Below are 1,091,058 nucleotides of genomic sequence, written 5' to 3'. Positions count from 1 at the left end.
TTTTTCCTCTGTGTGCCCACCCAGAACGAGGTACGTGATGTAAAACAATAAGGATAAGTGCACAAATACCTCTGACTACGTACTTCCCCAGGACAATATGTGTGGTCTCTTCCTTATAAAATATAGATGCAACACCAATATTACTTGTATTTCAGAATTTTTCTGTTGTTCGTAGAGAAATGTCACAGATATTTTGCGTTGCCATTGTTTCTTTGCATGACAGTAATAAGGCAGAGTAAGCGTCTCACGCCTCTAAGGTTGGGGGTGGGTGATTAATCAAGAAAAAAATCTTATATCTTCTATTTTTTTCACCATCTGTAAAAAAGAGAATAAGAGTTTAAACAGAATTAGGATGCTCAGAGGAGATCTTGAAGGCGTCCAAGAAGACTGAGTGAATCATTTATTTATATCTTGAAGGCGTCCAAGAAGACTGAGTGAATATATATATCAAATATATCATTATATTTTTTCTTGATTAATCAAGAAAAAAATCTTATATCTTCTATTTTTTTCACCATCTGTAAAAAAGAGAATAAGAGTTTAAACAGAATTAGGATGCTCAGAGGAGATCTTGAAGGCGTCCAAGAAGACTGAGTGAATCATTTATATCCCCCTCCCCCCAAAATGATCTGTTGATAATTGGGGGAAGAAATGAGAATCGAAACTTTGCTAGGCCTCTTACATATATTATTTCATTTAATTCTCACAATATGCAATCTAATAATATAAAATATAAATGATAATACAGTTGGCAAAAAAAAGCACCCACAATTTTAGTATAGTTTTGGGTTATGCGTGTTTTGCCCCTGTTTGATTAGGAAGCCCATTTTCCTCCACTGTCTCATAAGTAAGATTCACAGTGGCCCAGTAACCATTGTTATATAGGTCTGGAAGTGTTTGCCTAAGCTCTGTCTTATTTTGATCCAAAGTATACTTTCTTTAGTGTTGTGTAGAGCTGTTTGATGTGGGGAGTAATATTGAAGATATTGGGTGAATGTCATCAGACATCTATTTTAGGCCTGCTGCTGACTGCTACATGGAATGGGGTGAGCAAGCCACTTGATCTCACTGGGCCATGGTTTCCCCACCTACGAAATGAGATGAGATTAGAATAGATTACCTATAACAGCTTTTCATCTCAACGAAGCCAGATAGATCCTCAAGGTGTGTGTGTATGTGTGTGTGTTTGCGTGTGTGTTTAAATTAGTTTTATTTAAAGCTGTGTAACTTCCCCACTCTTTCAGAATATTGGGAATATTCTGATTGTCACAAAAGCAAGGTTCTCCTCTCTCCTCAGAGATACATATTTATTATTCATGTACTCATTCTATCCCCGCCCCCCACATACCACTGGCACCAGCTCCAGGTAAAATGATGGACTAGGAAACAGGTGCCTATAGTTACAAATCTCTTTTTTCAGAACCCTGGATCCTCAATGATGAGAACGCATTCTATTCCCTTGTCTTCTTTATTCTCATCTCCTCTTCATGACTAACCTTACCTTCTCTCAGCTACCTGATGGCTAACCCAGGCTAAATTTTTTCTGAAAAATGTGGCATTATCCTTTACATTCTTATATTGTAATAGTAGAAATCAAGGACTAACTTTCAATTGCAATTTCAAGCTGTAATGAAAGCGAGGGCTGTGGCAGGGATGGGGAGGAAAGTTCAGTGAATTTGAGCTTTCTGGGCAGCCTCTATCAGATGGCAGTGGCAAACATTCATGGATTTAATGAATATAAAGCCCCAAGAGAATGCCTGGCACATAGTAGGAGTTTAACAAATGGTAGATCTTCTTATTCTTATTCTGTAAGTTAGCTTTACATATTACATAATTTACTCAGTTCCCTGGTAGGTCTGTCCTCTTTTAAAATCCCCTTGATGTCTTTGAAACCTGGGACAATGTTTTAGAGTTTATTTTAATGTATTAGTTCTACAAATGAACCATTTTTCTCTTGCACTTTCTTTTATCTTTCTCTGGCTCTTGCTAATCTTTTATTTTATTCTTCATTCCCATGTTTTCTCTTATTTCTTCTTTTGAATTTGTACCTTTTACATCTACAGAATTGCTACCCCCGAGTATTCCTATTATCCAGGCCATGCTTGTGGCCATGGGGTAAATTATATTCTCTTGCTCAGGAGCAAGTCTAGTAATGTGCAGAAACACCATATCTGAGGCGAGGGGGAGAATTTAATGCATTTTCTAATCTCTTCTTCCTCTGTGCCCCTCCTCTGTTTTCCCTTGTATTAAAGTACTGAGAGTAAGGCTCTTTCTTTTTCTTTTTTTTTTTTTTCCTCTTTTCTCCTGCCTTGTTTGATTTTGTTTTGCTTTCTGTCAGCTTATGGGATGTATGATGGGCAAGAATGAGGGATGTATGATGGGCAAGAATGAGGGATGTATGATGGGCGAGCCTGACAACGTAAGAGTAGGAAAACAGCAGAGGATCTTGCGTCCGTTGCTGACTACCTGCATTCACCCACTTACATGAAATGTATTATTCACTTCTTTGAGAATGAGGTCAGCTGCCTGTGGTTTGATTGTATTCCTTCCCAGGTCTTTGGCTTTCTCATGCCTAGTGCTTATTTCCCCTCTGCTTTTCTTCCACTCATCTCCTTTTCCTAGGTCATTGTCCATCGTGCCTCTAGATTGGTAGCAGTTGTAATGATGGTGACAACAGTTTGCTTGTTGTTCACAAACTCCGTCAATCTTAATTCCTGCATGAGAGCTATGCATGCTTTTCCTGTTAGGATTGCCATTTGACGGATGCTGACCATAAAGCAGACAGGGGCAAACCACTTCTTCCTGTACTACCCTGGTCAAAAGGGTGAAGACTGAGGCCCTTTACAATGCATATCACACTCTATTTTGCAAATGTGGACCCCTCATGTAAGCTGCAGCAATATTTTCCTAGGACTAAATGCCAAAGGTTTATAATATCACTCTACAAATCTGCGTAAACTGACTGACATGGTGTTGTACAACTCTTGCCTTCTGTGTAATATGATATTTATTTAATTCCTTTACTTTTTTTAACTTCTTCCTTTTTTTTTTCCCCTTCTCTGGCAGAAATGGTGTAAGGGGAAAGTAAAGAACTGGTTTGGATGTTTTCCTTCTAGTAGGAGGAGTATGTCTTAAGAGAGGAAACAGGTGTTGAAAGTGCCTCTTATTTTCCTTACCCTTACCCTGCTCTTTATTTTCCCCCTGTCTTCCTAGTTGGCAAGAGAGTCTGGCTTTTATGCATAAGATTTACAGGAAATATTTCTTCCTCAGCTGAAGAAATATTCAAACAGCAACAGAGACAGACTTGAATGTCCCACCAACAGCAGACCTTCTGGTCCAATAAAGTCTTTCTCACAAGAGAACTGAAGCATGAAGGATGTTTCTCAGAAGTTTTAAAATTACCTTTTTTTAAAATGCTTATGTATTTTTAAGGTGATTGGGGGGAGCAGGGAGAGAGGGGACAGAGGATCCGAAGCAGTCTCTGTGCTGACAGCAGAGAGCCCAATGCAAACTGTGAGATTTTGACCCGAGCCAAAGGCAGACGTTCAACTGACTAAGCCACCCAGGAACCCCTAAAATTACTTTTAATGATCACAGCACTATCCTTCTTGGAGGCTGGCAGTTTTGGTTTTGGTTTTGGTTTGTTTTTTAGTTTATGTGTTTGCATTTTTTCTCTTCACTGGCTTAATTTTTGAGAATTCTGTCATTTATTCTTCCTTTTGCCATTTTCGAAGGTAAGTAGGAAGTTCTACTCTTAGGTTATCAGGCAGGTGGCCAAAAGATACAATGCCTACTCCATCGTCTAATTGGGAAATAGTGGTAAAGGAAAAGATGGTGTCAGGACATTGAGTTTATTCTTTGTCCAAACCCCAGGCCAGTACATGAGATAGCACACATAATAAGGCACTAAAAAAAGAACAAATGAAATGATATTAGAGAGAAAAAAAAAAACTGTATCCCATAAAAGAGAACATGAAGGAATGATTGGGGGCAGGTATTATTTTGGTGGTTTGAGTTTTCTCAAGCACTAGAAAAGTGCTACTCTTGGTACTTAGAATGTGTTCCTGGGATAAGCAGCATGTCCTGGGAACTTGTTACAATGCCCCATCTCAGATCTTCTGAATCAGAATATGCATTTGACCAAAAAGCCCAGTAACTTTTAAGCACTGCTAAAAGCAGTTGGTACTTATTCTTCCTGTTTCTGCCTTTTTGTGCCTGGCTTTTTTACCTCTATCTGCTCTTTTATTTCAGTACGTCCTTACTGAAGATTTTCATCTGACTTCTTAGCTGCTGGATCAAGCAGTCTGTTTGAAATAAATTGCATAATACCAAGAGGGAATCAGCATTTAGCTAGCAAAACACAATTCTTATGTCAGGCTAAGTATCTCTAGGGGTGCTGGTTGTGTATGCTGCTGGGTACTCTGTGGTTAATAGATATTTTCATTCTTGAAAGGCAGAAATTATATCAATGTTTCTTCATTTCCTTGGATTTAAGAGTAACACACACCAGGATTAATGGGTCCAAGTTTTTTTTTTTTTTTCAAACATTAAAATCTGCTCTATATTGTCAGAACAATAAACCATTTACTCTCTGAGATCTCCATGCTCAAGAAATAGTGAGACAATTGTTAACTCTGGTCATAAGATTAAATCTTCAAAATGATACTTGCTGATACATTCTTTGCCAGGAAATATCACCATTTTCTTTGCTGGGTACCATGGGCTAACAATGAACTCTTACAACCTGACCTATTGTTTGTTATTGCTTAGGCCAGGAAAATACAATGAAAGCATCCAGAAAATTCTCACCAGCTGTTTTCCCCAAGTGCCATGACACCATGTTTGTTCTGCATATTACCATATAATTAAGACTCTAACCTGTTTGGCCGCTGAGCGTGTTGCTGTCTTTCTAGAGTATTACACTCAGTATTCAGTTCTAGGGGCTGTTTGTTCAAGGTCTTAACTCCCATGTAATATTAGAATAAGAAAAATTTAGGATGCTTTTCCTCCATAGAAAGAATAACTGATATATTAACTGGTAAATTAGGATTGTGTACAATTGAAATAAAAATAAAAACCTCTTTGGTTAAGTAGGTTCAACTCTGGGAGAATTAAAATTTCTTTCATTGTGCCATGTCTGCCACTGTGACTGGATTAGCTGTGGTGTTCATAGTTCAGTGTTTTAAACTTTTAGTCATTAATTGTACAGCAGAGGATTTGATCAACCTAGCAGAAATTTGATTTGATTTTTTTAATGTTTATTTATTTTTGATAGATAGAGAGAGAGACAGAGGGTGAGCAGGGAAGGGACAGAGAGAGGGAGACACAGAATCTGAAGCAGACTCCACACTCTGAGCTATTAGCACAGAGCCTGATGTGCTCAAACTCATGAACCATGAGATCATGACCTGAGCTGAAGTTGGATGCTTAACTGACTGAGCCACCCAGGTGCCCCTGATTTGATTTTTAATAGAATAAAAACAAAAAAAAAATACATCTTTCTGTATGTCAGGGGAACTCAATGAACACAATAGGTATGTAAAAATACTTGTTCTATTTCTTGGATTATCAAAAAAGAGAATGAAATTCCACCCTGTTCAGTAGTTATGCCTAAAATCAAAGTGATAGAATACATGGGAGTTGTTTCTTTTCCTTAACATTAAAGATAATGCATCACGCTAGAAGAAAAATTCTAACATCAATAGTTGATTAATCCATTTCTAAGAGATCTGTCTTTGCCTAGAGCTATGTTGATTGACCTTCAGGGTAATTTTAAACCCCAAGCACCACATTTGAATTGGATTCAAAACACACATCTTTCTTACTGAGCACAATATTCTTTTCAATTGAACAAGAATTTATCATGTGTCCACCATTATGGTAGGCAAAGAGAATGCTAAAGATGGAAAATATGATCCCTCCTCTCAAGAAACATGTTATTATTTCATAAAGTAATTAGAGAGAATCTGAAAGAATACATAAAACCAAGACTTGTAAATAGAGATTGTTGTTATCTCTTTCCAGCGAGCTGGCTCTCCTTCTTCATGTCCTCTTTTGCAAAACAGTACTCAAGCTACCCAAGCCTCAAACTCAGATTTCACCTGAATTCTGTCCTTTCTCTTCTTGCTCTATCTCACTAACCATCAAGTCCAGTTGATTCTACCTTCTTAATATTTCTTGATTCAGTGTCATTCTTTCTATCGCTTAATGCTGCTACTTTAGATTGGTCTGCATTACCTTTGCCTTGGGCCATTGCAATAACCTTTTAACTTTTTAACTGGTCTCTCTGACTCTGGCTTACCACCTAAGTAACTTCCTAAAACATATATTTAGAATTGATACTGCTGTTATTAATATTCCCCACCACTTACAAGGTAAAATTCAGAGCCTGTATTCTAGACTTAGACCTTCAGTTTTGTCTCCATCAACATGGAAACTAACACTATACATTCCCACCAAAACATATTTAGCTCTTTCAGCATCTGGAGTTTTTCTCATCCTACTCCCCTTCCTAGAGTGATCTTTATTCTCATTTTTTTTTCTTGACAGCTAACAAAACACCTTTCAAATTTCCATTTGAGAAAGTATCTTCTAATCATTTTCCAAAGCAGAACTGACTTTCCTGTCATTTGGACCCCACCCATAGGCTGGGCACATTTCTACCCTTATTCCTACTATATCTTCCCAGTCAATTTTAAGATAGGCTTTAGATGTTTGTCTTGCCAGAACCTAGAAGAATTAGAAGAATATAACAGTGTCACCATAAGGCAAATGAGAGAATGAATGACAAATGAGTGGTAACTAAATGAATGGTCAAAATATGATATTCCTGTAGAAGAATATCTGAGAAGAGGCTCACCTAGTATATTAGTTTCCTCTTTCCTATTGCGCAAACTGTGTGGCTTAAAATAACACGAGTATATTATCTTAGAGTTTTGGATGTCAGAAGTCTCAAATGGTCCAACAAGGCTTCATCTTTCCTAGAGGCTCCAGAGGAGAATCTTTCCTTGATTTTTCCAGCTCCCAGAGGCTACATGCTTTCACTGGCCTTTGGCCCCACATCATGCTGACCTCTACTTCTGTTGTTACCTCTACTTTGTTCTGTTGTTTCCTTCTCTAAGTGGTATACCACCCTCTTCTATATTTTGTGGAATTTTTTTTTATTATGTTGGGTCCACCAATGTAATTCATGATAATCTCTCCATCTCAAGGTCCTTAATTAATCGCACTTACAAAATTGCCATGTGAAGTAACAAATTCAGATTCCAGGGATTAGGATGTGCGGACATTTGGGGTGGGGGGTGGCATTCTGCCTACCACACCCAGGGTTAAGCCATGTCTTAGATATTGCATATAGTTTCTAGGCCCATTGCCTGAAAGTTAGATGGAAAGTAACTTTGCAGGCAGGAGATGGCTGGTGCTAAAGAAATTATAAATAAAACAAACAAACAAAAACAATGACCAATTAGAGTTCACAGGTAAGTTTACAGGCTGATATACATGCCTGTACATGCCTGATAAACAGTGAGCATGGGTACATGCCTGTAGACACACATAAAATCATCCCTGATCCATCTCCAAGTTCAGTCCTTTCACTATTCTCCCTGGACTCCACTTTGTCCTTGCACTTTTTCTAAAACTTTTCCTGAAGATGAACCTTAGCTTGATTACATGTGATATGGTGTCCAATGGAGGTGATTTTCCCCAGCTGCTTCCCACCTAAAAAGGTTTCAGGCTAGTAAAATTTTCTATTTCTGCAAGCTTGCTTCAGTCTTCTCAACACAGCAAGGGACGCTCAGCTCTGTCCTATTCAGAAGTACCTCCAGAAATCAGGTGGGCACTTGAGAGAAGAATGTGATTCTCTTTAGTTTGAGATGGTCATGATTTTACAAAGAGTTACTTGCTTTGTCATTCCTTTGAAAAGCCTCAGGAAAATGGTCAAATTGAATCCAAGCATCCTCATGGCCTGAAATTCAATTTGCTCATTGATATATGCCTCCCTTTAAGATTCTCCATCTCTTCTCTAAGGTCACAAGTTATTTGGCTTAATTTTAACTACAGTTTTGTTCATGCATGGCTGAAAGCTCCTGTGATGCTATTGCACACCTTCATTTCCTTGGCTGAGGGATAATTGTGAGTCAGACAATTGTTTAATTTCTCTGCTTCTATTCCCTTGAGACCTGGTGGCCCTCTCTGCCCCTATGAATGCATCAGCTCTCTCTACACCAGGACTCTGAATTACCTAAATGTGTGTTTGTGCACTTATGTGCATGTGTACACATATGTGTTCATGTACTGAGAGCCAAATGTCTTTTCTTTTCCTACTTAATAACTGGATCCAGAATATAATAAGACTGTGTTCTGAAATATCAGCACTAATCTTCTTGCCCTAAAGGAAATGGTGTTTGGAATCTTGGAAGTTCTTTATCAGAATAAACCTATGTCTCTATAACTAGGAATCTCCTTATATCATAAATACTCATCATGCACATGCCTTCAACTGACAAGACAATGACTACCAATCATAAAATTTCCAAGTTATGCAGATGTCTCTCCTTCTACTCTGTACTGTCATGTGGATGGTACACAAAATGTTGACAGCATAGAAGTGAGAAACCTTACTGGGTCACTCCCCCTACATGCTAGAAAACACAAAGACATGTTTCTCACTGATTTTAAGAACAGATTGTTACTCATGCAGAATCAGTTAATAGTAATTAGACACTACGTGGTGGGACATTGGGTGAGGGGGAAAAAGTGGCATGAGGTAACTTTCTAGCAAACTCAAATTTTGAAGTGTTGACTGAATTTGATTTTTGTAGAATGGCTAACAACCCGAGGGCATTATCCAGAGCTGCCAGTTATATATCAAGAAGCTCTCTGAATTTGGCTAAGCTTATTAGGGATAGCATTATCATTTATAAGAAAATTCCATGAGGTTTTTAGAGTACATGGAGTCCTCAAGCAATATGAAAACACACACAGTGAACTAAGAGATAGGCAGTGTTCGGTCTCTGGAGAATGACAGGTTGTCTTGACCCAGGCTGGATTTGAAGCTGAGGTTCGAGATATTGCCGAGCTGAGTTTTAGATCACTAAGTAATCCCCTCTGGCTCATCTTTCTGCTTAGTCTGTGTCAGTTTTTTTAAAGTACCTGAATTACATTTTTATGTTGCTCTATAAATAAAGTGATTGTGACATTTTTAATACATTTACAGTTCCTGTAAGTCACTGCTCCTTTCACTTAATTGAAAGGTGGGTTGGATCCCTTGAATTTGGTAATATGGTATCAAATTGTGTTCAAATCCAACTCAAATAAACAAGCTCCTTCAAATTTAAGTACAAATGAAACATTAGGGCTGTTCAAGTCATAATTCAAAAGTATCTTTATTCAAGGAATTTATATCATTATATAAACTATCAGAGAAATCCACAATCAAATATAAATAAACTGTTAGCTCTTATAGCCATCCCATTTTATTTTTCTTTGTTATTCAGGATCCCAATAGATTGTCTGGCATGCATTTAATTATGCATTCAGCGAACATTAATTTATGACTGTTATAGGACTATTCCAGGGCTTGGAAATAAATAAATATCATTGTCCCCTTTTTTATGATGAGCTACATAGAAAAAGCTGTGGGACAATGTAGGATAGTCCCTCTGTAGTCTGGAGAATAACAAAAGATTTCCCGGAAGAGAGGATTCCCGATCTGAGCCTTGAAAAGGAGTAAGGATATGGGAGGCAAAGGAAAGGGAAAAATCAAGGATCAAGGGAAGCAATACTGCTTAGAGAAGGAAACGAGGTAAGAGAAGAGGAAAGCCTTGGAGGTTAGGATGATGTCACACAATAACATGATAAATAAAATATTGTCAAACAACATTGCATTGCCTTTTTCTTTAGTAGCCCATACCTTTCAACTCTTTCTAAATGCAATATGCTTTAACTGTACCATATTAACATGATGAACTTCTGTGCCTTTTTTGGTTATGAACCTCTTATCACAGTTTTTTTTTTCCTTCTTTGTGATATCCACACTTTTACTTTCCTTTCTGGTGTAATTCTGGCAAGCCACTTGTTGTGTCTTAGTGTTTCTGTCTATGTTACAAGGCTGAATTTTAGCATTAGAGATTTATCTGCCATGCTTCCAATTCAATCTCTTATTCCATGAGTCTTGGGTGCAGTTTATCCATAACAGACCTTCTTTTTGCAAATAATTTGATGTGCTTTGGTCAGTATCAAGTTGACTATAGGAAGGGTCCAACAGGGGCGGCGGTATCTAAGCTTGAACAAGTTGCCCGAAGCTAATAACTAACCACCAATTTTGCTTATGTATTTCCTTTTTAAAGTTTAAGACAAGGAACCAAATGAGCCTTCGGCAGAGAGAACAGTTAATGTTCAGGTTTCCCACCTGTTTCTGGATCATGAACAATGTGACCATGCTAGACTGTGCTAAAAACAGAACAAAACAAAACAAAAACAGGGGCGCCTGGGTGGCTCAGTCGGTTGATCGTTCGACTTCGGCTGAGGTCATGATCTCACTGTCCGTGAGTTTGAGCCCCGCATCAGGCTCTGTGCTGACAGCTCAGAGCCTGGAGCCTGCTTCAGATTCTGTGTCTCCCTCTCTCTCTGACCCTCCCCCGTTCATGCTCTGTCTCTCTCTGTCTCAAAAATAAATAAAACATTTAAAACAACAACAACAACAACAACAAAACCCACTTGGTTTTCTAATAATTATGCAATGAATGCCTTGATCATTGCACAGTGGAAACAATCCCATGACAGTTCTATCCAAATGTTTTAATATTCTCATTATAAAAAAAAAGAGAGTAAGAGAAATACAGTGAAGAAAAATGAATTTGTCTAGAAAGAAAAGAGGTGAACCACACATTTGAAAAGAGAAGGTAAATTTCTAAAATTCAACTTATGCCCTTCAGGTAGATCATTTTACTCCTCACTCCAAAATCTCTAGGGGCACCAGGTGGCTCAGTGGGTTAAGTGTCCCTCTGGCTCTTGGTTTCAGCTCAGGTTATGATCTCACTGTTCATGAGTGTGAGTTGATGCCCCACATCAGGCTCCATGCTGACAATGTGGAGCATGCTTGGAATTGTCTCCCTCTCTGTCTGCCCCTCCCTTGCTCGCTCTCTCTCTCTCTCAAAAATAAATAAATAAACAAAAACAAATCTCTTCCATAAGTAACATAGCACACACAGATGTGCTTTTTTTTTTTTTTTTTGAGACAGAGAGAGACAGAGCATGAACAGGGGAGGGTCAGCGAGAGGGAGACTCAGAATCTGAAACAGGCTCCAGGCTCTGAGTTGTCAGCACAGAGCCCGACGCGGGGCTCGAACTCAAGGACCGCGAGATCATGACCTGAGCCGAAGTCGGCCTCCCAACAGACTGAGCCACCCAGGAGCCCCAGATGTGCTTTTTAAGTACAAAGATGAAATCAAAGATGAGGTGTTGTATCTGAGTCTTTTCTCCAGATAACCACTTGGCTCCTCCCTTACCTCCATTCAGTCTTTACTTAGATACTATCTTCTTATTGAGGTTTTCTTGGCCCTTTATTTAAAATAAATAAACTGTGTCTTAAATACAAACTAAGGGTTGCTGGAGGGGGGTTAGGGGAGTGGGCTAAATGGGTGATGGGCATTAAGGAGGGAACTTGTGGGGATGAGCACTGGGTATTGTATGTAAGTGATGAATCACTAAATTCTACTCCTGAAACCATTCTTACACTATATGTTAACTAACTTGGATTTAAATAAAATTTTTATAAAATTAAATAAAATAAACTAACTCATTCAACCTCTCCATTTCCTTTCTTGCTTCATGTGACTCCATAGCACATTTGTTTAACAAATTATATATTTAACTTTTTAATTTTGTAATATACCCATGCCCCCCTGTCCAGCTAGAATTTAGTATCTTGAGGCATTAATATGTGTCTCTTTTGTTCACTGCTATATCTGAAGCCCCTAGAACAGCACCTGACACATGGTGGACACTCAATAAATATTTAGTGAATGAGTGATCAGTTGTTTTAGAGTTATTTGCACCTTTTAACATTTTTTTCAACGAAATTTGTGATCATTTTTTACTTACATTAAAAAAAATGAGCTAAAACTTGTATATAACCATGAAATTGTGAATAGAAGTGCTATTGTAGTAAGAAAGATGAGAAGTACCTTAAGTAATTGATCTTAGAAGATCTCCATTAATTTTTTTTTAAGGGAGAGATTTGATTCAAATAGGTTAGGTTTAATGTAACTCTCATGATTCTTGGCATTAGGAAAATGGATTTTAAAAGGATTTCCAACAAAATTCTTTAGATTTCTTGTAAAGTGTGTTCTGCAAATATGCATATAATGGCTTAGTTCAGTGGAGAGGGAGTGTGGATCTTGTGAATATTTTGCTTCTGTTTTTGGAAGCCTTTTATTCTCATTTAAATCGTTTTGATAATAGCCTCACAGTTGTTCCCCACTGTCTGTTAGATTTAGAGCTTTCGGAGGAAGCCCAGAAAGAAATGAATGAGTAGGCAGAGTGATAATTGATTACATATATAAGCAGAATATTGTCAATTTATTAATTTCTGGTTCATGCCAGTTTTTCAAGGGGTGGGGAGTAAAGGCATGCTGTGACCTGGGTGGGTTGGTTAAATAGGCAGAAGAGGGCCTCTGCTCCCCCTACTGTGTCTTGTTCAACCTGAGAATTCACATAGACTTTATCATTAACTGCAAAACCATAAGGCTGAATGAGGGAAGGAGAGAGAGAATAGAGAGAGGAGGAGAATTAGTCTTCATTATTTTTTGAATTTCTTAACGTTTATTTATTTTTGAGAAACAGAGACAGAAAGAGAGAGGAAGAGCGCACGCGCTTAAGTCAGGGAGGGGCAACGAGGGAGACACAGAATCTGAAGCAGGCTCCAGGCTCCAATCTGTCAGCCCAGTGCCTCACTGCTGGGCTTGAAACCACGAACTGTGAGATCGTGACCTAAGCTGAAGTTGGACGCCTAACCAACTGAGCTATCCAGGCGCCCCACTGAGCCACTCAGGTGTCCCTAGTCTTTATACATCTCTTAGACAGATTTTCAATTTTGGTATGTTCATGTGTTCATTCATTTATTCAACAAACATCTTGGATTGCTTGCTCTGTATCAGGCACTGTGCTCTACCTAAGCAGTAGAGGAATCCGTTCATTATTGGAAAAATATGTTTTAAGCCCCTATTAGTGCCAGGCCCTGTTCCAAACACTAATGACAGAGAACTGAATACATCAAAGTATCAGCTTCTGCTGAGCTCATGTAATATGAACAGAGAATGACAATAAGCAAGTAAACTAAAATAAAAACATACAAATATCATCAGATGCTAGCAAGTGCTACAGTAGAAAATAAAGCCAGGGAAGTGGAATGAAGTGAGGGTATGGAGATGAATCCAAGAGGAAACAAATGGTGATTTTATTTTTAGGGGTGGTTTTGTACTTGAGAAAGATAGCTCTACTGACAAATGTGAGGGCCAGTTTGGACAGTGGTGAGAAATGGGGGCTGGTGGTTAGGTATCATTGTAATAGTGCCATGCTGAGGTGGCAATGGCTGTGATGGGAGTGGCAGTTAGGTAAAGAACAGTTTATATAAATATATAGGTCTATATATGTATTGGATATATATGTATGTATGTATATATACCTATGTATCATATACATGTATGTATACAGATTCATATAGAAGATAGGTAGATAAAAGATAGATATAGGGTATAAGTTTTTAAAGTATACTAGGTAGGCCTCATTCTTTAAATCTCTATTGAGCAACTGGTTGATCTGGGCAATGCGCTAGACAGTCAGACATGCGGTTTATGTGTGTAACTATACAAGATTTTATGTAGGAAGGTCTGCTTTGTATGAAGCAACATGGACTGTGTCTGCCACAGAGAATATTTAGCAATTCCATGAATTGTGCCTGTCATGTTTTATGTGTTTTCTCAAACAAGATAATTACTTTTTAAAGTATGTTAGTAAAGGAAAATATATTTCCATTTTGGAGTCATGTTTTTATTACATAAGCAAGTTTTCTTTCCTGGCAGGACACAAAGCCTGGTCAGCCATACTTTTACTGAAGGTAGTCATAAAGCCATCAGACTTTGAATAAAGAAGCAATCGCCTTGAGGAGGAGAAGTGTTAGCTTATATATAATTAAAAACTCTACTGACTGTTTCCCACCCAACTACCCCATCAACAATTTAGCTACCAAATACACACACACACACACACACACACACACACACATACACACACACACACACACATTTTTTAAAAAGATTCTTTAGTACTGATGAGCGTCACTTCAAAATACTTTCTCTTCCCATTAGATTGGATTACTGAGCCGAAGAGTAGAGAGTTTGTCCCTTTCTGACCAGGACATTGATGAGCCTCATAAATTAAAATTTATGTCTTCCCTTGTTACTGATGTGCCACCTGGCTCTTTTGAATTATCACAGCCACCAAATGAATTTTATAGTCCATTGGGGGCTGTCCATGCTTGTTAAGGTGATATTTCCAACTCTGGCGTAGCATGGAATCTCATCTCCTCCTTGGCAAATAATCACAGTGCCCCATCAGCTATATTTTGCTCCTTGCAGTTGTCCCTCAGTTTCATATCCTATACTTCTTATAAGGCCAGTCAAAATATGGCATTATAATCAAACCCTAACAGACCTGTTGATTATCTCTATTGTGTATCATCTTCAGACAACACCAGACTCTGGTTTAGTGACATATATTCCCTAGATGAGCTCTATTTCAGTTTGGTTTTTCCCTATTTCTATTTTTTTACTAGTTTCTATTATTTTCTATTTCTCTTTCTTCCCCTATTCTATTTAAATCACATAGTTTCACTCTATGACTGAGATTTACTTACATCATCACATTTAATTCTTTTAAGACTCTATAGACAGGTATTTCTATGTCTATATTATAGATGCAGTAAGGTTGCTCAAGGTCATGCAGGTAATAGGAGAAAGGCCAGAATTCAAATTGTAATAAAGGATTCCAAAGGCCATGCTGTATCTGATACTGCTTCTTAAGAGTGCCCCCAATCCCCTTCATTTCTTCTAAAACTCCTTGTAGCATCTCAGCATCTCACAGCAAACACTCCTGGGAAAGGAGAACACATGAAAATATTCACTTCAGTGTCTTTCCAACAATTTTATTCTAATTCATGAAAACAATATGAGAAGGTAAAGAACATAAAATTTTGACTTAGGAAATTTGGTTTTGAGTATATGGTCTTGACTGCAGTTTTGAGTATAGTTCTGGCACTAACTAGCTGAGGCAAATTCCTCTCAAGTGAAATGACATAATACTTACAGTATCTTTGAGTTGTGAAAGGATTAAAATGAGACTGCTTACAAATGTCCATGACAGTCTGATTGACCCAAAGGCATAAAATGGCTGAAAATCAATTGTTTGGATGGAAGGGCCCTGATGAAATGTTTTTCAAGTTTCTGCAAATCAAAATCCTGGGAAATGTCTGGGTCCCTGTCTTTCCTAAACTGTGTTTATACAGTCACTCAATATATTGTTCTTAAGTAGGCTTTTCCTCTAAAATATACTGAAGTCAAGTTTTGTTGTTCACAACCCAGAGAATCTGACTAATGCAATACCCAATTTATAATTCCCCTTGAATCTGATCCCCATGGTATTTCAGTGAGAGAAGATTCAAGGTAGCTACTATTCTGAGGCCAAAATGGCTAAATTGAGAAGATCATAGGCAAATAGTTTGCTTATGAAACTATGTGGTTGTCTCGTCTATATTGGGTGTGGAGGTATCATATTCTGTCCTACTCATGACATGACATCCCTCAGTTGGTCATAAACCTGGCACAAAGCTCACTAGAGGGAACTCCAGAACCAGCAGGAAATTAGACCTGGAGTAGATTCTGAGGGATAGCTCTAAATGATAAGTATTCCCTGAGTTTTCCTAACTCCATGGGTGCCTGCATTCAAGGAACTGAAACAGATAGTAAGTTCTCAGAATGGTTGCTAATTAAGAGCCACTTTGATCCTCAGCAATGCTGTCTTCATTGATAAGGAAAAACAGAGGTACATGTTCTAACAACTAGGTATCAGGTAAAGAGGTAAAGATTCTCTAAGTTATTTACCTTTTCTCTCTAGCACAGTTTGCCTCATGAGGAATTCTTTAAAATTCTTAGTATACATATTTTCTTAAGGTAAGCCTCAACTTTTGGATTAAAAAAAAATAAGCAATGGTGTGTGTGTGTGTGTGTGTGTGTGCGCGCGCGTGTGCGCGTGTGTGCGCGCGCGCGCGCATTCACGCATGCGTGCATGTGAGGGTTTTGGTTCCGATTTTTGATTATAGTAAAATTGAAATTCTTCTGAATTTGGTTGGGAGATGACTGGAGAATATCTGATTGCCCAGAAATCAGTGTCACTATTAAACTGCTCCCTGAATGGATTATTTTTTTATTATTTTATGCAGCATAAGCAGTATACTTGAGGCTATACCATATGTGAAGAAATGAATATTCCCTTAATTTACAGAGATATTTGGTCTCCTAAGGCTGCAATGATTTTTGGATAATACATAAAGTTAAGATCCAGATGGCTGGCCATATTAAAGATCTATTTTAGGCATATAATTTTCAGGTCTTAACCCATGGCCCCTTAGCCAAATCCAAATGCAAGTTAGTTATTATCTGTTTCTCTAAATTCCCTTAAACAATTTCACTTGAATATAGCACTCTTCCCTGTTGATGGGTGGCTGTGCTGTTACTGAGATTAAACATCTGCCAGGGCCTATCTGATATGTGACATTATGGATACTAACCATCTTTCACTTACCTCACCAGTTATGTGAGACTTGGGTAATTTGTAATTTGAAAAAAATAAATGAAAGACGTTATGTCACATGTCACTTAATTGAAAGATGGCATGAAAGTTCAGCATTTCATAGTTTTCTAGAAGAAAAGAAAAAAAAAAAGAAGAGAGATAGAAGAAGGCAGTTAAATGAAGAAGGGGTAAAGTGAATATTCCATTCAGGCCCATTGACTACATGGCTCTCAGTTATGGCTGCACATTAGAATCATCTTCAATACTTTATAAAAGACCAATACCCTGGTCACAATCTAGACCATTTAAATGAGAACCTCTGTAGGTGGAGCCTGAGCATTGATATTTATTTTTTTAATTTTTTTAATTTGTATTTATTTATTTTTTATTTTTTTTAACGTTTATTTATTTTTGAGACAGAGAGAGACAAAGCATGAACAGGGGAGGGTCAGCGAGAGAGGGAGACACAGAATCTGAAACAGGCTGCAGGTTCTGAGCGGTCAGCACAGAGCCCAACATGGGGCTCAAACTCACAGACCGTGAGATCATGACCTGAGCCGAAGTCGGACGCTTAACCGACCAAGCCACCCAGGCGCCCCGGATATTTAAAATAGCTTCTTAGGTGATTCTAGTCCATACTCAGAACTGGGTACACTCATAGAATTCCTATCTCAAGTGACTTGATGATGACTATCACAATCTATCTCCTATTTTATGTCCTTAGCCTTAGAGAAGATAATGCTGAACACATGCAAACTTTACAAGTAAACCTAACCTAATAATTCAGAACCATGCAATAATGTTGTTTCCTCTGAAGCATTCTTACCTTCTTTTCATATGTAAAACAATCAGTACTCTTAGGTTGTTTCTGTGCTTCATTTCCCTTCTTTTGTAAGAACTAATATAATTCCCAGCTATTTTAAATCTTGTCATAACAGTTAATCCCACTTTTAGTTCTTTTGGATGACTGCACAGCCACCTGGAAAGAAAACAACATATTAATTGATGAGACAAATCAGAGTTCAAAATACCTCTTGAGTCAGGAGCTTCCGAAGACTTTGAAAGAGATCAAATACATGTGAGTTTGTCCAGTGAAATTAGTATGGGACACAGCCGATCCAGTTCTGCCATGCCCTAGTGCAGCAGTGTCCGTGTAATCCTCTGGACTTCACCCAGCAAGTTCTTCCTCATTTGATCCTTACTCTAACTCTGAAGTAGGACAGATTGAAGATCATTATACCCATTTTATTGATAATAAAACTGAACTTGAAAGGTGGTCAGTGGCTTTTTAAGTGTAATTCTGCACTGCATGCATAACACAATGCTGCTGTAAGTGGGATGCTTGCTTTCTTTATATTTATACTGGCATTTGCTTGTATGTAGAAAAGCTATTGGTTTTTATATGTTAACTTTACACTCAGACTCTTGTCAAACTTCTCTTATTGGTTTAATGCTTTTGCAGTTTGTTCTCTCGTTTTACAGGCCCATAAATATACTATCTCTAAATAATGACAATGTTGCTTCTGGTTTACTATTAGTACATACCTTATTTGTTTATCTTGTCTATTTATAATGATCTCTTAATTACTGAACAGTGTTAAATATTTGTGATACTAAATATTCTTGGTACTAACTTTAATAGGAATACATTGAAATGTTTTACATCTAAACATGATATTGGCGTTCATTTTGAGAGAAAGAAATTTTATGTGTGTGTGTTTATTATATATGAGCTTATAGGATATATGCACATATAAAGTGCAACATTAACAAAAATCCAACTCTTAAAACTCAACAACTAAAATGCAAACTACCCAATTTAAAAAAATGGGCAAAGGACTTGAATAGACTATTCTTCAAAGATATATAAATGGCTAATAAACAAGTAAAAAGATTGTCAACATTGTTAGAAAAATGCATGAGGGAAATGCAAATCAAAACCACAATGAGATACTGCTTCATACTGCTGGGATGACTGTAGTCACTTTAAAATGGAAAATAAGAAGTGTTCTAGAGGATATGGAAAAATTAAAACCTCATACATTGCTGGTGGAAATGTAAGATGGTGCAGCCACTCTGGAAAACATTTTAGTGGTTCCTCAAAAAGTTAAATATAAAATTAGCATATTCCCCAACAATTCTGCTCTTGGGTATACCTCAACCTGAAGATGTTGTTAAGGACTGTATTACCCCCCTCCCTCTACTCCCGCAAATTCATATATGAAAGCCCTAACTCCTGATGTAACTACATTGGAGCTATATTTGGAGATAAGGACTTCAAAGAGGTAATTCAGGTTAGCTGAGGTCATAATGGTATGACTCTATTCCAATATGACAGGTGTTCTTATGAGAATAAAGAGATTCCAAGATTGTATATGCACAGAGGAAAGTCCATATGAGGACACAGTGAGAAGGCAGCTATCTGCAACTCAAGGAGAAAAATCTAAGGAAAACCAATCCTGCTGGAAACTTGATTCTGGTCTTCCAGCTTCCAGAACTGTGAGGAAAAAAAAAAAATCCTGTTCATGCCACCCAATCTATGGTATTTTTAAAATTTTTTTTTAAACGTTTATTTATTTTTGAGACAGAGAGAGACAGAGCATGAACGGGGGAGGGTCAGAGAGAGAGAAGGAGACACAGAATCGGAAACAGGCTCCAGGCTCCGAGCTGTCAGCACAGAGCCCGACACGGGGCTTGAACTCATGAACCATGAGATCATGACCTGAGCTGAAGTCGGACACTTAACCGACTGAGCCACCCAGGTGCCCCCTATGGTATTTTTTTATGGCAGTCTTAGCAGACTAATATAGATGTGTAAACAAAGACTTGTACATAGTATTTTATAGCAGCAGTACTCACAAGAGCCAAACTGTAGAAACAACACAAATGTCTACCGAGTAATAAGTGGATAAATGAAATGTGGTATCTCCATACAATGGAATATTATTCAGCCATAAAAGGAAAAAGTACTACATACTACATACTACAACATAGACAAAGCTTGAAAACATTACCTGAAATGAAAGAAGTCAGACAGAAGGGGTCATGTACTGCATGTTTCCATTTATATTCAAAACCCGCAATAAGGCAAATCCATAGAAACAGGAGACTAATGGTTACAGCAGACGTCAGGAGGGGGATGTGAGAAATGACTGGTTAATGGTTATAGGATTTCTTTTGAGGTGATGAAAACATTTTGGAACCAGATAGAGGAAAGCATTCATTGCCCCTCATTGTTAATATACTAAATGCCACTAAACTTAAAAAATGGATAAGATGGTGAATTATATGTCATGTGAATTTTACCATTATATAGTACCAGGAGGATTTTTCATAAGTGGCAAAGACTGGAAGGTTTTGTTTTGTTTTGTTTTGTTTTGTTTTGTTTTGTTTTGTTGTGATAGTGGGGGGTAAGGGGGGGTAGTTCAAGAAAAAAAGAGTGGGCCTTTTTTATTTTTATTTTTATTTTTTTTTATTATATGAAATTTATTGTCAAATTAGTTTCCATACAACACCCAGTGCTCATCCCAAAAGATGAGTGGGCCTTCTTTTCTAGCCTTTTTCTATACTGAACATCGTGCTAGGTTCTCCAGAGGCTTTTGTTTTTGTTTTTGCTTTTTAATTTAAGGAACCACTCAATGAATTTTCACTAAGCATAACTTTGCAACCAACATAGAAATCATGAACAGAAATTTACCAGCATCCAGCAGCCCTTTGGTACCCATTCTAGTTGCTATCCCACCCCTAGGGGTAACCTCTTTTCTAACTTCTATTATCATACATTGGCTCTGCCTACTTTTGTTCTTCATGTAAATGGAATTATACGCTAAATACCTTTTGTCTGAGTTCTTTCTCTTGGCATTATAATTGTGAGATTCATATTACTACATTGTATATTTATTCTTATTACTGTGTAGTATTCTATTTTGTGAATTGTGAAAATACCACAGTGCACTTTTCATTCTTTTGTTTATAAACATTTTGGGTGGTTTTCAGTTAGAGGCTTTATGAATATTTCTGTCCTTCACATTCTAGTATTTTTCTTTAAATTATGAGTGTGTATCAATAAAATATATAGCAAGAAGTAGTCTTATTGAGTGGTAGAATGACTGTACTCAGGTATAGTAGGTACTGCAAAAAAGTTTTCCGAATGGATATACAAATTTATATTTCTGCCAACAGCTTATGGGGCTTCTGATTGCTCCGATTTCCCTACCGATCCTTGGTAATTTTTGTTTAATTTCAGTTACTCTGTTTTGTGCGTATTGCTGTGTGTTGGGGTTTTTAATTCCCATTTTTCTGAAGACTAATGAAATTGACCACCTTTGATGTGTTTATTGGCCATTTGGATTGCCTTTTCTGTCAAGTTTTGTTAAATCATTTGGTTAAATCTTCTCTATTGGATTATGTTTTTAATTGATTTTTTGAGTTACCTTTATATAATGATCATGATCTCTGAGTCCTTTGTTATAAATGTATTTACAAATATCTTCTCCTAGTCTATGGGTTGCTATTTAATCTTCTTTTTGATGGCACGATATATATTACAACTTTATTCTGGCTTAGTTTTGCTTTTCACCCAAGTTTTGCAAATATCAGTATAGATTGAAGAAAAAAAATCTCTTACTATGCTTCTTCTGCATTTTTCAGTGTTTTATGTATTTGTGAATAGTTTCCCATTCTTATTTATGGGTTTTTGTGGTTTTTTTTCCTCTTATTGGCTAGGTTAAATAGTACTGTATTAGTCTTCTTCCCCCCCCCCAAAAAAAAAGTACATTAATTTATTACTGGTTTTATAGTTTTTAATTTGCTAATTTTTATTTGGCTTTTATCTTTATTAATATATTCCTTTTGTTTCTGTTAATTGGTATTGTATTGCTCTAATTTCTTTCATTGAATAGTTAATCCATGTATTTTTGCTGTTTCTTTTCAAGAGATATAAGAATTTAATTATATAAATGTTCTTTCAAGCACAGCTTTCTTTATATCCTTTGGGTAGGATACATAAGGTTTTCATCATTATTATTTTAAAAAGTAACCATCTGTTTAAAATAGTGACCAGAATAATTTAGGAAAGCAAAATCTCTAACATGAGTAAGTTGTCTCAGAATATTTTTCTCTTTTAATTCACAAATTCTCTACCAATGTCACATGTCTTCACTCTTTTAGGTTCTGCCTTCCTGATCAGCAAGAGTTGCACATGCTCCCCATCAACTTGGCAATGTATGCCTTTCTGTGGTGGTTTAGCTTTTACCCACCTATTTTTACCTATCTCTTATCCATCTCTTCTCTGCCCACATTCCACCCTGAAGCCCATCCTACCTGCCCCTAAAGAGATGGCATACACCGACCTCCTCTGTGCTGTCTGTTCTCTTTCTATTCTCCTCGTCCCCAAGGAAAGAGTCCTTGGGGTGCTACTGTGGCTCCCATGCAAGGGATCCCACTGAGACATTGCTTTTGATCTATGCATTAATGAAATATTCTTTACAAGTTTTGAGCCAAAATTGTTATCTGCTAGTTACACAGGAGGTGGGATATTTTTCTCCACTTTTTGTTTGTCTTCTAGCTTTCAGTGGGCTCCATGGGGAGCAGATAATTGTCCCTATCTTGCCATCTTCACCCAGACTTCTTCAAGTATCAATTTTACAGAACACTTTTACATATGTGTTCTAATCCCAACTATTCTCTAAGGTAACACTGTCTTTCATTTATAGGTGCAAAGATATTAGGATTTATTCTCTTAGTAACTTTCAAGTATTTAATACAGTATTAGCAATTATGAATACAATGTTGTACATTAGATCCCCAGAACTTACTCATCTTCTGAATTTTAAGTTTTATTTATTTATTTATTTTTGAGAGAGAGAGAGAGAGAAAGAAAGAGAAAGAGAAAGAGTGTGAGAAGGAAAGGGGAAGACAGAGAGAGGGAGAGAGAGAATCCCAAGCAGGCTCTGTACTGTCAGCACAGAGCCTGATGTGGGGCTCGAACCCCTGATACTATGAGACCATGACCTGAGTCAAAACCAAGAGTCAGACACTTAACCAACTGAGCCACCCAGGCACCCCTGTAACTTAGTCATCTTCTAATTGGAAGTTTGTATTCTTTGACCAGTATCTCTCCTTCCCCCAGCCCCTAGCACCTCGTAACCACCATTCTAGTCTCTGTTTCTATGAGCTCAGCATTTTTTAGATTCCACATGTAGTTGGTATCATATAATATTTATCTGTCTATCTGACTTACTGCATTTATGCCTTCAAGTTCCATCCATGTTGTTGCAAATGGCAGGATGTTTTTCTTTCTCATGTCTGAATATCTGTCTCCCTATCTATCTACCTTCCTATCTATCATCTACCTATCTCATATCTTTTTTACCCATTCATCCAGTGATGAACACTTAGGTTGCTCCCATGACTTGGCTGTTGTGGTAAATGCTCAGTGAACATGGGAATTTAGGTGTTTCTACAAGGTCCTGTTTTCATGTCGTTTAGATAAATATCCAGAAGTAGGATTGCTGGATCATATGGCAATTCCATTTTTAATGTTTTTGAGGAACTTCCATACTGTTCTCCATAGTGGCTGCACCAATTTATATTCCCGCCAACAGTTCACAAGGGTCCCTTCTTCTCCACATGCTCACAAACATTAGTTATATCTTGTCTTTTTGATGATGATCAATCTAGCAGATATGAGGTGATATCTCATTGTGGTTTTGATTTGCATTCCACTAATAATTAGTAATGTTGAGCACCTTTCATGTACCTGTTGGCCATTTGTATGTCTTCTTCGGATAAACTTAATCATATTCACTAGTACATAAGTATTCAGATGCTGAGAGGGGAAGAGTGTTTCAAGTAAAAAGAGAGAGGATATATAGTGTTTTTGAGGATATGGGGTACATTTATTACTACTGGAGTGTGTGGTTAGTGAAAGAGAAACTAGAAATGGTGCTACAGAAGTGAGTAGTGTGTGTGTGTGTTGTGGAAGGTGGGAGGATATTGACTACATTTGAAATAAAGTGAAAAGCTATTAAAGAGTAATAAGAAGGATGCCATGTAAAATTGTGTGTTTTTCAAATGCTGCTCTGACTGCAGGTAGAAAATGTATTTGAGGAGAGTAACATCAGTGATAAAGAGACCAATTAGGAGAATATTTTAGTGCTCTGAGAGAAATATAATGTTGCGTTGAATGACAGTGGTGACAGTGACAATGGAGAGAAATAGAAAGATTTGAGAGATTTATGAGCTAGATTCCATAAGATTCAGTTATTGATTGGATTGAGGAGCAGACAGAATGAAAGGAGTCAAGAATGACAGCTTAATATCAGACTTGAGCAACTATGGAGATATGATAGTTAGAAGCAAATTTGTTAAGGGCGAGAATTTTAGCTTTGACATGCTGATTTTCAGAAGTGCCTGTGTATAAGCACATAATTACATAGTTGGATATTCATGTGTAGAACTCAGGAGACATCTGGTATGTGCATGTGTGTATGTGTGTGTGTTAGTCATCTGTATATATTTGGCAATTGATGCCATGGGACTAGAAAGAACTGTCCTGTGAAGTTTCTAAGAGTGAGAAAACCGGAAGAATCAGAACCACACTTTGAGAAGTACCGATATTTATATAGTAAGTACAGGAAACAGAGCATGCACAGGAGATTGACAAAGAGCATCCACAAAGGGTGATGTCATGGAAACCAGGAAGTATGAGTGGTTCAATCTAAGGCATAGAGCCAGATAGGAATGCAGGGTGGCATTAGATTTGATAGAGAGACCTAAGGATGTTGAAAAGTCTTCCTTTCCTATTCTTTTAATTTTTCCCATTAAGACAAATGACATCTATAGTGTCTTCTTTGATTTACCTTTGTTTTTATACTGTTTCATGTTTTCCTTGGTCATTTGATTTTATTCCCAGTTCTACCAAAGGGTATTGGCTCCATCCAACAAAGCACACCCAATGGTTTTTGTGGTCATAAGATTGTCTTGGAAGGGGGTATCAAGGGTTTATTGCACATCTTTAGTAGATATTTCTGTAAGATCTAACCCTCAGAGTAGTGCATCTATGACCAAAGACATCTGTCTCTTGATGATATTGGTCAACTCATATAGCATTACTTTCATAAGTTATTATGAAAATAAAATGTCTGGATTTCTACTCTTAGCAAAGACCCCAGCTCCTCAAGGAGTGAAGAGGTAGGACAAAAGGAAATAAGAAATTCTATGTTGTCATTCTAAACATACGTGGAGAGATTGTAGAGGAAATGGACATTGTGGTTAGATGTGCAAAAAGCACAGTAGAAAAACTACTGGTTATTCATAGGGTAAGAGAGCTCACAGATATTATCACACTCCCATCTAATCCCGTCAAATTTTCAGGCACCTGCCTGAAATTGCACTTTACTTAATTATTTGATAATTTATTTATTTGTTTGGAATTGACTTTTAAGTAAACATTGTGTGTTATATATTAAAGAAAATATATTTTTGTTGTTATTTGTAGTAGTAATAGGAAGAAGAGGAGAATGAGGAGTTGTCACATTGGAATTTTTGTTCCCAAAAGATAGATTGAAGTCAGATCTATATATTTTTTAACTTCTAGTTTAATTCTATAGGCACTCAAGCTTAACATTTTTTTCTCAAAAAATGATGATTTTTAACTAAAGAAGGAGGATTGTTGATATTGTCCTCTCTTCTAATCTATGTCCCACCCCAGCTAATCTTTTTTGTTTCCTCTAGCCTTATGTTCCTTAGCCATTCTGATTGTATATATAAAGGAGGAGGTGGGGTCCATGATATTGCTACTTTTTCCTTTCTGGGTCTTGATTATTTCTCATTTTATTTTTTCAGTTCATTACCATGTTTTTACTCTTCCTACTCCATCTCACAAAAGAGAGAAAGAGAACTTTTTGTTTTAAAAAAAGAGAAAAACCTTTGAAAGGATACTATCTCTGTCACCTCACTCTCACTTTTTAAATTATAAACTAAAATAAAATTTGGCGTATTGATAAAAGCTTCCAATGCTGCTGCCTGCTGCTTCCTGGTGATTAGGTGTGAGAAGGTTGCCTTTCTTAGTTCAGATAAAAAATATGCAAATGATGATATTTAAACCAAAATGACAGTGTAGTAGAAGAGGGAGGGGCACATGTTTTCACCTTTTTTCCTCACTCTTTCTCTTTTGTAGGGCTATCTAGGGAACAGCGTATGTATAAGTTCTTGGATGCGGAGTTGACAATTAAGGAAAAGTTCATACACAACTGCACACTAGTTCTCCACCTGGGAAGGAAAACATTCCTGACATTGGCTCATCTATTCTAATGTGTTCCTTTTGTATTCAGATGATGCCTTGGGCCTGTGACTTTTCTGCATGAACAGGAATCTAACAGGTGTTTAGCACTGTTATAGGCCACCCTTTATGCTGAGTGCTTAATATAACTTTTTATTCAATTCATAAAATAATCCTGTAACATAGGCATCCTTATCCTCATTTTTATATGTGAAGGAACTAAAACAGTGCTATCACGTATCCAACGTTAACATATCAAAATCACTCACTAGAAAGTGAGAGATGAAGGGTTGGATCTCTTTGACTTTTAAGTTATACACTATTTTCATTACACAGGAAAACAGACAGATACACATAGGGTGGAAACTAAAGAATGGTCAATGTCTTTGTGTATGAGCTAGCTGTGTCTGAGCACAGCTGAAGACTAAAAAATTATGTCATATCTATTTTAATGATTCCCCATCATCAACATGGATGCTATCCAGAGAAAATGTACAAATTTCATATAGAAACTGGAGGGGATGTAGGAATAACTTCTAACTGGCATGCATAGAGACTCTGTGGCCATGCCATAGAATCCGAATCTGAGCTTTGAATTTCCATCATATACTCTGATATATTTGTAGTCACAGTCAATTTAATGTGTCACCTGATAAACCGATGCAGTCATAAGTTTTAAAATGTATACAGGCCATGGATGGGGTTTTCTCGTATAAACAAGAATCTAGGAACTGTGACTTCACAAATGTTTTGTATGTTTTGAAACTTAATGGGTAAAGGAATAGGGTGTGAATGTAGTTTACTACAGACTTTGGCTGGATGTGATGTGTGAATTTTCTTGCATGTATCTAGAAGTGTGTTTCTCTGCACAAATAGGCTGCAGGAAGAACTGGAAAACTCGAATGGGTAATTTTCCAAACAATAGCTGATTTTGTTAGGTGAAAGGCACTCAGACTGCTCAAATTCTAAATTTCCATTCTTAGGATGCATTTAGTCTTAAGTAACACTAAGATTCTAAGGATAATTCAGCTCTTGAGATACAAGCAATTTCCCTGTGAAACTCTGAGGTCACATGCAATCCTTACTGGATCCAGAACCAGGCAGGGAAACTCATTTTGTCCCTGGAAAAGCTAATACTAACTGACCTAGGATTACATTTTCTCATATTCCTGAGAACACTTAAACATTACATATTTAATTAAAACTTTAGAGGAAGGGGGAGAAAGATAGAATGTGGTATAGCCAAAGGATCGGGTGTGTTTGCTCCTTTGGGAAAATAACTGAATGGCTACAGCACTGACACTTATGATGATGGTTAAAGGGCCACATGTCCTGTTCCTATCTCTGGGCCTTATTATTCAGCAGCTTCTAACAAAACTGTCTTTCTGTGATTTCTTTTCTCATAAAAGTTCAGTCCTTCAAATAGAGGAAGGTGGCAGTCTATCTCTGTAGTTTAAAAGAAAATATTTGAGTAGAATTGGACATCTGTGTCTTTCATTTTGGTTTGTGGAAGAGACAAAACAAGGAGGAGACAGGAGGTATGGATAGCTGGCACTTTGCCTGTTGTGAAGACCATGGAAACCCCAGCAGCTTCCTCTAGAGACAATGCATCTCTTTATTCTTTTATCAAAGAGAATTCATCATGTTGAAAGTCTAAACTCCTTTATGAAAGAGAGAGACCTGATGGTGTTTTTTTTTTCTCTCATCACTCACTACCTTTTGATGTATGAGCCTTTTGAGAAGTAGGTAGCATGAAACCAGAAATCTAATACCATGACCAGCCCTGTCCCACTTCTTTCCTTCTTCCACCCACATGCTATGGGCAGAATTAAAATGAAATCTTGTGAATTTGGAGTATGATTCAGCAGGTTACATATGAGAGAGAAAATGGAAGTGGTCATCAGCTATCAAGTATAGTTTCATGTTACTGGCTTTAGATTGTCTGTGAGATACAAATGAGATGCTTCAGTATACAAACTGACCTAGAATCTACTAAACGTATTTCTAATACTTGTATTATTATGATTCATCATTTTGAGGATTCTAAGAGCAACAAGGTTACAAGGTGCCATCGTGCTCTTTGTCCTTACCATTCACTTCAGGTCATAAAAACCACCAGATTCATCAGTAGTCATGTCTCTAACTCAAATTTGTGAGGACTTACCAGTCTTATGTCAATCACACCTCCCTTCAAGCATATGTGCTAAAAGTTAAATGAGAGACTGGTTCCCTGCTCCTTTTAGCATTAGTTAGTTCTGATCTTGCAGAAGCAAATACTGTTTATTGTGACATCAGTTGGTGTACTGCAATTCAATTCCATCACTAAAGAGTCAGAGTTAGTGTAAAATTCCACTGGTTTAAGGATATGGTTCCCACGAGGACTACACTTACTTCATATAGCAGCTGTGTATTGGGAGTCTCCTGGCCACTGTCACTTCCGATTGAAGGGCTTCAAATTCAGGGACTCTTATGACCCCCTTAGGTCAATAATTTGCTATAATACCACAAAGAACTCAGGAAAGTGTTGTACTTACGATTAAAATTTTATTGTAAAGGATAAAAATTTAGGCCAGCCAAATGAAGAGATACATAAGGTACACTTTGGGAGGCCTCAAAATTCAGAGCTTCCATGCCTTCCCCTCATGAAATTAGGGTGGGTCACCCTCCTGGTGCATCAGTGCATCCATTAACCAGGAAGTTCTACTGAGCCTGTGTCCAGAGGGTATCTTGGGGTTCAATTGATTAAATCATTGGTGGCATGTTGAACTCAATGTCTAGCTTCATTCCTCTCTCCAGAGTTCAGCCTGACTCAAAGTCCCAACTCTCTGATCAAGGGGTTGGTCTTGCTGATGACCATGCCCCAGGCCATAGCTATCTGGAGGCCTATGTAAGTCTCATTAGTGTAGTCTCATTTATGAGCCAAGGGCTTTATGAATAATAAACACTCGACAACTCAGGAAACACCAAGTGTTTCAGAAGCTCTGTGCTGGGATCCTGGAACAAAGACCAAACAAATTTTTTATTATACAACAATGTTAGGTCTAGATAGATCTTAAATATTATACAATTATAAGAGTGTTTGTTGACTGTTAATTACAATAGTTGTTTAGCAGAAACAAAATGTGCCCCAGAACTGAGGTCTGTGGCTTCCAGTGATGCCCTCTGCTCCCCATGTCTCTCATTTCATTAGCTTATAGCAAAATGCCCTCCTAGAACTATCTGTAACACATGCATATTAAACTAGGTGATTTGAAATTAAGCACAAAGTAATTCAACATGCAGTAGGGTTTTCTCTCTTCCTATGCTACAGCCAAGAGCCTTTTACCTCATCAAAATGGAGAGATAGTAAATGTTTTGAGTGGAACAAGGCTATTGAATGCATATGATGCATGTTTTCTGGAAAAGGTAGCCCAAGTTTCTAGAAAGTATAGCCAAGTTTTCTGAGTAGTTTTTGAAAGACCCTTGACAGTTTATTCCATTTTCCATTTTGTGATGTTTTTATTCAAACCAGTAATTCCTATATAAAATCCTACATAATGGTTTGGTTTTCACGAGGACCTAGAGAAAATGGCTTGTCCTTCATAATACATTAGTTAGAGCCATTTTATCTCACCTATCATTCTTCAAGGGAGAAAGACCAGCACTTTCCATTTTCTGAGAATCCATCAATCTAGTCCAAATGTCCGGGTGGAGATGGTACTTAACTTGTTCTTTCTGAACTTATTTCTCTTGTCCTAAATGAAAAAACAAATTTTTGTTCTCTCTCTGCTGATCCAGCTGCAGGAGACTTTCAAGAGCCAGACCTGATATTTGCTTTCACAAACACATGTGGCTGTATTTACACATTAGCAGGATTATGAGGTTCCTAGTGACCATTTGTGCTTGAAGAAAACTGTGGTTATGTTCAAGGCCTATTTCTATTTTGGCCTGATGTCACTTGTTTCTACTTGCCTGCCCTCACTGAGATGCTAAGCTTTCTTCTTATTTCTCTTCATCACCCATTCATCTTTCCTTTTTCTTCTAATTTCCATCATCCCAAATATTTAAAGTATAGTGAGAGATTTTAGCTTTCAGTATTATTAAAACGTCAAGATCTTCACTCTTATCCATTCTATGTAATACTGCTACTTTTCTTTTATTGAAATATAACTGATATACAATGTCACATTAGTTTCATGTATACAGCATAGTGATTTGACCTTTTTATACATTGCAAAGTGGATGCTTCAATAACTCTAGTTACAATCCATCACCATACAAAAGTAATAAAATATTATGGACTATACTCCCCATACTGTATGTTACATCTAATGACTTACTGTTTTACAACTTGAAGTTTGTACTTCTTGATTCCCTTCACCAATTTTGCCCCCACCCTATTTCCCCCTCTGGCGACTACCAATTTTTTTTTTTTTAATGTACCTATGACTCTGGGTTTAGATTCCACCGTTAATTGAAATCATGCAGTATTTGTTTTTCTCTGTCTGACTGGATTCATTTCATTTAACATAATATCCTCAAGGTCCATCCATGTTGCAAATGGCAAGATTTTTTTTTTTTATGGCTGAGTGGTACCATTGTGTATGTGTGTATGTGTGTGTGTATACCACAACTTCTTTGTGAATTCAGCAATCAGTGGACATCTAGATTATTTCCATATCTTGGTTATTGTGAATAATGCTGCAATAACCAACATGAGTGCTGCATATATCTTTCCAAACTAGTGTTTTTGTTTTCTTTGGATAGATACCCAGGGTGCAACTGCTGTATCATATGGTGGTTTTATTTTTAATTTTTTAGGAAACTCCATACTTTTTTTCCATACTGGCTGTATCAATTGCAGTGCCACCAACACAATGCACAAGGGTTTCTTTTTCTCTACATCTTCACCAACACTGGTTATTTCTTGTCTTTCTGATGACAGCCAATCTGACAGGTGAAAAGTGGTATCTCATTGTGGTTTTGATTTGCATTTCCCTGATTGGTAATGTCGACCATCTTTTCACATGCCTTTTGGCTCTCTGTATGTGTTATTTAGACAGAATGTCTATTCCAATTCTCTGCCTATTTTTAATCAATTATTTTGTTGTTGTTACTGTTATTGAGTTGATTTTTTGATATTACCCCTTATCACATATTACTTGTAAATATCTTCTCCCATTCAGTAGGTTGCTTTTTAATTTTGTTGATGGTTTCTTTCACTGTGCAAAAGCTTTTTAGTTTAATGTAGTTTCACTTATTTTTGCTTTTTTTGTCCTTGCCTTTAGAGGCAGAACCAAAAACAAAGAAGCAAGCAAACAAACAAAACATTGATAAGATTGGTGTCAAGGAGCTTACTGTCTGTGTTCTTTCAGGAGTTTTATAATTTAAGGTCTTACATTCAAGTCTTTAACCCATTTTGAGTTAATTTTTTGTACGTGATGTAAGATAGTGGCCTAGTTTCATTCTTTTGCATTTAGCTGTCCAGCTTTCCCAACACCCTGATTGAAGGTAATATCCTTCCCCCTTTGCATATTCTTGCCTCCTTTGTCATTAATTAATTGACCATATATGCATGGGTTTATTTCTGAGCTGTTTCTTCTATTTGTCTGTTTTTATGCCAATACTGTACTGTTTTGATTACTATAGCTTTGTAGTATAGTTTAAAATCCAAGAAGGTGATACCTCCAACATTTTCCATCATTCTCAAGATTGTTGTGGGTCTTTAGGGTCTTTTGTGATTCCATCTGAATTTTAGGATTATTCATTCGAGTTGTTTAAAAAATCCAATTGGAATTGTGATAAAAATTACATTGAGTATGTAAATTGCTTTGGGTAGTATGGACATTTTAACAATATTAATCCTTTCAATCCATGAGCGCAGAATATATTTCCATTTATTTGTGTTCTCTTCTATTTCTTTCATTGATGCTTTATAGTTCTCAGTGTAGAGGTCTTTCATTTCCTTGGTTAAATTTATTCCTACATATTTTATTGTTTTTGTTGCTATTGTAAATGGGATTGTTGTCTTGATTTCACTTTCTGATAGTTTTCTCTTAGTGTATAGAAACACAACAGATTGTTTGCATATTAATTTTGTACCATGCAACTTTATGGAATTCATTTGTTCTAACATTTTTGGCTGGGGTCATTAGGGTTAAACACACACACACACACACACACACACACACACTATTATGTCATCTGCAAATAGGGGCAGTTTTATGTCTTCCTTTGCAATTTGTATGCCTTTTATTTTTCTGGCCTAATTGCTATGGCTAGGACTAAAACACTCTACTGAATAAAAATAAGGAGAGTGGGTATCCTTGTCTTATTCCTGATCATAGAGGAAAATCTTTTAGCTTTTCACCATTGAGTATAATATAAATTGTTGAGTTGTCCTATGTAGTCTTTATTATATTGAGGTTCATTTCTTCTCTGCCTTCTTAATTAAGAATTTTTATCCTAAATTGATGTTGAATTTTGTCAATTTGTATTTTATGCATCTTTGAAATCATCATTTGATTTCTATCTTTAATTTTGTTAATGTGATGTATCATGTTGGTTGATTTGCAGATGTTGAACCATCCTTGCTATCCCTAGAATAAAAGCCACTGGATCATGGTGTGTGATCCCTTTTAACGTATTGTTGAGTTTGATTTGCTACCAGTTGGTTGAGGATTTTTGCACCTATATGCATCAGGAATACTGGCCCATAATTTTCTTTCTTTAGTTTTTTTTGGGGGGGTGGGCGTGGGGAGGTCTTGATTTGGTATCAGACAAAATGAATGTGGAATTGTTCCCTTCTTTTCAGTTTTTTAGAAGAGTTTGAAAATAAGAGGTATTAAACCTTTTTTGAATGTTTGGTAGAATTCATCAGTAAAGTCATCTAGTCCAGGACTTTTGTTAACAAGGTGGTTTTTTTTATTACTGATTCAATTTTCTTACTAGTAATCGGTCTTCAGATTTTCTATTTTTCCTGATTCTCATGGGAGACTGTATGTTCCTAGAATTTTTTTTCATTTCTTCTAGGTTGTACAATTTGTTGGTGTATGATTATTTACAGTAGTCTCTTATAAAACTTTGTATTTCTGTGGTATCAGTTGCAGCTTTTCTTTAATTTCTGGTTTTATTTATCTGACATTTTTTTTTTCTTGTCATATCTAGCTAAAGGCTGGGCAATTTTGCTTATCTTTTCAAAGAAACAGCTCTTACTTTCATTGATTTTGTTTCTATTGCTTTTTTTTTTTTGTCTCTATTTCACTTACTTCTGCTCTGATCTTTACTATTTCCTTCCTTCTACTAATGTTCAGCTTTATGTGTTGTTTTTCTAGTTCCTTGAGGTGTAATGTTCGATTGTTTATTTATGATTTTTCTTGTTTCTTTGAAGTAGGCCTGCATTGCTATGAGCTTCCTTAGGAACAACTTTTGCTACATCTCATAAATTTTGGTACGTCATATTTCTGCTTTTGTTTGTCTCTGGGTGTTTTTTAAAAAATTGCCCCTTTGATTCTATGATGGCCTAGTGGTTGTTCACTAGCATGTTGTTTAATCTCCACATACTTGTGTATTTGTTTGTTTGTTTTCTTCTTTAGTTGATTTTTAGTGTCATACAATTGTAATCAGAAAAGGTGCTTGAAAAGTTTTCATTTTGAATTTATTGAGACTTGTTTTGTGTTCTAACATATGATCCATCCTGGAGAATGTCCCATATACACCTGAGAAGAACATGTATTCTCTTGCTTTTGAATGGAACGTTCTGTATATACCTATTAAGTACTTCTAATTTAATGTGTTGTTTAAGGCCAATGTTTTCTTATTGATTTTTCTGTCTGGATGATCTATCCACTGATGCTAGTGGGGTGTTGAAGTTCCCTACCATACAGTATTGCTTTTGATTTTCCCCTTTATGTCTGTTAATATTAGATTTATTTATTTTTGTGTTCTTATGTTGGGATATAACATCTTTATAAATGTTATATCTTTTTGTTGGATTGGCCCCTTATTATTATGAAATGCCCTTCTTTGTCTTTTAATACAATCTTTGTTTTAAAATCTATTTTGTCTGATAGGAGTATACCTACACCAGCTTTTTTTTTCCCCCTCCCATTTGGATGTAATATCTTTTTCCAGATATTACAGCCTTTACTTTCAGCCTGTGTGTGTGCTTGCTTCTGAAGTGAGTCTTTTATAGACAATATATAGATGATTTTTGTTTATTTATCCATTCAACCACTGTGTTTCTTTTACTTGGGGTATTTAGTCTATATACATTTTAGGTAATTATTGATAGGAATATATTTATTGCCATTTTGTTAATTGTTTTCTGGCTGTTTTTTTGGTTCTTCTGTGTTCCTTTCTTTTTGTTTTTCTTTTCTTTTCAATTTTTTTGTTTTTGTTTCATTTTTGGTTTTTTCTTTGGTTTTTGTTTTGTTTCCTTCCCCCTTCCCTTGTGGTATAGTGTCTTCTTTTAATATTATGTTTATATTTCTTTCTCATTTTCCTCTGTGCATTTGCCATAAGTTTATGCTGTGTGGTTACCATGAGGTTGACAAATACCATCCTATGTATATATTTTAGGTTGGATAGCAACTTAAATTTATCCACCCCTAATTTTTTATGTTTTAGTTCCCACATTTTACAGATTTTATTTTATGTACCCCTTAACTATAGTTTTAGTTAATTTTACTTTTTATCTTTTAACCTTTGTACTAGCTTTATAAGTTATTTACCTACTACCCTTACTACATATTTACCTTTTCCAGTGAAATTTTTATTTTCATTTATTTTCTTGTTATTAGTGCCATTTCTTTTCAATTTAAAGTCCTTTTAACATTTCCGGTAGGGCCATTTTAGTGGTGATTTAGCTTTTGCTTATCTGGAAAACTCTTCCATCTCTCCTTCAATTCTGAATGATAGATAACCTTGCCAGGTAGAGTATTCTTGATTGGAAGGTTTTACTGTTGTTGCATTTCTTTTAGCACTTTAATTATGTCATGCCACTCCTTTCTGGCCTGCAAAGCTTCTACTGAAAAATCTCCTTATAGCCTATGGGGTTTCTGTTGTACATAAGTTGCTTTTCTCTTGCTGCTTTTAAGATTCTCTTTCTATCTTTAACTTAAAAAAAATGTTTTTTGTTTTTTGTTTTTTATTTACTCTTGAGTGAGAGAGAGACAGAGGGTGAGTGGGGAAGGCGCAGAGAGAGACAGGGAGACATAGAATCCGAAGCAGGCTCTAGGCTCTGAGCTGTCAGCACAGAGCCCAACACGGGGCTCAAACTCACAAACCGTGAGATCATGACATGAGCCAAAGTCAGCGCTTAACCAACTGAGCCACCCAGGCACCCCATCTATCTTTAACTTTTAACTTTTAATTCTTATATGTCTTGGTTTAGATCTCCTTTTGTTCATCTAACTTGGAATTCTCTGGGATGCCTGGACCTGGATGTCTGTTTCCTTCTCTGGATAGGGGAGTTTTTAGCCATAATTTCTTCACATAACTTTTCTGCCCCTTCATGTTCTTTTCTCCTTCTAGGACTCTTATAATGTGAATATTATCCTGCTCAATGCTGTCCTATTGATCTCTTAAGTTATCTTCACTTTTTCAAAATTCCTTTTGTTGTTGTTGTTGTTGTTGTTGTTGTTCTGTCTGGATGAGTTCCAATGCTTTGTCTTCCAGCTCATTGATCTGTTCTTCGGTTTCATTTAGTCTGCTGTTGAACCCTTGCAGTGTATTTTTTAGTTCAGTCATTGTATTCTTCAACTCTTTGACTTCTCTTTGCTACCTTATTAGTTTCCGTTTCTTGGTTGAAGTCCTCATTGTGCTCATCTATTCTTTTTTTTTTTTTTTTTTTTTTTTTTTTTTTACTTTAGTGTGTATCTTTATGACCAGTACTTTGAATTCTTTATCAAGTAGATTATTTATCTTCATATCATTAGGGTTTTTTTCTGAGGTTTGATTTTGTTTCTTCACTTGGATATTATTTTTGTTTCCTCATTTTGCTTGGCTCTCTGTATTTTCATTTATTAGGTGAAATAGCTACCTCTTGCAGTCTTAAAGGAGTGCCCTTGGGTAGGTAGTAAGACTTCTCATTCACTCTTGTCCTAGTTCTTTTCTGTCAAACATTTGTGATTGTCTAAACAGCCTGATTTATATTTGATAGGTCCCCACATTGTTGAGAGTATGTCAAGACCTGTCAGTGTTCCTTGGGAGGAATCTCACTTAGCATTTGGTTTCAAACAGATTCAAAACCGTCAGGCAGCAGCTTTTAAAATATGCAAATATATACAGACCTATGGGGCCACAGTCATACTCTGATGACCTCCAGCTTGGGAGATATAGTAGTATCACTTGGGCAAGGGTTGTACAAATTGGGGCTGCAGATGAATGGATAAGGTCCTTTATAGGAGGCCTTCTTTTTTTTTTTAACATAAAAAAATTTAATGTTTATTTATTTTTGAGAGAGAGAGAGAGAGAGAGAGAGCATGTATGAGGCAGGGGAGAGGCAGAGAGAGAAACAGAGGATCCAAAGCAGGCTCTGTGCTGACAGCAGAGAACCCAAGGTGGGGTTCAAACTCATGAATTCACAGCATCATGATCTGAGATGAAGTCAGATACTTAACTGACTGAGCAAACCAAGAGCCTCAGGGAGGCCTTCTTGAACTGTAGTAAAACCAAGAGAGTGTGCAAGGATGGTGTCTCCCTGATTACATTCCCTAGGAGTGCCTCCATCGCCTCTAGATGTGTGGAAAACTTGAAGCCTGTCACTCAGGCTGAAGCTCTATGATAAGTAAATAGGCCTTTTTCACAAGAAGACTAGCGGTGCATGTGTCTGCTGTCTGTGGAGTGCACTGGGAGTGTTGGCTTGTCAAGAACTCTCTTTCTGTTTATTATAGTTCCTTGGAGCTCAGTACCACTAGTCCCTTTGGCCATGGTGGCCAGGCAAATAACCGCATCCCCTAAGTGGTTTTCACAGACACCCTGTCTTTAGCAGGACCACTGTAGAATGTGGGAGACAGGGACACTCACTGGCTTGTGAAAGGCAGCCAGCCAAAAAATGTCTTGTCTGGGTGTACCGATGGTCTTCAGAGATGCTACAGGAAACTGTGCTGTGTGTGCATGCCCAGCAGACCAGGTTGGGGCAGGAAAATGCTGTAACCACCTATACTTGATGGCCCCTGGTAGGGTGCTGGGGAGTTTAAAACTGCTCTTGCTTCCTGACTTGAGCAGGGGAGTGGGAAAATGCCATGACCATTCACATGCAAAGCAATAGGAGGGTACCATGCCAAGCATGTCTGCTTGTGCTAAGTGTAGGTGGAGAGTGGCACAAGTGTCATCTGCCAGCATCTCGTCTCCAGAGAGCCTCACTTGTTTCCCCTGCCCCTCCAGCAGATGCCCCCAAAACAACAAATGAATCTCCTTCACATACATTCCAGGTGCTTTTCTAATTGGTGCTTTGCACTGTATCCCAGGTCAAGTGAGATAGTATGCAAGTCTTTTAAAGTAGAATCTCAGTTTTTTATAGCACTTTGGCCAGCAACTCCATTGTTTTTCTAAGCCAAGGAGCTCATTTCTCTGGTGCAGAGCTCAAGGGTCGGGAGTCCTGATGTGGGGCATTCACCCCTTGCTCCTCCAGGAAAATCTGGTGAGACTGGTGAGATCCCTCCCTTTGTGTGTCACTGTACCAGGGGTGGGGATTTTGGTGAGACTGTGTGTCTGTCGTTCCTACTTATCCAGATGTGATCCTTTTATCCTGTGTTATGGAAAACCTGTTTACCTAGTTTTCAGATGTGTTCCAGAGGGAAATGATCCATATGTAGCTGTAGATTCGGTGTGTCCATGGGAGTTTGGAATCTTCCTGCAATGCCATCTTGGACCACTCTTCCTGCTACTTATTTTTTTTTCATAAATATCACCAATTATGTTACTCCTCCCTGTGATAACTTGAAAATGAAGGGCAAATTTAGCCTGGCATTCAAGGTCTTTCATAACAAGATTTCTCTCTAATCTTATACTATTTTAAATATGTGTATCTGCTTCTAAACTGGCCTATAAAGTGTTTCCTGGATTCCTGTCAGTATTGGACAATTGCTTTTATTTCCACTGAATAAAATAATGCCTACTGAACTGATAAAATTTCATCATCTTTCAAGATCCAGCACAAATGCTATTTGTACCAGAAAATCATTTATTCTGTCCATCTGAACTTCTTTTCTTCTTTCCAGTAGAGTTTTACTGATGACCAACTATATGCTAGTAAGACCATTAGTTACTAGAAATACAATTGTGAATAATTTAGCGATAGTATTTTTTTTTTTTTTTTGCCTTCAGGATTTTTAATCCCAAGGAGAGGCAAAAGAGAAACATAGCAATGTGCAAAGAGTACTATGAGGGAGGACCCACAAGGTTCTATGGGTTCGAAGGGAACTTGGCCTAGTGTTGAGCAGTGAAAGGATTCTGTGAAAAAGTGACATTTATGTCAAGGCTGGGATCAGAGTTTACCAAATGTAGGAATGATGAAGAAGGATGAGGGAAAAAGGTTCCATGCAGATAGAAAACATGTGTTAAGGCCCCAACATAAAATAAAATAAAATAGGGGCGCCTGGGTGGCTCAGTCGGTTAAGCGGCTGACTTCGGCACAAGTCATGATCTCGCGGTACGTGAGTTCGAGCCCTGCGTCGGGCTCTGGGCTGACAGCTGAGAGCCTGGAGCCTGTTTCAGATTCTGTGTCTCCCTCTCTCTGACCCTCCCCCGTTCATGCTTTGTCTCTCTCTGTCTCAAAAATAAATAAACGTTAAAAAAAATAAAAAATAAAAATAAAATGAAATGAAATGAAACAAAATACACAGAACATTTGAGGAATGGAGAGAATTTCCAAATAATATGAACATAAAACAAATTTAAAAAGTGATGGAAGCTGATACAGGGAGGAAGTAGAGTTTATAATAGTTGTTATCAAACTACAATAGCAACGTTGATCCAGTGGGAACCTGGGTATACAGAACAAAAAAGGAGAGACCTATAATTTGAAAATTTAGATCTGAGAATCTTCAGAATGCTGTGGTCACTAACTTAACAACAGAGTAGGATATGGCTCAAGATTAGTATGCAGGAGTGTGAAGCTAAAACATGAAGTTGAAGAATACCAATATTTAAGGAATGGTCCAGGAGTCTAAGCAGAAATGGCCAGAAAAGCAAAGGGAGAAAAAGCAAGAGGGTGTGATGCCACAGTAGGAGGAAATAAGTTAAAGATAAGCAAGAGTTAAATGCTCCTAAGAAGTTGTGTAAGATAAGGAATGAGAAGTGCCTATTAAATTTGCCCTAAAAGGAATCAGTGGGAGCTCTGGAAAAAACATCTTCAGTGGAACTCTGGGGGTATAGCCAGACTACCCTGGATTGAGGTGGGAATGAGTGTAAAATGTTGACACTCCAAGTGAGAGCTATTATAGGAAGATTGTGAAACAGTGAAAAAAAAAAGGACATTGGAAGCTAAAGGTAAATATGGGGTGAAAAAGGAATATTTTACATTATGAAAGATCATATGTTTACATACTACAGAGAGGTCCAGTAGAAAGATTGAAATTGAAAATGTAGAAGAGTGGGAAAATTCTTGTAAGTCTCAGGGAAGAAAGTAAAGCAAACTAAGAATTAGCCTTAAACAGGAAGCTAATTAATTATTTGTGGCAACAGGAAAAGACAGAAAGTAAGGTGTGAATTCCCAATTATGTGCAGGTTTGGGGGCAGAGAGTTTGGGAAAATCTCCTTTTGATAACGTACACTCTCTACAAGTTTCCATTATATTTTACTTGTAGCCCTTTCTTGCGCTTGATACACTGTCTCATAGGTTTGGGTTTACTGGCTCTATATCAACCATATTATAGATCAGTGCTGTCCAAAACATATAAAATGCAAGCCACTAATGTGAGCCACATATGTAATTTTAAATTTTCTGGTAGCCAGGTTAAGAAATGCTAAAAAAGGAAATTATTATTTTTTTTCTTTTTGAAAAAATGCTATTTATTTTTTAAAGCAGTTTTGGATTCACAGAAAGATTGAGCAGAATGTGAAGATTTCACATACATCCCCTGCCCCCAAACAGCCTCCCTGTTATCAACATCACCTATTGGAATGGTAATTCTGTTATATAATTAATGAACCTACATTGATATATCATTATCATCCAAAGCCCATAGCATTTACATTAGGGCCTAAGGACACAATTAATTTTAATATGTTTTATTTAATCCAATGTATACAGAATATTTATCAATCAGCATTTAATCTACATAAAAATTAATGAATGTCTCTCATTCTGTTTTTTTTTTTTGTACCAAATATTGGAAATGTCACATGTATTTAACATTGTATTAAATCTCGATATAGATCAGTCACCTTTCAAGTGCTCAGTAGTCACATGTGGCTAGTGACTACTGTACTGAACAGTACAGATAAAGGTGGTAAGTACCATGAGAGCAGATACTGTTACTTTAATCTTACTTTATTTCATTTTATTTTATTTCATTTCATTTTGAGAGAGAGAGAGCATGTGAGTGCCCAAGTGGGGGAGGGGCAGAGAGAGAGAGAGGGAGAGAGAGAATCCCAGAAAGCCTCCAGGCTATCAGTGCAAAGCCCAGTGCAGGGCTCAGTCCTATCATGAGATCATGAGATCATGAGGTCATGAGATCATGACCTGACCTGAGATCAAGTGCTGGAGGCTTAACTCCCCCCAACCCAGGGGCACTCCCCCACTCCCTGCCAACCCCCCCCCCCACTTTCCTCTACTTTTAATCTCTTTTGTTCCCTCAATGGTTGTTGAATTAAAACTGCATTAGAAACATCTATTAAAGTAGTCATAGGACATTCAAGAATTTCTAAAAGAATACTTAATTGATCCAGTAAATAAAAATCAGCAGGGTCTATGTAGTTTTTGTCAGCTCTGTTGCTAGAAAAGTCTTTTTTTTTTTCTCTCTTCAAAGACATTTGGAAAACTGAGTTTATCTTCATGAAGGGAAATGATGCTATGTGCATTTGTGCTCTATAGATGGGATTAGGAAGCTTTGTGACTAAATCAGGCTCAGTTGCTCTACCCGAGGCTTTCCAACTTCTGCCTTTCCAGGAGAGATTCTGATTCAATGAGTATGCATTACTACAGAATTCATCTGATTTGATTTTAGAGCAGTTTTTCTTCTTTTCAGTAAACTAGCACCTCCCTGGCAAGTGGATAGTTTGGATTAGTGGAGGATGGGGAGATTGCAGTCTCCTCGCTCCTGGCTAACCACACTCAAAGCAAAAAAGCATCGAAGAGTGTCCTCCTCTCCAAATAGTCCGTGTGCAGATGGAAGAATCCTTTCCTTAGAGATGCAGCCTCTGGTACTGCCCGTGTGCTACATGAATGAATGAGTGATAGAATAATTGAATGCTGAAGTTACAAGTGACCTTAAAGATCATCTTATTGACACTTCCACACCCTCTTCTCCCAAGTTCTTCTTTTGTGAGGAAGTAGCCATAATTCTGCGTTTCTTCTGATACTGAAGACAGAACTGAGGACTAGCATTGAGACTTTCCCTAGAAACACATTTTGTTTAAAAGCATGGTCAGACCAGACTGAATGTACCCTACAGAATAATTCTTGGACATGTGGCTTATATATTTGCAACTGACAAAAAAAGTCACTGTGACAGATTCTCTTCCTCGAAATAGTTAAGCGTTGTGTATTCTTGAAGCATCGAATGTGTCCCTTTAAATGGATTCTCCCATTTATTTTAAATTTCCTAAAATAAAAAAAGATCCCTGCTATGTATGGACTCCTTTGTCAGTTTCTGCCACTGTACTCCCAGCTGTGGCTACTGAAGAGCTCCCAACAGATTGCTCAGCTTTGCCTAATTCCTGAATCATTAAGATTCAGGCCTGGTGGTATATTAGAAACTAATTCTCTACCAGCAGGAATAAGAAAATTAGTCTGTAGCCCTATGCCAGGTGTCCCTTTTCTCCCAAGGACTGCATCAGCACCAAGCTGAGCTTTCTTTCTCTAATCACCACCCCTCCCCTTCCCTGTGCGTTTCCACATTTCCATTCCATTCTTCGGAGCTGCCTGCCCTTCTGAGCCCCTTGTAACAAACCCAAAGCCCAAGCCCAGTTGTGTAGGCCTCTGGCCCCCTTCTCACTCCTGCAGATATCTGCCTTTAGGGTCTACATCCTAGTCCCAGCACCTTCAGTCACAGTGTCCTGCTTGAATCCTGGTGGCACCTCATGACAGCAGGGCTCAGTACCCTCACCTACTGCTGGGTATCGAGCCAATCCCTCCGTGGGCTCCCTTGTTTCCCTTTCTTTAATCAGACCTTTTGGAAAACCCAGCCTAAACCTAGAGGATTCACTGTGTTATTTTGGATCTAGCAGTTTGGTCTTCAGCTCTTTTCCCTTGGCATTCTCACATCTACCCTAGGGTACCTCTTCAGAACATAAATTTCTGTGTTTCTAGACAGCTTCCTCCTCCCCACTCCTCTGCTGCAAGGTACAGCAGCATGGCTCAGGCTTAAGTTACGCAGAGTATCAAATTCTGGCCATTTTTTATTATTTAAAAAAAATTTTTTTTAATGTTTATTTATTTTTGAGAGAGAGGGAGAGAGAACCCCTAGCAGGTTCCATGCTGTAAGCGTGGAACCTGGCTCACAGCTCTCTATCTAACGAACTGCGAGATCATGACCTGAGCCAAAGTCAAGAGTCCGATGCTTAACTGACTGAGCCACTCTGTCACCCCCCTGGCCAATTTTTGGAAATAAAATAATAAATAATTGTTTGTGTTACAGTTTCTCATTTCAGGGGGTACTAGGATTTTTTCTGCAGCATTATTATACTTTTAGTGTCTTTGATGGCTGCCTTACCAAGAAAAAAATATTGTATGTCTAATTTTAAACATGTAGTTTAAAAGGTACTGTCAAACTTTAGTTTTGGTATAGGAGTCCATAAAGATGAGTAAAGAGATTGTAGTGCTGTGAGTTCTGCTTACGCAAAAAATTACAGATACTCGGGGTTGGTTGGGTAAGAATGGTTGGGTAAGAAACACAGGTGTGGTACTACTCTTGACTGTTTTTTGTTTGTTTGTTTGTTTGTTTTTTGCTTTGCTTTCACTTTTTTTTTTTCTTTTGAGATGTTAAAAAGAAACCCACTGTGCAAAGTCAAGATAGATTTTTTAGGTACAGAAATCTCAATTATCAAGACTATGCACACTAAAACACACTCTGTTCCATATATTAGCCTGCAGAGACTTCATCATATATTAGACTGCAGCAAAGAATGTGTTTATATAGCCATCTTGAAAATTGTCAGATGATATATCGCTTGAAGGCTGTCATATAAAGTAAAACATTAAGAAGAATATTTATGGGGTTTTTGTGCTGTCCTAGCATTACAACTCCAATAAATCATTCTGCAGCCTGTACCCCTCTTTCCTTTCTGCCTTTGTAAAAGTTGTGCAGTTGAACGGTTAGTTTGGACTTGGAAAATAACAAGCCTCCTAGAACCCTGAATTGGGGAGCAGTGATTAAAATGCCATCCTGTGGGATGTTACTCCCTATCCTGTGTGCACCAAACTGCACATTTCCCCTGTGTCCACTTTGCATGCTCCTTGTATGAAATTAAAACTGGTTTGTTATGAGGCGATGGCTACATAATATCAAAAACATTCCATTTCTCAAATAGTACTAGAAAGCTGCAAATTAAAAAGATATCAAGTGGTACCAGTCATTTTGACGATGTACTGACACTGAACAGTTAGAGACATCATTCTAGTAGTTTGGGTTTACAAAGTGCTGTTAAGTAAGTAGAGAGTTTATTGTAGAGCAGCTGTGAAGCTCTCTTGCCCTTTCGGGTGCTTTTGAGGTCTGTGTTGATTCCTATGTCAGGCTCCATGCTGCCCTTGGTGAGTGGTAGAAGTCTTAAGCCAAAGTCAGCAGCTTTCATTTTGACACATAGCACCTTTTAAGGAGAAATAACATAGTGAATAGTATTTTTATGTGCAATTACTGACATTCCATCCATTTGAACAGCATTGTTGACTTAGCATTCAAAAGTAGCTTTTTTATGTTTTCTGTTTTACCTTAGATATATTGTGAGGTTGCTGCTAGGTACTCATTCAGCCAGAGATGCTAATGTATTCACAACTTAGAAGGAAGAAAGAAGGAAATAGAGTTAGATTTTGAGCACCATTAATATTCAATCCAGAGCTTCACAATAGGGACCCCTGGTCAACATGACAGGCAGTTGCGTGGGGCAGCCTCAAATTCCAGAGGGGAGGGTGTACCCAGGTCCCCATCTTCATTTGTATTTTGCCTCTGTACATTAAGCCTTACAAAAGAGAAAGTGATAAGTATCTCTAGGCTTTCATTTTCTTACTCTTCCGTATATACTTGTTCATTTTTACAGGAATGGGAATGGATATCCATCTCTCATTTGAAAATCTCATATCTTTTCACCAAGGTTGCTAATATAGTAGGTATGAAATGCAAAATGCTACCACAGGACTAAAAGAAAGAAATCAGCACCATATGTAAAAGCTAACTAAATATGACACAAATATTCATTTCTTATATTTTATTCTATTGTTTAAGAAGCCATACATAAATAAATAGCATTTTTCTGGAATGTCATGAATGAACATTGAGAAATTCAAGCTACAGATTTGCAACGAAGACATGGTATGACAAATCTATAATTCAGTAATGAGCATGACCCGTGTTACTATGATCCTCCCTGAAACTTGTATATATATTTTTAATTGATGGTTGCTATGCTTAGCTTACTTCCTTTATTTATTTTAATATCTATTTTCTTTAACTCCTCAAGGAATTAAAACACATTCCCTAGATTTTCAAATCTTCCCTAATTAAAAATTGTTCCTTTAAAAAAATTACCATATGTTTCAAGCCAACTTCCTTAGATCAACTTGTAAATTTAGGTAAGTGAATATTAATAACAGTTGTCAACATTTACTTTGAACACCAAATCAGTACAACACAATCTGCATATATAATATAAAACTGTTAATAAAATCAGAGATTACATGTATTTAGTAATTTGTGTATTACAAATAGCATAGAAATGGAGAGAGTGGGTGTGCTACCTAGGACAGGCCAGATTTATCTCAGGAGTTTTGTTTTAGTTTTTGTTTTCTGAGTTTGTGTTTGTAAAATAAATATCTGATAACAACTTAAGAACTGCTATCCCCATATTATTATAGAAAATTGTGTAAAGAAGCTGGCTAAATCATTGTGTCATCTCATTGTCTTCCCAGAGTCTCCTCTTAGTCTGTGAGGTCCAAGGCAAAGACCACGGCTACATAGTCTCTGTACCTAATGCAGTGATTGGCATGTAGTAGACAATAAGGTTTATTGAATTAAGGATGCACGCTCCTTGGCTTTGGAGTCATACAGATCTAAGATCAGAAATGGGTTATGCCATATAGGACTCAGGTGACCTTGAGCAAGTTATTCATTGTTCATTGGTTTTAGTATCTGAAAAAAAGAAAAAAGAAAAAAAAAAGATCTACTTCTTGGGTAATTTTGAACTTTAAGTAAAAGTTATTTACATTAAAAGAACTGGCATGTTTTCAAGGCTCAAAACATACTACTTCTTTCCCTCCTCCCAGCCCTCTATATTGATATGGTAGGAATTGGAATTCAAGTCTAAAACAAGAGAAACTTGCTAATACAATTGACCCTGGAACAACAAAGATTTGGACTCTATGGGTTCACTTAAACACAGATGTTTTTCTTTTAAAAAATTTTTTTTTAACGTTTATTTATTTTTGGGACAGAGAGAGACAGAGCATGAACGGGGGAGGGGCAGAGAGAGAGGGAGACACAGAATCGGAAACAGGCTCCAGGCTCTGAGCCATCAGCCCAGAGCCCGATGCGGGGCTGGAACCTCCGGACCGCGAGATCGTGACCTGAGCTGAAGTCGGGCGCTCAACGGACTGAGCCACCCAGGCGCCCCTACACAGATGTTTTTCGATAAATGTATTGGGATTTTTTTTTGATATTTGTGACAATTTGAAGAAACTTGTAGACAAACTATATAGCCTAAAATATCAAGAAAGAAAGAAAGAAAGAAAGAAAGAAAGAAAGAAAGAAAGAAAGAAAGAAAGAAAGAGGAAGAAAAAAAGAAAGAGAAGGGAAGAGAAGAAAACTGAGAAAAATTTAGTGATTACTGTAAGAGTATAATACATAATACATGTAGAAAATGTGTTAATCAACTGTTTATGTTATCAGTAAGGCATCTAGTTAACAGTGTGTGTTGTGTGGGGGGAGGGTTGACATCCCTAACCCCTATGTTGTTCAAGGGTCACCTGTAGTTGGCTCTCCAATCTTTCCAGCAAACAGTCTTTCTTTCCTTTGATATGAAGTTATAAAGAGAATTTGCCTAGAATTAGGAAAAGTGATTAGGCAGAGAAGAGAGAGGAAAGAAGGAAGGAAAAATATCAATTTGGCCTTTGGAAATTTGATGGGTTGTTGGCCATGCTTGCTTTAATGTCAATGATAAGCACCGTGGATGTAAGACATAGCTGTGAAGCAGGTGGTATTTGTTTCTGCAGTACTCACTAGTTTGCCTCTTCATGCTTGAATTTTGACAGTGGTGGGTAGGAGCTGTTTTGGGTCTACGTATTTGGGCCTCTGAGGAGCTAAAAGCTTTGAAGACTGTTCTTTCTCATTTAAAAATGAAAAAAAAGGTGGATGCCTGACTGGCTCAATGGGAAGAGCATATGACTCTTAATCTCATGAGTTCAAGCCCCATGTCGGGTATAGAGGTTACCAAAAAATAAAATGTAAATTCATAATCCAGGGAAAAAGGTAAAATATTTAAAAAATGAAAAATACAAAATGAAAATAGCTTTATTCACTTTTTCTGATCATTAAGGCAATCCATCCATATATTATACAAGTATGGATTAGGTACGAGAGAAAGAAAAGATAAAATAATCTCTTATTAGACCCCTCTTCTCAGACATCCACTTTTAACTTTTGATTTATATAGCATTTCAATATTTTTCTTTGCTAATATAGAAGAAAACTAAATCATATACTGTCTCATTTTTAAATAAGTATATTATGGAGAGATTTCTAGGTCAACAAGGATAGACCTACATATATAATGGCTACATTATATATTAAAATTATTATGTTTGATCATCTGCTTATTAATGAGCATTTTGGTTATTTCAATCTTTACATTCTTGTAAACAATACTTGTGAACCTTAAAAATACAATGTTGATATTAATATGATTATATATTGTTATATAATTTTGGGTTACATTCCTAGTTGAATTGTTGAGTGTAAGAGAGTACAAATTTTGAATTATGATTCATTTTTCCAGACTGTCTGATGTTTGAGCCATTTTTCCTTTCCACCAGGGGAATGCCTAAGAGATCCAGGTGCTAACATATATACATGGCAATAATGAACCACTCTTTGGTGTTTGTAAAATGCTTTCATATTCATTGAACCACTTGGCCCTTCTGACCCTTATGACTATCCTGTGAGGTAGGCAGGGCAGCTACAATATACACTTAAGTAAACTGAGGCAAGCTAGTATGTGTGCTTCCTTGATGGTCCAGTAAATACTGATAGAAGTTTGCCTTTCATTACCATCTCTTCATGGAAATAGAATGATAGTTTAGTATATTTATAGTTCAGATCTATTATTTAAAATCTGTGATTTCTGCTAAAAGAAAATAGCAGGTGCCAATTGGCCTTTCATTTGCATATCATTTGCATCTACTGCATTAGATGTCATTTTTACAGAAATCCTCTTGGTTCTTATCAGAAAAAAAAATTTGGGGGGTAAAAGTAACACTCAAAATTTACGGACCCATGCTGTTGATATTCTTAATTACTGAGAAAAAAAGGGGCTGGACCTTCCTGGTTAGATTTATTCCTCGTATGTTATTCTTTTTGGTCCAACTGTAAACGGGATTGCTTTTTTAATTTCTCTTCCTGCTACATAGAAATGCAACAGGTTTGGGTGTATTAATTTTTTCTCCTGCAACTTTACTGAATTCATTCATTCTAAAATAAATCACAGAGATGAAAATACAGCATAGAGAGTATAGTAAAAAATTGTGTAATAATGTTGTATGGTGACAGATGGTAATATACTTATCTTGGTGAATATTGTGTAATGTATAGAATTGTAAAATCACTATGCTGTGCAACTGAAACTAATATAACACCATATGTCAACTATACTTAAATAATAAAGAAAAAAAAAAGAGGACCTGAACCATGCAATACCACTTTGCCTCTGCAGGCCACTTTCCCCATGGATTTTCTTACTAATGATGCCACTAGCTCAAAAGTGCCTATACGACTTGATTTCTCTGTAAATACTCTGGTCTTAGCCTGTATAAATAACTCTTCACCTAATATCCCTACCATAGCTGAGACAAGTCCAGTATATTCAGGCAACATACTAGTAAAGGAAAGTCAACAGAAGATAAAAGTCTTCTTGTTGTGCTTTTATAGACATTTGAGAATCTAATGTAAATCATAGATTTTCTTACTGATTACAGATAAATACTCATGCAACACGTCTGTATATAATTAATAAAACTCATGGATTCTTTAGTGTCCATAAATGGGCCACAAAGAATAATCTGAGAATCTTTTTTGGATATCATCTGATTTGAAAAACCATATCTTACTTTCTTGGGTTACTGCTGATTTCTTCATAAAAGTTTGTTATTTCTTGAGTGTTTCATAGTAGCCAGCACCTAACACTATATTGCTTTGTACCAGACTATCTAAAGTATAGATCAAGAGAGGCCAACACGTATTATGAACTAAATTGAAGCCTTCTCTCCAACAGTTGACAGTTTCTTCCCTGGCCTCACCCGTCATACAGTGCCCTTGGTTCTACACAGACTTCAGAGGAATAGCCATGTTTCTATTTAATATAACCATTATAACACAAGTACAACAAAAAGAGATAAATCCATACAGAGCTTAGGTGAAGAAGACCTTCTGTCCCTACTCTGGTTTTCTGTTTTCTTCAACCTCTTTCTAATGTTTGCTGTTGTTTCCTTTTTATTTGCTGAAAGAATTTAAAGTTCCATGTTATTGTGTTCTAAGGGATTCTATGACTTGAAAAACTCTTCCTCTCTGTATCTTAAACAGTTGCTAGGAGACACCAGCTAAACCAGCTATAAATCAATAAGCCTGTGGTCTTATGTTTTCTGGAAGTAGAGGGATAGTGTGTCCCTTTGTAGGAGAGGATATACTAGAGATTGCTGAGCAAACTACTCAGAGACAAGATCTCCTAGTTCTTAGCAGAGATTGAGAGAACAGAATAACAAAGATGATTTTCTGAAGAAGGAACTTCTGAAATGAAATAGAAAACTGGGATTTGAGGCACAACTTAAGATGAGAGTTGTTATTAAAAGAAAGAAATTGCTTTTTCTAAAGCCATGTAAAATTTCACAAGGGGATGAGTGAGGTTTTCAGTTTAGAGCATCTTACCAAGTTGCTTTGCAGCCCAGATTGTAGCACTGTGAAGAAAGGAGTGTCTCTGTCTCATTTGGCAATTTAGCAAAACAGTTTTCTCCATTTTCTCTATGGTTAAGTCCAGTGAGTTTGCTCATCTTCCCCACCCCCACTCAAAAAATAAACCATGTCTACTGGGGCATGTAGCATGGGCTCCCTTTTTAGTCCTTCATAGTTTCTAGGGCTAAGGTATAATAGGGTTTTGCTTTATTGTGTGATTTGGGTAGGAATAAAAAGATAATACTGCTCCTCATTTTTTTTTTATTCACTCATCCTGTCTATGACTGAGTTTACTCAATAATGGATTTATTTCCCTGCCTATTAAAAGACTGTGACAGGGGTGCCTGGCTAGCTCAGTCAATTAAGCATCCTACTTCAACTCAGGTCATGGTCTCCCGGTTCATGGGTTCAAACCCCATGTCAGGCTCTGTGCTGACAGCTCTGAGCCTGGAGTCTGCTTTGGATTCTGTGTCTCCCTCTCTTTCTGCTCCTCCCCTGCTTGTGTGCCTGCTTTCTCTTAAAAAAAAAAAAAAAAAAAAAAGATTGTGCCATATTAAGCACACGCTGTTTGGAAGGAAGGAAGGAAGGAAGGGAGGGAGGAAAGAAGGAAGGAAGGAAAGAAGGAAGGAAGGAAGGAAGGAAGACCTGCTAAAAGACAATACTGCAGTTTTATCAGCAAATACCTTAGAGAAATTAATTGCTATAGTTGAGCAGGATCCTCAGCAAGATGAATGTTTGGATGAGGGTTGAGACCCTGAGAGGGGAAATAGGTTACTTACTTCAGCAGTTTCACCAGAGGTCAATCAGGCCAGACCTCTAAGGATCATAGGAACTCAGAGAGGCCAGAAAGGAAATTAAAATATCCAACTTGTGAGGCCAATTTAGGCTGTTCACTTATTCCAGTACAGAATTAGTGCTCTGTAGCTCTGGTCCCGACAGGCACATTTCACCTCAGTGACCCCCTAGTTACTAACGTTTTAAAAACTCTATGCTTTTTCACTAGTTTAAGCTCTTGAATAGCATCTTTTCCAAAACCACACTGTAGAAAACCCCATCACCATACAAATAGTAATGACCATAGCATTTGTCACAATCATCTTGATACAAAGATGATTTGTCTTTTCTAAAGTTTTAGTGTCAGTTCATAAAAGCCTGCCTGGGCTTGCTGATTCCCATTTACCTCAGCTCCAGGACTTACTTAACCCTCAGCAACAGGAAATCTCCATATTGCTCCCCAGAGTTAGGTAGCAGAGTTTAGTGTTAAATGTTGCAGGCTTGGAAGAGAGCTGGATTCTAACTGAGATGCTGCACTAATATTTTAACTTTGGCAGGTCACTTCCCTGGTCTGGGACTAAGTTACTCCATTTGTACAAGGAAGATGCATTCATTTTTATTAAGAACCTACTGTGTGCTGGGCATGTAGATAACCCTTAACCCTTAACATTAACATGTGTGAATGTAGATAACCCTTAACTTCCTTTTGGATCTATGATCCTCAGGCTTTGTCTTTTAGCCCATAGCAGGTCTCATCACTGAGTCCAATTTGCTGTTGCTGATCATGATATGGTCTTTATTTCCGGTTAAAATATTCTTTATTTCCAAGTGAGTATTTGAGGTTCTATATCCAACCTTCTCAAAGGCTGGATGTTCTCTGTTTAATCTCCAGTCCCCCTATGATCATTACCACCATACTCCTACCTTCTAGCCCTTGCTTATTAGCTACTGTTGGAAACTCTTATCTTGTTGTCCTTTTTCTGTTTAAAAAGATACTTTGGCATCTGGCCCAAAATTCTTGAGATTTGCACATTTTTTCTTCCCTTTAGGTTGGTCAGAGTGCTGATCCCTGAATTACCATTCTCCCAGTAATTCACCCAGCTTTACTGTCATGTCACAGATAGGCTCCAGTGGTCTTACTTGGTACTGGATTTCCCTCAACAGAATGATTCTGCCACTTTCTAATCCCGGTTCTGACAGCACTCTGATTAAATATACCAACCAAAAGATGGAAAATGCTTATTGCAAATCTTCAGGCAATAGAGCATACTTGGGTCAGTTTATTATTGCTGCTTATCTATATAGAAATGCCAAACAACAAGCACTCCCCATTCTAGCTGGTAACAAGCCAAAAGGGAAGTGCCAGACTTCTGTTGTCTCATCATCCCGTTTTCTCTATTTTTCTTTATTTTTGATTCTGTGTCAAATATCTGTCTGTGCATCGCCTTCTTGCCTCCTAAGTACTGACTCTCTTTGGAGCTTTGGTTTTAGAAACATGCACATATATATATGCAATTAAATGCAGACTTTGACTTTTCGCCTGGGAAACTGGAAGGATAAGGTGAGCTAAGCTTTTAATTACAAGTACCCATTCTGGGAGGCAGGGAGTTTGAGCTTCCGACAGCTACCGCTGCTTTGCCTAATCCCATCTTTCAGGGAAGAAAAAAGAAAAAGCCCACATGTGTCTATCTACAAAAATGTTGACTTAATATATTTGACATTTTAAAAAATATATTTGCTAAAGTAAACTCTGAAAACCAAGGAAAAAATACTACTGTTGTTGTTAAGGCAAAGGCTTAATGTACTTGATTCCTTGATTTATCTTTGATTACCACGTTGTTCTATATCTGTTTTGCTTAAGATTGTCTCATGATATACAGACATGCTACTATTCTGTATTTTTATAACTGCTTTCATCCAGAATCCCAAATCTCTTTACAAATACTAATTACTGTGATCTAATGTCACTGGAAATTGTTAAATATGCTCCAAAGAGGTTAAACACTTTAAATCCCGATTTACAAATTAAAAACTAGAATGTGGAAAAGCTAAGCTACATTGGGGGATTTAAATAGGGTTTTGGTTGAAACAACTGGAAATGACAGCTGTCAACCCAATCCCCTAGTCCTTGAACTCATTTGATATCCTACACTTCTTGAATTATTATACATGTAGGAAGACAGGTTGCCATTGTGAATTCAGACACTGAAGATCTTTTTTTCCTCCAAATAATATATAACACCTAAAAATATCATTGTAGAGTTGTGGCATCCTCCCAGGTCATGCTTTAAGATATTTCTTTCTTACAGAAGTCATTTTTATTTTAAATCATGGACTGTTGATTACTGATCACTGATTGTGAAATTATTCCTTACTTCTTTAGCAATTTCGAGACATCTACAAATTGGATTACATTTTGTAAGCTTAAAATAATATAGATGTGCATGCACACAAACATGTAAGTATAGGTATGTGTATATATATGGGTACATATATGTATATTTACATATCATATGTATTCGTGTATATCATGTAAATAAATATATACACACAGAAAATAAGACAAACTTAAGATCTTGATGTAAGGAACAAGTAAATGAAAATTTCTTATGTGTGATGCAACCATGTGTCAATATATTTCTAGTACTGCCTTCTTATTTCTAAAAGCTTGTCTATATTTAGAGTTTTGGTAAAGCAAGAAGACATAACATCTATACTCACCATCTCATAGTCTAACTTCATCTCAGCATTACCTTATTAGATTTTACCCTCAAAGATTATTTAGCAAGAGGTGCTTCAGAGCCCAAACTGTAAGTAGATATACATAGACTAGAAAGTATGTCTAAAGAATGAGACTGATCTTAGAATAGGTAAGAGGTGATAAGAATTTTTTTAAGATTTTTATAAGCATGAAGTAAATAGATATGCTATTAGGAGATGTCTGAGTAGATATTTGGAAAGTGAGAGTACGAACCTGAGATATGTTTGATTGTATGTAGTTAGGGAAATTAAAGACTACCATTGGGGGCTCCTGAGAGTCTCAGTTAGTTAAGCTTTGGACTCTTGATTTTGGCTCAAGTCATGATCTAATGGTTCATGAATTCAAACCCCACATTGGGCTCTGCGCTGACAGTTCAGAGCCTGCTTGGGATTCTCTCTCTCCCCCTTTCTCTCTGCCCGTCTCAAGCTCACACACTCTCTCTCCCCAAATAAATAAATAAACTTAAAAAAAAAAGATCTTAACAAAAGAATAAAAGACTACAATTGGCACAAATATTTGGTGGGATTGCAAAGAAACTTTGCCAATGCAACATGCAAGTGGTACCTCGTTTCCTCCCGAGCCATATCCTAGACCATTAGATCTTTTGTCTCTGAATCCAAGGGACATGTTTTCCTACCTGGATGTGAATCAAACATTATTTTTAGATGGAAATGGGTGACATTAAGCAGAAGAGATATTGGTTGGCAAATTGTAAGAGGCCAATAGAACATTTTATTTAGCTGCCAGAACACTCTTCATGCTTGTCAGATAATTGGAACAATTTATTTCCTATTCATACACATCTATTTATTAGATTTCTTTTCTTGATTTTTAAGTCTTCCCAAGTATCCTTCCAGCATAAAATGTTACTATTACCTGATATCTCTCTACCAATAATAATATCCCTCAAAATTTACTTTCGGTTAAACAATGATCTCAGATTTTATGATCTCAAATTCTATATGTGGAATGCTATTCTCTAAGTTGAACTGATTCCTGCCCTCATCTAATGCTAGAAAAATCCTAAAAGGTTTGCTTCCATTCTTACACTAAGTTTTGTCACATGATTACTGACATGAATATTCCCAAACCTGGAATGTGTGGACTCCAGTGTTGAGGCTTTCTGGATTTTGTCTGATAATTGGATGATTTGGTCATAGGTTATATGTGAGAATTAACATGAGTTGGGGTTATGTATGGCTTATGTCTATTTTATCTATATACACATCTCTCTATATTTATCTTTCTTATAGGAGTTAATAGAAGTAAGGTACATAAGAGTCCCTGGCTTGTGGTAACTATTCTGTAACTGTCATTGTCACTGTTGGTGCTGTTACTTTTATTTCACTTGTCGTTGTGTTGTAGTTGTTATGTGACATAAAAACCTTCACAGAGAGGTATGAACCCCAATTCGAAGACCACCTGTATGATTAGCAACTCAGACTGGTGTGTCACATACCAACAGACATCCTAACTAACTCTTACCCGGACTGCAGTGCTTCTTCTCACTTCAAAAACACTGGCATCTTCCACTCTAGAAGGTTCCTTCATGATTGGCAGCTCTATTTCTCTGTCTGTCTCCTGGGAAGGAGCTGTGGGCCATTCAGAATGTGAGCCAATATGTATGGCTCTCTAGTGATCTTTGAATAAGAACTCTCCATGGAGGGTGCATTTTTAGTCTGGCCAGTTATTCGCAGGATTTGGAGAGTCCAGGTTACCAATGACTCTCACCTGGAACTTTTCCTTTGGCTTAATGAAGCCTAGAGGACTCCCACAAGCTGGCCCTGGAGATTCTGGAACTGTCTCATAGCTTCAGGTCCACATGAAATTGGGCCCGTATCTCAAGTTAACCGCTGTTCTGATTGATGCCTAGAGAAACTGAAATTATATCTGGTCTGAAGCTAAGCTTTGTACCAGAATGAACTCTGAGCCATATTCCATAAGCCCAGGGTTGTTATCTATTATCACACATGGGAATAAGTTTTCCATCTTGTCACTGCCTTTGCAGCATTTTCTCTAATTTTTCTCATGACTGCAGTTCATCTCTCCAGTCTCCAAACTAGCTGCAGACCAGCTACCGTCATCATCTGTCCTAAGAGTGTATATTGTTAACAGTTAGATTACATCTGCCAGAGTCCTTAGCTCTCCACAAATTAATTGTGTTTCATGGCTATTTAGATCATGGACTTTGGAATCATTCCAACTAGGCTTCATATCCCTTCTGTAATTTGCTGGTTGGTTGACATTGGGCAGATTATTTAACCTCTCTGAGCCTTCCTTTCACTGCTTGTAACATGGTGATATTAAGAACTACAATTTAAGGAGTTTCTGTGAGCACTGAAAACAATGGTTTATGTAAAGTGCTTGGCACTAGCTAGCAATTGTTTGATTATATGAGATGAATATGCAACATATTTAATCTAATATTTTGGCATGGATGGGCACTCAGTATATCTGAGCTATCACTAAATATGTGCTTTTTAGGCCTTTTTCTTTTAGTCCCTTCTTCAACCTGTCTCTCCATCTTCTAGGCTCTTTGGGATAGAGAAATAGAGTATGGTAACATCTCTGCCTTCTAGCTGTTAGGGGTAGAAAGGTGTCAGGGGTAGAAAGAAGAGAAGTATAAACAAGTTACTATGGGAATTCTTAAGAAGGAGAAACTGATTCTGACTAGGGAGGGACATGTCCAAAAGGTTTCACACTGCAGGTAACGTTTGAGCTGACTCTTGAATGACTAAATCTGAGTGCTTAATGATATAGAATAAAGGAAAGAGAGAAAGACAAAATGTGATCTCTGTCAAATATAATTGACGTGCCATAACTTGTCAGGTAGTAAGAGTGAGGTCAGCAAAGCAGCGACTGTGTACTGAGACTATGTATATAAGGAAAGCATTTGTTCAGAACATTTTGGTTAAATATTCATTTACTGTTCCTCTCTTGACTCTGGAAGACACTGCAAGGTGAGCAAGCAGAAAGCTAGCAGTTAAATTCATATTTTTGTTTTTGTTTTAAGGCATTTGTAAAATCTGTAATGAAATGGATTTTTCTCTCGAGGCACATTTTTCTGATCCAAAGATAAGGTGGTTTGCAGTCTTATTTTCAAGGCACCACATCCCAGTTCCCCACCACACAAATAAATCTATCCACATTCAATCCATTTGTTGAATCATAAATAAAAATAACAATGAAAGCATTAACATTCTTCTTTCCAAGTATTAAAGACGACTAACCAAAAGACGTTTTGGTTTTTTAAAGACAGAAATAAGAAAAAAATCCCTTCTTGACAATACAGTTGCTTGTGCTTACACACATACCATTTCAAACAGCATTAGAACAGCCACAGCAGTTGGTGTGAGAGAGGGGAGATTAGCAGGACTCCATTCCAGGAAAAGCATTATGGTGATCACTTATCACTTGTCATTACATATAAATCCTATTGGTCTTTTCGCCTCAGTTTCAGCTTGGACTTAACTTACACTTGAGAAATCACTCTTTATATTTTCCTCTTCTAGAATTTACTTTATCCATCTGACTGGCTGCCAATTTACCCAGACTATCCTATCACCCACCTTCGGCCTCTCCTTCATTCTATTCCCTAAAGCCAAATAAATAATATTTTTGCACCTGTATGTAAAATGTCAACAGCACATAATAGTATTATGTTGAACTGGATACCTTATATGATGCAAAGCATAAACAGGGTACTTAGGACAGCCTGCACTAAACAAAATATCATTGGATCACTACTAAAAATGTTTGTGTTGATAGAATATTTAGAAATTCTATAATCAATCATGGCAAAATCCATTCTCTCCAACATTTGTACTTGGATTTTGGAATAAAACTCTAATCAGGTATTATCTTAGGAGACAGATGTTGTCCCTTTCCTTTTCCAATATTTCCTTGCTCCTATGTGTATCTTTTAGAATATATATATTCTTGCCATACTCTAAAAATTGATTCATTTTTTGGCTATCATGTACAAGTTCTTCTCCATATGTATGAATACTCCACCCCAAGCACACATCTTATTCCTTAACGGAACTTTAGCCTTTTACTTTAGTAAAGGAGCTCTAGAAGAAAAATCTCCATATTCAGCATCAAATTCAGCATTGGACATATAATGAGACCTCATTGTTGATTAAATGAATAAATGAATGAATGAAAGTGAAAATTAATAGCGAGGGATGCTGAGACCTATGGAAAGTGGAATTATAATAGATTCTCTAGTCTTTTTATATCCTTTACGTATACTATATAACGATAACTTTTTCTGGAGGGTATGTGTCTTGAAAACACTTCTAAGTTGGGGTGCCTGCGTCGCTCAGTTGGTTGGGCATCCAACTTCGGCTCAGGTCATGATCTCATGGTTTGTGAGTTTGAGTCCCTTGTCAGACTCTATGCTGACAGCTCAGAGCCTAGAGCCTGCTTCAGATTCTGTGTCTCCCTCTCTCTCTGCCCCTCCCCCCCTCATGCTCTCTCTCTCTCTCTCTCTCTCTCTCAAGAAGAAATAAACATTAAAAAAATTAAAAAAAGAAAATACTTCTAAGTTATTTTCATTAATGCATTATTAAGTTTGCTAGTACAGACTTAGGAAGAAACCCACAATTTCAGGACAAAATGAATAAACTAATGACCATTGAATTTACTTTACAAATGATTATAGAATACAGCTTTATAGTTGAAGCACAACTACCACTGCATATATATATATATCTATATATCTATCTATATCTATCTATATCTATATCTATACAATATATGTATCCCTTTGAGGTGCATCCTCATCTCTCTAGGTACCCTCTCTGAGAAAGACTGTATTGGTTCATAAAGTTCTGCAACAGAAAGTTTCCTGTACTAGTTTGCCACAGACAGTTGCAATTCCACCTTTCAGTTAAGGAATTATCCCCTGATCAAAATATTAAGAGGAGCAGCAGTAGCTCCTATGATCAGGTCTTAACAGCTTAGCTTGGCTCTATTTAGAATAACCTGGGATTTCCTTCCAACTAGAGGAGACAGGACACACTTTAGTGGGTAGACATATGAAAAACAGGTACTGGTTATGTATTTAAGTATAAATGGACCAGAGTATCAGACTTGAAGGCAGGCCTAGATGTTGAAATGCATACTCCGAGTTGGTTAGGACAGGAGATGGTGGGTTTGGTGGGCTAAAAAGTTTAGAAGGCATGGAATGTTATTCCAAAAAGTAAGAGGGAGCCATGAAGATGCCCATTTTGCCTGGGGCTGAACATAAACACTTCAGTCAGGTGAATTATACTTGTATTGTACATATTAATAAGATAAATATGTTCTCACCTGCAAATGATAGCTTGTTGAAAATGAATAATATCTTCTTCTAGGCAGTAATTTCTACTGATTTACTATTAAGACAGCATTTCTGAGTAAGCATGATTTGTATCCTACATGACAGATAATCTTCCCTTTCTGTCTCTAAGAGTATACATAGCACTCTTTACAAAGGTAGAATCCAATAGAGCAGGACTTCTGAAACTTTTGAGATCTTTGCTAATATTTAATGGTTCCTTAATTGGAATAAACATAGTACTCTTTTCCATTTCGGGTGATTTTTCTTAATATTTTCTACCCACCTAAAATGACGAAGCCTTTTAAACCATGTTAAGTAAGAATAATTTTACTTTATTATAGAACTTTTGTCATAACCTAGATATCAAGTTACAGGAATTTTTTGAGCACCTAGTGCATACCTGGGCATTGGCTAAACCATAACACTTGGTGGTTTACCAGCTTTAAGTAGGCAAAAAGCGAAGCCAAAGAAGTCTATTTATTTTGTAATAAATATAGGTTGACTCTAGAGGAGAAGAGCTCTATTAAGCAATTCATCATTAGAGTACCAATGATAGTCCTTGGTAATGGTGTGATGATTCTCTTGCGTAGCTCACTTCCGCTTTTTTGGTCCTGCAATTACTTTCTACTTTTACCCTAAGAGTTTCCTTATATTTTTCAGTATCCTGAATGCATACAATGCTTTTAACACAATCAGGCCATTATCACTCAGATTTTTCATGACTAGTCCTGTCTCCTTAACCCACCTGCCACCCTCCACTCAGTATTATTTTATTTCCCCCATGCCCAAACACATATTTTTATTTCCTTTTATTTATTTAGATCTTTCCTGGCTAATGTCCCCAGGGTTCTATCATTTCATTAATGACATCTAAGCTCTAGACTAAGAAGTCTATAAGGTTAGGAGTTCCTATTTTAAATCTTTTGTCATCCCTGTGTCTTTGATTGGGCTGTACTTTTTTCCCCCCATTTATTTTAAATTAAATTCTTCAGGCATGAATTTTACAAGAATTCCTCTGCTTCCTAAATCCTTAAATCTACTTTCTTTCCCAAATCCGTAAGCCAAGTGTTAGTTGACAGTTCATTGATTCTTGCTTGAGAGTAGAGAAAAGGAAAAGCTACCCACCAGATAACTTTCTGTTCTACTTTCTTACTTTGTGTAAAAAGATATATCCTGTGTCAGATTTTTTTTTTTCTAAGAGTACTACTGTTCCTAAGGATAAAGGCTTGGAAAGAGTGTGAATTTCTTAGAAGAATTCTGTCACATGAGAAGATGCCATCCAGGACATTGTTGATGTGCTTATAATGTATGTGCTAGAACTTTGCATCACAGTTCTCAATGAAAATAACCTGGCATTAAAGATCAATCTTTGATGCTAGCTAAAGTAGATTATTAAAATATAATAATATAATAATAATAAAATATAATAATGTAAGTTTCCCATCTTGTTTTCTACACCCTCAGTGTTCTGTGTGTGTGTGTGTGTGTGTGTGTGTGTGTGTATTTAAAATGTACCTAAGTATTTGTTTGTGACGTATCAATTATTTTTCTTGAAATATGACAATATGGCATATGGCATATGGTATGATTTTATGAATTTCAAATTTAGAGGTGCAGATCAGTACATTATGACCTAGATATCATGATGAAACGGGGAGTGAAAAGGTTCAGACATTCAGTTCCTATAATGCACAATAATTTCCAGTAAAAATTCTGACTTAGAAGGTAGTAGATAGAGACCTTTCTTCTACATACTTTGGACTTTAGAATTAAGGACAGCCACAGATAGAACTTACATTAGCACCACACTTGGCAAGTCACCCATCCCAGTCCTCTCTTTGGTAAGCTTCCTTCTAATTTTAAGCTGTTCAAAATTGTGTGTTTCAGTGACTACTTCTTGTCTCCTACTATATTTACAGAGTTTCTAATTTAATCCTTACAACTTTTAGGCTAACATTTATTTTTGGTTGTTGAATAAACTAGAAGGATATGAAATAATTGCTTTTGTTTAGATGCTTTCACAGCATTTCTATGAAATGTCATAATATCCTTTACCTGCTTTCTCAGATTCCAGATTCATGTCTTCATCTTTGATATCTATCATCTTTCTAAGGGCCCTTTCCTTTATTTTAATTTCTATATTTGTTTTGCCCATTTATTTTGCTCATTATGAAGTAGAACTGAGGTGGGGCACCTGGGTGGCTCAGTCAGTTGAGCGTCTGACTTCAGTTCAGGTCATGATCTGCTGGTCGGTAGGTTCGAGCCCTGCATCAGGCTCTGTGCTGACAGCTCAGAGCTTGGAACTTGCTTTGGATTCTGTGCCTCCCTATCTCTCTTCCCCATCCTCGCTCATGCTCTCTCTCTCTCTCTCTCTCTCTCTCTTTCTCTCTCAAAAATAAATAAACATTAAGAAAAATTTTTTGAAGTGGAACTGAGATGACAGGAGCACACTTCTTGCTAAGTTCTCAAAGAAAAAAGATGGATTAGCTACACTCCAACAGTCAGAATTTAATTTAGAGAATTAAAATAATACGTAATTATTTACAAAGGAAAGCTCTAAATAGACTTCCGTGTACTTTCTATTAAGATCCAAAATGTTTTATTTCACTAAAATTGGCATTGTTATACTTTTATTTTATGAACATAAATACAACTTGGATGGATTTAAAAAAACAACACCTTTTCTCATAGCCCCACATGCTTCACAGCTTCCTAATTCATTCAGACACGATTAACAGGTCTCTTACAACACTGAATACCATCACATGCAGTACTATGATGAAGCAGTGTGTCTTTACAACCAGAATACTTGCAGATGTGAATGAAGTTAAGCACATATTCAAACTTGTAGACTTTGACTACTTCCTGACTCAAACTTTTCAAAACTCTAGGTGCCCCATTATTATTTTCACTTTTACATAGTTGCATATATTTCCATTCATCCCTTCTGTTCCTTGGCCATGCATTCTATTTTTTTTTTTCAGATTTTATGACTTATTTAAGGTTTAAAAGAAATTAGCTATGTTGAAGTAATAGTTACTCAGCAAATATATTTCAAGAGTTTATTATATAATGCACAGTTCTAGATATATGAAGATGAAGAAGTATACATAAAAAGTCCCGGCTCTAATGAACACTTCCTCTATCTACTTAGGGGAGATAATTGGTGAAAACAAAATAAGTAAATTTTATAAGTAGGACAGTGTTAACTGCTGCAGAGAAAAAATAAAGCAGTTAAGATGAAAGGGGATTCTGTTAATGGTGGTAGTATATAGGTGTGTGTGTGTGTGTGTGTGTGTGTGTGTGTGTGTGTGAAGTTATTTTTACTAGGGTTGGCAGGAAAGGTTTTATGATAAGATGTCATTTGGGCAGACATCTGGAAGCAGTGGAAGAAACTGTGAGCTCTGGATAAGGGTTTTTCACAAGAAGGGAACAGCAGGTATGAAGGCCCTTAGGCTGGCTCTGCTTGGTATGTTCAAGGAACAGCAAGGAGGCCAGAGCGGCTGGAACTGAATGAAGGAAGGAAGTATGGTAAGAGATGAGGGCTGAAAGTAACAGGGTGGGTCTGAGGGAAGGAAGATTATGTTCAGACCTCTAACGCTTTTGTGAAAATGTTGACTGACTTATAGGACTGCATACTCTCCGTTGTTTTTAATTATTTTTATTTTCTTTCCTTTAACTTAATGAAACAAAATTTACCACAATAAAATGCACTGGTCTTAAATTTTCAGCTCTAAGAATCTTGACAATTATTTATTTGTATATATCCATGTAACCACTGCTCAGAATAAAATAGAGAACATTCTTATCACACAAGAAAGTACCGTCATTCCATTTCCATTCAATTCTTCCCTTTTGCTGTTCTTAAAGCTACATTAATGGAATCATTTAGTATGTCCTCTTTTTCTGTCTGGCATCTCTTGCTCAACTCAATGTCTATGAGAGACATCTCTGTTGTTACATAAATTAATAGTCCATTTGTTTTTATTGCTGCACAGCATTCTAATGTTTATTTGTTTATATTTTGTATGTATCCCTTTTCCTGTTGATGGATATTTGGGCTGTTTCCAGTTTTCACTTCTTATTAGTAAGGTTGCTATAATGTATTTTTGAGACCATATGTTTTTGTTTGGAGTATATACCTAGCTGGGGAGCTGGGCCAAAGGGTAGACATATATTCAACTTTATAGTAAACTTCCAAATAGTTCTCCAAAGTGGTTATCATTTTATACTCCCACCAGCATTGTTTTAGGATTGTGGTTGTTCTCCATTGATATTAGTAATATTTTTTTCAAACTGTATTCATAAAAGTGGGTGTGAAATGGTCTTTGTTGTTTTAATTTGCATTTTTCTGTTGGTTAATGATGATGAACATCAATGCCTGCACTTACTGGCCATTTCTATATTTTCTTTGTGACATGCTAGTTCATGGGCTTTGTCTATTTTATAAATGAGTCTCTTGTCTTTGTATTGTTGGTTTGTGGAAGTTCTGTATATAACCTCACAAAAGTACTGTTTTTAGATATATGCATTCTAAATATTTTTACCAGGGTGCAGTTTGCCTATTTCGTTGTCTTAATGGGATCTTTTGATGAGTGTAAATTTTTACTTTTGATGAAATCCATTAATGTTTTTTTTTTCTTTTCAGATCAATACTTTGTATGTCTTGTTTAACATGTTTTCACAAGTTCTCAGTGCTATTTTATACTTTCACCTAAAAGTTTTATAATATTAGCTTTTGCATTTAGGTTTGTGATGTATTTCAAATACATTTTTGTATGTAAAGTGCAGTACGGATTGAGGAGGGATTTTGTTCTTGTTTTTGTTTTTCATAGAGGTCCATACGTTGAAAGACTTTCCTTTCCGCATTTTGTTAGCTCACTGGGTTGTTTCAACATCAATTGATCATATATGCATTACATTTTTTTTTAATTTTTTTTTTAACGTTTATTTATTTTTTTGAGACAGAGAGAGACAGAGCATGAACAGGGGAGGAGCAGAGAGACAGGGATACACAGAATCCGAAACAGGCTCCAGGCTCTGAGCTGTCAGCACAGAGCCCGACGCGGGGCTCCAACTCATGGACCGTGAGATCATGACCTGAGCCGAAGTCGGACGCTTAACCAACCAAGCCACCCAGGCACCCCTTATATGCATTACATTTTAAAAAGATCACTGGTTCCTGTGTTGGCAGTATAGGAGATTCAGGAAGGGAAGAAACAAAGTTAACTCGTAAAAGACTATTGAAATAATCCAAGTGATAGGCTTGGACAACATTGGCAGTAGGTTTAATTTTGGACATGTTTTGAAGGCAATACAAGACAATTTGTTAACAGGTTTGATGTAGTTTGTGAGAGGAGATGGCTGCACGTTTTTGAACTTGGAAAAATAAATAGTAAAAATATGGAGACATAAAGTTGCTGTGTAGTAATATGAGATAGACTGTACATTGGCAAAATCTGGAAATACACATATACCTGTCTTGATTTCAAGTGGAGATGTTCATAGATGTAAATAGTAGTTACTATAACTTTTTTTTCATTATAACTGTTTTAAACCATTTGTGATTTGATCATTAGGCACATTTTTTTCTTTTTTACATTTCCTTAGGAATCTTTATGGTAATCTAGATTCTTATATCCAACTGCCTACTAGGTATTTTTATCTGAAATACACTCAAGTAGCTCAAGAACCCTATGTTTAAAGATAGACTTAACAAGTAACCTCACCTTTGCTCTCTATAACTTTTTTTTTTAATGGCTGGATGATGTTTAAGTCAAGCAAAAACTGGAATGATTTCAGATGCTTTCCTCTACTGTATTTTTATATCTAAGTCTTATCTTTATATCTAAGCCCTAGAAACATATATTAAAAATATATGCAAAAAATGTAACCTTTGTTTATATCTCCTTTATAGGTCTTATCTAAGAATTTTTGAGACCACATTCATAAAAATACCCACTAATTTCTACCCCCTTGGTTTTACTCACTAAGAAAGTCTGGCTTTGCTGAAGAGTAGTAAATATAACACATAATTGGTGGCCTGATTTAGAATCAGGCCTTGGTTAGAATTATTGTTCTACCTCTTCCTAGCTATATGACCCTCAGGAAAATTAGGAACTGTCTTTGTAAAGTGAAGATAATGTTGACAATGATCTCATAGATTAAGTTAGGAGCTATGGTTCCCATTCTAGGGCAGCATTCCTCCCAGGGGCATTAGGCAATGTTGGACCCATATTTAATTGTACAGTTGCAGGAATGAAGAGAAGGGACTACTACTGGCATCAGTGAGTGTAGAGACCAAAGTTACTGCTGAATATTTTATAATATGCAAATAATTATTCAGCTCAGAATGCTAATTGTGTCAAAGTTATTAAACCCTAGTATAGACCTGTAGTTATATTTGTTAAGACATACTTCCTTGCTTTACATATCTCTTCCCCACTAGACTATATCCTCCATAAGGAAAGGCTGAGTTGATTTTGTTTACCAGTATGTTCCCACTGCCTGGGCTAGTGCTAATATGTAGCAGATGGTCAATAGAAAAGTTGATTGATTTTCATGTATTTGAATATTCATGTGTCTGTTTCTCCACCTGTATTGTACTCTCACTGAGGGCAAACCAACTAACTTTCCATCAGTGAGGCAACAGCATGAAGCACAGTGCCTGACTTATGGTAGATGGATCATAATATTATTTTTTAGAAAATGAAAAACTATTCAGATTCTCTGCAATTTTAAAGATGATGAAATGTGAAGTTAACACATACTTTCTTTTGTCTTCCAAAATCTTCTAATCCAACTTTTTTCTGTATTATTAAGCCAAACAAACAGCCCACAGGAGTAATTTGTGTGTAGTATAATTAGTCCAAGACTTAAAGATTTTGTTTTAAGGCAGAAAAGAAAAAATAATTTTAATTCTCTATAAAATAATTACTTTTCAGTCTAATTGTTCACATCTAAGCAATAGAAGGTGTTATTTTAAGTTTCAGACTAGAAGCTGTCTTTCTTAGTGATCTATTGCATGCCAAGAATTCATTATTTAGCAGTAAAGATAGACATAAACAAATAACCATAATACAATGAGAAAGATAAGAGACTGTGTCATTGGGTTCTTATTGCGTATAATAGTGCCTGGTTTAGAGCCGGTACTGGCTACATGAAATTGAAAGCCTCTGGTATAAGTGTGACAATAATGGAGTTCGGTAAATGCCCACTTTCACTTTCCTCCTAATGGGTGAGAGCTCTCTGTGTATAAGCTTTTTGTGTATATATTCTTAGCATGTCTAGTAGGTCTTTCCTAAAGTACTTGGCTATGTTTACTGAGGGACTAATGCATCACCATGTCTTTTTTTGTTGTTTGGTTGTTGTTGTTGTTTTTTTAATGTTTTTATTATTAATTTTTGAGAGAGAGAGAGAGAGAATGTGAGCAGAAGAAGAGAACAAAAAGGGGGGTTCAGAGCATCTGAATCAGGCTCCACACTGACAGCAGAGAGCCCGATACAGGATTTGAACTCACAAACCGTGACCTCATGACCTGAGACGAAGTCCATCATGACCTGAGCCAAAGTCCGATGCTTGACCGACTGAGCCACCCAGGTTCCCCCAGGATCACCATGTTTTAAACCTCTACTGAGGCTCAGTATAAATTTTAGGGAGATAAGACAATGAAAGAAAATACACTTTCTTTCATTGGTTCTGTCCCCATATTCTCATAAATAAACACTATCCTTCTCTAAACCAGACGGACTTTAATTGCCAAAGTCTATCTCTTGATAGACTGGCTCCTTCTGTTCCTTCCTCATGAAATTACTTTCCTGTCTCCTCCTCCATCAAAACACCACTTGCCTTTTAGTATCCAACTCAAAAGCTAATTCTGCCGCGAAGCCCAGTAGATCTCCCCCTCCTTGAACATCAGTAGCACACCATACTTCACTCTTTTTGAAGGAAGTCACAATGTACAGACACATCTAAAAAGTGGGGAGTTACCATCCTTAAGGGTAATGTATCTAAACATTATTTGGAATTTTTCTGCATGGGAGATTTCAGGGCTATACAAGAAAGGTGGAACCAGTAGGATATATGCAGATACATAAGTAGGTAGGTAGATAGATGGAGACAGAGAGAGAGAGAGAGAGAGGACTTACATGGTTCTGGAGGCTGGCAAATCTAAAATCTATGTAGGGTAGGTTGACACACGAGAAAGTTTTAAGCAATAACTGATGCCGCAATCCAGAAAATACAGAAGTAGATCTTCTTCTTCCTGGAAATGCTGGTTTTGCTCTTCAGGTACTTCACCTGATTGGATTATTATCATCCAATCCATTATATTCATTGGATCATATTATCAATAAGAATCTCTTTTGCTTAAAGCCAACTGATTGTAGATGTTAACTTTATAAAACATCTTCACAGCGGGACCTACTTTAGTGTTCAATTGAATAACTGGGCAATGTGGGTCAGCCAAGGTGACATATAAAATTTGTCATCACAATCATCCCATTTATTCATTTATTGAATTATTTATTTATATCAGCATGGACTCATGGGCATTTGTTTTATACATCTGATTATAATCCAAAACTATTTTGTTTATGCTGTTGCTCAAATTGTTCCAGCTTTGGCCCTTGGTAGCTGTTTCAGTATGCTACTGTGTTCTTTGGACATAATCTGACCATTTTGTGAATGTGCTCATATGTGTGTGTGTTTAGCACCTTCTTACTTTCTCACACCTAAAGATGCTTATCTTACATGTTTCCTGTTCCAGTCCTAAGATTAGCCATTTATCCAAGGAACCCTGCTTCCTTTTGTTGAAAAGTGATATTAAAAACCATATTTAAGTGTTAGATGTGCCTATTGTTTTTGGAACGTATTGCTTCTAACCATCTCAACTCACAGAAAAAGGAAATATATGTGTATCTACTAACCCATTTTTATACAGATGTACCTTTAGATATGTCTATATGTCTCCATTTTAATCCATTACTACATGGATCATCCTAGCTTCTATTCCTAGATTCTCTGGAGACCCCCAACCCAACAGTAATGAAGCTGGCTTCCACAATCTACCATCTATTTACTAGTTTCAATTCCATTTACTTATATAGTAGTTTGAAAATTGTTAATACGTACCCCCATAGGAAGCAACTTTATCAACTTCCAAAGTAAGGTCATCATCTTTCCCCAACTCTCTTCAGTGAGGTTGTTTTATACATTTGTGATACAGTTCAATTTTTTGTTTTCCACATTCTGTATTCCATCTGGGATCCTTAAATGATGTTTTTAAATTTACATACATTCAGGTTTACTATTTATTCTATAAAGTTCTCTGAGTTTTAATAAATTCATAGTGTCATGTATTCATTTATAGTATCATACCGAATAGTTTCATTACCCTAAAAAAAGAAAAATCCATGCTTCACCTGTTCACCTCCCTGTTGCATCCTGGAATCCCTAGGAACCACTGATCTTTTTACTGTCTATATAGTTTTGCCTTTTCCAGAATGTTACATAACTGGAATTATACATTATGTAACCTTTCAGATATGCTTCTTTCAATTAGCAATATGCATTTAACATACATCCATTTCTTTTTGTGGCTTGATCATGCATTACTTTTTATGTATGTATGTATGTATGTATGTATGTATGCATGTATGTATGTATGTATGTATTTATTTAGGGGGTGGCAGAGAGAAAGAGAGGGAAAGAGAGAATCCTAAGCAGGCTCTGTTCTGACAGGGGATCCAATTCTTGAACCATGAGATCATGACCTGAGTTGAAGTTGGACGCTTAAACACCTAAGCCACCCAGGAATCCCCATGCATTACTCTTTATTGCTCAATAATACGCCCTATGTAACTATAGTATAGGTTTTTTTTTAAACCTATTCACCTATTAAAGAAACATCTTGTTCTTCTAGTTTTTGGCATAGTAACATTTGATCAATAAAAGAATGGTGTGTGGGATTGAGTGAGCAAAACAATGTCTTTAGACTTTAAGATATAGAAAAGGGGAAGAACCTAACTTCTTTTATTTATTTCAACCTCAACGTCTTTCATTCCTATTCGCTCCTTGCCATTACCATGCCTACTTAGAACTTATCTCCAACTGTTTATTTATGAGGGATGCAGCTTTTGAAGCTAAAAGAAAATTTTGTAGAATTATTATACATAGCTTGAAATTAATTAGAAATTCAAGAACAAAGAAAGGTGCATTATCATACCCTTTGCACTGAAGAATGTATGGACAGAGCCCATTGACATAGAACAGAAAAAAACACACCAGTCATAGCCAGCATGAATAATTACAAAAAGATTACAACTGTTGTATTGCCAGGTGTTGCAATTAAAGTTCCCCATTTCTGGACTCTCACAGACCAGGACTTTAAAATATAAAAGTTGATATAGATGGACAGGAGATAAAATCCCTGAAGATGATAAGTATATGTCAGCATTTATCTTTAATAGAAAATTGATGAAAAATACATATGTTATGTGTTACTTGGTTTTGGTTTTGGTTTATTTTGTTTTTTAATTCTGTGCTGAGAGCCTTAGAATCTTCCCAGATTAGAAGGCAATACCCCTTATATACTGGAAGCAGAATTTGTACTGGGGCACCATCTCTGAAGCAGGGAAAAAAACACACCATCCTCACTGAAGCATGCCAATTCCAAGGCTGATTCACATTCCAAATTGAGTTGTTTTGCCTTTCTTAGCTTTCCTTTGAATCTGTTTCCAAGCTATAATCTGTAGACAACTGTTCGCCCACATACCTATGGTTAACATTGTGAGACAGCTTTGCCTTGATTCCATATTAAATGTAAAAATTACTTTAATGCAGCATTGAAGTAAAAATGCTGTAGGCACTCCAGAAAATAAAAGCCAGGAATTTCTAACTTGATGCTCCTGCAGAAGAAAAACCTCAGCTTCATTGTGTATCCTATTCATTTCAAAATGTACATTTGACATAAAGCTGAAAGATAAATAAGATAAACCACTTTCATCATACTACTTATTATGAAGGATTTGAAAAAATATATCAAGGGCAAGCCAGGGTCTTACTCTTTCTACGGTTTTGCTCTTGTGTATCTCTCTGGGCAGGGAGTTCTTAAGTCAGATTTCTGAGATGAGCACAGGAGGAGGGCAGAGAAAAGAACTGTGCTCAAATGTACAACCTGGTTGAATGTATCTTTTTTAGTTATATAAACTTTCAACACACTTTTATACTAAAGTGGTTTAATACCGTTTTTTTTTTAATTGTGGAAAGTACTTTCATTGATAACAATTGCTTATTGCAAGCCTGCTTTGGGAGTGCTGGCTGGCTCAGTCTATAGAGTATGTGACTTGTGAATCTTGATCTCAGGGTTGTGAGTTCAAGTCCCACACTGGGTGTAGAGATTACTTTAAAAAAAATAAAATCTTCAAAAATAAAATAAAATTTTAAAAAGCCTACTTTGACCATAGAATGCTGATAAATTCTGAACAGACACAAAAATTCTAGGTAGATAGGCCACTTGTATTACCTACGTGGAGAAAAGAGACTTATAAGATGTTAACCATGAGACAAGATATGATTAAGTGTCCGATAAGTGGTAAAGACCAGTTGTTCCCATGAAAGGGGCAGTGGTAAAACTGCATGAGAAATAACAGGATCTTCTGGAACTATTGGTACAGTCAGAATGTCATTAAAACTCAGAAAATCAAACAAACAAACAAATAAAACCTCAGAAAATAGAGCAACATCATGGACCAGAGTACTTAAGAAAGATATCAGGGGCACCTGAGTGGCTCAGTTGGTTAATGGTCTGACTCTTGATTTCAGCTCAGGTCATGATCTCATGGTTTGTGAGACTGAGCCTTGCACCAGGCTCTGTGCCGACAGTACAAAGCCTGCTTGGGATTCTCTTCTCCCCCCACCCCTTCCTTCTGCCCCCTCCCCTGCATGCCCTCTCTCTCTCTCTCAATAAATAAATAAACTGAAAGGAAGGAAGGAAGGAAGGAAGGAAGGAAGGAAGGAAGGAAGGAAGGAAGACATCAAAATGAAGGCAACTAAACCAAGGTATTGATCAGATTATGATTCATAACAAAGTCCAACAAAACTTAGTGGTTTAAAACAACGAATTTATTTAGTTCATGATTCTTTGGATGGCAGGTGATTGTTCTAGTCCAGGCTGGCTTTGCTGATTTCCATAGAGGTTTTCATGCATACATGGGCAGCTAGTGAGTTGTCTGATGGCTGTAATTCAGGATGGCCTCATTCCCATGTCCATTGATTTTATACTGTCAGCCAAAGTTTTCCTCCATCATGCTAGCTTTGGCTCATTAACATGGTGAGTTCAAGGTTCCCAGTGCAACAAGAGTGGGAAAGCCCTAATGCAAACCACTTTTCAAGTCTCTGGTTGAGTCATGTTTGGTATTGTCTCATTGGTCAAAGCTAGTCACAAGACAAAGTGGAGAAATAGATGACACATTTTGATTGAAGGAATTATAAATTCACTTTGCAAAGTGGTATTCATGTGAGGATGGGAAAAGTCTATGGCCTTTTTTTCAATATACCACAGTATATACAACATTTAACAGAGATGTAACTTCAGTGGAGTAGAGTTAATGTTAAAAAGAAGTGAAGAAACACAGTGGTTTGCCCTTGAATGAGCCACTGCTGGGCTATTGCCAGGAGAAAGAAGAGTTGACTAAATTAACATTTTATGAATATTAATCTGAAAGTTGGGTAGTGGATAGTCTGGAAGAGAGAGAATTTAGGAAAGCATTCAATGTTTATGAAAGAAGCTAGCAGTATCTGACACCTATCAGTTGCTTAGTACATGATCACAACATCTTAATCTGAATCCAGATGTGAAGTAATAAGGACATGCACTGTAGTAATGGTATGAATGTAATGAAAGTGCCAGATGTGAGAAGCAATTTTGAATGAGTTATTAGCATGCCTTGATTACTAGTGGATTTGGAGGTTAGGGGAGAGAAGTAGAAGGAAATTAGAAAGAAAAAGATACCTTCAAAGCTTCAATCCTTGATGAGAGGAAGATTGGTTATATATTAACAGGTACAGGAAAGGAAGGGAGAATTCACTGGAGTAAATTTGTTCAGATACATTAAATTTTAGTGGACGGGAGCATCTCTCATTGATTATGTTCAGTGGAGCATTGGAAATATGAGTGCGAAGCTTGAGAAAGAGTCAGGAATATAGGAATAAATAGATATTATTGTTTATCTTCCACATAGGGATGATTAGAAAATGTAAAAACTGGATGAAGTGCCCAAGACAGAATACAGAGAGAAAAACAGTGTGGAGATGAACACTGGAGGAGAAAAACAGAAAAGAAATCAGAAAAAGATTATTAAAAAAAAAAAAAAAAGAGGGAGGAGCGGTCAAAGGTTTGGGGAGAAGGGGTGGGGGAAAATGTCATAAAATGTCAGATCTGCCAAAATAGGAAAGAGTTCAAAACAATTTCCTGAGTTCTTATCAGGAGTATTAGAAAAGAGAAATTTTGTTGTTTCAATAGGAACAACAATAACAAAGAGTAAGTTGGCATGAGGTTGTCAGCATTACAAAAGAGCAGTCTAGAAGGATAGCTGAGGGTAAATTCCTACTTGCAAGATACCTCTTCTGGATCAAGGGGAAGATCAAATGACTACACTGTGTTTTAGCTCATTAACTTAGATTACGACTTTACGGTTGGAAACAAAGTAATTTGACATGTTGATAAGAAAATTTTCTGACCTGGGCAGATGCGTGGGTAGAGTCAATATTGTCTTCATTCATTTTATTCTCATTTCTGACTTTTTAAAATGATGCCAGTGTGTTATTTCCTGATTTTTCATGCATGTCCATTGTTTGCTTAGTCACTTATTGATTATGAGTTATAAATTGGTGAAAGAAGACAGATCATTAGGGCTCACTGTTTATGTTGTGATCATTGTGGATAGGATCCCTTTGGGTTGCGCAGCATAAAATGTGTGTGACCATTTATGAGAGCTTAGGATGGAAGGAAATAATCTCTGAATGATTTAACTGTATTGTGGAGAAAGGGCAGGCAGAAAGAAAGACACACACACACACACACACACACACACACACACACAGCTGATGGGAAATCCCAAAATACTGATTTCACAGAAAGATCAGGCAAAGGAAACAGTGACAGAGAGTTGTGCAGGAGATTCCTGGACATTTTTGTTTGGAGGAGAATAAGTAGACAACATCCCCTGAAAGAAAGCTCATGTTAGAAGTAGATGACAAGGTCAGAAAACCAAATATGTGGATCTCCAAATGCCAGATTCCATAGTTTGGATATTATCCCATAGGCTATATAGACACTTGAGGGATAGGAACATTTTCAGAAGAATTCACAGTGAAGGGAAGCAGTTAGGGGATGCTTTCAGACAGAATAATTACTTTTTTTTTTTTTAATCTTAAGGGTTTGTACATGTGAAACAGCATAAACTCATCTGCTTACCCTGGGTAAGTATGCTGAGATGAAGTAAATCTGTGTGATAGCTCCTTACATTTATTTTACAATTTATTTCTGAATTCCTAGGGACATCTTGTAAATTGAATATTTTTCACATGAATCCTGGTTTTTCATCTTTGCAATGTAAGAAATCTTAAGTACATACGTTGTATAAAACTCAACCGTTATCAAAAATGAATTGACCGTGATCAGTGCCCAGCATATTGTCCTAGCATACTATTATTCTTTGATTTGAGATTAAATGATGTAATTTAAGATTGTCATAATCTTGTTGACTTGTTTAATTTTAGAAGCAAAGTTGTCGTTGAATTGATATGAATGGATCAATGGCTAATCGGTTCAAATGGCAATCATTACTGGACATATTTATGGGAACGTAATTACCATACAGTAGTGCCATGTCAAGTGTGAAAAAGCATTAAAATATACTAGAATATGTCAACAGGCAATGTCAGAAAGTGCAGTGGACTATGAACCCATTAAACTTTTGTATTTTTATGCACTTTACTTGGACAAATCATCAAATCTCCGTGATAACTTGCAAAATATGCAAATTAGTAATATTGCACTTCAGAGCAAGCCCCGACACATTCTTGGCCTATTTGTACATTCACTGTATTCAACTTACCATCAGGGTTGCTGTTGTAGAGAACAGATTCCACAGTATTTCACATAAAATTCTGGTGATGATCTAGGCAGGTGGTGAAAATTATACCTATTTAAGCAATTCCATGTACATCTATTTAATTTCTTTGCAATATTTTGTACTTGGTAATCCTGTTTATTTTATGGGACAAGGTTGCCTGACAAGATAGAAACCCCAAAGATGAGACAATGGAAATACTAATGTTCATGCAAAAGTTCAGAACTCTGTAAAGTGTTCAGCATAGCTAGGAATGATTGGATCAGAGTGAGAAGCTGAAATGGGGGCTATGTGAGCAATGAGGGGAGGAACAATGTGTCTATGGAGGTTATGACAGTAATGCAAGGAGAAATATCCCTACTTTGGAGTTCTGAAACGATATTAGAATGAGAAATCATAAGCATATTCATGGTAGGAAGTCAACACTTATTGAGATGTTTCCACAGCTCGCAGTTTTATCCATTCCTCTCTTGTGTCTCAGGTACAGACACACATACCACACACACTGTGAGCATGCACACAATCACAGACACACCCACACATGCTCACAGAAAAGCATACATCCTCTTTCCTTTATGATTAGAGACAAAATAAACATTATTGCTACTCTTATCTTTTCACCACCCCTCTCCCCAAAGTCTTCTGTTGACCTTTTATTAAAAACTCTATTCCAAAAGCCAGATTCTCAGTCTGGAGGGAAAATATTCTTCTTCTATTAAATGGAATCTATGTCTCCTATTTTGAACCAAAGGTGAAATAGGAAACAGAAGCAATCTGTTTCTTTAAATCATATTTTTATCTTACAGTCTCTGAAGCATATTGGCAAGAATACTTGGTTTTGAGGGCTTTTATTTTGCATCCTCTCTTTCCATTGTTTCTATAAGAAACAGGATATTTCTATATATTTGCACTCTAACTGAAACAGTGCTTAACAAATGGGGAGGGGAGTATGGAAAAGGTAAGGAAAGTTCATTTTAATCAGAAAATAATTTTTTCAAAAGGAAACAAATTGACTTGGCAGGAGAGGCAAAAATCAGAACTCATGGTGATTGAGAAAGCCAGAAGGAAATAGAATAAGGTATATAAGCTTTGGCCAAAAGCTCCAGGACAAATCTGACTGATGCAGGTTTTCTGTGTTTATGTTCTCAGCTGCTCCTACATTCATTCAGAAGGTTCATATATATTTTTTACTCCTCTAAAGAAAAATAACTGTCTCTCAGGGCACCTGGGTGGCTCAGTTGGTTAAGCATCCAACTCTTGATTTAGACTCAGGTCATGATTCCATGGTTTGAGTTTGAGCCCTGCATCAGGCTCCACACTGACAGTGCAGAGCCTGCTTGGGATTCTCTCTCTCCCTCTGTCTACACCACCTCTGCACATGTGCACATGCACATGCGCTCTCATGGTCTCTCTCAAAATAAATAGATAATCTTAAAAAAGAAAAGAAAAAGAACAGCTTTTTGATGGATTGTTGCTGGGCCATTTGCACACATAATACAAAATTCTTTTTCCCCAAATTTGAGCATTATAGGGCCTTGGAGATGCAAATAATTGAGGATCACTGGCTCTCAGTCAAAGTTAAATTTCCCAGGCTCCTAAAAATGGAAACTTATACCATCTGATCTGTACACTCAGTTTTTGATAAAAGATGTATAATTCTGTGTCTATGTGCTTACATGATCTATAACCTATGATTAGCTTTATCATGTAGTCCCTTCTCAACTCAAACATTTCTAAGATCCGGGCTTATAGTAACTTTGAAGGGACAGGAATGTATTACTCAGTTCTACTAAACTACCTACACACACGTACACACAGACACACACACAAAAGGGAAGGAAGTTGTGAGAGAGTGTAATTATACCAAGCTGGCAGTGCTCAGAGGCTTGACTTTTAGAGTTACTGGACAGACACAAAAGTTTCTTCAAAATTTTCTCCCATCAAATATATATATTTATAATATCCCTATGAATATTAATGCTGAAATATGTGATCAGATAAGTAAAGAAAAAATAAAAACATTCTGCTAAGATCAAAGTAAATGTGTTCCAGAGACTGGAGGATAGATAACGTTTCTTCTAATACTTGGTCCTGGCAAAGTGAGGAGAAGAGCTGAAGTAGCTGGGTATTGAAAGCTGTTGATGAAAAAGCTCTGAATTGTCCATGCTAACTTGCTAATGAATCAGATTCCCTGCAAAATCATTCTTTTCTTTCTTCTACTTTACTCTAAAGATCTGATTCTTGTGTTTTGTCCATTTAATAAGATAAGCATCTCATTCGAAGGGAAACAAGCTGACCTTAAAAATTTCCGGCTTGTTGGAATCAGTCTGCACTGAAAGGAGCTACCACTGTCTCTCAGATCAAAAGTAGAACATGAAATCCATACTGGCTCATTAAAATCCTAAGCTTCTACAGACCCATCTGTAATGATGACAAGCAGTAATCAATGTGATTGCAATGTGTACTTTAAGGTTTTCCTATATCAACACGTGCATACATGTAGCATGGTTCAGAGAGGTTGGTAGTATTTCAAGACTGCTTTGCTCTCAAGATTTCAGACTATATCATGGTTTCTATTACACAACATAATTGAAACGGGTGATGATCTAGGTAAGAGGAGAGAAGCTGCTGTTGTGACTTTCCCCCCCCATTGTGGGCTTTTTGGGTTTCAGCAGCCCAACACTCTCAGGCCCCAATGTGATACCCAAAGATACTAAACATAAGCCAAACCACTATCTAGTGTTAACACCCAGAGATGATACACCAGCAAATGCTTCCTCTGGGAAGCCTCTGAGGATCCCAATTACTCTGAATCAAGAGAGAAGTCAGTCAGGCTTGAAGTAAGGGGCTTGCATTTAAAATCAGCAGAGAGGGAAAAGTGTGATGAACGGATGAAGTTTCTTGGCTTGTCAGAGCTGCTGAAAACTATTACTGTCAAACTTACCACCTCCTTTCCACCCCTTCTTCTTTATGGTATTGATAGGAAATGCAATCAGATCCATTCTTCATCTTCCTGCAGGAGCATGAGGTTGTTTATTGACAGTCTCTAAATTTCAATCTGAGATGTTATTTTTCAAGACAGAATTCTGGAGAAGCCCCTACATCCCTCCTCATTTAGAATTAAAACCCAGAAGGTAGTTCTCAGGGAAAAGAAAAGAAGGAATATCTACAGCTGTGTTTGCTGCCAAGGGACTTAATGAAAGATTGCAGGCACCACATCCTCTTTAATTGAATTTCAGCTTGTTTCACACATGGGAGTCCAGTTGTCACAAGGGAATTATAAATGAACACATTGTCCTTCATGGCTATGGAGGCCAGTGGAGTGGAGGATGAGAGGAGCATTATTCACGGATATTGTCCATGCCTCCTTAGAAGGGGTCAGATGGCTTGGAGTCCTTGAGCAGTGAGACACTGGAGCTGTGCTTCCTGGCTGCATTTGAGAGCCTAGACAGCCAAACACTACTCATTCTTTAAACACGGCACCCCAGGGCGCCTGAGAGGCTCAGTTAGTTAAGCCTCCACCTCTTGATATCAGCTCATGTCATGATCTCTAGGTAGTGAGATTTAGCCCTGCATCAGGCTCTGAGCTGAGCATGGAGTCTGCTCGGGATTCATTCTCTCTCTCTTTCTCTCTCCCGCACCTCCCCCACTTGCTCATGCTCTTGCTCTCTCAAAATAAATAAGTAACCTTTAAAAGCAAAACAAAATGAAAAACACTGCACCCCTCACGATTGTAGTATGTGTACGGTATGGTATGTGATAAGTATAGTAAGTGTATGGACATTCTGAGTAAATAATGTCTTCCCTAGCTTGTAACCAGCTATCCTTCAGTATCTTTAACATATTTAGACATCTCTGGTCAAGTAATTTTATTATACATTATATTTTGTGTGTATGTGTTTAAGTAATTTAGGGGTACCTGGGTGGCTCAGTCGGTTGAGCATCCATTTTCTGCTCAGATCTTTGTCCCAGGGTGGTGGGATGAGCCCCACATCTGGCTCTGCATGGAGCAGGAGCCTGCTTGAGATTCTCTCTCTCTCTCTCTCTCTCTCTCTCTCTCCCCCTCTCTCTCTCGCTCCCTCTCTCCCCTTCTCTCCCTCTCATTCTCCCTTTCTCCCTCTCCCTCTCATTGTCCCTCTCCCCATCTCCCATGCTTGCACTCTTTCTCTAAAAGATAATAATAATTAACATTTTTAAAAACTTAAACATTTTAAAAACAATTTTAAAAATTTAACTATGGTAAAAAATATACAACATAGAATTCACCATTTTAACCATTTTTATTTATTTATTTTTTTTAAATTTCAGCCGCCTGGGTGGCTCAGTGGGTTAAATGACCAACTGCGCTTCAGGTCATGATCTGAGAAGTCAGTGGGTTCCAGTGCCATGGGGGACTCTGTGCTGACAGCTCAGTGCCTGTATCCTGCTTCAGGTTCTGTGTCTCCCTCTCTTTCTGCTCCTCCCCCCACTCACACCCTGTCTCTCAAAAATAATAAACAAACATAAAAAATAAATTTAAATTGTATAAGTTTTTTATATTTTTTTGAGAGAGAGAGAGCATGCACTCGCACATGTGCACGTGTACAAGTGGGGGAGGGGCAGAGGGAGAGCAAGGGAAAGATTCCTAAGGAAGCTCCGCAGTATCAGTGGGTACCCCAGTGTGGGCTCAATCCCACCAGCCATGAAATTATGACCTGAACCAAAACCAAGAGTCAGAGGCTCAAAGGACTGAACCATCCAGGTACCCTGCCCCTTAACTATTTTTAAATGTACAGTTCAGTACTGTTACATATATTCATGTTGTTATGTAACAGATCTCTAGAACTTTTTTATCTTCCAAAATTTAAACTCTATACCCACTGAACAACTTCCCTTTTCCCTCCACCTCCAGTTCCTGGCAGCCACCATTTTATTTTCTTTCCATGAGTTTGACTAGTTTCCAAACCTCAGGTAAGTGGAATCATGTATTTGTCTGTGTTTTGTGTTTTTATTCAAGTAGTTGATATATAATTAACACAGGCTTAGTATTAATTCTACACAGATTGTGTTATTCTGTTCTAGCAACTATAGTGAGTCCTAAAGAAATAAGTTCCAGCTCTCATGGAACTCACAATCTAGTGAAGGAAACTAACATTTGAATACTTAGTGCAGTGTATTATATACCGTATCACAGATAACGTATATATAGCAACATCACTTCAGTTAACAATCTTGTTTTTTCCATGATACTTTCTATCATGTGTCCAATGAGAAAATTTCTCTTGCATTTTCACATTCTCACCACAAGTTTTATTCCCTGAAAACTAAGGTTATATTTATATCTTTCTATTAAAAGTCCAAGACTGCTTTTAATTTTCTACCCTTTGTGTATGGATTATAGTGTCTTACATTGTAACTATTTCTCAATTTTTATTGTTGGAGAATCACAGTGAAAATCACTCCCTCTATTCTACTTTCTCTATCAACTCTGCAGTTCTCTATATCTGATGTTGTATGAGCATTCTTCTTCATTCTATTCAGATTTCATGTCTTCTGCCAAGCATTCTTCCCCACTGTGTAACAAGTATTGTGTAGTTTCTAGAAATCACCCTTTTTGGTATCAAAAGTTGCTTCTTGACATTTTTTGTTTTGAAACACTCATAGATTAATCTCCACTTTCAATAGGTGCATTCAAAAATCTCTTCCAAATTGCTAACCGTTAAATGTAGATGAAGATCCATTTGTTCCCAATAATTAGTACTCAGATTTTTAAATCATAGAACTGAGGTTCTTGAAGAGACAGCCACTATCATATCATTGGTATCAATGCTTTTATTTTGAGAATAAGAGAAAAGAGAAGCCTGGAAATAGGAAATGACTCATCCAAGGTCAAAGTCACTAAAGACACATTCCATGTTTCTTCTGGCTCAACCATTTGTTCCCGTTGAATCAACAGAGTGGGTAGTGATTGTTGGGTTTGATGAGTCTTGGGAGGCACAGCATCACCCCTCGGATAGGTGCTTTGGGAAAATAATAAACCTCTCAATCAGCCTTGTCAATGTAGACAATTCTGTAAGTGATTGTGCGAGTGTCTTCCTCCTAAGGTCTGTGATAAGATGCCTTGAATTTATTAGCACCAATAAATCTTCTTTAATATAATGTGGCTCATGGGAAGTAGGTACTTCTTCAGTTGCTTTGAGAAGAGACATATAATAGCTTTATTTTAGGTAATACAGATTTTTTTCTCCATATTGTCTGTGTCATGTCCTTCCTCTGAAACACTCTGAATCTCCTTTATCCATTAATTCATCATTCCACAAGAGATCATTGAGCTCCTAATGCATTTCTGCCATTTTATTTGGCATTGGGCATAAAACAGTGAGTAAAATAGACGTGGCCTCTGCCCTTATGTCTCTGCTTTCAGACCTGTCTAGCAATATTATTTGTGTTTCCACCTGTATTGTTTCTCCTAGGAAACTTTTTTTTTAATAAATGGGAGGGTAGAAGCTTTTTTACTCCTCAAGCTTTTTTACTATGTCCATGCATAATTAGGACATCAAATACAAGAAAACCAATGTGACAGAGACCTTCTAAGACACTGAAATGATAAATTCTTTGTGTATTCCCTGAGATCACATATTAAACCAATGTTCTTTGCCCTAAAAATTACCAGTGTGAATTGTAAAGGTCAATTGTTTGCTTGTTTTTTCCCCCTAGACCTGTTCACTTGTGGTGTACTTATACATTCAATAAGCCATAACTCTAGTTACATGGGCTGTAGGTAGTAACATGTCTACTGAGGTAAACACTGTGCATCCATAGTACCTAAAACAGTGCCTGGAACATAGTAAATATTCAAGAAATATTGCTGAATAAGTGAAATGAGCTTCAGAAAAGTGCTGGTTGTATGCTGGCTAATCATTTTTCTTTCTCATTCCTAAACCTGAAAAGGGTTTGTAATTTGTACTGATTTGCATGAACCTTGCTGTAGTTATAGTATTGTTAAAGAAAAATTGTTTCTGGAGTTTTTTTTTTTTTTCCTACAATATTCAGTAGGCTGTCTCTTCCACATCGTGCTGCTTCCTTTCCTCAGCCTAGAGGAGGAAGAGGAGGTTGCCATTCCTAGAAACCCAGACATGTGACCCATTTAACCTAGCACCTCAAAGTATCTATCTCAGCAAGGCTTGCTTTGTGGCAGGGGCTGGAATTACCAATGGGGAGTTCTTTTCTAATATAGCAAGTACCCACAATCGAGTATAAATTTCTACTTTGTGTTTCATTTCTTTGCCTGAGTGATGGACTAGTTTAGAAAAGGTATGAGGCAGTGAATTTAAAAAAAAAAACACATTGAATTATTTTCTTTTTTCATTTAGTAATTACTGCACTGCAGCAAACAGAGCTGGGTCTGAGCGAACACTGACATCTAATTTTCAGGTTTTGAATTGCCTGGAGAAAAGCAGGTCTCTCTGTTTTCATCTACTAACTTTTCACTGTGAGGTAATTATGCAGAACAGAGTATGGTCCTGGGTGATGTTTAACATAGGCAGGTCATAACTAGACAGAAAATGGACACTTGCTTTTAGGATAGGAATAATTAAAGGTTCATAATTTTGGAAGAGCAGTGGTGATGTCATTTAATAGACACACACTTGCGAGGAATTGCAGGCTTGAAAGTCATGTGTTTTTCCACTTAGATCATTCATAAACTGTCAACATAATTTGGAAGCAAAGCTTACTTTCCCTCTCTGTCCTCTTGTTGGTGATGCATTTCTGTCTCCATGAGAACGACTATGATTCATTGAATTCTATTGATTTTGTTTATTTATAAATGTATATTTGTATATATTCCAATAGGTTGTTTTCCTCAGTTTACAAATGAACCAAGAAATTGGGAAAATGGGAATCTAAATGCAAAGAATTATGGACTCATGGAATTGGAATTATAGAGGGATACAGAAGTTTAAAGAACATATTTTAATTCCTTTTATATACAAACTATACACGGCAAGAGTCAGGCAAACTTCACAGTGTGAGGAAACGGTCCTCATGACACTGCCGTCACTGAAGATATCAGCCACAGTTCAAGGGTCCTCAGGGTTATTCTCATCGTTGGCTAAAAGGTCAGGGATTCCCATGACCAACCTTAAGTTTGTTAACTTGCTAGAATGACTCACAGAACTCAAAGAAGTGTTATAATTGTGGTTTTATTTTAATGCAAGAACAACCCAAACGTTTTATTTTAATGTTAGAACCACCCAAAGGGAGAGATGCATAGGGAGGAATCTGGGAGGTTTCAACATATGAAATTTTCATCATCCTCAGGGACATGTTACCCTTCCAGCATCAACGTATAGCAATACATGGAGTACAGCCCACCAAGGATGTTCACCTGATTTCTGATGTCCAGAGTTTTTACTAACATTTTCTTGCATAGGCATGATTAACTGAATTATTGCCTATTGATAGCATTCAGTCTCTAGCCTCCCACCCTCACCTTCTGAGCACCAACCCATTAATCATGTGGTCAGCCTTTCTAGAATGGCTTGCCTCCATCCTGAGTCATCTTCTTAGCATAGACTATCTAGGGACCCACTAATGAGTCACCTTGTTAGCATACATTATCAGGTGTGTTTGAGGAGCCCACCTTTAATAACAAAACTCACCTGTCACGCAACAAAGTCCAGGGATGTAGAGGTTGCCTCCCAGGGCCTATGACAATGGCTAAATCTCTCTTTAGGCGAAGACAAGTAGCTTACCACAGAAACATACAAATCGCAGATTGCTGATTTGGCTTAAGGAGGTTCAAGTACGTGAGAGGAATGAACTGGGTATCAGGGAGAGATTTCCTGGCTCCTTGGGTAGAATTTTCTTCCATACTACCACAAACATGTACTAGAATATGAAATCTACCAACTAGCAGCATTTGCAGGAAAATATCTTGAAAAATGATAAATGGTAAGACAATGGAGGGGCAGTTATTGATTTTAGACTTGAAGGTTTAATTTGCATACTCTGACCTCCAAGTGAGAATAGGAACCTAATAAATCAAGACAACTCTGTTAGTAAAGAGAAAGGGGTAAAGAATGGAGAGAAGGTTCTATAGCAGGTAGGGGCCTTTTGCTTTGAGACTCAAGAGTAACAATCCAGGATGGCATTGTTTGGTGAAGGCTAAAAACCAAAAAAAAACAAAAAAAAAAACAAAAAAAACAAAAAAAACAAAAAAAAAAAACAAAAAAACAAAAAAACAAACAAACAAAAAAAACAACAAAAAACTAACCTAAATATTTTAATGTAATTATATACTTATTAAGATATAACTTACATTCAATAAAGTTCACCAGTTTAAAGTATCTACAACTTTCTTTTGATCACAGTACCTTGACTGCATACCCTCAACCTAGAAGGAAAAATCGCAAAAAATCTTAAACTCTTGTTTATCCTTTGCTTGTTTGTTTGTTTTTGGCTATAATGTGGGTGAAACAATTCTGAAAGTACTTTGTGTGCATTGTAAGACTAAACAAATGAGTACATGTGGTGACATCAGGAAAGCCAGAGAATATGGAACATGGAATGAAGGAATGTGGAGAAAAACCTCACAGGGTTAGATTAGAATTGCAGCTATAGGGGTCCCTGGGTGGCTCAGTTGGTTAAGCGTCTGACTTCAGCTCAGGTCATGATCTTGTGGTCCGTGAGTTTGAGCCCCATGTCGGGCTCTGTGCTAAAGCCTAGAGCCTCCTTCAGATTATGTGTCTTCCTCTCTCTCTGCCCTTCCCCTGCTCACACTCTGTCTCTCTCCCTCTCAAAAATATTTTTAAAAAAATTAAAAAAGAATTGCAGATACATATTTCCTGTGTCTGTTCAAATTTCAAGAAATAATGACAGCTCAGAAACAATGAGCATACTCAAAGCCTAAATGTTGGTTTCTAAGTGTAATTGTCCACTAAAAGGAACCATGTCTAATGGAAGATATGGCTGAGTTCAGGACTGGGGCAGGGGAAGTATAAAATGAACCCGCATCATTTTATTATTTAAGAGGTGCTGTAAAAAAAAAAAAAATTAAAAGGACAGGGAAGCCAGCTTGAAGGAACTTGTATGCATCTGGGGCAATTTCAGTGTCCAAAATTGTGAAGCACAATGGATTATAGTGCACTGAATAAAATAGGAATCTATAAGTGCGTATTGATAAATAATAGGTAAACAAATAAATGGGGAGGAAAGGAAGACTCTTCCTGACTGGTGTCAACTGACCAAAGTGAAGAGAATAGTGAATCTGGGAAAACATTGTTTGCAACAATCACAGGAAAAATAGTTTGAGGCAAGAGTTATGAATGGATACTAAATCTAGAGAATCATAATATTTGCATAATCCCAAACTATTTCCCTACAGATTTCTTATTAGCTGCAAGGGGAAAAATAGCTACTATATAGTAGAGAAATTAGATAACACTTTGAACTGGTGATCAAAATTAATATCACTAATGAGTGGCAGATGGATTAGGTACCTTCAAATAGGGTACCATAAGAAGGACACATCACTTAAATAATATTCCAACTGGGCATATATTACCTAAATTGAAATTAAGAGGAAATATCAGATGTGACAACTAAATGCAATAAATAACCACGAACTGCTGGATCTTCGCTGAAGGGGAAAAATGCTATAAAGGGCATAACTGAGTCATTTGATAAAATTGGAATATAGTCTGTAGAATAGATAAGTATTACATTATTGTTAAACTTGAAATATACATATATATTTATATACAAATATATAACATGCATATATAATATGTATCAACATTAAAATATTTAATGTAATGAGAGAGAGAACAAAAGTTGGAAATTAGTACAAAGTGGTAAAACTAGGAAAGGGTATACAGATGTTCTCTCTACTAATTTTGCAAACTTTTGTAAGCATGAGATTATTTTAAAATAAAATTTTAAAAAGGAATAGAAGGGCTAAATTTCTAAGGAATGAATGCCTAAATTCTTGGCTATGGCAAAGTAGGCAGGGAGTTTCTTCTTTTATTACCTTAAAATCCCTTTTTGAATAAACCCCTTTAAAAATCTTTCCTTTTCATGTCAGCCCAGCTGCCTTTCATGAATCTTGTCTCTTAATTTATTCTTTCCTCCTAGTATAGTGTTCCCATGGGTAATTTGCCTCCTTGCATTGTTATAACCCAAGGAGGCCCCCACAAGAGCACAAGTGGGCATGTGTATAAATGCCTCAAGAGACTTGGGCAGGTTCCCAGGTCATTCCTTCCACCAGGGACCCTCTTCTCTTTCAGCTCCAAATCAAATTTTTCACTCAAGGTAAGCAACCAGATGGCTCTTTCAGCCTCCAACAGGCCCCATGTAATAGGAACTTGCTTTACATCTTGTAGAGCTGTTGAGAATAACAATCCTGCCTGGACAAATTACTTATTACCTCACATTTGTGATTCCACCAGCAGCTTAGAGAACTTTAGGGACATCGTTTCATTTACTCTCCTGTGGTCTTTGAGCAGTAGATAAGAAATAAGTATCACATGCCCCATCCTTCAGAAGAAAGAATCGATGCCCAGATCTGTTATGTACACTATTCATAGGCCCAGCAAAACCTTCTCTTTAAAAAAGAAACCTTTTGCCCGTTTAACAACATTTTGCTTGGAAAAATCCTTTTGAAGTTATAAGATAAAATATGAATTAAAAGGAAACAATTAAAAGTATTATTATAATGCATCAAACTCAGGTCACTGTCAATGGAATCGAGTATGAATCAGAGTCGCCATGTGTACATATGTGACCCTCCAGGGTGTGATGCTGGGGGCATGTTTCAATTGCCCTGCTACAATAAAATGTATTCAATGTAGCAGTGTCTCAAGTTCCTCTCAGCCCCAGCTTTCTTTCTAGAATGATCCTTTTTACAAGAATATTATATTTTTCCCCATAATACTAGAGGTTGAAGGGACAAAGGAACAAATGTAGAAAAGGGGTTCATCACCAATTCAGTATGTTTAGTAATAACAAATTATTTTTTGCTATATATATCACTGGAAGTCTTGAGCACTGTTAACTCACATTTTTTGATGCTTCTTTTTGTTCATGACTTATTAATCATGTTGATTTTCTCTGTGCCCTCTTGACTTCACTTCCTTCTTTCTCCCTTTCTTCAGTCTCGTTTGGTTGGCACACAGTTTTCTTGTAAAACCCTTTGAGTGTTGTTTGAGCCTCTGTATCTTCCTGTATTTTCCTCTGTATCTGCCTTTCCTCCTTCAGACATAAGACTGAATCTTCAAATCTGGCCCTAGGGTCTAGTGTTTCTTTCTCAACTAACAGCTACTAGATATAACAAGGATGCTGTGATCTCAGAGTGACTTCAGGGGTATTTGCAAGTTGTTTATAAAAGTTATTTTAATAGGGCTTTAACACTGTAGTCCTTAAGCAGTTTTCCCTTGCAGAGTATCTTGTGGATTCATTTCTTGTTTTGTGCTGCATGATTTTTAAATTGAAATAATATTGAAGGAGCAATTATGAGATATCTGTTAATGGGCACCTCCACCAAGTGAATGCTGGAGTGTGATCTCTGGGTTTTGGTGGGCAAAAATAATTGATACAGGTTTTGGTATGATTCCACCCTTAACTTTACCCCACATAATGTAATACTGCATGTGGCCAACCTCATACAACAACTCATTGTGTTTATTAATTTATTTGACAAATATGTACTGAACATTAAAAGTATGAGCATTGTTTTAGCTAGAAACTAGATGTGAGGGATGCAGTGGATGAAACACTGCTCTGGGGGTACATGGATGGCTCAGTCAATTAATGTCTGACTCTTAATTTGAGCTCAGGCCATGATCTCTTGGTTTGTGCAACAGAGCCCTGTGACAGAGCCTGCTTGGGATTCTCTCTCTGCCTCTCTCTCTCTGCCCCTCCCCCACTTAAACTCACTCTCTGTCTCTCAAAATAAATAAACTTAAAAAGATGAAATACTTCTCTCAAGACATAGTGCCTTTTACCTATATGATACAAAATAATAATAATAATAATACACTGATGAACAGACAATTAATAGGGCAGCTTCAGGTTGTAATAAAGTCTATGAAGAAAAACAACCAAAACAGGGATGTTTTGTGTAAGAAGGTGAGGGACTAAGGGGAATCTTAGATTGGTTATTCAGGAAAGGTCTCCCAGAGAAAGTATAATCTGAATTGAGACTTGCATAGTAAGAGGATTGCCATGGAGACTATAGATACAAATGTCCTAAAACTAGAAAGATGGCAGTACATTTCAAGAACAGAGAGAAGGCCAGTATACCAAAGGCAGCAGTAAGAGAGGTACAGGATTATGTCAGAAAGGTTGGAAGGATCAACAGGTGTTAGACATGACATGAGGACTCCTGCCATTTGTGATCCTTATTTTGTGTCTATGACAAGCAAATACATTGGAAAAAAAGGAAGTAATTATAGAGAGTGAATGAGGAAGGTAAGTTATTGATCTAAGAACATAGCTGTGCCATTTAGCCTTGGGCAACATGAATTTTTACTCCGGCCCTTTAGCTAAAACCTGTAGAGCCACTGAAGGAGGAATCGTGGCATCATTTTCAGGGGGGGTTGGACTGTGTTTGAAGATGTTGTGTCACCATTTCCAGCTCTGATGGTCTTTCAACAGGCTAAGGTCCAACAGGCTACCATACCCTTACTCTCATGGAGTATATGCTGGTAGTGGGTAGACTCCAATTTTACACAAAGACCAGAAAACAGATCTACTCTCCATTTCTTGATTAGCATAGCACAGAATGTGTTTTCCTGAAGATTTTTCAGAGTAAGAACAGTTTACTTAAATAAAACTCTATTTACCCTGCTTTTGGAGGGGACCAGTAGTAGTATCAGGAAGGAAAAATTCTTCCTCTACCCTTTGAGGTCTTCTAACTAGACTGAGAATTAAATTTACATGAGACAGATTAACAGGAGAAAGAAACTCAGTTTTCCTACATGCTCACAGAGTCCCAGTAATAAAATTGAGAGCCAACGAAATGACCAGGGCAGGCAGTTTTTAGATGTTGTAGACAAAGAGACAATATGTTTATGAGGAATTGACAGGATTAAAAAAAAAAAAAAGTGTTTGGGAGCATTAATCAGTAAGAAATTCTAAGCAAAGTTTGGGTTGAGGTAGTAGATTAGTGAAAAAGTAACCAGGTTTGTTTTTATAGCTTTCTTAACTTTATAATCCTTATCTCTGGTGTTACGCATGTCTTTTTTAGTTCTTAGGACAGTAGGGTAGTTTCTCATATGGGAGATTTGTTTCCTGTTTTTGCGGGCTAGAAGAGTGTCTGAGTGTCCTTGAACTGAATGTTTCTTAAGAAAATTTTATTTAAAATAATAAGTATGCGGACTGCCTGGATGGCTCAGCCGGTTAAGCTTCCGGTTCTTGGTTTCTGCCCAGGTCATGATCTCTCAGTTTGGGAGTTAGAGCTCTTGTTGGGCTCTGTGCTGCTGACAGTGTGGAGCCTACTTGGGATTCTCTCTCTCTCTCTCTTTCTCTCTCTTTCTCCCTCCCTCCCTCCCCAACTTGTGCTGTCTCTCTAAAAAGTAAATAAATAAAGCTAAAAAAAAATAATAATCAGTGTTCCTAAATAAATAAATGAATGAACATCAGTACCCCAAAGTGGCATATTTTGGGGTGGTGGCCCTTGGCCTCTACAGTAGTTATAATCCCTAACAGCAACTAATGAACAATTTAATCTGTATTTGGTTCTTATTGTGTTATTTTGGTTTGGCATCAGTTTTTACCTCTTCATGATATAGTAGCTGTATCATTACTAGCCAAGTTACTTTATCTCTCCAAGTCTCATTTTCCTCTTCCGTATAACTAGAGTAATAACAGTACTTACTGGACAGGATTGTTGTGAGAATTATATTAAGTGAGATAATATTTGAAGAGCTCTCAACACAATGCCTTTTACCTAATGACCACTCCACACAGTTAAAGAAGTTAGCAATAATAATGACAATTTACATTTGCATAATGCTTAAATTTTATAAGACATCTTCACATACGTTATACCATTGGATGCTCACAATAACTCTGTGAGGCTACAATTTTTGCTCAAGTTCATACACTTTTATGTGGTTCAAAGCTGATTTTAAAATAAATCCCTATATCTGAGAAGTAGACATTTATTAAGAGGAAAGAGACAAGGGAAGGCAGGAATACATACTGACCTAGAGTCTAACTAAGGCTTCAGCCTAGGTTTAACATTCTTTTATAGATAATCTAAAAAATAAAAAATCTAAAAAATAATCTAAAAATACAATACCATGTATTGGTAAGAAAAAGCCACTCTATTTTGTGTATTAATTAAATGTCATTAATGTAATACCTTTCATTCTGTTAGAAAAATCATGTTAAAGATTCATAGCCAAATTGTGTTCCACATTATATTCACACACCATTCATTAAGTGCTGCAGATGATCTGGTGTCTTCTATTTTAGACTTATTTTTCTGACACCCAGCCAGTTCTAGGAAACAACATGGCCCCTCTTCAACAGATATACAGCTACTTAAATGCTTCACACAGGAATGGAAGAAGGGTCTAATGCCCACTTCAAATGGCACAGAGACTTGGAATGACATCACCAGCAGAAATGTATAATTAATGTGCTTCTGTGTAGTGCTTGGAGTACTCTTAATAAACCCTGTGAGTTGTTAAGCATTCAAACTGGGATTTGGCTAATGCTCTGGAACACCCCTCCTCCAGCACAACTGTTTTCTCTTTTAGTATAGGCATGGAGCCAAGTGGACCAGAAGTGGCACTAAATAGACTGATAGAGAAATGTTTGTGGCAGAGATATTTTCCTGTGTGTTGCAGCTTTGTTGTCTTTACTCTCATCACCCTACCTTCGGGCATTTTCTCTCTTTTATTCAAGGAACAAGAGAGAAACCATCTTTAACCGCCTTGTTTTGCCTTCAGGTCAACACCAGACATTCAAGGGTCACTGACTTAAAAAGGGAAGAACCACATCTTGCTTTGCCTCAGGCAAAATACAGGGCTGGAATGTCTCAGTAAGCTACCTTATCCTGACTTAACCTTAGGCAAGACTGTAAAATCAAGTTCAAGTCTGAACTTGATCTTTGGTGTCTACCTTTCTATATCTCATTCCTCTTGTTTAGGGTTTCTCCTGTGACCTAGGACCTACACTTCAAGAGACTGTGGGGGAGGTTATACCATTTATAGAAAGTTAAAAGCACAGCCCTTCTCCAAAAAAAAACTTTTGTGACTGAAATAGCTAATGGTTCTATTGATGGAGGCTGGCTGGGTCCAAGGACCCAGAGGGAGTCCCACTGGACCAGCCAAGACAATCCTGGGCTTTGTGCAGGATAGAAATCAAACCCAAGACAAGGAGAAGTGGGAGTAGAGTTTATTCAAGACATAGAGAGATTATAGATATGGACAGAGTGTCCAGGAGCCTCAGAAAGGAAAGAATAAGTTTTATCTCTGCTTGGAGCCTGGGGTTTTATTGAGGACTGTGGTCTAGTTCATGTGTCTTCTCAGTAATCCAGGAAGGAAGAGGAGTGTGTAAGTGTTCTCCATAAGTCACTTATGCCCTGCAGCCAGGGGTCTTGATGAGACCTTGGTCAGGATGACCTGCCCAGTCACTCTTTAGATGTTATCAATCATTCTGGAAGACTCCAAAGAGGTCATTAAGTCCCTGACCTTTACAAGGAAGACATACATTATAAGCTTCTAGAAGGCCTGTGTAAGGCAGGGGTGTAGGTCTTAGCAAGAACAGAACCGGGAAAAGGAGAGAAAGCAGTTTTTCACAAGGTCCCTTTAGTTTTCCTCCCTCACTACCATTTCTGGCTTGGTGCAGGAGGACCTGCTTGCAAGAGGAGAGGATTTCCCAAATTATATGCAGCTGAGGACCACCAAGCCTGCCTATGAACGAGATAAGGAAATGACCAGAAATGACATGGCCTATGGTGATTTGTCTTTGGAAGACCACTGGGTTGACTTATCATATTGAATATCCGTAGACAATTACTTACTTGTCTCTGGGGTAAAACACAGGTATTATAAATCAACAATCATGACTTAAAAACCCCATAGGCATGACAGAATTACCTAGCTTCCAGCACTTGGCTGCTGTTCAAAATAAATGCTCTGTAATACGTGTTTATGATTTTGGTCACAAATACTAGAAAATTCTAACATCATTTGCTATACCTCAGTTTGATTTATTTATACATTTATGTAAACTGGCTTCCTGAGCTGCTTCCCAGAATTCAATAATGTTAACTTCCCCGATAACAAATAATGGCCAAAAAGAAAAGGAAACTGAGAAATACGGAACATATTTTTCAATTCTAGTTATAAATGAGATGTACAGTCAATAGTGTTTTCCGTACTGCTCCAATGAATAGCAGGTTCACACATGGAAGAGCTCACACTGCTGAAAAGTAAGAGCAGAAAACCACTAGGACTCATAGACAGTGTCTCCCAGCATTCATACACATACACTTGCACCCCCTACCTAGATTCCAATCCTCTTCTTTTAGTCTGTCTTACATACAGTTTGCATTGCCTACAGGTTTGGAGTAGGCAAAATTTTCTGCTGCTAGTATTGAAGTCTGGACTACATTCTTGTTTACATTCTTGTTTCCATTCCTTTTTGACCCAGGTGCAGTGCATTCTAGTGAAAAACCTAGACCTAGAGCCAGAAAACATGAGCTTTAGTCTTGACTTGGCCATTTCTTATCTCTGTGTCCTTTAAAACATTACTTGTGCCCTCTGACACTTAGTTTATTTTACTTAGAAAAAGAGGTTAATTATAGCTTGCAAACATTAAATAAGCAATCTCCAAGTATATAATGCATATCAAAAAATTCCTTGTAAATTACAATTCAAATGTTCATGTAATTGTAATGGGTTTAAGTTGAATGGAATTCAGAGGCTGTTTTTGTGACTCTCTTGGCTGGTGTTTAATCTTTTCACCTGGCGATTAGAGTGATTGAATGGTATGAGAGAAAATGAAGTCCATGTGTCAGTTCAATATGGTCACTTGCAAGTAACAACACATTTTATAGAGGGTTTTTTTGTTTGTTTGTTTGTTTGTTTTTTAATTTTAGTGAAAGAGAGAGAGAGAGAGAGAGAGTGCGCACTTGCCTATGTGTGCATGAGGTGAGGAAGGAACAGAGAGAGAGAATCCTAAGCAGGCTCCACACTCAGTGAGGATCCCAATTGGATCCTGATCCTGCAACCCTGGGATCATGAGCTGAGCCAAAATTGAGAGTCCGGTGGTCACCTGACTGAGCCACCCAGGTGCCCCTGATTTTTAAAATAAGGGTTTATTTTTCTCATAAATCAACTAAGGCCAGATGAAGGGGGCTGGAACTTTTAGTTCAATATCTTATTGTTGCTAAAGCTTATGTAACGGTACTCTTGAGCTTTTCTTTATGATTGTAGCATGTTGACCTCAACTCTGGATACTAGGTTCTATTCAAGGCAGAAAGAAGAGTGGAGGTATGCCAGCCACAAATATTCTCTTTCATAGGTAAAAAAACAAACAAACAAAACAAACAAACAAACAAAAAAAAAAACCGCTTTCCTAGGAACCTCCAGCAGATATCCATTTCCACTCATTGACTATAAAGAAGATACTAATTGTTACCACTTTGTTCAAAGGGGACTGATAGGAGTAAGTTTTCTCCTATGCACAATGCTGTTCTGAACCTTATGTGGGCTTTCTAACAAGGAAGGGATGGTAAAAGAAATTGGACAGTTGACTCATAGTATCTGTCGCAAAATAAAACTTGAATGAAACAATTTAAAATTGAGGGTCACCTGGGTGGCTCAGTTGGTTAAGCGTCCAACTTTGGCTCAGGTCATGGTCTCCCAGTTGATGAGTTTGATCCCCATGTTAAGCTCTGTGCTGACAAGCTTAGAGCATGGAGCTTGCTTCGGATTCTGTGTCTTCCTCTCTCTCTGCCCCTCCCCAGCTTGCACTCAGTTTCTCTCTGTCAAAAATAAAAATGAACATTGAAAAAAAAAAAAAAGGAATGTATAAATTGAATTAATTTCCCCAATCAGGCCAATATTTTCTTTACATTAAGACTTAAGTCACCAACATTCAATGATCCAAATATGCCAGCTCTCAAGCAGGATGACTACATTTGGTGTTAAACTTGCTTTTCTAATTAGTTACTCTAATTGAGGAACATTTAGCTTCTTGGAACAGAAACCCTCCAAACCATGTTGTTTTCTGATATGTCTGTAACTACAGAAATCAGGAAAAAGGCGGAACCAGATCAGCAAGGCATTGACTTGTGCACACATCTAAGTTTACCAACAGTAGCTAATTAGCAGTTGTATCTGGATAAATGATAAATGGTAAAAACATGACAAATTAGCAACTGTGACTCCCATGCAGGCAACTGAGTTTAGTTGCATCTATAAATATGGCAAGAACCAGTAGTATGCTTCTTAGAAGCTTGAAGAGAAAGATTCATGCTAACGTGTGCATAAAAACTTTCTGGACAGTTGATGAAGGTAATAGAATCATGACCTTCATATCTCACTGTGTTTACCCATGTGTGTTACAGTTCCTATCAGTATCCATAGAGACTAATGCAGCAGCATCTATGTGGTCAGTATATGGTACTTGTGTGATAAGGATTCTGTACTAGTCACATGCTTTAAAAGGTGACTTCAAGCAAGAGCAAGTATTCAAAGGGGAGGACAGTCTGTGAGGAAAAAGAAAGTTGGGAGATACATTTGGAAAAGGAAAAATCATCTCTCTATGTCACCCAAAGGTCTACAATGTATTAATTTAGTTTCCTTTATCAGGCTTCTACATAGTTATAGAAACATGAGTAACATTGATTGCAGGTTGAGCTTTTGAATTACAAAGAAATTAGATTATGACATGCACACTTTTAGAGTTCTTGGTAGGGAGTATAGACATGTATGTTCCTACTTGTCTGAAAATATTTTGACATTTATCCCTATGAAAACTGAACTATCTTCCAGTAATTTCATTTATAAATAAGAATAATGTCAAAAATTTCTCAAAGCTAAAGACACCTAATCCTAAACAACTTTACCTTTTCATTTTAATCACTAACACCAAAGCAACATGTGTCTGTCTTAGTCTAGTGCGTTGATTTGGTGGAAATCATGTCCTTTATTGGATGTTATGGGAAATCCTGGTCAGCATCCTTATAGACTTTTGTAGGATATCATTTATCAGAAACCCATGAAATAACAGAATGGTTTTGGCTACAGTTTACTTTGATTTTATTCCTAAATTCTAACTGCAGCGAAATAGGACTAATCCACTTTGTTAGTTTACTTTTAAAAATCCAGAGACTTCTAGAAGATCTGGAACACTATAGCTCCCCTACAAGCTTAGTTGCCTCAAGAAACTCGCCAAGGCTACTTGATAGTATTTTGTATAGACCAGCCTGCCTTGTCCCTATAATTAGTAAAGTGGGACACTGACACAATAGACCCATTAGTATGCTAGTACTTATCCCACTGCACTGCAAGCCACAAGAAGCTTGGAGGACAACACCAGAATACATCCCCTGTGCAGTTGGAAACCTTTTCAGCTCAATAAGATTATGAAAAAGCAGTATAAACCCTAAGACATTTCACCTGGGGACTCTAGTTTAATAAACCTCTTTAGTATTGTCTCTGCACCATAACATGAAAACAAACCGACTACTTCAATGCATAACTGAAGAAAATGGAGGTTGTACACTAACCGGCTAAAGAGAAAACCAATACAAAGCATAGTTTCTATTTGAGATATAAACCAGACTGGGTGCTGGACAGTGATAAATTGATTGACCATGATCAGTAAAGTGAAATATAATGTATTTTTTGCCTGTCAACCATCTCTTTATTTGAGGAATAAGCATGTCTTATTCTCTTATAGCTCTGCTTACCCAGGAGAAAGTACCTGACTCAGTACTGGGCAATTAGAGCACCTCACTCCCCACCCTGACCACAGTCTGCTTCAGGAGTGGTCATGTGACCCAGCCTTGATGTCCTCTCTCCAGGCCATTTATGAAAGCTACAGGAGTGAAATGCTTCTTGGAGTTGTGTGTAACAATTTTTTCCTCTCTATGGAAAGAAAATGTGCCTGAGAGTGAAAACAGTAGTGAGAAAAACAAAGCTGAGAGATGAAGGGAGGGAGAGAGGGAAGGAGAGAGACAGAAACAGACAGGGAGAGAGACTGGTTATTAATAATTTGTGGAGCTGGACCCAGCTGTGGTAGATCCTAAATCTATTTTTAGATTTTTTATTGCCAAGATTGTTTTGTTGTTGTTAATCTAGTTTGAATTGAGAGTCTCTCACTTGAAGTTTTGAGTGTAAACTGTCAAATACACAAAATTGAAATTACAATGAATTCCAGAAAGTAGCTTGTAGATTGAAGAGGTTTTTAGAATATCCAAATATCATCATATAGCATGCCAAACAAGAGTCTGGCTTAGCTGTGGCATGGCTATGTAGCATATGGAATCTGGACCTGCTCATCCTATCCCACCTAGCTCTTTAAGTGATCTCATCACATTATCCCATGTCAAGCCTGTAGTTTCTGACTTGATTGGCCCCATGCTCTAAGATGACTGACAGCACACTCATTACAGTGATTTGAACTCAAAGCCCAGAGCAGTGGTAACATTTACGAGGGGAACACTCAATAGAAGTGAGCAGTACAATGTAGCTGGAAGATAGAATTACTTTTGGTAGAAAGAGCGAGAATTGAACTTACTGTCATTAAAAAAAAATCACTGAGCATGAATTTAGTGCTCTCGATTAATATGCTGCACTAAAATTTTGCAATATCTCCTGATCTAGGGCAGGAAATGGTTGTGTGTTTATCCTGAGAACTACAGATTAGGGCAAGTAGTTCTTTTGCAGATTGGTGCTTAGGGACATAACGTTCAGGGGCTCATCACTTCTCTACTGCCAACCATTTAACCATAAGCAGTACTGGGTGTAAGGGCTTCTACATAAGTAGCATGAGATAAATGGGAATCCTGAATTGTGAATATAAAACAAAGTCTAAGGAAAAACAAAATATCTAGTTTGTTGGAAAAAAAAAAAAAAAAGATGACTTGGAGCCCTTATGTCTCAAAGCTTTTAACTAAAAAGCCACAGGACAAAAAGGAAAGGGACACTGTAGACCAGAGGTTAAAATCCTTTCCAGATCAGTTTCCCTTTGTACGGAGCCACTTGATATATATTAGTCCAGTGGTTTTTCTACTTAATAAGCATGTTGTAGGGCTCATCTAGAAACCAGAGTCTTGTACACATTGGCTTTTTAACAGCTCCATGAGGGAATTGATCACAGATACTCTCTGGTTTTAACCTCAGAACATGGGGTGGACTTAGTTAAGTGCACTCACTGTCAATATTTCTCCTCCATACATAATGGACAGCACGTGCTCCAAGTGCTAACTGGGTAATTCAGAGTTCAATACTCAGGAAAGTGAGAGATGGAAAATCTCACGTTATACTTTATAACCATTGCTGCTTAACAGATCAAAAGCTTTACGGCAATCACACCTTTGGTGCATTTTACTTTTGCAGCAGTTGCTAGAAGTGCTTTATTTTCATTATAACTTACTCCCCTAGGAAAAAGTAGTAGATGTCATTGGTAAATGCATTAGGAAGTGTCATACTCTACATGATTGTTGTGCAGCTAGTGGTGGTAGGGATAGAGGGTGCCTGTTGGTCTGTGGCATTCTTAGTCACAAAACTGCTATAGGGGCTATACATTCTGATTTGGCATCCACAGATCATTTTGTCCCTGTTTTTCTTCTTTTAATCATAATATGTATACACATATATTCTCTGTATGCATAGCAGAAAGGACTTAGACTATTTAGCAAGTTATGTTCATAACTGTACTTTGTTCAACACTGCACAAGTACTCGGGTTCAATTAGGAGACTGCAAATCTAGCAGTCCTTTACTTGAAGTGAGTCTCTTGCTTTAGGGGATCACCTGATTGCTTCCAAGAGTCAAAGCTTTGTCTACCTTATTTGATGAGGAGGCAGTGGCGGTGGGGGTGGGTGTCTCTCAAAGACTCTCAAAGCAGGTGGTACTACTGGTGAAGCCACCGCATGCTTAGTGTGGCTCAATTTGCATTCCAGGGGGCTCTTATCTCTAGGGCAGCTCTAAGGAAACAGGAAGCCAGGGATTCAGGTATCAAAAAGGAGTATCTCAGCACAAAATCAAGCCCCACAGGTATAAGGAGAACTCATTTTCTGTTTAGACTATATTCCAGTTTGACCTCTTCAGGATCTCAGAGCTCTGGATGAGTGTAGTAATGCTCTAGGATTAGTTTGAGAGCTTGCATTTAAAACGACAATTGTAAAGTCCGGCAGATCTGGGTGTTTTGCCAACTCTGTGAATCAGAATTATTTGGACACATTTCAGACAATCTACTAGTCCAGTTTCACAGAGGCCTTTGTCACAGTAAGCCAAGTATAAATTATAAATGTGCTTTCTAGAGCAACCGTGAAGAAAGTGAGGGTTTATTTCTTGATCTCCACCTTAACCTTTGGAAGAAAGGTGGTGCTGAAGAAAGAGTCAGGATGTGGGATCAGGAGCCAGAATCATTGCATTCAGTCCCTGTGAACTTAATCACTGGGTGCAATGACCCAGTTATGTTTTTTTCTGAGTCTTAGTTTTCCTTTCAAATGAAAAAATAAGAAAAGTTTCCATTTGATCAACTAAATCTTCTGTTTACCTTATTTCATTATGGCCCATGAGGTAGGCAATATCATTGTTCCTACTACACAGGTGAGGACACTGGGACACAGAGGTTACATTTTTCTGTCTCCATTCACAAATATACACAGTGGTGAAACAGGGAAAATCTGTCTCTAGAGACATTTTTGCTAATTCTTGTACACTACTTCTAATATTACTAATTTCTTTATGAGAGTGGTCATAAGCATGAAATTAAAAGTACATATGAGAACATTTTATAAATTGGAAGGCAATGAATAGATTTGGCCAACATGTTATTTTTAGTCAAATCTAGAAGTCTCACTCCTACTCCTCACTGATCTCCTGCTGTTTCCCAGTGGGCTAAAGTTCCTATTGCAGTGACTCAATTCCAGATGTTTCTGCCTCCTGTTAGTTCTTCCCTGTTCCAGTCTCTCACAGTTCTGCTCCTATTTGAAGTCTAGCTACGTGTTCTCTATGCTCAGTATACTGACAGTCCCTGATGTATTAAGTATATTTATTTTTCAGGTTAATATTTATATTTTAATAGATAGTGTCTCATAGTGCCCTTCACTCAATACTATAAAAGTGGTTTTCTATTACATAACATGATAAGCCTAAGTAAGGGGGAAGATAGCTTCAAGTTAGTGGAGTTCTTCCATAAACTTCCTATAGAGAAGTCAGCTTTGTAAGACAGGACTTCCCAGGGTATGGCCTACAGACCACTTACATCTGAATCATCAGGCCTGTATAATCAGACTCCCAGGCCTCATTGAGAGATTCTGATTTATTTAAACATTTAACATTAAACATCCATTTAAACATCAAAGAAAAAAACATACTAGAGTTTGATATTCCATTGCTCTACAACCAATTATAGCTCCTATTCTATAATGCCTTACAGATAATTTTATACACTAGTAGGTATTTCCCATAAGTGGTATCAGGGACAGTTTATTCAGAAGAGTGTTGAATATCAAAGATCAGCATAACATCAACTCGAAAAAGTCTGTGTGCAGGTTACATGAAGGAATAGATGAGTTGTAAAACATATAGAGTGATTTATTCATTAAAGGGGTATCTTCTAGGGAGTGGCTGGGCGGCTCCATCACTTGAGAGTCTGATTCTTGACTTCAGCTCCGGGTTGTTGGATAGAGCCACGTGTTGGGCTCTGGGCTGAGCACGGAGCCTGGTTAAGAATCTCTCTGTCTCTCTGTCTCTCTGTCTCTCTCTTCCTGTGTGTGTGTGTGTGTGTGTGTGTGTGTGTGTGTGTGTCCTTCTCTCTAAAATATAAATAAATATATAAAAGGGATCTTTTCCTAGTCAACGGTCAAACATTTTCTTGGTTTACATAATGCCTTTCCTGGAATCGACCAGTAATGCAAACAAACCCAGCTGCTCTACTTAGCTTCATTATTATTTTTTTGACGACTAGTTGATTCATGTACAACTTTGTTTCAAATGATTTTCATTTTCCATGAGAAAAAATGAGTAAATATGCAGAGATATTTATTTTAAAGAGTGACTTTTCCAATGTCCCTCCTATGTGCCATATAAGAGACAAGAGATGAAAGAAACCTTCCTCTGGGTCTGACAAGCTTCCAAACAGCCAATGAGCAGGAGGAAAGGGGCCAATGAAGCAGTCTCTCTCTGACGCAGTACTGTATTGTAACAGAGGAACTTTTCCTATGACTGATAGGACAGGAAAAAAAAAAAAATCAACCACCCTAGGAACATTGAGGCCTACCAAACCATGTACTCTAAGCAGCTTGAAAAATCTGAATTCTCTCACTTCAAAGGTGTTGAAAAATTTTCAAATGCAAATGCCCGAAAGTTAGGACCCAGAGTTGAAAAAAAAGAGCATGTTTTTTGTTTTTATTTTCAAAGGAGGATAGTGTCTTCTGGAATCACCATGCATACATTATTTTAAGTGGAGATAGTTTCTATTCAAGGGTTTCTGAAACCAAGACAAAATATATAAGGTTGATTGTAATACTTGAAAGCACTCTCATTCCCAAGGGTCTGCCAGTCATCATATTCCATGCCCATTCTCTCCCAGTTGTATAAATTGGCCCCAGGGTGCAGTATTTGACACAGAAAGCTTCAGTCTCAGAATATTTCTCTCAACCCAATTTTCCTCAAAATTGGTCTTGCCATTAAGCTAGAAGACAGAAAATATAACCTTTGTGAGGGAGATACATTCACAGGGACATCTGCCACTCAAAGCATATATATTTCCATGGGCAAGTATATCATCCTTAAAGCACTGAAATGCTCATGTCTGTAGAAGAACACATGAAACATCAAATTCTGGCAACTGTTAGGAGATGAGTTCATGGAATTTGCTATAGATTTCTTTGTTTGAACAAATCGGGAGCTGCCCCCCTGGGACCCCACTCATAGCATTTTAACGTTTTCACTGAGTTACAAAAACAAAGGTAATGATCTTGTGGTTCAGAGGCTACACTATTAAATCATTTATTTACAGAGGCTTACTACAAAAAACCCTTAAAAACCCATAAAATATAAATAGCATAAAATATTTCACACCTTTTGGAAATCTACACATACACTTGAGTCTCTGCTAATGGATGCATTTGGGCAGCTTTAAGGTTTTAGCAGCTCCTCCTCCTTCTTGCTAGGTGTTTATACATAGGAGGAAGTATTCTCTATCACAGCTAGTTGTGTTCAGTCAGGAAATCTTCAGGAACACATTGAAAATGGAAATCAATTATTAAAATGAAATTGTTTTTCAAATTTCTGACTGAAGAAGCTTAGGAATTGTTCTAGAAGAACATTTTCCATAATCTGACAGAGCCCCTTGTCTAGCCCAAGTTCATCAGCTTATTGTGTTATTAGGATGTTTGATGTTTACTTTTTCCCCATTTGAGCCATAGAGGCATTTTAAGGTTTTATGATTTTAAGATAAGACATGATTTTTTACTGGGTAGTTTCGTGGTTTGTTTCCAGATTCTATGCATGTGGCTTTGGTAGAAACTAGATCCCTCTGTTACTATCTATAGGAATCTGGTGTCTTTCTATTAGCTACCTCTTAATGCTAGGGATACAGTGGTAATGGGTAGAATGCCAGCACTCATATTTGAATAACGTATCAGAGAGAACCTTTTTCTGAGTGTCTAATAGACGCCAAGCACAGTTCTAGTTATGGAGGTACAACTGTCACCCAAAGCAGCAAAGCCCTCTCTAATGGGGCTTACATTGTAGTTGAAGTAGAAAGAAAATAAGCAGTTAAACTAATAAATATATAGTATACCACTGGGTGACATGGAGGAAAAAAAAAACTGACCATAAAAAGTGATGAGAGGAAAGAGAACAGCTAGGGTTAAATTACTATATTTTGTCAAACCAAAGACATGAGCAATTGCTAATATGCACCTGTATTTATCTGCCAATAAAACGGAAAGAAAGTTTCCAGTTATAATTGTAAGATGCCATCATTTGTAAGATGCATCCAATTCTCAGAGATACTCAACTTAAAAAGAGAAAGGGTTATCTTAAATAAATAATATGTGTAGTGGGTTGTCAGGAAAGGTTTTACTGATAAAGTAATATTTCAGCAGAGACGCCAGGGAATAGAGGGTGATTCATGTATGACTATTAGAGGGAGAGCATTTAAACAGAGACCAGCAGGTACAAAGTCCCTGAGGTGTGGCCTGCTGTGAATCCTCACATTTGAGGTATAACAGCAAGCTGGTCTGGCTGCCTGCAGAGAAATAGGCAAGGAGTGGAATCCATAGGGCCTTCTAGGCCAGAGTAAGAAAGTTAGATATTACTCTGAGTGAGAAGGAAAGCAAGAAGAGGTTTTGAGCAGATGAGGACACAATCTGGTTTAGGATGCGAAAGCATTACTCTAGCTGCTCTCCACCCTGTGGATAACAGGCGGTAGGGAAAAAATGGTGAAAGCAGAGCAACACGGTAGGAAGCTGTTGAAATCATCCATACATAAGATAATGATAGCTTTGACTAATGGGTGGGGTATTGACATGAAGTTATAAGTGATCAGATTCTTAGTGCATTTCAGAGTTACAGTCTTTGAGAGCAGGAAGCTGTATATGATCCAATTTTAAAAGGCTATTCTATTGTCTAGGGATGACAGTCATGTTTGTTATACAGTTGAACTGATATCGAAGGGTATTTCTTCAAAAGATAAAATTCTGAAGTAGTAGAATTTAGAAACTAGAAAATGTTGATGTCCATAACATCTGATAGAGAAGTTCTGAGGGCTTCCCCCGCTGGTCATAGATATAACTTAAAACTATGGATTCAGAAGCAGAATTTCTCTGGAGAGTGAGAATAGCCTGTGTGCCTAAGTAGTGAATGCACAGCACAAAAAATAGAACCTGTTGAGATTGGGTGAAGAAGAGTCCTGAGACTTTTCGAGTCCAGTTGATGATCGTAGTCCACACTGGTTCATGAAAGCTTTGCCGGGCAAATCAATCTTTTTTTTTTTTTTTTCTGTATCTATTTTAATGTTAGTTTTAAAGAGTAAGCTGCTGGAACACCTGGGTGGCTCAGTCAGTTAAGTTTCTGATTTCAGCTCAAGTCATGATCTCACAGTTCATGGGTTGGAGCCCTGCATCAGGCTCTGTGCTGACAGCGCGGAGCCTGGAGCCTGCTTCAAATTCTTTGTCTCTCTCTCTCTCTGCCCCTCCCCCATTCACACTCTGTCCCTCTCTCTCTCAAAAATGAAAAAAAAAAAAAAAAACATTTAAAAAATTAAAAAAAGAGTCAGCTACTTAGTAACATTCCAACTTTTTATTACTGAAAAGTAAGGGGTAATGGTAGAGAAGTAAAGTAAACTTAACATCGGGGTCCACATACCTGAGCCTGAATGTCAGGCCACAACCTCTTGTGTACCTGGTCATAGGAAATTTACTTCACTTCTCTGAGCTCTCAGTGCCAACTTCTGAAAAATGAGGCTCGTAATAATACCTTCCTCATGTGATTGCTGTGAGGATTAAAGGAGAGCATGTAGGTTTGGCATCTAGCACAATTAGTGGGACACAGTAAGTTCTCAGTAATTAGCTATCATCATTATTTGTGCTACTAAAGCATAAGAATAAAAAGAACAACATAATTCACAGGAAACCAACATGGTGACAACAGTCATCCTTCCAGTTGGAGGATGTTCTTACAGACAGATCAAAGTTTAAAGGGGAAAAGACAAAGATGAATTTGAATTGTGGCTCTTCTCTTGCCTGGGTTTTCTTAACCTCTCACAACACTGTGATTTACATGGCAACTTTGGTTCTCCTTAATCTAGTGTCTTCCTGAGTTCTTTGTCTCATTGGAATTTCAGTGTTGGCTGCTGAGAATCACTGGGTTAGTTATTTATGGAAGCCGGTGGAAAACCTAGAGAAACATTAGACGATTTGCTATTGCGGGGCCCTTCGAGGGGCTCTTTAGTGGTGACTGGGGGATCATCCTTTGTCATAATTGTGCACCATTGTTGGACATCTCAGAGAAGCCCTGCTGAATTGGGCTGTGTTGAATTTGTTGATTTAAACTCCTTGAATTCAGTTTGGTGTCTCTCTTGTTCTGTCTTTGACTCTTGCTTTCTTCCTTCTGTTGCCTGCCTGAAGCATCATCTGCTTTCTCTCCTGCCTCTCTCCTTTTCATTTTCCATCAGTTTGTCTCTCACTTTTCTCCATATCAGTTTGTCTCTACACATTCCTATGGCACCTTTCACCAAAGATCTGCAGAGTTCAGCATAGTTGTTACTTAGTAGGTATTATAGAGCATTCATCATTGTGTTCATCAAAGGACAGATTAACTCCCTGCTGCCTATCACCAACCTGTAGCAAGGGGCCATGCTGTTCCTGGTTAGTTCAAGACAGCAGGGAGCTAATTGTTCCCTTAGTCCTTGTGGTGGTAAACTCTTCATGATGTTCACAGGTTCACACCCTGCTCTTAAAAGAACCTATTTTTACTAACTTCTTGGCTGATTACCACCCTGCCTGTAATCCACTCTTATGGCAGGAAAGGTACTGTCAAGGCAGCTCCAGGCAAAGTGGGATAATACAGTGTTTTTTGACACCTTTCAGTGTGAGCTCTGGCTCCCTTAAGTAACAGAGACAGCCTGCATCATTATTTTTAAGGAGAAAGATGTCACTGTGTGTGAGTTTGTGTTCACTAATGTGCAGATTTGGAAGGCCGTCATTTTCTATTTTCCTTGGATGTATTGTCAAGAGATGGATAGAGCGGAGCGGGCCCTGCCTCACATTTAATGCTACAGGGCCCTGAAAAATGTAGGCATTCCACAAAGGCTACAATTTACAAACAGTGTGTTCATACGCACCTGTGCATTTGTTAGTCTATAGTTAACACCTGTATGCATTGTGAATGCACATTAGAAATATTCACGAGAACTGCTAAGTGCAGGCTAGGCAACACGTATTTCAAAAAAAGATCTCTGCAATACTTTTGGGGGCAAAATCTGCATTTTCTTGATATTATGGAAGCAATTATGCACAGTAAAAACGTTATCTTGTCCATAAAGGCCAAGAATTGATTGGCACCTGCTTGTTCTGCCTCAACAACATACACCCTAATATACTACCAACAATGAGAAAGACAGTTTGCCTACCAGTACCCAGTATACTGTGGAGGTACAATACATATTAAGCCACTACTACTGAAGTAATTGAAATATAAAAGAAAATGTGGTAGAATTGATTTACTGCCACTATTTATGAGTATGTGGATTCTTCTAGATGAATTGTCACACACACACACACGCACAATCCTTTTCCTTTTCTGCCTGACTCTCTTCCTCTACCTCTTAATCCCCTCCCTCTTCCTTCTAACACACCTTCACCTCCTTTTCTAACAGCTATCTTTTCTCTTGGTCCTCTAATGTTTCTTTCACATTAAGTTATTTCAAATAGCAAACTTGGGATTGTCATAATAACTTCCAATCAGTCCCTTGCTTCAAGTCTTCCTCCATTTCTCTCAAATTCATCTCCACCTTTAATCTCATCTCTAATCCCACAGCCTCTACCTTTCGGCTTTGTTCACTTTGAGTTCTTGACCTCAGTCTCTCCTATATACCATTCATCTTTCATAAGCTTCTGGATGATCTTTTCTTTCCCTCCCTACCCCAACTCACCAGTATGGTTCCTGAATGCCTGAGTGACATTTTTGCTCCAAGTCCAGAGCTCGAGACCCTCTGTCACCTGCCCATCCCATTTGTCCACAGTGGCATCACTTGTTACCCTTGCTTTGGTCTGCCATTATTCCAGCCAAGTCCAGGTGCCCCACCCCCGTTCACCCTACTGACACATTTCCTTCATTGTGTCTTGGAGTTCTTGCACAGATTGTCTTGCCAGCACCCTGCCAAGGCATGGGAATCATACCCTTATGAGCAGCTAAAAGCTCTCACCTTCCGGCAAGTGTTTCTGGAGATTGTCATATATCTTTACGTAAGTTCTTCTACTTTGCATCATTGTACTTTAAGCATTAACATTGCTGGCACCGAGCTTTCATTTGTTGTACTGTTACCTAAAAGCCTATCTCAAGGAATTCTAAAAGTGCATTTTCTTTTTCTCCTGTGAAATTACAAATAATGTTTATCACTGACCTTGTTTACAAAACGTTTTACATTTTGCTCTGCCTGGTATAGAATTATGTACATAATAAGAACCACATTAATGTGCCTTAACTATTCTTCTCTTACATCCTTAATGATATATTCCTTGTGCCACTGTTTCTTTTCACGTAGGTGTAAAAAAAAAAAAAACTCCCTCACTAGATTATAAATCCCCTGAAATTGTACATTTAAAAATCTTTTATAGAGCTCTACACTCAGTGGGTAATCAAAACTGTCTTGACATACCATATAAGATAATGAAATTGTTTCTTCCATTATTTATAAAAAGGTTTATCTTTTATTCTTTTTGTTAATGTTTCTGTAATTCATATTGCTATTCTTTCCAACTGTTTTTGCTATTAATATTATCTTTAAAAGAAAGTTGTTAGTTCCTTGATGGCAAGACTGACTTCTGCGCCTATGACTTTATAGCACACAACCTTGAAAAAGCTGAGCTGAAGAAGTAGTAGGTACTAAGTATTAATTTGGTGATTATTCTTGTTCTATTCAGTAAACAGCCTAACATAGTCAGTAGTTATGAACATGGACTTTAGAGCCAAATGCTTGAGTCTGAATCTGAACTCCATCCTTAAAAGCTCTGTGACTTGGCTAAGTTACTAAACTTCTCTGTGCCTTAGTTCACATGTTTTTAAATGGAAATTATAATATATCCTGTTCAACAAAGATGTTTTGAAGATTATATTGAACTATTGCATGTAAAACACTTATTAGATAAAAGGCTGGTGTGCACTAATAATTGCAAAAAAGTATTTGGTATTGTATCTTGCCCTCAGGCATGATCGTCCAGTAGATAGTTTTCAACGTGCCTTTAATCTTTGATGAGTAGGACAATCAGACTCTGTTGTGGAGATTTCCTGATGAGTAAATATTGTAAAGAAATAATAATACTCAACAAGTCTCATGATCCTTTTTGTATACAATGGTATTAAGGATTGATCTTATTAATATAAGCAGATTCAGAAATGCTACTCCATACAGTAACAAAAAGTGAACAGTAAAGTCATATAAGATCTTCAGGGAACATACAGAATATATCTGCAAAGTGAAAGTGAAACTCATGTTTAAATTTCCAGTGCAGTATTCAAAGCTTTTGATGAGAAGGATGTATATAAATAGGCATTAGAGTTTTCGGGATGGTGGCTTTGGAGAGAGGTGCTTAGAAAATTGTAATTTGAATTTACACCCAGGATAGCTAGGTCACTCATGATATATCTATCCTCAGCCCAGAATTCCTTCCTTCTCTTATAACCATGTCGGGCCACTATACACACCAGGCAAACTCTTGTTAATATTTCAGAACTTAAGTCATGTCTCATTTTCTGATTCTTTGTACCTCCACTGCCATAAAATCGATGAGTTCCCAAAGCTTCTTCCATAACTTACTCATGTTCCTGTCATTATATTTATTACCTATATTCTAATGTATTTGTTTACATGTATGTCTTCTTGTGGCTTAGTTACTTTGTGGACTGGACTTTGGGATCTGAAGAGAAACCAGAGTATTGTGGACTGGACTTTGGAAAGCCCTCTGTCCTGAGTTACCAGCCTAGTTTCTAGTACACTTTAACTATCCAAAGTTTTTGTTTATTAGTTTTATCAATTTTTAAAATCCTGTATAACAATGCTGTGGATTTTCTGAATGGGGAATCAAAAGTAGAAACAAGAGCATAAATCCAGTATTGACAAGAAAAAAAACGCTAACAGCAAGTTAGAAAGGAAAAAAAAAATGAAAAGGAAACACATAAAGCAAAGATCCTTCAATGAAGAATGTATCCTGGAAGAGACATGGAAAACTGTCTAGTAAAGGTCTATTCTCAGAGTTGGAATGGCACAAAGCAGAAAAATCTTCAGCTATGTGTGCTCACAGAAAACTAGAGACTTAAATAAAGATGTCACAGAGGGTTAAATTCGAAGGTGTCTGGGGCAGAAGGCAGTATAGGAATGAGCTTTAGGGTCGGATGGATTTGGTTTCTAACTCCAGGTCAGCAACTTGTCATGTGACTTTTGGAAATTAAGTACCCTTTCTTATCCAAGGTGTTTTGTTGTTGTTGTTGTTGTTGTTGTTGTTGTTGTTGTTTTAATGTGGAAAATGAAGTAGAAAATGAAACCTACCTCTGAGGGCTGCTGTAAGGCTTAAATATCCCCAAGCTCAGATGCATGGTTTAAGCCACTGCTGAGTTAAGGTCAACTATTATCATCATTAGTATAGATAAGATCCAAGATTATTAGTGGAAGAAATGTAATATGACTGTCATCTTTGTTTAATTTAGCAAACTTCTTGAGGAATACATTCATAGAACTTTGTTTAAAAAGACTCACATAGAGGTGCTGTTAGAAATGTTTGTACAAAAAACCCTGGATTGCAAATAACTTGTTCTGCAAGTGTCACACAAGATGAGTAAACATTTCAAATAAATTTTAACTTCATAAATGAGCTATGTCTTGAAATACGAGTAGTATTGACACCCAACATCACATGATCACAACTGAGCCAATGGTTCTTGAAATTTGCTTTAATATTCAAGTGGTTTGGATTGAAAGCACATTTCTGGAATGAATTATGCTTGCGAGCCAAGGTAGTATATCTGATATTCATATATTTACACAATTGGTATCCATATACGTATACCTTCATTATCAGGCCAATTTATTATTACATACAATTTTTTTTTTGAGACAGAGCATGAGTGGGGTAGAGAGGCAGAAAGAGAGAGACAGAGGGAGAGGGGGAGAGAGAATGACAGAGGGGGAGAGAGAGAGAGAGAGAGGCAGAGAGAGAGTTAAGCAGACTTCATGTTGCACACTGGACTAGTACCACAACTGTGAGATTATGACTTGAGCAATAATCAAGAGTTGGACGCTTAACTGACTGAGCCATCCAGGTGCCCCAAGTTGTTTTTTTGTTTTTTTTTAAGTAGCATTTTTAGTATAGAAAAATTTAATCAGGTACAGTGACTTAATGGTACAGTAAATGATGAACTGTCTTCTCAATGAAATTAAATATAAGAAATAGATGTTTTCTGTTTTAAGTTTTAAATGATTAAGTATTTGATCATATTCTAGATTCATCGCTCATCAATATGTTAAAAGAAAAGGTTAAATTCTAGTAGCATCATTCCTTTAATTAATTGCCAGTGGATAAATAAAGTGAACTAAATTCCATGTGAACACAGACACATGAAACTTGACCTGGTTACATATACAATTAAAAGTTTGAACTCTATCAAGACTCTGACCCCTTTGAATGCTTCTCCTTATGTTAATAGGACTCCTGACTTACGACTATAGATTTAAAAAACATTAGATGAAAGATATGTTTGTTTCTTCCATTGCCCTCCTCTGGCCCCTAGAAAGTAAAGAAATAAGCATGGTGTTTTTGAAGTGTCCAAAGGTTTCAACATATTAGGAAAAATAGAATTTGCATTTCAACTTTTAATAACAATATAATTTTTAGGGAAGAAAATTTAGTTCGTAAGTAACATGGTTTCATTTGCAATCTTATCAATAAGTTCAAGGGACTGGCAACCTAGCAAAACTGGAATAAAATGTTTACCTCTTCCATCATTATAAATATCCATTAGACCAAGAAGGTTGGGCAACTCCAAGCCTGATGTATTGTGGATCAATACCTGATTGAAACAGTTTATATCTATTATGGAGATCTTCCTTCACCTAGTGTGAGAATAAAATCTCACACATTCCCCACTTTAGCATGAATGCATATTATTTTTGCATCTGATTATTGCTAGTGTGTTTCTTCAACACTCCCTCTGTGATAGGTTTCACTTCCATTTTCAGAAAAATTAGAATATAGCAAACTTAATAACTTTCCCAAAGTCACAAGAGAGCCAAGGCAGAGAAAAATTCAATGGAAAAGAGTCAGAATGTAAACTTACACATTGTAAGTTTTCTAGTAATTAGTTGAGAGATAATCCTTAAAAGATAAGAGAAATTTGTGCCCACATGTATAAGGATTAGTTGATATTTGGAAACTTGAAACCTCCTTAATAATGTATTTCTTTGTGGACAAATTTATTTGTACGTTATAGCTCCTTCTTCATCCTCCCCCACCCTTTCTTTATTACAAAGGGACTCCAAAGTATCCCCATAAAAACAGGGCCTGTGCCCCTCACACTATTCTGCTTATACTCACACTGCCTCCTTAGTTTGACTGATACATCAGTTAATCATTACCAGGCGCCTCCTGGCACTGACACAAAGGCTTTTTCAGTTGGCATAAGACAAAAAATTATAATTATTTTAGTAGATTAATACTTCATTTGCATTTACTCCTCCCTCTCTCATTTGTGAATAGAATAAGCTCAGATTTCCAACTAAATAAGCTTTCCTACTGGTGTAAAAAATAATAAAAGTTTCTTAAAGTGTTATATCACAGCAATGCCTTTTCTATCTAATACAGTGTTTGTGTTGAAATAATCCAAAGAAGTTTAATGATTTAAAAAAATAAATAGTATTTCTCATCCGTCCTTTTCTACATAACCATTATATATGATGATCACTATGGGATTCTGAACTAGAGTAGTTCTTATGTTTCCTATTATGGTTTTCTTAAGATTGGTTCCCCCTCACTTTAAATCTCACCAGGGACAATTTCCCTTCTTTAAGAGCAAAAATAAATTTTCCCAGGAGAACTTATGAAAGACATCTCTTAAGGCTCCAACTTTCTCCCATATCCATGGGGATCTTGAAGCCCCAAATTTGTCCTGGATATCTTGGAGCTGGATGTAATCTGCCAGAGATGTCCCAAACTAAAGGCCATAAAAACAGACTGCCTTTATGATAGGGGGAGTTGTGGACAGGGAGATTCTTGCAGCATAGGATTTGGGTGGACCATTGGATTTAGCATGAACTGTGCTTTCAGATCCAGCAAGAAGTAATAGTAATATTAATAACTCCTCCTAAATTTGTAATGTGTGTTTCTATATCCTCAGTGGACCAAAATAGATATCAGAGTTCTTATAATAGACTGGTTCATTTTAAGATTGTTTTCATATAGTCTTTACTTCTGAGTAGCATAGATTTCAGGAATGAAGAAAAACTGGGGCATTGTTCACTTCATTTTGTCACTATGCCAAATCCACACCAGCATGGAAGCACTTCTGAGATTCTCACTGTCCAGAATACCTAGGTATGACAGCAATGTATCTACGTCCTCATTCTTGAAGCAAAAATAGTCATATACCACACAAAAAAGTTTGCATTTGTCTATTTCATAATGGAATGTGACAACTATTTAGTTGAGAAATGCCTAACAGAATGGGAAAGAAAAGTAGATAAAAATGCAGTAGAAGTTCATTTGGAAGGTTAACTTGACATGCACTTAAAGGTGGTGCTCGGTTGAATATACCATATAGTGTTAGTTTCTACAGTTATAAAATTATTTTTAAAGTGAAAAAAGGTAACAGGTAGTGCAAATATTATCTGAGTCTCAAACTACAACAGTCGGAAAATCAGAGAAGTTTATTCATTGAAGTATACAGATTTTACTTTATCAGTTTTAATTCAGAACAAAAGAAAGAGTTGATATTTTATAATTGCATTCATAATGTTAAGTAACATTTGGATTATGAAACTTAATTCAAGGTATTCAAGTGATCACAAGCTCTGTAGCATTGGTAGGGATTCATTGATTCTGCCATAGAAATGTTTAATGTATCAATTTAAATCAGTTCCGTCCTTTATGGGAAGGGAAAATAGAATCATTTCCCAGGGTGCTGCTAAAAAGAAATGTACATCCTTCCACCCCCTGTCAGGTATAGCAATGAAGTTGAGATTGTACCTGCTTAGTCTTTAATTGAACCAGGACACTGACTAAAATTGTACTCCCCACTGTGAGGCTTTCCAAGACATCTCTTTAAATTCACCTCCTTCTCTTCCCTTGAAACCCAACTACTACTGCCCTTTCTCTTGGCTTATCAAAGAATGAATGTAGGCAAATACACAAGAAGTGCCTATGTTAGAGCTGAGAAAGTGGTGAATGCCCCTCTAGGAACTTTTAAATGAAAGAAAAAGAAGGAAAGAAAGAAAGAAAGAAAGAAAGAAAGAAAGAAAGAAAGAAAGAAAGAAAGAAGAAAGAAAGAAAGAAAGAAAGAAAGAAAGAAAGAAAGAAAGAAAAAAGAAGGAAAGAAGAGGGAGGGAGGAAGCAAGGAAGGAAAGGAGAGGGGAGGGGAGGGGAGGGGAGGGGAGGAAAGGAAAGGAAAGGAAAGGAAAGGAAAGGAAAGGAAAGGAAAGGAAAGGAAAGGAAAGAAAGGTACTTACTCCTTCTTAGCCATAGCCCTTCTTTTAGCTTCAGAGGTAAAGTGGATTAGAGCACAAGGCTTCTCTACATCACTAAAGCCCATTGCCAATGTTGGAAAGGAAGAAGGGTTCCAGACACTCTTTGGCCATTATGAAAAAATTCCAGCCTCCCAGGAATGTCATAGTATTTCCTGAAGAATCTCCAAAAGATTTGAAAGGAAAAGTGAATACATCACCAAAGAACTTACGGGGGACATTGCCATTATTTTAAATAGATCAATAGAGAATTATTATGTGGCTTGTTTGAGAATTTCAGGACTTTGAAGTCATTATCTGCCTTACATCTTAGAGAAATGTACATATACTTTACATATTCAGGATGTAAAGTGAAAATCATCTTTTATGGCAACAAAATTTGATCTGGGTGGTTTGCACTCCATCCTGCCTCCTTTGGGTTTTTGTGCTTATGCATTTCAAACATAAATATGAGAGAAATGCTTTTAAAAACTATTTTTAATGCTATTAGTTTATGAAACACATTTTCAGTTATGTTATCTCTTAGATGACTTGTGGTCAATTTTATTCTACTGTCTATTTCAAAATTATTATAATACTGCTCATCTTAATCATCACTGAAATTTGAGTTATTTTGACTCATTTTTCAACCCACTATGTCTAATCTACTGACCCACTGCTGCCATTTTTCTGCCTCCTCCATCCTTTTCATTTCTATCTCTACAAAAAAAGGCCTCACTTTCAGACACCTAAATTATTACAGTGGCCCCTAAACCCACCTCTTTCTGTTTTCTATGTGGTTTTCAATCTGCCCTGCTCTCCACAGTTAAGTGGCGTTTTAAAAAGATATTTTGATGATTATTCACCCTCTAAAGCTTTTCAGGAGATCCTTTCTTTTAGTGAAATTCTTTACCCTGACAGTTAAGGCCAAAATTTATTGACCATAGCCAGTTTTCCCAATATTTCATCCTATTAATTTTCCATGTGAGTCATTTTTTTCTGGATAGAGTGTTGTTTGAACTGTCTACTGAACATTCCATCCTCAACCCTTGCCTTTCGGATTCTGTTCATAGTGTGCTCAGAGTCTAAATCCCCTGCCTTTTTGTTTGCAAACATTGAACATAAGCCCCTCCTCCTCTTCCCTGAAGCCTACTCTACCAGAACTTCTCAGAGTAATCCCATAACTCATGCTTTAGCATTCACTGAGTCTGTTAATTTTCTCTCAGGTTATTATGTATTTACCCTGTATACCGTCTAAACTAAAAACTCCCTATTATTTCCCTTTTCCTTGAATTCCCAAATCACCTAGCAAAATTTTAAGGGGTAATAGAGTGAATGCTTAGATGAAACATATTATTTAAAAATATTTCATAATGAGATAATCTGATTTCCATCAAAACTGTATTTTAGTCCCAGGGAACTACATTGATTCTTCAGATGTTAAGCATTCAAAACAATGTATCAGTATCAGGGGTAAGCATCTGGTCATTTGTAGTTTTAAGGTAACAAAAAGTGATAATGGTTCATCTGTGTGCATTTTTCTTATTAAATGCATCATTTAATAAATTGTGACACTGTTTAAATGTCCCTTGTCGGATACAGGAGTACTGATGCATAGGGGCACCTGTACCCCAATGTTTATAGCGGCACTCTCAACAATAGCCAAATTTTGGAAAGAGCCTAAATGTCCATCAACTGATGAATGGATAAAGAAATTGTGGTTTATATACACAATGGAATACTACGTGGCAATGAGAAAAAATGAAATATGGCCTTTTGTAGCAACATGGATGGAACTGGAGAGTGTGATGCTAAGTGAAATAAGCCATACAGAGAAAGACAGATACCATATGGTTTCACTCTTATGTGGATCCTGAGAAACATAACAGAAACCCATGGGGGAGGGGAAGGAAAAAAAAAAAAAAAAAAGAGGTTAGAGTGGGAGAGAGCCAAAGCATTAGAGACTGTTAAAAACTGAGAACAAACTGAGGGTTGATGGGGGGTGGGAGGGAGGGCAGGGTGGGTGATGGGTATTGAGGAGGGCACCTTTTGGGATGAGCACTGGGTGTTGTATGGAAACCAATTTGACAGTAAATTTCATATATTAAAAAATAAAAAAAAATAAAAAAAAATAAAAAATAAAAAAAAAATGTCCCTTGTCCTATTCCTATAATTACTGTTTGCTATGATTTCTTTCCTTTGTATTATTTGTGGATCATTTCAAGGTATAGTTGTAATAAATTACTTTTGTCTGATCACTTTGGGCTCCACATCCATAACTGTTCTAGCCGTATTTTCCATTCCATTTTATAGCCTGCAAGTCCTAAACCCTTCCTTGGTCCTCAAACATATAACTTAACCTTTCTATGTAAAGATAAATATTTTCCTTGTCATAAAAGACAACAGAATCCATGAAAACCACTTTCTTACTAATGTCTATATTGGAAAAGTGAAGAGCCAGTTATTTTAAACCTACCTGTATTATTATGAATAAAGACTAATATTCCAGTTATTAAATGGAGCTTACGATAGGAATGTACAATGGTATAGCTGCTCTGGAAAACACTTTTGTGGCTCCTCAAAAAGCTAAATATAGAAGTATATATGATCAATAATTCCAGTCCTAGGTATATACCCAACAGAACTGAAAACAAGTATTCAAACAAATCATTGTATGTGAATGTTCATAGCAGCACTATTTTTAATATCCAAAGATGGAAACAACCCAGATATTCATCAGTGGATGAATGGCTAAACAAGGCGTCATTTACCCATACAATGAATATTACTGCTCCACATAAAGGAAGGAAATACTTATTGATAATATGCTACAACACAGATGAACTTTCCAAACATGCTAAGTGAAAAAAAGCAAGTCACAAAATAACACATATTATGTGATTCCATTTAGACGGAATATCCAGAATAGGCACTAATATAGAGACAGAAAGTTGGTTAGTGACTGCTTAATGCTTGTGGTAAGAAATTGGGAGACAGAAGGGTGATAGCTGAAGGTACAGGGTTTCTCTTTGTGGTGATGCAAGTGTTCTAAAATTGTGGTTATGGGTGCATACATCTATGCATATACTAAAACCTATTAAATTTATATTTTAAATTATTGGATTATATAACATATATTGTATGGTATATAAAAACACATTAAAAATGGAGCTTAGAACGAATTGCTTTCTTTTTAGATAAATAGCTATTTACATTGAGGCATTTCCTCACAAATATTGGAGCAGTAAAAATACACAAGCAAATTTCAGTGCTGCCTCCTGACATCCTAATCCCATTGGAAAGGAAGTGGAAGAATCCTTACCTTAAATCACGCTAAGTGTTATAATTTCTTTCGAGTCTAGGGAAGCACGTGCTAATGTTAAGGAAGCCAAGAGTCATCAGAAAGTTATATCCCTTGACCACAAGTCAGAGGAAAGGCAGGAAGTCTGTAAGGTCCCAAGCAGATAGAGTAGCAGTAGCATGGTCTAAGTGTTTATTTATTTACCTCAAGTTATATTGAAGAGAACCTATCTAATCTCCATTTTTTTATAAGATTAGCATCGCATAGCACTTGAGTGTCAAACAACTTAGTGACTTGAAGGTTGACCAGCTGTTCAGAGGTACAGGAGGCTCAGAACTCTGAAGATTATAGAATCTTAAGTAAAACAGAACAAAACACAGAAACAAAACAAATAAAAACCCTCACTAGTCTTTTCCAACTACATAGTTAGGACCTAAATTCAAGTTACTGCATTCAAAAAATTTATTTTCTCCTCCATATGATATTCCTCCAGCCAGCTTTATATATAGGATTTATAGCCTTTTTTTCACAGAATGATCTGTGATTAACAAAGAAAGTCACATTACACGTGGCATTTACTTAAGAGGAAGAAGCCATAGGGTAGGCCAGTTCAGGGACTATTGACGAAAGCATTTTGCTATTGCCCCACCCTTCTAGTTTCTGCCCCTGAATGGTCTCATTTAACCAGTGTGCAGGATGGTTTTTCCTTGGTAACTCTTGGGTTGTTCACTTACCTGGAAATGGCTCAAAGTACCTCAATATGAAAAGGAATGTGGAATGTTTCTTCTGTGCTTCCCAAGTGTATCTCACATGTCAAGGGAAGATGCCATGAATGATATTTGGGGTTGTAACTGTTCCTAATCTTTCTTCCCTTTTATTCTGGTCCAAAACATAAAAAAAAAAAACAAAAAAAAAAACAAAACAAAAAAAAACAAGGAAATTATAAATGTAAACACCACCTGTCATCAGTTGCAAATCTTTCCCTCCCACAAGAGACTTTTTTTTCTGAAAACACAAATTCCACATATTATACTTTTTTTTTTAATTAAAAGAAATGGTTAAGGGTAATATTAAGTAGCTCTAGATTCTGATTTGCTTTGTTGATTCCTCACCATTGTTCAATGAGTGAGATTACTAATATAAAGGCTAATGAAGCTTTCTGAGGACTTTAATAGACTATAGGTCACAAGTGACGTGACTTTCCTTTTCTTTTCACCCCCCCACCCCAAATTAGAATAAAATATTAATACACCACAGAAGGTTTTCTGAGTAAGTATAAAAAATGTTATTGTTCTGCCCTTTCCAGTGTTAAAAACTAAATAATTTAATAGTGCAACCAAATTATGTCACATGAATGATATATTAAGGTTATATAGCTAAGTGCATTGATAGCATCTATATAGGTCTGCATCTTCTAAAGGAAAAATAGGGACAAATATATACACAGGGAAGTTGGTGAAAAGCACTTACCTGCTCATAAATGGAGTTTGTAGTCAGATTTTTAAAAATCAGATCCACATATGTACATGTATGTGATACAAATTTTCAGATCTCTCTCCCCCTCTTTCAATCCCATCTGTAAGTTTCCACCACCCCTTCTACTCATGGTATACTTAATCTAATGTTGATATTCTAGTGTAAATGTAAATGTTATGCTTACAAATGCTCGTGATTAGCCACAGTTGTTCAATCACACCCCTCCTGCTACTCCTACACACTCCATTATGGAATATGTGTGTGTGTGTGTGTGTATGTGTGTGTGTGTGTGTGTGTGTGTGTGTGTGTATCTTGGTAGTCAACATATGACAGTGCAAAATTGCTGGTCTGACAAATGACTTTATATTTCTCTTGGGAAAAATTAAAAGAAAAATAAAAACAACACAGAAACGTGCTCACATTCATGCTCCTTCCATCTTCTGTCTCCTCCACACACCGTGCACTATTGAATGGTGTCTTTGATTAGAGTACGTGAACCAAAAAAGAAGAATGGGCTCTTGCTGAAGAGAAGAAAATCTCATTGATAACTCAAGCATTGTTTGCTCACTTACCTGGAAATGGCTCAAAGTACCTCAATATTAAAAGGAATGTGGAATGTTTCTCCTGTGCTTTCCAAGGTATGAATTCGGGAATACCAGGTTTCTGGAATCCTGACAGGTAAAACTGTTGAAGTTTGCCCAGATCGAGATTAAATGAACAGTAAAAACGTCATCCGGACCCAGTGTAATTACCCACAGTCAGCTCACTGAGAAATTTGCCAGTCTGAGAGTTACTTGGTATCTGCTTTATATTGACCCTTTTCTCATTTTATCCTTTTTTTCATTGTTAGCATTTGGAAGTTTATATATTTCCTTGCCCACTGCTTTTTTTTTTTTCCCCAAGAGTAAACTGTTGCTAGTCCCTTATAATAAGAGAAATTCATATTCATTTTATTTTACTAAATCCCCCAACCCACATAAAGTCTCAAAGAGTGAATTAACTCTTCATCCCTGTTCACTGTAAAAGAAAAGAGAGTATAATGTCCACTGTGTTTTTTATAAAAAAAACCCCAAAAACAACAAACAAAATCTTTGTCTGCAGTGGTAACCATTAGGATACTGTGCATCATTGTGTCCTACAGTGAGAAATGTCCTAGGGTCAGGAAAGGCTCAGATGAAGTATGAATGACACTACCATGTTGAGCATACATATTAGGTCTTTATTAAAAATTCAGAGGATACCTTCCTGGAGGGGTTATATAAGTACATGGATGTATTTTTTTTTTCAATTTTCTGGACTTGGAGGATTGACTTAAACCTAGGAAATAGTGATATCGATATTCACAAAAGAAATATCCCATGATTTCATGTTGTAGACATGTTGCCCAACACTTCTTTCATTGCCCTCTTCCACTCTCTCCAGTGAAGAGTAGCAGCTACAGTAGAGTATTTAGATATGAATATGAATTCCTGGGTCTCAGACATTTATATGGTGTTATTAATTCTAGTTAGAGCTAAATCCCTTCCTGAGTAGATCGGGTCAGGGCTGTGGATTCCCACTCTGCTCAACTCCTGGAGAACAGGGAACTATATTTTCCTTCCCATCATGCAGAATACAAACATATATTTTAAATTTATGCGGAACTGATGAAATTTAAGGGAATTTAAGAGGTTTTTCATTCCCCTTCCTTATCCTGATTTTCTCTCCCACCTCAGGGTGAAATTGTATTGCCATTTTATGATGGAAATGTGATTGGGTGTTATGTAAACTTTAATGTGTCCCTTATCTGGGAAGACTAAGTTAGTGTCAGCCATAAACACATTAGTTCACAATAGTGGATTAGATTTCTGATAAAAAGAGTGCCCCCAAAGAGTGGAGAAAAAAGATAATGATCTTGGACTACTGCAGCAGTGGCTGAGGCAGCTGGCAGACAAAGGGGTTGAGGGAAAAAAAAGAAAATATGAAGGCCTTGGATGCCCATTGGTACAAAGCCTGGCTGCAAAGGGAGCAGAGGAAACAGATGTGACCTACTTTTTAATTATACCTCAGGCAGGCATCCTTGGGACTTAGTTTTGAGAAATTTAGAAACTTGAAACTTTTATTATAAAGTTTTTACAGTAAATATTGGGAAAAAACATGAGTCAAAGAAAGACTGGCTTATAAATATATTATATATATCAGAAACAAATATATATTATATATTTATTATATTATATATGTTATAATATATATATTACTATATATTATATATATATTATATATATAATGTCACATGTATGCAGCATATATGTATACAGAGGCACATATATTTTATATATACACACATGCCTAGGTATATATGCATAGGTATACATGCATTAGGTGATTCAAACATGTTTTTCTTTGAATACGTAAGGCTTTGACTGAAAATAAATGGTAAAAGAGAAACAATTCTTGATTAAACATAGATTTTCCATGTAGAAGCAAAGTGATTCACAATCAAAATCAGCAATTTCAGGCCTGTGGCTACATAAACATAGATAAATAAGTGAATCAATTAACCAAACAACTATCTTTCATCCTTGGAGTATGGAGTTCTCAAAAAAACCTTGTGACTCCACAAAAACTAAAAACAATGTTATTTTTGAGTTCTGATGCCAAATACTTGACATTCTAATCTCAGAATAAGAGCCCAAGCTTAATTTTATATTGTTCATTAGAACCATATATGGGGACAGATTTGTTCTAAAAGCATTTATTGAGTGCCTACTGTGGGCTAGGCACTGAATGCTGCAAATGTACACATTAATTGCAAAAATTTCCTGCCATCCAAAACCTCCTAGTATTTGAATGCTTATGTGCAAACATATATAAAAAATAAATAATAGCTGTAAGCATCTATGCATCACTTGCTGTGTGCCAGATACTGTTTTATGTACTATTTATCTATATATTTCCCTCACCCCTTCTATATATGTATGTACTTATTCAGTCCTCAGAGCAGCTTTGTGAGGACAGCAATATGATTATCCCATTTCACAGTTAAGAAATTTAGGCATAGAGAGATTCAGTTAACTTGTCCAAGGTCACACAGCTATTAAATGGTAGAGTCAGTATTTGCACATAGGCAGTAGAGCTCCTGAGTTTATAATTGTAACCATAGTGCTATGATGGAAAAAACATAAGGGATATAAATGAGGAAAGTTGCTCAGGGGCAGAAAAGGTGTCCTAGAGAGAGATAACCTTAAATTGATTTTTCAAAAAATATGCAAGGATGAGGGTAAGGAAGTGAGGGAAAAGCCAAGAATGTGCTTTCCTGGTAGTATCATTTTTGTTAATGATTTCTCATTTCACTAACCAAGATTCTGTACATTACTAAACAAGGCTACTTCCTTTCAGTCAACTAAACTTCCATTAAGAATAAGGGGGTTAAACTGGTTTTTCTAATATACCATGCTTAAATAAATTCAGTAGTGTGATGGAGTGAAAAAATAGATACCCTGGTTGATCAAGTACAAGAGGTGGAGGGAGGGAGGGCATCGTTTGATTTGATGTAAAATAGAAGCGATAAGAAAAACATCCACGCGATCTAAAATATTTCCACTTCTTATGCTTTGGTGATACAGTATTTAAGGCAGCAGATGCTATCTAGAAAGGATAAGCCCTTTGGTGGTCATTAACACATTAGCTCACGTTATGTTTATCAGCTCCCTAGCAGGCAGGAAAAAGCTTGAACAGTAGGCAAGTGAAGTAGAGGACAAACAGGATATGACTGGTGGGATTCGAGAATTCAGAGACGGGAAGAAAACTGGAAAGGATGGTCTAGGCTTTAGGGGCTTTAGCAGGTCCAGACAGACAGTGTTGACCAGGGAAGGGGAGTGTGGGTAAAGACAATACTGCAGTCTGAGTTGGATAGCCAAATGTTACACTCAAATGCCCAGGAGCGTTTACCTTCAAAACTCAGTTCCAGGAAGAAAGGGCATTTTTTTTTCATTTCATATGTATGGGGAGCTGCAGTATTCATCTGATGCGATGGAATATGAAGAAACAAAGCAGTCTTTGGATAAAAATTTCTTCCTTGGCTGATTATATGTATAGTAGAGAAGGTAAGAAAATAGTGTTTAGAGAGTATCCAATTCTCTCTGGCGAATGTCATGTCTGAAATCCAGGGTTACTCTTGTCAGTTTAGTCATCCCTCAGTTCAAGGTGTAACTGTCACACGTTTTCTGCTCTTGATGCCAGACATCGTTTTGAAAAGTTTTATGATCTTCTCAGGAGTACAATGCACCCTGCAAGAACATGCTGACGCTAGTGGGACAGGTACCTCAATACTCCCTCTTCTCTTTCATAAAAAATGGCTTTCCTTTTCATTGCTTTGTCCCCTCTCAAGGATAGACAGCTGGATCCAGAGAAGAAATGCAACAAGGGTTACCAAGCTTAGCAAATAAAAATAAAGAATGTTAAATTTGAATGTTGGATGAATAATGATGCATTTTTGGTATAAGTACATCCCATGAACTAGTTGGGATACACTTATGCTAAAAATATTTAGTATCTGAAATGCAAATTTAATGGAATGGCTTGTATTTTATCTGGCAACCATATATATGGCAGATTACATACATAGGCCTTGGTATTTAACAGAATAGGATTTGGTGTTTAACAGAATAGGAAATCAAATTCCAGTGCTGCTACCTAGCAGATGTGTGCTTTAAGGGAATTTACTTAGTGTCTCTCAACCTGTCTCTTTCTTTGAATACAGAGATAATAGTAAATCTATCAAAGGGTTGGTGAGAAGATTAAATAAGTGAATACATGAACTCTGTAGGAGAAGCCTGCAAATTGAAATCTCAATAAATGATGGCTCTACCTGGGGCATAGCAGCATTCAGGGGGTACTATAAAAACTAATAATAGTTATTGATGATGGAGTTTAGTTTTTCACCTTCTGAAAGGTTTTCACTGTCTAGATGAATAATCAATATATAATTTCCATGTAAACTTCAAGTGTTTAAAAAATTCTGAAAGATTTTCGGGAGTTATTTTTTTATATAAAATATTTCAAACTGTAACTGAAAGCATTTAGTGCCAACTTTCCTTTCCAAATTAATCCTCTAAAAATTTATTGCATGCTTGTTTGATCCCTAAAGTTGTACAGCCACTCTAACAATTACCACTCTCCCTTTATATCCTATCAGTGTATATGAATTCTTCAATATTGCAACTCCTGCCGTTGGGTTCTCATTATCTGCCTCTATGTCTTTCTGCTTCTTTGTCGGTGTCTCTGTTTATCCCTTTCTTTTTGTAGCACTAACACACACACACACACACACACACACACACACACACACATCCCTACACCTGTCTTTGCCTAGGGCGGGGTGGGGGAAGAGCCCATTTGTCTGTCTAAAAGACAATAGGGTAGGTGTTCTAGAGATTTTTAAAAAAATGTATTTTCTATTTAAAGAGGAGAGAGAGAAAGAAGGAAGAAGAGAGATAACCCCCAAGAAAGTCAAACTATCTATTTATTTAGTTATGTGTTTTGGGTTGCATTTTGCATTAATCGTCACCACACATAGGAGCCCTGCAATTTATTATTGGTGATAAGTGTGGACAGTAGCTATTATTTTCTCTCCCTGTTCTAAAATGTGGCATAGTGGGACACTTAGATTTATGGAACATGCATTATTCAAAACTCTAGTTCTGGGATGGCTCAGCAGGAAGACTCCCAGTTATTTCCATATCCTTTCTTCAAAATTCTTCCTTACTTGCTTTCTTTGTTTCCATATCAGGGTGTTAAAAATCATTCAAAACTCAGAAGTGGGAAAATTCATCATGGATATCTATTGGTACAGTATCTTTCACAAATAGGAATGACTACAACCCCCTATTTTACAAAATCCACAGAAAAGCCCTGGAGGAAGAAAATAGATTTTCATTGGAAGTAATGAGATGAGCACCTAATTCTCTAGCAAATTTCTTAGGTGTTAAAGACCCAAATGATATAGTATCATTTTTGTTTTGCCCTCCCCCAAAACTTGAGTGTGCTAGTAGCCAGGAATTATTCATCATCAATCATGTAAAGTTTCTTTTTTTCTCACACTCAATATCCTAGTGTTTCATACATGTGCAAAATACTTGAAGAAAAACAAATCAGAAATCTAAGAAGAATATACAATGAAAAAATAATTAAGGAATGGAAAATATCTAGAAAATAAAATACATATATATAACACACTATTATATTTACACTGATAAATGTAATGAATGAATTTATAAATATAAACCATTTGGAATTTTTAGAGTTTAATACTTATAATTGCTACTAGTAGTAATTATCATTGTATTATACAGTTTTACAACAGGCTCTATATAAATGTGAATAAAGCATAATTAAACGATATTCAGCTCTTTGGGAATAAGAAATATATCTGAAAATGACTCTGGACTAATCTGAGAGCTCTCACAACAATGATATGGAATACCCACCAAGGAGAGAAGTCTGAAAATGGCATCTGGATGCCATGGTAACCTATGAAGAATCAATAGGATAATGTAAACCTTGTCTATAAACAATACAGAGGAGAGATAATATAGAGGTGTGGTTAGTAGCCTGAGCTCAAGATAGCTGCTCCGTAGTTCTGATTCTATTTGACAATTATTTCTAGCTTTCAAAAGTTTAGTTCTCTGCCTGACTGTATTCAGATTTGTGAGAGTATGAATTTCTTAAGGACAGAAGCCATACTTGTCTTTCTGCAGCTCTTATATGCTTAACTTTGTGCCATCATCTATACTCATTAGTATTTGTGTATATCAAATAACCATTTATGGACCCTTAATTACATTTCAGCCATCATGCTATCTATCTATCTATCTATCTACAAGATCTTAGTGAATTCTTATAACACCTTGAAGAATTTTTATTATTTTTTAAAGCTTTATTTGTTTTGAAAGAGATAAAGAGAGAGGCCACGTGCGAGTGGGGGAAGGGCAGAGAGAGAGAGGAAGAGAGAGAATCCCAAGTAGGTTCCATGGTGTTAGTGCAGAGCCCGACGTGGCGTTCGTTCTCATGAACCAGGAGATCATGACCTGAGCTGAAATCAAGAGTCAAATGCTTAAACTGCCTGAGTCATCTAGGTGCCCCAAGAATATTATTATTATTATTATTATTATTATTATTATCCCCTTTTTTACAGCTGTTGAAAATGTGGGGAAAAGTTTGATTGCTAAATTTGTAAGGAATTTCCCAAAATTGAAATAAGAGAGAATGAGGCTTTGGCTCACCAAAACCAACAATTACCTGAGAGTATTGCATGCTTTACTACAGTTCTCTCGACTAGAAGCTTCTGGGAACAGTCTAGCAATGAAAGTACTATCCAGCGGGTTCAGGCTGGATCCAAGTTCTGCTATGTGAACTGGACCCCTTCCCAGGCACACTTCAGTATAGCATAGTGGTTGAAGACTGGAACCAGACCATTTGGGGTTAAATTCTAGTTATGCCATTTATTAAAACATGGCCTTGAGCAAGTTGCTCAGGTGGAAAGAGAGATAGTAACCATGTCATTGGTTTGTTGTGAAGATTACATGAGTGAATAGGCATGTGGTACTTAAAGCAGTGTCTGGCATGCTTTGCTATGTAAGTGTTAGTCATTTGAATCACCTGCATTCTTATGGTATCCTGAGTGAATTTAGACTTCAAGATTTTCTCCATTGGGAGTAAGCAGGGACCTTTAGACAGTGCAAGGGAGGATCCTGGGCTGTTAAATTGGGATGGAGAGATAAGATACAACCTTGCCTCTCCATTCTTGTCTTCTCAAGTCAGTTCACAATTGTCTAGAGAAAACAGGGATGACAATCCAGGCTATTTGAATATCTTATGATTCTAATTGGAGGCAATGAGAACATGCTACTAGTCAGATATAAAACGAAATCCAAGGTGACCCATTAAGTGGCAGTCTTATAAAAGGAGCCTCTTCAAGAGTTGCAATTTTGTCCTTCTATGGCTTATCACATTGTGGAATATTTTGCTCATCGAGGTGAGAAGCAACTTTAAAACAGAACCTCTTCCTTTTTGTCCTTCTTGATTGGTGTGTATGGGTGGATGGTTTGGGAAAACTACAGGTTTGTAGAGTAAGAGAGAAAATGGGACAATTAAAAGTGTTCTGAAAAAGTCACCTCAATTGTTCTATGTTTGTGTTAGAATTCCAGGTGAGACTGAGACCCCTGAAGTCAGTATTGGGTGAAGGAAGTTAGCAAACTAGTGGCTTGAAGCACTTGTTTACAGAAAAGTCAAAAGAAGTTATTGTCTGACCTGTGAGCTATTTCATAATGAGCTTAAATTAATATTAAGGCATTAATGAGTTTTTAGGTATAGGAAAAAAAGAATGATAGACTAGATAGAAGCAGCATTTTAAAAATATAACTTGTGTATTTTTTCTGCTTATGCTAGTAATTCATGTTCATTGATGTATATGTAAAATATGCATCTAATCTCAGCAATCAGATATAACTAATATTAACATTTTGGTGCATAGTTTCTTTGAATATATGCATCAGCAATATTAGTATCATTTAACAATCACTGTGGCAATGTAAATTAATGTATACATCAATAGATAAATCCCCAAATTTTAAATTCCACTGTACTTTCTACACATATCCAATTCATGTATTACAAATTAGTTTGTAATTTGCAAGTGTTACAAACTGTGGTGTAATTTTTTCATCAACTCATTCTAATAGTTTCGAAATCAGTTTCCTTTTAGAGGTGCTTGGTCCCCTCTGCTCTCCCACCTATGATCTTTTATTTGATAGTACTGCCAACAAGGAAGTGATGCTCCAATTTGCATTATGACTTTTCGTAGCAAACCCTGTCAAATTATCCTAGTGATGTTTTCAGTGAAGTGATAATCATTGGGTGATTGGAGTTCCAATAATTGAAGCGTTTCTCTTAACATTGATTATCCTGTCAGTAGCACTTAATCTACTTACAGTTTCTGCAGAAATCGCATAAAAAATATTCTGTCCTTTAACATAGCTTGTTGTGTTAAAAAATATAGTAAATGCCTTTATTATTCACTCAATCATAAGCATCATTTATTGGATAGTTATATTTGAATAGATGGAACCTATTCTTTCAATCTAGGTAAGTGGTGCAGTGGGGCAGTAAGAACTGAGATCTGTTGCTAGCTTTCTTGTACTAAAATTCTTACTCTGTTATTTAAGTTTTTTTTTTTAATGTTTTTATTTATTTTTGAGACAGAGAGAGACAGAGCATGAGCAGGGGAGGCGCAGAGAGAGAGGGAGACACAGAATCTGAAGCAGGCTCCAGGCTCTGAGCTGTCAGCACAGAGCCCAACGCGGGGCTCGAACTCACAGACTGTGAGATCATGACCTGAGCTGAAGTCGGATGCTAACCGACTGAGCCAGCCAGGTGCCCCTGTTATTTAAGTTTTTAAATAATTCTCTTTGTCTCGGTTTTCTTACGTATAAAGTGAATATTATATTCAACAGGGATGATGAAAACAATACTCCAACATGAAAGGTCCACTGGTCCCCAGTGGAATAGACTCTCGTTGGTCCCACCTATCCCTTAACCTTCCCTTCTGTCTTTGGAATGCTGCTCATCAGTGTAGGCAGGTCACTGCCTACAGCCATTCCAGATATTCTTTTTTTTTTTTTCCCTCTTCTCCCTTGTTTCTTGGCTTTTTCAGAGCCCAGGTCCTTCCAAAGTGAACAAGATGAGCATCAAACATTTGCCCACCAGGACGCTAACCACCCACAGGAGCGTGGTTGCACCCATCAGCAACTGGCTGGCAGGAGGGATTTACAAACAATGGTGTGGCTCATAGGAGGTGTACTCATAGGACTCCTGAGCTGGGATATAGCATTTAAGAACCTTAGAACAGTGGTTATTTACCCACCTATATGGTAGTATGATATTTTAACAACCACTAGGACTGTATTGGTTTGCTTGTGGAATATCAACTCTGCGTTCATGTCTATTTCTACTAATATTTAAGATGATATAGTAAAAGTTTTGTATAAAGCCATCTTATTTTGAATAATAAAATGCCCTGAATAAAATTTGGGCCTTCTTTAATTTACTGTCTTTTCACTCCACTTCAGAGATGTGGATTTGGTCTTTTGAATTCTGATGTCAAAGGAGTAAGTCATCAAAAGACATTTTGGGAAAAAAAAATTCTCAAGTTTATCAGGCACACTTTTTTTTTGAGACATGAAGACATGAGAATTCAATAGGTACTTGGAGAGAAGTGAACAACTGACGTTGGAGAAAACACCATAATAACCAAAAAGAACAGCAAACATAGAAGAAAAGATGCTATGAGTGTTGGGCTTTTCATAGTTCCCTTGGTTTATTTTTGTGTTTTAAATAGATATTGTCATAGCCAGAACTTATGGTATGAAAATGTTGTACTATATCATTCATTTGCTTCCTACTTATTGGTCATGAATATGGATGCCATTTACCCTGTACTTAAATTATAGTCTAGTAATTTACACCTGAATTCAATTACCACCTTAAAATAGGCTCTCCACTGAGATCTTACAAAATAACTCTGAGTTATATTGCCCCTTTTCTCATGCTAAGTAACAATATTGGCAAAGTCTTGGCCTACCAGTCATCCAATTCTCTTGCCATTGCATACAGGCACTTCTAGAGGCTTCTTCCATGTTTCAGCCTCATTAACCCTAGTTTGATTACACATTATGTTTTGAGAACATCTATTTACACACTCATTAGAAAAAGGCAAAGTAAATATATATATTTTACATATATATACTATATTTGCCATTCTTCTGTTGCTACTTATTAATTTGCAACTTATTTTACTATTTATCTCCCACCATAATACATATGACTCTAGCAAATAAATGCTTGTCCAAGTCATGTTGCCATCTCTGTGGCTAGAATGGTGGCTAATGCATTGTGAGTATTTTAAAAATAGGTTAGTGTATGAGTGGAGTGAACAAGCAAGGCATGTAATATAGCAAATGCTACAGTGGATGTTTTGAATGGTAGTTTTAGAAAAGCTAGGAGGCATGGACTTAGGTAGAAGTATATAATTATTGTCTTTATTTATGTTTGCTTCAAAGTATGAAAAATTTGTTCTAAATGCCTCTAACACCCACTTAAAATCACTCTTTGGGGGCACCTGGGTGGCGCAGTCAGTTGAGCCATAGCAGCTGACTGACTTTTGTTTTCAGCTTAGGTCATGATACCAAGGCTGTGGGATCAAGCCCCACGTGGGCTTGGAGCCCCATGCTGAGCATGGAGCCTATTTGAGGTTCTTGCTCTCCCTTCCTCTGTCCCTCCTCTACTTGTACTCATGCTCTCTCTCCTTCTCAAATAAAAATCAAATCACTTTAGGAATATGCCATTCATTATTTATCTAAACTTTTTTCTCCATCCTGTGTCTTGTAGGAAAATATATTGGTATGTTTACTTTTACTATTGTAAAATAGTGCTTCATTTGACTAGTTCAAAGATAAATTACTTTAAGCCTCAAAGGAGATGTTCTGTTTTATTATACTAGATTTTGTGGATAAGGTAACTTTCATCCTATCCATAACTTTCAATGGTTTAGGGCTCATATTCCTCAGCAACCTCATCTTGACAGTATGAAGAATTCTTAGAGTTTGGGTCTACCATCACAACACACACATCACTACTTGTGTCCATTCCCTTGGCAATTCTAAACACCTAGCTGTGTGTTTTATTTTTTGAAAAAAGGTGATAAAAATTATGTATGCCATGTCAAATAGGAAGAAGTATTATTTTCTTTTAAGTACAATTATAGTTTAGATTTTATTTCTAATCCCTTTCCTAATGAAGAACAGTCTCCTGGTGCTTATCTTTTTATCCTACAGGAACACTAGCCCAGATTTTTCAAGGATTAATCAGGACAGCTTCTAACATCCCTTTCTGGGTTATATCTATTATGCCTGCACTTAAAGAAAGGGCCACACTGTCCTTCTGAACATTTCTTTAAAGGTATTTGAACATGATCAAATAGAAGTTATTTATTAGCGTGTGTGTGTGTGTGTGTGTGTGTGCGCGCGCGTGCGCAAAAGCACATATGTCTGTGTAAAATTAACAGAGCCTTTAAGGTCATTTTGCATTTTAACATACATTAAAGAACATAGAGTAGCCTATAAACCTAAAATTTTCCTGTACTTCAGGATTTATAATAACAGTAGTTTATAACAAGAAACAACAAAGATATCTGGGTATGTCCACTATGCTTTTTCACCCAAATGTATACTGATTAATTTGTTTGCTATTGTACCCATACCTGCCTCCTTTCATCATTATTCCATTTTGTTGTGTGTTGTGTTAGTTAACAACCTTCATTTAAGTAATAGGTATTATAAGAGGCTTTAGGAAAATGTATAGAAATAATTGTTACCGATTTTTCTTTAATCACATAATATTCACCTTCTTTTGGGAACCCTAGCTAATTAAGGAACACAGGCCTACACTTTAGTATGTACTGTATTTTGGATATGTTTTTAGTTTTCCCTGTCTGTTTTTAATTAGAACCAGAAGGAATATTTTAGAGAGAAGAGTAGTAATATGACTACTAGCCAAGGAAATTTTTTTAAAAAAATATTTTAATGCTTATTTATTTTTGAAGAGAAAGAGAGTTCAGGCTGAAGAGGGGCAGAGACAGAGGAAGACACAAAATCCAAAGCAGGCTCCTGTCTCTGACCTGTAAGCACAGAGCCTGATGCGGGGCTCAAACTCACAAACCATGGTAGATATGACCTGAGCCAAAGTCAGCGCTTAACTGCCTGAGCCACCCAGGTGCCCCAAAGGAAATAATTTTAAAAGAAAAACAGCTAGCATGTATTATGTGTTTCCTATGATTCCATCAATGAAAGGGTTTTCTAAGCACTTTAAATATACTAAATCAGTTAATCCTCTCAACAACCTTCACTGAAGCCCAGAGAGGTTGAATAACATGCCCAGGGTCTCACAAGTAGTTAATAGTAGTCCAGGATTCAAATCCAGGGTGCATGGATTTAGAGCCTGGCCTTTTAACCATTTGATGACCCTGGCTCTCAACTCATTTTCTTGTGGTGGACCTGAGACAAAACTCTACATATATATGTATTTGAGTATTATAAGAAGAATCCAATTTTTTTTTTTTCTACCTGGGGAGAAGTGAATCCCTGAATACTGTTTCTAACCTTGTTGCTAGCTTGTTGATTCCCAGGAAGAATGTTTCTATTGGATCAACCTCCAAGGGTTCCATTTATAAAGTAGTTATCACCATGTAATATTTTCCATAACAGATTTTTGTTTTTCAGTGAAGAGCACATGGCAAAACCAAAAAACCAGAACGTGAAGAGTATTTTGATTATGCTTTCTTCTGGATCTTCATAATTATTACTCTTAGATTTTTTTTGACCCTAATTCAGAGGTGCCTATCAGAGTCTTTTTTATATAGCAGGTATTCAAGAATATTGTTAGGAATACATGAATTTCATGAGTGACAGATAAATTCTTACATTTTACGTAGTGATATCTATCTCCTTTGCCCCCTGAGATAACACAACTGTTGTTGCAATGTTGATTATATCCACTTCGTACAATTTAGTTCAATAAAACTTTAGAAAACATCCTTTGTAATCAGATAGATGCAGATTCAAAACTCCTGGCTGCCAGCTGGGTAACAGTGGATGATTAAATTCTAGCAGACTCAGTTTCCTCATCTTCCCTTCATGAATAGTCATAATAGTTACTTCAAAGAGTTGAGAATTAAATGAGATAGTCCACAGGAGGTGCACAATACACTACCCACACATAGTTGGTGTGACATGAATAGTATATAACTACTCTTGAACATTAGTAACAATAACTGCTTTCAGATACTGCTGCATATTGTTTTCAGAGTTTGTATGCTCTTAAAATATATTTCTGTTAACTAAATTTGCCTAGTGTTAACCGTAAGTATTTTCCCTGATAGAGACTTTTGTTATGCATCAGTTCATTGACCAGAAGTGTCTTGCAGAGAATATAGTTCTGGGTACCATTAAGTTTATAATGCATGTGTTTATTTTTTATGGTTAAAAGTAGAAAATGGTAGAATATGTACACTGTATGAGAAAATGAATGTTTTCCTTGGTCCTGTGTTTTCCCATGAAGGATCTGTTGTCATAGAGGATCCATCTGTTCCCATTCATTCCCACACTCTTTGTGAACCCCACCAATTTTGCCTTGCTCCTCTGAGATTGAAGGGCTGCCATCATCGTTCTAATACTTGGATAATTACACATAATGCATGTCCAATCTGCCATTCTGAATCTGGAGAGCTAACATTCTAGCATGTTCATGTGTGTATTCCAGCCAGTCCTCTAAATCCTGCGGGCACCTCTCAGCACAACTATTGAGGAATCCATAAAGAGCTGTGAGTCAAAATTAGATGGGTAAGAGAAGTAGGGGTATGGGACAAAGGAACACTTACAATGGGTCTTAATTCTGACAAGGCTTCAATTTCAGGAAATTGCAAAAAATACCTGGATAAAGATTACGCATTTTCCATTCCCAAACATATCACTGATTTTTGGGTCAAAATAATCATAAAGATATTGAGGCAGTATTTCCCACAAAGCATTACAAGAATAGAGTGGAAGCCAAAATCAGACATTTGCTATACTCGTATAATAATCCAGATAATGAGCAAAATATTTCTATATACATTATTACATTTAAATTTCCCACTATTCTAGAAAGGCAAATAGCATTTAATCCATTTTGGAGATGAGAATTCTGACTCAGAGATGTTAAGTAGTTGTTCTTATAGTTAAAATCTGGGTAAAATATCTGATTCTAAGGCCTACATTTAGCTTTTAATGCATAGAACTGCTTCTACAGGAACTTTGTGGATAAGGTTATGTGTCATTAGTTAAGGATATAATTAAAGTTTTCAGGGAAGATACAGTGAGAAATTATAAATTTCTATTATTTATATGGTTCTAGGACCTCAGCAGAATGAGCTTACTCTTCCCACTGCAGTCTTCAAGAAAGAGGTGTTGGTCTGTGAGTGATGATGAAAGGGAAAGGAAATGGTTGAGCAGTGGATAGGAAAGAAATTTGGTCCATTTGACCTTGTATTGAAAGTTCTTACCTTGAAGTTGTCCCAAGTCTGCCTGAGTAACGAGGGCTGTCATGAAGGAGACTGATAAAGACTGAATGTCTGACACTGACAACAATAACATTTCATCATTGGTAAAAATGTTTCACAAGGGGCTGATAATATACCAAGGGATCATGCATGACTTATTCACATAATGGCAGTGGCTCCCATTCAGAATACCCTCTGAAGACAATAGGCTATGGGCTGGCAAAACATTTCTGCTCCATCAGCAAAGACATTTTTGTCCAGCAGTGAAGCTGATGAAATAACACTACTTTAATCCTCTTTTGTGTGTGTCAGAAGGTGGAAGGATAAAGTTTAAGGCACGATTTAATGGTCCCATGTACTTTTAGGTGAAATATGGAATTTGGTGTTGCTTCTATATATTGGTACATGAAATAGACTTTAAGAAGCAAGAAAAAGATGAAGGTCATTTGGTATTCTAGAGCTATGTGTACTGGGGTGATCCATTTATATCTCAGGCCATGTGTGGTATCCTTTGAAAATTAACACAACCACCTGTGGATTTTGTAGTGTCCAAGTATGCAATACTATAGACATTTTTATCTTAAGATTTGGCTTTAATTTAAACTTTGTATGAAAGGCATAAAAGAAGATAGTCATTGAGATTTATTGATTGTCCAATATGTATCTAAGCACTTTAGATGTGGAGAAATGGGAAGTTTCTTTTATATTGATGGAAATGTAAGTTGGTACAATCTTATGTTTGAAAGCTAGTTAAATATGCTTATTAAATTTTAAAGGGTATTTATTGATGAAATCCTATTATTTAACATTCACACAGAAATAGTCATACAAGTACACAAAGATATACATACACACATACACACACTCATTCCAGTATTCATCATAATGGCAAAAAAGAGAAATTGTACACAATCTCAATAAAAGATTAATTAGGGGAGCCTGGGTGGCTCAGTTGGTTAAGCATCTGACTTGGGCTCAGGTCATGATCTTGTGGTTTGTGAGTTTGAGCCTGGCATCAGGCTATGTGCTGATAGCTCAGCCTGGAGCCTGCTTGAGATTCTGTGTGTCTCTTTCTCTGCCCCTCCCCCCCCCTCAAAAATAAACACTAAAAGTTATTAAAAATATATTAATTATGTAAATTTTGTAAGATACATACACTAGTCTAATAAACAGTTAATATAAAAAATATGACAGACCTATGTCCAGATATAGACAAATATCTGTGACATATTGTCAAGTGAAAAAAAGCCAACCAAGGACAGGAGGTATAATCTTGTCTCATCTTATAAAATTAAAAAAATACAAAAGGTGTGTGTATTGTTTTACAAAAGCAGAAAATGGATTTTAAATGAAAAAAAAAACAGGTATTTACCAAATAATTATTAGTGAATAATAATTATTAGAGGGGATTTAAGTTGACCCATTATATATTTCTTTATCTTATTTCTAATAATAAAGGCATATATGTAAAACATATATCCATATTATATATATATGGTTTTTATAATCAGAAAAATAGATATGTATTTTTGGAAAACTACAGAGTCAACAAAGGAAAAAGAGTAGAAACCAAGACCTAAGGAATCTTTAAAGCTATTGGCTGTAGTGGACATACTTGGGTAATACTGTGAGCGTCTCCAGTGTGTACTAAAGAAAACACCATAAAATCTCAGAAGCACCAGTCAAAAATACCTAAGATTTACAGTTCTTTTATATTTGCCAGTTCTTCCTAAATAATTTTCTTAGTGTCTTCATATTTTTCCAACTTCTATGTTTCTTGTGGACTGGTATTCTTACCTGGCTCCTAACGGATCAGAGGATAAGCAGAAAAATCCCCTATAAGAAGAAAACAAAACTCAACAGTTAGTAGAGAAGCACTTGAGGTTTGGATGTCTGTAACCTTGAAGTTGAGAGAGCTAGGGATTGATGTCACTGCTCATTTCTAGATAAATTATGAAGGATAGTATCGTCAATAATGTCTGTTTTTGAGCTGATGTATGGCCAGTGTTAAAAGAAATTTTTAAGAATTAGTGAAAAGAAATACACATATATTATTCTTTTTAAGAGGCTAGCTATAAAGAATTCTCTGCTTAGAACCTTACATTTAGCTCTCATTTTAATTTTTTTTAGTAAAATATATATTTAAGGGGAACCTGGATGACTCAATTGGTTGAGCATCCAATTCTTGATTTTGACTGAGGTTGTGATCTAACGGTTCGTAGGATCAAGCCCCGTGTCAGCTTCTGCTCTGATAGCACAGAGTCTGCTTGGGATTCTCTCTCTCTGTCCTTCCCAGTTTCCATGCACACACACTCTAATATATATATATAGTGTGTATATATATATATATATATATAGTGTGTATATATTTATATATATATATATATATATATATAGTGTGTATATATATACATATGAGACAGAGTACATACACATACACACATATATATACACACATATATATACCCACATATGTATACATACATAAATGTGTGTATATATATATGTAATGTATGTGTGTATATAGATATACATATATATATACATATGTATGATTTCTAAAAATGGAAATAATGCCATATCATTTGGTTGAGCTTCTGTTTGAATTATTTCTTGAGAACATGAAGTGTATTCAGAAAATGGTAAGAGTGTATTTTAACTTCAGTAAAAAATTATATATACAAAGAAAATATTGATTCAGAATTCATATGGAAAACTTTAAGGAGATAGAATTTTTAAAATGAATTGTACATATTTAAAGTGCACAATTACCTGGTGTTTGACATATGTAAATATATCCACAAAACCATAAGTACAATCAAGGTAACAAACATTTCCATCCGTCAAAAGTTTCCTTCTTCCTCTTTGTGATGCATTCTTCTTTCCACCCTCATCCTTAGGCAACCACTGGTTTGCCTTCCATCACTATAGATTAATTTGTAGTTTTTAGATATTTATCTGAATGTCCTCATCATCATGGATACTTTTTTACATCACTTTCCTTCTTGTCATAATGATTCTGAGATTTATCATGTCTTGGATATATAAATAACTTCTTCCTTTTTATTGCTGAGCATTATATGTATACATATACCATAATTTTTTATTTGGTCACCGATTAATTGAAATTTTGTTTTTTACTATTTTAAGTTATTATAAATAAAACTGCTATGAACATTCATGTACTATGTCTATTCATGTGGAGATAGATTTTTATTCCTGTTGTGTAAAATACCTATGTATAGAACAGGAGGATCATATGGAAAGTATTTATATAACTTTTTTTTTTACATTTGTTTAAATATGAAATTTACTGTCAAGTTGGTTTCCATACAACACCCAGTGCTCATCCCAAAAGGTGCCCTCCTCAGTACCCATCACCCACCCTCCCCACCCTCCCACCTCCCATCAACCCTCAGTTTGTTCTCAGTTTTTAAGTGTCTCTTATATGTTAGCTCTCTCCCTCTCTAACCTCTTTTTTTTTTTCCCCTCCCCCATGGACTTCTGTTAAGTTTCTCAGGATCCACATAAGAGTGAAAACATATGGTATCTGTCTTTCTCTGTTTGGCTTATTTCACTTAGTATCACCCTTTCCAGTTCCATCCACGTTGCTACAAAGGGCCATATTTCATTCTTTCTCATTGCCACATAGTACTCCATTGTGTATATAAACCACAATTTCAGGGGCGCCTGGGTGGCTCAGTCGGTTAAGCAGCCGACTTCTGCTCAGGTCATGATCTCACGGTCCGTGAGTTCGAGCCCCGCGTCGAGCTCTGTGCTGACAGCTCAGAGCCTAGAGCCTGTTTTAGATTCTGTGTCTCCCTCTCTCTCTGCTCCTCCCCTGTTCATGCTCTGTCTCTCTCTGTCTCAAAAATAAATAAACGTTAAAAAAAAATAATAAAAAAAATAAACCACAATTTCTTTATCCATTTGTCAGTTGATGGACATTTAGCCTCTTTCCATAATTTGGCTATTGTTGAGAGTGCTGTTATAAACATTGGGGTACAAGTGCCCTGTACATCAGCACTCCTGTATCCCTTGGGTAAATTCCTAGCAGTGCTACTGCTGGGTCATAGGGTAGGTCTATTTTTAATTTTTTCAGAAACTCCACACAGCTTTCCAGAGCAGCTGCACCAGTTTGCATTCCCACCAACAGTGCAAGAGGGTTCCCATTTCTCCACATCCTCTCCAGCATCTATAGTCTCCTGATTTGTTCATTTTGGCCACTCTGACTGGTGTGAGGTGACATCTGAGTGTGGTTTTGATTTGTATTTCCCTGATGAGGAGTGACGTTGAGCATCTTTTCATGAGCCTGTTGGCCATGTGGATGTCTTCTTTAGAGAAGTGTCTATTCATGTTTTCTGCCCATTTCTTCACTGGATTATTTGTTTTTCGGGTGTGGAGTTTGGCGAGCTCTTTATAGATTTTGGATACCAGCCCTTTGTCCGATATGTCATTTGGAAATATCTTTTCCCATTCCGTTGGTTGCCTTTTAGTTTTGTTGATTGTTTCCTTTGCTGTACAGAAGCTTTTTATCTTCATGAGGTCCCAATAGTTCATTTTTGCTTTTAATTCCCTTGCCTTTGGGGATGTGTCAAGTAAGACATTGCTACGGCTGAGGTCAGAGAGGTCTTTTCCTGCTTTCTCCTCTAGGGTTTTGATGGTTTCCTGTCTCACATTCAGGTCCTTTATCCATTTCGAGTTTGTTTTTGTGAATGGTGTAAGAAAGTGGTCTAGTTTCATCCTTCTGTAAGTTGCTGTCTAGTTCTCCCAGCTCCATTTGTTAGAGTGTCTTTTTTCCATTGGATATTCTTTCCTGCTTTGTCAAAGATGAGTTGGCCATACTTTTGTGGGTCTAGTTCTGGGGTTTCTATCCTATTCCATTGGTCTATGTGTCTGTTTTTGTGCCAATACCATGCTGTCTTGATGATTACAGCTTTGTAGTAGAGGCTAAAGTCTGGGATTGTGATGCCTTCCACTTTGGTCTTCTTCAAAATTATGTTGGCTATTCGGGGCCTTTTGTGGTTCCATATAAATTTTAGGATTGCTTGTTCTAGCTTCTAGAAGAATGCTGGTGCAATTTTAATTGGGATTGCATTGAATGTGTAGATAGCTTTGGGTAGTATTGACATTTTGACAATATTTATTCTTCCAATCCATGAGGAGGGAATGTCTTTCCATTTCTTTATATCTTCTTCAATTACCTTCATAAGCTTTCTATAGTTTTCAGCATACAGATGTTTTACACCTTTGGTTAGGTTTATTCCTAGGTATTTTGTGCTTCTTGGTGCAATTGTGAATGGGATCAGTTTCTTTATTTGTCTTTCTGTTGCTTCATAATTAGTGTATAAGAATGCAACTGATTTCTGTGCATTGATTTTGTATCCTGCGACTTTGCTGATTTCATGTATCAGTTCTAGCAGACTTTTGGTGGAGTCCATCGGATTTTCCATGTCTAATATCATGTCATCTGCAAAAAGTGAAAGCTTGACTTCATCGTTGCCAATTTTGATGCCTTTGATTTCCTTTTGTTGTCTGATTGGTGATGGTAGAACTTCCAACACTATGTTAAACAACAGTGGAGAGAGTGGACATCTCTGTCGTGTTCCTGATCTCAGGGAGAAAGCTCTCAGTTTTTCCCCATTGAGGATGATATTAGCTGTGGGCTTTTCATGAATAGCTTTTATGATGTTTAAGTATGTTCCTTCTATCCCCACTTTCTTGAGGGTTTTTATTAAGAAAGTTTGCTGAATTTTGTCAAATACCTTTTCTGCATCGATTGACAGGATCATATGGTTCTAATCTTTCCTTTTATTAATGTGATGTATCACATTGATTGTTTTGTGAATGTTGAACCAGCCCTGCATCTCAGGAATGAATCCCACTTGATCATGGTGAATAATTCTTTTTATATGCTGTTGAATTCGATTTGCTAGTATCTTATTGAGAATTTTTGCATCCATATTCATCAGGGATATTGCTCTGTAGTTCTCCTTTTTTACTGGGTCTCTGGATGGTTTAGGAATAAAAGTAATGCTGGATTGATTGACTGAGACTGGAAGTTTTCCTTCCCTTTCTCTTTTTTGGAATAGCTTGAGAAAGGTATTATTTATGCTTTAAATGTATGGTAGAATTCCCCTGGGAAGCCATCTGGTCCTGGACTTATTTGTTGGGAGATTTTTGATAACTGATTCAATTTCCTCACTGGTTATGGGTCTGTTCAAGCTTTCTATTTCTTCCTGTTTGAGTTTTGGAAGTGTGTGGTTGTTTAGGAATTTGTCGATTTCTTCCAGGTTGTCCAGTTTGTTGGCATATAATTTTTCATAGTATTCCCTGATAATTGTTTGTATTTCTGAGGGATTGGTTGTAATAATTACATTTTCATAGATGATTTTATCTATTTGGGTCCTCTCTGTTTTCTTTGTGAGAAACCTGGCTAGAGGTTTATCCATTTTGTTTACTTTTTCAAAAAACCAACTCCTGGTTTCATTGATCTGCTCTACAGTTTAGATTCTATATTGTTTATTTCTTCTCTGATCTTTATTATTTCTCTTCTTCTGCTGGGTTTGGGGTGTCTTTGTTGTTCTACTTCTATTTCCTTTAGGTGTGCTGTTAGATATTGTATTTGGGATTTTTCTTGTTTCTTGAGATAGGCCTGGATTGCAATGTATTTTCCTCTCAGGACTGCCTTTGCTGCATCCCAATGCATTTGGATTGTTGTATTTTCATTTTCATTTGTTTCCATATATTTTTTAATTTCTTCTCTAATTGCCTCGTTGACCCATTCATTCTTTAGTAGGGTGTTTTTTCACCTCCATGCTTTTGGAGGTTTTCCAGGCTTTTTCCTGTGGTTGATTTCAAGCTTCATAGCACTGTGGTCTGAAAATATGCATGGTATGATGTCAATTCTTGTATACTCATGAAGAGCTGTTTTGTGACCCAGTATGTGATCTATCTTGGAAAATAGATCCATGTGCACTCAAGAAAAAAGTATATTCTGATGCTTTGGGATGCAGAATTCTAAATATATCTGTCAAGTCCATCTGATCCCATGTATCTTTCAGGGCCTTTGTTTCTTTACTGACCATGTGTCTAGATGATCTATCCATTTCTGTACGTGGAGCGTTAAAGTCCCCTGAAATTACCACATTCTTATCAATAAGGTTGCTTATGTTTGTGAGTAATTGTTTTATATATTTGGAGGCTTCTATATTCAGTGCATAGACATTTATAATTGTTAGCTCTTCCTGATGGATAGACTCTGTAATTATTATATAATGCCCTTCTTCATCTCTTGTGACAACCTTTAATTGAAAGTCTAGTTTGTCTGATATAAGTATGGCTACTCCAGCTTTCTTTTGACTTCCAGTAGCATGATAGATAGTTCTCCATCCCCTCACTTTCAATCTGAAGGTGTCCTCAGGTCTAAAATGAGTCTCTTGTAGACAGCAAATGGATGGGTCTTGTTTTTTTTTTATCCATTCTGATACCCTATGTCTTTTGGTTGGAGGCTGTAGTCCATTTACATTCAGTGTTATTATAGAAGGATATGGGTTTAGAGTCATTGTGATGTCTGTAGGTTTCATGCTTGTAGTGATGTCTTTGGTACTTTGTCTCACAGGATCCCCCTTAGGATCTCTTGTAGGGCTGGTTTAGTGGTGATGAGTTCCTTTAGTTTTTGTTTGTTTGGGGAGACCTTTATCTCTCCTTCTATTCTAAATGCAGACTTGCTGGATAAAGGATTCTCAGCTGCATATTTTTTTCTGTTCATCACATTGAAGATTTCCTGCCATTCTTTTCTGGACTTTCAAGTTTCAGTAGAGAGATCTGTCGCTAGTCTTATTGGTCTCCCTTTATATGTTAGGGCATGCTTATCCCTAGCTGCTTTCAGAATTTTCTCATTATCCTTGTATTTTGCCAGTTTCACTATCATATGTCATGCAGAAGATTGATTCACGTTACATCTGAAGGGAGTTCTCTGTGCCTGTTGGATTTCAGTGCCTTTTTCCTTCCCCAGATCAGGAAAGTTCTCAGCTATGATTTCTTCAAGTACACCTTCATCACCTTTCCCTCTCTCCTTCTCCTCTAGAATCCCAAATATGCATATATTATTAAGTTTAATTGTGTCACTTAGTTCTCTAATTCTCCCCTCATACTCCTATATTTTTTTATCTCTATTTTTGTCAGCTTCCTCTTTTTGCATAATTTTATCTTGTAATTCACCTATTCTCTCCCCTGCCTCTTCACTCCGAGCTGTGGTCACCTCCATTTTATTTTGAAGCTCATTTATAGCATTTTTTTTAGCTCCTCCTGATTGTTTCTTCGTCCCTTGATCTCTGTAGTAATAGATTCTCTGCTGTCCTCTATACTTTTTTTCAAGGCCAGTGATTAATTTTATGACTATTATTTTAAATTCATTTTCTGTTACGTTGCTTAAATCGTTTTTGATCAGTTCATTAGCTGTCCCTACTTCCTGGAGTTTCTTTTGAGGAGAATTCTTCCATTTTGTCATTTTGGATAGTCCCTAGAGTGGCGTGGAACTGCAGGGCTCTTCCCCTGTGCTGTCTGGAGTAACATGTGTTGGTGGGCAGGCCACAGTCAGTTCTGATGGCTGCCCCCAGCCCACCGCTGGGGCCACAGTCAGACTGGTGTGTACCTTCTCTTCCCCTCTCCCAGGGGCAGGACTCACTGTGGAGTGGTGTGGCCCCTGTCTGGGCTACTTGCACACTGCCAGCCTTGTGGTGCTGCTTTGATGGGATCTGGTGTATGAGCCGCAGTGGATCCCAAGGTGCACAGGGGCGGGAGGGGCAGGCTCAGCTCGCTTTCCCTTTGGTGATCTGCTTTGGGAGGGGCCCTGCAGCACAGGGAGGGAGTCAGACCCCCACTGGAGGGATGGATCCGCAGAAGCACAGCGTTGGGTGTTTGTGCACTGCAAGCAATTTTCCTGGCAGGAACTGGTTCCCTTTGGGATTTTGGCTGGGGGATGGGCGAGGGAGATGGCGCTGGGGAGCGCCTTTGTTCCCCACCAAGCTGCACTCTGTCATTCGGGGCTCAACAAGTCTCCCTCCCGTTGTCCTCTAGCCCTCCCACTCTCGGAGCAGAGCTGTTAACTTATAACATTCCAGATGTTAAGTCCCGCTGGCTGTCAGAACACACTTCATCCTGCCCCTCCGCTTTTGAAAGCCAGACTCAGGACTCTGCCTTGACGGGTCAGCTGGCTGCCTCTCCACCGCCCCGGCTCCCTCCCGCCAGTCCGTGTAGCGCATAGCGCGTACCGCCTCTCCGCCCTTTCTACCGTCTTCTGTGGGCCTCTTGTCTACGCTTGGCTGCAGAGAGTCCATTCTGCTAGTCTTCTTGTGGTTTTCTGGGTTCTTTAGGCAGATGTGGGTGGAATCTAAGTGGTCAGCAGGACGCGGTGAGCCCAGCATCCTCATATGCCGCCATCTTCCTTCCGGAACCTGTATGTATAACTTTTTAAGAAACTATGAATGAACTTTTCAAAATAGGTTTAACATTTGATGTTTCTACAACCAACATAGGAAAATTCCAGTAGCTCCATATTTTGGCCAATTCAGTAGGTGTGTAATAGTATCTCATTGTGGTTTCAACTTGCATTTTCTGAATATTCTATTTTTTAGTGTGTTCAGCTTATCATTACTGAGTTGTAACATTTCTTTATATATTCTACATGGAAGTTCTTTGCCTGTGTTGCAAATATCTTCTCTCAATCTCGCATTTTCTCTCTCTTAATGGAATTTTTTGAAGAATAAAATTTTCTAATTTCACTAAACTCCAATTTAACAAATTTTATGTTCTATGTTTTTTGTCTTCTGCATAAGTTACTTTTAATTACTCCAAGGTCACAAAGCTAATCGCTTATTTTCATCTAAAAGTTTTATAGTTTTATGTTTTACATTTAGGATCATGTTGAATCTTCTGATTTATAGATTATGTGAAGAGTTATTTTTCCCTCCTATAGATACAGAGTTGTTTCATGACTATTTCTCCTTCTTTTTTTTTTTTTTTACATTTATTTATTTTTGAGAGACAGAGAGACAGAGCAGAAGTGGGGGAGGGGCAGAGGGAAAGAGACAGAATCTGAAGCAGGCTCCAGTCTTCCTGCTGAAAGCACAGAACCCGACAAAGGGCTCCAACTCATGAACTGTGAGATCATGAACTGAACTGAAGTCAGACGCTTAGCTGACTGAGCCACCCAGGCGTCCCCATAAATATTTTTTGAAGAGATGTTTCTTTCCCTATTGTGGAAAATCATTTTATGATATATATGGGTTCATTTCTGGGCCCTATTCTATTCCATTGATATATATCTTTTCACAAATATCAACCTATGTTAATTACCATTAATCTTAAAATTAGTTTTTTAAATCATGTAGGGTAAGTTCTTCAATATAGATCTTCTTTTTAAGAATTGTTCTGGTTCTTCTAGACCTATTGCATTTCCATGTAAATTTTAGAATTAAACTGTTAATTTCTACCAAAAAAAAAAATCTGCTTGAATTTTCACTGAGACTGTGTTCACTCTAAAGGTACATGCGGAGAAAACCAACATTTTAAAAACATTGGCCAATTCAGTAGGTGGTATATCTGCTATTTGTATCTACAATTTCCCCAAGAAATTGTATATACTTTTCTATGCAGAGAAAGGTTGGACACCTAAGGATGCTAAGTTTTTATGCCATTATGAATGGGATTTTAAAAAGTTGCTTTCCCATCTTCTGTCCCTAATTTATAAGAGTATGATTTTTATATTAATTTTGAATCTTGTAATACTGCTAAATTCATTTATTTTCTGTAGAAATTATTTTGTAGATTTTTGGGGGGAGGGGGGTTGTTTGCATGAAACTAATCCAATCCAGGGGTGCCTGAGTTGCTCAGTTGGTTAAGCGACGAAGTTCAGCTCAGGTCATGATTTTTTGGTTTGTGGGTTTGGGGCCTGTGTTGGGCTCTGTGCTGACAGCTAGGAGCCTAGAGCCTGCTTTAGATTTTGTGCTTCCTTCTCTCTCTGCCCTCCCCTACTCATACTCACCCTCTCTCTCTCTCACAAATAAATAAACATTAAAAAAAAGAATTAAAGAAAGTAAAGAATCCTATCAAGCACATATAATATAGTATTACTTTCTTCTTTATGATCTTGCTGTTTTAATATTGTTAATGTGGTTAATGGCTTAATAATGGGTGTTAATTAATGGTTATGGTTAATGTGGTGGATTGTTCTGATTTTTTAGATGTTTCTGGAATAATCCTCAGTCATGATATGTTATATATATGATTTAACCTGTTAATATTCTCTTAAGGATTTTTATATGAATATTTATGAGTGATATTGATATTTATTTATTTATTTATTTATTTATTTATTTGCTCATTACGTCTTTGTAATGTTTTGGTATTAGGTTGATATCCTCAGAAAACAAGGTGGTAGTGTCTATTCCATCTCTATTTTCTGGTGGGGGGGTGGGAAGGACTGATAGAATTCACTACTGAAACTACTTGGGTGTGGAGTTTTCCTTTAGAAAAGATTTTTGACAAAAAAGAAAAGACTTAATAGTTGTAGAGCTAGACAAATTTTCTATTTCTTTGTGTTAATTTAAATGAATTATACTTTTTAATACATATGTACATTTCATCTAAGTTATTGAGTTTGTTGTTCATATGCTCTATCATTTTTATGTGTATGCTTTTCGGTGACAACCTCTTTTTTAGTGCTGATAGTACTGGTGATTTGGGTTATCTTTTTTCTTGTTCGTTCCAACTAAGGATATGCTGATTTTGATGATATTTTCAAAGAATCAACTTTTGACTTTTAGAAACTCTCTGTATTATATGTTTTCTCTTCCACCAATTTCTGGGTTTTGTTTTGTTTGTTTGTTTTGGTTATTTTTGTTTGTTTAGGTTTTTTTTTTGCTTATTTGTTTTTAATTTTACTTATCTTGGCCTAATTTACTCTTCTAACTTCTTTATGTAGATATGCAGGTCAGTTATTTTGTATCATTCTTTTTCTCTAAATATGTATTCACATTATAAATATCCATATAAGTACTGGTTTAGCTGTCTTTGAAAATATTTCCAAGTATTGCTTTAACAATATATTGGTATATTGCTTTAGCAAAATATTCCCATTTATCTTATAATTTCTTCTTTAACTTATAGTATTATTAATTTGCAGATAGTTCAGGTTTGTTAGATTTCTTATTGATTTTCAGCTGAATTCAGAGTTTGGCCAGAGAACATTCTTGGTGTGCATCTGATTCTTTTAATGTATTGAGATTTGTTTTATGGTCCAGGATGTGGCTGTCTTAGTGAAAGTGCAGCATAGACTTGAAAAAATATGTGTATTCCAAAGGTCTTATATATACTGTACTATACATGTCACTTAGAAAAAGATGGTTGGTAGTATTATTCAGATCTTCTACATATGTACTCATTTTTCATGCATTTATTTCTATGCAGTTAGTAATTTTGAATAGTTGTCTTATGAATTGCTTACAGAAGGGTCTTAAAAATCATTTGCTATGATTGTGATATTATCTATTGTATTACTCAATTCTTTTTATTTTTGTAAAAGTGATTTTGAGACTCTATCATTAGGTGTATATGTTTTTACGATTATTGTCTTCTTGATGAATGGCCCCTTTAGCAATTATATGCCCCTTTTTACCTCTTATAATATTCCTTTTATTAAAATCTATCCTGATATTTATGTTGCCACTTCAGCCTTACTTGCTTATTGCTTACATGGTGTATATTTTTTTCAACCATTTTCTTTTAACCTATTTGTATATATGTAAAGTATGTTTCTTATAGGCAACATCTAGTTGGTTATTGTGTTTTTATTTATTCTCATAATCTGTTGCTCTCAATTGCAGCATTTAGATCATTAACTAAGAATAGTGAATTTAGCCCATATATTTTATTACTGGTTTCCTGTTTGAGCCATCTTGTCTATTTTTGTTCTCCCTTTTTCCTTTGCTAACTTTCTTTGGATGGTATAAATATTTTTAGCATTATGTGATAATTGAATTGTTCCCTTTTCGCTATGTCTTTGTATTATGTAGAATATGTATAACTACTACAAAACTGATGAGGCAGGAATTTCTTACTCAGGTACATATATGAGACTATAGGAGAATATATATGTGTGTGTATGTGTATATATGTGTATCTGTCCAGAGTTAATATTGTACTACTTAATATAAAATGTAGAAATGTTGCAAGCATAATGGATAAATATCCTGTCTTTGCCTGTTGCTATCTTTTATGTTACATTTCTCATGTGTATTATATGTATATACATTGAAAATACCACCAGACTATGTTATATACTTTTTTCCTCTTGAAGGTTGCTTTTTTTCAGTTTTACTGAAAAATAATTGACATACAGCACTGTAAAAGTTTAAGGCATACAGCATGATAGTTTCATTTACATGTAGTGTAAAATAATTACTGCAACAGGTTCACCTAACATCCATCTTATCATATAGATATAACAAAAAGAAAGAAACACTAAGTCTCCATATGATGAGAAGCCATAGAATTTACTCTTTTCACAATCTTCTCGTATAAAATATATCAGTGTTAGCTAGAGCCATCATGTAGTACATTATATCCCTCATACCTATTTATCTTATAACGGCAAGTTTATATTTTTGACCATCTTCCTCCAATTTCTACTCCTCCTCACTCCATTTCTGGTATTCAGAAGTCTCAGCTCTTTTGTATGAGTTGTTTATTTTGATACTCTTTCTTTTTTTTTTTTTTTTTATTTATTTTTTAAATTTCACTCTTGTTAACCGTACAGTTCTATATTAGCTTTAGGTGTAGAGTATAGTGATTCAATAATTTCATATATTACTCAGTGCTCATCATGATAAGTGTACTCTTAATCTCCATCACCTGTTTCACCATCCAACCAGTCTACCCCACTCTGGTAACCATCTCTTTGTTGTCTGTAGTTGAGGGTCTGTTTGATTTTTTGTTTGTTTTTCCTTTGTTTTGTTTCTTGAATCCCACATATGCATGAAATTTTATGGCATTTGTCTTTCTCGGACTGACTTATTTCACTTAGCATAATACTCTCCAGTTCCATCTCTCATTGCAAATGTAAAGATTTCATTCTTTTTGTGCCTGAATAATATTTCATTGTATATATGCCACATCTTCTTTATCCATTCTGCTATCAATGGACACTTGAGCTGTTTCCTTGGTTAGGCTATTGGAAATAATTCTGGAATAAGCATAGGGTTGCATATATACCTTCTAATTATTGTTTTTATATTCTTTGGGTAAATAGCTAGTAGTGCAATTACTTACTGGATCATGTGGTAATTATATTTATAATTTTTTTAAGGAACCTCTTAAAACCTCCTTTTTTAAGGAAGATACCGTCTTCCACAGTGTCTGCACCAGTTTGCATTCCCACCAACAGTGCACTAGGGTTCGTTTTCCTCCACATCTTTATCGACACTTGTTTATTGAGTTTTTGATTTTTGTTATTCTTACAGGTATGAAGTGATATCTCACTGTCGTTTTGAATCACATTTCCCTGATGATGAGTGATGTTGAGCATCTTTTCATGTGTCTGTTGGCCATCTGTATGTCCTCTTTGGAGAAATGTCTGTTCATAACTTCTGCCCATTTTTTAATTGGATTATTTGTTTTTTTGAGTTTTGTAAGTTCTTTATATAATTTATGCCAATAGCTTATTTTTCCTTTCGTTTCCCTTGCCTCAGTAGACACATAGAGAGAGATGTTGTTATGGCCACTGTTAGAGAAAGTATTGCCTGTGCTGTATTCTAGGATTTTTATGGTTTCAGGTCTCACATTTAGATCCTTAATCCATTTTAAGTTTTTTCTTGTGCATGGTGTAATAAAGTGGTCCAGTTCATTGTTTTTTTTATGTAGCTGTCTGGTTTTCCCAACATCATTTGTTGAAGAGACTGTCTTTCCCATTGTATATTCATCCCTCTTTCATTGAAGATTAATTGATCATAGAATTATGGGTTTATTTCTGGGCTTTCTATTCTTTTGTTCCATGTGTCTGTTTTTGTCCAAGTACCATAGTGTTTTGACTACCACAGTTTTGTAATATATATTGAAATGGGAATTTTAATATCTCCAGTTTTTTCTTCTTTTTAAAGGTTTCTTTGGCTATTTAGGGTCTTCTGTAGTTCTATAAAAATTTTAGAATTATTTGCTCTACTACTATGAAAATGGTGTTGGCATTTTGAGAGGGATTACATTAAATCTGTGGATTCCTTTGGGTAGTATTCACATTTCAACAATATTTATTCTTCCAATCCATGATCATGGAATGTCTCTCCCATTTTTGGTGTCATCTTCAATTGCTTTCATCGGTGTTTTATAGTTTTGAGAATACAAATCTTTTCACCTCTTTGGTTCAGTTTACTTTTAGAATTTTTATTATTTTTGGTGCAATTGTAAATGGGATTGTTTTTCTTAATTTCTCTTTCTGCTAGCTCCTTATTAATATAGTGAAATGCAATGGATTTCTGTACATTGACTTTGTATCTTGTGATATTGCTGAAATAATTTATCAGTTCTAATAGTTTGTTGGTTGTCTTTAGGGTTTTCTATAATGGTATCTTGTTATCTGCAAATAGTGAAAACTTTTCTTCTTCCTTACCAATTTGAATGCCTTTTATTTCTCTTCTCTGATTTCTGTGACTCAGACTTACAGTACTATGTTTAATAAAAGTGATGAGAGTGGACATCTTTGTCTTGTTCCTGACCTTAGAGAAAAAACTCAGGTTTTCACCATTGAGTATGATGTTATATGTGTTTTTTTTCATATAATCCACAGATTATGGGTTATTATTATTCATATAACCCTTTGTTATGTTGAGGTATGCTCCTTCTCAACCCACATTGTTGAGGGTTTTTATCATGAATGGAAGCCGTACTTTGCCAAATGCTTTTTCTGCATCTACTGAAATGATCATATGATTTTTATCCTTTCTCTTATTGATGTGTTGTATCACGTTGACTGATTTGTGAATATTGAACCACACTGGCATCCCTGAAATAAATCCCACTTGAACATATTGAATGATTCTTTTAATGTATCATTGGATTTGGTTTGCTAATATGTTGTTGAGGGTTTTTGCATCTATGTTCATCACAAATATTGACTTGTAGTTCTATTTTTTTGTTCTGTCTTTGTCTTGTTTTGGAATCAGGGTAATGCTAGCATCATAGAATGAATTTGGAAGTTTCCTTCCTCTTCTATCCTTTGGAATAGTTTGAGAAGAATTAGGTATTAACTATTCCTCAAATGTTTGCTAGAAAACACCTGTGAAACCATTTGGTCCTCTATTTTTTTTTTTTTTTTTTGGTTAGGAGTTTTTAATTGCTAATTCAATTTCATTGCTGGTAATCAATGTGTTCAATTTTTCAATATTTTCCTATTTCATTTTTGGTAGCTTAGATGTTCCTAAGAATTTACCCATTTCTTCTAGGTTGTCCAGTTTGTTGGCATATAATTTTTCATAATATTCTCATAATCGTTTGCATTTCTGTGAATGTTGTTATTTTGTTTCTCATTTTGTTTACTTGAGTTTTTTTTAAGAGTCAGGCCAGAGGTTTATCAGTTTTGTTCATGTTTTGGAAGAACCAGCTATTTGTTTCACTGATCTGTTTATGTGGGGGGGGGGGGGAGTTGTGGGTGGGGAGGGTGTGTGTTTGCATTTGTTTGGAGTTTTTGTTGGTTTCTAATTTCTATCTCATTTATTTCTGCTCCAGTCTTTATTATTCCATTCCTTCTGCTGGATTTGAATTTTGTTTGTTCTTCTTTTTGTAGTTTCTTTAAGTGTAAGGTTCTGTTGTTTATTTGAGATAGGCCTTGCTTATTCAAGTAGGCCATTATTGTCATAAACTTACCTTTTAGAACTGCTTCTGCTATATCCCAAACATTTTGGAACTTCATATTTTCATTTTCATTTATAGCCAGGTATTTTTTTTTATTTACTCTTTAATTTCTTAGTGGACTCACTCATTGTTTAGTAGTATGTTAACTTCCATTTATTTGTCTTCTTTCCAGATTTTTTTTCTCTTATGATTGATTTCTAGTTTCATTACATTGCTGTCAGAAAAGATGCATGGTATGACCTTGATCCTTTTGAAATTGTTGAGACTTGTTTTGTGATGTAATATGAGATCTCTTCTGGGGAATGTTTAGGTACAGTTGGAAAGAATGTATATTCTATCGTTTTAGGATGGAATGTTATGAATATATCTATTAAATCCATCTGGTCCAGTGTGTTACTCAAAATCACCTTTTCCTGGTTGATTTTCTGTTTAGATGATCTGTCCATTGATACAAGTGAGGTAATAAAGTCAGCTACTATTATTATATTACTATAAATTACTTCCTTTATGTTTGTTAATTGTTTTATATATTTTGGTGTTCCATGTTGGGTACATAGATATTTACAGTTGTTATGTCTTCTTGTTGAATTGTTCCCTAAGTGAGTATATAGTTTTCTTCTTTGACTCTTTTTCCAGTCTTGGTTTTAATGTCAATTTTGTTTGATATAAGTATTGCTACCCTGGCTTTCTTTTTGCATCCATTTGCATGATAAATATCTCTTCAGCCCTTCTCTTTCAATCTGCAAGTGTCTTTAGGTCTGAAGTGTATCTAGTGCAGGCAGCATAGATGAGTCTTGTTTTTTGATTGGAGCATTTAGTCCATTTACATTCAAAGTAATTTTTGATAAGTATATATTTATTACCATTTTGTTATTTGATTTATGTTGGGTTTTTTTTGTGGATCTTCTTTGTTCCTTTCTTACTTTGTTCTCTTCTCTCACTGTACATTGGGTTTCTTTAATGATACACTTGGATTCCTTTCTGTTTGGTTTTTGCAGGTTTTTGCATATCTATTACTGGTTTCTGATTTATGGTTACCATTAGATTTGTATATAGCATCTTCTGCATGTAACAGTTTAACTTAGGTTGATGATTGCTTATGTTTGAACCCATCCTTTGTTCCTCTTCTCACATTTTAGGTAAATGGTGTCATACTTTGCTTCCTTTTATTTCATGAGTCCCTTGACTGATTTTTACAGATATACTTATTTTTACTGATTTTTGTGCTTTTTACTTTTCTTACTTTAATTTATTGTCTTTCCTTTCCCCTCAAAAAGTGCACTTCATCCTTTTATTGTAGGGCTGGTTTAGTGGTCATGAACTCCTTTAACTTTTGTTTGTCTTTGAAACTCTTTCTCTCTCCTTCTATTTTGAATGATAGCCTTCATGAACAGTATATTCTTAGCTTCTTTTTTTTTCCTTTCAGCACCTTGAATATATTGTGCCCCTTCCTTTGTAGCCTGCCAAGTTTCTATACAAAAATCTAATAGTCTTATGGAGTTCCCCTTGTAAATCATTATTTTCTTTTGTGTTGCTGCTGTTAAAATTCTTCTTTATCACTGTTTTTTAACATTTTCATTATTATGTGTCTTGGTATAGACTTCCTCGGGTTGATTTTGTTGAGGGATCTCTATACCTCCTTGATATTTCCATTTCCTTCCTCAAGTTTGGGAATATTTTGGCTATTATTTCTTCAAATATATTTTCTGCCCCTTTTTCTCTCTCTCATTCTTGGGTTCCTAAAATGCAAATGTTATTTATGTTTGATGGAGTCATTGTGTTCCCTAGGTCTATTCCCATTTTATATATATATATATATATATATATATATATATATATATATATACACATATATATATATATATATATATATATATATATTTTTTTTTTTTTTTTTTTCCCTCTCACTTGCTCAGCTTGGTTACTTTCTATTACTCTGTCCTCCAGGTCACTGATTCATTCTACTTAATTCAATCTAGTGTATTTTTTATTTCAGTTGTTTTATTTTTCTGTGAATGGTTATTTTTCATTCTCTGTTAATCACCCCACTGATGTCCTCTATTCCCAAATCCAGTGAAGTCCTTTATGATCATTACTTTAAACTTCCTATCAGGAATACTTCTTGTCTGCATTTTGCTTAGGTCTCTTGTTATGATTTTGTCCTATTGATGTGGGACATATTCCTCTGTCTCCTCACTTTGCTTAACTCTCTATATCTGTTTCTGTGTGGTATGAAAGTCAGATATATTGTTGCTCTTGAGAGTAGTGTGCATGGGCAGGGTACGCACTTTTAACAAGGTGATGCCAGTATTCTTCCACAGGGGATTCACAGCCACTGCAGAGGCAAGGCTGGCCAGGGCCACCTGCAAACCATGCGGGTGGATTATGCACTTTTAACAAAGTGTATGTATCCTTCATGGGAAGTGACCAGCTGCTACAGGGACCAAGGTCCCACAAAGTGTACAGTCAGGAGTCACAATGTTGGTAATATTTGTACAGGCCTTCTGGGGGAGGGGACCTTCAGTGCCAAGAATGAGGCAAGCCCTGCTTTATGGGATGGGGTGTGGTATAAGACAGTTAGGTAGTGAATGCCAGTGGCAACTAGTCCCTGAAGCTGAGCTTGTGTTTATGCTAGGGGTCAGGGGAGGGAAATGGTACCAGTAAGCTCCTTTGTTCCTGGAGAAGTCCCTCAGTGAACTCTGAGATTAGCAAACCACTCTCTCTCCTGTCTGCAGCAGGCATTTTTTCACACTGCCTTTTTTATGCTGTATCTCCTTGGGTTGTTTGTTGTGCATGTCTTTAAGAGCAGGTACTCGACTTCCCATGGTTCTCCCAGCTGTCCCAGAGCTAGCCCACTGATTTTTAACGTTCCAGGCTTTTAGTCCTGCTGGCTGTTAAGAACTCATAAAATTTGACCACTCTGACTTTCAAACCCAAATGCTGTAAGATTTGTCTTCCCCGAACAAACTTCCTGGTGTGATAGTGTGTTTCTCACCCACTTACACAAAAGTGACTCCTTCCCTGGAGTTTATCTCCCCCTGGCATAACCTCACTTCCTGCCCACTTCAATATGGTCTCATCTCTACATTTAGTTATGAAGTTCTGTTTTTTTTTCCAGTATATACATCATTTTCTGGGTCATTTACACTGATGAGAGTGTTATCTAGTTGTATCCTTGGGATGAGGTGAGCTTAGGGTCCTCTGCCATCTTAACCAGAAGTCTCTCATTTTGTTTGCCTTCACATTTCACATATAAGTGAGAACATGCAGTATTTGTCTTTCACTGAGTTATTTCATCTAGCATAATGCCTTCAAGGTGAATCCATGTTGTTGTAAATAGGAGTTCCTCATTTTTATTTTTATGGCTGAATAGTATCTTGTTGTATACATATACCACAACTTCTTTATCCATTTTACAAATATTGTTGCTATGAACATGAAGGTGCAGATATCTTTTTCAGTTTGTGTTTTCATTTATTTGGATATAATCCCAGAAGTAGAATTGCTGGATCATGTAGTAGTTCTATTTTAATTTTTCGAGGATCCTTTATACTTTTTTTCAGTACTAGCTGCATCAATTTATAATCCCAGCAACAGTGCACAAGGATTCCCTTCTCTTCACATCCATGCTGGCATTTGTTATCTCTTGTCTTTTTGATGACAGCCATTCTACCAGGCATGAAGTGATATCTCACTGTGTTTTAATTTGTACTTCCCTAATGCCTAGTGATGTTTAGCAGCTTTTCATGTAAGTGTTTGCCTTTTGTATATCTTCTATGGAGAAATATCTATTCAGGTACATCACCTGGTTTCTGTTTTGTTTTGTTTTAGTTGTAACAAGTGGGGTCATGAGTACTATTGTTAAATCTGTTTTACAGTTCATTAGTTGGTAGTATTGAGTAAATTACCTATAACTTTTTTGAGTCTTGATTTTATCACATGTAAACTGGAGATGACCAATTCAATATTCTGAGGATCAAATGAGACACTATGTATAATTACCTCACAGTGTGGCACATAGTTTTCTTATTTTTAATCTTCAATTATTAGGCCTATAAAAGGTTATTTCCTTGAGTTAAACTGAAATTCTTAACTGGATCCTTCGGAGCGATGTACTGCTTCCATCACTTCCTAATCATCCTTCAACTTTCTAAGTTAGGACTTGTTTGCACTCCACTATACACGAGGAAAACTATCTGCTCTCTCCCTTCTACACAAACATACTTAATCTTGATTTATGTATCTTTGTATTGAAGTGCAGCATAAAATAAAAGATTTTATTACAATTGAGACAGTTGTTAGGAACCATTTACTCTAGTACTCCTAGAGGAGATTTTTAACTTAGTCAAAGTCACAAATTGATAGGTAGAGCTAAAATTCAGTCTCTCCCTCAGAAAACAAACAAAAATGCACACTCATTTTTTATTGAATAAATTTGATGTGTAACATTGTGTAAGATGTATAGCGTTTACTTGATACATTTATGTAATGTAATATGATTGCAATGTCATTATATTTACACATTAGGGCACAATTTTATTGTCTATTATGCTGTGCATTATACCTCTATGGCTTATTTGCTACTCATTGCAAGTATGTCCGCTTAAACACCATTACTCTTCTCCCCCATCCCTACCCCATCTCCTGGTAACCACTATTTTATTGTTTTTTTGCAGGTTTAACTTTTTGTAGATATTGCATATAAGTGATATCATAGTGTACTTGTCTTTATTTAAATTATCTTGCTTAGCATAATAGTTTCAAGATTTATCCATATTTTCACAAATGGAGGGATAGCTTCGTTTTTCATGGCTGAATAATATTTCATTGTATATAAGTACATCATTTATATCCATTCATCCACCAATGGGTATTTGGTTTGTTCCATATCTTCACTGTTATGAATAATGCTGTGATAAACATGGGAGTGCATATATCTCATGTAAATTTTATTTTCATTTCCTTTGAGTATATAGCCAGAAGTGTAATTGCTGGATTATAAGATTTAATTTTTTGAGGAAATGCCATATTGGTTGGACCATTCCTATCAACAATATACCAAGTTTCCTCTTCACCACATCCTCACCAGCACCTGTTGTCTCTTGACTTCTTGATGATAGCCATTCTAAAAGTTGTCTAGTGATATCTCATTATGATTTGGATTTACACCTCCCTGATGATTAGTGATATTCAGCATCTTTTCATGGTTGGCCATTTTAATGTCCTCCTTGGAGAAATGTTTATTTAGTTCTTTTGCCAATTTATTTTCACTAGATTATTTTTTCTTGTTATTACTGAAATGACTGGGTTATTTATATATTTTGGATATTAACCCCATATCTAATAATGTGTTTTCAATTGTTTGCCCATTCTGTAGTTTGTCTTTTAATTTTTTCAATTGTTTATTTTGCTGTGTAGAAGCTCTTGAAGTTGACCTGGACTAATTTATTTTTTTCTTTTGTTGTTTGTGCTTTTGCCATCATGTCCCCCAAATTATCACCAAGGCCAAAATCGATGAGCTTCTTCTCTACATTTTCTTCCAGGTCTTATGTTTAAGTTTTTGATCCATTTTGAGTTAATTTTTGTGACTGGTGTGAGTTAGAGAGATCCAATTTCATTGTACCACATGTGTTCCTACAGTTGTCCCCAAACCATTCAGTGAAGATACAATCCTTTCCCCAGTGAGTTCTTGTTTCCCTTATCAAGTATTAGTTGACAGTATATGCTGGGGTTTAGTTCTGGGATCTCTATTCTCTACCATTGTTTGATGCATCTGCTTTTGTGCCAGTACCATACTGTTGTTATTACTATGGCTTCGTAATATAGACTGAAATCTGGAGGTCTGTTACCTCCAGCTTTGTTCTTTTATTTTTCTTGATTGTTTTGGCTATTTGGGTTCCTTTGTGGTTCCACACAAGTTTTAACATTGTTTCTTCTATTTCTGTGAATAACTTAGGCATTTTGATGGGGACTGCTTTGAATCTTTAGATGATTTTGGATAGTACAGCCATTTTAACAATATTAATTTTTCTAACCCATGAACATGGGTTGTCTTTCCATTTGTTTGTGTCATCTTTAATTTTTTTTTTTTTTTTGCAGCAAAGTTTCGTAATTTTCATTATATAGATTGTTCACTTCCTTGGCTAAATCGATTCTTAATATTTTATTGTTTTTGATGCTGTTGTTAATGGGATGATTTTATTTCTTTTTCAGATGCTTCATCACTAGTGTTAAGGAATGCAATGATTGCTGTACGTTCATATCCTATAGTCTGCATGTTTTGTATCTTGCCATTCCGGAAATGGTTATTACTGAGATGGTTATTAATCCCAACTCTTTTTTTTTTCTTTTTTTTTTTTGCTTTACTAATTCCTTGGGATTTTCTATGTATAAGATATCATACACAAGTAACAATTTTACATCCTCCTTTCTGATTTGCCCTATTGTTATTCTAGCTAAAACGTCCAATACTATATTGAATAGTAGTGGTAAGGGTGGCTATCTTTACATTGTTTCTGCTCTTAGGAGAAACAGTTTTCTCCTCTTTGAGTGTCATGTTAACTGTAGAACTGTCATATATGGGTTTTATTATGTTGAGTTATATTCCTTCTATATCTACTTTGTTAAGGGTTTTCATCATAAAAGAATGTTGTCAAATACCTTTACTGCATCCTTTGAGATGTAATTTTTATCTTTAATTTTATTGATGGGTGCATTATATTTATTAATTTGCATATTTTCTATTATTGCATTATATTTATTAACTTTGCATATTTTTATTCATGCTTGCATGCCAGATATAAATCCCACTTAGTCATGGTGAATAGTCTTATTTGTTCTAGGATTTGGTTTGCTAATATTTTGTTGAGAATTTTTTTTTTTTTTTAATTTTTTTTTTCCAACGTTTTTTTTTTATTTATTGTTGGGACAGAGAGACAGAGCATGAACGGGGGAGGGTCAGAGAGAGAGGGAGACACAGAATCGGAAACAGGCTCCAGGCTCCGAGCCATCAGCCCAGAGCCAGACGCGGGGCTCGAACTCACGGACCGCGAGATCGTGACCTGGCTGAAGTCGGACGCTTAACCGACTGCGCCACCCAGGCGCCCCTGTTGAGAATTTTTTTAATGTTTATTTATTTATTTTGAGAGAGAGAGAGAGAGAAAGCAGGAGAAGGGCAGAGAGAGAGGGATAAAATCCCAACCAGGCTCCATGCTGTCAGTGCTGAGCCTGGCTTGGGGCTCCATTTCACAAACCATGGCCTAAGCTGAAATCAAGGTACACACTTAACCAACTGAGTCACCTAGGTGCCCTGAGAATTTTCATGTCAATATTCAAATAATTAATGATATTGTTCTATGGTTTTCTTCTGGTATCCTTATCTGGTTTTGGTATCAAAGTAATGCCAGCCTCATAGAATGAGTTTGGAAGTATTTTCTTCTCCTTGATATTTTGAAAGAGTTTAACGAAAATTGGTGCTACTTGTATAAATATTTGGAAAATTCTCCAGTGAAGATGTCTAGTCCTGGAGTTTTCTGTGTTGAGAGTTTTTTTATTACTAATTCATTATATTGACTTGTTATTGGTCTATTTGGATTTTCTATTTCTTCTTGATTCAGTCTTGGTAACTTATGCGTTTCTAGAAATATATCCATTTCTTCTAGGTTGTGTAATTTGTTGGAATAAGTATAATTGTTCACAGTAATCTCATGATTTTGTGTATTTCTGTCGTACTAATTGTAATGTCTCCTTTTTTTATTTGTCTTTTTGTTTCTTAGTCTAGCTAAAGGTCTGTGAATTTAATCATTTTCAAAATGAACCCTTAGTTTCATTGATCGTTTCTATTATTTTTCTAGTCTCTGTTTCATTTATATCTGTAAAGGATGTATATTTCCCTCCTTCTGCTAACTTTGTTGTTCTTTTCTTTTTTTTTTTTAATTTTTTTAATGTTTATTCATTTTTGAGAGAGAGACAGAGCGTGAGCAGAGGAAGGGCAGAAAGAGAGGGAGACAAAATCCAAAGCAGGCTCCAGGCTCTGAGCCATCAGCACAAAGCCTGACACAGGGCTTGAACCCACGAGCGAGATCATGACCTGAGCCAAAGTCAGATGCTCAGGTGACCGAACCACCCAGGTGCCCCTTGGGTTTCTTTTTCTATTTCCTTAAAGTGTAAAGGTAGGTGGTTTGAGATATTTCTAATTTCTTAGTGTAAGGGTTTAGGGCTATCAAATTTCCTCTCAGTATTGCTTTTGCTGGATCCTACAATATTTAGTAAGTTGTGTTTTCATTTTTATTTGTTTTGAGATTTTTTAAAAATTTTCCTTTTGATTTTTTCTTTGACCCAATGGTTATTTAGAAGTGTGCAGTTTAATTTCAACACATTTGTAGAACTTCTCTCTTATACTGATTTCTAGTTTCATAGCATTGTGGTCAAAGAAGATAGTTGATATGATTTCAATCTTAAATTTGCTATGACATGTTTGTGGCCTATCATAGTATCTATCCTAGAAAATGTTCCATCGTACCTGAGAAGAATGTCTATTTTATTGCTGTTGGATGGAATATTCTGTATATGTCCGTTAAAATCATTTATTCTAAAGTGTGGTTCAGTTCTGACATTCCCTTGTTTATTTTGTCTGGATGATTTATCCATTGCTTATAGTAGAGTACTGAAATACCCTTCAATTAGTGTATTGTTATTTCTCCCTTAAGATATATTATTAATTGCATAATGTAGTTAACTGCTCACTTGGGAGTGTATATATTTATGTGTTAAGTCTTCCTGATACATTTTTTCTCTTTATCATTATATTCTTTGTCCCTGTTACCCTTTTTGGCTTTATGTCTGTTTTACATGATATAAGTATGGGTACTACACCCACTTCCTTTTGGTTTCTTTTGCTTTGAGTATCATCCTCCATCCACTCAATTTTGAGCCTATGTATGTCTTATAAGCAACATATAGGTGTCTGTCGTGTTTTGTTTTGTTTTTAAATCCATCCAGCCCCTCTGTGCCTCTTGATTGTGAGTTGAAATCATTTACGTTTAGGGTGATTACTGACATATAAAGATTTACTATTGCCATTTTATCTTTTGACTTTTGGTTATTTTGTTTCTCCGTTGTTTCTTTTTACTTCTGTTTTTCTCTACCTTTTTTTAAAGTTTATTCATTTATTTTAGAGAGAGACAGCGATAGTGCAAGTGGGGAAAGGACAGAAAGAGAGGGAGAGAGAGAGAAACCCAAGCAGTCTCCACACTGTCAGCACAGATCCTGACACAGGGCTTGATCCTACAAACTGTGAGATTATGACCTAAGCTGAAGCCAAGAGTCAGAGGCTTAGCCAAATGAGCCACCTGGCACCTCTATCTTTGTTTCTAAGCTGGTGATTTTCCATGGCATTTGCTCAGTCTCCTATTTTTGTTTTTGTTTTTTTGTTTTTGCTTGGTGTCTCTGTTCTAGATTGTTGCTTTATGGTTTACATAAAACATCTCATAGATAAAATAGTCCTTTCTCTGACAGTATCAGTTTATTTACATTTTCCTGTAAAGGCTGCATTCTTTTTGTCTTCCCCTTTTACATTTTTGATATTACAAATAACCTCTTTTTATGCTGTGATTTTTACTAAGGTTAAGCTGTAACCTTTATGCTATAGTGAAGAGCTTACTATATTATTCTTTAAAAAGTTAAAGTATTCTGTCTACTTGTTGGAGTTTTGTGTCCTCTCATCTTTTCATTTCAGCTTGAAGAATTTGTTTCATTTTTTGTATGCCAGGTATAGATGTGGTGAACCCTCTCAAATTTTGTTTTGGAAAGCCCTTATTTCTCCTCTATATCTGAAAGATAACTGCTGGATTGAGTGTTTTGGCTAGCAGTTTTTATCTTTCAAAATTTGAATATGTCATTCCATTCTCTCCTGGCCTGTAGATTTTCTGCTAAGAAATCTGCTGATTAGCATAAAGGGAATAATTTAGCAGGTTACTGTCTCCCCCTCTCCTGCGGATGCCTTTAAAAGTTTTTTATTGTTACATTTGACGGCTTTAAGATCATGTGTCTTGGAGAAGGTGATTTGGCATTGAAGTAATAAGGTGTTTTATTTGCTTTGTGGACTTTTTAATGCAATTTCTTCCCCAGGTTTGGGAAGTTCTCAGCTCTTATTTCTTTAAATATGATTTCTGCTTCCTTCTCCCTCTCCTCTCTTTCTAGGACATCCACTATTCTTATGTTGACGTTTCTAATGGAGTCAGGTAGTTTTCACAGAGTTTTTTCACATTTTAAGTATCTCAGGTTTTTCTCTTCCTCCCCCTTATTCATTCATATATTTCTATCCCTGAGCTTGCTCATTCTCTCTTCCATATGATCTCCTCCATTCCCAATGCATTATAACGCATTCTTCGTCTCATTTATTGAGTTATTTAGCTCTAGAATTTGTTTGTTTCTTTTTTAGAATTTCAAAATTTTTGGTAAAGTACTCTTTCTGTTCATTAATTTTATTCCTGAATTTACTGTATTGCCTGAGCTTTCTTGTGGCTCATTGGTTTTCTTCATAATGGCTATTTTAAAATCTTTATCAGATCACATTCTTCCACATATTTTGGTTCAATTACTGGAAAATTGTCATTTTTTTATGATACCATATTACTATGATTTTTCATGGTGTTTGATGAGATGTGCCTCTGCATTTGAAGTAGCAAAGACCTTTCTCATTTTGGCAATGCTTTGCGTACGTTGATTCAACAGGTTGGTAGTAGGAGCCTTCCCTTTGTCTTCCAGAAGGTGGTGCTATAGCACAAGTTTTTGGTTTCCCTTAACTGACCTGACCTACCCCTAAGGCTGGGACCTTGTACATATATGTTTAAAAAAAAGTTGGGGGCAGTGTGGTTTGGACTTTGGGTTCTAGATATGCCCATGGGCTTGTGGGGAAATCCACAAGTGGGTGAGGAACTCCAGAGATCCATGGGCAGTCCCCAATACCTCCTAGGGAGACACTTTCCTATAGTTCTCTTTGCCTACTTCCTTTCCCTTTCCCTTACCCCCCCCCCCCCCCCCGGCCCCCAGCCAGGCTTTGTGGTCTCTCTTTTGAGAGGGCAGAGAGCAACTGGTCCTCTAGCTTCAGCACACTTGGTTGGGCATATCTCCCCTCACCACATTTACTTTCCACTTCTACCAGAAAATTCATGCTGGCTTGTTGATGGACCTGTCAGTGTTTTCTTTGTGGTCATCAACTCTGCTGCCACCAGCCCTACTGCCCTTTCCCTTCCTCTACCACCTCTACAGCCCCATCTACCCTCCTTCAGGTGCACAGATGGATGGATCTCTAAGGTATCCTGGTATGCTCTGCAAACGCTTTTTAAAAATTAGTCCTATCTATCTATCTATCTATCCATCTATCTATCTGGTTTGGGATGTGTCATTAGTTGTAAGTCAAAAGGGAGAGAAAGAGAAAACAACACATGCTGCCATGATGCTGACATCACTCTGATATACTTCTCCTTGTTATTCACACTCCGTTGTTTGAAAACTAGTATTTATATACTTATTTAAGATCTTGAAGGGAGATAAGCAATTCTGCTTCAGGTCTGTATAAATATTAAGAACTCTTAAATTTTATCCAGAGACCTCAGAAGTAAACAAATGTGAAAAACCAGGGTAAGTGTTCTGCCCAGTGTATACCCAATAAGTAGTCAAATAATTCCTTAAAACAGGTCTAAAAACTGACTCCATACATACTTTGAAATACAATGGTTTTAGAGTATGTATTTATCTTCTTGAAACACAGAAAACCCTACTTTTATGGGGAGGATCTGATCCTTTCCTAGATAGTCAGAAATAATATTGGTGGAACAGATCTCCTGCTAATTAAAATGCTGTGCTATGATTTGAGTTCCTGACACTATCATTCTTGGACCCCAGGTAAGACTCTCTAAATGAAGATTATAATGTAGTTTTGGCTGAATATATAATAGACAGGTTTACCCAATCTTTGTACATCTAAGTGCAATGTCAGAAACTTGTTAGGGAGAATGATTTGTTGTAAGACTGCAGGGCTTGTGGTAGTTTTGAATTCATTATTGTGCAAACAGGGCGGGACAAGTTGTTATATCTGTACTAGCCAGATAGATGTTGAAAGGGAGTTATCAATTACTATTCTGACAGGACTATATCATTTTGAGCACAGACATAGCTAGCCTAGCTCAACCACAGTTAGGTAGTAAATATTTCTGGTTTTTAAAATATTGTATCCCCACATTTTGGGGTTACAGAAATAATACCTGATGCTGTGTAAATAATAATGTAGGGCATGACCATTTTATTACACATCCTAGCTCTCGCATTATTCTTATTATTCGTGTCTCTTATTTGTCATTCTCCCTGGTAGTATGTAAGCATCTTGAGGATCAGATCATGTATTGTTCATCTTTGCATCCCCAGTGTGTAACTGAATGCCTGACGCAGAGTAGACTCTCGTATATATGTATATATATATATATATATATATATATATATATATGTATATATACATGTATATATATGTATATATATACGTATATATATATATTTTTTAATGAATTGAAAAACTGTATTAAAAGGCTATAAGTAAAGAACGATTAGCTAGTACTTCCTATAGCGAGTCTGGATGGGCTATGGATAAATGATTTATTGTTCATGTTTAAAATATGGACATGATTCTACATACCAACTGGTTGAAAATATGAAGGAGGAAATGAAAGTTTTAGTGTTCTTTGTTAGATATTGGGAAGATCATGTAGATCTTTCACAGATTACGTTTTAGTAAATTATGTCGTCTACTATAGTCTCTTTGGGGAAAACTCCAAATAAACTGTAACCTCAGTAAAGTTTGATGCCATGCATATTTTGCCAATCAGTTTATCTGTAGTGCCAACAATAGGGCCTGACAGGTAATAGGTACTTAATATATAATTGTTGAATTATCACTGAGCAGTTTTGTTGATCTACACCTTGTCTCATTCTAAAAATGATAGGGGAAACCTAACATAAATAGATACACGTAGAAAAAAGATGTATAAAAATTGGGATAAAGGGAAAATTGGTAGAAAAAGTAAGTTGAAGGGGTTAGACAAATAAATGAAAAATATGAAATATAATCTTGTGTAGGGGTGTGTGTGTGTGAGTGTGCGTGTGTGTGTATGTGTTATATTTACTTTACAGATGTCAAAAAAACCAAAAGAAAATATCCAAACCAGTAACACCATACCATATGCTGTCAGTGCTCTGCTAAACCTCTCGGTGTGTTCCAACTAGCATTCAGGTGGCTATTCCTGCATCTGTGCTTAGGACTCTTTACCCTAGAACTTGAGGAAGCTGATGCAAGCGCTGAGTTGAGCAGCTTCAACTTAAGACTAGCAATAGTTGGGATAAGAATATCCCTATCCCCTTATTAGTTAGGAGTGACCCTTTTAAGGCACATGTTTTCTTGTTTTAAATCATTCCCCACCATCTATCTGAAGGATTAAGCTTCAGTAGCCCACTCTGGTATCTTTTTCATTTCCTTCCCTTCTCTATATTGCCTCACCACTTCTTTGCCAGTGTTCCCTGCTCTTTCCAATTAAACTGCCTTAAATCTAATCTTTGTCTTAGAGTGTGTTTCTTGTTAAAGCCAAAATAAGACATGTCAATAAAAATTATATTCCAAAAGTGAGTAGGGTAAAATAAGCCGTATTGAGAGGAAGCACACTTTTCTGAAAAAAAAGCTGCTTCATGGACACTCTTAGAGTGGATAATGGCTGATGATCATGATAACTTCTCACTATGAGAAGAATTTGAGGAAGGAAAAAGAACATTTAATCCAGCTGCAGAAAGCACTGCTGGGTCCTCTTCTGGATTCTCCGTAAACTAGTATTAGGGTTATTCTTTCTTTGCTGACTTGACTACCATTGCATTTCAGCCCAGTCGTCATCTACGTTTGTCACTTTGGTTTTACTCATTTGAAGGCTACTGTTCATTAGCTACTTGTTACAGTTTGGGCTGACACACTGCTCACTTTCCAAGTCTCTCCACACATCTAGTGTCACACTTTTTCCTTGTGAATTTACCTTTCAGAATAAAAGTTGTCATGCATGATCCCTATGGAGATGAGCAGGCTTTTTTTTTCTCCCAGGGAAAGAATATGGAAAATATGATATGCTGACACCTCAAATACTTAAGCCAAACAGTTCATTAATGTACCTATACATTTTTTATCAGGAGTCTGATGGGCAATGGTAGTCTGTCTCCTGCTTCCTGCTCTTGGACGCAACTAGTTGTCATGTCTCTTAAGCATCTGTAATACAGTTCTGGAAAGTAAGTGTGCTTGACTTTTGTTATAACTTTGTTTCTTTTGCCACCCCCTAATTCAATAAAAGCAGGAAAACAAAATTCCAGGAAAGTAAGAGTTAACAAAGAATTGAATGAAGTGAGAGATTCAGGCCATGGTTAGATAAGTTAAAATAAGCAGATCGTGCCATAGTTGGTCTAGTTTTTTAGCTCCTTTGACAGCTTGTTCACAACATCATAGTCTAGCTGTGATTAATTATTTGGCTATCACTTGTTAATATGGCATAGTAAAAAAAGGGGAAAAAAACTATGTTCTTGAAGGTGAGGCATGTCACATAGACATAGCAAAAAACTGGGTTTATAGACTCAAAATGAAATATATTGGTGAACAATTAAGTGATGAGTAATCAGTACAAACCACCAGTATGGAAAATTCCTCATTTCTCAACACCTGTCACCCTCTCTGCTCTCCCTTCCCTAACAACCCTCCTTTTCACATGTCTGAATATGTGGTATCTTTGGTAGGTACCAAAGCTGTCAGTTTGTTTATATATGGTAAACACTATAGCTAAATGTTAATGGAGAAACAACACTTGCATGTGTCTAATTTAGGTAAGGCAATATCAGTCTGAATATTAGAAAACAGATTAAAAGAATATAGGTCCCTGAATTGGATGTCAGCATAGAATTGGAGAGTAGAAGGACTATTATAGAGGATTTTATTAATAATAAACATTTGCTGAAACCTCATTTAGTGCTAAACTCACTACTAAACCCACTTTATGCCATTCCGTGTTTAATCCTGACAATAACTTTGACTTAAGAACTGTAGTCGTGCCCCTTAGCACATGAAGGAATTGAGCCATAGAGATTAGTTGTCTAAGGGTAAATGGTAGAGTCGGCATTTTTAGTTAGACTGATTCCAGAACCAACAGGCTCAAATGAACCCCAATACTCATGGAGCCAGGTGACTGTAGCTGATGGATAGCTTATTACACGATGAGAGAAGAAAAAAGAAATAAGAGAAGAGAAGAAGAATCTAGAAATCTTCAGTAGCTGGATATGAAAGGAAAAATATTAGGTTTTCGCACTTCCAGAAATTCCAGTAATACCAGAGAGGAGATTTCTTGGGAACCCAAGGACAATGAATATTGGATCAGAAATGGCTTGGGTCTAGGCATCAAAGTCAGATATTCAAGAAAATATTATTATCAAGTAAGTAAAAAACATAATGTATGTATAAACTTGCTTATGAATAGATTTCTTAGATGTCATTAGCAACTTAAGAATAGGTCCTTCATTGAGACAAGGTGTGTTGCCTTCCCTAACAGTTGTTTCTGAGTCATGGACTCACTTCTAGGAAGATAGGAAACTGAGGAGGAGGCTAGCCATCCAGAGCACAATTATGCAGGATGGGGCAGCAAGCCAATTGCTATTCACCGGGTTTTACATTAAAGTTACTTCAAAGATTGTTTCAAATCTCAACTTCAATTTGCTCATGTTGGTAAGAACAGAACAATAACAAAAGTTTCTTTTGCCACATAATCCAGGTAGTTGTAGAGTAGGTGAGGACGAATAGGATTAGCATTTTCAAATGGAGTGATACTAAAAAATGAGCAGAGGCCATCATTATAAATTAATGGATGGGATTAAAAGAGGTTAATGTATCTATTGTAACTTTTACAGATGCTTTATATGAAAAAGAAAGGTTTTAGAAATGTTGCATGTGGTTTTCTTCTCTTACTTATTTTCATTGTATGACTACATTTGAAAACTCCTGAAAACTCCTTCAGTAAAGAAGTCCTACTAATTTTGTTTAACTCTGTTTCCCAAACATATTTCACCTAAAGAATTTATTTTTTCAGAGAATAACTTTTAACATCTAACTGGTGAATCTTAGACTCAATTTTGGGAAAAATTTCTGTGGTTAAATCACTTCATTTTAGATAGGATATAAATTAAGAGGTAATTTATTTGGTATGTATATAAAAATATAAGCATTTGTTGAGTCCTTACCATATGTCAAACACATATTCCAGGTCATTGGTAATGACAAAGATCCCTTCCCTTTTATAGAATTTAATATTGCCCGTGACAAGTTGTCTTCTTTAGAACAGAGCAATCTCATTGATAAGAAACTTCCATTTATGGAGCAGCTGGGTGGCTCAGTTGGTTAACCCTCTGACTTCAGCTCAGGTCACGATCTCACATTTTGTGGGTTTGAGCCCCGCACTGAGCTCTGTGTCAGATTCTGTGTCTCCCTCACTCTTTGCCCCTCCACCACTCTGTCTCTGTCTCTGTCTCTGTCTGTCTCTCTCAAAAATAAATAAAATATATATAAAAAAAGAAACTTCAGTTTGTGATTTTCAGAGCATTCCCACAAATCAAACTGATATTTCAAAGAGGTTAAAAACTGAAGCAAACATATGATATCTCTTAAAATCTGAGACTTCAGATTTTATTAAGGATGTATTAGAATGAGATATGAACCAGATATATCAAGTTACATTTAAGTAATCCAATATAGCCTAATAATCAGTCACATTTAATACATATGTATTTTGTTTTAATTGCCACTTTGTGTGTTTCAGTGGCCTCATCTCTCCAATTCACTTAATTATTTATTAGATATGATTTTCATTTCTAAACTAATCTGTACTTTTCCATTTTATTTTTAGAATTGAAATACACTTTACCTACTTCTGCAAGATTTAAAGATTATGTTTTGATCCATCATTTTCAAATATTAATTCCTACATTTTCACAATTAAATCATACCAAGTGACATAATTTTCCTCCCCGCCCCCAGTCTCGATACCCAGATACTTTCAGGAACCAGCTCAAACATTCTCCTCTTAACTTGCTAACACTGTATGCCCTGCCCCCACATTCTCCTGTAGATCTGCCCCATGCAACTACACTCACTCAGTGGAAGTTCCTCCAAAGCAGCTCCTGACACATCTCATTCTATAAGCAGTCCAGGCAGTGCCCTGGGATAACTCCTATCCTGGAGAGAGGGGAAGATAACCACACATACCAGTTTGACTGCAGCTCCAGCAGTGGGCTGGGGTAGACATTTGCTCTGATTGCTAGCCTATCCTCCCACAGACACCTCCCAGAGGGCAGCACAAGTAGACAGCCCTGCAGTTCATGGTCATTGCACCTCCAACAAATGGACTGGGGTAGACACCTGCTCTGACTGCAGGTCCTTCCTACCAACAAAAGGTTCTCAAAGGGTACGCAGGGAGAATATCCTGTAGTTTGCTGCAACCACAGCGTCAGCAACTGGGAGGAGGGCAGGCATCTGGTTTAACCCAACTACAAGCCAATGGCAGCCCCAGAATGGCCCCTTCATGGCACAGGGAGTAAACCCTGCCCACAACAGGCAAATTGTGCCATTGCAGCTTACTGGACTAATGGCAAACACAGCTCAGCCATAATAGTAGTGTGCACACAATACACAGGAGACACTCCTGAAGTGCCTGGTTCTGGCAAACAGGGAACATTACACTTTAGGGCACCACCGGACCTCTTCTTCATAAGACCACTATTTTCAAGATCAGGAGTCACAGTTGACTTTCCTAACACACAGAAACAGACACAAAGTTTACAAAAAATGAGGAGACAGAGGAATATTTCACAAATGATAGAACAGGACAAAATCACAGCAAAATAGCTCAGTGAAATGGATATAATAAGCAATATGTCTGACAGAGAATTCAAAGTAATGGTCATAAAGATACTTCCTGGACTTTATAAAAGAGTGGAGGTTCTCAGACTTCCAACAAAGAGAGACAGAAAAAAATCAGGCATGAAGAACTCAATAACTGAAACTAAAAACAAAACAAAACAAAACAACAAAAAACACACAGAACACTAGAGGCAATCAATAGTTTAAAGAAAGAATGGATCCCTGAGCTGGAAGAGAGTATAATGGAAAGCAACCAAGCTGAACAACAAAAAGGAAAGAAAAGAATAATAGGAGAGCCTGGGCAGCTCAGTTGGTTAAGCGTCTGTTGGTTTGGCTCAGGTCATGATCTTCCGGTTTCACAATATCAAGCCCCACAGCAGGTTCCACTCTGACAGTATGGATCCTGGTTAGGATTCTCTCTCTCCCTCTCTCTCTTCCCCTTCTCTGATCATTCTCTCTCTCTCCCTCCCTCCCTCCCTCCCTCCCTCCCTCTCTCAAAATAAATACACTTTTAAAAAAGAAAAAAAGTGAGAGATAATGAGAAAAGGTTAAGGGACATCAACAACACCCTCAAGTATAGTAACATTCCCATTATAGGTATCTCAGAGGAAGAAGAGAGAGAAAAGGGGGTAGAAATTTTATTTGCATAATAACTGAAAACTTCCCTTATCCGGTGAAGGACACAGACATCCATTTCCAAAAAGTACAGAGTCCCCAGCAAAATCAAACCCAGGAGGTTCACACCCAGACAAGCAATAATTAATATGGCAGAAAGCAATGATGAAGAGAGAATTATAAAAGCAGCAAGACAAAACAATTATATATAAGGGGAACTTCATAAGGTTGTCAGCTGGTTTTACAGCAAAAACTTCAGGCCAAAAGAAGTATGTATTCATGATGCTGAAATGAAAAACAAAAAACAAACAAGCAACAACACCAATAAAACCCCTGCATCTAGAATACTCTATCCAGCAAGGTTAACTTTCAGAAAAGGAGAGATAGTTTTCCAAACAGAAACAAAATATCAAAAACTTTAGTTTATCACCACAAAGGCAGCCTTACAAGAAACATTAAGGAGAATTATTTGAGTATAAAGTAAAGGCTAAAACCAGGAGTAAGAAAACTAGAAAAGGGGAAAAAAAATCACAGTTAAATAAAACCAATAAAAATAGATTAATCACTTATGAAACCAGTACAGAGGTTAAAGCATAAAAACAGTAAAATAAATTATATCTACAAAAGTCCAGGAATTCACAAAATAAACGAATATAAAGTATGATATCATGCACATAAAACACGGAGAGAGGGGTAAAAATCTAGTGCTTTTAGAATGGATTCAACCTTAAGCAACCATCAACTTAATAGACTGGTATATGTATAAGTGTGATATATCAACCTAACTGTAACCACAAATCAAAAACCTGTAATATATATGCAAAAGATAAGAGAAATGAATCCAAGCATATCACTAAAGAAAGGCATCAAACCAGAAGGGAAGACAATAAGGGAAGAAACAGACTAACTACAAAAACAACTGTAAAATAAGTAACAAAATGGCAGTACATATATACCTATCATAATTACTTTGAATGTAAATGGACTAAATGCTGCAATCAAGAGATAAAAAAGCAAGGCCCATGTATATGCTGCTCATAAGAAACTCATCTAAGATCTAAAGACACTGGCAGATTTAAAATGAAGTGATGGAAAAACATTTATCATTCAAACAGAAGAAGAAAGCTGGGGTAGCACCACTTAAATTGGACAAAATAAACTTTAAAACAAAGACTGTCATAGGAGACAAAGAAGGACACTACATTATATAATGGGAACAATCCTATAAGAAGATAAATAATTGTAAATGTGTATACACCGAATCATAGGAGTACCAAAATACATAAAGCATCTGTTAGCAGACATGAAGGAATAAATCTGTAGTAATAAAAAAATAGTAGAGAACTTTAACACCCCACTTACATCAATGGGTACATCATTCAGATAGAAAATCAACAAGGAAACAGTGGCTTTGAATGACACATTGGACCAGATGAATCTAACAGTCAAAACATTCCATCCTAAAACAATGGAATACGTTCTTTTCAAGTGCACATGGAACATTCTCCAGAATAGAGTACATATTAGACCACAGAACAAGCCTCAATGAATTAAAAAAGACTGAGTCACACCATGCATTTTTTTCTGACCACAATGTTATGAAACTAGAAATCAATCACAAGAAAAAAATATGGTACACAAATACATGGAAGCTAAATGAGGTGCTACTAAACAATGAATGGATCAACCAAGAAATCAGAGGAAATTAAAAAAAAATACATGGCTACAAATGAAAATGAATACATGATGGTCCAAAATATTTGGAATGCAACAAACGCTTTTCTAACAGGAAAGATTACTCAAGAAGCAAGAAAATTTTAAGTAAGCAACCTAAACTTATAGTAGAAATAAATGAAATAGAGACTAAGAAAACAAGAGAATTGATCAATGAAACCAGGAGCTGGTTGTTTGAAAAGATAAAATTGATAAGCCTTTAGCCAGACTCATAAAAAAAGACTCAAAATCAGAAATGGAGAAGAAATAATAATGAAATACAAAGGAGTTTAAGAGAGAGTATGAAAAATTACATACCAACAAACTGGACAACCTAGAAGAAATGCATAAATTGCTAGAAATATATAACTTTCCAAAATTAAATGAGGAAAAAATAGAAAATTTGAACAGTCTGATTACCAGCAATGAAATTGAATTAGTAATCAAAAAACTTCCAACAAACAAAAGTCCAGGACTAGATGGCTTCACATTTAAAGAACCATTAATACCTATTCGTCTCGAACTATTTCAATAGATAGGAGAGGAAGGATAGCTTCCAAATTCATTGTATGAAGCCATCATTACCGTGATACGAAAACCATAAGAAGAAAATCAACTACAGGCCAATATTTGCTATTATATTAGCAAACCAAACCCAATGATACATTCAAAAATCATTCACTACAATCAAGTGGGATTTATTCCAGTTATGCAAGAGTGGTTCAACATTCACAAATCAGTCAACATGATATATTGCATTAATAAGAGAAAGGATAAACACCATATGATCATCTCAATAGATGTAGAAAAAGCATCAAAAAAGTACTACATCCATTCATGATAGAAACTCTCAACAAAGTAGGTGTAGAAGGAACATAATATAGGCTGTGTATGAAAAAACAAAACTGACATCATACTTACTGGTGAAAAATAGAGCTTTTCCTCTAAGATCAGAAATAAGATACGGATGTCTATGCTCACCATTTTTATTCAAGATAGTACTGTACTCCTAGCCATAGCAGTCAGACAACAAAAAGAACCAAAAAAAGGCATCCAAAGTGGAAAGGAAGAAGAAAACCTTTCAGTATTTGCAGATGACATGATACTATTATAGCAAACCCTAAAGACTCCACTGAAAAACTATTAGAACTGCTAAATCTGTAAATTCACATGGCATAAAATTAATATACAGAAACATGTTGAATTTCTATACCTTAATAATGAACTAGCAGAATGAGATATTACGAAAACAATCCCATTTACAATTGCACCAAAATAAAAAAAATACCTAGGAATAAAATTAACCAAGGAGGTGAAAGACCTGTTCTTTGAAAAGGATAAAATACTGATGAAAGCAATTGAAGATGACACAAACAAATGTAAAGAAATTCCATGTTCATGGATGGGAAAAACAGATATTGTTAAAATGTCCATACTCCCCACAACAGTCTATAGCTTTAAAGCAATCCCTGTCAAAAAACCAACAGCATTTTTTTCACAGATCTAGACCAAATAATCCAAAAATTTGTATGGAACCATAAAAGACCCTGACTAGCCAAAGTAATCTTGAAGAAGAAGAGCAAAATTGGAGGTTATTAAAATCCCAGATTACAAAGTTTTCATTAGTTAAAATAGTATGGTACTGAGACAAAAATAGACACATAGTGCAATGGCAAATAATAGAGAAGCCAAAAATAAACTCACACTTTTATGGTTAATTAATCTCCAACAAAGAAGGCAAGAGTATACAATGGGGGGAAAACAGTCAACAAATGATGTTGGGAAAACTGGACAGCTACATGCAAAAGAATGAAACTGGATCCCTTTCTTAAACCATACACAAAGTTAAACTCAAAATGGATAAACACCAAAAGGTGAGATCTGAAACCATGCAATTCGTAGAAGGAAACATAGGGTGTAATTCCTTTGACATTGGCTGTAGAAATATTTTTCTAGATATGTCTCCTCTGGTATGGGAAACAAAAGCAAAATTATACTATTGGCACTGCACCAAAATAAAAAGCTTTTGCTCAGCAAAGAAGTCATCCAAAAACAAAAGGTCAACCTATTGAGTGGGACAAGATATTTGCAAATGATATATCCAATAACGGGTTAATATCCAAAATATAAAGAACTTATACAACTCATTCCCTTCCAAAAATTAAAGAATCCAAATAAAAATGGGCAGAGGTTATGAACAGACAGTTTTCCATGGAAGATATACAGATGACCAACAGACAGATGAGCAGGTGCTCAACATCACTAATCATCAGGGATATACAAATCAAAACAATGAAATATCACCTCACATCTGTCACAATGGCTAAAATAAAAACACAGAAAATGTTTAAGTCTTGTTGAGGACACCGAGATAAAGGAAACCTTCATGCACCATTGGTTGTAATGCAACCTGGAGCAACCAAGGTGGAAAACAGTATGGAAGTTTCTCAAAAAATTAAAAACAGAACTACCATATGATCCAGTAATTGTGCTACAGGGTATTTACCCAAAGAATATGAAAACACTAATTCAAAAAGATACATGTACACCTAGGTTTATTGCAGCATTATATACAATAGGAAAGATATGGATGCCATTGAAGTATCCATCTATAGATGAATGGATAAAGAAAATGTGGTATATGAACACAATGGGCTATTAGCCATAAAAATAATGAAATTTTGCTATCTACAGTATGGATGTATCTAGAGAGTACAATGCTAAATGAAATAAATCAGTAAGCAAAAGACAAATACCATATATCTCACTCATTCATGGAATTTAAGAAATAAAACAAAGAAAAAAAAGCAAGAACGTACTTTTATTTTAGAGAGAGAGAGAGAGAACACAATTTGGGGATAGGGGCAAAGAGAGAGGGAAAGAATCTTAATGAGGCTCCACACTCAGCGCAGAGCCACTTAATCCCATGACCTTGAGATCATGACCTAAGCCGAAATGAAGAGTCAGATGCTCAACTGACTGAGTCACCCAGGCACCCCAAAAATAGACTCTTAAGTGTAGGAAACAAACTGGTGGTTGCCTGGAGGATGGATGAAATAGGTAAAGGGGATCAAGAGTACACTTATAATGACTAGCACTGATTAATGTATAGAATTCTTAAATTGTTATATTGCATACCTAAAGGAATATAACACTTTATTAATTACAGTTTAATAAAAAATGTTTTTAAAGGTGAAATGATTTAATGGGAGTTATGCCGCCAAATTAAAAAAAATGTATATAACATAATCACTCAGAAAGAAATATAATCAACAGAAATATTTTCTATAATGTTTTTGATACAATTCTCAGGTTTTAATTAGTAAATGCAAATGAAAATACTAAATTTCAGACTGTCATCATTCTTGGAGTCTAAGCAAAAAGAGCATTTTAAGGTTTTGGGATTCTGGGGTATTTTTGAATTCCATTCTGGTTGACAATTTTGTTCTTTTATAATGAAATATGTTGGGTGTTAATTACTTCTGGAACACTTATATGTTAGGAATATTAGGAAATGAGTAGATGAGTGGTCATTGTGAAGTGAAACCAGATTATTCTCAACCACAGACTTTGCATTAGATGAATAAACTCTCCAAGGACAAATTTTGAATCAACTTTACATTCTTCCAGAGCCAATCAATTTGTAAGAAGGGATTTATTAAATATTTGCCAAATGAGTGAATGAATGGGTAAATGAATTGTTTAATCAATGAATGCAATAGTGCATCCTGGCCATCTTTAATAATACTTCTTCAAAGTTCCAGAATTACACATTTACAAAGTTCAGAATTAAGTTTAGGATATGGGATTCATTCACTACTTGAATTGCTTGGTATAAATGAAAGTAGCTAATGATATGGAGGAACACATTGTAATAAGTATTGCCAGGAAAATAGCCGTTTCATTTTCAGAGACAATGCCTGAGAACTTACAAATATCATTTCATTCATTCAAGTATTGTTCTAGGCATTGTGGCTATTGTAAAAAAAAAAAAATTCCTTCCTTAAACAATTTGTAGAATTTAAATGAAATTTCATGTGGTAAAAAATAAGGATAAAAATAAAGTTGAATAAGGGAGATAGTGAAGCATACTTTTTTTAATTTTTAATTATTTTAATTTTTTAAATTTACATCCAAATTAGTTAGCATATAGTGAAACAATGATTTCAGGTGTAGATTCCTTAATGCCCCTTACCCATTTAGCCCATCCAACCTCCCACACCCCTTCCAGTAACCCTCTGTTCTCCATATTTATGAGTCTTTTATTTTTTGTCCCCCTCCCTGCTTTTATATTTTTGTTTCCCATCCCTTATGTTAATCTGTTTTGTCTCTTAAAGTCCTAATATGAGTGAAGTCATATGATATTTGGCTTTCTCTAATTTCACTTAGCATAATACTCTCTATTTCCATCCACATAGTTCCAAATGGCAAGATTTCATTCTTTTTGATTGCTGAGTAATACTACATTGTATATATATTCCATATCTTCTTTATCCATTCATCCATCGATGGAAATTTGGCCTCTTACAATACTTTGGCTATTGTTGATAGTGCTGCTATAAACATTGGGGTGCATGTATCCCTTCAAAACACCACACATGCATCCCTTGGATAAATACGTAGTAGTGCAATTGGCTGGGTCGTAGGGTAGTTCTATTTTTAGTTTTTTGAGGACCCTTCATTCGGTTTTCCAGAGTGGCTGCACCACCTTATATTGCCTCCAATAATGCAAAAGAGATCCTCTTTCTCTGCATCCTCAACAACATCTTTTGTTGCCTGAGTTGTTAATGTTAGCCATTCTGACAGGTGTAAGGTGGCATCTACTTGTGATTTTGATTTGTATTTCCCTGATGATGAGTGATGTTGAGCATATTTTTCATGTGTCGGTTGGCCATCTGGATGTCTTGTTTGGAGAAGTGTCTATTCATGTCTTTTGCCCATTTCTTCAGTGGATTATTTGTTCTTTGGGTGTTGAATTTGGTAAGTTCTTTATAGATTTTGGATACTAACCCTTTATCTGATACGTCGTTTGCAAATAACCTCTTCTATTCAGTCAGTTGCCTTTTAGTTTTGCTGATTGTTTCCTTTGCTGTGCAGAAGCTTTTTATTTTGATGAAGTCCCAGTAGTTCATTTTTGTTTTTGTTTCCCTTGCCTCTGGAGACGTGTTGAGCAAGAAGTTGCTGCGGGCAAGATCAAAGAGGTTTTTGCCTGCTTTCTCCTCGAAGATTTTGATGGCTTCCTGTCTTACATTGAGGTCTGTCATCCATTTTAAGTTTGTTTTTGTGTATGGTGTAAGAAAGTGGTCCAGGTTCATTCTTCTGCATGTCGCTGTCCAGTTTTCCCAGCACCACTTGCTGAAGAGGCTGTCTTTATTCCATTGGATATTCTTTCCTGCTTTGTGAAAGATTAGTTGGTCATACGTTTGTGGGTCCATTTCTGGGTTCTCTATTTTGTTCCATTGGTCTGAGTGTCTGTTCCTGTGCCAGTACCATACTGTCTTGTTTATTACAGCTTTGTAGGATAGCTTGAAGTCCGGGATTGTGATACCTCCTGCTTTGGTTTTCTTTTTCAAGATTGCTTTGGCTATTCAGGGTCTTTTCTGGTTCCATACAAATTTTAGGACTATTTGTTCTAGCTCTATGAAGAATGTCGGTGTTATTTTTGATAGGGATTGCATTGAATATGTAGATTGCTTTGGGTATTATTGACATTTTAACAATATTTTTTCTTCCTATCCAGGAGCATGGGATCTTTTTCCATTTTTTTTTTTTGTGTCTTCTTCAATTTCTGTCATAAGGTATCTATAGTTGTCAGTGTATAGATTTTTGACCTCTTTGGTTTGATTTATTCCTTAGTATTTTATGGTTTTTGGTGCAATTGTAAATGGGTTTGATTCCTTGATTTTTCTTTCTTTTGCTTCATTGTTGGTGTTTAGGAATGCAACCGATATCTGTGCATTGATTGTATATGCTGTAATTTTGCTGAATTCATGAATCAGTTCTAGCAGTTTTTTTGTGGAATCTTTTGGGTTTTCCATATAGTGTATCATGTCATCCTCCAAGCATGAAAGTTTGACCTCCTCCTGGCCAATTCGGATGCCTTTTATTTCTTTGTGTTGTCTGATTGCATAGGCTAAGACTTCCAATACTATGTAGAATAATTGTGGCGACAGTGGACATCCCTGTCTTGTTCCTGACTTTAGGGGAAACCTCTCAGTTTTTCGCCATTGAGGATGATATTAGTGTTGGGTCGTTCATATATGGCTTTTATGATCTCGAGGTATGCTCCTTCTATCCCTACCTTGTTGAGGGTGTTTATCAAGAAAGGATGCTGTATTTTGTCAAATGCTTTCTCTGCAACTATTGAGAGGATCATGTGGTTCTTGTCCTTTTTTTTATCGATGTGATGAATCATGTTTATTGTTTTATGGATATTGAACCTGCCCTGCATCCCAGGTATGAATCCCACTTGGTCTTGGTGAATAATTTTTTTTTTAATGTATTGTTGGATCTGGTTGGTTGATATCTTGTTGAGGATTATTCCATCCATGTTCATCAGGGAAATTGGTCTATAGTTCTCCTTTTTAGTGGGGTCTGTGTCTGGTTTTGGAATCAAGGTAATGCTGGCTTCATAGAATGAGTTTGGAAGTTTTATTTCCATTTCTATTTTTTAGAACAACTTCTAGAGAACAGGTGTTAACTCTTCCTTCAATGTTTGGGAGAATTCCCCTGGAAAGCCATCTGGCCCTGGACTCTTGTTTTTGGCCGATTTTTAATTACTGATTCAATTTCCTTACTGGTTATTGGTCTGTTCAAATTTTCTACTTCTTCCTTTTTCAGTTTTGGTAGTGCATATGTTTCTAGGAATTTGTCCATTTCTTCCAGATTGTCCAGTTTCTTGGCATATGATTGCTCATAATATTCTACTATTATTGTTTTTACTTCTGCTGTGTTGGTTGTGATCTCTCCTCTTTCATTCTTGATTTTATTTATTTGGTTCCTTTCCTTTTTCTTTTCGATCAACTGGCTAATGGTTTATCAATTTTGTTAATTCTTTCAAAGAACCGGCTTTTGGTTTCATTGATCTGTTTTACTGTTTTTTTTTTTTTTTTTGGTTTCAATAGTATTCATTTGTTCTCTAATCTTTATTATTTCCTGTCCTTTGCCAGTTTTGGGTTTGATTTGCTGTTGTTTTTCCAGATCCTTAAGGCATAAAGTTAGGTTGTGTATCGATGACCTTTCTTTCATCTTTCGGAAGGCGTGAATTGTTATATACTTTCCTCTTATGGCCGCCTTTGCTGTGTCCCAGTGGTGTGGGTTGTGGTATTATCATTTTCATTGGCTTCCTTGAACTTTTAAATTTCCTCTTTAACTTCTTGGTTAGCCCATTCATTCTTTAGTAGGATGTTCTTTTGTCTCCAAGTATTCGTTACCTTTCCAAATTTTTTCTTTTGGTTGATTTCAAGTTTCACAGCATTGTGGTCTGAATATTTGCACGGTATGATCTTGATCTTTTTGTGCTTGCTCAGGGCTGATTTGTGTCCCAGTATGTGGTCTATTCTGGAGAATGTTCCATGTGCACTGGAGAAGAATGTATATTTTGCTGCTTTTGGGTGAAATGTTGTGAATATATCTGTTAAGTCCATTTGGTCCAGCGTTTCATTCAAAGCCATTGTTGCCTTGTAGATTTTTTGATTAGATGATCTATCCATTGCTGTGAGTGGGTGGTTGAAGTCTCCTACTATTATGGTAATTACTATCAATGAATTTCTTTATGTTTGTGAGTAATTGATTTATATATTTGAGTGCCTCCACATTTGGTGCATAAATGTTTACAATTGTTAAGGTTTCTTGATGGATAGACCCCTTAATTGTGATATAATGCCCTTCTTCATCTCTTGATACAGTCTTTATTTTAAAGACTAGATTGGGTGATATAAGTATGGCTACTCTGGCTTTCTTTTGTTGACCATTAGCATGATGGATGGTTCTCCATCCCCTTACTTTCTCTCTGAAGGTTCTTTAGGTCTAAAGGGGGTCTCTTGTAAACAGCATATAGATGGATCTTGTTGTCTTATCTATTTTGTTACCCTATGTCTTTTGGTTGGAGCATTTAGTCCATTGAAGTTTAGAGTGAGTACTGAAAGATATGAATTTATTGCCATGATGTTACTTGTGGAGTTGGAGTTTCTGGTCATGTTCTTTTGTCCTTTCTATGTTGTTTTTGGTATTTATTTATTTATTAACATATTTACGTATGTATTTATTTACATTTCCATCTTTACTCCCCTCAGAGAGTCCCCCTTACAATTTCTTGCAGGGCTGGTTTAGTGGTCACAAAGTCCTTTAATGTTTTTTTGTCTGGGAAACTTTGTATCTCTCCTATTTTGAATCACAGATTTGCTGGATAAAGAATTCTTGGTTGCATATTTTTCTGATTCAGCACATTGAATATATCCTGCCACTCCTTTCTGGCCTGCCAAGTTTCTGTGGATAAGTCTGCTGTAAACCTGATCTGTCATCCCTTGTAGGTTAAGGACTTTTTTCCACTTGCTGCTTGCATGATTCTCTCCTTGCCTAACTATTTTGTGAATTTGACTATGATATGCCTTGTTGTTGGTTGGGGTTTGTTCAATCTAATGGGGGCCCTCTGTGCTTCCTGGATTTTGATCTTTCCCTTGGTTAATAAAGTTTTCTGCTATTATTGCTCTACCCCTATTTCTATATCTTCATCTTCTGGGACCCCTATGATTCTGATGTTGTTGCTTTTTAATGAGTCACTAATTTCTCTAATTCTTAAATTGTGTTCTTTTGCCTTAATCTCCCTCTTTTTTTTTTTTTTTGCTTCTTTATTCTCCATAAGTTTGTCCTCTATATTGCTGATTCTCTCTTCTGCCTCATCCATCCTTGTTGCTGCAGCATCCATTTGTGATTGTAGCTCAGTTATAGCATTTTTATTTCATCCTGACTAGTTTTTACTTCTTTTATCTCTGCAGAAGGGGATTCTAATCTATTTTCAACTCCAGCTAGTATTCTTATTATTGCGTTTCTAAATTCTGGTTCAAATATCTTGTTTGTATCTGTGTTGGATAAGTCCCTGGCTATCATTTCTTCGTGCTGTTTCTTTTGGGGTGAATTCCTTCATTTTGTAACTTTGAAGGGAGAAAAGGAATTAAAGAGTTAGGAAAAATTAAAATAAAAAAATTAAAATTAAAAATATATTAAAATTCAAAAATTAAAAACACACACACAAAAATCAAATAAATGATGCTTGATTCTAGGTGTGTTTTGGTCTGGGTGTGGATAGTGGCTTGATAGTTCAGAAAAAAGGGGGAAGAAGGAAAAAATGGAACTCACTTGAAAATTTGAAAAAAGTGAATACACTGACACAGACCAAAATGAAATGATGGAAGTAAACTACAGTTTGAAACAAAATTTACACAAAAGTAAAAAAATAGTAAAAAATATAAAAAGAAATATTTGTAATAAAAATTGAAAATAAAATATTTTTTTATTTCTGTATTCAAGAAAAAGAAAAGAAATTAAAAAGAGAAAAAAGGAAGAAAGAAAAAAAAATGAATAGATGGTCTTGCTAACAGACTGAAATATGAGTAAAATTTATTTTCCCCTAGAAATCAGACTATGAAGTGCTTTATAGTCCATAAACTAAGCAGACAGTGAGAGTTCAGTTCTTGAAGAGCAAGGTTGGCCCAGTTGTGCGGGGCTCAGTGTAATAGCTCCGTTCTCCACTCGATTGCGCTGATAGCCAACTGGAGTGGTTTGTTGTGGTGCTTTTAGGTGCGCATGTGTATGCATGGAAGCGGTGAAAATGGCGTCACCCAGGTACCCAGTCTCTAGTATTGGAATTCTGTTCTTCCTGATTAGCAATAACGCACCCGTCCTTGGTCTTCAGCTTTCGTCCACTCCCCACTTTTACACTGTCTGTGAACAAGCCCCAGGTAGTACCTCTCTCCTGAGTTTTGTCTCAGATACGGCTATTCTCCCTGGCCCCTTACTTCTGAGGGATTGTTGCTTTGACCCGTTCTGCCCCTATGTGGAGGGTCTCACTGAGCAGTGGCCGGGTGCCTGCCTCACGCAGGAAAATTTGCAGGACCATGTTGTTGTCGATGCTCAGAGACTGCGGCCAGCTGCCAGCCTACCCCAGAAAAAGTTCGTGAGATAAAGTGTAGCATCAGTATTTCAGGGATTATGGAAAATCACAACACACATCTGCCACTAGGCTTCACCCCTTAACAACCTTGTTCCAGCAGCAGCGAATGTGGCCATTCTCTGGGTTCTGCTGGGCCCAGGTTGCCTCACAGCTTCTACCAAATGTACTTCCAGTAGTGGAATTGCTTCTCCCTGTGTGGCCCGAGAAACTTCCGGACCCCATTCTGCTCCTGGGGATTCACTCTTCCCACCAGAGCACCATCAGTTATCAAGCTGCAGAGTTCCAGAGTCTATTCTCCCCCTGTTTACAGTCTTAGTGCAATTTAAACCTTTTCCTTACTCCTTTCTCCCTTTTTCAGTTCCTGTGGGTGTTTCTAATTTTCTAATTTCTTTCAATCTGCTCGGGGAGGGGTGCTTTTCCCCTATTCTCCTCACATTCTCTGTGTCCTCTCTCTACACACAAAGTCACCTCTCTGCCCTCTATGTCTTCTCTGTCCCCAAGTTCATGTCTGCACCGCATACCTGCTGACTTCTGTGGTTCAGGTTGTACAGATTGTTGTGTTAATCCTCAGGTCAGTTTTCTAGGTTTGCATGATGGTGTAGTGTTGGTCTGGCTGTATTTCATGGACACATGACACACAAAAAACTTCCATGCTGTTCAGCCATCTTGGCTCCCTCCAATAATGAAGCGTATTTAAGATATGTTTTTTAGTTATTAAATTCAATTGATATTTAATTATATTTAAAATGAGATGTTCAGGAAAGGACATTTCCATAGATTATATGAGTTGAGATCTGAAGAAAGTAAAGAAGCAAGCTATAAAAGATACCCAGGAATAGTTTTCTAGGGAGAGAAAATAGTAGTTAGTAGGTAAAATTGCCTTGAGATAGAAGGTAATGACTATTAAAGGAGCATTGTGTATGGAAGGCAGTGAAAGGAATAAAAAATATTAATAGGAAATAAGGTCACAGAAAGGTAGCAGGAAGTAGATTATGTGGGACTTTGAAATAGGAAACTCCTTTATAAAGTGGGTAGTTGTAAACAGAATGAGGAGATATGACATATATTCAAAGGATTTGCTCTGTTTGTTAAGTGGACAGTAGTGTCTGTGCTAAAGTATATGGTATAGTCTCGAGTATATGATAGGAAACAAAATGAGTATATGGTATACTCTAGAGTATATGATAGGAAACGAAATGCTAGTTGGAATTATTTCAGTAATCCAGGTTGTAATCCAAATAAGATCATGTCTGGGACCAGCTATGGTGGTCACAAGGTGAGTTTGGGGATATATTTTGAGAGAAGAGGCAAGATCTGTTTATGGCTTCAGTATAGGTATAAATGATATAGATGACTCTAGAGTCACTGCATGGTGTTTGGGAAAAGCAACTAGAAGAACGGAAATGTTGAAACTGTGATGGGAACACGTTGAGTGGTGGCAGAGGTTGACAGGAGGAGTTCTGTTTAGGACATGTTACTTTTGAAATGCCTGTTAGACAACAGCATAGAAATGCCAGTTAGGCAGCTATAGGGTTCTGGATGAAGGATGAAGTATTGTGTGGACATACACATTTTGGGGTGCAATAGGTAACATTTAAAGCCTAAAGACTAGAAGAGATTACTTGACAATTAAGAATAGATAGAAGAGGGGCACGTGGGTGTCTCAGACTGTCAAGCATCTGACTCTTGATTTTGGTTCAGGTCATGATCTCATGGTTCATGAGACTGAGCCCCATGTTGGGCTCTGCACTGACAGCACAGAGCCTGCTTAGGATTATCTCTCCCTCTGGCTCCTCCTTCCCTGCTCATTCTTTCTCTCTCTCTCTCTCCCCCTCCATCTCTCAAAATACATAAACATTTTTTTAAAAAGGGTATAAGAGAGAAGTAGTGCAATACCATGTCCTAGATCACGTAGAATGATGAAACAATTACATACATGAAATAATTAGAACTATACCAAGAGCAGTTAATACTAGAGAAACAAAATATAAATTTTATATTTTAAGAACTAAGACACAATCAACCCCATGGAATAATTTTTGCCCCAAAGGAAGGCATTGGGATCATCTTTTGAGAACTGACCCAGCCAATTATGCTGATTTCCTTGGAATTTCTACCTATACAGCACCTTTTTTAAAAAATATTTTGTATATTTTTGAGAGAGAGAGACAGAGAAAGAGACAGAGTGCAAGCAGGGGAGAAGCAGAGAGAGAAGGAGACACAGAATCCAAAGTAGGCTCCAGCCTCCTAGCTGTGAGTATAGAGCCAGACATGGGGCCAGAACTCGTGAACTGCGAGATCATGACCTGAGCCGAGGTCATACGTTTAACTGAGTGAGCCACTCAGGCACCCCTATACAGCATCTTTCTAATATTCACCCTGCAGGTGAGTCCTAGGAATCATTAAAAGCTAAAATACCGGCTCTTCTTGAGATATTGAAGCTACAGATGAGACCAGATCTACAATCAGGTGTGGGGTAGTTCTTAATGCAGCCTGTTAAGAATGTATGTCTTGATTGCTGACAGTCAAGGAACCCTATACTCTACGACGTCTCCTTCATAGGTTTATGCTTTCCTTTGTATACTTAAAAGGGAGAAATAAGTCTCTCAGACTTTTCTACTCTCCCATAGGACGGGATTCACTGTGAAAATTACATATAGCCAAAAATATTAATTCTAAGTATAATTTGGCTTTACTAAGAAAGGACATGAAAAAATAGGCTGTCAGAATTGAGATGAACATACGGAAGACTGCCTGACAACAAGGGTTGTTACCCTGCTGAAATACATTATCATTTTCTAAAAATGTTAAACATTTGAAGAGGTTGTAGGCTTCCATTTTTCTTTATACAAGACTTTCAAAATCACTAAGTGTTTGTAGTCAAGAAATGTTTTAGGTGTAATTTGGATTGAAGGGCAGTGGCCATTTTAAATTAATATCTTCCAAGGTCTCATCTAGTACATGATTTTATTATTTTGTTTCCTTGCGCAGTTTAACCTCATTTACCTTTGATGTGGCAGAAGCTTTTTCCCCTTTTCATCGTATTTTCCAGATGACTGTGCAGCCATTAGAGAGATGCATAGTATAAAGAATAAGGAAGAAGAAGAAGAAGAAAAAAAAACACAGAAAAGAAAGTCCACAAGAGAATACACTAAGTTAAACAAATAGGGTTGGTTTCATGTTATGAAAATCAAACCACTGTGTCTTTATCATAGTAGGTGAGGAGGCTAGGGATTTCTTTGGAAAATTATCTGTCTCCTGATCTTCTAAATCTAGATATAATCAGTTATATTTTTTGTTCTTTTGTTACAATGTAAAAGGACAACGAAATTATAATTACTGAGGTACTTAGGACACAAACTCTGCAAATATTACAGATTTAAACCTCGGAAATATACTCAGAATGTAGAATAACTCACAGTACATCATTCATTAAATAACAGTGCTGCTTTATATGATAGTGAATCATAAAAGCATGGCTAGTCAAAAAGATGTATCTTATGGAAAAAGTATTTCATTACTTGTGACAAATTGAAATGGCTAAACAAGGACTGTCTTCCAGGAATTTAAATACTTTGAACCCAACGCAAGTTTGTGAAATTTACTTTTAAAAGAAACATTCAGTGGCACCTGGTGGGTTCAATCACTTAAGCATCTGACTTCAGCTCTGGTCATGATATCCTGGTTTGTGGGTTCAAGCCCCCCGTCGGGCTCTGTGCAGAGAGCTGGTAGCCTAGAGCCTGCTTCGGTTTCTGTGTGTCCCTCTCTCTCTACCCCTTACCCACTCATGTTTGGTCTCTCTCTCTCTCTCTCTCTCTCTCAAAAATAAACGTATTTTTTTTTAAATAAGAAAGTTAAATAACCATTCACTAAGGCAGATAGCCACTGTTGCTCACCCTCGTTGTATATGGCTTTGTTAAAAATAAGACTTGTGCCTTTCTCTTTTCCTTTTAAAGATTCTTTTTGCCAGTTTATCTAAGGTTTTTTTTTTTCTTTCTGCCTCATTACTTACTGAATCCAAGTTTCCCTAAGAACTTACTAATAATTAGTATTTACTATGTTTGTTGCACCTCATTCCTGTTTTAGTTTTCATCCAGTTTTTTGGTGCGTCATCCTAGTCTCCAGGTGTTCTGGCCAACATGTCAGGTTTTGCAACGTTTGCCAAGGGATTCTGTGCTTGTCCTCCAATTAATCATTGGCATTAACTGACAGAAGGGAATAGGAATTAACTTCTCTATGTATACATAGCATCTTCAGAGAGTATTCAGGACATATAGTGAAGCTGTTTAAAGTATAAGTTATAGATTAGCTTTCTAGATTCATCTATGTACTCTTGCATAAGTCCTGAGGTACTAAATTTGAAGCAGCAGAATCTCTTGGAATCACAGAAGAGTCACGGAGAGATTGCTGTTTGTGCAACATCATGGGGAGTAGAGGTCTCATAGCTTAAAAGGTTCACCAGTCTCTTTTACCTTCCCTGTTTTCCGTCTATTTTCTTCTTGTATTTCCTTTCCTTCTATGATTTATTTGTATATCTATCTATAATCTGTCTATTCTGTGGAATGTGCACTATGTAAGTAAGTCTGGGAACCCAACAAATTTGGCATTGTCTCTGATACAGGATGTACAGAGGTAAGGCAACTGAATCCCTGAAGATTGAACCTTGTGTGTTTGAGTGTGTGTGTGTGTGTGAGAGAGACCGAGTGAGTACTATAGCATTTCTTTAGCATTTTGACTTCATGTGAGGCCTTGGGGATTTCCATATCAAAGGTACTTCACCCAACTCTGAGGTGTAGGCCTTCCCAGAAGTCATCAACAGACTTCATTTTAAAGGGAAAAGATTTCAGGGCCCGGATAGTTCAGGTGACACTACCCATTAATAGCCGAGCTTGCACCTTATACGCACACTCCTTGATCTTTCAATCAATCACAATCCTTTACCTCCACCCTAGCTTAAATCTAAAAAGTTCTTCCTCTATTAAGAGAAACATAAATCAAATATGAATGACTATAAAGTGCAGAAATATTAAAAGGGAGGAAAGATGAAGGGCAAGTACAAGTAAACTTTAAAAGTTACCAGGTTTTTATTTTTTCCATCTTTAACATTTTTAACTCTTTTATGAAGAAAAGCAAGGTAAACATACACATTTGGTAGGATTAATTAAACTTACTTATCAACAGTGATAGGATATACTGCCTATCACGGTAGGATATTTTCAAAATAGGTTGAAAGTCCTTTGAAAACTAGTTAAGAAAGTCACCTAATGAGTTAAGATTAATGCTATAACACATGTAATATGACTACCATTGGTGTGTTGACCTTTGAATAGCCATAGGAGGATGTGTTTTTTTTTTAATGTTTATTTTTGAGAGAGAGATTGAGAGAGACAGAGCAGGAGCAGGGGAGGGGGAGAGAGAGAGGGAGACACAGACTCCAAAGAAGGCTCCAGGCTCTGAGCTGTCAGCACAGAGCCCCATGCAGGTCTCAAACCCGTGGATCTCAAGATCATGACCTGAACCAAAGTCAGTTAAGCAACTGAGCCACCCAGGAAAAAGCCCCAGGTTTTTCCACAGTATTGGACAAATGGTATTTACATTAATTTGTACTAAACAGAAAGTTTCCTGTTAATGAAACAGATGTCACCATTTTTACATCTATATATGTCACTTTATAGACAAGGTTAAAATGCTTTCTGAGGTGCCAGTAGAGTGCCTGACATAGAGCTGATCTTTGGGTCATGACTGTGGAATAACTGTTTTTTATAAAATAGTGAGAAGCTTCCTCCCTAGATCCCAAACTGTAGTAGCATGGGAACCTCACAGGGGCCATGTCTCAGCATGCCCATGATTCCTTATGGGCCTGTGGAGCAAGTTGTTTCACAAAGCATCAAGCAGATATGCAGCCTCAATACTCCCAGGGAGGTACTTAAGGCACATGTGGGCCCACCCCCTCATACATAAAACAAAATAAACTTTGATGAAACTAGTTGTAGAAAAGAGATTTCTAGACAAGGCACCTGAGTTTCTTTTACTAAGGACACTTCCAATGCATAGAATATGTTCACTGTGTAATTCCACTTAAGATAGGACCCTTACTTCCACCAATTTTGAGGTTTTAAATTTAAAACGTTCCTGTTTTTTACCAACTAGTGGACACAACAATCTGCCATTATTTATAATCTCACAGCCTTTTCCTTGTAAAATATTTGATGGATAGGAAAGCCTATTATGTCAATTGTGAACACATTTGAGTTTATAATTTTGTTGAATCTTATGAACTATTTCTGTTAGATTTTATTTTAATTCCAGTCTAGTTCACATACAGTGTTAAATCAGTGTCAGGTGTACAAAATAGTGATTCAACAATTCTATACATTACTCAGTGCTCATAAAGATAAGTATATTGTTTAATTCTCTTCCACCATTTCATCCACTTCCCCTTCCTGCCCTCCTTCTGGTAACCATCTGTTTTCTATTATTAAAAGTCTGTTTTTTGGTCTTTTTCCCCCCTTTGTTTCTTTTGTTTCTTAAATTCCACATATGAGTGAAATCATATGGTGTTTGTCTTTATCTGACTTATTTCACTTAACCTTAGAATCTCTAGATCTATCCATGTTGATGTAAATGACAAGATTTAACTCTTTTTTATGGCTGAATAATATTCGTGTGTGTGTGTGTGTGTGTGTGTGTGTGTATGTCTGTGTGTCTCTGTGTGTGTGTGTGTTCTGTATGCATTCATCTTTCAATAGACACTTGGGCTGCTTCCATAATGTGGCCTAAATAAGGCTTCAGTAAGCATAGGGGTGCATTATATCCTTTGGATTTAGTGTTTTTGTTTGTAGTTTTTGGATAAATACCCAGTAGTGTGATTACTGAATTATATGGTAATTCTGGTTTTAATTTTCTGAGGAAGCTCCATATTGTTTTCCACAATGGCTACACCAGTTTGCATTCCCACCAACAGTGCATGAAGATTCCTGTTTCTTTGTATCCTTGCCAACATTTTTTGTTTATTATAAAGTAATTTTATCACTAATTCCCAAGGAGTCAATCTTGGCAAAAAGTTTAAATGTCTTTAGGAAATACTATTCATTATTGCTTTCCGTGCCAAATTTTTTAAAGTTAGCTAACAGTTTCATGACCATGGGTCACTTAAAGTGCTTTCTTTCAGGTGAGCTATAAAACAAAATACCGTGACACATTTCTGTATGTATAATGAGTGTGTCTGTGCTAAATTATTTATTCATTGTGCTAAAAAATAGAAAATTAATTTTCATATTTCCTTTTTTAAATAAAAATGTTTGATATTGTTATTATGTTTCATCCACTATTATTTGCTTTAGAGAGGGGAAGGAAAACTGGAGACCATGGGCCATATCTAGTCTACCATCTGTTTTTGTAAATAAAGTTTTATTGAAATGCAGCTGTGTTCATTCATTTATATATTGTGCATGGCTAAGTGTGTTCTCCCACAGCAGAGCTGAATAGTAAGAACTGAGACCTTATGTCCTGCAAAGTCAAAATATTTACTTTATGAACTTTTACAAAAAAGTTTCCCCCATATAGCCTCAAGCTGGGATTCAATGGAAAATTAGCTTCTATAAATCCCCTAGTATTTTGTGGTCACTTATGCTGGTCAAAAAAAAAAATGTCATTCTTGATATTTTACAAACAGAAGGATCTGAGGTCCCAATCAAACTTTCAAAGGCCATGATATATGTAGAGAAATTTTCTTTCTTGAATCCAACATTATTATGCACAGTAAGCTTGCACATCTTTAAAAAAAGATTTAATGTGAATTTTATCTTCATTTCCATGAGGATATGTCATTTACTTGTCGTTGTTTTTTCTGCCATCCTTTCTATTCCTGCCATAGCATTTACACAAGTTATTTATGTGTATGTGAGAGAGAAAATGTGTCTGTAAGATGAAAAATGCTATTTTCTTGATTAATTTTTAATGTATTGGTCTCTTTGCTTACCCTGAAAATTATCCCTGTTTTTAATCCATAGCATCACACTTTAATAGAACATCATTCAAGATTTCAGTGTTATTACTTTGTGTTATCTTCTGTTTCACTCTTTAATTCACAGTCACTTTCTTTTTCTATGTCATACATGGTTTTCCCCAATACAGTGATGTTTATCGTTTGCATAGTTAATTCCATTTGAGTAGAAGAGATAAAACAAAGCAGTCCAGGTGTGTGAGCAAATTTTCTTGCCGTTCTCCTGGACTTCAGAAAAAAAAAATTCTCTTAATTGGTCTCTGGAGCTTTGACTTTCATTAACTATTTGAAACAAACCTTTTTCTATGGAAAAGACACCAAGAAATAAAATACCGTATTGGTCCCTTCAATAGTGTTAATATTTGTAAATATCAAGCCAGTTCCAACTGGATCTGTCCCTGGATAATCAAAAACTAATGATAAGCTAAGGAATGTTGTAGGTAAATAGGGAGTCATCACCTACATCAAAGAAATCTTGTTGAATCTGATACATGGTAAAAGAGGTATCATAATCTATTACAGTAATTAGGGAAACACACTTACAAATGTCCCAAATATAAGAGTATAAGCTTCTTGAGGGAATAAATTTAGTATACCAATTCCTTCTGATTCTCTTAGTAGTGATCTGAGTTCCCTTACTAAGAATGCAGCAAATGTTAAGAGTTGACTGATGGTAATCCTGTAGGATATTCGGTCTTTCTCCTTAGCTAAACAAGAAAAATCAAAAGTATTGTTTCAAGTCATTTACAAGTGTTATTGAAAGATCACTCATTCCCTTTTCCACCACCATGAGTGTCTTGTCTATTTAAATATAAGAAAAAAGTAAATGATCATTGTTTTTTCTTGTCTTTAATGATGCAAATTTTGAGAAATGGAACAATCTTAAATTCACCTTTTTATAGAAGAGTATAGCATTTTAGGTAAAAGTCATTATGGAGCAAGAAACACGGATGAGAATATGAAATATATTTAAAATCATAATGAATATGTAAAGAGTAGAAATATAAAGTTCTATTTGGCCACCAGTCTAACATACCTTATTGCATCGTCACACAAGTTATATATAGTGGACATCTCATGGACATCCAAAGTTAAATCATTAGGGCAACATGAGAAATAGATGGTATGTTTGTATACAATAGTTTTAGTATCCACTCTCCATAGGTTCGTTTTAGCCTCTGTTCCCATAGTCCTTACTTCAACAGAGAAACAAACACAGACTTTTGTTTTCTGGAGAGTTCCAACTTTCAATTAAATTCTTAATTACTATCAGCTGTCAAACACCATATCTTAGGCACAATTAGAGATCACAAAAATCCATTCTTTCATTCAATAAATCTCTAAGTATCTCATTATAATTTGCCAGGGTCACATATGAGAAATGATAGTCAGAACTCTCAAGTAGCTTATAAATCGAGTTGAAGAAATAAATGCATTAAAAATTATGGTACAAGGCAACAATCACAAACATTATTCAAATATTATAATTGGTAAATTTAAAAAAAAAAACTTGAAATAAATTACCTGTAGTTGTAGGGACAAGAGACAATTCTGAAGGACATGCCTCTTAAAACTGTGCCTGTAAGAAATTTAACAGATATAGATGTGAGGAATGGAAACTGCATTCCAGGTAAAGAGAATGGCATAAGCAAGGACTTGAAGGTATAAAATGTGAATGTGCATTATTGGAACAAAATGTATTAAGAAAATGTGGCAAAGGAGAAAGAGTATTAATAAGTTGGTCTGTATGCAGGGAAAGGGTACAGGTGAGGTAAGAAATTAAATAGAAACATTTAAGGTAGGGCCAAATAACGGAGGACCTTGAATAGCAGTCTTAGGTGTTTGGTCTTCCTGAGGGAATGGAAGCATTTTAAGCAAGGGATTTAACTTCATAAGTTATTTTGGCAGCACTAGTTAGGAGAGAGAGTCAGGGGAAACGAGATGCTATGAGAGGCCTGGCTGCTATGTTAACAGAGTAGTGAAGAACAGAGCTAATAATATCAAGCCAGCACGGTGGATAGACTGTAAGAGAAACTCAAAAAAGAAGTTGGTTCAAGTAAGTGAATCTAAGAGCCCTCATTTCATCCATTTTACATTCATTTAAATGTGCTGACAAGTGTGAGGAGAGGTAGAAAAAAATGTGTTAAGAGAGCTCATGAGATAAGAAAGAATTTTTTCAAGGATGACAGGGAATTTTTGGTTGGCTACAAAATGTTTTGCCAAGAAGAAATTGTCATTTTCCTAAATTTTAAAATGGCTTTTGATATAATAGTTGTTGAATTAAATATCATTATATATAGACATGTATACAATGTACATATAATATATACATACAAATATTCATGTGTATATATATTATACAACACACATATAATGTGGGAGTGTAATAAATTTGCCTGTACTAAAATTTTTGTATTAAGTTACTGTTTAGGGTGTAGTTTAGGGTTTATACCAAACTATGACTGACCGGGTTGCTTATAAACGATTGAAATTTATTTCTTGCACTTCTGAGTGCTGGAAGTCCTAGATCAGAGAGGCAGCATAGTTGGAGTCTGGTGAGAGCCCTCTTTTGGGCTGCAGCCTGGTGACTTCTCCGTGCATCCTCACATTGTAGAAAGAGGGCCAGAGAGCTTTATGGGATCCCTTTTATAATCTCACTCATGAGGGCTCTCCAAGCATTATCTAATTACTTCCCAGAGCCTCCACCCCCTAATGGCATCACAGCGGGGGTTAGGATTTCAACATATGAGTTTGAGCTGGGCACAAGCATTTAGTCCATATCTGCGTTAAGAAAATAATCAAGTACTGGTTTTCAGTAACCAAATGTGTTTGGTTAATACTTATTATCCATCACCTATTAGGGTGACCTGATAATCAATTTAAATAAGAAGTCATTGAAAGTCTATGTGCCTGTGTTTGTTACCTATGTGTTAGACTTCATTAAGCAGCTTATTAATCAGCCTTGACTGTTTGCTGCACATTAGTTCTTCAACAAAAGCACAGTTCTAGCTGATGTTTGTGAATCACCACCTATAGAAGTCTTAATGAATTTTTCCTCCTTTGGAGCATAATCCATCTTTGCCCCATTGTCTAAACACCATCAGTTCATTTGCAGCATATTCTAATGTGTGATATAAACAGAAGGTGTCAGTCTACAGTACTCAGGTTTTAACTGCAGAAAAAATGGGGATTGCTTCCTTTTCCTGTGTCTTTGTTCTCAACAATATCTCACTATTGCCCCGGTACTCTTCATCCCAGTGACTTTTTACCCTGCTTTTGGGTGACTTCTATTCATCTTCAGAAAGTTTTGGAAATGTTCAGAAACATCTCCCTTTCTTGGTTCTATGGGCACTCTCTGCCCAGATTAAATGTCCGTTTCTTCCCGTAGATTCTGCTATATATGATTTTTAGTGGCCCATTAATCCACTTACGCATCTTAAATTGTGTGTAAAAATAAAGTTTTCTTACCATTTAAATATTTTTTTACACTTTACTTGAATTAAAAATTAAGTTTTAATAAAAACAAAATATAAGGACAATGAATAGATTTAAGGAGCATAGATTTCAAATCTGAATTATTAACTAAAAATAGACTTAAGTTGGCTTAGAAAGTTGTTGATTTCCTTCATCTCAAATATCAAAGAATTTATTTTTAATTATTTTTTTTTTAATTTACAGAAAGAATGAGGGACATTGGTAGAGGGAGAAGAGAGAGAGTATCTTAAACAGGCTATATGCTTAGTGTGGGACCTACACAGGGCTCTATCCCATGACTGTGAGATCATAACCTGAGCTGAAATCAAAAGTCAAGCCTGAATTGACTGAGCCACTCAGGCCTGCCCTCAAATACCAAAGAATTTGGGGCACGTGGGTGGCTCAATTGATTAAGCTTCTGACTTTTGTTCTTTGTCTCAATTCATGATCTCACAGTTTCATGAGTTCAAACCCCACATTGGTCTCTGTGCAGCTTTAAGTGCAGAGCCTGCTTGGGATTCTCTCTCCCTCCCTCTCTCTGCCCCTCCCCCACTCACACTGTCTCTGCCTCTCTCAAAATAAATAAAAAAAAACTTTAAAAAAATACATCAAAGAATTTAATGCAGAGGAATACACAGTTGACCAAGACACTCAAACAGCACCCATAAGGTCTCTTTCATTTAACAATAAGGATTCTGGTCTTGCAGCTCTCTCATCACCTATGTTAGATTTTTATCTACAGGCAGAGATCCCAGGGTTCTTTTCACTCCAGGTTAGGTGGAAGTTTGTACTTGGCATGGCCTTGACCCTAATGATCTTTATTTATTTAACACCAATCTATCAACTCTTCAGTGTTTCTCTATACTACACTTGGATCCCTGTCTCCTTGTGCTTTTACTTATTTGATTTACCTAACCTTGGGTGGGATTGGTTTTACTCTATGAATAACCAGGGGCAATTACCTCTGCTTTGTCAGTTAGAGCCCTGTGGCTTTCAAGATGGATCATCTTCCTTTCTTGAGGGTAAATCCACCTCCATCATCTTATATTCCCTCCCCACCTCGTGTTACTAAGTTCCTATCCAATACAAGAATTTGACTCCTAGGAACCAGATATTTGGATCACATGCATAATTAATGTATGGCACCTGCCCTCGGGGTGCTTACAATCTTGGTTGGGGGGTTGGTCACTGTGTAGTTAAAATTACCAATTTGATATCTTTCTGACCATCATGTTTTAGTGTCGTATCTGAATAGCTGCTATATCTTTCTTCACCCGCAAAGCGGAAATGATTGACATTTTTGTCCAATTAATCATTTAGGTCTTTCTTGGCCCAGTATCCCACTCCTCATACTTCTCAGCAAACATTTTTTTTCTGAATAAGCTCAATTATCTCTAGTGGTATAACTGTCCAGCATCCCGTAACTATATATGAACAGTATCAAAATGATTTTACACCTAAACTCTAGGTCCTTGAGGAATAATGACAGTCAAAATTTTTCATGGGAAGAAAAGAAAGGTCATAGAATCCTGGAATTACTGATGAAACTTTGATCTGCTTATATTTTAAAGTAAATATTAGCCACCTTTGCACAGGGAGAGGAAAAATGTCGTAATATGAAATTGAACCAATAATAAAAAGGCATTGTTATTCCTGATAGTTTTAAAATATCATTCCCTTTCTGCAACAGTCAAAATTTTTACTTTATTGCCCATCAAAATAGTCTTAAAGATATGAAGTGTCATTTTGTCATTTCTAGCCCAGAGGTTGGCCATTCTTTGTCCTAGCCTTCCAAGGACTGCTTTTATTTTCTGTTTTAATCTCACTATTATATTTCCATTCCATACATATTTTGAGAGGTCATGAGGCACCAACACCTTTTATGCAAATCAAATAAAAATGTACAGGGTGTTTGGTTTTTATTTTCAAAAGTTGATTCACATGTGCTCCCTGCTGCAGTCTGCACATGCAAATGCTTGAAAAGTGCAATTCTTTGCCTTGGCATCCTAACTCCAGAGGGCATCTTTTTTTCCTTTAAAAGGCAGAGGCCACCTATCTTTTTTTAATTATGTGTAACAATAACTAAACACAGGGTGCCATTTTCTCAGAACCCAGTATTGCTCCTACATTTTGGACCCTATATTTTGAAGATTTGGTATGTCCTTGGTTATATTAAGGAATCAACACAAGGGTTTTTTATTATTGTCTATTTTGATATCTTACTGAATTTCACATTAGTTCTAATATGCAGATTCTTTAGCACCAACATTTTATTACTATTTAGGATTCGTATGAGATTTAAGATTCTGTAGCTAAGTCCCCACCCCCTTTCCCACCCATAATTACTGCTTCTCTACGCTCAAAGTATTTTAAAGGCTTACTTTTAATCCCAACACGTAGAATATAACTCCTAGATAGGAGTTATACAATAAAGCATGGTGGTCAAGAGTGTGGGTTTGGGATACAGATAGATTGGATTGAAAATTTACCACTCTTCTTTCCAAAATATGTGATTTTCGGCAAGCCAACTGACCTCTCTGGTTTCTTCACTGATAACACCATCTTACATGTTTATTATTTACATTAAAGAAAATGATGATTGTGAAACAGACAGGGCTTGGTACATGTTAGGTGCTCAATACATAATAATTATACTTATAAAAGAAGTTCAGATGGCAGAGAAGTAGGGTAATCCTGGGCTTTCCTTGTCCCTCAAACACAGCTGTATTGAGGTCAGATCACTTAAAACACCCAGGAAATTCATCTGCCAAGTGGCAGAAGGATCTCCACGGTTGGAGGGAGACAGTGTGGCAGGTGTGATGTGCATGGAGGTGATTGGGAGATAGAAACTGTGGTGACACAGAGGGGAGAGAACCCATTTTGAGTAGAGACAAAGGGAGAGAATGAGAGATGGGTTGAAAGAGTGCAGCATCAGGTTTGCACTAGAGGAAAACCTCTCTAGAGTGAGAAGTATTGTTGTAGTTTAGTTTTTTGTTCGTTTGTGTGTTTCCTAACAGGATTTAGAACTAAGACTCTGAGGTTGAGGAGAATTTGAATTTTGAATTTCTACAGAGCAAAGCTGTGGCCCCTTCTCCTGGGGAAAAGGAGCAATCTGGCCCTATGAACGCATAGCGTGGTGTAGGGATCTCTAGGGCGCACTAGGAGAGAACATCCCACTTCCTGGGGTACTTTTGGAAGAAAGTATTTTGCCTCTTCAAGAACAAAAAAACCTGTAGGTGCCAGCAGGAGGATTTTCATCAGAAGGGGACAGAGATATACCCAGAGGGAATATAACGGTGTTGCTGTTTTTAGCAGTGGTACACCATAGATTCTGTGCACTGCACTGGTGTGGAACTATTTTTCTGTGACCAAGAATATCAGACACAGCATCCAGAGGCTCCGCTTGGTGCCTGGTCCTTTAAGACTTTGAATTTTGAATCCTAGTCATGTGCCAAAGGAAAAAAAAAAAAAAAAGCACAGGCATGCTGTGGTGCAGGGCTTGCTGACTGCCCTTGCTATTCTGTGAGGGTTGCCTGAACAGCGGTGGGTGTGCAATCCCCTGTCCAGGGATGAGAGATTGGGGTGGTGCCATTTTTACCCCCAGCAACAACAGGGTGGAATGTAAGAGAGCAGTACAGTGGCCCCCTATGGAGGCAGGAACCACTTACACCATAGGCACCATCTGGCAACTGCTTATTTACTGGGGAAGGAATGCCTCTAAGCTGACAAAACAAGCTTCTCTTCCAGAAGACCATCCACCAAATGTACTGAAAATCGAGTGCTTCAGAACCACTTCTGCAGTTCTTGCTGAAATAGGACCAGGCTTGCTCCCCCCCACCCCGTTTCTTTCTTTTTTTTTTTTTCCCTTCTCCTCCTCCTTCTTCCTCTTCTTTTTCTTCTCCTCCTTCTCCTCCTCCTTTTCTTTTCTTTTCTTTTCTCTTCTTTTCTTCTCTTTTATTTTCTTTTTTCTTTTCCTTCTCTTTCTTTGAAATCAGCCTTATAGTATTTTTATATTCTCTTAATTTTTTTGGTGCCCTTTCCTTTTCTCTTTTTTTGGGATCTAGTCCCCCCCTTTTCCAGGATTATTGCAACAAACAAATCAAAGCACACCTAGTCAAACACCACCCTCACCTCCCATTGCAGACAAGGAGGATCTCTACAGAGACCTGACCATTGGGAAGGAGCCAAAATGCAACAGCAGAGTGAACACAGCATACACCAGAAATACTTCTTGAAGTGCCTGTCTGTGGACAGTGTATGACCCTTTTTAATATAGCATTACTTTAAGGTGCAGGAAATATAACAACCTTTCAAAACACACATAAGACAGAAACTTAGTCAAAATGACAAGACAGAAAAAGTCTCCCCAAATATCAATAGGAAATCTCAGATAGGGCCTTGCTTAAAACAGATGTAAAAATATATCTGAACAAGAATTCAGAACAATAGTCATAAGACTACTAGCCGGGTTTGAAAATAGGATACAAGACACGAGAGTAACCCTTGCTGCAGAGATGAAAAAACTAATTACTACTCAGGCTGAAATAAAAAATTGGTATAACTGAGATGCAAAACTAACTGTATACAGTCACAATGAGGCCTGAAGGAGCAGAGGAGAGAATAGGTGATATAGAAGAAAAGATTATGGAAAATAATGAAGCTGAAAAGAAGAGGGAAAGAAAACTTTTCGTCTCGAGGGGAGACTTGGAGAACTTAGTGATTGTATAAAACAAAACAATATCCATTTCATAGGAGTCCCAGAAGATGTCAAGTGGGAAAAAGGGCGGAAGGTTATTTGAGCAAATTATACCTGAGAACTTACCTACTTTTGGGAAAAAAACAGGCATTCAAGTCCAAGAGGCACAGAAAACTCCCCTCAAAATAAACAAAAACAGGTCAACACCATGAGATACAGTGAAACTTGAAAAATACAAAGGTAAAGAGAGAATTCTGGAAGAAGCTAGGGACAAAGGTCCTTAACGTACAAGGATAGACACGTAAGTTTAGCAAGAGACCCATCCACTGAAAGTTGGCACACCAGAAGGTAGTGGCAGGAAATATTCAATGTGCTGAATGGGGAAAATATGCAGCCAAGAATTCTTTATCCATCAAAGCTGTCATTCAGAATAGGAGAGATAGAATTTTCCAGAGAAACAGAAACTAAAGGAGTTCCTGAACACCCATGCAGCCCAGTAAGAAACTTTAAGGTGGACTCTGTGAGTGGAGGTGAAAAAAAGATCAAAGCAGAAAGACTACAAACACCAGAGAACATCACCAGAAACACCAACTCTACAGGTAACACAATGGCACTACATTCACACCTTTCAATACTTTGAATGTAAATGAACTAAATTCTCCTCCAATCAAAGTCATAGGGTGTCAGAATGGATTAAAAAACCAAAAATAAACAAAACAAAACAAAAAACAAGATTCATCTGTGTGTCACCTACAGGAGACTCATTTTAGACCTAAAGACACGTGCTGATTGAAAGTGGATGGAGAACCACCTATCATACTAATGGATGTTCATAAGAAACCCAGAGTAGACATACTTATATCAGAAAAACTACATTTTAAAACAGATACTATAACAAAAGATGAAGAAGGGCATCATATCAAAATTAAGGGGTCTATCCATCAAGAAGATGTAACAATTGTAGATATCTATGCCCTCAGCTTGTGGCACCCAAATATATAAATCAATTTATAACAAATATGAGGAATAATTGGTAATAATTATTGATAACCATTGATAATAATACAATGATAGTAGGGGACTTTAATACTCCACTTACAACAATGGACAGATCATCTAAGCAGAAAATCAACAAGGAAGTAGTGGCTTTGAATGACACAGTGGACTGGATAGATTAACAGATATATTCAGTACATTTCATCCTAAAGCAGCATACATTCTGCTGTAGTACAAGTACTGTACCGTACAAGTAATGTAGTACAAGTTCAACATTTTCTAGAATAGATTATATACTGGGTCACAAATCAGCACTCAACAGGTACAAAAGACTGAGATCATACCATGCATATTTTCAGATACAACTCTATGAAACTTGAAGTCAACCACAGGAGAAAAATTGGAAAGCCCTGAAACATATGGAGGTTAAGGAACATCCTAGTAAAGAAAGAATGTGTTAACCAGGAATTAAAGAAGTAAAAAAAAGACATGTATGCAAATGAAAGTGAAAACACAATAGCCCAAACCCTTTGGGATGCAGCAGAAGTAGTCCTAACAGGAAATATATTGCAATTCAAGAATATCTCAAGATGCAAGAAAGGTCCCAAATACACAATCCAACTTTACACCTAAAGGAGCTAAAAAGGAACAGCAAATAAAGCCTAAAGCCAACAGAAGAAGGAAAATAATAAAAATTAGAGCAGAAACAAATGATACAGAAACAACAACAACAACAACAGTAGGACATATCAACAGAACTAAGAGCTGGTTCTTTGAAAGAATAAACAAAATTGATAAACCCCTAGCTAGACTTTTAACAGTAGAAAGTCCCAAATAGATAAAGACATGAATTTAAGAGGAGATCTCACAACCCACAGTACAGAAATTCAAACAATTATAAGAGAATACTATGAAAAATTACATGCCAACAAACTGGACAATCTGGAAGAAATGGATAAATTCCTAGAAACTCACAAACTACAAAAACTAAAACAAGAAAATATAGAAAATTTGAATAGACCAATAACCAACAAAGAAATTGAATCAGTTATCAAACATCCCCCAACAAACTAGAGTCCTGGGTCACATTGCTTCCCAGGGGAATTCTAGCAGACATTTACAGAAGAGATCAAACCTATTCTTCTCAAACTGTTCCAAAAAATAGAAATGGAAGGACGGCTTCCAAACTCATTACGTGAACCCAGTATTGCCTTAATTTCAAAACCAGACAAAGATCCGACTAAAAAGGAGAATTATAGGCCAATATCCATGATGCAAGTGGATGCAAAATTCTCAACAAGATACTAGCAAATCGAATTCAGCAGTACATTAAAAGAATTATTCACTGTGATCAAGTGGGATTTATTCCTGGGCTGCAGAGCTGGTTCAATATTCACAAATCAATCAATGTGATACACCACATTAATAAAGGAAAGATAAAAACCATATGATCCTGTCAGCAGATACAGAAAAAGCATTTGACAAAATACAGCATCTATTTTTGATAAAATCCCTCAACAAAGTAGGGTAGATGGAATATAGTGCAACATCATAAAGGCCATATATGTACGACCCACAGCTAATATCATCCTCAATGGGTAAAAACTGCGAGACTTTTCCATAGCAGACCTTGGAACAAGGGAAGGTGGACATTTACTTCTAAGCTTCTTTTATCTTTGTAATTCTTTTACTGTGAACATGTATTACTTACAATTTTTAACGAGTTTTTTTCAATTTTTAATTTTGGTATAAAGCACAAACCATAAAATTTACCAGCTCATATATTTACATACAGTTCAGTATTATTAAATATATTCACATTGTTGCGTAAAAAAATAACTATACTTATTGCTAATATTAGCAAGAATCATAGTCTCAAAACATACTCCCCTCAGCTCTTCTTACTACCTAAAGTATCTCCTGTATAATAACTCATAGTTTTAAGACACTATCTCTCAAAAGGCACTGAAGAGTAATGCAACCTCACCCAATTAGTTTGGTTTAAGTTGTTATTAAATCAAATTTTACTCACTTTTAAACATGGCTGGGAAATAATAACAAAAAGCACAGAAACAGTTCGATAAAAAGATGAAAGTGAAGGGTGTAGAAAGTCTAGAACATCAAGTGAGGATGGAAGAGAATAGGACTTGGAGGCAGGATAGGAATTAAGTTCTGGAACACCAGCGGTGGTCAGGGTCCCTGCAATGCAGATTTACTTTTCTTCTTATTTTCTACTCCCTCTACTTCTCCTGAAATCCAAAGAGTATCACATAATCCAAAATATGCCCGTATGAAACCCAGGAGGATGATATTCCCAAATTATAGTAAAATTTAGTCAGAATATTGATGACAATAATCGCTTTAAATTTTAAAAATACATGTAAATATTATGTTACATTATTATGTTAAAATTAATAAATATTATTTTCATTTTATAGATAAGTTCAAAGGATTACCTACCAAGTTCCCATAAGCAATAACATTTGGATGATATAGGCCCTAAAATTAGAAAACCTTAACGCTAGGGGCTCCTGGGTGGCTCACTTAGTTAAGCATCCAGTTTTGGCTCAGGTCATGATCTCACAGTTTATGAGTTTGAGCCCACAACAGGCTCTGTGCTGACAGTGCAAAGCCTGCTTCATATCCTCTGTCCCCCTCCCTCTCTACTTCTCCCTCACCTCAACAATAAATAAAGAATGGAAGAAAGAAAGAGAGAAAGAAGTACTTAACTCTAATTCTCCCTCAGGCAAATGGTGAAACTGAGCCTCAGCAGTCTCTCACTGTTAAAAGTTGATAGCATCATTTTTTCCTTTGCAGGGTTTTATGAAACCATGCATATGGAAGTACAAGATTGCATGTAGAAATATGTAACACGGTGCATGACATATTGTGCTTGTTCAGCAAATGCCGGTTTCTCTGACACTAAATTTCATACTCCTGTTGCTCTCCCGTGGGAAGACATGCCATTACTGCATCATTTGTACCTGTAAATTGAAAAAAAGAGCCTGTCCTCTTGCTTTCTCACCTAAATTCGGGACTTTCTCCTTTTCTCTGTTTATCCATCCATCCATCCATTCTATTTACTCTTCATCAATTTATTAATTTCCTATTTACCAAACTGCATTACATCCTTCCTTCTTCAGCTTTTTTCTTTTCAGTCAAAATACTAAGCAGTTTTAGAAAGTGTTTATAAAAAACTAAATATATATATGTATATATATATATATATATATATATATATATGAACATAAAAAGATTGAATTTCAAATCTTGGGCTTCTAATCACCACCAAAATATTTGGCTGCTACTACCCACTCCCCTATAGAAAGCTGGCCCTTCTTGAGGCACCTGAGTGGCTCAATCGGTTAAGTGTCCGACTTCAGGCACAGGTCATGATCTTGCGGTTTGTGAATTCGAGCCCCGCATCGGGCTGTGTGCTGACAGCTCAAAACCTGGAGCCTGTGTTAGATTCTGTGTCTCCCTGTCTCTCTCTGCCCCTCCCCCACTCGTGCTCACTCTCTGTCTCTCTCTCTCTCTCTCTTTCTCTCTCTCTCTCTCTCTCTCACTCTCACTCTCTGTCTCAAAAATAAATAAACACTAAAAAAAAAAAAAATTAGGAAGCTGACCCTTCTTGAAAATGTCAGATGAAGCTGTCAACCCACCAATGGCTATTTTCTGCTTTGTATATTTAGATAATCCAACTAAAGTGGCATATCTAATAGGTCGGGCATGTTAGACTAGTCAAGCAGATAGCTAAATCTCAATAGCTTAACCCAAACAGACATGCTTGGATAAGTATTCGGGTGAACAGAAAAATTTTACATCTAGCGGTCATTAAGGGACCAGGGTCCATCTTACTGTTTCACCATCTCACAGAGCCATGTCATAATGGATACCCAGCCAGAGAAGTAGTACAAAGCAATCATGGAGGAGATACACAACATTTTATAATACCCTTTGTCTGACAGTGACCACAACACATAGTCATATAGACACACCAAGCTACAAGGGAGGTGCCTAGTTACCATCCTATTACTGGAGGAGAAAGCAGAATAGAATTCAGCGAACAGTGAGAGTTCAGAGACATAGTGTATGAAAGAGAGGCTGTATTTCAACCATATTTTTGTTTACTGTAAAACAACAAGTTGCTAGTCTTCTGATACTTACCCCTTTTGGCTGAGGAGTCCCTCGAGGAATAGTGATTTATTCTGCCCGTTTCCCAATGGATAACATGTTATTTGGGAGTGTGGGTGGCATGAGTTGTAGAAGGGGGATGATCTTTCTTAATGTAATTTTAAATAACAGATCCAATTTAGTACAGCACCAGCAAAGTATTCAATTAAAAACACATTATTAAAATAAAAATTAATGTTCTGTTGCTGAACTGCTTGGCTGAATGCACCAATTAAAATTTTTCTTATCTTCCCGACCTCCTCTCCAATCTCTTTGGGAAAGAAAAAAGTCATACACACAAACACACACAACTTTCTGACCAAATAAGTTGAGGTTAATGATGAACTCTGTCCCTGAAATACTGTAATCCTAAAATTACCTGCCGCATTTGACACATGTTGTATGGCAAATTAGTGTTATTAAAAAAATAATAATAATGCAAATGTCCAGAAGAAATCCTCATGCAGGTGGGCCTTATTCCTGCTCAAGCACTGGTGTGGGTTGAGGCTCATGTTCACCTTGGTCTGTGGGTCATGTGCACCTTCCACAGTGCCTAACTGCCAAAGACCTTGTCCTTCTGTTTCTGGATTTTTCTTAACCTGCAAGGATTGCCCATGTAGTCAAGAGGGATGGTTAGATGCTAATTCTCAGGTGGTATTCTGCTGGTCCCAGTGCTTTGCATCCTTTTGGGGTTGTGACCTTAATCCACAGAATATGATCTGGGAGCCAGTGGATTGGTTTGTCCACGTAAAGCATGAAGATGAGTTCCATAATCAGTCTCAGGTCCAGCTACTTGACCATCTTCTTGAGGAAGCCCATCTTGGAGAACTCCAGGATCATGAGGTCCTCTGAGGGCTACTTAGTGCAGAGTTTTTCATGGGCTCAGGTGCAGTTGCCCATGATGCCATTCTTCAGATGCACATGATAAATGTCTCTGGACTGCACACACATCATGAGGAAGTAGTGATGAAGGTTATGTTGTCATTTTCTTCTATTTAAACATTTTCTTCTCCATTTTTTGTTTGCAGAATATTTCATATCTAGGGTCCCTTGATAGCACTTACATATAAATTTGTTCTATCAAATCCCTTTCACCTTTCGAGAATTCTACTTCAGGGGTGTTTTTTAGTATTCATCCACCTTGTCGCAGTTCCATTCTCCTCAATATCTATGTTTGGATATAATAAATAAGGTAGTTTTTGAAGCAACAAGTTTCCTGGTTTGATCCTGCTGACATTTCCCTTCTTCCTTTAATCTTTTATCTTTCAGTGAGTTAGTTTTTCTATTTTAATGGAAAATTCTGTCAAATTTATTAGTAAAGGTTTATATTCACATCAACAGTGATTGTACCTCCACTAATGCACAGCAGTGGGAATGTGCAAATGATCACAGCAATTGCTGTAGACTTGCAAACTAGCTTTCTCATTTGTGTGCATCTGCACTTGCTGATTGATACTTGTTTTGTAAATGCACTAAAGTCAAGTCTCCCTTGTTTTAAAAGAACTCTAGGCCTTCCAAAAAACCAGATGGCCAGGATGGTACCTGTTTGAACTGTTTTTAAAATGGAGTCATAACCTAAATTTCTAAAGCAATCCTATTTGTTATGCTTTGTGATGAGGAAACAGAAGGTGAGAAGCTTGTTATTAATTTTTTTTTAAATGGAAGTTGTAGACAGCTCTCAGGAATGGTCTCTTGTCACATTGTAGTTTAGGGAATAAAAAGCAGTAAATTCATAAGAAATTCTGTCTGGAATGATCCAATGATATGCATAAAGACAGGTGCATACACAAACATATAGAACATATATACAAACTCAACATATACACACCTGGATACAAAGATACCTGCATAGAAAGACACACCCCACATCTTTTTTTTTCCCCAACTAGAAAAAAAAAAATTGGAAAGAAAATTAGAGGAAGAGGTCTTCAAGGGTAATTCTGAGGGTATATTCTGGAGCTGCTTCATTTTTCCACATGTTCAAAATTGGGCAGATATCTCCTTGGTGGTAATTTTCATTGAGGCAACAGCTTGGAGAATGTAGTCTTTCATTCTAGGAAACTTGTACATTTGGTGCAGAAGCAACATTCTGTTACAGGAAGCTACTGTGCCACCAGAGGCTAGGAATGCTTCCTGGTCAGTCTCCCTTTCACCACAGGACACCTTTCAGTCCCTAAAACAGACTTACCCATCCTGAACCAATGTTATCAACAACATTCAGTTTCTCTATTTGGCCATTTGTAAAGCGTTAAATTATACCTTTCTCAGGAGGTGGCTCAATTATTTAACTGATAATTGAATTACTGTAAGTGAATGCACCTTACTCTTATACTTGATGAAATTTAAAAAGAAAACACTTCATATGAAGGTTTTATTTATGAAGATTTCACTTTTGAATATGGCTTATATTAGACTGTCAATAAACAATAACTCTTAAAAAAAAAGCTGTATGAACAGATTGCTCTCCCAGTGGGAATGAACTCCAAATATCAGGGAGAGGGATGACCTAGAATCTTGAAAAGCTAAAACATTCCCAGGAGGAGGCAGATTCTCAGGTATTTTTCTTCTAGTTTTTGCATAGCTTCTCATCCCTGAGAAGTGCACAGTAATGAAATAGGTCAGCATGTGGAGAGATATTAAGGAGGTGTTATCTGCCCTGTGAATCATGTCATTCACTGCTTTATGTTCCCCTAGAAATGGAGGAGAAGCAAGAACTCATTAGAGCAAATCAGACCCAAATTTACAAGCATGTTTTGACTCTTTAGTGATGGATTCAGCCTGGAGCTCTGCTTTAGGTTGGCAGGATGATAGAGGTCAGGGCTGGGGAATGGCAAAGGGGAATCAGCATGCACCCTCTCCTTCTTATACATCATTTATAATTCACCCGTGCTTCAGACGTCTGTCTTTTCATTATACATAATACTGGGTAAGTGTTGTCTGGGATAAAATCAAGCCTGAGTTACAGGTACTGCTTTCAAGGAGCTGGCAGTCAGGAAGGGACAAGGAGAAATTTTAATGTCCACATTTAATTTGAAGGAATATGTGAGTTACGGTTGTGTATATATCTGACTCAGCCTCTGACATTTATCCAAGGGCTTACTATATGAGACACTGTGCCTGGATTATCTCATTTCATTCTTACAAAAATCCAGTGAGATGATTATATACTAGGTTCCATTTTGCAGATAAGGAAGCTGAAGTAATGAGCACAATGTCATATATTTTTTCCGTATAATGTCTTCTAACTTTTACGTGTTGTGCACACATTTGTCAGAGAAACCTTCTTAATACTGCTTTGATCTGGATTTAACTCCTTACTGACTTTCCCACTCATCTCCAGCTGTTATGGATCTGAGACCCTAGTGTCATAGTCCTACTTTGCTGCGTTATTGGCCTCTACTTTCTCACAGGAACCAACAGGTTTTGCCTTCTTCTATTGCTGTTTCTCCATATAACTTAAACTTTCAGGTGTCTGAGCCTTTGCTCCCACCTTGTGAATTCCTTGGTTTCTGTGGAATTGGGGTCTAGTCTTCCCGCTTCCACAGGGAGGAAAGGTCAGTCAGCATGGCTATGTCTCTGCCATGGCATCTGCCATTTGTTCAGCTTTTATATCAGGGTGTCCTTTTCCAACATCTTTTCCTGCACCACACGCCATCTTCTCAAGTTGGCTGTCTATGTTAATTTTTTAGGGGTGCCATCACAATGTGCCACAAATGGAGTGGCTTAGACAACAGGAATATACTGCCTTACAGATCTGGAGGATGGAAATATGAGGTCAAGATGTCAGCAGGGTTGGCTCCTTACAACGACTGTATGGGAGAGGCTGTTCCATGTCTCTTCTCTAGCTTCTGGTTGTGTGCTGGAAGTCTTTGGTTTTCCTTGGCTTATAGAGGCATCACCTTGATCACTGCTTTCATCTTCACATGATGATACCCTCGTGTGTATGTGTGAATGAAACTCCCTCTTTTGATAAGGATACCTGTGTAGGAGTGCTCAAAACACTGACTCCATCTTTGACCCTCCATCTGACTCATGCCCAAGAAATGACCTCCCTGGTGGTTACCTGTTCCAGGCCTCCAGGAGGTTAACATATGTCGTGACCTGATTGAGGGAAGGTTTGTTCTGCTCTCCCCTAAAGTGGCACATGGAAGCCTCTACCTTAGATAACTAGTAAAGATCTCTGTCTCACAGTTGGTGCCACTTTGGATAACTACCCTTCGACCTCACTGTCATCCCCCTCGTTCTTTTACGGTCTGGGCAGGGCAGAGAATGGGGGCAGAAAGGAAGCACACAGCTGCCATGGATAGTCCTCTGCCAGTTCTGCCTGTCAGTAAGTTATCTTGAATAAAACTCTACAAACAGTATGGAGTGGCTTGTGTTGTTTTTTGATCTCAAAGTGCCTTCTCAGTCTAGAGTATAATTTACTGTCCCTCCTCCATCTTCTAATAACTAGTCATGTTAGATTAGGATTCACCCTGATGACTTTATTTTAACTAAATACATCTTCAATGACCCTATTCACACATAAAGTTACATTTAATGTACTGGGGGTTATGACTTCAACAAATGAATTTTGGGGGACACATTTCTACTCATGGCACTGCCCCTTTATTTGTGTAGTGATCTCTTATGGCTCCCTCTGATTTACTTTGCAACCACTGATTTCTACATTTTTATACCTTTGTTACTGTGGGCAACATCTGGGAACCTCTGAATCATGGTAGGCATTTGGGAGAAGAAAACAGTTAGATCCGATCCTAGGGTGAGTCAAGTCTTTTAGCCCACATCCAAGCAACTGCTTCACAGCTCAAGGCTCAGTTGAAAACAAAGAACGTTCCAAGTTACAATTATTAGAAAGGGATACTTTGCAAAATTCTTTTTTCATGCTGTTTTTTTTGCATCTTAATTATGAACTTGATGCATTGGGCTCTAAACTGTCTGCAGAGTTACAGCCTAATCATATAAGATGAAGTATGGCTGAATAGTAGAGCTGGAACCAAGGAAAATGTCATTAAATCCTTCCAAATGTCATCAAGACAGTTTTTTGGATCAAATTAGATGGATTAAATGTTTCCTTCCTGCATCTGGAACAAAAGTGCAAAATATAGCTTATCAGTGTCTCTTTGAGTTACCATGTAATTCTACAAACACAACACTTTACCCACATAACCCATCACAGGGCATTCACAATAACATTAGGACTTTGTAGGGACTATAAAATTTGGCCTGTTAAACCAATGAGATATTTTTAGCTTTTGTGGGATGTCACTGTGACTGTGTATAAGAATCGCTTTGTCCTTTTACATTTCAAACCATTTTTAAAGGTTAAGTAGAGAAAAACCTGTTTTTGAGCCAACATTCAGAAAACATTTTAAGATTGTTTTGAGGTTTTTTTAGCTAAATTGTACAAATCTGCTCTGATTCCAAATCCAATGGAATCTCGTTCAGTATTTACTAGTAATTAGAAATAAATAATATTTTAAAATGCCAAAGGAATAAAAAACAGGAGAGAATGAGAGTTTTGTCTTTAGAGTAAGTATATTAAGATTATAAAGTAAAAGTCCAAAGTTTGTAGGTAACTGGTAGAGAATGAGGACTAAATAGACTTTTAACTACCTTTAATTTTAACCTTTTGTATTTTATTTCCTTGTTCTGTTATTTGCTATGGAACTATGGAAAGTATTTGAACTTTTAGGTGTGCTGAATCAATCCAGTCCCCCACTCACCTGTAGAAAATCACTGAAATTGTTGGTCAAAATACTAAGGACTAACTACCTTGTTTTAAACATAATTTAAAAAGTCAAGCTTATATTTTGAAATATCAGTATCTTCGATTTAGGTTCCACTAATACCATTTATTCCCATGAGTGCCAATTGTTTTAATCAGAGCTTCCCAATACATTATTAAATTTAGCTGAAGTTGGTCTACAGAGCAGTTTGGGAGATTTTGACATTTGCTGTCAGAGATTTAAGGTGTCACTATGACAGGGACATGAAAAGTTGGCAACACAGACAGAAATAGGCAGTGGCTTTTAAGCTTTTGTGTCAAAAGAAACCAAGCTAATAATATTGGAAAATAATGGGTATGAGAAGAGGATTAGGGGAAAGGAGATCATAGCATAAGTAGATAAGGACACCCTGGAAAAATGACAAAGGGCTGAGGGAACTTCCACAGAACAAGACAGGACAGAAGTCTTAGAGGAATGCAAAATGACATATCATGTGACTTTATGAAAAACAATGTCTGAGATTATTATAATTTTAAAAGTTTTCATACATTTAATTAATAATGAAAAGATTTAAGTACTGTTTACAATTATAGAAAAGTAAATAAGTAGTCCTTTTTTTTTTCCATTGTTATTGAAATGAGTGCAAGATACCACATTTCTCCCAAGTTGCAAAGGGTCTCTTCAGAATATAAATGGGCTGTTCAGCAGTCATTTAAAACTTTTCAATTGCAGAAGAGAGGGGAGAAAACAAGGAGAAATTCAGAATTGATAAAATGTCATGAGGAAGATGAAGACAGGGAGACAAAAATTTCCCAAAGGCATGTTTTAGTCAGGGAAAAAAGTCATGTCCTTTAAACAACTTTTCATGATTTTTTATTATAATTCATGATTTAAAAATAATTGTTAGCTATTAAAGGTTCTTTGGGGCATGTTTTGTATCCTTTCTATCAAATTTTATTATCTTGTAGTATATTCTGTACTCAGTATTTAAAAAGCAAATTCTTTAACATAGATTTTCCTTAGATTTCTCACCTATAAATGTAGGTAATACATTTATACCTGTTAGTGTTGATTGAATGGATTGTTAACTTAAAGAAGCTTCAACACAATAAATACTCATTGAGGAATGTGTGTTCGCTATTGCTATCCATAACAATGAAGTAATTTTTGTATGAATTAAATGAACAGAAAATATTGCCACCTTGTTCTAAATTGAATGATAGTTTGTGTGTATGTGATAGCATCATTTGTATTTTGGGTTGTTTGAGGATGTAGTAAAGACATTTTAAACCTGTACTTTAAAATTTTAATGCAGTATCTCATCTAAAAATGTTTTTCTGTCATCTTTTGTGTATTTTAAAGGCTGTTTTACAATGCAGTGTATATCAAAGGTAGTTTGAAAAGGCCTCTGTAGGAATATGATAGTGAGAGAAATGTAAGGAAATATATAAATATGCACACACATATACATACAAATGCACACACACACACACACACACACACACACACACACACAAGAAACTACTAAAATATCTCTCCACTAACAATGTCTTTTTACCTTTAAATATTTTTTTAGTCTATTTTTAAAACAACTATTTGAATAGTGGTAAAAATTCATTGGTAAAGGCAGTCATGTTTGTTGTGCCAAAAAAGTTTGAAGTAGAATTTTTGATTCTGAGCTTCTCTAGGATAAGGATTAGATGTTACTCATCTAGAATATCCCCTGGCTCATAGTAGGCACTAAATACATTATAAATCAATCAATCAATCAATGAATCAATCAATTGGTACATGAATAGAAGAATTAAAAGCAAAAAGCTAGCAAAGAAGAGAACAGTACATATCCTAACTTTCCCACCAATTGTTTTTCTTTTTACTACTTTGACAGGGAGATCTTGGGGTGATGTATTTTTAGAATTCTGAGAAACTGTTTTGTAAGCACAAAACATGTCACGCTGAAGAGTATAGTGATATTTGGCAGCTTAGAAGCCTGGTGTACTTTGATACTTTGAATCAAAGGGTTCTGAAAAGCAAATCTAAGCCCACAGTCACAGAGCAAATCAAAAGGCTGTAAGAGGACTCAATAAAAAGAAAACACACATTTAATTATTTCTTAAAAAATATTAGACTATATGTTAAAAATATAGACTACATATGTAAATCTTAGAATATAATCCCTAGGATGGCAGAGACATTCTTCACCCTTCTGATCTTGGCCGCTACATAGCATCATGCGTGTATTTTTTTTTATTACTTCGGTTTTTGTTGAATGATCTAATGAATTAATTAATGATATTGCAAAAGGTTAAGGAGTTAGGAGTCTATAGGCTGATAGAAAAAAGGATTGATATTAGTAAATTCAAGTTTGTGCACAGAAAGATATGAAAGGCGTTGGGTGTATATGAAGGAAGAGTAAAAGGTTACAGATTCCAAGGGTAAGTGAGCAGCATTGGGTATGGAAAGCGGTCTTTAGCTAAACGTTTGTCCATATTGAGGCTCATTTTCTCTAACCAAAAAGTGTTTAAGCAATTTGGGAGAAAGGGAAAATTTAAAAATCACGGCGAAAGCAAGTTATGTATTATGTTCCTCTGCAGACCTCATAAAAGAGCAATTTACTCTTGCATGTTCTCTAAATGTTTGTAAAAGAGAATGTTTTATGGGCAGACAGATTTTAGATTCTTTCCCATCTCTGAATCTTAACTAATTCACTTAAAAAACAAGAAAGCTTTATATACCTGGCAAACTAAAAAGTCTTTTCTGCCGCGGGGGTCTTATGATTGGGAGATTTGAGTTCTGGGTTGGTCATTTTTAAAATTAACATAACTGAAAAAGCCATTAAGAGAAAGCAATTAGAACTCAAGTAAAGGCAAGACTAGTCAGATCTCAATTTCTCTACACTCTAGACTTAACTCACTGGGAATGACTCAGTGGCAATACCACAGACTGGCAAGTGACAACAGTTATATTATGGTCAAGAAATTGGGGCTGTTTCCTTCCACGATGAACAGTTTTCACCTCAAGTTTGCAGCTTCACAGTAAATAGATAATATCATCATTAGTATATGTAATAAGAATAAAAACCATAAAGATGTGGGGCTTTGAAGAATATTGGACTGATACTTTTGTTTTGCAGATAAGTATAAGAAGGATAAATGTCTTATTCAAGGTCACAAAGCTAGTCCAGGACAGAAATGTGAATAAAATTTAGGGTTCCTGATTTCTTTATGTAGCACACTTTTACTATATTATATACAAAAAAGAAACAAACAAAAAGTTGCATATGTGGACAAAAAGAGAAGGATTTAGTTGAGGTAAGTCTTCAAATAGGTTTAAATCAGGCCATTTATTGGAAATTGTAATTTTATGAGAACAGTCCTGATTATCACTATATCTTCAATGAGTTGCAGAAAATCTGGCACTTGGTGGGTCATCACCATATAAATTTTCAGATATGATTTACATATAATAATTTGCACAGATTTACACACTCAGTTTAATGAATTTTAGCTATTTTATGCACCCATGTACAGAACATTACCATGTACATGTAACCGTGTATAGAATACAAATATTCTATATATGAGTCCTTTGTCAGATATATGCACTATGAAAACGTTTTCTCAGTCTGTGTCTTGCCTATACTTTTTCTTCACAATGTCATCTACCCTATCCCAGAAAGTTCCCTCATGTTATTTATGGTCAATCTCCTCTTCATTCTCTCCACCCGCAGATGTGATCGCTCTTAAATTTCTATCACTGTAGATTAGTTTTGTATATTCTTGGAATAATATAAATAATTAAGTCATATTTTTGTGGTTGGCTTTTCACTCCTCATAATGTTTCCAAAATTTATTTATGATTTTGCCTGTATCAATAGTTTCTTCTTTTATATTATATAGTAGTGTTTATTGCATGACTATAACACATTTTGTTTATTCATTCTCCTGTTGTTGGGCATTTGTGTAATTATGAATATGGAAGTTGCTATGAACATCCTTTTACAGTTCTTTTGGATATTCTGAACACATTTTCATGTATTTGTTGCCATTTGTATTTCTTCTTTGTGAAGTATATATTGAAGTCATTAACCATTTTGTCATTGGGTTTGTCTTTTTATTATTTGTCCTTTTCTTATTGCATTATAGGATTTCTCTAATATTCTGCATGTAAGTTCTTTGTCAAATGGATATATTATTTTTCTGATGTTTATTTATTTATTCTGAGAGAGAGAAAGAGACACTCTGAGACAGGGGGAAGGGCAGAGTTAGAGAGAGAAAGAGAAAGAGAGAAAAGAGAGAGAGAGAGAGAGAGAGAGAGAGAGAGAGAGAGAGAGAGAGAATCCTAAACAGGCTACACTCTGAGAACAGAGCCTGACATGGGGCTTGTTCTCATGACTGTGAGATCATGATGTGAGTCAAAATCAAGAGTTGGACACTTAACCGACTGAGCCACCCAAGTGCCCCTCAAATGGATATGTTATGAAAACTTCCTTGCAGTCTGTTTTTTGAGTATTTCTTAATGTTTACTTTAATGAGATACAAATTTTAATTTTGATGAAGTTTAACTGATCATATGTTTTCTTTTAGAGTTACTGATTTGTGCACTGTGGAAATCATCTTTGTCTACTCCCTAGGTTACAGAAATATTCTTATTTTTCTTCTGTGCTTTCCGAATTTAAGTCTAAGATTCATCTCAAATTAAATATTTTATTTATGGAGTATAAGAGTTGAGTTGTTCCGCTTATTAAAAGACTTTTCTTTCCTCTATTGAATGAACGTGGTACCTTATCTGAAGATTAATTGACTTTATATGTGTGGGATTATTTCTGGACTTTGTTATTTTCTAATGATCTATATGTTTATTCTTTAAGTAAATTATTATACTCTGTTGCTTACTGTAGCTTTGTAATAAATCTTGGAAGTAGATAGTGTTAAGTCATTTAACTTTCTTTAAAAGATTGTTTTGACTATCCTAAATCCTTATTTTGATCCAAATTTTAGAATGAGCTTGTCAATTATCTTCAAAAATAGCCTGATAGGTATTACATTAAATTAAAAGAGAAAAAACATCCTTAATGTATTAAAACACAGGCACAGCTCTTCATTTATTGGAGTCTGTTACATTTCTCAACAATGTTTTATCATTTCATTGTGGAGATGTTGCATATTTTTAGTAGATTGTTTATGTATTTAGTATTTCTAATGATGTGAACTATTTTACTTTTTCCTAATATTATTGCTCGTGTATAGAAACACTTCTGATTTTTTGTGAGTTTGAATTCTACAGTGTGACTGAATTTACTTAGTTCTGGCCTTTTTGTAGATTCTATGAAGGTTCTCTCTATATATAATTATTTTGCTTGCAAATTACACAGTTTTAATTCTTTTATAACATTAAGCTTTTATTTATTTTCCCTACCTCATTGTACAGAAGGGAAACTCTAGGAAAATACAAAATAGAAATGATGAGAGAGGACATTCTTCTTTGGGAGAGTTGTGGAAAGGCCGTATTTCTACATCTACTGAGATGATTATATGCTGTTTTGAATTATTCTGTTAGTATGGTGAAATATGTTAATATATTTTTTAAAAAATGTTGAACCACATTTACATACCTGAGATAAAATCCATCTGTTCATGATGTATCACTGTGTGTGTGTGTATGTGTATTTGTACTCAGTGTCTTTCTGTTTTTAAGATTTTGCATCTGTGATCACATTAGATCTTGGTCTTTAGTTTTTTTCTTATATTTGCCAAGTTTTGGTATTGACTATATTAGTTAAAAAGTGTTTCTTCCTCCTTCAGTATCTGAAAGAACTTATGTAGAATTGGTATTATACCTTACTTAAACATTTGATAAAATTTCAATAAAAACATTTAAGCCCATAATAACTTTGTAGGAAAGTTTTTGATTATGAACTCAATTTATGTTGCACTTATGGGCTATTTGGTTTTCCTGTTTCTTATGATATCAGTTCAGATAAGTATATTGTTCAAGGAATGTGTCCGTTTTATCTGACTTGTAGAATGTATTGGTATAAATCCTTTTATTTTTTTGTACAATCTCTAGTAATGTCCCTTTTCATTCTTGATGTCATTTGTATTTTCTCTTTTTTCTTGATAAGTCTTGTTTAGAAATTTGTCAAGTGTATTCATCTTTTTAATGATTCCACTTTCAAAATTTTGATACCTGTTGTTTGTTTTATATTTTGTTGTTTTCTGTTTTTGTCTTCATTATTTTTTTTGTATTTACTTTGGGCTGAATTTGTTGTTTTGTCTAGCTTCTAAAGTAGAAATTTTGGGGGTGCCTGGGTGGCTCAGTCATTTGGGCATCTGACTCTTGGTTTGGCTCGGGTCATGACCTCTCAGTTTGTGGGTTAGAGCGCCACATTGGACTTTGTGCTGATGGTGCAGAGCCTGCTTAGAAGTCTCTGTCTGTCTTCCTCTCTGCCCTTCCCCTGCTCTCCCTCTTTCTCTCTCAAAAAATAAATAAACCAAAAAAAAATTTTTTTAAATAAAATAAAGTTGAAGTGTTGGTTACTTATTTAAAAATAATTCTTCTTTTCTGCTATAAACATTTAAGCTATAAATACCCCCAGTGCAGTTTTAGTGAACCACACAGATTTTTATGTACTATGTTTTTATTGTAATTCATCTTGTACTCTTTTATAATTTTCTGTTTGATTTCTTTTTCGTCCTATAGGTTATTTAAAAATTTGTTATTAAATATAGCTTTTAAAAATTATTTTCTAATTTGATACCATTGTATCCATAGGATATATTCTATATGATTTTAATTATTAAGCATGTTTGAGACTTTTTTTATAAGTAGTAGGTTAGTCTGTTTTGGTGGATAATTCATGCGTACCTGCAAAGACTGTACAGCTGTTGGGATAGACCTATATATATACAGTTGTTGGGTGATGGTTATATAAAAACTCTGGACACAAAGGTGGACTTGTCATCTCCATATAATCTGTCAAGTTTTGCTTCATGTATTTTCAAATCTCTTTTATTGGGTACATTCACTTTTGGAATTGTTATGACTTCTTGATGAATCAACCTCTTTACAATTAGGAAATATTTCTTTATTTCTCCAGTAATATTCTTTCCCTTGAAATCACCTTCGTCTGAAATTAAGATGTGCAACCAATTTCTCAATTTTAGTGTTTAAATAGTATCTTTAACACAATATATCTTAATCATAAAATTATGTCTTAATCTTAGTATTTTAGTGGTATTGTTTTTACACATTTACTTTCAACTTCTCTCCTTTACACATAAAATGCATAGAATTGTGTCTTTTTAATATAATCTTATTATCACTGACTTTTACATGGGATGTTTTGTTTATTACCATTTAATGTATAATTATTAATATAGTTTTGTTTTAATCTCCTGTCTTCATATTTGGTTTTTCTTTATCTCATTTAATAACATATCTCTGTTTTTCTTTCCTTCCATCTTTGAGTTATATCACACTTTCTTAAATTTCATTTTCACTCCTACTTTTGGTATTTAGATTTATAGCTTTGTGTTGTAATTTTATGGTTTATATAGAGCAGTGATGTCTAAAATAACTTAACTGATGGAAATCTCCTATATCTGTTCAATCAAACATGGTGGCCACCAGGGATATGTAGTTACTTCGCACTTGAAATGTGGCTAGTGTAACTTTAGGAGCTGAATTTTTAATTTTATTCAATTTTTATTAATTTCTACCTAAATTTAAATATCAACATGTAGCCACTGACTACCCTTGTGGGAAGTATAGGCTTAGAGTTTACAATATGAATCTTAGACTCATTGCAGTGTAGACTCAAATAATGTTATGCTATAACACATGCAGTTTAGTGGGGTTTTTTTTGCTCTCTTCCTCCCTTTTGTGCTCTTGATTTTGTATATTTTAGTTCTATACTACATATGCTAACAATCTCTAAATACATTCGGTATTATTATTACTTTTCTGCTTTTTATTTTTAATTTTTTTTTTCAACATTTATTTTATTTTTGGGACAGAGAGAGACAGAGCATGAACGGGGGAGGCACAGAGAGAGAGGGAGACACAGAATCGGAAACAGGCTCCAGGCTCCGAGCCATCAGCCCAGAGCCCGACGCGGGGCTTGAACTCACGGACCGTGAGATCGTGACCTGGCTGAAGTCGGACGCTTAACCGAGTGCGCCACCCAGGCGCCCCTACTTTTCTGTTTTTTAAAGTGTATTTATTTATTTTGAGAGAGTGAGAGAGAGAGAGTGGAGAGGCAGAGAGCAAAGGAGAGAGAGAAAAGGTGGGGGAGGGGAAGAGAGGGAGGGAGACAGAATCTCAAGCAGGCTCCAAAGAGTCAGCCTGAAGCCCAAGGAGGGCTTGAACTGAGAGATCATGACCTGAGCAACAATCAAGAGTCTAACACTTAACTGACTGAGCCACCCAGGTGCCCCGTTTATTGCTTTTATTTTAAATGCTCTGCAACCTTTCAAAAATATACATAGACTTAAATACAGATATAGACTGAAAGGTCTTTTATATTTTCCCAGGTATTTACTATATTTTATGCCTTTCATTCATTCTTGCAGATCTGGGGTTCCATTTGGTATCAGTTCTCTTTAGCTGAGTGTCTTGTAGTACATTGCTGCTGAGGTAAATTCCCTAAGGTTTTGTTCTCTGAAATTACTTTATTTTCCCCCTTTTTTGGAAGAAGAGATAGATCTATATATAACACTCGTAGGTTGACTTCTGGTGTTTTGCACTTTATATTATTGCCTTGTGCAATAATACATTGTGCAATTATTTTTAGTGGAAAATAAACCATCATGCACGTTGCTCCATTGAAGATAGTCTATTTTTTATGGACTCATTTTAAATTATTAAAATTTGTTTTCAGCAATTTAACTATGACGAGGTGTGTTTTGCTTTGTCGTATTCTGCATGGGGTCCACTGAGTATCAGATATGTGTTAACACCTTTCAGTCATTTTGAATCATTCTCTGCTCTGTTTCTTTAAATACTTTTTTTATCCTTTTCTCTATCTTCTTTTTCTACAGTAATCGTGGGTTTGATATTGTCCTTCAGATCTCAAACACTTCTCTATTTTTAAAAATTATTTATTTATTTTACTATATATGTATAGTTATTTTTTTCAGCTCTTTTTTTTAATATATGAAAATTATTGTCAAATTAGTTTCCATACAACACCCTATATTTTATATAGTATGCAAGTTTTTATATTGCATAAACAGAGTATGCAAGTTTTTATATTGTTCCTTTTTGTTTTCTTATGAGAGCAAAAATAGCTTACTAACACATAGGAGCTGAATGAGCATGTCACAGATGGAGATTTTTTCCATATCCGTGGCATTTCCCCAATATTTTTCCCCATCCCATCTCAATTTGGTATTGATCAAAATATATCGTTGGTCATTAAGTTAAAAACTCCAATATGCTCATGTACATACACACAAGTTACTTTTTGTGCAGCAAAGGAATGGGGAAGGGGAAAATGAAAGAATAGAGAAAACTACACTTTAGTCGTCAGGATGTGGTGGAACCTGACAGTGATTTTCTTTCTTTCTTTCTTTTTTTATTTTTTAAAAATGTTTTTAAACGTTTTTATTTGGTTTTTTTTTTTGAGTTCTACTAAACATTTATTTTATTTTATTTTCTTAATATATGAAATTTATTGTCAAATTGGTTTCCATACAACACCCAGTGCTCATCCCAAAAGGTGCCCTCCTCAATACCCATCACCCACCCTCCCCTCCCTCCCACCCCCCCATCAACCCTCAGTTTGTTCTCAGTTTTTAACAGTCTCTTATGCTTTGGCTCTCTCCCCCTCTAACCTCTTTTTTTTTTTTTCCTTCCCCTCCCCCATGGGTTTCTGTTAAGTTTCTCAGGATCCACATAAGAGTGAAACCATATGGTATCTGTCTTTCTCTGTATGGCTTATTTCACTTAGCATCACACTCTCCAGTTCCATCCACGTTGCTACAAAAGGCCATATTTCATTTTTTCTCATTGCCACGTAGTACTCCATTGTGTATATAAACCACAATTTCTTTATCCATTCATCAGTTGATGGACATTTAGGCTCTTTCCATAATTTGGCTATTGTTGAGATTGCTGCTATAAACATTGGGGTACAAGTGCCCCTATGCATCAGTACTCCTGTATCCCTTGGATAAATTCCTAGTAGTGCTATTGCTGGGTCATAGGGTAGGTCTATTTTTAATTTTCTGAGGAACCTCCACACTGCTTTCCAAAGCGGCTGCACCAATTTGCATTCCCACCAACAGTGCAAGAGGGTTCCCGTTTCTCCACATCCTCTCCAGCATCTATAGTCTCCTGATTTGTTCATTTTGGCCACTCTGACTGGCGTGAGGTGATATCTGAGTGTGGTTTTGATTTGTGTTTCCCTGATAAGGAGCGACGTTCTCACACCATTCACCAAAATAAACTCAAAATGGATAAAGGACCTGAATGTGAGACAGGAAACCATCAAAACCTTAGAGGAGAAAGCAGGAAAAGACCTCTCTGACCTCAGCCGTAGCAATCTCTTACTGGACACATCCCCAAAGGCAAGGGAATTAAAAGCAAAAGTGAATTACTGGGACCTTATGAAGATAAAAAGCTTCTGCACAGCAAAGGAAACAACCAACAAAACTAAAAGGCAACCAACGGAATGGGAAAAGATATTTGCAAATGACATATCGGACAAAGGGCTAGTATCCAGAATCTATAAAGAGCTCACCAAACTCCACACCCGAAAAACAAATAACCCAGTGAAGAAATGGGCAGAAAACATGAATAGACACTTCTCTAAAGAAGACATCCGGATGGCTAACAGGCACATGAAAAGATGTTTATTTGTTTTTGAGATAGAAACAGAGAGAGTAGGAAAGGGGCAGAGAGAGGAAGACACAGAATCTGAAGCATGCTCTGAGCTCTGAGGTGTCAGCACAGAGCCCAACATAGGGCTTGAACTCATGAGCTGTGAGATCAGGACCTGAGCTGAAGTTGGACGTTTAACGAACTGAGCCACCCAGGTGCCCCAAAACTGCAGTTTTCTAGTTGAGGTTGTACTCTTGGTCTGGAGGAAGAGTTCTGGAATAAAGTGGCAGATTCCATTTTTTCGTAAACACCTCCTGTCTGCAGCAGGAACACATCAATTATATCTTTATGTTCCATCTCTAACTGTGCAGGAGTGTTTGTTTCATTGATTGGCTGCTCGTCCCTTTGGCATCTGATCTGCCTCATTGACAAAGCTCATTGACAAGCCTGTTGTTCACAACAGGCTTTCATTAGTTTACTAAATGCACTGTGCCTCTTAATCTTAAATAGCACCACAGAACCATCCTGACCCACCACCTTCAAATGAACATGATCATTGTTCCCACTCTTGCCTCCTTCCATGGGCTTTTCATCTGCCGTGGTGTGTGCCACATTCCCCTCAGCTGCTGCCTCACAGAGGTACCAGGACTTCACTTGAACGAGCACACACAAGGAGTACCAGGAGCGCTATTGACCTGTCTTCAAGGATACTAATTCTTTTCAGATTCCCGTCTGGTCTTCAATTTGTCTAATAAGTGCTTAATCTATGATATTGCATTTTTTAATAGAGAGTTCAATACATTTTTCTTTAATATAATCATGTTTCTGCTAAAATCCACCATCTCTTTATTCATATTGGTCACCTTTTCTACTTGCTCCTTTAGATTTTTTTGTTATTTTATTTAAAATCTCTGATAATTTTGGGGTTCCTGGGTGGCTTAGTCAGTTAAGTGTCTGACTTCAGCTCAGGTCATGATCTCACCATTAGTGAATTCAAGCCCCTAGGTGGGCTTTGTCCTGATAGCTGAGAACTTGGAGCCTGCTTCGGATTCTGTGTCTCCCTCTCTCTCTGCCCCTCCCCCACTCAGACTGTCTCTGGGTCTGTCTCTTTCTCTCTCTCTCTCTCAAAAATAAACAGTAAAAAATTTTTAAATCTCTGTTAATTTCAATATCTGGGCCATCTCTGGGTCTGCTTCTCTCCATGTATTCTCTTTTTGCTGTGATTTACATATTTTATTTGTCATGTAAATTTTATGGCACTAAAGATATTTTGTGTAAGAAAACAGTAGAAATGCGTATAAATCGCATATATGTCTAGAAAACAAAAGTCTATGCTAGAGAGCTAAATAAATTTGGTCTCTAGTTGAGATGTGTTTGGTCTTTGTTGCAGCTTTAGTTTGACCACAGGCTTTAAATGTTTGAAAGTGGAATTAAAATGAAACCCTGCAGATTTGGGGTTGAGCGCTAGTGATATCCATAGATCTCAATGCTTCTCTGCCCAAGTTCTGGCTTTTTAAAACATGAAGATCTCTGCTTATACAGCACTTTCAGCTCTTCATATTTCTAAGGAGTTTTCTTTGCTCTCCTCCAGGCCTACTAAGACTTTGTATGCCCAGGAAGATCTTTCCTCTGCAGAATGCCTTAGAGAAGTCCCACTCAGAACCCTGTTTGTCTGCAGCTCTTAAAAGCTGAAATCTGGAGTTGGAATTCATCCCTCTCTGCTCTCCACTCCTGCCTTCAAGCCTGTGGAGAACTGCCCCTGAGCAGTCAGTAAAGACCCAGGCAGTAGAATTAGTGAGTGAGTGCACATTCACTCTACAACTACCCTAGAGTCTCAGAAGTCAAATGTTTCTTGGTAGCCCACATAGAGGCCTTAAAATTTTGTTAAGAAGGAACGCCTGACTGGCTCAGTTGGTGGAGCATTCAATTCTTGATCTCAGGGTCATGAAATGAACCCCACATTGGATGTAGAGATTGCTTAAATAAATAAACTTAAAAAAATCTAACTTTCTTCTTTTGTTAGTATTGTTAAAGAGTCTGCTGATTTCCTGTCTATGGGGAATTTTTTTCTTTTCCAGCTAGTCAACCAGGGAGGAGAGTAGATTTATATGTCATTTTCTTTCAAGGGTGCCTGGGTGGCTCAGTTGATTGAGTGACTGACTCTTGATTTCAGCTCAGGTCATGATCTCTCAGCTGGTTGTGGAATTGAGCCCCATCTAGGGCTCTGTGCTGAGTGTGGAGCCTGCTTGGGATTCTTATTCTTTCTCTGCCCCCTCTCCTGCTTACGCACACTCTCTCTCTCAAAGTAGAAAAAAGAAATAATAATAAATAAAAAAAATAAAGATTATTTCAATGTCACTTTTCTTAGGAGTTCAGGAAAATATTCTGTACCTCACATGATTTGTTTTGCTTGGTATGGTGAGAGTTTTACTCTCTTATAATTTCCTAGTTCACAACCAGAGGTGGAACCATCAGTCAACATATTTGCTAATGTAATGAAGGGAAGTAGAAGAGCCGGCTCTCCTGTGTTAAGTTTTCAAATTCTAGATCTTTTCCTAATTTGCTCCTTTCTATATTCTTAAGAAAGTTGTTTTGTTTTTAATTTTTTTAACCATGTCTGTTTCCTCACTCTTAAAAATGGAAGAGTAATAAGACCCAATTTATAATTTTTTGGTGAGGATTAAATGAGTTATATATAAAAAACTTAGAATGACGCCTGAAACATAGTAAAAATTATATGAATGCCAGTTTATATTTTTAATTGGAATAGAGTTTTCTTCAGAAAGCATAGAATGTGTTCAAAAATCTCAGCAAAATAGAGAAAGGATCAAGATAACCCCTCACACACATTTTGTAGAAGATGGAATTAAAAACTACCACCAATTATTAAAACAAAAGATAACTCCATAGAGTAGCGTGTAATCAACCTGAATAACATTTTCAAGTTACTGGTGAGTTACGTGCTTTATCAGTGGAATCAGGCACTTAGTTGAGTGGGGAAGAAAATATGCTGTTACATAAATTAAAATAATTGGAGGGGTAATCATCCCCTTTGGCATTTAGATATACACAATCACTGCTGGTCTGTATACCTCCTGGAGTTGATGAAATACCCTACAGTCAATGCACAGTGGATTCTCTTACCTTTTTTTATGCCCCCCCTCAAGAAGCACTGGCCGACTATGCCTTGTTCTCAGCTCCTGAGATTGTCTATAAATGAAAGAAATAAGCTTCGGAGACCAGATGGAACATCTTTTTTAGCCTCCAATTTTTCTCTCTTTTTAATCTCTCTCTCGCTCTAAAGTATTTGCCTCTTCAAAATCTCTCCTCTTATGTCTCATTACCTTTGTGATATCTTCCAGTTACCTTCCTATTTTCCTCCTCTTCGTTCATCTCATGTAACTCAAGCCAAAATAACAAAAAATAGTAATAATAATGATAATAATAATAATAATAGTATGCCATATAATATCTCTTGTAGATTAGGGAGATCAATGCACGATATTCTTTGCTAAGTATATCTTTTTTGTTGCTTTCTGTTTTGGGGGTGGTTGGGTGGCTGTACATGGATCAAACCCAGTAAGTATGTCTTTTTATTAATAATTATTTTATTAATAATTATTCAAAACTCCACAACTGTGGGAACATGTCGATAATGAAAAGGGGTTTTAAAAATTAAAAACAAAACAAAACAAAAACCACAGAATCATCTAAATTAGGTCTAACCTGTCAAAATTGCAATCTGGAAAAACCGTGACTCTGATCCACAAACTCTTGAGAGACAGTCTCAGCTCTGTTTTCTTAGGTCTTCTCAGGCTACACTGGGTCTCTCCAATTACCAAAAATGTGATCAGCAGCAACGTTAGCATGTTTACTACCATTGGGAGTATTGAAACACTCTTTCTCTCAGCCTCATTCTCCTCTAACACCCCTAAACAATATACAACTCTGCCTAGCACTCTCTGTCTCTTTCAAAGAAACACACACCCAATGCTGAAAATAATGCAATACATCTATTCTGATGCACTTTTAGATCCTGTGACTGCTGGTTCAGGGAGATATTTTTAGACAAGGGGCTCTTCCAGTATAAACAACAACTTATATATAAGTCTGGCTCCATTCCTAATGAATTTGCCAAGAAACAAGGGTTTTCAGGATGTTGTATGTACATTTTCTGAAGGAAAAATTGAAAGTGGGCAACCTGTACTCCTTCCCATCTGCTTCTCTGCACTCTGCTAGGCGAGCAACCAATATCGGTCATAAGGTCTGTTGCACCTACCCTACTGATGGATTGTTTTCTCTTTGCCTTGTTTTCAAGGTTGATACTCTGAGCCAAACAGGCAGGCAGCTGTGGAGGACAGGACACAACTCTCAAATTCTTTAGCTAATTGCCAAAGGCAGCTGAGTTCAAGAGTCCCACCTGTTAGTGAGCAGCCAATTATTTGTATGCTTATAAATCACCTTTTAAATATTAACAAGCCCTAATAAACCTTCGCTACTGATTACCATAGTAACTGACCATGTCACAAAGGAGAAGGAGACTACTGACATATGGACAATGGGTCAGTGGCCCTGTATCTCCTAGGATTGCCATTTTTACTCCTTCACATGAAACTATTATGTATAAGAACAACCAAAAATCACGTGATTAAGGGAGCATAGGACATGATGAAATGCCTGTTTCTCTTCTCCAGCCCAGGGAGTCTAAAGGGAACAGAATGGGTCCAACTCTCCATAAGCTATGGGAGCAAGCTGCCCGAACTTGTTAAGTGGAAGTTCCTATGTATAGCCATACAGCTGGTCTACTTAGGCCACCCGCTGTCAGATATTTTATTTCCCAAAGCTTCCTGGGCTGCTGGGTTCCAGCAGTCTAAAGAGATTTCCCTAATGCAGTTTGTTGTTGCAAATAGGTAAGATGCTACTTGTGGGATGCTCAGTAATATTTAGTGAGATGCAAGAAATGGTTTCAGATGAAAAAGAACAGATTTTTGCTCACAGCAAAGTGAAGGTACTTTCTCTCTTCTTTTAAAAGCACAGTGAGAAGGCAACCACCCGTGACCCAAAACTCTTTTTATAGTAGAGAAAGAAACCACCTTCTGCCTTGAACTGTTTTTTTCTAAACTAGATATAGGGAAGCTCACCACAAGTGGTATGGAGTATGAAATGACAGCTCAAAGAAGCTGATGGTTTCAGGGCATTAGTGAATAGTGACCTAATCAAGCAATAGAGAAATGTGATTGTAATCATTTTGCCATGACTGACCCAGAAATGGCTTTTACCATGATTTCTGAGAGATATTAGTGTTCAATAGAAAATTGAATTGACCATACTAAGGAGAAGTTCGTTACCCTTCAGCAGGTGTTCAAACTGATACCTTTAACCTCCGAGCTGCCTACTCTAGGGCAAAGAGCATGAGCTTTAGATTAGGATTTCTTAGTGTCACTACCATTTATGTGCCTCCCCCAGCTGAAGGATCAAAGAAATGGATGTAGGTCTTCACAAGTTGTTAGATTTTGATGACAGTTATGCTGCCTGTGGTGGGGATATATTGTCCCCTCTACCTTGGGTGTTCCCTGAATTGTTTTTATTATGAAGGGAGTAGGGATGCAGAGGCTGCATGAGATTTGTTTTATATATCTATATATCTTTTATATACCTAACTGGATGTATGTATATGTTATGTTGGAGTTATGGAGTGATGGGAAACTTGCCTTCTCCTGCCACTGTTACTTTCTAGGGATAGCATCTACTTCATGTTTGGCTCCTACTAGTCCTTCTTCCAATCTTCTATGCCCACTAGACTGAATATTCAGATAGAGATTTAGAGTCTCTACAAAGGTGCAGAGATGAAATCAAATCTTAGGTAGTATATTACAGAGAGTTGTTCACCAAATGAAATATTGTAGTATGCCTAGGGTGACTATATGAATAAAAATCCAGCGGGAGAGAAAATGTAGGACTGATGAGAGGTCAAGGGTGGATAAGTTATGTTGAAAATGCTGTCAAAATTAAAGGCTGCAAAGAATGCCAAGGTGAAAGGGCAATCAACCATGTGGATTGTAGAGAAAAGTTTATAAAGGAACTTAAGGCCCATTGGTCTTTTTCCATCAGGGTGGTGGTGAGGTTGGCAAGGTGAAGGAGTAATTTGTAAGTGTATGCATGACTGATTTAAGAAGAACCAAGTCACTTGAAATACCAAGGGAAAGCAGGCGAATCACCCATGTAGATAGGATTTAACACCCTCACTCCCCAGGCCTCCTCTTCATTTGGAGTGGTCGAGTGGAAAAGGCGGAAACAAAAACAGGACTCCAACCCTACTTGTGCTTCTGAATAGGTCTTAGACATTGGCCAAGTTGTTTCTCATTTTGGGCTCCTCGATTTTGAGCCCCTCTCTATGTACTTTTTAAGGATATATGAGCCCATACCAATATAATTAATGTGTAAATTTATGAAAGCGGAATGTCTCTAAATAAAATATTGCCTATGTGGAAGACAATAATATTACTAATGATAATAATGACCCCTCCTATCTTTTGGCAGTGGCTTCATATTCTCAGAATTGATGAGAAAAACATGTTCAATAAAATGCATAGAGAAATTAAAACAAGATTCTCTAGACAATATTATAAAGTGCTGAAGGAAGAAAGGAGAGTAGGAAAATTTTTAGAAGAGACTACTTAGATGCTAACAGGATAGAAAGAGAATTAGAAGAGTTGGACGTAGAATGGCAGAAATATTTACTACATGAAGATTCTGGAGACCTGATTCTAAGTCTGGTTCTGTTACTAGCTGAGTAATCTGAAACAAGTTGCTGAATCTCTTTCAGACTAGAATTTCTCATCCACTAAAAGATCTATTCTCACATGAAATTGAAAGTGGAAACTCTGTGTACAAAAAAAAACCAGCTTAAAGTCTTGTTAATTTCATTGAAACCTTTCTTGGCATCCTCCTGCCTCATTTCTAACTGTGGCCTTGGGTAACCTGTTTAAAAATCTAAGATTTCTTAGGATCATACAATGAAAACCAGGGAAGTGGATGGCATCTGATGGGTTGCTTTTGGGATTAAAGCACTCCTAGAAAAGTTTGAAATCCCTTAAGAAGGCAGTTGAAATGGATGTTAAAGATAAACTGAAAAAGGTAGCAGATTGTTGACTAAGCTTATTGTTGACTGACTGTTCTGTAAACAAACATCTAGAAGCAGTATTCGCTATAAAAGAAAGATAAGTTCATGGGGAAGTATTGTCCCCCAAATCAATACTCTTCTAACAAACTTTTATATAAGTGTACAGTTGACACTTGAACAACTCAGGCTTTAAACTTTGCGAATACCCTTATACACAAATTTTTTTGATAAATATAGTACAGTGCTATAAATATACTTCTCTCATGATTTTCTTAATAACATTTTTTTCCTTGGCTTACTTTATTATAAGGATATAGTATATAATCTATATACTATATATATATATAGTATATAATCTACATAACATACAAAATATGTGTTAATTGACTGTTTATGTTATTGGTAAGACTTCTGTTCAACAGTATGCTATTAGTAGTTAAGTTTTGGAGGAGTCAAAAGTTATATACAGATTTTCAACTATTTGGGGGATACCCCTGACATCAGTATTAGGATCAACTGTAGTTGGAAGAAGAGCCCCAAAAATACTCCTGAGAATAACTTGGATCAGAAGACTGAACTTTGCATATTTATTAATGTCCAATGCAGTCTGATAAAATTTGTAACTCAGAGGAGTGAAATGCCCCAACACATCCCAGGAAAATGTTGTTAGAAATATTATCTTTGCCAGTTCTTATTCAATCAGGCTTCTTTGTTCCATTCTTTCCCCTTTTGCCTAATAATTCAGTGAAGTCCCCATAGGGAAATATTGAATGCAGTGGCCCACGCCTAGCAAGAGGAAGCTGGACAGACATCTGACCAGATTCATTCAGTCTTTTGCAACCATAAATAAAGGAGGGTTTAGAGGGTGGGTGGGACAAGCGCTCCATGCTTTTGCAATGAAATCATCGTTTCCCAAAGATTTTTGCAAAATGCTAATCAACAGTGCTTTATACAAAAAGTTCACACAGATCTTTTCTGATTTTCAGAATAGCATTGTTACTGTTTGGGGATTTCAAAGGTATTGGGAAATTCTAAATATTTTTACCTTTTCTCTAAGGCTGAAATTTCAGTTTCCAGGTTTCAATTCACCCAGTGGTCTATACAGTTCCAGATGGGCTACATAGTTGCGAGAGGAAATGGAGAAATAAGTTTTGGCTGGGAAAACACATTTATATGATAGTCTTGTGACAGGTCTCATCTCTATATTGTTGATGCAGTAACAAGCCCATGAAACTAGATGTTAAAATATATGTATTTTAATCTTGAGAGGTATTTTAAATCCTCTGAATTTTAGAAGTCTACTCAAAAATTTAAGTTTCTGTAACACCCTGTTTTGTTGGTTTTCAGATCAGATGCTTTCAGTAAGGATTATAAATCAGATAATTTGGCTGAAATCTCCCTTTGTTATACCCTTTTGTCCTGATCTTGGAAAGTCAGTTTATTTTATGGCTGTTATCTGAAGGGGTCAATGAGTAAAAGGAACTGGCATTTTCTGTCTTTATTGAGGTATCATTGGCATACAATATTATATGAGTTTCAGGTACACAACATAGTGATTCAACATTTTTATACATTTTAAAATGATCACCACAGTAAGTGTAGTTACCATCTGTCACCATACAAAGTTAACATAATGTTATTGACAATTCCTCATGCTGTTCGTAACATTCCCATGACTTACTGATTTTATAATTGGTAGTTTGTACTTTTTTTTTTTTTTTTTTTTTTGAAAGAGCATGCTCTCACAAGTAGGGGACGGGCAGAGAGAGGATCCCAGGCAGGCTCTGTGCTGCCAGTTCACCCATTTCACCTTCTCCTACCTGCTTCCCTCTGGCAACCACCAATATATTCTCTGTGTTCATGAATCTGGGTTTTATTTTATTTTGATTTTTACATTCCACATGTAAGGGAAATCATGCAGTATTTGTCTTTCTCTGAGTTATTTCACTTAGTGTAATACCCTCAAGTTCCAACCATATTCTCTCAAATGTCAAGATTTCATTATTTTTATGGCTGAGCAGTATTCCATTATACATATATATATATATATATATATATATACATATATATATATATACACATGTATATATATATAGCCACATATATATATATATATACACATACATACATACATATATATACATACATATATATATATAGCCACATTTATATATATATAACGGTACATATACCTCTTCAAATTAATGTTTTCATTTTCTTCAGATAGGTACCCAGTAGTGCAATTGCTACATAACATGGTAGTTCTATTTTTAATTTTTATGAGGAACTTCCAAAGTGTTTTGTATAGTGGCTGTACCAGTTTATAATACTACTAACAGTGCACAAAGTTTCCCTCTTTACCACATCCTCACCAGCATTTGTTATTTCTTGTCCTTTTTTTTCTAATAGCTATTCTGACATGTTTAACTTTATATCTCATTGTAGTTTTGATTTGCATTTGACTAGTGGTTTGTAATGACTAGTGATATTGAGCATCTTTTCCTTTGCCAGTTGGCCATAGTATGTCTTCTTCGGCAAAACGTGTATTCATATCCTCTGGCCATTTTAAATTGGGTTATTTTTTGTTAGTGTTATTGAGTTACATGTTTTTTTTTATAATTTTTTGATATTAACTCCTTATTGGAAATATGATTTGCAGATATCTCCTTCCATTCATAATCCATAAAGTTGCCTTTTCATTTTGTTAATGGTTTCCTTTACTGTGAAAAAGGTTTTTAGTTTGATGTAGTCCCATTAGTTTATTTTTGCTTTTATGCCCTTGCCTTTGGAATCAGATGAAAAAAACAAAAACAAATAATATAACAACAACAAAAAATAATTGCTAACACTGATGCTAAGGAGCTTACTATCTATGTTTTCTTCTAGGGGTTTGTGGGTTTTGGTGTTACATTCAAGTCTTTAATACATTTTATTTTTTGTAGATGGTATAAGATAGTAGTACAGAGTAATTCTTTTGCATGTGACTCTCCAGTTTTCCTGGCACCATTTATTGAAAAGACTATCTTTTCCCCACTGTATATTCTTACCAACTTTGTTGTAAATAATTGACCATATATGCATAGATTTGTTTCCATGTTTTCTATATTGTTTCATTGATTTATATGTTTGTTTCAATACCAATACCATAGTGTCGTCATTACTATAACATAATTTGCAATCAGGTAGTATAATACTCTGAATTTGTTCTTCTTTCTCAAGATTATTTTGGCTGTTTGAGGCCTTTTGTGGTTTCATATAAAGATTACAATTACTTGCTCTAGTTCTGTAAAAAATACCATTGGAGTTTTGATAACAATTTTGTTGAATATGTAAATTCTTTGGGTAATGTAGACATTTTAATAATATTAATTCTTTCAATGCATGAATCCAGAATATCTTTGGAGTTGTTTGTGTGTCTTCTTCAATTTCTTTCATCAGTGTCTTATAGTTTTCAGTGTATAGATATTTCACTTCCTTGGTTAAATTTATTACTGGGTATTTTTTAATGCCATTGTAAATGGGATTTTTTTTGTAATTTATATTTCTGATAGTTTTATATTAGGGTATAGAAATGCAAGAAATTTTTATATAGTAATTTGTTATTCTGATACGTCACTGAGTTCATTTATTAGTTCTGACATTTGTGTGTGTGTGTGTGTGTGTGTGTGTGTGTGAAATCTTTCCTGTTTTGTGTATAGCATCCTGTCATCTATAAATTGTAACAGGTTGACTTCTTTCTTTCTAATTTCTATCCTTTTTATTTCCTTTTCTTGCGTAATTGGTGTTGCTAGCACTTCCAGTACTATATTGAGTAACAGTGACAAGAATGGGCATCCTTATCTTCTTACTGATCTTACAGGAAATGCTTTTATCTTTTTAGCATTGAGTATGATATTAGCTGTGGGTTTGTCATATATGACTTATAGTGTATTGAGGCACAATCCCTCTATATGTACTTTGTTGAGATTATTTATTCTAATTGGATGTCAAATTTTGCCAAATGCTTTTTCTCCAATTTAGGATGAACATATGATTTTCATTTATCATTTAGTTAATGTGGTGTATTTGTTGATTAATTTGTGAATGTTGAACAATCCTTGCCTCCCTGGAACAAATTCTATTTGATCATATGCATGATACTTCTAAAGTATTGTTTAATTTGGCTTGCTATTATTTTGTGTTGAGGATTTTCGCACCTATATTCATCAAGGATATTGGCATGGAATTTTTTTGTGTGTGTGTGGTATCCTTATGTGATTTGGGTATCAGGGTAGTATTGGCCTCATAATGAATTTAGTAACATTCCCTCTTCAAGTTTTTGGGAGCTTTTGAGAACAATAGGTAGTAAATCTTCTCGGAATGTTTCCTAGAATATACCAGTGAAACTGGCCCTGGACTTTTGTTTGTTTGTAGAGTTTTGGTTATTGATTCAATCTCCTTGTTATTAATTTGTCTATTCAGATTTTGCAGTTCTTCATTATTCAGTTTTGTAAAATTATAAATTTATTCTAGGTTATCTAACTTGTTGTTTGAAGTATTGTCTCATGATCCTTTGTATATCTTTCTTTGGTATTGGTTACAACTTCTATCTAATTTCTGATTTTACTTATTTCAGCCCTCTCTAATTCTTTACGTGTCTAGTTAAAGATTTCAAAATTTTGTTTACTTTTCAAAAAGAAAGTATTATGTTTCATTGTACTTTTCTGTTATCTTTTTAGCCTCTACTTCATTTATTTCTGCTTTGATCTTTATTACTTCCCTCTACTAGGTTTCCTATACTAGTAGATTCACAGGTATGTGTAAAATCAAACTTTGAGATTTTTCTCGTTTCTTGACGTCAGTCTATATCACTATGAACTTCCATTTTAGAACTGTTTTTGCTTAATCCCACAGATTTTGATATGTCATATTTGTGTTTTCATTTGCCTATAGGTATATTTTGATTTATTCTTTGATTTCTTCCATGACTCACTAGCTGTTTAGTAACGTATTATTTATTCTCCACATATTTGTAGGTTCTCCAGTTTTCTTCTTGTAATTGTTTTTTGATTTCACATCATTGTGGTTGGAAGAGATGTTTGATATTATTTCAAACTTCTTCAATTTATTAAGATTTGTTTTATGACCTAACTCGTGATCTATATTGCAGAATGCTCCATGTGTATCTGAAAAGACTGTGTGTTCTGCTTTTGGATTGAATGTCCAGTGTATATCTATTTAATTCATCTTTAATGTTGTTTAAAGCCAATGTTTTCTGTCTAGATGATCTGGGTTTTTTTGATGTAAGTGGGTGTCAAAGTCCCCTACTGTTATTGTATTGCTGTCAACTCCTCCTTTTATGTCCACTAATATTTGCTTTAGATATTTTGGTGTTCTTATATTGGATGCATATATATTTATAAATGTTATATCTTCATGCTGGCTTGACCCCTTTATCTCTATGTAGTGCTTCTCCTTGTCTTTTATTATAGACCATTTTAAAATCTATTTTGCTGGATGTGAGTATAGCATTACCAGCTTTTATTATTTGTTTGTTTCCATTTGGATGCAATATCTTTTTCGATCCGATTACTTTCATTATGTTTGTGTCCTTACTTTTCAAGTGAGTCAATTGTAGCAGACAGTATATAGATGTACAATAAAACTTTGGTTTGCAAGAATAATTCATTCTAGAAACATGCTTGTGATCTATCCCGGAAACATGCTTTTAATCCAAAGCACTTGTATATCAAAGTGAATATCAAGAACCATTGGCTCAGTTGTGATCATGTGATATTCAGCATCATGTACTATTCATATTGCAAGGCATCACTCATTTGTCTAAAACACTGGTCTTGCAGAATGCTTGCGGAACATGTTCCTCGCAATCCAAGGTTTTACATGTTTTGTTTTTTCAATCCAGTCAGCCACTTTATGTCTTTTGACTGGGGAATTCGGTTTATTTACATATAAAGTAATTATTGATAGGTATGTATTTATTGCAATTTTGTTAATTGCTTGCTGGCTGTTTTCATAGTTTTTATAGCTTCTCTTTGTTCATTTCTTATGTTTAGATAACCTTCCCATTTTTCCTCTGTGTATTTGCTCTACATTTTTGCTTTGAGTCACCATGAGGGTTACATATATCTATGTCTATATCTGTATTTATATCTATTTATATCCTATATCTCTATCCCTATCTCTACCTCTATGTATCCATCTATATCTAATCTATGTATATCAGCCTGTTTTAAGTTGATAGCAACTTATATTTGAACACATTCCAAAACTCTACATTTTTACTCTTCCTGTTTTATATTTTGATATCATATTTTGCATCTTTTTATGTATCCCTTAACTAATTATTTTGTTTTTAGTAATTGTACTACTTTCCTTGTTTAGTCTTCATAATAGCTTTATAATTAACTTATTAATCTACCACTTCTACATATTTACCGTTTCTAATGAGAGTTTTACTTTTCCATATTTTTCTTATAATTAATTACTACCTTTTTTTTCAATTTAAAGAAATACCTTTAATATTTCTTGTAATGGTAGTTTAGTAGTGATGAACCTTTTAGGTTTTGCTTGTCTGGAAAACTTTATTTTTCCTTCAAATCTGAAAGAAAACCTTGCTGGGTAGAGTATTCCTCATTAGAAGTTGTTTTTGTTTTTGTTTTTGTTTTTCCTTCTTTTTTCTTTTTTTTCCTTTCAACGTTTCAAATATTCAACAATTCGATTGTCACTCCCTTCTGTCCTACAGAGTTTCTGCTGAGAAATCTTCTCATAGCCCTGTGGGGTTTCCTTCCTATGTAATAATTTGTTTTCCTCTTGTGCTTTTAAGATTTTCTTTTCATCTTTAACTTTTGACATCTTAATTATTGTGTCTTGATGTACATCTCTTTGGGTTCACCTTATTTAAAACTCTCTGGGCTTCCTGTACTTGGATAACTTTTTCCTTCCCTCGTAGGTTAAGAAAGTTTTTAGGCATTATTTTGGCAAATGATTTTTTGCCTTTCTCTCTATCACTTCTCTTTCTGGAACCCTTATAATGGAAATGTTTTTCCATTTGATGTTGTCCCATAGGTCCTTCAAGTTATGTTCATTTTTTAATATGTTTGTTTCTTTCTACTGCTCTTTAGGGTGAATTTTATTGCTTTGTCTTCCAGCCTGCTGATTCATTTTTCTACTTCACCCAGTCTGCTGTTGAATACCTCAAGTGTATTTTCTTTTAGTTCAGTCATTGTTTTCTTTGGTTCTGTGACTTATGTTTGGTACTTTATTGTTTCTGTCTCTTTATTGAAGTTCTACCTGTGTTCATTTATTTTTCTACTGATTTTGGTGAGCATCCATCCCTATGACCATTAGTTTGAATTTTTATCAGGTAGATTATTTATATCATTAAGGTCTTTTTTCTAAGGTTTCCTTTTTTTGTTTATTTGTTTGTGTTTTTTTTTTTTAATTTGGAACATATTTCTCTGTTTTCTAATTTTTCTTGACTCTTTGTGGTTGTTTCTATATATTCGTCAGAACTGCTACCTCTCCCAGTGTTGGAGAAGTGGCTTTGTGTAGTGATGAACCTTCTTATTCAATCTTTCCCTAGCTCTTTGTTTTCTTTGAAACTGTGATTGTCTAAACAGCCTGCTTTATTCTTTATATATCTGCATTGTTGAGGGTGTGCCAAGACCTGTCAGTGTTCCAAGAGGGGAAATCTCATTCAGCACCTGGTTTTAGGCTGATTGGAAAGACCTCCAGCAGCAGCTTTTAAAATATGCAAATATATACTCTCCTGTAGTGCTGCAATTATAATCCCTGCTGGTCCCTAGTCTAGATCTGTAGGAGTTCTTTGGGTAACAGTTGTAAAAATCAGGACTCCAGACTAGTATATAAGATTCTTTCTGGGAGGTCTTGTGGAGCTGTAGCAAGACCTAGGTTTTGTGGAACGATGGTGTCTCTCTGATTATGTTCCCTAGCACCTTCTCCTTAGCCTCTAGATGTAGGGGAAATCTGAAATCTGTCCCTGAGGCTGAAGCTTCAGGATAAGTAAATAGGTTTTTGTTTGGAGGAGGATTGGATGGTGTTTCAGTAGGTTTTCTGTGCAGTCCCTGGGTCTGGTAGCCTGCCAGGAACTTGTCTTTTTGATTGTTACATTTCCATGGAATGCAGAAATCCCAGCCCCCTTGGCCTCAAGGGCTAAGTAATCAAGGAGCATCCCCTGTGTGAATTGCATATGCCCAATGGCTTTAGCAGGACTGCTGTAGAATATAGTGGGTGGTGCATGCTTGCTGGCTTCAGAAAGACAAGCAGAGGGAAAATGTCTTGATCTGGTGTGCCCACAGGTGTAAGAAGTACAACACGAGAGTGTCTTCTCTGTTTATGTGTGCCATCTTTAGGCTAAGTGATGGAAAATGCTATGATTGTACATCCCCAGCCAGGAAGTGAAGGAGTATTGTAATCACTGCATTCTTGCTTAAGCAAGGCGCCAAGAGAGAGTCACAACCACTTGCTCCTACCTATCCTTGCTAGGTGGCAGAAGAGTGCTACATCAGAGACTGGCCATCTGCTCCTTGGGTGGGTGGAGAGTGTAAAAATGGCCTCCACCATTGCCTTCTCTGAGGAGTTTGAACTGTCCTCTGGCCCTCTAGCATATGCTTTTAGATTAGAAAATGAACTTCCTTCACATACAGTCCAGGTGCTTTTCACACTGCTATTTCTTCACTAGGTCTTGAGGCAAGTGGGAGCATATACTAGCTATTTAAAAGAAGAATGTCCACTTTCTATAGCACTTTAGGTCTTTTGGACATTGGCCCCATTGGTTTTTTAACTCAGACATAGGGGGGCTTGTCTCTCTAGTGGAGATCCCATGGGTTGGGTTACTTGATGTGAGATACCCATCACTTGCTACTCCAGGACAAGTGTCATACTGGTGAGATCTCTTCCTGTTGTGTGTTTCTATACCAGGTTTGGTGTTTTTGGTGAGACTGTATCTCTGCCTCTCCTACCCATCTTGTTGTGGATCCTTTTATTTTTTGTTGTACAGAAGCAGTTCTTCTAGTTATCAAATATTTTTCAGGGGGAATTCATCCATACGTAGGTGTAGATTTGGTATGTCCATGGGAGGAGGTGAGTTTGGGATCTTCCTACACTGCCATCTTGTGGGTTTCTCAAACTGGCATTCTAGTATGTTTCAGTCCTTTCTTGTCCAAGCAGTTGAAGACTTCATTTCTAATCTTTTCCCATTTTTTTCTGTCCTCCCGTTTTTTTGTTTTTTTGTTTTTTTTTTTGTTTTTTTGTTTTTTTTTTTGTTGTTGTTGTTGTTGTTGTTGTTGTTGTTGTTGTTTGGTCTCTCTCTAACTTTCCAAATCCTCCCTGCATTATGCTTACCAGTTTGGGGAGAAAAGAGAAGGAAGCATTTAAATTATATTTTTCATTATTTCAAGTCCTTTTTATGGCCAGAACTGAGCCAGACTCTAAAATGAATATTTAATTTGGACAAATAAGTGATATGATACCTCACTAATCTGGAAAGAAAATGGGGTGTATAGTATGTGAAGAGTGTGTGCAATAAATCATTGTGAAGCTACGGGGAAGTATGGCTATATGATTGTATACGTTATCCTCTAGCATCTTCACTCCCTTTCTCTTTGCTTGCTGATAAGTATCAGTGCAACTTCTCTGTGGCTTGACTCCTGTGTGTCTCTCTAGAACTCCTACTAATAGTCTTCTTCTAGACATACTAAACAGCTTATAGTACCAATTGAGTAATATAATATGTAATTTTTTCCCACTCCTCCCTCTTCTCTATTAAAAGAAATGTATTTAGCTTTAGCATCCCTTTAGCCATAGAACTTTCCTTGAAATTATTCATTGTGTTCCAGAATCTTGAGAATATTAAATCCTTCTGACCTTTGTGCCTGCACTCTTCCTCTTGCAAATGTCTATCCCAACATCTCATATTTCTAGTATGCTAATCTGTTAGTTTGGATGATATTTCCATTTCTACTAATATATGAAAGTGCAGTAGTTGTAATTTTTCCTTGTATTCCCATCATCTGACAAAGTATCTGGCACCTACAAGTTATTTATATGCATATATTATATAATACTATAGAAATATTACTTAATATACTATGTTATACATAATACTCTATAATTAATATATATTATAACCAGTACATAATTATATAATTAAAACATATAATTAATATTTCATATAATATTATATATAGTATATCATAATAACATAGATATGTATATGTAATATAACTATATATATAATTATATGCATAGCAATACAGTTATGTCTACTACATTGTTATCATGAGAAATCTCATCCTTGCAAAAGGCTCATAGCATCTAGTTACTTGCCATTTATTGGAATTCTGTTGCTGATATGCTGGATTTAGGACTGCTTGGCATGAAGACTACTTCTGGAAGAACAAAGCTGAGAAAGGAGAGAGCCTTGTAGGACACCAGAACCTGTGGCTGGGGTACTGAGTCTAGTGGGTGAAGGAATAGCAGTAAAGACCACTGATCACATCCTGCCTCTGCTGAGATGGTGTCAGGAATGAAGAAAGCCTGAAATTTTAGAAAGGATTGAAATGCCCAGGGCTGATTAAAGCAGTGTCAAGATAATGAAGTTGTGGTGACGTTCATGGTTTAAAAACATTAACTTTACAGGACTATTTTCCTAACGCCTTTGGGCAGATTCTAATTTGATCCAGCAACAATATCTGCTTGGCTCCAAACTGATGGGCATCTGCTAATTTTTCTAACTGCTTTAATCATTTTTGGGACTCTGCTTTAGAACCTCTCCAAATCTCCTCCTTCTCACTAAAGTCTCAAGTCTTCAAAGTCTATGCCAATTTTAATAAAGGTCTAGAAGGATTACCTTATGTTCCCAATTTAGTATTTCTATTTAATATTCCATTCTTTGTCTCACTTAATATATCAAAATGCAGAGCAAGAATCCTTGAATTTCTGTGAACCAATGACTTCCAGAACAAAAATTTGAAATTTAGTCTCAGGTCACACATAGCGAGAAAGTAATTTGTGTGTCTGCCTTACCCACTAGAGTATGATGTTCTTGAGGGCAAGGACTTTGCTGTTTCAAAAAATTTCCCCAACACTTTGGATAGTACTTATCTCCTTTTTTGTTTCTTTTATCAAATGTAAATATTCAGGGTGAGTTCACTGTTTTCATCTTCAAATACTCCTAATCAAGAATGCTTGGTAACTGAAAACCATGTATGAAATTAAGAACAGAAAAATAAATGTTATCAGTACATGTATTAGATCATTTTTATACTTGCAACTCCCCCTCCAACTTTTCTTATGGCCCTGTATGGGACATGAGATAAATGGTGAAGTTAAGGGAAAAAATGCGATAGTTCTAAAAATGACAAAGGGGTGCAAAGAAGGGAAATTTTAGCAATTGGAATTAACTAAATATGAATCTGAAGATTGGGAAAGTTGGGAGAAAAAGTGAATACAGAAGCAGTGGGCAAGGGCAATGATGTTACATGCTAAAACAGGGCAAACACTGTGTGAGTGACCCCTTCTAATTTCCCCACTGATGAAAATCTGTCATATTTTAACCTGGCAAGATCTGGACATATAGCAGAGGTTAAATGATCTTTCACAATCTGTCACTGCAGACATAGCTGAATTAGATGTTTGCCCTTCTTTGTCTTGTCCACAATGGTCTAATTCACACATTGTGAAATTATAGCCTTCTCTAAATAATCTATTTTTAGTCTTATAGGGATAGATGTGATAGTTTAGATATTCCCCAATAGCAAATCTTCAGGCTAGTCAACTGAAGCATCACCCACTTAAGGTGAGGCCTGAAATGTTAGGTTGTCTCTGATGACTTTAACCAAATAGCTATAAATGGCTGAAAAATATCACGCAAGGAGATAGCAGAAGATTTCAATAGATCTTAAGAAGTTACAGGTAATATTTCTTTAGAATAAGACTAAATGAGAAATGTAGGTATCAGTGTTGTTTCTGTTTTTCAAAGATGTGGTCCATTTCATCTAAGTTATTAAATTTGTGGGCAGAAACCAGCATTGCTTCTGAAAAACAATACTTGGTGCTCACCCTACACATCCCACAAAGTACTCATTAAAGTTAGGTCCTTATTATACTTTCTAAACATTTCAGAAGAATCGAAATGAAGTGCAATATGATGTCTACAATAAAGGTATAATTTTTACTCTATTTCCTCTGAAGAGTAAGGTTTTTGTTCAGTTTGTGTAAATGAAATTGAGCTATTTCTAGAAATCCCTTTGGAGCACTCACCATCACCAGCACCATGCACATCATGCATTCAAAGGCAAGTAGGCCATGGTTCCTATCCTTAAAGAGGTCATGATGTAGTGATACTAGTTTATAAGCCACTTCAATGAAGTAGACAGAAATGTTTGCACATAACTTTGGTTTGTTTGACAATTGTGCTATGAAAATGATTCAAGTACTTTCTAGGGGGTTAAAGCAGTGGGCATCTCTGCCTGAGATGAACAGGAAGGCAGTAAGGCAGGAAGAGATGGTGTTTGAACTGGGTTTTTATTATGGAGTTAGAGTTTGCTGCTTAAAGAAATTTGGAGTGAGGGAGTGAGGGGAGGAGGTAGGGATATTCTATCCAAGAAAGCAGACCACGCAAAGGGACACGCACACTCATACACAAATACACACTTGTGTATACACTCATTTATGTTCCTCTTTGCCTGGCAGTCAGCATCTTTCAGTCAGAGTTCTGAATTGAGTATAAGAAATGCTTTCACAGCCTGCATTTGTAGAATCCATTGTGTGACCTTGATCAAGACTTTTGTAGTCTCCGGATCTCAGTTATTCGATTTGTAAAATGAAAAGGCTAGATTCTATGATGACTAGGGTTTCATCCAATGGAAAACAAAAACCTGGGAGACATCGTTAAAACCTGTTTGATCTGAAACTAGTGATTTAGGAGATATAAGAATAGTTTATGAGGAGTGATCTAAGCTGAGTTTTTAAATTCCATATAAGGGAAAACATTTTTTTAAGTGTTTATTTATTTCTGAGATAGAGAGAGACAGAGCATGAGTAGGGGAGGGGTAGAGAGAGAGGGAAACACAGAATCCGAAGTAGGCTCCAGGCTCTGAGCTGTCAGCACAGAGCCCGATGCGGGGCTCGAACTCACAAACCGTGAGATCGGGACCTGAGCTGAAGTCGGTCTCTCAACCAACTGAGCCACCCAGGCGCCCCAAGGGAAAACGTTTTTGACTCTCATTAGTAGAAAAATAATTCAAAATTTAATATTTCTTCACTCTAAATTTCTTTATTATTTGGTGACCCAGATATTTCAGGATATTTAACAGTTTTATATGGAAATTAAGGATACTTTTTTCCTTTAAATTTCAGATAAGAAAAGGCACTGCTAAAACTTAGGACATTGACATATAGTGCATTATAACACTCTGTCTGGCTCTGCCTAGGCAAGTAGAGATGATAAAGAATCAGAGCTGTGCACAGCTTCAAGTTCCAGGTGACAGCGAGAATTGAATGGCTGGAAATACAGAGGGGATGTACCAAATCTTATGCTCATATCTGAATATCTGTAGGATTTGCATTTGTCAAATGTGAAAACTTGAGCTCAGAAACTACATATAATACCAAAGATAGCACCAGACATATTATCCTTCCTCTGCAAACATCTCTCCAAGATTTGGAGCTCAAGGTTTCATCCTCAGCTCTCTGGTACTTCTTTTACCCCATCTGGAAGCAACATGAGCACAACCAAGAAGCAAACTTGAAATTTAAACTCTGCCAATTGCATTGAATTTAGATGAATTAGTAATGAGTTAATGGATAAAAGTTAGCTGATTAGTATGTCACCAATTGTCCTGGTTTTCATATATTTGTGTTACACACATTTTTGCAGATGGACCTCTGTGTGTTTGTGTGTGGGGGGTGTGTGCATGATGTTCTATATTTTTTCAAATTAGACCTAAAATATTAGTTGGGAAAAATGACAATTTAGTGTTGATTACCAAAGATAATTCTTTTCATTTGTAAATGCTTGGATAACATCAGAATCTCACACTGTATTTACAAATTGGGATAACTGTTGTAAAATGTCATTTTAGGGAACTGATTTCATTTCAGTTGTTTACCAAAAAAAACACATTAAACACATATTTAAGCCACTCTCTTCTTAAAGGTCCATCTTCTGCTAATGATGAAGTTACAGCCTGTGATGTTAGAATTTCTCTTGGAAACATGGAAGTCCCATTATACATGTGGCAATCATCTGTGTATTCATCCGTTGATGAATCTCTAATCAACTGTTGAATTAGCGGCAGGTCTGATGGAACTTTGGATGAGATAGAAAGGCACATTTGGAGAGGAGACCATTCCTTTCCTTCAGTAAGTTTATCACTATTGCACACACAGGAATGTCCTAAGTTTTCTCTATCCTAGGTTCTCTTTGTCCTTTGATATTGATCCAAACCACTTAGTGATGAATTCAGGCAGCACTCTCTTTCTATTTAAAAGTCTTGAGTATCTATTATTGTTTTTATGTTTATTATCTTAATACCTGACATTTATAACATCTTTCTTCTAAAGAGCTCTCTGGAGTGCAATATGGTGCCAAGTGAAGACAAATGAATGCAGGGGCACTTTGTACTCTACAGATAAAAGGAGATTTACTCTGGGTCTGCTGCTTTCCAAGAACATCTTTCCCTTCTTCTTTCTTGCTTTCTTGCTTCAAAATGGCAAACCCTACTCATGGTGTGGTTCTTAGACTCTTTTTCTTCTTTTTCTTCTTTTAATGTTTCAAACATACACACGTGCATGCGCGTGTGAACACACACACACACACACATTTTAACTCTCGGTTTTATCCTGATGATTCCCCAATCTGTATTTCACTACTGGATCCTTTCTTAAAACCCTGCCTCATATTTATAACTATCTTTTGTAAATTTCTTCTTTAATATTTAAACAAATCTACCATTCCCAGCATAAAGCTCATTATTTATTTATCATTAGAAAAACTATCTTATAACTTTATTTGATATTCCAAATACATTTTGAAATGTACAGAATTAAAAAAAAATGGCCTGGTCCCAGTTAGAAATAGATTATAATAAAGAAAGTTATAAGAAGCTCAAGGGTAGAGGATTATAATAAACAAGTTCAGTGAGCATAGCCTGGAATATTTTGGACTTGGAGTTTGAAGATGAGATCTAAAAAAAGATGCGATTAGAAAAAAAAAAATCTAGTATTATATTAAACACAAATTTAGGATAACAAACTTTAGTGTGTAAGGTTCAGTTTAGCCCAGGTTTTATATATGTTTTAGATATGTTTTATGTGTATCATATTTTTAGTAAGTGGATATTAGAATATAACTAATGCTATTTTATGAGTAATTATAAATATAAGCATGAATACTGAAAGGATCATATGGTTTCTTTTTGGAATTTTTTTTCTTTCTTAGTTATGCATATCTGGGAAATTTATACCAATTGAGCTAATGCAGCCACATCCATTAACAAGAACACTCCCTCCAGTAAGTGTAGCTAACCAAATGGTAGTGCTGCTGCTTAGCAGGGATTACTTTTTTATCTCCCCTACCCCCAGAACATTCCAGTCTGCTTTTTCAACTCCCTGATCTCTAGCAGTAATGATCCCATTCTCCAGAAACCCAGAGGGGATTCATGGGACTCATCTTGGATGCCTTCTTCTTACCCATTTCATGTATCCAGTTACTCAACAATTCCTTTGGACTCTTCCTTTATATCTCAGAAATTTATCCTTTTTCTCCACCCTCACTTTATTATCTTTTTTTTTTTTTTTTTTTACTTTTATTTGTGATAGAGAGCATGAGTAGGGCAGGGGCAAAGAGAAAGGGAGACAGAATCCAAAGCAGGCTCCATGCTGTCAATGCAAAGGCTGACATGGTGCTTGAACCCAAACCCATGAACCCAGAAACCGTGAGATCATGACCTGAGCTGAAGTCAGAGGTTCAACCAACTGAGTCATCCAGGCGCCCCTCCACCCTCACGTTAAAATCATTACCTTTAAAGCCTGAGTTACTGAGACAGTACCCTAACTGGGCAGTATCCCTCCATTATATACAAGTATTACACCGAATGCCACTTTTAAGACCTTGCTCAAGAAAATAAAACGCTTCTCGTTTGCTAACATATTAAGTTTAGATTTCATTCATCCTGTCTTCTAAGACTCTTTATCATCCATCTCCTCTATCTTCATCCAAGTGAGCTTCATACTGCTCCCCAGAAGGGATCCTTACTGGTCAGCGGTAATTTCTTCCCTTCCCCACTGGCTTACTCCAAGATGTTGGCTCCTAATTGACATTCTTCCCTCTGGTTTGCCCTCCTGAACTTTATTCCACACTCCTTTCCAATCATTAACATCCCAAACTTCCTTAAGGACCCAATCCCCAAGTACTTCGTTCTCAGATGAATTCTTTTTTAGGATAGAGCTCATTACCATCTCTTTCAGAAAACATTCCCTCAAATCTAGACTAGGTAATCTCCTTTATGGGACACAGTACCATGAGAGCATTTTCCCAGTTCATACTTATTGTCATTGTCTAACCATTTGTATCTCTTTTCAGAGCTGAGAGAAGGGATCTCTCCCTGTACTTCTTTGTGACTTCTGTGGCTAGTATCCTGACTGACAAGTAGAAGGTTGAAGTGTTCTCCACATGTTTGAATTTCTTTGCATTTAGAGCAATTTTCTCCAAATTTCAGAGTTGTCTACTATTTTTTCATCATTGTCCAATCTATTTGCTGATCTTCTTTTCCTAAGAAGGTTAAATTTTTTTTTATTACTGAGGAAGCTTATAATAGAGTCCATAGTGAATGGTTCCCACAGATCTTTCAGAATAGCTACTTACAGAGAAGTGATCAGTAAATTCTTGTTATTTAATTAAATAACCAAACTATTGTTAATAATATCATAAACCAAAAATAACGAAAACCAAATTGGTAGGAGTGGAAGGAAGTTGCAAATCATCATTTAGTATTGTTTCTTAATAACAAGGTCATTGTTTTTGTCCCCCAAAAATAATTTCACTCATTTGCTATATGCATTAAAATAGGTATGAGAATTAGGCTGTCTCACATTAGCTGATGAATAAAAATTATGTATTTTAAGAAATAATTGATCCCAAGTTTCCTTTCATTTCCTTATTGTCTTCCTCTGTCATTGCACATGTTGTCTTATACTCCTTCTTGTTCACTTAGTACTGTCAGATCCTCATCTTTATATCTTCATATCGGTTTTTCTATCTTCCTACTTCCCCAAATTACCTAGTCCTTATATCCACACTAGATATTTTCTACAATAAGCCCTAACTATAACCTATTTTTCCTGAAACAGCAAGTATTCCTCATATTAGCTCGTTCTCTTTGTTTCCAAACATCACAAAAGGCTTCTAAAGCCACTTACCAACCTGATTTCTAGTCTAAGATCAATACTCTGTCATGCTTTCTTGCAATAGAAAAAGAGAACACCACTGAAGAAAAGGACTCTAGTTTTGATTTTGCTACTGAAAAAAAAAATCCTGTGTGAAAAATTTAACTGATAAATTGTTGTTGGATATAGGTATTGGAAATATTTACCAAGTGTATTGGATGTTGTCTATGTTTTGGAATTGTCTGCATTGCCTATATTTGTTTATGTCTGTATATATGTATTATACAAAATTTCTGTTATTTCTCTGGTATTTCTCTATTCCTGACCCATATCTAGCACATGTATAAAACTTTTTTTTAAGAAGTACATTATGTTGATGGTGTAAGCTACGTTTTCTTCTGTGTGATGAGATGATTTAATGGATTAAGATTATGTAAATTACTTTTTTAATTTTAATTTTAGATCTCTTAATTTACTTTTGCTGTTGTTGACTGGATGGCCCTTATCTTTTGTCAGTAAAAAACAAGAGTTAATAAAGGATTCTTCAATTTGAGAAAAAAAAAACACAAAACAAAACAAAAATGAAAAGAAGCAAAAAATCTTCTCTTTATATTTTGCCAAATAGAGATATACTGGGTTTAGGAAACTTCCTTTCAGAAGTTGGAATTTACCAGTCACACACAAATATCAATTATATTTATTGCTATTTTTTTTCTTTCAAGAGAGTGGGACTCCCCATTAAGAATGGAGATAACTTTGGAGAGTAGGATATTGAGTGAGTAGCCAGAGAACTGTAGCACACAGTCTATGGAGAGCATATAGGGAAAAAGAAAAGAGTGTCCCATGCAGTTACTGGGTGAGGAATTCCACACCAATTCTTTTGCTGACACAATGTATAATGCTCTGGAATCTCTGAAAATCATCTTAAATCTTGCCTATGGTTCTAGAGCCTGAAGGCTAGACAGATCACAAATCTATTAGGTAATTAGGGGTTGGTTTTTGCCTTATTGTCTATTTGTTCAATTGATGTACCTGCCTTTTATTTTTTGTTTCTTATTTGTTTGTCAGATTAACATACCTATGGACTATTCTGATGCAGTGCAATGTGGATCTAGCCCTAGAGAAATAGGCATTTCTAATCCCCAGCCCAGCATACTTATGTAAATGTTTCATCTGTGGTGTAGAGGATTAATACCCTGACACTATTAAGCAAGCAGAATCGTACAATAGACAGAGTACTGTTTTGAGAGTTTTCCTCTCTGAATATTGTCAGTGATCCTAAATAACTTAAACTCTAGGTTTCCATGTTTTAGCTATAAAATGGAGGGATTGAACAAGGAGACCTTTTGGGGCTAGCTTTCAGTGTGCAATGCTGTTAATTACATATGTTTCCTGATTTTCCTCTAATTTGTTTAATTTCTTATGAGAGCTTAATAGGTTGGAGTCGAAGTGTTTTTCTGATAAGTGGGGTGATAATACTTGCATCGTTTATCTCAAAGTGTTATACTGCAGATAAAATATGAAATTGTGTATGTCACTAAGCATTATGAAATGCAAGTTTCCATACTTGTGCATAACATTTAATATTGTACATTTCCATCTCTACTATTACTCTGCTTTGAAAGACCCAAGATACTTCAGTGTGCAACCAGCAGAGGGAGACAAGTTCAGATTATATTTCTTCTTGAAACACAAAATGAATTAATTGTTATGTGCACATGCACTTTTAAAAATTAAAATCAAGTTCATATTATTGGCAAATATGTCACTAGTGTAGTGCTATAGTTTCATATTGAAGTTACAAAATCAAATGAGAGAAAGAAAGATAAAACACAAGAAAAATATGGGGGGGGAATTTTGATTTCTGGGCTTACTTTATTGCAGAACTCAGAGATAGTACTCCCATGAAACATGTCATATTCCTGTGACAACTTCCTAAACATGTCCATCTGGAGGTACAGACTATTTGAGTACCAATTTAGGAACCAGTTCAGAATTCTAAAAGTAGAATTTCCAAATTTCCTCTGAAACTAGTTTCTTAACTCAACTTTCTCATTTTATCAGCCTGGACTTGGAGGAGGAAAAAAAATACACACACACACATATACATACATTCATAAAAGGGTTGGGGGGGGGGCAGAATGAATTTTCCATATCAAATTAGTTGACAAGTCCTATCAGTCCCTCTCTGAATTTCCTCTAAAAGTCTCCACCTCTTTTTTTCTTTCCACTGTCCTTGTCTTGTGACCTGCTTTTATCATTTCTTGCCTGTTCTATTTCAGAAACATTATAACTGGTCTTCCCTGACTTTGACTTGCCACAGTCTATCTTCCACTACACTGCCAGTTAGCTATCTTCTTAAAACACAAGTCTGATTATGTCATTTGATTACGCAAAGCCTTTCTTTAATGGCTCCTTTTTGCATATAGAATGAAGCCAAACTAATTAGCTTGCCTGCTAAGACCCTCATTGACCCCAACTTACAAAAGACAAAACAAAAAAAAATCATTTTTTATTCTGACTTTATCCATGTCTACCTACACATCCGTTCCTACAACACACCTTCCCCACTAATGTAAAGTCTCTGAAGGAAGGTCTTCATGCCTCATCATTGCTAGAAAGCAACAATGTATATAATGAATAATGCTTATCCCTTTCTCAACTGTTTCCCGCAACTTTGTTAGTCTTCTAATTAGTCACTCTCCTTCATCTTCCTTCTAACCTCTAATTTCTCCTTGCCAGAATAATGTCCCTAAACTGTTCGTATCTCATCTCACTCCTTCACAATCTAAAGTAGCTTTCCAAATAGGAGATGATGAGGTGAAGTGGGATTTTACATTCAAGCATGTACAATTCCCCATCATGTAGCTTTTCTCTTCAGCTTTCTTTATCTCCTCCTGCCTGCTAGTCAGGTAAGTCTTCCTACATTTCCATTCTTTATTTCAGGCTGGTTCTCATGGCCATCTTTTGCATCCTTTGCCATCCTCCATCCATTGCCTTCCTCCAGTCTCATCTTCTATGTCTTCCAAGGGTTACTTACAATACCATTGTCTCCAAGAAGCCTCTTTCTTGATTATCTTTTCCAAACTACCATTGTGTTTTGATTTTGTTCCTCATAGTTTATTACCCAGTTTTTCACTGGCTATCTTATTCTGTTTCTTATATGTTTACCTACCTGTCTTCTCTATCTGGGTTTTGAGTCCCTGAATTTTATTATTTTGCAGTACTGCTCAGCAACAGAGGAGATTGGGCATATATGTTGATTAACTTTGGTCCTCCTCTGTAATGGAGAGCAGCTTTGAGAGGCTTACCTTATATTGTATAGTGTATAACAATTGTATATTGTATAACAATGATGTTTGGTCCTTCTTTCGGAGGAGCTTTGAATGGCATTCTCCTCATTATATTCCTTGGGGCAGAGTGTCAGTTTTGTACATTACTGTTTTTCAAAAGCTTAGTACCTGTTATATGGTAGGTCTCAAAAAAATTGCTTATTTTAGGGAATTGCTTTTTTACATAGATAGCAACACCATTGATGAGACACATCTTAGGAATTCTCTTCCTCTCACTCAGGCAGTGCTCCTACGTTTATTACTAACAGAAGAGTTCTGAGAATATGATTTACAGATAGGAAAGGAAGATACTTGTAAGCAGCCAAACTTCTGGGACATTTTGAATAATATAATGACCTAACACTAGACTTGCCCTGCAGCTCAATATTGTCAGTAAACTCTTGAGAAAACATATTAGTGTTATTTACATGATTTATAGCCTCGAGATATTTAACTAGGCATTTCATTTAGATTTAGCAGGATAACTATTGCCTGCTAAATAAATATAGATATGTAAGAAAATATTTAGCAAAGTTTAGCAATTAAATGGCATCTGTTCATCTTGTTGGGTACTTCTTAATCTGTAGCAAAACATTTTCTCATACTGACATTTAATTAACATATAATAAACATATTAAGGGTGAGCAGTTTATACCTGAAGAAAAGCACCAACTGGGACACAGTTTTGTTTTGTTTTGTTTTCTTTTCTTTTTTCTTTTTTTCTTGACTAGCTGGTATAAATGACAGTCTGCTTGGCATTCTGTCTGTTCTTATTTGATGAGTGGGGACTTCCTGCAAGGGAACACCAGAATTGAACTAGTACAGCAAGGGAGAATGCTGGTAGGTGGGAAATACTGATGACTTGTGATAGAACATAGCCTTTTGGGGAAGGGTCTTCCCATTATGAACAGGTGTAGTTAACTCAATCTTTCCTCCATTTCTGTTGCGACCCCCCAGGCCAAGCCAGTTGCCACTAGATGACAAACGTTTGTCTTCATTTGTCTCCTTGCTTCCACTATTACACTTCTAGAATCCATTCTTCATATGGCATTTGGAGCATTTCCTAAAATATAAATCAGATTATGTCAATCCCTTGCTTTAAATCTTTTACTGATCATTCACGTCACTAGAATAAAATCTAAATTCTTACTTTGAAATCTTTCCATTATGACCTCTCCTCAATTTCTAATCTCATTGTTTTCTCTGGCTACCTCCTACAACATACACATAAACTACATTTCTGGTTTGTTATTCTTGTTTTGTTTCCTCATGCATGGTATACCCATCTCTGCCTCAGAACCTCTGCACATGCCCTGTCTTTTACCTAGAAAAGTCTTCTTGCAGATATTTACTTGTCTGCTTCCTTGGATTTAGGACATACGTTCTCCTCACCATATCTTTAGGCCACTTTCTCTGTATCATACATACTTTTCTCCATAGCATTTAGTCTCCACAGTAATCTTAGTATGTATTAATTTGTTTAGTGTGTCTATTTCTCCATCAATGATGTAAGCGCTATGAGAACAGAGTCTTGGTCTGTCTTGCTTTACTATCATATAAATAAACACCATATGAATGAATGAATGAATGAATGAATCATAAAGCTACTGGGCATATCAGAGTACATAACTGCACACCTGCCTCCAGTCTTCCTCATTTCTTCTTGGCCTATTTCCTGATTGTAGAAATACAAGTCACTACAGTAACCACAAATAGAGTATATGGTTGTCTGATTATCTGCCTGTACTAACATCTTTGTATACTAAGGATGCTGCGACCCCCATCTTTCCAGATGTTGCAGCGTTCTTCCCGTATGTGAAGGATAGGTAAAAGAATAATAGTAATGCAGATGCAGCATTGCTTGGCAATTGCCACCTCCTTGGACATGGTGACAGAGTGGACAATTTAGAAAAGAGGAGGTTCTAAGGGATAGTACATGTCTGTGAAATAATAAGGCATACATGTGAGAGTAAGTTTGCTGGTGTGGGAGGACACAAGCAGCAGCTCAAGAACCTAAAAGACGTTAGGAAAACTTGGAAAGATAAAGCATTGATACCTACCAAAACAGAATGAATGAGCAAAGAAGACCAATATGGTAACAATATAGGCATGAACAAAAAGCAAACCATTAAAGAGCAATTTTAATTATGCAGCGTACAGATAGAGCACTTTGCATCACTGAGGGTTCTGTAGTAAGGATTGAACAGTATTTAACTGACTTGAAGCTGATTGATTTTGTTAGGCAGTGAGACACATGTGGATGACGCTACCATATTCAAAGGAGCCAGATTCCAAAGGAAATTCACACGAGATAGTGTCATGCTTATGAACATAAACTGAGATACTTGAATATTGCTAAATTACGATGAAATCATTGAAAATGTCATAGCAAGAATCCTAAGGAGAAGTATTAACGGTTCTGCATTTCTAGTTCATATGGAAATGCTAATTCCAGTTATGAAAGTGAAGTACAGGCATGGCATTATTATGATTAAGACCTTACAACTGTAGAAATGTAGAGTGGTATATTAATAATATTATAGACATGTTTAGCATAAAATGTAAGCAATGTAACTAAATAAGGTGTACATTCTAGGCTGCATCTGGATTTCCTGTGAGCCTGTTACTTTACAAAGCTAAACAGAAGAATAAACCTTTCATGCTTCTTAGGGTGTTCAGATGATAGCCAGTTTTTGTTTTTCCTGCAGCATTTGTCCCTGGAGAATGCCAGAATCTTCTAAAGCCTCTTTTAGATGGCAGTATGTTATTTTAAAGTAGTAGTTAAGATCATCTTACTTGGGTGATGATGGCTGTTTCACATGGCTAACAGCCATACTTGCCTCACAAATAACCTGAAAGTATGTTCATTTTTGCCAGACCTCTTGGAAGAATGCATATAGTGGTATACAGAAAAATAGCCTGAATAAATTTCAGTAACTCATCTATTTGTTTCTTTCTTCACATTTCTTAGGAAAGCAAACAGAGGAATTAATATTGGAATAGATTTGGTGGAGTGACCATTAGGATGAGATGTGTTACTATAGTGTGTGTGTGTATGTGTGTGTGTGTGTGTGTACATAAAATATTGGGTTTATTAGAATTTATTAGATCTCAATGAGAGATCCTGGAGGTCAGAAAACCAGGAGGAATCCACAACAGAGTAAAAAGGGGAAAAACTCAGAGAGAAGATAAAGTTGAAATGGAAGTCAATGGCACAGCCACAAATAGATTTATTATTTTGTAAATCATGGGATAAGCCACGTGCATGGGCTTGGGCAACCAGTAATTCCTCTATGCTCACATTCATCTCTTACAGAGTGTTGCCCCTGTGCCAAAAGTTCGGGCAGAAAGTTGTATTTGAAGTGCCTCCTGGATGTAAATGAACTTATATAATAAACTTCATGTTTTTGAAATTCTTCAGAAATCCAGTATAAGCTATAAATCTAAATTAGAGAATTTTTAAAATATAGTATTCTTTTTGTGTGTTAATTCCAGTGAACACAGTAAGTCACTTTAGTTTAACAAAAGTAGCCAATAAATAGATTTCAAGGAAAATATTTTTTAAAACATTTATTGCATTATATCATTTATTTTGATATAAAAATGTACTTACAATTTTATCCTCTTAGGTTAGACATGTGTATTCCATTTCTGATTATAATCATGATTAACTTAACGTTCTTTCCTCAGAGTGATTGTAGTGAAAAACTGCAGATTTGACTGATTTGCTATAAATTCCATATTCCTGTCACTTTGGTGTGGAAGATTTTGAAACCCAGTATGTTAATCTCTATGTCCCATGTTAGGATCAGAGGAGTCCTACTGGTAATTTGAGATTACTTGTATAGATGTTAGTCAGCAACCCCTGTAAGGCATCTCCTGCAAAGCTTATGCTCCCACCCCACCATACTTCCTGCTTGCCCTGGAAAAACCTCTTTGTTTCTTAATTCAAAGTGTAACCTACTGATTCAAAAGGATATTGATACTCTTGATATATCTGATCCTTCTGCTCAGAGTTTCTAGTTCTCATGGTGGGGGTAGCACACCATTTACCTGGCATCATCAATGGAAATAGATGTTCTAGTGGCCCCAGTCCTTTGGGTGTTTCTTGTCTTCCTCCTGACATTGGAGAAACACCAATTCCCGTAATAAGATGTTCTACCTAAGCCTATCCTTCATCTCTAAATGCTCAGAAGAAACCCACTGGGGATGTGTTAAACCTATTGGTGGGGTTAAAGGGATTGTTGGTGCTCTTTTCCCTGCAATCTTTGCCGAGAGTTGTGTAATCCATGCATTTCCATTTGGCACTTGAAGTTCATTTTGCCATTGATACTGGGAACCACAGAGTTTTGGGTTTTGCAGTTCATCTGATCACTTGGGTTAATAATTTTTTGTGGCAAAATGCATTCCAAGTTTTAAACAGCTGAGTTACAAATTAGTGGTGGAACATCACTGCCTTATTACCTAGGCACCATTGTAGTAGGAAACACTCAAAAAACACAAAATTTTCCTTACTTTCCTCACATAATCTGTTAGAGTGTATCTACCTTTCAAAGTGATAAAATTCAGCAGATTAATTCCTTGAATTCTGGAGGTACAAGGCAGGTGTCAGCCCGGTAAGTGCCTCGTTAAGGCTAGTACTCTGGTGGGACTTGATAAGAATTCCTAAACATATTCTTGCATCCACCCCATGCCCTTGTCTAATCCTTTGTGTAACTAAGAAGGTGGACTTATATGTGTGTATATATACTTAATATATCTGGAATATGTAGAGAAAGATGTATAAGAATCTGGAAATACTTGTTGCTTTCACACAGGAGAAATGGTACCCTAAAGACGGGAGTAGGAAAGGTAACCACAGTTGGCTCTGCAGTATTTTCTACAGCTCGATTTTTGCATCATGTGAATGACTTAATGATTCAAATAAATAAAATTTAAATAGAAAAAAAAAGAAAAAGAAAAAGTCCTTGGCTGGTCCACTCCTATCTTTTATCCTCAGCATCAGCACTGAGGGAGATAGCTAACAGTTTGAGGGTGTCACATGAGTGACTAACAGTGTTAGCCCCTAAGGTCCTTATCACTTGGCTTGACTCCCTGAGTGGAAGGAATGACAAATGATGGTAACCTGTCTGCCATTCATAGGAGTGTTGTCCGTAGCCTCAGTGTGGTCCGCAAATGACAAGCTCTCTGATATACAAGTCTCTTTCCCTACATATGAACATTTTGAGAAGCAGGTGCCTGTAGCAAGCCAGGTAGCAAGAGCAGCATGACATCTAGACAGTAATCCTTAGTACCATTTGTCATGCGTGGGACTGAGTGAGGGTTTCCTGGAGAGTGAGGTTGATTTAGGGATTGGGGATCAGCTGCTGAGGCTGGCACTTGGAAAAGACAAACCAGGCATTCACACTCCAGACCACTCAATACCAGCATTGTCTCCAATCCATCTTTCATAAGGGGGCTCCAAGAAGGGGAGGGGGGTAAAGGAAGGAGAGAAAATAAACCTTTTTAATCCTGTAAGACAAAGTGCAGGAGAGAGGAAAGAATGGAAAATATGGGAGTATAAGAAGCCAGTGGCCAGGAATATTAAGTTTTGAAACCAACTTTGGCTTCTAATCTTTGCCTCCCCTGGCAAGTTCCTCCTCTGTTTTACATTGCCCATCTCATCTTTGGGCACGGGTCCCCCTCCACTCCCCGTGCTTTCTTATCCCTCTCTGCCTCACTCCCTTGTCTATCAAGGCTTGCCTTCTGCTTGCCTTCTCTTTCCCGGGCTCCTTTCCCGTCCATCTCTCCCGTTTCCCTGTTCTTTCCCACACTCTTTCTCCCGTGCTTTCACAGCCTGAGTCCCTCTCCTTCTCCCCTTTCTCTAGCACAGTACATCCAAGCTCCATTCCCTCTTCTTAAGGAAATCAGCCAGGCCTCAGATGGAGCTGTTGTCCTGACAACCTAAAGGCGCATCGGGCTTTCACCGAGGCTGGCTGCTGCTGAAGGGGGCAGTTGTGCAAAGCGAGGGGCCAGGCCGGAGGGAGGGCGGAGGGGATGACGTGGAGGGGCTGTTGAAATCCGCGGGGGGCGGGGGAGGTGCGAGCAGAGGGGAGGGACTGGAGGGAGAAACAGGAAAGGGAGGAGGGGGGGTGGAGGGAGACTCCGGGCTGCTGCCGCCGCTGTGTGGGTTTCTTTACACTCGCTGGCAGGCTGGGTGCCGGCTCCCTCGCCCGCCCGCCTGGGAAAGTGGGTTAGGGAGGGCAGGAGCTCAGCTCAGACGCTGGCAAAGGAGCATCCAGCCCCGGGCAGGCCCGAGAAGAGCACTTCCTTGGGCGGCTTTCTCCTCATCTTTCCTGGAGGGGTTTATATTTGCACTCTCTCCTTTTAAATTTTGTTCCTTTGACTTTTCCCCCTTCCGCTGGGGTTTTACGAGGGCTTTGTTAAGTCTTAGAGGGAGGACACCCTGAGCCAGGCAAAGAGAGAGGGAAAGTGGCGAGGAGCTCAGACTGGCCAAGCCCGTTCCGCCCTGGCCGTTGATGAAAGCCCCGTGTTTGTAAAGCCCCCTCGGCGTGAGCAGCACGCACACACCCTCCAGAGTACGCGGGGACCTGCACCTCGGCGTGGCCACCATGGTCGGCAGAGTTCAGCCTGATCGGAAACAGTTGCCGCTGGTCCTACTGAGATTGCTCTGCCTTCTTCCCACAGGACTGCCTGTTCGCAGCGTGGATTTTAACCGAGGCACGGACAACATCACCGTGAGGCAGGGGGACACGGCCATCCTCAGGTAGGGCTTTCGGGCAACTTTTAGGCTGTGTGCGCACGCGAGTGTGTGTGTGTGTGTGTGTGTGTGTGTGTGTGTGTGTGTTTCAACTTCAGCTTCTGATGCTGCAGGCTTGCGTGTGTGTGTGTGTGTGTGTGTGTGTGAGTGTGTATGCACACGCGCCTTTTACTGCGTGGCCCAGGTATCTGCCAACAAATTTCAGAGGAATTCTGCTTCCCGTCAAGGACCAGCAATGTTGCTTAAATGTGTTTGGTTTCTCAGGACCTCAGTTCTCTTACCAAGAGAGCCTAACTTCGCCTATGGTGTTAGTGACGCTTGGGCAGTGTTCTTGCTTTTGTAATTTTAGATGCTTTGCACTTAAGAGTTTTGTTGGGGTTCTTTAACCAGGAAAGAGGAGTTGTTGAATTATGGCTCTCAGAGAGTGGTACACACTACTGCATTCTCTGTGCTGTGTTCTGTGTATGTGTGTGTATGTGTGGAAGACAGAGAGAGAGAGAGAGAGAGAGAGAGAGAGAGAGAGAGAGAATATGCACATCAAGGCTCTCCCTTTACCCCAGCAGTAGTCTGGACTGGAGACTTTCTGTAAGGATCTTCTAATTGACACCGAGAGCAATAAATCAATATTAGAACTTTGGTTGGTTACTGAGCCTTTTCTGGAATGTGGATAAAAATCAACACATGAATGAAGAGAAGAAAAAGAAAAAGGAACTTGCCAAATTGCTGATATTTAAGAATTGGAGTATGAAGCACAAAGGTTAGGCAGGAATTAACCTGGTGTAAAATGGGTATTTCAGATTGATTATTGACCTTCCAGTCCTATCTCTGTGCAGCTGTGCCAAACTCTGAAATATAATTTAGGATTGAAATTTGGAAAGGAAGAGTCCCAGTCCTTGGGAGTTTGACCCCTATAAGGGATAGCAAGCTAGAGACACTCAAATGGAGCCTAGCCATCATTCTATTTCCAAAAAAGCATCAAGCTTCTTTTCCTATGTTTCTGTTCTCTCTGCCCCTCCTCTACCCCCTGCACATACCCCTTGTCCTTTTTCCTAGCTTTCTTAAATTTCTTTTAAGAAAGAAAGAAAGAAAGAAAGAAGACAAACAAAAACGTTTTCCTTGGAGATCCTTTAAAATCTCATTTTGTCCAAATGAAATGCCCCAGTGTCAGTCTGTCCATACAGTTAATATTGCTTGTTGTGGCAATAAAAACCAGTACACAATAGAAAATAAACCTATAATCTGTGTGCAAGGAGCTGATAGTGCATAAACCCTGGGGCATCAGGGAGCAGTTCTCCAGCAGAGCTGCCTAGAGCAGCAAAGTTTTCTTTCCATTTCTCAGAAATAAATTTGGTTGGCTGTCACAGTGTCCTGCTTTGGGATCTCCAGCCTTGTTATAGAGGAATGTGTATGTGTTGTGTGCATTGTGTTGTGTGTGTGTGTGTGTGTGTGTGTGTGTTGCTGCAGATTGTAAAAACTAAGAAAATCCTAATGTGTGAGTGCTGCTTTCTTCGTTTCCTGAGCATTGGATGATTATGAATCCCAGAGATCCTACTATCCAAAGCAGATTTTCCCTACCAGCTTTCCAGCCCTGCAAACCTGCCTGTGTGATTTATCCACATGGAGTAATAAGATTTATAGAGTAATTTATCTGTTTGCAAAGGGATTTGGACATGATGCAGAAGATGTTTTTTGCAAACACATAAGCATGCCATCTCAACTGCTAACGTTGATACTCCCTAACGTCATAGACTCTTTACCAGGGAAGCATTCTATATAAATTTGTGCTATCCCCTGAAGGATTTGCTTTTGCTGATTATAAGACTGAATATGGGAAAAGTGAATATCCTGGATGTCTAAGTTTTTACTTAAATGTCCATGAACTTTGTTAAGTCAGCATCACCTATATCTTAAACTATAGTTATCAAAGAGTTATCTATAGTTATCTATAGTTAACTACAGTTAAACTATAGTTATCAAAGAGTAAACATGTAAATGTTAATTCAGAAGTAAAAAGATATTCTTATATTTTCATATAAGCCTAGGCATAGAAGTCTGTGTTTTTGAGAGGCATCTTACTACCTAAATATCTGCATACGATATCGATGTGTTTCTGTGAGTCTATGGATTAAAAGAAATGGAGTTTTTAAGTATTACACTTTAGTAGACATTATAGCATTGGAAATGGGGTGGTGAGAAATGAGAATAAATATAGAAACAGTTATTCACTGGGAAAGAGAAGATAGACAAACAGAGCATGCAGAGAAGTCACCTGTGAGAGTCAATTGCTTTTCCAGACCTCACCTAATATGCCCTCTTTTTTCTTTCTTTTGCCTTGGACAAGCCTTTTATTTCTGGGTTGGTGGAGCTCTATCAGAAGTAACTATGAAGAGAGTTTCCTTTGTTTTCTTAGGTGACCTTCTTCTCAATCTCTTTAACTGAGCCCAGTAAGCTTTGTGGGTCAGTTTCCTGGTGAAGAATGGTTTTCTTGCGTTCTGTTTACAAGTCTAGCCTGGGAAAGGCTTGCTTCTACTTTATTTGTGACATTTTACTGGGAGCATGAGCTTTTAGGGGAGGAGAGGAAGGAGAACTTGATTCATTGGAAGCCACAGTAGATGTTTGGCACTGAGAAACTGAAAAGGCAAGGAGAAAAAACAAAACAGAACAGAACAAAAAAAACCTCTCTCAGTGAATCTGTGGCCCTGAATAATCTGAAATGGCAACAGGACACAAGGAAGGTTTGTAATTCTGGTGGTCCAGTGAAAGGAGTTTGGCTGCTTGTCCCTAAAACATTTACCTTTACTGCCTTACTTCCATGAAAAAAACAGTGTCTCTTTGGGGAATTGATGTTCATTTTTTGTATAATTATACAAAATAGGAGATGTATACTAGTCTTGGGGGTCTTGCTCTGTAATTTCTATCATTTGAAAAAAAAACACAATAAAAGACTATAGAATGAAGGTGACAAAACTAGGTGGAAAGAGCTATATTCTCACATATACCTACCCAACCTTATTGTTTCCCAGATGAGAGTCTAGATTCATGAGGTCCTTTATGAGATCCTTTAAGAGCTGAAAGAAACCACACACCCTCTTTTATCTTAAAGAAATAGAATCAAAGTATCCGCACACCAGTGGTGGCAGCAACAGTACATTGAGTTCCTTCCCAGATATTGAACCAGAAACTGCATTATTTGTCTGCACAGTAACGTGTAAGACATACCCATGGGACTTGTGAGAACATCTCAGGTATTTTTCTGAACAGCGTCCACCTGCCCCACTGTCACCCCCAACGAGTGTAAGAGTTCATCAATTACTGGACAAGTTTCTAGCACTGTTTTTTCTAACTTTCTACCCTTGCACACAGGCTCCTGTAGAGATTCTCTCCCAGGTTAATCTTGGTAGGTTGAAACCATGCAGCTCTCCTGATAAGCCAAAGGAAAAATGGAAATAGAAAGTGTTCTAATCTAGCCTTTAAATTTGCATACTTTTAGTAACAGTAGCATATGTCTAGAAAAATAATAAAATATTTGATCCCAATATATCTATTCACAAGATAACTTTGTGAAAATTACATAAAAATACATATTTTGGACATATTATGTAAATGTATATATGATGAAATGCAAAGGTTTCAAACTATTGTGATTGTAAATATTTTAAATTTGAGGTATTACAGTTTTATTTATTTCATAATTCTGACCCTATTTGGTGTTTGCAAAATATTATAATGCTTTTCATAGTGATGACATTTTCCCCATTTAAATTAAATGTGCCTAATAAATGTTAACTGCAAGAAACCAAATATCTAAGTTTAATTAATTAATTTTTAATTTTTCAAAATTCTTGGTCTTTATTTCATTATTTGTTTCTGTACTAGGGGAAAAAGAGGATACAACAGAAAAGATATAATTATTTGACCATTCAATGTGAAACTTTTGTGCAAATTTCAAGGGAAAAATGGCTTCTCTTCTATAAGGCATCTGGAACGCCTACATTCACAAAGAAAGTATCAACACTCAAACATACTCCTGACACAATATGTGATTTTTCTATCACTTGAAATTCACTATTTGAAAAGAAACTTTGTGGGCATGGGTCTTTTGGGAAAATTTGTGACAATTTTGAAGTTTTCTTTCTCTGTGGCTAACTTACTAAAGGTAATCAAAATTTATTGGTTCTTACTGATACTTTAAGAACCCTTCATTGCTCATTAAATCCTTTATCGAATATATTTGGTAAATAATAGAGTATAGCACACTACATATTGTCTAGGAATATGGCATATTAGATACATTTATTAATGTTGATATACCAGTAAATTCTATTATTTGTTGTTACTTATGGACAGAGGAACAAAGTAGCTAAGTCTCATGTGACAAATGCAAATTGTGATAATTTGTGCTTCTGTAAGTATGAAGCATGTAAGTATGTATTCACATAAACCCCACATATTATTAAGGTGATTTTTATGTTCTATGTCATCTGTCTTTGAATAAATTATTTGTAGAGTTGTGCAGTGAACAACCAAAGGTTTCTGACTCTTCCACTAAATAAGTTGATGAGGGTTAAACATTTGTGTTTCTTAAAGCTGCTTATACATAACAGCAAACTCAGGCAAAAAGAGAATAAGTACATATTTTGCTGTAATCTTTGAAAATTCCAGGTACAGATATCTGTGACTCATGGGATAGGACATTACCTAAATGTGTGCTGGTCCCCCTTGCTGTCAGCCCCAGCACTTCTCTTTAGGGCATTACTAATGGCTTACAGCCATTTACCCTGTTTTCAGAATGTCCCCCTTGCTGGTGCTGGTCCCCCTTGCTGTCACCCCCTGCACTTCTCTTTAGGGCATTACTTATGGTTTACAGCCATTTGCCCTGTTTTCAGAATGTCCTGCTCATTAGTGTATAAGACTCAGAAGACCTGGACTCTAATTTTGGACCCATCCTTGCATGCTTCATGACTTTGAACAAATCCCTTAAATATCTGAGCTTCAGTTTCATTTATAAAATGCTGAAACTGCCTATTTTAGTTACTCTAGGTACTGTACTGTTGTTTTAAAAAGCTCAGATGTGGTAAAGTAGGAATGTTTGTTTGATTGTAAACTCTTATGTAAGCATAAAAATATTAGTCATTTCCAACCACATTCCCCATTATTCTGGCTTTAGGGAGCTCTTTTGCTCAGACCAGTGTTTCTCACACTTGAAGGTGTATCAGAATGTGTACCAGGAGTGCTTGTTATAACACAGATTACTTGCTTTCTACCTTCGGAGTTTCTGATTTAGTAGGTCTCTGGTAGGGTCTAAGATCTTGATGCTAATGCTTCAGGACTGGGCCACACTTTGAGAACCACTGACTCTTGCTAATACAAGTCTGTTCTGCAGATGAGCATTTTAGGTATCACATAGTCGTTTGTTAAAATCCAAAATCTCAGGTCTATCCCAAGCCTAATAAGTCAGAATCTGTATTTTAAGAAGATCCCCAAATGATTCATAAATACCTTAAAGTTGGAGAAGTACTGCTTTCCATGGTTCACAACCATGGCTGCACATGACAATCAACTGGAAACCTTTAAAAAAATATTGAAGCCACATATTCTCTACTTCCAGAAATTTATATTTAGTTAGTTTGGGGTACAGCCTGGCATAGGTAATTTTTAAAAATGATTCCGATATGTACACAGAGTTGAGAACCACTGCTTTACTTGTTGAAGAATCTCTTTTACAAACCATTTTTGAGGCAATACTTAATAGATATGTAGTAAAAAATTAAAGTCATGTTGTGTGGCTTAGAAAATATGTCAACAGCAAAGATGTACAAATTCAATTGGGAGAGAAGAATGAGATCATCATAGATTCATTTCTTTAACACACGATCTCATAACTACAATGTCATGGAAAATGGAGTGACTATTTTAATATGGATCCAATTTACATAATATCTATTGAAACGGCATTAAAGTTTGGCTTCTTAAAGATGATTGTCTTGTATTCTCACTTTCATTTACATTAGGCAAGACACAAAGCGGTTCTAGTATTTTCTTTTGCAGTACTATCTCTTAGAGAAAACATAATATTTAGGCAAGGGAAATGTCTTCAGTGATAATGTATTCAAACAGGCTTAATTATGTGCACTTACACTGCCTATACATAAATATAAGATCGTGGTTACATGTTTGTGACATTCATCTCAACTTTACACGGTGACCAATCTTTAGCTAAAACGTAGGATCAAGTCTTTGTTTCATAGGTAAAGATTTTGTCAAGGATGTCATATGTTCACAATGCTTAACACGTAGTCAGAAGACCTAGGTCGAAATAGTTTGAAATAGTTTGATCTATTAAATGAGAATAATTGACAATTGCTTGGCCTACACAACCTATTTTTATGATGATCAAATGAGATACTATGTATTGGAATGCTTTATAAGTTATGAAAAGGCATAAAATATAACCTCTTAATAAGATTATTGTCATTATATTCAGAGTAGGAAATAACCTCTACAACATTAGAAAATTTGATAAAATGAGCGTTTTGTTTTTATTTCTATGATCAAGGATGGTCATTTATGTTTGTATCACTTTTTTTCACTTTATAGTTACATGTATCTTAGAATATAGTTGAATTTCTTTTCAGGAGTACAGGGTGAATGAACACTTTTTTGTAGTCACTTGTAATCAAAACATCATCTCAACTTAATTAGTCATTAACCTTCATAAAAGAAAACACATTGCTTCAGATTTTGTGAAGTACCATAGGATAAACTTGTAGAAATCTAGAGTAGGAAAGGCCTGGAGATTATGTAGTCCACTGTGTCATTTTAAAATGATTTAAGTGAGAAGAAAAATATTTAGGGGTGCCTGGCTAGCTTAGTCAATAGAACATGTGGCTCTTGAAGTAGGATTTGTGATTTCAAGCCCCATGTTGGGTTTAGAGCCTACTAAAAAATACAGAAAAGAAAAAGAAAAATGTAGTTGTTTGTCTAAAGATTTGAGTGACTTTTAGAACTAGAATTCATGCCTCGTAATTCTCCTTCAGAGATCTTTATTCCATAGGAGCACTGAAGTTACCTTCTTGGTTTTCATGCTATCATAGGATATGCTGTTTAAAATTATGCTAGAAGTGTCTTTCCCTTTCTTTTCTTTTTCTTCTCCCCTCCTGATCCTCCCCCTCCATTCTACTTGCCTCCTCTCTATCTCTTCCTTTTTCTACGCTTCTCTTCCCTTCTTTCTATTCCTGTCTCTCATTCCTCCTCCTCCTCTCCCCTCTTGTCCCTCTCCTCTTTTCTCCTTCTAATCCCTCCAAATCAAGTCAAAGCTGAGCCTTCTATGGATAATCATGCAGCTAGTGCTGGTCAAGGAAGAATTTTTCAGTAATTGCATTACTGTTTCTATGTTCACTATCTGTCTTAACCACATAGGCTTTCTTTCTTTGCTTGCAGCATCTGTCTTATCATATTCAAAAAGGCAGTCCTGTACATGTAACTTTTTTTCTTTAAGTTTTTTTTTCCTTTTTGCTTTTTGCGTCTGGCACTCTCTCTGTTACTCAGATTTCTTATTTGAATTATTAACTCTTTTCCCCAGTACTTCGTTTGGGTTCCTTAACCCTACTACCTTATTATTGTTACTTATGACTTTCTACCTAGTTAAAGTCCCTCTTAGAGACCTTGACTAGGATGACTGTACAGTGAGACTGTGGTCCAGACTCTACACATTGTACTTACTATAGTTTGCACTTAAAATTCTTTGAGGATGGTAGAATTTATTTTCTAATTTGTACAGAATTTACTTTGGGCTAATGATGGGGCTGATGTGGTCACTAAGAGGAACTGGACATAGATATAGACAGTCCCCTGGCATGGTGGGTGCTCTGCATAGTAAGTCCTACCACAAGTACACAGGCTATTTCTTGTGTGTCAAGTTTTCATGAAGCTTTCTTAGTAAGTGAGCCAAGGCAGGTCCAACATGTTACACCAGAAAAAAGGAACAGAGCACAGTAAAGGGAAAATAACAGGTCAGCACTCTGAGTGCACCCTGCAGGTAGGCAGGTAGGTGTCACAATGAGGTGTGTCAGCTTATATAGAGAATTAGTCACAAGGTTGAGGCTCAGAGAAGAACAGAGTCAATGGGATAAAGGCTGGCTTACACAGGGCAAAGCCCTCAGTAATAAGGGACTTATACCCCAGATATATTACCAAGGTAGTGAACCTGGTCAAGGATACAAGTGAAGCTCTGTATCAAAGCTTTTGTAACTACGAGGTGACACAAAGATAAACCTCAAAGCACTGAACTCCATTTTTTAAAACTCATGCAGGATCATAAAACCTGGTCTAGTTAGGTAGGGGAAACATAGAGACAGAAGTCTGGAATGAGATTAGAACTGACACTACCTGTTTCTCCCTGACTCAGGCAACTTTGCTAGATTACATCTTTATTCTACTTAGTGCTTTCAGACCCCATGGACCTGACCTCACCTGACTATCACAAGCCAATTGTTTTCCAATATCAATCTAGAAATATCACTAGATCCTTCAAAGCCTTGTCATTATCAATAACATAAAGTCAAAGGTCCTTAGCTTGGATAACTCCCCATGCCATGCTACCTCATTGCATCTACTAATTCGGAACCACTTACATTCTCTGTTCATGAGCACATAGTTGTGTGTACACACAGTGCTAGCTCTTACCTGTGTTCACAAACCTCTCTCTGCCTGGAACCTTCTTTTCCCTGCTCCACTTTTCCCTGCTATACTTCTTTGATAGGATACCTCCTTGTTGCTTCTTCTAGGTTGAAGGCTAGTTTTGGTGTAATCTCATTCAGGAATCTTCTCTAATTCTCTCAGATGAGGCTAAGTACTCTATTTATTATTGGTAATAGCCTCTCTGCATATATATTTTTTTCTCTCCTAGCTTTATTGAGGTATAATTGATAAATAAAATTTAAGCACTTAAGCTGTATAGTATGATGACTTGATATACATATACATTATACAATGATTACTACAATCAAGTTAACTAATACATCTATCACTTCACTTAGATACCTTTCTTGTAGTGATAAAACCACCCAAGATCCACTCTCCTTGCAAGATTCATGTATAAAACACAAAATTATGAACCATAGTCACCATGACATGCAGTAGATCTTCAGAACTTAATGATGTTATAACTGAGAGTCTACACTTTGACCAACATCTTCCCATTTCCACCACCCTTCAGCCCCTGGCAACTACCATTCTTGTTCTCTGTTTTTATGACATAGACCTTTTTCAAGATTCCATACATAATTGAGATTGTATGGTATTTGTCTTTATTTAGCTCTTTTTCACCTAGCATAATGCCCCCCCCTGCCCAGATTCACCCATGTTGTTGCAAATGGAAAGATTAAAAATTTTTTATAGCTACATAATACTCTATTGTGTGTATGTGTGTACATAGATAGATATAGATGATAGATATAGATATATGATATAGATAAAAATGATATAGATGTAGATATAGATACAGATATAGATAGAGATACATCTCATGTTTTCTTTTTTGATTCATTTATCGGTGAATGTTGGGGTGTTTGTGTATCTTGGCTCTTGTGGATAATGCTGCAATGAACATGGGGTGAAGATACCTCCTTCCGATACTGATTTCCTTGAGATATGTACCCAGAAGTGGAATTTCTGGATCATATACATACATCAATTTAGCATGTATACACTTTAATTTTTTTTAATATTTATTTATTCTTGAGAGACAGAGAGAGACAGAGAGAGAGGAGGTGCAGATAGAGGGAGGGAGATACAGAATACTAAGCAGTCTTCAGGCTCCAAGTTGTCAGCACAGAGCCTAATGAGGGACTCGAACTCATAAACTATGAGATCATGAACTGAGCCCAAGTTAGGCACTTAATTGACTCAGCCATCCAGGTTCCTCAGCATTTACTACATTTTAAAGTCACTCTTGTCTTACCTCAAATGTGCTATCAGTCGTTCAAAGGCTGGTGTCTCATCTACTTTACCATTCCATCTGAGAGTTTAGCTTAGTACCTACAGGTGCTCAGATAAATATTTACTCACTGAATTAATCAGATAAGAATAGTCATACTGTAAATCAAGCATATCAGAATTTGGTTTATGATAGAGGAGACAAGTTTGAAGGAGGCAGGGATGAAGTAAGGGATCTTAATGGTAAGGCCAACCACTACTGGAGAAATTATAAATGTGTGGTTGAAAAACATAAAGTAATAAAATCAGAGATGGATTATATTCTGGTCATTGGTGGGTGATAAGGGGTTTGGCTAGAAACACTTTCAACATTTCCCATTGCTGCTATTCTTTTTAAGCACCACTTCCAAGAGAATGAGAAGTGCATATAGTAGCATTTTAGGGGAACCCAAAACTTCAGACACAGGTGCCCAGACAAAGTATGCTGATAGATGAGATTCTTACAAAAAGGAGTCACTCAGTGCATGTCCAATGTCTATGAAAAGCTCAGATTCCCAGGTAGCTTACAAGAAGGGATATACTTTCTGGGAGCTGCTGAGGTTTTCTCCCTCTAGAAGTGCCTGTGAACTTTGAGGGACTAAGTTGAGGATTTGGGAGTTACGGTTGGCAGGATTGTTGTTCAACAGGTGTATTCACCTCATCTGTTCTACTTTCTTAAGAAATGAGACAAGGTATAGATCACGTGCGCTCATTCAACTCAAAGTGATTATTTATACTGAACAATGATGTCTCTTGGGTTTTGCAGTGTTGAGCTCTCTACTGACTCCTGGAGAAATTCAAACTTGAATGTATAGTGGACTTTTTAACAATCCCAAATTCTCTCTGTATGTTTTGCTATAATGCACAAAGGCATTATTTATATGAGGTCAGAGGATAAGCCTGTAACTCTGAGGAAAATAGAACCCAGCTTCTCATACAATAATATATTACTATGTATTCTATTATAACTTTTTTGGTGATGCATTTCTATAGTGAGTTCCTATATTTTCAAGTTATCAAGTTATTTGCCACAATTCTGTGGTAGGAACAATATAGATAAAAATGAAAGTCAACACAAAGTCATGCATGGCCAAATGTATACATGTGAAAATATTAATTGGGAAAATTACTTGGTTTCCTGATTTCTAATTTTTGTGCTTCTTCAGTTATACTTCATTCTAGCACACCTATATCAGACCTGTTTATTTTATGGGGTTTGAGTCACATATACTTGCCAATTTGTGGTTGATCTTTTTCTTGACATAACCAAGATTGCTGTCATCTTATGTATGCTCGTGATGTAATTGTATGAGCATATCTTAAGATCAGCATTTTACATTGCAGAATCATTAACTTAGCATATGGATTTTTCTTTGACCTTCTTTCTGACTTTTGTTCTTTTGTCTATCTTTTGTGATGCTAATATGATGAACTAATATCTAATATTATCAGCACCGTAAGGAAATATCTAAAGTCTACAGGATATTATAGATCAGATAAACTTCTAGACTGAATATAAAGGGATTCAGGTTTTAGTTTCACAAAGCCTTAACTCTAGAAAGTTGGGAATTAGCTTTTATTGTTTTAACTCTGAAATGGGTGTAATTCCTATTTGCCCTTTAAAACAAAGATGTTGGTCTGGTCTGACATTAAGTTTTTGAGTATGGTTGAATTCATTAGAAGAAATGCATGATGTTATAAGTTGGATGGTGATATGCTCAAAAAAGAAAACAAAACAACAACAAATAAACCTCTGACATTAGCTTATAAATGTCATGTTATAGGAAATTTGAAAATATATTTGCATTAATGCAAAATAGTATATAAATATTATATTAAAGATATATATACTTGTATATAAATACTAATATGTAAGGTGTATATATTAAAGTGTATATGATACTTGTAGAAATAAAATGACTCAAAATCTAGCTCTAGAAATAAAAGTATTTATTTATATATAATCTGTTAGGAGGTATAAAAAATGTCATAAATATACCTTATTGTGTTGTATGGATGTATTTGAATACAAGATTTAAAAAATTTGTTTCTTTTGCATATATTAATAATAATATGAGAAAGCAAAAGAATACATGTGCTATTAATATGCATAATAAATTTAGACATAAAATGAATCTGAATATTATTGTGAACTTGGGTCATAGTATTATTTAATAGGAACTCAAATTAAGTTGATGCACCAATCATGGAGAAGTTTATTGCAGAAAATGGAATTTTCCAGGTTATCAAGGATATGAACTGGTACAATATATAGGAAGCATTATACAATGGCTTTCTTAATTTGTTTTGATTAATAAGTTCTATTTGTAATTAATCATTATGCACGTGCTAAAATTATTTGCAAGAGAGGTCAGACTTAATGTTTCTTCTTTTTTTTTCCAGACTTAATATTTCTTGTTTTTATTGCATCTTGTTTATCATGCACTATAGTCCCTAAGGAGTAAAATAAGATTGTATAATATTTTTTTTTTCCTATTTGTATTATAAGATATGCAGTAATGGTGTATTGGCTAAAAGAGAAATAATTTTAAAAAATGTAAAGTGAATTCTTTGTATTTCTAATTTCGATTCTCTTTTTTTAAAATTTAATTTGAGAGAGAGAGAAAATATGCGTATGTGTAAGCAAGGGAGGGGCAGAGAAAGAGAGAGAATCCAAAGCAGGCTCCTTGCTGTCTGCCCAGAGCCCAAGGTGGGGCTTGATTTCAGAAACCCATGAGATCATGACCTGAGTGAAAATCAAGTGCCAACATGCTTCACTGACTGAGATACCTAGATGCCCCATTTTTAAAAAAAGTTTACTGATTCATTTTCTGATCTCAATTTTAGACAAAATTTCCATTTTTCTTTTATTCTAAGTCACCTTGAGATCTTGTGATCTGTGAATAAGCATGACTCCTGAATATGAGAGACTGGCTGCTGAAGTAGAATAAGAATTTTACTTAAATTTCAATTTGTTTATCAAGTAAAATTATCATAATTATGCTTTTATACCCTTTGTAATATTAAAGACCCAATACAAGTGAAGAAATGATTAGAGTAATATGAATAAATTCAGGTGTAAGACTCAGATGCATTATATATCCAGGGCTTGAAAACAATTTGGTAGTATGATTATACTATTGCTAACATTTGAATCCCTGTCAATATAGAAACCATTTCACAGTATTGGTGACATAAAATAGTGTCCTAGTTAAAATGGGAAAATGATATTGTCAATAACAACAATAACAAAGCCCTAAGTTCTAGAACATTTTAAAAAGGAGGCAGTGACTACTGCGAATCAACATGGGTTCCCTGGGAACAATCGGTAACTGGTAAGTAGATTTCTTTAAAACTAATAAAATTCCAGATTGATAGATCAGGGAAAAACCATTTATTCTGAGTATCTGTATTTTGATAAGTTTCTCCTGACAGATAAATGAACAGGTTATTGGTTTATAATGAGCTAGGTTTTTTTCATTTGATTGGATAATCTTGCCAAAGAAATATTGATTGACAGTGGTAAAGGATTCTCTCAGTGTGTCCTTGGCCATGTTCAATATTTGGATAAAAATATGGTGAGCAAACTTGTGACCATATTTGACATAAAAATAATAGGATAGATTTGTGTCATATGAGTCATACCAAGTAAGGCAGAAAGATAAGGAAATTCTGGTTTTTTGACAGAATTATAATTTAAAAATGGAAGAAAGCTTATAGGGAGGCAAATTATCACTCTCTATTTAAAAGAATATTGTTCATATGTATGTGTTTATACCATACTTTATCCCACTCAAAAAAATAAGGAAAGAATTTGGGGTAGTTTATAATTTAAATGGAACATAATTTAAATAAATCAGGTTGAATTATGTTTTTTAAGTTTATTTATTTTGAGAGAGAGAGAGAGTGAGACAGAGAGAGAAAGTGAGCAAGTACAAGTGTGGTGGAGGGCCTTAGAGAGATGGAGAGAGAAAATCCCAAGTAGGGTCAGCATGCTCAGCACAGAGCCTGATGTGGGGGCTCAATCTCACAAATATGAGATCATGACCTGAGTCAAAATCAAGAGGTGGATTCTCAATTGACTGAGCTACCCAGGCATCCCCAGGTTGAATTCTTTTATAAATGATCATTCACATAGTTTTATGGCATGATGGAAATAACACAGCTTCTGAGCCAGGAGACCTAGCTCCAAGTATTGCCTCTACCAACTTCCAGCTTTGTAAGCAAGAACAAATAAGAGACAATCACTTATCCCTGCTGGGCCTCAAGTCCTTTATTTCTAAAATGAAAATGATAATAATACCCTCTTATCTTCGATGGTTAACGTAAGAATCTAATAAGAAGGATCTGTTATGTGTGTGTGTGTGTGTGTGTGTGTACTCATTTGCTGTTCTACCAAATGGAATAGATTTCCTTGTAAAGAAGTAAATTTTTAGTCATCTTTGTATTTAAGCAGAGGCCTGCTAACCAAAATTAAAAATGTCATTTAAAAAGGACCATGAAATGAAAACCTTTATGTAGTAGAAAGTTGAAATGGATGATTTTTCATGTACTACCACAGAATGTTCTATCATTCTGTGATATTCTGTATATCCAATTTATTTTTTTTGTGTGTTTTTTATTGGCATCCAATATCACTTTGAGTGCTTATGAAGAATTTCATTCAGAAATATATTCTCTAATAAATTTTCAGTGGGTTTTAATATTCATACCTTTACAACTTTCTACCCACTGGAGAATTTGCTAGTATGTTAAGGGAGAGGGACTATGTTTCATTAAAATGTAAGATTTATTTAGGTCTTTCATTTTTCTTTGCAGATCAATATTAAGACATATCTGGTCTCAGAAAGATACTTTTATATTCATCCAGCTTCATCAAAATAGATAAGACTGATCAGGTTAAATGGGGCCTCATTTCTTACATTGTTCAACATGGCTCAAACTGTCAAATCATTTAGTCCCCCAAAGGTTAAAACATGATACTATCTCCCAATACTTGCTTCCTCTTGGCTCTCTTTCTACCCTGAAGACTTAGGTATCCTAGGCCTTGAGCCACTCCAGTCCTGGGTCCGAGTCCTGACAGGACTAAGTCACATCCCCAGCTATTTGCTCCAAGAACCCTCTCTCTGCTGACTCATGCAGCATCATCAAAGTTCATTTCAGGAAAATGGGGGTGGGTAGCAGTGTCCATGGACTTTATTTGCCTTTGGGTAAATCTGCTATTCTTGAATTGAGGAGTGCTTTGTTTGTATCACCCCCTTACTTTTCATTTCAGCTACTTTCCCCAGAAATAATTAAGCAAGAACTTTTGAATGTCTGATTTCCTGTTCCTAAATTCAGATAGCCTTTGCTGCCACTAAATTTGAGGTCAAATAACAAATGCCATACATCAATATATATAGGTAAATCATATTTCCAACTGTTGCTGAACTAGTCTCTTTCACCAAATTCAGCGTTTTTGTTTTTTGTATGCATATTTTCTTTTTTTTCTTTTTGTAAAAAGACTTTAATTTACCTAAAAGTTCAAGTGTTAAAATTTGTAAATAGCAATTATCAGAGTATTAAACCAGTTTCTTTCCTGTTGAGTTAACAGGTTCTTAGCCAATTACCTCATCATTGCCTTGCCGTGTTCATAGTAAAAGAAGCACTGATGCATAGCTTTACCTGTGGAACCGGGTGACTTTTAAATACATAATGTAGCATTCTGGGTAATAATTTTGAAAGTGCTCAGAAAATTTGAGCAAACAAAAGTAAGGATTTGAAGGGAGAAATGAAAAGACAGAGATAGGTTAAGTCCAAGCAGATTAGGAAATGATCAGATGACAGTAAAACACACTTAACCCCATTCCAAAATGGGTTATCTGTATGTAAAGCTGAAAATATTCCCATGGATGTCAGTTTCCAATGGAAAATCTGTGGATGCTAAAATAAAAATAGAACTTGTTAAAAGATAATGACAAGGAATCCTAAGAATTATCTAACAACGTCCTAAATATGTCAGAGTTGATTTCTTGTGGATAATGTCTCAGTTTCATTCAATGTTAGTCCCAAAAGAAAAGGTTTAGGCAATCAGGTCCCAAGCCCTAGTGTCTTGGGCAACTACAGAATTATTGCAAAATTTCCAAACATCTGTACATACCTTAAGTATTATCTGTAGACATTATATATCTCACATGTAAATGAATTACTGTTTTTCAAACCTAGACCAGGGACGGATAGATCCAATTAAAATATTGGTTGGAAACGTAAATGAGAAGACTGGCAGGATGATAGAGAAAGAGGCAGATTCCCAAGTAAATAAGGTAAAGTATTATTGCAAGTACAAATATGGGGAAGATAGGAAACAAATACAAAATGATATATGGAATTAAAGAGATTTTGAAACTAAGATTAATTTGGGTAGTTAATCGAGTTTGAGGGGCCAGTAAGTATTCAGGTACAATTACCCATTGAAAAGTGAATCTGAGGACTCTGGTACTCAGAAAAAGAACTGCATCAGTGCGAATCATCAAATGCTTCCTTATTAGTAGATAGTTTTAACTATAGTTTAGATGAAATTGCTAAGGGAAAGAGTGTGGCCTGGGTAGTTAGTATGCATAACCCTGTGCTGGACATTCTATGGGGATTAAGTAAAAATCCAATAGAAGTAGATTCACTGTGAAGCTTAAGATTTGGGGCTCTTCACTTGCACGAGCCAGCTATTCCAAAGATTTGTCTCTAATTTTTAATTTACCATTTTGTATTTTTTAAAGGAAATAATCTATACTGTATAAATATCAGGCTCTAAAAAAATCTGGTTCCATACTTGTTCTAGTCCCTCAAGGAACTTGTATAAATGAAAAATTAAGTAACAATGAAAGCAATATATTCTTGATGGTGGTTCAGATGACTTTTCAAAAATTGCTGTGGGTTGATATGTTACTATGGACATTTTTAATGAAAGGCTGAGTCCTAAGGGTTGTGGTGAAACTTGAATGGGGATAGAGAGAAAAAGTAGAAAGAGGCATTTCAGTAAAGAATTGAGGGAATAATACATAGAGTAACCCAATTTCAGGTTGTGTGCTACCAGAAAAACACCAAGAGGTCTTTGTTTCAAACTTCTTGGCACACTTCTTTACCTTGAGGTAGATTAGTAATTATAATTATACCTCACCATACTTTAGACTACTTTGGCTCATTATTCTTTACCGTGGAATACAGCCTCACTCTGATGTTGACGGTTCTGTGTTGCTTCAAAGTTAGGAAATATGGTGATGATGACTCTAGGGTCCAGGATAAAGAGCAAGACACAGGGCAGTCACAGCAGATATACAGTTCCATTTCAGACTTGATTTCTCAATTGTGCTATGGTGCTGTTATAGTCTGTATTATTGGTATTATTATTATTATTATTTATTTTGCCTTTATTTTTCTTTATACTTAGTAATTTTGATGAGCTGTCACTAAATAATGGAACTTCTTTATTCCCACTGCTATCACTATATTCCAAACCCTTATCAGTGCATGACTGACTTCAGTCTTTACATGTATTAAGTACATGTATTGAGTATGTTATGCTAGGCACTGGGCGAGTATCGGCAATGAGCAGTAATATGGAGGTTGTAGTCTAAACTTCTGGGTTCTTCTGCAAATGCAGCTTTTCATTAATTCCTTTCCTTGCTTAATCAACTATAATTGGCCTCCAGTCTGTGTCCCATCAGACTCAATTTCTAAGCATCATCAGTTCTTTTTTTCAAAAATTTTTAAATGTTTATTTATTTTTGAGAGAGAGAGACAGAGAGAGACAGAGAGAGAGAGAGAGCACAAGCAGGGGAGGGCAGAGGGAGAGGGAGATGCAGAATCTGAAGCAGTCTCCAGGCTCTGAGCTGTCAGCACAAGGCCTGACACAGGACTGGAACTAGTGAACCGAGATATCATGACCTGAGCCAAAGTTGGACATTCAACTGAATGAGCCATCCTGGCACCCCATAAGCGCCATGAGTTCTTAATGTGTCGCTCTGTATTATCCATCTTCTCTTCTTGTCAGGAATGTTTCTTGATAGCCCATGTCCACAGTTCCCTTTTTAAAATGTTAGTGTTTTGGTGTGCCTGGATAGCTCATTCAGCTCAGATCATGATCTCACAGTTTGTGAATTCCAGCCCTACATCGGGCTGTCTGCTGTCAGCACAGAGCCTGCTTTGGATCCTCTGTCCTCCTCTTTCCCTGCCCCTCCACTCTCTCTTTCTCTCACTGCCCCTCTCAAAAATAAGTAAAATTAACAATAGATAGATAGATAGATAGATATTAAAGTTTTATCTTTCTTCAGGATGTATGGTTCATTCTCCCTCCCTCCATTTACCTAAATTCTAATCACCTGATGCCCTCCCTCCTATAAGAAATCATTAATTATACTGTCCTCAATTTATTATTTTTCCTTATTTATTTTTGCCTGTTTATTATTATGTTTTGGGTGGGGAGACTTCTAGGAAATACCAAAAATTTTAGTTCTTCAGTGTTTGCTAATAGTTTCATGTATTTTAGCTTTGTATCCTCAACTAGAGGATAGTATGTATTTTATCTTTGTATCCTCAACTAGAATGCAAGCTCCCTAAATTATAGAATGAAGGAAGGTTGGAGACCACACAAATACCTTGCTCTGGGTAACCTCTCCATCAGTGCTAGTATTGATATTCAAATATATCATATTCTGCATTTTAAAGAGGAAATAAAACTCTAGGGAAAATAAATGAGTTTCCTATGATCAAACAACTAGTTACTAGCAGATCATAGTCTAGATCACGACTGTTTTCATGACTCCTTGTTTTCTGTGTACCACATATTGCTTGGAACAGAGCTGGATAAATAACAGGTACTCAATAATTTCTTTTAATGGTAGGCACAGAGCAAAGTGTGTTTCTTGCTCTGTTCCATTTTATGGATCATATATGGCTATATATGATCTGAATGATAATATGACATTGATTTTTCCTTTATCAGAATATGGGGTGATGAAATCTTTTGGGCTAGTGAAAATACCAAAGATGAATAATTCTTTTGAAATTATTTTCTTGCTGATTTTGTGTGTTAATCACATTCCCATAGTGGATGACGTGGCAAAAGCTTTATGACTTAGACATCTAGTGTTGCCACCAGATCTAAATGCCCAGCCCCCTCACAGTAGGCAATTTATTTGGCTTGGCAAACTTCACTCTTTTTTTTTTTTTCAGTAGTGAATTTGGCTTCTTGGGGATGGCATTTTTAAGAGTAATGCAAATACCTACTTTCCTATCAATAAAGCCGTGATTTACAGTATTTAATCTAGTTGAAGGGTAAGAAAAATGGAATTCTGCATAGAGGAGAAATGAAATTATAATAAAATGGCACACTCCCCAAAGTTTTCTTAATATGTAGAGTATTAACCTGGCACCCAGCCTTATTTGCTGCATACAGAGCTCCATCAATCAGAAGAATGGAAAAGCTGGCTTTCCAAGACTCTTATTAAAGCATTTGACTTAGTAGGTTTTGTAGATTTTATTGGGTAAATAGCATGATATTTAATCCACAATATCTCCTCTGTCATCTTGTGTAAGACTAAGTCTTTACGTAAAACCTAGACATATTCCTTATAATTTCTTCCCTGTAGTAATGAGTTCCACCTTTTATCCATATACTGCTATACTCTGCATCATCGTATGACCCTCACTTGATTATAAACATTCAGATTTCATTAATAAGAGCTTTCTCTGATTCCTCCTCCCCTCCCCCACCATTGTCCCTTGGAGAAGGTAGGGCTATGGAGAATTAGTAATGTTTTGTCACTAGCTTAGAAATGCTGCAATGAAATTTAAATCTTTCCCCAATGAACTATAAACTTCTCTCTCTTGCTCAGCCTCAAAACTTGAGTGTGATTTAATGTTTATTCAGCACCAACAATATACAGGCACTTCAAAAAAGCATTCTGTTTATCTAGCACTCTAAAGTTCTAAAGACATGTCACATACTTAGCCTAATTAGTGCTCATCAGACCCTAGTGAAGGAGGAAAGGAGGACATGTACATTATCCCCACCACATACACTGGAAATAAAGCTAAGACTTTTTAACAAGATAATTGAAGTCAGTGGCCACGGGACACAAATGGAACACAGCTCCCTGGTTCATTCTGAACTAACCAATAAATTATATCATTTATTTTTCTGCACTCTCCCTTTTTAAATCATCTATTTCTACCACCTGTTTTAGATTCTAGTTCATTCTTGTCTTAAATCGGTATGAAAAATGGATATTTTTTTATCTTGGCTATATTCTTCTTCCCTTTGTGCAGTGTTATCAGTCTAGTCCCTTTTCCCTTTCTTCTTTCACTTATGATTGCATTTAAACTCATTATTGTGGGAGACATCACCAGAGGGATAGATGGTGAAGACATTAAGATGTTCTCTCTCTGTCCCCCCTCTCTCTCCTCTTGTTCCTGGTGCTGTGTTCAGTGCAGGCTCTCTGTTCTCACTGAGGCTGCCGTTTCTTTGCTGAATCACTGCTTTGTATTCAGCCAGGGACCATGGGGTATTCCCAGTGTATTTATTTTCTGTTCCTGAGCTGAATGCTGGGTGCTTCTTTGTCCTGATGCCTTCTGGAAAGGAGTTTAGGAGGGGGGGATGGAGAGGGAAAAGGAGGAGGAGGGGTGGGAATGCCAATAAAGCTTTCTCTATCCCCTAGAGGAATGTGTGCAAACGTCTTTAACATTGCTTCACGCAGTGTTCTCCTCTCTGCTGCCCTTGCTCTTAATTGGATCTAGACCCTGGAGAAAATCACTTTGTTAATGGGATGGTTAAAGAAAAAGAGAGGTGGAAGTTGGCTGTGCTCAGTTCTGGCAACTTGTCTTCTTTGGGAATTAAAGTCTCAGATGCCTAATCTGGGGAAGGGGTTCTGCTTTCTTGATCATGAGGAAATGCCATTTCCCATCTGTTGCATTTTTTCCCCTCTCAAAATGGAAGATTGTTTTCTGAATCTCCTAAAAATACATACAACTAATTTGCTTAGAAAATATGAATCACTCAGCCATTTATCTATCTATATATCCATCTATCTATGCATCCATCCATTTGACAAATGACTGCTAACCATATTTTTGTTCCTGCTATTGTTCTAAGTTGTAAGAATCAATGGTAAATGAGAGAAATAAAGTACCTTCCCTCATGGGGCTTACATTCAAATTGAGAAAGACAATAAACAAAATTCCAATACTTGCATAACAGTAATAGCGTGTGGTAGTGTTGCAATTGGAAGTTAGCAGTATATAATAATAGACCCTATGAAGGGGGTACATGGGATAAAGTTTCCAGGTATAGCCCCTCTGAAGAGGTGATACTAAAGCTGAGACATAACAGTGCTTTCGTAAGCTTATCAGCACTGTTTATTTACTTTTAGCAGTTTTTTTTTAATTTTTTTTAAATGTTTATTTACTTTTGAGAGAGACAGAGAGACAGAGAGAGGGGAGGGGCAGAGAGAGGAAGACACAGAATCCAAAGCAGGCTCCGAGGTCAGAGCTGTCAGCCCAGAGCCTGATGCAGGGCTCCAACTCACCAAGTGTCAGATCATGACCTGGGCCCAAGTTGGATGCTCAGGGGCACTGAGCCACCCAGGTGCCCCTATTTACTTTTAGTAGTTTTAATGAGGTATAACGTATATCATAAAATTTACCTATGTAAATTTTTCCGTTCAGTGATTATTACTAAATGTACAGAGTTGTGCTACTATTACCACAATCTAGTCTGAGATTTTTATCATCCCCAAATGATTCCTTAAGCCCATTTTAGTCAATCCTCATTCCTACCCAAACACTGGTGCCTCACCAATCTGTTTTTCTGTTTCTATGTATTTGCTATAAATGGAATTATACAATATGTGGTCTTTTACATCTAGCTTCTTTCATTTAACATAAAATTTTTTGAAGGTTCATCCACATTGTAGCATGCAAGTGTAGGTTTTTCTTTTTATATGACAGAATAATATTCCATTATATGGATATACCAAATTATGTTTAATCATTCATCAGTTGATGGACACTTTGGTGCTTTTATGGACAATGTTGCTATGAACATTTGTGACATTTGTGAACCATTCTTTATGTTAGCATACATTTTCATTTATCTTCTGTTTTCTATCTAGGGTTGCAATTTGCTAGATTGTATAGAAAATATATATTTAACTTTTAAGAAATCACCACACTCTTTTTCAATGTAGCTATACCATTTTACATTCTCACTAGCAATGTATGATAATTTGTTTCTCTACATTCTTGCCAACTTTTACTGATGCTTTCCTTTTGGTATAGCCATTTGCATAGATGTATAGTGGTATTATACTGTCATTTCAATTTGTACTGACATAATACCTAATGTTGAATATCTTTTCCAGTGCCTATTAGTCATTTGCATATTTTTTAATAGTATGATATTCATAGATTTTGCCTGTTTTTAGTTGGTGTGTTCATCATATTTAATAGTAAGAATTTTTAAATATATTATGTATATAGTTCCTTTATCAGATATATAAATTTACAAATATCTCTTAGAGTCAATGGCTCATCTTTTCATTTTAAAGTATAAAAATTTTGGGCGCCTGGGTGGCGCAGTCGGTTAAGCGTCCGACTTCAGCCAGGTCACGATCTCGCGGTCCGTGAGTTCGAGCCCCACGTCAGGCTCTGGGCTGACGGCTCGGAGCCTGGAGCCTGTTTCCGATTCTGTGTCTCCCTCTCTCTCTGCCCCTCCCCCGTTCATGCTCTGTCTCTCTCTGTCCCAAAAATAAATAAAAAAACGTTGAAAAAAAAATTTAAAGTATAAAAATTTTAATTTTCATAAGGCCAATTTATTAACTTTTTTTCTAATTAATTGTGCTTTTGGTATCAGATCTAAGAACTTTTTGCCTAGCCCAAAGTTACAAAGATTCATTCTAAGTACTTATCTATATCTATATCTATATCTATCTATCTATCTATATATATATATCTTACATTTTAGTATCTGAGTCACTTTTCATTCATTTCTGTGTATGGAGTGAGGTAAATTCTAAATTCATGTTCTTTCGATCTGCATATCCAGTTGACTCAGAACCATTTGTTGAAAAGACTATCCTGTCCCTATAGAATTGATTTGGTACCTTTGTCAAGACATTTATTTTTTTAATTGCTCAATTTCAGAAGAGAATAGTGACCCATGAAACTGAAATCTGTTATTTTGTCCTTAGATCAGTCATTGCCATAGGATGCCTGAAATTTGTAGTATCCAATCTGTATTACTGCCTACTTTTCTAAAAGATATAGAAGGTAAGTACCTTCTCTGACATTAAGTACCTACTCTATTTGGCACAGTGAGATATGAGCCTTTTTTTCTCTCAAAAAATTTTTATATAGATGCTTTAGCATACATAATAAAAGTAGGTACAGTATCACTTTTAAATGTGATAAAGAGCAAAATGAAGCAATTAGAATTTTTAAGTCAAAAGAAGCTGACTTATGAGAATCATTTTAATGAAAGATACTATGATAAATATGTTATTGGTCGTTTGGCTGTGTATCCAGAATGGTTGGCTCTACGTTTCTAAAAGGCCAGTACAAGTAGGTGAATACTAAGAATTATATCCATCACCATGTGAAACAATAATCAAGTTATCCTACCTTTTCTGGTCCACAATGTCTATTTTGCCTTTATGTTGTTTGTGTACATTCTGTTAATTTACACACTTGCATTTCTACCAGTGTGCCTTGCTCCTATTGATACGTGTTTTGGGTTGTTTAAAGATGAATGTTGTATTCTCAAATAATTATCTACGAGATCTTACTTGTCTTCATGCTCTGAAACTTGCCCCACTTTCCCCCACTTTACTCTTCTATTTTTTCTAGGACCATTGTCTCAATTTAAACCCCAGAACACCAGTTTTCTAGAAAAGAAATTTAAATGATCCTAAAACCAGCTTTATATAAAATCTCATTAAACTATTCCCCAAAATTTCCAGAAACAAAGGATATGATGTAATTACTACGCATTGCAAATAAAAGCAGTACCATTTATTGAATAAGAATTTAGGGAAATTAGAAAGAAAGGAATTACTTGTAATGAGCATGGTTAAGGAAAACTTTAACGATATATGGCAATTGAAGATCCTTGAAGGATAGTAAGAATAAGTTTGTACAGGTGTGGGAAGGATAGAAAAGTAGACAACTCCACACAGTATAATTTTATTTGTTTACTCACCTATCCATCCATTCATTATCAGGTATAATGCTAGAGAATAGAAAACATAGGCTGCTTTGGAGAATATTTGAATCATCTACATAGAGTGGGAGAGAGGAGGAAACAATCTAGAAATATGACATCAATATTGACTATTTAACATTTGAGTAAGAGTTAATCCATAATGGTTAGAAGGAAGAAGAACAGATGTGTTAGGATGAGGAAATAGCATGTGCAAAGGAAGAGGCACTTAAAGGTGTATAGAGAATTCAGGAAACTGAGAGTGCACTGTTATATTTGAAGCATAGAATGTATGTGAACATGAGCATTTGAGGTACAACTAGGGAAGCACAAGGTGACTTAGGAAAATGGTGAATCTTTGCTGGGCAAGTATGAGGATTACAAAGAGGATCAAAGTAGACATATCTGGAAATGTAGAGTGAATCAATTATGAGTGACCTTGTATATCAGGTTTAGGAGTCTGAATTTAGTTTTTAAATTTTTATGTGTTGTATTTACTTTTTGGAAAGGGAACATGATTTGGTAACTTACATTGCAATAGTTGTGGCCTATGAGATAGTTTGAAGGTGAGAAATGTTTGGCAACAATGGCATCATCTAGAAGCTAGCCAACTAATATAAATGACTAAATCTCAGGAGTGAGATCAGTGCTGAAGATTGGATGGGGAAGTTTTACCGTGTAGTGGAAAAAAGAGTAGTACTGTAAAATAAACATAAATGGCATAAAAATGCATTCACTGTAGTTGTATAGGAAAATGACCAAGTGAAAGTCCAGGTACCAGTGAGAGGGAGCGAGAAAGAATAAACACATATTTATGAAACAAGTGCCCTAAAGATGGCACAACTTTTGAAGATTACATTATGATATATCAAGGGAGCTTAGGTTATTAGAGTAACTGTGATTAGACTCAAACCTGTCACTTCTGTCTCCCTAGGAGGTAATTTTTTTCCTCTCCAAATGTACAGAATTGCCATGGATCCTTGCTGTGTCCTCTCCAGCAGGAAATCCATAAGGTCTACGAGACTTGGGTCCTGGTCCTTAGAGACAAAGAGTAAAGCTTTTTTTTTTTTTTTTCTACTAATGGGATCTCAAAGAAGTACAAAAGAGTTATGTTGTCTTGTTGTCATCATTTATCATAATGAGGACTGACAAGTGAAACAAAGAATCTCATTCCCTCAAAGCAACAGGGAACTAAGCCAATGATTAAACAAAACACCCCCCCCACACACACACACACCCCTCACTAAAAAAAAAAAAAAACAAAGACCAGGGCATAAGCCAAACTCTCTTTCCCTTCCTTCCTCATCCCCTTGTCATATTTCTGATTTGTTTTCCTGTCAGCATTTTCTCCAGAGATCGATTCCTCTTCAGCTAGTCCCAGTGATTTTTAAGCAAAGAGAGAAGCTTACTCTTTGCAGGTGAGAGATAATCAAATTGAATATTACATAGCCCCTGAAGTGCAGGCAGCTGATAACAAGAGCCAAACTCAATATCCTGACAGATGTTGTCTTGGATTGATTAATCTCTGCTTCACTTCAGTGTAGCCATCCTCCAGCATGGACAGCACAGCCCTTTGGCCCCATCCCAAATAGGTTTTGCATCCTGGGGCTGGCTCAAAGAAACAACCCTGTTAAGAGTGCAATAGAATCCTTTCCTTTTAAGGAGGAGGAAATTAAACCCCAGCTTGCCTACCTCTTTTTTCAAATCCACTATTGTGGAAGGCCAGATTCTGGGCTTACTTAATGGTCCTCACAATAGAGGAATAAAGATCTCTTTCCTCTGAGTTTTTAGCTGAGCCAAAAAAAGAAGAAGAAGAAAAAAAATTGTTACTTCTTGAACTTGAAGAATTGAGGGATGCACATTTTTGTGGTGGGGGAAAAATGAGAGATTAGAACAAATAGGAGTAAAAAAGTGAAAGAAAGCAAACAATTATAAGACTGCTTCGAAATGTGAGAGAGGAAAAAAGAGATTCATCCATTCTTTCATTTCTATTCTTGCTTTATTCTTTCCCTTCCATTTGCCTTTTCCCTTCCCACTGTTGCTTTTCTTTCCTGACTGCCTCTTCCTTTCTTCTAATCTCTTTGATTTTGTTTAACAATAGGCATTATTTATTATTAAGATACTCTCTAAATGCTGAGATCACAAAAACAACACAAAAAAAGTCTCTGTCATGGTGGAGATGCCTTCAACTTAGCCAAGGAGAAGGAGGTAGATATATTATAAAACAGCAACGCGAGAAATCCATAACAGTACCATGTGCTATGCGAGCAAGAGAGGATTGAGGAAGGCTTCATGTAAGAAAGCAGATTTGTCCTGGGTCTTGAAAGATGACTAGATATTCATTAAAAGGATAAGGAGAGGAGCATTTCAAAGAGAAGTAAGCATGTGTAGAAAGAACGTGATGTGTTTAAGGTAGTGTGTGAACTATGTACCAGCTCCACTAAATAGCAGACTCATAGTAAGCACGTATTCCACCTTGAAAGTTGCGGCAGATTTACCACCACCTGCTTGATACAGTACTTAACTTCATTGTTTTCTTATCCCCATTTTGCTTCTGTACCTCATTGTCCTTCCAAATATAGTACCTTAAATTTGTAAGGTAGTGTTTAATCCCTCCAGCTCTAATCCTGGTGTTCCCTTAAAGCCCTCTATTTAGCAGTTGTATGTCAATAAAAATGCCCCCTTTCCAGGCCTGGTACAAAACACATGTTGGCCCCTACCAGGGAGGCACTCTGCATGGTTTGGAGAGTGAACAGTTAGGTGGCTTGAGACCCCAAGGAATGGAGGAAAGCGAGTCTGGAAAAGTAGTGAAAGTAGCCCAAGATGGATCTTGAGAAGGAGATGGATGACCTCAGAAATATGCTGGGTAGAAAGTCCTAGAAGTAGAGAAGATAAATAGAAAAACCAAGAATATGAGTTCCTTGAGACTCATTCTGTCCAGGTTCGTGGCCCCAGTATTGATACACTTCCTGTCACATAGAAGTTCTCAATTAATGAATCGTTTATTTCAATAATGCTGACTAAAGACAAGTGGCCCAGAACCATTTCCCACTCCACCTTGGTTTTACAGAATGAAGTAATGTTTTACTCTGTGGAAATAAAACCCATGTGAATGATAACTCTGCTTCCTTGAATTTATGTATGATTTCTATGCTTAGAACTGCAAGAATATACAGTGAAGCCTTTATGAATGTCATCGCTTTAAGGAAAGTGTTTGAATTGGAATAAACATTTTACTTTAAAATTTACAAAATTTACAGAATACATTTGCCCTATTCCTTTCATTCCCATCCCCCTCTAGACCTCTTGTCTTTCCCCTTGTGGCTGCTTCTCACTCCATCCTTTGCCCAAAGCCCTGTTGACATATTATAGAGCTTTCATTTGCATTCTCTGCCAGGGCCTATGTTAATTTGACATCAGCGGCATTACAATGCACAGGGTAAAGCATTATTATTATTTATTATGATGCCTTGAGCTTACACTTTACCTGTGGGAAGTTTCAAATGCCTGCATCATTCGAGTATGCAGTAATCATCTATACACATAATTTGAGGGCATGTCAGCTCTCTCTCCTATATAGAAGAAGAAAATCAAGACAATCTGGGTAACTCTTCTTGCCAGAGTTCCAGAAAACAGTCCCCTACCCTGATCATTTTGTTAATGAATATTGAAAAGCACCAAGGAACCTGTTTCTTGGTTTCAAGCTCATTGACCTACCTATATTTACTATAGCAGATTTAACTCCATCCTCTGACCTTTGTCATGCTGGGTTGTTATACTGTAGCCTACCTTCAGCAATATCGTGAGGCAGGAAATATTTGTCTCTATTTTGCCAAGTAGGTGTTTCTTGGACACATCTCCTTATAAACTTTTACTTCTATAATTTATGATATTAGTTGACCTCATAACACCTCAAATCACCTCTATGAGCCTCATAATAGTCACATAAATATGTGTCTATTGGTCAGTAAAAAGACAAAACAGGTTAAAAAAATGGGTCATTATGAACTGTGAAAACTTGATCACTGCTACTCAAGATGTTTGTTGAAATTAAGTAGCAGTGCATATGTGAAGAGTTAAGCATGATGATTACAGCAGACCACAGAGTAGAACTCAAAGAACTTGCTGAAGTTATGTGAGCCAATAAAGATAACATCCAACAATAATAGTTTGATTCTTCCCTGACTCTAATTTCTTCTAGCACTTGAAGGCACACTAAAGAGTCCACTCAGTCTTTCTTATGTATTAGATACTTTTAGCTAAAATATAATTCCCACTGTGGTGAGAAGAACCCATGGTTAGATGATTGCTCTGTCTGCTCCAAATTGCTGAGATGTAAGATTGGTGAGGTCAGCCCTATATTAATACATGTCTAATGAATGAATGAGTCAATGAATGAATGAACTAACTTGAAGGCACAGGGAAGGCAGCATTGTGTCATGCTGAAGGAATTTTACAGTAAACACAGAGGATGGATGCATTATTGAAATCCACTGTACTCTAGGATGGAACTTTTTGGGAAACATGCTACCAGAAAATAGGGCGTGTTTTAGGGAAAAATAAAGATTCTACTGGCTTTGTTTTCTGTAGTGAATACTTTGCCATTTCTGCTTCATAGTGTACATTGAACAGTGATAACATTCCCTAGATCAGCTATAAAATTTACCCTCCAAAAACATAGATTCCCTAAAATGAAAATTGGTATGATCTGATACTGTAAAACAGCCAGTTAGTTTAAAATGAAGGAGGAGAATAATGTCACCAAGATGGTACATAGTTTGTTCCTGACTTCACTTCTAATCATAGCAAGAAGAACTAACAACTATTTAAGAACAAGACATCTCTGAGAGAATCCTATAATATGGGGGGTGAGGCTGAAGCGTCCCCCGCCCCTGTCTGCACCACAGAGAGAAAAACAATGCATTAGAAGAATAAGAGAAGAGACTATGTGTTGACTGCATTGACCTTTCCCCAAGCCAGCATAGCACCATGCAGAAAGGTCTTCTCTGAATCTTGGGTCCTTCTACAGGATAAAAGAATCCAGGAGGGACAGCCGTCTGCCCCCCAGCATTGTGGGTTGCTTTGTGGGAGCCCCTAATCTGACCACATACCACAGGGGTTGAAGTGGAAACTGAAGCTGAACCACTGGAACTCTGACTAGGATGGAGAAAGGGGAGGACTTACAACAATCAGCACACATATCCTGGAAGACCAAGTTCATACTTGTAGTGCCTAAGTATTAATTCCAACCAGCAACTTTTCCCATCTGTAGAACCAAGTAGAGGGCTTACTTTGACCAGAGAACTCAGTGGGGTGCAGATCTACCTGATTCAGATTTTCAAAGGAGAAGTTTTATGGGCCACAGGGTCTGTTTGTCCATGCCCAATCAAGGAGCTAAATCACTGCCTGACTCACTGTTGAGAACATCTTCTGGCCCCATTGGACCAGAAGGGCTGGCAAAAACTCCCAGTGCAGTGTGGCCCAGTGACACTTGAGCCAAGAGGCAGGTAGACAGAGGTGATTGCCCCCATAGCAAAGCCACTTCAGGGTAGGGAGAGTTCCTGTGCTATAAGCAGGGAGAATTAAATCATAGCCAAGGCTGAGGGTAGCTCCTGACCTACCAACCAGAGAACCTGTTTGGGAAATTGAGAGTAGCCTGAAGTGGCCCCTCTCTCATCTTCCCAGGCAAGGGAGCTGAGACCACCTTGCCCACTCTGGAGAGTGTCTTCTGGCTCCATCTGACCAGGAGGGCTAGAGAGAACTTTTGGAGGCTGTGTGGTCCACCAGCACTTGACTTGGAAGGCAGATTGTCAGAGTTGAAGGTGTAGAAAACAAAGCCAATGGCCCTTTTCAGTCCGAGCACTTAGGTTGTGGGTCGGCCTGAGTTAATACAACAAACAAAGAGCTTTACTGACTTTAGAGCTGCTTTTCTTGCTGTACCTGGGTAGGGAATCTAACTCATATCCCACTAATTGCTGAAGACAGCCTTCAGCCTGTTGGAGCAGGAAACTTAACCAGAGCACATGGGAAGCTGCATAACCCAATCAATAGCCTTATGTGCGGTGGCACTTGAAGAGAGCATAGCCTGTGGCTTCACCCATTTGCTGAGCAAACCCCATGGCCTCACCTGACCGGGGAACTCAGTGCATACTCTGGTCTGATTTGGGGCCCCAAACAATGAGCTGCATAGGCTCTGTGTCCCATCCTGATGCCCTGCCAGGACAGAGAAGCTAATTCATAGCCTCATCTGCTACTGAATTTAGTAATTCAGTCCCTACCATGTAGTAAGTCTTACTGGAGAATCCAGGCAACTGTGGAGCCAGTACTCCAACTTCACTTGGGTAGGGAACCCCCAGTAATCCTATCCAGCTGTTCTCAGAAGCCAATAGCACACCCACCCATTCCTCTCCTCAGAGGTAGAACAATTGGTCTCACCCCAAAATAGACAATAGTACAGGCCCTAACTGTCCGAGGACATTGCCAACAGACATACCCAGAAATCCAACCTGGGATTTGGGTAAAGAATTGTCTCCACCAAAATAAACATAGAAATTCTGGAAGATGAACCCAATTACTCAAATGCTCAGATTCCATTGTAAGGAATCAAGGATCACAAAAAATCATGTAAATATGATACCAACAAAAGAACCTAATAAAGCTCCATCAACTGGCCTTAAGGAAACGGAGATATATGAACTGTCAAAGAATTCATTAAAACAAAAAATTTAGTGAACTACAAGAAAAAACAGACAACTAAACAAAATTAGGAAAATAATGCATTAGAAAGAAAACAAGAAGTTTGGCAAGGAAATAGTAACAAAACAAAACAATAGAAAAACAAACAGAAAACCCAGAAATCCTATAAATGAAAAGTACAATAACTGAACTGAAGAATTCAATACAGTTTTCAAAAGTGGACTCAACCATGAAGAAGAAAGAATTAGTGACCTGGAGGGTAGGACATTAGAAAATACATACTCAGAGAAGCAAACAGGAAAAAAAAAAAAAAAGAAAAGAAAGAAAGAATAAAAAAGAATGAAGAAAGCTTATATGAATTATAGAACACAATAAAAAGAAACAATATTCATATTATGGGAATTTCAGCAGGAGAAGAGAAAGAGAAAGGAACAGAGAGTATTTCAAGTAATAATGGCAGAAAACTTTCTGAGCCTAGAAGGGAAATGGACTTCCAAATGCATGGGTCCAAAGAAACCCAAATAGGTTAAACCTGAACAGGACTACAGAGAGACACATTATGATTAAATTGTCAAAATTCAATATCAAAGGAATTTTAAGAGCAGTGAGAGGAAACAGAGAAGTTCTATACAAGGGAAACTCCATAAACTCTGGGCAGATTTTGGGGTGACTGGGTGGCTTAGTTGGTTGAGCATCTGACTTCGGCTCAGTTTATGATCTCATGGTTCATGAGCTCAAGCCCTGCATCTGGCTCTATCCTGACAGCTTGGAGCCTGGAGCCTGCTTCAGATTCTGTGTTTCCCTCTCTCTCTCTGTCTCTCTGTCTCTCTCTCTCTCTCTGTCTCTCTCTGTCTCTCTCTCTCTCTCTCTCTCTCTGTCTCTCTCTCTCTGTCTCTCTCTCTGTCTCTCTCTCTCTGCCTCTACCATGCTTGCACTCTCTCTCTCTCTCTCAAACATAAGCATTAAAAAAATTAAAACAGACAAACAACGAAAAACTTTAGGCAGAGTTTTCAACAAATAGTTTTCAGGTCAGGAAAGAATGAGATGGCATATTCGAAATATTGAAAGAAAATACTTGCCAACCAGTGACATACTCAATAAAACTGGCCTTTGGAAACAAGTTATAAAGACTTTCCCAAACAAAACTGAGAGATTTCATTACCACCAGACCTATCTTACAAGAAATGCTAAAGGTTTTTTGATTTGCCTTGTTTTTTTGTTTGTTTTTGAGTAGGAGGGAAAGAATGCTCATTAACTTCATAAAAACAAAAAGATAGTATAGATGTCACTAGCAATGGTAAGTATATAGCCATAGTTCGATTTTGCAACATGGTAATGGTGATGCATAATTCATTTACAACTGTAATTAGAAAGTTAAAAATGAATGTAGCAAAAATAATCATATCTGCAATAACCTGTTATTAGTTAAAGAATATAAAAACATGTACATTATAATAGAAATAACTTAAAATGTGAGGAGGAAGAGAAGTAAAAGTGTAAAGGTTGTAAATTCTATTGACGTTATCAGCTTAAAATATGGTGTTAAAAATACTAAAAAAGTTTTTTAAAGTTGTATTTATTTTTGAGACAGAGAGAGACACAGCATGAGAGGGGGAGGGGCAGAGAAAGAGGGAAACACAAAATCTGAAGTGAGCTCCAGGCTGTGAGCTGTCAGCACAGAGACTGTTGTGGGCCTCAAACCTACAAACCATGAGATCATAACCTGAGCCAAATTCAGACACTCAACCGACCGAGCCACCCAGGTACCCTACAAATTTAAAATATTTTGTATAAGGCTCATGGTGAAAACAATGAAATATTCTACAGTAGTTACACAAAAGTATATGATAAAGAAGTCAAAGATACCAATATCAAAGACATCTTATCATACACACACACACACACACACACGCGCGCATACAATATAGTAAGATAAGAATCATGGGACTAGGGAGCTATAGTACAACCAGGAAATAATTAACAAAATGGCAATAGTAGGCCTGTATGTAAGTTATTTTAAATGTAAATTGATTAAATTCTCTAATTCAAAGGCACAAAATGGCTGAATGAATTGGAAAAAAAAAAAACTAACAATATGCTGCCTTCAGGATACTTACTTTAGTCTTAAATACACACACAGACTGAGAATGAGGAGATGGAAAAAGACATTTCATGCAAACAGTAACCAAATAAATGAAGGGGTAGTTATATCAGGCAAAATAGACTTTAAACTAAAAATGGTAAATAAGGGACAGAGAAAGTCATTATATAGTAATAAAGGAGTCAATAAATCAATAAGATATAACAATTGCAAATATGCAGCCAACATTGGAGTACCATATATATAAAAAAAGTTGGGGCACATGGGTCGCTTTGTCGGTTAAATGTATTACTCTCAATTTCAGTTCAGGTCATGATTTTCTGGTTTGTGAGATTGATCCCCTTGTTAGGCTTTGCACTGACAGCATGGAGCCTGCTTGGGATTCTTTTTCTCCCTTGCTTTCTGCCCCTTCCTTGCTCATGTGTGTGCATGCATGCAATCTCTCTCTCAAATGAATAAAGAAGCTTTAAAAATAATAAATATATAAAACAAAAATTAACAAAGCTAAAAAGAAAAAAAACAGTAATATAATAATAGTTGGGTACTTTAAAACCTCATTGTCACCAATAGATAGATCATCCAGGCAGAGCATAAATAAGGAAACAGCCCATTTGAACAATAGACTGAACATACATAAACAGAAAATCATCTCCAACAATAGCAGAATATAGATTCTTCTCAAGTGCATAAGGAAAATTTTTTTTAAATATTTATTTATTTTTTGAGAGAGACAGAGACAGAATGCGAGTGGGTTAGGAGCAGAGAGAGGGGAAGACACAGAATCTGAAGCAGGCTCCAGGCTCCATGCTGTCAGCACAGACCCCGATGCAGGGCTCGAACCCATGAACCATGAGATTATGACCTGAGCCGAAGTTGGACATTCAACCAACTGAGCCACCCAGGCGCCCCAAGGAAAAGTTTTTAGGATATATCATATATTTCGCCACAGAAGAAGTCTTTATAAATTCAAGGAGATTGAAATCATACCCATTATCTTCTCTGACCACAATGGTATGAAAGTGGAAATTAACAGGAAGAAAATTGGAAAATTCACTAACAGATGGAAATTGAAAACACTCTCTAACAAGCAGGGAGTCAAAAAAGAACTTACAGGGGAAATAAAAAAGATTTATTGAGATAAATGAAAATGGGGAAACAATATACCAGAACTTATGAGATGCAGTAAAAATAGTTTTAAGAGGTAAATTCATAGGCACAAATGCCTACATTAAAAAGCAAGACATATCCCAAAGAAACAACGAAACACTGTGTGTTAAGAAACCAGAAGAAGATCAAGTTGAACCCAAAGTTAGGAGAAGAAAGGAAATAAAAAAGATTAGAAAAGACATAAATGAGATAAAGAACAAAAAAGCGATAGAAAAGATTAACCAAACTAAGAAATGTATGTATGAAAAGATAAACAAAACTGACAAACCCAGAGGTATACTAACCAAAGAAAGAGGAAGGTAACCAAATCAACAAAATTGAAAAGGACAATGGATATCAAAGAATATCAAAGAAATTTAATGGCTCATATAAGGCTACTATAAAAAACTATATGCCAACAAAGTGGATAACGTAGAAGAGGCAGAAAAACAAATTATCAGAAACATATGACTTACCAACACTGAATCAGGAAGAAATAGAAAATCTGAGTAGGTCAATTACTAGTAAGGACATTGAATCAGTAATCAAAATCTGCCACGGGAGAAAATCCCAGGACCAGATGGCCTCACTGGTGAAGTTTACCAAACATTTAAAGAATTAACACCAACCCTCAACTCTTCCAAAAGATCTAACAAGAGGGAACACTCCCAAATTCAGTGTACAGTGCCAGCAGTATTCTGATACCAAAACTAGAAAAGGAAACTACTAGAAAGAAGACTACAGGCCAGTATCACTTATGATTATAGATATAAAAATTCTCAATAAAATTGTAACAGACAAAATTCACCAGCACATTAAAAGGATCTTATTCCATGATCAAGTGGGAGTTATCCTTAAGATGCAAGGTGGCTCAACATATGCAAATCAATTAGTGTGATGCATCACGTTAAAAGTATGAAAGAAAAGAATATGATCGTCTCAATAGGCACACAGAAAGTATTTGACAAAATCAACATCCATCCATTCATGATAAAAAATTTTTAAGAAATTATGCATTAAAGGAACATATCTCAACATATTAAAGGCCATATATTTTAAGCCCACAGCTAACAGCATACTCAATGTTGAAAGTCTGAAAGCTTTTTCTCTAAGATCAGGAACAAGACAGGGGTGCCTATTCTACTCCTATTCAACATGGTACTATAATTACTAACTAGAGCAATCAGACAAGAAAAAAAAAATAATAGGTATCAGAATTTAAAGAAAAAGAAAGTAAAATTGTCTCTGAGATGACATGATTTCATATACAGAAAATCTAAAAGACTCAAGTAAAAATTGTCATATACAGAAAATCTAAAAGACTCAAGTAAAAATTGTTACATCTAATTACTGAATTCAGTAAATTTGCAGGATACAAAACTAACATACAAAAATTGGTAGTTTTCATACACTAACAACAAACTTCTTGAAAAAGAGAAATCTATCCCATTTATAATGGCATCAAAAACAATAAAATACTTAAGAATAAATTTTACTAAGGAAGTTGAAGATCTCTACTCTGGAAATACATTATATTAATGAAAGAGATTGATGAAAACGTCAGCAAATGGAATGGTATTCTGTGTTATGGATTGGAAGAGTTAATATTGTTTAAAGGTCAGTACTACCAAAGCCATACACAGATTCAGTGCAATCCCTATCAAGATCCCAAAGGTATTTTTTTTTTACAGAAGTGTTAAAAGTACTTCTACATTTTATATGGAACCACAAAAGACTTTGTATTGCCCAAGAACTCCTGAGAAAGAATAACAAAGCAGGGAGTCTCATACTTTCTTTTTTTTCCCAATGTTTATTATTTTTGAGAGAGAGAGAGCACAAGCAGGGGAGGGGCAGAGAGAGAGGGAGACACAGAACCTGAAGCAAGATCCAGGCTCCAAACTGTCAGAACAGAGCCTGATGCAGGGCTCAAACCCATGAACTGTGATATCCTGGCATGACCTGAAGTCAGAGGCTTAACTGAGTGAGCCACCAAGGCGATCCAAGGGCCTCATACTTTCTGATTTCAAGCTATGCTATAAAGCTATAGTCATTAAGAGTTTGTAATACTGACATAAAAACAGACAGACCAAAGGAACAGAATCAAAGTCAAAAAATAAACCTAAGCATACACAGTCTACTAATATTTGATGAAGGATTTAATAATACTAATTAGAGAAAAGATAATCTTTTCAATAAATGATGTGGGGGTAATTGTATATTTACATGTAACAGAATGAAACAACCCATAGCACACACAAAAAAACTAACTGGAAATGGATTAGACTTAAATGTAAGGCCTGAAATTATGAAACTTTAAGAAGAAAACATAGGAATAAACCTCCTTAACATGGGCCTCGGTAATGAGTTTTTGTGTAGGACACCTAAAGCACAAGCAACAAAATAAAAAATGAACAAGTGGGATTACATCCAACTAAAAAGCTTCTGCACAGCAAAATAAATTATCAATAAGGAGAAAAGACAACTTACAAAATGGGAAAACATATTTGCAAACCATATTATCTATGAAGGGGTTAATATCCTAAATATATGAAGAATTCATACAATTCAACAGCAAAACAGAAACAAAAACAAAACAAAACAAAAAAAACCAAACAAATGAAAAAAAAATAGCCCAAAAGAAAAATGGACAAAGGACCTCAATAGAAATTTTCCAAGGACGATTCGTGAAAGACGAACAGGTACATGAGAATATGCTGAGGATCACTTGTCATTAGGTAAATGAAAGTTAAAACCACAATGAGATAATGCCTCATGTCTGTTAGAGAATGGTCTCATCATCAAAAACACAAGAAATAAATTTTGGCATGGATGTGGAGAAAAGGGAAATTTGTGCACTGTTTCTGGAATTGTTTATGATTTATTGGCACAACCACTATGGAAAACAGTATGGAATGTCTTCAGAAATTAACAATATATATGCTCCAGCCATCCTATTTCTGTGAATATACCCAAAGGAAATCAAAACTCTAACTCAAAAATATATCTGCACCCCCAACTTCACAGCATTTATTTACCATAGCCAAGACATGGAAGCAGCCTAAGTATCTATCAATGGATGCATGGATAAAGAAGTTGTGGTATAGCATTCAACCTTAAAAAAAAAGAAAATCCTACTATTTGTGAGATGAATGGACTTTGAAAGTATTATGCTAGGTGAAATAAGTCAGAGAAAGCAAATAAGTCAAATACAGCATGATCTCACTTACATGTGGAATAAAAAAAACAAATAAAATAAACTCATAGAAAAATAAATCAGGCTTGGGGTAATCAGAAGTGATGGGTTGTGGGAGGGGATATTAGAGGTAGGTGATCAAAGGTATAATCTTCCAGTTATACGATAAATGAGTACTAGGGTTATAAAGCACAACACAATGACTCTAACTAACATTGCTGTATGATATATAAGAAAGTTGTTAAGAGAGGAAATCCTATGAGTTTTCATCAGAAGACAATTTTTTTCTTTTTTTTTCTTTTCTTTTTATTGTATCTGAATAGATGAATGTTAGCTGAACCTGTTGTTAATCATTTCATAATATATGTAAATCAAACCAAAAAAAGGGAATATTTTTTCAGATAATTATGTTAAAAAGTGAGAACGTTATCTTTAAAATAATAGTGTACATTCTGTTTTTGCATCATTTTCTTACCCCACCTTCCTTCCCTACATACTTTCTTTTTCACTTCTTTTAGAATTGATTAAATAATTATGACATATGTTGTATAAAGTCACAAAAAGTGACATCCATTTTGTATAATATTAGTGACAAACATGTTGTATAATTTCCAAAATCTGTTTCCTATGTTTTTTTTTTCTTTTCATTTTTTAAAGATTTTTATGTGAGATTAAGCAAGTTACTGTTTTCAGGAATCAGCCCTATGCTGATGGGAGCTACCAGTTTGCTAGGAAGGCCTTGGCCACTTTAAATGGGCATCCTTTCTCTTGAATTTTTCTGTTTACTTACCCAGGATATGTTCAACAACAACTGATGTCTGAAACTTATGTGGCTAATTTGTACCTATACTTTTCATTACAGAGCAGTCTCTTACTTCTTACATGGATTTAGGAAGCAGGGAGAAGAAAGTGTGGGTATCTGTGTTGATCCACTTTAAAGTATGATGATCTTGCTCATGGTATTGTATTGGTTCAATGCATATCTAATGTATAAACAGATTAAACCTGTCCATCCTTCATGCAAGCCAGTAAGAGGACACATAAACACATGGAGAGGGTATTTGAATATCTTGTATGAATATTTTAAGGATTAGTTAATTCTAACTAGTCTGTAAAGACTAGAATAATGCCTAACATAAAATATGTGCCTAGTAAATAAGGAGGTGTTTCTTTGTTTTTTCATGATCTTTTATTAAGTGTTAAAGCGTTTTTCAGGATTTTTAAGCAAGTTATTAATTTTTATGGAAGAACCTAATTTATTGTAAATGAAATGTAGAAATATGATTTTAGGTACGTGTCACATCATATAATGTTTATATGTGTGTGTATATATGTATGTATTTATGTATATACCCATATGTATTTATGTATATACCCATATGTATGTATATATGCATGCCATGAAAAGAGTACTTTTTCCCCCATAGCATGATTAATTTGAGATCATTTATAGCTTTTCTTGTAATTAGTTGTTATAATGGCATAGTGCTAAGGTCATTGAAATTACTGTCAGTCAGGATTCTTAAACTTCAGCCTACATCAGAATCACCTGGAGAATGTCTTACAACACAGATTTCTGGGCCACACCACCAGTGTTTCTGATCAGTAATTCTGGGTGGGGCCCAATAATTTGTTTTCTCATAACTTCCTCAGTGAAGTTTAAAGGGCTGATCTAGGCAACCATATTTTGTGAGTCACAGCTATAGTCAAATGTTAGAACAACCCCTGAGTATTCAGCTAGTTTTCACTGAAAAATTTGTAGTATTATCTTTAAGGAATGAATTTCTACTTCCGCACCAACACTTTATTAGTGCCTGCAATTCTGATTTATTTCCTGGTTTGTTTTATTTATGCTGAGTAAAATAAGGGGCTCTCATTTTTCTCTTAGGTTTATTTCGTTTTGTGTAATGTTTAGAGTTACTAACTCATAACAACGTTAAATACTGTCAGATGTTAGTTATATTAGTAAAACTGGACAAAAAATAACATTAAACAATGAAATTCCCTATTTTTTTAAATATGGAACTTAGTTATCCCTTAAATCCTTTTTTTGGGTATTAAATTATTTATTTTTACATTTCTTAAATTACAAGTATCTTTTGCAATAGAATCAAAATAGTAAACTACTTACTAATAAATCAAACAAAATATGTATGTAACTTTTACCCTAATAATTTCAAGACATTGATAAATTAAAGAAATATGTAAATAACTGGAGAATGATAGCTTGTTCATAGGTAGAAAGACTTAATATTACCAGTTCATCTTTTTTTAATTTTTTTTAATGTACATCCAAATTATTTAGCGTATAGTGCAACAATGATTTCATGAGTAGGTTCCTTAATGCCCCTTACCCTTTTAGCCCATCCCGCCTCCACAACCACTCCAGTAACCCTCTGTTTGTTCTCCATATTTAAGAGTCTCTTCTGTTTTTCCCTATTGAGGATGATATTAGTGTTGGGTCTTTCATATATGTCTTTTATGATCTCAAGGTATTCTATTCTTCTATTCTTCTATTCTTACTTTCTTTAGGGTTTTTATTAAGAAAGGATGCTGTATTTTGTCAAATGCTTTCTCTGCATCTATTGGGAAGATCATATGGTTCTTGTCCTTTTTTGATGTGATGAATTACATTAATTGTTTTGTGAATATTGAACTAGCCTTACCTCCCAGTTATAAATCCCACTTGTGCGTGTTGAATAATATTTTTAATGTACTGTTGGATCTGGTTGGCGAATATCTTATTGAGGATTTTTGCATCCATGTTCATCAGGGAAATTGGTCTATAGTTCTCCATTTTAGTGGGGTCTCTGTCTGGTTTTGGAATCAAGGTAATGCCGGCTTCATAGAAAGAGTTTGAAAATTTTCCTTCCATTTCTATTTTTTGGAACAGCTTCAAGAGAATAGATGTTATCTCTTCCTTAAATGTTTGGGAGAATTCCCCTGGAAAGCCATCTGGCCCTGGATTCTTGTTCTTTGGGAGATTTTTGATTACTAATTCAATTTCCTTCCTGGTTATGGGTCTGTTCTAATTTTCTATTTCTTCCTCTTTCAGTTTTGGTCGTGTATGTTTCTAGGAATTTGTCCATTTCTTCCAGATTGCCCATTTTATTGGCATATGATTGCTCATAATATCCTCCTATTATTGTTTTTTATTTCTGCTGTGTTGGTTGTGATCTCTCCTCTTTTATTCTTGATTTTCTTTATTTGGGTCCTTGCCTTTTTCTTTTTGATCTAACTGGCTGATGGGTTATCAATTTTGTTAATTCTTTCAAAGAACCAGCTTCTGGTTTCATTGAACTGTCCTACTGGTTTCTTTGGTTTCGAATGCATTGATTTCTGCTCTGATCTTTATTATTTCCTGTCTTTTGCTGTTTTTGGGTTTTATTTGCTTTTCTTTTTCCAGATCTTTAAGGCCTAAGGTTAGGTTGTGTATATGAGATCTTTTTTCCTTCTTTAGGAAGGCCTGAATTGCTCTATGCTTTCCTCTTATGACCACCTTTCCTGCATCCCAGAGGTTTTGGGTTGTGGTGTTATCATTTTCATTGGCTTCCATGAACTTTTTAATTTTCTCTTTAACTTCTTGGTTAGCCCATTCATTCTTGAGTAGGATATTCTTCAGTCTCCAAGTATTTGTTACCTTTCCAAATTTTTCTTGTGGTTGATTTCAAGTTTCTTAGAGTTGTGGTCTGAAAATATACATGATATGATGTCCATCTTCTGGTACTTGTTGAGGGCTGTTTTTTCCCCAGTATGTGGTCTTTTTTGGAGAACTTTACATGTGTACTGGAGAAGAATGTATATTCTGCTGCTTTAGGATGAAATGTTCTGAATATATCTGTTAAGTCCATCTCATCGAGTGTGTCATTCAATTTCATTGTTTCCTTGTTGATTTTTTGATTATATCATCTGTTCATTGTTATGAATAGGGTGTTGAAGTTCCCTACTATTATGGTATTACTATCAATGAGTTTCTTTGTTTGTGATTAACTGACTTATATATTTGGGTTCTTCCACATTTGGTGCATAAATATTTACAATTATTAAGTCTTCTTGGTGGGTAGACACCTTAATTACAATATAATGCCCTTCTTCATCTCTTGATAGTCTTTATTTTAAAGTATAGATTTTCTGATATAAGTATGGCTTCTCCAGCTTTCTTTTCTTGACCATTAGCATGATAGATGGTACTCCATCCCCTTACTTTCGATCTGAGGTGTCTTTAGGTCTACAGTTGGTCTTTGGAAACAGGATATAGATGGATCTTGTTTTTGTATCGATTCTGTTACCCTATGTGGTTTGATTGGAGCAGTGAGTCCATTGACGTTTGGACTGAGTCCTGAAAGATATGAATTTATTGCCATTATGTTGCTCATAGAGTTGGAGCTTCTGTTCATGTTCTCTGGTCCTTTCTGGCCTTTGTTGCTTTTGGCCTTTCTTTCTTTTTTTTTTTTTTTAATTTATTTTTTCATCTTTTCTCCCCTCAGAGCATCCCCCTTAAAATTTCTTGCAGGGCTTGTTTAGTGGTCGCAAACTCCTTTAATGTTGGTTTCTCTGGGAAACTTTTTATCTCTCCTTCTATTTTGAATGACAACCTTGCTGTATAAAGAATTCTTGGCTGCATATTTTTCTGATTCAGCACATTGAATATATCCTGCCACTCCTTTCTGGCCTGCCAAGTTTCTGTGGATAGGTCTGCTGCAAACCTGATCTGTCTTCTCTTGTAGGTTAAGGACTTTTTCCTCTTGCTGCTTTCATGAGTCTCTCCTTGAGTATTTTGTGAATTTGACTATGATATGCCTTGTTGATGGTTGATTTTTGTTGAATCTAATGGGAGTCCTCTGTGCTTCCTGAATTTTGATGTCTGTGTCTTTCCCCAGGTTAGGAAAGTTTTCTGCTATGATTTGCTCACATAACCCTTCTACCCCAATTTGTCTCTCTTTCTCTTCTGGGACCCCTATGATTCTGATGTTTTTCCTTTTCAAGGAGTCACTGATTTCTCTAATTCTTAAATCGGGCTCTTTTGCCTTAGTCTCCCTCTTTTTTTTGCTTCATTATTCTATATAATTTTGTCCTCTGTATCGCTGATTCTCTGTTCTGCCTCATCCACCCTTGCTGCCATGACATCTATTTGAGATTGCAGCTCACTTATAGTATTTTTTATTTCATCCTGACTAGCTTTTACTTCTTTTGTTTCCACAGAAAGGGATTCTAATATATTTTTGACTCCAGCTCGTGATTCTAAATTCTGGTTCATATATCTTGCTTGTATCTGTGTTGGGTAAGTCACTGGCTGTTGTTTCTTCTTGCTCTTTCCTTTGGGATGAATTCCTTCATTTTTTATCATTTTGAATAGAGAAAAGGAAGTAACGAGGTAAAAAAATTAAAATTAAAAAAATTAAAATTAAAAAATTAAAATTAAACACACACACACAAATGCAATCGAATAAATGATGCTAGATCTTAGGTTTGGTTTGGTGTGGGTGTTGAAAGTGGCTTGATAGATTAGAGAAAAAAAGGAAAAAAAAGTGAAATCGTTTGAAAATTTGAAAAAATGAATACACTTAAGTATACTAAAATGAAATGATGGAAGTAAAATAGAATTTGAAATAATTTACACAAAAGTAAAAAATAGAGTAAAAAATTAAAGAAAAATATTTTTAACAAAAATTGAAAATAAAAATGAATTTTTTCTCTTTCTGTATTAAAGAAAAAGAAAAGAAATGAAAAAGAGAAAAAAGAAAGAAAAAAGAAAATTGAATAGATGGACCAGCTAACAGACTGAAATACAAGTGAAATTACTTTGTTTTCCCCTAGAGGTCAAACTATGAACTACTATGTAGTTCATAAACTAAGCAGGCTGTGAGACTTGTGTTCTTGAAGAGCAAGGTTGGTCCATTTGGGTGGGGCTTAGTGTAACGGCTCCGTTCTCCACCAGATGGCACTGCTTAGCTTACTGGGGTGGACTGTTGTAGCGCTCCTAGGTGCCTATGTTTATGTGGGTTAGTGGTGAAAATGGCATCACACAGCCACTCAGTCTCTAGTATTGGAACTCTGTTCTTCCCGATCAGCAATTACAGTCCCGTCCTTTGTCTTCCATTCCTGTCCACTCCTCGCTTCTACACAGTCCATGACCAAGTCCCAGACAATACCTCCCTCCTGAGTTTTGTCTCAGATGCGGCTGTTTTTCCCGGCCCCTTACTTCTGAGCAACTGCGGCTTTGAGACATTCTGCCCCTCTGCGGAGGGCCTCACCGAGCAATGGCTGGGTGCCAACTGCACCCAGGAATGTTCATGGGACCGTGCTGCTGTTGATGCCCAGAGACTGTGGCCAGGTGCCAGCCTGCCCCAGAAAAAGTTCACGAGACAGTGTAGCAGTAGCGTTTGGTGGATTATGGAAAATCACAACACACATCTGGTACCAGGCTTCACCCTTAGCAACCTTGTTCCAGCACCAACAAATAAGGTTGTTCTCTCGGGTCTGCTGGTACCGGGTCACCTCACAGCCTCTAACAAAGTCCTTCCAGCAGTGGAACTGTTTCTCTCCATGTGGCCCGAGAACCTCCTGGACCCCACTCTGCTCCTGGGGATTCGCCCTTCCAGGTATCGAGCTGTGGAGTTTCATACTCTGCAATCCCCGTTTATGGTCTTAATGGAATTTAAACCATCTCCTTTCTCCTTTCTCCCTTGTTAGTTCAGTCCCTGTGGCTGTTTCCAATTTTCCACTTTCTATCCAGTTGCTTTTTGGGGGGGTGCTTTTCCTGTATTCTCCACCCCTCACGTCTCCATCCTCTCTCCCCACACAAAAGCGGCTTCCTGTCATCTGCAGTTTCTCTCTCCCCAAGTTCACCTGTCTGTGCTGTGTACCTGCTGAATTCTGTGGTTCAGGTTGTGCAGATTATTGTGTTAATCCTCAGATCAGTTTTCTAGGTGTGCAGGATGGTTTAGTGTTGGTCTGGCTGTATTCCATGGATGTGAGACAGACAAAAAACTTCCATGCTGTTCCACCATGTTGGCTCCTCCCTCCCTTAGATTCTTAATGATAGGACTGCTTGTTTTGATCTAAGCCAAAATCGTGATGTAATTAGTGATTTTTAAAGATGCTGCTAAATTAGGAACTGTCAGCGCCTGTTTAAGTCTTGCTTAGGTTATTTTCTCATTATAATCTGTTTCTTATTGAGACAAGTCTTGGTTTCTCAAAATATTTCCTATAAAGCAGAATGAACATTCAAGTGAGTTATGAGAGGTGTAGAAATAGTCATCACTAAAGCAAGCATTTGCAATGCCCTTCATGTGGGAGAATGAAATATTAGGATTGTATGTCCTTTGGGAATTCTAGGCAGGCAGAGCCAAGAGGATCGTGTGCAGCTCTTCCTAGAGAGTGGATCTTTTTCACTTAAAATAATATATCATGTTGCTTCCCAGTTCACTTCATGATTTCATCTCCATTCTGGCTGTTGGGTAGTATAATCAGGTATGAACAATTAGGACCTCTAGGTGTGTCCATACAAGTACTTCTGAGGGAATAGTTCCAGGGGAGCAGATTTAAGTGGTAATATCATTTTCAGTAATAAAACCTTACAGGCAGACACCTATGGACTATAGGGATAAAGCTGCTATGGGCCTGTGGGGGAACCACTGCAAGAAGGAAGGTGATAAATTGAGAAAGTCATTATAAAACATTTGATGCTCACATTTCAGAAGTATAGATTAGAACATAGAAGAGACCACTTGAGAAAACCCTGGCAGGGTGACCAATCTTGTAGCATACAGAGTAAAGAGAGGAGTGTGGATGTGGACAGGGAATTGGCACAGAATCCCTCAGATGGACCAAAGGACAATGGTTGTACACTTGTCTGACCCCATTTTATTTTCCTGTGACATGAATTTTGCTCTAAGTGTTTGTGTGGTCTAACCAGTTAAGGAGATTGTTTTCAAAACAGAAGCTAGGAATAGAAGAAAGCAAAGGAAGTTTTTGCCAAGATAAGAAAGACCAATTCGGTAATCCTACAAAGATTGTACATACTAGTATTTTCAAAGGTGAATTCCAGCAGGTGACAGAAAAAGGTTCAAGAAGCTTCCCCTAACACTAATTCTTCTGCTCTGCAGTGTCCATCAGTTTTGTCAGAGTCCACTGGAATAACATGACACTGGAAGTTTTTGTGTGAAACTCCATTTATAATCTCCACTTGGTAATGAAATATTTAAGGTAGCCTCTATTGGTGGGGGCTAAGAGTGAAGGGTCTTATTTAAGAAAAATCTTTTCTTTCTCTTCACTATAACAGTCTATGAAGAGTGGTAATAATCCTACTGTTTCAAGTTATGATTTTGGTGGTATATGGATATTTAGTAACAGAAGCAGAAGAAATTGTCTCAATGTGATAAAAATTGTGTCCTGATAATGAAAACTCAGGAACGATCAGAAAGTGAGATTCACCTGAGGTCCACTGAGACACTGTTCTGGAAAGAGACCACTTAAAGAATCTATGAGTCCTCTTCCCCTTGGCAGCAGTCTCAGTGAGAAGTTTCCTGCCAGAGAAAACAGAGAACTGGCGATCTGAGCAGATCCTACTTGAGAGCTGACTTTAAACACACCAGTAACTCTTTTACTCAGTACAGATCTGTAATAATTGTCTTTCTCTTCCCATTCAGTTCCTTCAGGGCATTTACAGCTCCAAATTAGACATATGTCTGCTATTTATTACCATTTAAAAGGGCAAGATGTTAATGTTCCACTGTTGATAATTCCTAGTAATTAATAATTAACTAAATAAGCAGAGTTTTTTTTTTTCTCTCTACCTACCTCATCTTTGGTTGTCTCCTTGTATTTATATATTGATATAGAGTAATTAAATGATGGCAGGAAAAGTGCTTCAGACCTGACATCAGCATAACAATGGTGTATTGCTCATCCTCCCAGTCTTAAGTAGTGCCCTTTCTAAAGGAACAAATGGAGGGGGCTGATTCTACTTGTTGTCTTTATTTTTCCAGATTACCAGAGCAGTTTCCCATAGGTTTAAATTGGAGCAGAGAATTTTAACTTTCATCTTTAAAAGAGAGGAATGATGAGTGAAAATTACAGACCCCAGCATGCAAAGCAGCTTCCTAGTGCTGATAAAACAAAACAAAACAAAGCAAAACAACTACTTAATGAGTTGTTTCATCTCCCTGAGATATTCCTCATCAGTAAAGAGGAAGATGACCGAGGTCACTGTAAAGTGCCTTTACACCAAATTTGGCCTGAAAAACTATGCTTTGTCCACACCTGTTTTACATTGTGCCTGAAGGAACTAGAGGGAAAATGCTTAAACAAACAGCTGGTTGTTAAGCTTTTACTGTGTATCGTAACAATGTCAATGATAACTTAAAGCTTTGTACTTAAAAGCATCTCTCATCCAAGAAACCTGAAGAGCTTTACACATGATAACTTAGTAGAGCTCCCAACACATCTCTGAGGGAAGTAGGAGGCAGATATGATCTCTGGTGTGCATATGGAGAAACCAATGTATAAGAATGGTAAAACACTTCCCCCTCCCCCCATTTCTGCAATGCAAAGGACTCAGCAGCAGTCCTGGGAATAGGACTATGGTCTCTTTGGGTAGGCCTTGGAGCACATACTTAAGGAGGAACACTCTCCAGAAAAAGACTATTTACAACCATAGCAAAGAATAATTCATGCTTTAATAGACATTACTTAGGTGAGAATCAGTAAACAAATTTATTTTCCAATTGCCCGTTGTTATTGCCTTTATACAGTTATGCTCCTGGTGTGATGCAAAGACCATTGACTTTGGAGTCAGATTGACTCAACCACTTTACTAGCTGTTAGATGTTGTGCAATCTCTCTAACCTCTCTCAGACCGTAAACTTGGTAAAATGATATTTATCATGCATCATGGCTGTGAGGATTACACAACTATTTTTGCTACGCCTATCTTTGCAATGCCCATAGTCAAGATAGGATGTTTCTCACTATGTTAAACATTAATGTAAACTCTGCATTAGTCATTCAGGTGTCATTAAATTCATAGGCAGAAGAAACTCAATACCCACTGTTTTTTCTCAGCATAAAATGCCAAAAATAAAAAGATGTTAAATATCCCTCCCCATTCAGATTTCATTTTGGAAGTTACACATTGTAGGTTTGTCTATGCTAAGTAAATCCTCTAGTTTGGTGAATTTCTCCAAAGGAAGAAAACATTCTTTCTGCATTTCTATAACATTCACATAGTATTCATAAATGCCTCATCCATCCATTTATCAACTTACATTATCTTTTACCATTTTATAAGTGTAACTTTTTATATAAATCACGTTTTCCAATTATAAACTATATACTTAGTATATAAAAGTTAAATGACACAGATATGTGTAAAAAGGAAAACATGAATATTATTTGGTGTGTTTTTCTTTAAGATTTCTCCCAAGAATATATTTCTCAGAGTACATGTTTTGTCTCTAATTAGTGTATGAGAAGTATTATAGCAAGAAGTTTGTGTAATGGTTACCTCAAAGGCTACTCTTCAATGAATTTCCATCAGACTCCAATATTTACCTTCTTATCTTCCATGGTTCATATATATAATAGTTTGTTTTAATATTTTTTAATTAAACTTGTTTACAGTTTAATTGTTTTCCTAGACGTTTATGGTTTAGGAGACTGTCACTAGAATCAGTTTCCCTGTTGAATGATCGGTGGATCTGGAGTTCATACCATTGGTGTCCACCTGGAAAGCAGGGCTTAATAGTCACTGTCTTCTGGATTGCTCTTGTCATGCTCAATTTATAGATGCTACCATGTAAATTCATCAAATTATATGACAGGGCAAATCAAGCATGCAAATCATGTACCATAGTAGTAAGAGTACTGCATGAACAATAAATAACAGTATCCTAAGATGGAACAAGCCCAAACTTGCCTTCATAAGTGACCATTTGCTTTTGTGCAAATCCTTGGCCTATACTTACAGCTTTCTCATAATGTAAGCATTCAGACAAAAACTTGAATATAGAGAATATAATCTTGTTGTATCCTTCCTGGGAAAATGAAGCAAAACCAAACAAAATAAAACAAAACAACTAAGTTGCATGGATATCCCTCAAAGGCTTGCTACCATTGAGAATCAGCATTATTTAAGATTTACAATAATCATATTAAGATTCAACTGAGGGTCATCAGTTGTTGTATACTAGGGCGTTTTAAATTTGGCTTTAATTTTAATTACCTTCACATTTCTGCATCAAATGGCAAAGCTGTTTCTGCTTTGTTGAGAATGGTCTCCCTGTATCTGCTTCACATAGGTGTTTGATGGATGCATGGTTGGAAAGACACATACATAAATAATGTATTGGTATAGATAAGTTGGATGGAAGAGGAATAGAGAGAGGGATACATGAATGGATGATGAACTGATGGGAATGTACTGTGAGTTCCCTTTACAGGCAGATATGCCTGGCTATTTTTTTTTTATCAGTCTTTTTAAAGAACTTGAAATTTAAATAAAATCTCAATTAGTTAAGGCAGAAAGTTAATTCTTTTCAAAATCTTACAGCAGATGCTGTGAGAAGCAAAGACAGGTGGCTTAAGAATTGCTAAAAAGAGCCATCACTTGTCTTTTTCTTTCTGTATATCCTTCTCCCCCCCACAATTTCTTATAACTGTTTTTCACGTTTTTACCTTTTGAATCTTCATCTTGCTTTTCTTTATATGTATATATTCTACTTCACTGTTTACTAATCTTTACTGTCAATCTCAGTGGTTTTCTCTATTTTGTCTTCCTAATGTATGTCCAAATATGACCACTTATTTTAGTTTTTGCCTTTTACTATAAGGTGCAGAGTAGAAGGAAACAGGAGGAGGTACACCATTTGAGAAGAAAAATGAATACTTTTTAAATTTGCCATTTTTGCTCTTGTAGTAGTAAACATTTTCTACCCAACCCCTAATCAAAGAATGGGAAGAAGATGCAAAGAAATGGGAAGATAAAGATGTGCAAATATCAATAAAAATAGGAAAGGGAAGAAGTGAATTTATGCCAGTACTATAATACAGGGGGTTTAGTGAGGCATGATCAAGAAGGACATAGCCAAAAAAGTATTCATAATGATACCATTCCTCCTGAAAGAAAGTCATGCCTTCAAGAATTTAAACCTAATAACCCTTTGATGCCACTTACTGATTATAGGCTATACTTTATATTATTGACTTTAACTTGTGTGTATAGTGTGACAAGGCATAGAAAAATTTGGCTGTCTGGATATATCTCTCTGTATGTTAATTTATTCATCATTGGAATTCATGGCCTGTATTCCTTCATTCATGTTGTATATTCCCAGAATCCCCTAAACCTTAAGTAAATCATTATTCCAAGAAGGAAGGAATTTTGGATACTATGTCCTTTGTTGACTTTGTTTTGTTTGTTTGTTTGTTTTTTTTGCAGATGTATATTTATGGGTCTTAGACAGAACTAAAAGAAAGTACAGTAAAACCTTGGTTTGCAGGCATAACTCATTCTAGAAACATGCTTCTTCTAATCCAAAGCACTCGTAGATCAAAGTGAATTTTAAGAAGCATTGGCTCAGTTGTGATCATGTGATGTTCAGCATCACATACTACTCAAATTACAAGACATCACTAGTTTATCAAGTAAAAATTTAGTAGAAATGTTTGCTCGTATTGCAGAACACTCGCAGAACAAGTTACTCTTAAGCCAACATTTAACTGTATAAAAAGAGATATTTAACTGTCATGAGAAAATCCTATTTGGGTTTGCCACAAAGTGAATGTAGGGAAAACCCAGAAGTCTCATAAAGCTTTTGCCAGATAATTTTCTGGGCAAGAACACTAATAACAAATTTTAATTTTTTTTCTAGTTTATCCAACTTTATATAGTTTTTTTTTTCTGTTCTCCTTACTATGATTTACATACATCCTTCTTGACAGATCAGAAGGGTGGATTCTACTTCTCAGTTATTTATTAAGTACATTTTTAATATCTGTGGGTTCAGTATCTTCACCTGAGGGGGGTGAAAATGATTAATCTATACCACCTCTTATGAGCCTTATAGATCTAAATATTTGAGACTTATTAAAAATTCTCCTTTTTCTTATTTTATTATTAGCATTCTTGTTCATCATAAAAGTGCTCATTTTAAGGGAGCTTTGCATGTTATTTACTTGTTCATTTAAAGTTAAGATGTAACACCTCCTCTCTATTTATCATATTGGAAACATTTCATATTACTGATGTATTTATTACCATCAGTGTGTCAGTCAGATAAAACATCTCAAAGGGTGGCATTTTTGCAATCTAGATAGAGAAGTCCCCACCACTGTCTGTCTCCTAGACAGTGCCCACCTATCATCTGCCCATATCAGGAAGATAAGTAAATGGTTCATCTTCCCCATACAAATAATTTAGTAGCTTGTCTGTCTAGAAGATAATAGCATAGCATCTGCAATTCCTGCAACTTTGATAGTGTCATATAATAGGATATAAGACACCCCCAAACTGCAACGCAGACAGCCCTGTTGTTAAGAGTGGGAAATTACTCTGGGCTCCCACTCATAAAAATACTGTGGTCAGCACCACTCATCTATGCTTGTTCATTGAGTCTTTTTGAGCTGCCTACCTCTAAGAAGTAAATCCATTCCTTTTTTTTTTTCTACCTATGTCGTTGACAGTCGACATTTATTTGAATACCTATGTCGTTGACATAGTCGACATTTATTTGAATATGAAACTCCTGCTTCTGAATTAAATGTCTGGATCTGTGTTTAATTGCTATTTCCAATTGATTCATCTCTTTTTAATAAGCCTTTTTTTTGTACGATGTTCTATCTAAAGTCATGAGTTGCATTATTATACCCACCTCGGATACAAGAGAATGAGACATTTTAAAGGGAGAGAAATAGATGTGGCATATATTTGAAAACTATATACAAGAGAAGAAGAAAAAAAATTCTAGGTAAAAGTATGATCTATATTTCTCCTTTAATTTTAAGCATGGCTTTTGATATTTAATCTAAAAAAGATAATTTTGTTTCATGCTTGGAATCATGTGATCTGAGGTCAGTTGATGAGAAGAAAAAAAGTTTATTTTACTCAATGAAATTAGAGTATTTCTTTTGTGATCTATAAAGATACAGTTTGCTTGTCATCAGTTTCTTATCATTATTGTTATCTTTGTAAAAATAATGAAAGTGTGTCTTCCTTCACCTATACAACTTATGTGTTTTTACCCACCCATTATCCATGCATCCATGCATTCATCCATCAATGAATTTTACATGTTTTCCATGCATGCATTGTGTAAGGAACAGTGCAAGGAACCAGGAACTGTCCTCAAGCTATTTACAATGACTATCTATTCAGGCCAATTAATCCTAGTAATAATTGGGCATATTTTTACACTATTAGAATCTTCAGTAGGGCAAGCAGAAACTAATATTGTCTGAAAAATTAAAAATAGAATTTCAGCTTTCACTATTACATCGTGAGTACCAGATACTTAAATTTGATTTTGTAGGAACTGAATCTAAGACTTATAATCAGGTGCGCCTGGGTGGCTCAGTCGGTTAAGCGTCCGACTTTGGCTCAGGTCATGATCTCTCGGTCCATGAGTTTGAGCCCCGCGTCAGGCTCTGTGCTGACAGCTCAGAGCCTGGAGCCCTTTTCGGATTCTGTTTCTCCCTCTCTCTCTGCCCCTCCCCCTCTCACACTCTGTTTCTCTCTGTCTCAAAAATAAATAAATGTTAAAAAAAAATTAAAAAAATAAACTTATAATCAATGTAATCATGGAACTCAGAATATTAATATTCATTCTTGCTTTTAAAAATCTACAGTAAAATTTCAAAGAGTGAACTCTTTTACCATTTGTTTATTGAACTGTGAATTAAAATTAAGTGAAAAATATTTTTCTCATAAATCTCTTATTTTTAACATGTAAATGATTCTAAGCCAAACTTAAATTTTGACAGTTTTTGTGTTGTTAACTAATCGTGTATGAGAGACATTTATGTCAATCTTGAGAAAATATGTAAAATAATAAGAGTATATATATTCAATCCATAAATTTTTGAGAACACATAGACTCATTTCAATTAGACTTTTAGCTAAATTTCATTAATGTAGACTTGGTTAATGCATGTCCTCCAGGTTGTAAATTGAGATGATTTGTATCAAAGAATTTTTTAATACTTATATATATGGATTAATACTTCCCAGATTAATTTAGAATTAATGGTAGATATTTATTCAATAAACATGTATTGTAAAAGGAAATTCTATGGTGCATGTTTAGGTGACTCAGTGTATTTATAGTGATATTTATGGAAGTAGAAATCCATTATTCATACTCCAACTCCTCAGCATCTTTTTTACGAATCCTCCATCTCAACCCCACTGCCCTCTGCCTCTTAAGTCGCTGTCCTAACTCTGTTTTACGTATATACTCCCTTTTAAACAAGAATTTGCTCCACATGTTTAACCCACTTGGCTTCCCCTGTTGTTACTATTCATGCAAGGAGAGTTCTCCAGTCCTTATTTCTATCTTTTTTGACAGCAGTTGTTAAGATGGAAATGGTGTCTGTCATCATGGAGATTACATTCTACTAGATGTTTTATGTTTCTAAAACTTTCTTAAAATGCTGTTCCTTAGATGAAATATCTTTCATCTTTCAAATGAGCATAATTACCTCTAACTGACTGGTTGTTCTTGTTCTAGTTTTGTAGTAATTCACATATGCATATAGTTAATGCCTTTAGAAGTATGGATGTTTGGAGACATTAAAATTTTATAATGAACATTCACCCATTGGTACACATGTATAGAAAATATTGGGTTCCTGTCCATTTTTGTCATTGCAAAGGAAACTCATTAGAGGTAGACCATTAAGTGCTGCATTATATTTATTTATATGTTAATTTTAGAAGCATTTATTAAATTTTCATTGGATAAAGGATATAGGAAGTTAATGAAGCTTTCTTTAAAGTAGATATACATTTCTTTTACATTACAAAGAATAAAATAATAATTTAGAGTAATATAGGAGAGATGTTATATATATGGCTATATATGTAGAGCCACATATATGTATAGTCATATATATGTAAAGCATGTATATGTCTATATATGTATAAGCATATATATATAAAGTATGTGTATGTATACATATATACATATATATAGACAAAGTATGCATATGTATGTATGTATATGTATATGTATACATATATACATATATATAGACAAAGTATGCATATGTATATATAGACATATATGTGTATATAGACATATATGTGTATAGCCATATATACAGAAAGAGAAATGGAAGGAAAGACAATTACCTGAGTTATATGCTTACTTGTAAATATTTTGGACCATTGGACAAGTAATTTAACCTGTGTGGGCTCAGTCTCCTATCTGTAAAATAAAGGGACTTGAGGTAGATCACCTACAATGCCTCATTTATTCAGAGATTTGCATGTAAGAAAACCCAACTCTTACTAACTTTAGAAAAAGTAATTGTCCCTACAGATATGAATGAAAATTGCTTCAGGATGCAGTGGAATCTAAGTTTCTAACTTTTGTACACTCTTGTTTTTTTCTTTATCCACCTCCTATTTCCATGTTTTCTCATTTCCGGCTTCTTTCTTCTGTGCTGCTTATTGACTTTTCCATATATTAGAGGACTGCAGGGTTGCTGGGAGCACTAGGCTTACACCTATAATTACAGACTTATAACCATAACGGAAAAGAAACTTTCCATGCCAACACCATGTAGGAAATCTCTGGGAAGGTTATCATTAGTCTTTGTGTATTGTCCAGGAGACTGTAAGCCTTATTTCTCAGCATACCTATTAATAACATTCTTTTATACTAAAAAATCTAGTTTGGGCAATAAATTATTTAATCATCCTACCTTGGAGAAGACTAATTAACTTGGTTTAGGTTTTATGCCTTCTCTGGAGTAATCACTGTGATCAGAGGAATGAGATACAGTGATTGTCCTTATCTGGATCATAAGCTAACAGTAGAGACAAGAGACTTGGGGCAATGAGATTGTCAGCTTCCAGTGAAAACATGGGTGGATGATAAGGGAGCAGTCCTAGTAGATAAGAGTGGTTTCAACCAGATGAAAAGTATAAAGATGTACTTACTGCATAGGTGAAGCACACATATGTCTATTGTATCATGACCGAGTACAACATCTACGCAAAGATTGCTGAATAGAGGTATAATCAGCATTAGATGGGGTTTTATAGCATCTAGGATTACACATAGCAGATTTAATGTTTTGAAATTGGAGGTAATCGTAGTGTATATTGTAAATAAATCAGCTAAATTGTACATATATATGTCTAATTATGTATATATATTCACATATATATTTAGCTTTAATTTCACTTAATGTCCATAAATAGTATTTTAGTTATTAGAAAACTAATTTAGTAACATGATCAAGTTGATTTTTGTATAAACGACCAAAATGAGTTTTTTGTTTAAACCAAGATGTTGGAATGTGTGTGTGTGTGTGTGTGTGTGTGTTTCAATTTCTTTTCTTCTAATCATTCAGATATTGAAACAAGCTGATTTTACATTTGAGTTGTGTAAGTAACGTGTACACATTCTGCTTTTCCTAGCCAGGCCTAACCTCAGTCAGCAGTTTTATAGGATGACCATTTTCAGGAAGAGTCAAGATCTTTCTTAAATGAAAAGTGAAATGAAAAATGAAATTCTATTATTCCTAATAGAATTACGAACAGTACCTTACAAATAGTACCTTAATGAGTCGATGTGTCTGTTTGTTCCTTAGACATATTAGCCTAAATTTGTTTTTTAGTTCTAACATGTGAAATCACAAATAAAATACATAATTGTCACTTTAAAATAGAATCATATCAGCTGTTTTTACAGTATTTTTAGGCTATGAGTCACCAAATGTTTTCTTCAATGAGAGAGTGAAGTGTATTATTGAAAAATGACAGTGGTTGAATTTTCTACTTTGGCTTTCTATATTGGGCAATGAAAGCATGAAGTAAGATTCTTCATGGAGTAGCAAGTAGTTTAGTTCTTTTTATAAAAAAAAAAAATTAACTACCTACTATACATGAGATATCGTTCTAGACAGTGAGGATGCAAAAATAATGAGACCAAGCCTCTGATCTCAGGATTACAATCTACAGAGTGAACAGACTTGTGCAACTTAATAAATGTATGTAACAAATGTGCATATATCTCTATATGTATATATAAGGTATTATTTAGCAGAACATATGTAGCCTTTACCCGGTCTTTTTTCCACGAATAGTGAAGTAATTATTAGTATGAACTGCTGTGCTCTAAGCTATTCAGAGGAAGAAAAACTTCATTTTGCATAAAAGAAGAAGGGCATGTTAGGTATGTTTGCAAGAGATGACTACACATGAATCTTGAAGGATTCTAAGGGATGATCAAGTCATCAAGGGAGGGTGTAGAGTGACATAAAGAAATCACTTTTGATGTAGAGTACAATGCAAAAAGCTTTTACCTAACCAATCTTTCCTGGATGTTTTATGGAAGTTCTGAGATATTACATATATGGCAAAAAAACAGAGGGATATTAAGTAACCAATAATTTATGAGAGGCCTTTACCTTGTTTATGTCTCAGGTATCCTGGAAGCCAGGGTTGGCACAGAAAAAATAAAGCTAAAGCAGAACTATATCACTGACATCAGTGGGCCTTCTTTCAGGGCATCTGTACGTAAGTGATTCCTTTCTAAAGGTGAGGATGAAGAGACAGAATTTGCTTATAGGTCCATCCCATGGCACTTAGTGCATATACACAGGGGGCAAAACAGAAGGATCAAACCATTACAGAGACCTGAAGAAAAGTGAATCAAATTACTAAATGAATCAAAGTGGAGTATGAAAAATATGCACTCAGGAAAAAGAAAAGTGTTATTTACAAGGAACAAGATCAGAAGTGGCTTGAAATGGTACTGATGTTGGCAAGTGAGGTGTGGAAGAGCACCCAACTTTTGGGAAGCTTAGTGACAATGCCACCGCATTTCTTATCATTTCTTGGTAATTTTTTTTCCCCCTCCGTAATAACAAAGTCTCTGATTTTTCACCAGTACTCAATTGGAGTTTTGTAGATTGCCCATTTCTAGTGCCACTCCTCTGTCTGATCCTAACCAATTTGCCTCATTATGTTTCTTCCCTTTTTTAGTGTTTTCTTCAGGGAGTTCCTGCCAATTTCACTCCTTCAACATTTCTCTATTTTATCTCCTTATTTTTCTCCTTTATCTTCACTACTCATAGTCAGGCCTATATTATTTCTTGCTTGTATCATTGAAGGAACCTCCCACTTGCTTCAGTGCTCAGTGTTGCATGTCCAATCTATTCTGTAGATTGTAGGCAGAGTTTACTAAATATGATTCTACGTTAATTAAGTCATTTCCTTTCTTATAATACTTCAGTTGCTGTTCATTATTTTTAGAATAAAATTAAAAATTTCTTCCAAAAGCAAACAAATTCTTTGTAATCTTGCCCCTACTTATCAACTTCCCTAGTTTCATTTAGAAGTATTCCTGCCTACCATCTCCGACCTCTGCCTTCCTTTGGCTTTTCAGTCCATTTTAAATTGAACTACACTGACCTTATGTGTCTTCCAATGTGCCATTTTCTCTTTCACAGTTCTTTTTCTAATACTTCTTCTAACTCCAACTCTTCCTTTAGTCTTTATCTCAATTTTCACTCCTTCTGGGAGGCCTCCCCAACCCACCTGGGTCTTGGTTAGGTATTTAAAACATGAAGAGTCCTTTTATGCTGAGGTATTATTCATGATGCTTACCTTCTAAATCACCTTGTCTGTGATTCTAGTAATTATCAAATATTCTTCACCCTCTTTGAATACTCATTTCTGAAGTTTCTCCAAACACAGGCATATTTGAGTAATTTTTCCATGTTGTCCAAGGATTACATGGCACAAGAGCCATCTATTTTTTTATTCATTAAAATAATAAAAAATTCTGGGGTGCTTGGGTGGCTCAGTCAGTAAGCATCCAACTCTTAGTTTCAGCTCAGGTCCTCATTTTGCGATTCATGAGATTGAGCCCTGCATTGGGCTCTGTGCTGGCAGAGTGGAGCCTGGTTGGTAGTTTCTCTCTCCCTCTCTCTCTGCCCCTTCTTTACTCATTCTCTGTGTCTCTTTCTCTCTCCAAATAAATAAATAAACATTAAAAAGTTAAAATAATAAACAAATATTATTAAAACTCTCTGTCTCTCATTGAGCGTTTGAGATAATAGAGTCAAATTAATAAGAAAGACAACATTTTTGATCACACTTGGTTGTCTCATACTATCTTCTGTCTCCTAATTTCTACCCCCCTCGTCAATGAGCACTCACTCTCAACAGTAAGTTATTTATGTTTTTTTTTAACTATCTTTTTGATCAGTGACTATCTACTGAGCAAATACTGTGAACTAGTGTTAGTATATTGAGGATATAATTGTAATCTCAAGATTAAAATGCAGTATTATAAAGGCTAATTATGTCTTTATGTTTTAAATTTATGGTTCATAGTTCTTTACTCGTTTTTCTACATTGAGTATAAACTTTGGGATGATAAATACTATTTTACTTACCAATTCTGTATCATAAGTCTGCTTCTGGATATAGAATACTATGTACAAGAGATATTTAGCTCTATTTTAGCTCTATTCACAGAGAAGACAGCATGAGAAGAAATTATAAAACAATATACAAATTCCTCAGGTCAAAGGCAGGCATCATAACAAATTTACTCTCCAAGTCAAGGAGAGTATTATGCCTTTCCTGGGGTTATGCAGGTAACCAGTGTCTGAGTTTGGCCTGTAGCCTACTATTTCTAACCATGGTGGAAACATACAACTGTCCATAATAAAGGAGAAATGTGTGGTTTCTCTGAGTAGTCCCTTTCTGTGAGATATTGTTCAGAGCAATTCCAGTTTATTTTATACTGTAAGAACTCAGGCATTTGGTAGGACTATCTTGCCTGACTGTTTATTCATTCATTTATGTATCATCAAAATAATTATTGAGCATATACTTCTTGCCTTGTGATATTCTAGCACTGGGCAATAGAGATGTGAACAAAATATACAAAATTCCCTGCCCACAAGAAGTTAATATATTCTAGTGGTGGGAAACATATAATAATAGAAATAAATAAGTAAACATTTAGGAATAGGCAGGCAGGAGGCTGGTATGGAGGAGTGGAGTGAATGGTGGAAAGGGAAGGAGATGAGGTCAAAGAAATAATGGAATGTTTGTACAGTTTTATAGATCACTGTTAAGATGTTAACACTATCCTGATTAAACTTTAACATTAACTCTAAAATGTGAGGCCACTGAAGGGTTTTAGAGAGGTAAGTGACATCGTCTGACTTGTTTTCAAAGGACCTATTGGCTCCTACGTTGAAAATGGATTGCAGGGTGCAGGATGGAAGCAGGGAGACTCACTATCAAATTTAATAGTATTATAGGAGAGAGATAATGATGGCTTGGCAAAAGTGTTATCAATGGAAGTAGAAGAAGTGATCTTATTTTGGATTTGTTCTGAGAGAAGTGAGATAATTTCATAATAAATGACACATGGAGTGTAACAGAAAGATGAATCCAAGGTATTTTGACATGAACAACTGGAAAGATGGTACTTCCAAAAACTGAGATAGTGAAAACAATGTGAGGTGCAGATTATAGAGGGAAAAGGTTGAGAGGTTTGTTTTGTATGTAGTAAGTTTGCCTATTAGACTTCCGAAGGGTGATATTGAATAGACAGATGGATAAAGAAGCCTAGAGTCCAAGGGAAATATCCAGGATGGAGATATGTTGGATGTAGTGATAAATCCTATAGGAAATGTAACTCTAAAATACCATCTGTGATTTTTAGAAATGTATAATCTGACTGGACATGATAGACACATAAAACTAATAAGAAATGCAAAGTGGTAGATGTAGTATATTTACAAAGTATTTGAGTACCAAAATGGATGATGAAAAACATAGGTGCAGTGACACCTCAGAGAAGGGAGATGTACTTTCAGGAAAGGGTGAAAAGAGAAGACACGATTTGAAATAGCCTAGAAGTACATGTTGAATGTCAGTACTTGCAAAGGGGAGAGGTATCTCAGGCCTAGGCTTTAGGCAATGAGAATACAAAACTCTTGAAACACAGATGAGATCTTCCATCCGTCTAGGAAAGTTTGTATGGAAGTCCCCAATAAGATTATAAATGGTAGAATTGCTTAAGAAATGATGTGAATACGGGGTGCCTGGGTGGCTCAGTCAGTTGAGCGTATGACTTCGGCTCAGGTCAGGATCTTGCAGTTTGTGAGTTTGAGCCCCACCTCGGGCTCTGTGCTGATAGCCCAGAGCCTGGAGCCTGTTTCAGATTCTTTGTCTTCCTCTCTCTTCCCCTTCCCCGCTCATGCTCTGTCTCTCAAAAATGAATAAACGTTAAAAAAAATTTTTTTAAAGAAATGATGTGAAATTAATCTGGTAAAAAAGTATCCTTAATGATTTTTTAGTTAGTCAATAACATATGTGATGCATTGTTTCCTATAAAGGAATCTGATGGCCACGTTGAATTTTATTCAGTTTTGCAAATCCAGTTTCATCACTTCCTCCAAAATATTGTCCAACAGAGCCCTGAAGTCTAATTAATTAATACAGGAAAAAATGCCTAATTCCGTAGCTTTGAAATACTTCTACTATTTTAAAATATAAATAGATGTAACACATTTATAAAAATACTGTTTACATGAAATTATTGTCATGTTTTCAAGTTCATACTTGTGACGATTAGGAAACAGTCATGTTAATGTTGTAAATTTGGATGCCTGGAGCAATATATATCCTTTTGCTCTAGGCACACTGTCTTTGTCAATTTTTCAGTGACCATTAAAAACCATCCTGTAGAAGAGGAAAGCAACAATGGGAATTAAAGATGTTGAAATACTTTAAATCTCAAAATGTGTTTGCCTTCCATGAAGTGGCTGTACTTGCTCTATTTCTAGTCACACCTTAGTTTTCCAAGCAGACTGTATAATCTAAGTCTTTCTCTGGAGATAATACAGGGAGCAAGCCCCTTCAAAGAAAGGATTTGTGCTTGCTGGCAGCTCCTGGAGCTCTGTTCTGTCTGGTAGTTAAGATCTCCAGAGTGGCTTATGGGCTTTGTGTAATTTCTATCTGCACCCAGACAGCCGGACTTCATTTCATTTTATTTGCATTTAATAATAAGCTGCCTTTCCTTAGCTGTTAAATTGTGAATTATCAAACACTATCAAATCCTCCTTCCCATATTGTGAATACACTTACTTTGAAACAGACCCATTGGTAGCATGCTGGTTCCAGGGGAAAGCTGGGCTTTGTGCCATGTATTTCAGGGTGGGAACTTCTCTGATATATTTCTTTTGGGGCTAAAAAATGCCATTTATGATCTAATGTGAACACAGGGAACAGCAGAGTGAGCTTTGTGGTGGATTCATCTTTAATTATTAAAACAGGAGAGATCATTCATACCTCTTTGAAGTGCTAGTTTATTTTCAGGAAAGGAAATGAATGTACTACACTACATGTGAAGCAGGGTAGATAGTGATAGTAAAAAGGAAAAAAAAAAGGAACAGAATAACAGAAGGAATAGAAAATAGAGGGGAATAGTGATTACAAAGTGGAAAGGAACTGTAGAAATGAGAACATTGGACAGAGCTGGCCTGCCTGGTAGGAAGCTGGTGCAGAGCTCTCAATAATATTTGGAAATAAGTGGATTTGAGATCTCTTCACAGATTCTTTGTCAGTTAATATAAATACAACTGTATGTTGGCATCCACTGGGCTTATAAGAGCTAATGATGAAGGAAGGGATGAGGAGAAAGGGGGAAAGATTTTGTGTATTAAAACTTTCTGAGGAATTATGTCCTGTTGTGGTAGATTTCAGAGGAAAACCACATATCAAAAAAAAACAAAAACAAAAACAAAAACAAAAAACTGGGGAAGCTAGAACAGAGTGAGTAATTGTGAGGAAGAAAGAGTCACAACCACAATAAAATGTCACTCAACATCAAGCATCAGATATCTCAGTGTGTGGTTTTTCTTTCTGTCTAAAATTGTCCAGTCCTGGTAATTAGAAATTGAGCATAATGAAGGGGCTGGTCTGAGTCATGCTTTAATGAGTCAAGATTGCAGCAGGCCAGCATCCATTACATGGAAACACTTGTGTGTGTAGCAGGGGGTTGGGGGAGCAAGGTGTCATTTTTCAGGGGAGAAAATTACTAAGGCTCAAGGTGCATTAACAGAATTTGTCATGGGCCTAGGCTAGGAGTAGCAGAGGGAGCATGGGGTTTTAGGTGCATTAATGGAGTCTATGATTGTTATTCTCAATGTTGTTATAATCATGGATAATGTATACATTTATCAAAAATTAATTATAATTTAGTTGCTTATCATGCTTGATGAACTTGAGCCTTTTCTGGCTTACAGTGAAATAACCATAAGATATAGAGTGGGTTGGGACTACAAAGATGTTTCTGATGTACACAGAATGTCGATATTTGCCACTGTAATAAGGTTCCCTCTTATTTGATTGTCCTGTAACCTGATGTATGTGGAAATGAAACGAGTTTTCTCTAATAAAGAGAGAAATGTAGAAAGGTTAAAAAATATTTGCATAATGGGTGCCTTAGATACATACACCTGGAGTCAAAAGACCAGAGTCAATAATCCTCCAGCCATAATATCAGTTCCAACCTAGGGGATGCCCATGAAATGGTGCCCCAATGCAAATGAAATAATTAAAGCCTTGCTTTCTTACTGTTCCAGATAAATGTATAAATATACAATTTCATCTAATCTTAATGCCTACAACATTGCAATACACTAAGAACTAATTAGAGACATTTCTAATTTCATCATGGCTTTCTATTCAGTCTATCTATGAAACATTTTCTCTAAGATTCACTTCACTAGATCACAGCTATAAGTTAAAAAGATATCTTAGATTGGACTTCCAAAAAAAATTGGACCCTGAAATGAGGAGTTGTGTCAAACTGATTTATTGATTTTTTCCATTCCAAGGAAAAATCAGTTGATGGTAGGACAATGGGTATTGGAGGAGAAAAGTCACAATTGAGAGTAAAATATCAGGCAGACTATCACAGAAAATAAGGCATACTTCAAAGTTGTCCTAACTGAAACAAGAAGGCCCAATTATCCCAGCACCTTGAATCATTGGTTAGGGGCTTAATTGGAAGAACACAAATTTGGGGGCACTTTTAGTACTCCATATGTTGAGGCAAAACAAACTCTAGGAGTCTGAGGCAGACCACTGACAAAAAGACTCAGTTGCTGGCTTTTCTGTTGAATCTCAGTGGGGGGAAGGTATATGAAAATGGCAGAGGATTTGAGGAGATACAGGAGAACGCTGACCCAATCTACTGCCGAGGGTGTGGCACTTCAGAGGCTCCATATTGCCTGCAAAATATGGTTATTGTCATTACTTCTTTGTATAGTCCTTGGTTTTTCTTCCTCGTCCCTCCCCCTCCCATTACTTCTAGCTTTTGAAGTATACCATGCTATTATGTGTTTCCTTGCCTTTGTACATACCTTTCCTTCTCTGGAAGGCCCTTAACTAACCCCTTCTCTCTCTCTCTCTCTCTCTCTCTCTCTCTCTCTCTCTCTCTCACTCTCTCTCACTTTTTAAGTTCATGTATTTATTTTGAGAGAGAGAGAGCGAGTGGGGTAGGGGCAGAGAGAGAGGGAGAGAGAGTCTCAAGCAAGCTCTACACCATCAGCCTGGAACTCTATGCAGAGCTTGATCTCACAAACCATGAGATCATGACCTGACCCAACACCAACAGTCAAACACTTAACCAACTTAGACACCCATGTGCCCCCAACCTCTTCCCTTTGATTGGCTAATGAACTCTTGCCCCAACCTGGTTGTGCTACTCAAGCTTTACCTTCTATGTGAAATTTTCTTTACCCAAATCTGGAATAATTGACACTTGTTCCATCATAAAACTATGACACCTTTAGTTGCTAACATAGGATAATCACACTGAAGTATAATTTTTAATTTCTCTTTCTGCTTACTTTGATTATAGTGTCTATGTTTTTATTTATCTTTGAAAACCTAGAACCCATGATCCATGTCTGGCATTTGGACAGTATCAGTGAATTTTGCTGAATGTAACTGAATGTATAGAAAAGAATTTGAATGTAGGGGACATTGAGGTTTTTACTTGGAGGATCCTTTTGAGTTAATGAAGTTTAAACTATCACTCAGTGTAGAAATCTCTGTCTATTGCATTCACAACCAGTGGGAGATTTGGTCTGTGTATTTTAAATAATTTTCCAGCCCAAACTGTTATCTTTAGTTTAACCAAATGGCCTTGAGTAGTAATAATCAATGGTGGGAGTGTTTGCTCCTTGGAGCCTAAATCTCCACACTCTTCTCTTAGTAATTATAATTTATATTTTGCCTAAAATTCCTTTTTAATATTTTAAACAAACATTTCCCAGAGATAGTAAGAGTGTATTCACAGTCAACACTTTCTAAGTTGAGAAGTCAGTAGAGAATACCAATGCTGATTATATATCAATGCATGTTAATATCATGTTCAAAAGTGACACTTTCCCATCCCTGGATATTTCATAGACATTCATGGACATTGCTTGTATGTTTTCCCCTGATTATGTCACTGGAAGGGTCTCCTTTTGCTGAGTCTTTTTCTATGATCCTGCCAAACATTTGTAAATCTTGTAACCAAACTAGCAATGCAGTTTATGGCTTTCAAGTTGGTCAATGTGAAGAGGAAATGAAATATAAATAATAACTGAACAATGTTTTGTCATCATCAAAGGGACAAAGAATATAGAATTGAGACAAGATACAAGCCTATTATAGAGGCAGAAATCATGGGTGATCCAGGAGTGTTATGAGGTATAAGTGATATAAAAGTGATTGCAATGTGAATTTATGCAGCATCACTGTAACCAAAGAAATCCCTTTTTGCCTGTTATTTTTCACTATTAGAAAGTATTTTTTCTGCTTTTTACACAACTCTTCCCTACCCATTAGGACCTTTATCATCCCCTGCCTATGTACCACAGCTGGAAGTTGGCTAGCTTTTGGAATAGACACTAGAGAGCCCGTGTTTGCATTTTTTCCTACCCACCATCTGTTCACAGAATGGATTACAGTTGCCTCCAGTTAAAAAGCAGATTGTCTTGGCCCAAGGTCAGGAGAGAAGTCTCAGCATCCTGTTTGATTGCTGTAAACCTCTTCCCCATCCCTACAAGACAGGAATGTAACATCTGCAATTAGAACTTGGGTCCCTTGACTGGTTCCTCTGGATATTGCTTAGCAACTTTCAACTGGAAATTCACAAAAACACTTTTTCCTTCTCTGGCCTCGCCTCCTATTTCTTCATTTCAATGTGTTTTCTATTAGGCTTTGTTTTTTAAATTTTAAGATGCCTGCTGTCATCGTTGATTTACCTTCAGATGTCCTTATGCCTAGAATGTTCAGAGCTGTGGTCCCAATATATATTAGGGCCTGTGAAAAGATCTACTGTTGTCTTTTGCCAAATCACTTTGGCATCATGTTCAAAAGAAAATTTTGTATTTTCTGTCTCTTGACTTTGTTTATTAGTTCCCAGGATCAGAGAAACACAAGACACTGGAGCTGAAAATTAAAATCTTCCCCAGATTGCTAGGCCATCAGTTTGAAAGAGAGATAAAAAGATATATATGTATATTCTTTCTGCCTCTTCTTCTCCCTTCTACCGTGCTTTCTGTTGGCATCTAGTGAAAGATTTTTCATATCTCAGGGCCCTTATTTTTATTTTAAAAAGGATTTACAAAAGTAGAAATTGTCCTTTTGTTAAATCCAGCCAATTGCAGCGTTATGTACCTTTTGGGCACTGGAGAAGCCTGTTGGTATAAATTGTCCAGAGGTGTAAAAAGGCAAGAGTCATTGAGAATGAAAAGGTGAATGCAAAAATACTCAACATCTGTCTGTTCACCTTTACCTTCAGGTGAACTGACTGAACAGTTACTTGAAATTCTGAAAAGTAGGGTCATTGTATGTATCTTCCTAATGATTTCCTAATTCGTTAGTCAAGTGGCCTGACTTGTTTCCTCAATACTTCTACAACATTTGCTCTGCTACAATATCTTCTTTTTCATATCCATTCTTCTCATATGTTCATCTCCCTTCCTCCAAAGGTCTAACTTCCACCTGTCAAAATTCTAGTTATCCTTCAAGATCCAGTAAAAATGTTATTTCTTCCATTATAACTTCCCTGATTGCATTATCTGGAGGCCCCAGGACAAAGGATGTTATTTTAGATAAATGGAAAAGAGTATTATCATATGACTGTATTAGGAATACTACGGAAGATATGTGGTCATTAAGAGTGACAACATAGTTTATAACCAGATGGCAGATTACCTTGAATGTCTATGCAAATAGTTGAATATTAGAGATAGGAAATGTAAAGTTATGAAGATTTTTATGTATCAAAACAGAACATCAAGAAAATTAACTCTATGACCGAATAGAAGATTTATTGGACAAAAGCCTCTCAGAAATTCTGTTTACTCCAAGTTCTATCTTAACCATTGTGTCATACTAATTTGTGTGTTATTGGCATTTACTGTGTGCTCGTGACTTTAGTATATTCAAACAGATTTGGATTATAAAACTTTCACTACTGCTTTACTAACCATGTAACCCTGAGCCAATCTGAGATTTCATTTCCTTATCTATAAAATTAGGAAAATAATATTTAAAATTTCACAAAGTTGTTTTGAGGATTAAAGTAAATAATAGATGTAAGGTAATTAGTACTATTTCCAGCTTATAGTAAGTATTCAATAATTGGTAGTGTTAGTATTAATATAAATAATAATAACTATTCCGTGCTTGATTTCTTTAAATCACATTTCAACAAGACCATTGTACACATACCTATTAAATCATCCATGGCTAAAGCTCTCTTCATCTAGATAAAATGTTCCTTGTTCTGGGCTAAACTGTGCCCTAATGCCACCTCCCCCCCCAAAAAAAATAAAACCTATGTTGAAGTCCTAACCCTCAGTACTTTGGGATGAGACCTTATTTAGATAGATAATAGGGCTTTTACAGAGATAGTCAAGTTAAAATGTGATCTTTAGGGTGGACTCTAATCTGGTATGAAAAGTATCCTTATTAGTGGAGGAAATTTGGATATAGATATGTACAGAGAGAAGATGATGTGAAGTCACAGGGAGAAAATGGCCATTTACAAGCCAAGGACACAGACCTAGAACAGATTCTTCCCTCAGGGCCTTCAGAGGAACCGATTCTGCAGATACCTTAATCTCAGACTTTTATCCTCAAGAACAGTGAGCAAGATTCTGTTGCTTAAGTCAAATAGTTTGTGGTACTTTGTTACAGCAGCCCTAGTAAACTAATTTATACCCCCAAACATTCCCCAAGGCATTCATTATCTTTTAAATTACTTGCTCCATTCAGTGCCCCAAATGATAACTAGATAGGGTAAAAATTTTTAATAGGATGGCAACCATATTAAGTAAAGCATTCATATAAAATGTAGACTTACGAAAATCTCTTAACAATCATAGGATACATAGCTTCAAATCCTTGTGAATAATTAATTTGTAAAGATGACTAGAGAATGGAAATGCCCCACTGATGTTCAGACTGGATAGGTTTATAGTTTGCCTACAGTGCATCCTCTTTGCCCTTATTCAACTTGGCCCTAGCCAAGTTGCATTTTATTGCATTCCTTGCACCTTTAGGAGTGCTCTCAAGTAATGGTAACTATAAAAATAAATGTTTGAATGCCAAAGATCTATCTTACATTGATGAAGTCAGCTTATGTGCACTCTTCCATTTGGGACTCTAACAAGTTATTTCATAGAATCATAGCATTTTACTGCTTGCTGAGAATTAAAAGGATTTTAATCAGTTTTGTCATGTGACAAATATGGGAACTGAATTCAGAAGATGGGAAATATCTTGGCCAAGGTTGTGCAGATAATTTCAGTTCTCCCTTACTTCAATCTTCCATTTGAGACTCTTGGAGAGAGTCTGATGGGTTTTTTCTTTGATTTCCTCCTTCTTGATATTCCTGTGGGAATAAAAGAAGCTAGATTCTTACCCTGTGACTTAGCAGAGCTCAATGACTTATGTGTACCCCTGCTTGTCCTATAATACAACCAGCTTCAGAGCCTGCTTAGCTCCTAGTATCTCAGTAATTCATTTCGCACATTCTGGTTGGTATTGTTTTGACATACAGCTTTTGCAAGTGAGGGGAAGGAGAGGGAGGGTAAAGGGAGCTTTGCCCCAGGTATCCATGCTGGACTTCTTTGAATTAGGAAAACATAATCATTCATAAAATAGTGTGAGAGAATTGTGCCTTCTAAAATTAGATGCATTTTCTGTGTGGGAGGACAGGTGATGATATGCAAGAAAAGGTGAAAAAATAACAAAACAACCCTTGAAAATTACCTTTTCTCTGTCTAGGATTTTTAGATTGTTCACATATACTGAGAACAATGCACCATCTGTCATCAATATTGGGGATAATCCAAGTGATTCATTACGTTTATCACTTTATAGATCCCATATTACCTAATATTCCATGTTAATGGGCCTAAATATGTATTTCAAGATGCAATAACTCCCAACCCGCACTGTGCATCAGACCCACCTTGTGGTCTTATCTGAAACAAATTAACATAGATACCCATGTCCCACTTTCAGAAATTCTGAGTCATTTGGTCTGAGATGTGGATCATATGGCAGTTACTTCTTTGAAATCTTTCCATGTGATTCTAATGTACAGATCGTTGAGGTCAACTGATTTAGTGATTCTGTAAGCCAAGGCAGTTGATGTGTGAGATGTTTGAAATATATTAATATTCCTCAGAATAAAGATGATAAAGTGAGAGCCACCCTCTTCCTGAGTTGAGATCTGAGATAGCAGAAGGAAGCCTAGGAAGTAACCAGAGAAAGTCTGGAGGATGCCTTTTTAATCATTTGTTCTTCCCCAAAACATATGGCACATCATTTTTATCAGAAGAAGATGACAGGTTACTGTGCATTGCCAAGCAGAGATGGGTCAAATAATTCTCTGCCTTCATGAATGAATTTCATCCTAAACAAGTGAAATAGAATTGTACTTATTTAATTTAACAAAGCCTTTTTATATGGCTTGGTCTGAGGTTAGTAGGTTTGTATGTCAGATGACGGAGGAAAATGCTGGTTAGAATACAGCTATTATACACAAATATACTAATGGGCAAACTATGTGTGAAAAATGGGTGAAAAATGGGTAATTGTCACTAATGCCTTGCTAATGTTTTCATAATGATCTGTCTAAGTACTAGAGCTAATTATTGTCATGGCAATTTGGCCCAACATCACTGGGATGATCCTGGCATTGGTGAACAAGAATATGTGTTGCCAGTTTGCTATACACTTTGAGTCTTTTTTCCTTTTTCTCTTCATGTGCACATGTTGTATGTCATTTTGTATATGTTTCTAAATATGCACTTATATACTTCATTTTCCTTTTATTTTCTTGTTTTCCAAGGTCTGTGTTTCATCTTTTTCTCCTATTTCCTTTTACTTTTTATTTCAGACTCAATAGCCCTACGATCTAATCTTGGTTCTACTGTAATGGCAAGTCATTTCATCTCTATGAGCCTTTTTCCTTAAGTATAGGTATAAAGAAACTAGATAAACACTAATGTCCTTCTTCAAAATAGTAGACTTCTAGATTTCCCTTGCATGTCTGCTCTATGGTGGTATCCATTACTTCATTTTTATAAACTTTATTTATCACCATGAGTATTCATTTTGAACCATAGGTTGTAGCAAACAAAGTGCCTACTATTAGTAGTCAGTGGCACAGGAAATGAAGTTCCTCTGCTACAGAGATGTAGATGAGGGAGAAGAAAATAACCTTCAAATATGAAAACATACTTCTAAGTACATTGCACTGTGACACTACCACATTCAAATTTTCTCCTAGGATAGATATTATTATGGAATAATTTTTCATTAATAATCTCTTAAATAAATTATTGTAGCAATGACTTGGATCTGTATAGCATCTAGGGAAGAGATTAGATCTCTTATCTCAGTTTATGACTTCCCTAAGAGATACTAGGGGCAGCTAGTAATTATCCTTTATTTTTATTTTTTATTTTAGGTAGGAAGCAAGATTTGGCCCATTGTCAACCCTTGCCTTACAGTCATGTCCATATTGTATGGTCCTGAGACACTTAGCCCAAAAGGAATACTGATGTTTACATTCAGGTGCTCTTAACAAGGGATATTAACATATCAAGATGCATTAAATTGGCATCTAAGAGGTGATATCTGTGCTATTCAACTTGACAATCATTGAAAGCAAGACCCACTTCTGGAAGGGATAAAATTTCCAATAAGTAACCTGAAGTCTTGAATAGAAGATTTCCCAATTTTGTCCAAAGCTCATTGGACTCCAGATATAGGTTGTTGTCTAGGCTATGTCCAGCTCATGCAAGTGATGTGTTTCTGCAAAATAATGCTAAAGTTGAAAATCTAAAAAATGATTTTTTTTTCTTTTCTTTCCCATATACACTTCAATTGTGACTTTCCCTGAGGGAAAAGTTGAAGTGTATATGAAGTGTATATTCAGTCACTCACATGTATATATGTATATGTACACACACACACACACACACATACACATACATACTGTGAGACATAATGAAGAATGTATCTTTTACAATGCTAATACTGTCTTAATTTTTGGTAATGAACAATTCATATTCACTTCATTCTCTTATACAGTCCTCAATAAGAAAAATTAGTCAAGATATAACCAATATGCATGATCCTTCATACACTATAAGGCATACATGCATATATCTGCATGCCCACACAGTGCTAGATATGTCAACTGGTTTATACCTGTATAATTGGGCAGTCCAAATAACCCTTAAATCTTGTGTATCTTCAATAGAGGGTCCTTAGTTGAGAGAGATGAGTGGAAATGCTCCAGTAGAGAACCCACCAATTTATTAATATTCTTCACTTGTTTGGATCTGATAAAAGAAAAAAGAGTAGCAAACAAAGAGTAAATAGGTTTTGTAAAATAAATCAAGCATTTCTTCCTATATGAGTGCCAGTGAAGTCTAAAAACCTAAATACATTTTGTCAGAATTCAGTTCAATGTGAATGGTTATATCCTGTACAATAAAGAATATAAGAAGCAGTGTTTCTTTCAGCATTCTGAATTTCCTGAAATAATTTTATTAGTAATAAGATGATAATTCCACACTACTTTTACTATTGCAATAGTAATAATCGATAAAAACAAAAAGCAGAAAACTATAATCAATCCGGGGCACTTGGGTGGCTTGGTTGGTTGAGCACTGGACTCTTGATTTTGGCTCAGGTCATGATCTTGTGGTTTGTGGGATTGAGCCCCATGCCAGGCTCCACACTGACAGCACAGAGCCTGCTTGGGATTCTCTCTCTCCCTCTCTCTCTATCCCTTCCCTGCAGTCTCTCTCTCAAAATAAATGAATAAGCTTTAAAAAAACCTTATAATCCAAATAGTCATCAATAAGAGAGTGCTTGAAGCTATCATGGTATATTCATATTATGAAATGATAAAAATTTGAAAAATTTGAAATTGATAAAAATGAGTTATTTCTGAATCTATTCGATGCGGAAGAATGTCCACGACACATGAGAAGAATGTGGTTTAATCATTTGTTCATACTCATATGGCCTGAAATAGGTTGCATTGGATTTTATATACCAATTTCCCTAAATGTAAAGCCATTGTTATCATCAAAGTGTTGTAATCACACAATATATAGGGTAGTGTCCTAAAAAGGCTCCAGGTATATAGAGTTTTACACATGGAAAGCCAATGATTACACAATGCTGAATCAGAAATTCTGAACATAGAAAGGAACTTGGGCAAGATTCATAGTTTATGACAATGACAAAGTTTCCATCCTTCAATTCTATATTTATTGGCAGGTGGGTCTTTTCCATTATGACATTGTCTATGGTTATCCATGTTAAACAAATTTCCTTTCTTGCCAAAATATTTCTTCTACTCCTGCTTCCTCTATTTATCACAAATCTTTCTGTGCTGGTTCTTATGGTTTCTACCTCTTGTCAGACATTTTTTTTCCCCCTTTTAAACCCTCTAATTACCTATAAAGGATTCTTCAATATCATTTTCAGTTTGACCAACTTTTACTTCTATTCCTCTTGCCCACCTAATCCCAAGAGATTTTGATTTGAATAGTTTTCCAACAATGTAAGTTACATGTTGTCATTTATTTGTGTAGAACCCTCAAAAATCTTTCCAGAGCTATACAAATAAAATCCAAGTTCCTCCCCTAGCCTACAAAGGCCATACGTCGTTTGGCTTTTTTCTAACTTCCAATAACATGTACTCTACTCTTCATGACTCAGGCTAGCTATACTCTTTTGTTGAAATGCCCAGCCCTGAATCTCTGAATTAGGGTCTTTGTTGTCTTTCTCGACCTCAGAGAAGTTGCTCTGGCCACCTAAACACTTTCTATATCAGCAGACTGTTTTAATTCTCAGCACAACATTGAGAACATATAAGGATATATTCTTGGTTCTATCAGTGAAAAATGATTATCTTTGTTTGTAATTACTATAGCAATAAAATTTATAGTCAGTAATACAATCAAATTGTCCACTGATGCTTTTATGTCTTTAAAATTTACCTTAAGTAATAACAACATTCAGAATGCCTGCAAACACAGAATTGCTCTTCTTAATAAGAAAGAACTTGTTTATATCATGGTAGGACTCACTATTTTTTTTCTAAGCAATTACTGATAGTAAAAGAACAGATCAAGTATAAGTCTTGTTTTATTTGTTACTTCTACCACCTAGGAGTGTGTTACCTTGGCCAATTTAACTTTGTCAAGTTTCAATCAGCTGTAAACTTAAATTGATACTATTTATCTTATAGCCACTATCTATCATTCCAACTAGGTGATGTGGTTTTCTAATGGGGTGGGTGTTCTCATATCAACCTTATTGCAGTGCTTACAGTCACAAATGACAATTATTTATTTGTGTAATTAGTTTATTTGTTGTTTGCACCACTAGACTCTCATGATATCAGAGATAGTATGTATATTGCAAGTCTGTAAATCATCAGCATCTAATTCAGTGCCAAAACATAGAAGACTCTCAATAAATATTTATTCAAATAATTAATTACTTTAGTTCTTATTAGGATCAAATAAGATGATATGTGGGGTGGCTTTTTATGAATTCTAAAAGACACTACAAATATATAGTAGTAAATTATTCTCTCCACTAATGTTACTGCTTCTCATTCTTTTTCATACCACAGAAGGAAGACCACCCTTAAGGTGAGTGGGTTTCCAGAAAGTATCTTTTGTAGAGACCTCTATGTGAATTTTAAAATGTTCCCAAATTAGTATGTCTGCAACCTTCTGTTAGCCCAATGTCTTGTGAACCCTTGAAAGAAATATGGTATCAGCCACTAGGAGCAATATACTAGCTAGGCCACCCACAGGGAATTGGGCCTTGCCACGGGACCTCAGGCTTGACTCAAGTCACGAGCCTTGGCACACTCTGGAGGACAGAGTGTCCTCACACAGAAAAGAGTTTTGGAGGGCACTGCGAAAAGAAGAAATAGATGCACCTGGTTTTAGGATCTAGAGGGAAACAGAAATTTCGATTAAGGCATCCCAAAGTTTAGGTACCCTGGAGGGACAGGAATAAGGTCATGACTTTTCCATCTTGTGTCTGGGGTAGAAGAGGGCGTAGTAGACACCTGGGGCTTGGTTCGCTCAAAGAGATATGGTCAACTGATTTGTTGGCTCTAATTCTGGGCTCCAGTTAACTGGTTACTTTCAAGACAGCTGCACTCTCTGTTTCCTTATTAGTTGAAGGGGACCAATGATGTTTTTCTATTCTATCTCTCAATAATCTATGTGTATATTTTGTGTGTGTCATAGACACACATATTCTTTATGAAAAAAGAAAGGATTCTATAGAATTTAAATATTATTAGCAGACATCGAAATAAAAGGTGAATAGACTATGACTTTGAAGAAAGTGTAGGATATTGGTCAATAAATTAAATAGTGAGTTTTTGTGTGATGGGAAAATAATATTTGAACTGATAGGGTGAAGAAAGGAGGGAATACAAAGGAAAAGGTTTGAAGTTGTTTGTCTTAGAAAGAGTTAAAATTGATGAGACAAGTTCTGTGTCTTACAACATGGAGCTAAAGATTTGGATTTTACTTAATATCTGTGAAGAGATTATTGAATATGGAGCTGATTGACAAAGTTTTAGAAATATTGATTTGGCATTAAGTAATGGATTATATAAATATTTATAGGTGCTAATTGACCTCACAGGGGCATCTTTGAAATGTGTTTTCCTTCTTCAACTTCCTTTAAATTTTGTCTTGGCATCAGTAAAAATATGTAGTCTGTGGGTATCCAGCATGTAAATCCAAATAGTGCTCTTACTAGTTACATGTAGAAACTGTTCTAAGAAAAAATGCTGAAAGACAGATTGGCAAATAGTACAGAAATGTTCTTTCTCTGGCTGAACCCAAAGAACCATTAATAACAAAAATTAAACTATGACTTTCATTAAGTGTTTGTATAGTTTCAAGGATAAAACTCTAATCCCCTTATAATTGCCTGACATCAGAAGTGTTGTTACTATTTTACGTTTTGTTTTGGAAACATCAGGTCAAGCTCCAGTTTGACTTGCGAAGATAAAACATTTTGTTACTGTAATAAGAAGGAATTCTTTTTCATCATACATTTTATCCAAAATGAGAGACACAAGTTTTTCTATTTGAGAAATAAGTAATTAGATGCAAGAATACCTCATCATTATTATTTAAAATTAACCCTCCTACTGTTTGTTTTACTTTATTATTACCATATTCATCAGAATTCAAAGAGTATTCCTTTTTTTTTTTTTTTCAAAGAGTATACCTTGTAAGGAATTGATAAGACATATAACATTTAACTGTAGCACCTCTCCAACCTACAGATTGTGTTCCAAAATTTTCTGGGCAAGCATTATTCTCAGTAATTATTTTAAAGTTCTGAAGGGTGAGTATTTCTATATTAATAGCAAAACTTCCTGAATATTAATGAATTTAGTGTATGGTTGGAGTCAAATAAAAATAATAAAAGTAAATTATATACATAGTAAAAATATGCACAATAGTTATTATCGTATCAAAAAAGTACTCATAAATGATAAACAGTTCATGTAAATGTCTACATTTTACAGTATGTTTATACAAAATGAGACTTGAGTGTGTAGAAAAGTATGTTGGGATTTTAATCCTGAAAATACTAGAGGATTCAATGGCTAAAGTGAAAATCTAGAATGCTCTTAAAGTGAATGTGTTAATTATATGCAGTTTCTTTACAATACTTAATTTCAGGACTTTTGTTTGAGTCTCAACTCTAAGAGTCAAGACAATTCATTATAGATATTATAAATGAAATCTACCATTAAGTAGAGTTATTATTATAAATAACAAAATATATTTTATTGAAAAATGAAGAGGAAAAAGGAAAGATGCAGCATTTTATGTATACCGTGATATCCATAATATAAAACCAAAATCAAACTAGTGAGTAAAAAAAAATGTTTTAGTAAAAATACTAAATGTTAGTACTGTTTAGCACTAGATGATAGGACTAAGGGAGTTTATTTTTATCTTTTTTATTTTTAGGTGTATTACAAATTTCCTAAATTTGATGAATGAATTTTCTTCTAAAAACATTTAAAAAATGATTTATATTTAATGATGAAAGTTTTAATTTAAATATTTAATTATTTAATTAATTTTTCAAATACTGTCTCAGCAACAAACAGCAGCTCAAAACCATTTAACGTGGAACACAGCTTAGAGTCCTTTTCCCTAACAGTGGTTAAAATAGCCTCTTTTTCTTCTCTCAGTAATAATATAATGATGATCATCATAAGGATGATAGACAAAGAAGACAAAGCATTTATTTGAAAAGCATAATATGCATTTCAAAGCAATTTACACATAGATTTACTCATTTGTTTCTCATGATACCAACTCTGTGAAGTAAATGACTTATTTATCAAGGGGAATCATTCCTTTTTTTGTTTGTTTGTTTTTTGGTTTTTGGTTTTTTTGGCTGGGTCCAAGGCAGAATGATTAAAGGAGCCATACTGTTGGCAGGGGAGGCTTGACTGAGCTGTTATTTATTTACCAAGGGAGTATTTTCATCACCACTTCTTCATTCTCAGAATCTGCATTGGTAGCAATTCATATTCTGAGGTCCTAGGAGAACTTGCGACCTCCAGTTCTTAAGTGTAGATTTAGATTCATAGCTTGTAGAAAGATCTGTAGGAGCACCTGGGTGGTTCCATTAAGCATCTGATCTGGTCATGATCTTAAGTTTCGTGGGTTTGAGCCCCATGTCATATTCTCTGCTGACAACTCGGAGCCTGGAGCCTGCTTCAGACTCTGTGTCTGCTTCTTTCTGCCTCTCCCCCACTCTCATTCTGTCTCTCTTTCTCTCTGAAAAATAAATAAGCATTAAAAATATTTTAAAAAAGAAAAAGAAAGATCTGTACGCTAATTGCAGTTTGGGTGGCAACAAAAATGCATCAGTAAATGAAGTGTTAACAGTTATAGTGGCTTACAGAGCCAAAAGTGCCAATAACAGAGATCTTTCTGATCATTCTATGTTGTATTCTGTTGTTGAAATTAATGGAGCAAGATTTAAGCAAATAATAGAGCAAGATATAACCAAATATTTAATAGCTAAGGTATATATGAGCAGAGGTTGGTTTTCATTGCTACAGTTGACTTCTTTAGTGACATGGGACCAGACATCTAACTTATTCATACCTCATTTCATTTCTAGTAAAATATATTTAATGTTGTAATAATGTTTGTCAAGCTTATGATAATTTTAGAAGTTAGGTACTAAGTGTCAAGTGGCATTATACCCATACAGTGACAAATGCTTTCCAGTTTTCTCAAAACTTTTCATGAAAATCAAATGTCTCCACGCAAAAAAATTTGTATCTTCTTGAATGCATTATAAACCAGCTTCTTATTGTATTATAAGTTCACATAATTTTATTGAAAATGACTAGGGGACCATTGCTCTCCTCAGCCAAATAGAGAAATTTTCATTGTCCTGCAACGTATTAATCACATTTTATTCTTACATGATCATAAATGAATACTAGAGTCCAATCTCTTTACTGTTGATCTGTCGTACCATATAATCTGAGTACTATGTAGATGACATTTTCTTTTGTATATGACATTAATGATGGAACTATATATTAAGTAGAGGAACTTAAATAGGTTACTATAATAAAATGTGAGAGTTCTTGTCTGCTTTGTGTCACCAGAGTCTAGGATTTTTAAGAGGTTTGTAGATTGTCTTTGATCATGTTGGTCTACTCACCCTAGAACGTTCTTCATCACCTTTGATATATGAGAAACCATTTGTTGGTTTATAAACATGCCAGGTGTAAACTGAAACTGGCTCCTGTATGTGGAGGTCATGGAGAGACTGAAGAATGAGTCTGGACACTCCAGATTGGTAGGTGGCAATTGCAAGGGAATTAACATAGGACAATTGCCTGGGATAGCTGCTAGACAGGTAGGTCTCTGCACCTGCCCACCAAATGTGTATATGGAGTGTATATGGAGGCTTTAACTGAGCTCAGTCATGTGTACTGTCAGATGATCTCAACACCATGTCACTATCTCAAAGTCGTGTCCTTGAAACACCCTCTGGGGTGAGGAAGGCAAGCGGAATGCACATTCCAAGTATGGAGGAGGGTATAAGGAGCCTCTGCAGAGTTGAGCTCATGGGTCAACAGGTGGTCATGTCTTCTTGATGACCTCCCCCAACACCATTCCAAAGCCCACTACCTCATGAGACCTCAGTATTAATTATAGAACCTCATGTTACCACATGTGATAATCTAGATGCTCCCTATTTTATCCAGATTATTGGAATCCATTTTTCTTCAACATGCAAAATTATCCAATACAAATTCAAATTAATGAAATAAGTTCAGACGTCTTCCTCACACCCTTCTGAAAATATCTAGGGTTTTATTTGGGGAAGGTATGGTGAAGGGGAGATCATGTAAACTTCAGTAACTTGTTTCGTAACTTTTTATTTTGGCAAAATACACATAGCATAAAATTTCATGTCTTAACCATTTTTAAGTGTACAGTTGAGTGATAATAAGTATACTCATATTGTTGTTCAACCATTGCCATCATCTGTCTCCGGAACTCTTTTACCTTTTAAAACTGAAACTCTATATACATTAAACAATTATTCCTCATTCCTTCTCTCCCACCTCTTGAAAACCACCATTCTATGTTCTGTCTCTGATTTTGACTACTCTTAGTGCCTCATGTTAAGTTGAATCGTATAGTATTTTTCTTTTCGTGACTGGCTTATTTCACTTAGCATAATGTCTTCAAGGGTCATCCATGTTTTAGGATATTCCAGAACTTACTTCCATTTTAAAGCTGAATAATACTCCATTGCATGTGTATATCACATTTTTTTTATTCATTCATCTGTCAGTGGACACTTGGGTTTCTTCTACATTTTAGCTATTATGAGTAATGCCACCAGGAATGTGAGTATACAAATATCTATTTAAGTCCCTGCTTTCAATTATTTTGTATATATGCTCAGAAGTAGGATTATTAGACTTTATAGTAAATCTATTTTTAATTTTTTGATGAACTGGCATACTACTTTCCACAGTGGCTATACCCTTTTACATTCTCACCAATAAAATGTGAGGGCATTCAATTTCTCCATATCCTCATCAGCCAGTATTATTTTCTGTTCTGTTGATAATAGCCATCCTAATGGGCATGAAGTAAGTGGTGTCTCATTGTAGTTTCAATTTTTGAATTTCCGTAAGGATTAGTGATCTTAAGCATCTTTTCATATACTTATTGGCCATTTGTATATACAGAGATGTCTATTTTAAGTCATTTGTCCATTTTTGAATTGGCTTGTTTGTTTTTGTTCTCAAGTTTTAGGAGTTCTCTACATATTCTGTAGATTTATCTCTTACTAGATCTGTGATTTAGAAATATTTTATCCAGTTCTTTGAGTTGGTTTTTACTATGTTGATGGAATCTTTTGATATCTGAATCTTTAACATTTGTAATGCAGTTCAGTTTGTCTACTTTTTTTTTTTTTCCTTTTACCTATGCTTTTGCTGTCACATCCAAGAAATCATTACCAAATCCAATGTGGTGAAGTTTTTGGCTAAAGTTTTCTTTGAAGAGTTTTACAATTTTAAGTCTCACATTTAGGTCACACATCTATTTTAAGTCAATTTTTTTTTTGTAGGTGGTGTTAGGGAGAGGCCCAAGTTAATTATTTTGAATGTGGATACCCAATCTTCCCAGAACCATTTGTTCAAATGGTCATTTCCCCATTGAATGGTCTTGGAATCCTTTTAAAAAATCATTTGGTCATGCATACAAGATTTTATTTCTGGACTCTCTATTCTACTGTCTATTCTTTTGAGCTGTATGTTTGTCTTTGTGCTAGTACCATGCTGTTTTGATTATTGTATCTTTGTAGCAGGTTTTGAAATCAAAACATTTAAATTCTTCAGCTCTATTTTTCCTTTCCAGATGTTTTTTTTCTGACTATTTATGATCTCTTGAGATTCCATCTGCATTTTAGGATGGGTTTTTCTGCATCTGCAAAAATGATAATTGGGGTTTTGGTAGGGATCGTATAAATCTGTAGATTGTTTTTGATAGTGCTGACATCTTAACAATATTAAGGCTTCTAATACCCGAACAACAATGTCTTTCCATTTCTGTTTGTCTTTTTAAATTTCTTTCAGAAATGTTTTGTAGTTTTTATTGCACAAGGCTTTTACCTCCTTGGTTTATTCCTAAGCATTTTACTTTTTTAGATGCTACTGCAAATGTTTTTTTTTTTTAATTTTCTTTTTGGACTGATCATTGTTAGGGTATAGAAATGCAAGTGATTTTTTGTTGACATTGTGTCCTCCTACTTTGCTGAATTCATTTATTAGTTCTAACATTGTGTGTGTGTGTGTGTGTGTGTGTGTGTGTGTGCCATCTTCAGGATTTTTATATATAAGATCATATCATCTACAAATAAAGATAATTATATTGCTTCCTTTTGTTTTGGATGTCTTTTGTGTATTTTTTTCTTGACAATTTCTCTGGCTACAACTTCCAGTACTATGTTGAGTAGTAGTGGTGAAAGCAGGTACCTTTGCTATCTTCCTGATTCTAGAGGAAACACTTTCAATCTTTCACCCCTGAATATGATATTTAAGGTAGGGTTTTCATAAATGGATTTATTATGTTTCAGTAGTTTCCTTCTATTCCTAATTTTTTGAGTGTTTTTATCATGAAAGGGTGTTGTATTTTGTCAAAATCTTTTTTTCTGCATCAACTGATATTTAATATGTTTTTTTTTTCTTTTTATCTTTCATTCTGTTAATGTAGTATATTAGAGTGATTGAATTTTGTGTGTTGAACTATCCTTGGAATTCAGGAATAAATTCTACATTTGCCATTGTGTGTAATCTTTTTAATGTGATACCGAATTTGTTGATGTTTTGTTGAGTATTTTTGCATCAGTATCCATAAGAGTTATTGCTCTGTAGTTTTCTTGTGGTATCTTTGTCTGACTTTGGATCAGGGTAATGCTGTCCTCATACAATGAGTTAGAGGGTGCACCTTTCTCTTAATTTGGGGGGAAGTTTGAGAAGAGTTGGTGTCAATTCCCCTTAAATGTCTAGTAGATTTTAGTGGTGAAGCCATCAGGTCTAGGGCTTCTCTTTGCCAGGGATATTTTGATTATTGATTCAATACCTTTGGTATTATAGGTCTCTTTACATTTTCTATTTCTTCCTAGGTAGGTTTTGTGTTTCTAGGAATGTGTTCATTTCATCTACGTTATCCAATTTTTTGGTGTACAATTGTTCATAGTGAACAATTCATGGTTCATGGTTCATGGTTCACAATAGTGTTCATGGTGAACAATTGTTCAATTGTTATAATCTTTTTTTATTTAATTTATAGGTTTGGTAGTAATATCACCACTTCTATTTCAGGTTTTATTGATTTGATTCTTCTCTTTTTTTCTTAAAGGTTTGTTAGTTTTGTTGAACATTTTGATAACCAAATTCTGTGTTTTTAATTTTCTCTAATATTTTTCTAGCCTTCATTTTACTTATCTGTGTACTAATCTTTATTATTTCCTTCCTTTTGAAAGCTTTGGGTTCTTCTAGTTCCGTAGGTGATAAAATTAAGTTGTTGGTTTGAGATTTCTTTTATTTGTTTATTTGTTTTATGTAACCTTTTTTTTAGCTCAAATTTCCCCCTTTGTTCTGCTTTTACTGTATTTTATAAGTATTGATATATTGTGTTTTCATTTTCATTCATCTCTATGTATTCTGTAATGTCCCTTGTGGTTTCTTCTTCAATCCATTGACTAAGAATGTGTTTTTTAATTTCCACAAATTTGAATTTTATTTTTAGCTTTATTTCTGTTATTGATTTCTAATTTCATCCTGTTGTGATCAGAGAAGTTTCTGCGTATAATATCTAACAATTGAGACTTAATTTGTGACGTAACATATATCATCTTTCCTGAAAAATGTGCACTCGAAAGATACGTGTTCAGTTGTTGGTGGGTAAAGTTATCTATTTATGTCTGTTAGATCTAATTGCTTTGTTGTGTTGTTCATGTCTTCTTTATCATTACTTATTGACTGTTGGTTTTTCTATTCATTATTAAGAGTGAGATATTGAAGTCTCCAACTGTATTTGTAGAACTGGCTTTCCCGCCTCCAATTTGGTCAATTTTTGCCTTATGTTTTGATGGTCTATTATCAGGTAATGTTGATAATTGTTATATATTCTTGCTATATTGAATTTGTTATTAATATATAATGTGTTTTTTTGTCTTACAGAAATGTTGAGTTGAATTTTATTATTATTATTTTTTTGATGTTAGCATAGCTCCCTCTGCTATCCTTTGGTTACTATTTGCATGGAATATCACTTTCCATCCTTTTACTTTAATCTGTTTGTGTCTTTTAATCCAAGTTGAGTCCATCGTAAATAGCTTATAGTTGAATCATGGGTTTTTTTTTAACCCATTTTACTAAGCTTTGTCTTTTGATTAGAGAGTTTTTAATGATTATTTTAGACTATCTCTGTGCCAAAGTATGAGCCTGAGGGAAAAACTTACATTGTTCTGAGGTCTTTTCTGAGCCTGTGTCTTCCTTTGGGATTTCCTTGTTTATATGGTTGGTATAAAATATTTTAGTCGTCAATATCTGGCTCCTAAAAGAAGAAGAAAATGAGGGGAAAGAAGTTGTCAATGCTTTAATCCTCTGGAATTTAGCCCAAAGGGCAACAGTTTGTCATAATGGGAGGAGTTTTAAGAACCATAGCCTCCTCCTCTTTTTCTTCACATCTATGATTATAAGCAGCAATTAGAACACAGATTTCTGATCCTTGGAGGAGAAGGTCTTTTTGGCCCACCTTGGATCCTGCATGCTATATGCAAGCTGCTCCATGATGTATACAGCTGCATGCCATGGGGTTGAGATGGAGGGAATGGGTAGCTGCTGCTTTGTTAACAGCTGAAATTGATCAAAATTTACCATCCAAACCTTCCCATGAAAATTGCAAGTTTGCAACAGACTCCAGAGTTCCAAAATAGTTACAGCAGCTAGGTACTGCCAGTACAATTGTTGTCTAGGTCAGGAAGACAGATTTCTGATGTTCTACTCCATCATCTTCCCACAATTTTCCTGGTTTTCAGGTAACTTTTATGCTAAACTCCTGCTTTTGTTGAATTCTTAATTGTGTATTTATAGCCTCCCTTATTTTAGCTGATGTCTTGTCTCTGCCTTGAATTCCCTCCTACACCAGTTCTCTTCTATTCCCCAAAACATGAACCACAAAATTGTTATGTGAATAGAGTTTTTTTTAAAGTCTTGATGATAATAAGGGTCATAGAATATAGCATATAATAAAACCATTTAAAATTATAGTTATTCTATTTTAATATTATTCTTTCATCCTAACTTCACTAGTTCTATGTATTAGTTTGCTAGAGCTACCATAACAAAATACCATAGACTTAGGTGGCTTAAACAATTAAAATTTATTATCTAACAATTCTGGAAGTCCAAGATCAAGGTGTTGGCCCTTCCCTTATATAAGGATGCTAATCATATTAGTTTAAGAACCTGCTCTAAATGTCTCATTTTGAAATGATCACCTGTTTAAGGGTCTTGTCTCCAAAAATGATTACATTCTGATGTCCTGGATTAACCTATGGATTTTGATTCGACCAAATTAAACCTATAACAGTGTATTTCCCTTAAGACCCCATGTTCCTCAGGTAACCCTTCTCCTCCTCTTCTCCAAATTCCTATGCCAATCCATAAAACAATTCTTCATTCTTGACCTACAAGGAGGAAAACCCACCTTCCTTTTCCTTTGTTACTTCCTGGTCTCCCTTTTCTATGATAGATCTACTGGGGTGGGTAGAGGGAACACAACCAAAGAGTTCCGAAAGCATGTTTTCCAGAAGATGAGTGTAATTCTCTCCTTGGAATGAAAGCTTCCATCATTGTGGCTCAGATTACAACCAGTGTTGTAAATAACATTTTTCTTCTGACTACTCTATGTGTATCACATTCAGTCTTTTATTAAAACCATTTGCAGCATCTGTCTGCCTCAACCTATAGGTTGTAAGGTCTTTGTAGGCAGAGGCTATGTCTTATTTATTATTGTATTGCTCACAACCTCTGTCTGAAGACCTTTACATTATAGGATCTTTTTACTAGCTTTCTTCTTTATGCTCATGGAAAAGCTGTGAATTTCTTTCAATGTTATGCACTTAATAAAATTATTTCTTCTTTCAAATTTTAGGTTAATCTTTCACACATTAGGTCTTGAGTTTTGTTTTTGAACTTGTCCTTACACCCTACCTATGTACTTCAATTAGTACAAATTACCTTGTACCAGATCCAGACTGTTTGTTTGTTAATCTCAGAACTAGGTTTATCAAAAAGAAGCATTCTTTTCTGATGAAGTAAAATGCTAGTTTATTGGACATGAATTTACATTTCATCTTTTAAAAAGCTGTGTGTTTTTCAAATTTTATTTAGGGAGGATTTACAGCCAATTTTGGATTTTTCTTCAATTAAATCATATATATTCTGACACATATATCTCTGCACATATATACACACAGGTATGTATGTGTATCTACATGTGTATATGTGTATATATGTATGTATAATTATACATGAACATTAGATCGTTTTTTTTTAAGTTTATTTTGAGAGAGAGACAGAGACAGAGACAGAGACAAAGACAATGAGCAAGGGAGGGGCACTGAGAGAGGGAGATAGAGGTTCTGAAAAGGGCTCTGAGCTGATAGCAGAGAACCTGAGGTGGGGCTGGAACTCACAAACCGTGAGCTCATGACCTGAGCCAAAATTGGATACTTAGCCAACTAAGACACACAGGCGCTCATATAAGTCTTAAGAATAAAAATAGAGTAATTGCAATTCTTATATTCTGAATTCTGTCTGTGATGATAAAGGCATTTGTCATTTCTCTGAAAAATAACTCCAGAATTAGAAGTACTGACCTCTCTTATAGTATGTCTTGATGCAACATTCAGTCACTAATTCTTCCTTTACCACATCATATTCATAGTAAATCATAACATAAGTATTCAACATAATTGTAGACATTACTTTTCTTTTGGGTTGGAAGCTAAGAAACCTATTTTGCTGGAGTCAGTTTCTTCAAGCTAGCCATCTTTTAGGAAGCTTATAAAGTACATTCAAAGCCAGGTGTCTCCAAATACTATCACTTAACCTTGGGCATGTTTTATTGAACAAATCTAAATTCCTTTTTCTTCAGTTCATCAGAATCTTTGTACAGAATCTGGATAATCACTGTCAAGTATGGAGATTAATTAGAACTTTTCACTTGATCTTTTTCTGTATTTAAAAATATGTATGTCTTCTGACATACAAGTAAACTACATAGGTATTAACAAATGGGTTTTGGAGGGCTTATGGAAGAATTAACAGGACTCCTGCCCTTCTCTTGGCAATTATCTTTTTTGGAGTTATGAGTGCAAGGTTTTTTTCAGTCCTGTTTCATTGTAGATTTGAATGGTTTTAACATATCAGGTGATGTTTACCACCTACTCTGTGCACAGCTGCCTTCAAGCATCGTGGTCATCCTTCCGAGCCTTTACCAGTGCTCTTCTCACACTATTAATTAAAAGAGAAATATTATTACAACATTTAAAAGAACCTATGAAGCAGCTAACATTTTCCATCCACCCGCATTTACCAGAAGCAGTTTTGCTCCCACTCACTCACCTACCACTCATGTCCTTAGATTAAGAGAATATTTGTTTGGCCTTGCAGACCAGCATATTCAGAGATGGCATATAGTCACAGTCATTATGCCTGGAAGGAATGTGTGGGGAAACAAAGATAAGAATAACGGTGAATAATTACTCTTGCTTGTAGGCAGTGGGTTTCATATGGAATAAAAAGAAAGACAAGAAAATGAATAAATGTACAAAGATAAAGAAATACCCTGTTCAGAGATGAAGCAACTTAGGTCATAAAGAAGTGCATTTAATAGGAAGTAAGAAAATAAAAGGAATGTAAATATAAGATATATTTGCATCATAATGTCTTAATAACGGACAGCTGCCTTATCCTTTTTTGTGTGTTTTATGAAGTATTTGGCACACACATACTACATGGCCAGCTTAAGAAATAGATTAGTGACACTGTTTTGAAGATGGCAGTCAGTTGTGATTTCTCTAGTTTATGTGTATCTCTAGTCTGAGATACACATATTCAAAAAATGTAGGCTATATCCATACCTTTGACTCTTCTCAATGAAAACTGCTATTGTATGGGTTGTTAATGTCTAATGTGTTGATTGGAAGTATTTAGCAAGGTGTAGAGTAATTGTTTCAGTTAGAAGATATGCCAGGTGACTTATTCCCAAAGTCTGGCAAATCAAATCAATCCACCCCTTCCCCATCACTCATCTTTTGTGAAGCCCCAGGAAGTGAAGATAGCAGGAAAGTGATTCGGGAGGAGAGGTGAAGTATGTGTGTGAGTGTGTGTGTGTATGAGTTTGTGTTTGATAAGGAAATTTTACAAAGATTATGATATGACAAAATCAATAGGTTTTTGGTTTTGGTATCTAGAATCATTCCCTGATCTCCTTATTAAGGCAACGTAGAGAGGAATACACTGAAAAGCACAGAATTGATCTTTTCTGAATTCCCAACACTTATTCAGTAAATGATTTTTTAAATCAATAAATGAAGAAATACGCATTACTTCTCAGGTACTTCCTCCATATTTCTTTGAGGACTATATCCCTGGGACTTCTTTGGTCCTTTGAAACTTTTCATGTTCCTTAAAACTTTTGATTAACTTATATAAAAATATTTGTGGGGAGGATCTCGAATGACAGTTTAATGACATATGAATGGCTATATAAAGACACAAACAGTGATAAATAGTCTGAATAGTTAATGCCAAAAACTGTTGTTGTGGATGTAAAAACACACTGATTCTCATTGCTTATCAATCCTGGTCTTCATTTTTATGAAAAGTTGGTAAGTCTTGGAAGGAGATACTTTTGATAGAAGTAAGGTATTGGCCTCAAGGAAATCCAGTCTCTCCTGGCCCATTTCACTAGAAAAAGATAAATGTTTACTGCAAATTAACTGCAGTTTATTATCCAGGGAATTGTTTTGGAACTCATCATCCTAAAAATTAAACTGAGGACATTCTTGAGTTCCTGTATTCAAGCTCTTTTCCTTGGTGTTTTATTTGCCTAAGGCCTGAGTAGAAAATCCCCCCCCCCCCCAAAAAAAAGCTGCTTAAGGGCATAGACTGTTTATACAGTATACACAATATTTACACAGTATAGGTACTTAGAGCTGGGCTGACCTTTGATAACTATTCTGTGTTACAAAGATGATATGATTAGTATGATATAGTGTGATTCCATAGTGCTACATTGAAGAGAGGCCAAGTCTATGCCTTTATTGATTTTGCGATTTGAAAAGCTTCAGTATCTTGATCCTATTTGTTTGAATCACACCAAAATTTTTTTATTATTTCAGCACCTACTTATTCAAGGGAAAATGATCTTTACACATTTATAGTTGGATTAATTAGTTAAAAATATACACATAGTATAAATGTACCTCAGCTTAGAAGAGAGCTAAACTCAGAGTGATATATTTCATAGTCTGTGTTCTCAGTGTTTAAGATATAGACTGACTGCTAGAACTGCTACATGAATTTAGCAAAGTTGCAGGATACAAAATCAATGTACAGAAATCAGTTGCATTCTTATATACTAATAATGAAGTAACAGAAAGACAAATAAAGAAACTGATCCCATTCACAATTGCACCAAGAAACATAAAATACCTAGGAATAAATCTAACCAAAGATGTACAAGACCTGTATGCTGAAAACTATAGAAAGTTTATGAAGGAAATTGAAGAAGACATAAAGAAATGGAAAAACATTCCCTGCTCATGGATTGGAAGAATCAATATTGTCAAAATGTCAATACGGCCCAAAGCTATCTACACATTCAATGCAATCCCAATCAAAATTGCACGAGCATTCTTCTCAAAACTAGAACAAGCAATCCTAAAATTCATATGGAACCACAAAAGGCCCCGAATAGCCAAAGTAATTTTGAAGAAGAAAACCAAAGCAGGAGGCATCACAATCCCAGACTTTAGCCTCTACTACAAAGCTGTCATCATCAAGACAGCATGGTATTGGCACAAAAACAGACACATAGACCAATGGAATAGAATAGAAACCCCAGAACTAGACCCACAAACGTATGGCCATCTAATCTTTGATAAAGCAGGAAAGACTATCCAATGGAAAAAAGACAGTCTCTTTAACAAATGGTGCTGGGAGAACTGGACAGCAACATGCAGAAGATTGAAACTAGACCACTTTCTCACACCATTCGCAAAAATAAACTCAAAATGGATAAAGGACCTGAATGTGAGACAGGAAACCATCAAAACCCTAGAGGAGAAAGCGGGAAAAGACCTCTGTGACCTCAGCCGTAGCAATGTCTTACTTGACACATCCCCAAAGGCAAGGGAATTAAAAGCAAAAATGAATTACTGGGACGTTATGAAGATAAAAAGCTTCTGCACAGCAAAGGAAACAACCAACAAAACTAAAAGGCAACCAACGGAATGGGAAAAGATATTTGCAAATGACATATCGGACAAAGGGCTAGTATCCAAAATCTATAAAGAGCTCACCAAGCTCCACACCCGAAAAACAAATAACCCAGTGAAGAAATGGGCAGAAAACATGAATAGACACTTCTCTAAAGAAGACATCCACATGGCCAACAGGCACATGAAAAGATGCTCAACATCGCTCCTCATCAGGGAAATACAAATCAAAACCAGACTCAGATATCACCTCACGCCAGTCAGAGTGGGCAAAATGAACAAATCAGGAGACTATAGATGCTGGAGAGGATGTTGAGAAACAGGAACCCTCTTGCACTGTTGGTGGGAATGCAAACTGGTGCAGCCGCTCTGGAAAACAGTGTGGAGGTTCCTCAAAAAATTAAAAATAGACCTACCCTATGACCCAGCAATAGCACTGCTAGGAATTAACCCAAGGAATACAGGAGTACTGATGCATAGGGGCACTTGTACCCCAATGTTTATAGCAGCACTCTCAACAATAGCCAAATTATTGAAAGAGCCTAAATGTCCATCAGCTGATGAATGGATAAAGAAATTGTGGTTTATATACACAACAGAATACTACGTGGCAATGAGAAAGAATGAAATATGGCCTTTTGTAGCAACGTGGATGGAACTGGAGAGTGTGATGCTAAGTGAAATAAGCCATACAGAGAAAGACAGATACCATATGTTTTCACTCTTATGTGGATCCTGAGAAACTAACAGAAACCCATGGGGGAGGGGAAGGAAAAAACAAAAAAAAAGAGGTTAGAGTGGAAGAGAGCCAAAGCATAAGAGACTCTTAAAAACTGAGAAGAAACTGAGGGTTGATGGGGGTGGGAGGGCGGGGAGGGTGGGTGATGGGTATTGAGGAGGGAACCTTTTGGGATGAGCACTGGGTGTTGTATGGAAACCAATTTGACAATAAACTTCATATACTGAAAAAAAAATAAAATATAGACTGAATTTTATGATATTTAACACTAGTCAATATTAAACCCTCAAGTAAACCAAAATTTCTTGCATGGAAGCTAGCTTTTCCTTCCTTTAATTTCATATGGCAAAAGCAATTTTATACATGGTAAAGATATCAAAGACAGGAAGATATTTAAATGTAGTCCAAAATTTATATCTGTACTACTTATTTGCATCCTACATAACTACAAAAATGATCTTTAGTGGAGAAGAATAATTACCAAATACATTATCCAAATTTATATTTGTTCTGTTAATAATTCTTTACTTTTTATTTGTACATATTACTATTTAAAAAATAATTAAACCAGTTAGCACCTATCATTAAAGTATAACGTTTGAACATCTCACATTTTTATTTCATAGTAGGGACTTTGATTTAATTAACATTTGTATATAGAAACAGGTGTGCATAAGGATCGAATGTCTTTCATCTAATACATCATTCATATCAAAGTTTTAAAAACACAGTCCAACTGGTGAATTTATTATTGTATTCCAGTAATGAGCAAGCGTATCTAATGAGCTTTTTAAAAAAATTTCTTCCATCAGATGTAACTTGGCATAACAACGCTTTTCTTTCTAACAAATGTGAGGAGACCCTTAGACTTTTGTGTCATTCCCTCTCGTGTGTCTATGCAGTTGAGGTTAGTGCCTAATTCTCAAGGTGTCTAGACTGTTGCCATCCAACAGCTTCTCTGTATTCATATATCCTCGCACATTAACTCACTACTGAAGTGTAATGAATGCCTACATTGAATGAAGGCCTACTTGAATGAAGGCCTACATTGACTGAAGGGATTTGGCTCGCCAGAATCCCTTTTCCTTTATTCCTGTAACGGCGACTAGCTTTTCCTTTGGGGAACTGCCATTCTTGCATTCCACCTGGTGCTATTTGGGTTGTCAACCATGAAGCCTTCTCTACCTTGATTAGGGCAACTAAACTGAATAGCTCTTCTAATTAGTTTTAATATGGATTATGCTCATGTGAGGATGGAAAGTGATTAGAACTCATGCATCTTAAAGATGAAAACTAAGTAATCTCTTAGTAAGTTCTTACATCTAAGCCTTCTGAAGTTTCCCTGGAGTTTTAGTTTATTAGGCTGTATGTATTCAACTATTTATTTATTTATTTATTTGATTCTGTGTCTTACCTTGTGAAGCCAATCAACGCATTGGTTTTTTTCCTTATGTTAGTCTCTGTGGAAATTTTCTTTTTTTTCCAATGAAGAACATGAACTGACAGAAATTTTTTTTAGACTCTGTTTTCAGGGCTTATTTATTATTTATTATTATTAGCTTTGGAACAAGATAATTGGGCCCGATGGTTGTAAATCGTCCCTAAAATCCATGTAGGATATACATAAAATTGGCCTTAAAACAAACCATTCATTTTGTATGCTTGACCATCTCTTTGAGGATTGTTCTCTATATATGAACATTTCTTTTTATTTTCTTATAATGTACTAGGTGAATTATGGATTCAATCTCCTAGATCCAGTCTTTTGAGAATGATTTAGTTACCACTGTGCATGATTTGGGATTACCTACTATATCTATATATAGTGATTTGGGATTATCTACATAATCTTTAAACCTATAGGTGTCATCTATTGTCAATATTTGGGATAATCCCAGCAGTATATTCATTGTCTTTTTTGAACTTGAAGAGACTTGACTTCCATAAAGTCTTCAGTGATTTCACAAAAGATTCATATTTATCAAAGAAATTCTGATAATTTTTTTTCTCAGGGCAAATGTTGAAAATAATTACTTTTTGATGAATATAACATTTTTTCCATTTAATTACATAGAGATTAAATGAGTGAAACCTGCTTTTATCTTATTGTAAAATTACAGTTTTTTGGATTGATTTTTCAAAGTAATGTTGGGAGTCAGACCTAGTGATCTTGTTTGGCAATTTTATGATCTTGCTGTAAGGTTAAATAAGGTTAACTCTTGATTAGGTCTATAATTATGAGAAACTGACTTCTAATGGGAAAAAATTAAAAAGATATTTTCATATAGTAATTCTTAATCAGCAGGAATGCTCATTTTTTTTAAAGAGAAAATTATCTTAAAAGAAAATCCAAAGCAGACTATGTGAATTTTCTTGTTGTCTCCTTATTGCAATTATTACTCACATCTTAAAATTCAGAATATATATGCACATATAAATGTGGAAATCAAATATATGTTCTGAGTCCAAGTTATCTTTATGTAGTAGATTTCATTTTATAGAATCAATAGCTTAATAGAGTCAGCTACTTATTTGAATTAATATATAAAAGCAATTGTATATTATTATATAAGGACCAAGCAACATCGTTAGTGGAATGGTGGGGAATTAGTCATCCCATTTAGATGTCAGTGTTGTGTGCATTTATCCAATCTTCTGACTATTCTCTTCCTCAAGGAAATAGGACACATATGTGCACGTGCACACCCACACACACACCCACACACACCCACACACCCCCAACCCCCCCCCACACACACGGCCCTTTTTCTGCAGCCTTAGACGTCTTGGATGGCTTTCTCCTTCTTCCCTTATGGAACTAGAAAACATTGGTGATGCCCCCCCCCCCCCCCCCCGTTTATCCTGGTTTCTATTTCCTTTGAGAATACATAGGTAGCAGATATATGTTAGTCTTTCCACTGACAGACTTAAGGCAACTTATCAGGAAATGCTGCGTTTACATGCGATGCCCAATTCAGCTTTAAAATTGAAGGATCTCTTCAGTCCCTCTGAGCTCTAAAATTTTTATGATTCCGTGATTCTGAGTACAAGAAAATATTTAAGCTCCCTCATTGCCACGGGAAAGCCACCAGAGCTGTGATTCTACAAATTCAGTGAAGACAAACCAAGAGTTTTGATAATTGTCAAAGCCATGGCTCAGACAGTAGTAGAGACAGAAAAGCCTGGAATGGCTGCCTGGTGTTCAAGGTATTTCTAAGAAGGTGGTTTAAACAGGATACAGGCAGAGAAGTAAACAGCAAATAATTTGCATCAAAGTATCTGATCTTGGAAATGCCTGCTTTGGATTTTGATTTCGCGATGGTCCTAGAAAGGGTCAGGGATATGTGGCTGGAAGGGATAGGAGTATTCAGGATTTGTGTATGAAGATAAAACAAAAGTAATCATTCCATTTATTTCAATTTTTTCTGATCAGGGTTAAATGTATATGTTGGTGGTGAGTGGCTCTATTTTCAAAGGTTAAAAGAAAAAGGTGAAAAGTTTTCTAACAGATCCTGATAATATTCTCTTCAGCCAAATTCTATTAGTGATACTCTAGCTGTCAAGTACCAAAAACAAATAAACAAAAACACGCACACACACATTAAATGACATTGAATGGATATGCAGCTATCTCAGAAACTCTTCTACAATGATTTTCATGAACTTTCTCTTAATTGAATCATTTAGTTAATAGATTCAAGTGACTATCTCCTGAAGTGGATCTAATAATGTATAATCAAGCGTTTGTGTGAATGTGCTTATACCTGTACACTTTAAGTGTACACAACTAAGGTATTCCATTATATTACAATATGATATGGAGAACAAATTATATAATTATATGACTATATATAAATTGTTACGTTACATATCTTCTCAATACTCATACCTAAACATTTTTCCTCTTTTCCCATTTTTGTTTTATCACTTGGTCAGATAGTAGCAGAAATATACTATCCTAATTTGAGCTTAATTAATAAAGATTCATATAGAACAATTCAATTCAGTACAGAATTATACAGTATTCTCTACATGCACTGGATTATCCATGGAGCTGTGGGGAAACCAAATTAGGTGGGAAGACTTGATCCCTGCCTTCAAGGCGTGCACAGTCCTGTTAAGGAAATAAAACTTGTGAACTTGAAGCAATTAAATAACAATACCAAGCCAGTTTATAATACAGTGTTACATTAATATCATCAAGCACCATAATTATATGGTTCAAACTGCAACTCTTATAAGCAGAACTTGCCAGAGTTAATTGATCATTTTGAATAATTCAGCAAGAGTAAGGGCTATAATTTATCTTTGTCTTAATTTTCCCAGTTAGGTCACCCAACCCTTTTTATCACTTAGTCATATTCCCAGGCATGTGACATTAGTAACCCTTATTTCCTCTTGGCTTGCCTGCAGCTGCATTTCTGTCTAGTGATCCTTATGTTTTCCCTTATGTATAATACTCAAATTGACTAGAGATTAGACTATAGCGAATCACTACCATCCAGCATGTATTCTGAACAGTGAAACAAGCAGAGATGACTCTGAGGGTACAGATTCCAGCTGAATGAGTTTTGAAAGAAGGTGAACAGTACTTGTGTTCTTAATCAGATTGGATATGAAATTCAAATCATGTAAAAAAAAAAAAGTAAGCTCTTCTGTGTACAGGAAAGTAATGACGAAGGGGAAAATCTTAACATCTATGAACTTAGGACAGGATCTGAGCCATACCACATTAGGGCCAATAACCTAAGTATCCTAAGAGATCCCAAAAAGTCCTTTTACTGCATTATATAATATAGTAAAATAATTGATGCTTGTTGGAATGGAATACGAGTGAATTAAATAAGATAAGTGTTTGATGTATTTTATAATTAGTTACAGGAAAAACTGTTAAAATGAAAGCATGTTTTAGTGATTAAAGAGATAGCTTTCAGTTATTTGAACGTTTTAGTTTGAAGTACAGCGAATTTTCTAGAGAGAACAATGTAAAGCCACCATTACGGCATCTGTAGCTAACAGACTATTTCCATATTAGAGCTCAAAACTTGAAAGGAGATTTATTTAATGATGCATCGTTAGTCTCAGAACTGTCTCTAGTTGACACTGTAAACAAGGCTGTTTTGCGTTTTCTCACCCCTGTTTCCACCTGTAATTTCTTGTTACTCTTCAGATTCTCTTTATACTGCTCCCTATGTGAGGTCCCTTATTCCCCACTAAAATTCTCCCATTCCAGTTGGCCTCCACTGGCAAGTTCCAGACATTGGATCTGTCTCATCTTTTTCTTTTCCATCCCAGCTCTCTCTTCATATACATCTCAGAACCCGCATGCCTTGATAACCAATTGCACATTAATGTTGCAGAGGTATTCATGGACTGATGTGTGGTTTTTAAAGGATCCTTTCAGTTGGCAATTTACCTTAGTGCTGGAAATGTCAGAGAACTCAGGCTGTATTTCCTGCTTAAATACCAGGAGTAGATGTCTGCTTCTATTTCTACATACGGTGAAGCCTGATTAACCTTGTAGCCCAATTACAGAGCTGATGAAAAATCGTGTCACAACATCTGAAGCTAAAATTACCTCTGACATCATTAGCCACATTTTCACACACTGGTACCTGAAAGAAGATAATATTTGCACGTGGCTGATATTGATTTATTTAAATATGGAGCTAGTTGGTGTTTGTCTCTGAGAAGAAATATGGTAACACCTTTGGCTTCTAGTTAATACTGTTCTTAAACATTTCAAGAGTTTCAAATGTATTTACCCAAATTATGTGTAAGCCAGAATAGCCAGGTTGAAGGGAATGGGACTGTATCACAATAACATCTTTCCCATTTTCAGCAGCAATCTAGATAAACAGACAACAACTTTGGGGGCTATGTTTTTATTTATTTAATTAGTTCATCACCACCATTTAGTCTGTAGTTGGAGTATTCTTCTAATCATTAGAAAGTGTTTAGTCCAGGCTGACATGTTCTGACCTTATTCAGCTGAGAAAGAACATAATTACAAATAATGTGAGAGCTAAGGATGGGTGGCTACATATGTGAATATGCTGCTGACTCTGGAAAATTCTTCAGAATCCTTTCCTAACATAGCAAAGGCCAACCTTCTCTGCAATTTCCCTGTCAGATGCTGAAGCCATCTTTCCATTATTCAGGGATTGATGCTGCTGAGGTGTTCTCATTCTTTTTTTTCTTCCTTCAGATGTTTAGCTTTTGATCATTTTTTGTTGTTGTTTAACAGCATGTCCAATGGAAAGTAGGGTGTAGGCAAGAGACAAAGGCAAAATTCAAACAAATCTGTTGTATTGTGTGTAGGACACAGCAGGTATGCTGCCTTCATTGTCAACAATGCAGTCCTTATATTCTCCTCCCCCAGACCCAAACTCCACATCCCTCCTTCCTTTATGCAGACTGTTTGAAAAGAGTCTCAGGCAGTCTTTAGTTATAAGAGGAAACTTCTTTGCAAAAAATACTGAGCTAAATCTATACCTACAAGCCATACAGATAAGGCAGCATAGAATACGTAACGCATTAATAAAAACTTTTGTTTCTTTAACCAACATCTAACCTCTGTAGGCCTCAGTTTCCTTATCTGCCAAGCCCTGGAGAGTACTTAAGTGATACAAAGACATAAATAATATTTCAGGTCCACCAGTATTTACTGAGCACCAACTATGTGCTTTGAAAGGAAATTTATTAATTTGATTTTTTGTGATTTTTACTTACTTACTGTTTTTACTTATTTACTGTAATTTTCTTAATCAGTTATTTTAATGTCAAAAATAACATTTGCACCAATAAAAATGTATAAAGAAGACAATAATAGCCTCATCAATTTTGTTTCCTTCCAGTCTCTATCTTTCCTGAGGTATTTAACTATATCACCTTGGTATATTCTCCTTTTTACATTCCTTCATGTTCATAAAAACATATAAATACATGCACATGTTCAGAAAACATAGAAGTATACTTTACCATTTTACCTATCGTAGGAGTCTGCCTTATTAGGATTAGTCTTTTTTTTTCCCCTGAGAGACCTGTCCTGACTACCCCACTTAAAGTTTTGATCCCACCAACCACCATTACCTCCTCAGGTACTCTCTATGTGCAACTGTACTACTTAATGTTTTTTTCTTCTATATCACTTACTACTATTGGCTATACTGTATATTTTACTTCTTTATTTGTTTTTTTTTTTTGTGGGTCCCTGACACCTAGCATATAACCTCCTTGAGGGCCAAATTTTGTGTCTGTTTTTATTATTACTGTTATTCAGTGCTATAGTACTGTTTGATAGTATTAGTATAGTATTCAGTGCATCCTAATTGTAGGATGAATATAAATATAACTAAAGAGAGCATTTCTTTGGGGATGGTAATTTTGCATTTTAAAATTGGAATAATGAAATGCCTGGATGGCTCAGACGGTTAAGCGTCAGACTCTTGATTTTGGCTCGGGTCATGCTGTCATGCTTTGTGGGATCGGATCGAGCACCGAGTAGGGGTCTGAGCTGAAAGCCCAGAGCTTTCTTGGGATTCTCTCTCTCCCTTTCTCTCTACTTCTTCCCTGTTCACTCTCGCTCTTTCTCTTTCAAAATAAATAAATAAACTTAAAAAACAAGTGGGATGATACTGATCGAATAAGGTCTGCAATTTGCTTTTGTGCTGAGCAATCCAGGAAAGACAATAAATACATAACTAACTCACTTAAAGTTTTTCTAATGTATATAATATTCCACAGTACTATATTGTGGATTGTACAGTATATGTAACCTTTCTCATATCAATGAATATAGAGTTTTTACATTGTTAAATAATTTATTTTCAATACTCTCCAATATTATCTTTATGAAAGCTGGTGTTTTCACTTGTAATGCATAATAGTAACAGCTAAGTTATTGATTGCTTTTAGGCTTCAACTTTTCTGAGCCTGTTACATGCATCGATTGATTTACTTTTCCTCACCATCCTGTATAATAGGTTTAGTTTTTATCTCTATACAGTGGACACAATGGAGGGGACTGAGATACAGGGAGTTACTTGCCCAAAGCCATACTTCTGCTAAGAGGTTGAGCTAAGATTCAGACCTTAGCAGTCTGCATCCAGAACCTGCTCTCTTAACCATTATGCTGATTACAAAAGTGGGATGGGTGTGTTAAAAGTAAACATGTTTTAAATGTAATAGTTATTACCAATTAATTGCCAAACATGTTTTAGAGTCCATACTATCACAGGAAATGTGTCTGTTTCCCTTTATCCTCATCAATAAATTTTTGTTTTCATGTCATTTTATTAATTTTTAAAATTTTACAGAAGTAATGGATTAAAAGAAAAGCTTTTGAAAATAGCTTCTAGTGGTTAGGAATGAATATTGTTCTTCTAGTGAAACTGCCTGCAGCAAATGCCTTCAATGGAATGGGAGTGAAGGCTAATTGCTACTGGTTACACAGTTATGTACCTTTAATTTACTACTAGGGATACAGGGATTAGGGAATTCCTATTCCTAACAACAGAGCTATTTCTAACTGCCACTGCCCTTTCCTTTACATAGGATAGGAAGTACTAAACCTTGAATGTCAGGTGCCTTATTAAACAGAAATGAAGTTTAGCACATGGCAGTTGAGTCATAATGCTAAGTATACTTGGGCTGTTGGTGTGTTGGTACTGGACTAGGGATTAATTTAGTCCACCACTGAGAAGTTTCCAGGAATGGGCTGAATTTATTCTAACTGGGATCAAATTCATTTTATTCATGCATGAAGAGAATATGATCCTTTAGTAAATGGTTTATAGTATAAACAATGGACTATAAATGAGAAATGAAATAAAATTTATTCACTTGTCATATTGCCGACTTAATATGAGAAGTTTCTGTCCTTTGAGTAACAATATAATTTTTTCAAACTGTGAAACTTTTGAGAATGCACAGTGTGCTACCAATAATTATTCTGGGTAATAGGTTTACACCAAGAACATTTCTATGTAAGCTGAGATGTAATGACCATTCTACATATCCCAGACTTGCATTGTTTACTTTTCTTACATATATGCTTCAAAGTCTGCTTGTGAAAAATATTGTAAAAGTGATGGACAGTAGCATTTTCCATCTCATTTACTTCATATCTGCCATTTTCTGTCCCTCTTTCCTTCTCCCATTTCTTATTTTTCCATTTTTCCACAATGCCATATTCCTCTATCCTCAAAATGCAGTGTTTCATCTTCTAATTGTTAAGATTATAAATGGGAGACTAAGACCTGAAGTCTGCCATGAGTTGCTTGGGTTCTAGTATGAATGGAAGATGGAGCAATGACTTGTTCTCTTGGTTTGGACTTTGCTTGCCCTTTTTGTACTGTGTCACCACCTGCAATTTCTTTTTTTTTTTTTTAAGGTTATTTATTCATGAGAGAGACAGCATGAGTGGGGGAGGGGAGAGAGAGAGGGAGACACAGAATCTGAAGCAAGCTGCAGGCTCTGAACTGTCAGCACAGAGCCTGACGTGGGGCTTGAATTCACAAACCTCAAGATCATGCCCTGAGCTAAATTTGGATGCTTAACTGACTGAGCCACCCAGGCACCCCTCTACTACCTTCAATTTTTATTCATATATCCATTGTTTACATTATTTCTATAATAGAAAATTTTCTAATCCATGCAAATAAACATATGCCAATATTTTAAAGGCAGAGAGAAAGAGACAGACAGAGACAGAGATAGGCAGAGAGAGAGAAAGAGGGAGAAAGAGACTGAAATATATAATGAAAAGGAGAAAGGGTGAAAGGGTATCCTGAATAAAAGGGATCAAATACTTCGACTATAGTTAGTGTCCATTCTCTGCACACAAATTGTTACTGCCTATGTTAACTTCCACCTAAATGAATCTGCCTATAAGCCTAAAGAGAGCCAGTATTTGTTTTCTCAAACAATTAGTTGTCTGACATACCAACTGTGAAAATGTTTCTTCAAGTTAAGGGCAAGCTTAGGGAAGAAGAGGCAAGTTCTATATACAACATCTGAAGATTGGCCTTCATTATCAGAGCTCATTTCATGAAGAATGAATAGAAGGAAAAACTGTTCTTACCGTGACTTTGTTCTATCTTGTGTGTATAAAATCATCAGCACTTTACTGCTCAGTGCATAGCTCTAAACAAAATTAGAAATTGTATTTATCCTGGGACATCTGGGTGGCTCAGTCAGTTGAGCGTTCGACTTCGGCTCAGGTCATGATCTCGCAGTTCATGAGTTCAAGCCCCATATCCAGCTCTCAGATTCTGTATCTCCCTATCTCTCTGCCCCTCCCCCGCTCAAACTCTGTGTCTGTGTCTCTCTCAAAAATAAATAAACATTAAAAAAATTTTTAAATAGAAAATGTACTTATATCCTGTATTATTCTAGAAGTAGTCTGGATTGTACCTTCCTTTGTGGAAAGCTGATTTTCTATGTCATAGTTTCAACATAAATTAAGAGCATCACTTGGCTATTTTGCAAAACTGTATATAAATCAATTATCCTTATTAGTTTTCTTATCACATTCAGGAGCTGATCTTGGGTATACAGGGATTTTTTATATACCTTAATCTACTCTGGTGAGTAAAATGAACATATAGATTTAAAAGTATTTGGAATGGGGAACCTAGGTGGCTCAATCAGTTAAGTTCCAACTCTTGATTTCAGCTCAGGTCATGATCTCACGGTTCATGAGTTCGAGCCCCATGTTGGGATCTGCACTGAGAGTGAGGGGCCTGGTTGAGATTCTTTCTCTTCCTGTCTCTTTGCTCCTACCCTGCTCTCTCTCTTTCTTGTGGTGAAAATAAATAAATAAATAAATAAATAAATAAACAAACAAACTAAAAAACTTTTTAAAAAATAAATAAAAGTATTGTGAAAGAAAGAGATACTTGAGAATGCATTAGGAGACTACTGTTGTAGGATATGTGTACAACCAAAACCAATACATATTAGCTACTTAATGAATGTCTGTTGAATGAATAAATTCCCAGACATGCCTGAAATACATCTGTGACATGTGTTAACACATATAACCTCTCTGGTTCTCACTATCCTCCTCTGCAGAATGAAGGTGTTGGACGATCATTTGGAAGGATCATTTCAGCCCTAAAATTGTGTGATTCATAATGATTATTAGTAAAAATCAAATAATAGTGGAAACTATCTCCAAAGGCCCACAGATATTCATGCAAACTATAGACAGTTACTAGAACTCTATTAAGATGTAACTAACCCTTAGGAAATAATCTATTCTGGTTTTTTTGGGTGGGGGGATCTCATTTGGCATACATGTGCTCATAAAATTTTAAAATCTCATTAATAGAAACATCTAACAATGCAAAGTAGTACCTATCTCCATGAAATGCTTATCTATGGAGATATGGTTATTTGCAATTAAAAGGTAATTTTCTTTTTGAAAAATTTTGGCTAAGGTTCCAGAGTCTAACCCTACTAGGGTGTGTATTAATTTTTATAATATACTCAGATTTTTATTTTTATTTTTACTTTTTTAAATTTTATATTTTTAATTTACATCCAATTTAGTTAGCATATAGTGCAACAATGATTTTAGGAATAGATTCCATAATGCCCCTTACCCATTTAGCCCATCCCCCCTCCCACAACCCCTCCAGTAACCTTCTGTTTGTTCTCCATATAAGAGTCTCTTATATACTTTCCTCTTATCACCACTTTTGCTGTGTTCCAGAGGTTTTGGGTTGTGGTGTTATCATTTTAATTGGCTTCCATGTACTTTTTAAAGTCCACTTTAACTTCTTGGTTACCCCATTCATTCTTTAGTAGGACGGTCTTTAGTTTCCACTATTTATTACCTTTCCAAATTTTTTCTTGTGGTTGATTTCAAGTTTCATAGTGTTGTGGTCTGAAAATATGCACGAGATGATCTCGATCTTCTGGTACTTGTTGAGGGCTGATTTGTGTCCCAGTATGTGGATTATCCTGGAGAATGTGCATTGCAGAAGAATTATATTCTTCTGCAATATAATATATTCATTTAGGATGAAATGTTCTGAATATATCTGTTAAGTCCATCTGGTACAGTGTGCCATTCAAAGCCAGTTTCCTTGTTGATTTTCTGATTAGATGATCTGTCCATTGTTGTAAGTGGGGTGTTGAAGTCCCCCACTATTATGGTATTACTATCGATGAGTTTCTTTATGTTTGTGATTAATTGATTTATATATTTGGGTGCTTCCACATTTGGAGCATTAATGTTTACAATTGTTAGGTCTTAGTGGATAGACCTGTTAATTATGATATAATGCCCCTCTTCATCTCTCGATACAGTCTGTATTTAAAGTCTAGATTGTCTGATATAAATATGGATACTCTGGCTTTCTTTTGTTGACCTTTAGCATGATAGATGGTTCTCCATCCCCTTACTTTCAACCTGTAGGTGTTGTTAGGTCTAACGTGGGTCTCTTGTAAGCAGCATATAGATGGAGATTCTTTTCTTATCCTTTCTGTTATCCTATGTCTGTTGATTGGAGCATTTGGTTCATTGACGTTTAGAATGAGTACTGAAAGATATGAATTTATTGCCATGATGTTGCTTGTAGAGTTGGAGTTTCTGCTGGTGTTCTCTGGTCCTTTCTAGTCTTTGTGCTTTTGGTATGTATGTGTGTATGTATGTATGTATGTATGTGTTTTTCATCTTTTCTCCCCTCAGAGAGTCCCCCTTAAAATTTCTTGCAGGGCTGGTTTGGTGGTCACAAACTCCTTTAATTTGTGATTGCCTGGGAAACTTTTAATCTCTCTTTCTATTTTTAATGACAGTCTTGCTGGATAAAGACTTCTTCGCTTTATAGTTTTCCAATTCAGCACATTGAATATATGCTGGCACTCCTTTCTTGTCTGCCAAGTTTCTGTGGATAGGTCTGCTGCAAACCAGATCTGTCTTCTCTTGTAGGTTAAGGACTTTTTCCTCTTGCTGCTTTCATGAGTCTCTCCTTGAGTATTTTGTGAATTTGATCATGATATGCTTTGTTGATTTTCGATTTTTGTCGAATCTAATGGAAGTCCTCTGTGCTTCCTGGTTTTTGATGTCTGTGTCTTTCCCCAGGTTAGGAAAGTTTTTTGCTATGATTTGGTCACATAACGCTTCTACCCCAATTTGTCTCTCTTTCTCTTCTGGAACCCTTATGATTCTGATGTTGTTCCTTTTCAATGAGTCACGGAGTTCTTTAATTCTTAAATCGTGCTCTTTTGCCTTAGTCTCCCTCTTTTTTTCTGCTTCATTTTTCTCCATATGTTTGTCCTCTGTATCACTGATTCTCTGTTCTGCCTCATCCATCCTTGCTGCCATGGCATCCATTCAAGATTACAGCTTACTTATAGCATTTTTTATTTCATCTTGACTAGCTTTTACTTCTTTTATCGTAACAGAAAGGGATTCTAATATATTTTCGACTCCAGCTAGTATTCTTATTATTGTGATTCTAAATTCTGATGCAGACATCTTGCTTGTATCTGTGTTGGTTAAGATCCTGGCTATCCTTTCTTCCTGCTCTTTCTTTTGGAGTGAGTTCCTTCGTTTTGTCATTTTGAAGGGAGAAAAGGAAATAATGAGGTCAAAAATTAAAATTAAAAAATTAAAAAATTAAAAACAACACACACACACACACACACATCAAATAAATTATGATAGATCCTAGGTGTTTTTTGGCCTGGGTGTTGAAAGGGGCTTGATAGATTAGAGAAAAAGGGGAAAGAAAGAAAAAAAAGGAAATCATTTGAAAATTTGAAAAAGTGAATACACTGAAATAGAATAAAATGAAATTATGGAAGTTAGATAGAAGTTGAAAAATTTACACAGAAGCAAAAAATATCAGAGAATAAAAATTAAATCAACATATTTTAATAAAAATTGAAAATAAAAATATTTTTTTCTCTTTCTGTAGTCAAAAAAAAGAAAATAAATGAAAAAGAGGGGAAATAAAAGAAAATTGAATAGATGGACCAGCAAACAGACTGATATGATTGACATTACTTTGTTGTCTCCTAGAAGTCAATCTATGAAGTGCTTTATACTCTGTAAACTAACCAGGCAGAGAGATTTATGTTACCGAAGAGCGAGGTTGGACTAGTTGGGTGGCGCTTAGTGTAAAGGCTCTGTTCTCCACTATTTGGCGCTGCTTAGCTTACTGGGGTGGATTGTTGTGCTTATAGGTGTGTATGTGCATGCATGGAAGTGGTGGAAATGGTGTCACACAGCTAGCCAGTCTCTAGTATTGGAACTCTTTTCTCCCCAAGCAACAATTGCACACCTGTCCTTTGTCTTCCGCTTCCATCCACTGCCTGCTTTCACACTGTCCATGATTAAGCCTGAAGTAGCACTTCCCTCCTGAGTTTTATTTCAGATGCGGCTGTTTTTCCCAAATCCCTAATTTTTGAGGGACTGAAGCTTTGAACCGTTCTGCCCCTCTGCAGGAGGCTCTCACTGAACAATGGCTGGGTGCTGGCCACACCCAGAAACTTTCACGGTACCGTGCTGCTGTTGACACCCAGAGACTGCAGCTTGGTGCCAGCCTGCCCCATAAAAAGATCATGCAATCATGTAGCAGCAGCATTTCAGGGATTATGGAAAATCCCAAAACACATCTGGCACCAGGCTTCACCCCCATTGACCTTGTTCCAGCTCCAGCAAATGTGGTTGTTCTCCAGGGTCCACTGGGGCCTTTGCCTATTGGAGAGCCACACAGCCTATACCAGATATCCTCCCAGCAGGGGAACTTCCTCTCCTTATGTGGCCTGAAGACCATCAGACTTCACTCTGCTCCTGGGGATTCGCCCTTCCCACCAGAGCACCGCCAGGAGTTTCAGACTCTGCGCTCCCCCGTTTATAGAGTCTTAATGGAATTTAAACCCTGTCCTTTTTCCCGTTTTAGTTCATTCTCTGCAGCTATTTACACTTCTCTCCTTTCTCTCCAGCTGCTTTTGGGGGGGTGGTGCTTTTCCCATTTTCTCTCCCCCAACATCTACCCCCCAATCTCGGTCCTCTTTCCACAACCAAAAATACCTCCCTGCCCTCTGGAGCTTCTCTCCCCCAGTTTACCTCTCCGTGCCATGTACCTGCTGAGTTCTGTGGTTCAGGTTGCACAGATTGTTGTGTTAATCCTGAGATCAGATTTCTAGGTTTTCAGGATTATTTAGTGTTGGTCTGGCTGTATTTCATAGACACGAGACACAAAAAAAACTTCCATGCTGTTCTGCCATCTTGGCTCTTTCCTCAGACCTTTTAATTCATAGAACATTTCCTGGTTTCTCCCTTCATTTCACTTCAAAATTCATTCTTCCTTTTGATTATGTACATGGCATATCATAATTATTTATTCACCATGTATGTTATGCATAGTAAAGGAACACTTCAGTAGGAAGCAATTAGTAGTTATTACTATCCCCAATTCTGTTTCTTCCTTCTCTGTTTTATTTTGCTTTTTCATCACATAGTTATACTAGCTCCTTCAGGATCAGTCGTGGATCAGCATCTGACTATTACCATGCCTCTTTTTAGAGAACACTCTCTGGTTTTCCTGGGCTAGGTACTTATGTGTTAACAAAACACTATTTCTTCTCCCTTGGATCAATCAAAAGAGAAAAATAAATTAAATAGAAAAGAATTTCTGAAAGGTAACATTATTTAGAAATGTTGGGTGGGCGATAAAGATCTAAAACTAAAATTATGGAAATTAATGAAATTGTGAGCATAGTTTTATTATGCAGTGTAACTGAATATCCATCCCAGTTTGCCTGTTCCTTCAGGTCACAGGAGACATCCCATTTCAATGATTGTCATTCACATAAGGTAGTTATTTCTCTGTTCATTTACAGAAAAGAGAAGATTGATGTACCCTGAATCTTGAACCTTGAGGCAGGTGTCTATTTATTCTCATTTCTCCAGGTGACCCCTGCTCTGATGGTTGACAGTCCTGCAGAATTCTAATTTCTTCAATTTTACAATGATAAAAATTACTTCATATCTATAGTAATAATGATGGTGACAACAATAGTATTAGGAGGTTGATCTCTCAAAAGTGGTTGATCCCTTTCATAGCTACATATTTCTCTTAATAAATCCCATCCTTCTCCATATTTTCATGTATTGGCTGCTTTTTTTTTTTGGTACGAGTTGGTTTCAAATAATCTTACCTCTTCAAACAGAGCAGGCACATAGATGGTAATCTCCATTCGAGGAAAGACCGTGCCTATGGTTTTATCCATAGTACTTGGTACAGTGCTGAGCACAGAATTTTGTGTTAAGTAGATATCTGTTGAACAAATAAAATACATACATACATGTGTGAACACACACAGATATAGGTATCACAATCTCTTTGCTTATAGCCTTAAAGAAATTAAACCAAGTTTCAAGGAACACCTACAGTGAATGATATACAAATCAAAGAGTGAGTTCTAAGTTGCTTTTAAGGAACTCTATTTATGTCTTGTCATTGTTTCTCTGCTGGAAACTTGAGAGTTAGCTAGACTTGGCTTTGAATGTTGATTGCTAAACTGACTATATAAATATTTATCCTTCCAGTTTCTTCTTTAACATCAAGATAATACTTGTCTCTTAGAGCTGTATATAGGTTACATGTGCTTATGAAGCCCTTGACACATTTTACTTCTAGATAAACAGTCATTATTCAATTTCATGAAATTTAAATTTGGAGTCATCTGGGGTGGATTTTATAGATGTTAGCATTAGATGTGTTTCAGATGTGACAATTATAGCAGGTGGAATGGAAGAGGCTGGAGGTAGAGGTTTCTTTAGTAAATATGGTATGGTTAATTTAGGTTTATAGGTATAGTAATCTTCTCTGTCAAAGGGATTCTTAAATCTCTCTGCAAGTCTATAATGAGTTGCAGTATGTTTCCCCCTCTACTCCACTTTGGGTATCAATCAGTTATACTTTGCTTTTGGACTTATCTTGTCCCACAAGTCATATGTGACTGGGGGAATTCTGGGTTGTTTGGTTTTCCTTTTATATTTTTACAATCTTTCTTTCACTCAAATCTTTATACATGTCTCTTGTCTGTTATCTATGAAATCACAGATGACTTGGACAAAATGTGCAGTGCACTTATGGCCAAATACTCCTAGCCAATCCATGTGGCAAAACTACCTGGCATTGGGGCACCTGGGTTGAACATCCAACTTCGGCTCAGCTCATGATCTCTCGGCTCATGATTTCGAGCCCCGCGTTGGGCTCTGTGCTGACAGCTCAGTCTGGACCCTGCTTCAGATTCTTTGTCTCCCTCTTTCTCTCTGACCCTCCCCTGCTCATGCTCTGTCTCTAAAAGAAATAAACATTAAAAAAATTAAAAAAAAAAAAAAAAAAAAAACCTACCAGGCATTGAATGCCGGATGGTGGTACCATTAGTTAAATGTGGTCATAGGATCCTCTAATTTTTGTTTGTTTATTTTTAGTATCTACATGATGAGGTTATCTTTCTATAGTTCAAATCCTTGTAGTTTTTGAAATGTTACTTTGTTGCACATCTATTACTTATTTTCATATGTTATATAGTATATATACTACATATAGTGTATAATACAATGTATTATGTAAATTCTTACTCATGAATAGTAAATTTACACTCTCATAGTGTCTATACAGTGATGGTATAATTTAAAACTATGCAAGTTTATTTGGAGAAATCAGATGGATGAATAATCCCTAGCTATGTACAGTTGAAACCAAAACAGACTCTACAGGCTTGCTAATTTTGCCTATCTCTGTATTTCAGTGTGACCTGCATCCTGTCTTTGACTTCTGTGGTGTTGACTTAGACTGCACCTCTTGGAAGCAAAACTAATTTATGAGACATGGCTAAAACAGCTTTTGTGTTTGGCTACTAATAATCAACATAGAGAGCCATGCTATCGGTAAACCCTGAGTGACCTGAATCTATCATAAAGACTGCCTTTGGCCAACAGAACAGGCCATTTTATACATAGCACAATATATTTTACTGACCGTGTTTGGCTAAACTGGCTGCCTTAGGTGACTATCTTTGTTTCCATTAAAGCACTTGTATTAGGAAATTACCTGAAACCTAAGAAGCTATTTTCTTTACTATTAGAATATAAATAACAAGTGGACCCTGGTGATTATTACATTGCTTTCCCATTCCCCACCAATCCCTCAGGCCAGTCAGTGGCAGATCTAGAGTAGGTTTTTTCTCTGTCTGCATTGCCTACTTTCAGGGTCACAAACCTGTCCTCCTTGTAACTTAGGGGCTCTTTAGTGACCCATGTTTCACTGTGTTTGCTCTAAAGCAGATGTCTGACTCCTTAAAGTTTCCCCTGAGCAAGATATCCTGTCTTTCCAAATATATCACAAGTAGGTGCAGAAATTTCACATTTGCCTCCTTTCCACTCCAGGGATCAGTGATGAATGGTCACTGCAGTCTTTTTTTTTTTTTTTTTTAATCCCCCTCCCCCTTGTGTTTGCTAACCCTATATACTTTATCACTCACTTTGTTCCCAAATTGTATCTCTCTGGTATCCTAAATACTTAACACATAATGGAACAACTTTTCATCTTTCACTTTCTTTTTCACATTTTCATTTTGGAAAGAATTCATTAATATTGACTCTTGAATCATGAAAATGATCCTCAGTCATTGAATTATAGAGTCATAGAATGTTAGAGCTGGAAGGGAGCTAAGTTATATTTCTCTTACAACCATGCTTCCAATAGAGCATGTCCTGGCTTGTTGTAGCTGCATGACAATTTCTCCCACATAGCTTCATGTGTCATAAAGCATGTCACATGCGCTTGATGTTTGGAGTTTTAATGCAAAACCCCAAACATCTATTAAATCGAGCCCATTCCATCTCTAAGACTATGCTGCAGCTCTTTAGCAGCTTGAAATGGTGCAGGGGCACCTTCAAATATCAGCGTTTTCCACTTAAAAGCTTAGGGAATGTGATTTGAAGGGCGTAGGAATGGTCCATATCAAAACATATTCCTCATCTATTGGACAGAGAGCTTTTCATAGTACAAAATATGAAATTTTGTGTATTTTGGGAAGTATATTAACCTGTTCTTTCACAGATGAGCATCTTAGTATAAATTGGTTCATATCTTCCATTTTCTTGGTTGTTTGACTTAGGGAAGAGTTCTTAGAGGGGACCCCTGGGTGACTCAGTGGGTTACACTTCTGACTCTTTATTTCAACTCAGGTCATGATCTCACAGCTCATGAGATAGAGCCATGCATCAGACTCTGCCCTGATAGGACAGAGTCTGCTTGGGATTCTCTATCTCCATCTCTCTCTGCCCCTCCCTCCTCCATCCCCCCACAGCCCTGCTTCATAAATAAATAAGCATTTCAAAGAAAAAAAACTATTGAGTTCCTAGAGATAGATAAGCAAAAGCAAGATTTGTTATGGATTCTGGAAACAAGGATAAGTAGATTAAATTTTGATTGAAGAATATGGTAATGGAGGCTAGTGTTAAGAAAAGCACTAAAAATATGTCCACAAAATTTACTTGTTCCCAGTAACAATTTGGTTCTTTTCTCCACCATGAGATTGAGAAGGGGAGCTGTCCAGTACTTTCCATCAATAGCCCAGCAACCAAAAGGACTATTTAATGAAAAGCTGGTGTCAGGAAGTGATCTCAAATATTAGCCATGTACTAAGGCCATACCATCCCCTCTTATACGCTTTCCTGTGTCATTTTAATACTGTTGCTATTATTTTACATTTATATAGCCCTTTATCCTGAGGAAAATTACAACTTTCAAATGGTGACTTAGTGCTACCCTAGCCCTGTTTGTCATTGCTTATCCGGGCAATACATATTTAGCTTCTTTAATCTTTTCCCATAAATACATCTTTCCATTTCTTTAATCATTTCAGTGCTATCCACTCAGTTCAATTTCTCAACACATTTCAGGTGTCGGGAAGCCTGGCAGTAGTTTAGCCTAACCAGAGTCAAGGAAAGTGGGAGTCATTTCTCTATATTTTTGCTCTGTCCCAACATAATGGATCACTGTATTCAGTTCAAAATAGCATCAGCCCCTTTGGCAGCCATATTACATTGCAAACTGATATCTAATTTGTCCTCCATTATCAGCTCCAGGTCCCTGTCAGTGTTACTACTCTCCAGGTTTCTCCTACCCATTGAATTATTTTGCTGAAGATGTATTAGTTTTCATTTTTCTAAGCTGAATCTCATTTTGTTATTTTTGACTCATATCACTACCCTCTCCGGGTCCATTTATATAACATCTTAGGAGCTTCACTGGTGCCTGCCATCCATCTTAACTTATCACCTGCAAGTTCCATTAATGAGCCACTTCCACTCTTTCCTTACCTAGGGGATCATTAACATAATGGAAATAACCCTTTTTCCAGGTCATTTTTAAAGAGATTTATTAGAACCTCAGCTAAGAATACCCCAAGAAGAAAAATATTGCTTAGCACTATTTTCATACATAACAAAAATATTATTTCTACTCGCTTCCATTTTTTTTTTAAATTTTTTTTCATGTTTATTTATTTTTGCCAGAGAGAGAGAGAGAGAGACAGAGCATGAGCGGGGGAGGCGCAGAGAGAGAGAGGGAGACACAGAATCCGAAGCAGGCTCCAGGCTCTGAGCTGTCAGCACAGAGCCTAATGCAGGGCTCAAACTCACAAATGGTGAGATCATGACCTGAGCCGATGTCGGATGCTCAACCGACTGAGCCACCCAGGTGCCCCATACTCCTTTCCATTTTGAATTAGGTGAATTGATTGGAATTATTTTGTTAATAGAAATTTTTGAGAGCTTTCTAATACTTACATATTTTCATATAGACTACATTTTACCTATGCATAATTTGGAGTTGTTGAAATAAAAATCACTGTTGAATGTGTTTAAATGTCATTAGCTCAGTTACTTGGAGGCCATCTGGATCCCTAAAAGGATCATTTAGTATCTCTTTCCTCCATATGCCACACAAATAGTCATAGTAGCTTGTCTTATAGGAGCACTGACAATGATGTGTATAGAGCTTATCAGAAATATTTCCCTTCCATTAAGAGCCAAAGAAAATTACAAAACATGTTTCTAATTGAGTGTGGTCATATAGTATCACTTTTGGAGAGTCTAGATATGGGGAGTTGGTGAGAAACTCCGATTTGTCATAAGAATTCCAAAGTTGTGGGGCGCCTGGGTGGCGCAGTCGGTTAAGCGTCCGACTTCAGCCAGGTCACGATCTCGCGGTCCGTGAGTTCGAGCCCCGCGTCAGGCTCTGGGCTGATGGCTCGGAGCCTGGAGCCTGTTTCCGATTCTGTGTCTCCCTCTCTCTCTGCCCCTCCCCCGTTCATGCTCTGTCTCTCTCTGTCCCAAAAATAAATTAAAAAACGTTGAAAAAAAATTAAAAAAAAAAAAAAAAGAATTCCAAAGTTGTAATGTTTACTAGGCAATGAAGACATTTATTCTAATAGAGATTTAGATCTGTATTTGCAAAGTATTGTCTGCAAGCTGTGTGACAAATATACACTGCTATTAAAATATGTATATAGGAGTTATGGTTAGTAACAAAACATGTCTTTTTTTTCCCTAACATAAATTTTCCCCTAACATAAACATATGAGTGTCATTTTTGTTTGCTTTCCTAACATTAAAAAAAAAAAGTCCTTATGTTTGAAAATATTGGGTTCATGGTTCTGGAAAACATATTTCAACATAGTGTCTTATCTGTATAATGTTTATGTTGCAAAGCACATATTCTGAAATCCACTTTTTATCATAAGATTTATTTGCCATGACTCAGACATGTTCTATATTTTTTCCCTCAGTCATAAGGGTTAATGACTTTGATCTTCACTGAGATATCTAGAGATCTTTGATAATTACTTAGAACAATGTCAACAATAGCAATAAAAAGATAATAGTGATAATTATCAAATTCTCATAATGTTACAGTCACTGTGCCAGGCACAGTCTTATACATTGTCTCTTTTCATCTTTATAGTCCTGAGATACACTTTTCTCTCCAGCTTACATATTAGGAATCTGATCTTCTGAAAGCATGAGGTTTTACAGAGGCTTTAAATGAATGCCAATGATAATTGAAAGACAAAGCTAGGGCTCTCAGATTCTATAATCCTTGCTCTGCCCACAGTGCCTTGAATGATTTCTAGCCATGAGATATGTTCTACTACACAACTTGGCAGTGTTAAATAACCATTATGTGGAAGATTCTGTGGATCAGGAATTTGGGTAGGGTCTCATAAAGATATCTTGATTTTGCTTCACAATATCTGGGACTTCATACTGGGAAGACCCAAAGATGGGGGTGACTTGATGGCTTGGGGGTCCAAACTAAGGGGCTAGTAATGTCTATAGGAATCTTTACTTAGATATATGGCCATCAATGGTGTTTGTTGCCTGGTTCCTCAGCTGGGACAGTTAGCCAAAACACCTGTAGTTAGTAATGCCTTTTTGTGGAGCATGGTAGCCCAAGACTTCTCACCTGGTGAATTGGGGCTCTGAAGACAAGTGTCTTTAGAGAATTAGGCAGAAGCTGTATAATTCTTTTATGACCTACACTTAGAAATCATTTTGTGTTTCTTCCTCAGTACTCCATCTGGTCAGCTGTTTGTGTTCCCTAAATTTAGCCCAGGTTCAATAAGAGGGGATTTCCCACTTCTTCATGGGAAAATGTCAATTTTTAGATGCGTTTAAAACCTCTGTAATTCAAGTATCGATGTGGGTTCTAGAAGAAGTCTCTATGGCTTTGATTTATTTACTATGGTTCTCAACCATTACTGCAACTCATTACCACTGGGGAGCATGATAAACCTATCAAGTTCTGGACTCCACTCCAAATATTCGTAAACAAAATTGACAGGAAGGAGTTTGGGAATTCATAGTTTTATCAAACTCCTGGTGATTCCGAAACAGCCAGTCTAACTGAAACACCAAATTTTACTTACACTGCTTCTATAGGTAGAGATGTTCTAAAAAAGCCTATAGCTAGGCCCACTCTTGGTACGATTGCCCCAACCTGATAAACTTCTTGGCCTCTGTAATTAAGGCTGCCTGTCTGTCATTTCCACCTCTTCTCCCTGCCTTAGAGAAGCACGGGAAGATTTACAAAATACTACCTCTACATGTGCAAGAGGAATCCTGGGAGCTCCATTCCCTATCACATCATGGATGGATGACAGGACTTTAAGCAAAATACCTGCTGAAGCTATCACAGCAGGAGTAAACCATCTTAAAGCTGTCAGTTGATAATCACTCTACTGTGAATGGTTGGACTAGTGGCACCCAGTGATTCAATTGCATATTTATAACTTGATGTGTACACAGAAGTGCCACTTTAGGGTGCCACTGCATCCGCACTCCAGTGAAGACATCTTCAAAGAGCCTTGTCAGCTTCCTTCAGCATTTTTTCTGAAGGCTTAGAACCAGAGGAGGGTGGCAGTCCACACCCCTGGAGGAATGGCTGATAAAATCTATTAACTCTTTTCTCCTCTTAGATATTTTCTCTCACATTTGCATCAGCAGTCAGTCCCCTCAGTGGGAATTGGAGCACTGCTAAAATTAAAAATACAAGAAAAAGAATGCTTCTAATTTGCCTGCCTGGTTTTCAGTCTTCAGATTACCAAGAGTTTCACAAGTCCCAGTATCCATGCCTGTTGCAGGAGAGAAGAGACTTTAAAGGACCATCTGCTGAGGAATGAAGTGGTTTGAGGAAAATGTTTGCAAGGTGAACTTCCTCTAGTTTTGAGGCTGGTGACCAATGGACAGGTTACTAAGGAGGTTGTCCTGCAATTCAATAAGAGGCGTAAAGAGAACTCTATTGCATTTATACACTGGATAGGAAAGTCAAACTTGACTTGCCAAACTTACTGGACTACAGTTCTCCCAAATCTCAGCCAGTGGCATATCACTGTATTTGTTGGAGGCTAAAGAGATGGCTGTGAGTAAGAATCATGTTCTCCAAATCCTCCAGAGAGATAAGAGTCTCTGGAAAAAGAGATAGAACAAGCAAAACCCAATGAAAACCATATATCATTTGTAGGATTTTGGAGTAAGATTGTATAGGGCAAGGAAGCAAGAAGGTAATATTTTCTCTGCTTTTCTCTCCTCTTCGATGATTTCAGACTGGATCTAGCTATGTGTATCTACAAAAGTGTATTTCTTGAACAGTCTGAATCAGAATCTCTTAGGAGTTTTGTGAAAAATGAAGATGTCTGGAACCCAACCTTGGATCTACTTCATCAGCAACTCTGGAGATGGAACCATAGAATCAAAATTAATGATGAGTTTCCCAGTGACTCTGAAACACACTGAAATTGAAGAAGCATTAACCTAGATCCTGTCATGCCAGTGTTAGTGGTGCCAGGAATAGTGTTGCTAAAGGTCTCTATTAACCTGAATGCACCTTTTCTTTGTCCTTGTCCCTCAGGGGGACCCATAGGCACTAGGAGGGTCTTTTGAAGTTTGATGGTGTTAAGCGGTTGACCTTTATGAAGTTGTTAGAGTCTCGTTTGATATTAATTAGTCATTAGGTCAGCAAACATCTAAAGGACAGGACTACCTACAGTGCAGAATACCCTAAAAATGACTCTTTGGTTTTTGAATAAAAGTTCAAGATTATTTTCTATGTTCGAACCCGGTAAAATTGCTTGTCCAAATGACTACGGATTTTCCTCAGCCCTGGAAGAGCTACTTGAGACTGTGTTAACATTCGTATCAAAGTAAGTCCCAACAGATACCAAATTAGCAATATCAGTGTGCTTTAATAAATGAACACTATACAAAGATCGTGTGAGTTCATTGCTCTATTTGACTGAATTTCTTGGAAGAGTGATGCAGAAAAGAGAAATGGAAAGTAGTAATTATTCAGCAACTCATATGTGCCCTGTGCTGTGTTGTCTTTGATATCCAAAATTTCATTTAACTTAATGCAAGTGGGCTTTGTATTCATATATAGAAAAGTATTATTTTAAATAAGTTAAGACTTTTTGTGTATTTAAGTTTATTTATTTATTCTGAGAGGGAGAGAAAGAGGAGAGACAGAGAGCAGGGGTTGGGCAGAGAGAGAGGGAAAGAGAAAATCCCAAGCAAGCTCCCCACTGTCAATATAGATCCTGTCATGTGGCCTGATCTCACGAAACCATGAGATCATGACCTGAGCAAAGACCAAGAGTCAGCCACTTAACTAACTGAGCAACCCAGGCACGACAAGATTCTTTTAAAATACAAGTTAAGATTCTTATTGCTTATTTATTATGTATTTATTATTATTATGTATGGCACTAGTTGGCCTCTCACATCCCACTGATAATAAATCACTAAAAATAAAATGGATTGGAAATAAAATAACTGATTGGTAAAACAAGACTTAAATATAATGCCATCTAATATTTGAAGTGAAGTTAAATGGTACATTTGTTCTAGTCCAGTATTTTCCATTATATAATAAAGTCCTCCTCCATAATATTTGGAAACAGTATGAACACTTGCTGTTGGCAGAATTACTGTTGAATTTTGAAAATTTGGATATCCCTCCATTTGAGATTTTTTTGATAGCTAAGGATTTGCATATATAGCAGCAAAGAATTTTAGATTTGGCTAAAATATTTATTCTTTAGATGAAGCAGCCAAAGTACAAAAATTGTATTTATTAAGTTATTTTTTCCTGCTAACAATTTTCTGTCTCATTCTTAATAGGGGAAATCTGCTGTAATTTTAAAGAATTTCATAAAAGCATAAACAAATAAATAGAAACCTTTTGGTTTAACAATTTTCATAGAAAAAAATTAACTGAATGTTAAAATACATTGTGTGTGAATTTCTCCACTTATAGCTGATGTGCTGTGGGTGACTGGGGTTTGGTTTCTTTAACCCTAAAATGGGGATAAAAGATGAACCAAGTTCATTGGACTGCTGTAAGAATTGAATTAGAAAATGTACAATCAGTGCTTAGCATAGAGCTTCTTAAAGTTCGATACATGTTTCCAGTTATTTCAATAGGTAAGTTTATAACATGTATTAAATTCTACCTACATGCAGTAGTCTATTCTTATTAGAAACTAACCTATAATTCGTACATTTTGGTAAGCCAAAAGTGCCTTACTGTGCATAAGTCTGAATTGGATGACATTTTACATTGTTCATAATTAGGAAACATTCTTGATGACAATGAAACTCTGCATTATAAACGTCGGGAAATTCTAACTCATTTGTTTCTATTTCTACATACATCTAGTTGTAGTCTTACATTGTAGAGTCATGGAGGTTTATTTCAATGTTAAATAATAAAAATTGTATACACTTAATTTTCTATAATAATCATATAGAAAAATATATATGTTCTTTAAATAACTTAATCAGATAGAAATGGGCCATCTTTGAAGACAGATAATTAACTTATTTTCATTGGCTATGTATAATAGCACCAGCCTTTTCCCATTTTGCATTGGTAAATGTCAGCGTACAGAAGAGCCTTCTTTGGTGACAAGGTAGTAATGACAATGTCCCTATCACTCTTCAGTTCTTCTCATTAGCACCTAAACACCTTCATTTATTACTACTGATTCCCTCATGTTCAGTATATTAAATGTTAACAAATGGTTCTCATTTTACATGACAATTCTAATAATTAATGATTATAGAAACACATTAGACACATAATGCCAAAATATATTACCTGTAATGTTGATCTCTAATTTGAGTTCCTTTCATATATTGGGAATAGAATATGCTTTTTAGAGGTCATAGCTGGAACACAAATGTACCTCTATACCTCTTCTTCTTAATCTTGTGCCTATTAATTTAAGTCAGTGAAGAATTCTAAACCTAATTTTCCATTAGCAATGTCAGGCTTGCAGGGAAGATCTCTGAGGCCCAGAGAAGAATGGCTGAAATTCATAATGGAAACAGATTGAATGTGATGAAGGGAAATATTCTTGGCCTGATATCTCTTTAGTGCCTTGGTGACTATGGGAGACCATTTCCTTTGCGTGATGGATTACCACTCTTCTTTCTATCCAGTGTTGGGAAAGGAGGCTGAAAGCAAAGAAGCAAGCCTAGACCCTTGGGTACACAGCTAATGAGTACCAAGAGGACCATAGAGAAAACATTGCAAAGGAAAATACAAGAGGAAGGGAATTGAGGGAGTCATTGCCTCAGAAACAGGGAACAGAACTGAGTCACTGATGGGAGACACTCAAGTGCCCTGACCTTTGTAATGTCTCAACAGAAATTAGGATGGGTGTAAGACAGACTCACTGATGTCCTTACGGCACATGTCACACATACTCCAACCTAACCCACTCCTGCCTGTTAATATTTTTTTAAAGATTCAATTTATTTTTTTAAAAAAATATTTTTATTATTTTTAAACATTGATCATAGTCACACTCTTTGCTGACTAAGTGCTATTTCTTAGTAAAAAGCATAATAAGTTGTTATTAGCAACTGACATTCTACCTGATCCTCAACTGCCTGATCAGCCAGGTATGAGTTTAAAATTCACTGTGCTCTTTATACACTACTTAGTTGAACAAATATTTACAAAGTGCTCTAGTATGCCACAAAGAGTGTTAGAAGCTGGGGAAATAGCAAATCAGATGGAGTTTTTGGTCCTTGATAACTTGAGGATGTAATAAGAAGTAATCGCCACATAAGTTTAAACCTTGATATGAATGTATTATAGAAAGAACAGTACAGCAACTAAGATTGGGGGTTTCCAGGATAAAATCTTGGAGAAAATAATCTTTTGGCAGTGTCCAAAAGAGATGTAAAAAAGAATATCCTAAGCATAGAAATTAAGATGAGCTAAGGTATAGAGGAAGAAAACTCCTAGAGTGTTTCTGGAACACAGTTTGGTCTCAGTACAAGGGAAAGTGTAGGAATGCTGGTAGGACGTATGGTAGGAGAGGCAGGCAACAAATCATAGAGGGTCATGTAGGACCTTGTTACTCAAAGTGTTATCCACAACCGTCAGCATTGGTCTTGGCTGGAACTTGGAAATGCAACTTCTCTGGCCAGATATTCTACATCAGAATTTGGATTTTAACAAGATCCCCAGGTGATTTGTTTGCACAGTAAAGCACAAAAAGTACTGGTAGAGTCTAGTTGGACAGATCTGAGGAAGACTTAATTGGAAGCTGAGGGACCAGAAGTTTTTCTCAGTCAGTCTCTACCTTTCTCTTTTCCTTCCTCACCAAGCATGGACTCCTAAGAGTAACTTCAGGTTTAATTTGGGCCTTTTACTTCTCCTTTCTGCTGCTTGATTTCAGTGACACCTACCACTGCTCCTCCCCGCCCCCCCCAACTCCATACCATCGTAAACCTGGCATGGAAAGCCTTAGTTATATGAGGTTAAAAGGAAGGTGGCAGGGATACGTTGAAGAAATCTTGGAGGCTAATGTTAACAACTTAATATCTTTCTACGGCATAATGAGTGTCAGTTTTTCACATATATTTCCTCACTTCAGCTCTGTGAGATCATAATCAGCCTCCTCATTTTACACATGAAATAATTAGTACAGGTAATGTCAGTTGTTGAAAGTCATATGGCTGAGGATGAATAAGAAAGAAAGAAAGAAAGAAAGAAAGAAAGAAAGAAAGAAAGAAAGAAAGAAAGAAAGAAACTAATGAAGTTCAATGTTGCTTCCTCTTTATGTTGCCCTCCTAGTTCATGAGTTCATGGAGCCCTGACCTGGATAGTCCTTGTTACTGCGTTGTATTCTAACGTCATCTTGGAACAGAGGATTTAAGGGCACAGGAGTTGGGAGACATTCAGAGCAGAGGTCCACTAGAGGATGACTGTGTTTACCTGTTCAAGGAATTGATATTCAGTGAAATGTTAAAGCAATATAATTCTTTTTACTTTTTAAGCAGTTACAAGGGTGGCAGAACAGAACCAAGATAAAAATTTAAATTAACTTTAGATTAACTCTAAATAAGAATAGGGATCAAATCCTGATGAAAGTCTCCTTGCTTTCCTATTTCACTGCTCAAGTATAAAAGACCATGACTTCAGTCCACTGAATCATGGCCAGTCTCAGGGTTAGAAGTCATCTTAGTGATTGAATTAAAATGTCCACATACATAATTTGATTGATTAAACTGAAACTGGTTATTACTTATATAGTTAAGTTGGAAATAAAGATTCCAATGAGAAATGTCTGACTTGAAAATATGAGTACAGTAAATTTTTCCCAGTCCTTAATTATTTAGCCGTTGATCATAAGTTGAAAATGTTGATAAAGGACCTATGGAAAAATCATGAATATGTTTAGATATGTTTGTTCTCTCTTCATTCTATTTTCTTTCAGGGTTTGGGGTCCTCAACATTTCTTTGGCTGATGGAGAGAAAGTCGAACTTTTTCATTATCAAAATAGGAGTGCTTTTGTCTGCTATGGTGGTTCCCAAATAATACTTTGGTCATTGAAGGCTCAAAATAGCTCTATATTCAGGTTTTTTTGTTTGGTTTTGTTTTGTTTTGTTTTTGAAATTTTAGCTCAGAGGCAAATAGTGTTGCTTAAGCCCTAATCCCTAAAACTCTGCATACCATCATAAATTCAGAGAATAGAAATCACAGAGAAAATGGGTAATATTTGAGAGATCAAGTTAAGAAAGTGGAAGTATGGTCTATTTGCTTAGATATGTTTGTTCTTATTGTATATTAGATATCTTTTCTTGCTTTGGAAATTCCACCTCCTACTGGAAATAAAAATCTTGAATTATCTCAAGATTTGAGGGACTTCTATGTCTTTACTGAAATCATGGATGTTAGCTTTTAAGGGCAATATGTGACTTCCCCTTGTCATTTACTTCACAAGAACAGGAACAGCAGTAAGGTAGGAGTGTGTGATAAGGAGATTGGATCAGAACAGAGCACAGCTGTAAGAGAAAAGTACTGACTTCTTGTAAAAAAAAAAAAAAAAATATATATATATATATATATATACATACATATATGTATTTAAGAATATAAAATTTTATAAAATATACAATATATATAATTCAAATTTTAAAATATATATCTTATTTTAAATATATATTAAATATATTCATTCTGAGCTCTTAGGCACCTGAGCCACAACAAAAGCTTTCTTTTCCCCCTGGATGCTCTTCTCTTCATTTCCTTACATTCCTCTTTTTACAAGTCGTGTTGGATGCCCATCGCTCCTGTGAGAAAAGTATTTTCTCTTGAGTTGAGAGAAATTATTTTTCTTTTCTGAAGTTTGTCTTCTCTAAGCTGGCCCACAATAACCAGTATGCCTTGACATTATCCATAGTATTTAAGACTTTACAGTCATTTACAGTCTATCTTAACTGGATATTTTTCTCACAGGCTGCATGGACTGTAATTTCATTTTTTGCCCTTCCAGGGTTGGGTTGGGTGCTTCAGCCTTTCACATCCCTCTCACACACCATATTCCAAGATGATAAGCATTTTTTGTTTAATGTTTCCTAGCCATCTCTGGAAGATATGACCACACATGCCTCTATACTCACATTATCCAACCCTGAAAGGGCAAAAAATTAAATTACAGTCCATGTCGCTTGTGAGAAAAAGAGCCAGTTAAGATGGAATGTAAATAACTATAAAGTCTTAAATACTATGGATAATGTCAAGGCACACTGGTTGTTGTGGGCCAGCTTAGAGAAGATAAACTGCAGAAAAGAAAAATAATTTCTCTCAACTCAAGAGAAAATGTTTTTCTCACAGGAGCGATGAGCATCCAACACACTTGTAAAAAGAGGAATGTAAGGAAATGAAGAGAAAAGCATCCAGGGGGAAAAGAAAGCCTTGTTTGTTGTGGCTCAGATGTCTAAGAGCTCAGAATGAATAGACTATACACTATTATTATTAATGAAAAGAAAAGTTTTATTGACTACATACTGTGTAGATACTTTTATAGATCTGACTATGTAATCTAAAATAGTCAGATTTCTGGGGTCTAATTCTCAAGTAAAAACAAAGATGGATAATTTGTGGAATACTTCTTCTGCTTAATCCCAAAAGCAAAACTCAAGGTTTAGAAAGAGCTTCTATAGCCTGAATTTTACACAGACAGAATTAAGGAGGAAATTCTGCTTCAGCTCAGAACTATGAATATATGGTGCATTGACCCCCATTACAACTTTAGCAGACAAATAGACTAAATCAGTTGAATCTTATACTTTTAGTCATGTATAACAATTACAAAAAAAATGCAATAAAAGCTTTGCAATGTGAGCTGTGGTGTCAATTTGTTGATCATTGCCTTCATTCATTCATTCATTCATATGCTCACTCATTCTATAAATAACCCTTGAGTGCCTAGTAAAGTATCAGGGAATATTCTGAGTGCTAGAGCTACAGTTGTCACCACATAGACTTCATCCTCATGCTCACAGAGCTTATAGACCAGTAGGGTAAGATAGATGAAGGCAAAAACAAATTCTAAACAAGATAATTTCAAATGACAGAATTATTATGAAGGAAGAGAATAAGATGTCATTATGGAGATTCATTGCTTAAATAAGATAAAGAGGATAGACTACTTATATAGAGTGATCTGGGAAGTGTGCTTTTAGGTGTCATTTAAATTGAGGCCCATGGTGAAAAGAAACCAGACTACATAATCAATATTCATACATTTAGGGGAGTACAAACAGTATCTAATTTATTTCAGAATCTACAGATGAGAGATTAAAGAATAATTTGCTAAGATGGGAAATCCTTGATTATTTTAAGGAGAAGAATGTCTTTCCCTCTTTCTCTTTCTAATTATTTCTATTTCTTTATTTGCCTCAAAAGTGAAAACTAGCAACTCTTTATTTGTCCATGCAGTTCTTAAGCACAAGAAAAAGCATGAATAGAATTTATAGTTCTTAAAAAACTGGTTTCAGTTTACACCTATAAGAGATATCACTTTACACCTATAAGAATAGCTAAAACAAAACAAAACAAAACAAAAAAACCAAAACACAAGAAATAACAAATGTTGGAGAGAATCTTGAGAAAGTGGAACTTTCATGCAACTGTTGATGGGAATGTAAATTGTTATAGCCACTATAGAAAACAACATGAAATTTCCTCCAAAAATTAAAAATAAAAATGCCATATGATCTAATAATTTCATTACTGGACATTTATTGGAAGAGAACAAAAACACTAATTTGAAAACGTATATACATCCCTATGTTTATTTTAGCATTATGTATGCACAATGTCCAAGATATGGAAGCAACCTAAGTGTCCATAAACAGATGAATGTATAAGGAAGATGTGGTGTATATACACTGTGGATTATTATACAGCCATGAAAAAGGGTGAGATCTTGCCATTTGTGACAATATGGATGAACCTGGAGAGTACTATGCCAAGTAATATGCCAAATATTATGCCTGGAGAGTATTATGCCATGTAAGTCAGAATGAGAAAGACAAATACCGTTTGAGTTAACTCACATGTAGAATCTAACAAACAAAACAAATCAATAAAGAAATTAAAAAGCAGAATCAGAAGTACAAATACAGAAAACAAACTGATAGTTACCAGAGGGCTGGGCAGTAGAGGAATAGGCAAAATTGATGAAGGCGAGTGGGAGATATAGGCTTCAAGTTATGGAATGAATACGTCAGGGGGATAAAAGGGACAGCATAGAGAATATAGTCAATGATATTGTAATAGGGTTCTATGGTCAGTACATTTATAGATGGTAGCTACAATTGCTTTGAGCATAGCATAACATATAGAGAAGTTTTATCACTATGTTGTACACTTGAAACTAATGTAACATTGTGTGTCAAATATATGCAGATATAAATAAATAAATAAATAAATAAATAAATGATGGGCTTTGAAGTCTTTGACTAAAAAAAGAAGTGGGAACATATGTTTTGTATCTTATTTTTTTCCAACTAGATTGTAAAATACATTGAGATAGGAGACAGTTATTTATACCTCTTTAGAACTCTAATTCCTAGCATATACAAATGATAGATGTTAACTAATCTTTAGGGCTGTGTGGTGAACTGCCAAAACTGTCCTTAGAGACAGATTGTTTTGAATCTGGCTCTGCAAAGTGCCAGCTCTATGAAGTTGAGCTAATTGATAGGTCAACTGAGCTTCACTTTTTTCACCTACAGGATAGAGATCCTACTACCTTTCAAGGTTGATTTTGAGACTGGTGATACTTTAGGCAATATAACCATGGGACAGCTATTAATATTTTAAAACAAGATGAAAAACAGGCAGACTGTGCTATTAAGTTCTGTAAGGGCTGGAATGAAAACTGTATCTTTCTGTATCCAAAATTATTGGTTCTTAGGAGTAAATACTCAACAGGTATTTACTGAGTGAATAAATGAATATTATGCTTGATGATTTGAGATGGGTGAGAAAGTGTGAAATACAGAGAATTAAAGAATTTAAAGATTTTATTAGATATCATGACACCTACAAATTTCTTATTGCCCTTAGGAGGAATACTCTTAAACATTATCTGTAGACAGAAAACTATCCCTTTTATTCATAAAGAACTATAAAAGAAGGATTTTCAATTATACTTACTTTCCTAAAGCAATTCCCCACAGGTCAAACCTATAGAAAACTTAATCAAACAAACAAAAACAAAACACTTCCTCAGATGTTATTTGCAGGACCATGCAATGATTCTTTGAACAATGACAATGTGACCCAGGGAAGAAGAGTTGAAGATTGTTTAGGGTGTTTAGTTCTTAAATCTTCATGGGCAATAAGTGAAAAAGTCTGATGAAGCTAAGAGAATGCTCTAAATGAGGCAGTTGTCTCTGTGCTTAGAAAGCAGGACAGTATGTCCTAAGAATTTCTGAGGGCCATGGTCACAGTTTGCCAGTTAGCCTACATATCTGTTGGAAGAGTTAGTTTCAACATAAAGAGATGGTGGAATTAGACCGTAAGTAGAAAAGTATTCTGCTTTTCCAAGAACCTGAGAATCTGAGATAAACAGCTGTTTGAGAGTGATGGTAGAAATAAGGAAAGTTACCAAGGAGGAAGAGAATTTAGGTACAGAAATATCTGGACTAGATAATCTTAAGAATAGGCTGGTATAAAGAATACTGCTTATAATGTCTCAATTAGACATTTCTATTATGGTACCTGCAATGAACACAGTCCTTTCTGAAGGAAAGTGTCCCACTCTTTACCTATAGCCTGTGCTGAGAAACTATCTGCATTATGCTTTTGCCATTCTGCCTCCTCCAGCCCAAACTATTCTCACTTCAATACTACCACAATTCGCTGGGCAGGAATGGGTATCTGATAACTGGGAATTGAATCTATAAAGTGGCCAATGTAAAATGGTAAAATGGGCTAAAGAAATTGATTCTGGACTTTGAATTGGAGATATTACTACAAAATGGCTTAACTCGTAAAGGAAATTGAAGCTGAATGATGCAGTGAACCCATGAGTTAATTGTCTTAAAAAGTGTGAGTTGTGAGAAAACACACTGTGACTAACTAGAACTTATGAAGTTGAAAAAAGGTATGCAAAGGTAAGAAGAAGGGATTCACAGTGCAGGCGACACTAGGAAGAGAAATGTGCATCCAGAGATGGAGATCTGTAAAAAGAACCTGGGTCATATTTATGATAGACAGGTATTAACCAAATCCTGTTCTTCCTGCATCCTTGCTCTTTTATAATCCCTGCTCTTACTGAGTTTGGAGTTTTTATTTTTTTTCCTGTCTCACTGGACAGTATATGTTCACAGTAAGACCCTATTCTTTGTGGTAAATCTACTTTGTAACCAAACTATTCAAATTGAAACTTGTGTGATGACTAAGCAACCAGTTTTCCTTGACACATTCTCAATTTTATATATTCTGACCGGATCTTCACACACAACTAATAAAGTTTGTTCTGTTAATGGTTTGACAAAATGTAAATGCTGTATTCCTGTTAGGCTAATATAGTTTGCGGAGTAGTGGAAAGGGGAGAAAAAAGGAAGAAGGAAAGAAGGGTGGGAAATAGAGGAGGGGGTGGTAGGGATAGAAAGAGAAAAGGGTGGAAAAAAGAAGGCTGAAAGATATAGGGAATAAAAAGATTGAAAAATTTGGATAGGAAGAATATTATCCAATAAGTGGTTAGTAAATTCCCTTAAGTGGGTTTGGAGTTTAAGAAGATTTGTCCACCTATAATAAGTCTTTTAAAGTTAGCATCTGTCAAAAGGAATAAGATTGTCAATTCTGAAAATTTTGCATCCCCAAATACATAAGTTCTAAATCTTCTGGGTAAACAATATGCCTCCAAGTAAAGCATAAAATAAGTAGACTCAAATAATGTTAAGGGAGGGGTAGTGTTTGCATGTGAATTGTGTATCAAGAATACATCTACTAATATTTTCTTAAAAAAATTAAGCCTACTTACAGAGCCCAAAAATATATTGAAGAAAAGTGTCTGGATGTCCCTGGTTGAATTCACATAAAGGAGGCAGGCATATTTCCATATAACAACTCAATGGAATAGTTATAGCCACTTCAATAATATAACACAATAAAATTTATTTTTATATTGGATCATAAAATTAGTATACCACAAGTGGCCAACAGTTTATCAGTTCTCAAAATGGCAAGTGTAGGATGCAACTGAAAAAGGTGTAAAATCTGTCAAATGTGTCTAATTATCCCAAACTGTGCGCCCAAGGGAAATAGTCTCCTAACCCTTTCTGTTGATCAGTTTATGTTATAAAACATATGGGTTGATGACTCTTACAACATAGTTTTGCTTCAGTGGATAATGTAACTACAGATCTCTTTTATCGTCCCATAAATACTCTGTCTTCCCTTGAAAAAGTATTGCATTCATCATATGTCTTCCTCAAATTATTTTCTCGTGTCATTATTTCACATATTAATTGAACATCACTAAGCCCAACGTAGAATAGATGAATTTTGGAAAAGAACTGTTACAAATGACTTAGGCTTCAGAGCATGGAAGATGATTGAAAATAACTGGGACCAAATTTAAATTTCAAACCCCCTGTCAGCACCAGCCCCATATTTGACCCAATTAGTTGGTTTTGGAAGAAAAGGAGAGGTTGAGAAGCCATTTACTCCTTTTTCTTCAGCATCTAAGGGTGTGTGTGTGTGTGTGTGTATGTGTGTGTGTGTGTGTGTGTGTGTGTGTGTGTGTGTAAGGAGGAGAACAGCTCTGAAACAGTAACACTAATACTAAAGAATGAAAGTCAAGGTAATTAGATTTGAACCCAGATTCCATCACTTACCAGCTGTATGCTCTTAGGTTATTAATCCTTTAAGTCCATTTTCTTAGTAAAATATCAATAATAGCAGCTCCCTCATAAGAATTGTCAAGGTTCAGTGAGAAAGAACCTGAAAAGCCTCTCATGTGGTCCATGGCACATAGTAAGCACTTAGTAAAGATGAACTGATAATACTGACCATAGCTATTCTTTATGTAACTTGTTTCTGTATGCAGAAATAGGGATTTCCTTTTGTAATGTCTCATAGAAAGATATCCTCACAAATAAATCATTGAGAGAGGTAAGGGGAATATTTGGCTCAGGAAGCTCTTGCATAAAAGGCAGTTAGAAGAAAAATGCATAGCCCAGATGCCCTCACAATGATCCTGAAGGCAGGAAGAGAAATCAGCTTGCTTATGATATTCCTGTCATGAGTTAGTGCTGCACCTGTAATGAGTGTTGGGTTTGGGATAGTAAATGTTGAGAGGGAGAGAAAACCATCCTTTTTTTTTTTTCATTGAGACATAATCTACATATGGTATTGTCTTAGTTTTGAGTGTAGGACATAATGATTTGATATATGTATATGTTGCAAGATGATGGCCGCACTAAGCTTAGTTACCATTCAGTATCAAAAGGACAGTGGACAAAAGGTCAGAAAACAGGGTAGAGAGAAGCCAGTAAGAGTAAGGATAAATGACATTTAAGCTTTGTCTTCATATTTGATTCCTGACCCATTCTGACCATGATTTCTGAGCAACACAATCAGCTAGATGCCATGGAACCCTCAGAGAATCTAGTACTTCTGGCTTGTGACAAGTGTCATGTGTGCTGACAGAGCTATACAAAGCAAAAAATGGAGGTAAGTTTAACTGGTGGCACAGATTAATGCCTCAACAGTGCTCTTAATTTCTGCCATTGTTTCCAAGGGCTGCCACATTGGAAACACAACAGCAGTTTTCTTACAAATTTACCTGAAAGGCTTGTGTCTGACATCATTTCAGAGTAGAGGTTGGGGGTTATAAACATAATGTGTTGTTTTGCTGACATATGCAAATGTTTGGAAAGTCTTCCAATTTTAAAAGAGAAAAAAAATACAACATAAATTGTAGTCAAAGAAAAAAAACAAACTGTTGTTTGGTTTTCCATCTTCCCTGGGGAGCAGCTGCTGATTTCACTCTAATTTTAGCTGCTATTGCTTTGAGCTAAACTTTCCATTTTTATTAAAAAAAAAAAAACTTTGAGTCTAGAGGATTACAAGCTCCTGTGCTTTTGATTTTTAATAAAAAGCAAGCATTTACCTCTGAACAGTAGCAGCAAGAAAGGGAATTAAACCTGAGGCTAGTGAGCTGACCTTTAGAGGGGTACCGATCCAGAGGGAGATGAGAAATTTAACACACATCCCTTTTCTTTCTCATGTACACACTCTCCAGCTAATATTCGTCTTTTTATATTTATTTAAATGGGAGAAATCATTTGATTTTTAAAAAATCTTTGTTCACTAATGTTTGTGTTTCATGAATTGGCTAAGTGGATGCAAATCCTTCCAAGTGCTATGCCTGCTGGTATGGTTGGATTTTCATATATAATAGGAAATGAATGGTGATGGTGGTGGCAAGATCTAGAATAGGAGAAATCACATATCCATCTCTGTACAAGACTCTACTGAATGGAGAATCTGGGGTGATGCATGACATAGGGAAACTAATCGCTCCAACACGGCTGACAAAATACTACTTGCAACTGGGAATATGTATACCCAAATTGCAGGGAAATCTCATATCTCATTCTTTAATCTGTTCACTTTTTTTTATAGAAAAAAGGAAGCATAGTAAATTTAGTCTAATTTGCATATGACTTTTCTGTAAAACAAGTGTATTCTTGTGACATTAAATGAATACCACTCTTTAAAGAAAAATGGGCTATGATCCATGAATTCAGTTTACAAGTTACTGTTTGCATTATTCTTCAGTCCTCCCCCACCACCAATTTTATGCAGCACTATTTTGTCCAGGCAAAGGAACTCACCTCTAACTAGCTTAGGACATAAAATGTTGAACCTCAAACTTGGCCTTCTACTTCTTTTGCTTTCCCCAGTCTCCATTTCTCCTATGTCTTGTGGAAAGAGCCTCAGCCTGGTAGAGTAAAAATTAGGAATTTGGATTTCTATTCAAAATCATTCAGAGCTTTAATTCTCTCTGTCAAATAGATCACTACTCTTATAGCATGTAGCTATCTTTATCATCCCCAAATGCTTCACTTTCAGAGAAAATATTTGATGAAGTACTTGTTAGAGTATCCAAACATAATATATTGCACTTAGTTTGTGTGTGTGTGTGTGAATTTTGCCTTCATGTAGATTTTGGCATTAATTAGATGTGTACATTGAATGCTAAGTGCATTATGTTTAATTACTTTTTTTGTTTAACTTTTCTTACAATTTTAAGTTAGCTAAAATTATACCAGGTAATAATAGAAAACTTTCTTGGAGCTAATTAGACAGCTAAGGATCATTTATAGAGGTCAGGCTGGCAGTTGGCTTGGGAGAGTCAGGGTGCTCACTGGATAGAGAATAGCAGTAGGGAGACAGTCTTCATAGAGTTAGAGAACCTCACACTGTCAGACCCTCAGAGATGGTCATGCCGAATCCCTTCCTTCTCCTGGGATAGAGATTAATCAGAAACAGGGTTCTACATCTGCCTGTGACTTGCTATAAATCCTTTAGATGAATAATTTAATTTCTCAATGTCTAGTTCATACAATCTATTATTCAAACCCCAGGTTTTGATTAGTGCCATGTACGTTGTCCAAGATACTCAAAGCATTTGATGCAACTTTGCTGCCGCAAGCAGTAAGTGTGACTGTTTTATTACTGAGTTTACGGAAGACACTTGGATTAACAGTTTAAATGAAGAGACTTGTGGCTTCTTAAAATAAATGGATTTTTGATCCAGTTGCTTATTGCAAACCTCTTTTCCTGCCACTAATTAAAAACAAAAATCATAGGCTGTATCTTCTGGCTTCATTTTCTCCTTTAGAGTCATGCAGACTAGATGGGCTCTTTTCATTGCAAGAACAGTACTCATAAAAATCACTCAAACATCCCTCCAGCTAAATTGAGTATCCCTCTTCTCTACGTTCAGTCTCCTTCACTTCATTTTGATATTAATTCTTATTAACTCATACCACCTCATTTTTGAAGAGCACCTATTTTCCCTTCCTATACTGTCCTATCCTATTTTCACCCAAATTTCTCTTCCTACATTCATTCATTCAACAGCTGTTTATGGTCATCTATCATTTACCAGGGATTTTGCTGGGCATGGAGGGTATGTGATGAATAATAAAACCTAAAACAACCTAAGAAATATAACAAGGGGAAAATTTAGTAGAGACTATAGGATTGTGTGATACAGTGTGAAATCCTTCTCACAAGTAATTCCCAGTGATCAGTGGTTTTAATCCAGCATCCTACTGCTTCACTGGGACATATGATGGCTCCATATTGCTTGAATTATCACATCTCAACTCTTTCAACTATGGCCAATGTCTTGTATCAACTATAATTTTTTCATCTGTTAGTCCTTATCGTTCACAAGGTCTCTCCACAGAAACCATAGTTGCTGTCATCTCTATAACGTTGTTGAAGTTTATCTATCCCAGATATTACACATGATCTCATCTAACTGCTCAAACAGTAATTTCTTTTCTAACCCGCTTCTCTATGAACACTTGGATTCTTATTTGAATACACTGACTTCCCCCCTCAGAACACCATTAGTTTCTGAACATGTCTTTGATATTCCAAAATTTAGCTATTTATCATATATGACAGACCCATCAAGGAGATGATTTCTGGACTCATAATTTCATCATTTCCTAATTGAGTGATGGTTCCATGCTTCTATTTTCTTCTCTGTAAAAATGGACATAATAATAGTTCCCATCCCTAGAGTTCTGGAGAGGTTCAAATGAGGAAATATGTAGGTAGGTAGATAGATGATAGGAGATAGAGATATTACTTCATCACTTAGAACAGTTCTTGAAACAGTAAACATTCAGCAAAATGTCAGATGCTATTATTATTTTGTATTTACATTTGTAAATATTTTCTGAGTATATGCCTTATATCTGTAAGCATTACATCTTTAAAGGTAGAGTTACTATATTTTATTTCTTCTGTAGCCAATGAAGAGCTGCCTATAGTGCTTGTCATGTAACAGATACTAAAATGACTTATTGTGGTATTTTTCCCCCTTTGGCTCATTCTCTGCCAACAACACAGATTCATAGATTTCCCTTCTCTAATTTTTAAAAAATGTATGCCATATGCTATGGATCTCAGTTTACGAGGCTTTCTAAAACTAGTATAGGACTAGAAAAAGAAAGTGTAGATGGGACTGGGACCCTTTTACATCAGGGAAATTTTTGATTCCTTAAAATTGCTTCAGGAAGGAGTAAGCATCTGAGTGAATCCTGGAGACTTGGTAAATAGAATTTGAGACATAGGGATTAGAATATGGGTACAATCAACCGAGATGGAGGGCCTGGAATGAGCAAGGTCTGGAGGTCCAGAAAACATGGAGACATGTTTAGAGAAATTGCAAATCATTCAGTTTAGTGGGTAAAGCACAGTACCAGAGGAAAAAAAAATAGGACATTGGGGTGAAATACTGAATTTTAGAGTCAGTCTAAAAGTGTTCAAGTGTACTTTTTAAGCTCAAATGATATTTTTTATCTGATTTATGTATTTTAAATATCATCACTTAGTAGATTAAACAAAAAACTAGAAATTGGCTTTGCTTTTTCTTTTCTGAGAACTGTGATAGTCTTTTTTTTTTTTTTAAGGGAAAATGATTCATTCTTAGGCCTCATATGTGGCATATTTGAATAAGAGGAGTTCAGTTTTATACAAATGTTGACAGCTCTAAAAACAGCAGCACTAATGGTCAGGCTAAGCTTTCCATACAGCAACCCCAGAGGGCTTCCAGAAGCAGGCAGGGGAGTTCTGAGTAAAAAAAATGGCCCTGGAACTACCTTATCTGTCTTTACCAGTTAAACCCATAACTATTTTCTGACACAGCCAGTTTCCATAGATACCATTGTGAGTTTTGTTTTCCTTTTATAAACGTGGACTCATTTCACATTTTATAGGATGGGAAGTGCTAGGTAGGGATTCTCTTCTGAGCTCCCACTGAATTTCCTTTTTAACTTTATTTTAGTATCTGGCATGTTGTGTTGTAATTTATCTGTTTATGTGCCTGTCTTACCCAGTAGCCTGTGAGCTCTATCAGAGTTTCTTGAAATCTTTGCCATGTTTCAGGTATTGTACTTAAGGGCTTTACATGGATAACTTATTCACCTTCATAACAATTCTATAAGTGGGATACTATTGTTAATCTCATTTTACAAATAGAGAACTGATGTATATAGAGAGTAAGATTATCCAGCTTGCATAATTAGTAGATGTTAGGGGTAAGATTTGAACTCAATCTAATTCCAGAGCCTGGCTCTTAAATATCACACCATGCAGAAATGAATATCTGTCAGTTGAATGTGTGAATAAATGGAACAAATGTTGTTATGCACATTTTTGTAGAAAGAACTTCCCATACGTCCCTATCCTATTTTCTACCAACTTTCTTAGGAAACTAGGAAACCTAATCTCTAGTCAACTTCAAACTTGCTGGGTGACCTCTGGTGATTATCTTAACTTCTTTACAGGGTTATTGTGAGAATTAAGTTGTATGACATGTGTGAAAGTGTTTAGCACAAAGCCTGGTACATTCTAAGTTTTTATAAATGCTAGTTTTTCTTTCTTTCTTACCCTTCTTTGCCCTGAGAGGCCTGTGAACCAACCTTGGCTTTTGTAAAGCACTTGACATCCTGTTTCAGTCTATGCCCATCCCCCATGGGCCAGAAGGTCTTTGCCCTCACTTGATGGAGGGAGAACATGGGCAGCACCAGATGATTATTGAGAGAGCAGAACTCACTGAGGTTATTGCAGCTTCCACTTCAATGACTGATGATGGCAAGGTGCCACAACATCAATGCAGACCCTATGTGTCCATGCTGGGTGCAGTCCCCTCAAGTCACTGTGAATCACTAATGTGAGTTACACATGTAATTATCCAGGCATCAGGCTAAAATATCTCCACAGATAGCAAAGTTTTATCAGCAGAAGGGCATATTTTGTTTCATGTGACTCCAGCACAGCACTGCCAAATGTTATAAAGCTGTGGTGATTAATTGAAGGACAAGTTAGAAAGTCATGGAATAATATGTTGTCCCCATGGCCAGGCCTCCATGGGTTAAGTAAAGCGGAAGTTAAGGAATACACCTGAGCCTGTCAAAAAAAAAGATATCCCAAAAATCATTTTTTAGCTATGGGGTCCTTCCTAGGATATGCTTTTCTTCCAAAGAGTTCAGAGTCTGTATTTTTGTTACTGAGTCCTTACTATTGACTAAAACTGTCACTATAAAATAAGGTAAGAAATCACATTTTAGATAAAATTTTTTGGGGGAGCAATGGCAAGAGTGAAATGCACATATTCTGTCACATGCCTACAGAGCAAAAGAAACACATATATACATGTTTGCAAAGACACTTTTAAAAAATCATTTGAATAAAAATGTTATTATTCTCTTATTGTCACGTTGTTTTTACTTCCTGTATCCTCCCAGTTGTTCTCAAGATCCTAACAGGAATCTTCTAGCTGCTAAGTCCTGGGTGATGTTTGGCACCTAAGAACTGCTTGTGAGAATTGTACATAGGTTCAAAGGCATAGAAAGTGGAAAAAAAAAAGAAAATAAGGAAAAAGAGAAATGAAATGGATCATGAAAAAACAGGAGGAAAAGGGGAGACAGCAAATAACTCAGAATGGAAAAAAGGGAAGGAGAATGAGGTGAGCGTGGTCAGGAGGGGGATGTGCTGCTGGCAGTCATCTTTGGTGTTACATAGTAACTGACTCTGTCAAGGATTCCTATGGTTAATCTTAGAATATTAATGCTCAGGTTTTATGTCATGTTCTCTAAAGAGGTCAAAGAGAAGTCCAGAGACCATCAGGGTGGCTGAGCCAACATTTTCTGGGAGGACTTTTGCCTGACCTACTCCCTTCATTGCCATCTGTACCCAATACCCATATAAGTACATTGTTTATGATCTGGCACAATGTTTTTATTTTTGTTTTAATTTTTGCCTTTTGGGGGAAGCTGCTGAGAAGAGAGAAATGGAAATGTATAGGGTCATCTTGAGTGATGTAACAAAAGGGTTTAGATACCTAGATCTAGACCACCTTTACCTGCTGACGGATGAAGATGCAACCTAATCAAAGTTATGATTTGTTGATAGACTGCACCTGTTGTTTCCCTTTCCTGCATGGCCACTCTTTGAGATGAAGATAACATGACTTGAGCCCATTTACTCCTCATACAGGTATTAGGTGATGCTCAGAGCTTTATTTCTTCTGGATGAAATAGATTGTTTTAGTTTGTTGCTTAGTTAAATCAAAAGGTATTTATTGGGGTGTCTGGATGGCTCAGTCAGTTAAGTCTCCAACTCTTGGTCTAGGCTCAGGTCATGATCTCGTGGTTTGGTGACTTCTAGCCCTGTGTCAGACTCTGCACTAGCAGCACAGAGCCTACTTGGGATTGTCTCTCTCCCGGTGTCTCTGCCCCACCCCCACTCACACTGTCTCTCTTTCAAAATAAACTTATTTTTTTAAAGGTATTTATTGAGCACGCATTACTAATATGACCACTACAACTGTGGTTGATACCACTATCTCTACCACTATAGCCACTAGTTACAATTTATTTAAAAAAAAAACAAGATATTATTATGGTTTACCTGCTTGACACATCGCCTTATTTATATTTTACAACCTTTGGTGTATAGACAATTAACATAAGACACCAGAGCTCACATAAGTTGTGTAAATTGCTCAAATCATGTAGTTAGTATTGGCAGGGCCAGAATTCAAAGTGAGATGTGTCTGGCTCTAAACTGAGAAATAGGGGTGGACCCATACAAAAAAAAATAGTAATATGAATAAGTAAAGAAAACAAAACAAAAATAAATAAAGCCCCGTCCTCTAATTTAAAATGTACAGGATGCAAAGATGGATATATCAATAACTATAATTCATTGCAAACACTGTTGAATGTTTTCAACAGTGATTCTGAAATCATCCCTCAGGATCGCTTGGGGTAATTTATTAAAAATGTAGATTCCAGACTGCAACCAAAAAACCTTGGATTGGGACTAAGGAATGTACAATTTAAAAAGAAAAACATGTGAAAATCTCCACTGACTCCCAAACCCAGCCAACTTTGAAAAGTGTCATTAATCCTTAATAGTGAGGGCAATATATTACCCCTTCTAATATGAGGGGATAAAGGGTAAAATAGATCCAACAAGAGGTGAGATTGTGGAAGCCTCTTGGAGGTTGTTTAGTCGACTTTATAATTTCCAGGTTATCTAAGTCTTAGAAACCCATTATGATTTTGGGAAAATAGTTGTCAGTAGCTTTAGACCAGTGTCTACCAATTCTGTAAATGATTATCCTTAACCCTTGCTGGCTTGAATAGATCTTATGTTTTAAAGTACACTTAAATTGTTTCACATCACTACCCTAATTTGATTTTCTAACCTTCCAGTTTACTTATTCTAGTAATCTAGTTACCATACATGAAAACAAAAGGATTTATCATCATCATAGTCATTGTCATCGTCGTCTTCATCATCATCATCATCATCATCATCATTATCAAGTTAGAACTGTCAACATTTTTGCTTAGACATTATTTGTATGTTCTTGATCAAGGCCCCTCACCTCTGTAGGCCTAGATTTCCATCTTTGTAATGAGGAAGTTGAACTAAATAAAGTAGTGAAAATACATGGAATTAAGATCTTGGGCCATTGTCCATCAGTACTTTATTATCTCAAGACATTCTTCTTTCCAATTGGGAAACTTCATAATTCAATAAATACGGAATAACTGTTTCAAAGGCCAGCTCTGGAATAACTAGGAATCATGCTGGGCAGATTTAAGACTTGTGTTTGAAAAGCTATATATACAGAAAGCCTAGAGGATCGAAATAGTCCAGAACATTTCAGGACTGGACAGCTGATGAGTGGGTAAAGGTTGCCTATGCCTCACTGTCAGCTTGTCATTTTAATGAATATCAGAATCACCCACACACCAAATTGAGAAGCCAAGGACCTCATCTTAGCTGAGAATAAGCCCCTCCCAGAACCTGGTTTAGTTCGGTGATACAGTTTTTGTAGCTAAAAGTTCCACTCCCACTAGTCGCCGTGAGGACTTGTATTGCAGCATTTCTGTGACCTCTCTTGTCCTTGATTATAATATAGGCGAAAAACTGCCTTGAAAAGATAAAGATATTTTACATGATTTACAGTCTGACCTTAAGATGCTCTTGCCGGTATGTCTGAAGAAAAAAGAAGGAACGGCTGTTCCCAGACAGGTTGAGTTCTTTCCTTATCAGAAGGGTTAAAATAAATATTCTTTCCCTTCTGTGCCTTCCCAGTATTTCTCTGGCTGATAAAAGGGGAGATCTGTGTGTTGGACTGAGAGTTATGGGGAAGCAAATCTAAAGAGATGGGACGAGCTTTTCTGATTGCCAGTGCATATGAAGTGTGAGTTTGCAGCAAAAGAAACCGAAGTACTTGTCAATCAGAAAGGGCATTGCCCAGGAAAAGGAGCGTCACTGAAGCAAGGGCAGTAGTGTTCACCAGTGCAATAGCCAAGGAAAGTCTTGACTGGCAGACTAAGTATTCTAGCAACAATACCAGTTTGTTTTGTTGGCCAGATTATCATAACTAGATGTCATGAAATGTTTGACTCATCTAGTCATTCTCCTTTTTCTGATTCTGTGCCCTCCAAACCAACTTCTGATTATAATGTTTTTTCAATGAGGAAAAGACACCATGCTGAAACTCTGTGGAAATTTTATTTCATGTTATAAAATAATAAACTGCTATTCTTTTTTAAGTGTTTGTTTAAGTGTTCATTTGGCTAGTGAACAAGCACTCATACTAAATCCAGTGACTGGTTAAAACTGCACTGTTTAATACAGTAAGTAGCCACTAGCCAAATATAACTATTTAAATTTAAATTAATTAAAATTAAATTACATAAAAAATTAAGCTCCTTAGTCATACAAACTACATTTCAAGTACTCAAAGTCACATATGGATTGTGGCTACTATACTGAATAGTACAGATTATCAAACATTTCCATTATCACAGGAAGTTCTATTGTGCAGTTCTGTATTAGAAAGGCATTCTTGGGGTGCCTGGGTGGTTCAGTTGGTTGAGTGACCAACTCTTGATTTTGGCTCAGGTCGTGATCTCACAATTCACGAGTTTGAGCCCCAGGCCAGGCCTTGTGCTATGTATGGAGCCTGATTGCAATTCTCTCTCTCCTCTGTCTCTGCCCTGCCCATGCTCATGTAGAGCTCTTTCTCTCAAAATAAATAAATACACTTAAAAAACTAGGTAGAAAGGCATTCTCAGTTCCTTTGCCAGATCCTATTTGGTAATAGGCATTAACACATGCAGACCTAGTTGTCCTCAGTTTGCCTTTGAATCAGAAGGAGGCTGCTGTCTGCCAAATGCGAATTATGTGGGTATATTTAATGTAATTTCTAATTGATTCTTTATAAATAGAACAAAGAAAAGTGTTTGTATATTTAAATATTAATGTGAATAACATTCCTCTCTTTCACTGTGTTCCATAGAAACTCTAACAGTTTTAAACTTCTCCATTTTCCAACAACTTCTCTGTAAAATGAGGCAGTGGGAAATACTGATTGTTCTTAATAATGCCAAAGAGTTATAAGTTACTGTAAATTTGTAAAATGTCTGATACTAAATGTGAACTTCTGAATGAGCAAAGGTTTACCAGCAAAAAAAAAAAAAAACCAAACAACTAATGATGATTCTTTATAATTGTATGCTGCCCTCCCCCAATCTCTCACATACATTCCTTAACTGACACTTAAAATAACCCTATGAAGTAGATAGGAGGCAGGGTGTGTATTTTCATCCCTATTTTACATGTTCAAAGAAGTTAAGTTACTTGCTCAAGGTCATATGGTTTCAGTGCCACAGTAGAACTTTTAACTCCTAAGTTCATTTTTGATTCTGTTTTACCACCCTGTTCAGTTATCAGAACAAGTATTATATTTTAGGAAGGGCAACAATAGAAAGAGAATAGAAATGTTGAGGATTTGGAGTCATGAACTATGGACTGAAAATATTCCACATTCTTCCGCTGGGCCAAAGAATTACCCCTGAGCCTTTGGGAGTCACAGGAAAAGAAACTGTTTTTCATCTTTACTTTCTACCTGCTTCCCTCATGGAACTTGGCTTGTGTTCATTTCATTCATTAATCCAACGTGGAGGAGCACTTTTCCTATGCCAGGCATTTGCTAAGCTGCGGGGAATACGAAGAGGAACAAGAGACATGCCTCTAATATTGAGAGGCCCACGTTCTGAAGAGGAAATGGATACATTTTGATTACCATCTTGTAGCATCGATGCTAGTACAAAGGAAGGGGTGATTAATTCTGTCTAGAGGTAGGTGGTCATGAGATGAAAACTCCATATTCTTTTTAGGGGATGTGTGAGCTGGACCTCAAGAGGGAAAGTGGGAGCTAATAGGTAAAATTTAAAAGGGACAGCATTTCTAAGTAGAATAAGCGCCATGAGCAAGGTTAGGTTGATGTAGAACAAAGAAAACCAGTGTTTTGTATTTGTTCCTACATTTTGTTTCTGGCATTTTGTAAATACATTAAACATCCTCTTCTTCCTCATAACAAACTATGAGATAGGTACTGCTATTATCTGCATTTTACAAATAAAGAAACTGAGGCTCAGGCAGGTGAAGTAATTTAATCTACGTCAAATGTCTACTAACTGGTACAATCAGGAATCAGATGTACTCATCCAGATTCCAGTAATTGTGCTCCTAAGCACATAGTGGTGATAATATTGTTTAGTCAGTTTTATAACATGATTTTTTCTTCCCTTTTATGGCATATCATAAGCTGTTTCCCAAGTCATTAGAATTCTTTATAAATGCTATTTTAATAGTATAAGAACCCATCTTACTGATGTATTATAATTTGTTTAACTAGTCCTTTATTGTTGGACATTAAGATGTCTTTTTTTTTTTTTTTTACCATTTGGAATAACAGTGTATGACTATTTTTGTGATTCAGGATTTTCTTCACAGACTCAACCTAAAGGAGCAAGCCCCAGGGGTTTCCCTGGTACTAATGTCATACTAAATGTGCTTTTTTTTTTTTGGTTATTCTCTTCGGGAATTATTGCCGGAGTATTGAACAACCAAAGCTGTTACTTCTTTTTTTTTATATAAAATTTTTTTTAATATTTATTTATTTTTGATAGAGAGAGACAGAGCATGAGCAGGAGAGGGGCAGAGAGAGAGAGGGAGACACAGAATCTGAAGTAAGCTCCAGGCTCTGAACTGTCAGCACAGAGCCCGATGCGGGGCTCAAACTCACAGACTGTGAGATCATGACCTAGCCGAAGTCAGACACTCAACCAACTGAGCCACCCAGGAGACTCCAAGCTGCTACTTCTAAAGACCTGGATATTTCCAGACCTCTACTACCTAGTTAGGATATTCTGAATGATTACAAATTGGTTTTAACATTAACCTAAGAAATATATAATTAAGAAAGCAAATCAGTTATTACAAGCCCAGATAGAGGTGATTTTTGGATTATCTGCTCTTCTGAATTACTTATTTATTACATTGCTGTGTCCATTTAAGTGAGCACTGGCAGTTTTTGATTGCTTTGCCCTAAGTCACATTTGGCAGAGAGAAATGTGAAGGTTTAGGTTAAGATGTGAGATTTTTTTTCCCTTAATGAATGCAATTAAAATTACTAAACTTCACTTGACCCATACTGATTGTATATCTCTTTTCTTGCTTGGCGATGGCATCCATTTTAAGAGAGAAACCTAGAAATTCTGAGCGAAAATCACACACCCTTCATTTCCAAGAGGTTCATTTCCCACTCCTGCTTTAGACTGACAATGAGTTGTAGTTCAAAGGCTGCCCTGCAGGGAAGCTCATATACCCTATAATTTAGAGGGCCTTCAACGCCTCATGGGAAACTTGGTAAAACATTCTATTTAGAGACATGCCTGCCGATATGACACATATTTTTATAGTTGTACCTCTTTATTGCTGAGATATAAAACCTGTTTTCACTCAAAATGTGCCTGCTTTCAGAAAATAGAATAAGAGACATGCAGAAAACAATGATTCTATTATCGTGTATTATAACTTTTGTTTTATAGTTCTTTTCTGCAACTCATCTCTGCCCTGTAGCTATGGAATCCGGACAAGAGAATCTTCTACACATTTCTCCACTAAGCCCAGGGATGAATCCCACATTATAGACTAGTATGACCTGCTTTGAAAGACACTTCTTTAGCTTTTACTAACTTTTGACCAGTCAGGCCCTCTGAGTACAACTACAGCAGAATCATTCATTTTTCATTCCTTCATTCCAACTGAAAATCCATGTATACAATCAACATTTGAGAAACCCTAGATTTGTGGTAAGAATTATTCTGCATATTGCCAAGAATATACACATGAATAGAAGATTCTGACCCTTCCCTTTCCATCTCTCTCAGCAAATGATCATACCGTTTAGATTTTCGTATAGGAGAACATTCTTCACTTCCTGACTTTAAACATAAGAATATGACTACACCTTCATCCATCCCTTCAGCCACCCACCTCTTGTTACAGTGGAGTGGGGGAGGGGGAAGGAGTGGTATGCTGCCTTCTATCTAAGGAGAATTCCTTCACTATGTCCCTCCCCCCTTTTCAAACTCTTTTGGGGTTAAGGATGGTAACTACATTTATAGATCATTGTTTTATCAGGGTCTAGCACAGTTCTGGGTATATGATATTCTTTTAATACATATTCATTGAATGAATGAATGAATGAATTTTACTCTAAAAGCCTCATAGCCTAATATGGGAGTTTAGACATGTGCTGGGTACAAAATAAAAACTAAACTCATTGAGTCAATAAAAATAAATATATGATTAAAAACACTTGAAGAAATATGTTCAAAATGAGAGACAGAGGGAAATATTCTTCAGAAGTTCAGATTTCCTCAAGCTGGGAGATGAGAGTAGTTTTTTATTTGAGGTCACACTTCAAACTATTCTAGCTTTGGTTTCTCACAGAAAGCCATTTTCTTCTATTATATTCACTAGGTTAGATAATTTCATTTTTCAGTATCCTATTGCAAAATGAGTCTTAGGAGGACATTCTGAAAATGCACACAGAACTATGATGAATATAAATAATTATTTTAGTGAAATTAAGGAGCATTTTATCCCTGGGTTTTGATGTTTGTACTTTCATAACAATGTTATATTCTTCTTTACCATCCCCCTCTTTTTTTTTCTTTTGAGGTAGCCCATATATTATTTTAACCTGAAGAAAATAAAGTAGAAGGAATTAGAAATGAAACGAGAGGTGCAAGATTGTGCTTGAGTCAGATTCTTTTATTAAGTTTTTAATTTTAATTCCAGTATAGCTAACACAGTGTTATATTAGTTTCAGGTGTACTATATAGCACCTCGACAATTCTGTACATTCATTAGTCAGTGCTCATCATGCTAAGTGTGCTCTTTAATTCCCTTCACCTGTTTCAACCATTGCCCCCTCTGGTAACCACGTCCCCTCTGATAACCACCAGTAAGTATGGTCTCTATAGTTGAGTCTGTTTCTTGATTTCTCTCTATCTCTCTCTGCGTCTTTTACCCTTCGATCATTTGTTTTGTTTCTTAAATTCCACATATGAATGAAACCATATGGTATTTGTCTTTCTCTGACAGGCATATTTTGCTTAGCATTGTACTTTCTAGCTTCATCCATGTTGTTGAAAATAAGATTTTTTATGGCTGAATAATATTATACAAACACACACATACACACACACACACACACACATATATCTACATACAAACGATATTTTCTTTATCCATTCGTCTGTGGATGGACACTTGGGCTGCTTCCATAATTTGGCTATTGTAAACAGTGCTACCATAAACATAGGGGTGCACATATGTCTTTGAATTAGTGTTTTTGTATTTTGGGGGTAAATACCAAGTAGTGCAATTACTGGATCATAGGGTAGTTCTGTTTTTGATTTTAGGGGAACCTCCATACTGTTTTCCACAGTGGTTGTATCATTTTGCATTCCCACCAACAGTGCATGAGGGTTCCCTTTTCTCCATATCCTTACCAACACCTGCTGTTTGTTGTGTTGTTGATTTTAGCCATTCTGACAGGTGTAAGGCAGTATCTCATTGTAGTTTTGATTTGTATTTCCCTGATGATGTTGAGCATCTTTTCATGTGTATGTTTGCCATCTAGATATCTTCTTTGGAAAAACGTCTGTTCATATCTTCGGCCTATTTTGTTTTCATGTTTATTTATTTTGAGAGAGAACGAGAGCAAGGAGAGCACATGTGAGAGTTGGGGGGGTGGCCAGAGAGAAGGAGAGAGAAAATCCCAAGCAGGCTCTTTGATGTTAGGGCAAAGACCAATGTGGGGCTCAATTCCTCGAACCATGAGATTATAACCTGACTCCAAATCAAGAGTCAGATGCTTGACCGCTGATCCACCCAGGTGCCTCCTGTTCTTTTTTAATTGGATTTTTTAGATTTGGGATGTTGCGTTGTGTCAGTTCTTTGTGTATTTTGGATACTAACCCTTTATCAGTTGTGTCATTTCCAAATATATTCCCCTATTCAATAGGTTGACTGTTGGTTTTGTTGATTGTTTCCTTTGCTGTATAGAAGCTTTTTATTTTGATGTAGTCCTAATAGTTTAATTTTGCTTTTATTTCCCTTGCCTTGAGGCATATCTAGAAAAATGTTGCTGTGGCCCATGTTAGAGAAATTACTGCTGTGCTCTTTTATAGGATTTTTATGGTTTCAGGTCTTACATTTAGATCTTTAATCCACTTTGAGTTTATTTTTGTGTATAATGTATGAAAGTGGTCTAATTCATTCTTTTGCATGTAGCTGTTCAATTTTCCCAACACTTTTTATTGAAGAGACTGTGTTTTTCACATTGTATATTCTTTCCTCCTTTGTAGAAAATTAATTGACCATATAGCTTTGGGTTTATTTCTGGGGTTTCCTGTTCTGTTCCATTAATCTATATATGCTGTTTTGATTACTACAGTTTTATAATGTAACTTTAAGTCTGAAATTTTGTTACTTCCAGCTTTGTTTTTCTTTTTAAAGATTGTTTGGCTATTTTGGGTCTTTTGTGATTCCATACAAATTGTAGGATTGTTTGTTCTAGTTCTGTGAAAAATGCTGTTGGTATTTTGATAGGGATAGCACTACATCTATAGATTGCACTGGATAGTAGGGACATTTTAGTAATAGTTGTTCTTTTAAGCCATGAACATGGGATGTCTTTCTATTTCTTTGCATCATCTTCAATTTCTTTCATCAGTGTTTTATAGTTTTCAGAGTATAGGTCTTTCACCTCTTTGGTTAAGTCCAATTCTTTTTTTTTTTTTTTTTTTTTTTTTGCTATTTATTTATTTATTTATTTATTTTTATTTTTATTTTTTTTTTATTTTTTAATATATGAAATTTACTGTCAAATTGGTTTCCATACAACACCCAGTGCTCATCCCAAAAGGTGCCCTCCTCAATACCCATCACCCACCCTGCCCTCCCTCCCACCCCCCATCAACCCTCAGTTTGTTCTCAGTTTTTAACAGTCTCTAATGCTTTGGCTCTCTCCCACTCTAACCTCTTTTTTTTTTTTTTTCCTTCCCCTCCCCCATGGGTTTCTGTTATGTTTCTCAGGATCCACATAAGAGTGAAACCATATGGTATCTGTCTTTCTCTGTATGGCTTATTTCACTTAGCATCACACTCTCCAGTTCCATCCATGTTGCTACAAAAGGCCATATTTCATTTTTTCTCATTGCCACGTAGTATTCCATTGTGTATATAAACCACAATTTCTTTATCCATTCATCAGTTGATGGACATTTAGGCTCTTTCCATAATTTGGCTATTGTTGAGAGTGCCGCTATAAACATTGGGGTACAGGTGCCCCTATGCATCAGTACTCCTGTATCCCTTGGATAAATTCCTAGCAGTGCTATTGCTGGGTCATAGGGTAGGTCTATTTTTAATTTTCTGAGGAACCTCCATACTGTTTTCCAGAGCGGCTGCACCAATTTGCATTCCCACCAACAGTGCAAGAGGGTTCCTGTTTCTCCACATCCTCTCCAGCATCTATAGTCTCCTGATTTCTTCATTTTGGCCACTCTGACTGGCGTGAGGTGGTATCTGAGTGTGGTTTTGATTTGTATTTCCCTGATAAGGAGCGACGTTGAGCATCTTTTCATGTGCCTGTTGGCCATCCGGATGTCTTCTTTAGAGAAGTGTCTATTCATGTTTTCTGCCCATTTCTTCACTGGGTTATTTGTTTTTCTGGTGTGGAGTTTGATGAGCTCTTTATAGATTTTGGATACTAGCCCTTTGTCCGATGTGTCATTTGCAAATATCTTTTCCCATTCCGTTGGTTGCCTTTTAGTTTTGTTGGTTGTTTCCTTTGCTGTGCAGAAGCTTTTTATCTTCATAACGTCCCAGTAATTCACTTTTGCTTTTAATTCCCTTGCCTTTGGGGATGTGCCGAGTAAGAGATTGCTACGGCTGAGGTCAGAGAGGTCTTTTCCTGCTTTCTCCTCTAAGTTTTTGATGGTTTCCTGTCTCACATTCAGGTCCTTTATCCATTTTGAGTTTATTTTTGTGAATGGTGTGAGAAAGTGGTCTAGTTTCAGCCTTCTGCATGTTGCTGTCCAGTTCTCCCAGCACCATTTGTTAAAGAGACTGTCTTTTTTCCATTGGATGTTCTTTCCTGCTTTGTCAAAGATGAGTTGGCCATACGTTTGTGGGTCTAGTTCTGGGGTTTCTATTCTATTCCATTGGTCTATGTGTCTGTTTTTATGCCAATACCATGCTGTCTTGATGATGACAGCTTTGTAGTAGAGGCTAAAGTCTGGGATTGTGATGCCTCCTGCTTTGGTCTTCTTCTTCAAAATTACTTTGGCTATTCGGGGCCTTTTGTGGTTCCATATGAATTTTAGGATTGCTTGTTCTAGTTTCGAGAAGAATGCTGGTGCAATTTTGATTGGGATTGCATTGAATGTGTAGATAGCTTTGGGTAGTATTGACATTTTGACAATATTTATTCTTCCAATCCATGAGCAGGGAATGTCTTTCCATTTCTTTATATCTTCTTCAATTACCTGCATAAGCTTTCTATAGTTTTCAGCATACAGATCTTTTACATCTTTGGTTAGATTTATTCCTAGGTATTTTATGCTTCTTGGTGCAATTGTGAATGGGATCAGTTTCTTCATTTGTCTTTCTGTTGCTTCATTGTTAGTGTATAAGAATGCAACTGATTTCTGCACGTTGATTTTGTATCCTGCAACTTTGCTGAATTCATGTATCAGTTCTAGCAGACTTTTGGTGGAGTCTATCGGATTTTCCATGTATAATATCATGTCATCTGCAAAAAGTGAAAGCTTGACTTCATCTTTGCCAATTTTGATGCCTTTGATTTCCTTTTGTTGTCTGATTGCTGATGCTAGAACTTCCAGCACTATATTAAACAGCAGCGGTGACAGTGGGCATCCCTGTCGTGTTCCTGATCTCAGGGAAAAAGCTCTCAGTTTTTCCCCGTTGAGGATGATGTTAGCTGTGGGCTTTTCATAAATGGCCTTTATGATCTTTAAGTATGTTCCTTCTATCCCGACTTTCTCGAGGGTTTTTATTAAGAAAGGGTGCTGGATTTTGTCAAAGGCCTTTTCTGCATCGATTGACAGGATCATATGGTTCTTCTCTTTTTTTTTGTTAATGTGATGTATCACGTTGATCGATTTGCGAATGTTGAACCAGCCCTGCATCCCAGGAATGAATCCCACTTGATCATGGTGAATAATTCTTTTTATATGCTGTTGAATTCGATTTGCTAGTATCTTACTGAGAACTTTTGCATCCATATTCATCAGGGATATTGGCCTGTAGTTCTCTTTTTTTACTGGGTCTCTGTCTGGTTTAGGAATCAAAGTAATACTGGCTTCATAGAATGAGTCTGGAAGTTTTCCTTCCCTTTCTATTTCTTGGAATAGCTTGAGAAGGATAGGTATTATCTCTGCTTTAAATGTCTGGTAGAACTCCCCTGGGAAGCCATCTGGTCCTGGACTCTTATTTGTTGGGAGATTTTTGATAACCGATTCAATTTCTTCGCTGGTTATGGGTCTGTTCAAGCTTTCTATTTCCTCCTGATTGAGTTTTGGAAGAGTGTGGGTGTTTAGAAATTTGTCCATTTCTTCCAGGTTGTCCAATTTGCTGGCATATAATTTTTCATAGTATTCCCTGATAATTGTTTGTATCTCTGAGGGATTGGTTGTAATCATTCCATTTTCATTCATGATTTTATCTATTTGGGTCATCTCCCTTTTCTTTTTGAGAAGCCTGGCTAGAGGTTTGTCAATTTTGTTTATTTTTTCAAAAAACCAACTCTTGGTTTCGTTGATCTGCTCTACAGTTTTTTTAGATTCTATATTGTTTATTTCTGCTCTGATCTTTATGATTTCTCTTCTTCTGCTGGGTTTAGGCTGCCTTTGCTGTTCTGCTTCTATTTCCTTTAGGTGTGCTGTTAGATTTTGTATTTGGGATTTTTCTTGTTTCTTGAGATAGGCCTGGATTGCAATGTATTTTCCTCTCAGGACTGCCTTCGCTGCATCCCAAAGCGTTTGGATTGTTGTATTTTCATTTTCGTTTGTTTCCATATATGTTTTAATTTCTTCTCTAATTGCCTGGTTGACCCACTCATTCGTTAGTAGGGTGTTCTTTAACCTCCATGCTTTTGGAGGTTTTCCAGACTTTTTCCTGTGGTTGATTTCAAGCTTCATAGCATTGTGGTCTGAAAGTATGCATGGTATAATTTCAATTCTTGTAAACTTATGAAGGGCTGTTTTGTGACCCAGTATATGATCTATCTTGGAGAATGTTCCATGTGCACTCGAGAAGAAAGTATATTCTGTTGCTTTGGGATGCAGAGTTCTAAATATATCTGTCAAGTCCATCTGATCCAATGTATCATTCAGGGCCCTTGTTTCTTTATTGACTGTGTGTCTAGATGATCTATCCATTTCTGTAAGTGGGGTGTTAAAGTCCCCTGCAATGACCACATTCTTATCAATAAGGTTGCTTATGTTTATGAGTAATTGTTTTATATATCTGGGGGCTCGGGTATTTGGCGCATAGACATTTATAATAGTTAGCTCTTCCTGGTGGATAGACCCTGTGATTATTATATAATGCCCTTCTTCATCTCTTGTTACAGCCTTTAATTTAAAGTCTAGTTTGTCTGATAGAAGTATGGCTACTCCAGCTTTCTTTTGGCTTCCAGGAGCATGATAAACAGTTCTCCATCCCCTCACTCTCAATCTAAAGGTGTCCTCAGATCTAAAATGAGTCTCTTGTAGACAGCAAATAGATGGGTCTTGTTTTTTTATCCATTCTGATACCCTATGTCTTTTAGTTGGCGCATTTAATCCATTTACATTCAGTGTTATTATAGAAAGATATGGGTTTAGAGTCATTGTGATGTCTGTATGTTTTATGCTTGTAGTGATGTCTCTGGTACTTTGTCTCACAGGATCCCCCTTAGGATCTCTTGTAGGGCTGGTTTCGTGGTGACAAATTCCTTCAGTTTTTGTTTGTTTGGGAAGACCTTTATCTCTCCTTCTATTCTAAATGACAGACTTGCTGGATAAAGGATTCTCGGCTGCATATTTTTTCTGTTTAGCACACTGTAGATATCGTGCCAAGCCTTTCTGGCCTGCCAAGTTTCAAAGGAGAGATCAGTCACGAGTCTTATAGGTCTCCCTTTATATGTGAGGGCACGTTTATCCCTTGCTGCTTTCAGAATTCTCTCTTTATCCTTGTATTTTGCCAGTTTCACTATGATATGTCGTGCAGAAGATCGATTCAAGTTACGTCTGAAGGGAGTTCTCTGTGCCTCTTGGATTTCAATGCCTTTTTCCTTCCCCAGTTCAGGGAAGTTCTCAGCTATAATTTGTTCAAGTACCCCTTCAGCACCCTTCCCTCTCTCTTCCTCCTCTGGGATACCAATTATGCGTATATTATTTTTTTTTAGTGTATCACTTAGTTCTCTAATTTTCCCCTCATACTCCTGGATTTTTTTATCTCTCTTTCTTTCAGCTTCCTCTTTCTCCATAACTTTATCTTCTAGTTCACCTATTCTCTCCTCTGCCTCTTCAAGCCGAGCCATCGTGGATTCCATTTTGTTTTGCAATTCGTTTAAAGCGTTTTTCAACTCCTCGTGACTGTTCCTTAGTCCCTCGATCTTTGTGGCAAGAGATTCTCTGCTGTCCTGTATACTGTTTTCAAGCCCAGCGATTAATTTTATGACTATTATTCTAAATTCACTTTCTGTTATATTATTTAAATCCTTTTTGATCAGTTCATTAGCTGTTGTTATTTCCTGGAGATTCTTCTGAGGGGAATTCTTCCGTTTGGTCATTTTGGAGAGTCCCTGGCGTGGTGAGGACCTGCAGTGCACTTCCCCTGTGCTGTGGTGTATAACTGGAGTTAGTGGGCGGGGCCGCAGTCCGACCCGATGTCTGCCCCCAGCCCACTGCTGGGGCCACAGTCAGACTGGTGTGTGCCTTCTCTTCCCCTCTCCTAGGGGCGGGATTCACTGTGGGGTGGCGTGTCCCGTCTGGGCTACTTGCACACTGCCAGGCTTGTGTTGCTGGGGATCTGGCGTATTACCTGGGGTGGGTAGGCAAGGTGCACGGGGGCTGGAGGGGCAGGCTTAGCTCGCTTCTCCTTAGGTGATCCACTTCAGGAGGGGCCCTGTGGCAGCGGGAGGGAGTCAGATCCGCTGCCGGAGGTTTGGCTCCGCAGAAGCACAGAGTTGGGTGTTTGCGAGGAGCGAGCAAGTTCCCTGGCAGGAACTGGTTCCCTTTGGGATTTTGGCTGGGGGATGGGCGGGGGAGATGGCGCTGGCGAGCGCCTTTGTTCCCCGCCAAGCTGAGCTCTGCCGTCCGGGGGCTCAGCAGCTCTCCCTCCCTTTGTCCTCCAGCCTTCCCGCTTTCCGCGCAGAGCTGTTAACTTATGACCTCCCAGACGCTAAGTCGCACTTGCTGTCGGAACACAGTGTGTCCGGCCCCTCCGCTTTTGCCAGCCCGACTCGGGGGCTCTGCTTGGCCGGCGAGCCGCCCCTCCGCCCCGGCTCCCTCCCGCCAGTCCGTGGAGCGCGCACCGCCTCGCCGCCCTTCCTACCCTCTTCCGTGGGCCTCTGGTCTGCGCTTGACTCCGGAGACTCCCTTCTGCTAATCCTCTGGCGGTTTTCTGGGTTCTTTAGGCAGGTGTAGGTGGAATCTAAGTGATCGGCAGGACGCGCTGTGAGCCCCGCGTCCTCCTACGCCGCCATCTTCCTTAAAACTCGAAAGTCAATCAGTCCAATTCTTTTTGATTTAAGGGCATCTTGGCTCAGGCTTTGGGGTTTTCTAGTACTTCTTTTTTCAAGACAAAATGATTTGGCTGAGCATAGATCAATTAATACTGTAGTCCATCATGGCTTTCCTCTCCCTCTTACCTCTTTTCTTAACCCAAGAATTCTGTTTTCTTTTTTTGGGTTATTTCTGCAAAAGAGCTCATCCTAAAATTAAATCTTTCTGGTGTTACAAAAAAAACTTTAAACTATAATTGGGATATATTATGACTTTGAGGGAACTATAATGTGCTTATGTACAAAGCTGTATCACCATCTGTAAATCTTTAGCCTTTCCATAGAAATATGGAAAAACGTTTAAGTATGTGCTAAAGCGAAAGGATGCTGTCCTGTCCTTGATCTTTATTTAAAAGACAAAGTTGTTATAAAAAATTAGCTTTAGATATCTGGTACCATCTTGAAATCTTAATAACAACTGAAGTTGAGCACTTTAACTTCTCTCCCTGATCTTCATCTTGGATTCTGTAACTTAGCTTGTGATTTTGTTCCTCATCTCTATAAGAAGATCATTCAGAAGCACAAACAGTAACATACTTACATAACTTTCTGTTCATTCTACTTCAGCATCACATGCACATCCCCTTTAGGTATCATCAACACCATTACCTTACTGTAAGTCCTTATTAGCAATCACCAGGACTATTATAATAGGGTCCCTAATGGTCTCCATACCCGAGACTCATACCAAAATTCATTTTCCCTAACTGTTGCTACAGAACTCTTTCTAAAATCTACATCTGACCTTCTAATTCACCTGCTTAAAATTCTTTGTTTTGTCTTTATTTTAGATGATTACAAGCATGTCATACAGACCCATGCCTTTTTGCTCAGTTTCCTCTGCCATATCTCTGTCCCCTACTACACATTCATCCTTCTTGCTTTGAACTTTAACAAATGTGTCTCATGTTTCCTCATGGACTGACTTCATGTTGTTTCACAGCATTGGCCCTGTAGTTTCTTTTGTCTGTAACAACTCCTTCATGTCTGAATGTACAACTGGCTTTCACCTAATAAGAGAAGCTTCACTGATTATGAATGTTCCTTTCAACCCCACATCCCATGTTATCACTTACCCTTTCCTCTGCCTATTCCTGTAACTTACCTGGTTTTCTATGATAAGTATATTGGAATTAACTATTTGCATGTGCCTTCCTTCCAATTAACTCTTGACTTTCCAAGGGAAGGACAATCTCTTATTGGTCTTTAGGTTCTTGGGATGTGTCACATCGTGCTCAATATATTTGTTGAAATGCTTAGAACATTTTACCAGATATGCAGAAGGAGCTAAGTTAGCACAGCCAATGAGAGAACATATGTATTATTAACCATGCTCCATTTAGTAAGGTAAAAATTATTTATGACCTATTCATGACTATTCTTTAGAGGTTTTATAATGCTTTGCCCCTAATCTCACTCCTTCATGGGTATTACCCCAGCCCTGTCATTTAAAACCATTTTACCCACCTTCAGGTGATGCTCTCCCTTAGATTTGTTTGACTGTTCTAACACTTTCATCAGTTCACACTTGCTTTTCACAATGATATAAGAGATAGCAACCCAAATATCACCCACCATGTAAACGATTGCTCTGTGCATCCAGTTGTTAAGTCTGTTGTGCTCTGGGTATGCTCGTGACAGTCTGCACATACAGATTATTTGCTCGCAGGGTTAGTGACTGTAACATTTTTGATTAACCTCTCTGTATATTTCACAAGCGCTTACTCTGGGCCATGTTCAGATCATAAAGATGCCCTGAATCACTGATATGTTGCTGAATATCTATTGACATAGTTTTTGCCAGTGTGGAATAATTCAGTGTTCCTCAAATATAAGGAGAGTCAACATAGCATATTTTCTAGTTTTATTTGTGTCCATCTCAGACATAATGGACATTGGATTGCTAATTAAGAAGAAGGAGAAGGAAAAGGAGAAGGAGGAGGACAAGGAGAAGAAGAAAAGAAAGAAAAAAAATCTATTACAGATTACTTACATTATGCCTCCATACCAAAACTTGTGTATTCATAGACACACATTCAATTCTTCAATGCTTTTACTTTGAAATAAGCAGAATGATGCATATCTTTCATATATTTTCTAAGCTTTAATGACATATGGTAGTTTTCTCAAAGTCTTTATTTCTCCCAAATATCTTCTACAGGAGGTAAGACTTCTGTAGTTTGCTTAATTCAAATCAGAGACAACTTGACATTTCAGTTACTATTTACCCTCTTTCAAGATGAAGCTAGGCATTTGAAAGAGATTGAGAAGGCCTCTTTAGTTCTTTCATTTTCCAATGTTCATGGGCACACGTTAATTTCAGATTTTGTGAAAAAAAAATAAAAACAAAAACAAACTCAGGATGTATGTAATTTAGAACTGTGAGCCACTTACAGCCAAATGTCAAAATAGTTTAAAATTTTAGATTCCCTGTCATAGAAAAATTGTATTAATTTGGAAGAATGACATATATATGACAGACTTGTAAGATTATTTTTTTCAACTACTGTATTGTAATGGGAAAAAAGGTTACTTTGTTGGCTTAGAAAGATGAAGGCTAGGGACTAGGTAATGGAAGGAGGAGCTAGTATAAATGAGCATACTTACAGAGTGAGAGGGAATTATAGGGAAAACGTTTACTTATATGCAGTTTTGCCTAGGGGTACCATAGGCATGCATATCTGGAAAGGAATATTTTCTGAAATGTACCATGGTAAACAAAATGAGCACATCATGTAGAATGCTACTGACAATTACATAACATATTGACACTGTCTGTTGCATTATTGGGTCACAACTACCATTGCTTTTATTTTGGAACACATTTTTCCTTCTTGACAGAATGCCATGATCGCTACAGTAAATGAGTGTAGTCTAATATTTGGAGCCACTGAGTAGTGCTGTCTGCTGCAAAGAAGAGACCTGATCTAGAGAATCTACTTTTCCTTACCAAGCAGAGTTGCTCAGGATGGTGGAAATGTTGGTGAATTTTGTGTTCACACAGCTTCAATGAACCATTTTTCTTTAGGAGGCCTTTTCATTGGGGTGGAGGGAAGAACCACCAATTAGGATCAAAGTGCCAGTTCTATCTTGATGGTTTTGTGTCAAGGAAATATCTTGCTTGCTATCTGTCTTAATAATATCTAAAATCAGAATTTTAGACTTTCATTAATGTTTTTTTCATTTACCATAATTGCCTGAAGTTCATGGTTCAGTAGGAATACTTTTTACTAAGAATATATGCTTGTGGAATGAGGCTCAGTCATATCTCCAGTGACTCATCTAATGAAATGCGTAAGTCTCAGGCCATTATTGGAAATACCTCAAATCCCTTCAGGGTGGACAATTTTCTCAAGAAACCATTTTGAGGAACAGATATAGTCTTGGAAATCAGCAGTTTACCAAGAGAACATTAATCTTCCATCATCCTCCTTCAACTGCATCGATGGATTTTGTTCGTTATGGTCTCCCTTGTTGGTTCCATTTTTTTTGTTTGTTTGTTTTGACCTCAGGTCTAGGAGGTTGAGTTAATCTTTTCCTGAGTTCCCTGTCAATTGTCATCAAAATCAGTTTGTTTGTTATAAGGTCATATTTTCAGCTATAGCCTACAAGTAATTTGATAGTGTGTCTTTTGGCCTTGATGAAATACTTTAAGTCTCAAGCATGTAAGTGTGGCTTTTTAATTACATAGTTCCATTCCTCATTTTCATTTCAATGAACATTTAAACTGATGGGATCCTAGTTATGGCTAATTCCAAAGTTTTTCCTTTTCATTTCTAAATACCAAATGTATTGTCTTAATTCTTCAAATATGTGAAAAGTGTGCTCAGTATATCAACTTTTGTTATTTTTGAGTGAAATAAAATTTTAAGCATTAAGACAGTAACCACGTATTAAAAGGTTACTTGTTGTTTTGTTCTTTTTTTTGTTTTTATTAAGACAGACACAGATGATGTGAAAGAGTTAAGCCATTTCTCCAAAATGAGTACCTTGTTTCCATAAGTTAGATTGGTTATCTTCTGAGTATCATCTGCAATCTTATGTTATGAGATAGAGGTAGACAAGGCAAATCATCGCTACAAGTTTAAGTGACTCTATTTATGATACGAATCAAGTCAGTGTGAGAGTAAAGAATTCCAAGACCCCCGAGTACTTGCCCAGAGCTCCTTGCATGTGACTATGTGCTTTCTCATATCCTGTGTGCTCTGGGTTCAAACCCTTGGGATCGGATGCCAAGCTGTTTCCTTTGCTTTCTAAGATGGCTTTGCCTGAGCAAAGGGGATGGATGACTGAGTGCTGCTGCACAGCCAGCCTGCTTCCTCCCTTCACCTCTCTGCTAAATGGATGTGATCAAAATGTGCCTTAGACGCAGGAGCCTAAATAATGGAGCTGCGTTTCCTTGTGGAGCTCAGTAATATTTACTGAGCCCAACAGCTTCATTTTCCTTGGTTTCTGCTGCATTAATGGCTGGCTTCAGGGTGGGAGGTAAGAAGGGAGGGAGTGAAGAATTGCTGAGAGGGACTCAGGCGACGCGGTTAACGGATGGCCTTATTAGAGACACTTTCCCTAGGCCTAAGTGAAGCCTTTTTGTCTGAGTCGGCAAGAAGTGGGTCATTTTCCTGAGCTGTCAGGCTCGGTGCTTACTTGACTTGTGGCTGTAGCTGTAGCAAGCCGTGGGTTTCCCTACTGGGTTTTTGGTTTCCTGGGATGTGCTGCAAAGGCCCTGTCTCTAGGTCTTCCTAGAGCTGAACAGGACTTCTTCACAGACCATTTGTTTCTTTTCTGAACTCTAAGCTGCCTCATAATTCTGTGTGCCTCATGTACAACCAGCCACAGGTGGAGATCTCTGAATCCCTACCCCTAAGCTTGGGTCCTGTTCTGAGCTGGTGCAATGGTCCAGTAGTTCCAGATACCTGGAGAGCCAGGGAAATATTGTAGAATCTCAAAAATCATATACACACCAGGAAACATCTGTATGTAAGATAAAGAGTAATCCTAACTCATCGCCATTATTACCCAATGTAAATACATATTATGGTGAGTAAGATTCAAATGCATTTAACGTATTTCTGAATTTATAACAGCTTCTCATCACTATTCACTTTCTCAATCCATTGGATATTGAAAGAATGAGCATGTTTCTGTGTGGTTCTACACAGTTCTTTTACAATTTTTTTTCATAATACTTGCTAAGAATTTGTTCTTCATCAATATTGTTTCCAGTATGTGACTTGCTGTCTCCTGGAGGGTCTACCTGTCACATATTATACATCAGTGACCTTTTAGCAGGTCAGTAGTATTTCTTCCACATCCAGAACTGTGTTTTGGAAGAATCCAGTCATTGTGTTTCTACTTCTCCCAGTCTGCCAGTTCAGGGCGCTATGGGTGGTCATTCCCTCTGGATGTTGAAAGGGCAGAATACTTAGATAGTAAAAACAAAAGGCAATCTGTAGTCTTTTACTTAGCAAGTCTATACTCCATTATTTGCATTAGTCTGCACTCCTATGTCACTCCTGCTTGTTTGTTGTTGCTGTTGTTGTTGTTTTTAGTTTTGGTTTCATTCTCTCCCCACTCTCTTCACACCTTTCTTCCAAAGTCTTTAAGTAATTGACATATATACACCATACATCAGGGTAGGCTTTGTTCAATTTTAAAAACCCCTACAAAGGCAAGTTGTACCTGTTTCTGATTCTTGCACCAAGAACATGGCACAGGAGGGAAAACTAGAATGTACCAGGAAATTAACCAATATTACTAGACAGTCTCTTGCATGCTTAAAAGTCATAAATGCTTAGTTAAGCCTGACTTGAAAATCGTTTCCATCACCAGGATAAGGAATAGAAAATAAAGTGAAACTGTCCCTTGAAATTAATTCTCAAGACATATGTAACATACTTAAATTGATAGATATGGAAATAATTTTATGGAGCTATTTTTCTCCCAAAGCCACAGGTTAATAACTACATTTTTACAGATCAAGAAGAGAGCACTTAAATACATTTATTTTTTTAATGTTTATTTTGTTTTTATTTTTGAAAGAGGGAGGGGCAGAGAGAGAGGAGTACAGAGGATCCAAAGCAGGCTCTGCACTGACAACAGAGAGACTGACACGGGGCTAGAATTCAAGAGTGGTGAGATCAAGACCTGAGCCAAAACCGAGAGCTGGACGCTTAACTGACTAAGCCACCCAGGCACCCCTTACCTACATTTTCTATTGAACAATATGGCTCCGATTAATCTGTGGCTCTGTGCTTTCGCCTTATTCCCTCCCTTCTCCACTGAACTCCAGAAATGAGAGAAAAGCTTTCTAACTTCCATTTTTTTCCACTGCTGAACACATACATCTTTTAAACACATTTTAACATGTTGGAGCCAGAAGATATAAAGCTGCTGATTTTAAGTCCATAATTTATTTGCTAAAACTGGGCATGATTTTGGGCAGAAAATTAGAAAGGGGAACAGAAGGAGGGTTTCTCCCTTCTGTCCATGGCTCTGCAGGGATTTCTGTTGGAACCAGAAGAGAAGAATCAAACAGAAGGTTTCTTTAGCTTCCAAGAGATAGTAAGTCAATTGTTGCATTATATTTTAGGTATCTGTGTCTGCAACAAAAGCACAATGGATAGCTAGATGGATTTATAGATAGATACCTAGATGGGTGATAAAGAGAAATAGAACATGTGTTGAAGAATTGTGTCACAAAATGCCTTTTGGAAGATTATTTGGCTGCCAGAGATGCCACACATAAAGAAGATAAAGGAGAGCCAATAAGCAGGAAATCTATTATGACTGGAGAGTTGCTGGATTCTGGAAGAAGAGAAGGGGTGGTGGTGGGAGTATCACTGAAGAATAATGAAGATAAAATTAGAAAACATGAGCAAAACCAAAATACTATGCTTTTTTTCCCTCCTCCTGTGAACTCCAAGGATAAACAATTACGTTTTCTGAAAAAGATAATTTTCAGCTAGTTTATTCTTATCATGTATGAAGAAGCCAATGTACAAAGAATTTAGTGGACTTTATCAGTTTGCTTAGTGTGTCTTCCAATAATCTTGAGGTTTCTACTCTTAGTCTATCCAGAAAGACATTTCTGAGGATTGAGAATGAGAAGAATAAGGTAAAGGTATTGAAATGTAGCATGCTGTATGATCATTATGAAATGTAGCATTTCAATTTCAAATTAATCAGTAGAGAATATCATATTGTATATCATTACTTATACCGGAAGCATTCTTATTTTTGTCCCACCAAAGAATAACATGATAGTTTCTTTTAACAAAAAGAGTTTTTGTTTTGTTTTGTTTTGTTTTAAATATTAGGCAGTATCTTTTTTAAGCAGGCAGAATGGTGACTCTGTTCTCAGCTAGTGGTCTCATTGCCCTTTGTTACCTAGAGCAAATTTCTTTGAGTACACCAATGATGTCAGATCCTTGGGAGGTTCATGGTATCCCCAGGATTTTACTAATTCTGATTAGAAGAGTATTAATAACCCCTGTGGACTTTAGTCTTCCAGTTTTCTTTGCCTCTGCATCTTCTACCTGTGTATCTCACATCTCTTTAACCTATTTTCAATTTAAATACAGTAGTCACTTCACTAGGATGCCAAAAGAAAAAAAAAATCAGTTATAGCATTTTGTTTTGTTTGTAGACCTTGAAGAAAATTGGAAAGTTCATACTATGTGGTGCTTGGAGTCCTGACAGCTTTCTTGCTGTGCTTTTTACCTCCACAAACGGAGGCAACAGATACCAGGAAAATAATTATTTGAGAGCATTCAGGACATGTGGCTTTCAGTTCAAGGACATGTGGCTTTCAGTTCATGCCTCTACTGACTGTGTGATTGGGGGTTTATCATTTAAGTTCTCTGGACTCTCGTCATATGAGTTTCTTCTCTGTAAAATGAGGAACTTGAACTATTTTCCCAGGTGATTTCATAGTTATAGATTCCAAGGACCTCCATGGCATAAGAGCTATGTCTTCAACTTCTTTGAATTTCCCATAATGCTTGGTCTGATGTATTACCCATTGGAATGGATTCTTAGTAGATATTTAGAATTTCTATTAAAAAAAAAAAAAAAGAAATCCTTATTCTGGTATAAGCCTGACACCTGAAGAACTCTCTGGACGTGAAACTATCTCAATTGGACACAGCAAACGCTGCTCTAGTCAAACAGTATAGTTTTAGGCTATTCTCACGAAATCCCTTTTTAGTGTAGGTTGTTTGTAGGATATTTCTTACAATTGGTAAATCTTTTATGGTTTAATTATTCCACAAAACGTATCAGTTTTGCCTTGTCCAATACTATAGAAAAAAGTCTTTTTTATATTCAAAGTTCAGTAGGAAATTAACAAAGGGAGTTGACAGCAGCTGCAATATATTTTTATCTCATGCTCTTTAGCAATTTATTAGATTTGTCTATATGAGATTTGGCTGAAGTGGCTATACTCACACTCATACTTATTGCATTATGTATCCAGCAAGGTACAATACAAGCACACGCACATATGGATCTTGTATACTCAGTAGAAATGGGTGCTTAATTTTAAACTATACGTTAATGTCTCTTCCATGTACATGTAAGCGAGTATGTAGGTTTTCTAATGTGCTATTCTAAAGGCATGAAAAATGCTTTATCCCCCTTGTTAATCTGAGGTTTGAAACTTTGGGAGTAAATTTCTTCACATAGTGTCTCATTAATTCAATAGTTTTCATAGCAAAATACTCATAGAATCTTCCTTTTTCAGGTTTAAGGGGGGAATCAATATACAGTACCTGTTTGTTGCATTTTGGAGTTGTGATCCAATTAAGAAATAAGACACAGGTGACAGTATCTCTTCTGATATGATGAGATGGAGATTTCTTTATTACTGATAATGCTAACTGGAGCTAAGGCTATAGAACTATAATTAAAATGGTGTGCTAACACTTTCTGTCCCCTCTGTCTCTCTCCAACTTCCTTTTTCCCCGGTGTTGAGACCTTGGAACTGACCACAAAAAAGAGTTTAACTCTACAGAATAGTCACATTTACCTAGAATTATAGCTTTATTGTTTTCAAGATGGTGAAAGAATAAGTAAATTCCTTTAGCTTGCAACTGTTAAATGTGGTTGCCACTAGCCAAGAATGTGGATCCATGGATTTCACCTGAGACCTAAATAACTCCATCTTAGAGACTCAGGAGGTCAATATTACTGTATTGAAAGTACTTCAAGGTTGAAAATAGAAGCCAGGAAAAGGATGCTCCTGCCAGCATTAATTTTATTCAGAATTCAAAATTTCTTTAGTGTTGGCCAGATGTGTATGACTCCCCAAGAATAAGACAAATGCATGATGTCAATTATGGACAGTCTTTCTTTTTCCCTCAACTATTAAGATATGATTCTCATGTCTCCCTTCCGTCTACTATCGCCTCAGTCGTGAGTGTTCCACACAGGGCCATTTCTATACCACCTAAAGCCAGGAGGTAATACTCATACCATTAGTTTCCTATTTTTTTGTTCCCTTGCCAATGAGTTTTAATTAAGCTTTGGGAAAAGATTGCAGGAAGAACCACAACAGTTACAGCTCCTCTCATCTGGCCTGTCATCAGCATAAATACTCTGTAAGTTCTACTGGCAACAAATTGAATTTCTACACCCTTTGGCAACCTCCCTCACTACCCGCTATGTCCAGTCACTGTAGGCTTGAAAGTTAAGTGCAGGTTACTTTTGTTACTTGATGTTAATGGTGAAATGGCTGACCCTATAATATCCCACATCAGGTTTTATCCACACAACATATAAATTAACTTTTGATTCATAACATTTCTCAATATTTAAATTTAAATAACTATCTAAGCTTGTAACATTGTATGCTGCATTTAATACCTTGAAACACAATAGGAAATGCTGATTACTATAATGCTGAATGTATGAATAGTATTTAAAAATCACTGCCGCTATGGTAACCAAAGAAAAAAAATCCTCATTCTTTATTATAGTCTGTTAAATGTTTTCTTTTTACCTCAGATTGATTTCCACATACTTTTATTCATTTCATGTAAAATGACTTTTCTGAAATAGAAGTGATTATTTGTTTTGCTTCTTATTTTTGAATCGTAGAATATTCAAACACTTTAGTAGACTATAGTAAGACTCAGCAATCAACATTTGAAATAATTACAGTAAAATCAGGACTCAAAATCACATAAAAATATTGTTCCCAAAGCATTGTCCTTCCGGCCTATTGTATGAAATTCAACCATTAATTGTGGATAATGTTCACTGAAGAATCTACTATATAGACTGATTATAACCAGTGTTCGATATCAAATGGTTTTTCTGCAGCTATTTACGATGGATCTGGATTCTTATACTCTGCTGTTTATAAGTACTTCTGCAGGAGGTATAGATCTAAAATGATAGCGATGATGATGATTCCGTCTGTCATGTGTTCAATTACTCATTCATTCAACCCTTCAGCTAGATAACTAAACATCCAAAGAAATAGCCAACCAACATCTACTGAAGACGTTGTGTATAGCATTATTTCTGTGTTTCTGATTATAGATCACCTGAAAGTAGAAAAAGTGTGTATTCTAGTGTGTATGTATGTTTAAAACAATACATGCACAAAGCTAGAAACAAAGTATAACAAAGTCTTCTACATTTCTCATCCCCAAATCCTACTTCCCAATTTATCATTTCCTTTGTTACATTGATTAGCTCCATATATTTCACTATAACACTTACAATAATGTTACTAGATTTATCAGTTTTAGATATTGTCTGTTGACTTTATGGTATGGTAACAATTTTGCCCATTCAAACGTCTACTCATTTTCACAACCCAATATGACTATAAATATATTCTCATTTTTTTTTACTAGTTACTACCATTTTTTTCCATGAATCATGGATAATATTTCTTAATCCCTATCTTGTAAGTAAGAACATTTACATTTCTACCTGTTCCTCAAGCTTGTTTCCTACCTTCAAAAAAAATGAATGAAAGTAGGAAATAACATGTTATTATTCTATATTTGTATAGCCCTTCCTAGTTTACAAAATTTTCAGATTTGGGGGGTAATCGCTAGGGCTACTGAAAGCCTCGATTAGAATTTAAAATGAAGGAGTATGCATATGTAGATATTAGCCACATCCTTCATAAGATTCCCTGATATGATTGCTATCTACATATCTTACTGTGTATTGAGTTCTTTGAAAGAGAAATCATCTTGGTGGCAGTGCCAGTAACAAGGAGCATACATTCAGAAGAGGTATTGTGGCCTCACAGGAAAAAAGCAAAAAGATATAAGATGATCAATCTTTGAAGAAAATGGTGGTGAGTATAAGAAAATGAAGGTATTACAATTGAAGGCCTTTGAGTTGGTATTCATTCATAACAAAGAAAGAAAATAAATGGAGAAAGAAATAGTTTTTACTTCCTTTTGTTAAGGTTGACATAAGACTGTTCAAGAGGTAATTCTCCACAGGATTCAGACTTAAAAAGGTTAATGCGATAGCCTTTGGGTTATTGTACATTGATATTATTCTGAGCTTTACCCTTCCTTGTTCTTAGGTTCACTATCTTGTAAGTGAACACTTTCAGGACAACAGAGACAGTATGTGAGCAAACCATTTAACCTTGTGAGCTTCAGTTATCTTCCCTGGAAAATGAAAGTGGGGAACAAGATCATTTATGAAGTCATTTTTTGGTGTTGAATTTTATATTATGGATCAGAAGTCAGAAGGCTAGACCAAGATACACCGAGGTTGAGTAAAAGATCTATGAACTATATCTTAATATTTGTAAAGCACACTCCAAGTTGTAAACTCAAATGTTCACCTTGCCCTATTGATTTCTCAGGACAATTCTGGGATGTGCATTGGGTGCATTTGCCTAAGATCTCACAGTTAAATAATAGCTACATTGAGATTACAAACATGATTTCCCTTTACCTTGTGAGGTAGGTAACACATAATGTCTTTTAACCCGATTCGCAATTTATGTCCACCACATACACACAATTGTTTTGTAATCACCATTTGAGAATCCATGGTTGACCTCATTTTCTTTTTATTCTTGTATGCTGCTTTTTCATAGTGAGACCCAAGATTATATGTGAATTGACTCACTGCCTGTTAATATCTTGGGGGATATTAGGAGTCTTGTCACTGTGATACTATTTCCTATTTGCAATTAATTATAAAGTGTGTATTCCATCCACGCTGCAGATATGAAATAAATAAAACAAGTATGGGAGATTATAAAGGGTAAATTTTAAATTAACTCAGTCTAAGGGAAGATAGAAAATATCTTCTGTACATCTTTTGTGAAGGGTGTCATTTTACATGGATGGTGTTCCCAGAAAGAGTATCTTTCAAAAGATGACAAACTATAAGTCTTTCCAGATTTTTTTTGCTAGAATTGTGGTTACACAATTTACTTTGAAAAAGATTGCTAAGTGATGACCTTAGCTGTGGAAATTTGTAAGGATATAGTATGAAGATAGTAAGAAGAGAGATAAAGAGAAAAAAAACCCAAAGAATTGTTGCCTGGCAGATTGTTCCATAACAATGGGAGTTCTGCCAGGCACTTTCATGCGTGAGTCAAGGACTGTTTTTCCCAAGAAAAGTGTAGATTAAATGCAACTTATGAAGTCTGGTTTGTAAGCGGATATGTCTATTTCACAACTGGGGAATTCTGCCAAAATTTCAAGTATCAAAAGTCTGTCTGAAGCCATGGTGAACACAGCAAGTTGTAGTGGAGCAGAAGAAATCCCTAGGCTTTGGAGGAGAAAAGAAAGAAACCACCAAAGCTTGATTGTGTATCTGAAATGAGGCTTGGATAAATCCTATCCCCTAATTGTTTCTCAGGTCATTTCCCAACCTAATGTTAGTTGTGGCAAACCAGTGAAGCCAACTCATATTTGAATGAAAACATTCATCATGGCATCATAGAATGCAAGGTATTGAAAACACTCCAGTATCATTTAGGTCAAAGCACTCAGTTTGCAGATGAAGAAACTGAAACTCAAAGAGGTTAAGGGTTTTGCCCAAGGTTAAATAGTTTGTTAGTAAGTGTATCTGAGATTAGAGACCAAATCTCATGACTCCTTAGCCAGTGCTTTTGGTTAATTTCAATATCATCTGTCCATAAGGCCAAGCCTTCTAAGTCTATGTGACAAAGTCCTCAAAGACCTAGTTCTGCCACAGAAAATCTAAGCTGGTCATTGTTTTCTTTTTAATTCTGTTTCCAATTCACCTACCCATATGTGTCAACACTAATTAGTAAGGCACAAACTTATAATTTAGAGCATTTATGTGCAGACAAGTAGACAGGTTAGATTAGAGTAAGGAAGGAAAGATGAAAATGTCAAGCAAAGAGAATAACCTGAGAAAAGACATAAATATGAGAATTTGGCTGGTATCCTTAGCAACTAGCGCAAAGACTAACAGTTTTCTGTTGGACAGAAGGGGTACATAAATTTAAAGATGTAGTTCAAGGCCAAGATATATAGAGTCTTCAGTGAAATTTTAGAGTTTGGATGGGATCTCAGGTGCAAGGAGAGATACTAGAGATTTTTTACAAGAACAGTGACTTGTGCTAGCCATTCTCAGTTAGATTAATGCAACAGCAAGAAGTAGATTTGATTACATCAGGGAGAATTTAGAGACATAAAGAACAAGTAAGAAAGTATTTTTTATGTCTAGATATTTTTGCATATTTCTTGGGGAATGTGGAAGGAAATTATTAAATATATAGATTCTAATTTTTAATGTCCACTTATTCTTGAATGTGGTACAGCACAGATAGTGAAGTTTAATATTTTTCCTACATTAGTGTAGCAGAGCGGCAGGGTACAGGGGCACATCATATAAGGAAACTGCCACATACAATGTCTCTTATGATCTGAAATGCCACTAACCCATGCCTTTTCATGAAAATCATTATAGGCTGCTCAGGCAGGGCCCTTTTTGACTGTAAGAGGGAGTTGTACACCCAACCCAAAGATGCCATTCTAGAGTGCATGAAATCAACCGATAGAAAGAGCTCTGCATATGTGATAATTAATGATTTGCCAATCAGTAAGAGTATCTGCCTCTGGCATTTGTCCTAGGAAACATGAGAGGATGGACCAGCATGTAATGAAAAGAAAATACAAAAGAAATCTAAAGAGAGAGAGAGAGAGAGATAGGGAAAGTAACTAGTTGATGTGGTCACCTTGTGCTGTGATAGATTTGTAGTCCCGGTTTAGCTTTGGGCTGTATGGTTTCACAATCAATCCTATTTTCTGACGGTGGGTCTAAGTCTTTGTTCTTTGTAGCAAACATAAATATCTTGAGCTAATTTTTGATATTGCCAGTTGATAATTAAAACCTTAATGAGTGAAGTTTGTGTTGCAGGCAGTGGACTAAGATTTCCATTAGACTATGCCACCAAGTGACTACCAGATGGTGTATTTGACTTCAAAGGATATTATTATTGAGCTACTTTGAATTTGAAAAAAGTCATATAGAAGATTTTTTTCTGAACCTACAGCTGGGAAATGGCATGTATAAAAGAAACAGAGTAGAATTCCATTTTTTTTTTCCTGGAAAAAAGTCTGTTCTGAGTTAAATACAGGCAGGGATTGCTGTTTAAACCGATTAACCAAATTAAACAGGTTTGGGGAAACAGGGATTTTCAGAGCCTCTTCTATGTTATGGTGCATTGTGAATAACTAAAAAGTGGTACAACATGTAGTGTTTTCAAATGTTTGACAAGAAAAGCCCCTATCTTCAACTTCTGAGAAATGTTTATTCATATTGTAGGAGCATACCAGTCTTGATTTGCCTCTCTCTATTATAAATTGGTGTGTCCTCTTTTGTGTTAGGCCTTCTCTGATAGCTGTCGATGCTGCTGATTGTTTCTTTCATGAAATTTCATAAAACAGATAAACAGAAACTCTGGGTTTTATGATTTTAGCTTCCATCTCTAAGCTTGCACTGTATTTTAAAATAAATCATTTCAAGACAACCTAATAAACCCATGGGATTTAAGACTGAAAAAACACGGATCTGTTTTTACTGGGTGTGGAATGGCCAAAACATTTATAAAGAATTGAACTTTACTTCATTTATTTTCAAATGAATTGGCCTACCGTTTGTGTTTGTCTCTTCCTTGTCTTGACATGCCTTAAATACTAGGGCAGCTAATGCAAGAGCCCAGCTCTTGTTTGAGGTCCCCTTATGAAAAATATTCTACCAGGTGATTTGGGAGCAAAAGAAATTTCTCACTGCCTTATGCCAGGAAAATGAATAGTGTTATGTTGAAGACCCAAGAGATCAGAGTGGGTTGAAAAAAATTCAGCTAGTGTATGTTACGAGGAAGTTGGTAAATTTAAACTCTCGGTATGTTTAGGGGCTTATCACAGAATACCTTCAGACTTTGTGAGAGAGAGCACGACAAAATGGAGTGACGTTTTCAAACGGCTTTTTAATTTTTAAAGAGTTAGAAATTTCACAAACCTTCACTCTACAGGTCCCCAGTGAAGTATCAACAAAGTGAGAATAATCCCATGGGCACCAGTGGACACATATTTTAACTCACTGCTTGTAATTGTCAATGGTGTGGAGGAGGGCATAGGCTAAATGGCAGTTCTGCCTTTGTTTGCATTTTTTTTTCTTGTTCCTTCCTCATCATCTCCACTTCATTTAGACAGTAGCACCATAGACACCAGGATATTAAGCTCTGCCTTCTTCCCCATAAAATAAAGGAAAGAAACCTATCCTGTTCTCTTATACATGGTAACAGTATTCTACAATTTTTTTTCTGCTTCTCTTCTGGGGAGGCAGCACTGTCTGTTCCCTTTCAAGGTCAAAGTTATTAGAAATGAAGAGGAAGTATCATGCTTCCTGAGTCTAAGCCAGCTGGTTTGGAATTACATGAAGTCTGAGACTTATGCAGCATTCTTAGCCAGGCAGGCTGCTCATTAATGCCTGTGGTTGAGGACAAACTCAGAGCTCTATAAGAGCAGGAAGAGAAATCTGTACTTTGGGGTTCGTGATTGGGGCATGAAATAATCAGACTGGAGGTGGGGCTTTGAGACATGCTGGCGATGGGAATGGTAAAGTTAGATAAATGGCCATTCATTACTTTTGGTTTCTATCTTTTTTGTCTGATAAGAAAGAAATGTTTCAAAATTTATTCCCTTTCCAACATTCATTTTTTCAGATTTATTTTTCTAGTGGATTTTGCTTTCAGAGTCCTTAATATTTTAAATCTTCACCTTTTTGTCTTTTGGAAATGCTAAATTCATCAAGCTGCAGTAAGTGATGGCACCACATACAATACACAAAAAAGGAATAATCATATCACAGGAAGCCTCTTTTCACCATTGTGCACAAGCACACAGGTACTGTACAAGAGCCTGATGATTATACCCTCAACCCACTTCGACAGGGATTTATGTGCATCACAAATTAAGGCTGTGTGCTTGGGAGTACATCTTCTCATATTACAGGTTAAATTGTGAGACCTGTAGGTGAGAAAATCATACAGCAGTGCTCAGCTGTTCTGGCCTCTCTTCCACAAGGCAAACGACAGCACACTTATGTCTTCTCTGCAAAGGTAAATCTATGACTCTGCATGTGACACCATCTCTGCTTTCCCTTTGCAGGCTTGCACATACACACATGCACAAACACAGTCACATCAATACATAAAGAGTTAACATTTTTACAATGTTAACTAAGCATCTAAGAAAATATTAGAAACTTTAGCCAATTTTGGTTTTATCTGTAAGTGGCTATTGTGAGGCAATCCATGAGAGACTAGAGAGGAGTATTCTGTTTATCTAGATGGGTGTAGATATAAAGGAATGAAGTAGTCACAGCTAGTGATGCTACTGTCTTTTTATATACTTATCAGACCCTAGTTACCCTTAATTTTTTAACTTTAGAGATGACAGATATGGTAGCAAAATAGGAAAAGCAGAACTGGGAACTGAAAAGATACTCTGGCATTAATATTCAGCATTAGGTTCTTGTACTTCTAAAAACTTAGCTAAATGCTAAACACACTTTCTTTCATACCATCCCCCCCATCCTGTTTTTGCATGATACAGATAATGTATGTAAATTTTGGTCTAAATGGTTTAAAAATCACTAGTCCTCATTGAAAAATATGACAGCAATTCCTCTGCTAATCAAGGTAAATGAGCCATAGTCAGATGGATGGAAAGAAAGACCACCAAAAAAAAAAAAAAATGGAAGAAAAAAAAAAAGAGCTGAAGGGGGTGAGTTAGAGGAAGAGAAGTGATGAAAACCATAGCAGTCTCTTCTGAGGACATGAGCCTGAAAGAGAACAGCATTGCTCTGAGCCTGACTTACTATGAGAGCTGTTCCTTTCTGTCATTTTTAATGGAATGTTATTAAAGACAAATCTGGAGTAGTGAACCCTTCAGTGCTTTCTTTTAATTTATTTATTTCTGCAGAAGGAAACCTTGTTAACCCCAGCAGATAATGTATTCAACAGCTTGTATCCATGGCAAGGTTGTTTCCTAAAAATTTTATGGGATAAATTTAGTTCAACATTTGCACATATTTGCACATGAGGTCTCCATTTCAAGGTCTTTGGCTTTAGTAAGAAAGTCATCCCAAGGCAGGATGTCTGCCAGGGCTGCAGAGTATATTCCATATGCATTGTAAAGCTCCCCAGTTTCCTAGGACATAAAGAGGACATTGCCTCGAGTATCTTTTTCTCTTGGAATTTCAAAGTGTAGTCTAAGACTGCTGGGAACCTCACAGGACACTTGCTACAGGTAAGCCCTCTAGGTCATGTGTCAGGTCTAGGCTGGCTCCCCCACAGTCTTTGGTCTCCTGTTTTAAGCCCTAGAGATGAAGCCCATTTTCCTTTTCTTTTAAAAGAGGTCTATCCCCACTATAGGTAAAGTAACTGGAATTAAAATAAAAATTTAAAAGAGCTCTGCCCCTTCTAGCTCTCTTCCCTTTCTCTAACGGAAGGACTCTGGAGTGGCACAGAACTTTCCTCTTGCTCAGATACCCATGGAATATGTGCAAGCCATTTCTCTTTTAAGAATTTTATAGCTAATATTAGTGTTGGGAAGGGAGTGTTGGATAGAGAGGACATTCATCTTTACCTTCTATTGACATTTAATGAACACCTACTACACACTTGGCTTTATTTTAGGTACAGGGAATGCCATAGTATAGAATAAATGTCACTATTTTCATGACTCTTATATTCTAGTGAGAGAAGATAATAAATACCATGACCTTACTTTTATATAAATTATCGCGATGGGTAAACTGTAGCAGGGTAGGGTTTTAGGGTTAGGAGATATTTTGGAAAGTGTATTCTACTTGTTTAAAAATATACATGTATCAGAAGCAGTTACATTAAAGCAGAGTCCTAAAAGAGGAATGAGCCATACAAAAGTATGGAGGCATAGCATTCCAGAAAGAAGAAACGGGAATGGCACCAGTAAGTTTGGACTGCTTGAAGTTTGACAGGGTTGCCAATGTATCTGGAGGAGGAAGAGTAAAGCAGAGATTGGTGGCAGATGAGGATCACCTCTACATCAGTAAGAAGTTGGAATTGTGTCACATATGTGATGGAAAGTCACTGTGGGACGTTGGTATGAGATGATTTACATGGTACAACTACAGTGCAGTAGATTGAAGGGAGTTCCCCAAACACTCAGTTGATTTGAGACTGAGCCAACCCTAAAGTTCAAGCTTCAAATAAGCCATACTCAGGTATCAAGGATTTTAGTCTCAGCTTTGGGATCAAGACCTTTACTTTCTTTGTTCCTCCATGTAGTTATCCTTGAAAGTATCTAGGTCACTTCACTATTTGCTAAGCAACGATACTTTACTACAGTGTGAGGAATTCTTGGGATATATTTATCTGCCCTGGTTTATTTTGCTTTCATAATTGTATCATATTTTATGTTTCTTCAAATAACATTGAGGAGCAGATGGGTTAGAATTATGGGTAAACTTGGTCATTTCAGAAAGCAAGCATTTTAATTTCAGATGAAATTTAACATTTTAGGGAGATTCTGAAGTTTGCCAACTGCCCTATGGTTCTTTGGATTGGGAGTCCATGAGATAGAAGGGATGTTGCTGATGGGCTCTCCTATATACAGCAGGGTGGGTGTCACCTGCTGTCACATGTCACTACAGCTCAGTAGTTACCCTTTCTTCAGTATCAAAGTAGCAATGCCCTGTGCTGGAGACAAGAATGAAATATAAGTATCTCACTTGGTGGTAGGAAAAAAAAAGATAGGCTGAATATCTCAGAAATGGTCCACAGTTTCTGTGATATATTAGCCTCAAAGAAGATAAAATTTAATTTTAAATTTGAACAGAAACATGCAAATGCATTATTTGTTAACTGCATGTTTTCTGGTCCTTTTGAGTAATAAAGAATGTTTATGTTTTCCCCTAGTAAAAATATTTTTAAAAATCTTAAAATTATATACTGATAGCTTAGGAAGATGACTACATAACAAATGATCATTTCTGGGTCACAGAAACCTGAATTAAAGAAGCCAGGTAGTGAATTACTCCACAAGAAGAAGCACAACAATAGAGAACCAATTGCGGGCATGAAACAAAATAGTATTTATAGTGGTTTTCCATATTTATTTTTAGAAGACATAAGTAATGAAAGTATTTTCCACACACTTGTCTCATTTATTATTCTAACCTATTCTGACCACACATAAAGTCAGAAACCTATATATATATATATAAATGTCTTGAATAAGTTGGGACCATCCTAATGAGAAGCAAAATAAAAACTATAGAAGACTGAGGAGAGAGACATGTGATTTTTTTCCCCATTGGGTAGACTCCTTAGACCATCACACACTCTATCTGGGCTTTGAGAAAGTGAGGGTTATGGGTTTCACTATAAATTGTCTTTATTTTTTTCTCAGTATCTCTTTAAGATTTATTCAGTGGAAAATTTTTCTCCCATCTTTGACCAGGACCTTGCTGATCACTCAGATAATGCAAAGCCCTAAGCTTTAAGTACAGATCATATATTTGATCAAAAATTAAGTTGTCAAGCCCCAATAGTCAACAGTTTTATCTTTATTCCAAGGTTTATACATCATCTCAAGATGAGGTCTACTTCAGTCTGGAAAAGAAGATACCAGCTTCTTTTCTCTTTCCTTACTCTTAGTAACTATTCCTTTTTTAATCCTTTTTTTTTTTTTAACTTTTTTGAATTTGTTTGGAGTTGGGCTTCATGGGAGGGAGAAAGGATAAGAAGAACAGGAAACATGTTACCTTATTGGGACTATCATAAGACAGTTTTACATTCTCTAATCCTGGAAAAAGCTTATGCTAACTCCTTTTCTAGTGAAAACCTTCAATGATTCTTAGGAGACCCCATTTATCTCTGGAAAGCACTCACCTGTAGCCCTTTTGGCCAGACTGAAATGTGTCCATTTTCCAGGGATGACTGGCTCCTTCTAAACCCTATAGGAATCATGTTATATAACTTAGATTGACCTTTGCTTAAATTGATCTTTTCATTATAGGTTGCCCTACTGAAAAGGACCTAAGAGGATTTTATCTAGGCTCCCTGCCATGCAGGGCATATATCTAATACAAAGGAAATAACCAAAGATTCTTGGATATATTGGGGAGTGAAGACCATAGAATATGATCACTATATCTTAGCTCTGCTTTCAGCCCATCTCTTGCCTTTCTGAATGCTCAGGTGGAAGTCAGATACAATGCCGCTGTAAACCCTTACTGCCTATAAATCTCTTGGAGAGTCTTGTTCAAACCCTCTTGAGGTGATTGGGGAACTGTCAATCATTTGGGCAAAGGGCTCTAGCACAGCTTATTCCAAGGAGTTTCTCTTTTTATATTCTTTAGTTTTCAAACCTGTTTTTTCAGTTGGTGAGAGGTTTAAAATTCTTCTAGCCTACTGTTGTTTTTTTTTAATGAATCTAACAACTCCCTTTGGTATTTGATATTTCTCTCCAGTAAAGCTTACACTGTAACATTTTCATTGTCTCATATAAGTGGCAGGCTGTATGTTCATTAAAATCTCCTAGGTAATTGTCCTTCTTATTGCTTCATTTATTTAGGAGTCTTGCTTATGTTCCAATATAGGCTTAAGTTTTACCAAAGTGTATACTTATATTTTATTTCACCCAGTCTACTGGATGAGTAAACTCAGTGTGCATGGCTTTATCAATAGGCAGCTTGTCTCTGTGGTATAATTTAATGGTTCAGGAGAACTTTATGCCTTTTAATAACTGTCTTCCTCTATCTCCATCTCTATCAATAACATGTAGGGTGTTTGGAATTCCAACACTCTGAGTTAGAGTCAGAAAACCTGATTTTAAATCATTTCATTTCCCTACTTACCACCTATAAGATTTTATTGCAGGTAGTACAAGATACAGTTTTCTGAATTTTAATTTACTCATTTGTGAAATGTGGTCAGAAATACCTCTTTACCCAGTCCTGTCATATTGATTAAATAAGATGATGAACATTTAAGGACAATGCAGAATTAAAGTATTAACCAAATGTAATTTATTGTGACTTCTTCTGCTACTGCTGTTCTTACTACTGTAGCTGCTACTGCTACACTCCTCTTATGAGAAGGAGAGCAGAGAGATGCATCCAAAGAAAGCCAACTATCAGTGGAATGAGAAATTGTTAAATACTATTGATGGGGCCATGGTGGTCAAAAGCAGGATGAGGGCAATAGATAGCTTGTTAGAAGAGAAGAGGAAGAAGAAGAAGAAGAAGAAGAAGAAGAAGAAGAAGAAGAAGAAGAAGGGGGAGGGGGAAGGGGAGGGGGAGGGGAAGGGGAAGGGGAAGGGGAAGGGGAAGGGGAAGGGAAGGGGAAGAGAGAGCAAGAGGCATTGAAAAGGTAACTGACAAAGGGTCCTAACCAAACATTTCCAGGAGTTTGTCTCAGGTTTGTTTTGCATGGAAAAAGACACTGACTTCAGTTTAGGTCTCAATGTTGACTGTGAAGTGGACCATACATATATACTTCTCATGTTTCCTTCATAAGAATATCATCGCAGTTCCTGAGTTAGTGGGAGATCTTCTCTTCTGCAAAAAGATGCATCACAACATCCTTGGCTTAGTTACATTCCAGAATAGTTTTGTTGGTGGTGTTCTGCATGGTCTGCTAAGCATGCAGTTAAAATTCATATACCAGAAAATGCTAAGTTTCAGAGACTGGAGGCATACATATGAACAGATTAAGGAGTATGGGGACAGGGTTCATAATCTAGATATATGTAAGATAAAACCCTCACCCCTGCTCTACTGTAGCCTTTTAAGGAAGTTGTACTGTAAATTTCTATTACATAAGGAAGTTCCCATAAGGAAAGGACATATTAAAAGAAAAAAGCATTACAATGACATACTGATGCCAAGAAGAGCTTGTCTACCACTGGCTAAAACAACAGAGATTTGTGTGTGTGTGTGTGTGTGTGTGCGCGCGCGCGTGCGCGCGCGCCCGCGCACATGCACGTGCATGCACATGGATGCAAATCCCCAAATTATAGGTTGTTTCCAGGGACTGACTCTCCAAGAAATATTTTGTATATTACATGGTGTTCTTGCTCTTGTAAATCATGGATTGGATAAACCAGAGACAATTGGCTCTGACCTTCACCTCTAACCCCTTTTGTCTATATCTTGTCCCTAGGTATATCAAACCAAATTGTCACTATTTCAATTAAGTCCTGCACAGCATGAGCCTAGTCTATGTTCTGAGCATGGAAATTTATCAAAATTATCCTCATTTTTAATAAAGAGTGAAGATGTTTTTAAAAAGCATCTTGATTTTCTTATAGAAAATAAATAATACAGCAGCACATACATAATCACTTACATAGCATCCCTTTCCATAATCACAACTTACATAGCATCCCTTTCCATGTTGGTAGTGTCAGAAGGTTAATTAAGGAGGCTATTAATGTGAAGAAGGATGTTTTCGTTTCAGATCAACACCTCTCAAGACATAAGTATAACTAACATTTATTGATTAGTACTAAAAGATGAGATAGACAATGTGAGGAAACACCCAATAGCCATAGAAAATTCAATGTCAAATCCTGGGGGGAAATATGATCCAGATTGCAGTGGTACTCTAAATGAAATAATCTTCCTCTCAAAAGATGTAACTAGTGTCTTCAGACTTCACAGTGCATCTACCCAACATAAAGACATAGGTACTTGGATTTGCATTCATGCTAAAAATAATGTTGTATCATGTTATTATTTGTATAGTGTTTTGTATTTTACAAAATGGTTTCATGTTCAAATTTAGTCCTCGCAGGAGTCCTATTATTACCTATAAGATAGCATTATTGTGCCTGCTTTTCAGATGGTGGTTTAATGCATCCTCTGCCAAGTGTGAATCTGGCCATTGCAGTACAAGATAAAGTATGAGTTTTCTGTTTGCATTTATCAGTTATGCTAGCTGTCATTCTGTCTCATCTAATTACAAAATGAGTAATTATCGTGAACACTCGAGGAAATGGGCTATCTCACCACCTTTCCTAATAAGTACTTCTATTTGAAAACAGCAAGATCTCAGTTCATGTGAAGCTGGAAAAATAGAGTATAAGAGTTTCAAAAGAAGTAGAGGATGTCCTCCCCTGCTTCTCTTCTATGTTTCCATGTATCTTCAATGTCCTTTTTGTCCCCCTCTTTTCAAACCTCCTCAAAATTATCCTCCACAAATCTCTTCAGGCTAACTTCCTATACTTCCTGTCTTTCCTTGATTCAAGACTCCCATACATCGTAGGCCTGCATGGTTTCAAAGCTTGTGGCTGCTGGTTTTTCTTCATTTCCCTTGTCTTCCCTTTCCTTCCCCTTTAGTTTTCATTTGTGTGTTCAATGTCCTCCAGTTTCTTGAGGATAGGATAATTGATTTTACTTATAGGTATTTGTTAGGAAAAAAAATCACATTTCTTGGGTTTTCACAAGAGACAGCATGTCATTCTAATTCTACTCTTTAAATTTGTTCTGAGTGATCCCTTCCTCTGGCTAGGAAGAAGTAAACAGAATCATGAAGAAGAGAGGCAAGACTATTGGGAAGAAATAGGAGCTACAGGACAAAAGTCCAGGGAATGCTGTCAGTTATCCCCTCCTATAAGTGAACCAGACTCTCAAAAGATGCTTATTTCCAGGTATACAAGTTTGGTTAGAAGCCCCAGTCAGTAAGCATCATCCAATAACACATTTTAAAACTTTCTGGCCAGCACAATGGAAATGGATGCCAGTACTAGGTATGTTTCTTTAGTCAATTGAATTCTGATGCATAGCCAAGCTACTTTAGGATAAGATAACAATACAGCACATATAAATTAGAAGGTCCAGTCACCAAGTCCCTGAAAATCCCCTCTTTCCTGTTTAGTATAGGGAATAAAGCAGAGGACTGGGGCTCGGGAACCTAGGTCCAGTTTCCTTCAGGGCTACTTACTGTCTCTGTGGTCCCGAGATGTTTCACTCCTCAGAGTATCTCTGTGGTGAGTGTCTTCATCTCTAAGGCAAAAATTTCTGCCATGCTTTCTTTACTCCTTGTCATGATGGGGAGCCATATGATTTAGGTGAAATAAGTCAAGGTTAAGAAGTTGTCATATATTGATTTAATACTATTATTAGTTTTTATTATTTTGTCTATGGTGTAAATATTTCTGGTGAAATTTTGTTTTGTCTTAGGTTACACCAAAACAAAAAGTTTACAAAGGCCATCAGTAATTGGAGCCAGTAGTGTTTTGTTCTTTAAATATAAAGGATCCCTTGTAAATATGAACTCTGATTTCTGAATTATTGTTTTCCTAATCAGGACTGGCCATAAATAATGGTAAATATTTGGAATGTGGCCCTGCAATTTCTTATATATACCAAAATGGATGATACTGGAAAAAACGTGTAAATGTAGCTAATCTATCATAGTATATGCAAAACTCACTTACAACAGTGTTCAATAATCATTAACTTATGGAATTTGGGGGAAAAGTGCCTCCAGAAATGCTTAACAATTCAGATGAATTTTTCATGTACTGTATAACAGATTTCCAAGTTCAATACAGATAATATATGCTTAGCAGCCAACAATATACAAGTAAGAGTGTTATTGAAAATAATTTTATTTCTTCAATAATTACAAGCAATAAAGTACAATAACCAAGAGTATCTTTTCTTGAGGCAAGCACATAATTCTTTTTAAAAATGTGAAAAATTTATACTATTCTCTAAGATTTGAGACTAACACAAGCAAAAATCAGCACAGAGAATCTTTCACATGACACAGTCATGATTATTAATGGGCTTCCTGTTTCTTCTAAAGCTGGCTTTTTTCAGAGACTATAGTTAAACTAAAGAAGAGATATTTATTTGGAAAGAGAAGTATACTTTTCTGGGCAGCCAGAAAGCTAGTATCAGGGATGCCATCATTGTGGAAAGACCCTGCTAGAAATCACACCTTTTGTGAGAAGGAGCTTCAGGCAGTGCTCATGTGTGAATCTTTCTCCTCTAGAATGCTGACTTCTTGGGACTATTGATTTACTAAAGGGTTACATGTATATGTTTGAGAGCAAAACAGAAGGCTGTCCTTTTGTACATCTCTATTCGCAGGGACATGTAAAATATAATTTTAAAATATAAGACAAAAATGGTGAATGCATTCCTGTGACTCATGTCCAAAATGTATTCATGTGGCAAGTACTAGCAAAAAGATTCTTAATGAAAACTCACCTACAATAAAAGCAAACACCAGGTACAAAGACTTGCTAACAGTTTTGTAGAGTGAAGCATCATGGATACTTTCCCAGGGTACTAGCAGAATAAAGATTTTCTTGGTTGTCCCTCGAGGGTGACCATAGGCTAGACGAGCCACCCATCTTCTGTGAGGCATATGAGTTAATACAAAAGGATTGACAAAGCATTCAATTTTGGAGATATACATTCTAATTCAATAAATATGTATTTTTCAAATGTCTATTCAACAAAAATGTATTGCACAACAACCATGAGCTAGGCTAGGTGTTGGGTGTTGAGCTGTAACCTCATTTGCATCATGTGTAAATAACTTTGTCATCCTAGGCCCTGATTTTGGTAGTTATGCGTCCAACAGAAAGAGTTTCTTAATTTATCCACAGCCACGGTTATGTCACAATAGAAGCCGTTCTCAAGTACTTCAAACATAGGTAAAGTTAAGTCATCAACTTAGAGGTGAAAAGAGCCGAACATATGTGCTCCTGTCTCCGCAGAGACTCCTCTCTTCCTGACTCTTTATACTTTACAAATCCTTCCATTCCTGTTTATTTCCCCCTACTGAATTCATGTTCCTGTTTGGTTGCTTTGCAGATGAGTATCATATGAATTAAGTATAATAACTTCAGGTGGAGAATAAGTAGTAAAAAAAAAAATCAGCTAATAGTTTCATTTAAATGTCCTCAGTAGTAAAGAGCAGGAAGAGGAAACCTAGACAATATATAATCTAGGAGCTGAATTATTTTCAAATGGAATAATTTTCAGAGTTCCACAGAGTGACAATAGCTCCTAAATCACATGAAGGGAAAAGCTTATTTCAGCTTCTGGGTGTGTGTGTGACTATTTTTTTGCTCCCCAAAGCTAGAGTTGCTCTGATAATCAGCACACAGAAAAGTTGTCCTGCTGGGACTAAATTATAAATAAGAGAAGTGTTCAGCCCTCAAAGGATTTTACCTGTGGGTAATAGTGCTTTCTGTCTTTAATATACTTCACTTTTATTATAGGATTATTACTTTCACCCCCTATCCTGAATGTGCCATTTTGTCAGCACAGTATCTCATACAGATAAATAGCATTGAATAGGGTTACAGTAATTAAGAAACATTACAGTGACATCTTATACATCATAGTACTAATATTGAGTGAGTGTCCAAAAGATAGGATATCTTCTTACAATGAGCAACAAACATAAATTCCTTCTTTTCTATGATGAAAGTAAGAATAGGTTAAGTCCATCATGTCTCTCTAAACATTTGGTGTATTTATCCTGGGGCATTTACATCCTTTATACCAGGTGACTTAAAACTCTGACATATGGGGGCGCCTGGGTGGCTCAGTCGGTTGAGCGCCGACTTCGGCTCAGGTCACGACCTCGCGGTCCGTGAGTTCGAGCCCGGCATCGGGCCCCTGTGCTGACAGCTCGGAGCCTGGAGCCTGTTTCAGATTCTGTGTCTCCCTCTCTCTGACCCTCCCTCATTCATGCTCTGTCTCTCTCTGTCTCAAAAATAAATAAAAAACGTTAAAAAAATTAAAAAAAAAAAAAAAAAACTCTGACATATGTAGACATGGGTAAGCAGATTGTGATCTACACTCTTTTGCAGATGTGTTAAAACCTGCACAAGAAGAAAAGATGAATTGTTATGTTAAATACAAATGTTCAACGAGTGTCAGGAAAAAAAATAGCCCTAGAAATTCTCGTATCTAGAGGAATTCTGTGTACTTGCAAAGTCCTGTGTATTATCTGAATAAACAAGTGTGAGCTATTGATATTAGCCACATGAATATTAGCCGCATGCTAACCACATTTCACTTCCTACTGGACATTATGATTCATTTCTGTTTATAGACCTAATACTGCTTGATCTCTCTTGTTAAGGACCATGTTCTATAGCACACTGTTTGATGATCATTCAAGTGTTCACCGATGTGTAGACCAAGTGTTCAAAACTGCAATCCCTACTGCTACTATTGCCTTTCATTTCAAATCATTTTTCTCCTGCTCCATGTGTAGTAACCTGTGGGTGTCAGCATCTGCCACAACCATGACTATGAACAAATGTGAGGAAGATGAATGCACTGGAGTCCTTTTCATTCCAGAGTTCATCCTTGGTGACCATTGGTGGTCAGCTCATTCATTGATGGACACTGTTTGGTCTACTCTCTCAGCAGGTTATATAGAATGTTCTCAGTAAGAATTTCTCCACTGGGCCACCTCTGTGTGTTTGTACTTATATTCTGTTCTTCATGGGAGTTTTTTACAGACTTCAATCTTATTTAAGCTTAATATCTACCACAAAGACACTCTTCTCTTAATAATAACGTGTATACCATGATACTCCTTTATTCTTTTTTGGAACACTTATTTTTAGCCTAAACTAACTCTTAAATAATCCTTACATCCCTTGTTGACTAATCATGCATAAAATGATATTTTTGTATTTCATATATATCTTTTTGAGAGCTTAAAGAGGTGCATCCAACTCTAACATAAATGAAGCAGGTGGATGCATTCACTTTCTTTCTAATCCAAATATTTCCTAGTTATAGATAATGCTTTCTTTGAACTAAGAAAGACCTTTTTTTCCCCAAAGAATTCTAAACTATGGAGCACTCAGGATATTTAAACAAATATTTTCCTGTGGATATCCATCATTTATACTTCCAAGGAATAGACTTTTGAATCCATCAAATAAATTAGCTCTGGTATTAAAACACAGTTCCTTCTAAATGTGACTGCCCTTAAAATATATAGTCTTGAGGTTTTTTGTTTGTCTGTCTGTTTATTTTTTAGTCTCCTTGTGTGAGTGCTTTTACAGTCAGGAACTTAACAATCACATATTTTCACCCTTTTGATTTTCCCTGATTTGGTCTTACTCAGTTAAGTGTAGAATGGTTGTACCATTTATTAAAGCTTTCTCCTGTTTGTCCATTATGGAAATAAAATTAATTAGAATATAGGTCTCAGGTTGGAAGAATGCAGGGAGGATTAGAAGATGTAAATACAGGGGAAGTGAGGGTGAAGGAGGGCTACCTCATACAACCTCATTATTACTAGTGATGTTTAATATTTTTAAGAAGCAGATTTTGAACATTTTATCATAATCACTCTTTCAAAAATCAGGTAAGACTATTCTTTTTCCTTGATTATATTTCTACATTAGTCTGAAAGCCTAAAAATGAGGTTAAAAAAAAAGAAAATGAAATTGCCCTGTGTTTTTTTTTCCTGTTGTTGTAAACTGTAATAGTTAGGTAAACAACATTTAAGTTGTAAACCACCCATCCCCATCACCACCACCTACAGACACATTGTATTTTTCTTCAAAAATGTCCGAGATTGTTAAACATAGATGTTTTTTAGATATTACTTTATGGAAGAAGAGAGGGAACAAAAATTACTTTGTGACTATGTTTATAAGATACCCAACAAATGTTTTAAAAAGTTTAAAAAGAAAGGCCTGTTCTGTGAGTAACAGTATTTTGCATGTTACCACTTGATGCTACTATTATCAATTTTGGAAATACTATATGGACCTTGTTCCCTTTATATTCATAGTTCCTAACAACTCCTGACATTTATTTATTCTTCTATTAATGAAATCCTAGTAATAGGAGTATCAAGATAATATGAAAAAAACAACAACAGAAGTAAAAAATACAGAATACAATGACAACTTATTCTTAATCATAGTCCAATACAAAGTACATGTCTTCCAAATTCTAATACATGGACTCTAACCCATGGAAACTCAGAGAGAGGTGTTCAAAGCGTGATGAAGGGGAAATGCAAATTTTGAAAATAACTTACTAAGTGTGAGACGCATCAGAAAGGAAAACTACTGAGGTGATACACAATGAAGAGGTATAGTTTAGTGGGAAAACAGAAAGGATGTAGATAGAAAACAACAGATTGGAGCCAGAGGAGAAACTTAGACTTAGGAGGAATCTTAGTGGGCATCTGGGGCTAGTGTTCTGGTCCATGATAAAACACCTTTTTACAGAAGTGATATGTGGCCACCCACCATCCAGACTCTTCTGGACACACACACACACACACACACACACACACAGTCAGAGAGAGACAAAGAGAAATAGAAAAATCACATTAAACACATATTGAATTCAGAATTATTATAATTTTGAAATAGATTCCTCCAAGATAATAGTGATTAATTTCTATCTGGGACTGAAAGTACAAACCCAATATTTTCTCTATTATAGACCAGATGGCCTGTTATGGCTCCTGGAATACATTTAAATGAATATTCTACTTCTGTCAGTTGCCTTTTTATATTAATATGGGCTAGGTTTCCATTTGTGCCTGGAGGTCAGAGGTTACAAAGAGAATCAATTTAGAAGCTAGGATGAGAATGGAAAATCAAGGAGTCCTTATCCAGTGCTGTGTTAGTTAAGGATAGGGTGAGGTAGAGATAGGATTGATAGGGACAGAAGTTTGGCTGGTGTAGCAGGTCACACATGAACTCACATTTGATATACAGATAAGGTCTTCTGTCCTGCTTATCTTTTTCTGAAATTATTAAGTGCTTTGATGACCTTTCGGGGAACAGTGAGCAATTCTAAGTAGTGTTCAAACAATGAATGACAGCACTTAATAACACCAGAAGGACTCAGGAAATCCAAGGGAACACATTAGCATGTTATAAAGTCCTAGAAATAATTTACCTGATTCTGAGAGGTTATTTATACTCAAAGTTTTGCTTCCATGGAAGAGTAGAAAATTAAACAACAATAAAGTTAGCTTGTTAAAGCTAAGACATTTAAAACAAACAGCACCCCAAATTTCTGGATTAGTTTTTCATGTTAATGGGCTTTTCTACTGTATACTTAGAACAGATTTGTACACATAAAGGATGACCGTATTTACATGTGGCTTGAATCTGTGGAAGTCAAAATCATGCAAAAAATAATGGAATCACCAGTAGATGAATAGTTATCCCTATTGTCTTTGAATCAAAACAAAGCAAAAACAAGAAAACACCATGACTGATAGAAAGATAGAACATCAATGTAGTTCAGTCTTTGCTTCAAAATATAGAACCAAGATAAAGTACGTTAATATTTTATCAAGAAAATATATCTCCTCATTAGTGATATGACAAATTTGAGGATATGTACTGAACTGCTACCTCTAACCATTATCAAATAGTGAGCTTGGGAGGACTTCAATCAATGCAATAAGACCACTTCAAAGTGTGTTTGTATCAAACAATGAGACTTATCTTGCCAGGTGAAAGAATGCTATTTCAAAGTTTTGTTGTTATAGATTTCCCCTTTTTGTTTTCTAGTGTTATTTTTGCCTTTCTCCACTTAATGCAGACTTTATTAGTGGATTCAGTTCCATGATATAACAGACATCATGATAAGTTTTGTCCATGCTCAAATCCATCATTGGACAGAAGTTTTATTAAAACATAGATGGTCCCTGTATTTGTTTTGTTACATCCATGTTTGTTTGTTTGTAGGTCTGTGACTCATAAGACATATGCATAAATAAGTCTTCAATGCTGTCACAAAGAAAGAAAAACTGTTTCAGTAACTTCTCATGTTTACATCCATCTCCACTTTCACTCTGCTTTCTTTTCTATTTTTTTCAATATTTATTTATTTTTGAGACAGTGTGAATTGGGGTTGTCGCAGAGAGCAGGGGACAGATAGAGGGTCTGAAGCGGGCTCCTCATTTGACAACAGTGAGCTTGATGTGAGGCTTCAACAAACGAACTGCAAAATCATGACCTGATCCAAAGTTGGATGCTCAGCTGACTGAGCCACCCAGGTACCCTTCTGCTTTCTTTTCTAAAGTCCCATTTCCGTTTCATCACTGTTTTTATTTTTTCTCTTTTCACAATTGCATCCTAACCCATATTTATTCCCCCATACTGAATTCAGATAGAATATCTAAGAATACACTCATGGTACTTTTTTACTTCTTTCCTTGGTGTTTCTAGCTGTCCTTCTCTGTGGCAGAAAAGAGCCCCAAAATGAGTTTGGGTATCATTATTGGATTACTCCTACAAAACAATAATAAAAGTGCAGCTTCTCTTTTCACTAACTACAACTTGGCTCATTATCCCTCAGCAAATTGTATTTTATACTCTATCCACAAAGTAGATTATACTTCTACGATTCAAGATGGGAATTTTACAAGAAAAATGTTTCCATTGTTTTCATACTGTTAGTAAAGTAGAATGTTCTTGTTCAATATTCCTAGAGTACCGAGCCCCAAGTGTTTTTTAAAACAATCCAGTTTTGTTATTATTTCCACCTGAAGAAACTTAAAATATGAAAAAAACTAACAGGGAGTAAGCAAATCTGGACTCTTTCAAGATTTGCAACCTCAGGGAAGATATTTAACTTCTCTAGTTCTGTTTCCTCTTCTGTAAGATAAATTCAATTAAGTTGTGTATTTGAGATTGGATGTTTACACTGAAAATCATGTTATGGTAATAACATGGTACCTTATGTGTAGATACTGAAAATAAATTATAGCATATTAGAAAGCTTGAATTCTGTTTTTATTTTATTAAATCTTATTTTAAATTTTTTTAATTTTATTTTTAAGGGAGAGACAGTGTGAGTGGGGGAGGGGCAGAGAAAGAGGGAGACACTGAATCTGAAGCAGGCTCCAGGCTCGGAACTGTCAGCACAGAGCCTGACGTGGGGCTCAAACTCATGAACGATGGAATCAGGACCTGAGCCAAATTTCGATGCTTTACCAACTGAGTGACCCAAGCACCCCATATTAGCTTAACTGTTTAGTTAATTCTCTTCTTGTCCATCAATTCTTTACAGTGGAGCCATGAAACATCATTATCTCATACTATAACATCCTATGTTACTATTTAAGGCTTCAAAGAATCACTTCTTTTTTTTTAATTTTTTTAACGTTTATTTATTTTTGAGACAGAGAGAGACAGAGCATGAATGGGGGAGGGGCAGAGAGAGAGGGAGACACAGAATCAGAAGCAGGCTCCAGGCTCTGAGCCATCAGCCCAGAGCCCGATGCGGGGCTCGAACTCATGGACCGTGAGATCGTGACCTGAGCTGAAGTCGGATGCTTAACCGACTGAGCCACCCAGGCGCCCCTCAAAGAATCACTTCTAAAATGTTAATTATGAAAGGAATCTATAGTATATATGGTATAATCGTCTACCATTACATACAAAGTAATTAAAGTCTGTAGAAGTAAATAGGGTTTGTCAAGATCTCAGAACTAGTGACTGAACAACCTGGATTGCACTTTAAACTTTCCTGACTTTAAGTTATGGTATTGTTACTGCTTGCTATATATAAATATTTAAGTGGGATGTTTGGGTGGGTATGGAAGGGCTAAGAAACATTTTAAGATGTTACTTAACATCTTCTGTGAAGTGACATTCTGTGTTCACAGCTCAAACAGGATAAACAGGGAGTCCTCATAAAAGTCACAGCTGAAAGTGTTTTCTGTAACCTTCTAACATATGTTAAACATTAAAACTCCCTCAGCAAGTCAAAATTATCCAGGGGTTAGCAATTAGAGTGCCCATGTGCTTTCAGGAATACATTTTCTTGGACCTAATTGAGAACAACTTGACCAGTGTTTCATTTCATGATTAGTCCTTATTGGCCACTGAAGGACCAAGGCTGCTAATGCTGGTATGCTGACAAACTCAGCTGCTAAGACAGTCACAATCTAGATCTCAAATACAACAAAGAATCTTTGTGGTCCATCTTACCCGACAACTCTACTTGAGTTTCATGGGGCAGAAGGATATTAAGGCTTTGGCCATCCAGGGAAATGGTTGTGCTACTTGAAGGGAAATTGACCTTTCACATTGTTTAATGACAGTCCTTTACCGTTTCTGACTATCACACCAGTAAGATGACAATTTTTATCACATTAAAGGTTTTGTATGACTGAAAGACTCCTAAATGACTAATTGACCATTCACATATTGTTAGGACATTTTTCATTCATGGCTGTGGTGTAAAAGTGTATCATGCTTTTCAATATAAAACTAAAGAAAACAAACTTTAAGTTACAAGAAAATAAATTAGATATCAGTGTTCATAGTGGGAGGGTTGATTATTCAAATTTAAGAATTTATTTCTTTAACTGAGATTCTTTACTGAGTGCCCCTATAGAAATGTATATGTACTTACATTTATTTTTTTAAATGTCTATTTATTTATTTAGAGAGAAAGAGCTCAAATGGGGGAGGGGCAAAGAGGGGGTGAGAGAATCCCAAGCAGGCTCAATGCCAGCACAGAGCCCAAAATGGGGCTCGATCCCGTGAACCGTGAGATCATGACCTGGGCCGAAATCAAAAGTTGGATGCTTAACCGACCGAGCCACCCAGGCACCCATGTCCTGTAGTAATTACTAATAGTGCTCCCTTTCATTTTAAAAAGTGCCCTGGTTGGAATTATGTGTCATCTTATTGATAGGGTTGCTGCATAATGGAATAAGCTCATTGTTATCTTGGATATATAATAGCATTACACAAATAAAATTTAGCAAGGACTCAGAGCACTGCCATTAGGACATTTATTCATTACTTCATTATATATTATTCAAACTTTAGTGAATATTTATTGAGCATTATGTGTCAATAAATATTTTAGAGCAATTTATTGAGCACTGAACACGCTCAATGAGCAGCTTATTGCAAATGTGTGTGGGATGCTAGAGATTCAAATGTAAACTATAAATCAATAAAATATGTAATAGATGTGTTATATATCTCACTTAACATCTAATAAGAAAGGTTCCAATCCACATTGTATAACTGAGGAAATAGGGTTGCAGAGGTTTCATACCTTATTATTCCACAGCTCATACACAGAAAAGTCAAATTTGTAACTACTCATTATTCAAATTTTGTACTTACCCTCCATCATTTCACCTTTTAGGCTTAATTGAGAGAGGCATTAAAGAACCTTGTGCATAGTCAATGGGAGGAAATGGACAGATGTAATGATGAAAAAGGAATGGGTAGAGCACTACTCAGCACTCAGCTTTCTGAGCTATAGGGTCTAATCATTAGGAGGGCTTATCTAGGCCCTACCAAATCATGTGGATACACTAACAGGGACAGCACAGCTATCCAGCGCATTGAATGATCTGATGTTATATAGATTCTTCTATCTGGTTGGACTACCATTTCATTTCCTATGTAATGTTTATTTATATTTGAGAGAGAGAGAGGGATAGAGCGAGCATTAGCTGGGGAAGGGTAAAGAGAGACAGAAACAGATTCTGAAGCAGGTTCCAGGCTCTGTGCTGTCAGCACAAAGCCTGATGCAGGGCTCAAACTCACGAGCTGTGAAATCATGACCTGAGCCGAAGTCAGATGCTCAACCAACTAAGCCACCCAGGCACCCCTCATTTGCTATTCAAATCCCAATAAAAGTTTTTTTCTTTTTTTTTTTTTTTAGACCACAGACATTTCTGCCCCCTTTCCAGCCCTGTCTTCAATGTGTTTGTCCTTCAAAAGAAAAATATTGCTTTAGGTGTGCAACAGTTTCTAAAGTTAAGAATAAAGTCTACAAGAAACAAAAGTGAAAGAAATAAAATAGAAGAGAGAAAGAGACAGGGTGAGAGAGTGTGTTTGAGAAAGAAGAAATGAAAGAACTTTAGAAATCCTGAAACACACACAAAATATTGAGGTAAAATTAAAAAATGGAAGGATTCTATGCTTAAGTTTTTCTAAAAAGTGATTTTATCTTGTTTTTGAAATTTTTTGAAGTTTTATTTTATTTTTGAAAGCGAGAGAGAGAGAGAGAGAGAGCACAAGCAGGGAAGGGGCAGAAAAAGAGGGAGAGAGAGAATCGCAAACAGGCTCCATGATGTCAACACAGAGCTCAACTCTGGGCTCAATCTGACAAACAGTGAAATCGTGACCTGAGCCAAAATAAAGAGTCAGATGCCCAACTACCCAAGCCACCCAGATGCCCCAAGCAATATTTTTTTTCTGATGCCCTCACAGATCATAATACCTAAAGGACGTTAAGGAGGTGACATGAACCCCTAGGCTCCTATCCAGCAGCACACTATCCAGAAGCTCATTGTCCACTTCCAAACCTCCACCTACCCACACAAATCCTCGGATATAGCTAAGAAAGAAAGAAGAGGTAGATAAAGAAGCTATGCCTTACATGAAGGATGGAGTATGGAGTTCCAACTAAACTTTGAATTATAGTAAGGAAAGAGAGTTTTGATCAGCTAGACAAGAGAGGCATTTGTAGCTGATGTGACACTGTGCTTACCAAAAGGAGTACCCCTTAATATAAACAACAACAGGTATTTGTGTTTTATCTACCACAAAGAGAAAAATTAAATGACCATTCTAATTAGTCTAGCAGTGGTAAGAAGCAACTGGGGAAAGGATGTGTTAGTTGGAGTTAGATTTAGTCGCATATTACAGAAAGTCCAAACAAAGTCGCTTAAACAAATGAGGGTTTTCAGTTTCTTTAAGGTAAGATAGTCCAGAAGTGATATCCAGGAATGAAATTATGTCACAACTGCCCTAAGCCTATAGTTTGACTTTGCCTTCTTTATTTATATATTTTTTTTCTCTGATGTTAATTTATTTTGAGAGTGAGAACACAGGAGAGCAGGGGAGGGGCAGAGAGTGACAGAGAATCCCAATTAGGCTCTGTAGCTCTCAGTGCCATGAGATCATGACCTGAGCCAAAAGCAAGAGATGGATGCTTAACTGAATGAGACCCCCAAGTGTCCCTCACTCTTTAATGAGTGGCTTCCATCCTCAAGATTCAAGGAAGTTTTTGGAGGTCCACGCTTTACATTTTTATCTCTCCTTCAGAAAACATCGCTGGAGCCTTTGTCCATTGACATTCATCCATTTCATCGTTAGTCTGTCTACAGGAGAGGCTGCAAAATGGAGGTTTTTAGCTGGGCTTATTGCCAATAATATAGATATTCTCTTATGGATGGAAAAGTGAAGAATAAATATTGGGGTCAACCCAGATGGAGATTGTGTTTTTATATTGAAATGTACATGATATGCACATGATGGCCGGAAAACAGAGGTTCCTAACCTAATGAGCTGTCCACTAAGGGAGTTGCTGTTCTAGTGACAGTATCTCTGCCAACTTAACTCTCAGATTCCCAAAGGGGCAGAGATGGGCCTGGCATAGTGTCTTCTCCCCTGTGAACGTAAGGGACTTCCCTCTAAATTCCAACTGCTACTTTTCTTGTTTCAGTTGATAATTAGCCTTGAGGGGAAACGGAGTAGTACTTCCTGACTTAAGGGAAATACCAGCTGAAGCATATCAAGGGTGTTGTGCAAATACATTGGGGGACCGGCAAAGTAAAAGTATTGATGATAATTTTATTGCTTCAAAGCATGCCCCTTAATAGAGTTTAAGTAACAGATCCAAAATACATGGTGGTGGCACCATCAACTCATGAAAGCCTTTTCTTCTTCTCTGACCTCCATAAGTATTTGTTAACAAAAAGGGATGTATCTTTTCAAAAGTCACATACATTGTTAACCTCCCATGGTTAATTTCCACTTAAATGAGTAACCATTATATTATGGAAGAAGGGGGTATGGACACCAAAAAATGAAGCGCCTGACTTTATTCCATTTTATTATAAACTGTGGGAATTCATTCTTCCTTATGTATTGCAACAGCTCTTAAGTTTTGAATCTCTATTTAGAGATAATGGTCAGAGACACTGCTTTAGAACCCTACAATGACCTTATCATAGTCTTCTCTAGGATGGGATATCTACAAAATAGTGTATGTAAAGTGCTCAGCTGGTGCCTGCCTCCCAGAAAAGGAATACCCAATAAGTGTGGGTTATCATTATTGTTAACATTAAGGTTACTATCTTCCTGCTCCTTGCTGACATCCCTGCTTATTCCATTTGTAATACTCTTCTCACAATTAGACAAAAGTGATTATGTATGTTTATTCTTTCCATTTTCCCTTTCTTCTCATATCCTCTTTGTTTCCTCTATCTGCATCTCTGCATGCCTGAAACCTTACCTCTGCATGAAATGCGAATATTTTTTAGGCTGTTTGGATGGACTTTTAAATTGGTATACTCAAATCTGTGGACAGATGACATACATACCAGTAGTTAATCAATAGTTTGCTTTCAATATGTTCATCTTCCATAACTGGGTCCATAATAAATAATAATGAGACTTCCCTATTTATTGTACGGTCTCTGCCATGTGCTCTACACATCCCATGGTTTCCTATAAACCAGATCCTCACATTTCTTTGTCTCTTGGTTTCAGCTCAGGTGTTGCTTCCTCTGAGTGATTTTGTTGCTTAACCTTTCTGCCCTCTCCTAAAGTTCTTGGCTTGTAAGCGGCGTAATAAATTCCTATCTCATCATCATTAACTGTCAACTGGAAATCCACAGCCAGGTGAAGGGTAGAATAGGAACCCATGTCTTGTCACTAAAGCTTGCTGGATCTCTAATAGCTCATTAGCATACCATACACAAGCATCCTGCTTTTAATTAGTTACGTGGTGTGATAATTAAGTAGTATTTCTCTGCAATTTCCCCTCATGTGGGGGAAAAGGGAGAGGGAAGAGGTTGGCTAGCAGTGGAAAGGGGTCTTAAAGCTAAGTATAAAGTTTTAAATAATTGTGACCCTGGAGACAAAACAGCTAGCAAACTCTCAAGGGGAGAAAATAAAATACTTCCTTTGTGTTTGAAAAAAAATGAGATAACAATCTCCCTGTTTTCATTCTTGCTGGTAGTTATTTGAAGGAAAAAGCTTTTTAAAATTTTAAGCCAAAGATAGAAACATATACTGTGTTTGATTTTGATAGGAGAGCAAAACTTGTGTTATAGTGCTAGCCCAGGTCAGGAGAAGAGGACAAGGGGAAGACAACAGCCCAAATCATACATTAACTGAGGAACCCTACTGAGGCCTTGATTGTTCAGCACCAGAAACACTTCAGGAAGCCTGTATATGAGCGCCAAAGAATGACCAAGCTAATTACACTGTTGAATATAATTTTTTCTCACCTCTGGGAAAGATGATGCATCTTTCCTCTAGATGGTTGTCATGGAATTGGTGTGAGGCAAAGCACTTTTTGGGGGAGAAATTTATCTTCTTAAAAACTCCATCACTTTGAAACAATTATCTAGATTACTATGGCCAGAGCAACAGGACATATAAACTAAAGCTATATTCTGTCAGAGTATTAACTATTGGGTTTCTTCTAACAGGGAAGCAGATGGCAGGACTATGAGCCCTCTATATGTGGATTTGAAAAGTTACCATATCATCAAAAGGTCAGATGTAAACCTGTTATGATATAAAGTACCAAACGCAGTTCCACATTGAGCCTTAATAGAAATACAGTCCTGTAATTTCTTGGAAAATGTGTATACCTGAAACAAGTGCCAAATTTCCAATTTGAAAAATTCTAACATGAACTTTAGCTTTTCTCCAGGTGACCCTTCCTCAAGACAGGAAAAATTGACAGTTCTGGTGCTCTTGAGCATATACTTTTTCATGCCAAAGATGATTTTCAGTAAAATATGGGCAGAATTGTAAACTTGTTTTGAATTAGACACTAATCTCTAAGCAACCTCCTTCAACTGAACGTTAATATAAAGAGAAGTAATAATACACAGTAGTGCACTGACTTTAGAAAACGGTTGCCAAATCACTAGGGAGGTTGTCAAAGAAAAAGACAATTCTAACATAGAGACTTGGAAAGTGAGTGGATTAAAAATAGAATAGGGTTGATGAGTTTATGTCCACTTCTCTATTTGTTCTTTTTCCCTCCCCTCTCTTGTTCCCTTGGTATTCACCACAAAGCAGAAACATTGAACAATCTCCTTTAGCTCCTGGCAGATGACTTAATATTAAAAATTGATATTTCCCTTTAATGAGACAAGTGTGTGGTAACAGAAAAGTGCAAGGTGATATGTATAGACATGTTCCATTGCCATCCTGCATGGTAGTAACACACCATCATTTTCATAAGGAGTTTCTCAAAACTGACCTGTACTTACTTCTCAGGCTCCCAAGAGGCTGAGTGTGTCTTATTGCCATCCGAGTGAAGGAGCCACAAATGACTTTCTTCCACTCTGAGTAAAAATCTTGGCCTCCAAACCACGCTGCCATATTTCCTTAAAAGTCAAAAGATGCAACAAAGAGAATATGTTTTTTTATGTAAATTAACATTAGTAATATTAGTGGATCCAGTCATTAGTTGTTAGAACAGAGTCTTGTAAATACCCAGTGATATTTCTAGAACTCTGTATTTAAGGACATAAAGCTGTTGATATAATAAGAAATAATATAAAAACTATAATCTTGGTAAGTGCTTATGGAAGTATGCCTGACTTCATAGACGTGAAGCTGAAAATACTGAAACATGGTACAGTTTCTTACCAAATACATGACTGTAAAAATGCCCATCCTTTTATATAGTAGATTAATTAATTCTTACAATTGAGAATATATATAGTTAATTATGATCATCTTTCTATCTTTGTCCTGATCACATTCCTTATTATCTTTGTCATTCATATATTAAACAAATGGATCTTTTACTGTTTTTTTTTTCTTTTCTTCCTCTTCTACAGAGTGTTATCTTCTCTGTTGGAGAGCATACAGGTTTTCCCAGTGAGAATGGATAGAATGATAGAGCCCAACCAATAGAATATCTTCCTAACCAAATCATTGCTTTAGGAGCCTACAAAACAAGATCACTGTGCTTTCTACTCACTAGGCACCCATCAAACTAGTTTCTTTGAGTCCATCTGAACCCCTGAGTCTGTGCACCTTCCTCTTGAGGGACCTAGATGAGAGTTCCAAGCTCAGAAAACTGGATGTTATATGGTTTGCTTCGACTTTGATGATTTCTTGCTTCCCCACTAAATGTCTGTTTCCTTCTTCTTGATGCCTCCTTAGAACATATCCTTTTGAACATTTTACCTGCTCCCTTAGCAAGATGTGCTAAGTGATTTATGACTAGAAATTTATTGCATTCTTTTCTGTGCAATGATAGCTTTACAGATACAGTAGTCTGTAATCTAAAGAAGTTTTAGTAGTTCTATTTTGTATGTACCAAAAAGTACTCACATCTATCTTATAATCCTAGAGAATATCAGAGTGAATAGAGAGTCACATGCCTACAGCCCAAAAAGTCAGAATCTCAGAGAGGACCTTGAATATTGTGATGAGTCAAAAATGTTTAAAACATCAACATTAAAAAAATTCACTTATGGGCAGATCCAAGACTTCAATATGGAGTCAGAGAGGAAATTTATCAGCATTTGTATCACTTATACCCTAAAATCTAAGCCTAAGAAGACTAAATTCTCACACCACAATCTAGGATCGATAGTTTATGATTTCTACTTCCTAGATAGTTAAAATTAAATTTCAAGTTTTACATCAATAAGACAAAGACTCAACAGGTTGTAACTATTAATTCTGGTTTTTTTATTTCCCATGGGAGAACTGCCTTTTTCCACACAACAGTCCCTACACTTAGATGAAAAACACCTAAAATGGGAAATAAAATGTGGGTAGTGTATGTCAACCTCAATTTGGGTCAGATATATAATAAGAAAATGGTAAGGAAGACGTTCCATCAGGCTTATTAGGGAATAATGTAGTATTTATTATATTTCAAATTATTCTTCTATTGTATACATCAGCCACATAGAATATTAAAATATTTGCTCAATCATGTCTTACTTTAATTTAGGAAAAAGGTGTGAATGCAGATATGTATACCCAGATAGCAAAATGTACACATTCCAGTTGCAAAGAAACTGATCAAAATTAGAGCATTTTAGAAAGGAGAATTCCAAGATCAGTACATTCTGCAAACCTGCCCACAGTTGGCTAAGACTTTTCTGAAGAATCTAGTCTTCAGAAAGCTTGGATTCTAATTGACTGTGCTAATTTCCTAGATAGGCAGTTGTTTCCTAAACAAGAAATGGTGCAAACCACAGATCACTTCAAACAAAGCAAATCTGGAGGGAAAAAAAAAAAAAAGAAATTCAAAGCTATGAGAAAGACTGAGCTCAAGTGGAAGGATGCCATGATGAAGAAAGAATCAGATGACAGCTTTCTAAATAGCAAGGTGACATGCTGATAATTCAATGTGATGCTAAGATAATAAAAATTCATGAGAGCACTGGCTTCATAAACAGACACACGCTATCACAGGACAGGAAAGCTGTAGCCTATACCTCCTATGTATTCAGTAAGGTGAGAGTATATCTGGCATTCCCCTTCTAAGTCTGAGCGCCCCAGGATCAGAAAGATACTGATAACTGGAAATGAAAGAAGAAACCAACAACAAAAATGATTAAAGAACTTTAGGACGAATGAAGAAAGATTACAAGAATAAAATAGCTCTAGTTTCACTGTGATAACTAGGAAGGAATATGCATGATCACTATCTACAAGTGCTATATCAGAAAGTTGTAAACACTAAGGAGGCAGAGAAATAATTTATAATACTCTGATACCAAGGTGTATGTGGCTAAGGGTAATAGGATAGAATTACACTATGCAAAACATAATTTGAAAGCGCTGGAATACACTTCAGAAAAGTTAATTGTGCACAAACTGTTTCACATGCTCAGAATGTTAATGAACTGCATCCTCCCCCTGGTGATGCTTCTCTTTGCCTACACCTCTACCCCCATCAACAAATACTCAAGGAAAAGCACTTCACTGAAGGCCGTATCTCCCACAGGAAATGTTGTCTTGGACTTTGGGCCTTGGGCCCAGATTCTCCCTCCCCAAGGCACAGATGCACACTAATTGGCTTCTATTTCTCTAAGCCTCACAAAAATATTGATCTGGCTCTGACCAGAGAAAATGGGACCAGAATTTCGAAGCTAAAAGTTATGCTACTTAACAATACTGATGTTTCACCCCACCCCCACCTGGAAGTTTCCCTAGGTGATTAGCACTCCCTCTAGGTGTCCAAGTGTAATAGCTAATGACTTGGCAGATCATGCTGTGGTCTCAAAAGGGGTCCGAAAAGTGTGCACTGAGGTCTTGAAGAAATGATTATAAACTCTATATTTGGATCTCATTTTTATTTTTTTATATATTATTTTTTTAATATATTAGTATGGCTTATAATATATTAGTAAGGCAGTTCATTATTTAAAAATAAGTACATATATGTAGACTGAGGTCATATGCTTTAATACAACTTTTAAAAGTATTGTATATTACTAGATAGGAGAGAGACTCCCAGAGGTTAAAGTGTTTTATGTACCTCTAGGTACATGTCAAATGAAGTAAAATATTTATTTAAACCCCCTGGAGAGTTAAATGTACTTATACAAATGAGAAATATTTTAAAATATTGAAAGGAAGAAAAGTTTAGCATCCCTTCCCTTAAGAGAAAGAGAACCTCTTCCTGAATACAAACCAGAGATTTGACCCTATTTGTCAGACAAATACTTATACTTGGAAATGTACCCTTTTAAGCAACAAACCATACGTGGGAAAATTGCAGGTAGAAAATTGAGGAGAAAAACTGTAGGAAAAACGGAAGTGTTTTGAGATTAAATAAAATGAGAACAAAGAGGAGACAGTGCATAGCAATGATTTGGCAGAGGTTAAGGCTGGTTGTCTTTATGGCAGGGAGTGAAGAAGTAAGAGAATCACTGTCTTACATCTGAGGGTATTTGTTACCAAAAGAATCTTACATTCATTTACACACTTGACCAATAGGAGATAAACATATTCTTGCAAGCAACCCGATCACATTATTGCAAACCAACACCACCAGTATTTATGTGTACAGCTTTCTAAATAAAAAACTAGTTCCATGCACTTCACTATCATATTGGCTTCTAGTTGTGATAGGCAGAGAAGTAATCTATGAAAGCATTTATAAGCCTTAAAATAGGAAAACACATGTATAATTACAAGGAACAATGAACATGAGAAAGAGCTTCTGCAAAATTTTCCAGTTTTCATCTATGAATGAGAAAGTGTCAGGACTGAAAATGAACCAGTCTAAATTCTTCACCACTTGTGAGCAAAATATGGCTATTGAATACTGTCTTATGCTCATAGGACTATATTAGAACATAGAAGTCACTTTTTGTATGGGTGTTTTTAACTACTACCTATGACCGATGTATCATGAATAAGCAAAGATAAAGGTTTTTCAGTACAAACAAGTGATTGAGGCCTGTGCACTGTTGGCATGAGATCACTGACATTTTAAGGTTGTCATGTTATTGGATAGCTAAATGTATATTGTGAAAATTTATCAGTTAAATGTATAGCCACTGAGTAATTCTGCAGAATTGTAAATTTCTGTTGTTGTAATTACGAAACATGTTGAACAGTGTTAGAGCACCAAGGAACTGATATGTTGATATGTTTTGGTATTAAAAAAAAAAAAAGACAATTCTTGTGTAGGGTCAAGCCAAATCCAAAAGTGTACAGATTTGTTGAAGTGAGGGCAGAATGACTACATTTGTGTGTGGGATTTTTGTTTTTACTTTGTTTTAAATGTTTAGTTATTTTGAGAGAGAGAGAGAGAGAGCAGCGGAGGGACAGAGAGAGAGAGAGAGGGGGAGAGAGAGAATCCTAATCAGGCTTCACATTGTCAGCGCAGAGCCAGACATGGGGCTCAATCCCACAAACCATGAGATCATGTCCTGAGCTGAAAACAAGAGTCAGATGCTTAACCTACTGAGCCACCCAGGCACCCCTGTGTGTGGGTTTTTCTTTTTTTTAATGAAATTGCTTCTCTCTGCTGGGAGCAGCTCTCCTGCCACACTACCTCTTGTCCTGAAAATTTATACCTGCTCAGAGTTCATCTCCACCCGCTTCTTGGTCAGGAGTACCTGTCAGTTGTTGAGCCTATAACTGTCTGCAGTGGTGCTAAAACAACCATAGACACCGACAGGTGACCAGCAGGTGAGAGTCTCAGCAGTGTGGCAGCCCTGTCCCCTGACATCACTTGTTCCTATCTGCAGCTTCCATTTCAAGGGAAGTTTCAAGGAACATCAATACAATAGCCAAGTTCGCTGGGGCTGGGACTGCCACAGGCAGACGTGGCTGGCACTGAGACTGAAATCGGTATTATGTTTGGGAGCTTCATCATTGGTTATACCAGGAACCCTTCTCTGAAGCAACAGCTCTTCTCCTACACCAGTCTGGACTTTGCCTTCTCAGAGGTCAGGGGGTTCTTTTGCTTGATAGTGGCCTTTCTCATCCTCTGCTGTGTGAAGGAGTCATATCCCTCTTCCATACATAGGTCTTTCTCCTGTGTTTTGTCTGCCCTGTTATGTTCCTTTTCCTCTAATTCCTCAGACAGCCTTGGGAATGTGATTGGCTCAGGGTTTGACAGAAGGAAGACAAACAAGTAGTATATTACTAAGATTTTTTAAAAAATTGATGGAAAGTATCATTCCAATAATTTTCAAGAGTGTTACACATAAACCATTTGCTAAGAAAGTGCAAATTTGTGCATAATGTGTGTCTCTTTCATTTTCCATTTGAGCAGTCACTTTGCATTATTGTACATGCACAAAGTGATCGCTCTAGAAGCATATGCTTACCTGAAAGTAACAACTCTTTTTTTTTTATTTTTTTAAACATTTATTTATTTTTGAGACAGAGAGACAGAGCATGAGCAGGGGAGGGTCAGAGAGAGAGGGAGACACAGAATCCGAAACAGGCTCCAGGCTCTGAGCTGTCAGCCCAGAGCCCGATGCGGGGCTTGAACTCATGGACCGCAAGATCATGACCTGAGCTGAAGTCCGACGCCCAACCGACTGAGCCACCCAGGCGCCCCGTAACAACTCTGTTTTAATGTTAGGCAGGTGTGTTCACCTTCTGGAGGCAGAGTTAATATGTAATGGTATTATTTTCCTATTGGTGATTTTTGCTTCCTTAATTCAAACCATGTACCTAGGTATTACTTAGAATATGATACATTTCAATAAAACAGTGCCATCACCTAAGTATAGTACAAGATTTTTTTAACATTGCTTTGTGTAGAATTCTGTTAAATTTTAGTAAAAAGGAAAACCTTCACAAAATTTGTCCCTGACACTCTGTTGAGTACTTTAAAGATTAAGGTTTTCAAATATACTAATCTTTAAAATGGAAAAGATTCTTAATTGAAAAAAAAATAAAAGAATGGTGTAAACCTTCCATAGTAACTAAGTTATTGTTAATGCTCAGCTAAGAAAAGGTATTTTAAAAGCTACCGAAAATTCAAAGGAGAAATATACAAATGATAAGAAAGATTATAATGAGGGTTGGAAAACAATTTTGAAGAAGATAGATTCATCCTTAGATTACTCATTAATTTTTTAGAAAGGCAGCCGTATTTAATTTCATTTAGGAGGCCATAGAATTGCACATTTCTTCATTCTTTTATGAGAATGAGATTAAGGACAAGAAAACAAGCTACAATCAAAGAATCAGTCAAAAGCAAAGTGGGTGACAATTAGGGTCAATGAGAATCAGCTTTGATTCCTCCCATTTTACCTGATAATTGTCAGGTTATTAATTTTATAGTGCTAATTAATATTACTTATACTTAATGAGGCGCTGCAAAATTCTGAGCCATTAAGGAAAGTCAAAGTATGTTTCTGTGTTTACTGAGGAAGCAAAGGAATACTTTAAAAAAATCAATAAAATACTTGGAACAAAAAAACCCAGGATAAATAACCTTCACTTAACTATTCATTGATGTAACTAATATTTATGGAGTACCTACTATGTATCAGAAATTCAAGGTAATGAGGTTAAAGTGACAATAAGCAAAACCAAGTGTCCCTAGAGATCATGAAACTTAAATTCAAACGATCAGAAAAATTACATTGCTCGTTATAATTCTCAACCAGATGTGTAAGCTGATTCTATGTTATGTTTTGTTATTGGTTTTGTTTATTTTGTAATTAAGAGAAAATATTTAGAACAAATCTATAATTTTACATGGGATATGCAATAACAGCATTATTTTATATAATCTAATTTTGTTACATAAAATAGTCATACTGTACTACTCTTTGAGTACTTAAAATTGAATTATGTGTGACTACTTAACGTATTATCCAAAGTTCATTGGAAAGCATAAAAGATAGAGTGAAAAGAAAAATGAGGACCAAGAAAACAAAAAGAAAGATTGAGCTTCTGTTCTGAACTAAATGTTTGTGTCCTCCTCAAATTTATTAGTTGTGATCCTAACCCTCAATGCAATGGTATTATTAGGAGGTGGGACCTTTATGAGATGATGAGGTCATGAGGCTGGAGCCCTCTTGAATGGAATTAGTTTTCTTATAAAAGAGACCTTGGAGAGCTTTCTTGCCCCTTCTGTCATATGAGGACACAGTGAGAAGATGGCCATCTTTGAACCAGGAAGCAGGCTCTTATCAGACACTATATCTGCTGTTGCCTTGATCTTAGACTTCCCTTCCTCTAGAAGTATGAGAAACAAATGGTTGTTGTTTAATCCACCTGATCTGTTGTCTTTTGTAATAGCAGCTCAGACTGAGACAGTGTTCGTGACAGACGGATGCTTTATATACTGTCTTTTTAGGGCCCATTTCTCCTTCTTCTCCCAAGTTTCGGAGGGATAGAGTATATGTGCATAGATTGGATCTACTACAGTTGTAAATGTGTGCCAATTTGTTTAGTTTGCAGAAGTTCCCTGTAATTCTAGTGCTTGGTTCTCTGCTGCAGGGGATATGAGAAAACATGCGTCTGAAACTGAAGGGCAAACTCTGGCCTCCCATCCTAAGTTTAGAACTTAGGACCTACATACCAAGTATGCCTTCTTGGAAGAGCACAACTTCACTCTGGAAACTATGCCCTGGGCTTTGCTCAAAGGGGTCTCACCAGTGGGATTCAGAAACAGATGGCCGAAAGCATGGGTCCTCCAGATGTGGAAGAGCAGGCAAGAAGTGCTTGCTGCATCTGAGTGTCTTAGTACAAGCAATTGAAAAAAGGTAAAATGTTTCCTGCCATTGAAGAACAGTCATTTGTGCCACGCATAAAACGTGGCCCAATGGGTGTCAGGATCTTCTGTGTCAGATTCGTTTTTTCTTTCCTTCCTCCTCACCTGGACTGGAAAAAGTGAGGGCACGAAATTGGTTGAATTACTCTGCTTCATAAGAGAATGAGGTGATGAGAACACAGGACAGAGAAGAAAGAAAGGATCAAGCTTAGAAGAAGTGGATAAATTATATGAGAGATTTAGGTAAAGTCAAATATTTTGAACAGCCCTTACATACTAACCTGTGTAGGTATCTTATATACAATTATAGATGAAGGCCTATCATCTATTAATCATGTTATCAGTGTACTGTTCTATTATTCCCTCCAACCAATTCTTCAACTTCACTCAAGCTGTAAATCACACTATCAAAAATTAAAGATGGAAAACACCTGTGAGGTCATAGCTTATCCCTTGTCTTGAGCGGTGTAAGGAAAACCAACATTTTCCTCAGGATTTTGTAAAATGATTTTGTAGCTCCCCACGCTGGCATGCACAAAGGTCTACCCAAATGCACATGCCTTGCAGGTTGGGTTTGCACAGAGACAGGTTTTAAATGCACTAGGGGAAAGCAGCTCTTGCTAAATGTTTTATAACGTGTCAAGAAACCTTTATCGAACATTTAATCCAAAACCTGGCTTTGAACCAGGGAGGCATACAATTCTGTAATTAATTTTTTTTACCTTCTTTTGCTAATCGCTGATAAAAAGCTTAATTCTATTAACAACTCGACTTGACAAATTGCACCGCTCAACGGAAGCGTTTAGAAATTAATTATGCATTTTATTGCATTAGGTTGGATAAACAGGGAAGCACCAGGAAGAAAAAGGAAAACTGGGAGAGAAGGAAAATGGTCACAATATAAATAATTCATTGGTGTCTGACTATTTCCATTATGACTCAATGTGTCATTTAAAATATAAAATAAACACACCCCCTTCCTGAATGGCACCTCCTGTTTAAGTATGGTTTCACCTCTAGACCACATTAATAATACAGGTTTCTTCTACTTTTTCTTGAAAGCATATATTTTTTAACCCCTAAAGCCCAAGCTGATTTGGAGCCCTAAAGGGACTTCTCATCTAGTTGTCATGGAAGCTCAATCCTTCCCCTTAGATCCTTCACCCTCTAGTGTTAGGGATCTCAGAGCATGGCCTTCAGAGATTTAACTAAGAGTAGCAAATCCTAACGGTAAGTGTACTGTTGTAGCACCAAAGTATTAAAACCTAGGAGAAAGATTAAGTTGGCTTCCACTTCACTTCTCTAGTTAAGGCTAAGTGCTCAAGCAGTCAAAAGACCATATGCAATTTTTATGGCTCTCTTTGTCTATAAATATACATGTTTCAAAGTGGCTGTTGAAAGAGATTTCTGGCAAGGATCAAGTTCTAGCATCTGGACTTCTAAACTGTGTCTGCTCCAACCAAAGACTTTTACCCTGTAGCAAACTTGTCAGTAAATTCATGTTTAAAGCATTATACTCTTTCTCTCTGATATACTCTTTTGCATCTCTCTGGCCAATCTTCCTTTTCTTAACTTGTGAGCTAAAATATAATTATGCTTTTAGATTTTCTTCTAACCTCGGATGCACTCAATTGTTCTTTTTTTTTTCATTTTAGTTTCATAATTGTTATATCAGTACATAACCATGTTACTGAAATTAATATCACCATCAATGATGATGGGCATGTCAGGAGAAGGAACTGTTCTTTGAAATGAGATGGAAGTGTAGATACAATGTCATGTCACACAGAGCACAGGTGCTTTCCTGATGTCCAGCTTCAGTAATTGGTAAAGAGCCCCCATCCAATCTGAAGAATGATAAGAATCAATTTCTTATCAGAAATCCTCTCCAGGGAAACAGCAGAGAGATTGAGAGATTGGCCAACACCCAGAACAAAGTGACTATTCTTGGCAAATTTGTAAGTTTTTAACCAGGGAGGTTTGTGGAAAAATACATTATGGGAAGATTTTTGGGTTCTGGGAAATTTCCTGGAAATAGTTCCAATCGTTTGAGTTTTTCCAAAGACATTGAAACTAACATGTTCAACCACTAAACAGATTGTAGTAAGAGTTTTTATAAAGCCATAGTTTTGTATAAAGCCCCATGCTAGCTTTTTCTAGTTCTGGTTAAGTAATGGCACTCTCTTCAAGTCTGAGTCCCAGCAGGATCTGTCTAGGATATCACTGAAATAAGAAGGTGTAATAGAGGAACTGATTTTGTCTATTCATGAGAGGCAGAAATGGAGTAAACCAGGCTACAAGTCATCTTTATCATGACATGTTGGGGCCCCTTCTTTTAATTTCTGTCTGTTTTTAAAAGTCTATTCCCTTCTTGGTCCGGCCACATTATGCCATTGTCCTTTTCTGTAAAGGAGGTAGGTACTGGTGAGTGAAATCTGTATGAATCTATTTGTTGCATAATTTAAGAACTGCCAAATCCCGATACAATTTATGGACAGACTTCTAGCTATAAAATGGATACAGAGACTTTCATCCTCAACAGATAAGTTTATTCCTTCTTCTCTGTGTTAGATGGTAAAGGGATTTTGGATACTATGAGATATATCACAGTCCTTGTCCTTAAGGAATATTCCATATATGTATAAAGTATATTAACAGAGAAACTCTTCTAGGGGTTATTATATTAAATGTTCCCAATGAAGGATGTGTACAGTCAGTGCTGCTGGACTTTAGAGGATTTGGTCCCATTGTGGAACTCTAGGGAAAGGCAGGAATTGGAAGAAGCATATGGTGTTTAAATTGGGAAGAACTTGATGATCTGAAAATCAGTATGTATTTACAAAATGTTATGATTCTCAGAAAATGAGAATGATCTTGCTGGGCTTTTTTGAGAAGGAAGAGTTGTCACTGTGTCCCTTACAGCAGCTTGAATCCTATCACTAACTTAGTGTCTTGACATTGTCCCCCACTCTTAAATTTCAAATTCTGTTGGTTTTATCCATTTTATTTTTCCACTATAAAACTTTGAGTTCACTGAAGCACTGCAGCTGCTAATATCCAATGTACAAATAACAAATCTCCATCCTTTTTTTTTTTTTTCAAATCTCCATCCTTCTGAGAGGAATCTACATAAGTCTTCCTGCAGACTAGCTTCAACTATGTGAACAACAAAGAGAAATCTTAAGGTTTATTACATTTAATGTTATCTCATGCTCTCTTTTCCCCTTGCCTTTGCAGTCTTATTGTGGTTTGCTGTGAATTGTCATTTGCAAAGATATGTGAAAGATAGAAGACAAATACTAGTAATAAAAACATGCTTTATGTATTACATATATGCAATGTTCTAGAAAAATGTGTTTCTCCATGGAGTATAGCTGATGTTTACAACCACCACAGAAAACTCTTTGTTTAGAAATTGGATCTTCCTACTGGAAAATACCACCTCCCATTTTTTGTCTTTCCATGGATGACATCTGATTACTGAAAATCATGTTATATGGCTGGTTGGTATGTGCAGATGGTGAAGGGTATTTTATTTCTGTATTTATTCAATTTGGAAAATGTATCCGTTTTTTAGATTCCTTTGCAATAGTAACATATCAAGACAATCCCTAGCTCTCTCTTTAGGAAGAAAGAGTAGTCAAAGAGTGAGGCCATGTGCTATTCTCCAGAGACCTGATAATTCTCCAAATCTCAAATAGCTCTGGGACTACTGATTTAGCTCAAGATCATATTGATCAAAAAACTCTAGAAAGGGATAGACTTACTCAATATTTGGTGTTTTGTTTTTGTTTTTGTTTTCCCATTGGTCAGGGCATCGTAGACCAAAGAGGCCTCAATCTTTGATTGGGACTTATGTCTCCAAATCAAACTGGAATCATCTCCTAATTCTTAATGATGGGTGTTATGGAATTGGCCTTCCTGGAGGTTGGTGCAAATCAGAAAGATCCCTTAAAGTTAACTTTAGGGTCACATTTGTGAGGACAACTGTAATGATAAAAATTACAGAAATGGTAGTGTTGTATGCCTAAGTAGATATTTATTGCAGTAAGTTTTCCTTGAATTATTCACATTCATAATGCTAAAATGTTTTATTCTCATAGGAAAATCCAAGATAGTTATTAAAAAATGTGTATCTACATAGAGTCACAGGGACTCATGATTACAAGTACCTTTAGGTATTTTTCAAATGAACCAACCACCTACTCCCCCTAGCTATGCCCTCTGGTTTTTGCCACAAAATAGTGAGGAAAGCAGCATGGAAAACCACTAACAGTGATGAAATTCTCTAATTACTCCAAAGACAGGATAAGAATCTTCATCTTGCAGGTCACAAGCTACCTAAAGCCAATTTCCTTATGGCTAACTTTTAAATGGGTGATTTGAAAAGTCTCATTTTTTCAGTATTGAATTCATGGGGGTTTCTTGGTGTGAGACTTCTGGATTCTTTCTCTCCCTAGCATATTCAAATTGTTGCCAATGGAGGCAGAACAGTGACAACTGCTGTAGCCTTCTAAGTGTGTACTATTTGGTGTGTCCTTCACATTTGACTCTTGGTGCTTATAGACTGGGTGTGTATTCGTAGCCACATGGCACAGGATTGGCTGTGGTTATAAGGGCTCCCCAAATTCCCCTGTGTTTCAAGAACAATGAATGTTAATGTTGTTCCTAGCCAGGAGTGAGAGGAGCAGAGACACTCCTAACAAGAGCTGACACAAGGAGAAATACTGGCTTTCTGTCTCTCTTGTATGTTAAACAATTCATGAGGTTTGGGGTTGAGTGAGACATTTAATAAACATTGGCCGCTTGGGCTGCCTACCACCTGTGATTTGTCACTATTGGTCAAATGTGTGAGAAGCAGAATGAGTTTTTCAGCTTTGAGGCTTAACAAATAATGCTTTTTGCCATCCATTTGTTTTGAGGACACAACATGATTCAAGTGATAAGCACTGAATTTTGATATCTCTAAAAAGGTAAGACTTCTGCATGTGAAATTAAGATGAAGTTAAGGTATTTGCAAATTGAAATATTTTATAGAATCTTAGCACTGGAACTGTTTTTAGATGTCATTCAACCTAAGCTCCTATCCCATTACAGGAATCCCTCCTGAGAAATGGATCAGCTATCTATTCTTGCTTTAATACTTTGCTTTGCCTGGTTTAGTTTCTTTAAAGGATCTGCCCTCTACAGTCTTTTTTTTTTTTTTAATTTTTTACTCTTTATTTTTGAGAGAGACAGACAGAGTGCGAGTAGGGGAGGGGCAGAGATAGAGGGAGACAAAGAATCCGAAATAGGCTACAGGCTCTGAGCTGTCAGTACAGAGCCCGATGTGGGGCATGGACCCACAAACTGTGAGATCATGACCTGAGCTGAAGTCAGATACTTAACCTACTGAGCCACCCAAGCACCCCTGCCCTGTAGAGTCTTAAGATGAAAGGAGTGACCCACTAGACTTGAACTATCTTCCCTCACCTGCCTGCATATGTATTTGTGACTCCTCTTTTGCTAATGAATTCACCTTCTTTCAGTGTGATTAACCTTATGGGTAAAGCACCTGCTGGGTGGTTGTGGCCCGCATGACCGGCTTCTGTTCTAAAGGTTTTCTTGGTATTAAGGATTTTACTGCCTCTTTCCTATCTCTACCTTTTGTACTAACCATGCCATCTGCAAAATATTAACACTATGCTTTGTGGTTGAATTAGTAATGTTAGATTCTAGAGCTTATGAAATTCTAATGAAGATTTCATCAGACAAATCATGAGTCAAATAGAGGCTGAAGTTAGATGTTTCTACCTTAAATTAACAATAACATGTTACACTAATTTATTTTTTCAGGGACATGGTTTATAAAAACACAAACTGTGGGGTGCCTGGGTGACTCAGTCAATTAAGCATCCGAATTTGGCTTAGGTCATGATCTCAAGGTTCATGGGTTCGAGCCCCTCGTCAGGATCTGTGCTGACAGCTCAGAGCCTGGAGCCTGCTTCTGATTCTGTGTCTCCCTCTCTTTCTGCCCCTGCCCTGCTCACGCTCTGTCTCTCTCTGTCTCTCAAAAATAAATAAATGTGAAAAAAATAAAAATAAAAATAAAAAAATTTATAAAATAAAAAAAATGTAAAAAAAACAACACAAACTGTTGCTTGGGGCCACTTGTCTTTATAAGGGGGCAATATGTCCTAGCAAGTAGGGGTCTGAACACAAGGGAACAAGATGAAGGTGGGCACATGGACAGCTAACCTTGTGTCCCTTGGAGGAATCCCACCTAAAGGATGATCCGTTTATCAACTCTCTGCTTCCATATTTCATTCCACCTGTAAGAAGGACGTGGGCACATGGGAAACAATGGATTCCTTTTCCTTCTCTTTCCTTTTATAGCTTTCCTTTTTTTCCCCTTTTTATTCGTCACAGTTTTGAGCATCTGAAAGAGGAGGTAGAAAATAGCTGTTCTAATGTTGGTAATAATTTATGTTTAATTTGTTTTTTAAAGGGTTTTTTTTTGTGGGGGGAAGGGCAGATAAAGGGAGAGAGAGAACCCCAAGCAGACTCCACACTGTCAGCACACATCAAGTCAGGCTTGATCCCATGAACTGTGAGGTCATGACCTGAGCTGAAATCGAGAGTTGGACGCTTAACTGACTAAGCCATCCAGGCGCTCCTATTTACGTTTAATTTGTATACAGATATGGGTTTCTTGAATATTTGTTTTTGTAAGGATGAATTGAAAAATGAATGGAAGTCAGGGTGAAGGCAACAGCTCTTTAATAAGGCAAGGGTTACCAAATGCATAGCCAATAGTAGTGTGATTTTTTTTTTTTTTTTAGATTAGATAACAAGTTCTAGAAACTCCTGACAATCTAGATTTGACAGTGTGTCTCAGGCTGTAAAGAAGATATCTTCTCGGGGCGCCTGGGTGGCGCAGTCGGTTAAGCGTCCGACTTCAGCCAGGTCACGATCTCGCGCTCCGTGAGTTCGAGCCCCGCGTCGGGCTCTGGGCTGATGGCTCGGAGCCTGGAGCCTGTTTCCGATTCTGTGTCTCCCTCTCTCTCTGCCCCTCCCCCGTTCATGCTCTGTCTCTCTCTGTCCCAAAAATAAATAAAAAACGTTGAAAAATTTAAAAAAAAAAAAAAAAAGAAGATATCTTCTCACTTGAATTAAGTATTTATAGGGAAAATATCAATACCATCTTTTTTTAAAATGTTTTAATTTTTGAGTGAGAGAGACAGAGTGTAAGTGGGGGAAATGCAGAGAGAGAGAGGGAAACACAGAATCTGAAGCAGGCTCCGGGTTCTGAGGTGTCAGCACACAGCCTGATGCAGGGCTCAAACTCACGGACCACGAGATCATGACCTGAGGCAGAAATCAGACACTCAACCAACTGAGCCACCCAGGTGAATACTGTCTTTAAACTAAAATTAGCTAGGTAATAGAATATGGGTGTTATTGTCAAGCACTCTGCTATTCATTTTATTGAATTTGAGTCTGTTTGGCACAGATCATTGTTCTGGGGCAAAAAAAAAAAAAAGGCATAGGATTCAGAAGATCTGGGTTTTTCTTTGGCACTGATACCAAATAACTGAGAGATTCAGGGCAAGTCAGTTATTTCTCTGGATCTCAGTCCCCTTATGTATAAAATGGGGTTCATAGTAATGTTTGTTTTAGGGTTCATGGGAGGCTTTAAGGAGATAATGCACTTGGAAGTACTTTGTAAATTATAAATGATGATTTTAGTAGTTTGATTGTTGACAGTATGATATTGTCACTGGTGAAACTGTAACAATAATATGCTACAAAGGAGTATTGTTTATAACTTTGCCTAAGGATTATCTAAAGGGGCTTGCTAGAGCAGTATTTTCGGGGACTTTCCTGGGTGTGCAGTTCCCAAAAGACTAGATATTAAAGCATCTTCTCTAGTTTCCACAATCTGAGAACCACTGGCTCCCAGGATTAAGCAGACAACTTTTCCAGGCACCAAGGCAAAAAGAATATCAGACAAAGGGACTAGATGACTTACTAATCCTGAAATCAGGGGATATATATTATTCTGGACACACCTTAGATTGACATATACCCTGACTCTCACTATTTCAATAGTGTTAATAAACTTTAGTGCATTTGAAAGTCTCTTATCATGGGGATTGTATCAGTTTGAAGAACAAATGCCAGTGTTTCACACATAAGTGCATATAGACATGTGGATGTCCTCATATCTAACATGTATGCACAGGCATCTTTGGCCTGGCATCTTGCTCAAGAAACCACAATGAGGCACGAGCAGGGTAGGATAGAGAGCTCAAGACCAAAAGGGTCCAAACGAGCTGACCTGAAAATTGAGCAGTTTGGATACAACATAGAAGATAGCCCCATTTGCCTGACTTTTTGCCAAGATAAGGTAATATTTGCAGGATGCAGGATGAACTAAATGGTTTATTCTGTCCCAGAGGTCTTGTCTAAACATCATAGCTGCTTGGAATGCCCCATTCTCCTTTTCTAGCTGTCAAAATCCCATTCATCTTTCAAAGCAAGCTCTGGAATTTAAAATCATATTTCCTTTCTGGAGTCATTTCTAACTTACTCCAGAAGGCAGGTCTACATCCTTGCTTCGAAGTAAATTAGTTACATGCGCATCAGTCTTTTCTTCCATTATTTGAACTTCTAGAGGTAGGACATCTGTCTGCTTTATTTTTGTATCTCTAGAACCAAGCATTACCTGGAACAGAATTTAGTAACTGTCACTACCCAGGTGATTAATGTTTCAGTTTTAAAGAATATGTCCTTGAGAATATGTCCTCAAGGTCACGACTCTTCTGTTACCCTCCTGTGATTTTTCCTCTATAGCGTGTGGACTCAAACCCACCACCATCCTCTATGGTTCTCTAGGTGGACACATGATGTTTAATTACCATTTGAGAGAAGTAATAAGTGATTATATTAATCCTCTCAGATGAGTCAATTTGTCCAGGCAAAGGTTCCTATTGGCTGATTTTCATTATCGCTTTATGTTTAATTACATATTTCACCTGTATTTTAAGTAGTCAAAGACTAGAGAAAGACCTCAATTGCTAAAGTCTCTTATGGATTACATATTTGATTCAAGGCCACAATCCAGCTTGATATTCCCTCCTGCTTTCTACAGAAACTCTTCTCTGAGTGTTACCATAAGCTTACCCTAGTCCTAAAACTTCTTCTTTACCAAAATGTTATTATATACATTGCTCCCTCAATTTCTCCAGTAATACCTCCAAATATCTCCATAATTTTATTTTTCTATATCATATTTGAAGGTTTTTTCTTCTCAAATCAGCAACAAATATCTTGACCTGTTAACTTCCTTACATACTTATTCAACCTGTGTCCTAGGGTCTTAGAGGATAACACTGATGTCATAAAATGATGGTTTTATTTATCAACTAAGAAACTGTGTGACAGATACATATCTAAAACATCTAGGAAGTCTGAAATATATATAGAAAGGTCTTTGTCTGATGCAATAAGTTAGTGAGCTTCCTATCACTGATTATGGACAAACAGAAACTAGCTTAAATACAGAGGTAGGGAAATTACAGGAGCAATTTAATATTAGATAATGGTCACTCCCAAATTTATAATTGGCTCAACTTTCACATCACTTTGTTGAGATTAGAGTTCCATGACCTTACTTCTGTATCGTACTGACAATGATATATAAACCTTGCATGAATTAATACCACATGTTTCTATATATCTTCCCAGCTTGCTTTCTAATTACATGTCCATTTTCTGACCATGTATTTATTCGTGAGAAGATAACCATAGTCACCAAAAAAATGAGGATAGAAAAGCTAATATGAGGCTTGTTGATTTCAGATGTTCTGAAATGAACATCACCCCCATACCTATTCTACCTCTGCCCTATTATCACCACTACCAGGACATTTGCAAAGTAGGAGACAACCTGTCCTGTGGCTATTTTGGTGTTTCCAGGATTGTCCTCCCATTTTTCACTTACTGATTCTCCCTTCCCACACCCTACTGTATGCATCTCTTTGGATGTGACATAGGGGGAACACATCCCCTCCCCTCTCCTGCCCTGAGGTGCTTGTGGAACTCAGAAAATGATGTGCGGTTGGGTTGTTTATCACCACGCTGAAAAACGGAAGGATGGCATCGCTACAGGAGCAGATGGCACTGCACGCTTGGCATCATTTTCTCAGACAAACCAGGACTAGGGCTGCGAATACTGGCATTTGCCTGCTATAGTCATTCATATCAAAACATAACAATGAAAATAAGGTACTTTTGCAGGAAAGGTTTTAAAGATTTTTTTCCCAGAGATTTAAAATTGTATGTGTTTAAGCATCTTAGGCTCCTGTTGTATGCATACAACATGTTTGCCCTCCTAACATTCTTTTATCAAGTGAAATTTTGTATATGAAGGTTTTTTCTTTTTGTATTTATCTTTCTATGTATTCCCCTAAATGTACTTAGGCAGCGACATATCAGAAAATTGCATTTAAGCTTGTAGAGTGTGTTTGGAAAGTCGAAATAAAAATGGTAGTATAAAGAATAAGAATGTGTTTTAATTCTGGAAACTAGTAAATGTGTACAAGAAGATTTTTATTTGTGAAGGAATCATTAATCTTTGGTTTAGACAACTCAAATTAAGGTTCTACTACCTATTGACTGAGTGATTTTAAGCAAATCTAACCTTTTGATGTACAGGTTTTTCTCAGTGGGAAAGGAAACAGTTTGGACTGGACGATTGCTAAGATTTCTTCTAATTTTCTTTGATTTGATATTTCTATGAGAATTAATGAAACAGTAATACAGACTACCTACCTTTTCGTGTGTGTGTGTGTGTGTGTGTGTGTGTGTGTGTGTGTTCCTTTGTTTTTTCTTTCCTCCTCCTCCTCCTCTTCCTTTTTCTCCTTATGAAGCATGGAAAGTATGCATTTCATTTATGAAGTATAGTCCACATTTTTCCCTGTGTTCCTTCTCTCTTCCCTTAGAATCAGTACTTTTTGCCTCCATTATGATTTCCTTTGAGAAAATAGAAAACTCCAAGAAAATGGCTATAGTCTCTCATGTGTTTGAATTAACAAATAAATGTATTCATCCATTCAGCAAATTCCATTGCAGGCAGGTGTTAGGCTTTAGGAATACAGTGATGGTTAAGATATGTTCCCTGCCTTACAGGAATTGGCAGTCCAGCGGGAGGCATACTACCTACATATATACATAGTGCGATGTAGTAAGTGCCAAAGTAAAACACAAGAGACAAAACCGATTTTGTTAAGATATGGGAAAAATGTCTCAGAAGGGGTTACACTGGGTTTTAGAGGAATTATTATGATGGAAAAGGAAAAAACAAACACTTTATGCAGAAGGAGCAGTATATATTGGAACAAAGAGTCTGATATATTTGGAGAAAAGTAAGAAATTATATACACCTTGAAACAGGGTATAGATGAAAAAGGTAAGAATCAAAGGCTGAGAAGAAACTTCGGGCCAGATTTTGAAGGGCTTTGTTTTCCTAAGACGTTTGTATTTGACCTTATAAGGAAATAAGAAAACAGCAGAGTGTTTTTTTTTTTTAAATTGAAAGAAAACTGACATACAATATTGTATTAGTTTCAGGTGTACAAGACAGTGATTCAATATTTGCACAAAATGGTCACCATCATAAGTCTAGTTACCATCTGTTACCATATAAAGTTGTTAGAATATTACTGACTGCATTCCCTATGCTATACATTGCATCCAATGTCTTATTTGTTCTATAGCTAGAAGATTGTATCGCTTAATCCACTTCATTTATTTCATCTATCTGCCGACTCTCTTCCCCTCTGGCAATCATCAGTTTGTGCTCTGTATCTGGAAGTCTGTTTCTGTTTTGTTTTGTTTTGTTTGTTTTGTTTTGTTTTGTTTTGTTTTAGATTCCATATACAAATGTTCATATGGTATTTTTTTTATCTGACTTGTTTCACTTCCTGTGATACCTTTTAGGTCCGTCCCTGTTGTCACACATGGCAAGCTCTTACTCTTTTTATGGCTGAATAACATTCCACTGTATATATACAATATCCTCTTTATCCATTGAGCTATCAATGGACATTTAGGTTGCTGCCACATCTAAGCAATTGTAAATAATATTGCAATGGACATAGGGTCTTTTCAAGTTAGTATTTTTATTTTCTTTGGTTAAATACCTAGAAGTGGAACTTCTGGATCATAGGGCAGTTCTATTTTTAATTTTTTGAGGTACCTCCACACTGTTTTGCATAATGGCTGTACCAATTTACATTCCCTTCAGTAGTGTCCAAGGGCTCCCCTTTCTCTATATCGTGGCAAACACCTGTTATTTCTTGTCTTTTTTGATAATAGCCATTCTGACAGGTGTGAGGTGATATCTTATTGTAGTTTTGATTTGCATTTCCCTGATAATTAGTTAGTATCTTTTAATGTGTCTGTTGGCCATTTGTATGTCTTCTTTGAAAAAAATGTCTTAATTTCTTCTGCCCATTTTTAATTTGGTTATTTTTTGGTTTTTGGTGCTGAGTTGTATAAATTCTTTTAGATAAATATTTTGGATATTAACTCCTTATAAGATATATTGTTTGCAAATCTTTTCCCATTTGGTGGGTTGTCTTTTTGCTTTGTTAGTGGTTTACTTTGCGGTAGAAAACCGTTTTTATTTAGGTGCAGTCCCAATGGGTTAATATTGCTTTTGTTCCTCTTGCCAAAGGGTAGCTGTTTTAAGTTAGTGTGGTTAGGTAAGTCTTACTGAGGCAAAGAGGATAAAATGACAGCAAAAGTCTAGATACACAAAGATTAGTAGGAGGAAGAATATTCTACACCCAGGGATGGATTCTTGTTCTGGAATTTAAATACACTAGAATTAAGCAAGCAGAGGATGTTTGGAAGAGAAGGTAAAGACATGTTAGGTATGAGTACATGGATTTGCTTGGTAGGAAGTCGAATATGTATCTGGCTATATGATAAGATTAGATCAATGGAAATAAATTTGGGAATAAATAAATTTAAAGGGCATTTGAAGTTATGATTGTGGTTGAGAAAGGGATAAAGTAACACATTGCCAAGAAGACCCTAACTTATACAAATGCCAAAGGAGTTGAGAGAAGGTTTGCTAAGACCCAGGGTGGCATAGTTCTCCAGTGATAAGGGGCAGAGTACTGCCTCTACAATACGGATTAAGTAAAGGTCAATAGACACACAAGTGTTAACGTAGTAGGAAGGGAAATTGAGGAAGATGTAACCTAGATCTTGTTTTGATTGTACTTGGGATGTGGACTTTAAAGCAGAGTGGTAAAAGTTTATGGAATCTACCATAAGGAGCACATAAGAGAACTTACTGAGTACAAATAAAAATTTGCCAAACAGCATAGAATACTCTGCTGAAATTAGACTTCCCTATTCTGTTCCTTCTGCCACTTACCAGATTTATAATACAGAAACAAATTTCATAATTGTTAGTTTTCAGACCATTTATGATAGACTAAGTATGATATTTTTAAAATGTTTGTTTGTTTTTGTGTTTGTTTAGAGAGGAGTGGAGGGACAGAGAGAGAGAGAGAGAGAGAGAGAGATTCCCAAGCAGGCTCCGTGCTGTCAGCACAGAGCCTGATGCATGGTTCGATCACACGAACCATGAGATCATGACCTGAGCTGCAATCAGGAGTTGGATGCTTAGCCAACTGAGCCACCCAGGCACACTTAAATATGACCTTTAAATAAAAAATTACTTGCTGTAAATTTTATTTTCATTTACTCCTCCTTATCTTATTACTACGTTCTGGTATACATTTGGTTTGCTAGCAGCAAATGGTTTATGAAAAAAAAGTTGCAACTGTTCAGAAATTGTATATTTTCCTATTCCTGATTCTCCCCAAATTGTATGGATACAGAGGGAAAATTTTGTGTAGAAGCATAGGAGTTCTTCAACCCTCACTGTTTCAGAGCTCAACTTTAAAACATGCATTGAATAGTTTAGATTTTTGGAACTTAGAAATTTCAAAATAGTCCAGATTTTAGGTCTCCTATGGGTATTTGAATTATCTTTTGACTTAGGTATTGACAATTTGCTAACATATAGGAGATGAAAAATGAAAAAAAAAAAAAAGAAGAAGAATCTATTTCCTTTCTATGCTAAAGAGCTAGACTGTCCTGGACCTATAGCAGTTGCTTCTTGGATCCAGTCCTCAAACTGCTCTACTCCTGTCTTTGTAGCAGGAGTCTGACCTCCAAAGGTTTTTTTTTGGTTCCAAGGCTCTCCTGTTCTGCTGATCCTCTTGCTGGTCTCTGACATTAGCAGGCATGGTGGGAAACTGGAGAGCAGTAGAAAGAAAACAGCTAGAGTATTTCTCTTTTTCTTTTCCAGTTGGTATCTTGGACAGGCTACTGACTTTCTTTTGTGACTCCAGATCCTCAGGACTGACCTTCATAGTTCCAGTTTTTGCTCCTGGATTCAAGCACTACCACTTCCTCTGTCTCTACTAGAAGGAAGGAGTAGCTCTCTGCTGCTGCTAATCACTTTTGGGCCTCAGTGTCACCTGATTGGTTTCTCATTCTCTTCCATCATCTATTTATCAAGTTCCTATATTTATTTCCTTTCCTTTTAAAGGCTCATAGAAGGTTGTGTTTTTTGCTTATACCTTTACTAACACAGTAAAATTAGGAGCTTACTCCAGGGCAAGAGATCCTGATATTTTAATTCATAATGGAAAAGAATTCAATAATTATCTGAAGGGTTTTTTTTTTAACTGTGATGCAGAACAGAGCAAAATGCTTAAAATATCCCTTAGAAACCAAATCTTAATGGATTTTTTTAATATTAAAATTCAAGTTAGATAGGTTGAACATGTTTAGGCTGCAAGGATCAGTACATAAAGAAAGCATATTTATAAGTAAAACCAAACCCTTGGAACAAAAAATGCAATAAGAGAAAAAAGTATTTGGGAAAACAGGTTAGAAATAATAATGGGGCAGCAGAGAAAAAGGAAAAAAAAGTCCAAAAGACAGAAGGAAAAGTAGGAAACCAGAGGATCTGAAGAAAAGAAAAAGACAGTTTTTTATGGAAGAACAGAGATGAAGCTGACACAGAACATGCCCACACGGATGCTGTCCCACCTCTTCTGGATCACCGGGCCTGCCTAGATTATCCAACAAGCTTTTTAATTTCAGCTCATGACCAGCCCTTTCCTTCCCCTACCATCAACCTGCTAATGCTTTTCTAATAATTACCATTTTTGAAACTATTTTGGCTGTTAAAAATGTTTCTTTTTAATAAGCTGATTAAAAGAGGCTGCTTATTAGCATAAGCTCTTTGCCGTTCAGCCCTCTTCCTAATTAAAAGCACTCATCTGTGGAGACCTCGATTTTTCCCTTCTTTCTGTGATGAGTTTTTGGATATTTTTCACTGGAAATTTGCTTTATTTTACTTTTCTTTCTTTTGGTAGTTTTCTGCTCCTGTATTCCACAGAGATAGAAGCTACTGAACAAAATAACACAGGGGAGGCAATGTGCAGTATGAATATCTGAGAGAGTACTGAAGACACAGCTAATGCAGTTGAGTCTAAAGAGAAAGTCCTGCTTTTATGGTGGTTTTATAGTTGTGTCAAATGTCCAAGATCATGAGTTGTCAAAAGTGATTCGTAATGGTGAAGGGTGACGATTCCAAATCTGCTATTGTCTGCAAAAGATTGTATCCCCAATATCAATAGATGTGCCCTTGGAAACTTGCTTCTTGCATAGTGATAGTGTTGAGAGTATATATTTGTAAGCTTCCTCATGATAACCCTAGAACATGGGGATATTCAATGGATGATTTTCACTGATTATGGATGCATCCACCCCTCAGACATGGTCCTTCAATATGTGATTCGGGAACGTGGAAAGTGATTAGACCCCAAATGGTGTGATTGGTGTCAGAATTTTATACATGTTTATGAGAAGAAGTTTTTAATATACAGAAAAGTGCATTTAAAAACCGCCTTGATAAAGAATAAATGAACAGAATGGGTGGTCTGTAAGAAACATGGAAAAAAGGGAATGAAAGAGAAAAATGTGTATGTCTGCGAGTTGTTGAAGGAAGCAAACTTTCTGTATTAATGACATAGGATTTCTTGTTCACTTGGCATGGCATATTATTTAATGCTTACCACTGTTTGTTTTATGGACCCTCTTGAGAATCTGATGAAACAGTTGCCTTCTCATTCCCAAAAAGCAAACATTTGCATACAAATACACTCTTATTTTTTTGCTATAGCTTGAGTTTCACAGATGCCTTAAAGCCCAAGAGTCCATGTATATGAGTTAAGAATATTTGATATAACTTCTGTAATTGGCGCTGCTAGCTATATAGGTCATTTTCCAGTTTGGCTTTACCCTATCTCATCCTTATCAAGTGAACTTCTAATTTCAAGTTTCGTTCTTCTATAATGTTTTCTGTAGGGGAGAGATTGTGCCAACTAGATCTAGTATAAATGTTTTCCTTTACTTGGCAGACATATTCATCAATAAAAATTAATAGCTTAGCATTATTGCTTAATACACATTCTTTTAAAACCTTGCTTCTGTGGATTGTCCCTCTGAACCTTTTTAACTTCTGTCTAAGTGACAATGTTTTCCTTTGATGCTCAAAAAGCAGCAGATCCAGGTCCAATGATGTAGTTTTCTCAATAAAAGCTTATAGAAGAACTTATGGAATTTTATGTGTTTTATGGAAACTCCAAGAGAAGTGGCCTCCACATATCTTATAAGTCGCATCCATGAGAAGTATTGTTTAGGCCAATCAAACATTCATATAAGGAATATCTTCTTTGTAAAGGGAAGATTAAAGGATATTTGTTTTTGTAAAGCTTCATGACTTGTTCTCAGAACCACACTTCCTTATAATAGCCATTAATTACATAATTTGAGGATATTTTGTATAGTATGAAGATTTTGCAAAAACATGAAGAAATAATCCCATCAACTTAATTGATGTATATTACCACACTGATTCTAAAGTTTATATGAAGAAACAAATGGTCCTAGAATAGCCAATACACTATTGAAGGAGAAGAACAGATTTGGAGTACTGACACTGCTCAGCTTCAAAACTTACTATGAAGCTACAGTAATCAAAACAATGTGATATTGGCAAAAGAATAGACAAATAGATCAATGGAACAGAGTGGAAGTAGACCCACATAAATAAAGTCAACTGATCTTTGAGGGGCAAGTCAATACAATGAAAAAAGTCCTTTCAACAAAAGGTGATGGATCAACTGGATATCCACATGCAAAAAAAAAAAAAAAAAAAAAAAAAAAAAAGAATCTATCTACAGACCTTACATCCTTTACAAAAATTAACTCAAAATGGATCATGGATCTAAGTGTAAAATGCAAACTATAAAACTCCTGGAAAATAGTGTAGTAGAAAACCTAGATAGACTTGGATATGGTGATGCCTTTTTACTCAAACGACACAATCTATGAAAGAAATAATTGATAATTAGAATTTAAAACTTAAAAAAAAAATGAAAAACTTCTGCTTTGCCAAACATAATGCAAAGATACTTAGAAGATACGCCACATACTGGGAGAAAATATTTGCAAAAGGCACTTCTCATAAAGGACTTTTATCCTTCTATACAAAGAACTCTTAAAACCCAAGTGTAATAAAACAGACAAACCAATTAAACAATGGGCCAAAGACCTTAATATATACTTCACCAAAGAAGATGTACAGTTGGCAAATAAATATATAAAAGATGCTCAACACCATAAGTCATCAGAGAAATTCAAATTAAAACAATGATATACCAATACACCCCTATTAGAATGGCCAAAGTCCAGAATGTGGACAACACCAAATGCTGCCATGGTTGTGGAGTAACTTTTTGACAGTTTGGCACTTTCTTACAAAACTAAAAATAAGATCTAGTTATTGCACTCTTTGATATTTACCCAAAGGACTTGAAAACTCATTCCCACTAAAAACCCACACACAGATTTATAGCAACTTTCTCCATAATTGTCACAATTTGGAAATGACAAAGAAAAGTGAATGGATAAATAAACTGTGGTACATCCAGACAGTGTAATAATTTTCAGTGCTAAAAAAAACTTATCTATCAAGCCACAGAAAGATTTGAAGGAAACTTAAATTCACATTGCTAAGTGAAAGAAGCCAATCTGAGCAGGGTACATACTATATGACTCCAGCTATGACACTCTAGAAAAGGCAACACTATAGGGGCAATAAAAAAGACCAGTGGTTATCAGAGGACGATGGGGAAATGAATAGGCAGAGAACAGAAGATGTTTAGGGCAGTACAAATACTCTGTATGTTAATATAATAATGATGGATACATGTCATCATACATTTGTCCCAGACTGTAGAAAGTATAACACCAAGCAAGGACTCTAAGGTAAAGTATGAACATTCAATGATTATAATATGTCACTGTCGATTCATCCTTGGTTAAAAAAAGTTCCATCCTAGTGAGTGATGTTGATAATGGAGGAGGCTATGCATTTGTGGGAGTAGGGGTAGTATATAGGAAATCCATCTATTCTCTCCGTTTTGTTGTAAACCTAAAACTACTCTAAAACAGTAAGTCTCTAAAAATAAAGAATTATTTATCTAATACTAAATGGCTTATAAATGAAATATATATATACACTATGTTAAAAAAGTGAAAAAAAAGGAAAAAAGCAATAGCAGTTAGATTATGTTCAATTGAGGGTAGAATTTATAGATGATAAACTTGTCAATACAAGGAAGCATGCAATGTAACCTAACTGATTAAATTTAACCTAGAGAAGGTGGACATGATGATCTTCAAATTCATGCATGACTAGCATAAGGAAGGAGTATAGTTATTCTTAATTAATCTAAGTGTCAGAACTAGGCTAGTGGGTATGAGGTAGAGAGGATGAGGTAAAAATATACTAGATTAATATCAAGATGACTTAAAGCAAATAGATCCATCCAACAGAAGAATATTGGATCTTTTAAATCATGAGCTCTCGATCCCTGGAAGAGTTCAAGTACAGGTTAGATAACCACTCATCAGGAAGCCTGTTAAGTGTATTCTAAGAATTATATTTTTAAAATAATTCAAAATCTAAAATGTATGACTTTCATATAACTCTTACATACTTGTGTTCCACCACTAATTGGAAGGTCTATATATATATATATATATATATATATATATATATTAACTTGCAAAACAATCCATAGACGCCTAAGTGTATATATATATATATATATATATATATATATATATATATATAGTGTATATATAGTGTACATATATATATATACACTTAGGCGCCTATGGATTGTTTTGCAAGTTAATATATCTTCTCTGTTTCAATCATTTAAAAGTTTAAATCATTTTTATTTAGGTACTGTTAATTTATTCAATAAATGAAATAACATATTTCTTAATATAGTATTTTGTCTTAAATTTAATTAAGATTTTAAGAATAGAATTCCTGGCTTTCAATAGATCTTGATTTCACCAATCTTTTTCTTTTTCTTTTTCTTTTTCTTTAAACATATGTTCTGGATCATGTATTCTAGGATTTGTGGGACTCAAGTTGTAATTCCAAGACTTAGTGAGCCAGAAAGTCACTTTAGTTTTCTATAGTTTAGCAAGTGAACTTTATCAAGACAGAGACATATGGCTGTGTGTGTGCATGTGTGTTTCCACTTGAACATTCATTTGGCAGTATATTGGGACCCTAAGTCATCCACTTTATTTTCCCAGTGGAGAACTATATATATATTTCACAGTCCTGTGGTGAGGTCAGCAACCCTCACAGAAGAAGAGTTGGAATAGATTCCCTTTATTCTAGACTTAGACTGTCACAGGTGACATAACACAAATGCAAGTCTAGTACTCATAGTTTCTAAAAGCAGAGCTATACTCAGCCACATAGGGAGACCTAAGTTGAATTCACTCTCACCTTGTGAATCATCAAAACTCTGTCAGTTGGGTTATAGCTATAGGATGTGGCATTGATGATGCATGAGGTGAGGGGAAAAATAAAAGCACAAAACTCCATCTGGTTTTGAGGCTGCAGGCAGATGCGCTTAGCACTGCTACTTCTGAAAACAAAACAAAGGATAACCGTGTCACATTTCATTTTTATATTGAGCACATTTTCCACTTAAGTCAGCAAATACCAATACATAGGGACTGCGTTGAGATCAGGTTTATATTTTCTTTGCTAATTTTAGAGGACAGGCAGGTAGACTGGAATCTCATGGGCTGATTGTATTGGGCACAAGGAGGAAAGATGACTGATGTGACGTATAACTGATGATGAAACTGATATAACAACATAAGGAAGGGTCTCTACTACCATCCATTAAGTATTGTTGTATACAGGCATTAGACACAGTTATCTTTGTCCTCTTTCTCATTCCTTGCCTTCCTGGATAACTTGCATCTAAGCTGTGAGCCATGGAGCACCCCAGAAGATAGACTTAGAAAACGTTGTCTGTTTAGCCAGGGACCCATATGTGAGTAGCTCCATGCAGCAGTCAGGACAAGTACAGATTTCCCTCAACTTGCAATGGGGTTACATACTGATAAACCCACCATAGGTTGAAAATATTTTTAAGTTGGAGATACACGTGTATGTCTAAGCTACTGAACATCATCGCTTAGCCTACCCTATCTTAAATGTGCTCAGAACACTTCCATAACCAAACTATTGGGCAAAATCATATAAACAAAGCCTATTTTATGACAAATTGTTGAATATCTCATGTAATTTATTGAATACTATACTGAATATGAAAAACAGAATGGTTATAAGTGTATCTATTTGTTGTTCACCCTCATAATCACCTGGCTGACTGGGAGCTGCAGCTCACTACTGTTGCCTAGCATCAGAGAGTATCCTACCATATATCACTAACCCAGGGAAGGATCAAAATTCATACTTGAAAGTATGGTTTTTAATCAATGTGTAATGCTTTTGTACGATCATAAAATCAAAAATTTGGAAGTCAGACAATCCTCTGTCAGGGCCCATCTGTGTTTAAGCAGATCCCAAACATGCAAGGATAGTAAAAAGTTCAGATTTTTATTTTTCAAAATTAGAGCTATTTTATGCTTCTGTTATATAATCTTAACCATATTTCACAAATGTCAGGTAAGATTAAAATCATGCTGCAATGATCAAATGAGCTTGATTAGCTTTGTGCAGGTCAAAAAGATCATGTTGTTTAGTGAACTTTTGAGGGAACCAATATCTTGGTAGAAGCGAACCAGGAACATCCTCGCTCCAGAAGACCTGTGATAAGTATCGTTCCCTTGTGGGGATCACTTACTCAGGTGGTCATGATAAAGGCATCATTTCTCTAGAACAGAGCCTTTCAATGTGGGGCTGTTTTGCCCCCCAGGAAATAGTTGGTGATGTCTAGAGCCAGTTTTGGTCCTTGCCTCTTGGTGGAGGAAGGGATGGATGCTAAGACATCTACTGAGTAGAAGCTCGAGATGCTGTTAATTATCCTATAATGTACAGAGCTGTCCTTCACAAGAAAGTATTATTCATTCTAAAATCTCAGTAGTGTCAAGGCTGAGAATCCCTGCTCAAGGTATCTATTTGGACTGGCCTTTAAATATCAGCCACCTGATAACTCTCTCTCTTCATCAGTTCTAAGACACACATGAGAACTTGGTCTAGTGTATTGTCGAATTATGTAGTGATAAAAGCATGAGCTTCAGAGTTTGAGGGTTTGAGTCCTTGTCAGTGAATTGTGTAACTTCTGGCCATTTCCTCTCCTCTCTCAACCTCAGGGCTGACCGGTCTCTAAAGTTTCCTGTGAGGACTAAATGCCAGTGTATTTAGTAAATGATAGTGCAAATAAATGAAGGGAATGGAAGTAGATATTCTGTAATTACAATACCTCTTTATTAATTGGGTCAGGAGACATGTATGAAGCTCATGTACTTGGCACTATTCTAAGTGTTCCATCATACTTCATTGCCTTGTATAAATGGCAAAGCTTCTTGCTCTCCTTTTATTTTTCCTGCTTTGCTCACTTATCAACAATTATTAACATTGCCACCATAGAGGCTAAGCAAAAGAGGAGAGAAAACAAAGAGTAAAATTTACCAAACCACTACTGATTTGGTTGTTGCCTGTACTTTTCAGCACACTGAAAAATGAGTTACACATATAAAGAAAAAGGAATATACTACTTATAGGATTTATATGTTGTTACTTATTCTGCTGTTAGGCTCATCTTTGCTTGAGTCTTTGTGAGCAAGAGTGGAAAGTGGATTTAATAACATGTTAAGATAGGAGTAGGCCTTGTATTCCCACTGAATTTTTTTCATACAGGCATGCTTTTGACGTTGCCATCAAAAAGTAGTTTTAGTGTCCTCAGTTTTTACATTCCATTTTTGCAATGGCAAATATTATGTCTGAAAACAGATTATTTAGATTCTAGGGGCATTTTTGGAGTAGGAAATGACCATGTAGATCATCTAGCACTGCTCTTTTGCTTTACAAATAAAGAATGTAAGGGCATGTAAAGACTCTAAGCACCTTGTAGTAACATGCTCAAGTATAGAAAATTTTTTCTGAATAATTTTTTGAATTTATATATTGTTTTTCATTCAAATTTCACTAGATAAAAAACTTTAAACAATTGACCTTTTGAAAATACTATAACATTAAGACAATGTGTGGGCTCAAACTAAGGATTTAAATAGCATTCAGTAGCTTGTTCAAACATAATCATGAATTTGCTGTTATTATATTATGAACTTATGGGATGCTTTTTATATTACCAATTTCATAACTGGGTGCTATGAAAAAAAAGCCATTACTTAATATTACGTGGTTTAACATTTCACAGGTGAAATCAAGATAGGCAAGATGAAAGTCAGGTTTGGAAGTGAGGCACACGGAGAAACATTTTTGTTTAGCATATAGTATTCTCTTTTAGAGTTTAGATGAATCTTAAAATACAGATATTGGGAATAATAGAATTTAGCCTTTATAGTATACAGTAATGGGCTGGGAATGAATCATTTCCCAACCTTCTGACTAGTATAACTTGAGTCATTTTCGTTTCATGTGTTAAAATGCACAGCAGATTTAAAATCAGAAATTAATAACATTCAAAAAACATAATTCTACACCAATAACATCTCTAGAAAAATAATAGAATTTTTTAGAAAAATGAAATGCAAAAAAAAGTAATGTTTCACTACAAAGCAAGCCTTCCTTTTTTCCAGTTACCAGTGAATCGGGTCCCACTTGTCTTGTACTTAGTTTTTTGATGATAATTAGTATAGAGTGGAGAAATACAAGCAGTGTGCAGATACACTAATAATGTTGATAATGAAATGCACCACAACATTTACCGAATAGCTATTGTGTGCCTATTGGCATTTTCACGTATGTTGACTCATATGTAAAAGAGTAGTGTTTGGAAGTAAGATCTAAAAGCTGGAAAGGAAGACTTATTTTAGTCTAAATTCTATTACAATATCTGGATTAAAATAATTCATACGGTATTTATTCTTCAGTCCTTTATTTAATTTAAATGTAAAAACAATATTGAAGTCACAGTTAATATGGAGGTATACTACTGCCTACATAGTAAGGTCGCATCTTGGATTTACTCTGATCTCTTCAGAGAAAAGATGATTTTGTAATAAATATTCCAATAGCCTCATGAAATAACATATATAATGTACTTTTTAAAAGTTAGTGACACACAGTAAATATTCAAATGTCATTTCCTTTTTCTTTACCAGTATACAACATTACTGTTATATTATACAACAAAGATATGGAGACTGAGTTATTTAAGACTTATGGAAAAATCGATTTCTGTCTCTGTTTCTGAGTCCTTTCTCTCTCTCTGTCTCTCTCTCTCTTCCTCATTCCCACCCTCCCCCTCCCTTTCACCTTCCACCTTTTCCTTCCTGTGCATTCATGCACATGCATGTATGATTTTTAAAGTTAATAAGGTCATACTTTGGCAGGAAAACAAATATTTGAATGTTGGTCTATTAAGCGGTCAGTCTGTTTTCTTTTACTATAATGGCATGTCCCACCACATGCCTCTTAGAATATTTGTATTGCGGAAATATAATTGTGTTACACACACACACACATGCATGGTCAAAAAGTTTTGTAGATACCAATTTAAAGCTTTTTTCCTAGGGACACCTGGGTGGTTCAGTAAGTTAAGCATCCAACTTCGGCTCAGGTCATCTGTAGCCTGCTTTGGATTCTGTGTCTCCCTCTCTCTCTGCCCCTCCCTTGCTACCACACACACTCTCTCTCTCTCAAGAATAAACATTTTTTAAAAATTAAAAAAAATAAAAATAAAAAAATAAAGCTTTTTTTTTCTACAGGACATTTCAGAGCCTTTAGTATGTTTGCATAGACTTTGAATTTCCAAAAAGTGTATTAATCCAAACATTTCCCAAAGAACCCACATTTTCCATGAAACATTATTTTGGGATGTGTATTACACTTCAGAGTTGAAAGTGATAGAAAAAATACTGTAAAAATAGCTGTTTCCATTTTACTATTAAGCAATCCAAGTACTCATACCCTCAATTCAAGAGTAGAGAATTAAAAATTGGGATGTAGAAAAGTGATATATTTCACTTTTCAGAAGAGGCCTTGGTTTTGTTATCTTCCAGTTAACACAGAAGAAAATTTATTTCTTTCCTAATAACCTACTCTATCAGGACTAATGCAGTCAGCTTTGATGGTAATTTTGTGGTTGAGTTTTAAACAAGAAATAATTTCCTTTTGAGGGAATGGGATTTCTTATTTAAATGAATGAATGAAGTCCTATAGATGGCTACAATGTCCTTCACCATGTTTTGGTTTTGTTGTCGTCGTTGTCATCGTTGTTGTTGTTGTTGTTGTTGTTGTTTTTGACAAGTTCCACCTTTTTATCTTATCAGGAAGCATTTGGTCATGTCATGTATTATTCTCTGTGTAAAGCCCTTTCAGTCTTTCCTCCTTCTCCTAACATTCATGTCCTGAGAGAAGTCAAAATGAAAAATGAATGAGCCTATATTCTCCAATCCATGGGATCTGTAATCAGACCTGTAAAAACCTAAAAAAAAAAAAAGCCCCTGTTCATCATACACAGCAGAAGACTCAGCTATCATAGGCAGAGTATGCACAGAGTATATACTGGTTTGTGTCCGTTGCATCCAACGCCAAGATCTCTGATCTCACTGTATTTGTTTCTAAGAGCCAAGCCCTAAAGTATCCCAGCCAGGAGTTGTGCAGGTGCCAGCTGCCAGTCAGCAGTTCTTTGCTCGAACCAGATTGTAAGTCCAGCATTTCAAGTGGAGAGTCTACAAACAGTCAGCAGGAGAATTTTCTGCTGCTCACAGAGCATGTTGCTATGCCTTCTGGAACTAGGAGAGGAGAATCAAGTATACCATGTGACCATTGCAAATTGAAATGCAACATGGAATTCATAGAGGCCACAGTATATCAGTAATTCACCTTAAGCTAGTACTTTATTATAATTTCTGTTCTGGCCCATTTTCCCCCACAACACTTCATTACTTCAAGGTCCATCTTTTCTTATCATAAATATAATCTAGTCCAAAATTTCTTAAGTAAAATGTGCCTGCACATTTTTTTTTCTTGCAAACTCTCAGATGTTCTAAATGGCAGTTTTCTTTTTTACAGGGTTCTAAGAACCTTGTAGTGTGGGGTAAATAAATGTCCTTTGCTTTCTAATTTCTTACTAATATAGCAAAAGGATGCTTCCAACTAGTACAGGCCTCTCCCTAGTTTGAGTAGTTCGGCAGGTGCTGTGAAGCCCATCTGACATCCATCACAAGACCAGCTAGTTCGTTTAACTCATCTATCATTACACATATCTACTTTCTTGGTGTTAAGAACTGTGCTCATCTGAGACTCAGGATGTTCGTTGCTGAAAGAAAGAAAGAAAGAAAGAAAGAAAGAAAGAAAGAAAGAAAGAAAGAAAAAGAAAGCGAAGGAAGGAAGGAAGATAGAGGAAGAAAGAAAGGAAGGAAGGAAGGAAGGAAGGAAGGAAGGAAGAGAAAGGGAGGAAAAGAAAGAAAAGGAAAAGACAAGACAAAAAACCAGCTTTCAAACCATCTTTTTCTCAAGCTAAGGTAGCTGGGGCTACGATTGATTTTTTTCACTTGGAAACTACAGATGCTCTACCAAGCATCTGGATAGCTTCTAAAGGACTGAATAGATTGTCAGTAGGCTTTCCATCTAGATACTTAATGGACCAAGTGAACATTTTTCTCTAAACATCTTCGGTTGAAGGGACTTTTACAAATTCCCTTTGCACAAATACAGATGGCTTCACTAAGAGAATATCAACTTCGTTCTTAAGTCTAAGGAATCTAATTTTACAATCTGTAACATCTGAGAACAGACGTTGGAAAAGTAAGTCATATGGTCACGTTTACTACCAATGTCTTGGAAAGCTGTTACCTGGCGATGCTAGTGAAATGGCCCAAACATGGCATGACTGTGGAATCGGAGGACTATATTTAGTACTTACAAGAGATGATCTGAAGGCTCTCCAAGCAGCTCTTCTTGTACTAATTTCAAAACTCATGTGGAGCATTCTATGCATATATGTATAAATGTGCTTAGTTCATGCACCATGACTAGGGCCCTAACTTTTAAAGATGAACCATATAATGATTTTCATCTACAAACTGTGGGGATGTGTTTCTGGCTGATAATATAAGGAAGGCATATCAGAAACTCAATGTTTAGAAGGATAGAGGTTCAAGGTGTGACATCGATATAGAACGCCAAGCAGAACCAAAGGAGTCTTTTACATATTGTTAGGATACAAAAACTTCCTAGGGTGCCTGAGAAATTCCAAAATTATTTACCTGCTGATGTGTTTTTCCTCTCTAGACTTACAACTGAGATATATAGAAATTATATGTTCTAAGGTGTGGTGAAATTTCTTTCCTCCTTAACTGTGTTCTTTTTATTTTTTTTTTTTTCATGTTTTTCCCCCTTGGGTTCATTCTCTCCATGAAGTCACTACTGACTTCTCCAGACCAAAGTTCCCCTTCTCTGTATATAGACTTGCATTTCATTCAGAAGTGTCATAACCTGTAGACTTTAATAGTGCACACTCATAAGTAGTTTATGCAAGTTAGTGTTTGCTTTTTTTTTCTAGTGTGTGTGTCAGTTCTTGAAAGACAAGGGTTATGCTTTTCCCTGTTTATGCATCCCCTGTTCCAGGAGAGTGGAAGATACAGAACTTGTCTCTTACCAGGCCTATGCTTCAGAATGGAAAGGAGTCCCAGTTATTCACTCATGCTCTGCTCTAATCAGTGATTGAATTTGTTCGGACGTTGTCCTGTAAGAAGAACCAGACCTTTTCACTGCATCAAGTGTTAAAAAAACAGGCATCAGATCTACTTAATAATAATATAAAAGTCAATTTCACAGCCCATTACTTCACCAGACCAATATGGGAAAATTGAGGGGGACTTAAACAAATATGGGCCTTCATATTTGTGGTCTTCAGAGTGACCCATTGTCTAGTCCAGGAGAAGTGGAACTTCCTTGCATTCCCTCCCCAACTGATAGTTTTTTGGCTCCATTAACCCAGACTGTAATGTAAAGGAAAAAGAATCAGGAAAAAATTTCAAGCCCAACCTCCTCAGTTTGCTTCATTAATAAGGCTACAAACTCTTTGTCAGGTTCCTCCTCCCTTTACCCCTCCCTTTCTCTTTCCGTTTCGTTTAACTGAAGGCAATTCATCTCATTTTAATTAATTTTTACTTGAAGCATTATCACCCTGAGTATAAAGGCAAAAAGTTTTTTTTTTTAATTACAAAGCTAACGGCATTAATTACTAGTACAGTGAATGCATCGGCGAACGCAAGCCGAGTGGCTTCCAAGGAGCTGAGGCAGCAATTGGTGAACGTCTCAACAGCTGGAAAAGGCTTAGTCACAAAGGAGAAACCTTTCTATGGTAACAATACGAAGGCTGTCTTCACACTGATTGAGCCACTGTTTAATTGAAGGTGACATAGCCGGCAGACTAGGGACAACACTATTGCATTACAGGGAAAAGGTTTTCATAGAGTCTCTCTGGACTTCCCACTAGGTCTACTGTCTGATAGAAAACTCAGAAACCAAACAAATTTTGAAATATATGAGAATGGCTGCAGTAGCATAGCACTTCAGTATGTGTGAATGTAATATCAAATGTATTGTCCCCCACCAATTTAGTTTTTGCTCTATTACTTAAGAAGTAGTCTCATGATGTGCTAACAAGCTAAAACCCAATAACTAATCCATAGCTAGAGAGGACTGGCTAATAGGGAGTGTTTGTAAGATCAGAAGGTTTGCATGTTAACCTGATAAAGATAAGCAAAAGTATTTTACCCACAAGCTTGAAAGACTCAATAAGTACATCAGAGCGGAGCCTTTTAAGTGTTTTTTTTTCTTCATGCAATGTGTGCATTCTCTGTTTGTCAACCAAAATGTCATGAAGAAATATCTCTGCCACTTTGTAGACAGCTCATAGAACAAGTAGGCCCCTATTTCTGCCCCAACACTTCCTTAATTGGCTGCCAAAGGATTATAGACTATTCTGAATGCATGCAGCTCAAAAGTTTCCTCCTAGGCAATCTCCTTTGATTCCAGACATTTCTCCATGCTTATTTAAAATCTAGCCACCCCCCCCACCACCACACCTTCATTTCCTTGTAAATCTGTTACCCTCTCTTTTTCTTTCTCCATTACATTTTTTAGTGAATACATTATAATACTTAAATATGGTTCTGAAAACCTACCTATACCACCTGTAAGATCTGAAATTATTTAGAGAAGAAGAGAATCTTGCCCAATAACTCCTAAAGTCTTGGAAGATCAGCTTTTACACCTTCCTTGGAAACTCTACCAAAGACATCACACCTCTCTTCCCTTTTAAGTTTTGCTGTCGTTTTCTCCAATACATAAAATTTCAAGTAAATATAAAATAATACTTTTTATTCCAATTTAGGTTTTTATTTTTTTAATTTTATTTTAAATTTAATTATTGAAAAATTATATATTTATTAGCTTCTTTTTGTAGATGCAAAGTACTTCAACATGATTTTATATAAAATTATCACTTGTAGCCTTACCTGTGAACTCAACCACAAATTATATATATGTTTCTATGGGAATGGTATGTGGCCAATTCTCAATGACTGAATTATAAATGAAATTTTGAAATGTGTGCTTTGTATACTGGCCATTGCTAGTAATTATTGGTAATCAGGAGTGTAACTCAGTGATATGCATATAGCAAATTTATTTCTAGCTAACAAAATTTAAAATAAGCGGGAATTTCCAGCTAATGTTACCTCTCTGGTGTTAACATAGATCTGAATTTAGATTTTATTTGTAACTACTCAGAATATGTTTTAACTTTTAGATTTTCTTTTGATTCCTTAAATAAGTAAATGATTATTGTGTTATTTGAGGATGTGAGAAAAAGGCAAATGTTTCTGCTGATTTTTCTCTGAATATCTTAATGTTGCAGAATAAGACTATGACCCCCCCAGAAAACACTTTCAAAAGATTTGATATCCTTTGTTTTTGAACTTTCCATAATAAAAGCTTTCAAAACATAATTAAAATTTAGAGAAAATTAATTGCTGAATTTATTCAAATTTTTATGAAACGTGATGTTTATTTGGATTTAAATTTGTCAAATAGTTTTATTACTTTCTTAATCCAGATGGTTTCATTGATCCCGGGAGCAGCATGACGAAGCTGATACTCCCCAAGTGGTTCCTTCTCAGTTCTCATTTGAAAGAGTCTATAGGAAATACTAGATGAGCTATTGAATAGCTGCTTGCCCAAATGCCCCCAGCTTCCTTCATGAGTAGAGGAGGAATTAATGTCAATCTCCTTTTGAGAGGCTAGACTAGTTTTCTTATAGTACCTACATTTACTTTCCATGATATGTTTTCCTTATGACAGCATGTAGAATTGACCTCCCTTATTTTGCCACATTCTTTTCACACTTTACAAGAACAAAGCGGGGTGCCTGGGGGGCTCATTGGTTAAGCTCCCAACTCTTGATTTCAGCTTAGGTCATGATCTCATAGTTTATGAGATCAAGCCCGCCGTAGGGCTCTGTGCTGATAGTGTAGAACCTGCTTGGGATTCTCCCTCCCCCTCTCTCTCTAGCACTCATCCACTTATCCTCTCTCTCTCTCAAAATAAATAAATATTTTTAAAAAATAACAAAATGATCACCACTGTTGCCACAACAACATAGCAATACACATGAGAATCATAGTTATATTAATAGCTATCATTTAATTGAATGCTCACTCTTTATACTTACACTGTATTGCACTAATCAGTTTTCAGGCTCATTCAATCACCACATCGGGTAGACAGCATCATTACCCTCATTTTACGTATAAGGAAAGTGAGGCTTGGAAAGCTCAGTACTTTGCTCAAACTGACATGATTAGTAGGGTGAAAACTTGATTCAAACAAGATCTGTCTGATTCCAGAACCTGAGCTGTAAGTATTCTAGTGATAGTAATAATTAAAGTATAATTAGCATTGGTAACACTGATTCATCATCGGATAACATCACAGGATGCTTTTCTGAAGGGATGTCTTCTCTAGTACTTCACAACCTTTTCAAGAACAGTTTTGTTGAGTAGGAAGAACTATGCCCCATATGCAATAAAGAGGATTTTAAAAAGAGGTTTTAAAAAACAACAACAACCACATTTAAGAAACCAGCAGGAACGATATTCTCACCCTTTTGAAGGTGAACGCTACTGAACTTGTGCATCCTATTATTTACATTTTGGAACTTGCTTATGTTACTTTTTTCCAAAAATAAACAAACAAACAAACAAAAATTAGCTTGTGCTTACTATGTACAAACATAACTACAATCATATATAATTAATATGAATTAATAGAATGCAGGATGCTTTATGTACAGTCTCCTTTGAACCAGTACCAACATGATTGAATTTTGGTAAGAGTTTAAAAAGCACAAGTATTGGGATGCTAGGCAAAATTTTGTTGTTGAAAGTTATGACCCTTTAAAATGTGAATCAACAGGGGTGCCTGGGTGGTTCAGTTGGCTAAGTGTCGAACTTCAGCCTAGGTCATGACCTTGTAGTTCCTGAGTTTGAGCCCCGCGTCAGGCTCTGTGCTGACAGCTCAGAGCCTGTAGCCTGTTTCAGATTCTGTGTCTCCCTCTCCCTCTCTGCCCCTCCCCCATTCACACTCTGTCTCTCTCTGTCAAAAATAAGTAAACATGAAAACAAAATATGAATCAACAGTTCCATTGTTCAATACTCAATAGATACAAAACAGGGTTTTCTCTTCCATATGTGTGTTGTCACCCATAAAATTCTCAAATAAGATGGCAGAGGAAAGAAAAAAAGAAGAAAGGAGAGGCAAGATGATAAAACAAGAGAAATAAGAGGAGAGATAGGAAAAGAGAAATAAAAATAGAGAAAAAGAGGGGGAAAAACCTTGCTATGAAAGGAAAATAGCTTGGGCCTAAAATACATATATCAGACATCAGTTAAGTTGGGTAAAGCTGGATTTTGAATATTTGCTATACTCATTCATTTAACACATGCTTATTAACCCTATGTATTTGGTGTATCTGGTGCTGTGCTTGGCTTATGGTAATGAAAAAAATAGACGTGGAGCTTTGAACCAAGTAAGGAAAGTAAATTTCAATCCCCAAATGCTATATCAATGCATATTCTGATTAGTGCTATGATGACAATATATCTGGTAGATGTGCCATAGATTGTGTGGTCACATAAGACCACTCCATGGAGTGGTTAAATTGAGACCATAACGATGAGAAGACTCTACCTATGTGAAGAGCAGTGCAGGAGTAGATACATAGATTTACAAGCAGGTGTATAGGTTATACCTGAAGACGTTCATAATGTAAAGTAATTTCATGAATCCTGAACCACTGATTCTGTGATTATTTATTTGCCTCACTATGAAGGGGGATTGGTTTTAGACAAACTTGAAGCAGAACGGCAAACCCAAGTTTGCCAAATTCTCAAGGAGGATCCTTTTAATTCATTTATCATAGCGATAGAAGTTATCAGGATAAAACATTGGTTGCATATTTCTCGAAAAAAAAAAGTCCATGACTTAAATTTGTTACAGTATGGAAGGAGAAGGAAGGAATGGCTGCAGAAGACAAATCAGTGGTGGTATGTGGGATGGGATAGGGGATAGGGTGGGAGGGGGAATTTGTGGATCCTGAGTCCTCAGCACCCACTGCATAACGTTAGAAGAAGTAGTCTTCCTATTATAATAATACCAGCCATGCACTTTATTAAGCCCTCTGTGATACGTCTACATTACACACACTAAAGAGAGAGAACATTAACCCTTAGATAAAACCATCTAATATATAGTTCTGCAAGGATATGGACCATGAAAGGATGAAGAACAGCTGACACAAGATGTCACTCTCTGTAGACAAGGGGGTGCTTGTTATGTAACTGAGTCCTTGAGTGATCAAAAGATATGTTCGATTGGCTAGAGGATAGTGTCACTGAAAGACGCTTATGAGAAAAGTTTCTGGTATGATAAAAATAATGCAAATGAACTGCTCTGTCCTTCTAGCCAAGATCAGCAACAAGACGAGAGAGAACCAAAGAATGCTAGAAAGGAAATTCATTTTCTGGGATCCACTTATAGTAGAAGTGAAGTAAGTGGCAATTTGTCAAACTTTGATCTCATGCTTCTGGGTTAGACAATCAGCTCTTTTCAGAAGCTGAGGAGACAGGCTATCATCTAAAGAGGGGACTTGACTGAAGCATGAGAACAATTCCAAGCTTAGCACCTAATGTTCAGGAGGAGGGGGTTAGGGAGGTGTGTGGAGTTTTGTGGTGTTCCAGATAGCAGTTTATGAACTTTTGGGGGAGAATTAGAGATGGAATTCAGGAGAAACCTATTGATTGTTCAGTCGTTAAATCAATGATTTTAACCTGACAAAATGAAAAAAATTTGAAGAGGTACCATGAAGAGCATTCAATTTTGTTTTGAAAGCTGGACAGCTATATGCATAGAGCAGAGTTGTGAAAAGATTAAATAATCCAGTCACACAGCATAGAAGAAAAAAATATGGAGATTAGAGCTTTTCTTTTAAACATTGGAAGATGATTTGTAAAATTGAGTGTTTATTTTGGAGAAATGATTGTTATTTTAAAGAACTAAACATCATAATATAAGACAGTTTGAGGAACTCTTTTTTTCCAGCATTTTATTTGTTTTCAAAAACACAGGAAATAATAGAATAATATAACAAATGCTCAAATATTCAAATTCTAATATTCTCTATTATCAATTTGTCACATCACCTATATTTGGATGATGTATTTAAAAGTCAGTTAAAGATCACATATACTTCACTACTAAATAATGAAGTTTTTAACTTCAACATCTGTCCCTACATAACCTCAGTACCATTATTACACCTAACACAAATATCAGTAATTCCTTTCTTTCTAAATACCATCTATCTTAAGGTCTATGTTAGTTTTCTAGCGCTGCCATAACAAATTGCCATAAACTAGGTGGCTTAAGACAATAGAAATTTATTCTCTCACACTTCTGGAGACCAGAAGTCCAAAATCAAGATGTGGCAGGGATGCACTTCCTCTGATGGCTCTAAAGGAAAATTCTCCTTTGTGTCTTCCAGCTTCTGGTAGCTTGAGGAGTCCCTTGGCTTGTGACAACTTAGCTCCAATCTGTCTATGCCTGCAGATGGTCTTCTCAACTGTGTGGTTTATTTATCTCTCTGTGTCATCTTCTTTTTTAATGTTTATTTATTTATTTTGAGAGAAAGAGAGCCCGCACACCTGTGCACAAGTGTGAGGGGGAGGGGCACAGAGAGAGGGAAAGAGGGTATCCCAAGTAGGCTCCATGCTGTCAACAGAGCCTGATGTGGGGCTCGGACTCATGAACTGTGAGATCATGACCTGAGCCAAAACCAAGAGTTGGACGCTAACCAGCTCAGCCACCCAGGTGCCCATGTGTCTTGTATTTTAACAACATTAGTCACTGGATTTAGGGGCCATCCTAAATCAAGGATGATCTCATCTTGAGATTCTTAATTATATCTGCAAAGAACCTATTTCCATATAAGATCACATTCATAGATCCTGGGATTTAGGACTTGGACATATCTTTTTGGGAGCCATTAGTATATTCACTACACGTCCATATTCAAGTTTACCCTGAATATTTTCTAAAATACTCTTTATAGCCGATTTGTTCAAATTACTATCAAAGTCTATTCATTGTGCAAAGTATGTAAATTACAAGCTGAGAAAAATCTGGTTTTGATCCATAAATCAAAAGTACTACAGATTCATTCGTTTAACAAATATGAGTTAATACTAAGCACTTACTATAAGCAAGACATACCATCGTTGGTGCAAGGTATGTGGTGGTAAACAAAATAGAGTTTCCAGGAATCAGTCATACTAGGGCTGGCAGCACTATCACCAACATCACCACCTGAGAAGTGTTATTTCAGGCCAAACAGGCTGAAGGATTATGGCTCTCACGTGGGGATAGAAGGTTGCCTTTTTCTTTGTGACTTTTGACTTATGTAAGGTGACAAGGCTTTTTCTTAGCTCTCAGAATTTTTGTCATATGTTGCTTCATTGGTTACATGTTTGTAGGTACTTTACAGATCAAGATGATCAATGAGGAAGAAGAAAGTATATAGGCTGTGAAGATTTTCAGAAGAAAAGGAACACTTTTTTGGATCCAGAAAAATATATCCTCTTTATCTGTTTGCCTTTTCCCCCCCTCAAAGAAATGTTTATTGTCTTATTTAGTTCTGGATTCTGTATCCTTTTGTCATATTCCTTTGGAATCTTCAAATGAGTTAAAAAGTTAGTATAAGATGAAAAGGAAGGAACCAAAGATGATCTATACTTTTCTTTTTCTTTTAAGAACACTTAGAAGTATGGTTTTGAATATTGCTCACCTGTTTCTTGGATGTGTTATGCAAATGACATAAAGAAGTCTTGTAAAATGCATGAATATCCTTGGGTGAAGGGTCTAATTAAGTGAGCGTTGCTATTTTTATTATTTTTTGGGTATGGTTTAAAATAATGTTGATTGGATAACATGAATTGTAGTTCCTTGAAAAAGCTAACTCAACAGCCTAGTAGGGAGGTTATGATCTTGGGCTTGTAAGCCTAGGTGATTCATTAAGTATCAGAGAGAACAATCTAATTAAATTTGACATCCTCACATGGGGAATCATACTCACAGGTAGTACTACAGCATGAAACTTCAGGAAGGATTTTCCTTTTAAGAAAGTTCATTAGAAAGAGACTGAGGGGAAAAGTTTGAAAATGAAAATTTATGAAATCAGCAAAGGAGCCACTTTCAGATATTCCCCTGGAGAAAGAATTAGAGCTGAAAGTATCAGCAGTTTCCAAAGGTTTATACAATCTTCTGTGCAGTTGGTATGCACATAGGATCAGACCTCAGGCAGCCACATTGTGGGACTGGAATCACTGTGAACCTTAAGAAGTCTCTTATGTAGTTAAATGCCACCACATTCACACAAAGTGTAATTAGGGAATGGGGCCCCTTTTTTCTTGTTGAACAAAGGCACTATATTGTCAACATTAAATACCATCTTCAAAATGCACAATATCACTACCTTAATAAAATCTGTCACTTTCTAAAATATTTCGTTTAGATCAATGTCCATGTGAATATATATTTTACACAGTTGAGATACTACTAGTGGACAATTTTATAGTTTGATTTTTTTTTTAATAATCTCTACATTCAACATAGGGCTCAAACTCACAACCCTGAGATCAAGAGTCACATGTGCTACTGACTAAGACAGCCAGGTGTCCCTGTAGTTTGCTTTTTTATTTAACATGATTGCCTAAACATTTTCAGTAGTTTTCATATTTTTAATATATTTTAATGATAATTGCCTTTATAGTATTTGAACAAATTTATATGCCACACTCAAGTGTCAGACTCCTGGTTTCTGCTCATATCATGATCTCTAGTTCAGTCTTTTGTTTTTGGATATTTAGTTGTAATTTCCGATTACTATAGATAAATTTCAATTAACTTTTGACTGATTTAAACAGTTCTTGCTATAATGAGAGTGCTTAATAAATATTTGGTGAAGGGATGAATCCAATAATTTATTTTTTCCTTTCTTGGCTAGTGTTACTAGGAGTGTCATTCTGATTTTGGAATTTCTATAACTTATCTAAAGGGTTGTATATTCTAAAATGTCACCAGATTGTATGAAGACCTTTTACTCTCAACCTATCCAGTATTTGTTATCTGTTACACATTTTAAAACAAATCTAGGTTGATAGTTCATTTAATTTGTGTGCATTTAATTGGGTCTATTAAAGAAAACTATGGGGTCTTCTTAAGAAAACTTGTACCCTTTATGCAGCTTATGTATTCTGAAAAGAGGATTTTTAGCTACAGAAGTCTATTCAAAAATGGGTGGAAAATGAAAGGTGAAGAAAAAAAAGAGCAACAAAGGTAAGGGAGATGTTAAATTCTTCCACAGAGTCCACACCTGGCTTCTATAAAATGATGCACATTGGCCTTCTGTTTCTTGACTCATGCCCCAGTACACACTAGTCACAGAACAAAACTCTCAAATATAGTGCTTACTGCACAGGCTTCTCACCCAGACCTGAAGTCCACCAATACAATTAGAATGAAAATTATTAGCTGAGCCTTTCCCTACTTCACATTTAAATAGCTAGATACAGAAATGTGTTTATTCCTTGAAGCAGATACTTTAAAATTTTAAAACAAACACCCGGTTAGTAGTTATTAAAAAGTAATTTCATCCATGGCAGGCAACTGTCAGCCCAGAGTATGCAGCACTGTGGAAATAGAAAAGTATCTAATTTTTTTGGAACTCATTAAATAGGCAAAACATCATAGAATGTCAGAACTGGAAGGGGTCTTAGGGATCACCTTTGTTCTATAAATGACAAGAGAGTGACAAGGATTCCAAAACCCCACAGTTTAATATTGGAGCTGGAACTAAAACCCATCTCAGTGATTTAATGCAACCCCATTTTTAGGGTTCTTTCTTTTTTTACATTTTTTTAATGTTTAATTTTTATTATGAAAGAGAGAGTGTGTGCACAAGCAGGGGTGAGACAGAGAGAGAGAGGTAGAGAGAGAAAGAATCCCAAGCAGGCTCTGTGCTATCAGCACAGAGCCCAACGGTGGGCTTGAACCCACAAACCGTGAGATCATGTTATGAGCAGAAATCGAGAGTCTGACACTTAACTGACCGAGCCACCCAGGCGCCCCTAGGGGTCTTTCTTTCAGAAAGAGGAGCAGTCTCCAATTCATGTGATACACGTGAGCCCAATGAGGTGAGACTGGTTCCTCAGACACTCCTCATGATAGATGCTTAATAATTATCATTTGAATGAATCCCCCACACTGTGAATCTTTGAACAAAATGTCATTTGAGAAAGAGTAGTAGAAGGCATTGTCATTGTGTTTATTCCCCCCCCCACCAGCCCTACAGAAACATGTAGTTGTTTCCACAGTGTTACACAGAGGTTTTTGAAACTGTTCTCTGTAGTGACAAGTGACCCTTGGCATCTTTTTAGGATCACAGTGGGGATGTAGTGAGATACCAAGGCCTTTACTGGTGCCTTAATCAGCACAACTCTGTCAGGTATCTGTTACATAAAGGAAATATCTGTGTGCTATTTTGTGATGATGGTTCTGCCTCCACACACACACGTGCACACATACACACACACACACAGACACGCACGCACGCACACACACATTTGGAAAGCACTGACCTAGATGAGCTATCTCATTTTATAGGCAAATCTGTGGAGGCTCAAACAGGTTGAAAGGCTGAGTGACCTCCCCAGCTATTGAGGAGATGAGGTGTGAGAGTGGAAAAAGCTGTAATTTGGAATTGCTACCAGTGGGAGTGTGTTTGTGACTGGACTTCTCAGTTCTTGGATTCCTCAGGAAAGATTTACCTGATGATCTGTGCTCAATAAAGACAGGGAGAAGGAAAGTAGCAAGCACAAAGAAGTTAATTATGGACAGGGCACCCTCAAGGTAGGAGAGTGGGCAGTCCCCGAGGTGGAACAGGAGTTAGAGGTGTATTTTTTTTTTTTATGTTTGCAGAGGTCATGGGTCATTGCTAGGGTGGTCTCTGACTGAACTGCTTCCAATCCTTTAAGGGACCACTCCTACTAGTTGGGGGGGAGGGAATTTTTGGCTCTACAGAGTTCTTGCTGGAACTGTCAGGGCCAGAGGAGAGCACTTGTTCTGCACCTGTAGCTCCTGGTCTGTCAGCCCAAGGGTGCTGGAAGCCCTAAGGCCAGGATATGAAAAGCCATCAAGTCAGGATGTTGTGGGCTTCTAATGTGTCACCTACTTATCACTGCCTTTGCCTCCAGCTTGGGTCTAACTAACTACCCACTCTATCAGAATCCTGAGGTTCTTGGTCCTAAACCTATCTGTGTTAGTTTCTCATATCTGTTGACTCGGGTAAGTTGACTTGCTGAATCTTAATTTTCGTATGTATAAAATAGGATAATTACATTTTTATATAATGAAGCAGTCTGTGTAGTTTTCAGTATTTCAAATATATGTTTGGATTTTTTTGTGTGTTTGTTTGTTTCACTTTTTCTTCATCTCAGGGTCGGGACTGGGACCATGCTTCCTGATTCCCATTTAGTACACTTTTGAATACAGAATGGCTGCTTCTGTCCCCATGTCAGAATTGTTTTCCTATACATTGTGCTTGATTATGGCAGAAGATAAGTGGCCCCCAAATCCCTTCTCTCATTCTTCAGTTGCAGTTTGATAAATACAAATCCTGAAACTCTTAAAGATACGATGCCTGGGAATCCATAATGGTTGCTCCATAACACAACAAATCCTGATACCTGATAGGAATAAGAAATTGGTGTTTTGAACTGTCCACCTTCTCTAATGCTTGGTAGCACAAAATGTCCCCAAAGTCCCAATACTCTTATTCAGTCACTGATAAATTATGCATTATTATACATTTCCCTACATTTAGCTTCTGTTCCAGTATCTGCTCCATCTCTTGTCATTGTCCCTCTTTGGTTCTTTGTTCATTTTAGAACTACCTTCTGTGTGTGTGTGTGTGTGTGTGTGTGTGTGTGATACACATAATGCATACTGTATATACACATTATTCATACACCTACGCACATACATATACACATGTGTGTGCATATATGCAAATGACAGAGCAAAATGGCAAGACACTTTATTAAAATGTATGTAGTTCTTTTGCTACTTAGGGCTCAAGGGCAGAAGCATAAACTGTTACCAATAAAAAATTTGAGTCCACTTAGAATAAAGTTAAAAAGCAGAGGACTGATTACACGGTATGAAAAATAAAAGCAGAAGGGGGAGAACTGCAGCCCATTTTGGAGAGAAGTGCTGGTCATGGGAGGTTATCAGTTATGTCCATGCAAGTACTGCTGGGCACAGAGAAGACCTCAGTGCTGGAACATTGCTTGGTGAAATGTTGGCAGGAGAGGGGATGGTGAAAGTGCAGTGTGGCAAGGCGAGTTTTAAGTTAAACAGCAAAATTGTAAGTGTATTCTGGTAACTAATAACCAAGAGGATTTACTGTTTCTGTACCTTCTAAAGCAGAATTCATCAGATAAAGTTTATTATGATCTATTACACTTTATAAGTACTATATTGACATTGGATCCCTGTTATTTTCTTCTGGGATCAATTACATCATTAATCTGCATCATCTTTCTCCTAAATCCAGTCCAGAAGTCTGCTTTTCTAATATCTAATGGGCTTTACTACTCTTGGAAGGTGACTATATGGAAGGAAGGATTCCCACTCCTCGTGCTCATTCCCTCATCAATCCCCCATATTTGACTCCCACTCCTGAGTTGCAGGACCACTCAATTCCTATCCCCTATTTGTCCTCGAGGTGTTAGATTGCTCAGTAGCATCTTATGTGCTGAAATAGTTCAAGACTAGACACTAGACATGCTTTGCACCCAGTTTTAAAGTGTGGTCTCCTTTCATCTGCACCATTATGGAAATAAAAGCCTGTTGCAAACCGTATGAACTGACCTAGGTTATGTACTGGTGTGGGAGCCTCTCAGGGGTTCCTCCAGTCCCTTCTCCCCTCCCCCCTCCCAGTACTTGGAGAGATACAGGTAATGTGGGACAGAGGTTGGGAACAGAAACACCAGGATTAGAAATACCTGATCTCAAGTGGTAACCTGGGCACATTACTTACTTAAGGTTTCTGGTCCTCAGCTGTCTCATGCGTAATCGAAGATACTAATAACTTCATAGAGCTTTCGTGCAAAATAAATAAGCAAATACTGTGTCAAATATTTAGTATGGTGCTTGGCACATGGAAGCACTTTAAAACAAGTAAGGAGAAAACTGTAATCCATTTTGCTTCTTCTCACTGGACTGTAAACTCTCTGGGGCCAAGACCGTGTCTTTATAGCTCTGCAGAACATAGTAGGCACTTTATTAATTTGGACGTAATGAGTGTAAGAATGCATGCATTTCTGAAGAAAGTATAAAACAAGAGCTCAGAAGATTAAATAACTTGCCCAAAGTCATCCATTGTTAGAAGAGATGGAATTTGAGGCCAGATATATTTTATTATATGCTGCCAGTCTTCTGTAACATAAATGCTTTCTTTAGTTTCTTCACTTTGTGGAGGGTTAGCTCTTGCTTTTTCAAACACACTTACATGAACTGTACAGGCTTGGTGATGAAAACAGCCATAAATCCTTGGGACTTGATACTAAAATGTTTTGGCTCAATTACCTGCATGAATTTATCTATTTGGTGAAGGTGTGGGCTCATACCATAACAGCCATCAGCAGTGAGAATTAATCTCCTGAGTCTTAATTAAAACAGTCTTTGGAGAATACAACTGCCTCAGGAAGTGCCAGAAATCTCATTTGAAAGCTTCCTGATTGTGATATTTCCAATGTCACATCACAGATTCAAGGAACTTGGGTGTTTGGAATAAGCTTAGGATAAGAACAGCCTCACTTTAAGTGCTTATCTGAACCACCAAACCATCTGTTCTTCTCCCATCATGGTTCTGAACAGTACGTAGAAACAAACGTTCCTCTCTCTGTCCTACTTTGCATCTGAACATGATCTCTTTCCAAAATGGTTTATTTCTCTCCTTTCCCCATCAAGTACAGCAGAAACTAGCTGTGAACATGTCAGCAGAACTGAAAAAAATCTCTATCTTTTCCTAATACCTCCTCCCTAACACTCCTTCCCAAATCTCCTGTTTTAAACTCATAATTATTTAAGTGAAGTTTTCTATTTTTTTTAATTTCTTTCTTTTTTTTTTTACTATTCACATCCAGTTCATTACTATGCCTACTATTTTTTTTCCTGAACAGTTTCTTGTATCTCTTTCTTCCTCTTCACTTCATATATTAGATTATTACCAAAATCTTTTTTTCTGTTTTTCTGCTTCTAGAATCTCCCATGCTTATACCATCTCAAACAAGATATAAGGGTAATTTAGATAATAAAGGAGGGCTACCAGATAAAATAAACAAAAAATCTAAAAAACTAATTTGATCTTGTTCTGTAGTATAAAATATACAGTCCCCAGAACAAGAACAGTGAATGTTAGTTTTCTTCTCTGTCCTCATCAGGGCATACCTAGAGTAGCACATTCAGTTCTGTGCACATTTGAAGAAGAGCCATTACAGAGTGATCTAGATGGCAGTGGGCCTGGAAGTCTTGGGGGGTAAGGGGCAAGTTCAAAACCCCAAGGAAGTGTATTTGAAAATAAAGAGATTAAAGGGAGGCATGACAAACTAAGATTTAAAGGGATATTATATAGTAAAAGGATTAAACTTATCTTTTCTCACTTTAGCCTAATTAATTAATTAAGCTTAATAAAAAGAGCACCTTTGTGGGGCACATAGGTGGCTTAGTCTGTTAAGCATCCAACTTCGGCTCAGGACATGATCTCACAGTTTGTGAGTTCGAGTCCCACTCTGGGCTCTGTGCTGAAGGCTCAGAGCCTGGAGCCCGCTTAGGATTCTGCGTCTCCCTCTCTCTCTGCCCCTCCCCCTCGCATTCATTCTCTCTCTGTCTCAAAAATAAACATTAAATTTTTTTTAACTAAAAAAAAAGACCACCTTTGTGAGGTAGTGACTTTCCTGTACAGAAAGCTGTTGCATGTCTACTTATTCCAAATTTTGTAGGAAATATTCATGTATAGAGACAGGAAATAGACCACATGACCTCTTAAACTGTCTTCAATACTGAATGACTGTGAATCTTCAATCATTTGAGACTTTCTATTCATCATTGTCCTTTTTTCATTGTTTCTTTGTTTTAAACAGCTTTATTGAAGTGTAACTTACATACAAAAGCCAATTTAAATTGGCTCAATTTAAATGAGCATTTTCACGGTTTTTAAATGTTTTATTTATGTATTTATTTATTTATTTGTTTAATTTTAATTTGAGAGAGAGAGAGAGAGACAGAGAGCTCGCCTGTGAGCAAGTGTGAGTGGGGGAGGGGCAGAGAGAGAGAGGACAGATGATGCAAAGCAGGCTCTGTGGGCCTCGAACTCATGAACTCTGAGAGCATGATCTGAGTCAAAGTCTCACACTCAACTGACTGAGCCACCCAAACACCCCAACATTTCGAGCTTCTTAAGCTCAACTCAGAAGGTTGTCTTTGAAGTTAATTTTACTTCTGTAGTTGCTTTGAAGTTTTATTTTGTCTCTAAACAAAATATTCTAAATCTCTGCCTTAATAGCATAAATGCTAACAATGAGGTTGTATAGTAAATATGCTCAGAAGAATGTCAGTCTGTATAGATTCATTTCTCAATTACTTCTGTCTCTGGGCTATTTAAAATTGGCTTTTCTTTTATTTTTTAGAGCAGTTTTAGGTTCACACCAAAATTGAGAGGAAGTACAGAGATTTCCCGTATACCCACTGCCCCCATTCTTGCATGACTTTATCAGCATCCCTCAAAAGAATGGTACATTTGCCACAGTTGATGAATCTGCATTGATACATCATAATCACCCAAAGTGCAGAGTTTACCTTAGCATTCACTCTTGGTGGTGTACTTTCTATGCATTTAGACAAATATATAATGACTTGTATCCATCATTATAGGATCAAAGATAGCATTTTCAGCGTCTTAAAACTCCTCTGTGCTCTGCCTGTCCATCCTCACCTGCCAGTCCTGGCAACTGATAGTTTTACCATCTCCATGGTTTTTCTTTTTGCAGAATGTCATATTTTTGGACCCATTCAGTAGTAGCCTTTTCTTATTTGCTTCTTTCACTTAATAGTATTCATTTAAGATTCTTCTATGTCTTTTCATGCTTGAAAGCTCATTTCTTTCTAATGCTGAATAATATTCCATTGTCTGGATGTACCCCACTTAATTTATCCATTCACCTACTGAAGAACAAATTGGTTGCTTTTTATCACTTTCTTCGTGAACCCTTTTTTATTTAATCAACTTAATTATCCCATCTATTATGGATTATCCTGATCATTGTACACTGCATATATATATATATATATATATATATATATATATATACACACACCCAACTTCTAGAAAACTCATGCCAATCATCTTCCTTAAAGTCCACAGAAGGGGTCTCCTCTAATTAAACATACCTCTCTGAGTGTTCAGCAGCTGAAGTAATTAGGGTTCAAGTTAAAAGCCTATCACAAATAAATGAGGCAAAAACAAAAAAGACAGTGACAGAAATGCAATAGGTCGTTTCTCTGTGTGTTAACAGCTCAGAAGTAGTATTCTTGATGAGAGTGGTTTTACATCTTCAGTAAGTGGCCTCCATATCCCCGACTCAGGCATTTTCCCCTTCTCATCTTCTTGCAGCAGCAAGCTCCTGGAAAGGTGCCAAGGCAGTGCATGTTCAATAATTTAAAGTGAAAACTTGGAAGTGGCACATATCACCTTCACTCGCATTGCATTGACCAGAACTTGGTCTCATGGTCACACACAAGTGTAAGGAAGACTGGGGAATTGAGTCTTCCTTGAGCTACCAGCTGAAACTTGATTATGGTTGAAAGGGAGAATGAATGTTGGAGAACATCTTACAGTTGATCGCAGCAACCCCTCAGCAATTATTTACCTGGAGGTTTGTTGCTTTATTGTTTTTCCTTTTAATGACAGTAAGTTCTCCCTTTACAGAAAGCAGATAACTTTGTTTTGAATCATAATTTGCCTCTAACATCCATTAAAGTTTAAGGATGAATTTGTATGTTTAAAATGTGTAACCCTTGATCTATAATGTTACCATTGTCTTTTTTCAGTATAAAGTCTCTGTGCTTAAAAATAAATGTCTCCCTGGGGCACTTGGGTGGCTCAGTTGGTTAAGCATCCAACATTGGCTCATGTCATGAACTTGTAGTTCGTGAGTCTGAGCCCCGCATCAGGCTCTGTGCTGACAGTTCAGGGCCCAGAGCCTGCTTCAGATTCTCTGTCTCCCTTTCTCTTTGTTCCTCCCCTGCTTGCACTCTGTCTCTCTCTCAAAAGTAAAGATTTAAAAAATTAAGTAAATAAATAAATGTCCCCAGTTCTTCTACAAGGAGAATTGGTAAGAGTGAAATTTCAGAATTTTTGAATCTAGTTTTTTTTTTTTTAATGTTTGTTTATTTTTGAGAGAGAGAGCACAAGCGGGAGAAGGACAGAGAAAGAGGGAGACACAGAATCCAAAGCAGGCTCCAGGCTCTGAGCTGTAAGCACAGAGCCCAATGCAGGGCTCGAATTCACAAACCATGAGATCATGACTTGAGCCGAAGTCTGATGCTTAACCAACTGATCCACCCAGGTGCCCCTGAATCTAGTTTTAAAATGCACAAATTACGAAGTGATACCATGAAAATTCTCATATTACTGGAACTTTTCATTTACTGATGAGGCTTAAATTCTGTGTTTTCATACAGGTTACACTAGTGCAGGGCAACTTGTTGCTTAAAGACAGGAAGAGGTCAGGTTCCCTTCAACCTGCTGCTCCCCAAGATCTGTTACACAGGGTTACCCTCCCCCACCTGATGAAGAGAAAAACATGCTACAAGGAAGTAACGCTTCCATAAATGTACAACTCCAAAACCTGTTTCCATGATATTTGTAAGCTTTAAACATTAGTTAGATGGTCATTAAATGCTTAAATAAACATTTGTTGTATCTTGTCAACTCAGAAGGGTGTCTTTGAAGTTAATTTTACTTCTGTAGTTTCTTTGAAGTTTTATTTTGTCTCTAAACAAAATTTTCTAAATCTCTGCCTTAATAGGATAAATGCTAACAATGAGGTTGTATAGTAAATATGCTCAGAAGAATGTCAGTCTGTATAGATTCATTTCTCAATTACTTCTGTCTCTGGGCTATTTAAAATTGGCTTTTCCTTTTGATGCTTATCAGGAGCTATGGTACTTCCATAAATGGAAAAAGCTTCATCTTCAGCATATTTTTAATGTCTATTTACTTATTTGAGAGAGAGGAGGAGGAGGAGGGGCAGAGAGAGAGTAGCAGAGGATCCGAAGCAGGCTCCATGCTGACCACGGTGAGCGCGTTGTGGGGCTGAAACTCACGAACAAAACTGTGAGATCCTGACTTGAGCAGAAGTCAGATGCTTAACCAACTGAGCCACCCAGGCACCCCCACCTTTAGCATCTTTAAAATTTGCTTAGAGGGTAACTTTTTGAACACTAGTGAATCATTTTGCACCTTGAACTAAACTTTGTGCATTTTTTTCAAGTGGCTGATGATAAGCATTTTCTCAATTCCAACCTCCATTTAGTTGATATCACAGTATACATGGTTCATTATTTTTTAGAAGTACCAGGTTGTGAATTGCCTCACGGCTGCTCAACACACTGTGCCAAGCAATAAAACCCTAATCTCACTGGATTAAGTAGAAGCCTTCTTCCCTTAGCATTGTTTTCATAGCCTGTATCACAATCAGAATTCAACTGTAACCTGACTTCTCTCTTCTATTACATGTATGGAAGCACAATCAGAATGCTGACACAAGCTTTAACCCATAACACCAAGGTCTCCAGCTACAATCTCTCTCCTGCTCCTCCCTCATTTTTTGTGTATATCTGAAAATAAAGGCTGGTAGATAAGAGAGTCCTCATTAAACAGGAAGTAATTTGAGCCTCTTCCTTTAACATAAATGATGATCTGAAACTACTTATCATCTCTTTGCTAGATTGACTACTTCTTTTAAGTCCAACACCCAAATCTGGGACATCTAATAAGAACTCACTTGTATACACATAAAGTCAACATGTTGCTGTCCACCACCATATTTAAGGTGTAAATAATGGACTATTCCATTATTTAGATTAGACAGTCTTCTCTTTAGATTCTCAGTGTTTATTCTAAATACATTAAAAACTTTGACTTCCGCATATTTCTGGTTTGGTAAAGTATAAAGACTGTCTAGTTTAATACAATCTTGGTTAGTTTAATACAATACAAGTTAGTTTAATACAATCTCCTCATAAAGGAGATCTAAAAAAATATAACAAAATACTTAATGGTGAAATTAAGTATTGCTTTGAAAATCAATAATGAGACAAAGATGCTCACTATCACAGCATCACACTGAAGCCTCATAGCCAGTGAAGCAAGACAAGAAAGAGAATAAAAGACTTGAAGATTGGAAAGCAAGAAATAAAGTTCTTATTATTTGTAGAAAGTATGCTTGTCTACATAAAACAAGAAGATTTATACACTATTAGAACTATAAAATAGTTTAGGAAAGTGGTTGGATACAAAATCAATATACAAAAATCAATTGTGTTTATACACTTTAGCAACAAAGAACACATCTCTATATTTCTCCTTCTCAGGTAACTTTAGTGATATCAACATATAGTGATTGCGGCCTGGATGCTTAACTTGCAAAGAGATGGGGACTTCCAGGGAAAAAAGCAGAAGTAACAGATCCTAGGGGAGTTTTTATTTTTATGTTTTTTTTTTTTATTTTTTAATGTTTATTTATTTTTGAGAGAGATAGAGACAGAGTTTGAATGGGGGAGGGACAGACAGAGAGAGAGAGACACAGGATGTGAAGTAGGCTCCAGACTCAGAGCTGTCAGTACAGAGCCCAATGCAGGGCTTGAGCACATGGACTAGGAGATCATGACCTGAGCCGAGCCAGACGCTTCACCGACTGAGCCACACAGGTGCCCCTAGGGGAGTTTATTTAGCAGTAGGAAGGTTTTCTGGAGCAGAAGTTACTGGAACTACTATTCAATGTGGGAAGGAATGAGGAAAGGATGTGGATGGGTGGCCCCAGGGTTGTCATGGCTGCAGTGATAGGCAATATGGTGATGGATGCTAGGGCAAACACAGGATTGCAAGTGTCAGAGAATAAATCAAAGACCTCAGAGGAAAAAAAAAAAAAAAAAAAAAAAAAAAAAAAAAAAAAACCTCAGAGGAGGAGGTGAGTTTATCATCTTTCTAGGCAATACCAATTAAGAAATTCATCGAGTAGTTCAAGGAAGGGGAATTTTCAGGGGTTTCTAAGCAATGGAAGGTGAGAATTCTTGATGTTTATACCAATTAAGGATGAAAAGCTACCTGAATAGGACAGAATGACTCAGTTGGTCTCCATACAGTTGGTTAAAGCAAGTCCCACTCTTCATTGGTTGGTAAAGAATCTTCAATAAAGGTCTGAGGATGGAGGGAAAGGAGTCCCTCAAAATTCATGGCACTTTAACAGCTTACATTGGCTAGACGCATTGCAATGAAACAGTATTTAGTTTCTATATCTCCTGGGCAAATGCCTTAGTAAACGGAACGTTTTCCTTTTACAAAAGTAATGTGGGGTGACTGGATATAGATTAGAGGCCATTTCAAGGGGTCTGTTAGCCTGTAGGCAACAGGAAGCCACTGACGTGATCCAAGAACAGAATGGCACAGACAGACTTCTGCCTGGGGGACTGGGGGGCACTGGCAGCTGTGCAGAGGAGGCTCCCAATGGGAATCACAGAGAGTTGACTGCCCATGACTCTTCCAAAGAGAAATCAATTTAGTTTTATGAAAAAACGGTAAAGCACAAAGATGAGGAAGACACAGTCCCTGCCTTCCTGAGAAGTGTTAACATTTTGAATGTTTGAAAGAGCTTGGTGTAAAGAGGCAAGGCTGTTTTAAAATCTGTACTGGCTGGTGCCGCCTGTGCTTTACCCGGGCCTGAAGGAGGCTCTGCTGGGAATGGCCATTAACAGTCTAAGCACATGCTAGGAGCCAATGCATGCAAATGAGAAACAAACAAACCGGAAGGTGGGATGGAGAGAAGGAGGTGCAGGGGGGAGGGACAGAGAGCAGATGAAAACAGCGAACCCACCCATCCGATGAATTCTTCTCTGCTCTCGTTTCCAAACTGCACAGGCTTGGCTGAGCGTGCACCTCACTTGTTAATCTCCTTTTTGCATCCCTGTTTTTGTGGCTGTCAGAACTCCATATTATGCAAATTGGGTTTAAGCAATTAAGGCAATAATGTTTCCCTTGAAGAGTTTGACAAGGTGGTGGGAGCTAGGACTGAATTTTGCAGACAGGAGCTTGGATGCTTATTTACCTACAAATAGAAGAGGAACAAGAAAAGGGAAAACACTGCGGCACCAGGCTTCTCTGAGCTGTGCTGGCGATCTTGATTTTCTTGCTTTTCCTGGATTGCTTCATAGGAGAACAAAGGGTCACTGCACGGTATTAGTGGGTGGTAAACTTAGAACAAATAAACACTTTTCACACGATGCAACTTTAACCTGTTGAATTCACCGTTATAGAAGGACACCGAGCAAATCAAGTGTTATGGCTGGATTTTAAAGAAGACTGGGTGATTTCATGACAAATAACATATGGAGCCACTAGGGTTGTGTCTCCTCTGTTTGGGGTCATGAGCTGATTGTCTTCCATCTGGAGAAAAGCAAGTCCAGAAAACTAGACTTTGTCTTCAAATTGCACAGTAAATGAGAATGTCACATTTACCTTCCTTTGAAAAATCCACTGTCATTAGGAAACCAGATATGATATATCAGACTCTTAATTGGAAATGGCACATACCACATTTCTATGCTTAGGGGATCAATACCCAAATGATGCTGTCCTCAACTTGAGCATGTGGCCAAAAAATTTCTCTTATAGTTTGCCAGAAATCATTTTTAAAATAGTATTTACTAAAGTCCCAATATATGACTGAATATTCCTCTTCCTCCAGTAGTTTGTTGCAGCTTCCTGAAATGTCAGAGTATCGGTAGAATATTGTGCCCTCTCTTATGACTGGCATTTTTTAACTGTTCAAACTCTCATTAGGCTATCAACAAGTAGTCAGAAAATACCTGCTATGCATTTAGCCATGTGTGCATGTATGTGTGTGTGTGTGTGTATGTGAGACAGAGACAGAGAGACAGAGAGAGATATGAAAGTGAGACTGAAGACAGCAGGAAAAGTATAAATTGTCTTTCTCCTTGTCCCTGAGTATTTTATTACCAAATTCCTCACTCTGGTTCCTTATACACACCCTTTCAGTTTACCTCATATGCAAATCTTTATCATTTGCCAACCTTCCCCTTTCCCAAAATACAGTCTTTTTCTCCCAACATCAACATCTATACTTTCCCTTTCTCTTAGCTCTCTAAAGTTTTTGACATAGTCAATGGTTGGTAGAACCACCTCCCTCCTTTCATAAATTCACCAAAGAAGTGAATTCTGACCTCTGCTTTTCTTTTTACTAAATACAATTAAGTATCATTTATTTAACCGAATCAAGTCCTTCTTCTTACCTCACTCTACTTGATTGCTCTAGAGCATTTCACAGCTAGCCTCCTTGAAATTTGGACTTGCCTTGAACCCATCTTTTTGTTGTCTCTATCTCACCTTATTCAATCTATTAATTCATTCACTCATTCCTTCATTCATTTATTCTCATAATTATGCAATAGACTTCTCTGTCCTATGAACCCTGATATATTGAGGTTCTCATTTTCCTCCTTTCACCCATGGGACACATTGGTCACCAACCCTGGAAATTCCACCTCCCAAAGGAGCATCAGATCTACTTTTTCCTTCCTAGTTCTGAAGCCATTATCTTCATCATGTCTCATTATGAATAGTGACAACTTCCTGATCTTCCTGAATTTAGTCTCACAGAAATACTTACAAAAGAAAGTCCATGCAGCTCCGTGCTGACAGCCTGGACCCTGCTTGTGATTCTCTCACCCCTCTCTACCTGCCCCTCCCCCTTCTCTCTCTTTCTCTCAAAATAAATAAACTGTAACAAAAAGAAAGCCCATGCATTTTTTTAAACATTTTATTCTGTACCCTTACCTTTTCAACACCATCTTTCCTTATTCTTTTATTCCTGCCTTGTACTTCACCCAAACCATGTTGTTCCTATTTACTGGAGTAAGTCATTTTTGTCTGTATCTCTGTGCCATTTCTCACAGTGTTCCTTATTGTGCAGGAACCTCTCCCCTTTTGCTGACTGGTGAAATTTAATTTACTCTTCACATCTCAGTTTAAATGCCACTTTTTTGTAATTCTGTGGGAAGAATTAGTTACTTTCTAGGCAGACAGGTATTTAGGTATATCTATCTATCCATCTCTCTCACTCATAAATAGATAGATAGATAGATAGATAGATAGATAGATAATAGATAGGTAGACAGATCTCTCTGTGCTAAGAACCATGATATGTTGAGGTTCTCATTTTTCTCTTTTAACCTACAGGATATATATATATATATACACACACACACACACACACACACACACACACACATATATGAACAATAACTTGCATCATGTTATAGTAAAGCTGACTATACATGTGTCTACCCACTAGGCTATATCTACTTGGCAACAAGGACTGGGTCTTGTACTAGTGTTCAGTAGATGCCCAGAAAACATCTTTATGGAATTAAAGTATGGTTCCCCAGACTCAGTTTCCCAGTATTCTTCTGAAGAAATAGAGGTTCTTATTATCAAGAATAATTCAAAACAGATGACTTAATACTGGAAGGGGGAATTAAGATTTTACTGAGGAGAAAGGAGAACAATCCAAATGATTGGGTTACAAAATCTGCTGTCCTGCCTTGAAAGTGAAATAGGGAAGGCTTTGAAGCGGTGGCTCAGAGCTTTAAGCAATCTTTAACTTAATACGCTGAGTCTGTAGAGTTGTAACTTATCCAATCTAGCTGAGTAAGGTGAGTTTGTATACTTCATACTAGTTTGTAAACCATGATTGCCTGGCACTGTAGTTTAAAAAAAATGATGTTGTCTGCATCTTGAAGCAGCTGGCTCTATGTGAATATTGAAGGTGAGATGTTTGGAAGGAGGAGTGACAAGGACGCAGTTTTAAATTGCATACCTAGAGTCTGCATTCAGTCCGTCCTTCTGCACCTCTCCCAAACCCATCCTGGTCTTTCCAGGATAAAAAGGGCAAACACAGCAAAGTTAGCATCAAAAGGTAGAAGATGGAACCCAGATAAAGAGTGTGTGTGTGTGTGTGTGTGTGTGTGTGTGTGTCAGAGGGGTAGTTTCTTTTGTTTCAGGGCTGATCAGAGAACCCATTTTATCAGAGACTGGTGCTTAAAAACTCTTGCTATTTGGAAGGGAGAAATTTTGAATGGCCTCTAATCTCCCCTTAATTTACTGGACCTTTTAGGAGATGCAGAACATTTGGCCCGTGGGGTGAATAGAGTAACAGATTGAGACACAATGGCAATGACAAAAACTTAGGCATGGGGAGGTTTTGGGGAGTGCAATGGTTAATCAGCATTAGCAGGGATGTGGCCACAAAGAATGAGGGACTACAAGTTAGAGGTGAGATCTTGAATGAAGGAGTGCTAGGAAAGAAGGTGATCGATCCAAAGAAGAGTGCTGGAAAGAAGGAAAGAGGGAAGGGAGAGGGAGGTGAGAGTATAAAAGAAAGATAGGCTTCACCACTGGCTTTTGTTTTGACTACACAATAAAGCAGATTTTTAAGAAAGAAAATTCCTGCTTTTTTTTTTCTTAAATTCTACCCCCCCCCCCACAATACAGTCTTCACAGAAATTGAAATTTTATCTTAGCAACAATAGCTGAAATGAAAATCCCTGAAAATGAACATGATGGCTCAGGTAGTATATTGGGGAGAAGTAAAATCAATACTCTTATTAATTATGACCTACTTGAGACAGGACTCAAGTGTCTTCATCTGCCCACTGGTCAATTTGTGTGAAATGAATGGGTTTAGGGGAATTGGTATTAATTCAATTCATTTCAACAAATGCTTACTGATAAGTTGGACACTGTATTAGGTTTTGTGAATAAGGAGATGATAAAACAATATCATAGCCAAATGTTCACAGAGGCCTTAATCGATCCGGAAACTATTCTAGTTGGTGTTATAAGATGGAGCCTAACACAACCTTAACTATAGATCAAACTTTGTCCCCTTAAGTACTTAATCATAGCCTTAGTCAAAATCATAACAAAACTCAGCTAACAATCCCTGGATTTCAAAATTCAGCTGAAGATCACCAGCAGTCCTTAAGAAGATCAGTCCAAAGATGTGGTGAAGGGAACGGACCATCATCTCGATGTTTGTTATGGGAAAAAAAAAAAGAGTTTACATTTCTGAAATATGGGCTTTGTTCCAACTGTCAAATTATTACTGCCTCAGTCATTTCTAATCACCACTAGTATTCTATTTTCCTTTTAGGGCAATAACTCACAAAATTTTATGCACATAAAAGAAAAATCACTATTTTTTTTTTTTTACTAAATGTGTTTTAAAAATAGATTTCTGGATTCCAGCCACCAAAGATTCTAATCTATCGATCTAGGAAGGGACCAGGAACAATTTACTGTTAACAAGCAGCCTGAATGACTCTGATATAGTTGGTCTATGAACAATACTTTGAGAAACATTGCTTTATGGAGAGACCTTTCTTTGAAAAATTGTCTACATTTTATTTTCCCTATAAGATCTTTCTCCTGGAACAGGTTTTTAAAAATAAATTTATTTATTTTTGGACTTCCATCTATACAAAAAGTAGTATTCGATGGTATACTATTTCAGCTTTCTTCCTGCTAATTTATTTTGCTCCTTGTTCATGCTCTAGAGGATAGTGATTGTGGGAGATTACATCCTGATGTTGATTCATTGTCATGCCAATTTAGGAGAAAATTTAGCAAAACTGTTTAGAGATATAGTTGGATTGTATATATTGGCTACTTAATTTAATTATATTTGTGTTATATTAATGAATATTAATATGACATGATTTAATCAGAAATATTAAGATAGATTTTAATATTAGAAAGTCTGAAAAATTATTGTTGAGTCCGTGACAGTATAACCAGGAAAATATAAATTACAGAGTACTTAAATAAATGAAATTAAACAAATTTTTACACCAGAAATGGAATTGTGAGAATCTAATTGGAGAGCACCCAGGGAAACCCGAGATTAGCATCAAGTACAGAGACAGCGGGAAGGATTAGGATTACCAGAACCAAGGGATTCATCTCCAGAAGAGATACAGCTACAGTCAAAAAATGGTGATCAAAGCAGAAACAAAGGGAAAGAAATACTCTGGCTTTCCTCATGCCCCCATCATCAAATTTTCTGCCAGTTCTTCTTACTGAATAAACTCAGTTGACAGGGGAGCCTGTGCGATGAAGTGTGTACCAGTCAGCTCCACAGTGACTCAAGAGAGAAAGGGGAAGTGAGGAATGGCTCCTAGAGTTGTTGAAAGATAAACTGAGGCATATTAAAAATTTAAGAACTTATTTGAGCAAAAATCGATTGGAATCAGGCAGTGACAAACCAGAAGTGGTTAGAAGCGTTCTGTCTAATGCAGCTGGGAAAAACTTAAAGAGAAAGGGGAAGCAAAGCAAGGAAATTATTGATTGGTTATAGCTTAAAACCTAGTTTCTGTTTGTGATTGGTTATACTTAGTTTTCAGTTTTGTGACCTTGAGGTATTTACAGACTTAGATTTGGTTTGCAAGCAAACCAAACTCTAATGTCAGGGCATCAGAGCCACCTCAGTCTAATGGCTTCCTTGTCTAATTAATACATCAAAATAATAGAGCCAAGGGCCAGCAGAGAGGTGAATATATCCCCAAATTTACCTTAATATTTCTCCCCAATCTACTTTAATCCCGAGAACTTTGTCTGTGATATTCTTTGTAAGTCCCTTTGTGTATTATACCAAACCTGAACCTTAAACAGTGACTTAGCCGAGCATAGGCAAAGTGGAGATGGGTGACTGGAGGGGTCATTTAAGAATGCTCCATATCACCACTACAGTTTGCTTCCTTGGGAGTGTAGTGCTTGAGATCCCCAGAAGTTGAGAAAGAAAATGGTTTTTCTCTGCATGTGCCATCCATTGCTGACATTGTTCCTAGATGGCTCTCTGCATTTCTCTCTAGGGTCTCATGTGGCAGCCATGTGCATTTGGCTGTCTTCAACATGATATATTCTGATTTATACAGAAAGATCTTATAGACATTTCCTAACAGCTATCATCACTTCTCATCCCGATCTCTCTTGCTTCCTCCACTGCTTCCTAGTGTGATGTGTGTGTGTGTGTGTGTGTGTGTGTGTGTGTGTGTGTTTTATGCTGACTTCTTTCTTTCTTGTGGGAAGGGGCTTGCTTTAGCTTGTAAGCTTTAGGATTGGCCAGTTCTGACTGCAACTTGAATGCAGCTACAGAAGGTTTTCAGCTCTCTGACTGAAACGCAGGATGACTTAGCTGTAAAAGGCAACACTGTGCATGTACTAAAATAGTGAATATAGGATTGAACTGGGGTCAGCAAAGAGAAGACTGGAACTGGGTACAGTGTGGCATTTAATTCAGTCCTAAAGAGTATTACAGTTAATATTTTATTGTGTGGCCAGGGTTTTAATGTTTTGCTTTCATGATTTTGTATTCTTCATTTCACTAAAGTGAAGATGGATGGTGTGGGCCAAAGTGTGGGAAGGTTTAGTTGTATTTTCCTACATTCTGATGGCTAGACTTTCAAGTCTTCTCCAGCTTCAATTCTTAATATGAATTTGAGGAGGGGATCAGATGTTGTCTAGTGCAGTGTCTGGCTTGTAGTAATATTTTATTTTGTTTTTGCAAATAAATCTGTTTTTTTTACAAGGTTCAAGGCTTTCAAATGAGAGACATTTTGTTTAAACCTGAGAAATCATTACATTACAAAACAAATGATACCCTGCTTTTCCAAAAACAAATGCCTTAATGAACCCCTTCTCTACCATGAATTAATGATTTCTAGGGCTATAGGCCATGCCATTTTTGACAAATATCACTATGGATGGAAACTTTGATAGGAAGACTGTCTCAGATCCAGTTATCTGAGCAACAGAGGAAAAATAGAAACAATCAAAGGTCCATTCACCTTTTTTTACTGGAGATAGGAGACAGCCATGTAAACAAATCAAATGGTTTCCAGATCAGTACTCTCATTTGTAAAATGTGGTAATAGCCTGTAGCTCATGATTTTAGTGAGGACTTAGTGAGTTCATGTGTGTGAAGGTGTTTTATGAACACTAAAGCATTATAAAAATGAAGGATATCAATTAATATCACCCTCATCCTCATTTCTAATTGCACAAGAAACTAATCATCTACCGTGGGGTTGTTCTGTCACAGTGCAGTGGTTAGCATATCATTACAAAAGTTATCTAATTAAATGCTAGTGGAAGCACCTCTGGTACCAATGTAATCCAATTACATTTACCAGGTAAAAGAAATTAGACTGAAAATTTAATCTCTGGCTTGGACAGCTCCCTGTTCATCAGCCAGCCTTTCAGAGCTGAAGAGCTTTTTTAGTGATCATCTATTCCCATATCTTAATTGCTTCATAAGAAAAGCCACCAAAAACCAAGAGAGAATTGTATAGCACTAACCATTATCAAAGTTGTAGCAGTAATGGTGGGGAAGGGGGTCAGAAACTCTATCCATTTGCCTATATTTGCTGACTCATCCATTTAATCCTGTAATTTTCCATTTTTCCAAGTATCATTTACAGATAATATTTTGAAGTGCCTTCATATTCTCCAACTGTTCTTTTGAATTCCATTTCCCTAGCACATTGGGAAATAAAGGGGGAAAAGTTGGATTTGGAAAGAGACGCAGGCAGAGAGAAGGAAAAGAAAGGAATGGTTTACTGGAGAAGTTGGAAAAACTTAGGGAAGTGGAGTGCCAAAAGGTGATGATGATGGTTAGGCAGATAGACAAGTGATTAAAAAGAAGTAGATGGGGTTGCCTGGGTGGCTTCGTCAGTTAAACATCTGACTCTTGGTTTTCGACCCTGGTCATGATCTCACACTTTGTGAGTTCAGGCCCTGCATCTCAAAATAAGTAACTAAATATTAAACAACAACAACAAAAAAAGAAGTATATGGAGGGCTAGGGTTTAGAACTGATGTCTGATATTTCCTGCTCTTGTTCCATTTCCTTCTAGATCACCTTTGCTCCTGTGCCACCACCACAGCATATGATGGTTCTCAAGCCACTACTCACTGATGGGAACAATCAGAAAGTCTCTGTTAAAGCTTGTATTTGGCTCATGAGTTATTGTCTCAATACCTACTATGATGGTCCTCTGTCCTCATGGGTTTAACAATCATCAGGCCACAGAAGCCACATTGACTTGTGTTGCAAAAATGCCTTGCTGTAATTGAAGGAATCTAGGGCCAATGAGACAGCATAGAAAACCAGATTCAAACCACAGTAGCAAAAGCAAGAACTAAGCATTTTAAACAATTTTGAAAAGTTACTTTATGTTATCTCATTTTTCGTTATGGTAATTCAGAAATTTATACTTTTTTTGAGAGAGAGAAAGAGGGCGAGTGTGTGTGCATGGTGAGGGAGGGGAAGAGACAGAGAATCCCAAGCAGACTCCATCCATGCTGTCAGTACAGAGCCCAACACAGGGCTCAATTCCACAAACCTCAAGATCATGACCTGAACTGAAATCAAGAGTCGGGGGCTTAACCAACTGGACCATCCAGGTGCCGCTAGTCAGATATTTTTAACAGTGTTTTACAGATGAAAAAGCTGACACCTATGGATATTAAGTAACCTATTGGATATCACACATCAAGCTAACAATGTATATCTAAGTGATACAGGAGTTAAATCTGATTCCTGAACCAGATAATCAGGATATGGTTGAACAGCAACTAGAGAAGTTATTTGGACATTTTTAACATTTGCCATTCTTTCTAAAACTTTTATAGTTTAGAAAACATGGCTTTAGAGGCCCATTAAATGCCATGAACTGTGTCATTGGCTAATTGAAGGAATCTAGGGCCAATGAGACAGCATAGAAAACCAGATTCAAACCAGAGTAGCTAAAGCAAGAACTAAGACAAGAAGAGGAAATTAGTTGCATTTCTCTGGACAAGACTCCAGGTTGACCCTAATACTCAGTGAGGCTGGTAAGAATCCATAAGTTGAGTGCAATCCCCAATTGTTCAAAATCAGCTTGTCTCCCCAAGGTTCTTCTCCTTCTTGGACTGCAGATACATATAGGAATCCTGAGAAAAACACACCGTTGTAAGAACTCACACAATGAAATGACTATTTCATTCAGTATCAGACTTTCACAGATTTCCCAAAACCTGTCTATAGAATGTGTTTCTCGATGTGTGCTCCATGGACCACTTCAACAGAATCTCCTACAGTGCTTGCTTCTTCAAATGCAAATTCCTGATTCTCATTTCAAACCATCAGAACAGTGTATGGGCTCTATAGCTGATTCTTATTCAGTCTAAAGTTTGAGAACCTATGTCACAAGTATCCATTGACCCCCAAAACCCATGTGTCTTAGAAAAATAAATTTGAGACTGCCCCACAAACTCAACCATCCCTGTTCCCAAATTAAACAATGTTGCATTGTAGCCCATATTAATGCTAAGTTGAACACTGCCTCTCATAAGGACAGTGGTCCTTGGTTCCTGCACTGTTCTCCACTGGTGGTACCCAACATAAGAGGACTTCTAACTTAGCATAAGCCTCAGAATGCATCTGAGGGAGTGCTTCACCATTCCCTAGCATTTGAATGAGTATTCTAAGCTGCTAGGTTCTCTTTACAAAATGTTTTGAAACCTTTTATACCAAACTCCACCCATAATAACAACAATTATTACTTCCTTGTAGTTTTCCACTGACCATGACACATGAACTTTTTACTATATCCCTCTGGTTTGGAATATGAAGCCAGTATAGTAAAAAAAAAAAAAAGGGGGGGGGTGGAATGAGCCAGTCTGTTTATTTCCATTAAAATGCAGGTACATGCTGTTTGTTTATCTCCCTCTGGGAAGAAGCTGGGAAACTGTTAGTGTTGGGGAAAATAATAATAATAAAAAAAAAAGTCTTAAGTGTTGACTCCACATTTTCAGGGCTTGATAAGTCCTTCTGAGTGGGGTACTCCATCACTTTTCTCAGCAGGGTGTAATTACTCATAACTTGAAGGTTTTATCTCTGGGCTGCCTCTAATAAAGGGGGTGGGAGTGGGGGAAGGCATATCTGTCACTCACTGGCAGTATAGATGTTTAATTAAGTATACCATATAATTGTTTCAGTCCCTTGTGTGACCGTTGGACAGTCCAGGAATGGAGGGTGGGGGTGGAATGATCATCTAGCAAATGTATGAGGATTCATAAAGTAGAAATTTTGTAATGCATCCTGTGTGCATGTGTATACTTCTACTACATCTGAGGCTCATCCTGGTGTTTGGTTTTTGAGTCTCATGTTGTTTGATATTCATTTACATTTCCTCTGGGAACCCTTCTCAATATTTTTAAATGGTGAAGTAATTATTTCCTCCTCTGTTCAGCTTCTTTTTGTCCCCTCTCTTGTACTGGCCAGTGTCTCTTGTATTTTGCATTTACATGTGGTGTATCTGATGTAACCCCACAGAACAAAAAGTAGAGCAGGCCAGATGGGGTTCTGCATCGATAAAAAGGTGGGAGGTGAGGTTCATGGCTCCTTACAAAACAGTATAGGCCATTTAAACCATGAAGATCTTCTTACCTTGGACCTAAACAGCTGTAGAAGTTTCCAAGCACTGTGGTTACAGGGTTGAAGCCCTGTGACTGTCTGTCTCTGTTAGAGATCGCATTTGGAACAAAGATAGTTTTGGAGGTTTGAGAAGTAGGCTTTTTTTCTGGATCTGTGGAAATGCCCAGATAGTATATTTCCTGAATCCAGACCAGGTAAACCCTGATTTGTAGTATTTGCTAATTTCCATGATGTAAACACTCCCATTATGGCCAATTGAAGGGCTCTGTTGCATCTGTTCAGAGTTTCTTCATGCTTCTCAAACTTTCAAAATCATTCATAACTCAGAACCTTCACTATAGTTACTCCTTATACCAGGAAAATTCTTCCTTTAGACCATCACCTAGCTCTCTCTACCTGACTTAATTTAGGCCTTCTCTGTTATGTCATCTCCTGAGACACCTTCACTGACCATACATTAATTTTTATCTACTTTTTCCTTATAGAATTTATTATGACCTCAAACCTGTATGTTTACATGTTTATTATTAGTTTCTTCAACTAGAATATAAACTGAAAATTAGTTGTTTTTCATCATTATTGTTTCTCCAGTACCTAGAATAAAGCTGGCATTTAGTAGATACTCAGAAATAACTACTGAATTAAGAAATAAAATATATGATTAATCAATAGCCATGAGATGAAGACTACAAAGACTTTTATAATTTTGGAATATTTTCAGCTTTCAGTATACCAAGAACTATCTATTTTACTATGCCTTCTGTACTCCCCATTCATCTTCCTGTCATAGTATCTGCTGAGTATATATGGATTTTGCCTGTTAGACTAGGAGCCTCTTGGAGGAAAGCATCATTTCTCATTTACTCTTAAGTTCCTCATGCCTGGAATATAGTAGAAACTCAATAAGTACAGGGAGACTAAGGATGAACCTGCCACATTTTCTATTTTCCTTATTTTCTATGTTTAAGGGATGGTCAGTGAGAAATCCATAAGTTAGAATAAAAGGGGACCGTGTGTATCTATTAGGGCCAGCAAACTCGAGAGCAATAAAGAGACTCTCATTTGCTCCACGGAAAGGCTGAAGGAAGGTGAAGACATCTGGGGATGTAGTGAGTTTTGGCAGCTGCCAGTGAGAAGGAGCTAAAATCACCAGTGTCTCAGGACAAGAAGAAGAAGCCCTGAGGCTAAACAGATTAATGGTTTCCATGGGAGACCCAGGAAATCTCCTGGTACCAGACATTCCTAAATATGTTATAAAATGTCATATTAGACCTCTAATCAACTGAACCTCCTATGATGCTCTCAAAGTTAACTGTTCCCAGGGAGTCTGACAGAAAAAGACATTACAGAAGGCCCTACCGAGGCAGTGGATTTTCCTTTTCCTTGTACTTAGGTGGATCAATAAATGAGGCAAAAAACTCTTCCTAACAAGTGTTCAGGATATGGCAGACATTTAAGGACAGGTAGGTATGGTGTTTGACATCAACAAGGAGATCCAACAGAGTTATAAAGAGCCTATTGTTTTTGTGTGTTAGGATTTTCATTAAAAAAAAATGTGTACAAAGGTAAAATATGCCTTCTGTTATTATGTAAAAAAAAATTCAGGTGTGTTGTATCTTTGGTATGGGCGAGTGAGTATTGAGGAGAAGCCGTGTGCTGGAAAAATAAGGATGCTGAATGAGTCAGAGGGAAGTTTTATCACTCAGTAACTTAGTGTATAATAACTATGGAGGAAGAGATGTCCCCTCAAGATGGTAAAGGAAAAGGAAGAATACAAAGCTTTCCTGTTGTGCTAAGTACATGATACTTTGAAGAATATACTGCTGATGTTCTGAGGCAATAGAAAGATCACAGCATTTGAGAAGGAGGACTCAGGGGTAAGGTAAAGTAGTAGACAAAGAAGGAAGGAAAGGCTGCTTCCCCCCACACACCCCCGATTCTTACAGAAAGTTAGTACTGAAAATCACTTTAAAATTTCTGTAATCTGACCTCCTCATTTTACTTCATTTTTTTGGTCCAGGTTTACCATCTGTAATTTGCTTAAAGCTGCACAGATGGACATTGATAGTTAGGGATTGAATCCAAGAGGTCTTCAGTTTCTGCTTAAGACAGTCTACTTTTGTGCTGTAGTTCACTAGCACATCCAGTTAAACTAGCTAAATGCAATATGGAAAAAATGTAAAATGAACTAATGAGTTGATGCAGATCTAGAAGATGAGATAGCTGAAAACATTAAGAAGAACTATGAAAATCAGAGAGGTCAGGGTAAGGGCATGATGTACTCTCTGTTGTGTTGGTTTTTTGTGGTTTTTTTTTTTTTTTGTTTGTTTGTTTGTTTGTTTTTTTCAGGGAACATAGTCAGTATTACCTGCAACCCTGACCACCAGGGTGCCCTCCGCCCCCCAAGCAATCTCATGGATTGCAGGTTGTTTCTCCTAAACTAATCCAGCTCCCTCCAAACCAATAGGCTTGAATACATCAAGTAAACCCTGCTGGTCAATTAGTTTTTCCAGACAGAGTGGTGAAGCCAAACACCAAGAAAAGGCAAGTAGGGGTAAAGATGGTAATTGAGGTCTTCTGAGAGTAAAAAGAGAGATTATATGGTATACAAAGCAAGAGTGTGAAGAAATGGATTGTAGTCCTGTAATCTCATTGGGCTAATTGTGAGTTCTTGAAGCTCCATTTCCTCTTTAAAAGATGAGGGGATTTGTCATGATGTCCTTATGGTGCCAATGTGATGTAATTAAGTCTATTTAAGAAATAATCCTTATCTTGATTAGGTAAATAGGACTTGATTAATTCCACTCTGATTAACCATTGCTTCTCAAAATGTCCTAGAGGCTTCTACCCATTCTACCAAGCAACTCATTTTTTTCTCCCAGCAGAAATGAAAAATGCCCCAGTATACCTCATGATAGAGATCAAGCCAAGATCCAAATGCTTTAAAACATAAAACACTTGCACAGATGGTGTGGTTTGCCTTGCAAGTGGGATGGCATTGGTGGAGATAAGATGATGAGGGGAAAAAAGGGAGGGGGAGGTATAAAGGAGAGGTCCTTTAAAACATCAAAAAGATTTTATACATCTTTTCTGCCCTTTAATAAAGACTTCATCTGGCAGCCAGATTGCCTTAATGGTCTCCCTAAAAAGGCCCACCCTGGCCTGACATAGCCAGACACACACTCTCCAGCTTTGCTTTGCTTCTTTGATGCTGTCACATGTCCTTCATTTTCTATATTTCATTCATTCTTTGCCTTTAAGCTATAAGGATAAAAGTGGCTAGCATTAAAAAAATCAGCTTACATTTTTTAAAGGGGTAGACATTCATGCAGCCTTTGATTTTTTTCTAGGACAAAATTGTTACTTTAAGGAGAAACTAGAGACATTTTTCTGCTTTCTTTTCCCCCTTTTCACCCTTCACCCCAAATCTTTCATTTTTAACATTAAGACGTAGCACTGAGTATAGTACAGGAAAGGGTAGGAAAATGAATGTCTCTTAGAACACATTTAAGCCACTACAGTGATTAAAAAAGCCTGAACATTCATTTACTGCTAAACAATGACAAAAGATAATTAGAATGTTTGAAAGCACTGAGCTATATTCAACATCTGTTAAACATTGGTTGAGATAGCTGTTTTTAAGACTAGGTGGTGTTGAGGAGGCAAGGTAACCAATAGAGTATAATGCTTATAGCCTTTGGAATCTATTTGAAGGGTATATAGAGATCTCTGAAGCATTGTATATGAAGGAGTGTAAACAGTAAAAACCTTATAGCAGAAGGAGACACTATATTCCTGTGTGTGGAAATACTCACTTAAATAATAAAATGTGGCCATAGGGCTACACATGTAGATTCTCTCTCCAAAATAATGAGCATAATTTTAAAACCTAGAGGGACCCAGAAAATCTATAAGAAAGGGACAAGTAGTAATACTAAGGGATGAGAGTTGGCCAGAAATGGAGTGACACACATGGGGAAAAATAGGAAATGACAAGATTTCTAGATAGGACAAATGACTACTTCTACAATAGGCATTTAGAACCCAGATGAAAAGTAAATGTTGAGGTGATCCTTAGAGTTGAACATGAACTGATGCTAAAGATAGGTGTAAATGTGTACAAACAAAACAAAGTCAATCAATCCTAGAGGGAGAGGAAACAATGAAGAAATCTTTCACCCAGCTATTAAACTCCAAGAGAGGAAATTGTGCCAAAAAGTGGGAATTGAAAACAATAAAAATAAAAGGAAGACCTGCAAAGTTAAGTAAACCGCAAGAAACCTGGAAACATTAACATACCTCATTGGAAATTCAGGGTGTAAATGTATAATGAGGATCACACAGACTGAAGGCTGGTGAAAGAAAACAAAACTGTCTGAATAACCAACAAAGTTAAAGAATCTGCAACTGGAAGAAACAAAAGAAAGCATCTTTGGAAGAGAGAAAAACAATTAAGAAGAACTGAAAAATCAACCAACCAGAGCAAACACCAAGCCCACAAGAAATCAACATGGGAGGATTCCATGAGAGGTACTCAAAATATAATACGAAAAGCGGCTTTCAGTCAGGTAGCCATGTCTTTGTTAAGAGACTGCCTGAAGCTCAACTAGGCCCACACTTCAAGAGACAGAATTCCTTGGGAGGTTTGAGGTATCGTTTGATAGTTAGTATGTGAACAATGAGCTTAGGAGAAAAAAGGAAAATCAGAGAAGCTTATTTAAATATTGACTTATTTTGGAGTGCCTTGGTGGCTCAGTTGGTTAAGCCTCCAACTTCAGCTCAGGTCATGATCTCACAGTTCATGAGGTCAATCCCTGCATTGGGCTCTATGCTGACGGCTCAGAGCCTGGAGCCTTCTTCAGATTCTGTGTCTCCCTCTCTCTCTGCCCTGCCCTCCGCCCCCCGACTCATGCTCTGTCTCTCTCTCTCTCAAAAATAAACATTAAAAAAAATTAAATATTGACCTATTTTATAAATAAAATATATTTATTTTATAAATATAAATAAAAATATTTATTTTATAAATAAAGTTTCTGATAGCCAGTATCACATTCAGAATAATGAGATAAAATAATGACAAAATCATTGACTATCCTACTTCCATACTGGTCCTACTGGTGGCCTGCATATCGAAAAGAAGACTCAACCAATGCTTACAAATCCTCCTTTGTTGAGAGAACGATAGCACAGCTCTTATAAATAGAAGTAACTTATAACAAAACTATTAAGACTCCTCTAAATTTACCACATTTAAAAGTTATTTTTTAAAAAGCCATATTTGGAAATATTTTACTCATTTAATAGGGGGAAGGATCTTAACTTTATAATAGGAAATCAAACGTAAATATGACATAAAATATTGCCCCAATACACATGTATACATATTATAGTTTTTGTAAAAAATCCAAAGAAGAGAATAGATAGTAATGTCTCCAAAATGGTGCCAGCACTTTTGGGATTGTGAAGTGCCAGCTCAATGGGAATAAATTAAATAAGCTCCTAAGACAGACTGTAACTGAGCATTGAAGGGGTAGGTTAGACCCAATACAGGCAAGCCTAAGGGGTCAACAAAAGTATAACAATGGATCTGGAAGCTGTTACATGTTATTTTCTACTGATACCATCTGGATGTGATACCAGTAAAGTTATCCAAATTTGGGTATCATCGGATGGGAATTCAAAACTAAACACAACATAACTCTGCTCTTGTTCAGCTGAACTGCACATGACCAAATAGAGCTATACAGAAAGTGGAGAGTAAGTAAGTTAAAGGGCCAAAGGGATGGGAGCCCAGCTGTGTTGAGACCGACCACATGGAGAGAATGGGACCCATTACTTTAGAACAGGGGAAAGCTGAGCTGAGATGGAACATAAAGGAAGTATTTAGTGAGAACACCACTTTTTACAGAGCATGATATACCAGCATCATGGGGCACCCCTGAAAATATGAAAAGGTAATTTCAGGACAAGTAAAAAGAAGCTGCATTTTGTCTGATATATTTTACATTTGTAGAATTTTTAAATCTAGAAATGGTAAATGCTGAATATATGAATAGCATAATAAAGGATGCGTATGATTTCAAGGATGCTGGCTCCAAAATGGGTTTTAGTGGTGGTAAGTGGGAAAATGTGAATGTTCAAATTTTAAAGTTGAAAACAACGCCCTTTCACATTTGATTCTTTGGCACCTCTTTCAGTGGAAAAATATTCTCTACTGGATTGGGATTTTACTTTTGGTTTGTTGTCTGAAGATTTGAATTCCTAAAGGAGTAGGGCGAAAATATCAAGAGGTCATATGACCAACACTATGAATCTTCAAATACACTATTTGATGAAGGTGATGTGGGACACCATTAGCAAATGAGAATATTTTATGTACTTCCTCCTGTTCTATAGGAGACCCTTTTCCAGTCTCCACCCTTTAAATTATGTTAGAAAGTAGACAATAATTTTACACATCTCCCTAGCTGTTTAATGACAGGAAAGCCAACCAAAACAAGAAAAAAGTTACAATTTTCCCATAACTTAATGCATGTGATAGTGAAGTGTATATTTGATAGAACATAGAAGGAAGAAAGAAAGAAAGAAAGAAAGAAGAAAGAAAGAGAAAGAAAGAAAGAAAGAAAGAGAAAGAAAGAAAGAGAAAGAAAGAAAGAGAAAGAAAGAAAAAGAAAAGGGAGGAAGGAAGAAAAGGGAGGAAGGAAGGAAAGAAGGACAGAGATGGAAGGAAGGAAGGAAGGAAGGGAGGGAAGAAGAAGAGGGAGAAAGGGAGAGGGAGATGATAGATCTATCATAAGGGTATGTGGTTAAAAGGTGGTGTTCCCAGTAATATATAAGGCTAACAGAAAAAAGAATTTGGGAACCGAAAGGCTATTGATTCACCTCTGCAAGTTTATTTTTTGGATTAGTATGTTCATAGTCCATATCTCTAATCAATTTCTCTCTCTCCCACCATATTCCTGCCTCTGTCATTCACTTCCTCCCTGTTTTCTAACACATAGATCCATATTTCAAAATATTTCCAAGTGCTGTACATTTACATCTACATAGATGTCCCTGCACATATCCACAACACATTCCTCAAACCTTCCTGCCAATAAACAAATTCTTGCCCCAATTCCCAATTATCCCAATTCAGAGTGTCTGGGATATTTTTGACTTCCCCTTTTTACTAGTTTCCATATTCCATTCACTTACCTAGTAATATTGTATCTATCATCTTGAAACTACTCTTTATGTCTCTTTCCACTTTCCTTTCAGATTCAGTATAATATAATGATCGAGAATACAAGCTCTAGAGTTGATTGCTTACATATCCTTATATCTCATAGCCTGGTCTTTACACTTTCTGTGTATGTGATCTTGGGCAAGTTGCTGAACATTGTGCCTCAGTTGTCTCAAATGTAGACTAGAAATATAGTAATAAGCCGTATCATAGGATTGTGTTCAAGTTTAAATTAGTTAATACATGTAGTGCTTGATAAATTTAGTTATAATTATGGTGATCGTGGTTGTGGTGATGATGATGATGTTAATGATTATGAAGATAATTATGATTTCAGAACCATCTAATCTTTCACAAAACCCATTTCCTAATGTGTCTCTCAGATTCCACTTTTTGTTCCCTCAAGTTTGGCCTTCATGCTTCTATCAGAGTTGGAATCCTACAGCACATCTAATAATGTTTTTCCTTGCGCTCAAAGTCTTATTGCTTATAGAATGGCTTCCATGCCTATTAACATCGTATTTGAGGTTCTATTTTACTATGACTCAATCAATTAGTATCCTACTACACTTTTCTTTTGCTCATATGCCCATTTTCCTCCCCCAGCCACATGCTATAATGTTCTTTCCCAAATGTGTCCTAAGTAATGATATCTATTTTTCTTCTTGCTATTTTTATTATAAGGGGTATTTTTCTATCCAATCTTTGCCTATTATAATCCTTTCCATATCTTCAGATTGAAGATTTTGTCTATTCCTGACATCCAAATATTAATACTAAATATTACTAAGTATTAATATTAAAATCAGCAATTATAATTTATTAATTGAATGTTAACAGTGTACCAGGAATTCTATCCTATTACTTTCTATCCTAAGCACTAGCATCTCCATTTTAGAGATAAGGAAAGTTATATTTGACAATGTAAAGTACTTAGTCAAAATAACCCAACCAGAAAGTTGGGAAGACTTGATTTCTTCTGAGTCCAGAGCGCATATGCTCTTACCAACCAATTACACTGCCCTGACACCTGTGCATGTGTTTATTTCCCATTCAACACTCTCCTCTGTTTCCCCAAATTGAAAATCTTGCCAAGATTAATGTTTTACCTGGACATATTCTAGACCCATGCTATGCTTTCAGCATAATAAACAAGCAATCATAGTTAATTGAACTGGCTTTCCCTGGTGCAGCCAAAAATGGGTATGACCATGACAGAGGTGTGGGATGTTATATTAGCTTTGCCACCACCCTGCCCCACCTCAATCATTCTGTCCCTAGAGGTCACATATAGAAAATCCCGACTTGAAAATATATCAAAACTAACAGCCCACATCTACCTTAGTCTTAAGTTCAGTCATGGAGTCAAATTTGGAAACCTAAGGAAGATACTCAAAAGAGGTGCTGCATTTTATGCAGGTATAAGCATTCAGAGACCAGCAATCACACAATATTGACTGTTGGCCCACCCCACCCCGTGTTCCTCATCTGCTATAGATCTCACTAAATAGTCTAAAGTCATTGTGACAACAAGGTCTAAGTCTCTTCCTCTTTGTCTTACCAATGTATAGCACAATGCCTGGTATATAATTAAAAACTTAAGACATATATTTTTCAATTAAAATATATAAAAACATCCATTACCATGTTGAAGTCCCCCTCCCCAAACTCAGATTCAGGAGTCTAGCATAGGGCTCAAGGATCTCTCTTAAAAAAACAAACAATGGGGCACCTAGGTGGCTCAGTAGGTTAAGCATCTGACTTTAGCTCAGGTCATGATCTCACGGTTTATGGAATCGAGCCCCATGTCGGGCTCTGTGTCAGGATCTGTGCCGACAGCTCAGAGCCTGGTGCCTGTTTCAGAGTCAGTGTCTCCCTCTCTCTCTGCCTCTCCCCTGCTTGCTCTATGTCTCTCAAAAATAAACTTTAATTTTTTTAAAAAAAACAAAAACAACAAACAACATCAAAAACCCAGGTGACTCTTTAGTCTCATTTTATTTAGAAATGATAGTAGGCAAGATTTGCTGTAGCCAGTCGTCTTGTGTTCTCTAACCTTTCCTCTACTCCTTCTTTGCATATACATATACCCCTACCCAGAAAGAATCAGGTGCCATCAGTAGGCATTTCCATAACATCCTATCATAGCACTTAATTACTTTTCTCTAATTGCTGATTTTAATTGACACACCCTTCCAATAGACTACAAGGTTCATGAGGGCAAAGACTATTTTCATTTTTTTCAATATCTTATCTTTGTTGCCCTACACACCACCTAACTTTCATGAAGTCCAATATATATTTAATATAAAATAGAATATTTTAATGAACAAATAAATGAGTTAATTAATTCCTAGAATGTGGTATCTAGTTTCCTATAGAATATATATTTTATGAAAAGAACCTTTGGAATAGGTGAAGTAGTAACTCATGGCACTGGTTATTTGGCTCTATCATTGACTACAGAGGTTTCATGAATATTCTTGAAGTTGGCCAGAATCTACTAGGTTATTGCAATGGGAAAATGATTTCCAGCTCCTTTAATTTATTTTTTTTAATTTATTTTTGGGGAGAGAGAGAGAGGGAGGGAGGGAGAGACAAAGAACGTGCAAGAGAAGGCCACATAGAGAGGAGAGAGAATCTGAATCCCAAGCAGACTCTGAACTGTCAGCATAGAGCCCCATGCAGGGCTAGATCACACAAACTGTGAGATCATGACCCCAGCCCAGATCAAGAGTCTTTCGCTTAACTGATTGAGCCACCCAGGTGCCCCTGGCTCCTTTAATTTAAAATAACTTCCGAACATGCAACATTCAGTGCCTACCTGTACAGAGTAGGCTGGCAATTCTCATTGAAGCTGAAATATAATATGTTCTACTAATTTTTAATCAAGTTTATGTCTAATCATCTTTAAATTTTCTTCTGCGAGTGTTCTGTAACAATGGTTCTTAAATGGAATCATTACATAGATTGAAATGCAGTCTGGAGAAACCTTACACCAATACAGATTCCTGGGTTCTGCATAAGGAGGTTTCCATTTGGTAAGTTGTAGATAGGATTTGTAAAGGTAAGATATGTAAGTGTAAATTTTTAGACCTCCTTCTAAGGAAAGCAGGGGTATAGACAGAAAATCGCAGTCTTGGGTCAAAGTAGCTATGAGGTTGGGGTCTGGTGTTTTAATAACAATGACTCTCTGCCCCATGATATTGTGATGAATAGTAAAAACAGGGAGGGAGGTGGGGGAGAGGGGAAAATGGGTGATGGGAATTGAGGAGGGCATTTGTTGGGAAGAGCACTGTGTGTTATATGTAAGCAGATGAATCACGGGAATCTACCCCCCAAACTAAGAGCACACTGTATACACTGTATGTTAGCCAACTTGACAATAAATTATATTTACAAAAAATGCTTTGTAAAAGTAAAGGGGCATACAAATGCCAAGAATGTAGGAGTATGTTAATGGTTTTGTTTTGCATCGGTTATACTGAAGTTATGGAATATTTGCAAGGGTTTTTGATACTGTGAATGATAGGCATTCTTAGGGAACTGAGGTGCATTTGGGCTGTTAAGTCATTTCAGACAGAAACTTTTTGTGTAGATATGAAATCAAATATTTGTACAATTACACCAGTTCAAAACTCATTACCAATGTCCATTACATCAACTTTTATATTTGAGTCTGACAACTGGGTGAACTAGGTATTGAATAGCGTCTTTCACTATGGGTTGGAAATCTGTCCTTTGTTAATATGTTAGTACAATTCTAATGAAGAGAAGAATCAGAAAGTTAAAATAATGAGTCAGATAAGACTACTTGAATTATTGTGCAATGTACTAATTTTTAAAGATCATTATAACTGGATGAAGTAGGCTAACTAGGAAACTTCTGCATTAATTAGAGACTAAAGACTTAAATAATTATTTGAAGTACAAAACCCTATGAAAATCATTGTGGACCGTTCTTGGCTTGTTTTTAATAGCACCCATGTGCTGCCGTTTTCTTAAGCAGGTCTCAATATTCTACAAACTCTATTTATGAATCCCTTCACCCACCTTCAGATGCCTTCACATTGGAGCAAAGAGTAATAGCTGGCCCATGAAACACCACGTCAAGATGTTATTCTCTCCTCACAGGGTTAAAGGGATTTGTAATAATGGCAAAAAATGATAGCTATGCATTTTATTATGCTGTTGCTTTGCCCTACTTACAGACTAGAGGCATGATTCGGTAACAAAAATATAACTTTTTAAGTACCAAAAGAATTATCCCATAAAACTATTGATCATCAATCCAGTCATATCTCATATTTACTCCAGCTTAACTTCCTCAGCCGTGAAGATGAGTAATTTATTACACCTATGGGGAAATTGGGATCATTTTCCTTCTATAATAGCCAAAAGTAGTTTCAAGTGATGCTGTCCATGTTCTTCATCTTCCCAGAACTCTTCTCAATGGAACAGCTCTTTTCTCAGCCATGACAGGTAATTAACTAATTTAGTACCATCTGTAATGCTTTGGGTTTTCATAAAAAATATGGTAATACGAAAACATTTGGAACAAGAAATCTAAACCTTCAGACCTTCATATCTTCAAGTTCTGGTAATGCATTCTCAAAAGCATCATGTATTTTGCCTGTCTTTCCCTTATCACAATTGTAATCACATGTTCATTTGAGCAGTTATTTTTGAAGTATCTGTCAGCTGCCCCAAGTGAGCTCTAAGTTCCTCAAGGTCAGGGACTATGTCCATCTAATCCAGGGTTACACCCCCAACACAAATCATGATACCTGCTATTTGTTCATTGTACATAACCCTCTGATGTCCTGGAGACTAAGTATATGGATATAATCTTAAAAATATTAGTCATATGAAAAAATTATGGACTGAAAATGAATAAACATTTCTAGAACTGAGCCCAAGCTGTTTGTTATAATGCTATTGTAAATATGATAGACATACTTAGAAAAAGTACTAATTATTTGGCCAAGTACAAGCATGCTATTAAAAAAAAAAAAAAAGAACAATCACTAAAGAGACTTGGAAGTCAAATGTATTTCTTTCTAACAGCAATTGACTAGGTACAATTTTATAACATTTTTCTGATATTAATATCCTTGGGGACTGTCAAGCATGATCATTAATCATTTGTCCCCTTTCTAACCATCTCCATCTACTGAAATTCATCTTCCAGTGCTCAGGTATAAAGCATGGACAGGATTTCTCATGGAAGGTACGTGAGTGCTGGAGTTATGCACCCCAGTGATCTTACTAGTATATTTGTTTGAGAAGTTGAGGAAAAGGATATGAGGCAGTTACTGTAGATGAAACTGTTTCCAGGAGATACCTTCAAATGTTTTTGTGGTTTGTGGGAACTGTGGTGGCAGCCTAGGGCAGCAAGAGCAGGCAGGAAATAGCCTTGGTCTAGAAGTCCTTGTTTTCAACCTGTTTGTATTCTTGGAGAAATTTAAACTATGGTGCAATCATAGGGGCCATTCTTCAGGAGACCACCACTGTCGAGAGGCTTTTTTTTTTAAGTATTAAAAATTGAGTAGCTGAGACCCTTGCATGGGCACCAGAATACAACACCTCTTCATGAAGTATAAGTAATTAAAGCTCAATCTGATAGAATTCCAAGGATTCAGACTGCTTCAGGAGGGGGCGGGGGGTGGAGAGAAAAGACCATGAGACCATATATCACTTAAAGCGGACTGACATAGGGAGTTTTCTACCAAGAAAGAATTGATAGTTTTATCCAAAAATGCCCTCTTAATATCTTCTTTATTTGTTTAATTTTAAGATTTGACTCTTTTATTATTATCCATTTTAGAAGCTAAAATAGTCAGGTGAGAAATGGATTGGTTTATCTTGGGCTCCCAAGTGCCAAGAATGTGTTCCTTTTTCATTGGTAGTCTTTTTTAGGGGCGTAACATACCTGTTACTTACATGTCTTAATTCACCCTACATCTTCTTAGCATTTATAGCAAACACCCCCTCATCCATCCTGCCCTTCCTACTCTCTCTACCATCTCCCTGGTTTAGGTAATAAGGCCTAACTCTATAATTGCCTCTTATCTGACCTGTCTGCTTTAAGTATCTTCCTTTTTGAATTTTTTTTAATGCTTTTATTTTGAAAAGACAGAGAGAGATAGAGCACAAGTGGGGAAGGGGCAGAAAGAGAGGGAGACAGATTCTGAAGCAGGCTCCAGGCTATGAGCTGTCAGCACAGAGCCAGTCGTAGAGCTCGAACTCATGAACCATGAGATCATGGCCTGAGCCGAAGTTGAACGCCTAACTGACTTTTTGCATGCATGTGTGTGCGTGCACAAGCATCTACAAGTGTGTGTGCCCACATTCACATACACATATACACAGGAATATCAGTATGACTGCTCTTAAAGACAGATGTTATTATGTATGTCCCTTGTTTTCAGTGTCTTCTCATTTTTTCATTTAAAATCTAAACTCCTCTCCTACTTTTGAGACTCTCCATTGATTTTACTTCTAGTATAGAGTACTCTGATCGAATTTAACGTGATCTGCCACATATCCTAGCAGCTTATTATGGAAGCATTATCCTCTCCTTTCTAAACTGTGAATTCCCACAAGACAGAGACAAAGTTTTATTGATTTCTGCATCTCTATTTTCACATAGTAGGTGTTCAATATATGGGTGACTGTTTTTAGTGATTTTTGAGGGTGATCTCATCTAGGCCATTAGAAGAATCTGATAAAATTACCCCTCTTTTTTCCCTGTGAGATCTATTTTTATTAAAACCTTCAACAAGATTTGTTAGTTCTCATCCCTTGGCAATTCTTAAGGAACTGTTTTTATTTATTAATTTTTTTCTATTTATACTCTCTCCTGATCAGGCTCACATTCTGACATTTCACCCTGTAAAATGCACACAAAACCCTTTTGTCTACATTATAAAACTTTCAGACCCATTTTATAATTACTGAATTTCAAGAAGGCTACATCATGCCTGCCTTGTGGGAGATTTCTTATGTAGCATATTCATATCCCCCGTAGTACATGGATCCTTATTTACTTTGATCAGAGTGAAGTGCTCCCCCCTTTGATTCTGGACTAGTTTCCCTTGTCACTTATAAAATGTAGAATCCAAACAAATTCCTTATTCTAAATCTCTGAGACATACTACAACTCAGAAATGTCAGCCTTGGGAATTACTGTTCCTTTGTATCGTCAGCGTCACATACAAAGCTGCAACCCAAGTTCACAAACGCTGCACCTTAGAACTGCAGTGCACTTCTTGAGTCTTCCAGAGTAGTGGGTTTTAAACTGTTAGTCCCAGGACTGTTAACATTCTTAAAAGTCTTCTCAAGATGTTACCTATGAGAAGAGCTGCAATTTTTGCCAGTTTTGTTTTTATCTATCTTATAAAACTTGGGTTCCAAATAAGATTTTACTTTGGAAAACAGCACGTACAACAACATTTCCAAAGCTTAAAAAAAAAAAAAAAGTTTAATCAACTATATTAGAGAATAAATAGAAAGTTATGGACTGATACTAACCTTAAGCAGTCCTTCAAATAGTAGAGGCTTTTTAACACTCATTTCTAATTTTTCTTGATGACCATCCCACGTGAAAGTCACTTATGGAGGTAAAATGTTATTGCTTTCTTTCACACCCACTTCCACTCATAATACGGTTCAAGATTCTATGAGTATTTACTGAGTCCCTCTATGTGCCAGATATTAGATATATTGCTAGTTATAACTAGTCAAACAAACAAACAAAAGTTGGATATGGTCCCTTCTATAGTCACAATAATCGTGTCTCCCCAAAATTCATATGTGAAATTTGAATTCACAAAGGTGATTGTATTAGTAGATGGGGCCTTTGGGAGGTGATGAGGTGACTGAGACACAGCCCTCATGAAAGGGGATTAGTGCCTTTCTAAAAGAAGCCTGAGACAGATCCTTTGTCCCTTCCATATTCTGGGGATACAAGAAGTCTGCAATATGGAAGAGGGCCCTCAACCAACCATCCTGGCACCATGATCTTGGACTCAGCCTCTAGAACCATGAGAAATAAATTTCTGTTGTTTATATGCCACCAAGTTTCTGGCATTTTGTTATAGCAGCTTGAACCTAAATGGACTAAGGCAGTTACCTAACTACACGTACCTTAGTGAGTATTACTTTTTGATATCCATTATCTCTGATACTAAGGAAGAGCCTTAGGTTACTTGGTTGATAGGTTAGTTGTTGGCTGGTTTGGTTGGTCGGTGCATCTTTCATTTGCCAAGACTGTGTCAGTGGTTACATTGAGACTGGGCAAGATCATGAAATGCTGCTAATTGTTCTTAGATATTCAATACTCTGTCAGTAATGTACTGTGTTCCAATTTTAACATAAAGCCGTTACTTCTAATGGTAGTCCTAAACTTAGCATTGCCTTTTCATTTTTCTTTTGTGTCTTTTTTTTTCTGCAGACTTGTACCTTCTTGCCTCTTTTGAGGGCCAAAATTATTTCTCATCAATCTGTGAATTGCTCCATTTCCCACTGTTTCTAGTGCAATTATTTGCACATATAGGGTACTCAATGATATGTCTGAAAATACCAGTTGTTATATGTCTGCATTTCTGACTGTACCATTGAGGAAAATGATTGAAATATTGCAGGTTTTTTTTGAGCTTCATGCCGAGCTCTATCAAGGTGGGGGATTATTTTTAGCAGGAATATTATATCATGAATTCCTGCATCAAGAAAAGGGTTAAACTGAGTGACCTCCAAAATTTCTTCCACCTCTTAATTTTTATGATTCTGTGTTATTGCACAAAGGTGCAATTTTATAAACAGAAAAATAAGTTTGCCTTTGGGTGTTAGGCTTTCACATCCTTCAATTTGAGTTTTCATTGGATTTACTATAACCATTATTACAATGTTCTTTGCATTGTCCTGAAAGTCAGGAAACTTGGCTGTCCTTCTTAACAAAGTAATTTTTTCATTGTGAGCCACCCTGCAAAGATGCCTGTACCTCTATGACACCCACTTTGACCCAATATTTTTGTTTTTGTTTTTGTTTTACGAAAAGAAAAAAAAGGAATTATTCTAAGATGTGTGCATATGTGATTCTATTTGCGTATGCACATGTTCTGCCACAGGTGTGTTTCCTCTTCATATTCTTCAGGCATATGCCTTTTATATAGTCATTTAATTAATGTTTATTTAGTACTTTATGGATTCCCATATTGCTCTAGGTGCTTTGATAAAGTCAAAGAAATAAGAGGACATGCCCTAGGCTTTGCAGAGCATAATCTAATTGGGGAGACCTAAGAAATACTAGAGAATGATAATCTCAGATGTCTTGATACAGTTTGATATACCATGAGAAAAGATCACCACATAGACTAAAGGATAATTTCAGTAGTGAATTATTTATTAAGGAAGAGTTTTTGGCATCTAGGCTTGTCATTATATTCATGGAGAGGCCATTTATGAAGGTAGGTAGCAGAGGAATGGCAATGGCCAATGAGAAAGGTGAGATACCAAAAGAATAAGACCAGGTGATGGCAAATGGGTTGAAGCAAAGGATAACTAGTCAAGTTGACATAGTCAAGTTAAAAGACAAGAATGGAAAAGAGACAGAATATGGGCAGGATGAAAACGATTTTGAAAGGAAATTAGTAGAGCTTGTATATGATGTGGTAGATAATGGGGAACCACTCTACATGATATAGGTTAAGTGAATATTGTATTTTGAGATAGAGTTAGCTTGTTGTATAGGAACAACAGAAAGATAAGAAAGCAATCTGAAAGTTGGAACCAAAAGTCCCCTTGTAATGTAGTAAGTTGCTCATTATCATGGTTGTGAAACTGAAGAAGGGATAAATATGAGATATGACTGGATTTGATGACCAATAATTTTATAAGCTAATTCTTTTGGTGCTTTTTAGTGAGGTTGTGTTTTCTTACTGAATGCTGCCTCTGGTCTATGAGTAGGGCAAAAGAATGAGCATAATAAAAGGCATAGCTATTATGATTGCTATTATTATAAAATCCCCTTGAAGATTTGAAGAGAGAATGATAGTCTTAATGTGGTGTTTTGTGGGCCTGTGCTATGTTAAACAGCTATTACTTTTTACCCTAAGGTGGCTGCATACTGAAGATGGGTGAAGTGATACCCAAGAATATAGCTTGTAGAATATGTAGGGATCAGTTCAAATAAAAGGCACCATATAAATGCAAGGTGTCATTACCAATAGTCATAATAGTGTTGGTTGTTATGTTGTCTTGGAAAGTTTATAAGAACTAATTGCAATGGTTGCTCATACAGCAGCCATAAGCTGTAACAAATAATCTTTTGAGTCATAATATTAAATATTTCCAGAGGCAGCTAAACAGCCTTTGGAAATAAATGAGACTGCTTTGATTTTTACCTGTGACAATGCACAAATCTGGCATTTTCTGATTTGGAGAAGTTCTGAGTCTGGAAATTAAACTGTCAGATTTGAAAAGTGTGGGAATGTGGGGACCAAAAACTGTTTAATCAAAGTGCTAGATACTTTTTCAAAAAGGGTAGGAAATAGATTGTCCACTAACAATGTAACTGTGTGAAATGCATCTTCTGAGCAAGAAGAGATGGAAGAAGAGGAAGAAGGGTAAAGAAACAGAATATTGCTTTTCCAATGCTTAAGAAAAATAAAATGTTTTTTTCTCTTTTTATTCTATTATGCCAGACATCAAATGAAATGTTAAATAAACTCGATCTTTACCTTCAAGGAAAACACTTGCCCTTAAAATTCTTTTATAATCCAGTAAGACAATTTTCTGGGTTTTAAAAATATTTGATGGGCAATCAAAAATATGTTATGCACACCATAAAAAGATAGAGACAGACAGAGAGAGATTTCATCTTTAAGTTTAAATATTTCTATTCCTTAAAAAATAAAAAATAAATAAATAAATAAATAAATATTTCTATTCCTGCTATAAAGAAAGTACTAATAGGAGGTAATGGTGAATAATTTATATATTGTTTAAGTCTTGAATTATTAGTGGACATATGCCACTGGATTGTAAATTCTAGAGTCACCATGAATGTTATTCTGACAGAACTTTGTTATCTACAAGTTGATCAGTGTATAGCCACTTAATTGACATACTGAAAACGTCACAGTACATATCATGCTCTATAATTTCAAAGTTTGGGAAGAGCAATTAAGAAAAATGCAGTAGGATTTACTGCAAATAAGGGCTTCCTCTGCTTAACTGGTGTTTAGGACAGCTAATGTGGCTCTTAACTAACAAAATTCATGCATGTTAAAATAAGTCGATATTAAGAATTTTGAGAATTTAATAAATGGCATTTTTGATAATTTACTTGATTCTGTGTCTTACTTGAGAAGATAAAATTCTCGTCTCTCCTTTCAGTCATTTCTCTTTCTATTTTCCGGTAGTCACTGTAAGTGTGGAGACTTTATTCTGTCTCCTGTATGGGGGTTGGGGGAAAGCGCTTCACTCAGTAATGTCAATGTGAGTAAACTGATCCTCACTTTTAGGTTATAGAGCAAAGCTTCAATCATGACACACAATATCGATAGCACTAATCATTCTGAAAGCAAGCCTTCTTGAGAGAATATTTGAGAACAACTAGGTGCTTACATTTCGATCCCATATCCTCTCTACAATATTGCTTGCATCTTCCTGGGGAGTTTTCAAATGCTCTTCAACCTAGGTTTGAAGCCGTCTTTATCTTCACTACGTTCTCTCTTCTCTAGTACAAGTTTAAGCAAAAAACATGAGATGTTTGGTAAGCCTCAGTAGCAAATTCCAGATATATGCATCTAGTTCCTATGGAAATATTTATTTCTACAAAAATCTGAGATGCTGATAATTAAGTTTCTTCTAGTTAAAGGTTTTTGATAAAGTTTTAAAGAAAACCCTTAAAACCATGGAATTGCTAAATATCCAGTTTTACTTCTCACCTATTCTGGCTGGTCAGATTTTAATTCTTTTTTTCCATCAAGTTACAGAGAATTGTGAACATACAAACAGGCAGTTACCATCACTGTATCCTCAGAGGTCCTATCTTCTTTATTCACTAACCTGTAACTAGATACTTGCCCAGTATCTGAGAGGATATAGATTAATTGATACTTATTGAATAAATTTGGAGGGAGGATGTAATCTTTATTCTGTTGGTGGTCAATAACTGAATGACTTTGTCAAAATTAGTAGCACTGTGCACCAAATTAATTTATTTTATTGCATGCAAATAAAATGTTTTTGAATGAATACATGCTCCCCTCTTAAAGGATCCTTGCTTGTTCATTCACTCCCTACTTTATTCATCAGCCATTTTTTGAGAAACCACCATGTACTGGGCACCATGTTCAACTCTAGATATAGATAAATAATCTCTTTCCTTCATCCCAGGAGTTTGTCTGCTTCTCCACCTATGTTTTACACTCCTCCCTCTCATAGTTCCATTTTGTTGTTAACCTTACCTTACCAGAGCCCGTAGATCTTGGTTCCTTAGAGGATATGAGGGCTCAGATATTCTGGATCACTGGGCTCAGTGGCTACAGCAGACTTAAAACAACTCAAGACTAGAATCTAGTCCTATTTCAGTGATGTCATTGGTGACAAGTAGTCATGCACATGTATTTAAAAAAAATACTTGCTGACTAAAGTATGTTTCACGTTCAAAATAATAGATGAAAAATAAAATCTTCAGGTAGGGCTTACCCATAGTTCAGTCAATAGATCTTTATTTGGGGAAATGGGTAATGTGGTGATGTTATTAAATAAAATAGGAATAGTAAGATTATTAGTGCTTTGAATGTGGTGATCAGACTTGATTTCCTACCTAGTGTAATTAAGTTTTGTTAAAATTTCCATTCACCCACATGATTCAGTAAAAAGTGATCCCTACTTGAGCACGGTTAAGTGATCCTTAAACTGTGATTAAATCAACCAATTCTTCTTCTCAGTGATTTATTTAGAATTTAAAATAGCAAATACTTATTAAACATTTGTTACATACCAGGTACAGTTCAAATTGTTTGCTCTGTATTAACCCATGTAATCATCGCAACAATCCAATGAGGAAGGTAATATTGACATCCGCATTTTATAGGTAAAGAATCTGAGACACAGAAATGAAGCAGTTTCCCAGAGATAAACAGCTATGAATTGCAACACTGAATTCAAAAATTCAAGCCCCTTATGCCAGTTTTCATATTCTTAACCACTATTTTATTCTGCACATGACCCAGTTCTGGCCAATGAAATGTGAGAAAAAAAAATTGCTGGGAATATTTTAGAGACCATTCTTATATTTGAGTATTGAACTAACACAGAAAAGAAGAAATTGCTGGGAACCACAGGGAAGCAAAGCCAAAAATCTGACAGGCCCCTATGGAGCGTGCCCCACCTCTACACTCCTTATGAGAGAGAAGAAATATCGTTTTTACCTAAATCCTATGTCAGGATTTTCTCTTGTTTTACAGTCAAAAGTATCCAAGCACTGATTGGTATATTGAATGCTAATCCAACTCCTCATCACATAGAGAGTGTGTTGCATATTATCTTATGTAACCCTCACAACCTAAAATAGGTTTTATTATACCCCTATCTAGACTAAGGTCAGAGAGACTAATTTGCCACAGTCATATAGCACATAAGAGGCAGAAGCCAGTATACGAGACTCTGAAGACCATGTTCTTAAACACCCTGCACAACTGTCTTTCCCAATCATAAAAATATTACCTAATAATAACCTGCCTAGGGTTACCTGGGTGACTCAGTCAGTTAAGTGTCCAACTCTTGATTTCAGATCAGGTCATGATCTTACTATTTGTGAAATCGAGGCCCACATTGGGTCTGGGCAGACAGCACTAGCCTGCTTGGGTTTCTCTCTCTGTCCCACCCCCTCTCTCTCTCCCTCTCTCTCGCTCTCTCAAAATAAATAAATAAGTAAATGCTTGTTGAAAAATTACCTGCTTATCCAATGCCTGTAACACAAAGCAAGTTTTACCTTTTACAATAAAAACAACATATAGATACAGATAGTTCTATCTCTATCATTCCTTAAGTCAAAGAACAGCCATATAGCAAGTGCATTACACCATCTATCTAATGCCACTAAGCAACTAGATTGAATAAAAAATAATGGTCTCCTCTGATTGATTTATACAACAAGTTAAGCTAATTAAAAGCAAAAATGTTGACATTTTTCTTACATTGTCTTGCTTTTAATGCAGGTTGAAAGAATTTCCAAATTGAATTTTACTTAGTTATGCTTACCCATATGGCTAGTCTTAAATATGTGTGTGTGTGTGTGTGTGTGTGTGTGTGTGTTTTATTGTACTGCCTTATTGAAGAGGAACAAGAAAAATGTTGGTGTCTGAAAAATGTAAATTTTATAGTTAAAACACACAAATACAAAAAACATAAGAAATGGATTAACATCTAACAGGAGAGGTGGCTGTATGATCGTGATTTCTCATAGATGAAGTTTAAGCTCACCAATTATCAATAGCTGTGGGCTTTGGCTAAGTAAATTGTCCGTGCCCACCATTGGTGTTTACAGCCTATAACAAGAGGCCCAAGCTTTACTCAAACTCATAGCCATTTGTCTTAAAAATGTACTGAGTGGCAAGCATTAAAAATAGATGAGTCTAGTTCCACAAGACCCATTGACAGTAATCAACAGAATGTGTAGGGAGAAAAACAAATTAGATTTTTAATACCTTTCAGCTGAAATCATCAATGATTCTTCTGATTCTACAAATAATGGAATGAGTTTAAAGAAACAGAGTTATCGTTTGGGGGCCTTCTTTTAAAATGAAGAACAAGGCTATAAAAATAACTTTCATTTCTGGAGGGCCTTCTTCCTAAACAGTGATAGCTTTCTCTGTGGCGAGTAGAGAGCTTTCTGTTGGCATTGTTGGACTCCAGACTTCCTGGAAACACGCAACAGGACTGTATTGCTCAACACTACACCTTTCGTGGTAGGAGGCAGAGAAAGAGAAGGGTGTGCACTGGAAAGAATGCAGGCTCTGGAAGGTTAATATATGGCAAACGCCTTAGGCTCTGTGCACAGCACTTGCCTAAGCCTGTCTTTCTCATTCTGTTTCCTGGTAAGGATGTAAACTGGAAAATAGCAAAGGGTCTTCAGGAACAATTGTTCCACTACTAAATTCACTAGAGGCAGTTTAGGGAAAAAAGCAATTCAAGTTTGAATGTTTCTTGCCTTTTCCATTTTTCTTATATGCCTTTTCCCGACTTGTAAGTATATGGGGTAAAACCATTTGATCAACAAATCAGTTTTAAAGTCTTCTGTACCTGTTCCTTTTGGGAGATTTCCATTTTATAAAAAGGTACCAGTAAGACAGCAGAATTAGATTTAGTATTTATAAGTATATAATGAATTGTACTGTGCTTTTTGGTAATTAAATTGAGAAACTGAACATATAAATATCTAATCCATAATGGCTCCTTGATTTCCCCTAAATATTGATCAATAGTAGTGGAATTTTAGTCATCAGTGGGGGAGATGTTCAGGTCATCGAGGTTGTCCTCTGCCCTGTCAACTCACACTGCAGGGGTGAGGACATATTGCATAGCCAGGGGTATTCCATTGAGCCTTGTCAGGATTCAGTAAGTTAATGCTCAGGGATCAGGTATATGCAGAAGAAAATGCCTCCCTGCACATGACATTTGGGGGACATTCTTAGAGGTTGTAAACATCAAAACAATCTCATTAAGATTTTACATCTTATTTCTTGGATGAATTTCTATCAAAGGTCTACTTGGCAGTCCTGGTGAGGGGTGGATTGATTGGAACAAAACTGACAATAAAATGATGGATTTTTTTCCTTCTCATTTCAAATGTAAATTAATGTCCTTTGATTCTTGGGAAATGCAGCCATAGTTCTGCCACTCACCATGGCACAGAGACAGCCGCCCTCCGGGGATATCATCTCCTACACCCTAACAGATCCATTGGTTTATAAAGAAAGAAAAGCTCCCAGGGTATCTTCCCCAGAACAAGCACAGGGGTGGGTGATGGGCTAGTGGAGCTTTTGTTTTCATTAGAAAAAGATACACTTTGAACAATTTGTTCATTGCCACTAATATATCTTAAAACACTTCCAAAAATGCTTCAAGATGAACAGTCCCACTTGTCCTGGGCATATGGGATTCACCTGCTGAGTCTGGCGGGACAAAGCTGTCATTACTTCTGTGATTTTGTTCCTTCCCCAGGTCCCCTACTTCCACCGATGGCTTCATACCCCCACTCTCCTCTCACCACTCCTTTACCAATTACCCAGGGCTTCTCTTTCTGATGGCTGTGCCTCTGTTCCTGCTCTCCCTTTCGGTCTTCACACTCACACACAGATTTTTCTCTGTCCTGTTTACAAATTGGCACTGCATAAAAACTTCACATATGGGATGAGGGCCAGGAACTGTTGAGAACAATATATACCAGAATGCATCTCCATGGGAGCAGGCGCAGTGTCTGCCTTGGTCTCTGTTTACATCCACTGCTTCCATCACTTACACGGTGATGGGCAGGTATTTGATGAATGGATGGGTCGATGGATAGAGAGACATATGGACCAGGTACAAAGGCTATATATGCTTCATAAGATCCTGAGGTCATTCTCATTTCAACTTACTTTCATAGTTTTACACACACACATGCACACACACAAACATCTTTCTCTTCACCTTTTTGAAGAGTAGATTTGTGTAACAGTCTCTCAGGCCAAATGATGCTGTGAAGAAATGTCTTCACTGACATGCAGTACAGCCGCATAAATTGCTTAAGATCTAAGCAATCTAGGGGTGTGTGGTTGGCTCAGTTGGTTAAGTATCTGACTCTTGATTTCAGCTCAGGTCATGATCTCATGTTTTGTGAAATCAAGCCCTGTGTCGGGCTCTGCACTAACAGCACAGACCCTGCTTGGTATTCTCTCTCTCTCCCTTTCTCTCTCTCTTAAAATAAACAAATAAACAGTAAAAAAAAAAAAACAAAAAAAAACAAAAAACAGGTCTATGCTGACTGGCTGACTATGTTTGATGATGCAACTTCAGGTCATAGGACTCTGCAGATGGACTCTAAGCTTCTACACTAGATTTTTTTCTGAAAGCAATGACTATGTGTTCTGGGAGCCTGTGGTCCACACACACACACACACACACACACACCCATTGGGCCCTTTGGTGTTATTGTTGTCTTATTTGTGCTGAGTGCCTGCCGTTGCTAATGATAATGATATGAGTTAAGAGATGATATAGTACAGACCCTAAGAGCCATTCTCTGCCATAAGTCTAAATGCTACTTCTGCCTCCTGGTAACTCTGTGAACATGGCAAAGTCACTGAAGCACTCTGCATTCTCTGTGTTTCAGTTTCCTCATCTAAAAACTAGGGATAATAATAGTGCTTGCCTCCTAAATTTTTTGTAAGGATTAAATAGATTAGTATGTAAAGAACTTAGAACAGGGCCTGGCATGTTGCAAGTGCTATATAAAGGGCAGCTGTGATGAGATCAATTGGAGTATTGTTACAATAGAAAAACTGCTGAAATGTGTTTGTTTTTTTTTCCTGAGTAGCTGTTACCTCAATATATTATTCATTCACTGATTCAGCAGGTCAGTGAAGAATGGTATATGATGGGTATTATGGTAGTCTCTGGGACTGCATAGGGAATAAAACAGAGAAGTTCTCTGCCCCCACTGAACTTATCCTAGTGGAGAAACAAATTTTTAAAAGAAGAAAATGCATACATATATATAGATGTAGCTATATCTAGATAAAGATATCTCTATCTGTCTATCGATCTATCTAGCTAGCTAGCTACAAGAGGATTTCAGATGATAAAGGCTTTAAAGATTATGCAACAGGGCTAAAGGGATCAGGAGAGCCTGGGTGGGGTGCAAAGGGAGCTGAGGACCAATGGGAGGAAGCTAATCATATATAGAGTGGGAGAAGACATTCAAAGGATCAGCAATGCAGGGCCCCTTGTGATGAGGAGCTTGGGCATTTTTGCTGCATAGAAGCAAAGCAGGGAGAGGGGTTACAGTAGATTAGGCCTATGGGGTCAATTACAGCTAGCCTATTCTGCTCACATTTCCCTCATAACTGAAAATAAGCTATCTGGACTACTCTTAAGTTTCCAAGGCACAGATAGAGCCCAAATTTTCTTTAAATATCATCACCTATCTAGTGGATTTCTGGGCGGAAAAATACACAAACGCATACACACATACACAGTCACACACACAAAAGCCATATGCCTATCTTTATTCAGGCTTCTGATTAATCCAGTTTTAATCCATCTACCTAATTGTGCTTTGCTATTTTTTCTTTCTTTATCCTCCAATTGCTCCACTGGGTGGGGGGTCTGGAGGGCAAACACATTCATTATATTCCCAGCAAACAAGATAGGAATCGCACTGCAGGGGACAAAATTAAATTTACAGCTTTCCCTTGTACATGTCATAAACTATTGATTTAATACAAGAGGAGGGAGCGCAATGATGGGGCACAAAAGCAGGGTAAAGCCAGGTTCTGGCCAAGGAGATGTGACTGCAGATAAGGCTCTAGCTTCTGAGACCACCTCTTGTCCCCAGCCAAAGGGAGAAAGGTAGGTAGACTTGGTTTATATGCTGAACATACAGAATTTCATCGTAGGATCATTCCCTGTTCAGGAATACTAACTTTATGGGGTGCCTGAGTGGCTCAGAGAGTTGTGTCCGACTTTGGTTTTGGCATGATCTCAGCATTGATGAATTCAAGCCCCAAATAGGGCTCGCTGCTGTCAGTGCAGACCCCACTTTGGATTGTCTCTGTCTCCCACTCTCTCTTTGTGCCTCCCCCCCCCCCCACCGGCTCATGCTCTCTCACGCTCTCTCTCTCTCTCTCTCTCTCTGTCTCAAAAATAAATATAAACATTAAAAAAAAAGAAATACTAACTTTATGTCCGGACAAAGCAATAGTGATCAGTATGGGAAAATTAGATTCAGTGAATGTTTCCACCTACTATCCCTGGTATGTTAGAGCTGCATGGGATTTTTTTTTTTTTAATTTTTTTTTTCAACGTTTTTTATTTTTATTTTTGGGACAGAGAGAGACAGAGCATGAACGGGGGAGGGTCAGAGAGAGAGGGAGACACAGAATCGGAAACAGGCTCCAGGCTCCGAGCCATCAGCCCAGAGCCTGACGCGGGGCTCGAACTCACGGACCGCGAGATCGTGACCTGGCTGAAGTCGGACGCTTAACCGACTGCGCCACCCAGGCGCCCCAGCATGGGATATTTTTTAAAAGGGGCAAGTTAGGAGTCAGGCTCAGATAGAGAGGCAATAGTTGATAAAGACCACCCACATTTTTTTATTTTTATTTTTTTTGAGAGGGAGAGAGAGAAAGGACAAACAAGCAGGGGAGGGATAGAAAGGGAGGGGGACAGAGGATCCAAAGCGGGCTCTGCGCTGACAGCCTAGAGCCCAACATGGGGCTCAAAACCACAAACTGTGAGATCATGACCTGAGCTCAAGTTGGGCACTTAACAAACTGAACCACCCAGGCACCCTGACCATCCACTTTTAAATGGCAGACCTGGTTGTCTTCCTACAGGAAACCTTCATTGATACCTCAGTACTAGACAGGGACAGTTCGTGGTCCCCTAACACTATATACATGGCAATTATACTGTTTCCTGTTACTGTCTTCACTAAGCTCCAGGCTCAGTGCAGAGAATGCATTATGTGCATGCTTATATCTGAAGTGATGAAACATAAAGGTACTCTGTATCCGTTAGTTGAATTAGCAAGCCCATGTTGATTTCAAATGAGACAAGATTAATTACAATAAAACATTCTCTCCACATGATCTTCACCTCAAAACCTCTTCCTTGTCCTCATTCATTTTCTTTACTATCTGGCACAATTCTTAGGAGGTGAAATCAGGAATGAAAGGGAAGGAGAATGAGCTAGAGTTTCAGCGGATTTAACCATGCTGTCTGTTGCTCCATCCATCCTAATAGGGCAGTGTTGGGTGTTAAATCTGACAATGGAAATCAGATGCTTGTTGTTAACTGCATTTTGCATAAGTAAACAGAACAGGAATTTAGGAGGCAAGATGAGTGGTTGAGTTAAAAAGGACTATTATCCAACATTTGTTCAAATATTCACCATATTCATGATTCAAAGAACCAAACTCAAGCTGAGAATTTTGTGGGAACAATGTTAAAATGCAAAACAAAAGTCAGTAATACTTAAAAACCTTTTCTGGCAAACTTTAGCCTCAACTATGAATCTGTTTAGACAACCCAGACTCCCCAGGATGCATGTGTGATTCTTATTCCCAAATGGAAAGCTTTTGAAAACTGTAAACTATATATGTGTGGCTTTCTGCCTTTTTCTTTTCTTTTCATGTTCTTTTCACTCTTCTCCAAGCTCCTTCCCTTTTTGCGCAGACCCAGGACCTTCCAATGACCTGTTGATCCTAGTGGGGTCAGTGTGCAAGGAGTCTAGGCATAGGGGACAGGTAGGCTGACAGCCAAGCCATGACAAGCATAAAGTAACTGTGCAGTAGGCATTGTGAGAAGAACAAAGCCTAGAATTGCTGCCAGAACAATAGGTCACAGAGATTTATCAAGGCTGGGACATCTTGTGAAATTAAAGCTTTAGAAATGCAAAGTGTGTGTGTGTCTGTGTGTGTCTGTGTGTGTGTGTACACACACACATAAATGCCTACACACCTGTGTAGACAAAAAGACAGAGTTGTAACAGTAACACACATAACAGGTAATGCCAATGTTTTTATTTCTTTTAAATCAATTCTGTAAACTTCTTTTGCTGAATTCCTTAGAAACATGGAATTTAAGATAGGGCGTAGTGCAGTATTATAAAATGTGCCTGACAGTAAGTATCAAAAAACCATAATTTAAATCCTAAATGAACCACTGACTTAGTATATGACCTTATCTTATGAGCTCCCATTCTTGTGTCTATAAAGTTGTGACAAAGGAGTTGAGCCCACAAAGGGTTACTCACAAAGGGAAACCGAGATGCACTATGTAGAGGAGCTCCTTTTAAAACATTACACTGGGGAATCATTTCCCAGCACTGATTACAAAAGGAGTCTTAAAGAATGAATTTATGAACTCACTGAGCCCTCACTATATCCTGACTTCATTGGGGAAAGATTTAGAGACATCGGCTACTGAATCCATCCCTCCCTCTTTTTCTAGGGAAGATTCTCCCAGGAACCAGGCCACTTCACCAAGCTGTGCAGGTCATGAAATATTGCCAAAACCAACTCACACAAAATATGTGTACTGTCAATCACAGAATTTCTGGAAACAATTCTCTAAGACCTCTTATTGCCAGCCACCTGAAGTTGTCTAAGATTTGAGTTAGGAGAGCAGTAATTTGTTATTGACTAGCATCAGAATTCATTTTCATATGCCAAAATGCTAATGTGAAGGGTAGAGAAAGAACCTTTGTCTCTGGGGGCAAGGGAGGTGGATCCATTAATGTTCTTTTTTTCTGCCCTACTTCCCTTTTATTTTATTCTCTGTTTGGGGGTGAGTTATTTTGACATGATTATGCACTCTCATTCCAGCCTCCAAATCCACTGTGCCACACACTCGCCTGCCAAACTCCATCTATTTAGCCTGTGTGTATGCGTGTGTGTGTGTGCTTGTGTGTGTGTGTGTGTGTGTGCGCACGCACGCGTGCATTTTTTCGCTTTTTTAACTAAATGATTTTCTCAGAACAGGTCCAATAGAGATAAAGCTTCACAGCCCTAGTAAACCTGGCATAGAAATTCAACTAAATTTTGAAGGAAAATCTGCTATGTCACCTCTTTTTGTTGCATGAATACTAGACCGTGATGCTCTTTAATTTAGAATATTTATTGGCACTAAACCCATCTAGGAGATAGCTTGGAATCTCCATTTGTTCTGTTGTGACTTTCTTGGCAGTCAGCATTCCTCATGTTCACTTAGGAATGGGAGATCTATGGATTTAGGGAGCTTCTCAAGGCCTTGGTGTAGCCCTTTCTAATACCTAACCAAGGCTAAGGTGACTGACCTAATTAGCCACAGGCAGAATAGTCCTGAAGCTAACTGATGGGATCACCACAAGGTCCAACAACACACCCACTGTTCTGTGCTCATTCATTTTAAATGCAAATAAATGGAGATAACCACAGATTGTTCATTTAGTTCACTCTATGAATATGGCATGACTTCCTATTTACAGACTGGGATAGGAATAAAAATGTTTATTCTGATAATATAAAATCACACTGCTATATGCACTGGTGGATTGAACGGAAGCATCCTGCAAAAAATGTTATTCTGTGCTATTCTTACTGAGATCTAGTATCTTTTGCTTCCTCACTATGGTGGGTACAATGCAAAAGAAAAGTGATGTTCCTTGTCCCCCAACTAAGTTTATTCTAAAGCTCAGCTCTCTGGTATGGCAGCTACTAGCCACTTGTGACTATTTAAATTTAAAATATTCAAAATTAAGTAAAATTGAAAATTCAGTTGCTTACCTACAGTAACTACTTTTTAAATACTCAACAAGCACATGTGGCTAGGTACTATCTCATTGAAAAGCACATATAGAGAGTATTTCCCTCATTGTGGAAAGTTCTATGGGAGAGGACTGTAATTTCTCTAAATGTGGTCTATGTATTTGTTCCTTCTGCTTATTAAAAACACACATTTATGGCACTATCCAAGACCTACTAAATTAGAATCTCTTGGGTACAGTCTTCAAATCTGCATGTTAAGAAACTTCTCAAATATTCTCTATCTGCAGTGAAGTTTGAGAACATTTCATAGTGTATGTCCTCACAACCATTATGCATTCACCAAAAGTGTTGCCAAATATATTTCATTTGATTCTCCCTTGCTGGTTTCTATGTATCTTCTCTCTTCTCCCCTCCCATTCCCCTTTCATTGAGATGTTTTCTCCCCATATATTTTGGGTCATAATATAATTCCTTTCTGGAATTTAGTAATTCCTAAGTGGCATGGTTGACGTGACCACCAAAAATCTTTATATCTTCTCTTTGCCAGTGACCACATTGGCAAACATAACCAGAGAATAAAGTATAGAACATAGGAGCACCTAAGGAAACTAAAAAATCTCACTGAAAACCTCATAAACCATTAAGTTTTTTTCAAATCTTCAATGATGCCTTTTTCCTTTTGCCAATTCTTTGATTATTACCATCTCTAGAAGTTATACGAAAAAGTAGAATCAAGATCTCCGAGATGAAGAGACTCTTAGAAATAATCTTCCCAGCCTGTTTGAATTATGTCTATATCATCCTACACTTTGCCTAAGTCATAGGAATCACTTGCCTTGGGTTGGTTATGGTTAGGTAGTTCCCCCAGGTGTTTCTGGTAATCTGGCATCTTTGGAAACTAGTAATCTGGACTATGACTGGTCACCTCCAACAGTCCACACTCACCCTCCTTCCTTAGTTTGCCTACCCAGTCATCACAGAGTCCAAAGAATACCCTTCCTTAAATGGAGTTGAAAGTGTCTGAAGCTACTACCCACAGGTCTCAGTGCTGGTTTTTAAGGCTGTCTAGGATATGCTTAATTTGCCACCTAATATTCCTTCCACAGAACATGCTTTTCTACTTGATGCTACCAGTCACATTCCTCCAGAGCTTTCCTTTCCCCTGGTTACATGCTGATTATGACTTGCTTTTTGTAACCATTCTATTTTAGGTATGGTATTGTGCCATCTCATGGTACTAGTCTCTCTCCTAAAAGTTATTCCAGTTTTTTTTAGGTTTTTTTTATTGGGGTGCCTGGGTGGCTCAGTCGCTTAAGCATCTGCCTTTGGCCCGGGTCATGATCTCACGGTTCATGAGTTCAAGCCCCGTGTCAGGCTCTGTGCTGACAGTTCAGAGCCCTGAGCCTGCTTTGTATTCTGTGTCTCCCATCTCTTTCTGACCCTCTTATGCTTGCTCTCTCTCAGTCTCTCTCTCTCTGTCTCTCAAAAAGTGAATAAACATTAAATTTTTTTAAGTTTATTTATTTTAAGGCAGGGGGAGGGCAGAGAGAAGGAGGGAGAGAATCCCAAGCAGGCTGTGCACTGTCAGCACAGAGCCTGACGTGCGGCTCAAACTCACAAACCCTGAGATCATGGCCTGAGCAAAATCAAATTGGAGGCTTAACCAACTGAGCAACCCCTGTGCCCCAAAAGATTTCCAGTTTGATTATATCCTTTAAAATTCAGCATTCTGAACTATTTGTTTTCATCAGTAAAGCCTGACTTTTTTCATAATATTTAACAGTCATATCCCCATCATATCCCCATTCCCCATTCCCCATATCCCCATTCCTGCCCACCAAAACCTGAGCACTCCTTCATGGGCACTGCTGTTCATCATGTCACTCCTCCCAAAACCCAAACATGTGTTCTGCTAATCTCACCACTGGTTTTATATGTTTATATATCAGATGAAATAAGATAAACAAAGATAAGGATAACCAGCATTCCTTCCTCCAACCCCAACCCAGATTAGAAGGGTTTTATGTGACCTCATGCATTCCTTTACTCAATTTTTAGGTTTTCAAGCAGTGATATCTGTTTCTTTCTGTGGCAGGTAGTACAAACTGATCTGATCAGTTCTAATACAAGTATAGAGGTCTCTTTTCCCTTCTTTCATTTTCTTTCCTGCAGTGTAGGATTATAGGTTTGCCACCCCCTGCTTGGGAACTCTGAATAAGACCTAAAGAGGACTGGAATTTTCACCAGTATCCTAAATCACCATCATTAAGTCCAAAGAGCACATCCTGTACAGGAAAATTGCAGCAGCATATGGGCAGCCCTCTACACTTCATATGTTATCCATCACATTACAGAGCCCTGCCACATGTTCCTGAAGCAGCCAGGGAAGAACTTGGCTCAATGCTTGCTGAGTAGGGCCTCTTAATCTGTTTTACAGCAAACAGTTTTGCAATTACTGAGGGCATCATGGACCCAGCTGATATTTGAGCTTTGTCCTGACAAGTCTATAGCAAATAAACATATGACACAAAAATAATCCACTGAAATCAATGGCAAAAGGAACTAGAGAAATGGAGAAAGGTTTTATTGGTTTCAAGTAGAGAAGGAGAAAAATCTGCTCTCCCTTTGAAGAGCTTTTATTTTGGCTAATATATGTACACACAGATGTGAGTGTGTCAAATACATATATATACATAGGTATGTTTCAAATGTATACTATACATTTCAAATACATATACATTTATATGCTACACACACACACACACACACCCCTCTATGTTCATTAAATATTAATTAAGCACTTATATAAGTTAGACAACATGCTAAGCATTATGAAAGAAAAAAGGTGGTCAAAAATAGACCTCAGTGCCTGCCCTCATTAGAGGGTCCAGTGATTGAAAAGAGACATTAATTAAATCATCTCAGAAATAAATGTAAAATTACAACTGCCGTTATGCTTCACAGAAGTATATCATACTATGAGTCTACAGGGAGAATTTTTTTGTCTTAGTGTGATTGATCAAGGAAGACATTCATGATGCCGTAAACAGTTGAGCAATTAACATACTCATGATTAGGTAACATAATGAGATAACAGTTGAGGCAGTGGTTTGCACACATGTTTTTTATATCATATGCTCCAAATATGCATTTGTTTTGTGTAAATTACCTGTATATGTTTCTGCCTATGGATATTTCAATATTTTCAAAGTGTAACTTACCTTTCAGTTTAGGTATAAATAAACAGAAATATAAGCTTCCCACCACCATCCCCTTTCCAGTGCCCAGAGGACTATCTTGCATGCCTCATAGGGTACACACATTCCACTTTGGAGACCTCTTTGAGGATGTCATTAAGCTGACTAATCAAAATGAGTAGGGATGGTGAAGACTGTGTGTCAAGGCCTCGAAGAAGTGGGGAGTAGTCTACACTGGAAGAGCTGAAAGGGGCCCAGTATGGATGGGAGAGAGGAGAGGCAGTTAGATAAACCTCAAGAAGACCTTAGTTTCCACACCAGGCAGGGCTTTGTCAAACCCAGTGATGTTTAGGTCACCAAGTTAAGACCATTGGGAAGCTGTGAACAGTTTCATCACTGGGTGAGAAGATTCCATTTGAATTTTGAAATGATCATGTTGACTAATTGTGGAGAAGGAGTTTTACCAGAGCATATTAAACCACAAGCCACTGATTCCATCCGTGATCATGTTGCTTAAGACAAATGAAAGTTTATGAGAATACTCTTTGTGTACCAAGCTTTGTTATTAAACTGCCTTTATAAATTAGTCAAGGTACATCATATACCAAGTGGAATAACAAATATAATTGAATCTTTGATCTCATGGTTCCTCAAGGTAAGCCAATATATATTTACAATTGATAATTATCATGACAATGCTTATCATCGTCATTGTTCTGAATCACAGTTTCCTTTGACATATTCCTTTATTGTCTGAAAATATATACTAGAACAGCAAGGAAGTGCTTTACTTGCATTAACTTTGTGAATCCTCACAAACACACTATGAGGTAGATAGGCCCAGGAAAATCACTAGGCTTCCTCACTACGATGAGGAAATCACTAGGAAAATCATGTTAAATGTTCTCATTGTAGGTTATTCTATGACATTAGCTATTTGGGGAGATGTGTCAAATTAAGAATACTTAGCTTGCAAGAGCTCTATATGGTTGATTGGTTTTGATGTTCTAAAAACAAGGACTGGACAATAATTTTATATAAAATTTATCTTGGGTTTCCCTTTTCTTATTTATAGAGTAAATCTACCAGATCTCGTTAGCTAATGTAATGAATGAGTAGTTGCTAGCCGCTGTAAGTGTTACAGTTTAGAGTAGGCTTTAGTTAAAGGCAAAGTGTTAAAACTATTTATTCCTAAAGAAATCTCATGAGATTGAATGAGGAGGTTTTTAGATCGAGTACCACTTTCCCCCTGGAACTTGTTCTCAGCCGTAAGCAAAGGCTGAGAGACAGATGATCTAATTGACCCAATGCCAATTCTCCTCTAAATAATATGACAGCCCACCCATGGTTTTCTATGAATTTGTAACAACGTTATGATTATCATCTTATAAAAGCTCTTATTATTCTGAATTAAATCCACTATTGGTTTTATTACTACCATAATTCTATACAAAAATGAAAAATAATTTTATACACACTGCTATATTAAAGTTGGAATGACAGTCTGCAGTCCATTTAACAAAATGGGACAATTTGCTTTATTTTTTTCCTTAATTACTGGAATCATTGTTGGGAAATATGTGTGGCCTTTCCAGCACCAAAACTGTTTTCATTTTTGTTAAGTTCTTTTGCCGAGTCAATTTTGTAAAGAGATAGCACAGTTTGATAAGTCATCTTTTCGTAGGAGAAAGCAAGCTCTCCATAGCACGTGGCATAATCTAGAGTCATTATTCAGGAGAAACCTGCAGAGCATAGCTCCTAAATATGGAATTGCTCTCATTTTCCTATAGTTGAGTTGCGTCATTAGCTAAGTCAAGTAGGTACAGTCTGAGAAATCCCTTTGTGTTCTCAGATGATCTAGAGTAGTCAAAAGATAACAGAGGGGCTTCAGCTTTAGACGAACTTCAATAGAGCATGAAATCAAACTCCAAGGAATTTTGGACCAGCACATGTGGTGGTTCTAAACATTCAGACTTTTTTTGTTTTGTTTTGAGAGGAGGAGACTTTTGTTTTTTTCATTTTAAACATTTTTTTTCTATTTGTATATCTTTAATGTAGGTCTTTTCTTTTTAATTTTTTTTTTAGTGTTTATTTTTGAGAGAGACAGAGAGACAGAGCATGAGCAGGGGAGGGAGAGGGGTAAAGAGAGAGGGAGACACAGAATCCAAAGCAGGCTTCTGGCTCTGAGCTGTCAGTACAGAGCCTGACATGCAGGGCTCAAATGCACAAACTGTGAGATAATGACCTGAGCCAAAGTCAGTTGCTTATCCGACTGAGCCACCCAGGCACCCCAATGTAGGTCTTTTTTTAAGTAACAAAATAGTTTAAAAAATTATCCATACTATCATGGAAAAGTAAACACTGATAATATTTTGGCAAATTTACTTCTAGTTGTTTTTCAAGCATTTAATTATTTATTTGTAGAGGTGAGACCATGCTCAGAGGATTTCCTTTAAAATAGTCCATGTTTATGTGCTTCATAGTGTATAATTGACAAAACACATAGGATGGAATGCAGTGTCCACACTTTTCTAATATGTTTATAATTTTAGGTAAGGGGTGTGTGTGTGTGTGTGTGTGTGTGTGTGTGTGTGTGCTTACAATGAATTTTATCTAGGATCTTATTTTTCTGTTTTGCTAAATAAGTAAATTGGACTTGATTTTTGGATCTTCTACAGGTTCCGCTTCACATGATCTGTAATTTCCATTACCACTATGAGAATTTATATAAGATTATTGACCACATGATTTCTCCTCCTGTGTATCTAGATGCCTAAAACAGCAAGCCTGGAACATAAATGTTGCTCATTCAATATTTGTTGATCTATTAATTGTTACAATAAAGGACCTAAGTGGAGATGCAATCAATAGCTTTTGTAAGTTATACAAACTTAGTATGGTACAACTGAGGTTGTACCTTTAACAAAGTGATTCAGCAGTCCAATGTCATGGCTAAAAGGCAAACTCTGAAGGCACGATGCCTGCATGTACACACCAGCTCTTCCATTTACCAGCTATGACCTTCTGCCAATTCCTTAGCTTTAAAGTTATTGGTTGAATCATAGAATGTGGGTAACAGTTACATATAAATTATAGACTGATTATTAGGAATAAATTATTTTATACATGGAAAGCAGTTAGAAGGGTATCTGACACATAGTAAAGCCCTCAATAGATGTTTGCTATGAATCACAGTGTTTTGCAAGTTCTAGAGAACGAGAATAAGCCCATAGAATGTCTTGGTGTTGAAAATTTTTTTAAATATAATAAAATGAAAATAATTTTAGTACCCAAAGGTTATATCATACCCAATCTGGGGCAGGAACTAAACAAGCTTGCTGAAGAAGAATAGTACAACAATTTTGTTTACACTAGAGGTAAAGGATGGTTAGGCAGGCCTCAGGTCAGATCCGGAATAGTCAGATCAACTAAAAAGAAGAAAACGTTGAGCAGAAATATACGTAAATTTTTATTCCTTTGTTCCCAACTGATTCTGGCCTTATGGATAAAGTCTGTGTCATTTCTGAGTGTCTCATTTAACAAGAAATATGTGTCTCTTCAGCCCTCTCCATGTATCTAGAAGCAAGTGGCTAGCAGAGTTTGCAGTGTGGGAAGGTGGAGGGAGTTCTGCGTTTTAGAGAACAGATGAAGTTGAGCGACCTGCTCCTTTTCAGCAGAGTTGATCAAGTTTCTGGAGTTTGGTCTCCATGGGCAAGTCCTGGCACATGACAGGCACTATATACAATCTGCAGTTTAATGGAAAAGTAAGATTTTCCTGTCCCTCCCCTCTACCTTAACTAAACGACTTGAGGGGAAAAAACTGAACTGATACACAGACGAGGCATCGCAGATTTTTTTTATTTAAAAAAAAGAGGTATTTAAAGATGGAGAAGACACTGGCTTCTGTACTTAGTTATAGTGAATTTTATGTGGTCCCTAAGCAAACCAATCTCCCTCAGGTCTCTAGACCCCTGAAATACCCTTACCTACCCTTGGAATGCCCATTCTTGCTACTTATACTTGGTTAACTCCCACACATCCTTAAAAACTCAACTGACATGTGACCATCCTTAGGAAACCCCTTCTTACTAGGTCCTCTGCACTTCAGTTCAGGCTGAGAGAAATAAATGCTCTCTTTTGTAACCCAGTGACACCCTATGCATATGCATGTTTCTCTCATAGTCTAATGCAACATTCATAACTTCTACTATGACTTTTCTGTCTTCTTCCTCTAAATTGCAAGGTTCTTGATGCCCGTGACTTTGAATTTCAGCTCAGTTTTCTCATGGCCTTCCTTTCCTCAATTTAAGGAAGGGTTTTTGAAATGATATGGTTTAAAACAGCTGTATCAAACAGAAGCTCTATACCAGTTAAGGGTGGAATAGAGGCTATGGATGATTCACCCCCTTATCTGAGAGTATGTGGAAGGACTCTTGCAATCCTTGAAGGGGATCCAGTAGGATACTACCTGGAAATACTTTATGAGGCAAAAAATAGTTTACATATGCTAAAATAGGGAAATTGCATTTCTTTAATACATTTAGCAATTTAGATTTCTACCTGTTCAGCAGGTTTCTCTTCTCCAAATTAGTAGTTTGTATTATATAAATACATCCTCATATTTTTCTTTATATTTTAAAACTTGCTTCTAACATTTTTAGGTCAAATTAAAACTGCTTGTTCCCTCTCAGGACATTTTCTAGCCCTTAAGGTAGATAGCTACGTGCCTTTTTTTCATCACGTCCTTAACCATTATGACTTCTGGAACCATGCATCACTCAGCATCAACTCCTTTTCTTGGCCCACAGCCCCATGCGGTCTTCAACCCTTTCTTTCCATCTCTAGCTTTTTTCCATCTCCAGTCTTTTTTATTGGTAATAGAAACACCATTTTTTTTTCATTTTCTTTCTGCTACCATGTAACTGGTATGTGAATTATTTCAGCTAAAGCATCCATTTGCAATTTTAAAAAAGTCACAATAGTCCTGCTAAAAAATACTTCCTTATTCTTGAGGCTTTCAAAAGGTCCTTTAAATGTCTAAGGATGTTTAAGTTGACAGGTGCAGACGTTAGGTTCAATTATCAAACAATAGCTAGAGTCCACTATGGTGGAGAGTAATTAGCTATTTTACAAATTAGAGATCTATTTATACATTGGGAATTAAAAAAATATTTTGTTCACTTAACCTCTAGGCCTTGATTCCTTGTGTTGGTTTAATTGAAAGTGATGACTAAGCTCAGGCCTTTGCTGTGAAAAGCAAGTGTGTGAAATTCTAACACACTCATGGGGTCAGAAGGGTATAATTTACTAATTAAAGCACACTAAATGACTTTAATAAAGTCCATATACTTTTGAATCAGCTTTGCACATTCAGTTCAACATTTTATAATCATCTAATATTGAACATGTTAGTTACAATCAGATTAATGAAGGTCATTATTGCTTTTTCATACATACCATGAATAACATGCAGTGGTATAGTTAGAAAGATATTTGCTGTTTCAACAATATATATATTTTTGGTAGAGCTGTGGATATATAAGGCGTGTTTGTATATCTCTCAGCTGCTGAAGTCAGTATGTGTATGAGAAATGCTTCCAGTCACTCAGAACCCCCCTTTTTCAAAAATGATATTTATTCAAGAGCTCCATCAAAAAAGAAGCACATCACCATTACAGCAAAGTCTCCTTCCCTGAGATCTTGCAGAGTAACAGTACATATTCAGATAAGTGAACCATTGAATGCTGTCTGTAATAGCAACAGCTGGCACCTCTCAGATAACGCTGAGTTGCCCAGCCCCCATAGATGAGAAAATAGGCAACAACTAAGTCGAATTTTTATAGATCTGAAGTCTGCTGAATACCCATTGAAAGAGAGCAAAATGTGCATTAGACCTCACTGACAAATGCCCAAGGTTCAATCTCTCAAACAGTTTTGCAGACCAACAAAAAACAGGAGTGAAAAGGATTATCTCCATCCTCAAATTTTCAACATGGTCAAAGGGACTGTTAAAATCCTTCTGGTGAGCAAGCCAGGTTTAATGGTCGGGAACAAATGCTTCTTTAGTCACAGGCCAAGTTTTGTGGATTCGTTGTAATTTCCTGTTAGAGGCGGCAAAGGCAGTACACAACCTCCACTCCTACCCCACCCAATTCTCCAGCCCCCTACGCCATACTGTTTTCTCTTCCTCTTTCTTTTTTCTTTCTTCCAGTGCATTTCTAACTATATTGCAGGTTCTCCTGGAGTCTGCACTTTGAGGGTGTGAAGGCCAGATTATGATCCATTCACCACAATTCTGCACATAAACCCACTCTCCAGAAAAGTCAATACATACCCGAACTGCTAACCGTAAACATAATTGGTGCCTAGTGGAAGGTTGAACAGAGCTCTAACAACAGCTCATTAGGGGCTGAATAGATGATCTTATGCAATCAGTTGCTCTGTGGCTGTGCTTTAGCATAGCAGTGGGCCCCTATTATAACTAGTCTTTTCATAGCCTGTGCCATTTTCTCTATTGACTTCTGTGATTGCAGATAGAGGAAAGTAGGTGCTGTTGTCCAAAATCAGTAGTTTGCTATATGCATATACTACTGCAAACTACTGACATTCTTTTGAAACATACTGAAGACTATTGTCCAATATCAGTTACTCATTTATTCTGAGTCTGGAATAGACCTCTTTCTGTTTACCAGTCTCATGTTAAATTACTTTGACAGATGTATTTTTAAAGACAAGTAAATTCAGTCTCTAAGATTCAATGGAACAAAGATGTTGGATGGCTTGTCATTATCTTCTGATGTCATTAACTCACTAGGACTGATGTATCCATGAATTTCCCACATGGCTAGAAACTGCCTTGACTTACCAGGCACTCCATATCTACTTCTTGAACACTGGTTTGTGCTCCAAATGACTTATTTTCTTTGGAATCAGGTGTAACTATAAAGGCAAAATGACCAAAGTCCTTTATATTGTAGCAACATACAAGTTTTTGGCTTCAAAATATAGGAGAAGGTAAATTTCTTGCATTGCTTTTCACTGGACTAACCTGAGGTCTTCCTAATGATCGTTATCCAGAGAAGATGAGCAGAAAAAACCTATGTGACACTTTCTAAGCATTACTCCAGGTCTGCAAAGGGACTCTTGTTCTACATAAAAGGATATTGGCTAAATGGTCGATTTGTGTGAGTGAATAATTAACGAATCAAACACAATTCTTTATTCTTTGTTTTTGGTGATGTTCCTGTTTAGCTCTGAGGATACACATGCAAATTTCACACCATTCCTCATGAATAGAAGAAGCATACATTTTTATAGAAAAAAAAAATCTCAAGGATTAGGACATGACAAAGAAAAAAATACTAAAAAAAAAAAAAAATTCCACAAACCTCCAAGAATAGTGTTTGGAAATCTTAAAATTAGAATTAGGTGAATTGTGGGAAAAATGTTGTAGGACAAAAAAATGTGTGTTAGTTTCATTCACATTAAGGGAAAGAATAAAGAAGAGCTAGATTCAGATAAAAAGGAAAGAATAGAATCACTTTTTTCCAATTTTGAATTGTCATTTAGGTAATGAAGAAAGACTTTTAAACTGGAAAAAATGAAGCTCAAAACATGCAGAAATACAGAGAGCATCTAAGTGAGTTCCATTGTCTTGGTCATATGAAATATGCCCCAGTCCCTGCTGATAAAATCTAGATAACTGATTTCGGGTTTTTGAAAACTCAAGGGTAAGGAACAAGAAGACTAGAGATGGGAAAAGCTGCATCCCATTTTTTTAAAGAGTGAGAAGATAGAGGTCCTAAACCATATAACATAGGGCCAGTTATCAACTCTTGAAAAATATTACAGACAGATTACTAAAGTTAATTGTGAGGAAAGAAAATGCTATTACTATAAGCAGGGACAGGGTCACTGAAAAATCGGGTTGTGTCAGATTGACCTTCTGTCCTTTTTATTACCATCTTACAAAACTATTAGAAGAATGGAGTATATGTAGCATGGATAACTTTTAGCAAAACATCAGAGAATATATGCCGTGATACCATTGGTGACAGAATGGAGAACAATGAGTAGAATTTTTACAAAGTTGAGTTAACCTGGAGGGAATTTCTTAAGGTGAGGATCAATGTTTCTTTCAATGGATTATATGAGCAAAGAGATTGGGTATGTAACAGGAATGTGGATGAACATATAACAGCTCAAGAGCAGACCTGGAATTTTAAAAGTTTTCAGGAATTTGGAACAATGATACAAATCTCAGAAGATAAAACCATAAGAATATATGTTAAGTTTAACATTTAGATATGTAGGGGAAAAAGGAAAAAACCTTTGCTGTCAAGTTGACATCAATTTCAATTCACATCAATAGTCTAAAAAGTTATACCAAAAATAAAGAGAAATTTAGGTTACCTTAGAATTAATGGTATTAATGATCCACATTTACCTCTAACCATGAGATACTAATTTCACAGCTTGGTAGGACTTTGAAAAACTGTCTTGCTCAATTTTTTAATGATTCACATTAATTCCTTCAACAATACTTCTAATAAGTTGTGTTCCAGGTTCTTTGTACCACAAAAACAGGGCATTCTATTTTTATATAGTTAAAATTGTCGTAAGTGTCTTCTTTTAGGCCCAAATTGATTTGCCTGTAACTTTTACAAAATAGATATAATTCTGTTCACTTGAATCACGCAGAAAAGTCTTAATCCATCTTCTATCTGACAACTCTTTAGGTATCTAAGAATTTCTTTCATTACCCTTGTCAGACTGTATTTCCCTTTTGAAATATATACACTATCATGTCAAGATTTCCTCTTTTGTTAGTATTGCCATTCATTCATACAACACATAGTTACTGTTCCAATTGATGTGCTAGTATTGGTGATGGAAAGAAAAAATGAGACTTTTTCTCTGCACTCAAGGAGGCATTTTGTCTAAGAAGGAACAACATACTATTGACTTATATTGGGCTCTTTGTAAGCTAAGATCTCCAAGTCTTCTTTTGTTTCTACAAATAAAAGCAGCTATTAAGTCATGTCTCACCTATTTTACTCATGCAAATAATTCAGCTCCAGGCCCACTGGAAAAAGCCCATCATGCTTCATGGACTGGCAATTTTAAATTTTCTTAAATTTGTAAACCCAAAGCAACCAACTTATATTAGGGATCAATTATATTCCAAGTACAACTCCTACTCTTACAATCACCAGTCTAGTGGTAGATGAAGGAATGTAAACCAAGATCACATTACATGGTTATATGTTTTAGAACAGAGATATGTAATGGACGGTACTGTAATGCAGAAGAAAAAGCAGAAATTATTTTGCTGTTTGCTTTTTCAGTGAAAAAGATTCATTCACAATTGCCCATATGGCACTTAAAAAAAACAGTTGGCATATGAGGTTTTATTTTTTAAGAACTGAAGCTATTTACCTGGGGAAGACTTGAAGAAGGTATGAGTGCTTTCAAATAATTGAAAACCTAATGTATAGATATAGATATAGATATAGATACAGATATAGATATAGATGTTTGACTCTAATTCTCTGAAGAAACCTGACTCATACAAAATGAGAATTCCAAAATAGGCCTAACTGGAATTTCAGAAAATGAAAGTAGAGGGATTCCTCAGAGATATTGCATGTTTGATGTCAGACCACCGCAATAAAGCAAATGTCACAATAAAGCAAGTCAAGGTAAATTTTTGTTTTCCCCTTGTATATAAGTTATGTTTACACCATACTGTAATTTATTAAGTATGCAATAGCATTATGTCTGTATTTATAGAGACATATATACATATATATATATATGCTAATTATAAATATCTTATTGCTATACATGCTAACCATCATCTGAGCTTTCAGCAAGTTGTAATCTTTGCTGGTAGAGGGTCTTGCCTCGATGTTGATGCCTGCTGACTGATCAGGGTGGTAGCTCCTGAAGATTGGGGTGGCTGTGGCAATTTCTTAAAAGAAGAAAACAATGAAGTTTGCCCCATCAGTCGATTCTTCCTTTCATGAAAGATTTCTTTGTAGTATGAGATTCTGTTTGATTGCATTTTGTATACAGTGGAACTTCTTTCAAAATAGGAGTCAATCCTCTCAAGCCCTGCCACTGCTTATCAACTAAGTTTATGTCATACTCTAAATCTTTTGTTGTCATTTCAATAATCTTCACAATATCTTTACCAGGCATAGATTTCATCTCAGGAAACTCTTTCTTTGCTCATCCATAAGAACCAACTGTTCATCTGTGAAAATTTTATCATGAGATTACAGCCATTCAGTCACATCTTCAGGCTCCACTCCTAATTCAAATTTTCTTGCTATTTCCACCACATCTACAGTTACTTACTCCACTGGAGTCTTGAAGTCTCAAAGTCATACATGACAGTTGCAATGAACTTCTTTCAAAATTCTGTTAATGTTGATATTTTGACCTCTTCCCATGAATCATGAAAGCTATTAATGGCATCCAAAATGGGGAATCCTTTCCAGAAGGTTTTAAATTTACTTTACCCAGATATATCAGAGATATCACTATCCATAGCACTTATAGCTTTACAAAATGTATTTCTTAAATAAAAAGACTTAAAAATTGAAATTACTCCTCAATCTATGGGCTGCAGGAAGGATGTTGTGACAGCAGGCAGGAAAACAACATTAATGTCATTGTACATCTCCGTCAGAGCTCCCGGGTGACCAATTGTATTATCAATGAGCAGTAAGATTTTAAAAGGAATCTTTTTTCTGAGCAGTAGGTCTCAACAGTGGGCTTAAAATATTCAGTAAACCATGTTGTAAACACATATGCTGTCATCCACACTTTGTTGTTCCTTTTATAGAGCACAAAGTAGATTTGGCACAATTCTTAAGTGCCCTACAATTTTTTGAAATGGTACGTGAACATTGGCTTCAATTTAAAGTCACTAGCTGCATTAGTCCCGAATAAGAGAGTCAGCCGGTCCTTGGAAGCTTTGAAGCCAGGCATTGACTTCTCCTCTATGAAAGTCCTAGAGACTTCTTCCAATAGAAGACTGTTTCATCTACATTGAAAATCCCTTGTTTAGTGTAGCCACCCTTATGTATTATCTTAGCTAGATCTTCTGGATGGCTTACTCCAGCTTTCACATCAGAACTTACTACTTCACCATGTACGTTTATGTTATGGAGACAGCTTCTTTCCTTAAACCTCATGAACCAACCTTTGCCAGCTTCAACTTTTCTTCTGCAGCTTCCTCACTTCCTCAGCCTTCACAGAATTGAAGAGAGTTAGGGTCTTGCTCTGGATTAGGCTTTGGCTTAAGAGAATGTTGTAGCTGATTTGATCTTCTATATAGACCACAAAAAATTTCTCAATATCAGCAATAAGCCTGTTTAGCTTTTTTTTTTTTTTTTTTTTTAATCATTTGTGTGTTTTCTGGAGTAGCACTTCTGATTTCCTTCAAGCACTTTTTCTTTGGCATTTACAACTTGGCTAATCTTTTTGTGCAAGAGGCCTGACTTTTAGCGTGTCTCAGCTTTTGAAATGCCTTCCTCACTAAACTTAATCATTTCTAGCTTTTGATTTAAAGTAGACATGTGTGACTCTTCCTTTCACTTGAACACTTAGAAACCATTGTTTAAGATTACTAATTGGCTGAATCTCAATATCGTTCTGTCTCAGGAAATAAGGGACCGGAGGAGAGGGAAAGAGATGGGGAGCAGGCAGTTGCCGGAGCAGTCAGAATACACACATTCATTGATTAAGTTCATCACCTTATAGGGTGTGGCTATGACACAACAAAACAACTAGAATAGCAACATCAAAAATCACTGATTACAGGTCACAGTAACAAATATAATAATACTGAAAAGTTTGAAATATTGTGAGAATTACCAAGATGTGACAGAGAGACAAAAGTGAGCAAATGCTGTTAGAAAAAATAAGTAAATACACCTGTAGACTTGCTCATTGGGGAGTTACTACAAACCTTCAGTTTGTATAAAATGCAATCTGTAAGGCTCAATAAAGTGCAATGGGATTAAAATAAGGTATTCCTATATATAAAATGGGAAGGAAGAAATATTCCAAGGGGTAATAGAATAGGTGAATAAATTCAAAAGCTAATTAATTTGAAAAGGCTAGTAAAGTAGGAAAATCTATGCAATCGTTGATCAATTAAAAAAAAGGCAGAAAAATCAGTGATATGTATAAAAGGGGACATAATTAAAATATAGTAGAAATGTTTATATAATATGAGCAATAAATAAACAACTTTAAGGTAACACATTTGAAAACTTGGGCAAAATGGATATTTTCAGAAAAAAAAATGATAAAACTTATTCTAGGGGAAATGAAAAATTAATGTTCTACCTTTTTTTCATTCCCTTTAGTGAGGAGGACTGTGTATGTTCTAAAGAGAATGACTAAGCTGATGAGCAATGTTAAGGAGTCATTCCTTTCCCTGCCTTGTTGTAATTTAACTTGGGATTTGGGGAAGTATTGATGAGAGTAAGAAGGTATAGAAATAGTGATGAGAATAGGGGGTGGAATGGAAATGGAAGAAGGGAAGAGAAGAAGGTGAAATAGAAGGCTAAGTGTGTGCTACTTCTTTTGCCAACTATAATTATTTTTGCCCTTTTCTTTACTAATACACAACTTTCTGAAGCATTCCTACCTCCATTTCTTCTCACCGTTCTCCTAACCCCTTCTATTCGACTATCTACAACCTGCCCATAAGTGGAAAAAGTAGAAACAATTGAATAGCATGTAATGGGGAAAATTCTGTTTATAATGAGGGGATCTAGATGTATGTCATAGCTTTGCCACTTATAGTAAATAAATTTTAATATAAAATATAACAAGTGATCAAATACATTTAGCAAAATTTTATCAAATTTAGCAAATAATCACGTAAACTTTAAATAAAGTTTTAGTCAGCTGGCAATGAGTGTATTTGAGACATTTTATTAGAAATGAATGGAACTTAAGCCATCAACTCTAACCAGGTGGGCAATGGCATGCTCTTAATTATATGAATAGCTTATTGATTGATCTAGGTCTACTGGCTTTTATTTTTGTGACCTATTCAGGCCAAGGTAAAACCCTTTAGTTATTAAAGTCCAAGTCTATGGAGAAAACCATTGATCATTTTTCCCTTCTCCTTTCCTTTTCTTCCTATGTTTCTTTTCCAGTAATGTGAATTTCCTACTTTATTTGAGTTAAACTTTTTCCCTCTATAGTTTCACTTTTTAAAAATTATGACCCTTTTAGCAAATGAATCCCAAATACACATTTTATCTACATTGGTTAATACAAGTTCTCAAGATATATCTTTTGAACAAAATTACATGAATATTATTTTGCTATGAATCTATTGCTCTCTATTGCCTTAAAGTCTCAATGTTATTGTGTTTTGTTGCCAATATGTAACAAATATGAATTACATTTCAGACCTCCTTTAGTTTAATATAGCTGATCTGATCTTTAGAGGAATTGCTGAAAATTAGCTTTTCAAACTGCTTACCACTTTTCTAAGATGATCCAGTCATTCTGACCTATTCAACACTAGAGTAACCTTGCATCACTGTCATTTGGGTGTGTTACCTCATCACATTAATATAATTGTAATTAGGAAAAAATTTAGTTAGTGATTGACTTACTATTAAAAATCAATCACGTGATTTTTCATTTACCTGTCTGCTAAAATGTGGTCCCTTCTGCAAAAACAGGTCTGGATGCTCTAGAATCAGATTAATTTTAGAAACACTGTCACCTGGTGGTACATTCAAGTTATTGCGCTTGGCTTTTCCTCTTTTTTCAGTGTCCATGTCTACAGGAGAAATGAATTGACCTCTAAAACACTAAACAAACCATTTTAATTTACCAAATGTAGTTCAGAGTGAGACTATACAGACCCTTTCCATCATGCTATAAGACTTCAATTCTAAGACCTAAGACCATTCCACATTCTGAAAAATCCATCCCAGTGTTCAGGGATCTTTTGTGTCTCCCCTCCTGTGTCTTTAATCACATGCATTTGGAACTTGTAGAAACGTGAAGAAATCTTGGTAACCTTTTGGACTGATAAAATCATCTCTCTTCTACTTCGCCCCTTTGTTTGTTTGTGAAAAGTAAGACATGTATTCCATGAGAACCAAGATACTGTAACCCAAAGAAATCTCTGTCTGCAGGCATAATGCTCCTCTCTCTATACTGAAATGAGTCATACAATGCACAGCTGGTGAGAGAACAGAAAACAGTTGTCTCTTGCTGTATCTTTCCCATTCTTCCAACTATAGAAACCATGAGAAGCATTACTGGCCAAAAAATATGTCTAATATGTGCTGTAATATATTGGTCTGTATAGACCGTTAAGGAGCAATATAAAGGTGCATAGGTTGACAGTGAAAGCAATATAGCTTTACATAAAATCCTGCAGCATACATTTGGCAATTAGTTTGTTTGATCAATGAATGTAGCAAAACCAAATATTTCATCTTGTCTGCTTTGAGGATGAAGAGGTAGTTAAACTTTTAAGATAAACTTACCTTTACCTTATGCTATGAGATTTGGTTATGACAGTTAGAATAGCTATTTGCCATCTTCTTTGATATCATGACAAAGGACTCAAGGTTGGCCTCAGAACTTTCTGTCCACAAATTGGAGAAAGCATGTCTAATATCAGAACTAAACTTTTTGTGGTCTTGAATGCTTCTGATCAAAATAAGCTTCAACATGGACAGTTATCCTTTCAAAATAAGTCCCTGATATCAGGCCATGTTTTGATGGTGGCAGCATCATAGGTGCTTTTTTGTGAGAATTTACTGGGTCAAACTCAACATACTGCAACTTCGAGTCTTCAGGCCTGAAGAAGATCAGAAAGTCAATGCTACCTTCCACAGCAGAAGTATGAGCAGATTCCTCATAGGGCAAGTATCCCAGGACTTTAAAGACCCTCCTGAAAATGTATATTATACACACACGCATGTGTGTGCATGCACAGTGATTAACATATATTTTAGGTTGACAGTGTAAACATCTAAACCCCTGTTATGATCAGAATAGTCTTTGGTGGATTCTCATTTAAACTGATAACAAATTGGTTTGGCTGCTACCTGCCCATAAACTCCCCAATTTTAACCCAAACTGACATGAAAAAGGAGGCAATTGCATAAGTCTCCAGCATCCAGGGCCATTACTCTCTGGCACATCTCTTTAGCAAGGCATAGAATTAAATTAAATAAAAAAACAAGAGCCTATTGATTTGCTTGTAAATTAAATACTTTCTTCTGTGAATGTTTTATTATCTCTTTGTGAGTCATTCCTGCTCATTGCTGCATCTGCTTCTAGCCTGGAACCCATGGACAGCACAGTTCTGATTGTTGCTCTCAAAATTTGAGTAAGAGTGGTTATGGTATCTCCCTGAAAATAGTCCTCAGGAAAGATGCTGCCCTCATTGCTGAGAGGCCGTATCTTTTAGAATAGAGACTAACTGCATCAATTTTTAGGAAATTAGTAAATATAGGTTAATTTTTTGCCTATTTAAAAAAATATTTTATTTTTATTATTTCCCTAATATTATTTGAAAATGAAGGTAGAGGGGCACCTGGGTGGGTCAGTCGGTTAAGTATCCGACTTCGGCTCAGGTCATGATCTCACGGTTTGTGGGTTCAAGCCCTGCGTCGGGCTCTGTGCTGACAATTCGGAGCCTGGAGCCTGCTTCTGATTCTGTGTCTTCCTCTTTCTCTGCTCCTCCCTCTGCTTGCAGTCTGCCTCTCTCTCCTCTCAAAAATAAATATAGATTAAAAAATTAAAAAAAAAAAGAAAATGAGGGTAGATGTCCAATGTTATACCTAAAAAAATTCCACAATTAACTGAGAGAGAAACTCTTGAGGATATGGATTATATTTCCTTTATCTTTATATTTACCAGAAATGACTAGTGCAGAATAGGAGCCCAGTGAATGCCTGATGAATGACTTAAAGTCTTATAATCTTTAGCTTATGTGACATAATAATTATTTGCAAGCCCTGTTATAACTTGATCCCCTATAAACTTGGTACTCCAAGTGTGGTCCTTGGTCATTATTTGAGAGCTTGTTAGAAATATAGACTCTCAAGACCTACAACTGACCTAACACACTAGAATCTGCATTCTAACAGGTGTCCCACGTTTTTCATATGGAAAGCATTGTTTCTCTATATGTCTATTCCTTTATTAGGATGGTCAGGCTTTGTTTTCCTAAACTGTTGCCTTACGAATGTACTTCTCAGTTCTTTGTTGATTCCTGTGGGATTTTTCATTGAAAAGGGCAGAGAAGATCTCTTTATATCTATTGCCTATAGACACAAACATACCCCCACTCTTGTGAGTATTCTTTATCCTTTATAAGGGCATCATTATCTAGGTTAATATGAGAGTGATCTTCTTTAACATGAAACACAGTGGTCTCCTCTGTAGAATGTAGACTCTTTTATAAGCATTCACAAGATTTTTCTGTCTTGTTTCACATTCTTCTGAAGATTAATCAGTAATTCCAAAATAAATTATAAATTGATTAGCTGGGGCAGCTATAAAAAATTAGCATACACACACACATATACACATATGTATATACACATACATATACATATTTGGATAGAGAACTATTTCTTTTTTATTATTTTTTAAAATTTATTTATTTTTGAGAGACAGAGCATGAGTAGTGGAGGGGCAGAGAGAGAGGCAGACATAGAATCTGAAGCAGGCTCCAAGCTCTGCACTGACAGTTTGGCAGCAGTGAGCCTGATGTGGGGCTCAAACCCATGGACCGTGAGATCATGACCTGAGTTGAAGTCAGACACTTATCTGAGTCACCCAGGTGCCCAAGAACTATTTCTTAAAGGATGTATATATATCTCATTGGAAAGATAAAGATAAAAGTAATTAGTGCCTGGGGAGCCTGGATGGCTCAGTCATTTAAGCATCCGACTTCAGCTCAGGTCATGATCTCACAGTTCGTGGGTTTGAGCCCCCCATCGGGGTCTGTGCTGACAGCTGAGAGCCTGGAGCCTGCATTCGATTCTGTGTTTCCCTCTTTCTCTACCCCTCCCATGCTCATGCTCTGTCTCTCTCTGTCTCTTAATAATAAATAAAATTAAAAAAAAATAATTAGGGCCCATAGTTTCTTGATTGCTGTGTTACTGGCCAATTTTTTATACTTGTGGTTAGTCTTAGAACATATATTATTGCTAAATAAAATGTACATTACTTGTTAAAAAAAAGAAAGCGATACCATTAGTATATTAACTAATTAAATTGAATATCTATAAATGGATGTAGTGAGTTGAGTGGTGACCTGTCCAAAGATATGTCTAAAATCTCAAAACTGTTTGGAATTAAGACCTTTGTAGATATATTTAAGATAAGGGTCCCCAAATATGATTATTTCAGATTAGGGAGGGCCCTGAATCTAATGAAGGATATCTCTATAAAAGACAGAAGAAGAGAAAACAGTGAGAGACAAGGGAAGAAGGCAGTGTGAAGAAGGAAGCAGAGATTGGAGCAATGTCTCTGTAAAAGCAAAGGATACCAACGATTGCCAGTAATTACCAGAAATTGAAAGAAGCTGTAAGGAATTCTCCTAAACCCTTTGGAGCTTTTCTGGCACCATGATTTTGGACTTCTTACCTCCAGAAATGTGAGAAAATAAATTTCGGTTCTTTTAAGCTACCAAGTTTGTGATAAATGTTACAGGAACCATGGGAAATTGATATAATAGGCTAAATAAATTGGTGATATACTAAGTGAGTGGCTTTCACATTATAGCCCCTCTACCCCAATGTCATCACACGCTTACTTCTGTATCCTCTTCTGATTCTGTTTCTGCATGTGTATAGGTACACACATGTGCACAAAAGGCAAGACACATGCACAAATGCATAAAGATTGAGAAAATAATAAAAAGAAAAATTGATAGTGTAAAGAATGGGAAAATTATCAGGAAATGAGAAAGACAGAATAAGATTTTTAAAGCAACTTCTGAAACTGTAAGGCAGAGATTTAAAAGAAATAAAGATCTAGAATAACTGCATTTATAAAGAGCTATAACCTTTGGCTCATGACATTCCCATTACATAAAGAAATTACTAAATAGCCTTTACCCTCTAATTCAACAACTACAGTTAAACGGGGGGGGGGGGCACTTTGAAATTATTACAGTTATAACATTGTGTTCTGTTATTATCTCTGGATTGACCTGTGTGTATGTATGTGTGTGTGAGTGCATTGCATTTATGTGTGTGACTAAGAGGTGGGGTTTGAAAACACACCTTCATACCTTCTAGGAAGTGTCCCCTGTGCACTTTCACAACTAAAGTGTGGGTAGGCAATGGTAATTGATCTGGTTGAATGAATACCTGTGTGGTTTATTCTACTCATGCTCCAATCCCTTGCCAAAGATGCATGATCCAGTAGGGTATTAGAAGTATTGATATATTAGGTGTTTGAAAGAAATGGGTGGTTTTTAAATAGTTTGCTCCATCTGTGTCACTAATGTGAGTCTTGCCACCTTGTAGCATCACAAATCAATATCCAAATTCAATGACAAACTCTTTCAAAAACATAACTCATTAAGCTTTAGTGCTACTTAAGACAAGGACCTTGCCTGTGTGAGGCCATCAAACACTGATATTGACTCTCTAGGACATGTTTAAGGCTATTTATATCACAATAAAGGCGCTTTATTAGCCTCATCAATCAGAAGAGTGCAAATTCCACCCTGGAAATCAGCTCTGCCTGAGCCTGCGGAAGAGGGAAGGGTGAGAAATTATGGGATGCATTATCTTCAATCTCATTTGAAACATCCTAATTGAAACAACGGACGAGCACAGTTTATTGCATATAAAATAAATGAAGGAGGTACCACTATTGTAATAATGAAAGTTTCGGCTTGTGGTTGTTTTTCCTCTACTTGACAGAGGGTTGGTGGTCAGCCAGCAGAGTGATTCCTGGTTTCTATAGTTAGAGACACAATGCATCTGTCATTTGACCAAGATGAATGTACTGGCCATGCAGTAGGGCTGCATCCAGCTTGCAGCACAGGCCTAGACTGGTAGCTCCTGTCATCCGTGACTTGGCAAGTAATACTGTCTTTCACTGGGTCAGGGAAAGGCTGCCCCAGAATAGTTAACAATCCAGTCTCAGGAGTCAGATAAGATTGGGTTCAAATTCCATCTGACCTACTTGAGCTGAATTTTTTTCACCTGATAAACAAGGGACCTGCACCTTAGGGTTGGTTTAGGAATCAACATAGATAATACTCTGGGTAAGCAGTCAGGAAATGCTCTCTAGTAATATTATTCCTTTTGACAGGTTCTCACTTATATCTGGGTATCTAGGACAGGTATGAAAAGATATGATTGGTGGTGATGTTTATGAGATTAAGAGCACCAATTCTAATGTCTGAGTTCGATTTGAATGCTAGCTCCCCCATATATGAGACTAATAAACTTAATTTCTCTAGGTTTAGACTGTCAAAGTTGTTTTGAAGACCAAATGAAAAATGCATGCTGGTAATATACGTTGAGTACTTTCTACATGCTTATGGTGCCTCAGATATCATAAGCATTCCATGAATAACATTTTTATATGATTATTGAGAGCCTGCAAATTTTTAGAAAGAAATACCTATGTGCATGCCCAGAGAATTATTTAATTTCATAGATTTTAGACATTTGCTTAACAAATATTTATTGAGTACCGCCTACAACTAGACAATGGAGAGATACAGAAGAGAACAAGACAGTAAACTCTCTGCTCATGGATCTTATAATCTGCATGGGAAAGATAGACTTGTACCCCTATAAAGTAACAGAGGGTGTTGTGAAAGAAAGTGAGTGGAGGATAGGGAAAGGTTATTGATCAGCACCAGTTAGCTCCTCTGAAATGATGCGTTTGAACTAGGAAAGAGTAAGCAGTGCAAATATAGGAGGGGAAGATGAGCACGTTTTAAGCCAAAGGAACAGGATAATTAAAAGGTATATTTGGAGAGGCATATATCCTAAGGCCACAATAAACTATGAGATAATTCACTAAGTTATATCAAATCATTATTACTTAACTGAAATTTTGTTGTTGTAATTCTAGAGAAATAGAAGTGCTAAACTTCTGTAATATAAGTAAGGGAGAGAACTAAGGGGAGAAAGGAAAGAGGAAGAAAAGGAGACAGCTGTAGACATAACCAAATAATAAAAAATATTGCCTGAGGATTTTTTTCTGTTAAAAATTTGGGGACTTTTTCAGTTCTGAGAAGTTCATGAGAAACACGTTATGTACTGGAAGATTATACTGTTCATTTTTGTTCAAATCCTTATAGTCCCTGTTTCACAAAGGAAATATGAACAACTGTGTCTTTTTTTTTTTAATGTTTATTTATTTTTGAGACAGAGAGAGACAGAGCATGAACAGGGGACGGTCAGAGAGAGAGAGGGAGACACAGAATCTGAAACAGGCTCCAGGCTCTGAGCTGTCAGCACAGAGCCTGACGCGGGGCTTGAACTCACGAACCTCGAGATCATGACCTGAGCCAAAGTCGGACGCTTTAACCGAATGAGCCACCCAGGCACCCCTGAACAACTGTGTCTTATGACAATCCATCAGGTGTGCAGCAGCGAGGTGAAGACAGTGTGACCTTTTGCATTTGCTTTATCCTGGTTCTTATTGCCAAGTGGTTCTGGTTAAGGCTTATCATAGTTGCTGGGTGTCCTGTGGGGAATGATATGTGTTACCAGGTTAAAGACGCTTGCCTGTCAAGGTCCCAAGGGATATTTAGACTATTTTCTTTATTATGTATCTCTATTGGTAACTTGCTATGGAGCTGCAAAGGATTAGAGCAGTAGTTCTCAATGTATGAGAAGCAGTTGTTCAAAGGGGTTCTTTGACTTGAAACTGTGGGAGCTACTTGTGTAAGACTCAGTCTCTGCCCGTTTGGCATTGTTTATAGAGTAGGTTTATCATTAAGGACTTTTTGGTTACAAGACACAGAATACTTGACTTAAACTAGCTTAAGCAATGAGGGAGTTTATGCAGTCACAAAAAAGAAAAACACTGTGAAAGGGCTAGTTGCAATTATCAGTCGACTTTCTCTATGCCTTGCTTTACTTAGTTCCATGTTAACTGTATTCCTGAATAGGTTCTCTTCTCATGGTCATAAGAGAGCTGTAGCAACTCCAGACCTTGTATCCTCTGCGCATTGAATTTCTTGGGGAAGAGCAAGCCTGTCTTTCCCAGAAGTTGATAAAAATCTTCAACCACCTCATTCTATTTTATGGGCTGTGATTGGGTCACGTTCCTCTCTATGAACCAGTAACAGATCCAGTGCTTGACTTAGCCCTCAGTACCATCCCTACAGTCAGCAAGTGGGTCTCAGCCAACCTACAAAGGTGGGAGATGAAAGTGAGTATCCTTAAATGATCCTTAAGTAAAGTGAATGAAGCCTAAGTGGCTGAAGAACAATACGTATTTGGGGCGCCTGGGTGGCTCAGTTGGTTAAGCATCCCACTCTTGATTTTGGCTCAAGTGGTGATCTCATGGTTCGTGAGATAGAGCTCCACATAGGGCTCTGCACTGACAGCGTGAAGCCTGCTTGGTATTCTCTCTCCCTCTCTCTCTGCCCCTCCCCCACTCATGTGCATGCACACACACTCTCTCAAAATAAATTAACATCAAAAAAGAGCAATACATGTTCATTAGAGCAACACTTACTAAAAGAAGTCAAAGTAGAAGAAGAACTACAAGAAGTTCCATCTTGTAGAGGAAAGAGAAAGATGACAGAGAAGAAGAAAGGAGGGGGGAAAGTATTGACACAGACATGATCTGTACTTAAAAATATGTTTTGAATTTCTAGGTAGGTAGGTACCTAGAAAAAATTCAAAAATTTTTTGAATTTATATGGAAGAATCTGTGACTATATATAAAAAACTATACTATGCATATTTTATTTAAAAACTTATATTAACAAAATGTTTAAAAAGGGGGAGAGTGGAAATAAAAGTAAGAATAAAATAATTTGAGTTTCATCATTATTATCAAAAGGATGACCCTGTTAACATCATATTTCCAATATACTCACTCAACAATGTATAGAAAAAATACAAGTATCTCTTTTCACAGCTCTGAAGCCTTATCGTTAAGAGGGCAACATTTTTAGTCCATGTTTTAGTATTAGATACCTATTATTGTTTTCAGTCAGGCATTAGATGACTGAACTATGTTTACAAGGCCAACCCAGCTCAAGTAAGAACTTCCACTACTGCATTTGTACCTACACAGTTGAGATTTACTTAGCCCAAGTATTCCATCCATATGCCGATAATCTTGGTTTTTGTATAGTAAAGCACCCTAGCAGCTTATAGGAATCTTGATCAACCAAATAACCTTCCAAGGGACTCCATGGATCATAGACCAAAAGTTTTATAAATGAGAGAAACATGTAACAAGGTGGGGAGGAGGCAGTGGCAGATATATGAAATGATGAAAAAAAAGAATGTTGGCTAGATAGACCAGCCATGAGATGGGCTAGAAAGCATGCTTTTTGGAACAATTACCCAGAGCATTTGTCTCCTTAAAATATTGTCCTCAAAACTACTACCGGGAGTATTCCCTGAAATGCTTGGGAAAGCTTGTTCATCTTTATGTTTGGATTCTCTAATAAAAGAATATCAGGCTGCTGGTTTTGGGTTGGTGACCAGAATACAGTGAATACTGAATGTGAGATTGATAACCCCATTCCTCTAATCATCACCCTCCAGATGAACACAAAGAATCCAGAGTCCAGTGCATCTCTTAAGGCTTTACTTTCTACTGGGCTGTCCTCAAGAGAGAGATATCACATCCCTGCAGGGCTCTATGCATCTCCAGGGCCATTCAGGCAGAAAAAGTAGCATTTCCATGGAAACCTTGCATAGGCTCACATGTACACATCCCCACCTGGCATTTGTCGTTTCAGTGACCAAGCCAAATGAGGCAATTTGTGCTATGGCCACTGGAAGCAGGACTTGCTTCATTAACACCATATCGTGTTAGCAGGATTACAGGGAAAGGGGTTTTGGCTTCCTTTAGGGAAAGTGATTTTCTACTGGGTCCTTGCCAAAGGTCGTACTGACTATGTTTTGAGACAAGCTGGGCCATACCCTTCACATAACTGCTGTGTGCTTTGTGGCCAGAGTTCCTTTTCGTAAATAAAATCCAATATATCAGAGACTACTTACCTTGGGAAAGGGGGATGCTATTTACCCAAGGTAGGAAATTGGCAGTATATTATCAGAGGGTATTTTCTGAGCAAATATTTAATAAGAACCTCTCTTATTTGTCTTTTTTGGCCTGAGGATGTTCTATGAAGTGCAATGCAGTTCCAGTCTTACGTTCATGATTTACTCAGAGCTTTGCCATAAGCTGTTGTGTATGCAAAAGAAAAGTTCAGTATTTTTAATTGTTTTGTGTAACTAGTTTGTTATCTGACACTCCTCTATATTGCCAAATAAATTTTTGTCAATATTTCACATTGCCAACTATCAAGGTCTTATGAGTCCACATTTTGTGAACTTTCTCAAGGGATATCATGGATGTAATATAATCACATAGTCTTTCACACTCTTGTTGTACCACAGGCATCTGTGAACTTATTGAAACTAATCTCGTTGTGATTTTCTATTTTGCAGTAGCCTGAACATTTGTTTTTGACAAGTGCCCAAGAATGTTGTCACATTGCTGAAAGGTTTTCAGTTAACTCAGGCGACATATGATTGGCATTGAGCAAAAATATTAGTGACTTGTTTTAATGTTCTTTTTCTTTGTGGAGGTCACATGAAAGTGAGAATTAAAATTTTCCCTCTTTTCTGCATTGTGTTCTTATTCCACTTATTAATCTTAGTTAAGGAAATACATTGTCTGGATCTTTTCTCTACTTTTTTTTTTTTTTTTTTTTTTTTTTTTTTTTACCAAACAGTGTCAGTATTGTCTTCCTCAATTATAGTGATGGGACAGACCTCACATATAGTGATAATGATCACTTAAGTGATATCGTTCTTTGGAATATTGAAATGGTGTCCCATTGTGCAATCCAAATATGTGGCAGCACAGCTGTTTTCTAAACTTTGTCCATTATGTCATGTGATACAGACCACAGTGCAATTATGGGAGCTACGGCTGTAAGAATTTGTTTTGAGGGTAAATAACATGAACGAATCCAGTTAACCTCTCACCCATGGACATGTGGGAATTCACTAAAGCATAGTGGGGAGAAACTGCTCTACCAATTTTTAGAAACATCATTTAGTTTTAGTTCAGAAACATCATTTTTTTTAGAAAAAAGCATGGTGTTGGAGTCAGAAACTCCTGCTTCTTCTATCCAGCTGTATGAACTTGGCCAAGTTCTCTAAGCATCTTCATTGTTTTAATAGGAGAAATAAATGAAGAGATATCTATAAAAAGGGGCCTGTTTGATCATAGTTATTCAATCACTATGACTCTTCCTCTGCTATGGTATGGTATTGTCAGGGCAATTATTATATCTTTGCCCCTGATATCCCCCAAACTTAGGACATTTCTGAAACATAGAAAACATTCCATAAATGATTATTCAATGAGTGAGTGAATGTTAACATTTGACAGATGCAAACAACCACACCAGAGATTCTAATTAAAAACTAAAATGAGCCAATAAAAGTACTCTAAGGGCCTGGATCACCTAGTGCTTTGTGGTGAGAGTACCAGGCCTAGTTGTAAGAATGAAGATAAAAGTAAGACTTGAGAAACCTGTTGAACAATTGACAGTGAAACTTCAAAAACTTCTTTCTAAAATGCTAAGCAGTGTGATATATGAAGTTGACCCTTCACAATAGTAGTTTTAGAAGGAATACATGTTACTTAAATTAATTTTCCTAATGAATAAAAAACAGCAACAAAGAAATGTTTCATTTTGGGGGCACCTGGGTGGCACAGTCAGTTAAGTGTCTGACTCTTGATTTAGGCTCAGGTCATGATCTCACGGTTCATGAGATTGAACCCTGTCCTGTGTTGGGCTCTCTGGTGATAGCACAGAGCCTGCTTGGGTTTCTCTCTCTCCCTCTCTCTGCCTTTCCACCACGCTCTATATCAAAATAAATAAATAAACTCTTTGATAAATACTCATTTTATAGTTGAGTCATCATAAATTCCAATGGTTCCAATGGTTTATAGTCATCATAAATTCCAATGGTTTTACTGTTTGCCTCATGTGTGAGTGTCTCTACACGAAATATCCACAAACACTGAAAAGAAAATATTTGCCTACTCAGCTTTTAGCCTATCTAGAGACTAACTCCCACTTTGCAAGAAGATGTATTAAAGGAACTTTTTTCCTTTAACTTTTATTTTTATATATGAGTATTTTTGTACTTGTGAATTTCCACATCTCCTGAAAATGATTTAAGACTCACAAATGTACTCTGATAGTATTAATTTGAGCATGTGTTTTTCTTCTTTTTTGCCTTTTTTTCCACTTGTTGGAAAAAAGAACATAAGTTGAATCCTGTTTGAATAAGGTGGGGTCCATAGATGCAAAGGAGTGGGAAGGATATGTCTATATCTTTTGACCAATGCACATGTGTCACTTGGATGTCATTATCAATATCCATAGAAAATTGTTCAAACTGTCATATCAGTCACTATATAATTCAACATATAAACAAAATTTGGTATCCAGATTAATTGAACTTTCATGTATAAACTAAATAATAAAAGTATATGAAGTTTTCATTTTATTAGACAATTCCTAGCAAATCTTGGAGATGCTTACTATATCATTTGAGTTATTCTCTATGAATGAATCACACTACATGAATCTAGACATCTGGGAAATTTACAGAAATGATCAGTTAAGACCTAAACCAGCAATTCTCATTCTACCTAGATTTCTTTTTCACAGAATGCCTTGAATTTCTCCAGAGCAAGAAAGAGGATCCAGACAAATCTCATGTGCAAGCAGTAGAATTTATTGGCAGATTTTTGTCATCTCTTCAGCTAGACTCTTAACCTGTTAAGGGATGGATCAAAATTTTATTCATATCTGCAAGCACCCACCACAGCACTCTGCCTCTTGACTTGGATGCTTAACAAATATAAATGAAGGACATAATCCATGATACTATTTTTGATTATTCATCAGACTTTGAATCAACTCTGTCTTACTTCCAAGAGAAATTTGACAGAGGCATTGATGTCCTTTGGGCATGTCCCATTGATAGTGCCCTTGAGAAGGATTTGTCTTCTGAATGTTCTGCCTCCAAAGATCCTCAAATCTCACTAGTTCCATTGAGGCAGCTAGATGGGTCATGACTCATATTGATTGGCTCAGATTCACATTGCCAAAAAAAACATCCAGATGCATTAGCTCCATGTTTGAGTTTCCTTGTTTTTGTTATGATTTTCCATTTAATATAGAAGCTTCAGATCAATATACCAATGTTCAAAGCCATGTTAATTTTAGTCTCTCAATCTTCCAACCCCCAACCCTCCCCCCCCAAAAAAATACCCTCTTTCTTCATTAGTGGTATCTGCAGAAGAAACCTGCCTGCAAATGGATATAAAATGCCGTAACATGGAGTTAAAAGAGTCAGACTTCAGATTCTATTATCCACATTTTCCCCACAGTTATACATCTCTTAGTGTGTGAAAGAATATCATTTACCTTGAAAGAGCAATGAGCTCATGTACAACTGTAGATGCTAATTCTCTAACCCTTACTGTCTTTTCTGTTTTTGTTACTAATTATAAATCCAGTTTTCATTGTTGTCAGAAAAAAAATACCATCAAGTACACTGTTCCAAGTTTTTTTTCTTCTATTTATTTATTAGACTGCCCTACTTTATACAGCTCATTATAAGTAGTGGATTGAAGGTGGGTTTAGAGCACAACTCCTAGGAACTCACATACAGAATTCTTCTCCATTTCACTGTTTTTTCCAGCTGAAATAGTGCAGCAAATAAATGCAATCAATCCGTGGAAAACCAATTCCTGTTGAGTATAGCACAGTCTAGTTGAGGAAAGTTAAAGAAAAGGGTTTGGGAGGGTGTTGGAAAAGCAGAGAAGACAGTCAAGGCAATGAAGAAGGATAAATGTAGGGAAGAAGGCCCTCAGATGAAAATTCAACCAAGAAAGAAGGATCATAAGAAAGGAACATACACACCAAAAAAAAGATAAAGGAATGTGCTGAAAAAAAAAGAGGAAAAAGTAGGAGGAGAGGAAAAAAAACCCTGCAGTGAGTAACTAACAACTAGGAAAGGGAGAGAAATAGAGAAAGGGAAAGCAAACAGAATATCCCAAAAAATGGTCTCTCTTGATTATTGTTCAGAAAAAATAACGTATGAAACAAATGAAGTCTTATTTTGTTCTAATAAAAGCGTCATTATATGATGATATTTCAGAGCTGGCTTTAGATATGGAAATGCGTTTGTCACTGTCTTACTCCCCGTAACAGAAGCCATTCTCTGCTTTCAAGTTGAGAGAGAGGCAACAGGCGGTAGGACATCAGACACAATGGGAGCACATCAGGCTCAGCCAGAGGTCCCTGGGAAATGACCCTGAAGTGCTACAGGGAAGAATTTCTTTTTCTAACTCTCCTTTTGAAACCCCCCAAATCAGCATCTTTGCACACACTACTATCTGATTCGTACCCCCTCCCAACCACATTAGCAAAAGCCAGTCAGCTTTTTTCTGTGCAAAATTCAGAGTGGAGTTTTCAAATGAAAACAACTTTTCACATGTGTAAAATGAATGTTTTTGTAAAACTTCCAAATATTTGTGACCCCAATTATAGTTTCTTCTTTGAGTATATGCATGACTATCTCCATGTCTACAAGCAGTCTCTGTTATAAAGACTTTCATTTCTTTACTTAGCTCCTAACTCCATGCATTCTGTAGTTTTAAAGCTGAATGGAGACTATTTACTATCTTTTTTTTATTTTCTCACATTTTTGCATTTTCATTTTGTGTTTTTAGGTCTCTCCTGGCCAGAAACTTGTACACAAATGTAATCTGCTTTTATAAATATGGTTAGTGGTAAATAAACTCTAAAATGTTTCTAAGTTATTTATATTTAATTAACTTAAAATGCTCAAATGTATATATTTAGTATATATTTAATGTATATATTTATACATATACGTATATATTTATGTATATATTTAAATGTATATATTTAGATTTATATAGATATATATTTAGATTTGTTTTTTTTTCCTCAATTGATTCAATTTGAATAAACTTTTCAAGGCTTGAGACAAAAAGTACACCTGAATGATTTCCTTAAGACTGGAAATCTTAAGTATTCAGTATATAATACTCTGGTATAACTCTGGAGCAACTCAGAAGGCTTCAGAGCTGACAAATAATTCTCATAAGTGAGAAGCAATGATGTCTTTGATTATCTCAGACTTATGGGAGTGGTAGGCCTTCTATTCAAACTGTAAAAGTTTCAGTGGATAAAGATTTACAAGCTTTTGGGGTCTTTCTCCATTCAAGTCGCTCAGTTACTTCTCCTTTTTGAACATCAGTGGACAATGCTAAGTGGTACCATTGTTCTTTCTGAGAAGTTAGTCTTCCACCACATATATGAAAAATTTCAATTTTTTTAATTTCATGTTGGGTGGTCCAACCATGTTAGGTAGTAAGGAAGTCTTTGTCCCATAGTTATATTCTTTTTTCTTATTTTTAGTTTATAGAAAGAGAGATAGCACAAGTGGGGAGAGGGAAAGAAAGAGAGAGAGAATCTTAAGCCGGTTCCACATTCAACAATGAGCCTGATGTGAGGCTTTATCCCACAACCTTGGGATCTTGACCTGAGCCACTCAACCGACTGAGCCACCCAGGCACCCCAATATATTCTTTCTTTATTAAGTTTTTTATTTCACTTACAATATTATTAAAATACACTGTTATATTAGTTTCAGGTATATGATATAGTGATTCACCAATCCTATACATTACTCAGTGCTTATCATGATAATTGTACTCTTTAATCCCCATCACCTATTTCACCGCCCCCCCCACCTCTCCTCTAGTGACTGAACTCATAGTTACATTCTTACAGTTTCTGGGTGTATAGGTCTTATTCTCCAAATCATATCTTGCTGGAAGGAGGGCATGTGACACTTGTTCCAGAGAGTATTCCTGCAGTTCCTTAATAAATAGATCTTTTTGCCAAATCATGCTTTATATTATCTGATGTAAGTCATCTCAAAATTTATGGGACTATTGTACAGCACCAAAGGCAAGGCACTTAGGACATACTCCAAAGATGGGTTGGGTAAACCTGACTAATATCTGCTCTGCTAAGAGTTTCAGGACAAATAGAGATTTTTTTTTTCCCATTAATCAGGCCTAGTATCCTAGGTACACTTATTCATTTAAAATAAAAATGTAATCCAAGAAAATGTTTTTGATTCACAATGGTTTTAATGAGAGGTAAAGAAGAGAGTGTAGCAATTAAAGCAGAATGGCTTTTGTTCTTCAAGTTCCATAGTAAAGTAATAATTGTTATTACTCTTTTTTCTTCTACATCATAATATTTCCCATGTGTTATAGCATTGCTCATTATTAGAATATCATTGAAGTTGAAAAATCTAGACTTTCCTCGCTATTTCTGTCCATATGTTTGTCAGATTTACAAGTTAAATTTAGAATATATGCAGAGGATAAACTATATCTCAGAAAAATCCTTCAGCGGTGGCCCATGACTGAAAGATGTGTCTGAGCCACTTTCTCAAATCTCCTATTAAGACACCATCACTCATATACAAATGAGAAGGTGGCTCCCTCTACCTTTGGTTATATCTGTGTATAAATGGGCAGAGGAGACCTGATCAAACAATAACAATTTATTGCTGTTTTCCTATTACTGATTTCTCCATGGGACTTGTTTTTGTTCTTTTTTGATAAATTTTAAAAACAAGTGGGCTATTTTGGCTTCTCCTGTTTGGAAACTCAGGAAAAGTTAGCCTTTCCTCTGAGTGCCTATAGTTGATATTAGCTCTTATGTATCCTTTGTTATTTGTGTAAACGTCTTTCAGACCCACTGGATGTAACCTTCTAAAGGGCAGGGAACATCTCTTCCATGTCTCCTCTGGTTATTATAGGTCAGTGTGAACCAGTTACATATGGGGTTGGGTGGAAGGAGAACATCTGTGAGCTTCCTTTGGTTAAATCTGAGGTTGAGATGTGCCGTAGTAAAATGACAGGTTTTAAAAGTATTTTAAATGGTATATATATCATTTATTCACTTATTACTGGTTCACTCATTATTCAGGGAATATTTACAGAGCATTTATACATCTTTCTAAATCATGGGAGTATATAGAAGTAAACAAGAGGAATGTGGTATTCATAGTTGGATATTACTTATAGTGGAAATGATAGAAAAGTAAAAGCCTGTAAGAATTACTAATAAAATATAATAAATATTGAAGTGTGATAATATAGTTCTTATCAAAAAGACATATAAAGAGTGGCACCTGAGTGGTTCAGTCAGTTGAGCATCTGACACTTGATTTTAGCTCAGGTCATGGCCCAGGGTTGTGGCATTGAGCCCCACGTTGGGTTTGAAGCCTGCTTCAGATTCTCTCTCTCTCTCTTTCTCTCCCTCTACCCCTCTTCCTTGCTCTCTCTGTCTCTAAAATAAAATAAAATTTAAAAACAATTTTTAAAAAGAGTTATAAAACGAGGACCTAAGTGTCTCCTAAGGTGACATTTGAACTAAGGTCTAAAAAACAAAAAGGAGCCAGCAGTGCAAAGATCAGGAGAAGAGCTTCTTGAGAAAATAAATGAAAACTACCTATTTACCCACTACTTGGTAATTATCATAACTAACATTTTGAGATATATCTTTTATCTGTGTGTCTTTGTGTGTGTGTGTATATATATATATACACATATGTATGTGTATATATATACATACATATACATATATGTATATATACATATGTATATACATATGTATATATGTGTGTGTGTGTCTGTCTTCGTATGTATATATATGTATATGCATATACATGAGTTTTACTATAGGGTATATTTGCTTCATTCATTCAAGAATATATTGTGATATTTTTTCCAGCCCACTAAATTTATTTCTACAGTCTATATATCTTAATGGCAGCATAGAATTCAACTGAAACAAGTAATAATATTTAATCAGCTTCCTCTTTTATTTCCACATTTATCTTATTTCCAATGTTTTGAGATTTTTGTTCTTATATTCGCACAGTTGAGAAAGGGGTATATTGAAATAATGAAAAGTGCAGGCTTTGAAGGCAGCCTGCCTGAATTTTGACTTGGCTCTGCCACGTAAGATAATACAGGTTAGGCATATTTCCTAACCTATCAGTTTTATCATCTCTAAAATGGTCATAATAAAAGTACCTACCTCATAGCATTGCTGATAGAAAGTTTCATTGAGATAATACCCAGATTGTGTACAGAGGAATGTTTGACACCACCTGAGAATCTCATTAAATGTGAGCTATAATTTATAGGTTCTAGAGAACTTGTTGGAGAATGAAATATACTGTACCAACCAATTTTTGTCAGTTATTCTAATTGTGGGAGAAGTTTGTGATTCATTTTTAAAACTCTGTAAGAAAGTTTAGGTAAATTCAACATGGTGTGGATTAAAACAATAGTTCATCATGCCCATCAGGAACTGACTCAAGAATAAATAAATTTTCATGATCTGTGATGTTTGTGGTTGTTTTTCCTGGGAAGGTCAGAAAAGTGGCAAACTTGTTGCTGGGTTCAATATTTATACATTGACAAAGTACTTATCTTACTCACTGAGGTCTCAATGCTAAACAAGAATGCAATATTTCAGTTTTTAGCTTTGGGTCTTACTGTAAGCAACTATTATTGAGTGAAAAGGTCTGCAGAAAGGCCAGTGAGTTCAAGTAATGAGAAAAGTGCAAACAAATGAAACGTGATTGGGATGAAAAATTTGAACATGTTGTGACCTTCACGTCTCTAGGTCATCACATTGCCCCTAGCTTGAGTGTTCTTAACCTAAAGTTCCTGTAATGGGCTTCTTCGAATCTGTCATCCACCTCAAATTGTTGATATTTTGAAATCAGAAGGTCATTTGATGAGCATACAATTAAAGTGAAGGGAGTTAACAAGAATACCTAAATGGCTCCCAGCCTCAAGTTATGATGATAGCCTGATGCATCCATCAAATTTAGCTTTGTTGTTGTTGTTGTTTGTTTGTTTGTTTTCTGTTTTTTAAACTCAGGGTCTAAGGGAAAGCTGAAAAAGATCTGTGATATTCTTAAAACCCCTGAACCCAAACCAAAACTTTGCATATGTGTATATTTTGAGCTTTTTTAAGTAGAAGTTAAACAGTGTTAGTCAATTTTCCAAGGTGTCTGAGAACCAAAGTTGGTTAAGGGCCATTCATCTAACCTGCTGGATTGCTCCAAAAGCTGGGCTCAGCCTCCTGTGAACTTTGTTTTGGTGACTGTCCTTACAGTGCTTCCCAGAAGCTTGTGTCCCTGACTTCTGCTTCAGGTAAAGAGTTACTGGGCTCCTATACTGTCTCTGAGTCTCACTCCTCTTCCAGAAACTGGTTTCTACACATTGGCTGCCAGAATTTTCTAATTGCAAAAATTTTCTTTTCCTTCTTTTATTTTTTCTTTTCATTTCATTTCTTTTCTTTTCTGCTTGTTTTCACTTCTGCTGACCACAGTGCAGAACTTACTTAGATAAAGATTATGTATTCTTAGAGAGTGGGCAACATGTTACATACATTAGTTAAGACATGTTTTTTTATTTCTTACTCTATAAACAAGTCCACATCTTCTACTACTCCTCTTACTATTAATTTCTTCCTCATTTGGCCTACCAGCATACCTTGTACTTCTATTATAACACATCTTATTTGAAATTTCTTAATCTATCCCTTGAACCATGAGCTCCTTTAAAAAGTTTGTCATTTATTCTATCACTAGCACCCAAAGTCATGTCTGAACAACTCTGTATTATCTTGATAGTCTTCTAAGATGGATACTATAAGGGTATCCTTGACAGTATTCTATGGAACATTACGTGGCCTCCTATTTGTAAAAGTAAACTAAAGAAATTGTCGTTTTAGCCAAAGTGACTTATGTAAATGATGTGTATCTATCCATGGTTTTTGTTTTTTGTTTTTTGCTATCTATCAAGAACCATATTTATAATACCCCTGTCATTAGCTTGCAGAAATCACAGCACATATTGTGTTCTAACGTCGACATTTGTTTTATCTTTCTTATTATCATTTTCCATTTGCTTTAATTCCCTTGCCTCTTTTAATAAATATAACTTTCATGCATAGTTAAGCCATTTTAAATCAGTTTGGTATAGTTTATTAAGTATGATAACACACACATGTATGTAGTCATTTAATGATTTCTAGTCCCAGCCATTTATCTTATGGATGGAATCTAGTTCCCACTAAAATGAATACACACCCACCCACACACATACACACACACACACACACACACAGTTTATTTGTTTTGTTTTCTTAAAAGCTGGCTGCACTCTCACATTACATCCTTTGTCTTTTTTCAGCTGATAGATTGACGTAGTAAGCTCCTAGTTCTTTCTTTACCCAGGACAACACAACTTATTGCTACCAAGTCCTGACTTTGACAAAATTGTTATGCAAATAGTATCTCTACAATAGAAATAAAATGTGGAATAGCATTTTGCAATGCCAGAATATATAGTGCTATAATCCATTACTAAACATCCTTGCTACACAAGTTTGTGGTCCTTTACCAGCCGAGACTCAACCCTACCCAGACTTACTGAATCAGAATCTGCATTTTAAGAGATCCCCAGAGCATTTGTATGCACGTGAAAATTTGAAAAGCACTGACCTACATGATCTTATGGATGAAAAATTCCACGTTAAATATTGAAAGTACAAACTTTATAATTGATGGGGAGTGGAAGTTTAGTGTAATGTAAAAACTAAAAATTGACTTGGATTTAGATTTGTATTTGAGTCTTGACTCTACTTCCTATTTTCATTTATAGAAACTCAAATTACCTCCTACTCTTTATCACGCATGTGTGTGGGTGATGGGGATACAAAGATAACTAAGACAGAGCCTCTGGTCTCACAGAGCTAACTCTGTAATCCTAAACAAATCTGTAAAAAGATGGTGGATTGAACACATATCCACTTTTGCTCTCCCGAAACTCTACTATACCTGCTAAAAAGGGATTTTGTTTCCCTAAAGACATACATACAAGGGGAGGTGGAGAAAACAAGACAAGAGAGCACAGCAAAAGCAATTTTGGAAGCTGTAAAGCAGATGGATGAGTGAAACTGATTTAGCAGACATGAAAATGCTGAAGTAACGAGGAGAGCTGAAAACCAAGCTATTTCTCCCTAAAAACTCTTTAGGAATTGGCAGCACTATCTACCATTGAAAGTTGGGGAAATATCAAGCTAGGGGTGGGGGGACAACTAATATAATAGAAGTTGTTTGTATGATGCTTAAAAATGAATTAAATCCCTAGATCTCTTCTGTCCCTGCCCGTGGCTGATTCTTACTCGCTAAACTAAACAATGTCATTTAGGTTCATTCTCCTGAAGAAAGTAAAACAGAATCTTTATACTGGGGATGCCAGATACAGTTAAGAGTGGGGTACATGACAGTTGTATAGTAAATATGAGGTCCCCCACCCCAGCACTAATTTTCCACTGAGACTCCCAAATATTGGCAGCCAGATTTTACCTTATATGCAGAATATTGCACAACCCTTTTCTCGGGAATATAACCAATTCAAAAGAAAAAACCTAGAAAAAAGAGGGGAGGCATCATAAAATAAATATCTGTTGGTCCATACTGATATAAATAATACTGAGCAAATAAATTGATGTGGGAAGAGACAAATCTCCCATGCAGAATAATTCCAAATAATCTATGTAGATACTATGCCTTCCACGAAGTGGAGCATAACTCCCTACTCTTTAAATGTAGTCTGTTCATAGTAACTTCCTTCCAAAGAGGACAGTATGAAGAGGGAGAAGAAAAAAAGTAACTGTATAGGAGAGAATCCTGACAAACAATGTTTTAGGCAGATGATTGAGGTTGGCATCAACAGTGACAAGTCATACTGATAATACGTACTCTTCATAATAAGGGTAATGAAAATGACATTTAGTCCTGTGGTTTCCTCCCCCAAACCCGTAACTCCAGCCTAATTAAAAGAAAAACATCAGACAAATATTATTAGAGAGATATCTTACAAAATACCTGACCACTACTCAAAACTATCAAAGTCATTGAAAACAAGAAAAGTCTGGGGTGCCTGGGTGACTCAGTTGGTTAAGCATCTGATGCTTAATTTCAGCTCGGGTCATGATCTTATGGTTCATGGGTTTGAGCCCCACATCAAGCTCTATACTCAGGGTGTGGTGCCTGCTTGGGATTCTCTCTCCTAGCTCTCTCTCTCTCTCTCTCTCTCTCTCTGCCCCTATCCCACTTGCTCTCCCTTACAAAATAAATACATAAACTTAAAAAAATAATAAAAACAAGGAAAGTCTGAGAAAGTGTCATAGTCAAAACAGGCCTAAGAGACGTGTGGAATCCTTGATGTGATCCTGGGAAAGAAAAAAGACATTAGGCAAAAACTAAGGAAATATGAATAATGGGATGCACTTTAGTGAATAATACTTATGTATCAACATTAGCCCATGAATTGTGATAAATGTGCCATACTAGTATAAGATGTTAATAATAGGGGGAAATTGTGTGGGATTTATGTTAAGTTTGTCCTAACTTTGCAATTTTTCTAAAAGTCTAAAACTCTTCTAAAACTAAAATTTATTTTAAAAATAAATAAATAACAGGGGAAAAATGAAACATCTTACAGGAATAGCACAGCCTGATTGTTCTTCAAGTTGGTTCCCAGTCAAGGAGTCCTACTCATAACACTAGAATTTTGAGTCACCATTTCTTTGATCATTATACAAGGTGAATTTATTTTAATTTACCAGTACTTCAGATACCACTTTTCCATATTAGTACATATAAATCTAGTGTTTTTATTAGTCCTTGCTGCAATAAAAATTACCTAGATTTTAGTAGCTTAAAACAAAAACGATTTTATTTTTTTCTCAAGATCCAGGAATTTAGATAGGGCTTGACTAGCTGATGTGGTGTTGATAGAAGTTGTTCTGTGCTATTCAGCCCACAGTTGGACTGGTCTAGAGGGTTCATATGGGCTTCACTCAATTGTCACACTGGTAGGATGCCTGAATGGGTGGGCTCACCCAGAATTCTTGTCCAGAGTATTTAATATACATGGACTTTCCAGCATGGCAGCCTCATGAAGGTCAAACTTCCGACATGGCTCCTAGAGACGGTCTTCAAATAACTCACATTTTATTTCCCATTTTAAATATGATGAATAGCATATGAACATTATCAGATACCTAACAAATGCTGGAAAGAATATGAAAGAAAGGAGCCAAAGTGAACAGAAAAACGCCACTTGAAGGAAAGAGAGGATTTGAACAGAGAAAACTTTGAAATATCATTAATATTTTTAAGAGAAAATATTGTAGATTGAAAAGAGGTCTTGGAAATTTAAAATGTGAGGTTAGAAAGGAAAACTCACTAGATATGTTGACAATAAAAACTGAGAAAATCTCTTAAGAAGTGGAGGCAAAAGACAAAAAAAAGATGGCAGACAAAAGAAAAAAAAAAGATTGTGTTATAGGAAAAGTCTAGGAGACCTACCATCCAAATGATAATAATCATAAACAAAGAAAGTTGAAATAAAGGAAGTGAGGAAATCATTAATGAAATAGTTCAATAAAATCTTCCTGAAGTGAAAAATATGAATTTCAACCCGGGTTGAAATGATTAAAAGCACATGGAAAATAGATCCACCATAAGGCACCTTATCTTGAAATTTCAGAACACTGGGACAAACACAGGAACCAGTACACATCCCAGTGGGAAAAAAGAATGGAAAAGTAAGTCACATTCAAATGATCAGATATCAGGAGATTTGGGACTTCTTAATAGCAAAACTGGAGGTTAGAATTCAGTGGAAAACATATTCAAAATTTGGGAGGAAGTTTATTTCCAATCTAGCATTCTATATTCAACAAAAGATGTTTTTTGTTGTTTTTTTTTTTTACCCTTACACTTGGTTGAAAGACATCAAATTCATCAAATAATTTACATGTCATACATCTTAATCAAGAAATTACTAAAGGCTGTGTTACAACAAAATTACTAAATAAATAGAAAAAGAGAAAGATACGAACTGGAGACAATAGGTGACTGTAGCCAGAACAGAGGCAAAGAGAAAGAACAGAATTGTAGCTCCGTAAGAAATGTAGGAAGAAAACAGTTGAGAGGGGACCAGATTCTATTCCAAGCTCCCCGCTTACTAGCTAAGATTCCTTATGCAATGTAATTGACCTATTTGTGATTCACTTTCCTTCTTTTGTAAAATGGGGATAGAGTACCTACCTTATGCAGATTGTTGTGAGAATTTAGACTAATAATATATATTTGAGCAATGCCTGGCGCAGAACGAATGTTTAGCAAATATAGGCCTTTACCATTTATTATTAAGGCCCGTCCTTGCTTTGTCCCCCATTCAGTCTCTATTAAAAGTCACATAAAAAGGAGTGCCTGGGTGGCTGAGTCAGTTAAGCATCTGACTCTTGGTTTTAGCTCAGGTCATGATCTCATGGCTCATGAGTTCAAGCCCTGCATTGGGCCCTGTGCTGACAGCATGAAGCCTGCATGGGATTCTGTCTCCCTGTCTCTCTCTGTCCTTCCCCTGCTTGCTCTCTATATCTCGCTCTCTCGAGAATAAATAAATAAACATTTTTAAAAAGTAACATAAATATATTGGCTTAAAATTTTAAGGAAAAAAAATCAGTTCTTCCTCCAAATGCATGCTACATTGTTCCCATTTTATCAGGCCATAAAATCTGAGCTAGACTAAAGATTCCATTTAAAGTGTTTCCAAAAACCTTTAAAACCTGCAAACAATTATAAAGATATGAATAATAAGCAAAACAATTCCTTCCACTTCATAAAATACTATTGAAAAGCATCTACATTTGCAAGTTATCCTGGATACTAAAAATGGTGATACTCGACTGTTAACCCAGTGGCATAAAATAAAACAAAATGTAATACCATGTAGGGACTCTGCACCCTGCTGGCATAATAACAAAACCAGACAAAGAATGCCAAATTCCTAACTTTATGACCCACATGGAGGGATGTTCCAAAGCATATGCAGATCATCGGAGTCTGAAATCTACCTGAGGGGTTCACTTTCTGTATTTTCATTGTGTGACTTATTTGGTGGATATATTAAGATAATAGATGTTGATAGCATTACTGTTAATGTTTTGTAAAAGCAAAGTTACTGTTTCTTTTAAATATGTGAGTGTAAAAAGTGTCACTACTGCTTTATTAAGTGTCTGATTTTATTACATCGTAGGATTTCATTATGCCCAGGGATCTCAGGTTTTCTAATAGCAGACCCTAAGGCACCAGAAAAAAATGTAGTTCTGGAATGCATATATTTTGTGAAATAAGGGATAATATAATGAACACATTCACAACCAAATAGGAATAACAACTTCCCTTTCTACCTTCATCCTACCATCGCATGCACTGTCCAGGATTGCTCTGGGCACTGCTCCCAGCCCATGTTTCCAAAGAGCAACCCAGCACAGAGAACACTGTGACAGATTCAAAAAACAAAAGGCACCAGACAATTTACAATTATGTTATTCAGACTGTTGCAGTAAGAAGGAAGGAAGCATGGGGTTTAAGGGCAGGGAGTTATCAGACTCTTATGGAATCATGAAGAAGGATGGGGATGAGTCTTACCTCCTATTATGTGAGGGCACTGGGGTTCTTTGCAGCTAGCCATTTCCAGGAACACAGAGCGGGGAGATTTTCTAACCATTCCTGCTTTCCCGGAATGCAGGCTTTAGATAAAGTTCTTTTTTCCCCACGTGGTCTGGTACTATTTCCTTTCTTCCCATTCAGAATGTCAGCTTACTAAATTACATCTCAATCAGTGTTTTCCTCAGTGTGGACATTTTTGGGAACCTCCTTCCTCATTGCGCTTTGTATCTTGCAATCATTGACCCCCTTGATTCATTTTAAAAAATGTCTCACATGTCATCTTTCTTCATTCCATTTTTGTGGCTAGTAAATAAAAACAATAGTAATGATAAAAACAACAATGACAATATCCACAGTTATTTAGTAACAATTATCGATCATTTTCCACATGCCAGGTACTACTCTAAGGTCTTTACATGTAGTGATTTATTAAACCCAAAAATAATCCAGTGAAGAAACAGAGACTGAGAGACGTGAAATAATTTGCCTAGATTATTACATCTGATGTGTGGTACAGCTGAGATTTGATCTTCTTCAGTCAGCCTGCTCCAACTGCACTACTCTAATGTCAGAATCCCACAGCACAAAGCAACAAATGCACGTGGGGACACAGCCCAGTGTTAGAATCACTTACAAATCCTGAGAGTCGTAGTGAGGGAGGGTCTTTGTGGCTTAGGGAAACAACTTCCCCAACTAAGGTGTATTTTACTGAGCACAGTGAGTTAACATTATAGTCTAGTCTCAGACCTGACATATTACACAGATATTCATGTTGGTTGTCCCAGAATTTCTGTTCTATGGGAACACTGTCTAGAACTACTAGTAAGTAGGTGGGAGGAAATATATTATTCAATGATTAGCACATACTACTTGTCTAATACAATCATTTTTATTTATTTATTTTTTAAATTTTTTTTAACGTTTATTTATTTTTGAGACAGAGAGAGACAGAGCATGAACGGGGGAGGGGCAGAGAGAGAGGGAGACACAGAATAGGAAGCAGGCTCCAGGCTCTGAGCCATCAGCCCAGAGCCCGACGCGGGGCTCGAACTCACTGACCGCGAGATTGTGACCTGAGCTGAAGTCGGACGCTTAACCGACTGAGCCACCCAGCGCCCCTACAATCATTTTTAAAAGCAGAGTTCAGGAGTGCCTGAGTGGCTCAGTAGGTTAAGCATCTGACTTTCGCCCAGGTCATGATCTCACGATTCACAAGTTTGAGGCCCGTGTAGGGCTCTGCACTAACAGCTCAGAGCCTTGAGCCTGCTTCAGATTCTGTGTCTTCCTCTCTCTCTGGCCCTCCCCTGCTCATGCTCTGTCTCTCTCTCTCTCTCAAAAATAAATTTAAAAAATTAAATTTAAAAAACTGTAAAAAGAATATGTTACTTGAATTAACTATTAGTAAATACAACATATTGCAAATCCCTGTTATTAAAATGGCCTAGTGTGGGCTACAAGAGACATGAAGATCTCAATATTGGTGTAGATATTGTGGGGTGAATTAGCTTAGGAGGTTGAAAGAAGATTCCCTGGAGAGACAGCACAGTTAGCTCCTCTGATAGTTCTCTTTTCAAAGCAAACTCTTTCCTATTTTCCTTCTCCAAGTACAATTACCAGGAGTTCCTGAACCTGCCTTGTACATTCTACCAGATCCTGTGATTCCAACTGCAGATTCCTGGGCTGGTTTAGACGTTGAAAAAACAAAACAAAACGCAAGATATTATAAGCTATGGATCAAAAGATCTATCTATAAATACTAAAAGGTTGAGTAAAGATTGTAACATTTAACTATTAAATGAATGACTATTTTATAGGATGTGAGCCATTCTAGTTCCTAAACTTTTTATTAGTTTTCTTATCATAGTCATTTGGAAGCGCATGCCCATCCCCACACCTCTCCTTTGAGTTCTAAGGGAAGGATGTACTACTAGCTGTTTTAGACTGTGTAGTCAGGCTGAATTCTGTTCTCTCCCATTCTGCCCTTCATCATATATTTGAGCCTATTTGTGAAGGTGCACACACCTGCATACTGTCTATCACTAAAGAAGTGATTGGTTTTGATCGGCTGTAGACCCAGGATCCACATTTTTGAGGGGTGTCCCTCTCCTGACCTTCAACTCCCTTGTTAAAAACATCTGCAGAGCTCCAATTTCTCTGGCATAGCTATTCAGTATCCCAGGTTAAAAAGTAACTTTCTGTTTTGTAATCCAGGTAGAAAGTCTTATCTTTGCAAGAAAGCAGGCCTCATCTAGAGCACAGGGCTTCGTCCAGGTAAATCCCACTGAGTAATTATCTTTCACATAGTGGAGGAGAAGCTGTCTTCTACACTCCAAACCCTTCTATTCCTCTCCCCATCCTTGCCTTTGAAAATTCAGTGTAGGTAGCAGAAGCAGAGGGGCTTTCCCGTGTTGCCAACTGGTTGCCAGAGTTCACTTGATTTTTCAAAACATGCTTTACCGAGACCAGCTCAACCTCACTGAAACCACATTTTAAAATAGGCAGCCAATAACGGCCCTCATTAGAAGACTCCTATTAGAAGAAGAGTAAAAAGGGAATGAATGTCATTACCCAAATTAATTGATAAATTATCAGAATTAATGAAACAGAATAAACTAATAACAGTCTTACAAATCTGTGCAAATAACATACTTCACAAATTTTTCATAACCTATGATAAAAAAGTGAGTGTGAAAGGGAGAGAAGGAAGGAAAAGAGAAAGGACTGTATTACTTTGTGAAGATCTGTTTTTACAAAGGGTGTTACAGGCTGAACTTGCAAAGTTGGGACATTTTGAAATCAGTATTTATTAAGTGATTCTAAATAAGCTCTTTGGACACTCTAATGGCATTGATGAAAATAAAGAATTTACTCCTGTGTCAGTGTAAATTCATGAACCCACATGTGTCAAGAATTGCTTTTTGTTAGGCACCAGTCAGAGGGAGTAAACTTCTTATGGATCAAAGGAAGACACTATGTAACTGTTTCTCAGCCACAGTGCCTGGTTGCCTTCACACAGCCCACAGCCAGCTGGCCTCCAGTCAGCTCCCAAACTCTTTCTATTGAGAAGATGTGCCTGGCAGTCTGAGACTGCATGAGAAGCTGGAAGGTCTTTGTAGCAGTTGGTACAGTCACAACGTGCTTCAACAGTGGCTAGAAGAGTCTCAAAGGACTGGCTGGCATCATTTATTTCCTTATCTTATACTGTGTATCACCAGCTATGGCAAAAAAAGGGAAAAAATATCTAGGCAAACTGTAAAATACCTCTTAAAGTAGCCAAGAGCCCTGTAAATGTCTTCAACATGCTAACGATCCCACCCTCCAAACTTTCAAAAGGCTTTCAGAGAGTTGATGGCTCTTCTAGGTTTGTGTGTGTTGATCCTCAAGGCACAGACGTGCACTGTTTAGAATTCTGGAGTCTGCTGTGAAAGCACCTGGGATACCCAAGGAACAGCTGTAATTCTAAGCTTCCACTTCAGCTGTGGTGTGTTTCAGGAGGATGGCAAGTAAAAGTGCATTAAGTCAAGTATCATTCTCGCCTATAGCATCTTCTTCTTGCTTTTCATCTGACATTGAGAAGGAGTGGTATAGCCATGAGGTCTTTTGGGGAGATTTTGGCATGCTGTCACACCCAGCATCGCCAACTGGAGAGGTAGGGTGAATAGGTTTAGTATTTTAAAGTACCATGAAAGAGTTAATTGTGTCTTCCGATTTTAGAGAAGTTTGCCCTACTTCACTTGTGTGTGGTCTGCAAAGGATCACCCTGCAACAAACATGTTTTCTACAACGCCTTTGTCCTGTGCCACTCTGGTATCTGATCTTCTACACTATTTAAAAATGAAGGATTTAGGCAAAAATAATATCATAGAAAGGGTTGATAGCTCATGTAATATTCTTAATGTCTTCTAATCTTACATGTAAAATAATACTTGATATTCCTACATGATGGACAAAGATTGGGTGAACTACATGGGAAAGAAACACAAGCAGGTCTCCTTTGCTTTTTGTTCTTGGCTTGTTGATTTTTTTTTAACATTGCCTCAGGCAAATTTGCATCTGGTATTAGCCTCCCAGAAACAGACTTTACTACACTGTGGAGAATGCTCTCCACTTATTTGTTGCTTGGGGCTAAAAGGCTGAGCTGTTTTGCATTGAATATGTATCTTTTGATCTTGCTTTATTTTCCTCTTGCTATTTTGTTGCTGCTAAGAGCTGATGATTAGGAGAAATCCCTAAGTGAAAACTGCCAAAGGGGTTTGAAATGATGAGATTGGACTCAGTGGACAGTGCTCACAATGAGTTCTGTGGGGGCCACAGGGGCCCTGTGTAGAACTCAGTGATTGGGAAAGAAAATCAGCTTAGGCTCACTTAGAGAAAGCATCTCCTTAATGAACAGTACATTCTTTGCTCTTTTGTGCTCTGATTCTGGCCTCTAAGTGCAGATTTTTCTTAAATTCCTATTTTGTTACCCTCAATCACAGTATTCTGTGATTCAGGTGTTATACAGAGGTAGAATAGTGCACAGGAAATTGTATATTTGAAATTTCCTTCATTGTTAGGGAATTTTTTATTGAATGCCCGCAGATTTTTATGTGCTCAAATCATTTCTGAACTGATATACTTAAAGAAATGAGGGACTCTGACTTCCTTAATTTTATACTTTAACAAAGGTATAATTTTAATGTGAAGCATCATGTGACATGCCAGTAGGTCTTGTCTAGAGAAAAGAATGTTCACAAAGATTAAGGGATTCATATTACTTAAGAGCAAAAGTTAAAGACATATAAATAAGCCTTTTTCTTTGATTCATGGTCTCAGTTTGTGAAGAGGATGGCAGAAAATAAATGGAATGAGCGGAAGTGACACATAAAAAATAAACAAAAATGTATGATTTATACCATGTCTATTAAATCACTGTATTCTAGACTCAAGCCAGAATAAATATACTGATTAATACTTAATAATTAGTAGAAAAATATATATATTCCACTTCTGAATAAGGCCATCCACACCACGATTCCTGAAGATTGAATACAAGGTCATATCTTGAGCTATAGTAATTCCTTTAATAGAATTCTTTGGGAGAATACCTTGATTGAGGGTAACAGAACAGGAACTCTAAGAAATCTTTCCTTTGAGGACAATAAAAAGCAAGATATAAATCATTAAAAAACATTGTGTTAATGCGTATACTTTTCTCATTCTGTATTTTGGGGAAGTTTTTCATGATCCTCATGACTGTAGACTGCCATCCAGAAAGAAAAGATTATATCATGTAATAATCAGAGAAAAGAAGTGTACAAAATTTACTGATATTAAAGACTGGAGATAGTTTTATCTCGAATATCTAGAGTGTCCAATATTGACTGGAAGCCTCTAGAAAGCCTAAATTCAGTAGCTTCCCAGACAACAAAGTATCAGTGAAGAAAATTTCACTTTATCTACCTCTTTATCGCCCTTCTTGGTTGTTTTCTTGGTTATATTATTATCTTTTTTTAAGTTTATTTATTTATTCTGAGAGAGAGAGAGAAAGAGAGACGATGGGGGTGGGGGGGTGGAGGGGCAGAGAAAGAGGGAAAGAGAAAATCCCAAGCAGGCTCCATACTGTCAGCATGGAGCCTCATGCGGGACTTGAACTCATGAACCTGTGAGATCATGACCTGAGCTGAAATCAACAGTCGTTTGCTTCACTAACTGAGCCACCCAGGCATCATGGTTATATTATTATTTTGAAATAAAAATAATTGCTAATTTCACAGTGAAATATAGTGGGGAATGAAAAATTTTAAAAAGTTTTTGAGATCAAACTGGCCTATTTCACTAGAGATGAACAGTGAAATTATTGGGTATGACTTAGTCACAGACCCTCCATAAGTTCACAAAGATTAGGTTATGTTGCCCTTGGTGTGACATCTAAATATTAATAAAAATATTAATTTCTATCTATAAATATGAACCTCTAGGGCAGGAGACACCAGTAAGATAATATCAAGGATAGTATTCAAGTCCACTAGACAAGAAAAGGGGCGATGGTGAATTTGAAAACATCTTATGTTTTCACCATACAGCATATATTTAGAAATTCTTTGAGTTAAGTTTCCACTGCATATTGTATTTCTTTTTTAAAAAATTTGTTTTTAAATATATATTAGAGTGCATCATAGATACATCCTTAAAAAGATAGTATCATCTCTTCTAGGCAGAAAGAGACAGAGAAAATGATAGCAACAAGTGAAGGAAAACAAAATGGTTGGGTTAGAAAAGACCAAAGGGTCTTCTCCTGCCACACTCCTCTTTTGAAACCATTGAGAATAGTAAGACTCTTCTACCTTCAAGATTGTATTTGGAAGCAGAAATCTCTAAGAATTTGAAATGAAAAGAGAAACATTCTGACATATTCACTCATCCATTGAACAATTATTAAGAAATTTTGTGTCAGGCATTTTGTGAGGCAATAGAGACCCAAAGATGGAGAAGATATGGTTGTCCTTCATTTTTAAAATAGTGATGAGACAGAAAAAGAATTAAAATGCTAGGGCAATCAAGAAAGCAGCTACAGAATTAGAGCATGCATCACAAGGGAAGGCATACCTGAGATGGATTGTGTAGTAAGTAGGAAATTGCCAAATGAAAGAATAAAGTTCCTAGCAGAGAGGGAGTTGTAATGTCAAGAGAACAAGCTGGAAAGGTAGGTTGCACTGACATAGGTTATACTAATCTATTTGAACTGTGAAAAGTAAAAAGACCAAGTGCATTTAAACAAGAGGATTACATGATCAGCTTCATGTATGTTCTGCATAAAGGATGAATTTTGTAACTGTTAGCGAGGGATGAAATATCGGAAGTCAGAATACCAGTTAGTTATCAGAGGCTATAACGCTAGCTAGAAGCGGTATTGACAACAGATGAGAAGATCCCAAACAATGATAGTGATAGTATGGATGGAGACTAGGAGTCAATCTTTGGGGGGGAAATGTAAAAATATATTTGATTATATAAATTACATGGAGCAGAAGGCAGCAAGGATGGCTCTGTGGCTACTAGTTTGGATTAATAGATGGATTATGATCCTATTAACTGAAACTGGAGGTTTAGAAGGAGGAAAATAATAAGATGGAAGATGAGTTTGGTTCAAAATAAGCTGAATTTAAGGTGCCTTCAGATATCTATGTGGAATAGCTGAGTATGCTGTTTTAGATACCAAAATGATGAAATATAATTAAAGCAAAAACAAACAACAATAAACAACAAATGAAATGTATTAAGACAACTCTGTGAAGCAAGGAGAGAAGAGAAATACAATCCTGGAGGTGAGTGGAGAAAGAGGAGCAGATTATGGATATTAAGAAACGGTAGGAGTTAGGATGACAGACAAGGAAATGAAGAATGAGTGGCATATTGTGTTGAAAGCTATACAGAGATTAAGTAGGACAAATACTTAAAAAATAAATACATGGGATTTGGCTATGAGTGGATTACCAACATCCTTCTAAAAGTGGTCTTAACTGAGCCAGGTGGAGGTGACTTGTCCTTAGGGGAGAGTGGACATTAGTCAATGTAAAATTGACTACTACTATCAACATTATGATTAATAACATAACACTAACATTATGTTGACTGTTAATTAGTCCCTGCCATTCTTGCTGCTACTCAGATCTAGTTCCTGAGCACATATAGAGATTTCAACAGAGTACCTGGTGCCATGTCAATAGATCTTGACCATAAATGGTAGTATAAGTAATCCAGAAGAAATAGAAGAATGATTTCAAAACAATGTCTTATTAATCTTCACTTAGATTTAGCTCTTCCTCTCTCTCTCTCTCTCTCTCTCTCTCTCTCTCTTTCCCTGTCGTATCATTTAACAGCCGTATTTTGAGAGTCACTGTGAGAGAAGATGCCTCTTTTGTAATACACTCTCAAAGGTAGAATGCCCTAGGGACAGAGAGGGGTGGGAAAATGAAATACAGATTCTCTCAGGCTGTAGAGATGGTGCTTTTGAATCATGTGACTCTTCCTAGAACTCACTGTGTGACCTTCACCTTGAAATATCTGCGTGTCTCTCTAACTGAGACTGGCTGTGAAATTTTAGAATTAAATTACGTGGTGGAAGTTGTAGTACCAAAGGTAATGGCCTTTAACTTCCTCTGTCTTCCAGGTCCAGACACCAGTTACTTCCTGTCCCTCCAGCCCCCTCCCAGGTCAGGGCTCTATGTAGTTTGGGGATTTCAGTGTCAGGTACCAATCTCCAGTTGGAGTAGGCTGAGTTCATTACAGTATTTCACAGATGGATTTTCATCTCAAATTCATCAAGTCTTGCCTTCATGCCCATTTTCTCGGTAACTTCTGAAGCTATTTTTAATGACTTGAGCCCTAGTCCCATTCACATCCTGATTGTTATTATGGTCAAGACAGGCCTTCAAGGAAAGGTTTAGGTGAGGGGGGAAAATGATGTGAAGAGAAAAGAGAAAAGCCATAAGAATTGGATATTATACAAGGATGAAGACCTTCTTACATCATTGTCCTTCAAAAGAAAGTCCTGAGGTGGGTGGGGGGGGGGTGGGCAAAGTACTTTTGGAGTTAGGAAACAAAGGAGTCAAGGTGGGGTAGAATGTGGGTGATGGCAAAGCAAACGTTGAAGTCAGAAAAAGCCCAATGATTATAATTCTCCATGTGAGAACTGTCCGTGTGATTTATAAGCATTCATCAGTGATCTATTGGCTTCTTGTCAGTGGGGGGAGGGGACTACTATATTTCCTTCAGCTAAGATGGATCTGTTTGATAATATGTGTTCCTTCAATTTGCAGCTACCAGAAGCCCCTATTTCACATCTGTATCCACAAAGGACATTTAAAAAAATAGACTTCTTTTGCTCTTTATTTTCATCTGCCTTAATTTCTTTTGCCTCTACCCATAAAGACAAACTAGACAGCAGAGCCCTTTTCTTAACCCACTGAGCCACCCAGGTGCCCCTGCAGAGCCCTTTTCTAATGGTAGCTCTGATAGACAGTCCCAATACTTACATATTTACTTATGTACTTACTGTGTGTTAACTCTGTTATATCATACATGCTGTATTTATTAATTGCCATGTCTTAGAGGGCATAATTTGATCCAAATTATATCTAAATGCATGTAATGAGGAATTGTATTATAACGTGGTTCTGCTCCAGTGATAACATTTACATAATGCTGTGTATGATAAGACTATAAAGTAAGGGGCTGGGTTTTCAAGTAAGACTTATGGAAAATAGTCTCCTGACTTTACAGCCATGTCTCATGCAATAGAATATTCATCCTAACTGCATTATAATTTATTATGAGCACTTTTATTTCCCTCTACTGCTAGAACGAGATAAAGAGTAAACTCTGCAAACTATAGAGCACATTTTTTACTTCTAGAAGTTAGCATACATTTGATATTTACTTTGTAATGATTCAGAAGGTAACAAAATTTTCTTTAATTAGCTGTGCAATTGTTTTTAATTGCATAGCGAGTAAAAATTTTAGCTAGAATTCTGAGCCAGGATTCTCAGACTAATTTTATTCTTTCAAAGGTATACCTAAAGGTAGCTTTATTTTCCCCTTCTAAATGAGAGGGGTTTTTCAGAAATAACAGAGACGCATAGCAAGAATCCAAACAAAAGCAAAATTTAAGATTGCTTCTCATCCTCACTCAACCAAGTGGTGAGGAAAGAGGAGAATCTGTAGTTTAAAAGAGAGGAACGAGTTATAGATGCGTGTACTTCAGCTAGAGGATAATTGCCAGTCACATACTGAGAAGAAGAAAAGATAAACCTTGTTCTTGCAACCTGAGGGTTTATAAAGCGTAGACAGTGACTCATCCAGTCCAAGAGGAACCCCAATTCTGCCAAGCAGATTGTAGTAGATCACAATGTACAGCATGGACCAGTTGTTATCCTCTGTCCAGGCTGCCCTCGGCTCTAACTGGATCTGATAGAAAGTGCTGAGGCATTTAAGACCTAAGCTGCCTGTGCACAGGTGTTCCAAAAAACAAAAACAAAAACAAAACAAAACAAAACAAAACAAAAACCTTACAAGTGTTCACAGATGGCATTAGTACCTCGATTTACACTGTTGTACCATAATAATACTGCATCATCTTGCTTTCAATTTAACACCTGTGGGTTTTAGGGGACCAACTACTGACTAGAGAGACCAGAGGGGTGTCAGATGCAAGAGAATCCAGGCCTGTAAAAGGAGTTTGCCCCAGAAATACCTGTTAATAAGCAAGGAATTGGATTAAACCGTTTCTGGAGGTTGCTGGATTTCGCCTAACAATGGGATTTATACAGAATGAAATGCCCAAAATTCAAATTATGAAATGTGATGGGGAAAAGGTTTTACTAGGCTCTCCCAAAGCTTACTGGGTATTCTAAATACTTTAGTCCGTTTAATAATCACAATTGTATGAGAAGATAGTCCTTATCCTTGTTTTACTGAAGAAACATATGGAAGCTCTTTGTTAATAGTGAACCCTTTCAGGGCCAGACACTGCTCTGTATATTTAAAATTCACGCATTTAAACATTACAACTACCCATTGAAGTAGAAAATTTTATAGTCTTCACCATACAGATGAAGAAACTCAGGCACAGAGAAGGTCAGCAAATATCCTGAGAGTACAGACCAAGGATCTGATGGAGCTAGAGTGAATGCAGAGCAGGAAGCTGACTCTAGCTCCTCAGCCTGAACCCGTAAATATGCCCAGTGCTGCCTTTCCTCCACTAGGTAACTTGCAGAAGCTGCTAAACTATGGAACCCATGACTTTTCCATTTCACTACTGACAAGGAAATGGAGAATCTTGAATTATGGTGCAATTAAGAAAATCATGATTTATTTTCTAAACCAATGGAGACTCTGGAAAGAACCTAGAAGAGTTATTTTCAACCACTTATAAACATTCCTGGGATTGATCCTAGCTGTGACTGAGATAGAACTCAGTTCTTCCCTGGTCTTAGCCTCAATTCTGACCACTTTTTAAAATTTCTATCTTCTGGGACACCTGGGTGGCTCAGTTGGTTGAGCGTCCAACTTTGGCTCAGGTCATGATCTCACAGCTCATGAGTTCAAGCCCTGAGTCAGACTCTGTGCTGACAGCTCAGAGCCTGGAGCCTCCTTCAGATTCTGTGTCTCCCTCTCTCTCTCTCTGCCCCTAACCCATTCTCATTCTGTCTCTGTCTCTCTCAAAAATAAAGAAACGTTATATTTTTTTCTTAATTTCTATCTTACTGTTTTCCATTCATTTCTTCTGTGTGAATGGAGAGATGACACAATTGATGTGAAAACAAGAGGAACACAGACTGTCTTAGAATTGACAGTTTGCTGAGATAGACTCAGAACTTAATTTGGTGGTTGATTTCTGCTCTTTCTCTACTTGCTTTCCTCACCTGTACCACCTGCATGGATATGGGTTAATGCTTCTTAAAGAAAATGAACCTGAAGATATAGCAATACATGTATAATATATTTATGCTTATCTAAGGATGCATGTATGACTGGACAAGTGCTCACTACTGATAGTAAGAGATAAAAAACATGTCTAGGGAGGACTTTTCATTGCTTTAGAAATGACAGACTGTCCTGGCTTTATGATTTGCCATTGTGGATTCTTTTTTGCTCTTATAGGTGATGAATCATTCTAGTAGATAATAACCCAAACACAGAGAGGGTGCTTTGTCAACATAGCAAATGCAAATAACTGGTGCAAATTGAATATTTAAAGAATTACATGATTGATCAGAAAGTCTGGGTAATAATATATTTAGTGGGTGTCATCAGACTCTCTGAAGAGAGAAACTTTTTGAATGGTCTAGGGAAATCGATGGTTTTCCTTTATAGCCACTGCTATGTATAACTATTTTCTTCTTATCTACCATACTCTCATCATGATAGAATATGAATATGACCATAGAAATTATTTTATATCTTATAAAAGATGTAAATCATGTACATCATGATTTATGTACATCCACGTACATCACTTCATTTTATTCATGGAACTACCCTAAGAGTAGTTCTAGGGGGTTGGGTCAAGTATCATTAGCTTTATTTTACTTATAGAAAACTAAGATACAAAAAGGGTAGATGAATTACCTGTGTTCTGAAAGTGAGAACTAAAATCAGTTATCCTGCAGGAACTAAACAGTATACCTTTTACCCTAACATTCCAACAGAAGTGTAAAGATTCCTAAATCTTCATGACAGTAATAGATTCACTTGAATCTGGTTCCTGTGGTTTGCTGCCTCTCTGTTCTCACCCACTCTGGAATATATGTTGCTACTTGTCTGTGTGTGTTCATATGCATGGGTGCATGCAGGCACTTGTACATGAATGTGTGCAAAGCAGCTAGGGTGAGGAGAGATTATCATACCATGTAGATACTCTGTTGGTGATAACTGACTAAAATTCAGTAGGAATCTAGAAGAATAAATTATTATCAAACTAAGATCAGTTTCTGGTCCAAGAGGATCAAAACTAAGGGAGCATATATGCATAAGAACAAGAGAATGAGGGGTGCCTGGGTGGCTCAGTCAGTTAAGCGTCCGACTTCGGCTAAGGTCATGATCTTGCAGTTTGTGGGTTCAATCCCCACGTTGGGCTCTGTGCTGACTGCATGGAGCCTGAAGCCTGCTTCAGATTCTGTGTCTCCTCTCTCTCTACCCCTCTCTCACTCATGGTCTGCCTCTCTTTGTCTCTTTCTCAAAAATAAATAAACATTTTTTTAAAAATGAACAAGAGATTGAGGCCAAGAGCGTAGGCAGGGTTAAAAGCCAGAAATCAAGTCTAGAAGGAGGTAGAGATGGAGCAAGGCAGCGAAAGAGCTGAAGCTACTTGCTACAGACAAGACTAGCAGGTACACATAAGGGTCAGCAATGAATCCCCACAATAATCTTAATTTCTGAGTTTAATCTCAGAACATGGTAATGAAGCAGAGATGACCCAAAATGGTTAATAATTTAAAAATATTTAAATTTGGGGCGACTGGGTGGCTCAGTCGGTTGAGCGGCCGACTTCGGCTCAGGTCACGATCTCACGGTCCGTGAGTTCGAGCCCCGCATCGGACTCTGTGCTGACTGCTCAGAGCCTGGAGCCTGTTTCGGATTCTGTGTCTCTCTCTCTCTCTCTGACCCTCCCCCGTTCATGCTCTGTCTCTGTCTGTCTCAAAAATAAATAAACGTTAAAAAATTAAATAAATAAATAAATAAATAAATAATAAAAAATAAAAATATTTAAATTTGTTAACTAATTTGGCATATATTGTTTTTAATGTGTTTGCATAGTGTTCCTGGAATTCCTTATACTTAAAATAATATGATAAAGTCAGACTAAGAACTTCTGACTCCAGAGAGCCTACATTATTCCATCCTTTGCAATTCTTGATTTCACACACTAATGCTGGGAATGGACAACTTTAGGTCTTATTCCAAGAATATTTCCTTCTACATTTCATGATAGTGTGGTGGATTCAGTAAGGATTTTGTTTGTAGGGTTAAGTTTACACAGCAAACAGCATCAAAATAAAGGGCCAGCACATTGTTGAATACTTCTTTCCCATCCACATCTTGAGTCATTACATGTCTTACATGTCATGTAAGGGAGAGTCACAAATGTGAAAAATAATAAAAGTTAATTAAAAAGTAGCTTTCCAATTAAGAAAGGTTAATAATTTCCTTAAATCTCAAATTGCCCCAATTGAGTTGACTCTTCCTTATCTGTTCTGGATGTTACAGACCCATTTATGTAGAGAAAAAAAGAAAAAGACTAAGGTTAAATGATTTCTCCAGCATTAAATTAGGAAGCAACCAGGTTATAGCTTCCCCATTCACCATCATTTGTGTACAGATCTTCCTTGACTCATGGTGTGGTTACCTCCCAGTAAACCCAACATAAGTTGAAAATATCTTAAATCAAAAGTGCCTCACCTACCGTACATCTTACCTAGCCTATCCTACTTTAAGTGTACTCAAAACACTCACATTAGCCTACAGTTGGGCAAATTCACCTAACACAATGCCTATTTTATAATAAAGTATTAATGTCTTATATAATATATTGAATGCTGTACCAAAAATGAAAAACAGAATGGTTGTCAGCATATCGGTTGTCCACCCTCGTGATGGCATGGCTGATTAGGAGCTACAGCTCACTGCCACTGCCCTGCATCTTGAGAAAGTAACTGACCATATATCAGTAGCTGGGGATAAGATTTATATTCAATATTCAAAGTATGATTTCTACTAAAAGTGTATTGCTTTCACACTGTTGTAAAGTCAAGAAATTTTAAGTCAAAGCATTGTAATCTGGGGACTGTCTGTGCAAGATTATCTTGATGTATAATTATGGTACTAAAGTAACACAGTGGGGTGCCTGGGTGGCTCAGTCGGTTGAGCGCCCAACCACGGCTCAGGTCATGATCTCGCAGTTCGTGAGTTCGAGCCCCGCGTCGGGCTCTGTACTGACAGCCCAGAGCCTGGATCCTGCTTCAGATTCTGTGTCTCCCTCTCTCTCTGCCCCTTCCCCACTCATGCCCTGTCTCTCTCTGTCTCTCAAAAATGAATAAACGTTAAAAAATATATATAAAGTAACACAGCAAAGGGGCATGTTTCATTTACTACTAACTTATAACCACAGCATGACTAGACTTCATTGTGGTGTTTCTGTCATGAGCATGACTTACGATTCAGGGACTTTGCTGGTGGCAGTTAAGTGTCTATAAATTAAGATGCATATGCTTATAAAAAAACACCATTACACTGTAGACGTTTGCCATATGCTACCAGATATTTAAACCAAGAGACAGTGGTCTAACTCAGGGTTTGTCAGCTTCAGGCCTGTAGACATTTGGGGTATCTTTATTGTGGAGGTTGTCCTTTATCTTGAAGGATCTTTAGCAGCATCCTTAGCCTCTACCCACTCAATGCCACTAGCAACCTCCCCACTTCAGGTTGTGACAACAAAAAAATGTCTCCAGATTATTTCCAAATATCATCTGCAAGCATGATTTACCCCCACTTGAGAACCACTAATCTCACTGTTCTTTCTTAATTTTTAAAATAAATCTCTTACCTATCCAGTTCCACTGCCCTGATCCTTACAATTAAGTATGAGGATCAATAACTGGTAAAAGATTGAGCAAATGTTCTCACTTGTGATCAACGGATAAATACAAGATTATATTCTTCAGAAAGAAAGGAACCTTTGGATAAATTCTAATGGTAAATTGGTACATTTTTAGCAGTAATATTTGTTAAATATGAATAGATGTGCCTAGAGGCAATTGAACAGGCTTAAAATCTGGTAGATCTGTATCACCAGATTATATCATGGATATATTGTCAGTAAATATGCTATTAAGAAATCTATTGCTACAGATTGAATTTAGCATTTCTTTTCTGCCTCCAATTATAGTCATCGTTTTAGAAGCAGGCTTATACAGTATGAGTAGAGCTGTCGATGTACCTGTTTGTATAAATGTACATAATATGCTTGGTATAAAGTGTTTGCAGAGATCCGATGCTTGAGATTTTTATGGGTGCATTGATTTTTTGTGACAGTTTTATGGCTGCAGATATACGGAACGAGGAACATAAAAATGTGTTTGTTTGCCCTTCCTGTAATTTTTTCAAAGCTGATTTAAAAAACAAAAATCTCAAGCCCATAGGTAAGGTAAGTAACCCACGTGATATTTGCAGATTCATGGTTAAAGTGGGCAAGCCAGTAAACATTTATCTACTGCTTTATGTTTCTTTTTACTTTTTCACATGTGACATAGAGTATGTAATTCCCAGGGATGATGTTTCTTCATAATGGAAACAATGAGCATACACGTTTCTGTCCTTCACTTTTATGTTAATACCACACTCAATAATTCTCTGTAAATTTACCTTTGGATCTGATACTTTAAAAAAAAAAATATTTTGAGAGGGGTGGGAGAGAGAGAGAGACAGAGAGAGAGAGAATTCCTAGCAGGCTCCACGCGTTCAGTGCAGAGCTCATTACAAAACTCAATTCCACAAACTGTGAGGTCATGATCTGATCTGAAATCAGGAGTCTGACATAACTGAGTCTGACCGACTGAGCCACTCAGGCACCCCTGTATCTGATACTTTTAATTATTTCTTAAGAAATGTTAAAATAATTACCCATTCATCTGCACTTCTTAGATAATTAATAAATATTTGATACTTGTTAAATACCAGTTCGTTAAATTCAGTTTATTTATTCTACATTTCAGTGAGCGCCTACTGTGCACATGGTGGGTGTATGCTGTTAGGTCCCTTGAGAGCTCCATAGGTGAATCAGGAGGGTCACTGTCATTAATAAGCATACAAGGAAAGATAAGTGCAAATAATTCTAATGCAATGTGGAGTACAGTGAGGTCATAAGAAGAGCCAAATAAAAGGATGGGATACTAATAATAGAAGATTTCCTAGAGAGAGATGTATTATATCCCCATGTTCTCAGTTGCCTGCCAAAAAAATCCCACCTGAAGTGGAGGGACATTCTCTGCCCCTCTCTTCTTGGCACCAACACCCACTCTTTTAAAGGAGCAGTCCTTTCTAAATCCTGGAATGATTTGCAGCATTGTAAACTCCTGGAAGAAACACTCTATTAAATCTAAACAATACATAACACATATAGATTTTTAAAATACATCTCTTCACACGTTTCCAGCTGTAGCCATGGCTGATTTTGAAGATAAAGTCATTAAGTATCCATTTCTGAACTAGATTAGCTGGTATTGAAGCAGCATTCGAGGTGGGGTGGGGGGGGGGTAACTCATTATTATGTCATGATGGCATGGCATGAGAATTCTCATTTACTCTAGAGGAATGCCTAATGCACAGCTAAGCCAACTCACTTCCTATATGGGAGCACATGATGCTTGCTGGCCAGTCAGTGCATGCTGGGAACGTGGGTCTGCATTAAATTGGCATTTAACCATTTTTGAATAACTAGGTGCTCTGTGACTACTGTGTGTCACTAGTTATTTTCACTGAACAAAGATAAGTTCTACATGTTGAGATTATTTTGACTTTTTCAGTCTTTTCCTCTTGTGCACTTCTTATGGTTTGAAATAGTTACCACCTTAAATAAAAATATTAAAATTCTGAAAAGTTAAATTGGTTCTGAAACTATTATGTTTGCCGTTTTTCAGTATGAAAGTTTTGTAATGTTGTAAAAAGATTATTTTCTACTTTAGAGAGTCAATATATTTACTTTGAAACCACTGGCTACATTAAAAAAAAAAAACCTTAAATATCTGGAGGAGTCGTTTACCTTTTAAAAATACTACATTGTTGGGAAACCTGACTGGCTCAGGGAATGGAGCATATGACTCTTGCTTGACCTCAGGGTTGTGAGTTCAAGCTCCCCATTGGGTGTGGAGCTTACATAAAATAAAAATTAAAAACAAATACTACATAGCCAAGATGTACATTAGTATCTTGGGTAACCATACTAAGTTAGTAAAAAGTGTGAGTGTATATATGTGTGTATATATACATATATGTGTGTGTGTTTATTTGTAAGTAAAAGGTAAATTTTGAAAACAAATGTAAGAAGAAACATAATGTAAAAATAAGACGTTATATAGATTGTCATAGCAAATTTTCATATAATATATTGTTTTGGTAGATGCACTTTTATGGGTCTGGCAATTTTGCTATAATAGTCAATTACTTCTTTAGGTAAGATAGATCTGAATATTGTCAGAGAATAGTTTGGAATAATGATCTATGTGATAATTTTAACTTTCCCATGGATAAAAATTGCTAAAATGTCCAGAGGACCCTAAACACCTGACTTAGAACCTCTACCTTGTGCTCATAAGGAAATTTGTCCAATTCATTTGTGGATGCCGTAGGGTTTGGGAGAGGGAAGTGTAAAAGAGGTAATCGTCTGTCCTCCTCCCTGTGCGTGTGATGCTGTCACTTTAACAAGAGGCATTTATCAATACCTAAGATTACATAACATAAATTTTTGGAAGCGCCTAAATGAATAGGGCAAAATATCTATCTTTAATTGATTTGTAGGCCATATCTATGTAAAATATGTTGTATCGTCTTTTTTTTTCCAAATTGAACATATTAGGGCCATATTTGGGGCTAGACATTATTCAGAGTACCTCCCTATGATGTAGCATATCTGTTTCCTGGTGTGTTGAGCTGCCTAGATGAGAAAAGTGCAAGGAGGTACATGATAAAGGTTTAAAATGCATTTACAGAGGTCAATTTCCATTCTTCTCAGTAGGAAAGAAGAACACAGTAAATCCATATCAATAACTTCATTTATGATATAGAAATGCAGCAAAGCAGCCTATTAACTCATAAATGATTCTCATTTAAGAAGTGCCACAAATACCATGAAGGACAGAGAAATGATGACACAAAATAGTAGAACAGGAAAAGTACAATCAGGTCTGGAAAGAAGCATCAAGCCTCCATGAAGTTAGCTTTGTACTCCATCATGGAGAAATTCTAAATTATCAAGCACTTATAATTAATCCCAACAATATCTTCATGGCAGAGACCCATATTGGGTAACAGAGATACCAAATGATGATTTCATCTACTTATGTTTATGAAAATAAATAAATGCAGAAGAAAAGAGACACCTGCATATCATGGAATTCAAGTCATTAAATAAAATTCTCGTGTTAAATAAAATATTAAGTTCACTTAAAAATGATGGGATAAGGGGGTCTTTTGAACGATAGGTGAGGTATTTTAAAAGGATTCAGCATTTCTGCTTTTAAGCAAGATGGGTTGGCCTCTGTATAGGTACTGTAGACAGCCTGTAGATAAGGCATTAATTTCCTATCTATGCATAGGTACAGAATCTCTACAACTGGCTTTTTTGACCTAAGAGAAAACCTGGATTGGGCTCAGCTCGGAAAATAAAGAACATGGTATTTTAATTGTTCTGCTGTCATGCTCCTGGCTTCTTCTCTATCCCTCATGCCTCAGAGTGCTGAGCAGATGGCTCTACAGTTGTGAACAGGGTCTGGGACAATCTCCCTGTGGGGCAGACATAAATCTTGCCAAAGGGATACAGAGAGAAGATTGTTGCTCAATTTTTCCATTTCCTGATTCTTGCTGAAATTGAAGGGGAAAACTATATTCCCCATGAAGCATTTTAAAAATTTTTTTTTAATGTTTATTTATTTTTGAGAGAGAGAAAGAGAGAGACAAAGACAGAGTGTGAGCTGGGGAAGGGTCAGAGAGAGGGGGACACAGAATCCGAAGTGGGCTTCAGGCTCTGAGCTGTCAGCACAGAGCCCGACTTGGGGCTCGAACTCATAAGCCACGAGATCATGATCTGGGGTGAAATCAGACGCCCAACCAACTGAGCCACCCAGGTGCCCCTCCCCATGAAGCATTTACCCCTTCTCAATGGAGAATCCATTGATTCTCCAGATTCTTTGCCTCTTTCTCGAAAGTTTCAGAAAGAGATCCTGTTAGGCTTTTAAAAATAAGTATTTATTAAAATAAACATTTTTTCCCCTTCATCTTTCATAGAATAGGAACCATGGAACTGGTTTATTCATCTCCCATAAAATATTGAACTCATTCTGATGTGTCGAAATGCTGGTAGCAAGCTGTTTTGCCAGCAGACAACCTGCTGCCCTCAGCAGCTGGAACCAGACATAGGCAAGAAGATGCTAGCTTTGATTTCCCTGACACAATACCTTTCTTCTTACCTTTGGACCTGTTCACACACTTCTCACTCCTGGGAGAGGGCATTCCAAACCTGTAAGAATCCAAAGCAAATTCTGAAATCTAGTCTAATTTCTATAGCAGTGGGGCATGATTTAAATCTACCATCACACTCTTGTGGAAATTTAGGAAATACTTATGAAAGAATTCATACAATTCAAAACTCAGGAAATGTGCCACATTATCACTTGTCAAATTATGTTACTAAAACAGATGGAGTTTTGCGTGAATGACCTTCTCCTAGACAAGAAGAAGAAAATCCAGTGGGAAGTCAATACCTATCTAAATTTATTTGCCTGCATTTTTTTCATACTGATTGTTTATGGCTAAACTGAGTCTAATATAATTACATCCATCCACTGAATGGTAAATAGATCTTAGGATAAATAGTGACAATACATAGGACTCTAAGAAATGGCATGGCAATAATTCATCCTGTATATAATTATTGTTCTTCATTGGTCTTATTGAAGGCAATGTGGAGAATGAATGCAGATACAGGTATGGCTAAGTTTCTAATGTTGTTATTCTGCTCTACCAGGTGCGTTGTAGAAGACAAGAACTCAAAGGTGGCCTGGTTGAACCGTTCTGGCATCATTTTTGCTGGGCATGACAAATGGTCTCTGGACCCTCGGGTTGAGCTGGAGAAACGCCATTCTCTGGAATACAGCCTCCGAATCCAGAAGGTGGATGTCTATGATGAGGGCTCCTATACTTGCTCGGTTCAGACACAGCATGAGCCCAAGACCTCCCAAGTTTACTTGATCGTGCAAGGTAAGAAAAGGTGGGATAGGTAGGTGGTAAGGGAGAGGTGAGAGAAAAAAATTAACATGATGTATAAAATATTTGCAAAACCCTTTCTGAAAAAACCTTTCACATGCAATTTTGTGTTTAAGTATCTATTTTTTCTCTAAAAGGATAGACTTAAAATGAAAGGACTAAGGAGAAAGAGGAATCTTGCCACTGTGAGCCAGTACTCTTGGTAAGAATATTTTCTTCTAGCCCTGAGTATAAAAGCACATAGCAAAGGCTATGGCTGTTGAAATAATTTGGAACTAAGTAACAAGAACACAGACAATGCTTAGAACCATGTGAAGTCCACTTCATCAACTTTTAGGTACTGGATGACTCTTGCTGAAGGCTTGGTTTTTATCTTCAGCATAAAGAATATTACTAATTATCTGTTCTTGTGATAGTAAGTATAATTTGGAAATAAAAATTTTCAGGGGCCTGATATCCTCTCAGCTGGCCAGCTTTCTTTGTAATTTATATCTCCATTTAATGGTAAGTTATTTGTGAGCAAATCTAATGACAAGGATTTGCAAAGTTATTGGGGACAATCTGCTTCTAGACTGGGGTTCCTAAGGGCACATCTGAGTCATGGTTTTATAGGACAAAAACCGTAAGTGGCGTACACATGCCCCCAAACTATAGCTCTCATGGGTCCCTTTCTCATAATTGCAGAATGAGAACAAAGCTGATCAGCTGCACAGTTTTATTGCAAGCGAAGTCAAACCACTAGCAGTTCCAATCCATCTATCAGAAAAGATCTAAGCACTAACAAATATTAGGGCTGTGTTCATGTATTCTTGATTTACAATTTTATGTAAATTTAATGCAAATTAGGCATGGCCCTAGGGCTCCTGTCAGGATTCCAGTGCAGTCAGTGGTGTGGGAAAGTTTGACTGTAGCTTCTATTAATGTGTTATGGAATTGATTATTGCAGCATTTAAATTATTGCTCTCCCAACTCCTCTGATTAATAGATTGAAACTGGAGTAAAATACATCAGAGACTGCCTGGTCCAGAGGTGGTTTAGTCATGTGACCTCTATCTTGGTCCATTTGCGATGGCTGACAGCTTCATTTTATTGCTTGTAAAAAACATGTCTACGGACTTGCAAATTTCCTATCATAGTCAAAGCATAGAATGTTTTCCTCGTGGTTTGGTACAGAGTGCTCGAGCTCCATAACATGGTACATCAGGGCTTGGATCTCAGGCAGCCCATTTAAACGTGTAAACATAACCAGAGATGTGTAAATACGTAAATGGGTTAATTTACCAGCTCCCTCAAAACCACAAGCACACATATATTCTCTCTCTGTGTCTCTCTGTCTCTGTCTTTCTGACTCTTTCTCTCATGCACACACACACACCTGCCTCAAAATAAAAATAGTTCTACCATATGCAATGGCAGAGGAAGCCTAGATACCTAGTTTTATGGCCAGCTCCATATTACATTATGAGATTCCTACACAATTTTAATACCTTTATAGCCTTTAATGTCATTGGAAAGCCCTAGACACCACAACTGGAAAAGTGTATGTGTATTATACTAAGTAAAATTGGGCAATTTGAGTATTATATTCCTTGGATTCTAGGTGAGGAAACAGAATTTCCTTAAATTTAAGTTACTTGCTCCAGGTCACATAGAGAATTCAGGGAGTAAGTTGGAGCCAAGCAGGCCAGGAATCAAATCTGAAGCACTTTCTACTGGAAGGGAATTTTTTTGATAGCTTTAAGAACTAATAGATTTATGTTTAAATCAGCTGTTAGCACCAAATGCTCCATGTCCTTCCCCCCCCCCATTTTTTTCTTACTTATCTGCATACATTTTAGTTATGAACTAAATGTGCTAATCCTGAGAGGGTTAGAGGTGCAGCATAAGTGAAATTAACTTAAATTATCTTAATATTAAGTGATGGAAAAGAATCTACTAAGTGCCATGTACTTTTATTCTGTTGTGTAGGAGAAATTTTTGTCTACCCTTTACCATTCTTCTAATGGTCTAAGAATTAAATTGACATGAAATAGATTAACAGAAAAAATAAAATTTAATTTCATATATATGGGAAATCCACATAAACATGAGAGTACAAAGACAGCCAGGTAAAATGAGTTTGTCTCAGAATGGGCTAAAGAGAATGGGCTGCTGGACTGAGAAGAAAATGGAAGGAAAGCAATTCACAGGAAAATGAAAAAGAGTCAATGTTTGGTAGCAAATATTACTGGGCCATTCAGAAACAATGGGACATAGAGAGGTCGTTGATCAACAGTGCTTACAAGGTTCCTCCTTATTGACCACACCTAGTTCATATTATACTGTAGTTATTTATGGTGATAGCTCTCTTGCTGGAGCAGATCCTCCACCTAATTTTTTTTAAGCAATTAGGGGGAAGGTCAACATTTCTTCCCAAGTCTTTAGGTCTGGATTATTTTCAATTCCAATAATCTGCATGCCAAAGGTACACATTTTGGTGCAATTCTTTCTGAAAGCTGTAGTTCTTTGTCCCATTTGATTCTAATAAAATTATTATTAATTAGATGTTAATAACTTTATTAAAAATGTGCAAAAGCTTAAACTTCAGAGACAATAAGGAGTCTGCCCAAGGCTGCCTGTTCTCTTAGGACAGGGTTTCAAACCCGTATCTATGTGATTTAAGATATTATTGTATTTTTTTAAATCACATTGCTGTGGAAAAAATAAGGAGCAGCAAAGCCTATACTTATAAGAAATATGAAGAATGGATCTTCTCCTCCTTGAGACTGAGTCGTGAAGGGGGATTTTTCTGACAAACTATATGGACGTTGCCATTTTATATCTTGCACCAGATGGCTGATCCACTTACCCTTAGGGCATTAAATGTGGTGATTATATCAGTGGTTCCATCTCCCGTGCTGCTTGTTCGTACTGTTTCCTCTGCTTCCTACTCTGTGCCTCAACCCTATGTGTTCATCACATCAAAGAATCTGTTTCTAGGTATAGCTGCCACTCTTCTTCCCTCCAACCCCATCGCACCTTCCTTCAAAATGTAAGAGTCTTTCGAATTTTTCAAATTCTGCCTTGCTCACTCTCCATAGTTTCTGTGAATCCAATTTAACTACCCATTAAATAAATACTGCATTCTTTTTCCTTGCTTAATGGTGAGGCCACCTTTAGCTCTAAGTTGCTATGAGATATCAGTAAAGAATAGCAGTCAAGAATGTGGGCCTTGAAGTCATACTTCCTGCTTCGTATCTCAGTTTTCTTTCTTTCTACTTAAATAATTTTGGTGATAAACTACTTTGTTTCTCTAAGGCTCAGTTTTGTCATGTGTAAAATAGAGATAAAATTCAAATTTTAAGTCTGCCTAAGCCTATTGTAAGGATTAAATTAGATGATCTATGTAAGTGCCTAGCCCTGTGTCTGGATATCGTGTGTTTTCTTTCACCCATTAAGATGATAATAATGGTGACTGGTGACGGTGATGATGGTGTTATGATAACCATGTTGCTGCTGCTGCTCCAGTATTTGTCAGAAGGCTCACTTTTGCCCTGGGGGTACTACCCAGAATCTAACAGCTGCTTCCATGTATTGCCTGTTACCCTTGTGATAGGCTCTTTCAGCTTTTATTTTAGATCCCTCCCATCCATTTTCCTCAGTTGTCCTTTTCCTTAGCATTCAGTCTTTGGCTTTACTTATTTAGGATTCTAAAAGGCTTCTTAAACCAACATCACTTTTAAATTCTTAGTTACATTTATTAAGAATATTTAAGGAGAAAATTCAGCATGCTTCAGCAACACTTGGAGGGTTTGCTAAATTTTAGATTGGTGAAACTCCCCAGAATTTCTGATTAAGTAGTTCTGGGGACAGGGGCTAATATGCATTTCTAACGTATTCTCAGATAATAATGATGATGCTGGTATAAGGACCACACTTTGAGAACCACTAATTTAGAAGAATTGTATACCTTAAGAACATCTGGGGAAATATTCATTCGTAATTTCATTTAATTTCAGATAGTGTTGTACCCCCAAATACTCCTAAAGTGTTACACGCCCCCCCCCAAATACTCCTAAGATACTGCAATGATATCCCTGGGCATAAGATAGACGATAGGTAGATTGACAAAAACCTCACATTTCATGGTAATATCTTAGGCCCTCCAAAACTGCTTACCTAGCTTAGTTTTGTCGAAAGAAATTCTCCTCTCTTCCAAAACTGTCCATTTTCAGGTATCGAGGCTGAAAAGAAAATGTTGAGACATAAAAACCACTCTAGATTTCAAAAATCTCAACTTTATAAATTTTTAAGTATTTATACTTTATGTTTCTCAGGTTTTGTTTTCTCAATTCCTTTTCTATGTATCAGCACCATATTAGTGACTATTTAACATCTCCCACATTTTTCTCTAAGTTTTTATCAGTTCATGAGGGTCATTACACATAAAATATCCAGTGTTGAAATAAATATGCTGCATGGTTCACTAAACTCAATATTCAGCTAAATGACATCTCTACACACCTTCCTCATGAGATATACAGGTGAAAGTTTTGCATCAGCAAATATACAAATCAGTAATGATCTCTGGGTTGACTTGTGATTAGTGATATTAAATGTTGCATCTGTGGAAGCAATGAACATTCAAATATGAACATACATTTGAGATACTTAATGAATGGTGGGACTCATATCTAAAGGCAGATATTTTGGTTTCCACACCACTTTCTTTATAGATTCTGAGACAAAAGATTAAGAAAGAAAACATCACTATTAACGTTAATAAAATAAACAGAGCACTTTGACACATTTCCTATTAATAATGTATTTTTCTTCTAGAAAGGTTATCCACCTATGGTGTGTTTTATCTGATCATGCCACAGATGAAGGCACTTGCATTTACAACGTTTCTCTTTGTGTGATCCTCACTTAACCTACAATAAAGTCAACATTTTGGTTTATTATACTAGTCAAAATATAGATTCCTGTGAACCATTCCCAGAACAATTGAACCAGAATCCCTGGGAATACAGCCAAAATTTGCAAATACACTGCGTTCTGCAGATGATTCAGATATTTGTGAAAAACCAAGATCTACTATGCTAGGGATCTAAGCAATTAATGAGAGGAATTTGCTACTGCCTGCTTGCTCATTTTCCTATATAACACAGCATCAAATTGTGTCTAAAGTTCTGTGGAGCAGGTACTAGAGCCTTATAATAGAAAAATAAAATAAAATAAAATAAAATAAAATAAAATAAAATAAAATAAAATAAAATAAAGTAAAATAACCTATGTACTTCTAGAAAACAGATGTCCTTGAGTGCTGGGAATAGTGGCCCCCAGAGTGCAAATTTTTTTAACTATAACATTAAGAATCTCCATGTATATGTAAATACAAAGGATACCCTAACATGACAGGATTTTTAAAATGTGAGACTTATTTTTAAATATCCCATTCACCATCCCTTACTACATTAATCATATTTTCAAATTTTTATTACATTATTCTTGAGCCAGCTATCCATACAAGAATGGTAATTTCCATGTTGTATCTTTTGCTTTCTTTTCATGCTATTCTAATTTGATTACTGGTGTTTTAGAAATGGCCTCATCTGCATATAATAACATTGAGGATATGTTTTTTTAATTGGTTTTTGAAATGTATTTCTAAGTTAATATTTAAATTTCACTGTAATATTAAATACAACGTCAGACATTTTTCTCACCACTGTGACTCAAGTCATATACATTGGTTCTGAGAATCTATTACTTGTAAGGAAATTTATTGCATAATTACCTTAATTAAACCAATATAATTATGGGAAAAATATGAAGGTGGGACTTCCTTTTAAGACCATGTTTGGCCTTTTTTTTTTCCTTTTTCGAATCCACACACTTAAAAAGCCCAATTTCTTGTACCTCATTAATTTTAGAATATCTATATTGACTTCCAACTGTAATGTCCATAGATTCCCTTTTAATTTAATAATTAAAAATTCAAATATTAGAAACACAAACTTATTTTTTTTCATGAATATTAGTCTAGAACTTATTGTTTCTAAGATTTAAATTCTTAGAAGCATTTTAAATCCTATTAAACATTCTAATTCTGATCTAAACGTATTACCCAGAACTCCAAGCAAGTGTCCTTTTTATATCTCATAATCTATTTTTTTTTCCCTTCTTTCATTACAGTGTTTCCCTTTTATCCCAAGTTTTTTTTTTTTTTCCCATAGTTTTATTTACCCACAGTCAACTGTGGTTTGGAAACAGATGATCCTCCTTCTGACACATAGTCAGAAGGTCAATAGTAGCCTAACACTACATCACAATGCCTGTGTAATTCACCTCACTTCATGTCATCACATAGGTATTTTATCATCTCATATTATCACAAAAAGGATAAGTATAAGAGAATAATTTATATGAGGGAGAGAGAGAGAGACCACATTCTCATAACTTTTATTATAGTATATTGTTATAGTTGTTCTATTTTATTATTAGCTATTGTTTTAATCTCTTCCTGTGCCTAATTTATAAATTAAACTTTATCATAAGTGTGTATGTATATATGTATGTATGTATAAGAAAAAACATAATGCATGTAAGGTTTGGTACTATCCATGATTTCAGGCATCCACTGGGGGTCTTGGAATGTATCTCCTGCAAATTAAGAAGGGGACTACTGTACTTACTTTATTCTCCTTTCCCTTCCATCTTTCTTCTTTCCTTTCTTTAATTAGCATTATGTTGCATTGATTATTTTTTCAGTAACTTAACATTGCCTACAAAAATTCATGTAAAATATTTGCTACTGCATTCCAATTGAACTTAGCCTGGAGCTCTTTACATTTTTAAAGCAATCTAATAAAGAATTTTAAATCTTCTTCAGTTGGATTTGATCTAGGGTTAATTCTGTTGGTTATTGAGAATCTTGATGATTAACTGGAATTCTTATTTGGAGTTTCTATGCTGAAGTGTGCTATTTTTCCTACTCCTCAGCTTAATTTTTTAGACAATATAGCCTCTTGATTGGCTATTAAAAGGCCAGGTTCTGACTATTAGGACATCAGTATCTACATTAGCCATCAGAAAGGTGATGTAATATAGGAAGAAGTGAAAGTTTGGGGCTAAAATATTTGTGAATAGTACTTTATTGGGGAGTAGAAATTTTTATTTACCTTTCAAAGTTCTTCTAGTTAATCTAAGAATCATATTGGATGAAACAAATTAGCAAGAGAAAAACAAATGTTTAACAACATGTATACCTTCTGTATACATACAAGAGACCCAATAATACTGAGTAACTCCCCAAAATGCCCAAAGCCATCACATTGAATGCCATCCTCGGCTTATGACAAAAGGTGTTGTCAGTGGGGAGCCAGTTGTGGAAGGTTACCAGGAAAAGCACAGTAAACCAGAGTTAAGATTGCTGTGCAGATCTAAGTCATGCCTTCTATACTAATAAGAGTTTCTAGAGATTTAGAATCACCCCCCTCTTCCTGGTACATCAAAAGAGACACCCATAAAAATGGAGATTTTCCTTACAAATGTAAATGTCTCTTACAAAAAGATAACTTCTACTCAGTTTTCAGAGCTTCTATTTTGTTTGCGGTTTTAAGTTGATATTCCACCTGTGGGAAGGATTCAAATTTCATTTAAGTCAAGCCCATCCACTCAAAATTAATTACTATCCCCAAGTTCTCTATATGTATCTGCAGTCCACCTTTTAGACATGAAATTAAATCAACTATTTACATCCACATGCTTTCTGTTCTAACCTGCATTTGTCCTTCCTGAAGATGACAAAACAATACGGGAATAGAGACAAAGTTATTTTAGAACCCAGAGTTGGCTCCATGTAAAAACCCAAACTCCATGAAAAGAAGAAAGCCACCTGAAGACAGATGCCAATAAATGATCAGCTATATTCAAATCTTGAATCATTATACAATTATACTAATTTTAATGCATTATGGTCAGAATTTAATGTTGATTAGGATGATTTTGGGAGTGGAGATTCATTCCATTTTGGAACTGCATATGCTAGTTTAGATACATCCAATGTATACTACAAGTTATTTTCCTTACATTTACATAATATCACATGGGACAATTTACAGATGTGCTAGTTTTTACACAGATATTTTACCTATTAAGATAAGGATAGCTACCTTTACAAATATCCTAAATAGTACTGTAAGCTACCCTAAACTTATGTTTTCTATACATTACCAAAAACAAAACAAAAAAAACCTGTGTACTTTTAAAAATAATAAAGGCAACTTTTTGAATTAATGTATTTAACAGTCAAGAAAAATGGCATATATATATTTATATATATTTTAAGACAGAGGTACTTTCATTGTTTTAAGCTTGCTCTATTAGGTAACATTTATTTTTTGCACATTGAGATGATTTGGGTTGTCTTTTTTTTTTTAAGATCTGTGTTCATTTATTTAATGTTTATTCATTTTTGAGAAAGAGAGAGAGATAGAGCATGAGTGGGAAGGGGCAGAGAGATACAGAGGGAGACACAGAATCTGAAGCAGCCTCCAGGCTCCAAGCTGTACACACAGAGTGAGTTGTAGGGCTTGAACTTACAAACCATGAGACCATGACCTGACCCAAAATTGGATGCTTAACAGACTGAGCCACACAGGTGTCCTGATTTCATTGTCTTTTTTTTTTTTTTTTTTGAGAGAGAGAGAGAGAGAGAGAGAGAGAGAGAGAGAGAGAATGAGCAGGGGAGGGGCAGAGAGAAAGAGGGAAAGAGAGAATCCCAAGGAGGCTCCATGCTGTCAGCACAGAGCCCAAAGCAGGGCTCAAACTCATGAGCCATGAGATCATGACCTGAGCTGAAATCAAGAGTCAGACACTTAACTAACCAAGCCACCCAGGCACCTCATGCATTGTCTTTAAAATTTGTCAAGTCCTAGGTCTGCTTCAGTGACAAAGTAAGAAACAAAACAAACAAACAAACAAACAAACAAAAAAACAGTAACAAAATACAATAAGATCCTTTTCCTTATTTTGAATCAAAAAGCTACTAGGCAAGCTGGAGTGTGGTGGGAAAGCAGCCATACTCAACCTGTGCCAGGGCCCACCCAAGTGGGGTACAAACACCAGAGGTCACAGGGCTCATGAATGATGGACATATGCATGGGGAGGCAATCATGGAGGATTAGGACCCTAGTTACATGCAAGAGAATTGAAAAAGTTAGTAAATGTCTTGAGGATAATGATAACCAGTTTTTAATGGTGAAGAGAAGTATAAATATGCAAAAGGAAAAGCCTAAATGAACAGAGTAGTGTTGGATCAAAATTGGAGTTACTAGTGTTTATTCATGAGTTTTAATGGAATAAATAGGTAGGATAGGTAGATAGATAGAAATATATATGTATATGTGTGTGTATATTTTCTATCCTAGTCAATTGAGAGAACCTTGGAGCACTTATACTCCAGTATCAGTGAGCATACCTAGCATCCAGTTGTTGGTTTTAGAATATCACCCTAACATAGGCAGTAATTTCTTTGACATCAGCAATATCAACATTTTTCAAGATATATCTTTTAAGGCAGGGGAATGAAAGCAAAAATAAACTATTGGGACTACATCAAAATAAAAAGCTTTTGCACAGCAAAGGAAGCCATCAACAAATCAAAAAGGTAGCCTAATGAATGGGAGAAGATATCGGCAAATGTCACATCCAAAAGGGGGTTAACATCTAAAATATATGAAGAACATATGCAATGCAACACCAAAAAAACACAAAAAAATCTGATTAAAAACAGGCAGAGAATGTGAATAGACATTCTTGTAAGGAAGATGGCCACAGACCCGTGAAAAGATGCTCAACATCATTCATCATCAGGGAAATGCAAATCAAAAACACAATATGATATGACTTTATATTTGTCAGAATGTCTATTATCAAAAAGACAAGAAATAACAAGTGTTTGTGAGGATGTAGAGAAAAAGGACCTCCCATGTGCTGTTAGTGGGAGTGTAAATTGGTACAGCCACTGTGGAAAACAGTAAAGAGGTTCTTTCAAAAACTAAAAATAGAAAGACCAAGCAGGAGTTAAGATGGAGGAGTAGTAAAGGGACCCTATGCTTTCTTGTCCCTCAAACACAGCCAGATAAATATCAAAATATTCTGAGCATCCAAAAAATCGACCTGAGGACTGAGAGATCAAATTCCACATCTAGATAGAGAAAAACAGCCACATCGTGTAGGTAGGAGGTGCTGAGAGTAGACCTGGGGGAGAAAAGAATTGCAGGTGCTGTGAAGGGGAGGGAGCCCTGATCACAGAGAGAGAGAGGGAGGGAGGGAGGGATGGAGGAAGGGAGAGAGACAGACAGACAGATAGACAGAGAGAGAGAACGCAGTGCACAGAGGACTGCACATGAAAAACTTTTCCCCACAACCATTGACTGGGAGAAGGAGAGAAGCTATCATAAGTTTTTATAAGCAGTGGAGCTCAAAGTCTAAAGTTTTAGAAATTCATGCCATTGGTGGGGTCATACCTGGCAGGCTTAGTGGTGCTCCTGTGGGAAAAGAGGAAAGAGGAGAGATCACAACCAACACTACAGAAATAGAAACAATTTTAAGAGAATATTAAGAAAAATTATGTGCCAACGAATGGGACAATCTGAAAGAAGTGGATAAATTCCGAGAAACATACAAACTACAATAACTGAAACATGAAGAAATGGAAAATTTGAACACACTCATAATCAACAAAGAAATTGAATCAATAATCAAAAATCTCCCAGCAAACAAGAGTTCAGAGCCAGATGGCTTTCCAGGTGAATTCTATCAGACATTTAAAGTAGAGTAATACCTGTTCTTCTCAAATTATTCCAAATAAATAGAAATGGAAGGAAAACTTCCAAGGCCAGTATTACTTTGGTTCCAAAACTAGACAGAGACCCCTCTATAAAGGTCTATAAAGGGTTGGCCAGTATCCCTGAAGAACATCAATGCAAATATTGTCAACAAGATACTACCATGTTGAATCCAAAACATTATGCCTACTACTATTTTCCACAAGATACTACCATGTTGAATCCAAAACATATTCAACATAATGTTGAATCCAAATTCTACATTAAAAGAATTACTTACCACAATTAAGTGGGATTTATTTCTTGGCCTAGGGGTGGATCAATATTTACAAATCAATCAATGTTATACAACACATTAATAAATGAAATGATAAGAATCATATGATCCTCAATAGATGCAGAAAATGCATTTGACAAAATACAGCATCCACTCTTGATAAAAACCCTCAACAAAGTAGGTATATATGGAACATACCTCAACCTCATAATGGCCATATACAAAAGACCCACAACTAATATCATCCTCAATGGGAAAAACTGAGAGCTTCCCACCTAAGATCAGGAACAAGACAGGGATGTCCACTCACACCATTGTTATATACCATAGTACTGGAAGTCCTAGCCTCAGAATCAGACAACAAAAAGAAATAAAACACATCCAAATCTGTAGTGAAGACGTCAAACTTTCACTATTTGCAGATGACATGATACTCTATCTAGAAAACCCAAAAGACTCCACCAAAAAATTACTAGAACTGATACACAAATTCTGCAAAGTCACAGGATATAAAATCAATGTGCTGAAATCTGTTGTATTTCTATACACCAGTAATGAAGCAGCAGAAAAAGGAATGAAGGAATTGATCCCATTTACAATTGCATCAAAAACTAACATACCAAAGGATAAACCTAACCAAAGAGGTAAAAGATCTGTACTCTGAAAACTATAAGAAACTTATGAAAGAAATTGAAGAGGTCACAAAGAAATGGAAAAACATTTTCTGCTCACGGATTGGGAGAATAAACATTATTAAAATGTCTATACTACCCAAAGCAATCCACATTTTTAATGCAATCACTATCAAAATACCACCAGCATTTTTTATAGAGCTAGAATAGCTCACAAAATAGCCTGAATAGCCAAAGCAATGCTGAAAAAGAAAAACAAAGCCAGAGGCATCACATTTCTGGACTTCAAGCTATAGTACAAAGCTATAATCATCAAGACAGTATGGTACTAGCACAAAAACAGACAAGTAGATCAATGCAACGGAATAGAAAACCCAGAAATGGACCCACAACTATATGGTCAACTAATTTTCAACAAAGTAGGAAAAAATATCCAAAGGAAAAAAGACGGTCTCTTCAACAAATGGTGTTAGGAAACTGGACAAGAATATGCAGAAGAATGAAACTGGACCACTTTCTTTCACCATATACAAAAATAAATTCAAAATGGTTGAAAGACCTAAATCCTTCAAAATCCTAGAGGAGCACATAGTCAGCAACTTCTTTGGCCTCAGCTGAAACAGCTTCTTTCTAGGCATGTGTCTGGAAGCTAGGGAAACAAAGGAAAAAATGAACTATTGGGACTTCAAGACAAAAACTTCTGCACAATGGAAGAAACAATCAACAAAACTAAAAGGGAGCCTATGGAATAGGAGAATATATTTGTGAATAACATTTCTGATAAAGGGTTAATAACTAAGATATATAAAGAACTTATCAAACTCAACACCCCCTGAAAAACAGTGTAGTTAAGAAATGTACAGAAGCCGTAAACAAACATTTTTTTTTCCTCAAGAAGACATCCAGATGACTAACAGATACCTGAAAACATGCTCAACATCACTCATCATCAGGGAAATATAAACTAAAACCATGATGAGATACCACCTTACACCTTCCAGAATGGCTGAAATTAACAACAGAAGAAACAGTTGTTGGCTAGGAGAAAGGAGAACCCTCATACACTGTTCGTGGGAATGCACAGTGGTACAGTCTCTCTGGAAAACAGTATGGAGATTCCTCAACAGGTGAAAAATAGAACTACCCTATGACCCTGCAATTGCACTAGTAGGTATTTACCCAAAGGACACAAAAATACAGATTTGAAGGTGTGCATGCACCCCAATGTTTATAGCAGCATTATCAAGAATAATAGGGTGCTTATGTGGCTCAGTTGGTTAAGCATCTGACTCTTAATTTGGGCTCAGGTCATGATCACATGGTTTGTGAGTTTGAGCCCCACATCAGGCTCTGTGCTGACAGCACAAAGCATGCTTGGGATTCTCTCTCTCTCTCTCTCTCTCCCTCTCTCTTTCTCTCTCTCTCTCTCTTTCTGTCTCTCAAAAAAATAAATAAATAAATAAAATAAAAAAGCCATTCATGAAGCTTCAATAATATAAAAACATTGAAGAATAAATTAAATAAACAACATAGAGAACCTAATGCAGAAATCAGTATTACTACCAAAGAGAATAAATGTGGGTTTTTTTTTCTGTCTGTTTCTTATTTGTTTCTTAATGGAAGAGAAATACTTAATTCTTGAATGGACACAAATAATGTAAGATGGCAGTGTTCCCTAAGTTAAATATAGAATATTTTTATGTATCTAAAATTTACGTGGAGAAATTTTGGATTGAAATTATACTAAACTTATCAAGATAATTATGAATAGGTGGGCACAAATAGCAATATGTTTTAAGTTGTTTTATTGGGACAGGAAAATTTTGTACTGCCAGATACTAACATGTTTTATAAAGATAAAATTTCACAACACTGTATTTTTGAGTAAAGGATGACCAAGTCCACGGATATAAATGAATTGTAAAACACTATCACATATAATTAGAACACACATGATCTTGAATTATTTAAGATCATGGAGAAATTATTATTTAACAGATGATTCTGAATAACTATTTAAAGTAAATATAGAATTATATTTTTACTGAACAACCACTCATGACAGTTAGTACCAGATGTCTTAAATATTTAAAAGTAGAAAATAAAGGAAAAGGCTGAAGGAGCCATCAACAAATAAGTATCTCAACAAAATGAGGAAGGCTTTCTTAACATAAAAACGAGTGAAAAAATTATAAAGAAAATGGATAAATTTGACTATGTATATATAAATTTATACAATTAAGAAAAATGATAAAGTGACTTAAAAATGAAATATGCAAAAAAAAAAAACCTTTAATGTCATTGGTACATGACTAGATTTCAACAGGTCAATAAAGAGAGAAAAAGATCAATACAATATGTCTAAAATTTGTCTACGAGCATAAAACCACCAGTTTATAAAAGGACCCGTGGAAATAGCAAACAGATGAAAAACTGTTAAAATCTCACTAATAAAGAAGGGAATGCAAAGTAAAACAACAAATTGTTAATTTTTAGACTGTTAATACTGGGAAAGGGTTAAAAAAATGTGGCTAGCCTGAATTGGCAATCAGTATGACAATTGATGATTTTATATCTCCCTGTGGAGAGTGAAAATTAGTGGAAACTTTGCTAGGGTATTGTAGGAATGTTGATCAAAGTTTTAAAACACATTTGTATCATTTGACCCAGTAATTCCGCTTCCATGAAAATCCTCTGGAATGCAAACAGATTTTCGAACAACGTGGTCATCACTGAATTATTTTTAAAGAAAATTATGAAAACGCCCAAAATAATCAGAAGAAGAAATGAGGAAGTTAAACTGAGGTCATTTCCTAAGTAGAAATACCGTTAGAATAGACATTAGAGTAGCTGCCAGCACTCAAACCTCTTGGCTATGTCTAGAACTTTTGTCCTTTCAGTATTGGGATGCAGACATTACCACCCAGTGTAATAGCAGAAATAAAATACAAACATTCTCAAAAGTAAGGCTTAGACATGAGATCCAGGTCTTCAAATGTGCACCTGCCACAGACTTGGAGTTAATAGACATAACTGATACAAGAAACTGGAGACCAAAAAAAATCTATTTAGGTAATTGGTGGCACCTGTAGAAGTGAGTTTATATCTGGCAACACTTATATCACTGATGTCTCACTAAGACTGAGAGCCATGTTGGTAATGACGAAAGCCATGGCATTTCCTGTTCAGATTCATCAGCAGTCATGCTTCCCTCATGATTTTTTTTGGCACTGTTCTGGGTTTGCAGGCTTCCTAGTGGTATTGTGAGTTGTAGTGAGTTCCTTCTGTGTACAAGATAACCAGAGATGTTTTCTCTTTCTTTAAAAAAAAATTTTAACGTTTGTGTATTTTTGAGAGACTGAGCAGGAGCGGGGGAGGGGCAGAGAGGGAGACACAAAATCCGAAGCAGACTCCAGGCTCTGAGCTGTCAGCACAGAGCCTGTCTCAGGGATTGAACCCACAAATTGTGAAATCATCTGAGCTGAAGTTGGAGGCTTAACTGACCGAGCCACCCAGGCGCCCCTCTCTTTCTTTAACTAAAAACTCTGAGTTATACAACAAAGCAATCATTAACTATCATGCTTTATAAAACAATTTAGTACATGATAAATGTTTGCTACATATGGTTAAGTGAAGTGGCAGGTTACAAAAAAGTATCATCCATAACCTTGATTTTGTGAAGTGTAATAAATATACACATCATAGGCACTCATACATCCACTGGAAAAAAAAGATAGAATGTAATATACCAAAATCATTTTTACAGTGGTGTTCTTAAATGTATGTATTTATTTTGAGAAAGGGAGAGAAAGCAGCGGAGGGGTAGAGAGAGACAGGGAGAGAGAGAATCCCAGGCAGGTTGCAAGCTCAGCACAGAGCCTGGCATTGGGCTCAATTCCTGTGACCATGAGATTGTGACCTGAGCCAAAATCAAGATTCTATCACTTAAGCGACTGAGCCACCCAGGCACCCCAATAGTAGTTTTTTTTAATGTTGTCTTTATAGTCAATTTTTATGTCATTTACTTTCCAAATTTGTGTGTGTGTTTGCATTATCTTTGGAGAATAGCTTAAAACTTGTTAAAATAATAGTGATTATTGAAAGGGCAGAATTTCAGAGTGAAATTTCTCTTTGTGTCTTCTACCTCGAATTTTTTTTGTTTTTTTCTCTAACCTTCCATCATTCCCTTTCCTAAGTGTTTTTATATCTTTTGTTTTTTCCATAGTGGAAGCAAATTCATAAAATTGTCTATTTGAAAAATGATGAGGCCTTAATTTCTTATGTTTTGCAAAAATATATTCTTTTTAAAAGAGATATCTTAAAGATAACGCTAAACACACACACATACCCACTTACAATTACAATGTCTTTGGGAGAAGGAAAAAAAACAGACTTCATGTAAAAAAGACTTTGTTGGGGCATCTGGGTGGCTCAGTCAGCTAAGTGTCCAACTTTGGCTCAGGTTACGATCTCATGGTTTATGAGTGTGAGCCCCATGTCAGGCTCTGTGCCGACAGCTCAGAGCCTGGAGCTTTCGATTCTGTGTCTCATTCTCTCTCTGCCCCTCCCCCACTTGTACCTTGTCTTTTTCTGTCTCTCAAAAATAAATGGGAAAAAAATTAGAAAAAGACTTTGTTAGTCTCCACATATCAAGTACAATTGTAGAATAAACAATTTTTCCATAAATTCTAAGCTCCCCCCTGATTTCAAAACAAATGAAACAGAATAAAAACAAAACCTTTCTAGATTTTTTTGGATGCTGCTTTAATATTGGTTTCATTTGCCTGTCTACCCAAGCTGGAGCCCTCAGTCTGACATTTCAGTGGCCTTCTTACTGGAATCCTAAATTCAAGTCTATTTGATCTTATCTTGTTTTGACCTCTTCAGTCCCTGGCCTTGGGGTAACTCCCATTTTCCTTTTCTCCATCTTTTATAAAGGTTGCTAAGAAATAGTATATCATAGCATTTTACTGAGTATCCTACAAAGTCATACTAATCTCAACTGAGTCCTCATGCTTTACAGAAATCTCCATTCATCACTGGCTGATTTTTAGCTCGATTGTGTAAAACATTTTTTTCTAATCTTTATTTTATATTTGCAACCTTCTGCTTTTCCTTCCATTTTAAAGTGACAGTCTTTTTTTAAAAAAAAATCTATTTGTGCTCTTTATTAAACAAAATTTCTATTAGATATGCTTCTGACAGTTCTCTTTTTTCTTGCAATTCCTTTCCTTCTTATGTACTGAAATAATCCCTTAGTGTTCTATCAGACTGTGTCAACTTGAAATTTTTTAGTTATATGATCTTATTTCTGTGTTTCATCAGAGCCGTCCGTGCCTCTCTTTCCTTTTCAAATTCTGTCCATTGATGACTTCATCTTTAATGTAACATCTGTACGGTTTTATTCCAAGTCCTCGTTGCCAGGCTTGGCACTTGGGGGGAGGTGAGGGGAGGGGGGAGGGGGAATAGAGAATATAGTCCAGAAATATTTCATGAGCATTTTTTTTTCTATCTACCAGGCACTCCGTGTTTATTATGCTCAAGTAAAATTAACCACTCCCTCCAAAGCATCTCTTCCTCTTCCTTCTGATTTCCTTATTTTCAATAATGGCACAATTGATCTCCCTGAAAGCAGGGTTATTTCCAACTTCTCTGCCCCCATCTACCCCGTCCATCTCTCCCATTCTATCAGTTACACGTTTTTGTGAATCACGTTTACATCATCTAATTTAGTCCCTCATTATCTCTTTCTCATATTTTTTTCCCAAGAAAAGTGGTATCTCTTGCTCTCATCTTTTTGTATTCTAAATTGCCCTGAACATCACTTCCAGATATTGTGAAATATAGCTCTGGTATTAACATTCCTTGTCTGAAAACTTTGATCTTCTCATAATTGTATACAGAATAGTCTAGTTCTGAGTGATTTTTCCTCAATATGTTGTTCAAAAACTAACTTCTCATGTGCATACTCTGTATTCTAGATAATTAAACTCTTCTCCAAAATTGTGAAAGTAGAGTTAGCCAGGCATGGAGTCTGAGGAAGAAGATTCCAGGTAGAATTAGGGTATGTAGCAGTAAGCTGGAACATGGTGAGCAAGGAGAGGTGGGAGAAAAGAGGAGGCTGCAAAGATACAGAGAGTCTTGCAAGGTATGTTAGGGTTTTATTTTGGTTTGTTTTGGAGGGGGGTATGTTTGGGTATTCCAAATGCAATGAAAAGCAACCGAAGATTCTAAGCAGGGGAGTAACATGTCCCCATTGAGGTTTTGAAAAAATCACCCTATACACTCTATATAGAGTGGTTTCTCTGTCATGGCTTATTTAATTATACCATCCACAAGCAAGCTCTCTCTTCTGTAACACTAGAAGCACTTTATCTCTCTCTGAACACATATCACGTTCCTCTTTATAACATGCCTATTTGAATACACATCTTATCTCTTCTAATGGAAGCTCCCAATATGTACAGACTATGTCTTGTTTCTGTTTGAAAACACACAGACCTTCAGAAAATAGTAAGTTCAGAAAATACTCTGAATGAATTAATAGTCTTACTTTCTGACAGTAATATCCAGATTCGTAGTGAAGGCTGAAATCATATAAGGAATATTCTCAGTTGATGAAAATCTTTTTTTTTTTTTTTTTAGTTTTTTATTTTTTTGCGAGAGAATACATGTGAACTCTCAAGAGTCACAAGAATCAGACTTCCAGGTGCCCCAACAGTTGAAGAAAATCTTAGTCTTTATTCATTGTGATTCATCGTGACCCTACCTTTGTATGGAAGGAGCAAACCTTTGTAATTATTTGTACCCTATTCCCTCTGTCTTTCAAACAGCAATAAATGTCATGAACTTCTTTATAATGGTATATCAAGCATCACCCAACTAATAATTATTGAATATTTTAAGTTTTCCAAAGAAAATTATCAGTTTTCTCTTTGCTACATAGCAATATTTGCTACAATGAGAAATTATTAAATCTGAAAGATAAATTACCATTTTCTACTAAATATCCAGTCACAAGAGCTGGACCAGGCCTATGAATTAACAAAAATGAGAGCATTTTAAAAGGCTCCAAAGCAGAAAAGAGAGGTAGAGCTAACTTTCCTGAATGCTGATTGGCTGCTGAACAGATAATGATTTGTGGCACATTTTAAATTACTCTTCTGGATGGAATAGTTTATGGAAGGGGAACATGGTATTGTTCTTTAACATCCTGAAGCATCTAAAACCCATGCAACTTTCATTGATCTGCTCTCTGCTGGATAATATTGCTGTTTTAAAATCGATGACATATTAACTTCTCTCAAAATGCCTCTATGGTTGTAAACATTCCTTGTTGTTTGTTGAGAAGTAAATCTCTTATTCACCCCCCGCCCCATTAAATGAGTTTTCATAGACTTTGAGGATACCACAGTTCATCAGTGTCACTCTATTTTTTCATAGTTCTCTCCATTTCACTTCCATTTTGTAATCACACATGATAACTTAAGAGTGTAGAGTTTTCTTGGACAGGAGTCTTCAAAAGTCTCTGAAAAAAAGATGAATAAGTGAGTAAACTCAGCACATGGTCCATTACCCATATCCCAGCAGAATGTTTCCTAAAAGTTCTTTAATAGAGAGAAACAAGACATTAGCTTGATGTTTTTGTTTGTTTTGTTTGACAGGGGATGGAGGGGAGAGCTTATTTTTTCAGATTTTTTAAATACCATGGTACAGGAAAGGATATGCCCAGAGAACAACAAACTCCCCATATCTGACGCAGATCAAATTTCAGAGCAGTTTGTTTCATCACCTTAAAAAAAAAGTTATTTGAATTAAACTGAGTTAAAAGAGGGAGAAAACCTATTCAAGAATGCAGCCTGGCCAAATGGCCCTTGATTGATGGGGCAACAACAACCGGGGGGTATTTGCCAACTCACCATTGCCAAGTCCTCAGAGTGATTTTGCTGCTTGTGACAGCTGGTGTTCTCTATTGGAAAGCCATGTCTGTATACATCTATGATTTGCATATTTATATACCTCGGCTGCTGTATGAGGTCTGCATTTCACAGCAGTGTGTGTAAGCTGTGCAGCCTTCCTGCTTGAGTGCCTCTGGGCATGAGATGGTAGAATTGGTTTGGGTAAAATTAGAATTTTAAGGTTTTGTGTTTTTCAAGTTAGCCAGTAATACCACATTTTTGTTCATCTCCCTCTTCATCAACTTTCAGTAATACTTTTGAAGATTCTCTGCATGGGCTACCATTTGAGGCAGACACATTATATGCTCTCTAGGAGGGTACAAGCTCAGATATTAAGACATCATGCACAGATAGAAAGGATGACATCGAAGGAATATATTTAGTCGAGTTGAAGCCTAAAGAGGGAATTGTGGGATTTGCACACTGAAGGGGTTTACTGATGCTTTTCCTTAAGTTGATTTAAGAAGGTAAGAATTGCTGTATAAAGAAGATATGAACCCAGCTAAGGCTTGACTTTCTACATTATAATACCACAGAGTTCCTGCAATAGGTGGGACTTCCATGGTTATTTGGAAGATCACTTATGGAATGCAGAAAAAAACCAGGAAGAGCTCTGGAGGAAAAGAATATATGAGTGTGAAGAAAACAGGAGTTGGATAAAACAGACAATGAATATGTGGAAATGATGTGATTTTAGGAGCAGAGGGAGTGGTAGGTGATTAGGAAGAAATACATTAGGGTAGAGGGTGTCATATAAACAATTTTGAAAGTAGCTGATAAGAGGATTAGTCTTTGCTCCCTGTGAGATTTAAAGTCTCTTACGGTGAAAAGGTGTTAATTTGGTACAAAATGATGGGTGGGATCTTCAATGATGGAAAGATAATCTGAAGTATGATGATTTTGAAGTCAGTTTCTGGAAAATAGTAGCATCACAAAGAGGGTATCCAGATGACAGTTCTAATGCATGAAGAGAATGGGGAAATTTTTTTAAACAAGGAAGATTATGATATCTGGCAAAAATATTCAAATTGTGTCAGAAAAACAATAAAGGGTTTAAAAGTTAACTTAAGGTTTATTGAAGCATGATTTCAGTAGAGCGGCATGGAGTGTCATGATAATGCAGTAGTTCCTATTTTGAAGAACTTACTATATATGTGTCAGACACTCATACTCATACGTACAAACCCCACACAAAACCTTTAGAGTGAATATTATGAGCCTTATTAAAGATGAGACAGAAAAGATTAAATAACTTACCCCGTTTCACACAATTAATGTGCGGTACTTCTATGATTCAAATTTGGGTATGTCTGATTCCAGAAGTCATTTTGCTTATTTGTTTGTTTGCTTACTTTCCTAACATTCTGCTTCCTTGGACACAGAGGAGGGATATAAAGAAGAGAGTGAACAGTTCTCTCGGGAGTATTTAATTTGAGCGAGCAGGGAAATGGCCTTCTGGAGATGCTGCTTATACACGGTGCTTGCTGGGTTTGTTCTATGCATACCTGTGAACTATGGATAAACAACTTGATTATGATAAGAAAACTAGTTTATGTCAACAGTGTTGCTGAAAGTATGATCCACATGCCTTATCTCCATTTATACTTACTAGTACATTCAAACAGGATTTGATTGCCTATACGGCTACAGCAACCAACAGTTACCACAACTATCAAGCAAATATAGAAAACAGAGTATATCATTCTAAGAAAACCAGAGATATAGCTGTTTTTGAGGTATTACTATGTCATGAAATAATAAATACAGTTTTTTTAATTTGTATTTAAGTTCCAGTTGACATACAGTATAGTAATAGTTTCAAGTGTATTGATCTAATTATTTTCAATCATTATTATTTCTCTTTTTATTTGGTTTGGCATGGGTATAGTTTGGACCTACTTTCAGCATGCTTGTCTGATAATCCAAGTGAACAGCTGTTCACAGAATCCTTTGCTGGCTTAGCCACAAGCTGCAAACTGAATGCTATCCACCCATCCACAGGAAATTTTTCTGGATGTGTTGTCTTTTAAGAAGTATCTTTCAAAGTACTGCTGCTGAATCCTGTTCTTGTGCATCAGGTAAAAGTTTATCTGAAAACCAGCTCATATGTGGTAATTTTTTAAAAAATATTTTATTTTTATAATTATTTTATACTATCTTAAGACATTTACAATATTGGACTAAAGACCTACCAAAATGCCAAACATAGCCATGAAGATTTAGTATGTAGTGGCTTACTTAAAAGCATAGGTACTGGGGCGCCTGGGTGGCTCAGTCGGTTAAGTGGCCGACTTCGGCTTAGGTCATGATCTCGCGGTCCGTGAGTTCGAGCCCCGTGTCCGGCTCTGGGCTGACAGCTCAGAACCTGGAGCCTGTTTTGGATTCTGTGTCTCCCTCTCTCTGACCCTCCCCCGTTCATGCTCTGTCTCTCTCTGTCTCAAAAATAAATAAATGTTAAAAAAAATTTTTTTTTATTTATAAAAAAAAAAGCATAGGTACTAAAGTCAGTCTGATTCATTTGCTAGTCATATGACTTGGTACAGAAAAGTTCCCTTTTCTGTAAAAAGTGAATGTTACACTCCTATAGTTTTGTGTATGTGTGTGTGTATGAACATTTAGAGAAAGTGTAATCTAAAGTCTTTTTCACATTATCTGACATATAGTAGGTGATCAATTATGATATTAAAGAAGATGAAATTATCCCTCTAGGAATTATGTATGAAGTTTGCTTTACCAAATTACTGATTTTTATTAGAACCCTTTTCATCTAAAACCAACCCTAAAAAGGAAGAAAATATGACTATAATCCATTAGCTTACTCTTCTACATTAGCATTCATTATTGCATTTACCTAGAATTCAGATGAAGAAACATCAAACAGCAAAGTAAATAACAGTAGATTAAAGTATGCTTCAAAGTATGGGGGAAAAATTATATGCGTATAGGGAAGGGGGAGTTAGAAGAAACACAAGAGTTTTATAGGATGCCATCGCTTCTGAAGAAAAAGGTTATTCTCAAATTTTTTTGCAATAGACACTTCTAGAAGATCTGTGTTAAAATTAATAGTTATTTGATTTTTTAATATACTTACATTATTTAAAACGTTTTCATTTCCTAACTGATCTTTGATTTTGCATTCATATATTCAGTGCCATGTTGGGCTTTCACAGAGCAGGATACACTACTATTCTGCTTATTTTTCTTGTAGGATCGATGAGTCAATCCTTTGGAAAGGCGATATAAATTAATAAATTTCCCACCACTTAAAAGAAAAGTGGTTTATGTTAGGTTTTATGTGTTTTGCCACATCAGTATGTTCTAGCAGCTTAATGGATTAAAAAAAATGTACTATGTAGTTCAGAAAAAGTACTGAAAACTGTATAGCAATTTCAGTTGTAAAATGCTTAAGGAGGTTTGTCAAATCCAAAGATTAGGACACTATAAACAGATATCCAGATTTAATGTTTAGATTAAATTAGACAAATTTACTCTAATTTTAAGGTGATTATTTGTACACACATGCACACACACACACAGCAAATATAAAAATGTACAGACACAAGGAGTGTTTGTTATAAAAATAACAAAATTAATTTATAAACAATATAAAATTTGTTTATAAATTTAGATTATTTTTATCCTTCAGACTAGTTCACTCTATTTTAGTAGTATACTCTTCTTTGAAAGTATAATCTGTTCATCTTTTTGGAGAACTTATTTACTGATATATTTATGAACAATACAAAACTTTTTGTTGGGGTGCCTGGCTGGTTCAGTTGGTAGAACATGAGACTCTTGGTCCCAGGATCATTAGTTCAAGGCCCACATCAGCTGTAGAGATTACTTTTAAAAAATTAAATAAAAAAGAAGAATATTTGCTACTTTATAAATACTTGTTTTTGGTGTTGTTGTTGGTGTTGTTGTTGTTTTAATTTCTTTACCGAGCACAGTGTTACCCAGCTCAATCACACACTTTAATTATTAGTGTTTGGATTTATTCTTGGTGGATAAACAGTTGTTGCCTTAATACTAGGGCACCATGATCTTAGGAATCACTTCTAAAAATAATTTCTAGAAATAATTTGAACAAAAATTACATTATTGAAATAAGAATATATTTTTCTAAGATAAAATTCCTTACTAGCTCATAGATAACTATGCTATACTTATATTTTATTAAAAAATAAAAGTAGCTAAAAGAAGAAAATAGTTTTGTTGGCATAATGTAAACATACTAGACATACACAGTGTTACATAGTGTAAACTCATATACACACACAGAGATTATATCCATACACCATAATGGAATGAATCCCATTATATGATCTCTGTATTAAAAGTAAGATAATATTATTGATGATATTCTATCATTTCAATTCAATTAGATAAGAGAAGTGAAAATAGTGGCTGTTAATGGAGCTAAAACCACTTTTTAAATGTTTATTTATTTTGGATGGGGGGGGACGGGGGAGAAGGGCAGAGAGACAGGAGAATCTTAAGCAGGTGTTAGGCTCAGCACCGGTCCTGACACTGGGCTCAGTCCCACATGACCTTGGGATCATGACCTGAGCTGAAATCAAGAGTCGGACACTTAACCAACTGAGCCACCCAAGTACCCAGCTATAAAACCATTCTTGATGTTATACATCCTGTCTCCTTCTTTGGGCTGAATATTCTTATTCTTTAGCAGTTCCCCATAAATGGCACAAAGCTGAACACATATGTCCAAGATGGAGTTTTTCAAGGTAATCCGAGCCATTCATCGGGACAGGGTATGTTCGAGAGTCATAACTAACAGGGTAATCTCCAGATGCCAAAACTAAGGGAAAACATACTTAAGTGAAGTTGAAAGTAGAAGTGCACAGTAGTAGCACAACTGATCAATTGCAAAGATACCCTACGAAGAGTGGGTTGATGGGACTGGCTGTACCCTTCAAGCTAGGAGTCATGAAAGATCTGTCACTAAGAGAACTAGCTGGGAAGTAATCCCACCTTCCTGTACAAGGACCTAGAATAGAAATAGTTCTGAATAACTACTGGAGCTGAGACTAGAAATCTACCCATACCTGCATAGGTCTTTCTTACTTTCAAACTCAAATAATTTAAAAATGAATAGATATTGGGCCCAGGATTACCATATTCTATCATAGTTTATTCAAGTCCACATAACAAATAGACATTCAAGACTAATGATTATTATACATCTCCAGCAAAAACAATCATGAGACTACCCCATAGGAGATATCTTCGACCTAGTGCTTCTCCTTTCAGGTAATAATTTCCATTCAAGATGGGTTTACACATTTAAAATATATAAAGCTCTTGAGAAAATTTGATGCCATTATATATATTGTCAAAGTCCAGTATATTAGAGGATTACTTGCTAATTGTAGGAAGATCTAAAAAGAACTTTAAAATTAGTATGCTTAAATTGTTCAAAAAGTTATCCATTAGGCAAAAACAGAATATCATGAGAAAGGAACAGGAGTGTTAAAAACAAAAACAAAAACAAAAACAAAAACAAAAACAAAACCTTCCATGAAAGAGTTAAGCTCTGGGTTATACAGAGTAGGGTGTTAAGAAATTGGAAGATAGATCAAAATAAATCACCCAGGGTGAATCTCATGTTGATAAACATATGGAACATCTGAAAAATAAAATGTTATGACATATGAAAAAATGATTAATTGCAAAATACATTTAACAGAAGTTTGAAAGAGAATAGGAAGAATTGAGGAGAGGTATTAATTGAATTGGGTCTGAAAAAAAACTTTCCAAAACTTAAAACATGAATCATAGATTAAAGAATCATATGCAGTCAACACAAAGAATAAAAATATTTACAAGTTCAGACATATTATGATACAGGTGAAACACATTGAAGGCTAAGAAGAAAAATCTCAAACATTCATAATAAAAACAGATTGCCTATGAAGGAAAAACAACTGATTGAAGACCATCCTTCAGTAACAGTAGATTCCAGGAAATAATGGAATAATTGTTTTAAAGACTTGAGGGGAAATAACTGTCAGCTACCTAAAAATCAACCGAGGAAAAACATTATTCAAGATTGAGGGCAAAATAAAAATATTCTTAAGCCAATAAATTCCGCAAGGTTATAACATTCGCAGACCTCACTGATACATCTCCTTGGGGGTAAAAATGTCTTTCAATAAGAGAAAAGGTAAATGTAGAAAAAAAGAGTAAAATACAAGAAGAAATAGTGAGCAAAGATATTAGCAAACTTTTTAGTAATTATATATAGACATTGAATTAAATATAATAGCTATTTTGCAGTCACATCACCAGAGACATCCAAACTGCAAACCAGGAAAATCTGTGAGATTGCCACTGCCTGCCCTCACCCGATGTGAAGATGCTTTGTGCCTGACATCTAGAATTCTTCTTGACTGGCTGCCCTCAGAACTCAGAGACTGAGATTATAGTCTGCTTCAACCATTAACCATTGTTTTTCTATTATTTCCATAGATGTGCTTTAATGAAATACTTGATTGCTTGCATATACAATATATGCCTAACTGTGGGGGCTCACCTGCATCACCCACCTCCTGAAAGGAGACACAGCTACTCAACTACACTGGCCTATTCCAAGACCAAGGCTGACCCAAGTAGATATGGAGCAACCTATCAGTTTAGCTACTGAATTGTGAAACCTCTTATTTGAAGTTTCAAAGGTAGGGCTGAAGGGGAGCAGATTTTGCCACCACGAAATGTGTTTCCTTGTAAAAGAATTATTTTGAGCTAAAGGCAATCAAAACCCAGCAGACTTAAGAAAAGCTCTTTACCTCCCCCTCAACTGCCTAAATTTACATTGGAGAGGGGACCTGTACCAGGAAGAGAGCTATTCACAGAGGTAAATTTTTACCTAAGAAACTTATCTGCATAACAGGGCAACCTCTATTTTCCAAAGCTCTCTTCTGTCTTCCTGTGAATGGCTTTATTCCCCTTTTTCTCCCTAGACCCCAACCATTTTTCTTAGCTCAGGGTGTTATATAAGCATCTATTACCTAACTGCCTTTTGAGGTTTTTTTATTTTAATGATTATTTATTCCTGAGAATGAGAGGGACAGAGCATGAGTGGGGAAGGGGCAGAGAGAGAGGGAGACACAGAATCCAAAGCAGGCTCCAGGCTCTGAGCTGTCAGCACAGAGCCCGACGCGAGGCTAGAACTCACAAACCTTGAGATCATGACCTGAGCCGAAGTCGGTTACTCAACCAACTGAGCCACCCAGGCGCCCCAACTTTTGAGTTTTTATATCTTTATTGGGCTCCTCTGCATACATAATGTTGTTTGCTTTTCTCCTGTTAATCTGTCTTATGTCAATTTGATTAGAGCAGCCCAAAAACCTAGAAGAGTAGACTGAAACTTTTTCTGCCCCTATAGCAAAACTTTTCTTTTTCCAGACTTACTGCATATTTGAAGACAGGTGAAAGGGAGCATCAATGTCATTTTGCTGGTTTTGATTTACCTTTGCCTTGTGAATGGATATAAAGCTGTATTTCTTGGTAGAAAATGACCCCAAAGAGAAAATGAACTGCTGTGAGGGTCATGGCAAGTAGGAAGACATGAAAGAGTCTAAGAAGGAAAATAAAAGCTTTATGAGAATCATACTTTGCATTTGTATCTCCAACCTCAAGATTCAAAACCCAAAGAATTAAGAACAGTTACTCAGATATTAGTAAACCCATGTTTATAGCAGCATTATTCACCATAGCCAAAGGTGGAAACAACCAAAGTTCATCAGTGGATGAATGGATAAACAAAATGCAGTACATTCATACAGTGGAATATCATCTGCCCTTAAAAGGAAGGAAATTCTGATGCTAAAAAGAAAGATGAGCCTTGAAGATGCTTTGGGTATGCTAAGTGAACTAAACTGGTCACAAAACGACTGGTATTGCATGATTCCACTTATATGTGGTACCTAGGACAGTCAAAGTCATAGACACAATGTAAAATAGTGGTTACCATAGGATGGGGACAGAGAGGAATGGAGTTGTTTTGTTTTGTTTTTTAATTTTTTTAATCTTTTATTTATTTTTGAGTGAGAGAAAGACAGAGAGAGACAAAGTGTGAGCAGGGGAGAAATAGAGAGAGAGGGAGACACAAAATCTGAAACAGTCTCCAGGCTCTGAGCTGCCAGCATCGAGCCCGATGCAGGGTTCGAACCCAAGAACCTGAGCCACAGTCGGACGATTAACCTACTGAGCCACCCAGGAGCCCCTAGGGAATTTCTTTCCAAGTTTTCAGTGCAGGATGAGGGGAAAGCTCTGGAAATAGATAGCAGTGATGGTTGTACAATTCCGTGAATGTACTTAATATCACTAAATTGGACTGTAGCAGGATTCTCTCACAGAAGGACAGGACACTGAGGCCTTTCTTTCCAGGAAGCAACTTTATTCATGCTAGCACGGGCTCCATGGACTAAGACCCAAAATGCTGAGCCCCAAGCTCAGTGGGGCTCCTTTTATGCAATTTCCACTTCTTTGTGTCCCTTATATGGTGACACAGGTAGTCTGATTAGACACAGTCCAAGTTACAGAGTCATGTCAGACTATGCATTCATGTATAGAAATTGAATGGTCCACTTCGCCTTCCTTTGTTCTGAGAAGGCCTCCACCACATTCCTTAGGAAGGGTCTCTACGTCTACCACAGAACACCTAAAAATAAAGTGGTAAATTGTATGTTATGTATATTTTACCACATTTTTTTAAGAAATAAAAAAATATCTTGAGATTCACAAAAATAAAAAAATAAAAGTGACGGCTAATTTGGAAATTAAAAATAAGAGCTAACTATAATACAATACAACATCAAAGAAGATAAAAGGATGAGGAGATGTTAGTTAAAGCAATCTAAGGTACTTGAGTTGTTTGGGAAGAGGCATTTCAGGCTTCACACACACACCAGATGGCTATAGTCTACCCCTGAGGAAGTAGCAACAGCAAAAGTTTCGGGCACTTGAACAGGGCCGGTCTGTGTCTGAGGAAGAAGCCAAACTGACAAACAAAACCTTCTACACTTTAGCCTTTACAGATTGTAAATTATTGGCCATCTACAATTTATCTCAGTCTATTCTATTATGCAGAATTTTTGGCATGTGATAAAATATTATAAGGCTATATAAACAGGAAAATAGAGTTCATCATTAAGAGAAAATATAGGCAATAGAAACAAACTCACAGGTGACTCAAATATTAGAAATATTTTAAAAAGGCTTAGGGGCAACTTGGTGGCTCACTAGGTTCAGCGTCTGACTTAGGCTCAGGTCATGATTTCACGGTTTATGGGTTCGAGCCCCGTATAGGGCTCTGTGCTGACAGCTCAGAGCCTGGAGCCTGCTTTGGATTCTGTGTCTCCCTCTCTCTCTGCCCCTCCCCCACTCATGCTCTGTCTCTCTTTCTTGCTCAAAAATAAAAAAAATAATAATAAACACTAAGAAAAATTTTTAAAGAAATATTAATATTAAAAAGTTCTTGTGAGAATGTCATAAGCATTACTACTACAATGAAGTCTGTTAAGTACCCAGGCCCTCTCCTAGTCCCTGGCTCTACTCTATTCTCTTACAGTTTCTTTACAACTTGTGATTGACAAGTCATTCCTTCTATATATCACTGTCTACTAGAAGTAAAAGTCTAAATGGTAGAAATTTATTATTTTTTCAAATTTTTCTCTGTGGCATTTTATTTTTATTTTTTTGGTATATCTCAAAGTCTAGTGCCTTGGATATTAAAGGCATTAAAATTGTGTAAAATGAATGAATGGACTTTTTTTAACAACTACTTTTTAAAGTTTCCATCTCTCAGATTTTGAAACCACCAATTTAGTAACACTTGAGATTTCTTAGCTATGAAAAGTTGAGAGTATTTGCCTCTTTAAAGAGAATTTGATGTTATTTGTGTGTCTTTCCACCTTTGTGCTTTGATTTGAGAGGAAGGAAAAGAGAAGAATTCACAATCAACTTTTATTTTGCTACCTTCATAGTTCTGCTAGTACAGAAGTGTATTGCTGGAAAGAGTTAAGCAGCAAAGAAGGGGACAGAAGAAAGAGAGGAGGTGATGAAAGTAGGGGGAAGGGAAGGGAAAAGAGGCAGAGAGAAACCCAAAGAAAGCCTATACATTTTCACAGTTCTCATCCTGGTTACAAAGCATTTTCTGCCTTAAGGCATTGCTTTGTAACAGAAATCATGGATGGCTGTGCTTAGCCAGGAGAGGGGACTCAGGGAGAACTCCAAGCGGTGTGGCATCCATCCATCACCCCAGCAGGAGGGCTGCTTGCTCTGTGGGATCAGTGAGGACTCCTTATTACCCTTCCTTGTGATTCACACCAGCCCCCTCATGCTAGAGCAAGGGTGTTTCATCAGAGAGGTTTCAGGTGATTTTTTATCCTCTAAAACTGAATTGCAGCCAAGTCAGCCCATGGAAATCTAGACACCTAATTAAAAGACCTCATTTACGTCTGTTTGGCTACTTGTGTGTATAAGACCTTTAGGTTATCACAGCTGAGATTCGAATGAAAATTCCTGTTAGAGGAGACCAGCTCAGCCCATTGACTCCTCAGAAACTATGCTGTGCCTTTCCCCAGGGGAACTGTAATTTTGATAAGAAACGCTGGAGGTAGAAGGAAAATAGTTCAGAAAAGTAGAACAAAGGTGCTAATTCCTTCATTGTCAGAATTCTCAGGCGCTAGATGTCTTCTCCTACAACTCTTTGATAAGCAACATACCAAGAGTGATCCAAAGTAAGAAGAATTGAAGAAACACATATTTTCCAAATTTTATTTTTCTTACGTTTAGTCCCTTCAAAAATGTAGCTGAAGAGAGTTGGGTAAGGCAAAAGGCTAGTACTTCCTCAGATGCCTTTTCTCTGCAGGATGCTAAACACCCTCTCGTAGAAATAGTTCACCTCTTTTATCCAGCCAAAAAGTAAAATAAGATTTTAGGGTGAAACCTAAATCACTTAAAATTAGCTAACCAGGTGCGATCTCGCTAGCACTTAGCTAAACAGGTGCTAAAAGAGCTGCATTCTTGTTCAGACATAGCAAGTTTAATCTCTGGCACTTAGCATTTGCAGCTGTATTTGTGTTAAAGCTTAGGTCTGTTCTTAACTAGATGGGAAACATGTACAGAGGTCTGCCATGGTGTCCAGGACAGATAGACACAGAGCTATGGAAATAAATAAACAAAAACATTGTTACTAGTTTATGAACACCATTCCTGTTTGGTTTCTTTCCTAGTGGCTAAAAGGCTGAAGACTTGCATGTGTCTTGGAAACACATAAATCATTGATCTTTAGTCATCTTTATCAGGATTCTTAGTTTATCTTTTATGTCCTAGTGCTATAAATTGGGCTCATGTTTTCTCTGTTCCTTAAGTGTTCTGAACCTGAGTTTCGAAAGCACTAATTTGAAGTTGCAAACTAAGTTTTCTTTTTTAGCTGTTACATATGTACTTCACAAAAGTAAAGACTCTGAATATTCAAATGTGACCAACAGCTTGGATTAAATAGAACCAATTACGGAAGATGGTATGAGCTGCCTCGTTCCTTTTCTGATTTTAAAAGTAAAACATATTCGGGCACCTGGGTGGTTCAGTTGGTTAAGCGTCCGACTTCGGCCAAGGTCATGATCTCATAGCTTGCGAGTTGGAGCCCTGCATAGGGCTCTGTGCTGACAGCTCAGAGCTTAGAGTCTGCTTCAGATTCTGCCTCCTTCTCTCTCTGCCCCTCCCCCACTCATTCTGTCTCTCTCTCAAAAATAAACATTAAAAAAATAATAAAACTAAAACCTATTCCCTATAGATAATTCAGCAGAGTTGTCCCTTCTAACTCCCCTAGAATATTCTTCCTACCTTATTACAGTTTCACTGGAATAAATGTCATTCGTTTTCAAATACCTATGTTAACGCATGACATGGAAGGCATAGGCATGTTACATATGCTATTCCCTTTTCACCAAAGGAGATTAATTTTGCCAACTCAAGCTTATTTTATTTAACTCAGCTCATATGTGTATATGTGTATGTATATGTGCATGTGTGCATGTGTGTTCAAACCATAGCGATACTCCAGTCTTTCTAACTTTTTAATGTGAATAAATCAACAGCAAAAACTCATATCAAAATAGGTTAAATAGAAAGGAGAAGGTATGGCTCATGTAACTAGAAAATATAAGGGTGGTTTAATTTCAGGCATGGTTGGATCCAGCAGTTCAAATGATGTCATAAGTATTCCATTTTTCTCTGTATCTCTTGGCTATAATTTCTTCTATGTTAGCCTTATTCTCAATCAGGATTTCTACATACAATGGTAAAGGTGACTGGGAGAATAAATCAATCTCTTCTTCCACTCCTCCCTTACTCCCTTTTCTTCCCCCAGCCATTTTAGCCTATGAAAAGAAAGACTCTGATTGGCCCTGCTTCAGTCACATGCTCATTCGTTAACCACTCCTTCTAAGGGGAACAGTACTCGGTTTGGCTAGCATAAGCCAGATGACCAGCTATATCAGGGAAGCTTCAGTCAGATGATTAGCTCTGTACCAGTTGTATGATAGCCCCACCAGGTGGGTACCATTCTTTCAAGAAAAGATGCTAGGTAGGGAAAAAGTAACAAACCACTCTACATGAAAATAAATCACATGTGCATGTATAGTGAAAATGACAAAAGAGACTTTTATGTACTGAGGTTTTTCTCACCTGTAGTCTAGTTACCTGGTTAACTGATTTGTGTTTCTTACCTGTTTCATCTTTGCTTTCTTGGTAAAGACACCAATATGCAAAGCAATGTTCAGAGTGAGTTTCTAGGAACCAGTGAGTCTGCAGCATTCACAAATAAAACAGTGTGTCAATGGATCTTGACTTTCAGTGGGAAATCCGTTCAGAAGAGATCTCAGCAGGTTAGGCTTTAGTGTGAATCATGTCTGCTAACTTTATAGAGGTTGCACCCAGAATTCTTCATAGCTCATTTTTATTATGTATTCCTTTATATTGCACATCAGGCTGTTTCTGTCATTCAATTTATGAATGCATACTGGGCATACTACTCAGTACATAGTAAGTACTCACTAAAGATTTATTTAGTGAATCCACAAAACAGTAAATAAAAACTTCTCAAGGAATGGTGTGTCTAGATCCCCAGTGCCTTGCTGAGGATTTGTTTCTTGGTTACCTTTCCTCTAATAACAGAAAAGAGAGGTCTGTCGGAAGTAGTTGGAATCTCTGGCAGATGAAGGAGACGTTGACAACAGAGAAAATATGGAAAGTGGAGGCAAGGGGCACTGAATCATATTTTTTTTAGTTGCCTCTCTGAACTTGAAAATGAATATGCTATTTAAAAAATAATTTTTATGCTCCGAGAGTTAATTAGAACAATTTTTTCAAGAATTCTTATTTCTGACTAATACCACTGATATAACATGTTGTATTCTTTTCTTTTATTAATAATAAGTACACTTATGACATATCTGGGTTAGTTAGGTCAGTTTATCTATTGGAATCATATTTTTAGTTATGGATTATATTCCAATATGAACTAGTTAGCTCTATTACCAGATTTTACTATAGCCCAAACTAGTTCAATATGTATATTTGATCATGGAAGAGAATGGACAGAAGTGTGAATGATCAATTTGATCCATACCCAATCAGAAGAAGACAAAACCTACCGACTGTCATTCATTCAAAGAGACAATCTGTGTTAATATGCAAAATATTATACTATTATTATCTGACAGTTCCATCCCCTTAGTTGTACTCTTTCTTGTGGCAGGTATACATTCCAGAGATGAAATAAATAAATAATATTAGCATCAGTGTAAATATTGAGAACTCATGTAATCATGGAATAAGAAATATTATTTTATAAAAGACAGTCTCCAAACTTAACGTGGCTGCTGCCTCATAGTCCTGTGAAATCAGAAGAGCTGTGAAAACACACACACACACACACACACACACACACATAAAACAGGGACCCTTTTCCATCTTTTACTCCAACTGCAAACTCTGAAAATAGTGATGATGTAAGAACAGACAGAATTTCAGAACCTATATGGAATTTGCAACCTTAGCTTGAAAAATCCTCTCTTGACATGTAGACTAAGGGGATTTGCTATATAAGTGATTTTAAAAAGAAGCATATGGAATTCACTGTCACTTTTCTCGAATCACTCGTTACTTCTTCCACATACGTTTGAAGAGAGAAATATATGGCTGATTCCAGGGTGATCCAGGACTAAGAAATATGGTCTGCGATGAGCTCCAAAAACCCTGTCCCTCTCCATTGGGTTACCTATGAGCTGAAGGCATTGCCAATTGTAGTCATTGTCATTTGTGTGAAGTAGATCAGTGCCCCTCAAATGTTGGGGAAGGGACCTCACCTCTGAACCTTGACTTCCAGAGAATGCTTGCCTACATCATTCTAAATAGACTGTTCAAATCATTATTCAACTACGAAATAAGATTAGTTAAAACACAATTTCTGTACTTCTTTTATGGCAATGATCACATCTCCCTGTACTCGATTCCAAGTAATTTTCACCCACACTTGGCTTCAGGACACGTGTTATTTTCACGGGATCCCCAGTATAGCACCACACATGACAAATAGCACATGGTCAATGAATGGATCGTAACCTATTTTTTGAACATTATTCAAAGGACTTTCACATACACTATCTCTTTTCATCCCATGACATCTCCATAGCATATCTCGAGCCATTTTTTTTAGCACTTCAGTAACATGCAGGAAAATTAAGGCATTATAGTGTTCATTAGTCTGGTCCTAATCATATTACAAATTAGGGACAGTCACAATGTTTCCGTGATTTCAAGGCTAAGAATCTTTGTACTACATTCTTATATCATCTATACTTATATTTTAGAGTATATTTTCATGTACCTGGAGCATGAAAAATATAATAGAGAATAAGAAAAAAATAACTAAATCTTTCAACACCTTAAACCATAGAAGGAATATCCCAAACACAAGGCACTATTATTCTTTGATCTTGCAATGGGACATTACCACATGGTGGTAAATGTGACTATAAACATCAGGCTCTTTGTTGCTAATTTTTCGTACAAAAGAAAAAGAATAATCTCAGTTTTCCGAATGTTTAATCCATTTTTTTTTGCAAAAAGTATTTTTCTTATTTTCCTTTAACATTAAGTGGATATAATCATTTGTATTCTTGTTAAATCTTTATTCAATGTTGATCAGAAGTGTCCATGCAAATGGTTCAATATGTAGATGGGGAAGCAAAATCTTAATTGAAGCATTTTCCTCTTGAACTATTTTGATTTGCCTGTGAGAAACTCCAAATGGGGCCAGTTTCACTGTTTGAAATCCAGTACAGGTCTTTAGGAGTCTATGCTTAGAGCATCACACTCCACCCTCTCCTTTTAAACTTTATACTCTGACCTAAGTATGTCTGTGGCAGTCAGAATAATGCCTCCAGTGTGACAGTGTTCACATTTTGATCCCTGGATCATGTGATATGTTATCTTACGTAGCAAAAAGGACTTTTCAGATATTTCAGTTAAAGACTTTGAGATAAGATTACTGTGGATTATCCAAGTCAGTCCAGTGTAATCACAAGGGTCCTTAAATGAGTCCAAGAAGGAGATGTGATGATGAAAGCAGAGTGTCCAAGAAGAGAGATTTTGATGATGCTATGCTGCTGGCATTGAAGATGGAGGGGGGCCAGGAGCCCAGGAATGCAGGCAACCTCTAGAAACTGGAAAAGGCAAGGAATGGATTATCTTCTAGAGCCTCCAGAAGGACCACAGCCTTGCCAACACCTTCATTTTAGTCCAGTGAGACGCAGTTTGGAGTTCTGATCTCTAAAACTGTAAGATAATGTGTTTGTACTACTCTAAACCACCAAGTCTGTGGTAATTTGTAATAGTGGCAATAAAAAAGCAACACAATGTTAAAAAATGAAATAGTAAGTGTATAGGATTGAAAGAAAAGCAGATTTAGCAGTTGTCTCCAATCTAAAACCCTCCATTATTTGAGTTGCCTTTCAAAAACACACCAGTGTCTGAAACTCTTCTGTGTAAAATCACTTGAATGGCTCCACATTGTATACCAACAGCTACTAATAAAGTACTACACTTTAGCTTGACATTCGTCATTCCCATGAATTTTTTATAAACTTACATTCAAACCATGTGTCTTTTTATAATGACTTACATTTCCCATGTTTCAGTCATATCAAATTACTTATCAATTCCGGGAAAACTCAAGAATTTCACTACCTTTGAACCTTTACACAAAATGTTCCTCAGGCTAGAATTTCTTCTTTACCTCTTCAGTATTCTGCATTATTCCTGTTCATCTTAAATGCTGTCCTCTCACAGAGACTTTTCCAGAATCCATACATGATCTCTCTTTCCTCAAAACTCTTGTTTTCATTCCACAGTGTCACCCATATCATTGTGCTATGGTTGTCCATCTGTCTGTCTCCTCTGAATTGTAAGAACAGTGAGGGTAGGAAAAAAATTATTAGTAAATTGCCCATTGTTTTCTGCAAAGTGCCTTGAGCTAGGAGCTCAATAACCTAATCTAATTGTATTGAGCACACAATATTTGCAGCCAGGGCTATACATCTAGGAATGGGATATCTAGTTCTCAAATAAAAAGGGAGATAAATGCTTAAAGTTATAAATTACGAATTTTTACTTTTGGTAACAGTAAGCAACTGGTGATGGGTTCCACTGGGCTTCAGGGTTCTCCTTTCCTTTATGCCAAGAGCGAGGCTGACTTATAAATAGAGATACTTTACCCTGATCTCATTTCCGGTCTTTTCAGTCTGCATTCCAGTCTGTTTCCTTTCATGAAACTGAGTTTTGCTTCAGAACCGGTTGATTCTCTCTACCAGGTTAGAGAGGCCAAAGAGCACGTACAATCACATCCCATCCAGCTAAGCAATGAAATGTGAAATGGGTTTGGGAGCAGCTGAGCACCTTGAATGACACCACACTGACTTGTTTGCTACCAGAATGCACGAGGGCAGGAAGTGTCCTGGGTAGTGGACCCCAAATGCCTGGGAACTAGTAGCTGGTGAATAATTTCTTCTTAATGGGAATTTCAACACCAGAACTCTTTTGCAGAATGTCTTGCCTTGTTGCCCCTCATCCTTTAACATTGAACTTCTTGGCCTCACTGACACAGTGTCCACCTATCAGGGACCTAGAAGCATAATGCCAGCCATGAGTTTTCTGTACAACATTTTGGGAGGAAGCAATTCTTATAATAAATTTATATAGAAAGCATAAATTCTATGATTATTTTAATTTAAAATAAGTTTTTATTTGCGAAAGTTCAACCCAAGATGTTTAATGCATCAAGAGGGAAATAAAAGCCACATGTAACATTTCTTGTATTTTCTGTTACATTCTCTCTGTCCCCACCCTCCCTCTCCCTCTCTCTGTCTACCTCCCTCTCTTGCTTCTCTGTCTTTTTGTTCTTCTTTCATTATCCTTCTTCTTCCTTTCCTTTCTCTTCATTGCAAGCTCTATGCACAGTGGATTTTGTCTGCAATCAGAAGCTATCATCCATTGTTGATCAGTCCCGAGGTACTTGGATCACTGACCATCCCAGCATGACAATTCTTCACCCCATGGTTCCTTTCCCTACCACTCTTTTTTTCTTCTTTTCAATCCAACATCCTCTCTTTTCTTTATCTTACTTCACATCTTAGCACTTCTTGTTTTTCTGTGCTTTGCTCAACATTTAAAGATTAAATGGGTGCAAGGAAGTTCTGAAGCAGTTGATTGTAGGATGACAGCTGTTCCACTTGTATTCCCTCAGGGAGCAATTTTACTCCATCAGGAGAGGAAAATTGAATTGCCCCCTTCCCTAGCCCCCTGCACCATTTCGGTGATCAACACCTGCCAGTGCCTCTCAACTGGCAGCCCTGAGTGGGGACTTCCTCGAGTTCTGTGTAGGCATCTGAATTAGAATTGACATCCCTGTGCCTCTGCTGACAGCCAGAGCTGGTCAAGAAGCGATTGTTCACAACTCTCTATGAACAAGAGGCTGGATTCTTTGCTAAAGGCCAGTGGGAAAGAAGACTAGGTTAGAGGCTTTCATGAGAGATTGTCCTTTGAATTTTCTTTTCTTCCTCAAGTAAAGACTGTTAAAGCTAGAAGGTGATATTCATTAAAAAAAAAAAAAAAATATTCCCAAGCAAATTTCAGTCACTTGAAGGAGAGGATGCTGCTGCCTTTCCCAGAAAGTTCCGCATTTTCAAAGGGAGATTTGTGCTGCAAGAAGCAGCTTTTGGAAGTCATCTCAGGAGAAGATCCTCTTTTTTTGCCTCACTAATCAGCCCTTTTGTGCTGTCTGGGTCCAGTGACGAGTCACATGGAACCTGCAGGAAAGCTATTTTAAACCCTCGTTTTTCGTGCCAAATGGATAGGAGGCTAAAACCTGACAAGGGAGGTCACCGTCATTCACCTTGCTGCTCCTGGGCTGGCCTTGATGATTCACAGCCCTTAGCTGTGCCAGGTGCCCAGGCTCTTTCATTTTTTTTTTTTTTCAACTGCAGATTTCATACCTCTGGAGGGGACAATGAGGTTTCCAAGCATGTCCCTCATGCTACTCTCACAGGTTTCTACTGGAGGCAGCTGTGGAAGAAGGTTTCATTACATCACCAGTTCAAATATTTCATTCTATTATTATTATTTATTATTATTGTTATTATTATTTAACACTTCCCTGGAAATCTGGAATTGTTGCAAGGAGTCATGTTAGAATTTCAGACTCCAATGTGCCCTGCATTGTGTCCTTTTAAAGCAAAATTTATTTTTCACAAGACATCATTGAATCACACTGCTAATATAAATGAATTTTATGGCTGTTAGAAAAAAAAGACAGCATTTCATAGCAACTCATATTTTGGATCTTTTAAAAAAGAAGTTGTTTAGAAGTAACTAGGAAATATGCCTTTGGCCTGGGGAGAGCATTGCTGACTCCAAACCTTTTATTTTGCTATTAAAACCTTGGCTGGGAAGCATGTTTCAGTGGGTGAATGTGAGCCACATTATAACGGCCAGTATCTGGCATAGGAAATTCATCTGATTTCCTGGTGCTTTTCTAGGCTAAACCACCCATTTTTGACCCTGTGACTTAGTGGATGCATTTTTTTTTCTAATTTTCCCAAGAACCATATCCAGGCTTCAGAATAAAGGTAAATCTGAGTTACAGGGCTTTATCACTAAAGGTCCCTGCAGGAAACAGATGGCACACTCAAATTGGATAATTTCAAAGGAGTTTAATTGGGAATATTTTTACAAATATTTGGGCAAGAGGCAGGGGGTAAGGAAATCACAGGAGATAATGCAGAGCCTTGGGGCTAGTAACTCCAGGGAGCTGTTATCACCTCTAGGTCTGAAGGGGTAAAGGGAGGGAACAGTGACTAGAAGCCAGAAAAAGAGAGAACTGTGTGCATAGTGCTTCTGACAAGAGCTGGGTCTATAGTGGGAGACTGTCTCCAGCCCATGGAGATACTGGTGCCGGAGCCAGGGCAATGAATGCCTAGGCCACACTCTGCCCCGTCCTTCAAATCTCTCTGCAATGTTCCTCACGGGAGGATCTCAACTGGAAGCCAGAGGCAAGGATGCCATTGACATAATTCATATGCTCAGCCTTCCAGGGCACAGAGCAGGGGGAATCTGGGAAGGGAGGCAATGTACAAATGGAAGCTATCCAGCAAAAGAATAATCCCAGGGCTGCGTGGAACTCATTAGTTTTTCTTTAAAGAGACAGATTCTCCGCTAAATAAGATAAATAAGCAGAACTTTGATTTTTCTTCAAATAAAAAAACATATACAGAACCTAGTTCTACCTTGCTCTCTGTTTTGGCCCAGCAATTAATGATGGTTAAAATATACATGAAGTAGAAATATAAAGTGAGAACACTGGGGTTTTTATTTATTTTTTTAATATGAAATGTATTGTCAAATTGGTTTCCATACAACACCCAGTGCCCTCCCAACAAGTGCCCTCCTTAATTCCCATCACCCAACACCCCCCCATCAACCCTCAGTTTAGTCTCAGTTTTTAAGAGTCTCTTATGGTTTGGCTCCTTCCCTCTCTAACTTTTTTTCCCCTTCCCCTCCCCCATGGTCTTCTGTTAAGTTTCTCAGGATCCACATAAGAGTAACACTCGTGTTTTTAAGTTCAATTTCTGAAGGCTGAGCAGTGATGTTAAAAATGTATTTTTATGCATTCATTATTACCCTCCTCAAGAAAAAAATGATTATTTGATTCATGAAAATAAAAGTTAGGAAATGCATGAAGCACCCAAAGACCCCTCATATCCAATCAAAAAAAAGGAGGAAGGCAACTTTATGAGTGGTCAGCGAAGGTGTTTATATCAGAACCATCCTATTATAATTTCTAATGCAACTACTGTATAGTCATAGAACTTAAGACTGAGTTTAAAAGGCAAATAGCTGTCTCTGAGTGCAGGTGGAGGAGAAGGTGGCAGATACCACCAACACCTTGCTATAAATTACTAGAATGTATCAAATACTTTCTTTCCTGGCTAATGGTCACTGGGAAGAATGGAGCGCTTACGAACATAGAGAAGATGAATGGCCTACTTCCTGGTCTTGCTGCAGGCTGGCCCTGAATCGAGCTTTACTGTCCATAAATTCTACTAACAGCCACTTAGGTAGCCAAAAACTGCTCCCAAATTACTAACACTGATGCCTTCTGATTCTGTTTGGCAGAAAGCAGAGATAGCAAAGCCTGATCAATCCCATTAAAGCTAGGACAGATGGACACCCCTGGCTTCAAGCTCTAACAGGGCACTGCAAGCCTCTATAACACAAACACTGTATTTATCATCTATTAATCATTATGTGAGAGTGAACCAAGGAGAGGTTCTGTGCTCAGCTGAACTTCTATAGCATCAGCTCCTGTAAGAGTTACAGCAGTGAACCCCAACTTATCCATTCCTGCACTGCCTTTCACCTCTTCTATTTCAGTAGTCCCTTAGCCCTCTTTACTTTCAATTCCTGTGTCTTCTTTGCATCATATTTTATTTTGTCCCATACCAAATAGAGAAAAGAAACAGAAAGTTATTGCATAGTGAAAGGACTCATGGCCTTGAGACCAGAGCTCTTGCTTGACTTTGGTACTACAGCTTTGGATCTGTGACTTAGATCGATTATATAATTTCATTAACCACAGTTCCTAACCTTTCAAATGAGGACGATAATACTTTGTCTAAAATAACCACAAAATGACTTGATATACTGTGTAAAATATAAGAAGTGCTAAATAAATACTTCAATTTAATTCACCCCTCTCCAGTTATTAAGGTAGTATAGAAGAAAAAGAAGCTCACAGGAAAGATTGTTTTTACATTTATATTTGTTTATCTAATCACAATGTGAGTTATGTGACTCTGTTATATTTCTTCTGGTGGACATAATTCATAGTCCATAGCTAAATCACACTATTCTGAGATATGCTTTTGTGGGAACTTTGTGCATTATCTTTTGTCACCCCACTCTAATTCATCAGTTTTCAAGGTCTTAGATATAATTCACCTTAGCTTACCTTCAGAACTGTAGTGTACAAAATATTCCTTCTTTGGTAGACTGGTGACATTCTAGGACATTGTGTTTGGCAACTCTTTCTTCGCCATTTTATGTGAAGAATGTGCAGGCATTACAGAGATTTTTAAGATAAATTCATTTGTCATCTCTACCAAGTGAAAGATACCTGCTCATTCAGAAATCCTATCATTGATACTTTTCTCTAACAATGAATCACTCCACCATCTGCTATCAAGATCAGTACATTCAATGGCACAGTGGATTCATAAATTCATCCCTTTGACAAACATTTGTTGAGGGCCTATCATATGCCATGCACTGTGCCAGATTATGGGAATTCAAAGATGACTAATAACACAGTCCTGCCATTAAGGTCCAAATATGTTTGGATAAATAAACATTAAAATTTTTTTTAAGTTAAAAAAAAAAAGGGAGCACCTGGGTGGCTCAGTCGGTTAAAGCATTCGACTTCGGCTCAGCTCAGAGCCTGGAGCCTGCTTCAGATTCTGCGTCTCCTCTCTCTGCCCCTCCCCCACTCATGTTCTGTTTCTCTCTTTCTCAAAAATAAATAAACATTTAAATTTTTTTAATAAATAAATAAATAAATATGGCTGGATGCCAAGGCGGTAAGTTAAGAAGGAAGAATAGAAATGCCAAAAAAATTATGTTTTATAAAATCTGTGGAAACATGAACAAAGTCTATTTCACACACAGAATGGGAATGACTCTCTGGAATAGAAGAAGGGTTTCACTGTGGAGGGGATGTGGGACAAGGCTTGGAAAGATAAGTCAGAATTTTGCAGGTAGTCAAAGGGAGATGGGAGTCAAAAGAAAGACATGGAGAGGTAGAGGATTGGCTAGAATGTTCAGCAAGTAAAAAGTAACCTGTTTTAAATTAAGGAACCAGAGGAATTTGAGGAAATGAAGCTTGGATAATCACTTGACACAAGAATATGATGCGCTTTGAATACCTTGCAAAGAATATTTGACTTTAGATGTGGGGTTGGGTAAGTAAGGATTTTTGGAGGGGGGTGAAATGATTAGAGGGATATTTTATAAAGGATGCCAGGTGCAGTGACGAAAAGATTGAGTCTATATCACTGATAGAAATATTTGCCTGTATGTAAGATTTTTTTGTTTTGGACTGAGATGGCAGCATTTTCTTTCTCTATTTTATTTGTAATGCATAACATTGTGCTGTTTCTGAAAAAGGATCATAATCTTTTAAATGTATTTGTTGGGAGAGTAGTCATCAGTATAGAGCAGTGCATAGAGGATTTCCTTGAGGGCATCAGATGATTTTTTTTTAACTTGCTCAACTGGAAAACATGTCCCAGAGGATAGGAACTGCATTCTGGCATCAGTTAAGTATTTGAGAATGGCTGCATAAGAAAGAATAAATAAATCAGGACTTATTTCTCAGCCTTTTCCAATGGAAGATGATTTGGACAACTCCGACCTGAGCAGCATTCTGTCACCTGCCTGACTGGTGTATGAGTGAGCCCTGGAATTGTCACTGCATGGTAATGTCTGGAATATGAGAAGGAATGAGACTTGCGGAGACAGAGGAGGAGCATTGATTGTTATTGTCTTTATTTCATATGTCTTTTGTCTCTCCTCATGTCTGAAGCACCTTTGTTCTGCCCTTGGAAGTTCAGAAAACACTCCTTGGCTTCCCAGCCATTACCATTTCTTTTCAGGGTTGCTGCGGGAGAAGTATCTGACGTTGCTGGGGTGCTGGCAGACTCTATCTGTTGTCATTCCTCCGTCTGCTCCCGTCTCCCAAACCAGGGCCTTTGAGCTCTGCTCCTCATCTAGTCTGCGCCTCCCTACCTAACGACATCCACTAATGTGCGCTAACAGATGTCTGAGGGAAAATTAGCCGTGGTGTCCAAATCAATTAGACCAGAGTTGCTGTGTAGGAACAATTGCTCTGTAGGCTGTGTGGGCTGTATTTTTTTTCCTGTTTCTTATTTTCCAAAGGTGAAGTCATGTAGCCCAAGCTGAGATTCCCTGCTCCCTATTTTCCACTTCCAGGCAGTCTACCTCAGTGCTTAATGGGTTCTGATTGGACAACCAGATGGAGATGCCTCTACCAGGTGCAGGCTCCCAGCAACCAAGTTAAGAATAGGAGGGCTGTATTTGCCCCAAAGGCAATGCAGCCCAGAATAAGAGCCATACGAGCTTCAAAAATACAGCTTTGGAATGTGTTTTAAATTCTAAGAAATGTTATGTTAGTGGGGTTGCCTTATACGACTCTTTAGAGAAAGACTCCATATGGATGAAGAATGGCTTGAGTAGCAAACACACCTACTTAGTCCATCAAAAGGGATTTCTCTTTCCCATTTCCTTATACAAGGGTCAAATCCATCAAGAATATGAGTAAGTGGAGAAAAAGAGCTCTCCTCTGAAGTTAGACAGGCCTAGACTCTGACTCTGTATCCTGTGGGACTTTGGGAAGCCCTAAACTTGAGCCTTGGTTTTTGTTTGTTTGTTTGTTTTTGTTTTTCTCCTCCTGAGAGTGATGCTGTTTACTTTGCAGCATGGTTAATCTCTCTGAACCTCAGTTTAATTTTGTGTGAAGTGGGTATAATAATAATAGCCTACATTGCAAGAACAACCTGGTAATTAAATAAGACATTCTTAGAACAAGGCTTGCTCTTATATGCATGCTTGATAAATGATAGCCATGTGAGCATCATCTTTTCCATTATGCTTCTCAGAAACGCTGAAGCAATATTCAATTTGTGCAGAATTCCTACCTTTTGTACTTTTTAAAAACCTCCTCCCCAAGAACAAGCATTCTGAACTGTCTGTGGCTTTACACTTTTTTCTCTTATGTTACTCTCTTCTCATATTCTCCCAGGTACGCCATCTCTTCCCGAACTATGGTCACCAAACCCCTACCGCTACTGCCTTCATTCTGTAATTGTTTTCTGCCAGTGCGCAGGACACACTCGCTGTGATTGTCTATGTACTTCTGTAATGTGAAAATAGACACTGGTTCCCAAAATAGAATCAACCGTAATAATACAAATTAATAAAGAAATGCTAAAGAGAATGAAGGGCAATATTTGGAGGCAGTTGTAGAAAGAAGTTCAATTTTCTATTATTGTATGTGTTCACATTTGGAGTTTCATCTTGCTTAGGCTAGAAAATTCTTTAACATAATTAATAACTGCCTTTATGCTGTGCATAATCTTTCTATATTCCATCACTTATTATGTATTCCATTTTAAAACTAGGAACCTTTGTGAAGCCCTCTTCAGGCAATCTCTGTATATGGAATGATCCTATATCCAAGAACCTCTGACATTTACGCTAAAGCTTTTTCAGAATTGGCAGCCTGTCTTTTTTTTTTTCTTCCATCTGGGCATGTAATCACTACAGGGCATTTACTCTTTCAGGGGCAATTTCCATTGTTAAGGGGAAACAGAAAGAAATGCAGTCTGAGCCTTGCAGGCTCACCTCCTGTCCTATACACACAGGTTTTCTTCTCATGACCCTCCAGTGCTTCTCTCTGGATCTGGCCAACCAGTGTCATGAGAGTTGAGGATTTTGATAAGTGAATAACCTCTCGATCAGAAAGTAGTGGGTTTGTTTTATCTTTTAAAAATTGCTTGTTTTGTTTTGGATTAGGGTTTGGAGTTTTTGTTGTTGTTTTTTAAGTAGAATTATGTTTCTACTTTGGGTTACTAGCTGTGGCTCAGAAATAGGGAGCTGCCAGACTCCCCATCTCAGTCTGTCCCCATTTTGTGCATGAAGCAGTTCCCCATGAACACACAAATATCACACTCAGCTCTGTCAGATCAGCTTCATGGCCACATTTATCAAAATTATCCCAGAGTCCCTTGCAGAGGCGAATATTAATAGGGTTCATTTAAAACCAAGAGTGTTACTAATGCCTTTTTCTATGTGCTAAATGGGAGGAAACAAGAATTACACAAACAACAACAACAAAAAAGGCAGGGTTGTTAGAATAGTTAATAAGGCGAGGTGAAATCTTTGGGCAAGGGGAAATAACGCTGAGCTTTCAGAAATCTTGATACATCAATTTACATATTATTATTCCCATTGCTTTCCATCCAGAAAGCAGACAGCATTTCTCTCAGTACACAACACACTGCCAGGTAATCAGCCTGGAGTATTTCCCCTGAGAACACTTTGTCTGTCCATGTATGTAAAGAATTCTTACTTTGTAATACTGAAATATATGGGGAATAATGTTACCTTTGCCCTAAGTTAGTAAAGAAGGATCGGGGAAATAAAGTAGAGGAATCTATGAAAGGGTAGGTGGAAAAACATTAAGAATGGATTATTTCCATTTTGTCTCCAATCATACAGTGCCATTTGCACACAGGCCAGCTGTTATTGGCAGGTCTGCTTTGCATAGCAGCAAGCTAACATAGTGGTGTTCCTGGTAAGTTTTGTTGGATAGTATTTCACGTTGTGATGCTGCTTCATTGCCAGGAAATGCCATTTTGTTGCCTGGTGCTGAGATGACATCTGCTTTGAGTTAGGTAGATAGTGGCATCACTCCTCCCTCAAGCAGAGTAGAGAATCAGAAGCCACCTTTTCATGTCTGTTGGCATTAAACTGACCTTAATAATTATGTGTTTTGGCCTGCCAGAACCATCATGGTTCACATTCTACATGGAGAAAGGTAACCTTCTGCAAGAACCTGAATTAGAATTTTTTTAATTAATTAATTTTTTAAAAAGGAAAACAGTATCTAGATATGGATGTTTAAAAAGTAATGGTAATAGGTAAAATTATCCTTTATTGTTTTTTAATTAACTGGAGCAACATCCCAAGGAGTGAAATTAATCTGCCTTATGGAGCTGTTTAAGAACCTGATCCCATAGTTAATTTTACTCTCAGACTAGAGACACAAGAGTAATTTGATTTCATGGTCAAACTCTCTATTGGGGAAGCTGCCATTGTCTTTGAGAAAAATGGGTCATGCCATCTATATTTACCAGTAACATGGTAAGTCATTGTCCTTCTTTAGTCTATCCAACACAACCGTCTACAGCAGTTATTCTCAACCGAAGGTGGTTTTGCCCCCAAGGGATATTTGGCAACATCTGAAGATATTTTTGATTGTTACAACTGGCCATAGGATGGGGGAAGGAAGAGCTACTGGTATGTGGTGGCTAGTGGCTAGGGGTGTTGCTTAATATTCTATATATACATAAGACAACTCTCATAAAAAAACATTTATCCAGCCCGTAATATCAGTAGTGCCAATATTGAGAAGCCATGCACTAGAAAGATGTTTATAAAGGTATAAAATTTCCAAACATATCAGGAATAGACTGAGACATTGGATCATTACCCTCCTGGAGCTTCTAGCAGGGGAACATAGCTATTTCTGTAACACTAACAGAAGGATTACCTTCCTTGTTCTATAAGATCATCCTTTGGTAACAAGCATTCATCTCTGAGAGACAGACAGACTGGATAAGAGAGAAAGGAACATATTGTCAGGTCAATTGACTCAAAGTTTATTAATAGACTGCCAAATGCCTATAAGGAATAAAGAGTAGGGGTTAAGAGGACAGAGTCTTAAAATAGAAATTAGCAGACCTAGGAGTCTAACCCAGGTTAACTATGTAACACAGTTTCCCCATCTATAAAATGGAAATGGTAATGGTACTTATCTCCTAGAAGGGTAAAGAGGATTCAATGAATTAATATGTGCAAAATACTTAGTAAGTGCTTGATAAATATTAGATATTGTTCATATTACTTAACATTTTCTCATAGCAGGAACATAAGAATAGGTGATCCTAATGAGACCTGAAACCGTAAAAATCCTAGAAGAAAACACAAGCAGTAATTTCTCTGAGATCAGTCATAACAATATTTTTCAGATATATCTCCTAAGGCAAAAGAAACAAAGACAATAACAAACTATTGGGACTACATCAAAATTAAAAGCTTTTGCACAGTGAAGGAAATCATCAACAAAACAAAAAGGCAACCTACTGAATGGGAGAAGTTATTTGCAAATGATATATCTGATAAGGGGTTAATATCCAAAATAACTACAGGATGTATGTACCTCAACACCAAAAAAGCAAACAATTTGCTTAAAAAATGCACAGAGGACTTGAATAGACATTTTTCCAAAGAACACCTACTGATGGCCAAGAGACACATGAAAAGATGTTCAACATCACTCATAATCAGGAAAATACAAATAAAAACCACAGTAGATATCACCTCAAATCTGTCAGAATAGCTAGAATCAAGAAGACAAGAAACAAAAAGTATTGGCAAAGATGTGGAGAAAAATGACGCCTTGTGCACTATTGGTGAGGATGTGATTAGTACAGACACTGTAGAAAACAATATACAAGTTCCTAAAAAACTTAAAAATAGAAATACCATATGATCCAATAATTCCACCATCGGGTATTTATCCAGGGAAAACACTAACTCAAAAGGATATATACACTCCTATGCTCTTTGCAGCATTATTTACAATAGCCAAGACACGAAAGCAACCTATGTGCCCATCAATAGATTAATCAATAAGGAAAATGTGATTCACACACAATGGATTATTACACAACCATGAAAAGGGTGAGACTGTGCCATCTGAAACAACATGGATAGATCTAGAGTATATTATGCTGAGTGAAACTCTGAGGCCCTTGATTTCACAAAAAAAAAAAAGAGACAAATTGGAGATAGAGGTGTTTCATCCATTTGCAGCTAAACCTAGGACAAGCATGTTTGATACATTGATGTTTATTGCCAGGCAACTGTGCAATTAAAAAATCTCTTATTGTTATACGCTCTACCTTTGATTATTTTTTTAGGATCAGTTTACCATTTTGTTGAGTAGCAAAGGCCTTAAATACCATGTGAACATCAAAAAGACAAGAAGTAACAAGTTCTGACCCTGATATGAGGAAAAAGAAACTCATGTGCACTGTTAGCGAGATTATAAATGGTACAGTCATAATGGAAAAGAGTATAGAAGTTCCTCAAATAATTAAAAATAGAACTGACATCTCTTTTGCTATGATCTGAATAGGACAGTGCTAGAAACTGAATAAATTCATTGAAATGTCAAAAGACACACACACACACACACACACAACATGTGACCTACTTTACTCCAGACACTTTAGAGTCTCCAAAATTATCTCATGGGAGATCCTACTATGATGTTCTCCATCTGTACCATAAGTGTTCAAAAGAGTATTATTAGTATTATGTTATTATTAATAATAATAATAGCTGATTTGAGTGCTTTCATGGCCTTTTGAGGAATTGCTAAGGTAGGTAATAACGATGGAAACACAGGTCTTCAAAGGACCAATCAATATAATAAGAACAGTGGATACAAAAATAAACAAGTTGTTGGCATGTATGCCATGTACATTTCAAGGTTATGTGTGCTTTAATGTGAAGGGGAAATAAATGGATGGATTTTTGTCCAGATGAGCTGCACCCAGGAAGCAGTCATTTCTCCTTGCTTATCTGAAGCAGAGAGTTGGAAGACAAATTGCTCTCATCAACCTCTCTCTTCTGAATTCTTCTTCTCTGATCTGCATCTCTTAAGTCCCATCCCGGCAGCAAGAAAAAGGCTTTGAATTCTGTGCTATTTGTAGAAATGCTAGAGTGAGGTCAGAATCACAGTGTTTTGCCAGAGTTCCCCTCCCCTCAGTTTGAGTTCCAAAGGTAAGACAAAACCATCCATACCCAACACACATTTGCTTTCTCTTCGGGTATGTTGTTCCACTGCACTAGCTTCAGCAATTTCCATTTCCTTCTTTTTAATTCCACTCCCAATGAGCAGAGAAGGGCACCAGGACAATTTTTTTTCCAAAAAGAAGCAGGGTAAAGAGTTGCTATTACCTGGAGCATAGGGACTCAAGATGAGGCAGAGCTTTGGTGATGTACATTGAGGGCAAAAGGGAGGACTTTGAAAGGTGAACCTTACAGAGACAAGCTGGTCATTGAAAACTAAATTGCCAACTTGCCTCCAGTGAACAAATGCACCTGCCATTCGTAATGCAGCCAATTTTCTGCTTCTACTTTTATCTCTCTCATGCAGCAGGCTCCAAACTCTCAAAGGTTTTCTTGTGCCTCTTTTTGTGATGCCCATACCATCAGGACTGTTAGATAGAGGCTTCTGTGAATGCATTTTATTCCCACCTTCTCTCCCACTCATTGCGTTAAAATAAATTGAGACAGTAATATTCATAAAAGAAGTAAAGTTCTAAGGAGCAACAGCTCTTCCTCCAAGCTCTAATGCTACTGGAAACTGTCCAGCTTTTCAGGATGGTGCAGGGCGTCTACATAAAATGCAGACACTGGAACCTAGACACCAAGGAAGAGATGCTCTGTGCTGTGAACACATTACTTAGGCATGAAGTAATGCTCTTAATCCCATTCTCCAATTGTGAATAATAGTTTCTGGAGAAAGACTTCGTTTGAAGAGTGAAATTTCACAAGCAAGGTCTCATCCTCAAAACATTTTTTCCATGTGCGGAAATGTTTGATAATGAATGATCCTCAGGTGACTCTTTTTAATTACCTAAACAGGAGGAAGAAATACCATCTTTCCATAAAAAGGATTCAGAGTGACAAATGTAGATTTGCTTATTTGAAAACATCCAGTTCAATCATTTCCAAAAGATTTAATTATTTCAACATGTATTGTTCAGTTTTCACAATAGCTTACATTGCTCAACCCCAAAAGATGCTTCCAGTTACAGCCATCTAATTCTCTACAACTGGTTCTCTGAAGGCACCTCTATACATTTAAATATAGGCCATTTCATACCCTGACAGGAAATAAAGAAAGACCTTGGAACTGCATCAAATTAAACTTTTTTTTTCCACTCTTGCATGAAAACCTGAAGTAATATGTGAAATATTCTAATGCTGCCTTAAGGTTGGTATTTTAATTGCATAAAAGAGAAATTATTCAATTATGGTTTTTCCAATCAACTATAACTCTAACCCAATATAAGGGAAGATCTCGATCATTAGTCTTATGGGGAAAATGAAAAGCATTTGTGTAAAAGTTCTGTTCTGGTGCCCTCCCCTCCCTTGCCTTTGTGACTTACACTTCTGTATCTTACTTTAGACCTACCAAATGAATTGCCTTCAATTAAAATTAGCAGTGCTGAGCAATTGTAGTATACATCTCAGAAGGGGAGCTGGCCTTTAACTCATCTGAGAGCAAACACATTAGAAATAGAAAGAAAGCGTTTAGTGTTATCACACTATTGAAGAAATAAACACCATCGAGATGCTTTAGTCTACTCTTTAGAGAAATCACAGATTAAAGTAGATAGAAGTTACTGATCATCATTACCTCCTAAAAATATATTTCCAGAGAGAAGTCTTCTGTCTTCCTCTCATTCATTCATTCATTCATTCACTTATTCCCTCTTGTATTCCAAAAAATATTTTAAACCACTGTCCCCAACATTCCAGTCAGGTGGCACTAACATGTTCAATGATCAACAACATTTATTATAAGCATATACTATATATTCCAGGGATCTAGTTAAATATTTCACAAACATTAATTATGTTGTTTAATACTTGACAGTCTTATGAAATAGGTTAAATGTCTCATTCTGAAGATGAGAAAACTGAGTCAAAGTTTTTCCCAAGATTTAACAGCTAGTAAGTTGAGGAACTGGGATTGGATACTGGCCAAGGTTCAAAACCCAGTGTCTAATCACTAAATTATAATATATATATATATATATATATATATATATATATATATATATAAAGAGATGGTTCTTACTTTTATATGTCTTCAGACATTTCTGACTTATTTGTTTCATCAGAGCATTTGTCACTCTGACATCTTTGACATTAGACCCTTGACCTTTATATTCATGGGTACTGAGAAGCATTAGCTATTGAGCTGTGTTACTGAACTCAAGGAGCAGCCCTCCTTATTGATTTCTAAAGCTGTATCTCCCATAGAATAAGCTTAAACCATGGAAGTTGGGCAGAATCTTTTTATATAAGATACTATTGACCTATATACAAGATTAATCCTTAAGTCTCCAGTTAGTGTTACAACATGTGCTAGACCACATATAATTACAAAATCATGGGACATTGTCTAGAGCCTCACATGAAAATCAGTCCTGTTACCATACAGTCCTGAGTCAATTTTATCTTCCTTTTTTGCTGTCTGAAAAAAATTACTTAAAAGAAAATATCCTAAGCATATATACCCAATATACTTACCCTAAATGATTAAGTTAATCCTTACATTTATCCTGGAATCTAGAAAATTGGCATCTGTTATTTTTAGAGATGAATACACCGATGTATAGAGAGATTTTTGTGGCCCGAAGGAGCCCTACTGGGAATGAGAGGAAGTAGGGAGCTCAAAATCTAGGTCCCCTTGAAGCCTTATATTTAGTGAATGGGCTGCTTTTAGATAACTCTGTTTACTTATGTGGGTCAGATCTTATTCTCTATTCAGAGTCACACATTTTCAGTATGTTCCCCTCACTATTATCCTGAAATTCTCCCTGGTTGGCCTTAAAAATAACTCATGTACTGGAAATATTTTCAGTGAAATTCCTTTATGTTTTTCTTATGAAGGAATGATTGTATAATAATGAGGCCTGCATAATGCTAAATATAGAACCCTTTCACTATGGGAAAGCTAAGGACAGACCCCACCCTTGTTAGAAACCTTATTTGTCCTGATAAAGTATGATTTTGTATTTAAGTAAGGGAATAAAACAGAGGGCTCTGAGTCCTTGCATTGATTATGTAACACAGTTTCCTTAAATAATTCTTGAGGCATTGTCCTCCTCCTCTAGCTGGGGGGAGGGGGAAAGAAAAAAAACCCTGCAGGTATAAAAGATACCAAGACAGAGGGAAAGCCAAAAATATAACCTAAGACTCATGTAGTTCCAGGCAGCTGTGCTATTTACTAGCAAGCATATGCAAATGGAGAGAAATTTGGTTATAGTACCTGGAGTACAAAATAAGCATTTTTAGTACAATATTTCCTCAGGCAATTTCTAGAAATATCTTATACTGTTTCATTATCTCTATAGTTGTGAATAGAGGTTGTGACTCTCTTGATGGGAAATGCCATTTTGCTAATTCAAATAATATTCCTTTACACTGTATTTGCTTAGATTTTACAGAGCATTTGCTTTTCACACAGTGAATCTTATATATAAGATTATAAAATTCAAACTTGAGAGTGCCACATTTCTAGGATATATGATTTATGGGTCAGGGGTCTGGAAGCAGGTACCTCCAGGTTCTTAACACTAAAGGCTTACAATCAGAAGTAGGTGTGCAGGTAGGAAACTTTCTGAAAGGTGGCAAAGACAAAAACAAGGTACAGAATTAGGCCGGCATCCATTTCTGACTCTGCAGTATGGCTTCAGTACCACAGAGCAGAAGAGAGACTTATATGTGTCTTATAGATGAGGGCCAGTGTCAGACAGGGAAGGCTACAGCTGGTCAGAAAATTTAGAAAAAACAAATGGATGAGTAGACTGCAAGATTAATTGTGTAGTCATTAGACATTGACAATCAAAGTCTTCACTGAATGGAAAAGGAGAGGATGTTCATTCAATAGCCATAATTCACAAAATGTGAAAGACCTCAAGAGAACATCATCCCATTTCCAACTTTAGGACAGTACGCTTCTAAATAAAGGTCATATTGTTTACTCTTCTTAATGATGTTTTGATCAGAGTAATCAATGCTAGCTGCCTTAGATATTGAGGACTCTTGTGGCTTATTTCTTCCTTATGAAGCCCAGTTCATAGCCCCTGCTACATAGCAGCTATGCCATCTGGACACATATCACCACAGTTGCCATCACAAAATAGGAAAGAGCTGGAGCAACATGTAAACATTTCTTGACGGCCAGGCCTAGATGTGGCTTACCTCACTTTATTCAGCATTTTATTGGCCCAAACCTAGTTTTATGGTCCTAAACTAACCACGGGAGCTTGGAAAATGTGGAGAAACACAGACACTTGCTGAGCATCAACAGCCTCCTCCACAACCTCCAATGACGTACTAGACAATGATTAGGGAATCCCATTCTAAAGAGCTCTGAATGCTATGAGCACACACATTCATGCCTCCAGGAAGCAGATGGAGTAAAGGATGAGATCCATGATGCCCTGACAACATGCAAATGCAACTGATGTAAGACATGTCTGAGCAGACGGCTAGTTTGGAAGCCAAGGAGTAAATGTTGATGTGTTTGTCTTTTAGTTTTACATTGTGATACGGAGAATGTGTGGCATTTCAAATATTTTAATAAAGGATGTTAAATAGAAGAGGGTCAATCTGCACGGGGAAATACACACATCCGTGTAAAGTATCTCTTCATTTCCCTGCTGCTTTTTCCTTCCCTTGACTAATTGCTACCATTTTAATGAAGCAGTTTGAAGTTCCCTTCATTCTAGTATAAGTGAAATGTTCCTATTACTCTCATTAGGATCTATAAACCAAGGTTTACTTTGAGTCGAACAGTTTAGCATCTGATTGAATGACAGAGGAAGGTTATAAAGTTTTTAATGTGTGAATACTAGATTCAGGTGTCAGAAACAGAGTATGTAACAGTTATACACATGAATGTCCTAATCCCTAACGATGCTATCAACTACCAGCATAGCAGATTTCTGTTGGGCTGATAATTTTTCTTTTTTACAGTGTTTTAAGACACTCCAGAAACATTTGTAATAATTTACTCTACTTTGTAATTAGATTTAGTGATTAGAATCTTGCTCACTTACATAGCTGTTTTCCTTTAAATGAATGGCACCAGCTGGCTTATAGCTGAAACCTGATCTGACTCTCAAAACTATCAGAGGGGCCAGGCATAAGGGAAAGCCTGATATGTTCTGGAGCTTCATGAAAAGTTAACAGAGGGAGATGTTTTATAATCTTTATACTCTTTTATATTTCTACTAACACATATGTGTATCCACATGTTATGTACTATATACTATATATATGTACACACTATATATATATATATATACACACACTATATATATATATACATATATATATATATATATATATACACTATATGTGTATGTATGCACACATATGTAGGTTAAATATATTGGAGATTTTGAAGCTCAGCTACTCTGGGGATACATTCAATTTACAGGACATGGAAAGAGGCTGACATTACCTTCTCTCATATAACCTCTAAGCATTAAAGGAAGGAAGCTAAAAATTTGCAGTTTTGGCTTCAGCTGCTTGGGCTATTTTACCATCAAGAGAAATGTGATGAAGGTATAATTAATGGAAAAAAGCATTAGCAAAAGGCAAAGAGAGCAAAGTAATCACAAGTGGCTCTGAGTATTAATTGTCTCCATGTAATTTTACACATGATATTGAAGATTCAGTTAAGTTATGCATTCACTCCCTTAGCATACACTTAGTGAGAAGCCACATCAGGCTAGGCACTGTGTTTTCAGGCCAGTGTGACAGGTGTGAGTGAGTCTGACTCGTGGAAATAAGAGATCCTTAAGGACAGTCTCTTAGGCCCAAATCATTGCCAAATGAGGTTAAGTGACTTGCCTGAAGCCAAAGGGAGGACAGGTAGAGTAACAGAGGGTGCACTTTCCCTTTCCCCGTGGAATAAAAAGGGGGCAATGTGGACTGAGAATCAAGAATACTTCTGATGGCCAACAGGCCTGATTCTCAGTCCATCTGGAGCTGTTTGGAGCTGATAAAAACCCAAGAATCCCACTCACTGCTGCAGCACGAGTCTCTGCCTCGTGTGGCCTATGGTTTGTTAAGAACAAAACAACCATAAAGTCAGCTGCCTCCAGACAATTGAACGGTGGTGGACAAGAGGACTGACCAGGCCAGTGTGCCTCCAACTGCACGGCCACCGTGACCACTTCATAGTGTTGTCTGACCCAGGCTCTATGGGTAAGATGCTAGCCCTGCTGGCTCCCCGGGCAATATGAAATTCAGAGCTGATGCAGAGCCAAATAGGAGAGATTCCTCCTGCCCCCCTCACTGACTGTGGCTGATTTGTACCCATTGTCAGTGATGTGTATAGTCTTTTCTTCCCAGCCTTGCCCTCTTTGCCCAGCATTTTTTCTTGATAAGAACCCAGAGTTTAACTCATGGTTAAAAGCACCCCTTGTTGGAAGACAGGGTCAGCAGACACACTGTGTTGTATAAGCACGCGCGTTGTGAGAGGGAGATGAACAGAGTCACAGATGGCCGTGCTGCCTCAGAAATCCCTGGCCTGAGAGCTCCAGCCTCACAGCACGTTCCCTGGAGACTGCTCTTGGGGAGGGAGGATTGATCTGTGCTCCTAAACAGAGGTGTTGTGCATGTTTATGTGTGAGACTGGAAGTCAGGTGGAGGATTTTGATAGCCAGTGTTTATTTCCTTAGGACATGGAAGTTTGAATAAAACATCATGGCAGGGTGCAGAAGCCAAAGCAGAAATCTTTGACATTTTCTCCATAACATGCCTAGGGCTCTGAACAAACAGTGGGGACCCGAGATGCCTCCATGTCTAACTTCACATTTAGCTCAAGATTAATGAGACTCACCCCATTCGGGATTTATTTGTGGAAGCAGGGACAGAGCATTCCTTCTCACCACCACCACCTGCCCCCTCTTGAGTTTTAAGAGAAGGGAGAGTGAAGAGAGACCCCATTTTGCATTGGCCAAATTGAGGGAGATTGGTCAAATTTATCTGCAATACAGGTGGTAAATGAGGCCTGTGAAGATGTCTCTACTTTCCACTGTAAAAGTGTTCATGCTTTTGTAATTACAGATATAAATATTACCAGCATTTTTTTCATTATATCCTTATAGCACTTTTAATGGATCGTCAACATGGTCAAAATATCCCATAACTGCATTAATGGCAAATATATCTATTTTATATATATATACATGTGTATACACATGTATATATATAATGGATATATATGTGTATATACACATGTATATATATAATGGATATATATGTGTATATACACATATATAATTATATATATATAATGGATATATATGTGTATATACACATATATAATTATATATATATAATGGATATATGTGTATATACACATATATAATTATATATATATATATATAATGGATATATGTGTATATACACATATATAATTATATATATAATGGATATATGTGTATATATACATATATATAATGGATATATATTATATATATATATAAATTATATATAATGAAATTGTGTAGAATATTATCCACATCCATTGAAATATGCTACCATGAACAAGAAAATAAAATGGACTCGCTGGCTTGAAGTTTATGCTAGCTGTGACAAAGTCAACTTGCTTTTAAATGTATATTGTTTTTCTCTCTTTTTTAAAAACAAATATATACATGGGGCGCCTGGGTGGCTTGGTCAGTTGGGCGTCCGACTTCGGCTCACGTCATGATCTCGCAGTTTGTGGGATCGAGCCCTGCATCAGACTCTGTGCTGACAGCTCAGAGCCTGGAGCCTGCTTCAGATTCTGTGTCTCCCTGTCTTTCTGTTCTGCCCCTGCTCACACTCTGTGTCTCCCTCTCTCTCTCAAAAATAAATAAACATTAAAAATTTTTTTTAATTATGTATTTAAATCCAAGTTAGTTAACATACAGTATAGTATTGGTTTCAGGAGTAGAGCCCAGTGATTCAACATTTACTTATAATACCCAGTGCTCAATCCCACCAAGTGCCCTTCAATTGGCCCTCTCCCATTTAGCCCACCCCCATCTCCCCTCCAGCAACCCTGAATTTGTTCTCTATATTTAAGGGTCTCTTACGGTTTGTCTCCTTCTGTTTTTTATCTTATTTTTCCTTCCCTTCCCCTATGTTCATCTGTTTTATTTCTTAAATTCCGTGTATGAGTGTAATCATATATTTGTCTTTATCTGACTGACTTACTTAGTATAATATTTTCTAGTGTATTATATATGCATATATATATGCATATATATATATATATATGCATACACACACACACACACACACATATGTATACCACATCTTCTTTGTCCACTCATCAGCCAATGTACATTTGGGCTCGTTCCATAATTTGGCTATTTTTTTTTTTTTTTTGGCTGGATACAGTATACTTTATTGATGGCACATGGTAAGGTAGGGCTCCTCAAGGCCCTTCCCTTGTTCAAGGGTCTCTGGGATGGAAACTGGAGGTCAGGAGAGTGTATTGGGGAATGAGTTGGGGCGAGGAGTCCCCAGCAGCTAAAGGCCTCTCTCTTCCTCTTGCTCTTGCTGGGACTGGTGGACCAGGGGGCTCTTACTCCTTGGAAGCCATGTGGACCATAAAGTCCACCACCTGGTTGCTGTAGCCAAATTCATTGTCATACCAGGAAATGAGCTTGATGAAGTGGTCATTGAGAGCAATGCTAGCCCATGTTGAAGGTGGAAGAGTGGGGGTGTCACATAGCCCAAGATGCCCTTGAGGGGACCCTATGATGCCTGCTTCACTACCTTCTTGATGTCATCATATTTGGCAGCTTTCTCCAGGCAGCAGGTCAGATCCATGACAGATATGTTGGGGGTGGGGACACAGAAGGCCATGTCCGTGAGCTTCCCATTCAACACAAGGATGACCTTGCCCACAGCCTTGGAAGTGCCAGTAGAAACAAGGATGATGTTCTGGGCAGCCTCTCAGCCCTCATGCCACAGCTTCCAAGAGGGGCCATTCACAGTCTTCTGGGTGGTGATGATGTCATGGACTGTGGTCATGAATCCCTCCACGATGCCAAAGTTGTCATGGATGACCATGGCCAGAGGGGCCAGGCAGTTGGTGGTGCAGGAGGCATTGCTGACAATCCTGAGGGAGTTGTCACACTTCTCCTGGTTCACACCCATTAGAAACATGGGGGCATCAGCAGAAGGGGCCGAGATGATGACCCTCTTGGCTGCACCCTTCAAGTGAGCCCCAGCCTTGTCCATGGTGGTGATGACACCAGTGGACTCCACAACATATTCAGCACCAGCATCACTCCATTTGATATTGGCAGGATCTCGCTCCTAGAAGATAGTGAAGGGCTTTCCATTGATGACAAGTTTCCTGTTCTCAGCCTTGATTGTGCCATGGAATTTGCTGGGGGTGAAATCACACTGGAACATGGAAACCATGTAGTTGAGATCAATGATGGGGTCATTGATGGCAACAGTGTCTACTTTGCCAGAATTAAAAGCAGTCTTGGTGACTAGACTCCCAATACAGCCAAACCCATTAACTCAAGCCTTCACCACCATGTCTTGAGGACGCGGTTGGCACTGCACCAGAAGATACGGCTGTCTGTCAAACAGGGAGGAGCAGAGTAATTTGGCTATTGTTGATAGCACTGCTATAAACATTGGGGTGCATGTGCCCCTTCAAGTCAGCATTTTTGTATCCTTTAGATGCATTATTTGTAAAAATACCTCAAAACCAGAAAGCCAAATTCTTTATTATTATTATTATTAATTAATTATTAGTTTTAGAGAGAGAAAGAATAAGCAGGGGAAAGAGGGGCAGAGGGAGAGGGCAAGAAAATCTTAAGCAGGCTCCATGGCCAGCAGAGCTCAATCCCACGATCCTGGGACCATGACCTGAGCAGAAATCAAGAGTCAGACGCTAAACCAACTGAGCTATCCAGGCACCCCCAAAAAGCCAAATTTTTAACCATGTAATAATTGAGCTAAAAAACTGAACTGAGTAATGCAGAGACAACAAACTTTGGTAAACCAGACTTCCGGGATCTCAACATAATCAGTGACATTTCCATCACTGTACTGAACACAAGTACCCACCTATCCAGACTTTCGTATCTGTAGTTGTGCCCTGGTCATCTTTGCAGCTGTTTAATTCAATCAATATACTAGCATCTCGTATCTCAGCAGTAGTTAATCTAGTCTTGAAATACCAAGATCTTCCTAGATCTTCTTGATCAGATGAACTGGTTATGAACTTGGTACTTTCTAGCTTTGTGACCTTGTCCAAAAGAATGAACCTTACTGAGTCTCAGTTATTCAACCAATATATGGGTGGGGGGGTGGTAGTAATAAAACTTGTCCAAGCCATCGCATTGGGATAGGTGTAGATCAAATAAGGCAAGACATATATCAGAGTTTCATAAATTATATAATGTTATACTACTTCATATTATTTTTATTAATTATCTTTATTATTTTTATTATTTCTCTTCACTTTTCTGCTTGCTTATGTCTTTTTTCATTATTTAATGTTCCTTTGTCCCTCAAACAGAGGTCAAGGAAAGATAAAATGGAGACCTAACTCATATTCATCAACTCCAGGCTTTGTTTCCTTCCTCCCCCAAATGCTGCATACCTATTTACCCCTCTGGAATTTTTAAGCCTACTTAGAATGGCAGGAAGTATTCTGTTTCTCCTAGTTATATTTAACATTTTTGATAATTACTGTATTTCCTACCATTATATATAATTTTTGAAAAATTATAATTGGCATGAATGTATTAATTAATTCACAATGGTAACTCTGTTTGTTTAGAAGGAAATAATGTGAATACTCCATATTCAGTTCATAATTGTTCATGGTAAGCTTTGAACAAGGGCAATTCAAAGAAAGAAATTCTGAAAACCTCCTGTCAATCCTATTCTTTCTCTAAATATTCTATCTTCTGGGCCCTTGAGCAGTGGCAGGAAACAACTTTTATTATTTTCATTGTATTCAAGGCATGCTTTAGTTCACCCTAGTTGGTTTCTATTAGAATCTACCTCCTTCCCTACACGAAAAGAACACTATATGCCTTAAGCAACTAAAAAAAATAGAATTTAGGCTAGTAATATGGGCATGGAATCTTTAAGTTTAAGGGATTCTCACAAGCACCATATTTATTTCTACACATTTCTAATTCTCCAAATGGAATGAAGAAATGAGATGAACAGTAAACCATTTAAAAAATGTTAGTGTTAAGTATTATTATTTTTTCAGTAACCTTTTACTGGCACTTTTGTTGAAATAATAAAAACTGGCTGATCTAGGTCATAATTGTCATTGTTTTATCCTCTCCTCACCTCTGGTCATGCCTAGCACAGTGCCTTTATATGTTATAGTCTCTCAATAAATGTTGATTTGTATTATTCCTAAACATAATAGACATAAGATTGGTCTCTGAACTCTTTATACTTCTATGTTCTTTTAACTTATAGTTTATTTCTCTCTCATTTAAAATTCCTCTTTTGGGGCACCTGGCTGGCTCAGTTGTAAGAGCATGCAACTCTTGATCTCAGGGTCATGAGTTCAAGCCCCACATTGGGCATAGAGATTACTAAAAAAAAAAAAAAATAGTTTAAAATCCTGTGATCTTTCTTTTTATGCTTATTTATTTTGAGAGAGAGAGAGATGGAGTGTGAGCAGGGGAGGGGCAGAGAGACAGGGAGACACAGAATCTGAAGCAGACTCCAGGCTCCGAGCTGTCAGAACAGAGACCAACACGGGGCAGTAACCCATGAACCGTGAGATCATGACCTGAGCTGAAGTCAGACACTTAATACTGAGCCACCCACGTGCCCCCTGTCCTCTTTTAATATACGGACTTATCTCTAATATTGTCTTATTGACTAAATAATTCATCCATAAGGTACAGGCAATTTTTTTCCCACATTTTTTAAAGAACACTAATGGAACACAGAAAAAATATATATATATTGGCTGCACATGATGTATTTTGTAGCTTTTAGGATATGTCATGGTTTAGGGCTGAATCTTTACAGGCTTTTCATGGAATACAGAGAGGGTTCTTTAGTAGATGCCAGGAATACCACCTGAGTTTTGAGTGCAAAGAGAGAAAAGATGCACTTCTTTTTTCTCTGCTAGAGTCTGTGGGTGCCATTTCTGAGCCCTTGGAATTCACCCAGTTGCTATTTGCTACCCACCCTAGGTAGCCTGATATTTTTGAACTTCCCTCTGCTCGATACCCCCATTTCTGCCAGATAACAAAACCATCTGCTGTGGTTGGACAGTATCTAAAGACTATTCTGTAAGCACCAGAAATGATAAAGTTCTTTTATGAGGTAAAGGGAAGAAAGCAGATTCATTCCTCCCATCGACTGATTAAATCAGCGTCTGGATGTTTTCCCAGATTAGCAAAAATAAATATCCAAACAGCTGGAATCAGGGTCTGGGAATATGAAATTTTGGAGGAGCTGCTGACTTGTTGAGTAACTGCAGCCTCAGTGAACAGAATCAGGATAGTTCCATTTGCTCTTATTTAGCAAGGCAATGACCTGTACACGAGAACAGCCATTTGACATCCCACAGAGTATACATATTGCTGAAGCAGCAATAATGGATGCCCTTAGCTGGTCATGAATGCAAATGCTGGTGCCTGAATATTTTGTCCCCTTTCGAAACCAGCCCACACACTTAGATTCCAGGGTAATTCTGAACTTTTAATAAATATAGAAAAATTCCAATGTAATGTACTTTCTATTTAGGTCTACTGGGAGCCTCAATCAGATGTAGATACCCATGCCACACATGTATCACCGTGGGTACACATCCACCACTAGGTGGTGTATAAGTGAGCTCATGGTATTTCTTTGTACAACGGCTACTGTGTTTGAGTTATTTAGAGCAGTCTGACCCAAATTAACACTCCCTTGTGATGTTGGCTACTGTCTGGATGTGTCATAGGGACTATTTTGGTGTAAGTCTCACTACCTGAGACAGTGACAGCAACTCATACGGCCCCTTGAGAATGTGATAATTTAGGGTTCAAAGGCCAAAGAGGAGGTCGTATCCAGCTTATTCCTTTGGCCAACACAGTAAGATGGCAGCCGCATCTCAGAGGAGTATGTTAAGTGAGACTTCAGGCTCTAACTTTAAGTTACATGTATAATTCAAGAATTGCTCCTGCCTGATTACAGGAGGATGGCTTTTTCTTGACTGCACATTGTTTCAATATGTCATTTTCACAAGCTTCCTTGCTCCTATTTCTCTGACTTTACCACATTACCACTCATATGGTACTTGGCTTTGTTTTATATATACATTTTATCTTTTCCTCTAAATTTTTAGCATATTATCCCCCTTTCCTTAAGTTACTTTGTTCATCTTCTAATGCAAGCATAAGTGCATCATTTGTAATCACTCCTGGCAAAGAAATTTGAGTAACTGATATGTGTAATGAGTTTCTTCTACTTTAATATTCATCTGATACTCAAAGAAGCTATAGTTTCCACATTTTCCCTACTCACCCATGAAATTTGTGTTTAAAAGGAACCATGTTCCTGTAGAGCGCTCCTTTTCAAATACCTACTTCTGCGGCTGAATGTTCCTTGCTTTATAAATGGATTCTAGTAACAGTGAGAACTAATACCAGTGGAAAAGAAACTATCATTGCTGGTTGTTTTATTTGGCCAGAGTTAAGGCTTTAGAGACTCAAATTACAGACACAAAACACCTGGCAACATCTGTTGTCTATAAGAACAACAAATAAAAGAAGACCTCTCTTTTACTGAGGCTTACATTACAAATTATGTAACAGTGATAACATTTGATTTCGAGAGCTTTTCCTTAGAAGCCCAAGAGTTAAGCTTCTAAAACCTTTTTTTGTTTATGATTGTACACTTTCACATCTTTGTGTCGCTTTTTATTACAGGTATAAAATGTCTAGACATTGACTAAAGAGCTGAACATATTGGCATAGCTCTGCCCATTAGTAGATAAGAACTGGATACATATCTTTGGGGTGACTTTCTGTTAAAGCCAATATTAATGATTAATTATGAATTATAGTAATTACCTACACCTTCTGGCAATAATGGTGTCTGCAAAAATATAACTAGAATGTCATTAGCCATAGAAATGCATGAAATGTGTTATCATGTTATCTTAGGAAGAGTTAAGCCAACACTGCTTTATTAGCTGTATAATAGATAGCTACACTTATAGAGTCCCTTACAGTTTAAAAAACAAGTTTACATGAATTATTTTATTTGTCCCTAACAACAATCCTGTAATATTAACTATTATCAACTTTGCACATTACTTTCAATTACCAGATGAGGAAACTAAGTCTCAGGGAGATTTAAATAACTTGTCATTAATTTGTGTGTTCATTCGTTCAAAACTTGTTAAGCACATACAGTGTACCTCATGAGGAAAATTCAAAAGCAAATATCAGAGAATATGTGGTTGCCTTATGAGCCAGTGTCAGAGCAGGATCAAAATCCCTGGCTCTCAAACTGTGCTACATTTTCCAATCCTATCATCCATTCTGGAACCTACCACACCATGAAGCACAACATGCTTCACTGGCATTTTCAGAAGCAAAATGCCAGACTAGATGGATGTTTGATGTTTCACAAGATGTTATTAATATGTTATATTGTATATTTTTATTCTTATTGTTGAATTTTTGGATCATGCGATTAAAACCAAGTGCTGCTTAAAAAACATCCTGTAGATTTCTGAACGCAATTCTTATATAGATACACTATAAGTTTCCAGTGTGTTACATGTGCAAAAAATAGGGTGTAAGCTTCTATAGCCACACCAAAGAAGGTTAGAAATTGAGAAGTTGATAGTGTTATGTTTTTAACACCCCTTTACCACCATACACACAGTAATACATGCACCTTTCCCAAACTTCAAATAAGCAATAACTGATGAGACAAACTTAATAATTTGCACCATTAGGGATAACATTTTGAATTGAATACAAGTTATAAATGCTAATTATTTGAGGTTAGATAAATGAACCAACTGACCACTTTTATCCCTTCCTCTGGAATTGATTTATTGTCCTTCTTCTGGCTGGTCAGTTAGGGACTAAAGACAAAGGTATTGAAACACTCACAGCTAGAATTAGATGTTCTTTCAAACCTACAATTATTTTTAAAGCAATGTGTAATGACAGATAAGAGCCAATGCTATACATGCAACTCAGTTCATTTTGTGGAAACCCAAAGGAGTACCCAAGCACAAATGACAATTTACCTCTGAAAATGTCCCTTTTCAAAATTTCCCCTTATTATGACTACTTCCCAATTTGTAACAATTAGGATTCTTTGGCGTAAGCAACAGAAATTGACTGGCTAATTTGATGTAAAAAGTGGTGATTCTTTGGAAGAATATGGAATAGTTCCCAGGCTCAAAAGAAAAGCAGAAAATATCACCTTGGAAGGCACAGAAGCCATGCATCTCCAGAGATGCAAGTTGCAGACAGTAGTGAAAAATAATAGTCCTTTCAGGTGGCTGCCCTTTCATGATATGTATTAGGTAACTATTGCTGCTGAACAAACCAGTCAAAAATTCAGGGACATAAAACAATAGTTATTTTTTATTTCTCACAAGTGTGCAAGTCAGCAGATCCAGACTGGGTTTCACTACATGTGACAATGTACCTTGAGTTGTCAGGTTCACAAAATAAAAATATAGGATTCCCAGTTACATTTGTAGTTTACATAAAATAATTGTTAGTATAAGTATGTCCCATGCAATGTTTGGAGCAATTATACTAAAAAAGTATCTGCTGTTTATATAAAATTCGTATTTAACAGGATGCCCTGTATTTTGTTTGGCAATCCCATTTGCCATCTCTCATCCTCCTTCTCCTAGGGCCACCAGGCTCAGATGGGTACATTCTTATGCAAATGGCAGAGGCACAAGACCGAGTGAGTCCAATCGTGCCAACACTTCTCAAGACTCTGCTTGTATTCCCTATGCTTGTATCCTTGGCCAAAACAAGCAGCATGGTCCAGGGATGGAAAAGTGTCTGCTACCCACTGAAGGAGGGGATAGGCATGGCAAAAGATTTGGATACAGGAAAGATTGAGAATTGGGGACATTAACAGAGTCTACCACAAGTTGAATCAGTTTCAACCTCTCCTTGAGTCATTCCTTATAAAAACCAAGTTCCAGGGAGGGAGAGTCTAAGTGGCCCAGCTTTGGTCACATGCCCACTCCTTGGCCAAAGGAGAATAGGTCACTTGACTGACAGTCCCAACAAACCAATGGCAGTTGGTGGGAGGTGTTTTCTGCAAAGGAATACCAGGGTTGTCTTTCCAGACAGAAGAGGACATGGATTTTGGCAGATCACATATGTCCACTCCACTATGTCCCTGAATTTGCCTGCATTTCCACATTGGACCAAACATAAGAGATGTGAGACTTACACAAAAGAGGAGAAGGGATGCATTGGAACCCAGAGAATTGTATAAATTATGTACAGACATGTCTTGGTTCACAAAAGCCAAGGCACACCCTGGAGCCCTGGAGATATGGTAAAGTGGGTAAGGAAATTACAAGAAGAATGAGGAAGGGCAATAAAATCATGAGTGGCAGAGGCAGATTGACTGTGTCATAATCCTACTTAATACCGTTTCATTGCACAGCTGAAGGAATCCGTGTGTACAAGTGTACCTAGATGTTAGTATTATTTTAGAAACTGTCACTTAATTTGCAGTGCATGGAAAAAATGTACATTTCTTTAACACAGAATTTATATAGATTTCAGTGAAAGAATATCACCTATTTAATAATTCAGATTTAAAGTTACAACTATTAGATGTGGCATATTTATTTATTTATTATTTTTTGCAGTGGAAACCTTGAGAATTCATTTGAATAATGAATTTCACTAGTGTCCTGAAAGCAGGGTATCTAAATTATGTTTTTTACTCAACATTTTAGGAGGTGTTTGTCTAATAAACAATTAATTTTGGAACTAGCAACACATAATAATAGTGTGGTGTCCAAAAGATTAATGACATATTTTAATGCACTTTCATAAAATTTCTTGGCATTATAAGTAGGTTTATATTTATATATTTCCCAGAAATATTGCTCTTGCCAGCTTGGTAGCACATGTAGGCTAATTCTGAAAGCCAAAACAATGTATACATTTTATATAATTTAACCAGAGGTATTGCGGAAATTGACTAAAAAACCACGGAGGATTAAAAAACCTAGCTAAAGCTCACACCATAAATGAACTCCAGATGATTTAAAGAGTGCAATAAAAAAAGAAATAAACCATTGAAAGAGAAATAACAAATAGACAGAAGTATTTAACTGATTTTATGTTAAGAAAGAAACGTCTATGCGCAAAAACACTAGAAGAAATCATAAAAAAAAGCTCACCAAAGAAATTTAAACCTTTTACAAGACAAAAATGTTCATAAAATTAAGAAGTTAAGAATGAATTGTGGAAACTGCAAACAATATGACAACAAAAGATCATTTCCCTAAGGTATACAGGCTGTCATTAATCAGTAAGAAAACAAAATAATCCAGAAAAATTAGAGAGATCCCTGAAACCGAATAGGTTGAAAACATCAAATAAATGGTTCATGACATTACATTTAGGAAAATATAATAAAAGACACTAATATCCTATGAATAAATATTGTTGGGGGTGATGCGTGAGTCAGTCAGTTGAACGTCCGACTCTTGATCTTGGCTCGGGTCATGATCTCATGGTTGTGGGATTCAGCCCCACTTTGTGCATGGACCCCGATTAAGATTCCCTCTCTCTCTTTCCCTCTGCCCCTCCCCTGCTTGCTCTCTCTCAAAAAAAGAAATGTTAGGAAATACTCCAGAAGAAAATAAAATAACTACGCAGAATATGTGAAGGCCCATGAGCATAAATCAATATTACAGTGGTTTTGATAAATAAACAACTTATGTTTACCAATGAAGATAAGATTATCTTGTTAAACAGTATTTCCTACAGTTGTCCTTACTGAGAATTAAAATAGAGCAAAAAATACTATTTGGAACCACTATTGCAAAGTGAATATGATCTAGAAGAAGACTTAAGTTTAGGAAATCTATAAACCTTAGGTTTTGATCTTAACTCTATAATTACTTAGCTGTGTGAGTTTTACCCATTTTGTCCCCGGTGTCTGCATCTATGAAATGGCGATAAAAAGAGAATACATCTTATTTCCCACGATCTTTATAAAGATGTTAGGAGGTAATAGAATAAAGACCTTGCATTGCTCCTTTAATCTTATATTATCAGTAATGGTGTAAATGCAGACTGCATGAATGGCTATGGGAAACTAGAAAGGAACTATTAAACCATTAAACTAAAAAAAGTTATATGTATTTATATATATCCCCACAGGGGCGCCTGGGTGGCTCAGTCAGTTAAGCGACCGACTTTGGCTCAGGTCATGATCTTGAGGTCTGTGAGTTCGAGCCCCACATCGGGCTCTGTGCTGACAGCTCAGAGCCTGGAGCCTTTTTAAGATTCTGTGTCTCTCTCTCTGACCCTCCCCCGTTCATGCTCTGTCTCTGTCTCAAAAATAAATAAACATTAGAAAAAAAAATTTATATACATCCATACAAATATATATGAATGATTCCTCGTAGAAAAGAAAAAAGGAAGTTAAACCCTGAATACATCTATAATTCAAGAAGCTGGACACCAAATTTATCTCACTTCCTATATGTCTAACATACACAAATGTTTCTGTGCCCCATGGTTAATTTTGTTTTTTAATTAAGAGTCAAAAAAGTTGATAGTGAACAAGGTCATTAGAGGGGTAGCTAAAGAAATACTGATAAAAGCTGTATTTTACTGGCTCAAGATAAAAGGTTGCTCCTTTCTGATAAAAATTCAATGAGATGACTTACTTGAGCTCAGAAAAGTTTGGGGGCAGGCAGGGATTTTCATTCATTTCTTTTTTCAAACACCCTGTGAGTACCTACCATGTTCTAAGTGCCATGGTCTATACAATTCACTGGTCAGGAAAACCAAGGACTTCTCATCTGCGTCTTTCAGTTTAGTGACAGGTACAGGTAAGTAATCCAGCAATGACGATTCAGGGCCATGGTAGAGAAATATAGGGCACAATGTGAGAACATAGGAGTGATGCTTCACTCAATAAGAAGTCAGGAGTGGGGTAGGGGTAGGAATGGTGGTAAATGACAGAATAGTCTTCCTGGAAAAAGCGAGAAAACAGGATGACAAGTTGAAACCTGAAGGAAGAAAGGGGTTGACCTCATGAAGGGCTGGAAGAAGAATATTCCATGTAGAAAAAATAGAATGTTAAATGCCTTGGGGTAAATAAGCATAGTATATTCTAGGAACCAAAATTATTTGATCTGACTGGATGATACAATGAAAAGGGGGTAATACATAAGTCTAGAGAGCTAACCGGGGGCCAACCATGGCTTGTGAATTCATGTTAGGAAGTTTGGATTTATCTTGAGGGCAATGAGATTAATCAGAGAATATTATACTCACATTTGCAATTTATGAAAAAAAAAAAACTTATTTCAGTGTGATGAATGAATGACAGTGAGCCTGAGGAAAGGAAGGCTAGAGGCAAAGAAATTCATTATAATGCTCTTGCAGAATCTAACCAAAAGAAAAAAAAAAAAAGTTTATAGCTCTGGGAATAGGGATTGGGAATAATGAGTGAATCTGAGAGAGATTTAAAAGGCATAAGTCACAGAACTCAGGATCCTTTTTATATGGGGTAGTAAAGGAAAGAGAGCAGTCAAGGAAGATAACACTTTTTTTGCTTGGGCAACTGTTTGCATGATGACACCATTCCCCAAGATAGTGAACAAGACTACAAGTGTCACGTAGGAAGGAAGATGATAATTTTGGTTCTGAGTATGTTGAATCTTGAGTATCTGTGATGTATTTGATGAAAATTTAGAATGGTCCATTGGAACGTAAGTGTAAAAGTTATGAGAAAAATCTGAGCTGCAGATACTGATTTGGGAGTCATACATACTATGGCCTTAGTTTCTGAACTTAGACAATAGATAATATCATTCACAGTGAGTTATATGAAGGAAGAGAACAGTGATCAAACTTTAGAAATACAGATATTTAAGGAACAGGACAAAGTAAGTCCAAAAGCTAAACTGGAAAGGTTGGCCAGAGAGGTAAGATGAAAAACAGTTGAATCTGGCATCTTAGAAAATAAAAGAATGGAAGAAAGTAGTTATGGTCAACAAAATCAAATACTCCTGAGAAAAATAGGATAATAACAAAATTGTTCATAGGACCTAGAAACTCCATGGTTCAAATTGGTGAGCTTCCTGAGAGCAGTTTTTTTTGGAGGTTAAAGAATCCAGATTGCACCGTAGGTTGAAGTGTGAATGGGAGATGAAGATGTAATGTAGAACAATTCTTTCAAGATATTTGGAGACAGAGAGTTTGAAAGTAAGATGGTAACATAGAATTTAGGGAGGTATTTATTTCTGGAACAAATGACTACATCAGATATAAATGCTATGGGAAGAAGCTGGTACAATGTACAAAGAAGTGGAAGATAAGCAATGGAGTGAAACCCATTGGTAGTGACCCCGAGGAAAGTGAAATTCAATGTCAACGTGATTACATTTCTGACTATTGAACACAAACACTTTCTGAGTCTCCAGGATCTGAGATCTAGGACCTGAACATATTGCCCTTAGTTAAAAGAAACAGAGGATCCTGGGTGCCATAAAAAAACAAAGTCCTTGGATATATATTCCTCTTACAAAATGAGAGAAAATTATGAGAATTTTATCATAGGTAATAATTCTCTGGGAACCTGACCACTGAAGATCTTTTCTGTTCTGTAAATTTGCATGTTTTTATATTAGGAATATAAAGTCTCCCCTCTACATTTTTCTTATGAAAACACATTTGTATTTCTTCTTTCTATTCTGTGGCCTGTCTTGCAATTCAGAATTAACCACAAATTGAGTAATATGAGCTCATATAATTATTACATAGCTTCCTGTTGCAGATTTTAGATTGTAGAGGAAGATTCCTAGGATGTCTAAATTGTATTCTTGAACACCATCATTGATTTATAGTTCATTGTACTTTTTCTGAAAATGTTCAGAACACTGGCTTATTCAGCTGGGAATTAAAAACTATAAATATTAAACAACAACACAATTGGACATTCAGGAGCCCCAAGTTCTAAGCCCAGCCATATTTCTTGATGGGATTGCCCTTGACAAGTCACTATTTCTCTCTGTGCCTCATCTTCTTCCTTAAAAACTGGGTATAACCTTTTAGGTCCTCATTGTAAAAGTCTGGGAAGGTATATTGCAAGTCAATGTGTGAATACAAGAGAAAGATCCATTAACCCCAGTAGATAAAAGAGAAATAGAAATCCTATAAATACATACTGCTAAATAATGGGAATCAACTACATTCCATTTCTGCCATTGGGTTTGATTTAGAACTACTGGTTTCTACCCAGAAGCCCTGTAAGATGCCATTGTGGGAGAAATGCTAAGGTCATGAGTCCTCCTACCACTTCCTCCTTGTGGCTCTGTGACCTGGTCAGTTGCCCAAGTCCCATCAGTGTCTCCTAACAGAGATCTGCAGCAATCACATGGTTGTCAGACAGCAGTCTCTACAGGCAGAAAATGTTACTGTTTTATTTGTCACCACAGGGCAGGAAGAGAGAGAAAATAAGATTCTTTTATTATTGAACCCCTTAATGCTGTCTTGTTCTCCTCCCTCCCTCTGACACATACTTTCTTAGGGACTGCATAAGCAACTAAGAGTAAAAAAAAAAAAAAAAAAAAAAAGGAAAATCACAGTCAAACCATAAACTCTGCTATTTGTAATCAGTGCATAACCTCTGTGATGAAATTTGTGAGTAATTCACTTTCCACTTAAGCCTACCAATATGAGATCTAATGTTGCCGCCCTGAACACTAATGAAGGAAGTCAGACGGCAGTACAGCTAGCCCTCGGGGACTCATTTCTCACACCACCAAAAAGTAATTTCCGTCATTTTCAGCCATCTGGTAGCCTGGATTGTGAAGTTGAAGTTTCATTCAAGTATTGCTTAAGAGTGTGGGCCCTGGAGTCTTCTTAGATTCAAATCTGTTTTCTGCTTCTCACCTGGCTCCATCTATATTTCAGTTTCTCACCTGTAAATAAAATGCTCACAGGATATCATTTCTTTATTATAATGAGTTACCAATATAATACTTGAAAAGTACTCTACATAGAGCCTTACATATAGTAAATGCTTAAAGTTACCTATTATTAAATTGTTAGTAATAGTGGTGGTGAAAGTATTAGGGGTAATATTATTTTTTGTAGTATCTGTGACATAGGCCTTATTAATTCAGTTTTTAGGCTCTAATGTGCATTATCTAGCCTGTTCACATACCAAGGTGATATTTAGACACTTTCTATTGTGATTAAATGTTGGTTTCCTCATGTGGCTAGATTGTAAGTAAACAGGTGTTGCCACATCGTAATAACACAACTATGCAACTCATACTAAATAACACTTTTCCTTTTCCTGACATTTGGAGGTAAGAATGCACTATATTCATTTGATATACATAAGGAAATAAATGTAGGCAGGCACCATTCAGTGATAAGAAAAAATTATTAATATGCTAAAAATGTGCACACTAATAATTAAATAAAGTCTATTCTAATGAAAAAAGAGATAATACATTTTCACTATACTCCTCTGTGAAATTCCTACAATACTTGGTCATAGTGGAGAGATTCTTCTAGTAGTAAGACCCATGCTTTTCATCTGCTGAGTCTCTAAAGAGGTCATAAAGCATCCTGGCTTCTTAACATAAAAATTCAAATGGTTCAAGTCATAAAAGCATCTACCTCAAGTTTGTTATTTCCAGTGGCATGGACCAGTGCTTCAAACATGGGGTTTTACTGGCATGGTTACATATTCCATTTGCTTTTGTCTTTGCAGTTCCACCAAAGATCTCCAACATCTCTTCAGATGTCACTGTGAATGAGGGCAGCAATGTGACCCTGGTCTGCATGGCCAATGGCCGTCCTGAACCTGTGATCACCTGGAGACACCTTACACCAACTGGTAAGCAGCCCTCTAGCCTTCAAGATACCACACATTATTTAACATATCTTTGGGCTTCTGAGATTCCATTGGATCAGAAAGGCAAGCATGTATCTGGTTATTAAAGCACTAGTAGAATTGCAATAGGACTTATATAGGGTCCTCCCTGGTCTTTGCTAATGTGTTCATCTCTATAAAGTCTACAACCATTTCTTATTTCATTTTTAATAGAACACCACCTCAAGGCAACAAATACAGAAGAATTAAATGCATTAAATGACTTAGTATTATGTCTAAAATGTAGGCCAATTTTGTGCTTGAGTGTCTTGGGGCAATGTTTTGTATGAATTAGATTTAACTAGTCCTTTGCATGTTTGTTTGTTTGTTTCGCTGTTAACTATGGTTTCCTTAACTAAGGTTCCTAAACCCTAACTATGGTTTCCTAATATGTAGCACCTTGTGAAGAAACCTTTCAGGAATAATACAAAATTGTTAGTGACTTCTGATGTCGTCTCCCTGGCATCTGGTTCTGTGAGGGGTATCAGGCATGGACTAAGCTGCATGAGCTCATTATGGGTCCCTACCTATTAATGCAAATTCAGTCAAAGTCAGAAAAATTATTTCCCAGGAATGTCTTCTGCATCCTCCCCCCCGTTCCAGCACCATCACCATCACCATAACTGAATTTTTGGTCTCTGCTGCTTCTTGAACTTCACTTAAATATTATATCAAATTACTTGGGTCCACTGCATGCATACTTTCCTGCTCTACAGATTACATTTTCTTATATGCAATGCCATGGTTTTGTAAATGACACAGTCTTTGTAGAATAAAGCCTGCTATTTAATTTCTCAGAAAGAGGGGCTATGGATCAATTATTCTTATAAAATGTAATTTATTTTGATAGATAGTCTTCAATTTTAATTGATTTATATCTGACATTCTCTTAAAATTTCCTCATATAAGTATTTAGAGTTCACAACAAAGTCATTTTGGAATGAAAAACTCTAAAAAATTGTGCAAAGCAAGACATACATGGAAACTATCCTGAGGTATTTCTAAAAGGCCAGGATAGTGTTCGCCTAAAGCATCTTTGAAAACTGTATTTTGTGGTTGAGAATACAGGCCTCCATGTCATGTTAGGTCTCAAACGAATTTTTCAAGTGAATTTGGACTAGCCTATGGAATGGTCTCCTTTTTTGACAGCTATTCTTATCAAAGGCTTGCTTCTATTAAGGGAACGTCACTCAAAACCCACCTTAATTGTTAATGCATGCAACTTGTCATTTATTGACAATATATAAGAGCAATAAATGAGGCATTTATTTGGAAGATCAAACTCATTTCCGTTCAGACCCATTTTATACTTCACATGGAAAAAATGCATATGGAAGATTGTCTTAAGGGTGAACCTCTGGATATCACACACCTTTCCCTTGGGTTAAATTAAACATCCAGAGCACATTCGGCCTGGACTGAAGTATCTTATGCCCCAATCCCACACCACCTACTCCTTTCCGGTATAGAATTGCTTTGACTGAATGGCAATTTGGTCCTTTCTGGTATAGAATTGCTTTGGCTGAATGACAATTTGGTATAAAACTATTGGCCCATATTTAAAGATGTTATACAAGGTATCAATTGAAATCATTGAATTTACTATAATGTTATTTTGAGAGATTGTTCATTTTATTACATAGTTTTCCTTTTGGAAAATATCCCATGAGGAAATTCCTCTTATGTATTTCTATTGCCTTTTTTCTAAGCAATGGTTGGTTTTCTATGAATGAACTCCCTAAATTTTTATAAATGATTAAGAGTTCATGGAATTGACTGTTACTAAACTTAGAGCCAAATTTATTTTGCCCATTTGTAAAAGAATATAGGAAATCATATATAAATTGCATGTTAATGAAGAGGATTTTAAACAAACTGTGTGGGATTTTATGGCATCAAATTCATGTACAGACCATTCTCTTGCTTTCCTCTCGTTTTATTGTCTCACCTTTTCTAATTAATTTAAATATCTATATAAATATATTACTTATACCCTCCTATTTTTTGTGGAACAAGTGGTAGAAAGAAGAAGTGAAGGAAGATAGATTATATTCAACTTAAAATCAAGAAATGAATTACATTAATAAAAAGACTATTGCTTTTTTGTGTACTACTGACTACGAAGTAGTTGGGTTTTTTCATTTTTATTTTTATTTTGTCTTTGGGGAGAAATGCTATTCATGACCAGAACCCAAAGATGTATTCTTTTTTATCCTTTGAGCTCAGAAAAATAATGAGATAGAATCAGAGTTTCAAGATTTTTCTGTGCTGGGCCTAGCAGTTTAGATCTTCATCTCTAACTCTAGTAACCTTTTTAATGATAGTGAATATCTGATTTGAATCCTGAATAACCATGGTTATCCATGGTGTTTAAAAGTCAACAAAACACCATATCTTCCCATGTAAATATAGCATTTACATACACTCAGAGATCCCTAGAGATTTCAAAATCAGCTTGAAAAATAGGTATACTCATAGGGATTTCCAATAGTAAGGCCAGGGGATCAGCAAACTACAGTCTGTGGGCCAAATACAGCCTGCCCCACTTTTGTACTGCCTAGAGCTAAAAATAGGTTTTAGATGATTAAATGTTGGAAAAATATAAAAAGAATAATTCTGTTTTCTGACATGCAAAAATTTAATATTCATATTTGGGCATCCATAAGGTTTTATTGAAATACACCCATGCTTATTCATTTTCTTCTTGTCTATGGCTGCTTTTGTTCAAAAACGGAATAGTTGAGTAGTTATAACAAAGATGGCTGGGCTTACAAACCCTCAAATATTTTCTATCTGGCCCTTTACAAAAGTTTGCAGACTGTTGCTCAAGACTATTGCTTGGGGCATAGGACAAGGATTTTCTGCACCAATTTATGACCCCATGACGCTCTGGGGATATCCTCTATTAAGTTCCTAAATACATCTCAAGGGAAAGAACCTTATTCTTCTCTAAGCCTTTATCTAGGCCCTGTCTGTAGGTCAAATTCTCTTATGTCACATGCAAAACTAGCTCCCTGCTGCATTCACAGACTCAAGGGCAAACTCCAATTTCCCTTCTAAAGAGTATTAATTTGTAGGCCCACTCTTTCATCTCTTTCCATCTGACCTAAATAACCACCTGATCATAATCATATTCCTGCTAACAGGAGAGAAAATTTTCCTTTACTGTTCTACAAAGGAAACTAGGTTTTTTTTGTGGGGGGTTGGATTTTTTTGGTTTTACGTGGGTTTTCCCCTACTTTCCAAAATTTGGAAACAGGCAGTGATCCTTTTCAGTCTATAACATGAAACCTTTCTTGGAGACACTCAAGGAAGAAGCTCTGCCCTGTGTGACAGTAAAACTGTCTGCAACCCGTGGCCGTGTGAGCAAAAAAAAAATCTAGTAGCTTTGTTCAATTATTAATTGTACCTTCAACAGTATAGAGTGTGACTGCCTTGCAGAGGAAATGTACCTGTAATTAGCTCGACCCCATAGGGGCATCGAGCTATGAAAGGGGGAAGAATCCAAGCAGGGTTCACATGTACCTGATTGCCTGTCATTTGATGACATAAGGGGGAGAAAAGGAAGAGGGTGAAAGGTGTATTTTTATGAAGACTATTTATTGCCTCTTAATTTAGTTTTTTTTTTTTTTTTAAATTTGGTCACACCATTTTGTTTCTCTTTATTCTGACATTTGAAATTTATTTTTCAAATATGCTGCAAGTGTTTTTAAAGAGGGAAGTTTAAAGAATGGTAAATCTTTTCATATATACAGAATCAAAACATATACCTGACTTAGAAGGATGAGAAAGTGGTTGATGAATTCCATGGTTGCCTTTCTTATGCTTCCGACTTCTTAATTTTTCCATTCTCTCCAGTTATTCTGTATAGTCAAAATGATACACCACGTATGTGGTTGTTAAATGTGACCTATTTTCTCCCTTAATTAAGTTAGACTTTCATAATCCTGTAACTCCCAGAGGGCAATTGCACCGTAACATGTATTTTCTATGGAGTGTTTGATCTCCCTTCTGTGAGTAATGCTGTTCCCATCTTCATTTAACTTTGTTTCTACATCTTTCTTCTCACATTCCAGAGGAAGTCCCTTTCTCAACTGTACCTCATGTGGTATCAGGGTTGCCCAGGGTTACAGAAGGAGTTTCTATGCATTTTGTTTCTACAAAGGTTTTTTTTGCATCCTCAATAGCTTTCTATACCTGCCAAACTCAGCCACACTGAGGACTTAGTCCTTCAGGCTGAGAACAAATTAGCAGGTGCTGTAAAAATTCTCTTGTCCAAGCCAAAAGCCAGATTTGACATTAATACAGAATATAAAAATCTTGCTTAAGAAATATTTTGTTTTTTGATAGGGTAGGTGGGAAAATTCGTACTGGAAGCCAATAAGAGACCTGCAGGGAGTCTGGAATCCCATTTCTTATTGGATGTTGGTTTTTACACTTGGTCAGAGATTCCCAAATTTGAATCCTTGCCTGGTGATACTCTTGAACTCCATTAATGCTCTAGCTCTGTCTGTCTTCTAATATTATAGGTTAACCAATTATTAATATATGTAGCTTAGACCCTGCCCTCATGGGTTTGAGAGTACTATGCAATGTTTAACTAAACTCATTTCTTTAAGCTGATTTCCAGAAGTACATGTTACAAGTAACATCAGCTCTTTTTAGTTAGCACACCAGAATTAGCATGACTTCATATTTCACACAGAGAACATATCTACAGTTCAAGTTTGAGGAAATTCTTTCTCTGGGGTTTTCTTGTATGGACCTTCCAAAAGATTCTTTGAGTTAATCTTGGTAGTATATGGATGTGGAAGAATCAAACCAGTGACTTTGCTCTTGACCAGATAGTGATAATTTAAGTGAAAATAATGATTCAACCTATTATTTTGATTGTATTCATTTGTTTCTTGCATTTAAACAGTCAATTTTCCCTTTACAAAGAGCAGAAAAATAAATAAAAAATCTTTCTCTGTTTTCTTTTCAATATCTTACTTGTATATCAGTTTTAAAGTATGTTACCCATCAACACAGAATATCTAGATTAATCTTGATATCCATCTCACAATTTGTACTTTTGGCAAAAAATATTCATAAAACGCTCACTTTGTAAAAGGACAAAATGAAGAGAGAGATAGACATGGTCCGTGCACAAATGGAGTTTACAGTTCAACAAGAAAGCAGAGCACTAAACTAATAATTGCATGAATAACCACTTAATTAGATTTTTACAATATAAAGAAAAATTATAGCATTCAATAAGACTATAAAACAGGGCCATATAGCAAAATCTGCAAAGCCAGCAAAGCTCCCCTCAGGGGAGCTTATGCTGAGACCTTAAGGGTGAATACAACCTGACCAAGAAAAAAAGGGGGTGACAAATATCCCAGGCAGAGAAGAGAGCATATATAATAATTCATTTAGGAATCCAGGCAAGCATATTTATGTGAAACCATGATGTTAGTTTTTTTTATACTAATGTTTTTTCTTTAAGCATATATATATTTTTTACTTTTAAAACTATTCCTGTTTTCTCTTTCAAAGAGCAGAAAAAATAAACAGAAATCTTCCTATATTTTATTTCCAGTACCTTACTTGTGCATTGGTTTTAAATATACAAAGTAGTATATACTGGTGTATATACATGTTCCCAGTGTAGCAGGTATACAAGCAGTTATTTATGTGTGTGAATGTCTTAAATTTAGGTAAGAAACAAATTCTTTGCCCATGCAGGTGATTCCGTAATAGCCTAATCAAGTAAATACAAATTCTTTCTCAGTAGCCTTAAAACAATTGGGTAATTTAGAAAATGAAGACTCTAAACTGTAACCACATGATCACTGGCCTCCAGTAATAACTGGAAAGACTCATAATAACTGACACTGGCAACCTTTAAACCATGGGAAGATCTCTACAATCAGATATGCTGGCCATTCTGATAGTGTTGGACAAATGCTGTACCACCACCTCAGCACCCCAGTCTTACCCTACCTGGATTTGTCATCATATGCCCAGCGTACTCTTCCTGAAGAGAAATGAACCACCCTAGATGTGTTCTTGGAGGACTAGCTTGGATTTGAATGCTCCAGGACATTTTGGAAGCATGGGTTATGAAGGGATAGGTAGCTTAACCACAAACTTTGCACATGATCTAGGAGAACAGAAATAGAGTCCACATCTCTCAAACTCTCGCCATTTCATATATTTGTTGCCATTATTCCAAACAGTCTGTTTTACAATTTAATAGATATAAAAATAGAATTTGTCCAAAGTTATTATGAGAATTAAGAGAACATGTAAGTAAAGTTCTTAGTACAGTGTCAGATATTATTGGTATTATTTTTATTTATTTTAATTATTAGTTATCTATATATATCAGCTTTATGTAGTGGTAATTTGGAGGGAGACTGGCAATTTGAACACAACCTCAATCCCATCTTGATCCATTCAAACACAACAATTGAGATTTTTTTTTAATGCTCTTTCTCATCAAAATTGGTCTTAATATTTTATATCTCATATTGTGTTACATTACATTGCATCAACATACCAGTTGTGGTGTTCCTTTTTTCAAAAGGACATGACCATATCTTATTAGGGAAAGATTTTCTAGCATGCCTTATTGATGTCTTCATTCTTCTCCTGGGGACAGTTTTCCTAGGGTCTGGCTATATAATGGCAAATACCTTATTTGCTGTAGCTATATAGAACCTATACCTTGTGAATTACAATGCTTATTATTTTTTTTTTACAAAACTCTTGTTACAGGTGATGATTATACCATAACACCAGAAAAAAAAAAAAAAGAAAAAGATCTACAGTGTTCAGGATTAAGCTATTGAAAGTAACAGCAAGGCTGCACAATAAAAACAAAACAAAAGAAAACAGTAAATTATAGTTGGGGGAAGCATATTAAAATGATCAGAGTAATCATAAAATTGTTGAAATGGGCAGATATTAGTATGGTGAAATTCATCAAGTTAAGTGTAGGTTGATTTACTTGGGAGCCAAACAAACTGCTATAGAAGAGCAGACAATAGGACTGGCATTGTATTTGATAAGGCTTACTTATCCAAGAAAAAGTCAGGGTAAGTTGTATAATTAACTTTGGAATCTTGACTGTGAATGTCAGCTAGAGTCTATCCTAAGATCCCTCACGAAGTGTCAGAGTCTGACTGATTTAGGTCCTTGCCAAGACTGGCAATCCTGGGTCCCAAGAATCAAGGCATTTACCCCAGGTGGTCAGAAGCAGAGAGGTCAGAGGACAAGTTCAAAGAGGTGCTAAAGGTAAGAGATACAAATTGTCTAAGCCAGAAACTTGAGAGTGATCCTAGACTCTTTCTCTTTCTTTTCCCCATCAATAACTCATTTGACACATTGTTTTGATTCTACCTCCTTATTGGCTATCAATCCATTCCTCTTTCCCCATTGTCATTGTCACAATATAGATATATACACAATATAGATTTTTCTTACCTGAATTTCAGTAGTTTTCCAGTTGGACCCCTTGCTACTAGACATTTCCCCCTAAAACACTATTCCTAAATGTAAAATTGGTCAAGTTAGTTTTCCTACCTAATTTCCAAATATTCCAATGCCTTTGGGATAAAGTTCAAACTACTTAGCATAGCCTTAAAGCCCTTCATCCAATTTCTCCTATGACTAGGATGGGGCCTGAAATTCTGCCTATCTAACAAACACCCAGGTGTAATATCGTTGCTGTAAGTCCATGCACCCCGTGTTAAGCATCATCTTGGATTTTGAGATCAAAATAAATTGGAAGATACTGGAATGTATAATAGCCTAGCACAGAGAAACACCTAGGTAAGTCCCACAATGTATGCACTATTCACCAAATATTGTTACAATGTTTTATATTTTAAGTTCTCTGTTCCACCCCAGAAATTCAGACATGATTCAGAGAATAATAAAAATCTCTGTAGTCTTGAGAAATAGGATTGATCCTTGCCTATCAAGGTTGGACCATGATCAGCATTATATTGGAGCTTTATAGAAATGTAGAATATTGGGCCCTATTCCAGACCCACTGAATCAGGATCTGCATTTTATCAAGATCCCCTGGTGGTTTGTGTGCACATTAAACCTTGAAAAGCCCTAGACTAGTGGTGAAGAGTCTTTCTTTGTATGCAGAAAAAGCTTCTTTCCTAAATACATAAAGTGTAGAAATGAAAGAACTTTCCCCACTTTCCTACAAATTAGTAACCCTAAATTTCACCCATTTCTTTCTTCTCTCCAAATGTATTTCTACCAAGAAACCAGGGAAAAAAATGATGTAGGAGCAAGGGTGGTGTTAACAATACTGAGCCATTGAATATTTATCACTTGTAAAGGAGAGTATCTGATGCTTTACCTACCCTATCTGATGCTGCTAAATATTGCAGGAAAATGTAGCCTGGTAGATGAAGAAATACTGCCTGAATGACAGGAGCCGCTTTTCTTATCATTTTTTATAATGGCTTTATCTGCAAAATGTGGACAATATTATGTGCCCTGCCCACCTCCTGCTGTTGCTTTGGGGGATCAAATGAGATCATGAATATGAAAGTCGTTTGAAAAGTGTAAGTTTCTCCACAAATGTAAGCAATTAAGAGAAAGAGTGAAGTGGTGGAAAGAATGAATACAGAATTTAGAGTCAGAAAATCCTGGTTCAGGTCTCTGCTCTCTACCATTTACTTTTTGGGGGGTTGTTAGGTAAGTCGTTTAAGCTCTCTGCTTTCCATCCATAAAATATAAATATAATGCTTGCTCACCTGCCAGAATTCATATGTTGTCTCCAGTGATATAATGTATATTGAAATGATTTATTAATGATAAAGCATTATTCAACTGCTGGTTGTTATGACTGTTATCGTAGATTCTGCAAGGCAAAATACTGACTTTAAATTACAGTAGTCATTTTTGTTATTATTTGGATAGTAGAAAGGACTAACTGCAAGAATATGAAGCACTCTATTTGACGGAAATAAGTAATAAAACCGGAGTCTCTAGATAGTCTAAAGCAATGGTTCTCAGACTGTGGTCCCTAAACCAGCAGCATCACCGTCACCTAGGAACTTGTTAGAACTGCAAATTATCAGACCACCCCCCCACAACACCAGACCTACATGAATCAGAAAATCTAACCCTAGTGATTTGTAGCTTAACAAGCCCTCCAGGTGATTCTGATGCACAATAAACTTTGAGAACTCCTACACTAAAAATATGCCTTGAGATAGGACTGTATGCTATTTTTTACCAAGCATGAGTAACTTGAGATTCTTTCTGTGTGATAATAAATCAATAAGGAATGTTTTGACTACCTGGGGTGTGTGCGTGTGTGTGTGTGTGTGTGTGTGTGTTGTAAGTATGGTGTGCATGTTTAAAATCATTTGAGGGGCACCTGGGTGGCTCAGTTGGTTGAGCATTGGACTCTTGAGTTCAGCTTAGGTCATAATCCCAGGGTCGTGGGATCGAGCCCTATGTTGGGCTCGACACTGAGCATGGCACCTACTTGGGATTCTCTCTCCCTCCCCCTCACTCTCTGCCCCTCTCCCCTGCTTGCACTCTCTCTTTCTAAAAAAAAAAAAAAATTAAATTAATTTTAAAAACTATTTGATATACAAATGCACTATCACAACTCTGTGGTTAGACTTTTTTGTCACTTTAGATGAAGAGGTTTAAAAGTTTAACAACTTGCACAGAAATTTCCACTTTGTCTTTTTCCATCTACAGTCTGATGATGTTGGAGACTAACATACCACTTAAAATATTCACACATTTCTGAAATCCTTATCCTTCTTTAGGAATATTCATTTTCAGATCTCTCAGTGCACTGAGGTTGCAATTGATTCTAATAAAACAAAGAAGTCTCAATAGGTAACTCAAATGGGGTGGCCCTGCCTATGGAAGACATGCCAGCAAAATTACCCCATGTCATTTAAGAAACATTAGTAAGAAGCAGACTCCTTTATAAAAACTCCCTTGCCATTTCTCTTATGTGTTGTCACCTACTTTCACTTTATGGATCAAATCTGGTGTTTTTCTCAAGTTGGTCAACAATTCAAAAGCCCAGAACGCTTTGTGAAATAACATGGTTGTCAAATTGTGACTTAGTGTGCAGTTGACGAAAGTGTTAAACTCTGATGAAGGAAAGAGAAAAGAGGAAAAAAAACTTTAATAATTCAGTTGGCAAATATCAATGCAAATCAGATCTAATTCTTCAAGGTATTCCGGTAATAAAAACTGAAATGTCAGTCTTTGAATGACATCAGTCCTCTTTTTTTTTAATTTTTTTTTTTTTTTTTTTTTTTTGGCCTGGTCACTGAGGTTTTATGCTGTTTTGACTGTGGAAAGACAGATCCGGATTGGGGAATGAGGGATTTGAAAGGCAGTCAGGAAAACAGTTACTGAAAGTTAGTCTTTATAAAGCAATGAGGAGATATTCTGCATTTAAAAAATTCCTACCACCAGGGGAGCCTGGGTGGTTTAGTTGGTTGAGCAACTGACTTCGGCTTAGGTCAGGATCTCACAGTCTGTGGGTTCAGGCCCCGTGTCAGGCTCTGTGCTCAGAGCCTGGAGCCTGCTTTGGATTCTGTGTCTCCCTTTCTCTCTGCCCCTCCCCTGCTCATGCTCTGTCTCTCTCTGTCTCAAAAATAAATAAAAACGTTAAAAAAATTTTTTTAAAAATTCCCACCACCCAGTAAATAGGTAGATAGATAGAGCAAGCCATGGGAAAACTGCTTCAGTGCAACAAATTGTGTATTCCAGAATTTCAGCTTAGAAAAAAAGTCATTCCAAATATAACATACGGTACTGAAGACCTGGCTGCCCATAGTTTAGAGTCGCTTACTTGGTATGGAGACAGAGATGGGCAATTCTTTGGGTAACTCTGGGCTTTAGAGAGCTTACTTTAGTAGGCAACTGGAAGAAGACAGATGTTCTTTAATGGGAAAAGAGGCAGACATCTTTTATTTTCTAGCAAAGCAATTAATTTTTATGACTATTCTTGTTGCACCTGTAATGACTTCTATAAGCCCACTTACTTAAAATAATTAAATAAGCTCACTTATTTTTTTTTAAACTGTCACTATGGCGTATTAGCTGGCATGGGCTGCCATAACAAAATACCATAGACTAGACAACAGAGATTTCTTTTCTCACAACTCTGGATGCTAGAAGTCCATGATTAGGGTGCAGCGTGGTCAGGTTCTGGTGAGAGCTCTCTTCCTAGCTGGCAGATGGCCAGCATCTCATTGTGTGCTCACCAGACCTCTTCCCACAGAGAGGAAGAGTAAGCATACTCTCTGGTACCTCCTATTATAAGGGCCCTAGTCTACCATGAGAGCCCCACCCTCATGACCTCCTCTAAAATTAATTACTTCCCAAAGGCCCCATTTCCAAATATTATTACATTGGGGGTTAGGGTTTTAACATGTGAATTTTGAGGGAACACAGTTCAATCCATAGCATGTAGTATCTGATCTCATGATACTGACCACCTGGACTTCCAGCTGTCTGTCTTTGTCTGTCATCCTGAGCACCTGAGATTTGCAACAGCTCTATTCTCACGTTTAAGACTAGATAGATCACAGAGTTAAATCTTCTCTTAAACTCAGGATATTCAGCCATAATCCAGAGACCAGATGGGAATGGCATTACCACTCTATTGCTTGCTCCCCTCGCTGATATCCTGTCAACAAAGGAAACCCCAGGTGTCTCTTCCTTATGGAGAATGCCAAAGAACCCTAGGAGACCCAAAGCATGTCCCATTCAGTTATTCCTATAACACCCCCAGGCCTGGCTGAAAGGAAAATTTGTTTTAACAATGTGAGTAGCTGTAACTCTCTACTATTGGCAGTTCTATTGCTGATTGTTGGTAGAAGAGGTGATTCCCACAGAACATTAAGCACTCTGAGGTCCCCACAAGAGGCTGACTCTGCAGCTGGGTGTCAGAGTGGATCAGGGGCTGTGCTGTGGCTAGTGTGCAATGTTGCTAAGCCTGTAAGAACTTACGTGATTCCTCAGCTTTTCCATGGTGTCGCTCTGCCAAGAAAGTGTCCGGCAGTGTCAGTAACCCATAATCTTATTTATCAGGCTGTGTAAGCGTGGGCGATTGGGTGACTACAGAAGGTGTGAAAGGCTGCTACCATGGCCAGCCTATCAGCATCACATCTTGCTTCTAACCTGATCTAATAGCACCTTCTTAATAGAGATAGGCTAAGAGTTGTTTTAGCAGATCCAGAAAAATCTATCTGTGATCTTAGCTGGTTAAGGTGGTACCTTTCTGAATTCAAACAGATTCTCAATATCCACTGAAACATCAAGATAAAGAGGTTGTGCCTTATTTTTCTTTGGAGCTTTTATCTTATATGAGTGAGTTCCGTGAGATTTGTATAAACAAAAATGTTTACTCGGGTCTTTTCTCACCACATGTACCTTTGTTGTTACCATTATTACTACTTCTACCACGACTAGTAATGACCTTCTAAGTTTCAACTGCCATTGTCAGTGATGGAGTGCCTACATGCCAGTCATGTTCACATTCTGCATTTGTAATTGCTAATTTTTTTAAAAAAATTTAAGTTTGCTTATTTATTTATTATTTATTTATTTACTGAGAGAGAGAGAGAGAGAGAGAGAGGATCCCAAGCAGGCTCCATACTGTCACAGCAGAGCCCGATGTGGGGCTCAAACCCACAAACCCTGAGATCATGACCTAAGCCAAAATCAAGAGTTGGACGCCTAACCAACAGAGCCACCCAGGCAGCCCTGTAATTGCTAACTTTTATGGGAGCTACTGGCCAATTATCCATGAATAATTCCATGAATATTCAGAACCCATTGCCAAGGGGCATTCCTAGCTTTGATCAAGAACAAAGAAAAATCTACAAGATATCAATAGGTTCCTTGTATGAATTTGTCTCCCTGTTGTTCTTTCATAGGAAACCAATCAAACATACAAGTGACACAAAGATTACTTATACATTTATTCATATATTTATATACACATATTTGCTTATATTATTTACCTGTAGGTTTTTAAAAATAAATATTCCAATATCTTGCAATTTCTCACCTTACATCAGTAAGAAACTAAGATGCAAAGCTGCATTCCTAAGACCCAGTTATAGTCACAAATCACAGTTTCCCTTAGTAAGGTTTGTCAAACTATTTTGATGTCTGCACCATCAAAATACATCCATGTATTAGTTTTTTAGGGCTGCCATAGCAAATTATTACCAACATAGTGGCTTAAAACAACAGAAATATATTCTCTGATTGTTCTGGAGGCCAGACGTGTAGTCAAGGTGTCAGCAGGGCAACACTCCCTCTAAAGGCTCTAGGGGAGGATCCTTCCTCACCTCTTCCAGCTTCTTATGGCTCCTGGTGTTCCTTGGTTTACTGCAGCATAGCTCCAATCTCTTTCTGTGTTTTCATATGGTCTTTTCCTCTGTGTCTTTGTATCTGGGTGTCTCAGCTCTCCCTTCCTTTCTCTTACAAGGGCACCAGTCTCTGGATTTGAGTTTCATCCTAAATCCAGGATGATCTCATTTCAAATGCTTAAATTAAATACCTCAGTGAAGACTCTTTTTCCAAATCAGTTCACACTTACTGGTTCTGAGGGTTAGGACTTGGACAAGTCTCGTTGGGGAACACTGTTCAATCTACTACAAGCTGCTCTGAAAAGAAAAAAAAAATCTTAGAGAATAATGAGATTCGAGAACATTTGGGAACAAACGCAAATGACTTTTGAAAGGCAAGGTGTGGGAAGCTCTGGGTATTGCCATATTCAAATCAAATGTAATTAGATCTTGCCTTTATTATCAAGTGATCTGAGGAGAAGATATTTTATATACCACTCAGTTCTCTGAGTTTGCCTATAAAGATGAAAGTCTTTATAGAAAAATGTAAAGGAAGTACACATTGTTACTAAGAGGATAAAATTAGGAAGTAGGACAACCTGGTTTTGAGTTTTAGATATGATCTGCTGTGTGGCCATGCAAAAATCACTTCCTTCAGCCACATGATGACCTACAAAATAAGGGGGAGGGGAATAGAACATTCTCATTATTGTTGTGGGAGTTAAAGAGACAGTGTTCCTGAAGCACTTCCCACAGTACCTGACCTATTAAGCCCTTAATAAGAAGAGTTGCTGTTATTGTTGTTCCATTAAAATTTCTAATGGCAATAGGTATGGTCTATGTGCAAGGGCACCAATCTGCAAGTGGCCCCACTATACAAAGGACCAAAAAAAAAAAAAAGAAAGCCAGCTAACAATGACACATTTTCATCTTTCCTTCACACCAGTGCTCTAGCTGGAGAGGAATTTTTCCATGTCTTAACTGGGCTTGCACACAGTGAAATGATGGATCTTGTTCCTTCAAACATTGCTTATAATAGGTCTGTCAGGTGTCCTATTTAAACCCTAATGGTTTTGCAAATAGCAAGGCTTATGAAACACTCAAATTTGAGGTAAAAAGGAAATATCCAACATAATTCAGAGCCAAGCAGTCAATGCGAGTTTAGGGTAAAAGCTCAGCAGAGAGGACATTTGTCTACAGCTGAGAAACAGAAGCCCCATCTGTTCGACCTGGTTGAACTTTCTTTCTGTCTGAACATCCTGTCCACACAACTGAAACCTCCAGTACCTCTTGGCCAATATCTCTTTCCTGACCTTAGTCAGACTTTCCCTTATTCACTAGGTGCCCTGGGATATTTTTTCCAAGGGATGCTTTCCTGTTTCTGTAGCAGTGCACAGAGAGATGTAGGGTACATGGTGTAGCTGGGCAGTCAGCCAAATGTGCACATTCAAAAGGCCTGTCAGATGGCATCCAAAGTTTCTTCCAGTCTGGCTTTCTGCCTCTTCATTTTTCCTTCCTAATTTCCTTTTGTGTTCTCCATTGTCTGGAACTGGGAAAATATTCTCCATCACTTTCTTTCTTCCTATTATGTTCTAACTTCAAGTTGTTCTAATACTTTAAGTCAAGGCTTTAAGAAATAGAAATGTAAGTAACTCCCATCACTGGGGCATAAGTACCAGTGCTGTGGGCAACTGCCAGCTGAGCCTTTTTCTCACTGGCTTGACCCCTTGGTTCAATACTGGTAGAGGTTCTGTATGAAATTACTTCCTTTAATCTCATGAACTATGGTAGTTTTCATTTCAGAATCACCCTACCCATCATGTATGAAAACGGACAATTGTTTCCAAAAACTGGAAGCCAAAGAAAAAAGTCAGAGAAGGAGAATATTATGATGAATGTGTTACTGTGAAGGGAATGTGGTAGACAGAAAAATATTCACCTGAGATGTTTACATTCTGATATGCAGAACCTGGTAATATGTTACCTTATATGGCAAAAGGGACTTTGCAGATGCGATTAAGATTTTAGAGATGGGGAGAATATTCTGGGTTATCTGGGTGAGCCCAGTATAATCAAAAAGGTCCCAACAGAGGAAAGCAAGAGGATCAGAGTGAGGAAGGAAATATGATCACAAAGGCAGAAGTTACAATCACAAAGTGATTTGGAGATGCCACACTGGCAATGAAGATGGAGGAGGGGTCACGAGCCAGAGTCTGCAGGCAGCTTCTAGAAGCTGGAAAAGGTAAGGGAATAGATTCTCACCTAAAACCTCTAGACAGAATGCAGCTCCATTGATGGTTCGATTTTAAGCCCCATAAGACCCATTTTGGATTTTCCACCTTCAGAACTGTCAGTGGTTATTGTTTTAAGCCACTACATTTAGAGCAGTTTGTTATAGCAGTAATATGAAACTAATGCAGGGAATGGCCCCTTACAGCTGTTCATAGCCAGATACGTAATTATGTAAAATTAGTTTAAGTTTTTGCAGGGGAAAGAAGATAATGAACATGTCTGTACAGGGTTACTTGCTTTGGCATACTGGGTAATTGAAATGCTCTGATCAATGATATCATCACATGTTTTATTACTGGTGACTGATATTCAAAGAATTATATTTGGATAAAATATAATACAAAAGTATGCTAAAGGAAACTTTTTTTCTTTCCCTTCCTTTTTTTTTTTAATGATCGACAAAGGGTGCTGCCTCAAGTTAATCTTTGTGATCATCAATTATCATTGGTCCATCGAGGCACAGAAGCACCTGCTGGTAGTAACATTTCCAGGTGATGAACAGGAGACAAACCATCACTTATTATGATACAGTGCCTGGACTATGTCTGTTAACTACAACTTTGGGAATACTACCTGTTTCAGAATTAAAATTTACTGAATTTAGTTATTTCCCTTGAAATTTCCTGGAGAGTGATAAGATGGGAGACAAAAGGAGGTCTCATACTTACTACTAAGAGCAACTTTTAAAATACCGAGACTAGAAGTCACCGTCTTCTAGAACAGGGGTTAGTAAGCAGTTGTTTCGTTTCAGTATCATGTGATGAGCACATGGGATGTCCTTGATTCCTGGTGTTATGAACCTGCTATACAGGTTATTTTTTTCCCCAACACTTGGAAAGATGTGACTTGCTTGATGGAAGAGCCAGTATCTTGTTTTTTTCACTCCCCTTCCCCGTATGTTATACCTAATGATACTTTGTAGACTACAACCAGGTTCTCAGCAAGTACTCAATGAGTAAATAAGCTGATACGGAATTTCTGAAATAACAGCAGCTGACACTGGTGTGGCACTCAGTGTACAGATGCCTCTCCACCCACGCTTTCCTACCTATGTTTTAGTTGGTGACCCAGATGCAAAATGAGGTGGGCATCTTCATCTGAGAAGGCACAGTGTTGATATATGATGCCTCCGAAGTTGGACAGCTGGGTGGAATCTGGGCTCCATCATCCCTTGACTCGGGGATTGTGGAGGAAATTTACATCAGCTCCTCAAACCTCAGTTTCCTCATCTGCAAAAAAATAAAATAAAATAAAATAAAATAAAATAAAATAAAATAATAAGAATAGATCCCATCTCACTGGGTTCTTATGAAGATTAAGGGAGGCAGTGCCTACAACATGCCCTAAGCTGAGACCCGACACTTACTAGGGATTCTATAAGTCATAGATTGCTTCTATTCTCAGTTGGTGGAGAAGGAAAAGGACAACCAAAGGCATAAATGACTTACCCAAAGTCCCTAATAACAAAATGGAAAAACTGGCTCAAACTCTATTTTCTCCCTTCTATAATGTATAAATATCTGAGTGTTCAGAATCTGTTTTTTAACCTCTCTTCTTTTTACTTTGTGGTCTTTTGCCAGAACACACATTCTTTCCCTCTGTCTCTCTGTACACACACACACACACACACACACACACACACACACCCCTGCACACTAGCTTCGATTGCTGTGGAGAAGCACTGGGGAACTCCACATGTCCCTGTCAGGAACCTGCTAATGGCAGATGACAGCTGTGCAATGACAGAAGCTGTGTGCTTCAGGGGCCAGTCCCCTGCAGAGAGGAGTGGTTTCACATCCAGCCCTAAAAAGGCAGTCAGCTTTATCCTTCTTCTGTGTGAGCCTGTGGCCATCTCCATGCCCACCAACCACTGTGCTCATACAGCGGTTGGCTTACCTGCCCTTTATAAACCCTGCTAACTCCAGGAAATCAGAAACCCCCCTTGGCAGAAGGGGCTCACCAAATTACTCCTGGCTATGAAGGAGGCAAGGCTTCCCTCTCACTTCCAAGCCTTAGAGATGAAGATTGGTATCTTGTCAAATGAAAGGCAGCCTTGAGGATTTGAATCACTTTTCTTATCCTTCTCTCCCCTCAAGCTCATCCTCCAAAGCAGGCTCTCTAATTTATGATGTGATGGGGACCACATATTGGGATAAGCACAGCATATTAGCTCCACAGGAGCTGCCAAATAGGACAGTAGCTATTTCACGACTTAGGTTTTGAGGAGAAGAGAATTTGACAAATGGTCCATCTCCCTGGAGGATGAGAAAGCGGCAAGTTGGCTAGCCAGAGAAGAGAATGATAAAGACAAGGAGAACGCAGACCTGTATTCAGTTTTCCAAAGTCTCTTTACATGGTGGGAAAAGAAACATGGTTCAAGTTGCAAATCCTGCTGCCTGTGATCTGGAAGATTCCTGTCACTGAATGTGCAGCCAAACAGCTCTCTACGCAGGGGCTGATCTCAAAGCCTCCTCATCATTGCCCACACCCCAATCCTGGCATCACTTTGCAAGGGATTTGTTTTGTATTTGCAATGTTAACACTCTGAGCAGGGGAAGGATGCCAGCCCTGTGAGCAGCAACAACATAGCTTGGTAATTGGTTTTTAAACGCTTTTTTGCTTTAAATTGATACCATGGATCTTTCATTCTTCCTCCCTGGAGGAATTTCAATCTTTTATTTTTTGAAAGGTGACTTTTACTTGCTCTATGAGAATTAAGGGACGGACTTGCCATTTCTGGTTAAGAAAGGACTCTAACAGAAGCTGCACATTATCCTACTATGCAGCTGCTGGAGAGGATCTGGAACCAGGGCATGGAATACTGAATTCCAATTCTGACTGCCCCAACGCTCTGTGACCTCAGACAGACTACTCCTCCTCTCAGAGCATCTCAGACTTCTACATAGCGACCACCTGGGCAATTTCATTAAAATACAGATTCTGATTCAGTATGTCCCCTAGGGACCTCGGGTGGTGCACCTAAGCTCCCTGGTGATGACCATGCTGCTGTCCACAGATCCATTTTGAGTAGCAAGTCTTGAAAATGTTGTTGCTCCAAGTGTGGTCTACTGACCACCCAAAGTCCTGCCACAGCACCTTCCTATATATTTTCTGACTCCAGCGTCCTCTGACTAAACACTATTTCAATCCCATTATGTCTCTACTGGACTATTCCAGTAGTCCCAACTTCTACTTTACACCCCCTCTGCTCCTTAACCAGCCATCAGTGCATTCTTTGAAAAACATAAATTATATTATATCCCTCCTTCAGTCCCAATTAAAACCTTCCAATGAATTTCAGAACCTCTTGGAAGAAAATTCAAGGATTATTGTGGCCCTACATGATTTAGCCACTGTCTATTACCCCATCTCCTACTATTCTCTTTCTCTCACTAGCTCTATCCTAGTGGTTCTCAACTAGGGGCAGTTTTGCATGGCATGGAGACATTTTTGATTGTCACAGCTGTTTGGGTGTAACCAGCATCTAGTGGGTAGAGGCCAGGGAAGCTACTGAAATCCTACAATGTACAGGAAAGCTTCACATAACAAAGAATTATTTAACTCAAAATATCAATAGTTGTGCTATTGAGAAACCCTGATCTAACCACACTGCCCTGCTTTCTATTACTCAAGATTACCAAGCTTCCTCTTACCTCAGAACTTTTGCATTTACTGTACATCTTATGCCTCCGACTATATGTACATACACATGTACATATACATCAATGCACACATATGCATACACACACACACACAGAATCTTTTTTTTTTTCATTAAAGCCTCAGCTTGAATACAGCATCTAAGGAAGGCCACCCCTAATGCCCTTAGCTAAAAAAAAAAAGCACACTCTCCCTGATAGTTTTTTGTCACTGTGCTCTTTTGTTTCTTTATAGCACTGTCACTATTTGAAAGTTTGTTGATTTTTTTTTAGTTCTTTAATCTTTATTTATTTCTGAGAGAGAGAGAGAGCAGAAGGGAAGGAGCAGAGAAAGAGGGAGATACAGAATCTGAAGCAGGCTCCAGGCTCTGAGCTGTCAGCACAGAGCCTGACGCGGGGCTTGAACTCATGAACTGCGAGATCATGACCTGAGCTGAAGTCAGGCACTTAACTGACTGAGCCTCCCAGGTGCCCTTGAAAGTTTGTTTTTGCTTATTTATGAGATTTTTTTTAAATCTGTAACCCCACAACAGAATACAAGTCCCACAACGGTGTGTGCTTTGTTCGTCTTATACAATGCCTAATCCTTGGTGACCCTGCTGTACCCTAGAAAGGTGCCCAGGATGTATTTATTGCTCAAAAATATATGTAGAATTAAAATTTCCAAATGAATGAATATACAACTAAATCTGTTTGGGTGTATATTTTTAAAAATGTAGAATTCTAAACCCTACTGCAGACTTACTGAAACACAATGTCTTAGGTGTGGGTTCCAGCAGTCTGCACTGAGACAAACTTCCCTTGTGATTTCCGTACACACTGGAGTGTGAGTTCTACTGGGCTAGATATAACAAATAACTAACTTTTATGACTCACAGAGAGGTGCTCACATGCCAGCTTGCACATGGATCTTGCCAGCAGACCCACTTCTCTTCTGTCCTGCTAGAAAAAGGCCAGGAATCCTGTCTTTGGTTTTATCTCTGAGTGAGAGATGGAAAGGAAACTCCAGAGCATGACTGACCTGGAACCCCATCCATCCTTACCTTGAGATTGAATAAATCTTGTTTATTTTCCTTGAAAGTTTAAAGGATAGTGAGGGGAGGGAAGGAGATAACATTTCCTGATAAAATAGTGAAAAAGTGAGAAATGAATAAAAGTCAAACAAAAAATATTATTTTAACCTTGTAATAATGAGTATCATGAGGACTTTAGAAAATTGGTAAGAATGTTTTTGCCCACAGCCATACCAGTGCCTGTGCGATCACAGACAACCAAAAAGCTTGTAAGTGATTTCACACATAAGGCTAATGAGCCATCTATTTCCCATCTCAAATTTACATCATCCTTTTTAATGGAAAGAAAGGATTATATTTATTCCTGTTACGTGCAATCTTAGTAGATAGATTTGTTTTATTGTTGAAGTATTATAACAAGGCAATGATCTTGAAATTCTTGCTAGAATAGTCCAAACAAAACATCAGTTTCCTGAAGACTTTCCTTGAAATAAAAGACGATGCGGGATTATCTGCATATATCAGTTCAGAAGTGGAATTTACCATTCGGATACTATTCTACCATCTAACTATATATAACATGTAGAAAAATTCAGTGTATGATCATTATCATTACTGTTATTCTGTAGTCTAGCCATGTTGATCTGTTTAACTTGTTATAATCAGTAAAGTTGACTATCATGTTCTTTTCCAGATGCTTCAAGTTGATGTCAATCCTTCTAATTCTCTGGGGAAAGTTTTCAATCAGTTATGAATCCACTTTGCCATAATCCAGTCCACACATTCCATGTTGCTTATAAAAATAGGTTCTAACAAACATTTGGTTTAAATTCTAATATTTCTCACAGTATTCCTTTAACCATTTGTTTGGTAATTATAACCTAGGTATTTATTCAATCTTAAGTTTGATTGTTAATATATTGTGTCTCAAGCTAAGCTTTCTGTGATGACCACTCATATGTCCCCAGAGACAGATCACCAGTGCTTCCTGGAAAATTTTAAAATGTACAGGTTTTTGCACCAGATTCTAATAAATTCCTATTAATTTTATGGGAAATTTTGATCTTGGAGTAAGTCATTGATGATTGACTATAATTTATCACTTTTCTCCATTTTTTATTGAATGACTCTTCTGCCCTAAGAGTAACATGTAAAGTCAAGTGAATTAATATACTTTCCTATTTTATTACTTTGTCCTCACCTCCATCAACCTAGTACAATATTGGTCACTAAATAGGTGATAGAAAAAAAAAAGTCTGAATCTGTTCCTAAAACTATATTCTGAACACCCCCTGTAATATATAGTTCCTTTATCTTTTCAAAGTTTATTTATTTATTTTTGAGAAAGACAGAGTGCGAGCAGGGGAGGAGCAGAGAGAGAGGGAAACAGAATCCAAGCAAGCTCTGCACTGTCAGCACAGAGTCCGATGAGGGGTTTAGACCCACAAACAGTTAGATCATGACCTGAGCCAATGTTGGATGCTCAACCTACTGAGCCACCCAGGTGCCCCTATAGTTCCTTTAATTCACTAACAATAAAAACATAAGACAAATGATTAAGAATTTTGGTGTCTTTTAAACAGAGAAGACCCTAATTGCCTGTGATATGGAGTAATTATCACCATCATCATTAACAAATATTTCTTGAGTAGCCTGCCTATATCATGTACCAAGCAGTCAGGTAGGTCCTGAATACTGTGTGGAGGAGGGGCACTAAATTAAACAAAAGGAACAAGGCCCCTTTATGTGGGATCAGTACTGACCTCCACTATGAACAGGCACTTTGGGGTGAAGTGGATAACAAAGCTCTGGAAGAGGCAAGCTATTGATCATGTGTATGGTTATTGACAGGAATCATGGTGACATCACACAAAAAATGGATAGCTCTTGGGGGGACAGGACAGGCTTCTTCCCTTATTTTTTAAAAATAATTTATGAAAACGTCCTGTAATGAATTCTATGTGGGGAAAGCTAACAAGCTTAAACCAGCAAGACCAACAAAGGCAAGAAACAAAGGAGGTTTCTAGGAATGTTTACATAAACTTTATTTGTACCTGTTTTGGGAAATATGGACATTATGCCATGCCCAGGCATCTACATTCTCTCTTACACCTGTATCATACCTGGTACCTCTGTTTTGAGGAGAGGTGGGAGGAAAGATTTTTTTTCTAGTAGATGATCACTTCAGCCTCTCCATGAAAATGCCTATTATTAACCAGATCCCAATCAATGTAGACTGCACAGATTTAATACCTAAGTTGACTGCAGTTCCCTGCGGGACCACAGATCGAAGCCAAAGAGGTGTGGGGTAACCTCTGGCCAAATTTCATTTGAGATTCTAGTATAAACAAGACTTTCAAAAGGAGAATTCAATCTTTTTTTTTTTTTTTTTTTTTTTTTTTTTGAGAGAGAGAGAAATCAAGAGAGAGAGAGCACATGCACGGGAGCAGGGTAGAGGGAGAGGGAGAGGGAGAGAGAGGATCTTAAGCAGAGCTGGCTGCAGGGTTCCATCTCACTACCATGAGATCGTGACTTTAGCCGAAATTAAGAGTCAGATGCTTAACTGACTGAGCCACCCAGGCGCCCAGAGAATTCAATCTTAATTACTAAGTTGACATTGTTTTTCTTATCCATAGAAATCCTAAAACATTTCACTACCTGTATGTAGGGATCACTTACTCTGTGCTGAAATGAAGCTGCCTTTCAGCGGTTAAGCCTCGCCACTACAATGATTATTCAACAGCACAACACAACCGACAAGGACTAAAAAAATATTAAGAGAAAGTAAGCCTTATGAAAGGGTCACAGGATCCTGACATTTTACAATTAAATAATTGTGTAACTGATAGGATTTACTCCCAAGTTGGGTTACCAGCTTAAGTTGCACTTTAGGTGGTGGCAGTTGTTTTTATCATAAATGCTAAAACTCCCTTCTTGTCTGCAGTGAGAGTATCTATCTTTTATCCTCTTTAGAGTCACTCCTCACAAACCCCAGGAGGTAAACTCATGAAATTCCATCCTGGTTCCTCTCTCTTGCCCTGAAGCAGATTGTTTGTTTTTCTGAATATGCCACCGTTAAGAGCAGGAGATCTGATGTTCCAGAAAGTCAGTTGCTGCAATGCTGGTTGCCACTGCTCATTTCCAAAGGTCAGGTTCAAATCACAGGAGTAGGGGGAGTATAATAAGTTTATTTGTCCCAACTGCCACCATATAGAAGATCCCGTACTTGAACTCCGAATTTTTAGACTCTCAAAACAGAGCTCCAACCTGGAAAACAGTCTTTGCCTTTTTACCTAAGAGTATGCATCCCCAAGGACCCATCAGCCCCATTCTTTTCCTATATAATGTGCCTGTGCTGAGATACATCAGCATTTGCATCTTGAGTCATTTATTTGTCAGGAGTAAAAATATTGCATACCAATAAGAAAGGGAAAGGGATGGGAGAAACATGATAATTTTGCATTTTACAAAGGTACTGCACTTTTTACATTAAAAAATTTACAAATACTACCGTTGTGAAAGTATCACAGTTTTCAGGGCAAAATATGAAGAATGCATGTTCATATGGACAATGAAAAATAAGACTTGTTCCTTTAAGAACATTGGGGAAACAATCATGCAAATAAAAAAATCAAATTAGCATGAAGTGTCAAGACTTAGAAAACTTTCAAGAGACAAGTTCTTAACAAATTTCAAAAGAGGAATAAGTGAGTTTAGTTTACATAATCATTAAATGTTAATAGGATTATCTGAACCTGTGTAATACAGTCAGAAACTTTGAGGAATTAATTCCTTTATGGAATACTAAATTTCTTGCATCTCCTAGATGCACTACAGATCAGAGGAAACCAGGGCCATAGGTAACACAGCAGTTGGAATGAAGGCCAAAAGATGAGTTTTTCCTAACATCCTCAAAGCTGTCAAAAGGAAGTGTTGTATTTTACAATGGAGCTGAGCTTGGGTCTATGTCATATTCACACTGCTACGGGAAAACTTTAAGGAGTTTTTTGTTTGTTTGTTTGTTTTTCTAAGCATTTGTTTATCACTCTGTGTCAAGATCTTTGTGCTTTACAAATATTCACTTATAAATAATAAAAATAACCTTATATAGCATGTAAGGGAAATTTAAAATTATTCCCTGATTACAGGGTAAAATGCTGAGGCATACATAGCTTTGAGGCCAGATATCTGCATGTTCTATGAAGCTTTAGAAACCTGAAAACAGGTGCTGGAGAAATTTCCACTATCCGTACACCAGTATCAGCCAGGTAGAGAAGAAGCAGCAGAGAAGAGGGCTCTACCAACTTCTCAAAGTCCTGTGACTGTGGAGACTCAGCCCTCAGGGAGGTCAGTGTTATCCCAACACATAGCATTAGTCTGGGCAGCAGATAAATTTATGAGTAGTCATGTCAAGGCAACTTCTTAATTATCCATCTCAAGATAGCTTTGATTTGTCATAAATTTACACTTCCTTCAATCTATTCCATTGTTACTCTATAGTCATGTTTATGAACTCTGTCAACATCATGTCATACACCTCCACAGAGGAAGAAAGGCTATCAATACAAAAAATAAATGCATTTTTGAAAATTTTTTATAAAGAAAACAATTTACAAAATAAATCTTTTCTATTTATTTGCCATATATGAGAAGACTCACCTCTGAGGTTTCAAATGATCAGACTCAGCCGTATCAACTGATTTGCATGCTGACTTTAATCCTGATAATAGAGGAAGGAGGGTGGCCTTGATCATCTCACCTATGTGGAGGAGGCCAAACGTGTATTTTTTAAACTATAAAGCAAGGAGACCAGCAGCTATAGCAGCAAAAATAGATTTTTGACCCTGGGAAGAGTTGGAATTCTGTGAATCATGACTACATCGCCCTCACTCACCCTCTGGCCCTCATTAACTACGGCTGTCACTGCAAATGAGGGCTTAGGTAGCCATTTTGATTGGGTCCCCATCTGTGTGTGTCACACTCGGCTGATGCTGGTGCAAAGTTGGAGATGGGGGCTGAGGACATCTAACCTGGGAAGAACAACTTGAAATGTTATTCTTCAGCTAGCGTATACACTTTGTAAATTGTGCAATAAGAAAATTATGTGTGTTGCACATTTTCTTCTCAAACTGTACTGATGTCAAAGAAAATACTTAGTTCCTGCAGTCATGCTATCCACCTGTTCCCTTTCAGAACAAGACAATGGGTTATTTGTGGGGGAAAAAAATTGTAGCATATGCACAAGCAAACATGAGTGGGGAAAAGGAAACAGTTCCAGATGATCTGCTTTACCCCAGAGCATGGCATTGTCTTATTCCTGCCATCTGATCTCACAAAGGTATTACTGGGAAGAGCTAACCTCAGCACATTTACCCACCTGCAGTGCAATCCCGTGTCATTCCTTCCAGTGTTGCAGCCTGCCTATCTTTATTTTTTTTTTTAATATATGAAGTTTATTGTCAAATTGGTTTCCATACAACACCCAGTGCTCATCCCAAAAGGTGCCCTCCTCAATACCCATCACCCACCCTCCCCTCCCTCCCACCCCCCATCAACCCTCAGTTTGTTCTCAGTTTTAACAGTCTCTTATGCTTTGGCTCTCTCCCACTCTAACCTCTTTTTTTTTTTTTTCCTTCCCCTCCCCCATGGGTTTCTGTTAAGTTTCTCAGGATCCACATAAGAGTGAAGCCATATAGTATCTGTCTTTCTCTGTATGGCTTATTTCACTTAGCATCACACTCTCCAATTCCATCCACGTTGCTACAAAAGGCCATATTTCATTCTTTCTCATTGCCACGTAGTATTCCGTTGTGTATATAAACCACAATTTCTTTGTCCATTCATCAGTTGATGGACATTTAGGCTCTTTCCATAATTTGGCTATTGTTGAGATTGCTGCTATAAACATTGGGGTACAAGTGCCCCTATGCATCTGTACTCCTGTATCCCTTGGATAAATTCCTAGCAGTGCTATTGCTGGGTCATAGGGTAGGTCTATTTTTAATTTTCTGAGGAACCTCCACACTGCTTTCCAGAGCAGCCTGCCTATCTTTAAATGGCATTCTTTCTTTCTCTGGTTGACTGCTAACTTTATTCTACCTATAAGGAAGACTATGTTGGGAGAGTGGCTAGAAGCGACATTTTTCTTTTCCCAGATAAAGATATTTGAAGATGTTAACATTTTCCTCTAGTCCCTTGATGAGTACAACATATAAGACTGCATATATATATATATATATATATGTATATGTATATGTATATATACATAGGTGTATATGTGTGTGTGTGCATATATGCATGTAAATGACTGTGTGTAATTTTTATGGCATCTTGTGACATATATATATAACTATCCCTATTTTACAGATGATACTGAGGATTAGAGGGTTAAGTAACTAAAGTCTAGTAAGTGCCATAGATGGTACTTGATCCCACATCACATGATCAAACAACTACACTGTGAGCTATGACCCTGGCAAAGCTTTCCAAAGTCTAATCTCTCTTCATTTTAAAAATCAGGCTATGCAAACACAAAACTGAATTTTTGGCCTTCTTTTTTTTTTTTTTTTTTTCAAGGAAAGAAATGCACTCAAGCATTCATTTACAAAATACTTTAGAAAAGCAGTTTTTTAAAGGAAATGGAGGCATAGCCAAAACAAAACAAAAGAAAAAAAGAGAAGGAAAATCATTTTATCAATGCATTTTGATAAAATGCTGAGACGCCTTTACCACTAGTAGCCAATCTACAGTAATTGCCCTTATACAATATTTTTAAAAATGTGGTCCAGGGCTACTTATATCTAAATCAGGGGCACCTGGGTGGCTCAGTCAGTTAAGCATCTGACTCTCAGGTAGGTCATAACCTCTCAGTTGTGGCATTGAGCCCCACATAGGGCTATGCCTGACAGCATGAAGCCTGCTTGAGATTCTTTCTCTCCCTCTCTCTCTGCCTGTCCCTTTCTCACAGGCACACAATCTGTCTCTCTCAAAACAAATAAACTTAAGAAAAAAAAAAAAGAATACAGCTACGAAATCGCTTAGGATTCTTGTTAAATGGTGTTTCCTGGAGCCACTGAAGACATAAGTAAGAGCCTCTATGCATAAGCCCCAAGAATTTACATTTAAAACATACTCTCCTGGTGGTATTAATGTCCACCAAAGATTGAGAACAAATGCCCTAAGATCTTTTTGCTGTTTCTCATCATGTTAGTGTGACTAGTTACTGGAGAATGCTGTTGATGATAGAAAAATGGTACGTTTTACTAGGACTTCTCATGACTTTCCCATTATCACTTAATGACAGTGGCAGAGCTTGTTTTGGAAGTTCTGGTGCATTATCACCAGCCAATTAGATCTAACCTACATTTGGAACTACTTCGGAACTGGAAACTCATTGGTGCGTTCAGGCTCTTACAATGGATGACTAGGAAAAGAATAAGCATTTTGGAGAAAACTTCTCTCACATGGTGACCTTGTTTTCAAGCCAACATGCCTACTAGTAGGTCACAGAGTTTATTTAAAAGAAATGAGCATTTTACCAAAGGTTTTGCAACGTGTGCTAATCAGAAGCTGCCTGTCAAGTTGAAGTAGCATCAAGAGGCTCAGAATAAGGGCTCTTGGGTGTTAAATGGTTCCTACCAAATACCAAACCTATTATCATGATTGGCTGTTATAGCCCTCTAAACAGCAAAGTGATTAAATTGGTCATTATGAAACCCTAAAGATGCATAATTATGACAAATAAGACTCAAGTGCAAGGAGATTTTTATCTCACTGACTGGATTACATTTCAAGGAGGAATCAATGAAGGAATGTTTTTTTTTAAATCTCTGTCCACTGCATGGAAGCTGTTTAGGAAGTGGATTTGATCTTCATGGAAACCTCTTTGTGAGTCATCTTAACACAGTTCCGAAACCTCTCCAGATCTTAATGCTGATCCTAAATGCCCATTCTATACAACAACTGGTCTCCATTTACATTAAAGCCCTGAAATATACATGGAATGCTCTTTTTGATAATTTTACTGAGTAACAGATGCCCCTAACAAGATCTTGTATTTATCCGGAGTCCCTCTAACTTGCTGTAAGTCAAGTCCTTAGCCTAGATTCGATCCACTTTTCATTATCAATAGTGATGGCTAAAAACCAGTACTACAAAACAAGCTGGTTTTGTGCAGTGTTTTCATCTAAGAATCAAAGAAAAAAGTTAGTGACAAAATACCGTACCAAAAAAAAAAAAAAAAAAAGGATTCCCTCCTGGAAATAGACATATCACAAGCCCTTACAACACGTGCCTGGATCACTGACAATAAGGATATACAAGGTTGTAGTCAGAAATTCTAGCACATAAAGATTTTTTTTTCTTTCTCACTATGGAGAAGACTAATCATATGAACCCAGTGTGTTGATAGATTACTTTTTAATTATTGATAAATGGACAAAGATAACATGGAAAGAGAACTCAAACAAGAAGATTCACATGAAATTGTGGATTTAGTAGCCAGGTATAATACCAATGTAGTGTCCAGTATCAAGCTGAGTTTTCAAGAAGACTTGTCATTAGTACAAACTGAAAATAGTATTTATTGAATAGTGATATTTGTCAGATTACTTATGGCTTCTTGGGAAGAAGTCCCTTCTAAATACCATACTAACTGAAATACGGTGCAACCTGTAATTGTGGTGGTTGGTGTTTCTTGAAACAGAAAGTCACCAGGAATGTAACCAAGATTTATTCTCTGTTCATTTGTATTATATACAGAACATAAATTATTCACTTCCCCCACTTTTTTTCTTCTCTTCTCCACCTGTGAATTTCTTTCACTTTCTTCAGTTATATTTACCACCTATCTTGAACTGTAGTCTCATCCTCAGAACAACTCATTTAGTGTGAAAATTGAATATCCTTTAAGAAATGAATTGCCAGTATTTGATATCACTGTGTTTCTCCCATTTAAGAAAAGCTATGGTTTTATTGGAGAGAAGGGAACACTACAAGAGAAAGGGAATCAAAACATCCAGAAGGGTGAAAGAGTTTTAATTGTTTTCAGATACATTTTTAGACAGTCATAAGAACATAGGTAAGAGAACAAAATAGATGATGTTGATGAAAACAAGCAAGAGCATCTGGATGACTCAACTCTAAGAACCTTTATCAACTCAGATCTTACAAAATATCAGCCATGTTGATAATTGAAGTAAAATAAATGTAAAATGTAAAAATGAAGGAAAAATGAAGGAAATGAAGTAAAAATGAAGGAAATCACAAAAGTACATGAAGAAGTCACTATGTGACTGTTAAATTTATATTCTCTAATTTTCAAAATTTTACTCTTTCTAAAGAGTTCATGCAAAATCCACCCACACTTAATCATTATCAAGGACTCCTTACCCTGGTGCCATTCTGTTCTCTGCTTTGATGGCCAACGTTTTACTTGTCCCAGAAGCAAGTTGGGAAAAGCACTTGTGCCCTGCTACTACTCTTTACATATGCTTGTTTCCATGTGCACAGGGAACCAAAGTAAGTGCTATATAAAGAGAATTTACTGTCTCATTTTAAGGGAAATATAGTAGCTCATAATTTAAAAAAGTTATTCATAGAATATTTGGGGTCATTTGAGGTGAAAAATTTTAGGTGATTTTGTTATCATTAATTAAGGAATAAATAAGTCACCCATTTATAGTGGTTTACATTTATCTTCTCTCCATGTAGTTAGAAAGCTTTTGGATGAGATGGGTCTTCTCATATTTGTAGAGGAGAAAGGACAATGTAGATATTATCAGAATAGAAATTCATCTAGATTGATTACAGAGGAAATACATATTTGGCTTTAGAAAAATCACACACATACAATTTCTTATTGGATCTCTGTACAGAAAAGTCTAGAAGGAAAATAGAAGTCTGGCAAGCTAGAAGAATTTGAAGAGTTTGAATATTTTCATGTATACAGTGATAGGAAAGGCATTCCATTCAATGGTTTAAATAGAAAGAAGTTGTATACTTAAACATTTTCTCCTGGTTGCAAAATATACCTGTGTTAAAGGTCCCATATCAGAAGTGTCATTTGTAGGTTTGGTGCAGAACTCAGTGTATACATAAAGTAAGTCCTGATAAATAATCATAGCATAACATAAACATAAATTCACAACTCATCTAAGAAATTTCTTTATAAATTAAACAATGTAAAGCTATATCTGGTTAAATGTTTTCCAAACTTTGAGGATAGTAATTCTAATAACATTATTTCTTTAGTAGATATATATATATATATATATATATATATATATACATATACATACATATATATGCATATATATATGTATGTATATATGCATATATATGTATATATATGTATATATATATATATAGTAGTTCCAAATATATATATATATATATATATATATATATATATATATATACTATTCTTATGTGAGGTGGAGAAGCTAAGAGAAAGGAATCTAAGTCAGCCAGGAGAAATTAGCCTTACCTGCCACTTCAGTCCCTGGAATCTCAGTGGCTTAACACAATAAAACTGTATTCCTCCCTCACGTTACAGTCTTATGTGTATCATTTTCCTCTGCTTTGTAGCTCTACCATCCTAAAAAGTGGCCTTCAAGGTCACCATAAAGTGGGAAGATGGGGAGTACAGGGAAAGCCACTGGCTGATAACTACCTCAGCCCAGAAAAACCACACTTCACTTGCACTCACAATTCATTGGCCAGAACTGACTCTGCAGGGAAGGCTGAAGAGGAAATGAAATGAAATATGGTAAACACAAAGCATTTTCTGTGCTTCAGTCAGCCCTTCCATCCAGTTGGTCCTATACTTCACACTTAATACCATCACCTCTTCCCTCAGTGAGGCAACCCAGACACTGCATGCACCTAAAATTCCAGTCTTACCCATGAGGACCAGATACTGTTCCTTCCAGCCCAACAAATGAGGAAATAAAAAAATAACTTGTCGGTCTTCTCACCTATCCCATCATATGTATACTTAATACACAATGATGGATCAGAGTAGGTATACTCTCAATAAATTCTTTCACTGGGGAAAGGGATGAATGGGAGACACATACTGGTTACAGGTCCAAAGCAATTCCAAAACTTCCCTGTGTGTTATGCTGTAAAACTCCCCTGCCCCAACATGGTGGTTATTGAGCTTCTGGTTTTGTGTTGTTGCCCACTTTTTCTCAGTGGCTCCTAGTTCTACCCTCTGTAGGGGGAAAGGAGGCTATCACTTCAAGCTCCATTTTCATGACGTCATCTGAAGTGGGAATTTGGAAATATGCTTACCTTGGAGACTGCACAACTTTTGCAGCTCAACATCTTCTCATGGTAGCTCAAAGATTTTTTAAAAATCTGACTTGAATTCTTCATCCAATTTCTCAGTTACAAATTCAAGAATTACTTTTTTTAAGAAATTCTGAATTTTTCGGCCTAAGTTCATTATTTGGTGATATACTTTCTGCAACATCTTAGTAGGCTTCTGATCTATTTGCTTCTAGTCAGCAACATGTGCTAATAACTATGCTCAATGTTCTTTTGGGACATATTCTTCAAACATGTTTTGCTTCTTTTCCTTTCTGAGGCTCTACACCCTTTCCCCAACAACTTAATGGTAGTTACCTTGAGGCCCCACCCTTAGTTAGACTTTTCTCCTGAGTCTCTTTAATCAACTGAAAGGTTTTATTGGTCCTTTATTACTCAAAGTCTTTTAAAATCCCATCTCCTACTATTGTGGATTAAGAAGCAGTTGAATCTTCCAAACCTTCAAAGCTCCAAATTTCTGGACTCTGTTTTCTTTTGTTTCTGCTTGCAGACTTGCCTATTCTCTCTTTTGCTCATCTTTTCCAAAGGCAACTGTATTAGTTACATATTGCTGAATAAAAAATTGACCCCAAATCTATTCTTTTTAATTGGCTGAAAATAGCAAACATTTATCATCTCATGTAGATTTGGAATCCAGGAGCGGCTTAAGTGGGTACTGCTTTCTGAGGATAATTCATGAGATTGTAGCCAAACTGTCCACTGAGGCTACAGTCTCTAGAGAATTGACTAAGAGTTGACTTTCAAACTCATCCACAAGGCTGTTTGGCAGGAAGCTTCAGTTCTTCACTACTTGGGACTTTCCATTGGGTTACTCATGACTTAGCTTCTTCATGAATGCATGGTTCAAATAAAGTGAAAGAGAGTGAGTAAGCAAGAGAGTACCCAAGACTGAAGCCATAGCCTTTTATAACCTAATCTTAGAAGTGACATGCAGTCACTTCTACCATATGCTTTTGGTCACACATTACAGCCTTAGTATGACACGGGTACAACCTATGAATACCAGGATATGGGGATCATTGAGGACCATGTTAGAGGATGGTTACCACAGGCAACAGTAGTAGCAAACACAAAGATTTTGAACACCTTTTCAATCTGTTCATTCCATACGCATGTAGCCTACCTCACAAGTTAACACAGGTGACAGTTTTACCAACTCTTTTGCTGCTAATTCGTGTCAGAGGTCATACATCTAGTCCTTAACTGGCCACCAAACTTTCAGTTTGTTCACCAATTAACCACTAAGTCAATATTACATTGTGTATTTTTTGTTACAGTAGCACTTTATTCTTGGTACTGATTTTTTTAAGCCAAGATAGTTAAATAATAGCTACCACGAAGCAAACAAGCAAGCGAGCAGGGAGGAAGAGAGGAAGGGAGGAAGGGAGGGAGGGAGGAAGGAAGGGAAGAAGGAAGGAAGGAAGGAAGGAAGGAAGAAAAAAGAAAAGAAAAATCTAAATTATCTTAAGTGTTTTATTTCCAGGTTCTGTCATAACCAATCCATACTCCCTAAAGTGACCAGAATATCTTCTGTAAAATACGTGTTTGAACATATCAGTCTATTAGTGAAAACTCTTTGGCTCAAGTGCCTTCTGGCACTTCCTTACAGTTCATTTCCTCACTGATTCTTACAAGGCTCTTTATATTCCAATTTAGTCTGTATTTCCATCTTAATCTCCAACTAATCCCCACATATACTTTAATCACAAGACTGCTCACTAGCTATGGAATACCATAAGCAGTTCTACTCCTCTATGTTTTGTACATGCCAAGTACTTTACCTGAGATTACCTACCTTCCCCTAGAACCTGTATAGATCCCTCAGGTCACTCTTCATTTATGCTACTATTTCAGTGTATACATGCCTTTATTATAGCACTCTAACATGTTTTTATTTCATTGTCTCCCGAACTACAATATTTATTCCTGAAAAGAGCTACACTGGAAATTACTTTTCATTACCATAGAGGCTTTACTAATCTTACTTCCTGACTTACTGGATTCTGAGTAATAATCATGTAATAAATATTTATTAAATGCATAAGGAAATATGTGAATGAATTGGCTAGCATGGTTCCTTATTTTTTCTGTCCTTACCACAAAACTAAGCTCTCTTATCTCACTGTACCTATAGTAGACACTCATTAAATGTTTAACAATTGTAAAACGGATGAAAATGGCTGATTCTTCTAATTGTACCTGTTCTCCCTGAATGATTCAAATTATTTACATCTCTATTTACATTCTATACTTTCCAAAAAATTAACTCCAGTCTATATCCCTACCCTGAGTGGTAGGCCCATATAGGTAACTCTTTGATAAAAAAAATCTCTGTTTGCATTTCCCAAAATTAACTTTAATTCAGTATGTACAAAATGAAGTTCATCATCCTTTTTATTCACAAAATTTTTACTCTTGAATTTTCTTTTTTTCTGAGTGGCACCACCATTCACGCAAGCCAGAAGCTTGAATGTCATCCTTGTCTAGTTGTTCTCCATACCCAATTTGTCACTAAGTTTGTGACTTAAATATCTCTCAAATATCTCAACTTCTTATACTGTTTTATGCAGAATGCCACAAGAGCCTCAAAACTAGTTTTCCTACTTCCTGCCTGACATTCCTCCAGTTAATTTTCTACACTGTTGTAAAAACAATTATTTTACAACATAAATTAGGCCTGTGCCTATTCTGTTTAAACACCATCAATAGTTTCTTATTACCTTTATGTTAATATTACTACCTTTGTGCTGACACAGATAACACTCTGGCTCTACCCTTGACTACCTGGAGACACATGTCTTACCTGTCCTTCTTCTCCCTGCAGGCACCAAATGTGGGAACCATACCTAGCTAACCTAATAATTTATTGTCCCTAGAAGATACTGTCCTCACATGACAAAGGCTATTCCCTCTACATGACTCTTTCTCTGACTAAACGTTAGCTACTTATTCTGGACAACTGTCCCTGTAGGCAGCCCTCTCTGTAAATATGTGTTGGCTGAAGACATGGTTATTAGAAATCTTAACACTGAAGAGCACAAAACCTAAAATCAAAATATATTTTGTAATTTGCCCATCAATTAATTTACTTATGCTGCTAAATATCACCTTAGATGTTGGGATTGTCCTATAATGGCTAAGGTGATCCACCTCTGTTTTCCTTTTTGTGACCAAGGAAGCCAGGTTTTTAGTTTGGATTTCATTTTCTGTTGTATTTTGGTTTTAGCAAGAGCAGCAAGAAAATGATATTGAAAAGTTTGATTTCCATTGCTTCACTTTTAAATAGAATCTCAAATGACCTTCCTGGATACTATTCATACTCTTAGACTAGATTTAAAAAATGCCTCCATGAGCAATGATTGGTTAAGACAGAGAAAAAAGATAACAATTCGCCCACGGGAGGAGGCTAAGGCAAGCAAAGACAGTGACAAGAAGATAAACAGAAAAGGAGGAAGCCGTTAAAAAACAACAACAAAAAAATCTTGAGTACTTCAAAAGCCTTGGCAGAGACAGTAGGAAAGATAAAAAGAGAAGAAGGAGAAATACAATCAGCACTGCTGGTAATTGGAGAGGCTGGAGGAATGAGAGGTGGAGGCTCAGAGGGGGAGAGAAGAGCAAAGAGAGAGAATGAGCAATGATGGGGAAAGGAACACAGGGAGTGATTGAAAAAATGAGAAACCAAAGAGGGTAGAAAATGGGAACCTCTGGGGTCTCCCTTTTCTGTTGTTTCATATGTACCACAAGAATTGTGTAATTTGGAGGATTTTCCCTCCTTTCATTTTAAATAAATGCATAAATAAATACATGAATGAATGAATACATAAGTACATAAATAAGGAACGTCTGCCTTATGAGACAGAGTTCAAAATCAGGGTGAACTAACAAGATGCATTCTGATGATTTTGAAGTTCAGTTCCTAAAATAGGAAGTTAGGGAACTTGGCGGGTATACCTCTGAACAAGAGTCATACTGTCTGCATTTCCTACATTTGCCTCCCATCCCTGTCTGTCTATAAATGTTTTCTTCTCTATACAGTTCATCCTTCCACATGTACCAGTTGCATGAGATGTTACTGTCTCTGAGAGGCTGAGAATGTTCCAACTCTCTCCCTTCTTTAGCTGCGGAATGGATAGAGTGATGATTCAGTTTTATTCTATAGCTCCTCCCTCCTTTAATGATGAATACAATGTGAAGTCATTAATGTGTCCAAATTGCCTTTCTTTTCTAGAGAAAAAATTTTTTACCAAGAGTCTACAAGTGGTTAAGATGGGTACACTTTAGACCTCCAGTTCACACTTTTCCATCATTAGTGACATCTTCACCTTTAGACACCTCGTCACATATAGGGGGGTACCTTACCTATCTATGTGAAAGTTGTCTTGTGTGACTATTTAAAAGAAAGTGCCATAAAAAGAATAATGTAATTTCTGTACTTGGAGTTCTGCTTTGGAGATTGGAAGGAAACAAGGCTCTTGGTTAGAATTCTGATTTTCAGATTTGAGGGTTTTTTGTTGTTAAATACCGCTCTCAAAAATCAGGTCTGCAAGAGAGCAAGGGATAATATTGACTAAAATTACAAAACAATTCAGCAAGTGACCTTCATGCTTCTAAGCATCTAGCCAATCAGAATTCACAGCAAGCAGATACCATCCAATCAGTATTCATTTCATGCGATTAGTAACCAGCTGATGTGAGAAAATGAAAGAAAGGCAGCATTCAGGTATGTAACGATTATACAATAATAGATCAGAATGTAATTCTATAAAGCTACAGAGTTAACAGGCTTGGAAAATGTATTTTGCAGGGTTAGAAAAGATGCCATATTTTTTTATATGATCTTACTATCAATAGTAGAAAAGAATAGAAGCCCAAAACAAACAAAAAACAATATATAACATAATACCTGTTGCTTTCTATTTATTGCAAAAAACAAAACAAAATAAAACCAAAAACCCCAAAAACCTCAACTTTAGATAAATATCTAATGACTTTTCTAAGAAAGAACATTTCTGTCAAGCTGTGGTGGGTGTTAATTTCCCAATATTTTTCTAAGAACTCTGTTTCAAAGGTCAGAATCTTTTAGCCCTATCCTAATTTTAATTCTGTTTGATCAGTAAGCTCACTTCTTTTCTTCTTTTTAAATATTTTCTGTGATGAAAAAAATTCATATGGAACAACTTTCATTTCTCCCCCGGAATACCATACCACTGTTGGGTTTTAGTTTATGGAGTTAAAATGGGAAGAGAACTCAGTCTAGGACAATGGCATTTGACCCAGGGTTGAAAACAACTCTCAGAGGTACTCCCCAAAGCTCTGGTTATCACCAGTGAAATAACAATTCACCTCTCTGTTTTCTTTTACTGAAACTGACACTGTAAGTAACAAAATGTAGTGAGGTTTCAAAGAAAGGAAAATGACCTTTAAATTTTCTGAAGCATAAAGGCCACTTCATGCAACAGAGAACAGCAAGAGATATGTGGCCTTAGGAGGTGAGTGAGATGACTCAGATTAGGGAATGAAAGGGGGACGCAGCTGGGACCTTTGGGCTTGTCCTTTCTGAAATCACAAGGACCAAGGTCTCCTTTAGATGGAAAAGAGAGGTGGATGAACCTCAAAAGAGTTGATACAGATAATAACCAAAGGTCTCAATAATTATTCAAGGTAACTAAGTGCTCCAAAATGGGTCCGTTAACCTGCTATATTCCAGTATTTTCCATTATGCTTTTATAAAATCAGGATTGAAGGCAGTAGATGTAAAAATTAATATGAAAATGTTTTCTACTCTCTGTAGTCTCAAAGAAAAAGTTAAAATAATTCTTTTTACACTAAGTGAGAGACAAACTCCAAACTGAGGGATATCTGTAGGGCTTATTTTTCTTTGATATGGAAAAAAAATGAAGAATTGCAAACATTATCTATTCAGAAGGTCAGAGAACTGTGGAAAATTTCCAAATTACAAAGAGATGATTTTAGTAGCTAGATTCAATAGGAGAAAAAGAGTTGCAGTCTACATTTTTTAGTATCATTATGAAACTCCAAATAATAACAAATGTACAGCTTAAATGAAATGATACTGTCTTTAAAGGTAAGTCAACTGGCAAAAGATGAATAATGTGAAATTTAAAAGAATATTTTTCTACATAGCAAAATCTCTCCCAATTCTAAGTCTTGGAGTCTAACATGGAGTCATATATTTTGTATGACAAACTTAACTTAAAATAAGGTGCAGTGAATTCTAGGTATTAATCTTACTGAAGTTGAAATACAAGTTGATTTTAGAGCCAAGGAATATGTGAATTTAAATTAATAGAATATGTAAGAAAAATAGTGAAACAAATATACTAATGATGAAAAGGCAGTCTTTAGCAGAAAATCATAAGCCTCACTAAAGGTCCTTCGATCTCTCCAAAGCTTATTTGCAATTAGAATTATTTAGCAAACATTTATTAAGCACCTATTGCATGCAGAGATTAATATTTGAACTAATGGAAAATACAGCATGGTTAGAAGGAATAATCTCTTCTTTGTCTATTTAAAGGAGAATAATCTGTTATATGGTGATTGAAATTATTCACAGATTGACTGTACTCAAAGGAACTTAATTGTTCATTCTATCCTTGGAGATTTGAGGAAATAGAGATTTGTTAATCTCCCTTGGAAGCTCATTCCAAGGTTATATCAAAAAACTATGTACTAAACCTGTAATCAGGATAATAGGCATGGTCTAATTCCTGTTTATATTCCCAGGCCCCAAGCTACTTGTAAAGAAAATCATAGACCATCAGAGCCATGCTTTCTAATATCAACTCAGTCCTTGGTGCTGCTGGGAAATATTTGTATCAAATTCTTTCTGAATAACTCATATACATTCCATAATACATATGAAAAGAGTTTTCCATTCTTTTCAAGTTTTTAAGTCTCACGATATTTTTAGCTTCTTCTCACTTTCTTCTGCCAGATAAACTAGAACCCTTAGGCATCAGCATTTTCATCTTCCCTTTTCTCCTCTTCACACTATCCCTCCTAAAACAAATACTAGTTCAAGCTAAACATTATTCTAGATCTATGGAGAAGCTCCAATAACACCGACTACCCCAGTCTTTTCTTTCCTCTCTCTCCATCTGTGTGCTCTTTTTCCTATTTTTTAAATATTCTACTTTATCAGCCCTGATGTATCGATCTTATTTTGCCATTTCACTACCTCTCTGTTCATTCTTTGCTCTCTGCCTTAAATGCATAAGGCTTCATTTTATTCATTTTTTTTTTTCTATTTTACAGTGTCATCCCACTACCAATAAGTAAGTTTCTTCTTCATTTGGGCCAAATTTCTGAAAACAGAATTCATCTTTGTGGTCATCTCCTTTACTTTTGACTAAATTTGGCCATCACCAGTTTCTTCCTGATTGCAAAATCAAATGATCTTTGCATCATCTTAATGCTCCTTGTTTCATGGTAGCACTCAGTCTCAACAATTACTTCTTTCTTAAAACCTACGCCTTCATCACTAAAGCAACTGCTAGGCCCTATTTCTTTCTTTTTTCTTTTCTTTTTCTTTTCTCTTTTTCTTTTTCTTTTGTGACCCCTCCTTTTTTTTTTTTTTTTTTATTGCACACTTATTTTCATTTGCCCATCTGTGAAATGGGATGAGATTGTTTGTTACCTTGGATGAGATCATTAATGAATAGTATTACTTAGTAGTAATACTATTAATAATACTGTATTTCTAAGCCTATTCCCTCTTGTAATTTGTCACAATCATAAAGGGAACAAATTTCTGCTTAGTGTCATTGCTTCTCAAAAATGAAAAGTAAATAAACTTTCATTTTAAATTACTGATGAATCATTTAAAAAAAAATTATGTTTATTTACTTTTGAGAGAGAGAGGCAGAGCAAGAGCAGGAGAGGGACTGAAAGAGAGGGAGACACAGAATCTGAAGCAGGCTCCAGGTGCTGAGCTGTCAGCACAAAACCCGACATGGGGCTCGAACTCACAAACCATGAGATCATGACCTGAGCTAAAGTCAAATGCTTAACCAACTGAGCCACCCAGGTACCCCCCTGGTGAATCTTTTTTGATATGGTAGAAAAATTACTGGATTAGAATGTTCAAGTTCTTAGTAACAGCCTCATTGACTCTGAGTTTTCTTATCTGCAAATGAGGATTACAATGTCTGTCTACATCACTGTTGTGGTAACAGATGACACATTGTACATAAAAGCATCTTGTAAATATGAAAGCACTATTTTGATCCATCATATACTCTTATTGGGATCCAATATTAAATGTTTGTTTGTTTGTTTGTTTGTTTGTTTATGTAACCTCTACACCCAACGTGGCACTCAAACTCATGACCCTGAAATCAAGAGTCATATGTTCTGACTGAGTCAGACAGGCACCCTCTGATGTTAAATGAATCCATATATTACCAAGTTGTCCTATACTTTTCTCTTTTATAGGGGGCTTAGCTTCTGCCTCTGTTGTATGAAGGAAATGATTACATTTCTTGCCTTAAGACAAAAGATTATATCCCTTCAAATCCCTTCCAACTCCCAGAGCTGTGTTCTTGGTTATTTTACCTTCCATGTCCATTCAAAAACAATAGATGTTGACTCTGTCATAATATAACATACCAATTCCTTAAATAACCTACGGTGAATTTAATTCATTCAACACTTCAAGGCTATGAAACAATACCTTCTTTCCATTTTAGTTTGGTCTTCTTTTCTTCTTTCATAACTGAAACCACTAGAACTTGCGCCAGTCAACTATTCATATTCAAACGTGACAGGGGAGGGAGGAGGGAGGAGAGAGAGAGAGGGAACAAAGGAAGGAAGGAAGCAAGGAAGGAAGGAAGATGAAGGAAGGGAAAAAGAAAAGAAAGGGAGACAGAGAAGAAAGGTTATAAGACAAAGATTTTTCAGTATTCTATCATGTTCACTGGTGCTCTGTTATTTAAAAATATCATACCTAATTTCTTTCTGGAAAAATCAAAAATAGAATTACCCTACAACCCAGCAATAGCACTACTAAAAATTTACATAAAGGGTACAGGAGTGCTGATTCATTGGGACACATGTACCCCAATGTTTATAGCAGCGCTGTCAATAATAGCCAAATTACAGAAAAAGCCCAAATGTCCAGCAGTTGATGAATGGACAATTTCACTCATATGTGGAATTTGAGAAACTTAACAGAAGACCATGGGGGAGAGGAAGGGGAAAAAATAGTTTCAGAGAGGGAGGCAAACTGTAAGAGACTCTTAAGTAGAGAAAACAAACTGAGGGTTAATTTGGGGGGTGAGGGAGAAGGGAAAATGGGTGATGGGCATTGAGGAGGGCCCTTGTTGGGATAAGCACTGGGTGTTACATGTAAGCAGATGAATCATGGGAATCTGCTCCCGAAGACAAGTGCACACTGTATACACTGTATGTTAGCTAACTTGACAATAAATTATATGATTGATAGATAGATAGATAGATAGATAAGAAAACATCATGTTTAGTTTGGATAACAAGGAGAAGATATTTAAGTTGGGAGACATGTAATAAGGTGGAATAATCTAGATTGGATCTTAATTAGTAGGTACAATTCCAACTGGTAGAGTTTGTCAGTCAAAAAGCATTTCAAGGAAAGGACAAAAACAGCAAATTGAGCTGGTGTGTAAAACTAAGGGAATCTGAGTAGTCATGTCTGGCAGGAACCTATGGTAATGTTAAAGGGATTGGGCTGAATCTGCTTTAGAAAGTCTGGATCCTGGTTACCATGATTTGGAAGACATTCTAGATATCATGTGTCTCAACACTCTTCTTGAGATTTGAATTAATCCTATAATATTTCTTCTGAGTGGTATTCACTCAGAATAAATGTAAAAATTACAATGACAAAAAAACTCAGTCTTTTCTGAAGCAACCTAATCCACCTTTTGATAGCACTTGAGACACTTCCGTGAGCATAAATCTATCTTCTTTTAATCCACAGGTCCTAATGTGCTTGTCTGGGCCATACTATACAAGTTAAATTGCCTGTCTTCTTGATTACCCTTTATATATTTGAAATCATTAGGTCCTGCTAAATCTTTTCATTTCCAAGCAAAACATTAACAGCTCCTTCACTAACATTTCAGATAACATGAAATAATATTTCATATAATATGAAATATAGCGTGGACTTTAATAACATGAAATCCATATCCTTTATTCAACATTATGCTCACTCTCCTAAGCATACGCATTATCTAATTTTTCTATATCCATCCTGTAGGGTCATACCTAGTACTGAAATTTTACCATGAATTCCAATCAAATAGGATAAATAACATTGTATTATACATCTTCTAGAGATCATCTTTCTCTAGTATCTTCTGAAATCTTTTTCTTCAAAGAGAAGTCTCTTCAATAGTAATGATCTTTCTTGTTCGTTGAATTTGCTTGGCCACTTTTGACCAGATTGAGTTTTTTTTCTTGTATATATTATGTCTTCAATAAAATTAGTTGACTTAGTTTTACAGCTGCTAAACCAGTTTCTTCCTTCAACTCCCTTCTCCTTACCATCTCCTCTTATCTTGTCCTTGGGTGCTTAATTGTTTCAAGCCAAAATAAAAGAGTTTTTGTTCCCTCTGAAAAACTGGAGCTATTTCATGAAGTATATTTATTGAAAGACTAATAAATTTGAATTAATTAAATATACAGAAGTCACTGAAGTTTTTTGATCCAAAAAAAATGTGTTGTTTTGTTTTGTTTTTTAAGTAGACTAATCTGGCAGCTACAAGTAGAACTCATTGAAATGAGGTGAAACAGGAGTATAGACTGGACAAGACTTCATTATTGCTCCCTCAAGTGGTGTCAATGGAAAGAGAAAAGAGAATTAGGCATGGTGACAGAAGCTGCAGAACTTAAAAATGATTAAAGTCAAGGAGGGGGAAATCAAAGTTCCTTGTAAGATTTGAAACTGGAGTGACTGGGTATATTAGTTAGGGTTCTCCAGAAAAACAGAGCCAAAGAATTGGATTTATGTAAAGAATTAACTTATACAGTATAGAGGCTAAGTCCCAAGATCTACCGTCAGTAAGACTGGAGATCCAGGAGGACCAGTGATATAGTTCCAGTCTGAGCCTGAAGGCCTTGTATACCAAGAGAGTGTATGTTGTAAATCTCACTTGGAGGAAAGGAAAAAACTGATGTTCCAGCTCTGGAAGAACAAGTTCTCTCTTACCCCATGTTTTTGTTCTACTGAGATCTTCAGTTGAGGTCCGTCTTCATTAGGGAGGATGATCTGCTTTATGCAGTCTAGCAATGTAAATGTTAATCTCATCCAGAAACACTCTTACAGAGACACCAACAATAACATTTGGTCAAAAGTCTTGCCCAGTCAAGTTGACACATAAACTTAGCATTAACACTGAGGGATAGTGAAATGATGAAGCCAGAAGAGATGTTCTTTAGGCAAGAAGGTACTATTGGTACATGCCCAGTTTGAGTTTGTGATGACATGTGAAGATGAATATATAGATGGTTATAAATGACAAGTTAGGACTCAAGAAAGAGATAAAGATTTGAAATACAGATTTGTGCTTATTTACATAAATGGTATTAGTAAAGGACTTTCAAGAAGTCAGTAACGTAGCGATGACTTACAATGATGACCAAGAAAAAGTCAACAGTTTGGTGGTTAAGAAATCTCTTTGGTCAGAAAAGTAAGAGGATAATTGGTTGGGCACCAAAGTACAAAAGCCAAGAGAATAGCTATTCTTTTTTTATTGTTGTTGTTAATGTTTATTTATTTTTGAGAGAGAGACAGAGACAGAGGCAGAGCCAGAGCATGAGAAGGGGAGAGGAAGACAGAGAGGGAGACACAGAATCTGAAGCAGGCTCCTGGCTCTGAGCTGTTAGTAGAGAGCCTGACTCGGAGCTCAAACTCACAAACCACGAGATCATGACCTGAGCCAAAGTTGGATGTTTAACCAATGAGCCACCCAGGCACCCTAAGAATAGTTATTCTTAAATAAGTCATCTCTCTTCACTGTCTCTACACTATCACTAACCCCCCTTACTCTCTTGAACTTTCATTAATCAAGCTCCTGACTTTATACATTTACTCAAGTTGGTTTCTCAGAAACATTATATTCTGTGTCCCACTGGCTTTCTCATTTTGTCTTGTAAATGCAAGAATCCTCAAAGCTCTGTCCTCACTTCTCTACTTCAGTCATCTCTATAAATCAGAAAAATGCAAAACTATATCCCAATTGCTTTCATTAGTTTCAGAGCTGCATTTACAATAAACTGGCCAGAAACCCCATTTGGATAGCCTTCATGTTTATATCTCAAACACAAAGTATCTTAAATGGAACCAATAAAATCCAATAAAAATCTCTATAATGGCTCAGGAACATTCCAAGATGCCCAAGTTCTAAACCTCAAAAACAACTTTGATTTGTTTTTCTATCTTACCCCTTACTATCCTCCAATTCCAAGCCAAATCCTATCAATTCTACCTACAAAACATCCTCCATATTCATGCATTTTCTGTTATTACTGTCACCATCGCCACCGTTCTTCTTCAAGACCTCATTGTCACTTACATGTGATATTAATCTCCTACACGAACTTTCCATATCTAGCCATTCTCCCCTCTACTGTGTCCTTATCGATTGCTGCCAAATTAATCTTCGTAAAGTACCACTTAAATCATGTCGTTCTACTAATCAAAAATGTTTAAGTGGTTTTTATTACTCATTGAATAAAATCCAAACTCCTTAAAATAACATTTAACACCATCCACCATCTTGTGATATCCCACATTTCTAGATGCATCTTCATTTTCTCCCTTTCAGAGATTCAGTACTGCATTCAAACTACATGTCCTTTTCCTATTTGTCTCAGTCCTTTTGTTCATTCTATTTTCCTTGCCAGTAATGTCCCTTCTACTCACCCTTGTCTGTGAAGCCTTTTCAGTTGCCCCAGTAGAAAGTAATATAGGATTCAAATGTTTGGGGCTTTATGGTAAGTGTGTGATAGGCATTACAATAATAAATTCTCACAATAACCCTGTCATACATTTACTCTTTTCTTAATTTTGCCATTGATGCCGTTGGTGCTTATATGGGTTTTGTTAAATTAGCCCAAAGTAACACAACATAACATAACTCAGTTTTCCACATTTGTCTACATCAAAATCAGTACTCTTAACCTTAATCCAAGTATTTTTAATTTTAGCATCATCCCTTCTGGTACGGTTACGAGTCTCATGGAAGTCATAGTCTCACTGAAGTCATAGTAATGGGAGAAAAATGTTAATAATGACATATTATATAGTTATAAAAATGGCTTTTTATTAGTCTGGTTTATCAGAGTATGATTTACATATAGTACAACTCACCCTTATTAATGTACAGTTCTATCAATGTGGAATTTCTACCTTTATTTTTCCAACGTTCTCCTTTTAGAATCAGGTGATTTAGTTTTGCAGTTTGCCTTAGTAGTTTGATTTAGTTTCAGCAACTTTTGGCTTTCTTTTTGGCCTACATTTCTTTGGAAATGCTGGATGTTGTCAACATTGTTTCTAGCAACTCATCAAACACTTCTTTATGAACTGCTCGAATCTGTTCATAAAATGAGAAGCTAAGTACTAAATAATCATAGCCAGAATTCAGGGTTTTCTCCCATTAGGTCTTTCCTATTAATGTTCTACACCTCATAAAATTTGTACTCTTGAAAATTATTTTCTTCTTCTTTATCTAAGGGATGTATAGGATTTGTAGGATTTGTATTATTATATAGCCACACAGTATCTAGACAATGTACCTTCTCAAATGATAGTTCCATGTGCTTTAGAAAGAAATCATGGCGGGGGGGGGGCACCTGGGTGGCTCAGTCGGTTAAGCGGCCGACTTCGGCTCAGGTCATGATCTCGCGGTCCATGAGTTCAAGTCCCGCGTCGGGCTCTGTGCTGACAGCTCAGAGCCTGGAGCCTGTTTCAGATTCTGTGTCTCCCTCTCTCTGACCCTCCCCCATTCATGCTCTGTCTCTGTCTCAAAAATAAATAAACGTTAAAAAAAAATTTTTTTTAAAAGAAATCAGAGGGGAAAATATAAGCATAGAATCCATTTTTTCCAAAAGCTACATTTCTGCTAAATCTATACAAATGATTGGTCCATGCATTTTTTATTAAATAAGCATCTATTAAGCACCTTCTATGTGAAATAGTATGAAATTTTCCCTTATGCAGTAGCCTAACAACTAATAGGTATTCTAATTGACTGCTTTCATATGTAGTGTGTAGAGGAAATCATATACAGTATGTGATAATGACTGACAAGAATTAATGGCTAAGTTAATTAAGTGTTGTAGTCACCAAAAGGATAGAGAAACTTTGTTTTTTTATTAACTTTTGAAACGAGCTAAGAAGATAATATCTAGCATATTATTCTGCTCAGCAGCAATGAAATCATAATTAGGAAAAGAAGACTTGATGCAAGAATGGTTTTAAAGCTTCATAGTATTAGGTCCACCAGTGCATCAGAAATAAGAGAACTAGTTTTCTTCGTATAAAAACAAGAGTCCTTGTAGTACTGTGAAAGCAAATAAGAAAGCATTCCCCTATAGGGCTTTGAAGATAAGATAAAGCCCCTTTAAAGAGCTTTATCATGAAGTTTTAACAATAGCTGTCCTGCCCTTATAGTCTAAACACATCATTGCCCTAGTTTAGAAATTCATCTTGGGTTTTGGCCTCTCTGTTTATTGTGAAATTTTGGAAAAAACAAACACATGAACAGGCATAATTCATCATAATATATTTCTCATCAACATTGTACAGGCATAATTCTGAATGCTTAAAATGAAGATTTAAGGAACCCGTTTTGCATCCCTTTTCTGCCTCCAGGACCACTGGCCTGCAGCTTCCCCTCCGGTGATATCCACTGTCTATCTGTCTCATGCCTCAGAATTATCTGAGCCTACCCTTGCATTTCCTGGTGCTGGCAGGCCTTAGAGAGGTTGAATGAACTGTTGCCTCCTTTCTGTCTCCTATTCGCAACTCTCATCACATGGTTAAAATAAGAAGATGGATTAAATGATTTATAATGTACAGTGATTGCTATAAAAGTCATAGAATGCATATAGATGTTAAATAAGAGGGCTCATGACAACACATATATCACTGAATTTAGGGGAGGAAGGGTTCTCTCACATACCCCACCTGCAAACCAGCAGTGCCAAAATTATCTCTTTTAATAAGTAGGTAAATATCCTATTTTTAAGGAATTTTTGCAAGTACGGAGTGTCGTATTCCCACCAAACAATCTGAGTTTTCACACCCCATAGAAATTTCTACATATATTTGTGATATATACATTCAAATGCACAGCTAAAATATTCAAATATACAAAGTAAGTCAAAGCAAGAACTTCTTTGTTCTGACCTAAAAGTACCTCATTAGTGAAGATGTCCAAGATAGACAGCCCCAAATACGCTGAGGTCCAAGGGCATGAAAGCATCCTTACTTCTGTAGACTAACAAATGGATTTATGCAAATTAGTATGAGAACTTGAAGATATTATTGTGACAAACTGATTGGTATACACACGCGGCCAAGGGGAAAATCCCAGGTAAGCAGCATTATTATTACCACTGCCATAATTATTGCCAAAACCATGAGACCTTAAAGCTTCCTGGATGAAAGGCTTTTGAGGGAAAAACAATCTATCCAAGGGTTTGCTCTGTGGACTTGAAATTACTTTTCAACCTTTTCTTCTTATTTATCCAACTCATTTCAGAAGATGAAACACCTATTCCAAGGTGAGGAAAGAGGCTTCTGGGGAAAAGAAAAAAATAAATTCTTTAGGATGGTCTTGTTATTTTCTGTTCATTCTCCTGATCCTTTTTTCCCCCTGCTTATTTCCCTGATTTTAATTTGTCTTACTCCATTTCTATCCTTTTGCTCTCAATTTTTCAGAATATCCTGCATCTTTTCTCTCTGTGTCTCATCTTCCAAACTCTCAGAAGTATTGTCAGTAATCAGTTATATCTTTCCTACATTCTTTGTTTTTTGTCACCTCTTTAAGGCATGAATATTGCTTCAGAAAGACCATGGTACTCATTATTGTGCCTGAAGGGGTGACAGTAAAAATAGGCATATTTGAAATGAGGGCTGTGGAGAAGCAGTATGATGGTTAAGATCACACATTTTGGAAACAAGTGTGCTTGGGTTTGAACGCACACACTGCTGTTTACTAGCTATGACAAGGCCAGTTTATTCATTCCCTACTCTGAGCTTGACTTCAAGCAGATCTTATAAAGAATTAATAATATCTAGTTCACGGGATTGTTGAGGATTGTTGAGATAATAATACAAAGACTTTCGTAAATTGTCAGGAACCTAAGAGACAATAGACAAAGTAACAACATTGAGATGGTGGTGAACATGACAGCAGTGGTACAGACAGTTGTGATATGATGATTATAGACTGGGTTTTCAGAGTCTCTGTCAGAAGAGGCAGTCCCCTCTGTCCATTTGAATTGCAAGTCCTTGGTAATCATTTGCATATTTAAAAGCTGAGAAAGAGGTACTCTGCCATAGCAGTCGTGCTTAAGCCTAAGTGTTATGGTCAGGTTTATGTCTTTTCACATTTCCAGAGATAGAGTTACTTCACACACACACCTCAAAATCACACACACTGCTTTGTCCTCCCCACTGGTTTTCCCACTGTTATTGTAAAAAATTTTCACACGTTCAAAAAACTATGTAAGACATAAATGTAAGTTTTAAACAAATAGAATAATATTAATATCCTTGTACCTGGCACCTAGCATCATAAAAAAAATAGAGAAGGTTATTCATATTTTGAAGCTCTCCCATAGCACTCTCTGATTGCTGCCTCTCTCCTGCCCATACCAGAGGTAATGACAATCCTAAATTTGAATTTATCATTCTGCTGCATTAACTTATAAATGGTAGGATGTATCCCTAAATAATATATTGTTTAAATTTCCTTATTGTTGAATTTTTATAAATTGTATCATGCTGATAGATTCTTTAGAGATTGAGTTTATTCCAGGCTGTGTGTTGGAAGCAAACATTGAGTGAAAACACTATAATGAAATAGCCATTCTCCTACCTATGGTCTTTTGGATTATTTTCAATATTTGGCCTTAGAATCATGTTATTATGGGGCGTTTGGGTGGCTCAGTTGGTTAAGCATCCAACTTTGGCTCAGGTCATGATCTTGTAATTCATGAGTTCAAACCCTGCGTTGTGCTCTGTGCTGACAGCTTGGAGCCTGGAGCCTGGAGCCTGCTTTGGGTTCTGTGTATGTGTTTCTCTCTGTCCCTCCTCTGCCATGCTCTCTCTCTCTCTCTCAAAATAATTAAAGAAATAAACATTGAAAAAAAAAGAATCATGTTATTATGAATATTTTTGTACATGCTTCCTGGTGCACATAAGAATGTGTAACTTCAAAGCATATGCTCAGGAGAATGTAGGCTATGTATGTCTTCAACTTTATGGGATAATGCCAACCCTTTTTCTAATGAGGTTGCATTGGTTAGGATTAGGTTTAGGTTAAGGTGCTGTGAGTATAAAAAATCAAGAATCATAACAGTTTAAAGTCATGCATTTTTATCTCAGGTTCAAGATATTTGGAGGTGTACAGTCCAGAAATGATAAGACACTTCACAGAGTCAAAGACGCAGGGTCCTTCTATTGTGTAGGTCACCTCGAATATACAGTTTTCATCAACAAGTCTAAAATGGTTTCTGAAGCTTCAGCCAGTATATCCTATTTTGGCTGTCAAGGAAAAGGAAAACACACACACATGCACACACACATACCCATACACACACACACATACACACACACACAAGAAGTGTATAGCCTCTTCCCCAAAGATAAACACAGTACTTTTTCTTATACCCCCTTGGCCATAACTTACATGGCCATGTCTGACTGCAAGGGAAACTTGGAAATCAAGTCTTTATTCTACCTGGCCATGGATCCATTTAAAAATAGAATTACTAATGAGAAAGAGAAGAAAGACAAATATTGGAAGATAACCAATAGCCTCTACCCATATTAATTTATACATTCACCTGAAGACTAAGGCAGTTTTGTTTCCCTGCATAGTTGCCACACTTAAAATTATCAGACTTTAAAATTTTTAAAGATTATATTAAATATTATACCATTTAAAAATTGTATGTGATTGATACTAAAGTTTCATTTATTCATATGCTTATTATTTGTATTTCCTTGTCTATGAACTGCCTATTCCTCTCTTTCCCGTATTTGTGTAGTTTATCTTATTCTTAGTGATTTTATGAATTTTGTGTTTATTCTGAATAATAACCCTTTATCAGTTATATAAATTGCAATTGCAGGAAAAATATCTTGTTAGTGCCTCAGCTTATTATTTCTTCAAACTGATGTGAAGTTCTTTTTTAAAAGTTTAATCTAGTTCATTTATCAGTCTTTTCCATTATCATTTAAACTTTCTATGTCTTGAGGAGTACCTGGCTGGCTCAGTCAGTGGAGCTTGCAACTCTTGATCTTGTAGTTGGGAGTTTGAGCCCCATGTTGGGTGTAGCGATTACTTAAAAATAAAAAAGTCTTTAAAAAGTTTTAAGTAAACTTTCTATATCTTGTTTGAGAAATCTTTTTTTTTTTTACATTTATCTTTGAGAAACAGAATGAGACGGAGCACAAGTGGGGGAGGCACGGGGCGGGGGGAACAGAATCTGAAGCAGGCTCCAGGCTCTGAGTAGTCAGCACATAGCCTGAGGCGGGGCTCAAACTTACAGACTGCAAGATCATGCCCTGAGCCAAGTCGGCTGCCCAACCAACTGAGCCACCCAGGTGCCCCTATATCTTGTTTGAGATATCTTTCCTCATTTTACTGGGTATAAGATATTTCTACTTTATTTTCTAAAAGTTTTGAAGTTTTTATCTTTGCATGTATGTATTTCAATGGATTAGAATTGACATTTTTTTGTGCGTTGCTGGGTAGAACTATAATTTCATTTATTTCCATCTGCATAAATAAAATAGTCTTAGCATGAATTTAAGAGTTTAACTTTTTCCCACTGATCAGAAATGCCAGCTTAATCTTATCCCATTTCTCTTATAAACAGAGATCAGTTTCTGATAGTTAGTTCTCTATTTCTATATCCAGCTGTAGTAGACTTGCTATTTAATAAAAAAGGACCCTCTTCACATGTTATTTTTTGTTTAAATATTTCTTTTTTATGTATTTTTGTTTACTATTAAGTAAACTCTACACCCAATGTGAGACTTTAACTCCTTACCCTGAGATCAAGAGTTGTGTGCTCTACTGACTGAGCCAGCCAGGCACCCCTGTTTAGGTATTTCTTAATTGCTCTAGGCTCTTTGTCCTTGCACATAAATTTAGAATTTTATAATATTGGGTATTATATATATCCTTTTTCAAGCAGATTTTTAATTTTTTTTTTTTAGAGAGAGCATGAGCAGGAGAAGAGGGGCAACGGGAGAAAGGTAGGGAGAGAGAGAGAGAGAGAGACAGGGAGAGAGAGAATCTTAAGGAGGCTCCACACAAACCCTACATAGAGCTTGATCTCATGACTCTGAGATCATGACCTGAGCCAAAATCAAGAATCAGATGTTCAACCGACTGAGCCACTCAGGCTCTCCTCAATCTGATTTTTGAATGGTATCTGGAAATGCAGTTGACTTTTGTTTCTTTATTGTATAGCCATCCAATTTCTAAATTCTCTTAATTCCAAAATTGAATACATTCTATTGGGTTTCTATATTGACAATTTTTTTTCTATTTTATTGTGAAATAATTGACATACATCACTGTATAAGTTTCAGGTGTACAGCAGATGGTTTGCTTTACATATATTGTGAAATGTTTACCACAGTAGGTTCAACTAATATCTATCTTCTCATATAGATACAATAAAAAGAAAACAAAGAAAGAGAAAAAAGTAAAAAAAAGTATTTCTTGTGATGAGAACTCTGAGAATTTACTATCTTAAAAACTCTTATATGTCATATAGCTGTGTTCACTATAGTTATTATTTTAGACATTATATCCTTAGTACTTATTTTTTTTTTTATAACTGGAAGGTTGTACCTTTTGATCACCTTCCTCTAATTCCCCCTCCCCTATCTCTCTGGTAACTACAAGTTATCTCTCTTCCTATGAGTTTTTTATGTTTGCCTTTAGGGGGTTTTGTTTTTGGTTTTGTTTCAGATTCCACATATGAATGAGATCATGCAGTATTTGTCTTTCTCTGTCTGACTTATATCACTTAACAAGTGTTCAAGGACCATCCATGTTGTTGCAAATGATAGATTTCCTCACTTCTTATGGCTGAATAATATTCAATTATGTGTGTATGTATGTAGGTGTGTGTGTGTGTATGTGTATGTGTGTATGTATATTCACAAATTCTTTATACATTCATCCATTGATGGACACTTTGTTTCCATGTCTTGATTATTGTAAATAATGCTACAATGTATATGAGGGTACAGATATCTCTTCAAGTTAGTGTTTTCATTTCCTTTGGATATAGTCCCAGAAGTGGAATTTCTGGATCATATGGTAGTTCGTTTTTAATTTTTTGATGACCCTCCATACTGTTTTCCATAATGACTGTACAAATTTATAATTCCACCAACAGAGAACAAGCATTCCCTTTTCTTTACATCTATGCCAGTACATGTTATCTGTTGGCATTGTAATAGCCAGGAAGGGATATCTCATTGTGGTTTTAATTTGCATTTCCCTAATGACCAGTGATGTTGTGCATCTTTACATGTACATGTTGGCCTATTGTATATCTGCTTTGAAGAAATACCTATTTAGATACTTTCCCCGTTTTTAAAGTGGATCATTTGTTTATTGTGTGCGGGCATTGTTTATTGTTGTTTGTTGAGGTTTTTTTTATTTATTTTTTAAATTTTTTTCTTGTTTGTTTGTTTGTTTTTTCTTATTCAGGTTTATGAGTTCTTTATATATTTTGTGTATTAACTCCTTATCAGATATATTATTTGCAAATATTATTTTCCCATTTTGTAGGTTGTGTTTTCACCTTACTGGTTTCTTTTGCTGTGAAAAAACTTTTTTTTTAATTTTGATGTAAACCCACTTATTTATTTTTTGTCTTGTTGTTTGTGCTATAGGTGTCATATCCAAAAAATCTTTACAAAGACCCATGTCAAGGATTTTTATGCCTGTATTTTTTTCTAAGAGTTTCATGGTTTCAAGTCTTACATTCAAGTCTTTAATCTATTTTATTTAATTTTTGTGAGTGACGTAAGATATGGGTCCAGTTTTATTTTTCTGTTTTAAATTGTCACAGCACTGTTTATTGAAAAAGACTGTCCTTTATCCATTGAGTATTCTTGGCTCCTTTGTCAAAATTAATTGTATATGCTTGGGTTTACTTCTGGGCTCTTGATTTGGTTCTGTTGGCCTATTTGGTTCTGTTTTTATGCCAATGCAATACAGTTTTGATGACTGTAGCTTTATAGTATAGCTTAAAATCAGGGGTGTGGTACCCCTTGCTTTATTCTGCTTTCTCAGAATTCCTGTGACAATTTGTGGTCTTTTATGGTTCCATATAAATTTTAGTAATGTTTTCTCTACTCCTTTAAAATGTACATTGGAATCTTGAAAGAGATCACACTAAATTTATGGATGTTTTCTGGTAGTACTGAGATTTTAGCAATATTAATTTTTCTAATCCATGAACACAGGACACCTTTCCATGTATTTGTGACTTTGATTTCTTTCATCAGTGCCTTGTAATTTTAAGATTGGAGATTTTTCAACTTCTTAGATAAATTTATTCTTAAATATTTTATTGTTTGGATGCTATTAAAAATGTGATAGTCTTTTTCTTTTTTTAGAAAATTTGTTGTTGCTGTATAGAAATTCTTATGATTTTTTTATGTTAATTTTATATCCTGCAACTTTACTGAATTCCTTGACTAAATCTAACAGGTTGTCGGTTGAGTGTAGGATTTTATGTGTATAAAATCATGTCACCTGATTATAAAGACAATTTTACTTGTTCTTTTCCAATTCTGATGCTTTTTATTTCTTTTTCTTACCTGATTGCTATAGCAAGAGCTTCCATTTCTATGTTTAATAGGAGTGGGAGAGTGGGCATCCTTGTGCTGCTCCTGATCTTAGAGAAAAGCTTTCAATCTTTCACCACTGAGTATTTTAGCTGTGGGCTTAAAGTATATGGCCTATATTATGTTGAGATATGTTTCTTCTATGCCTAGTTTGTTTTTATCATAAATAGATGTTGAAGTTTGTTAAATGCTTTTTGTGCATCTATTGAAATAATCATATAATTCTTTTCTTTCATTTTATTAATGTGATGTATCATGCAGATTTCCATATTTTGGACCATCCCAGGGATAAACCCATTTGATTATGTGTGAATGATCCTTTTAATGTGCTGCTGACTTTACTTTGCTAGTATTTTATTAAGGATATTTGCATCTAGGGGCACCTGGGGGCCTCAGTCAGTTAAGCATCTGACTCTTGATTTTAGCTCAAGAACTTTTGGTTCATGAGATTGAGCCTTGTGTCAGGCTATGTGCTGACAGTGGGGGAGCCTGTTTGGGATTCTCTGTCTCACCCTCTCTCTCAGACAATCAATCAATCAATCAATCAATCAATTTTTGCATCTATATTTATCAGGGATATTAGCCTGTCATTTTTCTTTTTCTAGTAGTGTCCTTTTCTGGGTTATGTGTCAGGATTATGCTGATCTCATAAAATGAGTTTAGGACTATTCCATCCTCTTGGATATTTGGAAGCATGTGGGAAGGACTGGTGTTAATTCTTCTTTAAATGTTTAGTAAAATTCACCAGTGAAACGATCTGATCCTGGGTTTTTCTTTGTTGGGAGAATTTTTGATTACTGATTCAATCTTCTTATGTGTAACTGATCTTGAGATTTTCTATTTCTTCTGATTCTGTCATGGTAAGTTGAATGTTTCTAAGATTTTTTTTTTTTTCATTTCTTCTAGGGTATCCAGTTTTTTGGAATATAGTTGTTCATAGTAGCCTCGTATGATCCTTTGAATTTCTGTGTGTCCATTGTAATGTCTTTTTCATTTATAATTTTCTTGATTTGGGTTATTTGTCTTCTTTCCTTGATTAGTCTAGCTAAGGATTTGTCAATATTGCTTCTTTTCAAAGAACCACTTCTTTTGTTAATCTTTTCTATTGTTTTTCTGTTCTCTATTTCATTTATTTCTGCTCTTATATTTATTATTTCCCTTATTCTGGTAACTTTGGGCTCAGTTTGTTTGTATCCTAATTCCTTAAGGAGTAGAGTTAGGTTGTTTGTTTGGGATCTTTCTTGATTATAAATGTAGGCATTCATTGCTATGAACTTCCTCTTAGAACTGTTTTTGCTGCATCCCATAGTTCTAGTAGGTTGTTTCCATTTTCATTTGTCTCAAGGCACTTTTTTGTTTCCTCTTTATTTTTTGTTCCAATAGTTTTTAGGAGAGTATTGTTTTATTTCCATATTTTCATGAATTTCCTATTTTCCTCTTGTTGATTCCTAATTTCATACCATTGTGGTCAAAAAAGATATTTGGAATTATTTCAATCTTCCTGAATTTTCTAAGACTTTTTTTGTGGCATATGGCTTATCCTAGCAAATGTTCCATATGTGTTTTAGAAAAATGTGTATTTTGCTGTTGTAGGATAGAATGTTCTTTATATATTTGTTAGATCTATTTGATCTATAGTGTTCAGGTCTGCTTTTTCCTTATTGATTCTCTGTATGGATGATGTATTTATTGTTAAGAGTGGGATATAAAAGTCCCCAACTATTTTTGTACAACTACTTATTTCTCCTTTTAGCTCTCTTAGGTTTTGTTTTATATATTTAGGTGCTCCAATGTTGGGTGCATAAATGCTTACAATTGTTATAACTTCTTGATGTATTAACCCCTTTATCATTATATAAGAACTTTCTTTGTCTCTTTTTACCATTTTTCGTTTAAAGTCTGATTTGTCTGATAAAAATTAAAAAAAAAATTATTCCTGATTTTTTTTGTGACCATTCACTTGAAATGTCTTTTTCCATACCTTCATTCTCAGTCTATTTGTGTTTTTGAAGCTAAAATGAGTGTCTTATTGGCAGCATATTGTTGGATCTCATGTTTTATTAATCCATTCAATACTTTTAATTAGAGAATTTAATCCATTTATATTTAAAGTAATCATTGATAGATAAGGACTTAATATTGCCAGTTCAATTTTTTTCTGGTTGTTTTGTAGATCTGTTTTTCCTTGCTCCTTATCTGCTGCCTTTTGTTATGTTTTGATGTCTTCTGGTATGAGTATGCTTTGACTTCTTCATCATGTTCTACTGTATAATTACTATAAGATTTTCCCTTTTGGTTACCATAAGGCTCACATAGGTATCTTAAACTTATAACACCCTATTTTAAACTGATAACAACATCAATAGAATTTGTAAACTTTACACTTTTACTTCTTCCCCCTCACATTTTAGATTATTGCTACTACAATTTCCATGTTTTTTTTTTTATGTTGTGTAATAACAGATTATTGTAATTATGGTTAGTTTTGCTACATTCATTCTTTTTTAGCTTTTAAACTAGAGTTGTAAACGAATTATGTGCCACTGTTACCATATTGTGGACTCTAACTGTGACTATACATTTACTATTATTAGTGAGATTTATGCTTTTTATGTTTTTATAATGTTAATGAGAATTATTTTACTTCCACTCAAAGAATTCGCTTTAACATGTCTTGTAAGGCACTTCCAATGGTAATGAACTCCCTAAGCTGTTTGTTTCTGAAAGACAGCTTCACCAGGTATAGAATTCTCCATTGACAGTTACTGTCTTTTAATATTTTGAATATGAGATTCCATTCTCTCCCAGCCTGAAATGTTTCTGTTCAGAAATCCACTGATGGCATGAGGCTGGGGCAGGGGAGGGTACCTTCTATATAATCTCGGTTGTCTCTTGTTGCTCTTAAAATTCTTTCCTTATTTTTGACTTTTGACAATTTAATTATAATGTGTCTTGGTGTAGTCTATTTGATGGTTCAATCTATTTGAGATTCTCTAGGCCTCATGGATGTGGATGTCCATTTCTCTTCCTGTGTTTGGGAAGTTCTCAGCCATGATTGCTTTAAAGATACTTTCTGTCCCATGTCCCACTTTCTGTGTCTTCTTCTGGAATTCCCATAGTGCCTTTTTGTTTGTTTTTTTGTTTGTTGTTTTGTTTTTTGTTTTTTTTACATTCTCATAATTCCTGTAAGCTTTCTTCATTCTTTTCTTTTTGTTTTCTTTATTGTCTTTTAACTATGTGATTTCTAATATTCTATCCTCTAGGTTACTGATTCTTCCTCCTACACACTCAAATCTACTTTTTACACTCTATGTTGAATTCTTAGCTCAATATTGTATTTTAAAGCCTAAGATTTTTTTTTTATGGTTGCTATTTTGTTGTTAACACTCATTTTGTTCATGCATTGTTTTTGTAATTTTGTTTAGTTTTTTTGTTTGGGTTTTCTTCTCCACTAAACTTCCTTAGGAGAATTCTTCTGAATTATTTGTCTGACATTTCATAGATTTTCAGTTCTTTAGAGAGTCAGTTATTGAAGTTTAATTAGTTTCTTTTGGCAGTATCATATTTACCTAATTTTTTTGTGATCCTTGATTCCTTACATTGGTATCTGTATATTTGAGTAATTGGGTTCTTCTTCCAGACGTTACAGGTTTGCTTAGGTAGAGACAGTTCTTATCAGTTGGCTCAGTTTGGATTTCTGGATGTGTTTGCTGGTAAAGTCTTTGGGTAGGTGAGGCCTTTTCTTATGTTTGACCTCTGAGGATGGGGATGGAAATAGTTAGATCAGACTGCTGGGTTTGTTCCTTACACAAATGAGGTTGTAGGATGGGCTCCATGGTTACCTGGATTCTTGGGTGAGACTTACTAGATGGTTGAGATTGGGTACTATGTTCAATAGTATCTGGGGCTATGAATTAGGTTCCTTGCTCTAGTGGGACAGCAGGATGGGGCCCAGGACCTATGCAACATATTTAAGGACCCAAATCAGACTAGAGTGTGCACTGAATTCCCTGGCCAGGTTAGGCTACCAGGTTTGCCCTGTAGACAGGGGAAATCACAAACATGCTGTCTATTCAAGTGCCATTGTGTACAGGGTTGTTGAATGGGCTATAAAGCTTCTCATGTGCACTCTTATTAGGTTCTGTAGCTGGACAGGCTGAATGCTGTATTCAGCAATGAGAAGGGCTACAGATGAGATTGCCTCTCTAGACACAGTGGAAAAGCAGCTCTAAAGCCAGTAAAGCTCTTTGTTGTCTTAATTCAAGCCAACCCACTCCTCAAGTTTCCTAGCCAAACAGGACCACTAGCTTTGCTTTGCAAACTGTCACCTCTGCCTGCCTTTCTCAGCTAAAGCACCACTGAGCTGCACAGCTTCCAGGAGTTGTTGCCAGCACTTCTGGTCAGATGGAGCCAGAAGACACTCTTCACAATAGGTGGGAGCTATGTCTCAGGTCCTTTGCCTGGGGAGGTAGTATAAGGAGCCCCTCCACACTACCCTCAATTTCTCAAATAGGCTGTTCAGTTGGGAGGGCCCCAGCACTACCATCAGCCTTAACTGTGAATTTAACCTCTGGCTTTGGGTAGCACTGGAACCCTCCATGCCTGATACTGACTTTGCTCTGGAGGCAATCAGCACTGCCCACCCCTCTCTAGTCTCCAGTGCCACTGAGCCACTCAGCTTCTTGGAGTTTTTACCAGCCCTACTGGTCAGATGGGGCCAGAAGACACTCTCCACAGTGGGTGGGGCTGTGATTCTGTTCCTTGCCCAAGCATGGGCAGACAAGGCTCTAAGTCTGGCAGAACTTTTCATTTGAGAATCTGAATCAGACAAATCCACACCCCACTGGGTTCCCTGGTTAGAGCGCACCCCCAACTTAGTTATTTGGATAAGAAAAGCTGCTAGTTAGAATTACTATGTGGGGACTGCAGGTATGAACTCAGTCTGCCAAGATATGTGTGCCTCCTTCTACATTACAGTCAGATTCTCAGTGGCTAAGCCCTGCAGATTCCCCTACAATCCTCATGGTATGAGATCAGAATGGGACTCCAACAAAGCATCCCCAATGCTGGGTTCTCTTTTCCCATTGGAGGAAGTGGGGGCTCAGAAGAGATCTTTCCATGTGATGGTGCATTAGCCTAGTGCAACATGTAGCCACTTCTCTTACCCTTCTAAAGCCATCTGTCTCGGTCTCTGTGGTGTAGGGGGGTGCTTCAGCCTCACTCCCATGTTCTAGGATTCTCAGTAGTGTCTTGTTCCTTAATAGATGTTAGTTGTTCTTCTTGTGAGGAGTGAAGTTAGAACCTTTCTCATTGTCTGTGTGCATCGTTATATAAACAATTTTATCATCTGTGCATAATAGATAGTGTTTATTTCCTTCTAGTCCTTATACTTCTTGTCTTATGATACTGACTGGGATCTCCATCATAATGCTGAACAGAAGTGGTGATAGAAGTCATTTTTGTATTCTAATTTTAAAAGAAATGCTCTTTGTTTTTATTTTAATTCCAGTATAGTTAACATACATGTTATATTAGTTTCAGGTGTACAATGTAGTGATTCAGTAATTCCATACATCACCCAGTGCTCATCATGACGAGTGCACTCCTAAATCCCCATCTCCTATTTCACCCATCTCCCCACTCACCTCTCCTCTAGTAGTCATCAGTTTTTTCACTATAATTAAGAGTCTGTTTCTTTGTTTCTCTCTCTCTCTTTCCTCATTTGTTTTGTTTCTTAAATTTCACATATAAGTGAACTCATATGGTATTTGTCTTTCTCTGACTTAATTTGCTTGGAATTATACTCTCAGCTCCATCCATGTCATTGAAAATGGCAAGATTTCATTCATTTTTATGGCTGAATGATATATGTGTATATATCGCATTTCCTTTCTTAAGGAAAATACTTTTTAATATTTCACAGTTAAGAGTGATATTTTATGTAAGTAAATTAGGTACTTACTTGAACATCCTTCTGTATGTATGTTTACTGTGTGTGTGTGTGTGTGTGTGTGTATACACATGTATATACCAAATTGTTTCATAACTCATTAAGTTACTATTAATTGAGGAAATATAATGTACAAAGCTTAATCTAGTTATGTGAGATTCAAAGAAGAGTCAGACACAAATCCTACCTCCAAAAGGTTTACTACCTATAAAAAGTGATAAGAAGTATATAAAACCAAACACGTTAACACGTTAAACCAAGAAAGTAATAGGTTCCATAAAAGAGGTTCCAGTCAGGTACAATGAAAGCTCAAAGAGCACAGCAAAACTACCTGTTGGAGACTGCTCAGGAAAATCTTTGCAACTGAGATGGCATATAAGTTGAACGTTAAAGGAGGGGTAGTTTTGAATTGCAAACCCTTGAATTGCAAAAAAACATTCTAGGTTAAGGAACAACATGGACAAAGGCCTCCATCTCTTCCACCTGTACTTTGAGTGAAGTTAAAAGCCAAATGCCTCATAAACAGATTCAAACTACATATATACAGTGTACCCTCAAGCCAGTCCAATCTTATGCTCTAAACCAAGAGTTTTGTTCTGACACTATCAATCCTCTCATACGAGCACATAGGTGATGAGATGGGTCCTTCAAGTGGTGACAAATAGGATTATTCTGCTTGATCAACTACCTTCATAACCAGAGTAGATCCAAATATCTTTTAGTTGCCTCCAAATTAAAATATACCCTCAGATGATAATTTGCTACCCCATGGGGAGGTTCAAATGAATATATGAGTATGTGAGAGCAATTCGTATAGGATTTCCCTAATTTTTAGCAATGTTAGTATTATTAAACAAGTATAAAAATTCACAAAGTGTTTTAAAGCAAACAACCACTTGTATGAATTATACATTTGTGAAAATTCCAATCACATCATTTAATAGTTATATCTATGTATTATTTCTGGACCTGTTGTCATAATCAACCATAGGGATCTATGGCCCTTTACAACCAAGGGGTACAGAATCTTTTTAGAATGGAAAACAATAAGAAAATTAAGAAAAGAAACCTTTCAATACATAGATAACCTGAGCCCTCCCCTCAGCGTATCGCTCAGTAGCATTCGGTCCCTGGCTAATGTATTACTGGTAATTTATTGCAAATTTATTAAACCTCGGTAGCTCAGAAACCTAGTAGCTTATGGATGATTCTCTAATTAGTGGAATTAGAGGATGATACTGTTTCTTTTGATTAATTGGCACATGTGGAGACTGGGTGCCCTCTGAGGCCTTTCATTTGCATATTAAGTTACCACATATCTATGTGCTGAAATCCAAAGGGCTGGGGGCTCCTTCTACCCATATGAAGGCAATGTCCTGCGGATCTAATTAAATTGCTATGTGTTTGCCCTTTTCCCTCTTTTACCCACTTTAGCATAATTTTCCAAGGAGTAACCTAAAAGTTAAAAAAAAAAAAAAAAAACGAATAAACGATTTATGTGTATATAGCAATTTGCCATTTACAAATTTCTTTCATATATATTATCCCATTGAACTCTGTTAGCAACCCTCTTGAGGACATCCAGCTTTATTCCCATTTAATAAACAGTGGGATTGATAGGCCTCCCAATTTACAAGGTAGTAATTGATCAAGCTGGGACTCACACCTGTATCTTCTTACTCCAAGGTCACAGCTATTTTCATTAAGCCGTGTTGCATCATTAGAGAATTATTCAAAATTGTATAATAAAAGACATGAAGAAAATGTTACTCTTCAAACACTGGTCATGTTCAGTACAAACTACCATTATACTCACAGTCTTTGGGGAAAGGGGTAGGCTAAATGGAATTAGTAAAAGAGAGTTTAAGCATACTAATGGGAAAAATGGTGTTCAATGAGAACCACTGTGCAGAAGGTAGTAACTTCTATATTCTTCATCCCAGGATTTCAAGCCAAGATTGGATGGCCACTTGGTTGCAATTCTAATTCAAATGTCAGCTGTGTGGTTGAGCAAGTGGATCATTAAGGTCACTTTGCTAAGTTTCTGTGGTTAAAAAAAAAAAAAAAAGTACACCACATTACCGGGTCAAAGAAATTTGCAGGCCTATACCTATGCTGGGCATTTGTCAGAACCTGGACACAAATAAGGGAGTTATTTTAGACAGCGGGTAGTTCCAGTAGCCAAAAGCTATGCAGCCATCTTCTGGGCACATGTAGAAAGCATATTTTCTTTGCTGGATAGAAGCAAAAGAGTATATTTGGAAGGATTTAATAAAGGTTCTGAAGGACCCTATTGGTATAAATGCCTATTATTGTTGTCAGTGTTATTTAAGAACAGCAGGAGGGAGGCATTTCAAATAGAAGTTCAGCTTCTATTCCAAGAAGGCCCTCCAGATTCAGCACTGCTGTGGTCTGTAAGCAATCTGTGAAACTGGCCCCAGGAAGGGAGTGAGGGCGAAGGCTGAGCTGCCCCACATGGCATTCTCCTTGCTAGCACAGGGAATTGGCTAGCAGGCTCTTTCTGTGTGTAGTTAATGGGTCGCTTGTCATTTTCTTCCCACTGCCAGAGGTGAGGCCTCCTTCAATGTCAGTTCGGGGGAGAATGCTAGATTACCTCCCCTGGTGATGATATACACTGTGAACATGCTTCAAACCCAGACTCATCTGATAGGGCAGAAAGACACTGAATACTTTTCTTAGTGTTTCTTGCTGTGAATTCCAAAGGAAGCCCCGGACCTGAATCTGTGGTCCGTCTTGGGAGGAGATACATCCCCGGTCTCTAAGAGCTGCATGGAGAGAAAGTGGCATAGCATTCTCTAGTTCTCCATAAGATAAAATTATGTGAAGGTAGCCAGCTTGCTGTGGTTTGGTGCTTCCTGACTCATCTTCCACTGCCTATTCTGACATTAGGACATTTGAAAACAACATATCTGTGTGGAAATGACAATATGAGAAGATCTTAGGAGAAAAACTCCATTGCTCAATGGCCTATATCCAGCTTTTCTCCACAGCGTCTCCTCCCTCAGCTCCCCTCGGTCCTCCTAAAACAGCATTTGCCTCTTGGTGATGCCAGCTTCCTCACCTCGTTAAGCTGCTGATGCAAAGGAGACCAAGGATTGATGGCAGACAAGTTTAATGTGGCTCACACAGAGCAGTCAAGTTTGGCATGTGGGAGGCTGCTGGGGAGATGTTACCGCAGGCTCAGGCACACCAGCTGATTGAAGTTGCTGTGAACTGACAGCTAATGGGGGAACTTTTTTTTTTTTGATAGCTGTTTTATTTTGGGTGCAGCTGGATATAAAAAAAAGCGTTTTTTTGTTTTGTTTTGTTTTGTTTTTGGCGGGGAAAAATTTTAATGATTTTTTTTTTACTTGTTTGCCTTTTGTTAATAGTTGATTTCAGGATATTCCAGAGTCATTATCTTGGCAAGCATTATATTGTCTGGTGAAAATCTCCACTGATAAATCTAGAAGGCCTTCCTCTAGGTGGTGAATATGCCAGGCCCCAGGCTGCAGCTGAGATGCCAGCCGTGTGCTGGAGATGTCATTAATGACTCTGAAAGGGTAGCAGTGGCAGAGAATACCAGATGAAAAGCTGGCTGAAATATGTTGGCTGAAAAAATTAAATGCTGATTTGGGAGGGGTGCCTTAAAGATCCTGACGTGAACCAGCAGCATTTTACTTAGGAAAAAGGAAGAGTAGAACTGGATTTTCAGGGGAGTGCTAGTCCTTAGCTAGTTTTCTCTGCACTTGGATTGCTAAAAGAAAGCTACCTTTCAGAATTAAACCACACTATGAAATCTCCAAGACTTGCTAGGGCTGCGATGACAAAGTGCCACAGACGTGGCTTCAACAACAGAAGTTTATTTTCTCACAGTTCTGGAGGTTGGATATCTGAGATCAAGGTGTCGAAGTGCTGGTTCCTTTTGAGGGCTGTGAGAGAAGAGTCTGTTCCAGGCCTCTCTCCTTGGTTTTAGAGAGTCATCTTCTCCCTGTGACCTCACATTGTCTTCCCTCTGTATATTCTGTGTCCAGATTTTCTCTTCTTAGAAGGACATCAGTTGTACTAGATGAGGGCCCATCCTAATGACATCATTTTAGCTGAATTAGCTCTGTAAGGACACTTTTTCCAAATAGAGTCACATTTTGAGGTACTAGGGACTAGAGCTTCAACACATGAATTTGGTGGTGGTGGTGGTGGAAGAATGACACAATTCAGTACATAACAAGGGACATAATAAGAGGCACAGATCTTCAGGGATACCTGGGTGGCTCAGTCAGTTAAGCATCTGGTTTTGGCTCAGGTCATGATCTCACAGTTTGTGAGTTCCAGCCCCATGTTGGGCTCTGTGCTAACAGCTCAGAGCCTGGAGCCTGCTTTGGCTTCTGTGTCTCCCTCTCTCTCTGCCCCTCCCCTACTCATGCTCTCTGTCTCTCAAAAGTAAATAAACTTTATTATTTTTTTAAAGAGACACAAATCTTCAGTTTGTCATGGACATGTTCCCAGCCAGTCAGCATGCCTAATCCTGACATACCACCTTCCCTTGGAATCTCTTTCTCATTCTGTTCCCACCAGAGCATTCATGCTCTTTTCATGAGTGGGGGGACCTATCATGCACAGTTAGATTATTAGAGTACCACAGCATTCTCCATAAATTCCAAAATAGAATAAGTCAATGATTCCATTTTTTTAATAGATCTAATAGTAACGAAAGTAATGGTAATATCAATGATAAAGTGATAACAGCTGCTACCTCTTAGTGCGTGTTTACTGTGTGCCAGTCTCAATGTCAAGTACTCCCATGTATTATCTTATTTAGACCTCATTACAAACCTATGAGTTAGACACAATTATTACCCTATTATTACAGGTAAGGATTCTAAGGCACAGGGAAGCTAAGCAGCTGGTCCAAGTTCAAAGGATTAGTTAGATGCAGAGCTATGTTCGACTACAGCCAATGTCCATACTTTTAACTACTATAATTTTTTGTATAGAACCAACCATTTCCTAAATCAGGCTTTAAAAACTATCTTTTAGTTACAAAACCTTCTATTTTTCCAACCAAACTCTTACATTAAACTTTATTATACAGAACAGATATATAACATATAAATTGAGGAGTATAGAACCCTGCCCACGCAGTCTCCCCAGTTACTCTCATTGGACTATGTACCTACTTTAAAACCACAGCCCTAAAGTATGCCTAAAGTCCTTGCACTTTTGTACTCTGCCTTGGAAGCCTTGAACTCTGAGTCCCTTGCTCTGATTTCCCTCTCCCACTTGGAACCTGTATATTTCTGTCTCCTGCTCGAGAAATAATCTAGAGCCAAAATGTACAATAACTTGTCCAATGTATTATATGAAGCCTTGAATTAGAATGTTAGTGGCATCTAGTCATTTATATTGATAAAGAAATAGATAGGCCATATTAATAGTATAAAATATGGATTATTGCTAAGGAGAGTGGAAGCATCTAGTCCAGGAGACATTTCTAGAATCTGTGTCCTAAATGCAGGATGTGCTTTCCTGAGGAAAGAGAGGGAATGGCAATTATAGGCACCCCTCCAGGTATAATGCTGAGTGCTCTGCATGGGCCTTATCATTTATTCCTCATCACAGCCTGTGGGGAGATCTGCACACCTCCTGACCTCACTTCCACTAACTTCCCCTGACAATAGGAACATCCTGAAATTGATCCCATTCAAGGGGAAAAGTCGTATCATTTGGAGACAAAAATAAGAAAAGTGCTTAACGCTTCACTTACTGAATCCTCTGGAAAAAAAAAAAAAAAAAAAAAAAAAAAAAAAAAAAACAGCCTTTGCAGCCACCCATCTGTAGGAACGAATCCTGCCATGGAATATTATCTTCTCATCCTCTCTGCCATATGTTCAGGCAATCTGTGTTTCACAGTCTATATTAATGCACTGAGTCAGAGACAGTGGGGTTCAGTGGGCTAAGCAACAGCCTAGAAAATCAAGGGGTGTGAGTTCTAATTCCGTCCTTCCCCAGCTTGCTGGCTGACCTTCAGAGAAGTTATATCAACCTCACATTGCCCTCCATTTTCTCCTCACTTATCACACATGATTTACAATGTCTGAGCAAATTGAAGAGAAATACCAACACTGTCAGCATAGAATTTCACAAACATCTTCGAAGATTTTAAATACCTACCATTTAAAAATACTGTTCTGATCTTATCAGAGCTCCTTAAGGAAATGATTCCCTATCCTTGTCACTTGTAATCTAGATAGAAAATAAAATATGTATTTATAAGATTTGTTACATTCAACATCTCAATATTTACAGATACTCATTTTTCCTCTCAAAAATTAAAGTTTTATTAGGACATTACATAACTCCTATAATAATGTATTTATGCAACACCTCAATCCCTCATAAAATGAGCCAAAATATATATGTGTACATATATGTATAAATAAAGAAAGAAAAAAATAATTACTTTCATCTCAGAAAGTATAACAGACTCAGGAACAGTTATTACTACAATCAAGGCAATCAGAATTTTTCCAACCCCCTTCAGGGACCAGAGGAGCCTCCTGCCTCTCTCAGTCCCCTCTTGGAAAACCTGAGCAGCACACACCTGAAAACGTTGGACAAAAGATGAAGGAGACATAAAGGTTGTAGACAAGGACCTTCCATAACGAGGTGATAATTCAGTTACAACTGGAAATCGTATAGTTTAGGAGAGTATGTTTTTGAAAGCTATTCTGCATAAGCAGGTCACCATGCCTTCCAGAAAAGGCTACACAATGGTCTTGCTGTATTACACCAAAACTACAAGATGATACCAGAGCTTTGAAATAGAAGCAAATGAATCATTAAGTTCATTGAAATTACACTGCACAGGCATTTGAGGCTGACATGGAAAATGCAAATTTCTCAGCTCCTTTGTCCTGGCACAGAACTCATAGTGATGACATACTTGTTATGTAATAGCAGGAAACCTTGTAAATTAGTCACTGTCCCCAGAGCCTCTTTGAGGCTTAGGTGGTTCTATCCAGTTTCCACAGATATATTGGGGTTTAGACCTTCCCAAAAAAGAGATTAAAAATAAAAAGTAAATATATTGGTAGTGAGGTATCCAGATGCTCAGGATACAATTTGGGGCCAGGATAGGATTGACACTGAGTATTAGATTGGTCTATGGCCAAAAGTGCTCAAGGTTAGTTTCCTAAACAAATAGGTTCTGTTTTCCAACATAACACATTTGTATAGTGGTTGTAGCCCTTGGGAACAGATGTGATATGGAACGGAGTCCTGCATCTATCATCACTGGAGCTTTCTGGTTGTCTGATATGAATTTTTGACCTCTATGGGTACCAGAATTCTTCAAATAAAGATCAGACTTCTCATGCCTCTCATGGGTATCTTTACCCAACATAAATTATTCAGCAAATTTAAGCTAAATTTCTCTAAGATATTCACAATGAAGAACAGAAATGACACCACAGTACTCTCAAAACAAAATCAGGCAAATGAAAATGTTTGAGGTATTCATTTTGACTACAATTGGTTGTGAGGGAACATTTGGACTGGGCTTCTCAAAAAGCTGAATAAAAGTAGGCTTTCAAGCTTTAGATGGCTTATGGCATTTGAAGAATACTGGAGTGATCTTCAAGAAGTTGATAAAAGGAGATAAGGGCTGAAGGGATGAATACCTTAAATCTAAGAAACCCTTGAATCTGCTTAATGTGCTACTGTTGAATCTAGACTGATATCTTTTATAGGGAAGTAGTTAAAAAATTGTAAATATAGTTAAAACTATAAGTCCCCAACTTTTTATTTCCCTTTTTTGCCTTTTGGACTTACTTCATCACGGAAGCAAACTGATGTGAACCTAAATCCCAATCTTCAGTGAATTAGTTTCTGTGTGATAAGTATATTTGTCTCAGCCTTCATGGAAGATATCTTTAGAACATGGATATCTTCTACCAAAAGATAAGTTCTATCTAGGAATAGAGGTGGGCAACCAGCTGGATGTCAAGAGTAAATTGAAGTCCATGGCTCAGAAATAGTGGGTTTAGGGATGCCTGGGTGGCTCAGTTGGTTGGGTGTCAGACTCCTGATTTCAGCTCAGGTCATGATATCACCATGTGTGAGATAGAGCCCCGTGTTGGGCTCTGTGCTAACAGCGCAGAACTTGCCTGGGATTCTGTCTCTCCCTCTCTCTTCCTCTCCCCTGCTCATGTGTGCATGCTCTTTCTCTCTTCCAAAATAAATAAACTTAAAAAAAAAAAAAAAGAAATAGTGATTTAATGGAGTTGATACTCAATTGTGTCAATGTAGCAAGCCACAGCATTTCTCATCTGTGTATTAAGGTCATGTGGAAGTGACTAGTTGAACTACAATAGTTGAACTTCTCTCTTTTAGGCTGTTTTTCCAGAATTATTCACAGTCTTTCATACTCGGATGAGAAGCTTACTAGATGAGATCTGTCCTATAGAACTCTATGTGCAGGTTCAGACCCAACCCCCTGATCTGGTACTCAACTCAGTGCTTTGCCAAGTCTTCCCCTCCAGTCAGATTGTAAGTTTTCCAATATAACTATATGGAGATAATAATCAGGGAAGAAGATGTCACAAGCTAAAAGTTCTCATGGAGGGTAGTGTGTCTCCAGGTAAAGCTCTGGGCAAGGTGTATCATGTAGCCTACATTTGAACTAGGTTATACCCCTGGAAACCCTGTTATTTGGCTCAGTTTTAAGGGTCTTTTTTTTCTTTGACAGTAGCTTGAATCTTTTTAATAGAACTTGGAAAAAAGATCTGATACAGGCCTAAGAGAGCTTTAGGGTTGTTTATGCACAGAACCTCACCCCTTTCACCTGCCCAAATGGTTTCCTTCAGTTTCCACCTGAAGGAAACTATTGACCTTCCCAGGATCAGCAGCATTCTTGTTGGAAATTTTGGTTGGAGGCAACTCCAAAGACACATAAGTTTCAACTTAGATTGCATTTCATCCAGAAAGTTTTTATCCAGTAACATGCACACACATACACACAAAGCTATCTGCTGGGTTAGCACCCCTTCTTTCCCCATTGGTAGTCATTACAGTGAGTTGTTTAAATACCCAGCTCCCACATCAAACTGTGAGTTCTTTGAGAGCAAGTACCAGGCTGATTTTATTTACTGGTGTATCTTTAGCACTTAGCACAGTGTCTAACATATAGTAGATGCTTGATAAATATTTGTAAATGAATGAATAAAGGAATGAGTAAAGTCTGATACCACCTCTATTTTCATGGTATCTGAGCATGGTGTGCTGAGAAATTTTCATAAAGAGGTTATCAGGACTAAACCAGCAGCATAGGTAGAACAATTATAATTTTAGAGAAGCAAAAAGAAAACAGAGAAATCCTATTCAGGATGCAAGGGCTGAACATGAGGTGAAGATGTACCAAGTTATAAGATAAAATAGCCGAAACATTAGGAAGAAAAACCTTGGAAGGATGATGCCAAGGTACATAAGAACTAGCATAGATTATCATGGACTAAATGGATTTAAGGATCAGGAACCAGGAGAAACCAATCTGGTAAAAGGATATGGTGCCTTTAAGAGAAAATAACTATGGAGCTACTTTAAGAGACTGGCCCAGTATCTTGTTCTTTGCTCAAAGCCTATCCTAATGGTAGATCTGCTAAATGCTGGCCTCTAGAAAGGGAATATTTTTTTTTCTTTGCCAGCCATCTAAAACCATATGTTTGTTTGAAAACTCATTGTTCTTTTATTCTAGTCTACATTTGGCCCTGACATGGAGAGAGCTTGGCCACAGTGCAGCTAAGTGTTCTATGTCAGTGTCATAGCTGATGCACCCAAAAGGAATGTATTAGACCTTTACATTTTTCCAGTCCTCTTTCTCTCTGTATTTGTCATGTTAGTGTCAACTTCTCTGGCCCCTTACTAAAATAGCAACTTGGTTACTTTTGCACATTCAGAACTTAGTTTTTCTTGCTCTTTATGGTGGTATCCCTGTACCTGTATATCTAGCGGAGCAGGTGGGTCAATTTCATCCCATCAGTATGAGCTCACAGAGCTTCAAGAATGCATGAAGGTGGGGAAGTGGAGGCAGGGCACTGTTTTTTAGGAAAGGCCCAATGTGGACTGTCTGCGATAAAAGTATATTCCTATCTGGCAACCCAGATGCCACAGATGGTTGGGGGAAAGTTGAAGATCCTGCAAAGAGGCACACTCAGAAAATAAGGTAAGTAAACAAGCAAACAAACAAATAAATCTTCAACAAATATTCATCAAGTGCCTTATGAATATAGCATGCCAGCTGGGACAAAGAGCAAGGATTAGAGAATAAGGCAGAAAATAAACAATTAAAAAGCAAATGAAAAATATATTCTTACATTATTAAATATTGTACAAAAGAAGTAAAATCATTAGGTGATGTAAAAGGAGATCAAGGGCTCACAGGCAATTGCTTTAGCAAAGGGGCACAGGAATGGCCTGTCAGAGAAGGAGCCATTTCAGAGAAGGAGCCTTTTAAGAGACCTAAAAGGTAAGAAGGAATCAATCATGGAAGAAATGGGCAAAGGGCATTCCAGGCAGAGGGATTAAAGAGGACCAAAGGCCCTAACTCAAGCAAAGACTAAAGGAATAGAAAGCTGGACTGTGTGGATAAAGCACCGTAAGAGAAAGACACCTTGTCATGAGACATTAGAGTTGGGCACAGGCTACATTCTGCAGGGATTTGATGGCCAAGGTAAGGAAATCTGCTTATTTCCAGGCCTTCCTATTTTACTAGGATTCCTTAAAACCTTACTCTTTCAATTTCTAAGTTTTCTTCAGGTCATGCTTATGGTATCTCTTCTCTCAATACAAGGGTTTTACTAGCTAGATTGCTGATCTTAGTTATCCTGACAAGGGAAAAATTGAGAAAAGGGAAAGCATGACTGGAGATAGTATTGCAGGAAACTCCAAAAATTGCTGATTTAAAAGAAATTTATATTTGGTTTATCATAGATTCATGTATAATACATAAAAGTAAACAACATTATTGTTTCACTCTATTAAGTTTGGATCACTGATCAGTTTTGCTAATTAGCATTGGTCTAATACATACATGTGTGACTGGGATGTGTAGAAAATGGCTCAGGATGAAAATTTGCCATGGAAGATCAACCCAGTAATCAAAATTTGATTGTACTACTTCTCCAAAAATAAAATAAAACAAAACATGTGTGTAGAGGGGAAAAAATGGTCAAGAATTGGAGGACAGGATTTGAGATGCAATCACAAAGAACATGCCCCTAGGACCATCTCTCCTAGAGGATGGGTGAGATGCCAGTGGCTGAGAAGTGGCTCTGAAACTGACTGAAGGAAGATCAAATCCCAGCTCTACCAACTGTTAGATATTCCTGTGACTTTGGGTAAACTACTTCAATTCTCTAAACCTCACTTTTCTCACTAACATGGAGTTAACAGTGCGTTTTGTATGGTGTTTTTGTCAAGATTAAATTAAGTAATAAAGCACACAGAGACAGTATATGATAAGCATTCAGTGATGGCTTTTACTATTTCAATAATTTTCTTTATATCTCAAATTTATTTAATCTGTTCTTCGCTTTTATCTATCTTGCTGTCACCTTATCTTCTTCCTAAATCTGGTCCACAAGAGATCAGGCCCTGAACAAGTTTATTAAGCCTGAGAGAACACTAGGACTTTTTTAATAAACAAGGAAGAAGGGAGGCAGAAATGAACTGGAAACCAAATGAATGAAATCTACATTCAATAAAATCTCGTCTTTCTAATATGACTTGTTACTTATGAGGATAAGTGTATTTGAAAATTCACAACATTTCATCTGTGGTGTTTTTATTGTTAAGACCTGATTCAGAAGAGACTGAAATTCTCTTGGATTTGACCAAGTGGCCCCAAGATTTTCTCTATTTCATACTCAGTGCTGCAGTAAAGTGGATAGCACTTTTTTTGCCTAGCACAGTCAAAACTCCACCTATGCATAGATGTACTTTCTATCTGAGCTTTCTAATCTTAACACTCTCCTAAATGTGCAGTCCTGGAACAGATTGCAGAAAGTGGCCCTCCTGTCAGGCAGAAAGATGCCTAAGTAAGCTGTTACACGACAAGAATGCACAGAAACATAGCTGGTAATAGGTCACCTGTGGGGCTGGCTCTTTCCATGTTTATTACTTTGCCAGTTTATTCTACTATCCCGCCAGTTCATACACAGGCTTGTATCACACTTAATTGCCAACTTGTTGATTTGAATCTAAGCCTATTATAGGCATGGGTTATTAGGCAATTTTTTAAAAATTATTTTTATAAACTTTTAAATTATAATGTGCATACAGTAGAAATTAAAAATTTTATACCTTTTGATGACTTTCCACAAAGCGAAAATACTAGTATTACCATATCTCATGTTAAGAAATGAAATATTACCAGAATTGGTAATTGTGCCTTGTGCCTTTCCTGATATTACCTTTCCCAAAAGTAACTACTATCATGACTACTTCTTTTACTGGAGACAAGTTTTCCTTTTTTTTTTTTTAATATAAACAGGGTCCCATAATATGTTCTCTCTGATTTTTGGCATCTCTTACTATTGTGTGTATATGCCATCTTTACGATCTTGTCATTGGCGATTAATAACAACTTTATTCTTACTTTATAGTTCTCATAACTTTCATTAGCTTTCTTGCCTTATTGCATCACTCTTGAAGTTTATAAGAATTCTTCAGTGAAGCACCTGCAGTTTACTCTGTGGGAATATTTTAATTGTTCATTAAATTTCTTCTTAGATATTAGGCTACTTAGATTCTCAATACATCTTGTACCAATTTTGGTAAATTGTTTTTCAAGAGATATATTATTTTCCTCTAAGTTTTTAAATTCATTGCTACTAACTTGTCTATATGTAATTTTTATATTTTTAATGTTGTAAATTCTGTAGTATTGTACATCTCTCATTTGTGGTATGTTCAGGAGTTTGGGTGGGCTTCATTTTGCTAATAATCTCACATAAGTTTTATCAATTTAATTAGTCTCTTCAGAAACTAATATTTGGCTTTATTTTTTTAATAGTATATCTGCCTTCCACTTTATTAATTCCTATTTTTTAAATTTATTTTCTTTAGTTTATTGGGGTTTAATTTGTCATTCATTTTATAGTTTCTTGAAATAAATTCTTATACTATCGTTTCCAGCCTTTTCTATTTTCTACTATATTTAAAGATAAAAATTTACTTCAAATTCTAATTTAACTGCATCCCTCAAGTTTTGATATGTGTTGTTTTCATTGTTATATTATTTAGAATATTTCCAATTTCCATTATAATTTATTTTCTTGACCTGTGCCTTATTTATAGAAGTGTTGCTTAATTTGACATATCTGGCGCTTTTCTAGTTGTTTTTCCATTGTCTGTTCTTAGCTTAATTTCACTGTGATCAAAAAACATACTCTTTGAAGGATTTTAATCCTTTGGCAGTTATTGAGTTTTGCTTTATGGCACAGGATATGGTAAATTTTGGTCAATGTTCAGGTGCACTTGAAAAAAAAAAACATGTTTCATGCTGTGGTTGTGTGGAGTGTGGGGTGTTTTTTATAGATCAGTTAGGTCACTATTAAATTAAGTTTTTAAATCTTCCATAGACTTAACTTATCTTTTGGTCTGTTCATTTATAGCTACTGAAAAACATATGTTGAAATATTGTACTTTATGGATTTTTCTATTTTCCTTTTGGGTCTGATGATTTTTGCTGTATGTATTTTAAGACTTTGCAATTGGGTATGTCTAAAATATAGAATTATATATATTATTTCATAATAATTATAAACTTTATACTTTTATTTAGGGTTTGAATTGTAGGACTCTTTTTTTTTAACTTTCAGCCTTTTTGTGTTTTTAAATTTAAGGTGTATCTCTCTGAAGCAGAATGTGGTTTGGTATTCAGTCTGACAATGTATATTTTTAATTGCAATATTTCATGTATTTATACTTACTACAATTATTGACATTTTTATATCATGATATTATTACTTTTCTCCTGGTCCCATCTATTTTTGTATCTTTTTTTTTCATCCATACCTTCATTTGGGTTAATCATATACTTCAAAAATTCCCCATTTTCTGTTCTGTTCATTATACACTCTTAAATATTATTTTTTAATAGTTACCAGGAAGATTGTGACTTGCATCCTTGACTTATTAGAGTTTAAATTGGTACTTTCACCACTTCCCAGATGAAGAAACCTTTAAAATACACCTACCAAACTCTCACTTCTATTCTATAGCATATTTTAATGCATCTGTCTTAACCACTGCAAGATATTATTCTTGTCTTAAACTATAGATATTAGGGGTGCCTGGATGACTCAATCATTTAATCATCTGATTCTTCATTTTGGCTCAGGTCATGATCTCATGGTAGTGAGATCGATCCCTGTAGTGGGTTCTACTCTCAATGTGGAGCCTACTTGGGATTCTCTCTCTCTCTCTCTCTCTCTCTCTCTCTCTCTCTCTAAAATAAAAATAATAAAAATAAATTGTAGATATTCAGTTAGAACACACGTTTGTCCTTTAGGGTACTCATTTATTCTGCATTACTGTGTTTCTTTGTGGAATCATTTGCCTTCTGACTGAAGAACTCCTGTTTGTTTCTCTTTTAGAGTTTAGTGTAGTTCTCCTGCTAATAAATGTTATCTGTTTATTTTGAAAAAACATTATTTTCCCTTCATTTTTTAATAGGTGTCTTACTGCTATAGAATTCCAGATTGACAGATTATTTTTCATCAGTGTTTTAAAGATGCCATGCCATTGTCTTTTGCTTCCACACTTTCTGTTTATAATTCATCTGTCAATCTCATTGTTGCTCCTCTGAGGCAATATGTCTTACCCTACAAAATGTTTTAAAACTTTCAATTTCCCTTTGATGTTCAGTGGTTATAACATGATATGCCTAGGTGTGGTTTTCTTAAATACACCCTTCTTAATGTTTATAGAGCTTCTTGGATTTATAATTCAATATCTTATGTTAGCTTGGGGAATTTCTTGGTAAGTATCTCTTTAAATATTGCTTCTGCACAATTTTACCTCTCTTCTCTGCTTCTAAAGCTCCAATTACACTTGTTGCAAACTTTCTGTTATGTTCCATATATCTCATATACTCATTGCTGTATTTCCTTTTACTGAAAAAAAATTCTCTATGCTTAACTCTGGATCAAAGTGTCTTCTGATGACCCTACTTACTGTTAAATTTATCTTTTGAGCATTATTTCAAATTCTGAGATTCCTAGTACTGTTTTTAGAGATTCCATTTTTAAGTTGTCCAAGTAATCCTCTATTTTCTTAAATGTATTAATTATAAGATATTAAAGTCTGCATTTGGTAGCATCAATACCTGGATCATCTAGGGGTCTGGGTTTTTTTAATTTATTTTCTCTTAGTCTCTGGTTATTGAATCCTATATCTGGACAGGGCAGGTGATGTTTTATTGAATACCAGAAATTGCATCAGGGGCACCTGGGTGGCTCAGTTGGTTAAGTGTGCAACTCTTGATCTCAACTCAAGTCTTGATCTCAGGGTTGTGAATTCAAGCCCTGCACTGGGCTCCACAGTGGTCATGAAACCTACTTTTAAAAAAAATTAAATTAAATTAAAATGAAAAGAAATTGTATTAAACAATATTAGTTAGAGACCCAGGTGATGCTGTTTTTCTCCAAGAAGATTTGTTTTCCCATTCTTAGGCATTTAGAGCATGAGCAGATCAACTTGACCCAGTCAAAGCTGGTCTATTTTAGGCTTATTACAGTTTGAGATTAGTCTTTCAAAGGTCTCAGTTGAAATCTTGTGCTATTTAACCAAGCCTCTAAGCAACTTTAACTTCAGTTTTTATTGCTCAGTACTATGAGAATGGCAACATTTCTGCTTAAATTTTCTAGCCTCTTAGCAGCTGTTTTCTTCCTGGCTTCTTGGCATCTTGCCCCATGCATATACATCTTGGAATTTGACACACAGCATTAAGGGAAATACCTTGTAGATCCCAGGATCGTGGCCCCTCTTGTCCTAGCTGCTTTGGTAGCACTATGTATGTATGTAAGTATGTCTCCCCAGTTCAAGGACTGCTGCTTTCTTTTCACCTTTTTGCCTATACTTTGTTTTTTGTTTTGTTTTGTTTTGTTTTGTTTTCTTTTTGCATACTTTGAGTCAACAAATGTTCCAAAGGAAAACAAACAAAACAGCTGCAAATATGAGACTTACCTCAGTGGTTACCCTCCCTTTGGGGATTTTGGTCCCCCAAATCCAGCAGTCTTAGTTGCTTTCTGATGAATTTGAAGAGCTTTGTGGGAATGTTTTAATCCAACTTTTATAATTTTTCTCAAAAGAAGAGTTAATGTAATACCAATTGCTTTGTCTTATTTGTCAATGGGAAGTCCTATGACATTAATTTTTATATTGACTGTGATGATTTGTTCAACCAAACTGTATTAAATACGTAAGTAGATTTTTCAGAGAATGTTCTATTTGAGAGTTTGACTTTAAAATCTTTCCTTAAAATTCTTTTTGTGTTTAAAAACTTCATAAGAAGAATACACTAAAGATGGCTTAACAAAGGATTTAACTGACTTGAGTAGATGATAATGTCAATAATCAAACTCAAAAGCAAAATTTGTTCTTGATGATCCATCTGTGAATAATTGAGAGGTGTCCACTTGAGCAAAGAGTTTCTATGACAGTGAAGACTCTATTAATCGTTTTTAAAAAGCTGTTAAATAATTTTAGTTCTAAAAGCTAAGTTCTGATTTCTTCTAATGTTTCCAGCTACATTGTAAAGGAAAGGTTGTTGGACTCTAAGACCAGAAAAATTGATGGGGAGATATTTGAAATGTCACTGGTGGTTCTGTTTGTGTCAGCATGATGAGTAAAAAGAATGTTGCACTAGTATGAAGGTAATATGAATCACAGTTCAGTGGCTCTGAAGTTTCAAAAGTTGTGTGACATTTGGTGAGTACTTTCTTCTGCCTCTCATCCCTCCCAATTTCTGAAGCCTGGTACAGGCTATACACTTATATTGTAACCCTTAGTCTTCTACTTGACAGACAGAGACCCATGATCCCAGACCCCCATATGTGAATACCTAATAGGAGAAGTCCTTAGCCTGAACCTTGATTCAGATTAATCCTAGAAATATTTTTAGCAAGTAACAGGTTATAAGTGTTTTATTGAGCACCTACATTATGGAAAATATTTGATTAAGACTTTTAGGGATGTATGTGAGCCATAATTTGAGGGTTTACAGCTAAATCACCAAATAGACCAGGCAAAATAAGAATGATAACAGTTGTAAGGGAGCTGCAGAGAATACTAAAAACTGGAGCCCATATCTGTTTAGAGGAGTGTAACAAAGAGAAAAAGAAAATTAGGATAGGCTTCACAGAGAAGATAATACTTGGATCAGCACTGAAGAAATACATAAACTTTTGATAGATACAGGAAAGGAAAGGAATGCAGATACAGAAACTATTCAGGTGGCACAAATACTATGAGCAAATGCATAGTGGGAGGGACATGTATGGCCCAGTAGACTAGGGAGGTTAAAAAGCTCTGGTTATGGAGTCAGATAGTCTTGGGTTCAAATTCTGGCACTTGTAAGAGATGTGACCTTGAGCAATATCTTAATTCTGGGTCTCAATTTCCTTAATTGCAAGATGTGGGTAATGATAGTAACATAAAGAGCTATTGCAATTATTAACTGGAATAATTTGTAAAGTATTTGCCACAGTGTCAAGTATTCCATGAGTGGTAGCTAACATTACTTCAGTATTGGCAGAACAAGGCCCACTGGGGTCTCGGAGCCCTTGGGACCTATCATTTTGTTGTTGGTGTTTCCATCAGGAACAATTAAACTATCTAGAGGTGGAGTTGGGAGGTGGAGTTGCAGGTTGCTGAAACTTGGCTGATGAAGTCCTCTGTAAAGTTTCAAATTGACAGTGGCCCAAGGGTTCAGTGTGAAACATGGGGCTGAATTTCAAATAGGCAAAGCTGTCATGTTATTGATAACAATGCACGTATCCAAAGAGATTGTCTTTAATAGCCTAGGGTCGATATGCTCTTGCTTTCAATGAGAACTAATACCTCACCTTCAGTTCTTCATCTCCTCAGCAACACTAGCAAGGACATTCCCACTGAGAAGAGTTTAACACAAATTCTGAATGCCTCATCCGGCAGCGGCTTCCTTCCCGAGAGGGCCCCTGAAAAGAGGATACAAGGAGAAATTTATCATTACCACCAGCCATCATCCTCATTAAGTACTGTGGGAAAGCTACATTAATGATTGTTTTTAATACTAGACTGGAAATCTGTGGATCTGTTTATGTACCATTTTCCTCCTAAGGAATCCCTAGATTTTGAGCCACCAGAAGGATAGCTTCAGGGAACTTGTTCCTAAATAGCCTGTTACAAGGAGATGCATTCTCCCTTAGGGAGGGAGAGAAGCAGTTACAATCAGTTGGGAATTTCCCCAAAGGCTTGTTTGAAGACTGATTCAAACATTCTTGGCCAAGTAGGATCCTCTAAGAACTACCCACAAGATCCTGCTAAAAGCCTTCCCTGGGCAATAGTGAGGGCAGATGAAGAGCCAGAAACTCTAATCTCCATATGTGTAGTTTAGTTCCTGTTTCAGATTAGACCTGAGAAGGTAAAGTAGCATCTCGCTGGCAAATGCCCATTTAAGTGAGAACAGCTTGATCAAAATATGCACCCGTCTATTACTTAAGGAAAATCTCCTCTGTGGAAGCTTAAGGAGGTAAAATCCCAAGGGGTTAGAAGCAGACAACCTGTCTGCTGATTTTAGGGGATAATAATCAGTCTAACAATAGAAGCAGAACAGAAAGAAAGCAGCATTCAACTTACTCTTTCTTTGAGGGTGAACACCACAACTGCGGTGAGTGCAGCTCATTTTGTCTTCCATTGAAAAAGGGAGGAACTGCCAGCTCCCAAACTTTATAGACAGGTGGGTACAGCTGGTCTAGGAAGACCAGGAAGAGCCAATCTGGATGAAGTATTCTGAAGGGAAGTCAGAGCCAAATCAAGGAAGAATGAGAATGAACCCCGAATCTATCTTAGCCCAGTGGATGTCCCTGAACTCTTCCTAGTGTGCTCTGATGTGCATGCAGTGTTCCTGCCTCACTGGTTCACTTGCTGCACCAGAGGTGGAAACTTCTTCCAAGTGGTTTTTCATGACTTGTTCCATTACTGAAATGCTATTCTCTCTATCGTAAATGCTCACCTTTCAAATCTCATTTCAAATGTATTCATCTCTTGAACCTTACAACTGAAAATGATATTCTCTTCTTCTGAGCTCTTCTGTTGTTCATCCATGCAATTCACTGAGTACTTTTTTATTGCATTGCATTATGCTTATTTGAATGTAGGCTCATCTCCTTTCACTAGACTATGAAATCCATCTGTGAAAGCACTAATGTTGACAACTATATACAAGACGTCTGTTAAATCCACGGATGCTAGTTTGCTTCTATTTTCACCTTTAACATAAACCCAAAAGTTCAAGATTGGTCTTTATCCAGTGTTTCCAAAATGTACATTTCACCTGCATGAATGCATATTGGAGTGCCTTAGAAATACTAATTCCTAGGCTTTACCACAGATCTACTGAATCAGAATCATTGGTGGGGGATCTGGAAATATGCATTCTAACAAGCCTATCAAGAGTTTTTAGTACATACTGAAACTTTAGAGGAGGGAATCACCGTGTTTATGGTTATTAGATGAAGCAAAAACAAACGATGTGAGTGAAACTAGAAACACTGCAGTTCAAATTTTGCAGACAAGGGACTGGACCACTTTCTTCAGGTTGCACTTTTTTAAAGTACTTATTCTCCAGGGCCCAATTGTTTTGTAATAGTGTGACCTAATTATCAGCTTAGGAAAAGTGGACTCAATCATCATGGTTTAGCTTTGTCTGAGTTTTTACAAGCAGACCGTTTTGCTCCTTCATATACCTATAAAATCATTACCTTTGAAGATAGGAAATACTTGCACTTTTACAAGAGTGCCAGGTTTTCATATAAAGAAGAAAGTAATAACACACACTTGATACTGGACCACATTTATGACGGTACTCAAAAGAGACACTAAATTTGTTTGCAAACCTATTTCCTTATTCGTTTTCTTTCCTTAACCTAGCCTTCCTTTTCTGTCTTTGTATAGCATGACTCTACTATTTCTTCCTTTATCAACTAGCCAGATTATTGGTTCTCTTTTGCAGAATATCCATTTCAATAGATTTTATTAAATATTATCAAGTTATTATATAACTAATAGGTAAAACATAATGGAAAAATAACAATAGTTTTTTTAAAAGAAATAAGACATTATCCTTCCGGAAACAATCTGGTGTAGTGAAACAAGCATAATGCTAAATCCTTAGATAAAGTCAGTGCCTACTTGTTTTGTTCAATTTTAGATTACACATTTCCCCTTCACTTTTTTGTATTATATGTCTTCTTAAGATAGAGACTCTTAAGACCTCAGTGTTAAATTTGTTTCATCATTTGTGAGAACCCAAATTTTCATTAATGGAACATCTCTATTCACATACAACAACCTAATTCTGTGGCAGGCATTAAGTCATTTCATGACCTCCAATACTTGCTTTTAAGGTCAAAGAGCATTCCTTTTGTTATTTTGTTCCTATATATATATATATATATATATGAAAAGGCATAGATTCAGAATCTGAAAAATCAATGAGGAAGATGGAATAAAAACTATCAAATTCTATGTTCTTAAATTAATATTTATTGAATACCTGCTATAGTGGTGCTATTCATTCAAAGGAAAATTAGACAAAATACTGAAATGGATGAATCCAGTGTGTCATAAGGAAGATACTCACAGAAGCAAAGCATATTTTTCAGTTTGGAGGTTTGCACAAATGTTTGTTTTGGTAGCCTTAGAGGACTGCAGTTGTTCCCATACTGAAAATCACTATTAGTCATTCATATTGATGTGTCACCATTTAATAAGATGCACCTAGACAGTTAAGTTTTTGTCTGTAATGAGTCTTTTTTTTTGCATCCATTTTATGTAAATATTTCTCTTTTTTTAAGTTTATTTATTCATTTTGAGAGAGACAGAGACAGTGTGAACGGGGCAGAGAGAAAAAGAGAGAAAATCTCAAGCAGACTCCTTGCCACCATCAGAGTGTAACGTGGGGCTCAAATGCACAAACCATGAGATCATGACCTGAGCCGAAACTAAGAGTTGAATGCTTAACTGGCTGAGCCACCCAGGTTCCCCTTATGTAAATATTTCTTAAAACTTTCTATAATTCAAAACTCACATTATTCAGGACTAATTCTACCAAAGGCGGTGTGGATTGATGTTTTGCTTAGCTAAGGCGGTACCTCTATTTGGGAAAAGCATACATATAGTTTACGGTTTATTCAACATGCCATCTCTGATAAAATATCGTTGTTGACTTTCTGTTAAACATTTTGGGAAATACTCATTGTGGAAGGAAACTGACATAATAGGAAATCCAAATGGTTAGGTATTGGAAAAGTCAGTTCAAATGTGGGAATCATAAAATATACACATCCCATAGGCATTTCAATATTGCAGTGTACACGAATGAGTGTACATTCATATCCTCTTCTCTTGACTTAGGATTTTAGTAATTTTTGTGAGTCTGCTCATTAGAGTTCAGTGTCATTTTTCTCTCATAAACTATGTCCATAATAATCTTCAGTTTCCTGTTTTATATATTTTTTAAGTGCAGTGAAAGCCGAAAGCCCTTTGTAAAACAACCTGAGTGCAGTATTTTTGCAGATGCTTTCTTTCCTTTACACTTGTCTTACACACATCCAGCATGATAGTAATGTTTAAGCAACTTTTCTGTAGTGAATATTTCCAATGTCTTGAATATAGTTCAGATAAAAACCTTTTCTTTCACACATATATTTCAACAATTTATACCACATTACATTAAATTACTTAATTACAATTAATAGTCCAACTGTGAGAAACAGGTTTGAAAATACACAACCATATCATAGTTAACAGCTTAACTGTGGAAGAAGTATGTAGCCATACAGAATTAGCCCATACCATTCAACATGCCGTGGGCATCCACAGGGGATGGAGTATTAGGTAAGGCAGAGGAATAGAGTGTTAAGTAAGGCAGTTGTGGTAAAGTGAAGGCTTATGAAGATTAAGAACTATGTTTAAAAATTTATGTATAACACAAGACATTTCATTTTTATGCCACCATACTTCATTTTTTAAAATTGCAATTCATGGGACACCTGGGTGGTTCAGTCAGTTAAGCGTCTGACTCTGGATTTCAGCTCAGGTCATGATCTCATGGTTCAGGAATTCAAGCCTTATGTTGGGCTTTGCACTGAGAGCACAGACCCTGCTTGGAATTCCCTGTCTCCCTGTCTCTCTGCCCCTCACCCACATTCTCTTTCTCTCTCTCAAAAATTAAAAAAAATTTTAAAACTTAAAATAAATAAACATTTAAAAATGAAAATAAAAAGGAAAAAAGATAAAATTATAACACTATTGCATTGAGCTATATTTCCTACACATTGTACCTAAAATTCCAGAAACTGACATCAGGTGCTGCTGCTGATGATTTGGATGATACAGTGGTAGGTTCTCCTCAAAGAAAAATTTTATATTAGAAAACACGAAAAGGAAGTGGATCAATAGGATGCAGGTTTTCAGGTTAAACAATGCTTTGTGATCTAAAAATTCCTAAAGATGAATATTATTTTAATGGAATACTTAGTATATAATTCATGACTATATTAAAGAGATAAAACGTGGAGAAAAGTTAAAATTATTTAAAATATCTGCATATAGTTTATGTACTTAACCAAATGACAACAACTGTTGATTGCAGCTTATCTCAGACAAGTTTCTCAGATTTAATTTGCACATTTTCCCAAACTTTTTTCCTGAGGTAAGAATTCCTTTAATTTTGCTTAAATTCAGCGTGGCAATTCTATTATATGCTCTGTTAAATGTATTTCCTGCATCTAGAGCTATACCCAAAATATTATAAGTGCTTAATCTAATACTTTAAAAAATTTTTTTAACGTTTATTTATTTTTGAGACAGAGAGAGACAGAGCATGAATGGGGGAGGGGCAGAGAGAGAAGGAGACACAGAATCGGAAGCAGGCTCCAGGCTCTGAGCCATCAGCCCAGAGCCCGACGTGGGGCTCGAACTCACGGGCTGTGAGATCGTGACCTGAGCTGAAGTCGGACGCTTAACCGACTGAGCCACCCAGGCGCCCCTAATCTAATACTTTTAAATGAAGGAGTTGAATAACTTAACTTCGGACATGACTTTTTCCCCTGACTTAAAGATCTCCAAAAGCTAGTTTTTTAGATTGCTCCTTTCCATTATCACCTAGAAGTCTCACTTTCCCTCCTTAACTCTGGGTGATAGTTATAGGTCTTTGTCAATTCCCTGAAAGGCCAGAATAAAAATGACCTTCTATCATCACTTCCAATTTTCTGTCAAGACTGAAATCAAAAGGAGTCTGTCAAACATATCACTTGTCAATTTTCTGACTACTTATCCTCTATCAAGAAAATATTATTATTTTGGCAATAATATTATTATGGTTATAATATTGTCCCTGTCTCAAGCAAACTAAACATTTAAAACAGGCTTGAGTAGAGAGAACAAAATCAGTTTTACATTTTATGATTTTCTCATAGTAGGACATCCCTTAATGACCAATATATAATTATAAAAAGGAGAATTGATCATGTAATGTGCCAGGTTTTGTGTGCAGATGATAAGAGACATTACTGAAATGAGGAGGAACCCATGTAGGATCAAGTAATTTGTCCAGAGTCCCACAACCATTATATGGCCAATCCAGGATTCTCTTTCCATGAGAATTCAGTCTTTCTGTGTTTTCAAAATGGATTAACAAATAGTAAAGAGGAAAAAATCCAATAAATAAAAGCTTGATGTGCTCAGAGTGAAGGACTTAGTTTGTTCTGATTTCTGAAATGCTAGTAGCAGCAACTCAGATCTATGCCATGCTGATCTGTAATGCAATTTTTTTAAGTTTATTTATTTATTTTGAGAGAACAGAGACAGCATGGGCAGGGGAGGAGCACAGAGAGGAAGAAAGAGAATTTCAAGCAGGCTCCGTGGTGTCAGCACAGAGCCGGACTCAGGGCTTGAACCCATGAAACAACGAGATCATGACTTGAGCTGAAACCAGAAGTCAGACACTTAACCGACTGAGCCACCCAGGCACCCCTCCTTGCAATTTAAATGAGACCAACACAATCTTTGGCAGGACCCACTCTCCTCACTAGAGTAAAAATCCATATGGAATCGAGTCTCTTAGCTTTCCCAGCTACTAAGTAGTATTGCTCTCTAAAGCAAACAAGATATTTTAAGTAGCAAAGCACTGAAAGATACTGGAAGTGTAAGAAAGTATGGCTCTTTCAGACTTCCAGTTCAATTTGCTTGTTTAGAGAGGTTTAGATGTGACTTATAGAGAAGGTTAAAGACCTTGCCTGGTGGGTGTTCAATAAATGTTAATTGAACTGAATTGAATTGAGACCCAAGTTCAAATCCAATTTAATACCAAAATAGTGAAAGTTTGGTCAGATCACAAAGTCACAAGTGATGGGATTGCCTGGGACAGGTATTAACAGCATGTGCGGTGGGAAGAAAAGAGAGGAGACTGGCAGGACACCTCAAATTACGTTTTGGGTTCTGAAAGAGTGCTATTTACAGCCAAGAGGTGTCATGACACCTTGCTAGCTTTTACAGATACTAAAACATTTTGCTATTTCTTGAAATTGTCATGATGTGAAAAATCCTTGTCTTTTCTTTTCTTACTCCCCCAAAGACAACCCCCATCCTGCCACTCTGAGATAGGAGTCTTCTCATAAAATACAGCAGGTGCAGAGCTATGTCTCCAAATCTGAAAGAAATAAAGTGGCAACTACCCAGCCAGTCCCCCGTAAAGTAGACCTTTTGAAATCATGTCCTAATGCAGCAGAGAAGGAGATGAAGAGATAACTCGGTAGAAAACAGCAGAGCCACCTGTGTTAGTCCATTCAGGCTGCTGTAACCAAATACCATGGTCCAGGTGGCTTATAAGTAACAGACATTTATTATTATTTATTAAGGAGTGCATTTGTTGTGATGAGCACCAAGTGATATATGGAATTGTTGAATGACTATATTGTACACCTGAAACTAATATAAAACTATATGTTAACTAACTGGAGTTAAAATAAAACTCAAAAAGCGAGAAAAAAAAAGAAAAAAGAAAGAAAAGAAAAAAGAAATCAGAACATTTATTTTTCACAGTTCTAGAGGCTGGGAATCTAAGATCAAGTCTCCGGTAGATTCAGCATCTGATAAGAACTCATTTCCTACATGGCTGTCTTCACCACATCTTATATGACAGAGGGGCAAGGGAATTCTGTTGGACCTCTTTTATGAGCATACTAATCACATTAATTAGGGCAGATTCATGCCCTAACCACCTCCCAAAATTCCCGCCTCCAAATACTATCACCTTGCGGATTAGGATTTTAACGTATGAATTGGCTTGGGGGCTTATACAAACATTCAGCTCATAGTACCACCTATGCCTGATGGACTTCCATTCTGCTGGAACCAGCATCATGTGAAGTGCAGCTCACACTCTGTCTACATCCCCAAGGACTATGAGGCAAGATTGTGGTTTGCCATAATATGGATTCTTATCACTTAACTTTCTCAAGAGGCTCTTTATCCTACATCACTTTCTCAGAAAATGGAGAAGTCACGTCTCTTAGGCCTCTCATGTCTCCCATTTCGCTCATCACCTTGGAATCAAGACTGCCATCTTACAGTGAACATTGTACAAAATCGCCTGCATTAAGTGAGCTTTACTGCCTCCGTTCCCTTCCTCCTTCTCTCCTCTTCTTTCCTTTCTCATTTCCCAAACAGGATGCAGCCAAAGAGATTGTCAAGTGTCTGGCACAGTGAATAAGGGTTGAAAGACTACAGCACATTCTTTATTCATTAAACCAAAAGAAAACCTGTGTCTGGGAGTACAATATGATCACATAAAAAATTGTATTTACATATTTTGTTTATGAAGTCAACCTTTCCTTTCCTTTTCTTTTTCAAGATTATATTTAACATTCTAGAAGCTATCATTCTCCCCCCTCCCCACACCTGGTGAATTTTTTGTGTTTGATCTCATTCATGTTTTACCCTTTTTCCAAATAAAATAATTCAATGCTCACTTCTTGAGACATTTTTCTTAAAGCTTGACCAATTTCCTAATCCTACTCATTACATGTATGTAATGATTTTAAAACCCTCCCAAAGATACAGCTGGAATAAGAAAGGAAATATATATAATATTTTCTAGCTGGAATTCATCCAAGGTACTAAGTCTGGAATCTTTATTGTTAGAAAATGGTGTGGAAGCCCAGACAAGCCAATTAATTTGTCCCAGACTGCAGAGCTGGTCAGTGACACAGCCAGGACCATTACATGCACAAGTCCTCTACATAGGGAAACAGAGCCAGATGTAAGTAATCTGTGCAGAAAAGAAAATAAATTGTCTGGAGCACCTGAGTGGCTCAGTTGGTTAAGCATCTGACTAAAGCTCAGGTCATGATCTCACAGTTCATGAATTTGAGTCTCGCATTGGGCTCTGTGCTGACAGCTCAGAGCCTAGAGTCTGCTTCAGATTCTGTGTCTCCCTCTCTCTCTGCCCCACCCCGTTCACACTCTGCCTTTCTCTCTCTCCCTCTCTCTCAAATAAGTAAACATTAAAAAAGAAAATAAATTGTCTGACTTAATGTGAAAATACATTTTATCTGCTTAAACCATTAGTTCATCAAGTACTCCTATCTTACATAATACAGTACCCAATTGGTCATGAGCCAAATGTTCAAATAAAACATAGTATACTTATATTTTACACAGGACTTTTATTCAATTCAATAATACTTTTAAAACACAGTATAAACTATACATATAAGGAAACAATCTGAGGGAACAAAATGTTTTAAGGTAAATAAATTTAAGCTCTTGAGTTCAAAGGCCATACCTAAAAGATATTGATAGAATTCTGTTTTCCATTGTACAATCTTCCCTAATTCCTCAAGCCACGGCTCCATCTTTCTTCTTTCCTCTCAGTGCCAACATTGTAAGAAAAGTGTATTACAGTTATTGCCTCAGCCATCTTGGCCTATATTAATTCTACTTGCTGACTTCCGTCCTAGACACTCTACTATTTTCTCCTACAGAAGTTAACAACACCAAATGGCACATCTTCATTTATAGCACTGCAGCTTTTGATACAGTTCACTCTCCTCTCCTTGTCCCATAACACTTTACCAAGGTTACCAGCACTAACTCTTTGGATGGCTATTCATCTCCTTGCCACCTGAATCTAGAAATTATCCTCATTTTTCTGCCACTGGTCTTCTCTCTCTACACACTCTTTCAGGGCTGATCTTCTGCCTATATAGACCAGAGCTTAAAAGCAGGCTGTAATGAACTCTTGGCCTGAATTTCCATGCCTGCTGGTAATTTTATTTGGATGTCTTAGATACTTCCTTTTCAACATGGCCAATAGATCTTTTTAATGACAACTAGTTTGTTTCTCTTAATGTTGATAATTCTTTCCGTATTTATATAGCTCTATCTTCTTTCTCTTTTGCTTCCTAAATTTAGTCATTCACAAAGCCTATTGATCTTCTCTCTGTAACATCTTCCAACCCATCTTATCCTTTTCATTACCAATTACCTGAGCAAAAAATACAGAATTCTAATAGGTATTTCCTACCTTCAACCTCTCTTACTCCAAACCATTCAAAATTACCACTGCAGAGTCAAATTTTCTAATGCTCTGCTGCTCTGCAGCTGTCACTACACTATGAACACCCTTTAGTGGTTTCCCATTGCTATCATAGTGGAGTCCAAACTCAACTTGGCATGCATGGCCACGACAGAGCCTGCCTATACTTGTCTAGACTTGGAAAACTTCCTTTTGTGAGTTCTGTGTTCCAGCCCTCCTTGGCTGCTAGTTCTCAGTGTGTTCACTCCAATTCCCCTGCTTTATTTTCTCTTTCTTCCCCTGAATCATTATCAGTTGAGAGAAAGCTCAAGGACTAGCTCTGTCCCACCTCCTTCTCTAACAGCCTCTAACATGTCACCTCCTATCTCTGTCACATGCCTGCTATTCAACATGGAGAGTTATTTGTGCCAGTGTTTTATGTCTTCATTTGAATTGGATTATATCTCTTCAATTTAATATGCATTCCTTGGCCATTACTCTCTTATTTATACAGTGATTTCCACATGGTTAGTCATCAGAAAACATTTTTAGTTGAATTAATATTTCCCTAGTAAATAGAGTCATGAGATGGATATTTTTTAAATGATTACCATGTTAGAAATACTTAAAATTGATAAAATAAAATACCTAGATATGATGTATAGAACTATTCCATGTGTTTTAATTTTTCTTCAAAACTGACCACTCTATAACTTTTCTAGCATATAAGTTATGCTATATGTGCAAAATAAGATTTAGGTAATAATTTTTTAGGCTTTAGCTTTAGCAGTGAACCATCTCTCCTCTATATCCATAATTGACTATTCAGCAATTCCAGAATCCATCTTGCTATCTTATTATACATCTGGACATTGTTTTTAAGTTTATTTATTTATTTATTTTCAGAAAGAGAGCAACTGGGGGAAGGGCAGAGAGAGAGGGAGAATTCCAAGCAGGCTCCACACTGTCAGCACAGAGCCTAATGTAGGGTTCAAACTCAGGAATTGTAAGATCATGACCTGAGCCGAAACCAAGAGCTGACATTTGTTTAACTGACTGAGCCACCCCACAGTCCCACACGTCTGAGCTCTTGTGCACATTTTCCCCATTACCTGGAATGACCTGAGCTCCCTTCCCCAAAAAAACTTTTCTTAGTAAAAAAAAAGAAAAAGAGTATCCATTTGGCTCAGCTGAATATACAATTTTTCTGTAAAGTTTTTCCCTGTCAGTCAGTTAGAATTACATAGAAGTCAAGAGCGTGGTCACTGTGGTCAGAAAAACTAGGCCCAAATTCTGGTTCTTTTATTTCCTTAGTGATTTAAGGTAAAACAAAGTTTTTAAAAAGTGGGAATATCATAGTATGTTCCTCATAAGTTGTTGTCACATTTTAAATAACATAATAAATGATAACTGTATAATCATCGTCTTACTCATACCTTAATGTCACCAAAGCATTTCCTTTGTATCCCTGTCATGACACAACAATTTTCACAGTCTTCCTTATACTGTCTTTCTATAATTTAAGTTAATGTCTGTTTCATCTTTGCATCCCCCACAGTGCCCAGGTCAGTGCTAAGTGTATATTATTTGCTATGTCTTAAGGTTTAAACTCATAAATTTTGGAGACAGATAAAGCTGGGTTAAAATCTCCACTTTGTTACTAGCACTCTATTTTGGGGCAAGTTACTCAATTTCTGAGCCTCAGTTACTCCTTAAACTTGGAGTAATAATACTTTCTACCTCATGGATTTGTTACTAAATAAGGTAATGATGACTGATACAGGAATTTGTGTAGGATGAGTTAGGTGCTCAGAAGAATAGCTATATGGTAGACATTCCATTAATCTTGAAATCTGTGCAGATATTTTCATGGGAGAGCTTTTCCACAATTTTAAAGGTGGGTCATGACAAGGAGAAAGGAGAGATGTGGTGCAGGGAGGGTGCTCTCAACAGGACCCTCTCTGGTCCAAGAGCTCATTTGTACCTACAGTCTGACCCTATGCCTCAGAGCATAAGAATTACTTTGATCCAAACCCCTGACACTTGATTTCATTCTTCTCTTTGTGAAACAATCTCATTAGAGAAATCGTGCTGCTGAGAAAGCAGGTCACTCAGCTGGGGGCAGGCAAAGAAAGTTTGCTCGGCTTAGTCATGACCTCCATGAAAAGTGAAGTGTTAGTGAGGAGCCCTGGGATTTGCAGCGTGCCATGGCCAAGGTTTTCACCAGAGGCCGCTGGGAGTTTGGGCAGAAGGAAATGTAATGAAGGGGTTGACTGAAGCGCTGCTGTGTGTGTTAGCTTCAGTTCTCCCCTCCTGGCTAGTAATGAGCTCTCTCCCCATCTGGCGGGAAATCCCGGATGGAAGAAGGAAGCAGGGTGCTGCCAAGGGTGATATTGGCAGCGATATATTTAGAATAAACACCCGACTGCGTTGCTCATCATCTTCAGTCAACATTGACCTTATCGTATTTTTTGTAAGAACAGAAATATTCACTAACGAACCTAGGACTATCTTCCATTTAAGACAATTTCTTTTTAATTAATGTATATAATTTTTTATCATGTTACCTTTATAAAATGTAATAGAAAATAATAATAAAAGGCAATAGAATATGCCATTAAGATTTTCAGGCTCACATCCTCACCTCATGTATCCAGACGTGGAGGACCAGATGACCTCCCCAAAACAAGCCAGGAAAAAGGCCCCATGGTATTAGGGTGTTTAGATACAGAAACTTCCAAAGATAGATATCACTGTTAATCTCCTCTCATCTTTCAAAGTGGGAAAAGCAAAGGTTAGCACGTAAGCTGCCAATGAAATACCTTGCTACACTTTAAAGCCCTTCAAAGTGAAAGATTCATAAAAGTTCATTGGATTATGGGCTATTCAGTGACACAAAGTTAAGAAGTAAAGATAAAAAATGCAAGTCCCATTCAGTGGATTTTTTTCTTACATATCTCTCTCCTTTTACTTACTATGGACTGGGTTTCCCAGCCAGATCTTTCCAAGGATATACTGAGGAGGAGACTGTCCTACCTAATAAAACTTTACTTTTCCTAGTAGCAAATTAGCCACGTGAAAGCCATATTGTTACTTTTGAATCTCTCAGTATCCCTCCTGGAAGAGGTGCTTAAATATTAAAGCGAAAACAAAACTCCCAACACTGCTAGACCCATAATAGTTGCCTATTAGACACTTACTCTTTTCTTTAAGATGTAATGCCACAAGGAACAAAGGCTGCATTCTGACCCTCGGAAAAATAAATCTGTAACTTTAACTGAATGAGTCTCTTTCTTAATTCAGCATGCATCAGACCCAACCTTAAAATGGATGGAGCTGGTGTTCGAGTCGTACACCAAGCCACTGGTTATGTGGTTAACTACATAACTGACCCTTTGTTCCATTCTGAATTCTGTACCCATCAGTCTCAATACTTCACAAGACCTATTTTACATGTCACTCAAAAAAGGATCTGGTAAACTCATAGCTCTGATGTATAAACATTCATTGTGTGTACCTATTATGTGTCAGGCACTATTTATTTCAGGAATGCTGGTGCTTTTTAGATGACCACTGCAATAAAACTGCACTTAACCACTAAGGACTGAAAACAAAAGGAGAACTTCAATGAATTAAAAGATGCAGAAGTAGAAGGGAACCACTTAGCCCTTTCAAGTTACCTTGAAGCTTGCTACTTTTATGACCACATCATAGACCCAGGCTTGTATATCTTACGAAGGGCTCTTTTTTGTTTTTGTGACATTATTTTTCTTTATACAACAAATGCATAATTTCATAGCATTTTTGAGTAGGAGAGGAATTTGTTATCTACCTGTTTAACTGGTAAAAGTTACTAATCTAAGATTACACAACTGATTAATGGCTAAGCTTCTGCCGAACAGCAAATTCTTGACTCTCTGCCAAGATATTTTATAAAATCCACTATGCTCAAAGATCAGGGTGCATATTCAACCTACCTGCTCAGTAGATCCAGGATATTTTCTCTTCAGAGCCACCACCAAGAAACTAAAGGAGAAGATTTCTTCATATGCTCACCCACTCCACTACTATTTAGAATATATAATTTGTTCAAATACTACCAATTTGAGGATTGAAGCCTGGCATTTGAGATAATGTCACACATAGAGTCCTACATGGCCTATTTAGCTTTGTCCAGATTTGTGACCTTCACCCATTCTTATAGGCCCTTCCTGCCTTTTAAAAGCTCTATGTCTCCTCCTCCTGACTCTTGCAGATTAAGGTGGTTTTGTTTTTTTTACTACTTTGCCATGCATTCTAGTCTTTATTCCTAAGTTAATCAATTGATCACCTTAATTTCTCCCCGTAGGGTATTGCTTTACAGGTGGGGGCTAGGACACCTCTTTATCTAGTTACATTCATGGTCCACAATAATCAGCCAAGATTGCCATGAATATTATTATAGCTAAGGGGTACCTAACCAGCTATGTTCAACTTCTTATAGTATACACACACAATAAATCGTAAGTCAAATAAGGAACAAAAGGCACATTACCAACCCAGCATTTGTGACTCTAATCTTCTTTCATATAAATCCTTGCCTCTGTATTCCTATTTCTGCCCTTAACATCTCAAATGAAAATAGCTTAACCATCTCCCAGGATTCTCATTTTCCTCACCATTTGCTTTCTTTGGCCTGTGACCTGAGATGCATGGTTACATGCATAATTTCCCCATGTTGGGATCAAGTATCCTGAATATTCTGGACTCATGATCTTCTGCCTTTCATTCTTACCCTGTGTGCCTCTTCTTCACCAATACCTCCAACCTCTCCCTGCCCCCCCCCCCAACCCCGTCATAGTCACTTTGTTGCACTCTGCCTTTCTTGCCAGGGGTCATCTCACTTGGATAAATTCAGCAAATCTTGTAAAACAAATCCAATGATTCACAATATGCACTTAATATTTTAAAGGAAGTTCCCTCTCTTCCCCCCAAATCCTTGATTTCCGTTAAGTAATTAAAGCAATTACATGTTTCACATCTACATGGTAGCAAAGGAAATGTGGTATAAGCATTTTTCATAAGCCAGTCGTTGGGCGGAGGACATTTTTATCAATGTGTTTTCTTCATGTTTGCATGTGAGCTACTTGGAACTGTCTTCTCTTCCTTCTGCCTCCTTTAAGAGCCTGGTGAGGTGTTCTATACACAGTGACATTATGTAATTTTTTTTTAATAAAGTAATCATTGAAGAAGAGAAACAAATGTGAATGCAAAGTGGAGTCTGAAGTCAAAGGACCAGGGTGTCCCAGGTTCTTTCATTGGAATTAGAATTATTTAGTGAACTTTTTCCTGGACTTTTAAAAATTTTATTTTCATTTATTTTGTCATTGAAGATACTATATGCAAGGTACTTTTCTGCTCATGGGGAATACAATTTCAAACAAAACAAGAATTCTTCACTGCCTTCATCCACTAGTATGAGGATGTGTTGTGGGAAGATAGATCATCAAACATAGTAAATAAAATTTAGGGGTGCCTGGGTGGCTCAGTCGGTTGAGCATCCAACTTTGGCTCAGATCATGATCTCGTAGTTCAGGAATTCAAGCCCTGCATCAGGCCTGCTGTTGTCAGCGTGGAGCCTGCTTCAGATCCTCGTTCCCCTCTCTCCCTGCCCCTTCCTCACTCATGCTTTCTCCCGAAAAAATATAAAATAAAATAAAATTTAAAGGCACATTATCAAATAATGAATACATGGAATAATAGAAATCATGGAGCAAGATATTTGTCTCAGAAGTATATGGAAAGGACGAGGTTGCTGTTTTAAATAGGGTTGTCACAGTAAGACTCACTAAGAAGGTAGATTTGAGCAAAGACTTTAAGGGAGGGATGAAATCAAGTGGACTTCTGGAGGAAGACCTTTCTGGTCAGAGAGTACAGCCAGTGCAAAACCTTGAGATGGGGGCATGCCTGTTGTGCATAAAGAAAAGCAGGAAGGTCAGCATGGCTAAAGTAGAGTAGCAAGGGCAAGAGTAGCAGGGGACAAGAAAGGGGAGGACAGAGAATTAAAGGAAGGAAGAATGCAGATCCTGTTCTGGAATGAAGTGAAATATGACCATGGTTAGATTGGGGCGGCGGGGAGCTGGTTCTCTGGGAAAAAAAAAGAAGAAAGACTTTCTGGGAGTGGATGGCCAGGCAGCAAGCTGCTGTGTGTGGGAGGCAGGTAGGAGGAGAAAGACATAGAAAGCAGCAGATTACAAATGCTCGCACAGATCCCTCAATGCACATCTGTTATTTCAGAATGTGGTGAATATTTCAACAAGTCAGCTACCATAGCCAACTTCTCAGCAAGCTGTTTCACTCCAGTGCTCTCTAGTACCTTCTTAATTCTGCTGTCTTTTATGCCAACTCTCCCCATGTCTTCTTCACCATCCCTATCTGTTCTCTGTGGCTGAGAGGAGACTTTGAACATCAATCTTCCATATGATGCATGATTTCCCCTGAAGCACCCTCAAATAATGTGGTCAGCTAGCCTCTGCGTAAACATCTTCCCTATAAGATGTTTATGGGGTGGAAGACATTCAATCTGCCACTTACAAATCAATAAACACTCATTCATATGTTTATCTGCACATTAATTTAACAGATGTTTGAGTATTTATCTTTTCCAAGGCTTTATTCTAAGCAATATGCAGCAGAAATTAAGATAAACTCACTGTCCTCATGGAACCTATATTGTAGTGGCAAAGATACCAATAAACAGAAAAATAGAATTTCAGATAAGGGATAAGTACAAAGAAGAGAAAGAAGGAAAAGCAAAGAGAAGTGATGGGAGATGGACCTATTTTAAATCTGAGTGAAGTGAGTGGGCAAAACTTTCAGAAGTCTAGAGAATAATGTTCCAGGCAGAGGGCAGCAAATGTGAAGGTCCAGAGTCAATAAATTAATAAGCTTTTAGCATGTGTCAGGCCTGTATTTCACAGTAGGACAATGGGTCTCAACTCCTGATGCACATCAGCACCCCTATAAAATAGCTCAGGACTCCAGAGGAGCAGGCCCCCGTAAGACCTCCTAAATCCAAATCTCTCGTGATAGTTGCTAAATATGCCTACTTTTTCAAAAGGCTCCACCAGATGTTCAGCCAGGTTTGAGAACCATTACACTAGTAAGATAGCCATAAATGCAGCAAATATTTTCTCTGTCCACATGGACCTGTGTAGGTGAGCTCACAATGCCGGAAGCTTGTTTATGGATATATTCATTCAAAACCCATTTGCCTGTAACTTCCTCTATCCTTTGCCCTATGTCCTCTAGGACTATAAAGAATGTCACTTGAACTTGCATATAGCAGTTCTTCACATGTTTGAAGACAGCACTTTTTCTAATGATGTTCCCTTGATGTCAGATCCTTTACCATCACAGTCACTCTCATGTACACATGCTCCAAGTCCCCACATTTCTTTTTTTTCATTTTTTTTTAAAGTTTATTTTTGACAGAGGGAGAGAGACAGAGTGCAAGTGGAGGAGGGGCAGAGAGGGGGAGACACAGAATCTGAAACAAGCTCCAGGCTCTGACCTGTCAGCACAGAGCCTGACACAGGAGGGCTCCAACTCACAGACCGTGAGATCATGACCTGAGCCAAAGTCTGGCATTTAACTGACTGAGCCACCCAGGCACCCCCCTTTTTTTAAATTTCCCCTAAACACACACACATTTCTTTTTAAGTGCAATGCCCAGAATTAACACAGCATTGCCCATGATCATGGAGGCAACATCTGCTCATCTCCAGGCACTGTTTTCCACATTTCCTCATACATCTCACATAATAGTTCCAACACACTTCCTCGGATGTACTGTAATGCTTCTCTGTTATTTTCTTTTTTATCTTATGTATTTAATATTTATGTTGTTCAGTTCTCTTTCACAATTTTCCCTACGGACCCCAAATTTTTTCTCAAATAACATGGCTAAATGCATCTTATTTGCCTTATAAAACCCCTCCCTTTGATTAAGCCTCTTTTTCTTGTTTTCCTGCACTACACACAACAATATCTTCTATCCATTCATAAATAATATTATTCAGAAAATGTTGATTGATCCAATTTACTGAAACACTCAATTAGTAGCATTCCATTTTTAGAATATAAAGGGAAATTTTAAATAAATGAGCCAATAACTGAGAGTTTAATTAAGAAGAAATTTCAAAGTATGTTTTAGAGTCAGTTCATATTAGCTACATTCGAAAACTGTTTGTAATGTCTCTGACCCAAATTGTTGTACGGGTTGCAATTATCAAAACAAATCCAGTTTTCTCATGATAATACTTACCAAGTAGGCAGGCCCTCCCAGAATGTTTGTGGGTCCTAGAACTAAAGTGCAAATGGAAGCCCATAACCGAATATATAGATAGATATAGATAGATATAGATATAGATATAGATACAGATATAGATATAGATATATACATAGAGAGAGAGCTACAAATAAAGCTTTAAAAGTTTATATCCTATAGTTTATAAATTTTTTTTTCAGATGGCATGGAAGCCAAGTTTGAATGAAAATTCTTGAATACGTTAGAGTTCTATGCCAAAATGTGATGGTGTTAAGAGATGAATCTCGGATCCTGGCTTGAGCTCATCCCTCTCCTCTTTCCACACTCGATTTTGTCTCAAGCACAAGCAGCTTTCTGAATACATGGGTGGACACTCTGGCCCCTGTATTTAAGATTCATACACACTCTTGTCTACCCTCTAGGCCTGGGAATTCATACACCTGGGATATGGCTTACCCTCGAAAGAATGAACTGGGAAAGAATCCCAGGCAGAGCCTGAGAGCAGACCAATTGTCATTTGGGTAAGGGATTTGGGGATTCTATATACCTAGAGCATGGTCTAGAAGGTTTTGGGATAGATGCTGGCTATGGGAGGACGTATTCCATCAATCCCATGAATTTCTTGTCTCATGAAGAGGATAATGACAGGAGAAAGGGAAAAATGGGGCCTGCTATGTGGGAAACACATCAGGGAATTCCCTAGCCTGAGTCTAAGCACAGTACAGTACTAAGAGAAAAAGTAAGTCTTGATGTTTTGAAGAATTTTAGTTGCAAAGACTAAAGTAAAATGAGTTTCTCATTAACATCAATTTCACCAAAAATCTATTTTGGTGAAATTTTTTAGTGAAATTTAATTTTTTGGTGAAATTTAATGTAATTTTTAAAGGGAATATTATATACCCCTATAGTACCTTTCTAAGAGACTCAGTAAAGAATTCTGCAAGACAACAATAACGACAACAAAAATTTGTCCTCTTTCATCAGCCTATGCAATGTTCAATGAATGTAATGTTTAACGAAATCATCATTCATAATCATTGTTCAAAATTTCCTTTTACCCAAACCCAAAATGGGGCAATGTCTTCACTGTTCCTAAAAGGTTAAGTGACTTTAGATAAGTTGATTTACCCCTCTAGCAAATGAGAGGGCAATGTTTGAGCAATCTGTAAAGTTCCTTTCAATCTCAACATTGTCTCTTCCGTGCTTATGCATCCACTGTTCTAGAGCCATACAGAACAAGACCATTGACATTTCATTTTGGCTGAGAAATTTAGTCAAGGCCAAAAAAGTCAAATTAGGAAAAAGCAAAACTTTATTATCTTATGCTAATGTGAAACTGAATTAGGTTCTTGGGGATTCAGAGAAAGCAGCATGGCTACCCTATACAATTCAATTGGTAAACATTTAATAACCACCTCATGCCAGTCACCTTGCTAGGTACTAGATAGAAACTATCAGGAATACTATCAGGAATAGAAACACAGATCATTTTAGGTAGTTCCCCTCACATGAAGAAGTTTAGAGACACATAATACTGAAACCTATTATAATACAATGTGATGTGGGTTCTGATAAAGGGGGAAAATGCTATGACTGGTTTAGAGGGGGAATATTTCTCTGGAGACTCACAGTGAACATGACACTCAGGCTTCTAGAAAGCTAAGTCAAAGTTCGCTGAGTGGAAAAGGAAGAAAAAGCCATTCTAGGCAGAAGAGACAATGTAAGACATTGAAGCATGCTATGTTCAGGAAATAATATAACTTTTCAGTAAAGGAGGAGATTATTATAATACAAGATTGTAATATAATATATTGAGCATATACTATCTACTAGGAAATATGCCCAGCACTTTACACAGATTATCTCAGTTAAGACTTCTAGAGGAGACACATCAACAAGATAGTGAAATAAGAATGTCCATCCTGTGTTGCCCCATAGAAACACCCAATTTAAAAATGATATATGGTCCAGAATACCTTTATGAGAATTCCAGAATCCATTTAGGAGGTTTCAGTAGCTCAGGTGAGCATAAAGCCAAGAACAGTTGTGCTGAAACGGGTAGAAGAACAATTTCACATTTTCTGCATCAGCTTGTTCCCCAAGCGGACACAGCTCAGAACTGAGAGAAATACACCACCTCACAACTTCTCCCTCAGGAGAAAGAGAAGAGTGGAGTGTGTGTCCATTGTTCCAGCTTTTTGGAGGACTGCCTAAGGGACTGGTTTTTGTCTTGCTTCACCTAGAGTGCTGATGGGACATAGTTTGGATGTCTGCAGGATGCTAAGAATAAAGAATAGTTAGGGGGTTGGCTTTCTGTGTCTGGCAAAGTTCATCATGATCAGTAAAAAGCATACAATTTGAGCCTTCTCCTATGAGAGGGAAGGAGAGGAGTAGGGTACATGTCAAGCATTCCAACTTTTCAGAGGGCTCCTCATGGAACTGATATTTGTCTCTCCTGATTCTGGTTGCTGAATGGGAACCAGCTGATGTTGGATGCCTGGTGGCTGCTGAAAACAAAGAACAGGACAACTTGATTCTGTAGAACAAGATAATTTACGGTGCCACGGGTAGACACCAGAGGGAGCAAGAAATTATGAAGTCCCAAAAAAGAAACCAGCATGGCTCTCTAATTGAGAATTGAATGCACAAACTCAGAAAAATTTCATCATCCAAAAAAAGTTTTCAGAAGCCCCCAAGCTGATTGGTGAGGGTCTTCCATTATACAAAGCCAGTTCATAAAGACTCAAGGAGGTAGATTTTGTTTTCAAATATGCATATCCCAACACAAAGTTATGGGACACACAAAGAAGCAGGAAAACATGCCCCCAAATAAAAGAACAAAATGAATTTCTAGAAAATGGTCCTAAAGAAATGGGGTTTCTCATAAAGAATTCAAAACATCCACCATAAAGATGCTCTACAGGCTCAAGAAAACATGAACAATATGAGAATATCAACAAAGAGATACAAACATAAAAAAGAAACAAATACAAATTTTGGATCTGAAGAATAATTGAAGTGAATATTCACTAGAGGAGTTCAACAGCAAATTTGATCAAGCAGAAGAAAGAATCAGTGAACTCATAGATGATTTGAAATTATGACATCAACTAGATAACATTTATGTGGAGGGGGAGAAGCAAAGATGTGGAGGATTTATATGCAATTGAAGTTAAATTGTTATCAACTAAAATAGATTGTTATAACTATATGATATTTTATGCAAACTTCATGGTAACCACAAGGAAGATACCTGTGGAAGACACACAAAAAGAAATGAGATACTAATCAAAGTATATCACTACAAAAATAAGTAACAAATGAAACAACAAGGAAGACAAGAGAGTAAAAGAGGGCAAAAAAAAGTCACAAGACAAAACAATGAACAAAATAGCAATAGTAAGTTCTTCCCTATCAATGACTATTTTAAATGTGAATAAAGTTCTGCAATTAAAAGATATAGAATAGCTGAATTGATAAAAAAGCAAGATACACCTATCCGCTATCTAAGGGAGATTCACTTTAGATTTAAGCACACACATAGTCTGAAAGTGAAAGTATGGGAAAGATATTTCATGCAAATGGTAACTAGAGAGCAAAAGTTACATCAGACAAAATAGACTTTAAGTAAAAAACTACCAAAGAGACAAAGAAAAACATTACATAATGATAAAAGAGTCATTTCTCTAGGAAGATGTAATTATTATAAGTACATAAGTATCCAACATCAGAACACTCAAATATGTGAAGCAGACATTGACAGAACTGAACAGAGGAATAGACAGCAACATAAAAATAGTAGAAAATTTTAATCCCACATTTTCAATAATAGATAAAATATCCAGAAAAAAAAGATGAGTAGGGAAACAGAAGAGTTGAACAACATTATAGATCAAATGATCTAACAAACATTTATAGAACATTTCACCTAACAGCAGCAGAATACACATTCTTCTCATGTGCACAAGAAACATTCTCCAGGATAGTTTACATATTAGATTACAAAACAAGTCTTAACAAACTTAAGAAGACTGCACCAAATAGCAATAAATAAATAAATAAATAGCCCAATTAAAAATGAGCATATCTCCAAAGAAGACATACAAATGGCCTACAGGCATATGAAAAGATGTTCAATATCATTAAGTACCAGGGAAATGCAAATCAAAAACACAATGAGATATCACTTCACACCCATTAGGCTGGCTACTACACACAAAACTAGACAAAACAGAAAATAGAAAGTGTTAGGATGTGAATAAATGGGAAGGTAACTTCTGTGCACGATTGGTGGGAATGTGAAATGGCATAGCCACCATGGAATACAGTTTGGAAGTTCCTCAAAAAAGTAAAAATTGAACCAGCATATGATCCAGTAATACTACTTCTGTGTATTTATCCAAAAGAATCAAGATCAAGATCTTTCTACTCCTACATTCATTGCAGCAATACCCATAATAGACAAGAGATGGAAATAACATAAATGTCCATTAATGGTTGGATGCATTTTAAAAATGTAATATATGCAATGGAATATTATTCAGCCATAAAAAATAAGAAAATCTCATCATATGCTGCAACCTGCTAGAACCTTGAGGATATTATGCTAAGTGAAATAGGCCAGTCCCAGAGGACAAATACTGCATGACTCCACCTAAATGAGGTATTTAAAGCAGTCAAATCCATAGAAACAGAAAACAGGATGATGGTTGCCAGTGGCTGGGGAAGGGGAGAAACAGGGAATTGCTGTTCAATGAACATAGAGTTTCAGTCATGTAAATGGAAGTGTTCTAGAGATCTGCTATACAACAGTGTGCTTACAGTTAATACTTTACCATACACTTAAAAATTTATAGGGGCGCCTGGGTGGCTCAATCAGTTGAGTGGCCGACTTCAGCTCAGGTCATGATCTCGCGGCTCGCGAGTTCGAGCCCGGCGTCGGGCTCTGTGCTGACAGCTGGGAGGCTGGACCTCTTTCAGATTCTGTGTCTCCCTCTCTCTCCCTGCCCCTAACCCACTCGCATTCTGTCTCTGTCTCTTTCAAAAATAAATAAACATTTAAAAACATTTTTAAAAATTTATAAAGAGGGTAGATATCATTTTATGTGTATTTTACCACCAATAAAAAAAAAGACTTACAATGGCCCTACAAATAACTATTACTATCTAATTTTGAATATGGGAATTTTGAAGCTTATTCCACCTTTTTAAAGGGTCTCACAGCTAGCAAGTGATAAAGTTGACATCTAAACCCAGTTAGTCTCAAGTTGCTCTAGCATCATGTCATTATCTTCTTTTCCTTTAAATGAAGTACAGTATATTATGCATAATATATATGAGAAACATTTTTCCTTTTCATGGATAAATGATTATAATACACTTAGTTTTTTAATCTCAGATTTGGCCATTCCAGAGAATCCACCAACTGTAATCTATATCAGAGCCTACCTGTCTCTTGCAACCTGGGGTTTCTGTTGAAATTGAGCAATTAGGGAAAAAAGTAGCAAAACATGGTTTGCAGCATTTTCAGATATGGGAAAGGAAGAAGTAAACAATGGAGATGCTAACTCTTCACATCTCTAACACCCCATTTATACTACATTAATACCCCATGTAGGATATACATTCTGCATACACACTCACATAACCCTTTAGATTTCACATTCACATTCTCACATGCATACCCAACCCAAAATAGCCCTGTAGATTCCTAGTGGAAAACAAAGTGTTAGCCAGCAGAACTCTGTCCTGTTGTGAGGCAGTTATAGCCTCTCAGCTGGTCTGATTGAGCTACTTTAACTATATGTATTTTTAAGTCTAGTAAGGACAAGAAAGAAAGGTCACCTGCAACTTTTTCCCTCAGGGCTAAACAAACCGAGGTGTATAGAAACAGGACTCTGAATGGATCATGTTGGCATTTAATTTCTAGATTCAAAAAGCTAAATTTAGAATGTCCTATTGACAATCCAGCATCGAGCAGGAAAGTCAGTGGGGGGCGGGGGGGAAGGAGAAGGCAGAATTTTTCAAGTATTGTGTGGACTCTCCTACAGGAAGTAGAGAAGCATCAATTCTTCTAAAAGCAGATAATTAATGTGTCTTCACCTATCCCAGATACAATGCAGATCATGTTAAGATTATAGATTAAATGAGATTGTGCATGTAAAGAGTTAATACAATAGTTGGCATATTGAAAACACTAAATACTCGGTAGCTGTTATTAATCTGGTCAAATTTAATTTATTTCAAACTACTGTGAAGCAGTTAAGACTTACCCACCCCCCAACCCTTTGAGTTATAAGCATGGTGGAAAGAGAATGACGTCTTTTTGGATTTTGTCCTTTATCTAAAAATAAAGTTATCTGGGGATTTACTCGGAGCAAAGCATCCACCGAGAGCAGAAGTTCATCATCACCAAGCAAAAGGTACAGTCAGGGTCAGAATAATCGAGCTGACTGGGGTCTGTTGTGTACCTTCCATCACAGCCATGCCATTAGGAGACTAAGGTATAAGTCTTGGCTACAGATAAAATAAAAAGCCCTCCCACCCACACCTCAAAACTTAGCAGGCTATCCTAAGAGGTCATCATGATCTCAGAAAGTGTTGCTTGAATAAACGAATCTGAATTTGTTTTACTGAAGGAACACAGCGTCATGCCAGATAACATCATTATTTCTCAGCTTTGGGAGAAATCTTTGAGCATTTGATTTCACTTGGTGGTTTTTTTACTATGGCCATGAAGAATAATCCTTAACCTCTGCATTGCTTGGAATAACATGATCTTATCCTAGACTTATGCTACTAATCTTCCTACATAAGAATCCACCAATGGACCTGGGGACTTAATGGCACTCAAAGAATAAAACCACTTCCTTTGTCTTTGCTAAAAGTCAGTGACCACTGACTCAAACGATCAGAGAGCCAGAGAGATCAATAGATAGAAATGTACAGTTGAACCTGACCACTGCCCACAGCCACAGCATTGGCTCTGGGTTCTACTTTGTTTCTCTTGCAGCTTTTACTGAAGAGTACTTGCATTTTGAAGACTGCATCAATTTAGAGCAGGAGTTGCACTTAAGAAATAATACTATATAATTAAAATATGTCTGATAAACAAAAATAATTTTTATATTCAGGAAAGTTGCTGAGGCAGCAGATTTTTAGTCATTAGTATATTTGCAAGGTTAAGGTACTATAATTAATAAAGTCAATAAAATATTTATTTATTTATTTATTATTTATTTTTCAATTTACATCCACGTTAGTTATCATATAGTGCAATAATGATTTCAGGAGTAGAATCCAGTGATTCATTCCCTATGTATAACACCCAGTGCTCATCCCAGCAAGTGTCTTCCTTAATGCCCCTTGTCCATTTAGCACATCCCCCCCACCCACAACCCCTCCAGCAACCCTCAGTTTGTTCTCTATATTTAAGTTTCTTATGTTTTGTCCCCCTCCCCGTTTTTATGTTATTTTTGCTTCCCTTCCCTTATGTTCATCTGTTTTGTGTCTTACATTCCACATATGAGTGAAGTCATATGACATTTGTCTTTCTCTGACAGACTAATTTCACTTTGAATAATACCTTCTAGTTCCATCTACATTGTTGCAAATGGCAAGATTTCTTTTGCAAATTTCTGTTGCAAAAGGAAAAGATTTCTTTTCTTTTTGATTGCCAAATAATACTCCGTTGTGTGTGTGTGTGTGTGTGTGTGTGTGTGTATCCATTCTTTATCCATTCATCTGTCAATGGACCTTTGGGCTCTTTCCATACTTAGGCTATTGTTGATAGCACTGCTGTACACATTGGGGTGCATGTGCCCCTTCGAACCAGCATTTTTTTTATTCTTTGGATAAATATCTAGTAATGCAATTGTTGGGTCATGGGGTAATTCTATTTTTAATTTTTCAAGGAGCCTCCATACTGTTTTCCAGAGTGGCTGCACCAGTTTGCATTCCCAACAGCAGTGCAAAAGAGATCCTCTTTCTCTTCATCCTTACCAACATCTGTTGTTTCCTGAATTGTTAATGTTAGCCATTCTGACAGGTGTAAGGTGGTATCTTATTGTGGTTTTGATTTGTATTTCCCTGATGATGAGTGATGTTGAGCATTTTTTTTTCATGTATCTATTTGCTATCTGAATGCCTTCTTTTGGAAACTGTCTATTCCTGTCATTTGCCCATTTCTTCACTGGATTATTTGTTTTTTGGGTGTTGAGTTTGATAAGTTCTTTGTAGATTTTGGATATTAACCCTTTATCTGATATGTCATTTGCAATTATCGTCTCCCATTCTGTTGGTTGCCTTTTACTTGGAAATTGCCAATTTCCTTGGATCCCAGGTATAAATCCCAGGCATCCCAGGTGTAAATCCCACTTGGTTGTGGTGAATAATTCCTTTAATGTATTGTTGGATCTGGTAGTATCCTGTTGAGAATTGTTTCATCCAAACTGGAAGTTGCCAGTTTACTTGGAAACTGTCTATTCCTGTCATTTGCCCATTTCTTCACTGGATTATTTGTTTTTTGGGTGTTGAGTTTGATAAGTTCTTTGTAGATTTTGGATATTAACCCTTTATCTGATATGTCATTTGCAATTATCTTCTCCCATTCTGTTGGTTGCCTTTTACTTTTGCCAATTGTTTCCTTCACTGTGGAGAAATTTTTTTATCTTGATGAGGTCTCAATAGTTCATTTTTGCTTTTGTTTCTGTTGCCTCCAGAGACAAGAAATTGCTGTGACTGAGTCAAAGAGGTTTTTGCCTGCTTTCTCCTCTAGGATTTTGATGGCTTCTGTCTTCCATTTAGGTCTTTCATCCATTTTTTAGTTTATTTTTGTATATGGTATAAGAAAGTGGTCCAGGTTCATTTTTCTGCATGTCACTGTCCAGTTTTCCCAACACCATTTGAGGAAGAGACTGTCTTTATTCCATTGGATATTCTTTCCTGCTTTGTCAAAGATTAGTTGGCCATATGTTTGTGAGTCCATTTCTGGGTTCTCTATTCTGTTCCATTGATCTAAGTGTCTGTTTTTGTACCAGTACCATACTGTCTTGAGGATTACATCTTTATAATACACCTTGAAGTCCAGAATTGTGATGCCTCTAGCTTTTGTCTTCTTTTTCAGGATGGCTTTGGTTATTTGTTGTCTTTTCTGGTTCCATACAAATTTTGGGATTGTTTGTTCTAGCTCTGAAAAATGCTGGTGGTATTTTGATAGGGATTTCATTGAATATGTAGATTGCTTTCAGTAGTATCAATATCTTAACAATATTTGTTCTTCCAATCCATGAGCATGGAATATTTTTCCTTGTGTGTGTGTGTGTGTGTGTGTGTGTGTGTGTGTGTCTTCAATTTCTTTCATAAGCTGTCTATAGTTTTCAGTGTATAGATTTTTCACCTCTTTGGTTAGGTTTATTCCTAGGTATTTTATGGGTTTTGGTGCAATTGTAAAAGGGTTCGATATCTTGATTTCTCCTTCTGTTGCTTCATTGTTGGTGTGTAGAAATGCAACTGATTTCTGTGCATTGATTTTATATCTGCGACTTTGCTGAATTCACGGATCAGTTCTAGCAGTTTTTTGGTGGAATCTTTTGCATTTTCCATATAGAGTATTATGTCATCTGCAAAGAGTGAAAGCTTGACTTCCTCCTTGCTGATTTGCATGGCTTTTATTCTTTTGTGTTGTCTGATTGCTGAGGCTAGGACTTTCAATAGTATGTTGAATAACAGTGGTGAGAGTGGACATCCCTGTCGTGTTCCTGACCTTAGGAGGAAAGCTCTCAGTTTTTCCCCATTGAGGATGATATTAGCGGTAGGTGTTTCATATATGGCTTTTATGATCTTGAAGTATGATACTTCTATCTCTACTTTCTTGAGGGTTTTTAATCAAGAAAGAATGCTGCATTTTGTCAAATGCTTTCTCTGCATCTGTTGAGAGGATCATGTGGTTCTTGTCCTTTCTTTCATTCACGTAATGTATCATATTGACTGATTTGCACATATTGAGCCAGCCCTACATCCCAGGTATAAATCCCACTTGGTTGTGGTGAATAATTCCTTTAATGTATTGTTGGATCTGGTAGTATCCTGTTGAGAATTGTTGCATCCAAGTTCAGCAGGAAAATTGGTCTGTAGTTCTCCTTTTTAGTGGGGTCCTTGTCTGGTTTTGGAATCAAGGTAATACTGACCTCATAGAATGACTTTGGAAGGTTTCCTTCCATTTCTATTTTTTGGAACAGTTTCAAAAGAAAGGTGTTAACTCTTCTTTAAACTCTTCTTAACAGAAGACCGTGGGGGAAACGAAAGAGGGGAAAAAAACAAGTTAGAGAGGGATGGAGCAAACCATAAGAGACTCTTAAAAACTGAGAATAAACTGAGGGTTGATGGGTGTGAGAGAGAGGGGAAAGTGGGTGATAGGCATTGAAGAGGGCACCTGTTGGGATGAGCACTGGGTGTTGTATGGAAACCAATTTGACAATAAATTTCATAATAAATAAATAAATAAATAAATAAATAGTTTGGTAGAATTCCCCTGGAAAGCCATCTGTTTCTAGACTCTTGTTTTTTGGGAGATTTTTGATTACTAATTCAATTTCTTTACTGGTTATGGGACTGTTAAAATTATCTATTTATTCTTGTTTCTGTTTTGGTAGTTTATATGTTTCTAGGAATTTGTCCATTTCTTCCAGATTGCCCAATTCATTGGCATATAATTGCTCATGATATTCTCTTATTATTGTTTGTATTCCTGCAATGTTGCTTGTGATCTCTCCTCCTTCATGCTTGATTTTATTTACTTGGGTCCTTTCCTTTCTCTTTTTGATCAGTCTGGCTAGGAGGTTATCAAATTTGTTAATTCTTTCAAAGAACCAGCTCCTGGTTTCATTAATGTATTATACTGTTTTCTTTTTTCGATAGCATTGATTTCAGCTCTAATCTTTATTATTTCCCATCTTCTGCTGATTTGGGGTTTTATTTGCTTTTCTTTTCCCAGCTCTTTAAGGTATAAGGTTAGGTTGTGTATCTGAGACCTTTTGTGCTTCTTTAGGAAGGCCTGGATTACTATATACTTCCCTCTTATGACTGCCTTTGCTGCATCCCAGAGGTTTTGTGCTGTGGTGTTATCATTTTCATTGGCTTCCAGGTACTTTTTAATTTCCTCTTTAACTTCTTGGTTAACCCATGCATTCTTTAGTAGGATGTTCTTTAGTCTCTAAGTATTTGTTCTTTCCAAATTGTTTCTTGTAGCTAATTTCAAGTTTCGTAGTGTTGTGGTCTGAAAATATGCATGGTATAATCTCCATCTTTTTGTACTTATTGAGGGCTGGTTTGTGTCACAGTATGTGATCTATTCTGGAAAATGTTCAATGTGCACTCAAGAAGAATGTGTATTCCGCTGCTTTAGGATGAAATGTTCTAAATATATCTGTAAGTACACCCAGTCCAGTGTGTCATTCAAAGCCACTGTTTCCTTGTTGATTTTCTGCTTAGATGATCTGTCCATTGCTGCAAGGGGGATGTTGAAATCCCCTACAATTATGGTATTATTGTCAATTAGTTTCTTTATGTTTGTGATTAACTGATTTATATATTTGGGCTTACCATGTTGGGGGCATAAATGTTTACAATTGTTAGGTTTTCTTGGTGGATAGACTCCCTTAATTATGATATAATGTCCTTCTTCATCTCTTGTTACAGTCTTTGTTTTAAAATCTAGATTGTCTGATATAAGTATGGCTACTCCAGCTTTTTTTTTTTTTGGAGTCTATTAGCATGATAGATTGATCTCTGTCCCCTTACTTTCAATCTGAAGGTGTCTTTAGGTCTAAAATGGGTCTCTTGTAAACAGCATACGAGTGGATCTTGTTTTCTTGTCTATTCTGTTATCCTGTATCTTTTGATTGGAGTGTTTAGTGCATTGACATTTAGAGTGAGTACTAAAAGATATGAATTTATTGCCCTTGAGTTGCCTGTAGAGTTGGAGTTTCTGCTGATGTTCTCTGGCCCTTTTTAGTCTTTGTTGCTTTAGGTCTTTTGTTTTCTTTTGTTTTGTTTCATCTTTTCTCCCCTCAGAGAGTCCCCCTTAAAATTTCTTTCAGGGCTGGTTTAGTAGTCACAACCTCCTTTAGTTTTTGTTTGTCTGGGAAACTTTTTCTCTCCTTCTATTTTGAATGACAGCCTTGCTGGATAAAGAATTCTTGGCTGCATAATTTTCCAATTCAGCACATTGAATATATCCTGCCAATTCTTTCTTTCTGGCCTGCCAAGTTTCTGTGGATACGTCTGCTGAGAACCTGATCTGTCTGTCTTCCCTTGTAGGTTAAGGACTTTTTTCCCTTGCTACTTTCATGATTCTTTCCTTGCCTGAGTATTTTGCAATTTTGACCATGATATGCCTTATTGATGGTCGGTTTTTGTTGAATCTAATGGGAGTTCTCTGTGCTCTCCTGGATTTTGATGTCTGTGTCCTTCCCCAGGTTAGGAAAGCTTTCTGCTATGATTTGCTCCCATAAACCTTCTACCCCTTTTTCTCTCTCTTCATCTTCTGGGGCTCCTATGATTCAGGTGTTATTCTTTTTTGATGAGTCACTGAATTCTCCAATTCTTATATCATGCTCTTTTGCCTTAGTTTCCCCTCTTATTTCCTGTTATATTATTCTCCATAAGTTTGTCTTGTATATTGCTGATCCGCTGCTCTGCTTCATCCATCCTTGCCACTATAGCACTCATTTGAGATTGCATCTCAGTTATAAACTTTTTAATTTCATCCTGACTAGATTTTACTTCTTTTATTTCTGCAGAAAGGGATTCTATGTTTTTTTCAACCCCAGCTAGTAATCTCATTATCGTGATTCTAAATTCTAGTTCAGTCATCTTGCTTATATCTGTGTTGATTAAGTCCCTGGCTATCATTTCTTCCTCTTCTTTCTTTTGGGGTAAATTCCTTCATTTTGTCATTTTGGAGGAAGAAAAGAGAATTAATAAAATTAAAAAATTAAATTAAAAAATTAAAAACAACACAAAAAAATCAATTAAAGGAAGCTAGATCCTAGGTGTGTTTTGTCTGGTTGTTAAAGGCAGCTTGATAGAATAGAGAAAAAAGGGAAATAAAAGAAAAGGAAAAAAAGTAGGAAAATATTTAAAAATTTTAAAAAGTGAATACAATAAAATTAAATGAAGAAAGTAAAATAGATTTTAAAAATTACAAAATATATAAAATATATAGTAGAAAAAATTAAGAAAAATCTTTTATATAAAAATGGAAAATAAAAATAATTTTTTTCTCTTTCTCTATTCAAGAATAAGAAAAGAAAAAGAAAAAAATGAATAGAGGGAACAGCAAACAATTAAATACGAATAAAATTACATCCAGTTTCCCCTAGAAGTCAAACTAGGAAGCACTTTATAGTCCATAAACTAAGCAGGCAGAGAGACTTGTGGTGTTCCTCTAGAGCTTGGTTGGCACAGTTGGATGGGGCTTAGTGTAATGGATCTGTTCAACACTAGATGGTGCTGCTTAGTTTACGGGGGTGGATCATATCATAATGGTGCACATAGGCGTGTATGCACATGCACAGGAGAGATGAAAACGGTATCACCCAGCTTCCCAGTCTATAGCATCAGAACTCTGTGCTCTCACCTACTGGCAATCAAGCACGCCTCCTTTGTCTCCAGTTTTTGTCTACTCCTCGCTTCAACACTGTCTACAACCAAGCCATCAGCCTGGTGGCTCCCTCCCAAATTTTATCTCAGATAGGGCTATGTTTCTAAACCCCTCACTTCTGAGGGCCCTGAGGCTTGTATCCTCTCCAACACTCCAGGAGAGGGTCTGGCCAAGCAATGTCCAGGTGCTGGCCCAGAACATTCATGTGACTGCACCACTGCAGAGGCCCAGAAACTACAGCTAGGTGCTAGCCCACCCCAGCAAAAGTTTGCACAATTGTGCAGAAGCAGCATTTCAAGGATTATGGCAAATCACAACACATATCTGGTGCCAGGCTTTACTGCCTCTAATGTCCTTGTTCCAACACCAGCAAATGTGGCTGTTCTCCAGGGTCCACTGGAACCTTTACCTGGGGAGAGGCCACACAACCTATACCAAATGTCCTTTTAGCAGGTGAACAGACTCTCCCCATGTGGCCCAAGGACGTTTCATACCTCACTGTCTGCTCCTGTGGATTCACCCTTCCCACAAGAGCTCCACCAAGTATTGAGCTATGGAGTTTTTGATTCTGCACTCCCCTATTTATAGAGTCTTAATGGTATTGAAACCCTCTCCTTTCTCCTTTCTCTTTTCTCCCTTTCTTGTTCAGTCCCTTGTGGGTGTTTCCACTCTTTCTCTTTCTCTCCAGCTGCTCTCAGGGAGAGTGCTTTCCCAGTACACTACCCCCCATCTCTGTCTTCTCTCCACAAGCCAAAACGGCTCCCTATCTTCTGCAGCTTCTCTCTTCCCCAGTTAATCTCTCCATGCAGCATACCTGTTGAGTTCTGTGGCTCAAGTTATGCAGATTGTTGTGTTAATTTTCAGATCAATTTTCTAGGTGTGCAAAATGGTTTGGTGCTGATCTAGCTGCATTTTAGGGATGAGAGATGAATAAAACTTCCATGCTCCTTTACCATCTTGGCCCCTCCCCTATTTTGTAATTTTTTAGGAAAACAGTAAAAATGAGAAAACTGAAGGACATTCTATTCCATTTTGAATATCCAATAGATGCCAAATTAACCCTTCTTCCTACTGAGGGATACTATTCTTACCCAAAGCAAGCTTTTGGATATCTAGAAGTTATAAAGAACTTGAAATAGGTGTTAATTAACCTAAAAGAGTATTTGTTTGGATGAGAAGGAATGGAATAAACGGAAAAGAGAACATGAAAAAAGTTTAATGACCTGTCATGATGGCACAAAACAGAGAAATGGGTTACACAGTTCTTGAGTATGGGTAAAATAAAAGGAAATGTGTTTTAGAAGTATCAGCGAAGAAGAGAGGGTGGTAATAACAATACTTTGAGAGCTACCTATGGAAAAGTGATAAGAAATCACCAAGGGACTAGTCCTGTTTACATAGAGGTTCTATGATCTTTGGATTGGAGCATTTTATTTCAGAAGGCAGCAACAATATATGAGCAAAGGCAAGTAATAAACAATCAGTTAAACTGGTGGGACTAAAGGGTTGGTTGCAAGTTAGAAGTATGGAAGCAAACATCCAGGGATTGCCCAAAGCTATTGAGCATTTTTTAATATCCCATTTCAACACTCACCTTAATATTTTATTTTTCCCTTAAGTTTCCCAACCTAGGAAATATCTGCAACCATCCACATAAGTTACTGTGTGCCTTGGGATGCAATCATTTTCTTCTTCCCAGCTGCAAGCCTGAGGCAAGTTTCAAGAAATCATTAGCAGAGGCCCTTGTTCCTCTACTCAGTATTTTGCGGAACTATGGGTCTCTTACATAGACTTCTTGAATAATATACACATTACTTATTGAATAATATACACATTGGGCATCTCGTTCATAGTAAAGTGAAGCTACCCTTTATAAAGAGAATATTACCACTTCTTTTCTATCCCCCTACTTTCTATCTTCCCCAGGTCTCCAGAAATATGAAGGCATTTATGTAATGTGTATGATGTTTTGATGACAGACAGACAGACAGACAGACCTGGATGTAGTTTCTGACCTAGGGCAAGCAACTTACAGTCTCAGAGCTTTAGTTTTCACATCTACAATATGAGAATAGTGTTTGTTTCATCAGAGTGTTGTCATGAAGAGTATAATGAATTACATTCTTCTGTTTCCTCAACCTAGAAATATATTAAAGGTTCTGATATCAACTAAAATGCCTGGAAAGTTGGATTTTAAAGGAATGAATGAATGAGAGAAATTAGTGTAAAAGAATAAAAGCTGCTAGGAGACTAGATCTTAAATGTTCTCACCATAACAGCAACAACAAAATGGTAATTATGTGATATGAAGTATGTGTTAACTCACCTTATTGTGGTAATCATTTTACAATATATGTGTATGGTATTATCACAATGTACACCTTAAACTTACAAAATGTTGATTATATCTCTATAAAGCTGGGGTGGGGGGGAGAAGGAAGACACATTAAAAAAATTAGTGTAAGAGAAGGTAAAGGAGATTACGACTAAACGCAATAGAGATTTTCTTTAGTTTAATACATCTTATACTCAATATTAGACATGATTGAATGGTTTTTATGCTCTTGAGCTGAACTGTACAGAACAATTAAGATTTGTTAGGTGATGATAATTTACACTTTACAGGAAGAGTTAATATTTGACAAGTATGTTATAGAAAGTTAAATTTTTGCTTGCTTATATTTCAGATGTTTTGACTTTAATATCCCATAGTGTAAACATCTGTTTACTTTGTATCTTGGCTCCTGAGCCCCTCAAAACTCCCCATTTTTTCCCATTCTGAATCCCTCATAGTTCACGCCCCAGCTGGTTAAACAGTGGGCTTTGAAGGGAAGAGGCAAATGGGAGGCATCCCCTGAAGGAAGGCCAAGCATCCTCCATGGCCTCCTGTGTCTTTTGCATCTACTTCTCTCTTGGATAATTGGTGATGGACCTTAAACTTTAATATTCTGCATTTCAGATGTGTTTCATTCCTCTATAAAGTGAACAAACAAACAAACAAAGCAATCTCATTCATGCTCTGCCACATGTGTATAACTGAAAACACAGTGGTCCATCCAAGGCATTTCTGGTGACTTATTTGTACATCGACTGCCCTTGTTAGAAGGTAGAGGGGGGAGTGTAAAATATCCTCCAAATTGAGAAAACACTTTGAGACTAAAAATGAAGCAAGCAGCCACACACATCTTATACAGTTTTATTCAGGGTAACTTACTGACAGGGAATACTGGGCAGAGAAGGATCTGGATGCTGTGCAGCTATTCTCCGCTACGTCTGGACCTTAGCATACAGATTTTATAGAGTGAGGAAATGTGCAGAGGGCACTGTGGTGAAGTCAAAGGGTCTGCATACACGTAATTGATAACACTTAATAGACCTCCTGGCACTATCTGTGTGTCAGGAGATAGAGGGGAAACTATGTTATCTGTGCTAGTTATCTAAACAAATTTAGGGAAGACCAGAACAAGCCTCTCCACATTCTAGTCAGGACATACATTAACCTCCATGGAACCTGGAGCACAGTGCCCATGACGGAGGTCATTGCACTGACATGAACAAGAGGGAGGGCCAGAGATGGAGTCAATATTGTTATCACACTTACTCTCCATCCCCAACATTTCCATTGCCTATACATTCTTTACACGTCATTCTTCACACATCATTCTTCTGTGATGGCTATAGAGCCAGATACTGGCTGGCAAGTGACTTGCATTCCTATGCCACAGCAGCAATATAAACAGCAACATGAAATTAATATACCTAGAAGACAAAAGAAAATCTTACAGGAGAAAACAGGGAGGGAGCAACCTCTTTGACCTCAGCTGTAGCCAACTTCTTACTTGACATGTCTCTAAAGGGAAAGGAAATAAAAGCCAGAATGAACAATTGGGACCTCATGAAGATAAAAATCTTCTGCATAGAAAAGGAAACAAAACTAAAAGACAACCGACAGAATGGGAGAAGATATTTGCAAATTATGTATCGGATGAAGGGTTAGTATCCAAAATCTATAAAGAACTTACCAAACTCAACACCCAAAATAAATAAATAAATAAATAAATAATCCAGTGAAGCAATAGGCAGAAGACATGAATAGATACTTTTCCAGAGAAGACATCCAGATGGCAAATAGACACATGAAAAGATGTGTCTTTTCATCTTTTGATGATGATGAGTCAACATCACTCATAATCAGGGAAATACAAATCAAAACCACACTGAGATACAACCTCACACCTGTTAGAATGGCTAACATTAACAACTCAGGAAATAACAGATGTTGGTGGGGATGCAGAGAAAGGGGAACACTTTTGCACTGTTAGTGGGAATGCAAACTGGTACAGCCACTCTGGAGACCAGTATGGAGGTTCCTGAAAAAATTAAAAATACAACTACCCAGCGACCCAGCAATTGCATTACTAGGTATTTATCCAAAGCATACAAAAATGCAGATTTGAAGAGGCCCATGCACCCCAATATGTATAGCAGCGCTATCAACAATAGCCCAAGTATGCAAAGAGCCCAAATGTCCATCAACTGATGAATGGATAAAGAATATGTGATATATATATATATATATATATATACACAATGGAATGCTACTCAGCAATGAAAAAGAATGAAATCTTGCCATTTGAAACAATGTGGATGGAATTAGAGAATATTATGCTAAGTGAAATAAGTCAGTTCAAGAAAAACAGGTATAATATGATTTCACTCATATGTGGAATTTGAGAAACACAATAGGTGAATATACACGAAGGAAAGGAGAAATAAGATAAAAACAGGTTGGCAAACCATAAGAGACTCTTAAATACAGAGAACAAACTGAGGGTTGCTGGAGGGGTGGTAGGTGGGAGGATGGGTTAAATAAGTGATGGGCATTTTGGGGATGAGCACTGGGTGTCATATGTAAGAGATGAGTCACTGGGTTCTACTCCTGAAGCCAAGACTACACTTTATGTTAATTAAATTGAATTTAAATTAAAAAAAAAAAACAACTTAGAACTATAGTCTCCTAGCAACCCAGTAAAGAAGTCAGTCATCTAGGGGTGCCTGGGTAGCTCAGTTGGTAGAACGTCTGGCTCTTGATCTCAGGGTCATGAGTTCAAGCTCCACATTGGGCATGGAGCATCCTTTAAAAAAAAAAGCCATGTAGTGAAGGCATAAGCAAGAGGTTCCCTTTCTGCATATGGGATGTGAAGTCAGTGACATTACTGTCATAGGATGATGTATATGAACAGCATTTATGTCCTCTGAGGACATAGGTCCCTCTTTAGGTGGCAGTTAAAATATCTAGAGCCATGCCATTATAAAACCACCTTCTCATTTGAGCAGTTCCTTGATTGAGTAGAGAAATGCTTTGGTGAGAATCATTTAACACAAAGGATGCAAATTTAGCCAAGGCCTGAATTTCTAATTTTGCTCTAAGACTGGCATATTCATATAGGGAAATAGATGCTAGCCATTCCCACCAGGCCAGAGTTTGGCTCCACTGGGACCTTAGGGCTGGTAAGTTATGGGCATCCCAGAAAGAGTGTCATATTTGCGCCCAGGTAAGTGGGAGAAACCTGGGGTGCATCGCCCTGTCCATCCATTAGGTAGATATGGCCATAAGTTACTTCCACATATCCAAATTCTGTTTTAAGGGACAGAGAAAGCCCCAGCTTTTATGGATTTATTTTCTCATCCCATCCAATCTGTATCTAATATTTTATATACTTTTGATAGGAGTAGTAGGGCAACCATCCCATACATCAAGGGATGGCAGAGGTATAATTAATCCTGCCAATACATAGAGGCGCTGTTAGTCTCAATATACCATGTTCTGCACATACTCATCCCCCGCCATCCCAAATGTGGTAGTTATTCATAATCTTGAAATCATTAGTTCCCTGCTAAATTATACTGTATTTCTATGCCTTAGTGGATGGTAAGTTAAAAGTAAGAGATGTCTGACTTTTTCTCTGCAGGGCACCTAGCATATCATGGGAGGGTTACTAGACTTAGCCACCATTCTCATTGATGATATCAAAAGGTATCAATGCCTGTGCTATCCCTTCTGAGCTTCATAGTGACAGTATTCCACAAATCCAGCAGTTGGAGCAATTGTGAACTTCAGCATAAGTAGTGGCCCATGATAGGAAGGTGTTTCCCATGACAACAGGGAGGGACAGCCACAGTGTGAGTCTAGAGGCAATAAGACAAATGTTTTACAGGCAATAAATATGGCAAATCTCTATTTACCAACAACCTAGTAGCTTTTTGGTCCCCACAAGCCAATACCACCCTGGCTTAGATTTTTTTTCCTGGAGGAATGATACCATAAATTTTGTCCCTTAATACCATCAGAGGGTGTGCCTGTATTGTACATTGGTGTTTTTTAGGTTGGCATCCATAATAAAGGCACTTGAGGAGCAAACATCAGAGGTCTAGGAGGGTAGCCTGAGTGTGTGTGTTGGGGCCTGATGTATATGGAACAAGGAGTTAAAGACAGTACCAGAAGTGAGCCCATGGCCCCAAGGGATAAGGACAACAGACAACCTTGTGTGGAGTGGGGGGGGGGGGGCACTCCAAGCCCATTTCCAGTGAACTAAAGTCTTATCAGGTTGGAGGACAGTGGAAACAAAAATGAGTCCTTATAGGCCTCAGACCTCCTGACAATACCTGCATCTGGAGCACTGGAGCTGGGGTGTTGTCTGTTAGGTGTTCGTGTGTGATGTCTGTCCAACTGTGGGCAGGCATTAATGAGTTGCATCTCTTCTATTAGTTGTGGAGGCCATCCTTTGAGGGAGTTGGCTGGTGACAGTGTCTTTAATGTGTTTTTTATTAGTCCATTCATCCTTTCAATTAGGCCTGCAGCAGTAGGATTATATGGCAGGTGAAAAGTCCATAATATATCCCAGTCCTCTGCCCATTCTTGGACTTTATAGCAGATAATGTATTCCTTGATCACTATCTATCTGAGGCGGCGTTTGTACATGCCCTCTGGTTTTGTTAATCCTTTTATAGTTGTAGCTTGATTGGTTCTTTTACAGGCAAAGGCTTGTAACAAGTCCTATGGAAATGCCTGCATAGGTCACTGCATATTTGTGTCCTTTTGATACCAGCAAAAGGCCTATATAGTTGGCAATGAAAAACAGGGCATAGAGTCCACCTTGTATGTCCCAGTGTGTGGTGCAACAGCCATTGCCTGAGGTGGCATTGGAAGCACTTCTTCTCAGCAACTCATAGATCATTTAAAAGTAAATGTAATCTTTTTTTACTATTTCCCAAGTAGTTTGGTGACCTCAGTATCCCAATTTACAGTGGACCCATTCTACTACATTATGTTAGCATTTCCTTCAGTAGAAGGGCTCCCACCAGAGCTAGAGCATCTGTGTCGTCATTGCCTGGCAATGTGCACAGGGAGTGAGCACACACATGTCATACATGGATGGCTGTACCAGGTTTAGTGTGTACTCCCCAGAAACGTTTCCATAGTTGCACTCCCCACAAGGGGCTATTTAATATAGCTTTGTTTTCTTTCTGCCATTGTGGCACCCATGTTGTTAACCCTTTCCACACTGCTCAGCTCTGAGTGACAAAATTGATGGACATGGGTTCATACATCAATGCAATCCATACTACTCTCAGTTCTGCCCAGTGACTATTTTATTTAGTTCCTTGTTTGAACCAAAATACATCATAATCCAGTTGGATGCCAGAGAAAGGTTAAATAGGTGGGCTTCCCTAGCAACTGCCATAAGGTCTCATGTGTCGGCCTGAGGCAGACCTCTGGAAGTTAGACTAGGCAGACATAGGTGACCACCCCTAGTAACAAGTGCAATTCATGAGACAGTGGGCCAGTATTATAAGTGCTCCTTTGCTCTAGGAAAGCATGCCTTTTCTGTAAGGTGCTTCCTCCAGCACAGACACTCTTAAGGTTTGTTGAACATGTCTTTAATCTATCCTCCGACTGACAGAGAGATTAGTCCTTCTGTCTAATGCAAGATATACAGCTAATATCATTGTTTTTCGATGGGACTATACCTGATTTCTGTTCCCTTCCATAACTGAGACCAGAATCCTAATAGGATTTATTTCCCATTATGTTATTGCCACAAGTCCCAGCCAAATCCTTCTGGATATAACCTTATATCTAATTCACAACTCGTATCTGGCATTAATGCCCCCAGGGCTAGCACTTATTTTACTGATACTTTTGCCTTTAAGAATGCCAGTAGTTGGTTAGTATTGCAATCCCATCGACTCCTCTTCTTAACCAAGGTGTATGAAGGTCTTAATATCTGTGCTGGATGGAGAATAAAAGATCTCCAGTAACCCAATAAACCAACAAAGCTTGTAATTCTTTTACTATTTTAGTGATTGGGAAGGCTTATATTTTATCCATGACCCCCTCTAGCATCATTTTTGTCTTACTGACCATGTGATGCCCAGGCACTTTACTGATTGACCTGGTTATTGGATCTTGTCAGTATTTACCTCCCATCCTCATGACTTTAAGTGCTTTTGTAATGACGCAGCTACTTGATACAGAGAGAATAAATCATCCCAAGTTAACGTAACATCATCTATATAATGATAAAACAGTATTTCCTCTGGCAGTATCCATTTTTCCAAATCTCTGGCCACCATCCCATGACAAATTGTTAGACTATGGAGATATCCTTGGGGCAGTGCCTGGAGGCTCCATTTTCTCCCATTCCACGTGAAGGTGAATCGGTCTTGGGATTCAGGCCCACATGGAATGCTGAAAAGTGCATTAGACAGGTCTAGTACACAATGATATATCTTAATGGGTTCCATGATTTTCTCAAACAATAAGGCTATATTAGGCACCATGTCATGAATGAGCAGAGTAACTTTACTGAGTTCCCTATAATTCATTGTCATTCGCAGGTCCCATTAAATTTCTTTACAGGCCAAGCCAAACTATTAAATGGGCTTTGAGCAGGACTGATTACCCCTGCATTCTCTGATTCTTTAATGGTGGTGGTAATCTCATTATGCCCCACCCCTGTAACTTATATTGTTTTATGTTTATTACTCTCCCAAGAACCAGTAGTTGTATTGGTTCCCATTTTGCATGACCCACAACAACAAGTTTTACTACCTGGATGCACAATCTGAATTCACCTGTCATTGTAGTTAGGTCCATATCCTTTAAAATATCTATGCCCAAAATATACCCAGGAATGAGGTAAATATGGAGTAGAAAACAGCAGGGAGGGAACCTGTCAATATGTAAGCAGAAACTAGTTTTTCTGACCTGATCATTTGTCGCTCATAACCATCAGTAGCCTTTATTGTTCCCCCAAATTTATAGAGGGGTTAACGTATATAAGTGTGCATTCTGTTCCAGTGTCTATTGGAGTTGGTACAGTCTGTTTGTTAATACAAAACCAATAAATGATTATTTCAACATGGGGCCTCCAGTCACCCCCTATTGCACACACACTAGTGGGCAATGTTGGCCTAATTCCTGGTCTCTAGAGGTAGCTGATATCAACCCCTGAAATTCCTTTGTTAGCAGAGGTATATGGTGACATATCTGGCCTTTTTGAGCCTTCCTTCAAGGAAGTAAACCACTTTTATTCAGGTAGTGCCTCCCTCAAGCTCAAGAAGACCAAACTGAGTTGTTTGTCTGTATTTTCTCTTGGGGTCCCAGATAATATCAAATCTTGCCATAACTGTTTACAGGATGGTCACCCTTTCTGCAATCTTATTGTTGGCAGGATCCTTTGTCTGTTTTTCAACCTGTTTATTTCCCTTATGACAGATTCTTTCAGTCTCACTTATGTCAGCCACCATGGCAGCTATTGAAGCAATGGGTCAATCAACCATAGACACAAAGATGAAGTCTAAAGTTCCATACCATGCCCTGGCTGACCGTAAGATACAGTATTTCATACCAGTGGTAAATATTTCTTCATCTAGGTCTTTAAAATGCTGGGTGTAAATGGCATGTTTTATTCCCAGTTCATGTATGATTTTTTGTATTTTTTCCATAAAGTTTCAGCATAATGAAAGGGAGGTAACATTTCCTTCATTAGGCCAGGTCATCTTAATGCCAGAATTTATCCAATCAATCAGTTTAGCTAAGTGCCCACCATTCTCACCCATTTCTGTGGCATATAATCTTTGTCAAAAGGCAGGTTAAGCAGTGCAGCTGAGGCCATTTTTGACATCTCAGACTCATTTAACATAATACCATCTCCCCCAATATCCCACAGTCATAAGACCTAAACTGCCACAATTTCTCATTCCTTTTGCTTAAAGTGGCTTATTAGCTGTACCAATTCAGTGACAGAATATTTCCTCATAGTCATTTTCTGACTAGTGAGAATTTGTTTGCAGTCACTCCCAGGCTTATGAGTGTCCTGGGTCTTTGTTTGAGTCAAAGGTCATGCTTGTAAATAATTTCCTTCTTCTATGATAATATCCTCATCAGAGAAGTTAGTATTCCAGGGATCCCATTCTTTAGGGTCCCAATTCTCTTGAGATATAATAGTTCTTACCTTACCACACAGTAGTTGGCACTGGTGCATCTTTGGCATCTTATATGCCATAATTTCCAAACCTTCCTCCTGCTGTTGGATTCTTTTGGACATAATGTCTGCAAGAGAGGAAAGTTCAACTCTTACATCTTTTCTGAAGTCAATGCTTCTCTAGTCTATTCTAATTATTTCCTTACTTGTAATTCCCTTTTCCGCTATATCTTGTAATGCACAGAGCCATAGCCAAACGACTGCAGCAATAGCTTATTCACTTTTCCTTTTCCATTTTCTCTTACTTGACTTTTGGATAGGATATCTAACAATCCCTTTGGTATTTTCAAGGTGTCCCCACTCTATTGCTGGTCTGAAATGCTCAAAAAACCTGGCCAAGTCTCCCCACATGAAGGTGGCTGGCCAGCCTGGAATTTCCCCCGCAAACAATGACTTTTCCCCCATGGACAACAGGCTTTCTTCTGTCATGGCCCCTCTACCATTGCTTATTTCATTTTCAGTCTCATCTGGCTGGCTCACCAATTGTCAGAAGGTAGAAGGGAATTTGTAAAGTATCATCCAAACTGAGAAGGCGCTTTGAGACCAAAAAATGAAGAAGGCAGCTCCACACAGTTTACACAGAGTTTTATTCAGGGTAACTTAATGACAGGGAGAATTGGACAGGAAAGGATCTAGATGCTGTACAGCTATTCTCTGCTAAGTCTGGACCTTAGTGTACAGACTTTATAGAGTGAGGAAATGTACAAAGAGCATTGGGGTGAGGTCAAAGGGTCTGCATACATGTAATTGATAGTCAACACTTAACAGACCTTGAGGCACTATCTGTGTTCCAGGTGATGGAGGGAAACTGTATTAGTATTGGTTACCTAACCATATTCAGAGAAGACCAGAGCAAGCTTCCCCACGTTCTGGTAAGGACATACATTAACCTCCAAAGGGCCTGGAACATGCAACCCTGAGGGAAGTCATTGCACTGACATTAATAAGATGGAGGGCCAAAGATGGAGTCCGTGTTGCCAGTACTCCTATAGCCCTCCTTTCTGGGCTAGTGTTAGCATAATATTCTGAGGTTGTATGTAGTAGAAGGTATTATTATACCCAGATCACTTTCCCAAACTAACATTTAAAGGCTGCAGCAAGGTGAGCTCAGAGATTTTATATACAGTGATGGGAGAAGAAAAAGCTAAAATGAGAAAATGTAGAGTCAAGATCCACCCCAGCTACTACTTAGCTGGATAATCTAAGTCATATTATTTCACCTCTCTAAAATTCTTTTTCCTCATCCATAAAATAGGAGGAGTTGACCTAGTTGATCTCAAAGGTCTTTTCCAGCAGCAAAATTCTATAGTCAGCAAAATGTCTTACAACTGGGCAAGCAGACACTAGAGAAACCCCGTATTATCTCTCCACTTCTAAATTTATCACTTCAGTCATCAACAAGACATTGCCCAACATAAGGGAGCTGAGTTAGGCATATTTAATAGCATGTGAGTTGTCTCAGCCAAGTTAGGAATGTCAGACTTACACTCAGGTATTTGGTCACAGTTGAAGAAAAGCAAAGAGAATGGAGGGGTGCAGCAAATCCTGAGTGTCCCAATTTCAGCTTACCTTGCATAAGAGCAAGGAAAGGGTAAGAGGGCGTCCTTTTTCAGACAGTTTCTATATCGCAGCAAGGCTCCAGCCCCTTACTGCCTTCTGGCTGCCCAGTAAATAAAAGAAGTAAACAGCCCCCATCTTCTGCACCCCTCCCCAACCCCAAACCCTTTTAAGGTGATTGTTTTCTCACCCCCTTTGGAGTCCAATCCAGGATACAGGCCTTTCAAGTATAAAAATATACTTCCAAGTCCCAACTTCCCAGCAGTGCAGAAGAATCCCAAGAGGTTAAGAAGAATGAAGTTTCTAAAACCTATGTGCCTGAGAGTGCTTAGGCATTCTTCCTAACACAATAGATCTGGTTTTGTGTGGTATACAGCAAAAACAGACACATCTAGAAGTAGCAGTGAGCAGCTCTGTCTGCCTATAAGAGAGATTCTTATCTCTCTAGTTTTTCTAACTCTTAGAGGTAATAGAAGGAAATATAATAAGAGAGAGGAAGGAAAAAATAAGAGAGAGGAGGAGAAAAGCTGCCCATCAATTCTTCCTCTAGATTTGGATTCTGTTAAAGAAAAAATTACTCTGAAATTTAATAAAATGGTAAGAAAAACTTTATTCAGAACTGTTGCTATACGAGACCATCCCAATACAGAAGTGAGATTGAACTCAACTCCAAATATAAGAACAAGTGAGAATTTATAGCCAGTAATCAGGTTGAGACAGGAGATTGGGTTGCAGGGGAGGTTGTCAGCAGCTCAAAATTACTAAGAAAAGACATCAAATATTAAGTAGGATTTCTTGCTGAACTGACCTAACAGGATTCTTGGTAAAGGCAGTCCATGACAATCAGATATCAAAGTGGGATAATAGAGGATAAGGAATTTGATCAGATATTGAGGGTGATCAGGGTAGGGGAATTCTCTCTAAACTGACTTAGCAAGATTTTGGTGAAAACCAGGCTATGCATTTATAGCAAGGGCAGTGGCCAATATTGAGGTCTAGTCAAAAAGATCACTCAGGGGAGCCTGACTTAAAGTTTGGTCAAGGAGGGAGTGACAAAGATTCTCTCCTCCTTAATCAAGCTTGTTCAAGCTCATCTGAGCTCTCTTTTTGACAAGGTTTTAACTTCGGGTTTCCATGTTTGTCCCTGTATTGTTCAATTTTGGCAAGAATCCTACTAAATCAGGATTCTTTAGCCAGAATCCCTTACCCTTGATATCTGGTCACCTTCAATAGATGAACACCCTCTACCATCCCTCAGGTGATGTCCAATTACCCTGGCTTGCCTTCAGCAAGAATCCTGTTAGGTTGGTAGCCAGAATCCCCCCCCCCCTTATCCCTAATGTTTCCTTTTAGTAATTTTCCATCCACTGACCCCCAACTACTCCTTCCTTGTCTATAAATTCCCACTTTTCTTTGTTGTATTCAGAGTTGAGCCCAATCTCTTCGCCTTACTGTAAAATCTCATTGCCATGGTTTCTTTACCTATCTTGATGGTCTTGAGAAAAATTGGCCTAACACGTGTCATGAAGAATTTTTTCATTAACAAGTCTTCCAATTCTCTAAATCTTCCATATCTTTGGGGACGACTTTCTCCTTCTCGCTCTCCTTCTCCTTCTCCTTCCCCTCCTTCTCCTTCTTCTCCTCCCCTTCCCCCTCCCACTCCTCCTCCTCCTCCTCCTCCACCTCCTCCTTCTCTTGCTTCCTCTCCTTCTTCTTCTCCTTCTTCCCCTTCTCCCTACTCTCCTTCTTCTCCTTCCCCTCCTTCTCCTTCTTCTCCCCCCTCCCCCCCTTCCACTACTCTTCCTCCTTCTCCTTTCCCTCCTTTTTCTTCTTCTTCTTCTTCTTCTTCTTCTTCTTCTTCTTCTTCATTATCATCATCATCACTCAAACTCTTATGTTTTCAGAGCTGCCATAGTCACACAGTGATCTTATGAAACTTATTGACTTAATGGCTCTTTCTTTCTTTTTTTCAAGTGTTTATGCTTTGGATTTGTGGAGTTTAGTTCTCTGGACATCCTCTTCTCAAGGTGCACTTGGAGTTTACACATTCTATGTGTGACATAGAAGAAATTTGGCCTTTTACTCTGTGCCAGACACCATGCTAGAAGACATACATGAAAAAGACACAGCTCCTGTCCTTATGAAAAAAATCTTTTTTCCCCTTATGGAAAAACTGATGTTTTGTGGAAGAGTCCACATAAATGCATTACTCTGTTTTCTCTTCAATTTCCATGTCAGAGAGATTCTTCATCAATGGAAAGGGAATTTATTTATTTTTTTTTCTTTTTTCAAGATAATACTCAAAAGGCTTTGTTGAAGAAAGGCATTTTCAGGGCAGTTTTGTATTTTTTTAAGCCAAAACACCTGTGTACCCTTCAGCTGTCTGACAGCCCTTGCCCTGGGGAAGCTGAAGGCCAAAGGACACTGACTGCTGCTAGCCTGCTAAGCACCCAGCACAAGCCTCTGCCCCTGGGGGCATTCAGTAAATATTTGTGGACTGACAGAAATCTGCAGGTCAGTAAGGATGTGGCTTTGTCATGCATCCAGGTGAGCTGGAGATGTCAATACAACAAGTGAATGGAATGGAGAGGAATCTCTGGAAAATAAGTTGGTACAAGTCTAGAGGAATATAAAGTAAGAGACAAAAAATGGTATCAATTATATTTTCTACCTTAATAAAGGTCATTAAGTGGACAGATTACACAACTGATGAAAATGAGTTTTCCTCTTTTTTAAATCATCAACATGAGGATCCTGTAATTTATTGAAGCATCTGTCCTCCTTATAGCCTTGTGCTATGGACTTTGAAGAACATATTAAAATACTATAGCTTGCCTGACAGAATAAACATGACATATTTTCTAGACCATAAAGTTTTACTTAAAAATCAAATTGGGGAGCATCCACTTCTGGAAAGATGGAGTAGACAGATTTATCCCTATTTTTCAAGAAAAATGCAATTATAAAACCCAATATGCTATATATAAAATAAACTCTAAAAGTTGGAGATAACAGACATTCTAGGTGGGGACTTCAGGATATGGAGAAAAACATGGTCATAAATTCCCTGGGTTTTGGTTTTCATTTTGTTTCTTAAGAGATATTTTGTTTGCTTGTTTTTGCTTTTTATATATCCTAGACTTGGAGTTTCAAAAGCTGTAAACTGGAAAGGCCAATGGACATAGACAAAAGAAGCCCCAACAAAAGCCTGCTCTCTCTAACCAAAAGACCAAGAAAGAGGTAGAATCTCAAGACAAAACACTTTTAGACAATAACTGTTCTACTCCAGCTAAATGCCACAGGAAAAACTGGTTCCAACCCACTCATGCCAGCAAAGGCCAAGTACAGAACCTCCAGCATTCATGTGGCTGTAATGAGATGCCACAATATCCCTGCCAACCTGTTGTCAAAGAAGGCCAAGTAGGGAAGTGAGATTTTCATCCCCACTGATCAGTAATGTGCCCCCCACCCCACTCCCTGTGTGTAAGTGGAGTCCATGTGGAGAGCCTGGACTTCCACACTCACTCCATAGTAATGAGACCCCCCTCACCTCCACAGCTGGGTTGGTGTCAAACAAATAGGGCAGGTGGTACTATAACTATTGGACATCCACAGGTAAAAAAGAACTGAGCACAAACTAAGTCTAACATATTGTACAAAAATTAATTCAAAATAGATCACAGACTTAAATGTAATATCTAAAACTATAAAACTTTTAGAAAAAAAAAGTCTTCATGATCTAGGGTCTCAGCAAAGTGTTCTTAGATTTGACACCAAAAGCATGGTCCATAAAAAGAAAAAAAATGCATAAATCCGACTTTGTCAAAATTAACAACTTCCACTTTGTGAAAGATCCCATGAAAAAGATTGAGACAAATTAGAAAGTGAGAAAAACCGCTTATTTAGCAAAGGACTGAAATCTAGAATATACAACTGACTCTGAATACTGAACTGTAAAAGACAAGCAAACAAAAACTACAATTAAATGGACAAAGAAATTGACAGACATTTCAGTGAATAGGATATATAGATGGCAAATAAGCATGAAAAGATGTTCTGTATCATTAGTCATTAGGGAAATGCACATTTAAGCCACAATGAGGTATCAGTACACATCAATCAAAACAAATAAAAAAGCTATTGCAACACCAAATGTTGGCCAGGTTGTGGAGAAACTATTTACTCATAGATTGCTGGTGGGAATACTAAATTAATGTTGCCACTATGGGAAAACGTTTTGCATTTTCTTTAAAAAAAATTAAACATACAGATACCATATGCCCTAGTGATTGTCCTCCTGGGCATTTATCCCCAAGAAATGAAAAGTTATGTTCATATATAAACCTGTTCACAAATGTTTACAGCAGCTTCATTCACAATAGCCAAAAACCAAAACTTTTCAGTGGGTGAATAGTTAAACTGTGGTATATTTATTCCATGGAATACCTATTCAGCAAAGAAAGGAATAAACTGATATACACAGCAACCTGGGTGATTCTTCAGTGACTTAAGCTGAATGACAAAAGCCAATATCAAAAGTTATATACTGTGTAATTCTGTTTATGTAACACTCTTAAAAGGACAAAATTATAGAAATGGAGAACATACTAGTGGTTCCCAGAGGTAAAGAAGGGGTGGAAATAAGAGGGTGGTAGGTGGCTATAAAAGAGCAACATGAGGGTCCTTGTAGTGTTGGAAATGTTTTGTAGTTTAACTGTATCAATGTTGATTGTCCTGATTGTGTTATTATGCTATAGTTTTACCACTGGAGGAAACTGGGTGGAAGTTTCACAGGGATTTCTGTATAATTTCTTACAACTACTGGTGAATTTATAATGAACTCAACATTTAAGAAAATAATTTAAAAACTCAAGTGGGAGGGTGGAAAAGTTAGAGGAGACATTGCTTGCATTAAAACACACCGATATATATAAGGCTAGAATGCAAATTTTCCCTGAATTTTTAATAAAACATGAACATCAAAAACATTTTACATTTGAAATTGTATTGCAGACCCCAGGAAAGCATTTGTGTGACTGTTTCCCAGTGTACTGGGTGAAAAGCCTTCAGGAGTGCTAGGTGGAAAGAAGGGAGGATTTAGAGAAATACTTGGATTCTACTTTTTATTAACAAGGGGACTTTCAGTATTTTACTTAATTTCTTTGGGCTTCTGTCCCTTCCTCTGCAAACTGAGAATACTAAAAATGTGTTCTTCCTTCCTTCCCAGGGTTATTATAAGGATCAAATGAGAGAAAATGTATCTGTAACCTGAGAAAGTGTTGTTATTATTAAGGTAAATACTAATATGAGCACACTGTATCTAGGATTTAGATATATGTTAACAAGCAAAAAATAGCCAACCTAAACATATTAGGGCAAAGAGTAGGATAAATATATTTGTATTAGCTTTTTAGAAGAGTGAAACACAGGTGCTGTAAATTTATGTAGAAAGAGTAGGCTAAAGAAAAATTACCTCCTCTCTAATAAACATCCCATAAAGTATATTGATCTTTACCAGAATCACTAATTTTCAGCCAAAACTGATGGAATGCAGATGATCTCTTTAGTTTTTTAGAACATTTTCAGTTTTGTCTTTATGGCACCATCTCCCAAAAAAAACCAATAGAGGAGGCCTTCAGCCTATTAAACTGCTACTGCTCATTCTAATAAATGATGTACTTCTTGATTTAAAAAAAAATAGTGAATAGAAACCTACAGATTGGAATAGGAGTGTCCAAGGCATATTTATGGGGAATGTGGAGGTGGTGGGAATCTTCTATTGCTCCCACAAAAAAAAAAAAAAAAGACAAGTGTTAATGTCTAGGTTACAAGTCTAATGATTACCAAATGAGCAAGAATAAACACCTGGGCATTTGACACTGGAATTATTCATTTAATGAGATCTTTCAACTTGTTCTTATTAGGCTCATAATTCATGACAGAATCAAGCAAAGAAAGGATCACTTGCATGATTGTGTAGACTCAGAGAGGCCAAGATGGAGAACTAGCAGAAATGCGGGATCTGCCAGGTGGACAGAAAATCAGAAATCTATAACCAAAATTTGGAAGTCTGGAAGGCATTTGGCATAAGAAATCTATGTCATTGGGATGATGAAAGAGAGATCAAGACTAAGGGAGGAAGAAGAGAAAAGACTGTGTAGAAAAAGTTCACTCCTCAGTCCTAGACAGATGTTGAACATAGACAGGCCATCAGGACAGGGAAAAATATGTATAGGAACACAGGAATCCAGTTGTTACCAGAATTAGGGTCTAAGCTAAGACTCTGGGAAAAAGTTATACTATTTAAATTTAAGTACAAGGTCATGGGAGACAAAACAAACAGCAAGGATGACATGGGTTGCAATCCTGAAGAAGGAACTAGAGCACCTTCTGTCACTCCACTGGGGGTAGGAGGAATTCGATGCCTGGGGCAAGGTTGATCATTTAGGTAGGTGGGACCTGAAGACAGGCAAGCCATAAGTGGAAGGAACTTCAGAAAGGAACTTATAAAGGCTCTGATGTAAATTTATTTCCTGCAAATCCCATATCTAAGATGACTCTAAATTAATACTTTTTTTGCTAGAAGAGATGCAATATTAACAGTAATCAGAGTAAAATTACTACTTCTTGTCCTTTATTTTTACGTTTCTTTTTGGTGCTATGGTCATAGTAGAAATAAGGTCTATGTAAATATAAGGTCAAGCTATGAGCAACTTCAAAATAGGCTTATGGAGGATCTGAACAAAAGTCCACCTCATCCTCCACTTTGTTAAATACCAAGGTAGGTTCATGCATTTGGGTTTTTGCCAATATGGCTATTTGCAATGTTGTATTCTGAGCCTTACAGGTAGATTATATTAGCAGTTTCATGTTAGCAAGGTAATAGTAACATAAGAGATGATAAGTCTACACTTGAATAAGCTTGGTGAAACATGATTTTGTTTGGAGCATGGAGTAAACTAAAATCATTCCATTGGATGTTGGGGGGTGGGTGTATAATGCTGGTTAGGTGATCTTTTCCCTAAGAATATGTAAGGAATGCTTCCTTATCTTCTCCTCATGGTTACATATGCTGACCTCAAATCTCCCCATGAATTAAGTGCAGGTCGCTAACACCCTTTTAAAATTCAAGATCCATGTATAGGCAGTTGAAGTCAGCAGTGACATGGGACAAGGCTATATTGTCTGATTCGAAACTACCCAGCAAATGTCATGGTGATCTTCAGTATAAGAAGACTTTGAATAGTCCCCAAATGGTGCCATGTCCTATTCAGCAGTAGCTGGTGCACATACCTTTCTTTGTCCTCCGCAAAATGCTTTGGACACAAATCTGTGATTTTGCTTTGATTGGAAGCTAAATCATTTCATCAAAAAACTTTTCACTATTGAGTTTATACTGTACTCAAAAACCAGTTACCAATTACTAGGGAACTACCTTTTGCTGTTTTAGTGTTCCTAAGTGAATTTTCTTTCATGTGGTTGGGCAGATCTGACAGGGGAAGTAGACTGCGGTGAGCTTAAGGGAGACCAGAAAGACAGAAGATGGATAAGGAAGATTAGGAATGGAAATTGGAGCTGATGTCAAAACTAAAAAGAAACTATATTCAACTGGGAGCAACAAGACTTGAAAGGGTGACTGTAGCAAATAGCATTGAGTGTTGGAGTCGCTTAACATTATAGGAAACCAACCCACTGGTGCAGTTTTTGTAAGAAAGGGTTTTGTTTTTCATATTCAAATTATTCTGATATTGTGCTAACATTAAATTATTAGGATTATTGTTTACCTCTTTACTTAGGTTCTTCTACATAGAACCTAGCTAATAATTTATAAGCCTCAAAAAGTTATTTTGCTCATTCTTTGAAGTCAAACTAACAAAGACATAGCTTACCTCCTCTAATGTAGTTTAATATGTAATACCTGATTATTGGGCCACATGTTATGTCTGAGCTCTCTTGGAAAAGCATGTCTAAAACAAGGAACAGAACTTAACATGCAATGAGCACCTGCTGTGTGCCAAAAACTGTCCCAAACTCTTTTTTTTTTAAATTTTTTAATGTTTATTTATTTTTGAGAGAGAGAGAGAGAGAGAGAGAGAGAGAGAGAGAGACAGGCCGAGCATGACTGGGGGAGGGACAGAAAGCAAGGGAGACAGAATCTGAAGCAGGCTCCAGGCTCTGAGCTGTCAGCACAGAGCCTGATGCAAGGCTCAAACCCACGAACCGTGAGATCATGACCTGAGCCGAAGTTGGACGCTTAACCGACTGAGCCACCAGGCGCCCCTGTGCCAAACTCTTTATACATAGTAATTTATTTAAAGCCTTCAGCAAGCAAAGCTATTAGCTTTACTTTACAGATGAATAAATTAAGGCTTTGATGGTTGCAGTAACTTGCTCCTGGATACACAGCTAGTAGGGGAGAGAAATGGGATTCCAAAGTTAACACTCTTTCTGCTCTTCCATGCTTCTCCCTCTTTGGATCACAGAGCTGTGAACTGCCTGCTCTTTGAAGTTTACTTTTTAGATAGCTACATGTTGCAATAACTATGATAACAACTAATAATAAAGTTGGTCTCATAGCAATCCTACACCCAGACAACATCTGATTCATTTAAGTCATTTGCTCTCCAGAGCAATATTATTTTCCTCAAGACTTACATGCAAAAACAATAAAAGAAAACTGAGGGGAAATCAAGTGTAATCTCAGCACCATGCTTAATAAATGCTGGTCACAGATAGATGAACTGGAATAAATGAAAGTAACTTCACTTAGTTACCTCTGCTCTCCCAAAGACAAAGTGACACATGTTATAAATGGCAGAGCTCCATCATCGAATGCATTTCTGGCATAATACTGAAGGAGAGAATCACAGAGTAACATTCCCTGGGCTGGTAACCTCATCAGCTCTTTCTTCCTTTTGGCATTGGCAAAAGCCTGTAATCTGGATGGGAGCTCTAATTGCTTTCCATAAGGTCCCAGCACCTGTTTCCAGGGTCCAGTGGTCAGATGAACAGACGGAATGCCAAAAGTCGTGTTTGCTATTTCTAGTTCTGCCATCACCTCGTGACCTGGGCATTATGGCTCTCCCTGACCTTATCCCACCTCCCCAGCACTCTGTAAATCAAGCATTCCTAGTATTTTCCCACTTCCAGAGCTCCCTCAAAGTATCCTTCAGGCTTTTGATTTCCTGTCACCCTAGAGTGGGAGATGGTCTTGTGGAACCACCAGGATGAGTTCTTTCCTTGGGAACTGCAAATGCCAATTCAAATGAAGCATTGAACATCTTGACATCTTTTGCTGTGTTCTCAATGCTGAGCTTCCCATCTATTATAAATATGTGACTTCTCTGTGTAAGACTGTATTTTCTATAGCACATGTTCCCAAGTATGCTCTATACAGTGGCACTGCATGTGACTTTAATAACTCTCAAACCCTTTTCCTGGTTTTGTGTTACTGACTCAATAGCAAAGGATCAATTTATATTAAAGACCAAATATTAAAAATTCTAAGGAGGACTCTGGGGTATCTATTTTAAAATTTAATTGAAATAAGTGTAATGTTGTTCACAGATGAAAACCCGAACAGGTATATTTTGGAGGCTTGTAATAATAGCTCTGTGTTGTGAAATGAAACCCAGCAGGGAGGAAAGTAAAACATTGATTTTTTTCAGGATGCGGTGTGTCTGTGCGCTAAAGAATGCTTCCCAATATCATCACTATCTCATATTAGAGCAACTGTGAGTTTCCTGTCTTTTGAAGTACCTGGGAGAAAAAGATGATGCTTTTATTGTCTCCCCATATCCCAAACTTTTGAGAAACTTTTTAAAGCTAATAGAGATAGATCCCAACCTAGAAATAGGTTGTATTCCAAAAGTGCATTTTTGGTTGTTCTTTGTACCCTCGAATGTATTTTCTCACAAAAGTAAGATTCTACTTGATGATTAAATTACCAGGAAAGCCATACAAAAAAAGCACTTCTTCCGTGATATGCTTGAAGTATACTATGTATCCACTATGTGCTAGGTAAGAGCTGGGCCCTGAAGACCCACAAAAAATTTCTTCGAGGATTTCACATTATTGTGAAAAAGATAAATTGTTAAGAGTAAGCAGGATTCAATATGGGGGGCGGGGGTAGATGCTATGAAAAAGATTTGCAAAAATGCCCTAGAAGTCCAAGGAAGGGACCAACTAAATCTAGTTTTGAAAGACAAGAATATGAAGTCAGAGCATGTGTGAGTGCAGAAGTAGAGAAGTGCAGTAGCATGGCATATTTGGAAAAGTGCAATAACACCTGGGGAGTGGTGAATGACAAGGGTGGCAAGGTAGGCAGGGCAGAGATGAGATGGATGAGGAGAGGTTTATCCTGGTGGTAATGAGGAACCATTGAAAGAGTGTCTCCAATGGACTGGAATGATGAGATTTGCATTTTAGAAAGATCACAGTGATATGAAGGGTAGATCTGGGAGAAAAGAGAGAGGAGAACAGGGCACAGATTAAGAAGTGTTTCAAAGTTTTGCTAGCCTAATAAAGTGAATTGTAAGGTAGTTCCTGTGCAGGAAATAATATAAATATAAATAGTGAAAATATAAATGCAGGAGTAATATAGTAAATTTGAATTGTTTTTATTATTTTATTTCTTAAATGTTGAACGGAACTCTCCTACAATTTCACCTGAGCCTGGTGTTTTCTTTATGCAAAAATTGAAATCTATCAGATAAATTTCTAAAATGGTTATAAATTATCAATCTTTTCTCTTTTTTTCTTTTTATTTTAGAGAACGAGAGAGAGTATGCATGCAAGTAGGGAAGGAAGGGGGAAGAGAGAGGGAGAGAGAGAGAGAGAGAGAGAGAAAGAGAGAGAGAGAAAGAGAAAGAAAGAAAGAAAGAAAGAAAGAAAGAAAGTCAGTCAGTCTTAAGCAGGCTTCATGCCCAGCATGGAACCTGATGTGAGACTCAATCTCACGACTGTGAGATCATGCTCTGAGCTGAAATCAAGAGTCAGATGTTTAACCAGCTGAGCCACCAAGATGCCCCAAACTATAAATATTTTTACTATTTCTTCTTGAATCAGTTTTGCAAAGTTATGTTGTTTTAAGAATTTGAAATTTTTATCTAAATTTTTTAAGTATTTTATATAATGTTTTCTAATTTCCCAATAAATAGTTCCTAAAATAAATATAATACTTCCTCATCTTTTTAATCTATGGTGACATCTGATTTTTGACTAGCATCTATAGTCATAACCACTTTTTATTCCTATTATTTATTTGTTTTTCTTTTATCTTTTTCACCACTCTTAACAGATAATTTTCAGTCTTTTTAAAGAACAAATTTTTAGTCCTCTTGATCTTTTCTATTATTTGTTTCCTATCATGTCCTTTTCCAATAATTTGGACTTTTATTTCTATTATCATTTTCTTTTTACTTTCCAAGTTTATTATCCTTTTTTAACTTCTAAAAATACATACTGAGTCCATTTTTATAGTTTATTTCTTTATAAAATAAACACCTAGTGTTATAGTTACCCTCTAAGAATTGCTATAAATGAAACCCATTGGAGTTGCTTTATGGTATTAGTTATTATTGTTCATTTTTATTTTATTAATAATTATACTGTTGTATTTGATTTACTTATAATTTCTAAATGGAGAGCGTTTTTTTCCTAGTTAAATTTTGTCACTAATTTCTAATTTAATGGCATTTTGACTGGAGATTGTGACTGATCTGTGGATACCAGTCCTGTTCACTGAGATTTGCCTTTTCATTCTTGAATATGCTCAATTTTTGTAACAATTTAATGCTTTTAGGAGATTTTCCATTCTCCACTTGTTAGGTAGGATGTTCTGTATATGCCCAGGAATTAATTTTAGTTGCCTCATGGAGATAAGACAATGTGTTGAACACAGACCACGATAATGGAGAAAGGAAGAGGATGTATTGGAGATGTATTTAATAAATTTTATTTGGTAATTAACTGGATGTTGATATTATGTAATTTAAAATCTAGGGTGACTTAACAATAGTTTTACTTCTATTATTTAGTGGACTTAGATGTTGTACATGGAGATAGAAGACATAGGAGGATAAACTGGTTTTGTGGGAATGGGATGAGAAGTTAGGCTTTGAGGTATTGCTTTTGAAATGCCGGCATGACATCCAGTATACATGTAGGAGATAGTGGGAAATAGGTATCCATAGCTCAGAGAGAGCCCTGGCCTTGAAACACTATTTTGGGAAGCATCCATATCAAGGGGGTAATTGCAGCCCAAGTAAAGTAAGTAGAATGAGAAGAGAAGGCAGCCAAGGACACACTTTGAAACCCATAAAAATGTATTATTATACATATGCTTTCCTATTATTTTGCAGCTAAATTGGCTAAAGGCAGCAATTATGTACGTTGCTGTTGGCTGCCATTACTGACAGTTCAAACCCAGACCTGGAATGTTTCTAGTGGCAGAGCCGCCAAAGGTTTGTCCAGAGTAGCTAAAAGCAGTGAATACATTGGATAAATGTGCTCCTGCTGCTTCAGCTTCTCTTGCTAAGTCTGTATAGATGGGCCTGCTACTCACAACTCAACTGAAGTTGAACACAGAGGGGTGGAGAAAATATGTGTGGGTTGAGAAATAGAATGCTCTTTTGCCTTGTAAAATTGGGAGGAGGGAAGGTAAAAATCTCAGCAAGGAAGATTCCAAGTAAATAAGAAAATAGTTTACACTACACATTTGTGAGTCAGGGATCTATTGCCATAAGCCAAAATCAACTGTTTTCATCTTGATGAAAAATCCACTATGTTAGTGTCATGGGCTCAGGAAGGCACCCAAAAAGAGAATCACAGTTTTCTCCAATCCACCATTGTTATTTCACTTTCAGCTTTTCCCTCTATGCTGAAGACAAAGAAGAGGAATCAAATCAATGGGGCCGCAAACTTCTTTTTTTTGGTTTTGTGCCTGCTCATTTATTCTTCCATCCTATCGCCATACAGAAAAGGAGCAAATGTAGATGATCCTCAAACCCCTTCACCCCTTAGGTGAAGCTGTTACTCTTGTCCTGACTCAGTTTTCTCATTTGTAGAATTTAGGCTTAGTAAGTAGCATCTGTAATTCTCTAATCTGTTGGATTTAGGGAAGACTAGTAATGAAACAGATATCCTAGGAATAAATTGGTTAAATAGGATTCTATATCCAGGTTATTTATCATGCGTAGAGCACCACTGTGAGGAAATAAAAATTGTAATCTGTAGAGGTCCTTTATCCTTTGTTCTGCCTTTCACATCTTAAGAAAATAGGACATTCCTAATGGTCATCAGAAAGACCATATTTCAGTGTGGGAGCTGGGCCTCTCCCTCTGAAGTAAATTAGATGTGAATAAATATAGACTGATGCTATTTTTAGAGAATTCTGTTGTCAATAGTAAGCACAACTTAAAGTGGAGCCAGATGCCATGTCCCCTTTTCAGGATGTTTTAAGAATCTAGATTGTTGCTGACTGTACAAAGTTGATGTTTGGACTATGTATAGAGATAGATACCAAATCATTCTAATCAACAGAGTAAAACCGTATAACATTTAGATTTCATGGCACTTTGACAAATAAGATTTAGTGGATGTGCAGGATTGAGTTATTGAAATAGCTCTGTCTACACCTTTTATTGAATACTCATTGTGTTCCAAGGACATGGTTTAAAAATAGACATCAGACAGTTATGCATGCAAGGGTAATCACAGCTCTCCTCATAATAATCTTTAAAAATTACCTCTCTCTTATTCACCAAGGAAAGTAGACTCAGTGATTTATAGGAACTGTGAATGCTCTGCTCTGCCTCTTCTTTCCAAAGTAAGGCATCCTTCCTTTATGTAATTCATTTTCTGGAGTGTTTCCTAGGAAGGCAGTGCCCTCTGAAACAAACAGGTGTTGAAGTAAATCTGATGCAAATAAGGACTCCTGCTGTCACAGAGACACATGCTTTGTACCTATATAAATGTATTTCTCAGAAAGTTCTCACTGTTGAGAAAAACCATTTGAAAGGAAGCCGAGCTAGCTAAAAATGTTATTCTTTGTACCCTGAATACATCTGCTTCTGCTTCAGATTGGCTGCCTTAGTTGTGTGTGTGTGTGTGTGTGTGTGTGTGTGTGTGTGAGTGTGTGTGTGTTTTACATATTAAAATGAGGCTTCTTTTATCTTTTTCTATGATTTCAGCACAATTCTTTCCTTTGGGTTCTAGATACTGAAATAATTTGTCTATATTTATACTGTTGTGCCATATGAGATGCCCATGGCTATCTGCATTGATGTGGGGCTTCAAATGACCATTGCCTGACAGCCCTTGACATCTGAAGCCCACAGTCAGAGTGAACAAAGAGAATTTCACACACACTAGTTCCTCTCTTGCCTTGCTCAAGCTTCCTTTATGGCAATTAAGTGGAGTGATCACCACTACAGATTTCCCACAATATTCAAACAAGAAAAAAACCTGTTCCCCGTGTCTTTGAGTTTTATACTAACTGAGGTCTGCCTGATAATCACACCAAGGAAGGATGGATTATTGTCCAGTCACTAGGTTGGTCTCAGTCTAAATGGACCCTGTTAAGCTCAAAGAAATCTCTTTTGGATGCCTGAATATGTTCATCAACCTGCAGACTCCAGGACACATTTAGAGAATCATGTATTGGTACTAAAGTGGTCTGAGATGCAATTTAAATAGCTTATTCAGACTGCAACAGAATCTCCAATTCCATTTTCTTGGCTCATCTGGGAATTCAACTCCCTCTAGAAAATCCTTAAGAAGCCCAAGTCAAAAACAAAAGTCTGTAGGTGACCTCAGAACAGTATTTCCCAAAGTGCCTCAAGGCTTGCCCTGCTAGAAACTCTGGAAAACAATTACATGGTCAAATAAATTTGGGGAACGCACTGCCTTTTGTGTTTTGGACATTTACAGTGCATTTTAACATTAAATGTTTTAGGAACTCCTACAATTAAAAATAGTCTGTTATTTTTTTTTATTCCAGTATTTCCCACACTTATTTTGCCATAGAAGCCTTTTTGATTGTATGTTTGTTTTTGCAAAACATTTCTCATCATCCAAAATTTGGGGCAAAACTGCCTCTGAACAACCCTAACCACTCACAGAGTCAAGAGCTATCTCTTGTTCCAGGTTCTTGAATTTAAGTCCTTAAGCTGGTGGTCTTCCTTAAGTGTATCTAAACCCCTAGGACATCCTCAGGAGGAATATGTTGGACCAGAGATTTGTATCTGGAGTGAGATTCAGTCTAGGGTGGAAGGTCAAACTGCTCAGAGTTGGACACTCAGACACTGCTCCTACACAAAGTGGCATTTTGCCTACCAGCATCACTTCCTGACATTATTCTTCTCATAAACCAGATTTGTCCTCCCAATTTAATTAACATAAGAAATTGGAGGTGGAAAAGCCAGTGATTTTTGCCAGAGGCACTTCTGAATCTATTCTAGCAGGCAGTGAATCAGTGCTCATCTTTTCATTTTAAAGAAAGTCCAGACACTCTTAAAATGTGTTCTATTTTTAACAAAACACTATTAAACTGTCACATACCCTTCTTTCTGTTTTCTTCTCCACTGCTGCTGATGGTGACCAAGATATTTGTATGGGAATAAAAGCTGTCTCCTTTATATTCAACTGACATCTTACTTCCCAGATATTATTATTTTGCATTTCTATAGACTTTATCTTTCCAAAAGGCTTTACAATCATTCATTAGTTATTCCTCACAGCTTCCCTTTTAGGTAGAATGGTATGATTTACCACTTTTACCACTTCATTTCTCTCTACTCAGTCCCTCCCCTCTTTTCTTCAGGGAGAAAAGGGAGAGGTAAATAACTCAGGACCTACTATGTGTCAAGCTTCTTTTATCATGTAATCACTATAATCCTCTAAGAGTAATAACATTTCTAGGTGGAATTTAGTTAGATTCATGCTGCTTTACCTCCCCCCTCCAAGTTCTCTGTAAAGAAAATTATATGCAATTATACTGGCCAAATGGGGGTGACAAATTATTGGCTTTATTACTGGCTGGACACACATCTGAGGAATACCTCTCCACTTCCTCTTGTCCCTGCCACACCAACCACAGCCCAACCCTATTCAGTTCAGGGTTTGTCTGTTAAGAGGTACCGGTGGGAAATTTAGTCTTGGAATCATAAATGAGACCTTTAATTTATTCCCTCCCTGCCCTACCCTCCACATCTAAAAGCCTAGGTCTGCATTTACCCAACCAGTGGCAGAAGCAAGGAGTGGGAATAGAAGTGGACATGGAGATCCAACCCCAAGGACAGGCCTTGCTCAGAATGTCTTTCTCGGGAATGCAAGACGCACCCCTCTCCCCCATGCGTGAACACAGAAGTGCCAGGTGGAACTTAGAAACCTACGTTTGAGACATGGAAACTGCATTTGTAAATCATGACCATAAAGAATTAAGATTCTGTTTTATCAAATTAGAAAGTTCTTCCATTGAGGGAGTACTTGGCTGGCTCAGTCGGTAGAGCGTGTGACTCTTTTTTTTTTTTTTTTTTTTTTAGAGAGAGAGAAAAAAAGAGCAAGCATGAGCAAGCAGAAGTGAGGGAAGAGAGCAGAGGGAGAGAGAGGGAGAATCTTAAGCAGGCCCCATGCTTAGCACAGAGCCCAACCTGGAGCTCGATCCCACAACCCTGGCATCGTGAACTTAGCCGAAATCAAGAGTCAGATGCTCAGTTGACTGAGCCACCCAAGCGCCCCAAGCATGTGACTCTTGATCTCAGGGTCATGAGTTCAAGCCCCCATTGGGAATGGAAACTACTTAAAATAATAAAATAAAATAAAATAAAATAAAATAAAATAAAATAAAATATTCTTCCAGTGAGGATGATGAAGTGTGGATTACATGGAAAAATGCTGCATCCCATATGACTAGTTTTAAAAAGTGAAGAGAACAACAGAAATATTCCTCACTTCCCCTAAGTAGTATTCATTATCAACATCACTTTACAAATGAGAAAACCAAGACGTAAGGTGATGAAATGAATAGTATGAAGTTACATAAGCCAGTGAGTAGCAGACCAGATGATCTCTTTATACAGTTTCTGACAGAGCAGGATGGCCAGTGTCCAGTGTGTCTTAGACCCTAAACCACCAGGTTTGCAGCTACAGCTCCCATTTTTTTTTTTTTTTTGCTACGTTCATGTAATTTTTACCTCAGGCACCACTGTGTGTATGCAGTGGAAGTATATTACATCTCACTTATCTACCTGGGAGAGACTAAGTGCCCACCTTATAACCACACCTACCTGGAACTAGCTATCGGTCAATTTGAGTATAATATCTATGTGGCAACTATATTGATGTCTTATGGTCACTTTTTTTTAGCTATTAATGTACTTTCTTTGTAGGAGACCTCATTAGGACCTTAATATGGGGCTCTTTTAAATTTTACAGTCCTAGGAACTCAATTTAATGCTTTGCTATCTTATTTTTAAACCTTAGGAGATAAGGAGAAACAAATTCAAGGGATAGAGAATTTTGGAGAAATTAGAAAAGAGCAAGAATAACTGTTAATAGACTGACCAAGAGAAGACAGAAAAACAACAAAAGCAGATGCAAAAATTTAAAACTCAAGGAAGAATAGGGATATTTAGTGAAAGGGCAAATAGTCCAACAGATCTTTCAATGAATTTTAAAGACATCAAATTCTGTTACAATATTAGATGGTCATACTTATAACCTTGGCTCTTCACGGGGAGAGGTTGAATTAATAGCAGTGTTTTCTGTTTAAAATGCAAGAATATATGTGTGACACGTTTAAGAAAGATTTCTATTCGAAGAAGTTAAAATGTAAAATGTCTTACTGCTTAAAGACAGAACCCCTCAGCTATTAAGAAACAAACAAACAAAAAACTTGGCTCTTCAGAATGAATCATTTCCAAAGAGTCTTGGATAAATATGGTCTTACAGATATATTTTTATTCTGCTAGGAATAAGTATACTGAAAGGGAATCACAAATTTGTCATATGTCCTATTATGTATCAAACACATGCATCCCTCAAGCTACTTGCATTCACCTGCTGCTATCACATTTCAGGGACCCACTCAGATAATGCATTCCCTCTTCCTCTACTCCCAGAAGAGGGGTTTTATATTAAAAATATTTTTTTTGTTTATCTGGAAGGTAAATTTATCTGGGCATCTTGTATTTTTATTTGCTAAATCTGAAAAATGCCCTCAGGAAGTTCTAATGATCAGCCAGTTTGTGTAACCAGTGATGGTTCTGCTATCTCTGGAGAGATACCAGTACCCAGTACTGGAACTTGCTGGGAGTCATCTGACTCTATCTGCCTGGTCCTTTGATCAGTATTTGGTCTCTCAACTGTCAACAGAAGAGCTTTGACCAACAACATCAAAATGATGCATGCCTGATGTTCTTAGGGATGGTCTACCTGGCCCCTAGGACCTTGTAATTCAATCAAGAGATGGAAATGTTCTAATGTCAAGAACTGGGTTTGTGAAGTAGAAAAAAGACATGGAAGTACAATCTGATGAAAAACAAAAACCTGTGTTTGTACCTGATGATTCTGCTAATTGTCATTGGGAAGGAAGCATAGCATAGATTTTTTTAAATCTATGAATAAACACAGTTCTCTTTTTTTTTTTAACATTTGTCTGAATTTAACAAGGTGTATTAACCCTTAATTTGCCCTCCTTTTCCTTCTCTTTTTTATTCATCTGCATTTAGTTCTCTTGAGAGTAATGAAAGGAAATCAAAGTGCCTTTGTGAATTTTGACAGCCAAGTGCAAATAGATTGATTAAAAACATGGTGTTTCTTTTTAAAATTTAAATAGAGGAAAGATTTGTGGGTAATATGCATAATGTGTGTTCACTGGCAACAAGCTAGCAGTGGGAAGAGGGAGGAAATATGGAGGCACCATCAGTGTTCTGCTTTTAAGCATGAGATTGATTTTAAATTTTTCCTTCATGTCACTTTCATTACAGGCAAATTAATCCTTATTTCAGTGGCCTGAGAGTTTTATCTGAACCCCTTGGAGAAAAAAAAATACGTATCAGTGGTTTTCATTTTTCATGAACATTGACTTAAATCTGAATGCTGAGTTAGTGGTCCTAACTCAGAATATGGTAGTGTTAAATAAGATGGTCTGCCAAAGAAGCCTTTTATTTCTACTATATTGTGTTCTCTATCTCCCCAATTTCCTGCATAAAGGTTGAAAGCTCAGAATGAGCTCATTCTCTCTTCTTATTCACATAGAATTTCAATGTGAGGATATTCCTTCATCCAGGAAGCAGAGAGGGTCTTGGACAAGCTCATGTATGGTTAGCACATACTTTATTTCTCCACTTCTCACTCTGCCCTTAGGTTCTGTATGAAAATAGGGACAGAGTAGGAGTATGGAAGGAGTTATAAAGGCACAGGCAGTGTCGAGAGGCAAGAAATTGTAGGTAGTGAGGAAAATGTTAGGGCTCTTCTGGATGAATTAGAGATCTAGGCAAGATTGCCCTAGCTGAAATAGGTGCATCATAGACCTTTGTCCACTTATACTAGAAGAAAGACGTCTAAATTCATGGGTTAGGGCTGTTGCAATGAAGAGGCATCCACTTATACTTCTTTAATTCAGATTACAGAGTACAATAGGACTGTCAAAATTAAGAGTAAGAAAGAATAAATAAGAGGAAGTAGAAGTAGGAACGTAGAAAAGAAGGCCTGACCTACAGCACAGAAGAGTCAGAAGATGGAAGGGCATTTGAGCAGATGACTAGCCTGCCTAGCAGGAGACAGCTCTGCAGTTAGGGCACATTCTAGCTGTGGAATACATGCATGGTGATTCCCAGCATGGGCATCTTAGCTCTGTGGAGCCTGAAACCTCTATATTTTGGGAGTCCTCTTGAAAAAAAAGAATTTGTTTATAATTTTGGTATAAAAGTTAATTTTTATTTAAAGTAAAAATAAAAGTCACAATAAATTATAAACTATAAAAACTGGTACCATAAACAAAATTGAGAGAAAATTATCATTTATGAATTAATTACTGATACACATATAATACTTTTATCCCTACTTTTGTTTTGGCTATATATTTTGATGGAGTCTTATAAGAGTATGCTTTTGTAATATTTTCTGTAGAATAAGTGGGTACAGTTCAATGTTTTCCCTACTTCAGATAATTAGTTTGGATTATCGTATTGATGGTTGAAAAATGTTTTTTTGAGATTCACAACTATTCTTGGCAATATCATGCAAATGTTTAGGGACATTGTCAGAATATTGTCAGAAAATATTGGAATTCTTTCATTTTGAAGTATAAGATATAAGGACATTCTGTTTTCTCATACAGTGACTACTTTTTAAGTTGACAACAGCCTTTAAACAGTGTTTTGCCTATGTTTTCATTCTAATGGAAAACTAAAAGTTTCCTATATTATCTTTGTTGGTTTTATCTTTGGGTAAAGTTGACAACAAATTTAATATTTCTTAATTCAATGATATGGGAGTGGGGTTTACATACAAATTCTTATACTGCCATACCGAATATTATTTCCCTAAAAAGAGGAATGCTGATAAATGCCATTTTACACAGTTTATACTATATGTTATATAGTGTTTATATATAATTGTATAATTATATACACCGTGTCATCAAATATATTCATGAAAGGAAAGGTTTTTCCGTTTTGATAATAGCTGGATCCTCTGTTTATAATTTTTCAAATATTTTATTGACGTATATACATATTGACAAGTGCCCATTGAGCCATTGTATGGTTTAATGAAGTTTCACAAATACACTTCTATGAAATAGGTCTTCAAATCAAGAAAAAGCACTATTAACAACCCATGGAAGCCCACCTCTGGCCTTCTTCCAGCTACTACCTTCCACAAGAGTAGCCACGTTTTGCCTGCTTTTATATTTTACATAAAGGAATTTAGTAAATCTACCTCTGGTTCCCAGCCTTTCCTATACATACAGCTAGGATTATCTTTTGGAGTAAGCTAAATTTGGCTAAATCAAGTATATGGAGAGCACCCCTGTGGTAGTTTGTGTCACAATGGAAACACTACTTCCTCATCCAAAAAAATCTACCTTCTTCCTAAATGAGCTTTCCACAAACTCTTTTCACATCCAATAATGCATGGAAAATGATGATATCTTCACAGCATAATGGACTGGGATATTCATAATGAGGGCAAATTATTGGATCCTCTAAGGGATGAGGGCTCAATATCTTTGCACACATGGAACCAATTCCTGTCACATCTGTGTAATCCAGCACACTAGTTGGGAAGGTCTTCATTGGAGAACTGAGGCTACTCAGGCTTTTACCACTAGATACCCATCCTTTTGATGTGTGAAACCATTTCCATATGGAAGTACCACTGGGGGCATGTAATATAGTAAGCCTCATTCGTCATTTACACATGAGTACATAAAGGCTTAATCACTGTATCTTTTACTGAGATTTCATTTCCAATTGTTTTGTTTTCTGAAGAAGAGAAAAACTGGACATGAGAAGGCTTTACACAGGAAAGAACAGGAGGTAGACTTTGGAAATGTTAAAAAAAAAGAGTAGATAGTAAGTGAAAAGGCTTAAAAATGTAAACTTTTCTCAAAATTCAGGTTCAAACTTCACTACCTGTGAAAATATCTTATCCTTGACAGGAAAAGTGAGGAGTATCCTCATGCCTAATGTGCCCTGGAAAAGATGCTTAACCTGAACTACTAGTGCCATATTGTTTCATAGAGAGTTTAGGTATAGTAAGGAAGTAAATTGTTCTTGTTGGATTATCATGTAAAATTATATGACTATTAGTCTGTAACATCATTAAAGATTTTACCTAGTTATTGCTCCAGTACCCACTCTCTAAGTTCAGGGAATTTGGGTGCATGGGTGGTGCAGTCAGTTAAGCATATGACTTCAGCTCAGGTTATGATCTCAAAGTTCATGAGTTTGAGGCCCACTGGGGTGAGCTCGTACCCCACTTCAGGTGAGTACAAGCCCTGCTTTGGGTAAACATGAGCCCTACTTTGGGTGAGCCCCACTTCTCTCTCTCTTTCTCTCCCTCCCTCCCTCTCTCTGTCTTCGCTCCCTCTCGAAAGAAAGAAAGAAAGAAAGAAAGAAAGAAAGAAAGAAAGAAAAAGAGAAGTTTAGGGAATTATTTGTGAAATGTCCCAGAGACAGCACATTAACATTTTCTGTACTGAAACTTGTCTATAAATCTATGGATGCTGTTTAGATTTAGGAATTCAGATAGAATCTTATTTTAACCAACTTGAAGAGAAATCAAAACTACTGTGTTAGATCCAGATCTCATTAAAATGGGAGTTTACTGCTCCAGAGTAAGAAGGGATATACTGTTTATTGAGTTTTTTATTTGTTTACATAAAACAAGTGTTAGGTATGCACTGTGTCTGCAAACAATAACAAATGGAAGAGATGAAAAAGAGGATGTTTTTGCCGATTTTGAGGGAGTACCTAAAATTATCTCTTCTGCTGTAACTATATTTAAATGCAATATAACATGCTTTTAATATGATTTATATGTTTTTCACATTGTTTTAGAAGAGATGGAAGTATGGGCAAAGTTTCTTTTATACTATTCAAATTTTAGGGCTCCATGTCATAGACAATAACCTGGTAGAGATGCCTGAACAGAATGACTAGTGTGTTACTGTCTATGAACAGTTCAAACATAATAAGGAAGTAAATTATTTTTGTGGGATTATCATATGGAGGTATAAAATATTAATCTGTAAAGCCATTGCCAATTTTCACTCTTGTTTCACTCTTTAAGGCCATTTCATGGACATTTGAATGCCACCTTCTTCATTTATGAATTACACCTAATTAGAGGCCAAATCAGAGCTGAAAACTAGGCCCTGTGAGACTTAATTCAATGATGTGTTCATATTAGCAACATCAGTCTTGTTTGGACTTGGATCTACCCCCAAACTTTAGAGCTTGACTCCCTCCAAAGTTCCTAGATGTCATCTAAATATAACCCCAATTTGGGTACCAAATTCCAAGTCTCATTCCTTAGTGAACCCCTTTCCTTGCCCCACCTCCCACACACACCCCTACTAGTGCTTAGGACTCTGAAAGCTCACCAACACAACATCTGGGATTAAGAATAATTATATATAGACAGAGACAGAGATAGAGATAGATAGAGATATATGCAAATATTCAAGTTCAGAATTTGCACTCAATTCTAAGAAAGCAATATTTCCATTAAGTAGAATGACAGATAACTACATTCATTTTTGATCACAAGGAAGCTTGCTCACCCTTAGGCTCAACCTTTGAATTCCAGCTTGCTGCAGCCAGAGTGGAGAGAAGGACCCTGGTAAAACCCAACTGTACCATGTGTGTTATGAGAGTGTTTTGTGGGGAGTGAGAACATTCAGAGGCTCAACAGAGGATGTAAATAGGCCTGATCTTATTTTGTTGCCTTCCTATCCCTCCCTGTTTATTCCTTCTTTGTGCTAGAGGGGAGAGCCTAGCCCTGAGAGAAACTCAGATCTTTAGTGCTCAGAAGGCTGGTATGGGGTAGCTATCTCTTATTCTTCTGAATTTACTTCTCCCAACCACAGACTTAACATATGCGGGATTTCCATTATAAAAAATCTCAACAATCCCATTTTGCCACATAGTTGATGTTTGTCTTTTCTAAACTTATCATATTTCCAGTGTGATATAAAGGTAGTAGGGGGGAAGGGACTGTGACGAAATAGATATCTGTTCAACCAGTATATTCTTTATCTGAATTTTTCAAAACACTAAAAAGAAATGTTATGAGCTTCAAGAAACCAGGCAGTAAGCACAGAAGTCTGGTTTTCAAGGACAATAGGGTTTCACTGAAACAATGGAACATGGATTGGATTGAACTAGGGTTCATTTGGGTATATCCCCCTCTTCTCTTTAAATGTATTAGGAAGACGGGGCACCTGGGTGGCGCAGTCGGTTAAGCGTCCGACTTCAGCCAGGTCACGATCTCGCGGTCAGTGAGTTCGAGCCCCGCGTCAGGCTCTGGGCTGATGGCTCGGAGCCTGGAGCCTGTTTCCGATTCTGTGTCTCCCTCTCTCTCTGACCCTCCCCCGTTCATGCTCTGTCTCTCTCTGTCCCAAAAATAAATAAAAAACGTTGAAAAAAAATTTAAAAAAAAAAATAAATAAATGTATTAGGAAGAGAATGATTTGAGAGAGAAAATGGGGGGAGACTTGGAACTCTGAACAACAGAAGGGCTAATTTATACCAGAAGACACTGAATGTGATGTGGGGTCAGATGAAGTGTAGAGTAGCAGAGAGGTGTTAAAGAGATAATTAACAACTATATTCTAAATAAAAGCTAGGTTTGGGAACAGATGGGACTAGAAGCTGCAGTAAAGGCCTGGGGTGGTAATGGAAAGATAAACACAAATGTATTCAAAGTAGCTTTTAGTACAGCTAAGTCAACGACAGGATAATTAACTGGCACTTAAGAGCTTTTCCTTCTTTTAAGTCTTGCCGTGTTTTTTTTTATGGTTTATGAGGAAAAAATGGAAAAGCAATTTTTATGCTGCTTTCTAAATCAACAGAATTGTGTGTATAAATAGCCATACACACATTCCTACATACATATGTATTCTAAATGAGAATATGAAAGGATAATTTTTTTCCTTTCTTATTCATCATTGCCTGACCTAAATCCAATCAAATGACAAAATGGATGTCACTTCACTTTCCTAAAAGAATGTCTATTTAGCTAATGATTGCTTCAGGCTAGTCAGGCATAATACTTGTATCAGTCAGTTCTTGTCACAATCATGCTGTGTAACAAATCACCTTCAAACTGTACTCTCAGAAATAAGCATCCATCCTCCTATTCATCAATTTTCAAGTTACCTGTGTCCCAACTGATTTATGTTGGGCTCAGCTGTGTGACTATACCTTAGACTGCAAGTCAGTTGGACTTGGCCTCAAGGTGCAATTTGGATTCAGGTTGATTTTACATGTGTTCATGCTGGAGTCCAGGCTTCAAGAGCAATACATGCTATCTTTATAGCAAGATAAAGGAGCCCAAGAAAGTAAGCTGAAATATATAAAGACTACATGAATAAAGGTGCTCAGAGTACTTCACAGCATAGATTAAGCAGAGCAAGGGCTCTTTATAAGTATAGGGTTTGGTACTTACTTTAAATTCTTAAAAGGATTCACTATATGTTTTTCATATTTACACTTCAAATATGACTATAGGAATATAGAATTTCTTTTATCCAAAAAACTAATTAATAATCACCATACTGATTTCCAATCTGCTATGATTTTCTTTGGGATTGGTACATTCGGCTAACAAACCATGAGGATTCATGGCCTTTCACCTCAGATACAATTTTTAGCCATTATGAGGAGCAGTCAAGATCTTTTGCCTCACCACAGCCCCTTTAGCATCAGATGGCCACAGCTGAAGTGAAAAGGATTCCAGAAAAATTCTCATCCATGGGACCTTGAGACCTCAGGCATTGCCCTGTCCCCCCATAAAGCGAAGAGCCTTGAGACATAGGAGATGAAGATTCCCTTACTGCCCATGATATAGGTCAAAATTTTAGATTCAGTGGCAAAAGCGTATCTTATGATACTTATTACCAACTGAAATATCAATCGATACTTCACTCTGTGGTTTCTGAGCATGATTATGTTCACTGTAGCCAAGTGAAGCAGATTCTAGTTTACCTATGATTCACAAAGTCAGTATGTAATCCGATCATCTCCCTGACATCACCTACTCTAAATTCCTACCTATTTCCTACCCACTCTGTCCTTTGTCACTTAAAATATCATGGATATGTGTAGATATCAAGTGCCTGCTGACTTGATAATTCATTAAATGACAAGGTGATCCCAGCTTTTTCCTGTGGCTAAGAAAAACCCAATATATCCTATTCTTGTCCCCCAAAATTGACTGCAGGTTGGAGAAATGGGTTAAACATAGTTGAAATATTTATCTTTCTACACAAATTCATTTAATATAATTGTTCTACTTTATGGAAAACCAAAAGAACAATATCTGAGTTGAATGAAATTATTAAATGGCAGATAGTTGTTAAAACATTTCATTCATTTTATCAACAGCAGTGAAGTGGTCTTAATATACGCATAGCTTTGTTTTTTGCTATTTATTAAAATAAAACCCATCTTTACATTGATTTGTATTTTTTACTTTGATTTATATTCTAAGATAAAAATCAGCAAGCTGTTTTTATAGTTTCTGATGCTTGCATCAATATGTGGACATAATAAAATTATACAAATAGTATACACAAAAGTAAGGAGAAAGGCAGCTCTCATATAGTCCTCTAATCAGAGGACAGGTCTAACTTAGAGTATTTACTTGGTATTAGAAAGTATTAACAACCAGTTACAAACTAATTGAATTTGCTGAAAGTTTTATAAAAAAATTATTTGGATTCCTATGAAAGCCATTCCTGTTTATGTAAGCTATTACTTTGCCCCATGTTTTAAGGTCAAAATGGTTCAAAGAAAACCTGTTGTTCTAATATCAAGAACATATAAAATTCCTTGTATGTTAATTATTGCTGATGCTGGCATGGCATTTGTATTAGGCCTCTGTCACGGGAGAATGGTTTTTAAAAAATGATTAAAGTTGAGCATATTTATCCGAGGGAACATTATTGCTGAACTCTGTTTACATAGGCGGCAATGAAACATTCAGCAGTTTGAGCAAAAAAGTTGACTTACTATTTAAAGGTAGTTTCCAATTTCCAAAATACATAAGAAAGGACAACACATTGTTAACCTGTAAATGACATCCCATCCTCAGAGACAACTACTTCATTTCATCTTGGGTCACAAGTGAAGTGGTTTGTGGAGATAAAGCTCTAGCGTGTTCAGCCAGCCCCATTTGCCCACTTGGTTTCTGACAACCACTCAAAAAGGGATCAGGAATAGATTAACTAGAGACACTAAAAGTCAGAACTGAAAGCAGTATTAACAAATTTATTTAGGGAAAATCCAGCAACAAAATACCACTAGTATTTCAAATCAAGGGGAAAAAATGCAGAATTAGGGTTGAATTTTGGACCTTTATTCCTTGGATGTAACACTTTCCATTCTATAACCATCTCTGGCTGCTCAAATTTCAAACAGTGTCTGTTGTCATTTACATCACCGCTACTCAAAGTGTGGTCTCCAGACTGGTGCTAGTTGGTAAAATGTTAACTGTATGAGTATGTATTATACATATGTATATATTTATGACATAAATGTAGAAATTAACAGTAAATATTTGGATAACCATATTCACCTAGTGAACCAGTAAAACAGTTCACAGACCACTTTTTGAATAATAGTGATGATTAGCACGTAATTGAAGAAAAAGACTGAAAACGAATAGGTGTCAGAAGATTTAAATTTTAATTGGAACCACTGTCAACTACTAACTTCACCTTTCTGGTCTCAGTTACCTCAAATGTAAAATGAGGAATTAAATTAAATCTCCAAGGTTTCTTCCATAATTAACTCTAGGATTCTATTTAATAAGCTTTTGACTTTTGAATATACTTTTGTAATATTTCACCTTAACTTTTCCTCATTCACATATCCTTACTAACCTTTAAAATTGATGCCTGCAAGAAATCACAAAATATCATATCATAGACAACAAACATCTGAATCATCAACATTTTGCCTAGAATATGTTAAAATAAGACTCCCTCTTAACTTATTTTGTTTTATAGTGTAAAAATTATCAAGTTATCTTATATGTTTTCATTTTAATATTTTTATATATAGACATAGTAAAATTATAAAATATGCAATAAAAATAATGAAGGAATGGATTGATCTTTTACATTCATCCTGCTATTCATGTTCAGTAACAGTAACTCTGTAGTCTTCTTAAATAGTTCCTCTACCAAGAGGGACTGAGTCAAAGATTTAGAAAGAATCTGTGCTCTCAATGAATAAATCTCCACCAAAGACCAACAGACTTAAAGAATAAATCTCTCCCAAAGATTTAAAGAAACCAATCCTGCATGAAAAGCCATGTTTGGGTAGAAAAAGTCCTGTTACTGATGAAAACTCCAAACTTGCTCTTTATTGGGTGCTTTAATAATTTAAGTGTTTACTTTATAGTTGATGGAGAAGTATATGGGAATAACAGGGCAACCTTGTCTTCAGGCCCTCTGGCATAGTGAAAGCTATGATCCTGACAGCATCAGCCTGCATGATTCCTGGTTCTAGAGTCTTGCTTTTCTAAGTTGCTTCCTTCCAATATCCTGTTTGATAAAGAGTAGCTAAATAAGACACATTAAGTGGAAGAAAATTGTTCCTTCTCCCAAAATGCTTTACCTTCCAAATTTGACCTGTGTTGTTCTTAGCATGACTCCTTTATGAGTCCAGCCTTGATCATGCCTGTAGCTAATATTAAACATATCTTCTTCAGTCACCTTATTCTTTTCTTGGTTGATATAACCTCACTTTCCCTCTAGTCTTCTAATCTTTTCCTGAGACCTGAAAATCATAGAATTATAACACACAGTAGGGAATTGAAAATATCTCATCTAACTACTTAATCTCATAATCATAATGGATCTTGAATCTTTGCTCACTCCACTGTCCTTTTCACTGTACCACAAACTGTCAAAATTCTTAAATATAAAGCAGGTTCTGTTGTATATAAATCTCTCTCCCAAATAAGGCTAAATCACTATAGGACAGAACATGCAAATGCAAATCTAGCCTTTTTTTTCCCCCTGGAACACCAAGCACATTGCACTGCACATACCAGCTGTTAAATTTCAGTACTTGTTGAATTCTTACATCCTCTCTATCTCATTAGTTTTTCCCTTTCTCTTCTGTAAGCTTCCTCGATTTTTATATTTGGGTCATAAAGACATTCAATTCAATTTTGCATGTTTAGTATACTTTCTTCAGTGAGAATCTTGCTTAGTATTTTGCACATACTATGTGTTAAATAACACTTCTTGTTTATTCAATTCATCTGTGTTATATCTATAGGCCTCTCTCTGACCTTTGAAGAGTGCTTCTTTACACTCAGCATCTAAAGGAACAGTTCTTTTGTTTATATTTGCTGTCCTCAGAATATACTTGTGTTTCTTATAATCATTCATGCTTGTTCTTTTTTCAATGTTGCTGATTTCCAGGTTCGTCTTCTTACTGAATGTGTGTGTCTGTTAGATTGTTTTCTCCTATGCTAGAGCATTTATTTTTTCCAAGCTTGATCTTATTTTAGATGCTTTGGTTCCTATTTGTAAATGTGTTAGCATTCCTTCATTATTTCCTGTTCTCTGACATTTGCAGTATCTTTAAATCAAGTGCCACCTTCAACTTCTTCATAGTCATTCTGGTAAACAATGATGAACCTTATAATACTCCCCCTAAAGAGACCACCAGAACTACCTCTCTAGCCATTCATAATAAATCTTTTTTTTAAGGTTATTTATTTCCTTGGGGCTGGGGAGGGGCAGAGAGAAGGAGAGAGGGAATCCCAAGCAGGCTCCACTGTCAGTGAAGACTCTGATGTGGGGCTTGAAACCGGGATCGTGACCTGAGCTGAAATCAAGAGTCAGACACTTAACCAACTGAGCCATCCCAGTGCCCCTTAATGAATTAGCAACCTAATAGGATTAATTTCAGACTGACTTTGAATCTAACTAGAATATTTATTATCTATTTCATATTTATTGAAACTCAACTATATGAGTTATCCCGGGTTGACTTTTATTACTTGTTTATAATTTTGTCCACCATAAAGCTATCAGAAATGATGTCCACCATTTGTTCTTCTTGAGATAATATTGCTTACCTGTCATCTTGATATTTAAGTGTGTTCTGTATGAACATCTGTTCCTTTTTAAAACTGCTTTAGTCAGCCTCCAAATTCATTCTCTTTATCTAAATGAAAATTATTTCCATTCACCCATTATTACTACCTCTTTTGGATATACACAGAGGTCTCTCCTTTTTTTTTTTTTTTTTTAATTTTTTTTTAACGTTTATTTATTTTTGAGACAGAGAGAGACAGAGCATGAACGGGGGAGGGTCACAGAGAGAGGGAGACACAGAATCTGAAACAGGCTCCAGGCTCTGAGCTGTCCGCACAGAGCCCGACGCGGGGCTCGAACTCACGGACCGCGAGATCGTGACCTGAGCCGAAGTCGGACGCTTAACCGACCAAGCCACCCAGGCGCCCCGAGGTCTCTCCTTTTTTCATGACTTTGCAAAAATCAAATTCAATCACTGTGACATCCAACTATCAAGTCAACTGTAGACATCATATACCCAGAGTCACTGATTTGTTAATGTCCAAATTTTCCAATTACTCCATTCTCTGCTTTTAGGAGCCATTTTTTGCAGAAACTTAATTATATCCTAATCATACACAGTAATTGTTTTCTTATTAAAACAAGATTTAAGAAATTAGTTGAGTCTGTCAGCCGTTTGGACTTATCATTAATGTCATGTCCCTCATTTATTTTTGATTCCATTCACTCAGTGATGTTCTCCCTCCTCATATCTTCTTATGATGTTTTAAAAATACTTCTTTTCAGTTTTAACCATTTGTGCCAACCCTAGCTCATTCTTCTTTTGTAGTCTTCTTTTTTTTCACTTCTTCTAAGTTAAAATGCCCTACCATTTCTTTATGGCAACAGTGTCTTAATGGTGAATAAATAAACACAGCCAGGATTACTACCCCACACTTGGTTCAGATCTAAGATTCCTACAAAGCCTCCTATGAGGACTCAGTGCTCTCAGGAGCTGCATCAGGTACACTTGGGGTTGATTTCTATGCATTCACTATCTGCATACACTGCCTATGTGATGTGCACTGTAGGCCCAATCGTATACCCACGCCCTCCAGCCCATGGAGTACCCACACAATCTTGTTATTTCCAGTATTTTCCAGCTCTATTTCCACCAAAGTACAGGAACACCAGGAATCTCTTATCCCGACCACTTTTTCTTCCATTTACTTTTCTTTTTCCCCCCTTAAATGTTTATTTACTTATTTATTTATTTTGAGAGAGAGAGAAGGAGGGAGAGAGAGAAGGAGGGAGCAGGGGAGGGGCAGAGAGAGAGGGAGAGAAAGAATCCCAAGCAGGCTCCACGCGGTCAGCACAGAGGCAGATGAGGGCTCGGTCCCACTAAATGTGAGATTATGACCTGAGCTGAAATCAAGAGTCAGATGCTAAACCAAGTGAGCCAAACAGGCACCTCTTCCATTTACCTCACTAATTACCTTCTTGCCTTCTGATCTTCAAATTTTTCATCCTTTTAAATCACTTACCGTTTCTCTTACCCAAATGTGTTCTAACAGACTACAGTGTAACAAAATCTTCTGTTTATTCAAGTATTCCCAAGCGCCATTCAGTGGTCTACTTGTTTCCAGTGGCAACTGATGAAAGAGGACTTTAGGAACCGGAAAAAAAAATGTAAATAGTTCTTTGGAATTTAGTGTAATAAGAGTTTATTTCTCATCCAGTCTATCTGCCTTAGTCTCCCTATATCATGTACAAATTCTTGCATATAGCCATCCACCCACATACCCAGCATGAGGAAGGAATGAAAAAGAGATGGATTTGATCAGCATAAGGCAAATCAGCAGGATGAGAACACTGTGGCCAGAATATCGCAACTATAAAAACAGAAATGGGAATACAAAAGTAAGAATGGAGAGTCGGGGAGGGCAGGGGATTGGGAAGAAGCCACCAACAAATCTTTTTGGTATTAATACATTGCCCAGTAAAGCAGTACCTTCCTTATGTTAAAGTGATATTTAAAAATTCAAATTTCAAAGTATAGTAATTTAATGATTATTCAGTTTATGAAAGGATTAACAATAATGTTTTTAATAGCATATTCCCCTGTGCTATTTCAAACATGACTCGACTTATAGAAACTTTATTACATATTTTTTTAGGAAAGTGGCTCTTGAGTAAGGTATATCAAGAATATCTGGATTTAGAAAAAAAAAACAGGAAATTGTGAGTCCAGAAAATTATTTATTGAACCAGCAACTATTGGACCAGAATGTGTCTGGAGAAATCCAGAAAATAAAAAGGTAATAAACCTCAAGAACTTAGGGGGGAAAAGCTAATACCTTACTCAAAAGTTTACCCTTAGTACTTGACACAGAGTAGATGACTGTCTGAAGGCAGGTTCCTTAGACACAGAGCCTGAAACAGGGACTTAGGGGTTTGTGATTTATTGAGGAGTGTTCCTCAGGAAAAAATTTCAAGTGGGAAAGAAGTGGGATAGGGAAGGGGAAAGGGCCAAAAGAAATAGTACCTCAAGAAAATTCTCACCTTGTTCTAGTCTGTAGTAAGGCTCTGGATTATACATAGCACTGTAGCATTATCCCATCATGAGACAGAGAGCTAGACTTTTTGAATCCTGAATCAGTCTACCATTATTCACTTGGGAACAGGTAAGTTGTAACCCAGAAGTTTATGGCCATCTTGGCTCCCATCCACCAGAAATTCTCCAGAGAAGGTCACAGGTATAGTTTTCACATAACCTAAGAAATAGGTGTACCTATTTCCTGGAAAGGGAATCTGTAATGGGAAAAGGAATCTGGACTGGCTACCTAAAGCATCAACTGCAGTTATCCATAAGTATTTATTAGATGAATCGAAATAAGTATGGCCTAATCTGACTCTAAACCAACTTCACATTTTATGGGAATTGCGTACTTTCTGATTTTTTGTTTTGACCATGAATCTAATTCAGCATACTATACATATCCTATCTGGCTTAATCAGTGTCATTTTGGAACCCTCATTTAAGTAGCAAGTGAATATAAACAGCAACCAAGTCTAAGAACACAAGCAGTCAAGAAGCAATAAAAGAATGTTTGCTCTTAATATAGCTCTCATTGGCAGGGTAAAAGCAAAAAGATTTATAAGCAACTGAACGGGTAAGACCATAAATAAGGTGAGCAGAACATACACTAGCAGAGCACATTAAAGCAAGAACCCAAACAATGCAGAATGGCTCTATAATACTGGGCAAAAAGAATAATTGGAAATGCAGGGTAGGCAAGTGACTCCCAAACATAAACTTTTCTTTCTAAATAGGCATAACATAGGACTTCAAATTGTAGAAGGCACAGGAATGACTTAATTTACTGATCCTGGTGAAGTTTTCAAGGATGCACAGACTGACAAAGAGCAACAGTTATGTGTTAACTCTTTACCTGAACACAGGTTTATAGCCATTTTTAGTAGCAACATCTGTGAATGCAAATGGTAAGACTATTAAAATGCTACTTGTTCTTTTAGGATAATAATAATGTTAGGTGTAAGGATGATATAATCTCCCTAGAAATGGTACCTAAAGTGCTGTGTACATTATTTGGACACAGCAGATTTCAAATGTTTAGGCTTCCATCTAACCATGATCTTTTAATCTGGTTTTCTAATTCATTAAAAATATTCTCTATTTGCTACTAAATGATCACATAAATTTTACTCATAATCCTGACCTTAGATTTTCTCAGTGATTTAGAAGTCTTGGTAAGTGAACAGAATTTTCAGTGTGGCCCTTTATTTTAGAAATTGAGTATCTCAAGAGGAAAAAGTTGGTTGTCAAGTATTTATCTCTGTCAATATCCTTTGGTAGTAAGCAACAGAAACTAACTGACCTAACATAGGGAAAAGCAGAGAATTTATTAGAAATTTGCAAGAATGAATCCTAGACTTGAAGGAAAAGCTGAACAATATGTCTTTGATAAGGCAAAAATAAAGCAACTCTTAAGCAAGAGACATTTGGGGACTCTCTCTGTTGCATGATACTATTAACAAAACTCACCTAAATCTGAGACTGCCCATTCAAGTTTCACATTTCCAGAAGAGACTTTCATTAGTGTAGCCTAAGTTGTTTGTCCCCTGGAATCAGCTAGCCTGTCCAGAGGCTAATAACACAGAAATGTTCACCAGAGAAACCTCTGATGTCCAAGTATCTTTTCGTTTTATGTTGGCTTAAGCATTAGTGTTTGTCCCTTGATGTCTGTGATCATGAGTGTGTTCAAACCCATGAGAGCTTTTTAGCTTAATTTTTATTTATGTGTTTCTTTAATGGGTCTTTTTTTTTTTAACGTTTATTTATTTTTGAAAGACAGAGCGAGACAGAGCGTGAGTGGGGGAGCGGCAGAGAGAGAGGGAGACACAGAATCCGAAGCAGGCTCCAGGCTCGGAGTTGTCAGCACAGAGCCCGATGCGGGGCTTGAACTCATGGACTGCGAGATCATGTCCTGAGCTGAAGTCGTACACTTAACTGACTGAACCACCCATGTGCCCCTAATGGATCTTAAGGTTGATAAATAATCAGAACATTTTTAATGTTGAATTAAAGGAATTTAGATTCACAGGTACCAAGATTATGTTTAATGTTAGCATTTTAAAACCAAATTAAACATTTGATCTGTGTGATACAGGGGTTGCCATAAAACCTTTTTTTTTTAATGACAAATTAGGGGGGAAAAAGGCCGTATTTGTGGTACCCAGTGCTCATATGTATGGCTGTTAGTTTTACCTGGACTTTCTTTTTGAAAATCTTAATGAGATGCCATTATCTCTCATCTACACATTGGCTTACCTAATCAGCCAATTCTCAATTGATCAAGACTTGCTGTCTAGTTTTAAAATTGTCACTCAGATGTGAGCCCCAAAGAGCCTTCCATTTATATAGCCCCATGCTGGGGCACCTGGGTTGTTCAGTCCGTTAAGCATCTGACTTCAGCTCAGGTCATGGTCTTGCGATCCGTGAGTTCGAGCCCTGCGTCAGGCTCTGTGCTGACGGCTTGGAGCCTGGAGCCTGTTTCAGATTCTGTGTCTCCCTCTTCCTCTCTCCTCCCCTGCTCATGCTCTGTCTCTCTCTTCTCAAAAATAAATAAACGTTATATAGCCCCATGCTTAGTGGAGTATATTACAGGGACTAATGACATGTTTATTGAATGGGTGAGAGAATGAATGACTATATCTCCTCTTCCTACCTTCTAACATCAGCTTTTTATTTATTATTAACAACATAAACTAGTGTATACAAACTGTAAAGAGACACATAAAACCCAGATTGGTCAGAGCTTACACCCGATGGTAACTAATAAACGCTTCAGTGATGGAGGTGGAATTTGAAATTCTTTAGCAGTCTAAAGTTTGAGGTTTATCTTTGGGTTCCATTTACTCATTTATGATACTCCAAGTATCCAATAGCTTAAGTCATTTAAAATTGACAATTTCCATTAATTTTATTAAATCCACACAATATGGACCTGTGTCATGGGTAGAAGAGTGCCTCTTCACAATAAATCTAAACCCATTTTCCTGCTTGGCTGGACTTGTACTTCTTGGATCATAAAATTTGCCCTCTGTAAGCCCAAGGAATGGTAATAATGATGCAAACTTGACTGAACTTGCAGCCCCAATGGCATAGAAGTGGTTATTTAGGACCTATCATAAATTCACTGCCATGTAACTTTCATCAAAATTTTGTGATACGAATGCTCAGAATGGAGTAATGGATTCAACTGGCAGATGGTGCAAATAACAGGGCTTCAGAAACATCAGACTCTACTACTCAACTTGACCTCATAAGTCACCAAAACTAATTAGATTCACCAAATCCTTTTTAGCTGCCACACATGGAGATATATTCCCAAGTAATTCTCACTTTTTTCTGGAGTGGTTGACATGTGCAGTCATTGTTATTATTATTACACTACTATTATAGAATAGCATGTCCTCAAAATACCAGGTGAATCTTTTATTGGTTAAGAATATCCAAGGCAGGGGCGCCTGGGTGGCTCAGTCAGTTAAGCGTCCAACTTCAGCTCAGGTCGTGATCTCATGGTTTGTGGGTTTGAGCCCCACATCAGGCTTTGTGCTGACAGCTCAGAGCCTGGAGCCTGCTTCGGATCCTGTGTATTCTTCTTTCTCTTCCCCTCCCCAGCTAGGGCTCTGTTGCCTCTGTCTTTCAAAAAATAAAAATAAAAACGTTAAAAAATTTAAAAAAAGAATATCTAGGGCAGATGCGCTCTTTTACCTTGTTTGTCTTTCTTCATAATGGAATAAAAATACTTCATCATTTGTTGTTTAAATACAAAGTTGCATCCCATGACCACTAGTAATAGGCTTGGTGCAAAGTGCCCTCCATCACCTTTCCCTGTTTCTCTTCCATCTAGATCATCTCATGCTGAAACACACTACAGTTTTTGAGAGGACACTCATGAAGAGTCTTATTGCCCTGTGAAATTCTCTCTCCTAAGTCATGATTATCTCTCCATGACTCTGTGGATGCTGAGACTGTCATTTTAGTACCTCAGCATTGGTAGCTACACGGGTAGTATCTGTGGTAGGAAAGTGGTGCCTCTGGGTATGGCTCAGGGAGATGGAGCTCATTGGCCTGATGGCACACATCTTACCCCACTGTGTCTAAATACCTGAATTGTAGCAAAAGATCAAAACTTCTCTCTCAGCACTTATTACTGGATGGCCTCATCATTCGTTTGCTTAGCTATCTTTCCAGTAGCCTCTGATCTGCCTAAGAGTGGGAACCACATTTTATTTCTTCTTGTAGCCCCCTTCCCAAAATAGCACAGTGCCTGGTGATAGTGATGGTTCAACTGACCAAAGGATTCCTTTGCTGAAGTACTCACAGAGCATGACCAGATGATTGGAAACCTTAAACACAAAGTCACATGTTTGTGGCAGCAAAGCAAAAATACAACAAAACTTCAAAATGAGGGAAAGGAGAAGGATGTGTTAAAAATCTGAGACTTCCCTCTGCTGCCAGTCAGGAATTGATGCCTTTTATGGCACAAACTACTACACTCTGGGCTTGTGTTCTTGATGAGATCGGCACATAATACTGATAAGATCTGAGCTATATTGTCATTCATTTCTTATTTTTTATAGACATTGCATTCATGTATAAATGTTTGAAAAAACTACTCATTTTGAAATGTTATGTCTGTGAATAAAATATGTACATGTATTTGAGACTCGGTTTGACACTACAACAGTATATTTAAGATAAACTATTTATCTTCCACAAACACATTTCAGTGTTTTAACACATCCATTTGTTTCTGGAATGAAGGCAGAGGCATGAGGATGGGAGGAAGGGAGGGTGGGAGGGAGGCAGGAAGGAGAAGAAAACAGTCAGGGAGCTTTGTGTTTTGATATTTCAGCTTTCCTCTTGATGGCAAAATCCTAACTGGAATATGGTTTTGTTATCCCGGATGTCAGTTCACAAATCATGAATTAAGCAGCTTAAGCCAAGTGGCACCTAGCAGTAAAACTGGCATTTCTCAAAATATTGGCAGATCGAGCAAGCAACTGTTGATTTTAAATGTTTAATGAGCAATATGTTACTTATTCCGGTAATATTGTTGTGTTTGCCTAACCTTTCTCAGACTGCCTCCTTCTGCTTTATTGCTGGAAGGCTTCCAAAAAGGAAGGGTTGAATTAGAGAGGGGAGAGAGTACGTACAGAATGGGGAAAACCGTAAGAAGAAAAAGCTAATTAAAATTCCTCTCCTTATAGTGGGGAATTAGTCATGTCTTGTCAGAATCATAACTCAAGGACTTATATGGTATCATGGAATCCCAACATGCTGTTCTTCACATGTTTATGGTCACAATAGAAGAAAAAAAGTAAGGAAAGAAAAAAATGGACTGGAAAGAGGATAAGCAAAACTGCTAGCAGGTGGTTGAAATGAGCAGCACAGGGTAACTGGGAAGTCCTGAGAGAGATCTTCAACTTGAGATCACGATAACAGAAATCTGGGTGGAGTAACCCCACACATGATTATGATGAAAGAGTCTTGGTCCAAAGAATGAACCTGTGGCAAGATTACAACAGAAATAAATCAACAGAGTAAAGGGGTAGGAGGGAAATCAATAGTAACTTCATACTCTGTGACAGAAAGCACTTGGCTTCTGACAGATAAACACTACAGACACATGCTCTCATTCCTTAACTGTACTGATTGCTGGGTCTGAAAACATTGGTCAGTATGTGTAAAATACCCGACGTAATTAGACCTTCATCAAGGTTAAAATAATGAGTGCTATGCAAACTATGGGTATGATTTATTGCTTCAAAAAAGGATTTGTTTTGTTTATCAGAACCTTTTTTTTTTTTTTAACAAAAGTGAATGCAGAACTCGAGGCATTACTGAGTAAGTTTGAAATCCGCTACAGATCTAAGGCAGATAGTTCACGCAAAAGATCTGGATCAGTAGGGGCATTAAAGTGGAGATAACCATATGACTGATTAGCATAAAAATTAGCTACAGAGACAAATCTCCCAAACAGAGCCCTCATTATAGTCCGGAACAGAAAGGAATTCCTCAGTGCTCTAAGAATTAAAATGAAAGGGAAAAAAATTAATCCCCAGTTTGTGGACGTTGGGAAAGGATTTTACCTTATATACATACACCATCAGCCTGCTGTTATGCTACTTACAGAATTAGGAATACTGTTCCTAAACTTCAGAAGAAAAACATCGTGTGTGAAGCTTATCCACTGTCACATTTTGTAATTTATTTAAAAATATATGCCCATTTGCACTCTTCCATGATTATCTCCTGGGAGAGGAACTGTGGTTTTCCTTAATGCAGTCATAAGGCCTTTTTTTGGTATTGAGTTCAAGAACCCTGGGAATGATGCTAATGAGGTCAGATCAACAAGGACAGTCCCCATAATCTAGCGAGCTTTACTTTGTCCTTTGACCACAGTCTTTCACCCTGGCAGTGACCCCTCAAATGAATATTCACAATAGCATTGGCTGTCAAAAAAAATCATTTCAGATTCATCATTAAAAACTAATCATTTATTGAGTATCTACTATGTGACAGGGACAGTGCAGAGTAGTATTTGGGATAATATAATTATTCTGTACCCTCTAGTAATAGGTTTCTATTTATAGAGATCTGGCTATATGCAGCAATTTTGGTAACCCATCACATTTGTTAAAATGAAATATGATAACCACTTATAAAACCCCTACTCTAATCTCTCACTCAATTAAATATTTCAGTACAGAAATGAGTGAGGGTATTTAAAAACTCTCATTTGGGAAGTAAAGATGAAGAATATAATTGGAACAAATAAATTCAAATGATAGATTAAGGTTACTTGGTTTGCTTTCTCTGGTTAAAAAAAAGATGAAACCTCCTTGAGTGAGGATCTCTAGAATAATTTGTGATTTGGACTGAAAGTAGACGGTTAGTGTTACATTTCACTCACTGTCTAATTTCCAATGCTTTTTGAAGCTGTTGTAAAAAATAAGAGAAACAATGTGTTCTCATATGGTGGTTATAAGAATTACCTGAAACAATATAGATGTGTATAGAAAGACCTAAATAAATAATAGCTTTTTCTGTTATAACATTTTTCTCTTCTATTTGAGGAAATCCTTCATTTGTTTTGTTTTGTTTTGTTTTGTTTAAGTACCTACTATTTTCTGTGAACTCCTTGCTTGTTAATAAAATACCTATCCTTGAGATCTCAATTTACATGGCTTTTTCTTAGGTGATCTTGCCTTCTGAGCACCAGATAGGGTTGTAAATTAGACTTAACCAGATTATCATGCACACACACACACACACACACACACACACCACACCTTCTACCCTCTACACATACCTACATGTTTGAGATGGCAAGCTTCATAAAAGTGAAAATTGGCTGATTTTATTTACCCTGCATCTTCAGCACCTAGCATGTAGTAGACAATCATATATTTAGTTGAATGTATAAATAAATATGCAAGTCAATAAATGAACAGGATAATATAAAGATAAATAGGCCTAGAGACCTAGCTTCATGAATCTCATAGTCTAGCTGGGGAGACAGAAATGTATACAAATGATGTCAGTGCAGCCTGACCTAGGCCACCATAATTGTATGAACAAAATTTATGGAGCGTAGAGACTAACAAGCACTGGAGACTAGCATAGGGGTAGTTTCGAGTAGGGATTAAGAGGAGAAGCAGAAGGGAAGATGTTGAGAAAGACTTCATAAAAGAGATGTCACTTGCACTGGTTTTTGAAGACTGAGTAGAAAGAAGCCCAGGAAGGAGAGGAAGGTTTTCCGGGAGGAAGATAAACAGCAGGTATTGTTTACATCAATCTGTACACTGAAATCAAAAAGCTCCAAATCCATTATGTCAAAAAAAAAAAAAAACCCAAATGGATATTTTACAATAGTCACAGGCAATATTCAAGGCTTGATTAGATTTAAATGTGCAATAAAAACTCTGCAAAGGCTCCAAGAGGGAAGAATGAACCTATGAGATGGCAAAAGCTCCGTGTGCAAAATATTCCTAAGTGCCTGGATACTCTGGCACTTTGCAAGTGGGCAGTGGCCCATGCATCTTCATGACTAACTGCTAGTGGAAGATCAAATCCCAGGGGAATCTGCAGAGGGGGACAAAAGACGAGCAAGCCAGACGCTCTCTACAGCCTAAGACAAGAGTGCTATGAAGTTTAATCGTGTGCATTTACTCACAGATAGTGCCTGCTAATTTGCACACCTTATCTTTTTTGAACTTCTTACCTATATGATAAGGCTATCAAGAAATGTATTATAACCTCTATTTTACAGACGAGGAAAGTGAATTTTGGGAATTTTTAATGACTTGCCTAAAGTTAGTGACAAAACTATAAACCCAGTTTCCCTAAGTCCAGTTTCAAGGCTGTTATACTATACAAGCTTACTTATTTTGTAAAATAAAATGAAACAAAACAATAAAATAAAGTAGAATGATCAGGAAAATCAAATGTAAATGCTAAAATAAATTTTCTGAATTTCTTGCTACATCAAAAAGTTTTCATATCTAATCTAATCAGACTTTAATCACCAAATATCTCATATTTTAGGATACATACCTCTCTTTTCTGTGTTTTCTAGATTTCTTTCATCTCAAGCCACACAGCTCCTTTCATTTTGGTCCCTTCTCCCTATTTCTGAAATAGAATTTCTGTTCTAGTTTAAGGAACATGGACTTTAGAGCTAGACAGAGTGGAATGTAAATCTTCATTCTGCCACTTACCAGCCTTATAATCCTGAAAAACAAATTCCAATCTCTGGTCCTCACCCACAGTATAACTATATTGTGATGTTTTATTTCCCAAATCAACAAGTTTGTGTGGAATTGCTTAGCACATGTCTGATTGACAATAAGCTCTCAATAAATACCTATTTGGTGAATCAGTGTTCAGTCCTCTTCTCCTTCCCCACTACCTGTGTGATCTTAGGGCAGATACTTAATAGCTCTGTGCTTCAGTTTCCTCATCTGTAGAGATAATGATGCTTGTATGACAGAGCTTTCAAGAAGGTTGAGTAATATAATTCATGTGATATTCTTAGCACATAATTTTCACTCAATAAATGCTTGTGGTTCTTTCTCTTCCTTTTCTTACCTTCATTCTGCACACCATTTAAACTCTTCTCTCCATTTTCCCTCTTCCAGGATTTCAGGTCTGTTTCCTTTCCCACCTCCTGTTTCTCTCCTTCTCCTGGCACTCATACTCCTCCTCTTTTCCAGATTCTACTTCCTATTTTCTCCTATACTCCCCTCACTAGTACCCCCTTCTTCATCGCTGATGCTTTTCCTCTTGCCTTTGTCAACTCTTCGAGAGCTAACGTAGAATCCAGGTGACGTCTAAAGGTGGCAAATGGAGAAATCTCACCTGCCCAGAGGACATTTCAAGCTGATCCAAGTACTGAAGGATAAATGATTTAAATGCCTTTGATTTGGGAGTAGAGAGACAACAAAATGTATTGAATAGTAGAGATGTTCTTGACTCCTTGTCTTCCCCATTTGCCTGTACACACACACACACACACACACACACACCAGCCTGCCAAAAATTATGCATGTGATCACTTCCTCACTCATCTTTTTGAGTCCTTTTATCTTTGTATTTATATTTATTTTTTCCTTCACTCATGTTTAGAGTATGTAAATCAATAAAAATCTAAGAATAAAGAAAAAAGGACATAAAAAGGGAGATGCTGAGATATGAATGACAACTAGGCAGGAACATTTTAATTCTTTTAGAACCAGCAGCATCCTTTTAACACTACCAGCCAAGCTGTACACTTGTTCTGAGCAGCTTGTAACTCTCTTCTTTCTCACAAGGCCCTCTGCTACATGGTATAGGGATGTTTCTGAGTCCAGCTGGTGATCACTTTATGTCCTGAGGCAAAAGGATTGATGGTATGTGCCATACTTTTATTTAGCTTGTATAAAGCAGATGCTATTTCTACTCTGCTCGTTCACATCAGTGTTTAAATTTTCCTAGCATCCAGAATCTTACAGAACTTCAACAGTACCCCTGGAAAGTCAGGCAATAGGGCACCTTCAGGTGACATATAGAAAGAAAAATGTAAGGATGTAGGAATTTGGAGATTCTCTCTCTCTCTCTCTCTCTCTCTCTCTCTCTTTCACACACACACACACACACACACAGACCCACAGACACACACTCTACTTTCAGGTGGGTTTATCTTGGGTGGATTTGCTCTTTGTACACTGGATGAACTTAAGCAGGGGTGTCCAGTGTTTGGTATCCCTTTTATCCAAGCACTACACTGCTGATATTGTTTTCCTTTAAGCCTCTGCCTTTCCTGAGACCTTCCAGGGCCTTTGGAATCTTCAATGGTGAGGTTGATTTCCCAAGGCTACACCTTTCCAAGGATGATTGTCTTCAGATTCCTGTAGCCATTTTTTCTCTGACCCTGCTAAATAGACTTACTCCTAGTCTTCAGCATTGACCCAGGGCAAAGAGGAAATTTTTTTTGAATTTTTTTTTCTTAATGTTTTTATTTATTTTTGAGACAGAGAGAGACAGAGCATGAGCAGGGAAGGGGCAGAGAGAGAGGGAGACACAGAATCGGGAGCAGGCTCCAGGCTCTGAGCCATCAGCACAGAGCCCAATGCGGGGCTCGAACTCCAGACTGAGCCGATCATGACCTGATCATGACCTCACAGATCATGACCTGAGCCGAAGTTGGACACTCAACCAACTGAGCCACCCAGGCACCCCAAAGAGGAAATTTTAAATAAGTGTGTGTCAGAGCGGGGGGAGGAGGAGTCGGGGGTAGTTAGGGGGGTGTATCTCTGTGTTTCAGGGTCTAAACTGTATGGCCATTCCAAGCTGCCAGTCCCTATGAGAATGTCATGCCATTTTTCCTATGGTCCATCAATTTTAAGAACTCCCAGGCAGCATAAAATAAGAAAGAGTTTTAATATGAATTTGGTATACTACTACTCTCAGAGGGGAAAACTTTTCAGCTCTTGGAAATATGATTTTTAGTTTTATAATGTGAAAGCTCCATGACTGATTCTTGTTCATTTCTCTCCCATCTTGTGAGTGTTTGCATGTGATTTCATTAACGGCTTTTCTCTGCTGTGGGAACCAAATTCTGTGCACCTTATGGGTTTGTGATCACCATGTCTCCAGCAGGCAAAAGAAACGCCTGGGGCCTTTTTGGCTTTTTTAGAAAGAAACAAGTATAAGGCTATTAGTCTGATTCTAACTTTTACTGCCTTTCTCCTGGGAGCAGCCCCACAGCAAGTGTAGCAGTCTCTTCCCTAGAAAATAGTTCAGTTCATACCCACAGCCAGAGTTTTGAAAGCTTGCTTGACATGGTTCATTGAGACCCAGAGCAGAGGAGCTGGTGGGTGAATCAATGCCTTTGTGAAGCTTTTGTAGTCAAATGTGCATCTGCATCCCCCTACATGTTAAAATGCAGATTCCTAGGGCTCACAGTCGACCTGCTAGATTAGAACTTCTGGAGTTGAGCGTAACAGTCTTCTTTTTTAAGGCATTCCCTAGATGGTTTTTCCTAGGTTGAGAGACACTGCATTAGCATGATATTTAGGATGACCTAAATGAAAGTGGAATCATAGGTATTGACACCGTAATTGAAAATAATTGCCTATCTTAGAATAATATCTCTGAAATTCAGTTTTGTTGTTATTTAGTATTACCTGATTTAAACACAACAGCCCAGTGAAAAATGCGGGTCTTCAGACTTGCATGGTAGGATCTATTCCTTTATACCAGTGGTTGCCAGATTTTTTCATAAAAGGCCAAGTAGTAAATATTTTAAACTTTGCAAGCTGTACAATCTATGTTGCAGCTAAACTCTGAAGGTAGTCTTACGCAATAAATAAATTCATGGGCATGGCTGTATCCCAATGAAACTTTATTTATGAATACTGGTCTTTGAATTTCATGTAATTTTAATGTGCCACAAAATATTGTTCTTGGGCATCTGGGTGGGTTAGTCGGTTAAGAGTCTGACTCTTAATTTTGGCTCAGATCATGATCTCCCAACATGTGAGTTCAACACCCACATTAGGCTCTGCAGTGACAGTGCAGAGCATGCTTAGGATTCTCTCTCTCTCTCTCTCTCTCTCTCTACCCCACTCATGCGCTCTCTCTCTCTTAAAATAAATAAATAAACTTTAAAAATATTGTTTTTGTTTTAGTTTTTTTTAATCATTTATAAGTGCAAAAACCATTCTTAGCTGTGGAGTAGGCAGCAGGTCAAATTTGGCCTATGGGCCATAGTTTGTTAATGCCCCCTCTGTACCTCTGTTGGTTCCAACTTAAGACAAATTTGGAACAAAATAAGTCACAATCTTAGGAAATAATTTTTTTCAAAAATATATATTTGGTTATCAGTAAAATAATAGGACATGTATATCTGTATTTCAGCAATAAAAAGGTTTTGTTTAGAAAAGACATCTATGTTAAATCTCCAATCTTACATTTTTTAAGTGGTTCACCGAATATAGAGCAGGGTATTCAGAATCTAAGAGGTAAAAACTCTGAGAGACAGTTATAGAAGAAAGAGAAAGAGGCTAAAAATAAACTAACATTGAATGAGTATCTGTTGTCTGGGCAATCATATTCAAAAGTAAGGAACTGGAACATTTAAAAGTAATGAATATTGGCAGTAAAAGCAAGTTCAAGTTATTGATGACAAGTTATCAATAAAATGGTTTCCTAAATAGTTTTATGCCCCCATTCTGTTTTAGTGTTGTCTTATTATACTTTGTTGTGTCTTCGCAGCATAGTACTGGGTACTATGGGTGTATAATAATTGTCAAATTAAATTCTCTAACATGCTTTCTATTCTAAGGACTGGTACTCATTACAAAGGGAGAGCTACCCCTCCTGTATTTGTACACAGCCCCCCCCCCCCCCCACAATTCTCTCTCTCTCTTCTTAGCATGAGATACAGGGTTCATCTTTATGAAGAACCCAAGGATGTCAATCTCCTGGCCACATTTGGTTTTTCACTTATGGCTATCAAAGTTTGATAATTGGCAGTTGACCTACCATCCCTTTACATTGCTTGATTTTAGTTTATCCTTTGAGATAATTGCATTGATTTGTCCTTCGGGAACTATTTCAATGGTTTTCAAACTATTTGCTAAGGAACACTGGTGTTCCAGAAACCAAAACGAGTGGTTCTGCTGCTCAAATGGAATATTGGCATTCTTTTACTGATTCATTTTATTGATTGAAGGTTGTCTCAAGAAGTCCTTAAATATTTTGGCATCTACAAAATTTTTTTAATTAAAATCTAACAGTCGAAACAGGATAAACATAAAACATGATCAAATATTTAGCTTTTTGCATTTGTATTTGTTGTTAAAGTAAGTACTGTGATTTTGGGGGGTGTTCTGCTACCTAAAAAATTTTGAGAAACTGTATCCTGAATTGTAATTTAGAAGAGTTACAAAAAAGTATCTTCCAACAAATGGAGATTAAATCTATATGATTAAATTTTGTGAAATTACTTTTAAACTTTCCTTCTACCAAACTTCATTTTAAATGTGTCTCAAGTTTAGTATTTTTGGCTCTTTGACTATATTCTTGCTAGTTTGGAGAATAATTCCAAATTCCTGCTGACACAAATTCTGTCACTTACCTTTCTCCAGATTTCCCTGAACATATATATTTTTTAATTTTTTTTTTATTTTATTTTTGAGAGAAGGAGGAAGAGAGAGAGAGAGAGAGAGAGAGAGAGAATCCTAAGCAGGCTCCGTTCTGACAGCATGGGGCTTGAATTCACAAACTGTGAGATTGTGACCTAAGCCAAAATCAAGAGTCAGATACCGAACTGACTGAGCCACCCAGGTACCCCTCCCCAAACATATTTTACACACACACACACACACACATACTCCTCTTTTCTTCCAAATATCTCTCATCCTTAAGTCGCTTTCTGATATTCCAACTTTGACTTCTTGAGGAAAGAAGGATATATTTCTCAATGTCCAGTGCTTGGATTGGGAAAGGGGAAGGTCAAACATCTGACTATTTTGGAATTGCATCTTCTTTTCATTAATGTGAATCCAACCTAGACATGCTCTAACTGGGTTTAACTAGCTCCACTAGAGTTCATATAGGTCATATGTAACCAGCATCCCCATTTCCCATGGCAACGGCCAATAGTATTCATCCATGACAGCACTCAACAGCTCTCTAGGTAGACATTCCATTAGATAAGAACTGAATATAGGGACAAAACATTTTCATTATCCCTCATGTGCAAAGCCTTGATAACCTACCCAAACCTGAACCTAAAGTCCTTGTACTACCTGGAATGATATCAAGACCAGGGATATCAGTTGTAAGAAATTATTTAAGCCTCCAGTCCTATAAAGGTGACTAAAGGTTATCACTATGTTGTCAAGAATGACCACTGAAAACTTTTGTGACTCTTAAGCTTTCCTATACCCAGCCACCTTTGCAATCATGTGCTTACATATTCACTTACTCTCAGATGTGTAGATGACAGGTGACCATTTCTTCGCATGACTACTTTATGCCATATCCAGATGAAGTCTTTTTGTGAATAGGTTTAGGCTCAACCAACCTGTCAATAAACCTCAGTCTGCCTTTACTGTCAACAGGCTGATTTTGTAGGTATCTGTGAGTCTATTCTAGGATGTTGCAATATGGTAGTATTTTTTTTCCTGCTCTTATGTTTCCCCATGGTCTACTTTGCTTGATTTCTTTCTATGACCTCTTTGTGCCCCACTCTATTACCTTCTTATTTGCTGTAGGACCTTTCCCTCACACTTTTCTGCCTTCACATCTTCCCTATAGTCTCCTCTGCCGCTGACCACAGCAAGTCAGTCAGTGGCCCGAAAGCCACTGCTAAGTTAGCCTTCAGGTAAAACCATCTGTCTAAAGAGGGTGATTTGAGGTGCTTAACTTTTTTCACCTTGAAATTGCAAGGGATTTTTAGGCCAGGAACCTAAAATTTCATCAGTAAATGTTATATCTTGAGATATTGTTATAATCAAGTTTAGCCTTGATCATATAGTATAGAATCCTTGCAAGGAAGGGAATACTGAGGAAATTTAAAAACATATTCCAAGACCTCCTAGTCAGAATTTACTCAACTATCTTCTGAAGAACTGGCTATTGTTCTCAGAGATATGAATCAGCAAGCTTAAAAGACCACCTAGTATGACCTCAAACAGACCGAAAGACTTTTAGTGTGTTTTATACCTAGTCCAGGACTGACTTATTTGTGTGTGTATATATGGCATGTAAAGACCGTCCTCTTTATCCGTATCTACAACTAATTTCACATCAAGACTTAGATATTAAAGAGAATGATTTTGTATCAGTATTTACTACTTCCTTCGTAGTTGCCTCGAACATTTAGATGTGTAAAATGTGCTATCTGAACTGTGACCCACCCGCATCCCTAGCAGTGCCCTCTTCTTCCATTCTAGTCCTTGTAGTTCCCCAGAACCTATTCCCACAAGTACCTATCCTGATTGCCTGCAGGCTGACAAGTCCCTTAGGTGTTAATTGAGAATTAAGACGTTAACTGATAAAAGGTAGAACCACTTGCATTAATATTTGCATTGCAAAAAGAGTCTTAATGGGAAAATAATTAAGCTTTAAAGTTTGATTTCTTTGAGGCAATTTATCCTGCCTGGCAACCTGTCAAATCTCGCCAGGCAGGCAGACCCCGCTTTGCATCACCTTATCTGCCTGCACCTCATGCTGGCCACATGTAATTTCAATGTAACTCTGCAACCAGACTATTAGAGTGTGGATTGGGAGAGCTCGGAATCCTGTGTAACATGATCCAAAGAAATTAAATCTCTCATCGGTTTATAAATTAATTTACTCTTAGAGGATCTTCCAATACTTGATAAGGTCAGCAGCCATCCATCTGTTATTCTGCAAGTTCACAGTTTATCCACTGATCAAAGAGGATTTTATAATAAAATTCACACATAATGGAGATAGGAAAAGCAATTTGCATTTTTTTGTTCAACTTTGCATGTAATAACCTATTCTTGGTTATTTTTATAATTTGAAAATCTAGTGACCGTGCCCAGCAAAACACAGTGATTGCTGGACAGAAAGGATAGTAGACAATTAGGAATTGAGATCTAGGCTTTATTTTGAGTTCTAGACAAGCCAGCAGGTAGTTAGCACTGGATTTTGTTAGGAAGCTAGTGTCTGGAACTGGTAGACAAGGGAAATTAGTACCAGGAGTAGAGCTGAAACTTTTATAATATGTTATAATGGTTAAAACACTAGAGTCACACAGACATGGTGGCTTTGCCATTTACTATCTGTCTGATGTTGGGAAAATTCTTTAACTTTGCTAAACTTAAGCAGCGTCATTTGTAAAGACAGATATGCCTATGTGGATAAATGAGATAGCAATGCAAGCAGTTCTGTGTGACACAAAGTGTCATGTTCAAACCAACACATGGAGGTTTGAATTGTTAGCTCAGGAAGGAGAATTAGGTGTTGTATTCAATGCAGAATGTTCATTCTTCTTATGAGAATTTAACTTTTCTCTTTCAGTCTTCCTGGACCTAAAAATTAGATTGATCCCTGATCACAGGCCAAGGTTAAACTCTTAAGTTAAAGTTAATTGAAACCCCTTGAGAGAGAAAAAAAGGGTCGTGCCCCTGAATGACAGACTACTAAAATCAGGTGGAGGGTTCCCACATGTAGGTGTGCCCAGGGATCACCTGTGGAACTTTATAAACACATGAATTCCTGATGGTTCTGATTCAATAAATCTGTGAAAGGATCTGATGATCCACATGTATAAAAAGCTTCTAGTGGGATTCTTATATAGGTGGTCCATGAATCACACTTTGAGAAACAATGGAGTAGATGGTGACAGGAACCTGAGATAAGCTGATTACTATATCTGGGCATGAAATCTGCATAATTTTTCTAAAATGAAAGCAAAAGAAAAAATATACTGATTCACATATCTATTTTGTTATTTTAAACACAGTGGCAAGAGTTTAAAAATCCCTAAGGGAATATTTTCTGCAAATATTTTGATACATGGAGGGCATTTATAAAGAGTATTGAGTAATGTATTAGACAATATATTTGACTGAAGTTTATGAAATACATAGAAAATGTGTCCAAAAGGGTAATTTTTTATAGTCTTTGTAGAAAAGCTTGTGGTTTCACTTCAGTGAAGCCATTTCTAGGAAGTGCATAAATAATCATGGTCCAAGTGGGTTGCTTTCTAAATATGTGATCCTTGGATAGACTCCAGAGGCTCTTAAATAAATGGATGGTAGCATACTGAGTAGATATGCTGTCTCAGTCAGTTCGGGCCACTATAACAAAGTACCATAGACTAGGTGGCTTAAACAACAAACATTTATTTCTCACAGTTCTAGAGGCTGAGAAGTCCAAAATCAAAGCACTGGCAGGTTCAGTATCTGGTGAGAACCCATTTCTTGGTTCATAGATGGGTGTCTTCTTCATATATCCTTACATTGCAGAAGAGCACCAGAGCTCTCAGGAGTTCTTCCCAAAGGGCACTACTTTCATTCAGGAGAACTCCACCCTCATGACTTAATCACCTCCCAAAGGCCCCACATCTTGATACTATCACTTTGGGAGTGGGAGGAGGCAGGCACCTTCAGTCCATAACAATATGCTTCACCCTTATCAAGGGTCAAAATACCATATTCTAGGTTGAAACCATTAGCAATTGAATCTCTGAATAGTTATTCTGTGTGAGATCCTTATAAGGTAGGTGTGAGACGTAAGGTGGGCAACCGTTATAGAGTAAGATGAAATGACTTCAACACGGGGCTGGGAAGTTGTCAGTTATAAACAAATGCTTGAGAACATGTGAGTGCTTGGTTGAGATATAAAAACTGTGCTATATAATGTGGAAAAAAATACTGAGTCTGATATTTTTGCAAGACAGCTATTGGTGCTCTCTCTGTCTATAAAAGGTCTCCATATGGACCCTATAAATATTATACTTTTAAGTAAATAATTGCGTAGTTTTTGCCTTATAAGCACTGCAGGGCCTAAGCCACTAGCAAACTTAAAAGTTCCCAATGAGAAAGGAAGATAGCTGAGTTTTGCTTGGGCTAAAGTAACAAACTAAGACAGAGAATGAATTCTTTTTACCCACATCTCAGACCTCTTTTCCTTTCCAGGAAGACTTATAGTTCATACCATTAAGGAAGCTCAAGTTGGGATTATTCTCAGAATATCCAAGTCCAAGGCCTACGACTAGAGCAAGGTGCTGAGATTGCTGGGTAATTGTGCTGTATCTAGGCTAACAGGTGGTCAGTGACAGAAATACAAGTAGGAGAATCCAGCCTTGGAGCAAAGGAGACATTGACAACTAGATCATGATGGGCCAAATTTATGGTTTAGACCAATGTTAGCCCCACCTGGGGACTGGAGTGCAATCTCAGTGCCAGTGACAAGTATGGAAGGGTAATCAAGCAAACTGCTGTGCAGAGTGAAGAACAGGTAAAGAAAATGTATCTGAGTGTGCATATAGATACCTTCTGCCTTCAGGGTCGGTGCTGAGGGCCAAACCCTTCTCAATAGTGAGGAAAGAACTTCTAAGGAAGGCCAGGCTTGCGTCTCAGTGCTCCTGGGCAGAGTGGGCTGGGCCCGCAGGTCACAATTCCTCAATAGCAACAGTCAGCCAGCACAGAGGCTAGGGAAGAACAGACAGTTCACACATACAGTCACTAAAGTTCTTTATTGTCCAGCAAATTAGAGAATTGTTCTGTTTTTTATATAAATCAACCTCCTGGCTGGTAATTCCTCCTGTCATTTGGTATCGGTGTCTTATTTCTGTATTAATTCTTCTCTCCTTATGCCAGAAATAGAAAAATCTCAGAGATTTTCTTTTTCATTATGAGAAACCTACCCTGAGGAGACAGCCAAAAGGGTGAATATGTCTTTCCTCTATACTGAAGTTATTAAATCCAATTCCATTTTTTAAAAAAAACTCTTAATATAAAAGTAACATATGATTTATGTCAAAAATTCAAGCAATATAGGAGGACAAAAAAATGAAGAGAAATTCCCTGACAACACACTCCTGGCCCTTCTGATTCCATAATCCAGAAGACTACCCTAATATTATATAGACACTGTATATATACAATCAACTGTGTTAAAAAGCATATATATGAATATATGTATTTATGTGTGAATACAACTTTTTTTAACACAAAAGAGATAAACCATAACTAGCATTCTATAGTCAATATATCTTTTTAGTGACTAGAGGGCATTACATGAATGAAATTTTCTTAAGTAGCTGAATACATATCTATGAAAAGCATGACATTTAATAGTAAGCCTTTAATAAATACTGGATATAATAATGCAAATATGTTGTGATAATCCTTTCGTAGCTTACTTTTATAATTCTACAACTATACAACATTTCTGAAAAAAATAGATTAGTTTTCCTTGTCTGCAATTTTCATAAGAGGAGATTTATACTCTATTTATTCATTTCACATAACATTATGTTTGGGAGATTGTCCATATTGCCACTTACAGCTGTCATCCATTCATTTTCTTTGCTGTATGGTATTTTATTATGTGAATATGTAACAATTTATGTACTTTCTACACAATGTGGCTGTTTCCAATGCTTCTGGGAACATCACTGAACATAGTAGTGGAATTGCTGGATCGTATGCATGGCCTCGGCTTTAGTCGCTATTGTCAAACTGTCTCCCAAAATAACCAAACCAGCCCACTGATTCTGAAAATTCCGACTTTGGAAGAAATGTGGCCCTTTTATGTCATTTATATTATAAATTTTTCATCTTGTCATTTCTGTATTTACTTTGTTGATGAAGGCTTTGTACTATGGAAAAATTTTGACTTTTTATGTAAACTAATCTCTTTTTTTTTATGGCTTCTGTGTTTCCTAACTTGCTTACAAAGATATTACCTTCTTCAGTTTTATCAAATTATTGTCTATTCTTTTAGTATCCTTACAGTTTACATTTTAATTTTAAATTATGTGACACATCTGAATTTGTTTTGGTGAATAATATGAGAATGATTTTTTTTTTCTCAACAAGCGATAGCCTGTTGCTTCAACACCATTTTAGCAATAATAAAAGAGAAAGATCATTCATTAGGTATTTGGTTACAGTATTGACATATAAAACTATGGGTTTTTTTAAGGAAATATGACTGATACCAGTTACATAATAGTAAAAAGGAATAATAAAATATAAAATATATTAGAATAAGCTTAATGCAAAATTCTCATGACTTAGGAAGAAAAAAACAATTGATGGATTAATAAAGACTTAAATATGATATCTTATTCTTGGATAGACAGAATTAAGATTATAAAGCTATATCTCTGTGAGTGAACCTATAAATCTGATATAAACCCAATCAAAAAACCGAATATTTATTTTTTGATTTAAAAGATAATTCTAAAGTTCGTCTGAAAAAAATATATGGAACCAATCATGAAAATTCTGAGAAATGACTATGCATAGCTTTAATTAAAATGTATTGAAAGCTATGGTACGGGGTACCTGGGGTTCAGTTGGTAGAGCATGTGATTCTTGATCTCAGAGTCATGAGTTCAAGCTTCACGTTGGGTGTAGAGTTTACTTAGAAAAAAAAGTTATGGCAGTTCAACAGGTATAAAAACTCCCACTCTCCCCCAACATAGATTAAAAATTAAAAAATAAAAATAGTAGGCGCCTAGCCCAAGCATAGACAGAAAGAAGCAAGAAACAGAAAAGAATCAAGAAATAAACCAAAATGTAAATAGAAGCAGCATTTAAAATCATTGATGAAAATATGATTAATAGTTTTTAACAGAAACTAGTTCACATATAATTTGCAAAGCCTTTAATCCATTTTCCGTTCATGTGAAATAAAGTCAAGGCCTTCCAGAGCTGTTCAATTGTATTTATCCCTGATGAGAATGTAAGTTCCATGAGAGAATAACTTTCTTTCTTCTACTTCCTAGTTCTTATAATTGCCATTTATAATCGTACTTCAGAAGCCACATTTTGCTATTCAGACACACAACCCACTTGCATATATATTTTTAGGTATTTAGGTCTTTTATTACTAAAAATTTATATTTTGAATCATTAATCTTATTCAGCATTTGGAGGTACCCATCTTATTTTGCCCCCTCGATGGTTAGTTCTTTATTTTTGTCTAGAGTTATCTTCTTTGGTTTATAAAAACCTCAGAAAATAAATGAATAAAGAAATGAAGTGTAGGAAAAAAAAGTAGTTTTGTTCTTCATTTATATCCAGTTGTTTGGAAGGGATCTGCACTTGAATATTCTTTAAGCATTCAAATTCAACAGGTATAAAAATGCATTTTATTAACCATCATAAAAATATCATCCAGTCCACAAATCAGTCAAACCAAGAAGTTCTGGGTCACCCCTTTCCTTCAACTTGCCACTTTAATTAATGGGAATTTGTGAAAGTAGCGCCTTCCCATCAGGCTAAGACAGTCTGGTGGACTTTCCTCATTTCATCTGTTTAAACCTCCGTGGTGGCCTTTCTCTGTGCCTTTGTTTTTATTTAAAAAGAAGTAGAGGAAACATCCTCACGCAGTGCTTTTTAAATGAAGTGACTTGTCAAGTCGGAGACTGTGGCAGTAATCTGAAAGGCAGTAAATTCAGCGACCCTCACTTGCACTGACAGCCTGTCACGCGCTTGAAACATAAATAGCAGTGGAGACAAATCGCTGCTGTTTTCCTATTAAGCTTTGGCCCACTAGCCTCGGAGCCTTCCAGGAGCACGTGGGCCCAGGCCTGGAGAGCCACCGCTTTCCAGAGCAGGCACCGGCTGGCCCCTAGGCTCACCCACGCCGCCTCTAAGTGTGTGTGCTCCCAACACTGCAGCTGGGCCCCCCATTCGCACAGAGATCCATCTGCTTCCCTGAAAGGCCAAAAGCCCGGGCCAGGATTGGGGGGCCGGGGGTGGGCGGGTGCTGGTACACACACAGGGCTTCAACCCAAATGGAGTGCTGATGGGGGTAATTCCTAGTTCATACGTTTTGGTCTAAAAACAAGAAGCAAATTGCCAGACTCCTTATGATTATTTGTGTGGAGCCCTGAGCCTCCCGCCTTATGTTAAATGGGAATATTCTAAGAACATCCATTTAGTTCACGCTTATACCGTTTCCTTTTCTGACCCACCCCCACTTCTCCACTTTTCTCTTCATTACTTATTTATTGACTTTAAGCAAGAAGAGTTCTCTAAATTGGATCGACCAGCTCATTCAGCAGTGAGGCTAGCTGAAGAAGTGAGGCTAGGATTTGGGGGTGAGCCCAAATGAGGTCACTGCAACATGGAGGCCTGTAATGAAAGGGCAGAAGGCCAGATGGGGTTATTGCCTGCTTTGTTTTAATTACCTTTCTAAGGCTTCTGTGGCAGCCGCAAACTCTGCCTAGCAATCCTTCCACAGTGCAGTTGCCCTGCTGAGTTTAACACATTCACTTACAAAATGCCAATTGATTTATGTGACTTTTGAAAACAGCGACCGCTGTTCTCATCTCTTCTGATATTTAATCCTCAGCCATGGCAGAATCGCTAATGACAGGTCCTGTAACACCCACAGTTCTGACGACAATGCTGAGAGATCTTGGGCGTTGCTGCCTCTGGCTACCAATTCTAAGGTCTTCCTCATCCACTTCTTATGGAATCATCCAGAAAACAGACGCCTGCGGAATTTTTTTTTTTTTTATTCCAAAGGACTCTTCTGAGGTCTTTGTTTCTGGTTTTACCTCCTTGCCTATTCTTTCTTGCACCCTTAGAAAAATAAAAATGAAGACAGTGAGTCCTTGCTTTATGACAATGTGCTGTATCATACTTTCTGCAGCCTCTACTACAGCGGTTTGAATTACCACCAATGTATATATTACACATTTAATCCACATGTAGCCCCAGGCTCTTAGCAACTCCGTATTTCTGGGTGCCTAAGGAACGTACTCTCCAGGATGTTCCAAGAAAACCTGATACCAACCACATGAAGAATGTAACTCATTATCTTCACTCCAGGTTAAGCACTCCTTCCTAATTTCCCAAGTGGTGCCAATTGCATTCAAACCCAGGAAATCATTAGCTTTCAACATACACACTGCATTAGAATACTGTTCGTACTTAAGAAAACTCAAATGGACTACAAGAGACCCTGGGGCAAGCAAAGGTCCAAGTATGTGTCACACATTCCTTTCTTCTGCCCTCACAGACGTTGTCACTCTTTCCCATTGAGCCCAGACGCTGCCTCAAAATCTTTCTCAACATCATGCTCCAGGAAGCCACTGCCTATTAGTCAGGATTGATGATGACTATTTGTCATCCCTGAAGAACCATCTTCACTCTCAATAGCAATTCACAGGGCAGCTTATCACAAAACATTTTAGGATTCAGCACCAAGGAACTGATAGTAAGTGTAAGTGGTATTGATATAAAAAGTATAAAAAGGACTTTAAATAAATAGAATTTCCATGGGATTCCATGCCTATATGCCATGTTTACTCCAGAAATGAAAGAAAGAAGGAGCAGGGGGTAGGGAAGGAAGGAAGGAAGGAAGGAAGGAAGGAAGGAAGGAAGGAAAGAAGGAAGGAAGGAAGGGAGGGAGGGAGGAAGGGAAGAGGGAGAGAGAGAAGGAAGGAAAAAACAAATGATAAAAAATGGCATTTTAATCAGTACCTTGAGGGTGCCAGAAGGCTCCATTGAGCCTTCATTGAGATGCAGGGGTACCAAACAGTAAATCCAGAGTTTCCACACCACCCCACACAACCTAGCATATGTCTTGCTATCACAGCATGATGCTCATTTCTCTTGCATGGAAAACTCTATTTCAAGTAGGCTAACCAGACTGCCACACCCTTTCACAATTTGCCAGCTCTGGTTTTCTGCACTTGTGTTTTTCAGCTTCCTACAAACTCACTTCTCCCAGTAAGTCTTTCCTAATACCAGATGTCCATTCTACACTGTAGCTCCTTTGCTAGCTGCTGGCATTTGTGTGCACCAGTGGCTTTGGTGGGACCTCTATAAATAAGTAGGTGGTGCTAAACTTCTAAATTACCAACTTGTTTTCTCATATATTGCTTCATTTGATTCTTTCATTAGAAGTTAAGTGGACAGCCCTTATAAAAACTGAAGGCTATCTTTTACTTTCTTTATCTGTAACTGAGTTGCATTGCTTTGGAAACTCCCTGAGTTTCTCATTCTCAAACTCCCATTTGATACTCAGTAGACAGAAATAGAGTGGCTTATGAGAGCTAAGAGTCCAGCTAACTATAGCATCTCATGGCAGCCTACTGACAAAAGTAGATACGCCTAGTCAGAAACATGGGCTCCAGAAGCCCACAGACCGGTTCGAACCTCAGCTCTCCTTAATCACATTATGTACCTGGGCAATTTCCTCTAGGGTCTTCTCTAAACCTGGATTTCCATCTGTAAGCACTCTAACACAGTATTGTGAATTAAATGAGATAATATCTGAGTCACCTAGCACAGTGCCTAGTGTGTGTTTATTAAATAGCAGCTTCTTCAACAGTCACTCTGCAATATTTCTGAAGCACTCCAGCATCCAGCATCATGCTGCACGATAGGGAGGGGTACAATGATGAGCGAAACCAGATGTGGTCCCTACAATGGAAGATTAGCTATTATCAATACAATTTCCCTTGAAAAAACAGAATGTAGGGAATCCTGATTCCAAGCCTAGCATTTAGAAAGGCAGGACTGTTTCTAAAAACTGACACCAAATAGGAGGTAAGTAATGGTTAAGTATGAGTACAATAACAGAATGTCATGCCCCAGGAATAAAAAGGATGTGTAGATGGCAGCTTCCGGCTGGATGCTGAGCTCAAACTGTCAGCTAGCTGATTTTTTGTATGTGAAAGCAAAAATACAAACCATAATGAATTGGATCTCTCTGGATGCCAAGAAAAATGATGCCAGGGCGTTCTTCTTCATTTGGCTTATGCTCATTCATAGAGCCAAAGCCAGTTGTGAATCTTTCCTGGCATTGTGCATGCCTCTGGTTTCTGGGTACTAACTACACCCTTTGGGGCTGCAGAAGGCATGGGGCCAATTTGCATAATCCACACCCTGTTGTGTCTTCCTATTCAAATGGGGAACATTTCTCCAGCAGAGTAACCAACCCCTTCCTTTCGTTATAGCTCAATATCTCAATAGTTAAATGCCTCATTCTCTAGAGAACTCTTTCTTCTTTCATTTCCAATCCTCAAACTCTTCTTTAAAATCATGCCTATTGTATCACCATTGTGTCTCTTCAATGTAGTGTTCCTCCCTATGTCTCCTTATTCTCCTATGATTGCTGCTTCTGAGGACTGTGTCTGTCCCCACCCCTGTCTTCTTTCAGACACAGATCATTTACCACTCCCTTCAACCCTCTCATGATGGGTGGGCGGTAAGAGGTGGGATGAGAAGTGGTTTCACCCTTTGGACAGAAACACTGTCAAATACTAAAGGATCTCTCAGGTGGGATGTGAGGCTGAGCAACCAAACTTCAAAGGACCTAGAGAGAGACATGGCTGGAAATATAAACAGAACCCCATCATAGGCATATTTCCAGGGTTTCTCGCTCCCGTTTTTTTTAGCATGTTTGTGTAGAACGTGATGTGCAAAAAAAAAAAAAAAAAAAAAGTAGGGAAGGAAGCAAACACAGAAACAGGTGAGTATGTCTTTAGGAAAAAAAAAAAGAAAAGAAAACATGAAACGTACTGTAAGAACAGAAACTTGTTACAGCATTTGAAGTTAGCACAGGAAACTTCAAATGGCATCATTGATTTGCAATCCTTTTTTTCTTTTATTTTTAGAGGTGGAAGTTCATAGCTTGCTTTCGCTCATCCTGTTCACCACTCTTCTTTCCAGCCACAGGCCCACACAAACACACACATGCCTTGCAAGACACGTTCCACTTCTTTGCTTTTCCTTCATCTGTATGTGTGTTTATGTTAAAGGTAATGTGTTTACAGCAACTTGTAAATATTCAAATTTAGAAGAGCCGAAGAAGATGTCAACCCCATTTCAAACCCATCTTCCCTTCTGTGAAAGAATGATCTACAGGGATGTTATACTAAGATTCTTCTCAGAATAGTGGGGAAAAAATGATTTGTCCATTTCCTAACATGTATAAACCCTTGGAATTCTACATTTTTAAAGTCCTAAAATGCTCAAATTTTAACAAGTTTTCTAAATTGTATTTCCTGTATCTCTAATAAAGGAAAAGAAAAATATCATAATGATTATTAGGGTAGTAGTCTTTCTGTTTTTTAAATTTCAAATAGGCCACTTGTCATCTCTGCAGATTTTTCAAGAATAGGCCTGCTCTGTTTAGTAAGCAAATATTTGGGTGTTAGTGAATTTGTATGCTGTTTCCTAAAAGTTCAAGTGAATGGTTATATGTAAATAAACAGTTGTATGTCTATATGCGTCTGTGTATGTGGGAAGGAGAAGGAGAGGAATGGGAGAGAGAGAGGAAGGAGAGAAAGGGAGAGAGAGCAGTGCCATGGAAATATATTTAATTTTAAATGGCTGCTTGCTTACAAAGGCCTGACTGACCTTGGGAATCTAAATGACTTATTCAGTCAACACTGAAGTCCCCATGATTCACCAAAGCACAGAACTCTAAAGCTGCTATACTCAGAAGGTGGCACCTGGCATACTTTAATTGGCATTATTCCTGGCTGATTTGCCTCTGCTTTAGGGAGCACAGAAGAGAACACTTTCCTCTTGCCATTAGCTCTAGGCCCTTCTTTCTGACTTATGAAGAAATATTAAAAGAACTAATATGTACAATTTGAGTAAACAGTGACTAAGAGGGGATATGCTAATTATGTGCAAGAGTTTGAAAGGTGCATACACTGAGGAGGACGAGAAGTTATTTAGCCTGGTAGCTGAATATTGCCAGGAGACACAAAAGCACATTAAGCAAAGGGAGATTTAAACTAAACACCAGATCCCAGAATAAATATAACACTCGGCGACGTGAGCAAGCTTGTGGAAATAGGTTGAGATGTTTAAAATACCAGAATATTGAAATTTGCATTTCAAGTAAACATTTATACAAGGGCAGAAAGTAATAGATAGGAACAAGAGGAAGGCCCACGTTGTAGCCAGAGGGCTTTATTCCAGCAGAGAACTCAACAACAGGTTAAGTGTCACACTCCATTCTCAGAGCCTTCTTAAGGTTGAGAGAATAAAGGGGAAATGAAGACAGCACCCTTGGGTTGAGAGCAGCTAGTCAGAGTGAACTGAAAACATGGAGGGGAAAGGTGGCCTGAGGGGGACAGACACACAAGGGCAAAGGGAGAGGAGCAAGAGAATCCAAGGGCATTTTAGAATTCTGACTCGAGATTAACAACATGTACTCCATGCTTTGAACAAAAAACTGCAGTTGGTCATGGTGACTGTTTCCACCTGGGGGCTCTGTTAGTATTGCCATACCTTCTTTTGAAGCAATAACTCCACACAGCAAATACATCCTTAGGACATGGCCAGAGATGCCCCATCCGGCTTTTCAACAGCAGAAGATTCAGCATACCTTTTCTTCCCCAGTAAAAGAGTACTCTGTGAGGATCATTCAAAGGAGTGGATTGATATACTAGCTTCTCCTATAGACATACTGAGCTACCTTTCGATACTTAATTCTCTTAAGCTATATGATTTATTGACTCTGACTTTAGTTTCTGCTTGTGTTTCTTAATTCAGCTCAGCTAACTCCACCAACTAATCTGAGCCAAATTCTGTGCAACAGAAAAGCTCCCATTTCCTCTCAGATCACTATGGATTAATACGAAGTGTTCAAGTGAAGTAGGACAGATAATGTGTTGTGGGCAAAGTCTCCTGTGGGTGTAAGAAAAATAGACGAGCAAGGGGTGGTAGGCAATATAAAAGTTTCAGCTGAAGGATCCAAGGCGTCAAGGAAGAATGACAAGAAGTTTCCAGAGGTGTTGTTTAATATTTTAAATTCTTATCAAGCTTGTTAGATGAAGGAAGAACAGCCAGTTTCTCTTGCCTGTATTTGATTTGCACACTGAGACTCCCCACTCTAGTGAAGCAGCTGTGTATGTGTGTGCTGGGGAATGAGGCAGTCATCAGAGTGGAGCAGAGCTATCATGGGAGAAGCAAATGATCATCCTGCCTTATGGTTGGGGCCCATAAGAGAAACTCCCTTTCATCTTCAGGTGGTATTGGGGGTAAGTCTTCCTGGAGATGTGGGATTGAAAATTCATCTGGTGAGGATCTGTTTTATTATCCACTTATCTGGAAAAACTGGATTATTAATACCTACATTGACATGTAAGAATCCCAGGTCCAAAACCCAATAAACACCACTTTATTTTCTCTGGTTCATCTTAATGTTTACTCTCACAGGTTCCACCTTCCCAAACCTGTATGGCCTTCATTTGTACTGCTAAAAGTCATCTTTCCCTCTCCTGGAACAGGTTTATATCTTTCAGAAATTCAAACTGCAAGGTAGGGATTCACTACCCACCATTTCTAGGTATTTCATGGGAATCAAAAAAGACTTCAGTGTTGTTAGCCATCTCTAAGAAGACTGTACTTGTTCTCTCTTTCACTGACAGCTCAGTACCTACTCAGGGATGAGGTTGATGGGTGTGGGGGCAGGGCATGGGAGAAATCCTACACTATTCCGATATCGTTTTGAACCCTCCTTTCATTACGATCCACCAGGATTCTCAAAATCAGTAATGTTGTCTTACTGTCAATCCCACTTCTGCACTCCAGATTTTTTAATGAGTTTACACCTATTTTGGCCTGCAGTTGTCAACATTACCATTTGTCTTCAGGGTATTTGTATTTGGCTACAAGATTTTAGCATCAATTAGCTGGCATGACTCTCAAGTCCATAGTTGCAAGTACGTAGGAATGAATTTTTTTTCCCCCAAGTCCAAATTCTTACCGGCTTATCCAATAGAGTAGACTATAACCCTTCCTAAGATTTCTGTTTTCTTTCCTACCATATTCTACTTCTGTAGCAAGTGAAGTCACATCTGACTGCTTGCCTGAATGTGGAGAAGAAGAAAGGTGAAAACACAGAGGAAAAAAATCTTTTACAGATAACACGCAGCTATTTACTTAATAGACTAATTCTAAAACATTTTCAGTAGAAACATGTGCTAGATAATGTGCAGGACCAGAACCAGATATTTCTATATAACTACTGTCCTTTATTGTTGAGATTGCATAGTTTCCTCAGTACTAGTGATAGTGACAATTGACAGAAGACTCGAAGCTTGGCTGACAGTTGTGTTATAGGATGTTATCAAAGAAGCCCTATGTTCTATTGGGAGTGTAGTTAACAGGTTTGGCTGACATATTTAGACAGTGAATTTGTCTCTGTGCTAGCTGTCTGTTATGTTGATTTGGCCATTGGGGAATTTCCAGAAAAGGAAAACAGCTTGTGGCATTTGTGCAAAGCTATTAATTGGTACCATTTAGTGTAGGATGACCGGGAGCAAGATTTCTTCACAGGGGCAGGACGGTGTCCTTTAGCAGGCTCCCAGGCTGTTCCATCTTAACCCGACAGCAGTGGGATTTGTAATCTAGGGTGAGGAGGGTTCAATTTAGCCAGAGTTAAAGTCCATTGGCTTTTTTGGCCAACCTCTTTCCCTGCTCAATCCCCTTTCTTCTTCACCTTCTTTTCCTCCCTTTCCCTTTCCTCCCCTCCCCTTCCTCTTCTCCCCACCCCATCCCTCTCCAGGTAGAAACTCATTTAATCAATTATGCTCCAAATAAGGGGAGTTAAAGAAGACTGCCTATCTTGAAATTTCATTACTAAATGGACACATCTAACTTTGTGGGACTGTCCAAAAAGGCCTCCAGACCCCTAATCCTAACTGATTAAGCCAACGATATTGAGCTCCCTACCACTCACGCCCATGTGACACAGTTTGTCACAAAGCACAGCATCAGCAGTGTATTCTTATGGATCTGGTCCATAGCCTGAAAGCCTCAGTAATGTTGTAGTTTGATACTGAGCAAGGAAACCATAACTGCAAGACAGGGTTTTGAACATGACCTTTGTGAACAGAATTCCTCATAATCTAAGGGAGAAGAGTGACAGTTTCTCAAAAGGAAGCCACTTGTCCTAATAACAACGGGTGGGAAGAGTGCTTTGCTGCATGGTGTAATTGATGATATCAGTGCTTCAACAGTAGTGCCTCTGAGCCCTTACAACCATGTGCACCTGCCCCCACCTCCCACTTTGTTCTGAGCCCTTAACCAATGACTGATGGGTGGATGTCTGTCACCCTCATGGGTGTAGATGCATTAACATTCCAGCTTCTTGACTTTTGGTCAGGACAACTTTAAGTGGGGCTTGTGCTCTCCCCAGAGCTCCCTGAGGGATTAAGCCACGTTGTTCTGTATGGGATGTGACCTCTACCCTCTCGTGGCTTCTTTCTCGTCCAGGTCCCATTTTCCTACTTCCCTACTGGTTTTTCCTGAGAACACTTCCTCCAGAATCACTTTCATTTGACTCTTTGTCTTGGGTGGGGTCTGCTTCTGTGGAACGTTACCTCCGACAAATACATTGTCCAAGTATTAAAAATCCATGTGTATGGGGCGCCTGGGTGGCGCAGTCGGTTAAGCGTCCGACTTCAGCCAGGTCACGATCTCGCGGTCCGTGAGTTCGAGCCCTGCGTCAGGCTCTGGGCTGATGGCTCGGAGCCTGGAGCCTGTTTCCGATTCTGTGTCTCCCTCTCTCTCTGCCCCTCCCCCGTTCATGCTCTGTCTCTCTCTGTCCCAAAAATAAATAAAAAACGTTGAAAAAAAAATTAAAAAAAAATCCATGTGTATTTTCTGTTTCTGGAAAAAAAAATAGGTGTTCTGCTGCACATTGTAAACCTAAAAAACAGTCATGCTAATCTCCGTTTTTCAGGGAGAGAATTTGAAGGAGAAGAAGAATATCTGGAGATCCTCGGCATCACCAGGGAGCAGTCAGGCAAATATGAGTGCAAAGCTGCCAATGAAGTCTCTTCAGCGGATGTCAAACAAGTCAAGGTCACTGTGAACTGTGAGTATGGCAAAAGCCAGCAGGTGCAGTGTGCCCAGGGCCTACCTCCACCACTAGCAAGCTCTAAAGATCCCATTAGCAAAAGAACATTGCATTTCAAGCAGACGCGCCTCTGGTCAGGGATACACATTTATACATTGGACATATCCAAGGGCAGGACGTGGCCTTTGAATTTGATAAATCAACTCTACCAGCTCTAAATATAACCCATAATGCATTTAACAATACAGTCTGTCTTTTACTCAGACTACAGAATTAAGAAAACATGATCAGACAGCACTAGCATATCTGGCAATCACTATTCTGGTCTTTGTGGAGAACAAGGTCATACCACCTTGGAAAAAGAAACAATTCATATCTGCTTAAACTGGAATTTCTATCTTATTCATTGTTTGTCAGAAGGGAATAACCTATCCTCTGCTGTTTAGCTAATTGGCCTTGAGAATAAATTCAAGTCACTGGTCAGATATCACATGTCCCCGATGGCTACTAGGGATACCTGATAAATTAATTTGGTTATCTATTTGTCCCAAAGTATGGGCATTAGAAACGAAGATTTCACTAAGATGCATAGGTAATGGGCATACTTTGAACTTCTCAGATGAAAGGATCCTTAGATGTAGTTCAAAAGACAGGGGGTGGGGGTGGATCCATATGATGTGTGTCACCCAGCAAAGGAATAAAGAGAATTCGTTTACCCTGTTCAGTTAAGAGTGACTTTTCACATCACTCAAATTCAAGTTCCCACATCACACAATTGTGGCTAGTGACAGGAACAAAGGGATGTCCTAACATTTCTTCCCTCCTATGCATTTAGCATACTTACACACACACACACACACACACACACACACACACACACAAATACATACCCTACACACCCATATATACATATCCACATATAACACACATACATGCACATGCAGGCACAAAGGCATACAGAGACACATGCACAATCACATTGACCCACATTTGAAGATATACTTCAGACCATGACAAGTTACCTTCCATTATCTTAAGTCCTCCTTGCAGTTACCTATATACCAGTGATCCAAATTAAGTCCCTGTCATGGTGTACATAATAGACTCCATTTTAGGGTTTGAGACACAGAAGCCCCAGGAGGTAAAAATTGCCTTTCCAGTGTGAAAGCAAGTGTAAGAAAAGGGATTCAGACTCTGGCCCATTTGATTCTAAAGCCCATGCTCTCAGGAGAAAGAGGAAGAGAAGGAGTTTTCAATTCTTAATACCTACCACGTGCAGCACTGGACTAATGGGTTTACATTTGTCATTTAATTCACACAGTAAACTCCTGAGAAAAATATCATTAGGTTGACTTTAAAATTCTGGGAACTGAGGCATAAAGAGGTGAGGAAACTTGCCTAAGGTGACCTGGTCCACACTGGGCTGCACCATTTCCCAATGCCCTGTTTTAACCTTGCAGCCTTCTGAGACAGACAGTGAAATCTCCTTCACACCATACCTAGAAGAATCCAATACCTAGGACTCTGCCATAGACACTTATGGAAATCATTTCCAAGAAGTAAGGGGTACATCTGATGAGCTCTGAAGTGCTTTTATCCTGTAGCTGTCTGCGATTTTTTTTTAGTAATAGAGTTTTGAAATGCCAGTGTTACCATTCTTTTTCAGTGCTGGGTGTGTTTCAAAGACACATTAATGATCTCAATGTTGTAAAATGCTTTAGGACCTTTTTTTCACATGAAAGGCAATTTCTCTGGGTGTTTATATAAGTTTATAATTAGGTTAGTTAGGTTCTTTTATGTACACAGAGCCGTGCCATCATCTTCCACCTCTTCTCTGACTTTTAGAGTTAAGATTTCATTTTCTCTTAATTGACCTTCATCTTAATTAGATTCCTGAAAGTCCAATCATGGAGTACATAGAAAATATTTATGCTTCCATTGTGTGAAACATCAAAGTGGTCTGCATTGCAGATGGTTCCCAAGATCAAAGCCAGCCGCCTGGGCCCTATTATTATTAGCGCAATTAGTCTGACATTGCTCCTTTTTGACTGTCCCCATAGTGTAACTTAGAGCAGCAGAAAATACTGATAATTTTCAAGAAAGGCTTTTATGAAGATGTGAGCTTTTCCTAGTGTTGAGTGAACCATGGAAGAATATAGGCAGAACCTTAAGATTCTGAAAATATACCTAATAACAAATCACACGGAGATTTATAATGAGCTTAAACATCCTGTATGTCCTAACCAGCAGCACCTGGCACATGCCTGACCTTATAAAAATTGCTAAGTGAATGTTTACTGAGTGAGTAGGTAAAAAACTCATAGGTACACTCTGCTTTTGTCACATTTCTCCAAACTTTGCGAATGATATCAGTCACATATTAGAAAATATATTTAGTATAGATTTCCTTTGTGATCACCTTTTTACCAACACTTCATAAGCTATGTTTATATTACATTAAAACAACTAGCCATTGTACCTGTTGGTCTGTTCATACAATTTGTCCTATTTAAATGTAGTTGTATTAAGTAGATGAAGACTCCCAAGATTAAATTACAGAATCGGGTCTGGCTAGCAGAACTTGTTCCTACTGTGAAAAATCCAGTGTTTACCTTCATCACTTGATCTGAGCCTACCTAGTATGAAAGTGTCCCATTATTTAAATGGATTCCTCTTCCTTTTCAAAACACAGGGCTTGGAATTAGTTCAGGGGATCAGGACGGCTAAGATAAATAGTGGCTGAATAGATTATTGTAATGAAACAGACCCTGAGTACCACTGCAAAAAAAAGTCCCAATGTTGACAATTTTCTTCTATGAGCATTTCATTGATTCATTTACTCAGTTGCCAACAGATATTTGTTGCAGGGCACTGAAATCCTAGAGCACTAAGCAAGAGCTGTAGACAACAACAGTTTGTCCTGTTTACCTCATAAGCTGGATTCTGCTGTCTTTCCTTTTTGCTTCTCTTGGATAATCCTTCTCCACAGTTGGTTTATAGCATTACATATAGCCATTTGACATGCAAAATCTATTTTCTAAGTAGTAAGAGGTCCTGGAGTTTCAGCAGCTAAATTATTGACCTGAAATCTCTTCAACTAAATAGGCTTATTACTAGTACAATAGATAGGACTTCTGGCTTCTTGTATCTTACTCACAGTACAGCTGCAATTTCTTCCAGACACCAGCCCTAGGGACAACTAGCCTCTCCTAACAGATTCTATGTGTAAGCCTTCAATTTCAGTTCTCACAGTGTATTAAAAGTACCTACTTATGGGTTTACCTCATCTTAGTGCCCAATGTCCTGAGGATAACATCTTGTGCATAGTAAATGTTCAATAAATGCAGACTGTTAAGTTTATTGGACTTTTCTTGTACTGAAATCTTTTCCTACTTCTGCAGAAATTCTTCTCCAAAGCTGCCCCTAGCTCTCAAACCTTCCTTCCATCCCATTAACCAGCTAATATTCCTACTTTCCACTTTCCCACAACTATGTCTCCAATCAGGTTCACACTATCATGCTATAACTTCTTTTTCCTCTACTTACTTCTCTTTGAACTCAGCTCTGCCTCCACACTGGTATCCAGAGCTACCCAACACAGATGCTGGGGGACATGGATGCTGGCATTTCTAAAGCTCACTCTTATGTTTGATAGCCATTTATTAGAGGGGCAGAGGTTACCTACCATAGAGCCCACAGTTGGGATTGCAGACATCCATTGTCTCCAGGTAATATATATGTATTTTAACTGAACTCTTCAGTGCTTTGATTCAAAAATCACCTAATGATGAGACTTTAGGAAAATAACTGCTCAACATGGAACCAGACTGGCTACTTTCTCTGCATATTCATAGCTACAGCTATTCATTTTCCATGCCAATGGAAATGTTTATTCTTATATTTGGGATAGTTTCAGTAAGCACATGTCCTAATGTTCATGACTCTATTATGGGACCTTCAGAGGAAATATTCAGTAAGAATCCAGAGTACTGCAATCTTCCACCATAATTTTGCAATGTGAACAGGAATCATAATTTTCTGAATTCCTTCAGTGTACCAAGACTGTTAGAAATTGTGTATGATTCACTGTAATCATCACATCAACAGTGGCTAACCAAGGAGGGAGGTATATTGGGCCTGACCTGCCCCAGCAAAGAGGAGTATTTATCACTGAAATTGTTTAGTATGTTTGGTTTAGTATTACTGGATCAAGGTGATTTAACAACAACAAAAAAAGACAACTTTCGGTTAGTTCTATTATTGTTTCTAAATTCTTTGGAGACAGTACCTTTCTTATTGCCTACATTTTCTGCTCCTCCCCTCTTGGTCTACCATTGCACACCAACCCGGGAAGACAATCAGATTATCCCTCTGCAGAGAGGACAAAAACAGAGCTTAGAGAATATAAGCATTCTTGGCCACAAAATCAAAGAACTTGTGAATAGTAGATAGAGTTGGGATTCTAACCAAGATCTAACTCCAAAGCCCTCTTTCCTTCCAAACTACCATGTGAATAATAGTAATAAAAATAATAAATGTAGGGCCCCTGGGTGGCTCAGTTGGTTAAACAACTGACTTCAGCTCAGGTCATGATCTCACAGATTGTGAGTTCAAGTCATGCAACCCCACTTTGGGTGAACAGGAGCCCCACACTGAGTGAACATGAGCCCCACTTTGGGTGAACCCCACTTCTCTCTCTCTCTCTGCCCTTCACTCACTTGCACCCTCTCTCAATAATAATAATAATAATAAATGTAATCACCTCAAGTATTAAGCATGCTCTCATATACATGATTTCATTTGATCTTTATGTCAAACCTGTGAGACAGATCACAGGGGCCATCATCTACATTCAGAGGTAAGGGGCTCCACGAGATCAATATGTCATCTCTAGGAGATGACAACCTAAGTGGCACAGGCAGAAATTGAGCCCACAACTCCTAATTTCTAATGCAGGTTTATACCTACTATGTACTGCATGTTCTGCTATTTTTGGTACCCTTTAATATTAAGCAGATATAGAACATTTACTTTTTAAGCTACCATTATGCTCCCCTAAGTGGTATTTTTCCTTATTAGGAATTCATTTCTTTTTATTTATTTATTTTTTTAATCAGTGTTTTCTTTTTTTTAATGTTTATTTGTTTTTGAAAGAGCTAATGAGCACATGAGCGGGGAGGGGGCAGAGAAACAGGGGGACAGAAGATCCAAAGCAGGCTCTGCACTGACAGCAGAAAGCCTTATGCGGGGCTCAAACTCACAAACCATGAGATCATGACCTGAGCCAAAGTCAGACACTTAACTGACTGAGCCACCCAGGTGCCCCAGGAATTCATTTCTTTTTAAAGGAACTCATTCAAATGGAAGCCCAGAGAGGTCAAAGCATGAGCTTCAAAACGTTGATTCAAATCTAGACTCCATCAAATTCTGGCTATGTGAATTTGGACAAGTTATTAACCCTCTGTATATCTGTCTTCTCATTTATAAACTAGGGTTAATAATCCTTACTTCCAACAGCTACTATTTGGATAAAAAGAACATCTAAAGCCTAGAAAGTGCTAACACATGGTAAATGCCCACAAATTGAGATCTTTACTAAGAATTTTGTTCTTTTTATATTATTATTCCAAAATTTAGGATGATTAAATAAATGATACTCTGTTTGCCAAGCCATTGTCATTGTCATCCTATCATTCTAATCGAAAGACTCTTGTTATTAGTGATATAAGAAGAAGAAAGTCCTGGGGCACCTGGGTGGCTCAGTCAGTTAAGTGTCAACTCTTGGTGTCAACTCAGGTCATGATCTCATGGTTCATGAGATCGAGCCCCATGTCTGGCTCTGTGCTGACAGCATAGAACCTGCCTAGGATTCTCTCTCTCCCTCTCTCCCTGCCCCTTTCACACTTGCACGTGGGCTCTCTCTTTCTCTCAAAATAAATAAACATTAAAAAAAGAAAAAGAAAGTCCTTATTAATATATTCAGAACCCAGAATTTTTAAGTAATGAAAACTGGAAGCGTCCTTTGAAAATTGTAGGCTACTCTAAAATCACATAAAGGATTACAATGGACCTCTGTGCAGCATTTTTATTAAGCCACATTTAATTTTTATTATAATGATATTTTGAGCATGGACATCTATTATTTTAACTACACCAGGCATGCTGCAATGTGATTTATAACAATTTTTCTTAGTCTCACCTATACAGGATTCATTACAAATGAATTTGAAATGTTCATTCCAATAAGCCGTGAGTGAACAGACCTGTACCATTGTGTCATCTGAGAAATATTAGGAACAATGAGTTCTTCATACATTTATCATTATCTGTGAAGTTTTCTTGGTAGGAGAAATTTCCTAGATTTTCAAGGAGAGAAGCGAGTGTTCGGCCTTTGTAATTGACCAATGTCATCCTATCCCAAAATTAGTGCACTTAAAAGTGTTCAACCCTAATTCGCTGCCACTTTTCCCATGCTGGCATCTCTGAGGGGCTAATAAATAACTTACTACTTAGTTATTCAGGTTTTGAACAAATTGAGAAATAAGTAAAGGTGTATGGAAGACTCAATGGCCCCCATTGTTAGAGATCAAGATGGGAAGATGTAGTACTTAGTGTGGACAACTTATTTCCCCAGTCGTGGCAGCAGCCCTGGAATGGTGCAGGCTTACTCACCTGAGAGTGGGAAGGATACAGTCCTGGTAAGACTTTCTTGTGGAGAAGCAGAGGGGAAGCCCTGTTCCCTGCCAGAAGCTTGGTTGCAAAGGAAGCAAGGAAAGAGAGGAGCTAAAGAAACCTCATTTATTCTTCCCAAATTTTTCACTCAGAATCATTTCTTCCTTCTGGGTCCCAGAGCAAGAAGTGAAATAAGCTCCCACCACACAGAAGGAAACATCCAGAGCAAGGAAGAACTCTCCCACAAAACTGTACAGCTGGGACCTGCATCCCTGGTCCCATGGTGGAAGGTCTGGAAGCCATTTATCATGGCATTATTACATTGAGGTGCCACAGCTATGAGTGCCAGAGGCGGAGGGGATGGACAGCGTGTAATTGGGCCCAGATTATGCTGGTTTAGCAAAAAGGTAGTCATCATCAAGGGTTTGTCACTCATAGCAATGTGGCTCCAGAAACTCACAAACACTGGTTCAAACTCATTTTACAAACTGAGAAATTAAAGCAGTAGAATTACAAGCAAGATTATCTCTCTGGCCAGCATGCTGCAAACTGTGGAGGGAGTCACTGGCAGCTTAACAACCTGCTTCCGTGAAGAGGTGAGGATGGGAAACTAGCATTCATTCGTGGCCATCTATGTCTCTTCTGACATATCCTTTCTCAGAAGATGGCATCACTTAGATGCCCAAGCCAGAAACTTGGGTGTTACCTTTGACACTCCTCCTTTACATAGGTTCTTGTCATTTTTTTTTTTTTTTTGAGAGGGGAAGGAGGGCCAGAGGAAGAGAATTTTAAACAGGCTGTACATGGGGTGCCTGGGTGGCTCAGTCGGATAAGCATCCGACTTCTGCTCAGGTCCTGATCTCACAGTTTGTGGGTTCGAGCCACGCCATTGGGCTCTGTGCTGATGGCTCAGAGCCTGGAGCCTGCTTCGGCTTCTGTGTCTCCTTCTCTCTCTGCCCCTCCGCCAACTTGTGCTGTGTCTCTCTCTGTCTCTCAAAAATAAATAAATGTAAAAAAAAAAAAATTTTTAAACAGGCTGTAGGTTCAGCACAGAGCCTGACGTAGGGCGTGATCTCACAACCATGAGATCACAACCTGAGCCGAAATCAAGAGTCAGACACTTAACTGACTGAGCCAGCCAGGCACCCCTATTCTTGTAAGTTCTGAGGCTCCATACCTTTCCATCGCAAATCTGCCCATTCTCGTCCAGCCCCTTTATCACAAACCTAGAGCAGGCTATCTTGGCTTCCTTCAGTAATCTCGAAGTGGACCTCCCTGCCTCTGGTTCCAGCATTATATAGATGAGGAAATTGAAGAAATGTAACTCTAGATAAAGTATTATCTTCTATAAGGAGGAAGGACAGTGAGGGATAGAACCTGGATTTGGGCTCACATCTATCAAACTCTAAATCTAAACTCTTAACCTCTATTCTATGCCCCATCTCTATACAAATACCTCCCCCACCAATACAACTACCACCAATTATTCCATTGTCTTTTTTAAATGTTTATTTATTTATTTTTGAGAGAGAGAGAGAGAGAGAGAGCCAGTGGGGGAGGGGCAGAGAGAGAGGGAGACACAGAATCCAAAGCAGGCTGTAAGCTGTCAGCACAGAGCCCAACGTGGGGTTCAAACCCACAGACCACGAGATCATGACCTGAGCTAAAGTCAGATGCTTAACCCACTGAGCCACCCAGGCGCCCCTCCATTTTCTTTTGAACTAATGGACTCTAATGATCTATATAACCAAACATAGAATGAAAGAATTGTAAGTGGAATCTTGGGGATCCTTTTAAGCTAACTCCTTCTTTTAAAAGATGAGAAAGAAAAAGCTCAAACTGGTGCAGACACTTGTCCAGGCCACAGTTCTATTTAAGAGAAGAGTCAAAATCAGACCTCAGGTTTCCTGTTTCTGACTGTTCGTCCTGACTCCTAACCCATGGAACAGATAAATGAGTTACAATTTTGAAAGTTAGTAATTTAAGGGCTAAATGAGTTATGGGTAGGAAAATAGACTTAGGTCGTAATGATACCAACTGCCCATTTGTGAAGGATAGGCAGTTTTCACTAGAATTGGGTGTTTTTGTTTTTGTTTTTGTTTTTGTTTTTAAGCTGGAAGAGATACTATAGGTCATTAAAGTGTGGTTCCCTCATTTTATAGGTAATAAAACCAAGGCTCAGTAAGATAAATTGTGTGATGGGAGGGCCACACAACCAAACTGAAATTAAAATCCAGGACCCCTAGTTTCCAATCCAAGGTTCTTTTCTGCTCATCAGACTGCTTTTTTTGTGCTAAACAAAATTGAGCAGGTAAGTCTAAAACAGAACAGCCACTACCAGCCACTCTGGCACACCTGTCTGCACATGGGCTGGAGGTGCTTGTCTAACCATGCTTTAACTCCTCCTCTCTCTGGCAGTGATTTAAAGATGTCCAAGCTGATGTAAAAATGAACTGGGAGAGAAAACTGCACACTAACCTGATGCTTTTGTGCATCCTTTTTAACTAAGAAGAGCAGAGTCTTCCATAGACGGGAAACTTGGAAAATAATTTTGAATATGAAGACAAAATTCAGAAATGAGCGAGCTGAACCAAGTGCTAAAGAGCAGAAATTTAAATGAATTTTGTGTTACTAGAGTTTTCTTTGCTAATTTCCCTAAGTAAGCTTTTTCCTCTACAAAGTCTAAACAGATTGTTCGGCTCTATTTTTGACTTGTGTGCACAGCCAGCCTACCATTTTCTGGCAGATGACCTTTGGACCGAAAACTACTTTTCTCCTTGAAGGTCCATAACCTGCACAAATACAACGTCATCAAGCCCGGAGCTTGAGCCTACCATCCCAGCTCGGTCACACATCCCTGTAAACACTCATTCCGCCCTCTGAAGGACTGTTTGAAAGAATCGTGGCAAATTAGGATATCAGATGTGCTTCTGAGTTTATTTCAAGCCGGCTACACGTTTTGCAGACCCAGTTCGAAGCAGCACATATCAAGTGTACAACTGCCAGAGAGCACAGAAAACGGACACGCGGCAGGGTAGACCTCAAACTGCACACTCACACACAAAAGCACAATTTACTTGGGTCATGCGATAAGGGAACTCTTAGGAGAAAAAAAGGTAATCATCTAACACAATTTTGTTCATTCGTGTGTTTGTTTTTCTGAATTCCTGCAATGATTATCAGGCTAAGCTTGGGTTGGGAGAATTTTAGCCCCCTATTACTTTCACCAAACTTCTTACCACCATCTCAAACTGTGACAATAATGACAATAATAATGATAATGAACAAGAAAAACACTCAAATTATATGTTTGAAATCCCAAGACCTTTAGTATCACCACTTAACTTATGAAAAGAAAAAAATGATGTAAGTATTACAATCCATGGTTGAAATAATTGTTGGTCTATTGAAGGAGGGAGACAGAAATCCTATTCCATTGCCATAAAACCCTGTTAAGCGTCCCATTTAGGAAAAGCAAGTCCACAGTTTCATTAATCATCTCTCATTTTATTTAGTTTTCTAGTGATCAGTCCCATTCATTCAGGTGATCACAAAATTCTTGTAAATGAGGATTTTAAGACTTCCTTTCGTGCAGCTCTCCAATCAGATTGTCCTTTCTGATTCCTTCTTGCGTGGAAATTCCACAGCACCCTCTGACTTTCATGTAAACTGTGTGCCCGTCTTTTCTCCAGATCCTCCCACTATCACAGAATCCAAGAGCAATGAAGCCACCACAGGACGGAAAGCTTCACTCAAATGCGAGGCCTCAGCAGTGCCTGCGCCTGACTTTGAGTGGTACCGGGATGACACCAGGTATGTGCCAAACGTGCCACGCCCCAGTTGTTCCACTAGGTGGTCCTAGGGACAGAACCTAGCCCTGCTGTAATTATGTGAGTCTATACTATTAGACTCTTCATTTTCTAAATCTGTTTATCAAGTGCTTAGAGGCCTGTAGTTCTTAATCTGAAGCCCCAGAGCATTCAAGTTACATGCAAAGAGTGAAGTAGCTGGTTTAATGGGTATTAAGCCACCTGTATGTCTTTCTGTATGTCTCCACCTGTATGTCTTTCTTGCCTGGAGCAGAAGCCAAAGCTCAGTGAAACTCATCCATTCTTAAGTCTTCTCTGTCGGTAGACATCGGTTCTGATAATACAGAGTTGCACGATTAAAATGAGAAATTGAGCAGGGAACAAGCTGTTATTACATTTCTCTCCATGTCCTCCAATATGATGAAAAAGGGATTGCTACACCAAGTTTTCATCAGTGTTTCTTTTTACTCTTCTGTTTTTGAACTCTTAGGATAAACAGTGCTAATGGCCTTGAGATTAAGAGCACGGAGGGCCAGTCCTCCCTGACGGTGACCAACGTCACTGAGGAGCACTATGGCAACTATACCTGCGTGGCTGCCAACAATCTGGGGGTCACCAATGCCAGCCTAGTCCTTTTCAGTAAGTATGCCAAAGTAGGGCCTGACTCGGGAGAATTCAGTCAAGTGAGTGCTCCCGTGGAAAGCTTGAAAAGCATTCCTTTACCTCACCTTCAACCTTACCTATTAAAGGTAAACATACACAAAAATAAGAATCCAGTCACTGAAACAAAAACACAGGACTTCAATCCCTATGCATAGGGCAAGATTTACAAATCAAATAACGTTTCTATTTCCTGGCTTCCTTTTGATAACTGCCTTGTGGTTTTTTTTGTTGTTGCTGGTTTTGGGGGTTTTTTGTTTATTTTGTTTTTTGTTTGTTTTTTAGTTTTGTTTTTGCCTGGTTGATTTAACTGTAAGAATACTCAGAGAACAGAAATCTCTTTGGTGATGATCTTTTAAGGAACAGAGGTGATGTAAGATCCTGGAAAATAGATGGCAGTTAAAAAATGGCACTGGTGAGAGTGATTGAAGAAGATATAGTCCGTGAGGATGGATAAGGTGCTGGGGGAAGGGAGAGGCTGGGAAAAGGAAGCGTATTTTTAACAACACAAGAGAAAGGTGGAATGAATGATTAAAACATCATATAAAATCTAAAAGAGGAAAAATGGTTGCAGAAAGGTTTCCATATGACAGCAGGGAACATTACTTGTCTCACATATTTTTGGAAGAGATAAAATGGTGGGAGAGAGGAGCATCCACAGAGCAGAGAAGATCCTCAGGCCGACTGAGGAGGACTCAGTTGTTTTAGCTTACTGGTGTTACTAGGAGAGCGCACCTTGGACCCTTGCCCTTTAGCAGCTGTTAACCTTCGGGTATCTGACCCCCTGCCTGATGGCTACAAGCATAGACACAAACGCCCCTGAGAAACGGATGGGTGAAATTAGGAGAAGACGATACATTTGGATTAGAGAAATGTTTATAAGGATAAGTAAAACAAACACAAGAGTTAGTTAGCACATGCTGGACCAGAAATTTTATTTGGACTAAAAGACAAAGTCCAAAAACTTTACTAGTATGATTTTGGAATAACAATCCACTAGGAATTTTTCTTCTGCACAGATTCAGTTGGAAAATCTAGAAATATTATGACTAAGAGAGATGTCTCTATCTTTCTTTATCTTAGATGAGCCTTCAAGGAAAAAAAAATATATATATATTATATGTATAATATATATATAATATATACATGAGAAAAATCAATTTAAGTGAGAGTTCTCTTAAGATGCAGTATTAAAGCCATTTTCTAACTGCTCAAGACCCAACTCTTTAAAAAAAAAAAAAAACACCACAAACTATGCTAAATTTGGCCTTCAATTTCTCACCCATAACTGCCATTGACTTCAGTCTATAACAGTTTGATGGGATACAGCTATACAAGTGCTTAAGTTTAAAATTCATATGAATTTTAATATGAAGTTTAAAATTCATATTGCTGTTTACTTGTCTCCAAGGACCAAACATCAGTGTTCTTCACTTCAGCTAGAGGCACCAATATCTCAAAACACTTGAGAAGATAATTATTAAGAAATGTAGTTACCTGTTTCACTCTTGACATCAGGGATTCCGTAAGTGGGGAGGGGGGTGGTGGTGCAAACAGCCTCAACCCTGAATTTGGGATTCTGACATATCTAAGGTAACCTGGTTAAGTAGAACAACATACACTTAATAAGTTTTATAGGGGTTCGAAAAGAGAAAGTGGGACAACTGGATTAGTTAGAGAAAGTAAGGAACTATAATTTGCATTAAAGCATCTTCTCGTTGTATCCCATCCAGAGGAAGAAATGTGCTAATGATATATTTCAAATGATAAATAAAATGACACCTACTGACTGAGAGAGAGGAGGGTAAAGAGGATGGAAGGGTGGAATACTCCAGGAGGCATGGACTAGGTCAGAGATAATGGAGATACTGCTTGTCTGCTGGTGCCCATGGTAACCTCAAGGCCTTTCATACCCTTGCCCTATGCATCAAAGTCCATTTAAAGGACTCAACCCAGTAAAATTAAGAAATGCCAAGACAAGAATCTTAGAGAATTTCTGTTTGTAAGCTGGAATCGCCTAATTATGCATGTGTATCATAATCATATTGTCCCGATGACTTCACAGAAGTCACTTTCAATTACACGTTTGAGAAGTGCACAGCACAGTGATTAACGGGGCTCTACTTCCCCGCGGGCCCACACTGCCCTCCACAGAACACCGCACCCCGCCCCCCCTCCCAGGCACTAGCTCTGCATTTAGCAGCATGTGCATCACCGTGGAGTTCAGAGCTGATCTCCCACCTAATGGGGAAGTTAGGAGGCATAATGCTAAAAATTAGTGAACCTACTGCCCGCTTTCTTAGACCCAAGGCCTAAATGTGGACATTTCGGGTTTGTTTTAATGTTCATTTTATTTTTGAGAGAGAAAGAGAGAGTTGAGAGAGAGAGAGAGAGAGAGAAAGCTCAAGCAGGGGAGAGGAAGAGAGAGAGGGAGACACGGAATTCGAAGCAGGCTCCAGGCTCAGCGCCGTCAGCACAGACACAGAGCCCCGTGGGGGGCTCGAACTCAGGAGCCATGAGCCAGGAGATCATGATCTGAACGGAAGTCGAATGCTTAACCGGCTGAGCCACCCAGGCGCCCCTAAGTGTGGACATTCCAAAGGGGAAGCTGTGCTTCTTACATACGGGAAGGGCACTTCTGCCTCGGCCACCCCTCCATGACCATTTAGTTTTGGGAGGCGCATTGCTACATCCTTCATTCCTTGGGAATACAGCTGTACGGCAGCCTACTTCACACAGGCAAGAGAGAGAGAGGGAGGAGGTGGGGAAACGGGAAAAAAAAAAAAAAAAGTACCTATGTGAACAGATTGCTCATTACTTAGACTCAAAGTAGATGGGTTTAATGGGTAGAAGGAAGACGCCGCTGGCAGCGGCACTTTTGCACGGAACAGGGTCAGGAGGGGGGCGAGGCCTGGGAGGGGAGGGGGGGCGGCTGCCGCAACCCTGACAGAGAGCACTGTGTGGGCAGCGGGGTGCTGTGCTGACCAGCCAGTCCAGAGCAGACCAGGCAGGTGGTGAGCTACTGCCCGCCAGAAAGAGGCAGCACGTAGAACTGGAGCCCCTGAAGAGTTCGCGATGATCTGTCTTCATTGGTGCGTCAGCACATTTTCAGTGTCCACCACAGTAACACGTGCTGACTCTTTGCGCAGTGTCAATTTGCGGTCACTGATCCATCTTGTCCTCCACCACATGCGTACATATACTTCTCCACTCTATTCAAATATTGATCTCCAAGGGGGTCAAAATAATTGAAGGAAAGTGCAAGAATACATTGTATGCCTAGTAATTTTTTCCTAAGCTAGTGGAAGCATTCTTTTCTCATTTGTTCTGTTCTCCACACATTCTAGCATTGTTTGTCAAGGATCTGTACCACCTCAGCCTATATTATATCCAAGCTTAGATGTTTTTCTTCATCCTGGGCAAAGCGTTACATTGTATATTTTTTTCTGAACACATTCATCCCATGGGACAGTGTGTACAGGCAAAGATTCAGCCCCTTAGTCCTCATCAGCTATGGGGACATGCAGCGCCTAGAGGAAGACTTTGGCTTCTATTGATGCCAAGAGAAGGTCCATTGTCAGCATATGTAACATAGCAGATTCTGTATTTCCACACTGATGACTACAATGTACCCACAAGGGAAACCTATCTTGTTTCCGTGTTTATGTTGAGTTACTTTTAAAGCAATGGATGGGGAGGGAGGATGGGTTGATGATTTTAATGTCATCACTTCTGATGAAGTGAATGCTTAACAAGGTACTCTGAACATGTGCTAAACCCTTAACATACATGATCTCATTTAACTCTCAAATCCAGGCTCTAGATCAATGTGTTACCTAGATTGGTGTATGTGGAGAAAATGTTAGGAGATGTATCTTTTGTAGTCTGGAAGTGAGGAGACATCTAATTTCTTTCTCCTTTTTTCACTTAATGAGGTCTCTCCATGACTAGATATTGTCATATCCCTTCCCACCTCACTGTTTCTGCCACCTCTCATTTCCATTTCCATTGACCCCCATGGAATGGGTCCACTGGAGTAGTTAGATCATTGGTTAATCTTTGTCACAGTGAGATTCCTAACTCATATTCCAGCCTCGTGGTCAGCTTTTGACCCTAGGAATATTCCCACATGTTAAAGAATACTCCTACTGTACTGATCAATTACCTTCTATTTTAGAGAAATGTATCGATTGGTAAAGTATTGAAGCTATTAAGTACAAAAAAAATTAAAAATGCAAAGAAATCTACATTGAGCCATACCACATCAGTGTGTAGGAGGTTTTCAAATTCTCTTTTTATTTTAAAAGATAATTAACTTGTAAACCTATACTTGATTAAATCTCAAGTATTACCTAAGCAACCCAGCACTGGAGAGAGCCCTTAAAATGAGCGCCTCCCCCGCTTGTTTAGAAACCATTTTAAGTTGTTATCTTGGGGGCCTGGAGTTTAAATATATACCACTTGATGAAGTTAGTTAAGACTTGGCAAAGCCTCTTAACCAGCTACTTCTAGATGCCACATAATAAAACAGTGTGAGCAGCCATTTGAGCACTACCCTCATGTAGTTTGAAACACCGGCTGCAAACTTTAAAAGGGCTCTCTGTGGCTACTATAGGAAATAGATGGGCACTGGGACTAGATTTAGTTTCAAGAATAGGCATGGCATATGCTGACTTCCAGAAAGTTTACCGAACATCTGCAATACCCATTGGAAAAGAAAAGAAAATCATATTTGGGTTAACAAATTACCACTCTATATACACCTTACAATCAGCTCTAGCCTTTGCCATTTAAGTGCTTTTATATCAAAGGTTTTCCTTGTGAAGTGTAATGCCCCCACTTAACAGTTTCTCATTGGTGTCCCAACAGAATCAACCAATAACACACACATACATACACACACATATGCACACACACGTACATTTGGCAGATAAGAAACCAAAGATCAGAGTTAAGGGACTTACTAAGAGCCACAGCCTCTAGTTCTGGGGTCAGCCTTAGGGCTCTGTTCCTCAAACCTTCCAAAATAGCTGCTTAGCGATGCTGACCTCCCCCAAATATTAGCAACCAAAAGACAAAGCACATAGCACCAAAGTTTCTGTCCTCCCCTACTTTTGATTATCAAAAGTCAAAGAATTTCTTCTACATTTTAAGTGATGTCGCTTCACTTTACACTCGAACAAGAGCCTACAAACCATGGCAAAATTATAAAATGCAGCAGAGTGATGGGGGAGGAATAAGGATAAAAAGCTGGGACTGGGAAGCATCTAAAGAATAAGTCAGTAGGGTGGAATTCAAGAATGAGAGTAACTAATGGGGCGTGATAGGGATAAGATGATGATAACAGGGTGGAGCTAAGATGATAATAACAAGCTGGGAACCAAGGAGGGTGGGGGAGATGATTTTAGCAATACAAATGGTCTTGTGGAAAGGAGGGCAGAGTGCATTTACCCAGCTGTGAACAGTGTGATGAGAAAATATTAAGCTGAGTCATTTAAACAGTCTGAATAATAATAGTGATAATAAAAAATAAAGTACAGTGGATAGAGTATAGTATGGGACAGTAGTCTCCAACTGCTACATAAATGCGGAAAGCAGTTTAGCTATTTAATTTCAAAGCTGAAAACTTAATACCAAATAACCAGTGGAGGTTTAAACCATTTTTCTACTTGACACTTGTGTAACTAAGGCACAGTTGTTTGCCGCGCTACTATTGACCTGTTCTATCTTAATGCACTTAGCAAACTTTGGCATTTAAGTTACAACTTTCAGGCAAGCTAGAGAAAGGCTCACTCTACAAGGAGTCAGGGTTTTCTTGGCATCCAGATGTATTGAGTGTCCAAATTCCAGGCAAAATCTACTCTTTCTAGACATATGGTACAAGATGGCAGGCAGGTCAAGTTTGAATATGCACATATGCTTTTCTCTTTATGGTTTTGGTTTTTGTTTACTTCAATTTATCATTAGTCTTTATTTAACCAAATGGCTAGGAGGAATGTAAAGTGTGTGCTAATTATGTTGCATTATAGGGTTTAGGGGCAGTAGTAATGCATCCTAGTCCTAATACACCATTCTACCTTTCTGAAAGAGCCTCAGAGGAGGATTTAGAGTTAAACCTGGGGTTTTGATAAGACAAATACAGGATGCCTAAAGCCTGAGCTCTGTCAGCACATTCAACTTATGATCAGCAGCTTGGGGATGGGACTGTGAGGGACACATAAGCTCAAACCTATGTGTCCAAAAGAACACTTTTCTTACTCCACGGGATGTATCATCAAGTAAATTTGATTGGTTGATCAAATTTCAGGTGAGATTGTATTATTGCAAGAGAGTGGTATTAAAGAAAAGACAGAATGAAATAATACCATGCCAATTTGCTTATTTCCTTGGCATTACTCGCGCACTGGTATTAGAAGTGTGGAAATAAAAACCTGAGGGAAAAGTTGAATTAGTATTTCCCAAATAAATTTTCCACATACTTGGCTAAAGCTGATATGAGCTGTAGGGCTTAGGGAGAGGAAAGGAGTCCTTAGCTATCATGGGTCCATCTGTCCTGAGTTAAAGAGACCAGAACCAGGACGCGAAGATGCATGACTGACTGTGATCACTGCCAATTTAAATACCTTCAACCCAGCCCTCCAGAAAAATTGTAATTTTGGTAGTGAGTTTTTTTTCAGTGTAGGGTAAGATCCTGTTTGTAGGGTTACCACAGTAAGATGTCGTTTCCTACTCTAATTTTTTTAAAGCTTTGGATTTAAAATTTTAGCAATAACTTTCTGATAATTTAGTGTTGGCAGGAAGAACAGACAAATGCTTTATAGGAGATACTATCCTATAGGCATGGAAATTTATGTGCTCTATAGTTATCTGAGTAGCTAAGCATGAGTAAGATATAAATATACAGATAGATCTATATAAACTCTCCATGATGCTTACTATTTTTTCCCCTTTAGAGCGTGTTTCACCCACAATCCCCCATCCCATTCAAGGTCAGTATGATTTTTATGACTGTAGTTCTGTTGCTGGGTCATTCTCCATCATCCATAATGTGCAAAACACACAAAGGGGGATACATATTCACAACATTCACATACAATAGAAACCTTTTTTTTTTCTTTAAACCTTCAAAAGAAAGTTGATCAATTGTCCCCACACCAGTTGATAGACATGTAACAGATTCTTTATCTGACTTAAGTAGGTGAGTAGCTAGGGAGATGCTAAGCTCAGAAAGCAATTCTCTCTTCAATTAATATGTATTACAGGTAACTATGAACTCACATATTTGGAACACAGCCAGTTAAGTTCTGTAGCTCATAAAAATATGAATCCTCTAACTGACCACCCACACATTTGGAGGCTTATACAATCCGAATCTCAAGTCATTGGTATTACTTAAAAAATGAATTTATCTACTACTGCCAAAGTTTGAACTCAACCAGATTACAAGGACATTAACTTTTCTTAAAATTGTGGCCAGTGCGGGGGCTTTTCCTTTTAAACATAACTATTTTAGAAAGCACAAATGAAAAAATAAGGTAGTCATTCTGTATTCCTTTTCATAAAACTTTCTCCACACCCAAATTAAATTTTGCCTCCTACATCACATTTAGATGCAAGTTGCAGCCCCAGCCTTCTAGCTTAAGGCTATTTAAAGGCAAATTGGCAAATAAAATTAAAACAATACAAAAAAATCTGAAATGAAACCAACCTACCATTGAAATTAAATTCCAGAAAAGTGATTTGCAAATAACACTCAAAGACCTGAGAAAAAATGGAAAGTAGGCCATGCGGGGCCTCATGTGGAAAAAATAAATCCAATTAAACAAGATTATTGTATACACTATAAAAGAAATGTGCTCAGAATTAAAGGTAGAAAGCTGCTGTTTTATAAGTTTGAAGACAGATCATGTTTCATTAACACTCATCCAAACTAAAAATTAGGCCAAAATTGGGTGAGGATATTCAGAGTGTCAATAATGTTATGTTTTACATATGTATGTATTCACATATATGCAAACTTATTTTAATTATATTTGCAATGAGAATTGCAGGGTTTCAAGGATCAACTAGACAGCTTAATAAAAAAGTTGCTCTTAAATTTTAAGAAGGGTCCAAACTATTTATAGAAGAACTCTGTTGAATAAAATCCTTCCTTAAAACATTAATGAAATCTGTTTCTTATCCCAACTACTAAAAATAAGACTTAAAATGTGCCTGTTTTTTAGACTTGACATGAAACTTAGTGTTCATGGAAAATATCCCATTTTGAATTCCTGACATGACACAATTATTTTAAGACATTTATCTTCGAGTGTTGCTGCAGAGACTGACACCATTTTATCATGTTGACATCTTGCAAATATCTTGATGTGACAAACACATACATACACATTTGTCCCAATGGATAATATCTTCAAAGAGGTCATGCTACATCCAAGACGAGCTTTGTAAACTGTCACTAAGCCTCTAGGTATCCTCTCTAGGAGCGGTTCTGCAGCCACAGACTCAAATATTTTATCTGATCATGCTTTATGATGTATATAACATGGAACAAAATGAAAGTCAGACACGATTCACAAAAGACAGCTGTTGGATATTGAAAAACAGTTTGGGCCAGGAATGAAGCAAGTTGAACTTGATATTTTCCCACAAACTGAATTGTTGATTGGAGAATGACCCTAGTTTGATTTTACGTTGTAGATAGACAATAGATAGCTTCTTTAGATCCAATAGTTCTAGAGAATATAGTTTATTTTACTACTAATACTTTGGGCTTCTGCTGGTAGAAATTGAAAAGCTGTTCATCGAGACTTGGGATAGCTGATGTGTGAGGTGGGTATGGAAAGATAATGCCCTTTAAGTTCCCTGTCTCTTACAAGGGCTTTAACTTGTAGAAATCAGCCCCTTTTCTCCTCTTCTGCCCAGGCAAGATGGCAACCCATGTGAAATGCAGTATCCCATGGGAAAAAAAAATATTGACGTATAGGATCCTTAACTCTTTTTTATAGTGCCACTTAAGTACCAAAATATCTATGAAAAGCCTACCTACCTCAGGTTGGTCATATCTATAACACAAAATACCTTTGTTTAATTAAATACTGTATATTGTCATCATCTAGGTACAATCCTACATTTCAGCCCTAAAGTGTTAATGTATCTATTAGCAGTTGGTTGATACAAATGGCCAGAAGGATATGAAACCAATCAGTTTCCTTCAGGGGTTTTGAAAATATGAGAAAGTTCCAAAGGTCCTTTTTTGTCCGCCCATCACAAAAAAAGAGAACTTTCTCTCCTATTTTCCAATAACAGAAATACATGTTTAATTTTAGCTGCTTTGTTGTTAATGTCTTTCATTGGAGGGTCTCCCCCACCCCCACTCTACATGGCTCATCAAGCTGACGGGGGATAAACATCAGAGTCGCAGCAGGAATGCAGTCCTAAACCCCTTCAAGCTGTGATTAAACAAAAACAAGGCTCAATAAATCAAATGTATTTCTCTTGGGTTTCCTTCATCATATTGCTTGATTTTCTGCAGTGATAATAATAATACTGGAATTACACCAAAGGATAATTTGTATTGTCTGTGGCCAATCAGGAATTTTCAAATGTCCTTTCCTATTCTGCCACAAACAAAACAAAACAAAAAAATCAGTGTGCTTCCCTGCTTCTTAATTTAAAAGATATATATAAATAAATAAGTGTTCCATCCTTGATCTGTTTCTGATAGGTGTTTTTTCCCATTAATTTTAATTTAGGTTTATTTATTCTGAAATGAGTCCTGAATTGCATATATTTGCATAACTACTCCTGACTATATCACTGCAGAAAATCCACTGAATTGTAAAATGAGGGAAGAGTCAGCTCGAAATGTCTGAGGGAACTTTTCTCACTTTGTTAGGCTCAGATCATTTCCTGAGGATTCTGAATACTGGGAAATGATAATACTGCTTGTCTCCTCCCCATAAGCTTTCTTGTGCATAACCTCTCAAGATGGAAGCTCACCTAGAGATGCCCTCACACTTAGAAGGACTGCAGTTTCAAAATAAAGTGACAAAACCAGCTTCCGAAAGTTAAAGTGAAGTACAAGAAGAAAAAGGACAAGGACAAACTACCATTGTTTTACTTTTATCACCCTCAAGTGAGGAATCCCCTTGAGTGTGGGACTCTCTGGGCTCAATCAGCCCCTCCTTCTTCCATCACTGGTACTTTAAAAAAAAATTAATAACCCTGGAATGTGTCTCACTTGCTTGCCTCCCATCTGATTATTTATCCCAAGTGAACAGCCTTTCCATTCACTAACCCCGTGTGGCTAGCGGGTTTGGGAAATGTCAAGATTATCTTCCAGGTTCAGGCTTTGCACTGGGTTTGTTCACAGCTGCTTGCCATTCAGTTCCTGTTTTTCCATTGATAAAACACATTGCACATGGCTGGGTTTGCATGATTAATACAGCTGTCTAAAGCTTTCTCAGAAAACAAAACAAAACCCCCCAAAATTAAAGTTTAAAAAAAAATTAAAATCCAACCCACAAACAAACCAGGCTTGCAGAAATCTGAAGTCCACCTGGCATGTTTTCTCCCGAAGGGCAACTGGTGTTGTTCTGGGCAGGCCTGGCATCAGAACAGCCAGATTCCATCTCCAGTAGGAGGAGGCGACATACCTGCCCTCACCTGGCACTCCCAGAAATGGGTTCTCAAGATCAGATGCCACTGGGATGGAAGGAAAACTGGGAGAAAAATCCTAAAACCACACCATGCTATAAAGATAACTGGACAATCCCTATAGCTTTATGTATCTTCTGTGGGATATTATCCCAGGTATCAATGAGAAATGTCTCTTTTTAGCTCTTCATTATAATAGCAGTTTCATCTCTAGTAATAATAATAATAACAACAACTAACATAGAAAGTGGGCTTCTCATATACCAATAGAGTTCTGAGGGCTGTGGCATGTATTAACTCAATTAATCCCCACAATCCTAAAAAACTAACATGCACCATCTCCCAGAATTTTTAATCATCAAAGTACACCCAAATTCCAGTCTATGCCTCACAGCATCCAGGCACATATATAAATCTATAGTACATTATAAATAACCACTATGTATGCATTTGTGTTCATTAGGTATGTATCTGTCTAATGAATTTTAAACACTCATCTAGTTTATTTTATGTATTATAATACATGTATTATAATTATATGAATAATTATATGTATTATAATATGTATTATAATGGTTGTAATACATAATACTGTTACCTTAATATCCATACACTTTTACAAAGTCTATTTCGAGATATACTCAACACAGAGATGTATGCCCAACTCACACAGAGATTTATATGAAAGCATTCATCTTTAAAAAACATGAGCAGAGCTATCTGGCATCAGCACATCTAATTTCACACACTTATTCAGGCTGATTTACATACACACCTCTATTAATCATGGATAATTACTAGCATTGTTCTCTTTAATTCAGTTTTTCCAACTGTGAAATGGGAAAGAAATTATATCTTTCATGCCTACAAGCTCAGAGTGGTTTTTTAAATAATAAATAAAGGGGAGCTTCAAGTTCCCAGAAAGGAAGCATATTGAATTTAAAATAATCATACTCAGATGCACATACTTCTTATAATTTTAGAAGTACTGATATTTAAAGACATACTTGTATCAGATTGCCTGGATATTAGCTAGCTACAAGTTCATTGTGGCTTCATTACAGTTTGACATATTACAAATTCTAGAGATTTCTGAAATGCCCACTGCTAACAAGTTTAAATATGGAAGTAACCCAAGGCCAAATAACAAACATTATTATTTTTCACCAATATCATAGTACACTTAGAGAAGCTTCACACTGCACGGTTCTCTATTGTCTGACACACATGCGTGCACACGCACGCGCACACACACACACACACACTCTTAAACTTTCAGTGAGCGCCCATCATGCATGTTACCACCTGTCAGACTGATCCAAAGTCATCACTCTAAAGAACCTATCCTTTTTTCTGGTAAAAAATGTCAAGCATGTCCCAAGGAGGGTTTTAATTTTTAAATACATCTCATACATCTCTTCTTTCCCATTAGCTGGTGGGGAAAAAGCCTTGCTGTTACTGATAGTACTTGATAAGGGGTAACACAAGTTTACAGCAAAATCATGGATCCTGACTAATACACACGAAGATAATTAAGAACTGACACTAATACCTGATGACCATGTCTAATTCCCTTACTGGAAGCAACAGGCTGATTTTCTTCAGTGGCTGGGAACCAAGTGGGATAGCTGTGCTGAAACCTCACCTAGAATCAGTACTTCTCTTGCCAACCCAGTGATTCAGACCCAGCTGTACCAGGCGCTTCTCTTTGTCGAATCCATTTCGGTGCCTTATTCTTCTCAGCTCTGCGTTCTTGCTTCTGTTCTGTTTCCTAAACAATACTGGTTCTCTCCCTGTTAAAATTTGCCACCGAGAATAAACCTGAAATTTATTCACATTATTATTTAAATGTCCAACGGTGGCTTGGAAGTGTTACCTGTCTCAGAATTTACATTTAGCTTCAAGCTAAATGGGTAAAAATCCTACGGCGTCAGTTTAAAGGTAGGAGAAATTTTAGTGCTGGGACTCTTTTCTAATGCTTTTTCCTACTTCCCTAGTCTGTTTCTGCCTACACCAGTCAGCCTTGCCTGGTGATCTTCCTGTACTTAGGCTTTGCTGTGCTATGTAGATTTCTAGAGCCAGCAGGGATTTGGAGATGAAAAATTTTTTTTGAAAATCCCAGCTCCCACTAAATTTTAATTTGATGGAAATATTTCTTCTATGAGCTTTATGGGGAAAAAAATCTTTCAAAGTAACAATTACATTTGGGGATTAAGTTTAAGTAATTGACAGTCTTGTCTTTTTAATTAAAAGGAATAAAGATCCCTGAGAAGAGCTCAGTGAGATTTGCAGCGGAAAATGTTGGCATGATGCCCCAAAGTGTGAGAAGACCAGGATCTGGAATGGACAGAAAATGCTGATGCAGGTCTCCCTGGTCTTTAGAGTGCATCCCCAACAGAGCATGCCCTGGCGTCTGCATCAGCGTGCCATTTAGCAGGAGGGTAGCGTTGTGTTGTGAGGAGCATTTCTGGGTGTAGCCAGGAAGAAGGTTCTTGCCCTGGGAGCTCTGCTCTAGGTTCAGAGACATTATATGGAGCAAGAGTCCTTGAAGGAAGAAGTGGCACTGCTTAAAAAGAAAGAATACATACTCCTTCTGGAGTTCAATCATCAATAGAGTCTCAGCTCCTGACAAGTGTCCTATGATAGCCCCCCAAAGTATAAACGTGAATTTTTGTCTGGTCCTTGGCTCTTTCATTCTTCTTTACCTGAAATTTGTATTCCTGCTATCTGTATTTCGTGGTTTTCTTTCTCTCTATATTTTATACCATAGTCACCTCACTTTACATATATACTTTTTCTTTGACATCCTTCAAATAAAACCAAAGAAAATGTTTTGATAGTATTAACATTCACTTGTAAACACTGGTTAGCAGCCATGCAACCAAAGCCATTATCTCATCTATCTGGAGGACGCATCTACTTCTGAAGAGGCAAGATACAAATTAACCTTAGTAACAACTTCCTGTATATAGTCACTCTGTCCTCACAGTGGTCTTTCATCATCACAAGTCATTTTTAGGTATTAAATTAAACAAGCACCTCAGTCAGGGGGAAAAAATCAGCTTAAGTGGTCCCACCTTATATCTCCCCTTGTATACTGCTGTGAGGAAACACACCTGCCAAGTAAGAACACAGCATGACATAATGAGTTTGGAATTCCAATTTAAGGTGTTCCTATGTACCCAGATGTATGATGGGAGTAGGCAGACCACTCACTAGGACTCCACTGAGAATTGTCAGCTTATATCCACCACAAATCAGTGGGGGGGAGAGACTTTACAAGTCATTTATCATGCTTCCTAATTGGACCCTGGGGAGCCCAGCACCACCATAGTTTATGGCACTGTTTTGCTTATTACCATGCTGATTGTAAAAGAAAATGCTTCCCACATCTCTGTAACACATATGTATGTTTTAACACCTAGGCATTACCACTAACAGAGTATCTTTACTATATATCACAGCTGTCAGTCCATTCTATTTTCTCTGCACTACACTTGTAACAATGGTTCTAAATTAACCACTCACCTTCCAAACTTTGCAGTTCCAGTGGGACTTTTTTAACTGCCTAAGAGACATTGTTTGGGGCAAGAGTAGCATCCTGTGGTTTAAAAAAAAATGAAATAGCTGTGTCCTGGTTAACTGTCCATCCTGTGTACCATTCAGTCCTCTTTCGGCCACACAGCACCAGGCCTTCCCAGCCATGTTCTCTGTCGGAAAGTTGCTTGGCCATTCTAAAGTGTTTTTCTCGATTATGTGTGTGGAGTTTGTATGACTTGGAAGCAAGGGATGTTTGGAGCACAGAAACAACTATAAAAATAAAGAGAACAAAAGAAAGAAAAAGAGAGAAACAAAAATCAAGCAGTAGCTTGCAGTTCTCTTTGTTGAACTGCAAGTTAGAAAGTAACTTGGGAGATGTGTTCTGTTTTCCTCGCCGGAGCTCCAGAACACAGGTAAGTTCATCGTTGAAAGGTGCTCAGTGTTGCAGTGCTAAAAGAAAAAAACAGAACAATCTCACTCATTGGAGGTTGGTCTTCCCTTAGAGTATCAACCCTCCCATCCTAAGTCATTCAATTAATAGTGTGACTTGTTGTTCTCCACTTGGATGTACTCTCCACTTTCTTGTGCTTTTTACGGTTTCTTTTAAAGTTCGTGTTTTCTTTTTCTTGAGATTTCTAACCATTAGGAACACAAGAAAGAGACTTCATTCTTGATGGCCAGTGCAAGTAATTTCTGGCCCAGCTTATCTGACAATGGACAATATGTGGACCACACCATTCATTCACACAAAACAAAGCAAAAAACCTACCCTAGTACTAGGGCAAACTCTGAGCTTGGTCTTGAGAATGACTGTGGAAAATAAGCAGGACACAGCCTCTGCACTAACAGAGCTTACAGACCAGATGGGACAGTGGATGAGGAGTTAAGCAATCATAAGAAAGGTTACTAAGTTTAGGATACCTGTATACCTGTATAGAGCACAGAAAAGGGAGCCTGGACTGGTCAGAGAAGGCTTCCAGGTGAAAGTGAAGTTTAAAAGGCAGAAATGAGGAAAGAGAGGAGCAAACATTCCAGTACATACAAAAGTTTAGAATCCGGAGAGAATTAAACAATATTAAGTCTAATTAATTCTTAAAATCTGAAAAATGACGTTTCCCTAATAGTTTCTTATTCCTTCTCATTTGCCTCTGGCCTGTTTTAAAAAGAAAAGACATGTGACAAACCAGTGGGGTTTAAAGGCAAGGGAATTTGTATTTATACCTCTGTCATACTTTGAAGACAAGAAATTTCTGTTGGCTTATTTGTACAGACATGTACCAATACAGTATACTGTCTGTATGGTAGGTAGCACTGTGCTGGGTGAGGTTTTTGGAGAAAAAAAATACTGAGAGCCTATTTGGCAGAACATCTAGGGAAAACTTTGAGCCTCTCAACAGGGAGGTTTGATGGTGAATTTCAATTTTAGTTGTAGGAAGGGTCAGGTTGTAAGGGGCCATCAATATTTTCAAGGATCTGCTCCAGAACCTGGTGGTGATGTTATATTTGGAGTCAGTGACGCAGCAGGAGTATGAATCACTGAGGCATCCTGGCACTGTGAGTAATAAAGTCACTTGGCAAAGGTCCAAAGCACAACTGCCTTTACCAAGTCCTGAACTGTGATGCTTAGTGCCGTAGACATAGGTCCAAGGGATATAGGTCCAGAGCGTACCACGTTCTTTAATCCCTTATCTTATTTCCAAGAGCTTTGGTCCCAAAACCTCACAAATTCATTTGTTATCTCAACATTAAAATTCTGCAGGCCAGTTACTTTGTTTTATGGTATTTGAAAGTTTTTTTTTTTATTTTGAAACATACAAAATGAAAACACACATTACATGGATTAAAGACAGTCTTGAATCTTAGAATTTAAATCTAAAATGTATTCTAAAATGGATCTGCAGTTCACAATTTAGGACTGGGAAATGAAAAGAGAGGAAGAAAACCAGAAAGAATGACAATCTCTAGAGACCTACACAAACCTGTGCTTTTAATCCTTTTTAGCAAGTCAAATAAATGAAGGCACAAAAGGCTTTAAAATATACATATAACGTATGTTTTTAAACATGGAAAATATAATCTACTTTGTACCAACAACTAAGCAGATTTGGGGTTGGGAGGTAGTTCTTTATTAAATGAGATGACTGGTCTTTAAATTCTAACAAGGGCAAAAGGCCAGAATTGTACCCACAGGTACAACAGGTGCATTCTAGATACAAGGGCAGAAGCAGTTGTTTCTTCTAGAAGGCAGAAACTGCCTGTCTGGCCCCAATACGTTACTGACAGCTGATTCAAATACATTTACTTGTGGAGTTTTTTTAATCTCATATGTTTTTTAGGTGGAGTGGCCGTGGGAAACCCCTTTATTAAACTTAGACCCTTGGGCATTCTCTAACATTTTAATTCATTGATTATTAAAATTTAAATTTCTCAGGCTATATAAGAAACCTGTAGGATATGAGAAAGCTGACTTGCTATAACAGACTTAATGAAGCCCTCTCTTTGTGGTGGGAATGCTTGGCCAATCTGCACTTTCTATAACAATCCATATTGCCATTGAGCAGGGTCCATAGCAGTTAAAGTCAAATCGCGCACCTATGCTACTCTACAGAGCAATTATACCAAGCCTACAGTCAGAAGGACCTCATAAACCCATATAAAGCATTTTTTATTGCCTTGTCATTTCATGTTGTTAAGACTATATTCCTTATAGAAATTAGACATTACCTATCTTACCTTCTGTTTGGTTTTGCTCTATGATGCCAGCCAACTAAAAAAGAGAAAAAAAAATTCAATCTCCTTGTTATGTCAACCCAAAGCCAACTATTATTTTCTTTTCCCCAGATTTCGAGGTCTCTCTTTTCATGCAATTCTTTGTTTTTATAAATAATTTTCTATTCTGATAATAAGTGTTATGCATTCTCATTATGGAAGGTTTTGAAAATATATGAAACTATAGAGAAGAAAATAAAGATCACATATATCTCTCTCCTCAGAGATAATATTATTAATATGATACAGGCAAATGTTTCATCTGAGGTGTCAGCTGTCAGTAGACTATAAAATGTTTAAGTTAAAACACCTAGGCCATTCTCTGTTTTCTGCCCTTTCTGAGGCTGAGTGTGTTTCTTGACTTGCTCAAGCTCACAGCGTGGGCAGGCTCAGGACCAGCCCTCCTGCCCAGGGCCAGGGCTGTCTCCACAGCTGCCAGCTCACTCACATCTCTTCCAGATCCAAGTCCACCCTGACTCGTCCTATAAGAAATTTCCTTTGTGTCACCTCCAGGATTTCCAGTAATATCCCTCCCCCCCTTTCAGATATGGGAGCGCTTACCAATTCTCTCTCTAAATTGGTGTAGTAATATTCCCCTTTTATAAATTTGTCTTTTTTAATGTAATAACCTTTAAAAAAATTTTCTGATCCTCTTTACTGTAGAACATTTGGTTATAGAGAATTGTTCACTAATTGATGAGAATAAAAAATGACTCTCAAATATTTTATTCACATTATACAATTAGAAATTACATCAGCCTTAATTTGGTTTGCGTTTATGTATTCATTTAACAAGGAGTTATTACCCTATGTCCAGGGTGGCAAATATTCTGCTCAAACATTTAGGGCTCCAACTCACTCCTAAATAGCACAAAACATGTGAGGTCCATTTCTGTTCAAATGTGAAGAGGAAAGCCCTTACAAGTATTTGAAAGTAAAGTGTAGGATTCCTTTCATGACCTGAAGCTAGTTAAGGGAAGCCATCTTCCTTTCTCAAATACTGATGACATACTAAAACTCCCTAGTTTCTAGCTAGTTTGATATGTTCTCTTAGTAGTTAGGATAATAGTCCACCTATGAACTAAGAAAACAGGAATCAGGATGCCTGGCTGGCTCAGTCAGTACAGTATATGACTCTTGATCTCAGGATCATGAGTTCAAGCCCCACATTGGGTGTAGAGCTTACTTAAAAAATGAACAAATAAAAAAAAATGGGAATAGCCTTAAGGTTGAGGTTTAGCCCTGTTTCTCTATTTTGGCCTTTCCCCCTGAACTACACCCAGAATCATTGCTGTGGTTCTCAGAGAACATCACTCCAGAGGTATTAGGCATGAAGGGTTGTACAACATGAATTCAGTAAGTGGGAAATAATCAAAAACTCCAACAACCTAAACAGAAATCACAGACATATCTTTTTCTATGTCAAAAAAAAACCAATAATAATACTTGCAAGTAGATGCTGCTGTTGCCTAAAGCCTCTGAGTGGAGAAACCTGCGAGAAAGAAATTAATAACTGTCTAAGCTTGAAAGTGTATTTGAAAATTGAATTAATAAACATCCCCCTTTTAAGCCACTATAATAATAAGGGTTTTGTTTTTCAAAACATTGACAAAAAGTAAAAGAGCACATAAAGCATAAGTGCCCATCGAGGAACCTTATAAATGTTAGGCTTCAGGTGTTCAGCATCAGTGAAGGAAGATGAGACAGTACATCGAATCTTCTTCATTTCTTTTATTAAATCCCTTAAGGATTTTAACCCCATGTCTCTCTCACTTTCTCCAGGCAACTGGAGGGCAAGATCCCCATTGAATTTGGACCTTCCCTGTCTCCTGAACATACAGTCTTACTAGATGGCCCAGAATGGTGGGGAACCAGGGGTGGGGGAGGGCAATTAATCATTTTACATCTTCAAACTTATATGTCATTTTCAAAACCTAAGGCATATCAGATGACTGGCCTTCTACAAAGAGTTGTGCACAGCAGAGGAGAGAATGTTTCCTTGTTCAAATGGCTGTGGCAGGTTAAAAAGTGAGCCATTTATGTTCAAGTAATCATGGAATTAGAACAACCGCACAAACAACATAGACCGCCAAAGCTCTGTATATCCTACACATGGCTGGGAATGAATGAGTGCTTAGAAGCAGCGGGTTTGAGGTAAGTGGTTAAGAGTCCAGAGAGTCAAAGCACTGAAAATCAATTCTTCCCTTTATGGATTGGTCGTACCCTCATCTTCTCTTCCAGATAGAACTCAAAGAAGGAAAAATGCCAAAGTTGTTCATAAACACAGACTTGTACATTACCTAGGACAATAAGGGATTTTTCCAAAGTATAAACTCTAGAGTTTCCAATCACACATCTCTCTCACCTTCATATCACTGACTTCAATTCCTGAAGAGAATGAGAGAGAAAAAAAGGGAGAGAAAAAGGGAAAAAGAGAGAATGAATAAATGAATCCTACCACATCATGGAAGATGAGAAGGTAAGAGGTAAGAATAAGTCTTCTGGCCTTTGGACAAAAAAAGAAGCCTGGGTTTTTATCTTCCAAGATTTAAATTTTCATTAGTTGGGAAGATATTCTTAAATAAAGTTCAACACTCCAAAAATTTTTCTACCTGCCTGAATTTGGGGACTGATGAAAGTAACTCCTGGCCCTATCTGGCTCTTCAAATGCCTGAATTCTCAGCAATAATTTTGTCTTGCCACTAGGGCATGATGGTTCCTAAAGCAGAATAGAATCTTCCTTTACCTAGAATCCCAGCTAGGATGGATCTTCAGGTATTAATTGAATCACTCATTCATTTGTTCATTCATCTATCCATTCATTTATGCATGGGCATTTATTCAGCAAATCTGTTGGACACTTACTCCATGCTAGAGAAATAGTGAGCTGAGACTACAGTAGTAAACAAGGAAGACATGGTCTATGCCAATTAGAGAGACTGAATCGGCTCTTTCCAATGTTGCAGGCTTGTCTAACATGGCTAGGTGTAAAGTTACGGGCATCTGGGTGGCTCAGTTGGTTAAGTGTCAGACTCTTGGTTTCAGCTCATGAACCCAGGGTTCATGAGTTCAAGCCCCACGTGAGCTCGAGTCCTATGTTGGCCTCTGCACTGACAGCACACAGACTGCTTGGGATTCTCTCTCCCTCTGTCTCTGCCCTTCCCCTGCTCGATCTCTCTTTCTTTCTCTCAAAATAAATAAATAAACTTTTTAAAAATCTGAAAATTAAAAGTCAAAGACGGATGAGCATAAATAAATGTGTCATAACACTTGCCTTCTCTAGTATTAAATTCTTTCCCCCCACGGTCTCCTTGTACTCCATCAGCCGGAGCTAAAGTCTAAGCATGTAGCAATAATGCTTCCAGAGAATTCTAGAACTTTCTCTGTACTAAACTCCCCCAAAGTTTTGTCCATTGTATTGCTGCAGTAGATTTATCTTTTTATTTTATTCTTTGTACCTGCGTTGTCACGCTTACTTGTTAAGTGTATTTGCTAAAGCAGGGTCGATGTGTGGTAAGATGTTTTCCTGAAAGGTATAAAAATCATAGGTTTCAAGTGTATTCTAATGAGTGTGTCCAGGGAATCCCTACAGAAATAATATGCCCGTCAAGGCAGTTTTACTTAAGAATTTGGAATCACCTTAGCACTACAAAAAGAAGAATCATTTTCAGTTGTTAAGGACAACAAAAAAATATTTTTTTTTTCTCTTCCGTAAGAATAAGAAATACTCCTTTTTGAAATGTAACCTTTCATGCTGGCTCTTCGTGATAAAAAGTTTTTATTTTTTCCCACTACTGCCACCTGGTGGACAAAGGCAATGCCTTTAGGCAGAACATAGGACTATGTCTTTATATTACCACAAGATGGCAGCACACAACCAGAATTTCAAAGTGCCAGGCTCAAAACGTGCAGGGTTTTGCTCCTCAAAAAGGAAGGTTCTATTCCAACAGAAGAGGATGAATAAGAAATAATAGTACAGAATAAGCACTCTGTTCTCTTTTCCTAAAGATAAATGGAATTCCAAGTCTTAAGATCATTAGCATTTCACAAACCAGTTTATCTATTGCAATAGGGAGTGCTTCCTAAAATTTAATTGGTAAGCTGGTTTGCTTTTTAAAGGTGTTTCAAGCAAATGCATATTTTTTATCTGATTTCTTGTGAGCTTTTCTTCATAGAGTATAATATTGGAGCAACGTTTTCAAATCCTTCTTTTAATAACTCTTTTCAATTAGTAGGGGAGTTTCTGATCCCTAAGAGAAATATTTAGGACATGTAGACTCTTATCCAGGCTTGAGTCACTGACTGGTTAACCAGGCATATTGCTGGAGTTCTCCAGACCAACACGCTGCCTAGTCATTCTGCTTCCCTATCACTGCAGTGTGCTAACACCTGTTAATGTTTTGTTCATCCGTATTGGTGCAGTAGACTTTTGTTGTTCTTTGAATCTGCACTGGCATGGCCTACTTGTTAAGATATATTTCTCTCTTTTCCACCAAACTTTCACTGAAAGTCCTCCCTAGAAGGGATTTTACCACAAATCTGATAACAATAACTCTTACTATGTATCTGGCAGCATTCCAAGTACAGTATGATAATTAATTTATCTAACCCATAGCACAAATTTATAAGGAGCATGTTAATTAAATTTATTTTACAGATAATGAAACTGAGGCACAGAGAGGTTTAATGATATTTTCTAGCTTGAGCAGGACTGTTGGTCTTCCTGCCCACCCAGGCTCCTGAACAGTTGCTTGGAATTATCCCAGAAGGCCTGTGGATCAGGGATAGAGCAGGGGGAACCAAGTGTTCTTTATATAAAGATGGCTCCATTAGGTATCTAGGCCTCTTTGGGCAAGAAGCAATCACTCTATGACCTTGCAGCATTCTTACAAATTCTAAAGAATGAGAAACTAGAAGGCTTGACCAAAGAAAGAAGGGAAGTTCACTCTGCACAAGAGCAGAGCCAAACTGTCCCCAGTCGGGAGTGAGTCATGTAAATATCCTATGATAAACCTAGAGTTATATAGGCTATATAGTTACATAGCCTTGCCTTCACAAAAGTACCAGAGGGAAATTGTAGAATAAGGGACAGGGTTATGGCTGGAGAAGTGGGAGCCCTGGATTTCAGTCTCAGCTCTGTTCTGTGTGAGCCTGGGTAACCAATTAGCCTCTCTGGGCCTCAGTTTTTTCACATTATATTAAGTACATTCTCTACAGTGCCTCTTCAACAATTTTTAAGCCAAAGCATTTATTTCAAAGAATATTAGAAAAATTGGTGGCAGTATGTTTAATACACAATTGAAACATCAGTGGTCAGATGATCAGTGTGGTCAACAGGTAGAGACTACTGTCTTAATATCTTGATGAAATCTAGCTTCACTTCTGGAGTAAAAATGACAACAGTTCCTGGATTCTGCTAGGAGAGGGGCAGAATTCTCTCTACATCCTTCTGTACGGGCTTCCATACAGAAGACTTCAATTACTTGTGCAAGTAATAGACTAACTCTTCAAAGACAGAAAGACAGGTGCCAATAGCTTTGAGCATCTTCAGAAGTACATCTGGAGGTCCACCAGCGATCATAATACAAAAGAACATTCACACTAGGATCCCTCCACCCACATCTGACGAGTTTAGGAAAGCCATTCTTACATGTAGACACAGCTTGCTGTTAGGAGCAGCCTGGCTTTTACTAGTTTCACTAATGCTGAATTGTAGCCAAACATTTTCAAGATCTCAGACTCTAGGAAAATTGTGCCCTTCTTATAGCCATCATAAGAAAACCAGAAAACAGTATGCTGTTTGAGGACTTCTCCTTGTGACCTCCTTTGGATAAACAAATGGAAAATCTGTGAAGGAAATAGACTGCACTGAACCCCAAGGAACCGTGAAGACCTAATTCTATAGTTCTGACCCCTTTGTGTTAAATCGGGTAATAATTTAGCTACTCAGACTCTCTGTTGTTTTAACAGAGACTCTGTTAGGAGGTTGCCTGGCATATATTTATTTTTCTCATATTTCAGTAATTCTAAATCTGTTTTGGCCCATTGTGCATGCAGAGTGCCTTCATGCATCGGCTAGACTACAACAAGGGACAGTAGCAGAGACAGCCCCTGCTCCATGGAACTCACAGTCCAGTGATGAAGACAAGCATTACTCAAAACCTCAGACAAATGAATTTAAAATTAAAACTGAAATGAGTGTGATGAAGGAGAGCAGAGCTTATAAAAAAGGGGACTGAATTTTACTAAGGGGACTAAGGAAGCCTTCCCTGTGGAAGTTATAAATGAATTCTACAGGAGAAGTGGGATTTCTAGTAGTGATAACATTGGGCCATCAGCCCTACAACAGAAAAAAACATTATACCCTGGAGGATGAAGGAAGGCATGTGGGCTAGGATGCAGAGATGACAGACATTGATGAGGCTGGAGAGATGAAGGGGTAGAGTCCTAGATGCCATGCTAAGGATTTGGGTCCTTATCCTGGAAGACACAAGAAAGCATGAAAAAGTTTTAAGCAGGAAAATGAGGTAAATGGATGTCCAGTTCAAAAGGCTCTCTTTAGCTTCAGAGTTCAGTCAATTTACTTCCTTCATGAAAGCGTGTCATTGAGGGGTGCAGGGCTACATCCTGATCTTCAGAGAAGACAATCCATATCCCACAGCCATGGTTTGGACTCCTGTATCTAATTAACCATTCAGTTGGTCCTGTGAGTCAACGTGGTATCCTATGGAAATTTTCCATATTTACTTCTAAAGATCAAACAGTATTCTAGTTTAGTTGATAAAGATAGTCAAAAGGGAATTCAAGTATTTGACTTGTATGAGCTCTTCCAACCCTGAGATTTACACATTCAACAAGTATTTATTGCACACATACTGCATGTCAGACTCTAATGCAGGCACAGGGATACAATAATTGACAAGACATACACTGCTTCTGCCTTCATGGAACATATATTCTAGTGGAGGAGATAAACTCTAACCAAGCAAATAAGGAAATGTGTACAATGATACCAAGTAGGGATAAGTGTTAATAACATTAATAAATCAGGGTAAAAGAATGGAAAGTGACAGAGGGTACCATTTTGAGAAGGTGATGGGAGAAGTCCTTCCCGAGTTGGGTCATTTCAGCAGAAATCTGAATGAAGTGACTGCCTGGGCCATGCAGAGATCTGGGGGAGAAACATTCCAAGCAGAAGAAACAACATGTGCACAAGTTCTAAAGTTGGAATGGATTTAGTTAGAAGAAAAATGTGAAGGTCAATTGGCCTGAAAGGAACCAACCAGGGACAAAATGCCAGGATGGGATTGGAGGCTGGACACATTCCATCTTTCCATTAAGTTGCAGTCAAGAGTACTTTTACCTGCCATTGTCAGAGTTCTTGTACTTGTCTATACACATAACATGTAACATCAAATATTTGTAGTTGGAAATTGTTTTTGCCACCTCCGACTGCACGTTTGTTCCAACAAAACAATCTCTTTCCATGAGCCTTTCTTTCAATCTCTACCAGTATGTGTTTCTATTAGAATGTTCTTTCTACCTTTTGTCCCATTCTCCTTTCAGTGGAGAGTACCAGCTTACCTTTGTGCTTATTTTCAGTTGATAAAAAAAAAAATTTTTATCTGTTTTTTGTTTTGTTAAATGTTTCTTTTTTAGAAATTGGCACCACCGTGCACTTCAAGCAAAAAGGTATGGCTCTTATTTCTATATGTTAAAGAATATCTTCTATATGTTAAAATTAAGATTTCATAGCCATATATTGGGGTCTTATACACTTGAGTTCATTTCATCTCAATAATTTGTGATAATAATTTTCATAACGTATTTGCCACTATGTTTCCCAAATTGCAAACTTTCTCGTTCACAAAAAGCCCATAACCCCTATATTGCTCTTGATAGCTATTCATTTTTAAATCTCTGGAACTGAACAAGTTATTCCCTCTCCCACTTTCCATGTGTGGCCGTGGTTAATTCTTGCAGATCTGCACTTTTGGCAATGTTCACTGTCCAATGACTGGGCTCTCAGAAAAAATATAGAGCCTACTTTACTGTGTCTTGTTGGCTATTAAAATGGATACATTGCTAAAGGAAATAGAGTAGTGTTTCCTAATATGAAGCTCTTGAACACTTAATATTCTCTCCTGCCTCAGTGTTCTCCCAGGTCTTCAGATAACCTCCCCTTTCTTCAGTACACCCAGACTGCTGCAGTCTCCCAGGAACTACTCCACATGCCTCCATCAGCCAGCCTCGTGGCACAAAAATCACCCAGGTCTCCCTACAAAGACAATGCAATCAAGTTAAAGCTTCATGAAATGCAAACAATTACCAATTCTGAGGCACCCTCCTTAGAAATCCAACAGAAATCCTTACAGAGTCTATCCCCAGACCAGAGTCACAGAGAAAGCTGCATGGCCAGACATTACCCTTCTTAAGTTCTCATGACCACTCACTTGGATTGGTAATTGTCTCACCTGAAAATGTTTTCTTCTCTGAGTCTCAAAGGCTATGAGATAGCCAAGGTCCTTCTCAATAGTGAAAGCCTATTATTGTGGGACTTAGACCCTACTAGTGACCAACAGCCACAGAAATTATGGGCCCTTTGGGGAACTTGAGTGGCTCAGTCAGCTGAGTGTCTGACTTTGGCTCAGGTCATGATCTCATAGTTTGTGAGTTCGAGCCCTGAATTGGGCTCTGTGCTGACAACTCAGAGCCCAGAGCCTGCTTTGGATTCTGTGTCTCCCTCTCTCTCTGCCTCTCCCCTGCTCACACTCTGTCTCTCTCTCTCTCTCTCTCTCTCTCTCTCTGTCTCTGTCTCTCTCTCTCTCAAAAATAAATAAACATTAAAAATTATGGAGCCTTTGTTGCTTACTCCCAGGAAAGGTTCAGCACCTTGTGTATGGCCAGCTCTAACAAATCTTCACAGAAGGCAGCAGGGAAGAGGACATCAGAAGTACATACATTGTACCAAGATCATTTGGTGCAAGAAAGTGTAAACTCCTGTCCCCTTCAGACCTTACTCTTTCCCCAATGCCAGGATTATCAATTACATTTGAATTTTAAGTGGTTAGTGTTAATGGAATGAACATATGATTCCTCAGGGGGTTGATATGGATGGAGAAATTGGGCATAGGGTTTTATTTCAAAGACCATTGAGATAAATTCCTAGTGTCACCCAAAGGGATTCTAAGCATTAGCCTAAAATTTCAAAATTTTGCATGCCAAAATATTTGATGCTGTTGTGATGGAAAAGATGTGATGGACGTTACTGTGAAAATACTTCAGGCTTATCCAAGACTCACTTGTAGGAGAAGTCCAAATTTAATTCTAAGGTACACTGTTCAAATTAAACATCAATATATCCCCTCTTCAAGTCTCCAGCCTGAAGATTATAAACTTTAATCCCCCAATTCATTCACCCAGAGGAAGCTGTACTGGCTGAACGTGGAGAGCAGGTGGCGCCAGAGTCAATCTTATCAGGCTTTCCTTTAAACATGGCTTCCCAGGACGGGGAAGTGCCTTAGCCTGCATATCCGGATAATATCTAAGAGAGATGTAGATTATTTTTCTCCTTTGCTTAACAGTTGTCTTGTATTTTGTCTGAGTTTTTGTTTTATTCTCAGTCACTCGGTCAGCCCTTAATAATTCTAAGTAGAATTCAAACTTAAACTCACCTAGTCTTCTTTCTTCTTTTCTTGTGTGGCTGAAAACAGGAATAAAATCATTATAGACCTTGATGCCTTAGTGGCTGAAAGGAATGCCCAAGGATCACTGAGGCTGTGATTAATGATTAATTTTTTAAGAATGATTATTTTGAATAAATCTAGTCCTACATTCAGGAAAATGAGCCCTAAGTACTCAGGAGAAGCAACAGAAATGCACTGGCTAGATTTGAATCATAAAGCGTCTCCAAGTGTATGCCCTCTAAAGCAGGTGTTGGAAAATCACCTTGTACTTTCTTTGAGATTTTACTGAAAGACAAATCAATTGGCAGAGTATCCTGCATCAGATCTGTATCATAGAGACTTGCCAAAAATCCACATATCCTGCAATTTCAGGATGTTTTATCAACCTTGTCCTTAATCACAAATTCCCTTTTAAAAACATTGCTGTGACAAAGTGCAGTCCAGCATTCATGCTGATACAGAGTCTCACTTATCATCCTGTCCTGGGGTCAAGAACCTTGACCTGGTGTGTTGACTCAAGATTCTCAATCTTGCTATAGCTGAATTTTGCCCCATCAGGTCAAACTTTAAAAGCCTTGACCCAATTCACAAACCAATACCTTTGGTTCAGAGGTATTTCATGCCTTTCTGTAATCCAACCTTCTACAGTTAATAGCAATAATGATGATGCTACCATTTATTGCATGTTTATGGGATACCATGCATATAAGTGTATGCACACATACATAAACACATATAGAATGTGCCTAACTGCCAAGACATGATTTTTGTCTGTTGTATGAAAAACATGTAGCAACTTTTGAATTGTGGTTCTATTTGCTCATCTATTCTTAAGGCTAAATTTGTGTTTACAGACTCTTGCTTTCATTATATCTGTCAGTATATAAAAGCACTTGCTGAGCCTGGCCATCTGGTGTGGGAAATAAGATTTATCATTTGCATTTTCACAAATAAGCAGAAATTTCATAACTATGAACTAAAATGTAATTAATGATTTTGCTGATTATTCTTCCCTGAAATAGCCATTAACTGAAGTAGTCTCCTATGCAGTCATATATATCTATAATTGCATACACACTTGTGATGGTTCTCCAACTCTCATTCATTTACCCGTGCATTTTTTTCAAGCTATTTATTTACTCTCAAAACCAATTATGAAAAGAGCATGTCATATAAGCACATCAAACAGTTATATGAGAGCACTTAATAAATAATAATTGATAGAGATGAAGATATCTTTAATAGATCCACAAAATGCATTTCAAATATATAATAATAATTCTACTAAGGATAAAATTAAAGATTATTAACACAGTCATACTGGGATTCCTATATATATCATAGACTATCATGTGAAAGTAACAGCCAATTCTCAATTACATGTGTTAAAAGACCAATAATACACATGTACATTATATCATATGTGTATATATGAGTACGCACATAACATATATACTTCTCTTTGTATCTGCATATATATGTGTGTACATACATTAGCAAGAATGTTATATGTGACCATGTTTATTTAGGTCCATATATGTATATATCATGTTTTTCAATGATGGAATTTTTGCTTTCTCAAATATTTACTGCCCTTCAAATAAAGTGTTAAGACTAGGGTTTTTAGACTTCCCCAGTTACTACTCAACTCCAAGATGTCTGAGAGATAATCTAGCCTGTCACAGCACTAAAAATGAGATTAAGGAAATAAGCAAAATTAAACTCTTTGTAAAATCCTTCTGTTTCACCCTATCCCTAAGGCAAAACAAAAATCATTTTTGTTTAGTCCTGTATGGCCTCAATTTGTGTATAGTCTTTCTCTGTTTTGGAAGCTGTACTGACAACACTAATCCAAACAAATGTGCCATAGAGTTCATGCCATTTAAAGCATACAGAGGAATTAAAATGATGGGGAAATGCATTGCCATCTGGCCAGAAGGCCTGGAGAGTGCCCACTGAGAGAGCTTAAAGGTCACAAAGGCCAAAAATGGTGGTGGTGAAGGGCATGGAGGGTAGGTTAAGGAAAGGCATTGAGCTGAGACTCCAAATGTTTGTATTCCAGTGCCCGGGCAACAATTACCATCAGGTACTTTATGCATGCACATAATCTTCTTGAGCCTAAATTCCTCATGAAAAACATGAAGGTAGCAAAAGTGTCTTTTATTAATATGATCCTACAGTCATTCAGAAAACTGCAGAATTGACTGATTGAATATTTAAATTGTTTACTCTGCATTTCCATAGCTTTCCAGATAATAAAGCTTATTTTATACTATGTTTTATACTTTATATTTTATACTTATTTTATACTTACTTTATAACTATGCTGTTCACAGTTTGTATATCTTCATATTTTTATATTAAGTAATGTTTTTAATATTCTCAAGAAGACATTCTAGTAAAAAATATTCTATCGAAAATCACTTGTTCCAAGATAATGGTTGCCTCCGTGTTGTTTTGTTTGTTCTAGCTCTTGTTTTAAATGAACCCAAAATTGATTTGACAGGAGACTCACTGGCACTCCTTCCCCGTGTAACCACTCTGTAGTGGTGATGGGCAAAGACGGGAGCCAGCTGCCCGGGTAAAAGCCTCAGCTCCTCTGCTCACCAGCTTTGTGAATTTGTGCAGTAGATTTAACCTCTCTGTGCCTCTTATTATCTCACTGTGAAAAAGGGTCCATTATAATACCTACCTCGTAGCATGGTTATATGCTTAGATTGGTAGAGCATTTCTGACAGTACCTGGTAACAAGTGCTGTGTAATTGTTGGTTTTGTTCGGTTGATGTTGTTGCTATTATTTATATAGAACACAGATTAGAACATTCTTGAATTCAGCATTTTCCCTGTTATCTTACATCTGATCTGATATAGTTGTAGACAATTTTGGAAACATGTGCACACCAGAGGATGCTTCTATTGCACTTGAAAACCATCATAGGTTTAAACACGCATGGGCACACAGCACACTCACATGCACCTTCATTCACACACACTGATCTGCATATGTGACCTCAGAACTGCAAAGTGACCCATAATTAGTCACGTTGATTTCTCTTTTGAACATCATTGTCTAAGCATACAACCTTAAATCTAAAAATCTCTGTTGTGAAAAACACCGAGATTTTCTTCTTGTAATGGATCTATACAAACAGAACTATACAAAAGGAGAAAATGGAGCAAGCAAAGCATAGGGGACAAGCTCATGGGACCCACATTTTCTGCCCCAATTCTCTTCTCTCTGTCTACACAAATCCCTTCTCCACTTTCCTCTCCATTCCCATCTCCCTCTTAGATCCAGACCCACGTCCCCAAAATCGTATCCATGTTGGGAAAATCGGGTGACAGTGGGAAACAACATAGACTGCCATTCCAGGGTGAATTCTGGGCACGTTCAAATCTCAGTTCTGCTTCTGGTTTGGACTTGCCTCTCAACCTCTCTAGGTTTGCTGCTGGTGGTGGTGGTGGTTTTTGTGGTTGCTTTTGCTTTTGAGTTTTTAAAGTGTCACATGAAGAATTTGGACCAGATGATCTGCAACCTCTTAAGAGTCTACAAGGAGTTGACTTATTTTCTAGCATACAGCTAAGGTGCCATCCAGCCATAAATGTTCCTTGGAAACAGTTCCCCTCCCCATTAACAAATAAATAATTACTGCTTCCCCCTGAGAAATGAGAGTTTCGGATTGGCTCTATGTTTTATTGATGGAGATCCTGTGATGAATCAGCTGGAGGAGCCCGTGTCTGACTGCTGAAGGACCCTCACCAGTGCTTGGAATCTTAATGAGTTCTGGCATCACAGTGCTATGCAGGGCACAGCATGCAAGAAGAGGTTGGGTGAAGAGGAGCCCGCTGCACCAGCAGACACATCAGTGATAGCCTTCTCCAGCAAGAGTAGTTTGTATTCAAATGTATTTCAACCACTGATACCCCTTGAGATACTTAGAACTCAAGGAGAAGGATTTAGGAAAGACTGTGAGCCCTTCCTGGCCTGTACTCAAGCACTGACTTTGAGGCGCAGCCCATTCTTACCTCTGATACTGTCAGCAGTCAGCTGTAACATAGAGCGGGCTGAATGTAACTTCTCTTTTCTTTCTCTTTTGCGCTGCAGGGCCTGGGTCGGTGAGAGGAATAAATGGATCCATCAGTCTGGCCGTACCACTGTGGCTGCTGGCAGCATCTCTGCTCTGCCTTCTCAGCAAATGTTAATAGAATAAAAATTTTAAAATAATTTAAAAAACACACAAAAATGCGTTACACAGGATACAGAGAGAGAGAGAGAGCAAGATGGGGGGAGACTGTTTATTTCACAACTTTGTGTGTTTATAAATGGAGGGGGAAATAAGAAAACGAAGAAGAAAATACATTTAAAACCATTTTAAGTCCATCAATAAAAATTTCAGTAAATCAGGGTGGGAAAAGTTCTACAAGGATATGTGTATATCGATGCAAATGTATTCTACATAAAGACTACATCATGCTAAGGACACCCGGATGTTGTAAAAATAAGACAAGTGAAGAAGTATCAGATGGATGTTAACCGCCCTCTACACACACACACACACACACACTTTATCCTTCCTTCATTCTTTTTCATCTGTGGGGAAAGAAAAACTAAGGTCTTGCCTTTGGTGTCTATATTTCCATCATCTTTTTATTCTGTTTTTCATTTGAGCTGACTTGTAGCCATTTCAGACTATCAGTGGAATCCATGCTGGAATCCGTGTTGAGCCTTTATCTGGCTTTCCTGCCTCCACTATCTCCCCAACTTTTAAGACCATTTCCTCCCCCTTCAGTGTGTTCTATCTCCTCCACATCCATCCCAGATACTCCGTTTTATTCCCTCCCCCGAGCCCCCTGGCTGCTGCTTCTCTTCACAGCCCCCCCAGCACTAGTCATGCCGCAAATGCTAGGAAGTGCCATTTTAATTTTCTCCACTGTGCGTGCGTGCTCAAGCCTCTCGCTCTCACGTGGGTATACAAGTATGTGAGCGTGTGTGTCTCTCTCTAAAGCATGCCAAGGGAATGGTCCATGTGTACATAGACTCATTGTGCTGTAGATACTGTCCCGCATTGTAATTGTGAGACGCGGCTGTGACAAGTTGCTGGGGGACATGGTGGAGAAGAAGGCATGGAGCAGAGCCCCCCAGCACCCCCCCATGGCTGTCACATGACATCAGTGTGTATTCACACCAAGCTGTGCCCCTTTTAAGGGCAGAACCTCATATTCCTCCTAGTCTAATCATCAGAACCCAGTCGAGAGTCACTCAGAATATCACTGTAAATGAAAGTGCCTACTATTGATGGGGTGAGCAAACAGTAGAAAGAATCAGTGACGTCAATGAGGTGACCTAGGAGAGAAGGTTTCTGATTTCACTCTTGTTTCATGAGTCTGAGGAATTCATATATTTCCTGGCTTTTTGCAGGCTTGGACCTGCTTTGCTGCAGGAGTGAGTAGCATATGTTGAGTAAATCCCAAGAAGCAGAAAGGTCTCCCAAGTGTTAACTCCCAATGAAAGGATGATGAGCCACATGGAGATCCTAAGCAGCTCTGTTTTGCCCCCTCCCTGAGCTTCACCTAACACTGCATTTGGCCCATGGATTCCCCTGAGCAGAGATTGTTTCCTATATGGAGAGTGAGCAAGGCACGAAAAGTAGACAGATGCCCACATCCCTACTCATCTTGCGGAGATGTGGGCAGAGCTCTGTACAGAGCATTGACCATAACAAGAAAGAATCCATTCCTTGTGCTCCTTTGCAGATTTTTGTCCTGATGTTGCAAGCTAATACTTTACTTGGTGGCTTGCACGATCTCCCTTCTGCCCCACTGGTAATGTTTGCAGTACCATTGTTCATACTAGTCCATCATTATCCTAGGCCAGGCCACTGGGATATATTCCACCTTCCCTGCTCACTTTTGGCTTCTAGTTCCTGAAAGATACTATGGGGGATATGATGTCTAAGTTTACATCAGCAAGAGTCATCTGAAATGTTAGTTCCTTAATCAAAAGATCTGGGAAACCTGTAATAATTTAGGCAGAAACTGTATGCATACCACAAAGTTTGGTATCACTGCAGCACCAGGATGTTCTTAGGAAAGGTTTGCAGAGAGAGCTGGCTGTAAATATCTTTGTCAGGAAACCAACCATTGCTTTCGCTTAGACTATAGGAGGCATTGGAAGTGGCTCAACATATGAAAAGACAGAAGATTATTGCTGAGGTCATAACTGAATGTATTTCAGAAAAGCCAAATATGGTACCTCACCTAGTTTTGGAACCTGAAAAATAGCTGTCACATGTTATAAAACAGGAAACTTCCTAACTGCGAATAGAAAAAGGAAGAGAAAGAGAAAGGAAGGGAGGAAGGGAGAGGCAAAGACAGGAGACAGGAAAGAGGGAAGGAAAGAAAGGGGAGGATTTGAAATTTCTGATAGAATTTATTAATTAAAGGCTCTTGGCAATGAGCCTTGTCTTTGAAGGTAATGATCTCTTTGATGAGCAACATTTTAAATCTGTTCTAGGGGATTCTATTGTTTGTTTTAGAAAGCTTATTACCAGGCTTCTTTTGTGATTTTGCAGCTTAGACATGAAACAGAAGGGCAAACAAATTGGGCTTGAGGATGGATAAGAGTATTTGTGGCAGATCCTGGCATAGGACAGAAATTCTTATCCAAGAAAGTAGCTACTAAAATATAGGGAAGGTGAGCCATATTCCTATCCAGCATCAATTTATTGACAATCGGGGATTTCTCTAACATTTTGGTCTTAGTACAGGAATATAAGTTTATCATCCTTGATGATAAATGTTCCCCATATATTGAAAAGCCAGTCACATCCCTAAGTGGAAGCTTAAGAGGAACTCACGCTAATTTAAAGTTATACAAGAAAAGAAAAGTAGTAGGAGTTAGTTCAGTTTAGTATCAGTTTCAGGAATAGATCCTTGTGGCATGTGACACATTTTAATCATATACCTAGATTTCTTATTGTCTCCACCCTATCATAAGGACAAGGTCTTGGTTTTATGGAAGGAGATTCTCCACTGAAAGGAATGTCTGCCTTGTCAGCACCATTTGTTCCCTGAGTTTTAATATAATGGAATATATATTAAACATAATTAAACATTTATTGAATATTGTGGTGTTTGCATATATCTCTGGCAGGATCTGGGAATTTAAAAACATTTGTCCTGGCTCCTGTTTCAGAGCAAACATTGGCCCCAGAAATCTCCTAGGTTTGAGAATGTCTCTAAGCAATGTGAAGAATGGAGGAGAACATAGTTTGGAGGAAGGTCAGAAAAAAGGCAGGAGCCAGAGGACTGACACCAAGAAATTGAGTCTGAACGTGGGACTTCTTGGAATTTAGTTCATCATATTGCTATAAATCCCTTCAAGAATCTTATCCGTTGGTAGTCAAAACTTGAAACCCTGCACTGAAAAGAACCAACTGGTTGAAAACAATACCATGAGAGGAGCGAAATTCATCAATTAATCTGAATGACTAATATCTTTCATGTCCTTTGTATGCAAAACGACACTCCACCATTCTTAAAATCCTTAGATCCGACCTTCAGTTAACAAATGCAGAAATGACCTTGACCAAGGGCACTTCCTGAAGAATGAGAACTATCCTAGGTTTTACAACTGCAGAATTATATCCTCTGTGCAATCGTTCATCAGAAGGTGTTGCCTTGTTGGAGGAAAGTCTTACTTGTTTTGAGACATCAAATCCCTCTGCCCTTAAAAGAACTAAGGCTTAGGGAAAACATTGTGCTTTCTCATGGGGAAGAAATGTCCTATTGACCTTTGCCTTCTCTTCCAAGTCAGACAGACTTCTCCCTTGCCATGGGCATTTTTTACTACATATTCAGTCAACTGGGGCTATTCATAGAGACCTTGTAAAAGTACTCGTGATTTTCATGTTCTTGGGGAGAGAAACAAAAATCTGTTTCTCCTCCAAAAATGGACTTACCTCCTTTGCACACAAAAACTAAACTCCTCAGCATGAAATTATTTGAGTTATTACCTACCAAGTTGTTAGCTTCTTAACTACTCCAGAGTCACATTTTCCATCCCCAGGTTGGTTGTGGTTTGACTGTTTCTATTGACTTGTCTCCCAGAATCCCTCCTTTTGTTTTTTGCAGGCCTTGAATTATTTGTGGAAAAATAATATATATGTGTATGTATTTTTTTTAATCTTATCTTTACAGATGCTATATTTACAATATTGTATGTATTATAAGACAAATCTAGAATGATGGTTTAAACTTAAAAGGAAGAAAAGAACTGAATCTGGTCAAAAAAAGAGAGCTATGCTTCATTTAGAAAGATAGAGAGCCCCATTTTTTTCCACTTTGTAATTATTTGTTTAAAAGGAATTTGTTTGTGGACCAAGTTCCATGGGATTAACCATGGCCTTATTTTTCTCTTCATCTTCATAACTTATTTGCCTGGATTTAGTCTTGGTCACCAATAACTATCGTTTTTTATAGAAATATAAGTGCAGTGCTATATCTGACCTATGAAAATTATTAATATTTTGAAGACAAATGTGAAACATACCACAAAAATAGTGAGATAGGACCCTAAATTAAGAAATGTAAATTCAGTTCAGGAAGCCTTCTTCTTTCTTACATACTTAAAATATTTCTCTTCCAAAGACTACATTTGCCCCAGTGATGTAAATTTTCCGTCATAGTTGACATTATATCTGTAAACATCTCACTAAATGCAAAATGGAGTTTACATTTATGTGCATACTAGCAGAAGAGAAGTAAACTATTCTCATTTGCATGTAGCTGTGTTGTCAAATGTGGCCAACTGAAATTCAAGAGAGAATTTGTTTTCACGCAGCAACGTACATCACTTTCCTCTTGGCAAGGAAGCTGGTGTTAACGTTAGGTTTAGGTTTAACATTTACACCAGTGCAAATGTTTATGGATATTATGGAAAACTTATTTTAAAATCTTGATTTCCTTTCAGTGCATTTACATACTGTGTGCTGATTAATAAATTAGGCACCAATCATGTGTAAATCAATGTAAATCACTAGTTTATGTACATAATATAAACGATGTAAACTTCATTTTTCATGCAGTGCCCAAGTTCAGCTAAATCTGTGAATCTTAAAGAAAAAAAATCAAATAAAAATAAATAAAAACTGAAGCATTTCACAGGTCAGAATGGGAAGGAGGATGACTAATGTCCCAAACAAGAAGGTTGCCTCAGCAAAAGGAAGTAGACCCACAGGAACTATTAAAGGTTCACATCCTGCTCAAGCCTCAGGAGGCCACCTCTTTGTTCCTACAGGAACTAAGTGGAGTTTCCCCCAACTGCAGCCATAGTTGTCTCACCTGACCCCAAAGCAAGGGAAATGAGGAAATAAAGAGGAAGGAGTTTTAAGGGCTCATGTGTCTGTTGCATTGATTCCCAGTGTCTTCTTGTTACTTCTTACCGATCATCTAAGATGGCTTCTTTAAATAAGTTCAAGTCACCCACAGCGTGGTGAGCAAAATATTACTGTTTTTATTTCTCATCGAGCAAAGACATCGGGAAATCTTCTTTGCCATCTTGATTCTAAGAAATCGTGGGATATAAGAAATATGTTCTATCCTTGAGAAACATCTTGCCAAGTTACCCTAGGAAATAACTACTTTTACTTAATCTAATAGACCTACCTATTCTGAAGGGTCTTTCTGAAGGGTCTGATGTGTTTAAGAGAGAGAGAGAGTTTCTACAATTTGAGCAACCACAAAAAGTCATCAAAGAGATGACTTTGGGGATCACATGAACTTTCTGCATGGACAGTTATAGAAAGAAATTTAGGTCAAATTAACATTACACTTAAACATTACACTCCTTTACCCAAGATAAATGGCAACTTTAAGGTCAGGCAGAAAGTTAAAAGAATTGGACTGTAGCCTTGGGTCTGGCCACAAACAAGCTTAGGTGACCTCAAGCAAGCCATTTAGCCTTCCTGAGACTTGGTGTTCTCATCCCGAAAGTAAGGAATTTGGATGACATCTCTAAGACCTCTGTCATCTCTAAACTCTGATCCTGAATAAGAATTTAATAATCATATAAGATGTATTCAGCTGATTATTCCAAGCAGCTGTGTATCACCTCCACGTAGGCCTCTATACCAGCTTCCTTTCTCAGAACCATCATTCCATCATCTCCATTTCAAAAGCCAAACCTTCTAGAATACAGGGTCCCTGGACTGGTTCTAAAATTCTCTTCTGATCAAAACTTCTTAGCAATGTAGAGAAAGGACACATCCAGATTATACTGAAGGCACTGAAATAGCTGGAGTTGTTTCCTTATAATATATAATCTAACGTTTGAATTCTCTTCTAATAACCTTTCAGAGGAAGGAAAATAACCAGATTGAGTGTTATGCGTGGAACAAGTGAGGATGTTGTGCATATGACAGGAAACGTCAGTTTTTTTTCTCATCCTGGGCCAAGTGCCTCATTACAGTAAATGTGTGTCGTTGAAAACTTTTTGCTTGTGCTGATGGTAGTAAGCATGTGGTCTCAGGCAGGTTTAAAAGGCTGTTCTGTGAGAAACAGGCAAGACAATACATTTTGTTTTTGGAAGGAATTTCTTATGGCAAAAGTTTTCCCTAAACTTGACTTTATAGCCTATGAAGTCAAGCAAGAAGATGGAGAGAAAATAAGCCTCATTTTTAAAAAGTACAAGTCGATACCATTTAAAGATGACAAGTTGAAAATAGGACAAAAATAAACACACTTGAGGAGGTTACAGAATTGAATATAGTAAGAGTTGTTGTGAAGGCCAGAATCAATGTGCAAGTTCTCTGTTAAGGTTCTCTGAGAAGAAGGCATACAGAAATGATGTTTCTCAGGCGGTTAATGAGGAATTGCTTTCTTGTGCCATGTTCTGGATGGATTCAGCACAAGCCCACTTGTTTTAACCCATCAAAGTGTAGCCCCACACTATCCTGGAGGCTCAACTTAGCATCTGTCCAATGGTAGCTTTTCATTCATTGCCTAGGAGAACAGAAAGACTCTGAGTCTCTTATGTACTGAAGACCAGGGATTATCCATGACTTCCCAGCATTAATATCACTTGATGTAGATGAGGATATGTGATGTGCTTAGACTACTTAGGAAGCTTTTTAAAATGGATGAATGGCCTGCCCATAGGACAACTCCCCATTTCCATGGTTGTTTCAGAGGTGTCTATTTGAGTGGTGCTCCTGGATCTACTCTTACAGCTACATTCTTCTCTGCACAAGCCTTCTCTATGTAAAGCCAGCCACAGAGTAAAAATCTGCTTCTTGCAAAATGAACAAAATATATGAAACTGTTAGCTTCATGGCACGTGGCAGTAATTCTAAGCTATCTGTAGCCTTTTCTGGACCCACTTCCCTAAGTCTTTGCTCTTCACCAGAGAATGTAAATGGTTCATCCTGGTGATTATGGCCAGGTCCTGCTCCCTAAGTATTCACTGGGATTGGGGAAGGTTAAAGGGAAAAAAAATGTAGGGGGAGAGAAGCACGGGACAAAACCTCCACCTTCTCTCCCCCCACACTCCTCCACCCCTTCCTTCTCACTGCTCTACTGAAGGGTGTATAAATCCTGCTCTTGGTTAGAATTCTCCTTATTAACAATGTTATATACATATAAATATATATATATATATATATAAATATATTCCTTTTTTTCAGCCCTGTAGACATAAACAGAAATTTTCCTTGATGATACAAACACATGGCCATTTTTTATTTGGGCTTTTTGTTGTTCAAAGTTTATTTTTGTTTATTGGATGGATTTTTTCCCTGGATACTAGCTCTGTGAAGGAAAATAAAAAGCGCAGTGTGTGTAAAAAAAAAAAATTAAAATTAAAAAGAGCTTTTTTTTCCTTTCTTTTAAAATGTATTTAAATTCTGTTTCTCTCTTCTGTTACTTTACACGTATGAATGCTCTGCTCTTCTGTGATCTTAAAGCAAAATGAAATAAACGTGAAAAGGAGATGTGTCTTCATTGAACTGAGTCAGTGATCTTGTGGTTGACTGCACTGCCCCTTGGAGGTTTTCATGAATAAGACAGGAAATGAAGCCAATGATGGTGCAAGTCATGTGAGGAAGGGGTGGACAAAATACTGAAGAATCACTGGAAGGCTATCAAATCTTTTTTGTCACAGATAGGAATGTGGTATTTACAAAAATTGTCCTCATCTAAGCAAAGAGATTCTCTGCGGGTTTCTCTTTCTCCCTTAAGGGATCATAAGAATGAATATAAATTACCTTTGGGAAGCTACAGACAAAGCATTAAGAAGTTCCAGATTGTTAGATTTGAAAGAGATCTTAGGACATGGTCCCCAAAAACCATTAGGGAGTTTATATTCTTTCTTTAAAGTCTCCATAGCAGGGGTATCTTTAAGGATTCACTTTAATAAGATCCTACCTGATAACAGTGGAAGGCATAAAATTACTTTTAAAGTCACCTATCTTTTTCTACTTATGAAAAAGAAAGTTTGTTTTCTATTCCTACTGAGAGCTATTCCCTTCACAAAATGCTTCCAAATTTCCATAGAATTCCTATAGCATTGCACAGGACAGACAGGAGATGGCAAGAGAAAATGCGAAATAAGCAATCCACAATCCAAAGAGGTGAGATTGGCTAATCGTATACATGGGGAAGGTGATGGGGAGGGTCTGAAGTTTGACTCTTGGTAGGCAAAATAGGTCAGAAAAAACAAGAATCAGGGCGGGTGGCTGGGGAGAGGGTGAGTAAGCATTAGTGATCAGCTTCAATAATCAGCAAAGGGTCTCAGACAGAAACAAAACCCCTGCAACCCCTCTGTTTTAAAGAGACAGTTTAAGGGCCTAATCTCCCCAAATTTGAATTTTATATAAAATTATTTTTTTAATAAACTTAAAACAATTTTTAGCGTTTATTTTTTGAGAAAGACAGAGAGGGAGGGAGGGAGGGAGGGGCAGAGAGAGAGAGGGAGACACAGAATCCGAAGCAGGCTCCAGGCTCTGAGCTGTCAGCACAGAGCCCGATGTGGGGCTTGAACCCACGGACCACAAGATCATGACCTGAACCAAAGTTGGACACATAACCAATGGAGCCACCCAGGCACCACTGATTTTATGTAAAACTCTAAAAATGCCCTTCTTCAATGAGTTTGCCAAACTCGAAGTTAAAGACACAGTTCTCAAACAAAATAGCTCTCACATCAGATGCGAGCCACAAGTTCAGGGACCTCAAGCCACCTTTATTTCTGATCAGCTCGCCTCAAATTCAGTTCCCACTATCCTCTTGTATTTAATAATTTCTAGAATGACACAGAACTCAGGGAAGTATTATCTTTATGATTACAGTTTTATCATAGCAAAAGGATGTAAATTGGAACCAGCCAATAGGAGAGACACTTCAGGCAAAGTCTGAGAGAATCCCAAACGTGAAGTTTCTTTTGTCCTCTCCCCTCTGGAATCAGGACACGTTACCCTCCCAGCATACTGATGTGTGACAATGCCCAGAGTGTGGCCAACCAGATAAGCTCATCCAAGCTTTGGTGCACAGAGTTTTTATTAGAGCTTCATTACTTAGGCACGATTGATTGAATTATTGTATGAACAGCCAAACTCCATCTCCAGGACCCCTCTCTTGCCAGGAGGTCAGACTGATGTCACGACCACAAGACTCAAAGCCCCTGTACTCTAACTACAGGACTGGTCTTTGTGGCATGGCCAGCCCCCATCCCTCATTGGCATAAACTGTCTAGGGGCCCATCAGAATTTACCTCATTAGCATGAAATATCAGGTGTGGCTCCAGGGACCCAACATGAATAACAAAGAAACTCTCCTACCACTTGGAAAATTTTAAGGAACTAAAGGTTACCTCTCAGGAACCTGGGCCAAAGGATAGCCCGTCTTTATTATATGCCTCCCATTTCCAATCTTATAAAAAAACTATTTGGAGTCTTTAATAGCATTGTCCTTAACTGGCTTGAGATTTTATTTCCTTTTAGCCACAAAAGCTACAGGGTTAGAAAGTTAATACCACCTGGAGGCTTTGCCTTCTGAGTGCTTCAGAAGAAATTCTTTGTTGTATACCCCATTTTCTACTCCCTTTATATCCATTTATTTAAAAACATGTTCAAAGCAACACCTGAGAGCTGGGAAGAAGGTGAGTCTGTGAATCTAAACTCCTTTTTTTTTTAATTATTTTATTTATTTATTTTTTTATTTATTTTAGGGAGCGAGAGAAGCACCAGCAGGGGAAATGGGCAGAGGGAGAGAGGAGAGAGAATCTTAAGCAGGCTCCACACTCAGCATGGAGCCCAACACAGGGCTTGATCCCATGACCCTGGGATCATGACCTGAGCTGAAATCAAGAGTGGGATGCTCAACCGACTTGAGCCACCCAGGTTAACCTCTTAATTAAAGGGCCATGACTTTTTCAGCCTTGTGATCTTTTCAGACCTAGCACAGTGAAAGGCTAATAATTTATCAACATTTGTCAAAATAGAATTGAATTATGTTCAATGCAAATAACAATACACTACATGTGGGATTTTTTTCTACCAATCACTGTAATCTCATGACACTGGTGGAAGATTTCTAAACTCAAGTCTATGGAACGAAAGGCAGAACCCTCCCTCACACACACACACACACACACACACACAATTGTTACACAAACATGGAACACTTCGCTGCCTGTAAGCCCAAGACTGGAGAATTAAGGGTCTTCAGTATGAAGAGGAAAAGGCCCTTTCTCCACTCTCCCTGCTAACTTACTCTCTTCTACTCCCTGGACTGGCACATTGGGGTAGACTTTCATTAGTCAGCTCTACTTCCTGGCCCCAAAATCTCAAACTGTTGAGGATCTTTAGCAAACCTTGGGAACTGTGTTTGAGAACACTGGAGAGGGGAAGTATTCTAACTTAGTCACTTCTTACAGACCCAAACATTCTCAATGAGAAGGTGCTGGGTGACTTCTCAAGGGCTTTTAAAACAAGACAATTTGTAGTATAAGGTAGTGTGAAATTGGGACTGGCCATGTTATCTTTACTTTGTGTCATTCTACCTGCTCACCCTGCCTGCCCCTGTCTGGCCTCCCAGATCCAATTAGAGACATACTGGTCCAAAGAACTTCCACCTCCAGTCTGTCTGCATGGAGAGGATGCTCCTAACAGTGCAAGCAAACACCAGAAATGGACCTGTCAGCAGAAAGAGTCAGGGTCCCTGGAAAAAGAAAGACAAGACAAAACTTTCAGGACACCAGAGAAGAGCCCTACCAGGTCTTCTTGCCCAAGCACACTTCTCACAGAATTTCCTAGGAAGTGTTAGAATTACAAAGAAATGCAAAAACCTCAACAGTTAAGGATTTAAAAGAACAAATGGAATGCAAAAACTAGCAGTCTCTACCAAGCCAGGAAATAGCTAACCATATCAGAGATAATAAATCAATGGTAAAACTCCTAGTGCTGTTTCAAAAGTAAAGATTTACCCAATGTACATTCTTGAATTGTTTTTGTAGGATTAAAATCGTGACCCATAGGGTTAATAAGTTAACACTAGCAAAAAATTTAAACCTTATTTTTTTCAGAGAACAGTTTCTCCCTCATCAGCTATTGGGTCTTCAAACACGACTAACAAATATATACTAGCTGTTTTAACAGAAGCCTGGACTCAAGGTCAACTGAAATGATTCCAGCCTATGAACAAGCTAAACCCTGTATTTCTTACCAGAGATAATAAGCCCCAAACCCCATCCCATTTATAAGGGTTCTTGGAGCATGCCCATAGCCCCTTCTTATCTGGCAGTTATCTCTGCTTCATCATACTGTGAAAGTCTCTTCCTGAGGAGGAGCCCAAGCTTCATTAACACCACATAGGGTGCTCTTGCAGGCAAGCTTTCCAAATATGCCTGCCTTTATACAAGATGACAAAACTCTCCTTTCTGGGTACCGCATACGAAACCCTAAATAAAAAGAATCTACTCACCCTGCTCGGGGAGTCACCACTTTGGAAGTTCTTCTTCACCGTCTCCTTATTTGACACAAATAAAGATTACTCTGTGTGATAACTCCCCCTGGTGTAGTGTCTACGGGTAATCAACAAGGAGTGAACTCTGGTTACAGACCCTGATCAGAAACTCAGGAATGGGGAAGGACACTGGTCATGTCAAGAGAAATGGTGTGGTTATGGCCCCATGAAGCTCCAGCTAAAGAATCTTTAGAAGATCCCAGGCAGTTGCCGGTGGACCCTCTCCACCCCATCCACAGGCCTCTACTGCATTAACATTTTGATTCCAAATCCCTGGATTTTAAATAAACCTCTCTGTCCTTTTAGTCTTTCCTGGGTCCTAGATAATTAGTGTAACTTGCATTGCTGAGTTTTTGCCTTATTCTTAATATGTGAACTCCCAGGCTCTATATCATCAGCAAGTCTTGAGATGGAAAAGCCTTTAAGTAGCATCAATTCACCCAGATACATAAATACTTCAGTAAATTCTGAAAGAAAGAAGAAAACAAAACCTCCCAGAACCAAGAGGATTCACCAAAGAAAGGATTGGGAGCACCTGAATGGAGACACTTCCTACTCACAAGACAGTTGGGTTGTGTATTTGAAAAAGCTCTTAAGAAACATGTTCCCCAGGTCTGGCTGACCCTTCCCTTCTTTGCCTCTCAGCAGCCTGGCCCATCTACACTGCCCTGAACCAATTTAGCCAGGCCTAAAGGCTTATGTAGCCCAGCAAGAAAGAAATGAGCCCAGAGGAGGCCTGGGTCATGCCAATTAAATACACATAGGCATACACATATACATTTCTCTGCCCTATGCTCACATACCATGTAGACACATTTTAGGACCTAAAGAATCTGTCTCAGGGCATGCATGACCAGTGGTAAAATGTGGAAAGATGCATAGCTCTCCCTCTGCATCTATTAAACCTTTGTTTTACAAACTCTATATTTCAATTAAAAAAAAAAAAAGCCTGCCTTAGGCTTTCTTTTGTTCTGGAAGGATCATATCCTTATACCTAAGTAGCAATATTTTGGTATTTTCCCTTCTTTAATACTAATTTGTGATAAAATAATGGTACTTCCAGGAAGACAAGATATTTGGATATTAACTACTTGGACTAGCAAGGACCCCAATTACCTAATTCTGCCTCACATTCTAAATTAATATTGAGAAGAAACAAGAGATGAAAACACAGTAGTTTCCCGTTGTGGTTAGCGTTAAGGACGCAGGCCTGCAGCCTGCAGCTGCTGCAAAGGGTCACATTAGATCTTAATTGTAATGAACTGAGCTGCTCTCTCTCTCTCTCTCTCTTTTCCTGTGTAAAGCACTGTAAATAGGCAATAGGGTCTTCATCTTCCCAAAAGCCCTTTGAAAATAAGAATAGAGCAGAGGTTAAAACAAAAATTCCTGGTGGATACAGTCACCGTTTTCATTAACATTTTAAATGGTTATTTTTAATGGTACATTTAACTAAAGCTAACTTATCCATGGGAAGAGAATGTGGCCATTAAGATCGGCATCTGTTGAACAAACTGAGGCCCATGTTCGGTGATGCATGATTATAACACCAGGAATATTACATGCTAACAGCAGACTCATTAGCATTAATTGCTGCATTTTGTCTCACTTAAAACCTCCTATATATATAGCATTTGCTAAATACATTATTCTTCTCGAAATAAATATGCCCTAAAATATTATCACATAAATAACAAGGAAGCTAATTCAAAATGATGAGAAGAAAGGAGAGCTTACAATACCTCTGTGACCTGACACTGATGACATGGCCTGACAAGGTCAACCTGCAAAGGGTTCACATAGAGGGATACAGCAACTGCAAATATAAGGTCACTACTCACTATTTAACAAATTGTTCAATGGTAGTGGTGGAAAAATCCTCTAGAGTGGTGTGAATACACAGATGCCAAGGTTTGTGCATTCATTCATTCACTTGTTCATTCACAAATCTCCATGAAGAGACTAGTGTGAGCCAGGCACCTGTGTAATTATTCACCTGTTCCCTGAGGGCAAGCTCCTGTCCTCTGAAGTCTATGTCTAGCTGGGAAGACAGACTTTGTTCTTTGTTTTTCTTGTTTTGTTTTCTTTTGTTTTGTTTTAGGATCTTATTTTTAAGTAATCTCTACACGCAGCGTGGGGCTCGAACCCACAACCCCAAGATTAAAAGTTGCATGCTCTACCAACTGAGCCAGCCGGGTTCCCCCAGGGAGACAGACATTTAACAAAGATTTATAAGTCAATCTTTTCATGATACAAATAAAATATTTTAATAACCCTTTCACTGTCTTGCCATTTGGTCAAACAGACTATGTATGCCTAGATCTGTGTCTAGGTGAAATTGGGATCACTAAAAATGGGGCTGTGAACACTCTTTATGAATGGAAGGGGTGACTTTTCAGAACTCTTGACCATATGCAATGTCCTAATTCCTCCTTTTCCTTTAAACTATTTGATTCTGAACTTACTTCTCTCAGAATATGTCACACACACACACACACACACACACACACTCGCACACCTGCCTCCATATCAATATTTCTTCAACTTTAAGCTTCACATCTGTCCTGCACCATTATCCCGTCTGGACTTTTCCCCATTTATGATCTATCACTGAAAAACAAGTTTAGTGTTTTGGCTACACTCTTGTCAACGCACGATGCATTTATTCATCCATTACCCAGATATTTGTGGGTCCTGACTATTTGCCGGGCTCTGTGCGAGGAGCCGGGATGCCCTTGCAAGTGAAGATGAATGCTGTATTTTGATCCTTACCTCTACCTGCTTACTCAAGCTTCAAGTTGAGAAGAATATTTTGAGTGAAGTGAAATTGTGGCAGCACATCAGCATTGCACATTGAAAGATGGCTGTGACACTTGTGTGTGTGATTGTCAAGGGCTTGCTCTCACAGAGATGAGATGATGGGAATACATGAACGCTGTGCAGAGGTGCACACCACTGAAGGCTGGTGTGGGAAAAGGAGGAAGAAAAGAGAGAACCTCCTGAAGAATAAGTAGTCATTAGCACAAAAGAATATCACAAAGATTATTCAGGTAGCCCAGATCAGAAGTAGGGCTGAACTCCATTTCGAGGTTAAGGTCGTGTGGGAAAGGGCAAGAGAAAGACTTTATAGAAATAAACTATTTTTTAAGTGTTTATTTATTTTTGAGAGAAAGAGAGAGAGTGGGGCGGAGGGGCAGAGAGAGAGAGAGACACAGAATCCAAAGCAGGCTCCAGGCTCTGAGCTGTCAGCACAGAGCCCGATATGGGACTCAAACCCGTGAACTGTGAGATCATGACCTGAGCTGAGGTTTGGATGCCCAACCAACTGAGCCACCCAGGTGCCCCAGAAATAAACTATTGATGATGAGGATAAACTATTTTCAAGTCCTCAAATTTTATATGTATTATTTTTGCTAACCTTTACATGAATTTGTATGATTGTTAATATTATGAGTCCCATTTCACATAGGAAGAAACTGAATCTTTCAAAGTTAAATGATGGCCCGAAGAAAGTAAAGAGACTGGAATCCAAATTCAGATCTCTATGTTTCCACAGGCTTTGCTCTTAACCACTGTACTACCTTCTAGTGCAAAGAACTACCTGTCCAAAGATGTACCATCAAAATATTACAATAAAGCACCACATAATAATGCATGCAGTAATAGTGGTGGAGAACTAACAGTACATGTTTCATAGATAAGGTAACTGGGCTTCAAAAAATTAGCTGCCTGTCTCAGGGTCACACATCCAGCTGAAAAGCGGGGCCCCAGAACCCCATTTCTGGGCCTTTTTGGTCTAACGTTACAGTAGTTTCCACCACAGATCTCTTTCTTTGTGGAACCCAAAAAAGAACGCTCAGTTGTCAGCTTCAGTAGCCCATGTGAATATGCTGGGAGAGGGTTATGGGCTGAATTGTATCCCCTCAAAATTCACAGTTGAGGCTCTAAGCCCCTAGTGCTTTAGAATGTGACTGAATAGGGAGATGGAGCCTATAAAGACATACTCAAGGTTAAACAAGGTCATAAAAGTGGGGCCCTGATCCAGTATGACCGGCATCCTTATAAGAAGGGGAAAAGACACCAGGAAGGGTTTTGTACAGAGACAAGACCATGTGAGGACACAGCAAGAAGGTGGCTATAATATTGTGATTTATTAGAATATGTATTTTCTCATTCAGATGACTAAAATATATTTCTCATACATACATATTTGGTCTTTGCTCATGGTTCTTGGCTCACAGCTCTCAAAGCCCTTGGAATTTACTGAGTAAATATCTTTTGTCATAACATTCGGTTTCTTGTCCTCCTTTCCTAAAATGGCTTCAGGGCCATAAAGGTGAAATGGGTGTCTCGTTATTCATAACTAGTCTCTTCACACCACAACTGGGTTTATTTTAATAAGGTAATTTGGAGAGCGCCTAAGGAGGGGGCTGGTTGCCAGAGTGGGGATCAATTGGTCACATCCCCTGATTTCTGGGTATGGGAGAAGGGCTGAAGGTTGAATTGATCACCAAGGGCCAGTGATTTAATCAATTATGCCTATGTAATGAGGCCTCCACAAAAACCCTAAAGGCCTGGGTTCAGAAAGATTTTGGGTTGGTGAACATACGGAGATTTGTGCTCTCTGAGAGAGCACGACAAAGCTCTGTGCCCTTTCTCCACACCTTGCCCCATGCATCTCCCATCTGGCTGTTCCTGAGTTAAGTCCTTTTATAATAAATGGATGATCTAGTAAGTAAAATGTTTCTCCGGGTTCTGTGAGCTGATCTAGCAAATTAATTGAACCCAAGGTTGGGAGGAGTCATAGGAACTTCGGATCTGTAGCTTGTTGCTCAGAAGCATCAGTAAAAACCTGGGCTCGTGATTGGCACCTGAAAAGGAGAGGCAGTCTGTGGACCTGTGCCTTTAACCTGTGGGATCTTGACACTATCTCCAGGTAGATCATGTCGGAATTGAATTGAATTGTAAGACTTCCAGCTGGTGTCCAAGAATTGCTTGTTGGTATGGGAATGCTCTCCTCTCTCTCTCTCTCTCTCTCTCTCTCTCTCTCTCTCTCACACACACACACACACACACACACACATTGGAAACTGGGCATCACACTCCCATTTAGAGGTCATTTGTGAGACAAAAAGAGAGAGCTCAGGAGAAATCAACTTTGCCAGCATCTTGATCTTGTACCTACAGCCTCTAGAACTGTGAGAAAATTAATTTCTGTTAATTGAGCCACGAGTGTGTGCTGTTTTATAGCAGTCCCAACAATGTACTACAGAGCAAATTCATTGGCCCATATCAAGTTTTGCTAAATGTTTTTACTTTTCAAACTTAGGGTGAAGTTAGTATATAGGGACATGTATTTCTACTTTCACTCCACATCTAAAGGCAAACCACTGAGTCCCATAAAGTAGTAAATCTTGTGGGTAGAGGTGAAAAAAATAGATGTGTATATATATGTGGGAGTGGAAGGTATTATACGTAAAAGGTAAAGATTTTAGAGAGAGAGAGAGAGAGACAGAGAGAGAGAGAAAATAGAAAATAGAAATACATACAATAGAAAATACATTTAGAGGGGTGCCTAGGTGGCTCAGTCGGTTGAGCGTCTGACTTCGGCTCAGGTCATGATCTCGCAGTTTGTGAGTTCGAGCCCCACTCTGTGCTGACAGTTCGGAGCCTGGAGCCTGCTTCAAATTCTGTGTCTCCCTCTCTCTCTGCCCCTTCCCCACTCATGCTCTGTCTCTCTCTGTCTCTCAAAAATGAATAAACATTGAAAAAAATAAAAAAGAAAAAGAAAATACAGTTAGAGAGTTTCCCACCCCACTCTGCAGTATAGATTCAGGGGTTCATCTGAATTCTCTGCCATGAGCTCTCTTTAGGGCACAGATGTGGAGTGTGGAACTGAGACGCACTCACTGACCACTATAGGAGACTAACCTTTGCACAGGAAAACGAGGGTTTCCTTGGCTGAAACCCTCATGGAGGAGCTTAAGAAAATGCACGAAACAGATCCAAGCAGAAAGAGATAATCAGAGTGAAAAGGAAACAGGAAATAAAATGTAAGTGCTTGAATATTAGGGGATTAATTAAACAATTATTTAATGATTTGGAGATACAGTGTTAATTGGTTTTGAAAACCTGTGGCAAACATGCTTTTCCCCCAAGCATTGCTCCTCCCTGGCTCTGGGGAGCTTCCTCCGACTTTGCAAAACATGTCCACATACATTATCTTTTTAACCTCACAACAACGTATTGAGACAAGAAAAACGTAACTCTCCTTATTTGATAATAACCATGTTACAAAAAGATTTTGCATTTTGAGGGACCAATGTATTTTTCTCTTCCTATTACTATCTGAGTCATAGTCCATTAACCACAATGGGAAATGGTTTCTTTCCAAACTGCATTCTTTGAATATCCTTGGCAACTACCAGAATAAAAGTCAGACACCAAGGATGTCCACTAACCTGAGAGCTCCCTCTGAGTGACCCATCAGATGCTCATCCCCTCCATCCAATCACACAGATAGGCAACCACTCCTCATATGGCAAAATAAACTGTATTGGCCAAAACATTTTCATAAAACCATTTGTTGTGGTAAGTGAGTTTGGGCATTACTGCCCACGCCCATATGCATTGATTTATCTCCTGCCAAAACAGTTTTTATCATCTTGTCCAGGCTTTCTAAATGTGACCCCCCTCCTTCAAATTTGGAACAAGATTGGGTAGTGTTGGCAAAATAGTAGCTGAGACTGAGATATAGAAAATCCCTTTCAACCTTTTCACCGTTTGTACCCAGCTATAGCTAACGGAGACCTTGCAAAATCTCCCTGGCTTTTGTTCTTCTAGAGGTGAAAGAGATTAGGTCAGGAGCTACAAATGTGATTCAAAAGAACCCATTTTTGAGGCTATATGTTGCTGTTAGGCTTTGCTTTGTTTGTTTGTTGATGAGTAGGTGGCAGAAGCCTTTGTGAGAGTGTTTGTCACATACATTGGGATTCTGAGCAGCTCCTGGTCTGTTTCTCAAAGGACAAGCTAGCCCGCAGAGGTCAGTGGAGAGAGAGCCAGTGTAAAACCTGGATCAGATAAGGAAAGCAGATTCAGCTGATGGCCCCAGGCAAGGGGAAGGTAATTAGCCAGGGTTCTGTCAGACACTCGGAATGCATGGCATAATTGTTTCTGCCTCTAATGATCTAGTGATGTGGGAGACATGAGAATATTAAAACAAGACAGAAGAATGGAAACTCATTTCTAGCAGCTGCCAAACACAATGGGATGCAAAATAGGAGAGCGTATATTGAAATGTTCACAAGGTTCACTTCACCGAAATGAAACTTTACCTCTCGTGGATGTCGGATGTCAAATCCAACCCTCTCTTTCATGAATAAGTCCCCTCCCATTTCCCATCAAACTGTTGCTCTCTGCCTTCTTTCTGCATCCTTTGCTGTCACTCTATTCTCTCATCACTGTCATTTTGCCTCTCTTGCTTCTGAATTTCCTTCATTTCTCCTATTCCTTTCTCTCCTCTCCATTATCATGTCACAAACATGCTCTTATAGCTATTCTCCCCCTCCTCTTTCTCTGTCTCTTTCTCTCTCTCCCTCTCTTTCTCTCTCTCTCTCTCACACACACACACACACACGCACGCACGCGCGCTCGAGCGCGCGCACACACACACTTCATTCATTAGTAATTAACCTGAGAACCACATCTACCCCCCCAGCAGTTGAATGGAGCCGTAAAAATGCTCTCTTTGGAAAACACCCAGAAGTGATGCTGCGGGGGAGGGGGGGGTGGGCGGTGGCTTGGGGGCCGCTGTGATGCCCGCACCCGCCGCGAGGGGGCAGAGGTGCGCGCTGGCGGGCGAGCGCGCCTGCAAAGCACATCTCCAGCGCTCAGAAGGCGGGATCGCAAGGTTGCTGGTTGGCTGTCACCCGTCACAGCCACTGACAGCCCGTGTAAGGATTCTGCCCGCGTCCTGGGCGGGAGCGAAGGGGCGCGGCGAATAAGCAAGCAATTCCTGGTGAGTGCGGGAGGGTGAATTCCGCCTCCGGCTAGTACAGATACATCTTTTCCAGAAACAAAGGAGTGAGTCATGCTGCCTCTGATTAGGGAAGGAAAAGAGGCAAAGCTGGGCGAGCCCGCTGGGTCCCCTGCAGCCTTGCGTTTTCCCGACGCTCTGGCTCACTGCCCCCAGTCTTGGCCCCCGTGGTCTGCACAGCCCGGCACTGCACCCGCTCCCGCGCCCGCTCGCGATCATCCTAGTCCCCCTCCCCTGGGAGCTGGACCGGTCCCCCCTATCGCCAGATCTGGGGACATCTAAAAGGCAGAGTCTTTTGGTCACGTGGGGAACCGGCAATAATGGAGCCGGCCCGCAGAGTGTGTGCTTGTTGGGGGGAGAAGGTTGATTTGCAGCTCAAAGGGTCAGCCCGGCGAGCAGACCTCCCCTGCGGGTGCTACTGTACCAAGTGACAGTTTGGCGGACCGGGCGGCAGATGGCGGTAACGCTACCTGTCAACCTGCAACCTCCTCGTAGCTGGAACGGAGCTCTGCGAATGTTTGTCATAGGCCAGCTCCCTGGAGGCCCCAAGGAACACACCTACACACCAAGCGTGCGCACGCACAGTCAGGGTCCTGGTGTCCCCTAGGATCCACTCTTTCTAACATATTCCAGAATAGGGTGGAGAGGGATAATAACACTAATAAACGTTTATTGAGTGCTATGGGCCAGACATGTACTGTTTTTACATGATCAGTAGTAAAACAATAATAATTAATAGCGATATGCGAAAGTAATGTTGCTTGTGAAATTAACTGCCTGCAACCTATGCAGATCTGGTCAAGGAGACAAACAGGGATCGCCTACAAAAAACTTCTTTAGGGGTGCTCCTGAACCCTTAGAATTGTGTATGATCCTAACGGAGGTGGGAGGGACCCCCCACCCCCAACTATGACAGAGGGAAGTTTACCTGCCAATCCTGATATATAAGAGCTGAACCATCATTTGTTTTGTTTTAGACAAATTAAGAAATGCAGTTTTTTTTTTTAGCATCCAAATATTTGTCACACAAACATTTATAGAAAGCTTCATAAGCTAAAAAGTGGACACCGTTGTTATCTCCACTCTATCTGAGGAAAATAAGACTTAGATACAATGCTCACAATCATATAACTAGCCAATGGTGGAGCCAAGGTTCAAATGCAAGTATGTGTGTGACTCCAGTTCAGAGGTCAACAAACTTTTTCTGGAAAGAGCCAAATAGTAAATCCACTTTAGGCTTTGTTGGCCGTATAGTCTCTGTTGCACCTACTCAACTCTATTATTGTATAAAGCAATACATAAATAAAAGAGCATATATGTGTCCAAATAAAACTTTATTTTTGAATAGCAAAGGGTGAAATTTTTGTAATTTCTACGTGTCACAAAATATTATTCTTTAAATTTTTTTCAACAAATTTTAAAATGTAAAAGCCATTCTTAGCTCACAGGCTGTAAAAAAAAACAGGCAGAAAAAAAAAAAAAAACTACATGCGAACGACCAGATTTCACTTGTGGGTGATAGTTTGTCAACTCCTGCTTTAGTGTCTACACTAATCTGTACACTTTGTAGGTACTTCCTGCCTCTGGAGCTAAACTAGCCAGCCCTAGTAGAAAAAAAAATCAAAGACATTTTGCCTACTAATGTTTCAAGAAGCTTAAAAAACTATCCACTTCCTAAAGAGGTAGATCTTGAACACCAAGTCATGATTACATCAAGGTTATATTCCATGAGAGAGTATGATGTATTAGAAGATCAGTGGGCTTGACCTTAGGAAAATTGGCTTCAAATTCCAAACTGTGTGATTTTGAGCACATGACCTAGGTTGTCAGTGGTTCAGTGTCTTCATTTATTAATCACAGTGCTTACCTCAAAGGTTAACTATGGCATTAGATCAAGCAAAGCACGTAAAATATATAGCATAGACAGACAAATTCAGAATTTGGATGCCTAAAATTTATTCGATTTAGGGGACCCTACTTAAGAAAAAGAATACAAAATTTCTATTAAAGACTAACTGCTGAAAGTAAGCATTTATTTAGAATGAGAAAAAAAATCCCAACAAATATTGGAGCCTTAGAAATTCAGGTAGTTTTCTTATAATATTTCTCCAGGAAGTTTACCAAAAATGCTTACCTGCAAAATCATCCTGTTTATGACCTGGCTTTTCTTCCTCATCAAGGACATGCTAGAACTCCCAGCAACTCAGAGCATTCACAGGGGTCCATGCAAGTCAAGGGCCCTGAAGTTTAGTGTCACAGTGTGGCAGCAGAGTGGCAAAGTGGTAACACAGAGGGGAATTGATAAAATAAATACATATATTAAAGAAAATTGGAACTATGTTTCTTATTGTCAGAGAAGGGAGGGGGAAACATCAAAAAAAAAAAAAGAATGAACTCAATAGTGTGGGGTAAAATAAGAGGTATTAGTGTGAACTCATAATTTTTAATACAGACAAATACAAAGAGGTGATAGATAAATGACAGTAGATAAATATAGATGTCACTGGATGCACGTATATGTGTGTGCACACATATGTAATCTTAGTACTATCCACTAAGAACAGCAATAACCCAAAAGTAATGAGCACACTTAGTTCCCAGATCTTGTTTTTTAAAATATCTAACTTGGTTTATTTCCACCAAAAGAAACCAGGGTCCTTGGAAAAATAACTGATTCCAGGGCTGGGAAAAAGAAAGTATAAATAAATCTGGAACATCTTATTGTGTCAAAAGTTTTAAAAAATAATAAAAAGCTCAAAGAATGAGAGAGAGAGATGTGAAAAGGACACAGAAGCAAGCTTAAAAGAGTTTAACTGGCCAAATCTGAGATAATTTAAACATTAAACTAAATCATGATAGCAATATTGGGCATCTGGGTGGCTCAGTCAGTTAGGCATCTGACTCTTGATTTTGGCTCAGGTCATGATCTCACAGTTGGTGAGATTGAGCCCCACGTGGGGCTCTGCACTGTCAGCATGGAGCCTGTTTGGGATTCTCTCTCCCTCTTCAGTCTCTCGTACTCTCTCTCTTTCTCTTAAATGAATAAATAAACATTTTTTAAAAATTAAAAAATAAATGAATCATAATAGCAATAGATTACAAATTGTTGAATAAGTGAATCCATATTGATATAAATAAGTGAATGAATGAATGGAAAGTTTAATGGAGGAGATATTTACACAGTTTCCGAATAACCCCCACCCACCCCACCACACACACACACACACACACACACACACACTCATGCAGTGAATGCTCATTAGTTACAGGGGAAAGAGAGAGAGATGCAGTGGAGAAGTCTAGAAGACACTACTTTAACCAAGGGATCAAAGTGAGCATCATAAGTAATGGGGCAAATCAAAATCATGGGCACCTGAGAGAACACAGTGAGGGAAGCACAGCATTACTTCTGAAATGAACTCTTCCAGATTGAAGGAAACTTGATGGGACATGACCACTAAATGCAACTCATGTTCTGAACTAAATCCTTTTCTATAAAAACCATCATCGGGATAATTGGTGAAATGATGAGAATCTGGAAACAGAATAGGAGTAAATTATCAATGTGAATTCCTAATTTTGATGATTGTTGTGACTTTTGGGGGGATTGGGGAATACAGTACACAATAAAGCACTCAGGGATGATGAAGCATTGTTCTCAAATGGCTCAGGGGGAAAAAAATACCTCTGTAATGAACTCTCACACTTTGTGGAAACTTAAAATTGTTTTAAAATTGAATATGCATATTAATCATTAAAAGAAAAGTAACAGGTTATAAATTACATAAGAATAAGCATTATGCCTTATACTTCTTTTGAATCCTTCTTAGAAATTCATAAATCCAGACATATGTAGTAATTCAGTAAATACTGTCAAATGGAAATGTACTGAGTGAAATGGGCAGTGGGGTATTATTTCAAGTGTCAGACTACCACAAAGATTGGCTTTATTATTTTTTAAGGGCTAAGGAAACATTAATACAAAGCATACCGTCTGTACTATGCAGGCACACAGGTATAACAGAATCGGATGATGAAAGCAAATAAAACATACAACAAGATTAATGTATGTGTACTTAATTATAAAAGTAAACATTTTATTTCTTGGTAATCAGACATAGTAATAATCTGAGAAATACCCCTTTTATAATTATTTAAATCCATAGAAAAATTTAGGCCTAGCCATAGAGTTGAAAAAAAATGAGATCTGATATATGAATCAAAACGGTAGTGTAAAAAAATTAATATTCTTTTATACTATGTAGAAACCCCTGGAGTGCCTGGTGGCTCAGTCTCTCGGTTTTGGCTCAAGTCATGATCTCACAGTTCGTGCGATTGAGCCCTGCATTGGCTCTGTGTTGACAGCGAGAAGCCTGCTAGGGATTCTGTCTCTTCCTCTCTTTTTGCCCCTTCTCTGCTTGGTCTCTCTTTCTCAAAATAAATAAAAACTTAAAAAAAAAAAAAGAAAACCCTAGCTATGTACTATGCATTGCATATCTGTAGGTTATGGTTGTATCAGAGAAGCAGAACCACTGTGAATGATGCAGAATCATTTAGGAGTTACTTTAGGAGTAATTGTTATTACTCCCATATATTCAATTATGTGCAGGGGCTAAGTAGTCTATATAAGTCCACCGCCTCTGGGTGTGCACTTGGGTTTGAGTCAGCAGGACCAGTAGTGAAGAAGGGATGGTGGATATTAAATGGGTGGACAAGGACAAGCTGGGACTCTTGCCTGTTTCTTATGGCCTACATGGAGTGACCTGCAGGATAAGCTGCTCTGTTTCACTTAGCTCAGGTTGCTGGCAGGAGCTGCTGGAGTTCTAGGATAACAAGGTGAGTCAGAAGATCAGCAACAACCTGAATGGACTGTAGCCATTCAGGAACATTTGGTTCCACACCCACCTTCAAAGCATAAAGATGGCTGGTGCTTCTCTTCTGCTTTCCAGATCTCATACACACTTCTCTGGTGGCCAGCCCTAGTCTGGAAACAAAGGGAATTCTTAGAAATGTGGTTTCAGTTTAGCCAAGTAGACATAGCACAAAGTCACCACACGTATACAGGAATCTTTATGAATGTAGCGTAAAGGTCACTGTATTATGTAAGAGAGCACAGTGTCCTTTGAATATTAAAAAATAAATTACAGGTCTATAGAACCCAATAATATCTTCTTGGATACTTATCAGATTACTTTCCCAATTTGGGGGCCATGGAAATTCAATGGGATCATGATCAGGAAGGAGGAAGGTCCTGTGGGTGATTCTAGAGCACAGATTCCAGAGGAGGTGATAGGTCACCTTGGATACAACCACATAGTCCAGACCTTTTTACAAAAATTAAGATAAAGGGATTCAGCAAGGTCCTAAAGGATAAATAAAAAAAGCAGCTTCAGGAGTTACAAAAAAATAAATAAAGACGAGTAAAAATACCTATTCCCATCTGTTTGGCATAAGTGGCAATACAGAAAAGGACAGCCACCAACAGTGATGCTGGATGATACTTAACATGTTGAAAACTATACTTTCAATTCTGACCTTCCCAGCTTGCCTCTCCTCCAAATGTCTCTATTTCTTTTTTTAAAAAATTTTCTAATGTTTATTTTTAAGAGAGACAGAGAGACAGAGAGAGAGAGAGAGCGAGGAGGGGAAGGGCAGAGAGGAAGGGAGACACAGAATCCGAAGCAGGCTCCAGGCTCTGTACCATCAGCTCAGAGTACCTCACGGGTCTCGAACTCACAAACCATGAGATAATGACCTGAAGCAAAGTCGACACTCGACTGACTGAGCCACCCAGGTGCCCCTCTATTTATTTCTTATTTAATTTGTTTTTCATTTTATTTATTTGAGAGACAGAGAGAGAGAGAGGGTGGGAGAGTGGGTAGAAAGATTGAGAGAGAGAGAGAGAGAGAGAGAGAGAGAATCTTAAGCAGGCTCCACATTCAGTGAGGAGCCTGACATGGGGCTTAATCCCTCAACCCTGGGATCGTGACCCAAGCTGAAATCAAGAGTTGGACACTCAACCCACTGAGCCACCATGTACCCAATTTGTTAAGGCAAAAATCTAGGCATCAACGCTGACTCCTTTCTTTCCCTCAACCCACCAACTACCTTTGTCAACTCAATCACCAAAATACATTGTGAATATTTTCAATTCTACTGCCACCATCATAATACAAGCCTAATCTACTGCTATAACTTTCTCATTGGTTTCTTGCTTCCATTTTTCCTTTTCTAATCCATTCTCCATACAATATCCAGAATGCTAATAAAAATGAAACATACTACATATTAAGCTTATAATATCTATATTTATTACTATTATCCTGGATGTCAACATGACATTTCTGGGGCAGAGCTAAAGTATCAGAGGAGAAAGGAGCATGGGCTTTGGAGTCAGAGTCATGGGTTCAAATCCTAAATCTACCACTTAATTGCAGAGTGACCTGAAAGAGACAAGAAATCTGAAGGTCTTAGAGAAGGGCAACTTGTCTAATGTGGACAATAAATAACACCAGTCTTCTAGGATTTTTGTAAGAATAAAATGCAAAGTACTTACCCAAAGATTAGTGCCCTTCTCTTCTTCCCATATCCATTGCTCTCTACCTTCCATTCCCCTCACTAACCATGAGAAGAGTCATTCCTTGAGTCCTCTTTGATCTTCAGCCCCACACAGTTCAACAATCCTTGACTATCTACATGTCCTAGGAAATGTAATACACATGGAGGACCTATATGCTAAAATTCCAGGTCATGGAACACATATTAGCTAATAGAACAGTCCCAAGGAACAGATGCCTGTATTTCTGTCTCCCTGGTCAAAACTTCACTGTTTTGATAAGGATCTCAGAGAACTCTAACTTGATATAAGCTGATGCTCCCTCTGTGGTGATCATGGACTTACTTCAAATTTGCTGATTCAAAATTAAACGCATAAATAAAATACCACAGTCCAATCTGTCTGCTAGGTTTCATACTAAATAAATAATTAAATAATGAGTGAGTGGTTTGAAAGCATAACATGCTGAATAATGTAATGTGTTAGGGGACCAGGTCCTCACGAGGAAGTCAAGAGTCAGAACTGGCTACAGGCCCAAAATGGGAACTATTAATCTTTCTATAGATATGAAAACTATTATATCCATTCATTGAGACGTCAATACCAATGGGCCCCAAACTTTAGATCACATACCCAATCTTGAAAAAATCATTTGAGCATGGACCCTCAAACATGTGGATTTATTTGCAAAGTATATAGTTCCATTTCTATATGAATGTGCTATATATATTTAAAAACATACACAAATAACAAATATTTTAAAGGGTGAAATAAAAACATATACATAAAAATTCTAATATTTTCCTTTTGCACTCTGTTGGATCAGCTTACACATGGCCTACTTTAGAGACCACTGATTAAATGAACAAACCTATTTTTTTTTTAATATTTTAATAGATAGATTAATCCTAAATGTTACAAATTATGCAATTAAACAAGTAAGTTATCTTGGATTCTGGTATGACCAAGGAGAAAGGATGAGAAAGGAACAGTGGATGTGTGACCTTTCACCCCACCCCTGCTCCAATTACCCACTCTAGTTAATGGGGGGGGAGGGGGATTTGGAAAGTCCTGCAAAAAGGTATTATATATCCTCATATGACTACAAACAATGAAAATTGTGTCTCGTTGTAGACCCATAGATCACATTAAAAATCACTTGGGGCACCTGGGTGGCTCAGTCAGTTGAGCAACTGACTTCAGCTCAGGTCATGATCTCGATTTGGGAGTTGGAGCCCACTACGATGCCCTATTCCCCTTTCTCTGCCCCGCCCCAGCTTGCACTCTCCCCGCCCCTCTCCTCTACCCCACAAAAAAAGACTGCAAGACGGTACACTAATTCCTTTTGGATATAAGGCACTTCCTCTTTACATAAGTATACAATGAAAAGGGATTCCAAGTTTGGAAAAAGGGCTAAGGACTGAGTTATGATAAAAAGCTGTTATCAGTTAGGACTATGACTACTCTCATCGCTTTTGGGCTTATGTGAAGCCACAGAGCATGCGATCTGGTTTCCAGCAGCCACACCAAACACCTGAGTAACATGAATTGGAAGTGTGGGGTAATTAATACTCTATGGGGCTAATTTTGACCAAGGACACTCAGAAGATGGAAAGGTGCCAGTAGGTAAATCTCTTTTCTTCCCCTCAAAAGACTATTCTGAATTCGTTTGGACCAATCTGCCCTGTCTAGAAGACATCCCACACAACCAAGCAATAGGCTGTTTTCTTCTTTTTTTTCCTTTCCTTTCCTTTTTTTTTTTTTTTTTTTTTTTTTTTAGGAGGGGAGACTGAGAAGCATTTTAGTAGAAATAGAATTCAGCACTAGTGAAACCACTAAAATATAAGTTGTACAAAAATCTGCAGGGATCTTTTTTTTAATAAGAAATTCTATTTTATTATTTTTAAATACAATTTATCGTCAAGTTAGCTGACATATAGTGTATACAGTGTGCTCTTGGCTTCGGGAGTAGATCCCCATGATTCATCACTTACATTTAACACCCAGTGCTCATCCCAACAAGTGCCCTCCTCAATGCCCATCACCCATTATCCCTTCCTCCCTCCCCCCACCCCCATCAATCTTCAGTTTATTCTTTGTATTTAAGAGTCTCTTATGGTTTGCCTCCCTCTCTGTTTGAAACTATTTTCTCCCCTTCCCTTCCCCATGGTCCTCTGTTACATTTCTCAAATTTCACATATGAGTGAAAACATGGTATCTGTCTGTCTCTGACTTATTTCATTTAGCATAATACCCTCCAGCTCCACCCACATTGTCGCAAATGGCAAGATTTCATTCTTTCTCATTGCCAAGTAGTATTCCATTGTATTTATAAACTACATCTTCTTTATCCATTCATCAGTTGATGGACCTTGGGGCTCTTTCCATAATTTGGCTATTGTTGATAGTGTTGCTATAAACATTGGGGTGCAGGTGTTTCTATGAATCAGCACTCCTGTATCCTTTGGATAAATTCCTAGTAGTGCTATTGCTGGATTGTAGGGTAATTCTGTTTTCAATTTTTTTTAGGAACATCCACACTGTTTTCCAGAGCAATGTACCAGTTTTCATTCCCACCAACAGTGCAAGAGGGTTCCCATTTCTCCACATCCTCACCAACATCTGTTGCTTCCTGGGCTGTTGATTTTAGCCACTCTGACCAGTGTGAGGTGGTATCTCAATGTGGTTTTGATTTGTATTTCCCTGATGATGAGTAATGTTGAGCATCTTTTCACATGTCGGCCATCTGGATGTCTTCTTTGGAAAAGTGTCTATTCTTAAGCAGTGTGGCTAGCTCAGTAACATGCCAATTTGGAGTGATGATCTGGACTTCCCCTCACTTACAGCTCTTATGCTGAAGCATCCCACCTAAGATTTGTATCAAGTGTCCCCACACCTCTAGCCATACTCTTTGGACCAAAGGGCACTTTTGATTCAAAGGCCATTTCTCCAACACTGACTGGACAGCTGCCTAAGGCAGATCAAAAAGAAAAGCTGGGTCAGGTTCCTTTCCTGGAAATTTCGGTTTGGGCAATTTAAATGAATGATGTTTATCGTCTGTGAGTGCTTAGTTGTTAATCCTGAGGGCTAAAGTGGATGCCATGGTGGCAAAGCCTCTAGAGGGAGAAGAAAAATGCAGACACAAAGTGAGAGAGGTGTAGAGACGCCAGGGTAAGCCCAGAGAGCGACAGATAAATCAGTTGCCTTTGTTTCTTTGCAGTTTCCAGACACATTTCCCAAAAAGCTCAGCTATTCTTTATTTCTCATATTTTAATTATGGGAGTCCTCTCTGTACCCCTACATCTTTTTCTTTTACCAATATATGTGGTTGTCTGTTTGTTCCAATGAACAATGCCCTTGACTAAAGCATGGTTGCTACCTAGTATCTGTCATAAGCTTGGCTCAGAGAACAAGTGAAGCCTGATAGGTTTTCAGTACGTTCATTTCTCCAGATACTATAGAAATCTGCCTCTGGATTAAGTCAAGCCAGCAGAATGCTGCTAACTGGACAGGTTTTGCATTGTCAAACCCTTCCAAGCCCTGTAGAATAGTGTTTTCTGAGTCACGTCTGGTGTAATACCACTGGCCATTTTTTTGAAGGACTCTTCAAGAAGCAGCCCTAAGAAATGCATTACTTCAAACATACGATGTTGTTGAGGAATTTGTTCATGACTCTATATCTTTTTTATAAAAGCCCTCAGGAAAAATGTCTTTATAGTCTAAGAAATAAATCTGTTCCTTGCTGAGAAAAACTTGTTTGCTAAGACCTTAAAGTCCTAGAATTTATATAAATTGATGCTGGAAAGCTTAGAATAGGAATCTATTTTTGCATTAGTTTCATTTCTAATTCTGATTTATGTCTTGACCCACTGCTTAACTTTTTTCTTTCTCATTTGCTTCTAATTTATGTTATCTTGATGTATGGCATGTATTCATGAAGCCATCTTAAATCTTTTTTGGAGTAATGGAGATATAAAATAAAATATCCCCAATACTAATAACCCAGAAAGCAAAACCTGTGATATTATTTATGATAATGCACTTGAAAAAACTAGAATGGTTAACATCACACGAACTATTAAATAATTCTTAAAATGAGATGAGCATCTAAGGTAACCAGTCCCATGAGTTGGCTAGGTTTCAGAATTTTTTATTTCTACATCAGAGTGCTATCAAAGGCACCATCCAGTACACAGAGAGTCATTACAGAATGAACTCATGGAGAACATCAAGAACCCAGTGACAATGCATCATAGTTTGTGTCTCATTGACCTGCAATTTAACATTGGTCTGGGACTCTCTTAAAAAACAGGGTGGCATTCAATACTATAAGGAAGACAATGTAAAATTATCTTTATCAATATGGTCTGCTACAAAGCCATATTTGCTAATAGAATTGAGTGAATTTAGGAAACCTTGTTAAATGCTAATGTGAACACCCTTTTATTTTTATTTCCAATGCCTAAGGGAAGGGTCAAGGTGACCTTTCTGAAGGCTCTCTAAATTCATGGCAGAATCAATACTTTTTACATTTCCTATCAATTAATTAACATCCTCCTGTGCTTTTCCAATTTTCCTATCTGAATTTTTCTCATTTTTCTGTCTACAACTATCTTTGAGTTATTTCAGTTCATGGGACAAGGAAAAGGAAGCTGTTCCTGGCCTCTAGCTTTATTGTCAACTACGCATGGCAGACTGTAAGGTGATGGATCCTGACTAATCTTTCATTGTGCATCTGATTAAAGAACAAACTCTGTTATCCCTTCAATGCAACTATTTCCAAATTTGAGCCCATCATTTTCTCTGATATAACAACTCCCTTCCTTCTCCTTCCCTATTTTTGATCAGAAACAATGAGGGAGGGTGGAAGGAGAGTCTGGGCAGTAAGTTCCTGCATCTTCTTCAACAGAGGCAGCTCAGATTATGAGTATGATTTCCTGAGAGGAAAAGAGAAATTGGCCTCATGGGATAGATTTTTAAAAACCACTAAGTTATGAATGTTTGAGTCTTCTATATACAAGGGCATGGAAAGAATATATATATTACCAATTCATAAATCTTCCTGAAAGAGAGGGACATTAGAGACTACTTATGTCCTTTTACAGATTCAGATACAGACTTTAAGACATGGGGTAACCCCTCCCCCCATACACACAATTTGCTGGAAACTGAGGAATATGAGCCACGTGGGAAAAGGCCCAAGCACTTGAGCATAGAATTCTAGGCATGGATGATCTATTCTCCTGTATCTTCTAAACTTTATTTATCACTTTCTCCACACACAGTCTCACTGAATGCAGTATGCATATTCGGACTTCTGAGACTTTGCTGATTCTGTTCCTTTATCTGGGAACATTCTTTCCTCTCATTTCTGCCTCTTAAAATATAGTTTTTGATCCAGAAGAAATGTCTTTTTTTTCTCCCCTATAGACACATCCTTGATTTCCCAATAAGATTATTCAGATTAGGGAAACATAAAATGGTAGGTAAGACCAGATCCTTTGTTGAGAGGAAATGGGATATTTTTATACCCTTAAAGTATATGTCCCTGTGTATTAATTACTTAATTAATTATAAAGGAAATATATAGTAATTCTAAGGCACCACCTTAACCAAGTGTTCAAGGTGCGAGTGTTCACAATAATAAGACATGTTGGCATTGTAAACCCCTTGAAGTGAGGCACGGAGAAGGACACACAATCACTTATGTGATATTCATGTCAAAAATGCATCACTTCCATCTAATTGTGAGGAAACATCAGATAGACCAAAATTGGGAGGCATCTTACAAAAGTACCAAAAAGTACCAGTACTCTTTAAAAGTGTTAAGTTCATGAAAAAAAAGAATGAGGATCTCTCACAAACTGGGGGAGACTAAGGAAACACAAAAACTAAACAGATTCAATCCTGGACCAGAAAAAGACATTAGGTTAAAACTGGAGAAGTTCTAATGAAATCTGTAGTTTAGTTAATAATATTGCACCAACATTCATGTCCTGGTTTCTCATAAGAGCACTGTGGTTATGCAAGATGTTAACATCAGAATAAGCTGAGTGAGGTGAATATGGGGACGCTTTGTACTATTTTTGCATCTTTTCTGTAAGTCTAAAATTATTCATAAGTGAAAAGGTTTTTAAAAATTTTTTAAGGGAAAAAAAACACAGAAAGCACATCTCCTGGGGTCAGTCGGCCTGGATCTAAATCCTGGTTTACCATTTATTAAGTGTATGACTTTAGGCAAGTTATATTTCTATGTTTCGTTTTTCTTACACTTAAAACAGGGATAATAATAGTACTTACCTTATTGACTGCTTATGAGGATTAAATGAATAAAAACATATTAGTGCCTTAATGGGGCACCTGGGTGGCTCAGTCGGCTAAGCATCCGACTTCGGCTCAGGTCATGAACTCACGGTTCATGGGTTCGAGTCCCGTGTCGGGCTCTGTGCCAACAGCACGGAGCCTGGAGCCTGCTTCTGATTCTGTGTCTTCCTCTCTCTCTGCCCCTCCCCTGCTCATGCTGTTTCTCTCTGTCTCTCAAAATAAATAAATGCCAAAAAAAAAATTTTTTAATTAAAAAAAACATATTAGTGCCTTAAGACAGTGCCTGGTACTTAATAAACCCAATAAGCACTAGTTATTTTTATCATTTTTCCTCTATTATATCTGCCTTCCCCCATGCTTCCATCATGCTTCCTGTCTTTATAAGATCATTTAACACATAGTTGGCCTTACATTGAAGATTCATCCTAGTTTTTAGAAACAAGCTTACCTGAGTTCAACTTTATGCTTGAACATGAGTTTAGGCAAGTTGCATATAAAAATGGATATTAATACAATGTTCATATGGCTTTGTGAGATTGTGATATAATGCACTTGAAGTGTCTAGCAAAGCCCACTGACTCATAGAAGGCATTTAATACATGTTAGCTATGTTTCTACTTCCCCTCCTTCTATTAAGCTATTAATATATCTTATTGTGTCTTGACAGGCCTCACTCACCCTAGAACCTTCACTTCTGATACACACACAAACACACAGACGTACCATACACTCATATATAGATAACACACACAGACACACACACACACACACACACACACACACACACATTGACTAGCACAACAGTACGTACATAGTAAATGTTAAATTCATTCTTTTTAAAATGAGTAAGTATACCAGAAGTTGTATTTGATCGCTAAACCTATGCTCTTTTTTTTTTCCGGGAATGTGGCCCACAGTCCCAAAGGTTTCAGCTCTACCAACAATATGATTTTCACCCCCTCCAAGTTATGGTTCTACATTAATAGAGGGGAAGGCAATGCCAAGGCTAAGATGGGGCCGTCACACAAGCTCTTGCAATAATTTACAATATGGAAATAAAGAGATTGGGTCAATTAACTCTAGAAGCTGGATCTGGAGTACAGTGTTACTCAGACTGAGAGCCCCTTTTTAGAACAGTGATCATAAATCATAAATAGAGCAGAGAAGAGCCAGTCTGCAGGAACAGAAGAGTGCAGTAGAAGTGAGAGACTGAGTCCCCAGCAAAAAAGAGAGAGAGAAAGCAAGCATCACTTTTTTGGTCCCTGAGACGTTATAGTTCTACATATGCAGGGAAAAGCCTGGCTTCACATTCTGCCTTGTTAGGACATAGGGAAATATAAGGAAATCCAATACATTCTTTCCTTTTCCTTAAGCTGGTTTGAGTGAGCTTCAATTCTTTCTAACCTAATATCCCAGACTAAGATAAAAGTTCAAGTAATAGCTTTCCCTAAATATCCAACTTTCAGCGTAGCATAAAAATGCATTTATTTTGTGTCTAGACCTGTTTCACCTTTACTCTATTGCAGGAAGATCATAAACTACTTCTATAAAAATCATATAAAGATTGACAAATTCCAATTTTAAAATGTTACAGTAAGTGCTTTTATAATCCACATATGAATCAGGGCCCCGAATTCAGCCTTATGTGGAGTGGTATTCAAAAGAACCATAAATCTAACTCTACAAGTCTTGAAAAATGAGGCAGATTTTTACTTTGGGTTTTCATATAGGGCCCAGTGAAGAGTTTTATATAATACCATGACCATGTAAACTACTGTCCAAACTGGGATGCTTTTGAAAGAGAGAAACTTCTCTTAAAAATCATGTTGGGTCAACAGGCATAAACCATGACTAACTCAAGCAAACCTAGATAGATGGTCATCCTAGCTTTATGGCATCTAACACAGAGACCCCTTCTCAAATGTTCCATTTAGTCATGTTTTCCTTTCCCCAAGTCTCCAAACTGATAGAAGCCTCTTACTCTTGGCCAGCTGCCTCTCCCTGCCATGCTCCTTTTATCCCCCTCCCCCCCCCCCACACCCGTCCCCTGCACTCTGCTACCACCAGTCCCTGCGGGGAGTTGCTGCAGAGATTTCTGCCCTGACCTGTATCAAGCCAGTCTAGAGAATCTGGAGGACACAACCTCTGCCTGCACCCATTCCTCCCTTGCTTCTTGACAAAAAAGGCTACCAGTACCCTTGATACATTTAGTTTCTCTGGGTGATATTTCACAAGAAATACCTAGTGAATAAAATTCTCAACTTCATTGCATTTTTCTTCTTCTTAACATTCACATATCTCCACAAAAAGAGGTATAATGCATATTTGAACATCCCAATTATCTTGGATCAAATATAGGATTTTCAAAGGTCTTTTCTTAACTACCCTTTGACTAGAAAATCTACCTATTTTATTTACTTCATAGTTTTTAATATTATCCAAAAGTGTTAAAATTTGGTATGCTTACTTATTTTCTGTCTCCCTCCACTAAAATGTAAGCTTTATGAAGGCAAAGGTCTTGCCTACCATAATTTCCCCTGGGACCTTAGAATAGTAGTTGTGCACCAAGTTTGAGACCAAGCCTTCCCTGGCCCTTTCCCTATATCATTAAAGGTGGAGGAGGGTCTCTTGCTCTTGAGGTTGCACTCAGCTTCCACAGAGTTCCTACCAACAGAGTTCATAACTGGACACATACACTCAGAGAAAATTAATCTCTCCACCAACAAGGAATCAACAGTGAATTTAAACAGGAGGTCTACAATCAAAACTTCCCTGAACTCTCCATCCCAGCATCTGGAGAAATGTGAATTCAAACTAAACTCATGACCGTTTTAGATCTTCTAATCCCATCATCACAGGGGGAAGAATGGACCCCAGAAACATATTCTTCCCTACTCCACACACACAGAGAGGCTTGTCACCTCTGGGGTTAATCTCCTTAGGCCCTTCATGTTTCTTTATGTCTGTGAGAACAAGAAATTTCCAGACATTCAGGTCACTCCTCATCTCCTGAACACTAATCCATATTAGACTCTGTACTTATTCCCTTGACTCTCCCCACCTGTAGTAGTCAGCTTTCTTCAGGGAAACAGAAATAGGAGATATCTATCAAACAATCTATCTATCTATCTATCTATCTATCTAGGAGATGTACATAGAGACCCAAAAGTACCAATAGGTCCAATGAAAACTGAAGGGAGTCTGCTAGATAATTCCCTCTTGCTGGAGAAGGTCAGTCTTTTTGTTCTATTCAGGTCTTCAGCTGATTAGATGAGGCCCACCCATATGGAGGGCAATCTACTTTACTTAAAGTTCAGACATAAATATTAATCTTGTCCAAGAATACCCTCAAATTGACACAAAATTAATCATTATACCACCCCTCTAACTTCTGAAATCCTCTCACAGGTCTTCTGGAAATGCTGGTTAAGTTAACAGAAGTCTCCTTACCATAAACCTGTTCTGTGAATGATCCCTTCCCTTTTTCCTCTGATGTAAACCTTTCTCAAGAATTCTGCTTCCTCTGCTGCACTGTCAGGTGATAAATGTTCGTTTCCTCACAGAGCTGGTACCACTGAGCTGAATCTGAGTAGCTGCTCCCTATTGCTACTTTTAGACTATCCTCCCTGAAACTCACACAACTTTGAATCCCATGACACTAGATTACATCCCCTCTACCAACACCTAAGCCATTTTTCCTCGTTTCTCAATGATTTACACTTTTTACATCATAATCCTCTCTGATAACCTGATTGCCTTTATTCTTTATGATTTTTATATACATGAAATGATCCTTCCAATACCTTCACCTCTCAGCTTTTTTAGCTCCTTTCTTCCAGATATCCTGTTCTTACCCAGCCTCAGTCACTTACTCCTACATTACATTACCAATAACTACAGACCTTCTATAATCTTATCTCCTTGCCTCCCATGCTGCATCATTTTATTAATTTCTGGGTCAATCTGCACTATGTTTTGACTCTAGGGGGATCTCCAAACTTTGATCCTACTACCCTGCTATTGTTTCTTGCTCCATTGATACCCTCACTCTTCTCCTTACCCAGCTAAGTTCTGTAGTCAGTCACTTCACTAAAATCACCCTCTTAAATCTTCACTTTTTTGCTTCCTTGTACATGCTTAGCTAAATTCCATGCTGGACTCTAACTCTTTGCTTACTCCAAACTGCACCTGTGCCCCTGAACATAATTGGGGAAAAACACAAAACCTCATTAACTTAAAATTTATGCTCTTGAATCCCAAGTGGGCCCCTACTACTGGCAGGCAGTCAAACTGTATGATTCACTTCTCTTTCCCAATCTCATGCACAACTATTCAGATTTTTTCTTCTCTAACTTCCAACATCCCCTCTCTCATACTTACCCTCAACTGGTTATTTAATTTCCCATTTTTCTGAAAAAGTTGAATCAATAGGGAAATATCCAAACATTCCCAGTACACTATCACATACCCATCTACCAGCATATGTACCTACATATACCACTTCCCTTCCTGTTACAGTGGATGGCATGTCCATACTCTTATACAAAGCTAATGTCTCCTTTTTGTGGACTGGATTCTATTCACTCTTGTCTACTCAAGACATTGATCTAGTAAGTCCTCTTTCCTCTCCTAATTCATCAAGTATTTGATCTCTTCTGAATTGTTCCCATAGCCATATAAACACGATGCTCCTTCTCCTGTGTCTCTCAGTTCAAACTCCCAAAAGAACAAAAATAAATGGTTGAGCTTGGACTGATTGTCTCTGCTATGGTGAAAGGAACAAGGTCACAGAATAAAAATATGGCTTCCAGAAGACTAGGGAAAAAAGTGTGCTTACATGCCATTCCTACATGTATTACATGACTACTTTTCAGAAAGAATTCAACTTAACAAAGTATGGGAAGTTTCAGAAACAGGATGACTAGGAAGAAGCAGAAAGGGGAGCTTCGATAAAAACAAGGGTACCACAGGGCTAGAAAGGTAGGTTCTCAAGTCCAGAGAATCAAAGAGAAGTATTTAGGAAAGACATATCAACTCTGATTGGCAAAAGTCAGGATCTGTGAGGGTCAGGAACAACCCCCAAACAGAACATGTGGTAGAATCGTATTGGAAATCTTTAATAGGATTTTTATAGAATTAAAGACTTAGCTGGAAAAGAAAGATAAAAAGAAATCTTTAAAAGTAAGTTCTAAACATCATGAATCTTAGAATAATTTTAGCTATCAAATAAGATTTCTTCAGTGTACTCAGCAAAACTAAAAGGCAACTGATGGAATGGGAGAAGATATTTGTAAATGACATATCAGATAAAGGGTTAGTATCCAAAATCTATAAAGAACTTAACAAACTCAACACCCAAAAACAAATAATCCAGTGAAGAAACAGGCAAAAGACATGAATAGACACTTCTCCAAAGAAGACTTCCAGATGGCCAACCGACACAGGAAAAAAATGCTCAACATCACTCATCATCAGGGAAATACAAATTAAAATCACAATGAGATACCACCTCACACCAGTCAGAATGGCTAAAATTAACAACTCAGGCAACAACAGATGTTGGCTAGGATGTGGAGAAAGAGGATCTCTTTTGCACTGCTGGTGCTGATGCAAACTGGTGCAGCCATTTTGGAAAAGGGTATGGAGTTTCCTCAACAAAATAAAAATAGAACTACCCAACAACGCAGCAATTGCACTACTAGGTATTTTACCAATGGATAGAGTTGTGCTGTTTTGAAGGGACGCATGCACCCCAATGTTTATAGCAGCACTATCAACAATAGCCAAAGTATAGAAAGAGCCCAAATGTCCACCGATGGATGAATGGATAAAGAAGATGTGGTGTATATATATACAATGGAATATTACTCGGCAATCAAAAAGAGTGAAATCTTGCCATTTGCAACTACGTGGATGGAACTAGAAGGTATTATGCTAAGCAAAATTAGCCAGTCAGAGAAAGACAAATATCATATGACTTCACTCATATGAGGAATTTAAGATACAAAATAGATGAACATATGGAAAGGGAAGAAAAAATAATATAAAAACAAGGAGGGGGACAAAACATAAGAGACTTTTAAATATAGAGAACAAACTGAGGGTTTCTGGAGGGACTGTGGGTGGAGGGATGGCCTAAATAGGTAAGGGGCATTAAGGAAGACACTTGTTGGGATGAATGGTGGGTGTTAACATAGGGGATGAATCACTGGAATCTACTCCTGAAATCATTATTGCACTATATGCTAACTAACTTGGATGTAAATTTAAATTAATTAATTAATTAATTAATTTAAAAAAATTTCTTCAGTGGAGTCCCCCAGTAAAGGAGAAATTACAACAATCAGTTTCAAACTGGTTCAGATTATAACTGCAAATCTGTCAGGGCAAAGCTAGGGCCAAAACCTTTATGCACATAATTCAGTAGGCTTCTCTAACACACAAGATAAAAGGTATAAAGAAAAATACAAAGAAATCGTTGTACAGTATGAAACAAGATCCGTGAAAATAGGAGGAAAATGAGTTTCAGTTTGAATGAATGCTAACTAAATTATCTGGGGGAAATATCCAAAGCACCATATAGTCAATGATCAGGAGCACATGTAACAATGATAATAATGAAAGAAACCTTAAGGTGACAGTGGACAGCAAATTCAGTGTGAGGTGTGAAGTGTGAGTCGACAATCAGAAGTAGCCAGTTTGGGCTGCATAACTGGAGAGGTGAGGGAACCGTGTGGCTCCTTCCAGTCAACCCTGGGAGGTTGTATTTGGGAAAGTGTACTCTCACCAGACCTTTAATACCACTGAAGTGAGATCATGGAATTACCTCATTAAAATTCTGGTCTAGAGACAGTGGGTACAGGCAAGGCATCAGCGATTGGGGGCTGAAGACAGAAGATTTTGCTCAACGGCCCCAAAGTCTCTTAACGTAAGTTGGTTTGCCCCTCAGTGTAAGTGAAAGAGGATTTTCCTTCTTCTTCTGAAACAAAACAGGATTATACTCATTTTTCTCTCCTGAACAATGTATGAAAAGATCCAATAGATCAGAAGTCAATTCCTGAAATTCTGTTGGCACTTTCAGATCACAGAATTGCTGAAAGTTGTTTTATCTTTGGGAGGAGGGTGTTTATAAAAGAGAGGATAAAAGAAATGGCATTGAAGTGAATGCTGAAGAATGTTGAGAAAATCAAAGTCTAGGGCCTTTCTGACAGATGGTGCGAGAAATGGCAAGATGTATTTCAGGCCTGGCAAGAAGGCTGATCCGGCTGTGCCTAAAGCACTTTTCTGAACATTGGTTCCATTTGCCTGCTTCTCTCTGCTCCTCTGTGCAGAGTGCTCCTGTTGTCCAATGCTCAGCACCCATGGGCCCTGTAGAGCTGAGGTGAAATGATAGCCACACAGCCTTGGTCAACATTACCATCCAAGCCCGGTAATATTAGGTAACCAACTGAGCTGTTGGTTACCAAATCCAAATTCCTTAAACAGAAGATGTGATTGGTCCAGCTGAGTCAGTGGTCCACCCCTTGTTCAATAATCTGTGGTCAGACGGGTGGGACCGCAGGGCTAATCAGGAAGATCTGGCACAGTGAACTCTTTAAAGACCTTTTACAGAAGGGAGTATAGAAGCAGGTAGGAAATGGTGAACAAAATTAAAGTTAAAAAAGAAAAAAAAGTAAGTTGTTCTTTCTCAATGAAGGCCTTAAATGCTAGACTGAAGGGTTTTTATTCTTATATGGCAAATAATTTAATGCACTTATTTAAACTATCCTTTAAGCCGTTTAAGCAAAGAGAATTAAACAAAGAATTGCTATTATACAATTACTCCAGCAGCAGGAGAAACTGAAGAAGGGAATGACTGAAGAGACAAAGACCAGAGTAAAGATGGCAATAACCTTAGCTTGGCACAATAAGATTTTAAGCTGGCTGATGGCAGTGAAAATAGAAACAGAGAGAAGGATTTGAGAGAATCCTGACAGAATTTGTTACACCCTAGTTGTGGGAACCAAGATAATGTGTATGGATGCATGTTAAGAACAGAAAGGAACTGTATAAATGTAGCAACAAACATGTCTGAAAATAAAGAATGAGAAGCATGATGATGCTATTTTGATACCAGATTTGCCTTTGCAGGAAATCCATGTGATAAAGTCTGACAAACTAGTGGAAAAGCCGATCTGGAGCTCAGGGGAGAGTACAGGCCAAAGACAGGGACAAAGGGTAGTCCTCCCGGACTGGATCATAATAAAAGGGAATGAGAGTGAGTTTCCTTAAAAAACTGGTAGGGAACATAGGAATGTCTAAGGTGGGAAAATTTATCTTCACATATTAATTTAAAACATATAATTATAAGACTCCTTCTTCTTACTTTCTCTTCCGAAAGAGTATAGGGTACCTTTGCTGGCCTGATCATGAGATTTCAGCTAGGGCTGGGAAAAAGAACTCTGTCTTGCTGGCCTTAAAAATGATTCCTCTCCTCTGCACAAAAGAGGAAGGAGTGGGCATGACCTCACATAGCTGCCTTTCATGGTCTCTCGCTAAATTTTTGATTGTGTAATTTCCCTATTGCCAGATGATTATGCATGGCAGGCTGATTCAGAGGCCATTGTCTGTTTTTGAAATGAACCCCTAGAGTGCACTAATGGGATTTTATGCCATTAATGCTGAATAGAGTGGGATGAGAAATCACTTTTCTGATCTGTCTGCTTCTCGCTCTTGGGGCTCAATGTGAACACCAGTGGTTACCGTGAGAAAAAGAATTCACTGAGACCTTGGCCCCTTCCATCCTCTCCCTAAGCCCCTGCAGTGAATTAACAGTGGCCTCACCTTTTCCCATCTTTTTATCTTTTCTGGTTTACTTCAGGGTATCGTCATCAGCTCCAATCTGTCAGGGTGGGTGAATCATACATCAGCTTCTCTAGAGCCCACTTTATCCAGAATAAAAAGCCTTGTGCCACGAGGATATTTTAAACCAGGGACAATCAGCTTTGTACAGCCCGTTACTATGCCAAATCCTTTTTGAAGACTTTCCTTTGCAGATTTTCCTTGTCTGGTCCTTCTAACTCTTTGAAGAATCTACTGTTTTTGTGCCCTGTGGACAAGAAGGAGAGATGAGCTAAGCCATAAGCTGAGCTCTTTACACTTCTTCCATCTTGCTCCCATGTAAATCACCCTCCAACTCTACCTGACAAGAGCAAAACCTGAGGTGACTCCCGGTCCCCCTGTTCTTGCTATAGTCTAAGAGCATGTTTACTTCCAAAGTGTCCACATTAACAAAATTCTTTTGTAAGAAAACAACACCACTGTTTTGAAGAGTTTCTTACCAATTGCGTTTCCCTGTATCATCACATCCTCCTGGTGTGGGAGATGGAGAAAAAGTAAAGAGGTGGTTCTGCACCACCATCCAGAGCCATTCATAGAAATTAGCCAGGTACCGTGATGAAGGGGTCAGCCCACGTGAGAGCTCCAGAGATTAGCAAAGGAGAGATTCTGAGTGCTGCGAGGACATGAAGAATTGAGGATGAAGCAAATGACTCTTACTGTTACTGGCAGAGGTCCTGGCGCATGGGCACAAAAGCCATCTCTGTCCCTCAGCTGTCCGTGTCTGCCTCTAACGTCTATTCCCTTTACCCTTTCTCCCATGTCCTGGGGAAAGTGAACTAACTTTAGGCTCTGAACTAACCTCTGAGAGACGTTTAAGGTAATCTTAGAAACAACCTGAGATGTAGGCATTGTTCTTACCAATTTACAGACGGGAATAAAGCTAAAAGTTGGAAAGTAACTTGGCCAAGGTCACACAGCTCCTGAATGGGAAAGAAGCTTAATATCCAGGCCGTGCATGATTCATACCCTTTCTACTATGCTACACTGATTTCAAGCTTTTAAAATTAATGTAAAATTTTATATGTAAAAATTGAAAACCTGATGAAGGGATAAGTTTTAATTATATACATATAACAAATGCTAATTCACGGAGATCTTTAATTATAGAATTTATACGTGGAGTTTTCTCAATTTTACGAAATAATAGTGCTAATTAAGCACTCAATTATATAGGTAATGATCCATATTCAGGGGGAATTTGAAATAATACTAATATTAAGACAATTCTATTTTAGGGTGGGATAGCTGGTTGATAAACTGAGGTAGTAAGTAGAAATAAAACATGTCTCCCTTCTCTGTATGTGTTTCCATATCCAGAGTATGGTAAAACAAAGGTAATGTATCTTATGCCTATAGGAAATTGAATTTAGGAATGTGTGTCACCACAGAGTGAAAATGAAAACCTAACTGAGAAATCATACCTTTATAAGATAGGTACTAGATGCCACCCGCAAGTGGCCATTTCCATCTCTGTGAACTAAGGCACTATGGCAGCAGGTGGGAGTTTACTCCAGCCTTCACCAGGAAAATGCATCCTTCCGCCTGATTACCACTTCTCTGGATAACTGCTCACATGATTTGGCTTCTGGTTGGCTCTGTGTCTGTGGAAGGCAAGCGGACAGAAACAACATGCCTAAGTCAATGACATGCCCCTGTAGAAAGATCTGTGGGAAGCATATGAATACCTGGTAATTGGGACAATTCTGGGCACATTAGTATGATTTCATGGCAGCATGGCACAATCTGTGAACATTTTGATGAACATTTCACTCCTGGAGAGTGTGTAGGAGGTCCGATGAATATTTTCATGCTACAAATAAATGTGTGAGTGCTATGGCTTCTTCCGCCTACCACCCCACTCCCTTTCAACCATACTAAGAGAAAGGGAGGGGGAAATACATAGGTTTGTATATATGTATTTATATATGCTTGCATATGCATATAAATGTATATGTGTGTATACAGATATGCATGTTAATATGCACACGCTTCCACATATGTATAAATAATATATAGTTGTGCCTAAGAAAAAAATGAAGGAAAAAAAGAAACTTTTATATCTTAAAATAGAGGCTTTGAGATAAATATGTGAAATGGTGAGTTCTGGACGCAACCTGCAAGCAGGGCAGGCCTACCCACTAGACATCTCTGCAGATTAGAATTATTCTGCTTTTGCTGATAAATGTCATGGAGAACAGGTGATCCATTTCAGACAACTGGATGGGAACTTTAGTTGTCCCAAACAAATATCTGTCACCATCACCATCCCCTCAAGTATTCTGTGTTAATTCATATTGTCCCTAATCATCAGCAAGGATGACATTTAGGCATATATTAGGCAGTTATCTAACCTCAAGTTACAGTTTTTGAACTCATTGGCACACAGGAAATAGATGAAGCAATAGAAAAAGAGGAAGATGCCTAGGGAGGATGTACAGACCAGGAAGGCAATATCACTGAAATGATCTTTTTGGAGGTGAGACATAATCAGGAGAAGCCAAAATAGATAGGGTGTTAAGAGGGTGCATGGTAGAGAGCAAATATATTTTTTTATTCTTCTAAATAATTAATAAAGAGAAAAAAGCATCTCAATAAAAATGCCAAGGGAGATACTAATATTTTTTGAGTACTCCCTGTGTACCAGGCACTGAGGTAATCATTTTGCATATGTGTTGGAACATGAAAACATTGCTGAATTTGGGTTTTATGGATAATAATTCAAGATTTGAGCTCTTTATGGAAATGTGGAGCTAAATGTACATTTCCTGAGGAATTGTGGCCCTTAATTTATTGCTGCCAGAAACTTGTACAATGACCTGGAACAAAGCACTTCATCTTCCTGGGGATTTTATTTTGTCATCCATAAAATAAAACAGAGGGTTTGGAAATATCTCTAGGTTTCTACCCAACTCTATGTACATTGATTCGGTTAAGTGCCCTTATAGAACATTGCATGCTACACACAGAAATATAGTCTAGTGGTTAATGAATTCATCAGCAAAAGATCCAATCCAGACTCCAGTGCATTTATTTACTTATTTGTTGAAGGGCCTTATGGAGATTATCAAACTTTTCTGTGCTTTTAGTATGTTCATGTATAAAATACGGATAATAATATCTCCAGCCTTACAAGGCAATTGGAAGAATTAAAGAAGCTGATGCTTATCAAGAACTTAGCATAGTTCCTAGAACATTGTAAGTGCTCAATAATTGTTTTTGTATTTGTTGAAGGTGATATTATCATAATCATCACAGATAAGGCAATTATGAGCATTGATATCTTTAGATTCTGATTTCACAATCAGGACTCAGCAGGAAAGAGCCAGTCCAGTAGAAGAAGAGCTGCTTCAGACTGTGCTTGATTGAGTAATTAAAATCATAGCTTTAAAACTGCTTAGTTAAGAGCCAATGAATAGGCAAAATTTTTAAGCATCAACTTTTGTGCCATGTTCCTTCTTTTCCTATCCCTGCTTTTGTTGAGGAATTAATCTGGATTTCAAGTAATAAGAAAAGGGGGTAGTAAAGGCCAGTGCATTACATCAACATACTGTACCAATGACAGTGTTGACACTTTGATCAAGGCTTCTACTCATCATGATGTTTGTAAAGTTGGGCCATTGTCAACCCTGGCTAAAACCATTCAAGGCTATGGCAAGGTTGCTCTTTGTTCAATCAAAGGTTTGTCATCAAATATGTGCTCCAGTTATTGAAACGTAAGCTTAATGTGAAGCACCTGTACTGTGAAAACTACTTCCAGGATAAGTGCATGTTTTTAAAAAATATGTGTAGAATATCCAAACACCAAATCATCCAACCTGGAGGGAGAATTTAATGTGTTTGTAATGTAAGAAGGATCTGCCCGGATTTCTGTGTCCCATGATCCTTTCCAATCTAAATCTGTATTAGGATAAAGGCAGGCTGCTAATAAATGATGTCAGCTGAGCTACAGGCTTCCTGAAGAGTAGGCCATTTGGACCATCACAGGGAATCTTAATGACCACATCATATACACCAATTTCGTTTGATTTATTTTTATATTTTTTTCTCATTTAACTGGAAATTGTACTGCATAGCAAAATTATGAGTTGTGGTTCTCAAAATTGGCTGCACATTAAAAGCATCTGGGGATGTTTTTAAAATATGATGTGCCCAGGCCATTCCATATGCCAATTACATGAGAATTTCTGGAGTTTGGACTCTAGCTCAATAGTTTTTAAGGCCACCCAAATGATGTAATGTGCAACCACGCTTCAGAACCAGGGCCTTCCAACACTGCTACTCAAGCTTGCCAAATTGGATTCATCAATTTTTTTATGTAAAGACATAGGTTTGTGAACTATGGCATAGTTTTAGCTGTAAAGTTTTTTCTTCCAAACTCAATTAAAAGGGACCATGTTTTTAAGTTTGAAACTCTAAGTTCCATGACCCTAGCTAAATAGAGATGAGTCCACTCAAAGTGTGGTATGTACTTCCAAGATGAAAGGGCTGCCTTAGGGCTTTGGCTACTAGTAATTAAGAATCATTTGAGGGGCGCCTGGCTGGCTCAGGTCATGATCTCACCATTTGTGAGTTTGAGCCCTGCATTGGGCTCTGTGCTCACAGCTCAGAGCCTGGAGCTTCCTTCGGATTCTATGTCTCCCTCTCTCTCCGCCCCTCTCCCTCTCATACTCTGTCTCTCTCTCTCTCAAAAATAAATAAACATTAAGAATTTAAAAAAAAAAAATCATTTGATGAGCTTGTTAAATAGGCCAATTCCAGGTTCCTTTATCCCTAATTTCTGATTCTTGCCTGGGATAGCTCCTAGAAATGTGCATTTTTTAACCAACATGACAGGTTTGGGGTTGGGATATTATAAATTTACAGAGGCCTGAGCTCCATTCCTGGGTTTTCTGATCCAGAGAATCTAGGTAAGGCTTAATATATTGTTAAGTTCTTGCTTCATAGCAAATTACCTGAAAACATAATGGCTTGAAACAGCAGCCATTTATTGTTGTTCACAAGTGTAGGGATGCTTCTTCTGGTCACAACTGGCCTCACTCATGCATCTGTGATGATCTGAGTATTGGCTTTGCTGAAGTTGGCTGGAGTCTGTCAAGTGTTGGGGGCTGGCTTTCTGTTACTCGGTTTGGGACAGCCTTGGGTCTTCTCCATGTTTCCCTCACGTCTCTCTATGAGGTTGGCCCAGGTTTTCTCATGGCCCAGAGACAGAGCAATAGAGAAAGCAGAAGCCTACAAGACATACCATCTCTTTTCTCATATTCTGTTAGCCAAAGCAAGTACAAGGCCAGTCCAGATGCCCAGATTGGAAAATAGACTCTACCTCTTATCAGAAGCAGTTCTAAAGTCATTTTACAAAGAACATGGACACGAAGAGAGGTCAAGAACTGCAGCCATTTTTGCAACAGACAGAACAAATCCAGGCATCTATTTCTTTATCATTATTACATATGGTATTTCATAAAATTGTCACAATAATCTGATGAAATGTGTAGTATTAGCCAAGTTTTGCTGAAAACAAGGGACCATAGGGATCCCAGGGGATGATAAAACAATTGCTAATGATGTGTAGGGACAGGTTTCAGGTACAATTTGCAGATAAATATTTTAACTTAAATGAGCAGCAGAAGATGAGATCATTACCAGTTTGGCAGGCATACTGGATTAAAGTACAAATGTGCTGATATTGTGAGATGGAGGTATTTTATGAAAGAAGTGGTGGCATTCAAGATTCTGTTTCATTTAGATTTCACGGCTCTCTTTTGAACCCTAATCCTGATTTATTTTATCAGATTCTGACACAGTGGGGCATATGCAGTTGATGCAGCGATGGCTGGCACTTACATTCAGCTCCATCTCAGGCCTCAGCAATGGGAAACTGGAGGATTATATTCATTTGACCTTTGGGGAGAAATTGCCTGGTGATCTAGTTAATTGAGGTTGCAAGGAAAACTATCAAACCTCTATCCCAGCTGGGATGATTATGTAATACCGTTTTGTGTTTTAAAAGCTCTGCAAGAAAAGTTAACTTGTATAAAGGGAATGGAATGCATAGCAATGAGGGACAAGAACTATGCTTCTGGCCCTGCACCAGCCCCATTTAACCTGCTGTGCTATTTCTCATCTCTGCCTCTCTTATCTCAGTGGTTAAAGCAGGAGCTCTACCCCCTCCTTACAGGACAGACAGGGGAAAGCTCTATTTTTATGTGGCCAAGTAGAACTGCCTTTTCAGCATATCAGGGCAAGCGAACAAAATGGTTTCTCAGATAAAATCACAGCTCATTTTTAGGCCTAATGTCAATTTTTACTTTTCTACCTTGGGAGATACGTTACAGGAGAATGGAGTAAGATAATTTAATGTTCTTTTGTACTTATTTGACATCTCTTACACAATTTTGTAGCAACTCCGTGTTAGCTTCTTATTGGGGAGTGAACTTATTTTTTTCCTGGGCTTCTGGGTCTGCTTTCACTGACGTATCAACAGAGCACTGGATATTTGGGGGGCTTGGGTCAGAGGTCATAGGTGAGAGGCCTGGTGGCAGGATTTATCACCTATGAGAGCGTGCGAACCTTAAAAAAGAGCTGTGTTTCCCTTTGTCATCCTGTGGCCTAGTTCAGTGCCTGACACTTAGGCGAGAAGTGTAGGACAGGAGATCGGAGACTGACATCTGAGCATGGACTTCCTGAGTTTGTTTTTCGTATCTGCCACATGCTGAGGACTTCAGGCAAGTTACATAACATCTCTGTGCCTCTGTGTATTCATCTCTAAATGGCGACACAAGTAATGTCTATTTCATATCATTATATCATTATGAGGATTAAATTTGGCAATACACATAAAAAACTGAAATGAGTGCCCTAGGTACTTAACAAATATTATCATTCCTTAATAAATATACATTCAGTAAGTAGAAAGAAATGTTATATTAGTATCATATAATCTGACTATAGATTATATTAAATGGAAGAATTCCTAGGGAAAAGGAGTATAATTTTTAGGACCTAAAGAAACAGTATTAATAATTTATGGACACCTGGGTGGCTCAGTCAGTTGAGCATCCGGCTCTTGGTTTTGGCTCAGGGCATGATCTCACGGTTCATGGGTTCGAGCCCCATGTCAGGCTCTATGCTGACAGAGCAGAGCCTGCTTGGGATTCTCTCTCTCCCTCTCTCCTGCCCCTCTCCAGTGCACATGTGTGCATGCTTGCATGCACTCTCTATCTCTCTCTCTAAAAAGTAAACTAAAAAAAACAATTAAAAAAACAAATAATCTAGTTTTTTTTTTTTTACTAGATATTGTTTTTCTATCTTTCCTAGTACTGCAACTTTACATTTTATGTAGATTTCCCTTTGTGCACATAAATCCGGTTTCAGTTCCTTTCCTTCCCACAGAAATTCTCCCATATCATATGATTTATAGTCTGATTACATGATATTTATATAAGCTTACAGTGAGCCATTATTATAGTTTTTACCTAATTTATGCTTTTAATTTATTTTTAATGTACTCATGTAATTGGGGGCTATTTGTGGATTCTCCAAGCTTAATATCAGAGTATCTATGTTCTGCTTGCAATACACTTTTTTTGGTTTATTTTTTTAAAAAGTGATATTAAGCACTGGAACTCTGAAACCACCTTTAGCAAAGGGGCAGAAAAATAAAAAGAGCTTGGGCTTTGGAATGAGAATAGGGTTCAAATCTCAGCTCTTCCAGGAGAGGCTTAAAATTATTTGATTTCTCTGAGCCTCCATCTCCTTCTCTCTAAAGGGGGTTGTATGTACTTGACAGTCTCAAGACTGTTATGGTACCTGGCACATAATAGATACTTTGTAAAGGAAACCTATTAAGGGGGGTAGCCTTTGGTCTAAAAAGGGAGTCGGGTTTGGTAGAGAGGCAGTAGTTGTTAACTAAAAGCGTTATAAATCAATCTTTGTATCAATATAGATCTAGCTATCTATCTTTTTTTTTCTGTTTCCACTTTCATAAACCAGGATTAAAACCATTGAGGTACCAGGGCACCTGGGTGGCTCAGTCAGTTAAGTGCCAACTCTTGATTTTGGCTCAGATCATGATCTCACCACTGGCTAGTTTGAGCCCCGAATCAGGGTCTGTGCTGACAGCGCAGAGCCTACTTGGGATTCTGTCTCTCTCCCCTTCTCTCTCTGCTCCTCCCCTGATTGTGCTCTCTTTCTCTCAAAATAAATAAATAAACCTTTTTTTTAAAAGATCATTGGTGGCCCTGATATGCTCCTATGTGATTGCTATATCACTTCTGTGACTGAGAGGGGCAGATGGATAGAAGCAGAGAAGGGATCTGGGTGCGTGGGTGTGATGGTTGAGCAGGAGCCCTGAGGCCACAGGTGAAGGTGCTATTGTGAGAAGTGTGAAGTCAGTTCATGCTTTATTCTTGTTTGCCACCCTTCACCAAGTCGTTCCACGGAGGCGGTTTCTCAATGTTCTTTTGAGCCTTGGAAAATTCTTATCTAGAGGAGACAGCAGACACAGGCAGAGAAATGACACAGTCAAATCCCGTGTCCCAGAATGGGTTGTTTCTACACTTCCTTTCTTTCAGATCTGGGGAGAACAGGCATGCTTCCTGGGAGATGAGCACTTCCTCTCCCCTCCTGAAGCTGGGAGTAAGCACCCGCCGTACCCACCATACCCGCCCATGTCTTCCAGACTCTCTTCCTCTCCTTGTCTCCTCAACGTCTCTTCCCTAATTGAGGAGAAGGTGAGCATGGAAGAAACTGCTAAAGGCCCATGAATATTTCAAAGGGAAAAGCCAAGGGACTCCATTAAACCTCGTACACTCTTCCGTAAATGGGGAAAGAGACTGAATAATGAAATGCTCAGAGCTGCTGAGGCAATGCCAGAGCAAAACAGGCAGATATAAAATAAAATGCTTCTCACCATGATAAAAACTCCATTTCCTCTCCAGCCTTCTCCCTCAGCCAGTTCTTTTCAAACCTCCAACATTTTTGTGCCTATCGCCACAAAAGGGCATGGGAGGCCAAATAGCACAATGGCTAAACACAAGTCTTCCCAGTCCAAGAGTCCCAGTTGGAATCTGGTTTCTCATAGGGACTGGCTGCATTACTCTGGAAGGTACTTTACCTACATGTCAAGATGAAGAAATTCAGGATCGGGGAGCTAATGATACAGTGCCCACATTAGAATAGTGTGATGAGAATCAAGTGCGGCAAAACACATAAATCTCAGAGCACAGATTACTTGCCTAGGAAATGTTCCTTTTTTTATGTATTCCTCCTCCGCATTCTTTTCTTACATGCCTGGAAACTATCTTCTTCCAGCTTCTCACCAGACCACAGCTGTGCAAGGCCTCTACCCGTCGGTCGGGTCAGCAGCTGGTTCTGGCATTTCCAGGGCAAGCAGCCCATCTGCCTGACAGACGCAGCAGACTCAGTCCTCTGTCTAATGGCCCTGGGGGAACAAGGCTTTTAAGCCCACACAGGCATGCAACAGGCTAGAAAGCCTTCCTTAATGGCCCCTGTGCTGTCAAGATCAGTTAAGTCAGTAAGGCAATACCTTCTGCTTTCTAGTCTGGCAGGAAAATATGCCTCTTTTCGTTCCCTTTCTTTAGCTACATCCGCACAATATAAAAATCACTTTTGAATTGTCCAACCTTCCATATTTGCCACTATCAACTCAGAGCCCAAGCAGGTATCTCTTGAACTCTGGCATTGCTAGAGTAGGAGGAACGGGAACTATTTTCCCAGTGATGAGCTCTGTGTAAACTCCCTGAGGGCAGAGATGGTGGAGACACTGACCAAGATGTTTTGGAATCAGTTCATCAGTAAAGCATCCTCCTAAAGATTACAGAATTTTCTCTGAGTCATTGAAAAATACTGCAGTTTCTGCTCACAAACTGTCTCTGTTCAGTTTTCTATACCAGAATACCATAGCCTGGGTGGCTTATGAACAACAGAAATTTGTTTCTCACAGTTCTGGAGGCTGTAAGTTCAAGGTCAAGGCACCAGCAGTATAAGACTCTGGAGAAGATGCTCTTCCAGGTTTAAGACTGTTGACTTCTTGCTGTGTCCTCATGTGGCAGGGGAGCTCTGCGGGGCCTTTTTTGTAATAGCGCTGATCCCATTCATAAGGGCTCTACCATCATGACCTAACCAACTCCCGAAGGCCCTACCTCCTAATTCCATAACATAAGGGGTTAGGATTTCAATATGTGAATTTTTTTGTGGTGGGGAGAGGGGGGCACAAACACAGTCCACAGTATAAACATTATTGCATGACTACTTAATAGTCAGTCTCAGTATTAGAAGCTGGCAATGCAAAAAACATTTTAGTGGTCCCTGCCCTTAGTATCTTAGAGTCTAATAGACAACTGAATTTGCATTAAATAGGCAACTAATTGGGTAGACAACTAAATGGGTGAATACAATGCAGTGGATGTCTAACATAGAAGTTAAACTCCATAGCAAGACACATGTGGGAGGACGCCTATAAGCGGATGGCCGCGGGAGTGGGGGGGGGGTGGGGAAATCAAGAAAGACCTCTCGAAGGTGGTGGTGGGTGAATTGAGTCCTGAAGTGTAAGAATTAACCAATTGCTTGGCACAAGACACAATTTTCTGGTATGAAACTAGAGAAAATTCAAATAAAATGCCACATACTTGATCTCATATCTCATCTTTTTTGTGATGACTCCCCCCAGCTATTCTACTGAAAATTAATCTCACCTATTTTTTATCTTCTATAGCTGACCCACTTATATCTGTAATTTAGAATTTAAACTGTTTTACAACTATTTCAAGTCTCACTCCCAGCAAAATTGTAGGCTTCTTGACAGTAACGGTTTTAGCAATGTGAATTTTACATTTCCAATATTTCATGTGAGGTTTTGTCAAAGGTCATCTATCGAAGACAAAGACCATGGATTCTACTCCTGACTCTGAAACTGTTTGCATGATTTGCTGAAGTTTTCATGAATAACAATTCCTAATTTCAATTGCCCAATCCATAAAGTAGGGATAATATCCCTCTTTCAGTCATTACATGGGATGATATGATGTTAATGATGGAATACTTCTAAAATGCTTCTTGTAAATACTTCTTAAAATACTCTAAAATTAGCTTACTGAACATACCCCCTGATAATTGCCTTTTACTGAATATAATGCTGGACATTCTGTACTTTGGTATCTGCATCAGTCAGGATAGGTGAGATTAGGCTGCAGTAATGAACATCCCTCAAATCTCAGTGACTGAAATCAACTAAGGTGTATCCTTAGTTATTTAACTTGTCCCCCTAATGTGTGGAGGATGGGATATCTGCTCTTATAGTCACTCAGGGACACAAGGAAGTGGCCAAATGCCTTCTTTAGTACTCCCAGTTGCAAAGACAGAAAGAAAGAATTTGAGAATCTCACATGGGCACACACATGCTTCTGCCAGGAGGTCACTACTGTTTACAACTCAATAACTAGAGATAGTCGTATGATACACACACAGCCATAAGAAGTACAATCCATAGAGTCCTAGGGAGTTGATGAACAGCAGGAGCGTTCTGGTGGTACTGGGTATTAATGGTCTGCTGCCTTTGAGTAGCTCACAGTGGAGTAAAGAAGATGGAAAAATAAAAACTGCAGAGTGACTATAAGAAAAGGTGACCTCATGGAGCTAAGGGACATAAATAGTAGACTAATTCATTAATTCAAGAAACACTTATTGAACACCTATATTATGCTAGGAACCAGGGATCCCAAGAACCCAATTCCTGCTTTCAAGGATCACATGGCCTTGATGAAATAAAGAAAGAGAAAAAAAGAGCATGAATTGTCACCCTTGTGCCAAGCTCAGGGATGTATTTAATCCTCATTACAATTCTACAAAATTGCCAGTGTCCCCATGTTACATGAAACCCGATCATCTCCAAGGTCCCTATGTTATGGTGACAGAGCTGGAATTGGAACCAGATCTGTCTGTTCCAAAAGCAGTGCTCTTTTACCATGGCATGCCAACTCATTGGTCAGAGAGAGAAAATGTGTAAGCAGCAAATTACAGCATGGGAAATATAACAGCATGAACAGTGTGTTCAGTGTGTATTCTGTGCACCCTGGAGAGGCAACTAAATGCCTGGGGAGTATCTGAAAGGCTTCTCCACGGAGGTGACATTTTAGCTGGGGCTTTTGAAAGATGAGTCAATATTTGCCATGCAGAAATCAATTCAGTCTAAGTAGTAATAAATGGGGCTTAAAGAGGCAAACAGCCAAGTTGTTTATCTAACGTCAAATGTCCCCATGATCACACATTTCCATCTGTCTTCCTTGCCACCAGCATCCTTCTAAATTGTCAGATTCATAACCCTACAGCCACCCTCCATTTCCCTCTCTTTTTCACCCTTTCCATCCCATTGGCAATCTATCACCAACTTCTGACAAATTCTTCCTTGTGTTATTTCCAAAGAGTGCACTAAATAACCAAATCTCCAAGAGGGTGGCTGTCTGGAGGACAGGAACGTTTCCTGGTGTAATCACAGATCTCCTATCTGCTTACGTTGCTGAAATAGACATGTTTCTCCACTGTCAGCAAATCTGAAGTCAATGTCGTGGGAACAGGGCAAAGCCGTTTTTCTCACCCAGCTTCAGCAAGTGCCAGTTTAGCTCTGCCTGGTGCTGGCAAAGGAAGAAGGAAGAGTGAAATGTGATTGTTTCTGAAGGTGTAAGCTAAAGCTGGAATAATAGTAAAGGGAACCCTACTTCAGATTTTCCCTGCAGATGTTTCCCTCTTTTAGCTCCTTACAAAAGTGTAAGAGAAGAGTTTTCTGTTTTTTAAGAAAATTCCATTTTCATTTGTTAAATGAGCCAACTTAATATAGAAGAGATGGAGAAAGAATAAGTAAAGAATATTAATATATATTTTGAAGACACTGGATTTATGTTCTACTCAGCCTCTCTTTTTTTAAAATGTTCTTTATTTATTTTTGAGAAAGAGAGAGAGAGCAGAGCATGAGCTGGGGGCAGGGGACAGAGAAAGAGAGAGAGAGAGAGACACAGAATCTGAAGCAGGCTCCAGGCTCTGAGCTGTTAGCACAGATCCTGACATGGGGCTTGAATTCTCAAACTGTGAGACCATGACCTGAGCTGAAGTCAGATGCTTAACCTACTGAGCCACCAAGGCACCCCTGTACTACTCAGTCTCTTAACTATTTTACCTGGTTATACCAAATCAGAACATCTTCTTTTCTTTTTCCCAGGGGTCAGCATTATAAATTTTATCATCAACAGAAAATCCAGCGATTCTTTCTTTTACTTATGATGAAATATGGACTAAACAAACAATTAGAAATGATCTGGAAATGTGTCAATGATGCATTGTTTAGTTTGCTAGTACTTTGTATGACTTGAAAATCTCTTCAAAAAGGGCTTACTATGTTAAGATTTAGCCAGCAGGAGGCCAAAGATGTGGAGGGAGGTGACATTCTGCAGGTAGCATTATACTTATTTAAATTTTCTAAGCAATTTCATTTTAACTGACTATAAAGTAGTTATAATAAAACTGAAAGATGGCCTCTAAATTATGTTGGAGATGTTTGGAAGATTCTCCAATATGAGATTTGGAAAAGTCTTAAGGGGAGGAATATTATTGATTCTGAATCCACATAGCTAGTGAGGAAAAAAGGTCCTCTCTTATTTTTAAAAGATTTATGGAGAAACTGAGGATTGGGGATCCTTGAGTAGTAGGACAGTAATACTCTGGAGGTAGAGAATTTGGCAGGAACATAGTATATGTTTCCTGAATCTTAAAATGTGGATTTTTTCATATGTTAATATTTCTAAAATAAGATTCATTTTCAATGATGTATATACTTAATATGATAAAGTTAATTTTATTATTTTTTTTCTAAAAGGAGCAATTGTTTATAACTATTTTATTAGCCATTTGTGTGAAATGCCTGTTCAAATCTTTTGGCCAATGTTTAATTGAATCACATATATATTATATATAATATTACATATATATGTATATATACATATATATATTCTTACTGTTGAGTTGTAAGAATTTTTTCATATATTCTGGATACAGTCTTTTATCAGATTATATTTGTGTATGTCCAGAATATATCAAAGAATTCTTACAACTCAGTAGAAGTGTATACATATGAAATATATATATATGTATATATGTATATATATATATATATACATATATATATATATAAACTGTTTCACAATATGTAGCATGTGTATTCATTTTCTTTATATTGTCTTTCAAAGATCAAATGTTTTGTTGGCATTCATTTATTGATTTTTTTCTTTTATAAATCATGCTTTTAACTTATATAAGAAATCTTTGCCTATCCTATGATTACAAAGATTTTCTCCTATATTTTTAGGCATATTATAGTTTTAGTTTTCACATTTAAGTCTATGATGCAGTCTGAATTAAATTTTGTATATAATTGGATGTAAGAGTTGAGGTTTATTTTATTCTATATAGATATCCATTGGTCTAGTGCCCTTTTTTGAAACAACTATCTTTTCTGCATTGAATGACCTTGGCTTTTTATCAAAACTCTATTGAATATATAACCATGGGTGTATTTCTAAACTCTCTATTCTTTTCCTTTGAGATGTGGCAACACCATACTGCCTTTATTACTGTAGCTTTATAGTGAATTTTAAAATCAAATAGTACAAGCTAGTTCTTTCTCAAAATTACATTGCCTGTTTTAGGTCCTTTGCCTTTCCAATAAATTTTAAAATCAGCTTGCCAATTTTTCCAAAAAAGAAAAAAGCTTGCTGGAATTTTAATCATTAATAATCTGTGAAAGGCAAATTAAAAGCACAATAAGATACCTCTACATATCCACTAAAATGGCTAAAATTACAAAAACTGACAACACCTGGTGCTGGTGAGGGAACAAATGGAACTCTGCTGTGTTGCTGATTAGAATGAAAAATGGTGTAACCACTTTAGCAAACAGGTCAGCAGCTTCTTAAGAAATGAAATATCCACTTACTATGTGACCCAGCCATCTTACTCTTAGTTATTTGCTCAAAAGAAATAAAAACATATGTTAACACAAAGATATGCACATAAATGTTAATAGCAATTTAATTCATAATAGCCTCAAATAGGAAATAACCCAAATGTCCAATAACAGGTGAGTGGATAAACAAATTATACTGTATCCATACAGTGGAATAATAGCAACAGAAAAGCCTGAACTACTGGTACATTTGGTACATTAAACAATGTAGATGAATTTTTAAAAGATGCTTCTTGAAAGAAGCCAGACACCATGCAATGCAGTTTATATGAAAATCTAGAAAAGATCAAATATGTAGTGATAGAAGGAAGATTCATTGGTGGTGGAGAGTTGGGGTAAGGTTGGAACTAGACTGGGAAAATACAAAAAAGGAATCTTTTGGGGAATAATGGAAATGTTCTATACCTTGTGATGAGGGTTACACAAACGTATGCATTTTCCAGAGCCTATTGAACAGCACAGTTAAAATATGTTCATTTAATTACATGTATAGTATACATCAATAAAATTGATTTTAGGGGCACCTAGGTGGCTCAGTCAGTTAAGCATCTGACTCTCAATTTCGGCTCAGGTCATGATCTCACAGTTGTAAGATGGAGCCCTGAGTAGGGCTCCATGCTGGGCATAGAGTCTGCTTAAGATTCTCTAAATAAATAAATAAATAAATAAATAAATAAAATTGATTTTATAGTTAATAAAGTTGATTCCTATTTCCTTCTTGAAACACTTTTCTTTCTCAAGAATTTTACACTTTTATGGTCTTTCCCCTGCCTTTCTGGTTGCTGCCTCTTAGTTTCCTTTATTGGTTCCTGTGAGTGTCCTGAGGCTTGATCCTCAGCCTTTCTCTCTCTTCTCTCTCTCAGAAATAGTCTCTATAATATTTAACTTTAATACCACCAGCTTAGCTCTTTCTTTTGTGTTGGAGACTCGTAAATGCATCTTCCTACTTGACATCTCCAATTAAATGTATCATAGGCATCTCAAAATTAACCAATGCAAGCTAAACTCATTTACTTTCAAACCTGCTCCTCCCTCACTCTTTGCTTTCCGAGAAAATGAATTAAATGGTATCATTGTATGCCCAGTTGTTCATGACAAAAGTTTGAGAAATATATTTTATATCTTCCTTTTCCTCACTCTCCAGCTAGTCTGTCAGTAAGTTTTGTTGAATCAACACTTAAACATATCTTATATATTAGTCACTGTTCTCCAGAGAAGTAGAACCAATAGGGTATGTACATAGGAAGAGATTGATTATAAAGAATTGACTCGCATGATTGTGGAGGCTGACCAGTCCAAAATCTGCAGGATGGGCTGGGAGCCTGGAGACTCCAAATGGCCAGTATTCTAGTTTGAGTCTGACAGCCATCAGGCTGGAGAACAAGGAAGAGCCAATTTTCCAGTTTGAGTCCAGTCGGTCTACTGGAGAATTCGCTCTTACTTGGGGATGGTTTATGCTTTTAGACCTTCAAGTGTTTGGATGAAACCCAACCTTGTTATTCAAATTGATCTGCTTTATTCAAAGCTTTCCAATTTATGTGTTAATCTGATCCAAAAATATCCTCACAGAAACCGTAACATTTGATCAATTATCCAGACACCATGGCCCAGCCAAGTTAACAAATTAAATTAACCACTATACCATATTAAATCTCTCCCCTCCTTCACCGCCATTTCTCCTGTCCCAGCCACCATCATCTCTCATTGGTCTCCCACTTCTATTTTTGCCCTCTATCCTGACTTTGCAGAAAATCAGAGTTCCCTTTTTATAAGATATATCAAATACATTGACTCCCTTGCTTAAAGTTCTTAAATGCTTCACATTGTACAGATGGTACAATCTCCTTATCAAGGCTACAGTGACTTAATGACGTGGCCCTTCTACTTGACAGTCTCAAACTGTCCCACTTTCCCTTACTTGCCACTCATTTCCAGCTGGCTAGAACACAGCCAGCTCTTACCCACTGGGCTTGAACTTGCTGTTTCTGCTGCCTCATCTTCTCCTCCCTTCTTCCCACAGCTCCCTTCTCCTCAACCCCTTTTTCCAGTGTTTCTGCCTATTCCCCTTCATCTCCCATCTAAACAGTAACTTTAGCCTCCTGACCAATCTTCACCTTTACAACTTCTTTGTACTCTGCATTATGGGCAGTTTATTTTTAAATCACAAATCCAGTCTCTAAAATTTCTGTAATATAAGGTTCTTAACCTTTTTTGTTCCCTAGATCCTTTGACAGCTGACTAAACATATACATCCATTATCCTTCTCAGAATACTGTCTGAAAATAATAATATAATGTTTTGCTAGCTATATTCATAACTGAAGGTGTTATAACTGAATCCTTGTCTCCTTCCAAAATTCTTATGCTGAAGCCCTAACCCTCAACATTATGGTGTTAAGAGGGGTGGGGGTTGAGAAGCAAGTAGATTTGGATGTGGTCATGAAGGTGGACCCCATGATAGGATCAGTGCCCTCATAAGAAGAGGAAGAGACAGCAGAGTGCCTTCTCTCACTGCCAGGTGAGGATACAGCAAGAAGGTGGCCATCTAAAGCAAGGAAGAGAGCCTTCACTAAGAATCAAATAATCTGCTCTCATCTGGGACTTCTCAACCTCCAGACCTAAGAGAAATAAATGTTGTTTTTGAAGCCACACAGTCCATGGTATTTTGTTATAACAATCCAAGCCGACTAAGACAGAAGGAGACACTGTGTTTTACATGATAATCAGTAAAAATAAAGATTTATTGTATTTTTCATCTAAGTTTACAAACCCATTCAATTCTATCCCAGACGAATTCTAGTGGTTGAGTGCTTATATACTATAATTTATACAAGAGTCCAAACTCCTTAGTTAGTTTTCTAAACTCTTTACAACTATCTCCAACGCTTTTCCAAGCCTTTTATGTGTACAAAAACCGTGCATCCCTTTGCACTCTATAGATATGCAGACTTTTTGCCATTTCCAGCTCTCTTGTATGTTTAGGTCTGTAAATGTCTCTCTGTGTGGGATTTCTTTCTCCTACTTCTTCACCCAACAAACTTTCACGTTACTAAAGACTAAGTGTCTCTAATTTCTCCCCCTCCTCCAGGAAGCCTTCCCTATTCTCTGCACAGTTCGAGTATACCTCCACCTGGTTCTCACAGAAACATTCCTATACAGCAGCCATCACAACAATGCACTACTCTTGTTTTATGTTGGCACCCTTTAATTATCTGGATGGCTTCTTATTTCTTGTGTTATCTCCTGTGCTTAGGGCACAAGTGTTTAATACATTTCTGTGTAATCAACTGATAATGACTTGAACCCAGGGTAGCTTCGAGGCTTCTGTGGAATAGTCAGAAAACAATGACTGAGCATGGATAAATAGAAGAAATCATCCCATGTGAATTGCCCTGGTAACAGCTTTAAAGTAGCAGATGAGGACTTGCTTAATAATACACAACATGATGTAGTAACTCCAACTTGAGCCTCACAAAGACTATTTGAAGAGAAGGTAAGCAAAGGGGAAAAAGAAAGGAACTTGACTTTGTTCAAAAATAGAATAGGGGTGCCCGGGTGTCTCAGTCAGTTAAGAGTCCAACTCTTGGTTTCAGCTCAGGTCATGATCTCACGGTTCATGGTTCAGGCCCTACATCGGGCTCTGCGCTGATGGTGTGGACCCTGCTCCGGATTCTTTCTCCCTCTCTCTCATTCTCTCTCTCTCTCTCTCTCTTCCCCTCCCTCATTCATGCATGCTCTCTCTCTCTCTCAAAATAAATGAATAAACTTAAAAATATATATAATAAAGCCCCTTCCAGGGTGCTGGCTAATCATCCCTGTTTTAGGTGATACTTTGGCAAAATGAGCTCTTTTTTATTTCCTAATATCTTCAGAAGAGTTCCAAGATAGACAGTAGTGACAATTGATTCTATGTTATAGCTGTTAAGGTGAGTTTCCTGTTTTTGTTTTATTTTTGTTTTCAATTTTTTATTTCTTGTCCCACTTTCTGCATCTTATCAAATTATCATATACATGTATATATATACACACATTCATATTATATGTCTGTGTGTATATACATACATACATACATACTAACACATATGCAGTGTTTTCTACCCTAGGTGACAAAACTATACTAATTTTTATTTCATTCAACACCCACTCTATTGTAGCATAACAGTAATATAACCAGAGTAAATATTTTTAAATATTTGTTCAACATAGTTTGCCAATTGCAAAGGATTCATGTTCATTAAGATGTATAATTACTTTCATACCATATGCTGTTCTGATATAAATTAAGGTTTGATATTTGAAAGAGACACCTATGATTCCAAGATTAGATCACACTCAATAACCTTTTCTTGTAAGCATATAACATGCTTTATGACTTTCACTCAGAGTTTGGGGATGGGAAGTGTTATGGGCATCACAACCCACAACCCCACTTCCAACCTTCCAACCTCATGTTTTCCTCCTCCGTAGACATAATGGTGTTATCTCTCAGTATTTTTAGTTTAGGCATTAAATCTTGAAAATATGCGATCAACATGTGGGCAAAGGGATATGCTATATACAGTGGATAACAAATCGCCATGCTTATGCCACACATGTTGTGAAAATGTATGCCACACATGTTGTGAAAATGTCCAGGGGCCAAAAACCAGGACCAGTAGGGTGGAAGCATCACCCAGGGGCTTACTTATGTGTAGGAGGTTACTGGGGCTGGGACAAGCATGGAGGGGATGATATATCAGGAGTCTTTTAAGTTGCACATGGCAGAAATACAATTCAAACTTGCTTAGGCAACGAAAGGTATTGACACAGAGAATTGAAAAGTCCAAGAACAGTACTTGTTTCAAGCATTGCTGGAACTAGGTGACCAATGTTACCAGGACTCTGTCTCTTGCCGTTTCTTGGGCAGGCTCTTTCCAGATGGTGAGCAAACAGCCATTATAGAAGAAAATTCCAGGGAAGGACCTGGTTTAGTCACTTGCTGGTGCCTAAGCTAATTGCCAAAGCCAGGACATGTATTGGGCTGACGGGCCAGGCCTGGTTCTTACATCTAGTCTCTGTTGAGAAGAGAAAAGATTCAGAGTCAGCTGTATTCAAATTAAATGGCATAGAGTCAACACAAGAGAGAGGTAGTCTATTACCAGTGGACTGTGAAAAGATGCAGTGAACACATGTCCACTGCTAAGTAACATTGTGAGAAAGTAGCTCATGGATGAATGCTATAGTTAGGAGAAACCAGTTTTAAAAGTGAGAAGGTCAAAAAGTATGTGCTAAATTTAAGGAGCAAATAAAAGACTTAAGTAAAATTTGTGGTTGCAGTTTTGAGAGGGATTCATTCACTTGCTGTTGTGATAGAAAATACTGAGTCAGCTGGGCATGCAAGGCTTTGGTGAGAAGATGCTGTTTGAGAAAAGACCTGAAAGAGCCACGGAGGTATCTAGGAGAAGAGCATTCCAAGCAGAGGGAACGGCACATGCAAAGGAGACAATGAAGTAACCGAGGGCCAAGATGCCGTCAGGTGTGAGCAAGCAGGGATGATGAGGAGGCCATTGCTGGAATCTCTTAGCCATCATTTAGTGACTGAATCACAACCTGTGAGGGTCACAAGGCCATTGCTGCCCCAAGTTCATCACCAGGTATGATATGTGAGAGTGCTGAATTCTCCCTCTTCTTGGATAGGAGCCTGAGTTATAACTTGGAGCTCCCGTGGGTAGTTTACAAAGCCAAAGGAAGGGAAAAGGAGGTAGACACTGACAGTCAAGAATCAAAGTCCATCATTCATTTATTCCTTCGTCCATTCGTGCATTCTTGAAGCGTTATTTGATATCCACTTGCTATTTTCAAACACTCAGGTAACCAGAGCATGAAACAGTAGGACAAAACTCGCTCGCCTAAGTGGTTTTACAGTCTAGCAGGAGTCATCTAAGAAGACTGGGCGGGCTACACTGGCAAGAGGAGTGGGAAGGAGGCAGGATTCATAGGCCTAGGCCGGTAGGAGGTCAGAAAGTCAGCAAGGGGAGCAATGTCAGTGACCTCCCATGCAAAGACAGAGGCTGCCTACCCTGTGGGGGTGGGGAGATGACTCTTGCCACTGCTGAGGTCAGCACACAGGCACTGCCTCCCTCTGGCTGCCACTTGGCATTTCCCCTTGTTGATGAAACATCCCAAGGTCTCCAGGCTCTTCCCTGCCTCTACTTACTAAAGGTGGCGGAGGAGGGCTATGGAGGGTAGAAAACAAAGACAGTTGAACACAAAATGTCTCCTTTTGTTTCCACCCTGCATCTTCTTTTCCCAACATGTTGGAAAAGAAATTTTTAGAAAACATAATTCTACCTCTTTTGCTTATAAAATTCGATGCAAGAAAGATACCTTCTTTTTTACCCCAAGTATAAAATGAAATATTCATCTTATCTATAGTTTAAACATAAATTTGCACTCATAATGAATTAAATGAATGCTTGGTTCTCATAACACTTAGTAACCATATTAGCTCCAGGTTATAAGAGGCCCTGGTTGATCAGCTTTTTCACGAACATGTGTTTTGAAGTGACCAAAGTAGTTTCAGGGCTGTAGGCTTCCCGGGCAAACATAGCCGTGAGGAGTAGTGAAAGCCCAGGGGGCATCACAAATTGGTGGTTTGATTTGGCAGGCCAGTGTTATTCTCCTTTACTCTTCAGTTTATTTCCAGAGTGTCTAGGTAGGGCATGAATCTTTCAGTTTGCCACAGCACGGACCAGTTTTGAACCACTCCCTATTGTCTATATCCACATGTTTCACCATCTCTACCTTCTCTTGAAAGCAGGGAAACATCTTACCGTAATTCTATTAACTTCCTAGGAATATTAAACATTTAATTCTGAAGTCCTCATGGGCCCACATGCTCTCAAGCCTTATAGTCCCTGGGTATCACTAAGAGCCCAGATAGTGACAGTTTTGCCAGTCATCAGAAAATGTCTGTCTCGAAAACAACAATTCTAGCATTCTCTTTGGGAGTCTCAAGGACAGGATTAGGGTGGGTGCTCGCCTCAAGGGTGAAATTTAAGGTCACATCAAAAAAAATCAGTAATTAAGACAAACGACATATTTTTTTTAAAATTTATTTATTTATTTTTGAGAGAAAGAGACAAAGCGCAAGTGGGGGAGGGGCAGAGAGGAAGTGAGAGAGAGAAAATCCCAAGCAGTCTCCAAGCTGTCTGTGCAGAGCCCAACGTGCACACCTCACAAACTGTGAGGTCATGACCTGTGAGCCAAAATCAAGAGTCAGATGCCTAACTGAGCCACCCAGGCACCCTGAGATAAATAATAATGCAGTACTTGCAAAATCAAAGTTAATGCAAAAATATCTGTGATAATCAAAATATCAAAATTTCAAATAAAGACAGGTTTCTGTCTGCATGTCTGTGACTCTGCATTACTGCACAATAACATCAGTCCTTTTCAATCAGCCTCCATTCCCTGACCCAACAAGGCAAAGAAACCCATGGCCACCAACAGGCAGGTTTATGATGGGTGACAATGGTGTGCCAACAGGTTGGGCAACGAACGTGGGCCTTTCTATAGACTCATGTCTAGACCTTTCATTAACCTTCCCACTTGGTTCAGGATGTAGGATAATGTTTAAGTAAGTATATATGCATAAAATTGCACACTTTCCCCTTTACCTCAGGCTTCACTAAGGCACAGGGAAGAAGTTTTATTTTTTCTTTAAGTTTATTTATTTATTTTGAGAGAGAGTATGCGGAAGGGGCAGAGAGAGGGAAAGAGAAAGAATCCCAAGTAGGCTCCACACTGTCAGCGCAGAGCCTGATGTGGGGCTCGAACTCACCGACCATGAGATCATGACATGAGCCAAAACCAAGAGTTGAATGCTTAACCGATTGAACCACCCTGGCACCCCCCAGGGAAGCAAATTTAAAGTCTTCTGTCTATAATTTAGCAGTCTGTATGAAAATGTCTGTCTTGTGTGGAACAGTTTACAAAATATATTCAGCATGAGCCCATTTTAAATATCTACCTATATATTGATACAGATGTAGATAAATAGATAAGCAGATGGCCTTTAGGAAGAGAAGAAGGCAGATAAACAAGCAGACAAACTATATAAAACTGTATCTCTAAATGTTAAAATGTTCAATTGTGGGTAGCAAATTGTGGATTATTTTTATCTTCCTTTTCTTATTTATATTGTTTACCTCTCTACAATGAACCCATATTATTTGGGCAATTAAACAATAAAATTATTTTAAGATTCTTTTGACAACCCTATGTGCTTTCATAGCCTGATCACATGCGATAAGATGTTAACCAGAGACGTTTTTCTTGGTTTGGTGCCATCTCGGAAACACTAAATATGCTGTAATTACCAATAACACATACCTGTAAAAAAAAACCAAATCAAGTAGCCAGTCTTCTGGAAAATGTACATTTAACATGTGTTTGCCACTTTAATAGAATTCTCCAAGAGCATTTACTAACTCGTCATCTCATAGCTATAACCTTGCCCTCCTTCCTGATGACTACAAATTTGTTTCCAGGAAAACAGGACAAAACTGCAATTACACAGGAGTAAATATGTGACTGAAAGAGGTAGTGGGTGTGGATGCCAGCCTTACCTACATGATAGGCAGGCATGAGTTTTAATCCCCTAGGAAAAAAGTTAGGTGAGTTGTTGTTAAATAAAGCAAGCCCACATTTCTAATGCTTATTAGCTAACATTTAGCTGGAAGGGTCACCAATCGTTAAATTATTTTTATAGGCAGCTTAGCAGAAGCTGTGTTTCCATGACAACAGACAATGTATGGAAAGGTTAAAAAAAAGTTAATGGGATTTGTGGTGATCTCAGTAATGCTCTATGGAAATCACTCATTAATTTGATTTTCCTATTTCTCAGGCTTCCCTGCCAACTGCAGAACTGGATTTTCTGGGGCTGACTGATGTTGGAAATAATGCATTTCTGAGAGCTTCACTGTGCCTTTTTCCTGAGGAGTTGAGAAGGAGAGTTTGATAATCCCTCCCTGATCTCTCTATGAGCTGAATATGGGCAGGTGCCTCTGTGAAAGACCCATAGCACCCCTCAAACTGACCAAGGGAAGTGAAGGTTTGGTCAGAGCAGCAGGCACAAGTTTATCTTAATTTTCTTCTGGAATCCACATTAGCATGTTTGCTTATAATTAAATGTTTTATGAGGAAAGAGAAATCAGCCTACTTTCCAAGTTTCTGAACTGAGTCACTGGATGGATGATGGTGGAAAAGATTGAAGGATGAGCAGAGTGTGAGCAGAATGATAGGAATTGTATTATGTCATGACTGAACATTTTAGACCCAAAAGACTACTTCATGCAGACATGGCCATAGTTTTGCTATCAATAGAATATCAGGAATAGTGCCCAGAATATTATTTTATTACCATTTGAAAGATTCACCTGTTGGTGTTGAGGCCTTTTTTACTTGTCCTCAATGTAGTTTTAATTTTTTTTTTTTAACAAAAATACAAGAGAACAAATCTACACCTTTACTTATTTACTTTTCAGTAAGTTTAAATCCTTGAGGGATACAGCATTTCACAGGTTCTGTGGCCGATGGCTTTAGCAGGAAGCTTGCTTTGGAATTTGGCATGAACCATGCCACTGTTTCCATGAGCATGAGTTACTTTTCCCCAGATTACTCTGGTTTTGTTCAGTTTGCTACCAGGAGTCACTGTGTTGTTCCTTGCTTTGTACACATAGGCACATCTCCTGCCTAGACAGAATTCAGTTTCATCTACAGCATAAACACCTTCAATTTTAAGAAGAACTGTGTGCACTCCCTCTGGTTCCAGAGACCCTACTTATGGCCAACAAAAGTGGCCTTGGACCACAGCCTTCCAAACATATTTGTCATTTTAGGGGTCCTGTTCCCAAAAGGCATCCACAGGCTCCAAGATGGTGGAAAGAGAAAGACCACCTTAGTTTTAATTTTTATTAAAGTACTCCAGATGTAGATGTTTTAAAGATTTCTGCTCTTTTTTTTTTTTAAATATACTATTTATTTTTGAGAGAGAGAGAGAGTCAGGGAAGGGCATAGAGAGAGGGAGAGGGAGAAAATGTCAAACACACTCCATACTCTCAGCATGGAGCTCATCACAGGACTCAAACTCATGAACCTTGAGATCATGACCTGAGCTGAAATCAAGAGTCATCTGCTTAACTGACTGAGCCACCCAGGCTCCCCCAGATGTAGATATTTTAGAATCAACAAATTATGTTGCTTTCTGCACAGAATTTAGAATCTATTTATTTCCATATCTTGAATGGTCTATACTTCCTAGTATCACATTGACTTTGTGTGTGTTATGTATAAGTTAGAATCACATTGTTTTGTATCAATGTGAAGCTGCAATTAGCCTTAGATGTCTTTTAGGATTATTATGAGCTTCTCTGATGTGTCCTTCTCCACCTTAAAAATTCTATTAAGGAGCCAAGAGTTTACAAAGCAAATAAAAACAGATATTCACAGGGGCACCTGGGTGGCTCAGTTGGTTAAGTGTCCAACTTCAGCTCAGGTCATGATCTCTTGATTTGTGAGTTCGAGCCCCATGTCGGGCTCTGTGCTGACAGCTCAGAGCCTGGAAACTGCTTTGGATTCTGTGTCTCCGTCTCTGTCTGCCCCTCCCCCACTTGTGTTCTGTATCTTTCTATCAAAAATAAATAAAATGTAAAAAAAAAAAAATTAAAAAAACCAAACAGATATTCACATGTAAAAAAACCAGAATCCCAACTTTGACCAGGAAGACCACTAAACAGTGTATATTAATATAGACTTACAATGCTATTGTTTTCAGTGTGACTATGAATTCAGTGGAAGAAGTTTAGAATTATCATTTGAAAAAGAAGTGATTTTTTAATTTTTGTTTTACTTTTATTTAAATCCAAGTTAGTTAACATAGTATAAGAATCGTTTGAGTAGAATTTAGTGATTTATCCCTTAAATATAACACCTAGTGCTTATCCCAACAAGTGCCCTCCTTAGTGCCCATCACCCATTTAGCCCATCCCCCGACTTAACACTCCTCCGGCAACCCTCAGTTTGTTTCTCTGTATTTAGGAATTTCCTATGGTTTGCCTCTGTGCTAAGTTACAAGGATGTTATTTTGAGGTATAGATTTGGGAGGTAAGTAAAAGCATTTATCCTACCAAAAAAAACTTTAAGGTAAAAGAATGCCTAAACAATATACTGCCAATATGGCTCCAACCCATGAAAGACCTTTATCAACATCATATCCCACACCTGTTGAGACCCTAATCGGATTATGGTTAAGTCCCGGATACTTACTCCAAAGTCTTCTGTGGAAATCACACCAACTCAGAATGAAGTAAAAAACTCTTTTAAATTGGTTATATTAATGATGCTTCCTGACCCTTTTCTGTGTGGTTTTTTCTCCCAATTAAAAGTTTCACTCAGTATCAGTGACAAGGAAAGACCCTTTGATTCGGTAAGGATGCATACCTATGTGACATCAGCTTTCTTCAAAACACTAAATAGGCACCAGCTCCACACAGAGCCGAGTAGAGTTCCTAAGGTATAAGTTGTTCCTCCTCAGATCACTTATTTCCATGATCTTCATTATCATGAAGGCTTTGACATAATTTTCTTTTCCTTGCTAGGGAATTCTATGTGCAGATGAGTGTCAGAAGCTGAAGGGAGTCCACTGGCCATGTTTGTCTATGGTGGGGACTCAGGGTCAGGGCAAAGTATGACTTGTTAGGAATTTGCACCAGGATTGATCTAGAAAATATAGAGTAAAAAAGAACAGAATCAGACACTTCAGGATTTAAGAACATTGCTGTTTCTCATGGGAGCTGTTTACCTTCTAATACAGGGTACTTAGAAAATGGAATTAGAAGGAAATTTGAAAAGGATGGGTGCTAATGTACAACTTTTTAAAATATAGTATCACCATTGCAGGAACAATGATTATGAATAATCAAGAATCTGATAGCTGACTTGTGTGGAGATACATCCAATAGAAATATTAACTTATTAAAACTGAAAAAGATAGAATGTACTGCATCAATACATGTATTAAAACAAAAGCCAGGGACAGGGTGCCTGGTGGCTCAGTCAGTTAAGGTTAAGCATCCGACTTTGGCTCAGGTCATGATCTCATGGCTCATGAGTTCAAGTCCTGCATCAGGCTCTGTACTGACAGCTCAGAGCCTGGAACCTGTTTCAGATACTGTGTCCCTCTCTTGCTCTGTCCCTCCCCCACTCATATTCTGTCTGTCTGTCTCTCTCTCTCTAAGAATAAATAAACATAAAAAAAAGCCAGCAGTTTCTAGGAATTATGTATGTCTCTATAATATTTAACTTAGCAAAACCTAGAATAGCTTTCCATTGGATACTTCTCCAGAGTCATGAAAATATTCTGAAGTGATTTAAGTCTTAGTGCCTGTTATGAGTTGAATTGTGCCCCTCCTCCCCAAATGCATATGTGACCTTATTTGGAGATAGGCTTTTGACAGAGTTAATAAAGTTAAGATGAGGTCATTATGGGGTCGAACTCAATAAGATTGGAATCTTTACCAATCTCAGTTTGTGACCTTGAGCCCCACACTGGGCTCTGCGCTGACAGCAAGGAAACTGCTTAGGATTCTCTCTCCCTCTCTCTGCCTTTCCCCAACTTGTGCTTTCTCTCTTTCAAAATAAATAAATAAAGTGTTTAAAAAAGGCAGAGGAGGGGATGGAATTTGAACATAGAGATATCCACTGGTGATGTAAAGAGACACAGGGAGAAGGTGGTCATTTACACATTGAGGAGAGAGGTCTGAAACAGATCCTTCCCTCCCAGCCCTCAGAAGGAACCCACTCTGCCAACACCTTGATTTCGGACTTCTGGCCTCCAAAACTGTGAGAAAATAAATGTGTGTTGGTTAAGCTACCCAGGCTGTGGTACTTCGCTATAATGCCTCAGCAAACTAATACAGCACACAACAATCCCATCAAGGACCAAAGCAATTGGTCCTGACTGGAGGCTTAGGCTTCATCCTTCTTTCCCTTATCAGGGTCACTGATGTCAGACTGGGAAGCCAGAGAGATGAAATGTGAGACGGCACTATGTCAAATCAACTAATGAGGAAAAGAAACACAGAGCCACTGGAGTTTGATTACTCTCATGATTTATTAATATTCAGATTGAAAAAGGAGCCTTAGAGCCGCAAGTTACGCTAATTGGCACATTTGCTTTATTTTATTTATGTATTTATTTATTTATTTTCAAAACAAACTGGGTTTTTGATTTTTTTTCCTTTTTGTTCATTCCATCACATTAAAAGGAGGAAAAGAAAAATGGTTTTGAATTCACTCGATATTTTGGACTCCTCAGATGAACGGAACATTGCACACACACTTGGAACAGAGAGAGATAGAGAGGAAAGTGGACTCCCACAGGGCCACACGCACCAGATCAAAAAACTTGGATACAGTGCAAGAATTTCCCGAAATGATTGGATCATCATTACCAAAAACTCGCCATAACAACACCAAGAAACAAAAAATGTTTAAGCCACACTGTTTGACTTGGGATCTTTCCTGCTTTTTTTTTTTTTTAAATGTTTGCCACACAGAGAGAAAGAGGGCTAGTGGGTAGGAGAGGACAGACTCACGGACGTGAGCAGGACAGGAAGGGGAACTTCAGAGTGGAGTTGAGAAGAGGGATGGGGAGAGACAGGGTTCAGGAGAGGGGAGAGTGGGGACGTGGAAAGCCATTTCTTAAAGTTCAGGCATGTTCTTGGTCCGCCTCACGTTCTTCTCCTTTACCCTCATCCTGCCGGGCACTTTCCTTAGGTTTGGTTTCATCTACAGCTTCTGAGGAAGAAAACAAGAGCGGGGAGGGGAGAAAGGGGTTAGTATTTTGTCTCATCTCTTCATATGATAGTGCAATGCATGTCTCTTTTTCATACCATTTCATAAGAGATTTAAGATAAAAAGAGATTATTGTTATCTCAGTAATACAATTTCCAAGTTCAGAAGGGTTTACCTCCAGGAGGCTCTTCAGTGACATGTATGGAAGAGCTCAGGAACAAAGCTGTGATATTGGGGGAAGGAGCCACTAAACAGAAATTACCACAGTCTTTAATCTCTCAGCCTTGCAATCAAGATATCCATACACAGGCTCTTCGAATAAGGAATTGACAACAAGCTTGTATCTCTTTTCAATCCATGGCAAACTGATTGTGACAGATAGTTTCTGTGGATCGTTGAACAGCCATTCCAACTCTCTCACCTCTTATTAGTGGTGTCATAAAGGCTGGAAAGTAAAATAATTGCGTTTCCAGATCCCCTTGAAGCTAGAGGTATCCGTGTAACACAGTGATGGCCAATTAGATAGAGACAGAATTCCTTGAGGAGGACCCCAGAGAAGGTCTTTGCTTTACTTTCTGTTATTCCTGATAACTGAGACATCAAACGATACCTGGTAGTATAGCAGCTATCTTGTGACCATGAGGACAAAGACTATACACTAAGAATGGTGGAGCAGAAAGGAGAAAAAACTATCATTGAGTGACCTATCAGTCTCAGATAACTTTACCTCAGACTTTTTCTTGTTATGTGAGATAAATAAACTTTAAACTAAACCATTATAGTAGCTTTTAGTTTCTTGTAGTCAAGAATATTCCAACTGAATATACTTATCCATAAGGCAGTGTGCTTTGTTTAACATGGAAGACTGTGTCTTTTTAAAGGATAGTTTCTTCCTCAGGAAGCAGGCAAATTTTCTAACTTTTCTGCCTGGTTTCCTGATAGAACTCAGTCAATTGATTTCATGTGACAGATGGTTCACTAAGACGCCAGCTAGTGGAAAGAGAATTCCTTTGCCCTGAAATCACCCATATTGCTAACCTAAATTCCTTGTGTTGGGTGTCCCCCAGATTATCCCTGGTTTCAATAATTTGCTAGAAGGACACACAAGACTCAGTATATAGTCCTATTCATGGCTATAATTTGCTACAGTGAAAGGACACAAAACAAAATCATCAAAGGGAAAGTTGTATGGGGTGAAGTTTGGAGGAAACCATGCACAAACTTCCAAGAGCCCTTTCCCTATGGAGTCATACAGAATGTGCTTAATTCCTCCAGCAATAAACTGCAACATGTATGAGATGTCAGCCACCAGGGAAGCTCATCTGAGCTCACAAGTCCAGAGTTCTTACTGGGGGCTGGTCATGTAGGCACCCTCTGCCTAGCATGTACCAATTCCAGACTCCCAGAAGGAAAATGGATGTCCAGCATAAACCACGTTGTTTGCAACAAGTGTTTAGGCACAATAAAGACTCTTAGGAAATGGTGAGACCCTTCTCAAAATTCAAGTTCCCAGATTCCAGCCTAGGATCAACTTTACAGGCATCCTAAGAAGTGAGAGATTTTGAGACTAAAGAAATCGAGGCCTTTTAAGAGACCGCTAGAACAGTTCACATAAGTGTATGTTTCTTTCAAATCAGTCAACTCTATATTTATATTCAGATGAAGTTCAACATCTACATACAAATAAGACAACTGCTGGAAATATATTTTTGGAATTCTTTCTTTGGAACAACCATCTAATAATATTCTTTTAAATCTGTCAGCAGCAGAAAATGTTTATCTCCTTGAAAATAAATTTGAGTTTTAGAATCAAATGAGGCTGGACTGGTAAATAAGGTAGCAGCTATGATGGTTCATTTTAATGTTACAACGACTAATTTTTGACCAAAATTTTTAAGTCTGATTTATTTTGGGAATTTGTAGCTATCAGTCACTTTCCAAATGTAATTATTATACTAAGGCTACCTACTATTACTCATAAAGCCATTTTATTGGGCCTAGCCTTCTTAAGCGACCATTATTACTCTTAAAGAACTGGGATACCAATCATATTTTTCAGGAAAAATTTTTGTATAAAACTAACTCAGTTCTGATCATTGTAATACTCTATGTACCAGCATTGTCCCTTGTGGATTATAGAACTCTGGTAAACTAAAGAATCAGCTAATTTTCTGCCAGAAGAAAGCTTTCAGGTTTATTTCAGTGAGTTATTTGTTTTTGTTTTTGGTTTTTTGTTTGTTTGTTTTTTATAGCAATCTGGAATTTGCTCAGAGAATTTACTTAGTTCCTTAGCTCTACTCAAACTTTTGGATACTACAGGTATCCCCAAGGTGGTTTACTATCCGTATCACCCAGGAAACAATGAATTTAGTGCCCTCTTCAAACTGCAAAAAAAACAGAACATTAATTTAAACTGGCCTGAAGCATATAGAAGTTTCAGGTGTAGGAACAAGACAAGACTTTAAGCCTTTCTACCTGAAGTAAAAACTTGGGAGCTATGAGGTAGATTTAAGGGAGGTTGGGGAACTTGAGAGAAAAGGTGGAAGCAGAATGTCTGTTTATAGAAAAGGAAAGAACATTCCAAAAGGAAAAACAAAAGAACAAAGATTCAGGTAATTCTGAAAAGCAGCCACACTTTCTGTCTTCTGTCAGAGTGGAATCAGGTTAAATTCTCCCAAATGCCTGTACTTTCTCTTGTCATCCTTTGCCTGGGCCTGGGGGAAAGAGTGAAAATGGCACCCATCTCTTTATTCTGGCAGGAAGTGCTGCTGTCCACTCCCTGTTAAGAGAGCTTCAATATCTATATATTCTTTCCTTTAAATGCTTCAAAATATTTGAAATATACTTATTTATTCATTTACTTGTTCAATAAGTTGTTATTGAACACCTGTAATGTGCCAGACATTTTTCTAGATATTGAGAAGAGGTGGAAAAAAACATTTAAGACTCATTTAAGTCTTTCACAATATACCTTTAACAGACAATGAAATCCATAATCATAGAATGGCAGGGAGAGAGGCCTCAAAGAACATCCAGTCACCAGGCACAACTCTTTAAGGGTAACAGCAATTTCATTTTTGCTCAACTTTGAACCCCCTGTGTCTAGCACAGAACCTAGTGCAGGGAAGGCCCTCAATAAACATTTGTTGAATGAAAGAATGGATAGACATCCTCACTTCATAGATGAAGAAGCAAAAGTCCAGATGTTTCCCTAAATCATACAGTTTTCTCATGACCTAGCCAGAACAAAAACCTAGAACTTCTACTAGTCTCAGTTTCCCATTACATCAGGTGGTCAAACTCGACCAGAGAGGGTCAAGATCAAATCAGTTTTATTCAGCACTAGAAACAGGTAGCTAGGGCCCACAGGCTTTTAGTGATCTAAAAAACTTCTGAGATTAAAAACAAACTGTTGGCTCCAAAATTTAAAATAAAAAACATAAGATTAAAACTGATGAAGTTCAATTAGTTGACTACAAAAGGGACCATGTCAGTCAACTAGCTGGAACTCAACTGAATACATATAATTATATACACATTATATTTTATACGAGGTAAGATTAGTTTTTTATTTACTTGATATTACTGAATACTGAACAAAGGAGTCATCTCTGTGTTAGATGTAGGGATGACTAGCTGGTAGAAATAATATGTGTCAAGTCAGTGGATTCAGCTACATTTTTATAGGCCACCAGGAAATTATGGAGAGAAAAATATGGAGGAAGGAAACAATACAAAGTAAGAATCTTCCCCAACCACAAAAGCAGAACAAGAACTCATAATGATATATTTTTTAAAGCATGCACAAAAACAGAAACAAGCAAACAACAATATGAAGCACATGCCTGCTCTAACCAGATCCACTTGGAAGGGAGACTGTGTATGAGTTTGTGAAAAGTTTTAACCTTAGACAAAGGGAAGTTATTGGAAACAGAATCCAAGTTATGTATAAATGGGTCCATTTGAGCGTGAATGCCAGAGAGAACTTCTGGATATTGCTAACTTGTTCCTTCTCCCTCGAGTGCCAATTCTAAACAAGTCACTGTAGTTAATAAGTGATGTTGACCATAAACTTATATATCTACAATTTCTTACCTGTTCTATTCAGCAACCTCACTCCCTGGAAAGAATCACAAATGACAACTTTCCTGGCCCTTTGTATAAAGTGTTTAGCTATAGCTAACATAGTTGAGCACCTCCTATAAGCTCACAACAATTCTACATGTATTTGTGTCATTTCATTTAATCCTTACAGCTCTTTAATCAGTCCATTTTACAGTTGGGGAAGCTGAGATACTTAGTGAGATGAAGTTACTTACCTAAGTCTGTACTGTTTGTAAATGGCAGCAGTGAATTTCAAACTAGGACAGAGACATCTAGGCAGCTTCTAATTTAGATTCCTCTCCCTGCCCTTATCTTTGCCCAAGAAGGATGGGTGGGCTCAGAGAGGGAACCAGAGCAGGGGGTCCACAGGTGCCTAGGCCTGCAGCCCACACAGTTCAAAAACTGGTCTTAATACAAGCAGCTCAGAATGGAGGGAAGAATCTTGATTAGTCTTGAACAATATGAAATCTGGTCTTGGCACTCTCTGGCACTAATTACATAATTATAAATGCTAGAGATGAGTTAATATGTAATCTTTAGTATTTTGTGCAAAAACTTTGATCACCATGGTGAGTGTCAGAGATAAATGAATGGCTGAGGCCAGCTGGTCACTCCAATTATCATGATCCAATTAGGGTAAATAATCACATTCCCCATCTAGAGGATCAACCTCCCTCTGAGACAGTTATTGCTTACGAACAGGCGAAGAGGCAGTGGAAGCTAAAGACTGAATGAGATTTTCAGACCAAGTGACACAGAACAAGTGAGTGCAAGTAAATGGGCCCAGAACTGGCAAAAGGGGAAAGGCTGAAGTCATTAATGTGATTGTTGAAAGTCAGCAAGTTAAAGAGTAGAAAGTGCTTTTTCTTTTTCAGTTTAGCTCTGAATAGCAATTTTGCTCATATTAAACATGGAAACCTAATATTATTAAGACATTACAAGAAAGGCAAGATTAAATGAATCATAGGTTATGCATGTACCAGATGACCAGTGAACGTATTTTCATTAACAGTCATTACTATTCAATACCTAGTAATGGTTTCTCCCCCCCAAATCAGTCTTCACCAAGGGAAATCACCCCCCCAAATCCAGTTTTATTATGAGGCATAATGTATCCTCCCAAACAAATAAAAAAACCCAAACACCCAAATCCAAAAACTGATGATGCATTTTAGTAGTTTGGTCTAAGGGGGGAGGGGGGGGAGTATTTTTTTTTAATGAAATTGGGCAGTGTTTTATAATTATATATATTTAATTATTAAATATTTAAATTCTCAAAAACTATATATAGTCACTTTGAACAGGTGATGTTAGCTTCTGGTAAAGACCTATAAAATTCTCTGGCACTAGCATTTTAACCTTGACAAAAACATTACTTCTTTCAGACCCAAAGACCTCTTAGAAATGACCATGTTCATTAGAAGTCTCCATGAATTTTATCATTTCTGTGTTAACTTAAAAAGAAAGTTAGCATCATAGAAAGTAAAGTCATGTATTCTTAATGTTCTGGAGTTAAACACACTAAAAAAGGGAAGAAAAAGTGTGCTGCTCATTTATTCATTTATTTATTCAGTGAAAGGTCCTGAGCCTATGTGCATTCTACATGTTTCAAATATAGCAGTGGTGCTATAGCAATGAAAACACCAAGTAAGATAAGAATCCCTACCTTCCTGGAAATTATACACCAGTTAATCACTAGCACATTTATATGGCAGTGTATTGTTTGTTGGAGAAGGACTGGTAAAGGAAAAAGTGGTAGCTGGACAAGAAGCACTCAGCCCAAAGGGGTGTAATTTCTCCTGGATTTGTAAAGTTGAGTATCTTTAATAAGTTTCTAAATACGGAAAACCCTGGTAACTTTCACATTCTCAATCCACAACCATCATTCCTAAGGAAGATCAAGACCACATTAAAACAGCAGTAAAGGGGCACCTGGGTGGCTTAGGTGGTTGACCATCTGACTCCAGCTCAGGTCATGATCTCATGAGTTTGCCCCTGCATCAGGCTCTTTGCTCTTAGTGCAGAGCCCGCTTCAGACCCTCTGTCTCCCTCTCTCTTTCTGCTCCTCCTCCCACTCTCTCTCCCTAAAATAAATAAACATTAAAAAACAAAAACCAGCAATAAAGATGGAAGTCATTTCTTTATGTATTTGAAATAGTGTGGTGGTAGCCTTAAAACAGTAAGGGGACCCAGGTGTATGATTTCACAGTGGTGCTTGAAAGATGTATGCAAATTGGCTCTCTGATCCTTACTGAAATAGAGTCTAGAAGCAGCTCTTGACTTGATGCATCCCATTCATTTCCTCGAAAGGGTGAGAATAGCACGTCTGCACATTCTGTCGGGAGCAGATACCAGGAGCATATGCAGCAGCGGCTGCTCGCGTGCTCAGTCGGGCAGTTCCGCTGCAGTGCTGTTGGAGGGATGGCGGTGTTCCCAGCTGCTATTGCCTACCCTGAGCTCTAATGGCCCTGTTTACTGGCTCCAGTCCAGGCCCCTCCTCAGCCCTACATTACTGAAATTAGGTTGAGTGGATTTCCGAGTAAAACATTATCGCTTGGGACCTGCCCAGCTCTCCCCAGCCTTGTCAACATTGATTAAATAGAAGCTGCTATCATCCTGGGGCCATGCCTACAATTACTCTACCAACCACTCCAGGCTGGGGTGTTTGCTTTCCCTTTTTATTTTCACTTTTCTTAAATATTAAACGTTATCACCTCAAAGGCTCAAAGGAAAGTAACAAAAAAAATTCTGAAGCTAACTCACACATATCCCTTTGTCACTTACATGGTCTTCCGCTGGAGCTGTGTGCCAGATGTCAATCTGGAGCCTGGATCATGGCTTTTGGTGGGCACTGGGATCCACATTTTGACCTTCACTTTTGGCCACTTTTTAAATCTTGTTTTACATTTTAAATTTCTTTCAAAGCATTGAGCCAGGATACACCATTTTCATGTCAGCAGAATGATGCAAATATTACCTATGCCCCCCACCTCTTGCTTTTTGAGCCTTCGAAAGAGAGGATAATTCTATTGCTTCTAACACTATTCACTTGAGGATTTTAAAGAGTAGCAAGCAAAAATTTAATCAAAGAGAAAACTCAAAGGCAGCATGATGGTGGGGTCCCAATGATATCTGAAACTACATACACATGTTTACTTTTCTTAAAAGTTTAGGCCTAGAACCAAGCTGATTTGTATTCTAGCCTTGACTTTGCCACCAATTAGTCATATGATCTCAGAGAAGTTATTTTTCCTTTCTATAAAATCTATACAAATTCTATAAAAACATGAATAGTGATTATTCCACCTTATTGCAGGTTGTTTGGAGGTTGAAACAAGAAATCTGAAAGGACTTCATAAAATTTTAAATGCAGAATGAAGTACATTGAGACTTAAATCCAACCTGTGAGATTTGGGTAAAAAAGACCCATCAAGTTTAATATTCTTATCCCAGGAAGATAAGAACCATTTCCCAAAGGAAAACAAAAAACAAAAAACAAAACTTCTTTCTCAGATAATTGCTTAAGAGGACTTCTCCACTAGAATATTCCTGTAGTCTCTGACTCTGATCAGAAAATAAGGATACACGTGATGTGTTAATAAATAATAATAAATTTAGTTAAATTTAGTAGATGTGTTAATAAATAATAAACTCAGTTACAGAAGTTGGGAAAGAATCTAGGATCTCTAACGTTTGAAATGAAAGTCAGTGTTTTTTTGGTCTCTCTCTTTCCTTCCTTCCTTCCTTCCCTTCGTTCTTTCTTTTCTGAAAAAAAAATGACCCAGAGATTTTTGTTTTGAAAAAATTAAAACAAAAGCCAAAGAACATACAAGTTGACTGGCCTTGAAAACTTCTTAAACAATCTCAGTAGAAAATGTCTGCCAAATCAAAAAGAATGAAATCTTGCCATTTGCAATTACGTGGATGGAACTAGAGGGTATTATGCTGAGTGAAATTAGTCAGAGAAAGACAAAAATCATACGACTTCACTCATATGAGGAATTTAAGAGACAAAACAGATGAATGTAAGGGAAGGGAAACAAAAATAATATAAAAATAGGGAGGGGACACAACCTAAGAGACTTAAACTGGAGGGGTTGTGGTAAAGAGGATGGGCTAAATGGGTAAAGGGCATTAAGGAATCTACTCCTGAAATCATTGTTGCACTATATGCTAACTAACTTGGATGTAAATTTAAAAAGTTAAAAAATTTTAAAAAAAGGAAAATGTCTGCCAAACCACCAAAAATTAGTGTTCTAGCTTCTGCCCCCATTAGAAACATGCAGAAAGATTTTAAAAATTGCAATTTATGTGTCTTGCATAGTTGCCCTAAATCATTTTTGGAAAAAGATGGTATAAATGAATAAAATTAAACAGTGTTAGCATTTCTTACCATTCTCATAATGAATAAGTCAACTTTTAAAAGTTAAAAGTGACAACAAAATTGGAGGAGTTTTACTCTAGCATAACAGTCAAGGCAATTCACCACCTCATTCTTCCCCTCAGCTAAACTACGTGCCAAATGGGCAGTGGAAGCTGGAGATCTAGTGAGACACAGCTTTCTGTTAGTCCACAGGAGGAATGGAAGATTGGGAGTCAGCATGAACAATCCATGGCTCCTCGGACACTGAGAAATATGGAGAAAGGTCACATTAAGGATAGAAAAGTGATGCTGTGATATTGAGTGTTGCTAGTAATGATGATCAGAAACAGTTCAGCCTAGAAATTAAGTTTTTCCCCTTTTTTTTGTGGGGAATTTTTTAAATAGTTCAAAATGCCATCTAATAGGAGTTCAACTCTGCATTGCCCCCTTTTCACTTCACAGTAGCCCAGGTGAGGAGAATCCTAGCTGGGAGAAAGGCTTAGCTGCATGTCTCTAGCCTTTATAAACTCCATTGTCTTAGAGGCTAGGAAGATAACATTAATGTGAAAAATCTGACAATAGATAAAACCAGTGGTAAGGTCAAAAGGCATTTAAAAAATGTTAAAACACTCTCACTGGAAAAATAAAAGGGAGCATGATATCTGGAGTAAGACTCTTTAATTGTACTGAGAAGATACATTTGTGGACTCTGATTTCAAAATGGAAGAGGTTCCCTTTAATCAGAATAAAAGTCATATTCATCTTCAAGAACCAACTTCAAATCAGGAGCCCTGAATAATAGTACTGCCTTTTCCATTTTGCTAATTTTATATTACAGATCTTCCTCGACTTACAATGGGGTTATATCCCCGAAACCCCATTGTAATTTGAAAGTATCATAAGTTGGGGCGCCTGGGTGGCTCAGTCAGTTAAGAGTCCAACTAATGCTCAGGTCATGATCTCGTGGTTTGTGGGTTTGAGCCCCACGTCAGGCTCTGCGCTGACAGCTCAGAGCCTGGAGCCTACTTCAGATTCTGTCTCTCCATCTCTCGGCCCCTCCCCTGCTCATGCTCTGTGTCTCTCTGTCTCTCAATAATAAATAAACGTTTAAAAAATTAAAAAAAAAAAAGAATCGTAAGTCAAAAATGCATGTAATACATCTAACCTACTGAACATCATAAATTAGCCTTGCCTATCTAAAACGTGCTCAGAATACTTACACTAGCCTGTAGTTGGGCAAAAATCATCTCACGCAAAGTCTATTTTATAATAAAAGTGTTGGATATCTCATGTAATTTATTGGATGCTGTCCTGAAAGTGACAAACAGAATGCTTGTATGAATACAGATGACTGTATGGGTGCAGAATTGTCTCAGGTGTATCGGTTGTTCACCTCTGTGATCGTCTGGTTGACTGGGAACTTCAGCTCTCTGCCACTGCCCAGCATCATGAGAGGATCGTACCACATACTGCTAGCCTAAGGAGAGATCAAACTTCAAATTACAGTTTCTACTGAATGCATATCGCCTTCACACCATTATAAAGTCAAAAAATAGTAAGCCAAATCATTATTAAGTCAGGCATCATCTGTATTCATATTTCAAGATTTTTTTAGTGAATGAAGTAAAAAAAAGTAGTATCTATTTCAGATTTTATACATGGCCTACCAAAGCAAAAAGAGATAGCAAAAAAATTAGTTCACAATATTGGCTCTCCCTTTGCTCGTCAGTCAAGTTTTCACTACATCCCTACTTATACTTTTCACTACATCCCTACCTATGCCTTGCAGATGAGATGTCCTACATTCTTTGTCTCAGATGCTGTTGATACCCTCTCAAGGTCCCCATTGCCATCTTCCAGCCACCGGAGGTGTTGGCTGCCAATGGCCCACTTCTGCCCCTGGAATGGGGATGTGAATTGTGAATTACCTCAACCAGAAGTGTCTGAAAAGTGATGCGTTGCCTGCCCCACAAGACTCCAGGGCCCTTGTTTTTGGGCAAAACCATCTATTGGTGGTGCAGTTTGTACTTCAAAGTTCTCTGTGGGATCAGGTTGAGACTTCACTTTTCCAGAACCCACATCTTGGTCTGTCCTCTTTCTCACTCCTTACAGATTTCCACCAATAAAGTATTCACATAAGAGTCCCATATCAGGCTCAGATTTTAGAGAATGGGACCAAAGTTATTCCTTTAACCAAAAATTAAGGACTGGAGTTGGAAGGGAGGCCACTCAATTACCTCAGTCAATGTGTGTAGCAAATCTTCAGGGTTTGAATCATTTGGGTTTGCTGCTTAATTGTCTCTCATGACGCAGCTCAAATATTGTTTCCATACCTCCAAAGCTATCCTAGGCATAATTAGTCAGTTCCTTCTCTTTGTTTATATGGAAATTATATCTCTTGCATTATACATTAGTTTGTGGTATCCTTTTGTGTCTTCTTGACTGTGAACTAACTTTTCAAAGGAAAAGGATCTATTTGCTAGATTTCAAACTTCTCTAAGGAAGAGACTTTTTTTTTAGTTGGTCTACCTTTTATTAAAACCATGCTCTGACAATCATAGATAATGTAAGTAATAAAGCATTTCCCCACCATCAGGGAAGTGCACACCCACCCACCCACACCATTCTTAGTATGCTACTGCTTGTAGGTTTTAGCATCCAGGTTAATTTCTCAAGAAAGTCATCCATGATCCTTTAGACCAGTTCCTCCATCATGATCCTCAAGCAGAGATTATTTTAAATTTATTTTGTTCACTAATAAATCCCAAATGCCTAGAAAACTGCCTGGCAAATATTTATATGTATATTCATATTCATATTCATATTCATATTCATACGAATTTATTACTTTCATGAATCAATTCATTTATTTTTTTTTATTTTTTTTTTACACTTATGTATTTTTGAGAGACAGAGTGAGACAAAGTGAGAGTAGGGGAGGGGCAGAGAGAGATGGAGACACAGGATCAGAAGCAGGCTCCAGGCTCTAATCTGTCAGCACAGAGCCCGACGCGGGGCTCAAACCCACAGACCATGAGATCATGACCTGAGCCAAAGTCGGATGCTCAACCGACTGAGCCACCCAGGCTCCCCTCAATTCATTTATATTAACCCCAACTCCTAGTATCATGCTTATCACAAGATGAGCATTTGGTATTTTTAAGGGAAAGAAAGTATGGAAAAATGGAAAATCCCAAAAATGCTTTGTGACATGTAGATAAAACCTTAATTTTAAACCCCAAGCAGAAAAACTTGTAATGATGAATGGTGAACTTGTAATGATGTTCTGAATTTCAAAATGTTGGATAATAAAAAGGAACCGAAACATTATTCTGGCTCAGAGCCATGGAAAGCATTATGCCATCACCCTCCTTTTTTTTTTTCTTTTTTTTTTTTTCTTTTGGCTGATTTGAATTTTATGTCTATCTTCTAAGTTTATAACAAATTACTCATATAAAAAAAACAAATGTAAAAAATAGATATTTACTAAAAGCATAACTATTTTTAGATGGCGTAGAGTAATGAATAAGAAAGCTGGTTCTAGGGTCAGACTATTTGCATTTAAATTCTATCTCTGACACTTACCATGACTTTGAGTGAGTTACTTAACTTCCTACTGCTTCATTTTCCTTATCTGTAATTGATGGCAGTATTGTTACTCACCTTATGGAGTGGTTATAAGATTTAAGTATGTTAATTATTTAAGATATTTAATACTGAATGGTATATTTCAGTAAGTGCTCATTAAGTGTTGGCTATAGTATTAGTGACTGAATTGGAACTAATACTGGCTTAATGTTTACTATGTGTCAAGCATTGTATTAAGGAGTTTCAGATAAAGGCATTCAATATGCATCTTCCTTGTTTTTCTATTTCTCCATCAGTGGAAATAATAATAATATCTATCTCATAGATTTGTAAAGAGCATTAAATGAGAGGAAACAAAACCTAACTCCCTGCCACTACCTTGCTTGCCTGTGTATCTAATAAATGATACATTCATGCTTATCCAATCTTAATGCACAGCCCTCCCTTTTTTTTTTTTTCAATATCCCAAGAAAGGGAGAGAGAAAAACCTGTGACTTATTTAGTTTTTTGCTTATAAAATGGAAAAAAAAAAACATCATTCTTTGAAAAAGGCTTTGAAGTCAAAGGCCAAAGTCCAGAAATGACATCAGCAAAGATGATAACTGGCCAAACTTAAGGGGCATGATTCTATGATGTAGGATGCAAAAATCAAGGCTGCTAAACAGTAATATTTCAAAAGGCAGGAGCTTCTCTGCTATTGCCTCTACTTAAGAACAGAACAATCTCCTCTATTTTATACCCAAAGAATAGCAGCCTATTGGTTTCAAAAGGAAATAACTTTATCTTCGTCCTTTATCTTTGGTCATTTGATTCCATAAATGTTGTAGCAAAAATGTACCACACTGAATGAACAAGAACTAAGTCACCCCCATCCCAGATGTGTAGTAAATCTTGCATCCAATAGGCAAGTTACAGAGGGGATGGCAATTCTCCAGGCATAAGACATCATATCTGGGGCGCCTGCGTAGCTCATTTGGTTGAGCACTGGACTCTTGATTTCAGCTCAAGATCTTTCAGTCATGGAATCAAGCCCCATGTTGGGTTCCATGCTGACAGTGCAGAGCCTGCTTGGGATTTTCTCTTTCCCTCTTTCTTTTCCCTTTCCCCCTCTCCTCTCTCTCTCTCTCTCTCTCTCTCTCTCTCTCTCTCAACATATAAATACACTTAAAAAAAAGGAATTATTTCCAATTTTAAGAAAAATTTCCTTATTTGATAATCACCAAATCCAAGACTTGAAAGAGACCTAAGACTTCCCATCCCTTAACCTTAAGGAAAACAAGTAGATACACTGAAAATTTTAACTTCATTATGAGAAAGATCTTTTCATTTCCAAGTAGACTTGCTGTCATCTGGGGACAGGGCTTATGTTGGGGGAGAAGTCCTTGGAGCTGTGTCAAGGACTGCTCTGATGGCTTATTTTTCTTACCTGTGCACAACACTCTCTCATTTCTGGGCCTCCTGAAGAAAGGAATTCCAACAGACTTTGAAGGATAGTATAAAGATGGAGTAAGAAGGACTGTTCTCTTTTAAAAATTCCAGGCAAAGAAATACCATACTTTTTGGAATCTTGTTAATATTGTTAAGTTAGCATTCCCCACCCCCAAAATTTGCCTATAGTTTCTCCTGCTGTATTTTGGAGGAAGTTAATAATTTTCAAAAAAAAAAAAAAAAACCCAAAAAACAAAATCAGACCTTAGGTATTTGATATTAATTAATGAGGTCTGTATTTAGGAGATGGGAAAAATTAAACAGGCTTGTTATGTTTGTTGCTCATTTTTCATTGAGACTACTTTTTAGCTTTCCTTTATTGCAATTTTCCAATTTCATTCAAACAGGCTGCTTAGGCATTATACCAGCCTTTTCCTTAGGTGTTTCTATTGTAGTCACCCTAGGTCCCATTTAATGATCAATGTCTCTCAGACCTTAAGAAATCTAAAGAACAATCTTCTAAGCTATACTGGTTTTCATTTAAAAATTCAGCTAATCAGAGTGCCTGGGTGGCTCAATGGGTTAAATGTCTGACTTTGGCTCAGGTAATGATCTCATGGTTTGTGAGGTTGAGCCCTCCATCAGGTTTCTGCTGTAGGCTTAGAGCCCGCTTCACATCTTGTTTCCCTTTCTCTGTCCATCCATCTCTCTCACTCTCTCTCAAAAATAAGTAAACATTCAAAAAAAAAAGAAAGAAAAAATTTCAACTAATCATCAGTAATGTTTTAATACAGAGTCAGTTAATATGCTTATTACATATTTTCAATATTTGTCTTTAAAGCCAAAAACAGGGGCGCCTGGGTGGCTTAGTCAGTTAAGCATCTGACTTTGGCTCAGGTCATGATCTCACAGTTCACAGGCTCAAGCCCTGAGTCAGGATCTGTGCTGACAGCTCAGAGCATAGAACCTGCTTCGGATTCCGTGTCTCCTTCTCTTCCTGCCCCTCCCCCACTTGTGCTCTGTCTCTCTCTTTCTCTCAAAAATAAATAAACATTAAAAAAAATTTTTTTAAAAAGGCAAAAACAGATCCTGGGTTGTCAAATCCCAAGATATGATATTTGAGTAAATGATTTGATTATCTGACTCCAGGATTAAAATACAGAAACCCAAATTAGACATAACTGTAACTGTATAAGAGTCACTCCAATAATGACTATGGCTGCCTAAAAATGTTTCCTACTTGTTAATATCTATTGTTTCGGTAACATTCAGATTTTTAAATAAAAGCACTACACTTATGAATCATGTTCAGCTTGTGCCTTGCCATGACTCGTTATGATGTGTTTGGGTGGTACTTGACTATTATTTATCTTTGTTGTTTAATTTTTCCCTTATGGCTATATCTATACAGCACAAAGAAAACTAAAGATGTGGCAGTTGTCTTGCTAATTTTATCAATGCAAATGGATAAAACACATGAGTCAGGACAAAAATACAAAATTTGTATATATGGTCATAGAGTTGGCTTATGACTATAAAAATACAGCATAGTGGAAGCTGAAGGAGGTCTTAGAAATGATCAGATCTCAGCCCCTCATTCCTTCCCACAAAAACTGAGGATGGAGAGTCTCCATGACTTGCCCAAAGTCACAACAGATAATTCAGATCCTCCTGGGGCACCTGGGTGGCTCAGACGGTTGAATGCCTGACTCTTGACTTTGGCTCAGATCATGATCCCACAGTGGAAATGGAGCCAAGCGCCATGAGATCAATCCCTGTATTGGTCTCTGCTCTGACAGTGTGGAGCCTGCTTGGGATTCTTTCTCCCTCCCTCTCTCTCTGCCCCTCCCCTGCTAGTGCTATAAATAAATAAATAAATAAATAAATAAACTTAAAAAAAAAAAAAAAGAATTCAGAGCCTCCCACAATACCATAATACCTCCCATAGCCTTTGGGGATGAGTGGATTCTACTGCTTGATTTTAACTTGCATCTCTCTCCAGTGGTCCTAAGTGTACTGCATAAGTCTCTTTCCCTCATCCTTTCCCCCTTTACTCTCTCTAACCTCCCTCCTCCACTCCTTCCCTCCCCCATTCCTTCTTTCCTTTGTGAAATGAAAGGTAAACCTAACATAATTTTGCTTTAAGGGCTACCAGAAGTACTTTTAGATACTCTGGATGTTTTCAGAACCAGGCTATGGATTATTGTTGCATCAAACTTCAATATATTGTACACATTGTGAGGGGTGAAGCAGAAATTCTACGCAGACAGGGGGAAAATGAGGACCTCTAAAATTAGTAACTTGGGTTGAAAAGTTATCGTCAACTAGGGTAGGCTTCATAAACTAAATGACTAGCTACCAGATAATGAAAGTCCAGAATTGCTAAAGTTACTACAAGTGCTGTCATATCTAGGAATCTGTAAAAGACCATTACTATGTCCTGAAGAAGAGAGAATGAAAATGCATGCCAGTTCCCCATTGACCACCTCCTTCACTTCCCAATGGAAGCAGAGTGTTAACAAGCCAACTGAGGTTTAACTCAATTTTGAAATTAATTTTAAAAATATTATTGTAATAAGAAAGTCCTACAAAAGATGTTTGTGTTATATGCTTGCATGTGGATAAATAAATGCAATCCCCATCTCTTACCGGGACAATTCATTTTGCACTCATTGTGTGTTTTGGCTTCCTGGAGCCTGTCACATTATGGCACTGCCTTTGAATGAAAAAATTGCTTTAAAAATCAATAGCACTCACTGGAACACAACCAGAACTGTATCGAAAAAGTAGTATTTGTATTTGTACTGATTTTTCTCTTTAGTCAAAGAGCTGAAAGTTCTTTACTTAGTGGCAAAGAATGTAATAGCTTTGGCTCTTGAGGACATTGGGACAATAAGCAATTAAAGAATAAAGATTCACAGTGAGTCTGAAGCTTGCCTGGGATAGAACTATAGAATCATATATGTTCTGCCTGTCGTATAATACTCCCACTTGAAAGATCATCCCACTGAAGGCTTTCTCTCTTTTCTCCACCCAGTGTCATTCTCTAATAAAGTCATTTTTCAAGGCACATTTTCTGTCTAAAATCTACATTCTACTATCTTCCTTCTTTCAAACCCCTATTTATTTGAAAATAATCAAACTATATACATACAGAAACCTTCGAGTAGAAAGGGGTTTTGGAGACCCTCCAGCAATGCCTCACCTTATATACTGGATTCCCCTAGAACACTCCTAGCAGATGGACAGCCTGTTTCAATGGGCCATTCCAATTTTAACAGTAACTTATTCTTAATATTTAGTTAAAATCTATCTCCTCTAAGCTTTCATGGAGCTTTTTCTAGAATAACATGGAACAAAATATATCCTAAATATATATTTTTTTGTACAAGAAATCCCTAAACACAAAGATAACAGACTCTTTCTTCAAGAAGTTTACAAATCTGTTCTTTTCTTCTTCAAACTGCATGAAAAGCTAAATTGTAGCTATGCTATCGTTTCTTCACCTCATCTTTTATTTCTCTATAAGCTGACTTTAACTGTTATTTTTCTAACAGTATTCTCCTCAAATTCACCAAAAAAGAAAAAAATCCAAATGGTAAGGCCTTTTATCATTTACCATTGTTCTTGATCTTTTTTTGACAACTTCTTTTGACAGTATTGAGCTTTATGCTCCAGAATACAGTGTCAGTTAAGGAATTTCCCCAATCTTTTGTTTTCTGAAGTCTCTGCACCTTTTTTGTGCTCCAGAAAATGTCTTACTGCAAAACACTCTTCACATGATTCGCTATCCACTCTTTCTCATGATTCCCAGACTTGCGGGTGATTCCTTGTTTACCTGTAACAAGGCCAAACCTGGTTCTTTCCCCACTTTGCCTGCACCTGTTGACAAAGCCAGACACAGACCCTCATATTTCCCATTCTTTGTCTCATAATTGAGTAGCTGAGATTACAATTGTTCATCCCTTTGAAACAAGCTAGACATGGAGATAAACAAATCCTGTTCAGATAACTGACTACACTTCCTCCTCTGACTACACAACAACCCTGGTTGTAAGTCACCCCGCATATAGCTTGACCATTCCTCCTCATAAATCTAAAGGAAACCCCCCCTACCAAGACACCATAATCTTGGGAGCTGGGGGTCTCTATTGCAATAGCTTGAATAAAATAATCTTTAATTGTTGGTGCATTTTTGTTTCTTAAAATATTCCTTCTTTCCTAATTTTAATGGAAACTATGTTCTGGATTTATTTCTGCTGTTTCCCAGATTTTCTCTTGCGATTATGGGTCTAGTTTTTATTCCCTGTCCCCTAACATGACTGTAATCCAAGACTCAATTCTACATTTTTTGTAGACCCTGCAACAGAAAATGCATTCTCTCTAATGACTTCAATCCTGACCTCATAACCAGGTAACCACCCTATCTATATCATCACTGTCTTATTGTTAATACTTATACATTATTGTAAGCGTATTACTTTCTTTATCACAAAATTTTAATGACTCCTGCCCTCATACACATTAAATTCCAATTTCTACAGCCAAATATTTCTCTATATCCTTGACTCTACTCCTGGCTCCAATCTTATATCTCAATCTCTACTGGACATCATACAATCACTATCACTACAAATATAACCAGGTTGGCCTTATCATTCCTTAAAATCCTCTCTCTCCAAATATACAGATATAAATAATCTGTTGATTATTCTTTCTCAGCAACACATCTCTCTGAGACCATGAAATGGAAAGAAAAAATTGTATTGATTCTCTTGTTGAAATATGTGCCAAACTCAAAGGGAATAGAGGCTAGCCATACTACTACTGCCTTGGCATGGATCCAGTAGTAAGCAATGAAAGGGAGTATAAGTAGGTAAGAATAACACAGTATGTAGACTAAATGGTTAAGGGCAATAGTCAGTAGAAGGTCAACAACAGGAGTAGTCAACAAGTGTTGGAGGCCAGTATAGATAGACCATGGACATTTGGGGAAGTTTATTAGCTAGAAACAGGCCCTCCAATCATACATCCAAGAACAAGATTCTCATCTCTAACAGAATGAATGAGAATAAGGCAGAGACTTAGTCTCAGGAAACCAGTGTACAAATGAGATGAATGAGACAGGGACCTAGGTAAAGCAAACGAAGCAGAAGTCTAGTTAGTGGCACTGTTCCTAAGTAGGAGATCAATTATTGGTGTTTGGGCAAACTTGACTTGATGCCGAGCTAATTGTGTATAGTGCTCTTTAAATTTACCTAGCCTAGGAATGAGAACAACATCGATTCCAGAATCATACCGCAACAAATTCTCTGACATCATGGAGTTTAAAGTAGGGGACATGACTTTCCTCATGTTTTAATGAGAATGTACTAAAATCACATTTTCTTTTTTTTGTCATAGTCTCACTATAATTTTGCTTAGACATGTTTGATGTTTGCACTCTGTCTGACCCACATGTCTTTGCCATCACTACTGACTCAGGTTACAAAATTTCCAAAGAGGCTTTTAAACTCATCCAGGGGCCTAGGCCATCATGTCTCATGTTGAGACCAAAAGCAAGAAAATATTAGGGATAGGAAAAATAAATTAGGAGTTAATTTTGTTTTTTAAGTTAGATTTTTATGAGACCTTAGAAGAATTGGTGAACTCATGGAGACGTAGCAATAATTTGGGGATAAAGATAGCATTGAAAATATTCAGAAGATATGGGAGAAAATGAAAAAAAAAGATTTTTAACTCAATTTTACTATAAATTGTAATATAGAAATTCTATGAATTATCAACACTTCCAGCCAAGGACTACCAGGAACACACCTGCAGTTGAACAAAGTTGGATTTATTGACATGTTGCTCCTAGAGAGAACATAGCCATGTGGCATTGCAGTAAGACAGGGTTAGAAAAGACTTATCTGGGCCTGTGCTAGTCAATTTGGAGTAGGATTCAAGGAATCAGAGCTTTGGTCTGAATTGAATGCTTACATGAGACAGGGGTCATTTTATGACTGGTCATCTCAACAAACATTATCTAGGAGGAAGAAGGAATGAGGTAAGTATCGGCACTCACATTAGCCAGGCTGGGGAAATATCTGGCCATTTTATGACTTAGATAATGCCCACAATTAATGTGCATTCAGACACAATTATGGTGGTCTTGTCTTGAGCCATCACACAAAGTCTGATATTGGTGTTCTATAAAATTGATTATGTCAGCAAGAGAATACCAAGGCCCACCTGTGAGTGCCAGGCCAGCACCTGATTGTCAGGAGCTGGTTTCTCTTTCTAAGAAGAAATAAGGGAGATTAAATTTGACATTTCCAGATCTGATGTGTAGCTGTTAAGGCCCTTCCTTGTATTTGCCTGTATCCCACTCCATCCATCTGGTAATACTTAGGGACGTATGATTCCCTCAAGAATCAGAGAAAGAGAAATAACATTGATTGTCCAGAAACAGTGAAAGATTCTACCTCGGTCCAGTGCCATCAGCTGATGCTGATCCTGAAATGCTTTTACTGGCTCTTAAAGATGCTTATGGCTCCCAGTGGACTAATGGCACTGTTTTCTAAATTAAAATATTTTAACTATATAAAATCCTTGGTGAGGAAGAAAGAAGAGTCAGATCAGGATCTGTCACCTCAGTGTTCTCTCACATCACTGATATGATAAGACAGCAAGTTTGGCTTTACCACCCTCTCTCTCTTCTCCTCCTTCCTTTAATGGCCTGTCAAGAGGAACTTCCATCCTGTGTTGGCATTAATGCCTGCTGTAAATACAGAAGAAATGGGAGGAAAGAGGAGGAGGGAAGAGAGGGGTGTGTATGATAGAAGCTACATTTGCAGCTCAATTGCAAGGCATCTCTCAGTGTCTAGACACCAGCTGCCTAGTATCCATGGAAACCCACTAACTTTGGCTGATGGGCTGAGGAGTAACAGCTCTCAGGAGATCCAGTGAGAACATGGTGGTGGGAGTGGAAGAAGGAAGGTGGGAGTAATGGCAGAGAGTGAGAGTAATATCAGAGAAAGCAAGAGCAAACAAAACTCTCTTTGAGAAAGGGTGGCATTAACCTTGTTACCGTTTTTCTCATGTGCATTCCACACATGGCGACAAGTAGAAATCTGCCATACCCAGCAGGTGTCAGGACACAGGTTGCTAAAGATGAATGGCTGAGCTGGAATGATTATATTCCCATCAATCTCCTGCCATGCCAAAGTACTTCCTCAGTAAACTAAAGCTTTCCACAGTAAACAGACATGATCAACAATTGTCAGTGGAAGTCTCAGGCGTAGGAAATTCCAATCCCCAAGACTAGATGCCACTTTTATAAGCACTCAGCAATGAAGATTGATCACAGCTCTTTATACCTGAACTGTCCTCCTTTTTTGCTGCCCCATTTTGCCTTGTTATACGCAAGGGTTGGGCTGCTGTTCAAATAAAGAAGGATCTTGAAGGAATGAGTAAGAAATGAAGAGCTACCAGTATGGGACAAAATCATCAATCATACAAATATATTTTGTTCTTTTCTTCATAAACAGATTCCTATCATCAGAGGTTTCCAATCCATAGATTTTAAAGCTTTGCAGTTGTATGCTATAATACTGGTCCCATCTACCACACATTCCTTTTGGATTGGGATTCTTAGGCAGCAATATCCCCAACAAGTCTCATCACCTAATTTTTTCCCAGTGCCACCCTCTACCCACATGTCTCCACTTCACTTCCTTGACTGAGTGCCACCACATACAAACATACCCCTGGGGACCTCCAGGCTTTTTGCTAGTACAGAACAGTCCTTTCTCACCAAAGTTCATCGAGACTATACAGACTCGATTTTCTTGTCTCCCAGGGTTTTCCTTTACTCAGGCATCCTTACCCACTATAGTTAGAATCTAATATAAGACCTGCTGGTTTTAGTAGAGTTATCAGGTCACAATACTGTTTTCCAATTTTGCAAAGATAATAGATGTTATGAGAATTAATCCTTGTCACTTTAATCAAAACTAATAGAGATGCCTAAACTATATACATATATACATATACAAGATACAGTCTGCAGGTTTTTATGCAGTGGTTATTCTGGAGAAATGCTCCCAAGTGAAAAAGAAATGCCCCATTCATTATCATATTGAGCTGTAATCAACATTAGGCAAATTCAACATACTCGGAAAAGGGCCACTAAGAGGTAAATGCTTACTTAACTATAATTTATGACAAGTAGAACATTTTAATCCACCAGGGACTCTTTATTAGACATAAAAGCTTCCCTGGATTTGATTGGATGATGTCCTATGAGAAAAGGCAGCTCACTCCTAAGCAAAGGTGTGTTTTTGTCATCTATTTCCAGTCAGGGCAGAATTTCCAATGGTTTTGAATTGCTAAAATGGTTCTCTGCTTTTAGAGATGTACTTTGCATGGGGAGATAAAACCAGTTTATTCCCTGTGACCTGGGCACCATGTAGGCAGTGACAGAAGCAGTGAGACTAGGACTTGGGGCTGGTCCTCTGCTACCTCTAGCATAGCCCAGTTACAGTCGCTGTCCAGCTGCCAAGATCTTCTGGTCAATAGGAGGGATGACATCGCACGTCAGAACTATTTGAGCCACCAAAGAACTTTTAGGAACAAAGGAAGATGGGGGAGCATCTGCCCAGGTGGCAGAGAAAAAGTTTCTTTAGTGGCAATAAGGAGTGAACCAACTGAATAAGAGAGTGATTTGGGGTCACCTTTGTTACCTATGCACTGACCATCGGGATTACTCAGCTACTCTTTCCTACTAAGTAGGTATCTTCTTCCTCACTTGTTGAATTAAGCACACCTATTGAGCACTCACAACCTGCTCCAGTTGCTGGAGATACAGTAGTATACAAAACAATAATGAGACAAACAATCCCCCCCCCCAATGGAGCTTATATTATACTACAAATAAATAAGTTAAATGTATAGCGTGTCAGGTGGCAGTGACAGGCAATAAAGAGGGTAAAAAGAATACAGTATGCTGGGATGAGGCTGAGGTGACAATATCAAACAAGGAAAGTCTCTCTGAGGAGGTGACATGTTAACAGAAGCCAAGGAAAGTTAGGGAGTGAACTATATGAGCGTCTAGAGGAGGGAGATTTCCGGGCAGAGGGAACAGGAGGTGCACCCATCCCCTAGCTATGGGCACATGTAGCTGCTGGAGATGTGGCAAGGGCATTAGTATTGCTAGAATAGAGCAAGAAAGGGAGAGTAAAAGAACAGGAAATCCGAGCAGTGACCTAAGGGGATGTTAATTGTCAAGGGCTTTGAGGCCATTTTAAGATAGTGGGCTTTTGTTGAAGCCAGATTTGTGTTAGGGAAATTGAGATGGGCTCAGTTTCTAGACATGTTCTGAACGTGGAGCCAAGAAGATTTGGTGGCAGATTTAATGTCATAAAAAAAAAAAAAAATCAGGGATAATTCCAAGATACGTGGTCTGAGCCTCAGGAAAAGATGGGCCTGCCATTTCCTGAGATGGGGAAGACTTGAGAAAGAGTAGGTTCAGGGAGAAAAGGCAAGGGTTTGGTTTTCAGAAATGTTTAGTTTGGGGTGTCTATTAGATATACAAGTTGAGATGTAGAGTAAGCGATTACCTGGAGTGGGGACAGAGGTCTGGGCTGCAGATGGAACACTGGGATTTATTAGATTATAGACAATATTTACAGCCATGAACCAGGAGAGATGACCAAAGGACTAAATGTGAATGGAGAAGAGGAGCTCCAAGACTGAGCTGTGGGGTACTCCAACATTTAGAAGCCAGGGGACGAAGAAGGAAGGCAAAGGAAACTGGAAGGGAATAGACAACGTGTTAGGAGAAAAATCGGGAAGAGGTAATATGCTGGAAGAGAAATAACAAATGAAGTACTTACTTCAAAGAGTAGAGGGTGATCAACTACCAAATGCTTTTGGTAGGCCAAAGAAGGTGAGGCCTTAGAATTCACCACTGGATTTTAGCAAAGTAGAGGTCATTCGTGACTTTGGTAAAAGTTGTTTCAGTGGAGGGTGGGAGGGTAGGTGTGGTTGTTGTGCACTCAAGAGAGATTAAGAAGAAATTTGTAGACAGTCAGTATAGATAACTCTGGTTAAGAATACAGACTCAAGGGATAAACAGCCCTTGGTAACTACTGCTTCCCAACCATTCTGTGCCTTGATTTCTCTGTCTATAAAATGGGGATACGGTACCTACCTCATAGGGTTGCTGTAAAGTGTATGAGACATATAAAATGCATAGATGATGTACTAAGTATTAATTAAAATAGTCCTTATCGTCACTTCTTACAATTCTCAGTAAGATAGGGTCCTTGTTCTATCATCAGTTCTGGAACCTAAAATAATAAAAATTGTTGTTTGAGCAGCTATGAGGGAAACTCTGCTAACCTTGATCTACTTATAGTGCTTTATGACAGATTTGGATCAAACTACCTCAAGGTAGTTTGGATCAAACATACCTCAAGGGAATGTCATATTTCATATGTGTCACATATTTTATATGTGTCATACACATAGTGTAACGTTTTGGTGCAATAAAAACAGTTTAATAAAATACACAGTGATCCAGAATGTTTAATGAGTTTGAGCTTTTCCAAGCACTACTACTCTTTAACTTTGAAAGATCCCCAAATATTTTTTTTCTGATCACATTAGGCTTCAGTGGTGATTCTCATAAAGTACTTCTAAATATATAAAACTCAAAAGTGTTAAGGCATTGATATGTCTATGCTACAAAAACAGCTCATCTGGTATTCTGTCAAATAGACATCTTTATCAACTAAGACTTCTGCATTACAATAAAAATTGACATTTGTATAATGATCCTGAAGCATTTTATGACTATAATTACTACACTTCTAATGTTGTGTGTATTTTATTATGTCCCAAACCTTTCCCAATTGAAAATCCAATTACGACTCAGATGGCAATTATTAATCAAAACATTTGATTAATCAGAATGTTCCATTCCCCAATCACAATGGAGAACACAGAATTTACTATAAACGTGTTGTTCCTTTTCTATCTTGAGGACACCCAAGTTTAACAATAAGGGGAAAATAAAAGTAATTATATAGAGAAAGCAGAAATGAGACCCTGATGTATTAACACTCACTAGCCATGTGTCTGAGATGAGATGTTTAAATTCTCTTCCTAAAAAGGGACAGTGATACCGCTCATCAGAGGGTCACAGCAGACAGTCTGGTACAAAACACATAAATGTTATCTACACTGTTATTGCTATCACTATTATTATTGCTATCGCAGTTGTTCTTTGGTGAGGGCCTAATAAGCGAGCATCAGACCAAAGATTGAGTAATTCAGAGCTACCAAATATGCATTCGAAGCAAATACACATTGGCTTCACATGCTAATTAAGGCTTGTATTAATATTAGAAAAATAAAGTCACCATTGAGGAAGCCTCAATTAATTATAGGAGCTCAATAAACATACGGGGCATATGATATATTCATATGGATTTACTCCAGATGGATGGCTTTCGGGGTGGGGCTGGAAAAAAAACTGTCTCCACTTTGATTTCTGGGCTGCCTGCAGCAGCAGCCTCGGCCACTCAAGGCGTCAGGGATGCTCACACAGCCTCCTGAATGACTGCACCCCCCCTAAGTGACAGGGGGACAAATGGCTGCTGTCTCACCACACATCTCCCCTTCCTATCGCCTCCACCCTCCCGCCAGCCCACCAGGCACGTGCCAGCAATGAGCTGCCTGCCTCACTGAGATCCTCAGCTCCATTAATAAGCCCTGCAAGGCTGATAATTGGGGATTTGTGGAGCCTGCAGTCTTTCAATAGCCAGGTTGTTATGGAAACCGGAGGCAGGCCTCCATGTCCCTGCTATTGATCCTAAATAAAATAAAAGTGGAGGGTTAGAAGTGATCATTTCATTCCACTCCCCCCATCGTGTTATTTTAGAAGTTCACCTCCAATTTGCACACATGAGAATTCACAACTCTTCTCTCTTTTGCTTCCCTTCTCAGCACTTCCCCACCCCTTTCTTAATTACAACTGAATGTGTTTTCACCTCTAGCGAAAAATCAGCTGAGCAGGGTACTACAGGAACACCAGAGTAGACACTCTAAATTTAATTTAACACCATGGCATTAATTCTAATTATTTGAGCCAAGAAATCAGTGATGAATATCAATGTGCTTTACCCACCGTTAAAAAAACAAACAAAACAAAACAAAACAAAAACACAATAATTGAACAGGATAAAAAAAAATGGCCTCAGAGTCTCTCACTGGCCTCTTAGGAGGTATTGTTCTGTAGCAAGATGGCCACCACCCACAATGAGTCATGGTATTGTGTGCAATGAAAGGAGAGTCCAGCTCTCAAACTGTCAAGGAAAAGGGGACAGTTTTCTTGGACTTTTAAAAATTAGCTGACAACCTCCTTACAATAAAAATCCGATTACTGTTTTTGGTTAATGAATTCAGGCATGATCCCAGAGCATACCTGACTGGGATGGCTGTAAGGAACACTAAATGCGTCCAGCCGGGAGGCTGCCTTGGGCTCAGAATCAGAGACTAAGTCTCTACACTGCAAAGACCAGGACACCATTGTTTCCTGCTGAACTTCCCATCTCTGCCCAGCAGAGGGCACCAGTGTAATTCCGTTCCCAGACTTGGAGCCTGGGTGGAATGCTAAGTCAGGAGTTCCTCTCCAGGAAGAAATGACTCGGGGCAAGTGACAGCAATGCTGTCAGTAGGGTGGGTACAACCTATTGTGACTGGGTCCTACTTTTAAGCTGTCCTGAATTAATTTTTATTTTTCAGTCCTTCTGAAATGATTAAACACTCAGACTAAATACTGTTCATTTAACCTGCTTTAAGGAATAAACTAAAATTATTACTAGTCTTTGAAGTGAATTAGTAAGTGTAGATTGTGCTTTGTGTAGATGCTCTTGTAGAGAAACATCAGGGTCATTCTTGGTGAGAAATAATAATAGTAAGACGGAACCTTCAACCACCCTCTATGCACCCTCCATTCATTTGCACTGTCAAGTCCTTTGAGCACTTTAAGGTTTTTTAATAAGCAGGTCCAGCATATCCACCTTCCCCACATGGACACAAACTACTAGGGACAATATCCTCACCAATACTCCATAGTGACGTTCATTTCTTTCCTTTGGACCCTACTCACCAATCTGACCTCTGAATTCCTTCTCTTCAATTACAGACTGCAGCTTGCAGGCAGACACATTGCTCTTTACTGATCCTTACCTTTTTTTTTCAATCAGACTGTAACTTTCTTTGACAGCAACTATTCCCTTTATACACTTATATCCCCCATTGTGCCTAGTGCAGTATGGAAATTATACATACTAAAAATAAAAATTAATTGAATGACAGGGAAATTCAATTGTTGGGACATCTGTGTTTATAGCCTCTATTATGATACTCATTGTGTGACCGTGGGCAGACCATGCAACCTGAATCCCTTAGCATGTTTCATCTTTCATTAAAACACACATCTACACAACCTCTCCTGAAGATTGTTTGAGTACAGTGGATCTTAATGTTTTTGTGTGATGGTCCCAGCTGAGTATCTGATGAAAGACAAGGACACAAGAATGTCATCCATATATACACTTAATATAACATGTTGCAAATGATTTCAGGGGATTAAAAGACCCTCATGAAGCCCACTCATTTGCCAGGTCTAGGCGATTTTTTAAGTTTCCTTTTAGGTCTAAGAATTATTGTAAGACTGAAATCCAAGATGTCACAGTTTATAGCTGGTATCTACCTAGAAAGAGTGTATTAGCGATTTCCCTTAAGGGACCCCAACAGTTTCTATTGAATCCCTAGATCACAGTTTCTAAGGGACCAATTACATAGAGCCTAAATTAATCCTAACATCACTACCTGTGGCCTTGGCTGACTTCCAGGCTCAATCATTACTGATAATGTAAGGACTCAGTAATCTTGCTGAGCTAAAAGGTAGACCAAATAGAATAGTCTCTGACTCCCAGAAGAGACTGCAAATCATTATGTGTCTCTCTTGCTGGCCATAAAACATGTCCTATTTGCCCATTAATTTCCTTTATAAAATCGGAAATGTAATGCCATGGGAAAAAAAAAGTTTCCTGATAGCTTTAGCTGAAAGCAAACGATGGTGACTTTCCATTAGGTACTTACTATGTGTTCAATAAAATACCATAATAGGCACTTTACATGTGATCTATTTAATGTTAACAACCACAAAGTTCAGCAATGAGGGTATTATATTATTTTGGAGCTGACAAAACTGATACTGAGCTAGTGGCATAAAGCGAGTTAGAGACTGGGCCTTTCATTCAAGTCCAGTTCTAACACCTGTGATTTTCCCTTGCACTGCCAAGTCTCTAAGGAAGAGAGTTGGCTAAATTCATGGCTGTTGCAATTGTCTGTCTACTGTTGCAGTATCTATGAAGCAGTACACTTTTTTGTAGTACTTTATACTCTGAGATAATTTATTTCGGGTTGCCAAAAAAAAAAAAAAAGATTTTATTTTCTGGATGAAAGAATCTCTTCCACTATTTTACCTATGGACAGATGACAGACAATCCTTGCTTCTATTTGAAGATCTGCCCAGGGGATGTCCCTATGGGGAGAGGGGAGCATGAGAACGATTTATTTCAGATTATCAGAAGAGAGGGAAGGCAAAGCGATGTTCACTGAGGACTTACACTCTACCAGGTTCTTTAAATATGTTACATTACCAAATCCTCACAACAATGGTTTGAGGGTAGCATTATCTCCATCTTATGAATGAATAGACTGGGGGTTAAACAAATCATGAAAGCCACATTGTGAGAAACCTGGAAATGAACCCAGGACTCAATACTGTTTGCCTATGGGGCATTCTACATAAAAAAAATTTTCAGAAATATGCCTTGGAAACCATAATGGGTCAGTATGAAAGTAGCCATCCATTTAAACTTGCGGAGTAATGAAGCTCTCAACTCCTCTTTCCTTCTGCTGCCTGGCAGCAAGCGGAGGCAGTGTTTCTTGGTGGCGGAGCCTGCACTGGCTGGGGACTGACTCTGCCGTAGAAGGGCTCTAACAATAGTGAGCCCAGGCTGGGTGGGGGCGGGTTCTCCTTGGGGAGCTGGCCCCATCTGCCACTTAGATCTGCTCAGAGACAGAAAATCCATTTGCTAAGAAGCTCTTTAGGCCTGTTATTTGTGACATCGGAATAGAGAGAGCTAGAGATGGAAGACACCTTCAAAACCATATCCTTTTATCAGAGAGGAAGGTAAATGTGGCCTGCCTATTCAGCAAACATGTTCCGTCCATTGCTACAGGACCCCCATCTCTTGTGCCTTAGCTCAGTGCCCTTCCTCTGCTCTTCTCTGCCCCTCAAGTCCTGCATCTACCATGCTTCAAACTTTCCTCTTTCTCTTTTCCACCTTCTCTTCTTCCTCTAGTTCCTTTCTTATTCTTTCTGGTCCCCTGATACTTCCATTTCTGGTCCTCATTGACTTTTCTTATTCTTTTCTCCTCTCCTATTTTCTAGCCTCTCCTATTCTTCCCTTCTGCCTCTTCTTTCTTCTTTGTTCCATGAAGGATCGTCACCCACACCTCATCTGGTTTTTCTGGGGCCCAAACTTCTTCTCATACTTGAATCAATTTCCCTTCTGAGCCAAACACCCTCATCCAGATGCAAACTGCTTGGGTGACTGGCTGATATTCAGAAATAGGTCATCAAAAGGAGGTTCCTGATTTATAAAGCCTAAACAAGTCGGCCTATAGGCAATACAACTGTACTCTTGCCTTAAAAATTCTTAACTTTTATTGTGGGTCTTCAAATTTGAAAACTGAAATAATTCTTTCTCTTTCGCAAGCTGTTTACAAAGAGAAATCTCTCCATAGGTGAAATTTGTCTTATTAGTTCATCAGTGATGTCCATCAAGGGCTATCTATGTGCCAGGCTCCATCCTGAGTACTGGGACTACAGTGTTGAAAAATGCCAAGTCCCTGCTTTAAAGGAATAGGAAGTCTAGAGAGAGTTAAATAACTCATTTTAGATAGATAAATACATCTTATTAGGCACTGAAAGTGATATGGAAAAAACAAATTGGGTAATGTGGTAGAATTGATGGGGCTGGCCAGGGTGGTGCTGCTCTGGTCAAATGGTCAGGGAAGTCTTCTCTGAGCAAGGGTTATCCAAATGGAGACTTAAGTGCTAAGAGACAGCTAGGGAAGATCAAAGGAGAAAGCAAGTGCAAAGTCCCTGACATAGGAACAAGAAGTGTGTCCTAGAGACATTAAAAATGTAGTGTGGCTAAAGAAGAGTGAAGAAGGGCAGAGTAGAAAAACATCAGATCAGTGAAATAAGCAGAAGTCAAATCATACGGGGCCTTGTAGGCCATGGTAATCCTTTAGATTTCATTCTAAAGGTACACACTGGAAGGCTTTCTATAGGGTATTTATATGGATAGGTATACATTTGTAGCTTTGTACGAGTGGTTTTCAGAGTAATCTATTAGAAATTCTAAGAAGAAATCAAACCCTGAAACCCTAAACCTAAGATTATCATTCCATGATTGGATCTACTCCTTTTATCCAGGTGGGTTATTTCACATTGTGATTTTAATCATTCAGGTGACATTTAGGATGTTAATCTCTGGAGTAAAATAAGAACTGGCCTGGCTACCCATGGGTGTTTTCCATTTCAGGCATCCTTTTAGACAGAGGCACAAACAGTTATTATACACTAGGGCTGAGAAGTGGAAGAAAGAAGGGTGGCAGATTGTTTTAGAATTTTTGAGACAGACTTTGGCTTTCTAGAAATCTTTTTTTTGGTAGATATTTCAAAACTACATATATGGAGTTCCTTAAGTGGTTTCTCACCAGAGAGAATGTTTTGTTTATAAAATTATGTTATAAATTGAAGAACGAAAAAATATTACAGCATTGTTAGTCTGTCCCCTTAAATAAGATCCAGAAGTTATAGACGCAGTAATTTTACTTAGCCTTGGTTAGTAACCCTAGGTGAGTCACCTAACTTCCATTTGTGTAGAATTTGCAACGTGAGCAAATTCTTATAGAATTTGAACAATCTCAACAACTCCTATTTGAATGCAAACAATTAGAATTTGAGCAATTCCCATAATATATCTGGGAAGATCATATGTTGGTAAAATAAAGAATTCAGGCTACATATAGAGTGGATGCCTGAATGAAAAGAGGAGTTCTGATTAAAATCAACTGAGTTTGAATCATGCCAAAATTCAAAAACTTTTGAAATTGGCCCTAAGTTTAGACCAGTAATTTTCAGGTATTATTAGTTAGAATGTCAAAATTTTACCAAGATCCAGAAACCATTAGTGGAGGTAAAGGAGATTATGGAATAGTGGAGGACCCAGATCTTTGTGCCAGCCTGGCCCCGCAAAACAACCCAATTTTCAGAAACCATTTCTGAGGTGCTACTCCATGGAATTTCAGGGCTCCAAAGAACACAATTCAAAATTCACCGATTTAAGGTTTTAAAACAAGATTTTAGAAAATAAATTCTCCTTGGGTTTGTTATTTATAAAATAAGTTTTGAATGACTTCAACACTGTTTGGAATCAAAATAAAATAGGACATTGTTTAATGTACCCAACACCATGCTGAGAGGTTACTCAGACCAATTCTATCTGTGCCTAAACAATTGGACTATAATATGGGGGGTGGGAATGGGGAGAGTTATGTTGACCTTCTAAATAATACACATAATCTACTACTTAATCAATATGGCTCCAGTTATCCATACTTGTGAAGACCAGCTGCCATGAGTGAGATCAACAGTTTTGAACCTGACATTGACCATTTTGCTGGACATGTGTAGAAAACCAATAAGAGAGAGATTTCTTCATGTATTTTTCAAACTTACACTTCAGAGCCCGGAGGTCTATTTAGAGGGGAAGGAAAGATGCAAAGTAAAAGGAGCCCTGGGTCTCTCCAGCCATCATTTCCCCCTGCCATTGTCAACTGGCTCAGCTCTGTGTGGGGGTTTCCTACAGATATATTTGAAACTCATTTGAACAAATGATACCCTGGCTAAAAATTTTGAAAACATCTGTCTTCAATAATTACTCACTAATCTGATCCTACCTTCTATGACTTCACTGTTTCACAGAGCTTTGCCTAGAATTAAAAGCATCATGCTCACTAAAAAGGAAAGAGGCAACCCTTCCTCTCCATTAAGGGCTGGAAATGTCAGCAATGATCACAACTCAATCCAAACCCTGAATTCACCTCGGAAAGATAAAAACTTCAATTCATTAAGAGGATGCAGCTCAGATCACACTTTTGAGGGCAATATATCTATCCTTTCAGTGACAACTATTTTTCTAGCTGTATAGCAGGTGCAATTCTAAACTTTACCCTTTTCCTTAACCTTTGATAAATGTACAATGCATAACAGAAATTACTGCAAATGTTAAAACTAGTTCTCAAGGCATACATGTATGTGATATATATATACATATATATGTGTATGTATGTGTGTGTGTGTGTGTATACACACACACACACACACACACACACACACATATATATATATATATGCATACCTATATATGTTTGTGAGTGTTATAAACAGATATTTATGTGCTTCTATACTGACACACTCTCTGGGAGCTGATAACTACTGTCCCAGTATTTTAGAGTCACCAAAAGTAAAGTTTATTACATTATTAGAATATATTGATTTGGGGTATGATAGAGCTGGCTCACATTGGCTACTTAAAGTAAGCTGTTAGCATCGCTGCCCATTTGTGTGTTCAATGACAACACATTGGTAGCCTGAAATCAGCTACAATCAGGGTATTTGTACTACAGAAATTGGCAAATACTACAAATCAAGGCTTTTTGAGTTTGGGTGTTTGTTTTTGTTTTGTTTTGTTTTGTTTTGTTTTGGAGAGCCAGCTGACCAGCATATCACTGCAGATATCTGATAGAGCCGTGAATCCCGAATGACACATGTTTTGGGTTTGTTTTGTTTTGTTTGTTTGTTTTTTACACTGTTATATATATCCATGCACAATCATCAGGAAACTCAGATGGCAATGGCCAGACAGTGACTAAAATGCAGATAGGGAGAGAGTGGGAAGGAGAAAGATTATTCTTTAATACCTTAAAATATGATAAATGCTCATTCTAGCTCATATACCAAACAAATCCTATGATGGTGACTTCTGATGTGATAGACACACCCAGAGTTCCAGACTTTTGAACATGAAAACCGATTTCTTCATTTATTGTGAGGTACTCTTGCAAAAGCCTGCTTTATCAGGATGTTAGGGAAGTAGAGAGGCTTTCCCTTTAAAGAAGTTCAAAAGCAATGTGTAATCTGACAACTGCATGAACCTTGTATCCAGACGGCTCTCAGCGTAGCCCCCAAACAGTGTTACATCTTAAAGGTCTACCTTTCTGCTGGGGTGAAAAACATGCATAAATAGCAAACCAGAAAGTGACAAGATTTTGCTTCATTTTTACCCTCTGCTTTTCCTTTTTTAAAAACTGGTAAGAAAGAGGAAACTGACGTGTATTTTCTAACAGAAGCCAGGTTCTGTTCTCCACCTAGTATAGGTAAGCCCTCCATGTTCAAAGAGAAGGAAGGAGGGAAACAAACATCTTCCACTGCTGCTTTTCTTTCCAAAACAATCTAATTACACCAGTGGGAAAATACTGCAAACTCATGACTAAACTCTGGGCTTTCTCGGCCCTTTCGAATGGACTAGAGACAGTTTCATACAGTGGGGGCCTGCCTTCTTTTTATCAAATACATGACAGTTGCTTCAAGTTTGAGTTTATATGTGGGGAAAAAATCTATTCAGACTCCCACTCCAACATCCTTCATGGCCTATAGCCTGAATGGCTCACAAGCTATACATAATTATGTTTATAGCACCGTGGGGAAGGAAAAGAAGCAACAGGAGTGCGGAAGCCTGTCTTCTGGTCTCTGTCCCAACACTGTGGGTTTGGGAACATATTAACAATTCATCCTATCGTGGGGGCACAGCAGGTTCAGGAGACTCTTAACACCCTGTGAAAATTACTTAAACATGTCAGATGAAGAAAAGGAGCCAAAGAACCTGGCAGATCACTCCTTCTCCGGCTGTACCTGTCACACACTGGCACAAGCCCCACACAGGTCACTCATGGGGCTGGAACGAAATTAATCACCTGCTTTCAGAAGGGAGCCGCTTTGGTTTCCTCTAGTTCTCAATATGCTTCTGAACACAATGCAAAATGCTCACTCTGGTCTCTGAACAGTTTGAAATCTAGCTACCTCAGGGATGACGTATGCCTCTGAGTAACAGCGAAATTTCCAGCAAGCTCTGTATTCAGCTTCCAAAATAGCAAGAAAGGTTGACAGCAGCACAGCTTTCTGTTTAAGCCAGTGTCTGCCTCCCCTTGTCACTTAGAATCTGCATAGAGGTTGGGATGTGTCATAACATGGGCACTGTTGAGCTATTTTAGAAACAGTGGTGATCCTGAGATCCTCTGTCCAACACTTTTGTTCTAGGAAAGGGTAAACTTACTCCCAAAGAATGCAAGGAATTTGCCTGCCCAGAGTGTTAAGGTTAGAATCCAGTCTCTTAGGGCAGTTTAGGACTTTCTCTACTGTAATAACATTGTTCACTCATTCTTAGCTCATTCATCAAGTATTTACTGGCTGCCTTCTATTTCCCAATCATTGTTATAGGTGTCAGGGACTCGACAATAAACGGAACATACCATGGAGCTACCTTTCCCACTAAGGATTAATCTTCAATAGCTGTTGCTGAATTATGACTTGAATTAAGTTATTGTGATTTTTGTGTGAGTTTGAATGAAAGGTAGTTTCTCAAGTTGCTTTTTTTTTTTTAAATAAAAAATACCCCCTTTTTAGTAGATACATGTTGTCCTTCAAGACTTAGCAGAGGTAACCTCTACATCAAGAAGTCTTCCCGGACTATTTCCTCCTATTTAGCTTATACAGAAGTTTAATTTTCACACACTATAAATTTCATCATAGATAGCCTTAGTCCTGACTCCTAGCTCTCCCCATCTCTCTGTACATTCCAATAACACAACTGGCAGAGAAAGGAGAGATGCTCTCTACACATATCTTCGGAAAGACAGTGTTCCCCCAGCCATCCATCCACCTCCTCCCCTCACCCCTGACTTCTTGACGGTCATAAGAGTGAAAACACATGTATGTAGTTTATTATTTTTCCAGATTTTCTCTGACAGCCTGAACTCACCGGCAGGCCTTCCCTACATGTCAGATCTGTGTGTGTGTGTGTGTGTGTGTGTGTGTATGTGTGTGTGCATGAGTGTACACACATGTGCTAGTGCGTTGGCAGAAGAGTATGCTACAAGCATAGATACAATGCTTAAGCATATATAAGTTAAATCTTTCACCTTTTCATATCCCAAAGAGAATATTCTGGCAGGGCTATAAAAATGTTCATCCCCACTCTATCTGAGAAATGCACACATCCACCATGCACCAGCAAGAAGGGATCACTTTAGGTGAATGGTTTCTGGTTTCTATTACAAAATCCAAACTATTCTACTATGTAATACTGGAAAAATATATTAAAAAAAAAAAAAAGCTAGCCTCAGGACTTACTTGACTATACAGACACTTCCAGGAAAGAATACTATACATGACTTACAAGAAAAGGCACCTAGCCTTCCTACGGTATTTTTTCCCCTTGAAGATATTTAGGAATGGTAGTCTCTATTCCAAATAGAATAGTATGAGATGATCAAACTGGAATGTTTTACCTTCTACATTCCTATAATTTGTGATCTGAGGATTGAAAATATGTGTGAGAACTGCTAAGTAATCACAACTAAGTTGTGTGTCATCTAAACTGTTTTTTTCTTGGAATATATGATAGCCCAATTCTAACCACTTAGGCCTGTTAGCTAATTTCACTAATGGTGTAAGATCCAATTACTGTGATTGTAGAATACATAAAAGAATTGGAGGAAAGTTGTATTAGGCCCATCCATATAATTCTTATGTTTTAGTGACACTCTACAGACAAAATTTTTAAAATTATCAACCACAATTGCCTATCAGATACAACCATTGCTGTACACAGGAATCCAAGGCTTTACATACTCTTGAAGTGGTTTTAATTACTTTAATAAATAAGATGGGTATCAAAATAAATAATGAATTACGTCTAAGAAGACAGTGAAACTACTGACAATAAATTATGGCCACGATAGCTGTAGATTTTCATCTCAGAGACAGAGTCAGCAGGGGTATAAGCAAGAGTCTAACCATGTCAGAAAACATCACTGTCAACTCCTCATTTTCAATCTCAAGTATAAGGTGGGTTAGAAAATTTCACTGAGTTTGTTTTGCAGTCTCCTGGGCCTCCAGTATAACCATAAGCTTTCTTAGAGTTGACTCTTCCTGGATTCTTTGCACCTCTTTTTAGAGCTGTTTATTACTGCTCTGTCCCCTAAACCCACTTGGCTAATAGTTTAGAAAATAAGGCCCTGCAGGAAATCAAGCATGGTTGAATAAGAGGTCATGTGCCCACACTTCAAAGATTCCTCTTTAGTCAATCATTGCATACTTGCCTTTGGGAGCTAAGAGGCAGAGAAAACCTAGTTGAGCAACACTTACTTTGTGGGTGTTGGAACTAAGCCCAGCGGGTAGAAGGGCTGGCCTGGAATCACAGCAGGACCTGAACACAAACCCAGGTCCCTTGATTTTAGGGGGTGTTTAGTCTATTATGCTGAAAATACAGAGCGTTGGCACCAGATACTTCCTATAAGATATTAGATCTATTAAAAACATGGATTCTATTCATCAGCCTTATGAAAAAAATTTATGGGCAATTCTTTTAAATAAGCCCAGAAATAAATTATTAGCTTAGGGAGCCAAGCTTTATTGCTGTGAGATCAGTAACTGACTAAAGCTATTTAGAAGAAGGCAGAGATTCAAGTTTTCCTGACGATAGGTATTGATACGAGGTTCAGCACCTGATTCAGTCATTTTATTATGACGCAAAATTCACCCAGGACTAAGAGGGCTGGCAAAACTTATACATCCTTTCAAACCTCTCCCTCCTCTTTATGCATGTTGCAAAAACATCATCTTGGGGGATCTTTAAGGGCTCAGGTCCTGTAGCTTGAAGGAGCACCATTGGTTTCCTTCTTTCTTCCCTTTTATGTCTGGTTATAGAAAGCCTTCCTTTCTTTATTTAACGAAGCTATGATTGTGAGAAGGAAATAAGAGTAATGACCACTCAGTGCTTTCTAGTCCATTAGATTGAGTGCTCTGCTTTCTCTCCATGTTTAGCCAAATGGACTGACTGTGTAAGCCTTGGGGCTTTTAGTTCTGTCTCCTCCTCCTTTTAATCCTTCTGGGAATCTGTGTGCATGGGTATATGTGCAGACAAAAGAAAATATATTTGATGAATATACATTAGCATCTGAAAATATTCTGTATTTTAAGAAATACGGCTTCATTTTCAGCTCCAAATATAGTTTTATCACTTTAAAATTAGCAGAGTTACTTACATGCCTTTCTGATTATTAGCTTTGTTTATGAGGCAATAGTAGCTATTTAATATGAGCTAATAAAATAGGTCATAGAATACGTAAAAGCCTTTGTAGTATGAGTTTCTTGACTCTAAAGCATCTCTTGTCTTTTGTCAGCTTACATTTTTTTTAAATGAAGAGAGAGTGATGGCTCTTCAATCTATTAATCTCCATTAAGTTCTTTATATTATTTTAATCATAAATAGAAAGGTATCAGGGTCCTTTAGAAATGTACTTGCCAAAAGGGAGGAAAAAGAGATAAATAAGAATTTTAAAAGATACTAATTTTGATAAGCCAAATTCAGAGTAGGGATCACCTGGAACACATGAAATCGCTTCTGTCTGATTGAGATCTGAAAATTTCACTTTCCAGTGTTCAGCTCTCCCAGCATATGAAATGGAGTTAGTAGCACTTCTGTCAAGAATAGCCAATTTTGACTGATCTTTATAGCTCTCTTGGGCCTAATAAAACAGTACTTGAAGGATTTTCACACTAGGAACCCAAGATTCAGAACTAGTTTACTATTCCCAATAATTTGGGGGGTGATGGAGCTGTGAGGGAATTATGATCAGGTAGTATGGTTAATTATTGGTTACTCATCTGTAAAAGTAATCACTCATGATTCCTAGACAAGGGTCTTATAGGTCTAATTATACAAATGAGAAGGCGGCTCTTAGATATCCCTCTCATCTTCGTTTCTTTCAGAATAATACTTGCAGGAGTGTCAGGGTTCAACGCATGACCTCTGTAATCAGGCTGTCAGGGCTCAGACCCTGGTTCAGCCACTTGCTGGCTGTTGACAACCATCAGGTGCTGCAATCTCTCTGAACTTCAGATTCCTCATCTGTAAAAGTACTTACACACAGAGTGTTTCTGATGGCTAAATGGGATAATCCACAGACAGCACTCAGCATATGGTCAGGCACTTGATAAATCCTCATTAAGTGCTACCCATGATAAAAACTATGTATTTCAAATCTCGAAAAAAAACCTTAAAAACCAACTCTCCCAGACCCTCCTTTCAAAGATGAGCCAACTCAAGCCAGGCAAAAAGCAATGACTTGCCTAAAATCTAACAGCTGGTTAGTAGAAACATTGACATAGAACCCTGGTGTCCTTATCCCAGTCCAGCGTTCTTTCCTCCACATTACCTTACTGGGCACACAGGATATAGGATGGCCCAGGAAAGCCCTGGTTGGGATTGCCCAACAATAATCAGAAAGTGGTTGCAACTGCTAAGCGGAAGAGAAAATGCGGGAACTGAGATACAACAGCACCTTGAAAGAGATGTAAAGAACTCCAGGGCTAAAACTAAGGTGAGGATTTAGAGTTCTATCAGTTTGACCCCTTGGTTTGTCACTGAATGTGTCTGTGGGCAGAATATGCATTTACTTTGCCTCTATTCTCAGAATGTAAAGGCAGAAAGGAAAATATTACTGAACGCCAGTGGATTGCTGTCAAGAAAAGCCAATAAAAATGATTACTCTAGCAGTATAAAAATGCTCCATAAAAACTTAATAATCAACAGTTTTTAAGCAGGATGCCACTGAGTATCTGACGGAGTGCCCACATTTTATAGACAACATTTATGGGCTTTCACAACCCAAATTTTCACTCTTTATGAGTTGTGTATAAATTTGGGACGTGGTTGAAACCACATCTCAAATCAGAACTGCTTATGAGTTGCCCTGCCAAGTAAGTGTAAATATCCTCTGGAAATCTCACATCTAACACAGAGCTTGGTGGACGAGGATCTGTCTTTTGGAGAGCTAAAAATATTATGGATGGTTACCCTGGGCCTTAGGAAAATTTTGTTTGGAGGAACATAAAGAATTGCCCCAAATCCAGAAACACAGGCTGGGTATTTCATTTTCTTACACTTAATTATGATTCCAGAAACTATAACTTTTGCATCCATTATTTTTGCTAACAGTTTGGCAACTGAGACACACATTACATAAAAACTTTTTTTTATCATGCTTCAAACTGCATGAAGCACTGTCTCATTCATATTTTGCTCCACAGTGCCTTGCCATACCTTTGGCATCCTCCATACCTCTTGCAGAATTTAATGGAGTCGATATTATTACTGTGATTGTTTTCAACACCATTCTCTGAATTTCATCCCACACCCACTACTGGATCAGGACTCTTTAAGATCAGTGGCCATATCTACTCGTCTTTGTGATCCTAATGCCACACACAGTAAAAAGTTGACATAAATGGAAGAAAAAAAAAAAAAAGAAAGAAGGAAGAAAAAGAAAGAGGGAGAGGGGGAAGGAGGAAGGAAGCAAAAAAGGGAAGAAAAAAGAGGTAGTTAATTTTTCTGTTCAGACAAATAAAACTCCCCTGTTTCCAAGATCATTATTGACGATCCCAGATAGAAAGAGGCAATGAAATTATGAAAATAAAATGCAGCCAAGTTCAACCTAAAGAAAACCTAGGGTAACTCAGAGTTATACCTGTTAGTAGTATCAGTCAAGTACCCTGTGGCAACCACCTAGTCAAGCTCTCTGATTTCCAGCCACCTGGATGGGTTACTCTGGTAGTGTTGCATCACTGCATATGGCCACGTAGAAATTCTGGAGTCCCCTATTGGGGAAAGTCAATACGATATCATGGAGAAGAGACACAGCAAAATTCTTTCACTGAGAGCCCAATGAACACAGTGTGACATTGCTCAGCAGGAGACACCAAGAACATTATCATTAAAGGCAGCTTGAAAGTTCTCTCCTCATGGCTAAAGGGGAGCAGGGTCCTAGATATGCCTAAATACTCCTCCTATAAAAGAATCATCATCAGAAAAGCACTGAAGTCTCTTGGTCATAGGCATATCAAGAGATGGGCAGGGAGAGTGGCAAAGCAGAGACAGGGAGATATAGTTGGGTGATTTAAAAAAAAAAAAAAAAGGAAAGAAAAAAAAAACCTAACCAACTCCAAAGGTTAATGTAAAGAGCATCCACCTGTGATAGACCCATAAATAGTAAAAGAAGTGAAACAACATATTTATAATATACAAAGCATTTCCATTTGTATTAAAGCAGTGATGAGATTTAGTCCAAATTGTTTGACTCTCTTGCTGACAGAAATTATTGTCCTGAATTCTACTGAGTGACTTGTTCTGCCCCGAACCCCACTCCACCCTCTCTGCTTGTCTCTCTATACCCATCCAGACAACCGTGGAATCCTACAGCAACCCAGGGTAGCCATCTGTTTCCAGACAGTGGAACTCAATTGGAAATACTGTTATTTTAACCTGGATTAGAATGAAATCCAATGGGAGATAGAGGAAAACGTGGTACAGGGCTCCTGGGAATTGAGGCCTGCTATGCCGTGATAGATCTCCCTGTCACCTCTAGTTTCTGTGATTCTTGAGATTCACATATCTGGGTAATTTGTGCTTGTCACAAACAGCAGGCAAGGCTAATAGACACATCAGTCGGGATAGAAACTACAGGCAGCATTTCAGAATGTAACCAACATGACAATGCCTGCCCCAAACTCAGAAGCAGTGTAAAATAAAGTGTCCTTTGTGATTACTTTCAAGTACTTCATCCACAGTTTCAATTACCTTTCAATGTACATTTTAAACTCAGACTAATTGAGACATTTTTCAGTTGGAATTTGTAAAATTGAGGTTTTTGTTTGCTTACAAAAACCCAACACATTTTTAATCAAATATAGTGAATAGAGTAAGCCAGGTTGCAGGAGGAATAAGAGTGAGTGAACAAATTATTATCTACAAATTAAATCTAGTCAATTTCATTCATTCATCCATCACTAGACATTTACTGAGCACGTACTAGATAAAATACTTTATTAATTCATTTGGAATCACCATAATGTGCAAAATAATGAAACCGAGTTTCCTTAAAAATTTTAGACTTCTCATTGATTCAAGCAGTCCCTCTTTCTATTGATCCAAATCATGAGCACAAACCTAAAATCACATCACATCTTTGTTTATTCTCATAATGTTAGAAATTGCAACTTAAAAAATATGACTTTGGCAATGTCAAATATTTTGTTTTTAAAATCATGATTAATTTTTAAATTTACGAAAATAACATAATAGGTGGTGCGTCATACATAAAGTGATTTCCAGCCATCATATCTGAGACTATAACCTTAAACCTAAAGAAAAACAGTTAACTCTCTTAATTATAAGAAACAAACTGATGGTTATCATAGGGGAGGTGAGTGGGGGGATGGGTGTAATAGATGATGGGGATTAAGAAAATACCATAGTCCAGGTGGCTTATAAACAGCAGACATTTATTATTATCATGATGAGCACCAGGTGACGTATGGAATTGTTGAATCACTATATTGTACACCTGAAACTAATATAACACTATATGTTAACTGACTGCAATTACAATAAAAAACAAAACAAAACAAAACAAAACAACCAAAAAAGTAGTTAACGAGGTTTGTTCTGCTGAGTAAATTAAAATCAACACACCATTCTTCATCATGTGCCTTACCTTTTCTAGGGAAATATCCCCATCTTCTTAACCACAAGGTCTGACCCCTGGGGCAGGTATGTAGTTAGAATAAAGATTTAAAATGAGTCACTGGTAAAAAGAGTTGTGTGATCTGTCTGGGGCTAGGGAATGCTAATAACAATAATAATTAATATAGTCTGGCTTCTTACAGAATTTAGGGGTTAAGGTGAAAGAAGTTGACTTGAAAATATCTAAAATAAACATCTGCCATATTGTAGTATCTAATTTTGTATCTAAAATGAATATCAAGGCGAATGTCCAATGATTACTTTCTCAATATAATGGTCAGATGCCAAAATATTTCCCTCTTGGAGGAGGTCCTTTCTCAAGGGCACAATGTGGTCCGGTCCAAATGTGGGTCCTTGGACACATCATGGGTTAAGTTCACAAAGTTTGAAAGAAGTAAACCCAAACTTTTAAATTGGCACAGAAGCAACTTTATCTTTAAAATCTTTGAGGCTGAAAGGTATTCATGGGTCATATTAGGGTAGAGAAAAATCTTGGAGACTGTTGACCTCCTTCACCACTACAGATGGTTAGGGTGAGAGATGGGTCTAGTCTCCAGAGGTGAAGTTCTGTTAAATCGATCTTGCTCTGAGAATGCTCTACTCCAATTCTGCACAGGCTTTTTGGGCCATAATAGTGAAAACACTCCAGCTTTCAAGTAAGAGCTCCAAACCAAAGAGAATCCAGTTCCTTTTTATAATCATAGTCAATCCTCAATTATTTATGCATATGGTAGAAAGTCGCATCTTCAATAATAAAATGATAATTTATGTTTGACTTCACAGCCATGTTCTATATTGGGGGTTTTTCTTTTGTTTTTGGCAACGTCAACAGACTTATTTTCCTAATTAGTTTGACCCTGATTCAATGTTACAATTAACATTCTCTGAGCGTACACACACATACTCACACTACTCACCAATTGATGGTGGGGAGAATGCCCAGAAACATACTGTGGGATAGGCAAAGGTGGTCTGAGATTATGTTTTTGCTGCCAGCAATTCACAAACTAGATCATCTGGATCAATAGGGAGTTGGCTGTACTTATAACCAGGCACTTCCTAGAGCCAAATAATCACATTAGCTAATTCCCATCTATAAAATATATGTAGCCTCAGTAATTACTTATTAAACTAAGTGTATCCAGCACACAGAATCTTTTTTTTTTTAAACCAGGATTACCTAGTTTTACTATTTATGTCAATGCAGTTAACAAGATAATTGCCACATCTCGCTAGTACCAGCAGCTACACAGACCTGCCAGCGTTCTCTCAAAGGCTTGGAGATACTTGGGAATGTAAGTGGCTAGACTTAGCTCGTAGTCTTGCCACTTTGGGGAATTAAGCACAGCTTCCCTTCATTTCTTGAAAACCCTTCTAGACTTTTCCCCTCTCCCTCAATGACCCTGGTGGCCTGGCCTTTCCAGTAGGCCCCCTCTGGCCCACCCACCCGTGGCATGGGACCCTCGAGGTTGCTCACCTATCTTCTCCTCGGCTTGGCTGCTCTCCACAGCATCCGTTGGAGGCTGGGCTGTTGCCTTGGCAGCAGCATCCTCTGCAGCAGGGGTGGTGGCGGCAGCAGCAGCAGTGACAGCAGCAGGCACGTCGGCTTGTTTAGGCTCCTCCTTGGCTGGGGCGTCTTCGGCCTTGGAGGACGGCGAGTTGTCAGTGGAAGCTTTAGTGGCACTTTCTGTCTCAGCAGAGCCGGCCTTCTCCTCTGAGGGGACAGGAGCCTGGGGGGCTGCCTGCTCTGTGGCAGCATCAGGGGTGCCCTCCCCCTTCTTCTCCTCGGAAGGAGTTTCGCCTGCCTTGCCGGTTTCCTCAGGCTTGGGGCCAGAGGCAGGGGCCCCGTCAGTGGGAGTGGGACCTTCTCCCTCCTTCTTCTCCACACCGTCAGCAACAGGGGCTTCATCCTTCTCATTCCCTTCAGCCTCAGCAGCTTGGGCATCACCCTTCTTCTCTCCTTTGAGCTTTTTCCTTGTTATGTGTCCACGGAAGCTAGCCTGAATTTTGGTCGCGGCCTTATGAGCTTTATCTTCTGGTTTGATGCCATCTTGTTCGATCTTTTGGTCCTCATCATTTTTTTCAACCTTTGTGGAGAAAAGGGGGGTTTAAAAAAAAACAAACAGAAGAGATGGAGTGATATTCTTTTCCTTCAAATCACAGCATTCAACAAATATTCATCAAATGATTTAGTTTCACTCAGGCTCCATAGTTGAAGTGAAGAGGTCAACAATACCCTGGAAATTCAAATCAAGTCTTTTTTCTCTCCATGATGGAGAATTAAGTAGAGAACACATTATCCGATGGGAAAACCAATGTCCTTTTGACCTTCCAGAATGACTGGCATTATTTTATATGTATTTCTTTCCCCAGATCAATGTCTCTTCATTACCAAACTTAAACCAGCCTTTTTAAAGATGTCCCTTGATAATTCAAATTACATTCATCCTAAGTTTTCATCAAACAGCTGTGAAAGATACTGGTTTTTCAGAGTTCCGGAAAGGGGACTCTGTGAAAAACGTGATGGCTTCAAAAAATATCATGGATGAGCACTGGGTGTTGTATGGAAACCAATTTGACAATAAATTTCATTATATATATCTATATATATCTATATATATCTATATATATATAGATATATATAGATATATATAGATATATATATATATACACACACACACACATATCATGGAAAAGTCTATTTGTTTCCCCAAGATTTCAAGTCTGGTCAGGAAACCAGTAGGACTGAGGCAAAGAGTATCAGGTTTAGACAACAAATCCATCAGAGTTTAGTGCAAAATGCAGATGAGTTTCAGGGCTTTGAGGGATTTGTTCGGAACGTGACAACTCAGAATGCTGGTCACAAAATGATGTCTACTTTGACCTGTATGTGGTCTAATATCAATAGTCAACACAGAGACCTTCAATATTTGAATACAGAAAATGGCCTTTTTTTTTTTTTTTTTTAGTGAAAAACAAAAAAAGAATGGAAAACACTGTTTCCACTTTTGAAAGAGTAGCATATATTCACTAAATCACAATTTCTTATTCCCAAAGCAATTTAAAACTAAAATTAGCTTGATATTATCATTAATAGAGTCATCCTGGTACTGAAGGCAAGAGACTAGAACAGAAAAATTTTTTTTTACCATTTGGTTGTAACATTTATAGAATAAAATATGCTGCAAATAACTTTTTTTCCATAAGGAAATTAAATCATAAGATAGGCAAAAAAAAGTATAGTCATGAAAAGAAATGTATAAGCAAGTACACAAAATTCTACATAGCTCCATTGCTTGCCAATGTGCCCTCATATGGTTAGATATAGTCTCCATTCATTCTTCCTTTAACTTTTGAACATTTAACTTTTGTTCACTTTTGTGAACACTGTTCTAGGCAATGGGGAAATACAACAGTGAACAATGCAGCCAATGTCCTTCTAAAGACTAACAATAGAAGAGTGCTTATCATATACTACATCCTGTGTTTGGCCCCAATCTTGACTTTGGCCTGATCTTGGCCTCTACTCCAGTTTAGGAGGTAAGCCACAGCAGACCAACACAGGAGTATATTTTCTATCTGTCATACCAGCTCTGTCCCAGTGACCCAGATCTTGCTAATCATAATGTAGGTCTATTTGACATTCTTTGGACAGGCATATGGGCCTGTTGCTATGTAGGTTCATCAACATGCTAGTGGATGGTAGTTTTGAAAATTAACTACATGTGAGAGTAAAAGCAGGGTTAACAATTTTCCATTAAAATTTTTAAGATAAGTTCTTCTTCCTCAGTTAACTGTGCATGTATCCACACAAAGAACAAAAGAGTGGATGAAAAGCACTTTGGAGAGCCCATTGGGCTCCCTCCCCCCAATGCCATGCTGCGACACTGTTCAGTTCTCTAAGGCAATACCACCTTCCCTCCATCCTGCTGCCCTTGATAACTCCTACTGGGATGCACACAGCACAATCTGGGGCACGGGAGCAGCTGTCCCCGCCAGGAACTCTCTGCTCAGAGATGGAAGCATAACCCTGTTAAATTAACAGTTGTGAATGAAGCACAGAGCCAAGATGTTGTTAATTTATTTTACTCTATCTTGAGTTTTCTGAATGAGGCACAGTCTTATATGATAGGACATCTGTACTTGGGCATTGATGCCAAGTGATCCTTTAATACAAATACTGCTTCTTGTGAAAGTAGACAAACCAATTATTTCAGAGTGGGCAGGTGTGCAGAAAAGACCCTCTGATGATTCAAAAAAGCTACAATTTTACAGCCTCCCTTTTCTCTTCAAGAACACAAAGCAAAGGGGATGAAACTTCTTTTAAAAATCTGGAAAACATAAAAAGAAGAGCGCTGAGACTGCATGCTATAAAGAAAGAAACTTTACATGGATAAATCAAGGCTCCTCTGTACTCTCCCCCCCCCCACCCCACCCATCTCTCTTTCTCTTTCTCCCCCTTTCTCTCTCTCTCTTCCAATTTTTCAGATTATCTGCCACTTTAGCTTTCCAAATGATCAGGACTTAAGTTTCTATACATAGCATCTATGTTACAATATCTATTTAGAGGGCTCAGACTGGGCTTGAGTGCCAAGATTGTGGGACCAGCCTCAACTGAACAATCCAAGAGTATAAGGCACACAAGAGAAGAAGGGGTACTAGGAAGGGAGAGAATCATGTAAGACCAAAGTTAGGGGAGAGAGATGAAGGCAATCTTGTAAGAGCTAGGCAAACAAATAGGCAGGTGTACCTAAAGAGATAATCAAAGTGTTCCATGGGCATGCAGCACATTCTGGAGAAACTGCTGGACCACTTAACATCATTAGAGATTTAGGGAAACTGGATTTTAGAGATTGGTTGAAAAAAGACCACTAATATATGTTTCAGATAGAGGGAAAGAGACAGATTGAGATGAAAGGAGAGGGGAATAAGGGAAGGGGAGGAAGGAAGGGAGGCAAGGGAAAAAAACGAGCCTAACATAAGGTCAGACTTAAATGACTGAATAGAAACATCCAAAGACAAAAATATTTTAAGTAAAAACTGGGTCTTATGCTAGACAGTGTTGGATTGTAAGTGTGCATATCCTTTTTTTTTTTTTTTTGTACCTTTAATTGATTCTATTAATATGGCTTAAACTACAGGTTATTTTCTGGTAAAATTCCTTTCACAGTACTAGAGGTAATTGGACTAGGAGTACATTTTGGTGAGAGAGAAAACAAGAAGAGGATGTTTCCCAAGACCGGCTACGGGGTAACCTAATGTGTCAAGCCACATAGACCTTTTCCTAATTGGAAATATAATAACTTACCCAAGACAAAGGCTATTTGAGCCCAGAGAAACCAGAGATCACTCAGTAAAAGCAGCACGGCTCCTTCAGTTTCTAAAAATGGCCCCGAGAAGTTAAGTGACTTGCCTAAATTTATAGAGTGATTAAGTCAGTGGCCCAGGTTATACTTGACTCAGGTCTTCTTTCCTCCCACCCAACCCCAAGTCCAATTTTATTGCATTAGTGACTTGCAATATCTTAGCCTTTCTTCTGGCAGATAATCCATTAAGCATCACGTCAACATTCTCATTCATTTATTCATTTAACAATACAGAGTGCCTATGCTAGGTACTACGGACACACTACTAAACAGATGGTACTGTATCTACCCACATAAGATTCTTTTTTTTTTTTTTTTTTTACACTTATTTATTTTTAAGAGAGAGAGCACAAGTGGGGTAGGGTCAGAGAGAGAAGGAGACATAGAATCTGAGGCAGGCTCCAGGCACCCTAAAAGTAAATCTATCTTGATGAGACTTATGAACTGACTCTTTAGCTATTAAATACCAAGATCCCCTTTTTCCAGACCTTCTGCACCTGTAACACTACATAGATTGTTGGCCTAACTTCTTTACAAAATGGGTGTAAGATCCGGCATCTACTGTGAATTCCTGAGAAATTAATGGTTGTTAAAGCACCATGAGGTTTTTTCTCTCCCAAAAGCATACTTACAAAAGAATTTTATGGGGGCACCTGGGTGGCTCAGTCGGTTACGTGTTCAACCTTGGCTCAGGTCATGATCTCACGGTTTGTGAGTTCGAGCCCTGCATCGAGCCCTGCATCGAGCCCTGCATCCAGCTCTGCATTGACAGCTCAGAGCCTGGAGCCTGCTTCGCATTCTGTGTCTCCCTCTCTCTTTGCCCCCTCCCTGCATGTGCTCTCTCTCAAAAATAAACATTAAAAATTTTTTTTAATTAAAATTCTTAAAAAAAAAAAAAAAAAGATTTACTTTTGGGATACCTGGCTGGCTTAGTTGGAAAAGCATGTGACTCTTGATTTCAGAGTCTTGAGTTCAAGCCCCACATTGGGTGTGGAGATTACTTAAATTTTTTTTTTAATTAAAAAAAAAAATACTTTTTCAGCTCAGTCCTATAACAAATAAGCTTTGGGCTGACCTCTGATGTTTTCTGAGATCATTTCAAAACTCTTTAATTTTTACATGGGATTGTTGCTATCTGTGAATTAATTGAGGAGGACATTCCAATGCAGTGCCTTACATGTAGGAAGAATCTCATTATAAGTTACAATCACTTTTTCAGGAATCTTCACTTATATAGCTTATTGTCTTTATTGACAAATTTGTTCGGGAGCTCTAAAGTCTTAAAGGAATCCAAAGTATGTGAAATCTTTACTTTTCAACCAATGCTAAAACCTTGGATGAATACTGGTCTGAAAAAGATGGATACCACTTTGCTAACTTGTTAGAAACTAGTCAAATTTCTAAATGGATTAGATGAAAGGGGAATAATTTTCAACAGTATTTAAAAATCACAAGTAAGAAAGCCAAATATAAGATGTAGCTATTTAATATCCAACATTGTTGCTCTGGTTAATATTTTCCTTTCCTTCTGGGGAAGGGGGAGTGTATAACTTAGGAGCCAGTCTAAGATGTCCAAACATTTGCATTAATTATGTTACAAAAAAACTTTAGGCAAAGCTCTATGAATGCCTGACTTCCAGAACTAAAATAACATCATCTGTTCAACTGGGACACCACAATTCATTCAATGTTTTCCAATTATCATAGGACTGCCTCAACCTTCCAAACACAAAAAACTTGGCCCTATATCTACTTCTGCCAGCCATAAATACTACTATTATAATATTTCAAATTTTCTCTTAAACAAGATTGAACTATAAATGCTTTTAAAAATTCATTGGTGTAACCAATTCTTCTAAGAACATCTTTAGTTAATCAAAATATTTTCTGATTAAGCAAAAGATATTTCTGAGAAGCAAAATTGAAGGACCAGAAATATCTTAAGCCACCCTTTCTTTCTCATACTAGTTTTCATGCCTATCAGGATATTATGCAATCCATAAAGGAACCAAAATAAAGTAGTGATGATATATATAAAATTTGGCAGACATCTACCTATGGCTCACTCTAGTTTTATTAATAATTTATTGAGGTAAAATTCACATAGAAAATTTCACTCTATTTTTAAGCAGTTTATTTTAAATATATCGATAGCATATACTTTAGAAAAAATGTCCAAGCATTAAAGGATGTCATACTGAAGCTTCTGTATTTCTTTAAACCCAGTCAAAGATAAGAAATTCAGGGACGCCTGGGTGGCTCAGTCCGTTAAGTGTCTGACTTTGGCTCAGGTCATGATCTCGTGGTTCACGAGTTCGAGCCCCGCGTCGGGCTCTGTGCTGACAGCTCGGAGCCTGGAGCCTGCTTCCGATTCTGTGTCTCCCTCTCTCTCTGACCCTCCCCCCATTCATGCTCTGTCTCTATCTCAAAAATAAATAAACGTTAAAAAAAATTAAAAAAAAAAAAGATCAGAAATTCAGTGAAATGCCCCTTATGGAGGAAAAAAAGGAGGATGCACCAACCTCCTCCAGTTCTGAAGATAAAATGTCTTCGGGTTTCTTTCTGGGCAGTTATAAGGAAGAAAGTGTCGTTTTTAAATGATGAATGGTGTGCCTGGGTGGCTCAGTGCATCAAGCCTCTGCTTCTTGATCTTGGCTCCGGTCATGGTCTCCACGTTCATGAGATTAAGCGCGGTATGGGGTTCAACATGTGGAGACTGCTTGGGACTCTTTCTGTCCCTCTCTCTTTGCCCCTCCCCTGATCTCTCTCTCTCTCTCCCTCAAAATAAATAAACAAATGCAAAAATTAATAAAGGAAGGGGCGCCTGGGTGGCTCAGTCGGTTAGGCATCGGACTTCGGCTCAGGTCATGATCTCACAGCTTGTCAGTTCGAGCCCTGGGTTGGGCTCTGTGCCCACAACTCAGAGCCTAGAGCCTGCTTCTCATTCTGTGTCTCCCTTTCTCTCTTCCCCTCCCCCGCTTGTGCTCTGTCTCTCAAAAATGAATAAATGTAAAAAAATAATAATAATAAAGGATGAATTGACACAGCTATGCTACACACGGTTCCCTCAACACTCAATCTGGTTTGAAGATCTAACTAAGGATGTGGGTGGGGTGGAGCAAGATGGAGGTGAAAGCAGTGAAACTGTGTCTTTGCCAACAAGTGTCATCACATTTTAATTTCTTTTAACTTAAAAATTTTTATTTTTTTGAGAGAGAGAGCACATGCACGAACAGGGGAGGGGCAGAGAGAGGAAGAGAGAAAAAGCCTTGAACAGGCTCCACGCCCTGCATGGAGCCAGAGGCAGGGCTCAATCTCAGGACCCTGAGAGGATGACCGGAGCCGAAATCAAGAGTCGAATGATTAACTGACTGAACCACCCAGGTGCCCCTGACATCACACTTTTAAACTCTGATTTTCAGTCCAGTACAAAATCCTTTTTTAGTTCCTGGTCAGGTGGGAGCACAGCAAATATATAATGACCAAGAACATCTCCAGGGGAATGTGGAACATTGAGTGATTTTGCAAAGCCTGGAAGAGTGGTAGTGAGGCAACTCTCTTTCTCCCTTCAAGTAAACGATGCAGCATATTGCTGCAACTTCAGAGTTATACTAAACGAATAAGCGATGAATCATGGGAATCTACCCCCAGAACCAAGAGCACACGGTACACACTATACGATAGCCAACTTGACAATAAATTGTATTAGAAGAAGAAGAAGAAGAAGAAGAAGAAGAAGAAGAAGAAGAAGAAGAAGGGAAGGGGGAAGGGGAAGGGGAAGGGGAAGGAGAAGGAGAAGGAGAAGGAGAAGGAGAAGGAGAAGGAGAAGGAGAAGGAGAAGGAGAAGGAGAAGGAGAAAGACATGTCCATTGGTTGACAGACTACATAAGAAAACCAAATATCCCATTTTGGAAACTGGAATAGTAATGTTAACTTTTCAGATAAGAGCTGGTTATCAAAATATGGGTCTTTAGCCCACTTTCATATACTATTTATTTAACATGTACAGCCCACCTGCTTCCAAAAGAATACAAGGTGGCATATGTATCCTAGTGGAAGAGGACACAGTTTCCTTTCAAAAGAGTTACCTTCCATTTTGTATTATATATTTGTAACTATTTTTGTCCCACAAAGACACAGAGAAGAGGTAAAGGGCATATGGTACTTGGTGGCTTCTAACAGACCTAAATCGGCATATGAAAGACTTTGTCCATTTTGCTTACAGCTGAATTTCCAGTTTCTAGAATGGTGTCTGGCACATGATAGATGTTTGATTAATGCTTATTGAAAAAATCCAAACTTTGAACATATCTATTAGTGTCATTTCAGAAAGATGATGACAGACAAGGAGGTCCAGCGTTCCATTTTATCAACTTTCATTAAAACCTTTCCTTTCCCAGGGTGCCTGGGTGGCTCAGTTGGTTGAGGGTCTGACTTTTTGCTCACGTTATGATCTCATGGTTCATGAGTTCAATCCCCACTTTGGGCTCTGTACTGACAGCTCAGAGCCTGGAGCCTGCTTCGGATTCTGTGTCTCCCTCTCTCTGCCCCTCCCCTGCTCATGCTCTGTTTCTCTCAAAAATAAACATTAAAAAAAAATTTTTTTTTAAATATTTCCTTTCCCAGGGACGGAATTCAATAGTTTCGGACTAAAACTGGTATATATATATTCCCCAATACCTAAGTGACTGACCTCATATGGTGAGGTTGAACACAAAAATCAATCAGAAATGGAAGAGGAGAAATCAGACAAGAGAAGTCACAAACCTATAGAATGGCAGTGATAATTTCAAAAGGCACTTGAAAATGGAAATAAATCTAAGGTAGACAACTGACTTATATTTATCTTATCTATGAATTGGCTAAAGTCGTATCAATCAAATTATTTTTCAAATACAAATCTCTGCTTCTCCATTTGTAAAACAGGTGAAAATATTCATTGAGGATTGTTGGAGACCCCTCCCACATCCCTCCATTTATACTTAATCTGTATACTGAGCCCTAGGGCCTATGATTGTGAGCTGGGGATAACTAGTCCTTTAGTTACTCAAAGAAGAAAGTTCTGCCTCCACACAATGGAGCTGGGGAGAGCCTAAAGTTGAGATGAAGCACATACTTATGCTGGTCCATCTATCAGCGCATGTGCTGGCCAGAATTTGACAAAACTCTTTTAGAAAACCTTTGAGTGTAAGTCGCCCGACTGAATCAAGGGTTGAAGTCATTGATGCCCAAGCAAGTACTTACTAAGAGTCAGGTCTGGGGAAAAGGGGTGCCATTCTTGAGCAACGGGACCAGCCCCTCTGATAAGTGTTGCCCAATGCAGTTCACTGTCTCTACAAGTGCTCACTGCCTCTACAAGTGGCACACACTGAATGGAGGAAAGGTGAGGGAGACACTATATTCTGATCTTGGAGAGGCCACTGAGCAGGAAACAAAAGGGAGGGACTCCCCATCAAGTGATGAAAAGGCTGGAATCACACAGGAGACTGTGAGAGGGACTGTGAGGCTTCTGCTAACAACTGGACAAAGAAGAACAGCACGCAGCCGATCCATCTGGGAAAAGATAGAAAAGCAGTCTCCCAGCAGACAGTCCCTTGTACCACCATCACAGGTGAATTCCTCCCAGGTGTGATTTCCCAAGAGCAAATCACAGCCCAAGCTGCTGAAGAAGATACTACAAAATGTCTCTTGTTGGACACTCAGGAGCACAAGACACAATAAGTATTTAAATAAATATTCTTCCTATTATACTGAATAGTGATTATTGATTTATTTCTTGATTGAGCCTCTTTCATAAATTACTTTCTAAGTCAGCAGTACTTGATGTGTTTTGTTCGATGGATACGTAAATGAGAAAGACCTTCCTCATCCACTGTAATACGCACCCTTCCTCTTGGTCTACCTAACTTGCTTTTCCTTCTTTGCGCTTATGGTTACCTGACATATTTTTATTTCATTATTAACTAAATCTTTCCTTGGACTATAAACTTTCTGAGAGCAGGACCTTGTCAGTTTTATACAACCCTCAAAACCTCCATAGCTAAAATAGTGCTGGTTCATAGTTGATGCTCCAAAAACATGTATTTGTAGTTGTTGTCAAATGACTCTGCCACACTGTGTCAGTGACCAGACGGCATGTCAGTAAGCAGCAGCCAGCTAACTGGCCAGGTGTCCTCTCTCCACTCTGGGAAATGAATGCTCAGGGTGTATCTATCCTCTTACATGTATAATGAGTTTATAGCATGTACAGGTGGTATTTCAATTCAGTCCTCATCAGAACCATGTGAGGAACACATCACTGTGCCTGTTTTATAATCTAGGTAACTGAGAAAACAAAGTGGCCCGTGTTATCCAGCTTCTAGATGACAGGACCCTTTCTCAATCCTACTTCCCACCCAATGCATTTTAAAGAACGCAACAAGTCAGTATTCCCTGACATTTAAGAGCATGGGCTATGGAGTTAGATAGCCGGGCTGGACCTAGACCCTGCCACTGAATCACCAGCTCTCGAATTTGGCTAGTCAGCTTCAGTTTCCTTACCTATAGGACAGGGGGAGAACAAGGCTCTTGCACTAGATTATCATGAGGATTATATGAGTGAGTGTCTATAGAGTTCTTAGCACAGTCCCTGTCGTGGTACACATGTTCAAAAAGGGCTAGCTGCCACTTTTTCTCATCTTAATCACTGTCCTCATCACTATCATCCCAGAGTAACTTATACATTATCATTAGACTAAGTTTAGACATATTAATAAGATAGAATCTGTAGGGGCCAAGGACAGGTCACCCCAAAACATAGCACATTGGCATATTATTTTGAATTGAAGCTACTTGGGAAACAACCAATTCAAGGACACTCTGTCCCCTTAAAAGTGGAAACAAATTTCCCATATGAGAAATACCCTCCCGGAGCACCTCTCCGTTGGCTAAGCATCTCACTTGATTTCAGCTCAGGCGATGATCTCATGGTGGTGAGATCCTGAGATCGAGCCCCAAGCCCCGTGTTAGGCTTTGTGCTGAATATGGAGCCTGCTTGGGATTCTCTCTGTCTCCCTCTTTTCTGCGCCTCCCCTGCTTTTGTGCATTCTCTCTCTCAAAAATAACATTAAAAAAATAAGAAATGCCTTCCCTGCATTAAGAAGTAAAATGATATCCTTATCACCATAGTGACTTTAAAATTGAGAAAGCTATAGAAACAAATCTTGTTGTTTTTTTTTTTCCAATTTGTCAGCCTCAATTCTGCTTAGAATTCCTTATTAATTAAAGTTTCCAAGTGCTTGTTTTCTTTTTCCTGTCAATTAATCACAAATTTATTGTCTTTTTGTTTAAAATGTAATGAAAACTTCCTGCCCTGGTCATTTCTTTGGATCTCAGTTTCATTATTGGGCCTCCATGCACATGTACTAAAACTTTTTTTTTTTTCTCCAGTCTCATGTAAATTTAATGCTTAGTCCAGCTGGCAGACCTTGAAGGGTAGAGGAAGAATTTTTCCCTCCCTATAGTACAAATGAGGTTTGACCCTAAGACCTTATTCATCTCCACAATTGCTGGTATCCCTACCCAGGGAGGAGAAGAATCCATTTCCTTAACTTTACAGTGTTACAGAGCTATCTATCCTCAAAGAGATAAGCAGAAGTCTGTCTAAAATGTATACAATAGTCAATCCACTTCTTTCCATCCTAGGGAAGGGGGAGGATCTGTTCATAGTGTCAAGCATGAACCATAATCCCTCTCCTCTGCCAACTAACATGCACCAATCCTTCCTAACCATATCCAGCCCTAAACCTCCACATGGTCCAGCATCTGGTGATGAAAGTTCACTTAAACTACACGTCTACTCATTTTCAAAACATATAGCCTTCACCTGACACCAGCCCTCCCACACACACACACAAATCTCATTCAGCTACTATTTCACTTATCTCTACCCCATGGATCAAGCGATAGACCTTATACATCCAGAGAACACAACTGTCTGTACAGGTTCTGAGAGTACTCTGGTTACTCGTGTTTGGTAATACTCATACCTGGTAAAACTGTGGATGCAGCTGGCAGACATTTTGTGGGGGGGTTAGCTTAGGAACCTCTGGTCCTGAGGAGGGAGGGCTTCATGATTTGGGATTTCCAACTCTATCCAACACACCCCCACTGGATAGTTAGTAAAACTCCTCCTGAATGTCACTGTATTTAATACCTAGTGAGGGTACAGAATGTGTCAGAGTGCATGTCATTATAAAGCCTAGCTGATGGGAAATGGAAAAAAACTGGGATTCCATTTGCTAAGAAAAGAAAAAGAAAGACAATAGCTTGAATTTTTATATTACAGGTTATGAAGTACTTTCAACTTCATAAAACTGTTCCTCTAGGCTGAGTAAATGTGCTATCCCTTTTGCAAAATAAAGAAATTAAAACCAAATGGAAAGCCCCACAAATGGTAGAATGGGTCTTAACCCTAGGCCTCCAATCTCCCACATTTCAAGGAACTTAACCAAGAATTCAATCTAAGAATTTAACACTAGACACTCAGAAGGTATCATCAAATAAGTAGCAATCCTCAATGAGCACCAAGACTACCTGAAGTACTTTTTACTTAACAGAATTGGTCTGTATTTCAGATCTTAAAAGGGAGGTGGCTCCGGAATCTCTATGTAGGAGGGATTAGGGGCAGAGATATGTTTGGAAGGGGGAGCTAGGTGATTTTGCCAGAAACTGCACCAACATGGCAAGCTTCTTACAGTAGGCTTATTTATCTGCGGAGGCTCGTGGGATGATTTTGCAGACACTACTATCTATCAGCAATAATTTGCACATGACTTGATGTACTATTATCAATCACCACATAAGTGATTGCACATTTACAGCAGTACCTGAGAAATCTTTTAAAAAGCCTAGTATGTTTTCTCTCTGATTCTAGAAGATATGTTGTTGTGTTCTTCCATGTGTGGAAAAAATGATGGAGTGTTTTTGTTAGGGGTGGAGCAGGGATGTCAGGTAAAGGGCATACAGTTTGAGGACAAATAGACTTCCATTTAACAGGGTTTCTAGAGGCACCTGGGTGGCTCAGTTGGTTAAGCATCTGACTTCGGCTCAGGTCATGATCTCGCAGTTCGTGGGTTCTAGCTGACAGCTCAGAGCCTGGAGCCTGCTTCGGATTTTGTGTCTCCCTCTCTCTCTGCCCCTACTCTACTCGCACTTTTTCTCTCTCTCTCTCTCAAAGATAAACATTAAAAAAAATTTTTTTAAAGGGTTTCTATTCCCAAGCTACTAGACAGTTTAAGAACAAATACATAGACCCTAGAAAAATCTGTAAATCATAACTGAGTCAAAATTTGCTCATGATGTTTTTGTCTTTGTCATTCTTCCTATCATTTGCTCTGTTTTTGGCATCCTGTTCTCTCTTGATTGTCAGTCACTGACACTCACTGATTACATGTTCCCTGGTGTGGTTTGGGGGGCAAGTGATTTGAGTTCAAATCCTGCCTTGGCCACTAGTTAAATACATGACCTGGAGTAAACTACCTAATTTCTTTAGAATACAGTTTCTTAACCTTCAGATTGGAATATTAATACCTACTGTGCAAAATTTTCTTTAGGATGAAAGAAAATGGTATTCACAAAGTGCCTGATACTTGAGAACTCAATAAATAATTGTTTGGAAGAAAACAATATGAGTGAAGTGAAAATTACTACTTTCTGGAGACTAGGGATTGAGTATATTATTTGACAAACATTTTACGATTTTCTCTTTGATATCTCATGAAGGAATTTTTTTTCAGGGCTATGTACATTTCATAAAAATATACCCCCTCTGAACAAAGAAAACCCTTTAAGGTAAAGACTATACACACATAATTAATAAATAAATAAATAATAAAGGTAAAGACTATAAAATACCATCAGATCCTTGGAGGAAATAATACTAATAATAAATTGAAAAAATTATATATTACTATGTGCCTAGTACTCTTCCAAGTACTTTATATATATTTTATAGAGAGACATACAAATATATTTATTAAATATATATATTAACTAGTTTAATTCTAACAAGGCTATACAATGGGTACTATTATTTTACAGATAAAGGAACTGAGGCACAAGGACATTAAATAACTGCTCAAAATCACATAGCTAGTAAGCGACAGAGCCAGGATTTGAACTCAAACTACTTACATAGGTTGCATGTGAGATAAGATCATCCCAGGGACACAGGGCTGATCTACTCTCTACAGGTTTTCCCTTTAGGCTCCCAGGCAAAGTGAAACGTGGAGAGGGAGATGGAAAAACCCACAGCAGGACTTTCTCAGGGCCAGTACCTGTTAGGCTGGTCTATAGCTCCTATTGTCTAAAGGAGCAGGCTTTAGAGCTTGTACTACAATTTCATCTTCCCCTTTCAGATTTCCTTTACAGTAGAAAAGTACAAATACATTTTCAAAGCAGGGGCTGTGGTATCATGACCTCATCACCAGGTGATGCCATGACTCATTTTCCTTGTGAAGATGTTGACAGGGAAGATTCACACTTGAGATTTTGAGAACACCCCAGAGACTAGGTTCCATATTAATTCTGAAAACAGGAGAGGGAAAATATCAGAGATCAGAGAAAGAAATACTGGGGAAAGTGGCAAGGGAGGGCCCCAGGTTAGGATAAATTAGGGCTATTTAATGACATAAGAAAAGCAGATGAATGAACTAGTAACCATATGCATTCTTGTCAGGAGGAAGGGCTTGAACAGGTGGTAAAGAGCAGGTTCTATGACTTATTCCCAAATCTAAGGATTTAATCCAGCCAGCGTTCCTGAATTGGACATTGCCTTTTCCTCAAACCAACTATTCTTGTTATTTTTCTCACAATTGTAGGGAAACAGGGAAATCCATCTAGAATGTTCCATGGATGTCATACTAGTTGTTTTGGTTATATTCTAAAAACACGTCATACTATTTATGCCACGTAGTTCACTGGAGGAATTTAGTGACAGTGCTCATCATGGTACAAAGAACCAGCACACCTCCCGCTTTGTGGTTCTGAAGGGTGAAACACTGCACCATTTGGAGCCACCAAAGAAAGAAAGTTCCCTCTTCTCTGTTTTTGAAACTGAGCAGGCAAATTCTACAACTTCTGAATTAATCTGTATGAGCTGTCTGGGGATTTATGATAATCTGATCTTCGAGCCAGAATAATTAGGCTGACTTGGGTAAAAATAAGGAAATATTAAGTCTGACTCTGATCTTGAGGTAAATGAAAATTACTTTCCTTTTGAGGCATAGACAATGATGAGATGTGCCATAATCCTCTCATAAGTGATATCACATGACCCAAAGAGCCACCCAGGGCAACAGGTCTGCCTGGCAGTGTGAAACTGAGAGCTTTAAAACAGAGAGCTTTACAGATGTGTCACAACCTGGAGCGGCCTTGGAGAAGGTCCTGAGCTTGAGGCTCCCCGGAAGGAAGGGGGATGTCACCACTCTTCCCTCAGTTCCCATAGACCCATCGGAAGTCAGTGATTCCCCATATTCCTGTGTCTGCTCAGGACAAGACCCAAGACTAGGAATAAAATATTCCAGGGCAGTCCAGTAAGCATCTTTCCCTTGTGGCTGGGGCAGCTCAATAGCTCCAGGCTAGAACAATTCCCTACTTTCTATCCAGGCTGAACTCACAGTTAAGTCACATATAAAAGCCCAGTGATCTTGGGGACCCCGGCTGGCTCAGTCAGTAGAGTGTGAGACTCTTGTTCTCAGGGTTGTAAATTTGAGCCCCGCGATGGGTGTAGAGATCACTTAAAAATAAAATCTTAAGGGAAAAGAAAGCCCGTTGAGCTCAAAACGGTAATGCTAGTACCTCTGCAGCCTCTGTGTGTTGTCATCAGCCTGTGGAGAATTAAGGTAACGATGGGGGTGCTGGCAGCAGGAGCAGAGGGGGTACCCAAGGAGAACCTAGACAAAGATTCTCCTTTTATCGAAAGTCTGAAATTCCACCTTGAAACATTATTCCCTTATTCCCTTATTATTATGCGCTGAAAGCTAACACTATAGACACCCTCTTAATTGGTCTGCCTTCCACTCTCTACCACACCTTTTAGCAGATTAAGCAGAAATAGAATTAGGTCTTACCATTTGCCCACTTCCACCAGTCTGAACCTCCCTATGCCCCTCCCAAAACACATTAAGTATTCCTGTTGCTTATCACACTAGAAAGTCATGCATTGTTATAGCATAAGAAATTTGTGCAATGGACCCAGTCTGCCCTTCCAGCTTCTCCCATGAACACACCCTTTACTTTAGCCAATTAATTCACATGCTGCTTACTGAACACTCACCTCACTCCCTGAGTTCCCTGACTTCACATATGATGTAGCCCCCCTCAAACATTTCTGTCCTGTGTCTGCTGAAACCTTGCACACCCTTCATGACTCATTCCAATCCTCACCTCCTTGGCAGGAGGAGAATTTCCTTGCACCATCCTAAATGAACAGTCCAGAGCTTTTTCTGCAAAGGGACAGATAGTAATTTTTTTCTTTCTTTTCTTTTTTTTTTTTTTTTTTTTGGCTTTCTGAGACAGTTGAGTCTGTCTCAACTCTTCAGTCTGTCATTGTAGTGTGAAAAAACAATAGGTGCTACATAAATGAATGAGCATGGCTGTGCTCCAATAAAACTTTATTTATGAACACTGGAATTTGAATTGCATATAACTTTAAAGTGTCACAAAATGTTACTCTTGATTTTCTCTCAACCACTTAAAAATGTAGGAAAAACACACTCTTAGCCCATAAGCTGTAGTTTGCCAATCTCTGGGGCAAGATATACCATTACATTAAGCTCCCACATCATCCTTGGTTGTATTTTTATTATTATTATTATTATTATTATTATTTTTTGTATTGCAGTTATTGGAGTACTTGTTCCCCAAACTCCATTATTTTATAAGCTTTTTGAGGGCAGGAAGATTGTCTTATTAGTAGAGGCTGTGATATGGTGACTTCTATTAAGAAATATAGGGGCGCCTGGGTGGCTCAGTCGGTTAAGTGTCTGACTTCGGCTCAGGTCATGATCTCGCGGTCTGTGGATTCGAGCCCCGCGTCGGGCTCTGTGCTGACAGCTCAGAGCCTGGAGCCTGTTTCGGATTCTCTGTCTCCCTCTCTCTCTGCTCCTCCTCTGTTCACGCTCTGTCTCTCTCTGTCTCAAAAATAAATAAACATTAAAAAAAAAATTTAAGAAATATATATTTGGTCTTTGTCCCATTTCTGGCACTGAGTTCCTAAAACCTTGTAAATTTCCTGCAATGACTGCAATAAAGGTGTCTTTTTGTTATGTTACTGAGATGACTTTTGGAGAGCACCTAAAGATGGGGCTGGTTACCTGGAGAACCACCAAGTGATTTGAGGGTTGGAACTTTGAGTTCCATGCCCCCTGACCTCTGGGGAGAAGAGGCAAGGCTGGAGGTTGAATCCAGCACCAATGGCCAAAGATTTGATCAATTGTGCTTAGGGAATGAGGCCTCCATAAAAATGCAAAAGATCAGAGTTTCAAGAGTTTCTTCTAGGTTGCTGAGTGTGTGGAGGTTTGCAGAGAGAGGCACATTCAGAAAGGGCATGGAAGCCCTGTGCCCTTTCCCCAAACCTTGCCTTGTGGGTTTCTTCCTTCTGGCTGTTCCTGAGTTACATCCTTTTATAATAAACCAATGATCCAGTGAGTAAACAGTTTTCTTGAGTTCTACCAGCCACTCTAGCAAATTAATTGAACCCAAGGAGGGGGTCAGGGAACCTCTGACTTGCAGACAGCTGGTGAGAAGTGCAGGTAACAACCTGAGCTTGTCATTGGTGTCTGAAGTGGGAGCCAATTTCTTGGGACTGAAACTTTTACCTGTGGAATCCATGCTCTCTCCGGATACATAGTGTCAGAATTGAGTTAAATTGTAGGACGCTCAGCTGGTGTCCAGAGAACTGGGGTTGCAATAGGGAAGCCCCACCCCCACAGTGGAATTGGGTTCAAGACCCTTTAAGAGGCTAACATTTATTGGTCACTTTGTTGCAGGCACTGAGCCAAATGTTTTACCTGGAAAATACCCTAATAATTTGATAAGGCAGGTTTTATTATTTTTTAGTGAGGACACTATAGTATTATTTTCACAGTGAGGAAAATCATAGACTGAAAATGAGCTCACAGGGCAACTTAGAGCGCAAAGGCAGAGGCATTTCCTGGGCAGGTGAGTTTCAGAGAACTGAGAAATGTGTGGCACTGAAGCTTGCCTACCTTAGAAGGGTTTCTGTCCTGCTATCCCTTAGCTGCCTGCTCAACTCAAAGGGTGCACAAAGACACTCAGACCTGAATCCAGGTATCACACGCGGCTTGAGCAGAAATACAGGGCAGAAGTGAGCGGTGGGCAAATGCACTGCACGGAGAACTGCTGAGCCCCAGGGGAAGGGCCTCGCCTGTGAGCCAGCAGCAAACCAGCTGCACTCCCAGAAGAAGAGAAATGAGCTGCAGCTGGGAGGACATTTGTGGGAGAGAAAAAAAGACTTTTTTTTTAACCATCAGAACTGAGCGGGTTGTTTATGTGTGAAAGCTTTTGTGGAACCAAGTTAGAAGGTGCTAAGTCACTAGACAAAAGATCACACCCTCCAGCTCGAGATACCTGCCTCCAGGGACTGTTTCTAACAAGTCTCAGGTCTCAGTGAGGACAAGGAAGTGAAAGACATCTGGATTAGCTGAGTGAACACTGCGACTTGGTAGGGGGAGGGGAAAGGGCTCTTTAAATCCCCAGGGCTGTTCTATCAGTGAGAAAGAAAAGACAAGGAGGAAATGCTGTTCACAGTTCTGCTGCTCAACTTTGACCACCAAGAGCTGGGTGGCAGTGTTCATCCCCGCCCCAGATCTGCCAATCAGGATCTGCATTTTCACCAATTCTCTGCGCATCACAGTGTGAAAGGTACTGGCCTACGACATCCAGACGAAACGTACCTGTCCCAGGAAATCCACAGTTCCTTCTGAATATTTCTTTACACAAAAGTATAATTTCAGAGGTGCTTCTATTATGAAGCTCATAGAAATAAGAAGCAGCAGGTAGAGCAGCAGAAGCCATGGCTTAGCTATCAGGAGACAAGGACTATAAACATGATACATCGCAAACTTGCAACCTCCTGGAAGTCTTTTCACTTCTCTGGACCTCAGTTTCTGTGTCTGTACATTAAGGGAGCTGACAGGAAGATTTAAGACTCAAACATTCAAAGTCTCAGCGTCCTAGTTGTGTACACATGTATATATGTTCCATTTTCCTATTTCCCTAGAAAAGAAAGCCTTCAGAGAATTGACTATCATCCAATCCTACTACCTGCAATGGACAAGGTCTCCACCACACACTGTCACTTACTTTCTAAAGTTAGTTATATACATTGAACATATCATGAGACTAAGTTCATTCTCAAATGTGCTAATCCCCAGAGGGGATCACCAACCTAGGGGAGCACAGAGTTTGTCCACTGACCAGTCTCCCATGCACCAAGACTCTTAACTGTACAATTCAGGATGACTTTCCTTACATGCTTCTATGAACTAGTAACAATGCACCTCATCAAAACAGACACCACCTTCCTTTAGGCACCGAATTCCAACCCTTTGAGAATGCAAGAACATATCATTCCTCAGTCAGCAAAAAACTGCCTCTTCCCCACCTTCCCTAAAGCCTTTTTGCAGGAGAGTGAAGCCATTCTAAAGGAACACCTTACTTTACAATTCTCAAAGCGTCATTGTCAGTCCGTGTGGAAAATCTGAATGAAATTTACTAGTGGGGTGGAGGGGAACCAACGCTGCTAAAAATAAACAAATGCAGTTTACTCATCCTCTGCCACAGTGGGTTCAACCTTTTTAACCAAGAAAAAGAGGTCAGAAAAACAGAGAAAGAGAGAACTCTAAGTCCCATCAGCTTCCTACCCTCCTCACTAGTGCAGCTCGTCTTCTGCAGCTCTTCTATTCTCCAGGTCCCTTCACAGTCTCTGACTCCAGGGCGGGGCCCATTCAGGCCCTAGAGTAGCTAATAACCACCTCAGCTCTCCCTTTCTCTTCCCTGCAGCTCTCGGGTCAGGTGGATCTGTGGTCACTTACAGCCAAAGACAAAGTCCATCACAGAGTGTGTTCAATGTTCAATGTTCAAAGTGTTCAATGTTCAATACATATTGTTAAAGTAAATTTCTAGGCTCAAGATGGCGGCGCTCCTGCCCTTGGAGCCATGTCAGCAAACAGTTTTTATGGCCCTGTAAATGCTCCACTTGACCAGAAACAGTGTATCCAGTCAGCCCATCTCCGAACGTAAAGCGAAGGCTGGTATCCATGTCTATTTCCTTGTTCCTCATTCCTTATCCTGTAAAAGCTTCCCTCTTTCCTCCCCATTTTGCAGTTACCTGGAATCCTTGAGACCAGAGACTGCTGGCCTCATGAAGGGTTCAATAAAGTCTGTTTGTAACACCTAAATGACTTCTTCAATCATTTTTAACAGTATTATTGAATGAATGAATGAATGAATGAATGAATACCGGCCGGCACCATGCATTTCCAGGTTAAGACAAAATCTCACACCAAGTCTAAACTTGGCCACACCTCCAGAAGTCATCTCATTTCCTCCCACCTGCTTCAGGTACCCTCCTTCCCTTAATTGTCTACGGAGTCCGCATTTCATCGCGGTCTGAAATGGAAAGTTCAAATGAAGAAGCCTAAGAAACTTTTTTTTCTTTTTTAATAATTTAGGATCATCGTCTCTGGCCCTGACCTAGCTGGTTTTCTCACGTCTGCTACACTCCAATCAAGGCATTCCTATTTACTTTCCAAAGGTCTTTGCCTGCTGACAAGCCTTCCTCCTCTTCCGGTGCTGCGCGCCCGAGGAATGCTAATATGCTCTTGGCTGCCTCCAAGCAAGGAAAAACTGGGAGGGACAAGAATGCCTTCCAGTTGACCCAGCTTTCTCTCCCGTCCTTCCCCACCCACTGAGTAACCTTGACGTGACAGAGGGCCCAGTCCCCGCAAGCAGGCTGCTGCCGCTCCTGCGGCAGGCGGGAGTGGAGGCCAACAGACTAATGAAGGGCGAGGGAGGGAGCCCACGCGGCGCCCCTGGCTGCTCCTCCACCGTGGACAGGCCCGGGGCTTTTGTTCTCCGAGCCACCGAAAGAAGCAATTACCGCGCAAACCGGAGTTTGCGGAGGTTGGTTAGAACAGCGATCCGCGGCGAAACCAGGAGCAGTACGCCTCCCCCGAGGGCGGGGCGTTGGGGAGAGGCGGTGCGGTCCTAGCCACGCCCCGTAGCCAGGCCCCGCCCGCCGCGCCCGCAGCCCTGCCCGAAGGCGGAGGCTCAGGGCGGGGGCGCGGGGCGGGGCCGGCGGCGGTAGCCGGGGAGAAACAAAGGGATGAGGTCACCCTGAAGAGAGGCCGGAGGGAACGCCTAAAGGGTGCGGAGGAGGAGTAGCGGAGCAAGGCCGTGGGACGGAAACCCGAGTCCAAGTGCTGGGGGGAGGGGCCGGAAGACAAAGGCTGAGCTACGACGCCCCACTTGGGGAAGGGAGAACCGGCGCACGGTTGTAGGTGCTGGGAGAAACGGAGTGCGGAGAGACCAGATAGGAGCAGCTCTCCTGAGGAAAAATTTTAAAAGTTTGCTTAAACCCTGCCCGGTGCTCCCCAGTATGCTGTTCCGCAAACTCCCACGATTTTTGCCAGTTCTTTGAATTGCATGATTTTTTTTTTAAGTCTGGGGTGGGGCACCTGGGTGGCTCAGTCGGTTGAGTATGTTGAGCACCCCACCTCGGCTCAGGTCCGGATCTCTGGGTTTGTGAGTTCGAGCCCCTCATGGGGATCACTGCCTTCAGCCTGTTAGCGGGGAGCCCGCTTCAAATCATCTGTCCCCCTTTCTCTGTCCCTTCCCCGCTTGCGCTCCCCCCAAAAATAAATATTAAAAAATAAAATATTAGAAAAAGTCTGGGGTGCTCTAAGGATGGATTCCTGAATCTGAAGAAGTATGCAATGCAGTTTGTTTATATGATTATGTTTATATGATTATTCTGTTAAATGTCCATAGCTTTACTAAGAATGTAAGAGGTGACCATTACCCTGCAAGAGATTAAATGTTACTAGACTGCGGCATTGTAGGAAAAAAAGAGAAAGAAAAGAAACACCTAACATGCAAATGGTGCCACGGTTGAGGAATTCTGTAACACCTCTTCTCTTTCGTTAATCAGGTTAATACCCATCACTCTAGCCAGGATAAATATTTTGAAGACAAGAGGCAAAAGGTTAGTAAGATTTTTTTGAAAGAAGGCTGAAGGCGTGGTTCTGAACGACCAAGAGATGGGGTTGGAACAGAACTCTCAGGAGGCATTGCCACCCAGGTGTGGGGAGCTGAGTGGAGAAGAATTATTGACCTATCTTTGGTTTTGTCTGGGCTAACATTGAGGCAGGTCATCAAAGGAGCAAGTGTGCACCTCATTATATACCAACTACCATTCTAGGCCACTCTTGCACTTGGTTAACCTGATACCCAACAGTAAGTTCACTGAAGGCAGGGGCTTTGGTTGGCCCCTTCAACATCAGTTCCTAGCATAGTTGATAGGACATAGTGGGAGCTCCATAAATATTTGTGAAGGAAATAAATGAATTGCCACAATCATACCACATAATCTCCCCTCTTCCCTACAAACTGACCAGTACCCAAGAGGCCTTGGATCAATTTTGCCATCTGGTGGTAAATCTGGGTAATTGACAAAATCTCTTACCCCCTGTTCCTTTTGTCTGGGGTTGGTGAACAGACACCCAGTAAGTGTTTCTCCGTAGACCTAAGTAACTCACCTTTCCTATGCTTTCACTTCAGGTCACCACCTGCTCACATAAACCACTTATTTCCTCCTTGAGCTTCTTTTTCGCTGTTTGTCCCTGCCCTAAACTCCCCCCACCCCCAATGGCATTTCTTCTAGTTTTTGCCCAATCAGCATGAGAAATTTCCTTTTTATCCCCCCCCTTCTCATTCCTCAAGAGAATCCCACTATGACCCAAAGTTGTTTGATAAACAAGAATTTTGCTATAATTTTCATTCTCACGACTGTTGAGTGGGGTAGCAAAACACCTTACCAGAAAAGTTGTGTGTTTGTACATGTTTTTTTTAAATGAAATTAAATATAAAAAACTGTTTCTGTTCCCTTCCAAAATGCAGTAACATTATTGTTTTCTCCTCTGCTTCCATTACACATGTACAGAATCTCAGCTACATTGGCTTAACCTGAATTTTATAGACAGGTCTAGAAATCTTCAGATGATTTTATTTCTGTGCAAAAGCATTTTAAGTTTCAAATTCAACATTGTATTTTTGGAATATACTCCATTTGTTTTTTTTTTTTAAGGACTTTTTTTTTAATGTTTATTTTTGACAGAGAGAGAGACATGAGCGGGGGAAGGGCAGAGAGAGAGGGAGACAGAATCTGAAGCAGGCTCCAGGCTCTGAGCTGTCAGCGCAAAGCCCCACGCGGGGCTCGAACTCACAGACCTCGAGATCACGACCTGAGCCGAAGTCACACTCAACCGACTGAGCCACCCAGGTGCCCCAGGAATATTCTCCATTTGTAACTAGGAAATTGCTCACTTTTTCCAAGAAGCCGTTATCCAAAAGGCTTTCCACTAAGACACTAATACTTTTACTTTTTGGGGAGTTGGGAAAGACTGATACTGTTTCCATTATTACAAAACTGGGGTTTAGGGTAAATTCAATGATTTTGCCCCAAAGACAATGTCAGATTAGCCCCCCAAAAAAGTGCTCTTTCATCGAGATTAGGGTTTCCAAATCTCAGCATACATATTACCAGCAGGATGTTTGTGTAAATCAGATTCATGGCCCCACCTCCCACCATGCTCACAGAGGGAGTCTGGTGTAGAACCAGCTGTAGAGCACCTGAAATGCATTTTAATAAATCCCCTAGTGGGCTTTGACCACAATAAGGACTATAATCTGACCACACTCCTGTTTGGAAATAGTTCCCTTGATTTTATTGAAAATGTCGGTAGTAAGCAACAGTCAGAATTTTCTATTCCTACTCCCATTGCCTGCTGATTTGGGAGACAATTGGCACTCACCCACACACATGACCAGGAATTCCTATTCTAAATTCCAGCATCACGGACACACTGAACACAGACATGAAACCTAGAAGAGGTCATCAAACCATGTCATTTCACAGCCATAGGAACTGAGGCCTAGAGGTGAAGCAGTCACTGGTAGAGCTGGGGCTAACCTTCATCACCTCCTGTGTTTTTGTTTTGAGTCCCCAAGGTCACAGAGAATGAGAAGGCTGAATTTGGGACAAAGTAGAGAATTGAATTAGATCATTACTGTCAAAAGGCATGCTTTGGCCTAAGGCAACTGGCAGGTCTCTTTATAATCCTTTCATTCTGGGCCTGAATGATCCAGATTAGCAGACTAGATTGTTCCTGTTACATTTCAATCACAGAGCCATGGTTTGGGGCTGCTGGGTAGTTAGTATGGAATCATGAATGCAGAAAAGCATAGCCTGAAAAAAAAGATTATGCTTCTGCCCCAGAAGCAAAATTCCCAAAGGTAGGCGTGATATCTTTGCATATTATAGTTTGTAATGTGAGCAAATTAACTAACAATGTTTTAGCACATTTACTAAATCATGGGATACATAGTGATCTTCTGCAAAATTTTGGTACATGCAAAGGTACAGATAGCCTGCGTTCAAGAGAAAGCTCATACTTTAGGTACACACTGAATCACTGTATAACATTCTACACACAAAATTTGACATAGTTTAAAAGGAAAAGAGAATTTATACAGAAAGAAGGTAGCAAAGCTTATAGTAATATACATATCTGTGATAACAGACCTGTTCAGTAAGCTCTACCAGTGCAATAAGCTTACCTTGTTTGGTTAGTGTTTTGTTTTAATTTTTAGGGATAACACTAATTTTCATATAGTAACATAAATATACATCCTTAGGGAAAGAAAGTATTTTCAATACAATGAATTCATTAGTAGAAATAGTTTCATCGAATTCTTCTTGTTATATCCAAGGTAACATAGGCTTTTAAAATAAGGAACCATAGAATCCTAGTTTTCAGGGGAGGATCTGGGGACCCCCAATCCTTGCCAGCCCCTGCAGTGGTGAGTTTAGGAATATTCTGGTGTTCACAGGTCAAAAGTATGATCACCTTAATGCAATCTGGCCTCACTGACATCTGGTTTTTATATCTTAAATGCACAGAGGTTTCCTAATTCCACTTTCTATTCAATACATATTTCTTGCCTGAAAACTTTAGAATCCGAGATGTGTTATTACCTTCTCTGGATGTGGAAATTTGTCCAATATCACTAGGAATTTTTAAACACACCAAATAATCTGAACCATTTTCTGGATGCTCCTGGACTTCCCTGCTAGATGCCCCACTGAAATTTCCTACTCTTTAGGCACATTCAGTAATAGACACTAAAGAGACCTCCATACAGAGTGTTACAGCTGCACTGCACTATGTACATTTCTGGAAAGTGGACTTGGTATTATTTTCCCCCAAGAAACCACCAATTCACACATCTGTTCTTTGCAGCAACGGATATAATTACCACAATGCTGTTTGTAGGCACATGACCCTCTGAAGGGGCACTGGTTAAACATCTGTAAACAGGGATAAACATCATATTGTGTCTCACTCTCAAGCAATTTGAGTAATTTTTGCTGGAGATAAAAAAACAAAAAAACTTCTTTTGTTCAGTCTATGTTCAGCAGTATCTGTTTTCCTGGGAGTGTTACTGTGTGATATTGCTTTGCCCCCAGGAAGGCAGACTTTGCTGAAGCACTCTTTTGGCTCAGGAACACAGTGTTCAAATGAAATAGGGCTTTTAAAAAAAGACTGTGAGAGAGGTGTGCTGAAGTAGTATTGGGTTTGCTCACCATTTCCTCAGATCTTCCTGGGAAGAGCTGAGCTCTTCAATAAAGAGACAGTTTGTATTTCCTAAGTCTCTTTCTCCAGAGAAGAACTTTTCAGGTAAACTTGTGTAATTTGCTGTTTCATTCACTGTAGGTGGCTAAGCGGACAAGTTTGTGATTTGCTTACAGTCATACTAAAAGTGGATAGAATAGTCAATATTTGAATCACTTGGTTCTTTCCTCTGAGTACCGATTCTGTTTCATACATATAGTGGCCAACTGAAAAATTAAAATGAAAACAATGGAAAACTTGAAATATAAGCTATTTCACAACAGAGCAGAAAACTTCAAACCAGTGAGAGTCAACTGAGCTAAGTTTCCCAGCTTTCAGAATGGCAGAATTATCTTAACACAGAGGCGATGCATAAATGCTTATATACAGTGGATTTGGGGTAGAGGGAGGAGTGGACAGGAGAAAGACAGAGAGTAGTATTTCCTTCCTACTGTTGTTCCATATATTTGGGGAAATATTTTTTAGGAGTACTTTTTAAATTTCAAATGTTAAGTATCTGAAGTGAGGAGGGGATCTACTTTTTCATGGAAAAATCCATTAAACACAAACAGGGCATTTAAAATTTTAAATGCTGTTTTTAATATAATAGCAATATTTTGGATGGAACTACCCAAACTCTAGGACTAGTACAAAGTTGGGGCTTCAGAGATGAGGCCCAGAAGAAACAGGTTGCATATCTGTAAAAAAGGGATTTGAAGTAGACGGTCAAGTTTTTTCCAGCTCGATAATTCTAAAGAATCTCTAAACCTACTCCTGTGAGAAATAGGAGTTTAAGGGGTAGACACAAAGTAAGAACAGAAACCATTCCTCAAAACCTTCTTAGCCTCCTTTGACACTGGAAAAACTATCCCATAATTTGGTCAAGGAAAAAAATAAGAAAATGCATCCCTGATGTCAGTATTTTTTCACATGAGGTATAGAAATCCAGTCGCCAATTTTTAGTTCAGCTTCACCTCTCATTTGGCTATCTGCTTAACCTAACCTAACTCTAGATCCTTCAACTTGACTCATAAATGTTTTGACTCATAGCTTCCCTCTATCAGAGGTTATGAACCGCAGGACACATTCAGTGTAAACATGTATAAAATTGTAACGAATCCACTGTTAATAATGTTACAGAAATTCTCCTCTAAGTAAATTTATTAGCTACCATTTTGTCTCAAGATGGTGGTCTGAACCATAATTGCATCTTTATGTCTACTAATTTTTATCAAAATCTATTAACCTTTCAAAAGTGACCACAATGAAAGAGATATATACAAAATATTAGCAACTTAGCTGAAACATGTCAACAATAAAAAATTATTTATTGAACACTAGATTAGAATCAGGAATATAGAGATGTAGAAAATGCAATTCTTGCCCTCAAAATATTTACTATTTATGTAAACAAGCAATAAAATGCTAACAAGAAATAAAATGAAAGAATTAAATAACACAAAGTAGCATACACTCAGAATTAAGTGGGTGGCACAGTTAGTTTGTGCTTTAGAAATTCAGATGAGAAAATCATCACTGAGTCTGCAAGAAATAACAACAGATAGGGGGGAATTCAAAGGGGAAAATGGGTTTTGGAGAAAGATGATGGATTCAGTTTCAATCATAAAGATTTGGAAGGGGAGTTCAACTAGAGATACCCAGAGATACCTAGAGATAAGAAGCATTTTAATACAGGAAACATAAACTTGAAAGCCCTTTATGAAAAGGTAGTCAATGAAGCTAAAAAGGTGAATGAGATTTCTAACAAAGAAATTAGAGATTAAAGGTTAGAAAGTCTAAGATCTTGTTCTGGAGGGATATCTGTATATAGAAGACAGATGGAGAAAGTTGATCCAGTGAAAGTCAGTCTCATTAAGCTTTGAAAGGAACCAGAATAGGAGCCAAGAGAGAATCCTAAAAAGGAGTGTCCAGAAGAGTCTAATGCAATGAAAATGTTAAGTGAAGCCTGAGAAAAAGTCTTCGGAAATGGGAATGCAGAGGCCACTAAGGACCTCAGAAAGGGATTTTAGAACAGGGGAAGAGGGTGGCAATTACATGTGTTTAAGAGAAGCATGGGCCAGATAAAAATGGAGGAAATTACTATACTCTTTTAAGGATATGGGTATATGGGTTGAAGAAAATTGAGAAACTAAAACTTCCCATTTCTGTGTTGGTAAGTAAAATGGAATGCATTGTAAGGAAATATAGAATTTACATATGAAATGAATGTAGGATATGTTTACTCTTGATGACAGGGTCCAATTCAATTTTCCAGCATTCAGTGTTGATGTTCTCTCACCCTAGGTAATTGGTAGTAATTTCTTTTCTCTTTTCTTTTTTCTTTTCTTTTCTTTTCTTTTCTTTTCTTTTCTTTTCTTTTCTTTTCTTTCTATGTTTATTTGTTTTTGAGAGAGAGAGAGACAGGGAGAGAAAGAGCACACTAGCGAGGGAGGGGCAGAGAGAGGCAGGGACAGGTGATCCAACGCAGGCTCCACACTGACAGCAGGAAGCCCATGCAAGGCTTGAACCCATGAACCATGAGACCTGAGTTGAAGTCTGACGCTCAACCCACTGAGCCACCCAGGCGCCCCAGTAGTAAATTTTTTTCTACCAAATAAATAAAAAACCCAGCCAACCAACCAACCAAACTAAAAACAAATGAGATAATCTTCAAACACTAAGCCTAACTTTTCAAGCAAAATAAAATCACAGCTCATGTGCATGGTGTGTGTGAGAAAGAGAAAGAGGGAGAGGAGAGGGAGAGGAGAGGGAGAGGAGAGGGAGAGGGAGAGAGAGAGAGAGAGAGTGACTAAGACTTCACTTGCTAAGAAACTAATAATGCTACAACTCACAGAACTCCACCACAAATCCTATGCTCCTCCTTTTGTGGGCCTCCTGGCATATGGGTTCCACATAATTAAAGGTATCCCAGTGTGGCAGAATTGAATTTTACTTTCTTCCACCCACTTTTTCTTTCCTTTTACAGTTTATGAGGAGTTAAGGCTAGATTAAGAAACACTGACTTCTTAAACATGAAATAATACATCAGAGTTATGCTACAGAGAAAGGATCAAGGTTACCAAAGCAAATGTCAGTTGATCTACATGTGCAGCTTCGAAAATTTTAGGGACCAAATGTCTGAAGATTCTAATGCTCACCCCCTAGAATAGAACAGGCACAGAACAGGCACCTCAAGTCTGGGATGGAACTGGGGTGGGGGAGGAGGAGGGACAAAGGGCTAGAAAATGGGAATGAGTGAAAGAAAAAAAATAAATAAGGGAGGCTAGAGAGAGAAAGGGACTCCCAGATGCCTACCTGAAATAAACTCCTAATGAACTAAAAGGAAATTCAATGGAAAAAATAAGTGGTTTACATCACCCTCTAAACCATAGATGTGTTCGTAATTGATATCAGGTTTTCTTCTTGGTTGTAGAGATACCTTAGCACTCTCCCAGATATTATGGACCTAACCAAGAGCTCTTGCCAGTTTATGCTGGGATGAGTTTCACTCTCTTTCTCATGGAAATACACCTAGGGAAGGAAGCATTCTAAAGGATGTGAAGATTAAAATGGCCACAGGGTAAGAGACATTGTAGCTTCCTGTTAGCTTCCTAAATTCATAGTGCTTTCACCTTTCACCTTTCACATAGAGGCTTCACCTCTCAGTAAGGGACGGCTCCTGAATTCTCATGCATTAAACATCATCTGAGGAGCTCATAAATGAAGTCTCTCTCCCTCCAGAAAACTTCATTTTAAAAATCTCTAGGTGATGCAAAGTCAGGTGATCTGTAAGTCACCGGGGAGCATGCTGCTTAACTCACTCTTGTTGCTTAGTAAGCTCTTCTGGCAGTGTTTCTCCTTTTCACTCTGAGCCACTGACCAGTTTTTCACCAGGAAAAAAAAGAAGGGGCATTAGAATCTTGACAGGATCTGCTGAATACACACCCACCCAGTCCAACAAATCTCTCATCCTCTTCTTTCTCCTTTTTATTTCAAAGGAAATTTCTCCACAAAGAACCTCTCGTAAAATTTAGGAATTTGGACCCATCTGGTCATTGATATCACATTTGTTTCCCGCTTTACTTAGCCTTTCTGTCTCTCCTTCCCTATTTTCTCTGCTTTACCATAGGTCTCTCCCTAGCTAAAAATAGCACCCTTTTACTACAATCTCATTTCTCTCCCTCTTTTCAGTGCCAAATTTCTTGAATGTGTGGTCTCTGCCAGTTGCCTGTATTTCTTCCACCTCAGTCCCCTCCTACACCCCTACAATCTGGCTTTCGTCTTCATCATTCTACTAAATCACCCGCTTGGAGGCTATCAATGGTCCTCCCACATGCAATGATCTATTCTCCATTTTAATCCCTTCTTGATCACTCGGATTTAATAGTGTTGACCTTTCTGTTTTGGAGTTTTCTCCTTACTGGCTTCTTTGATTCTGTATGCTAGATTTTTATTGACCAATGTTTCTTTTCTTTCAATGAAATATTTTCTGCCACTGAAGGGAGAGTAAGCCTTTCCCTCAGCTCTTCTTTTTCTAACTCTCCCTTATCTGAAGCCTATGGAAATGAATACACTTTCAATCACCCTTTGAGTCACTCGCTCCTGACTCCTTCCCCACCACTTCCGAATCTTCAACTAAGCATTGTTTTCTGGACACCTCACTCATATAACCCATGCTGGAAATCAAAACCATGATCTTCCTTACCAAACTAGCTCTTACTTTCAAGTTTATCAATTTTGCCAATAGTATTTCTACTCTATTTATCTAAGCTGGAAATCTTACAATCATATTTTATTTCTCTACCCATCCCAGGGCAACTTAGGGGAATTGGCATGGCTTATCGGGTTCAGTGGGTTTGAAATGGGCGATGCAGTTCAACGTTAGAAATATTGTCCAAGGCTAGAGAAGACAGCAGGACTAAGAGGCCAGTAGAAGAGAATCCCCAGTCTCAGGCAAGGGAAGGAATTCCTGATAGAGTCCACATGAAGGAGTCAGAATCAGAAAGTGTGGGAAGTAGAGCTAGCAATCCAAGAACTAGGGAATTGAAAATGGGGAGCAAGTAGATCTGTAGAAAGGTCTATCTGTAGAAGAGTAAATGCCTAAAACAAGGGCTGTTCTTATAACTTGCTTTGTCATACAACCTATGCCACATGTCACCTGGTCCGAAGAATGGGAAGAATCACAGGCCACATGTATTGACAGAGACTTTGCTTCATGCCCTCTAGCCTCTGAAATTGGTCCATTTTCCTCAAAAGGGCCACAATTAGCTTTATATTTCAATTCCTCTAGTTGTGAACACCATTTCATCACTCATATTTACAAAAGTAATAATAACTTCTTTTTAAAAATGTGTTTATTTATTTAGTTTTGAGAGTGAGGGAGAGAGAGAGAGAGAGAGAGAGAGCGCACATGTTAGGGGGAGGGGCAGAGAGAGAGAGAGAGAGAGAGAATCCTAAGTAGGCTCTGTCAGCACACGGCCTGACATGGGCTCAGTCCCATGACCCTGGGATCATGATCTCAGCTGATATCAAGAGTATGATGCTTGGGGCGCCTGGGTGGCGCAGTCGGTTAAGCGTCCGACTTCAGCCAGGTCACGATCTCGCACTCTGTGAGTTCGAGCCCCGCGTCAGGCTCTGGGCTGATGGCTCCGAGCCTGGAGCCTGCTTCCGATTCTGTGTCTCCCTCTCTCTCTGCCCCTCCCCCGTTCATGCTCTGTCTCTCTCTGTCCCAAAAATAAATAAAAAACGTTGAAAAAAAAAATTAAAAAAAAAAAAAAAAAAAAAAAAGAGTATGATGCTTAACCAACTGAGCCACCCAGACGCCCCAAGTAACAATAACCTCTTAACTCATCTTCCAGTCTCCAGTCTCCCTAGGCAATCCCTCTCATGCATATGTGCCCTAAATACCTCTTCTATCATGTCACGCCTTTAGCCAAAAGCTGCTAATGACACAAATTTCTTACCAGGGCAAACCAGTTTTGTTTTTTTTTGTTTTTTGTCTTTTGGTTTTTTTTTTTTTTGGCTAGGCCTCATCTACACACCGATTTCCTCCCTAATTCTCACCATTGAACACTCTGCACTTTTCTCAGGATGTTCCCCTCAAAGCTGCACAATTTGTTCTTTATCACTCCATGTAGCCAGAATGCCACTTCTCCTCTCCTCTTGACCACACTCTACTTTTCTCATCCCTAAAGTCCTCATGCTTCCCTGCCTCCTCCAGTGCACATCTGTCATGGCCCCTGTATCCTTTCATTACAGACTACCTTATTTCATTATTTTCATGAGTGCCATTCCACAGTTTGTGCGGATTCCTTAAACATAAGTCTTTTCTCTCCTAAATGGTGGGGTTTATATTCTCGCAGTTGTCACAATATGTCCTCAGAGTTAGGCCCACAGTACAAGCTCAGGAAATACAAGCTGGTTGCTATTTTCCTGGAAAAAGATACTTGATATATAAAAAAAAATATGAGAAGTGGATTTCTAAAATATAATATAGTATCAAATGGCAATAAGTCCCAGTGGAGGGGTCTCTGTGATTGGGATTTTTCCTGATTATATCTTCACTGTAAGAAATGATAATCTAGTTAGGGCACTGCAAATATTTCTGAGGGCTTATGTTTAATTCAGGATACCTATTGAGCTTTCCCTCCTCTGTCTTGAATTATTTCTAGTGTTTTCCATTTCTTCAGAATGATTTGAAGCATGTGCTCACTCTCTTTCCCTCTCTCATTATACCCTTTCTGAACCTCCATTGGCAGCAACCATCCCTAAGTCCTTGCTACATGATCAAGGCACATGATACAAAGCTTGAACACTATAATCTTTAAAAAAGATTTTTTTAATGTTTATTTATTTTTGAGAGACAGAAAGAGACAGAACATGAGTGGGGGAGGGGCAGAGAGAGAGGAAGACACAGAATCCGAAGCAGGCTCCAGGCTCTGAGCTGTCAGCACAGAGCCCGATGCGGGGCTCGAACCCACGAACAGAGAGAACATGACCTGAGCCAAAGTCAGACGCTTAACCAACTGAGCCACCTGAGTGCCCCATTGAACACTATAATCTTGATGGCTTCTTTGACTTCTATCCTTGACCAAAACGCATGGGTTAACTGAGCCCTTCTTGTCTCCAATACATAGGAAAAAAAAAAAAAAAGGTAAAGAAAGAAAGACAAGACAGAAAGAATGACCCAGCACAGTAGTAATTAGTTGTATAAGCAAAGCAAACCTGGGAATGACAGTTTTGGAAGTTTCCACTGTGCCTATAAACAGTTGGCATAAGCAGAGCTGCTTGCAGGAAAAATCTTTATAGGTCACAAATGTTGGACAGATTGGTGGCCTAGGCCAGACAATCTGTTTATCTAAGGCTGACTTACCCTTGGCCCTGAGTTTCTGGACCCTGACAGTGAGGAAATATTAGGAGAATCTGAAATCATGGCTTAAGCTCATCAAGAAGCATAATCTAATAGCTTTAGTTTTAGTATCAAATTTTAAACCTTAAAAGTTAGTCCAATGCTTAATTTTTCTAAATTATTGTTAAACCAGAATGCTGACAAGTGATAATTGACCATAGCCTTAGACACAAACTAGAAATCTCAGTAATCCCTAAAATTCCATAGTTTGGGTTGGTGTGTTTATGTATGTGTTTGCATGCCATTTTATTTTTCATTTTTTTGGGAACTCTTTTTCTTAAGTATTTATTCATTGAGAGAGAGAGAGAGAGAGTGCACTTGGGAGGTGCAGAGAGAGAGGGAGAAAGAGAAAATTCCAAGCAGGCTCCACACTGTCAGTGGAGACCCCGACGCAGGGCTCAAACTCACAAACCATGAGATCATGACTTGAGAGGAATAAAACTAAATTGAATTAATGAGGCTTCATTCAATAAGAGAAAGTGTCTGAAATACATTAAGGGGGTTGGGGACATTCTTTGTGGCAACAAGGGACTAATACTCATTGGATTACAAATATCCAAATTGAGTATTTAGCTCCCATCTCTTGGTAGGCATAGAGAATGGTCAGGCACAGTGATAGTTGACAGGATCAAGACAAGAATACAAAGGCAAAAGGGGTCACTAAATTAACTGCTCAGAGCTTCAAGGACTCTACTTTGGTCTCTGTATCTGACTTTTTGAATGATGACGGGTAAGCAAAATTTTGTTTGGGCCTCTGTACCCTTGTGAGTGAGGTTAATCTAATTTCTCTCATTTGAAGAATGTTGTAAATATATAGCAACACATGAAATATCAGAGATACTCCAGCAAAGGCCGAACTCCAGCCTCACAAGGATATCATGAAAAGGAATTAATGAATCCTGTAGAGGGGACAACCATATCTGATTCATATTTTTAGCCTACATCTTTTAGTTTATAGTAGGTACTCAATAAACATTTCCTGATGAATAAATGAATGATGCATTGTTTAGTTGACTTCTAAAATCCCTTCTAGCATTGAGATACTATGAAAGAGGTAAGTGATCTACTGATAAACTAAAATAATGTAAGGGCCAGCCACACATGTACCTTAAAGTTATCTTTCTCTGGAGAAAGATATAAAATTGAATAATAGCTTCATTAGGCTTCCTGCTCCAACAAGACTGTCAGATGGACCTAGGCATGCTGAACACACATTAGCAGAGTTATCATCACACTTCTGCCTGGAATAAAGCCTCTGATGAAAATTGGACTTTGAGAATGCCAGTGGGGGACTAGATTTTGATTCAAGATCAGCTGATAACCACAGTATTCAGTGCCTGACATGGTGCCATTTGCCATTATACATTTTAATCTTCAATTCCTATGAATCAAATTTCTTCTTACAATGTCTTGGGATGTCATTAAAAGATTCATTTAAAAAAATATATATATCCATTTATAAGTCACTAATGCTGTTAAAAGACATACACAGAATTCTAGCTGCAACCACAATCATGTGGAGTCATGGCATACTCAGCAACCATAAAGGATTTTTCTTTTTCTTTGCAACTTGAATCTTTTCTAGAAGATCTTGCTATTTTTATCTTGGAATGTTTTTGCCATGTTGGCTCTTGGAAGATTAACCTGGAATGCAAATAGGACATGCGATGGGTGTTCTATCTTACTCAGTGTTTAGAATGCCTCATGGTGTCTGACGTTCTGCTACAGGTTTGTTATCCTTTCTCAACCAGTGTTTGAACCCCTCCCACTCTCACCCATTCATCACCCTGATAGTCCTGTCCAAAGACTATCAGGTAAAATACAATAATCAGTCAAAGCCAGATGGTGCCAGTGGCAAAAGCAAGCATTTCCCCTTACAGCACCCACCATACATAAATAACTAATACCGTCACATTTGACAACTTAATGAGTATAAATTTACCACAGCAGGAAAATCCTCCCCAAATATTTAAACAATTAAAATGTAAAAGAAGAAATGAGTAAGCATTTTGTAGTGGTAGGCAGGGCAAAATTTCTCTTTAATTATTCTTAGGTAATCTAACCATGTATCTGGGACTGACAAATCAGCAGAAAGAAATATACAGAATGCTACTGGTCAAGAGTAAGGGATAGAACTCAAGAAAGACGTGGAGGACAGAGGAATGGATGTATTAGCTATAGCACATTTTTAGCTTATTGTTGTTACTGCATCTGAGCAGAATTTAAATTCATTATTCATTCAAGAAAGATTCATTGAGCATCTAATAAGTGCCAGGCCCTGTACGAGGTGTCAGAAAATATCAGTAGCTAAGAGTCAGGAAGTTTACATGCCACTGGTGTGAACAGATAATAATAAATAAATATCTTGGGTGGATATAAAGTCTAGAGAGAAAAATGAAAAGAATAAAAGGGGCCAGAAAGGGAGTATAGGGGTGGGAGTTGCTTTATATGGAGTGAGGAGAGAAAGCCTCCTTGATGAGATCTACACAGCTGAGATTCTAGCAGAGCCCTAAGAAAGTCAGGAAGCGAGTCAAGAGAATAGGTGTAAACAAAGCATTTCAGGCAGAAGGAACAGCAAGTGCAAAGTCCTGAGGCTGTTGCAGTAATCCAGGTGAAAAAGAGTAGCTTGGGCCTGATTTCTTGAGTATTGGGTTGCATCAGTCAAATTCTTGGCTGCAAGCAATAGAAGCTAGACTGCATTAGGACAATATCAGAGCTCACAGTGTTAATGGGAAAGCCAGGAATGTGGCTGGAAAAACAGGCAGGAAGCAAGAAAAGCAACCTGAACCCAGGAAACACAGGCAAGCCAAGACCACCAACTGGTTAGGACATCAGTCTGTGGACACCACCGCCACCAGATCCTGGAAGCCCCCACTGCTGAGGATAATTTCTAATTGTCACTGCATGTTTGCATTGCTCCTTGAAGATTCAAAATGGCTGAGTCTAGATCCTGAGATGCTCACATTCCAGTCACCTGGAAATGATGGGCTGCTTTAGCTTCTAACTGTATGCCAGGCTCAAAGTTCTATTCCTATCTTATTGGCCACATCTGCAAGATAGCTAATTATATCTCTGGGTTCTAGACTCTAAGAACCAATACAGATTAGCCCTAAAGAGCATTGAGAGTGCAAGGTGTACAAAATCTAAATCAATGACATTAATAACTCATTTTTCAGTTAATAACTCATTAATAACTCATACATTCAGTTGTATGTTCACTAAACCTCAGACATGCATACACGTACACACACACACACACACACACACACACCAAAGTCCAGAAACTAATCCTTGAAGGATTCCTGCAAAAAGATACCTAGACATAAGATTCATTTAACATAGATACAACACCATTATCAACAGCATCAACTATAAAAAGCCATAGCTAACATTAAGTGCTTATATATGCCAGTGCTTATATATAGTTCTAAGTATTTTATACATATTAACACATTTAATCCTTAAAAATCTTTTAGAGTCATGGCATTTAAGCCTTAATACTTGTGAATGTTCTTATATTCACAAAACTCAACCTCCAGGCCTCCAAGGCAAGTTGGGTAGTTATACATAATGAGAAAAAAAAACACTTGTTTATTCCTATAATGGGAAGCTTCCTTGAACAATTAGGAAAATACAACTGAAATTAACAATTATTTAGGAGCAGTTTCTAGAACACAGACTTTAAAATAGACACACATAGGTCTGCCATACTAAAGGATGAAGAGTGTTTTGTTTTTTTTTTTCTAAATTAAAAAAAAAGTTTACTCATTTATTTTGAGAAAGAGAGAGTGCAGGGGAGGGGCAGAGAGAGAGGGAAAGGGAGAGAATCCCACACAGGCTCCATGTTATCAGTGCAGAGTCCAATGTGAGGCTCAATCCCACAAACTGTGAGACCATGACCTGAGCTGAAATGAAGAGTCGGACACTTAATTGACTGAGCCACACTGGAACCCCCAAGAGTGTTTCTTTTTTAAAAATTACTTCTATGTTTCCTGTATCTTACATAGTTTCTGGCATAGGACATGATTAATAAATGTCTGTTGAATGAATAAATGACTTCCATATAATATTTGAAGAAAATATCTCCCCAAATTCATTCTGGTAAAAAAGACTAATTGAAAAATAAGATGAATGAGTCAAAAGGTAGAAAAGAGAAAAATAACTTTTAGTCTTCATTTGTAAAAGAGTCCTGTCTACTGCTGAACCACGTAAATGCTGACATCACAGGTTTACAATATTTAGGAATTTGTACATCTGGAAATTGAGAGTATGATGCTCTCTCATCCTCTGAAAGAAGTAGTACTGATGTAGGAAGGAATTCCTGGTCAGCCCTTCCTGCGCTGAATGACCTTGATCACACAAATGCCAACACTGGCACCATGAAAGACTGGATGTAGATCAGTGTTGCCAAAACTCTGCTCCCTAGGCTTCCTCAGAGGGGCCTCTGGGGAAGGAGGGCGTCGTTGACCAGACAGATCTCTGAGCCTCCAAGCTGTTTGGCCACAATGGCAACTTCATCTGTTTTATATATTTGGGATTCCAAGAAATACCTGGGACAAAAAGTTTCTGTGGCTAAAGAGAAATTAAATAAACAAAAAGGCTACAAAAATTGTAAAATCCCCTTAGCCCTACTAGTCAATGATAATTATCACCATCAGGCATAGCATGAAAAAGGATGAAAACTTTTCCCTGGGAGATTAATTAAAAGGTAGTAAGGTAAACTGCAGACCCAGGATGTGCAAGCACTGGACAGTGCCTTGTGAAATCGAAGAAGAGAACTCATGAAAGGCATTGAAGCAGCATCTAGGGAAATAGGAGAGGACAATACACAAGTACACTTATAAAACATATATGAATGCTCTCTTTCTCTGACTATGTATGTGTGCATATGTATATATATGCGACATATACCCATACACACAAACAACCTGGGGGAGGAGGAATTATTAGGGAGGTTACTATAGTGATTGCAGTATGGGACCAGATGGGGAATGAAGAAAAGTCTGAAATGATTTATTAAGGAGGGGATCTTCAAAAGAATTTTTGGAAGCAAAACATGGTTTGGCAGAATGGAGGAGAAAGAAAGCATTTCAGGTGGAAAAAATAGCACCACTTATGGTTAGGAGGTAATAAAAGCTTGTGTGTGTAGAATGCCTAGAATATTTTGTTAGCCCCTCATCTATTCTATCCTCTAATCTTCTTGTACCTACATAGGCCTGACCTGTGGACCCCCCACTGGAATCCAGAGAAATTCCCTTAGTTTCAGAGAATTTGGCTGAAATTGGTTTAATCGAACAACCCAGATTGATTAGCTCTTCCTGGAGTATGATAAAATAAGTTATTGGCAACTTAAAAATTTACAGTGGCCTGACACTGCAGGTTTCTGGGTATATATCAATCGAGAACCCAGAGCCTTGATGCAGAAATGGTTTTCCACCCTGTTGAGGGTTCTCTCTCGAGAGCAGCCTATGGAAAAGTCTGTGGAAAGTGGAAGCAAAAACTATATAACTAGATCACTCGGATGGAATGCAAATCCTCATCTAGAAATGGTTCCAAGTGGTTCCACCTATGTCTGGTGGGTCTTCCAATGTTACACCATATCCCACCAAACCAACCTCTCTTATGTTGAATACTTGCTTCTCTCATCTACTCTCTCAGCCACCCAAACTACGCATGCATCTTCTCCACCTCCCACATCATTACCGAAATAAAAAATGTACAACTGAGAAAAGTGACTCATTTTTTTTTTTTTCAGCTGAAGTCTGCTTCATCTTGCCTTCCTTATGTTCATCCATTCCCTAAGCAGACAAATTATATTTCTTTGGTCCTTCCCAATTTTGATTTTAGAGTGAGCATTACCCCAAACTATAAATGAGATGTGTTTCCAAAGTTTGTTTTGCAAGTTAGCAGCTTGAAACTTAGAATATCATTTCCTGATATTGAAAGAGTGTTTGAAAGAGCGTTTAAGTTTTCCAGACCAAAAATGTATATTTAATCTCTCTATGTTATTTAGCTTTGGTTTAAAGGGACTTGGCTACTAATGACCATGGTTCATTCTTCTCCCTTCTTGAATCTCATAAGTATACTTACAAAGGAGGCAGACTAAATTGAAGAATATTTCTCCCTCTCCAGAATTCTAAAGAAGAGCCCATTCCTTCTCAGTTTCATTCCCCAGAAGGAATCCTATTTTTGTAAGAGACGTAAGTTAGATGTTGATAACTCAATGATTACCTGGCCATTTGTTTCTTCATTCCCCTGTAAGTAAATCTACTAGTATCTTTCTGTTTGTTTATCAGTTTGGGGATAGGTACAGCAACATCAGACAGATGGATGCTTCTATAGCACACATACAGGGACCAGGAAAAACAACAACAATTAAACATGCACATTTTTTCTAACTAGAAATTTATTTTTTTAATATATTTATTTATTTATTTATTTATTTATTTGTTTGTTTGTTTGTTTAGAGAGAGTGTACATGACTGCTTAAGTGGAGTAGAGGCAGAGAGAGAAGAAGAGAGAAAATCCCAAGCAGGCTCTATACTGTCAGCCCAGTGTGGGTCTCAAACCCATGAACTGCAAGATCATTATGATCTGAGCAGAAACCAAAAGTAGGACTCTTAATTGACAGAGTCACCCAGATGCCCCTCTAACTAGAAATTTAAAAGAATGAAAGGAGAGGGAGAGTGCCTACATGAATATACAGATATAGGTCATATCATTAACAAAGACGAAGGATATAAAACCTCACCAAGATTCCTGTGGGTACAGTACCAGAAGACATCAGTTTTAGGTACTAGGAAAGGGCTGGATGTTTAGCACTAGGCTTAGGAGGCAGATGAATGGGTTAAAAAGACTATAGCAGTATATTTTAAATGGCTACTTACCCTTAGCCCAGATCATAAGAAGTTCATAGTGTCAAGTATGGTTATCTTTCTGTCTATGTTGAAGTATCTCTCTACAAAATGGTGACTGTTATTTGCTGAAGCAACCAGCTGGCACCACTTGGGTGAAATCCAAGTCTGTGTAGTCTTAGCTCTGTGAGATATCTATTAGGTGCCCAATTATAAACTGTGCCAGAGTGAGCAGATTCCATGATTGATCAGTGAAACTGGGTGACTTTTGCCTTAGATCTAACCAAATTTTGCTCTCACTTACTACTCACTAGACCCTGATATTTGCTCATTTGTGTAGGCTCCATTTACTCAACTTTTATTTAATGGGAGCCTAGTATGTGCAAAGCATTGAACTACAGCTACACATAGGCAATAAACGAAACATGATTACTACTTTAATGGAGCTCCTCGTATAGCAAAAGAGTCACATATTCATGTAAATGAATATTTATAATAGAATCTGTTGAAAGTTGTAGCAGAGGTATATACTAACATAATAATGCAGAAAGGAGATCATCATATCTGCCTGGAAGATGAGGGAATCTCCACAAAACCACTCTAGCCACATTATGTAAATAAATTAGAAATGTGTTATATAAAAAGAAGAGAAAGGAAGACATTCCAGACAAAAGGAACGGTGTTTAGAAGGGAGGGAAAGACGAAACAATATAGGTTATTCCATGAAATTATACAACTGCAATGGAGTGTAGGTTGTGAAGAGGGGTGGATGTTGAAGTTCAAAGAGATACACAAGAACCAGAAACTTAACAAATATTTTTAAAAGAATCAAATTAAGAGCAATACTAAAAGAAAATAAAAGAGGTGGGGTGATGTGTTAGAAGGTGACTTTCCGAGGGATGCCTGGGTGGCTCAGTCAGTTAAGCATCTGACTTAGGCTCAGGTCATGATCTCACAGTTCATGAGTTCTAGCCCCGCATTGGGCTCTGTGCTGGCAGCTTAGAGCCTAGAGTCTGCTTTGGATTCTGTGTCTCCCTCTCTCTCTGCCCCTCCACCACTCTGTCTCTCTCTCTCAAAAATAAAATAAACATTAAAAAAAAAAAAAAGCAAGAGAGAAAGTGATTTTCCAGACACCACTCAGATGGATTTGTCACAAAGGCCTCTCAAGTGAAGGCCAGAGAAAGGCCTTGAAAAAGGAATATGCATGATGAATTTTTTTTTTAATTTAAATGTATTTATTTAAATTCAAGTTAGTTAATATACAGTATAGTATTGGTTTCAGGAGTAGAATCCTGTGATTCATCACTTACATATAACACTCATCCCAACAAGTGCCCTTCTTAATGCCCATCACCCATTTAGCCTATCCCCCTACCACCTACCTCTGGCAACCTTCAGTTTGTTCTCTGTATTTAGAGTCTCTTATGGTTTGTCTCCATCTCTGTTTTTTATCAAATGTCCATTGGCTGATGAATGGATTAAGAAGATGTGAGATGCACACACACACACACACACACACACACACACACACATATGCACAATGGAATACTACTCGGCAATCAAAAAGAATGAAATCTTGCCATTTGCAACAATGTGGATGGAACTAGAGTATATTATGCTAAGCAAAATAAGTCAGTCAGAGAAGCACAAATATCATATGATTTCCCTCATATGTGGAATTTAAGAAACACAACAGATGAACATAGGGGAAAGTTTTAAAAAACTAAAAGGCCAATAGTCTTGGCAACGAAGCATGTATTTTATAAGTCTTGGTGATAATGAATTTGGTTTTGATTCTAAGTGGAATGGAAAGCTATGAAAAGTTTTTAAGTGGGAGAGTCACATGATCTTATAGGCACTTTAAAAACGACTACTCTGGCTATTGAGGGGAGAAAATTATAAGGTACTGAGGTTAAAAGAAAAGAAATTAGAAAGGAAAGTTATTGCACTTGTCTCCATGAAAGATGAGTGTGTTAGAGATGACAGAGGAGATGGAGAAAAGCGGAAAGAGCCAAGACATATTTTTGAGGTAGAGAGTGAGGGAAAGGAGGAATGAAAGGATATTTTGCTTTTTACTTATAGAAACTGGGAAAAGTAGTAGTATCTAGTGATACAAGAAAGATGGGGGGAATGAAGCAGGATTCTGTTTCCATTTAAATGACGGGATAAGAAAGAAGACATTGGAACAAGAAATGACCGATTTTTAAAGTATGTGGAGATTGGGGATCCTGTTGGTCATGAGACAAAGATTTTCAGTGGACAGTTAGATTTATAAAGCTCTAGGGCACATGAGGTAGTTTTGGCTAGAGAGCGTGGAGAATTTGAGACCCACTAGTCCATGTAGGAGTTGTGGGGATGAATTAGAAACTGCTGGAGTTTCTGCTGAGGAAGAACATGCAAGAATAAGGGTAAACACCTGGGTAATATCAAATTTTCAGTCAGTAGAGAAAAAGGTACTCAGAGGAGGGGGGGAAAGAGTATGTAACCAGAGATGCAGTAGAGAAAAATCAGCTAAAATAGGTGTTATGGAAGCCAAGAAAGTAAAGAGATTCAAGACAGAAGATATATTTCATGGTTTCAAATGTCCCAGAGAGTTCACTCAAGATAGCTATACTTGTCTTTCTGAGAGTTTACTGAGACTTCTATTTGAATTATATATTACCTCAGAGTCGAATGCAGAGCTATTACAGAATAGATACCCAGATATCAATCAATATGTGTTTCTTGAGCCAGCCACTGGATGTGATAACTTCAAACAGTTTACAACCAGTTTGGAGAAATCAGGTACATATAAATATACATGGTCAATTAAGTAAGACTCTGTTTAAATGAATGCTGAAGAAATGGGACAGGTAATATATGCTACTGAAGATCTAAGCAGGGAAGAAGTCACGGAGAACTGTAGTAGTTAGAAAAGTCTTCACAAATAAGAGAACTCTTGGTTCAGGACTCAGGTTGGGTGAGACTGAGCTAGGCAGAAAGAGGACTTTGCAAATAGTGGGAACGACAATGAACAAAAGTATAGGGGAAGTAACACTTAAATTCATATTAAGTCTGGCTGGGCTAGGATGCAAAAGTGGAGGAGGAGCTTAGCTATGGAACATGTTACTTCCTAAGCTGGAAGGCCTTAGACACAACTTAGTCTAATACTCTTGTTTTATAAAGGAGATGACAACCCAGAGAGATTAAATTTGTTTAAATTCACAAGCCTAGTCAACGGCAGAGCCTTTAAAAGGCAAGGCAAGAATAGGAGATTGGTACCAGATTCTGAGGAGCCCCAAAAAACAATCATAAATAAATAAATTGGAATTAACCCTGTAAACAAAGAAATACCATTGACATTTTGAGAAAAAGGGGGGGGGGGGTGTGTGAAATGTAAGATTAACCAACAGGCAGAGTGCAAAGGCAATGCCAAATGCAAGGAATTTTGGTGACTCTCCAGCCTCTCACCTGGATCTTCTCATCTGAACCACAGAACACAAATAAATGATCTGAGTGATGATTTTCTCCATTCTCACAAGGATGGTATGTAACTTGTGTCAGTCCAGATGCACAGGAAAGAGGTTAATTCATTATGTACAATCATAGGTCTTAGGGCTTGGTTGTCTTTTAGATGGTTGGCTGAAAAAGGCTGGCAGAAGAAGGAAAGGACAGATGTGAAGGATACTGCAAATAGAATTTGGTAACTGATATTATGGCCTTTGTGAGGGAAAGAAGAATATTCCCATGTTATGAGCTGGGAAACTGGGAATGTTCTGGTATCACTAAAAGATATAGTAAAGGAGTTGGAGTTCTAATCTAGGGAGAAGATAATTAGTTTAACACGGGACTTTCTGAGGTACCGACAAAAAATAAAAGGAAAAAAATATTTTTAGTACCTGGAAATCTTGGATTATGGGAAAATTAAATTTTCTTTCGGTTTACCTATAGTTCTTGCAGTTTGGATCTTTATGGATGGATTTTTACAGTATACCCAGATCAGTAAAAGTAACAATATTGATAAAATATATTTAATAAAATAAACTTTGGTTTGTACCTGGGCCAGATTCCAATGTCGCTAGAATGGTAATGCAGAATTGTAGAGGCCTGCAGAAAAACGCTTAAGTATTGAAAGATATAGTCTTACATCAAATGGGACAATATGTGTGATGACAAAATTGCATTTCTTTTTTAAGCCAAGGATTGATAATTTCTTCACACTTAAGTGAGGATAAACCTGAATTTGGTCTTGAGGATGCTTGAGTATACTTAAAGTATACTAGGGCCCAAACTTCTTAGATTCTTTCCTGAATACACATATTCTTGGGCTTATTATGGGCTTACTGCATCTTTCAGCTGATGTTCAGAAGTGAAGTCAGAGCCATCTGTGGTCATTAAAGTTCCCATGACAGTTTTTACTAGAAGGTTATGGCCCAATTCCAAACTGAGTAATTCTATTTTACAACTCCTCCTCCCTTTTCATTTATAGTCATTTTCATTTCCTCTTCTATACTGGTTTCACCCCAGAGGTGTAAGGTGTGAAGTTCAAAATGGAAGAAAGAACATGCAAGAAACTAGGTCTTCATGTTTTCCATACAGCTCTCAGTATTGAACACAAATCTGGCTGAGTTATCAAAAGCTACCACCCTGTGTCTTTCTTTTTCTTTCTTTCTTTCTTTCTTTCTTTCTTTCTTTCTTTCTTTCTTTCATTTGAGAGAGAGAGAGTGCAAGCTGGGGGTGGGGGGTGGCGGCAGAAGGAGGGAGAGAGAATCTTAAACAGGCTCCACACTCAGTGCAGAGCCCAATAAGGGGCTCCATCCCACAATCATGGATCAAGACCTGAGTCAAAATCAAGAGTCTGATGTTCAACCAACTGAGCCACCCAGGCACCCCCACCCTGTATCTTTCAATCAAAAGCAATCAAAGTGTAGAGGAACATTGAATTTACATTAGCATTAAAGACTTATTCAAATGAATACTAAATACCAACCTGATTTCTCCAGAGTAGCTTTCCCAGGTGATCAGAGTAAACAAGTCCTTGAGATTCAAGAGTTAATGAAAGATTGCAAAAGGTACTCTTCAGGAAAAAAAAAAAAAAAAAAAAAAAGTTTGAATATATCAAAACCCCAGGTCAGATCTGACTAAAGAAAAAGCCAACATTTTTTAAGTGAGATAATATAATTCTCTCCTTCCTTTTGAAAATCTCTGAAGTTCTTAGAAATATTAGTCAGATAAAACTTTGGAAGAAAAATTCTCCAAATGCCTAGAAATGGGGTAGGTTTACAATGGACTACTTAGAAAGTCTCACTACTGCTTTACATCTCTCAAATAAAATAATACCTTTTTAAACATGATTTGAAGAGAAAGAATTTGCAAGTGCAATGTCCACCAAATAATACCCAATACCTATTTATGTAAGAGTCTGGATAGCCAAACTGAGCTGTCTCAATACATGTACCTAGACATTTAACTACAAGTTAATCATTAAGAAACTGAGAATAAGAAACTGAGAATTTTCTTTTTAAAGAAATTCTGTTTTGACTGGTGGGGTGGGGAGGTAAAGAAATAATGGAGACAATTGCCTATACTGGAGTTTGAATGGAATTGTGGAATGCATCTTTGCAATAGCTGTTAAGGATCCAACTTGGTGATTAGGAGGAGATTTGTACTTCTCAGTTTATACTCCAAGCAGGTAAATTGGTTTCCGAACCAAAGAAAAGTAACAGTAGGAAGGAGGATTTGAATTCTAATAGCTCCTACTCTAGCTAGTTCCTAGGCTAGTTGTGCCAAGAGATTCTGAAGCCCTTTATTTATTTATTTATTTATTTATTTATTTATTTAAATTTTTAAAAAATGTTTATTTATTTTGAGAGAGAGAGACAGAGCATGGGCAGGGGAGGGGCAGAGAGAGAGGGAGACACAGAATCTGAAGCAGACTCTAGGCTCTGAGCCATCAGCACAGAGCCTGACACGGGGCTTGAACCCACAAGCAAGATCTGACCTGAGCCAAAGTCAGACTCTCAACCGAATGAGCCACCCAGGCACCACTGAAGCCCTTTAGATTTAGATTCTGAAGCAGTCAATTTTTGCTTAACCTTTGGAGATCACTTTATTTATTTATTTATTTATTTATTTATTTTTGCCTCATCTAGTTCTTTTATATAGTCATTAATGGGAAGATATTAGGGTCTTTCAAATATTCATTTAAAAATAACATTTTCTGAATAGTTATTGGAACTGGGTTTATAAATAATGGATGTAAGGCTAATTACCAAAATTCTACATTTAGAGCAAACTGGTGCATATGGAGACAACAGCTCAATATTTTAGAAAGTGCCAATTTGCTAAAAATAGATAAATATGATGATTATTGCTGGAATTGATTCAAGGACATTCAAAATGAGATGACTAATATCAAGGGGTAGCATTTCCCTGATACAAATCCAAGGGAGATGTTTTACACCCATTATTGCCCAATCCTTTCATAGAAATAAATCCCAAAAACTAAAAAAGAAAAATTAGAGCAAAGCCAGCCCAGGTCAAATTAGCAAGAATATATGATAGCTGGCATTCCTCTTAGACAGGTAGTACCTGCCAGAGTTCAGCTCCTGGAAGACCTTGGAAACCCGGTGCTTATCAACTCCAGGTGTGGAGATTTGCCTTAACTTTTATTTTTTTTTATGTATAAAAACTCATAGGATCAGTTATCTGTGTGGTTGCTGCTTCCTTTTTGAATCATCAGTGATGACAACCCTACCAAAAATAGGAATATGCAATACAAGACAACTTGAAAGCAACCAATGGGGAAAATTAGTGATCCACCACATTTGAGATAAGTCTCTCCTGATCTGGGTAGCTACCCTATCATATATACATATATATACATATATATATATGTGTATATATATATATATATATATATATATATATATATCTTTCTCAGCCAATTTATTCTCTTACTAGATTCACAGGTGTGGGCTTCCACAAATTGTGTCTAAACCGTGTGACTTGGCCCTTCCTTCAATCAGAGATAAGTGGTCTATTGGTAACTAGTTGATCCAAGAAGGATCCATCATATTCATTCATTCTCAGTCTTTCTCTGTTGTGAGTATGAAAAGATGATATATATACACATACATGTATACATGTGTATTTATCTCTCATTTAGAATTTTGAATTGTGAGATAGTTAAGGTTATTAGTAACTGAGTCTTTTAAATGCAGGGCTCCAGAAGTAAAGTCTATGAATTCCTGCTCTTGAGATTACCAGATCTAATCTAGTTTCCATAAGCTTGGCTATTCAACTTCTTAATTTTGTGTGATAGCTAGTTTCCCTTCCATAGATCCCTTTCATAGACACTTAAAGTTGATTTCTATTACCTGTAACCCATCAAAGTATACATAAATAATGGAAATGTGTGTGTGTGTGTGTGTGTGTGTGTGTAAAGAGAAAGACAGAGAGACTGAGAGATAGAGACAAGAGAGAGACAGTGGCTAGCATGAAGGATTAAGGGGTGATACTGACCATTAATAAACTAGAAACATCATCAAAGAAATAATTGTTTCCCTCTCTATACCAACTTATTTCAAAATTAGTAGTTAATATGCCTTTCTATTAAACTCTATATAAGACCAACATATAAAAGATTTTCCAAAATATGCACATTTTTTCTACATTAGACTTCTAGTCCTGGACAAACTTATTCAATTATTACACTTTAAAATATTTTCAAATATATCCATATATTAAGAAATCAAATTCTTTGGGTTATAAAGTTCAATTGCTTATATGAGAATTGATAAATTTATTTTATTAAGTTGGTAACTTATGTCAGTCAATCAGGGACACAGGAAAACAGAAATGTCCTTTGTAGAGATCCTGAGAGTTTAAAAGATAATACATGGCCTTAGAGTTGGGTTGGAAAAGGTTCAGGATGGCATATCACTTCTTCTGGTCACAGTTAATAACTGATGCAATGAGGAATCTTGAAGCTGTATGAAAATGGTGCTCAGCGGATAATCTTTGAACTGTGCTTCCCCAAGTCAGGCTTCATCCCCATTTGCAGTCTCCCAACCAACCTCATATGCCTATTCTTCTGTCTGACTGGGCCCTCATGTGATGGATGTGAGCACAGCATGCCTTATCTTAGTGCTGAGAACCCAGTTTAGAAGTGAGGTGGGGGTGGGGTTGGGGATGAGGGAGAAGGAGCCAGCTTAGCAAATGGAGAAGAGAAGAAACCCAAATGTGAAGGAAAGACTAAAACAGGAAAAAAGAAAAAGAAAAATAGTGGATATTTCTAAATGCATTTGAACTGATCCTTCGGGTTTCATGACGATTTGAACATTGGCTTATTTAAATTCTGTCACTGAAGTTGTTGAAGGAAATGATAACGATATACTATGCTTCCATCCATTAGCATGGTTAATATTTACTCTGGAGAATAAGAGAGGAGGGGTGGGAATGGCAGATAAATATATAGACACATTCCGTACAGAGAGCAAGGGTACCTCTTTGCAGAGAACCATGAATACTGTGGGTTTCAGTATGTGGAATTCCTCAATTGATAATGCCTTCCACTTGACAAACACATTGTTCGCAAAACACTTTTATTTTTATCACTTTATTTTGAGCCTCACAGCAACCTAGTAAAAAAGGCAAGGCAGGATTTGGGAGTGTTCTTTTTATGTGCCCACTACATAGATGGATAAACTGAGGCTCAGAAATATTAAGCTACTTACCCAAGGTCACACGACAAGCAAGTGGCAGAGCCAGGTCTAGAACCCAGGGGAAGGGTTTATTTCACTACAAAGACATGAAACAGGACATTAAACAAAGAACATCTAAGAGAATAAGATCTGTAAATAATTAAGGACAGGAAATCTGGAGGGTCACACTCCCATACTATAACCTGAGTTCACTGCAAGTGAGCCACTCTGGTCTAAGCAGACAGGAAAGGGAATTGTAACTTTGACCACAACCACCTTGTAAGGAGGACCAGTAGAATTGAGTGTGCATTTACACAAAGCCAGCTCTGAAGAAGTCCACAGAATGGTCTTCTGTTCCAAAACATCTCCCCTAATGACCCATTATGGTATCTCTCCCTTCCTACTTTTATCAATGAATATTATTTATTGAGAAGCTACTATGTGCTAGACAAAGCTTAAAATATCTATTTTGTCTAAAACACCTATTTGGAAAGCTGGAAAGAACACTTTTTCTTGAAGGTCTCTTTTCATAGCTTCACACATCAAACACTAGCCTGGGCCAATGTCGCTTAATCAGAAAACTCCACCCGGACCTAAAGAAGAACAAAAGAAAAACTCAAAGAAAGAGATTGAAAGAGATTGCAAGCAATGAGCAAGATATGGAATAAGGGTGTGGAGATTAGAAAATATTACCTAGCTTTAGGAGCTGAAGACCAACATCACCTATAAATCATTTTATCTTATTGCTCTTCTGAAGGCCATGCCAATTCAGTCAGAGAAAATATACTACATAGTCTGGCCAAGATCATGTTCATAGAAAGCTGTGGTTGCAGTTTGCCCTATGGTAGCCACAATAGGTCGACTTCAGAATTCAAATCCCTTCAGTCTATTCAAATGTAAGACAAAGTTGATCTGATTCTCATTCACGTAACAGACATTTGAGGAGCTACTTACCATTTAACCCCCCTTTACCTCCATGAAAGATTTCCCTTTGTGGAACAGTATTCTGTGGATACTTCAGTGGGAAGGAAAGAAACCCAAAAGAAGACAAAATTGATTCTTGAACACAGGCCCCCCCTGAGCACAGGCCAACACTACATGTACTTTTGGAAGTTTGTGTATCAATGAAATAAATCAACTAAGTAATCAAGAGATTGAGTCAACATGTGTAAGTAAGCACTGTGGGGTCCTAAAGGAAGGATACTTGAAGATCCAAGATTGGTAACCATATGTCTAGCCTGGCACTATGCTAACCTCAGAGGGTAGACTAGTTTGCTGGGCTGGTGGTGGAAGAGGAGACTGAAGGGAGGTTTTCAAATAGTACCAGTTATAGTAGTTTGGAGAATTGCAATATAAATGGGCTTATTTTCTGCCTGCTTTCATTAAAAACTGATGATTGTGCTATGTATAGGTCGATACTAAGAATCAATGATGATTAGCTTCACCTTAAAATTGGATGCCAACAGATTAAACAAAAATCTACTAGTGGTTCTATCCATTTAGATATGCCACAATTTATGGAAAGTTTGTAAGCCTGGTTTTGTATTAATTTAGGAAACATACAACGCACTGATAAAACCAGTTACTGTATGTGTCAAACATTGTGATAGGCCTGGAAGTAGAGAAAGAATTAAGATTCCACCCAAGTAGCTCACAGTAGAGATGACAGCTTGGGAAAAAAAAAAAAAAAAATGCTATGTAGTAAAAAACAGGTGATATGTTGTGATGTTATAAAATATAGCATAGTCACAAATAAAGTGGAACTTAGGAAGGTCAAGAATGGCTTCCAAGAGCTAACTCTGACAGAGGAAATGTGAATTTTCCAGGCAGGGAGAAAGTATCATGTCAGTATGTGCAAAGGCACCAAGGCCTGAAATACTGACGTGGTGTCATAAGGTGTGAGCAGGTATTTGAGGATGTCATTGGAAAGGTAGGCAAGATGGGGGCACTTGGGTGGCTTAGTCGATTGAACGTCCGACTTTGGCTCAGGTCATGATCTCACGGTCTGTGAGTTCGAGCCTCGCCTCGGGCTCTGTGCTGACAGCTCAGAGCCTGGAGCCTGCTTCGGATTCTGTGTCTCCCTCTCTCTGACCCTCCCCCGCTCATGCTCTGTCTCTCTCTCTCTGTCAAAAATAAATAAACATTAAAAAAAATTTTTTTTGATAAAAAAAAAAGAAAGGTAGGCAAGACTAGATCATGTCATCCATGCTGAGGACTTTATATTTTAGTTTACAGTTAACAAGAGACTACTGGTGTATTTCAACAAGGAAAATAAAATGACCAGATTTGCATTAGTTAAAGATTAAGTGTGGTGTTCTATGCAAGAAGAATTGGAGGAGACCAAGAGGGAGATAGGAAGTCTATGCAAGAAGCTATTGCCTTGGTCCAGATGAGAGGGAATGAAAGTCAGAACCAGGTTATTTGTGGTGGAGTTGAAAAGCAGAGGATGGATTCAAAAGCTTTTTACCTAGAATCAAAAAAATTATTATCTGGATGTGAGGACTGATAGAATGGACTGCCTCCAAGATTTCTCCCAGGTTCCTAGAACTCAGAAACTGGATAGAAGGTATTATAGCATAAAAGTAGGAATCTACAGGAAGACTAAGTGGTACAACATAGAAGATACTGAGACTGGTTCTGCACATTTTTGTGGGTGTCTGGAAATACCTAGACCTAGTGATATCCATGGATTAGGTGCTGAGGAAAGATATCTATAGTCTACAGATTTGGAAATCACCCAGTGGTTAAAACTCCCAACATGGATGACATCATCTAATGTATCAATGGATGTGTCAATTAGTGTGTCGATGGATGCCATCTACTGGATCAAGATCATTAACCAGAAGATAATTGATATTTGGGGGGAAGAGAGTGAAAAAGCCAGCAAGAAGACTGAGAAAAGCTTATCTGAGAGGGAGGAGAGCCAGGGTAGCTGCCAGGGGAGACAAGTGAGGAATTTCAGGAAGAGGAAGGGACCACAATACAAAATACCAAAGAGATATCAAGTAAGATGGAAACTGAAGAGTCACTTTTTGTGGTGTCTTTTTCAGAATATGAAAACAGAAGCTATATTAAAGTAAATGGAATAAGAAATGATGAGTGATGAAGAAGAGGAATCACCCATGACCAGAAGGAACTGTTCGCTAACAATAGGCACACAACAATCCTGACAAACTGGCAATTCCAAGCCAAGAGTCAACATCACAAAACTTGGAGAGAAAATGTTCTCACTTTTGTATTGATTTTGTCTTCATGTGAGTTTGGTTTAATCCCTACAGATACTCTTTAGGGTCAGGAAGTTGGGTTTTTGTTAGTTTGGTTTTATTTTTTATTTTTTAGACTCCATCTCATAGGAAGAAACTGAAGCTCAATATTATGTGATTCATTCAAGATCACAGAATCATTAATTGGCATACACTGAGGACTCTCAGCACAGTGCTCTTCCCAACACCTCAGAGAATGTTAAGCAGACTTCAATACAATTTTGCGGAGGCAACCTGACCACACTTCAAAAGGGAGAGCTGCCCATAATCACTTTTTTTGCTGGACAACAGACACGTTTGGCTGCCTGAATGCTTCTATGATAGTTAATAAGGAAGTGAATAATTAAATGCTGTATCTTCTCTTGAGATGACCTGCTATGTGCATCATTTGAAATGTTCCTTTAATATTAGAGGAAGATTTTAGACTTATCTTACTCTGTCAATGAGAACAAGGGAACATTTGGTTAATATATATATATGCTCTACTGTTGACTGATAGAACCACCCCTCCCCCCCCCCTTCTTTATGAAGCCAGGTAAAACTGAAGTCTGTGGATTAATCAGCCCCAGGCACAACACTGACAATTTCACCATGACGGAGGCAAAGGGAGACCCTAAGCCACTCTCCCTCTCTGAACAGGAGCTCTGCCCTTTCGAATAAAACATGAAAGGAGGTTTCTGTAGTTTTGCCAACTCAGCAAGAGAGAAAATTAACCCTACATTTTCTTATCCCAATTGCCTCCGCATGGGTGTGGAGGGGGGACCTGAGTTGCAGGCTGACAGCCTAAGGGCACAGGGCTCATTGTGAATGCACCCTGGCATGGGCTAGAAGGAATTAGAGTCACCAGATATGAACTCATTTCTAGATTTACCATGAATTTTCTAAGGTTCCCTGCAAGTCCAGATAATTTGGCAGGAAAAAAAAAAATGTCCTTAAATGATTGCTTCTTCTGTTTAAATTTGGATATGTGTGATAGAAATCACCATTTAAAAAAAAAACAACCAGTTTCAATTATATTAAGTAGAATGCCTCCATTTAATTAATTCACTTAGTCCCTGGGTGACACTGGGTGTGGCTCAGTGAGATTTAGGAGGAATCCAATTTATCACTAGGAGGAAGCGTCTGCACCAAGCGGCAAGGCGGCATCCTTCCACACCTTTCCAGCACTGCAAGGGAAAGGCGCAGTGAGGCTGGAATTCCAAACCACAGCTCACACTCTCTCAGATAAGATTTATTTGTTTTACGAGGAAAAAAGCAGATGTTGGTGGGGTTGAGAGGTGGGGGCCGGGGGTGGGGCTACTTGCTTGCCCCGGTATTCTTTACACTTAGATTGCAATTTAAAATCCTTATTTTTAAACAAAGGAAACACCTCAGTTCTCTGGCTTTGTGGACTCAGATTCCGTCTTGCAAGTTTTTCATCATCTGCAATATGCGTGGTAATTCAGCTATTTAAAGTTAGCCCCAAGATATTTGAAAATCACAAACCAATACAATCTCCGGGATTCTTTTATTTTATTCCTCCTCTGTCCACTCCTTTACCATCCTCTCATTGTCGCCCCATTCCCATTCTCTTCCTGCTCTAATATTCCAGAGTGGTAATTAATGGCTAATAAAGATCATTTACGCTTTCCTCTCACCCACTGGCCATGTATTACAACTCAGAAATCCAAGATTGCTTCTTTATGCGGCTCAAGTGGAAGAGGAAGGAAGTGCAATCCCTCCACCCCCTCCCACGTTTCTGCTGGATTTCATGGGTGTGGCAGAGTTTAGACCTTTGCAGGTTTTTGCCCTTGTTTTATTCCCTGTTAAGGACGAGGATGATGAATAGATGGCAGGATAAACACAATCGGGTTCTGCCTTGAATGATATAGGATCATTTCACGCACAAGCAGGAAACCTGTGTGAGACTTAAGTACTCACGCTATATAAATGCCAGTCAGTGTAGTATGGAGCCCACGCCCTGAATACACCATTTCCTTCTGTCTGATTTAATGGTACCCTAAATACTGACTTACGTGAATGATACACAACAGTACTCAAGAGGGCACATGACCATTTCACACAGAAGTACACATGTATGAAATGCATGGGTAAATACAATATCTGTACCTTTCATTTTCTCTCTCGAATATGAATTATGCTAAGACACATGCGGGCATGTGGAATCTATACAGAGTACATGCATGACTGTTGTACATGGAGTATGCGGATGCTACACGCATTTACATGCGAATTTCTACAACTCCCTAAACACACAATTTCAGCTTTATCACTCTGCACATCCCAGTGAATGCTTGGGGCTGTTAGTGAGATAGAACCCAAGTAAAGGCAGCTGTCCCCTTTTGGGAAGGGAATTCTTTTAGCTTCAATTCCCTTTCTAAAATTATACTTGGTTTCCTTTGTTGAAGGGGGTGTGTGTATACTTGTATGTGTATACATACGGTGGCAAAAAGTTATAAACCGGTACATTTTTCTATCTGGAATTAAAGCTTTTCTAATGAATAGCATTGGCTTCCTTAGGGCTCCGCCTTCCTAAATTTTATTTCCTCAGCTCACCAGTGGGGTAACCTCAGAACCTTTCCTTGACAGTGTGCTTAACCCAGCCACCTGTATCTATTGCATTTATGTATTAGAATGAAGGAAGACAAGGAAAGGAAATGTCCTGGTTTGAAAAATGAGCCAATGGAGGCATCAATCTCTGGAACCACAGAACATTTTAGGAAAGTGGTGCATGTAAGACTCTCATGCTCTTCTTCAAACACTCCTATAGGATCCACACACAAAACCCCTGGGGTACCTGCTTTATTTATTTATTTATTTATTTATTTATTTATTTAACTTATTTTCCCCATGCCTCTCCACCCTCTGCACCCATTGATCTGCTCTTCTGCTTGTTTCCCTTCCCCTCCCTCTTCCTTCTCCATCCTTATCACCCCCCACCCCTCCTTCCAGGGCGATGGCTAAATGTGCAAAGCTGGCAGGCTGTTTCGTCTCCACTCCCCTCCACCCCCTTCGGATTCAGCGAGTGTATTACAAATTGCCCAATACCCAATACCTGTACAGGAATAATGCCCAAATCCTATCTCTTGCACCCCACCCCTAAGGCAATCAACCTGCAAAGGGCTTTTTTGACCCAGATGGCCTCCCTTCCCACGAGTATGCACACACACGCGCGCACACACACTTCCCCACACCTCACACCCATTTTTTTTTTCTTTCACCTTCGCCAAAATCACTCAAACACGTTCCAATAAATGTTTGAAAGCTTCATTTGAAGAATGCCAGGGCACTGCCGGTTGCTGCAGAATACTGAACTCGTCATTCCTCCCCACCTTCAGCCCAATCAAGTTTCTAAAATGTCTTTCAAGAAATAAGTGAGCAATTTGCCATAGAAGAGAAACCTGGGTAGTGGGGGAGGGAACGAGGGGACTCGGATTCTCGCTAATCCCGTCTGTGTCCCTCTTCCTGATGAAAATGAGTCACCATGCTTATTATCCAAAATGTGAGCCCGTCTCCGGTCACTGACAACCCCAGGAAAGATGCAAGGGAAGGGAGAAGGGAAAAGACCTGATTTCCAACAGGTAATACTCGGCTCGTCTTTCCCATCCCATCGCAGCCCAAAGCTCCTAGGGGCGTGGTCCACCCTCTCCTCCGACCAGCTGGTGCACAATCGGCTACCGTTCTTGGGAAGGGGATTTTCCCCTTCCACACGGCCAATTTCCCTCACAGCCCCAGTCGTCTTTAGCTTCTCTTAAAAAAAAAAAAAAAAAAAAAAAAAAAAAAAAAAAAAAAAAATCTCAAACCACAGTTTCATTCATTCATTGAAAAATAAATAAATAAATCCTTCCCATGTTTTTCCATTAATACCTGCGCCCATTTGAAGCTCCTGCATGGACGAAATAAGGCTTCTTCCGCAGCACATGTGAGAAAATTGTACGACAGAACAAGCAACACTTATTACTGAATATTATTCCTTCACCCCGCTTTTTTGCAAATAATTTAAAGGACTGCCTCCCCATCTTGTAGGTAGAGTCCACATCTTCTCCCCACACCCCTCTCTATATCCACACCCGCAAAACCAGAGACCTAAAACGCTGAACATTCACTAAGAGCCCCCAAAATCTTATTTCTAGCCAAACAGGCATCTTTTTTTCTAACCTCATCCTAATTAGTAGCAGCGTTCCCAGACCAGAGCATGAAAGACAGACTGGAATAAAAGCTGGGATGCAACCATCAGTTACCATATGCTAAGGAAACGCGGGCACCATGGCCAGAGCACAAGCAGTTAAAATATTTTTTCCCCCTGCTTTTACAGGGAAATATTGCAGTCTGGTAATTTCACAACAGCAAGAAGTAAAAATCTTTAGCTCTACCTGTTTGGTTCTTCTCATACAGCACAGCATGGTTGTATCGTCCCTTGCCTTCTTCCTGCCTTCTCTCCTTCCTCCTCTCTCTTTCTTATTCCCCCCCTCTCCACCTCTTTTCTGCTCGCTTGCTCACTCGCTCTCTCGCGCTAGCGCGCTCTCCCTCTCCCTCCCTCCCTCCCTCTCTCTCTCTCCCTCACACACACCAGGGCAGTTAGCAGCAACTGTAAGGTCCACAGCTACTGCTCAACGCACATGCTCGCTCGCTCTCTCTCCCTCTCCCTCTCCGGCTCTCTCCTCTGTCCTCTCTTCCCCTCTTTTCTCCCCTTTCCCCCGTCTATCTGTCTTTTTCTTCCCTTTCTCTTTCTGAGAATTGTTCACTAGCTTTCAATGACTAATCACTTCCCCAGCCCCCACCCCCCTTCTAGACAGGCACCCCCCTCCCAGTCCCCTGCCAGCCTCATGAATATTTAAACATCTCCAATCTGGACCCAATTACCCACCGACTTTCCCACTGCATTGAGAGGATGGTGGGGTGGGGGTAGAGACGGATATTCCAGCCTGTTCTGGAGATTGGATGGAATGTGTTTTAGGGAAGAGGGGCTTGAGAAACGCTTGTATTTCTTTACTAACTCTTCTCTTTTCTGATACCATAAAAGCAAAGAACAGCTATTCCCAATGAGTAGTCAGACCTGTTCCAGTATAAGTTATATTTGCTATTTAGATTTTATGTACATTTAATAATTGTGAGGGTGAAGTTCTCTCAAAAAAAAAAATGAAACAATATGTAAATATCATACTGTATGTGTATGCTTCTCAGTATTCATATAATCTCAAATACATATATAAGCTTAAGTATGCACAAAAAAACGTATCTTACAATATCCTTGAGAAATCCACATGAATATGTAGCATTTTAAACATTCTAAGCACTTGAGTTAAGAAATGATAACCAATGTTTAGGAATTAGCATCTGTATCTAAAATCACATGGTGGTTCTTTTCTGAATGCACTCACACCTGTTTGAAAATTGGAGTTTCAAAAATATTATAAAAAAGGGAGGGGCACGTGGGTGACTCAGTTGGTTAAGCATCCAACTTTGGCTCAGGTCATGATCTCACGGTTTGTGAGTTCAAGCCCTGCATCAGGCTCTGTACTGACAGCTCAGAGCCTGGAGCCTGCTTTGGATTCTGTGTCTCCCTCTCTCTCTGCCCCTCCCCTGCTTGTGCTCTGTCTGTCTCTCAAAAATAAATAAATGTTAAAAAAAAAATTTTTTTTTAAAGAAAATTGGGGTTTCTTCTAATTTTACTAAAGAAGTAGAACACATTTGAAAAATAAGTCTGTGTAATATTAATGGTACCCAAAATGATAGTTTACAGTTTGGGCAAGAAGAATAAAAGTAAACTTAATTGTTATGAGAAAAAAAAAAAACACCTATATTGTGATGTTTATGTCTTCAATTCCTTCTATGGCCTTTCATAATTTGGTAGAGGAAAATATGACTTTAAGAAAAAGTATACACAAATTTTTAGATATATGGTACTGTGTGATCTTGAGAATGTTACTAAGCCTCTCTGTACCTAATTTTCTAATCTGTAAAACAGGAATTATAATGCCAACAAGTTGTGAGGACCAAATAATATAATGTACATAAATTGGAATGGAGCCATTCTTAATACATAGTAACTTTACCTTAGAGACTGTACTTTTCTGAAGTTTTGGTGGCATTTTTAAGTGAATATCTCAAGGAACTTTTCAAACTATTTCTTGTTGTTCATTAGTGATGACAAAGATCCCCAATAAAACACCTCATATTCTTTCCAGTCTCTCCTAGACACAACTTTACTTAGTAGATTTCAACCAGACAGCTTATTATCATACATATTATTGGGATTACTGAGCTTAATAGGTGCTTAATACATTTTTACAAAATTCAAGATACATCCGTCTCAGAATGGACTATCATCAAGAGATATTTAAGGGGTGATGGTTATAAAGTATCCCCAGAGGTCTTTCTGAGAATGATCTACTTCAAATCCAGCCTTACTTGTTCTTTTACTCGTATTTGCCTCTTAATTTTCATATTTTATGATATGAAACAGAATTAAATCCTGAGTTTAATATTTTTTTAAGTTTATTTTTTTATTTTGAGAGAGAGAGAGCTTGAGTGTGGAAGGGGCAGAGAGGGAGAGAGAGAATCCCAAGCAGGCTCTGCATTGTCAGCACAGAGCCCAACATGAGGCTATTATCTCACAAACCGTGAGATGATTTCGTGAGCCAAAATCAAGAGTCGGGTGCTTGGCCAACTAAGCCACCCAGGCACCCCTGAATTTAATATTTTTTAATGTAATAATGAGTCTAGTCAGGGTCAGCTTTCAAAAACAATGGATGTAACTGGTGAAGAGGGCAAAGAATGGGTAAGAAATGACTCCATCAGAGATATTCCAGTTGTGGGTGAGGACCACCCTGCCTGCCTGCTGGGGACTAGAGATTAGAGATGAAAGGAAGAAGAGGAGGTGAAGACTGGGGGCAAAGGAGAAGAAAATTGCTTCTTTTGGTGTTTAAATAGACACATGACTTCACTGATTAAGATCATTTTGTCAACTATGGCAACCTAGTTGGCCATAGAATGGGGCTAACGCCTATCCTTTTCAATCCACTCCCCTCTGCCTTCCCAATTATATCTTGTTTTGGGAAGCAACCTTGGAAACAACATGATATAATGAAGTCAAACAGAGCCTAGAGCTCAAAACCAGGCATAGGCATGGGTGAACTCTGTGAGTAAATACATTAAACCATGGTTTTTTTTTTTTTAATCTTTAATGTTTATTTTTGAGAGAGAGAGTGAGAGAGAGAGTGAGCAGGGAAGGAGCAGAGAGAGAGACAGCAGAATCTGAAGAAGGCTCCAGGCTCTGTACTGTCAGCACAGAGCCGGACATGGGGCTCAGACCCACGAACTATGAGATCATGACCTGAGCTGAAGTTGGACACTTAACCGACTGAGTCACCCAGGTTTACACTCAGGCTTTCATCTATTACCCAAAATGAGGTAGGTATGATCTTTAATCCCATTTTGATAGTGATACTAAAGCTAAGTGAATTAAGTACCTAGACTAGGTCACACGGCTAATAACAGGTAAAGCTTGGACTCCAAAACCCTCTTAACCACTAAGCTACATGGCATTCAGTGGTCCTCTACACCTCATTACCTCTGGTCCTGAGGGAATTAGATGATGCAGTGGAAGTTTTTGTGGTGAAATGAAATCAGCATTCTGCAAGGTCCACCTAACCTTGCCTTAAGACCCATGGAGGACAAGCTGATACCCTCATCCAACGGGAAGCCCTCTGTATACTTCTGACCAAATATCACATATTTCAACCACTCTAAGGTGCCTCAATATTTAAGGTCCTCACCATTTGAAATACCACCCTTTGGACATACTACATTCAGTCAATGAGCCTCTAAAATTACTTTCCAGAAGGGAGCTCAAAATTCCAAATTTAGTTTAAATATTATGGAATCAATTCCAGTACATTTTTCCCCCCTGAGCAATGGAGGTTATAGGATGGTAAAAGAATGAGAAAGAGAAAAGCACAATGATCCGATCTTGGCAGACAGATGAATGATAAGATAAGGTAAGATAAGATGAGATGAGATGAGATGAGATGAGATGAGATGAGATGGGATGAGATACCAGTATTGTCCTGATACCTACTAGTGTATTCAGTGGACCCACTAATCCTTATCCCCTTACAATCAATCCCAGTAAATGCCTAGGCTTAAGCCCCATGGTTAAACCTTATATAAATTTAATTAGCAGAATAACTAATGAGACTGTCAGGTAACTTTCTAACTATAGGTTAGGCAGTAACATCATTCTAGAAAAGGGTGAAGAGTGGTGGAGGACAGGTGCCAGTTCCATTCTCAGATCTCTTTGAACTTCATACTAAAGTGATACTGTTTTCATAATAAACCCAGAAGTCTCTGGCTTTTACTAAGGGCTGTGTCCAGCTGTATGCCATTTTAGGAATAGTACTGGCACTTGAGAGAAGAGTGTCAGTAATGTACCTCTTTTTATTTTCCCTTTCAGGTGCTAATTTTTCTTAACTTTTAGTCTTAGCTTTTTACCTACTGTATTCTTTGGCTACAGCTGCCATAACAAAATATCACAAACTGAGTGGCTTAAACAATGGAAATTTATTTTCTCACAGTTCTGGAGGCTGGAAGTCCAAGATCAAGATGCCGGCAGGATTGGTTTCCTCTGAGGGCTCTACGGGAAGTATCTATTCCAGGCCTCTCTCCTTGGCTTGCAGAAGGCCACCCTCCTACTGCCTCTTCACATGGTTGTTCCTCTGTGCACGCAAATCCCTAATGTCCAAATTTCTTCTTAAAGGACATCAGTCATACTGGGTTAGAGCCCACTCATGTGACCTCATTTAACCTCAATTACCTCTTTAAAAGCCCTAGATCCAAATACAGTCACATTCTGAGATACTGGGGGTTAGAGCTTCAACATATGTCTTTCGGAAAACACAGTTCAGCCCTTAACACCTAAATTCTCCTTTGGTACTTTTGCATATCATTTACTTATGCAACATTTTACTAAAACATCCCACCCTCAAGGAGATACACACATATGTGAAAAGTGAAACAAATGCTGACATGATTCAATGTCAAATGTGAGCTACAAGAATTTAGAACATGAGAGAAATCACGATAGGGTACACCTTTCATTTCATGATTAGGATTTGAAAAAGTACAGAAGACACAATGAGTTTTAGAGAAGGGAAAGAGGTCATGTTGGAAAAGGCAAAATGTACAACTAATCACTGAATGATCAAGAGACTGTCAATATGCGGAAGAGGGGCAGTTGTAAAGGAGGGTAGAAAGAGTGAACCTTAGAAGGGCAGGCCACACTCAGATTGGGAAGAGCCTTAAGGGTTGGGCAAAAGGGGTGTATTAGTGTCCTAGGGCGGCCATAACAAATTTCTGCAAATGTGGGGGCTTAAGACAACAGAAATTTATTCTTTCAAATTTCCAGGTGTCCAGATTTAGTGTTGGCAGGATTAGTTCCTTCCGGAGCCTCTGAGGGAGAGTCCATTCCATCACTTTCTCCTAGCCTCTGGTGGCTATGGCAGTCCTTGGCATTTCTTGGTCTGAAGATGCATCAGTCCACTCTGCCTCCATCATCACATGGGCTCCCTTCCCTCAGTCTCTGAGTCTTTCCCTCTCTTTATGAGAACACTTGTCATTGAATACAGGGTCCACTCTAAATCCAAGATGCTCTCGTTTCAGGATCCTTAAATTAATTACATCTCCAAAGAGCCTTTATCCAAGTAAGACCACAGTCCTCGAACTGAGGGTTAGGGTTTAGACACAGATTTTTGAAGAACACAAGTCAACCTACTAGAGAGGATTAGACATAAGATTTGTTACCGGAACAGTTTAGACAATGCCTATTGTAATGTTGTATGGTATGGAATGGTGAGAAGGGTTCACTGGGGCCTGGTGAGAGAATTACAGAATTGTTCTAATGCCTAGGTCAGGGAGGAAAGGTGGAGAGAAAGTGAACTGTCATTCACTGATTGCCCAGTATGTTTCAGGTATCACATATTCTGTACTTTCCCATATTTTGTCTCATTCACCTCACAGAAGAATATCTTGGGGGAAGAGAAAAATGGAAGAACCAAAAGTGGTTTGGAGATTGGGCCTGGGCAGCCTGGAGAATGAAAATAGGAAATCCAGATGTGAGGAGGTCCAGAAAAAGGGCTGGTACTGTGAGGGAGGTGATGAGCCCATTTGGAAAGCATTCATTTTAAGGAAGCATTGAAAGGTTCAAGTGCATTGCAGGATCAGATTGTAAGAAAGAAGGTGCAAAAGGTGTCTGAGCCTGCCAAAGGTTTCCAGGCAGACACGGCTCCATCTGGTTCCAGGGAGAGGCCAGCTTCTATGAAATGATGTCACCATATTAATTAGGCTGATAGCATTTCAGTACTTCCTCACTGCCAGAATTAATCCTGCTTCTTGTGGACAAAGACCTGGATGGTTCTTAGGACCCTCTAAGTCTATCCATCTTTCCAAACATGCCTCAAATGTCCAGAGTTTCTCCAGCGCTCTGGAGACCATCTGAATCTGTGAGTAGCCAGGGAAGTCTCAGGGAGGGAACCGTGTGCTGGTGGCACAGGAGAAGACGAAAGGCATGTGGCCCATAAGCTAAGACTCAGTAACCATGCAGCTCATGAGGAAGTGTGATTGCCTGAGTGGACAAATCTAACTCAGTGGCTTGTGGAATGTGTTAAGCAGCCGATGTGAAAAATTCCATCAGGTTACACAAACCTCTACCACCAACACATAATCAGAGGCTGAAATGAGAGTTTCATTTGATTTGGTCATTGAAGGGACCACGGAACTTGCTACATACTTCTTCTCTATTGCCCCTGAAGTTTTGTGATAGCTTGTTTGCCAGCCTACCTCCTCCCTATAATGCACATTCCTGGATGGCAAGCACCATGTCTTGGCCTTTTTAATTTGTTTCTGGTATTTCCAGCAGGAGCATAGGTGCGTTTTATGGGACCTAAAGCTTATATGATTTAGGGGAGATTTCTTTAAGAAAAAGAATACAAGTTAAGTATGAAAGTGGATATTTATTTATTTGGAAAAAGAAACCACACATCTCTGCCTGACACATCTATGCAATTTCTATGTTTTTGGCTACCTGTTCTTTGATCATCTCTTTATATAACAATGACTTTGTAATGTAGTCTTCTAAAAGAGAATGGAAAGATAATCTAGTCCTTCCTCTCACACAGTTGATTGGATTTGTTTTTATTCTTGGCAGTTGGGGGTGCTTAAAACATGAGACCACATACAGAGGTACTTTCGGTAAAGGGTGCAAACAATAATGCAAAAACACAGGAATTCTGAGAAATTTCAGAGAAAAAATAGCATGATACATTTATAAATTGTGAATTATTAATTATGTGGCATTATCAAATTTATTCCTGTCAGGAATAAATTTGGTTTTGGTTAGGCTTTGGTGAAAACTGAATCTCTCACCTAAAATTTTATAGAGCTGATGATTAGAAAACTTTCCCACAGACGAGCTTTTGGTTCATACATTTCAAATCTTGTTTCACATCTTTACCACATGACTCAGGAGCGACGTGATATAGGCCAAGTGATGTTTATATTTGAATTCAACCTCTGGCTTGGTACTTCAAGTTACCATGCCCAGTGAGCTGGCTCACTGTATTCCTTGCAGCCATAAATGGCTAGCAATAACTTACCTGTACATAAAAGCTCCAAGAAGAAACCTAAACATATCCCATTAAACCCAATCTAAATGTAACACCAATACAACCACATCTTACCTGGTTCCCAGAACTGCCACTCAACACAACCTGATTGAGGGGATATGTTGCAGAGGGGAAATTTGAGTGGAAAGAGACACAAGTCTACTGGATTCTTATTAAAATATCTTACTATTTCTTATTTTACACAAACGTACAAACTTATGGCTCATGGCCCATGTAAGTGAGGTCCCCTAAAGCTTAAGCTGAATTAGCTTCTTTGTAAATTTGCTTCTCATTTCTAGTATTGATACAGAGCCATTAAGTCTTCAATAAATAGTTGTTAAATAAGAATATGAAGGAGGGAAAAAGGGAGAGAAGAAAGGGGGAAAAAGGCAAGAAGGGAAAAAAAGAGGGAGGAAATATTCAAAAACTACTCGAACTAAATTTTAAACATTAACTTTAAGGATTCCCCAGTTGTTTTATTTTCTTTTATTTTTTTAAGTTTATGCATTTATTTTGAAAGTGAGAGCAAGCATGCAAGTGGGGACGGGGCAGAGAGAAAGGATCCCGAGCAAACTCCCTGCTGTCAATGCAAAGCCCTATGTGGAGCTCAATCTCACAAATCATGAGATCATTACCTGAGCCAAAATCAAGAGTCAGATGCTTAACTGAGCCACCCAGGTGCCCCGATCCCCAGTTGTTTTAATCTGCAATTGTTATTTTGTTCTACACAGACATGGCTGTTTCTCACCATCTCCGCTCACATCCTGAGTTTGTCCCACTACTTCCTTCTGGAGAAATAACAAAATGCAGCCTTCCTGGCAGGGTCCAAATAGGAGACTCCCCATATGTGTTCCATTAAATGTTAATCTCCCACTATGTGGGGAATCAGAGAAGTGTCCTTCTCCAAAGACTATATAGCTAAACTCACCACCTTGTATTTTCTCCCATGTCTTGTGATACCTCTTTCACTATTTCCGATAGACTACAGAATTTTAGGTGGTGTGGTATACCATCCAATGTATAGTTGGACAGTAAGAGAGACTTCAGATATATAGCTTTATATTATTTAATTTGCTCATTTTGGCTTCAAGCATTGATAGATTTCACTTAAACATTATTAATTTCAACCTTCATTCAAACAGGGTAGCTCATCCTGTAATACAATCCCTTGGTTTATTTTTCTCCTTATTCCTTCTCCCCACTCCACCATGATTCTGTCAAGTCTAGAACTGAGCTTTTTTGCTTAAACAACTTTGATCCTTTTCCATCTGAAATCCAAGTCTACTCGTCTTTACATTAAAATTCTTCACAGTGAAGCCATCCAAAACATTGAGCTAATGTACTCTGTCCACAGAATTTTCTTGAACAGACTTCCCCATTCTCTCTCCTTAAAACTCTGGGATATATATTTCCAACAATCTTCATCTGCTATTCCTTCAAATCCCTTATAGTACCTGTTAGATCCTCGAAAATTCTTCTGCTGATTATTTGGTTTTCTATTTCCAAGTCTCTATTCTTCCCTTCATCTCAAAGCCCTCAATTTCTCTAAAATTCAACAACAAAAATTCCACTATTCATTTCTCAAAGATTCTTTGTTGTTTGAAATACACCTCTCTGAATTCTCCAGGCCAAATAGCACACCATCTACAACTGCACTGTACTTCAGTTCACACCATAGCCTCTTTAACCCACAGAAGAAGAACCCATCACAAGAATATGATATTATATTCATATTATTTTATGTATATTTTAATACATTTATTTAGACTGTACAGCATTGTGCATTTTTAATTCCTGAAATTGGAGCTCAAAAATGTCATCTCATCTATCTCTCTGCCACTAACTAATGACCCCAAAGTTTTGCTTACTTTTTTTTTTTAAGATGAAGGAGTCTCTCATTAAGGTTTTATCATCCTCATTCCTAGTGTCTGATATATTAGGAGTCTTTTCCCCTTATGTTAGCATATTGTCGTCTTCTGGAGCCCTTCATCAGAGTGGATGTGTTTAATGGCCTGAAGAATAATGAGGATATGGGCCCCCTCTTAACAAATCTTCAAATAATCAGCTTCATAGAAATTGGGCTGTGCATGCCTCCAGTCATTTGCACTGTATGCTCCTGAACTTCAAAGATTCCAGAAGGTTTGGATGATACCTATGAGGTCATCTGGCCCAGGTCGCCATTTGATGTTACCAAATGTTAAAACATCCTGTGCTTGAAGGAAAGCATGTTACTTCTAAACCTTTTCATTTTTGGGGGCGCCTGGGTGGCTCAGTCAGTTGGGCATCTGACTTTGGCTCAGATCATGATCTCACCATTCCCGAGTTGGAGACCTGCGTCTGGCTCTGTGCTGACGGTTTGCCTGTTTCAGATTCTGTGTTTCCATCTCTGTCTCTGTCCCTCCCCGTCTTGTGCTCTCTCTCTCTCTCTCTCTCTCTCAAAAATGAATAAACATTAGGAAAAAAATTTTTTTAAACCTTTTCATTTTTTAACTTTTGACAATGTTTTGGACATTCTTTCCTATAGATACTGATATTTGTCTCCCTATGAGGTCCACCTGTTAATCATGTTTGAATTCCCTTGGGCCACTAAGGATAATATCTCTTTCACATACTATTTCAGCAAGGGCTTAACTACAACTTGCCCATACTCCCTGTCTTTTGGGTACCAAGTATCTCTTGAGCATTTTTCATTTAACAATGTTTTGAGTCCTTCTGTTCGGGTTACTCTCCTATCTCCTTTCAATATACTACAATTTATCCATATTCTTAAAATGTAGCATCCCTACCTACTAATTACACTTGAAGTGAGAAAGAAATAAGTCAGTGCCATAATTCTAGATGTTAAATATCAATCAGTGCATCATGGAAGTGTAAAAGATCTCTGTGTGTGTCCCACCACCATACCATTAAATTGTGAACTTATTCCATGGTGTGCTGGTAAATGTTTAACAACTTGCTCTCAAGGGGCTAAGGGTGAGGGAGACATGATTTGTAGCCTTTGCCACTTTCCATGGTGTAAATACTCCTACCATGTCCTATTACAAGCTACAAATGTGGCATCACTCAATGCAGAGCTGGGAAGAGATGAACAGCAAAACAGCATTATATAGTATTTCCACCCAAGAGATACAATAGAAATAAATAATCTGAAGAGTATAGATAATAGTAAAAAAAAAAAAAAAAAAAAAAAAGGAAGAGATATGTTTTCAGTATTCGTTACCTTTGTTTTTAATATAATTTAAGTTTATACAGTTTAATTTTTAGTAATGGCTGTGTTTAAAAACTGATTTGCAAAATTCCTGAAAATACAATAATTAGTTTGCAAAAGTTCATCCAGCCATATATCATACCACTTATTTACTCCAACTAAAATTTTGTGACATTTATTTATGTGTGACCCTGCTAAACTAAGTTCCTTCCACACCTTCCTCAAATTGTCTAGTTCCATTGTTGACTTTTCTTTTTTCATCTGGGTAAAATATTGTATACATATTATTACTTATTTGTGCCTTGTTAGATTCAACCAATTATTTTACCCTGTCAATAACTCTTTAGATCCTAAAATTCTGTCATCCCATATGTCTGTCATCTTTATCCCTCTGGCTTCATGTCATCCACATATTTGATGAGCAAGTCTTATGTATTTTATCCAAGGTGCTGAATTAAAAAAAAAAAAAAATGCTTGACAGGACAGGGCCAAGGACAGAATCCTTGGCCATGCAGATAGAATTCTCTCTCCACACAGGCATCAAACCATTAATCAACATCGATTCAATGAGATATTTGTCTACTTAATAATAGCCTTTGCATCCAGTCCAAATCTCTCCACCTTGTTTGTAAGACTCACGAGGTTATTTACAAAGTGCAGAAACCCTCACTTTCTTCTGTCTCATGTCAGAGAAAAAGTTTACCCTCCCCCAATGCAAAGCTGATCACTTTCTCCACGATTCATCAATTATGCCTCCTCTCTTTTGTCTTTTCAATCTGCCTCTTCTTCCACCTCCATCCCACCAGCATATAAACATAGCATATACACAGTGACGGAAAAACCTTTGCTTATCTACTCTGCTTTTGTTTCCCATTTGAAATATTACACATTCCAGTTTGCCCACTTTTCTTGGGCTTACTCTTCCATCCCCCGCCTCTATTCTCAGCATGACCAATACCAGGATCTTGTACCACTTAGGAAGTGAATGCATTCGGGTGAGACTTCACTCGTTTGCTGCTTTGCCATCTTCAGACTTAATCTGAACCTGGCAAAGTGGAGGTGGAAGTTTCCCCTTATATCTGGAACAGTGTCTTCTCATAATTCCTCAAGATCTTGGCTCTCCTAGTCCCTCTCTTATAGTATCACGCTCTTCCTCTCAACGGAATCTCTAAGCCTCATCTTTTAAAAGACTCTAGCTTCTCCCATGTCTTCACAGATAAAATATTCTCCTTCAAACCTGGCCCTGCATCATATTCTGCCCATTATCTTTATTTCTTCACCTCCTTCTCAATTGTCAGTTATTGGTCATTTGCCTTTGTAGTCACCAGTTCATTGGCTCCAGTTAGGTCCCCAAGAACCTCATACTTGCCATCACTCGCTCTGTCTCTCTTACACACACACACACACACACACACACACACACACACACCTTTTCATTCCTTACCTTACAAGGCTTCTCTGCAGCTTCAAAACTAACCACTCCTTGTGTTTGTTTGCTTTATTCTTTAATTCCCTTTTATCTTTGTTTCAATGACACTCATTCTCCTAATTTTCCTCCTCCAGCTCTGGATGCCTCCTCTTTCTTCTTGTCAGATTTCTCTTCCTCAATCACCACTTGCCTGGGCCTTCTCAGCACTGCCCACAGCTTCCTCCACCACCACCACCTCTTTCTGTGTGACTCCCAATTCTGTATTTTCAGCCCAGACCTTGTTGGAATTCTGCTTCAAATACAGATCTCCATATGCATGATTCACTCTCCCAAAATGAACATCTTATCTTCCTCCCGCGTCCTCTCACCAAAATATGCACCTCCTCCTGGAATCTCTATTCTGGTTTATAGGACTGCCACTCACTCACTTGCCCAGGCCAACAATGCGCTCTCTTCTTCGTCACCTACAGTCAGCCAGTAGATCAGGAAACCCTTTACGTATCAATTCTTTAAGTTCTCATTTCTTGTCTGATGTTTTGTGATAGGTTTCGAATTACTTCCCTGCCTGAAATCTCTCACTTCCTTAATCTATCCTGTACCCACGGCCAGTCATCATTCTAAAACAACCATACCAGATCATGGACCTCCTGTTTGTAATGTCCTTCTTTAACTACCAGTTAACTTCAGGAAAAAGTCCAAATGCCTCACCCCCAGGCAGTCTGCCTATCTACCTCTCCAATGACATCCCTGAACACCAAATTCACTGCATTCTCCAAAGAGGTCTATGCCTTAATTATCTCTGTCTTTTCACACACTGACTTTGACTCACAGAATAACCGCGCCCGTGTTTAGTGATGAAATTCTCATTCTTCCAAATAACAGCTAAAATAATCTCTCTTCCACGAATCATGACCACATTCCTCATGCCACCATTTCGCGTGTTAGTATTCTCTCCTGTACCCTCTCCTGTCAGGCACTTGCCACACATTACTGATAGTATCTACTTACTTGGCTATGTCCATTGTTACATGGAAGTTATGAAACTAACACAATTCTTAAAGGAAGAAATTGAATTATATTTATCTTTGCATCTCCAGTTCTTAGCACACGGCCCAGCACATCTTAGGTAACTCAATATATTTTCACTGAATGAGTAACTTTCCCTTACTTTCTATTTTGTACCCAAATCAAAGAAAGATATATGGAAACTAGCATGATTTATTCTTGGTGATCTTTGGGACCAGTACCTTTTCATTTTTCTTCTCAAACCAGAATTTCAATATTCAACTCTAGATAAATGTGCCAATATTAAATCCCTTAGCTTGGGGGATCATTTTTTCCTCCTCATTTTAATTTTTGAAGACAGAAATAAAAATTTTCCAAGTTCAACACTCCTGCTCCAGAAACAGTAGAGATACAACTCTGCCATTTTACATAAAGGTCCTCACTGTTGGGTAAAATCTTATGTGTGCTGATACAAAACTAGAGACAAAATAGGTGTATCTGGAATATCTTAGAGCTATAAGTAACTAACTAAACTCAATTACAGAGGGCTTAAAAATATCATTTCTGTGTTCTGTACCAAGAAATATGATGGTAGGCGATTGCATTCACTTATCTCATGGATGGAATCATTAGGTTCTCAGGTTCTCTTCTCTTCTATGCTCTTCTATCCTGAACTATTTTGTTTGTCTGTTTGTTTGTTTTCAATCCCATGTGTGTTGCCTGTGAGGTAAAAGGGCAGAGGCAGCTCTGGGTTTTCCCAATGCTTTTCAGAGGGGAAAATGGAGGAAGCCACACCAATATTTATAACCAAGTATACATTTTATAACAAAGTAACAGCTTTCCCAGAAACTTTCAGACAGATTTGCCCTATGTTGTGTTGGGAAGATCTGAGTTGAATGATCATACCTGGACCTCAGGGAGATTGGAAATGTAACTACCTATTTTACTTTCTTTTAGCTTCCACTACGGAAAAAAAAAAAAAAAAGTAAGGGAGAATGGGGTTGAAAACCAACTCTGCCTTGGGGGATAAGATCAGGTGTGACTGGTCGCTGTTCTGTTCCCAGTCTGTATTGGCTTTTATCTTATATTACTCCATTGTTTTCTTAATTCAAAAATTGTACTGAACTTGTCTCTGGATAGTTTGAAGAATGCTTCTGCTGCCTTTCCCACCTACACAGCATCTGTTTTGAATAATTTTTCTCCCCTGACTTCTCCCTGATCATTGACATTTTTGAAGGCAAAAAAATCTCATTTTTTCTACTCAACTTTCTAACCTCTTTAGGCCCATTTATATTATTTTGCCTTTACCAGTGCTGATAACTAACTCACAATTTAATATAATTTCTCACTCTTGCTAGCGTTCTTCTTAATTCCTTTTCTAAATCATGAATATAACACTAAACAGAACCAATTCAGAATGTACAATATTAAATTTTGAATTATCCTAATGAAAACATTTCTTATCAACTATATACATACTCATTTTAGAATTTTCTCACATCTCTAAACCAAATCTGAAGCCTTTTCATAGAGTTAAAGAAAGTCGGAACTGGGGTGCTTGGATGGCTCAGTCGGTTAAGTGTCCAACTCTTTTTTTTTCTTAATTTTTTTTTCAACGTTTTTTATTTATTTTTGGGACAGAGAGAGACAGAGCATGAACGGGGGAGGGGCAGAGAGAGAGGGAGACACAGAATCGGAAACAGGCTCCAGGCTCCGAGCCATCAGCCCAGAGCCTGACGCGGGGCTCGAACTCACGGACCGCGAGATCGTGACCTGGCTGAAGTCGGACGCTTAACCGACTGCGCCACCCAGGCGCCCCAAAGTGTCCAACTCTTGATCTCAGCTCAGGTCTTGATCTCAGGGTCATGAGTTCAAGCCCCATGTTGGGCTCCATGCTTGGCATGGAGTCTACTTAAACAACAACAACAACAACAACAACAACAAAACACAACTGAAAGAAGCTTCTAGTCTTTTTCATTTTATCAGTTAGATAACTGAGACAGAGAAAGTCAAAATGACTGGTTAGTGTTTTGAGACAATGCTAAAAACCCTGGTTTCCTGGTCTCCAGTTTGATGTTTCTCCACTAGGTTGAGATGTGAGTGGGTTTTGCCTGAGAAACATTTGAGATACCAGAAGCACTAGGCCAGTGGAACAGGAGCCAAGGAAATGGGCTATAGTATTGGTCCCAGAAAGGGGAAGGACAGAGCCCAACTGAAAATCATGGAGCAAGCTGAGGAATGGTTTAAGTGATCTTGGGCACAAAGTCCAATCTGGTAGGACAGGGCACAGCAGTGGGTGAGCCCTTGGGAGCTAGGCAGGTGGCAGTCATGATTCTGGGAGTTGTGTCCATATGTTGCAGAATCCCTGCCAGAAGGCTGTGTTTGGGCGAGGCTCCAGTTCCTGGAGTGGAGAGCTGACAGGTGCCGGGTGGGGTCCAGGCCCTAGCCAGATGTACTACAGTTCAGAGTGTGGCTCTGGTCACAGGGAGGGGATGGCAGTCTCTGGATGACGGGTTGCAAACCAAGGAGGAGGAAGTTAGGCAGAAGTAAGATAACATGGCCAGGGCCAATTTCAGGGGTAGTACTATGACGTGGGCCACTCAAGCATCCGTGGCTCACTCACCCAGAACTGAAGCACTTGGATCTGAGGGCCAGTAAAAGATGCTTGTAAGGCATGGAGAAAACCCAACAGCCACAGCTGAATTTTCAGACCTCAGGTCTAGGGTCAGGATTTAATTTAAAGTCTCACCAGGCTCAGTTAGCACTGGCTCAGGATCAGAGATAGGACCAAGCCCGTAGGTTTGCAGCACTAGTAAACGCTGTCAGGAGACTAGAATGCCACACCCTGAAGTTGCTAGGATCCAATCTACACTTAACGTTTGACCTAAAATTATATTGGGGCGGGGGATGGAAGAAGGCATGTCCGGATCCACAAAACTCAATTTAATAATTCCATAGGAAAAGTTTATCTTGCAGCTTTTTAAAAAAGCATCTCAGTAGTAGGTGGTGTTCATGAATTCATTATCTGCAGTGTGTTTACAGATTTGTATGTCTTAATATAGTTACGGTGTTGGTCTGTGTTAATTTTAGGTCTTCTTTAGCAGCACCTTCGTTCTCTGAGACTTTTAAAAAATAGAGACAGCACGGAAACAGCTATAAGGACAGTAGATGTTTTATAAAAAATATATCCATAAGATGGAGAGAATGCATGGCGGTCAGGATTCTGCAATCAATACAACTGGGTCATTAAGGTGACCAAGACCACCAGACCATGAAACACTTGGTCCAATCATTTCATCCATCTTAATGACCAAAGCCAACCAACTGCACAATGATACAATCAATTGCTCAGTAACTATCCATTATGATGGCAGAAAACAAAACAAAACAAATTGGCAGTGTTTTGGTCAGTTTAGTAAAGCTACACAGACAAGATTGCCAAGCATATGCTGGCTCCTAGTTTTTATGCCTTTTGTGGTCCAGATGCATTTCCTTCATTCTGATTACTTCACAATACTCAACTCCCCCAAGTGTTTATCTCTAGCTTGCTCTTTGCCATTAGTTTCTGTCTACTTTACTTTCTTCAATTTGTCTTGTTTGTGACAGATTTTTAAAGCGATCGGTACTTCATTTTTAAAGTCAGCATTCATTTTCTCTCCCTACCTATTTATTATGCCTCATTAGAAAATTTATTTTTGCGTGTGTTCCATGCTTTGCTGCTACATTTATACATGAGCTTTCCAATTTGCCTTACTTCTCTTTGATAGCATTAATTCAAATAGAACATATAAGTAGAAATATTATAGATACATATGTTTTTTAAACATTAGCCTGGATATATATTTGTTTACACAAATATCTGCCTATGTATTTTTAGATTAGCTATAATCCATATCCAAATACTTAAATCACCTATTCTAGATATATTATGTTCATATCTTGCAAATGGATTGATCTACTTTTTCCCTCTGGAATTATACTTAACTCTATGTCCAGCTTTAATTCTCCTAGCTTTCTATAGTGGTCAGATTCTGCTAAGTTTTACCATTGCTTTGTACTCCTTAGCTTTTCTAGGCTGGTCTACACAATACTTCATCAACAGAAGCTAAATATTTGGTAATCTAATAGCTGTTGTGTGTGTGTGCATTCGAGGGAGAAAAGCAGACTAACTTCTTTACTGATTTCTCTATTTTAATGAAATTATTAGAATTGACTAAATGTTTTGGTCCATGCAGGCACAGAAAATAATTTTGCAAAACCTTTATTTCCTGAAAAAAATTTTGACTAAAGAAGAAAGGTTTATGGTAAAGATATAGCTTTTTGTAAAAAGGTGAAAAGGATCAGAATCATCTCTATTTTCTAAGAATTTGCTTTGTACTCATCTGATAATTAGTCTGAGTGTCGAGCTCCCTGTGTTTTCAGGTGTGTATGTTGTGTGCATGCACGCGCAAGTGCATGCATATGGATGCATTTTGGGTGGGGGGAGGCAGTTACCATAGTTAAAAGATAGTGATGGGCGACTCACTGCAATGACTAGATTACAGATACAGTGCGTATGTGCCTCAGGCCCTGCAATAGGAACAGATGGTAGTTGAGGTCAGGTGAGGTCAGGTCTAACCAATTGGAGCAGGGGAACTGATTATAAGGATTAATGGTGGGCAGGTGAGGGTGTGATAGGGGTCAGGGTAGGCAGCTGCTATTTGGGGTACTTGAAGTCAGAGAAACAAATTTCCAGGCAAGGCAGTCAGGCGTATGGTTGGGCTCTGGAAATGGGACTAAGAGAGCACTTCAGACAGAAACCAACCATGGTCTGGGCAGCCTGCCTGAAGTAGCTTTAATAAATTCCACAGTCCCTGGAGGACTTTTGTTCTCAAAGTCTCAGACTTTTATTCTCATAGTTCCTTCTATCTAGTAGAACTTCAGTTAGCATAGCCAACTCAAATCTTTGTTCCATGTATAGATTTCTTCTTATCCATAGTCTATACGAACCCAATCATCTCTACAATCTAAAGAGCTATTTATCTCCATCTCAGACAGAAATACCCTTTTTTTCCATGTTGAACGGGACTATTCAGAGATGTCAAAGACCGGGAAAGGTTTGACAAGCTGAAGAGGAGGAAAATTTTACAATTTATAAATACATGATCCGTCTTTCAAGGAACCCATCTGTCTGAGTAGACTGACCCAGGTTAAGAGCCTTTACACTTTCCTCCATACAAAATGTTTTCCATTTGTGTTGGAAAACCCTGGACTTTAGAGAGCTTGTGGCAGAAATCTCAGGCAGGGCAGATGCACTAATATCAACTAGTACTCAAGGATTACCTGAGGAATTTAAAAATTGACTATTATTGCTTGCTCTAACAGGTGTAAGAGTTAAAGATTTCATGAAGTTCATACTCATCTCACTAACTGCTTGGGAAAATGTGAAATTTGTGTACATGTCACTGTTAAGGTAAGCTAGAGAAAGAAAAAGAAATGGGGATGTCTTATAATTGGAAGTATGTTTGGTCTTTGTCACCAGTTTTTGTCACAGAGCTCCAAAAACCGTTGGCATTTCCTGAGTGATAGGAGGGTTTTTTTAGGTAGTCACAAGAAGCTCACTTTGATCACCTTTGAGTTTATGCTAATGAGGTGGCTTTGGGTGGGGCCCTTATATAGCCTCAGGATGGGGTTGCTGGTCACCAGAATGACTAAACTGATTATAGAGTATTGGAACTCCCAGCTCCTCCCTCCATTTCCCAGATTTGGGGAAAGGAGGTGAGGCTAGAGATTGGATTATAAAAACTTTTTTTAAAAATTTTTTACTATTCTTGAAAGAGAGAGAGCGAGAGCACATGAGCAGAGAGAGAGAAGGGGAAAGAGGACCTGAAGCGGGCTCTACATTGATCGCAGAAAGCCCTATGCGATGCTATGCAGGGCTGGAACTCACAAAACTGTGAGATCATGACCTGGGCCGAAGCTGGACGCGTAACTGATTGAGCCACCCAGGTGTGCTGGATTATAAAAACTCTTGAACAATACAGTTCAGAGAGCTTCTGGATTGGTGAACACATCCACTTGCAGGGAGGGAAGCTCTTTGCCCTGCTTCCTAAACCTTGCTTTATGCATCTCTTCCATTTGGCTGTTCCGAGTTTTGTCCTTTGTAATAAATTGGTAAGCATATGTAAAGTGTTTTCCTGAGTTCTGTGAGCTATTCTAACAAATTATTGAAGTCAGAGAAGGAGGTGTGGGGACTGATCCCTCTGGTCAGTCAGAGGTGCTAGTGGTCCAGGACTGGTGTGTGCTGTGGGGGCAATCTTGTGGAACTGAGCCCTTAACCTGTGGAGTCTGGGACAGCTATCTCATGATAGTGAATGTCCTCATTGAGTTGAATTGTGACCAAGTTGGTGCCAGAAAATTGGAGAATTGATTGGTGTCAAGAAAAACCCTCCAAGAGAGGAAGATTAGTTTGAAGGTTATTGTAGAACTCAATCAGTCAATTCATAAGTTAAAAACAAAAAACAGAAAAGTAGGCACAGGGGTTTTGTTTGAATGGTTTTGTACATCTTTCCATACTAAAACTTAGAAAATCTATCAACTTTATTAATGGGTGAAAAGGAATGTGCAGTTTAAGGGAAATGTATGATACATTAGTTTAAACAGTCTAACAAAATCTTGCCAGTAATTAAGTTTAATTCCTACTTCTCATTTCCAGTGAGCCAAAATAGAAGAATACATTTAGAAAATGATAAAAGTAGGGCTGCTTGATCAACCCTAAATGATAGTTCCAGAGAAGAAAAGAACAGCTCTCATGTTGTAGCTGGACTCTTCACTTATTGATCTGCCAACTTTTTGAAGATGGGGCTGTAATTCTTAAGAAAAGGTAGGAACACGATCTGTATTAGTGATGATTTATTGGTGCTATAAGTAAAAGTAAACTGGAAAATAATGGCATAAACAGGGAAGCAATTCATTTTTCTCACATAACAAAAGATATAAGAGGTAGGTAGTTCAGGGACAATTTGGCCGTTCAGAGGTGCTCTTTAGGACCAAGGATCATTCTATCTTCCTGCTTTATCAACCTTGGCTTAGGGCTTCCATCTTTGTGGTTACAAGATGATAATTATAATTACATAAATCACATCTATGTTCCAGGCAGAATGAGTGAAATAACAAAAACAAAGGGAGAGACAAAGCAAAAAGCCAATAGTCGGTCCTTTTAAAAGGCTTCCCATAAAGTTTGTACCAGGTGATTTCTGTTTATATCTCATTGGCCAGAACTGAGTCACATGATGGTATTGATTTGTGCCACCTCAGAATTCATACAGTAGTCCCTAGTTCAGTAGTCCCCAGTTCATGGTTTCTCTTTGGGTGGTCTCAGTTACCTGTGGTCAACCATGGTTGGGAAGCAGATGATTGTACTTCTGACATACTGTCGGAAGGTCAATAGTCTAACCCTATGTCACAAGGCTTACATCATTCATCTCACTTCATCTGAGCATGTAGACATCTTATCATCTCACATCATCACAAGAAGAAGGTAAATACAGTACAATAAGATAGTGAAAGAGAAAGAGAGAGCACATTCATATAGCTTTTATTACAGTACATTGTTTTTATTATTTTGTTTTGTTTTTAGAGAGAGAGAGAAAGTGTGTGAGTGGGGGAGAGGGGCAGAGGGAGAGAGACAGGGAAACTCAAGCAGGCTCCATGTTCAACGTGGAGCCCAATGCAGGGCTTGATCCCACAACTCTGGGATCATGACCTGAGAGGAAATCAAGAGTTGGATGCTCAAACAACTGAGCCACCCAGGCACCCCTACCGTATATTGTTTTAATTGTTGTATTTTATTATTATTAGTTGTTAATTTCTTACTGTGTCTAATTTATAAATTAAACTTTACCATAGGTATATATATAGGAAAAGCATAGTACAGATTTTCCTTGACTTATGATGAGGTAACATCCCAATAAATCCATTGTAAGTGGAAAATATCATAAGTTGACAATGCATGCAATACACCTAAGCTAGACAACATAGCTTAGTCTAGCCTACCTTAAATGTGCTCAGAACACTTCCATTAGCTTACAGTTGGGCAAATCATCTCACACAAACCTGTTTCCCCATAAAGAGCTGAATTGCTTGTGCAATGTTTTGAATACTGTACTGGAAGTGAAAAACAGAATGGTTGTATGAGTACAGAATGGTGGGCATATACCGGTTGCTCACCCTTGTGATTGCCTGGCTGACTGGGAGCTGCAGCTTGCTGCCACAGCCCAGCATCACAACAGAGCATCATACCACATATTGCTAGTCTCAGAAAAGATCAAAATTCAAAATTTGAAGTACAGGTTCTGTTGAATGTGTATTGCTTTTGCATTGCAAAGTTGAAAAATTGCAAGTTCAACCATTTTAAGTGGGGGAACAGCTGTATATATGAAGTTCGGAACTATCACAGTTTCAGGTATCCACTGGGGGTCTTGGGACATACCCTTCTGGGATAAGCGGGGACTATTGTGCATTGAAAACCTAATGCCGGGGCGCCTGGGTAGCTCAGCCGGTTGAGCGTCTGGCTTCAGCTCAGGTCATGATCTCACGGTTTGTGAGTTCCAGCCCTGTGTCAAGCTCTGTGCTGATAGCTCAGAGCCTGGAGCCTGTTTCAGATTCTGTGTCTCCCTCCCTCTCTGCTCCTCCCCTGCTCATGCTCTCTCTCTCAAAAATAAATAAATATTTTAAAAAATTTAAAAAAAAAGAAAAAAAAGAAAACCTAATGCCAATGCAATGGTATCAGGAGGGGATGTGATTAGGTCATGGGGCAAAGCCCTCATAAACAGAATTAGCATCCTTATAAAAGAAGCTGAGAAACTCCCCATGCTTTTGCCATGGGTTACAGCTACAAGACATTTTCTATGAACCAGAAAAAAAAAACAGGCTGTCACCCAGACACTGAATCTGCTAGTGCCTTGATCTTGGGACTTGCCAGCCTCCAGAACTGTGAGAAGCAAATTCTTATTGTTTATAAGCCACCCAGTTTATGGGATTTGTTATAACTCCCTGAAGGGACTAAGACACATGATCATTCCTTGCTGAAGGTGGTCAGGAGTCATTCCTTAGCAGTTTAGCTGAGCATATTGTATGCTTAATAAAAGTCATAATTCTGAGTCACAGATTAAGGGAATGAATGCTGTGTTAACAACCAGCACTGATGCTTTCACTAGTTATAAATAATGACCGTCTACAAAACAAAAACATTAACTTCATAGCTATCAACCAAAAAACTCCAATTCCCTTTCCTCTTTTCTTCTCATTCTTCTTTTTTTAATCAAATCTCTTCCCTACGTCTTATCTCGCTCTCTAGGCATTTTGTCCTCTCTTTTCTCCTTACTTCTCTTCCTCTGTTCTCCTCTTTTGTTGTAACATATATTCTTAGTACAAACTTACACTTTTCTTTAGTTCCATTAGATAAAATACCTGTTTCGTTAATATGCTGTTGCACAATAAATCACTGTTCAAAGTTAGTGGCATAAAGCAGGGGTCAACAAACTTTCTGTAAAGGCTATATAGTAAACATTTCAGCTTTATGGACCGTGTGGTCTCTGTCACTATAGTGCAAAGGCAGCCACAGGTGATATGTAAACATGTATGATTGTTTCTCAATAAAACTTTATTTTCAAACAGGTGGTGGGCTAAATTTAGCCCTTAAGGCTGTAGTTTGCCATCCCTTGACTTAAAACAACAATGATTTATCATTTCTCATGATTTTGTGAGTTGATTGACTCAGCAGGACAGTTTTTCTATTCCATGTGGTATAACTGAAGTTACTATTTGGCTGTATTTAACTGATAGTTCAACTGGAGATGAAACATTCAAAATGGCTTCTTGTCCTCCAGGTCCTCTCTCCACATAGCTTCTCGTTATTCGGTCTGAGCTCTTTACAGAAGGGAATATGGCTTTCAAGGGGAATAGACAGAGAGATCAAACTTGAGATTGCAAGTGCTTATCAAGCCTCTGATTGTATCACTTTGCTAAAATCTCACCGGCCAACACAAGTCACATGGCCAATCCCAGAGACAAAATGGGACAGGGCTATATAGGGGTGTGAATACCCAGAAGTATGGATCACTGGGGGGCCCCAATATGAGAAAATACCACAGTCTGCCTTCTAGCCCTCAATGATGCTCTCTCCTACATTCAAAATATACTCAGCTCCTTCCCAGACTCATACAATACTGTCCCACTTCAGCATCAGGTTGGTGTCCAGCATTTTGTCATATAAATTAGTTTCATGTGTAGATATGGTCCCTAGGGTATGGATCCTCTAGTTAAGAGAGCTATGAACTAAAACAAGTTATCTGCCCCACACATCCAACATTCAATGGTGAAAACAGGAAAGGATAACTTCAATAGATATTCCCTTTCCAAAAATGGCAGCAGGGGGAGGAGGCAGAAGGCCTATAGTTATTGCTCCATAGCAATTTTGTAATCCATTGGGGCTTATGTTCTTAGAGGAAGAGAATGTTTGTTTTGATCCCCAGAACTCATTCCTTAATCCATAGCTCTCCTCCACTTTTTGATCTTTCGGAATCTTTTTTTTTTTTTTTTTTTTTTTTTTTTTCAGAATGTGAGAGAGGAGAGAGAATGAGTGTGCAAGGGTGGGGAGAGGGGCAGAGGGAGAGAGAAAGAATCCCAAGCAACCTTCACACTAGGCACAGAGCCAAACGCAGGGCTTTATCCCATGACCATGGATCCTGACCAGAGCTGAAATCAAGAGCCAGACACTCAACTGAATGCACCACCCAGGTGCCCCATCTTCTGGATTCTTGGTTTCACTTTCTGAGATGGCCTTCCTTTCTATAAATAATGGCTATGCCTACAGCTGAGTAGTACTCTCAGATGGCTTCCTGCCAATAGTAAGTTGTTTGGCTCTTTTCATTTTGACCTATTCCTTTGAGTCCAAGCTGATACAACTCTTTAAAACATGTTGTGGACTTTTAGATATCAAGTTTAAAATCCATTCCAGGGGCGCCTGGGTGGCTCAGTCGGTTAAGCAGCCAACTTTGGCTCAGGTCATGATCTCGCGGTCCATGAGTTCAAGCCCCGTGTCGGGCTCTGTGCTGACAGCTCAGAGCCTGGAGCCTGTTTCAGATTCTGTGTCTCCCTCTCTCTGACCCTCCCCTGTTCATGCTCTGTCTCTGTCTCAAAAATAAATAAATGTTAAAAAAAATAAAAATAAAATAAAAAATAAAAAAATAAAATAAAATCCATTCCATTA

The 1,091,058-nt window shown here is 37.5% G+C and overlaps 3 protein-coding genes, 3 long non-coding RNA genes and 2 pseudogenes across 10 annotated transcripts; 3 read left to right on the top strand and 5 right to left on the bottom strand.

Annotated features, from left to right (window-relative positions):
• Window positions 1-14,995: 14,995 nt before the first annotated feature.
• On the bottom strand, window positions 14,996-28,368 carry LOC122242049. Of its 2 annotated transcripts, none has more exons than XR_006222204.1 (4): window positions 28,296-28,368; window positions 17,675-17,827; window positions 16,861-16,976; window positions 14,996-15,153 (listed from the first exon to the last, which is right to left on the bottom strand). It is a non-coding gene; the product is annotated as an uncharacterized LOC122242049 (long non-coding RNA). The 2 variants fall into 2 exon arrangements; XR_006222203.1 differs by lacking the exon at window positions 28,296-28,368 and adding an exon at window positions 18,891-19,037.
• A 222,378-nt stretch (window positions 28,369-250,746) lies between these two features.
• LOC102957482 (limbic system associated membrane protein) lies at window positions 250,747-900,021 on the top strand. 4 transcript variants are annotated; one of them, XM_007098640.3, is made up of 9 exons: window positions 250,747-251,070; window positions 597,516-597,748; window positions 669,753-669,878; window positions 854,844-854,978; window positions 865,325-865,445; window positions 865,932-866,080; window positions 873,055-873,090; window positions 890,729-890,761; window positions 896,861-900,021. In XM_007098640.3, exons 1-9 carry the CDS (start codon window positions 250,916-250,918, stop codon window positions 896,956-896,958), a joined length of 1,086 nt encoding a protein of 361 aa, XP_007098702.1. In that variant the 5' UTR covers window positions 250,747-250,915; the 3' UTR covers window positions 896,959-900,021. The 4 variants fall into 4 exon arrangements, with proteins under 4 accessions (XP_007098702.1, XP_007098703.1, XP_042855100.1 ...); XM_042999166.1 differs by lacking the exon at window positions 250,747-251,070 and adding an exon at window positions 589,531-589,606; XM_042999167.1 differs by lacking the exon at window positions 250,747-251,070 and adding an exon at window positions 594,131-594,170.
• Window positions 442,980-443,614, top strand: LOC102958628 (annotated as a pseudogene).
• On the bottom strand, window positions 655,360-656,390 carry LOC107181229 (annotated as a pseudogene).
• LOC122242051 lies at window positions 880,618-884,555 on the bottom strand. Its single transcript, XR_006222206.1, has 3 exons — window positions 884,516-884,555; window positions 883,034-883,067; window positions 880,618-880,750 (listed from the first exon to the last, which is right to left on the bottom strand). It is a non-coding gene; the product is annotated as an uncharacterized LOC122242051 (long non-coding RNA).
• A 63,102-nt stretch (window positions 900,022-963,123) lies between the features above and the next one.
• LOC107181222 (60S ribosomal protein L35a-like) lies at window positions 963,124-963,458 on the bottom strand. Its single transcript, XM_042957110.1, is given in 2 exon segments — window positions 963,124-963,387; window positions 963,390-963,458. Coding segments are annotated over 2 exon segments (333 nt in total).
• A 3,399-nt stretch (window positions 963,459-966,857) lies between these two features.
• On the bottom strand, window positions 966,858-1,066,930 carry GAP43 (growth associated protein 43). Its single transcript, XM_015544933.2, has 3 exons — window positions 1,066,879-1,066,930; window positions 1,010,452-1,011,061; window positions 966,858-967,430 (listed from the first exon to the last, which is right to left on the bottom strand). Exons 1-3 carry the CDS (start codon window positions 1,066,906-1,066,908, stop codon window positions 967,342-967,344), a joined length of 729 nt encoding a protein of 242 aa, XP_015400419.1. The 5' UTR covers window positions 1,066,909-1,066,930; the 3' UTR covers window positions 966,858-967,341.
• On the top strand, window positions 1,031,288-1,033,758 carry LOC122230521. The gene is made up of 3 exons (XR_006207509.1): window positions 1,031,288-1,031,527; window positions 1,032,555-1,032,608; window positions 1,033,740-1,033,758. It is a non-coding gene; the product is annotated as an uncharacterized LOC122230521 (long non-coding RNA).
• Window positions 1,066,931-1,091,058: the final 24,128 nt, after the last annotated feature.

The sequence above is a fragment of the Panthera tigris genome, chromosome C2, assembly GCF_018350195.1.
Source record: "Panthera tigris isolate Pti1 chromosome C2, P.tigris_Pti1_mat1.1, whole genome shotgun sequence".
In the NCBI taxonomy this organism is placed as follows: domain Eukaryota; kingdom Metazoa; phylum Chordata; class Mammalia; order Carnivora; family Felidae; genus Panthera; species Panthera tigris.
This window is presented reverse-complemented; position numbering and strand designations above follow the sequence as displayed.

What these genes read in the sequence shown, in the direction of transcription:
- LOC102957482 (XM_007098640.3), top strand. Translation starts at nt 250,916, where the DNA reads ATGGTCGGCAGAGTTCAGCCTGATCGGAAACAGTTGCCGCTGGTCCTA. An exon ending in AGTTTACTTGATCGTGCAAG is followed by an intron (nt 597,749 to 669,752) that starts GTAAGAAAAGGT and finishes TTGTCTTTGCAG; the next exon opens with TTCCACCAAAGATCTCCAAC. An exon ending in GAGACACCTTACACCAACTG is followed by an intron (nt 669,879 to 854,843) that starts GTAAGCAGCCCT and finishes TCCGTTTTTCAG; the next exon opens with GGAGAGAATTTGAAGGAGAA.
- GAP43 (XM_015544933.2), bottom strand. Translation starts at nt 1,066,908, where the DNA reads ATGCTGTGCTGTATGAGAAGAACCAAACAG. An exon ending in GTATGAGAAGAACCAAACAG is followed by an intron (nt 1,011,062 to 1,066,878) that starts GTAGAGCTAAAG and finishes TTCTCCACAAAG; the next exon opens with GTTGAAAAAAATGATGAGGA. An exon ending in CCAAGCCGAGGAGAAGATAG is followed by an intron (nt 967,431 to 1,010,451) that starts GTGAGCAACCTC and finishes TTTCTTCCTCAG; the next exon opens with AAGCTGTAGATGAAACCAAA.